This window comes from Mercenaria mercenaria, chromosome 7 (genome assembly GCF_021730395.1).
Source record: "Mercenaria mercenaria strain notata chromosome 7, MADL_Memer_1, whole genome shotgun sequence".
NCBI lineage: Eukaryota > Metazoa > Mollusca > Bivalvia > Venerida > Veneridae > Mercenaria > Mercenaria mercenaria.
In genome coordinates, this window is record NC_069367.1 from 16,096,052 (window position 1) to 17,249,484 (window position 1,153,433).

A 1,153,433-nucleotide genomic window follows, 5' to 3' on the forward strand; every position below is an offset into this window, starting at 1 on the left:
ACCTTTCACTTACTGACCTCAGAATCAATAGGGGTCATCTGCTGGTCCTTCCTATCAAGTTTCGTGATCCTAAGCCCAAGCGTTCTCAAGTTATCGTTCGGAAACGGTTTAACTGTTCCGAGTCACATTGACCTTTGACCTACTGACCACAAAATAAATATGAGTCATCTGCTGGTCATGACCACCCTCCCTATCAACTTTCATATCCTGGACCCAAGAGTTCTTGAGTTATCATCCAGAAATCGTTTAACTGTTCCGGGTCGCTGTGACCTTGACCTTTGACCTACTGACCTCAAAATCAATACAGGTAATCTGCTGGTCATGACCAACCTTCTTATTAAGTTTTATGATCCTAGGCACAAGCGTTCTTGAGTTATCATCCGGAAACCGTTTAACTATTCTGGTCACTGTGACCTTGACCTTTGACCTACTGGCCTCAAAATCAATTAAGGTCATCTACTGGTCATATCAAATCTCCCTATCAACTTTCATGATCCTAGGCCCAAGGCGTTCTTGAGTTATCATTCGGAAACCGTTAAAATGTTCTAGGTCACTGTGACCTTGACCTTTAACTGACTGACCTGAAAATCAATAGTAGTCATTTGCTGGTCATGACCAAACTCCCTATTAACTTTCATGATCCTAGGCTCAAGCGTTCTTGAGTTATCATCCGGAAACCGATTGGTCTATAGACAGAACGACCGACCGACATCTGCAAACAATACACCCCTCCTTCTTCGAAGGGGGTCATTATCATAAAAAATGTTTAGTAAAGGTGCTGGTTCAAAGTATACGGATTAAACAGCTGGCTTAAGCTTCTTTGATAAATTACCGTTCTATCCATATAGAATTAAAACAAAAGAGATCTTCAAACAATCTTAAAGTTACACTGGTGTTCAAAATAACTTTTCAAACGAAATGATAATCAGAAACGTTAAGTTATTCCTTTAACCTGGTATGCAAAAAAACACTTTAATGGGAAACGGTTATTTGTTAAATAATTACTGTATGTATAGAAAGAATGAATAGTCTCTGTTTTAACAGATTAAAATTTCAAATACATTTTTATATTTTCTGGCATTACTTATTTTAAAACTGTACTCAGTCATGTTCAAGCCTCACTATTACTGCTATATGCAGCATCTTTCTTATTTCCTGTTAGATGTTTTCTTCTGATTACAGTGCACTGGTATCACGTTGAATGACTACAAGAACGAATACAAATAGTTCATACAAAAATGTTGAAATTTAATAAGGCATATAATAGTAAATGAATGAAATAAATACAAAAACTACATTAACTTGAAGGCAAACTGTGCTAAAGCTGCAAAAAAATGCAAAAGACGACATCTGTACGAGGCTAGAACTACTTGTAGTCGACTCAAGTTTGCAGTTGCTTGGTACTTTTTTGAGGAACAGCGGGGTTACCTTCACGAAGGCGTTTGTGTACTCGGCTCCGCATTTCTTGCCCACCGTCATGGATATACATTTATGACCTGCTCTATATGCGCTGCAGAGTAAATTATAATGAATATTCTTTGACTTTATGTAATAATGGAGGTTTGAAATATAATACCTCGTGACATTAACTAGAAAATGACTCTAACACTTTAACATAACATTAAGGTAATTGAACTCTATGAACATGTTTTCAAAACATTATTTTAATAAAATGAAAACTTACTCGCAGCTAGTTTCGACGTCAGAGTCCGGGTAATTCACTGTAACATTTATATAGCAGTTTAGAAATTCATCGCTTCTAAGGGTGTTCTTTACACACGTGTTTGTAGAAAAATCTGACAAAAAAGAGTATCAATGTTAAGTGCTAAAAGCCTCAGATATTAGAAGGGCAGGCGTTTAAATAGGTAAACTATGAATCTACATATGTATCACATAGCTATTTTTTCAACAGTTATTAAAATCATTGCGCAATATCTTTCAACAAGGCCCGGGATGGGGTTGCAGAAAAATAAATAAATAGTTTTGCTTTAAAATTAAAGTAAACAAATGATGGGACTTCAGTTTTGGAGATAGTAACTTGCCTGCAAAACTTTAACCAGAAGCTTTAAGTTCACAGGGGACGAATTTTGGCCAAAATGCATGACAGAAATGTGGGACTTGATGCTGTTATCTAGTTTTATAACCCTGAAGAAACATTAAAGTTTCAATTCAATATCTGCATTTGATTTGGATATAGTAACTAGCATGCAAAACTTTAACCAGGATTGTCTATGTCCAAAAGGAGGCATGATTTGCCCAAAATGTATGTCAGAGCTATGGGACTTGATCCAGTGAGGTTATTATTATTATTATTATAATAATGATTTATATAGCGGCTATTTCATGATAAACACGTTCAAAGACGCTTTACATATAGCAAACGCAACCACACAGGGCGCGAAATTCATCCTCTACTAGTACAGACACAGAGCGAGCGATCTGACCAGAGGGACAGAGTGAGATAAAGCCCCCAGAACAGACAGAGAGAACAGAGACAGACACAGGCCTGTCCTGCTAACTTAGCCTAGCTCTTTGCGAATAGACAGTCTGGTTCTTTAACGTACCCGGTGTATAGCACCGATACAGGCTAAGCCGTCTTTCCTGGGAAGAACCAATACAGGCCTCTTAGTTAGGTGGGAGACACTCAAGAGCATCTCAGAAATTTCCAGTTCCTGGACCGCGATTCTAACCCCGGACCTCTGGATTTGCAGTCAAGCGTGTTACCACTAGACCACCGGCCCACCTAATTTTGCTAATTTGGTAATTGACCTTAAAACAAAGAAAAAAAAGTTTCAAAGCTATATATCTTTAAATGATAGCCATATGTACTTGCACACAAAACTTTAACCGGTCCAAAACGGGGCATAATTTGGCCAAAATGCATGTCAGAGTTATGGCTTTTCATGCTATTAACTAGTTCTATGACCCCGAAAACACACTTGAAGTTTCAATTCAATATCTGCATTAGATTTGGAGATAGTAACGTGCATGTAAAACTTTAACCCGGATTTTCCAAGTCCATAATTTGGCCAAAATACATGTCAGAGTTATGGGAATTGACCCAGTGAAGTTGGTAATTGACGTAGAAAAAGAAAAAGTAAGTTTCAAAGCTATATGCCTTTAAATGATAGCTATATGTACTCGCATGCAAAACTTTAACCAAGGTGTGTCGCCAACGCGGACGCCGACGCCAAGGTGAGTAGAATAGCTAGACTATTCTTCGAATAGTCGAGCTAAAACCTATGGAGTGGACAACCGGAAGTTATCAAAGTTTTCACATTTACATGCAATTAATGATCGTGTGTGTGTGTGTGTCATCAGGAGCAGGATCTTAGTAAGTTCCGATGGAGATAATGTAGTGGGTATGTGATTCTTAATCATTTGTTACCAAAATAAATTACGTCACGTTCTTTGTTGTTTTCTATTTTTGGTGTTGGTGGACCCTGATTACAGTCAAGTGGAACATTTTAAACAAACTGACGGGCCCATGCTTCTGTCAACAAGGTGTGTAAATTCAAATGTTGACGTCGATGGACGCCGGTTCATCCGCCTTTTCTAATAGCTCACTCGAAACATTTGGTTCAGATGAGCTAAAATGCTTTAAATAATTGGCTCTCGGTCCTTGGACCTCAAAGTCATTCAATATGTGTATGATGATGAACATTATTTTTGAGCCTGTTCACATGATCATTTTCAAATAATTGCCTCTCCATCTATGTTTTGTGCTCTGCTGCATGTTGTTGACATTTTTTAATCCTTATTTTATTTTTATAAAAGGTAGAATTAATGTCCGGACACAACAAATCTATTGCCTAGCAATAAAGTCCCCTACCGGAAGTACATTTGTCATATTTGATGCCGTAGGATACTGAAACTAAATTAAAAACCCTGGCTTCTCGAAAAAAACACCATCTGTAAACCAACTGTAAAGAGAAATTAGACGCACAAAATAAACTAACGTGTATGTTCTCTATAATTGTGTTATTCTTTTATCAAACTTTATGAAAAAAAATCTAGTACTTTTTAAGTTATCTCAGAATTCACTTTTTATCATATTCGTAATAGCAACCACACTAACGTACAAACAACAAACAGACGGATAGGCAAACCATAAGTCTCTTCTGGTTAAACAACGGTAGGGGACTACTAGACACTTGACATATTATCTGAAAAGAGAACTTGGATCAACATATTGAATAAACAAAGAAATGAAAAGTCAAACCAGACGGAAACTTTGGACACTCATTGCTTGGTCGTATGTTGGCACTGGGTAACCCTCGGGAACTTTACTAAGCTGAGCGTCCATAAAAGTTCTAATGTTGTTCTCTAGATCCTTACACTGGTCCGCTACGTCCTCAAAACAGTCGAACATTCCCCTCATAGGTCTGAAAAACATGATACCTTTAATCACATTTGTTTCCAATTTAAATGCCTTTCTCCTGGACTTTTTTTGAATACTACAATGAACTGGGTCACCGCAAGGGTTCATGCGAAGATGCTGCACCGTTATCAATTCAACTTTATTATACAGTTATTCCACCTTTCTTGGATAATTAATCCAAATGAAAAAATATATACATAGAAACAATGACCGTGTTGTGTCTGACTAAAGCATACCTTACAATGCGTATGTTTATTATGCTCCCTTAAGGAAAAGCACATAGTCGTCACTTCGTCCGTCCGTCAATCCGTCCGTCCGCCGTCCGTTCGTCCTGCAATTCTTGTCCGGAGTATTTCTTAACAACCACTGATTGGAATTTAGCGAAACTTCACTATCAAGAGCAGATGCGCATATCATGTTCCTTATCCGGTCGGATTGTTTTGTTATGTTTTTTTTTCACCAAGTTATTGCCCTTTGATTATTCAGCAGTAGTATAGTACAGTACAATTATTGTTCGGAGTATATTTCAGCAACCACTGTCTTCATAGGAAACTTCACTATCAAGAGGAGATGCGCATATTATCTTCGTGGTTTGGTCGGGTGCTTTTTCACTGACTTATTGCCTTTTGATGATCGGTTTTACTGATAGTTTTTCTTGTTAAGTCAAAAGAAGCGTGGCATATTTACAGGCGGAAAAGGTTAGACGAGTTGGGATGATTAATGCCAGTAATAAGAACAGAACTGCTTAGAATTTTATTGCGACCTGCATATCAAAATGCAAGTTCATGTGTAAAATCAAAACTGAAATTCAACAGAGAAGTTGCAGATATGGTCCCAGAAACATTCATCAGTTTTTCTGGAAAAAAAAACTTTGACAGGTTCTCCGCAAATAAAGGGTGGACTAATTCCAATGGAAGTAAAGACATTAAAAAATGGTTTTGACTCAGTTGATAGAAGCTGAATATTAGCTTGCTAAAAGGTTTGTTACACAGGCCAATTTTTGAGAATAGAAACATAAGAAAGGAACCATTATCCTTACGGTGATAACATGCCATAAGAGCGTTGAAACTCAAGATTGCAAATGCTTTCACGTGTAAAAAGAAATTTACCCGCACATCATTGTGAAAGCATCTAGGACAATACTAAATGGGGATGGTTGTGAAGGGGTATCATCTTACATGTGTTGGATACTAAGGCACTGTTGCACTGCTGCACAGGGACCTGTAAAACAATAAGGGTCTTAAAAAGGTCTTTGCAAGTTATTTATTATCGTGGCTTCTTATACCATAGATTGTGCTATTAACGGGTTTATAGTTAAACACATGTTTACTCGGCTAAAGCTAAAATTCAAGAAATAATACTTTGAAAGTTATTCCTGATGTCGTTGATAAAAAATCGTGAAATTGGCAGTAGCAGTAGCAGTAGCAAAAATGTGAAATTGGCGGGATCAGTAGCAGTAGCAAAAACGCGAACTTGGCAGTAGTAGTAGCTAAAACGTGAAGTTGGACGTAGCAGTAGTAGTAGCAAAATCGTGAAATTGGCAGTAGCAGTAGCAAAAACGTGCAACTGGTAGTAGCAGTAGCAAAAACGCGAACTTGGCAGTAGTAGTAGCTAAAACGTGAAGTTGGACGTAACAGTAGTAGTAGCAAAAACGTGAAATTGGCAGTAGCAGTAGCAAAAACGTGCAATTGGTAGTAGCAGTAGCAAAAACGCGAACTTGGCAGTAGTAGTAGCTAAAACGTGAAGTTGGACGTAGCAGGTGTAGTAGCAAAAACGTGAAATTGGCAGTAGCAGTAGCAAAAACGTGCATTGTAGTAGCAGTAACAGAAAGGCGGATTTGGCAGTAGCAGCAGCTAAAACGTGAAATTCAAGTCAAGTCAAGTATATTTTATTTACAAAGTCGGTGCAAATATAACAAATGATATATATAAAAAAGTTCAATTTGTAAGGAATAAACAGCAGCAGACTTCTGTGTTTTACAATTATTTTAATTCTTCACTGCAAGCGCTTTCAATACACATCTATATATATTGTTTTTGGATTTAACGTCGCACCGACACATGATAGGTCATATGGCGACTGTCCAGCTTTAATGGTGGAGGAAGACCCCAGGTGCCACTCCTTGCATTATTTCATCACGAGCGGGCACCTGGGTAGAACCATCGACCTTCCGTAAGCCAGCTGGATGGCTTCCTCACATGAAGAATTCGTAAGCTCTAGTGAGCTTTTAAAACCGACTTAACATAGCACATAATAAATAGCTGGCATTTAAAAGTATTATGCAGGACATACATAATATATAGATATATCAATACGAACAAACTAAAATATAAGAGATCATCGGGTATTAAAAGTCCATCAGTTAAATAAGTAAAATACTGGTTCTTAAAAAAGATTCAGAAAGACCTAATTATCATAGTATTATCTATTCTATATTCAATATCACAGAGAGTACCATCACATTAGGCATAATGATTATCAGTTACATATCACATAATTATCACAGAACATTATTTTTTAAATATTGATACTCCAGACTCAATTATAACAGTAGTGATAATATTTATAAAACCGAGAAATCCATGTCCATAAAACACGGTGAGGATGCGTACACCGGGTACCGAGTCTCAACGTGAGCGTTGACCGGTGGCATAATTACGTGCAAGCAGGGCGCTTTTTGCGGTAGTCTTCACCAGTCAAGGTAATGTTTTCCTTCGCAGTTTGTTCATTGTTAAAGCTTTGTTTTTGGGAATTGGCCAAGGATGACCTACAATGAACACGCTTTTATGGGGATGTGTCGAAATTTTCGTATCATTTGTATTTTTTTCTAACATTCAGGTAATATTCACTTAAAAACACGTTATCTGCCTACCGCCCCTTTATTTTCTCGTTGTAAATGGATACATTAATGTTAAAATGTCTCGTATTCTCGTCATACAGGTACGATATACTCACTTTAACAGATCGGTCACCGTTGTATGCAGTTTCAAAAATACTTAGTCCGGCAAAACCCGGCCGTCGGCGAAGGTTTTGTCTTACGTCCAAGTCAGTGGTTCACAAAAATAAAAACGCGTAAGTACGAGCAGGTTGAATTTGTGAAAAACGTTATTTTCACGAGTTTTCAGGATCCAACAGGGGACAAAAGTCATTTTATCAATATGTAGACTAACATTTCATGTTTCTTCATTGTGCACAGTCATTTTAAAATATTTAGGTTTCATACTTGAAGCCTATTCTATGAATTTCAATAGCGGCGCAGTAGCTGTACTATGAATTAATTGTATGCTTTTATGTTAATACATTGTCACACTATGATACGTCATTTTGATAATGACGCCAACATCTTAAAGCAATATTATTGATAGAGATATCTGAATTAAATTTATCTATGTTTGAATTTCAGTCATTTGCCATGTATCTAAGTAAAACCATCAAACTGAACGTGGCTGTGTTGTCCATACTGGTCGACGTGGAAGGCGTATTCGGCACAAGATGTAAAACATGTACATTTTGATTGCAATTATATCTACCCTAGGGTGTCAGGGGCCCCATCCACTACGATGTCCAAATTACAGAATTACAGGTTTTTTAATGTATCATAGACAGCGAACGTTCGTACAAGCATGGACACCGCCCACTGGAATCTGACAGACCAGGGGCCCTCTAGAAAATTGTTCTGGGTATTAAGAGAAGGCCCTAGATGTTCGTATATTAGTAACTATTTGATTCTAAAGACCGTTTTGATGTAAAATAGAATCTTAGTCGGTTTCAATGAGCATAGGCCCTTATCAATGTTCAAAGTGTCTGTTTCTTAATTGATACAAAATATTCGACAGATCAATGAATATGCCATATACAGTTTGTTGAATAATATTTTAAAAGGAAAAAGAAACAGTCATGCCCGCAGAGAGCGTACTCAACTATTGTCAATGCTTGATATAAATTATCTTGATTGAAAAGTTTAAATCGAAACAAAGTCATTTTATTATTCATTAAATGGTTTCTCTAAGTCGAAGAAGGACCATAATTCTAAAAACAAGAGCACTGCATGCTGGTGATGGACACTCCAACCTTTTTGTACTTGGTAAATGGGACCTTAGTATAAGTATTTATGGTAAATTCAATAGCATTCTTAGCCAAAGAGTTTGACGTCATCATTTTAGTGGCGTTCTTTCTAATGAAATAACATTTAATACATGTATGTAAATCAAAATTTGATAACATTATAAACATTTAAAATCGGTCCCACTTTTTCGGACACCTTCAGTTAAACATAGTTGAAATCATTTTACAACAGTAAATGAAATTTAAATTGAACATTGAAATATTAGTCAGGATGGTTCACAAAGTCTGTACATAAGACTGCATATGTATATACTTAAACTGTACACACTTCTCAGATGTAGGACTTCAGTGTATTTATTTAATTTTGGGTCGTATATAGTACTTCATTTACTTTTCTCCTAAACGTTGTATTCTTTTCAATCGAGACTTGGGGCGTCATGTTATTTTAGACATAAGACATCAGATATCAGATTCAATAAAACTGAGTCTTCGAACAATCGGTTGGTGAGAACGCTACTTGATTCACTGAAGATAGTTAGTTTATTGTAATTAATTTCAGAACATCTACATTAAACTTCTTATACACAAACATTTCATATAATCCAAAGGAAATAATTAGACGAACTCTTATAAAAGGTTTGAATAGTATAGGCTTCAAGTATGAAACCTAAATATTTCAAAATGACTGTGCACAATGAAGAAACATGAAATGTTAGTCTATATATTGATAAAATGACTTTTGTTCACTGTCGGATCATGAAATGTCGTGAAAATACCGTTTTTCATAAATTTCACCTACTCGCATTTTTATTTTTGTGAACCACCGACTCGGACGTAAGACAAAACCTTCGCCGACGGCCGGGTTTTGCCGGGCTAAGTATTTTTGAAACTGCACACAACGGTGACCGATCTGTTAAAGTGAGTATATCATACCTGTATGACGTCATTTTAACACTAATTTATCCATTTACAACGAGAAAATTAAGGGGCGGTAGTCAAATACGTGTTTTTAGTGAATATTTCCTGAATGTTAGAAAAACTACAAATGATCTCTGAATCTACAGGTGAGATTATACTAAAATTTGTCTGTTACATTTGGGCAAGGTCCTTTATCAGATTTGTTTAAATGGTACCGCTTGACTGATTTCAGGGACAGCCATAGCTAAAACTAGAGAAAAAAAATTAAACGACTTATTCTCATGAACATGCACATTTATCATCAAACGTTACACGAAATTCATAACATTAAAACTAGCTCACAGATAGAAAAAGGTGAATTTAGATCTAGCGTTAATATTGATATATTTTCCTATTCGTTTAGCTTAAACGAAAATAAATTATTTATCAACTTATCAAGTAATTTTGAAACAAGTAACAACAACAATGATATAGGATTGGGAAATTGCATTGCTATTTCACAATATATAATATACATTTCAGTTTAATTTGCATGTCTTCTTTCAGAGCTGACAAGATTTCCTCAAACTGGAGTTGAAGTCGTATTGTTTTCCGTCTGAGAAGGATTCATCCTATGCATAAATAGTGATATTTTTCAAGAGCAAACGCTGCCCGATGGATACACCATGTACCTAATCTTGGGCAGGACCTATACATTAACGTAAACTCTTGTAGTTAGTAACTCGAAATTTCGAGATACGTAACTCGAAATTTCGAGTTAATAAATAACATACACCTGGCACTAATGCTCTTCGTAAGATGTTAATATTCGCGCACATAATTGTTCAAATAACAAGTTGGAGTGATTTTTGTCAAAAAGATAAAATAAATAAATAATTTGCTGGTAAGAGAATTCCATGTGACTTTCTCATCGTCACGTCGAATCTTGCGAAATGCAGCGGGGGAAGGCAACCGCTGTAACGACAAGCTGAACTTCAAGCTTCGGTCAAAAACCGTAGATGGAGGCAACGGGTTTCCGTTATCATCCTCAATTAATTTTCGAAATATCTTCAGAAGATAAGAGAATACCGCCTTCGTTCTGCATAGTCATCTGTAGTGTTAAGACCAATGTTGCGTTCCATAGTTACCGCTCTCTACACACATAAAACTCATTTTTGCGCGCCTGTGCTACACAACGTGTATGGCGACATTGTAAGGAGGAAGGCCATCTGTTTCATGTTTCTTTAGTTAACCAAGATTTTTTCATAGTAAATAAAATGGACATTTTGAGGATATTTATTTCATGTATAGCAAGTAAGTGAAAATTTTCTACATCACTTCTAGGTTAATGAGTTATACTGTCCGTACGATCATAAAAATGTATAAAATGCAGAGACCTCTCAAAACCTACACAGTATTTTTTTTCTGTTTATTCTTTCGAACTCAAACCCCTAAGCCAAGGAACCAATTCTAGTCATGTGACTTTCCTTTTTCTCCACAATATCGTAAGAACTTGATTTAAAGTTAGAAATTCAAAAGTTCAAGATGAAAAATATAAAAACGTGACCATCACCCTGTCAGTGTGTCTTGGTAAGGCCAACAGATACAAGTTTTTACAGTAATAACCTTGCAACGCAGTTATCTGTGATAATTAATTACTAACTGTTCGGAATAAAATGTATAATATAATTTTATGATAATTAAGCTTTTTCTTCTCTTTCCATCGCGCAGTTTTATGTCACTGAAGTATAATTGTACAATTACAGATAGAAAGGTCAAACCGCCTTTCTACTTCTCAAGTATTTAACAGAAATATTTTGTGTCGAGTAATTATTTTTTTGCATGTAATTATTGTCAGACGCGCTCATAATGAACGGTTTTGTGCAACTGATTCTTCAAAAAAAAACTGCGGTCGCTTTCATTTACATAAATATTTTAAGCGAAATCTATTGTGCTTTTTATATGTTTTAGAATACAAAAATAACAGCAGAACATATGGAAAAAACTTGATTGGGAGGTCCTGAGAAACTAACTACATGTATCGTATTAACATTACTGCAAAACGTTGAGGGTAGAAACATATCTCAGATATTTTGCTCTCTGGTTGCTTAGGTTACATGGTTTCTATCAGTACATTTAGTGTACGGATTTTTCTTTCGATTTATTGTGATAAATCTTGCGAAGTTGGGGAAATATAAGAAATTGGCATGTTCTAAACTCTGGTCCGATCTGGCCGGACCTGAATATCCCAATTTTAGAGCGGGTCAACAGCCATACTGCATAATAGTTTTCGGTGTATTATAACGGTGATGGCGCTGTCTCAAGAAACTGACATCAGGGATAAAAGAGTAGGGCAAATGTACCAGATTTATTTTCTCAAAATCCCTATCGTTTATAATTTCACCTTCGGATGTATGTCTAATATATTTTTAATCATAATGTCAGTTAAATCTCCGATTAATTTAAAGTTGTTTGATCGGTATTTTTGACTCGATTGATCGAACAACAGAGAGTTAAAGTAATTACCAATTATCTACTGAATCCTGTCCTAAGATCTATTTATTTGTATAACGCAGCAGCACATCTTGTGTCATATGGTGTGGGTGATGATGTTGAACAACTATTTTAAGTTTGAATCAAATCCATTCAGTAATAACAGAGACAGAGTGAAAGTGCATCAAAACTTTAACCTAAAATTCTAAGTAAAAAGGGGAAATAATTCATGAAAAATTGGTCCCAGAGTTATGCACCTTGCGTCATATGGTGTGGGTGATGATGTTGAACAACTATTTTAAGTTTGAATCAAATCCATTCAGTAATAACAGAGACAGAGTGAAAGTGCATCGAAACTTTAACCTAAACTTCTAAGTAAAAAGGGGAAATAATTCATGAAAAATTGGTCCCAGAGTTATGCTGTAAAAAGGGGGAATAATTTATGCAAAAATGGTGCCAGAGTTATGCACCTTGTGTCATATGATGTGGGTGATGATGCTGAACAACTATTTTAAGTTTGAATCAAATCCATTCAGTAATAACAGAGATTGAGTGAAAGTGCATCAAAACTTTAACCTGAAAATCTAAGTGAAAAGGGGGGATAATTCATGAAATATTGGTGCCAGAGTTATGGCCCTTATGTCAGGTAATGTGGATGATGATGAGGAATAAGTATTTTAAGTTTGAATCAAATCCATCAAGTAATTACAGAGATAAGTTGAAAAAGGAGAAAGTGTAAAAAAACTTTAACCAGGGTGGGGACGCGGAAAGACGCCGACGCCGACGCCGGGTCGAGTAGGATAGCTCTCCTTATACTTCGTATAGTCGAGCTAAAAACCAAAGAAAAACACAGACAACACAATTCCTTCGCGGGAAAATCAAACGCAATCTTTATGCGGCTCAAGCTGCTGCAAATAGCTTGACATACAGCTTTATATGTTGGAATTCACGCATTAACGTAAATTTTATGCGTTATGCGGCATGTGCTGTCCTTAAAGTCACAATATGTAAAGAAAAAAAGATACGAAACTGCTATTATTCTGTTTTACTTATTTTGAACTGTAGTCTGAGTTGACACGATTAACAATTGTGGCGTTTTCCTGTTATCTTGTCAAAGGTTAAGAAGAAAGTCCTTATTGTGATCCATTCTGTAGTGCTCTTTAAATATGTTCATCCCGACTTCCGCTACATCTATTATATTTCAGACTACTTAAGCATATTAATTGTACTTTCTGTTTTAAGCTCGGATATCCATTATTGTATACATAAGTATATCAAAAATTCTAATATGAAATTAGGTGCTACCTAAAAAGCAGAGCGCCCGGCATGAAAAATCACCAGTGCCCGTTAAAAATTAAAGGAGTGGTGCTGGAATTATCAGGAATTATGGATTCGTTTAGGAAGTTTATGTCTTTAGATCTATTAAAATTATTAATGATAATTCGTGAATTCTGAATGCATGTTTTCGACTGCATCAAGATTAATCCTCGACATGTGAAAACTCCACAAATATTCTGTATATAATCAAAAGAAAGTTCGGTATAGATTAACATCTGCACCAAGATAAAGAAAAAAACGTACTTGAATAATTTCTGTTATTCTTATTACAACGTTCTGCATCAACGATTTTACATAACTTGTTATCATACTGGAAACCAGTCACAAAATGATAACTGCTTCAAACTGAAAAGCTTGAACTTTGAAAATTTTAAACCTAACAGAATCTCTTTACGCCAATAGCCAAAGGAATTCTGTGTCTTTGCATGTGAATGTTGGGCAATGAGGACTTAATGTAAAAAGTTAATGTTCCAATTCCAAAGTTAAGAGAAATTAGAATTTACGTAATCCTGGAAATGACTATTGTAATTCTTTTAAATGTCATTATTGTCAAATTTTGGTTCTTTTTGGAAGGAAGAATGTGTCCAACTTTCAGTCAAAAATACTGCTATAACAGACGCCTGGTATGAGAAAATTACAATCATTTCCATGACTGTACAAAGCTTGTTTTAAACCCAAAAGTGGTTAATCTTTTAGCACTATAGAATAGGGATGGTAGTAAGAACTTCTTTGATGTTCGCCAATTTTGTTTATTTTTTTTTTTTTTTGGATTAACTCTGGTCAGTGATTTTAAAGCTAATGGATGAAATATATGTGAACGGGAAGAAGAGCATTATTTGCTTTTCACAGTTTAATGCCTGTATATTTTGATCCTAAAGCTTTTCTTTTTTTAAGTTATGTCTACTGACTACTACACAGGTACTACAGTGGAACCTGACATCAAAACTAAACACATGAATGACTTTAGTTATACAATATTTTCAAAACTCACAATAATACAAAAAATGAAATAAAAAAAAAAAATTAAAAAAAAAATCTGGTCCAGGTGAGGTTCGAACTCGCGACCTCTGGATTACAACGCGAACTCGCTAACCACTACACCATTGTGGAGATATGACGTAATAGGACAAACATAAGTATATATAATAAAGTCCAGTAATGGCAGCGTGACGAAAGTCGTTTCGAAATGAAAATATTGTGCTTTATTTCTATTTTTCTTCGTAGAAAATGTATTTAGCACTTATTTCTTATTATCAAACGCTCATTTGCATTTTTATTTAATATTCAAAGCAGTAAGCGAGACGCTTTTGTCAACCGTAAACAGTAAGCGTCTACTGACGTGTTTACTGATTAATTACTATGTGCATAGTGTACTTGAAAAAATCCGAACAACACCGATTCCAAAAAGTACCACGAATTTTCAACTCGATAGTATACACAGTTAGATCTCTCTGTTCATTTTCTTTTTCATACGTCTAACCGTAATGCGACGCTGTCGGCGCCGCGAAGCGGCGCCGGTAGCTCTGCTATTACTCGAGCAGTCGTTCTCACTTATCACAAGTTTACCGTAAATTCTGTGGGAGAAAGATTATGAAGAACTATAATTAGAATCTAGTCTTATAAACCTGCCACTGATTTGAGTTCATTCACTAAAAATCTATAACTGAATTCAGTTGATTCTTGAATAAGCCTATCACTGAATTAAGTTGATTCTGTAATTGACCTACCATTGACTGACGAAGCTATAACTGATTTCAATTGATATACTAAAAAACCCACCACTGGTTTCAGTATATTCTTGAATAAACGTGTTGATTTTTTAATAAACGTACAACTGAATTCAGTTGATTCCCTAACAAACTTTCCACTGAATTCAGTTTGTTCCCAAACAATCTTTCCACTGAATTCAGATAATTCTCAAACAAAGCTACAACTGAATTCAGTTGAATCCCTAACAAACCTATAACTGCATGAATTCAGTTGATTGTCTAACAAATCTACCACTGAATTCAGTTTATTCATCAACAAACCTATCACTGAATTCAGTTGATTATTGAATAAACCTTTATCTGAGTTCAGTTGATTATATAATAAACCTTCTACTGAATTCACTTAATTCTCTGATGCATATGCCACTGAATTCAGTTGAATATCAGAATAAAATATCACTGTCAGAGTTCAGTTTATTTTCTAATAAACCAACCACTGAAATCAGCTGATTCTCGAATAAACCTACCGCTGAATTCAGTTGATTCTCTATTAAAATACCACTGAATTCAGTTCATTCTTCACCAAATAATTCCTCATGCAGCCAGACTGTGAATGCAACCTTCGCATAGATCGATGTCAATTTTTGGCATTGACTTTGTCCATAGTTATTTATTTGTTTCTTTGGCTAATGGAGATGAACACGCGACAGACCGTTGATTCTTTTAAACACAAACCACTGATAATTTCTTTCCCCCCCCCCCCACCCCTGGGCTGCTAGAGCAGACGACCCTTATTGCTATTAGGGTCCCTCAATCTAAGGTCAAGGTCAAAGGGGCTTGAACATTGAAAAACGTTTCCGATCAACAATTTGAGAACCACTTGACCCAGAATGTTGAATCTTCGTAGGATGATTGATCATGCAGAGTAGATGACCACTATTGATTTTGGGGACACTCTTTTAAAGGTCAAGGTCAAAGGGTCCTGAACATTGAAAACCATTTCCGATCAATAACTTAGAACCACTTGATTCAGAATGTTGAAACTTTATAAGATGATTGGTCATGCAAAGTAAATGGCCCCTATTAATTTTGGGTCATTGTATTAAAGTTCAAGGTCAAAGAGGTCTGAACATGGAAACCCGTTTTCGGTCATTAACTTGAAAAGCACTTGACCCAGAGTGTTGAAACTTTATAGAATAATTGGTCATACTGAGTAGATGACCACTATTGATTTTGTGGCTACTGTGTTAAAGTTCAAGGTCACAGGGGTCTGAACATTGAAAACCATTTCCCGTCCATAACTTGAGAACCACTTGACCCAGAATGTTAAAACTTCATTTGTTGTTTTGGCATGCAGAGTAAACGACCCCAATTGATTTTAAAGGTCAAAGTCACAGAGGCCTGAACATCGAAAACCTTTCCGGTCAAGAACTTGAGAACCACTTGACCCAGATGACACCTTTTGCTTTTGGGGTCACTCTATAAAAGGTCAAGGTCACAGAGGCTTGGTCATGTAAAATAATTTTCGGACAGTAATTTGAAAACCACTTAACCCAGAATGTTGAAACTTCTTAGGATGATTGAACATACAGAATAGATGACCTCTACTGACTTTGGGGTCGGTCTGTTAAAGGTCAAGTTTACAGCGGACAGAAAATGGAAATCCATTTCAGGGCAATGACTTGAGAACCATTTGACATCGACTCTTCAAATTCATAGGGTAATAGGACTAACAGAGTAGATGATTGACCTAGAGACCTACTTTCACATTTTTGAAATTACAGGCTTCAAATTTGGACTACGTGCATAGCTTTGTGTTCCGAAATGAAATTTGACCTTGATTTTGACCTAGTGACCTACTTTCACATTTCTCAAGCTACAGCCTTCAAATTTGGACCACGTGCATAGTTTTGTGTACCAAAATGAACTTTGATCTTGAGATTGACCTAGTGACCTACTTTCACATTTCTGAAGCTACAGGCTTCAAATCTGGTCCACTTGCATATTTTTGTGTGCTGAATTGAAATTTGACATTGATTTTGATCTAGTACCTACTTTCACATTTCTCAAGCTACAGCTACCAGATTTGAAGCACATGCATAGTTTTGTGTACCGAAATGAACTTTGACCTTGAAATTGATCTAGTGACCTACTTTCACATTTCTCAAGCTGCAGCTTTCAAATCTGGACCACATGCATGAACCACATGCACAGTGTTGTGTACCGAAATGAAATTTGACCTTGATTTTGATTTTGAGCTAGTCCTGAAATTTGTTTTTTTTCATCACCGAGACACTCCGCATATTTATGTGTTAGTTAACATTCAAGCTTGGATAAACTTCCTTATTGATCTTCCGGTCCAGACGACAATGGCTGATTCGAAAGTCTATGTCAAGTGTCATGTCTAATATGTATAAATAAACAAAACATATGATTTCATATTTAGAATCATTTCTTAGACGACAATTATTCATTAATTCGAGTTTTACCGTAAAACTAAATACTGTACATTCGTTAACATTGCAAAATTCGGCAGTTCTATTATGCAGTTTAAATAACGACATATTTTCCTCAATTCATGAGAAATTCTATTACTTTTGGTATGAAATATATTGAGAGCATTAGAAGTGCACAATACGCGATACAGCTGGAATGTATAATATGCTTTGAACAGTGACTCATAGTAACAAGTAGCTGTTATTATGCGTAATTATGGTAATTATAACGTTCCACGCGCTTCTCTTATCAGCAAATTTTTTACAAAAAATGTATGACCAAACAAGAGAAAGATTGCAAACTACAATGGTATATTTCTCATCGCTCTTTACACAATATGCGGCTTTTGAGAGCATAATAAAAGGGCCATTATAACAGTAGTTAAATCTGGGATTGTATTCGGCTCCGCCTCGTGAGATCCAATCTGGCAAAATCCACTCGAGCCGAATACAGCATCCCAGATCGAGCTACTATTATAATAACTCTATTAAATCCACCAACATTTACACACAGTCAACCCCCTTACATGATCCCATGCACGCTGTTCCGGCGGAAGTTCTTTCAGACGCGATATTTTATGTCACCATGGATTTTGTTAATATGGCCATATTTTCGTCCTTTACATGTAAGTTTACTTTTAAGTTTTGTACTTTATTCATATTAGTAAGATAAATAAATCAAAGTACTGAGAGGACTGATGGGGGCAGTGCTTTGCAGTTTCAAGATTTGATTTAACCCATTCATGTCAGGGAAGTACATACAGGCATTATGTAATGCACTGGTGTGTGGCAAGAAATGGAGTGGTCACAACTTTTACAGTGAACAACAATAAACAGAAACAAATTCTTGTTTCAATAAATTTATTAACTTTGTGTTCTATACACTTCTATGTTTTGTTCAAAAGGTAAAGATAAAAAAATTAGTCTTGATTTTAATAGCAATTGTTCGTCGACAAACAAAAACCTTTCATTGCCAGGTTTGATAAAATGAAAAAGATAAAGTTATACAATGTATTTCAATTTCTTCAATACTTCTGTTTGCACTCTATGTCCTGACATCATGTGTTCTTGACAGTCTAACAAAAACAGGCATATTAAAAGTTCCATTTTCCAAAGTAATATGCAAGCCCAAATTTAAAAAAAGAAAATAGCTGTGAAAATGATACCAATGGTGTTGTTGCACATGACACATCATCTTATTGAGGCAAACATTTGTGCAAAAGTATTTAAGAATCTCTCAATACATGACTGATTATGGCCAAGACAAGCAAAACAGCACAGAGATTTGACCCTTGACTTCAAAGTATTATCTTGACCTTTAAGCTACCAACTTGGTTCTTGCACGCGACACATAGTATCATTAAAGCAAGTTATTTAAGAATCCCTTGATCTAAGCATAAGTTACAGTCCTAATAAACTCAGACAGACGCATGTACAGGTGTACACACACCGGACCGCTATTGTGACAACTACGTCAAGCTCACCGCCAGCAGGCTCATCAACAAGAGCTGTCACAGGAGACAGCGCGCTGGACTATTTTGATGTTGGATAGTGAAACTGGGCAAATCTGAGAAAACTGGAGCTGTCTATTGAGTGTTTTAATGACTCTAAGGGTGGAAGAAGATATTGCGCAATAGCTTGAGTCTATGTCAAAAATATTAATAAGAGAGCTAATGATAAAGTGTGTCAGAACACTATATAATTATAATTCTAAGCAAAAAGGGGGCATAATTCATAAAATATTGGTGCAAGAGTTCTGCACCTTATGTCATGTGATGTGGGCGATGATATGCAACAACTATTTCAAGTTTGAATCAAAAGCATTTCGTAATAACTGAAATATATTGAAAATGCATTAAAATTAACCTCCAATTCTAAGTAAATTAACAATTCTGATGTGTACCTGCAGTTATAAAATTGTACTTGCAGGTAAAAACGTGTACCTGACGGTAAAAAATATACTTTCAGGAATAACTCTATACCTGCAGATACATTATTTGTAATCAATGTATATGTTAGAAATATATCTGAATTTCATTTATGATATTGTCAGTAATGTGTTTCATAGTGATTTTAATGAAAATGTTGATGGTTAACTGTTTTGAATGGTCAAATGAACGTAGTTTTTGATGAGTTAAGTGACTTTTAAAACATAATGGTGCTACTCATAAGCCGTATCTACCTATATGCCAAGTTTAATGTCAATAGATTTAATGGCTATAAAATTATGTTACGGACACGAATTATGGCGAACGGACAGACGGAAAGACGGACGCACGCGCCATCACATTATACATCCTTTTCAAAACGGGCGTATAGAAATATACCTGCATGTATAACTAATGATTTAGTTGCGTTTATTCGGTACAAGGTGATTGTTTTGCGGATAATAAATTTTGCAGATCACAGGTAGTTTAACTGGAGACAAGTGTAATACAAAGGCGGATCCACATTGGAGGCCACAGAGGCGTGTCTGTATAAATGTTCTGATTTGTCGCGGCGTGAACGATTTGTGAAACTGGTTGGTGACCAGAATTTTGACAATAGTTACAAGTGATAAATGATCTCTATAGGGAGATAATCATGGAGTTCATTTTTCGTATTTCAGTTCATTGAAACTTTACTAGGACTAATATTTCACCATCTTATTAGATAATATACGTACAATATTAGATAATTTTCATGATTTCAGCATTCCTGATAAGAAGTCAAAACATGAATACAGTGCTGATGTGCATTAAATGATAGTAAGAATTAAATGCTAATTCAGCTTGTAAAACATCAAAGTTTGTTTCAATTTTATTATCCACCTTCAGCTCAGCTCGTCTTGTGTAGACTCATTGTTGATTATATTTCCTGTGAGATTTTGGAATTAGTTCAATGTTCTTTTTTCAAGAAAGTTGTACGATAGCCGTTGGTTTTGGAATACGAAAGGTACAGCACTATTTTTAACCCCCAAAGATAAGTCTCAGTTAAAATAAGTTAGGAATTGATGCGCTGGCTGCTCTGAAAACATGCTGGTAGCAAATGCACTATGTTGGTTTTCTAATGGCGCGGAGTGCCGCAAGGCCACCGTATACTGTTTCACCGTACTGGAACCTAATGTTCCTATAACTTATTCCTTTTTGATCATTGAGTCCATTTAGTGTATTTTAATAATAGACTTTTCAGCCTTATCCTGCTAAATTTCTATAATGACTTTTCCATCTTTCAGTTAGGACAGTACCATTTACTGTTAAAACAGATGCTTACAAAAAATGTACTGACTAAATGGCGAACAGTGCAGATCTTGATCAAACTGCACGGAGAGGCAGGCTGATCATGATCTACTCTGGTCGCAAAGGCCGAATCAGTCGTGTCCAGCATGATAAGGGTTAAATATGGACATCTGTAGATAATTCTTACTTTCAATCGGTTACTATTGTAACTGAGCAAATTCCGCCTCTGTCCAAGAGTATATACTAATTTTTAAAGTGAACTCTTGAAGTCGCGTGTCTGTCACACCTGTTGGTTTAGATTCCAGCGTTGGGTATAGAATCCTTTTAGGTGAGGGAGATATCTAACTATCGGTTGTTCTATCCAGAATCTTTAAAATAATTCTCCATTTCTATAATGTTTCCTGTCTTGATGGTGCACTAGGACACCGTTACACCTAACAATTCCATCCTCTGTATTTACAACGGCATTGAATGCCTTTTATCAAATACATGTCGTTCATTTGAATCTGGAAAGAGGATATTTCAAATTAGCTTATCACACATTACTATTACTATTACTATTACGTATATTTTATATTGCATTGTGTCTGAGTCATTTACATAAAAATCACAAAAAATAAGATACCATTTAAATGCATCATAACTTTGACCTCCTGCTACTGTGTATTTTCCTTTAGAGTTACGTCGAAAACAGTTAATGTCTGTTCCAGAGAATTAACGTTTTTGGAGGCTCGTGTTTGATCTTGTCGCTGTGCAAAATAAAAGTAATGATTTCTACCAATCATTATTTCATGCATCATCTGAAAATGCCAAATGAGTCTCCAGTCAGTTTGCGTTATACATTATAAACATTAGCTTAAATGAAAGTGCGAAATGGACTAAAACAGAAATGTCAATTAGAATTAATTTTAATAATTCATGTAGTATAGCCCGAGTCAGTGTAAGTTGAACCATTAGACTCTTATACATGTTGGGATTGTCACAATGATCGTGATCGTATTGTCGACTGTTGCATACTTGACAGAAATATCAAGGGAATGTGTTTATATAGCAACGTCTATTCAGCTGTCTCATAGTATTCTAAGATTAGTATACAGCTTTGTACATTTTCCGCTGCATACACTTAGTTGTGGAATGGAATGAGATACTTATTCCATTCCATTCCAGTATCTCATTCCATTCCATTCCAAACTTCCATTCATTCTGCAATGGAATGGAATTACAGCATATGTGAAACATGCTGGTAATGCCCCAGAATATGTAATTGGAATCATGCATGTCGCATCCCATTACAAAAAGGATCCACACGTGCACATTGAGTCAGGAATTCCAAGAATTTCAAGTTCCGTGATTTGACTGACCAGTCCCAACAGCAAGCATTTCCCTAGAAACACATAAAATACATGCTTTAAACTTACTTTTGACAACGTTTAAGCCAAAGGTACCTATCAAATAAACATTCTGCAGTCTCTTAGCTGGAATAGGCCTTGAGATGTAATTAGTTCTACTTAAATCCTATACAAGTATTATCTGAATAATACATATCAAGGGCAAACCAGGGTACTTCAAGTATGATGCACTGTCTTGACAAGTAGGTCTGAAGTTGTGGGATCTAATCTTGTCATGCCGTTTTTCATGCCATGGATGCTGTGTCCTCACCTACACAGTACACTATATCAGTTCAAATGGATAAAAAAATGTCTGGCTTTGGATCCAAATGATTGTGTTGTGGTTTGTGTTTTGGAGTTTAACGCCCTGATACAACTGTTTTCAGTCATACAAAGGCGGTTAATTTAGTGGCATACCTTTTCTGGGCAAGCTACCAGTACTGGTACACAATTGCCCATACGAAGTAACAATTTCCCTTATTGGAACAGAGGTAGGGGATGATAGCCATAGAAGAAACTGCCTGACTAAGCGCCATGGGAAATGCTCTGACCCGGACTCGGGATCGAACGCAGGTCCCCCGCATGAGGGACCAGCGTTCCAAATGAATATCAGAATAAACGACCTGGCCCTATGTTTCAATGTTCAAAGCAAAACAAATCCATTCTGATATCACTCCCTATCCCCCCCCACCACCCCCCGTCCGCTCCTCTCCCTCCTTAATCATATAATTAGACCCAAAAGGAATCTAGTGACCTTGATATTCTTGGCAAAACAACTGAATAATTTCAAATATAACAATAACTATGAGATAAATTTCTGCAAATCCCTGGAGATTGTCTAACAGTTCAATGAACCAGTTCAGTCTACCTGAAGTTGAACTTTGGTTTGGCAATCTGTTACAAGGGGCAATGAGATATGACCTAATGACTGTATAAATTTTAATGTCGCACTTGAATCCCTAAACTTCACAAAACTCCATATAAAGCTCGATTCATTGCAAATTTAACCATATGCAATACAAAAACATTTCTGTACTTTTAACTTCTTGTCTTACTACAATTAAAGACCACGTACAGAAGTATTGCTCCAAGGTTTATGAGAACTCCGGTGTTAATCTGTTTTGGTCCATCAAGAACTCTGGAGATGTTATCAAAAAGCTAAAAAACAAACACTTCAAATGTTAGAAAATAAGTACTTATGATTTTTCTACCCTTCATACTAATTTACCACATAATCTTATTAAAGACAAACTAGTAGCTTTAACTAAGAAAACAGTTGCAAGAGAAAACGTTGAATATCTGGCCTGTAATGAAACTAGAGCTTCCTTTTCTAACAGTGCAATTAAGAGATACAACCTATGGAGTTGTGATCAGGTTTGTGAAGCTCTAAAGTCAAATATTCGTAAATTTGGTTAAAAGGTTTATCAAAAGAGGATACGGTGCGAAAATCGTGAAGCACAGTGCATGTTTAGTGATTGACCCCTCTACAGTTCATTGCTACGCTTTCCTATTTGATGGTGCGATGACTAATGAGGTGTCAGACTCCATGATGCTTTTCTCCAAAATCCTTCATAAAACGGACGGAGGGAGTGGAACTTTGTCTTGCAACCCTTAAAAGTTAGGCTCTTGGTGCTCTGACTTCAGAAAAGTTGTTGAGTACATTGTTGTAAATATACCTTAAATTTACCTTAATTTTATGTTATGCTTTATTTATCTGTTATTTTTGCACTAATGTTAGAGCCTTTCTCAGCGGGGATTTTATTTACATTGTGTTGTTTAACTTGTTGAAAATAGGGTACGTTCGAGGTTGGCATATCCTAAACGAGTTTAAACCCCCAGTTTCCTTTATATAGGTTACTGACCGTTCACAGGCGGTGTCCCTGTTTTCAACTGGTTGTTTTGTCTGTCTTGTATTGTCTGTTGTGTATGTTTTCTTGTTTGTTGTAAGCGTTTTTCATCCGCCTCACTCTCCATATTACCCGCTCCTTTCCCTTGCATTTACACTACTTTCTGCATCCCCTCCCCTTTACTTTTAGTAAGTTTTCGTGGCTCCCATTTGTTTTAGCAGCCGAATCCTAAGACTTTACTTGACTGTTTTTCTTTCCTACTTTTGTGGGTGCGTTTGTATGCTTTTGTGTCTATAACGGTGGCCTACTGTTTTCTTATGTGTTGCTTGTTCGTTTTTTAGCTCACCTGTCACAAAGAGACAAGGTGGGCTTTTGTGATCGCGCGGCGTCCGTCGTCCGTCGTCCGTGCGTCCGTGCGTAAACGTTTGCTTGTGACCATTCTAGAGGTCACATTTATCATGGGATCTTTATGGAAGTTGGTCAGAATGTTCATCTTGATGATATCTAGGTCAAGTTTGAAACTTGATCATGTGCGGTTCAAAACTAGGTCAGTAGGTCTAAAAGTAGAAAATCCTTGTGACCTCCTTAGAGGCCATATTTTTCAATAGATCTTCATGAAAATTGGTAGAATGTTCGCCTTGATAATATCTAAGTCAAGTTAGAAACTGGGTCACGTGCGGTCAAAAACTAGGTCAGTAGGTCTAAAAATAGAGAAACATTGTCACCTTTCTAGAGGCCATACTTTTCAATAGATCTTCATGAAAATTGATCAGAATGTTCATTTTGATAATATCTAGTCAAAATTTGAAACTTGGTTACGTGCCGTCAAAAACTAGGTCATTAGGTTAAATAATAAAAAAACCTTGTGCCCTCTTGCGCGTATTTAAAGTGATCTTAGAAACTTGGTTGAATATTCCTTCATGAATATTGGTGGGTTTAGAAAAAGGGTCAATGGGGTCAAAAAAGGTCAGAGGTTTAAAAATAAAAAATATCTTGTACACCCCTACGGGCCTATTTTTCAAGGGATCTTCATGAAAATTGTCAAATCTTCACCTTTGAAATGTCTAGGTCAAGTTTGAAAAGGGCCCCAAAGCGGCCCAAAACTAGGTCAAAGGTCTAAAATAGAAACCCTTGTGCCCTTCCCCAGAGCCCATATTTTTTCAATGGTTTTCAAAAAATGTCGAATATTTATTTTTGGTTTAAAAAATATTTTATAATAAAATTTCTTTTCACATGTATAATAAATCAAAAAGCTACAGGATTGAGGGGGAAGCTAAAAGCTTTTTGAAACTCTCCCCAATGTTTATTTGATAATATCAATTCAAGTTTGAAACTAGGTCAGTGCCATAAAACTAGGTAGGGGGTCTAAAATAGAAAAACCTTGTAAACTTTTTAGAGCCAATTTTCAAGGGGTTTTCATGAAAATTGGTCGAATTTTTCATTTTTGATGAATCAGGTCAGCCCGAAACGGTCAACTGCGGTCAAAAACTAGGTCAGTGGGTTAGTCGTCCGTGTGTCCGTCCCTAAAAATTTGCTTGGAATCTAGGGTTACGTTTTTCAGGTATCTTTATAAATTTGGGTCAAAATTTTCATTTTGATGATATCTAGGCAATTAGAACGGGGTTATGTGGGGCCAAAACTAGGTCATAGGTCAAAAAATAAAACTTTGTTGGCCATCTAGAGGTCGTATTTTTCATGGGGATCTTTACAAAAGTGGCAAAAATGTTTCTTGTTATATTTAAATCAATTTTTGAAAACTGGGCATGTGCAATCAAAACTAGGTAGTAGGCAAAAAAATAAAAAAAAAACCCTTGTGACCCCCAAAACCAGTTTTTCAAGGGATCTTCAAAAAATGGCAGAATGTTTTTTTGTGTATCTAGGTCAATTAAAAATGGATCTGTGCGGCAAAAACTAGGTCAGTGGGCCTAAATATAGTGAAATACTGGGGTTTTCAATAAACTTAACCAAAAGAAAGGGTTGCGTGGGCAGGTGACTTTGGACCACGTTGACCCTTTTGTCTATGTTATTCAGTGATCGTATTTGTATGTTTTATTTGGGAATAGTGTCTCGCTATTGTGGTTTAGTTGTAGTGTGCGACCTTTTTCTAAAGAACATGGCATTCTCTTGTTTTTTTGTGTTTGTTCAATTTTTCCCCTTTGGGGTTCCTTCCTCCCCCTTAAGCCCCCCCTCCCCCGACCCATTTCCCCCTTTAGTTTCCTTCCTTCATAAATTTTTAGCATGAATTAATAGTACTTGTTGGATGTTTGAAGCAACCCCGTCGAATTTTTTCCCATAGAGTATAGTTTTTGTTTGTGCGAAAACAGAAACCCCCCCTTTAAACCCTTTTTTGCCCCCTTGGGTCAGCGGGTCAATGCCGGAAAATTTTAAAATCCAAGGTTTTAAACCAGTAAAAAAAACCCTTTGTTTAAAATAAAGTGATTTAAATTAAAGAGATTTAAAATGAAAAAAAATATGTCTTTTTTTAAAAATAGTTTCCAAAAAAAATTTAAAAACATACCCCCGAGAGAAAAAATGTAAATAAGTTTGGCCTAATAAAATACAGGAAGTAAATTAATGGGGTTGAATTTAGACCACATTTTTTTTTTGTTTAAAACTCTTTACTTCCTTTTTTTGTAATCCTTCTAAAGATAAAAAAATTTTAAAAGAATTAGAAATGACACAAAATTACACAATACCAAAAAAACTTTAAATAATTATCCAGAAACAAAAAATTTTTAAAATAAAAAAACACAGACGGAAACCAAATTAAAAAAACAAATAAAAGGTCAGGTTATTTATAAATCTACCCCCTTTTATTAAAAAAAAGTAAAAAACCCCCTTTGTAATTGAATTTCATAAAAATTTTTAAATTAAAATTTTGGGAAGAATAAAATTCTTTAGAGTTTTTATTTTTTAAAACAAAAAGAATTTGAAAAAAATTTATAACACTGAAAATAAAATTATATAATTTAAAAAAACCAAAAACACTATATAATAAAGAATACCTTATATAACCGGTTTAATTTTATATCATTGATCGGTTTGTTACGCTTATTTCCCGGGAAAGTCGATCTGACGTTTCCCTTTGTCTTTTTAAAAGGGTAGTTGCAGTAGGTTTTTGGTACTGGTCCCCTTTGTCTTTAACGGTTACAGCCTGCTGTTTTTTACATTGATGGTTGTGCACAAAAAGAATTTTCCCGTAATGTTTAATAGCAGATTGCCTTATTTTCGTTCTTGTTTTATTTTCGAATTTCGGGAGGCACAACAATGGGGTTGAGGTGATTCTGGCTGCAAAACCGGAAGGTTTATGATTTAGGAAAAAACCAGTGTATGGTGAGCCTACAGATGGGTTTTGGGAAAAGAAATGTTCCCCCGGCGGGGGTGTGCACGTAAAAAATTTCCCTGGGTCGGGGTTTTAAAATAAATGTACAAAACACGGCTTTTGCTTTTTTTAAACAACTATTAAAAAGTATTACAAGATTTAGTACAAACTACAAAACCGTTTGAGTATGCTATAGTATAAATGATTAATTCAAAATACTTTTATGTTGAAAATCACTAAATGTTTGAGTAACCATGGGCATAACAGTTTGAAAACTACGTTTTGAGGTAGTAGGGGAATATTCCCATTATTTTAAATTTTTCCATTTAAATAAAAACACAATAATTTAAAATAAAAAAAAGATTAAATTAAAAGTTTGTTTACGAATTCAGGTTCATTAAAAATTTTCATCCGATAGTAGAATCTGATTAACATCCTTCAAAAAGCGTAAATGTTATTTTGTAATTTTGAATCGTTATAAGGGAATGTAAAACATTGCCCCTTGTTTAAAAAAATTTTTTAATTTTTTTTTCTTTAATAGATATTAAGATCAGGTCATAGTCCTCAGCTGCTATTTTCAGTATTGATATTGTAAAAAAAATTAGATCATCATCATTATTCCCCCACCTAAAATAAAAAGTGTTTTGGGCTTTTAGGGGTTTTATAGGTTCACCATGGGGCCAAACCCCTTTAAAATAAAATTTAATATTTATTATAAAATTTCCGGTTTTTTTTCAAACCAAAAACCACCTTCAAAAGCACATTGGTACAGTATTTTATTTTTTGGTTTTTGCTAAAATTTTAAAATTAAAATAATTCCGGGTTTTAATTCAAATATATTTATTGTTCGACCGATCGATTTTCATTTTTTAATATATCAGGCACCATGAGGGGTTAAAATACTTTTTCATTTTTTATGAAATCAATAAAACTTTTATTATGTTTTAAAAGGAACACTTAAGTCCCATTCCTCAACCTTTTTTCTATTTCCTGTCTTTTTTTTAAAGTTAAAGAATTATTTCCAAAACATCAAGTCGTTTTGTTGTGGGCAACTTCAGAAGCGAAAAATTTGTCAACAACGCCTTTTGTTCAGAAATTGTGTTTTTTTTTTTAAAAAAGCTTTTTTTATTTTTGTATTTTTTGGGTATTATTAAAAATTACGGGTATTAGCATGATTGATTTCCTTTTTAGGGGAATTTCAATACAGAGTCCAGTTTTTTTTTTTTATTTCATCTTTAAAATTTACATTAAATTTTTTTTAAATTCATTAATTTTTTTTTGTAAAAACCCTTTAAAGTGTACTTAATTCGGCGTACTTTAAGTGCGTGTGTAAACAGTACTAATCAATTTCCGAAGTTTTTTTTAAAAATTTTTCTAGCTGATCTTTAAATTTGTTTTAAATTGTTTAGCTTAGAGTGTTGATTTCTTTTTTTAACTGTTTTTTAAACACAAAGCCCAGTTCATTTTTTTTTTTTCAACTTTAGCATTAAATTATTAATATATCTTGTAATTTTCTTGTTTTTACTTAAGTTGCATACTTTAAATTATGAGGTTGTCAACAATAAAATCCAATTTCAAATTGTTTTTAAATTTTCTTTTTGAATTAATTTTTTTTTTAAGGGTTTATCAAACGTGTCATGTTCACCTCTTTGGGGCCTCCCTTTTTTCCAGTTCAGATTTTATTCGCAAGTTTATTTGAATTATTCAAATAAATTTTATGCTTATTTTTTAGTTCAATATTTAGTTTATTTTTTTTCTGTTCTGATTCAAGATACTATTTTGTAATTTTTTCAGCTTCATAATCTTGTTTTTTTCTTCAGTTTAATAACATCTTTTAATTCTTAAATTTGAGTGAAAAAAATTTTTAAAATTACACGAAATACTCTTTATGTTGCATCTGTCAAATCAGTTTTCTCTTCAATTCTTAATGAACAAATAGTTTTCATTTCTTTTTCAATTTTCCCCTTGAAATTTAAAATTTTAATAATAAATTTGTTTTTAAGTTTTTTTTAATTTTTCAATATTCTTTACTTCTGCTTTGTGTTTTTTTTAAAGATTTGTGTCTTAAAGATTATATTTATCTATTACACTTTGAACTTTTTTTTAAACAAAAACCGTTTTGAAACTGCATCGTTGGGTTTTCTGGATTCGGGTTTTATAAGGTTATTACCCCCAACAAAATCCTTTCTTTGTGTTTAAAAAATTCTTATTTCTGTGAAGATCGATTCCTTTTCCCTTTTTAAGTTTTTAAATTGTTTTTAGTAGCATAATCATTTAAAAAATATAAATTTTTAATTTTATTTTCCCCTGCCCGGTTCACTTATTTGTTCTTATTTTTAAAAACTCCCTATAAAAATTTTTAAAATTCCATAAAGTTTTTCTAAAAAAATTTCCTTTGGTTTGTCAATTAAAAAAATCATTTTTTTGATTGTTTGCTTTTAGAAAAAGTTTTGGGTTAAATTTGTTCTTTACAAATCTTTATTTTCTGTTTACCTGGATTTCAAAAAAAAATAAAAATGAACTTAAATCGAATATCTTTTGGTTTTTTATGTAAGATGGCTTAAATAAATAACCAACTTTTGTGACGTCCTTGAATAAAGTTTTTTGTTTTTTCATTTTGAACCTTTTTTTCCCCTAAAAAACCATCAAAATTACTCTTTTTTTTTTTTCTGTTTAAGTTTCCCCAAGGTTAAATTTTGGGTTTGGGAATCAGTGAATTTCTTTTTTTTCCCTTTGGGATTACTGTTTTTTTTTGAAATTTTTGATTAATTGGAAATTTAAAATTTGATATTTAGTTGTTCTGGGTTTTTAGCAATAAGTATTTTTCATAATATATAAGAGGTTTCGAATTTAAATGCATTAATGTTTTTTTTTCCGATCCAGAAATCCACTATTAACATTCAAAAATGAATCTGGCATAAAAAAGGAAAAACGTTGTTTAAATTTTGGATTTATCACTTTTTGTTTTCAAATTTTGGTTTCCTTTAATATATTACTTTATTTAACTTTTTTTAAAATATCTTACATTTTTACGTTATCTTACATTTTTTTACATTTCTTTTTAATTTTAAAAAGCAATAAAAATTTTAATGAAAGAAAATAAAAAAAAAATTGTGGCAAAAGATGAGAGATTTAGAGAAAAAAATAATGAGGGGTTTAAGAAAGCTAAAATGGGGGACATGTTACTGAAATTATAAGCCAATTACTGAAAAAAAAGAAAGCCCAAAAAAAACAATTACAAGTCAGAAAAAAGCTTCCCGGAAATTTAAAGGGAAACATTAGCCCCTCTTCCAAAAAGATATCAAAAGATTGACAAAAGGTATTGCTAAATTAACTAAAGTCCCAAGATGAATCAAAAAAAGAAACAATTTTAAAAAACCGGGTTTTCACGATAGATTGGGGAGATAATTTTTGGGAATTAGAAGTTTATGGAAAAAAAAAGAGGGGAAAAAGAAACAACTGATGATCCCACTGAAGAATCAGAAGAATTGGGAGCAAGCCCCAAAAAAAAAAAAAAATACTACAGTAATTTAGATGCTTTTCGGTGATAATGTTTTAAAACAATAGGATTTTAAAAACCGCTGAAATTTTTGACCTTTAAATGAAAATATCTTGATCCTAATAAATAGAAAAAAAGATCTTGAGGGTATAAAAAGGGGTTTTATGAAGTATTAAAAAATTAAAAGGGCCCAATAACTGGAAAAATCAAGATCAAAGACCAAACAGAAAAAGAAAAAAAAATTAAAAATATGAACAAGGCAAATTTATTAAAGACAAAGAACGGTTAAAAAAATTTTTGGGTATTTTCTACATAGGCAAGGATAAGTATCAAACCCATATAAAGTTTCACCAAAGGGGACAATATGGTAATTTATTTTTGAATTTAAATAAACTTTATGGTCAAAAAAAAATTTTAATTTGCTAAGGAAAAAAGAAGGGAAAAGAAGAATTTAAATATGAAGAGATGTGATTTGATTGACTTATTAATAAAAGATAAAACAAAAAAAAAAAACTTTAAATTCATTCTAGAAAATATTTAAAAAATTTAAACAGAAAAGTCAGGATTCCCTACAATAAAAGATCTTGAAATTTAAAAAAGTAATTAGGGACAAGGTTATGAGTTTTCCATGTAACCCAGAAAAGATTAATGACGGGGGTTTAAATTTTTGGGGTTCTTTAATTGGAAAAATAATGAAAAACTAAAAAATAAAGGGTTTAGCATAATTGATAAAATTAAAATAAATTCCTTTCCCAAAAAAGAACATAAATTTTATATAAAAAAAAATTTTTCTTGAATTATAAATGGAAAAAAAAAATATTTTAGGTTCTGAAACGTTAAAGAGAAAATAAAAATACCCGATGATTTTACTTTAGTTTTAGTCGTTCTTTAATTTTAGATAAAAACAAAATTATGTTGTTGGGTTTTGGATAGAAACATATGACCTTTCTGGCAAATATTAGTGAGAATTGATAAAAAAAGAATTCTTTAAAAGGGTTTTAAGGTTTGGAAAGATACATTTTTCAAAGGTTCTTACAGTTAACAAATTAATAATTAATTGGGGGAAACTTAATAAGTAATGGGATTATGAATTGATAAATCAGACATTGCCCCAATGTTTGAATTTGATTTAAGTTTTTTAAAAGTTTTTTTATTTCCCAAATTACAGATAATTTTTTATTTTGGATTTAAGAATGAAAATTTTTATACTTTTGTTGGTTTTAAAAAAAAAAAAATTGGGAAATATGAAGGGGGAACTACAACCCCAAATATAACTAAATTTGGATACAATTTAATTCAGGGGGACTTTTGATAATTTCACTGTAGATGGTAATTTCAGTGATATTATTTATGTTTTAAGTACTGCAGTTTTTAAAAGAGCTTACCCATTTAAAAAAAACCAAAAAGGGATTTGGATATTCTGAAAAAAATAAATTTTTAAAAAATAATTAAAAATATTATTACAGGTATTTGGTAAATAATAATTTTAATGGGTTTTGAAACAATTTTTACACAATTTAAAAGAAATATGAAATTATAAATTTTAGTTTTTTTTAATGTAAAAAAAAGTTATGACAAAATAAAGGAATATTTTTTTATGCTGATGCTCAGCCGAAGAAGAAATCATGCCGGAATCCGTGGTCTCCGAGGACCGGCCTTGGAACAGGTATTTTTGACACTTAACGAAATTTTTTTCAAGCGGGTTGCATTTTAAATTAGCCCAGCGGGAAAAAAAAAAGTTTTGGAAACAGCGGGAAAAAGCACACTAAAAGTGAAACAAAAAAGGGTTTGGGAACAAAAATTTGGGAAATTTAGCGTAAAAAAATTGTTGAAAAATTTAAAAAGAAACCTGCCCCGGCCCTTTTGGTAATTTAAGCTAAGAAATCAAGAAAAGAAAAAGAAAAAAATAATAAAAAAAAATAAGGAGGAGGGATAAAATTAAAAAACTAATAATTATTGTCAGGAGGGGGACGCGTAAAGTTTTAAACAGATAATTTAAAAAAACAAAATTTTTAATTAATAAAAAAAAAAAATAATATAAATATAACATGTTTAAAAAAAACAAAATGGAAAGATATGAATTAAACCCCTATTCAATTATAACAGCCTTTATCGCCCGGGAAAAATAATGTTAAGCAAAAAAAAAAAGGATTCACTTTACATTAAATGATAGAAGTTCTATTTTGTTTGGGTTTAACGGTTATTTTGAGTAATTTTAAAAGTAAAAGCTTGCAAATGGAATAATTTGCGTGGAGACCAATTTCAAATTAATTGAGTTTCTTTAATTTGATCATTTAGGGGTTAAAAAAATGGAAAAATTTTTTTGATTGAAAAATTTTTTAAAAGGTAGAAAATTTAAAGGGTTTTGGGTTTTGAATTGTTGGGATTATAAAAAAATAAACTGGAAAAAAAGAATTTATCTCTTTAGATATATGTGTTGGAGAGAGGAATATCAAGCGAATAATAAAGGTTTTGTATGGAAGTTATTAATCGAAGGTGGGTGAGGTAAATATAAAATTCCTTAAAAAATTTTATTCATTTTTTCGGGTTTGAAACTAATATTTCCCCTCCAAGTCAAATTCAAATAACCTACAGTGACAGAGATGAAAATTTAAATTTTTGAGCTAAGTGCTACCCGGGTGGGTTTAAATTTGAAAACAAAAATTAATTTTAGGTTTTTCCAGTTGGTTTTTTAATGATTTGGACTAATTTAATTTCTAAAAGTTTTAAAAAGAAAAGTTTGGTCTTACCTTGGGAAAAATGTGACATAAATGACCCCAAACAGTTTAATACAACTTTGAAAACGGCGGGTGTAACAAAACCACAACATGATTTGTTTATTTACAACGCCCTATAAAAGTAATTCAAAAGAACAATCCCACTTTTATTAGTCATTTAAATTAATGCGCAAATAAAAAATTGCACTTTGAGTCCTGTGTCTTAAAGTTGGTAAGGTTTTTTTTTATCAGAACAGAAAAAATACAGTATATAAAGAAATATGATGATGAATAATTATTATTATAAACAAAAAAACAAAACTAGGGAAATCCTTAAAAGTTTTAAATTTTAAAAGTTTGTATGGATTTGTTTTTTTTAATTAATTAAAAAGGAAAATTAAACTACAAAAGATCCAAAAGGTTTACTTTAAAATTTAATTAACTACATTCCCACGAATATATGTATTAGCAATTGTATTTTGAGGAAACAGTTGAAAAAAATACTATTGGAAATGAACTTGTTATTTTTAAATAAAATAAATATAAATTAAAAATAATGGTATCAAATTATATTGAATAAAAATTAACCTTACAGAGGACAAAAAAAAAATTTAGCACAGCTTTTAATAATAAAAATTCCACTACTTTTGATTTAAAACATGAAAAATTACGGAAACTTTCCCCTTTTTTATAAAAAAACCAAATTAAACAAATTAAAAAACTGTTGCAAATAAAAAGGGGTTAGAAATTAAAATTTTAAAAAAAAAAATGTCCCGTCAAGGGCAAATGGCGGGTTTTTTGAAGCTTTGGTGTTTGTTAGGAAAAAAATTCTTCCAAGGCAGCGAAAAAGCTCCAAAAATTATTAGCCCCAGCATTGGAGCCCTTCTGGGGTGGCCGAATGGGTTTGTAATTTTTGGGAATGGTATTTTTTCAGTAGCTAATGATAAGAGAAATTGATTCACCAATCTACACCCAATCAAAGAAAGCAACTAGTAGGTTGGGGGTTTAAAAAAACACAAAAAAAAAAACAAAAGGGGGTTTTTAGGTTGTTTGGGGCGCTAGGATACCTTTGATTAACTTTTGTTAATGGTAAGGGGCATGGCCAGGGCAACGATTGATTTCAGAAAGACTGACAATTTAAGAAAAAAAAAAAAAAAAATTTAAACAAACCCAAATTTTTAACTTGAAATTTTTAAAAATGGGTAAACCAATTTAAAAATTAAAAAAAAAGGGGGTGTTTAGTAGAAATAAATTTTTTAAAAAAAAAAGTAAGGACGGTGTGGAATTTAAATTTGGACGCTCTTTTGGTCCGGAACACATTGGGTTTTTTACTTAAATAATATGTATTTTGATCCATTTGGACTTCCTCCGCCGAAAGAAGTAATTAAATATATACCAAAAATAAAATACAACAAGTCAAATTTAAAACAAAAACAAGTACACTTGTGGTTTTTTTGTTTTTTTTTCATTAAAATGTTACAGGATAAAATCCGTGTATGATTTTTTGTATAAAATACTAAAATTAACAAACAAAAAGTAAAAGAACAAACTATTTTAAATTTTTTAAAAAAAGGTTTAAAAAAAATTTTTTAATTAAACTTATTAAAATATGTTTTTTTTTAATGGAAAATTAAAAATAATGGGGGAAAATTTAATAATATAAATGAAAAAATAAATAAAATAGAAGATGGAGTAGTCCCTTTAGGGGAAGCTCACCAATTTAAAAAGAAAACCTCCATGTTTTAACAGTTATACTGAAAAATACCGGTGGATTATTTTTTAAGGGAAAATGTAATGCTATCCCGGTTTTGTTTTAAAATGGTAATAATGTAAGAATTAGTTTTAATTGATTTTTAAATTTTTTGTTGAGCAATTAAAAGATAAAGGGGAAGTAAATTACAACTAAAAAAAAAGAAAATGTAATTCTTCAAAGTTTCGTGTAAAAAATAACAAAAAAAAAAAATCTATTTCTATTAAATTTTGCTAATAAATTTAAAATAAATGAGTTATTTTATTAATTTTTTAAACGTTAAAAATATTCAGTTAACAATTTATGTTTATAATTTTTAAAAGGGTTTAAATTTTGATAAAATTTTAAAAATTAATTTAAATAACTAATTATCAATACCTATCAAAAAATATTTTTTATCATCATAAAATGAAAAAATGTTTTTTTTTTTTAAATAATGGGATTTGCTTATAAAACGAAAAACTTTTTAAAGGGTGTGATTACTTTTGGTTAATAAACAAAATATCTTTTTTAATTTTTATTTAACTAATGTTTCTTAACAACAAATTTTTTAATTCCCTTTTTATTTTTTAAAATTAACTTCGTTTTTTAATAAATTGAATACTTTTATTCTTAATCGACAAAATTAAAAAATGGGAATCCGGCAGCTTCATCTTTTAAATTTCCAAATTTCTTTTATATTATCGAATAAAATTTGAAATTTCTATATAATCATATATCAAAATAAATCCTTGTCCTTTTAAAAATCCTCATAAATTTTGGTTTTTATTTCATAACTAAAGAATCGTGTCAGTGAATGTAATTTACAATTCCCCCCGTACTTTTTCCCTTTAAAGTAATTAAATGAAAAAAACATTAAATTTTTGATAAATCTAAAATGCACATTCCAACAAAACAAGGTCGTTTAAAAAAAACTTTTTTTTATTTTTGATTCCAAAAAGGTTTTGAGTTAAACACGTTTGAACTAAAAATGAAGGGTTTTTATATTTTTAATAAAAGGTTTTCACTGAGTTAATTATATTAAACCTCTTTCGTAAATTTTCCATCGCTTACCGAAAAACAGAGTTGTTATTAATAAAAAAAATCCTTTTTAAAATGAATTTTTTTCTTTAGATCTTTTTTGGTATTAAAAACAATATACCTTTTAAAAAGGGATGAATCAAAATTTAAAATTTTTTTTAAATTTTTTTTACTTTTAACCCTAAATGGTTTTATGTTTAAGATTTTATAATGAACTACATAATTTTGTTTTTTCATTAAAATTGGAACTAATTTTTTTTTTCATTACTTTTTCCTATTTCAAATTTTCTTTAAAAATTTTTTCTTAAAAATTTGGAAAACCATTCGTCTGGTATTTTATTTTTTCAGGGGGAAAGGGTAATCGTTGTGGGGGTTTTTTGTAATTCTTTTGGGTATTTAGATCACTTTTAACTATAAGTTAGTTTTACCCTTTTTTCATTAATTCTTGAATTGTTTTTTGGATAAATTTAAGTTTCCAGAGGGAAAGGCTGACAATAGCCCAACCGAAAGGTTATGGCGTCGAGGTACATAAGATTTGCTGTCAAATTTTGGGTCAAATCTTTCATATATTTTTTTTTGCTTTACGTATCTTTTGAAATATAATTTTTCCTCCTCCGTCCCTTTTCAATAAAAAGATACATATCAATATAGTTTTTAAATATAACAATTCCAGTCATTTTTACATTGCATCCCCCAAACTAAAAACCGGTACGAAAAAAAAGACAAAGGGTTAATTTGTAGTATCAAACTAATTTTCTAAAATTTTCGAATAATCAGCTAAAAGTAATACGTAGTTTTTTAAATAAGATCGTGTATTCTCCCTTGTTTTTTTTTTTAAAATTTTTTTTAGATATTTTTAGCATGTCATATTGTTGTCGATATGTGTGTTTCTTTAAAATTTAATAAAAAAATTTTTTTGAAGGTAATTTTGTTTCTTTGAATTTTTAAAAAATCCATTAATCTATGGATAAACCTTTTGTTTTTTAAAATTTATGTAATCAAATTCCTTTAGATAAAAATTTAAATTCGGGAAAATTTTTACTAAATTTTTCCAATGATTGAGAATAAATGGAATGAATCAATAAAAAACCAAGTCAGAAAAAATAAAGCCCTATATCTTTTCCCTATTGTTGGAAAAACATTAATTTCTTTTTTTTAATTTCCCTTTTTTTGCAAATAAAAGCCGTCATAAAAATCTTAAATTTTGAAAAATAAGGAATTTTGTGTGTTAGTCTAAAATTAATATTACATTCTGAGTGGCACTTCCCCTGAATTTTTTTGTTATATGACAAATGATCCCCGGGCAGGATTTTTTTTTCTTTTATTCTTTTTCACGATATGACAAAACTTTTTTTTAAATTCCTTTCATCTTTTTAGACATTCCCAGTTCTTTTTTTAAAATTTCTTTAAAAATTTCTTTACAATATTCCCTTCCTCAACATTTTTTCAATAAACTTTAAAAATGCTTAGGGCCTCTATAAAAACGGGTTTGGGTTTTGTATAACTGTTTCATAAAAAACAAACAAAATTTATAGCCGTAACCCAAACATTGATTTTGATATGGTTTTAGTAAAGAAGATTCGTTGTGGTAAAGAGTTAAAAATTTTTTTTGTTTTTGATTCAAAATCGCATAAATTTCAAAAAGGTATGCTAAAACCCTTTTTGATAAATTTTTTAAATGTACTTTACTTTTCCCTTTTTGGCATTTTTTCGCCCTTGGTACCATTAAAAGCTAAACAATTTGGTTTTGTTTATTTAATATTCTTTCTTTAGAAAAAAACAACTCTTACAAAAATGTTTCTTTTTGTATTTTTTGTTTTTTTATTCTTAATTATTAAAGTTTTTATCAAACTAATGTTGGATACAGTGGTTTTAACCCCTTACAGTCATCATCGTTTTTTTACATTTATTTTTTTCTTATAATTTCAACATTCACAGTGTTCTTGTATTGAATTTGAATTCAATGATAAAATTCCCGTGGGTTTTTCTTCCAAAAATATTTTTAAAGAATTTTATTTAAAACTTTATTTTAGGTATTTGATTTAATGTAACAGGAAATTTTTAAATTCAGATATCAGATGTTTATATGTTTTTTATATTTTGAAAAATCTATGAGGGGTTTTCTTTAAAGGAAATTTTAAAGCAATGCCCCACTAAAAATTTTATTATCATCGTTCTTTATATTTTTTTAACCCTTTATTGAATTTTTTTTGTTTATTTGGTAATTAAATAATTGAAGCAGCCCCAAAGGCTATACTTTTATTTTTATATAATGAGCATCAAGACTTAAATTTCAGCCCCTCCTTGAATCCAATTTCCCAAATTTTATTTATTATTTTCAAAAAGTTTATGTAAAGTTTTTTTTTTTTCATTTTTTGGGTTAATAATTTTAAAAACCTTGATTGAAAACAGTGATTTATATTTGTATTTTTAAACCCTTTTTTTAAAAGTTTTTTTTAAAACAATGTTTAATTTTATACCTTTTAAAAATTTAAGTTAAGATTTAAGTTTTTATAAAAAGGGCTTTTTAGTTAAAAAAATTTATTTTTTGGACTTTTCCATAGTAATTTTTAAATTTTAAATTTCTTTAAAATTTTTTTTGTAGACTCTCGATTTCCCTATATATTTATTTGAAAAAAAATTGTTAAGCAAAAAAAAAGGATTAAAAAAAAAAATTAAAAAAAAAAAAAATAAAAAAAAAATAAAATAAATAAAATTTTAAATATCTTTTGAAAAAATTAAAATTTTAAACTTATATTTTTTATTGTTTTGAATTCCCCAATTTTTTTTCTGTTTTTTTCCTTTGAGACATTGTTATTTAACCCAGAATTAATCCAAATCTTTAGACCTGCATAATTGCTTTTATATGTTTTTTTTTTAAATTTATCCCAAAAATCGGTTACAAAACTTTTTTGGTTGTTTGAAATTATTTTTGGGCTGGGGGCAAAACACATAATCTTTCAGATTTTTTTCTTCAGTTTAAAAGACAACCCCCAGTTCCATTCAAATAAATTTTTTTTTTTAAAAGAAAAGGATCTATAAAAAAATTTTTAATTTATCAATGACATGTTTTTATATTCACGCTAAATATTTGATCAGTTTTGATTTAATAACATTTCTTTTTTTAAGAAATTTTATGAATTTTTTCTGGATTATATTTTCCCCAAAAGTGCTAGATAATTTTGGCATAAACATTTAAACCCTTTCTATTAACCATTATAAAAATATACTTTAAAAAAAAAATCATTAAAAAAAGCACCTAAGAAATTTTATTGATTTGAGAAATTTTTTTTATATTATCTATTCTTTTGAAAAGTTTTTTAAAACATTTTTTTTAAATTTTTTCAACTGTTTAAAATTTTAAAAACCTTTTGAAAAATTCGTTTAAACCCTTCTTCGTTTTAATTTGTTTTAGTTTTTTAAATAATCTAAAAACCATTTGTTTTTTTCCGTTCTGTTTTTTTTTTGGGTCTTTTTTAAACATATTTTTGGGTCGGTTTTTAACATAAACAAAAAACCATCAATTGGGTTTTTTTTTTCCGTATGGTTTTTTAAAATATCATTAAGAAAAGATTGTTACGCCCCTCGGGGGCATTTATCACCCCCCTTGTGTGATGTTATTTTGTAAAAACGTTACGTTTTTTAAATAAAACCGTTCAAACGAAACACCCTCAAACTGTTAGCAGAAAATAACATTTTTAAGACTGTTTAAGTTTTACTGAAAAAAGGGAAAAAATATTTTGGGAAGGTTTTGAGCACAAATTCAAAAAAGGTTATATGAATTTTTAATCAAAGTCCTAACATTTGCCATTTGGAATTTGGGTTTTGGAAATATATAAAAATTTGGGGTTAAAATCTTTAAAAAAACTAAAACGTACTTTTTCCTGATGCAATATTTCCTTTAAGATATAAAATTTTTTCATTTTATAAAAAATTATAGAAAAAAATCTTTAATTAAAGTTAAAATTAATACGCTTTCTTTTTTTTTACATACCGTTTAAATTTAAATTTTCCTTCATAGCATTTCAAAGAGGGGTTGAAAATTTTTTTCTTTTTACATTTAATATATTGTAAAAATATCCTGAATAACTTATTTGGATCTTCTTTATTACTTTTTCAATCCGGCTTTGTTATAAATTTTTTTTTGTGATGATTTTTTTAAAATAAATTTCTTGTCGTCAAGTTTTAGTCGTTTGTAAAATTTTTTTCGAGGGAAAACACCAGCAACGCTAAAATACAGGGAAAGCTGGAAAAAGTGCTATCAGCTGAAAAACCAAAAACACCTGCTGTAATTTTAAAACCCAAATACTTACTCTCCCAAAAAAAATTTTTAAATTTTTTTAAGCGAGGTAGTTTAGTTAAGGAAATTAATTTTTTATTGTTTTATTCCATTATTTTTAGAAATTAGTTTTTTTTGCTCATTTAAAAATTTAAAATTTTTTTTTCTAAAATTTAAAAATTTTTCAAGATCGCCAAAAAAGGAAAACCCCAAATATTAAATTTTCGCTAAAACTTCCCTTTTTTCTAAAGCCTTTTTTTTTCTTATAGTCTCGTCAAAATTTTTCAATTCTAAAAATTTTGTTAGTAGGAAATTTTGTCCGTAAAAGGAAACCCTTTAACTATTTCTTATTTAAATCTCAAAAGAGTTGTTCGGGGGGGTTTTTATTATTATTTTTATAAATTAAAATATTTCCTTTTCCGTTTGGGTATTTCCTTTTTCGAAATGTCTTTTAAAATTGCTTTTAAACGAACTCGATCACCAATTTTAAATTTTGCTTTGCTTTTGGTATCTTTAAATCCCATATAATTTAAAAAAAACAGTACCTTTTTTAAGTTTTATGCTTTGGTTTTGGTGTCATTTTTAATAGAATGTTTTGTTTTGTTATATTTTTCAACCATATCCCGCAAATTACTAAATAAGTTAAGATTATTTTTTTTAAAATATTTCCAAAATTTTTCTTTTTAAAGTTCATTGAATCTTTCAATTACTTTCAGTTTTACCCTTCATTAAATGTAGAAATATTAATCTTATTTTTTTTTCAAAAATTTCAAACTTTTTATTTAAAATTCTTTCCTTCATCCCCTAAAATTTATTGGGAATGCCCCTTTTAAAATTATTTTTTCAAAAATGCTTCGTAACAGATTCTCCGTTTTTATTCTTTAAGGAATAACCAAGCTATTAAAAAAATAAAACGGTTTAAAAAGTATTTACTCCTTTTTATTTTTAAAAGCTTGCTTTTAACTAAATCAGCTGACCAAGTACACTGTATTAACTATTACCTTCGTTTTTTTAAATTACGTTTAATTGGTTGTTAATTTTTTCTGCTACTTCATCACTCCTGTATTCCGGGGGTAACTTACCCCCTTTCCCGTTTTTTTTTTTTGTTTTTTGGGGTGTTAAAACCCATAGGGAACTGTTGTTCCCTTCCCCAAACCCAAGTTTTTTTTTCGTTTTGTAGCTGGTTTTACAACTAAATGTTTTGCAATCTTTTTTTCAAAGTTTTGATTTAAATGTTATTTTTAAATTTTGGAAAAACTTTGCTTTTCAATGACTCTTTTTACCCCCCGTCATTGCAAAACATGGGCCATACATACGCTCCTTCGTTTTACAGGGGGTCCGTTATCTAAAGGATTTCCTGGTCCACATAATTAATCCTGAATTTTAAAACCCTTTTTTTGGTAATAAAGGGAAATTGCTTTTTGAATATCTAAATTACTGCTTTGATAGTATTTTTAAAAAATTTTTTTCATTTTCCCACAAAACAACATAATTTATCATTTTTTTCCCATTTTTTGCTTTAAAAATAGTGAGGATTTATATTATAGTAAATTTTCCTTTTTTAAAAAAAATTTTTTTTTGAAACTCATTATATTTTAAAGTTTTTAAAATTTACTTTTAAAAATTTTTGTCGGTTTTCTGGGGTTAAAACCCTTGGGTTTTTAAAAATTTTCCGAATTGACCTCCGACCAAGGTCAAAAGGTTAAATGAGGTTAATGTTTTTAAAACAATTTTATTACTACTTTTCCCTTACAAATTCTTTTTTGTTTTTGGCAAAAGGTGGGGTTGGGACTGTGATTTTGGTGCTCTGTGCTTCAGAGAAATCTACCCTTACCTATTAACTTTTCTAAAGATGTAAACAAACCAGTAAGTTTTGGAATGGAACAGAATGAAATGAGATACTGGAATGGAATGGAATGGAATAAGTATCTCATTCCATTCCACAAATAAGTGTACATTTTTCACAAGGAGGGATTCGATTTGGTTATTGCCGCTGTCTTCATATGAGTCATGCAGTGGGTTGAATTCCTCTATATCAGGAACCATAATACGGAAGTCCAATGAGGTATCTACTAAGTGTTGCCCATTGTAAATAAACCTTTTGCTATTTACGTGTTCGCTGACTAAAATGAGTAAATAACTAGATGACTCACTTGAATCAATCCCTAAAAATAGTACAGAAGCAGTCGGATTTTGAGTCCCCGCACCCCCACACTTTCTTTATCCATCACTGGTAATGCTCTTCAAGAAAATGTCAATTTCATGGATTTAAAAGGTATTGTGGTGTATGCTGCAACCTTTTTATTTCTTGTAAATAGAATAAATAAGGACATATATTGTGTAAATGTCTACGGTTTAAGTGTGACAAGGTTGTCTGGCCAAATTAGTGTATAATGATTGCCTCTTTCCATGTAAGTTTGTATTACACCACGAACTTAAAACTGTTATTCAACGCTAACACTATAATATAAGTATGTCCGTTTTCTTCTGAAATTATCGTTTATCGAATATTTTTTTTCTGGCTAAGTTAATGCGAAAAAAAATGAAATTAAGAAAGTAAAAAAGATAAATCTGTTTTAACGTATTGTATCATACAACTGATTTCTAAGACCAATGCTGCGTATTTTCAATTACTTTTATTAAAATGAGAAATGATTCACATTTTAGGCATTGCCGTTCTGCAGACAGCGCACGCGGGCTGTAAGGAGGACACAGAGAATTCTGATGAGTTTAAGGAATGTATGCAGACATACTCAACGTACTTGGCAAATGTTGGTCAGTCTGGCGATCAGAGCCAGATTCTCGGCGTGTTTTGCAGGTAAATAATATAGCCTACTTTTATACATTGCATAAATACAAAGCTATTTTGTGTACCCAGTGTGCGTCAATTACAAGGTACTGACACCACTATTGTGTCAGTGCCTGCGGGGGTGGGGGTGGGGGAAGTGTGTACATTCATTACCTTCGGTGATCGCTCTAGTTTTCCCAGTTTACCATAAGTAGGGTAAGTTTATCTGATAAATATAGCTTTCTTCTATGCTTAAGTTTTTGAAAATCTTTATTTTATGTATATGAGGCATATGGTGTTTGCACTGTCCATTCCGTCCGTCCGTTTGCCGCTTTTTCTTGTATATTCAACTTCTCATTACGGTTTCCATCTAACTGAAATGAAACTTGGTACACATCATCCGCATGTAGTTTACATGTCATGAAAGATCGATTATATCATTTGAAATCATAACCCTTTTTGAACATTGAAATAATAGGACCTTTTGTACTCCACATCACCTACAATTCCAACCAAGTTTGAACAACATCATCGATATGAGGTTGGCAATGCGAACATCATTTGAATTGTCATGTTCCATTATCAGTCCAGCTACCGATGGAACACCGGAGGGGACTTAAAATGCTCTCCGTCAGTCCTACCCTTTGTCCGGCCGCAAATCTGGATCCTGTAAATATTTAAAAGGTATTCAAGCTAGGCTTATAAAACATGGCATGTAAATAGAGGGCAGTTTGTAGATTATGAACGTACATGACTTATACTTGTATGTCAAAGGTCAAGAGATTTTAATTTCACTTGTGTTTGTTTCTTTGCACAAATGTGCCCAATAATGAAATGATGTATTATATGTAACAGCAGACCCCTAGGTCAATATGTAACAGCAGACCCCTAGGTCAATATTTAACAGCAGACCCCTAGGTCAATGTTTATGGCAATTCTAAAGGTCAAAGGTTAACAGGGTTGGTTCTCATTCTGCCATCCAAAATACCTGGTGTAAGTGTTGCTCATAATGAGCTGATGTTTCATGTGCAACACACACACCTCTAGAAGAAGTACGGGCGTTGTTCATTTAATTACCGGACAACCGCTCTTAGCCTTAAACTATTTGATGTTTAGAAATAATAAAACAAGCATATTATACTTCATTCATATCTGTGTAAATGTACAAAATTTCAATGTGATACGACTATTGGTTTGTAAGAAATACAAACAAATGATAATATCTAGGGAAAGTGGCCCACGTTGACGTCGACACTTTCAACGTCACAAAAAACATCAATAATACAGAAGCTCATTCTCTCTCAAAATAGCAAACAGCGGCCGCCACACCTCTGATGTCTATGCATCAAGCAGAGAAAGTATCCGAAACCACTTGTCATCCAGCGAAGCAATAACACGGCTTACCTCCTGTTTCAGACTTCTCAAATTTTCAAACCTGATGCCTTGCAGTTCTAATTTGATTCTTTGAAACAGTGAAAAGACCAAAAGTGCTAAGTCCGGACTGTAAGGGGGTGGGGGTGGTGCATTGGGTGTGGGGGTGGCGCACCCGGCCAAATCCAAGTGTACACCTTGGTTTCTTCACAAAGTGTTCTCCAAATGATTCTGACGTGTGCCCATTCCGTTCACAGAATTTTATGAAAACACGCTGTTCTTCAATAATTTGTGAATCCATTTGATAAAAATAACAAGAACGCACGATGACAATAAGACCTATAAAAGTTATATCACAAGTGCATGGATGACGTCTGTGTTGCACAGGTTATTACGTCAATGAATTTATAATGTCGTCTGACGTTTTCCCGATCAAAAACGTATAAATTTCCGAATTTTAGCATATCAAAGTTTAAGTATATCAACAAAATTACGGTGCGGGCCGGATCGACGTTCCTTGGGTTGCTATAGTCACTTGTGAACTGTTGCAGATTCGTTTTATATATTTTGTACACGTATTTACAATATAAAAACCTCACGTTGTATAAAATTTTAGTACAATCGGATATTATTGTCGAAATTTAGAGCGGTCGTCCGGGAATCAGATGAACAACTCTCGTATATCATTACACTGTTTCTCTATCTTTCCAAAAAGATTAGCATGAAACATTGTAAAGTATTTAATTCTATTTTATGAATTGTAAATTCCGCTTATCTCACTGGTCGATAGCTTGCCATAAGATGTTATTCACTGCAAAAAGTGATATTCTTGCAAACAATCTTGTTTTTCATATAGATTCTACATACCATTTGTTTTGTGAATATTTTTAATGTAATTGGTTTAAACACAATACTACAAATTCACATTCTGTACGTTAAGATAAGTTGTCTATAAAAAATATCTAGCATTAATTTTTATAGAAACTAACCATGATGCATCTTTTCAGTCATAAAATAGAATATTTACTTTTTGATGATATCCAAGTCTTTGGACTTCGCCAATTCCATGAACTTTGATATTGGCCCCAGCATGATACAGCAAATGTCCAATATTATATAGCAAAATACTGTATGTGAATTGCCAGATATCATTGCAATATTTGCTGCAGTTGGGAACATTCAGTGGCTCAGCATTGCATAGCAGTACTTCATTCACTTGTTACGGTTTTGGCTTTTCAATCAGTTTAGACCAAGATCATCCTGCACAGATTGATCATGGTCTGCACGTTTCACTATTAGGTCAGTAATTTTTCAATGAACAACTTTCCTAATTCTGTTTACGTCTTTATGACATTGTATGATTACATGCGCTATTATGTTATGTACATTTGTCATTATATAGTGTGCATTTATTATTATATTAAGAAGATATAACACGTCGCTTTCACTGTGCCATTTTCAATGCAGCCCTGAAGGACAAGCTGCCACATCATGTATGAAGCCATTCATTGAAAAATGTGATGATCTGTTGACTAATAACATGCTGAGTATGTTTGGTGTGATTAAACAAATGGGCGGATGTGCAATCGCAGGTTTGTATAACTATTTTTGATGCTTGTAGTGTATCAGATGCTTTCATATACTTTTGCTTTTAACTCAGTTTCATCACGTTTTATAGAATAGTATCTCAACACTATTATCATACCTTCCCTTACGGACTGGCCTTCGCAAAAGTCAGATATGTTAAATTATATTTTGATTATAGTCATGTCAAAAGTCAAAGTCAATCGTCTAAACAATAAGAAGTCAGTTTTGGGGTCTTCTTCTTCAAGAAGAAGAAACTTTTGGGTTAGGGTTCCACAATTACTCACAATTATTACTACCCCTACAAAGTACCTCTCTGATATTAACTGCTCCTACTTAGTACCTCTTTAACACTCACTAATCCTACTAAGTACTCCTCTGACAATTCCTATTCCTACTTTTCATCTCGCTGACAGTAACTACCCCTTACATGTATTACTCGTCCGACAACAGTTACTACTTCTACATAGTACACCCCTGGAAATTTATATTCCTACTTAGTACCGTTCCACCCATTGCTACTCATTCTAAGTAACCCTTCGACAATTACTACTCCTACTAAGTACCAATCCCCCAATCACTACTCCTACTTAGTACCTCTCCAACAATTACTACTTCTATTTAGTACCTCTTCGACAATTACTACTCGTACTTAATATCCCTCCAACAATTACTACTTTTAGTTAGTACCCCTCTGACAATTACTACTCGTATTAAGTACCCTTCCAACAATTACTAATCCTACTTAGTACCTCTGCGACAAATACTATTTCTACTTAATAACCCTCTGACAATTATTACTTCTATTAAGTAGACCCTGACAATAACTACTCCTACTTAATACCTCTTTGACAATTACTACTTCTACTTTATACCCCTCTGACGATTACTGCTTCTATTTATTATCCCCCCCCCCCCCCCCCCCCCCACACACACACACCCAAACAGTTACTTCTCCTACTAATTATTCCTTTGACAATTACTTCTCCTACTTAGTACCCCTCTGACAATTACTACTTCTACTTAATACCCTTCTGACAATTACTGCTTCTACTTAGTACCCCTCCAACAATTACTACTCCTGCTAAGTACCGCTCCAACAAGCACTACTTCTATTAGTACCCCTCTGACAATTACTACTCCAGTTTATACCCATCCAACAATTCCTACTTCTATTTAGTACCCATCATACAATTACTACTTCTACTAAGTACATCTTCGACAATTACTACTCCTACTTAATGATCCTCCAACAATTGCTACTTCTACTGAGTAACCCCTCTGACGATTTATATTCCTCAGAGTACCCCCTGATAATTGCTACATCTACTTAGTACCCATCTAACAATTACTACTTCTATTAAGTATCCTCTGACAATTACTTTTTCTTCGAAAATTACCATTCCTACTTGTTATCCATTTGACAATTACTTCTCCTACTTAATACCCCTCTGACAATTTCTACTTCTACTTAGTACCCCTCTGACAATTACTACTCCTACTAAGTACCGCTCCGAAAAGTACTTCTTCTATTTAATACCCCTCTGATAGTTACTACTCCAATTCATAACCATCAAACAATTACTACTTCTATTTAGTACCCATCTGACAATTACTACTCATACTAAGTACCTCTCCAACAAGCACTTCTTCTACTTAGAACCCCTCTGACAATTACTACTCCAATTTATACCCATCCAACAGTTACTACTTCTATTTAGTACCCATCTAACAATTATTACTTCTACTAAGAACATCTTCAACAATTACTACTCCTACTTAGCTACCTTCCAACAATAACTACTTTTACTGAGTAAACCCTCTAATAATCATTACTTCTACTTTGTACCTTCTTCGACAAACATTATTCCTACTTAGTACTCCACTAAAATTACTTAGTATCCCTGCGACAATTACTACTGCTACTTAGTACCTCTTCGACAATTACTATTTCTACTTAATACCTCCCAAACAATTACTACTTCTACTTAGTAACCCCTCTTCTACCTAGTACATCTTCGACTATTACTACTCCTACTTACTACCCCGCTGACAATTACTACTTCTACTTAGTACCCCTTCGACAATTACTTCTCCTACTTAGTACCCCGCTGACAATTGCTTTTCCTACTTGGTATCCCTTCGACAACTACTACTTCTACTTAGTACTCCTGTGACAATTACTACTCCTATTTAGTACCATTCCACCAATTCACCAATTACTACTCCTACTACGTACTTCTTCGACAATTACTGTTCCTACTTATTACCCCTCCAACAATTATTACTTCTACTTAGTAACACCTCTGATCATTATTACTTCTACTTAGTACTTCTTCGACAAATGCTTTTCCTACGTAGTAACCCTCTGAGAATTACTACTTCTACTTAATACCCCAGTGACAATTGCTACTTCTATTACATACCCTCTGACAATTACTACTTCTTATTAGTACCTCTTTGACAGTTACTACTCCTACTTAGTACCCCTCTGAGAATTATTGCTCCTACTAAGTGATCTTCCAACAATTACTACTTATACCTATTTACTCTTCAACAATTACTACTCCTGTTTAGTGACCTTTCTACTATTACTACTTCTGCTTAGTTCCTCTTTGAGAAGTACTACTCCTACTGAGTATCCGTTCAACAATTACTTCTAATACTTAGTTCTTCCCTGACAATTACTGTTCCTATCTAGCATACCTCCAACAATTACTACTCGTACTTAGTACCCCTCTGACAATTACTACTCCTGCTTAATTTCCCTGTAACAATTACTTCTCCTACTTAGTACCTCTCTGACAATTACTGTTCCTACCTAGTATCCCTCCAACAATTACTACTCGTACTTAGTACCCCTCTGACAATTACTACTCCTGCTTAATTCCCCTCTAACAATTACTTCTCCTACTTAGTACCTCTCTGACAATTACGGTTCCTACCTAGTATCCCTCCAACAATTACTACTAGTACTTAGTACCCCTCTGAATTGCTACTCCTACTAAGTAACCTTCCAACAATTACTACTTCTACATAGTTCATCAACAATTGCTACTCCTATTGATTATCTCTTCGACAATTACTACACCTACTTAGTACTCCTCAAACAATTTCTACTCCTACTTAGTAACCCTTTAGAAATTTATATTCCTACTAAGTACCCCTCTGACAATTACTACTTCTACTTAATTCCCCTCCAACACTTACTATTCCTACTTAGTATCCCTATGACAAATACTACTACTACTTAGTGACGTCAAACAATTACTACTCATAATTAGCACCCCTCCAACAATTACTACTCCTACTGAGTATCTCTCTGGAAATCTATATTCCTACTTAGTACACCTCTGACAATTACTATTCCTTATTAGTTCCTCTCTGAAAAGTAATGTTCTCACTTAATATCCGTCCAGCAATTACTACTCCTACTTAGTACACCTCTGACAACTAATGTTCCTACTTAGTACTTCTCCAACAATTACTACTCCTCCTACTACTACTCAATATCCGTCTGACAATTACTACTCCTGATTAATATACACCTAACAATTACTAATCCTACATTGTACCCCTCCAGCAATTACTACTCCTACTTAGTACCCTCTGACAATTAATGTTCCTACTTCGTACCCCTCCCCCTCCGCCCCCAACCCCCCCCCCCCCCCCCAAAAAAAAAATAAAATAAAATAAAAAAAAATACTGCTCCTGCGTAGTACCTCTCCGACATATACTACTACTGCGTAGTACCCCACCAACAACTATTGCTCCTACTTAGTCCCACTTTAGTGCTCCTTAAATAATTTACACTCATATTAATTACCCCTCTGACAATTACTAACCCTATTTAATACTTCCCTTACACTTACTACTATTATTCATTATCCCTTTATAAATTACTTTTTCTTCTTTGTACCACCCAAACAACTACTGCTCATACTTAATAGTACCCTCAAACAAGTACAGCTCCTACTTAGTCCCTCCTTAGTGCTCGTTAAATAATTACTTCTTCTACTCAGTACCCTTCTTACAATTACGACCCTACCTGTGCCATTGCTCCAGTTAGAAAATCAATTATAGGCATAGCTGTGTTGTAATCTCAAATACATATCATGAAATGTATTGAAGGTAAATTTGTCAACATCAAGTGAGAGACTGTGGGCCATCTTGTCCGTTTTGTTAAAATAAGTTTGTACAAATGTTTGCCATAATGAGAAGTTACAAGGAACGCAATTTTCATTATGTTGGTAGAAGGTCATTGTCGCTTTTTAGAATGGTCTGTTTTAGCAATATTTCATGTCCATACCTATCTTAGAATGGTCTATTATGACAATATTTCATGTCTGTACTTATTTTAGAATGGTCTGTTTGGCAATACATATAGTTCGTGTACATACCTCTAATTTAGAATGGTCTTTTTGGCAATAGTTCGTGTCTATACCTATATTTTTAGAATGGTCTTTTTGGCAATAGTTCGTGCCCATACCTATATTTTAGAATGGTCTTTTTGGCAATAGTTTGTGTTCATACCTATATGAAAGAGCGTCAGGGCAATTTACATGCAAACCGCAATTTTCAGTATATGAACGGGTAAGTGAAAAGTCAGATTTATGTCAAGTTGTCAGTTGGCAGAAGTTCACTGTGTTGAAATATTTCAAAATTACTAACCCCCCAAAATATTTGTCACAATGTCGCGCAAAACGCATCTTTCTGTAATGAATGTTCAGTGGCAGATTAAAGATTAAATAGTAGTAGAAGTGTTGTGTACCTCTTGTCAGAAAACTTGTCATAATTGTTTACCATAACGTGTGAAGAACGCAACCTTCAGTCATAAGGGTTGCCACTAAGCTCAACAGTTGAATATGACTGTAATGATAACATGTAAAACTGACAGGAGATTTATTACTTATCTAAAGTAAGGCGAGTATATCAATTGAGTCGGGAATATAAATTGAAGCAGTATATTATCAATTTGTATGTGATAGTTGGAGGAAGTGGAGGAATGGGAGGAAGTGGAGAATGTTCAACCGCCGTTCAAGAATGTATGAGTATCAGTATGGGAGATGTTAGCGGAGAACCGGACATGGCCGAACCTCCAACAGAGTTTAACAAGTTCCAAGAGCAGATAAAAACGATTTGTGGGTAGGTCGGAGTCCAGTTTTATGTCCTTAGATTTTTTGTATTACCTTTGTTTTGACACGAAGTCATCAAAATAAAATATTTATTACTGTTTAGAATTTTATTTTCAGTAACAATAGTGTTTCAAACACAGAAATGTTTTTCTTTGCAATATGAGAGAGAAGTTGCAGATGTATATGTAAGTTTTATAATCCTTTAGACCTCTATAAAAAGAAGATTTTAATGTGTTACGTTACGCAATACGTTTAGAATCTAGATAAAATTTGTTGGCATTATCGTCGTTGTTTTATTATTTATCCTGTAGCTATGTGAAATATCATTCTCATCCATCAGATGTTCGTCAAAATCCCGAGACGAACCTCTGATTTATTTCTGTCGTTTATTTGGTGAGCATGCGCACTCGTAATTACTACCGGGAGAAGTTTCAGCCAATCAATGTTCGCTACTATTTGGCACGCCGAATTGAAATTTCAAACAATATGTAAGCAAGGTAGTTGCTAACGATAGATAAAGGCGATATTCCATGATTGCGATTAATAAAGATTTATTTCTGTTATTCGATGTTAAGAAATTTACCTGAAGAAATAATAATATTCCTCGTAAGTCGGCATCGATATGAAAGGACGCGGTCACGCTTTTCACGGACGATTTTGATTGGTTCGCTACATTTTGTCGCGAAACGACGCTGATTGGCTGAAACGTTTTACCTGTAATGTAACCAAACCACAAATATCGGCGAAATGTGCCAGAGGTTCATCCGGGGAACCACGGTAGACCTCTGGTATGCGAGAATGGTGAAATATCAACATGATGGCTTTCCTGACTCCACTTAAACAATTTCATGATTAAGTAATATTTTTGTTAAGCTAGGTAATATTGAAAATGTGATTATTTATAAAACGGATATTAGATCTTGTACAATATCTTATATGTACCAACAGTGTGGCCTAAACTCGTAAAAATGGGCTGATTGATGTTAGCTGATTGAAACAATAGGAATTCTTACGTGACCGAAATTAAGAAAACAGCCAGTTCCTTTATTGTTCAAATTTATGAGCTGTAAGTTACAATGCGGAATCGAACTGGAAGGTAGGAATCAAAACACAATTTTAGTAAGGTCATGAGCCATCTTTTTTTTGTCAAATTCTGTCATTAGTTTTTACGATCTGCTAAAACCATTTCCTCAGGACATTATAGTGGTATTTTTACAATTAATTCCATACCTTGAAATTGCCTTGTTGAGGTTATTGAAGCCACGTAAGACTTTCTATTTAGTTTATTGTTGGTAATAAGGATTCAAATTGTCACGCGTCCAGCTCGGTGATCCACTTAACGACCTCTTGAGTATACCTCTACCTACTGAACTGACTTGTTGGGTAACAGTTGATTTATCAAAAACAAATCCTTTGATTTTCATTCAAGTCCAGTCAAGAAACAGTTTAATTGTTTGAAAAAATACAAGGAAAAGTGTCCAGACCTAGAGGGTCAGTTTAAGCAAATGATGGAACTTGGACGACAACAGAGTACTCCAGGCACACCTTTCCCTGAATTCGATGATCATAAGAACTTCGTCATGGATGAATGTCCCAAGTTTCCAAAAGGTTAGTTGATAAAGCAGGCATTACTTTTTTAAAACACTCATCAAGTCAAAGTGGGACAGATAACTATAGTTTTATCCTTTTGTCCGTCATTTCGTTCGTCCGCCCTAGTGTCCATATCAAAGATGTTTTGGAATATTTGTGACTCATGTCTGAAATAAAAAACGTAAGTACTGTATGGCATTGTGGTAAATACAATTTATGCGAACTATCATCAATATAATATTTCTGAGCATTCTGTTTTTAAATATCCGTTTTGGAGAAAGAGAATGATGTATGTCTGTCAATTCGTTGGTTCGTCCGTCCGTCCTACTTTAGCCGAAACTGATCAGATGTCACATGTCCCTTATAAATTTGTGTTCGGAGTATAACCTAATAACCATTTAAGGTATTGACTTCAGAATTGTCTTAAAGGTTATAGATAGGCGGTGGTGATACAATGTGCGGAGCGCATGAAGTAGGCCGGTAGGTAAAGGTCAAGATCACAACTTGAGCTCAAATTTGAATTCTTCACTTCATATTTTGTGTCTGGAGAATAATTTAATAACTAATCAAGGTATTTACTTTAAAAAGTTGCGTATCGTAGGTAGCGATAAGACGATGTGCAGAGCATGTGAATTAGGAATGTAGGTCAAAGGTCAAGGGCATAAATGGAACACAAATGAAAAATTTGTCTTTCATATTTCGTGTCCGAAGTACAAATTTGATAATTGATTTTAGTATCCCGTTCCTCAGTATCCTGCCACCGTCGCCATACAGTACCTTCCAACTCCCAATTACCACGACATGACCCCCACCCCCACCCCCACCCCACTCCAACAGACATACCCAAATTCATTTTTCCTTAAATTTTGCTTCTTCCTCCTTTGAACTAAAACTTAGGTGTATATTACCTTGCTTCACGGAGCTCTGGTTTATAACTCTTTAATAGTTATAATAAATGAAGGTGATTATGTTAAAGCAGATACACACATGTATTATGAATTTTAAGGAAATGTAAAGCATTTGAAAAAAAAATGTAAAAACAAAACCAATTTTGATGTATTAAACTTGATGCTTGCTTATCACAATTTTATTACTATCATAGAGGGTTTCCTTGTTACCTATCTGAGACTTTTTATACATGCATTTTAGAATATCTAATGAATGTACGGTGATTCATTAAATTTTTCTCATTCACAGATTTTACTACAAGCACATGCGTAAAAGATAATCTTAACAAGAAAGAATTTATTGACTGTTACAAAAATGCAACAAAGCAGAGCGGAGAGCAAATGAGCTGCGAGTAAGTCATTTCTATATCTTTTTCGTCTAGAATAATAAAAAAAAAACCTTTCTGGAACTCTTTTGACCACATATTTTTATTTGATCTTTATAATTTAATGTCAAAATATTGGTCTCCGTAAACTCTGTAACGAAATATCAACTGCGAAAGTGGGTTATTTGTGTTTGAAAAATAGGTCACCAAGTCGAAACACAGAAAACCCTTGTCACATTTTCTAAATGATCAACAAAAAACATTGCAGAATATTTGTGTTTTTTGAAATCTAGGTTACGTTGAAACTGGTTTATCCGACGTTAAAAACTAGGTTACTAGGTCAGATTATTAAAGAATTTTGCTCACAGTGTAGACGCTACATTTTTTTATCTTCATTAATATTGAAGAATTCGAGTGCAACTTTGAAAAAGGTTTACCCGCGTTAAAAGCTAGACCATTAGGTCAACCCATGGAGAAACCTATTAACATTCAGGAGGCCACATTTTCTGTTTGATTAACATAAATTAGCCTAAATGGAATCTATGTGAAGTTGCATTACCTGAAGTCTAAAATTAAGTCTTACGAACGCCTTGTTTATACTCTAAACGTGGCTTTTTCCTCTGTGATGTCCATAAATGTTCGCCTCGATAAAATCCAGGGTAATTTTGAACTTTGGTAATTCTATGTCAAATACTTTACTAAGTTGAATAATAATAATAATAATAAACATTGTAACTGCGGAGGCCGCATTATCTTATTGATCTTTATATTATATTCTCCCGTTATTGATTGGTGTAGTGATACTTGATAGTGATGTAACGTTGCATTGTTTATTTTGAATAAAACAACACTCACGCGTTCATTTTTTTACTTGATTTTACATGACGTGGTCTGTTTCAATTCTAAGAGCTAAATAATTTACGCATGTTGGATGACTTGCCGGTCAGTAGTCAAAATATTTTGCCTGAGATTCTTAAGATCAGAAATACATTTTCAGGATAAACCAGAACAGATATTTGTTGATATAGAAAGGTCCTACTGCTAAAATTTAAATATGGATTGATAAATTATATTTTTTATCAGACTAAGTATTGGTTATGAGGTCATTTTGTCGTTTATATTTTTTCAGTGCTTACAAGGCCGCGTTTCCCTGTGTGACGACAGCGCTTAAAAGCTGCGGGGATAAATATACGAGTTCATTTACGGCAACAACAAACTTCTACCTGGCCGCTACATTTGACGACTGCAAATTTGTAGTAAAGAAAGAATCAAGTGGTGCCAATGTTTATACTTCTTCATTTTCTACTCTTCTTATCGGCCTTTTCTTGACATTATCTACTTTAGTTGTGCTTTAGATGAGATTTATTTTGGTCCAACCTACAAACTGTAAAATGAATCATACAAAAGCGCATTGTACCAATTTCTTTCAGAAATAACTTGAAAATAATATACAATGACTCGGTGAAACAGCTTTTTTTGTTGTATGAAACATGGTAGGAAAATGTATTTTATACATAAACTTCAAAAAGTAAGTTAATTAAGATATATTGTGTTCAAAAATATTTTTTTATAAAATCGGCTTCGGTAATAGTTTCGATTTAAACAATGTAGATAATACAAAGTAGAATAAAACCAATGAAGGGCGTGAATTAATAAAACCAACTAAATACATGTTTGATTCCAACAGTGGAGATCTATCTTTCATTAAAAAACTTAACAAAATATACTAAGCTTCTGATAAATGTTAGCTGATTGTTCATATGTACTGCAGAATTCTATCAATATCTGTTTGTTTTAAAAGAATGGTAGTTTTACGCATTTTTTCCCTTTTTATACTAATTTCTTCACACAGTTGGGATAAATATTAAAACTGTAGTCCTTGATATTGATGTTGAACTGATCAGTTTTTCTTACAAACATCGGAGATTCTTAAATTGCTTAAACTTGACTTGCATGGGAAAAACGCGAGGATATATCATGTTTTTCTGTATATAATATGCCTAAAATTGAAAAGACTACGTATCTTCTGGGTTATTTTATTGTGGCTGGAGTAGAAAATAATGAGTATTTATTGGAGTGAGAGAAGATGAAGATAGACTGGTCACTGGCGAGAGCAGGATAAAATAAGAATAACAAGCTTCTACTTTATTACGTCTGTATTTCAACGTACACTGTATTTTAAAATCAAACCTGTTGAAGCTCGGCTGGGAGAGCACAAGTGAACTAATACAGAGGTCACGATTTCAATCCCTGGAAGAGACAGACATTGTCAGTGAATTTTACCAGTTTAGGTCTTCTTTTTTTTCATTTTCAAATCTTGTAGGTAACAGTTGTGATGCGTTGAATAATTCTGCTAAATTCAGAAACATTATGTTAACCGACTGCCGGACATACTATCGTATCTTTATAGAATGTATAGAGCAAGGCTTGTAATCTATTTCGGCGCTTACGTAAGACTCAATTCCGCAACTGATAGTACCTCAAATGACATTCATTTTCAAAGGGAGACAACTGTTCCCGATTATTTTAAGTACAATTGGCATTCATTTTCAAAGGGAAACAACTTTTTCCGATTATTTTAAGTAATCTTTGAGAAAAAAAGTTGTCTCCCTTTGAAAATGAATGCCATTTGTAAAGGAAAAAAGATAAACAATTGCTGAAAACTATGTTCCACCTTGTTACGTGAAATTTCACCACTCGCACGCTATTGCAAATGCATCAAAACAAACATGTGTAACAGTTCTTTGAAAATGATGAGTTTTTAAAGGCGTTTAACTGTCCGGAAGTGGAGCCCCATTAGGCAGCCCTTTTCCGGAATTCAATGTTTATATCAGTATACTGACACTTGTTTCGTAAAGTAATATACATGCTTTACATGCTGTTCAATTTTCATGTCAAACAACTCTTTCTTTCTATGATTTGATGTTGTTTGATTTTTGTTTCTCAAGGCCTCCATCGAAACCTGAATGACTGTTCGAAGACACGGAAGTGTTTAAAGTAAATACAAGTAAAAGTGTTGATATTCTAATAGGGTATAGCACTGAATTTATACAAAATTATCATTGTGTTCAGTTTTTCCTTTGATAATATCTAAGAATTGTCAGTGCAATTATTACTAACAGAAACATTTTCATGCATATACATTGTAATTGTATCACGGTATAAGAATTTTGTCGAGACAAGATTGAATGAGACTGTTATATAGTGCGTATTATTCGACCTGGCGGGGCGGAGTTAATCTCTGACTTATGCAAATAACGGTAATCTCAAAAAAACGAGCAAAATATGTAGAGCAATAAAATTGTTTAATTCCGTAATCTTCGGTAACCAACGACTAAAATTCATAATACTACATACCCTGCACAATAATGTAGTGTACCGTGGCGAAACCACGCCCCACCAGGTCAAATAAAATGCACTATACGAAGTGTTAAAGTTCTAACAGAGCCGGACACGAGTATGTAAACGGTAAACTTTGTACGTAAATGACTGAAAAAAGTGTTTGTTTGTTTGTTGTTGTTGTTTTTTTTCAAGAAGAAAAGTGTAAGAAATTAAAATGTGTCATTTAATATATTTCATTGATGTACTTAGATCTATATTTTAGTTATCTCAGACACAATTTGACAATTTATTACAAACTGTTGAAATACTGGACAGTGAGCTGTATGATGTGGGAAATGAATCCTTTATTGGGACGATCCACCGTTAATACCACTCACAAATTCAGTACTATCACACAAACGTTTTCAAAGCAAAAAAAAAGACTCACACCCAAAACTAGGAGTGATGTCATGAATTGAATACCACTAAATGTTTCTTCAAGGCAAATCAAAGCAAACTCATACATTTGACAAAGTATTTGTTGTATTTGGCTTTTTAGCAACAGTATATTTTCATTTGTATTGATAACCAAAAAGAAATCCATAATTCTACTCATGCGCTTCAATTGAAGTTCCTGGGCAATCACTTTGACAGAAACTATGTGTTGTGTTTGGCCGTTTACCTAAAGAAAGAATTACTGAATGTATGTATGTTTTTCTGTTGAGAAATAATAGTATTAAAGTATAACTCAATAACGAATATCAAGCGTTATTTCCATGATAAAATGTCGAAATGTTTTATATGAAAGTTTTAGTACAATTTGTGATCTTAAAACATGTACTAATAGGATAATTGTCAGTGATAACAAATTATAGGGTTTAATAAATAAGATTTGTTAATAATGTCGATGTATCATATAAGTCTTGATGGACAGTTTTACAGGTTTACTTTACTCGGCTTTTAATTTTATGCATTTTTTATCTTTCAGTCAGAAAAAAATGTAACTTTACTGTTTAACTTTCTTGTTTTACATTTAAACCTACCCGTCCACGTTTTGGGTGAAATCTTTCATAATTTTCATTTCCACCAAGTTTGGCATAGAATATATAGCTTCTCTCTGAAAAATGATGAAGTGTGTGAAATTAAAAAAGTAATATTGGTGAAAATGCAAGAAGAACTTATTTCTTCGCATTACTCGAAAGCGTTGCAAAAGTTAAGTACCTTCTGCGCAATAATTTGAGTTATTTATAGAATATCGTGCAAAAATCTTATGTCAATATGTTTGTACCACTAGTTACTTCCGAGTATTCACTTTTTATGGATTTTTTAGAGAAATTATTTTTCACCTAATACGTTCCTTTAAATCAATGTTTACAGTTGTATTTCACAACTGATTATGGGGGTTTTGTATTAATTGAAGTATGCTATTTCTGGTAAAATTTTGTAGCTCTAAGTCTAGCATGTCTTATAAATTTACGATTTGTAACTTTAAATCTTACAAATATTTATTATGTTTATCACAGTTCCAAGAGAGAAAACAGGAATAGTAAAATCTTTTTTTAGTGGAAATTTTGCTTGGAAAAATATATGGTACTGATGACAGAATTAATCTATGAGACAGTTTTCAAGGCAGCCTCATTGGCTCGAAAACAAGAATTAATGACAAGTCTTCCTGTTTTTGAATGACTGAGTCTAGTGTGACAAATCTCTAGTGTTTCTAAGTGTACGTATATTTTTTGGTCATTTTATGTAACTCATATATTAACATATTCTCGATCTTTGATATAAATAAAATCTTTTACAAAATCAGTGTTTGTCATTTTTAAATCTAATCTTCGAAATCATGTTAATGTGAGCTAAAACAGCATATAAAGGAAGACAGTGAGGCACCGCCTTGGAACGGTGAGTGGCAAAACCACCACTGGGGAGCACAAACCTGTTTATTGCTTGCATCTAACACAACCTTACCCTTATCATGTTCTACAGTCTTGTCTCAGGACAGTGCAGATAAGAGATATATCCACATTATTATGAAGTTGGGAATGACGAAACAATGCCGTTTTTTACGAAAGACCCGTGGTGACATTTCAACTTCATTATTTCACGATTTCTGCTTCCTGATTTCACGATTTCCACTTCATGAATTCACGAATTCACGATTTCTGCTTCCTGATTTCACGATTTCAACTTCATGAATTCACGATTTCACGATTTCCACTTCATGAATTCACGAATTCACGATTTCACGAAAAAACTTCACGATTTCTTGATTTCACGATTTCATGATTTCACGATTTCTTGAATTCACGATTTCCACTTCATGAATTCACGATTTCACGATTTCCACTTCACGAATTCACGATTTCCACTTCACGATTTCACAATTTCAACTTCATGAATTCACGATTTCACCATTGTGAAATCGTGACCACTTCACGAATTCACGATTTCCACTTCAGGAATTCACGATTTCACGATTTCCACTTCACGAATTCACGATTTCCACTTCACGATTTCACAATTTCAACTTCATGAATTCACGATTTCACCATTGTGAAATCGTGAATTCGTGAAGTGGAAATCGTGAAATCGTGAATTCATGAAGTAGAAATTGTGAAATCGAGAATTCGTGAAGTGGAAATCGAGAATTCATGAAGTAGAAATCGTGAAATCGTGAATTCATGAAGTGGAAATCGTGAATTCAGGAAGCAGAAATCGTGAAATCGTGAATTCATGAAGTGGAAATCGTGAAATCAAGAAATCGTGAAGTTTTTTCGTGAAATCGTGAATTCGTGAAATCGTGAATTCATGAAGTGGAAATCGTGAAATCGTGAATTCATGAAGTGGAAATCGTGAATTTAGGAAGCAGAAATCGTGAAATCGTGAATTCATGAAGTGGAAATCGTGAAATCAGGAAGCAGAAATCGTGAAATAATGAAGTTGAAATGTCACCATGGGTCTTTCGTAGTTTTTATCCTTAAAACTGTTGCTGACAAGGGGGCAGCTTTTTCATTTGAAAATTCCCATGCGTAGTTTTACTGTGTCAAAAAGTATACTGAGCTAATGCTTGAACTGCTTCTCACTAAACCGCATCAAACGGATGGATCTTTTTTTAGCTCTTCGGTCATTAACCGTCCGTCTCACTTTGCACAGCTACCTATTTCTCTATGCAAACTCACTTCAGTATCATCTACAGTCAATGAACTGTGTCGCCATATATCTATATGTGTCATACATCTGTCTGTGTCATACGTCTACCAGTACCATGCATCTATCTATGCCACACATATATCTGTACCATACATCTATCTGTACAACACATAAATCTGTACCATACATCTATCTGTGCCACGTTTTAGCTCACCTGTCACAAAGTGACAAGGTGAGCTTTTGTGATCGCGCAGCGTCCGTCGTCCGTGCGTGCGTGCGTCCGTGCGTAAACTTTTGCTTGTGACCACTCTAGAGGACACATTTTTCATGGGATCTTAATGAAAATTGGTCAGAATGTTAACCTTGATGATATCTAGGTCAAGTTCGAAACTGGGTCACGTGCCTTCAAAAACTAGGCCAGTAAGTCTAAAAATAGAAAAACCTTGTGACCTCTCTAGAGGCCACATTTTTCAATGAATCTTCATGAAAATTGGAGAGAATTTTTATCTTTATGATATCTAGGTCAAGTTCGAAACTGAAACAACTGCGGTCAGAAACTAGGTCAGTAGATCAAATAATAGAAAATCCTTGTGACCTCTCTAGAAGTCATACTTTTCATGGGATCTGCATGAAAATTGGTCAGAATGTTCATCTTGATGATATCTAGGTCAATTTCGAAACTGGGTCACGTCCGGTCCAAAACTAAGTCAGTAGGTTAAATAATATTAAAACCTTGTGACCTCTGTAGAGGCCATATTTTTCAATGAATCTTCATGAAAATTGGTGAGAATGTTTATCTTGATGATATCTAGGTCAAGTTCGAAACTGGGTCAACTGCGGTCAAAAACTAGGTCAGTAGATCAAATAATAGAAAATCCTTGTGACCTCTCTAGAGGTCATACTTTTCATGGGATCTGCATGAAAATTAGTCAGAATGTTCATCTTGATGATATCTAGGAAAAGTTTGAAACTGGGTCACGTGCGGTCCAAAATTAGGTCAGTAGGTTAAATAATAGAAAAACCTTGTGACCTCTGTAGAGGCCGTATTTTTCATGGGATCTGCATGAAAATTGGTCGGAATGTTCATCTTGATGATATCTAGGTAAAGTTTAAAACTGGGTGAACTGTGGTCAAAAACTAGGTCAGTAGGTCAAATAAAACAAAAATCCTTGTGACCTCTCTAGAAGTCATATTTTTCATGGGATCTGCATAAAAGTTGGTCAGAATGTTCATCTTGATGATATCTAGGTCAGATTTGAAACTGGGTCACGTCCGATCCAAAACTATGTCAGTAGGTCAAATAATAGAAAAACCTTGTGACCTCTGTAGAGGCCATACTTTTCAGGGGATCTGCATGAAAATTGGTCAGAATGTTCATCTTGATGATATCTAGGTACAGTTCGAAACTGGGTTACGTCCGGTCCAAAACTAGGTCAGTAGATCTGAAAACCGAAAATCCTTGTGACCTCCCTAGAGGCCATATTTTCAATAGATCTTCATGAAAATTGGTCATAATGTTCATCTTGATGATATCTAGGCCAAGTTTGAAAATGGGTCACGTGCCGTCAAAAACTAGGTCAGTAGGTCAAATAATAGAAAAAGTTTGTGACCTCTCTAGAGGCCATATTTTTCATGGGATCTGCACGAAAGTTGATCTGAATGTTCATCTTGATGATATCTAGGTTAAGATTGAAACTGGGTCATATGCGGTCAAAAACTAGGTCAGTAGGTCAAATAATAGAAAAACCTTGTGACCTCTCTAAAGGCCATATTTTTCATAGGATCTGTATGAACGTTGGCCTGAATGTTCATCTTTATGATATCTAGGTCAAGTTCGAAACAGGGTCATGTGCGGTCAAAAACTAGGTCAGTAGGTTTAAAAATAGAAAAACCTTGTGACCTCTCTAGAGGCCATACTTGTGAATGGATCTCCATAAAAGTTGGTCAGAATGTTCACCTTGATGATATCTAGGTCAAGTTTGAAACTGGATCACGTGCGATCAAAAACTAGTTCAGAAGGTCAAATATTAAAAAACCTTGTGACCTCTCTAGAGGCCATACTTTTCATGAGATCTGTATGAAAGTTGGTCTGAATGTTCATCTTGATGATATCTAGGTCAGATTTGAAACTGGGTCAACTGCGGTCAAAAACTAGGTCAGTAGGTCTAAAATTATTAAAATCTTTTGACCTCTCTATAGGCCATATTTTTCAATGGATCTTCATGAAAATTGATCTGAATGTTTATCTTGATGATATCTAGGTTAGTTTCGAAACTGTGTCACGAGCGATCAAAAACTAGGCCAGTAGGTATAAAAATAGAAAAACCTTGTGACCTCTCTAGAGGCCATATTTTTCATGAGAACTTCATGAAAATTAGTGAGAATGTTCACCTTGATGATATCTAGGTAAAGTTCAAAACAGGGTCACGTACCTTCGAAAACTAGGTCAATAGGTCAAATAATAGAAAAACCTTGTGACCTCTCTAGAGGCCATATTTTTCAATGGATCTTCTTGAAAATTGGTCAGAATTTTTATCTTGATAATATCTAGGTCAGGTTCAAAACTGGGTCACATGAGCTCAAAAACTAGGTCACTATGTCACTAAATAATAGAAAAAACGACGTCATACTCAAAACTGGGTCATTACAAACACTATCATCACCAGCAGCACCACCATCATCAAGATCATCATCACCAGCATCATCATCAACATTATCATCACCATCACAATCATCATCATCACGAACAACAACAACGCCAGATAATCATCGTTATCATTGCCATAGTAATCATCATTAACACCATCATCACAATCACCACTGTCATCATCATCACTGTTATCAATGTCATCATCACAATTATCATTATCTGTACAAACAGTCTTATTATAGTTGGCACCAGCAAAGGCAACATATTATTAATGTATTTCGTCTTCTGAAATTTAACTAATAAATCAATAATACCACTGCTTTTAATCTTAATAACTTTTCAAACTTTGAATAAAAAACCATATTCAATTTGACTCCAAAATCTCACTTCAAAATTAGACTCCAAGATTTCACTACAGACTCCGCTCCAAGACTCTACTCTATATTTTGTCGTATGCCGAAATCCATTCATAAAACATAATCATTGTATTTTCTTTTAATTTGAATATTTACTTTTTCTTATGAAATCCATGTTGAACCTAGATCTGCTTTATGAAAAACATCATTTTTGTTTAATACAAAGGTTTCTTGGTGTTCATTTAAGAAATCCATAAAAATAGAAAAAATAATTTTCAAAGAATTGCTTCTCTTTCACAACATCTGACGGACGTCTGTTGTGAAAGTAAAACTGTGGATATTTTACTGTGAGGTTGTTTCTTTTTTAATTTCCCTTATCTGTTTAATTTGTTTGCTGTTGCTGTTTTGGAAAAAAAATATGCACTCAGAAAATATTTATAAAAATGTGTTATGTGCTAGTGATATGTTATTTGTTCACAGACAAACAAAACTGTGTATGCAGTTATTCTCTGCCTCATACTATCTGTCAACGAGTAGCATTAAAGCACTTACAAATTGCCGTAAACCAGAAATAAATTTTTAGTCTTGCTATTACTAGCAGCTCTGCCGAAAGGCAAATGATCCGCCGAGTGAATATTTGGTGCCTAAGTACTCGTAAACTGCCTATACACAGTGAATCCGCATTTTATTCTGGAATTACTATACGTTTTTATTTTATATTTATATTCATTGTTTACTCTGCTTGACAGTCCGCCCGCTTAGCTCAGTAAGGAGAGCGCAGATCTACGGAACGTGGGGTCGTGAGTTCGAGCCCAGGGCGAGGCGTATGTTCTCCGTGACGATTTGATAAAAGACATTGTGTCTGAAATCATTCGTCCTCCACCTCTGATTCATGTGGGGAAGTTGGCAGCTACTTGCGGAGAACAGGTTTGTACTGGTACAGAATCCAGGAACACTGGTTAGGTTAACTGTCCTGATTACATAACTGAAATACTGTTAAAAAACGGCTTTAAACCCAAAACAAACAAACAAAACTCTGCTTGACGAGACCCAAGATCCACGCATACATACTGAATCCTTAACCCAACCCCACCTTTCCTACGCCCCTGGTCACTGTCATTGAAGTGACTTTGTTTACATATAGTCGGATTAAGACGAGAACTTGCGTTAGAAAATCAAGAAAGGGATGGTTTATATCGACATAATATGTCGAGATATCATTACAGCTTACGCGGATCTCGAGTAAAAATGATTAAACATTAAAAAAAGGAATGCAACATGGCAATAAGATATATCGACTTGTGATAATATGTTGATTTCTCGTGAAAATATGTCGAAATTTGCGTTATCTAACACGACATTGCGAGGCCCATAAACGTTTCCGTAGTTGAGAGGGCGAAAACGCGAAAACACGATACAAGATCGCGAAAACACGATGCAAAAAATATCGCGTTTGAAATCGCGTTTTTCGCGTTTTCGCACTACTTACCACGAAGGCGAGAACACGAAAAGACGATGGCAGATCGAGGTCGAAATGGCGAAAACACGATATTAACAGCGCGAAAACGCGATATTTTTGCATCGTGTTTTCGCGTTATAGCATCATGTTTTCGCGTCAAAAGTTCGCGTTTTCGCGTAGAAATATCGTGTTTTCGCGATTTCGCCCTTAGGACGACAACGCGAAACTGCGATGGCCCCAACGGAACACCATATATTGGCGGGTTATCGGCGAGATTTCGCCTATTCGCGTTGTGGTTTTTCACTTGTCGCGTTCTCAATCTCGCCTTTTCGCCCTGGTGCCCGTGGCCGCGACAGACGAAATCGCAATAAAGAAAATGTCTAAATGTCCCATATTTCTAAGATATAAATCTGTCATATACTATAGACAAAATGGGATTAGGTTTATTTTACTATTTAACATAATTTGTTCAACGATATTCACTTTTCAACGATATTCACTTTTCTAGACCAAATAGCACTGTATTATCAAATATAAGTTAAATATTGAGCAGTCACCCTACTATATACTCGCTAGGGATTTGTCTCAGAGTAGCAGTATGGGCTCGAACCGTAAATGCGGCGTATCTTTTTTTCCGATTTAATTGTCCGTGCGTGCGTCCGTGCGTGCGTGCGTCCGAAAAATGTGTGTGACGCGCCTAGCTCAAAAAGTATGTGATATAAATTAATGAAACCTTGCAGGAGTCTATATCATGATATGAATTTGCGCACCTACTATTTTTTGTCTGGCTCCACCCCCTATTTCCAGAGTTATGGCTGAAATAGTCAAAAATGCACGTTTTCACCTTGTGACGCGCCTAGCTCAAAAAGTATTTCATATTAATTGATGAAACCTGCATAAGTCTTTATCATGATATGAACTTGCGCACCTCCTATTTATCCGCCTGGCTCCGCCCCCCTATTTCCAGAGTAATGGCCCCTGAAATAGTCAAAAATGCACATTTACATCTTGTGATGCGCCTAGCTTGAAAAGTATTTTATATAAATTGGTGAAACCTTGCATGAGTCTTTATCATGATATGAACTTGCACACCTCCTATTTTTCCTTTGGCACCGCCCCCTATTTCCAGAGTTATGGCCTCTGAAATAGCCAAAAATGCACATTTTGACGTGCCTAGCTCAAAAAGTATCTGATGTGAATTCATTAAACCTTGCATGAGTCTTTATCATGATGTGACTTTGCAAACTTGGCATTCTTCTTTATATTTTAGCGCTAATTACAGAGTTATGACCCTTGAAATAACCAAAATAATGGATTTTGGTTTGTGATGCTCATAGCTCAAAAAGTATATGGCCTAGAATAATGAATCCTTTATATAAGATGTTTGTTGAAGCTAAATATTTGAATTATTGCCCCTTATTTGTGACAAATGTACGTTAAAATGCACTGCACTGACTGACTTGTTTATGAATGGATTGTATATTTACTAATGTTTGCGGTAACCGACGCCCATACATTTCTGTGTAAGTATCAATGTACGGTTACTTAACAAATAATGTAGGCCTTCGAGTGGTTTATCGTCTGATTTACCACGGTTCAGAGTTCAGATGCGTAGGAATTGAACCACGAGGGCGCTAGCCCGAGTTGTTAAATACTGAAGCATCTGAACGATGAACCGTGGTAAATTAGACGATAAATCACAAGAAGGCCTAGATTGTTTTCATTCTGACATGGACTTCATTTACGCGAGAAGTAATGTATTAGACGTCATGCGGCAATTTGACGTCATAATTGACGTCATATAAAGCTCTCGCGCGTCAACCGTTGTTTATCGCAGAATATACAGTGCTTCATTTCCTTCTTTGTTTAACTGGAAATCAAACCGAATCATGTTAGAATGTTTCATATATGTACGGGTTTGTACGTGAAGGACATATTAGTCCTTATTTCAAATAGCGTCTAAGAAGTCCAGATTTAGACCTTTAAAATTTTCATGCAATTTAGACGTGCAGTATGTCATAAAACATAGATTTACGTGTTTGGAACCAACTGATTACATTTTTCGGACAAAGTATAGTAGACACTTATAAAATAAGATAAGATAAGATAAATTTTATTTTAAGTCGGCAAGACAGAGAAACAATACAACATAAGCGACAGGCGCTTTTTAACCGACTATATTAAACAAAGATTAACAGTTAAAACATATAGTAAGCAAGCTGTAAAATAAAAGACAGGGTTATACAAAATTACATGTAGCAGTACAACATGAAGTTAACCTGTGGAAGACCCGCTGCTCTTGACCAAAAGCCTAAGAACTCCTTAAGATAAACATGAAATAAAAAACTGAAAGGCAAAACTGGCGCAAAAAGCTGAATAAAAAATATGCTAAACGAGAATATCACCTCAGATATGAACTGAGCAGCAGCTCCTTCACAGTAGCACATAAAACATAGCATGAAAATAAGATGTTATAATGACAATAGCACATAGAGAACATAAAAAGCATGCAAATTATTACATAAAAATAATAGAAAGAAAAGTGTACAACTAAAGCAACAAAACAAAGAAACCAGCTAAAGCAGCTAAACATGGAGACATTTTATGAAAATTTGTGATTTTTCCCCGTTAATATGAAAGTATTCACAAAGTGGACTATTGCTTTTGATTTAAATGTAATTTCTAAGTTTACATTTGTGTTTGATAGTTTTGATATATTTCAACAATCTTAACCAACAGGCAAGTTTTAAAACAGTATATAGCTTTGGAATTCATTTATTTCCAATATATCCTGATTGTGCAGCAAAGATAAGTAAAGGGAGGTAATAAGAATGTTACAAACTGAATTTTTCATGAACCTTGGCTAGATATATATTTGTTAAATTAATGTAAATATTTGACAAACATAATACAGAAGTTCTCATATTCATGTGAAGTATCTTTACGAAATTCATGCACATGCTAAAATAACTATCCTGGTTTCTAGGACAGGAAAATCAAATTTTAACAAAGCAGTCTGAAAACAGCTAAATCCTGTTGTAGATAGTAAAAGGGTAAACTTTTGACCTTGAGCTGTGACCTTGACATTGAACCGAAAAAGACGTTAAACCAGAACACACACACACACATGAATTTTGCACATTATGACGTTTTGATGAGGTGATTATTTGACCCAAGTTTCATGAAAATCCTAGTGGTTAAGGAGATACAGAGATCAAACTTTTGACTTTGCGTTGTGACCTTGACCTTGAGTTGACATTGCATTTGACCCAAGTTTCATGAAAATGCTTCAAATGGTTTAGGAGATATAGAGTGGACACAAAATGGAAGGCTCAAACCTTTGACCCCAAGTTGTGACCTTGCCGTTCAGTCGGCATGGCTGACACATAAGTTCTTCACATAGTCTTGATAAGATAATCATTTGACCAAAGTTTTATAAAATTCCTTTAAGGGGTTTAGGAGATATAGAGCAGACACGAAATGGAAGGCTCAAACCTTTGACCTTGAGTTGTGACCTTAAAATTCCTTAAGGGGATTAGGAGATACAAAGCGGACACGAAATTGAAGGCTTAAACCTTTGACCTTGAGTTGCGACCTTGACCTTGAGCCGACTAGGCTGACTCATGACTAATGAGTTCTGCACATCGTCTTGGATAGGTGATTATTTGACCCAGGTTTCATATGAATCCTTCAAGGATTAGGAGATACAGAGTGGACACAAAATGGAAGGCTCAAACTTTTGACCGTGAGTTGTGACCTTGACCTTGAGTCAGCATGGCTGATTCATAAGTTCTGCACATGGCCTTGATGAGGTGATCATTTGACCAAGTTTTATAAAATTCCTTCAAGGGGTTTAGGAGATACAGAGCAGACACGAAATTGAATGTTTAAACCTTTGACCTTGAGTTGTTAGCTTGACCTTGAGCTGACTCATGAGTTCTGCACATTATCTTGATGAGGTGATCATTTGATCCAAGTTTCATGAAAAGCCTTCAAGGGGTTTAGGAGATACGGAGCCGACACAAAAGTGTTACGGAAGGATGGACCAAGACCATTCCTATAACCCCCCACCACTTGTGGCGGAGGATTAAAAATACCTACAGTGGAATTCCGACATGTATTATGCAGTCAGTGAACACACACAAGTGTTAATGATCATTAATTTTGTTTTACTTTTGACCAAATCCATTACCTGATCAGAATCGGATGAAGATTACAGCTCCTGAAAATCCCTATGGTTGCGGGTGGTGCAGACAGAATGTGAGCCAGGGAGTACATCTGTAGAAGCCCAGACATTCCATAATGTAAGAGTATCTTCATTCTTCAAGTGAGTATAATTATGTATATGAGAATTTTCTCCAAATCTGTTTATCTTAAATATCTTTTTAACCCTTACCCTGCGTAATTTGTATAATGAACTTGTCCGTCTTTTAATTTGGACAGAACTATTACCTCTTATAAGGGGTGCTTACAGAAAAGATACTGACTGAATGGTAAACAGAGCAGATCTTGATCAGACTGCACAGATCCATGCTGGTTGCAAACGCTCTATGTTGGTTTTCTCATGGTGCGGCTCAAATTGGCTTTCAAACAAGCTTTATTATATATACTCTGGCATATATCGGCTAACTACACAGAAATGCTTTAAAAAAGCGTGTTATTCTGAATAATTCCTGCTTGAAGCACTCGTTCCAATAAATCTAACACTATTTGTAATTCTGTCATGTGTCAAATTTCATAAAGATGAAATAACATAATCATATTTGTGCATTTTAAAGAGACCCAACAGTGAAAATGAAGATCACAATTTGACACAAAAGATGTTGAACTCCATGTGATACATGGAGAGATAAGCACAATCCGATAGTAAATAATAACTTCATGTAATTGCTAATTCCTATTTAATAGTTTTAAGGTGTATGCAGTCTATCTTCATGCATATTAACTTCAAATTTTAGGTGTTAATCAGAAAGCTGTGTTTTGTTATTCTTTTTGAGAATGAAGGTAGAAGTACAGGAAATATTACAATGCTGAACAAGAAATAACATACTTTAAAACATGTAAAACAGTTGGTACAATCCTTTGTGAAAACTTGTAATTTTATAATATTTAATAACAGGTCTGTACAAGAGATCTTTGTGAGGATGATAGCCAAGATAATACAAGGATTCAGCACATCATATCAATCCAACTGAAGGACAAAGTATCCATTGATGCTGGTAAGTTAAGCAGAAAATTACCTGTTTTACCTCACTGACAAAATTGTCCCCAGAGCTAAAGCTATTCATGTGGAGTCAGCTTCATGTTTAGACTGTGAACAACTCTAAGCAAGCTCATGTCTCATTTATTACTCTTCACAAAGGGATGAAAGCTGAAATAGTTTGTCCTCCACCTCTGATGTATGTGGGGAAGTTGGCAGTTACTTGCGGAGAAAAGGTTTATACTGGTACAGATTTTTACCTCAAGACAAGGTGTAGAGTGCATAACCCATTTCTCATGTCAAAGATCAAGGTCACAGTTTAAGGTAAAAGGTCAAGTAGCTTAAAACTCATGTCTGCTCCATATCTTCTAAACTGTTGGCAAGATTTTCATAAAAGTAGCATCAGTTACTTGCCTCATCAAGATACCTTGCAGAGCACACAACAAAGGTTACTAGTTCCAAGGTCAAGGTCACATAGCTCAAAAGATCATATATCTTAAACTTGTGTCCAATCAGTATTTTCAATCCAATAGAATAAACTTCATAAAGGTAGCATCAATTGCTAACATTATGCAAAGGCTTGGGCCATAATCCAGGTTACTAGGTGAAGATCTCATGTGAAGGTCAAAGGTCATGATTTCACTTTCTCTGTATCTGTAGCCGTGTCTGAGTGTTTAAAATTCCTTTAGTGATAGCTCCAGTTTGAAATCTACTTGTCAGTATAGAAACTTTACACTTGAAATGCAGTTTCTTCATGTAAAGTTGCTATTGAGTCTACCACACAGTAACACGAACCCAGAGCATTGCTACTATGTCTTCTATACAGTAACACTAATTCAGCACATTGCTACTGAGTCTACCACACAGTAACACTGACCCAGAATGTTGCTACTGAGTCTACCACACAGTAATGTGGACAAGGACATTGCTATTATGACTTTCCATGCAGTAACACTGACTCGGGTAGTCCACACAGGAAAAACACACAATAACATTGACTTAGAATGTTGCTACCGAGTATTCCATATACTGTAATACTGACCCCAAAGTATAGCTTTTCTATGGAAAATTCAGACAGATAACTGAAGTTACCTGTCAATAGGTGCAATAAAATCTTTATTATCGGTTTATGTTAACATTCCTGATACTGAAGGCTGGACTCTGCTGAACACTGTAAAAAAGCGGAGATAAACATGCAACTCACTGTGTGTGACATTAGTCAAAAAATATTTTAATGTGACCGTGACATATAGACATTAAAATTATTTTAAGTAACATTCAAGTAATGGTCAAAGGTGGTAGTGAAAACTCCCTGAATGTGACATCAAAGTTTAGATGACTGAGAAAGAAAGAGTCAGTTATACCTACTAGTAAAAATCTATAAGATTAGATATTAAAATAATGTTTAAAAGTGACAGTAGGTACAGTAAATTGTGAATAATATGTGTTTTGATTGATAATGTCAAATAATAAAGGGTAACTCATTGTTCAAGTGTATTTATATCATTTCGTTGAAACAGTTATCTAAATGAACAAACTGGACCAACTGTTTTGATCCTTTTGGATTGGTTAGTTTTTGCATAATTTTCCCACAAGAGACCAAAAAATCTCTGCAGTCTCCCTGAGTCACATTCACATGTATGCTGGCATTCATACTGTACAATATGCTCCGTCTACAGAATGTTTAAGCTTGAATAAGAAGAGTTATCCTACTCACCAAGGCGCCGGTGTCACACTTTGATTAAGTTTTTCATACCACATTGATTCTACCTTAACTCGTTAAATTCAGAGGTATATAATAAAAAATAGTTAAAAACACGAATCTTCAAACGGTTTTTGAGCATTTTTATTTGATGGAACAATGTTTTCAACAGTCAACATTCTGAAGTCACTAGTGGACCAAAACAGGCCCTTGATTTTGTACCAGAATTTAAGAAATAAATACCCAGATACAGTGTAAGATACGTTATATTGAATGATACACATTTCCCAAAGGCCAAAATTTTGTTTTTCATGTTTTTCAAAATGTTCTATTAGAAATGGCATAATTAACAATTCTTTAAAAAAATTGTAATAAAAATAAAATATTTCATAATTGACTTTAATGATTTTTCCTTCCAGTCCGTATTTTGTCTGAACTGTTTGACATATGGTTTTGAAACTTTAACCACTCATTAACCATTATAGTCTCCATGTGTAGGCAAAATACACCTAAAAATTGGATGTAACATGCATGTTACACAGAAAACTGGTCTTGATTTTTCCCTACGTCCTGTAATAAGTAAGTTACAATATAAGATATTTATAGTAAAACAAAGGGAAATAATTCTAAAAAACAAGAGTGCCTCATGGTGGTGAACATTTGTGCCAAGTTACATCAAAATCCCTCCATGCATAAAGAAGAAATGCTCCGGACAATTCTTAGAATAAAAATTTCAAAAGTGATAGTTTGATATATTTTGTACACAATCCAAAAGAAAACACAATACAAATTACACTAATGCAAAATCCACTGTCATCATAGTCGAGTGATGTTGAGCGGGGCAGATTCGGCAAATCGCGAAGCATGTCATAAAGACATCTTATTCTCGATGTCAAAAACTGCCCAGATATGTGCATCTTTCGTGCCCTTTTGTCAATTCCTGCGTAACGTCATGGGCTGAAATCTGACGTCATTTCCGTAAACAATGGAAGTAGAGAACATTCGTCTTGCTGAAGCCGTCAATATGGCACTTGAACAGTGATATTCCATAAAGTTTTATGTATTAGTGGGAAAAACAAAATCAGAGACGCTCTCGATGATTATGGTCACCTTGCAGCGAAAATTCAATAAAGAAAACCAGCTATATCATCAGAGTTGTTCAACGTTTTCAAGGGTTTTTTTGTTTGTTTTTTTCTATTCGTTTTCATTTTTGTTCCCGTATTTTGTTTCTTTCTTTGATGGTTTGTGTTTGTATGTATGTCTTTATATAACACAACAGTATGTTTATTATTTGCTTGGCTTAAATGCATGCATTTAATCAATATCATCTTTGATATAATGCTAAACTTTTCTGATCTGCCATATCGGCTTAAGATACTTCTCTGTTGTGTTGTCACAGAGTTCATAAGGGAATCTAATTTTTTTTTTTTTTGTTTTTTTTTTTTGGGGGGGGGGGGAGTGAAATAATAATTTAGTGTCGATGCTGAGTTTCGAACACACACGGCAAAAGATCTGATGAACATGAACTGTATGCTTTACCACTGAGCTAATATGCAATTGGTACAAAATCTAGAAATATTTAGACTGTAACATGTTAGAAAAATGTTGAATTCCCTATGTTCCATTTTAATCTATTTATAGTCATGTTTGTAAATATCAAGTTATCGTTGGGGCATAGTATCAAATTTGGTGAAAATCCCATCGAATGGTTCAACAAAAACATTGTTTATTCTTTGTCTTTTTCTTTTTCAAACTCTGTCAGCCCCTTAATGCACTCAGGTAGGACTACTATTTGAAAAATAAACTTGAGAGGTTTATGCTACAGACTAGGTTTCGTGCAAGTCTGAACAATTCAGTATATTTACCTATGCAGAGCAACATCTGATGGAGACAGATATTTTGGTTGCTCTGGAGAGGTGTTATTGTCGGGAGGTTGTTGTCCTGAGGCTGTTGGTCAGAGGTACTATGTCAGTTGTTGTAATAATTATTATATGTAACAAATAGAAAAAACAATATGAATGCAGTTAATAGCTTTATTCCTGTGTTGCATCAATTAAGTTGAACTTTTTAAAGTTTATTTTACTTTATCAATTATTTTCCCCATAAATCATTAAAGCTTTCCAAGACAGAAATGACTGAAGACAATGTATACAGTTTTTCATGAGTAAACACACTTCTCTGCACGTGTTTACAAACTTACCTGGCCTCCAGAAAAAAACAAAGAAAAAAATCTGGAAATAAATGCTGTATTTCTTAAGAAAGCTTTAAAACTTTATTACTGACAAACTATAATTTTACAGCAACACATGAGAATTTGCTGTTTTAACTACTTTTTACGATGAAAGTCTCAATTATAAATATCTATATTTCGCTACTTCCACTATAGCGCTATTGGTAAGGCATAAAAAAAAAGAATTGTTATCCCCCGCCGATGAAATCGGGAGAGGGGTATTGAAATGGCGTTGTCCGTCCGTCAGTCAATCCGTCATTCCGTCCGTCAGTCCGTCCGTCCGCAGCCATTTCTCAGTAACTACCTGGTAGAATTTCATGAAACTTGAAATAAACATGAACCAACATACTGCGATGATGTCCGTCAAGTTTTTTTTTTGATTGGTCAATTTCCCTTAGAGTTATTGACCTTGATTTAATAAAAAATGTTCGTCCGCAGCCATTTCTCGGTAACTAGCAGATAGAATTTCATCAGACTTGAAATAGACATGAACCAAGATACTGCGATGATGCCTTTCAAGTTGTTTTTTTCGATTAATCAATTTCCCTTAGAATTATTGCCCTTGATTTCATGAAAAATGCACAAAAATGTCCGTCCGCAGCCATTTCTCAGTTACTAGCAGGTAGAATTTCATCAAACTTGAAATAAATATGAACCAACATACTTTGATGATGCCCGTCATTTTCTTTTTTTATTGGTCAATTTTCCATACAGTTAATGCCCTTTAATTGTTTAAAAATCCACAGATTTGTACATAACAAACCAACCAATTGGAAGAATTTCATTAAACTTCTTTCATTCTTTTCCATGACCATTTATTATAAACATGTGAACTTCACACCCCCTCCCCTCCCAACCATACCCCCCCCCCCCCCCCCCCCCCCCCCAATTTCTTTTTTTTTTTCTTTTTTTTTTTTTTAATTTTTAATTTTCCATCAATATTTATAACAACATGTAAACTTTTGTACCCTCACCCCTCTCCACCACCCCCACCCCCCCCACCCCACCCACCCCACATTCATTTTTTTTTACTAATTAAATTATTTGCTTCTTTGTAACATTCTTAACTTTTTGCTGGATATATTTATTTGCCGTTCCTCACCACAGACCCTTTCGGCGAGGGATACCAATTCATTGAATTTGCTTGTTTGTTTCTGGTATCCCAACCTACCCTAAATTTTTGGCCCGACCCTAAATATTTTTATGACCTTGGAGAATATTTTTTCATCTTTTTAACAAAGAATTGCAAAACTGCACTTTTTATGCTTTAAACTTGCTCAGTGATGTTAAAAATCAACTTACTGGTGCTCTAAAGACATAACCCCCTTGTTTGTATTCATTTTTTGAAACAAAAATATTTTCTGAAAAGTCTCCCTTAATGAAAAAAAATTCCCAAAAAAAACATTTTATGACTACCTACCCTAATTTTTTTGAGCATGTTACCGGAAACAAAGAATTTTTCTTTTTAGGCCTAACGACGACGGGATGTCTATTTTTGCCGCGACTGTCTGGGTTTGATTTCTGACGCGGTCATCTTTTTTTCTTGATTTGGAATTTTTAAAACATTTTAGAAACAAAAACTCATTATTATTCTAATATTGTTCATAATATGACCAAAATTCAAGTTGAAAGAAAGATTATTTTTAGCCAAATCTGGAGGCAAGTGCCTTTTTCTGAGCATTGATAGAATATGGGAGTTCTTTTAAACATGTTGAAATGGTAACGGAAGTTGTTGTATGATCGAGACATGTGCTCAGATTATTTTAACCTTTAGCCTGCTAAATTTCTAAAATGGACTGGTCCATCATTCAACTTGAACAGTACCATTATTATTCAAAGGGGTGTTCACCGAAAATTTACTGACTAAATAGCGAACAGTGCAGACCATGATCTGACTGCACGGACGTACAGGCTGATCTTGGTCTGCACTGGTCGCAAAGGCAAAAATATTTGCCGCCAGCAGGCTAAATGTTAAAAGACAAAAAAATATTTTATGCTAACTAATGAAATACTGTATTCTATCAGTTAAATATTTTTATATCTCATCACTCACACTGTGAAAATATGAAATCTATATTTTCACACTATGAGAGATATAGCTCCGCCCCCTCATACATTGTGTATGAATTTTAAATTATTTGCTTAAAACAGGATGAAAATTGTAGTCGAACTTTGTTCTTTATGTATATTTCTCGATTCAAATTATTTCACTTAATGAGAATTTCATAACGTTATGCAGCAAAAAAATAAAATAATATGGAACTTTATCGAAGTGAGAAAATGTTCAATTTTCACTCGCGCTACGCGCTCGTGAAAATATTTGAAATTTTCTCACTTCTCAGTGAGATATATTCCATATTCACTCAAAACAAACAAATATCCTCTATAGTCCTGTCAATCCTAAAAATGACCTGGCATTGGATTGTATAGTAAATGTTTAATGGTATTCTCTTAGGGAATATGTTGTTATTGAAGAATCTGAATGATGCCCAGCTGGCATCATTGAGCATTTTGAGAAATTCAAGATGGCATCCAAGATGGCCGCCAAAATCAGAAAAAATATATCAGTGGTGCAAGAAGTAACTTACACATTTCTTTTTGTTGATTGATTGTCAAACACAATCATGTACAAATTTTTACCTATTGATTTAGTCAATCTAAGATGCCATCTAGGACGGCTGGAATTCAAAATGGAGGCTAAAATGGCTGCCACAATTGCCTTTTTTGGCGTATTGTATTATCTTATCAAGTTGGTAATCATATTTGTTGATATAAGTGTTACAATATGTAATAACTATTTAAATGAAATAACAATTTTAATCATTTGACTATTTAGCTGATCCAAAATGGCTTCCAAGGTGGCCGCCAAACTTGAAAATAAGTTGAATGCTGAATATTGATCTTATTTTATTGGTCTGTTAGTATATATAAAATCAATCATCAAGAACATTCTAAATATGTTTTTATTTATATTTGCTTATTTTACAAAGAATATGTTGTTCAATATGGCTTATTAAGTAACATTAAATGTAAAATCAAACATCGTGTTTGTATTCATAAAGACATGTTAAAATGCGCATTGAAATGAAAATGCCAGAATAATTATGTGAAGTTCTTTTCACATAACCACCTAACGCAAGCATGGTCCTGTCGAAATATACAAAACATCGTACATGGAAGTCGAGCCTGATTACATCTGCACCATTTTGTTAAACATGGGTTGTCACTCGAGCACCAGCACATTATTATCTTCAGTACTTCGGATGATGTCAAAGCTACAGTGGGTGCTACTGATACAGGAACCAGTGTCTTCATTACCTCTTCCCTACGTCAACCATATTCACATGGGTCTATATTTGGTGTGTATGCATGAAGAGCATGATTCCATGCACAGGCCTGTAAATGTGCATTTTTTATGTTTTAAACAAATGCTTCTTTTGTCGGTGCCAATGAAGCCAGTACTGGCAGGGTTTTGTTGGACTTGCCAACTTTGGCTGCCCATAGAATTTGTCGCGCTACAGACATGCCGTTTGAAGTTGGTTTGCATAAGAGGCTGATACAACTTTTTGATTCAATTATTATAATGTCATTGATGTCAGTTGTTATATCACCCATGGATTTTAAGAGATAACCAACTTGCACCATCTTGATCACCTTTGATTTGTCAATGCGATAGTAGCCTGCCACAGTGTCACACCACAGGCACGAGTCCAGTGTTTATTTTTTTTTTTTTTTTTTTTTTTGTTTAATATAAAAAATCCCTTTTTTCACACAATTAACCTTTCATATGTTAGTCAAATAAAAAAAAATCGATGACAAAAATCCGGTCACAGTATCATATACATTGAAAAGGTGAACTAAGCGAGCGTAACGCTAGTCGGGAAGCTACTCGGCAAACTTGTAGAACATTTCAAAATCGGAGTTTATACACTTGCAGCCGCTACCTGCATGATTGCACCTTCGAAACATTTAAAGCCTTCCATAAATACTAAACTGACCCCATAAATTGCTTTGAAAAACACAGTACAAGTCTCTACGAACGAAATATTTCAGTTATCCCCGGTGATTTCATTCCGGATAGCGGACGTGTTCCTGGTTTTTATCACTTCGTTTGGCAGCTGAAATTACATGTCAACAGGACAATGCTGATCAATGCAACAATGAACAAAGAACATGCGTTTGGCAGTTAAGTGAAAAGAACTTCACATAATCATCCTGGCATTTTCATTTCAATGCGCATTTAAACATACCTTTATGAATACAAACACGCTTTTTGATTTTACATTTCATATTACTTAATAATAGCAGCCATATTGTAAATAATCTATACCATATTCTTTGTAAAATAAGCAAATATAATTTAAAACTTGTGTTTAAAATGTTCTTGATGATCGACTTTATATATACTAACAGACCAATGATATAAGACCAATATTCAGCATTGTTTCTAATTTCTTTAAAGTGTGGCGGCCATCTTGGAAGCCATTTTGGATCAGCTAAATAATCAAATGAATAAAGTTATTATTGCATTTAAATAATTATTACATATTGCAACACTAATATCAACAAATTTGATTACCATACTTGATTTGTTAATACAATACGCCAAAAAGGCGATTGTGACAGCCATTTTAGCCATTTAGCCATTTTGAATTCCAGCCGTCCTAGATGGCATCTATGATTGACTTAATCAATAAATAAAGATATATACATCTGTCTGAAACATATAAAGTAAAATCAATCCGCAAATAACAATTTGTAAGTTATTTCTTGCACTACTGATACATTTTTTTCTGATTTTGGCGGCCATCTTGGATGCCATCTTGATATTCTTAAAATGCTCAATGATACCAGCTGGGCATCATTCAGATTCTTCAATAACAACATATTTCCTAACAGAATACCATTAAACATTTACTATACAATCCAATGCTGGGTCTAAAACAATTATCACATTTATTTACCAGACTACTATATATTTGTGATGGGCAATCTTAACATCAAAACTTTGAAGGACCAAAATAATGGAAGTTAAATCACAGTACACAGTCATGTAAAGTTATTAGTTTTAAATAGCGTGTAAACACACTGTAAACGTTGGGCGTGTACCATACATACAAAGCTTTAAATCACCAGAACATTCGTAATTTTGGATATTATTTGATAATTTTTACATAGATTAAAGAGGAATTGAATCCCCTTTCGATACATGTAAGTTTTATTTTAATTTATGGCCAATTCGAGAAATAATCGGCATTTAAACCTATAGCATGTAAAGCGTCGACAGCGATGAAAATTTCATTGGAAGTTGCTTCAACTATTTTGGTCTTTCGAGTGTCTGACGCGAGTGGGGATATTGCCCATATCCTTTCAGCAGCCGTAACGTACTGAAACGTATTAGCGTCTGATGGCCCTTTCACGCTTCCGTAGAAACAACATTTATTACACGAAACTTATTTTGAAAATATTTCTGAAATGTTTAGGTCTGCAGCTCTCAAATACGGTTATATCTTACATCTGAGGCATATACTGACACTCTCAGACAACATCAAAAATGACATTTTGAGCGATTTGATGAAGTTCCAAAATTATCAATGTACGCTTGGTCCGTTACGGACCCCTGTGGGATTTGTGTTTTATCCAGAGCTCAAATACTTTTTCATAGATTAAAAGCTGACATGGTGTACTTAAGCCCAGATAATTTCAATTCGTAATAAAGTGCTGAAAATTGGCTTCAAATAGCAAAAAAAAAGAAATTGCAGACATTTAGACGGGGTGACCCCTGCGCGTGACCCCTGACTATCTACTATCTACGAATCAAAATGTGGCTTTCGTTTTCAAGTTTAGCATTTCTACTTTCATTTTATTTACTTTCGGAAATAGCTGAAGGTCGAGTGACGTCATTTTCTGTGTTGTCAAAAACATACATAATTATGCCTGGCGAGATTGCATAAATAAGTGCTGGCCGTCCTAAGGTTATGAAAAAAAATATCTCAATATTTCCTAGGATCGCGTCAAATTAGTTGGACTACATACTGCCTCAGCATCATTGCAACAAGTTGTTTATAATTATTTAGAAGTCTTTTGTTATTTCATTTTTAACAAAATTTGAACTGTAAATAGACCCTTAATCTCTAGAAAAACGGAGGTCCGTACCTCTAGAAAACCCCTAACAGGTTTGTCCAGTCAGGTACGGGCCTGTACCCCTAGACACTTCCAAAACAATTGGTGGTCTCTAACCTGAATTAAGTCATCCAACGTCATGTTCAGCAGAATTTTATTTGGGGGACTACGGTAATTTACAATATACATTTTAAGTTCTTTCTGAAAAAAAAATGTGATTTGATTTATACTACACTGTTTTAAAACACAACAAAAACATTTAGTCAATTTGTCCCATGATAGGTGCAGAATTAGTTCGCGCAAAGTTACTTCCCTTAGATTGAACTTTGCAATTTGTAAGGAAAAAAAACATGGATCTTTCAATTTTTAGCTCACCTGTCACGAAGTGACAAGGTGAGCTATTGTGACCGCTTGATGTCTGTCGTCCGTCGTGCGTAGTGCGTTGTCCGTCTACAATTTCTAAAAAATCTTCTTCTTGAAAACCACTGGGCAGAATTACACCAAACTTCACAGGAATGATCCTTGGGTGGCCCCCTTTCAAAATTGTTCAAAGAATTGAATTCCATGCAGAACTATGGTTGCATGGCGAACAAAAGGAAAAACTTAAAAAATCTTCTTGTCCAAAACCACAGGGCCTAGGGCTTTGATATCTGGTGTGTAGCATCATCTAGTGGTCCTCTACCAAAATTGTTCAAATTATCCCCCTAGGGTTAAATGTGACCCCGCCCCGGGGGTCACATGGTTTATATAGACTTATATTGGGAAAGCTTTGAAAATCTTCTTGTACAAAACCACATGGCCGAGGGCTTTGATATTTGGTATGTAGCATCATCTAGTGGTCCTCTACCAAGATTGTTCAAATTATCCCCCTAGGGTCAAATTTGGCCCCGCCCCGGGGGTCACATGTTTTATATAGACTTATATAGGGAAAATTTTGAAAACCTTCTTGTACAAAACCACATGGCCTAGGGCTTTGATATTTGGTATGTAGCATCATCTAGTGGTCCTCTACCAAGATTGTTCAAATTATCCCCCAGGGTCAAATATGGCCCTGCCCCGGGGGTCCCAAGTTTAACAGGGACTTAAATAGGAAGAAAAAATAAACATCTTGTTTGAAAGTACAAGGCCTAGGCCTTAGATATTTGGTATGTATCATTGCCTGGTGGATCTCTAACAAGTTTGTTCAAATTATGCCCCTGGGGTGAAAAGAGGCCCCGCCCTGGTGATCACTTGTTATAATTATAAGTTATATAGGAAAAAATACTTCAAAAATTGTCAGATCATATTTCCTAGACTGTTTAATTATAATTACCTGATGACCCCAAGCAATTAGGGATCGCGTGACTGTGACCTTGACCCACTTACCTTTCTTGTTTTTTAAGATACAGCCTTGAAATTTGGATGACATGTACAGTTTTGCTTACCGATCTTAAAACTGACTTTCAGTAACCATGAATGTGACCTACTGATCTACCTTCTTAATATTTTAGCATCAGTTTGCCATTTGAAACATGTGGCTCATATTACTCAGGTGAGCGATCCAGGGTCATCATGACCCTCTTGTTATCAAGTTTATATGGTACCAGTTAAAAAGAACAGTGAACAACCACTACGGTTAAATGCTTGATGACAAGTTATTTTACAATCCGACCAGTTCAGTGCAGGGGATGAAATTGTTGACGATCTGGTAATATAATTTTTCAACAGAGATAAAAAAAAAAAAAACTACATCTGTTTTGACGCTCATGAGTTTTGACACACATTTTTATTTTGCTGTCAAATAGTACCAGTGACCTTTTGTGATGCTAAATTACAATAGTTAATAATTTGCAAAACAGGCAGTCTTACAAAGGGAAACAACTCGGCTAGAAAGTGAGCTACAGCTAAAATTTTATTGGGCATCCCTATTCTGCGGCGCGTTTATGATAAGAGTTAATTAGTATTTATGATAAGATCTTTACAACCGTCTGCTTAAAACGCTGCAGGAGAAGGCAACACTTAATTGTCTTTTCGATAATAGTATTGTGTAAAGTTATTTCTAATCTAATTGTTAAAAATATCTTTTGTTTTACTGGTATGATTTTTAACAATTACAGTTGTGATTGGTTATATGTGTTAATGATTATTCATAAATTATATTGACTAAGATATTTGGTGTGTCATAATTGAATTGTTTTGTTAATTGTCTTGGATGCATGTGCCATTGTGCTCTCGTGTCAGTTTGTAAGTGACACGTTTTCTGATATACACAAATATTGCTAATTATGTCCAAATTCTAATTAACCGCAATTGTGACATGTGTACCCACAAATGTAAATGAAATAACCACACATCACTTTGACAATAGTTCCATATACTAGTATCATAACTACATAAGACAAAAATTCAGCAAGGTCTGTCTGTACTTCAGATAAGCCGTCTTCAGGTGATGCTTTCTTGAACAACAAGCAAATCTGATGAACTGGTATCCCCCGCCAAAAGGGTTTGTGGTGAGGAATGGCAAAAAAATGTATCCAGCAAAAAGTTAAAGATGTAACTAAGAAGCAAATAATTTCATTAGTAACAGAAAACAAATGTTTAAAGTGTACATAATAAATGTATGATACGTTGATCCTGACTAAAGATATTATTTTGAATGGAATATGCTTACTGTAGTAAGCTTAGCTTTTAAAATTAAATGCGGCAGTTATTTGAAATGTGAGCTTGAAGTTTAACTGGAACAAAATATTGTCTTTGCGTGTTTTGGCACCAAGTGTTGCTGTTTAACATGTACATTTGAACTTAAAAGAACACAATCAAGTAAGATATCTTGAACATGGCTATGGGCAAGGTTGGTGCGGTTACAACTTTATGTTGAAGGTTTGAACATTAAATAAAAAAGGAATGAAAAAATATATATGTATATATATATTTTTAATGGGGGGGGGGGGGGGTGAACGGGTGAGAAAACAAAACCTCACATGTTAATTATAAATATTGATGGAAAATTAAAAATGGGGGAGGGGGAGATATGCATGATCGATGGTGAGCATGACTGGGTGGAGGAGCGAGGTGGGGGAATGGTAAAACTTGCATGTTGATAAATATTTATGGGAGGTTTGAAAAAAAAATCTAAAATAATGAAAAAAAAAATGGGGGTGGGGGAGGGGAAGGGGGTGTGACCAAGGCAAGGGGGTGACCAGGCAGGTGTGGGTACACATCTTCACATGTTTATAATAAATGTTCATGGAAAAGTATGAAATATATTTAATGAAATTCTACCAGATGGTAAGTTTGTTATGTACAAATATGTGGATTTTTATACAATTAAAGGGCAAAAACTCTTAAGTTACAAAAGAAATCTGAACGAAATTGTGTGTGCACTACCACATTATGGTGATCTAAATTCTGTTTCCTCACATGAAGAATTCAACGCCCCGAGTGAGGCTCGAACCCACATCGATTAGGTAAATCATGTATAGAGTGTCTGAAATTGTGTATAATGCATGAGGGAAAGTAGTTTGAAGATTAAGCTGAAAGTTGTTGCAAACCGTTTTATTAATAAACATTATAAAGGGAGATGTATTAGTTTTGGAACATACCTCGTATAACGACATTTTATTTGTTTAATGTTTATTGATAAAATGACATCTTGCATTTTGAGGTAAACATTGAGAAAACTACATGACAAAACTAAATGTCAAGAACATACCCATTTAATATAAGAGTACATGTACAGTGTACATATGATATCAATGAACGTATAGTAACACACACACACACACACACACACTGATAAAACATAATTATCAAAAAAACTCATTCAATGCAAAAAAAAACTCATTCAATGCAAAACTTTCTTTAAGAGTTTTAGGAGAGAAAATGTCTATGAAAGCTAGGTATTATTTGCCTTTTTTAAAGTAAAAATACAATGCACTTGCGCTCAAACTTGCTTACAGTTATAAAATAAAGAAAACCACCCTTGGTTGATATTTACCCTGTTTCTAGAATGAAGAAGAATGGTGTTCTAAATACTACATCTGTCAAAATAAAACAAATTCAAATTCATTGTTTACAGAAATAAATTTCTTTTGTTTTTTCTTTTAAAAATCATTACTGACATTTACATAACTTCAATATGTGTACAGTTTAACAGTTTTATTTTACGAAATTACATTGTTTTTCAATATATATCATCCAAAATATCTAGGCCTGTAGATATTAAAAAATATTAGAAATTCTCTATAAACTTGTCTATAAATGTACCTCTTTCTCGTTTATATTTTAAGTACCCTATAATCATATTCATTTCGTACAAAAAAAAGATATTGATAATGTTCAATTCTTTTGAACGTTGATTACTTAAGAAAAGGATTTGTATATGCAAAAACTTGCTACAGATAAAATTATATTTATTCCTTGTCAAAGCTGTATCCTAGAACAACACTTTTTAAGTTCTCTACATTTCTATGAATTCCAAGTAACTTAAAGGTATTCGACACTCTGTTCCAAAAATGTTTTATAAAATGACAGTCAACAAAGTGTTCTAAATTGTCTGGTATTTTGCAAAAGCTACAATTTGGATTTTTGTTAATTTTCCATTTACACAAGTTTTCACCATTGGCAATGATATTATAAACAGTGTGATTACTGAATGACTACAATAACGAATACAAATAGTTCATACAAAAATGTTGAAAAATAAGGCATATAATAGTAAATGAATGAAAGAAATACAAAAACTACATTAACTTGAAGGCAAGTGCCAAAGCTGCAAAAGCTGCAAAAGACGACATCTGTACGAGGCTGGAACTACTTGTAGTCGACTCAAGTTTGCAGTTGCTCGGTACGGTTTTGAGGAACAGCGGGGTTACCTTCACAAAGGCGTTTGTGTACTTGGCTCCGCATTTCTTGCCCACCGTCATGGATATACATTTATGACCTGCTCTATATGCGCTGCAGAGTACAATAATAATGAATATTCTTTGACGTTATGTAATAATGGAGGTTTGAAATATAATATCTCGTGACATTAACTAGAAAATGACTCTAACACTTTAACATAACATTAATGTAATTGAACTCTACGAACATGTTTTCAAAACATTACTCGGGTTAAATTGCGCTAATAAAATGATAACTTACTCGCAGCTAGTTTCGACGTCAGAGTCCGGGTAATTAACTGTTACATTTGCATAGCAGTTCAGAAATTCATCGGTGCTTACGGTGTTCTTTACACACGTGTTTGTAGAAAAATCTGACAAAAAAGAGAATAATGTTAAGTGCTAAAAGCCAGAGAAAGGCATACTTTGAAATAGTTGACAAAATCATTGCCCAATCTCTTACAATTGCAAGTGGTGGACAACCGTAAGCTAGCAAAACTTTTACTCCGATTCCGTAACTATTTCATGAATTACTGAAATAAAGTATGCTCAAACTAGACTAAACAACAAAGCTGACTTATTTTATTGAGTCAAGTTTTAAGTTTCTAAATTTGTGCCAATCAGTCTTCAAGTTTTCAACTTTGTGAGAATATTTAGCAGAATGACCTTCCCCCAAAGACAGTGCAGAACTGCTCATACTGGATATAACGGTGTATATTTTATTTGTATATGAATACTAACAATAATTGAAGTATCGACTACACATGTAAAACGTAATCCCAAGCGAATGGATACTCTGGTCCCAGTTTTTAAGCAAATAAATAATCAACTCGCGCTTGAATTTTTTGTGCATGTGAACTCGCGTATATATACATGCGTTCATACGATCATGTACATGTGCGTCTGCATATGCAAATAACTAATCGTTGAAGGATATTGAAACTAAATTAAAAGCCCTAACTTCTCGAAATAATCCATCATCTGTAAACCAACTTTAAAGAGAAAACAGACGCACAAAATAATTATACGTGTATGTTCTTCATAATTATCAAGTTTCATAAAACAATTGGGCTATGAAGGACCTGTATCGCTCACCTGACCTATTGATCTAAAGATCATCAAGATCAACATTCTGACCAAGTTTTATTAAGATATGGTCATAAATGAGGCCTCTAAGTGTTAACTAGCTTTTCCTTTGATTTGACTCAGTGACCTAGTTTTTGACCCCACATGGCCCAGATTCAAACTTGACCTAAAGATCATCAAGATTAACATTCTGATTAAATTTCATGAAGATACAGTCATAAATGTGGCCTCTAGAGTGTTAACAAGCTTTTCCTTTGATTTGACCTAGTGATCTAGTTTTTGACCCCACCTGACCCAGATTTAAAATTGACTTATAGATCATCACGATTAACATTCTGTGACAACTACAGTGTTAACAAGCTTTTCCTTTGATTTGAGTTAATGACCTTATTTTTGACCCCAGATGACCCAATATCAAACTCATCCAAGATTTTATTGAGGGTAACATTCTGACCAAGTTTCATTAAGATTGGGCCAAAATTGTGACCTCTACAATGTTAACAAGCTTTTCATTTGATTTAACCTGGTGACCTAGTTTTTGACTCAACCTGACCCAGATTTAATCTTGACCTATAGATCATCAAGATTAACATTCTGACTAAGTTTCATTAAGATATGGTCATAAATGTGGTCTCTAGAGTGTTAACTAGCTTTACCTTTGATTTGACCTAGTGACCTAGTTTTTGATCCTACATGACCCAGATTCAAACTGGACCTTGAGATCATCAAGATTAACATTCTGACCAAGTTTCATGAAAATATAGTCATAAATGTGACCTCTAAATGGCTAACAAGCTTTTCCTTTGATCTGACCTGGTGACCTAGTTTTTGACCCCAGATGACCTAAATATCAAACTCATCCAAGAGTTTATTACGGGTAAAATTCTGACCAAGTTTCATTAAGATTGTGCCAATACTGTGACCTCTAGAGTGTTAACAAGCTTTTCCTTTGATCTGACCTGGTGACCTAGTTTTTGACCCCAGATGACCCAATATAGAAATTGTCCAAGATTTTATTGAAGATAACATTCTGACCAAGTTTCGTAAATATTAAGTCAAAATTGTGACCTCTAGAGTGTTATCAAGCTTTTCTTTTGATTTGACCTGGTGACCTAGTATTTGACCTAGTGATCTAGTTTTTGACCCCACCTGACCCAGATTAAAAATTGACCTATAGATCATCACGATTAACATCTTGACAACTACAGTGTTACAAGTTTCTTTGATTTGATGTGACTAGTTTTGCCAGATAACAATATCAAACTGGCCAGATTTTATTGAGGGTACATTCTGACAGTTTCATGAAGATTGGGCCAAAATTGTGACCTCTAGAGTGTAAACAAGCTTTTCCTTTGATTTGACCTGGTGACCTAGTTTTTGACCCAAGATGACCTTATATCGAACTCGTCCAAGATTTTTCTGAGGGTAACATTCTGACCAAGTTTTATAAAGATTAGTCAAAATTTGTGACCTCTAGAGTGTTAACAGTCAAATTGTTGACGACGAACGGACGGACGACGGACACAGGGCGATCACAAAAGCTCACCTTGAGCACTTCATGCTCAGGTGAGCTAAAAAAAGATGCTGTACTCTTTAAGTTACCTCAGGATTCACTTTTTATCATAATTGCAATAGCAACCACATTTTTATATTCTCCGTATGACCCAACCACATACTAAGATTCTTGCAAAAAAGTTATAGAAGAAATTCATTTTCTATGACTGACGGACTAACGGACGGAGTGGCAAACCATCTTCTTGGACCAAAATACTGAATACATAAAGAAATGAAAAGTCAAACCTGATGGTAACTTTGGACACTCGTTCATTGCAAATGACTTTGCTTGGTCGTATGTTGGCGATGGGTAACCCTCGGGAGCGTTACTGCGCGAAACGTCCATCATATTTTTAATGTTGTTCTCTAGATCCTTACACTGGTCTCCTACGTCCTTAAAACAGTCGAACATTCCCTTCACAGGTCTGAAAAACAGTATGCCTTAAATCACATTTGTTTCAAACTTAATTGCTTTTCTCCTAGATATTTTCAAATACTACAATGAACTGGGTCATTGAAATGGTCTATTCAAAGATGCTGCACAGATATCAATTCAACGGAATTACACAGTTATTCCATCTTGCCGAACGGAAATTTTATATAAATAGAAACAATTGTCCGACTAAAACATACCTTACAACGCGTATGCTTATTATGCTAAAAGACGCGTAGAATATTACCAAGCAGAAAAGGAAAGACGAATTGGGATAATTAAGCCCAAGAACAACATTGCACAGATCTGAACAGAATTTCATTGCGACTTGTATATCAAAATCCAAGTTCATCGGAAAAATCAAAAATGAAATTCAACATAAAAGTTGCAGATATCGTCCCACAAACATTCATCTATTTTTCCGAAAAAAATTTTGACATGTTCTCCGCAAAAAAGGTGGGCGTCTTCGAATGGAAATTAAGACATTAATGCAGTTGATACATGCAGAAGCTGAATATGAGCTCACTGATACCCTTGTTACACAGTTTGCCAACATTTGAATATATACACACGAGAACGGAACCATTATCCTTACGGTGATAACGTGCGATAAGAGCGTTGCACATCAAGATTGCAAATGCTTTCCATGTGTAAAAAGAAATTTACCCGCAAATCATTTTGACAGCAGTTAGGATGATACTAAATGGTGAAGGTTGTGAAGGCATAGGTGAGTTATCATCTTCCATACGTTGGCTGCTAAGGCACTGTTGCACTGCTGTACAGGGACCTGTAAAACATTCAACGGGTCTTCAAAGTTTCTTGCAGTTATTATAATTATGACTCCCTATTTAATTTGTCGGTCGACAGTTTGTGCTATTAACGGGTTTATAGTTTAACACATGTTTACTGGGCTAAAGCTAAAATTCAAGGAATAAGACTTTGAAACTTATTCCTGATATCGTTTATAAACACATTGAACGGCTGTCCGGTAAATAACCAATAAGTTTGTAAAAACATAAACAAGAGGGCCATGAAGGCCCTGTATCGCTCACCTGACCTATTGACCTAAAGATCATCAAGATTAACATTCTGACAAAGTTTCATAAAGATATGGTCATAAATGTGATCTCTAAAGTGTTAACTAGCTTTTCCTTTGATTTGACCCGGAACCCTAGTTTTTGACTCCACATGACCCAGATTCGAACTTGACCTAAAGATCATCAAGATTAACATTCTGATCAAGTTTCAAGAAGATACAGTCATAAATGTGGCCTCTAGAGTGTTAACAAGCTTTTCCTTTGATTTGACCTAGTGACCTAGTTTTTGACCCCACCTGACTCAGATTTGAACTTGACCTATAGATCATCAAGATCAACATTCTGACCAAAGTTCCATTAAGATATGGTCATAAATGTGGCCTCTACCGTGTTAACTAGCTTTTCCTTTGATTTTACCTGGTGACATAGTTTTGATCCTACATGATCCAGATTCAGCTTGGACCTTGAGACCATCAAGATTAACATTCTGACCAAGATTCATGAAGATACAGTCATAAATGTGGCCTCTACAGTGTTAAAAAGCTTTTCCTTTGCTTTGACCTGGTGACCTAGTTTTTGACCCCATATGACCCAATATTGAATTCGTCCAAGATTTTATTGAGGATAACATTCTGACCAAGTTTCATTTAATAAGATTGGGCCAAACTTGTGACCTCTAGAGTGTTAACATTGTTTTCCTTTGATTTGACCTGGTGACCTAGTTTTTGACCCCAGATGTCCCAATATCGAACTCATCCAAGATTTTATTGAGAGTAATATTCTGACCAAGTTTCATTAAGATTGGGCCAAAATTGTGACATCTAGAGCGGTAACAAGCTTTTCCTTTGATTTGACCTGGTGACCTAGTTTTTGACCCCAGATGACCCAATATCGAACTCGTCCAAGATTTTATTGATAGTAATATTCTGACCAAGTTTCATTAAGATTGGGCCAAAATTGTGACCACTAGAGCGTTAACAAGCTTTTCCTTTGATTTGACCTGGTGACCTAGTTTTTAACCCCAGATGACCCGATATCGAACTCATCCAAGACTTTAGTGAGAGTAATATTCTGACCAAGTTTCATTAAGATTGGGAAATTGTGACCTCTAGAGTGTTAACAAGCTGTTCCTTTGATTTGATCTGGTGACCTAGTTTTTGACCCTAGATGACCCAATATCGAACTCGTCCAAGATTTTATTGAGGGTAACGTTCTGACCAAGTTTCATTAAGACTGGGCCAAAATTGTGACCTCTAGAGTGTTAACAGTCAAATTGTTGATGACGGACAACGGACGGACAGACGACGGACACAGGGCGATCACAAAAGCTCACCTTTGAGCACTTTGTGCTCAGGTGAGCTAAAAATGTTGACGTAATGTTACTTTTCATTCTTAATACACATATCTACCCGCAGTTTGTTTAAAGTGATCTCGGCAATCACTTAATTCACTTACCACTTCAGAGGTCTGTATTAAAAGTTGATCAGTTAAAATGCCCTGCGCAGAAAAAGTAGATGTAAGTAACTAAAAATAAATTGCATTCGTTGCTGAAAGTGCGTTTACAATTTCACAATCATAACCTGTAGCGAATTTAACAAATGAAAGGAAATATTTTTATATTACTTTGTTCAAATTATTTCAGAAGCACAGCACTATCATTAATTAGAACAAGAGAGTCGTAGTGGTCCTTATTCGGTCACCTTGAATGTATATATTACACTGTGAATCATGAATGAAACAACATAAAAAGTATCCCCGTTTGAACAAATTGAGAAAGGACCTTACAAGGATGCTACATAACTAGTTTAATGAAGATCTGCCAAACAGTTCAAGCAAAAAAGGTTATTTTAGCTCGAGTGTCCACTTAAAAGGACCCTAGAAATTTCACAGAAGACTTTATATGAAAGATACAGACCAAGTTTGATGAAGATCAAACAAACACTTAATGAGAAGAAATTGTTTAAATTCATGTTTATTATTAGCCACAGTGGCCACTAAAAGGGGCCAATTTCTCTCATTTGGAAATAGGAAAGGATCTTACAATGATGTTACAAACCAAGATTGATGAAGATCTATAACGCAGTTCATGATAAGAAATAGATTTAATGTACATAGATACACCCAAAAGGGACGATCTGCTCCACTTTAAAGAAATTAGGGAGAAAACCTCACAATAATTTATAGATAAAGACTGATGAAGATCCGTCAGGCGTTTCATACTGTGCAGAAGTTGTTTAAATGTTTGTCCCAACCTTTAGCTCTAGCGGTCCTTTAAAGGGGACGAGTGGTCTCACTTGACCAAATTAGGGAGAGGAACTAAACATGTTGCTAATGAACGGTTTGACGAAAATCCAAGAAGTGGTCCATGAGAAGAATGAATTCGTTTTTTTTTTATTATTCTAAGCGCTACCGACGCCTAAAAGTAACCGATTGTACCTATTTCAAGTTTGATGAAGATCCATCAGACGGTTCATGAGAAGACGTCATTTAAACGTGTTTCTATGTTTAGCCGCTTAGCGGCTCGTGCCTCCATTTGAACAAAATCGGTTGGATACTACAGACCTGATGTATGATAAGAACGTGTTTACAAGCGTTTTTTGCTATTTTAACTTCTTGCGACCACTAATATGTACTTTTCAGACATTGTCATCAGTTTGATTATCATTCTGTGACCTTCATATTACTATTGTTGCCATTATTGTCATGATCATGCTTTTATATTGGTTTATGTCGATGTTCTGTATATGCATAACGGACATAGTAAAATCTATGTTCTATGTTCTAGAAGGAGCAAAGTGCACCTATTTGACTTAAATTGGGATGGGGCCTTATAGTGATGCTACAGACCAAATCTGATGGAGATTTGCACGGTAGGAAATAAAGAAAGTATTTTAAAGATTTTAAATTTAGCTTAAGCGGATACGAGTGCCTCTATCTGAATAGATTTTAGAGGGGATCTTACAAAGATGCTATAGGCCAAGTAGAATAAAGATCAATCAAGCCGTTCACGAGTGAGGAGAAGTCGTTTAAAGTTTAAAAGATTACATAGACATGTAAATAACAGTCATGATCAGCCTTATCTTAAATCCGCTTTTTGTTTTCAAGATGTTTGATCAAGATTATATATTGAAGAGGAATAGGCGTTTGAAGGGTTTTCAATTTTCACTTCATCAATGCTACATGCTACCATGCTACAGACCAAGTTTGGTGAATACCATCAAGTGGTTCATGACAATAAATATTTTAAAGAGTTTTCTTTCTATTTTTAGCGCTGATGGCCATGAAAATCATTCAAGAAATCCAATTTGCACAAATATCATATATGACTTTACGAGGATGCTACAGACCAAGTCTATGATGATCCATCAAGTGGTTCAAGAGTAGAAATGCTGTTTCTTTTTTTTTTTTAGCTCAGGTGGCCCTTAAAACCTGTCAAACCAAACGATTTGACCAAATTTGAGAGATGACCTTCCTAAGATGCTACAGAGTAAGATGATCTATCATGAGAAGTTGTTTAAAATTATTTTCTGTTTTAGCTCTGGTGTCCCTTTAAATCAGTCAAGCGGAACTATTTGAACAAATCTTAGAGAGGACCTTACAAAAAAGCTCTGGACAAAATTTGGTGTAATTCTGACAGAAGATGTTTAAGTATAGACGCGACGCCGACGGACGAAGGACGACGGCAGACACAGGGTGATCACGCGCAAAATGAGCTTCACGAGTTTATTCATAGTGAATTGTAAATTTAAACGTCTATTTATATTATTCCATTGTCATATCTATATCTATGCGGGAGGAGGGGGGTGGGGGGGGGTGAAATTTCTTCAACAAATGATAATGTTTATCTGAGGTTATGCTGAATTCCTAAATGCGTGTTGGAGATTTTAAAATTAGTTTGTGTGTGCATGAAATTTTCTCTTGATTTGAAAATCCAACCACTAAAAGGTTTATTTTCAAATTACATACTGTTAAAACAATTTTAACAGACCTGAAACCAAACTGTATTATATAGATCAAAGGAACATCATTCTCGGAATAGGTCTGCATGGTGTTTATACACAAATCTGGTGTTTCAAAAACATTGCTCGCTACGCTCTCCCGATTCCTAAATCCTATCACAGGTCTATAAACACCATGCAAACATAATTATGTCTCGCAAAAACAACTATAACTTATAAAAGAAGAGGGCCATGACGGCCCTAGGTCGCTCACCAGAGTAACACACCATAACAAACATGTTTGATCTGGTGACCTATTTTTTTACACCACATGACCCATTTTCAAACTCCTCTGAGTTTTCAAGGAGATAAACATTCTGACCAAGTTTCATGTACATTGGAGCAAAAATGTGGCTTCTAGTGGGGTTTTTTTTCGATTTGGCCTAGTGACCTAGTTTTTTACCCAACCGGACTCAACTTTTAACTCGTCCGAAATTTCATGGAAACAAACATTCTGACCAATTTTCTTTATTAAGACTGGACCAAAAATGTGGCCTGAGTGTAAACAAGCAATTTCTTTTATTTGACCTACTGACCTAGTTTTTGATCCCACATGACCAAGATTAGAATTCGTCCATGACTTCATGAAAACAAACATTCTGACAAAGTTTTGTGAAGATTGGAGCAAAAAAGTGGCCTCTAGAGTGTAAACAAGCTTTACTTTGATTTTACCAAGTGGCCTAGTTTTTGACCCTACATGACCCAGAGTGGAAATCATACAAGACTTCATGTTACCAAACATTCTGACAAAGTTTTATGAAGACTGAATAAAAAATGTGGCCCCTAGCGTGTAAACAAGCTTTTTCTTTGATTTGACCTGATGGCCTAGTTTTTGACCCCTATGTGTCCTAGATAAAAATCATCCGATACTTCATGGAGACAAAAATTCTGACTAAGATTTATGAAAATACAGCCCCTATTGCATACACAAGGTTTGTCTTTGATTTGACCAGGTGACCTAGTTTTTTACCCCAGATGACCCATATTCGAACCTGGCCTAACTTTCATCAAGAAGATCAAGAAATATTCATTAAAATACAGCCCTTATTACCTATACACAGTTTTTCTTTGATTTGAACGGGTGACCTAATTTTTGACCCCACATGATCAAGATTCAAACTTGACCTAGAAATCATCAAGCAAACATTCTGACCAATTCCCACGAGATTCAAATTTAAAATGTGGTCTCTAGAGTGTAAACAAGATTTTCCTTTGATCTGACCTATTGACCTAGTTTTTAACCCAACATCACCTATATTCAAACTTGGTGTAGAAGTCATCAAGATAAACATTCTGACCAAGTTTCAGGAAGATGGGGTCATAAATGTGGCTTCTAGAGTGTTAACTAGATTTTCTTTTGCTCTTGCCTACTGACCTAGTTTTGATCCCACATGACCCACTTTCAAACTTGGCCTAGAGATCATCAAGACAAATATTCTGACGAAGTTTCATAATGATTGGGTCATATATGTGGCCTCTAGAGTGCTAACAAGGCAAATGTCGACGCACGACGGACGACTGACGACGGACGCCGGACAATGACCGGTCACAATAGCTCACCTTGAGCACTTCGTGCTCTAGTGAACTAAAATCGCTGTAAAGATAAAACTGAGAGATTAAAAAAGATGACAAGAGATCACAGAGTGATCTTGGCGCCCACCATTGAGCCATTTTTGAGTTTTCCAATTTCAAGACTAGCTCAATGTCAAAATCAAGGTCAAAGTTCATTTCGGTACACAACACTGTGCATGCGATCCATGCATGTGGTCCAAATTTAAAAGCTGTAGCTTGAGAAATGTGAAAGTAGGTCACAAGATCAATTTCAAGGTCAAAGTTCATTTCAGTATACAAAACTATGCATGTGCTTCAAATCTGGAGGCTGCAGCTTGAGAAATGTGAAAGTAGGTACTAGGTAAAAATCAATGTCAAATTTCAATTCAGAACACAAAAATATGCATGTGGTCCAAATTTGAAGCCTGTAGCTTCAAAAATGTGAAAGTAGGTCACTAGGTCAAAATCAAGGTGAAATTTCATTTCGAAAACACAAAACTATGCATGTGGTTCAAATCTGAAGCCTGTACCTTCAAAAATATGAAAGAAGGTCGGTCACTAGATCAATGTCAAGGTCAAAGTTTTTTTCGGTACATAAAACTATGCATGTGGTCCAAATTTGAAGGCTGTAGCTTGAGAAATGTGAAAGTAGGTCACTAGGTCAAAATAAAGGTCAACTTTCATTTCGGAACATGAAACTATGCAAGTGGTCCAAATTTGAAGCCTGTACCTTCAAAAATGTGAAAGTAGGTCACTAGGTCAATGTCAAGGTCAAAGTTTTTCCGGTGCACAAAACTATGCATGTGGTCCAAATTTGAAGGCTGTAGCTACAGAAATGTGGAAGTAGGTCACTAGGTCAAAATCAAAGTCAACTCAAGTCAAGGTTCATCTTGCCACTCAAAACTATACATGTGGTCCAAATTTGAATATTGTAGGTTATTGACAAGAAGATTTTAAAAGCTTTTCCCTATATAAGTCTATATGAACCGTGTGACCCCCGGGGCGGGGCCATATTTGACCCCAGAGGGATAATCTGAACACTCTTGGTAGAGGACCACTAGATGATGCTTCATACCAAATAGCAAAGCCCTAGGCCCTGTTGTTTAGAACAAGAAGATTTTCAAAGTTTTTCCCTATATAAATCTATGTAAATTATAAAAATAAACAAAGGGCCATTACTCACTCAAAAATTGTTGAACCAGTCTGATTTTCAGGGGGACACAACTAGGGTACCAATACATCATTCTGACAAAGTTTTGTCAAAATCCCCCTGGTAGTTTCTGAGGAGATGTGATAACGAGAAATTGTTAACGGACGGAAGGACGGACGGAAGGACGACGGAGCACGGACGCAGAGTGATTTGAATAGCCCACCATCTGATGATGGTGGGCTAAAAATACATGGAAGTATATTCATTGATACGGATCGTACTAAATGTCCTATAGTAATACCTGACATAGAGTTGCAATATCCTTCAAGTCCTCCGAACTGGTCAAACGCCTCAAGACTTTTCAACATGACTGCCGTGTCCCCGGAAGTCATCAGATCTGGACAAGTCTTTACGTAATCCAATACACACTTCATGGCTGCTTTCCCTTCCTTGCTGTAGGACAGGTTGAAAATCTGTTTCAGTTATTTCACATTTAACATGTTTGATAACTCCGTAAAACTTTGGCAGATTTGTTAAAATAGACAAGTTTGTTTTCAAAAGAAAAAAAGATAACCTGTGTCCTATTAGCGTAAATAATCACCCGTCTGAGTAGGGAATTTCACGATAATTACTACATGTTAAATTTCTTTGATGTTCCCCTAACTTTTCAGCTCTAGCTCAAACAGAACGATTCTAAGCAAATGTAAGAGATGATCAAGCAAGGACACAACAGGCCATGTTTAATGACGATCTGTCTAATAGTTCATGAGAAGAATATAACAAGAGCTCCGCCAAGCAGTGCAATATACACCCGAAGGGTTATATCAGAGGAAGATGGAAACAAAAAAAAAACAACAGAATTTTAAGATTTTTCTTGGTAGGAGGCGTGGGAGATGTGTGTATGGGAGAGGTTGGGGGGGGGGAGCATGGGGCAAGAAACTAAATGACTTTTTCCTTTCTTTTAAGTGTGTGTGTGGGAGGTGTGTGTGGGGGGTGGGGGGGGGGGGGGGGGGAGGGTAAGCAGGTTATGTGTGTGTGATAGCGGTGACAGGATGCTAAAGAATAAGAAAGTAAATTACATTTTGTGGGGGATGAGGGTGGTAATGGTGGTTGGTGGAGGAATGTTGCAGGAAACAAAAAGGCAAGAAACTAAATGAAAAACATTTTTTGCAGGCGTGCGTGTGTGTGTGTGTGTACGTGTGTGTGTGTACGTGCATGCGTGTGTGTGTGCGGTTGTGGTGACAGGGTACTAAAGATTAAGAAACTGAATGATAATTGGGATAAGGGGGATGGCGTAGGTTGGTGGGAGGGGTGGGCGTAATGTAGATTGTTGCAATCTGCACACTGTCTCATCACCACCTCCCTATACTCAAAGTTTCAATTCAATACCTTTAATACTTTTTAAGTTATGTTCTGGACACAAAAATATGATGGGCGGATTTGACCTTGACCTCTGACCTACCACCCTGGTTCATGCACTCTGCACATTGTAACATTGCAACCTATCTACATCTCCAGTTCCAGTTTGACGTTAATACCTTGAACGGTTATTTAGTTATGCGCCGGACACAAAATATGATGGACAGTTTTGACCTTTTAGCTCAGTTTGTGACCTTGACCTATGACCTACAGGGCCGGTTCAAGCGCTCAGCATATCGTCATATCACCATCTACCTATATGCCAAGCGTAAAGTCAATACTTTTAATGGTTATAAAGTTATATTCCGTATATTAATGATGATGGAAGGACAGACAGACGGACGGAGACAGACGTACGCGCCATCACATAATAAAATTTGTTGCATTAAAGACTTGAAAAGTGCATGTTATGCCCGGCGACGTCATACATCATACTGCTTTCATGACGTTCTTTACGTCACTTCTAAAATGCCCTAGGTGGCTTACTTAAAATCATTGTACCTCTTGAAATAGAGAAAATAATTTCTTCAAATTTTCTGTTTTGAAGGGTAAAAGAATGTTCTTTATGAATCTTTTGCTATCTAAATTTTGATTTTTTGTCACTAATACAGGTTTTCTCATGGAATGGCCCATCAAGTAAAACGAGTTAACTAAGTTTTCAATACTTTCCCCTAGTGATCAGTTTCTCACTTGGCTTAATTTCTTAAATATCGACTGAAAAATCTATGAAAACTTTAAATACTTGAAAGCATTAGTGTGATAAAGTTTAATTCAGATCAGCTGGAAAATGTTACTTTCTAGAGAGTTAGTAAGGTGTTACCATAATATGACCTAGTGACATAGTTTGTGACCATTAAACTAGATTTCATAAATTTAGGGAAAACATTCATACAAAGATTCATGATGTTCAAGTTGAAAATGTGTTCGCACGAGTGTTACCAAGGTGCTTCTATGATCCGACCTAGTGGCCTAGTTTGTGACTAGGAAACCCAGTTTCATTCCTCACCTACATTTCATCAAGACATACATTCCGACCAAGATTTATGCAGATAAGGTAGAAAACCGCGGGATCTATAGTGCTATTAAAGTTTTATTTTCCTATTAGTGGCCTATTATTGATTCCAGATAAATAAGTTTTTTACACGTCCGACACATTCTGACCAAGTTTCATTAAAAGTAGACCAGAATTTGACCTCTATGTTAATAACAGGAAAATTGTTGACGACACACGGTCACCACACTGGTTATTCGGGTACCTACTCGTGTGAGCGATACCGCCCTCGTGTGATTTATGTACATGTTGGTGAACAGGAAATTCACACCTTTAACAGGTTATTATACCGTATTTAACTGAAGATTTGAAAAGTTTTAGTATTGAATGTGTAAGAACATACCTTAACTATATCCATGTAAAATATCTATCTAATATAATCTGAATAACTGTGAAAAAAATACGTTTTTTGCTGCGAAAATGAAGATATTTTAAGGCGATGGTATATATTTTCACGATTGATGGTATTATTTCGGATTATATGAGGAAATTTTTGCTAGGAAAATGAAAAGCAGTCATTCTATGTGATAGCCGTTACTTTCATTTCACAAAAAACTGGAATCACAGTAAAATTAGATCGATTTTTTCGGAGACAGTGTGTAGAAAAAAAGATACCTCTGACGATTTTACCATGGTACATCCTCGTTGTTTCTGTCAATCGAGCGGATACCGTCCTCGTTATTGAAATGAGCATTACATTGAGGCAGACCCATTTTCTAATTTAGCGATAACATGCAACGACCAGCCAAGATAAAGATAAAACTTTGGTCTTTTATGCCCTCCAGCTACTGGAAGCAGCCTATCCGGAGAAAAACTTCTCACATCGCTTCAAATTCGCTATCAACTTAGTATCAAGATCCATCTACACAGACACATTCTTATGTGTATTTTCAATTGAATATTGCTTCCGTACATTTTGTCTTGTTATTTAAGTTGTTAAGGGGTATAAAATGTTCATAGCAAAAACAAAATTAAATTTGTTCAGAAATTCTATGTTTCTTGTCGAATATTTTATTGCGATCGACCCATGTTTCTAAGCTTCGTTTTGAGGAATAAAGCCAGTAATTCGGCCGAAAAGTAGTCGAAAGAAGCCGGTAGTAAACAGATCCTTATTTCTCCATGTTTTGTTTTTTCGAAAATTCGTATGACACAAGTGCTTTAACCACACATTTTACTGCAAGAATACATCATGCTTGCATGAAATGAGATGGTTTATGTTTATAGGCCTACACTCCACACTGCAAGTTTTGCGGATCGAAACCGAAAGTAGGGGTTTATTGTGCGGACATGAGCATATTTTAGGGTAACAGACCACAACTGACTGGTATTTTACTAGGAACTATTACACTCCCTCTTTATTTTCATCGTTATTTTAAGTTATGATAGAACTTCCATGAAAAATAGGTGTTGGAAAAAGTGATGTTCTATTAAATTTAAGATAGGTAAAGAGGACATGAAGTTTAGCAGGTTTGCAGGTTTGTCGAACAATTCAAGCATCGAGAAATTTGCTTATTATCAAAATGTTGAAAATCAGAGCTAAAAGGATGGGAAATGAAATAAAAGAAAACGAAAACGACGAAAAATTTTGGTGAACTGGGTCCACCCTATGCTTGCTCTGGGTAACTTTTGTACATCATTTCAAAGTTATTACAGCTCGTCTGATACTTAAACTTTAACAAAATATCATCTTACCTGTCTTATCGTCTGTTGCTAATTCTGTATTGCAAATGGTGATTATGAATCTAAGGGGAGTAAGTTAAAGTATAAACAAACCAATCTGCTCTTATATTGTGCCTTTGTATTGTGCCTTTGTAGATTACAAGAAAGCGTTTGATTCTGTCGATCGTGTGTGTTTATGGAATGAATTGCTGCAGCATAACATTGATGACAAAGTCTTTGAGGCTAAATATGCAATATATGATAAAGCCAAATCTTGTGTAAAGAGTAGCCAAGGTCTATCAATTTTCTTCGTTATAGCTCACTCTAATGTACGACAAGGTGAAAATTTATCATCGATCTTATTTTCTGTTTTCTTGAATGATTCACTCTCACGTATGCCTATTTTTTTTCAGGACTAGTGGAATTATCAAACAATGTAAAGGACCTGCTAGATGATATTTCAGAAATGTTTTCAAGTTATTTTTGTTACTTTATTCCAATAAAACTAAGGTTGTTATTTTTTCACGTGTAAAAATGTGAAATAGGCCTACCTTTTATTATAATAACGCGGCACTTGAAGTAGCAGATGACTTCAGTTATCTAGGAATTTAATTTAACAACAATGGTTACATCAATAAAGCTAAAATGTATTTGGTTGACCAAGCTAAAAAAAATATGTATGCTCTATTGAAAAAAATGTAGGAAGTTGCAGCTTAGTATTGATTTACAATTACGTTTATTTGAGTCTGTGGTTCAAACATTATGGATCAGATGTATGGGGTTGTGGTGATGTTAGCATTGTTAAAAGTTTTCAGCTTAATTTTTTTTTAAATGGTACTGAAGGTTAAAAAAGTCAAAACCTAATGTCATGTTTTTTGGCGAGCTTGGTTTATTACCAATAGATGTTATAATTAGAAATAGAATATTGAACTACTGATGTACAATTATTAATGGTAAACAAAAAAAAAAAAAAAAAAAAAAAAAAAAAAAAAAAAAAAACTGTATACTTTACAGTTTCATGTAGAGACTCCATCAGAAAATGTAAATTATTGTTCTTGGATTTCATATGTAAAAGAACTTTAAGAGCAACTTGGATTTGCTGAATACTGGTTGAATCAATCATTTTCACCAGTGTATTTCCGCGGTATTGTACAACAGAGGTTGAAGGCCAGTTTATTCAATCTTGGAATGAAAAAAACTTTGCAAATTTCCAGAAAATGTTTGTGTTACAGAATATTTATAACAACCTTTGAGTTTGAAAATTAGTTTAAAGTTTTTTCCAACAATCTCGCAATATCCATGTGTCATTTCCGATGTAGGAACAATCTGTTACAAGCTGAAAGAGGGATATTTTTGAATATTGGGCACAATAACAGGACTTGCTATCTGTGTGATAATACATCTTTAGGAGATGAATTTCATTACATTATAGAATGTCCGTACTTAAATTTAGACAGAGTAAAATATATACCAAATGACTTTCAACAGTCAAATGTAATGTCATTTCAACGTTTATTTCATAGTAATGATAGTACTCTTCTTTTTAAGTTAGCATTGTTTGTACAGAAAATACTTCAATTGTTTTGGGATAAATAGGTTTTTGTCACTAGCAGTTATCTGCTGGCCAGTTAAAACACTGTTTTCAAACCTTGTTAATTCTATTTATCTTTTAGCTTACAAAATATTTGTATCAGATCTATTTTTGACCGTTAAATACTGTTTTATTTTATGTAGGCCCTTTAAGGGGTTTGTTTTGTTAAATTTGTTGTTATTATAATACTGATGCCCGTATAGGTCCAGTTATAAATAAAATCTTGAAATCTTGAATCTCACAGATTTCCTCCCTTGACGTACATTCAATGTTTACAACCGCTGTGAGGAGTTTGTGAACAAACATTAAAAAGAGATTGGATCTGATAACCAGACTTCCCTATCTGCTTCTTTTTCTTCAGTTAGTCACCTGTAAGACACTTATACAGTAGTGTATATTGTATGCACTTGTAAATAAATCGCATAATTAGCACGAACTTATATAATGGAGGGTGCACCTATAATAACAAGATACGATAAAAGGCAGATTTATGAAGCCGCAGCCTCTCCCTATACGAATACATGCCCAGAGAGAGGGTCCGATTTCCCTTTCAGGAAAAAAAAGGAGGTCAGTCTTAACATAAGCACATTTGCACGGTGCGACGACAAGTTTGGTCGCTTTCATAATGAGCCTGGAGGAGAAAAAGAATAACTCCAAGTAGGCAAGATGATAGAATGTGTAGAATAGAGGGTGGGTGTGAGTGAAGATTTGATATTGGTGAAATACTGCTAACTCACTTCTTTACATTTCTAATGTTAACATTCTAATCAGATAGATCTACTAAAGGCCGGGTTTCACATTTCCAGTTCTTATTTCCAGATCCTCAAGGCGATTACCTTTAATTGCATTCATTTAAGTGTACCATATTGCGGAAGTAATTGCTACGGGGAGTTTTATAAATGTTCATTGACATAACGAGGACGGTACCCATGTGCAAACGGGTAGGTATCATTGTTTATTTTCATCCATCGTCAGAGGTACCATCAAAAACAGCGACAGGATGCATATAATTGAAATTTTATCAACAAAAATAACTTGCAGGTACACGAGCCATTCGTTTTGTAGTTGAGTATGCATAGTTTTACTAAGGAGAGTGCCAAATTCAGTTATCTCAACTTCGAACAAAGAAAAATACGTCTCAAAACGTCAAATTACATGAATTTCGTTACATTTCTTCAAATTTTGTTGTCATATCAATATTATTGAGGACTGATATTTTCACCAGTGCGAATTAATGCATTTCCTCGGACGATTATGTCTTTAAAATGTACAACATGCTTAAATATGTGTAATACGTTGGTATTGTTTTTATATACCCTATACAACCTACATGTATATAAATCACACGAGGGCGGTATCGCTCACTCGAGTAGGTACCCGAATAACCAGTGTGGTCACTGTGGAATCTTCATAGCTCACCTTGAATACTTGTGCACAGGCTGGTTAAATATGGATAAGGGTAAGGGCCTAAGGGAAAGGGAAGTAAGAGTGTATATACAAAAAAAAAACAGGAAACAAAACCAAGAAATAAAAGAAATTAAAACTAACATTTTTGGGATGGGGGCTGGGTTATGAGGAAGGGGTTTGGAGGTGTGTGTGGGGGTGGGGGTGGGGGGGGGGTAGGGGGGTGAGTAAAGTTGTAAAATAAAAAAAATGTACAGAAACACTAGAAGCCAAAAGTAATCAAATGTCTGGGGATAGGGAAGTTTTATTCAGTTATGCTAAGTAATTACTCAAAATTGATCTTGCTAAGAATTGTTAACAAGATACAGACGTCACGGGTATAGTAACAGCTCTTTGCCGTGCTTAGTACATTTGAACATATCTTTACCTGCACATAATTGTCATCATTGCATTGGGATCATTCGGATCCATGGAGCTAGCTGCGTTACTCATAAACATGGAGTATCCCATTACACATTGTGTAAAGCCCTGGCTTTTTCCGACATCTTGGGCACATCCGGCCTCTGCTACACGAGGAAGACAGATAACTGAAAATATGCATTTTAAATATTTGTTTAATGTTATTTCATATCAGATAGCATTCCTACAACTTTTGTCCTCTTTGCCCTCAAAAGAAAACGTGTCGGGAACCAAGACAGATAAATTTGTATAAAAATGAATAAGAAGCTTCATCAACGTTGCTAATCAACTCGTCAAGTCGAAGCAAAATCCATCACAACGGCGAACGTTCGAGCACTTACATCAAATATTTCCATTTTTTCTTATTTTACTAAAAGGGGCACATACTCATGCTTGGTTAAGTTGATCTGCAGTTCGCAATTCGCAATTCCCGATTTTTAAAGTACAGTCTGGTCAGTAAGTACTGCGCTGTGAACTGCGGACTAGAATCTGGGAATCGAATTACAAACTCTAAACTGGTCTGCATGTCCCGATTCGAACTGCAAACTTCAAACTGATCTGAATTTCGCGATTCGGAATTCAAAGTGCATTTCATAATTCGAAGGTCATATCCTGGGAATCGAATTGCAAACTGTAAACTGGTCTGCAGTTCTCGATTCGAACTGCAAACTTCAAACTGGTCTGAATTTCGCGATTCGAAATTCAAAGTACAGTCTGATTAAATACTGCGCTGTAAACTGCGGACTAGAATGTCTTTCATAATTCGAAGGTCATAGCCTGGGAATCGCATTGCAAACTGTAAACAGGTCTGCAGTTCCCGATTCAAATCGCAAACATCAAACTGGTCTGCAGTTTGCGATTCGAAATTCAAAGTGCAATCTGGTCAGCACTGCGTTGTGAACTTTGAACTAGAATGCAGTTGACAGTTCGAAGGTCAAAGGTTGGGAATCGAATTGCAACTGCAGACCAGTCGCACTTCGAATTTCAAAACTACACACTTGTCTGCAGTTCGCGATTCAAGCCAATTGCCAATCAACGGCAGAATATTTACATATAGCTGAACCTGCACTGGGCACAGTACTTAGTAAATGGTTGCTTAAAAAAATTGACAATCTGCTAATAAATGCAACAATCTACTAAGTATTGTGCAGACCAGTTTGATGTTTGAATCGACTGGTCTGCAGTTTGCAATTCGATTCGCGAGTTGTATTTTCTTCCGTAAGCCTGGTGAATGACTTCCTCACATAAATAATTCTACACTACAAACGAGGCTCTAACCACATCAGGGAGGGACAAAAGATTTGAAGGCAGTGACATTAATCATTCGACCGCGGCGGCGCTTTGGCGAGGGTTAATAGTACGATAATATAATTCTTTGATTTAATGCGCCGGATACTTTTTGAGTCAACGTCTTTTCACTTAAAGAATAAATTGTGGTTATATGTTAAGTTATTATCTAGATAAAACGAGTGGGGCTGAATTTTACAAATTTTGTTGTTGTTTTTTTTCTTGTGTGATTTGATTCAATGTGGAATACATTATTTTGTAAAAATACAACAATCTGGTTGTTCTTATAATTCTTTGACATGATTTTCTTTTTTCTTTTCAATTTTCTCTCGAACTCGATGACAATATGTAAATTGCAAAACTGGAGAACAGAAGCATGATTCTGATACTTTATGGCAAAATCATAAATAAAACAATATTTAGTTAATGATCTTACTAACTGGGGAGAGCTTTTTGTAGATGGATCAAGGTTAAGACCTGACAGCTTCCACGTAGGAATGATCTAGACTGGATCTTTTATTGAGTATATGGTACACTTCAGCATAAGAACAAGTCCCTTACATTCGTTACAAATGTCATTACATTTTGCAACGAATATATGATAAAAAGAGTAGGCCAGTCCATTGCAAAAGCATCATTGTAACAAATTAATCAATATAAATTACTGAAAATCTGTCATAAATTGTCCCTAACTGATCTATGAGTTATGATGATTTGGCCGGTCCAGTATCGATCAATTTGTCTGCTATACTTTAGTATAATAGATCTATAACTTTCTGGATCACGGTGCTGCGTGTATTACATGAATGATAACTACTATGCAGCTTCTTTAAACATATTAATAAAATGTTGCTAATGTAATAGATAAATGTTAATGGAGCGGCGACAACAAGTTAGATTATTTTCTGGATGGTTGTGAAGCCATTTAGCAGGCCCCTAATGAAGGGGGTCTACTTCATCAGTGATTTTCTAATCTCATAGTGAGGTTAGAACTATTTTGGCACTTCCATTTACGGGTTGCAATTTGTTTCCTTGATTAATATAACCGCTGACACATTCTGTATAATTCTGGGGACAGGCAGTGAATATCAGGTCAGGGCTAATTGGCCGACAGGGTTAAGCTAAGATTTACATTGTAATGAAATTGTCAGTAGCAATAGCGAAAACATGAAACTAGCTGTAGCAGAATTCACAGTAGCAGAAGCAGTAGCAGTATCAGCAGTAGCAAAAGCGTGGAATTGGCAGTAGCAGCAGTAGCAATAGCAACAAGAGGACCATGATGGTCCTGAATCGCTCACCTATCTCCACATGACCCAGTGTTCAACTGAGTATGACATCGTTATTTCTATTATTTGACATAGTGACCTAGTTTTTGAGCACATGTGACCTAGATATCATCAATAAAAAATTCTGACCAATTTTCATGAAGATCCATTGAAAAACATGGCCTCTAGAGAGGTCACAAGGTTTTTCTATTATTTGACCTAATGACCTAGTTTTTGAAGGCACGTGACCCACTTTTAAACTTGACCTAGATATCATCAAGGTGAACATTCTCACCAATTTTCATGAAGATCTCGTGAAAAATATGGCCTCTAGAGAGGTCACAAGGTTTTTCTATTTTTCGACCTACTGACCTAGTTTTTGACCGCACATGACCCAGTTACGAACCTGACCTAGATATCATCAAGATGAACATTCTCATCAATTTTCATGAAGATCCATTGAGAAATATGGCCTCTAGAGAGGTCACAAGGTTTTTTCTATTTTTAGACCTACTGACCTAGTTTTTGACCCCACATGACCCAGTTTTGAACCTGACTTAGATATCATCAAGATGAACATTCTGACCAATATTCATGAAGATCTCATGAAAAATATGGCCTCTAGAGAGGTCACAAGGTTTTTCTATTTTTAGATCTACTGACCTAGTTTTTAACCCCACGTAACCCAGTTTTGAACTTGACCTAGATATCTTCAAGGTAAACATTTTGACCAATTTTCATGAAGATCCATTGAAAAATATCGCCTCTAGAGAGGTCACAAGGTTTTCCTATTTTTAGACCTACTGACCTAGTTTTTGACCGCACATGACCCAGTTTCAAACTCGACCTAGATATCATCAAGGTGAACATTCTGACCAATTTTCATGAAGATCCATTGAGAAATATGGCCATTAGAGAGGTCACAAGGTTTTTCTATTTTTAGATCTACTGACCTAGTTTTTGACCCCACATGACCCAGTTTCGAACTTGACCTAGATATCATCAAGGTGAACATTCTGACCAATATTCATGAAGATCTCATGAAAAATATGGCCTCTAGAGAGGTCACAAGGTTTTTCTATTTTTAGATCTACTGACCTAGTTTTTAACCCCACGTGACCCAGTTTCGAACTTGACCTAGATATCATCAAGATGAACATTCTGACCAATTTTCATGAAGACGCATCGAGAAATATGGCCTCTAGAGAGGTCACAAGGTTTTTCTATTTTTAGACCTAATGACCTAGTTTTTGACCCTACGTGACCCAGTTTCGAACTTGACCTAGATATCATCAAGATAAACATTCTGACCAATATTCATGAAGATCTCATGAAAAATATGGCCTCTAGAGAGGTCACAAGGTTTTTCTATTTTTAGACCTACTGACCTAGTTTTGACCCCACGTGACCCAGTTTCGAACTTGACCTAGATATCATCAAGGTGAACATTCTGACCAATTTTCATGAAGATCTTGTGAAATATATGGCCTCTAGAGAGGTCACAAGGTTTTTCTATTTTTAGACCTACTGACCTAGTTTTTGATGGCACGTGACCCAGTTTCGAACTTGACCTAGATATCATCAAGATGAACATTCTGACCAACTTTCATAAAGATCCCATGAAAAATGTGACCTCTAGAGTGGTCACAAGCAAAAGTTTACGGACGCACGGACGCACGGACGCACTGACGCACGGACGGACGACGGACGACGGACACCGCGCGATCACAAAAGCTCACCTTGTCACTTTGTGACAGGTGAGCTAAAAATAGCAGCAGGCAAAATTGGCAGTAGAAGCAGTAGAAGCAGTAGCAGCAGTAGCAACAATAGCAGCAGCAGCAGTTGCAGCAGTAGCAGATGTAGCAGTAGCAGAAGCAGCAGTAGCAGCAGTATCATTAGCAGTAGCAGATGTAGCAGTAGCAGAAGCAGCAGTAGCAGTAGAAGTAGCAGTAGCAACAATACAAATGTAGCAACCGTATCAGCATTAGCAGAAGTAGCAGCAGTAGTGGTAGCAGTAGAAGCAGTAGCAGGTGTAGCAGCAGCAGCAGTAGCATGTGTAGCATTAGCAGATGTAGCAGTAGCAGCAGTAGCAATAGTAGAAGTAGAAGAAGCAGCAGTAGCAGTTTTAGCAAAAGTAGCAGTAGCAGAAGCAGCAGTAGCAGCAGTTGCAGAAGCAGCAGTAGCAGCAGCAGTAGTAGCAGTAGCAGTAGCAGTAGCAGCAGTAGCCGAGTAATAAAAACGTGAAACAGCAGTAGCAGTAGTAAAATCGTGAAACTGGCAGTAGCAATAGCAGCATTAGTAAAAATGTAATACTGTTACTGCTGCGACTGCTACAGCCAATTTCAATATTTTGCTTCTGCTACTGATTCTACTGTTCACGAATTTGCAACTGTTGCTGCAATTTTTACGTTTCTGCTACCGCTTCTGTTACTGCTGCTACTACCAATTTCACGTTTCTGTTGCTACTGCTATATCTGTTACTGCTACTGCAAGTTTCAGGTTTTGCTACTGTTTCTACTGCTGCTGCTACTGCTGCTACTGCTACTGCTACCAGGCTACAACTACTGCTGCTACTGCCAATTTAACGTTTTTGCTACTGCTATTACTGCTGCTGCTGCTGCTGCTACTGCTACTGCTATTACTGCTACTGCTACTGCTGCTGCTGCTACTGCGGCTGCTACTGCTACTGCTACTGCTACTGCTGCTACTGCTGCTGCTACTGCTGCTGCTATTACTGCTGCTGCTGCTGCTGCTACTGCTACTGCTATTACTGCTACTGCTACTGCTGCTGCTGCTACTGCTGCTGCTACTGCTGCTGCTACTGCTGCTGCTGCTACTGCTGCTGCTACTACTGCTACTGCTACTGCTATTACTGCTACTGCTACTGCTATTACTGCTGCTGCTGCTGCTGCTACTGCTACTGCTGCTGCTACTGCTACTGCTGCTACTGCTGCTGCTACTGCTGCTACTGCTACTGCTACTGCTACTGCTACTGCTGCTACTGCTGCTGCTACTGCTACTGCTATTACTGCTGCTGCTGCTGCTGCTACTGCTACTGCTATTACTGCTACTGCTACTGCTATTACTGCTGCTGCTGCTGCTGCTACTGCTACTGCTACTGCTACTGCTACTGCTGCTACTGCTGCTGCTACTGCTACTGCTATTACTGCTGCTGCTGCTGCTGCTACTGCTACTGCTACTGCTACTGCTACTGCTGCTACTGCTGCTGCTACTGCTGCTACTGCTACTGCTACTGCTACTGCTACTACTGCTGCTGCTGCTGCTGCTACTGCTACTGCTACTGCTACTGCTACTGCTACTGCTGCTACTGCTGCTGCTACTGCTGCTACTGCTGCTGCTACTGCTACTGCTATTACTGCTGCTGCTGCTGCTGCTACTGCTACTGCTACTGCTACTGCTACTGCTGCTACTGCTGCTGCTACTGCTGCTACTGCTACTGCTACTGCTACTGCTATTGCTGCTGCTGCTGCTGCTGCTACTGCTACTGCTACTGCTACTGCTACTGCTGCTACTGCTGCTGCTACTGCTGCTACTGCTACTGCTACTGCTACTGCTACTGCTGCTACTGCTGCTGCTACTGCTACTGCTATTACTGCTGCTGCTGCTGCTGCTACTGCTACTGCTATTACTGCTACTGCTACTGCTATTACTGCTGCTGCTGCTGCTGCTACTGCTACTGCTACTGCTACTGCTACTGCTACTGCTACTGCTGCTACTGCTGCTGCTACTGCTACTGCTATTACTGCTGCTGCTGCTGCTGCTACTGCTACTGCTATTACTGCTACTGCTACTGCTGCTGCTGCTACTGCTGCTGCTACTGCTGCTGCTACTGCTGCTGCTGCTACTGCTGCTGCTACTACTGCTACTGCTACTGCTATTACTGCTACTGCTACTGCTGCTGCTGCTACTACTACTGCTACTGCTGCTGCTGCTACTGCTGCTGCTACTGCTGCTGCTGCTACTGCTGCTGCTGCTACTGCTACTGCTACTGCTGCTGCTGCTACTGCTGCTGCTACTACTGCTACTGCTACTGCCAAATACCACGTCTTTGCCACTGCTACTGCTGCTACTGCTACTACCGATTTTTCACATTTTTGCTACTGTTACTGCTGCTACTGCTGCTGCCAGCTCCACATTTTCCAATTTTGCTACTGCTACTGCTACTGCTCACTGCTACTGATTACTACCTTAACATGTGATATATGGATAAGCATTCAGTATTTCGGGTGATCATGCTACATTTCGATACGCTTGAAGGTGATAATAAGAAAACTGCTTTTATGATAAATTATTGGTATACGGCAAATATATAAATAAAACATTCATATCATCATTTCAATACAACTGCTGTAAATATTTGTTAACCTATGACTTGGTGTAGAATATAGAACTGAGTTTGATACTAACTTATATGGAAAGAGACATGTCATTAAGACGACAACCTATTTAAGTATGTACAGAATATTTTCAAATCTTTCTAAAAGAATTGGGCTGCAGTGGTTCCTAAGACTGACAGTTTTGCCCCAAAAACAGATTCTTCCATTTTGCAGCAACAACAACGATGCAAGGCCACTGATAAAAATATTAAATTAAATTGAGACTGTTCATAGTTTTGTCTGTCGTCAAGAGTTAGTTGGAGATGTATTTTAGTCAGATTGCGCCCATATATCAAAGAATTTCCCTGTTTCTCCTTTATTCAAGCATGCAATTTTATGACTTTCTGACAATGCGCGAATAGATACTACAAATCGAACTGCGATTTATTGTTATTCTAACATGCAGTTAGTATCATTAATTATGTTCGTTAAATGTTGAAGACATGATGACCTTGTACTTGCGGGAAACTTAAATAACCTCTCAATAGGCAGGACACTAATTATCTACTTTACTGATGACCTAAAACACAAAGAGGGCCTTGAAATTAGATCTCGTGCGCACGAGATCAGATATCGTGTGCACGAGATAAGATGTCGAGCGCTCGAGAAATATGTCGTGTGCACGAGATAAGATGTCGAGCGCTCGAGATAACATGTAGTGCGCTCGAGATCAGATGTTGTGCGCACGAGATAAGATGTCGAGCGCTCGAGAAAAGATGTCGTGTGCACGAGATAAGATGTCAAAAGATGTCGTGTGCACGAGATAAAAAGTCGCGCGCTAAAGATAACATGGCTCAAGATAAGATGTCGTGCACACGAGATAAGATAACGTGCGCTCGAGATAAAATGTCGTGCAAGATAAGATGCCGTGCGCATGGGATAAGATCTCTCAGATGTCGTATTCGCGAGACAAGATGTCAAGCACTCGAGATATCATGGCTCGAGATAAGATGTCGTTCGCACGAAATTAGATAGAGTGCGCACGAGATAAGATGTCGTTCGCTCGAGATAAGATGTCGTGCGCACGAGATAAAATGTCGAGCGCACGAGATACAATAACGTGCGCACTAGAAACGATAACGTGCGCACGAGAATAGATGTCGTGTACACGAGAAAAGATGTCGTGTGCACGAGAAAAGATGTCAAGTGCTCGAGATAAGATGTCGTGCGCTTGTGATAAGATGTCGAGCGCTCGAGATAAAATGTCGAGCGCTCGGGATAAGATGTCGTGCGTTCTATAAATAAAATTCAAATATGCTTACCAAGACCGATCTGATTTCTGTTCTTGTTTTCTCTACATTATCTTGTATGAGCAATTGAACGCAATATTGGTTCAAACATTTCACTTCATTTTGACTGCCGTTGTGCAATTGGGGGAATATGTTGTATTGTCTCAAAAGATAAATTTGTCCGTTTTCAAAAGAGGACTACTAGAACTATTCTTGATAAAGATTTCGAAACTCTATCCAGAAAACTAAACTGGATGACTTTTCGTGAACGCGTTAAATTTCAAAACGCAGTTTCCATGTATTAAAACCCATGGCATAGCTTCTATAGTATCTAAGAGAGCCACTTATATTTTCCTCTGTTATTCATTCTAAAATAATAAGGTCATCCTCTCATCTCCAACGTTATAAGCCCAAATCAAATAGCGAATCTTTAAGATTTATTTTCTGTACTCCGGTTCAACTAATTGAAATGCACCCAGTACTTTATAAATGCAACTTCTGTAAAACATTAAATCTTTATATTTACAATGTGGCGAATGTTCTAGTAGCTATCAGCACTTGAGACAATTACTTTGCTTATTGATTACATTCTTTTTGTATCATATTTTCTGTAAATGCATGTATTGCTGAGAGCTCGTGGAAGACTGACTTGCCCAAATGCGAACGTCTTTATTATTGGATTCGTCTAGAAATGATGCATCTAAGACTCCGGAGATCTCGATCCGGAGAACTGGTACCAACAACCAAGACATGAACAAGATACTCGTCTTCTCAACTGAGAAGAAATAACAAAATTAATATCTAGACGTAAAGTGTATTTCTTAAAAAAGAACGTGACGTTGGTTGACATTCAAACCGGTGGGAGTGAGTTCAAAAGCTGATAAAAGTACTGCTTTCTTTTTATAAAGTGGGTTTGTAAACAACTTACACGTTTTAAGCTGGTGTGAAAAAAATGAAAAAAAAAGTTGCTAAAAAGTCGTTGAATGTTGGTGAAAGTCTACATCCTTTATGACAAAGAAACAGGGAGAGAGCTCCACTATGCGGATAGATCAAGAGTCAAGTACTGTTCAAGTACCAATTCAGTAATCATAAATGTATCCACTTATAATACTAATAAGAGACTCGTTTGTACTTGAAAGTGCTAACTCTCCGGACAGGCCTTATTTTCATTTTCCCGCTCTGGGCATACTTACGTTTTTTACGGTAACTATATAATTATATCCGTATGAGTCACCATATGACCTATAATTGTGTCGGTGCGACGCTAAGCCCAACAAATAAGTAAATTTATTAATATCAGTTTTAAAAGTAATTCATGTACAATATAAAAGACATACCATATGCAATTAAGCCTTTAAATAAACCTGTTTTTCTTACTAAAACAGATCTATATTTTTTAATGGTACAGATTTGTACTTCATTATTATGTCGATGAGCTGTTTATGCTTAAGACTAATAAAATTTATGTTATGTTATTTATATGAAGTTAATTTTTTTTTTCATATGTGAACATGCAAATTTAGTTGGAGATACATCCAAAATTCTTAAATAGAAAAAATGTGATCAATCTTTAAAAGAAATAGTATATCTAAAAACATGTTTCAAAGGTCCATTTGAGGCCCACTTCCAATAAAATATCCTTTTTATCTGAGAAATCCCCATATATATGTTTTTTATTTTAACATCAAGTAAATTCAGATTGCATATATATGCATTTACTGTGTATGAACATGTGTTTGCTGGAGTTCAAAAAATATATATTGCTGTACTATATAATTTCATAATTTCATATCGTATTCATATATACTGTAAGGTTCTATATAATTTCATAATTTCATATTGTATTCATATATATTGTAAGGTTAATAGGTGGATGGCTCTCCGACTCCTATCATACCATTTTACGGGGATAATAAACGGGGTTACCATCTGGGCCTCAAAAAGAAAAGAAGAAAAAAAAAACATGTTTCAAACATTCACCTTAAACAAAGTATCAAGTATCTAAAGACAATGAATTTACAAATTATGAGTGTACATGGCAGTAAGAGTCCCTACTTATACAATGAAGAAAAATAGAATTTAACATTATGACTGCTACAAATGAAATATGACCGTGTCATAAATTTGGTTGCAGAAACTGATAGGGCAACATAATTTATATCAGTAGTTTGAATTACTTTAAGAGTTATAGTAAGATTTGACTTTAATAAATTGTCTGCAGCATTACGCAAACAAGCATTGCTGGTAGTCAAATTTCACACGTTGACTTATTTCATATAAGAAATGCAATCTCATCACTATTAATTGAATAATTTCAATAATAAATGATGCCAAGAAGCAAATGCAAATTTTTGGTTTTTATCTCCCTTTATTTCATCTATATCACTGCATAGATATGTTTTAAATGGTGAGTATTACCAAAGAGGACACACTGGGTTGTTCATTTAGACATATTTTGTTAAAAGAATGTATTTGTTCATGTCAAGTCAATGTTTTCAAGTAGTAAATTATACTTAATTTGTAAAACTACAAGAGATTCATCTCCCTTTAAGCTCTCCACCCTTCAGACAAAATATAGAATTTAATGTCCCATTTCGTTATTGATAATATATTATAAAAAAAAAAACGGAAAACAACATTACTTGAATCAGGATGGTAATGATGGTTACCAATGGATTTTTAGAGGCTGGGTGTTTAAACCTTAAAAAAACACACACCAAAAAACAAGAGGGGCATAATGGCCATAGATCGCTCTCCCGAGTTTCACAGACTCCTAGAAAAAAATGAGAGAGGGTTATGCATGTAAATATCTGTTAAATTATTTTTCCATTGAACAGTGTTTTCTAGCAAGAAGTATTCTATTTTGCATCCATTGTGTTCATATAGGAAATATTCTGGCGGCCATGTTTTCGACAAATTGGTTTAATTTGAATAAACTTGTCCGACAACTATTCGACCAAGTACCATGAAGATCAGGTAGAAAATGTGGCCTTTTTAGTATTATCTAGGTCTTTGCAATGATTTGGCCCATTGGCTTATTTTTGACCTCAGGTAATCCAATACTTGAATTTGCGAATGCTTTACATATGCAAATATTCATATTTCCAGTTATAGGACAAGGGGTAGCTGGAGAATCAATTTTGATTTGGAACTTTCAGGCTTGTTATCATGTCAGCATGAGGTCCCATTAATAATCAGATAAATTATAAATGTGAATTAATGGCACTGACCATCTGATAAGCATGGAACCTGTTCTAATGGTTGTTTGAGAATTTTAGAACATGTTTAATGATTGTAAAACTTTAGTCAATGTAAAATTTTGTGTCTCACAAGAAGAATGAACGTGATAACTCAATAGTTGTTTTATTTTGAGATGTGTTTTATTAAAATCTTTATTGAAACTGTTTTATATAATGAAATTAAGAATAAACATTGTAATCATTTTATATTGTAACTTGTGATAAAATAAAATTTACATTGTAAATGGCAATATTTTATAATACTATAATATGAATGCAACTATGATTCACAAGACCTAAAGCTTGAAATTTATGACTCAGGGGCGTAGTTAGGCTAAAATGGAATTGTAAGCCAATGTCCAAGGAGGGTATGGCATGCACCCACAGAAAATTTTCACATTTTAGATGCAAAATGTTGCATTTTGGATAGGGTTGGATACCGGTTCCCGGTATCGGTACAATACCGAATAATCACTTCGAAAAGTACCGGTATATACCGTTTCGTAAAAGAACCGGTTCCGATTTCGGTATTTCCATAAAAGTAAAAACAAAATCTGCGGCAAAATAAAGCAGAAATTTAAGCAAATAGCATAATAACGCGATCGATATTGTTTACTGTGATACCGCTCACGCAGAGTAACCTCCCTTGACATGGAGAGCTAACCGTGCGTATAGTTTCGTATGCTTAATATTACCTGAAATACTTCTTTTCCCGTCGTTTTAAACAACGCAAACCAATACATAATTTCAAAATATACGACACTATTTTTCTTTGTAGTTTTCTTTTAAAACCAATGAAAAAAATGATGTAAATAAAAAAATTACGAGACTAAGCTGTAACCTACGTAAACAAATAATCGGTTTTCGCGAACCATTAGAAATAATGTTATTGTTGGAATGTTGGTTCTTTCAAGTGTTTTGAAGGTTATTGTTCAATTAAAAATGTGTTGCAAAGTGTTTCACTTTAAAAACATTACTAGTCAACCTAGTCCAAGATTATCATGAGTGAGAATTAGTCTGACTTGTTAGAGGGGTAATTTGAAAGCTAATAAGTGTTTAGTTAACAGTTCTAGAAAGTACTGAGCTTTAAAAACATTACTACAGTGAGTGTATTCATAGATTTAAATTGCATAGTGAGCGAGGTATCTGCTCTAGATTTTTATTTTGGAAAACTAGTCTGTAAGATAGGTTTATTTTTTACTCTTTCATAATCCAATACATACAACATTCCATTAACAGATTTAAAATGTTTATTTATCACAGCAAATTTTCATGTATATATACTTACATAGGTGTATATAATTCTAAGCAAATCATTGCTTATGTAATGTACTACAAAGCATGGTATCGGTATCGTTAAAAATACCGTATCGATTCGTTGGTATCGGTATCGGTATCGGACCGCTTCGTCCTTAACGATATCCAACCCTAATTTTGGATTATATCAGGACTTTTATGTTTATCATTTTTCAAAAATGAAGTATAGACCCGGTGAAGCTATTGTACAATTTAGAAAGTAGACCAGTGTCAAAGGCGTAGCTGGACCATATTGGAAGTATAAGTCACTGTTTTAAGGGGATGGGGGTGTTTCCCCGGAAAAAATACATTCTAGATAAAACATGATGCGTTTTGGTGAAATTCATAATTCAGAGGTGTTGCTAGGCTAAAATGGAAGTGTATGCCACTGTCCTGGGGGTTCTGGGGCATGCTCTCACGTAAAAATTGTACAAATTAGATGCAAAATGGTGTATTTTAACAAAATTAATAATTCCTGGGTTTAGCTAGGCCACAAAATGGAAGTGTAGGCCACTGTCCTAGCGGGGTCGGGAAAAATCGACATTATAGATACAAAGTGGTGCGTTTTTGGTGTGTATCTGGACCTTTAAACTTTTTCATAAAGTGTTTACTAGGGCAACTACTGTACCTTATAGAAAGTACACCAGTGTCAAGTACGTAGCAGGGCCAAAATGGAAGTGTAAGCCACTGTTCTAGGATGTTTGGTGGGGGAGGGGGCAGTCATGCTCCCCCGGAAGATTTTTACATTCTAAATGCAAAATATGGTGCATTCTGGCGAAATTCATAATTCAGGAGTGTACTAGACCAAAATGGAAGTGTAAGCCACAGTCCTAGGATGGTTTGGGAGCATGCTCCCTGTAGAATTCTTACATTATAGATACAAAACGGTGCATTTTTGGTGTATATCAGGACGTCAAAACTTTTCCTATGAAGTGTAGGCCCCGGGGCAACTACTGTACCTCAAAGAAAGTACACCCCTGTAAGTGTAGCTTGGCCAAAATGGAAGTGTAAGCCATTGTTCTAGGGGTTAGGGGGCATGCTCCCCTGGATACATTTTACATTTTTAGTTAATTTCTAAATATAAAATGGTAGTAAACTTTCTGTTGTTTAAATCGTCAATGCTGCAGATTAAAACACTGGAAAGGGAATGCATTGGCAGTATATATAAATAGTGATTTTTTAGCTCACCAGAGCACAAAGGTGAGCTATTGTGACCGGTCATTGTCCGGCGTCCGTCGGTGTCCGTCGTGCGTCAACATTTGCCTTGTGGACACTCTAGAGGCCACATTTGTGATCCAGTCTTTATGAAACTTGGTCAGAATGTTAGTCTTGATGATTTCTAGGTCAAGTTCGAAACTGGGTCATGTTGGGTGAAAAACTAGGTCAGTAGGTCAGATCAAAGGAAAAGCTTGTGAACGCTCTATAGACCACATTTGTGACCCAATCTTAGTTTTTGTACAAGTCCATGTTTTGTTAAAACTATTTGACATATGGCTTTTAAACTTTGAACACTTGCTTATCATCATGATTTCCATCTGTAGGCAAGAGTACATAACTCTGACAAATATTTTGGCTGAATTATGGCCCTTTTTAACTTGAAAATCAGTTCAGTTTTTCGTAGGTCAGCATTTTTTCAAAACTATTTGACATGTGGCTTTAAAACTTTGAACACTTATTTATCATCATGATTTTAATCTATAGGCAAGAGTACAAAACTCAACTATTTTGCCTGTATTATGGCACTTTCTGGAATTTGAAAACAGTTAAAGCTTTCATAACAGTCCATATTTTATCTAAACTGTCATATGGCTTTAAAACTTTGACCACTCGTTTACAATCATAGTCTGCATATGTAGGCATGACTTCATAAATAGGGTAAGGACTTTAGCTCAGTTTAGCCCTTTTTCTGACATAGAAATTAGTTAAGTCTCTCATACCATTCCATATTTTGTCTAAACTGTTTGATATATGGCTTTGAAAGTTTGAACACTTGCTTACCATCATGGTCAGACATTACCTTTATAGTGCAATACTCCAAAGTAAAATACAGGAACAATGTTTGTCTTATCTATTTTTTTTATGTTATTATTATTATTATTATTATTATTATTATACCAGATTTATATAGCGCCCTTTTCATGATCAATTTCACGTTCAAAGGCGCTTTACATAGTTCAAATGCAGCCACACAGGGCGCATAATTCATCCTCTACCAGTACAGACAGAGAGCGATCTGACCAGAGGGACAGAGTGAGACAAAGCCCCCATGACAGAGAGATTAGAAATCAGATACAGGCTTGTCCGGCTAACTTAGCCTAGCTCGTTGCGAATAGACAGTCTGGTTCTTTAACGTGCCCAGTGTATAGCACTGATACACGCAAGGATTGCCTGGGTTCCTGACCTCTACACCTCTAGTTGGGTGGGAAACACTGAAAAGCGTTTCTGAAAATTCCCGAGTAGCTGCCTGGGATCGGACCCCCGACCTCAGGATTGGAAGGCCAGTGTCTAAAAATCTGTGGTAATATTTTGACCCCATGCTTCCATCAATTCTTTGATTAGTCTAGCGCCTTGTCATCAGACAGCTCTTGTTTTTTATGCCCCCGAAGGTGGGCATATTAAAATCGCACTGTCCGTCCGTCCGTGCGTCTTTTTGTACGTCCGGTAAATTCATGTCCGGGTTGTAACTCTTCCATTCATGAAGGGATTTTCAAATAAATTGGCATAAATGTTCACCATAATGAGACGACATGTCATGAGCAAGACCCCAGACCCCTAGCTCCAAGGTCAAGGTCACACTTAGAGGTCAAAAGTTAACATGGTCTATTTCGTGTCCGGTCCATAACTCTGCCACCCATGAAGGGATTTTGAGACAACTTGGCATAAATGTTTAGCATAATGAGACGAGGTGTCATGCGCACTACCCAGACGCGCGGCTCAGAGGTCAGGGTCACACTTAGAAGTCCAAGATTAACAGGGTTTGTTTCGTGTCCGGAGCATAACTCTGCCATTCATTAAGGGATTTTGAAATTACTTGGCATAAATGTTCCAAATAATGAGACAATGTGTCAAGAGCAAGACCCAGACCCCTAGCTCCAAGGTCAAGGTCACACTTAGAGGTCAAAGGTTAACAAGGTCTGTTTCTTGTCCGGTCCATAACTCTGCCACTGATGAAGAGATTTTGAAATTACTTGGCATAAATGTTCACTATAATGAGATGAGGTGTCATTCGCAAGACCCAGACCCCTAGATCCAAGGTCAAGGTCACACTTAGAAGTCAAAGGTGTTTCTTGTCTGGTCCATAACTCTACCATTTATCAAAGGATTTGAATATAGTTTGACACAAATGTTAACCATATTGAGAAGATGTGTCATGCTTATGACCCAGGCCTCTTAGGTCAAGGTCAAGGTCACAAAATGATATGTGTTTTTTTTTTTTGCGCATACAACTGTGGCATTCTTGGGCCTACTTCGGGGGGCATTTGACAGCTCTTGTTCTTCTGCTGAATTTTAAATATAATTCATTCGAGCATTAGATTCACTCTTTAATATGCCATCAACAGTTTATAATTAGCATGGAACAGTGTATTCATTTGGAGTTCCCCGGTTATTTAGAAGGTAAACAATCGGGTGAACGCTGGGTTCTGTCAACCATTTAGAGCCAAGTTTTAATTGAACACTGGTTTACTCTTATTCAACAAAATTTAAGATGTAAATAACCATGACTCTCTGAAAAAAATAAGGAGGTCCGTACCCCTAGACACTTCCTTTTATGTGTTCTAATGTCAAATCAGTTTGTAAAACAACTGTGCACACTTATAACAAAAAAATAACATGTTTAAGTAATTACAGTTATGTATTAAAGTACTATGTATGTTCCCTTATTTTCGTAATTTCGGAGCTAAAAAATAACTGATTTTGTATCTGAGTTACACTTGAATCTTTATGACAAGTTTTAAACTAAAGTACTTTTCTGTATGTCTACTTCCAATTGTTTAGTTTACATATTAAATGTATTTTAATTCACAAGTTTTTTGTTTCATGTATATCATAATAACTTTGATTTTTTTAATGATTTCACTGATGCTTGAACAGAGTTGTTTCAAATTCATGAGCTATGACATTTTATACTGTATGGTATCTCAATGTTTTTGTTTTACACATTCCTTCTTATGATTTCACACATTGTCCAGATTTGACCACTGTTTTTTTTTTTTTTTTTTTTTTTTTTTTTGAGGCCCCAATGGGTGACCCCGTTTATTCTCCCCGTCACATGGTTAGACATGGGTCGGGGAACCATCCCATGCTAACCTTACAAATACATACATACAAATGAGTTAAATGTAGGATATAAGAAAAACATAGGAAAAAAAGATTCCGTAATGACAATGTTCAGGGGAGATAACTATACAATTATGTTTATGGTCTGAGGCCTCAACACATAGTACAAGATAAACAGATACTACAAATATATATATAAATAGCCATATTCACGTACAGAAACGCAATTCATTATAATGATATTTATAAAAATTATATCTATTTACAATTATTGACCAATTAGCTTTTGTATAAGTGACCAGTGAGCTTTAATTTTCCCAGCTTTATCTGTTTCGCTATTAATTGATGAGGCAAACTTTAAACTATTTCTTAACCCTTGCAGCGATGGAATGGTTTCATTTCTTTTACAAAAAAAAAATATATCTGTTTATTTCCAGACTCAAAATGTTAAAAGTTTCTTCTCGGTTTTTAGTATATCCTAAAATAAAAGACTTATTATCTACGTAAAATTTTACATCAAAGCGTTTAATTATATTCGTTATATCTCCAAGTAATGATTGTATATAAGTACACTCCCAGAACAAATGAAGCAAAGTTTCTTTTTCTAGTTTGCAAAAAGAACATAATTCTGTTGTGGATATCTTCATTTTATACAACAGAACATTTGTTCCTAAAATTCGATGAACAATTCTTGTTTGCAGCCATTGTAAGTAGGAATCATTACTAATTTTAAAAACCCAGCCATGAATTTCTTCCCATTCTGAATTATGAATTTCAAAAATATTCATCCATTTATCATGACAAGTAGGAATGTCTCTGTTTCTAACAAGAATATTGTATATATGATTCGTTCCTTTCTTAGAGGATAAGATAGGTTTTAAATACAGTGGTATAATAGGAAATTCACATTCAATATTTGCATCGCTTTCATTTGATTTTACCGTTTTCATTAGTTTATTTAAGATATTTCGAATTGCTGCAAATACAAGGAAATTGATATTTATACCAGTTTTTCTTTCCAATTCTACTCGATCAATTATACTGCCATCTGTATTCATTATATCTTTCACGAACCTTATTCCTCTTTGATAAAGATATTTCATGAAAACAGGTTTCTTATCGATTTGAATCAAATGATTATAAAACAGTGGCGAATCTAGAATTTTATTCATTGTGTCAGTTGGAAAAACATCAATGAAATGAGAGTACGAGCACAGAACATCTTTCCAGAAAGGGTTTTTAATTTGTTTTACTAATATATCAACGTAATCTTTTCCAAAATTAAACAATTTTTCAAAATGTACAATATTATTTGTTAGACTATAACATTTATTTGATTGAACTGTCAATACTCTACGTAACCACGTTAATTTTAAACTTTTCATATAAGATACAATATCAACCATTTTAAGACCACCCTCGGCATAACTTTTAACTAAAACTAAACTTTTTATTTTTGGTGGGCCTTGCCAAAGAAATTCATAGAATAAGGTATGAATTTGCTGCAACATCTGTGCTGAAGGATTTGGTAAGGATGTAAAAAGATGCGTTAATAACGGTAAAAGAAGGGATTTTATTACTGTTATTTTACCTATTGGAGTAAGTTGTCGTTTCTTCCAGTATGAAATGCTGCTCTTTATTTTGTCAATTTTCTCTTTGAAATTAATTTCAATCATTTTTTCTAAGTCTATATGAAATGTAAGTCCAAGAAGTTTAAACGCATGTGTATTCCAATTCAATTTCCATTTTGTTTTAATTGATCTTGTAGTATACTTGAGAGATCCTATCCAAACAACATGTGTTTTTTCAAAATTAACTTTTAACCCTGAATATTTTGCGAATTCATTCAAAATGTTTAAAGTAGAGTTTAATGATTTATCTGTTCCATCAAGGAGTATAGAGGTATCATCAGCAAACTGACTTATTTTATATTCAACGCCGTCTATAACAATACCTTTTATGTCTTTATTATTTCGAATTTTATGTGCTAAGATCTCTGCGCATAATATAAAGATGTAGGGGCTTATTGGGTCTCCTTGACGACAACCACGTTCAATCCTAAAGAAATCAGACAGAAAACCATTTAACTGCACGGAAGTTTGCGTATCTGTATAAAACAATGAAATCCATTTTCTGAACATAGGACCAAACTTAAAGAAATCAAGAGTGTTATTAATAAAATCAAACGATAAGGTATCAAACGCCTTCTCAAAATCAATCATCATTAAAAGACCTGGTATATTATTATTTTCAGTAAAATGCATAATGTCATATATTAGACGTGTATTTTCGCCTATAAACCTTCCTTTAATAAATCCCGTTTGATCTGTATTTATAAGAATATCTAGTACCGATTTTAACCGTTTTGCTAAAGATCCTGAAGCTAATTTATAAACAGTGTTTAGTAAAGTTATAGGTCTCCAGTTTTTTAAGTACTGTTTAGGTTTATCTCCTTTAGGTATACAAATAATAATGCCTTGTTTTTGTGTAGTTGACAATTCACCTTTCATAAATGCATAGTTAATAGCTCTTACAACAAAATGTCCAACTTGCTTCCAAAAAACTTTAAAGAAATTTGTAGTAAATCCATCTGACCCCGGACTTTTATCATTTTTCATATTTCTGAAAGTTTCAGAAACCTCGGTATAAGAGAGAAAACCTTCTAAATTATTTGCTTGTTGTCGTTTAATTTAGGTATATTTATATCGGTTAGATAGTCATCTAGATTTGTCGCAGTTATATTATCATTCTTAGCATATAACTTTTCATAAAAGGTTCCAGCTTCTTTCAAAATTTCTTGTTGATTGTATATAACAGTTTTGTCATCTTTTTCCAAGAAAGGTATAGTTTTAGAGGTATAATGGTTTTTTTCTAAATTAAAAAAATATGTTGACGGTTTCTCTCCGTAATCTATCCATTTAGCTCTAGAACGAATAAAATATCCTTGCATTTTTTCTTGTCTTAAAGTTTGTAATTCTGTTTGAAAAGTTGACAGGAGCACTTTACTATTTTCACAAAGATTTTCTTCAAGTTCTTTTATTTTGGAAATTAAATAATGTTCCCTTGTTTTACGACCCTTACTTTTGTAACTTGAATATGAAATAGTCTGTCCTCTTATCTCCATTAAAAGAATTTCCAAAAAAAGCTGATCATGTATTGTAAATTGCAAACAGTCGTTACTTATTTCGCCAATATTAGATAAATTGTAAACTGGTAAACAGTACTGTAATTTAACTTCTTCTATTTTTTTATTTATACACTCAAGATAATTAATATCATATAGTAGTGAATTATTAAACTTCCAAAGACCTTTGCCGTGTGTAACTTCCTCAAAATTTAAAGACAAAATAATTACTGAGTGATCAGACCTATAGCTTATGTCAATAGTACAATTTCTAACATGTGGTAGAAAATCTTCTGTAACAAGAAAAAAATCTAGTCTCGCCTGTTGCAGAGGATTAGTTCTTCTCCATGAAAATTTACGTATAACACCATTCAATTCTCTAAAGGGATCATATAAATGTCTCTCGTTTACAGCTCTTAATAAAACTTCTCTAGCTTTTTTATTATTATCTAAGGATCTATAATTGTAATAATCTAGGTCAGTGTTTAAAACAAGATTAAAATCGCCACACCATATGTATGTATCATTTCCGATATTATCAATACTCTGAAAAATGTATTCATAAAAAGATGGTTTATCAACATTCGGTCCATATATGTTTATTAAGGTGAAACGTTTTGAATCAAAACTTAAGTCTAGTATAACATAATTACCTTCAACATCATACAATGTATTATAAATATTGAAATCTATATTTCGTTTAAACAAAATGCCCACACCTCTAGAATTTGTTTCGCCAAAGCTAAAGAAACATTCTCCATTCCATTCTGTATACAAAGTTTTATTCATATCAGCTGTAAAGTGCAAATCTTGTAAACAATATATATCAGCCCCCATCTCTTTCAGAAAACAAAACATATCAGCTCTTTTTCTACTGTCACGTAAGCCTCTACAATTGTACGAAATTATTTTTATGTTACCCATTGTCATAAATAACACTTAAAAATTGTTTTTCAGAACCAAAGTATACATTGCATAAAAGGTACAGTTCTCTGTACATAAATATGACATTCATTGTAAAACGTAGGAAACAAGAAAAAAAATACAAAAGAAAAAAAAGTGATAGTATTTTATTTGTAAGAACCATTTACGGCATTGGAATGCGGAAACGGAATTTTAGCGTTTTACATTGATGTTTATATGCTGCATTGTGAAACTCATAGAGAACACTTTTTTCAACCTTCATTTGATAATCAGCAGTCAATACCGACAAAATATCGTAAAAAACGCCATTTTTCCAACCCGCTTAAATTTTTCATACCGCCATGGCTGTGCTTGATTTTTTTTCGACCACTGTTGTAATTTATAGCCCCACTGCTGAGTGTTAATGTCCATTTTATTGACTTGGGGTTAATATTAATTACATGCATCATCATAGCAATCTAGGAGAATTTCCCTCTCTACCCTTGTCCTATAACTGATTTCATTCCCCAAACACCTTTGTACCGAAAAACACAAAAGACTGAAAATGCTTATACCTTGGACCTGATATTTTGGGATTATACTGCAATATTTCTTATATTTAAAAGCCGACACAGATCTATCATCTTACCTATCTTTGCTAGAATCATTTATTACATCTACATTTATCTAATCTCAGCGATTGCAGTTACCAATGTAAGATGTAATTAAATGAAATACTGCTGAAAAATACCAAAACATTTGGGTTTTTTTTTTAGTCATGAATATTCAATGATGACTGATCTTTATAGGGGTTTTGAGAAAATAAACCAGGTACATTGCACTACTCTTGTATTCCTGATGTCAGTTTCTTGAAACACCGCCATCACCGTTAATACACCGCAAACTATTATGGCTTTTTTTCTGGCCTTGGCTGACCCGTATTCAGGTCTTGACAGACCAGGCCAGAGTTTAGAACATGCCAATTTCTTATATTTTCCCCATCTTTGCAATATTTATCACAATAAACCGATAAAAAATGTACTGATAGAAACCATGTAACCTTAGCAACCAAAGAGCAAAATATGTGAGATATGTTACCTCAACGTTTTGCAGTAAGGTTAATACGATACTCAGGACCTCCCAATCAAGTATTTTTCCGTATTGTTTACTGCTATTTTGTGTTCTAAAAAGCACAATAGATTTCGTTGAGAATGTGCTGCATAAATGAAAGCGACCGCATTTCGTCCGAAGAATCAGTTGCACATAACCGTTCATAGACAGTCAAAACCTATGTACGCACTGTTCAGTTACTACTCACTAAACTCCAACTGACCTCACGCAGAAGCAAATATGCGCGTCTGACATTAATTACATGCAAACTTTACTTGACACAAAATATTTCTTTTAAATACTTAAGAAGTAGAAAGGCGCGCTGACCTTTCTTCGTGATCACGTTTTATCATTTTGTACAATTATACTTCAGTGACATAAAACTACGCGATGGAAAGAGAAGAAAAGGCTTAATTATCATATATTATACAAGGTATACACTTTATTACGAACAGAAATTAATTACCACAGTTAAACTGCATTGAGGAAAGGATATTACAGTAAAAACTTGTATCTGTTGGCCTTCCCAAGACAAACTAACAGGGTCACTTTTTTGTATTTTTTATCTTGAACTTTTGAATTTCTAATAATCAACTTCTTATGATATTGTGGACAAAAAAGAAAGTCTCATGGCTAGAATCGATTCCTTGGCATAAGGGTTTGAGTTTCCAATGCTTATGTAAAAAGATACTTCGAAAGTATAAATAGAAAAAAATAATACTGTTTAGGTTTGAGGGTCTCTGCATTTTTTTACATTTTTATGATCGAACGGACATTGTATCTCATTTACCTAGAAGTGATGTGGAAAATTTTCACTTACTTGCTATGCATGAAATAAATATCCTCAAAAAGTCCATTTTATTTACTATGAAAAAATCGCGGTTAACTAAAAAATCATGAAACAGATGGCCCTCCTCTTTACAATGTAGCCATACACGTTGTGTAGCACAGGCGCGCAAAAACGAGTTTTATGTATATCACATGTGTGGAGCGATTACTATGGAACGCAACATTGGTCTTAACACTTCAGACGACTGTGCAGAACGAATGCGGTATTCTCTATCTTCTGAAAATATGTCGAAAATTAAGCGAGGATAATTACGGAAACCCGTTGCCTCCATCGGCTTTTTGACCAGAGCTTGAAGTTCAGCTTGTCGCACTGTAATTTATCGCGAAAAGTCGAATACGCAGTAAGTTTTTCTCTCGCCAATTTCATTTTCTATACCCAATATTTAGCACGAAAAACAAAAGAAATTTAAAATACCTAATCATACTGGAAAGTAAGATAACGAGAGGAAATATTTTATATGTTACAAAGACTAAGTTCTTTGCTTTATTTCAGAAATAATATGTACCAAAAATGATTTGTCGCTGAACATTTAATATCATTGTGCAATTACATGATGAGGATGCAGCCCGAGTGATATAAAAATACGCATCTCAACGACAAACAATGATTTCATTCAATTGAGATATATTATTTCGATCCTTACACGTTATCAATGATTATTATGTACATCCTTGCCGAAATGTATCTAGTATTTTCTGATTTGTGTAGGGTCTTTTTCACAAGATACCACGTGACGATAAGATAGTCACATGACACTGCAAAATGGCGGAGTTCCTCTTACCAACAAATTATTTACTTATCTGATCTTTTTGACAAAAAATTCTCCAATTTGTTATTTGAACAATTATGTGCGCGAATATTACCATGTTACGAAAGAGCATTAGTGTCAAGTGTATGTTATTTATTAACTCGGAATATCGAGTTACGTATCTCGAATTTTCGAGTTACTAACTACAATAGTTTACGTTAATGTATATCGACGCACCAGAATAAGAAGGGCGTAAGTGTTAGTTACGCCCTTTTATGAATCATACATTTTTTGAAACTACACACCAAGGGGCATAATTCTGTAAAAAAAAAAATTGTCACAAACTGCTGTGTTGACGAAATTTACCAATAATAAAAGGGCGTAAGTGAAAAGTTTTTCAGAATCCCAGTAATAGAAGGGCGTATCTGCACTTAATTGTTGTATCAGAAAAATCCACTTACGCCCTAAGAATGTGAAGGGCGTACGTGTGTCATAGACAGTTTTTTTCGTTTTGCCGAAAACTATGATTTTCCACTTACGCCCTTTTAATTCTGAGGCGTCGATATGTTAATGTATAGGTCCTGGCCAAGATTAGGTATCTGGTGTATCCGTCGGGTAACCCTACAGGTCATATAATTAAGATGACCGGGCAGCGTTTGCTCTTTAAAAATATCACTATTTAAACTATGTTTAAGTCTGGAAGGTTTTCCACTTAGTTTGAGCCCATATGGCAATGAAATGTAAAAATACCCTACATGAACGTGGACAGATCTAGATTTTGAGGAGTGGTCATAGAAGATGACCGGGAAGTATTCAAACTTAGAATATTTCACTATTTTGACAATATGTGGAAGGTTTTCGACCTAGTTCGAGCCCCTACCACTTGAACATACTGTAAATGAAAGTATATTTGAAATCTGGAGTAGCTCCAGAGGCTATGGTAGGTCATACGTTGATTTATGGTAGTATATGTTCAAGTTTCCACAAGTTGGGTACAATATATGGATGTGTAGATAGATGATTCCATTTCTAAGAGTCAAAAGCCGTCGGCCTTTTACAGACGGGACAGACTTCAAAATTTGCGGATAAAAGGGCAAGATACGTAACTCGAAATTTCGAGATATTAACTCGAAATTTCGAGTTAATGAATAACATACATCTGGCACTAATGCTCTTCCGTACCATCTAGATGCGAATAATGCATATTTTTAAACTGTTCTGTTCTGTTAACTAAACCTTGTTAAACAACTCGTGATTGCAGTGATTAAGTACCGTAAGGGGAAGTAATCGCTGCGGGGAGTTTGGGTCTTTTCCAGGGTGCCGTTATGACGTTTGACGCTATGATGTTATAACTGTGACGTAACAATGAACTGTTTCATAATAACACACACTTTTCGCTAATAGGAGAACAAGTACGATCGACTAAGAATTGAAAGTATGTAAAAAGTATTATACATAAATTAGCCTTATACATGTTATGATAAAAGTGTATTAGTTTATTAGGTATCCTTTAATACATTGTGAACAGCTTAATACGTTATTTTAACTATAGCTTCTAGCTCAATAACGAAAGGATCGTTTCTGTAAATAAGTATATATATTTTGTTTTCGTATATCCCTAACGTTAAAGATGACTGGTTTGCTTTTATCAGCCAGACTGCACAAAAAAATGTGCGGGTTTAGAAATTACTCTTTTTCTTGAGGATGGAAATTATAATTTTACAAATGCAGAATTTCGAGTTGGCATCGAATTTGAAGCTAGCACGAACAGTTCTTTGTAAAATACGAGCAAACATTGCATTTCGAGCCTAGTAGAACATCGAAATCTAGAAAAAACTGAATTTAATGTCGTGTCTGTTAGAAAATCGAAAATCAAAAATCAAAATTTCAGAAAAGCTGAATTTCTAAACGGCAGGCTTTAATTTTGGGCCGGTTAGAAGTTCGATACTCAAAATCTCTTAAGTACATCTGTTGAGCTGACATTCAATTTCGAGCAAACTCGGACGTCAAAATCACATTAAAAGCTGACTTGAAAATCAATGCAAAGTCAAAATTCAGCTTCTTGAACATTTGACTTTTTCTATAAATTTCTGTTCGTGCTAGATATATTTATTCATGATATAGGCATTTCAGGCGTTCCATAGTTTTGATGATGTGCTAGTATTTGACACTCGAGGGTTATGAGAAGTATCGATTGCCCACCCATCCATCCCATACTGATATTTTAATCGGTCGTTTAATTTACATTTTCATGCAAATATTTTCCTAGAAAAGTAGAATTTTCAAGTTTACGTTACATTGTTTCAAAAAGATAAATGTATAGATTGAATTAAACAATTTAATCTATTTCACAGGATGAGAACTTATCAGACGAAAAACAATACGACCGCAACTCCAGTTTGAAGAAACTCTGCTTTGAAAGAAGACAAATTGAACAGAAATGTATACTATGTACATATTGTGAAATAGCAATGCAATTGCCCAATCCTATATCATTGTTGTTGTTACTTGTTTCTGAATTACTTGACAAGTGGATAAATAATTTAGTTTTGTTTAAGCTAAAACGAATTAGAAAATATATCGATATTTTACGCTAGATCTAAATTCACCTTTTTCTATCTGTGAGCTAGTTTTAATGTTATGAATTTCGTGGAAAGCTAGTTAGAAATTCGACGACAGTGACATTTGATGATAAATGTGCAACCACTATTTTCCAATTATATACTAAACTATTTAAAACGAATACTTCAATGTTATAATTATTAAACAAAATCGTTTTGGCATGTTTAATCCGTACGAGTAAAAAAAGTTATGCAAACAAAAGATTACCTGTTTGACACCGACTGAAACGTCGTCTGACTCAGACAGCCAAATTTGTTTGTGATTTGTATAATTTCGCATACAGTTGAATCTATCTTAAGGGCCGCCTGGATGAAGCAGTCCTTGCCTTATGCAGCCACATTTTTTTGTCCATGCAGCCAGCCAGATTATGTCGCTCCCTTGGTTGGCTGCTCAATACTGACTTGACCGTTTTAACAACAACGAACAACAACAACAACAACAACAACTTTTATTAGCAATATCGACAGTCACTGATGAAAAAAAATTAGTTCATCAACGAGTTTTTTTATGCTTGCAGTTGGATGTATAGTTGACGCAACTTGACCCCGATGGTGGACCTTTGTATCATAATATATAATGAGGCACAAGGAGTGTACGTAAAACGCTGTATACAAACTAATTCTATATAAATATACACGGTTACCGTAAGCACCCGTTATTTCTACAATGAAATAATCGATATGAAATAATCAGCCTAAGGTCAGCCATCGCGGTCAAGTTGCGACTACTATAGTTACGTGTTTTATGCGTTATGACAACGACAGTTCCTATAAATAAACTATTTTATACAAAATGTAACAGACAAAGTTTTGTATAATCCCACCTGTAGATTCAGAGAAGATGATGATTGACACCGAATGGTGGACGGACGGATGGACGACGGACGCAGAGTGATCACAAAAACCCAAAATGCTCAGGCGACCTAAAATTGTGTTCCTTACCGCGTGTGAACTCACGGCAATTCGGAGCTTTCTCCATCGAGCTATAGACAGCTATAGACAACTTTTAGCTCTCGCAGAACGAGTCGACGAAATTTTTTAAGTATGAATATTGGTCATTTCTTCCCGTTTTATACTGAATATAATGAAAACGACAGGTGAACCTGGAACGCAACTGAGTTTCAGCCATGTTGATGTAGCTGAGATTTGTGCCGTTTCCTCAATCACTCTTGTGCAGTCAATTAGGGGAAAGAGATTTTTGTCATTTGTTTGAGAATATCATTATTTTCAGTGCTTATCGGGATCAAATAATTATATGAAAATTATGGGGGCAAGGGACAGTAAATTTGAAAACTCCACAACTCTGATACCAGTGCGAAAAAAATCATAAAAAAATCCAATTTCGACAAATTCAAGGCAATTGTTAAGCGAATGTCTTGCATAGACATAGCACTTCATTATGTGACAGTTTCAGTCTGCCGATTCTGTTGCTTCTGTGATAAAAACGAGAAAAACGCAGGTTTCGGGACACTAAATACTTAGACAAAAATGGCCCAAAATGCACACCTTGCGCGACCTGTACCGTATTATCTGCAAATGACTGACCTAAAACACATGCATATTTTTAACGCATGTGGCCAGACAAAAATAATGGTGGGAAGAAATTTGTCTCATAACCGTTTACTTTTTCCGCAAATTTGAGCTGAAGCTGGATGGATGGATGGATGACCGTTTCCAATTCGTCTGACTTCCGTTACCTCAGGTAAAGTTTTAGACCCGGCCGTCAACACGGAGCTAGGAAAATCGATACATGCACATATTTATTTTACACAATAGTCACTCGTACGCAGGAATCCTTAGTTCTATAAACATCATAAATAACCAGTTGAATATATATGCCTGTAAGTACATATGTCTATTTTATTTAAAAAAAAGTACCCGGGCCAAATGCGAAACTGACCCCTGCCACTAAAGGGCTACTTCTCGAGACAATTGCGAAACTGGCCCCTGCCACTAAAGGGCTACTTCTCGAGACAATTGCGAAACTGGCCCCTGCCACTAAAGGGCTACTTCTCGAGACAATTGCGAAACTGGCCCCTGCCACTAAAGGGCTACTTCTCGAGACAATTACGAAACTGGCCCCTGCCACTAAAGGGCTACTTCTCGAGACAATATACAATTTTCAACTATATTCCCTTTTTTACAATTTAGTTAATATATTAAATACTATTTGCCAGGTCAAACAAGTTTACCTTAAACGGTTACCATCGCTTAATGTCTATCAAATGGTCACGCTGGTATATTATTAAACTTTATATAAAATATGTAGTGGGTTGAGGTTAATTATACCGATGTCCTCACGTCTGGACCGTTTTAAGGCCACGCACATTTTATATAAAAAAAACCTTGTCGCAGCGTTGCTGGAACTTATATGAAATCTAACTGTGTTGTAATTTTCAATAATTGAGACCCGCCTTGAGAAAACCAACATAGTGGCTTTGCGACCAGCATGGATCCAGACGAGCCTGCGCATCCGCGCAGTCTGATCAGGATCCATGCTATTCGCTTTCAAAGCCTATTGCAATTAGAGAAACCGTGCTGATCGCAAAGCCACTATGTTGGTTTTCTCATGACACGGCTCATATGTTCTTGAATCACCAATGGACTTTGGTTACCACCAATTAAGACACAATGCGAAGAACTGTATTGATCACACCAATTGATTAACGGTAGGGTAACAACTTCCTATAAGTCAGTTTCGCATTTGACACTCCCCTTTATGACGTACCATTTGGGTCAAAAGTCTGAAATCGCTCGAGCGGTACCATAATACACGGTAAGCGTGTAAATTTACACGCTCACCGTGTAAATTTATACGTTAAGCGTGTATTTTACACGGTTAGCGTATAAAATACACGCTAAGCGCGTAAATTTACACGCTTACCGTGTAAATTTACACGCTCAACGTGTATTTTCGTTGACCCGATTCCTAATTTAGAATTCGAGCGAATAGACCAATCAAAATTTAGTTTAGAACTGCAAAAATGACTGCATTCACCGCGGACCAGTAGTATGTCGTTTTCTGTACCCATATGGAAAAAATGCAGACAGCAGTAGTTTCTTAAACGAGTGTATATTATTAAAAGTGGGAAATAATTTACAACTAAAAGAAAATGAAGAATAATTTCATTGAAGAAATTGATAATATTTATTTCCGGGTAGCCAACGACCGGCTTCGCGAAGTCCCTGTTATGTATATGATGCGTACCTGTAACTAACAAACTTACACTGAAATGGATAATAATTTATAACTACAGCAAAATGGAGAATTATTTCATTGGCGAAATGGATAATATTTATTTCTGGGTAGCCAACGACTGGCTACGCGAACTCCCGGTTATTTATTTGATGTGTAATTGTTACTATCAAACTTAAATAAAATTGATAATAATTTATGACTACAACGAAATGGAGAATAATTTCATTGATGAAATGAACAATATTTATTTCTGGGTAGCCGACGACCGGCCGCACGAATATCATGCGTACGTGTAACTAACAAAGTTATTACTGAAATGAATAATAATTTATAACTAAAACGAAATAGAGAATAACTTCATTCACGAAGTGGTAATATTTATTTCTGTGTAGCCGGCAACCGGCCGCGCGAAGCCTAGAAAATGTATACTATGCGTTTAGTTGTTGATGGTCTTTTTGTTCGAGTTAAATATCATATTTTATTGCTTATTACTGTTTACATTTCTACTAACAAACATCAAAAATGTACATGTAAAGCCAAGAAAATAAACAAATAGGACGGGCCACAAGTACATGTAACTAACAAACTTATTACTAAAATGGATCTTAAATACAACGAAATGGAGAATATTATTTCATTTCTATTGATTCTTCGAATTGAAAGTTTTTTATTTGAAAATATGAGATGGCAGCGGTCATATTTAAGATAGAGAGAGAGAGAGAGAGAGAGAGAGAGAGTGTGTCTATTTTTTGCGGAGTTCAGCTTTATCATATTTTTTCTATTAAATTACGGATAATGACTTTGCGCACAATACAGGTTCAATATGAAAATGATCCAGCATGTAAATTAAAAAATAGAAAATTATAGATTTAGAGCTCTATATTAGCAGGAAGGTCTAATGCGTATCAGTTGTTTCAGATAGGTATTTCTCATCAGTAGTAGTTTAAGTCCTTGTTTCATATCTAACGAATTTACATTTTTTTTGTTACTACACGTTCATCGTCATATTATATAATTAAAAGGGGGCCTTAATTCAAAGCCCGGGTGTTAATTTGGAACATGTCTGGATTTTGGCTGGAGTATTTATTGTTATTGTAATGTTTGAAATGTTATACCCCCTAAATTATGTCTAAATTGCCAAAATAATAAATAGATTATGAGATTTATATTTAAATTTATTAAATTCAGTCATCCAGGGTAAGAGCCGCGATTACCTTACTTACACTCCTGAAACGCCTAAGGAAAACTGCCACAGTCAATGAACTTCATCTACACTTACTTCTTTATTTTATTAATAGAATTTTTTTTAAAACTTTAACACTTTAAAAACCCATATAAAACATAACATACACGTGATATATTAATCCGTGTTCGTTGATATAGTGGCATTGATGACCGAAGGCATTAAATTGTATCATATCAAAGCAATCTTATATGCTTCAGTAAATTTTATGATCCGCTCTAATTAGGGAATCTCGAAAGGATTTCCTGTTTTGATAACCTAGGTGGAGTGTAGGACAAAATCCCCTGCGGACAAAACCCCCTTTGCTCATTTTTGCATAGGCGGACAAAACACCCTTCATGTTTTTTACAAGGAGGACAAAACCCCCTTCGCACTTTTTTCAAGGAGGACAAAACCCCCTTCGCGGTTTTTACAGGGAGGACAAAAACCCCTTCATCATAGAATGAAAAGGGCAAATTATATAATAATATTTAATTAATCAAACTATCTGAGAGTTATTTAACAATTTACATTAATGAACAGTTCAGTGAGAAAAAGCATACAATTAACAAATTAACATGTCAATTAATTAAGAGATATTTCACACTTTTTTTCTACAAACTATAATAATTGTATAATTATGTATAGTCTGATTAATCTCAAAGTCATTATGGAACAAACTGTAATAATCGTATATAATAGATTAAGTACATCAATTATCCATATTATAATATATCTTCAAGACATCTTTTTCTATAATAAATAAAATGATAAATCTTAAAGTGTATTATGATGTTTTCCCTTTTGAATCCTTATAAAAAGCAAAGGGGGTTTTGTCCTCCTTGTAAAAAATGTGAAGAGGGTTTTGTCCTCCTTGTAAAATTTATCGAAGGGGGTTTTGTCCTCCTTGTAAAAAACATGAAGGGGGTTTTGTCCGCCTATGCAAAAATGAGCGAAGGGGGTTTTGTCCGCAGGGGATTTTGTCCGGATCCCACCTAGGTGACATATGTTTTATCATGTCATTTTGCATAAAAGTTATTTCCGGTAGATCACTTAAAACAGCAAGGTCAGTGACATGGAGCCGCTCGATACCCCCACCCCTCCCCAATTATGTACATGTCATTAAAGTCGGAGAAAAATAAATACTATTATTATTTATATATATATATAGAATTAGATTGAAATGCTTGTTCTTTTCTGACGAAAATGAGAGTAAAGCAGGCTTTTCAGGTAAGATATAATAAAAAATATATAGGTCTTTAATCAAAGAATATATACAGTAGAATAAATTACTTGACTGAAATCATCTTTACAGTGGCAAAACATTTCGTAATATAATGAAAATATTATGTATGTTTCCTTAAAAGTAATAATTCAATCATAAACTTTATAAATATCTTCCTTTGTAACATGTATTTTGATTGGCTAATTTATTTAAAAGTGTAACTCAAGCGAGCGATACGCGCTAAGCGTATAAATTTGTACGCTAAGCGTATATTTTACCCGGTAAACGCGTAAAAATACACGGTGAGCGTGTACATTTGTAGATCTGCCGATTGAAATACACGGTAAGCGTTTAAATTTACACGGTAAGCGTATAAATTTACACGCTAACCGTGTATTATGGTATCGCTCGAGCGATTTCAGACTTTTGACCCAAACGGTACGTCATACCCCTTGCTTTAAATGGTGAATTTTATACGAGCGATTAAGTGAGTAGACTAAGAACAATTTAAGAAATCCGTAAACATTCATTTTGATGTTCCTTGTTGTTTTAAAATATCAATGCCTTAGTTCTCTTGTTCATCAATGTAATGCTTTTCTTTACTTTGAAGATTATAACATTTGTAAGTACACCAAATTTGTTCCCAGTTTGAATTCACACTCTGTCTGCCGCGACCCCTACTTCACCTATTTATGGGGAAAATAAATGGACCACCTTAAGGTGGCAGGAAAAAGAGAAAGTTTGTTAATTCTGAACAATATTATATAGGCCTACTTGATTTAGAACTCTATAATTATTCCTTCTCTTGAGAAGGAATATTACTGTTTAATAAGTCACACTTGACTGAGCTACTGATACCGAAAGCTGTTGTCATTACAGGCCGGCCAATAAAACTCCATGACCTTAGAAATAACATCTAACGTTAAACTATTCTTTCTCAATTGGGGGGAATCCATGGGTTACACAACACTAAACCCGAGGATGATTAATTGATTCTTTTATTTCCTCCTGGACATAACATAGGTACATTCGCCAGATAGACATATATCAGCAAATATAAATGTAAACAACCAAATATTATCGTTACCTTCAAATGCATGGTTAATAGCACACTCCCGTGTTCTATAAATAGAACATACAATAGTTATACCATAATGCAATGCGCGCATTGCGGACAAGGGAGCGTTTTCTATATATAACGAATCATCAACTATCTCAGTAAACTTCGAAGGGAATTAAAAAAGTAACATGCCACCTGTATAAAATTGTCGCACGTGTTAACAGAATAAATAAAAGAGAAAATAAAAGAAAAAATAACTAATTAAAGAAATATATTGGAAATGTAAGGAATATACCAAATATACAGACATATAATTTTAACAAGGCGATTCAAAACGGGCCGACTAAGCAAAACAAAAAAAGAGTACTGTTTAAAATCATGTTGCATGCACATTACCCCATATTCTGCAATATTACTATTAAAATTTTGCATCAGAAGAACGGTCTACAGTCTTAATAAAAAAAATACAATATTTTCGAATGCGACACACCGAAGGGCACTTGTGGTTAAAACTTTTAATGCTAAATCACTTTTATTCATGACGTTCAAAGAATGTATCAGTACAATTAAAATCATAACTACAATAACTACATGTATTTCATTTTTAAACAACTGATTCACACAACACAAGACACAAACTTGATGATGATCCCGGATGTCAGCTGTGGTCAGTGTCCGTCAAACATTTCCTTATTAAAATACATATATGCATGGTTTGGTAGAAAATAATGGGGTTGCATTAGATTAGCAACATGTTTTATTATATAACATCTAAATATTACTACCAAAAGTCAGATATCTACATGTCACACTAAGTGGTCATTTGTAATAAAACACAACATATGTATATCACAGAGGTGTTAATTGTTTCAACGAATAACTAGATATGTGACAGAAAATAACAATGTGTATGACAGTTTACTTTAAAATATACATGTTGTTCATCATATTTCGAAATTTCAATAAATTTAAATTATGCGATCATAAAATTTCCTTTTACATTCACAAATGGATCTTTTAAATTTATAAACACTTGCGGAAGATTTTTTTTTTACAAAAAATATACTTTTAATGTATGACGGTAACCAAGAAGAACAACTTTGATTTCTTCTGATCTGTAAATAGATTTTTGTTTTAAATATTAACGCTTTTCATTTGGCATTAATACATTTTTTCTCGAGTTGTTTTATTTTTTTTCTAAATATTCTTTTTTAAAACTGAAAGTGTCACAAAATGAACAGAATAACATAATAACATCATCCATTCATTAACATCGTCATTTCATACATAGAAGAAAAAGCGGTATGTTATTTCTAACATGGATATAAAAAATAGTTTCTAGGCTAGTTTATTGAAATTAAAAGTGGAAAAAATCATTTGTTTGCGATGTGTAGGCTAGACACCTGATCAAAAATAACGAATAAAATGCAAAATCTATGGTTTACTTATGCTATTGTACAATGACTCACTGATTGTTTGTCCGCAAATTGAGTCCTGTGCTATTTTTAGATAGTAGACCTTATCGGTGACGTCACAGATCCTTACATACGGGAGTGTGCTATATATGAAAACAAACCCCATTGCGACCCTATAATTATGTGTAACAAATTTTCCCACATCAAATAACCAGGTCAATGTCTTATTGCTGCATTAGATGCTTTTAGATATCAAGCAGACGAATTCTGTGTTTACATGATCAGATTACATTCGTCTGCTGACTCTCTCATAGGTAGTAAAGCTCTTCCCCTAATGCATATATGCTTAATTGCCTGCCGGCTTTAATCTACTGAAGGAGGCAACAGATTTAGTTTGTTGGTGGATTTAACAATTTATGTTAAAAAACTAGCGTAAATACTTACCTGATATTTTTTGGCAGTATAAAACAGACATTGCAACCAACATTTTACAAGATGGTCATTTTATATTTATATAGATGTGCCCTAGAAGGAACTTTTGGTATGCTTTAACTTGTGTTATGATATAACCGAAAACCACAGTAGTTTTTCCCACGGTGTTTTATAAATAGAGCGGGTGCGAAATTTAGGTATAAATTACTAGCGAGTGTGTTCAAATCTAGGCCAAGCGGAGTTATCTGGCTACGAATTATGAAAATGTAACACAAGAAAAAAGTACAGAATAATAAATGCCTTAATTTTTGATAAATCTATTTCATCAAAGAGAATGTAAAAGAAGAAAAATTCTTAAAATTACTTAAGGTTTTCAGTTCTGAGGTTTTGTATGATGGATGAGTTCAAATTTGCAACCTACCTTGAATTTACAGTCTTACCCTTGCGGAAGGACACAAAAAATGGTAAACATAAACACTCAACACGTGTATCATAATCAAGCCTGTCATTTCTCCGACATTTAGAGATGAGTTCTCCATCTCAAGCTCTCAGACATTGATTGCCATACACCCCAGGGATGTGTAGGCGGGCTTGGCTGTTTCAATTTCACATTTTTAGACAAGTACAGACCAGGGGATGCTATCTCATGTAGATCCGGTGATTGAGCTGATCAAGGGCAGAAGAGTAGTTTCCCTTCTAAACTTGTTTAGCTGTCTGTTATACTTTTAAACGAGAATAAACGGTAGTAATTCAACAAGAATGTGTAAGATCATATAGTGCAGCAGACACACTTCGTTGATTCATTCACGTTTTGAATGAGTACAGCGAGATTTCAACGTTTATGATAGTTAATGTATATAAAATTATATTTTGAACAAAGCGTGAATATAACAACGGACATATTTCTCTGATAGAATACTTCGTTGCATCGTCTCCTCCAGACGACATTATTGTTATCTATTTTCAAAGAATTAATTGTGCATGTTTTCAGTCGAGCCATACAACCACGAATCTATCTTGGTTCTAAAAGTAAAAATATTATCTCACAATAAACAGTTTAAAACAACAGCTTATTATCATTCCACTCACTAGCAAATCAATATCGATAAAAAGTTCTCCGCCTTCGTCTGTAATGTTTGGTAACCTGATCGGAGTTAGTTATCGGTATGAATAGCAACAGTAACAAAAACGAGAAACTGGCAGTTAGTATAAGTAGCAGTAGCAAAAACGTGCAATTGGCAGTTAGTATAAGTAGCAGTAGCAAAAACCTATAATTTGGCGGCAGCAGCAGTAGCAAAAACGAGAAACTGGCAGTAGCAGTAATAGAAGTATACAGTAACAAAAACGTGCAATTGGCAGTTAGTATAAGTAGCAGTAGCAAAAACGTGAAACTGACAGTAGCAGTAGCAAAAACGTGAAATCAGCAGTAGCAAAAACGTGAAATTAGCAGAAGCAGTAGCAAAAACGTGAAAATAACAGAGGCAGTAGCAGTAGCAGCAGTAGCAATAGCAAAAAGACTTGAAATTAGCAGTAGCAGTAGCCAAAATATGAAACTGACACTTAGCAGTAGTAGCAGAAGCAGATGTGGCAACAGCGCGAAAACGGCAGTAGCAGTAGCTACAGTAGCAGTAGAAAGAAACTGAAAATGTCAGTAACAGTAGCAGTAGAAGCAAAAACGTGAAATTGGCAGTGACAGTAGCAAAATCTTGAAAATGGCAGTAGCAGTAGTAGCAGTAGCAGTCGCAAAACACTTGAAACTGACAGTATCAGTTGTAGCAGTTGCAGTAGCAAAAAACGTGGAATTGCCAGTAGCAGAAGTAATCGTAGAAGTAGAAAAAAAAACTCATCAAATGGCAATAGCAGTAGCAAAATCAATAAACTGGCAGTATCTGTAGTAGCAGTAGCAGTAACAAAAAACAAAACAAAACAAAAAACGTGAAATTGGAAGAAACAGTTGTGGCAGTAGCAGTAGCAAAAAAACATGAAATATACAGTAGCATTAGCATAAGTAAAACCGCATGATTTGCAGTAGAAGTAGCAGTAGCAAATATGTGAAACTAACAGTGGCAGTAGTATCAGCAGCAGTAGCAGTAATAAAGAACGTGAAATTGGCAGCAGCAGCAGCAGAAACGTGAACTTTGGAGCAGCAGTAGCAAACAGTAGGCAAACAGGTGAAATGGGCACTAGCGGTAGTAGCAAAATGTTAGCAGTAGCAGTGAGAAGTAGCAAAATTGTTACTGCTAACATTTTTGCTACTGCTACTGCTGCTCCAGGTACTGCCAATTTCACGTTTTCGCTACTACTACTGCTATTACCAATTTCACGTTTTAGCTGCTGTTACAGTCAAGTCCGTCTTTTTGCTACTGCTACTAGCAATTTCACGTTTTTGCTACTGCTACTGCCAATTTCACGTTTTTGCTACTGCAACTGCTACGTTCAATTTCACGTTTTAGCTACTGCTACTGCCAAGTTCGCCCTTTTTTTTTTTTGCTACTGCTACTGCCAATTTCATATTTTTGCTACTGCTACTGCTATGTCCAATTTCACATTTTAGCTACTGCTACTGCCAATTTTACGTTTTTGCTACTGCTACTGCCAAGTTCGCGTTTTTGCTACTGCTACTACCAATTTCACGTTTTAGCTGCTGCTACATCCAAGTTCGCGTTTTTGCTTCTACTACTGCCAATTTCACGTTTAGCTACTGCTACTGCTTTTGCCAATTGCACGGTTTAGTAACTGCTACTGCTACGTCCAATTTCACGTTTTTGCTACTGCTACTGCTACGTCCAATTTCACGTTTTTACTACTGCTACTGCTACTGCCAATTTCACAATTTAGCTACTGCTACAGCCAAGTTCGCGTTTTTGCTACTGCTACTGCTACGTTCAATTTCACGTTTTTGTTACTGCTACTGCTACTGCCAATTTCACATTTTAGCTTCTGCTACAGCAAAGTTCGCGTTTTTGCTACTGCTACTGCCAGTCTCACATTTTGGCTACTGCTACAGCCAAGTTCACGTTTTTGCTACTGCTACTGCTACTTCCAATTTCACGTTTTAGCTACTGTTACATCCAAGTTCGCGTTTTTGCTACTGCTACCGCCAATTTCACGTTTAGCTACTGCTACTGCTTCTGCCATTTTCACGTTTTTGCTACTGTGACTGCTACATCCAATTTCACGTTTGAGCTACTGCTACTGCCAATTTCACGTTTTTGCTACTGCTACTGTTACTGCCAATTTCACAATTTTGCTACTGCTACTGCCAATTTCACGTTTTTGCTACTGCTACTGCTTATTTCACGTTTTCACTACTGCTACTGCCATGTTCGCGTTTTTGTTACTGCTACTGCCAATTTCACATTTTAGCTACTGCTACTGCTCCTGCCAATTTCATGTTTTTGCTACTGCTACTGCTACTGTCAATTTCACGTTTTTGCTACTGCTACTGCCAATGTCACGTTTTTGTTACTGCTACTGCCAATTTCACGTTTATGCTACTGCTACTGCCAATTTCACATTTTTGCTACTGCTACTGCGAATTTCAAGTTTTTGCTACTGCTACTGCCATTTTCACGTTTTTTGCTATTGCTAATGCTACGTCCAATTTCACGTTTCAGCTACTGCTACTGCCAATTTCACGTTTTTGCTACTGCTACTGCTACTGAAAATTTCACAATTTTGCTACTGCCAATTTCATGTTTTTGCTACTGCTACTGGCAAGTTCGCGTTTTTGCTACTGCTACTGCCAATTTCACGTTTTAGCCATGGCTTCATCCAAGTTCGCGTTTTTGCTACTGCTTCTGCTACTGCCAATTTCACGTTTAGCTACTGCTACTGCTTCTGCCAATTTCACGGTTTAGTTACTGCTAGTGCTACTGCCAATTTCACGTTTTCGCTACTGCTACTGATACTGCTACTGATACTGCTACTACTGCTACTGCTACTGCTACTGCTACTGCTACTGCTACTGCTAGTTTCACGTTTTTCCTACTGCAACTTATGAACGATGAAAGGTTAAGGTCACAGTAGATCTAAAATATTCTAACTCATTTTTGTTGTCCAGTATGTAATGTTTTCATCCATGCATGATATTTACATAACTTTAATACACAAGACGTACCAGGTGTGGATATTTACATAACTTTAATACACAATACGTACCAGGTGCGGATATTTACATAACTTTAATACAAAAGACGTACCAGTTGCGGATATTTACATAGAGGATATTACATAGTTTCTTTTCATATTGAATTTATTAAACGAGTTGAATAAAATAATAAAATGCGAGGCTCTGCCGAGCATTTTATCAATTTTATTCAACTCGTTTAATAAATTCAATGTGGAAAGTCACAAATGTAATATTCTTTTTACCACATGATAGCCTTTCTTGTCGAAACATAAAAAAAGTCTATTTTCTTTTACTATATGAATAAGACAATTTGACCAACGTCTCCGATACTATAAATGACGTCGACGTCAAGCTTTATTACACTAGTGTATTATCATTTTTATTTAATGGCTTTCTTACACTCCCGCGACGTCAAACATGTGATAAATAGCTTTAATACACAAGACGTACCAGGTGCGGATATTTACATAACTTTAATACACAAGACGTACCAGGTGCGGATATTTACATAATTTGACATCAGGATGCAACATAACAAGCTGGTGTGTCATCTGGAATCAGCCAAGAAACAAAACTGATGGTGTGTTTTCTTAAGAATAATTTCCCTTTAATACGATAAAGCACTACATTATATTTTTTTCTCCATTTCCCTATCAATTAAAATATTTCTTCTTACAAATAGACGTTAAAATACAGAAGAGTGTAATCGCCAGGTACGTCTTGAATTTATCATACTGAATGTGTATACGTCCCGTTTCTGGAACCTCATCAAATCGCTCAAAATGTCATTTTTGATGTTGTCTGAGAGTGTCAGTTTATGCCTCAGATGTAAGATATTACCGTATTTGAGAGCTGCAGACCGAGACATTTCAGAAATATTTTCAAAATAAGTTTCGTGTAATAAATGTTGTTTCTACGGAAGCGTGAAAGGGCCATCAGACGCTAATACGTTTTAGTACGTTAAGGCTGCGGAAAGGATATCTGATTCCGTAAATATCCGTGTTTGTCTTTTCAGTTTTAACTTAATAAATGACTTGCACGTCCCACGGTGATAATAGAGCAGGGTACGACCATTTCATAACTGCCATCAGTCAGTCATAGTTACCACAAGGTTCAATAAATAGCAGCTGCTAGTATGACTTTTTTTGTATAGTTCAATAGGCCTATGACACTAAGAATATCCAACTTTCCGCTATCGTTTCTAATGGCACAGAACTGAAGGCAAAACTAGAAACTGTTGCTGATAGCGGAAATACTTGCACTCGATTATATTCATCGGCCGTTTCTGTGACTAATTCTGCATCGGCGCAGCGTTGGTGAAAGCTATATAGCCCCAGTGTGATCCGAACTGTTTTCGAATAGATCTAGACTGTTGACGTATTCTTTATGATAGACGGGTAGTAAGGAATTGTTTGTTTTTGCTCTTTTTGCACCTAGTCTGAAAAACTATCAGCGTTAATCATCATTGTGTTTGTTTTCTTTCATTATAGAGCTATATTTCACTTGACGTCGTCTGGCTGTCGTCTGGTACACTGCTGTTACGCGATGTGGACGTACTTTTAGAGATGAGGCGAGTTAGAATCTACTACATTACAACGACGCTATACCACCGGAAACAGTGTCTGTATTTCGACCCTGTTTTGTACACAGAAGATAAATCATGAGGCTATTCAAATTGTGTATAGTCATGTCCCTTTTCTTCTCAAAACATAAGATATAATCAGAGCAAGAATATAAGCCTTTAACAATAGGCTAGACATCTAATGATTAAAAGAACTTTGATCTATTTAGTCCGTAGCCAGAATATGTTAGATTCTAACATGACAAAGGCTTTATTAGTAAAACTACTGCAGCTATTTTAAATCATACATAAGAATTCTTAAATGAATATTATAATTTGTAGCAGAAGACTAATCATTGTCGTAATTAATCACCGACGTCATTTATGACGTAATGCAATGTTAGCATAAAAATGTCCTTTCCCATTGTTTTATTATTTTGAATCTCCTGACATCTGTATTCCAAAGGCAGCGATAAAAACATTGACGATTGTAATAGCACAGACAAAACCAACAGTTACATTGTTCAATACGTTAGCTCTCCTCTTTTCTTCGTCAGATCTCCATACCATCCTCCCTAGAACAAGCAGCATGATCCCGACTATCACTTGCAGTAATAATGACACAGAAATTAGCGCTAAGACGGCGTAGTAAAATTTCTGTGAGGGTCCCTGGTTAAGTAGGGCTTTTAGTTGCGATGCATTGCTCATCAGCAGTCCGAAGTCAAACAGACCTTTAGCGATTGTTTTCTTCGTCGCATACGTATTGAAGTCCACATCTTTGTTTGAATTCTGTTGAAAACAAGCTCAGTAAATTAAAATAAAATCGTGAGGTTATAGAAGTTCCTTCTGATCATAATAGTAATCTTAAGAAGTATTCTTTTTTATTATAATGGAATTATTTTAACATATTTCGTGTAGTTGCTGAGTTACTGAATCAAGGATATACATGTATATAGTTACGAACGTTGCGCGCAACTGCTGACCGGATCTCTTGATCACTTGTTTCATAACCAATTTTAGATATAAAATTAAAAATTTAAATGATCGCGTTTACACCGCATTCATGCATGTTCACATTTACACCCAAATTTCAGTGAGAGTTTATCTCGATTGATATTCTTTATGTTTCGCATTTGTTTCGCCCACATGCATAGATATACTGTAAATCTGCATTGTATGTCATCGACTTAGACCCGACGTAATCGACGGAAAACCGGCAAATTCACACAAAAGGATAAATCAAAATTCTTTTTTCTTCTATTGTTTTTAATCAACGTTAACATTTCCTTCCATGCCCTAAGCTCATAAAAGTAAACTAAGCAAATCTTGAAATGTTAAATCTATTCACTTTAAAATCGATATATAGGTAGGCGGTGATGAGACGATTTGAGCATTGAATTGCAACACTTTGCAGAGGTCTTTTCAGAATGAATATTTGTGTTAGATTTACTACGAGTGTCTTCTGTAGTTTTGCTAACATATGTGACGGGGTATCATGAAACAAAACAAATAATATATTAAGTTCTTTATATTTGCTACTGAATAATACCGACTGAAGGCGGAAAATTATGATGAATATAAAGAATACTATATATTAGCCAGAAAACAGTCGAATGTAATTATCGAAATGCGGTATTTGTAGAAAATCTTTAAAGAATGATTACATATAAAAATTAAACAAACAAAATTATAAAATTATTTTCAGATAAAAAAAAAAACAAGGTTTCTAAACTCAATTTTAGTGTTGTTATATTTTCTGGTCCTTTGGGATCATGGAGTTCCGCTTCAGCCGGTGTTAGGGGGCGTGAGAGGTGTTGCAACCGATTTCATTATCTCTCGTGAACAGACTCAGTCAAACCGAGTCTGCTATTATTCTTCTTGGTTGCATTCTATGCTTCCAAGGGATCTTTTTATAGTTTTAAGTAAAATACCTCACTAATTAGTCGATTTCAACATTTCAAATGTATATTAACTTTAGTAATTTTACATGGTTACCCGCAATATAGACTTACAAAGTCTGTTGAGATCAAATAATCTGTAATAATATTAATTTCTTCATACTGACACTGATATTTTCTCTCTAGGCTCATCTCAACATTAGAGACAGAGGCTAGAGACAGAGGCAAGAGATATCGTAAATTTTTTCAAAAAGTGGTATCAGAGAGGATTGATTTTATGGCCAAATGCTTTACATTTCATGAATCTAACGACTGATGCCAGTCTACCCGCAATATTGAATTGGTAATCTTGGCCTGCCGAGGCCAATGACATGGTATGTTCTTTAGAAGAAGACAAATTTTCATTTGTCTGTCGAGATGAAACAAAAGGCGTTTGAAGAACTCAGACACGTTGAAGTTGTGCAGCCTTCTGACACAATGTAATTCAATAGTTTTTTTTTCTTTTTTCTAGACATTTACTTATAAATCAAATGAAAAGATATGCCATAAAGATGTGAGTCTAAGTTAAAAATTATTGTCTAGAATCAAGCTATCTCACTGAAGTGAAATATTAAGTTTAACTTTGTTAGGTGTAAACGTTATATCATGTCAGGTAAACCCAGCAGACGACAGAACGTCTTGATACGGTGAATACATATTAAATGGGGCATTATCATAAAAAATCGTTGTCTTCAAACTGTGAACTTGACTTTGACGATAGGGGTGGGGATCTTCTATGCTAGACGTCTTCATGTAAGCAAAGTTTAAAGTGTTTCCTATCTTGCAAGAATAATTTTGCAAAGACGTGAGAATAGCATGCGATAGTTTTGGCTGCACATAAATCGCACGCGCTAATGGACAATTTTCAAACTTGGTAAAGCTGTTTTTATAAAAAATGAGAAAATGATGAGTACGTTTTCATTTCAAACTTGATAAGGCAGGCGAAAATAAATTACAACTATAGGCCTACATTTCATGAAGGCTTTTTAAATTTAATTTCGAAACGAATAAATCACAAAACTAATCGAAGTGCTTATAAATACAAAACAAAATATCCAAACCACCACCAAGGCTTACGATTAGCTAGAAGTTTTCACTGTTCCTTTGCTTTGAGGAGTTGAGTTTTTAAATTTGTGCCTATTTTGCATTTAAATCAAGAGCGTATAATTAATCTAAGACTTGTATGGAATTTCTGTGACAAGGTTACATCATGCTGGAAATAGTGTACAAAATACAATAAAACATTTTGGTACATGAGTTTACCCCCGATACATAGAATCGCCGACGCGAAAACACCCAAATTTCATATAAAACCGTTAAAATACTGTTCTAATTTGGTTTTGAAAGTTTTCAAGCGATTGATTAGTGAAAAGGTAACAGTACTTGATAGATACTACGCCGAGTTGGTGTCAAAATTTTGGGTAAGCTTCATAATATACATTTCAAGAGTGTCTTCCGGTCCTTTGAAATAGTATCACATTAGCTTTTTTTCATATTTTTGCATGCTTCTAAATGATTTTATTTATTTATTTAGTAAATAATTCAAATTAAATGAAAAGACAGTTTCATGTTTTAAGTTAATGTGATAATATTGACATGAATAATGTTTTTGGGCCGAAATCAAAACAAGACTAATGTTAGCCTTTGATTAAGTAACATTATTTATATTTACAATATCTTTTTTCATTGGAATTAATACAGTGCAACCTTTGCCTCACTTTGATTGTCTAATAGAAGGCATGAAAAAATATCCACCGAAAATCTGTTCGTAAATACATTTCACACAAAGGCTTTCCAGCACTGACTGTAGTATTTTGCATTAATCGCCTATTAATAGAAAGAAAAGATAACAAAAATGTTTTGGCGGGGTTCTATATTTATAGTGAACTCCGTGATCAACAACAGGCTACTGGGAGTAAATGAAGGACCTTGACTAACGACGGACTTAGATAACTGTAAAACACTCAGAACGATAAATGTTTTACGAATGTTACAGTAAAAATATCTGGTCAAAGACCGCCAATCCTAAAAGGTACATGAAAGATATCTAGAAATAAGGTAATGTTTAGTCCATTCTGATTGGTCAAAAATGTAAACAAACACAAGAAGTGTTTATTTAGAATTGTGTAGCGTTCAGGGTTTCTTTATTGACGATGTCACAGGAGACCATGCTAAGAAATAGTAAAACATGTTGTTGTTAAAAAAACAACTTTCTAAATATCTTTCCTGTTCACTTTCTTCGGAGTGAATTAAGGATTTTTGTAGTGGTTCACTACCGATTTCACTGGAGAAGAATTTAAAGTTTCCTGTATAGCGCGATACACAGAAAACTAGAGCATAGATCCCTGTCGGCCATGTTCTTTTAAGACACACTATAATTTAACACAGTTTGGTAGAGAATCACTTCAAGAACATCACCGTGAAAGCCGGCGATATGAGAGAAGACTTTCAAAGTTTTCCGTATAACCACATAGGGGAAACTAGCCCCGCCCGTCAGCCCCGTCCGTCAGCCCCGCCCAATTTTAAAACGAAACGTCTTCTGTGAAATTAGTAGAGGTTTTTAATAAGAAAAGTTGTATCTTCTTTCTCTGCATGCTTTACCTTGATTCGGAAGAACCTGAAAGGAGACCACCCTAGGAACATTGGAAATAGGCTTCATGATTTAGTAGATGAAATTATGGACGGGCATCAAACGATCCTGAAAGATGACATTCGTTTTAATAACAATTAAGGATCCCAAATAAGCCGGCCCGCTTAGCTCAGTAGGTAGAGCGTTGGTCTACGGATCGCGGGGTCGTGAGTTCGATCCTCGAGCGGGGCGTATGTTCTCCGTGATTATTTGATAAACGACATTGTGTCTGAAATCATTAATCCTCCACCTCTGATTCATGCAGTTATTTGCAGAGAACAGGTTTGTACTGGTACAGAATCCAGGAACAATGGTTAGGTTAACTGCCCTCCGTTACATGACTGTTGAAAAACGGCGTTGAACCTAAAACAAACCTAAGAAGGAATGGTCCATGACCTACTTTGCCTTCGCCTTACAAGAAAGTCACTTTTTCTTCCTACACAGACCAGCTACTAGCTGCTAGACTAGATTGATATAAATAAAGACTTTGTCAACTTTTGTAATTTTTCTTTTATTTTACGAAAAATGCCAGTCAACTTCAGAGATTTTCTAAGAGAACTTATTATAATAGTATCGTGTATGATATTTGACATATGTTATAGACTGGCTATATTCATAATTTAAAGGGTATTTAAAGAAAACAACGACAACAAAGTTATCATGGTCTAGGAGCTAGTCTACACTGCCTGATATCCGTTCCTATGGCAAAATTCACATTCACGTAGATATTACGAGGCTGCCAATGATGAAAACATGCGATAGTAAGACAATAAATGCAACCCGATCTGTATTCTGGTTGTTTTCCGATACGACTCTTCCTTTCATTTAAGAAATAATAAGTTCCGAAACGGGGTTCATCGTAGGATAACCCGAGTTTTGAGTTCTAATGCGTAAGAATATACATGTATCACGAAGGCCGTAAGAATATATCACGAAGGCCGTAGGCATAAGAACGAAAAACTCGGGTTATTCTACGATAAATCACACATGGGAACATATTATTTCGATTCTAACATGGCATACCAGTATCAACATTGTTAGAAAAAATGGTGACTAGTTTTTACGACCGTGCTACGCACCTGGATTGGATGGCGTTATTGCACGCGAGTGGTTTATTGCAGAATAACCAGAGATAGATTTTGCTCTACATGTATGTAGGTTATTCGCCGGTCGTGTAATTTAAATCCGACTACAAGTCCTACGCACGGTAACAAACTAGTATTATAAAATTTACGGTGGCACAGAGGTGAAATGGATGGGTTTTTACATATTAATACGCGCGCACGTAAATAACTAGTAAAAAAACACTAGCGCACATATCAGTACGTGCGCATGTACTAGCATAAAAAAAATCAGCGCACATATTAGTGCGTGAGCATGTACTAGTAAATATATATAATATGCGCGCACGCAGTTTTAATATATGTTTATATTATACTTTTTAATTAAAACAAATTCTCTTGCTGGAGACATATTTATTGAATGTAAAGATTTAACAGCAATTAATATATATATTTACAAAAAAACAACAAAAAAACATCCAGGTCACCTCTGTGCCACCATCTTAATGTGCTCACACAGTTATAATATCTAATTAATAAGAAAAGAAAATATACAAACCGAATTCATGTCTTCAATCTTTTTGTTTTCCATTTCTCGTTTATTATTGTCCTGCTCTTATCTTAATAATAGAGACGTCTCAAGTGTACGTTGCTTACATAACATTTTTTTTTCGTTTGACAAAATGCTAAACTGTACACCTAATATACAGCTTATCGACAGTATTGACTTTGGCTACGAAAATATGTTGGGTATTATCATTTTGTCAATGCATTGATCAGGTGAACTTTGTATTCCTTTAGCTGATAGCATATCTCTGTAGAAGTTACTTTATGTAGGGTTATAGACTGAACTGAAGAGTACCCGAAATGCATGCATGCTGTTACGTGTGAGGGAGATTTCAGTCAGTTTGTTGATTTTTTGTCGATAATGTTTTAAAATTTAGTTCAAACCATAATTATATTTATGGAAGTGGCTAGGGGTCCAGTAATGAATATACATGTACTAATACTGGTGTCTGTGTTGATTTCCAGGGAAAATCTATACTTACTTGTCATAAAGTTACCATTATTACTTTTTAGAAAAAAATATTGTTTTTTTATAAGTAACTTTCACTGTGGCTGGAGACATATTGAACATAAAGATTTAACAGCAAATTCCCTTAGTCACCGTCATTTACTTAAGAAGTGAAGATGAATTCTATTTAAACAATCAACATTACATGGCTCTGTACAGCTTTTGAGCACGCCTATTTTGAGAACAGTAAAAACCAGTAATACCTTACATTTGCAATTGAACTGGGTAGCATAAAGCATAAAAAAGTCATATGATTTTCTTATGACAATCATATCCTCATAATAACTTATCGTTTTCGTATGTTATCTTTCTTATGTTTTAATATGAAGGTTTTCATACGATATTCATATGCAACAATTAACATATGGAAATCATATGAAATATTGTAAAATATTCATACGAGAACCATATGCTTTTCATATGAAAACCACATAAATGCATTATTGTATATGAACACTATAATACTATCAAATTTAGATGATTATCATTGAACAGCACTCTCCTATGCAGTGTTCTCCACAAGTATTTTGCTAAATCCTAGGATATTGTTTTCATTATTTGGTATTACGGTTTAGTTACTGAAATGATTTATTGGTATCCATTTACAGTGGGCAGAATCCTAGTCTACAGTACTATATTACCAATTTATGTCATGCACTTAGCTCAATAGTGAGAGCACAGATTTACAAATCTCATGGCTGTGAATTTGATTCCAAGGTGAGGTATATGTTCTCCGTGGCGATTTTTTAAGAGACATTGTGTCTGAAGTCACTTGGTCCTCCACCTTTGATCGATGTGGAGAAGTTGGTAATTACCTGTGGAGAACAGGTTAGATTTAGTGCAGAATCCAGGAACACTGTTACTGTTACATAACTGAAATATTGTTGAAAAACTGCACCAAGCCCACAAAAGTGAGCCAAATCAGCCCTAAGTAGCTCACCTGAAACTGACTACTTGACCTTGAATATGTGGTGAACCAATAAACAAACAAATATATTACTTTTTCTAAAAACCCAACAGTTTACATAGCATAAATCTGTAATATGGTACCAATAATAATATTTCTTTCATGGACTCATTTTCTACATAAATCATGTTTATGTGTAAAAGTTAATTGCATTTAATAATGAGATAGTAAGAGTAATCAAAATAGCACAAACAAGAGAACCTGGGCCTAAGTCTGTCACCTGAGGAAGGATTTTGATCTTTTGACCGAAGTTGGTGAAATGCAGTATGTAGATCATTAAAAGCAATTTTAAGCTTTTTGGGATTTTTTTGTTCTGATGACCTCAAAAAATGTAACCATTATAGTTTACTTAAGAGAGTCTGGTCAATTACGATCATAAGAAGTTGTTCAAATCTTTTCAGTTCTTGCAACCTTTACCTACAGGCAAGCGGAAACATTAAAAGAAAATTCAGGAAGGTCCAGAGCTCCATCCAATAATTAGTTCAGTGAAGATCTTTCAAGCATTCATGAGAAGTTGTTTAAAGATTTGTTTATTTATAGCTCTAATGAACTAAACAAAACAAAATGGAAAGAGGTACAAAGAAGTGCTGTGGAACAAATCTAATGAAGATCAATGAACTGGCCCATGAGAACACGTGGTAAAATGTTGTTTTTTTTTCTATTTTTAGCTCTGGCAGCCCCTAAAAGAGGTTAAGCAGAACCACTTGCACAAAACTTGGAGATGACGAAACAAGGTTGCTATAGACCAAATTTGCCAAAGATCCATGAAGTAGTCCATAAGAAGTTGTTTAAAGGTTTTTAGCTTTTTCTAATTTTATTTCTAGCAGCCCGTAATGGTGGCCAAGAGGAACACCTTAAAACTTAACAGACGACCATACAAGCATGCTACATACAAAGTCTGGTGAAGATATATCATCTGGTGTTGGAAAAGAAGCTCCATTAAACAGTTCATAAGAAGTTGTATAAAGTCTTTTAGCGATTTTTAACTCTGGCGAAAGGTGCAACCATATAAAGAACCTTACAACGATGTTACAAAGTTTAGTGAAAGTTCATTCTGTGGTTCATGAAGAGAAGTTGTTTAAAGATATATTCTTCTTTTACCTCCGATGGCCTCTAAAACTGAGCAAAGGAAAGTTTCAGATGCCATAGGCCAAGTTTGGTGTAGATCCATCAACGGTTCATGAGAAGCTGTTAAAGGTTTTTCTATTTTAATCTCTGGCAGCACCCAGAAGGGTCCAAATAGAATCATTTGAACAAAACTAAGAGAACTAGACAAGATGATGCCACTGACCAAAAAAATTAAATCTCTGAAGAGATCCTTTCAAAACATAAACAAGAGCACCGCCTTGCGGGTGCTGACGCTCATCTGATTTTTTTTGTGTAATAGAAATATTGTCCTACCCATGATTTTCTAAGTCTAAAAAGGGCCATCACTCTTGCAAAAAGCAGGATAGAGTTATGTTTCTTGATGTACAGTGTCCACTTATGATGGTGAAAAACTGTTGCAAGTTTTAAAGCAATAGCTTTGATAGTTTATGAGAAAAGTTGACTTAAACATAATATTCAACCATTTTTCTAAGTCCAAAAGGGGCAATAATTATTGCAAAAAGCAGGATGGAGTTATGTTGCTTGCTGTACAGGGTCAGCTTATGATGGTGAACAAGAGTTGCAAGTTTTAAAGCAATAGCTTGATAGTTTAAGAGAAAAAGTTGACCTAAACATAAAACTTAACCAAGAAATCTGATATTTTCTAAGTCCAAAAGGGGCCATAAATCTTGCAAAAGCAGGATGGAGTTATGTTTCTTGCTGTACAGGGTCAGCTTATGATGGTGAACAAGTGTTGCAAGTTTTAAAGGAATAGCTTTGATAGTTTAGGATAAAAGCTGACCTAAACATAAAACTTAACCAAGAAAACTGATTTTCTAAGTCCAAAGGGGCAATAATTCTTGCAAAAAGCAAGATGGAGTTATGTTTCTTGATGTACAGGTCTGCTTATGATGGTGAACAAGTATTCCAAGTTTCAAAGCAAAAGCTTTGATAGTTTAGGAGAAAAGTTGACCTAAACATAAAACTTAACCAAGAAATCTGATATTTTCTAAGTACAAAAGGGGCCATAAATCTTGCAAAAAGCAAGATGGAGTTATGTTTCTTGCTATACAGGGTCAGCTTATGATGGTGAACAAGTATTCCAAGTTTCAAAGCAATAGCTTTGATAGTTTAGGAGAAAAGCTGACCTAAACATAAAACTTAACCAGGCAACGCCGACGCAGACGCCGACAACCGCTCAAGTGATGACAATAACTCATCATTTTTTTTCAAAAAATCAGATGAGCTAAAAAACAACAACAAAGTAGCAAGTCAGTTTGATTGAGTCTGTTCACAAGAGGAAATGAAATGTGACACACACCACACCCACCCCCTAGCACATGCTTTAGCTGAATTATATTATTGTAACACTGAATATTCTCCATGATTCAAAGGACCAGAAAATATAACAACAAATAAAGTGGAAAACCTGTTCATGGACGGTAGTGGATTTATGCAAGGTACCATCCATACTCTCTAGCCCTGGGCTGAGCAGAACTCAACATTTACACATGTTATAAAGTACCGGAACATAACATACTTCAGAGACATTCGCAGAGGTATTCATACTGAATCTAAGACAGGGAAACTGTTACAGCCACCATGTCGCACTGCTGTTGTGATAATTAATAAACTGTGTGAAAAGATTAAAGTAACATAATAGAAGACTTGCTTTGACAGAGTCTATTCTTAAGAGGTAACGAAATGTGCAACCCACCTCTCACTCACTAGCATAGACTTTCAGTAGTAAAACTGAATGTACTCAATAATCCAAAGGACCAGAAAATATAACCACACTGAGTGGAAGTCTGGGAAGACTTTTTACAGCTGCCATATGCCATTAAATATTGCTGCTGTGATAGTTAACACAGTATTTGAAAAGATCTTTTGAAAGGATAAGAATGAAACCAAGCAACATAATAGGAGGCTTGAAAGAAGACCATGTAAGGACGTTACAAACCTCCATCAAGATGTTCATGAGAAATTGTGTCAGAGTTTTCCCTATTTTTAGCTCTGACACCCCCACCGGCACCTAAAACGGGTCAAGCAAAACTACATGTATTTGAACAAACCTCAGAGAAGTCCACGCCAGGTTGCTACCAAGTTTGTTTAATTCTGAACAGTAGTTTCAGAAGAAAAAAATGTTTCAGCAAAATTGTTAACGCAGGATGACAGACACAGGATGATGGACTTTGGCTCATCCACCTATGCTTATAGCTAACACAAGTTAAAGCTAGTTACATGTGACACTAATAAACACTGAAAAATAATAATATTTTCAACATTTTTATATCATAATTGTAAAACATTCCACATTACTCTCAATATTTTGAGTTAACAAATCTCCATATTGCATCCTTTGAAACATGTCTATGTAATGCACCTTTTTGTTTTTCAAGTCTCATCCTAGCCTTTCTTGGATTTTTACAGGTTAAAACATCAAGTGGTATAATATTCTCTAACTCGGATATTTTAACTGTTTCTGATTCAATACTTTCTTTGTTTTCACTTCCAGGTATTTCAGATCTAAGATCACTTGATTCAGCTATTTTTTTGTGTATTTTGTGAATAATTCTTTGTCCATTCTGAACAAAGGCTTTTCTTTTCACAACTTTATTTTTTGCTTTTATTCTATTCTTTTTCTTTGCTTGACCACCTGAAAGCACACAGTTTGAAGCAAAACTTCCTTTATTTCTAACACAAAATTCTTTACGCTTTGACATTTCAAAAATATTTGGAAAGGAATTGTATCTTTTCCTTTTAGTTCCTTTCTTCAGATCACAGTGATTTTCAAAGGATCCACTTTTATTTCTTTCCATACTTTGAAGGTGAAGTTCGTGATTTCTAGAAGATGCTGATGAAGTATTTTCATTAAAGTCCAAAGCAGACACGTCAAGTGATGAATCTGGTGGACGACAACATGAAAAATAACCTGGCCCATGGGTTTTACTTGTTGTCTGACCAGATCTTTTACTACAACTACCAAGTTCTAAACTGGGTTTTGTTTCTTTGTTCTGCTGTTTGAATTGTTCTCCACTACATGGTACATATTGTTTACTACAATGTTGTAGCTGATGTGTATTGTGTGACAGTATGTTGTTTTGCTCCTTACATTGTTTATTTTTGTGATCTGATAAACTGTCCCGGCTAACAGAATTTCTAAATGTCACTGGAATATTCCCCTCTTCTGAAGTTGACCTCACTCTGTCTTTATTACTTAACACTCTAGTGGTATTTTTACATCTGTTTCTAGCTTTGGATCCCCTTATTGGCCGAATTCCCTTTTCTTCCAGACTATGTATGCCATAAGTATGTAATGTCTGCACTTTTTCTTTTTCAGTGTTAGCATCATTACTATTTCTTTCGGCAGTTATATAAGTACACTGGTTATAAGAAGATCTGTCTCTTTGATTTCTACAGGTATCATTAGAACTTTCATTTTTTTCAGCTAGACTGATCTGTGTACTTCTGAAAAATAAAATAAATGCAATTTAGGAACACTGAACATACATACAAAACCAAAACAAGAGCACCGCAATGCGGAGAAATAAACGCCCAAAGGTATGATCTTTGACCCCTAAGTGTGACCTTGACCTTAAAACAAGCCATCCGAAACATGTGCTTTGCATGTTGTCTCGATGTGGTTAACCTTTTGCCAAGTTTCTTTAAAATCCTTCAAGCAGTTAAAAACAGTTGTATCATAGCTAGGTGATTTTTCTTAACAAATTTTAACACGGAGTACAGGGTGCGGTAACTAAAAGTGTGCAGGTATTTAATACCCGCACGCTAGTTACCGCACTGTTGGATAAGAAAGTATGTCAGCTTGTCTGAAACAGTAGACAGAGAAGTGTATTTTATTGATTTTCTGCTCTAGCATTTGTTTTTTTACCCTGGGCTTTACACATTTGTAAAGCAAGGATTTTAAGTACTCACTGAACTGCTGAATATGGCAATGTGGAAAGCCTACAACTGCCATATATGGACAGCTATGATACAAAACAGTAAGAACATTAAAACTCTCGGGTAAACGATTTATACTCGGGGGGCTATGCCTCCGCGTACAAATCGTTTACCCTCGAGTTTCAATGCTCTTTCTATTACTTGGAGCGGGCCATCCAGAACATGTGCTCTGCACACTGTCTTGATGTGGTGAACATTTGTGTAAAGTTTCTTCAAAATCCTTCAAGAGGTTCAGGTATGACCTTTGATCCCTAAGTATGACCTTGACCTTGAAGCGAGCCATCTAAAACATGCGCCCTGCATTGAACATTTGTGCAAAATTTATTCAAATTTGTGTCAAGTTTCTATGAATCCCTCAAGGGGTTCAAAAGTTTGGGCGTATAACAATCACCAAATAAGATACATTTTGGACAACAGCAAACTGAAGTTTTTGCAAACTAACTGCTTTGTCTATTACAAAGGGAATACCAGGATATTATTTTGAAAATGTATGATAAAATCAATCATAGATCAATATTGCATGAACACTAAGTGCGCTTACCTGTGACATGTTAATGAAGGTGATCTTAGGACCTGACTGGCATCCTTTCTACAACATTGACATTGGGTTAATGAAGTGACATTGACATTGGAGGTGATCTTGGGCATGTGGACCACACACCTTACAAACGTACTTAGCTAGTAACATTGGCCTTGGAGGTGTTTGGACCTGACTCTTGTGTGACACACCCTACAAATGTACTTAGCTCGTAACATTGGCCTTGGAGGTGTTTGGACCTGACTCTTGTGTGACACACCTTACAAATGTACTTAGCTGGTAACATTGACCTTGGAGGTGTTTGGACCTGACTCTTGTGTGTCACATACCCTACAAATGTACTTAGCTTGTAACATTGACCTTGGAGGTGTTTGGACCTGACTCTTGTGACATACACCTTACAAATGTACTTAGCTCGTAACATGAGCCTTGGAGTAGTTTGGACCTGACTCTTTGTGACACTACACCTACAAATGTACTTAGCTTGTAACATTGACCTTGGAGGTTGTTGGACCTCACTCTTGTGTGACACACACCCTACAAATGTACTTAGCTGTAACATTGACCTTGGAGGTGTCTTGGACCTCACTCTTGTGTGACAACACCCTACAAATGTACTTAGCTCGTAACATTGACTTGGAGGTGTTTGGACCTCACTCTTGTGTGACACACCTTACAAATTTTACTTAGCTCGTAACATTGACTTGGAGGTGTTTGGACCTCACTCTGTGTGACCTACACACCTTACAAATGTACTTAGCTCGTAATTATTGACCTTGGGGTGTTTGGACCTCATCTTGTGTGACACACACCCTACAAATGTACTTAGCTCGTAATATTGACCTTGGAGTGTTTGGACCTCACTCTTGTGTGACACCACCCTACAAATGTACTTAGCTCGTAAATTGACCTTGGAGGTGTTTGGACCTCATCTTTGTGTGACACACACCTACAAATGTACTTAGCTCGTAATATTGACCTTGGAGGTGTTTGGACCTCACTCTTGTGTGACACACACCCTACAAATGTACTTACTGTAATATTGACCTTGGAGGTGTTTGGACCTCACTCTTGTGTGACACACACCTTACAAATGTACTTAGCTTGTAACATTGGCCTTGGAGGTGTTTGGACCTGACTCTTGTGTGACACACACCTTACAAATGTACTTAGCTGTAACATGGCCTTGGAGGTGTTGGACCGACTCTGTTGACACACCTTACAAATATATTTAGCTAGTTACATTGACCTTGGAGGTGTTTGGACCTGACTCTTGTGTGTCACATACCCTACAAATGTACTTAGCTTGTAACATTGACCTTGGAGGTGTTTGGACCTCATTCTTGTGTGACAGACACCTTACAAATATATTTAGCTAGTAACACTGACCTTGGAGGTGTTTGGACCTGACACTTGTGTGACACACACCTTACAAATGTACTTAGCTCGTAACATTGACCTTGGAGGTGTTTGGACCTGACTCTTGTGACATACACCTTACAAATGTACTTAGCCAGTAACACTGACCTTGGAGTAGTTTGGACCTGACTCTTGTGTGACACACACCCTACAAATGTACTTAGCTTGTAATATTGACCTTGGAGGTGTCTGGACCTCACTCTTGTGTGACACACACCCTACAAATGTACTTAGCTCGTAACATTGACCTTGGAGGTGTTTGGACCTCACTCTTGTGTGACACACACCTTACAAATGTACTTAGCTCGTAACATTGACCTTGGAGGTGTTTGGACCTCACTCTTGTGTGACACACACCTTACAAATGTACTTAGCTCGTAACATTGACCTTGGAGGTGTTTGGACCTCACTCTTGTGTGACACACACCCTACAAATGTACTTAGCTCGTAATATTGACCTTGGAGGTGTTTGGACCTCACTCTTGTGTGACACACACCCTACAAATGTACTTAGCTCGTAATATTGACCTTGGAGGTGTTTGGACCTCACTCTTGTGTGACACACACCCTACAAATGTACTTAGCTCGTAACATTGACCTTGGAGGTGTTTGGACCTCACTCTTGTGTGACACACACCCTACAAATGTACTTAGCTCGTAATATTGACCTTGGAGGTGTTTGGACCTCACTCTTGTGTGACACACACCCTACAAATGTACTTACCTTGTAATATTGACCTTGGAGGTGTTTGGACCTCACTCTTGTGTGACACACACCTTACAAATGTACTTAGCTTGTAACATTGGCCTTGGAGGTGTTTGGACCTGACTCTTGTGTGACACACACCTTACAAATGTACTTAGCTCGTGACACACACCTTACAAATATATTTAGCTAGTTACATTGACCTTGGAGGTGTTTGGACCTCACTCTTGTGTGACACATACCCTACAAATGTACTTAGCTTGTAACATTGACCTTGGAGGTGTTTGGACCTCATTCTTGTGTGACAGACACCTTACAAATATATTTAGCTAGTAACACTGACCTTGGAGGTGTTTGGACCTGACACTTGTGTGACACACACCTTACAAATGTACTTAGCTCGTAACATTGACCTTGGAGGTGTTTGGACCTGACTCTTGTGTGACACACCTTACAAACGTACTTAGCTAGTAACATTGACCTTGGAGGTGTTTGGACCATACTCCTGTGACACGCACCTTACAATGTACTTACATGTAGCTAGTAACATTGACCTTGGAGATGACCATGGTTGTGTGGACCTGACTCTTGTGTGACACACACCTTACAAATGCACTTAGCTAGTGACATTGACCTTGGAGGTGCATGGTTGTATGGACCCAACTTGTGTGACACACACATAACAAAATATACTTGAGGTAGTGACATTGACCTTGGAGGTGATCATGGTTGCATGAACCTGACTTGTGTAACACACACCTTACAAATGCAGTTAGCTAGTGACACTGACCTTGGAGCATGGTTGTATGGACCTGATTCATGTGACACATACCTTTCAAATGCACTTAGTGACATTGACCTTGAAGGTGACCATGGCTGTATGGACTTGACTTGTGTGACACACACCTTACAAATGTATTTAGCTAGTGACATTGACCTTAGAGGCGACCATGGAGGTGTTTGGACCTGACTTGTGTGACACACACCTTACAAATGTACTCAGCTAGTGACACTGACCTTGGATGTGACCATGGCTGTATGGACCTGACTCTTGAATGTGTGACACACATCTTACATAATGTACTTAGTGACACTAACCTTGGACGTGACCAGGGAGGTATAGATCTGACTCATCATGCTTAATATTTATACAAAAATTAACTGCATTAGAACAGTTTGTGACCATATTTTTAATTTTGATCTTTCAGATACAGAACTGAAACATCCTCTCATCATCACTAAGTTGTGTGAAAGGTCCCGAAACTGTTCATTCAGTAATTAGTACAGTTTTAGTTATTGCAACTTTCTTTATGATCTATATAAAATGAAGAAATAACATCTATAAACTGCAATAAACTATGTGTGGCCTTGCAGAACAAACGTCTGTCAGTTTCAAGTTTTTGTGTTTTTAACTAGAGATGCTTTTGAGAAAAGCGCATGTCTCCCACAACTGCCCCTATGAAAAATGTTAGTTTCTCTAGATGTTTTAGACGAGTGGATCCAATTAGATGGTCTGGATGAGTGGATCCAATCAGTAATTCAAGGGCCATAAATCAAAAGTGCCTGGGCGGATTTGGCTAGTTATCGAACTAGGGTATGGTCTTATGGCCAAACACATTTTGTTCAAGTTTGTTGAAGATCGGATGAGAAATGTTCGACTTAAGAGAGAGGACAAGAGTAAACAGACGGATTTTTTCGGTAATTCAAGGGCCGTAACTCTAAAATGCCTGAACCGATTTGGCTAGTTATCGAACTTGGCTGAGGTCTCATGGTCAAACACATTTTGTTCAAGTTTGGTGAAGATCGGATGAGAAATGTTCGACTTAGAGTGCGGACAAGAGTAAAAAGGCCGATTTTTCGATAATTCAAGGACTGTAACTCCAAAATGCCTGGACCGATTTGGCTAGTTATCGAACTTGGCCGAGGTCTCATGGTCAAACACATTTTGTTCAAGTTTGGTGAAGATCGGATGAGAAATGTTTGATTAAGAGTGTGGACATGAGTAAAAAGGCCAAGTTTTTGATAATTCAAGGGCCGTAACTCCAAAATGCCTGGACCGATTTGGCTAGTTATCGACCTTGGCCGAGGTCTCATGGTCAAACACATTTTGTTTAAGTTTGGTGAAGATTGGATGAGAAATATTCGGATTAGAGTGCGGACAAGAGTAAAAAGACCGATTTTTGGTAATTCAAGGGCCACAACTCCAAGACGCCTGGACCGATTTGGCTAGTTGTCGAACTTGGCCGAGGTCTTATGGTCAAACACATTTTGTTCAAGTTTGGTGAAAATCGGATAAGAAATGTTCGACTTAGTGTGCGGACAAGCTTTGTGACAGACACACACACAGACTGGAGTAAATCAATATGTCTCCCACACCACTGTGTGGTGGGAGACATAATTATAGTACTTACATCTGGCATTTTTCCTTGCTTCTACTTTTGTTGGCAGATACCCTTTTTCTTCTAAATGATGGCTGCAAATCTGAAGTAAAAATACAAAATGTTACATGACTAGCTAAGTACATTTTAGCATCAAAATACAGTAACTCAAAGCTATCAATTCAACGCCATTAATGTAGAATCATATCTGGTAAGTATATATATATATATACAAAGGATAATTAACTAGATGTGTATTCATAGGATACTGGTGCCATCACTCCTGTCACTGTATGCATATTTTTATTAGATATTTACTTCAAATGTATAAAATCCTCATCAAAAGTATTTAACTTTACTAAATATTTACAAGAGGGCCAAGATGGCCCTAGGTCGCTCACCTGTGTAACATATAACAGTGTAAGCATGTTTTACCTTGTGATTTCATAAAGATAAATATTCTGACCAATTTTTATTAAGATTGGATCAAAACACATGGTCTCTTAAGTGTAAACAAGCATTTTCTTTGATTTGACCTAGTGACCAAGTTTTTTTTAACCCAAATGACCCAGATTCGAACCTGTCCAAAATTTCATGAAAAGAAACATTCTGACAAAGTTTCGGGAAGACTGGAGCAAAAAAGTGGCCTCTAGAGTGTATACAAGCTTTTCCTATGATTTGACCTAGTGACCTAGTTTTTGAACACATGTGACCCAGATTTTAAATCGTCCAAGACTTCATGATAAACATTCTGACCAAAATTTGTGAAGATAGAATGAAAAATATGCCCCTTAGGGTGTAAACAAGCTTATTCTTTGATTTGACCAGGTGACCTAGTTTTTGACCCTACATGACCCAGATAACAAGAGCTGTCCGTAAGACAGCGCGTTCCACTATTTGGCGATTTGACAGTAAAATGAATATATGTCTCAATAAGAGACCTCTACTTTAAAAGGAAGATACACCAAGAGACATAATTCTGTCAAGAACACAAACTAGAGTTATTGGGACTGTTACCACACATGCAGATGATGATGGTAAAAATATATTTTGGGTTTCAAGTCATAACCTTATATAGTATCAAAATTATGTCCAGAAAACGAAGATTGTCAAAAAAATTAAGTAAGAAAGGGGCATAATTTGGTCAAAAATACAAAGCAGAGTTATGGGGATTGTTACACTCATGCAGATTATGATGATAAAGATACATTTCAAGTTTCAAGTCTTTATCTTATATTGTACTAAAGTAACATCAAGAAAGCGAAAATTGCCAAAATAGTTTAAGTATGAAAGGGGCATAATTCTGTCAAAAATACAATTTGAGTTATGGGGATTGTAACACACATTATAAAGAAATATTTTCAATTTCAAGTCATTATCTTTTAAAGAACCAAAGATATGTCTATAAACAAAGCTTTCAAACAAATTTAACATGAAAATAATTCAAAGTATAACAACTTTAACTTTGTGACCTTGACTCATGGTATAATGGGCCAAGCCCCTGCACATACTTTGTTTGTATGCTGGACAATGTTTATGTGAACTTACAGTAAGATATAAGCAATAGTAACAAAGATATTACAGAAAAACAAGAGATCACAGAGTGATCTTGGCGCCCACCATTGAGCCATTTTTGATTGTTCCAAATTTCAAGACTAGCTCAAGGTCAAATTTCATTTCAGTACACATCACTGTGCATGTGGTCCATGCATGTGGTCCAAATTTGAAAGCTGTAGCTTGAGAAATGTGAAAGTAGGTCACAAGATCAATTTCAAGGTCAAAGTTCATTTCGGTATACAAAACTATGCATGTGCTTCAAATTTGAAGCCTGTAGCTTGAGAAATGTGAAAGTAGGTCACTAGGTCAATCTCAAGATCAAAATTCATTTCGGTACACAAAACTATGCATGTGGTCCAAATTTGAAGGCTGTAACTTGAGAAATGTGAAAGTAGGTCACTAGGTCAAAATCAAGGTCAAATTTCATTTCGGAACACAAAACTATGCATGTGGTCAAAATTTGAAGCCTGTACCTTCAAAAATGTGAAAGTAGGTCACTAGGTCAATGTCAAGGTCAAAGTTTTTGCCGGTGCACAAAACTATGCATGTGGTCCAAATTTGAAGGCTGTAGCTACAGAAATGTGAAAGTAGGTCACTAGGTCAAAATCAAGGTCAACTCATGTCAATGTTCATCTTGCCACTCAAAACTATACATGTGGTCCAAATTTGAATGTTGTAGGTTATTGACAAGATTTTAAAAGCTTTTCCCTATATAAGTCTATATGAACCATGCGACCCCTGGGGGCGGGGCCATATTTGACCCTAGGGGGATAATTTGAACAAACTTGGTAGAGAACCACTAGATGATGCTACATAACAAATATCAAAGCCCTAGGCTTTGTGGTTTGGACAAGAAGATTTTCAAAGTTTTTTCCTATATAAGTCAATATGAACCATGTGACCCCCGGGGGTGGGGCCATATTTGACCCTAAGGGGATAATTTCAACAATCTTAGTAGAAGACCACTAGATGATGTCACATGCAAAATATCAAAGCCCTAGGCCCTGTGGTTTTGGACAAGAGGTTTTTCAAAGCTTTTCCCATTCTGACAAAGTTTGGTCAAAATCCCCCCAGTAGTTTCTGAGGAGATGCGATAACGAGAATTGTTAACGGACGGACGGACGGAATGACGGAAGACGGACGCAGAGTGATTTGAATAGCCCACCATCTGATGATGGTGGGCTAACAAAGGTTGCCAAAACACTTCAACCTTAAAAATAACCTAAGTTAACATCTTGGTGACCTTGACCTTTGGTATAATGGGCCCAGCCCTGCACATACTTTGTTTGTATGCTGGACAATGTTTATGTGAACTTACAGTATGATATAAGCAATAGCAACAAAGATATGACACAAAAACAAAGTTTGCCGAAAAACTTTAACCAAGAAAGCTCACACCGACGCCAACGCCGGGCGAGTAGAATAGCCCCCCTATTTTCCGAATAGTGGAGCTAAAAATTCATACAATATTTCATGCAGACAAACATTCTGACCAAGTTTCATGCACATCAAATGAACAAGAGTGTTAACAAGCTATTCTTTTGATTTGACTGGGTGACCTAGTTTTTGACCCCATATGACCCAGTTTGAAACTGGGCCTAGGAATCATCAAACATTCTGACCAAGTTTCATGATTGAAGATAGGGTCATAAATGAAGAGTGTTAACAAGCTTTTCCTTTGATTTGACTTGATGACCTAGTTTTTGACCTGACATGACCCAGTTTCGATCCAGGCCTAGAGATCAAGATAATCATAATCCTAGGCCCAAGTGTTCTTGAGTTATCATCCGGAAACGGATTGGTCTATATATCGACCGACAGACCAACAGACTGACAGACCGACTGACATCTGCAAAACAATATACCCCTCCTTCAAAGAAGGAAGGTTTATTACCAAATTGTTGAAGAAATTTTGCAAGTTTGTATCAAATCAAACCATAAATGAAGTCTCTATATGGCTGCAAAAGCCAAAATAGCAAATTTTGGCCCTTTAAGGAGCCATAACTCTGGAACCCATAATGGGATCTGGCCAGTTTTCGAAAGCAACCGAGATATTATGCCAATACAAGTTATGTGCAAGTTTGATTAAAATTGATTGCAAAATGTTGTCTCTATCATGTTCACAAACCAAAAATAGCAAATTTTGGCCCATTAAGGGGCCATAACTCTGGAACCCATGATGGGATCTGGCCAGTTTCCGAAAGGAACCGAGATATTATGCCAATAGAAGTTGTGTGCAAGTTTTATTAAAGTTGATTGCAAAATGTGGTCTCTATCGTGTTCACAAGCCAAAAATAGCAAATTTTGGCCCTAAGTTACTTTAAGGGGCCATAACTCTGGAACCCATGATGGGATCTGGCCAGTTTTCAAAAAGAACTCAGATATTATGCCAATACAACTTGTGTGCAAGTTTGATTAAAGCTGATTGCAAAATGTTGTGTGTATCCTGTTCACAAGCCAAAAATAGCAAATTTTGGCCCTTTAAAGTGCCATAACACTGGAACCCATGATGGGATCTGGCCAGTTTTCGAAAGGAACCGAGATATTATGCCCAGTTGTGTGCAAGTTTGACTAAAATCAAATACAAAATGTGGTCTCTATTGTGTTCACAAGGAAATTGTAGACCGACGACGATGGACGAAGAGCGATCACAAAAGCTTACCTTGTCACTACGTGACAGGTGAGCTAAAAATTAATGTTGCATACAGAGCTACATTAATAATTAAATGTCATGTAGGAACAGTTGAGTGTTAAAAAACAGCCAGTTTTTTAGTGTTAGTACACATTTATACTGCATTTATCTATACATGTATACGGTGTGTACAATTTAAACCTAATGCTAAGCACTATTAATATACATAAACCCATGAAAGTGGAATGACGGACATTTTTCAAGTAAAAATCCAGCTGAAATTGATGTGTGTGTAAAAAGTATGCAGGAAATTATAGCTTTTAACCCAATACAGTAAACTTTTCCTGTTACCAGGACGAAATAATAACTTTCCAAATATGACTTTTCTTATTTTGACTGGGACAGTCCTTTTAAGAAAAATCGAACCGCATGCAGGAGTTGCTTCCCTTCAACTTCAGAAAATCTCTACCTATAGCTAAGGGAGATCAATGCGTAGAAGATTGAAGAAAAGAACTATTATTTTATTAGTCTTGTTTCTTTATTTCTAAAGCATCAGCTTCAAATCAGCTTCAAATACTTATGCGGCAGTATCGTTAATTTAACAAATTTAAATGCACAGCTTTATAAAACATTCACCAAACAAGAGCTGTCTCCATAGGATGACACATGCCCCCGATGGCACTTCGAATGAATAGTTATGGCCGATGTTAGAGTTTAGGACCTTTGACCTACGGAGCTGGGTCTTGCGCGCGACACGTCATCTTACTGTGTCACACATTCATGCATAGTTATTGTAAAATCCATGCATGAATGACAAAGATATGGACTGGACATGCCCATCAATGCACTATCATGAAAAATGACCTTTAACGTCTAAGTGTGACCTTGACCTTTGAGCTACGGACCTGGGTCTTGCGTGTGACACGTCGTCTTACTGTGGTACACATTCATGCCAAGTTATTTGAAAATCCATCCATCGTTGACAAAGATATGGACCGGACACGCCCATCAATGCACTATCCTTTAACGTCTAAGTGTGACCTTGACCTTTGAGCTACGAACCTGGGTCTTGTGCGCGACACGTCGTCTTACTGTGGTACACACTCATGCCAAGTTATTTGAAAATCCATCCATCGATAACAAAGATATGGGCCGGACACGCCCATCAATGCACTATCCTTTAACGTCTAAGTGTGACCTTGACCTTTGAGCTACGGACCTGGGTCTTGCGCGCGACACGTCGTCTTACTGTGGTACACATTCATGCCAAGTTATTTGAAAATCCATCCATCGATGACAAAGATATGGACCGGACACGCCCATCAATGCACTATCCTTTAATGTCTAAGTGTGACCTTGACCTTTGAGCTACGGACCTGGGTCTTGCGCGCGACAGGTCGTCTTACTGTGGTACACATTCATGCCAAGTTATTTGAAAATCCATCCATCGATGACAAAGATATGGACCGGACACGAAAATTGCGGACAGACTGACAGACCGACGGTTCAAAAACTATATGCCTCCCTTCGGGGGCATAAAAACACACTATGTGCAGTAAGATGCGCATAATGCCACTTTAATATAAACTCATTAATTTTTGACTACTTTGATGCAACAGAAATATATGAGGAAATGGCATGATTAATACCTCCATAATACTTCATTCTCAGAAGAAACAATATTTTATTGGTAATTCATGTATGAGAACTGGAATTCCACCCTCTCTATTGCAATAAAAGTATTTTCTAAACTTTTACCTGTAGTTGATTCTTCTTGCATCTTTACATAATTACTTCCTGTAGAGAGTCTACACAATTCTGGTTGTAACCTGTGATCCTGTTTTTGTTTATTACATTCAGATTCAGATGTTACATTCATTTCAGTGGCACCAGAATCCAACATCTCCTGGTGTATGGGTGAAGTGTCACATTTACTAGAAGAACAAAGCTGATTGTGCAAATGTGCATTTCAATTAAAAAATCATACATGAATATAAAATTGTCATAACAAACACACCACCACAGTTCTTTTTTTTCTCAAACTAATTTTGTAGATTAAGGGTCTGTGCCTGCTGTTTGGTGGGTGAGGGGTGGGAATGGTGTAGTTTTTATTTCAGAAGGAAAAAGGCCCTTGCCAATGATCTGTATTTCCAACACTGTAACATTATAAATGTCCAGGTTTCCTGTCAACAATTAATCATAAATCTGACTGTTCGTTTCTTTCCATAAGACGAAGAATGACCTTTCACATGAAACAAAGTTTTAAGAAAAGTTTTTGTCAAAAAAACAAGAGCTGTTGGAGGACAGCAACGCTTGACTATTCAACAGACTTGTCAATTGAATGAATACAAAAGTCGAAAAAGGGGCATGATTTTGTAAAAATGGGAAAAGAGTTATGGAACCTTCACACTGCTAATCAGCTCATGATAGTGAACAAGTATGTAAAGTTTCAATCCTTTCCCATTAGTGGATACTTAAATACCAGCTTACATACAAAAACTTAACCAAAAACTGCTATGTCAGAAAAAGGGAAATAATTTTGACAAAATGCAAAGCAGAGTTATCAGACCTGCACAGCTCATGTCAAAATCAAGACAGTGGACAAGTGTGTGAAGTTTTAATCCAATGCCATTAGTGGGTACTGAGATACCAGGTTACATACAAAACCTTAGCCAAGAATTTCTAAGTCGAAAAAGGGGCATAATTTTGTAAAAGAGCAAAATAGAGTTATGGAACCTGTGCAATGTAGGTCAGTATGTGACAGTGAATAAGTGTGTGAAGTTTCAATCCATTCCCACAAGTGGTTACTGAGATACCAGCTTACATACAAAACCTTAACCAAGAATTACTAAGTCGAAAAAGGGGCATAATTTTGTAAAAAAACAAAACAGAGTTATGGAACCTGTGCAATGTAAGTCAGTTTATGACAGTGAATAAGTGTGTGAAGTTTCAATCCTTTCCCAAAAGTGGTTACTGAGATACCAGCTTACATACAAAACCTTAACCAAGAATTTCTAGTCAAAAAAGGGGCATAATTTTGTAAAAAAGCAAAATAGAGTTATGGAACCTGTGCAATGTAGGTCAGTTTATGACAGTGAATAAGTGTGTGAAGTTTCAATCCATTCCCACAAGTGGTTACTGAGATACCAGCTTACATACAAAACCTTAACCAAGAATTTCTAAGTCAAAAAAGGGGCATAATTTTGTAAAAAAAGCAAAATAGAGTTATGGAACCTGTGCAATGCAGGTCAGTTTATGACAGTGAATAAATGTGTGAAGTTTCAATCCATTCTCACAAGTGGTTACTGAGATACCAGCTTACATACAAAACCTTAACCAAATCGGGACGCGGACGCCGATGCCGACGCATTGGGCGAGTCCAACAGCTCTACTATTCTTTGAAGCCGAGCTAAAAAATGATTAGGCTCAGACAAATTTTGTGAGGAAAGGTGCCTGCATCTATGCCCAACAGCTGCCATATAGTGATTAGCTAGAAACAAATTCTGTTCTCCTTAAAATTTCAACTTACTGCTTAATGCAAAGAAACATAATAATAATGCACTTACCCTTTTTGATGATCTAAGTCTGTAGACACTGCACATATAGACTTTCCTGTTATAAGATCTCTTCTTCTTGTAGATGGCTTCAAGTCTGCAAAACAACAGTAAACAACTTGTTTTGTTGGTTTGTCAAAGTTCCATTGATAAATCATAAAAAAATCACTGAAGAAATGACCAGATTTGTTTCTGAAATTATTCACAAGTTACCCTGGTCCAATCAAAAATGTGAAAGGTTTTATACAAATTTCTTAATTTATTATTAAAGGATTAAACTATGTTTTTCCATTGTTCATGCATGTGTAAACTCTGTCAAACAAGTGAATGAGGTATTGCCATGCTATACAAAGTCCCCTACTCACTGGAAGGCAACTAATATTTCTACTGCAGTATAACACAACTAGAGCTGCTATTGAGAAAAGCGCAATTTTGTCTCCTACATCTGTCTAAACATCTAGATTGGCATTTCTTCTCCATTATGTATCTGAGTCAACCATCCACCAAGATCTGTATCACTGGCATCAGTATTTTCGATAATTCAAGGGCCATATTTCCGAAGCGACTAGGCTGATTTGGCTAATTATCGAACTTGGCCAAGGACATATTGTCAAACACATTTTGTTCAAGTCTGGTAATTGCACTTGTCCACCGGCAAAAAGTCCCAAGTCATACATGTCGGACATAGGAATTCCACACCCCTGTGTAGGTCACCTAAAATCTTTGTAGTTTGTTTAGTATACATGAAGTCTGTTGATAACCAAATATTTTCTCTTTTTCTTGCCAAACTAAATGTCTCAGTGCCTCCTCTGCTATTCGCCAAATGTAGCCAATTAATGCTACAAATTCAAAGAAATTGCTACAGATTTTTGAAAGTGGTTACAAGAATTTTATTAAATTGTGGTCAAATTTCAGCAATTCAGCTTCAATTTGGCAATTTCTCTCAAGAAGTGGCTACAACTTTCTGAGGCCCATGGGAGGCCCTGTGTCTTGCTTAAAAATTTGTTATTATGTGCAACATTGAAAATACAATAGTGTTTCTGACTCAGTTCTAAGCTCAAACCCTGCTTGAATAACGACTTTTCATTAATTACATTTTCATTTTTCGAAGAAAGTGTTAAGTAATAACAAGCGCTGTAACAGGAGACAGCGCGCTCGACTATTTCGATGCTGGATAGTGAAACTGGGCACATCTGAGGAAACTAGAGCTGTCACTGGAGTGTTAAAATAAATGACTCCAATTGTGGATGAAGATATTGCACAATAGCCTGAGTCTATGTCAAAAATATCAACTTAAAGTAATAAGAGAGGTAAAGATAAAATGTATCAAAACACTATATAAGTATATCCTAAGCAAAAAGGGGCATAATTCATTAAATATTGGTGCCAGAGTTATGCAGCTTGTGTCATATAGTGTGGGTGATGATGTTGAACAACTATTTTAAGTTTGAATCAAATCCATTCAGTAATAACAGAGACAGAGTGAAAGTGCATCAAAACTTTAACCTAAAATTCTAAGTAAAAAGGGGGAATAATTAATGAAAAATTGGTGCCAGAGTTATGCATCTTGCATCATATGGTGTGGGTGATGATGTTGAACAACTATTTTAAGTTTGAATCAAATCCATTCAGTAATAACAGAGACAGAGTGAAAGTGCATCAAAACTTTAACCTAAAATTCTAAGTAAAAAGGGGAAATAATTCATGAAAAATTTCAGAGTCCCAGAGGTTATGCACACTTGTTGATCAATTTTAGTATAAGAGGAGTGAAAGTGATTTTGAACAACTAATTTATAACCTTGAAGTTGTGAATCTGATCCATTTCAAGTAATAACATTAGATAGACAGAGTGAAAGTGCACCAAAACTTTAACCTGAAATTCTAAGTAAAAAGGGGGAATAATTCATGAAAAAATGGTGCCAGAGTTATGCACCTTGTGTCATATGATGTGGGTGATGATGTTGAACAACTATTTTAAGTTTGAATCAAATCCATTCAGTAATAACAGAGATAGAGTGAAAGTGCATCAAAACTTTAACCTGAAAATCTAAGTGAAAAGGGGGGATAATTCATGAAATATTGGTGCCAGAGTTATGGCCCTTATGTCAGATGATGTGGATGATGATGAGGAATAAGTATTTCAAGCTTGAATCAAGTCCATCAAGTAATTACAGAGATAAGTTGAAAAAAGAGAAAGTGCACCGAAACTTTAACCAAGGTGGGGACGCGGAAAGACGCCGACGCTGGGGCGAGTAGGATAGCTCTTCTTATACTTCGTATAGTCGAGCTAAAAATTAGACATAACTACCTATAATCTGACAACTGCCTTCCACTGGCTGATTAGGCCCCAGAATGTATCTACTGTAATCATTGTCTGGCCGCTGTTGCTGTGGAAACATTCTACAAATTTGTCTCCCCTGATTCAAGGACTCTTCAAATACCTGATCAAACAGGGACTCAATATGCACTGAACTATCAACAGAAGATGCCGATACATTAAACGCATCACTAGAAATGTCAGTGTATGGATTCACTTTCCTATGCAAACCAAGATCAATGTTTGAACAGCTTTGTAGTGTATTCCCTACACCTGAAGAGTCCAAATGTTCTTTATATCTGTCAAACTCAAATTTATTAAAATTACTATATGACCCAGAAAACTGCTCCAGACCTGCAACAAATTGTGCAAGTTCAAAGCTAGTGTGAACAGGAACATCTGAGCAGACGTCTGTGTCATGATCATGAATCACCACATTAACACTGTCTGAGGCTATGTTTGTTCTTTCACTCTCAACTGTATCTTTTTTACTGTTATTTGTTTTGGAAACTTTTCTTTCAGCAGAAGTAATGAACTGATCATTCTTTCCAAGTAACACATTTCCAGCTTGTTGTTTGTCTGCAATTTCTGCTGTTGATAACTCTGAGTCAAGAAAGCCATTGAATTCAGTATATTCTGTATTTTTTTTAGACTTGTGTTGAAATCTTTGATTCCTACCTGATGATAACACAAGGTCATTTTGTTTGCTATCTGTTACACTGCCAGATGCCCTTTTACATGAATACTCTTTTCTCAAAACTTCTACATATTTTTTTCCATTGCTGTGTAAAAATATTTCTGCTTTCTCCATATCAGTGAGCTGACTTAACTGTTGTATCTCTGGGTGTTTGATGCTGCCAACCTGTGAAGAGTTCAGGTTAGAATTAATAGGAAATGTCAGTCTATCCCCTGCAGCTGTCTGGATTTCTTCAAACAGTTTCTCAAGCTTAGTATCCATCGTCATATGTGGCTGAAACTTGTCCATGTAGATACTGAAATTACATATACAAAAGCAAATATAGGGTTTGCATATTGACAACTGTACAGTTCTAAAATGCAAATGTACGATAAAGTAAATTTAAATTCCCAAAGACAGAATAACATAAGCTCCATTTATCTAAGGCATAGTAAACACCCCCACCCCTCTGCTTAATTTGGCAAAGGCACACAAAATGCCCCAGCACATTTTGTTCAAAACAGATAAATCCTCCTAGATCAATTTGACAGACAAAATTATTAATCCCTCCCCATGAATTTGAATATATTTAAAGCAGAGAAATCTCCCTTTGATATAACATAATAAAACCTTTAAATTAAATAAAAATCAGATTAATTGAGCAGTAACAGTAACTATTTTGTGCTAAATTTTCAACAGTTTTATGAAATGAATATAAAAATCAAAAGAGAATTTTATCCACTTTTGTCAAAATTGAACTGGGGAATTTAAATGTTCCGTGGAATTTTGTGAATATTCTCTGGAAAGATAGATTTATATCATTGCTCCAGATATTCCTAAAAAGTACTATTTTGATTTAGATCATACTTGAACAGTTTTTTTTTTTATTTGGTTCGATCTGAGGCTGAAGTTCAGCCCCAATCCCAAAGAAAAATTAATACGTATTTTTTCCCAATTTTACGTCTAAAAATGCCTGGATTTTCGCTGGACACAAAATTTGGGGTCCAAATCCATTGGGTCTAAAAAAATTCTGTTTCCGGTATCATGCTCCAAAAAATTAGGGTAGGTAGGTCGGAAATGTTTTTTTGGAATTTTTTTTTATTAAGTCAGACTTTTCAGAAATTATTTTTATGTCAAAAAATGAATACCAAGAAGGGGGTTATGCCTTTAGTGTATCAGTAAGTTGATTTCTAACAGAACTGATCATATTTAAGGCATAAAAAGTGAAGTTTGGCAACTTTTTGTCAAAAAGTTGAAAATATATTCTCCAAGCAAATAAAAACATTTAGATTCAGGCCAAAAATTTAGGGTAGGTTGGGATACCAGAAAAAAATAATTTTTTTTACGCCTAACGTAGATACTGGTATTACGGTATGGTATTGTAGAGACCATACCATAGCTCTTCGCATTCTTCGATTTTTTTTTTAAAAGTGGTTTTTACAAGAGCACCGGTTACTAATAACAAGAGGACCATGATGGTCCTGAATCGCTCACCTGTCCCCACATGACCCAGTTTTGAACTGAGTATGACATCATTTTTTCAATTATTTGACATAGTGACCTAGTTTTTGAGCTCATGTGACCCAGTTTTGAACCTGACCTAGATATCATCAAGATAAAAATTCTGACCAATCTTCATGAAGATCCATTGAAAAATATGGCCTCTAGAGAGGTCACAAGGTTTTTATTATTTGACCTAGTTATTGATGGCACGTGACCCAGTTTCGAATTTGACCTAGATATCATTTAGGTGAACATTCTGACCAACTTTCATGAAGATCCATTGAAAAGTATGGCCTCTAGAGAGGTCACAAGGTTTTTCTATTTTTAGACCTACTGACCTAGTTTTTGACCGCAGTTGACCCAATTTTAAACTTGACTAAGAATTCATCAAGATGAACATTCTGACTAATTTTCATGAAGATCCATTCAAAATTATGGCCTCTAGAGAGGTCACAAGGTTTTTCTATTTTTAGACCTACTGACCTAGTTTTTGACCACAGTTGACCCAGTTTCAAACTTGACCTAGATATCATCAAGATGAACATTCAGACCAACTTTCATACAGATCCCATGAAAAATATGGCCTCTAGAGAGGTCACAAGGTTTTTCTATTATTTGACCTACTGACCTAGTTATTGTCGGCATGTGACCCAGTTTCGAACTTGACCTAGATATCACCAAGGTGAACATTCTGACCAATTTTCATGAAGATCCATTCACAAGTATGGCTTCTAGAGAGGTCACAAGGTTTTTCTATTTTTAGACCTACTGACCTAGTTTTTGACCGCAGTTGACCCAGTTTCAAAACTTACCTAGATATCATCAAGATGAACATTCAGACCAACTTTCATACAAATCCCATGAAAAATATGGCCTCTAGAGAGGTCACAAGGTTTTTCTATTTTTAGACCTACTGACCTAGTTTTGGATTGAACGTGACTCAGTTTCGAACTTGACCTAGATATCATCAAGATGAACATTCAGACCAACTTTCATACAGATCCCATGAAAAATATGGCCTCTAGAGAGGTCACAAGGTTTTTTATTATTTGACCTTCTGACCTAGTTTTTGATGGCACATGACCCAGTTTCTAACTTGACCTAGATATCATCAAGGTGAACATTCTGACCAACTTTCATGAAGATCCATTGAAAAGTATGGCCTCTAGAGAGGTCACAAGGTTTTTCTATTTTTAGACCTACTGACCTAGTTTTGGAACGCACGTGACCCAGTTTCGAACTTGACCTAGATATCATCAAGATGAACATTCAGACCAACTTTCATAAAGATCCCATGAAAAATGTGACCTCTAGAGTGGTCACAAACAAAAGTTTACGCACGCACGCATGGACGACGGACGCTGCGTGATCACAAAAGCTCACCTTGTCACAAAGTGACATGTGAGCTAAAAATGTAAACAACTGACTCTGTCTATAAATTATTTGAATGAATGATCGTCGATCTTAGTCATAATACTGATTGACAGTGAATGCTAATGACTCCGTGTGTTGCAGAAAGGTATTTAGTTTGTAACTGTAATTTCCTATCAATTGAAATCCTCTCGAAACTGGTAAAGTAATTGCTTATATTTGGACAAAGCCCTCTGTCTTTGCCATTTGCCAGCTGCTAAAAAGGCAAATATATAAGATTCAGTGTAAGTTATATTTCACTGGTTCTACCAGTTAGTAAGTTCATACTCTAAACAAGAGGACCATGATGGTCCTGAATCGCTCACCTATCCCCACATGACCCAGTGTTGAACTGAGTATGATGTCGTTATTTCTATTATTTGACAAAGTGACCTAGTTTTTGAGCACATGTGACCTAGATATCATCAAGATAAAAAATTCTGACCAATTTTCATGAAGATCCATTGAAAAATATGACCTCTAGAGAGGTCACAAGGTTTTTCTATTATTTGACCTAATGACCTAGTTTTTGAAGGCACGTGACCCACTTTTAAACTTGACCTAGATATCATCAAGGTGAACATTCTCACCAATTTTCATGAAGATCTTGTGAAAAATATGGCCTCTAGTGAGGTCACAAGGTTTTTCTATTTTTCGACCTACAGACCTAGTTTTTGACCGCACATGACCCAGTTAGGAACTTGACCTAGATATCATCAAGCTGAACATTCTCACCAATTTTCATGAAGATCCATTGAGAAATATATCCTCTAGAGACATCACAAGGTTTTTCTATTTTTAGACCTACTGACCTAGTTATTGACCGCACGTGACCAAGTTTCGAAACTGACCTAGATATCATCAAGGTGAACATTCAGACCAATTTTCATAAAGATCCCATGAAAAATATGGCCTCTAGAGAGGTCACAAAGTTTTTTCTATTTTCAGACCTACTGACCTAGTTTTTGACCGCACGTGACCCAGTTTCAAACTTGACCCAGATATCATCAAGGTGAACATTCTGACCAATTATCATGAAGATCCATTGAGAAATATGGCTTCTAGAGAGGTCACAAGGTTTTACTATTTTTAGACCTACTGACCTAGTTTTTGACCCCACGTGACCCAGTTTCAAACTTGATTTACCCGGTAGATATCATCAAGGTGAACATTCTGACCAATTTTCATGAAGATCTCATGAAAAATATGGCCTCTAGAGAGGTCACAACGTTTTTCTATTTTTAGATCTACTGACCTAGTTTTTGACCCTACATGACCCAGTTTCAAACTTGACCTAGAAATCATTAAGATGAACATTCTCACCAATTTTCATGAAGATCCATTGAGAAATATGGCCTCTAGAGAGGTCACAAGGTTTTTCTATTTTTAGACCTACTGACCTAGTTTTTGATCCCACATGACCCAGTTTTGAACTTGACCTAGATATCATCAAGGTGAACATTCTGACCAATTTTCATGAAGATCTCATGAAAAATATGGCCTCTAGAGAGGTCACAAGGTTTTTCTATTTTTAGATCTACTGACCTAGTTTTTGACCCCACGTGACCCAGTTTCGAACTAGACTTAGATATCATCAAGGTGAACATTCTGACCAATTTTCATGAAGATACATTGAGAAATATGGCCTCTAGAGAGGTCACAAGGTTTTTCTATTTTTAGACCTACTGACCTAATTTTTGACCCCACGTGACCCAGTTTCGAACTTGACCTAGATATCATCAAGGTGAACATTCTGACCAATTTTCATGAAGATCTCATGAAAAATATGGCCTCTAGAGAGGTCACAAGGTTTTTCTATTTTTAAATCTACTGACCTAGTTTTTGACCGCACGTGACCCAGTTTCGAACTTGACCTAGATATCATCAAGATGAACATTCTGACCAACTTTCATAAAGATCCCATGAAAAATGTGACCTCTAGAGTGGTCACAAGCAAAAGTTTACACACACACGCACGCACGCACGGACGACGGACGCCACACGATCACAAAAGCTCACCTTGTCACTTTGTGACAGGTGAGCTAAAAACACATCAGAGAAATTTGGGCAGTTTTTACCGATTAAAACGTTTGCAGCATTAGATTATATTTTTTCTTTACACGAAAATTGCCGTTAGGTAACAAAGCGAATACACCGATAATCAGGAGTAGGCGATCATGTGTTATTGTTACAAAACTGTTCCAGTTCACGTAATGTAATCGGTGCACTTAAACTGCCTAGCTATAGCTACTGCTGTTATAGTGAAGTGGTAGAGTGTCTGCCTTAGGAGTGAGAGGTCCTGGGTTCGAGTCCCAGTTAGAGCTTAACAATTTTCATTCTGCTACAGCATCTGTTCCAGTTGTTCTATATTTTTATCACAGTATCATGGATCAATATTTAGAAACACAGATCACAGTTGAATGTTAAATCAAATGCACCCAAGTAGAAAATATCCGCTATATTATGTCCCTTTGATGTTTCTGCTCTCCAGGTTCAAGAAGAGTTATATTTCCTTGATCACAAAATTTTCCTTTATATGAAAATATTAAATGCTTATAACTCTATGCTTCTGGTTAAAATATTGTCAATAGATCTATTTTTGAGAAATATATGGACATTTGTCTTCATTTCAAAGCTTTTTAACTTCATACCTATGATTTGAAAAACTTAGGTACTATCTCTAGGTATTGGTAAAAACCATTGTTTTCATCATGTTCATCCTAAATGAGTCAATAAATGAAATATGTAGTGAAATATGAGCCCCTTCAAAAGATTCATATGATCTACTGTAGACTACATATTTTTCATTTCGGACTCATTTAGCAGGAAAACAATGATTTTTATCACTCTAGTCATATTTTCTGCACAAGATCTGATACTCATACAGGTCTGTGGCATTGGCTTGTAAATGATTAGGAAGTGTCTAGGGGTATGGACTTCCCTTTTCTAGAGATTTAGAGTTATTTACATGTACATCCTAAATTTTGTTGAAAATGAAATAACAAATAAGACATACCAGTGTTCACTTAATTATTAAGTGTATTAAGTTAATACATGGATCTAAATGGTTTACAGATACCAGCATTTACCTGATTGTTTACCTTCTCTATCAAAAACTAAATAACCGAGGAACTTCATATGAATACACTGTTCCGTGCCGATTAGTTGTAAAATTAACTGTTGATAACAGATTACTGAGTGAATCTAACCCTTGAATGAATTATATTTGAAATTCAGTAGAAAAAAACAGGCATAATAATATGCACCTATTTATTTTGTTATTTAACAAGATATAATGATTATAGGCACGGAAGTGATTGTTTAATAATCAATTAACTGACACTAAGTATAAGAAACTGTTTGTGAAACGTCCCTTCTATATCATAATGGCTACAAATGTGTAGAAAACATAAATACCCCAAGAGTTAAAGGGTTTTTTTTTGGGCCGTTTTTATAAACATTATTCCGCTATGTTCCCAATGCCAAAAAGTATGTTTTTTTCCCAAAATGAAAGCAAAAATTCCCAATCTACATTCTAAAAAAAAATTTCATCAAATTTGCACAAACATTGGCCAAATTATGGACAATTTTGTGATGGAAGTATGTTAAAGAGGTTGTACAATGTGAAACAAGTGTACGAGAAAGTGCTTTTAAAAACACATCCTTACTAAATCCTATGGGACTAAATATTTCCCAATTTGGAACATCTACGCATCAAAATTCCCAATTTTGGGGGTATAGGCTATGTTCCCAAATTAGCTAGAAAAAAGGAAGTGTCTAGGCGTACAGATCCGTACCTCTAGAATCTGTTTCTAGAGGTACGGATCCGTATCTCTAGACAAGCCTGTTAGGGTTTTTCTAGGGGTACGGACCTCAACTTTTTTGAGATTTAGGGTTATTTATATCATAAATCATGTTGAAAATGAAATAACAAATAATATTTAGCCTGTATTCACTTAAAACTTGGATCTAAATAGTTTACAGATACTAGCTTCCACCCAATTGTTTACCTTCTCTTTCAAACCAAAATAACCAAGGAACTCCAAATGAATACGCTGTTCCGTGCCGATTAGTTTCTTGTAAAATTAACTGTTGATAACAGATAAATGAGTGACTCTAACCCTTAAATGAAATCTATTTGAAAATCTAAAAACCAATTAGACATAATAATATGTTTTGTCATTTAACAAGATATAATGACAATCAGCACGGAACTGATTGTTTAATAATCAATTAACCGACATTAAGTAAAATAGACCGTTTGTGAAAATGCCCCTTGTATCAGGAAATGGCTACCAAATGTGTGAAAAACATAAACACACTAATGGTTAATTACTATTAAAAACGTTTTATCCCAAAAAGATATAAACAGACTGGTAACATTGCCCGATCGGGCTTTCGACATAAAAACTAATATTTCTTGAAAAATAATGAAGATATTTTCTTCAAACTTGGTCCAATTATTAAGCATAACATATGATACAAATTAGAATAAAAATAACTTGGTTGCCTTCAGTTTTGTTAGAATTATTTCCTCTTTTCATATTTTTATGACGCATAATTTTTGAAGTCCAAAAAAAAAATGTTCTAATGCTAAGTTTAAGACAAAAAAGGGTTCAATGGCTTTCTAATGCTCTAAATTCTTGCGCTGGTACATAAATGTATACATTTTACTGTGCTCTCACTTACAACATTATAGAGAAATGTAAGATGCTAAAAAATTGTTCATATATCTGCACTAGAAACAAAGTATTAACCCTATATATATAGAAGAAAGATATTGGCGCAAAAGTCAGGAGCAATAGAAAGCCATTTAACCATTTTCTGTTTTAAACATTGCATTAAAAAATTTTTTTTTTTTGGACTTCAAAAATTATGCATCATAAAAATCTTAAAAAGGGAAGTAATTCTAACAAAACTGAAGGCAACAAAGTTATTTCTATCTTAATAGGCATAATATGTTACTGGTTCAGTGCTTAAATCCGGACACTTTTTGAGGGTTTTTGACAGTAACTTTGCATTATGAAATAACACGTGCATAAAATTTTAACTGTATAATTTTAGGTTCTTTATAAATCTCTTTGCAAAACAACAAAATCGTGTATTGCTGATTTCATCAAAAAAATGTCATCCGAATTGGGCCAGTAAAAGCTGTCAAAATTGACCTTCAGAGTGCTTAAATATTCGGACACTATTTGGGTACAAAATGCAACGAATATATGCACCCAAAAATAACAATAAACACGACTTTGTTTAAAATAAAGAAGTCAAATACAGTCCTGTAAATATATACAAACATCTCCGTCCGAATAAAATTTTATTACCTGTTCATCAGGTTATCATATAGACTAGTTTGTAACTTTATATAATTGCCAAATATAACAATAATATAATAAAATTTATCTGAGCAAAAATTAATGTTTAAAATAATTCTTTCTCACACGTAGATTCTGTCGCTGTCGTTATACATTTTGACACAACTACGGGGATCATTATAATGACACTGCGCCGATTTTATCTAATGAACTGCTTCCCTTCTCTGCAAAATGCTGGAATTTTTTTCTCTATTGAACTAATTGATATATAACAGAAATTGGTTAAATCTTTTAAATAAATACTGAGGGTAGCTCTAGTACAGAATTCTTAAACAGGTTTTTACATCAGTTTCGATCAGCAAACAAAAACAGTCGTCTGTAAAAGGCAGAATATTTTTCTTATTTAATCAGTACCTAGTCGCACCTCTAATAACTGGCGCGCGCTGTATGACGTCATCCCCCAACACACACAAGTTTACTTCATGCCGTGTGGATATTTGAAGGTAGTTTTCTCTAGAAAAGCTTACATTTGTACACTGTTTTTTGACAGCCGGTCATCAAAGCTTTCGTTTGCGTCGATCCCGTTCACTTCAGTAAAAAATCATGATCGTAAAGCATTTTTAAACGGTGTCTGAATAATTAAGCACTGTCCGGATTTAGGCACTGAACCAGTATGCTTCATAAATGGACCAAGTTTGAAAGAAATATCTTCATTATTTTTCAAGAAATATTAGTTTTATCTCCAAAGCCCGATCGGGCAATGTTACCAGCCTGCTAAATGACCCTTACAGTAATCACTTGAAAATAAAAATTGGAATTTGGCGTATTCATCGAAATTGTTTGCACCAAGATACAGTGCTTTAGGGTATAGTGGATAGCTAACTAATTTTTCCTGCATTCCAGTTCAAAGAAATAAAAGTAGTAGCTTTTTTTCAGGATATCAGACAGAAAACATCTATTCTTCTTAAAACAGCCAGCTTTTCATAGAAATTCATGTGTTTTTTCTCTTAACGCCATTGTATACATATGCGCTGATTCAGGGTGTACAGGATAGCTTTGGTCATTTTTTACATTATTAGTTTAAAATCCACATCTTAACAAACTTTCCAAGATTTCTTTAAATTATATAAATCAGAATAATAATATAAATATATTCTCTTTTCAAAAACATTCAGCTTTTTAAATTTCTATCAAATACTTTTCATTCACTGACGTTTTTTACATATACACTGATTTAGTCTATAGGGGATAGCTTTATTTTACATTTGATGACATATGAAAAATAACATAACAAACAAATATTTAAAATGTATGTCAGAACGTCTGTTTGCATGCCAGTAAAAGAATGATATGAAATTTTATACAAAATTCAAGTCTAGAGTGGTGGAACCTATGCTCGCGGTATTCCTATGCTCGCGGTATTTCGATAAATATTCTTTCTGCAGAAGCACTGATAAAAAATATTTCATCATGCTATGTTCAACACCGGTCATTGGTGAAATGCCTTTACAACAAACGTAGCGATAGCCGCGCGTGCCGCTCACGTGACGTATACAGCAGCCAATACATTTTACACAATCTGTATCCGTCGCACAAATCTCACACAAATATGTCAAAATCACTAACTAAAGTTAGTTTTTTTAGAAATCATGCATTACATTCAGATATAAGATACATTTCAGAGCAAGATGGGATGAATGCGACGCCTGGTTACACTACGATAGCCTTGCGAACCATGAAAAGATCGATGTTGATCTTAGTATTTTGACAAAGTCCAAATGGTTCTTTCCAAGATGTAGGGAGGAGTAAATTTCCTACACAAAAAAAGAAGTGTAGAAAACATTAGCGAGTTAATCACTGTCGTTGTTTGAATCTTTAATACTTGAACATTCTGTTTTTAAACAACATTATTATACGTTTTTAAGCTTTGTTCTAATAGTGACTCTATTTCTGTAAGGGAAATATACACATAGAGGCACATACTAAATTTTATCCTCATTTCTTTTGTTTTTCAGATAATAAATGAGTAATGTGCTAAATATTATATTCGCATATGCTTGTTTGTTCATTTTAAGCCTGCTGAATTTTTTTTTCGTCCTTAGTTTAATCGATATTACATACCGCCAGCATAGGTTCCCTTCAGGGCGAATTTTCACCTTTTCACGTATGCCGTGTCGATAGCTCACGAGACGACCAAGTCACGTGATGATGCACATCAACAATATGTTTCGATAAAAGGAGGATAACTTTAAGTTTTTGCATAGGCAAATCGAAATAATACTTTTCTTGCTTCTTAAAAAGATTATATATGAACACAAGAAATATCATTAAAAATGATGGTCGGCGAAGTGTAATAAGGAAAGAAGTTTATGAATTTTTCATCTAACATTCATCTTTTATCTAACATTTTTCAAATTGCAAAACTAAATACCGCACTTTAACAATTTAAATGGTTCTCTTTTAATTTTTCGCAAAGGTTTCGTAGGGTTGCAATTTTGTTTCGTTTATCCTTAGACGAATAATTACAGCAATAGTTTGATGAAGATTCATTAAAGGTGTTTATATTTTTAGCTAAATTGGTCCCTATCCCCATTTGTAACAAAATAGCTGGAGACCTTACGATATTGTTACACATCGAGTTTGATAAAAATCCATTACATTTTAGTGGTTAATGCGAAGAAAGGCATATCTACTTTTAGCTATAGTGGTCCCTAATAGGGCCCAAGTTCCTATATAAATAAATTTGGAAGAGGACCTTATAATGATGCTCCAGACCAAGTATGACAAAGATCCACACAGCTGTTCATGAGACGCTGTATAAAGGCATTTCTAGTTTTAGCTCTAGCAGCCCCTAAAAGGGGTTAAATGTCCCAGCTGAACAAAGTTGGCTGCGGGCCTAATAAAGATGCAACAAATCAAGTTTGATTAGAATACATGAGAAAAAATCAATTAAAGGATTTTTTTATTTATTATTTTTATTTATTTCTAAAATAGGTCAACTGATCCCGCTTTAACAAATGCATATTCGCTATTCATGAATCTTTTGACAATGACGCCACACCCATAAAAAGGTGAAGGTCAAACAAAACATACAGTTGTAATTATTTCAATATTTCTGTTTCATCAGCAAAGTTTGACCGTAGTCATATCACATAGATAAACCTATGCAGCGTACCTTCATTTCAGAGTAATGAGATTCAGTCATTATATAGCATATATATATTAAAACAGATTTCAACTGATTTCAATATTTACATACCATACTAAAGAAAAATATTCATATATGATAAATCAGATACATAATTTATAACAAATATATCGAAGCAAACATATACTCATTTTAATATGCAATCTGAATAAGTCACAAAAGCAAGAAACCTTTTCATATACAGACGACAATTGTAACAAGGAAAATCTTTTAAAAAACACTTCTCTACATAAAAGACTCTTATCACACCCTTATTCATGTGATACGCAGACCGTATTCGGCTCTTTCTTTAACTTGATATATGTTGGTATTTGAACAGGTTTTTATCATATTTATTAAACTTACTTATCATTTTGAGATATATCCAGGGGTTCCACTAGACCTGAAAACCCAAGAGTCCCAGGACCCTTGGGCCCAAATTTTGAAGGGTCCTTTTCCAAAATACAGGAGTCCTGTCCCAACACGTCCATATAATTGACTATATTTTTTTTTAGTAATACCAGGAAGGTCTAATACATATCAGTTGTTCCAGGTAATACGTAGATCTTTACCTAAGAAAACAATAAACCCAAGATCATGTTACAGCATAATAAAAATGTCAGTTTCAGGTCATATATTGTAAACTAATATTTATCAAAATTCATGTTATTTTGATTAGGTTTTTCTTCTATGTTTCATTTAATTTTTGATAACAGAACAATGCTATAACAATATAAAAATGTATCCAAAATGTACTATCCGGATACTGGTACACTTTTGGAGTGTCACGGGAAAGTAGTTTTTGCTCAGTTTACTTGGCAAACTAAGCTGAATCAGATATAGTTCCTCAAATAATTATGCTACTTATCATTAAAAACTGCATTGAAAGTCAGTTTTTTTTCAAGGAATTTTGGAAATATGCATATGACATCGGGTGTAATTAGACTAGTGCACGGACATTCTTATCTTATTTTTGCTTTCAAAATTCATCAAAATTTGTGAAGTTTCTAGTTGAAATTACGGTATGATCACTAAGCAATGGTCTAATTTAAGGTTTGCATGAAAAAATCTTGCAGGGCACTTTTCACATGCTCGGTAATCAGCTGCTTACGATAATTTAATAATTGGCGCCTTTTTTGACTGTCCACATGATCAATACGCTTTATCAATTAATTTCAACACTTCATTGATTCTTATTACCTATGTGTACTCGCCGTGACGTAACTTGCTGATAAAAAAAATCAGCGAGGCATGTCTACAGGAGAAAGGGCGGGATTTAGCAGAAGATCAAAGGCAGGAGGGCATGACCGTGAGTGTTTATTTTGGAATACACGTGTCTATCGTGGAAATAGTTTTACTGAAGGAAATGAATGATAAGAGTAAGGATTATCAAAGGAAAATGCCTCCGGGTCCCGAAGGACGCACAGGCAAGTATCATGCCGGGTCCTTTGAGCGTCTTTTGAAAATCTCCCGGGTCCCGGGTCAAATGGAACCCCTGATATCAATATTCTTGCTAAATATACTAAGCCAAAGTTAGCTTTAAAACTGTGAACAGCGTCGTTTAGGATAAATGCTTTGTCTACATTTCAGTCAGCGTAGCACAATCAACAGAGTGAAAGAAATTGACACTCTCGTCCAATCAGGCAGAGTGTTGCATAAATCTTCCATTTTGATAAATTATCTATAATGCGTTATCAAGTATTTTGATTTGCAAACTGAAGTCACGTGGCATAGGTAACGAAAACGAATTTAGACGGCGTCGCCGAAAAATACCGCGAGCATAGGCATAACTAAGCATAGGTTCCACCACTCTAAATATAAAATTTATCAATCTATCCTCTATACCATAAAATCCGCTATACCCTAAAGCACTGTATCTGTTCACGACGTGATGTATAAGTAAAATTTGAGATTTCAATTTATTTTGAAAGCTTTGAAGCAACCTTTAATAGATCTATTACCGTAACTTTTCGTCAATTTGTTTTGAAAAAAAAATAACGGTGTTCTGTTATAATTGTGTTTCATAAAATTCACTACCCAGTGTAGAGGTTACAATATACTAAATAGCTGTTCCTCTTAAAGGTTACATTTTAGCAATTCAATCTTATTTATTTCACTTAAAACTCGAATCTAGATCTGGACGCATTGGTCGAGAGGGCTAAGACGCTTTCCTACGGAGGTGATGGCCCCTGGTTCGAATCCTGGCTACTCCCATTGCGGTGTGTCCTTGGGCAAGGCACTTTATCACGATTGCCTCAGTCGACCCAGCTGTAAATGGGTACCAGCAAATTGCTGGGGGTGAGGTATAATTGGTTTTAACTGTTCTTAATATAGGGTCGCACGCAAAAGCTCTATAGAGCTTATGTTAATTGTTTCACCAAGCGACGGTAAATAAAAATATTCAGACCTATTTTTCAGCACTTTAGAGCATTTCAATGATATGAAAACCATATATTGTCATTTAGTATGATATGTCTTCTTATTTTGATAAGAAGAGAAAAAATGACATGTTATGTTGTACATAAGAAAAATAATCTGTTCTGAGAAACATCACCCTCTAAAAATGCCCCCACGAAAACAGCCGTTTAGCAATCACGCGTAGGTAGACATTTTTCGCAAAGAATAACACTTATTCCAGGAAATTCACAATGAAAATGGCCTAGATCTTTTCTCAATACAATAAGCAATAAAACTAAGCCAAAAATGTAGCAGTCACCTCTTCATGTCACTCATTATACCAGATTTCATCCATAGCATGGAACTACATTTTGGACTACTTCACATGTAACACTGAGTGGTCACTTCCGATTTGGTGTAATCCGTCCTTTATTCTATAAAACTGACATATTTCCAAAGACTGCAGCACACATCAGGATCCATTTTCGATGTCTGTAACTAACGTTTTCTTACTTTTTTTTTTGAAGAATATTGTCAGTGCTGAATAAAAAGCAAAAGAAAAGTGTAGGTCATGTTTGGTGCAAGAAAAATATTTCCAGTCAAACACACAAACTGCAAAATCAGCTAGATCATAGGAACAATAGTACTAAATATGTAATCAAGCAGCACTTCTCGGATAATTGAGGAAAGAAAAACTCCTCATTTTCCACAGTTAATTTATACAGCAGCATTTTCATGTTTTATGTAAGATCTATAGTTCCTGTTTTCATTTCATTGTAAAACTATACTTGACATTTTGGTAGCATTTTCAAAGAGATCTTTTGCATTTAAAGAGATGTAAACATACCTTATTACAAATCTGTCCATATCCATATTTAGGTGTCAGTTTGGAAGATATTCCATATTGTTGACCTGTCAGACATGAAATCTCTCTTTGAAGACACATTTACCCCTACTTTTCTTGGTGTTTTTTGAGGTTTATACGTTATTTAAGAACATAAGGCTATTAATTCTTTTTAAAAGCCTGGCTATGTGTTACAGCTCTCAGAAGATTGTAATTTTTTTATATAGAACATATTACAAATTTATTTATTACTGTACAGCCTAAAAATAAGGGCCCAGATTAGATCTATAGTGGTGTTGTATGATCTAAGTTTCCATGACAAATTCTGTCGTTTCATTATTAAGAAATGAAATGATTTTTTCCAGTGTTCATGCGAAATGAACGACAGAATAGGATCGGCAAATCCAGGAATCGTGCTAGCGATTCTTTAATTTGCCGATCCTACGATCTGTCGTTCATTTCGCATGAACACCAAAAAATAATTTCATTTCTTATATTTACATTTTATTTCATTTCCATTTGTAAAAAAAGGAATATTACAAATTGCACATATTTTGTGGCATTTAACATTAAGGGGTAGGTTACCTTGATATTTGTATGTGCGCATGTCCAACCGGAAGCTAACGTGACGATTTACGACGACATTTACGACAAATTCTAATATGCTTTTCTCTGTTAAAACACTCTTACGCTAGAATGACATCACGTTAACGTGCGGTGACGTCAATGTTTTGTTGCGACCAAGAAAGAACGCTACTATAGAGCTATTATCCATATTTTCTTTGCAACACAGATCTATGCTTGACATGTATAGGTAGCAATTTTATCATGAAATATTTACATTCGTCCTATTCTTTTCCAATGAAACTTTTGACGTTCATTTCGTATGACAGCAAAAGAAAAGGCACAAAAGTTAAGTGTGCCCATACCACGTGACTTTGACGTCATTTTATGGCTAAGACGGCAAGCCAAATTCCGTCGATTCGATTCTTCAAAGTGGCGTAAGTTCTTTATTTCTTGATCAAATATGACCAAATAATGCGCAGGCTAAGGAAAAAAGTGAATACTTCACTCACAAGTAAACGGTTTTATCAACAGATGAACAGTTTTGGCCTGGAAACGGGAAAACTGTTTTGTTTAGAGAAAATGAGCATGGTAAGACGGCAAGCAAGAGCCCTTTTTGACAGAAAAACGGATGATTGTACACATCAGAGATGTCGCACGTATTACCGATTCACAGGAATTTAATGCCGGCTCTGTTGGAGGCCTTAACTGACAAAAATGTAGCAGAATTATTTAAAAACTTTTAAAAAATCCAAAATATGCTAAGACGGCAAGTCATTTTTATTAGATATACCTGGTTGCACCAACTTACGTAATTCAACACTTCCGTGATTACAGGCCGTCCATCCTTCTATCAATCCGTCCGTCAGTAACATTTTTACTATGTTTCATCAATCCTTGTGAAATAAAATAGAGAAAAGTGGAAACTTTACAGATAGCCTAACACGACAAAAACGAAAATGTTGCAGGCTCGGTTTGATTGAGCCTGTTCATGGACGGTAGTGGATGTGCATGCTACTGTCCACGCCCTCTAGCCCCGGGTTGAGCAGAACTCAACATTTACCCATGCTAAAAGTACAATAAGCAATTTAGAGACATCCGCAGATGTATTCAAACGGCGGTGAACATGGAACCTTCGATGAACGCTTACATAAAAGTTCAGTGACATTCATTGATCATCTTTCATCTTCTCTTTGAATCACTAGTGCTGGGCAAAAGAGATATGAACGGTTTATCCTCGCTGTTTTCTCATTAAGGCAAAACAATTATTTTAACTTTGGACCAGACAACGTTTTTGGTGGAATTACACACTATCATAATCGTAATAAAACAACATATGATCTGAATCATTTTTTCTAGTTGTATAGGATATAGATCTGCATGCGATTCTTTCTACCTGTCCTGATTCGAATGACCAAAAAAAAAAATAAGGGAGATCACTGTGTAGGAGTAAGCTAAATGATAAACTGCTTTATTTAATTTAAAAATAGATTTTCTTTCTGAACTACTTCCCTTTATTCTTATTTTATCCTTATTTTTGTACAGCTTTTATAACGACCGATTCATATTATTTATTATTTAACATTTTACTTTATCGTTTTAATATCTCTGTAAGGCTGATGCAAAACTGAGTCAAAATATTTGTTTAAGATTTCCTTTTTATAAATAATTATATCTGTAGTATATTAATTGCTACAGTGGTCCACTGTTACATGGAAAGCTACACGTTACAGGTTAAAGCCCTGCTCCGCGGCTATTCAAATTCTTTTGTGTGTATGCAACCCATGATTACAATAGGTAACAGTTAACGGTCACGTGCCAACCTTTAGCACGCAAAACCACAGGTATTTCATATAGAATTTCATATACAATAGACTCTATTTTGACAGACGTCACTGTTCATAGTCAGGATTTTCATGCTTTTTCAGTGACAATTCAAGGTTAAAAGGTAGGACGGGAGCAGGGCTTTAAGGAAAATGATCGTGCTGCAAGTACACGTCTGGTTAACTTACCTATTTCTCCCGATATTTAATGTAATAACCTATATTAATACTTACAAGATAAATAATTGACATTCCTTGCAAATCCTGAAAACATTTAGATGTTAGGGGTACTTTACTATGACTTTTAACAACATTACATCAGTTCCGGATTATTATAATTCAGGCACGTGTCCAGGTGGGGGGCCAGGGGGCCCGGGCCCCCCCAGCTGGCTGCCTAGTTACGATTTTTATTACTATGGGCCCCTCAATTAACAAATTTATACACCAGCGCAACTGGCTTGATTTGACAGCAATACACAGGCTAAAGAGCCATAAAACCGTGTCCGGTAGTGGAAATTAGCCCAAGGCATGTCACAGGTAAAAGTTTATTTGTGCATGCTTCATTGATCGCTTGATCGGTACTTGATTGGGTAGTGGAGAAACTATTATGTTTTTTACTCTTTGGAAGTGTTATAAAATGATCAGAACATTGTTGGTTTTGTTAAGTAAATCTTAAAATGAATCTGAAAATTGAAACATTATGATGGTTGTATTTTGTTTCTACATTAAGGCACATTCCCCAAATTTATTAAATTGATCTTTTTATTTTACAACAATTATGAATTTGAAACTACTGTATCAATTTTACTCTTTTGGGCCCAGTAACCTTACTTAAAAACTCTCATAGTTTTAAAAGTAGTTTCTCAGTAAATCTCACAAAACGCATCTAAAACTCGTTACTTATGAGGGGTTTTATACATAAAAATATCACTTAATATGTGCTGTGATGTTATAGTTTGTACAGTCAAAGAAGTATAAAATGCACATCTATTTATTTTTATAGATCTTTGGTACAGTTAAGAGTTCATTGTCATTTGAAATCTACGATGTAAATAGTAATTGTCATAATATTTCGTTTGTTTTGTTTCTTTTTTATGTTCATAGAGACAAAAGTCAGTCTATTCTAGAGATTTTCTAAGAGGACTGATGTTAAAATTGTAATATTGGACATAGTATATAGACTGGCTCAGTTCACTACATGAAATCATAAAAATGGGGAAAAAATATCATAGTCTAGGAGCTAGTCTTCTTAATAATCATCTTAAAACTTCAACATTTTTTTCAACTGGGTATCATACAGAAAAATAAGTCCATACACTGTGACTGTACAATCATACATACACTGAAAAAGGCTCGATGAAATGATTAAAAAGTAGACTTTTCCTTAAATATAAGATACATTCATGCATCCTTAAAGGTGTTTCAGGTAGCAGGAAAATGCATCTATTCATGTGCCATATTAAAAAAATTTCGCAATCGGGAGGGGATACCCCTCCCGAACCCACCCCAGGTTGGGCCCCCCCAGCAAAAAAATCCTGCACACGGGCCTGTAATTGTTATTGAATTGAAAAATTTACATGAAAGTTGTCATTTTGATAAACGTTAATAAAACAGAGTAAAAGCTACAGAGTTTTTAAAATAGATTATGAAGCAAAATAGAATCAAAACAGTACATAACGAGAATTTGTAGTCGGTTAAAAATTTCATCAGAGCTAATGTTACTTGTATGTGTGCCCGATAAATGAAACTGTTTGATTTCTTTTAAGCAAAATTGAATCAAATCATATCAACGGGGCATTTGCGTCTTCTCCCGATGACTTTCATGTGTATGGTTCTTTTTCTTATCTCAAAACTGCACGGAAGTCGAAACAGCAGGATCTTGGGGTAGATACAGGTCTAGTTTCCAGTTTGGCGGACCCCACTGACTTCTACTGTTGTTGTAGCAGGGTCGGTCGTTTGTACAAACATTTTTAACAAGGTAGTGGAGTTTAAAGACAACAACCCATGAATTAAAGAAGTAGGGTTGCAACATTTTTAATGTTTTGGTGTCACGATTACTTAAGTCGTGACATCAGTACATTTTATTTTATTAGGCTCGGCTGAACAAGAAGTTGATTTTGCAGAAATGTGTAGAATTATTCAACCCTTCCTCCAAGAATTGTGAAAGTTGGTGTATTTGTGGGTAGTTCCAATACTCCCGCTTTCATAGCCTTGGGTATTGTTTAATCACCCCTTGGATATGGTGCCTGCTTTTTATTTTTGTCTTTTGACTGTTCCTGTGATACGCAGGCTCCATAACCTCAGATCCCCTTCCTAAATTCCAGTTTGTTTAGTTCTGCCCATTGTTTTCTCGTTTGGGGCAAACCCTTTATTTTATCTGGGGGCCAAACGCCGCTCTTCATGGAATTACACGCCTCAACACGTGTATCATTGGAGGTTCCATGTTCATCATCGTTTGAATACATCTGCAGATGTCTCTAAATTGCTTTTTGTACTTTTAGCATGTGTAAATGTTGAGTTCTGCTCAACCCGGGGCTAGAGGGCGTGGACGATAGCATGCATTTCCACTACCATCCATGAACAGGCTCAATCATACCGAGCCTACAACATTTTCATTTTTGTTGTGTTGAGCGACCTGTGGAGTTTCCACTATTTCTATTTTAATATGTGATATCGTGTTAAATTTTGGGGGAAAAAATAAGATTTTTCTATTCTACTCAATACTTTGAACACAGCTACATAGAAATACTTTTTAAAGCATGTCTTCTAGCTTATAGACTGAGTTAAGAATAAGATTCTTATTTGTCAAAACATTATTCTATATATCTGAAAATTGTGTTTTTGATTTGTGGAAGTCGACAAAATGGCTCTTCTTAATAAGTAGCCTTATTTTTAATACATAACGATTTGTCAAGAAAATTCACTCAAGCATATGTACAACAGACTTGTGAACATATAAAGTAGTATTGATTATGTCAAAAATGTGTATTATTTGTTGTTGCCTGCTGCCAACTGTATATTTGTTCTTTAGTTTTCGAAACGCTATAACATACTTTAATCCAAAGACCGACACGCAGAGGTACATCCAAGATGGTATACATGTGTAGCTTTTGAATTCTTAACCTTTCTAGAACAGTTCTCACTTATATTGATCAGGTCGGATATCCGGGCACTTCAGCGTATCGCGTTGCGTAGCAACAAGCGGAGGTGACAGCAAACGCTAAATTGTAATTGAAAAGCGTTGAATGTTTCACTAGTGCTGGTTGTTTTTCTTTGTTTAAAGTAAAATTTTGGGCAATATTAATAAGTCAGTGAATTTATAATGTAGCATGATGTTCGAGAAATCACTCCCGAGAAAGAAATCTTTCTTTTTTAGGTTTCAGACGTGATATTCATCATTAATCCGTGTAAGCTGCAAGGTCTCATATTTGTGACGGACTGGATGAAAATTATAATTTAAAAAAATCGGAGGTCTTTACAAATAAATAAAACAGAAAATCTAGCTCATCTAAATAGGTTTCTCCATTCGTTTCACTTTTCTCGTTCTATTTTGTAGCCTACCATTAAAACAGTTCTGAAAGCAAGATAGCTTATACTGTGGTGTCAAAAGTGATTCAGTCACGCCAAATTTAATTAAATCAACACCTCTTACCTAAATTCTGATTCGTATGAGATTTAATGAGAGGTGTCATAATTTAAAGCTTAATAGTACATTATGCGTAAATACTGGAGAAGGGATTTTTTTTCTCCCTCGAAGCGTATCGGGATCACAATAGAAAAAGGTTTTTTATTTGTTACAATTGTTTTAAATGTAATATGACATCTAGAGCTACTGTGTTACACGCGGAGATAAAATGATACATATAATAACTGCATGCTAGTTTCTTTTCTACGAAAAGCCAGGACGTATCAATAAACTGATGACTTCCGTTTACGAAAATACCGAAAAAGAGTGTATATCAAAATCCCCTTGATCAAAATCCCCTCCACTGAAAAATGACTGGGTGTTACAAAATCCCCTTCGCACTTTTGCAGGGGGTATCATAATCCCCTCTGTGATTAACATTATAGATATATAGATATCAGTGCTCCAAATTATATTATGTTTGCTAAAGGCATTGTATTTACGTGCTTTATGCAATAGACTTTTAAGTTGTATATAGTTGTATTTGAACTTGATGAAAGAAGTAAAAATCACAGAGGGGATTATGATACCCCCTGCAAAAGTATGTCATTTTTCAGTGGAGGGGATTTTGATCAAGGGGATTTTGATTGTCTCTATTTCGTGTAATATGATGTTTTAACTGCTACAATATCAACTTCGTTTATCTCTGTCCCTTCATGTTCAATTTTTATCCAGTTTGAAGTAGGCCTACATGACCCTCAAAAGGTAGATCTTTCCTTCTATTTATTGAAAGAAGAAGAAAAAACGGATATTCTAGCATAAAACTGCTGTTATTGTCACCTTTTGGAGGTGTTTTAACAGGAGAGAATTTTAGTTTCACTGATATCCGTAAAAGTCTGCATAATTGATAATTTTACTTGTATGCGTGTAAGCTTTCTAATATAAGCTTAAAATGTATATGTCGCGGGGCTCGTTTTTCCATGGTAACGCATTAATTTTTCTCTCATTTTTAAACAACTATGTATAAAAAAAACGGGGCTTTCAACGGATTCAGTGCAATTCTGTTAATGACCAACATGGAATATTTGGGTAATATTATTATCAAAATACCAAGCACTTTACATGGCACCCTTTTTTCTTATAGTTTAAAGTAACCATGGCAACATAGGTGTTTAAAATAGCTTACATCTTGCTCTTTTTCGAAATTTCCTATAAAAAAAATTGAATAAAATTTCTTTCTTGTAAATGTAGCTTTAAAACATATTATTTCTAACGTAAGTTATATATTCGTGTTATTTGCATTTACTAAAACAAATTTCACAGCTTAAAATACTTCCAGCAGTACCCTTCGTCTGGCATTTTTCATGGAAAAATCGTTCAGCATGCTGCTATTATTCTCATAGATACGAGGGGTGTTCCAAAAATAATGTCATTTGTGTTTTATTTCGCGGAAATCGTGTCATGTGTACACAAAACCACCTCGTGTCGATAGAATGATCACTGAATTGTAACATAGGTAAATATCTCGCTCACACGTTCACTGACCTTGGTACAATATACATTGCTTTATAGCGTATTCATTACACTTTACACAAAATGACTGGGAAAAGAGCTGAAAATGTGCTTGAAATTAGGGCCTACATAAAAGGAAGGTCGCAACTCGGCATGAAGCTTGTAGATATTCACCGTGAGGTGTGCGACATTTATGGTGAGGGGCAAATGTCTCACGGACTATTTGTAGGTGGGTAGCTAAATTTAGGACCGGACAGCAGCAACTCAAAGATGCTGCTGGCACAGATCGTCCTGCAACAACTACGTCGAAAGGTAACAACGAAAAAATCCTCAATTTGCTAAAAAAGGATGCCCGATTCACCGTAAGGCAATTGGCCGAAATGACAAACTTGTCGTTAGCACGAGTTCATGGTGTTCCCATAGAAGAGTATGAACAATGCTTCCAAAAGAGGATTGACCGGCTCAAAAGGTGTATTCAGGCTGACGGAGAGTATTTTGAAGGGCAGAGCAAGTTAAAATGATCAGAACATTTGCAGTATAGGAGAACCAATGCAAATGACATTACTTTTGGAACACCCCTCGTATTGTTGAAATGAAAATAAAAAGCCGAAGCTGTGTTCCTTAAATAGACCAGTGTCAATGCTTTTGAATTTTACATTTAGATATATAGGTCACGGGCTTAATTTCCATGGTAACATCAATTCAATTCAAGAAACCACAATTTTCTACTGAAATTTGAACATTTTTAGAGCTTAGTTTTAGTATATATGTAACAAATTATCGAGGAAACTGAAAAATAGGCATTTCAAATCAAACTACAAGTTTTTTATTTGAAAATGGTCTCAACAAGTAACCTTTCACCCAACTATATTCCAAATAACATTGGTTACCATCATCCATTTTCTTACATTCCGCATAACATTTCAATATAACTACATAAAAGAAGCAATATATTAATTATAATTCAGAGCAAAAAGACTCATAAAGCTATTGATATTGCGCGGTAACTGACACGTAACGTCATGACGTCATTTTCAGGCAACATTGTTTTGAAGCGTTTCTGCGGCTATTTATTCATTATTACTGCATTATATAGAGAATATTAGGTTACTGTCTGATAAATTTAAATTTATTAGGCGAGTTGAAGAAAATATATTAGGCGAGGCTCTGCCGAGCCTTATATTTTTTCGTAGACGAGCCTAATAAATTAAAAAAAAATTCAGGCAGTAATCTAATATTCTTGCATAAAAACTACTTTTTTTACTGGATCCGCCCATGTATAAACGGGAGAAAAATCGTGTGCAAACAAGGCAATTCACGTGCTGTTAATACAGAGTGTATATCAAAATCCCCTTGATCAAAATCCCCTCCACTGAAAAATGACTGGGTGTTACAAAATCCCCTTCGCACATTTGCAGGGGGTATCATAATCCCCTCTGTGATTAACATTATAGATATATAGATATATAGTGTGTTCTCCCACCGAAAAATGCTGATCTCTGTTGTGTATTAAATTGTCAATTATTTAAAACTGAGAACGATAATTTGCACGCTTTGTCTAGAATAATTTTAGTAATATCTTATAGTTTTCAATATCCATATTTTTTGTTAATTGTTACACTGTCACAATTGACTGCTTCCACATACCACAAAATTAAAGCATTCATTCCAGTCATAAATCACTATAGAAACCAATCAATATGCGGTATATTAATGATAATCAGTTTTGACCAGTTCCTAATGACTATCACTAATTAATAGATTGATTTCCTGTTTGTTTCATCCCTCTCATGTACCCCTTCGGGGCCTTATGGTAATTTCCTGTCTTATCCGTTTGATGTATGCCTTCAGGGTCTTATGATATTTGGAAGATGTACATTATTGTTATTTGAGTGTTAACTGACAAAGGGATTAATAGAGCTCCTACATAGAAAAAAAACCTTAATCAATACACATGCCCGAGCATAATGTTCATTTGAAATTTTAAAATCAATTCACCCAACTAATTTTTGGCTGGAAGGACATTTCTTCAAAAAATAAATAAATAAATAAATCAAAGCACTGAGAGGACTGATGTGGGCAGCGGTTGACAGCTTCTGGTAATGGGCATGAACAGTTAGCTTGTTTTGTTTTTTTTTTTTTTTGGTTGGATTTAACGTCGTACCAACACATAATAGGTCATATGGCGACTTCCCAGCTTTTAATGGTGGAGGAAGACCCCAGGTGCCCCTCCGTGCATTATTTCATCATGAGCGGGCACCTGGGTAGAACCACCGACCTTCCGTAAGCCAGCTGGATGGCTTCCTCACATGAAGAATTTAACGCCCCGAGTGAGGCTCGAACCCACATCGATGAGGGGGCAAGTGATTTGAAGTCAGCGACCTTAACCACTCGGCCACGGAGGCCCCCCTTCCGAACAGTTAGCTTAAGTTTGGTGATTCTAGTTAAACTACTTTTGATTAATAAGAATTTTCAACCATTTTTTACCAAACCAAGGGGCAAAACTCTGCTTTTACTTTGTCAAAGGGGATAAAATAATATATGAGCAAAGCTCATGTGCTTATTGAAGATTTTGTGAGGTTTGGTTAATCTTGCTCAACATCTTTTTTGAATTATAAGCACTTGTTTAACAAATCAATGGGAAAACACTCTCCTTTTATTTGAACAGTTTAATGAGAGCAAAGGTCATGGACTAATTGATAATTATGTAATGTTTGGAGATTCTAGTTATAACAAGAGCTTGTAGAACACTTGCATGAATTAACTGACAAGGAACAGAATTTATTGGTCACTGCACACTGGACATTTGACGTACTGACATTAAATCATAATTATGGGTCATTTACCAGTCTTAAATGACTTCCGTATCAAATGTGATTTTACACCAAATCATAATCTAGTTTTCTGGCAAAAGTTCTATTGTCAATGTGATCTTGACCTTTGACCTACTGAACTAGGGATCATCTGCTGGTCATGACAAATCTCCAGCTCAACATTCGTGATCCTATCCCAAGCCTTCTCCAGTTATCATCCGAAAACCGATTGTGTATAGTTTTAATAGGCAAGAAGTCAATAGAGGATAAGAGCGAAAGACAAAGAGACACTGCAATAGGGATCATCTACTTGGCGTGTCCAATCACCCTATGAAGTTTCAAGATTTTGGATCAAGTGGTTCTCAAGTAAACCGTTTTCCATGTTCAGGTCCCTGTAACCTTGACCTTTAATCGAGTGAGCCCAAAGTCAACAGGGGTCATCTACTTTGCATGTCTAATCATCCTATGAAGTTTCAACATTCTTTGTCAAGTGATTCTCATTGCCGTTATGTTCTGTAAAAGAGCGAGTGGTTTATTTTCTTTTAAACAAAATTATTATCATATAAATTTAAAAGTATTTTGATGAAATAAATATAAAAAATCATAGATATTCTGATAGGCAGTGATACTAATTAATGATCGACTGTTATCTTCAACCGAGATCAAGCTGTGAACAACAAAATTGACACGAGGTGCCACGCTAATTGCCGATAATTACTGGCCTTTAATAGGCATTTAATATGCAGCAGCCTTTATTTTAAGATATGTTTTTTCTCCTTTTTTATTCTGTTTTGCAGTTTGCTTTAATTGCTGACCTATCTAATTGTTGTTTGTTACGATTCGGTCGGTCGTCGTCTGCATACCGTTACTGCATACATGCCTTAGGCAAATACACAGCACCTGTGTATAGTCGGTGCGTGTCATAACTGCGTATCGATTGACAATTATTTGGGATGATATTTTGACAGATGATTGGCGGGCAGTTCGTTTAGAAATACTTAATTAATGGTCAAAGGGGCGGTGCTAAAAGGGCAAAGGGGCGCTGAAGAAAGGCAATTTCGGGCAGAAGGGTGGCACTATAAAAGGGCAGGGCGCTGCGCCCTGCGATTTTGCTCTAGAAAAATCCCTACTCAAGTTATTGATCTGAAAGACTTTTTCCATCTTCAGGCCCCTGTGACCTTTCCCTTAGGTCAAGTGACCCCGGAAACATTAATGGACATTAGTCGCCGGTAGAAACCGGCGACTATATTTGATACGCTTTAGGATTCTGCAGCTGGTAGGAGAAGTTATTAAAATGTGACAAAGAAAAAATGATATTGTAAATAAAAGAAAAATATGGCAGTTAATGAAAGGCTTACATAAAGGAATTAGGAGCTGAAAATTGCATAACATTTTTATTATTTCAAAAGATATCTTTTTAGGAAAATAGGAAAAAATGTATAAAGAACTTATCCCAACACTCCGTATCAATAGCCCTTTCACGTGATCTGAAACAGGTAAACATTCTCACTACACTGCAGGGAGAATACCTTTACAATGGATTTGCAACCATGTCAGATTAATAACCACATTTAATCTATTTCTTATCGATTGCTAATAAATAAACAATTAGACCTTCAACCATTTAAGCCCAGTCTTTACAACATTCAACAGATAATTTCAGAAATGGCCTCTAGTAGTTCTTTGAATTGGAATAAAAATTAAATGGAAATCTAAAATATTGCTGATTACATAAAAGAAAGAGGAAATAAAACAGGGTATTTGAAAAAGGATACAATTTTTTATTAAAAGTTATATACACGATGCGTTTGTTTGTAAAACAGATAATGAATTCTTTCTAAAAGCAAAATGTTGTCGAAGTAAGAGGAAAAATGAATTACCACATACATCGTCTAAAAGAATCAAAAGTTCTTGACGGACAATACAGCTGTTTTGCTGGGTGAATAAATAATGTGTAGTTTCATTTAAACAATTGAAACTTAATTAATTTTTTGTGTGTTATTTATTCAAGATAATACTAGTTAATTTTTGCAATGTGTACATGTCGTATGTAAACACACTGGCTGGGAAACTCTGTGTATACCTGTTTCGGATCACGTGATAAATTTTGTCTATATGGAGTATATGTATATAATTAAATTTCGTGATTTTTTTACCTTATTCTAAATTCAGTTCTCCGGCAAAATTTTACTTGTCTACTCTGTAATTCTTATCATCGTGATTGAAGGTTCTGGGTCAAATGATTCTAAAGTTATTGGTTGGAAACTGCTTTCCATGTTCTGGTTCCTGTGACCTTAACTTCTGATCAAGTGATTCAAAAATCAATAGGGATCATCTACTCTACATGTTCAATCATCCTATGAAGTTTCAATATTTTGGGTCAAGTGGTTCTCAAGTTTTTGATCAGAAACGGGTTTCCATGTTTAGGCCCATGTGACCTTGAGGGCTTGACAGGTGATTTTTTTTAAAAAAATTTCAAATGAGATCTCATCTTGGTAAAAGCAGGCTATGAATATATTATACATAAATTACATAGATAAAAGACACTTTAGAATAGTTCCTAAACTAAAAAGCAACCATAACCGGATATTTACAATGATATTAAAATGTTATAACTTTTAAGTCCAACCCATTTGCTATTTTCATACGTTTGTATTAGATATGTGTATGTTATGTATATAATGAAGATATGCAATAAAATATGATTAAACAAAAAAAAATTTTTTTAAAACAACCAGAACAACTACAACTGTCTTCAGTATCAGCACACATCATGATCTTCAGGTTGCATTCAGTCATTTTTTCAGCTGTACATTAATGTAATATCCATCATAATACAACATGCATGTTTTAGTGTTGTTATATTTTCTGGTCCTTCAGGATCATGGCGTCCATTCAACATATGTGTAATAGAGTTCCGCTTAAGCCGGTGCTAGGGGGCGTTAGGAGAGTTGTAAATTTCATTACCTCTCATGAACAGACTCATTCACCCGAGTCTGCTATTCTTCTTGGTTGCATTCGATCTATGCTTCCAAAGGATCTTTTTACGAATTTTATTGTTAAAAATGCAAATATTGATAACTGAAAGTTTTCAAACTTAGTTTGAATTGTCTCAAATGATTTCATTGCAGTCTTCCGAAGTCTTCCGAAGCCCGCTACTGAAATCGTACGCCAGTTCGTGAATATTTGGGGACGAAAACACCGCGAATCTACCGGCGATTAAAAGGCGAACTTGTTTAAAATAATGTTTCTTTCGAAGTAATTATACCCTTTAATAATATGTCAGTCACAAACAGCAGTTAGAATATAAAATTAAATCAAACTGAAGTGCATATGTTCGTATTTTCGGGAAACAGGTACGAATTTTCCGCCCACTCTGTTACGGCTGCAATTTTTTTCTTAAGTCGTGCAAATAAAAATTATTAACGTAAATATTATGAAAGGATCGTATCTTTCTCTATGAAAAATAGATAAATTAACACCTCTTCCGTTGATTTCTTGCAATACGTGTAGGTCCACGCGGATGGTGCTGAAGTACTATTTTTCATTTTTTGTAGGTTATTTATAGTTTATTTTGTCACGTGATAAAGAAATGTTTTGGTCATGTGATCAAAACAAGCGTGCTCATTTTCATACGCTTTGTTTTTGTTATAAAATATAGATAACGACAAGTATATACTTAAGCAATGTATTTTTTGATAAAGTTAAATTTCAGAAGCTTTCTGAAAGTTAAACAGACTTGAATTACGTAAAATCTATGGAGGACATGGAACTACTTGTTCTTCGGTTTCGGATAAGAAATTTCGTCCGTAAATTTGTGGTATGGTAAATCTGTGGTCACGCTTCGCTGCCCACAATAAAAAATAAAGAAAAAAATGACTGCAATAAGATTACATATAGAATAAGTTTTCAACTTTATTTAAATGACTTTCATACTTAATTATAGCATTTTACATAAACTAAATGAAATATATCGCACAAAGTACATTTCAGGAAATGGCAACAATATAAAATATTTTATTTCAGAGCATTAAAACATTTAAAAAATCAGCTTATTTTAAAGAGACATAATAAATCAGAAAATTAATTTACTTATTTATTTTATCTGTTCTTTCTTGAGAAAACAAACAAACAAAAAATCTTTTTCAAGACACTTGAAAGATTCTCTGAAAGATGAAATAAACAACTGCTTCGATTTTAAGCAAAGAAGTTGAATAAAAAAATGTTATGTTCTCAGATATTTAGTTTATTTTAATATGTATATAATGCAAACAGAGAAAATGTTGAATAAGCTTGGGAATTTGTGTTAATTATAACTGATCCGTAGCGCCGAAGAGCTGACAATACATAATCTGTCACTTTTTCCAGACCGTTTTTAAATGCCACAAAATCAATTATCACAAAAAAAACCTACATTTTTTTCTGAAAAATATATAGATTTACCATAGCGTAAGTATATAATAAAAAAGATGACTCTTGATTTGTTTTATTTGAAAATAAAGACATTACAACCCACACCGCTAGTTAATTCGCTACGAATTGCGAGGTCCTGCTTTCACCTCCAAGGTAATTTGCATAATCGACTGCTCCGGATGTGACGTTATGCCGACCTGATCAATGCCAATCCTGCTAGAGCAAATCATAATTCTCGTTTAATTTATCTATTAAGCCTCACAATTTAGCAACTGTACCAAAAAAAAAAAAAAAACATATAACGTACATGTAGTTCAAAACATCATATGACTTCACTTATATAACGGTTCTTTGATGTTTTCCTATAGTTTTGACAATAAGTAGAATGATCTACTATTGGTAAACATCCAATGACCTCTTGTAGAGAAGTGCGACTCCATAGACGATATTACTATAAAAAATGACTTGCCGTCTTGAAGTACTCACTTTTTTCCTTAGCTTGCGCTTTATTTGGTCATATTTGATCAAGAAATGAAGAACTTACGCCACTTTGAAGAATCGAATCGGCAGAATTTGGCTTGCCGTCTTAGCCATAAAATGACGTCAAAGTCACGTGGTATGGGCACACGGTTACGTCATCGCTGCTTTGTGATAACCGACCGCTGTTCTGACGACGTCCGCGTATAGTCAGGGAGAACGTTCCTTAGATGACGTCGCAGTTGTTCCCCATGGTGAACAGAATGATCTGGAAACTGATTTTAAGGAGGTAGGTTACCTTGTTACCTGGGTAAATTCAAATTAGTTGAACGGCAGCATTTTTTTTTTATTTCGTGTAATATGATGTTTTAACTGCTACAATATCAACTCCGTTTATCTCTGTCCCTTCATGTTCAATTTTTATCCAGTTTGAAGTAGGCCTACATGACCCTCAAAAGGTAGATCTTTCCTTCTATTTATTGAAAGAAGAAGAAAAAAACGGATATTCTAGCATAAAACTGCTGTTATTGTCACCTTTTGGAGGTGTTTTAACAGGAGAGAATTTTAGTTTCACTGATATCCGTAGAAGTCTGCATAATTGATAATTTTACTTGTATGCGTGTAAGCTTTCTAATATAAGCTTAAAATGTATATGTCGCGGGGCTCGTGTTTCCATGGTAACGCATTTTCTCTCATTTTTAAACAACTATGTATAAAAAAAACGGGGCTTTCAACGGATTCAGTGCAATTCTGTTAATGACCAACATGGAATATTTGGGTAATATTATTATCAAAATACCAAGCACTTTACATGGCACCCTTTTTTCTTATAGTTTAAAGTAACCATGGCAACATAGGTGTTTAAAATAGCTTACATCTTGCTCTTTTTCGAAATTTCCTATAAAAAAATTGAATAAAATTTCTTTCTTGTAAATGTAGCTTTAAAACATATTATTTCTAACGTAAGTTATATATTCGTGTTATTTGCATTTACTAAAACAAATTTCACAGCTTAAAATACTTCCAGCAGTACCCTTCGTCTGGCATTTTTCATGGAAAAATCGTTCAGCATGCTGCTATTATTCTCATAGATACGAGGGGTGTTCCAAAAATAATGTCATTTGTGTTTTATTTCGCGGAAATCGTGTCATGTGTACACAAAACCACCTCGTGTCGATAGAATGATCACTGAATTGTAACATAGGTAAATATCTCGCTCACACGTTCACTGACCTTGGTACAATATACATTGCTTTATAGCGTATTCATTACACTTTACACAAAATGACTGGGAAAAGAGCTGAAAATGTGCTTGAAATTAGGGCCTACATAAAAGGTAGGTCGCAACTCGGCATGAAGCTTGTAGATATTCACCGTGAGGTGTGCGACATTTATGGTGAGAGGCAAATGTCTCACGGACTATTTGTAGGTGGGTAGCTAAATTTAGGACCGGACAGCAGCAACTCAAAGATGCTGCTGGCACAGATCGTCCTGCAACAACTACGTCGAAAGGTAACAACGAAAAAATCCTCACTTTGCTAAAAAAAGGATGCCCGATTCACCGTAAGGCAATTGGCCGAAATGACAAACTTGTCGTTAGCACGAGTTCATGGTGTTCCCATAGAAGAGTATGAACAATGCTTCCAAAAGAGGATTGACCGGCTCAAAAGGTGTATTCAGGCTGACGGAGAGTATTTTGAAGGGCAGAGCAAGTTAAAATGATCAGAACATTTGCAGTATAGGAGAACCAATGCAAATGACATTACTTTTGGAACACCCCTCGTATTGTTGAAATGAAAATAAAAAGCCGAAGCTGTGTTCCTTAAATAGACCAGTGTCAATGCTTTTGAATTTTACATTTAGATATATAGGTCACGGGCTTAATTTCCATGGTAACATCAATTCAATTCAAGAAACCACAATTTTCTACTGAAATTTGAACATTTTTAGAGCTTAGTTTTAGTATATATGTAACAAATTATCGAGGAAACTGAAAAATAGGCATTTCAAATCAAACTACAAGTTTTTTATTTGAAAATGGTCTCAACAAGTAACCTTTCACCCAACTATATTCCAAATAACATTGGTTACCATCATCCATTTTCTTACATTCCGCATAACATTTCAATATAACTACATAAAAGAAGCAATATATTAATTATAATTCAGAGCAAAAAGACTCATAAAGCTATTGATATTGCGCGGTAACTGACACGTAACGTCATGACGTCATTTTCAGGCAACATTGTTTTGAAGCGTTTCTGCGGCTATTTATTCATTATTTCTGCATTATATAGAGAATATTAGGTTACTGTCTGATAAATTTAAATTTATTAGGCGAGTTGAAGAAAATATATTAGGCGAGGCTCTGCCGAGCCTTATATTTTTTCGTAGACGAGCCTAATAAATTAAAAAAAATTCAGACAGTAATCTAATATTCTTGCATAAAAACTACTTTTTTTACTGGATCCGCCCATGTATAAACGGGAGAAAAATCGTGTGCAAACAAGGCAATTCACGTGCTGTTAATACATGATTTTTATTTTTGAAATGCTTTGCCAGGGATATATGTATGTATTTTTACGCACACTGATATTTGGCATCTGCGTCTTGTTTCTTCCTTAACAACCTCATCTTGTAGCATTATAGATACAATGTAATCCATAGTATGTTTAGCTGTATCTGTTTCCAACCCCAAACGTACAGCCCCCATCAATGTACGCACTAGCTTCTCTTAGCTACATATATGGCCCAAAAACACAATGCGTCAAAGTGAATTACACGACACATATTCTCTGCTTAGTGCTAAACAGCCTCAGTATTTTAAGAATACTCTGCCGCGGACCGAATGTGTACGTTATGTGAACGCTGAGATCGAATTTCCCGCATGGATAGTACCATAAGGTCACGCGGGTTGGCCACGAATATTTCATTTCACTTACGTTGTACTTCAATAAGCAACTACATTTTATAAAATTATATGTTCTCTTCTGATGTAAACAAAATTTCATTTTGAAACGTTTTTTTAAAAGACCAATTTGATAAACAGCGCCACTCCGGTTTTCTTTATCATTCATGTTTGCCGATCCATTTTTTTTTCTATTTCTTTGTACAGTCGGGTTTCAAAGACGATTTTCTGCACTTGTTTCAACTGGAGCCCCAACAAATGAATCATGTAATTTTTTCAAATCAAGTAATTATAAAAAATATTTTTATCGGTTTTCCGTGTGATGTCTCTTTAAATCAAAGACCTATAATGTACATGATTAAATGCAGTGACCATTTGTTTTTTACCCATGATCAGACATAACCTTTTGAAATAAACCATCCGTCGGATTCTAAATAAAAGAAGTGGATCCCCGTCGGAATGATTAAGATTTGGATCCAGTCAGAAACATTTGGAAACCAGTCAAAAATGTTTAAAGGCCTAGATTCACTACTATATAAGTGTACCCCCCCAAATCCAATATACAACTCCCATCTTATCTGCTGCTTATCAGCGATTATGTAATAGCAGCTGATTAGAGGGCAATTAGCACAGCAGGGACCCCAACTAGACCATGAAGATGTGTGCAGTGGAGTTGAAAGAAATTAATTTTTCTTCAGTAAATGTGGAATGATAATAAAAATAATTATTATTTTGATATTATGTAGATGATAATAACTATTACTTTAATGTTATAATAATGATAATAATAATAATAATAATAGAAATAATCATAATTATTATTATTATTATTATTATCATTATTATATTACATATAGGATGATAAAAGATACAGTAATAATATTAAAAATAATAATGATAATAAAACACAAGTATAGTGAAAACTTCCTGAGTTCTTTGTGCTGACAAACAATAATTTTCGATTTGGAAATTGATTTTCATGTATTCATGTAATCAACATTATTTGAATATAAAATTATTGTGTTCCATCTATACTCAATTTTCATTTTCAGTATGTTGCCAAAAGGGACTTTTTTCATGCTTTGCTTTGTAACTTTGAAATTCACATTCTGTTTTCAATTTAGACAAATGTTGTTTACAGTATTCTGCAAGCTTTGGATGAGTGAAAGTCACATTTTTCAGAAATATCACAATTCTCCAGACAGAAATTGAAAAAATAAAAATTTGTATGTTTCTTTAAGTAAGTTTCTCATTATTTCATTATTGTGAAAATAAGTTTCTGATTATTTTATTATTGTGTTTGATCAAAAAATATTTTTATTTACACAGAAATGCAAAAAAAAACTAGTATAACTTTAAAAGTTATCAATTATTCATTAATTTAAAATAAATTACATAGTTTCCCCTTCTCACTAATAGATACACTTGTAAGGTAGACTGACTCTCCAATATACAATGACCCTTGTTTATTGGAGCCATACTGTGATGGTCATTAGCCCCCAACTGTGCTGGCGAAGACAAAAATCCCTTGGCCCACTGCCAAAATCTAGGCCTTTAATACATTGCAGTCGGCAGTCTGCAAACATTAAAGGATGTGCTGCGCGAGCGCTGATTGCGTCACGTGCTAATTACGGACCAATTATCAAAGTGACAATCAGACCAATTGACACGTTTATTGATTATCTGAGGGTGTGACCAACAATTTCCTGCTTGGCAGGTGGTCGTGGAATGTAGGACAAAAACCCACCCAGTGTTTTTAACATAGGTGGACAAAAACCCACCCTAATTATTTTCCAGGTGGACAAAAACCCACCCTATATAATATGTAGGCGGACGAAAACCCACCTGTGACAAAATATTTCAAGGTAGACGAAAACCCACCTGTGACGATAAAGTGATTGTTTTTGTTGGGATATTAATCACATTATTTTCTTTTAAATAAATTAATCAAATATACAGCAAAGTTAAATTCTTTTATCAAATTCCTCATTCCTCTAATTATTTGAAATATCATCTTATGAAGTTCATACTGATGTTAATTGGATGTGTCATCCTTCCATAATTGGTGCATCCCAGTTAATTTGCTATATACTTTGTAAATGTGCTACTTCAAAAAGTAATGTGCTACTTGTGTTTTGTAAATATTATTTATTCTCTATGTGGCTGGTATACATGCATTATTCAGTACATTTACTTTTTTATCAGGTTCAACTCTTATATTTCGTTCCAATAAGGGTTAACATTAATTCCTTAATTTTAGTTTGAATCTAATTTTTATATCATTTTAAATCTATTTCTGATCATTTTCAACTATTTCATTTTGATAACAGTTAACAATGATAAAATTATTTCAACAAAACAGTTAATCACTCAAATTAATTGCTGAATATTTTTTTTTTTTGAGTAGATATTGAGTGAATATCTAGCTGTTTGTCTTGTAATTACATTCATTTATTATTTGTTAATAGTATAATGTTAGCAGTTTGCATTCCATACCATTGAAAATATTTAAAAATATCTTTAATTGGATAATTTCATCCAATTTTATCATCATCAGCCTTTATTCTTTGTCATGATATGCAATTAGAAAAATTAAAACTGTTGAATAAAATTTTTTATTCATTGGCTTTTATTTAGAATGAATGTTATCTATTTCTAGTACTGAAAACTGTTTCAAATGTGAACAAAATGTAAGTAATATTATATAATATTATATAATATTACTTTTACAATATATATAGTATTCTTAATCATTTTGTTCAATTTTGAAACAGTTTATAGATCTTAAAGAGTATAAACTATAGCAAAGGAAAATGTCCACAAAAATGATCAAGAAAACAGTTATAAACTCTACCCTTCTGGTAATCATATAGGAATACTTATACAGCAAAAATAGCTGGCACAATACTCACTACTTTATTCCACAAATTGACAGTATAACCCTAATATATACATAGTAATATGTATCAGGTGGGTTTTTGTCCGCCTACAAAATATATAGGGTGGGTTTTTGTCCGCCTGAAAAATATTTAGGGTGGGTTTTTGTCCGCCTATGTAAAAATCACTGGGTGGGTTTTTGTCCGTCTTCCGTGGTCGTGTATTGAGATATCAGACCCAAATTTATACTTTTCTCCATTTTTACGGGACCGATTTTTTTCGTTTATTCACTTCACGAATCGGTCTGAAAAGTCAAAAATCGGTCCAAAACCGACAAACCGGCAAATTTCCGAAGCCCTGGTAAATATGTATGGTCAAATGTTGTTAGGGTGGACTCCTGCCCCACCACATCAAAAGTCATTATGGCGTCCAGCTAAACATCCGATCTGAACTGCCGAATGTCTGCCCACCAAACATTGTCTTTTTGCTTTCAGAATTACATTTTTGTAATACTTAAATTAGAGATAAAAGGTGGTAACAATTAGTTACGAACATTTATGAAAATATTATTTAATCCTAAAGGAAATGTTACTCGAGTAAATTTAAATTGCTCACTCTTACCCCTTACCCCCACCCCCTCCCCAATCTTCAATATGTGTTGTTTTATTTTTTTGACAATTCCTGCATGTAATTTCATAAATTCACAAAAAGGACCCGTTCCTGATAGGTAATTTTTTGAGAAACTCAGAAAAACAAGAGATATAAAATGTATTTATCTTTATTTTATTTTTTTACAAATGATAATTCTATCGCTAGATGTACTCAAAGAAAAACAACATAACATATGAACAAATTGTACAAAACCATAAAATATAACCCAACTGATATTTCATTACATCATGTTTATAATTAGCAACATCTAAAAATAAAACAACCCTTTCTAAATATGGATTAAGGATAGGTTTGCGTTTGTTTTTGTTGAAATAAGAAAGAATAGAAAAAATGTTTAAAATTGTATATTTTGAAACAGAAACATGTACATGTATCAATAAAGAAATCAACCAAATCATCTGGCAAAGAAGCAAATAAATCAATTACCTCCCAAAAAGAACAAGTGCTATCCAAAATCTGATTGGCCATTGATCACACAATTCTGTAATTATAAATCTTTATATTTAACAATCGTTAAGTATGTATTCCTCTGTGGTGCATTAGTCAAGCATTATGCAGGAAATTTCTTTATTACTGTTGTGACCCCGGTTTCAATTCCCAATGTGGGCATGTTTTTTTTTCTTTCTTGAACTGGCATTTTTAAGACAGTTTATAAATAAAAACTCATGTTCTAATGTTCATATTAAAGATCAAAGTTCAATTTTAAAGAAAGTCCACTTTTAGCCAAAATATGGAGGCCAGTGCCTTTAACAGTGTCAAATCATATACATTTCTTTTTATTACCAACAAAATTGATGTAAACTTCTTTTCTTTTCTAACAATTAAGGTTTGTGAAAAGGAGATAGAATGGGGCAAAATGCAGATTTTCATTTGTTACACAAAAACATACAATTCAAAAGTCTGACATCATATAAAAATAGTTGAACATCCTCAACCTTGAGCCTGCTGGTGGCAAGTCATTCTGCCTTTGTGACCAGTACAGACCAAGATTAGCCTGCACGTCTGTGCAGGCTGATCATGGTCCTCACAGTTCGCAATTCAGTCTGTAAAATTTCAGTGAACATCCCTTTAAATAATATGTGGTACTGCCCAAACTGAATGATGGTCCAGTCCATCTTAGAGATTTAGCAGGGTAAAGGTTAAATTGGGGGCAAGACAAACCAGGTTGACTAGAACCAATGATAATGGTCATGAATGATATGTCTACAATATGAGTAAACAAATGAAGCATTGTTGAACACATGTGTTCAGATTGAAAATTATAGTCTTTTTCAAATAATACTATAAATTAACTAATACAAACGAATCACATTAAACAAATGATGTATGATAATCTTGCAGACTAAAATTTGAGGCAATTCTGTGTGACAGAATGTAAAACAGTATAAAAAGCTAGCAGATACTTGAAAATGAACAAAGATGAACAAGGATTACAAAAAAAAAGACGATTTGTCAAAAGTCCCTTAAATACATAGATACAGGAATAGGTAAATTCGAAACAATTTCTTAATGATAAAACAAACAATTACTATCACTTGTATAAAGAAAGCCTGGTGGAATTCTAGCTTGTGTATCAACATAGAGCTACATTTATGCACTTATCTAATCATGTAGATAGTAATACAGAGTGCAATTCGTGTAGTTTTTAGTAAGTTTTTAGTTGCATAAAGAATTTGTGAAACCTGTGTTTGATTTTCAGGACATGATTCATGAATATTCTGAATTTACAAGTGGCAGTTATTTGAGCTGCGCCATGAGAAAACCAACATAGTGCATTTGTGACCAGCATGGATCCAGACCAGACTGCGCATCCACGCAGTCTGGTCAGGATCCATGCTGTTCGCTAATGGTTCTTTAATTGCAATAGGCCTTGAAAAGCAAACAGCATGGATCCTGACCAGACTACATGGATGCGCAGGCTGGTCTGGATCCATGCTGGTCGCAAACGCACTTTGTTGATTTTTCTATCTAAGTGGCATTATTTGTAAATATCAACGAAAATAAATCCGTCAAGAACAATGCCCATGCTACAGCATAAGCTGCAACCAACTCCTGTACAGCATAAGCTGCAACCAACTCCTGTAGTAATTTTGGTAACAAATCATGGCCAATGGACTTACAACATTTTGTATTACATCTTTATATTTTTTACTTTTCCTTGGAGCTTATATTGTATAATATCCCTTGAATATTCAGGACTGAAAATCTGGAACTCATTACCTCTTGAAGTAAAAAATTCTAACTTTCTTGAGCAGTTCAAAAGATCCTATTTGACAAACTAGAAAATGAACAACATAACATATGCTTAGATTATAAGGATCTTACATGCCTGCCTGTGTAAGACGGGGTTTTCCCTACCTGAGTGACAACCGAGCGTCAGAGAGGCTTTTTATCCATGCTGTCCCGAGGGTTGGGAAAACAGCTGTCTTACACAGGCAGACATGTTAGATCATTTTTCTTGCCTATCACGTTCAAAATAGATTGTGGAGACAAATAAATTTGGTTATTTCCTGACATTATTTATAAAGTTTATGATGTAACAACAGTGCCAGTACAATGTGACATCACCTTAGTGCTCGCTATTTTAGACAAGGTTTTTCCCTAGGGAAAGATAGGAATATCTATCCCTGGCGCGTGCTCAGATAAATGTATACTTTCCCCACTAGGTAGGCAAGAATGTCTTGTCATCATTCTGTTGTCAATTTTGTATTTGTAAACTACTTGTAAATAATGTACATACTTTTGAGGCTCAATTGGAAGATTGGGCATGCTTAATTGTGTTGCCTCAATAAATAAAGTCATTATTATTATTATTATTAATATAGCAAAATAATTTTTAATTGTTCATTCAAGAAATACAGGGTAACCAAAAACTGTAAAGCGATGCACACGTAAACAAATTCAGACTCAACTGAAATGAAATTATTCCAATTAATAACATAATAACCCATACAAAATTTTGTCCAGTACACATAATGTTTTCAGACAAATGCTGACTACAAGTGCTCTATAAACCTTTGGTTTAAACAAGCTTAATATATCACAGTCTTTGTAATATCATAACATCACATCTTCTAACATTTCATTATACATGTATGTTCAATTATTGAAACATAACACACTGCACTATTTTCTACTTCATATGAAATCTTAATTCATAGTCAATAACATAACAGTTTTCTATGTGAAGTGAAAACATATCAAAAACACCACAGTACATGTTAGTGGCGAGATTCGATCACAGAACATTAATTTTTAATTTTACTTTTAGACATCTAAGTAGGCATGCAGGTATGGCAAATATGCCGTCACATTAAAAAGAACAACAAACCCTGGTTTGAAAAATTTAAAACTGTAATTCCATTAATTATTTTTCACATTCATTCTTTAGTTTTACCTACAAATTCATTCCTAAATTGCGCAAGATCTAAATCTTTTTTTGTAACAAAATGTTCACATTCCTGAATAAAATGATACATTGTATTTTAAGAATATTGCCCAAATGGTTCTGCTTAAGGTGACAACTGCAAATTTTGTATTTTTTTCCCATTATTCTATTGAATATTCAACAATATGATATATTTATACTTTGTCACATTACAACACAGTCTGTGGTCACAGGAGGTAGGCGAATATTGACAACAACAGTTTTGTCTCTGCTTTGTACATGTGCAGAATACATTTCCTAGCAGCAACAATTAAGTTGCCAGCAATTATGCAACATTTAAATGCTATTTGGACAGGTAGAAACTCAGAAAGACATAATGTTTTGATGATTCTTAACAGTCAAAAACAATAAATAAGTCATATTTACATTCAATTATATATATATATATTATATATAATAGAAAATATTAAAAGTTACTCCTGGACAAGTATATAATAAATAAAAAAGAAAAACATCCAATGGGTTTCCTCTATCTGTATTTCTGTCTACCTACCACAGTATTTAATTTTTCCTTTTTATAAATTTCATAATAATAATGTTTCATCTAGGTTGTCTAAGGAACGTTACTTTTTTGATATATTTAAGCCAAAACTAAACAAATATTGATGACGTCATAAAATGACGTTGCGTACACGTGACGTTGCGTAGCAACTACACATTTTTTATATGTCTGCCCTGATGATTATGATATGAAACCGGTAGGTAGACAGAAATACAGAAAGAGGAAACCCATTGGATGTTTTTCTTTTTTATATATATATAACAAGGTGTGAGTCGATGAGCAAAAATGCATTGTTTTAATTAAGGCATCCTTTGATTCATTCCCTTCAGGCATATGAACCTCATCATGACAAAAAGGTTTCTTGCAACAACACTTTCAAGATGTTTGAATTAATATTTACTTGTATTTGACAAATTTATATAATTTTATCTTTATGTCAGTAACTTGATTTCATTTCACCCGTGTCCGCTTCAAGGAAAGACTTGTATTGGACTTGTGATAAGAAATGGTCTTGACCCAAGCAAGTTCAAACCCATTCCCTCCGTGGTTGTGCAATAAACTTTCTCCAACAGAAAACTGGTATAAAGGTAATGGACCTGCTGATTACCATTACGCATCCACCACATCAAGGGAATCATGTTACTGCACAAAAATTTAATAAAGAATATGGACTTGAAAATTACTAAGACACCATTTGATAATTATGAAGTAACATCAATGAGTCATAGAGTACATTTTGTCATGATGTAGTCCATTTACATCACATACAATCATACATAAAGATTCCCTGGACAATCTAAAACATTGTAAACATTTATTATAATAATAAAAACAAGAGGGTCATGATGACCCTGGATCGCTCACCTGAGTAATATGAGCTACATGTTTCAAATGTCAAACTGATGATTTTTAGAAATTTTTTGGAAGATTTTCCGATGTACAATCAAGTAACCCCTGGGGCGGGGCCAATTTTATCCCGGGGGTCATGATTTGAACAAAGTTTGTAGAAGTCTACTAGGCAATGTTACGTATCAAATATCTAAGACCTAGGCCTTCTGGTTTATTTTAAGCAAATTTATGAAGATTTCCATATGTACAATCAAGTAACCCCATGGGGTGGGGTCAATTTGATCCCGGGGGTCATGATTTGAATAAATTTTGTAGAAGTCTACTAGGCAAAGCTACATGTCAAATATCTAAGATCTAGGCCTTCTGGTTTATTTTTAGAAATTTTTTGAAGATTTTCCTATGTAAAATCAAGTGACCCCTGGGGCAGGGTCAATTTTGACCCCAGGGTCATGTTTGAAATTTTTTTGTAGAGGTCCACTAGGCAATGCTTCATGTCAAATATCTAAGCTCTAGGCCTTCTGGTTTATTTAAAAAAAAAATTGAAGATTTTCCTATAGAAATCTATGTAAAATCAAGTGACCCCATGGCGCGGGGTCAATTTTGACCCCGGGGTCATGATTTGAATAATTTTAGTAGAGGTCCACTAGGCAATGCTACATGTCAAATATCTAAGCTCTAGGGCTTCTGGTTTTTGAGAAGAAGATTTTTTAAGATTTTCCTATGTAAAATCAAGTGACCCCTGGGGCAGGGTCAATTTTGATCCCGGGGTCATGATTTGAACAAATTTGGTAGAGATCCACTAGGCAATGCTTCACACCAAATATCTAAGCTCTAGGGCTTCTGGTTTTTGAGAAGAAGATTTTTAAAGTTTTTCCTTTCGGTTGCCATGGCAACCAGAGTTCTGCATGGAATTCAATTCTTTGAATAATTTTGAAAGGGGGCACCCAAGGATCCTTCATGTGAAGTTTGGTTTTCAAGAAGATTTTTTTAGAAATTGTTGACGGACGACACACGACTGACGATGGACAACGCACTACGCACGACGGACATCAAGCGGTCACAATAGCTCACCTTGTCACTTCGTGACAGGTGAGCTAAAAATTGTGATCTTCACTTTGCAGTTTTCTTCCACACTGTGTCAATGTTACATGTATTTCATTTAATAGTTTAATAGGATATACCAAAAAAAAAAAAAAAAAAAATACTGTGGATATTAAGTTAACATTACTTAGACTTTTGATTTCAATCAACCATAACAGACTGGACACTAAAGGTCACTTTAAAAAACTTTTAACTCAAAAATAACCTTGTAAATGTAAAATAATTCAAACTGGTATGTCACAGCACAGCTATGGAAACAATTTCTATCCCCTAAGTTTTTTTTTTTCTGGTTGTAGTTATATACAAAGTAACAAGAGGGCCATCGATGGCGACCGTGGTCCTCATCCGTAGCCTCAATCTGGAACACTGTAGATCCCACTGGATTTTTCTAAAAAGAACAAAATTAACCCGAGATAAGTTCATGTCATATCAGTGCCCTGTTACAGTACTTTTAGTAGAATAATATATATATAAATATATTTCTACTCTACACGTAAATTAGCAAATTAATTTTTACCAGTTTGTCTTCAGAATGGATTTCTGTATTCCGTTAAAGACAATTTAATGACTGACAAGATTTCTTCAAGATACACATGTGTAAGTATGTGTTATCTAATTCAGTTTTATCACAACAGTGGTAGCAGTAATTTGTAGGTTACCAATCAGTGGTTGGTGTAGTATGTAGGTTACCAAGCTGTGGGTGGTGTAATTTGTAGGTTAACAATCGCATCAAAAATCATTCTCACCTCGTTAGTATTGATTTCTGCACTCGGCCCTGTGGGACTTGTGAAGACAGGCTGATGTAGATTCATGTCTTCAACAACAATAATTAATCCAGTCTGTGCTGACCTTGGCAGCACTCCTTGATCTGTAACTGTTACGTTCAAGTGTAAGTCACCAACATTTCCTAAAAGGTTGCTTGCTACTCGGATATCACCAAAATATTTTGGAACCCCTCCAATAGTCCTTGACACAGTTTCAATAGTGAAGAGAGAAGATACAGTCTCATTGGCAGAAATTGTGTAAACCAGTCTAGCATTTTCTCCGACATCCCTGTCTTCTGCTGACACCGAGAAGACAGCCAGCCTTTCTTTGTTTGGGTCCCAGGCATTCTCCAGAACTGAAGCACGTGTGTTTTCATCAATGTTTGTAAATTCAGGATCATTAACATCTTCCACCTCTATAGTGATTGCTTTTGTCTGATTGGTTCTCTGGTTGTTCGGATTATCTGGGTTATCTGCTGCTGTCACATATAAAGTATATGACCTACGGGTTTCTCTGTCTAGTTTCTTTGCCACTGATATTATTCCCTGTAAAATAAGCAAAGAAAGGTGACTACTATCACAGAAACAATATAGCTCTAAATAGAACTTTTCAGAGAATGTACTGTTTCAGGCAAAGTTTAAAACAATTTAAACATATGAGCAAGAAATGCAGCAATGCAACTAAACCAGGTTTACATTGTTTGTGGAAACTGTTTTTCTATTTTACTAGATCTTGACCTGAGTAACCAAAATACAACCCAAAGTTTTGTCTCAAAAAAAAAGCTATCTACGAAGAAAGTCCTGAGACAATAGGTCATTCCAAATTTCAGGTATGTACAGTTTTTTCTGTTTATATCTATTTATAAAAACAGTGACCCAAAATAAAATCTAAAGTCAATTCTTTATATACGCTTGCTATATACCAAGTTTTGGGACAGAAAGTCAATCCTAACTAAACATATAAACTGGAAAAGATCTTTTTGATGACAATAATTTTATTTTCATTTTTTTTTATAAATGTCACCCTTCCCTTTTGCATCTAAATGACTTTTTATTTGAAAAGAGGTATAGTCAGGACTAAAATTTTAACCACTACAAATCTGTTCAAAACCATAAAAGTTACAACTGACCAAACTCTAAAGTACACAGATAAATGAGCCATGCCATGAGAAAACCAACATAGTGGGTTTGCGACCAGCATGGATCCAGACCAGCCTGCGCATTCGCACAGTCTGGTCAGGATCCATGCTGTTTGCTAACAGTTTCTCCAATTCCAATAGGCTTTAAAAGCAAACAGCATGGATCCTGACCAAACTGCGCGGATGCGCAGGCTGGTCTGGATCCATGCTGGTCGAAAAGCCACTATACTGGTTTTCCAATGGCACAGCTCAAATATAAAGTTTTTCTAAGTTCTGACTTGACCACACTGACTTTGTATGAAATTCAAATACATCAACCCAAACTAGAGCTATCACTAAAGGTGATGAATGTACACCCCCCCCCCCCCCCCCCCTCCCGCATGCACTGACACAGTACATTGCAATTTGACACACACAAGATTGCATAATTATGTGGACTGTATGTATATATAGACTGTATGTTTACAGTATAGTAACAAAAAACAAAGTCCCATAACTATGCAGAATATTTATCTAAAAGAATGTAACATGCACCATGCACAACTAGGGTTGGTACTGATCACTTGTGTGAAGTTTCATTAAATTGTGTGCAAGGGTTTGGTAGATTAGGCACGCACAAAATTGCATATGCAGACTGTATGTACATCCCATAACTCTGCAATTTTTGTCGCTGAAAGAACCTAACATGCCCCATGCACAACTAATGCACAACTACTGTTGTTACTGATCACTTGTGTGAAGTTTCATTAAATTGTGTCAAGAGGATGAGGAGAGATGGTGCGCACAAGATTGTGTCTATGTATATAGTATAGTAACAAAAAAACAAAGTCCCATAACTCTGCAAAAAAAATTTTTCTGAAAGAACCTAACATGTCCAATGCACAACTACTGTTGGTACTGATCACTTGTGTGAAGTTTCATTAAATTGTGTCAAGGGGATGAGGAGAGATGGTGCGCACAAGATTGTGTCTATGTATATAGTATAGTAACAAAAAAACAAAGTCCCATAACTCTGCAAATTTTTTTTCTAAAAGAACCTAACATGCCCCATGCACAACTACTGTTGGTACTGATCACTTGTGTGAAGTTTCATTAAATTCTGTCAAGGGGATAAGGAGAGATGGTGCGCACAAGATTGTGTCTATGTATATAGTATAGTAACAAAAAAACAAAGTCCCATAACTCTGGAATTTTTTTTTCTAAAAGAACCTAACATGTCCCATGCACAACTACTGTTGGTACTGATCACTTGTGTGAAGTTTCATTAAATTGTGTCAAGGGGATGAGGAAAGATGGTGCGCACAAGATTGTGTCTATGTATATATATAGTATAGTAACAAAAAAACAAAGTCCCATAACTCTGCAAATTTTTTTTCTAAAAGAACCTAACGTGCCCCATGCACAACTACTGTTGGTACTGATCACTTGTGTGAAGTTTCATTAAATTCTGTCAAGGGGATAAGGAGAGATGGTGCGTACAAGATTGCGTCTACGGACAGACGGACAGACAGACAGACAGACGACAGACAGACAACCTGAAACCAGTATACCCCCCCTTACAACTTTCATTAAATTCTGTCAAGGGGATAAGGAGAGATGGTGCGCACAAGATTGCGTCTACGGACAGACGGACAGACAGACAGACAGACGGACAGACAGACAAACCTGAAACCAGTATACCCCCCCTTACAACTTTGTTGTCGGGGGGTACAACTAAAGTTACCAAGGGGAAATATTTTTTTTCCATTTTAAATGACAGTGACATTGAATCCACTGAACCTATATGCAAACTCAATCTTGGTCTCACTACAAATAATCTACATGCCAAGTTTCATTTCAATATGTCAACCAAAAACAAAGTTATTGATAGGAAACCAAAGTTTAAATTAATACTAAAAGGGGAAGAGGTAAAAGCATGAAGAGAAAAAACAAAACAAAAACCACACTGCCAACGTAATCAAACTTAACTAGAGATGCTTTTGAGAAAAGCGCATGTCTCCCACAACTGCCCCTATGAAAAATGTTAGTTTCTCTAGATGTTTTAGACGAGTGGATCCAATTAGATGGTCTGGATGAGTGGATCCAATCAGTAATTCAAGGGCCATAAATCAAAAGTGCCTGGGTGGATTTGGCTAGTTATCGAACCTGGGTAAGGTCTTATGGCCAAACATATTTTGTTCAAGTTTGGTGAAGATCGGTTGAGAAATGTTCGACTTAAAGAGCGGACAAGAGTAAACAGATGGATTTTTTCGGTAATTCAAGGGCCGTAACTCTAAAATGCCTGGACCGATTTGGCTAGTTATCGAACTTGGCTGAGGTCTCATGGTCAAACACATTTTGTTCAAGTTTGGTGAAGATCGGATGAGAAATGTTCGACTTAGAATGCGGACAAGAGTAAAAAGGCCGATTTTTCGATAATTCAAGGGCCGTAACTCCAAAATGCCTGGACCGATTTGGCTAGTTATCAAACTTGGCCGAGGTCTCATCGTCAAACACATTTTGTTTAAGTTTGGTGAAGATTGGATGAGAAATATTCGAATTAGAGTGCGGACAAGAGTAAAAAGACTGATTTTTGGTAATTCAAGGGCCATAACTCTAAGACGCCTGGACCGATTTGGCTAGTTATCGAACTTGGCTGAGGTCTTATGGTCAAACACATTTTGTATAAGTTTGGTGAAAATCGGATGAGAAATGGTCGACTTAGAGTGCGGACAAGCTTTGTGACAGACACACACACACACACACACAGACTGGAGTAAATCAATATGTCTCCCACACCACTGTGTGGTGGGAGACATAATTTATTAATATATAACTGCTAATGATGAATTCTCTAACTCAACCAATCCTTATTATTTAAAACAAGATTTTCGTGCTATCAAACTCTTGCATACAATAATTTTTGGAATTTCCTCATGAAACTTCATTGAAAATCATAAGGTGATGCATACAATAAATTCTTCAATGGCTTCATAAAATTTTATAGAAAATTGGACAATACAATATATAAAGAACTTACAGTTAGTCTATTATTTTCAGTTTATCGTCATCATTACTGACATCAAAGCTATAGACAACTTTTCCATACTCTCCTAAATCTTTGTCGGAAGCAGAGATTGTAACAATGGGTTGACCAACTTCAGCATCCTCTTTCACTTTGTAATTGAGATTGTATGGGGTAAATTCTGACGTGTTATCGTTGATATCTTGTACATGGATAAGGACAGTGGCTGTAGATGTTCGATTGGGATCAACATTGTCCATAGCTGTAACCTCCAAGACGTCAGTTTCCTCTCTGTCTAGAGCCTTGTTCAGTCTTAAAATACCTGAAAAAAAAAAACAACCAAAAAAAACCAGTAATATTTACAGCCTTTTTTTTTTTAAGGAAGACTAATAATTGCCCATTAGTTTTGTTTAAGACAAAAATAACTAGAGCTATCACTAAAGGTGATGAATGTACCCCCTACATGCACTGACACAGTAAACTGCAATTTGACGCACACAAGATTGCATAATTATGTGGACTGTATGTATATAGACTATAAGTATACAGTATCCCCACACAACCTATTTTCAAACACAACCTATTTTCAACCACCTAGGACTTTGTATGATAAAAATCTTTACAAGCCAAATTTATCAGTTGTGATTGTTTCACTGTTTACAGCAGAGACAGAACATGTTAGGAACCTATTTGCCTTCAGTTTTGGTACTTAGAAAATTAGTACTATGTTTTCATGAGGTTTTTCTTATTACTAAAAAAACCTGCATCTTTCCTTGTCTACTACCTATTCTTGCTTAAGCCAATATCAGTATTTATATATCTTTTGCATTAAATGTTTATTGCTTAACACATGCTTACTGCCAGAATTGTGAAGCATATTATTATTAAATTATTTTGACAATGCAATCATGATGCCTATCCTTGCAACAATTTTTTCATTTTCTAAGCAATTTGAAATATTTGGAGTGACAAAAGCTTAGCGATTATATAATACATTGTCATATTTGACAGCTATCAATGTAGCAGATGTGACACCCTGGTTCTCTTGAGTAATTGAGCACATGATATAGTTCTTTAGATAATGCACTAACTTTTGGCTGCCATTTACTTTACCCTACCCCCTGTAATTTAGGTGCCAATTTAGGCAAGTGTACCTACAGTATATTGATCTGCCATGTTGGTTTTAGTGTTTGTTGCCAGACTTGAATTTTGGGTGTATTATGTTTGCCATGTTGCAATGAAACTACAGTAAAAGTTTAGTGCTGTTTCATTTTGCTGGAAGGAAAATACCACCTGTGTTCGAATTTAGGTTGTAAATTTTCAGCATGACTTCCTACTGATGGCTTTCAAAATCATCCTGCCAGGGATTCGATCAGTTAAAAACTTGAAACTTAAATGGTATGTTTTACAGCACTTATGCTGATAGAAAGTGTTAGACAATAAACCAAAGATTTGGACTTGCATTTGTACAAAACTGCACAGAAAACTTGTTAAGCGGTTGAAAACTGGTTGTGCCGGGATATAGTAACAAAAAACAAAGTCCCATAACTTCGCAGAATATTTATCTAAAAGAACGTAACATGCACCATGCACAACTAGGGTTGGTACTGATCACTTGTATGAAGTTTCATTAAATTGTGTGCAAGGGTTCGGAAGATTCGGCGTGCACAAGATTGCATATGCAGACTGTATGTACATAGTATGTTAAAAAGAAACAAAGTCCCATAACTCTGCAATTTTTGTTTTTGAAAGAACCTAACATGCCCCATGCACAACTACTGTTGTTACTGATCACTTGTGTGAAGTTTCATTAAATTGTGACACGGGGATGAGAAGAGATGGTGCGCACAAGATTGTGTCTATGCATATAGTAAAGTAACAAAAAACAAAGTCCCGTAACTCTTCAATTTTTTTTTTTTGAAAGAACCTAACATGCCCATGCACAACTACTGTTATTACTGATTACTTGTGTGAAGTTTCATTAAATTGTGTCAAGGGGATGAGGAGAGATGGTGCGCACAAGATTGTGTCTACGGACGGACAGACACACACACAGACGGATGGACAGACAGACAGACAACCTGAAACCAGTATATCCCCCCTTACAACTTTGTTGTCGGGGGGTACAAAGATACATTAGGTAGGCTTCCACTATGTAATCTTAAAAAGAAAAACATTACATCTCATGGTGGAAACTGTTAAGGGATAAGGATTTGCTATTATTTCCAGTATTTCTCTTTCAATGCAACCATGTTCAAACTAAATACATGTAAGATGAATTTGTTGACAATTTCAAGATACCAAGGGAAGAAAAATTCAACTTTCAATTCAATCTGAAATACAAAGTACTTTCGCTGTTAAAAATAACATGTGCTCTTGTTGATACAAAACTATATGCAAAACCAGGTCAAAAGATATAGCTAAGTATATGCAGGACAAACAAGGTGCAATGAGTACACTGTTAAATCATTAATAAATGAGCCGTGCCATGAGAAAACCAACATAGTGGGTTTGCGACCAGCATGGATCCAGACCAGCCTGCGCATCCGCGCAGTCTGGTCAGGATCCATGCTGTTCGCTTTCAAAGCCTATAGCAATTACAGAAACCGTTATCGAACAGCATGGAGCCTGACCAGACTGCGCGGATGCGCAGGCTGGTCTGGATCCATGCTGGTCACAAAGCCACTATGTTGGTTTTCCCATGGCATGGCTCAATTTATAGTACTTCTTACTAATGAAACAAGAGCTGTCTGATGACAGCGCGCTCGACTATTCGAAGAATTGATTGAAGAATGGGGTCAAAATATTTCCACAGATATTCAGACAAAAGAAATAAATAGATTAGACAAACAATGTTCCTGTATTTCTTTGATTTCGATAAGTCTTGCACTAAATGACAATGTATGAACCAATTTCAAAGTCCAAAAAGGGCCATAATTCAGTCAAAATAGTTATGTACACTTGCCTACAGATAGAAATCATAATGATAAACAAGTGTTCAAAGTTTAAAAGCCATATGTCAAATAGTTTTTACAAAACATGGACTTGTATGAAAACAGAACCAATTTCAAAGTCCAAAAAGGGCCATAATTCAGCCAAAATAGATGACAGAGTTATGTACTGTTTCCCACAGATAGAGACTATTATACTAAACAAGTGATAAAAGTTTCAAAGCCATATGTCAAACACTTTATAAAAAATATGAACTGGTACGGAAAACTTAACCAAGATTTCTAAGTCAAAAAGGGCCATAATTCAGCCAAAATCCATGATGGAGTTATGTACTCTTGCCTATAACTGGATATGGTGATGGTAAACAGGTGTTGAAAGTTTCAAAGCTTTATCTCAAAAGAATTTGTCAAAATATGAACTGGTACAAAATATTAACCCAGATTTCTAAGTCAAAAAGGGCCATAATTCAGCCAAAATTCTAGATGGAGTTATGTGCTCTTGCCTATAACTGGAATTGGTGATGGTAAACAAGTGCTGAAAGTTTCAAAGCTTTATCTCAAAAGACTTTGTCAAAATACGAACTGGTACGAAAAACTTAACCAAGATTTCTAAGTCGAAAGGGGCCATAATTCAGCCAAAATCCTTGATGGAGTTATGTACTCTTGCCTATAACTGGCCATGGTGATGGTAAACAAGTGTTGAAAGTTTCAAAGCTTTATCTTAAAAATAAAAACGACGAAATACCGATTTGAATCAAAAGGCTATGACCAATCTTGTGTATGTCTGCATAACATTTACAATTTACAGTCATTTTAAGACTTTCAATGCATTGATGTGTAGAAATGACATGATCGTCTCCTGCAAAGACTTAAACAGTTGAGTAGGACTACATAAACTGAAAATTCGAATCTCTAAAATCTTCAAAAGTGTAGTTTAAAATTCTACAGAGTTTTATTTGATATTAATTGTCTCATACTAATTGTATTGATCTAGATATTGTATGTAATGCCGAGTAAAATCGTGTGTTTTCCTATTTCTGTTTTATATACGTAGGTACTAGGTAAATTTGTCATAACTACATACGAATATTGCAATGACCGTATGTTTAAAATTTAAAGACACTTTATTATTTCAAGTATTTAACACTTGTCATCAAAAGTAATTCTAAAGTGTATACACAGTTTTCTGCCTTTTCGCACATGTTTAAGAACAAGTCACTGCCTGTCTTTGTTAATATCTTCCAACAAGAACGGCTAATGCACGAAACAGTTTTAATCATTATCATAAGAATAAACAGGTGCCAGAATGTTTCGTCAAAGCAATTTCTTTACTTACCTGTATTGCAGATGTATTCTTAAAAGACTTTGTCAAATATGAACTGGTACGAAAAACTTAACCATGATTTCTAAGTCAAAAGGGGCCATAATTCAGCCAAAATCCTTGATGGAGTTATGTGCTCTTGCCTATAACTGGCCATGGTGGTGGTAAACAAGTATTGAAAGTTTCAAAGCTTTATCTCAAAAGACTTTGTCAAAATGTGGACTGGTACGAAAAACTTAACCAAGGTGTGACGCCGACGCCATGGTGAGTAGGATAGCTCTACTTATTCTTCGAATAGTCGAGCTAAAAAAGGTTTAAAACGTAACATATTCAAGAAATCAATCATTACCAGAGTTTTCTGTTACTATAAAGTTGTTGTTTGGGTCTTTGTCCATCTGGTACGAGATCTGCTGGTTATTTATTGTCTTTGTCTCGAGTCTCGGATCTGAGAACCTCAGACTGTGGCTCTAGACCCTCGGAGATCTTCAAACTGTATGAGGCATTTGGTAAGAACTCTGGTGAATTGTCATTGTAGTCCTACAATGTAACTGTAATACTTGCTGGAATAGTAAACACAATAATGTTAACTCAATAATAAATGTACACATTTTTATACTCTACATACTAAGATCTGCAAAGCTGATCCTAGCGACCTCATATGCATTTCAAAACACCATTTCTATGCAAGCTACCTATACACCAAGTTTCATTGCAAAAAGTCAATTCTAACACAAGTTACTGAGAGGAAACCAAAAGTTGACACTGCTCACCTGCCTGCGCACCTGTTTAAAAACCATATCTTAACTTCTCTAAACATATTGCAAACAAGAAACGCGGCAATGCCACGAAACCAGGTTTTCAACACTTATCATAAGAATAAACAAGAGTGCCAGAATGTCACAATATACGCCCGTCAAAGCAAATTTCTTTACTCTAGCACCTGTATTTGCAGATGTAATTTTAATTTTGTGGTTGTTTAGTAATCATTGTAATTCTTTTGTTTTTCTAAGTCCACAAAAAAGCTCCTTACCAGGTAGAGATACCTTAAAATACACCTAAAATTAGAAAGTAACAACTATGTTGTACCACAGAAAAGTGGGCTTGGTTTTTCCCTACGGTCAATTATAAAAAAGTTACAATATAAGTTATTTATAGTAACAACTAAGGGAAGTTAATCTTAAAAAAAAAAAAAAAAAAAAAAAAATTGTAAGTCTACATAGAAATCCTTACCAGGTAGAGATTGGTCAAAATACACCTCAAAATTGGATGTAACATGCATGTTGTACTACAGAAAAGTGGTCTCGATTTTTCCCTACGTCTAGTAATGAAAAAGTTACAATATAAGCTATTTATAGTAACAACAAAGGGAAGTAATTCTAAAGAAGGGAACTGCGCAAGACACTTCGTCTCATGATGTGTATAATTGTGCCAAGTTCATCAATCCTCTAGCATGAGATATATGTCGACAAGTTTTCATTCTTGTATCCTTTGACCTCCAAGTGTGACCTTGACCTTAGATTAGGGACTGGTTCTTGCAATGACACTCGTCTATGAAAGTGAACAATGTGCAACAATCATCAAAATTCCTCCATGCATGTAAAGTGTGCTAACCCTACCTACCTAACTATTTAGTAACAAGACCTTGACCTATGATCAGAAACCCAAAATCAATCCATAGCTAACAACTTAAGAAGTTATCTATCACAATTCATCATGATAGCTCATTCCTAAGTTAAGTTATTGACCGGAAACCCTTTTTCTATTTTAAGTAACAGTGACCTTGACCTTAACCCCAGAAACCCCAAAATCAATCCCAGCCTTTGTCTTGATATAAGCTACATACATACCAAGTTTTATTCAAATATCTTTACCGAAACAAAAGTTATTGACCGGAAACCCTTTTTCTATTTTAAGTAACAGTGACCTTGACCTTGACCCCAGAAACCCCAAAATCAATCCCAGCCTTTGTCTTGATATAAGCTACATACATACCAAGTTTTATTCAAATACCTTTACTGAAACAAAAGTTATTGACCGGAAACACCAGTTTGACACCGCCGCCACCGCCCGCCCGCCCGACTGACATCTACCCCAATCTAATAACTAAGGTTTTCGTTGAAAACCTGGTTAAAAACTGAAGACAGGTATTTCTTTAATTCTTTTTTCTTTAAACATAAAATGGTAGACTACCTATAGCAGTTTGTTCCTTGGTACCTGGCCCTGTTAAAGCCAGAATATCTCTAACCATTGCATTAAACACAACTGTTTCAGCTGTTTCCCTGTCAGGCTGATTTTGCACAGTTATACATCCGGTGTCTTTGTTGATTGTGAAATAATTCTGTAATGTCAGAAAATAATAAAATATTATGAAAGGAATTTTGTATACTTGTTCTGTGTACCACTTTCCAACAAAAGTCCAATTTCCATTTTGTTTATGTTTTACACAGTTTCATTTTAGCTTGTATTTACTTAAAATGAAAAATGAGTCCAATTTAATTTTTTAATTATGAGATATGGCAAGAATAAAAGTCAGGCTTGAACCTAGGACTTCTTTTTTTGAGTTTTCAGGTTACAAGCATTACTATCTCAAGGAGTGATTCTGGCCTTGTTTTAACAAAACATTTTTTCTAGTCTCAGCTGTGACTGATAATTTTACTAGAACTTCATGACTGATTTCCAGTAGAAACTACTATCAATACCAAATAATGGCTTGAAATTAACCATTAACTTATCATTTAATTCTAAAGCTGCTATTGTGCAGATAAGGTCAAAATAGCTAATTCCGGCCCTATCAGGGGCCATAACTCTGGAACCCATTATGAGATCTGGCCGATTCAAGAAAGGAACCAAGATCTTATGGTGACACAAGTTTTGTGCAAATTTGGTTAAAATCAAATCATAAATGAAGCTGCTATTGTGCAGACAAGGTCAAAATAGCTAATTTTGACCCCTTCAGGGGCCATAACTCTGGAACCCATACTGAAATCTGGCCAGTTCCAGAAAGGAACCAAGATCTTATGGTGATACAAGTTGTGTGCAAGTTTGGTAAAAATCAAATCATAAACAAAGCTGCTATTGTGCAGACAAGGTCAAAATAGCTAATTTAGGGCCTTTCAGGGGCCATAACTCTGGAACCCATAATGGGATCTGGCCAGTTCAAGAAAGGAACCGGGATCTTATGGTGATACAAGTTGTGTGCAAGTTTGGTTAAAATAAAATCATAAATGAAACCACTATCATGCAGACAAGAAATTGCTGACGGACGGACGGACTGATGATGGACGAAGGGTGACCATAAAAGCTCACCTTTTTTCACTATGTGACAGGTGAGCTAAAAAAACAAGAGTGCCAGAATGTCACAATGTATGCCCGTCATAGCAAATTTCTTTACACTACCACCTCTATTTGCAAATGGAATTCTAATTCTATGGTTGTGTAGTAATTATTGTAATTCTTTGTTTTTCTGAATCCACAAAAAGAACTCCTTACCAGGCAGAGATACCTTAAAATATACCTAAAGTTAAAAGTAACATTATGTTGTACCATAGAAAAGTGATCTTGGTTTTTCCCTATGGTCAATTATAAAAAAGTTACAATATAAGTTATTTATAGTAACAACTAAGGAAAGTTAATCTTAAAAAAAAAAAATAAATAAAAAAATCTAAGTCCACATAAAAACCCTTAACTGAGTTAGAGATAGGTCAAAATAAACCTCAAAATTTGATGTTTTTTGTTTTTTTTGTTTTGGGTTTAACGCCGTTTTTCAACAGTATTTCAGTCATGTAACGGCGGGCAGTTAACCTAACCAGTGTTCCTGGATTCTGTACCAGTACAAACCTGTTCTCCGCAAGTAACTGCCAACTTCCCCACATGAATCAGAGGTGGAGGACTAATGATTGCAGACACAATGTCGTTTATCAAACAGTCACGGAGAACATACGCCCCGCCCGAGGATCGAACTCACGACCCCGTGATCCGTAGACCAACGCTCTTACCTACTGAGCTAAGCGGGCGGGCAAAATTTGATGTAACATACATGTTGTACTACAGAAAAGTGGTCACGATTTTTCCCAATGACTAAAAAGTTAGAATATAAGCTTTTTATAGTAACAACAAAGGGAAGTAACTCTAAAGAAGAGACCTGTGCATGACACTGTCTCATGATGGTGTACAATTGTGCCAAGTTACATCAAAATCTCTCCATGCATGAAGAAGAAATGCTCCGAACAAAGTCATTATTGAATTTGGCATCTGACCTCTAAATGTGACCTTGACCTTGGGACCTGAAGCTTGCGCACAACAATCCGTCTCATGTTAGTGAACATTTTTGCCAAGTTACATCAAAATCCCTCCATGAAAAAAGAAGGAATGTTCCAGACAAAGTCATTCTTGTAACTGAACTTTGGCCTCTATGTGTGACCATGATGTTTGACCTTGGGATCAGGTCCATAGTGGTGAACATTTGTGCCAAGTAATATTCAAATCCTGTTTGACATGACAAAGTTATACACAGGACAGGAAAAAAGTCCTGCTGACCTTTGACCTCCAACTGTGACCTTGACCTTTGAGCCAGGGTCCCGGGATTTCCACACGACACGTTGTCTCATCATGGGAAACATTTGTGCCAAGTGATATTAAAGTCCCTTAATGAATGACAGAGTTATGGACCTGACACAAAACAGACCCTGTTCATGCCATGTTAACATCTGACTGCCAAGCGTGACCTTGACCTTTGAGTTAGGGGTCTGAAAGTTGTGCATGACATATCTTATTCTTGAATGTTTCTCTGTTTCTCTGGCGTTTCCGGTGATTTTACCCATGCCGGCAAAACCCATCTGGCACTCCACATGCCAGATGACTCTCGTGCTGTTAACGACAACTACTGGTTCATGCACTGTTAATACGTTTATGTAACAAGAGGGCCAAGATGGCCCTAGGTCGCTCACCTAAGAAACACTCCATAACAGTGTAAAACATGTTTGACCTAGTGATTTCATGGAAACAAATATTCTGACCAATTTTCATTAAGATTGGACCAAAAAATTGGTCTCTTGCGATAAAACAAGCATTTTCTTAGATATGACCTAGTTTTTGACCCTAGATGACCCATGTTCAAACTCGACCTAGATTTTATCAAGGCAATCATTCTGACCAAAATTCATGAAGATCAATGAAAAATACAGCCTCTATCACATACAGAAGTTTTTTCTTTGATTTGACCAAGTGACCTAGTTTTTGACCTCAGATGATCCATATTCAAATTCGACCTAGATTTCATTAAGGCAATCAACCTGACCAAATTTCATAAATATCAACTGAAAAAAAACAGTCTCTATCGTATACACAAGATTTTTCTTTAATTTGTCCTAGTGACCTAGTTTTTGACCTCAGATAACCCATATTCAAAACCGACCTAGTTTTCATCAAGGCAATCACTCTGACCAAATTTCATGAAGATCAATTGAAAAATACATCCTCTATTGCATACACAATGTTTTTCTTCGATTTGACCTAGTGACCTAGTTTTTGACCCCAGATGACCCATTTTCGAAATCAGCCTAGATTTTATCAAGGTAATCATTCTGGCTAAATTTCATGAAGATCAGTTGAAAAATACAGCCTCTATTGCATACACAAGGTTTTTCTTTGATTTGACCTAGTGATCTAGTTTTTGACCCCAGATGACCCATTTTCAAACTTGGTCTAAATTTCATCAAGGCAATCACTCTGACCAAAATTCATGAAGATCAATTGAAAAATACAGCCTCTATCGCATACACAAGGTTTTTACATGATATGACCTAGTGACCTAGTTTTTGACCCCAGATGACCCATTTTCGAACTCGGCCTAGATTTCATCAAGGTTATCATTCTGACCAAAATTCATGAAGATCAATTGAAAAATACTGCCTCTATCGCATACACAAGGTTTTTCTTTGATTTGACCTAGTGACCTAGTTTTTGACCCGAGATGACCCATTTTCGAACTCGGCCTAGATTTCATCAAGGCAATCATTCTGACCAAAATTCATGAAGATCAATTGAAAAATACAGCCTCTATCGCATACACAAGGTTTTTCTTTGATTTGACCTAGTGACCTAGTTTTTGACCCGAGATGACCCATTTTCGAACTCGGCCTAGATTTCATCAAAGTTATCATTCTGACCAATATTCATGAAGAAGAATTGAAAATACAGCCTCTATTGCATACACAAGGTTTTTCTTTGATTTGACCTAGTGACCTAGTTTTTGACCCGAGATGACCCATTTTCGAACTCGGCTTAGATTTTATCAAGGTTATCATTCTGACCAATATTCATGAAGATTAATTGAAAAATACCACCTCTATCGCATACACAAGGTTTTTCTTTGATTTGACCTAGTGACCTAGTTTTTGACCCGAGATGACCCATTTTCGAACTCGGCCTAGATTTCATCAAAGTTATCATTCTGACCAATATTCATGAAGAAGAAATGAAAAATACAGTCTCTATCGCATTCACAAGGTTTTTCTTTGATTTGACCTAGTGACCTAGTTTTTGACCCCAGATGACCCATTTTCGAACTCGGCCTAGATTTCATCAAGGTTATCATTCTGACCAATATTCATGAAGATTAATTGAAAAATACAGCCTCTATCGCATACACAAGCTAAATGTTGACAGACGACGGACGACAGACGACAGACGACAGACGCCAGACGACGGACGACGGACGCCGGACATCGAGCGATCAGAAAAACTCACCTGAGCATTGCTCAGGTGAGCTAAAAATACGAAAAAAGCAGGTACCTTGATAGTTTCTCTCCGTTCCGTATAGTATATTTCTTGATTCAAAATACGTACATAAGAACATAACGTTATGCTACAAACAATAAAACTTAAGTGGAACTTTGTTATTGTGCGTTACGCAAAACAACATGACGTCTCATCTGCTTACGGATGTTAATTTCCCGCGCTCTACTATAAGAAAGAGTGCTACAAAGGAAATACTTCTACCTGTTATTTGTAAAATACGGTGTGCAAGAAAAATAATCTGCCAGAATAAAATGCTAACATGTAGACAATATGCAAGAAAAAATATCAGTCATGTGTTTACGAATCGGATGGAAATATACGTCCCTCGGCCACCTGTGCATACGCGGTAATTCAGCAAGCCTCATTACAGCCCAATGCACAGGTGCCCTCTGGACGGATATTTCTATCCAATTTGTAAACACATGACAGATATTATTATTATGAGGTATATTAGTGCCAAATAATATTAAAATCCCTGCATGGATGGCAGAGTTATGGACCGGACAGGAGAAAAGCCCTGTTGACCTTTGACCTCCAACTGTGACCTTTACCTTTAAGCTAAGGGTCCGGTGTATGCCATGGTTCATACAGACCTTCCCAAAAAAAATTCAAGTAGTTTTCAAGTAGTTTTCAAGTAGTTTTCCTCCATTTTCAAGGACTAAAATGGGCGCACTGTCACTGTTGCTGAGACATGAAATAACCAACTTAAATCCAATTTAGGACAAAATTAAACAATGTAACACAAGATTTACCTTCAACGCATCGCGGATAAATTACACAGTGTGAAAATTACTTGAAAGAGCATAAAACCCGTAAAGTACAGTACCGTACCGTACTATCGCCGACTCCGTGGTAGGCCCTAATGGTGGTAATGGTTTTTTTTTTTTCCGTCGTTTTTTAGTTTATTTTGGTCCGTTTATAATGTTTGTCCTTTTTCACTTCGCACCCGACGAATTTAAGGACTATTTGCCATCTTTTGTACGTTTTTTCCTAAATTCAAGTAGTTTTCAAGTAGTTTCTCACTGTTACAAAATTCAAGTAGTTTTCAAGGAGTAGGCATCAAATTCAAGGACTTTTCATGGCCTGTGCAAACCATGTATGCGTATAACAGGTTGTCTCATCATGAGGAACATCTGTGGCAAGTAATATTAAAATCCCTTCATGGATGACAGTGTTATGGACTGGACATGAAATTGCGGATGGACGGAATGAGGGATGGAAAAGTGCATTCCTATAGTCCCTGAAACTGGTTTTCAACCAGTAGGGGACTTATAAATGGTATTGCCCAAATTGAATGATGGACAAATCCATTTTAGAAAACTGTTAAATACAGTAACTTTAAAGAAGATATACTTACCAGTACTAATTAAAGATATTGAAGATCCATGCAGTAGTGGTTTAGTCGAGTGAAGGCAGAAGACATACACAGCACTTCGCACCATTTCACATCACCTTGGGAACAAAGTGTCTGGATCTCTACATAAGGACCATCATCATTTCAGTTTCCATGCATGGAAATAATAAAAGTATCTGCTCTCAAGCCTGAAATTAAATAAGCCAAAACAAGAAAAAAAATAAATGCAAAATTATTTTATGTTAAGTTTGCTTAAATAAGGAAAGAATTCAATATTGCAGAAGTGAGCTACATGAAAACAATTCTGACAGACTGGCCAGTCCTGGTAGAGGATGGCAAACATTCATAGAAATCTGAAAGAGAGAAAATCCTGCCTGGTCCTGGCAGGCCTTGAACCTGAAAAAAATACAAAACCTGCCTTATGTATGTTCCGTCCAAGTAAAACATGCATTAGAAGACATAGGCAGGGTATTGACCTGAAATGAATAAGAAATCCTTGCAATCCCTGATTTCCGTCTCACTCAACAAAGGAACAACTATCATCTAGCAACCCGCCGGCAAGGATTGCAGATCAGTCACCCCCACACGCTTTATCTTGCGGACATATAGGCACCGGGTCCTCGATAGTCACGACAGCAGTCTTGATCAACAGTTAAGGAATCTGCAAGGCCTTGAAACCTGAAAGAAATATTCTGCTGCTTCTGTATCCTCTGCAGTCTTTGGCAGACCCTGGACCTGGAAAAGATGAAATCCTGCCCACCTCATAAAGGTTGTCCTAGGCAGGTCTTGACGCTGAAAGAAAATCCTGCCGACTGTATGTATGGACGGGACATACAGTCAGTTGTCATTGGCAGGCTTTGTCTCTGAAAGAAATTAAAATCCTCACAATCCCTGATTCCCATCTCTCAAAACACAGGAATAACTTTCATGTAAACACTGCCGGCACAGAATTGTAGAAAAGAAGTTACTCCAACGTAAAAATCTTGCGAACATATAGGCACCGGATTGTCCTCGATGGTCACGCTAGCATGTCTTGATCAATAGTAAAGGGATCTGTCAGGCCTTGGCAGCTGTAACAAAATGCAACTCTGCCAATCTTTTGAAGCAGCATCTCCTCAGCAGTCTGGAAGATTGGCAGAAAAATAAAACAAAAGGAAAAAAGCTCACTCCTATAGTCTTTAAAAGTATAAAAAAAATGTCCATACCCTATCAAACCGTAACTAATGCAACATCAAGTTTAAAATTATTCAAACTGAAACTTACACCAAAATTGCTTTAAACTTCTGATTAAATTTACAAAACCTAAGTGGGTCACAATAGTGCTAGATTGCCTGACCATGCTTTTTTCTGTGGTCTAGTTTTTGACCTCAAATGGTTTAGTTTCCAACTGAACCTTCCACTTTACATAATACCTGGTGACTTTAAACACAAGATGACCAAGTTGAACATAAATTTAATTCAATTCCAAAAATAACCCAAGTTTCTATTTTGACCTTTAGACTGTTAGAAAATATCTCTACTATTGCATTTACATGAGATTTCTATCCGATACCATTTTTTAAGTGTTTTTTTTTTCTTTTTCTTTTTACCCAAGATATTCAAGCATGTATATTGATTTCATTTCTGACAGGCTTTTTGCAAGATAGGTAGGAGATGTCTCCTCTATGGTGCTAACATGGATTTTTTACGATTGGCCTAGTATATAGCTGGTGACAAAGTAAATACACTGCACTCTGTATCTGCTTCTTTAAACAAGAGGACCATGATGGTCCTGAATCGCTCACCTCTTCCCACATGACCCAGTTTTGAGTATGACGTCGTTTTTTTTCTATTATTTGACATAGTGACCTAGTTTCTGAGCTCATGTGACCCAGTTTTGAACTTGACCTAGATATTATCAAGATAAAAATTCTGACCAATTTTCATGAAGATCCATTGAAAAATATGGTCTCTAGAGAGGTCACAAGGTTTTTCTATTATTTGACCTATTGACCTAGTTTTCGAAGGTACGTGACCCTGTTTTAAATTTTACCTAGATATCATCAAGGTGAACATTCTCACTAATTTTCATGAAGATCTCATGAAAAATATGGCCTCTAGAGAGGTCACAAGGTTTTTCTATTTTTATATCTACTGACCTAGTTCTTGACCACACGTGACCCAGTTTCGAAACTGATCTAGATATCATCAAGGTGAACATTCATATCAATTTTCATGAAGATCCATTGAAAAATATGGCCTCTAGAGAGGTCAAAAGATTTTAATAATTTTAGACCTACTGACATAGTTTTTGACCGCAGTTGACCCAGTTTCAAATATGACCTAGATATCATCAAGATGAACATTCAGACCAACTTTCATACAGATCCCATGAAAAATATGGCCTTTAGAGTGGTCACAAGGTTTTTCTATTATTTGACCTACTGACCTAGTTTTTGATGGCACGTGACCCACTTTCGAACTTGACCTAGATATCATCAAGATGAACATTCAGACCAAATTTCATACAGATCCCATGAAAAATATGGCCTCTAGAGAGGTCACAAAGTTTTTCTATTATTTGACCTACTGACCTAGTTTTTGACAGCACGTGACCCACTTTCAAATTTGACCTAAATATCATCAAGATGAACATTCTGACCAATTTTCATGAAGATCTCATGAAATATATGGCCTCTAGAGAGGTCACAAGGTTTTTCTATTTTTAGACCTACTGACCTAGTTCTTGACCACACATGACCCAGTTTCAAACCTGACCTAGATATCATCAAGATGAACATTCAGACCAACTTTCATACAGATCCCATGAAAAATATGGCCTCTAGAGAGGTCACAAGGTTTTTCTATTATTTGACCTACTGACCTAGTTTTTGATGGCACGCAACCCAGTTTCAAACTTGACCTAGATATCATCAAGGTGAACGTTCTAACCAATTTTCATGAAGATCTTGTGAAAAATATGGCCTCTAGAGAGGTCACAAAGTTTTTCTATTTTTAGACCTACTGACATAGTTTTTGATGGCACTTGACCCAGTTTCAAACTTGACCTAGATATCATCAAGGTTAACATTCTGACCAATTTTCATGAAGATCTTGTAAAATATATGGCCTCTAGAGAGGTCACAATGTTTTTCTATTTTTAGATCTACTGACCTAGTTTTTAACGACACGTGACCCAGTTTCGAACTTGACCTAGATATCATCAAGATGAACTTTCTGACTAATTTTCATAAAGATCCCATGAAAAATGTGACCTCTAGAGTAGTCACAAGCAAAAGTTTACGGAAGCACGACGGACGACGGACACCGCGCGATCACAAAAGCTCACCTTGTCACTTTGTGACAGGTGAGCTAAAGATAATTTGATTTGGTTTCCTATTAATAGGACAGGAAAACAATATGAAACAAGAAACGCGGCAATGCCAGGAAACCAGGTTTTCAACACTTTTCATAAGAATAAAAAAGTATACTGAATCACAGTGCACCACTTTAAAGCACAACCCTAACCCTAACCCTATTTTTAGTAACAATGACCTTGACCTTGATCCCAGAAACCCCAAAATCAATCCCAAGCTACAACTTTATATAAGTTTTCTATACACCAAGTTTCATCATGATAGCTCATTCCTAAGTTAAGTTATTGACCGGAAACCCTTTTTCTATTTTAAGTAACAGTGACCTTGACCTTGACCCCAGAAACCCCAAAATCAATCCCAGCCTTTGTCTTGATATAAGCTACATACATACCAAGTTTTATTCAAATATCTTTACCGAAACATAAGTTATTGACCGGAAACCCTTTTTCTATTTTATGTAACAGTGACCTTGACCTTGACCCCAGAAACCCCAAAATCAATCCCAGCCTTTGTCTTGATATAAGCTACATACATACCAAGTTTTATTCAAATATCTTTACCGAAACAAAAGTTATTGACCGGAAACACTAGTTTGACGCTGCCGCCCACCCATCCGCCCGCCCGACCAACGACATACCCCAATCTAATAACTCAGGTTTTCGTTGAAAACCTGGTTAATTACACTATCAAGACATTACTCAAGAGCCAATGACTCATGGGTTATTGGATCAATCTTGCCAATTATTGTCTTGCAACAATTTGTGTTCAAGGTCTATAACTCTGGTTTTATAAAAATGCTCTTGCCAAAAACCTTATCACAAACATTCTAGGAAATGTAACATGTAACCTTGGTGAGTTTTTGAATAATTTTGTCTACTACTGAACTTTAACAAAATACTTTATATTATCTAATTACAAATATCTTTAGTTAAAATTTTGATTGGCTTTACAAAAAGTTGCCCATAGGATTAAATGTTGAAGAAAGTTAAGATCAACTCTTGCATCCATTCATCTCATTCACCTTGCCACTTAACTTTCCATATTATATCAACTTTAGACTTTTCCAATTTACCTAAAAAAATTATTCCCCAAACAGACATAGCAAATGCCAATGAATTTAATAAAAATAATTCATTTCAGTAAATTTGATTCATAAAGGAAACTATTACCAATTAAAGCCTTGATACAGCAACTTTCTATCTTATTATTTTTTTTCTTGGCCTTGTAACCCAGTAAATGAACCCTGTTTAAATGAAATGCACTATTAACCAAATTGAAGCAACTGAAGTTCATGCCTTGCTTGCTTTTAAACATCAGCCACTGAGAATAGTACAAATACTAAGAAATAGCAACCAACACTTCACTTAAGTGAACCTTGTCAAACAATGCCAGAGATACCAAGAGTGTAGAAGTCGCAATATATACCCTTCAAATTAATTGATATTTTCTATAATACTCTTCTTAATAGATTTAAATTTTGCAATTTTGATTTATTCAAGGGCAATTACTCTAGAAAACTGGTCCTGACTAGCAAATTATCAGAAATGACCGAGAAATATCCGGCATGCACGAGATCAAAGAACAAGAGATGTCCCTAAGACATTAATGCTCTACTATTTGAATCAGGAATATTACCCTAATTTTTAAAATACTTACAGAGTTGAATGCAAAACTTTAACCAGGATTTACTTAGTCCAAAAAAAGGTGGGGGGCATAATTTGGCAATTTGGCTAAAATGAATATCAGAGTTATGGGATTTGATGCTATCATCTATTTTTATAACCCTATAATATAACCACTTGTAAAGTTCCATTATTAAAGTAACTGAAAATAATGCTCTCATATAAGTTTTAGAAAACAACCATTATCGTGCAGGTTTTAAAAGCTTCAAGTTTTGCTTTCTTTCATTTACTAACAAGAGCGCCGCCAAGCAGGGCAATATACGCCCGAAGGCTTACATCATAGGATGGGAGCAAAATTTTAAGAACTTGACTGTTGTAGCCCCAAAGGACTGGAACAACAAAAGGATAACTTCAAAAAAACAAATCTAAGTCCACAAAAAAAATATTCAAAGTCTACAAAAAAAATCCTTATCAGGTATAGGTATGTAAAAATACACCTTAAAATCTGAGGTACCATCCATGTTGTACCACAGAAAAGTGGTCTCGGTTTTTCCCTACGGCCAATAATAAAAAAGTTTCAAAATAAGCTATTTATAGTAACATAAAAGGGAAGTAATTCAAAAAAAATTATTGTAAGTACAAAAAAGAGATCTGCCAATTAAAAACAAGAGCACTGCAATGCAGAGCAATATACACAACGCAAAGTCATATATGACCTTTGACCCTTAAGTGTGACCTTGACCTTGAAGCGAGTCATCCGGAACATACGCTCTGCACATCGTCTTGGTGTGGTGAACATTTGTGTCAAGTTTCTTTGAAATCCTTCAAGGGGTTCAAGAGTTACAGAGCGGACACGAAACAAAGTGATATGACTTTTGACCCCTAAGTGTGACCTTGACCTTGAAGCAAGTCATCCGGAACATGTGCTCTGCACATCGTCTTGGTGTGGTGAACATTTGTGTCAAGTTTCTTTGAAATCCTTCAAGGGGTTCAAGAGTTACAGAGCGGACACGAAACAAAGTGATATGACCTTTGACCCCTAAGTGTGACCTTGACCTTGAAGCCAGACATCCAAAACATGCGCTCTGCACATCGTATCAGTGTGGTGAACATTTGTGTAAAGTTTCCTTGAAATCCTTCAAGGGGTTCAAGAGTTACAGAGCGGACACGAAATTGCTTGCGGACAGACGGACACCAGCGTCATAACATAATACGTCCCTTCGGGCGTATAAAAAAGGATCCTATCAAACATGGAAAAATCATACAAGCTTAATTGTTTTGAATTACTTTCTGTGGTAGGTTTAAATTGTAAGTGTTACTTTAATATTAACTTGATAGGTCCCATATTTCCATAATGATTAACTTACAATCTTCTAGTTTAAACAATTATGCAATCAGAACTTGCTAAATACTGAAAGACTTCGGTCAAGAGCAACAGGTAGAAGACTGGAAGTTATACAGCCTGTAAGAAGAAAAGAAAGCTAGCTTGCTGTATACAACCATACAAGGTAGCAGCTTTGGCTAGCCTGATGGATGAAATATACTGCCTGGTAGCACACAGGAGAGTTAGTTAGATGTACTGTAGAGACCATAATGAAATATACTACCAATAAGACCCTATAGGATAGATGAGCTTATAGGAATATATAGGGTAGGCTATAAGAAGCAAAGAATGGTAAATGATTCCTAGAAGAAACATGGGCTGGCTGGCAGTATGCAGCGTCTCTCTCGGTAGCAGCTTCAGCTGGCTTGGTGGATGAAATATACAACCTGGCAGCACATGTGAGAGCTAGATGGATATAATATGGGTCCTAATGGTAGTTACAAGGAAGCAATATATACCATACTAGCATCATGGAGGGACACCATGGGATAGCTAGCTAGAGTTATGTGGATATAATAGTTGTGGATATTATAGTTAGCTTGAAGACATATACCGGTACCCTAGTAGCATCATGGGGGAACACCATGGGATAGCTAGCTAATTTGGTGGGTATCATAGTGAAATAGGATAGGAAAAGAAGTTAGATGGGAAAGTTAGCTAAATGCAGATACAAGCACAGTGGACAAGCTGCATTGATAGAAAAGCAACAGAGCAGGATAAAGAAAATTGATCTTATCTTTCAGTCTTTAAATGCAGAGCTTTTTTCAAAATAGTACTATCAATAATTCATGTGATCACTAGATATTTCACTCAAATTCAACAAAATATATGAAAAACTACTTACAGTAACCAGTGCTTAAGCTTATGCTAAGGGGGCATGAGAGGTATAGCACATTTCATTACCTCTCAAAACTTATCTCATTCATACCAAGTATACTAGTAACTTTCCACAGGATGTTCTTATATATTTTTTTCCAATTTTTCAGCATATTCATTTTAAAGACTTAAACTGCCGCAGTCTTTTATTTTTAGCTCTAAATTTACAAGCACAAATTAGTGAAATGTTAGTCTCTATTTCATAGTACAAATTAAACCACACTGATGAATACTGCTGAAGTGAGCAGGCTAAGATGTAACATTGAGGGAAGTGAAGACCTGAACATTTGCTTTGCTTATGTCAGTGCTGGACTCGGCGATAATTTTGCTAAATGCATTTTCAGTTTTCAAAAGATGTTAAGATTTTAATTTTTCATAGATTTTCAAACAAACACTTTCACTGCAAAGACAGAAATGTTCTATCAAAACTGTTCTATATTAAAAATCTTTTTGTTGTTGCCGACAGGAATCTGCCTTACAAATATATGCTTTGAATTTCTATAATTATATGCTTTGAATTTCATAAAAATAAAAATCAAGAAAGAAAGATGTATAAATGTATCATTTTTTTTTATTTATCTGTTAAATTATCAAAAAGTAGTTCTAAAGAAAAGTCTACATGACATACAAATTCAAGAATCACGCAATGTCTGTGAAATAAACACCATTCAAAATAAAGTAAGTTCTTAAAGTAAGCAATAACAAAAATATGCCTTTTCCCCTTATCATCCCCTTTGTGTAAAACTGTATACATCCTAAAATTTTAGCTATAATTACTAATAACAAACAATCAAGTATAAGGTAGATAGGACAGTTTTTATTTTCTAACTTGTATGAAAACTATCTTGAATAAATATAGGATACATTTGTATGTGGTAAATAGGGTTGGCAGGCCAATGGTAAACAGACCATCTCTAAATCCTGAAATACAGTAGTTCAATATTAGTCTGACAGTAGCCAGTATTTCTTAACCAAGTCCTATGATATTCCAAACAGCTAAGCTTCACATCAAAATTGTTTGACACTTGATCTGTTCTGACATTAATCCATAGCAAGCTATTATAACCAGCTGCAAGTATTTTTTTTGAAAGATGATCAACACCATAAGAATGTTTGACTCAATTCAGGAGAAATGTGACTTTTTTAAATTGTGTTTATCAGCTGAAAAATGACCTGTAATACAGTTCACATCTTGACCTAGAAAAGAATGGTGTCTTTAAATGCAGTTACATGAACCAGCAGCCATTCCACCTATTTCCCTTGTCAATTTTTTTTTTCAGTGCTTTGAAAGATTGGTGGCATCTTGGTCAAAGTGTACTGATTTTCTAGCTAACCATCTAATATTGATAACAAAAAATACATTATCTAACATACACATGTTTCTTTACAATTTCCCCATACCAGCTATAAAAGCAGTTGAAAGATTACAAATGCCTCCAAAATGAATGATACTGTCACTAAATGCAATTTAAACCTGAATCGGAAGCACTTCCCCGCTACTGATGTAATAATGTATGTAAAGAAATTTGACAAAAATTATTTAATAGTCTGATACCACTAGAGCCCTTTCATGTTATATGAAGAATCCAGTCCCTTTTAAATGATATGCTTGTAACTTGTAGCCAAAAGTAAGTGATTCTGACACTTTGGTTTATTCATAGATCCTTAACCAGTACCTCTTTGCCAGTTTATATTGGGTAATTATTGACCAGAAATTGTTTTCTACTCTTAGTACCAATGACCTGACTCCAGTAGCCTTTAATACAAACTGTATAAGCTTATAATCTTGCTATACACTAAGTTTGGTGACAATATGCTGTTTAAGTAACGGTGACCTTGACTTCATTTGGCATGGAGACCCCCAGTCTTAAGCCTTTTCTCTTCAAAAGCTTTCTATCAAGTTTCATTGCAATATCTAATCCATAATTTCAAACTTGCTACACACCATGTTCGGTGACAACTAAATTATTGCCTGAAACCCCATTTGATGCAGTTAACCTAGCCCCACTGTTTTAACTAATTCAATTACCACAACTGGCAGAAAACTGTATACAGTGACCCCAACTGCCTTAATACAATCCCAAGCTAAGGCTAAACATAAGTTTAGTGAATAAATATCAATTTTAACTACAACCCAGACTGACCATGCTTGTCAGCCCAAACTTGGTAACCAGGATTTTCAAAATTGGACCATGTGATAATGATTCCTTGAAATCCCTTGAAATCTTAAAAGTTATTTCTGAATGAACAATCTGGAGGAAAAGTGCCATTGTCTGTGACCTTATCTTTGAGGGACATAATTGACTCTCAACATATCTTCTCATTATGCTTAACTTTTGATAAAAGTTTCATTGGAATCCATTGAATACTTTAAAAGTTTAAATATAGCTGAGACACAAAATAAGTATTACAGTCCTTTTAATGTGTAATACTGGTGACCTTGACATTTGCTGTACTGACCTCAGACTGACTGTTTTCCATAACATAACATCATGCTGAACATTTTATTTAAATTACACTAGATGTTTTGGAGATACTAACAGTGTGATTATATGAGAATATGAAAATAGTCAAAATTTGATGGTACATTATACTAAATTTGACTTGAAACTTTATGAGGAAGTGGCAAGCATAGTGCAAGGTGCATGCTGGGATGCTGAACAATGCAGAACAGTGCAAGGGAAGGATGCAACGGGTAGGAAGAACATAAAGTCCCAGGTCAAAATTGTAGTATAATGAACTTAGAAAATTGTGAAACCATAAAAAGATAATGTAACAGCAGACGTACATTATGCAGAAAGCCTGCCTCAAATTTCACTAAGTTGTTGAATTTTTTACAAAATATTATTCTTATTTAAGCTAAACAGAGTAAGAGCAATATAATTAGGTTTAAATGTGCTATAAAGTGTAACCAATTCGCAAAATCTAATCATTTAAAATTTAATACAGAAAGATTAATGCCAAAACAGGATACTGGTTGCAGAGAGCCAATCAATCTTCAAATTCTGACAATGGCTTTTTAGATTTGGAACCCCCAATGTTGTTCAAAGGAAATTAACTTGTTCAGAGCCCTACCATGCAAGTAAATGATTTTAATAGTGATATTGGTTGGCTCCGAGCCTGACATACTTTTCCAACTAAACTTGGCAAATACAATGTATAGTGTAAACCAACTTGACTATTGAGAGGACATTGGTTAAGACCTGACATGGTTTTCCCAATTAACGTTTGATGCATACTGGTTCAAATCTATTGTAAACCAAATTGTCTAATGAGAGAATAGTGGTTAAAACCCAACATGGTTTTCCCAATTAACTTTTAGAGGATACTGGTTCAAATCTATTTTGTACAAAGTTGACTATTGACAGCATACTGGTTTACACCTGATACGTTTTCCCAATTAACTTTTAGAGGATACTTATTCAAATATAGTGTAAACCATCTTGAATTTTGAGAGGACATTGGGTAAGACCTGACATGGTTTTCCCAAATTAACTTTTAACGTATACTGGTTCACATCTATTGTAAACCAGTTGACTGACAGAAGAGTGGTTGAAACATGACATGGTTTTCTCAATTAACTTTTAGAGGATACTGGTTCAAATCTATTGTAAACCAAGTTGAATACTGAGAGAGTACTTGTTTAGACCTGATGTGGTTTTCCCAATTATGTTTTGGAGGATACTACTTCAGATCTAGTGCAAATCAAAATAACATCTAAATCTTTTAAGATATTTCTTCATAACATTCAAATGTTTTTCCAAAATTAATATTTCAGAGTACACTGGTTCAGATCTATTGCAAATCAAGACAATGACTATTGAGAGTACACTGGTTTAAAGCATTGATATGTTTTTCCCAATTAATTTATTGTGAGGATACTGGTTCATTTCTCTGGCAAATTAAAATTTTGCAATTTGCTTTCCAGATAACACATTTCATAGTTTTCGAATGACCTGACCCAAACAAAATCAAAACTTATTTACCAACAAACTTGAGCATATAATCAGCATATACATGTGCTGTGTAAAAATAATTGAGTTATGGCCCTTTTAATGGTTACCACATCCAAATGTATCAATATTAATAGTAAACCAAACCTTTTCATGTATTAAATTTCTTGACAATCTTCAAAATATATAGCCTACATAAACTACTACTTGTACATTGAAATATTAAAACAGTAAAACCATACAAATCAATGATTTCGACCTTCGTATGTCACAAATGGAATGATGGTCCATAGTGCAAAGACCTTGAACCATAACTGAATTTTAGGATATGTACAGTTTCATCTCCCCTTTGTGTGATGGCAATTTTAATGTACTAAACAGAACTCAAATTACACTGAATATATTGACAGATGGCAATGAGAAGAAATGCAATATGCAAGAACCATAACTCTGAACTGATTATTTACAAGTTTATTTTCTCATATTTTTTACGAATTTTTATTGAATTCACACAATTATTTGATATAGGTACTGGTATCTAGGATGAAACTAGAATTTTCAAGCCAAAATGGCACAATATTTATTTGTTGAGACAAAAATATTACACCAATTTTAAAAAAGACTGCTCCTTGCATGTCAAAGTTACAGCTCAGAAAAGACCTAACATGACCTTTGACCTCTTTATTAATGAAATCTTGACCTTTGAGATAGAAACCTGCATCTTACTCCAAACACTGTTTCACTGTGGCAAACAGTTATGGCCCTGACAAGGCCTTACATGAACTTTAACCCCTATATGTGACCTTAACCTTCAAGAAATAATATGAAGATTGATCCATGCATGTCAATGTTGCAGCTTGGACAAGCTGTATTCCCTTTGATACCCTTAAGTGTGACCATAACCTTTGAATGAGGAGCCTGCTGCTTGTGCTCTATAGGCAAATAAATCTGTCAAATATAAAGAAATACTGCTCATGCATGACAAAGCTATCACCCACATGAAATTAGATAGACGTAAGACCTAGCAAATAACCATGGATTTTACAGAAAACTGGTTCAAGCATAACACAACATGACCACTGCGCTTTATCAGAAAAAAATTACTTATCGCCAAATCACTCTGAAGAAAATCGAGAAAAAACAACAAATACAAGTTGAAACAAAGAGCAAAACTCTATTTAAACATTCTTTTTTTGAATTATTTTACCTTCCTTCCTTGCTTTGTGTTCTTGTTATTTTGATCCTTTACCAACTGTCTGCTGAATGAACATGCACTCTCAACAAGCGTCAGATGATTACCATTGGTTAGCTGTAGAATAAAGGTATACAGTAGTAAGTAAATTTATTTACTTATTCACCGCGAGGGGAGCGGTGGTCTAGTGGATAAGGTGTCGGCCGCTCAATCCAGGGATCGTGGGTTCGAGTCCTATTGGGGTCACGACCATGACTTCTCATATGACACCAGTACTGGTTTTTCCAGGAAGCAGACTCGAGAGTGGTTCCAATAAGCTTAAAGCTTTCATCACAATCGAGCTAAAATAAATTAGTATAAACTAAAAAACTAAATAAATTTACAATATGTTTTATACAAAACTAGCAATGTAACAGTCATTAATTCATAAAATATTGGTGCAAGAGTTATGCACCTTGTGCCAAATGGTGTGGGTGATGTGGTGGAACAACTACTACAAGTTTTAATCAAATCCATTTTGTAATAACTATAATATAGTGAAAATGCATCAAAATTAACCTTAATTCGAAGTAAAAGGCGACATAATTCATTAACAAGAGCTGTTGGCGGGCAGCAATGCTCCAATATTCAAAAGCCTTGTCAACTGAATGAATACAAAAGTCAACAAGAGCTATCTGCAAGACAGCGCGCTAGACTTTTCTCAGTACTTGACTCTGAATTAGAGCTTTGCCAGTAAAAAACAAGAGCTGTCGGAGGACAGCAACGCTCGACTATTCAACAGCCTTGTCGACTGAATGAATAGGAAAGTCGAAAAAGGGGCATAATTTAAAAAAAAGCAAAATAGGGTTATGGAACCTACATAGTGCTTATCAGCTCATGACAGTGGACAAGTGTGTGAAGATTCAATCCATTCCCATTAGTGGGTACTGAGATACCAGCTTACATATAAGAATTTAACCCAAAACTCCTAAGTTTAAAAAGGGGCATAATTTTGTAAAATGCAAAGTTGAGTTATTGACCCTTTGCACTGCATGTCATATCATGACAGTGAACAAGTGTGTGAAGTTTCAATCCTTTCCCATTAGTGGATACTGAGATACCAGCTTACATACAAAACCTTAACCAAAAAATTCTAAGTCGAAAAAGGGGCATAATTTTGTAAAAAAGCAAAACAGAGTTATGGAACCTGCTTTGTGTATGTCAGATCATGACAGTGAACAAGTGTGTGAAGTTTCAATCCATTCCAATTAGTGAGTACTGAGATACCAGCTTACATACAAAACCTTAACCAAAAAATTCTAAGTCGAAAAAGGGGCATAATTTTGTAAAAAAGCAAAATAGAGTTATGAAACCTGTGCAACGTAAGTCAGTTTATCACAGTGAATATGTGTGTGAAGTTTCAATCCATTCCCACAAGTGGTTGCTGAGATACCAGCTTACATACAAAACCTTAACCAAAAATTTCTAAGTCAAAAAAGGGGCATAATTTTGTAAAAAAGCAAAAAAGAGTTATGGAACCTGTGCAACGTAAGTCAGTTTATCACAGTGAATAAGTGTGTGAAGTTTCAATCCATTCCCACAAGTGGTTGCTGAGATACCAGCTTACATACAAAAACTTAACCAAATCGGGACGCAGACGCGGACGCATAGGCGAGTCCAATAGCTCTACTATTCTATGAATAGTCGAGCTAAAAATTCCAAGTAAAAACAAAGACATAAATCTGTCAAAATCAAAGTAATGGGGATTGTTCCTGGTGTAGATTTTGATAGTAAATAACCTTTTTAAGTTTCTAGTCAAAAACTTTAATAGAGATATTTGACTTTATCAAAAATTTTATCAAACAATTCTAAGTTAAAAAGGGGCATAATTCTGTCAAAATTCAATCAGAGTTGTAAAAATGCAAAACAGGGTTATGGAACCTGCACAGTGCCTATCAGCTCGTAACAGTGGACAAGTGTGTAAAATTATAATCCATTTCCTTTAGTGGGTACTAAGATACCATCTTACATCTAAAAATCTAAATCTAAACAGGAGGGCAAAGATGGCCCTTGGTAACTCACCTGTGTTACACACCATAACAGTATAAACATGTTTTACCTAGTGATTACACAGAGACAAATATGACCAATTTTCAGTAAGATTGGACCAAAAAACGTGGCCTCTTGAGTGTAAACAAGCATTTTCTTTGATTTGACCTACTGACCTATTTTATGAAGATAGAATAACAAGAGGGCCATGATGGCCCTATATCACTCACCTGTTATCATTGCACTTGAGGACAAGAAGGTCCTCAGAAAAAATATCTAAGTCCAAAGGACAGGAGCAACAAAGGGAAGGAATTTAACCAAAAAGAAAAAAAATCTTACAAGGTATAGATATGTCAAAATACACCTAAAAATTGGAGGTACCATCCATGTTGTACCACAGAAAACTGGTCTAGTGTTTTCCCTACGGCCAATAATAAAAAAGTTACTAAAAATAAGCTATTTATAGTAACGTAAAAGGGAAGTAATCAAAAAAAAAAATATTGTAAGTGGACAAAAGAAGGATCTGCCAAATATATCTGTTGACATAAATGAAATTTCAGATCAGTATCTTCATAAGTTATGGAGATATAACAATTTAAATTTGAAATAAAGGGAGGTAATTTGACATAAAATCAGTCCATAGTTATCTACCCCGATTGTCTCAGTCCAACTAATTACAATAATGAAATTTCAAATAAGTCCTGTAAGTACTTACTGATATAAATCCATTTCGATTACAATCAGGGGAGGTAATCATATATAAAATAACTCTGGAACATATGATTGGATCTGATTTGTCATGGAATCCAAGATTTATTGTTGCTGAAGATATTTTGGAAGTTTGTATCAAATAAAACCATAAATGAAGTCTCTATATGGCTGCAAAAGCCAAAATAGCCAATTTTGGACATTTAAGGGGCCATAACTCTGGAACCAAAGACGGAATCTGGCCAGTTGAAGAAAGGGAGCAAGATCTAGTGGTGATACAAGTTGTGTGCAAGTTTGGTTAAAATCAAATCATAAATGAAGCTGCTATTGTGCAGACAAGGTCAAAATAGCTAATTTTGGCCCTTTCAGGGGCCATAACTCTAGGACCCATTATGGGCTCTGGCCGGTTCAAGAAAGGAACCGAGATCTTATGGTGACACAAGTTTTGTGCAAGTTTGATTAAATTCAAATCATAAATGAAGCTGCTATTGTGCAGACAAGGTCAAAATAGCTAATTCTGGCCCTTTCAGGGGCCATAACTCTGGAATCTCACCAGTTCAAGAAAGGAGCCGAGATCTTATGGTGATACAAGTTGTGTGCAAGTTTGGTTAAAATCAAATCATAAATGAAGCTGCTATTGTGCAGACAAGGTCAAAATAGCTAATTCTGGCCCTTTCAGGGGCCATAACTCTGGAACCCATAATGGAATCTGGCCAGTTCAAGAAAGGAACCAAGATCTTATGGTGATACAAGTTGTGTGCCAGTTTGGTAAAATTCAAATCATAAATAAAGCTGCTATTGTGCAGACAAGGTCAAAATAGCTAATTTTGGCCCTTTCAGGGGCCATAACTCTGGAACCCATAATGGGATCTGGCCAGTTCAAGAAAGGAACCGTGATCTTATGGTGATACAAGTTGTGTGCAAGTTTGGTTAAAATAAAATCATAAATGAAACCACTATCATGCAGACAAGAAATTGTTGACGGACGCACGGACGCACGAGACGCACGGACTGATGACGGACGACGGACGACGGGTGATCACAAAAGCTCACCTTGTCACTATGTGACAGGTGAGCTAAAAAATGTGCCCTCTACTTGCTCTTTGATTTGACCTGATGACCTAGTTTCTGACCCCATATGACCCAGATATAAATTTCGTAACAACAAAGGGAAGAAATTAACAAGAGGGCCATGATGGCCCTATATCGCTCACCTGTTATCATTGCACTTGAGGACAAGAAGGTCCTCAGTAAAAAGATTTAAGTCCAAAGGACAGGAACAACAAAGGGAAGAAATTTAACCAAAAAGAAAAAACAATTCTTACAAGGTACAGATATGTCAAAATGCACCTAAAAATTGGAGGTACCATCCATGTTGTACCACAGAAAAGTGGTCTCGTTTTTCCCTACGGCCAATAATAAAAAAAGTTCCTAAAAATAAGCTATTTATAGTAATGTAAAAGGGAAGTAATTAAAAAAAAATAATATTGTAAGTGAACAAAAGAAGGCTCTGCCAAATAAATCTGTTGACATAAATGAAATTTCAGATCAGTATCTTCATTAGTTACGGAGAAATACCCATTTTAATTTGAAATAAAGGGAGGTAATTTGATATAAAATCAGTCCATAGTTATCTACCCTGATTGTCTCAGTCCAACTAATGACAATTATGAAATTTCAAATAAGTCCTATAAGTACTTACTGATATAAATCCATTTTGATTACAGTCAGGGGAGGTAATCAGATATAAAATAACTCTGGAACCTTCGACTGGATCTGATTTGTCATGGAATCTAAGATTTATTGTTGTTGAAAATATTTTGGAAGTTTGTATCAAATAAAACCATAAATGAAGTCTCTATATGGCTGCAAAAGCCAAAATAGCCAATTTTGGACCTTTAAGGGGCCATAACTCTGGAACCCATGATGGGATCTGACCGGTTCAAGAAAGGAACCAAGATCTTGTGGTGATACAAGTTGTGTGCAAGTTTGGTTAAAATCAAATCATAAATGAAGCTGCTATTGTGCAGACAAGGTCAAAATAGCTAATTTTGGCCCTTTCAGGGGCCATAAGTCTGGAACTCATTATGGGATCTAGCTGGTTCAAGAAAGGAACTGAGATATTATGGTGACACAAGTTTTGTGCAAGTTTGATTAAATTCAAGTCATAAATGAAGCTGCTATTGTGCAGACAAGGTCAAAATAGCTAATTCTGGCCCTTTCAGGGGCCGTAACTCTGGAACCCATAATGGAATCTGGCCGGTTTAAGAAAGGAACCAAGATCTTATGGTGATACAAGTTGTGTGCAAGTTTGGTAAAAATCAAATCATAAATGAAACTGCTATTGTGCAGACAAGGTCAAAATAGCTAATTTTGGCCTTTTCAGGGGCCATAACTCTGGAACCCATTATGGGATCTAGCCGGTTCAAGTAAGGAACTGAGATCTTATGGTGACACAAGTTTTGTGCAAGTTTGATTAAACTGAAATCATAAATGAAGCTGCTCTTGTGCAGACAAGGTCAAAATAGCCAATTTTGGACCTTTCAGGGGCATAACTCTGGAACCCATAAAGGAATCTGGCCAGTTCAAGAAAGGAACCAAGATCTTATGGTGATACAAGTTGTGTGCAAGTTTGGTAAAAATCAAATCATAAATAAAGCTGCTATTGTGCAGACAAGGTCAAAATAGCTAAATTTGGCCCTTTCAGGGGCCATTACTCTGGAACCCATAATGGGATCTGGCCGGTTCAAGAAAGGATCCGAGATCTTATGGTGATACAAGTTGTGTGCAAGTTTGGTTAAAATAAAATTATAAATGAAACCACTATCGTGCAGACAAGAAATTGTTGACGCACGCACGGACAACGGACAAAGGGTGATCACAAAAGCTCACCTTGTCACTATGTGACAGGTGAGCTAAAAATAAATCTAACTTCTCTGAAAAAATATCTCAGTACAAAGGACAGGAACAACAAAGGGAAAAAATTTAACCAAAAAGAAAAAAAAATTCTTACAAGGTAAGGTATGTCAAAATACACCTAAATATTGGAGGTACCATCCATGTTGTATCACAGTAAATGGGTCTCGGGTTTTCCCTATGACCATAATAAAAGTTCCTAAATAAGCTATTTATAGCGTCATAAAGAGGATGTGATTAAAAAAAAATAATTGTAAGTGAACAAAAGACGGATCTTCCAAATAAAAACAAGAGCACTGCAATGCAGAGCAATATACACACAAAACAAAGTCATATGACCTTTGACCACTAAGTGTGACCTTGATCTTGAAGTGAGCCATCCAAAACATGCACTCTGCATGTCGTTTTGATGAGGTGAACATTTGTGTCAGGCTTCTCTGAAATCCTTCAAGGGGTTCAAGAGTTACAGAGCGGAAGGTAAATTGCTAACCAACAGACAGACAGACGGACAATGAGGCGATAACATAATACGTCCCTTCAGGTGTATAAAAAAGAATCAAGATCTTATGGTGATACATGTTGTGTGCAAGTTTGGTTAAAATCAAATCACAAATGAAGCTGCTATTGTGCAGATAAGGTGAAAATAGCTAATTACGGCCCCATCAGGGGCAATAACTCTTCAACTCATAATGGAATGTGACCAGTTCAAGAAAGGAACCAAGATCTTATGATGATACAAGTTGTATGCAAGTTTTGCTAAAATAAAATCATAAATGAAGCTGCTATTGTGCAGACAAGGTCAAAATAGCCAATTTTGGACCTTTCAGGGGCATAACTCTGGAACCCATAAAGGAATCTGGCCAGTTCAAGAAAGGAACCAAGATCTTATGGTGATACAAGTTGTGTGCAAGTTTGGTAAAAATCAAATCATAAATAAAGCTGCTATTGTGCAGACAAGGTCAAAATAGCTAAATTTGGCCCTTTCAGGGGCCATTACTCTGGAACCCATAATGGGATCTGGCCGGTTCAAGAAAGGATCCGAGATCTTATGGTGATACAAGTTGTGTGCAAGTTTGGTTAAAATAAAATTATAAATGAAACCACTATCGTGCAGACAAGAAATTGTTGACGCACGCACGGACAGACGGACGGATGCACGGACAACGGACAAAGGGTGATCGCAAAAGCTCACCTTGTCACTATGTGACAGGTGAGCTAAAAATAAATCTAACTTCTCTGAAAAAATATCTCAGTACAAAGGACAGGAACAACAAAGGGAAAAAATTTAACCAAAGAGAAAAAAAAATTCTTACAAGGTACAGGTATGTCAAAATACACCTAAATATTGGAGGTACCATCCATGTTGTACCACAGAAAATGGGTCTCGGGTTTTCCCTATGACCATAATAAAAGTTCCTAAATAAGCTATTTATAGCGTCATAAAGAGGATGTGATTAAAAAAAAATAATTGTAAGTGAACAAAAGACGGATCTTCCAAATAAAAACAAGAGCACTGCAATGCAGAGCAATATACACACAAAACAAAGTCATATGACCTTTGACCACTAAGTGTGACCTTGATCTTGAAGTGAGCCATCCAAAACATGCACTCTGCATGTCGTTTTGATGAGGTGAACATTTGTGTCAGGTTTCTCTGAAATCCTTCAAGGGGTTCAAGAGTTACAGAGCGGAAGGTAAATTGCTAACCAACAGACAGACAGACGGACAATGAGGCGATAACATAATACGTCCCTTCAGGTGTATAAAAAAGAATCAAGATCTTATGGTGATACATGTTGTGTGCAAGTTTGGTTAAAATCAAATCACAAATGAAGCTGCTATTGTGCAGATAAGGTGAAAATAGCTAATTACGGCCCCATCAGGGGCAATAACTCTTCAACTCATAATGGAATGTGACCAGTTCAAGAAAGGAACCAAGTTCTTATGATGATACAAGTTGTATGCAAGTTTGGCTAAAATAAAATCATAAATGAAGCTGCTATTGTGCAGACAAGGTCAAAATAGCTAATTTTGGCCCTTTCAGGGGCCATAACTCTGGAACCCATAATGGTATCTGGCCAGTTCAAGAAAGGAACCAAGATCTTATGGTGATAAAAGTTGTGTGCAAGTTTGGTTAAAACAAGAGCTCGTAGAACACGAAATGCCCCCCTTGATGCATTCAGTAATTGCACAAGGAACAGAAATTCACAAAAGTTCTATTGTTCTGGGTCAATGTGACCTTGACCTTTGACCTAAAAATCATAAGGGGTCATCTGCTGCTCATTATTTACCTCAATATCAACTTTCACGATCCTATGCCCAAGCGTTCTCAAGTTATCGTCAGGAAACGATTTAATTGTTCTGGGTCACTGTGACCTTGACCTCTGGTCTCAAAATAAAAAGGGGTCATCTGCTGGTCATGACCAACCTCCTTATCAATTTTCATGATCCTAGGCCCAAGTGTTCTTGAGTTATCGTCTGGAAACTGTTTAACTGTTCAGGGTCACTGTGACCATGACCTTTGACCTACTGACCTCAAAATCTATAGAGGTCATCTGCTGATCATGATCAACTTCCCTATCAAGTTTTGTGATCCTAGGCCCAAGCGCTCTCAAGTTACCATAAAAAAAAAACGATTTAACTGTTCCGGGTTACTGTGACCTTGACCTTTGACCTACTGAACTCAAAATCAATAGGGGTCATCTGCTGGTTATGACCAACATCCCTATCAACTTTCATGATCCATGGCCCAAGCGTTCTTGAGTTATCATTCGGAAATGGACTGGTTTACATACAGACAGACAGACATCTGCAAAACAATATACCCCTCCTTCTTCGAAACAGTGTAAACATGTTTGACCTAGTGATTTCATGAAAAAAATATTCTGACCAATTATCAAAACTGAAGCAAAAATCTTGAGTATTAACAAATATTTTCTTTGATTTGACCTAGTGACCTACTTTTTGACCAAAGATGACCCTTATTTGAATTTGACCTAGATTTCATCAATATGATCATTCTGACCAAATTTCATTAAGATCAAATGAAAAATTCAGTCTTTATTGCATACACAAAGTTTTTCTTTGATTTAACCTAGTGACCTAGTTTTTGACCCCTGTCTACCCATATTCAAACTTGACCTAGATTTCATCATGGCAACCAATCTGACATAATTTCATAAAGATCAATGGAAAAATATAGTCTCTATTGCATACACAAGGTGTTTTCCTTGATTTGACCTAGTGACCTACTTTTTGACCCAACATGACCCATATTCAAACTTGACTTAGACTTTATCAAGGCTACCATTCTGATAAAATTTCATGACAATCAGTTGAAAAATACAGCCTCTATCATATACACAAGGTATTCTTTGATTTAACTTAGTGACCTACTTTTTGACCCATTTTCGAATTGTATCTAGATTTCATCAAGGCAATCATTCTGACTTAATTTCAGGAATATCAATTGAAAAATACAGCCTCTATCGCATACACAAGGTTTTCCCTTAATTTGACCTAGTGACCTACTTTCTGACCCTAGATGACCCATATTTAGACTTGGCCTAGATTTAATCAAGGCAATCATTCTGACCAAAGCCTTTCATGAAGATCATTGAAAAATACAGCCTCTAGCACTTACACAAGGTTTTTCTTTGATTTGACCTAGTGACCTACTTTTTGATCCCAGATAACCCATAATCAAACACAACCTAGATTTCATCAAGGGAATCATTCTGACCAAATTTCATGAAGATTAATTGAACAAGAGCTCCGCCAAGCGGGGCAATATACACCCGAAGGATTACATCATAGGATGGGAGCAAAATTTAAAGAACTTGACTGTTGTAGCCCAAAGGAGTGGAACAACAAAAGGAAAACTTCAAAAAACAAATCTAAGTCCACAGGTAGGTAAACAAGAGCACCGCCTTGCGGGTGCTGACGCTCATCTGATTTTTTTTTGTGTAATAGAAATATTGTCCTACCCATGATTTTCTAAGTCTAAAAAGGGCCATCATTCTTGCAAAAAGCAGGATAGAGTTATGTTTCTTAATGTTCAGTGTCCACTTATGATGGTGAAAAACTGTTGCAAGTTTTAAAGCAATAGCTTTGATAGTTTATGAGAAAAGTTGACTTAAACATAATACTCAACCAAGAAAATGATTTTCTAAGTCCAAAAGGGGCAATAATTATTGCAAAAAGCAGGATGGAGTTATGTTGCTTGCTGTACAGGTCAGCTTATGATGGTGAACAAGTGTGCAAGTTTCAAAGCAATAGCTTTGATAGTTTAAGAGAAAAAGTTGACCTAAACATAAAACTTAACCAAGAAATCTGATATTTTCTAAGTCCAAAAAGGGCCATAAATCTTGCAAAAAGCAGGATGGAATTATGTCTCTTGCTGTACAGGGTCAACTTATGATGGTGAACAAGTGTTGCAAGTTTTAAAGCAATAGCTTTGACAGTTTAGGATAAAAGCTGACCTAAACATAAAACTTAACCAAGAAAACTGATTTTCTAAGTCCAAAAGGGGCAATAATTCTTGCAAAAAGCAAATGGAGTTATGTTTCTTGATGTACAGGGTCTGCTTATGATGGTGAACAAGTATTCCAAGTTTCAAAGCAATAGCTTTGATAGTTTAGGAGAAAAGTTGACCTAAACATAAAACTTAACCAAGAAATCTGATATTTTCTAAGTACAAAAGGGGCCATAAATCTTGCAAAAAGCAAGATGGAGTTATGTTTCTTGCTATACAGGGTCAGCTTATGATGGTGAACAAGTATTCCAAGTTTCAAAGCAATAGCTTTGATAGTTTAGGAGAAAAGCTGACCTAAACATAAAACTTAACCAGGCAACGCCGACGCAGACGCCGACGCCGACAACCGCTCAAGTGATGACAATAACTCATCATTTTTTTTCAAAAAATCAGATGAGCTAAAAAGGAAAGTAATTAAAAAAGTTTATTGTAAGTGAACGAAAAAGAGATCTGCCAAATAAAAACAAGAGCACTAAAATGCAGAGCAATATACACAAAGCAAAGTTATATATGATCTTTGACCCTTAAGTGTGACCTTGACCTTGAAGCAAGTCATCTGGAACATGCGCTCTGCACATTGTCTCAGTGTGGTGAACATTTCTGCCAAGTTTCTTTGAAATCCTTCCAGCAGTTCAAGAGTTACAGAGTGGACACAAAACAAACTGATATGACTTTTGACCCCTAAGTGTGACCTTGACCTTGAAGCAAGTCATCCAGAACATGCACTCTGCATGTTGTCTTGGTGTGGTGAACATTTGTGTCAAGTGTCTTTGAAATCCTTCAAGGGGTTCAAGAGTTACAGAGCAGACACAAAACAAAGTGATATGACCTTTGACTCCTAAGTGTGACCTTGACCTTGAAGCGAGACATCCAAAACATGCGCTCTGCACGTTGTCTCGGTGTGGTGAACATTTGTGTCAAGTTTCCTTGAAATCTTTCAAGGGGTTCAAGAGTTAAAGAGCCGACACGAAATTGCTAACTGACAGACAGACGGACGGACAGACGGACACCAGCATCATAACATAATATGTCCCTTCGGATGTATAAAAATACAGTCTCTATCACATACACAAGGTTTTTTCTTTGATTTGAGCTAGTGACCTACTTTTTGATCCAAGATGACTCATATTCAAACTTGACCTAGATTTAATCAAGACAATCATTCTGACTTAATTTCAGAACGATCAATTGAAAAATACAGCCTCTACTGCATAACAAAGTTTTTCTTTTATTTGACCTAGTGACCTATATTTTGAACCCAGATGACCCATATTCAAACTTTACCTAGATTTCAATGCAATGCAATCATTCTGACAAAATTTCATGAAGATCAACTGACAAGAGTGTCATGACGACCCTGGATCGCTCACCCGAGTAGTATGAGCTACATGTTTCAAATGTCAAACTGATGATTTTTAGAAATTTTTTGGAAGATTTTCCGATGTACAATTAAGTAACCCCTGGAGCGGGGTCAATTTTACCCCAGGGGTCACGATTTGAACAAAGTTTGTAGAAGTCTACTAGGCAATGTTACATATCAAATATCTAAGATCTAGGCCTTCTGGTTTATTTTTAGCAAATTTATGAAGATTTCACTATGTACAATCAAGTAACCCCTGGGGCTGGGTCACTTCGACCCTGGGGGTCAAGATTTGAACAAATTTTATAGAGGTCCATTAGGCAATGCTACATGTCAAATTGTCAAATATCTAAGCTCTAGGCCTTCTGGTTTATTTTTAGAACATTTTGAAGATTTTTCTATGTACAATCAAGTAACCCCATGGGGCGGGGTCAATTTGAACCAAGGGGTTATGATTTGAACAAATTTTGTAGAAGTCTGCTAGGCAATGCTACATACCAAATATCTAAGACCTAGGCCTTCTGGTTTATTTTAAGAAAATTTTTGAAGATTTTCTTATATAAAATCAAGTGACCCCTGGGGCGGGGGTCAATTTTGACCCGGGGGTCATGATTTGAACAAATTTTGTAGAGGTTCACTAGGTAATGCTACATGTCAAATATCTAAGCTCTAGGCCTTCTGGTTTATTTTTAGAAAATTCTGAACATTTTTCTATGTACAATCAAGTAACCCCATGGGGCGGGGTCAATTTGACCCAGGGGGTCATGATTTAAACAAATTTTGTAGAAGTCTACTAGGCAATGCTACAGGTCAAATATCTAAGATCTAGGCCTTCTGGTTTATTTTTAGAAATTTTTTGAAGATTTTCCTATATAAAATCAAGTGACCCCTGGGGCGGGGTCAATTTTGACTCCGGGGGTCATGATTGAACAAATTTTGTAGAGGTCCATTAGGCAATGCTATATGTCAAATATCTAAGCTCTAGGCCTTCTTGTTTATTTTTAAAAAAAATTTGAAGATTTTCCTACAGAAATCTATGTAAAATTAAGTGACCCCTGGGGTGGGGTCAATTTTGACCCCGGGGTCATGATTTGAACAATTTTAGTAGAGGTCCTCTAGGCAATGCTACATGTCAAATAACTAAGCTCTAGGGCTTCTGGTTTCTGAGAAGAAGATTTTTTTAGATTTTCCTATGTAAAATCAAGTGACCCCTGGAGCGGGTTCAATTTTAACCCCGGGGTCATGATTTCAAAAAACTTGGTAGAGGTCCACTAGGCAATGCTTCACACCAAATATCTAAGCTCTAGGGCTTCTGGTTTTTCCTTTCGGTTGCCATGGCAACCAGAGTTCTGCATGGTATTCAATTCTTTGAATAATTTTTAAAGAGGACCATCCATAGAACATCCCTGTGAAGTTTCATCAAAATTGGCCTGGTGGTTTAGAAAGTTGTTGTTTAAAGGAAAGTGTGGACGGACGGCCGGACGCCAAACGGGGAGCGATCACAATAGCTCACTCTGAGCACTTTGTGCTCAGGTGAGCTAAAAAATACAGCCTCTATCGCATACACAATGTTTTTCTTTGATTTGACCTAGTGACCTACTTTTGGACCTCAGATGACTCATTTTCAAACTCTGTCTAGATTTTATTAACGTTAATCATTCTGACTTAATTTCATAAAGAAAAATTGAAAAATACAGCCTCTTTTGCATACACATGATTTGACCTAATGACCTAGTTTTTGACCCCAAATGACCCATTTTCAATCTCGGCCTAGATTTTGTTAAGGTTATCATTCTGACAAAATTTCATGAAGGTAAGTTGAAAAGTACAGCCTCTATTGCATACACAATCTAAATGTTGACAGACAGACAGACCGACGCTGAACGCCGGACATCAAGCGATCACAAAAACTCACCTGAGCTAAAAACAGGTCATGTACGCCATTTGAATAAATTTTGGAGAAGAATTACACAGATGATACTAGCCAAGTTTCAAGAAGATGTACCAATCAATTCAAAATAAAATGTCTCTTAACAAGAGGGCACTAAACACCATGCATCACTAACCTGACCTAGTTCTTACCCAAGATCACCAAACATCTAATTTGAGACAAAATTTCACCGAGACAAACATTTTGACCACATTTTTATTATGTTAATCAGGTAGTTCATTAACCAAGTTTCTTTATATGACCATGTGACATACTTTCTGACCTAAGGTATCCCACTTCTGACACTGAAACAGATTTCTTACAGACAAACTTTCTGACAGTCAAGTTGAAAAAGTGCCTTCAGAAATGTTAAAAAGTTTTTCTACGATTTTTCTATCTTAAGCTCTGCCAGACATTTTTGCAGCACAGCGGAATGTGCCAATGATATGCAATAGGCTTGGCCCTGACCACTCCTGTGAAGTTTCATCTAAATCTGTCCAGCAGTTAGTTCTGTGAAAGCCGAAAGCAAGATTTTTTTCTTTTTAGCTCTGGTGGTCATTTTGTGCAGCACAGCAAAACGTGCCAGTGATATGAACAACTAGGGTTGGTACTGATCACTCCTGAAAAGTTTCATCAAAATCCAGCCAGCAGTTGACCTGTGAACGCGGGATAACATTTTTCTATCTTTAGCTCTGGTGGCCATTTTGTGCAGCGAAGTGTCAGGGGCATGCACTAAGCTTGGTACTGATCACTCCTGTGAAGATTCACCGAAATCTGGCCAGCATTTTGACCTGTGAGAGTTGGACAAGATTTTTCTATTTTCAGCTCTGGCGAGCAGCGAAGCGGAAAGTACCCACAATATGCACAACTAGGCTTGGAACTGATCAAGTTTTGCTAGAGTTAGACCTGTGAACGCCAGATAAGCTTTAAATGTGGATGGACAGATGGCAAAGGTAAAAACAAGAGGACCATAATGGTAATAAATCGCTCACTTGTCCCAGTTTTGAACTGAGTATGATGTCGTTTTTTCTATTATCTGACCTAGTGACCTAGTTATTGAGCTCATGTGACCCAGTTTTGAACTTGACCTAGATATCATCAAGATAAAAATTCTGACCAATTTTCATGAAGATCCATTGAAAAATATGGCCTCTAGAGAGGTCTCAAGGTTTTTCTATTATTTGACCTAATGACCTGGTTTTTAAAGGCAAGTGACCCAGTTTTAAACCTTACCTAGATATCATCAAGGTAAACATTCTCACCAATTTTCATAAAGATCTCATGAAAAATACGGCCTCTAAAGAGGTCACAAGGTTTTTCTATTTTTATACCTACTGACCTATTTTTGACCGCATGTGACCCAGTTTCAAACTTTACCTAGATATCATCAAGGTGAACATTCTGACCAATTTTCATGAAGACCCATTGAAAAATATGGCTTCTAGGGAGGTCACAAAGTTTTTCTATTTTTAGACCTACAGACCTAGTTTTGGATCGCATGTAACCCAGTTTCAAACTTGACCTAGATATTATCAAGATGAACATTCTGACCAACTTTCATAAAGATCCCATGAAAAATGTGACCTCTAGAGTGGTCAAGCAAAAGTTTACGGACGGACAACGGACGCTGCGCGATCACAAAAGCTCACCTCGTCACTTTGTGACTGGTGAGCTAAAAAGTTAATGTTGGCCCCTGTGACCTTGACCTTTGACCCCAAAGTCAGTAGGGGTCGTGTACTCAATAAGTACTATCAGTATGTGAAGTTTGAAGGTCCTGGGTGCAGTGGTTCGCGAATTAAGTGCCTTCATGCAAAAAGTTAACATTGTGACTCACTAACGAATGAACGAACAGACAGCTGAAAACTAATATGCCTCCCTTTGGGGGCATAAAAATTCCTAAGTTAAAAAGGGGCATAATTCTGGAAATTCAAACCAGAGTTATGGGAACTGTTTCTTCTGGTGTAACCTTTGATGGTAAATAACTATTTTAAGTTTCAAGTCAATAGCTTTGATAGTAACAGAGATATTTGACTTGATCAAAAACTTTAACCAACGGTGACGCAGACGCCGGGGCGAGTGCAATAGCTATACTTTTTCATATACAGAATATATGTTAAATAAACCATTATTAACCTCTGCTCGAATTTGTTGGATAATTTGTATGGATTTGCTAGAAGTCAATCTACACTTTTAACATATCACACTTAGGTTTTTGGAAACATATTTAATGTTTTAAATGCTCGCACCTTAGATGCTAAATGAAATCAAGGATGAAAACCCACACTTACAAGCAAGAAATCACAATCCTTTTTCAGCTTTATATATAACTATTACCTTGTAATAAATGCTATCATCTGTTCAGTTTTGTGTACCAGCTGATTTGTGTTACTGTCCTGTTTTCTGACCCCATTCACTCTACATCTCAAACCAAGGTTATGTGGATCTGAAGAGAATATACTGGTAAGTTACAAATCTAAGTTTGCAGACCATTGTTGAAACACTAGCAGACTATTTCACTTGTTGCAGGTGCAGATTGGAATATCTGGCTCACAGGTAACTTTAAGGCAGTAACGAGGCTCTGCAGAGTTACTGTGTAAACTGTTACCCAAGAGCTGGATATTCCCATCCAAATCTTCAATCAGTGACAGTTTCTTTTTCTTACAAATAATAGCAAAAATAAATTCAAACATAGCACTATTTTCTTCATTTACTGGGAAATCAACGTCTGTAAACCAGGAAATACACCAGGACATTTTAAAGTCAAGCAACAGTGTCAAGTTATGGTTTTGTTTTATCACCTGCACCATCTGACCCTCTTTTCAAAGAATTAAGATGGATAAAATTTAACGACAGAGTTGAGTACAAAAAAGCTATTTTAATTTACAAATCATTAAATGAAGAAAACTCGCCATGCTACATGAAAGAAAAATTTCAATTTGCTTCAACTTTACATAACCGAAATCTCAGATCAACAAATAATCTTAATCTACATATTCCTAAGCCTAATCTTGAGTTTTATCAAAAACCACTTTCTTATTCTGGAACTAAAATTTGGAATAATATGCCTCTCTTTGTACGCCAATCTGAAAATACTGAAAATTTCAAAAAAGCTTATTTAAAGTGGAAGTACTCTGGCTAACTTTCCTTCAATCAAAATTATTATTCCATGCTTATATATATGTTTGTAATTTTGTTTCTGTGATTTTTCTTACTACTGATAAACATTTTGTGTTAATTTCATTTTGTAATTATTTAGTTCTGTATTTAATATTTTTGCTACTGTTATTTGATGTAAATTGTAAAAATGTTGAGGCACATATGGAAGATCGTTTTGGCGAATATGTAGCCTCGTTAAATAAAGTCTTTATTATTATTATTATTATTATTATTATAACATTATGCGTTTTACATTAAATAACATTTTACGAATCTAGAAATTTACCCTAATGAACAAAGAGAAACTATCAAGATATTTGATTTTCATCCAGTTTTACATAAAATAACTGCACGAGTCTACTTCATAAATGTAATTTGTCATTCCTGACTTACAGCAAGACAGATACCTTATACCTGGGTGTAAGATGGAGATACCCAGCACCGGTGAAAAACACTGAAAATCAGCAATCTGGTATGACAGAAAGACGATGTTTCAGCCCAAGAAGGTCTTTTAAACTAAATACAGGAGGAATCTGACTTGAAAACAATAACATGCTCTACCTGCCATAAGAACACTGGACCAAAACTCTTTACTCTTAAAATGTTTAGAAAAAAAGTTTTTAATAGAGACAAAGTTATGTAACACAGGTCAATGACTAAAGGGTGCATTCATACACTGTTATATTCAGCTTTTTTTTAAATAAGCACTTAGCAAGAAGCATTTGGCATTTATTGTTTTACAATTCTCAATTATTGTTTGACTATTATTATCTGACATTCACCATTTGGCATTTATCAGTTGCATTAACTATTTGTCATTTTGCACTTGGCTATTAGCATGGCACATCAGCCTTCCATATTAAAATTACTTTTTGCAAACTGCTTAAATTAACTACTGTATATACAAACTGTATTTTAATTCTGTGATGTTAAAGCAGGAAAGTTAAAAAGGGCAGTAAACTTATTACAAAACTTATTGTTTTTAGATTAAAGGCACATCTTATCACACTTGTTGAAATGTCATAACTATTCATTAAACATACCTCCTAATTCATCTGGGGTAATGATGGATGGTCCAAGGGGACAGAACTCATCCATAGCCTTTCCTATAACCCACTGACTACCATTCTTCCCGGGTGTCAACTGCCAGTCCCGTGCGCTTACATCATTTGCTACAGTATAACCAGACACATACTGCATTGCATCATCCACCTGTAATTTATAAGTATTGTAAATTCTGAAGCATAAATACTTGTATTACCTTCAAAATTTAACTGTGTATACCCTCAACTTCAATTTTGAAAGAAAATGCATTAAATATTTTATGCAATATGTAAATATCTGTATTTATATTCTTCTAGTAAAAACAAAAAAAAAAGAAACGTTTTTCTGAGGGATTAACAGTTAGGACTTTGACTGACCATCACACCTAATTATACAATTATAGGTAACTGTTAGATGACGATGGTAATTTCAAATAATAACCATAATTTTTATGCCATTGTGAACTTCGGATTATTTCGGGTGACATATCTGGAAACAACATTGATGAAAAATGCAGATTTTTTGCGTTTTAAATTTTTGCTGGAGGAATATTCTGCTGGCAATATTTTTGCGATTCTACCGAGAGACCGCAGAAATATTTACCCCGTAGAAATAACCCACTATAAAGTAATAAAAAATCACCTCCAATTTTATAAATATGTAAAAGGTGCCAATTTTCAATGACACAAGTAAGTCTAATGTCTCTAAAATTGGGAAATAAAAGTGACATGAAAAATTCCCAATCTACTGGTTATGGTTTTCCGGCTATACTGGTCCAGTGCCTAAATCCGGACAGTGCTTAATTATTCGGACACCGTTTAAAAATGCTTTACGATCATGATTTTTTACTGAAATGAACAGGATCGACGCAAACGAAAACTTTGATAACCAGCTGTTAACAAAAGTGTACGAATGTAAGCTTTTCAAGAGAAAACTACCTTCAAATATCCGCACCGCATAAACTTAACATGGTGTGTGTTGGGGGATGACGTCATACAGCGCGCGCCAATTATTTGAGGTGCGACGAGGTACTGATTAAATAAGAAAAATATTCTGCCTATTGCAGACGACTCTTTTTGTTTGCTGATCAAAACTGATGTAAAAACATGTTTTAGAATTCTGTACTACCCTCAGTATTTATTTAAAAGATTTAACCAATTTCTGTTACATATCAATTAATACAAAAGAGAAAAAATGCCAGCATTTTGCAGACAAGGGAAGCAATTCATTAGATAAAATCTGCGCAGTGTCATTATAATGATTCCCGTAGTTGTGTCAAAATGTATAACGACAGCGACAGAATCTACATTAAGAAAGAATAATTTTAAACATTAATTTTTGCTCAGATAAATTTTATTATATTATTGTAAGTCAGAAACTAGTCCATATGATCACGTGATGAACAGGTAATACAATTTTATTCGGACGGAGATTTTTGTATATTTTTACAGGACTGTATTTGACTGCTTTATTTTAAACAAAGTCATGTTTATTGTTATTTTTGGGTGCACATATTCGTTGCATTTTATACCCAAATAGTGTCCGAATATTTAAGCACTCTGAAGGTCAATTTTGACAGGTTTTACTGGCCCAATTCGGATGACATTTTTATGATGAAATCAGCAATATACGATTTTGTTGTTTTGCAAAGAGATTTATAAAGAACCTAAAATTATACAGTTAAAATGTTATGCATGTGTGGTTTCATAATGCAAAGTTACTGTAAAAAAACCCACCAAAAGTGTCCGGATTTAGGCACTGGACCAGTAATAAGTTTACTACATTCTGATTTAAAATTCATTATATGAATACGAACAATTCTGGAAATAAAAGCATTATTGTAACAAGCTTAAGATTATAAGATTCTTTCACTGGTTGTAGGTGCATATGGGAATTTCCGGCCTCGAGGGTAACTGTTAAGGCGGTAACGAGGTTCCTACCAAGTTACCGCCTAAATTGTTACCCGAGAGCCGGATATTCCCATCTGCACCTATAACCAGTGACAGAATCTTTTTCTTGCATACAGGTATCAAGATATAATAATAAAAATAAAATCAGTCGAACGGCTATCTTTTTAGAACTATTTCTTACAAAAGCGTATTTAAACAAAGCGCGGGAAATCAACGTCCGTAAACAGGAAAGACGTCTTGACGTTTCAAAAGACAAAGAACAATGTTTAGTTCCGGTTCTGTTTTATCAGTTCATGCGTAACGTTATGAATACTTTATAAAATAACGTGTTTTAAATCGAGAAATATACTATCAGGAACAAAGAGGAACTGTCAAGGTATTGGATTTTTATTCTGTTTTTCGAAATAAAATATAAATAACTACATTAATCTTCTACATATGTGTAGTTCGTAATACGTCATTTAAAGCACGAGAGTCATCTTACACCCCAGGGTGTAAGATGGATTTTTCCAGCACCGGTGAAAATACCAGAAATCCCCGTCTGGTATGCAAGAAACAATATTATGACATAACAGAGGAGATAATGCCTCCCTATAACAACCATACTTCCCTTCCTATTTCAACAATAGTTTCACTCCTATAACAACAGTATTTTTCTCCCTGTAACAACCGTACTTTCTTTCCTGTAACAACCAGATTTTTCTTCTTAACCATATTTACCTTCCCAGAACAATGATTATCATATTTCCTTCCTATAGTTCTATAACCATATTTTTCTTCCTAGAACAACCAAATTTCCGTTCCTATAACAACCATATTTTCCTTCCTATAAACCTTATTTTTCATCCTAGAACAATCATACTATCCTTCCTAGAACAACCGCAACAACCACAGAACAACCATATTTTTTCTCTTCCTATAAACCTTCTTAAAACAACCATATTCCCTTCCTAGAACAATTATATTTTCCTTCTGGTGACAAGCATAATTATCTTCCTTCTGAGAACAGTAATACTCTCCTTTCTAAAACAACCATAACAATCATTCTTTCCTTCATAGAACAACCATATTACCTTTCCTATAACAACCTCACTTCTAGAACTCTCATATTTTCCTTCCTAGAACAACCATACCTGTTTCATAGAACAACCATACCTTTTTCATGGAACAACCATATTTTCCTGCCTATAACAGCCATACTTTCCTTCCTACAACAATCATACTTTCCTTCCTACAACAACCATATTTTCCTTCCTATAACAGCCATACTTTCTTTCCTACAACAACCATATTTTCCTTCCTATAACAGCCATACTTTCCTTCCTACAACAACCATATTTTCCTTCTTATAACAACCATTCTTTCCTTCCTGTGAGAAGTAAATTATTCTTCCCAGAGAAATAACCTCTGTTTAACAAACGCAGTACGTCTTCCCATGGGTGTATGCTTTAGACAGCATTTTTTATTTGACTCTGAAGCTGACAATTAGTAAATTACTTTTGTTTTCAGTTACCTTTACATTCTTGGCTTCCTTTCCAATGACTATAACCATTTCCACCTCCCAGTCCAGACACTGAAAATACAAGATTACAAGAAAGGGTAGACAAGGTACTTCCTGGAACATGTTTGCATTATGTGCAGTTTATTTAGATGTTAAACATGGCAATACCAGTACATACATGTCATTGAATATAATATAAACATCTCAAGACTCCTTTAGCCTGCTGGCAGCAAGTAATTCTGCCTTTGCGACCAGTGCAGACCAAGATCAGCCTGCACATCTGTGTAGTCTTGTTATGGTCTGCACTGTCTGCTATTCAGTCAGTAAATTTTCAGTGAACACCCCTTCGAATAATAAATGGTACTGCCCAAACTGAATGGTGGACCAGTTCATTTTAGAAATTTAGCAGGCTAAAGGTTAAGCAATAGAAACTGTTACTGCTATACCATAATTTATAATCCATTTATTGAACTCGAAATGGATATATCTAGCTAGGTTTTTGTAAAGAAACAAATCCCGATATTGCTTACAAGAGGTAATAAAATATTTAGGAAAAGAAGACTTCTGAGCCATGAGACATCTTTGCATATTCTACAATCCAAGGGAATTAATAATACCAATAAATATTATTAAAATGGATGACTTATTTATTTTGTTGGGTTTAACATTGCACCGACACAGTTATAGGTCATATGGCGACTTTCCTGCTTTTATGGTGGAAGAAGACACCAGCTGCTCCTCTGTGCATTACTTCATCACAAGCGTGCACCTGGGTAGAACCACCAACCTTCTGTAACAGTAAGCCAGCTGGATGACATCCTCACATGAAGAATTCAATGCCTCGAGTGAGGCATATTATTTATGCACTATGTAAATAGCTAATGCACTGCATTGTAGCTCTCACTTTGTTGATGTAGCTAGACTGGGTTTTGTACAACAATAGCTAGGTATTGCAAGGTATTTTCTGATGATAAAGCATGTAGTCTGTAAACTGCCCAAATCCGACAGCAACTATCAGAGCCAGTCTGCAGGGGTTGCATTATCAAGACCAGTATTAGTACAAATACATGTGGTAAATCCCTGTACATAACAGTAAAATTAGGCAAGTTGCATGCTTCATGCTAATCTCTGTTTTAAACATCAGACTTGTTCTACACATAGTTTGATTGTGTAGCCTAAAGGATGAATTGTGTTTTTCTAGTTTTTAAATGTCTGATACTTGAAATAAAGAATGATCATACATGTACATGCACCAGAACAAGCATGAAATTACAACCTCTGTTCTGTCTCTCAAATAAAACTACCATTGTAGCAGTTACGCACAATGTCCAGTTATGAAAATGTTTTATGTTCATATTAATTCAAAGAAATAGGGGCACAATAGTCAAGCTTCAGGCTTAGCTTTACCTCTGTCTCTTTAGGATATGTTAAGTTATCATTTGGTCCAATTATACAACTTGGGAACTTGTTGAAGATCACTGGTTCTATTGGAACTGGAGCATTCTGTTCCTCACAATGGTCTATGTAATTCATTCCAATACATAAAACTTTGTCACATGATGTTATAGGAGCTAGTAACTTCACATCATCTCCCTTCACAATGCAGTCAATCCTCGCAGACAGACTGCAAAAAAGATAATTTACAAATTCATTAATGTAAGATATCTTAACAACTTTAAAGCATTTTGAATATATATGGCCAAAAATGTGCACATTTGTTTAAACTAGGGATGGGAATGAATATTCGAATATGAAAATCAAATTCGAATATTTGTAAATAATTGTGTTTTTTTTTTTTTTTTTTTTTTTTTTTTTAAAATAAGTATCACTGATTTTGGGCAATATGAGCATGCTAATTCTACAGAATAAAACCATGTCATGTTTGTTTATCGAATATTAAAAGATGTCTAATTAACAAGAAAATAGCAATGCATAATTGGCAGGGGCCATCGTTATGGATTAACAGTTTGCAACGGGCGTCAATGCGTCAGATGCATGTCAAAAGATGTCCAATTAACAAGAAAATTGCAATGCATAATTACCTGGGGTCACCGCTACGGATTAACAGTTTGTATTAGGCGTAAATGTGATATCTTTTTATCTTTTGTTCATTTTTATTGGCGCCTGTTTTATGTAACAAGTTGTAGAATTTTTTTTCGAAAACAATACCAAACTTGTAGATATTGCCGATCTTTTCACAATATTTTGTATGATGTTCCAGACCATCCGCAGAATCGGTTTTCATCCGCAATCGGCTATATTCAAATTAAATTCTGAAGTACTTTATAAGAAAATCAAGAAATAACATATGATTGATGCATAAGTTCATGTTGAAGGAGGTTTAAGTCTGCCTGACTTGCTTTTTACACACCGATTGAAAATTTTCAAAATGGCGGTGGTAATACAACAGCGCCTGCTATATTTAGATAAAATTGCAACGGTCTAAATTACAATCGATTTGATTTTTTTTGTATCATTTTAAAGCTAAAACACTGAATTAGTTAAATATGTTCATGATTATACTGACAGAATAGTGAAATAAAACGCTAGAATCGGCGGGTTTTCCTAGGTAGGATCGGGTTACCCTAAAAAAAACAAGAGCTGTCACTAATGGTGACATATGCCCCCGCAGCACCTTGACCCTTGACCTGGTGACCCCAAAGTCAGTAGGGGTGGTGTACTCAATAAGTACTATCAGCATGTGAAGTTTGAAGGTCCTGGGTGAAGTGGTTCGCATGTAAAGTGCCTTCATGCAAAAAGTTAACGTTGGCCCCTGGGACCTTGACCTTTGACCTGGTGACCCCAAAGTCAGTAGGGCTGGTGTACTCATAAAGTACTATCAGCATGTGAAGTCTGAAGGTCTGGTGTACTCAATAAGTACTATCAGCATGTGAAGTTTGAAGGTCCTGGGTGCAGTGGTTCGCGAGTAAAGTGCCTTCATGCAAAAAGTTAATGTTGGCCCCTGTGACCTTGACCTTTGACCTGGTGACCCCAAAGTCAGTAGGAATGGTATACTCAATAAGTACTATCAGCACGTGAAGTTTGAAGGTCCTGGGTGCAGTGGTTCATGAGTAAAGTGCCTTCATGCAAAAAGTTAATGTTGGCCCCTGTGACCTTGACCTTTGACCTGGTGACCCCAAAGTCAGTAGGGGTGGTGTACTCAATAAGTACTATCAGCAGGTGAAGTTTGAAGGTCCTGGGTGCAGTGGTTCGCAAGTAAAAGGCCTTCATGCAAAAAGTTAACATTTGCCCTCAGTGACCTTGACCTTATACCTAAGACCCCAAAGTCAGTAGGGGTGGTGTACTCAATAAGTACTATCAGCATGTGAAGTTTGAAGGTCCTGGGTGCAGTGGTTTGCGAGTAAAGTGCCTTCATGCAAAAAGTTAACGTTGGCCCCTGTGACCTTGACCTTTGACCTGGTGACCCAAAAGTCTGTAGGGGTGGTGTACTCAATAAGTACTATCAGCATGTGAAGTTTGAAGGTCCTGGGTGCAATGGTTTGCAAGTAAAAGGCCTTCATGCAAAAAGTTAACGTTGGTCCCTGTGACCTTGACCTTTGACCTGGTGACCCCAAAGTCAGTAGGAATGGTATACTCAATAAGTACTATCAGCATGTGAAGTTTGAAGGTCCTGGGTGCAATAGTTCGCAAGTAAAAGGCCTTCATGCAAAAAGTTAACATTGGCCCCTGTGACCTTGACCTTTGACCTGGTGACCCCAGTCAGTAGGGGTGGTATACTCAATAAGTACTATCAGCATGTGAAGTTTGAAGGTCCTGGGTGCAGTGGTTTGCGAGTAAAGTGCCTTCATGCAAAAAGTTAACGTTGTGAACTAACGAACGAACGAACGGACGGACAGTTGAAAACTAATATGCCTCCCTTCGGGGGCATAAAAAACATTTCTTTGGCCTTATTACGTACGATGATCCACACTTTAAACAAGAGCACCGCCTTGCGGGTGCTGACGCTCATCTGATTTTTTTTTGTGTAATAGAAATATTGTCCTACCCATGATTTTCTAAGTCTAAAAAGGGCCATCATTCTTGCAAAAAGCAGGATAGAGTTATGTTTCTTGATGTACAGTGTCCACTTATGATGGTGAAAAACTGTTGCAAGTTTTAAAGCAATAGCTTTGATAGTTTATGAGAAAAGTTGACTTAAACATAATACTCAACCAAGAAACTCCACCAAGAAAATGATTTTCTAAGTCCAAAAGGGGCAATAATTATTGAAAAAAGCAGGATGGAGTTATGTTGCTGCTGTACAGGGTCAGCTTATGATGGTGAACAAGTGTTGCAAGTTTCAAAGCAATAGCTTTGATAGTTTAAGAGAAAAAGTTGACCTAAACATAAAACTTAACCAAGAAATCTGATATTTTCTAAGTCCAAAAGGGGCCATAAATCTTGCAAAAAGCAGGACGGAGTTATGTTTCTTGCTATACAGGGTCAACTTATGATGGTGAACAAGTGTTGCAAGTTTTAAAGCAATAGCTTTGATAGTTTAGGATAAAAGCTGACCTAAACATAAAACTTAACCAAGAAAACTGATTTTCTAAGTCCAAAAGGGGCAATAAATCTTGCAAAAAGCAAGATGGAGTTATATTTCTTGATGTACAGGGTCTGCTTATGATGGTGAACAAGTATTCCAAGTTTCAAAGCAATAGCTTTGATAGTTTAGGAGAAAAGTTGACCTAAACATAAAACTTAACCAAGAAATCTGATATTTTCTAAGTACAAAAGGGGCCATAAATCTTGCAAAAAGCAAGATGGAGTTATGTTTCTTGCTATACAGGGTCAGCTTATGATGGTGAACAAGTATTCCAAGTTTCAAAGCAATAGCTTTGATAGTTTAGGAGAAAAGCTGACCTAAACATAAAACTTAACCAGGCAACGCCGACGCAGACGCCGACGCCGACAACCGCTCAAGTGATGACAATAACTCATCATTTTTTTTCAAAAAATCAGATGAGCTAACAAATGAATACGTTGTGTATATGCCAATCACTTAACAAGAGCTGTCGGATGACAGCGCGCTCGACTATTCGAAGAATTGATTGAAGAATGGGGTCAAAATATTTCCATAGATTTTCAGACTAAACAAAAAAATGGATTAAACAAAAAATGTTCCTGTATTTGTGGATTTCGATTAGTCTTGCACTAAAAGGCAATGTGTGACCATGATGGCAAATATGTTAAGTTATATGTTAGGCAAAACATGGACTTATATGAAAACTTTAACTAATTTCTAAGTCCAAAAAGGGCCATAATTCAGTCAAAATAATTGACAGAGTTATGTACTCTTGCCTACAGATGGAAATCATGTTGATAAACTAGTGTTAAAAGTTTCAAAGCCATATGTCAAATAGTCTTGACAAAACATGGACATTTACAAAACAGAACCAATTTCCAAGTTCAAAAAGGGCCATAATTCAGCCAAAAAAGATGAGAGAGTTACGTACTCTTGCCTATTGATAGAGACTATTATACTGAACAAGATATAAAAGTTTCAAAGCCAAATGTCAAACACTTTACACAAAATATAAACTGGTACGAAAAAATTAACCAAGATTTCTAAGTCAAAAGGGGCCATAATTCAGTCAAAATGCTTGATGGAGTTATGTACTCTTGCCTACAACTGGGCATTGTGATGGTAAACAAGTGTTGAAAGTTTCAAAGCTTTATCTCAAAAGACTTTGTCAAAATGTGGACTGGTACGAAAAACTTAACCAAGATTTCTAAGTCAAAAAGGGGCCATAATTCAACCAAAATGCTTGATGGAGTTATGTACTCTTGCCTACAACTAAACATGGTGATGGTAAACAAGTGTTGAAAGTTTCAAAGCTTTATCTCAAAAGACTTTGTCAAAATATGAACTGGTACGAAAAACTTAACCAAGATTTCTAAGTCAAAAGGGGCCATAATTCAGTCAAAATGCTTGACAGAGTTATGTACTCTTGCCTATAACTGGACATGGTGATGGTAAACAAGTGTTGAAAGTTTCAAAGCTTTACCTCAAAAGACTTTGTCAAAATGTGGACTGGTACGAAAAACTTAACCAGGGTGTGACGCCGACGCCGACACCGACTCCGTGGTGAGTTGGATAGCTCTACTTATTCTTCGAATAGTCGAGCTAATAAGAATTTAAAGCTTCCATTAAAACAAACGGAATATTCGAATGGCAAACCGAATCTCAGTATTCGTTCCCATCCCTAGTTTAAACATATCCATTTGTAACTCTCTATATACCTTCCTTCAGTAACATGAAATAAAGAAATACTTTCAGATCAAAGCCTAGCTATAGCTACTTCACTTATTTTCCATATTTAGTGCAAGTACACTGCAAAACTTGAAACAAGAAGTTGAAGAAATTTAACCGAAAAGAAAAAATAATTCTTATAAGGTAAAGGTATGTCAAAATACACCTAAATATTGGAGATAAGATCCATGTTGTACCACAGAAAAGTGGTCTCGGTTTTTCCCTACGGCCAATAATAAAAAAGTTACTAGATAAGCTATTTATAGTCACATAAAAGTAAAGTAATTAAAAAAAAAATTTGTAAGTGAACAAAAGAAGGATCTGCCAAATAAAATGGTGATACAAGTTTAGTACACTGAGGCGATTACATAATACATCCCTTTGGGTGTATAGTTGTCTGCAAGTTTGGTTAAAATAAAATGAAAAATTGAACGAGACTTACCTTGGTAAGGTGAAGTTTAGTTGTTATTTCATTAACTGCATTCTCCTTAAGGGGTCACATAGAGTATAGGTGCAGCAAGTGGTCTAGGCTTATCAGTCTTTAGAGATGAGGTCACCATGCTGTCATCCAATTACAGAGGATGCGCATGGTGACCTTGTTATGGCAGCAGATGCCGGTTTTTTCTAGTATTTCGGACTTCCGAGCGATGTGGCCCAGTCAGACGGCTTCTGATATCTTACGAGATGCAGACCTGAAAATAAAAAGATACCTGTTTACATCTTACTTGAAGAAGAAATAAAATACATAGTAAACTTCATATAAAGCATAGATTTTTAAATCCACAAGCCACCTGAAAGATAATTTCAGTCCGCGAAAATACATGACATTTCAGCCCAAATTAGCCATATCTCCAACTGGCCTTAAAATGTTAGGGGAAATGATAGAGCCAAATGGCCACTTGCATTCTGTACTCAGTTTCAAGTATTAATTGCAGAGCTGGACAAAAATACCTGTCAACCGATTACTTTTTTCACTATTTTCAACTGTGTGAGGCCTATATGACATTTGACAGTTCACGAGAAGCTGAATGCTGATAGTGGTATATACGCATTTCAAGCAGTTATATGAAAATATTGCCATCAAGCTTACATTCGCATCTGCCAGAATTTCTGCAACATACCATTCTTAAACTTGTTAATCACAAACTCACATCAACAAACATTTCAAACATCAAAACAGCCTTCACTTCAAGGTTTTATCTCTAATGACAGATTTTGACCCTGGCCAATTCGAATCTGTGGCTGGAAACTACCAACTGCTACCTTAAGACAAGGTCAAAATAGCTAATTCTGGCCCTTTCTGGGGCCATAACTCTGGAACCCATAATGGGATCTGGCCAGTTCAAGAAAGGAACCAAGATCTTACGGTGATACAAGTTGTGTGCAAGTTTGGTTAAAACAAGAGCTCGTCGGACACGAAATGCCCCCCTTGATGCATTTAGTAATTGCACAAGGAACAAATTATATGCTCACTTATGCATGTGGTTCAAATTTGAAGGCTGCAGCTTGAAAAATGTGAAAGTAGGTCACTAGGCCAAAATCAAGGTAAAATTTTATTTCAGAACACAAAACTATGCAAGTGATCCAAATTTGAAGCCTGTACCTTCAGAAATGTGAAAGTAGGTCACTAGGTCAATCTCAAGATCAAAGTTAATTTCAGTACACAAAACTATGCTTGTGGTTCAAATTTGAAGGCTGTAGCTTGAGAAATGTGAAAGTAGGTCATTAGGTCAAAATCAAGGTCAAATTTTATTTTGGAACAAAAAACTATGCATGTGGTCCAAATTTGAAGTCTGTACCTTCAAAAATGTGAAAGTAGGTCACTAGGTCAATAACAAGGTAAAAGTTTGTTTCAGTACACAAACCTATGCATGTGGTCCAAATTTGAAGGCTGTAGCTAAAGAAATGTGAAAGTAGGTCACTAGGTCAAGATCAAGGTCAACTCATGTCAAGGTTCATCTTGCCATTCAAAACTATAACATGTGGTCCAAATTTGAATGATGTAAGTTATGGACATGAATATTCTAAGTTTTTCCCTATATAAGTCTATATGAACCATGTGACCCCTGAGGCGGGGCCTATTTCACCCTAGAGGGATAATTTGAACAACCTTGGTAGAGAACCGCTAGATGATGCTACATTACAAAATATCAAAGCCATAGTCCTTGTGGATTGGACAAGAAGATTTTCAAAGTTTTTCCCTATATAAGTCTATGTAAACCATGTGACCCCCAGGGCAGGGCCATATTTGACCCTTGGGAAAAATTTGAACAATCTTAGTAGAGGACCACTAGATGATGTCATATACAAAATATCAAAGCCCTATGCCCTGTGGTTTTGGACAAGAGGTTTTTCAAATTTTTTTCCTATATAAGTCTATATAAACCATGTGACCCCCGGGATGGGGCCATATTTGACCCCAGGGAAATAATCTGAACAATCTTGGTAGAGGACCACTAGATTTTGCTACATACCAAATATCAAAGCCCTAGGCCCTATAGTTTTGGACAAGAAGATCAGAAACTGTTTAACTGTTCCTGGCCAATGCGACCATGACCTTTGACCTAATGACCTCAAAATCAATAGGGGTCATCTGCTGGTCATGGCCAACCTAACTATCAATTTTCCTGAAACTAGGCCCAAGCGTTCTTGTCTTGAGTTATTGCTCGGAAAACATTTAACTGTTCCTGTTCACTGTGACCTTGACCTTTGACATACTGACCTCAAAATCAATAGGGGTCATCTGCTGGTCATGACCAACCTCCCTATCAACTTTCGTGACCCTAGGCTGAAGCGTTCTTGAGTTATCATCTGGAAACCGTTTAATTGTTCAGGGTCACTGTGACCTTGACCTTTGATATACAGACCTCAAAATCAATAGGGGTCATCTGCTGGTCATGACCAACCTCCCTATCAACTTTCGTGACCCTAGGCTGAAGCGTTCTTGAGTTATCATCTGGAAACCGTCTACATTCCGACCGACCGACCTACCGACCGACCGACATCTGCGAAACAATATACCCCTCCTTCTTCGAAGGGGGGCATAACTAGAGCTATCACTAAAGGTGATGAATGTACCCCCCCCCCCCGCATGCACTGACACAGTACATTGCAATTTGACACACACAAGATTGCATAATTATGTGGACTGTATGAATACAGTATAGTAACAAAAATCAAAGTCCCATAACTATGCAGAATATTTATCTAAAAGAACAGAACATGTACCATGCACAACTAGGGTTGGTACTGATCACTTGTGTGAAGTTTCATTAAATTGTGTGCAAGGGTTCGGAAGATTAGGCGCGCACAATATTGCATATGCAGACTGTATGTTCATATGCTATGAGCATCACAAACAAATAACCCACTATTCTGGCTATTTCAAGGGCCATAACTCTGTAATAAATGCTAAATTTAGCAAGAAGAATGCAAAGTGTGAAAGGTCACATTATGATAAAGACTCAAGCAAGATTTCATGAATTTACATTAAATACTTTTTTGAGTGAGGCACATAATTAGGTGAAAATGTGCATTTTTTTACTATTTCAGGGGCCATAACTCTGGAAACAGGGGGCCGACCCAGATGAAAAATAGTAGGTGCGCAAGTTCATATCATGATAAAGATTCATGCAAGGTTTCATCAATTTCTATCAAATACTTAATTAATTTAATCTTAAAACTGTGTGAAAAATACAATGTATTTAAATTAAAAATACAATGAAATTTTTTTAAAAAGGCCGACAACGAAGTTACATTTAGTATTCCGAACTTTTAGATAAAACTGCAGAAAATCATCTAGGTTTAACACGCATTTAAATGGTGAAGAACAAAGCAATATCATAAACAAATATTTTCAGGCAACAGTTTACAGTTTCGACTTGCTATTTTCATTAAAATATGTCCTACTTTTATTGTTCTAAATACTCTGAATCAACAAGGCAAATATCATGTAAAAAACGACATCTTCCTCTCTGGATAAGACAAGCCTAGATTTAGCCATTTTCACAGGGCGAAAAGTAACATTAATGTACATTTTGTAGATATTTTCCATTTAAAAACAGATGCAGGCAATAATTTCATGGCAGAACTTTTGTTTTCAACAAAAAGTTCAACAAAAGCTTTCCCAGATTTTCACTAAAAGGACGAGTTAAACTGTAAGGCGTAAGTGCTTGAGTAATAGCAGAATAACCTACGGCATACGCTTCGACTGGACGACAGCATAAGAAAAGATAAATGCCGCATTCCAGTCCCCGTATCAGTTGTTCCAGCTATGGTCAATTATAAAATAGTTACAATATAAGTTATTTATAGTAACAACTAAGTTAATCTTAAAAAAAAAATAATTTAAAAAAATCTAAGTCCACATAGAAACACTTAACTGAGGTATTTATAGTAACAACAAAGGGAAGTAATTCTAAAGAAGGGGCCTGTGCATGACACTGTCTCATGATGGTGTACAACTGTGCCAAGTTACATCAAAATCCCTCCATGCATGAAGAAGAAATGCTCCGAACAAAGTCATTCTTGAATCTGGCATTTGACCTCTAAATGTGACCTTGACCTTAGACCTTGGGGCCTGAAGCTTGTGCACAACAATCCGTCCCATGTTAGTGAACATTTTTGCCAAGTTACATCAAAATCCCTCCATGAAACAAGAGGACCATGATGGTCCTGAATCGCACACCTCTTCCCCCATGACCCCGTTTTGAGTAGACGTCGTTTTTTCTTTTTTTGAATAGTGACCTAGTTTTTGAGCCATGTACCCATTTTGAACTTGACCCCAGTATTATCAAAATAAAAATTCTGCCAATTTTCTGAAAAACCATTGAAAAAAATTGGGCTCTAGAGAGGGCAAAGATTTAACCCTTTTAGACCTACTGACCTATTTTGACCGCAGTTTCCCGTTTTTAAACTTGATCTAGATTCTCAAAATGAACTTTTAGACCAAACTTTCATACGATCACATGAAAAATGGCCAGAGAGGGCCAAGTTTTTCTATTATTTGACCCAATGAACCCAGTTTTTGACCGACTGCCCACTTTCGAACTTGACCTAGATTCACAAATGAAAAATTCTGACCAAGTTTTATGAAAATCTCTGAAATAAATGCCTCTAGAGGGGAAAGGTTTTTTTTTTTTTTAGACCTATGACCTAGTTTTTTTACCGCTCATGACCCCCTTTCGAAACTGAATAGAATCTCAAGATGAACATTCAGACCCAAATTTCATACAATCCCATAAAAAAAATCTTAAGATCCAAGGTTTTTCTATTATTTGACCTCTGACCTAGTTTTTGATGGCATATCCATTTTGAACTTTATCTAGATATCATCAAAATGAAAAATTCAGACCAAACTTCATACAGATCCCCTGAAAAATAAAGGCCTCTAGAGGTCACAAGGTTTTTTCTATTTTTTGACCTCTGACCCGTTTTTGACCGCACGGACCCACTTTTGAAATTTTATCTAGATATTTCCCAAAAGAACATTCGACCCAATTTCATGACGACCATGAAAAATATGGCCTCACAAGGCACAAGGTTTTTTTTATTTTTAGACCTCTGACCATTTTTTTACCGCCATGACCCCTTTCGAACAGGGCTGATATACAAGGGAAATTTTTGCCAATTTTTATGAAATCTTGTGAAATATATGGCCTTAGAATCACAAGGTTTTTTTTATTTTTAGCCTCTGACCTATTTTTTTATGGCACGTGCCCATTTCAAAATTTACCTAGATTCACAAGGTGAACATTTGACCCAAATTTAAAGATTTATAAATATAGGGCCCCTAGAGGGTCACAAGGTTTTTTTTATTTTTTGACCTACGACCTAGTTTTGACCCCACATGACCCAGTTTTTTGAACCTGACATAGAACATCAAGATGAACTTCAGACCAAATTTCATACAGTCCCATGAAAAATATGGCCTCTAAGAGGGCACAAGGTTTTTCTAAATTTGACCTACGACCTGTTTTTGATGGCTATGACCCCGTTTTAAAATGATCTAGATATCATCAAGATGAACCTTCAGACCCCAAATTTTTATACAGATCCCTGAAAAATTGGCCTTGAAGGTCACAAGGTTTTCTTATTTACCTAATGACCTAGTTTTTGGGCCGCACGTGACCCCCCTTTCGAAATTACCAGATATCTCAAAGTGAACATTCTGACCAATTTTCATGAAGATCTCATGAAATATATGGTCTAGGAGGCACAAGGTTTTTCTATTTTTTTGACCTACTGACCCCAGTTTTTGACCCACATGACCCCTTCAAACCTGACCTAGATATTATCAAGGTAAACGTTCTGACCAATTTTCTGAAGATCTGTGAAATATAAAGGGCCTCTAAGAGGTCATCAAGGTAATTTTCTATTTTTAACCCTAACTGACTAGTTTTTGACGCACGTGACCCAGTTTTTGGGAACTTGACCTAGATATCATCAAGGTAACATTCTGACCAATTTTCCATTAATGATCTTGTGAAATATATGGCCTCTAGAGAGGCTCACAAGTTTTTTCTATTGTTAGACCTACTGACCTTATTTTTTGCATGGCACTTGACCCAGTTCGAACTTGACCTAGAAATCATCAAGATAATATTCTGCGACCCAACTTTTCATAAAGATCCCATGAAAAAATGTCGACGCTACAGTGGTCACAATCAAAAGTTACGCGGACTACGCCGCAAACGAATCGGCACGGACGAGGAACACCTGCGCGATACAAAAGCTCACCTTGTCCCTTCGTGACCGTGAGCTAAAAAGAAGGAATGTTACCAACATTCATTCTGTAACTGAACTTGGCCTCTATGTGGTGGACCTTAGATCTTTGACCGAGGGATCAGGTTTTGCCAAGACACCCCGTATCATAGTGGTGAACAGTTGTGCCAAATAATATTCAACTGCCTGTTTGACATGACAAAGTTTACCAGGACTGGAAAGAAAAGTCCTACTGACCTTTGACCTCCTACTGTGACCTTGGACCTTTGAGCCAGGTCCCGGGGATATTACTGCCACCTCGCTGACACAGTGTCTCTCATGGGAAATATTTTGCCAAGTATATTAAAATCTCGTGAATGAATGAGAAAGTTATGGACCAGACCACGAAACAGACCCTGTTCATAGCCATTTTAGCATCTGACTGCCAAGTTGACCTTGACCTTGAGCTAGGGTCTGAAAGTTGGGCATGACAACATCTTATTCTTGCAGCAACGTTTTATCTCGGCGCGGTTTCCGTTGATGTGTGTAGTTCTATACCTCATCCTCAAAACCCATCTAGCACCACCCCCACATGCAAGATGACTCTCGTGCTGTTACATGACAACCAGAGTTTTCATGCACTTATAATATTTGTTTATTAAAATTACGAAAAAAGCGGTACCTTGATAGTTTTTCCTCTCCGTTCCTTACAGTAGTATATTCTTGATTCAAAATACTATTTACCATGAAATTATAACGTTATCCTACAAACAATAAAAATTTAAGAGGAATTTGCTACTTGTGCGTTACGCAAAACAACATGACGTCTCATCTGCTTAAGATTGTTAAATTCCCTAAACTCTAACTATAAGAAAGAGTGCTCACAAAGAAAATACTTCTAACCTGTTATTTGTAAAATACGGTGTGCAAGAAAAATATCTGCATGAATAAAATGCTAACAGTAACAATATGTAAGAAAAAATATCAGTCATTGTTTACGAACTGGCTGGCAATAACTGTCCCCTCGGCCACCTGCCATATGCGGTAATTCGCAAGCCTCATTACCGCCCAATGCACAGGTGCCCTCGGGATGGATTTTTCTATCGGATTTGTAAACTTAAACAGATATTATTATTATAGGTTATATTGAGTGCCAAAATAATATTAAAATCCCTTCACGGATGCGCAAGTTATGGACCGACAGTAAAAAATCCCTGACCTTGTGAACCTTGACCTTCAGCAATGGGTCCGGGGTATGCGCACAACAGGTTGTCTCTCATATGAACATTTTGTGGCAGTAATATTACAATCCCCATCAATGGATGACAGTCGTTATGGTGGACTGGACAAGAAATTGTGCGGAGTGGACGGAAATGACGGATGTAAAATTCCCAAATAGTCACCCTGAAACTGGTTTCAACCAGTAGGGGACTTATACATGTGTTGCCCCATTTTTGAATGATGGACAAATCCATTTTTAAGAAAACGGTTAATATAATAACAGTAAATTTAAAGAAGATATACTTACCAGTACTAATTGAAGATACTGAAGATCACGCATAGTGTTTAAGTCGAATGAAGCAAAGACATACACAGTAACTCTCGCACCAATTCACATCACCTTGGAACAAAGTGTCCCTAGATCTCTACACTACGGACCATGCATCCTTTCAGTTTCCATGCATGGAAATAAAGAAAGTATCTGAGCTCTCAGCCTGAAATTAAATTAAGCCGCAACAGGGAAAAAATAGCAAAATAGTTTAATGTTAAGTTTGCTTAAATATGGAAAGAATTCAATATTTCAGAAGTGAGGCTACATGAGAACAATTCCGACAACCTGGCCAGTCCTGGTAGAGGATGGCAAACGTTCATAGAAATCTAAAAGAGAGAAAATCCTGCCTCAGTTTCCTGTGCAGGCCTTGACCTGAAAAAAAACACATAACCTGCCCAATGTATGTTCCGCCAAGTAAAACATGCACTAGAAGACATAGCAGGGTATTGACCTGAAATGATATGAAAATCACTTGCAATCCCTGTTTTCCGTCTCACTCAACAAAGGAACAACTATCATCCTAGCAACCCGCCGCAAGGATTGCCCACCGATCAGTACCCCACACGCTTTTAACTGCGACATATACACCGGTCCTCGATATTCATGATACAGTCCTTGAATCAACATTACCGGGGATCTGCAAGGCCTTGAAACTTGAAAGAAATATTCTGCTGCTTCTGTATCCTCTGCAGTCTTAGGCAGACCTTGGACCTGGAAAAATATATCCTGCCCACCTCATAAAGGTGGCCTGGGCAGGTCTTGCGCTGAAAGAAAATCCTGCTGACTGTATGTATGGACGGACAAACTTCATTGTCATTGCAGGCTTTGTACCTGAAAGAAATAAAAATCCTCACAATCCCTATCCCGGATTCTCATCTCTCAAAACACAGGAATAACTTTTCATCTAAACACTCTGCCGCACTGATTGTAGAAAGAGAATACTCCAACGTATAAAATCCTTTACGGACATATAGCATACCGATTGTCCTCGATGGTCACGCTAGCATGTCTTGATCAAGTGTAAAGGATCTGTCAGGCTTGGGCAAGCTGTAACAAAAAGAAATCAACTCTGCCAACCTTTTGAAGCAGGCAGCTCCTCAGCAGTCTGGAAGATTGGCAGAAAATAAAACAAAAGGAAAAAACAGCTCACTCCTAACCGTCTTAAAAGTAAAAAAAAAATCCATACCCTATCAAACGATAGCTTAATGCGACATCAAGTTTAAAAATTATTCAAACTGAACCTTAAAAACCAAAATTGCTGTAAACTCTGATTAAATTACAAACCTAATGGGTCACAATAGTGCTAGATTGCCTGACCATGCTTCACATCTAAAAGGTAATATAACTAGAGTGTAACCAAGTTTTTTCTGTGGTCTAGTTTTTGACCTCAAATGGTTTTTTCCAACTGAACCTTCCACTTTACATAATATCTGTTGACTTTAAACACAAGATGACAAAGTTGAACATAAATTTAATTCAATTCCAAAATAACCCAAGTTTCTATTTTAAACCTTTAGACTGTTAGAAAATATTCTACTATTGTGTTTACATGGGATTTCTATCCAACACCATTTTTTAAGTGTTTTTTTTTTCTTTTTCTTTTTTTTTACCCAAGATATTCAAGCATGTATATTGACTTCATTTCTGACAGGCTTTTTGCAAGATAGGTAGGAGATGTCTCCTCTATGGTGTTAACATGGATTTTTTTACGAATGGCCTAGTATATAGCTGGTGACAATATATATACACTGCACTCTGTATCTGCTTCTTTAATAAATAATTTCATTTGGTTTCCTATTAAAGATAACAGGAAAACAATAGAAATTACACTATCAAGACATTACTCAAGAGCCAATGACTCATGGGTTTTTGGGATAAAAATCTTGCCAATTATTGTCTTGCAAAAAATTTGTTTCAAGGTCTAATAACTCTGGTTTTATAAAAATGATCTTGCCTATCACAAACATTCTAGGAAATGTAACATGTAACCTTGGTGAGTTTTGATAATTTTGTCTACTACTGAACTTTAACAAAGTACTTTACATTATCTAATTACAAATATCTTTAGTTAAAATTTACCTAAAAAAATTATTCCTCAAGCAGACATTGCAAATGCCAATGAATTTAAAACAAGAGCTGTCTCCTCTCCGTAGGATGACACATGCCCCCGATGGCACTTTGAATGAATAGTTATGGCCGATGTTAGAGTTTAGGACCTTTGACCTACGGAGCTGGGTCTTGCGCGCGACACATCGTCTTACTGTGTCACACATTCATGCATAGTTATTTTAAAATCCATGCATGAATGACAAAGATATGGACCGGACATGCCCATCAATGCACTATCATGAAAAATGATCTTTAACGTCTAAGTGTGACCTTGACCTTTGAGCTACGGACCTGGGTCTTGCGCACTGCACGTCGTCTTACTGTGGTAACACATTCATGCCAAGTTATTTGAAAATCCATCCATCGATGACAAAGATATGACCGGACACGCCCATCAATGCACTATCCTTTAACGTCTAAGTGTGACCTTGACCTTTGAGCTACGGACCTGGGTCTTGCGCACTGCACGTCGTCTTACTGTGGTACACATTCATGCCAAGTTATTTGAAAATCCATCCATCGATGACAAAGATATGGACCGGACACGCCCATCAATGCACTATCCTTTAACGTCTAAGTGTGACTTTGACCTTTGAGCTACGGACCTGGGTCTTGCGCACTGCATGTCGTCTTACTGTGGTACACATTCATGCCAAGTTATTTGAAAATCCATCCATTGATGACAAAGATATGGACCGGACACGAAAATTGCGGACAGACCGACAGACTGTTCAAAAACTATATGCCTCCCTTCGGGGGCATAAAAATAATTAATTTCAGTAACTAGAGCTATCACTAAAGGTGATGAATGTGTTCTTTACAGATTTAAATTTTGCAATTTTGATTTATTCAAGGGCAATTACTCTAGAAAACTGGTCCTGACTAGCAAATTATCAGAAATGACCGAGAAATATCCGGCATGCACGAGATCAAAGAACAAAAGATGTCCCTAAGACATTAATGCTCTACTATTTGAATCAGGAATATTACCCTATTTTTAGCTCACCTGTCACAAAGTGACAAGGTGAGCTTTTGTGATCGTGCGGTGTCCGTCGTCCGTGCGTGCGTCCGTGCGTAAACTTTTCCTTGTGACATCTCTAGAGGTCACATTTTTCATGGGATCTTTATGAAAATGGGTCAGAATGTTCATCTTGGTAAATTCTAGGTCAAGTTCGAAACTGGGTCACGTGCCGTCAAAAACTAGGTCAGTAGGTCTAAAAATAGAAAAACCTTGTGACCTCTCTGGGGGCCTTTAATTTCAATGGTTTCTTCATAAAAAATTGGCCCAAAGTTCACCTTGAGAAAATTAGGTCAATTTCAAACGGGGTCACGTGGGGGAAAAAAAACTGGGACAGTATCTAAAAATAAAAAAAACCTTGTGACCTTTTCTAGGGGCCATATTTTTCAAAAAATTTTTCCCATGAAAATTGGCCCAAAATTTTTTCACCTTGATGATATTTTTACGTCAAGATCGAAACGGGCCCTGTGCCGTAAAAAAACTAGGTCGGGAGGTCTAAAAATAAAAAAACCCTTGTGACCCCCTCTAAGGCCAATATATTTCAAAAGATCCCCAATAAAAATTTGGTCAGTCCCGTTCCCCTTTGATGATATTTTGGGTCAAGTTCAAACGGGGGCCCACTTTCCATAAAAAACAAGGCATGGGTTCCAAATAAAGAAAAACATTGTGACCTCTCTAAAGGCCATTTTTTTCATGGATCTTATGAAAGTTTGGTTTTGAATGTTCATCTTGATATACTGGGTCAATTTCCCGAAACGGGGGTCAGGGTCGGTCAAAAAAACTAGGCCCGTGGGTCTAAAAAATAGAACCCAACCCCTTGTGACCTCTCAAAGGGCCAAAATTTTTTCAAAAAAATCTTCATAAAAAGGGTCAGAATGTTAAACCTTGATGATATCAAAGGGCAATTCAAAAGGGGGTCACGTCCCGGCCAAAAACTGGGTCATAGGGTCAAAATAAAAAAAAACCTTGTGACCCTCTAGGGGCCCTTTTTTTTTCCAGGGGATCTGTATGAAAATTGGTCTGAATGTTCATCTGATGAAATTTTTTTTAAAATTTGAAAGTGGTCACTTTCCATCAAAAACTAGGCCCAGTATTTAAAATAATAAAAAAACCCTTTGTGCCCTTTTCTACGGGCCCAAATTTTTCAATGGCTTAAAGAAAATTGGTCTGAATGTTCAATTTTGATGATATCAGGCCCAGGTTCAAAAGGGGGTCACTGCCATAAAAAACTAGTCAGTAGGTCAAAAAAATAAAAAAACCCCTTGTGCCCCTCTCTAACCCCTACTTGGGGATGTTTCTCCAAAAAAATTTGGGTCAAATGTTTATTTAAATGATTTCTAGGTCAATTTTGAAACGGGGTAAAAACTGCGATAAAAAACCTGGGCCCGGAAAGGCTTGAAAAAGAAAAACCCTTGTGACCCCCTCTAGGGGCCATACCCTTAAAATAGATCTCATAAAAATTTTTTTAGAATTTTCCCCCCCTTTAATGATATCTAGGTCAATTTTGAAACGGGGCCCCGGGCCCTTTAAAAAAACTAGTCAATAGGTCAAAAAAATAAAAAAAAACCCTTTTGTGACCTCTGTAAGACCATATTTTTTCAAGGGAAACTTCAAAAAAATTGGTCAAAAATTTTTTTTTGATAATATCTGGTCAATTTTCAAACGGGTTTCCCATGAGTTTAAAAAAACCTAGGTCATTTATGTAAAATTTTAAAAAAAAAACGACGTCTTTAACTCAAAACTGGATCAAGGGGGAAAGGGTGACCCGATTCAGGACCATCATGGTCCCCCCTTTTTTAAAAAAATACCTAAATTTGAATGCGAAACTTTAACCAGGATTTTTTTAAAGCCCAAAAAAGGGGGGGCAAAAATTTGGCTGAAATAAATGTCAAAGTTGGGGGATTTGAGGGCTATCATCTATTTTTTTTTAACCCCCTAAAATTATAACCACTTTTTAAAGTTTCTTATTAAAGAAACCCGAAAATAATGTTTCTCATACAAGTTTTTAGAAAACAACCTTTATATGCAGTTTTTTAAAAGTTTCATTTGGGCTTTCTTCATTTTTTAAAAAAGGATCCTACCCAAAAACAGGGAAAAAAATCAAACAATTTTAATTGTTTTAAATTTATTTCTGTGGTTTTTTAAAATTTGTAAGTGTTTTTTTTAATATTAACTTGAAGGTCCCGAAATTTCCATAATGATTAACTTATAATCTTCTATTTTAAAAAATTAAAAACAATCAGAATTTGCTAAAAAAACGGGAAAAAACTGAAAGACTTTGGGTTCAAGAGCAACGGTAAAGACGGGAAGTTTACAGCCTGTAAGAAAAAAGAAAGCTAGCTTCTGTATACAACCATAAAAGGGTAGCAGTTTTTGACAAGCCAAAAGGATGAAAATACAGCCTGGACACACGGGAAAGGGGTTAGTTAGAAAAAAGTAGAGACCATAATAAAATTACCCCCAAATTAAAACCCTATAGGATAGGTGAGCTTATAGGAATATATAGGTGGTTTAAAAAATGGTAAATGCTTCCTAAAGAAAATGGGCGGGGCCTGGCAGAAATGCAGCATACCTCCCCTGTAGCAGATTGGGCTAGTTTGGGTTTAATGAAATATAAAAAACCTTGCAGAAACATGTACAGCTAAGGGATAAAAATTTGGGTCCTAAGGGTAGTTAAAACCAAAAATATATACCATATTAGCTCAAGGGGGGAAAACCAGGGGAAAGCAGCAAAGTTTTATTTTGGAAAAATTTATTGTGGAAAATTAATTTAAGTTTGAAGACAATACCGGTAACTATAAAAATAAGGGGGGAACACCAGGGAAAACTAGCTAGTTTGGGGGGTATCAAAGTGAAATGGGATGGGAAAAAGAATTTTGACGGGGAATTTTAGAAAAACCAGATACAAGCACGGGGACAAGCTGCATTGATAGAAAGCAACAGAGCAGGATAAAGAAAATTGATCTTCTTTCATTTTTTTCAATCGAGTTTTTTTTTAAAAATTTAAACAATAAAAAATTCATTTGATCAATGGGATATTTCACTAAAATTAAAACAAAATATTTTAAAAATTTACTCACAGAAACCATTGCAAAAAGCTTATGCAAAAGGGGGGCATGGGAGGGTCAAGGGGGGGCCCATTTCTTTCCCCTCTCAAAACTTATCTCAGTTGTACCAAAGGGTAAAAACAAAGTGGGGTTTCCCCAAAAAAAAAAGAATGTTCCCTTTTTACAATTTTTTCCAGTTTTAAGGTTATTCAAATTTACAAAGATTTAAACTGTCCCCCATTTGATACAAAATTTTGACCCTCAATTGGAATTTTCTTTATTTTTAAAGCTAAATTCAACCCTTTTTGGGGGGTGACTTTTAAACCACATACACAAGTTTTTTCATTAAATTTGGAAGAGCAAATTCTGAAATTTTTATGAAAAAATTCCCATGTCTCCCCAAATTAAATTTTGAAAATATCCCATTAAAACTATAAATTAGCCTGAATACTCCCTAAAATGACCTTTCCCTTGCCCCTTTTCAAAGTGTAAACTTGCCCCCCAAAATGTAAAAACCTTGACTGGCGCTGAACGTAAACAATTTTGCTAAGCTAATAAAGATTCAAAAGCTTTATGAAAACCTGCCTATTTGCCCTTTTGATCCACTACATGCCCTTTGGGAACGAACCAACATGACTGAAAAAAGTGTCTTTCAGGAAATTTTACTTTGGTAAACCAGGTCCCAAAATTTCCCCTGAAAATTTTTTAAAATGGGTAAAAAGAAAAAAACAAAACAAAACCCAAAATGGTCCCCTGCGGGGCCCCTTTGATCTCCCCAACCACATGTAGTGACCTTGCCCTTTGGAATTGAAGGACTTAAAAACACCCCCCAAAATCATTATGAAAAAAATTTTTAATAAAGCAAAGCCAATCCGCATATTTTTATTTTAGCCCCAAATTTCCAAGCACAAATTAGTGAAATGTTGGCCCTATTTCATAGTACAATTAAACCACACGATGAATACTGCTGAAGTGAGCAGGCAAAATTTGTAACATTGAGGGAAGTGAAGACCGAACTTTGCTTTGTTTATGTCAGTGCGGGGATTTCGTTTTAAAATTTTCCCTAAAATGCTTTTTCAGTTTTCAAAGATGTTAAGATTTTAATTTTTCATAGATTTAAAACAAACATTTTTCACGAAAAGACAAAATTTTTCTATCAAAACTGTTCCTATATTAAAAATCCTTCGGGTTTTCCCGGGACAGGAATCGCCTTACACAAAATTATGTTTTGAATTTCTAAAATTTTTTAATGCTGTGAATTTCAAAAAAATAAAATAATGAAAGAAAGATGTAAATTTTATCAATTTATTTTTTTATCTTTTAAAAATTATCAAAAATTATTCAAAAGAAAAGCCCTACATACAAACAAATTCAAGAATCACGCAAGGGTTCGTGAAAAAAATACCATTCAAAAAAAGTTTTTTTCTTAAAGTAACAATAACAAAAATATCCTTTTTTCCCCTTATCATCCCCTTTTTTTAAAAACTGTAACATCCAAAATTTTTAGCTATAATTACTTCCTGAATATTTTTAGTAACAAACAAGTAAAAAGAAAAAAAGGACAGATTTTTTTCTAATTTGTATGAAAACAAAACTTGAAAAAAATAGGATCCCTTTTGGGTAAGGGGGAAATAGGGGGGGCAGGCCAAGGAAAACAGACCACTCTAAATTTTAAAATACAGTATTCAATTTTAGTCGACAGTAGCCAGTATTTTTTAACCAACCCTTTATGATTTTCCAAAAACAGCAAAAGCTCACATCGAAATTTTTTTGCCATTTAAATCGTTCTGAAATTAATCCATAGCAAGCATTATAACCAGTGCAAGTATTTTTGAAATTTGATCAACACCATAAGAATGTAAGACCCCAATTCAAGAGAAAAATTTAATTTTTAAAAATTTTGTTTTCACTGAAAAAAGACCTGTAATACAGTTCACAAACTTTACCTAAAAAGAATTTGGGGTCTTTTAAAAGCAGTTACAAGAACCAGCAACCCCTTCCACCTATTTCCCCTTTTCAGTTATTTTTTTTATGTTTTTGAAAAAATTGGGGGCAAACTTTGGGCAAAAAAGTAATTTATTTTCTAGCTAACCCATCTAATATTGAAAAACAAAAAATACATTTAACAACAAACACCTTTTTTCTTTTCAATTTTCCCCCCACCAGCTATAAAAACATTGAAAAATTACAAAATGCCTCCAAAAAGAAGGGTACTGCCCAAATGCAAATTTTAAAACCGAATCGGGAAATGCTTCCCCGCACTGATTAATAAGTTTTGTAAAGAAATTTGACAAAAATTATTTAAAAGTCTTAAAACCCCTTTGAGGCCCCCCATTTTTCCCCTGGGGTTTTTTTTGAAGAAACCGTCCCCCCTTTTTAAAAAAAATGCCCTTTTAACTTGTAGCCAAAAGTAAATGAATTTTTGACACTTTGGTTTATTTTATAGATCCTTAAAACCTACCCCCTTTGCCAATTTAAAAATTGGGGAATTATTGAAACCCGAAATTTTTTTCTTTTTTCCTTTGACCAATGACCTGACTCCAGTACCTTTAATTTCAAAAATGAAAAAGCTTTTAATCTTTCTTTAAAACCCAAGTTTGGTGACAATTTTCGTTTAAATAACGGACCTTGACTTCATTTGGGATGGAAAACCCCCAGGCTTTGGGCCTTTTTTCTTCAAAAGCTTTTCTATCAAGTTTTTGGGAAAAATCAATCCAAATTTCAAACCTTTCTACACACCAAGTTGGTGACAACGAAAATTTTTTCCTGAAACCCCCTTTGATCAGTTTAAACCAGGGCCCCCCGTTTTAAAAAAATTCAATTACCACAAAATGGGAAAAACTGTAAACATGACCCCAAAAGGGCCCAAAACAATCCCCAACTAAGGCTAAACAAAGTTTAGGAAAAAAAATAATCAATTTTAACTACAACCCAGATTACCTGCTTTTTCCCCAAACTTGGTAAACCAGGGTTTTTAAAAATTTGGAAACCCTGTGATAAGGGTTCCCTTTAAATCCCCTTTAAAAACTTTAAAAATTAATTTCTGAATGAACAATCTGGGGAAAATGCCATTGTCCCGTGACCTTAACTTTTAGGGGCAAATTTACCCCTCAACATACCCTTTTCTTATGCTTAACTTTTGATAAAAGTTTCCCTTTTGGGAAACCTTTAATACTTTAAAAGTTTTAAATATAGCTGAGACCCCAAAAAAAAGTATTACATCCTTTTAAAATTTTTAATACTGGGGACCTTACATTTTCTGTACTAACCCCAGACTGAACTGTTTTTCCCCTAACATAACATCCCGCCCGAACATTTTTTTTTAAATTTCACTAGATGTTTTTTTGGGGATACTAACATGTATTTTATGAAATATGAAAAAAAGTCAAAATTTGATGGAAATTAACTAAAATTTTACATGGAAAATTTATTAGGGAAATGGGAAGCAAGTGCAAGGGGCTTTCCGGGGTCTGAAAAAAGGCAGAACAGGCAAGGGAAGGATGCCCAAAGGGTAAAAAAAAAAAAAAGAAAAATAAAGTCCCAGGGCAAAAATTTTAGTGGAATGAACTTAGAAAATTTTTGAAACCATAAAAAGATAATGTAACCGCAGACTACATTTTGCAAAAGACGGGCCCCAAATTTTCCCCCAAATTTTTTGAATTTTTTTCAAAATAATTTTTCTTATTTAAGCTAAAAAAAGTAAGAGCAAAATAAAAGGTTTAAATGTGCTTAAAATGTAACCAATTCCAAAAATCTAATCAATTTAAAAATTTTAAAACAAAAGATTAAACCAAAACAGGGTACTGGTTTTCAAAGCCAATCAATTTTTCAAATTTTGACAAAGGCTTTTTATTAAATTTTGGAAAACCCCCCCCTGTTGATCAAAGGAATTAACTTTTTTCCCGACCCTACCATGCAAGTAAAAGATTTTAATAGTGATATTTGGGTTGGGGGCCCCAGCCCGACATACTTTTCCCAAAAAACTTGGCAAATACAAGTATAGTTTAAACCAACTTGACTATTGAAAAGGACCTTGGGTTAAACCTGACAGTTTTTTCCCCCTTTCTTTTATTCGGGAAAATTTTTTGGGAACCCAAAAAATCAAGAGAGAATATGGTTTAGACCCCCACACGGTTTTCCCCCAAAAAACTTTTAGAGGATACGGGGACAAAACTATTTTTAAAAAAAGTTGACATTTGACACATACTGGTTTACACCTGAAAAACGTTTTTTTCCCCAAATTTTAAATTTTAGAGGGTACTTATTCCCAAAAATAGTGTAAAAACCCTCTTGAATTTTTTAGAGGACATTGGGTAAGACCGACATGGGTTTTCCCAAAAATTTTTTTTTAAAAGTATACTGGGTTTACCCCATTGAAACCAAGTTGACGACAAAAAGGGGGGTTAAAAATACAGGGGTTTTTTCAAATTTAAATTTTTGAGATACGGTTCAAATCTAAATTTTAAACCCAAATTTAATACTGAAGGGTACTTTTTAGACCTGATTTGGGTTTTTTCCCAAATTTTGTTTTGGAGATACACTTCAGACTAGTGCAAATCAAAAAAATCTTTAAAACTTTTAAAAAATATTTCCCCTTTATAACTTTTAAAATTTTTTTCCCCAAAAATTTAAAAATTTTTAGAGTACACTGGTTCAGAACAAATGCAAATCAAGACAATGACTATTTAAGTACACTGGTTTAAAGCACGATATTTTTTCCCAAATTAATTTTTTGTGAGGAAACCGGTTCAATTTTTCTTCAAATTTTAAAATTTTTTCAATTTTTCTTTCCAGAAAAACACATTTCAATTTTTCGAATGACCGACCCAAACAAAATTTAAAACTTATTTACCAACAAACTTTACAAAAATCACATATACATGTTCTGTGAAAAAAAATTGATTTTTGGCCCTTTTTAAAGGTTTACCACATCCCAAAAGTAAACAATATTAATAGTAAACCAAACCCTTTTATGTATTTTTAAAATTCTTACAATCTCAAAATATATAGCCACATAAACTAAATACTTTACATTAAATATAAAAAAGTAAAACCCTACAAATCAATGATTTCCCACCCTTTGTATGTCACAAATGGAATATGGTCCAAATGCAAAGACCTTGAACCAAAACGAATTTTAAAGGGTATTACAGTTTCATCTCCCCTTTTTTGGATGGCAATTTTAATGTACTTTTAAAAGAACCAAATTACACGAATATATTGCAGATGGCAATGAGAAAAATCAATATCAAGAACCCTAACTCTGAACGATTATTTTCAATTTTTTTTCCAAAATTTTTTTTCCAATTTTTATTGAATTCACACAATTAAATTTTATATAGGTAATGGTATCTAGGATGAAACTAAAATTTTCCCAAACCCAAAAAGGCACAAAATTTTTTTTGTTGAGACAAAAATATTTCACCCCAAATTTTAAAAAAAAAATGGGTCCTTTTCAAAGTCAAATTACAGCCCCAGAAAAGATCTAAAAAAACCTTTGACCTCTTTATTAAGGGAAAACTTGACCTTTTGGGGATTTGAAACCTGCATCTTACCCAAACACTGTTTTACTGTGGCAAACAGTTTTTTTTTTGGGCCCGGGAAAGGCCCCACAGAACTTTTTCCCCCATATTTTGACCTTAACCCCTTTAAAAAATAATATGAAAAATTTATCCAGTGTCAATGTTCAGCTTGGGCAAGCGGGATTCCCTTTTGATACCCTTAAAATGTGCCATAACCTTTGAATGGGGGCTGCGCCTTTTGCTCTATAGGCAAATAAATCTGTCCCAAAAAAAAGAAATAAACCCCATGCACGACAAAAAAATATCACCTACATAAATTTAGATAACGTAAGAAAACCCCCCCCCAAATTTAAACCGGAAATTTTTCAGAAAAATGGTTCAACTAAACATGACCACGGGGCTTTATTTAAAAAAAAATTACTTAATTTCCCCAATTCCAAAATCTGGAAAATCAGAAAAAACAACAAAAACAATTTAAAAAAAAGAGCAAAACCTATTTAAACAATTTTTTTTTTTAATTATTTTTCCTCCTTTCCCTTTCTTGTTTCTTGTTTTTTTGGGCCCTTTTCCCAAAGTCTGGGTGAAGAAACATCCTTCCCCCAACAAGCGCAGATGATTACCATTGGTAAGGGTTGGGGGGAAATAAAGTATAACAGTAGGAAGTAAATTTTTTACTTATTCACCGCGAGGGGCGGGTCAAATGGATAAGGTTCGGCCCCCTCATTTCCCGGGGTCGGGGTTTTGAGTCCTATTGGGGGCACGACCATTTACTTCTCAAAGACACCAGTAATGGTTTTTTCCCGGAACAGACCCAGATGGTTCCAAAAAGCTTAAAGCTTTCATCACAATCGAGCCCAAAAAAAAATTATATAAACTAAAAAAATAAATAAATTTACAATAGTTTTATACAAAACTAACAATGTAAAAGTCATTTAAATTCCCTAAAAAATTTTGGGGCAAGGTTTTCACCTTGTTCCCAAAAGGGGTGGGGGATGTGGGGAACCCAAATACCAATTTTTTAAACAAATCCTTTGTAATAACAAAAATATAGTGAAAAGCATCAAAATTAAACCCTTTAATTTAAAATAAAAGGGGACTAAATTTATTAACCCAAAAGCTGTTGGGGGCAGCAATGCTCCAATATTCAAAAACCTTTTCAACTGAATAATACAAAAAACAACAAAGGGTACTGCAAGACAGCGCGCTAGACTTTTCCCCATCTTGAAAAATAAAGAGCTTTTTTCCCCGTAAAAAAAAATTTCCCTAAAAACAAAAAGACATAAATCTGTCAAATCAAAGAATGGGATTGTTCCTGGTGTAGATTTTGATGGTAAATAACTATTTTAAGTTTCTAGTCAAAAACTTTAATAGAGATATTTGACTTTATCAAAAATTTTATCAAACAATTCTAAGTTAAAAGGGGCATAATTCTGTCAAATTCAATCAGAGTTGTAAAAATGCAAAACAGGGTTAGGGAACCTGCACAGTGCCTTCAGCTCGTAACAGTGGACAAGTGTGTGAAAAATTATAATCCATTTCCTAGGGGTACTAAGATCCCATCTTACACTAAAATCTAAATCTAAACAGGAGGGAAAAAGATGGCCCCTTGGAAAACTCACCATCCTGTGTTAACACCCATAACAGTATAAACTGTTTTACCTAGTGTTTTACACAGAGACAATATGACCAATTTTAAAGTAAGATTGGACCAAAAACCGGGGGCCTCTTGAGGTAAACAAGCATTTTCTTTGATTTGACCTATTGACCTATTTTATGAAGATAGAATAAAAAATGTGCCCTCTACTTGCTCTTTGATTTGACCTGAGGGAACCTAGTTTCGGGACCCCTATGACCAAGATATAATTTCGTAAAAACAAAGGGAAAAAATTTAAAACAAGAGGGCCATGAGGGCCCTATATCGCTCACCTGTTATCATTGCACTTGAGGACAAGAAGGTCCTCAGTAAAAGATTTAAGTCCAAAGGACAGAACAACAAAAGGGAAAAATTTAACCAAAAGAAAAAACAATTCTTACAAGGTACAGATAAGTCAAAATGCACCTAAAAAATTGGGGGTACCATCCTGTTGTACCACAAAAAGTGGTCTCGTTTTCCCTACGGCCAATAATAAAAAAGTTTTCCTAAAAATAAGCTATTTATAGTAATGTAAAAGGGAAGTAATTAAAAAAAAAATAATATTGTAAGTGAACAAAAGAAGGCTCTGCCAAATAAATCTGTTGACATAAATGAAATTTCAGATCAGTATCTTCATTAGTTACGGAGAAATACCCATTTTAATTTGAAATAAAGGGAGGTAATTTGACATAAAATCAGTCCATAGTTATCTACCCTGATTGTCTCAGTCCAACTAATGACAATTATGAAATTTCAAATAAGTCCTATAAGTACTTACTGATATAAATCCATTTTGATTACAGTCAGGGGAGGTAATCAGATATAAAATAACTCTGGAACCTACGATTGGATCTCATTTATTGTTGTTGAAGAAATTTTGGAAGTTTGCATCAAATAAAACCATAAATGAATTCTCTATATGGCTGCAAAAGCCAAAATAGCCAATTTTGGACCTTTAAGGGGCCATAACTCTGGAACCCATGATGGGATCTGGCCGGTTCAAGAAAGGAACCAAGATCTTGTGGTGATACAAGTTGTGTGCAAGTTTGGTTAAAATCAAATCATAAATGAAGCTGCTATTGTGCAGACAAGGTCAAAATAGCTAATTTTGGCCCTTTTCAGGGGCCATAACTCTGGAACTCATTATGGGATCTAGCCGGTTCAAGAAAGGAACTGAGATATTATGGTGACACAAGTTTTGTGCAAGTTTGATTAAATTCAAATCATAAATGAAGCTGCTATTGTGCAGAAAAGGTCAAAATAGCTAATTCTGGCCCTTTCAGGGGCCATAACTCTGGAACCCACAATGGAATCTAGCCGGTTTAAGAAAGGAACCAAGATCTTATGGTGATACAAGTTGTGTGCAAGTTTGGTAAAAATCAAATCATAAATGAAACTGCTATTGTGCAGACAAGGTCAAAATAGCTAATTTTGGCCCTTTCAGGGGCCATAACTCTGGAACCCATTATGGGATCTAGCCGGTTCAAGAAAGGAACTGAGATCTTATGGTGACACAAGTTTTGTGCAAGTTTGATTAAACTGAAATCATAAATGAAGCTGCTATTGTGCAGACAAGGTCAAAATAGCCAATTTTGGACCTTTCAGGGGCCATAACTCTGGAACCCATAAAGGAATCTGGCCGGTTCAAGAAAGGAACCAAGATCTTATGGTGATACAAGTTGTGTGCAAGTTTGGTAAAAATCAAATCATAAATGAAGCTGCTATTGTGCAGACAAGGTCAAAATAGCTAATTTTGGCCCTTTCAGGGGCCATAACTCTGGAACCCATAATGGTATCTGGCCAGTTCAAGAAAGGAACTAAGATCTTATGGTGATACAAGTTGTGTGCAAGTTTGGTTAAAACAAGAGCTCGTAGAACACGAAATGCCCCCCTTGGTGCATTCAGTAATTGCACAAGGAACAGAAATTATTTGGTCACTGTACACAAAAGTTCTATTGTTCTGGGTCAATGTGACCTTGACCTTTGACCTAAAAATCATAAGGGGTCATCTGCTGCTCATTATTTACCTCAATATCAACTTTCACGATCCTATGCCCAAGCGTTCTCAAGTTATCGTCAGGAAACAATTTAATTGTTCTGGGTCACTGTGACCTTGACCTCTGGTCTCAAAATAAAAAGGGGTCATCTGCTGGTCATGACCAACCTCCTTATCAATTTTCATGATCCTAGGCCCAAGTGTTCTTGAGTTATCGTCTGGAAACTGTTTAACTGTTCAGGGTCACTGTGACCATGACCTTTGACCTACTGACCTCAAAATCATCTGCTGATCATGATCAACTTCCCTATCAAGTTTTGTGATCCTAGGCCCAAGCGCTCTCAAGTTACCATAAAAAAAAAAACGATTTAACTGTTCCGGGTTACTGTGACCTTGACCTTTGACCTACTGAACTCAAAATCAATAGGGGTCATCTGCTGGTTATGACCAACATCCCTATCAACTTTCATGATCCATGGCCCAAGCGTTCTTGAGTTATCATTCGGAAATGGACTGGTTTACATACAGACGACAGACATCTGCAAAACAATATACCCCTCCTTCTTCGAAACAGTGGTAAAAAATGTTTGACCTAGTGATTTCATGAAAAAAATATTCTGACCAATTATCAAAACTGAAGCAGAAATCTTGAGTATTAACAAATATTTTCTTTGATTTGACCTAGTGACCTACTTTTTGACCAAAGATGACCCTTATTTGAATTTGACCTAGATTTCATAAATATGATCATTCTGACCAAATTTCATTAAGATCAAATGAAAAATTCAGTCTTTATTGTATACACAAAGTTTTTCTTTGATTTAACCTAGTGACCTAGTTTTTGACCCCTGACTACCCATATTCAAACTTGACCTAGATTTCATCATGGCAACCAATCTGACATAATTTCATAAAGATCAATGGAAAAATATAGTCTCTATTGCATACACAAGGTGTTTTCCTTGATTTGACCTAGTGACCTACTTTTTGACCCAACATGACCCATATTCAAACTTCCCATATTTAGACTTGGCCTAGATTTCATCAAGGCAATCATTCTGACCAAAGCCTTTCATGAAGATCATTGAAAAATACAGCCTCTAGCACTTACACAAGGTTTTTCTTTGATTTGACCTAGTGACCTACTTTTTGATCCCAGATAACCCATAATCAAACACAACCTAGACTTCATCAAGCGAATCATTCTGACCAAATTTCATGAAGATTAATTGAACAAGAGCTCCGCCAAGCGGGGCAATATACACCCGAAGGATTACATCATAGTGTTGTAAATTTAGCAGCTAGTCTTATTAAAGTTGATTTGTTAATTGATTCTACTGATGTGAAACTTTGACCTCTGCTACTAGAGATGTCATTCACCAGTTACCCTCATAAATTGCTTGGGACTGGAGTGTGTATCATTTTATCAGGGTATGTTGTCATCATGTACCATCGTAAACATGTCTGATCTGTTAGAGTTAGAGGTTGCTCCATATTTGGGATGGTACCATCAGTCAACGGTTATCCTCATAAATATTAGGGGTAATCTTTGTCTTTCATCACTATGATACACTCCAAATATGGGAGGGTACCTGCTTTTGTATATAAGCCTAGGTCAGAACTTGGGAGGGGAATTCTTTACTTTTGGCTCGGACTTTGAAAATGACAGATCATAGAAACAAGAAATGAAAAAACTTTACAGTTATAATCATAAGTGACTTTAGACCAGATGAATGGGAGAATTATAATTTTGACAACATTATTTCCATCATTTAGACTATTTATCCATCACATAATAAACTGATGTAGTAAACTGGATTTTAAGTGTATTTTTATCTATGGAGTATAAACACCCATCACCGAACCTACGTATTTCAACACTGGTGGCAGCGACGGAAACGGACTTACACACGTGCTTATAAGAAATTTGGACATATATTTCTATTCAAATATTTGTGGTGACAATTAAGTGATAATTATGGGACCTAAAAAGCAACACGAAAAAGATTCTGTCACAACTGAAGACGATGATAGTCATGAACAATTATTAGCTGAAGTTGAACTTTTAAGACAAAAACTTAAATCGGCAGAAGTTGATAACTTGACCTTAAGTGAGAGACTACGCAAAAATGAACAGGAAAGTACTTTACAAAGAGATGAATTAGTACGCAGTTACCAACAATGAATCAATGACATTTCTATGGAAAAAGACAATCAGATAAGAAATTTAGTCAATGAAAGGGACACAGCTTCGAATGAAAACAGCAATACATCAAGGCAGCAAAATCAACAGAGAGGCCGTGATAAATACGAGGTTCCTCTACCAAGGCAAATTATCTTTGATGGCAAATCATCCTGGGAGAGTTTCATTCACCCCTTTTGAAGCTATGGTGATGCGTGCAAGTGGGACAATAGTGAACGTTTGTTCCGCCTTAAGAACAGTTTAACGCGGTGATGCTGCGGAATACGCTTTCAAGCAGCTGGGAGCTGACGAATTGTCAAGTTATGCGAAGATTAAAATCATCTATGGCGATGCGATTTCAGGAAAAGCGCTCCACTTCCTCCTATCTGGCTGAGTTAGAAAACCGGAAATACAATAGGAAAAAGAATCGTTGGCTGAATATGTGGCAGCGGTTAAGAGGTTGGTAATAAAAGGTTACCCCACAGCAAACAACGAGACGAGGGAAACGATAAACCTTCGGCACTTTCTTAAGGACTTCAGGATTCTCAGGCGGCTTGTTCATTGGGATGCAGGACCCAAAAACTATCGATCAGGCAAAAGAATTGCTCGACAACTATTCCAGCATCAGAGATGACGGGAGAGGGGCGAGAATTAGGAACATTGACACGGGCAGGAACCTTATGTAACAGAAGCAAGACTGCAAGAATTTGGTAGGGATCTGAAATCCAACATAGGCAAAAAGATTGATCATCTCGCGAACCAGCTGAATGTTAAAAGTAGTAGATCAGCCTCGGATCGTAAAGTTAATCAGCGCCCAAGAAAAGATGTGCGGTGTTTTAGATGCCAGCAGTTTGGTCACTATGCGGACGAGTGTAAGGCAAACCTTCAGGAAGGTAACAAGTCGGAAAACTAGCTTCGCCCAAAGCCTAACGGCCCAGACTTGGTCGATAACAGTGAAGTTGAATTTAAGACTATTAAGTGTAGGAGTGCTAATACGGATGGTGTTTCCATTATATTGCTTGTTAAATTTTTTTCAAACTTGCGCGCGAACTTAGTCCTAGATACTGGTGCCTGTCTACACAATTTTTTCTACTGCATATTATCATAGAATACCAGAGGATGTGCGACCTGAGTTGTGTAAAGTTGACCCTTCAATACGTCTTGAAGTTGCGGATGATGGTTTATTAGCCATAGATGGACAATGTGAATTTTCATTTTAGTGCATCGGGTCAAACTTTTAATTACACTGTATTAATTGCACCTATTCATGAAGATGGACAAATTTGGATTAGACTTCTTGTATGAAAATGATTACCAACTTAGTGCTAAAAAGGGATTAAAATTGAATGGGAAAATGTGTAGAACTCTAGTTGAAAAAGTTCCCTTGAGGGCAGTCAGAGTGACCAAAGGTCAAGAGTAACAATCCAGCGAATTCAGAAACAGTAATCCCGGGGGAGGCTATAAATTTCGGTGCAATTAATTCATCATTGGGCATCATTTACCCTTCAGAGAATAAACAACCGGCTAACAATGTTTTGATGGGAAGTGTGCTCATTGCTCCAAAGAGAATTCAGGGTGATTCAATTCCCATTAGACTAGTTAACACTCTAACAGAAAAGTGAAATTATCAAAAGGGTCATTATTGGATATTTACATGAAACTAAACAAGAGGATTTATTGAGAGAAATGTCGATTTAAATGACTGTGAAATATGGACAATAATACCAAAACAAGTGAAAAATGACATTAAATATGACATGACTAATGGAGTAGTGGGTTAAAGGACTTCTACCATAGATCCTCTGAAAATCTCAATGAGTCACAAAAAGAAGCATTGAAGTGTCTATTGGGGGAAACATAAAAATGCTTTTTCCAGTTCCTCCACAGATTTAGGGCGTACTTCATTAGTGCGACATACAACTGAGTGGCAGAAAATGTTCGACCTGTAAAAATACCACCTAGACGGGTGCCAAAAGCGTTCGAAGGCCAAGAAGAAAAAATTATTCAACAACAAACTTGAAATGGGAATAATTGAAGAAAAGTAAAGACCCCATGGTCTGCACCTTTAGCTTTGTAAGGAAAAAGGACCCGCAGGCAGGAGTGCGTGTCGTTGTGGATTATAGGGGTTTAAATGATCTAAGTAAAAAATGTGCCTATCCATTGCCGAGAATTGACAGTTGTTTAGAAAGTTTGGGAGGAAAAAATTTATTTACAGTTCATTAGATCTTTTGTCAGGATTTTACCAGATAGAATTGGATGAGAGAGATCGTAAAAAGACTGCATTTGAAACCAGCAGGGGCGGTCTGTATCAATACGTTACTATGCCACAGGGCCTTACGGGGGCCCCCACATACATTTCAGCGGTGTATGGAATTAGTGTTTAAGAACTTACAATGGCGGACAATGATTATTTACATGGATGATATTTGTACTTTTGCCGAAACGTTTGATCAGGCATTGTTTAGGTTAGATGAAATTTTAACCAGATTGGAGGAAAATAACTTGAAATTAAAACCAAGCAAGTGCAATCTACTCCAAAAGCGCATAAATATATTAGGTCACACAATTGACAGTTCTGGAATACGTCCTTCAGAAGAGAAAGTTAAAGCTGTGAAAGAATGGCCTGTGCCGCGGAATTTAACCGAACTCAGAAGTTTTTTAGGTTTTTGTAGTTATTACAGACGTTTTATAAGGGATTTAGTGCTAGGGCATCACCACTAATCGCTTAACAGAGGCCGGTCGAGCGTTTATCTGGGGACCAGAACAGGATAGTGCTTTTATGGACTTAAAAACTGCATTGACAGGCGAAGAAGTGTTAGCATATCCAAAAGAGGAAGGCTTATTCATAGTGGATACTGATAGTAGCAATTTCTCGTGCGGGGGGTTGCTTGTCGCAAATGCAATGGTCAGATACAGTTCAGGATTATGTTGAAAAACAATTATGTTTGCGAGTAAATCATTTGACAAAACACAACGACGTTATTGTGCCACAAGAAGAGAACTGTTGGGCGTAGTGACATTTTAACCCAGTTTAGACACTTTCTGTTGGGTAGAGAATTTTTATTAAGGACTGACTGTTCAAGTTTAAGGTGGTTAATGTCGTTTAAGTCACCTACTGATCAAATGGCGCGCTGGCTAGAGGTTTTGTCACAGTATAACTTTAAAATCGAACATCGTAGTGGGAAAAAGCATATCAATGCTGATAGCCTGTCCAGAATTCCATGTGAACCAGAGGAGTGTCAGTGCTATGATGGGAATACAATACTTGTAAGTTTACCATGTAAGGGGTGTCAGACTTGTTTGAAAGAAACACGATTCCTGGTCAGATTTTGCACAATTCAATGACGTTGTTCCATTATTCGATAAAAAACTTTAATATTGGGAATCAGAGTAGGCCAGTCATATTACGAGTGAAGGCTCAAAATAGTGAATTTTGGAGCAGTATTTTGTGCTCATGCAGCTGCAAATCATGAAGTTGATAGGTTGTTTCAATACACTTTTCCATGGATTAAAACAGACTGGGAGTACTTCCGAAATCGCGTTCAACGACTTCGATTCCATAATAGTCTGGATTTAAATGGTGTACAAAGTGGAAATAGCTTCAAATATGGTGACAATAACGAGGAGGTGTTGAACAAGGACGTAAATGCTATACTGGATGAACATGTTGCATTATCCGAGGATGCAGCGCAAACATCTAACTTAGGTTGTCTCAAACAGTTTAACACAGTTAATTGTTCACCTGTCAAAATGGCCAAATTACAGAGAGCAGACCCAGATTTAGGAATTGTGATACAGTGGCTTGAAGAAAACAGACGACCCCTGAGAGATAAGGTAGCAGGGAATTCACCAAGTGTGCGGAATTATTGGCTAAATTATGACCTGTTAACTCTGATTGATGGAGTGTTATTTAAAAAGTACATTGTCAGTGCGAAGAACCATCAGCTTTTGTTGATAGTGCCTAGAGTACTATATAAGGAACTTTGATATCTTGTCATGATTCAATTACTGGAGCACATTTAGGAATTTCAAAGACATATTCAAAATTACATCTCAAATATCACTGGTATAAAATGAAGGAATACATCCAGTTGCACATCAAAAGTTGTGAAAAGTGTGCATTCCGAAAAAGGCCGAAAAACATACCGAGGGCACCACTAACGGAGTACACAGTTGGCCATCCTATGGATCGTATACAAACGGACATAATGGGGCCACTTAATGAGACAGAATCCGGAAATCGGTATATTATCGTGGTCATTGATGGATTTACCCAAGTGGGCTGAGTGTTATGCAACCAGAGATCAGCTAGCAAGTACCGTTGCTCATAAGATTGTATAGAATTTTTGTCCAGATATGGTATGTGTTTGGACATAATTCTGATCAAGGGACAAATTACCAATCCAAGTTGTTCAGTGAAGTCTGTCGGATTTTGGAAATTAATCAAACTAGGACTAGTGGATATAGGCCAATGGCAAATGGTGGACCAGAGAGATTCAATCAAGTTTTGCAAAATATGATATCTACTTATGTAAACTCCAATCAAACAAACTGGGATGAAAATCTTAATTTAATCACCTCCGCATACAGAGGATGTGTCCACCAGGCGACCGGATTCACGCCAAATTATTTAATGATGGGACGCGAAGCTATTATCCCGGTTGACGTTTCACTTGGCTGCATTTTAGAGAATAAAATAAGTTCAGTGGACTATGCCATTCAACTACAAAGAGAAGTTAACAGAGGCGCATCATATAGCACGAACTAATTTGCAAAAGAATGCTGTCAGACAGAAGCGTGATTATGACACCCGGATTTCAAAAACACATTTTAGTAAAGGACAGTTAGTTTTTGTGCTTAGAGAAGTCTAGACATAAAGGAATCAGCAAGAAAATTGACCCTAATATTTGGAAGGGGCCTTATGTTATTACAAGGAAGATCACAGACCTTTTGTATGAGATAAGACTTTCCCCAAATGGCAAATCAAGAATAGTGCATCATGACAGATTGAAACCGTTTCATGGAAAAAAACGACCCATTGGCAATCAAACATGGTGAAAGTCTAAGGAAAATAACCATAAATCAAAAATGAAAAGGGTTCCAGCAAACTTCCAAACCCTGCCTGGACAGTACCAGTCAACAAGTGAGGAGAAGTTCTAGGAACAGGACCCAATACAGACCATACCAACATGGTGCACAATAGTTATAAATATTAAAAGTGTTAATTGTTTTTGGATTAAGTTCATATTCCTTCTGGATTTTAAGTGCTAACTAATATTCATCCTGGATTATAAGGGTGTACTTATTCATTTCATTATTCTTTGTATGGATTAATTAGTGGCTGCAATGGTAATAAAAATCCCATTCAGCACAAGTGTATTCAAATGGATTAAATATTCTTTGTATGGATTTAATTAGTGGCTGCATTGGTAATAATAATCCCATTCAGCCTTGGGGTATCGAAATGGATTTATTTGTGGGCTTCATTTCAGATATGAAAATTTGTGCCATTTATTAAAATCATATGTTGTATAATTAGATGCTCTTGGCACACAGGACTTAAAACTTTGGTAGAGACGACTACCATAGCCATATAAAATCCAACATTGTGCCTATTCCCTTTTTTTTCTAATTAATTTAAATAAATTAAAGGCACCAGGACTTACATTAGTAAATGGTAAAGACGACTACCATATCAATGAAACTAATCAAATTGTGCCTATTTCTATCATCATACTGTGTTAATGTTAAAATAAATAAAGGCACCAGGACTTAGTGTGAGTGAAATAAACATTGTGTGAAAGTGCTTACAAAAATATATTCACCTTATAGATGAACTGAATTCAACACTGGATTTTATTTTACATGTGTTTTACTAGGACAGTTGGCGATTTTTTTTTTACACTTTTAATGTTTCATACATACATTAGTATAATAGTCATTTTACATGTATACTACTTTGAGAAGTATTTAGTCACATAGTTATTCCGAACTATAATCATGAGTTTTATTAAAACACAAAGTATAGCATGTTTGCTACTATTCATGACACTTAATCATTTATATTGAGGAGCAATTTCAGTGATAATATAGTTTAGGTATTCATATTCTTATGTACCTTCTTCATAGTATTTGAGAGCAAGAGTCTGGCTCAGCAGTCACTTATATTTTAATGTTAAAACTTAATTGGGGACAATTAAGAAGCTAAGGGTGGGGGAGTGTTGTAAATTTAGCAGCTAGTCTTATTAAAGTTGATTTGTTAATTGATTCTACTGATGTGAAACTTTGACCTCTGCTACTAGAGATGTCATTCACCAGTTACCCTCATAAATTGCTTGGGACTGGAGTGTGTATCATTTTATCAGGGTATGTTGTCATCATGTACCATCGTAAACATGTCTGATCTGTTAGAGTTAGAGGTTGCTCCATATTTGGGATGGTACCATCAGTCAACGGTTATCCTCATAAATATTAGGGGTAATCTTTGTCTTTCATCACTATGATACACTCCAAATATGGGAGGGTACCTGCTTTTGTATATAAGCCTAGGTCAGAACTTGGGAGGGGAATTCTTTACTTTTGGCTCGGACTTTGAAAATGACAGATCATAGAAACAAGAAATGAAATACTTTACAGTTATAATCATAAGTGACTTTAGACCAGATGAATGGGAGAATTATAATTTTGACAACATTATTTCCATCATTTAGACTATTTATCCATCACATAATAAACTGATGTAGTAAACTGGATTTTAAGTGTATTTTATCTATGGAGTATAAACACCCTCACCCGAACCTACGTTTTTCAACAATAGGATGGGAGCAAAATTTAAAGAACTTGACTGTTGTAGCCCAAAGGAGTGGAACAACAAAAGGAAAACTTCAAAAAACAAATCTAAGTCCACAGGTAGGTAAAAAATACACCTAAAAATTAAGAGGTACCATCCATGTTGTACCACAGAAAAGTGGTCTCGGTTTTTCCCTATGGCCAATAATAAAAAAGTTTCAAAGTAAGTTATTTATAGTAACAAAAAAGGAAAGTAATTAAAACGTTTATTGTAAGTGAACGAAAAAGAGATCTGCCAAATAAAAACAAGAGCACTACAATGCAGAGCAATATACACAAAGCAAAGTTAAATATGATCTTTGCCCCTTAAGGTGCCTTTGACCTTGAAGCAAGTCATCCGGAACATGCGCTCTGCACAATGTCTCAGTGTGGTGAACTTTTTCTGCCAATTTTTCTTTGAAATCCTTCAGCAGTTCAAGATTTTAACAGGCGGACACAAACAAACTGATATGACTTTTGACCCCTAAGTGTGACCTTGACCTTGAAGCAAGTCATCCAGAACAGGCACTCTGCATGTTGTTTTGGTGTGGTGAACTTTTGTGTTCCAGTGTCTTTGAAATCCTTCAAGGGGTTAAGAGTTCCCAGAGCAGACACAAAACAAATGATATGACCTTTGACTCCAAGTGTGACCTTGACCTTGAAGCGGACATCCAAAACATGCGCTTGCACGTTGTCTCAGTGTGGTGAACATTGTGTCAATTTTCCCTTGAAATCCTTCAAGGGGTTCAAGAGTTACAGAGCCGACACGGAAATTGCTAACTGCAGGACAGACATACGGAGGGACAACGGACACCAGCATCATACATAATACGTTCCCTTCGGATGTAAAAAAATACAGTCTCTATCACATACACAAGGTTTTTTTTGATTTGCCCTAGTGACCTACTTTTTGTCCAAGATGACTCATATTCAAACTTGACCTGATTTAATAAAGACAATCATTCTGACCAAAATTTAGAACGATCAATTGAAAAATACAGCCTCTACTGCATAACAAAGATTTTCTTTTATTTGACCTAGTACCTATATTTTGAACCCAGATGACCCATATTAAAAATTTTTCCCCTAGATTCAATGCAATGCAATCATTCTGACAAATTTCTTGAAGATAAACTGAAAAGAGGTCATGACGCCGGGAAATTCGCTACACGAGTAGTATGAGCTACATGTTTCAAATGTCAAATGATGATTTTTAAAAATTTTTTTGGGAAGATTTCCGATGTACAATTAAGTAAACCTGGAGCGGGGTCAATTTTACCCCAGGGGTCACGATTTGAACAAAGTTTGTAGAAGTCTACTGGGCAATGTTACTATCAATATCAAGATCTAGGCCTTCTGATTTATTTTTAGCAATTATAAAGATTTCACTATGTACAATCAAGTAACCCTGGGGCTGGGTCACTTTGACCCTGGGGGTTTAAAGATTTGAACAAATTTGTAGAGGTCCATTGGCAATGGTACATGTCAAATTGTCAAATATCTAAGCTCTAGGCCTTTGGTTTATTTTAGAACATTTTGAAGATTTTTTCAATGTACAATCAAGTACCCCTGGGGCGGGGTCAATTTGAACCAAGGGGTTATGATTTGATAAATTTTGTAGAAGGTCTGCTAGGCAATGCTACTACCAAATATCTAAGACCTAGGCCTTCTGGTTTATTTCAAGAAATATTTGAAGATTTTCTTATATAAAATCAAGTGACCCCTGGGGGGGGGTCAATTTTGACCCGGGGGTCATGATTTGAAAAAATTTTTGTAGAGGTTCCTAGTAATGCTACATGTCAATATCTAAGCTCTAGGCCTTTGGTTTATTTTTAGAAAATTTTGAACATTTTCTATGTCCCAATCAAGTAACCCCATGGGGCGGGGTCAATTTGACCAGGGGGTCATGATTTAAAACAAATTTGTGAGTCTACTAGGCAATGCTACAGGTCAAATATCTAAGATCTAGGCCTTCTGGTTTATTTGAAGAAAATTTTGAAGATTTTCCTATAAAAAATCAAGTGACCCCTGGGGCGGGGTCAATTTTGACCCCGGGGGTCATGATTGAAAAAAATTTTGTAGAGGCCCATTAGGCAATGCTACATGCAAATATTAAGCTCTAGGCCTTCTTGTTTTTTTTAAAAAAATTTGAAGATTTTCCTATAGAAATCTATGTAAAATTAAGTGACCCCTGGGGTGGGGGTCATTTGCCCCGGGGTCATGATTTAAAACAATTTTAGTAGAGGTCCTCAAAGGCAATGCTACATGTCAAATAACTAAGTCTAGGGCTTCGGGTTTTCTGGAAGGAGATTTTTTAGATTTTTCTATGTAAAATCAAGTGACCCCGGAGCGGGGTCATTTTAACCCCGGGGTCATAATTTGAAAAAACTGGTAGGGTCCACTAGGCAATGCTTCACACTAAATACTAAGCTCTAGGCTTTCTGGTTTTTCCTTTCGGTTTCCATGGCAACCACAGTTCTGCATGGAATTCAATTCTTTGAATAATTTTTAAAGAGGACCATCCATAGAACACCCGTGAAGTTTCATCAAAATTGGCCTGGTGGTTTAGAAAGTTGTTGTTAAGGAAAGTGGGGACGGACGGCCGGACGCGAACGGGGAGCGATCACAATAAGCTCACTCTGAGCACTTGTGCTCAGGGAGGTTAAACAAGAGGGCCATGATGGCCCTATATCGCTCACCCGTTATTATTGCACTTGAGGACAAGAAGGTCCTCGGAAACTATCTAAATCCAAAGGACAGGAACAACAAAGGGGAAAAAATTTAAACCAAAAAAAAAAAAAATTCTTAAAAGATACAGATATGTCAAAATACACCTAAAACATTGGAGGTTTCCATCCATGTTATACCCCAGAAAAGTTGGGCTCGGTTTTCCCCTACGGCCAATAATAAAAAAGTTACTAAAAAATAAGCTATTTATAGTAACGTAAAAGGGAAGTAATTAAAAAAAATTATTGTAAGTGAACAAAAGAAGATTGCCAAGTAAATCTGTTGACATAAATGAAATTTCAGATCAGTATCTTCATTAGTTATGGAGATATACCCATTTAATTTGAAATAAAGGGAGGTAATTTGACAAAAAATCAGTCCATAGTTATCTACCATGATTGGCTCAGTCCAACTAATGACAATAATGAAATTTCAAGTAAGTCCTATAAGTACTTACTGATATAAATCCATTTTGATTACAATCAGGGGAGGTAATCAGATATAAAATAACTCTGGAACCTACGATTGGATCTGATTTATCATGGAATCCAAGATTTATTGTTGTTGAAGATATTTTGGAAGTTTGTATCAAATAAAACCATAAATGAAGTCTCTATATGGCTGCAAAAGCCAAAATAGCCAATTTTGGACCTTTAGGGGGCCATAACTCTGGAACCCATGATGGAATCTGGCCAGTTCAGAAAAGGAAACAAGATCTTATGATGATACAAGTTCTGTGCAAGTTTGGTTAAAATCAAATCATAAATGAAGCTGCTATTGTGCAGACAAGGTCAAAACAGCTAATTTTGGCCCTTTCAGGGGCCATAACTCTGAAACCCATTAAGGGATCTGGCCAGTTCAAGAAAGGAACCAAGATCTTATAGTGATACATGTTGTGTGCAAGTTTGGTTAAAATCAAATTATAAATGAAGCTGCTATTGTGCAGACAAGGTCAAAATAGCTAATTCTGGCCCTTTCAGGGGCCATAACTCTGGAACCCATAAAGGAATCTGGCCAGTTCAAGAAAGGAACCAAGATCTTATGGTGATACAAGTTGTGTGCCAGTTTGGTAAAAATCAAATCATAAATAAAGCTGCTATTGTGCAGACAAGGTCAAAATAGCTAATTTTGGCCCTTTCAGGGGCCATAACTCTGGAACCCAAAATGGGATCTGGCCAGTTCAAGAAAGGAACCGAGATCTTATGGTAATACAAGTTGTGTGCAAGTTTGGTTAAAATAAAATCATAAATGAAACCACTATCGTGCAGACAAGAAATTGTTGACGGACGGACGCACGCACGCACGGACGGACGGACGGACTGACGACGGACGACGGACGAAGGGTGATCACAAAAGCTCACCTTGTCACTATGTGCCTCTATCGCATACACAATGTTTTTCTTTGATTTAACCTAGTGACCTACTTTTGGACCTCAGATGACTCATTTTCAAACTCTGTCTAGATTTCATTAACATTATCATTCTGACTTAATTTCATAAAGAAAAATTGAAAAATACAGCCTCTTTTGCATACACATGATTTGACCTAATGACCTAGTTTTTGACCCCAAATGACCCATTTTCAATCTCGGCCTAGATTTTGTTAAGGTTATCATTCTGACAAAATTTCATGAAGGTAAGTTGAAAAGTACAGCCTCTATTGCATACACAATATAAATGTTGACAGACAGACAGACCGACGCTGAACGCCGGACATCAAGCGATCACAAAAACTCACCTGAGCTAAAAACAGGTCATGTACGCCATTTGAATAAATTTTGGAGAAGAATTACACAGATGATACTAGCCAAGTTTCAAGAAGATGTACCAATCAATTCAAAATAAAATGTCTCTTAACAAGAGGGCACTAAACACCATGCATCACTAACCTGACCTAGTTCTTACCCAAGATCACCAAACATCTAATTTGAGACAAAATTTCACCGAGACAAACATTTTGACCACATTTTTATTATGTTAATCAGGTAGTTCATTAACCAAGTTTCTTTATATGACCATGTGACATACTTTATGACCTAAGGTATCCCACTTCTGACACTGAAATAGATTTCTTACAGACAAACTTTCTGACAGTCAAGTTGAAAAAGTGCCTTCAGAAATGTTAAAAAGTTTTTGTATGATTTTTCTATCTTAAGCTCTGCCAGACATTTTTGCAGCACAGCGGAATGTGCCAATGATATGCAATAGGCTTGGCCCTGACCACTCCTGTGAAGTTTCATCTAAATCTGTCCAGCAGTTAGTTCTGTGAAAGCCGGACAAGATTTTTTTTCTTTTTAGCTCTGGTGGTCATTTTGTGCAGCACAGCAAAACGTGCCAGTGATATGAACAACTAGGGTTGGTACTGATCACTCCTGAAAAGTTTCATCAAAATCCGGCCAGCAGTTGACCTGTGAAAGCGGGATAACATTTTTCTATCTTTAGCTCTGGTGGCCATTTTGTGCAGCGAAGTGTCAGGGGCATGCACTAAGCTTGGTACTGATCACTCCTGTGAAGATTCATCGAAATCTGGCCAGCATTTTGACCTGTGAGAGTTGGACAAGATTTTTCTATTTTCAGCTCTGGGGAGCAGCGAAGCGGAAAGTACCCACAATATGCACAACTAGGCTTGGAACTGATCAAGTTTTGCTAGAGTTAGACCTGTGAACGCCAGATAAGCTTTAAATGTGGATGGACAGATGGCAAAGGTAAAAACAAGAGGACCATAATGGTAATGAATCGCTCACTTGTCCAGTTTGAACTGAGTATGATGTCGTTTTTTCTATTATCTGACCTAGTGACCTAGTTTTTGAGCTCATGTGACCCAGTTTTGAACTTGACCTAGATATCATCAAGATAAAAATTCTGACCAATTTTCATGAAGATCCATTGAAAAATATGGCCTCTAGAGAGGTCACAAGGTTTTTCTATTATTTGACCTAATGACCTGGTTTTTAAAAGCAAGTGACCCAGTTTTAAACCTTACCTAGATATCATCAAGGTAAACATTCTCACCAATTTTCATAAAGATCTCATGAAAAATACGGCTCTAAAGAGGTCACAAGGTTTTTCTATTTTTATACCTACTGACCTATTTTTGACCGCATGTGACCCCAGTTTCAAACTTTACCTAGATATCATCAAGGTGAACATTCTGACCATTTTCATGAAGACCCATTGAAAATATGGCTTCTAGGGAGGTCCACAAAGTTTTTCTATTTTTAGACCTACAGACCTAGTTTTGGATCGCATGTACCCAGTTTCAAACTTGACCTAGATATTATCAAGATGAACATTCTGACCAACTTTCATAAAGATCCCATGAAAAATGTGACCTCTAGAGTGGTCAAGCAAAAGTTTACGGACGGACAACGGACGCTGCGCGATCACAAAAGCTCGCCTCGTCACTTTGTGACTGGTGAGCTAAAAAGTTAATGTTGGTCCCTGTGACCTTGACCTTTGACCCCAAAGTCAGTAGGGGTCATGTACTCAATAAGTACTATCAGCATGTGAAGTTTGAAGGTCCTGGGTGCAGTGGTTCGCGAATTAAGTGCCTTCATGCAAAAAGTTAACATTGTGACGCACTAACGAATGAACGAATAGACAGCTGAAAACTAATATGCCTCCCTTTGGGGGCTTAAAAATTCCTAAGTTAAAAAGGGGCATAATTCTGTCGAAATTCAAACCAGAGTTATGGGAACTGTTTCTTCTGGTGTAACCTTTGATGGTAAATAAGTATTTTAAGTTTCAAGTCAATAGCTTTGATATTAATAGAGATATTTGACCTTATCAAAAACTTTAACCAATATTTCTAAGTTAAAAAGAGGCATGACTCTGTCAAAATTCAATCAGAGTTATGGGGATTGTTTCTCCTGATGCAGACTTTGATAGTAAATAACTATTTTAAGTTTCAAGTCAATAGCTTTGATAGTAACAGAGATATTTGACTTGATCAAAAACTTTAACCAACAGTGACGCAGACGCCGGGGCGAGTGCAATAGCTATACTTTTTCATATAAAGAATATATGTTTAATAAACCATTATTAACCTCTGCTCGAATTTGTTGGATAATTTGTATGGATTTGCTAGAAGTCAATCTACACTTTTAACATATCACACTTAGGTTTTTGGAAACATATTTAAAACGTTCAGAGCTAAACAGTATCATGTTTTAAATGCTCGCACCTAAGATGCTAAATGAAATCAAGGATGAAAACCCACACTTACAAGCAAGAAATCACAATCCTTTTTCAGCTTTATATATAACTATTACCTTGTAATAAATGCTATCATCTGTTCAGTTTTGTGTACCAGCTGATTTGTGTTACTGTCCTGTTTTCTGACCCCATTCACTATACATCTCAAACCAAGGTTATGTGGATCTGAAGAGAATATACTGGTAAGTTACAAATCTAAGTTTGCAGACCATTGTTGAAACACTAGCAGACTATTTCACTTGTTGCAGGTGCAGATTGGAATATCTGGCTCACAGGTAACTTTAAGGCAGTAACGAGGCTCTGCAGAATTACTGTGTAAACTGTTACCCAAGAGCTGGATATTCCCATCCAAATCTTCAATCAGTGACAGTTTCTTTTTCTTACATGCCACATTCAATAAATAATAGCAAAAATAAATTCAAACATAGCACTATTTTCTTCATTTACTGGGAAATCAACGTCTGTAAACCAGGAAATACACCAGGACATTTTAAAGTCAAGCAAGTTCAGTGTCAAGTTATGGTTTTGTTTTATCACCTGCACCATCTGACCCTCTTTTCAAAGAATTAAAATGGATAAAATTTAACGACAGAGTTGAGTACAAAAAAGCTATTTTAATTTACAAATCATTAAATGAAGAAAACTCGCCATGCTACATGAAAGAAAAATTTCAATTTGCTTCAACTTTACATAACCGAAATCTCAGATCAACAAATAATCTTAATCTACATATTCCTAAGCCTAATCTTGAGTTTTATCAAAAATCACTTTCTTATTCTGGAACTAAAATTTGGAATAATATACGTCTCTTTGTACGCCAATCTGAAAATACTGAAAATTTCAAAAAAGCTTATTTAAAGTGGAAGTACTCTGGCTAACTTTCCTTCAATCAAAATTATTATTCCATGCTTATATATATGTTTGTAATTTTGTTTCTGTGATTTTGCTTACTACTGATTAACATTTTGTGTTTATTTCATTTTGTGATTAATTATTTAATTCTGTATTTAATATTTTTGCTACTGTTATTTGATGTATATTGTAACAAGAGCACCGCCTTGCGGGTGCTGACGCTCATCTGATTTTTTTTTGTGTAATAGAAATATTGTCCTACCCATGATTTTCTAAGTCTAAAAAGGGGCATCATTCTTGCAAAAAGCAGGATAGAGTTATGTTTCTTGATGTTCAGTGTCCACATATGATGGTGAAAAACTGTTGCAAATTTTAAAGCAATAGGTTTGATAGTTTATGAGAAAAGTGGACTTAAACATAATACTCAAGCAAGAAAATGATTTTCTAAGTCCAAAAGGGGCAATAATTATTGCAAAAAGCAGGATGGAGTTATGTTGCTTGCTGTACAGGGTCAGCTTATGATGGTGAACAAGTGTTGCAAGTTTCAAAGCAATAGCTTTGATAGTTTAAGAGAAAAAGTTGACCTAAACATAAAACTTAACCAAGAAATCTGATATTTTCTAAGTCCAAAAGGGGCCATAAATCTTGCAAAAGCAGGATGGAGTTATGTTTCTTGCTGTACAGGGTCAACTTATGATGGTGAATAAGTGTTGCAAGTTTTAAAGCAATAGCTTTGACAGTTTAGGAGAGAAAAGCTGACCTAAACATAAAACTTAACCAAGAAAACTGATTTTCTAAGTCCAAAAGGGGCAATAATTCTTGCAAAAGCAAGATGGAATTATGTTCCTTGATGTACAGGGTCTGCTTATGATGGTGAACAAGTATTCCAAGTTTCAAAGCAATAGCTTTGATAGTTTAGGAGAAAAGTTGACCTAAACATAAAACTTAACCAAGAAATCTGATATTTTCTAAGTACAAAAGGGGCCATAAATCTTGCAAAAATCAAGATGGAGTTATGTTTCTTGCTATACAGGGTCAGCTTATGATGGTGAACAAGTATTCCAAGTTTCAAAGCAATAGCTTTAATAGTTTAGGAGAAAAGCTGACCTAAACATAAAACTTAACCAGGCAACGCCGACGCAGACGCCGACGCCGACGCCGACAACCGCTCAAGTGATGACAATAACTCATCATTTTTTTTCAAAAAATCAGATGAGCTAAAAATGTTGAGGCACATATGGAAGATCGTTTTGGCGAATATGTAGCCTCGTTAAATAAAGTCTTTATTATTATTATTATTATTATTATTATAACATTATGCGTTTTACATTAAATAACATTTTACGAATCTAGAAATTTACCCTAATGAACAAAGAGAAACTATCAAGATATTTGATTTTCATCCAGTTTTACATAAAATAACTGCACGAGTCTACTTCATAAATGTAATTTGTCATTCCTGACTTACAGCAAGACAGATACCTTATACCTGGGTGTAAGATGGAGATACCCAGCACCGGTGAAAAACACTGAAAATCAGCAATCTGGTATGACAGAAAGACGATGTTTCAGCCCAAGAAGGTCTTTTAAACTAAATACAGGAGGAATCTGACTTGAAAACAATAACATGCTCTACCTGCCATAAGAACACCTGACCAAAACTCTTTACTCTTAAAATGTTTAGAAAAAAGTTTTTAATAGAGACAAAGTTATGTAACACAGGTCAATGACTAAAGGGTGCATTCATACACTGTTATATTCAGCTTTTGTTAAATAAGCACTTAGCAAGAAGCATTTGGCATTTATTGTTTTACAATTCTCAATTATTGTTTGACTATTATTATCTGACATTCATCATTTGGCATATATCAATTGCATTAACTATTTGTCATTTTGCTTGATGAATGCTTTTTTTCGGGGGGGGGGGGGGGGGGGGAGGGCCAGCCGGGGTGACTAGGTGAGGGTACAAAATTTCACCTGCTGATATAAATATTGATGGAAAATTAAAAATGCAAAACAAAAACAAGAGCACCGCCTTGCGGGTGCTGACGCTCATCTGATTTTTTTTTGTATAATAGAAATATTGTCCTACCCATGATTTTTTAAGTCTAAAAAGGACCATCATTCTTGCAAAAAAGCAGGATAGAGTTATGTTTCTTGATGTACAGTGTCCACTTATGATGGTGAAAAACTGTTGCAAGTTTTAAAGCAATAGCTTTGATAGTTTATGAGAAAAGTTGACTTAAACATAATATTCAACCAAGAAAATGGTTTTTCTAAGTCTAAAAGGGGCAATAATTATTGCAAAAAGCAGGATTGAGTTATGTTGCTTGCTGTACAGGGTCAGCTTATGATGGTGAACAAGAGTTGCAAATTTTAAAGCAATAGCTTTGATAGTTTAAGAGAAAAAGTTGACCTAAACGTAAAACTTAACCAAGAAATCTGATATTTTCTAAGTCCAAAAGGGGCCATAAATCTTGCAAAAAGCAGGATGGAGTTATGTTTCTTGCTGTACAGGGTCAGCTTATGATGGTGAACAAGTGTTGCAAGTTTTAAAGCAATAGCTTTGATAGTTTAGGAGAAAAGTTGACCTAAACATAAAACTTAACCAAGAAATCTGATAGTTTCTTAGTACAAAAGGGGCCATAAATCTTGCAAAAAGCAAGATGAAGTTATGTTTCTTGCTATACAGGGTCAGCTTATGATGGTGAACAAGTATTCCACGTTTCAAAACAATAGCTTTGATAGTTTAGGAGAAAAGCTGACCTAAACATAAAACTTAACCAGGCAACGCCGACGCAGACGCTGACACCGACAACCGCTCAAGTGATGACAATAACTCATCATTTTTTTTTTTTCAAAAAATCTGACGAGCTAAAAGAAAAAAAATGGGTGAGGGATGGGGACGTATGATCGGGGTGGTGGGCTTTTACTTTTAAAAGTAGTATAGATGCCGCTCTGAGGTCAAAAATGCACAAGAAATTTGAGTGTTTTTTGGTAATTCAAGGGACATAATTCCAATATGCCTGGACCGATTTGGCTAGTTATCAAACTTGGCCGAGCACTTATTGGCAAACACTTTTACAAGTTTAGTGAAGATCAGATGAGAAATGTTCGACTTCGAGTGCTGACAAGCTTTGTGTCAGACACACAGACTGGAGTAAATCAATATGTCTCCCACACGACTGTGTGGTGGGAAACATAATAAACTGTTTTTAAGTGCAGAGACAGACACCATGTAAAGTATATGAAAAGTGATATAAACTAGAGTTGCTTTTGAGAGAAGGCACGTCTCCCAAAACTGCCTAATCATTTGAATAGTAAGTCTGTCTTTATATACTGTTTACTCACAGAAAATATACTTTTGATAGTTTTGAAGTTAGTTTTGGAGTAAATGGCCTTTCACTATGTATCTGAGTCAACCATTCACCAAGACATGTATCACTGGCATCAGTATTTTCCGTAATTCAATGGCCATAATTCCAAAGTGCCTGAGCCGATACGGCTAGTTATCGATCATGGCCGCCGGCTTATTATCAAACACATTTTGTTCAAGTTTGGTGAAGATTGGGTGAGAAATGTTCAACTTAAAAGAGTGCAGACAAACAGACTCACACACACACAGACAGGAGTAAATCAATATGTCTCTCACACCACAGTGTGGTGGGAGACATAATTTAATCTAAAGATATACTGATGCAAGCAGAAGTCCAACTGAATAAATTAATGTTATGTCTAACTTGCTCTGAAGGATGAAAATGTAAGAAATAAACGTTAACTGTGTAGGAAGCCCAGCGCAAGAGTACTGACTTCGAGTGTTGGGGGTTGTGGCTATGTCATAACAAGGGTGCCAGAATGTCACAATATACGCCCGTCACAGCAAATTTGTTTACACTACCACCTGTATTTGCAAATGGAATTTTAATTTTCTAGTTGTTTACAATGTTTTTTTTTTTAGAAATTATTGTAATTCTTTTATTTTTCTAAGTCCACAAAAAAAATCCTTACCAGGTAGAGATACCTTAAAATACACCCAAAATGTTGTACCACAGAAAAGTGGTCTTGGTTTTTCCCTACGGTCAATTATAAAAAAGTTACAATGTAAGTTATTTATAGTAACAACTAAGGGAAGTTAATCTTTAAAGAGAGAAAAAAAAAAAAAAAAAAAAAAAAAAAAAAAATCGAAAAAAAAAAAATTACAAGTCCACACAAAAATCCTTACCAGGTAGAGATAGCTCAAAATGCACCTCAGAATTGGATGTAACATGCATGTTGTACTACAGAAAAGTGGTCTCGATTTTTCCCTACGACTTGTAATGAAAAAGTTACAATATAAGCTATTTATAGTAACAACAAAGGGAAGTAATTCAAAAGAAGGGACCAGTGCATGACCCTCCGTCTCATGATGGTGTACAATTGTGCCAAGTTACATCAAAATCCCTCCATGCATGAAAAAGAAATGCTCCGGACAAAGTCATTCTTGTATCTGACCTTTGACCTTTAAGTGTGACCTTGACCTTAGACCGAGGGACCTGGTTCTTGCGCATGACACTCCGTCTCATGCTTATGAACATTTGTGCCAAGTTGTATCAAAATCCCTCAATGCATGAAGAAGAAATGCTCCGGACAAAGTTTTCATTCTTGTATCCTTGACCTCTAAGTGTGACCTTGACCTTACCCCTAGGGACCTGGTTCTTGCGCATGACACTCCGTCTCATGATGGTGAACAATTTTGCCAAGCTATATCAAAGTCCTTTCATGCATGAAGAAGATATGCTCCGGACAAAGTTTTCATTCTTGTATCCTTTGACCTCTAAGTGTGACCTTGACCTTAGACCTAGGGACCTGGTTCTTGCGCATGACACTCCCTCTCATTATGGTGAACAACTGTGCCAAGCTACATCAAAATCATTCCATGCATGAAGAAGATATGCTCCGGACAAAGTCATTCTTGAATTTTTTCATTCTTGTATCCTTTGACCTCTAAGTGTGACCTTGACCTTAGACCTAGGGACCTGGTTTTTGCGCATGACACTCCGTCTCATGATGATGAACAATTGTGCCAACTTTCATCAAAATCCCTCCACGCATGAAGAAGATATGCTCCGGACAAAGTCATTCTTGAATTTGACCTTTGACCTCTAAGTGTGACCTTGACCTTAGACCTAGGGACCTGGTTCTTGTGCATGACACTCCGTCTCATGATGGTGAACAACTGTGCCAAGTTTCATCAAAATCCCTCCAAGCATGTAGAAGATATGCTCTGGACAAGGTCTGTGGACGCCGCCCGCCCGCCCGCCAGGGGCGTTCCCATAATACGTCCCGTTTTTCAAACGGGCGTATAAAAAAGACACAAACTAGAGCTGTTTTGTAAAATATGTTACAATGCCCCCATGACAGGTTGTCCCATTTTCAGTCCCATGATCACTATGTCCTAAACCTTTTACCTCCCAGCACCAAAAACAATACCATTTTTTTTTAGGTTCAGGCTCCTGTGACATTAACCTATGACCTAATGATCCCTTATATATTAGGGGCCATCTACTTCAAAAGCCCAATCATGCTACTAAGTTTGAATGTTTTGGGTCAAGTGGTTCTCAAGTTACTTGCTAGAAGCCAATAGTTCTACCGACAGACTGACCGTCATGCGCAAAGCAATATACATCAGCTTCTTCTAAGGTGGGCAAATAATTGTTCCAGTATCTGCAGACACTCAGCATTAAATGGAAAACTGGCCTCCAGTCTAATCAAATCTAATATTGTCATAGCAATGCTTACCATTAGGAACTAGAGCTATCACTAAAGGTGATGAATGTACCCCCCTCATGCACTGACACAGTACATTGCAACTTGACGCACACAAGATTGCAATTATGCGGACTGTATGTAGATAGACTGTATGTATACAGTATAGTAACAAAAAAAACCTCCCATAACTATGCAGAATATTTATCTAAAAGAACGTAACATGATTGCATATGCAGACTGTATGTACATAGTATGTTAACAAGAAACAAAGTCCCATAACTCTGCAATTTTTGTCACTGAAAGAACCTAACATGCCCCATGCACAACTGCTGTTGTTACTGATCACTTGTGTGAAGTTTCATTAAATTGTGTCAAGGGGATGAGGAGAGAAGGTGCGCACAAGATTGTGTCTATGTGTATAGTATAGTTACAAAAAACAAAGTCCCGTAACTCGGCAAAATTTTTTTCTAAAGAACCTAACATGCCCCATGCACAACTACTGTTGTTACTGATCACTTGTGTGAAGTTTCATTAAACTGTGTCAAGGGGATGAGGAGAGACGGTGTGCACAAGATTGTGTCTATGAATGTAGTACAGAAACAAAAAACAAAGTCCCGTAACTCTGCAATTATTTTTTCTGAAAGAACCTAACATGCCCCATGCACAACTACTGTTGTTACTGATCACTTGTGTGGTTTCATTAAATTGTGTCAAGGGGATGAGGAGAGACGGTGCACAAGATTGTGTCTATGAATATAGTATAGTAACAAAAAACAAAGTCCCGTAACTCTGCAATTTTTTTTCTGAAAGAACCTAACATGCCCAAGCACAACTACTGTTGTTACTGATCACTTGTGTGAAGTTTCATTAAATTGTGTCAAGGGGATGAGGAGAGACGGTGCGCACAAGATTGTGTCTATGAATGTAGTATAGTAACAAAAAACAAAGTCCCGTAACTCTGCAATTTTTTTTCTCTGAAAGAACCTAACATGCCCCATGCACAACTACTGTTGTTACTGATCGCTTGTGTGGTTTCATTAAATTGTGTCAAGGGGATGAGGAGAGACCGTGCACAAGATTGTGTCTATGAATATAGTACAGTAACAGAAAACAAAGTCCCGTAACTCTGCCATTTTTTTTTCTGAAAGAACCTAACATGCCCCATGCACAACTACTGTTGTTACTGATCACTTGTGTGAAGTTTCATTAAATTGTGTCAAGGGGATGAGGAGAGCCGGTGCGCACAAGATTGTGTCTATGAATATAGTATAGTAACAAAAAATAAAGTCCCGTAACTCGGTGCGCACAAGATTGTGTCTACGGACAGACAGACGGACGGACAGACAGACAACCAGAAACCAGTATACCCCGCCTTACAACTTTGTTGTCGGGGGGTACAATAATGTAAGTGATTTATATAAGTTGTAGAACTTTTTTTACAGCTATCTAAGACAAATTTGCAAAAACTCACAAAAAATGATAATACCTGTTTACATAATACTACAACAGGATTGTTACAACATCCAACCACCATGTAAGACTGTGTGTCAAATTTTGAGCTTCCTTCATCAACAGCCCGACCTCCAATATGATCCCCAGCCTTGATCACTGTCACCTGAAAAACCAAAACATTTGTCATTAATGATAAGGTCAAAAAACCTGCCAAAGCAGTCAAGAGAGCTGCAGTATCTGGTATAGTTTGAGGCAAGTGAAATTTAGAACAAGAGGAGTTGTGGGAGGACAGCAACACTAAACTTTTCCAAAGTCTTGTCACTAAAGAAAACTAACTTAATGAATTTAAAAGTTAAACAACAGCTCTGCCAAGCGGAACAATATATGTATATAAAGTAATTTAATGAAATTATTAATGTTTTCTACCTTCTCTGATACTATCTATTGATTTATCCAAACTTGTGTCATCCGAAATACCCAGCAGTTTCAGTACTATTTTTCATGATTTTTGCCAATAGCAGTTGCAAGTTTTGAAAGCAGTTTTAATTGAAATAACTTAGCTATTATTTGCTGGATATGGAAAATAAAATACTAAAGGTTTGGCATGTTCTACCAGCGTCCGTTTTATATGGTTGCAACTAAACAGATTCTTCAGTTTCTACCAACCAGTTTCATTTTAAATTGTGCCAAAACTGATTACATGCAATATAAAAATTTGTTTTTATATAAACAAGTATTTGAACTTGATGTATTTCTGCTCAAAACAAGCAAATTCGATTTATTGGTATCCCCTGCCAAAAGGGCTTGAGGTGAGGAATGGTAAAAAAATATTTCTGGCAAAAAGTTGATGTTATTAAGAAGCAAATAATTTCATTAGTCAAAATCATTTTAATAGAAAATGAATGCTTTTTTGGGGGGAAGCAGTGGAGGTGACCGGGTGAGGGTACAAAATTTCACCTGCTGATTATATTGACGGAAAATTAACAAGAGCACCGCCTTGCGGGTGCTGACGCTCATCTGATTTTTTTTGTATAATAGAAATATTATCCTACCCATGATTTTCTAAGTCTAAAAAGGGCCATCATTCTTGCAAAAAGCAGGATAAAGTTATGTTTCTTGATGTTCAGTGTCCACTTATGATGGTGAAAAACTGTTGCAAGTTTTAAAGCAAAAGCTTTGATAGTTTAAGAGAAAAGTTGACTTAAACATAATATTCAACCAAGAAAATGATTTTTCTAAGTCCAAAAGGGGCAATAATTATTGCAAAAAGCAGGATGGAGTTACGTTGCTTGCTTTACAGGGTCAGCTTATGATGGTGAACAACAGTTGCAAGTTTTAAAGCAATAGCTTTGATGGTTTAAGAGAAAAAGTTGACCTAAACATAAAACTTAACCAAGAAATCTGATATTTTCTAAGTCCAAAAGGGGCCATCATTCTTGCAAAAAGCAGGATGGAGTTATGTTTCTTGCTGTACAGGGTCCACTTATGATGGTGAAAAACTGTTGCAAGTTTTAAAGCAATAGCTTTGATAGTTTAGGATAAAAGTTGACCTAAACATAAAATTTAACCAGAAAACTGATTTTCTAAGTCCAAAAGGGGCAATAATTCTTGCAAAAAGCAAGATGGAGTTATGTTTCTTGATGTACAGGGTCTCCTTATGATGGTGAACAAGTATTCCAAGTTTCAAAGCAATAGCTTTGATAGTTTAGGAGAAAAGTTGACCTAAACATAAAACTTAACCAAGAAATCTGATATTTTCTAAGTACAAAAGGGGCCATAAATCTTGCAAAATGCAAGATGGAGTTATGTTTCTTGCTATACAGGGTCAGCTTATGATGGTGAACAAGTATTCCAAGTTTCAAAGCAATAGCTTTGATAGTTTAGGAGAAAAGCTGACCTAAACATAAAACTTAACCAAGCAACGCCGACGCAGACGCCGACGCCGACGCCGACGCCGACAACCGCTCAAGTGATGACAATAACTCATCATTTTTTTTCAAAAAATCAGATGAGCTAAAAATGAAAAAAAAAAAAAAAACTGGATGGGGGATGGGGAGGCATGATCGGGGTGGTGGGCAAGACAGAGTGAAGAGTGAGGGGGAATGGTACAACTCTGCATGCTAATAAATATTCATGGAAGGTTTGAAAAAAAATAAAAGGAATGCTTTATTTTTTGGGGGTGGGTGGCGGGGGAGGGGGTGAGAGGGGGAGGGTGTGTGACTAAGGCAAGGTGGTGACCAGGTGTGGGTACAAAACTTCACATGTTCATGGAAAAGAATGAAAGAAGTTTAATGAAATTCTACCAATGAGTTGGTTTGTTATGTACAAATCTGTAGATTTTTAAACAATTAAGGACGCTCGCTACAGTTTCGTAATTTTTTTCTCAATAACAGATTTTGATGAAATGTTTTGTATTAAAAGATCATGTTATGATGTATTGGAAAATGAAATAAAACTAGAGATGCTTTTGAGAAAAGCGCATGTCTCCCACAACTGCCCCTATGAAAAATGTTAGTTTCTCTAGATGTTTTAGATGAGTGGATCCATTTAGATGGTCTGGATGAGTGGATCCAATCAGTAATTCAAGGGCCATAAATCAAAAGTGCCTGGGCAGATTTGGCTAGTTATCGAACTTGGGTAAGGTCTTATGGCCAAACACATTTTGTTCAAGTTCGGTGAAGATCGGATGAGAAATGTTCGACTTAGAGAGCGGACAAGAGTAAACAGACGGACTTTTTCGGTAATTCAAGGGCCGTACTCTAAAATGCCTGGACCGATTTGGCTAGTTATCGAACTTGGCTGAGGTCTCATGGTCAAACACATTTTGTTCAAGTTTGGTGAAGATAGGATGAGAAATGTTCGACTCAGAGTGCGGAAAAAGGCCAATTTTTTCGGTAATTCAAGGGCCGTAACTCCAAAATGCCTAGACCAATTTGGCTAGTTATCGAACTTGGCTGAGGTCTCATGGTCAAACACATTTTGTTTTAAGTTTGGTGAAGATTGGATGAGAAATATTCGAATTAGAGTGAGGACAAGAGTAAAAAGACTGATTTTTGGTAATTCAAGGGCCATAACTCCAAGACGCCTGAACCGATTTGGCTAGTTATCAAACTTGGCCGAGGTCTTATGGTCAAACACATTTTGTTCAAGTTTGGTGAAAATCGGATGAGAAATGTTCGAATTAGAGTGCGGACAAGCTTTGTGACAGACACACACACAGACTGGAGTAAATCAATATGTCTCCCACACCACTGTGTGGTGGGAGACATAAATACTAGGTCACCAGCTTTGTTTCAATTTAATTTGCCCCTAGATATGGTGCTATTTTAAACATTTTTCAAAATTTCTGTAATCCTAAAATATATTTCAGTAAAGTACAATAAACAGCATAAATCTGATTATCTAAACATTTTTATAACGGAAAACAATATATCTATTTGAAACATGCTCAGAGAAATCAAAAGAACATGATTTTGTAAAGAAAGGAATACTTGTTCAGAAGAACCAAGGGCTATTTTTGCATATTTTTGTCAGTTTTAAGTTGGTACTTCTATTTTATCGAGATTCACATAACAGAATTTAATCAAACTCTTTGGTTATGTTTACCTAATCTAAAATAAAAAGAAAATTGATAAGTCACCATATTAGATTTCGCTTAAATCAAATTACAACGAGGTGGGGTGTGGCGGGCATTTATACAATGCAGGTTGGTACGAAATACTCTTTCAGTGTTTGAGCAAATGACTCAGAAATATATATATAACATTATCAAATGGCAAATTTCTTAATAAGCGGATTTTAAGGTGTTTCTGAAGCATTTTGATGGCATAGAACGATGTAAGTTTCCGCCTATTTTTTTTTTAACAAAGCCTGTAGTTTATGAATGTACGGTACGGGCACGGAACGGTATTAGAAACAGCTGTGACTCAATGCAGAGTTTGAGCGCTGGTATAAATAACAGACTCCAGTATATGTCGGACTGAAGCAATTTGAACTAAAAGTACTTTAAATGTACTGTAAATCCGGTATTATTTGCGGTGTTTTAATTTTCGCTATTTTTCACGAATCAGATGCATCGCGTAATCATGAATCCTTGTAAATATTCTTCCATAACATACAGACATATCCGAAAATATGTCCAGAATACGGTCAAGTACAGCAATGAATACTAGCCGTCTGTACATCGATGTTAACTGAAAGGAATTTCAATTCATTTCCCATTTCAACATAATTATTATTATGAATAATTCATGTAGAATATACTGCTTAAGGTTAGATTTATATGCAGCTGGCTGTTTTTAATGGAGGGCATCTCCTTTATGCACTTCGTATGTGTCAAACAAGCAGCGCGCGTGTTGCCCTAGGGGAAGATCCATATTATCCCTTATCTTCTCAACAAACCTGATTTTTTACACATTTTGTTTAGACAACAATAGGGCTTAGCTGACAATTTATCACACCATTGTATTATAAACTTGTACGTTGATTATTTATGAAGTTGCTGTAAAAAACTTCGATCATTTTATAATTAAGCTATTAAGTGCAATAAGAATACTCGCCAGTAAATTGAATAAAGGATTTAAAGACTCAATTATTTCGGTCTGTGTGAATAAAGTAACCGATTGCTAATATAAAATAACCGTTTAAAATATGGACCATGTGTTTAACGAGTTTTTTTTGCATGCATAAATTCGGTACGGTACTGAAAAATTGGCGTTGATAAAATGACGACTTCCGGAATTGAAATTTCGCTAATATAAGATAAGAACCTTCGCGAATTTAAATTTCTGACCCTTTCGTCGCGAATTCATAAATCCGCGAAATAATTCAGGGTGTCGGAATTCGCGAAATAAAGATCACGCTAATATAAAGTGATTTACAATATATATTTTGTAACCATGGTGATACATACCCTGACCTTTAGTCAGTATATTATACATTTTGTACATTAAATGCATGCAAACATACAATAATTTGCGAATTTTTGCCGTATGCTACATTAGATAATCACTTCCGGGCATGCGCAGAAGACCGCACCAACTCTGCAGTGAGCTACATCGATTAGAAACACAACCAAATTGGCACGGTGTTGGGGTAAATATCGACCCGTCCGGAAAAACTGTAGCAAGTGCCTTTAAAGGGCAATAACTCTAAGGAAAATTGACCAATTGAAAAAAAAAAAGACCAGCATCATCGAAGTTATGTTGGTTCATATTTATTTCAAGTTTCATGAAATTCTACCAGCTTGTTACTGAGAAATGGCTGCAGATGTAGATTTTTCATTAAATCAAGAGCAATAACTCTAAGGGAAATTGACCAATCCGATAAAAAATTTGACGGGTATCATCGCAGTGTAAACTTGAACATTTATAAATACACCACCAAGTCCTGAAAGACCCGCTCCAATTATTATCACAGGATGCTGCAAATAACTCTGCAGGCAAAAAAAAATGGCTTTTTTCTTAACGTGAGCCATGCCATGAGAAAACCAACATACCAGCATGGATCCAGACCAGCCTGCCGGATACTGCTATGTTGGTTTTCTCATGGCGTGGCTCAAGTGTTGTCTTGTCTTGTGAATCTATGTCATAGATGTAAAAAATTTTTGAGTCTGCAAAATACTAGTCTGCTGACCTTATTAATGGAACCAGTCTCAAAGAAGGATCACCTTATAGATCGGTAGATACATTAATTCTGCATGTCAAAACTGAAACTAGAGTCAGTCTAAATGTATGTATTGAGCTTATAAGTTACAATCTATTATGTAAGAATGCTGGTCTGATGGTGACGTTTAGCTTTTGATGGTGTTGAAGGAGCACAACTACCCCTATGGACATTAACCATGCAAAGCTTCTACACCCTTAACCACTTTGCCATGGAGGCTTCTCTACATACAGGACTGGCCTGCTTTTCTGTATCAGATTAGACATCTTGCAGGGGTTTCATTAAACTAAAGCCTGGCTACTTACCCTGTAGTAAAACTAGAAATGTGTCCATGGGACACAGATGCCCCCACTACATGACATTAGTCAGGGGCCAGAACTCCTACAATACTGAATGAATCCGGATGCGAAACCCCAGGTGCACAACTACACATGCTGACCAACATTCCTGTAAACTTTGGTGATTCTAGGTCAAATACTTTTGGGGCTATGCGCGACACAACATTAAAATAACCAATTTTTTACTAAGTCAGGGGCCATAACTCCTACATGTCTGGATGAATCCGGACGCGAAACCCCAAATGCACAACTACACATGCTGACCAACATGCCTGTAAAGTTTTGTGACTCTAGGTCATATACTTTTGGAGCTAGGCACGACACAACATTAAAATGACCAATTTTTACAAAGTCAGGGGCCATAACTTCTACATGACTGCATGAATCCGGACGTGAAACCCTAGGTGCACAACTACACATACTGACCAACATTCCTGTAAACTTTGGTGATTCTAGGTCAAATACTTTTGGAGCTATGCGCGACACAACATTAAAATAACCAAATTTTTACTAAGTCAGGGGCCATAACTCCTACATGTCTGGATGAATCCGGACGCGAAACCCCAGGTGCACAACTACACATGCTGACCAACATGCCTGTAAAGTTTTGTGACTCTAGGTCATATACTTTTGGAGCTAGGCACGACACAACATTAAAATGACCAATTTTTACAAAGTCAGGGGCCATAACTTCTACATGACTGCATGATCGACGTGAAACCCAGTGCACAATAACATATGACAACATTCTGTAATTGTGATTCTAGTCAAAAACTTGAGCTACGCGAAAACCCGCAGGGCACAACATTTGGAGACGGACGAACCCGTGACTAAGGCATTCCTGTAAAGTTTTGTGACTCTACGTCAAATACTTTCAGAGCTACGCGCGACACAACATTTTCGGAAGGACGGACGGACGGAAGGACAAGAGCAAATCTATATGCCCCCCCCTAAAGTGGGGGCATAAAAACTATATGGACAGACTTCAAGACCCACCTCTGCTTTTACTTTATTAATGGAAGCCCCGAATGGGCCTCAAAATGCAATGTAGGAAAAAAAATTGTAATTGTACCTTTTGAATGTTTTCTTCTAATAGTTCAACAAATTTTATTTCCTTGGAAACCTTTCAATGTTAAGTATGCTAGTATACGGTCCACATGTATTGTAATCCATACTCGAGACAGACCTCTCATGATGACATAGTTCATATATCACTCTCTCGTTACCCAGTTCTGTGGAATCAATAAATATAATAGAGGCTGAGAGGGTTTCATATCTGCATAGCTACACATGTGTAATATTAAGTTATCTCATGTTGAAATCAGAACACTAGAATTTCCCCAAAATTTAGTGGTGTTCAAACTGTTCCTGCAAAATATCAATGCAAGTTTTAAATCTGTAGAAGGTAGTTAGCCACAAAATCTGTCAGAAAAATTCTAGAAGATGCTTTTTACTAAAAATAGAGATTTAACACACGTATGTACACGAGTAGAGATTTAATACATGTATGTGCAAAGCTGTGATTTAATACACATATGTGTATAGGTACATATTCAATACATGTACAATGTGTGTATAAGCAGAGATTTAATACATGTATGCCTCAGGTCATTATGTGAAAATTCTGTGAAATCATTTTAAAATACTAGTTGAGGACTCACCCCCCCCCCCCCCCCCCCCCCCCACCCCACCACACACACACAAAAAATACATAAAATCTCTTTCAGATGATCTTCAAAAAAACTGAAATCTGTGAATTAATATTCCAACAGAATAGCCATTTTGTCCAACACTATGGATTTTCATTCCCCAAAAAACCTAAATGATTCAGTAGTGAAAAAAATTTAATTGAATGACAGCATTATTAAAATTGTACTTGTTAACAGTAATCAATGGGAGTTAAATAGTGCAGCATTACCTTAACATTAAGGTTCCATAGCACCATGATTGTGTTACGAATTGTGAGGTAGAATTTTACGAAGATCCCTTTGAATTCCAGGAAATACAGTAATTCCTCTTCAGAGAGTTGATCAGGAGGTAGAGCCATGGCCATGTTGTCTTCAACAAACTGGAATGGCTGCAGGTACTGCCACACCTCTGAAATACAGGTATACAAAAATATACCTACTATGAAAACAGTAATATTCAAGGGATCCTTATTTTTATGATTTTAGTGTTTAGGCCAATCCACGAAACTTTAATCCAAACAAACAACAAGAACTCTAATTTATTTAATTTTCAAGGTACAAATAATAACAAGAGGACCATGATGGTCCTGAATCGCTCACCTGTCCCAACGTTAACCAGTTTTGAACTGAGTATGACGTCGTTTTTTCTATTATTTGACATAGTGACCTAGTTTTTGAGCTCATGTGACCCAGTTTCAAACTTGAACTAGATATCATCAGGATGAACATTCAGACCAACTTTCATACAGATCCCATGAAAAATATGGCCTCTAGAGTGGTCACAAGGTTTTTCTATTATTTGACCTTCTGACCTAGTTTTTTTTTGATGACATGTGACCCAGTTTCAAACTTGATCTAGATATCATCAAGGTAAACATTCTGATTAACTTTCAGAAGATCCATTCACACATTCACAAGTATGGCCTCTAGAGAGGTCACAAGGTTTTTCTATTTTAAGACCTACTGACCTAGTTTTAGACCGCACTTGACCCAGTTTCAAACTTGACCTAGATATCATCAAGATGGACAAACAAAACCAACTTTCATACAAATCCCATGAAAAATCAGGCTTCCAGAAAGGTCACAGGTTTTTTTTTATTATTTGACCTACTGACCTAGTTTTTGACGGCACGTGACCCAGTTTCGAACCTGACCTAGATATCATCAAGGTGAACATTCTGACTAACTTTCATGAAGATCCATTGAAAAGTATGGCCTCAAGAGAGGTCACAAAGTTTTTATAATTTTAGACCTACTGACCTAGTTTTGGACCGCACGTGACCCAGTTTCGAACTTGACAAAGATATCATAAAGATGAATACTCAGACCAACTTTCATACAGATCCCATGAAAAATATGGCCTCTAGAGAGGTCACAAGGTTTTTTATTATCTGACCTACTGACCTAGTTTTTGATGGCACGTGACCTAGTTTGGAATCTGACCTAGATATCATAAAGTTGAACATTCTGACTAACTTTCATGAAGATCCAATGAAAAGTATGGCCTCTAGAGAGGTCACAAGGTTTTTATATTTTTAGACCTACTGACCTAATTTTGGACTGCACGTGACCCAGTTTCGAACTTGACCTAGATATCATCAAGATGAACATTCTGACCAACTTTCATAAAGATCCCATGAAAAATGTTACCTCTAAAGTGGTCACAAGCAAAAGTTTACGCATGGACGGACGACGATGGATCCTGCGCGATCACAAAAGCTCACCTTGTCACTTTGTGACAGGTGAGCTGAAAACAAGAGCTGTCCGTAACACAGCCAAGCTCGACTATTCGAAATATTGTCCCAGAAGCAGGAAAATATTACCCAAAAAGGTTAAATATCAAAAGAGTTTTAAGTTCAAAAGGGGACATAATTTGACCAAAATGCATCAGAGTTATGGGACTTGCTGCTATGAACTAGATTTATAGCCCCAAAGGCAAATGTGAAGTTTCAATTCAATATCTGCATTAGTTTTGGAGATAGTAAGTTGCATGTAAAACTTTAACCAGAATTTTCTAAGTCTAAAAGGGGGCATAGCTTGCTCAAAATAATGTCAGAGTTATGGGACTTGACCCAGTGAGGTTGGTAATTAACCTAGAAAAAGAAAAAATAAGTTTCAAATCTATATGCCTTTTAGAAATAGCTGTACGTACTTGCATGCAGAACTTTGACCAGGATTTTCTAAGTCCAAAAGGGGGCATAATTTGGTCAAAATGAAGGTCAGAGTTATGGGACTTGCTGCTATCAACTAGTTTTATAACCCCGAAGACACATGTGAAGTTTCAATTCAATAAAAATTTCATGAAAATCCTAAAAGGGGTTTAGGAGATATAGAGCTCAAACATTTGACCTTGAGTTGTGATCGTGACCTTGAGTTGACAAGGCTGACTCATGAGTTTTTGATGAGGTGATCATTTGACTCAAGTTTAATGTAAATCCTTCAAGGTGATTAGGAGATACAGAGTCAACACAAAGTGGAAGGCTCAAACCTTTGACTCTTGTGATCTTGACCTTGAGCCTGCATGGCTGGCTCACTAGTTCTGCACATTGTCTTGATGAGGTGATCATTTGACCCAAGTTTTATAAAATTCCTTCATGGGGTTTAGGAGATAAAGAGCTGAGACGACATGGAAGGCTAAAACCTTTGACCTTCAGTTGTGACCTTGATCTTGAGCCGGCATGGCTGACTCATGAGTTCTGCAAATTTTCTTGGATAGATGATCAATTGACCCAGGTTTCATATGAATCATTAAAGGGGTTTAGGAGATACAGAGAGGACACAAAATGGAAGACTCAAACCGTTGACTCTAAGCTGTGACCTTGACCTTGACCCGGCATGGCTGACTCATCAATTCTGCATATCGTCTTGATGAGGTGATCACTTAATCCAAGTTTCAAAATTATCCTTTAAGAGGTTTAAGAGATAAAGAGCTGACACGAAATGGTAGGCTCAAACATTTGACCTCGAGTTGTGACCTTGACCTTCAGCGGACATGGCTGACTCATGAGTTCTGCACATTGTCTTGATGAGTTGATTATTTGACCAAATTTCATGATTATTCTTCAAGAGGTTTAGGAGATACAAAGCGGACATGAAATGGAAGGCTCAAACTTTTGACCTTGTGTTGTGACCTTGACCTTCAACTGACATGGCTGATTCATGGATTCTGCACATCGTCTTGATGAGGTGATCATTTGACGCCAGTTTCATGAAAATCCTTTCAGGGGTTTAGGAGATGCAGGGCAGACACAAAATGTTACGGAAGGACGGAAGATGGAAGGACAGAAGGAAATCAGTCCTATAACCCCCCACCACTTGTGGTGGGGGATTAAAAATTTAATCTCTGTGGATGAAATAGCCGATTGGACCAAAACCTGAACCTACTTCAGACATTTATTACGTCAGTTACATTTTTGTTAACCATAAAAACACATGGTTAGATTCCTATACATGCCTACATAGGGCACCCAGTTATAGTCACATAGTGGGACTAGCCCAAACCATGATATCAAATAAATTCAAAGTGCACTAAAAATTGCCTGTGGTAAGGATAAACAAGCAATGAGCTTACTGTAGTAATATTACTAAAGTATTTACATAACATCATTCCTCAGTGTCTGTTTTATCCTACCCTTACCCTGCTTAATTTCTATAATGAACTTGTCAATATTTCAATTGAGCCAGTACCATTAACTGTTAATGGGGTGCTTACCAAAAAGATACTGTCTGAATAGGTAACAGTGCCGTCCTTGATCAGACAGCATATGTGTGAAGGCAGATCATAATCTACACTCCTCGCAAAGGCAGATTCATTCATGTCATGCAAGGTAAGGGTTCAAATTTTGTTCAGTTTTCATTTTTTAATCACAAAACTATTTCATTACCCATTACTCCCTCATTATCTTTATGTACAGATGTGTCAGAGGGGCTGATGCCAACCGAATCTTTGAAGAAATCTCGTACATAGGGTGCATAAATAGCGTTCTTCACAAACAATGGAATGATCAGATGGAACGGCCAAACGTACGCTTCCTTTGCCATCTCAATCCTCTGAAAAATATACATACATTGTATTTTGTGCACTCATTCATGTATCTTGTGACAATCTGGAAAAACTACTGTTAAAAGAGGAGCTTACCAAAAAGCCACTGACTGAATAGTGAATAGTGTAGATCTTGATCTGACTGCACTAATGTGCAGGTTGATGGAGATCTACATTGATAACAAAGGCAGAATCAATCTTGTCCAGCACTATTAGGGTTAATTTAGAAAAGTTTGCCATTACTGAAGAAATGTTTTTTTCAGTCTGAATCCTACTTCAACATGATTAAATATTTCACATTTTGCATACACATTTTTTTACATTACATGAATTAAAACACCAACTCCGTAAAGGCAACACCAAATATATATTTGAAGAATGGAAATGCTTTCACTTAAGGTAGCTGACACAGTTTACAAGCAACTACTTTTTATATTTAAATTATGATTAAAGTAATAAGTAAAATGCATGATTAACAATTAAGTCGGCTTACTGAGAAATATTAATTGATTTTCATTCGTTATGAATATTTTCATAATTGACCAAAGTCCGTGCTTAGTGCCTCGACCAAACACTGAAATGAATACTCACATAATCCTCTGGACTGTCTTGTAACAGTGTATTTAACTAAAACTTCAAAAAGATCTTGCATGTGTATCTTTCACTAATAAAATAGGAGCACCACAATGCAGAGAAATATATGCCAAAGGTATTACCCCAAAGTTTGTTTTTTTGTTGGATTTAACGTCGCACCGACACATGATAGGTCATATGGCGACTTTCCAGCTTTAATGGTGGAGGAAGACCCCAGGTGCCCCTTCATGCATTATTTCATTATGAGCGGGCACCTGAGTAAAACCACCGACCTTCTGTAAACCAGCTGCATGGCTTCCTCACATGAAGAATTCAACTCCCCGGGTGAGGCTCAAACCCACAGTCATTAGGGGCAAGTGATTTGAAGTTGACCTTAACCACATGGCCACGGAGGCCCCTATTACCCCAGAGTGTGCCCTTGACCTTGTTTGTTTGTTTGTTTTGGGTTTAACACTGTTTTTCAACAGTATTTCAGTCATGTAACGGCAGGTAGTTAACCTAACCAGTGTTCCTGGATTCTGAACTGGAACAAACCTGTTCTCCACAAGTAACTGTCAACTTCCCCACATGAATCACAGAGGTGAAGGACTAATGAAGCCAGACAAAATGTTGTTTATCAAATAGTCATGGAGAATATAAGCCATGTTTGTCCACTCAGTGTAATTTAGTATGTATAGAAATTTTAACATACTTATGAATGCTAGATGTAACCATACAGACTAATACAAACTATGCTGACTGGTGTTTAAGCATAAACTTTGTTTCTACAACTTTCCTACTTCTTACATCCAAGTTTTTATGAATATATGAACCATAAACCAATCTCTTATATGTAACCTGGTTTATATGTCATGGCCAAATCCAGTTGGACCTGTCAGACAAACAAGAGGGCCATGATGGCCCTATATCGCTCACCTGTTATCATTGCACTTGAGGACAAGAACGTCCTCAGAAAAAATATCTAAGTCCAAAGGACAGGAACAACAAAGGGAAGAAATTTAACCAAAAAGAAAAAAAAATTCTTACAAGGTACAGATATGTCAAAATACACCTAAAAATTGGAGGTACCATCCATGTTGTACCACAGAAAAGTGGTCTCGGTTTTTCCCTACGGCCAATAATAAAAAAGTTACTAAAAATAAGCTATTTATAGCAACATAAAAGGGAAGTAATTAAAAAGAAATTATTGTAAGTGAACAAAAGAAGGACCTGCCAAATAAATCTGTTGACATAAATAAAATTTTAGATCAGTATCTTCATTAGTTATGGAGATATACCCATTTTAATTTGAAATAAAGGGAGGTAATTTGACATAAAATCAGTGCATAGTAATCCACCCCGATTGGCTCAGTCCAACTAATGTCAATAATGAAATTTCAAATAAGTCCTATAAGTACTGATATAAATCCATTTTGATTACAATCAGGGGAGGTAATCAGATATAAAATAACTCTGGAACCTACGATTGGTTCTGATTTGTCATGGAATCCAAGATATATTGTTGTTGAAGAAATTTTGGAAGTTTGTATCAAATAAAACCAAAAATGAAGTATCTACATGGCTGCAAAAGCCAAAAATAGCCAATTTTGGACCTTTAAGGGGCCATAACTCTGGAACCCATGATGGAATCTGGCAAGTTCAAGACAGGAACCAAGATCTTGTGGTAATACAAGTTGTGTGCAAGTTTGGTTAAAACCAAATCATAAATGAAGCTGCTATTGTGCAGACAAGGTTAAAATAGCTAATTTTGGCCCTTTCAGGGGCCATAACTCTGGAACCCATTAAGGGATCTGGCCGGTTTAAAAAAGGAACCGAGATATTATGGTGACACAAGCTTTGTGCAAGTTTGATTAAATTCAAATCATAAATGAAGCTGTTATTGTGCAGACAAGGTCAAAATAGCTAATTCTGGCCCTTTCAGGGGCCATAACTCTGGAACCCATAAAGGAATTTCGCCAGTTGAAGAAAGGAACCAAGATCTTATGGTGATACAAGTTGTGTGCAAGTTTGGTTAAAATAAAATCATAAATGAAGCTGCTATTGTGCAGACAAGGTCAAAATAGCTAATTCTAGCCCTTTCAGGGGCCATAGCTCTTGAACCCATATTGGAATCTGGCCAGTTCAAGAAAGGAACCAAGATTATATGGTGATACAAGTTGTGTGCCAGTTTGGTAAAAATCAATAAACTAGATATGCTTTTGTAAAAAAGCGCATGTCTCCCCCAATGCAAAGTCCTATAGGCAAGAAGTCAATAGGGGTCAGGAGAGAAAGTCAAAGAGACACTGATGGTTGGCTGCAATAGGGATCATCTACTTGGCATGTCCAGCCATCCCGCTAAATTTCAACACTCGTGGCCTAGTGGTTCTCAAGTCACTGTTCAGGCTCCTGTGACCTTGACCTTTGATCAAGTGACCTCAAAATAAATAGGGGTCATCTACTCTGCATTTCCAATCATCCTATTAAGTTTCAACATTGTAGGTCAAGTGGTTCTCGTTACTTCCAAAAAATGATTTTACATGAACAGGCCACTGTGACCTTGACCTTTAATAGACTGACCCCAAAATCAATAGGGGTCATCTACTCTGCATGTTCAATCATCCTATCAAGTTTCAACATTCTGAATCAAGTGGTTCTCAAGTTATTGATGGGAACTGGTTATCAATGTTCAGGCCCCTGTGACCTTGACCTTTAACGGAGTGACCCCAAAAAACAATAAGGGTCATTTACTCTGCATGAACAATCATCCTATGAAGTTTCAACATTCTGGGTCGAGAGGTTCTCAAGTTATTGATTGGAAATGGTTTTTCATGTTCAGGCCCCTGTGGCCTTGACCTTTAACAGAGTGACCCTAAAATCGTTAGGGTTCATCTACTCTGCATGACCAATCATCCTACGAAGTTTCATCATTCTGGGTCAAGTGGTTCTCAAGTTACTGACCGGAAATGGTTTTCAATGTTCGGGCCCCTGTGACCTTGACCTTTCACAGAGTGACCCCAAAATCGTTAGGGATCATCTACTCTTTATGACCAATCATCCTATTAAGTTTCAACATTCTGGGTCAAGTGGTTCTCAAGTTACTGACCGGAAATGGTTTTCAATGTTCAGGCCCCTGTGACCTTGACCGTTAATGGAGTGACCCCAAAATCTATAGGGGTCATCTACTTTGCATGTACAATCATCCTATGAAGTTTCAACATTCTGGGTCAAGTGGTTCTCTAGTTATTGATCAGAAATGGTTTTCAATGTTCAGGCCCCTGTGACCTTGACCTTTGACGGAGTGATCCCATAATCAATAAGGGTCATTTACTCTTTATGACCAATCATCCTATCAAGTTTCAACATTCTGGGTCAGGTGGTTCTCTAGTTATTGATTGGAAATGGTTTTCAATGTTCAGGCCCCTGTGACCTTGACCTTTGACGGAGTGACCCCAAAATCAATAGGGGTCGTCTACTCTTCATGACCAATCATCCTATGAAGTTTCAAGATTCTGGGTCAAAGTGGTTCCTAGTCTATGTGATCGAAATGTTTGTCAATGTTCAAGGCCCTGTGACTTGACCTTAGAGGGGGACCCAAAATCAATAAGGGGTCTCTACTTTCAGATCTAATCATCCTATGAAGTTTTCAACTTTGGTCTAATAATATAATGATCGGCGAAAGGTATTTGTTGACGCACAGACGGATGGACTGACAACGGACTAAGGGTGATCACAAAAGCTCACCTTGTCACTATGTGACAGGTGAGCTAAAAATGCTTGCTCTGATGTGGAGGGTCGGGTGTAGGACTGCATTTCCGACAATGTACGGAAAGGGTCAAATTTTCTACTGCCAGTGTTTTTCACAACGCAATTTTCTTATGAATTTATTCATTTATCATCTATCTTATATCTAATGATTCTTTTATACTCTTTTCGGCACGGTTTTGGTCAGTTAAGTTTCCATTTGGTCAGACAGGTTATCCAGAGTCATCTGACCAAATGTAAGACAAGTCTTAAAACTCTTCTGCCGCGATGACTGACATGAAAACAAACCTGTTAATTCACTGCCCGCACTTGAAAAATGGAAGGTAGTAATACACATAATTCTATTGGAAGAAAAAACATTCAAACTGGATTGAAACATGGGTTGATTTGACTACAAATTAAACAAGACAGTCAAGCTAGATGTATTCTGAAATAAGCTATAGGCTGAAATGAGGACCAGTAAGAAAACATTATGTAGTCAACTATGACTTTTAATTGCAGCACAATGTCTCAATTCAACATTAAATGCAGTCCAATTTTTATAAACATATTTCAATGCTCATGAAAGAATGAAATCAATCAAGCCCTTTTTGTTGTTTGCATTTTGATTTATAAATATTCATTGATCAGATTGAATATGAAAAAATATGAATTTACTTGCTTAAAGCATTACAGTGACTAAACTTTCTTAAAATGTTTTTTTCCTTTAATGTGGTTTATGATGAACTAATGCAATATGAAAATAACATCCAGTATTGAACCCAATGGTTGAAAATAATGTACTTTGCGAAATAACAGTTATATATGAGCATGAAACTCAACCTGCATACTATAATAGCAGTTCAGTAGCCAAGCATTTCTGCTATAATAATTTAGTTTATTCTTATAAAATGTAACCAGTACCTAATGACAAAGTTTGTAACAATAAAGGGTAACCATCAAGTTAATACTTATAAAAAAAAATGTAGCCAGTATATACTGACAAAGTTCGTGACAATAAAAGGTAACCATTTAGTTAATTCTTATAAAATGTAGCCAGTTCATGTAAATATAGCCAGTACTTAATGACACAAGTTCATAACAATAAAGGGTAAGCTTAATTGGTAATATTCCTACATCTCTTTGTCTGCCTTAATCTGTCATAAAACCATTTAACAATGAAAAGCCAGTACCTTAATCATTCAAGTATTTGAAAAAGAGCAGCCAGTATATTTGGATCAGACATGAATTTATTAAATGATTCATTACAAAAATGCCTAACAATGATTAATCATCTTGAAAAACAGAGCCATTAATTATAGCTAAAATATAATGAAAAAAAAAAAAATTCTATTTTGGACAAAAATATAATTCCATTATTCCAATTTGTAACACAATGACTAGGAAATTTTAATCTTTACTTCTTAATGCAGTCATACATTTACCTGCACTGATGATGGGTATTTTACAATGAAAAAGGAGTCCGTTTATTATCTCTTTGCCTTAATCTGTCATTATAATTACAAACAAGCAAATTCGATGAATTGGTATCACCCGCCGAAAGGGTTTGTGGTGAGGAATGGCAAAAAGATATATCCGGCAAAAAGTTAAGGATGTTAATAAGAAGCAAATAATTTCATTAGTCAAAATCAATTTAACAGAAAACAAATGTTTAATTAAAGAGTACATAATAAACGTATGATACTTTGATCCTGACTAAAGAATTTATTTTGAATGGGATATGCTTACTGTAATAAGCTTAGCTTTTAAAATTAAATGCAGTTAATTGAAATGTGAGCTTGAAGTTTAACTGGAATGAAATATTGTCTTTGAGTGGTTTGGCACCAGGTGTTGCTGTTTTACATGTACATTTGAACTTAAAAGATCAGATGTCCTTAAGAGAACACAGGTAAGATATCTTGAACATGGCTGAGGGCAAGGTTTGTGCAGTCACAACTTAACATGTTGAAGGTTTGAACATTTAAAAAAAAAAAAAAAAAAAGGAATGGAAATATATATTTCTATATATAGATATATGTATATATTTATTTTTTTAGGGGGTGGGGGTGCAGGGGAACGGGAGAGGAAACAAAATTTCACATGTTGATTATAAATACTGATTGAAAATTAGAAAATTAAAAATGAAAAAAAAAAAAAAAAAAAAAAAGGTAAAAGGGTGAAGTTGGGGGGGGGGGGGGGGGGGGGGGGGGGTGCAGAGGATGCATGATCAGTGGTGGGCATGACTGGGTGGAGAAGTGAGGTGGGGGAATGGTACAACTTGGAAGGTTTGAAAAAAATCTAAAATAAGAAATGAAAAAAAAAATTTTTTGGGGGGGGTGGGGGGGTGTGACCAAGGCAAGTGGGTGACCAGGTGTGGGTGCACAACTTCACATGTTTATAATAAATGTTCACAGAAAAGAATGAAAGAAATTTAATGAAATTCTGCCAAATGGTAAGTTTGTTATGTACAAATATGTGGATTTTTAGACAATTAAAGGGCAATAACTCTGAAGTTACAAAAAGAAATCCGTACAAAATTGTCTGTGCACAACCACATTACAGTGCTCTAAATTCTGTTAAAGTTTCATTGTTCTAGGTCAAATATATCAAAAGTTATGATGCAGAAATTGGCATATCTATAGATATATAGTACCCTATATAGTTAACACTAGAAATTTCTAAGGGCCATAACTCTGGTGTTACTTGGGCAATCTGTCTTAAAATTGATGGGCCCTATAACCTCATAGTGGTGAACATGTATATGAAGTTTGTTTGAATAAAATCTAAAATAAGGAATGATTTTTTTTTTATTTTTTTTTTTGGTGGTGGGAGGGGGGGTGTCGGGGGATACGGGGGGAGGTGTGTGATCAAGGTAAGGGGGTGACCAGGTGTGGGTACACAACTTCACATGTTTACAATAAATGTTCATGGAAAAGAATGAAAGAAATTTAATGAAATTCTACCAAATGGTAAGTTTGTTATGTACAAATATGTGGATTTTTATACAATTCAAGGGCAATAACTCTTAATTTACAAATAAATCCAAATGAAATTGTGTGTACACAACCACATTATGGTGATCTAAATTCCGTTTAAGTTTCATAGTTCTAGGTCAAATAAATCAAAAGTTATGATGCAGAAATTGCCATATTTATAGTACCCTATATAGTTAACACTAGAAACTTCTAAGGGCCATAACTCTGGTGTAAATTGGGCAATCTGACTGAAACTTGACGGGCCGCAAGAACTCATTGTGGTGAACATGTATATGAAGTTTTAAATAAATATTCCCAACCATTTCCTAGATATGGCTCCGGACGGACGGACGGACAACGCCAAAACTATATCCCTCCGACTTTCGTCGGGGGATAATAACCAGTAACCAGAACATTGAATGGCAGGCAGTTTTGAGCATTAAATATATGAATTTCCATTTTGTCTGTTCTACATTAAATAAGAGAAAGTAAGATTACTTTCATGATGATCTTAAATGAAATGAATGGCAGATGATGACCTAGTGGCTAGTGTGTGACGCTTCCCTAAGGACTAATGATTAGAGCCCAGTAACATCAATATACTTCTAGATTGCAGATAATGGACTGACGAACACCGCATACTAAAACACTGCTTCTTTACTTACTTTAAATAATTATGAGAAACTAGACAAATCTTCCCTCCCAATTTAGGCATACTTATTTCTCCAACACTTCAGCTTGGAATTTCTACTGAGAAAGCAGCAAACATGCAAAGTGCAGTGCAAGGGAAGGAGGTGTACAGTGCAAGGGAGGAATGTATGCCACCTTCTCAACTGAATGTTCCTTGTCAAAGATCAGAGAAATAAATGACTGCAAAAATGTTTTTAAAGCATTAATGAAAGAAAACCTCAAAAATAAAAGTTTTAGATTAAGCAAAGCAAGCTTGGATTCAGTACTTGGTGAAAGATAATATAGACCTTTCTGGAGATACCAAGATGGAATTCTCCACGATTATGTTCTCAAGACCTAACCAGATCATACCTGTACATTCAGTAACATAGTGCCAGTCACTACATATAGCAAATTAGTTTGGACTTTAGACCATCCTTCTTTGTATTAATTTATCAACACTGCTGATCAATGCAGTAACTCTTAGAGATCTGGAGTTATATGGTTTATAAATTCAAGGGACATAACTCTGAAGTAACTTCTCTAAACTGGCATTTTTATTACTCTTGACCTAAATTTGTGCAGAAATAAAACTTAAAAGAGATTAAGACATGCCAGGGAATACTGTAGTTATTCCTATTAAAAGCCAAATAAGTTCTGTAACAAAATACTCACTCTAAATTAGAGGTATACATCTGGTTGATCGATTCATAGATGTCTTCCGCACAAGGCCAGTTGATTTCACGCTTACAGCCATTGGAAAACAACCACTCTCATCCTGAAATTATCAATAAAAAGAAAAGAAAAAGCTGCCAAAAGAATGGAAGAAACATGGCCTAAAATATTCGAAGCTAGTAGATATGAAGTTATCGAAAGGTACTGCCAAAAGTTTAATATTTAAATAGAGAAAATACCAAATTTCACAGAACTGGAAAATGGAGACACTGGCTATTAAATAAAGGAACAAAAGTTTAAATATTTTCTACTGCGATACTGGCTTACTTCAAAGAAAATTCTTTTAGTTATTGAACAGATGCTATTAACTGTCACAATTTTCACAATTTTGACCATTTCATTGATCTAAACTATTTGACCTAAGTGTTGGTATAAAGAATTATATTCAAGAGGAGAGTATAACAAAACTTAACCCTTAGTCATGAGAATTTTTATAATTATGAAAGTGCATGTGAACTTGTTCTGCATGAGCAGCTACACCAAGGCCTTATCATGTCCAATAAACTTTTAAGTGTTTACTTTATAACATGTCATAAAAGAAATTAGTTTGAAAACAAGAAAATAGAAAAAGATATTGGACAGTACTTGGTAAAAATTCAAATGGCTTACTAAAACTATTCTGTCATATTTTGCCTATTCTGGTAAGAAAAAATACATTTTGGAATGTCCTTGAAAAAGACGTTCTGTCCAGAGTATATTGTAAACAAGTTAAACTGGTATCAGCGATTGCTGCCAGATGAAGACCTAGTACAAAGACGAATCTTGAAAATCCTTAATTCCACCTCTCTCAACACAGCAACAACAGTCGTCTAGCAAACCGCTGGCCCAGAAATGTAGATCTGCTGCTCCCAAACGATCCCATTTTGCGGATATATTGTCACCAGAATCCTTCAATGGTACCGTTAGTAGTCTTGATTGGCAGTCAAAAGGATCAAAGAATTTATAACAGACTGTGAGACAGACCTTAAAATATGGAAAAGAAAAAATTGCTGAAAATGGAAGGCGAAAAGAACCTGACAATTTCCAATTCCCATCTCTCTCAACACTGGAGAAACCATCATCTAAACACTGCTGGCCCAATATTGTAGATCAGTATCTCCAACACGACTCCACGCTGCGGATATATTGTCACCAGGATCCTAAATGGCATCGATAGCTGTGTGGATCAACAGTAAAGGAATCTGTCAGGCCTCAACATCAGTAAAAAAAAAAAAAAAGGGAAAAAAAACTTGGACACAGCCAGAAAACAGCACCAATGGAGACCTATCATATAAGTACTTTATTTACCAAAGTTAACAATAATAATTTACTGCTAAATCTAAAAGACCATAACAAAATCGAATGCATAAAAAATCTCCAAGGTGTAGCAAACTCATGACTATCTTAAATCTACTGGCACTACATCATGCACTGCTATCATTTCAGCTTCCTACTTTTTAACCTTCCCCTGAACAAAGACTGCAAAGAAGACTAATTAAAAGAAAACTTAGCAAAAATGAAAGCTAGGCAAGCTTCATCAGATACAAAGCCAATATTATGCTGAATAAAAAAAAGCTAACCAGCTATTTACTACTTCACCAATATTTTGAAAAATTAACATTTGAAAGATAAATCCTTAAGTTGATACTGGCTACATGTAATTTATTTCAAAATGTACTTTTCTAAGCTTTAACTTGCATCTCAATAAAAAAAACTTACTTTGTAGGAAAACAGAGGCTGATTATGTGAGTGACTTGAAATCAGCTCAACACAGTAACCAAACTTTCACTTCACTGCAGAAAAAAAATGGCTACTGTACAGCCATTCTATAATATATGAAATACAAGGATTTTGCCACTGATTTACTTGAATAATACTCAATCCTATTTTATCTTTGAGTGACATTCTACTGAAAGATAAAAATGCAAACTTACTCGAGTTTGTGTATTTTCCACTGTAACTTGAAAACTCTATTAGAAATTAAATCTACTTAAAAATACTTTGCCACTTTGTGATACAAAAGTTACATCAACTTTAACCTTGCAGTTGTGTTTTAAAAATTAAATAAACTCAAAAGTTCTTACCACTTTACAACACAAAAAAATACTAATATGCCATGCCACTGCCTCTTTAACAGAATAACCTAACTCTGCCACTGCTTTACAAAATCATTAATTCTACTGTCTGGTCACTGTGTTTTAAAATACAACATTTTGATTTTGATATTCACTCGCACAATTTTACAACATAATTCATTTAACATTCATTCACTGCACTTTCTTTCACTGCATCAAGGTAATTCTTTGACAGTCATTTAATGCACAAAAGCATTACATTGCACAACATTATTCTAGTAACTATTTTCATTTAACATTCACTTCATGATAAATGATTTTTTATTTCAAAAGATTTCTGTTTTAACAAACATTCTTAAGCTAATCTTTTCCTTTATTGTACCTACCATCCCTAATTCTTGAAATTTACTCCAAAAATACACAATATTCCTAATTAAATTGTTGATAAAACACAGATTTAATTGATAGAACTAAACTCAATTAAGCTTATTAGGTCAGGATTTTCTCTGAACTGGCTACAGTTACAGAATTGAGCAATAATAATTATGGTACTCTAGTGTCTTTGGACTGTCAAGTTTGACAGTGGCTATAAAACAGTACAGTCTGCAGTCCAGTCCATTAGATAAGTAAACCTCACAGAAGTATCTCCTCAGCAGTCAGAATGACAAGCAACACAATCATACAGCTCAAACACACATAAATAATGAATAAAAAATGTCTGTAAGAAGACCACAACCAAACATATTTGTACTTAACCTTCAACTCTAAATAATATCTTACTACTTAAGTATCATGATTGTCTCTGAAATGGAAAACTAGAAACTCAGTTGCCAAAATGCTGCCATTCCTAAACAGATGTGCAGGCAGTATGTGGAGGAAAAATCTTTGGAGCAGAGTGTCTAGCACATGAAGAATTTTGAACAGAACAAAAGCTTATTGTATATATTATATCTGAAGACACAGTACAAGTCATTTTCAAGTTTTGATACAATTATACACATTGTGAAAATGATGGAAATGATTACAGGCCCAAGGATTTTAAGTAAATTTGTCATTTAGGCTACAGGTTGCTGGACTGCCTTAAACTAAACAAACACCTCAATCTTTTCTGTTACAAGGAAATGATGACTTGGTATCTACAAGACTATTTTTCCAAAACACTTGTTACAAAATTAAGTTATTATGCCAATCAATATGCAGAACTAAATATGTACTAAACAGAAATGCTGGTGAAAATGTTCTTCTATTGTTATGTTTCTACAACTAGACAGTAATTTAGTATATTGACTAACTGACTCTACATTGAAATTTTACTTTGTTTAGTAACATGTCATTATTTCAATTTCTTTTAACAATTCCAGCTTAGAAAACCAAAAATAAATTCCTTGCTGATTGGCCCTTGATGTTACATAAAGTATCAAATCTAAACACAAGCTGAGCAAAATGTTTTTCTCCCATCTACCACTGTTTATCTATCCTCATGGCAACAGTAATGCCAAGCTGGCTTGGTGGAATTCTTCTTCAATAGCTGTACTGGACAGAGGGATTACTAGAATCCTTCCAAATAGTTGTACAGGACTGGTTGCTCTTCTCCCACAATACATGGTTGGGACAGATGGCTTGGTGGAATTCCTCCTCAACAGTTGGTTGGGACCTTTAGAAGCTGTTTTGACAACCTATTTGGCCGTAAGTATAGGACATTAGATGGCTTGGTGGAATTTCTCCAAAACAGCTGTTGGGACAGCTGGCCAGGAAGAAGCTGACTTGGAAGACTTCCTCACCAATAGCAGGATGGGACAGCTGGCTTGGTAGAATTCCTCCTTCTGAAGTGGTCACAACAGCTTATTTGGACAGAAATATAGGACTTTATTGGACAAGAAAGGGCAGGTGTATGGAGGTTTGCTGGCTTGTGGAATATCATCCTCAGCAGCTGAGAGAGAGCTGGGTTGGTTGAATTCTACAAGGTAGCAGTTCTGGCCACAGCCAACTGGTCTGAATTTCCACTCTTAGAAGAATTGGACAGCTATTTGTGGGAGAAGTACGGGACAGCTACCATGGTTGAATACCACCCCGACAACAGAACTCGACAATTGCTTTTGAGCAAATAGCCATGAGGACAGTAAAAGCAAGTAAGTAGAAAAGAGACTTTGACTTATTCTATGTAAAACAGACTTGATTCCATCCCACAGTTCTTTCAACAATTTAAATCAATGAGTCAGTTAGTAATACCTAATTCAAAAGAGAATGTTCAGATTTCCTTGAAGGTAGAATTACTCTAAACAAATAGTAACTAAGAATCATGAATAAAACCTTTGAACTGTGAAATTATAGACAATTATTGACCTCTATTTTCTCAAAATAATATTTTAGAAGAAAATCAAGAATCCAGCCATTAACCCGGTGCCTGATTTCTGTACCAGTAAATACTGTTGAAATACTCTGTTGACAGAAGTAGTTTTAAGGTTAAGCTCCCTTTATCAATCTTTAGAACAGGTCTCCCATCTTTTATCTAAATGTATAGGTAAAGCCATTTGAGCATGGATGTAATGTTCAGAAAAAATGTGTTCATTATTTATCTTGCAATGCAGATATTTATATCATACAGCTTCAGAAAGAAGTGAATGGCTGATGATCTTCCTACATTCTACCATATCATCCCTATTCACTGAAATTTTGTCCAAAAATACATGATGGCCAATTTTACATTGCCCTTACAATGTGTTGATATGGCAGTTTTCATATAAAACCAGTAGCCAGAATGGAACCTTTGCCTTATTCTACCATATCCCTAACAGCTACAGGATTTAATCATTAAGAAATTATCAAATATGCAAGAAGTAGTTTAGTTTATATTTTAACCAGAAGCCAGTTTTTCTTTGGCTTTTATCACCAGTACCAGAGTCCTAGCAATGAAATCAGTGTTCTCCCTGAGATTCTGTGATGTATGATTATCTTAATTTTGGACAAATTTTGGATGAATCTCATTGTATATAATACTGCTGATCAGAAATATAAACTCATAGTAACCTTCACTTTTGAATTAACGCCTAACACACCTTCAAAGACATTCAATAATTCCAAAAAACACACTAAGATTAGTTAGTTTTGATTTAAACGAATGTTCAGGTAGAACACTGAAATCATACACAAATAAAAAAATTGATGGCAAAAAAAGAAAAGAAAAAAAAAAAGTGTCCTACAAATGCAAAAAAAGAAGAAAAAAAGATATGACCAGCAACCCTCAGATTTTGATGTGTGGATTTTCACTAAACCAAGTAAATGGCCTGGCTACAACTGATGCAAACATTGTATGATATGGTAGTACCTATTACTTTTTTTTTATTTTGAGGGCTGACTTAAACACTATCATACAGTACTCTTCCACACTAACAGTGGCAGAAAACACCTTATTCTACCTTATCATCCCTATCCACTGAAATTTAGTCCAAAAATACAACCCTTAAGATGCAGTGATATGGTAGTTTCTAGAAACCTTTAGCCAGTATATCTGTCTCATCCTACCATATCCCTATCTGATTATTTTTATATGTAGAAAGTCGCAGCTTTTCAGTCTTAATTATAGTCAGTTATATCACCTGGCCTCCGCTTGACTTTGTTTAAACCGGCCTGGCTATCTATAAGAGTTGACAAAGTAAATGATAAGGTAGTAGTATCTTAAACTGTATTTGATTGTGGGGCATAAAGCATATTGGCAGACACCTTTCCTAAAACACTACTATGATTATTGCATTTAATCTAGAACATTATCAATGCCTGCATTTAATTAACATTATATGCTTTATTCAACCTAACCAGCTATAACTTAATTAATGTGGTGATATGATATAACAACTATAGACAACATTGTTACAGTGATTTTTGACCTTCCCTAATGCAATGGCTGGCACCTTCCTCATAACAGTCTGACACTTCAAAAATATGAATTTACTTGCTTAAAGCATTACAGTGACTAACCTTTCTTAAAATGTTTTTTTCCTTTAATGTGGTTTATGATGAACTAATGCAATATGAAAATAACATCCAGTATTGAACCCAATGGTTGAAAATAATGTACTTTGCAAAATAACAGGTATATATGAGCATGAAACTCAACCTGCATTATACTATAATAGCAGTTCAGTAGCCAAGCATTTCTGCTATAACAATTTAGTTAATTCTTATAAAATGTAACCAGTACCTAATGACAAAGTTTGTAACAATAAAGGGTAACCATCAAGTTAATACTTATAAAAAACAAGGCAGTCTGAAAGACAGCTAAATCCCCCGCCACTGCTATGGATAGTGAAAGGGTAAAACCTTTGATTTTAGCTGTGACCTTGACCTTGAACTGACATGGCTGACTCATGAATTCTGCACAACGTCTTGGTGAGGTGATCATTTGATCAAAGTTTCATGAAAATCCTTCAAGGGGTTTAGGAGATACAGAGCTGAAACCTTTGACCTTCAGTTGTGACCTTGACCTTGAGTTGACATGGCTGACTCATGAGTTCTTGATGAGGTGATCATTTGACCCAAGTTTGATGAAAATCCTTCAAGGGGTTAAGGAGATACAGAGTGGACACAAAATGGAAGGCTCAAACCTTCGACCCTTAGTTGTGACCTTGACCTTGAGCTGGCATGGTTGACTCATAATTTCTGCACATTGTTCTGATGAGGTAATCATCTGACCCAAGTTTTATAAAATTCCTTCAAGGGGTTTAGGAGATACAGAGCGGACACGAAATGGAAGGCTCAAACCTTTGACCTTCAGTTGTGACCTTGACCTTGAGCCGACATGGCTGACTCATAAGTTCTGCACATCCCCTTGATGAGGTGATCGTTTGACCCAAGTTTGATGAAAATCCTTCAAGGGGTTTAGGAGATATAGAGCGGACACAAAATGGAAGGTTCAAACCTTTGACCCTAAGTTGTGACCTTGACCTTGAGCCGGCATGACTGACTCATGGGTTCTGCAAATCATCTTGATGAAGTGATCATTTGACCCAAGTTTTATAAAATTCCTTCAAGGGGTTTAAGCGATATAGAGCGGACACAAAATGGAAGGCTCAAACCTTTGACCTTGAGTTGTGACCTTGACCTTGAGCCGGCATGGCTGACTCATGGGTTCTGCACATTGTCTTGATGAGGTGATCATTTGACCCAAGTTTTATAAAATTCCTTCAAGGGGTTTAGGAGATATAGAGCGGACACAAAATGGCAGGCTCAAACCTTTGACCTTGAGTTGTGACCTTGACCTTGAACCGACAAGGCTGACTCATGGGTTCTGCACATCGTCTTGATGCGGTGATCATTTGACCAAAGTTTCATGAAAATCCTTCAAGGGATTTAGGAGATATGGACCGGACACGATTTTGTTACGGACGGAAGGACGGAAAGACGGAAGGACGGACGGAAGGACGGACGGACGGAAGGACGGACGCAGACCATTCTTATAATCCCTCCGCCACAGCTGGGGATTAAAAAATGTAGCCAGTATATACTGACAAAGTTCGTGACAATAAAAGGTAACCATTTAGTTAATTCTTATAAAATGTAGCCAGTTCATGTAAATATAGCCAGTACTTAATGACACAAGTTCATAACAATAAAGGGTAAGCTTAATTGGTAATATTCCTACATCTCTTTGTCTGCCTTAATCTGTCATAAAACCATTTAACAATGAATAGCCAGTACCTTAATCATTCAAATATTTGAAAAAGAGCAGCCAGTATATTTGGATCAGACATGAATTTATTAAATGATTCATTACAAAAATGCCTAACAATGATTAATCATCTTGAAAAACAGAGCCATTAATTATAGCTAAAATATAATGAAAAAAAACACAAAAATTCTATTTTGGACAAAAATATAATTCCATTATTCCAATTTGTAACACAATGACTAGGAAATTTTAATCTTTACTTTTTAATGCAGTCATACATTTACCTGCACTGATGATGGGTATTTTACAATGAAAAAGGAGTCCGTTTATTATCTCTTTGCCTTAATCTGTCATTATAATTACAAATAACCAGTAACCAGAATATTTGAATGGCAGGCAGTTTTGAGCATTAAATATATGAATTTCCATTTTGTCTGTTCTACATTAAATAAGAGAAAGTAAGATTACTTTCATGAGGATCTTAAATGAAATGAATGGCAGATGATGACCTAGTGGCTAAGTGTGTGACGCTTCCCTAAGGACTAATGATTAGAGCCCAGTAACATCAATATACTTCTAGATTGCAGATAATGGACTGACGAACACCGCATACTAAAACACTGCTTCTTTACTTACTTTAAATAATTATGAGAAACTAGACAAATCTTCCCTCCCAATTTAGGCATACTTATTTCTCCAACGCTTCAGCTTGGAATTTCTACTGAGAAAGCAGCAAACATGCAAAGTGCAGTGCAAGGGAAGGAGGTGTACAGTGCAAGGGAGGAATGTATGCCACCTTCTCAACTGAATGTTCCTTGTCAAAGATCAGAGAAATAAATGACTGCAAAAATGTTTTTAAAGCATTAATGAAAGAAAACCTCAAAAATAAAAGTTTTAGATTAAGCAAAGCAAGCTTGGATTCAGTACTTGGTGAAAGATAATATAGACCTTTCTGGAGTTACCTAGATGGAATTCTCCACGATTATGTTCTCAAGACCTAACCAGATCATACCTGTACATTCAGTAACATAGTGCCAGTCACTACATATAGCAAATTAGTTTGGACTTTAGACCATCCTTCTTTGTATTAATTTATCAACACTGCTGATCAATGCAGTAACTCTTAGAGATCTGGAGTTAAATGATTTATAAATTCAAGGGACATAACTCTGAAGTAACTTCTCTAAACTGGCATTTTTATTACTCTTGACCTAAATTTGTGCAGAAATAAAACTTAAAAGAGATTAAGACATGCCAGGGAATACTGTAGTTATTCCTATTAAAAGCCAAATAAGTTCTGTAACAAAATACTCACTCTAAATTAGAGGTATACATCTGGTTGATCGATTCATAGATGTCTTCCGCACAAGGCCAGTTGATTTCACGCTTACAGCCATTGGAAAACAACCACTCTCATCCTGAAATTATCAATAAAAAGAAAAGAAAAAGCTGCCAAAAGAATGGAAGAAACATGGCCTAAAATATTCGAAGCTAGTAGATATGAAGTTATCGAAAGGTACTGCCAAAAGTTTAATATTTAAATTGGGAAAATATCAAATTTCACAGAACTGGAAAATGGAGACACTGGCTATTAAATAAAGGAACAAAAGTTTAAATATTTTCTACTGCGATACTGGCTTACTTCAAAGAAAATTCTTTTAGTTATTGAACAGATGCTATTAACTGTCACAATTTTGACCATTTCATTGATCTAAACTATTTGACCTAAGTGTTGGTATAAAGAATTATATTCAAGAGGAGAGTATAACAAAACTTAACCCTTAGTCATGAGTATTTTTATAATTATGAAAGTGCATGTGAACTTGTTCTGCATGAGCAGCTACACCAAGGCCTTATCATGTCCAATAAACTTATAAGTGCTTACTTTATAACATGTCATAAAAGAAATTAGTTTGAAAACAAGAAAATAGAAAAAGATATTGGACAGTACTTGGTAAAAATTCAAATGGTTTACTAAAACTATTATGTCAAGAAAAAATACATTTTGGAATGTCCTTGAAAAAGACGTTCTGTCCAGAGTATATTGTAAACAAGTTAAACTGGTATCAGCGATTGCTGCCAGATGAAGACCTAGTACAAAGACGAATCTTGAAAATCCTTAATTCCACCTCTCTCAACACAGGAACAACAGTCGTCTAGCAAACCGCTGGCCCAGAAATGTAGATCTGCTGCTCCCAAACGATCCCATTTTGCGGATATATTGTCACCAGAATCCTTCAATGGTACTGTTAGTAGTCTTGATTGGCAGTCAAAAGGATCAAAGAATTTATAACAGACTGTGAGACAGACCTTAAAATATGGAAAAGAAAAAATTGCTGAAAATGGAAGGCGAAAAGAACCTGACAATTTCCAATTCCCATCTCTCTCAACACTGGAGAAACCATCATCTAAACACTGCTGGCCCAATATTGTAGATCAGTATCTCCAACACGACTCCACGCTGCGGATATATTGTCACCAGGATCCTAAATGGCATCGATAGCTGTGTGGATCAACAGTAAAGGGATCTGTCAGGCCTCAACATCAGTAAAAAAAAAAAAAAAGGGAAAAAAAACGTGGACACAGCCAGAAAACAGCACCAATGGAGACCTATCATATAAGTACTTTATTTACCAAAGTTAACAATAATAATTTACTGCTAAATCTAAAAGACCATAACAAAATCGAATGCATAAAAAATCTCCAAGGTGTAGCAAACTCATGACTATCTTAAATCTACTGGCACTACATCATGCACTGCTATCATTTCAGCTTCCTACTTTTTAACCTTCCCCTGAACAAAGACTGCAAAGAAGACTAATTAAAAGAAAACTTAGCAAAAATGAAAGCTAGGCAAGCTTCATCAGATACAAAGCCAATATTATGCTGAATAAAAAAAAGCTAACCAGCTATTTACTACTTCACCAATATTTTGAAAAATTAACATTTGAAAGATAAATCCTTAAGTTGATACTGGCTACATGTAATTTATTTCAAAATGTACTTTTCTAAGCTTTAACTTGCATCTCAATAAAAAAAACTTACTTTGTAGGAAAACAGAGGCTGATTATGTGAGTGACTTGAAATCAGCTCAACACAGTAACCAAACTTTCACTTCACTGCAGAAAAAAAATGGCTACTGTACAGCCATTCTATAATATATGAAATACAAGGATTTTGCCACTGATTTACTTGAATAATACTCAATCCTATTTTATCTTTGAGTGACATTCTACTGAAAGATAAAAATGCAAACTTACTCGAGTTTGTGTATTTTCCACTGTAACTTGAAAACTCTGTTAGAAATTAAATCTACTTAAAAATACTTTGCCACTTTGTGATACAAAAGTTAAATCAACTTTAACCTTGCAGCTGTGTTTTAAAAATTAAATAAACTCAAAAGTTCTTACCACTTTACAACACAAAAAAATACTAATATGCCATGCCACTGCCTCTTTAACAGAATAACCTAACTCTGCCACTGCTTTACAAAATCATTAATTCTACTGTCTGGTCACTGTGTTTTAAAATACAACATTTTGATTTTGATATTCACTCGCACAATTTTACAACATAATTCATTTAACATTCATTCACTGCACTTTCTTTCACTGCATCAAGGTAATTCTTTGACAGTCATTTAATGCACAAAAGCATTACATTGCACAACATTATTCTAGTAACTATTTTCATTTAACATTCACTTCATGATAAATGACTTTTTATTTCAAAAGATTTCTGTTTTAACAAACATTCTTAAGCTAATCTTTTACTTTATTGTACCTACCATCCCTAATTCTTGAAATTTACTCCAAAAATACACAATATTCCTAATTAAATTGTTGATAAAACACAGATTTAATTGATAGAACTAAACTCAATTAAGCTTATTAGGTCAGGATTTTTTCTGAACTGGCTACAGTTACAGAATTGAGCAATAATAATTATGGTACTCTAGTGTCTTTGGACTGTCAAGTTTGACAGTGGCTATAGAACAGTACAGTCTGCAGTCCAGTCCATTAGATAAGTAAACCTCACAGAAGTATCTCCTCAGCAGTCAGAATGATAAGCAACACAATCATACAGCTCAAACACACATAAATAATGAATAAAAAATGTCTGTAAGAAGACCACAACCAAACATATTTGTACTTAACCTTCAACTCTAAATAATATCTTACTACTTAAGTATCATGATTGTCTCTGAAATGGAAAACTAGAAACTCGGTTGCCAAAATGCTGCCATTCCTAAACAGATGTGCAGGCAGTATGTGGAGGAAAAATCTTTGGAGCAGAGTGTCTAGCACATGAAGAATTTTGCAAAGAACAAAAGCTTATTGTATATATTATATCTGAAGACACAGTACAAGTTATTTTCAAGTTTTGATACAATTATACACATTGTGAAAATGATGGAAATGATTACAGGCCCAAGGATTTTAAGTAAATTTGTCATTTAGGCTACAGGTTGCTGGACTGCCTTAAACTAAACAAACACCTCAATCTTTTCTGTTACAATGAAATGATGACTTGGTATCTACAAGACTATTTTTCCAAAACACTTGTTACAAAATTAAGTTATTATGCCAATCAATATGCAGAACTAAATATGTACTAAACAGAAATGCTGGTGAAAATGTTCTTCTATTGTTATGTTTCTACAACTAGACAGTAATTTAGTATATTGACTAACTGACTCTACATTGAAATTTTACTTTGTTTAGTAACATGTCATTATTTCAATTTCTTTTAACAATTCCAGCTTAGAAAACCAAAAATAAATTCCTTGCTGATTGGCCCTTGATGTTACATAAAGTATCAAATCTAAACACAAGCTGAGCAAAATGTTTTTCTCCCATCTACCACTGTTTATCTATCCTCATGGCAACAGTAATGCCAAGCTGGCTTGGTGGAATTCTTCTGCAATAGCTGTACCGGACAGAGGGATTACTAGAATCCTTCCAAATAGTTGTACAGGACTGGTTGCTCTTCTCCCACAATACATGGTTGGGACAGATGGCTTGGTGGAATTCCTCCTCAACAGTTGGTTGGGACCTTTAGAAGCTGTTTTGACAACCTATTTGGCCGTAAGTATAGGACATTAGATGGCTTGGTGGAATTTCTCCAAAACAGCTGTTGGGACAGCTGGCCAGGAAGAAGCTGGCTTGGAAGACTTCCTCACCAATAGCAGGTTAGGGCAGGTGGCTTGGTGGAATTCCTCCCGCAATAGCTGGATGGGACAGCTGGCTTGGTAGAATTCCTCCTTCTGAAGTTGTCATAACAGCTTATTTGGACAGAAATATAGGACTTTATTGGACAAGAAAGGGCAGGTGTATGGAGGTTTGCTGGCTTGTGGAATATCATCCTCAGCAGCTGAGAGAGAGCTGGGTTGGTTGAATTCTACAAGGTAGCAGTTCTGGCCACAGCCAACTGGTCTGAATTTCCACTCTTAGAAGAATTGGACAGCTATTTGTGGGAGAAGTACGGGACAGCTACCATGGTTGAATACCACCCCGACAACAGAACTCGACAATTGCTTTTGAGCAAATAGCCATGAGGACAGTAAAAGCAAGTAAGTAAAAGAGACTTTGACTTATTCTATGTAAAACAGACTTGATTCCATCCCACAGTTCTTTCAACAATTTAAATCAATGAGTCAGTTAGTAATACCTAATTCAAAAGAGAATGTTCAGATTTCCTTGAAGGTAGAATTACGCTAAACAAATAGTAACTAAGAATCATGAATAAAACCTTTGAACTGTGAAATTATACACAATTATTGACCTCTATTTTCTCAAAATAATATTTTAGAAGAAAATCAAGAATCCAGCCATTAACCCGGTGCCTGATTTCTGTACCAGTAAATACTGTTGAAATACTCTGTTGACAGAAGTAGTTTTAAGGTTAAGCTCCCTTTATCAATCTTTAGAACAGGTCTCCCATCTTTTATCTAAATGTATAGGTAAAGCCATTTGAGCATGGATGTAATGTTCAGAAAAAATGTGTTCATTATTTATCTTGCAATGCAGATATTTATATCATACAGCTTCAGAAAGAAGTGAATGGCTGATGATCTTCCTACATTCTACCATATCATCCCTATTCACTGAAATTTTGTCCAAAAATACATGATGGCCAATTTTACATTGCCCTTACAATGTGTTGATATGGCAGTTTTCATAAAAAACCAGTAGCCAGAATGGAACCTTTGCCTTATTCTACCATATCCCTAACAGCTACAGGATTTAATCATTAAGAAATTATCAAATATGCAAGAAGTAGTTTTAGTTTATATTTAACCAGAGCCAGTTTTTCTTTGGCTTTTATCACCAGTACCAGAGTCTAGCAATGAAATCAGTGTTCTCCCTGAGATTCTGTGATGTATGATTATCTTAATTTTGGACAAGTTTTGGATGAATCCCATTGTATATAATACTGCTGATCAGAAATATAAACTTATAGTAACCTTCACTTTTGAATTAACGCCTAACACACCTTCAAAGACATTCAATAATTCCAAAAAACACACTAAGATTAGTTAGTTTTGATTTAAACGAATGTTCAGGTAGAACACTGAAATCATACACAAATAAAAAAATTGATGGCAAAAAAAGAAAAGAAAAAAAAAAAGTGTTCTACAAATGCAAAAAAAAGAAAAAAAAAGATATGACCAGCAACCCTCAGATTTTGATGTGTGGATTTTCACTAAACCAAGTAAATGGCCTGGCTACAACTGATGCAAACATTGTATGATATGGTAGTACCTATTACTTTTTTTTTATTTTGAGGGCTGACTTAAACACTATCATACAGTACTCTTCCACACTAACAGTGGCAGAAAACACCTTATTCTACCCTATCATCCCTATCCACTGAAATTTAGTCCAAAAACACAACCCTTAAGATGCAGTGATATGGTAGTTTCTAGAAACCTTTAGCCAGTATATCTGTCTCATCCTACCATATCCCTATCAGATTATTTTTATATGTAGAAAGTCGCAGCTTTTCAGTCTTAATTGTAGTCAGTTATATTACCTGGCCTCCGCTTGACTTTGTTTAAACCAGCCTGGCTATCTATAAGAGTTGACAAAGTAAATGATAAGGTAGTAGTATCTTAAACTGTATTTAATTGTGGGGCATAAAGCATATTGGCAGACACCTTTCCTAAAACACTACTATGATTATTGCATTTAATCTAGAACATTATCAATGCCTGCATTTAATTAATATTATATGCTTTATTCAACCTAACCAGCTATAACTTAATTAATGTGGTGATATGATATAACAACTAAAGACAACATTGTTACAATGATTTTTGACCTTCCCTAATGCAATGGCTGGCACCTTCCTCCTAACAGTCTGACACTTCAAAAATATGAATTTACTTGCTTAAAGCATTACAGTGACTAACCTTTCTTAAAATGTTTTTTTCCTTTAATGTGGTTTATGATGAACTAATGCAACTCAACCTGCATTATACTATAATAGCAGTTCAGTAGCCAAGCATTTCTGCTATAATAATTTAGTTAATTCTTATAAAATGTAACCAGTACCTAATGACAAAGTTTGTAACAATAAAGGGTAACCATCAAGTTAATACTTATAAAAAAAAAATGTAGCCAGTATATACTGACAAAGTTCGTGACAATAAAAGGTAACCATTTAGTTAATTCTTATAAAATGTAGCCAGTTCATGTAAATATAGCCAGTACTTACTGACACAAGTTCATAACAATAAAGGGTAAACTTAATTGGTAATATTCCTACATCTCTTTGTCTGCCTTAATCTGTCATAAAACCATTTAACAATGAATAGCCAGTACCTTAATCATTCAAGTATTTGAAAAAGAGCAGCCAGTATATTTGGATCAGACATGAATTTATTAAATGATTCATTACAAAAAGGCCTAACAATGATTAATCATCTTGAAAAACAGAGCCATTAATTATAGCTAAAATATAATGAAAAAAAAAACATAAAAATTCTATTTTGGACAAAAATATAATTCCATTATTCCAATTTGTAACACAATGACTAGGAAATTTTAATCTTTACTTCTTATTGCAGTCATACATTTACCTGCACTGATGATGGGTATTTTACAATGAAAAAGGAGTCCATTTATTATCTCTTTGCCTTAATCTGTCATTATAATTACAAATAACCAGTAACCAGAACATTGAATGGCAGGCAGTTTTGAGCATTAAATATATGAATTTCCATTTTGTCTGTTCTACATTAAATAAGAGAAAGTAAGATTACTTTCATGATGATCTTAAATGAAATGAATGGCAGATGATGACCTAGTGGCTAAGTAAGGACTACTGGTTAGAGCCCAGTAACACCAGTATACCTCCAGATTGAGGATAATGGACTGACGGACACCGCATACTAAAACACTGCTTCTTTACTTACTTCAAATAATTATGAGAAACTAGACAAATTTTCCGTCCCAATTTAGGCATGCTTATTTCTCCAACACTTCAACTTGGAATTTCTACCGAGAAAGCAGCAAACATGCAAAGTGCAGTGCAAGGGAAGGAGGTGAACAGTGCAAGGGAGGAATGCATGCCATCTTCTCAACTGAATGTTCCTTGTCAAAGATCAGAGAAATAAATGACTGCAAAAATGTTATTAAAGCATTATCTTTGTACACGTATTTGTTTGTATTTTTGCAATTTATTCTGTAAAGCACTTTTGAACGTGTACAAGTGCATGAAAAGAGTGCTATATAAATGTGGTATAATAATAATAATAGCATTAATGAAAGAAAAGCTCAAAAATAAAAGTTAGTAGATTAAGCAAAGCAAGCTTGGATTCAGTACTTGGTGAAAGATAATATAGATCTTTCTGGAGTTACCAAGATGGAATTCTCCATGATTATGTTCTCAAGACCTAACCAGATCATATCTGTACATTCAGTAACATAGTGCCAGTCACTACATATAGCACATTAATTTGGACTTTAGACCATCCTTCTTTGTATTAATTTATCAACAATGCTGATCAATGCAGTAACTCTTAGAGATCTGCTCTGGAGTTATATGGTTTATAAATTCAAGGGACATAACTCTGAAGTAACTTCTCTAAAATGGCATTTTTATCACTCTTGACCTAAATTTGTGTAGAAATAAGTAAGACCAATAATCAAAGAAAAAATACAAAATTTGTATTAAGTGCATACACAATTTTCTAAATATTCAGTAATTCAAGGGCAGTAACTCTGAAAATCCTTGCATTTTACTGAGAATCCTATCGTGTACTGCTCTAGCCAAGATAAATAAACCTATCCTTTTACTGACTGCTATTCACATTCAACTTCAACAAAATCACATGTCATTCAGTACAGTAATAGCTGAAAGTGACAAACCTGCTTCAAAGTCCCATAAAAAACGTTCACTAAAATTTCTATGTGATAATAAGACAGGACTTATTCCAAACAGCTATACTTTTGCTTAAGATTTTGCTGGAAGTTGACACAAATTTCCTAAAGGCTGCTTAAAATTCTACACTATTAAATATAATAATAACAAAGTCACAGGATGCCCTACAGATACACTGGCAGGAAGTAAAGAATCGCAATAACAAAGGCACTGTTTTTAAATTTTAGTGGTTCCCACTCAAGCTGAGAAAAAAGTATCAAACTGTTTTCGAGAATCTGTATTGTTAACATAAAAAAATCAAGCCAAAGTCATGATATTCTAAAAAAAAAAACCTTACCTGTCCAGTTGCACAGCTTCTGCCTTGACACACTGTTGTTTGCTTAAAAAAACATACATGCTGGCATTACACTGTACAGCAATTGCTATGTGAGATTCCCTATTCAATGGTAACCATGGTGAAGATTGTAGAATATTTCCTCAGTGTCCTTACAGTTCCTGCAAGATACATCAAACAAAAAGAATCATTTGACCATATACAATAAAAGAATTTAATATTACTTATATTATCTAATTTCAAAGTCCAACAACAAATACACATATTAACTTTAACCTTTAGCCTGCTGGCAGTAAGTGATAGTGCCTTTGCAGCTATTGCAGAACAAGATCAGCCTACACATCCTTGCAGGCTGATCAAGGTCTGTACTGTTCACTATTCAGTCAGTAAATTTTCACTTAACATCCCTTCAATAAACAAGTGAATTAAGTATTGCCATGCAATACAAAGTCCCCTACTGGAGGGCAACTAATTTTCTCTACTACAGTATAGCATAATGAACTCAGGTATCTGTCAATAATGTATAAACAACATTGTACTATATATATAATATGTTATAACAAAACACTTGGATTAAAATTTGTATGTATAAAAACCTTGGATTAAAATTTATTGTTTGGCCTATTATCAAAAAGGTATCTTATAAGTGATTTATAGTAAAAAAAAACAACAAAAAACAAGAGGGCCGTGAAGGTCCTGTATCGCTCACCTGACCTACTGAACTAAAGATCATCAAGATTAACATTCTGACCAAGTTCCATTAACATATGGTCATAAATGTGGCCTCTAGAGTGCTAACAAGCTTTTCCTATGATTTGACCCCGTGACCTAGTTTTTGACCCAACATGACCCAGATTCAAACTTGACCTAATGATCATCAAGAATAACATCCTGACTAAGTTTCATGAAGATACATCATAAATGTGGCCTCTACAGTGTTAACAAGCTTTTCCTTTGATTTGACCCCGTGACCAAATTTTTGACCCAACATGACCCAGATTCAAACTTGACCTAAAGGTCATCAATATTAACATTCTGACCAAGTTTCATTAAGATATGGTCATAAATGTGGCCTCTACAGTGTTAACAAGCTTTTCCTTTGATTTGACCTGGTGACCTAGTTTTTTGACCCTACATGACCCAGATTCAAGCTGGACTTTGAGATCATCATCAGTAACATTCTGACCAAGTTTCATAAAGGTACTGTCATAAATGTAGCCTCTACAGTGTTAACAAGCTTTTCCTTTGATTTGACCTGATGACCTAGTTTCTGACCCAAGACCCAACATCAAACTCATCCAAGATTTTATTAAGGGTAACATTCTGACCAAGTTTCATTAAGATTGGGCCAAAATTGTGACCTCTAGAGTGTTAACAAGTTTTTCCTTTGATTTGACCTGGTGACCTAGTTTTTAACCCCAGATGACCCAATATCTATCTTGTCCAAGTTTTTATTTAGGGTAACATTCTGACCAAGTTTCATTAAGATTAGGCCAAAATTGTGACCTCTTAGAGTGTTAATAGTCAAATTGTTGACGACGGACGACAGACACAGGGTGATCACAAAAGCTCACCTTGAGCACTTTGTGCTCAGGTGAGCTAAAAACTAGATGCTTCTGAGAAAAGGAAAACTTCAAAAAAACAAGTCCATGAAAAAAATTTTCAAAGTCCACAAAAAAAATCCTTATCAGGAACAGGTATGTAAAAATACAGCTAACAAGAGGGTCATGATGACCCTTAATTGCTCACCTGAGTAATATGAGCCACATGTTTAAAATGGCATACTGATGCTAAAATATTAGAAAGTGGGTCAGTAGGTCACATTTGCATCACTGAAAGTCAAATTTAAGATCGGTGTGCAAACCTGTACATGTCATCCGTATTTCAAGGCTGTATAGATCTAAAAAAAACAAGAAAGTAAGTCAGGAGGTCAAGGACACCCGGGGCAGGGCCTCTTTTCACCCCAGGGGCACAATTCATAGAGTACCATTAGATGATGTCACATGCCAAATATCAAGGCTGTATGCCTTGTGATTTTGGATAAGAAGATTGTTAAAGTTTTTCCTTTCGGTTGCCATGGCCACCAGAGTTCTGCATGGAATTCCATTCTTTGAACAAGTTTGAAAGGGGCCCACATAAGGATCATTCCTGTGAAGTTTAATGCAGTTTTGTCAAGTGGTTTTCAAGAAGAAGATTTTTTAAAAAAATTTTGACAGACGACACACAACGGACATTGAGCGGTCACAAGAGCTTACCATGAGCTTACTCATTTTGGTGAACATTTATGCAAAGTTATTTCAAAATCCCTGCATAAAAGGCAGAGTTATGAATCGATCATGAAACAGACCCTGTTTTAACCTTTGTCCTCAGTGTGACCTTGACCTAGGAGATAAGGGTCTGGGTTTGCACATGACATGTCATCTCATTATGGTGAACATTAATGCCAAGTTATATTTTTGTCAAAAGTTTAAATATTTTGTACAATTAGTATTAACTAGTATTGAATCTATTGATCTATATTACCTCCCTTTATGGCTCTGATTAGATGAGGCAATGACAAAACAATTATGTTAGGTACAATTAAATGAAAAATTAAATAACTCTATGTTCATAAAAAATATGGCAGCCACATTATAAAAGGGCCTCTAGAGGCACTGACCTCCAAAATTTTGCTAAAAGTGGTCTTTCTTTAAAATAGAAGTTTGATCATATTATGAACATTAGAACACACGTTTTTGTATCTAAACTGTTTTAAAAATGCCAAATCAAGAAAAAACAAGAGATCACAGAGTGATCTTGGTGCCCACCAATGTGCCATTTTTGAGTGTTCCAAATTTCAAGACTTGCTGACTAGCTCAAGGTCAAATTTCATTTCCGTACACAACACTTTGCATGTGGTCCAAATTCGAAAGCTGTAGCTGGAAAAATGTGAAAGTAGGTCACTAGATCAATTTCAAGGACAAAGTTCTTTGTACACAAAACTATGCATGTGCATCAAGTTTGAGGCTGTAATTTGAGAAATTTGAAAGTAGGTCACTAGGCCAATCTTAAGGTCAAAGTTTATTTTGGTACACAAAACTATGCAAGTGGTCCAAATCTGAAGGCTGTAGCTTGAGAAATGTGAAAGGTCACTAGGTCAAAATCAAGGTCAAATTACACTTCAGAACACAAATCTATACATGTAGTCCAAATTAAAAGTCTGATCCTTCAAAAATGTGAAAGTTGGTCACTACGTCAATGTCAAGGTCAATGTCAAGGTCAAAGTTTGTTTCGGTACAAAATCGTATGCATGTGGTCTAAATTTGAAGCCTGTAGCTACAGAAATGTGAAAGTAGGTCACTAGGTCAATCTTACGGTCAAAGTTCAATTCGGTACAAAAAATTATGCAAGTGGTCCAAATTTGAAGGCTGTAGCTTGAGAAATGTGGAAGTAGGTCACTAGGTCAAAATCAAGGTCAAATTTTATTTCGGAACACAGAACTATGAAAGTGGTCCAAATCAGAAGCCTCTACCTTCAAAAATGTGAAAGTAGGTCACTAGGTCAATGCAAATGTCAAAGTTTGTTTCGCTACACAAAACTATGCATGTGGTCCAAATTTGAAGGCTGTAGCTTGAGAAATGTTAAAGTAGGTCACTAGGTCAAAATCAAGGTCAAATTTCATTTCGGAACACAGAACTATGCATGTGGTCCAAATTTGTAGGTCACTAGGTCAATGTCAAGGATAAAATTTATTTTCAGTGCACAAAACTATGCTTGTGGTCCAAATTTGAAGGTTGTAGCTATAGAAATGTGAAAGTAGGTCACTAGGTCAAAATCAAGGTCAACTCATGTCAAGGTTTATCTTGCCACTCAAAACCAAACATGTGGTCCAAATTTAAATGTTGTAGGTTACTGACAAGAAGGTCTTAAAAGATTTTCCCTATATAAGTCTATATGAACCATGGCGGGGCCATATTTGACCCTAGGAAGATAATTTGACCAAACTTGGTAGAGAACCACTTGATGATGCTACATTACAAATGCCAAAGCCCTAGGCTTTGTGGTTTGGACAAGAAGAATTTCAAAGTTTTTCCCTATATAAGTCTATGTAAACCATGTGACCCCCGGAGCGGGGCCATATTTGACCCTAGGGGGATAATTTGAACAATCTTAGTAGAAGACTACTGGATGATGTCACATACAAAATATCAAAGCCCTAGGCCCTGTGGTTTTGAACAAGAGGTTTTTCAAAGTTTTTCCCTATATAAGTCTATATAAACCATGTGACCCCCGGGGTGGGGCCATATTAGACCCCAGGGAAATAGTTTGAATCATCTTGGTAGAGGACCACTAGATGATGCTTCATACCAAATATCAAAGCCCTAAGCTCTCTGGTTTTGGACAAGATTTTCAAATTTTTCCCTATATAAATCTATGTAAATTAGAGAAATAAACAAAGGGCCATAACTCACTTAAAAATTGTTGAACCAGTCTGATTTTCAGGGGGACATAACTAGGGTACCAATACATCAATCTGACAAAGTTTGGTCAAAATCCCCCTGGTAGTTTCTGAGGAGATGCGATAACGAGAAATTGTTAACGGACGGAAGGACGACGGCCCACGGACGCAGAGTTATTTGAATAGCCCAACCCTCAGTAAATATCGCTTTTATCAGGTCGAAAAATCCAGATCATCGACCTCACCAAAAGGCAATAATTGTTTAATATATGGATGGGACTGATAAGGCTGACTCATGAATTCTGCACGTCTTGATGAGGTGATCATTTGACCCAAGTGTCATGAAAATCCTTCAAGGGGTTTAGGACATACAGAGCTCAAACCTTTCACCTTGAGTTGTGACCTTGACCTTGAGTTTACATGGCTGACTCATGAGTTCTTGATAAGGTGATCATTTGACCTAAGTTTGATGAACATCCTTCAAGGCGTTTAGGAGATAGAGAGTGGACACAAAATGGGAGGCTCAAACCTTTGTCCCTAAGTTGTGACCTTGACCTTGAGCCAGCATGGCTGACTCATGGGTTCTGCACATCAATTTGATAAGGTGATCATCTGACCCAAGTTTTATAAAATTCCTTTACGGGGTTTAGGAGTTATAGAGCGGACACAAAATGGAAGGCTCAAACGTTTGACCTTAAATTGTGACCTTGTCCTTGAGCTGACAAGGCTGACTTATGGGCTCTGCACATCGTCTTGATCATTTGACCCAAGTTTCATAAAAATCCTTCAAGGGGTTTAGGAGATACGGAGCAGACACGAAAGTGTTACGGACAGACAGACGAAAGGACGGATGGACGGAAGGACAGAAGGATGGATGGAGACCACTTGTGGCGGGGAATTAATGAAGAGTACACTGATAAAATTACTACCCATCAAATAAGAAAAATGTTTAGGAACTAAAGTTAACTTGTGGGCAAGTACAGCTATCCCCTACCACTGTTATGGATAGTGAAAGGGTTGCTGGCATTGGGTGAAACTATTAAACATTCGAGTTGTGACCTTAACATTAAGCTAGTAGTGGTGAATTTTTGAATACTGTATATTGTCTTGATAAAGTGACTGTCCACATTTTGATGTTGGATGATACCAGACACTGGGTAGAACCACAGACCTTCCATAAGCGGACACAATATGTTACAGATGGAAGGACACCATTCCTATAACCCCCTGTAAATTTCCTAAGAAAGTGGCTGTATTGTAACCTGATTTGTTTTGCTTGTTTTCTGTTGGGTTTATCATCACAGTGACACAATTATTGGTCATAAAGTGACTGTCCACATTTTGATGTTGGATAATACCAGACACTTGGTAGAACCACAGACCTTCCATAAGCTAGCTGGTTAGCTTCCTTACATGTAAGAATTCTAAACCCTAAGCAAGGTTTCAGACCTACAGCAATGAGAGGTCATCTTAAGTCTGTAATTAAAAGCACCTGGTCACAGAGACCCCTCACTGTAAGGTGAATATCTGGGAATGATGTTGATAAGATGTATACCTTCTCTATCAGCTCCTTTGATTGTATCATTATCACCAGACAAATCATCTATTTCTATATCATCATCTTCTTTACCACTTGTTGTTGACCCCCTGTCCATTCTGGTCTGGTCTGGACTTCCCCACTGTCTGAAGATGTTACACTGATGGTAAGTAATACTGTTATAACAAGTTTGTGAATGGAACCTTGCTACTGGTCAATTTTGAACTGTGCAATGAAACAACATGTTAGATGCAGACATTTTTAGTCTTAAAACTCCAAACCAAGATAACAGCTTGTTACACATTTGTCAGTGAATTATCTAAATATTTGAGTGAAGTATATCTGGTATTTTCACAGTGAAAAATATGCATCTGGTATTTTAACAGTGAACAAGAGCTGTCCGTAAGACAGCCAAGCTTGACTATTCGAAATATTGTCCCAGAAGCAGGAAAATAATACCCAAAAAAGTTAAGTATCAAAAGAATTTTAAGTTCAAAGGAGATATAATTTGACTAAAATGAAGGTCAGAGTTATGGGACTTGTTGTTATCAACCAGTTTCATAACCCCGAAGGTACATGTGAAGTTTCAATTCAATATCTGCATTAGTTTTGGACATAGAAAATTCTGGTTAAAGTCTTACATGCAAGTTAATAAGTCCAAAAGGGGGCATAATTTGCCCAAAATACATGTCAGAGTTATGTTACTTGACCCAGTGAGGTTGGTAATTGATCTAGGAAAAGAAAAAATAAGTTTTAAATCTATATGCCTTTTAATATTAGCTGTATGTACTTGCACACAAAAATTTAACCAGGATTTTCTAAGTCCAAAAGGGGGCATAATTTGCTCAAAATACATGTCAGAGTTATGGGACTTGACCAAGTGAGATTAGTAATTGATCTAGGAAAATAAAAAATAAGTTTCAAATCTATATGCCTTTTAGTAATAGCTGTATGTACTTGCACGCAAAACATTAACCAGGATTTTCTAAGACCAAAAGGGGGCATAATTTGGCCAAAATGAATGTCAGAGTTATGGGATTTATTGCTATCAACTAGTTTTATAACCCTGAAAACACATGTGAAGTTTCAATTCAATATCTGCATTAGTTTTGGAGATAGTAACTTGCATGTAAAATTTTAAGTCCAAAAGGGGCACAATTTGCTCAAAATACATGTCAGAGTTATGGGACTTGACCCAGTGAGGTTGGTAATTGACCTAGAAAAAGATAAAATAAGTTTCAAAGCTATATGCCTTTAAATGATAGCTGTATGTACTTGCATGCAAAAACTTAACCAAGAGTAGTCAAGCTAAAAATATATATCTGGTATTTTCAAAGAAACAAATGTCAAGTAAATTTTTCTCTGGTAATTTCTCTAAGAAACAAAAAAATGGGTAAACTTAGTTAAAACATGAACTAACAAGTGAATGAAGTATTGCCATGCAATACAAATTCCCCTACTGGAATGCACCTAATTTTCTCTACTGCTGTATAACATAATGAACTGATATCTGTCACTGATATATAAACAATATTGTTCTATATATATACTATAAAACTTATTTAAAGTAACAACAAAGGGGATAAATCCTAAAGGAATAAGGCAGTCTGGCCAAAGACCACAGTTATTTTTACTATATGTTCTATATAGACACTGTACAATATTGCTATTTTGTTTGCATTCCAATAAAAAAAAAATTACCTGCCCTGAATAGAACTATCCAAGAGAAAAAATTCCAGCCACAAGAAATTATGGGTTGACCAGCTCCTTTTTTCAGTATGTTTACCAAAATCATAAGCCTATGGTAAATAGTCTTTTGATGGCTGCAAACAGGCAAAATCTCTCCTCTTCAAGTGACTGGTTTTGCATATTCAGACAATTTAATCCTATCAAAATTCTAACTATTATTTCACATCTCCTCTCTTAAATTATGCCTTTTAGTGCAAGTCTTTCATCCAATTTTTCACCAATATTCACCATCAAACAGAGGAACTATTTTCCGAGTAAGCACTTCCTTATTATGGTCAACCAAGGCAAGTAACTGCGATCTTGTGCCTAGTTAGTACAGATTTGTTGGTGAATTCAAATAATATTCTAGCAAAATAAAATATAGGGTACTTCAAACAAATCCTGATGTTTTCAGGTCATTCTATCATTTAATTTGAAACTTTTTCCTATGACAGGTCTATACAGAACTTTGACCAAACTGCAGCTGCAGTATTGTGTGAAAATCCAAAACTAGAATTGCTATATTGTTTTTCATTTCTTGCAATTATTTCATAAAATAAAAATTTCTGTTCAATTTATAAATGTCTCTCTGAAAATGTATTCAAATTGCACCAGAAGTCAGTAGTTTAAAAAAAAAAAAAAAAATTTTTTTAGGAGTTTTTTTTTTTTTTTTCTTTTTTTTTTTAAATACCTTAAATTAAAACAAGAGGGTCATGAGGACCCTGGATCGCTCACCTGAGTAATATGAACTACATGTTTCAAAGATCAAACTGATGATAAAATATTAAGAAAGTCAGTAGGTCACATTCATGGTCAATGATATTCAGTTTTACGACTGGTATGCAAAACTGTGTACGTCATCAAAAATTCAAGGCTGTATCTTAAAAAACAAGAAAGTAGGTCAGTAGGTCAAAGTCAAAGTCAAGTGACATCATATTACTTGGGTTCATCAGGCAATTATTATTAAACAGTCTTGGAAATAGGATCAAATGATTTTTTAAAGTATTTTTTCCTATATAACTCACATAGTAACTAAGTTACCCCAGGGCGGGGCTTCTTTTAACCCCAGTGGCATAATTTGGATAATTTTGGTAGAAGACTACTAGACAATGCATCATACCAAATATTAAAAGCATAGGTTGTATGGTTTCAGATAAAAAGATTTTTAAAGTTTTTTTCCTATATAAGTCTATATAAAACTTTGGACCCCCAGGGCAGGGCCTCTTTTCACCCCAGGGGTACAATTTTAATAATTTTGGTTGAGGACCATAAGACAATGCTACAAACCAAATATCAAAGGTCTAAGTGTTGTGGTTTCAGACAAGAAGATTTTTTAACTTTTTTTTCATAATAAGTCTATGTAAAACCTGAGACCCCCGGGATGGGGCCATATTTGACCCTAGAGGGATAATTTGAACAATCTTGGTAGAGGACCACTAGATGATGCTACATACCAAATATCAAAGCTCAAAGCCCTAGGCTGAGTGGTTTTGTACAAGAAGATTTTCAAAGTTTTCCCTATATAAGTCTATATAAACCATGTGACCCCCGGGGCGGGGCCATATTTGACCCTAGGGGGATAATTTGAAAAATTCTGGTAGAGGACCACTAGATGATGCTACACACCAGATATCAAAGCCCTAGGCCCTGTGGTTTTGGACAAGAAGATTTTTAAAGTTTTTCCTTTCGGTCGCCATGACAACCAGAGTTCTGCATGGAACTTAATTCTTTGAACAATTTTGAAAGGGGTCCACCCAAGGACCATTCCCGTGAAGTTTGGTGTAATTCTGCCCAGTGGTTTCCAAGAAGAAGATTTTTTTAGAAATAGTGATGGACACACGACGGACGACGCACACCGCATGACGGACACAGAGCAGTCATAATAGCTCAACATGAGCCTTTGGCTCAGGCCAGCTAAAAAAAAAAATTAACAAAATTTCTGAACCTGACAAGTTTTTACTTTTCTAAAAGGCTTAATTTAACAAACAAAATGATAGGTAATTTACAATTTTATGACCTGTGGTTCCAAAGATATCTCATGCTGAAATGTGCCACTGTCTGGTCCAGCCTCTGGCAGGCTTGTATATTGTCCAATACACAACATTCCAGTAGAGACAAGCTTAACTTCTGACTTCTGTGGAATCCAGGAATATCTGGGGTTGCTGACAGGCATTTTATGCATTCTTTGAATCCCAAGTTTAATATAAATAGGTATCAAATTTTTGGTAATCCTCTGAAAAACACTTACTTTTATACAATTCACTGCTGATGGAGGGGAAACCTCTGGAAATGTCCGGGAGCTACGACCAAAAGTGACTGAGATGTCAGCCCTGAAAAAAGAATATACAACATCATGTTCAGGCATGCGACTTGTGGACTGTGAAAACATGTCTGAAGCCTTCAATGAGGCCTTCCAGATTCACCAACAAGAGGAGTTAGACTGCGAACAGGCCAATATCATAGTGGCCGAGGAGAGAAAAGTTGGCATTTGTTGGAAGTTCTCCCTAAAATGTACAAACTGTAATTGTGTTACACCACTGAAGAAGCTATATCAAGAGGTACTATCTCCGAGGCGAGGACCGAACCCAGCTGCACCAAATCTTGGATTCGCAGCTGGCCTGCGAGACACTCCACTTGGGAACACCACATGTAGATACCTACTGGCAAACCTCGACATCCCTCCACCCTCAAAAAGTTGCATGCAGAAGACAGCCAACAAGGTGGGCTCTGCTATTAAAGAACGGAATGACAGTGATACATCTGAAAAAGTAGAGATGTTAAAGGAGGTGAACAGAAGACGTGGTGATCTAGAAAATTCAATCAACATAGCAATGGATGGCCAGTGTAATTCAACCACAATATCCAGTCGAAAGAAAGCCAGACAGAATGCTTCCCAGTCTATTGGTAATGCCTGTGAAACAATGACCGAGAAGCAGTATATCATTGCTGTAGCAGTTCAGAACAAGCTCTGCTGGACAGGTGCCTGGCATCGAAACGATTGGTAATTGACCTAGAAAAAGAATAAATAAGTTTCAAAGCTATATGCCTTTAAATGATAGCTGTATGTACTTGCATGCAAAAACTTAACCAAGGTGTGACGCCGACGCCAGGGTGAGTAGAATAGCTAGACTATTCTTCTAATAGTCGAGCTAAAAATACAGCCTCTATCGCATACACAAGGTTTTTCTTTGATTTGACCTAGTGACCTAGTTTTTGATCCCAGATGACCCATTTTCGAACTCGACCTAGATTTCATCAAGGTAATTATTCTGACCAATTTTCTTGAAGATCAGTTGAAAAATACAGTCTCTATCGCATACACAAGCTAAATGTTGACAGACAGACAGACGACGGACGACGGACATCGAGCGATCAGAAAAACTCACCTGAGCATTGCTCAGGTCAGCTAAAAAATGAACAACCAAAAATAGATACCGTAAAACGCGCAATAAATGCCCATCTTTAAACAAATGCCTACACTATGTCTTTTAAAACACTGAAAAAGAACATCATGAAATGCCAGTACATATTTCAGTGAAAATAGTATGAAAAATAACCAATGACATCACAAATACTGACCGATAAACTATATCAGCTATTTAAATCTGGCTCTGCTTTAATTCCTATACATTTAGAGTAAAAAAAATAGCCGATCCCTGTCTCGTGCTAAATAAAACAAGAGGGCCAAAATGGCCCTATATCGCTCACCTGTTATCATTGCACTTAAGGACAAGAAGGTCAAAAAATCATAATCAAGATCAATCAAAAGAATTATGAGAAAATATAGTTGAAATTTTCTTCAAATAAAATTATTTTCAAATCAGGCCAGTAGTTTCATGCCTGAAGGATTACATCAGAGAAGGTTAGGAGCAAAATTTTGACTGATGAAGCTAGTTAAAGGACAGAAACAACAAAGGGAAGAAATTAACCAAAATTTTTAAAAAAAATCTTACAAGGTACAGATATGCCAAAATACACCTAAAAATTGGAGGTACCATCCATGTTGTACCACAGAAAAGTGTTCTTGGTTTTTCCCTACGGCCAATAATAAAGAAGTTTCTAAATAAGCTATTTATAGTAACATAAAAGGGAAGTAAGAGCTACAGAGTGGAAGGGAAATTGCTAACCAACAGACATACAGACAGACGGACACCGAGGCGATAACATAATATGTCCCTTCGGGCGAATAAAAAGGAATCGAGATCTTATGGTGATACAAGTTGTGTGCAAGTTTGGATAAAATCAATGAAGCTGCTATTGTGCAGACAAGGTAAAAACAGCTAATTCTGGTCCTATCAGGGGCCATAACTCTGGAACCCATAATGGAATCTGGCCAGTTCAAGAAAGAAACCAAGATCTTATGGTGATACAAGTTGTGTGCAAGTTTGGTTAAAATCAAATCATAAATGAAGCTGCTATTGTGCAGACAAGGTTAAAAAAGCTAATTTTGGCCCTTTCAGAGGCCATAACACTGGAACCCATTATGGGATCTGGTTGGTCCAGACAAAGGAACCAAGATCTGTTGGTGACACAAGTTTTGTGTAAGTTTGATTAAATTCAAATCTTTAATGAAGCTGCTATTGTGCAGACAAGGTCAAAATAGCTAATTTTGGACCTTTCAGGGGCCGTAACTCTTGGAACCCATAATGGAATCTGGCCGGTTCAAGAAAGGAACCCAGATCTTATGGTGACACAAGTTTTGTGCAAGTTTGATTAAATTCAAATCATAAATGAAGCTGCTATTGTGCAGACAAGGTCAAAATAGCTAAATCTGGCCCTTTCAGGGACCATAACTCTGGAACCCATAATGGAACCTGGTCATTCAAGAAAGGAACTAAGATCTTATGGTGATACAAGTTGTGTTCAAGTTTGGTAAAAATCAAATCATAAACTAGAGATGCTTTTGAGAAAAGTGCATGTCTCCCACAACTGCCCCTATGAAAACTGTCTAGTTTCTCTAGATGGTTTAGACGAGTTGATCCAATTAGATGGTCTGGATGAGTGGATCCAATCAGTAATTCAAGGGCCATAAATCAAAAGTGCCTGGGCGGATTTGGCTAGTTATTGAACTTGGCTAAGGTCTTATGGCCAAACACATTTTGTTCAAGTTTGGTGAAGATCGGATGAGAAATGTCCGATTTAGAGAGCGGACAATTGTATAAAGGCCGATTTTTGGTAATTCAAGGGCCATAACTCCAAGACGCCTGGACCAATTTGGCTAGTTATCGAACTTGGCCGAGGTCTTATGGTCAAACACATGTTGTTTAAGTTTGGTGAAAATCGGATGAGAAATGTTCGACAAGCTTTGTGACAGACACACATATACACACACACACAGACTGGAGTAAATCAATATGTCTCCCACACCACTGTGTGGTGGGAGACATAATAAAGCTGCTATTGTGCAGACAAGGTCAAAATAGCTCATTTTGGCTCTTCAGGGGCCACAACTCTGGAACCCATAATGGGATCTGGCAAGTTCATGAAAGGAACCAAGATCTTATGGTGATACAAGTTGTGTGCAAGTTTGGTCAAAATAAAATCATAAATGAAACCACTATCGTGCTGACAAGAAATTGTTGACGCAAAAAAATAGCAAATTATGGCCCTTTAAGGGGCAATAACTCTAGAACCCATTATTTAGTATAATGGGCTCAGCCCCTACACATACTTTGTATACTGGACAATGTTTATATGAAGTTACAGTAAGATATAAGCAATAGTAACAAAGATATGACAGAAAAACAAAGATTGCCAAAAAACTTTTACAAAGAAAGAGCATGCTGACGCCGGGGTGAGTAGAATAGCCCCACGTATTCTCCAAATAGTGGAGCTAAAAAGGCCAATGTGGAAGTTAGGGCTGTCATTGATTGGGTCTTAGGCATATCGACGATACCGATATATCAAAGGACAAATATCGACGATACATCGATATATCGATTATTAAGTTAGATTAACAACCTATTTGTTCATATGCTTACTATATACCTTTCTCTAAATGCTATTTTTAGTTTTATTGCCTACTTTTCATATTACTGTTTGATTGTGTTGAATTTATATTTATGAAATAAAAGATATAAACAAGAGAGCCATGATGGCCCTATATCGCTCACCTGTTATCATTGCACCTGAGGACAAGTAGGTCCTCAGAAAAAATATCAAAGTCCAAAGGACAGGCACAACAAAGGGAAGAAATTTAACCAAAAAGAAAAAAAAAATCTTACAAGGTATAGATATGTTAAAATACACCTAAAAATTAAAGGTACCATCCATGCTGTACCAAAGAAAACTGGTCTCGTGTTTTTCTTACGGCCAATAATAAAAAAGTTACTTAAAAAAAGCTATTTATAGTAACGTAAAAGGAAGTAATTAAAAAAAAAATTGTAAGTGGATATAACAATTTTAATTTGAAATAAAGGGAGGTAATTTGATACAAATCAGTCCATAGTTATCTACCCTGATCTCAGTCCAACTAATAACAATAATGAAATTTCAAATAAGTCCTGTAAGTACTTACTGATATAAATCCATTTTGATTAAAATCAGGGGAGGTAATCAGATATAAAATAACTCTGGAACCTATGATTGGATCTGATTTGTCATGAAATCCAAGATGTATTGTTGTTGAAGATATTTTAGAAGTTTGTATTAAATAAAACCATAAATGAAGTCTCTATATGGCTGCAAAAGCCAAAATAGCCAATTTTGGACCTTTAAGGGGCCATAACTCTGGAACTCATGATGGAATCTGGCCAGTTGAAGAAAGGAAGCAAGATCTTGTGGTGATACAAGTTGTGTGCAAGTTTGGTTAAAATCAAATCATAAATGAAGCTGCTATTGTGTAGACAAGGTCAAAAAAGCTAATTTTGGCCCTTTCAGGGGCCATAACTCTGGAACCCATAATAGGATCGGACTAGTTCAAGAAAGGAACTGAGATCTTATGTTGATACAAGTTGTGTGCAAGTTTGGTTAAAATAAAATCATAAATGAAGCTGCTATTATGTAGACAAGGTCAAAATAGCTAATTTTGGCCTTTTCAGGGGCCATAACTCTGGAGCCCATATTGGAATCTGGCCAGTTCAAGAAAGGAACCAAGATCTTATGGTGATACAAGTTGTGTGCCAGTTTGGTAAAAATCAAGTCATAAATACAGCTGCTATTGTGCAGACAAGGTCAAAATAGCAAATTTTGGCCCTTTCAGGGGCCATAACTCTGGAACCCATAATGGGATCTGGCCGGTTCAAGAAAGGAACCGTGATCTTATGGTGATAGAAGTTGTGTGCAAGTTTGGTTAAATTAAAATCATAAATGAAACCACTATCGTGCAGACAAGAAATTGTTGACGCACGGACGGACTGACGATGGACGAAGGGTGATCACAAAAGCTCACCTTGTCACTATGTGACAGGTGAGCTAATAAAAATTAAAAACATCTTCCATTTTTATTTTGCTTTCACTCCTCTTTTGTATTTTTCCAAACTTACAACTTTGTGAACTTCAGTTGTTTTTGAGGGTTTGAGTGTTTTTCTTGATAGTTTTTTCTCTCTGTAAAATATCGATTTTTGAAAATGGGAATCGATAATCTATCGGCAAAAAAATATCGTTGATACATCGATATCGTTTCTATCGATGACAGCCCTAGTGGAAATAAAGTTCTCATTCAGAAAAAGTAAGTTTTTAAATAGGTATACTAAACAACTTGTTTCTACATTAATTCAGTGTCACTTTGACTATGCTTGTGCCTCCTGGTATTTTGAACTTGAACGTGTTTTTGTAACAAAAACACTGTGATGTCTCCCCACTACATATTCTAAGGATATAGAAGAGGGGCATGTTTGTTGGTATGCAGGGCAAAAGTCAAAACGTAAATTGCATTTGATTTTAACGGATTTAATACATGAAGATGAAGGCAGTTTTGTCAAAGTCCAGCAGTTTGACCTGTAAAAGCCAGACAAGATTTTTCTACCTTTAGCTCTGGTGGCCATTCTGTGCAGTGAAGCGGAACGTGCTAGCCATATTCATAACTAGGCTCAGAACTGATCACTCCTGTGAAGTTTTGTCGAAATCCGACCTGTGAAAGCCGGACAAGCTCAATGCGGACTGACAGAGAGATGGCAAAGGCAATAACAATATGTCTCCCTCCACCTATGGGGGAGATATATCTTATAATAAGAAGTTGCAACTAACTCTGCATCCAGCATATATTATCTGAGCAATGCTCTGATGTTTCATGTCAACTGGAATTGATTCAGGAACTTCTTCAGATTCTAGAAACTCCTTGTGTTTGCATGTGGCCTCTCCTTGTTGCTATAGAAACAAAACCTGAGTATAAGAATATGCCTTATAATCTTTTCCATCAGTTCAACTAAGAAAATTAAGCCAAGGCAGTCTTTTTTGAACTTTGTCATGTTGCCACTTCTATTTCCAGCTATATTAACCATTTTATATCAATGGGCACAATCATCTGAATGTCACTGAATAAATTTTACAAAAAGACCCAGAAGGCCCTGTATCATTCACCTGATACAATTTTTAACCCTGGAAACATAGTATCTAATTTGGTTTAAGATTTCATAGAGACAAACATTCTGTCCATGTTTTATGTAAATCAGATAGATCATTAACCAAGTTTTTCAATGACTGACCTACTGACATCATTTTTTGTTCAAGTGACCCAGTTTACAAAATTCTCCTGGATTTCAAACTGGTTGATATTCTGACCAAGTCTCATGAAGATCAGGTGAAAGAAGTGGCCTGCAGAATGATAACAAGGTCATTCTATGATTTCATATAGTGGCCGAGTTTTTTAAAATAGATAATCCAGTTTCAAAACTGACCTAGATTTTATAGAGACAGACATTCTGACAAAGTTAACAAGAGGGTCATGATGGCCCTGAATCGCTCACCTGAGTAATATGAGCTACATGTTATAAATGTCAAACTGATGACAAAATATTAAGAAAGTCAGTAGGTCACATTAATGGGCAATGAAATTCAGTTTTATGATTTGTGTGCAAAACTGTGTACGTCATCAAAATTTCAAGGCTGTATCTTAAAAAAAACAAGGAAGTAGGTCAGTAGGTCAAGGTCACAGTCAAGTGACATCATATTGGTGTCATCAGGTAATTATAATTAAACAGTCTTGGCAATGGGATCAGATGACTTTTTAAGTATTTTTCCTATATAACACTGGTTAGATTAACTGCCCGCCGTTACATGACTGAAATACTGTTGAAAAACGGCGTTAAACCCAAAACAAACAAACAAAAATATATAAGTCTGTATAAAACTTGGGACCCACTTGGCAGGGCCTCTTTTCACCCAAGGGGTACAGTTTGAACAATTTTTGTTGAGGACTATAAGACAATGCTACAAACCAAATATCAAAGGTCTAAGTGTTGTGGTTTCAGACAAGAAGGTTTTTGAACTTTTTTTCCTATATAAGTCTAAGTAAAAATTGGGACCCCCAGGGCGGGGCCATATTTGAGCCTAGGAGGATAATTCGAATAATCTTGGTAGAGGACCACTAGATGATGTTACTTACCAAATGTCAAAGCCCGAAGCCTTGTGTTTTTGTACAAGAAGATTTTCAAAGCTTTCCCTATATAAGTCTTTATAAACCATGTGACCCCTGGGGCGGGCCATATTTGACCCTAGGGGGATAATTTGAACAGTCTTATTAGAGGACTACTAGATGATGCTACATACCAAATATCAAAGCCCTAGGACATGTGGTTTTTGTACAAGAAGATTTTCAAAGTTTTCCCTATATAAGTCTATATAAACCATGTGACCCTGGGGGCGGGGCCATATTTGACCCTAGGGGGATAATTTGAATAATTTTGGTAGAGGACCACTAGATGATGCTACACACCAGATATCAAAGCCCTAGGCTCTGTGGTTTTGGACAAGAAGATTTTTAAAGATTTTCCTTTCGGCTGCCATGGCAACCAGAGTTCTGCATGGAATTCAGGATTATTTTTAGAAATTGTTAAGGTAAGACACATGACAGACATCAAGCGGTCACAATAGCTCATCTTGTCACTTCGTGTCAGGTGAGCTAATAAAAGTCAAGAAGAAAAGGTGCCATCTATAAATAAAATTTTTTTGACCTCGATTTCACAGAGATGAATATTCTGGCAAAGTTTAATGAAGATCAACCTCTAGTGTTAACTAGGAATCTAAATTATTTGACCTAGTGCAGTGTTATCCCTTGACTTTGGAAAATGAGGGTAATTGTGACCCCCAGCGTTTCACATCTGGGGGTCATTTCCAAATTTTGGGGGTCATACAGATATACCTTTAGTATTTTGAATAAAACTTTGTTTTACTTATACTAGTGATTTAACCAAACTGAAGTGTTTCCTCATATTTGTCACTGAATAAAACGCTAAAAACAGCTGATGTTTGACTTTGTGCTAAAATAGATTTTAGTACTTTCACCAGGCAGTGTTATTGTAGAAACAGGTGATTTGAACCGCTGGGTCCTGCTGTATTTGCTGCCGACGACATCATAAACATCATCAGCTTGCTTTGCTTTTGAGCAATTTTAATTTTTAGTGAACAGCAGACATGTATTACTGGTACAGTAACGAGCAGAGATAACAACTGTTACAAAGTGTAAATCAGTCAACTTATGGGACTGGTTATTAAATTTGAAAAATGTGAATCAACGCAAATATAGACAAGAGCACCGCCTTACGCGTGCTGACGCTCATCTGATTTTTTTGTATAATAGAAATATTGTCCTACCCATGATTTTCTAACTTTAAAAGGGCCATCATTCTTGCAAAAAGCGGGATAGAGTTATGTTTCTTGATGTAAACATAAAACGTAACGCCGACACCGCTCAAGTGATGACAATAACTCATCATTTTTTTTTTTCAAAAAATCAGATGAGCTAAAAATCGGTGACGCAGTCTGCATATAATTATGAAACTGAAAGTAAATTTTCAGAAAATTGCTCTTTGTAAACAAAATTAGCCTGATTTAGATTTTCAAGAAATTGCGTCCACTGTGACAGAATTTATTTTTACGGGTCATTTCTCAGAAAAGTGTGACTATGGCACAGGAATTGTGCATCAGGGAAAACCCTGCCAAGTGTCTTGGTTTTAGACATTGTAATCTTATACTGAAATTGACCTAGACTATTCTGACAAAGATTTAATATGAAGATCAGACAGTAAATGTGACCTCTAGAGTGTTAACAATATGTTTCTAAGATCTGATCTAGTGACTTAGGCTTTTACCTCAGGTAACCCAGTGTCACATTTTACCTAAATTTCATAGCAACATACATTCTGACAGTTTTATGAAAGTTAGGTAGAAAATGTGAGGATGCGGAAGGTTTCCGGGTGAGTAGGATAGCTCTCCATATACTTTGTAAAGTTGAGCTAAAAATTGTTGAAAATCAATGCCGCACAAAGCATACCACAATGAACAGCAGACACAGGATAATCCTTGAGCACTTTGTGCTTAGGTCAGCTAAACAACAGCAATGCTCGACTATTCAACAACCTTGTCAACTGAATGAATACAAAGGTCGAAAAAGGGGCATAATTTTGTAAAAATGGGATACAAGCTTATGGAACCTGCACTTTGCTTATCAGTGCATGACAGTGGACATGTGTGAAGTGTGAGAAGTTTCATTCCATTTAGTGGGTGCTGAGATACCAGCTTACATATAAGAATTTAACAAAAAACTGCTAAGTTGTAAAAGGGGAATAATTTTGGAAAAATGCAAAGTAGAGTTACTGAAACTTTCCACTGCATGTCATATCATGACAGTGAACAAGTGTGTAAAGTTTCAATCCTTATCCCTTCAGTAAATACTGAGATACCAGCTTACATACAAAAACTTAACCAAAAATTGCAAAGTCGAAAAAGGGGAATAATTTTGAAACTAGATGTGTGTCCATAGGACACAGGTGCCCCCCCACTCCTGCCGCTGTAACATGGTTTAATGACTCAGGTTAAACAATTGTTAAGATGTTTACAACACAAACTTTCAGAACCTTATATGTATTTTTCACTTAGTTGGCCACAACTCTGGCGTAGCTGAGTAAAATCCTAAAGAGAACACTTCATAGGCTATAAAACAATATTCTAATGTTTTATGATTCTAGGTCTTAACATACATGTTTCACAAACTTCTTTTTTTGAGTAAGTCTACACAAGAAGTCTGGTCTTGTGTAGTGAAATAATGACTGTAGGTAAAATATTTTCGGAGCTATGCGCGACAAAACATTAAAATGACAATTTTTTCCCAAGTCAGGGGCCATAACTCCTATAATACTAAATGAATCCGGACGACAAACCAAAGTTGCACAACTGCACATGCTGACCAACATTCCCGTAAACTCTGGTGACTCTAGGTCAAATACTTTTGGAGCTACGTACGACACAACATTGAAATGACCAATTTTTAACTAAGTCAGATGCCATAACTCCTTCATGACAGAATGAATCCAGACGCGAAAGCCCAGGTGCACAACTGCAAATGACAATTTTTTCCTAGGTCAGGGGCCATTACTCCTATAATACTGAATGAATACGGACGCCAAACCCCAGGTGCAAAACTGCACATGCTGACCAATATTCCTGTAAAGTTTTATGACTCTACATCAAATACTTTTGGAGCTAGGCACGACACAACATTCTCGGGAGGACAGACAGACAAGAGCAAATCTATATGCCCCCATTCATTGGTGGTTGGGGGTGGGGGCACAGAAATGCAAAGCAGAGTTATGGGACCTGCACAGTGCAATGTCATATCAAGACAGTGAACAAGTGTGTGAAGTTTCAATCCATTCCCATTAGTGGTTACTGAGATACCAGCTTACATACAAAAATTTAATCAAATCGGGATGCCAACACCAACGCGGACCCATGGGTGAGTCCAATAGCTCTAGTATTCTTTGAATAGTCAAGCTAACAAGAGCTGTCTGATGACAGCGCGCTCGAATGTTCGAAGAATTGACTGAAGAATGAGGTCAAAATATTTCCACGGATATTCAGACAAAAGAAATAATTAGATTAGACAAACAATGTTCCTGTATTACTTTGATTTCGATAAGTCTTGCACTAAATGGCAATATATGAGCCAATTTCAAAGTCCAACAAGAGCTGTCCGTAAGACAGCCAAGCTCGACTATTCGAAATATTGTCACAGAAGCAGGAAATTATTACCCAAAATGTTAAATATCAAAAGAGTTTTAAGTTCGAAAGGGGACATAATTTGACCAAAATACATATCAGAGTTATGGGACTTGGTGCTATCAACTAGTTTTATAACCCCGAAGAAACATATTAAGTTTCAATTCAATATCTGCATTAGTTTTGGGGATAGTAACTTGCATGTAAAACTTTAACCAGAATTTTCTAAGTCCAAAAGGGGGCATAATTTGCTCAAAATACATGTTAAGAGTTATGGAACTTGACCCAGTGAGGTTGGTAATTGACCTAGAAAAAGAATAAATAAGTTTCAAAGCTATATGCCTTTTGGTAATAGCTGTATGTACTTGCACGCAAAACTTTAACCAGGATTTTCTAAGTCCAAAAGGGGGCATAATTTGCCCAAAATACATGTCAGAGTTATAGGACTTGGTGCTATCAACTAGTTTTATAACCCCAAAGACACATGTGAAGTTTCAATTTAATATCTGTAGTAGTTTTGGAGATAGTTACTTGCATGTAAAACTTTAACCAGGATCTTCTAAGTCCAAATGGGGCATAATTTGGCCAAAATACATGTCAGAGTTATGGGACTTGACCCAGTGAGGTAGGTAATTGATCTAGAAAAAGAAAAAATAAGTTTCAAATCTATATGCCTTTTAGTAATAGCTGTATGTACTTGCACGCAAAACTTTAACCAGAATTTTCTAAGTCAAAAAGGGGGCATAATTTGGCCAAAATAAAGGTCAGAGTTATGGGACTTGGTGCTATCAACTAGTTTTATAACCCCGAAGACACATGTGAAGTTTCAATTCAATATCTGCATTAGTTTTGGAGATAGTAACTTGCATGTAAAACTTTAACCAGAATTTTCTAAGTCCAAAAGGGGGCATAATTTGGCCAAAATACATGTCAGAGTTATGGGACTTGACCCAGTGAGGTAGGTAATTGATCTAGAAAAAGAAAAAATAAGTTTTAAATCTATATGCCTTTTAGTAATAGCTGTATGTACTTGCACGCAAAACTTTAACCAGAATTTTCTAAGTCCAAAAGGGGGCATAATTCGGCCAAAATAAAGGTCAGAGTTATGGGACTTGGTGCTATCAACTAGTTTTATAACCCCGAAGACACATGTTAAGTTTCAATTCAATATCTGCATTAGTTTTAGAGATAGTAACTTGCATGTAAAACTTTAACCAGAATTTTCTAAGTCCAAAAGGGGGCATAATTTGCTCAAAATACATGTTAGAGTTATGGAACTTGACCCAGTGAGGTTGGTAATTGACCTAGAAAAAGAATAAATAAGTTTCAAAGCTATATGCCTTTAAATGATAGCTGTATGTACTTGCATGCAAAAACTTAACCAAGGTGTGACGCCGACGCCGACGCCAGGGTGAGTAGAATAGCTAGACTATTCTTCGAATAGTCGAGCTAAAAAGGGCCATAATTCAGTCAAAATAGATATGTACTCTTGCCTACAGATGGAAATCATAATGATAAACAAGTGTTCAAAGTTTAAAAGCCATATGTCAAATAGTTTTGATAAAACAAGGACTTGTATGAAAACAGAACCAATTTCACAGTCCAAAAAGGGCCATAATTCAGTCAAAATAGATGACAGAGTTATGTTATCTTTCCTACAGATAGAGACTGTTATACTAAACAAGAGATAAAAGTTTCAAAGCCATATGTCAAACACTTTACAAAAAATATGAACTGGTATGAAAAACTTAACCAAGATTTCTAAGTCAAAAGGGGCCATAATTCAGCCAAAATCCTTGATGGAGTTATGTACTCTTGCCTATAACTGGACATGGTGATGGTAAACAGATGTTGAAAATTTCAAAGCTTTATCTCAAAAGACTTTGTCAAAATATGAACTGGTATGAAATATTAACCCAGATTTCTAAGTCAAAAAGGGCCATAATTCAGCCAAAATCCTTGATGGAGTTATGTACTCTTGCCTATAACTGGACATGGTGATGGTAAACAAGTGTTGAAAGTTTCAAAGCTTTATCTCAAAAGACTTTGTCAAAATATGAACTGGTACGAAAAACTTAACCATGATTTCTAAGTCAAAAGGGGCCATAATTCAGCCAAAATCCTTGATGGAGTTATGTGCTCTTGCCTATAACTGGCCATGATGATGGTAAACAAGTGTTGAAAGTTTCAAAGCTTAATCTCTAAAAACTTTGTCAAAATGTGGACTGGTACGAAAAACTTAACCCAAGGTGTGACGCCGACGCCGTGTTGAGTAGGATAGCTCTACTTATTCTTCGAATAGTCGAGCTAAAAAGGTGTAAAACTGAAATCTCAGGCTCATAAGAAAAAAATAAACTCATTTTATCAGTTTTATTTTTTAGGTTAGAAGGGCTATTTTGACATAACAAGAGGGTCATGATGACCCTGGATCGCTCACCAGAGTAATATGAGCTACATATTTCAAATGTCAAACTGATGATTTTTAGAAATTTTTTGGAAAATTTTCCGATGTACAATCAAGTAACCCCTGGGGCGGGGCCAATTTTACCCCGGGGGTCATGATTTGAATAAAGTTTGTAGAAGTCTAATAGACAATGTTACATATCGAATATCTAAGATCTAGGCCTTCTGGTTTATTTTAAGCAAATTTATGAAAATTTCCCTATGTACAATCAAGTAACCCCTGGGGCTGGGTCAATTTGACCCTGGGGGGGGGGGGGGGGGGTCAAGATTTGAACAAATTTTGTAGAGGTCCACTAGGCAATGCTACATGTCAAATATCTAAGCTCTAGGCGTTCTGGTTTATTTTTAGAAAAATTTGAAGATTTTTCTATGTACAATCAAGTAACCCCATGGGGCAGGGTCAATTTGACCCCGGGGGTCATGATTTGAAGAAATTTTGTAGAAGTCTACTAGGCAATGCTACATGTCAAATATCTAAGATCTAGGCCTTTTGGTTTATTATTAGAAAATTTTTGAAGATTTTCCTATGTAAAATCAAGTGACCCCTAGGGCGGGGTCAATTTTAACCCTGGGGGTCATGATTTGAACAAATGTTGTAGAGGTCCACTAGGCAATACTACATGTGAAATATCTAAGCTCTAGGCCTTCTGGTTTATTTTAAGAAAAATTTTGAAGATTTTCATATGTAAAATCAAGTGACCCCCAGGGCGGGGTCAATTTTGACCCCATGGTCATGATTTGCACAACTTTAGTAGAAATCCACTAGGCAATGCTACATGTCAAATATCTAAGCTCTAGGGCTTCTGCTTTTTGAGGAGAAGTAATTTTAAAATTTTCCAATGTAAAATCAAGTGACCCCTGGGGCGGGGTCATGATTTGAATAAATTTTGTAGAGGTCCACTAGGCAATGCTACATGTGAAATTTCTAAGCTCTAGGCCTTCTGGTTTATTATAAGAAATTTTTTGAAGATTTTCATATGTAAAATCAAGTGACCCCTGCGGCGGGGTCAATTTTGACCCCGGGGTCATGATTTGAACAATTTTAGTAGAGGTCCACTAGGCAATGCTAAATGTCAAATATCTAAGGTCTAGGGCTTGTGGTTTTCGAAAAGAAGATTTTTTAAGATTTTTCTATGTAAAATCAAGTGACCTCTGGGGTGGGGTCCATTTTGACCCCAGGGTCATAATTTGAACAAATTTGGTAGAGGTCCACTAGGCAATGCTTCACACCAAATATCTAAGCTCTAGGGCTCCTGGTTTTTGAGAAGAAGATTTTTAAAGTTTTTCTTTTCGGTTGCCATGGCAACCAGAGTTCTGCATGGAATTCAATTCTTTGAACAATTTTTAAAGAAGACCATCCAAGGAACATCCCTGTGAAGTTTCATCAAAATTGGCCTGTTGGTTTAGGAGGAGATGTTGTTTAAAGGAAAGTGCGGACGGACGCCGGACGGTGAGCGATCACAATACCTCACCCTGAGCACTTTGTGCTCAGGTGAGCTAAAAAGGTAGTATTGATGCTACATCAAATGAAGGTAAAAGTAAAGAAATAGGGCCAAGCTGATCATCTGAAACTACATTTATGTATTATATAACAAATATATGAACCTCTAAGGCATCACTTGAGATCCCTCCCAGCAGAAAAAATCCAGCTGCGTGTTCAAACCTTTGCTTCCCAAGCAGGTCAAACGCATTCTTCAATGCTGCCTTCTGCCATCGGTCCTGACTAAAGTCATTCCTGAAGAAGTCTGCCATCTTCTTGCTGTCAATTAATCTGAAAAGTAATAGTAAACTATGTGAATTACACACAGATGTTGAGATGAGGTGAGAATCTGAACTCACTGCCAATCTACCATAAAAGGTTTTTCATGCCTAGCTATGATAACAAGTGACTGAGTATTGCAGTGGCAATACAAAAGTTCCCTACCAGTGAAAAATCAATTTTATTTGACCTTCAGTAGTGACTGTGACCTTTGACTGACAACCAATGATCATCATATGCACAACACACAGGGAACATTTCTGTGTAGTACTAAAAAAATCATTCAATGCAATAAAAAGTAATGGAGCAGAAACAAATTTTTACTTGACCTTAAACAGTGGCTTTGACTAACCAACAAGCATATATCATGAGACGAAACGTTGTCTCATCATGGGGAAAATTTGTGTGTAGCGCTAAGGTAATCCATCTATATATATAGAAGTTACGGTGCTGGAACAATTTTTACTTGACCTTCAATAGTGACCTTGACCTTTGACCTACAAGTATAAGTCATGTACATGCATAATCTATATATTGCCCTCTATACACATACCAAGTTTTATGAACCCAGCTTGAATACTTTTTAAGTTATTGCAGGATGCATATTTCCAGACGGACAGAATGCAGGGCATTCCTACAGTCCCTTCCTGATTTCTAAGGGACTGTAAATCACGTAAAAGAAAACATTTTAATTCAAAGCATCTCTGAATGTTGTGCTCAAGCTAATGTCTCTTCACAAGTAAGTGATGAACGTGCCACATGAAGTAGGGCTGTCAAATGTCAACCAACTTTAGTTTCCTGCACTGTAGGTAATGACAAAGCAACTTAGCACTTTAAGCAGACTTTTAAAATACCAAGTGTACCAATCCTAATGTCCTTGAACTGGTAGCAACCAGACGTTCAAGTCATATGTATGGTTCCTGTATGATGAATATACTCCACAAAATAACCACTACAGATGATAAATCTGAAATGATTTGTTCTCCACCTATGAATGGGTTAGAGAAATTATTAGAGTCTTGTATCTAATATTATAATGTATCATTTAGTAACACTTACATGTATACTGCCATAATGTTGTAAAAGAAATACCAATGCATCACTGTAACACTAAACATAGGCCATTTGAGCCGCACCATGAGAAAACCAACATAGTGCATCTGCTACCAGCATGGATCCAGACCAGCCCATTTGAGCCGCACCATGAGAAAAACAACATAGTGCATCTGCTACCAGCATGGATCCAGACCAGCCCATTTGAGCCGCACCATGAGAAAACCGACATAGTGCATCTGCTACCAGCATGGATCCAGACCAGCCCATTTGAGCCGCACCATGAGAAAACCAACATAGTGCATCTGCTACCAGCATGGATCCAGACCAGCCCATTTGAGCCGCACCATGAGAAAAACAACATAGTGCATCTGCTACCAGCATGGATCCAGACCAGCCCATTTGAGCCGCACCATGAGAAAAACAACATAGTGCATCTGCTACCAGCATGGATCCAGACCAGCCCATTTGAGCCGCACCATGAGAAAAACAACATAGTGCATCTGCTACCAGCATGGATCCAGACCAGCCCATTTGAGCCGCACCATGAGAAAAACAACATAGTGCATCTGCTACCAGCATGGATCCAGACCAGCCCATTTGAGCCGCACCATGAGAAAAACAACATAGTGCATCTGCTACCAGCATGGATCCAGACCAGCCTGTGCATCCGCGCAATCTGGTCTGGATCCATACTGTTCACTAACAGACTGCGCAAATGCACTTTGTTGATTTTCTCATGGCATGACTCATTTTGTCAGTAAACAATACCTGAATAATCCCCACAGAACATTTTTCTTTTTCATTGCCAGAAAAAAAAAGAGCTGCATCCATCGGATCTTTCTTCTTCTGGAAAGCATCTTTCGCTAATTTTTCTGTAGTCCTTTTCAAGACATTAATATTGCAGATCCACCAACCAGCACCATATATTCATAGATCCACCCAAGTCAATCCAGATCCAGGGCTAGTTGGGATTAATGACAGTAACTCCTGCAAGACAATAACAAAGTTTTATAGTATGTTGAAATTTGTTCACTTGAACTTGATGGGACAAGGAAAATTTGTTCGAGTAATCGATATTTCAAGCAATAAAACAAGAGGACCATGATGGTCCTGAATCGCTCACCTGTTCCCACATGACCCAGTTTTGAGTATGACGTCGTTTTTTCTATTATTTGACATAGTGACCTAGTTTTTGAGCTCATGTGACCCAGTTTTGAACTTGACCTAGATATTATCAAGATAAAAATTCTGACAAGGTTTTTCTATTATTTGAGCTATTGACCTAGTTTTTGAAGGTACGAGACCCTGTTTTGAACTTGACCTAGATATCATCAAGGTGAACATTCTCACTAATTTTCATGAAGATCTCATGAAAAATATGGCCTATAGAGAGGTCACAAGGCTTTTCTATTTTTAAAACTACTGGCCTAGTTTGTGACCGCAAGTGACCCAGTTTCGAAACTGACCTAAATATCATCAAAGTGAACATTCAGACCAATTTTCTTGAAGATCCATTGAAAAATATGGCCTCTAGAGAGTTTAAAAGATTTTTCTAATTTTAGACCTACTGACCTAGTTTTTGAACGCAGTTGACCCAGTTTCAAACTTGACCTAGATATCATCAAGATGAACATTCAAACCAATTTTCATACAGATCCCATGAAAAGTATGGCCTCTAGAGAGGTCACAAGGTTTTTTTATTATTTGACCTACTGACCTAGTTTTTGACGGCACGTGACCCAGTTTCAAACTTGATCTAGATATCATCAAGGTGAACATTCTGACCAATTTTCATGAAGATCCATTCAAGGGTATGGCCTCTAGAGAGGTCACAAGGTTTTTCTATTTTAAGACCTACTGACCTAGTTTTTGATCGCAGTTGACCCAGTTTCAAATTTTACTTATATATCATCAAGATAAACATTCAGACCAACTTTCATACAGATCCCATGAAAAATATGGCCTCTAGAAGGGTTAAAACGTTTTTTCATTTTTTGACCTACTGACCTACTTTTGAAGGCACGTGGCCCACTTTCGATCTTGATCTAGATATCATCAAGATGAACATTCTGACCAATTTTTATGAAGATCCATTCACAAGTATGGCCTCTAGAGAGGTCACAAGGTTTTTCTATTTTTAGACCTACTGACCTACTTTTTGACCGCACATGACCCAGTTTCGAACTTGACCTAGATATCATCAAGATGAACATTCAGACCAACATTCATACAGATCCCATGAAAAATATGGCCTTTAGAGAGGTCACAAGGTTTTTCTATTATTTGACCTACTGACCTAGTTTTTGATGGCTCGTGACCCACTTTCAAACTTGACCTAGATATCATCAAGATGAACATTCTGACCAATTTTCATGAAGATCTTGTGAAATATAAAAGTTTACGCACGGACGGACGACGGACGCTGCGCGATCACAAAAGCTCACCTTGTCACTTTGTGACAGGTGAGCTAAAAATATACACGTACATAGATATTCAGCCAGGACCAAAAAGAGTTTGAGCGAAGAGTAGTGTACAAATTCTTCTAGCTGAAGCAAACATTTTTTTTTTGTGTGTCAGGTTTAGCGCTGTTATTCAACAGCATTTCAGTCGTGTAATGGCAGACAGTTAACCTAACCAGTGTTCCTGGATTCTGTACCAGTAAAAACCTGTTCTCTGCAAGTAACTGCCAACTTCCCCACATGAATCAGAGGTGGGGGACAAATGATTTCAGACACAACGTCATTTATCAAAACATAGTTTGACTGTATGTCTGCATATTCAAATGAATGTCTTTCTACAATGCAGATCTCTGGAAAGATCTATCTCCTTTTCATTCCCATTTGTCATGGCATAGGGAGCAAATTCAAGCAGGACTGTACATTGAACTAAACACTATCAGCTATTTGTCTATAGAATTTATACAAACAAGTGAATGAAGTATTGCCATGCAATACAAAGTCCCCTACTGGAAGGCACCTAATTTTCTCTACTGCAGTATAACATAATGAACTGATATCTGTCAATGATGTATAAACAATATTGTACTACATATACAATATGTTATAACAACACACTTGGATTAAAATGTGCATATATAAAAACCCACAGTTGCTTTCATATTGAATTTTTTTGGCTGATTATAAAAATGTTATCATGTAAGTTATTTATAGTAACAACAAACGGAAATTAATCTTTAAAAAAAAAAAAAAAAAAAAAAAAATCTACATAATATAAGTCCACAAGAAACTCTTTACCAGGTAGAGATAGGTCAAAATACACCTAAAAATTGGATGTAACATGCATGCTGTACCACAGAAAAGTGGTCTCGATTTTTCTCTACCGCCAGTAATAAAAAAGTTACAATAAAATCTATTTATAGTAATAACAAAGGGACGTAATTCTAAAAACAAGGGTGCCTCATGGTGGTGAACATTTTGTCAAAGTTACATCAAAATCCCTCCATGCATGAAGAAGAAATGTTCCGTACAAAGTCATTCTTGAATTTGACCTTTGACCTCTAAATATGACCTTGACCTTAGACCTAGGGACCCGGTTCTTGTGCCTGACATGTTGTCTCATCCAGGGGAACATTTGTGCCAACTGATATCTAAATCCTGCTTTGCATGACAAAGTTATAGACCGGACAGGAAAAAAATCCTCTTGACCTTTGATCTCAAAGTGTGACCTTGACCTTTAAGCTAGGGTACTGGGTGTTGCGCATGACACGTCGTCTCATCATGGGAAACATTTGTGCCAAGTAATATTAAAATCCCTTCATGGATGGCAGAGATATGGACGGGACAGGAAAAAAACTCTGTTGACCTTTGACCCCCAATTGTGACCTTGACCTTTGAGCTAGGGGTCCGGGATTTGCGCATGACACGTCGTCTCATCATGGGGAACACTTGTGCTACGTGATATTAAAATCCCTTAATGAATGTCAGAGTTATGGACCGGACACGAAACAGACCCTGTTCATGCTATGTTAACATTTGACTGCTAAGTGTGACCTTGACCTTTGAGCTAGGGGTCTAAAAGTTGTGCATGACACATCGTCTTATTATGAGGTACATTTGTGCCAAGTAATATTAAAATCCCTTCATAGATGGGAGAATTATGGACCGGACAGGAAAAAAGCCTTGTTGACCTTTGACCTCCAATTGTGACCTTGACCTTTAAGCTAGGGGTCCAGGTTTTGCACATGACACGTCGTCTCCTCATGGGGAACATTTGTGCCAAGTAATATTAAAATCTCTTCATGGATGGGAGAGTTATGGACCGGACAGGAAAAAAGCCCTGTTGACCTTTGACCTCCAATTGTGACCTTGACCTTTGAGCTAGGGGTCCGGGATTTGCGCATGACACATCATCTCATCATGGGGAACATTTGTGCCAAGTAATACTAAAATCCCTTCAATGATGGGAGAGTTGTGGACCGGACAGGAAAAAAGCCCTGTTGACCTTTGACCTCCAATTGTGACCTTGACCTTTGAGCTAGGGGTCTGGGTTTTGCACATGACATGTCGTCTCATCATGGGGAACATTTGTGCCAAGTAATATTAAAATCCCTTCATGGATGACAGAGTTATGGACCGGACACGAAATTGCGGACGGACGGACGGACAGACGGACGGACGGAATGACGGAAAAGTGCATTCCTATAGTCCCCGAAACTGGTTTTCAACCAGTAGGGGACTAATAATAACTTACTTAGTTCAAATGATAAATATATTATCTGAAACCAACTGAAGATAAAGTCTGTATGTTTCTGAAACCTATAATTCATTTTGGGTGATTACACCTTAAACAGGCTAGAGACTGTCCAACTTAAAAGAACAGGACTACAATATGTTCCAAGTGTCAGAAACTTCCAGAGGCAGAAGCTGTTAAAATAAATAAGTGTAATTAACATTACTTGGGTATATCCCAGGTCGTCTTGTAAACTGATTTTAACATAAACGCAATATATAATATAAATGCAACAATTGTAATTGGAATATAACATAATGGAGTAAAATCCAAAAATTTTCTTTCATCTATAACCAAAAATCTTTTGCAGGAAATCGGAAGCATTTTACGTTACATATATAAGGGCATTTTGGCGGGAAACTGCATGTGCCTTTCATGTCACTCCTTCTGTAATGATCTAACATAGGCTAAAGTATATTTCATACTTCTCATATCGATATTATAGTTTCGTGTCAAAGGGAACGTTTTTGATTAAATTAAGTTGAATAAACTACAAAGATATGCTTCCATAGTTGTAATACCGATCTAACTCGGTTCCGGCGACATTTCTGCGGGTACATGTTTTAATTATGTGGTAAGGATTTAGTAATATTCAACTCGTATATTATTTATTCAAGTAAAATGAACACCTATGTCGTTTTTTTCAACTTACTTGATGAAGATACTTCATTTCATATTTAAATAAAAAATCACCTAAAATATGAAACAAGAGGGTCATGATGACCCTGGATCGCTCACCAGAGTAATATGAGCTACATGTTTCAAATGTCAAACTGATGATTTTTAGAATTTTTTTGGAAGATTTTCTGATGTAAAATCAAGTAACCCCTGGGGCGGGGCCAAGTTTACCCCGGGGGTCATGAATGGAACAAAGTTTGTAGAAGTCTACTAGGCAATGTAACATATCAAATATCTAAGATCTAGGCCTTCTGGTTTATTTTTAGCAAATTTATGAAGATTTCCCTATATACAATCAAGTAACCCCGGGGCTGGGTAAATTTGACCCTGGGGGGTCCAGATTTGTATTTTTTTTTGTAGAAGTCTACTAGGCAATGCTACACGTCAAATGTCTAAGATCTAGGCCTTCTGGTTTATTTTTAGAAAAATTTTGAAGATTTTCCTATGTAAAATCAAGTGACCCCCATGGGGCGGGGTCAATTTCACCCCGGGGGTCATGATTTGAAATTTTTTTGTAGAAGTCTATTAGGCAATGCTACACGTCAAACATCTAAGATCTAGGCCTTTTGGTTTATTTTTAGAAAATTTTTGAAGATTTTCCTATGTAAAATCAAGTGACCCCGGGGGTCATGATTTGAACAGATTTTGTAGAGGTCCACTAGGCAATGCTACATGTGAAATATCTAAGCTGTAGGCCTTCTGGTTTATTTTTAGAAAAATTTTGAAGATTTTCCTATGTAGTATCAAGTGACCCCTGGGCCAGGGTCAATTTTGATCCCGGGGGTCATGATTTGAACAAATTTTTTAGAGGTCCATTAGGCAATGCTACATGTCAAATATCTAAGCTGAAGGCCTTCTGGTTTATTTTTAGAAAAATTTGAAGATTTTTCTATGTACAATCAAGTAACCCCATTGGGCGGGGTCAATTTGATTCCGGAAGTCATGATTTGAACAAATTTTGTAGAAGTGTATTAGGCAATGCTAGACGTTAAATATCTAAGATCTAGGCCTTCTGGTTTATTTTTAGAAATTTTTTGAAGATTTTCCTATGTAAAATCAAGTGACTTCTGGGGCGGGGTCAATTTTGACCCTGGGGGTCATGATTTGAACAAATTTTGTAGAGGTCCACTAGGCAATGCTACACGTGAAATATCTAAGCTCTAGGCCTTCTGTTTATTTTTAGAAAATTTTTGAAGATTTTCCTATGTAAAATCAAGTGACTTCTGGGGCGGGGTCAATTTTGACCCTGGGGGTCATGATTTGAACAAATTTTGTAGAGGTCCACTAGGCAATGCTACACCTGAAATATCTAAGCTCTAGGCCTTCTGTTTATTTTTAGAAAATTTTTGAAGATTTTCCTATGTAAAATCAAGTGACACCTTGGGTGGGGTCAATTCTGACCCCGTGATCATGATATGAACAACTTTAGTAGAGGTCCATTAGTCAATTCTACAAGTCAAATATCTTTTAAGCTTTAGGGCTTTTGTTTTTTGAGAGGAAGATTTTTTAAGATTTTCCTACGTAAAACCAAGTGACCCCTGGGGTGGGGTCATGATTTGAACAAACTTGGTAGAGGTCCATTAGGCAATGCTACATGTCAAATATCTAAGCTCTAGGGCTTCTGGTTTTTGAGAAGAAGACTTTTTAAGATTTTCCTATGTAAAATCAAGTGACTTCTGGGGCGGGGTCAATTTTGACCCTGGGGGTCATGATTTGAACAAATTTTGTAGAGGTCCACTAGGCAATGCTACACCTGAAATATCTAAGCTCTAGGCCTTCTGTTTATTTTTAGAAAATTTTTGAAGATTTTCCTATGTAAAATCAAGTGACACCTTGGGTGGGGTCAATTCTGACCCCGTGATCATGATATGAACAACTTTAGTAGAGGTCCATTAGTCAATTCTACAAGTCAAATATCTTTTAAGCTTTAGGGCTTTTGTTTTTTGAGAGGAAGATTTTTTAAGATTTTCCTACGTAAAACCAAGTGACCCCTGGGGTGGGGTCATGATTTGAACAAACTTGGTAGAGGTCCATTAGGCAATGCTACATGTCAAATATCTAAGCTCTAGGGCTTCTGGTTTTTGAGAAGAAGACTTTTTAAGATTTTCCTATGTAAAATCAAGTGACCCCTAGGGCGGGGTCAATTATGACCCCGGGGTCATGATTTGAACAAATTTGGTAGAGGTCCACTAGGCAATGCTTCACACCAAATATCTAAGCTCTAGGGCTTCTGCTTTTTGAGAAGAAGATTTTTAAAGTTTTTCCTTTCTGTTGCCATGGCAACCAGAGTTCTATATGGAATTCAATTCTTTGAACAATTTTTAAAGAAGACCATCCAAGGAACATCCCTGTGAAGTTTCATCAAAATTGGCCTGTTGGTTTAGGAGGAGATGTTGTTTAAAGGAAAGTGTGGACGGACGGACGCCGGACGGTGAGCGATCACAATAGCTCACCCTGAGCACTTTGTGCTCTGGTGAGCTAAAAATGGAAACTTGTAAGACAAAGTCCTGCCTCCTGATGTATTCGACGAAGGTTTTGTTTTATACGAATGTCACACAACAAGAAGAACATTCCGTATACGAAACAAAAACAAAACACTAAATATGTAAGGAGATACAGAAGCAAATTTTTTTTTATTTTAAAAAGTTAATATTTCATCAAGTATGTGAAATAACTCGCTAAATTACTATAAATCCAAAAAATGCAAAACTGTTTCTATGTTGCTATGGTAATGCATATGAAATGAAAGTTTTGAATTTTAGTTTTAGAAATGTTCTTGATACGAAATAAAATGAAACAGACATAATAGTTAGAAAAATAGCCTATGTAGATGTTTAAAATAAAAAAATCTTATCTCTTAAAAGAGTTTTCGGTCGTCCTTACATGAAAGAGTTATCTCCCTTGTTTTTGCACTATCATTCTGTCTTAGAAAACAAAATAAAAATTCGTTTCAAGAAGTTTGATCACTGTGTATTGTGACGACATAAAATTTATAGGGTTCAGCAATATAAACTAAAATATATTGCAAAATAGTTTTCTATACCCCCATTCTAAATGATCAAATATCTTTTCAGCAGAAGTCTTAGACAGATGTAATAATCAATTATTTTTGGTTCATTACCTATGTCTGGTCATTATATCTTGGTGGATTTTGAAAAATATAGTTAATTACCAATGGAATGGTGTTGTTTTACATGCATATTTAGTGGGGGCCATTTTTGGTCCTTATCATATCCCGTCCTTTATGAAGATTTCCTTATATCAGGGTTCCCACACTTTTTCGTCTATGAAATTTAAGGACTTTTCCAGGACCTTGTTGCGATTTTCAAGGACCTCTGTACGACATATCGGGTTGTACGTTCCCGTCAATTTTTCTAGATTCATAGCGAGTAAGATATGGAACAAAAAATGGCAAAGATGTTCCCCTTTGTGAAGAAAGCACCAAAGTTTGCATGAAATTACTTTAAGGTATACCAAATCCTACAAGAGGAGGAGACGCGCTATATCTGAACTGGAACCTCCTTTTAAATCAGTTTAAAAAAGGGAGATAAAAATGTCTTGAAAATAATAATATTTTTTCCTTTAAATTGAAATTTATCTATAAAGTAATGTTTCATATGATCTAAACATGGATAACATATCACTAGCCTAGCCAAACAATCATTTGGTATTGACAATATACAAAGTTTACTACAAAATACTTTTATTTCTCAAGATACATACTAAAAAGGGAGGCAATCAGATTTTACTGTATGTTTAATTTCATAACTGTGTGTGAAAAGATGTTTCTTATGAAGAAAGAATGAAAGTTTTATTATAAAGTGTTACTGGATCGGAAATGGACTACATATATGATTTGTTGACTTGAATAGACCGAAACATGAGGCCCCAAAGGGGAACTACCTTTTATTTATTTCAATTAAATATATCTACAACAATTTCAAAAATGTTAATTCATTACCTTAACCAATTATAAACCTTGACACAAAATTTATTCAATTACATTTTATACACACTCAATATACATGACTCAGGAAAAAAAATATGAGGTCCTTAAAGGGGAAATTGTTAAAAATCACATTTTAAGGGCAAATTAATTTATTTCAATCGTTAAAATATCATATTTCTGAACTTAACGTAAGTAAAAAAAAACAGAATTCATGGATCAAATGTATAACATATCAAAAAAAAAGTAAAAAATATTCACATGTTTAGGCCCATGAGTTAACCTATATATCTGTATTTTTATTAGGGCAATGGATTTATATAAAAAGAGAGGCCCTTCAATGGATCATTTTTGTATGTTACATAACAGTATAATATGATATAATCAAGTTTTCAAATCAAATGACTCACCCAAAGACCCATAAAATAAAAGAAACTGACATTTACACCCATTCAATAGATATCTAAGAATTGTAACAGGTTTCCCAGTACTTCTCTAATACATTTGTTTGACAAATTTATATTTCTTATACATGAATGTGTTATTGCACTGGCATTTAATTGGTTCAATGAAGTGTACATAGTAATGAAAGTCAAGTGTTATTACTGGTCAATCCAGATTCAACAGAATTAAGCAATGCAAGGGTCACAATTAAGGTATACAGACACTAAAGAGAAAACTGGCACGGAAAAAATCATGGTAGTTGCAAAATAGCGCATTCAAAGAGTCCTCCTTCTTTGCTCTGTAGAGCTTTTTTCCTTCCTTTTTTACATTTTGTTTGCTGAAATCACATAACAGATCTATCCTTGACATGTAGGAAGCATTTTTGCAATAATATGATAGCATGACAGATTTATTATGGAAATGTAGGTCATACACTTTGGGGTATCATTTTTAGTTGATATTGTAGTTGGTTTGTTTGACTGAAGTACATGACTCCCATTTGATGTTTTTTTCAGCACTGACAATATTCTTAAAGAAAATGTAAAAATGTAAGCTACAGATATTTAAAACGGGTCCTGCTCTGTGCTGTAGCCATTTGAAATTTGTCAACTTTATCTAGAATAAAGAAGGCCAGCTATTTAGTATGTCCATACCTTAATGTCTCTCCACAAACATGGCTTCATATATAAATATTAGAAAAGTGAACATCAGGTAGTTTAGATGTTTTCATGCTGTCTATTTCCTTTAGGAACTAGAATTTTATCTGGCACCATTTACTGACTTACAGCTTGCTACCTTTGTCCATAACACGACCATGTATTGTTCCAAAAGTTTAAGTACTGTAAAATCCATTATATGAATTACAGTATGTAGTACTACGTATATGTGAACTTGTTTTATAAAATACCCTTAATGAACCTCAAAATGTAAAGAATGTTTAAATAATATTTTGATATAATTAAATACTAAAATTAGTTTTGTTTACCTGAGTGAAATAATATTCACACTTAAAAATAAGGTCATCCTGTAAATGAAATTTTTAAACAATTTTCCTCCTTTTAGAGCCTCATCTATGTCATTTTTTAGTGTCCTATATGTCAAATGTGTATAAAATGTAACTAAATAAATATTATGTCAATAATAGTTACTTATTTTGGTTTTAAATTAACCTTTTGGACATTGCTTTCAAAAATATATGATTAAAATAAATAAAATATAGGCCCCTTTTTGGGGCCTCATTTTAAGCTAATTGAGGTTAGCGAACTGCGTGTCTCCTCCTTTTTTTGAATTCAGCATACTTCAAAATAGTTACATACAAAGTTTGGTGCTTTCTTCACAAAAGGAAACATCTTTTTCCTATAACCTACTCACTACAGTGTAAAAATATAAGAACAAGAGGGCCATGATGGCCCGATATTGCTTAAAAATTTCTACTTATTAAATAAATACAGGCTCTGCACTCTGCAAATTCTTTTTTTTTTTTTTTTTTTTTTTCATTTTGTTTCCTTACTGTCCTGAAGTTTCGTTTCTCAAGGAAACTATGAATCATTTACTTGTCTAGCATGTTGTGAAGAATTAATCAACTCCTTCATAATAACTACACCTCTGGTGCCACCTACATTATTTATATAATCTTTGATACACTTCTAGCAATTAAACTATTTTCAGTCAATTTGTTGTTTGATCACTGAATTCAAGCGTGTCACTAATCACGATTTTCACAATTGTTCTCGAAAAATAATCGGAATTTCACCGGGCTTCTTAAAAATCGACACAAAAATGACCGAAAGCCTAAAATTACTGTTTAAAAATTCAAGCATAGCTACCTATATAACCCATCAACCACAAAAACATTGGTATTTTCGAAAAAGGAAATTAAAAATGAAATGACATCCATGTTCGCCATTTTGAACTATGAAATACTTCCCTTAGCAAAATTGGATAATTCTAGGTATTTTCCCATACCTTTACCGTTTTCTCGCCAAATTCCCAGTATTTTCACGGCCGGGAGTCAATTTTTGAAATTCACGGACTTTTCCCGTTTTCCCGGTAGCGTGGGAACCCTGTTATATACAATCAGATAACCCGTGGGGCTGGGTCAATTTGACCCGGGGGGGGGGGGGGTCAAGATTTGAACACATTTTGTAGAGGTCCACTAGACAATGCTACAAGTCAAATATCTAAGCTCTAGGCCTTCCGGTTTATTTTTAGAAAATTCTGAAGATTTTTCTATGTACAATCAGGTAATCCCAAGGGGCAGGGTCAATTTGACCCCAGGGGTCATGATTTGAAAGTATTTTGTAGAAGTTTACTAGGTAATGCTACATGTCAAATACAGGGCGTCAAGTGCTTTTGGGAGTCAAAAATATAGGTAGGATCCTGAAATATAGGTATTTGGGGGCCAGAAATATAGGATTATATAGGTTGCTTATAATGAAGAAAACAAGTCAGACAAGTGATTTATCCTCCTCCACCACCTACCAGCACTCTCTTTTATTAAACATAAAATACAAAGGAACAGAAAAAGTGGCTACTTTTATGATTTTAAACAAATAACATTTTAACATATATCTTACTTTCATAATAAAATATTAATACACCAACAGACAAAACTTTACCAATACTGGTACTCAAATCAGTTTAACAGGGAATTAGGCAAACCAAGCCATATTGCTAACAACATATATCAGTACTTTGTTAATACAAGTATAAAATATTGTGTTGGGCCTGCATTTGTACATGAATGAAAAAAAAAAAACAATTATAATCAAACCATCTACAGAACAAAATTACAACCGTTTCATACTACAGCATATTTATAAACTCAATTATCATAGAATTACTTCTTTTTTAATGGTTTGAATGACCTTTGTATTCCTTGCTTACCACAAAATTTCCAGATTATAGGTATTTATAGGTATTTTGGCAAAATATAGGATTTTATAGGTTATTATAGGTAGAGGGCTAAAATATAGGAAAATATAGGTAAATATAGGTAACTTGACGCCCTGCAAATAACTAAGATCTAGGCCTTCTGGTTTATTTTTAGAAAATTTTTGAAGATTTACCTATGTACAATCAAGTGACCCCTGGGGCGGGGTCAATTTTGACCCCGGGGGTCACGATTTGAAAAATTTTTGTAGAGGTCCAATAGGCAATGCTACAGGTCAAATATCTAAGCTCTAGGCCTTCTGGTTTATTTTTAGAAAATTTTGAAGATTTTTCTATGTAAATCAAGTAACCCCCATGGGGCGGGGTCAATTTGACCCCGGGGGTCATGACATGAACAAATTTTGTAGAGGTCCAATATAGGCAATGCTACATGTGAAATATCTAAGCTCTCGGGCTTCTGGTTTATTTAAATAAAAAAAAAAAAAGAAGATTTTCCTATAGAAATCTATGTAAAATCAAGTGACCCCTCGGGCTGGGTCAATTTTGACCCCGGGGTCATGATTTGAACAACTTTAGTAGAGGTCTACTAGGTAATGCTACATGTCAAATATCTAAGCTCTAACGCTTCTGGTTTTTAAGAAGAAGATTTTTTAAGATTTTCCTAAGTAAAATCAAGTGACCCCTGGGGCAGGGTCAATTTTGACCCCAGGGTCATGATTTGAACAAACTTGTTAGAGGTCCACTAGGCAATGCTTCACACCAAATATCTAAGCTCTAGGGCTTCTGCTTTTTGAAAGAAGATTTTTAAAGTTTTTCCTTTCAGTTGCCATGGCAACCAGAGTTCTGCATGGAATTCAATTATTTGAACACTTTTGAAAGGGGGCAACCCAAGGATCATTCCTGTGAAGTATGGTGTAATTCTGCCTAGTGATTTTCAAGAAGACTTTTTTTTAGAAATTTGACGTACGATGCACTACGTACGACGGACATCAAGAGGTCACAATAGCTCACCTTGTCACTTCGTGACAGGTGAGCTAAAAATAGATGACTTTTGCACTAATGTTCAAACAGGTTTAATTATTCTATTTAAAACTTTCTGCAGAATATTAGTTAGGAATGCAGTTATTGTCACATTTAGACAATAAATATATATTTCTCTGTGTTCTGTTGCATTGTAATTACGGTATTTTCAATATGATAAATGTTAATTTTTCATTAGGAATGTCTTTCAATTCAGTCTAATATTAGCGCTAGACATGAATTAGTGCATGCCCGATCCCGATAATAGTGCAAAAATGAGTACTCCGCTAATATTTATACACTTACAGTAGCTAAGGGAATAAATTTTTCAGCTTAGTTTAGTTTTGCTACAGTACACAAATTTACTTTGTTACTTAATGTAGTAACCTCTGACTGAAGTTCGGCATATTTTCTGCTGATTTAACATGAAGTTACAGTAAAGAGACCTACTTTGTTGCTTAAGGAGGTAGGTTACTTTCATATTTGTATGTGCGCATGTCCAACCGGAAGCTAATGTGACGATTTACGACGACGTTTACGACAAATTAAATGTGTTTGTATATTCATTCTCCTGAAAACAAATCATGAACCTGCCTCCAGTCTGATGCTTAATGGTTTAATAATGCAGAAATAATGAATAAATTGCCGCAGAAACGCTTCAAAACACTGTTGCCTTAAAATTGATGAATTTTATTTATAAAGTTGTAATTTTATGAAGGAGTTTTCTTCTTACCACTGTATTCTACATTAGGATTTTCGTTTCCAAGAAATCGGAACTCGCAGTATAAACTTTTTACCTCACCCAGGGGAGGTAACTCTAGTCAAGATGACAACGATATTCCCAAACCGGAAGTCACATTTATACAATAAATACATGTGACTAACTGAGTAAATTCAGTTTTGTTTCTTTCCCCAAAGAAAATGTTGAGTGGAGGATGGGAGAGTTCATATGACAGTGGTAAGAAGAAAACTCCTTCATAAAATTACAACTTTATAAATAAAATTCATCAATTTTATTTCACTCGTTTTCTTCTTACCACTGTATTCTACATTAGGATAGATTTAAAAGCCTTACCTCTCAAGGATGGCTGGGAATTTTCTTTCTGTATTTCAGTTTCTTCAAACTTCACAGTACAAAAAAGGAATATGTACACACACAAAAAAAATTAATACACACACATATATATATAATACACATCCAATCTATGAATGGTTGGGCACATCAGAGTTACTCTTTGTAACTGTTATCATTTACATACACATATAAACTTTGATATCATCCTGTGATAAAGTTAAAAACATTCACTGTAATTTTATTTTACTGTCTGTTCCAACTCGCAGAAACTAAAACTTTTCAAAATTCTTCCTATTTACAGCCTGACGAAAAAACATTCATATCCACATTCCTTAGATAAAACTTAGTGAAAGTTGATTCCCTTGACCAATCAGCGGAGTCAAGGATGCTCTTTACAGACGCTCCATTAAACAGTGCCCATGAAGGGCCAATAGCTCTAGTTGAGTGAGCCTTGACTTGGATTTTTTCTTCATATGCCATTTTGATTGTCTGAACAATCCAATTTGAAATAGTTTGTTTCGTAACTGGCTTATGTGGTTTAACATATGACAGAAATAACTTCACTTCATCTGTACCATCTGGAAGTTTTCGAAAAATGTCTGTTCTTTTCAGATAAAAATAAAGTGTCCTTTTTGGATCCAACTTCTTGTTGTCATTAAAACAAGGAACAAAAATCTTAGAACCTTGGTGAGATGGGCGATCCTGCTTGGAAAGTCCCTGTCTTAAAAATGTTATGCCTCTGCTCTGTATGTTTACATATCCTTCCCCAAGCCGGAGCGCTTGTAGGTTGGAGCACCTTCTGAACGTTGTGATACCTGTTAAAAATACACATTTAAGAGTTAAATGTTTTAAAGAAATATGTTTCAAAGGTTCAAAAGGGGGTTCTTGTAACATTCTAAGAACTTTTAGTAAATCCCATTCAGGAACAAGTCTCACTGTGGGTGGTCTTAAATTAAAAACACCCCTCAACAGCCTGATAATATCTGGGTGTTGACCAACTAAAACTTTGTCAACTGGGGGCAAAATTGAAGAAAGCATTGACCTGTAGCCACAAATAGTTCTATACTGTAACCCCTTATGGAATAAATATGTAAGGAATTCTGCACAATCTGTTACAGAGGCATGATAGGGATTTTTACCCCGTTCAAGACACCAGCTATGGTACTTGTTGAACTTGCAATCATAATCTGATCTTGTGCCTTTTCTCCAAGATGCTTTGAGTAATTCTGAAGCTTTCTTTGAAAAGCCTTTGTTTCTGAAGTGACTGTCGATAATGGCCATGCCACTAGATTGAAAATTTCTGGAGATGCGGGTGAAATATTTGTTTTTGGTTGATACAGAAGATTTTCGATCAGTGGTAGTCTCCTTGGGTAATCTATGAGCTTTTGGAGGAGACTCGTGTACCACGTGCGTCTTGGCCACTGGGGCGCTATCAGAATTATTTGGCATTGATAATTTGACATGTGTTCTAGAACTTTTGGTATCAAGCATATTGGAGGATAGGCATAAGCCCAAACATGTTGCCATGGAATTGACAGTGCATCCACAGCTAAAGCTCTTTGGTGGGGAGTCCAAGTGCAGAAGACTGGAAGTTTGTGGTTGTCTGGTGACGCAAATAGGTCTATCTGGGGATAGCCCCATAACTTGAAAATTTTCTGAACAATCTGATCGTTCAGAGACCATTCTGAATGTCTGATTTTCGTTCTGGACAACTGATCTGCTAGAACATTGTGACATGAGGCAAGATGAGCTGCTTTTATTGATATTTGATTTTTGAGAGCACATTGCCAAAGGTCCCAAGTTCGACTGCAAAGTGATAGGGATTTTGTCCCCCCTTGTTTGTTCAGGTACTGTACTACTGTGGTATTGTCGCAACGTACTAGTACTTTTTGATTTTTCAGGATTGGTAGAAATCTGAGAACATGCGATATACTGCTTCCAACTCCAAATAGTTGATGTGCAGTAATTTTTCTTTCTCCGACCAATTGCCCTGATAAATCTGATTGTTGACATGACCCCCAAACCCTGTTTTCGAGGCATCTGTTGTGACTGTTACTGAGACCGACCACTGGTGTAACGATCGGCCTTTGGCCGTGTTGGTTCTTTGTAACCACCATGTTAAATGGTTCTTTAATGTTTGTGTTAAGGGAATTTGGAAGTCCAGACTTTGGACTGTGTATTTCCAATTTCTGAGTAGATGTAACTGAATTGGACGCATAAATAGTCTGGCATTGGGAATCAATTCTATGCAGGATGCCATTAATCCTAGTAAATGAAGGTAACTGTGTGCCGTGACCTGACCTTGTAATAGATTGTTCACTGCTTTTTCTAGATTCAGTAACCTTCCTAATGTTGGAAAGACTAGGCCTTGTTTCAGTTTGAAAAGAGCACCTATGTATGTTATTGTTTGAGTTGGAATCAAATCTGACTTTTCCAGATGTATTATGAAACCTAAGCGACATAGGAGTTTCAGGCTTGTATCTAAATCTTCGATCAATTTTGTTCGAAGTTGATTCATCCCAAGCCAATCGTCCAGATAGGAAATCAGACGAATGTTTTGCATGCGCAAGTAAGCTGCTACTACTGCAGTTATTTTCGTGAATGCTCTTGGAGCTTGACTTGGCCCAAGCAAAGGGCTCTGAACTGATACGCTTTCCCCTTTACACAAAAACGAAGGAATTTGCGGTGTGTCGGATAGACTGGTATGTGAAAATATGCGTCTTTCAGATCGACCGAAAACGTCCAGTCTGCTACTTTCACTGTATTCAGGAGACTTACAATACTGTCCATTTTGAAGTGCTGCTTTAGCATATACTTGTTCAGAGGTCGAAGGTTTATCACTGGTCTGAGATCTCCTGTTTTCTTTGGAACCAGGAAAAGTGTACTGTAAAAACCTTGATGTTGTTCCATAAAAGGGACAGGTTCTATTGCATTTTTTTCTAATAAACTTTGAATTTCTTTTTCTAAAATAGGAAAAAGTTGAACATTTACACGAGTTTCTCTCAGACCAGTTTCTATTGGTGTTTGAACAAAATCGAATTTTAGACCGTTTTGAATTGTTGACAACACCCATCTGTTATTTTTTTGCCATTCTTTTATGAAAAATTTTAGGCGACCTCCAACAGGTATATGCTCTTTGCAAGCTAGAATCTTGCTGTCAGGAGCAATTCGGAATTTTGAAATCATTGTGAAAACTTACCATAGGCTTTCCAGTAAGTGTAGCTGAACGTCGTCCTGATGAGAAACGAATTCTTTGGTATTCTGGAAAAATTTGAGCTTCTAGGTTTATATTCAGATTCCAGACGTGGTCTTTTAACATACTCTCTTGGAGGTAAAGTGTTGCCTTTCCTCTTGTATTGGCTTGAGTAGCCGCTGTAACGAGAGCTAATATTTGGTAAAACATCAGATAATTGTTTAGAAACTTCTTGTTTGCTCTTCAGTTTTTGATCAAACTCTGAACCAAATATACCATCACTTGCAAGAGGTAGAGACATAACAGTAGATGCGTAGTCTTTGTATTCACTAAGTCCTGTGTCATATAGGGCAGACTTTCTTCTTATAAGGTGGTGGAGAGCCCCTGATCTCCCAATTTGGTCAAGCGTTTTAGATGTGATAGCAAATAAATCACGTACATTTTGAACAGCACTGTCCACATTAGGATTTTTTTGAGAAAGTGTATCCAAAAGACTACCTAAGGCTTGTTGAGCGTAACAAGTAGTAATAAGCGCCATTCTTGAAGCAAGCTGACCTTGGAAAGCTAGTTTTTCTAAGGATTTCATATTTCTACCAAATAAAGACGGAGCATTCCCAAAAGCTGCCCTATGTCCATATCTCTTTGTCAATAGCACTTCTATTGTATTTTCAAGAGTAGATACCTTGAACCAGTCTTCACACGATTCATGAATAGGAAATGACTGTTTGTAACTGTCCCGATAACAAGACATTTTAGATGGATCTGCTGAACGCCAAGATCGTTTCAAAATGTCAGTTTGATTCTTTTCTAAAACAAGACCAGCCTGCGATTTTGGTTTAGAAACTAAGGCATCATGTCCAAATTTTTTCCCTAAAGTATCTGGCTGTTCTAAAACTTCTGGAGATTTATGTTTGCCTGTAATATTTTGATATCTGCTAAATCTCTCAATTTCACCTTCTTCAGGCGAGTCGGACAACCCTGATTGGGAATGGCTAACCTTAGAGCTATTTTCTGACAAAATAGAACGATGTGGCGAGACAGACCTGCTAAATGACCCATCATGTAACATTTGTCTCATTTCATTATTGCCAGGTTGCAAACTCAACTCGTCAAAATCTCTGATTTGATACTGTTCATTTAAATCATTGTGCAAAGAAATTCTACCCGAAGTAGAATTGTTATTTTGATCTGTAGGGATTTGAGACTGTATTTTCTCAAATGTAGACAATAAAGTTGAAATCTTACCGTCCAGCTCGGCATACTGTGATTCACTTTTTTCAAATCTTGCTGAAATTTTGTTTTCTAAAGCCTCCACCAACAGTGAGGCATCCGAGGTCGAGGATTTTACTGTACCCTCATGTGTATTTGATGATGAAGCTTTCGAGGTTTTTACTGTACCCTCATGCTGTGTATTTGATGATGAAGCTTTCACACTACCTTCAGGCTGTTTATTTGAAGATTTCTTTCGTCCTTTCCCAGTGGAAGACGATTTTATAGAACGGATTGATGCATTATCATCATCCGCTAACTTCTGTTTCACTTCTTTTTCTGCCATAATTGCAGAAAATACAAACAGACTGAGTCACTGAAAATGTTTAATGGCTAACAAAGTCCACAAAATTTTACCACACAGTCAAAAATTTATAACAAGAAAACACATCTGTTCCGATCTATCGCAGAAACAAAACTGAATTTACTCAGTTAGTCACATGTATTTATTGTATAAATGTGACTTCCGGTTTGGGAATATCATTGTCATCTTGACTAGAGTTACCTCCCATGGGTGAGGTAAAAAGTTTATACTGCGAGTTCCGATTTCTTGGAAACGAAAATCCTAATGTAGAATACAGTGGTAAGAAGAAAACGAGTGAAATAAAATGACGCCACTGACGTCATGATGTTACGTGTCAGTTACCGCGCAAAATTAATAGCTTTTATGTTGAAAGTACGTAATTCTGTGCATTTTCTTTATTTTAACTATCTTCAAATAACAAATATTTGCTGAAATATTTGTTATGAATCTTTTGCTCTGAATAATCATCAATATTTTGCTTCTTTTATGAAGTTATATTGAAACGTTATGCGGATTGTAAGAAAATGGATGATGGTAACCAATGTTATTTGGAATATAGTTGGATGAAAGGTTTCTTGTAACGGCCATTTTCAAATAGTTTGATTTGTAATACCTATTTTTCAGGTTCCGATGATAATTTGTTACTTATATACTAAAAATAAGATCTAAAACTGTTCAAATTTCAGTAGAAAAATGTGGTTCCTTTAATTTAATTGATGTTACCATGGAAACGAAGCCCGTGACCTATGTATCTAAATGTAAAATTCAAAAGCGTTGACACTGGTCTATTTAAGAAACACAACTTCGGCTTTTTATTTTCATTTCAACAATATCCATTAGAATAATATCAGCATGCTGAACGATTTTTCCATGAAAAATGCCAGGCGAGGGGTACTGCCGTATGTATTCTAAGCTGTGAAATTTGTTTGAATCAATGCAAATAACAAGAAAATATAACTTACGTTAGAAATAATATGTTTTAAAGCTACATTTACTAGAAAGATAATCTTATTCAATATTTTTTTTGTAAGAAATTACGACAAAAAGCAAGATATAAGCTATTTTAAACATCTCTGTTGCCATGGTTACTGTAAACTTTAAGAAAAACAGGGTACCATGTAAAGTGCATGGTATTTTGCTTATATTATTTCCCAAATATTCCATGTTAGTCATCAACAGAATGCCACTTAAGGTGTCGAAAACCCTTATTTTTATACATAGTTGTTTAAAAATGAGAGAAAATGCGTTACCATGGAAACACGAGTCCCGCGACATATGTATTTAAAGCTTATATTAGAAAGCTAACGTGCATACTAGTAAAATTATCAATTATGCAGACTTCTACGGATATCAATGAAACTAAAATACACTGAAAAGTGTTAAATATCCATATTTTCCTTCTTCTTTTAATATGAAATACCTTTAGAGGGTCATGTTCTTCAAACCTAGGTAAAAACTGAATTTGAAGGGACAGAGACAAACGAAATTGAGATTGTACCAGGTAAAACTTCATATTACACGAAATACAAACAAATGCTGTGGTTAAACTAACTTGAATTTACCCTTGTAAAAAGGTAACCTACCTCCTTAATGTAGTATTCTCTGACTGAAGTTCGGCATTCTTTCTACTGAGCTTAGCATTAAGTTCCAGTTCATCAGTTTCGCGTCGCCGACAAGCTTCCATCTCAGATACCAGTTCTGTGTTGGTCATCTCTAACTCTGTGATTTCTGTATCAAGGTTTCTTTTTAAGTTCTTGAGCACTGAAACAAGCAGAACTAGCCCTAAATGATGAATCTATATGTAAAGCTTCCAGATTATGGACAATAAAATGACTCAAGTGTTTCAATGGTCAAAAACACAAGGCAATAACCTAGTCAATTTTCAATAATTCTAATAACATATTTCAAATCAAATTAAAATAGAGCTTGATCCGTTAAGACAGCCAAGCAATATTTCGAAATTTGTCCTAGAATGCAGGATATATTCCCAAAAGGTTAAACAAAGATTTTTAATTTCCAAAAGGGGGAATAATTTGACCAAAATGATATCAGTTATGGGACTTGCTGCTATCAGCTGTTTTATAACCCGAAGGCACATGTGAAGTTTCAATTCAATATCTGCATTAGTTTTGGAGATAGAAACTTGCATATAAAACTTTAACCAGAATTTTCAAAGTTCAAAAGGGGGCATAATTTGCCCAAAATACATGCCAGAGTTATGGGACTTGATCCAGTGAGGCTAGTAATTGATCTAGAAAAAGAAAAAATAAGTTTCAAATCTATATACCTTTTAGTAATAGCTGTATGTACTTGCACGCAAAACTTTAACCAGAATTTTCTAAGTCCAAAAGGGGGCATAATTTGGCCAAAATGAAGGTCAGAGTTATGGGACTTGCTGCTATCAACTAGTTTTATAACCCCGAAGACACATGTGAAGTTTCAAATCAATATCTGCATTAGTTTTGGAGATAACAACTTGCATGTAAAACTTTAACCAAAATTTTCTAAGTCTAAAAGGGGGCTTAATTTGCTCAAAATACATGTCAGAGTTATGGGACTTGACCCAGTGAGGTTGGTAATTGATCTAGAAAAAGAAAAAATAAGTTTCAAATCTATATGCCTTTTAGAAATAGCTGTATGTACTTGCACGCAAAACTTTAACCAGAATTTTCTAAGTCCAAAAGGGGGCATAATTTGGCCAAAATGAAAGTCAGAGTGATGGGACTTGCTGCTATCAACTAGTTTTATAACCCCGAAGACACGTGAAGTTTCAAATCAATACCTGCATTAGTTTTGGAGATGTTAAGTCCAAAAGGGGGCATAATTTGCTCAAAATACATGTCAGAGTTATGGGACTTGACCCAGAGAGGTTGGTAATTGACCTAGAAAAAGAAAAAATAAGTTTCAAAGCTATATGCCTTTAATTGATGGCTGTATGTACTTGCATGCAAAAACTTAACCAAGGTGTGACGCCGACGCCGACGCCAGGGTGAGTAGAATAGCTAGATTATTCTTCGAATAGTCGAGCTAAAAAATAAGAATGGCAAAATTGTCAACTATTTACTCTTGAAGTTTAGATTTATCTTTATATGGGGCAATTATATTATGTCTGAATTCATCAAATGAATGAGTTGGGTTTTACGGCGAATCGACACAAAAAGGTCATATATCGCCGAATCTGAATTCATCAAAGAAGTAACATTTCATTGAATATTTTTTCCTGATTAGTCAACGTCAAAATTTATTAGCATATTTCTGAACTGCTGTATTCTAACACAATAATTAAACAAGCAAATTCGATGAATTGGTATCCCCCGCCGAAAGGGCATGAGGTGAGGAATGGTAAAAAAATATTTCTGGCAAAAAGTTAAGGATGTTATTAAGAAGCAAATAATTTCATTAGTCAAAATCATTTTAACAGAAAATGTTTGTTTTTTTTTTTTTTTGGGGTGGGGGGAGGGGGCAGCGGAGAGGTGGGGCAGTGGGGGTGACTGGGTGAGGGTACAAAATTTCACCTGTTGATTATAAATATTGATGGAAAATTAACAAGAGATCACAGAGTGATCTTGGCACCCACCAATGTGCCATTTTTGAGTGTTCCAAATCTCAAGACTTACTGATTAGCTCAAGGTCAAATTTCACTTCCATACACAACACTGTGCATGCTGTCCAAATTCGAAAGCTGTAGCTTGAGAAATGTGAAAGTAGGTCACCAGATCAATTTCAAGGACAAAGTTCTTTGTACACAAAACTATGCATGTGCATCAAGTTTGAAGGCTGTAGTTTGAGAAATTTGAAAGTAGGTCACTAGGTCAATCTTAAGGTCAAAGTTTATTTCGGTACACAAAACTATGCAAGTGGTCCAAATTTGAAGGCTGTAGCTTGAGAAATGTGAAATAGGTCACTAGGTCAAAATCAAGGTCAAATTACACTTCAGAACACAAATCTATGCATGTGGTCCAAATTTAAAGCCTGTACTTTCAAAAATGTGAAAGTAGGTCACTAGGTCAATGTGAAGGTCAGTTTGTTTTGGTACACAATCCTATGCATGTGGTCTAAATTTGAAGCCTGTAGCTACAGAAATGTGAAAGTAGGTCACTAGGTCAATCTTACAGTCAAAGTTCATTTCGGTACACAAAATTACGCAAGTGGTCCAAATTTGAAGACTGTAGCTCGAGAAATGTGAAAGTAGGTCACTAGGTCAAAATCAAGGTCAAATTTTATTTCGGAACACAAAACTATGCATGTGGTCCAAATTTGAAGCCTGTACATTAAAAAATGTGAAAGTAGGTCACTAGGTCAATGCAAAGGTCAAAGTTTGTTTTGGTACACAAAACTATGCATGTGGTCCAAATTTGAAGGCTGTAGCTTGAGAAATGTGAAAGTAGGTCATTAGGTCAAAATCAAGGTCAAATTTCATTTCGGAACACAAAACTATGCATATGGTCCAAATTTGAAGCCTGTACCTTCAAAAATGTGAAAGTAGGTCAATGTCAAGGTCAAAGTTTTTTTCCGTGCACAAAACGATGCATGTGGTCCAAATTTGAAGGCTGTAGCTACAGAAATGTGAAAGTAGGTCACTAGGTCAAGATCAAGGTCAACTCATGTCAAGGTTCATCTTGCCACTCAAAACCATACATGTGGTCTAAAACTGTATGTTGTAGGCTATTGACAAGAAGATTTTAAAAGCTTTTTCCTATATAAGTCTATAAGAACCATGTGACCCCCAGGGCTGGGCCATATTTGACCCTAGGGGGATAATTTGAACAAACTTGGTAGAGAACCACTAGATGATGCTACATGAAAACTGCCAAAGCCCTAGGCTTTGTGGTTTGGACGAGAAGATTTTCGAAGTTTATCCCTATAAAAGTCTTTGTAAACCATGTGACCCCCGGGGTGGGGCCATATTTGACCCTAGGGGGATAATTTGAATAATATTAGTAGAAGACCACTAGATGATGTCACATACAAAATATCAAAGCCCTAGGCCCTGTTGTTTTAAACAACAGGTTTTTCAAAGTTTTTACCTATATAAGTCTATTTAAACCATGTGACACCCGGGGCGGGGCCATATTAGACCCCAGGGAAATAATTTGAATCATCTTGGTAGAGGACCACTAGATGATGCTTCATACCAAATATCAAAGCCCTAGGCTCTGTGGTTTTTGGACAAGAAGATTTTCGAAGTTTTTCCCTACATAAATCTATGTAAACAAGCAAATTTGATAAATTGGTATCCCCCGCCGAAAGGGCTTAAGGTGAGGAATAGCAAAAAAATTGCATGCTAATAAATATTCATGAAAGGTTTGAAAATAAAATAATAACAAGAGCACCGCCTTGCGGGTGCTGACGCTCATCTGATTTTTTTTGTGTGATAGAAATATTGTCCTACCCGTGATTTTCTAGTCTAAAGGGCATCATTCTGCAAAGAGGATAGAGTTATGTTTTGTGTACAGTGTCCACTATGAGGTGAAAACTGTTGAAAGTTTAAAGCAATAGCTTGATAGTTTATGAGAAAAGTTGACTTAAACATATACTCAACAAGAAATGATTTCTAAGTCAAAAGGGGCAATAATTATTGCAAAAATCAGGATGGAGTTACGTGCTTGCGTACAGGGTCAGCTTATGATGGTGAACAAGTGTTGCAAGTTTCAAAGCAATAGCTTTGATATTTAAGAGAAAAAGTTGACCTAACATAAAACTTAACCAGAAATCTGATATTTTCTAAGTCCAAAGGGCCATAAATCTTGCAAAAAGCAGGATGGAGTTATGTTTCTTGCTGTACAGGGTCACTTATGATGGTGAACAAGTGCTGCAAGTTTAAAGCAATAGCTTGATAGTTTAGGATAAAAGCGACCTAAACATAACTTAACAGAAAACTGATTTTCTAAGTCCAAAAGGGGCATAAATCTGCAAAAAGCAAGATGGAGTTATGTTTCTTGTGTACAGGTCAGCTTATGATGGTGAACAAGTATTCCAATTTCAAAGCAATAGCTTGACAGTTTGGAGAAAAGTGACCTAAACATAAAACTTAACAAGAAATCTGATATTTCTAAGTACAAAAGGGGCCATAAATCTGCAAAAAGCAAGATGGAGTTATGTTTCTTGCATACAGGGTCAGCTTATGATGGTGAACAAGTATTCCAAGTTTCAAGCAATAGCTTTGATAGTTAGGAGAAAAGCTGACCTAAACATAAAACTTAACCAGGCACGCCGACGCCGACGCCGACGCCGACACCGACGCCGACGCCGACGCCGACAACCGCTCAAGTGATGACAATAACTCATCATTTTTTTTCAAAAAATCAGATGAGCTAAAAAGGATTTTTTTTTTTTTGGGGGGGGGGGGGGGGGGGGGGGGGGGGGCAGAGTGGGAGGGGGTGTGACCAAGGCAAGGTGGTGACCAGGTGTGGGTACACAACTTCAGATGTTTATACTAAATGTTCATGGAAAAGAATGAAAGAAGTTTAATGAAATTCTACCAATGGGTTGGTTTGTATTGTACAAATCTGTACATTTTTAAACAATTAAAGGGCAATAACTCTAAGGAAAATTGACCAATTGGAAAAAAAAATGACAGGCATCATCGAAGTATGTTGGTTCATATTTATTTCAAGTTTTATGAAATTCTACCAGCTTGTTACTGAGAAATGGCTGCAGACGTGGGTTTTTCATTAAATCAAGGGCAATAACTCTAAGGGAAATTGACCAATCCAATAAAAAACTTGACGGGCTTCATCACAGTATGTTGGTGCATGTTTATTTCAAGTTTTATGAAATGCTACCTGATAGTTACTCAGAAATGGCTGCGGACGGACATTTTTGGGTATTTTTGATCAAATCAAGGGCAGTAATTCTAAGGGAAATTGACCAAAAAAAAAACTTGACAGGCATCATCGCAGTATGTTGGTTCATGTTTATTTCAAGTTTCATGAAATTCTACCTTCTAGGTACTGAGAAATGGCTGCAGACGGACAACGCCATTTCAATACCCCCCTCCCGATTTCATCGGCGCGGGATAAAAAGCAAAAATCTATTGGTTAAAACATAAAAAGCTCAATTTTACCTTGTAAAGTCTGTTTTAAACTGAACTAGAGACTCCACTTTCTCTCGAAGTTCTTGAACTTCTTTTTTCTGCTGCTGAATAATATCTTCATATTTTGTAGCAGTGAGATTTTATGCTCTTTTTCTGCCTCCACATTAGAGAGTTTATCAGAAAGGGCAGAGAACTTTGACTGAGATTCACGTAATTCAACTCTAACTTGTTCAAGTTCATGCTGGGTTTTAACATGGGCCTGAAACAGAATGTTAATATGTGTTTTGTCATTGGGTACTTGCCCATTGCTTTTGTCATCTTATAGAGATAGAAAGGTATGTTCATGGTTTGGTGATTCCAGCTGAAATACTTTTTGAATTATAAGCATTTTCATTTTTTTAAATAATCCAAGGGGAAAAAAGTCTGCTTTTACTAATTCAATGGGAATAAATTTAAATGTGAGCAAAGGTCACGTGCTAATCAATACTTATGTGAGGTCTGGTGATTTTAGCTTAGACATCTTTTAAATTATATGCATTTTCAATTTCGGACAGTCAGACAAACAAATGCATCCGGATGGAAAAAGCCAAAACAATATCCCTCCATTTTTGGTGTGCAATAAAACCCACTTTTAAATCTTTGTAAGAAGAATTTCAGTTTTTTATCCACTAACTGACCTGAAAATCCATTTAAATACATAATTTCATGCTTGTAAACAACAACAACAAAGATTTTAACAACATATTTTTTTTTTATGTAAGTCTATATTTTCAACTATTAATTATTTATAAATAGTGCACTTTTAGCCAGAACACTTACAAGTTCAAAATTGTTATTTTGTACTTCTCTCTCAAGAAGTTCTGATTCCTTCAACTTGAGTTCCTTGCCCAAACTGTTAGATTTTACCTCCTCTGATTCCTGAATTTAAAAACAAACACAATTTATTTAAAATCTAATTTTATTCTGGCTTTTTTTAATCTCTTATCTTAACAAGAGGGCCATGATGACCCTATATCGCTCACCTGTTATCATTGCACTTGAGGACAAGAAGGTCCTCGGAAAAAATATCTATGTCCAAAGGACAGGAACAACAAAGGGAAGAAATTTAACCAAAAAGAAAAAAAAATTCTTACAAGGTATAGATATGTCAAAATACATCTAAAAATTGGAGGTACCATCCATGTTGTACCATAGAAAAGTGGTCTCGGTTTTTCCCTACGGCCAATAATAAAAAAGTTACTAAAAATAAGCTATTTATAGTAACGTAAAAGGGATATAATTAAAAAATAAATATTGTAAGTGAACAAAAGAAGGATCTGCCAAATAAATCTGTTGACATAAATGAAATTTCAGATCAGTATCTTCATTAGTTATGGAGATATACCCATTTTAATTTGAAATAAACGGAGGTAATCTGACATAAAATCAGTCCACAGTTATCTACCCTGATTGTCTCAGTCCAACTAATGTCAATTATGAAATTTCAAATAAGTCCTATAAGTTTTTACTGATATAAATCCATTTTGATTACAATCAGGGGAGGTAATCAGATATAAAATAACTCTGGAACCTACGATTGGATCTATTTGTCATGGAATCCAGGATTTATTGTTGTTGAAGATCAAATAAAACCATAAATGAAGTCTCTATATGGCTGCAAAAGCCAAAATAGCCAATTTTGGACCTTTAAGGGGCCATAACTTTGGAACCCATGATGGAATCTGGCCAGTTGAAGAAAGGAAGCAAGATCTTGTGGTGATACAAGTTGTGTGCAAGTTTGGTTAAAATCAAATCATAAATGAAGCTGCTATTGTGCAGACAAGGTCAACATAGCTCATTTTGGCCCTTTCAGAGGACATAACTCTAGAACCCATTATGGGATTTGGCCGGTTCAAGAAAGGAACCGAGATCTTATGGTGACACAAGTTTTGTGCAAGTTTGATTACATTCAAATCATAAATGAAGCTGCTATTGTGCAGACAAGGTCAAAATAGCTAATTCTGGCCTTTTCAGGGGCCATCACTCTGGAACCCATAATGGAATCTCACCAGTTCAAGAAAGGAACCAAGATCTTATGGTGATACAAGTTGTGTGCAGGTTTGGTTAAAATAAAATCATAAATAAAGCTGCTATTGTGCAGACAAGGTCAAAATAGCTAATTCTGGCCCTTTCAGGGACCATAACTCTGGAACCCATAATGGAATCTGGCCAGTTCAAGAAAGGAACCAAGATCTTATGGTGATACAAGTTGTGTGCCAGTTTGGTAAAAATCAAATCAAAAATAAAGGTGCTACTGTGCAGACAAGGTCAAAATAGCTAATTCTGGCCCTTTCAGGGGCCATAACTCTTGAACCCATAATGGGATCTGGCCAGTTCAAGAAAGGAACTGAGATCTCATGGTGATACAAGTTGTGTGCAAGTTTGGTTAAAATAAAATCATAAATGAAACCACTATCGTGCAGACAAGAAATTGTTGACGCACGGACGGACGGACGGACGGACGGACTGACGACGGACGAAGGTTGATCACAAAAGCTCACCTTGTCACTATGTGACAGGTGAGCTAAAAAAAACAACAAGAGGACCATGATGGTCCTAAATCGCTCACCTGTCCCCACATGACCCAGTTTTGAACTGAGTATGACGTCGTTTTTTCTATTATTTGACATTGTGACCTAGAATTTGAGCTCATGTGACCCAGTTTTGAACTTGACCTAGAAATCGAGATAAAAATTCTGACCAAGTTTCATGAAGATCCATTGAAAAATATGGCCTCTAGGGAGGTCACAAGGTTTTTCTATTATCTGATCTAATGACCTAGTTTTTGAAGGCACTTGACCCAGTTTCGAACTTGACCTAGATACCATCAAGGTGAACATTCTCACCAATTTTCATGAAGATCTCATGAAAAGTAAGGCCTCTAGAGAGGTCACAAGGTTTTTCTATTAATTGACCTAAGGACCTAGTTTTTAAAGGCACGTGACCCAGTTTCGAACTTGACCTAGATATCATCAAGGTGAACATTCTGACCAATTTTCATGAAGATCTCATGAAAAGTAAGGCCTCTAGAGAGGTCACAAGGTTTTTCTATTTTTAGACCTAATGACCTAGTTTTTGACCACACGTCATCCACTTTCGAACTTGACCAAGATATCATCAAGGTGAACATTCTGACTAATTTTCATGAAGATCCATTGAAAAATAAGGCCTCTAGAGAGGTCACAAGGTTTTTCTATTTTTAGACCTAATGCCCTAGTTTTTGATCGCATGTGACCCACTTTCGAACTTGACCTAGATATCATCAAGGTGAACATTCAGACCAACTTTCATGAAGATCCATGGAAAAATATGGCTTCTATAGAGGTCACAATGTTTTTCTATTTTTAGACCCAATGACCTAGTTTTTGATCACACGTCATCCACTTTTGAATTTAACCAAGATATCATCAAGGTGAACATTCTGACCAATTTTCATGAAGATCCATTGAAAAATATGGCCTCTAGGAAGGTCACAAGGTTTTTATATTTTTAGACCTACTGACCTAGTTTTTAACCACACGTGACCCACTTTCGAACAAGGCCTCGATCTCATCAAGATGAACATTCTGACCAATTTTCATGAAGATCCATTGAAAAATATGGCCTCTAGGGAGGTCACAAGGTTTTTCTATTTTTAGACCTAATGACCTAGTTTTGGACCGCAGTTGACCCAGTTTCAAATCTGACCTAGATATCATCAAGATGAACATTCTGACCAATTTTCATGAAGATCCATTGAAAAATATGGCCTCTAGAGAGGTCACAAGGTTTTTCTATTTTTAGACCTACTGACCTAGTTTTGGACAGCACATGACCCAGTTTCGAACTTGATCTAGATATCATCAAGATGAACACTCAGACCAACTTTCATACAGATCCCATGAAAAATATGGCCTCTAGAGGTCAAAAGGTTTTTCTATTATTTGACCTACTGACCTAGTTTTTGATGGCACTTAACCCAGTTTCGAACTTGACCTAGATATCATCAAGGTGAATATTCTGACTAACTTTCATGAAGATCCATTGAAAAATATGGCCTCTAGCGAGGTCACAAGGTTTTTCTATTTTTAGACCTACTGACCTAGTTTTTGACCGCAAATGACCCAGTTTCGAATCTGACCTAGATATTATCAAGGTGAACATTCTGACCAACTTTCATAAAGATCTCTTGAAAAATGTGACCTCTATAGTGGTCACAAGCAAAAGTTTACGCACGGACGGACGACGGACGCTGCGCGATCACAAAAGCTCACACTGTCACTTTGTGACATGTGAGCTAAAAATGAGTTTTAATAATTCTGGAATCAACATAACAGTGCAGACCAAGATCAGCCCGCACTGTTTACATTTTTGGCATAAAACTGATGTCTTTTTAAAACATGATAAAATTTATTTATGTAAAGATGGCTGGCTTATGGTATTAACCATACATGTGATACGTCCCGGTTTGACCGGGATTGTCCCGGAAATAACATGCTCGTCCCGGTGTCCCAGACAGAGTTGAAATGTCCCGGAGAAATAAATATACAGGTAAAAATAAAAATGACCTCCCAAAAACTAGTTCTGTGGTCTATAATTTGTTTAATTTTACCCTAATAAACACAATAAACTATCTCCGGTGCCACCTTGTATATTCTAATTATCCGATATCAGATGCCCTTGAGCGGGACACGTGTTGATCACTGATCTCTCTCCCGCTTTGCACAACTTTGATATAATTGATATAATTGTGAACAATTAATTGATTAATGACTGTTAAAGACACCATCATTGAATATGTGTGAAAAGCACGAGTTTCATGCTTAAGCCGAAAAAGCTATCTAATTTTGTCCCGACAAACTTAAATGGGTAAGTTTAAGTGCAAACTGAAAATGAGTGTATGTTGGTTAATAAAAGTTTCGGCAGATTTCAAAGGGATGACAAAAAAAGAGCAGTCATTAATGCGTTTTTGAGTAAAGATTACATGCATATAAAGTATCGTAATAATTTTATTCTTCCAAAATTCCAAAGCTATCATTTCGTTTGTGCCTTAAAAGTTATTAATCATGTCAAAGCGCGCTGCAGACTCTGCAGCTAGTGGTAGCATTAAAAAAGCTAAACGTGCATGTAAATTCCAACAAAAATAGATTAGTGAGTTTCCGTGTGTGAAAAAAAGTGTTAAGGGGGAAGAATACTTCCATTGCAAGCTGTGTAATATCGATGTTTCAGTGTCAAGTGGCGGTAGGAATAATTTATCTAGACATTTACACTCTAAACAGCATGAATCAAAGAATAGTGCCTCCACTAGCAATACCTCCATTAAGGATATGTTTAAAGTTAAAGACGACGATCCTGTGGCTCGGGCGGAATGCTACTTCGCGTCTTTTGTGTCTGAACATAATCTACCTTTTGCGGTCGCGGATCACTTTACGGAACTTGTTAAAGTCATGTTCCCGGACAGTGAAAATTGCGCAGAAATTCAAGTGTAAGAGAACTAAGGTGGCAAAGATTATTACGGAAGCCATCGCCCCAACGTTCGAGAAGAAGGTGAACACATTGTGCCGTGAGAATAAATTTAGTGTAATGATGGACGAGTCTAATGACAGGGGGGACAAAAAGTGTGTCGCAATACTGGTACGAGTGTATGACTCGACAGTGATGAAAGTGGATACTTTATTCTATGCTGAATAAAGTATAAAAAATAAATTCACATATGAACACGACACGGGCGATGCTAAAATTATCTGTTGCGTCAATAATGTTCGAGAGACTGTGAATAGGAAACTGTTGCTTATGTACATGTATATTATTCTATTTCAGAATAGCGCTTCCATGGCTGGGTACCTCCATGCGGAGATCATACGTGTGGTAAGAACATTTATGGCGAAGTTTGTTAAAATGAGCTGTATCAACACCACCGCCGACATCACTGCCATTGACTTCACCTGCCGTGAGAACCAGCATGACGACAATCTTCTAGCCGTCGGAATGGCCGCCCGTACCTACCTGTCTGAGCATGACGACGACTCACAGCTGGCAGCGTCTTTCTTCAGGTAATTAAATTCAATGAATGAAACTTCCATTTCCAATGCGATTGAGTATTTAATCCTGCCTAACATGTAGAGAAGTCAGTTACTCGCGCCCGTAATAAGCAGAGTGCGTATAGTAAGCAGAATGATTGTAAACTCTTACTCAGTGTTTGCATTTGAGTTATTTATGTGACTATTAAATCCTTTCTAACTGTAACATGTAGAGAAGTCAGTTATTTGCGAAAGTGGCCGCACCTAGTACATGTACTGGTAAACCGTAGTACGCAGAGTGCTTATAGTTAGCAGAATGGTTGTAAACTATTTACCCAGTGTTTGCATTTGAGTTATTTGCGTGACTTACAGCAAACAAGTCAACTAACATGATCATTCAAAATCTATCTTTTAATTACAGTACGGTCAGATCATTCTACGTGGAAGTGACAACGAAGATGCTCGCCAAATTCCCCATAAACGACACTGTTCTGCAGTCTCTGTCTTTCCTCCGCCCCGAGAATAGAGAAACTGTAAACGTCAGTTCTGGTATGTATCTTATAATATTTTGTCTGTTAATTTAAAATGAATACCGGATATTGTGTAGTTATTTTACTAAATAATTTATAGCAAAAGAGTGCTTTAACACTATTTATGCACGTTGGACGGTTATACGCTGGGTGTAATAGTTTAATGTTATGCTATGTGACATTTCGTTATAAACATGTTTTAAAGTGAATATTTGATCAAATTTGAAGCGCTATTTCTCGATGCGCTAAATATCACGTCGGCGTGACGTCAACACAATATCGATGTGATGATTAAAGCATTATTAGCCATACTAAATCCTGTTTTGTCGTATATCACTGTGATATTGATGAAAGTCACATAAGCTTCAAAGAAACAAAAATTAAACCACAACCTAGATATCGTCTTTGCTTATGATTTTTGCTGTTTTGATTTTTTCAGTGATTGGCCTATCAGAACGACTTGGTATTGGTGCGCCGGACGTGATTCAAGAAGAGCTTGTGGACTACCAGCTATGCTCCACTAACAGCCTCCCCTCCCATGAACCCGGCATGGTTCTCGACCCGTTCTGGTCCAACGTAGCTAACATGAAAACTCCATTACAGAAGCCTAGATTCCCCAACCTGTCAAAACTTGCCTTCGCTGCACTCAGCTTACAGCACAGCAACGCCGATCCTGAACGTGCATTCAGCGTGCTCAAGAAAATCCAGCGTGAAGACTGCGAAAATCTCGGGGAAAAATCAGTGTCTGCTTTGATGACTATGAAATTTAATAACAAGACTTCTTGTTTCAATATGAACTTTAGTAGCGACGTGTGTAGTGCAGCAAAAAGATCGTGTAATTGAACATTGTGACGCATACTTATAGTGCGGCAAAAAGATGGTGTTACTGAACATTGAAGTGATAAATTAATCTTGAGACAAAGACACTGTGTTGAACACATAGAATCTATAGATATATATTTATATTCAAATATAAAATAAATGATAAAATAAAAAGAAATAAAACAGAAAATTATTTATTCTTGTTTTCTTTTTTTCTTTTTTTTTCTTTCTTTTTTGGGTGTTGTTAACCCAGGAAGCAGTTATTGAGAATATCAAATGATTAGTTGTAGAAACTTGCACTAGCCATGACTTATCGATGATAAAATTCTTGATTCTAAATCGCGATGCCCTGGTTACTTCTTCGTATATAGTAAGTCTCTTAAAATTTCCCATCACATCGGGAATGCAAATCATTTCAGGTGCCGAACTATAGATGTGTGTATTACTTGTAGTATTTACCTCCCTTAGAAAGCTTGACGACATTTGCAGCAAATATGCGCGAGAACAATGTTTATCTCAGGAGTCTGGAAAACATGTAATTTTATGATTTTTATGCATAAAAAAGACGAATGCCAATGTCACGGTGTTTGTCCCGGTCAGAGGATGAAAATCCCGGAAATTTCAACTCAGACTCCCGGAAATGTCCTGAAAAACTATGGCATGTATGTAATTATTAACATACATGTATGTAAATATGAATTTTTTCAAGGTATAGATGCAAAGTAGAAAACATCAAAATAATGATTCCAAGAGAATGGCAAGTGCCTGGACATTTTTTTTTTTAAATGACAAACAAAATCATTATTACACATTTAGTATACTTTTTCAACAAAGATGTTATTCTGGTGTTATATGTAAATCTCTTCTCATCTTACCTTAGCTTCAACCTCAGCAGCTAACTTGGACCTCTGTTCTTTTACTGCTCTCATCCGCACTAAAAATGCATTGCATTCCTTCTCCATTTCCTGGAAAAACGTTTCAAAGACTTGTAAAGAAATAAATGTAAATAATTCTTAATAACTATGTCAAATCCAGTTATGTGAAATTCTAGCATTATGATGCATTGAAAATGCATCAAAACACAAATGTGCGATAGTTCTTTAAAAATAGTATTTTTAAAGGTGCTGAGTCATCCAAAAGTGTGGCTCCTTTATGCAGTCTTTTTCTAGAATTCAATGCAAGTATCAGTAAACTTACTATCATTATGTCGAGTAATATATGTGCTCTGTATGCTGTTCAACTGTTACGTAAAACAACTCAATCTTTCTATGACTTAATGTTGCTTGATAAGTTAAGAGAACCTGAAACATGCACCCAAAATGAAGAGATAGTCAAACACTAAAACTGCACTTCATACAATTATCACTCTATCAAATTTAACCCCACCCTCCCTCCTCCCCCTCACACAGATTACACAGTTATGAAAGTTGTTACAACTGGGAGCACTGATAAAATATGAAATTAAATTCTTTATAAATACTTGGTATATATTTTTATTACAACATCAGAAATATTTGAAAAGAGAAGCTGCAATTTCTACACAACAATATTTTACCTTGAGTTTGTTATCTGCTCTCTCAGCTTGTTTCTGGAACTCCAGATTTTTATGTTCTGCCTGTGCAAATTTCACAACCATTGTATCTTTTTCTCTAGTTGCTTCCTCACACTGTTTTGTAACTGTCCAAGAGAAATAGTTTAAAATTAATGGTCAGTTATGTTAACTTGGGTTATTCTACGCTAAATCACACTTGGGAACTTATTATTTCGATTCTAACACAACATACCAGTATCAACAGTATAAGAAAAAATGGTAACTACTTTTTATGACCGTGCAACGCACCTGGATTGGATGACGTCATTGCACTTGAGTGATATATTGCAGAATAACCCGAGATAGATTTTACTCTACATGTATGTAGGTTATTTGCTGGTCGTGTTAGAATTCTGTTTAAAAAGAAGTATTTTGGTGTCAAAAATAAAGAGGATTTATAAGTTAAATGCACATACCTATCACCAACTCTCAATGAATTTGGTAAAAAGTTCAAATATAGTTAGCAGATACTGAAACTGACTGTGGTATAAAAAGATGCAAACAGATGGCACAGTCCATCTCTGGAAATGATGCATGTTAGGATTAACCAGACAAAATTTCTAAGACGGACTGGTCCATTATTCAAGTTGTGCAGTAACACCTATTATTCAAAGGGGTGTTCACTGAAAATGTACTGACTGAATAGTGAACAGTGCAGACCATGATCAGCCTGCACTGTTTGCACTGGGTGCAAAGGCAGAATGATTTGCCACCAGAAAGCTAAAAGTTAATACCATTTCTATGAAAAAGGTGTTCTTGTCTGCAATTAAAAATTTTAAACTTCTCAAAATCTGGTATTTAATCAATTTCTTTCCCCAACAAAAATTCCATTCTCTGGCTTTGATCTGTCTTGTATCTGAGGCTTCAGATATCAAATTTTAAAGATGTCATCTTTTATGAACTTGGAAAATATGAATATTTCTTCAGTTTGTTCTTTCTGAAGCTTCATTAAATAAGAGGATAACTCGTCAAGCAAGACTGAAAACAGGGCTTATATTGATCCCTGTGTGTTAGATAATACATTTATAATGCTGTTTCTTTCCTATTTCTGAGTTTTCTATCAAATAGAATATTTCTATAAAATGAAGCCAGAGCTTTTTTTTATTTTAGGATTGCCAGTTTGTTTGTTCCACAGAAAGGAATAAAATGAAAATGAATACAAAATGAACATTTTCCTTCATTTGATTTGGACTCTTTATCATCACAAAATGCATATCTGTGTATACTGGCAATGATTAATGGTCAACTTAAAAAGAGGCCGCCCAATCCAGGTTAAAAGACTCATTAAATCATATAAAAATGCTGACTGGTTCAATTTCAAGATGGACTTAAAACAGTTCTCTGAGAAATTTCTCCAGTGTAAGCACACTAATCTAAATACCTCTTGAATAGTTTCAAGGAAGAAATAAATAGGTTAAGTTCAAAGTACATCCCATCTAGATTTAGTAAATCCCGTCAAGACCTCCCATGGGTTACTCACGAAATTGTAAAACTTATTAGGAAAAGGGACAAACTTTATAAACAGATCAAAAGGTCAACTTCCAATAACCCAGATAGTGTCAAGTCATTCAAAACTCTTAAGAGGGTCATCCAAAGTAAAATAAGGAATGCATATTGGTCATACTTGGACTCAGTCATATTTAGCGACAGCTCAAACACAGGTCAAAAGAAAAAATTTTATTCGTTCATCAAACATAACAAAACTGAAAACAGTGGTGTCGCCCCTCTGTCTAGTAATGGTGTTATCCATTCTGACCCAGTTACCAAGGCTAATATATTGAACAAATAGTTTGAGTCTGTCTTCTCCAAACCCCAGCCCCTTAGTCTTAAACAAATAGCAAAGAGTGCAGTATCTAAACTCCTACATCCACCCATGACACCAATAGATATCACAGTCCAGGGCGTTGATAAACTGTTAGCTGGTCTCAACCCAAATAAGGCATCAGGCCCGGACGAAATCTCCCCTAGGTTATTAAAGGAACTGCACAGTGAGGTTGCCCCCATGCTCACACATATATTTCAATTGTCTCTGGACACAGGCAATGTCCCCGATGATTGGAGACATGCCGTTATCACCCCTGTTTACAAAAAAGATGAAAAGTCCAAGGCTAGTAATTATCATCCAATCTCACTCACATGCATAGCGTCCAAACTCCTTGAACATATCTTAGTCTCTAATATCATGTCCTACTTTGACTCCTACAACATCCTTAGCCCAAAGCAGCATGGTTTCAGGTCAAAACACAGCTGCGAGACCCATTTCATAGGTTTCACACAAGAAACTGCTGATTCCCTAGACCTAGGCCAGCAATCTGATGTCATTGTTATGGATTTCAGCAAAGCCTTCGATAAAGTGGATCACCATAAGTTAGTCCACAAACTTAAACGTTTAGGCATAGATAACAAGGTCACATCATGGATTAAATCATTTCTAAGTAATAGGTCACAACAAGTTCTTGTCGAAGGCAAGTCTTCAGATAGGTTACCCGTCCTCTCAGGGGTTCCCCAGGGTTCAGTCCTATGCCCCTGCCTCTTTCTTGCATACATAAATAACCTGCCCGATAGTGTCAAAAGTAGGGTCCACCTTTTCGCAGATGACACTATCGTCTACCTTACCATCTCATCTCAGTCTTCAGCAGAAAGCTTACAGCATGGAGTTCAATCCTGATAAGTGTGAGATCCTTAGGATACATAGGAAGAGAAAACCTATCCTATACCCCTACAGATTACACAATACCCTACTTAAATCAGCAGACCAGTCCAAATACTTAGGTGTTACTATAAGCAGGGATCTCAACTGGGCCCCCCACATTAACAATATAACCTCCGAGGCCAAAAATACCCTCCGCTTCGTTAAAAGAAATGTCAAAACCAATAACACACAGGTCAAAGAAACTGCTTATAAAACATACGTCCGCCCCCAGGTAGAGTACTGTCCTACAGTCTGGTGTCCTTGGCAGAAATATTTAATAAATAAAGTAGAAATGGTCCAAAGGTCAGCTGCCCGGTATGTAAAAAATGACTACAGTTACACCAGTAGTGTCACAGACATGATTAATACCCTCAAATGGAAAACACTGAAACAACATAGAAACCATGCTTCCCTGATCATGTTCTATAAAATAAGATCCAACCTTGCAGTAGTGGATAACCATCACCTCCTCCCTACTAGAAATCTTAATTATCTAATCCCACATTCTAAGACCAACTACCACGCTACATCCTTCTTCCCAAGGACCATCAGGCTATGGAACAGTCTTCCAATATATGTCCAGTCAAGTTCGAGCCTACCAATTTTTGTTGGTAGACTTGACTCATGCTCTCTGTAGACTGATGTATACTGTTTTTAACCTTAGATCTGTAGATCTTTTATCTTGGAATATATGTATATGCTATATATACTTTTAACCCCCATGCGCATAACATATCTTAAACTAATAACTGCTCCAGACAAGCGCCTGCCAAGTGTACTCAGTGTTGATTTTATGGCAGTATAAAGCTGAAGTTGAAGTTGAAGTTTCCTGACCTAAAGCAGCCAAAACTTGGCAACAAGATGGTTGGTACCTAAAAATACCCTTGCCTTTTAATAGATAATACACTAAATGTTTCAGGTTAAAATGCTGTTACAGTTCTTTATAAACTGTAATGCTACAAATACCCGATAAGTGATAACAAGAGGGCCATGAAGGCCCTGTATCGCTCACCTGACCTATCGACCTAAAGATCATCAAGATTAATATTCTGACCAAGTTTCATTAAGATATGGTCATAAATGTGACCTCTAAAGTGACAACTAGCTATTCCTTTGATTTGACCCCATGACCTAGTTTTTGACCCGACATGACCCAGATTCGAACTTGACCTAAAGATCATCAAGTTAAACATTCATGAAGATACAGTCATAAATGTGGCATCTAGGGTGTTAACAAGCTTTTCCTTTGATTTGACCTAGTGACCTAGTTTTTGAGCCCACCTGACCCAGATTTAAACTTGACCTAAAGATCATGAAGATTAACATTTTGACCAAGTTTCATTAAGATATGGTCATAAATGTGTCCTCTACAGTGTAAACTAGCTTTTCCTTTGATTTGACTGGGTGACCTAGTTTTTAGTTTACATGACCCAGATTCTTACTGGATCTTAAAATCATCAATATTAACATTCTGACCAAGTTTCATGGAGATACAGTCATAAATGCGGCCTCTACACTGCTAACTGTGACCTCTAGAGTGTTAACAAGCTTTTCCTTTGACCTGGTGACCTAGTTTTTGACCCCAGATGACCCAATATCAAACTTGTCCAAGATTTTATTGAGGGTAACATTCTGACCAAGTTTCATTAAGATTAGGCCAAAATTGTGACCTCTAGAGTGTTAACAGTCAAATTGTTGACACCGACTGACGCGGACAGACGACGGACACAGAGCGATCACAAAAGCTCACCTTGAGCACTTTGTGCTCAGGTGAGCTAAAAACGGCGGCTGAAATCGTTCACAATAAATTTTTTTGATGAATCTATAAGGAAATTATCTAACGAAGAAAAATGTACATGTGAAAGAAAACTCATAGATAAGGAATGTACTAAAGCTCTTTTTGACATGAAAAACAATATAAGTCCAGGCTCCGATGGTCTTACAACAGAATTTTATAAAATGTTTTGGAAAGACATTAAGGTATACTTTATAAACGCTCTTAATTATTCATATGAGAAGGGAGAAATGTCAGACCTGCAAAAACAAAGTATTTTAACTTGCCTCCTACAAGTTTCTTGCATTTCTATTGGTCAATAGACGTCACGTGGAGACAGGATATATTCCATATCCTGCTAGTATATTTCAGATATGAATTTTGACTAAAACAAAATGGCTGCCACACTGCTGGCTTAATTAAATCAAGCCAGATTATTTATAAGCTCCAGTGATAGTATCGTTTCCGAGAGTAAATTTAGTGTTTTCTTGCCGATTTCATTCTACTTAAGTTGAGGCTCATGAAGTTCGACAAAAGTTAGCTGTAAAAGCGGAATAACTCTGTATGGAATACACGGACGTTGAAATCTTGTTTTGGAAGTTAAATAGTTAAATCATCGTGAAATAAAGGAATTGACGTATTTGTTACTCAGCAGTTTGTTGTAGGATCATTTAATCTACGTGCAAGATAAATGATTTAACAGGAAATGGGATGAAAGCCGAAGTATCAAGGCATTTTTAAAATGACATTGTGATATCCGACAACATTTGAAGGGACGGAACAAGAAGTTTTTTAGTGTTTCTAATCTAAACCAGTTCATAACTTGTGTAAATGTGTTTTGTGATTTAACCAAAACACAGGACATTGTGCATTTTATGGCTGGTGTAAATCAACTAGTGATGACCAAACAAATGATTTGTAGGATTCCAGTCTGCACTGTAAGTAGCTTTGTTAATTTACAAAATGTGTTGATTATAGCATGTAAGTAAAGAGTAGTCGGCAAGATAAAATCGTTACACTACTTGTTGGTGACAGGATAAAGGATATACGCTGTCTGGAAAATCCATATCAGGCTCGAGCTTCGCGAGCAGTGTAACTAATAATATTATCCAAATCTGGAAAAGACCAAACTTCACTAGCGAACTGGCGACCAATTACTTTACTTAATGTTGACTACAAAATTGCAACAAAAACTATCTCTAATCGCCTTAAAAACGTTTTACCACATACTGTAAGTTATGAGCAAACTGGATTCATGAAAGGAAGATATATAGGAGAAAAATGTGCGCCTTATTTTTGAAATTATAGGATCTCTCAATCAACAAAATGTACCTGGTCTTCTCTTGTTTTCAAATCATGAAAAGGCATTTGATAGTTTAAGCCATGATTTTATAATGCTAAGTTTAAAGAGAATTCCTATAGTTCTTTTCCTTTCATAGAATTTTTTCAAATTCATATAATATTATATGATAGGAAAGTTTGCGCTGAAAACAATGAACAAACAAGAGCTGTCACTAATGGTGACAAATGCCCCCGCAGCACATTGACCTTTGACCTGGTGACCCCAAAGTCAGCAGGGTTGGTGTACTCATGAAGTACTATCAGCATGTAAAGTTTGAAGGTCCTGGGTGCAGTGGTTCGCGAGTAAAGTGCCTTCATGCAAAAAGTTAACGTTGGCCCCTGTGACCTTTACCTTTGACCTGGTGACCCCAAGTCAGTAGGGGTGGTATACTCAATAAGTACTATCAGCATGTGAAGTTTGAAGGTCCTGGGTGCAGTGGTTCGCGAGTAAAGTGCCTTCATGCAAAAAGTTAACGTTGTGACGAACGAACTAACAAACGAACAAACGAACAGACGGACAGTTGAAAACTAATATGCCTCCCTTTGGGGGCATAATAAAAACAATGGGTCACCAGGCTTGTTTTTGTGAAAAATTGTTTTGAACACACCCACTGTTAATGAAACTGCTAGCAATTTTTCAACATTTTCATAATTTTCTGCTTTTTTTATAAATACCAATCAAAATATACATAAACACAGCACAATAAGGTTTATTCTTTTTACAGATTTTATTATATACTTATTTGATATCATAATCATATTTGTAATACTATATCCTTATAATAATTAAAACAAGCGGGCCATGAAGGCCCTGTATCGCTCACCTGACCTATTGCCCTAAAGACCATCAAGATTAAACATTCTGACCAAGTTTAATTAAGATATGGTATAAATGTGGCCTCTAAAGTGTAAACTAGCTTTTCTTTTAATTTGACCTAGAGACCTATTTTCTGACCCGACATGACCCAGATTCAAACTGGACCTTGAAATCATTAAGATTACCATTCTGACCAAGTTTCATGAAGATACAGTCATAAATGTGGCCTCTAGAGTGTTAACAAGCTTTTCCTTTGATTTGACCTAGTGACCTAGTTTCTGACCCCACCTGACCCAGATTTGAATTTGACCTATAGATCATCAAGTTTAACATTCTGACCAAGTTTCATTAAGATATGGTCATAAATGTGGCCTCTACAATGTAAACTAGCTTTTCCTTTGATTTGACCTGGTGACCTAGTTTTTGATCCTACATGACCCAGATTCAAACTGGACCTTGACAATATCAAGATTACCATTTTGACCAAGTTTCATAAAGATATAGTCATAAATGTGGCCTCTAGTGTTAACAAGCTTTACCTTTGATTTGACTTTGTGACCTAGTTTTTGACCTGACATGACCCAGGTTCAAACTTCCTAAAGATTATCAATATTAACATTCTGACAAAGTTTCATAAAGATACAGTAATAAATGTGGCCTCTAGAGTGTTAACAAGCTTTTCCTTTGATTTGACCTAGTTTTTGACCCCACCTGACCCAGATTCAAACTTGACCAATAACCCAGATTCAAACTTGACCAATATAGCCTCAAGACTAACATTCTGACCAAGTTTCATAAAGATATGGTCATAAATGTGACCTCTAAAGTGTAAACTAGCTTTTCCTTTGATCTGACCTGGTGACGTAGTTTTTGATCCCACATAACCCAATATCAAACTTGTCCAAGACTTTATTGAGGGTATCATTCTGACCAAGTTCCATTAAGATTGGGCCCAAATTGTGACCTCTAGAGTGTTAACAAGCTGGACCTTGAGATCATCAAGATTAACATTCTGACCAAGTTTCATGAAGATACAGTCATAAATGTGGCCTCTACAGTGTTAACAAGCTTTTCCTTTGATTTGACCTGGTGACCTAGATTTTGACCCCAGATGACCCAATATCAAATTTGTCTAAGACTTTATTGAGGGTAACATTCTGACCAAGTTTCATTAAGATTGGGCCCAAATTGTGACCTCTAGAGTGTTAACAAGCTTTTTCTTTGATTTGACCTGGCGACCTAGTTTTGGAACACAGATGACCCAATATCAAATTCGTCCAAGATTTTATTGAGGGTTATATTTTGACCAAGTTTCATTAAGATTGGGCCAAAAATGTATCCTCTAGAGTGTTAACAAGCTTTTCCTTTGATTTGACCTGGTGACCTAGTTTTTAACCCAGGATGACCCAATATCGAACTCATCCAAGATTTAATTGAGGGTAACATTCTGACCAAGTTTCATTAAGGTTGGCTCAAATTTGTGACCTCTAGAGTGTTAACAGTCAAATTGTTGACGCTGACGCTGACGCTGACAGACGACTGACGACGGACGACAGACAAAGGGCGATCACAAAAGTTCACCTTTGAGCACTTCGTGCTCAGGTGAGCTAAAAAGAATATTGTTTCATATTCACTTTTGTGAACTTTTTTTCAATGAAAAATACCCATAGTAAAGAATATTTCTTTAGATTTTGAAAAAACTCTTACATAGATTTTTTTCCTGTTTTTCTTCTGTATAGATAATTGTATTGTGAGCATAAAAATGGCTAAAAATATATGGGTCACCAGGCTAAATTTTTTGTTAAGACCGCTAGAATACAACCCCTCTTCGGACGGAATATGGCGCAAACCTTACCAAATTGATTACATGTATGTCTGCTAGAAGTTAAAAAAAAAGTTTTAAAAATTCTTAATTCTTTCTATAATTGAATACTAAATAATCTGAAAGGTGATATTGTCTTATCAGTACTAAGTCAAATGTCTTCCATTATCTGAACAACACTGTCTTTTACTAAAATGCGATGTGAAAAACACAACTACAAAAAGGCAAGATACCTGTCAGGCAGAGTACTTGTCAATATAACATAAACCAGTATACACATTAATTTTGATTACTGATAAATCTTATCAAAAATGTTATTTCATTCAAGATTCCTCATATTTACGATTCTCTGTCACATGTTTCAACAAATGTTGACTTCACTTCAGTTTTCCATAGAAAGTGTCGGCTTCGCAGAAAGATGCGCATAAAAAACTATAGGAATTCCCTTTAAAGCACTTCAATTTTGACAGTCTTTCATATAATGGGTAAAGCTCTTTTATAGTGATATCACCGGTCTGATTATTAACAATGGCTTTTTATCAGAAAGTGTTCAAATTGAATGTGGGGTTCGACAAAGCTGTCCTCGTTCTTCTACGCTGTTAATTGTTTGCATGGAATTATTAACAAATACTATAAGAAAAGAATTGAACACATCAAAGGAATCAATATAGGAAATACTGAAATAAAGCAAACACTTTTTGCAGATGATGCAACTTATATTAACAATGGTAATAAAGAACCGTTAGAGAGGTTAATAGATGTTATAACTGATTTTGGCAATGTTTCAGGACTTACTCTTAATATAACAAAAACAATAATACTTAGAGTAGGATCATCAAACTCAGATGTGAAATACGCAACAAAGAAAGATTTCATTTTTGGACATCAAAAAGCGCAAAAACTCTTGGTATGACATTTTCTAACAATGGGGAATCAAATACAGTCGAGACTGCCTTAACGACCCCCTGAATTTAGCGACTCCCTGTCATATGCGACCCTATTTTATGCTCCGGACGCAATTTACTATTAAAAGAGTCTGAATTAAGCAACCCCCTGCCTTACCCGACAAGCGACTGTGAAATCAGGCTCCCGAATCGATATTTAGACTGTTTTCAGCGACTTTGAGACGCTCCCTTGCAATATTTTACACGATAGAGTTACCGTTCTTTATCTCGCGTGAAGTTGTTTGAGACGAGAACTTATTTGTTTACAAAAAATGGCTGATGAAAAACATAAAACAGAACTGTTTTGACATTAGAACAGCGTGTTAAGGCACTTGAATTGCTCGATTAGGGAAAACCAGCGTATAAAGTCGCTGAAGAATTCGTAGTCGGTGCATAAATTAACTTTATTCCTGGTGAAACAAAAATATGGCGGAATTTAACAGGAAACGACGAAGTAAACACAGATTAAAGATGCAGTCAAGAATCGAATAAATATCAATGAACAATTAGTACACAAAAATATAAATATCATAAACCTCAGTGTGTAAATAGTTCAAATGGAACATTTATATTTGACTGCTCCCCTTTATTTTCTTACCAGATCATGAGCTTAAATTTGTTTTATCAACATCATTCGATTGATGCAAATTATTTGAAATTTATATTTTATCAATATGCAATTAAAGAAATAGTATTTAATCATTTTCCACTCCTACCTTAAAAGAGGCCAATACATAAGATCCGATATTCATGTACTTTAATTGGAAAAATATATGACACCAGCGTCATCCTGTTAAGTGAGACTGTTTTAAGAGACTCCCTGTCATATGTGACCTTTTTCGCTGCTTCCCAAAGTCGGTCTCTTAAAACAGTCTCGACTGTATAAAATTAAACTTTGAGCCGAAATTACAAGAATTCAAAAACTGTTTAAAACAATGGCAACTCACTCTTTTAGGTAAAGTTACTGTAGTAAAAACGTTTGCTCTGCCAAAACTCATATATCCCTTTACTGTCTTGCTGAATCCATCAGAAAACATTATAACAGATATTATCCGAACGGTCTTCAGTTTTATATGGGATAATAAATCTGAGAAAATAAAACGCAAGGTTTTAACTTGGGACTACGAACTAGGAGGGTTAAAATTAACAGATATTAGGTTGTTTTTGCATTCCATAAAAGCCTGTTGGGTAAAACGACTGATATGTGATGAGGATAAAGGTCCCTGGAAACTATTTTACGTAAATGCTCTTGAAAAGTTTGGTGCTCAATTAGTTTTTGAATGTAACTTAAATAAAGATGACATAGATCTTATCTGCAATAAAAATGTATTCTTAAAAAATATTCTAATTGCTTGGTTTAAGATTAGTCATGAATACAACCAAATAAGTTTGTTTGTTTTGGGTTTAACGCCGTTTTTCAACAGTATTTCAGTCATGTAACGGCGGGCAGTTAACCTAACCAGTGTTCCTGGATTCTGTACCAGTACAAACCTGTTCTCTGCAAGTAACTGCCAACTTCACCACATGAATTATCAGAGGTGGAGGACTAATGATTGCAGACACAATGTCGTTTATCAAATAGTCACGGAGAACATACGCCCCGCCCGAGGATCGATCTCGCGACCCCGTGATCCGTAGACCAACGCTCTTACCTACTGAGCTAAGCAGGCGGGCTAACAACCAAATAAGAGAAGATATAAACCATGTTATATGGAATAACTCGGAAATACAAATGCAAAACAAAAAAAAATTCTGGAATAACTGGTACAATAAAAATATAAAATATATAGACCAGTTGTTCGACTTTCAGCAAAGAAACAAATGTTAAGACTTAGAGGAACATGAGTACCATAACTATTTTAAATTAATAAAGAGTATTCCAAAAAGCAGCATTTTGTGGGAAGCAAACGCATTAAGACTCTACTGAAAACTTCATATATGACCCAAAATTTCTTTAATAATAATAGGGACAATACATTAATTAATAAAATAAAAACCATTGATAAACCTAATCAATTACTATATAAAATGGAAATAAAATGTATGCCCACTGAAGACATAAAAGCAGAAAACAAATGGAACAATGTTTCTGAAAATCGCGACATTAACTGGAAGCGTATATATACAGTACCGCTTACAACTACTATTGATACAACACTTCCAAGTTTTCAGTATAGATTCTTAATGGGTTTGCTACCCACAAACAAATATTTATATACATGTAAACTGATCTCCAGTAATCTATGTGATTTCTGCAACATGAATATTGAAACAACCGAGCATCTGTACTGGGAGTGCCAGCAAGTACAGGCTTTATGGAACAGACTTAACAATTTTTTCAACAAGAGGGCCATGATGGCCCTAAATCGCTCACCTGTTATCATTGCACTTGAGGACAAGAAGGTCCTCAGAAAAAATATCTAAGTCCAAAGGACAGGAACAACAAAGGGAAGAAATTTAACCAAAAAGAAAAAATTTTTTTAAAAGGTACAGATATGTCAAAATACACCTAAAAATTGGAGGTACCATCCATGTTGTACCACAGAAAAGTGGTCTCGGTTTTTCCCTACAGCCAGTAATAAAAATGTTACTAAAAATAACCTATTTATAGTAACGTAAAAGGGAAGTTATTAAAAAGAAAATTATTGTAAGTGAACAAAAGAAGGATCTGCCAAATAAATCTGTTGACATTAATGAAATTTCAGATCAGTATCTTCATTAGTTATGGAGATATACCCATTTTCATTTGAAATAAAGGGAGGTAATTTGACATAAAATCAGTCCATAGTTATCTACCCTGATTGGCTCAGTCCAGCTAATGACAATAATGAAATTTCAAATAAGTCCTATAAGTACTTACTGATATAAATTCATTTTGATTACAATCAGGGGAGGTAATCAGATATAAAATCACTCTGGAACCTACGATTGGATCTGATTTGTCATGGAATCCAAGATTTATTGTTGTTGAAGATATTTTGGAAGTTGGTATCAAATCAAACCATAAATGAAGTCTCTATATGGCTGAAAAAGCCAAAATAACCAATTTTGGACCTTTAGGGGGCCATAACTCTGGAACCCATGATGGAATCTCGCCAGTTCAACAAAGGAACCAAGATCTTGTGGTGATACAAGTTGTGTGCAAGTTTGGTTAAAATCAAATCATAAATGAAGCTGCTATTGTGCAGACAAGGTCAAAATAGCTAATTTTGGCCCTTTCAGGGGCCATAACTCTGAAACCCATTATGGGATCTGGCCGGTTCAATAAAGGAACTGGGATCTTATGGCGACACAGGTTTTGTGCAAGTTTGATTAAATTCAAATCATAAATGAAGCTGCTATTGTGCAGACAAGGTCAAAATAGCTAATTTTGGCCCTTTCAGGGGCCATAACTCTGGAACCCATAAAGAGATCTCGCCAGTTCAAGAAAGGAATCGAGATCTTATAGTGATACAAGTTGTGTGCAAGTTTGGTTAAAATAAAATCATAAATGAAGCTGCTATTGTGCAGACAAGGTCAAAATAGCTAATTCTGGCCCTTTCAGGGTCCATAACTCTGGAACCCATATTGGAATCTGGCCAGTTCAAGAAAGGAACCAAGATCTTATGGTGATTCAAGTTGTGTGCCAGCTTGGTAAAAATCAAATCATAAATAAAGCTGCTATTGTGCAGACAAGGTCAAAATAGCTAATTCTGGCCCTTTCAGGGGCCATAACTCTGGAACCCATATTGGGATCTGGCCAGTTCAAGAAAGGAACTGAGATCTTAGTTGTGTGCAAGTTTAGTTAAAATAAAATCATAAATGAAACCACTATCGTGCAGACAAGAAATTGTTGACGGACGGACGCACGCACGGACTGACAACGAACGAAGGGTGATCACAAAAACTAAAAATATCCCCTATACTGGTTCAGTGCCTAAATCCGGACAGTGCTTAATTATTTGGACACCGTTTAAAAATGCTTTACGATCATGATTTTTTACTGAAATGAACAGAACCGACGCAAACGAAAGCTTTGATGGCTAGCTGTCAACAACAGTTTACGGATGTAAGCTTTTCCAGAAAAAACTACCTTTATATATCCGCACCATTGCATAAAGTAAACATTGCGTGTGTTGGGGGATGACGTCATACCGCACGCCAGTTATTTGAGGTGCGAAGAGGTACTGATTAAGTAAGAAAATTATTATTATTATTATTATACCAGATTTATATAGCACCCTTTTCATGATCAATTTCACGTTCAAAGGCGCTTTACATAGTTCAACTGCAGCCACACAGGGTGCATAATTCATCCTCTACTGGTACAGACACAGAGCGATCTGTACCAGAGGGACAGAGTGAGACAAAGCCCCCACCACAGAGAGATCAGAAATCAGATACAGGCTTGTCCGGCTAACTTAGCCTGGTTCTTTAACGTGTCCAGTGTATAGCACTGATACACGCAAGGATTGCCTGGGTTCCTGACCAGTACACCTCTAGTTGGGTGGGAAACACTGAAAAGCGTTTCTGAAAATTCCCGAGTAGCTGCCGGGGATCGAACCCCGACCTCAGGATTGGAAGGCCAGTGTGCAAACCACTGAGCTATCCGTCCACCTGCCTATTGCAGACAACTCTTTTTGTTTGCTGATCAAAACTGATGTAAAAACATGTTTAAGAATTCTGTATTACCCTCAGTATTTATTTAAAAGATCTAACCAATTTCTGTTATATATGAATTAATTCAACCAGCATTTTGCAGACAAGAGAAGCAATTCATTAGATAAAATTGGCGCAGTATCATTATAATGATCCCCGTATAAATGTATAACAACAGCGACAAAATAAACATGACTTTTTTTTTGTAAGAAAAAATAATTTTAAACATTAATTTTTGCTCAGATAAACTTTATTAAATTATTGTTATATTTAGCAATTATATAAAGTTAGAAACTAGTCCATATGATCACGTGATGAACAGGTAATAAAATTTTATTCGGACGGAGATATTTTGTATATATTTACAGGACTGTATTTGATTGCTTTATTTTAAATGAAGTCTTGTTTATTGTTATTTTTGGATGCACATATTCGTTGCATTTTATACCCAAATAGTGTCCCAATATTTAAGCACTCTGAAGGTCAATTTTGACAGCTTTTACTGGCCCAATTCGGATGACATTTTTATGTTGAAATCAGCAATATACGATTTTGTTGTTTTGCAAAGAGATTTATAAAGAACCTAACATTATACAGCTAAAATTTTATGCATGTGTGGTTTCATAATGCAAAGTTACTGTCAAAAAACCCACCAAGTGTCCGGATTTAGGCACTGGACCAGTACAGTCAATTTTGAAGATTTTGGTTGCAGTGATCTGCCGAGGATCAAAAATGGTGGGGACAAATGTCCCCTTGGTATGAAAAATGTGGGGACATTTTCAAAAATCTTGGGGACAACAACTTCTGATTATATGTCAATCATATAAATCAATAACATTATTAGAATTGAAATATTGATTGTGGTCCAATAATTGGTACTTATTAAATCTACAAGAGGGCCATGATGGCCCTATATCGCTCACCTGTTATCATTGCACTTGAGGACAAGAAGGTCCTCAGAAAAAATATCTAAGTCCAAAGAACAGTAACAACAAAGGGAAGAATTTTAACAAAAAAGAAAAAAAATTCTTACAAGGTACAGATATGTCAAAATACACCTAAAAAATTGGAGGAACCATCTATGTTGTACCACAGAAAAGTGGTCTCAGTTTTTCCCTACGGCCAATAATAAACAAGAGGACCATGATGGTCCTGAATCGCTCACCTCTTCCCACATGACCCAGTTTTGAGTATGACGTCGTTTTTTCTATTATCTGACATAGTGACCTAGTTTTTGAGCTCATGTGACCCAGTTTTGAACTTGACCTAGATATTATCAAGATAAAAATTCTGACCAATTTTCATGAAGATCCATTGAAAAATATGGTCTCTAGAGAGGTCACAAGGTTTTTCTATTATTTGACCTATTGATCTAGTTTTCGAAGGTACGTGACCCTGTTTTGAACTTCAAGGTGAACATTCTCACTAATTTTCATGAAAATCTCATGAAAAGTATGGCCTCTAGAGAGGTCACAAGGTTTTTCTATTTTTATACCTACTGGCCTAGCTTTTGATGGCACGTGACCCAGTTTCGAAATTGACCTAGATATCATCAAGGTGAACATTCAAATCAATTTTTATGAAGATCCATTGAAAAATATGGCCTCTAGAGAGGTCAAAAGATTTTAATAATTTTAGACCTACTGACCTAGTTTTTGACCGCAGTTGACCCAGTTTCAAATCTGACCTAGATATCATCAAGATGAACATTCAGACCAATTTTCATACAGATCCCATGAAAAGTATGGCCTCTAGAGAGGTCACAAGGTTTTTTTATTATTTGACCTACTGACCTAGTTTTTTACGGCATGTGACCCAGTTTCAAATTTGACCTAGATATCATCAAGGTGAACATTCTGACCAATTTTTATGGAGATCCATTCAATAGTATGGCCTCTAGAGAGGTCACAAGGTTTTTCTATTATTCGACCTACTGACCTAGTTTTTGACCGCACATGACCCTGTTTCAAACTTGACCTAGATATCATCAAGTTGAACATTCAGACCAACTTTCATACAGATCCCATGAAAAATATGGCCTTTAGAGAGGTCACAAGGTTTTTCTATTATTTGACCTACTGACCTAGTTTTTGATGGCACGTGACCCACTTTCGAACTTGACCTAGATATCATCAAGATGAACATTCAGACCAGCTTTAATACAGATCCCATGAAAAATATGGCCTCTAGAGAGGTCACAAGGTTTTTCTGTTATTTGACCTACTGACCTAGTTTTTGAAGGCATGTGACCCACTTTCGAACTTGACCTAGATATCATCAAGGTGAACATTCTGACCAATTTTCATGAACATCTCATGAAATATATGGCCTCTAGAGAGGTCACAAGGTTTTTCTATTTTTAGACCTACTGACCTAGTTTTTGACCGCACGTGACCCAGTTTCAAACTTGACCTAGATATCATCAAGACGAACATTCAGACCAACTTTCATACAGATCCCATGAAAAACATGGCCTTTAGAGAGGTCACAAGGTTTTTCTATTATTTGACCTACTGACCTAGTTTTTTAAGGCACGTGACCCAGTTTCGAACTTGACCTAGATATCATCAAGGTGAACGTTCTGACCAATTTTCATGAAGATCTTGTGAAATATATGGCCTCTAGAGAGGTCACAAGGTTTTTCTATTTTTAGACCTACTGACCTAGTTTTTGAAGGCACGTGATCCAGTTTCAAACTTGACCTAGATATCATCAAGGTGAACGTTCTGACCAATTTTCATGAAGATCTTGCGAAATATATGGCCTCTAGAGAGGTCACAAGGTTTTTCTATTTTTAGACCTACTGACCTAGTTTTTGATGGCACGTGACCCAGTTTCGAACTTGACCTAGATATCATCAAGGTGAACGTTCTGACCAATTTTCATGAAGATCTTGTGAAATATATGACCTCTAGAGAGGTCACAAGGTTTTTCTATTTTTAGACCTACTGACCTAGTTTTTGATGGCACGTAACCCAGTTTGGAACTTGACCTAGATATCATCAAGGTGAACGTTCTGACCAATTTTCATGAAGATCTTGTGAAATATTTGGCCTCTAGAGAGGTCACAAGGTTTTTCTATTTTTAGACCTACTGACCTAGTTTTTGATGGCACGTGACCCAGTTTCGAACTTGACCTAGATATCATCAAGATGAACATTCTGACCAACTTTCATAAAGATCCCATGAAAAATGTGACCTCTAGAGTGGTCACAAGCAAAAGTTTACGGACGCACGGACGCACTGACGCACGGACGACGGACGACGGACACCGCGCGATCACAAAAGCTCACCTTGTCACTTTGTGACAGGTGAGCTAAAAAGTTACTAAAAATAAGCTATTAATAGTAACGTGAAAGGGAAGTTATTTAAAAAAAAAATTATTGTGAGTGAACAAAAGAAGGATCTGCCAAATAAATCTGTTAACATAAATGAAATTTCAGATCAGTATCTTCATTAGTTATGGAGATATACCAATTTTAATTTGAAATAAAGGGAGATAATTTGACATAAATCAGTCCATAGTTATCTACCCTGATTGGCTTAGTCCAACTAATGACAGTAATGAAATTTCAAATAAGTCCTATAAGTACTTACTGATATAAATCCATTTTGATTACAATCAGGGGAGGTAATCAGATATAAAATAACTCTGAACCTACGCTTGGATCTGATTTGTCATGGAATCCAAGAATTATTGTTGTTGAAGTTATTTTGTAAGTTTGTATCAAATAAAACCATAAATGAAGTCTCTATATGGCTGCAAAAGCCAAAATAGCCAATTTTGGACCTTTAAGGGGCCATAACTCTGGAACAAATGAGGAAATCTGGCCAGTTCAAGACAGGAACCAAGATCTTGTGGTGATACAAGTTGTGTGCAAGTTTGGTTAAAATCGAATCATAAATGAAGCTGCTATTGTGCAGACAAGGTCAAAATAGCTAATTTTGGCCCTTTCAGGGGCCATAACTCTGGAACCCATTATGGGATCTGGCCGGTTCAACTAAAGAATCAAGATCTTATAGTGACACAAGTTTTGTGCAAGTTTGATTAAATTCAAATCATAAATGAAGCTGCTATTGTGCAGACAAGGTCAAAATAGCTAATTCTGGCCCTTTCAGGGGCCATAACTCTGGAACCCATAATGGAATCTGGCCAGTTCAATAAAGGAACCAAGATCTTATGGTGATACAAGTTGTGTGCAAGTTTGGTTAAAATCAAATCATAAATAAAGCTGCTATTGTGCAGACAAGGTCAAAATAGCTAATTCTGGCCCTTTCAGGGGCCATTACTCTGGAACCCATAAGTGAATCTGGCCAGTTCAAGAAAGGAACCAAGACCTTATGGTGATACAAGTTGTGTGACAGTTTGGTAAAAATCAAATCATATATAAAGCTGCTATTGTGCAGACAAGGTCAAAATAGCTAATTTTGGCCCTTTCAGGGGCCATAACTCTGGAACCTATAATGGGATCTGGCCAGTTCAAGTTAGGAACCGAGATCTTATGGTGATACAAGTTGTGTGCAAGTTTGGTTAAAATAAAATCATAAATGAAACCACTATCGTGCAGACAAGAAATTGTTGACAGACGCACGCACGCACGCTAGGACTGACGACGCACGACGGACGAAGGGTGAGCACAAAAGCTCACCTTGTCACTATGTGACAGGTGAGCTAAAAAAAAAAAAAAGATGACCTACATTTGAATCTGACCTAGATTTGAACAAGGCAATCATTCTGACTAAATTTCATCAACCTCGATTAAAAAATACAGCCTCTATCACATACGAAACGTTTTTTTTTTATATATATCCTAGTGACCTAGTTTTTTACTCCAGATCACCCATATTCAAACTTGATCTTAATTTCATCAAGGCTAGCATTCTAACCAAATTTCATGAAGATCAACTGAAACATACAGTCTCTATTGCATACACAAGGTTTTTCTTTGAGTTGACCTAGTGACCTAGTTTTTGACCAACGATGACCCATATTCTAACTTGACCTAGATTTCGTCAAGGCAATCATTCTGACTAAATTTTATGAATATCCAGTGTAAAATGCAGCCCCTATTGCTTACTTAAGGTTTTTCTTTAATTTGTCCAGGTGACCTAGTTTTTGAACCTAGATGACCCATATTCAAACTCCAGCTAGATTTCATATAGACAAACATTCTGATTAAATTTTATGAAGATTCGGTGTAAAATGCAGCCCCTATTGCATACACAAGGTTTTTATTTGATCTGACCTAGTGACCTAGTTTATGACCCCAAAAAACAAATATTCAAACTTGACCTAGATTTTATCAAGGCAATCATTTTGACCAAAATTCATGAAGATCAATTGAAAAATACAGCCTCTATCGCATACACGAGGTTTTTCTTTGATTTGACCTAGTGACCTAGTTTTGACCCCAGATGACCCATTCTCGAACTTGGTCTAGATTTCATCAAGGTTATCATTCTGACAAAATTTCATGAAGATCAATTGAACTAGAATGTGGTCATCTGCTGGTCATGATCAACCTCCCTAGTAAGTTTAGTGATCCTAGGCCCATGCGTTCTTAAGGTATCTTTTCTCAAGGTACCGCCCGGAAAGGGTTTAACTATTCTGGGTCAATGTGACCTTGACCTTTAGCCTACAGAAATCTATAGGGGTCATCTACAGGTCATGACCAACCTACCTATCAAGTTTCAGGATCCTAGGCCCAAGCATCTGGAAACCGTTGAAATGTTCCGGGTCACTGTAACCTTGACCTTTGACCTAATGACCTTTAAATCAATAGGGGTCATCTGCCGGTCATGATGAACCTCTTTATCATCTTTCATGACCCTTGGCCCAAGTGTTCTCAAGTAATTGTTCAGAAACAGATTAACTGTTCCTGGCCAATCTGACATTGACCTTTGACCAAATGACCTTAATTAATATCATTAGGGGTCATCTGCTGGTCTTGATCAATCTCTCTATCAATATTCCTGATCCTAGGCCCATCCGTTCTTGAGTTATCGCCTGGAAACCGTTTTACTGTTCCTGGTCACTGTGACCTTGACCTTTGATCTACTGACCTCAAAATCAATACGGGTCATCTGCTGGTCATGACCAACCTCCCTATCAGCTTTCACAATACTAGACCCAAGCAATCTTGAGTTATCATCCGGAAACCGTTTAACTGTTCCGGGTCACTGTGACCTTGAACTCTGACATACTGACCTAAAAATAAATAGAGGTCATCTGCTGGTCATGACAAATCTCCCTACCAACATTAATGAACCTAGGCCCAAGGGTTCTCGAGTTATCATCTGGAAAACGTTAACTGTTCAGGGTAACTGTGACCTTGACCTTTGACATACAGATCTCAAAATCAATAGGGGTCATCTGCAGGTGATGACCAACCTTCCTATCAATTTTCATGATCCTAGGCCTAAGCGTTCTTGAATTATCATCCGGAAACGGACTGGTCTACATACAGACCGAATGGCCGACAGACATCTGCAAAACAATAAACCCCTCCTTCTTTGAAGGAGGGCATAATAAAATAATAAATGAAACCACTATCATGCAGACAAGAAATTACTGACGCACGGACGGACAAAGGGTGATCACAAAAGCTCACCTTGCCACTATGTGACAGGTGAGTTAACAAGAGGGTCATGACGACCCTGGATCGCTCACCTGCGTAATATGAGCTACATGTTTCAAATGTCAAACCGATGATAAAATATTAAGAAAGTCAGTAGGTCACATTTATGGTCAATGAAATTCAGTTTTACGATTTGTGTGCAAAACTGTGTGTCATCAAAATTTCAAGGCTGTATATTAAAAAACAAGAAAGTAGGTCAGTAGGTCAAGGTCACAGTTAAGTGACATCATATGACTTGGGGTCATCAGGAAATTATAATTAAACAGTCTTGGAAATAGGATCAGATGATTTTTTAAGTATTTTTCCTATATAACTCACATAATAAGTAAGTGACCCCAGGGCGGGGCCCTCTTTCAACCCCAGGGGCATAATTTGAACAATTTTTGTTGAGGACTACTAGACAATGCATCATACCAAATATCAAAAGCCTAGGTTGTATGGTTTCAGACAAGAAGATTTTTAAAGCGCCTTCCTATACAAGTCTATATAAAACTTGGGACCCCCAGGGCAGGGCCTCTTTTCACCCCAAGGGGTACAATTGGAACAATTTTGATTGAGGACCATAAGACAATGCTACAAACCAAATATCAAAGGTCTAAGTGTTGTGGTTTCAGATAAAATTTTTAAACTTTTTTATAAGTCTATGTAAAACTTCGGACCCCCGAGGCGGGGCCATATTTGACCCACTCTTCATAGAGGACCACTAGATGATGCTACATACCAAATATCAAAGCCCTAGGCCATGTGGTTTTGTACAAGAAGATTTTCAAAGTTTTCCCTATGTAAGTTTATATAAACCATATGACCCCCGGGGCGGGGCCATATTTGACCCTAGGGGGATAATTTGAACAATCTTTGTAGAGGACCACTAGATGATGCTACCTACCAAATATCAAAGCCCTAGGCAATGTGGTTTTGTACAAGAAGATTTTCAAACTTTTCCCTATGTAACTCTATATAAACTATGTGACCCCCGGAGTGGGGCCATATTTGACCCTAGGGGGATAATTTGAACAATTTTGGTAGAAGACCACTAGATGATGCTACACACCAGATATCAAAGCCCTAGGCCCTGTGGTTTTGGACAAGAAGATTTTTAAAGTTTTTTCTTTCGGTTGCCATGGCAGCCAGTTCTGCATGGAATTCAATTCTTTGAACAATTTTGAAAGGGGGCCACCCAAGGATCATTCCTGTGAAGTTTGGTGTAATTCTGCCCAGTGGTTTACAAGAAGATTTTTTTAGAAATTGTTGACGGACAACGCACTTATTACAACGCAAGATTGACGATGGACATCAAGCAGTCACAATAGCTCACCTTGTCACTTTGTGACAGGTGAGCTTAAAAGCCATTTAAAGGTTTTCTATTTTTAGGTGTGGTAGCCCCTTAAAACTGCCAGGCTCAAACATTTGAACAAGCTTGACAGAAGACCAGGAGGTTACGGAGCAAGTTTAATGAAATTTTGACCAGTAGTTTCAGATGAGAATGTCATCTGCAGTATGGGCAGACTAAAGGATGCTTGATGGTGCGTAATCACTATAGCTCACCCTCAGCACTTTGTATTCAGGAGAGCTAATAAAACTGCAGTTACAAAATATGTAAGATACTCACATCAGGCTGTTGTTGTTGTTCCTCAGTATCACTGTATACAAGCAACAGTTTTATCATTAATTAGTTCTTGGCACCACATTTCTTTATCGCAAGATCCTTCTCCTGTTACTATACATTCTGAAATATATATTGTAGCATTTACAATTAATTATCTAAAACATAAATCTTCAAATAATCAAAAATCCAAGTTAACAGGGTTTCATAAATTTGCCAGTTTCTTCGTTTTAGACCAATTTTTAACTTTTAAGACAATTTTATACAATGAACAAGAGTGCCAGACAGTCACAAAATACGCTCGTCATTGAACTTGGCCTAATTCAAGGGTTATAACCCAAGAGTGTCTGTGGCGATTTGGCTCGTTATCGAACTTGGCCAAGAAATTATGGCCACACACATTGTCAGCAAATCTGATGAAGATTGAATGAAAACTGTTCGACTTAAGAGAGCAAACAAGGCTAAATTCGCAGTTTTTTAGTAATTCAAGGACCATAATTAAAGAGTGCCTGGAGTGATTTGGCTGGTTATCAACCCTGGCTGAGATATTATGCCCACAAACATTGTCGGCAAGTTTGGTGAAGATCGGATGAAAACTGTTTGACTTAGAGAGTGGACATGATTTGGACTGCCCACCACAACAGGTGTTCACATAATACACCCCACTCTTTCAGAGACGGGTGTATAAAAAGTCGGAGGACAGCAACGCTCGACTATTCAACAGCCTTGTCAATTGAAGGATAACTAAAGTCACTAACGGTGACAAATGCACCCGCAGCGCCTTGACCTTTGACCTGGTGACCTTGACCTATGACCTGGTGACCCCAAAGTCAGTAGAGGTCGTGTACTGAATAAGTACTATCAGCATGTAAAGTTTGAAGGTCCTGGATGCAGTGGTTTGCGAGTAAAGTGCCTTCATGCAAAAAGTTGTGACGAACAAACTAACTAACGAACGGACGAATGGATGGAAGGACAGCTGAAAACTAATATGTCTCCCTTCAAACAACACGCACCCTACTCCCAAGTTTCTAACAAGTTACCTATAATACTCATCAAAGTTGCGCTCGACAATTTAGGCCAAAAACAAATATTTCTCACAATTTAGACCCAAAATATGATTCAGAGACCATCAATTAATTCAAATATTTAAACATTTTCCAGAGAGAAAGCCTCTTTACCCCATTAAGTGATTGGAACACCTCCAAAAGTAACGCAAAATTTAGACCAAAAAATGCATCAGAGGCCGCCATTTCATACACCTATTTCAAATATTTTTGTGGGGAGTCCCATGAAATGGATAAAATGAGGAGGCTATGCCCTCCTGGGTATATCAAACTTTAGATCAGAAAATGCACAAGAGGCCACAACTTCATACCTGTATATAAACAAAAGGGCCATGATGGCCCTATATCGCTCACGTGAGTAATTTGTTTGCTTGAACAAATTTCCTAGCTAAAGCTTTAACAAGAGGGCCATGATGGCCCTATATCGCTCACCTGTTACCATTGCACTTGAGGACAAGAAGGTCCTCAGAAAAAAGTCCAAAAGACAGGAACAACAAAGGGAAGAAATTTAACCAAAAAGAAAAAAAAATTTTAAAAAAGGTACAGATATGTCAATATACACCAAAAAATTGGAGGTAACATCCATGTTGTACCACAGAAAAGTGGTCTCGGTTTTTCCCTACAGCCAATAATAAAAAAGTTACTAAAAATAAGCTATTTATAGTAACGTAAAAGGGACGTAATAAGAAAGAGAATTATTGTAAGTGAACAAAAGAAGGATCTGCCAAATAAATCTGTTGACATAAATGAATTTTCAGATCAGTATCTTCATTAGTTACGGAGATATACCCATTTTTAATTTGAAATAAAGGAAGGTAATTTGACATAAAATCAGTCCATAGTTATCTACCCTGATTGGCTCAGTCCAACTAATGACAATAATGAAATTTCAAATAAGTCCTATAAGTACTTACTGATATAAATTCATTTTGATTACAATCAGGGGAGGTAATCAGATATAAAATAACTCTGGAACCTACGATTGGATCTGATTTGTCATGAAATCCAAGAGTTATTGTTGTTGAAGATATTTTGGAAGTTTGTATCAAATAAAATCATCAATGAAGTCTCTACATGGCTGCAAAAGCCAAAATAGCCAATTTTGGACCTTTAGGGGGCCATAACTCTGGAACCCATGATGGAATCTGGCCAGTTCAAGAAAGGAACCAAGATCTTGTGGTGATACAAGTAGTGTGCAAGTTTGGTTAAAATCAAATCTTAAATGAAGCTGCTATTGTGCAGACAAGGTCAAAATAGCTAATTTTGGCCCTTTCAGGCGCCATAACTCTGAAACCCATTAAGGGATCTGGCCGGTTCAAAAAAGAAACTGAGACCTTATGGCGACACAAGTTTTGTGCAAGTTTGATTAAATTCAAATCATAAATAAAGCAGCTATTGTGAAGACAAGGTCAAAATAGCTAATTCTGGCCCTTTCAGGGGAATAACTCTGGAACCCATAATGGAATCTGGCCAGTTCAAGAAAGGAACCAAGAACTTATGGTGATATAAGTTGTGTGCCAGTTTGGTAAAAATCAAATCATAAATAAAGCTGCTATTGTGCAGACAAGGTCAAAATAGCTAATTTTGGCCCTTTTAGGGGCCATAACTCTGGAACCCATATTGCAATCTCGTCAGCTCAAGAAAGGAACCAAGATCTTATAGTGATACAAGTTGTGTGCAAGTTTGGTTAACATAAAATCATAAATGAAGCTGCTATTGTGAAGACAAGGTCAAAATAGCTAATTCTGGCCCTTTCAGGGACCATAACTCTGGAACCCATAATGGAATCTGGCCAGTTCAAGAAAGGAACCGAGATCTTATGGTGATACAAGTTGTGTGCCAGTTTCGTAAAAATCAAATCATAAATAAAGTTGTTATTGTGCAGACAAGGTCAAAATAGCTAATTTTGGCCCTTTTAGGGGCCATAACATTGGGATTTGGCCAGTTCAAGAAAGGAACCGAGATCTTACGGTGATACAAGTTGTGTGCAAGTTTGGTTAAAATAAAATCATAAATGAAACCACTATCGTGCAGGCAAGAAATTGTTGACGGACGGACGCACTGACGACAGACGAAGGGTGATCACAAAAGCTCACCTTGTCACTATGCGACAGGTGAGCTAAAAATGGCAAACTGATGCTAAAATATTAGAAAGTAGGTCAGTAGGTCACATTCATGGTAACTGAAAGTCAGTTATAAAATCGGTATGCGAAACTGTACATGTCATCCAAATTTCAAGGCTGTATCTCAAAAAAAAACAAGAAAGTAGGTCAGTAGGTCAAGGTTACAGTAAGGTGACATGTAATCACTTGGATACAACAGGTTAATATATTTAAACAGTCCAGGAAATATGATCTGATAATTTTTGAAGTATTTTTTCCTATATAACTCATATAACAAGTGACCACTAGGGCGGGGCCTCTTTTCACCCCAGGGGCATAATTTGAACAATCCTGTTAGAGGTCCACTAGGCAATGATATATACCAAATATCAAAAGCCTAGGCCTTGAACTTTCAGACAAGAAGACTTTTATTTTTTTCCCTATGTTTAATTTGGGACCCCAGGAGAAGGGCCTCTTTTCACCCCAGGGTCATAATTTGAAAAATTTTGGTAGAGAACCACAAGGCAATGCAACACACCAAATATCAAAAGCCTATGTCTTGCAGTTTCAGACAAGAAGATTTTTTTCCTATATAAGTCTATGTAAAACTTAAGGACCCCCAATGCAGGGCCTCTTTTCATCCAAGGTGCATAATTTGAACAATTTTGGTAGAGGACCACAAGGCAATGCTACCTATCAAATATCTATGGTCTAGGTCTTGTGGTTTTAAACAAGAAGATTTTTAAAGTTTACTCCTATATAGGTCCATGTAAAAGTTGTGAACCCCATGGCGGGGGCCTCTTTTCACCCTAGGGGCACAATTTGAACAATCTTGATAGAGGACCATAAGATGATGTCACATGCCAAATATAAAGGCTCTAAGTCTTGCGGTTTTGGACAAGAAGATTTTTAAGTTTTTCCTTTCAGTTGCCACAGCAACCTGAGTTCTGCATGCAATTCAATTCTTTGAACAATTTTGAAAGGGGACCACCCAAGGATTATTCTTGTGAAGTTTGGTGAAGTTATGCCAAGTAGTTTTTAAGGAGAAGATTTTTTTATAAAATGTTGACAGACACACAATGCATGACACACGACAGACATTGAGAGGTCACAAAAGCTCACCATGAGCCTTTGGCTCAGGTGAGCTAAAAAGGTATTGGAGGAAATAATCCCTACCTTGAGATATTGATGAAAAAGGTCTAATGGGAGGTAATCCCTACCTTGAGATATTGATGACAAAGGTCTAATGGGAGGTAATCCCTACCTTGAGATATTGATGACAAAGGTCTAATGGGAGGTAATCCCTACCTTGAGATATTGATGACAAAGGTCTAATGGGAGGTAATCCCTACCTTGAGATATTGATGACAAAGATCTAATGGAAGGTAATCCCTACCTTGAGATATTGATGACAAAGATCCACTGGAAGGTAATCCAGGTCTTCCAACCTTGTACTGAACTTTCTTTTCAATCTGTAAGGATCTGTCTTTAACTTTTCTCCAGGTATGCTTTAACATAAAACAGTATGCTTTAACAGAAAACAGCAATAACATAAGTTGCTAATAACAATAAAAGCTTGAACTGAGATGTTGTATTTCACTTGACTTGAGTGAGTTTGCCAAGTCTGGATCACATAAGGCACACAAGTTATAGAACCTGTAAAATGAAGAACAACTGAATACATCTCAGATGAAGCTACTGATATTACTGTCCTTTTTTATTCTATTTTATTTTATCAGAATCAAAAATTGACTAAATACAGGCAAAATCGGGGGTAAGATTTCTACCTAATGTAACATGCATTTTGATTTCTAACACTTCGTACAGTCAATATTGTGGATGCAACCACGTGTCCTCAACGGCCATTTGTCTTTAACGACCACTTTGAATTCCCCCCGAACAATTTTACTATTAAAATATTTGCGCTAAACGACTTTTGTCTAACGCGACTAAAGACCGCTGATTTTCGGCAAAACTGACTGATCTTTTTTATTAAGCTACCGCTAAAATTTAACTATGTCCATATTAAATCATCTTTACATCAAACACTGCCGCCGATTAATTATGAGAACGTGTTGACACTTAATTCTCGATTGCAAAAGGTGAGAAATGTAAGCAACATCTGATGGGAGCCCACAATCACTGCATAATTGTAAGCGAGATACCGATATGACCAACCAAATTTGTCGTTGTTTTTAAGATCTGCCCATTTTTTTCCAATAATAACTTGACCTTGATAAATATGGAAAATCGCATATCGTGTTATGCATGTATTATAAGCTATCCTATGTGTAATTGACTGATCTTGAATATGTCTAAACGGAAAGTGTTAACGTTGGATGATAGAGCTTGTGTGTTGGAATTAAGTAAGAACAAAATTGCTCGTAAATTGGCTGAAGAAATGGGCGTAGGAAAACCCAAGATTCAAAACATTCTGAAACGGAAAGCAGAAGTGTTGGAGGATATTGAAAACAATGTTTCAGGTGATTGTAAACGTGCAAGGAGAGTTACTGTTCACGAGGATGTAAACAATTTGGTATATGAGTGGTTTTATGACGTGACTGCTAGGAGAATACTCGTGTCTGGGCCTGTCTTGTGCACTCAAGCTCTTAAGTTCGCGAGTGTTCTTGGGGACATTAACTTCAGGGCATCGACAGGATGGCTTGCTTCATTCTTGAAACGTAATAACAGTGTGAAATTCAGCTGATTTTATCGAAGTAAAACACACACTTTATTACACTTTGAAGTTTTACTGATGTATGTAAATATTTCATGCATATGTTAATCTTTATTCTGAAACACTTGCATAAAATGAAGAGAATTTCAAACTATTAAATTGATATGAATAACATGTATTTTATCTGCATCCTTAACCAATGTGTCTCTTACATACACCAAATGAAAACCACATGACAACTTAAGTCCAATATATTATGCCCAATTTCCGTACTTTGTCCTAAGAGACCGTTATCTTAAGAGACCACTTTTTGCCTGTCCCTTGGGTGGTCTCTAACACAAGACCTGACTGTATTTACTTGTGGAATACCAGCCTTAATTAAGACAATACTTAAAAGCATATGATAAGGTGATTCTACCTGAACAATTCAAAACAGTCATACTAGTGATGAAAAAACTAGCAAATGGCCTGGGATACAAAATCCCCTACTGTTTTAATCTATTCACTACAGTACAAAGAGGCATGACTAAACTAGAAGTACCACACAAACTCACTGAGGAAGCTTAGAGCACACTTAGTTTTACATAACTAAAGTCACATGGTGACTTTTCTGCATATAAGTGGAAGACTTGCAGGTGCAATTTCTAGAAACAGCTGGCTCTGACCTGCCACAAGCCAGCCAGATGTAAGAGCAAAATTACCTGCTCTAGAGTGTTCAACCTACTTGGAAAATGTTCTAGAGCTTAATCTACTCAGAAAATTATTTATCTGAACAGAGAATATCTGTCTTTTAGTGAATAATAATATCATAATCTGAGGTAACACTAAACATATTGAGCAGTAAAGACATACCTTGCACCAACATCAAGCTTGATGAGTTCTTTCTCCTTCTCCAGTTTCTTTACTTGTTTGTTCAATTCTTTAATTTGCCTCTCATAGGCCTGAAAATATCAAAAAAACATTTTTACCAAATAACAAGGCAACAAATATTCTATGTTCACTAAATGAGTTAACACTTACTCTGTGTTCACCAAACTGTAAGGCAACGCATAACTGTATGTTCACCAAATTATAGAAAAATGCATAACTTGTTTGCCAAATTATAAGATAACACATAACTCTTATTTTCACCAAATTGTAAGGCGCCGCATAACTCTATGTTCACCAAATTATTAGACAAACCATAACACTATGTTCATCAAATTATAAGACAATGCATAACTCTATGTTCATCATTATAAGGCAACCCATAACTCAGATGTTTGCAAAATAACAAAGCAATACAAACTGTATGTTCACTGTGTCAACACATACCCTGTTGTTCACCAAATAAGAACAGACATATTCTGTGTTCATTATAAAACAAAAAAACACATTTAATTGGTATGCCTTTAAATTTGTCAAATACAGAAAGCAATTTTATTTGAAAACAACTGCAATTATAACACATGGAGCATGTTCCATTAAAAACCTGACTTTAAATAATAATTTTTACATTATTGATTGTACAATAAGTAAATACATTTTGATGTTGGGAGATTTAGGCAGTTTTCATTACAAAATTAACTCTTGAGTTTTAAGATACTTTAAATTTTCCACAGATGCTTCTGAAATGTTTAAAAGTTTAATGTTGAAAGGAATAAATACTTATACATAAGTTGATAAAGAAAATACATGAATGCTGATCAAAATAATGACAAACCCTGATTAATGATTTAAAGTTGCCGGAAGTCTCCTGTTCCTTAGGTATGGAATAGAAAGAGGAATTCTCATCTTCTTCAGAACCTTCTGATCTGTCTACATCTCCAACAGATCTGTAACATAGTAAAACATCAATACTTGTTACCGGTACATAACTGAATAATATATATGCAGGAGAAAGTATGTTCATAATACATGTATAACTAAAGTCGTGTGTCCGTAGGACAATGGTGCCCCCAACCCACACACTTTCTATCACTGTATTGTCATATGTTACTTGTTGACAATGCAAAACTAAGTAAACGTTTACATTACCTTGTGTTATAGGAAAGAGTCATCAGCAGTGTGGAATGGGGGTTTTGATACTACAAAAAAAATCATCATGTAACTGGAAGAGAAAAGAAACTGGGAGAGGTAGGGTTAAATCCCAAATAAAACCAGTACCCCAGGTGCATAACTTCATAGGCTCAATAATATTCCTAAAAGGATTTGTGACTCTAGATCAAATACGTTTTGAGGTAAGTGTGACACAGAAGTTCAAGCCCTAATTATGCATTTTGATTACGTCACAGGCCATAACCCTGGTCTTGAGAACTGAAATCCCAAACAAATCTCAAGGTGCACAAATTCACATGCTGAACAATATTCTTCCTTGGTTTCATGATTCCAGGTCAAATACTTCTTCAGATGTATGTGGCACAAATTTTTAAGGTCTTTATGCATATGCAAACTTCTTAAAATTATTTAACGACAGTAAATCCACCCAATTAACCATGGTGAAAGTCAGCAAGCACAACACAACAGTGTCCACTAACCCAAATGACTTCATCTATTTAAGGAAGACTGTTAAAAGTTAAACTATCAAATACATCAATGAATTTTCCCAGCTTAACGGATTTCAGTTATATCGATCAAATGAGGTACCTATACATTTCCAAATCTTTTTGCAAATTCTGTAACTGTCGTTCATATGTGTCAATTATATCTAACAGTTTATCATCCATGGTATGGTAAGCCCTCGCAGTTCTCCGTCGGAACTCTTGAAACACTTCTGTCACTGTCTTATTCCGTCGTTCCTCCTACAGTAAACCAGGATAATGTCATTTATACAGTATGTTTGTTTGTGTCAGTGTCATTTTTTGCATAGCAGACGTTTGCCGAATTGGTTTGTCTATAACAGGTAAAGAAAGGCGAAATTTTGCTGTTTCAGCAGGAAAAGCTTACACATGATAAAAAATTATTGCATTTGTCTTTCCATGTTAAATTTATGAAACTCATTGTTGTATACGCTAGTGTATCATATTACATGTAGCATGCTTGGTTAAACCGCAGGCTCTCTGTGAGGGGAGTTCTCTGATAGCGTTAGAAATGCACACACGTCTATATGTATGAATGTAGAGTGGTGGAACCTATGCTCGCGGTATTCCTATGCTCGCGGTATTTCGATAAATATTCTTTCTGCAGAAACACTGATAAAAAATATTTCATCATGCTATGTTCAACACCGGTCAGTGGTGAAATGCCTTTACAACAAACGTAGCGATAGCCGTGCGTGCCGCTCACGTGACGTATACAGTAGCCGATACATTTTACACAATCTGTATCCGTCGCACAAATCTCACACAAATATGTCAAAATCACTAACTAAAGTTAGTTTTTTATTAGAAATCATGCATTACATTCAGATATAAGATACATTTAAGAGCAAGATGGGATGAATGTGACGCCTGGCTACACTACGATAGACTTGCGAACCATGAAAAGATCGATGTTGATCTTAGTATTTTGACAAAGTCCAAATGGTTTTTTCTGAGATGTAGGGAGGAGTAAATTTCCTACACAAAGAAAGAAGTGTAGAAAACATTAGCGAGTTAATCACTGTTATTGTTTGAATCTTTAATACTTGAACATTCTGTTTTTAAACAACATTATTATATGTTTTTAAGCTTTGTTCTAATAGTGACTCTATTTCTGTAAGGGAAATATACACATAGAGGCACATACTAAATTTTATCCTCATTTCTTTTGTTTTTCACATAATAAATGAGTAATGTGCTAAATATTATATTCGCATATGCTTGTTTGTTCATTTTAAGCCTGCTGATTTTTTTTTTTTCGTCCTTAGTTTAATCGATATTACATACCGCCAGCATAGGTTCCCTTCAGGATGAATTTTCACCTTTTCACGTATGCCGTGTCGATAGCTCACTAGACGACTAAGTCACGTGATGACGCACATCAACAATATGTTTCGATAAAAGGAGGATAACTTTATGTTTTTGTATAGGCAAAACAAAATAATATTTTTTTCTTGCTTCTTAAAAAGATTATATATGTACAAAATACCGCGAGCATAGGTTCCACCACTCTAGAATGAATAAATGTTTATTAGTTTATTTTGCCTTATTTATTTAAATATGAGAACCCACCTAGGTACAAACACAACAAATGGCGACGAGGATGGGATATCAATGAGTTTTAAAATTTTGGATTAAATTCCGGAAGGAAAATGATGGATTTGATTTTGTTTGACAAATTCATTAAACTGAAACAGTTGGATTAAATTCTGAACAGAAAAAAATATTGGATTAAATTTCGTGAATCAAACAAGTTGACAAAACATTGTGGATTAACTTCCTAAAGAAAGAAATGTGTGCAGGATTAAATTCCGTTTCAGTAAAAAAGCAACAATTGTAAAACAATTTGGATTAAATTCGTGAAAGGGTTAAAAAAATTAACAATAAAGAAAATGGCAAAAGCATTATCTGTACCTAGTGTGGAACACTTTAATATGACAGGAGACCCTAGTAGCTTGCCAAGCAAATGGGAGCAATGGCTGAAATCGTTTCAATACTTCGTTGTCGGTTCGGGCGTCACGGACAAATCACAAAAACGAGCACTACTGCTGCATCTGGTAGGACCAAAAGTGCAAGGGATTTTCGAAACACTGGACAATACTGGAAATGACAATAATTTTGACGCCGCAGTTGATGCATTGAATAATTATTTCAGGCCGAAACTCAATGTATCATATGAACGACACAAATTCAATTCAGAACTAGAATGTGTCTGTAGGACACTGGGTGTGCCCCCCACTGGTACATTTGTCACAATTAAGTGGCAATAATTCGAATGTTTGCAGTCTTAATGGGGTATCATCCTCAACAAACATTTTATGAAAAGGATTCATTATTCTAGGCGCTATACTTTTTGAGCTATGAGCATCACAAACATAAAATCCACTATTTTGGCTATTTCAAGGGCCATAACTCTGTAATAAGAGCTAAGATTCTCAAGAAGAATGCCAAGTGTGTCACATCACGATAAAGACTCCAGCAAGGTTTCCTGAATTTACATCAAATACTTTTTGAGCTAGGTATATAATTAGGTGAAAAAGTGCATTTTTTTACTATTTCAGGGGCCATAACTTTAAAAATAAGGGGTGGAGCCAGCCAAAAAATTAGAGGTGTGCAAGTTTATATCATGATAAAGACTTATGCGAGTTTTCAACCATTTATATTAAATACTTTTTGAGCTAGGTGTGTCACAAGGTGAAAATGTACATTTTTGACTATTTCAGGGGCCATAACTCTAAAAATAGGGGGCGGACCCAAATGAAAAATAGGAGGTGCACAAGTTCATATCATGATTAAGACTCATGCAAGGTTTCATGAATCTATATCAAATACTTTTTGAGCAAGGCATGTCAGAAGGTGAAAATGTGCATTTTTGACTACTTCAGGGGCCATAACTCTGAAAATTGCGGGGCAGACCCAAATGAAAAATAGGAGGTGCACAAGTTCATATCATGATTAAGACTCATGCAAGGTTTCATGAATCTATATCAAATACTTTTTGAGCTAGGCGTGTCACAAGGTGAAAATGTGTATTTTTGACCATTTCAGGGGCTATAACTCTAAAAATATAGGTTAGAGCAAGATGAAAAATAGGAGGTGCGCAAGTTCATATCATGATTAAGACTCATGCAAGGTTTCATGAATCTATATCAAATACTTTTTGAGCTAGGCATGTCACAAGTTTAAAATGTGCATTTTTGACTATTTCAGGGGCCATAACTCTAAAAATAGAGGGCGGAGCAAGACGAAAAATAGGAGGTGCGCAAGTTCATATCATAATTAAGACTCATGCAAGGTTTCATGAATCTATATCAAATACTTTTTGAGCTAGGCATGTCACAAGGTCAAAATGTGCATTTTTGACTATTTCAGGGGCCATAACTCTGAAAATAGGGGGTGGAGCCAGACGAAAAATAGGAGGTGCGCAAGTTCATATCATGATAAAGACTCATGCAAGGTTTCAACAATTTATATCAAATACTTTTCGAGCTAGGCGTGTCACGAACTTCGGACGGACGGACGCACGGATGCACGGACAAGACCAAATCTATATGCCCCCACCACTCATGGGGGGGCACAAAAACGGAAACAGAATGAAACTATCCAGGACTTTGCTACGCGACTTAAACAACTAAGTATTTCATGTGACTTTAATGACACAAATGACAGAATACGAGACCAGATTATTGAAAAGTGCACATCTACAACGTTACGCAGAAAGTTTCTCAGTCATAAAGATTTAACATTAGAAAAAGTTTTGGAACTGTCATCAACGTTCAAACGTGCACAAGACAGTGCCACAAAAATGGAAAATCAAAGTACACAACAGCAACAAAAAGATGACACCACGTTTCACTGAAACAATCGACTATGCGTCAAAGACAACAACGTGCAAACAGAGGTAGAGGCAGATTTCGTCAACAGGCACCGCCAACGCATGTAGAATGTTACAGCTGTGGCCGCAGGGGCCACATGGCTAAAGACCCAAATTGCCCAGCAGCACGTGCAGCATGTACAAAATGTGGCTTTATTGGACATTTTGCAGTAAAGTGTAAATCTAAAAGGAAAAAGATACAACCAAAACAGAAAGTTCGATCACTTGAAAATGAAACATCCTCAGACAGTGAAAATGAATATCTTTTTAATATCAAATGAATTGGGAATGTGTCAAATAAAATAACAGACAACGTCGGTAACATTCCGCTGAATATGGTTATAGATTCAGGAGCTAGTTGTAACATTGTTGACAAAAGTACATGGAATTTTCTCAAATTGCTTGGTATATTTCGTGCGAAAATTGAATTCTATTCAATGACTATTGATGATGTAGAATTCTCAGTTTTGGACGGTAAGGGACAAGCATTGCTTAGTAAAGACACGTCAATAAGTCTCAGTGTGCTAAGGATCGGACCAGAAGTGAATTTGGTCAAAGAGGACATCATGGGTGAAAACCCAGAATTGTTCAAAGGAATAGGGAAAATGAAAGATTTTCAATTGCAAATTCCCATTGATGAAAAAATCGAGCCAGTTGTTCAATCGGTAAGGCGTATACCCTTCAGTCTCAGAGAAAAGCTAGAGAAAAAGCTATTAGAACTAGAAAACAATGATATAATCGAAAGAGTAAACAGTCCTAGCCGCTGGGTAAGCCCAGTTGTTGTAGTGCCTAAAGGAGACGACGATATTAGGCTTGTTATCGATGTGAAGCGGGTACGACACCAGATTTCTACCGTAGACGAGGTGCTGTACAATTTGAACGGATCAACAGTGTATAGTAAGCTAGACATTTCAAATGCCTATCATCAACCCGAGCTTCATCCTGATTCAAGGGAAATAACTACGTTCATAACTCATGTTGGAATGTTCCGTTACAAAAGATTTCTCCAGGGAGTTAGCTGTGCTAGTGAAATGTTTCAGAAAGTGCTTGAACAAGTTCTACAAAACTGCCCTGGCACACGTAACATTATGGATGATATAATAGTGCACGCGCCTACAAAAGATGAACACCAGAAGTGTTTAGAAAATGTGCTCAGAGTGTTACATGAAAAAGGGTTCACATTAAACCCATCAAAGTGTCAATTTGAAATGTCAAAAGTGACATTCATGGGAAACGTATTGTCCGAACATGGGGTTGGTCCAACCGAAAGTAAAGTGCGCGATGTGCTCAACGCAAGAGCACCACGAAATATTGCGGAAGTTAGGTCATTCTTAGGATTAGTCAATTTCAATGCTAGGTATATTCAAAATCTGGCTTCAATTTCAGATTCGATGAGAAAACTCACACGAAAAAATGTCATGTTTAAATGGGGCCGCGAAGAGCAAAATAGCTTTGATACATTGAAACAGAAATTGGCAAGTGCGGAAATATTAGGTTATTTCGACATAAAGGCCAAAACACAAGTCGTGACCGATGCAAGTCCCTATGGGCTTTCAGCTGTTCTCACTCAACGTCAAGGCAATGATTACCATGTTATTTGTTATGCTAGCCGCAGTTTAACTAATGTTGAGTCGAGATATTTCACACATATTTACACGGCATTGACTTTGAACTTGTTACTAATTGTAAAGCTGTTCAGTACATTTTCGCGCCAAAATCAAAACCAAGTGCGCGAATCGAAAGATGGGTCTTGCGATTGCAGGGATATAGATATACAGTGCGCCGTGTCCCAAGCCGCGAGAACATTTCAGATTGTTTGATTGTAGATTGTCTGAGTAGATTATTGGCTGATGATAAAGAGAAACGGATGTCATATTTTATAGATGATGATAACTATATCATGAATATAGCACGTGCCGCAACGCCTGAAGCGGTAACAACGCGAGAAATAGAAAAAGCGTCTAGATACGACCCTGAAATGTCTTCAATTCGTGACTGTTTGATGTATGGTTTATGGTACAAAATTCCATTTAAGGAATATTTGATTGTTAAAAACGAATTGTCGGCTATTGGATTCTTAGTGCTTAGGTACGCGAATTGTGGTACCAAAAGAATTAAGAACGAAAATACTCGAAGCGGCACATAGTGGTCATCCAGGTATAGTGTCAATGAAACAGTCACTTCGTACACGCGTATGGTGGCCACAGATAGATCAAGATATAGAGAAATATTGTAAATCTTGTCATGGGTGTCAATTAGAAGGCCCTCCGCACCTCCGGAGCCACTAAAACCGACGGATCTACCTAGCGGACCGTGGGAATATTTAGCATGTGACTTATTAGGACCACTTCCGACAGGTGAACATTTAGTAGTGGTAACAGATTTTTACAGCCGATTTATGGAAATAGACATCATAAAATCCACCACATCGGAAAATATTGCTACAGTTCTAATGAAAATGTTTGCGAGACACGGAACATGCTTCCTTTTAAGGACTGATAATGCAAGTTATTTTACAAGTGACTATTTCAAGTCATTTCTAAAAGAACATGGCATTAAACTCACACATTCTATGCCCTTAGCGCCATATCAAAATGGGCAAGTAGAAAGACAGATGTCAAACATAATGAAGCGTATTCGCATAGCAATTGCTGAAAAACGTACTTGGAAACATGAGCTTCAGACATATTTATTGATGTATCGCAGTAGCCCGCATGCTACTACAGGTGTAAGTCCTGTACGGTCGTAAAATTAGGACCAAAGTCCCATGCTTACAGGAATACGGAAAATTCGATCTTTCCGATCAATCTGTAAGAGACAGAGACTGCGAGAAAAAAGAAAAATCAAAACAGTATACGGATCAAAGAATGAATGCAGTAGAAAATTCCATTTCTGTAGGTGATTTAGTCTTGTTAAGAAACAAAAAGAAAGATAAAACAGACATGCGTTTTTCGTCTAAACCTTATATTGTTACGCAGAAACACGGGAATTCGGTTACCATAGAGAGAGATGGGGTGCAGTATAAAAGGGATGTCACTCATTTAAAAAAGTACGAAACGCCGTTTTCGGAAAATACGTCCCATGAAAAGAAAAAGCGCATGTCGAAAAAACCAGAAAAATACAAAGATTACATCTGTGAAAATGAGTACAGTTGACATAAATTTTGTGAAACATGGAATTAAACATTGTTTGCACCTAAAATGTTGTGGTATTAAACCGCCACAAAGTTTAAATTTCTGATAATAACATACGATATCATGTCAATTTGATATGACAAGAACATTAATTCATTACCACCCTAAATTGCTATACTGTTTACAAATGGATTAATTTTACAACCATGTGTCGACATGCCATGAACTATCTTGAACTTAGTTTAATGTTTTGATTGAACTGCGTGAATGAATTGTGACAGTGGAAAAACATTTTTGGAAATTATATTAATAGCTTTAGGAGTTTATTGTTTTAGGAATAAATAGCTTTCGTGATGGAATTTTGAATTCAATTTGTACTTTATTAAACTGCATTATTTTCAATTTCCTATTTTAATTTAGAATCAGTAAATATTTAATGCATGCATAATTTAAAAAAAAAGAAGAAGGAAAGTGATGTTGTATATGCTAGTGTATCATATTACATGTAGCATGCTTGGTTAAACCGCAGGCTCTCTGTGAGGGGAGTTCTCTGATAGCGTTAGTAATGCACACACATCTATATGTATGAATGAAGAATGAATAAATGTTTATTAGTTTATTCTGCCTTATTTATTTAAATATGAGAATATGAGAACCCACCTAGGTACAAACACAACACTCACTGAATAAAATTGACAAAATGCTAGACAGGGCCTTGCTTTTTATTATTATATTCAACTCTTTTAAATAAATTGAATATGAAAAGACACTCGTGTAATATCCTCTATGTATTAACCATAATGCATTAAAATACCAATATTTCACAACAGTTCTTCTTTGTCTATCAGTAGTAAAAAATTCAAACCACACAGGGGAGTGTATGAAATTTTACAGTCAAGTATATGAATAAAATGACTCCATTACCTGAAGAGACATAGAGCTCTATTACGTAGTTTATCTTTTAATCTGTCTAGCTCTTTTTCTTGTTGTTTACATTAATATTCTAGATCTTTAGTTTTGGCTACTACTGCATCCTTGTGTTGTTGACACGCTCATTAATGTCCCAAACATCATCTGTCTGAGATCTGGCAGGATCGGCTGACTCCAGTTCCTGTATATATAAAGCAAGATACAACATATTAAGTGTAGATTATAAATCATGGACATATGTCTGAATAATTATTTCTCAAAATGTTTAGACGGAAGGCAGGCATTTTTTAATTTTTAGGTCATATTTATCTCCTACATCGCTAAATTATGTAATTTACTGACAGGGAAGGGTGCAGTTCCTGTAATCTTGTTTAAATATTTTTAGCATTTAATGTACAAACCTAAACCCATTTGAAAGATTTTTATAAGACTAGATATAGAGACTTACCCTAAGCCTTCTTTACACAAGGGAAACAATCTGTTTATATAGTGAAATTGTTGAGTGAACACCGTTTCTTAATCCTAATCCTGCCTATGTTATATCAGTGCAAAGGAAAATTAACCTATCTATGATAAATGCCATGTTTGATTAAACAGTTATGCATCTAACAGTCTTGAAATTGATTTCTTGGATTTTCTCATATTTCTAGATATTTTGATGCATATGTATGGGTAGTTTAGATTGTTCTCTTTCCAGCAGTAGCCTTTTCAACATACTTCACCTTGTGAAATTCTGTGGGTTTTGACTTTTAAAAAAAAAAATCGTCTGTTTGTTGACAAATTTCACCACAAAAAATGTCCTACTTTCTCCAGGGCAATCAATTATTTGATCTTTACATAGTTTTGTATTCAGGCTGCTAATCCATGTGGCAGGTATGCATGCTTTTTTCATGATTAGAGGTAAAAAGTGCATAGTTTGCAAGAGGTTCTAGGTCAATAGTCATCTAAGCCTATCATAAAGTCTTTGGGGAGTTGTCTCCATTTTTTCCAAATATTTCATGTGGGATCATTTTTTTCAGCTCAAATAATTATTTTTCATGAAATGATATTTTAGTAATTTTTTCAGTCCTTGAATTTTGATGCAAGTAACTACACATATTTAATATAGATAGCTCCTACTTGAAGTTTGTATTTTCAGTTACAATGCCTACTAGATATTTACATTGTAAATAGTCTTCCTCTACCTGTAAGATATAACTAGAGTTGACTGCACAACACTTATCGTCCATGATGGCCTGTCAAGATGCAAATGTATATGTATTTTTTTATACTGCAACTTTGACCTATTGACTTAAAAACATGCCTATCTGCTTGCTACAGCCAATCATGCTAATAAATTTGAAGGCCAAGGCCAGTTTCTTAAGTAACTGATCAGAAATGTTTCCAGTCTCAAGGTCAGGTGACCCTGACCAGGTGACCTTGACCCTTTAAGTATTGACCCTACAAAAAAAAAGGGCTCATCACTTGTCCAAAGAAAAACATCCTTTAAATTCAACAGTTGTATGTAAAGTCCAAAGTGCTCCTGCCACTGAGCGGAAACTGTTTTTCAGCTCCAAAGGTCACTGTAGCTGTTACCTTTGACCTCCAACCCCCATCTCAATATATATGTCTTACATTAAATGTTTTACAACAACAAGAGAAAAACCAACCTTCACCCTTGCTCTTGAACTTTCTAACATGATTTCAGGTCCTTCATTTTACTAAAGTATTTTTCTGTAAGCTCTGTCTGCCTGTCCAATTCTTCCCTGTATGGGTAACAAAAGGTATTTCAAACTTCTAGTTACACTATACAAATAAAAATATGACAGTATTTCATTCAGTTCTGACGCTATCAGATAGGCTGGTATCTCATACTTCCATATTTAATACAAGAGCACCCCCTTGCGGGTGCTGACACTCATCTGATTTTTTTGTATAATAGAAATATTGTCCTACCCATGATTTTCTAAGTCTAAAAAGGGCCATCATTCTTGCAAAAAGCAGGACAGAGTTATGTTTTTTGACGTATAGCGTCCGCTTATGATGGTGATAAACTGTTGCAAGTTTTAAAGCAATAGCTTTGATAGTTTATGAGAAAAGTTGACTTAAACATAATACTCAACCAAGAAAATGATTTTCTAAGTCTAAGGGGCAATAATTATTGCAAAATGCAGGATGGAGTTATGTTGTTTGCTGTACAGGGTCAGCTTATGATGGTGAACAAGTGTTGCAAGTTTCAAAGCAATAGCTTGATAGTTTAAGAGAAAAAGTTGACCTAAACATAAAACTTAACCAAGAAATTTGATATGTTCTAAGTCCAAAAGGGGCCATAAATCTTACAAAAAGCAGGATGGAGTTATGTTTCATGCTGTACAGGGTCAGCTTATGATGGTGAACAAGTGTTCCAAGTTTCAAAGCAATACCTTTGATTAGGGGTGGGCGATATACCGCGGTACACCGGTTATTGCGATGTTTTTTCCGACGATACGATATTGCGATATGATTTTCGAATACCGGTTATTTTATAACATTAAGTAACACTAACGTAAACCAAGAAGATTCACAAAAAAAATTCCTTTTCTTGCCAGCACGATTCAACTTTGTTTTCATTTTTCTCCTTTCATTTCCGGTGCAGGTAGCAGACAGGTTTACAGCTATTTTACGGACCCAGTTCCACATAACAAGAGGGCCATGATGGCCCTATATCGCTCACCTGTTATCACTGCACTTGAGGACAAGAAGGTCCTCAGAAAAAATATCTAAGTCCAAAGGACAGGAACAACAAAGGAAAGAAATTTAACCAAAAAGAAAACAAAATTCTTACAAGGTACAGATATGTCAAAATACACCTAAAAATTGGAGGTACCATCCATGTTGTACCACAAAAAAGTGGTCTCGGTTTTTCCCTACGGCCAATAATAAAAAAGTTACTAAAAATAAGCTATTTATAGTAACGTAAAAGGGAAGTAATTAAAAAGAAAACTGTTGAAAGTGAACAAAAGAAGGATCTGCCAAATAAATCTGTTGACATAAATGAAATTTCAGATCAGTATCTTCATTAGTTACGGAGATATACCCATTTTAATTTGAAATAAAGGGAGGTAATTTGACATAAAATCAGTCCATGGTTATCTACCCTGATTGGCTCAGTCCAACTAATGACAATAATGAAATTTCAAGTAAGTCCTATAAGTACTTACCGATATAAATCCATTTTGACTACAATCAGGGGAGGTAATCAGATATAAAATAACCTACGATTGGATCTGATTTGTCATGGAATCCAACATCTATTGTTGTTGAAGATATTTTGGAACTTTGTATAAAAAGAAACCATAAATGAAGTCTCTATATGGCTGCAAAAGCCAAAATAGCCAATTCTGGACCTTTCAGGGGCCATAACTCTGGAACCCGTAATGGAATCTGGCCAGTTCAAGAAAGGAACCAAGATCTTGTAGTGATACAAGTTGTGTGCAAGTTTGGTTAAAATCAAATCATAAATGAAGTTGCTATTGTGCAGACAAGGTCAAAATAGCTAATTCTGGCCCTTTCAGGGGCCATAACTCTGGAACCCATTATGGGATCTGGCCGATTCAATAAAGGAACAGAGATCTTATAGCAACACAAGTTTTGTGCAAGTTTGTTTAAATTCAAATCATAAATGAAGCTGCTATTGTGCAGAAAAGGTCTAAAGAGCTAATTCTGGCCCTTTCAGGGGCCATAACTCTAGAACCCATAAAGGAATCTGGCCAGTTCAAGAAAGGAACAAAGATCTTATAGTGATACAAGTTGTGTGCAAGTCTGGTTAAAATCAAATCATAAATGAAGCTGCTATTGTGCAGACAAGGTCAAAATAGCTAATACTGGCCCTTTCAGGGGCCATAACTCTGGAACCCATAATGGGATCTGGCCAGTTCAAGAAAGGAACCGAGATCTTATGGTGATACAAGTTGTGTGCAAGTTTGGTTAAAATAAAATTATAAATGAAACCACTATCGTGCAGACAAGAAATTGTTGACGGACGCACGGACGGACGTTCTAACGAAACGGTCTTTATGTGACTCCCCCATTGTTCTCTCTTTTGTTCTAACAGTCACATAAAAAGAAAAATAGTCACATAAACAGAACGGAATGAATGACATCAAAGAGAAAGTACCGTTATGCAGTCACTTAACCATCATTTTGCGGGCACAGACGGACTGACGACGGACGACGGACGAATGGTGATCACAAAAGCTCACCTTGTCACTATGTGACAGGTGAGCTAATAAAACCAATAAAAAAAATTTAGATAAATATAATTTCGTATTTGTCATTGACTCATTAGTGATTTTTCTATCAACTAGAATTTATTATTCATACAACAGCTATACCACTTTCCTCGTTTATAATCGGTGAATTGAGCAACCTGTGTTATATGATTGTATTCGTAAACCGAATGCAGTGCCGCACAATAAACTAAATAATATTTTGACGCAGTCTACTTTCGCTTTTGAATATCTGGTAATCGGCGTCATAATCTAGTCAAAACTTTTTTTTTTTGTTTACCGGTATTTTTATTTATTGAGAAGGTCGAGCAAACACTCGTGCTGTTGATACTAGTCATTTTTAATTGAATAAATTTGAAAAAAAAGCAGTATGATTCGTCATGTTTTTGTTCATCAAATAACTGGTACAATATATCGCAGTATATTGCAATATCCACATACAATATTGCAATATATCGCAATACCAATTTTCGTGGCAATACCCACCCCTACCTTTGATAGTTTAGGTGAAAAGTTGACCTAAACATAAAACTTAACCAAGAAATCTGATATTTTCTAAGTACAAAAGGGGCCATAAATCTTGCAAAAAGCAGGATGGAGTTATGTTTCTTGCTATACAGGGTCAGCTTATGATGGTGAACAAGTGTTCCAAGTTTCAAAGCAATAGCTTTGGTAGTTTAGGAGAAAAGCTGACCTAAACATAAAACTTAACCAGGCAACGCCGATGCCGGCGCCGAAACCGCTCAAGTGATGACAATAACTCATCATTTTTTTTCAAAAAATTAGATGAGCTAAAAATCATGGGTATATGAAATAATCCCCCGTGCAACTTATTAAACATGTTAAGTGTTGAAAATGAAATATAGCTACATCCGGAGAATTACAGTAGACTTTCACAAAACACTTTTAGTGCAATTAATTTTGAAATTCATAAAAAATTCATAAATTGTTTCTCTACACAAGAGTTAAAGGGGTATATACATACAAGTAATTGAATCTAATTTAACAACAGTACAGTGTTGACTCCCTACGCAAAACAACCCACAACATAAACGAAAGTCATCAATTGAGGAATTTCCAGCCGAGAGTGGTTATTTTCAATGAAACCGATTTCATGATTTAACATAGGTTTCACTATATTGTATTTAAGAAATAATAAGTTCCCAAACATGGTTTATTGTAGTATAACACAAGCTTTGAGTTCTTATGTGTAAGAATATATCACAACGGCTGTAGGCCTGAGTGGTATATTGTTTCGCATAAGAACGAAAAAGCCTGGTTATTCAGATAACATCACTGCACGCGAGTGGTTTATTGCAGAATAACCCGAAACAGATTTTGCTCTACATAAATGTAAGTTATTTTGCGAGTCGTGTTAGAATTCTAGATAACTTGATGGGAAATTTCTTAATACATGTATATAAGCGTATGTACCTACACAACAAGCCTGGTAAGTACTTACAGTTGAACTTTATTCATAAATATTTCACAACTTACTTGAGTTGGTTATTCTTGGTGATGAGGTCCTGTACAAGGGTCTGTCTGTGATCGCAGTCTGCCATCAGTGATGGGAAGTTCTCTCTCACCATCTTATTATTGTTACTGTCTAGACAAACCATAGATCCTAAAACAGAAACTAATTATTTTTATTAGTAAACAAACCACATTTACAGAAAAAAAGCATGCTCCCCAATCCCTATACATTCTTCATAAACAAGAGGATCACGACAGCTGTAAATTGCTCACCTAAGTTTCAGAGCTCAAATGGGTTTAAAACATATGTGGAAAGCAGACTCACTAACAGCCATGATTTTTCCAAATGTAATCATTCCAATATTCTTTTTAAAAAGATCTTTCGTGTCATATTATTATATATTTTCAAAGCTACAGCAAAACATAAAAAGAGCCCCTACCCTTCTCTTGAAAAACTCCTTGAACCAGTCAAATTGTAGTTCAAATAACAACTTCAGCATCAGTTCTGTATACCTATTTCAAATTTCTGCCATTTCATACACATTCAAAATGGCATGAGAGAGTGTAAAATACATTAGTCTTCAGATGTATTTCAAAATTTGGTAATTATTGCTTTTCATGCTGTACTTTTGCAGGACATCACTTGGAAAAAATCTTTATTATTTATCAGCTGTTTAAGAAATGAGCAGTGCCGTGAGAAAACCAACATAGTGCATATGCGATCAGCAAGGATCCAGACCAGCCTGCGCATCCACACAGTCTGGTCAGGATCCATACTGTTCGTAATGGTTTCTCTAATTGCGGTAGGCTTTGAAAGTGAACAGCATGGATCCTGACCAGACTGCATGGATCCATGCTGGTTGCAAATGCACTATATTGGTTTTCTCATGGCACGGCTCAAATTGTTTTGTAAGAATGGTGCAATAACTGCAAGAAAAATGCATGCTCTCTATATCACTTAGTACCTGAGGTATGATGTATATCAGCTGGATGCTGCAACTTTACAGGGGTCAGACCATGCTCTCTAAGCTTCTTATTCACTGCTGACCAATCATCTGACATCTTGCTCTGTAAGTAGTTAAATGTCAATTCAATAACAAAATCTAATTTAAAGTTTTGTAAATATTTGTGTTACATTGCTAAATCTAGCAACAGAGTCGCTCTAGCATGGGCATGCCTGAGAACTTTTGAAGGCATGGGTCCCCTACTGGAAAGCTCCTAATTTTCTCTATTGTTATTTATAGTAACAACAAAGGGAAGGTAATCCTTTAAAACAAGAGGGCCATGAAGGCCCTGTATTGCTCACCTGACCTATTGACCTAAAGATCATCAAGATTATCATTCTGACCAAGTTTCATTAAGATATGGTCATAAATGTGGCCTCTAAAGTGTTAAATAGTTTTTCCTTCGATTTGACCCAGTGACCTAGTTTTTGACCAGACATGACCCAGATTCTAACTTGACCTAAAGATCACCAAGATTAACATTCTAAGTTTTGTGAGGATATAGTCATAAATGTGGCCTCTAGAGTGTTGACGAGCGTTTCCTTTGATTTGACCTAGTGACCTAGTTTTTGACCCCAACTGACCCAGATTTGAACTTGACTTATAGATCATCAAGATTAACATTCTGACTAAGTTAGAGTGTTAACTAGCTTTTCCTTTGATTTTTTTTTGTTTTTGATAATTTTTGACCCCAGATGACCCAATATTAAAGTTGTCTAAGATTGTATTGAGGGTAACATTCTGACCAAGTTTCATTTAGATTACGCCAAAATTGTGACCACTAGAGTGTTAACAGTCAAATTTTAACAAGCTTTTCCTTTGATTTGACCTGGTGACCTAGTTTTTGACCCCACATGACCCAATATCAAACTCATCCAAGACTTTATTAAGGGTAACATTCTGACCAAGTTTCATTAAGATTGGACCAAAATTGTGACCTCTAGAATGTTAATAACCTTTTCCTTTGATTTGACCTGGTGACCTAGTTTTTGACCCCGGATTACCCAATATCGAACTTGTCCAAGATTTTATTGAGGGTAACATTCTGACCAAGTTTCAAGAAGATTGGGCCAAAATTGTGACCTCTAGAGTGTTAACTAGCTTTTCCTTTGATTTTTTTTTGTTTTTGATAATTTTTGACCCCAGATGACCCAATATTATAGTTGTCTTAAGATTGTATTGAGGGTAACATTCTGACCAAGTTTCATTTAGATTAGGCCAAAATTGTGACCACTAGAGTGTTAACAGTCAAATTTTAACAAGCTTTTCCTTTGATTTGACCTGGTGACCTAGTTTTTGACCCCACATGACCCAATAACAAACTCATCCAAAACTTTATCAAGGGTAACATTCTGACCAAGTTTCATTAAGATTGGACCAAAATTGTGACCTCTAGAGTGTTAATAACCTTTTCCTTTGATTTGACCTGGTGACCTAGTTTTTGACCCCGGATTACCCAATACCATACTTGTCCAAGATTTTATTCAGGGTAACATTCTGACCAAGTTTCAAGAAGATTGGGCCAAAATTGTGACCTCTAGAGTGTTAACAAGCTTTTCCTTTGATTAGACCTGGTGACCTAGTTTTTGACCCCAGATGACCCAATATCAAACTCATCCAAGATTTTATTGAGGGTAACATTCTGACTAAGTTTCATTAAGATTGGGCCAAAATTGTGACCTCTAGAGTGTTAACAGTCAAATTGTTGATGACGACGGACGGATGACGGACGACGGACACAGGGCGATCACAAAAGCTCACCTTGAGCACTTTGTGCTCAGGTGAGCTAAAAAATGTATGCTTCGGATTAGTTCCTTCCCAAAGCATAAAATCAAACCCTGACTGACAAGAAGATGGAAAACTCAACACTACCCGGCCAAACAAATAGAATGCAAATCATTTACAGACTAACATTCAACAGTGTTGTTGTGCAGAATAATAAAGCACTTTGATGATTCTGATTTATCAAGGGAAGTTACTCCAACCGGTGTCGATGTAAACAAAACACAAGATACCGTGGTGATTTGTTTTCTATATGAAAATAAATAAAATAAACTAGTGAATTATGATTTAATTGACTTGCATTTTTTTTTTTTTGGAGGGGAACTTTAGGCATCGGAATTTGGGAAAAAAAATATTTTGAGGGGGAATGGGGCCGAATTTCGCAGAATATTTTGGTGAAAAAAAACGCTGCCAATTGCTGCCAGAGTCCGTGTCAAAAATATTAAGTAATAAGAGAGGTAGATAAAATGTATCAAAACACTATATTTAAGTATAGCCTAAGCAAAAAGGAGGCATACTTAATAAAATATTGGTGCAAGAGTTATGCATCTTGTGTCATATGATGTGGGTGATAATGTGGAACAACTACTTCAAGTTTGAATCAAATGCATTTCATAATAACTGAGATATAGTGAAAATGCATCAAAATTAACTTTTAATTCTAAGTAAAAGGGGGCATAATTCATAAAAAATTGGTGCCAGAGTTATGCACCTTGTGTTAAATAGTGTGGGTGATGATACTGAACAACTACTTTAAGTTTGAATCAAATCCATTCAGTAATAACACAGATAAAGTGAAAGTGCATCAAAACTTTCTGAAATTCTTAGTAAAAAGGGGGAATAATTCATGAAAAATTGGTGCCAGAGTTATGCAAACTGTGCCAAATGGTGTGGGTGATGATGTTGAACAGCTATTTTAAGTTGAATCAAATCCATTCAGTAGTAACAGTGATAGAGTGAAAGTGCATCAAAATTTGAACCTGAAATTCTAAGTAAAAAGGGGGAATAATTCATGAAAAATTGGTGCCAGAGTTATGCATCTTGTGTCATATGGCGTGGGTGATGATGTTGAACAACTATTTTAAGTTTGAATCAAATCCATTCAGTAGTAACAGTGATAGAGTGAAAGTGCATCAAAATTTGAACCTGAAATTCTAAGAAAAAAAGGGGGAACAATTCATGAAAAATTGGTGCTAGAGTTATGCATCTTGTGTCATATGGCGTGGATGATGATGATGAACAACTATTTTAAGTTTGAATTAAATCCATTCAGTAATAACTGAGATAGAGTGAAAGTGCATCAAAACTTGAACCTGAAATTCTAAGTAAAAAGGAGGATTAATTCATAAAAAATTTGTGCCACAGTTATGCATCTTGTGTCATATGGTGTGGGTGATGATGTTAAACAAGTATTTTAAGTTTGAATCAAATCCATTCAGTAATAACAGAGATAGAGTGAAAGTGCATCAAAACTTTAACCTTAAAAACTAAGTGAAAAGGGGAGAAAATCAAATCACATCAAATCAAGTAATTACAGAGATAAGTTGTAAAAAGCGAAAGTTTAAGAAAACTTAACCAAGGTGGGGACGCGGAAAGACGCCGACACCGGGTCAAGTAGGATAGCTCTCCTTATACTTCGTAGAGTCGAGCTAAAAATATGCACAACTAAGCTTACTTAGATGTTGTCATTTTCTATCAAAACAAGTTTTTATTTGCAGTTCTTTACCCAAAATAAATATTTTATAAGCACTTTTCCCTTATTGGACTGGCAAGTGGCAAGTAGCAAGTGACAACTGGCAACTAGTAACTGGCATGTCGTGACCAGCATCCCATGTTTCTATGGTACAAATCATTAAGGTTTTTTGTACAGTACCTTTTGTATTTCATTTACATATTGTAGTCAGTTAAGCCACTAATTAAGCAACTAATTGTTCCTAGGTTTTGTACCAGCATAAACTGGGTTTCCATAAATATATGTCATGTTCTCACATGAATCAGAAGTGGATGATGTCTAATGTGTTGCATGACCTTTTTATTTGTCACAGAGAACTCTTGCTTACCTTATCAGAAGTATAACTCGAGAAAAAATATGTTTTTTCCTAAAATATTTTTCCTGGTTATACAAAATGCTTGACACTGGTTTAAAGATTCACACTGACAAATGACCTATAAAGATGTAAAAAAAAAAAAAATGAAAATTGCATACCAGTTTTGACCCAGCCATCTTCGGTGAAGAAGTTTTTATTTTCTTCAGGTGCACTGAAATAGCCAAGACAAACCTGAGGTCATCTGATCCAAATTCCCCCTTCCTCATCTACACCACAAGTCTTGCCTGTGTCTACATCCACTATCTGAACAAATACATATATTTAATTGGCTTCATGCATAAACTTAACATCTGTTAGCTCCTAATTGATCTGGGATCTGAATAATTTCATTTCTGAAAATGGTATTTTTATGTCTTAAGGATTTTTCAGCCAAAAGCTATGATTTATTGTAACAAGAGCTGTCACTAATGGTGACAAATGCCCCAGCAGCACCTTGACCTTTAACCTGGTGACCACAAAGTCAATATGGGTTGTGTACTCGATAAGTATTATCAGCATGTGAAGTCTAGAGGTCCTGGGTGCAGTGGTTCGCGAGAAAAGTGCCTTCATGCAAAAAAATGTCATGAACAAACAAACAAACAGACGGACAGTTGAAAACTAATATGCCTCCCTTCAGGGGCATAAAAAGAAGCATTTCTATTTACCATAAACTGGCACATTTATGGACTGCGGACTGAAATTACAACAAAATAATTTCTATTGTGGAAAAAAGACTGTAATGAATATTCATCTTATGACAGAACTTAGAACTTCTATATTGGTCAGACATTTTCATTGTTGAACTCATAACCTTGATATTGGTTTAATCATTTAACTCAGCCTAGTGCAATATGAAAGACCATAATGACGTTTAAAACAGAGGTTATAAGTTCTAATCTCTGAAATAAGTTAGAGCTTTTCTTTTTGCAACAAAAATACCTTTATCTCGACCAAAAGAAGGAGTTTTCCCACTGGTTTATATTTAAATGTATCCTTCCTATTTACATGTGTTCCACCTATTCCTGTCATTCCATATCCTGGAAAACAAGAAAAACACCAAAATTCAAGGCATAAAAGTTATTTGGACACTCATGAATGTAATATACAAGTGTAGGTAGATAATGTGGATGCCTCAATCAACGAAATTACAACCAAAGTTCAAATACAAAAACGTTACATTCAAACAAAGTAGTTCTTTATGCTGCATCTCAGAAGTCTTAAACAAGAGGACCATGAAGGCCCTGTATCGCTCATCTGACCTATTGACCTAAAGATCATCAAGATATTTTCATTAATATATGGTCATAAATGTGGCCTCTAAAGTGTTAACTAACTTTTCCTTTGATTTGACCTGGTGACCTAGTTTTTGACCCCATATGACTCAGATTCGAACTTGACCTAAAGATCATCAAGATCAACATTCTGACTAAGTTTCATGAAGATACAGTCATAAATGTGGCCTCTAGAGCGTTAACAAGCTTTTCCTTTAATTTGATACAGGGACCTAGTTTTTGACCCCACATGACCCAGATTTGAACTTGATCTAAAGATCATCAAGATTAACATTCTGACCAAGTTTCATGAAGATACAGTCTTAAATGTGGCCTCTAAAGCGTTAACAAGCTTTTCCTTTCATTTGAAACAGTGACCTAGTTTTTGATCCCACCTGACCCAGATTTGAACATGGCCTATACTTCATCAAGATTAACATTCTGACCAAGTTTCATTAAGATATGGTCATAAATGTGGCCTCTGGAGTGTTAAGAAGCTTTTCCTTCGATTTGACCTGGTGACCTAGTTTTTGACCCTACATAACCCAGATTCAAACTGTACTTTAAAATCATCATGAGTAACATTCTGACCAATTTTTATGAAGATATAGTCATAAATGTGGCCTCTAGAGTGTTAACAAACTTTTCTTTTGATTTGACCTGGTGACCTAGTTTTTGACCCCAGATAACCAAAAATCAAATTCATCCAAGATTGTATTAAGGGTAACATTCTGACCAAGTTTCATTAAGATTGGGCCAAAATTGTGACCTCTAGAGTGTTAACAAGCTTTTCCTTTGATTTGATCTGTTGACCTAGTTTTTGATCCCAGATGACCTAATATCAAACTAATCCAAAATTTTATTGAGGGTAACATTCTGACCAAGTTTCATTAAGATTGGGCCAAAATTGTGACCTCTAGAGTGTTAACAAGCTTTTCCTTTCATTTGACCCAGTGACCTAGTTTTTGACCCCAGATGACCCAATATTGAACTCGTCCAAGATTTTTATAAGGGTAACATTCTGACCAAGTTTCAAGAAGATTGGGCCAAAATTGTGACCTCTAGAGTGTTAACAGTCAAATTGTTGACGACAGATGACTGATGACGGACGACGATGGTCAACGGACACAGGGCGATCACAAAAGCTCACCTTGAGCACTTCATCCTCAGGTGAGCTAAAAAGGTAATTTAAATGATATTACAATATTCAGACAGAGAGGTACTCATGACAGATGCAACATGTATTTCTATTGCTTCATGATTAGCACAGACTCCTTTAATCATACAGGACAACAATGGTCTAGAGACAACAGCTTGTGACGGGATTGCATCTCCTGACATGTCAGGTGGAAAATCAGTACTGGATCAAAGATTAAAAAAGAGGGCCATGAAGGCCCTGTATCGCTCACCTGACCTATTGGCCTAAAGATCATTAAGATGGTCATAAATGTGGCCTCTAAAGTGTTAACTAACTTTTCCTTTGATTTGACCTGGTGACCTAGTTTTTGACCCCATATAACTCAGATTCGAATTTGACCCAAAGATCATCAAGATCAACATTCTGACTAAGTTTCATGAAGATATAGTCATAAATGTGGCCTCTAGAGTGCTAACAAGCTTTTCCTTTGATTTGACCCGGTGACCTAGTTTTTGACCCAACATGACCCAGATTCGAACTTGACCTAAAGATCATCAAGATTAACATTCTGACTAAGTTTCATGAAGATACAGTCATAAATGTGGCCTCTACAGTGTAAACAAGCTTTTCCTTTGATTTGACCCGGTGACCTAGTTTTCATTACCACCTGACCCAGATTTAAACATGACCTATGGATCATCAAGGTTAACATTCTGACTAAGTTTCATTAAGATATGGTCATAAATATGGCCTATAGAGTGTTAACTAGCTTTTCTTTTGATTTGACCTGGTGACCTAGTTTTTGACCCTACATGACCCAGATTCAAACTGGACTTTTAGATCATCATGAGTAACATTCTGACCAAGTTTCATAAAGATACAGTCATAAATATGACCTCTAGAGTGTTAACAAGCTTTTCCTTTGATTTGACCTGGTGACCTAGTTTTTGACCCCAGATAACCCAATATCAAACTCGTCCAAGACTTTATTAAGGGTAACATTCTGACAAAGTTTCATTAAGATTGGGCCAAAATTGTGACCTCTAGAGTGTTAACAAGCTTTTCCTTTGATTTGACCTGGTGACCTAGTTTTTAACCCCAGATGACCCAATATCAAACTTGTCCAAGATTTATTGAGTGTAACATTCTGACCAAGTTTCATTAAGATTGGGCCAAAATTGTGACCTCTAGAGTGTCAACAAGCTTTTCCTTTGATTTGACCTGGTGACCTAGTTTTTGACCCCAGATGACCCAATATCAAACTCATCCAAGATTTTCATGAGGGTAACATTCTGACCAAGTTCCATTAAGATTAGGCCAAAATTGTGACCTCTAGAGTGTTAACAGTCAAATTGTTGACGATGGACGGACGACTGACGACGACGGACGATGGACACAGGGCAATCACAAAAGCTCACCTTGAGCACTTTGTGCTCAGGTGAGCTAAAAACTATGTTTGAAGTACAATCTCTGAAAGCAGATTTGTCATCAGTCAACTTTATCATTAAGCTCAGGATCAGCCAGTCAGATTCTTTAGCCTTGAGGCTGGTCTCCAAAGTCTGTTTTATAACCAAGGATGCAGTAATATTTTTCCCAAGTGGTAAAAGTCCCTGACTTTGAATCACTTGCCCCTCACCGATGTGGGTTCAAGCCTCACAGGTGCTGATGCTCATCTGATTTTTTTGTATAATAGAAAATTGTCCTACCCATGATTTTCTAAGTCCAAAAAAGGACAATAATTCTTGCAAAAAGCAGTATAAAGTTATGTTTCTTGATGTACATAGTCAGCTTTTGATGGTGAAAACTGTTGCAAATTTTAAAGCAATAGCTTGAATAGTTTAGGAGAAAAGCTGACCTAACATAAAACTTAACCAAGAAATCTGATATTTTCTAAGTCCAAAAGGGGCCATAAGTCTTGCAAAAAGCAGGATAGATTTATGTTTCTTGCTGTACATGGTCAGCTTATGATGGTGAACAAATGTTGCAAGTTTTAAAGAAATAGCTTTGATAGTTGAGAAAAGCTGACTTAAAGATATTATTCAACCAAGAAAACTGATTTTCTAAGTCAAAAAGGGGCAATAATTCTTGAAAAAAGCAGGATGGAGTTATGTTTCTTGATGTACAATGTCAGCTTATGATGGTGAACAAGTGTTGCAAATTTTAAAGCAATAGCTTTGATAGTTTAGGAGAAAAAGTTGACCTAAACATAAAACTTAACCAAGAAATCTGATATGTTCTAAGTTCAAAAGGGGCCATAAATCTTGCAAAAAGCAGGATGGAGTTATGTATTATATACCATGTTTACGGACAATGGCGAAGATAAAAACAAGAGCTGTCACAGGAGACAGCGTGCTCGACTATTTCAATGCTGGATAGTGAAACTGGGCACATCTGAGGAAACTAGAGCTGTCACTGGGGTGTTTAATGACTCCAACTGTGGATGAAGATATTGCACAATAGCCTGAGTCTATGTCAAAAATATCAACTTAAAGTAATAAGAGAGGTAAAGATAAAATGTATCAAAATACTATATAAGTATATCCTAAGCAAAAAGGGGCATAATTCATTAAATATTGGTGCCAGAGCTGTGCAGCTTGTGTCATATAGTGTGGGTGATGATGTTGAACAACTATTTAAAGTTTGAATCAAATCCATTCAGTAATAACAGAGACAGAGTGAAAGTGCATCAAAACTTTAACCTAAAATTCTAAGTAAAAAGGGGGAATAATTAATAAAAAATTGGTGCCAGAGTTATGCACCTTGCGTCATATGGTGTGGGTGATGATGTTGAACAACTATTTTAAGTTTGAATCAAATCCATTCAGTAATAACATAGACAGAGTGAAAGTGCATCAAAACCTTAACCTAAAATTCTAAGTAAAAAGGGGAAATAATTCATGAAAAATTGGTCCCAGAGTTATGCACCTTGCATCATATGATAAGGGTAATGATGTTGAACAATTGTTTAAGTTTGAATCAGATCCATTCAGTAATAACAGAGATAGAGTGAAAGTGCATAAAACTTTAACCTGAAATTCTAAGTAAAAAGGGGAATAATTCCTGAAAAATTGTGCCAGAGTTATGCATCTTGTGTCATATAATGTGGGTGATGATGTTGAACAACTATTTTAAGATGGAACCAAATCCATCCAGTAATAACAGAGGTAGAGTGAAAGTGCATCAAAACTTTAACCTGAAATTCTAAGTAAAAAGGGGGAATAATTCATGAAAAAATGGTGCCAGAGTTATGCATCTTGTGTCATATGATGTGGGTGATGATGCTGAACAACTATTTTAAGTTTGAATCAAATCCATTCAGTAATAACAGAGGTAGAGTGAAAGTGCACCAAAACTTTAACCTGAAATTCTAAGTAAAAAAAGGGAATAATTCATGAAAAAATGGTCCCAGAGTTATGCATCTTGTGTCATATGATGTGGGTGATGATGCTGAACAACTATTTTAAGTTTGAATCAAATCCATTCAGTAATAACAGAGACAGAGTGAAAGTGCACCAAAACTTTAACCTGAAATTCTAAGTAAAAAGGGGGAATAATTCATGAAAAAATGGTGCCAGAGTTATGCATCTTGTGTCATATGATGTGGGTGATGATGCTGAACAACTATTTTAAGTCTGAATCAAATCCATTCAGTAATAACAGAGGTAGAGTGAAAGTGCACCAAAACTTTAACCTGAAATTCTAAGTAAAAAGGGGGAATAATTCATGAAAAAATGGTGCCAGAGTTATGCATTTTGTGTCATATGATGTGGGTGATGATGCTGAACAACTATTTTAAGTTTGAATCAAATCCATTCAGTAATAACAGAGGTAGAGTGAAAGTGCACCAAAACTTTAACCTGAAATTCTAAGTAAAAAGGGGGAATAATTTTTTGAAAAAATGGTGCCAGAGTTATGCACCTTGTGACATATGATGTGGGTGATGATGTTGAACAACTGTTTTAAGTTTAGATCAAATCCATTTAGTAATAACAGAGATAGAGTGAAAGTGCATCAAAACTTTAACCTGAATATCTAAGTGAAAAGGGGGGATAATTCATGAAATATTGGTCCCAGAGTTATGCACCTTGTGTCAGATGATGTGGATGATGATGAGGAATACGTATTTCAAGTTTGAATCAAATCCATCATGTAATTACAGAGATATGTTGAAAAAAAGAGAAAGTGCACCAAAACTTTAACCAAGGTAGGGACGCGGAAAGACGCCGACGCCTGGGCAAGTAGGATAGCCCTCCTTATACTTTGTATAGTCAAGCTAAAAATGCAACTTAATCAACAGAAATAGATGACTTTTGTACTAATATTCAAACAGGTAAAATTATTCTATTCAAAACTTTCTGCAGAATAATAGTTAGGAATGCAGTTATTGTCATATTTACACAATAAATATATATTTCTGTGTGTTCTCTTGCATTGTAATTACGGTATTTTCAATACTATAAATATCACTTTTTTAGGGAAAGCCTTTCATTTCAGTCTAATATTAGCGCTGGACATGAATAAGCACATGCCTGATCCCGCTAATTGCACGAAAATTAGTACTCCGCTAATATTAATACACTTACAGTATATGGCGCATCTAAAGTTGTTTTCTGGTACTATACATACTATAAGTAATGTTAAGCATTTAGTTGCACATAGAATGACTGGTTATTGCCTAAACGCATCCCTACCTGCAAACGAAAATATTTACATGAAGCTGGTAATTGATTATGGAAAGAGAAATTATATCTTGATATGATATAATATCTACTAGTAACATGTCTCCTCTGCATTTGCAATCACTGTTCTTTTGTATTTTAGATCGACAATTCAACGAATAGTCTGAGCTATTCTACTCACATGTTCATGCATCATCGTTGGTGTCGACGTCAGCGTAATGCTTTGCTTAATGTTTTGCATGAAACTTTATATCTCCAAGAAAACTGAAGGTATTTGGTTGAAACTTTGCACATTTCTTCGACTTCAACAGTATCTTCCCATCAAGGCCCATAACTCTGGCCAGCATTTGATTGTTTTTCAGCCAAATGAGATTCTTCTAGACAAGTCAGTGATGGCACAGCAAAATTAATGACAGAATCTTCTGGTCTGATATCACCCTTTAGTTCCTGACCCCGGTTTTTCCATCCTGACATAAACCTGAGGAACTTTCATTAGAACAGTTTTAATCCAATCCACCAAAATGTTTTCACTTCTTCTGAGTATCTCACGTTTCGGGTACTGTCCACGGAAAACCATTCTACCACATCAGCAAATAACAAAAAAGCAATATTCGATAAAGGAATCTTCCGTTCCACGAGTAATGTTGTAAATTTTATGTAAATTTCCATTTGATTTTCTGATTTAAGGTAGTCTAAAACATCAAGGATCGGTTGAATAATATTTTCATTTGTGAACATATCACATTCTTCGCATGAGTCTGTGCTCAGGACAAAGCAAGGGTCTGTTTGCACTGAAGATGTGGATTCTAGCAAAGTCATATTTTGGAAAGTAAGCTGCATAGTATCTTCATCTTCATCTGAACTCTCAATATTCTCAGATTCTTCCAGCAATTTGTGAGCACCTTTCACTGGTGTTTCTGGTTTGGGAGCTTTTTTAATTGGCGAAACGTCTTCTAGCCTTGAAACTCTCACTGTTTTTGTGTCATTTTTTGAAATTAAAGTCCTTTTCGAGAGTTTTAAATCTTTTGGAATAATTTTGAAGTCATGGGTTTCCAAATTGTGAAAAATGATATCGCCAAAGTTTGTTGTCTGGAACTTGCAGTTTATGCAGCTGAAATCTTCCATTTTGCCTGAAAATAAACAAAAAAATGCTTTAAATCATAAATTTCTTCTCCCAAGAAACATACAGAATCTTTGAAAATATTCCCAAGACATGGTACAGATAGATCGCGTAAACTCGCAAGTGAGGTTCAGAATCACCGGCAATAAACATACAGTAGGCCTATTTTACACCCTGGCTTTAAATCTTGTTTTTATGTTCAAAATTGTTTATTCATATAACAAATAACCATAATACCTTTTGTTATTAATCAATTGCAGCGGTACAAACTCAAAACTCCGTGTTCAACCAATCTAAACATGATAAAACCCAATTTTCTTTCGTGTGTAGTGCTGATCTCATTCTAGCCTGCGGCGAGTTTCATGAATTTATTGTCTTAATGCTAAATATGATAATTTTGCGTATCATAGTCAACAATAAAGTTTGTTGGCTACACTATATATACAGATTGACACTATATATACAGATTGACTTACTTATCATTCAACAGTATCCTCATGAACACGAATTTTTAACTCCCTTACAGAAGCAAGCATCTGCAGCGTACATAATGTGTACTTGCTGCGTACATGCCGCGAACACAGTAGTACGCCAAAGAAGTATGTTTTACATACACTGCATGCTGCGTACATGCTGCATACATTCTGCGTACTATTTCACAGAGTACACAGCATGTACGCAGGAGACAGTAGTACACAACATGTATGCGGCACAGCGATTGAAATTTTCAGAAGTACACTTCATATACACAGCAAGAAAACAGATTTTTCTAGCAACTCTGATTATAGATTAGACCCATCATGTGATCTCTTTGGAGCATGCCCAGTAATAACTTCCTGTCTATTTGAAAATTGGAGCCAAAATGACAACAGTCTCTTAGAGTAAAATATCCTAAAATAAAGGACTAACATACAGTATCAAAGTTTTGTAAGTTGATGTTTTTTGTATTTTAACTGAAGTTAAAATATTCATGCAGTATAATTATTTACTTCATACTTAGCTGTGTTTGACTTTTGTATTTGAATTATAATTGTTCTTTTCATAACTTAGCAACTTGATTAAGACAACTTACATACTGGTATATATAAAGGAAATATTATGTATTATAATTTAGGTTATAATTTTAAATGTAACAAACTTGCCACAGCAAAACTTATTCTATATTAATTAGTAATTCAACTTCTCTTTCAATTATAGTAATCAATAAACATTTGTTTCTTTTACATTTTGATTTGGCTTAAAACTTAAGTGCATTACTTTACTTAAAATACATTGCATTCCACTGCCTAAATGTCTTTGCACAAAGTTGTACTGACTGAATGGGTAAAGAATATATCGATGCAAAAATACAAGAAAGGAATACACAATTTGCACCTTGTTCACAGCATGTACACCGGAGAGCCTATTTGCATGTGAAAAGTGTATGTGCCGCGTACATGCTGTGTACTATTTCTACGGTGTACTTCCCGCGTACTAAATTTCTCCAGTGTACTGCCTGCGTACTATATATTCGCAGCATGTACGCGGCGGGTAGTATGCAGCAGAGCTCATTTGCATATCAAGTGTATTACAAACGTACTACTGGTGTATATGTGGTGTATATCCTGCGTACTATTTCAAGTCCAAGAATTAAGTACACATCATGTATACAACAAGTACGCCACATATACGCAGCAAGAGTACACTGCAGGCCCTTTTTGGATCGATTGTCTCGCAATTGATCCGAAGTTAACAATGCAGAAATTTCCTTACTGCAAACCGAACAAAATAGTGCGGAAAGTAGTTCCATGCCATAGATTAGGTCAACCATCAAAATATAATTATTCCGTCACGACTGTATTTTCAGCTGTCGAACTTCCAAAACAAGAAATTCTTAACATATTTTCCAGTTTTTAGCTCGACTATTCGAAGAATAGTCTAGCTATTCTACTCACCCTGGCGTCGGCGTCGGCGTCGGCGTCACACCTTGGTTAAGTTTTTGCATGCAAGTACATACAGCCATCAATTAAAGGCATATAGCTTTGAAACTTATTTTTTCTTTTTCTAGGTCAATTACCAACCTCTCTGGGTCAAGTCCCATAACTCTGACATGTATTTTGAGCAAATTATGCCCCCTTTTGGACTTAGAAAATTTTGGTTAAAGTTTTACATGCAAGTTACTATCTCCAAAACTAATGCAGATATTGAATTGAAACTTCACATGTGTCTTCGGGGTTATAAAACTAGTTGATAGCAGCAAGTCCCATAACTCTGACCTTCATTTTGGCCAAATTATGCCCCCTTATGGACTTAGAAAATTCTGGTTAAAGTTTTGCGTGCAAGTACATACAGCTATTTCTAAAAGGCATATAGATTTAAAACTTATTTTTTCTTTTTCTAGATCAATTACCAACCTCACTGGGTCAAGTCCCATAACTCTGACATGTATTTTGAGCAAATTATGTCCCCTTTTAGACTTAGAAAATTTTGGTTAATGTTTTACATGCAAGTTATTATCTCCAAAACTAATGCAGATATTGATTTGAAACTTCACATGTGTCTTCGGGGTTATAAAACTAGTTGATAGCAGCAAGTCCCATAACTCTGACCTTCATTTTGGCCAAATTATGCCCCCTTTTGGACTTAGAAAATTCTGGTTAAAGTTTTGCGTGCAAGTACATACAGCTATTTCTAAAAGGCATACAGATTTGAAACTTATTTTTTCTTTTTCTAGATCAATTACTAACCTCACTGGATCAAGTCCCATAACTCTTACATGTATTTTGAGCAAATTATTCCCCTTTTTGGACTTAGAAAATCCTGGTTAAAGTTTTGTGTGCAAGTACATACGGCAATTACTAAAAGGCATATAGATTTGAAACTTATTTTTTCTTTTTCTAGATCAATTACCAACCTCATTGGGTCAAGTCCCATAACTCTGGCATGTATTTTGGGCAAGTTATGCCCCCTTTTTGACTTAGAAAATTTTGGTTAATGTTTTACATGCAAGTTATTATCTCCAAAACTAATGCAGATATTGATTTGAAACTTCACATGTGTCTTCGGGGTTATAAAACTAGTTGATAGCAGCAAGTCCCATAACTCTGACCTTCATTTTGGCCAAATTATGCCCCCTTTTGGACTTAGAAAATTCTGGTTAAAGTTTTGCGTGCAAGTACATACAGCTATTTCTAAAAGGCATATAGATTTAAAACTTATTTTTTCTTTTTCTAGATCAATTACCAACCTCATTGGGTCAAGTCCCATAACTCTGGCATGTATTTTGGGCAAATTATGCCCCCTTTTTGACTTTGAAAATTCTGGTTAAAGTTTTTACATGCGAGTTTCTATCTCCAAAACTAATGCAGATATTGAATTGAAACTTCACATGTGCCTTCGGGGTTATAAAACTAGTTGATAGCAGCAAGTCCCATAACTGATATGCATTTTGGTCAAATTATGCCCCCTCTTTGAACTCTTTTGATATTTAACCTTTTTGGGTAATATTTTCCTGCTTCTGGGACAATATTTCGAATAGTCGAGCTTGGCTGTCTTACGGACAGCTCTTGTTATTATATACATTTCTGTTGTGTATTTCTGACTGCAGTGACATATTAATGCGCGAAAACTAGGTCACCAACAAACCTACGATTCCAGCTTTGTTTACAGCACAGACTGATCCTTAAGAGGTTGTTTAAAGATTACAGCTAACCTAGAAGAGTCTTTTCTGTAGCGATTTTGATCGATAAGATTTTATTAACTTAAAAAAAAAACAGTTCAAGATTGCAAGGAAAACAGCTGTATTTCGATTCGTCTTTAAAAAGTTACCTCCCTTCGTTTCATTTACGTCCTTTGCAAACATGTCAGAAATACATTTTTTCCACGAACAAAAAGAAGTTAATATCTCATTCCAGCTATACAAATCATCAGGCAAATCATAACTTTATTGTACAACAGACATGCTGATTTAATCTGTAAATGCTCTAGAACACATTATCATGCAAACTCCTTTATTCCCAGAAGCATACGTCTGTGGAACAGTCTCCCGGTGTCTTTGCAAGCTAGTCCCAACTTAGAAGTATTTGTTGGGCAGCTGCCACCCTTCTATTAGTTCTAATGCAACTTCCTGCTTTTACTTTTTAACCTGACCTGTAAAATAGTTCTTTTACTTTATCTTTGAGATGCACATAATCTCTGTATTCTTATTATTTTTAACAGCTATCCCTGACGAAGCGCCTGCTAGTTATAATCGATAATGATTGTTAAGCAGTATAACATAGACATAGACTCTGCTGTAGTTTGTGAATATCTGTTTATGCAGGTTGAAGGCGTAATTTCGACCCTGTAAATTACGCCCCAGTCAGTTCGTCCCCAATTTTAATGGAATTGGTTAGAGATCCGTTACTTAATATACAACAAGTAACATGTACGTATTATGTACTGTAAAGCAAGTGTATAAAGTAATTGCTTGTAAAAATTATGATTAGTTGTTATCACGATTTTTGCAAATGTTTTATTTATAATTCTGATAATTACAACAAGTCATGAGCACACTCAATGCCTTATTTTCTAAAGCAAAGAGCTAAAAAAATGAATAGATCGGCAACTTGAAAGGCATATAGAACAAATCTTGCCAACATCCCGTGACTACTGAATGAGATTCGTTGTAAGCGTCTGTTGATCACTATTAATTAAGTGGGCAAACGCTTTGAAATTAGATTAATTTCGGATTTTGTTTACAATGATAATGTGTTTTTTATTGTTATTAGTATTTTCTACATGGGGAAGGAATGAATTTATGACTGGAAGTCTGGCAAATCAACACTTGTTGTTTGAAAAATGGACTTGATTCGGTTTATTAGGTCCAGGCGTACCGTCTGTTTTATACGTCAGGTAAGCGTCTGTTGATTTGATCACAATTGATCAAGTTGGCAAACGCTTTAAAATAAGATAACGCACTAACATGCGATGATGCGGAAGTATCTCCAGTTGCTATTCTTTGTATTTTATAGTTCTTTGACTGAAGGAAACGTTAATTATTTTCATCAGTCAGTTCCGAGACAAATATGAATTTAAGAAAAGCTTCTGATTATGATGTACAAATCGCTATATATATATTTTGTCATTGGAAGTGTCTCGTCATCTGGTAACTGGATGTCTACTACTAGCCTGAGTTCTAGGCGTTCAGTAGTCAAACTAATTTGACGTTGTCCTCAGAAATATTGAGATATTTTTTCATATTGGCAATATCCCCACTCACGTCAAACACTCGAAGGACCAAAATAGTTGAAGCGATTCCAATGAAACTTTCATCGCTGCTGATGCTTTACATGCTACAGGTTTAAATGTCAATTATTGCACAGAAATGGCAATAAATTGAAATGCAACTTACATGTATCAAAAGGAGATTCAATTCCTGATTGAGTTATGTAAAAATTATCAAATAATATCCAAAATTACAAAATTAATGTTCTGGTGATTTAAACCTATGTATGTACTGTACACGATTAACATCTACTGTTACTTCACAAGTGAGTTTGGCCTAAAAAAAATTCTTTGTTTCCGGTAACATGCTAAAAAAAAATAGGGTAGGTAAGTCGGAAAATTTTTTGTTTGATTTTTTTTTATCAGGGAGACTTTTCAGAAATTATTTTTGTTCAAAAAATGAAAACAAATAAGGGGGTTATGCCTTAAGAGGATCAGTAAGTTGATTACCAACATCACTGGGCATATTTAAAGTTTAAAAAGTGCACTTTTGCATCTTTTTGTTAAAATGTTAAAAAAAATATTCTCAAAGGCCATAAAAAACCTTAATTTAGGGCCGGGTGAAAATTTAGGGTAGGTCGGGATACCAGAAACAAACAATGGGTTTTTTTTTATGCCTTAGTGATAAAACCAATAACTTTACATGACTGTGTAATTTCTGATTTATATCTTCCATTATTTTGGTCCTTCAAAGTTTTGATGTTAAGATAGCCAGGAGTGTCACAAATATAAAACAGTATGAACGTCAAATTATTTTGACTCACCCTCCGGTGACCAGACAGCTAACAAATTCTCAGGTGATTTTCTAGCTGTCATGTTATTGATTTCTTAATGAATAAGTAATGATTTTATATAGTTTTAACTGTTATTTACTTAAGATGTCAGTACTTACTTGTAAACAAAATATTGTATGAAATTCACACTGTGAATGCATACCAATGTACATTTTTCAACGTCTCAGATAGATTACCAATTTATCAGTCAATAAAACGAATAAGACCGTGTTTGTATACAAATCCATTGTTATTTTCTTTTAGAAATGATATAGTGCATTTTATTTGACCTGGCGGGGCGTGGTTCCGCGATGGTCGACTACATTATAGTGCAGGGTATATAGTATATGTAACCAATGTAGCGTTGAATGTTAGTCGTTGGTTACCGAAGATTACGGAATTAAACAGTTATATTGCTCAACCTATTTTGCTCGTTTTTTTGAGATTACCATTATTTGCGTAAGTCAAAGTTTAACTCCGCCCTGCCAGGTCCAATAAAACGGACTATAAAACATTGATTGCCGAACGTCCGTGTTATGTTTTTCTAACGGCATAAACTTTCATCCATAAAACACAAATTTAGAAATATCTTTTTGATGAATTGAAAGCTTATAAACCAAGCAATTCATTCATCAGTTTTTACTTTACACATGTATTTCGAATAAAATGGATTATTTATGAACGCTTAACTACTGGTTTCTAAATTTTGAACATCACATTGCCGCTATTGGTGTTACATGTAATTTAAAAAAAATTTGAATGCTAAAATATGAAAATTGTAAATATTTCAAAACTGTTTTACCTTTGAAAATCCATTGAAAAAATTGTTAAAATCTAAAAATCTGAAAGAAATGTATACATGTAATGTCTCATATTCTGTATTCAGACATTATCACAGTAAGAGAAAAAATAACAACGATGAATTGTCATCAGTGCGAAAATATTAAAATTAGCAGTGACTAGGGGGCCAAAAACAGAACTTCTAGACAACACGTACAGGACAGTATGAATACTGAGAGACATATATTTTATCTTTAAAATTAGGGCTGGGAGGATTTCAAAATATTGAAACCGATTATTTGTATGAAATCAAACCGATTTGTTTAATCGGCCGCCATATTTAAAATGCTGTTCTCTTTCCTGACGACTGTGTTAAGGTACATCCAGCAGCTGATTACATTAGGAACTTCCGGACTTTATCGTTTGCAAGCAGTGTGCTAATTAATAAGTCATATTTTGGTGTACTTTATTTTGAATATATCATGACAAGCAAATTATTGACTATTGACTATGTTCACTGTGTTTTAGCAGAAATATATTGCGGGTCTATTTGCTTGTCAAAGAAATGTATAAAGATAAAGTACTAATCTTGATTTTTACTGTGTGAAGAGCATAGCGGTTTTGCAAAACTGAAACCGGTTTCACCTAGTAATCAAAAAATTTAACCCAAGGAATCGCCCCATTCCATAAAAAATGGGGATGTTTTAAAAAGTTTTCTCTTTTTTTCTTGTCCGTTTATGGGGAAAAGTTACAGGAAAATAATGGTGAAAATCAATGGCAAATTTTAAAAGGAAAGTTTAGAAACTTGATGCCTACCCCGGGGATTTTGTACCCGTCCGATAATAGATTTCTTGAGCCAGCCATGAAAAAACCCCCCAAAACATATTTGATTTGCAACTCCCACTATCCAGACCAGCCTGGAATATCCCCCCCAAGTTGGTCAGGATACTGCTGTTCAGAAAGCCACTATGTTGGTTTTTATGCGCGGCTTTTAAAATGAATAAATTACAAATACCTGCTATTTAAAAAGATAGGGCTGTCTTTGATTGGGTCTTAGGTATCGACGTTCCCGATAATCAGAGGACAAATATCGGTACTTGATAACGATTATTTGATATATCGATTATTAAGTTAGATTAAAACCCAAATTTGTACATGCTTACTAATACCTTTCTGTAAATGCTATTTTTTTTTATTCCCTACTTTCTTTTACTGTTTGATTGTGTTAAATTTTATATTTACCGTATGAAAAAAAAAAGAAATAAATAAAAATTAAAAACATTTCCATTTTTTTTTGCCTTATCCTCTTTTGTTTTTTTCCAAAATTAAAACTTTGTGAATTTCGGTTTTTTTTTGGGGGTTTTGAGTGTTTTTTTGATAGTTTTTTTCTCGGTTAAAAATCTTTTTTGAAATGGGAATCGATATCGAGGACAAAAAAAATTTGTTGACATCGTTTATTTTTTACGATGACAGCCCTAACTAAAGTATTGATACTTATGTGCAAAAAAAAATTTTGATTTGAAACAAGATTTTAAAAAAAGTTTGGGTTTCCTGAGTAAATTTTAATGAACATGTGTAAATTCCGATTAAGCAAAAATAAAAAAAGAAACAATAAGCTTTGAACAAAAGAAATGATTTGTGCGATGAGCTCGATTTAGTGGATTATATCATTTTGGGGAGTAGGGTTTTTGTGTGGCCTGTTACTGCATTTGTATCCCCCCACAAAACAAAGTTTGGGGGGTTTTTTAGAGTGAGCTGGCGGTCATTCGTCAGTCGGTGGTCGATCTTTTGGTTTTTTGTGGTTTCCCGATATAATCATGAAAGCCTTGCTGATTTGAATAATTTTGGTACACGGGTTTTGTAACATCAAAAAAATACGGTAAATTTCGAATTTTGGGGGTCAATAGGTCGAAGGTCAAGGGTCACAGTGCCCCTGAACTTTAAACGGTTTCGGATGAAAATTTGAGAATGCTTGGGCCTTTGATCATTATTTTGGTACACAGGTGTAACACTGAATAAGGTAAAGTTTGATTTGGGTCTGTAGTCAAAGGTAAAGGGTCAAATTGACTCGACATTTTTAAAGGGTTTTCCCGGAGATAATTTGGGGAAACATTTGGGGCCTGGGATAAAAATTTTTTGGTACACAGATGTAACATCAGAAATACAGGTCAAGTTTGCCCTTGAGGCTGTAGGTAAAGGTCAAGGTCACATTTGACTGGAACATTTAAAAGGGTTTTAAATGTAATTCAGGAACGCGGGGGTTAGGATTTAAATTTTTGTAAAGGAAATTATTAAAAAAGGGTCGTGTTGATTTTGAGGTTAGTAGGTCAAAGGTAAAGGTCACAATAACACGAAACAGTTAAAGGGTTTTCGGTGTAATTGAGAATTTTGGCCTAGGACATAAAAATTTGAAGCGAGGGGGTTATGACCAGCAGATGCCCCCAAATGTTTTTGAGGTCAGCAGGTCACGGGTCAAGGTCACGTGACCCGGAACATTTTTAAACGTTTTCGGACAACAATTTCCCAAAAACGTTTGGACTGGACACAAAATTTTAATAGGGAGGTTGGTCATGCCCAGCATAGACCCAAATTTTTTTGGGTTCCAAAGGTAAAAGGTCATTTAAATCTTTTCCGGACAATAACTTGAGAAGCGGGGCGAGGATTATGAAACTTTATAGGGAGGTTGATCATACAGCAGATGACCTCTATGTTTTTGAGGTCAGTAGGTCAAAGGTCAAGAAAGTTCAGCTTGACGTTGGTTTTCGTGAAAAGGTCGTATTGTGGGGGTATAATTTGCACCCCTGTGACAACTTGTTTTTTTTTTAGCATGAATGTTTATCTAAGTTAGAAGATGTGCATGCAAAAACCCCGTTCCTAATCAAAGGCCCAAGGTCCTTTGGGGGTAAAAATTTCAAATTAAAGTTCTTTTTCAGCAGGGTTTGGGTTTTTGGGTTGTAACTTGGTGAATTTTCCCCTTTTGAATTTGCAGGGGCCCTGCATTTAAGTGTTTTGTTTCAGAAAATTTCCCAAATTTTGTTGCTAAACTAAATTTTTAGTGAATTTTCCAGTGGCTAAAGTATTTTAGTTTTACAAGAAAAAATATGGGTTTTTAAAAAAATGGCACAACAGCCCTAAAAGTATTTTGAAAAATTCTTATCCTATTTCAAAAAATTACAGGTAATTTCTTAAACTTGATTGGTTGAAGGGAATTAATTTTGGTTTAATCTCTGATTTTCAATTTTTGAAATAAATAGATGGAGGAAAAAGTACGTAGGATAACAATACATTTTACTTTGTCTTTTCAATGTGATACATTTTTTTTTGAATTTTTTCTGTTTTTATTTTAAGTATTACAACTTTTTGCTAATCCTCCCCATTTTCACAGAAAGAATGTTTTTACCCATGTAGGAAGAGGTTGGGTTAAGCCCCGTGGGATTTTTTTTACTATGGGTTTAAAAAAAATGTGACAGGATAAAAAATACCTGCTCTACTAAAAAGGATAAAAGGAAATGAAAAAATTATAGGTAAACCCCCCCCTATTCCAAGTCAAAAGCATACAATATCATAGCTTTAATATGTTTTATTTTTTATATTAAAACAATAATATTGTTACAGACAATGAATAAATTTTTGATTTGTAAAATGTTTTGATTCAAAAAAAGTCGTTTAATTTAAATATCCCCTGTTGTGCAAGTTTTAAATTTTCGTTGTTTGTTAAAATCTATTTCTCGATTAGTTCAAGAACTGCTGTGTAGGTATGGGATGGTGAGATATGAATGAATGCAAAAGGCAACGCCCTTCCTAATAAAAAAGAAAGTTCAAAAATTTTGGTAAATGTCAGACTTTTGTACATTTGTACATAAAAAAGGTTTTGTGATTTTAACATAATTGTATAATCTGTGTTGTTCGGGAAAATCGATCCCCATTTTCGTGCTTTGATTTAAAGGGGCAACTCTGTTAAGTAAAGGCAATGCTTTGTGAGTTTTAAAAGTCTTTTTCAAAAAAATTTTAACTTACTTAAATGGGGGTACATGTATTTAAAGCTGCTGCGTTAGAAAAAACTGCACTGTTACATGCCCCTTTCTCAAAATTAAACTAAAGTTATAAATAACAACAAAACAGAAAGCAACCAAATCAGGTAAGCATGAAAAATTTAAATTGTTTAAAAAATATGACAAAGTTAAAACAACTAAAAGACATAGAATAAAAGATAAATTTCTGGAAGCGACCTCAAGAATAAAAAAGCACACATAAAAGAAATGTAACATGCACACACATATAAAACAAGAAAAAAAAAAAAAAAGCATAATTATGCTAAGCACATAAAAAAAGAAAGCAACAAAGCATAAAGCAACCAAGCAATAGAAAAAAAAAAAAAATAGCATAAAGCAGCAAATCAGTAGCTAGAACAGGCTTTGATGTGCACCCCTTCTGCTCCAGACAAAACCCAAATTTTGAACTGGTTAAATTTGGTTTCTTCCCAAAATGTTGGGGCGAGATTTCCCAAAAAAATGGCACTGTGAAAAAAGGCTGCTGCCATAGTAGGGGTTTCTTCCCCTGGAATGTCTGTGTTTTTGTGTCCCAAAAATAGTAATAAAACTTTTAATTAAAGTATGAGGGCCCTGTTTTTTGGGGTATTATCAGGGAAAAAAATGTGTGGTTTCAATCAGTGGTTTATCCAGAAGGAAATGTGCGGGTTTCAATCAGCTGGTTTTCAAAAAAAGGAATGTGTGGGTTTCATTCAATGGTTTTATCTTGAGAAAGGTATGTGCAGAGTTAAAATAGCTAAGATTATTTTGGAAAAAGGGGGGGTGGTTTTTTTCAGTGGTATTTCATGGGAAAAGGAATGTGTGAGTTTCATTCAGCTGGTTTTAAGGGGAAAAAGAAATGTGCAGTTTTTTCATTCAGGGGATTTCATGGGAAAAGGGAAATGTGTGAGGTGTCATTCGTTGGTATTTTTGTGGGAAAGGAAGTGCGGGGTTTTAAAATCAGTTTGTATTTACACGAGAAGGAAGTGAGGTTTTTAATAGCTGGTATTATTTGGGAAAAGGGTGGCGGGTTTTCATTCAGGTTTACCATGGGAAAGGGGAAGTCAGGTTTCATTCAGCTGGTATTTTTTGGGGAAAAGAATGGGCGTTTCTTTTCAGCTGGTTTTATCTGGAAAGAAGAGTGCAGGGTTTAAAATCAGTGGTATCGTGGAGAAGAAAAGACTGAAAGTTCTTCTATGGTATTATCAGAGAAGGAGTGTGTGAGCTAAATATTGATTAGAGCCCTTTCCCATTTTATGTTGCACTTTTAAACCTTGCTACCGTGTGTTACAAATTACTTACAAACACTTTGCCTTTGGGTTACACTTTAACCTTTGACTATATGTTACAAATTACTCATTGAAATACTTTGCCACTTCGTTTTACAGTTTAAACCTTCTACTGTGAGTTACGTTGTCTTTAAAAAAGAAAAATAACTGAAATGCTTTGCTAGAATTTAAACCTTTTTATGGTGTTAAAAAGCTCTGATTGTAAGACCTTGTCATTAATGTTACAAATTTAAATCTTGTCATGTGTTACAAAATTTTCATTTAAAAAAACATACTGAAAGACTTGCCACTTTTTTTATATTAAAATTAACCTTTTGCCTGTGACACAAAAATACTCATATAAAAATCGTTTAAAGACCTTTCCACTAATTTACAAAGCAAATCTACTACTGTGTGTTTAAAGCACTATTTAAAAGTATACCCAAGACCTTTCCCTTTGTTTATGTTAACTTAAACTTGTCATTGTGTGTTAAAAAGTTCTCATTTTAAAACATCCAAAAGGGCCTTCCCCCTTTTGTTACACATTAAACTTTTCCATGTGCGTTACAAAATTTCTCATATAAAAAAACTGACTGAAATACTTTGCCATTCATGTTACACATTAACCTACAAAATGACTTATATAAAAATCATAATTAAAAACATTGCCCCTTTTTTTACCCTTTCAAATTAAACCTTTCCATAGTGTGTTACAAAAATTACATATAAAAAAAACTAATTTAAAAACTTGCCATTTGTGTCAAAAAAAGAAACCTTTTCACTGCTTTTTCAAGTTTCCAATTTTAAGAAATAATTGACCCCCTGTTTTACAAATTTACTAAATTACAGTCCCGTCATTGTTTTAAAAAAAAAGTTCATTTTAAATGATTTCAAAAAAGGGAAAAAAATTCATCAGTTTAGTACATTGTTTCGATTGCTAAATTTCATATTCATTCATTTGTTTACAAAAAAAATTTTCTAACAATTCATTATCTGCTTTTAAATAATATACTCATTTCAATCCATTCAGTGTTTTACAAAATTTATTTAAAGATACATTTTGTGTGTTTACAAATAATTCTTAGCGTACAGTTTTTACATTCGTGTTACAAAAACAGTTCTTTAAAATAAAATTTTAAAAAATGTATGTACAAAATTTCCATTTTAACAAAAACAATGGCTGAACCTTATTTTCTCACCCTATCATCCCTTTTCAAATGAAAAATTTTGTCAAAAAAATAGTTTTAAGGTATCCTTAAGAAATTGTTTGTTTGCTGGCTCCCGGGGGCCAGTAAGTAATTCTTTTGTTTTTTTATTCAGCAAAGCTTTTGCATAATTAATTTTAGCTAAACGATAAGACTGAAATTTTAATTTGTACAAAACCAAAAATTTTGTCACTTTCTTATGTCCAAAAAAATACTGAGGGTAGTGACAAAAGGGTGGGTTTGGGTGGAGCACAGAAAAGAAAAAAATTTTTTTAAGGATAGCCGTGCCAAAACTTCCCTTAAAAAATGGGAAATGGCAATTCGAAACCTTTGCCATTTCGCTTATTTACACTCACTCTTTTAAAAATTTCAAGGAAAAATGGTAGATTAAATTCAGTTTTAACCACAGCCAGTTTAACAACTGACCTCATACCACAGTCCTAACAAAAATAGTATGAAAAAGTCAAAGATCCTTTATGCAGAGAAAGTCATAACCACATGTATATACAATTAATTGTTTTCCCTTAAATTTGAGTTGGGATTTTTTTTAAACTTGAATGCTATGTTAGTGCACCAACACAGTACAGATTAAGACTAAAAATTTTGGTTTTACATTCATTTACATAAAAAAAAAACTGAGTATTAAAACAAAACTTTTTTACCACGGAATCCAGAGTTTTAGCAAAACCAAGTATTTGACCCTTAGTGCCTTTACAATATGAAGGGTAAGGGCTGAGGTTTTCCAATTTTTTTCATACAAGAATGTCCAGAACTACAGGGGCGGCTACGCTAGAGACTGAAAATGAATGGGGCTACTTTAAACAGTCAAATTTGACAGTGGGGCTGGGAATTTCAAAAAAAAATAGGTTTTCATGATGAATTCAGATAATTCATTCCCTTCAATCACTGTGCTTTACAAGATATTTCATCAGTTTACAAGAAAAAATTTTGACCTAGTGCTTTAGAAGTGAAAAAAAAATTTAACATAAATTTCTTACAAATCTTTTAGATTAAATTGACACAAACTGCATTTTTAAAAAATGAACAATGGTGACACCATTTTATTCCACCTATCAACCCTTATCTGTTGAAATTTGTCCAAAAAAACATAAAACCATCCTTCAAAATTTTTTAACTCTTGTGCTCATGTTATCAGTTTAAAACAATTCTTAATTTTTTGTTTTTTAAACTTTTCCAAAATAAAACTGGATGTATCAACTAAAGAGAATTTAAAATTTTTACAAGAAAATTTTTTTGTCCTTTCTTTGTCAAATGAAAAATTGGAAGTGAAAAATTGAGGGTTGGCTGGGACGAAAACAAAAATTGTACACGGATGACCCCCAAAACTGTCCTTAAAATATGGTAAATGGTAGTTTTGAAACCTGGCTCCTTTGCTTACCCCAGTCACTCTTAAATCTCAAGAATGATAGTTTAACTTCCATTTTAACCATAGCCGTTCCAAATCAATGACCCAACCATACAGTCCCCAACAACAATATAATTTTGAAAAAAACTAAAATGTTTTTAAACCCATACCTTTAGCAGAAAAAATTTAACCACAAGTAAATTTGTTTTCCCTTAAACTTTTGATTTTAGGGTTTTCTCCAACTTGAATGGCTCCAAATTTGGACACGGACTGAAAATAAAATGGTGGTATCTTGAAAAAGTAAGTTTTACAGTTTGGGGTTAAACGATATCTTTAAACCCCCAAAGGTCAGTCAAAGTCAAACCCCCACCCGTTCCTTTTCACAGCAGACCCCTTCTCCCCAGGTGGAATTTACTATCCAAAACTCATTCATACATAAAAAAATGTAGGGAGCCAAAAAAATTAATCAGAAACTTAAAGAGGAAATTACCAACAGTTCAAAAATTTTAAAGAATAAAAAATATTTCCCCCCCAAAAGGCTCCCATTAAATCTATATACTGGTATCGCCCCCTAAAAAACCTTGATAAAAAACATTATTGGTACAAAACCCCAAAATCATAGACAAAAGTTAATATTTTTAGTTTTTATTTTTCCCAATTTTTTTTACAATTTAAAAAAAAATTTATTAGTGACAAGGGTGCATAGTCGAAAATACACCCTTTGATAGACTTATTAGAAGAAAAAATTTTTTTTACAGAATGCACATACCATTCAATTGGGGACAGTTTGCTTGACATTTACTTTGCCTTGATAAAAAAAAGCGTCTGGGTGACCTGGATGTAAGGGAGAAAAATCCTCAACCATTAAAGGCCATACAAGAAAATTTCATTCTATATTGACCCTGACCTTAGACTAAGACCTGGTTTTTGCACATGACCTTTGTCCTTTTATGGTGATCAATTGTGCCAAGATCATCAAAATCCTTCAGCATAAAGAAAAATCCCTTTAAACATAAAAAAAGTTTTCCTTTTTGAGGATCTTCCTAGAAATTACCCTATCTGTTGAAATTTTGTCCAAAAATAATGCATGGCGAAAAAAATGCCCTTAAAATGTGGTGATATGGTAGCTTTTAAAAACCAGTAGCCAGAATTAAAAATTTTCCTTATTTACCCTATCCCTAACAAAAGAAGCAAAAATTTTAAACCCCCCAAATGGGTTTTTTTGTGAATGCGGACTATACTTTGAAAAATAAAACAATTCAATATGAAGAAATCCTGACCAAATCTGTGTATGCACCCTAGTTATCAGTGTCTATATAATTTGTATTAAGTTTCAGAAGATCCAACTTGTGATTGGTTACTCTTTTTGGGGGAATTCAAAAAAAATTAAAAGGGGAAAAAAACTTGCATTTAGTGAAAGATCCTTACAAAAGATGTTTAGCACAAATATCCTATGAAAAGTTATACCCCGGAAAAAGTTAAAAGGTTTAAGATGATAATTTAGAAAAACGCTTGGCTAGGATTTAAAATTTTTGTACCCAGGTAACATTTTTAAATTTTAAAGGGGTGTTCGATTGAGGTTAGTAGGTCAAAAGGTCAAAGGTCACAAAAAAACGAAATTTAAACGGGTTCCCGGATGATAACTTGAGAATGTTTGGGCCTAGGATCATGAAAATTGATAGCGAGGTTGGTTATGACCAGCAGATGACCCCTAATGATTTTGAGGTCAGCAGGTCACAGGTCAAGGTCACAGTGACCCGGAACACTTAAACAGTTTTCGGACAACAACTTCACAACGCTTTGGACTAGGATCACGAAATTTAATAGGGAGGTTGGTCATGACCAGCATATGACCCATAATTAGTTTGGGTTCCAAAGGTCAAAGGTCATTTAAATCTTTTCCGGACAATAACTTGAGAATGCTTGGGCCGAGGATCATGAAACTTTATAGGGAGGTTGATCATGACCAGCAGATGACCTCTATTGATTTTGAGGTCAGTAGGTCAAAGGTCAAGCAAGTTCAGCTTTGACGTTGGCTTAGTTCTGTGACAAGGTCGTATTGTGGGGGTATAATTTGTCACTCCTGTGACAACTCTAGTTTATATTTAGCATGAATGTTTATCTAAGTTAGAAGATGTGACATGCATAAACCCCATGTTCCTATATCAAAGGTCAAGGTCACAGTTGGGGGTCAAATTTCAAATTGAAGTTCTTCTTCATGCATGGTTGGATTTTGATGTAACTTGGCATGAATATTCACCTTTGAATTTGCAGGTGGCACTGCAGTTAAGTGCTTTTGCTTTAACAGACAATGTCCAATTTGTATGTTCTTACAACTCAATTTTAGTGAATTTTACCAGTGTGACTGAAGTATTTCTAGTTTTACAAGAGAACTATAGGTTTAAAAAATGCTGCACAACAGACCTAAAAGTATTTATGAAGAATTCTTATCCTATTTCAAAATAATTACATAGGTAATTTCTTAAACTTGCATTTGGTTGAAGAATTAATTTTGGATTAATCTCATGATTTTCAATTTCTTGAAATAAAATAGATGGAGGAAAGTACATGTAGGCATAACAATACATTTTCACTTTGTCATTCTAATGTGTATACATTTGTTTTGAATTCTTCTGATATTATATTTCAAGTATTACAACATTTTGCTAAATCCTCTCCATATTTCACAGTAAGAATGCTTCTTACACCATGTAGGAAGAGGTCTGGGTTCAAGTCCCAGTGGAGAGTATTTTACTACTGGGTATAAATAAAATGTAGACAGGATAAAAACATACCTGCTCTACATAAAAAGTGACTAAAAAGGAAATGTAAAAATTATAGCGTAACACCCACCCCTAATATACCAAAGTCAAAAGCTATACAATATACATAGCTTTAATATGTTTGTATTGTTTATATTCAACAATAATATTGTTTACAGACAATGAATAAATATTTGATTTGTGAAATGAATTGATTTCAAAAAAAGTACGTTTAACTTAATATCACCTGTTGTGCAAGCTTTGAATTTTCAGTTCAGTTTTGTTAAAATCTACTTCTCGATTACCGTTCAAGATACTGCTGTGATAGGTCATGGGATGGTGAGATATGATTACTGAATGCAAAAGGCAAGCCGTCCGTTCCTACATCAAAAGTAAAGTTCACAAATATGGTTAAATGTCAGACTTTGTGTACATTTGTACACTAGAAAAGGTTCTGCTGATATTTACACATAATGTGTATAATCTGTGTTGTTCAGAGACAATCGATCCTCCAGTACTTTCAGTGCTTTGATTTAAATTGGGCAACTCTGTTAAGTTAAAGGCAATGACTTTGTGAGTCTTAAGTCTATTTCAGAAACACTATACTTACTTAAATGGGAGTACATGTAGTTAAGTCATGCTGACTGTTAGACAAAACTGCACTGTTACATGCTCACATTCATCAAAATTAAACCTGAAGTTATAAATAACAACAAAACAGAAAGCAACCAAATCACTGGTTAAGACATGAATAAATTAACTTGCATAAAATATGACAACATGTTAAAACAACATAAAAGACATAGAATAAAAGATAATTTCTGGAAGCAGCTACCTACAAGCAATACAAAAGCACACATGAAAGCAATGCATATACATGCACACACATATAAAACAAGAAAAAAAAAGAAAAAAGCATAATTATGAACTAAGCACATATAAAAGAAAGCAACAAAGCATAAAGCAACCAAGCACATAGAAAACAAGCAAAATAGCATAAAGCAGCAAATCAGTAGCTAGAACAGGCAGTGCATGTGCAGCCCTCTCTGCTCCAGACATTAACCAAACTTTTGAACTGGTTAAATTGGTTTCTTCCCTAAAATGTTGTGGCAGAGAGTTCCAACAAAAATTGGTCACTGTGAAACAAAGAGCTGCTGCCATAGCTAGAGGTTCTTACCCTTGGAATGTCTGCTGTGTTTGTGTACCTAAAATAGTAATAAATACATTTAATTCAAGTATGATGGGCCTTGTTTTTATGACTGGTATTATCATGGGAAAGAAATGTGTGGTTTCAATCAGTTGGTATTATCACATGAAAGGAATGTGCAGGGTTTCAATCAGCTGGTATTATCATGGAAAAGGAATGTGTGAGGTTTCATTCAACTGGTATTATCTTGAGAAAGGTATGTGCAGAGTTACAATCAGCTAAGATTATCTTGGGAAAGGAATGTGTGTGGTTTCATTCAGCTGGTATTATCATGGGAAAGGAATGTGTGAGGTTTCATTCAGCTGGTATTATCATGGGAAAGCAATGTGCAGTGTTTCATTCAGCTGGTATTATCATGGGAAAGGAATGTGTGAGGTGTCATTCAGTTGGTATTATTGTGGGAAAGGAATGTGCAGGGTTTAAATCAGTTTGTATTATCACGAGAAAGGAATGTGCAGGTTTTTAATCAGCTGGTATTATATTGGGAAAGGGATGTGCAGGGTTTCATTCAGCTAGTATTACCATCGGAAAGGAATGTCAGGTTTCATTCAGCTGGTATTTTCTTGGGAAAAGAATGTGCAGTTTCATTCAGCTGGTATTATCATGGGAAAGAAGAGTGCAGGGTTTCAATCAGTTGGTATCGTGGAGAAGAAAAGACTGAAAGTTCATTCTACTGGTATTATCACTGAGAAGGAGTGTGTGAGCTAAATATCTGACTTAGAGACCTTGCCACTTTATGTTGCACATTAAACCTTGCTACCGTGTGTTACAAACTTACTCATACAAAACACTTTGCCACTTTGTGTTACACATTTAACCTTGCTACTATATGTTACAAACTTACTCATATGAAATACTTTGCCACTTCGTGTTACAGATTAAACCTTGCTACTGTGAGTTACAGTTAGTCATATAAAGAAAAATAACTGAAATGCATTGCTACTGAATTTAAACCTTTTCATGTGTGTTACAAAGCTCTGATTGATAAGACCTTGTCACTTAATGTTACAATTTAAATCTTGTCATTGTGTGTTACAAAATTACTCATTTAAAAAACATACTGAAAGACTTTGCCACTTTGTTTATATTACAAATTAAACCTTGCTGCTCTGTGACACAAAGCTACTCATATAAAAAATCGATTTGAAAGACCTTGCCACTACATGTTACAAAGCAAATCTACTACTGTGTGTTATAAAGCTACTCATTTAAATGTCATACCGAAGACCTTGCCACTTTGTTTATGTTACACATTAAACCTTGTCATTGTGTGTTAAAAAGTTACTCATTTAAATATCATACCAAGGACCTTGCCACTTTATGTTACACATTAAACTTTGCCACTGTGCGTTACAAAGTTACTCATATAAAAAAGCTGACTGAAATACTTTGCCACTTCATGTTACACATTAAACCTACAAAGTGACTTATATAAAAATCATAATTAAAGACATTGCCACTTTGTTTACCTTACAAATTAAACCTTGCCATAGTGTGTTACAAAGTTACTCATATAAAAAATCTAATTGAAAAACCTTGCCACTTCGTGTCAAAAATGAAACCTTGTCACTGCATGTTACAAAGTTACCAATTTTAAGAAATAATCTGACCACTGTTTTACAAAATTACTAATATTACAGTCCTGTCATTGTGTTTAAAAACAGTTCATTTTAAATGATATTTCAAAAATGGCAAATAAATTCATACAGTTTAGTACATTGTTTCTGATTGCTAATTACATATTCATTCATTCTGTTTTACAAAATAATTCTTCTAACATTCATTCACTCTGCTTTACAATAATCATACTCATTTCACATCCATTCAGTGTTTTACAAAATTCATTTAAAGATACATTTTGCTGTGTTTTACAAATAATTCATTAGCGTACAGTTGTACATTTACTGTGTTACAAAACATGTATCATTTAACATAAAAGTTATAAAAACTGTATGTACAAATTGCCATTTTAACAAAAATCAATGGCTGACACCTTATTTTACTCTACCATATCATCCTTATCACTTGAAATTTAGTCAAAAAATACGTGTAAGGCTATCCTTAAGAAATTGTTTGTTTGCTGTGCTCCTAGGCGGGCCAGTAAGTAATTCTTGTGTTTTTTTATTCAGTCAAAGCTTTAGCATAATTATATGAGCTAAACAGATAAGGACTGAAATTTGAAATTTGTACAAAACAAAATTCTGTCACTTTCATTATGTCCAAAACAATACTGAGGGTAGTGACAAAATGATGGGTTGGCTGGAGCACAGAAAAGAAAAATTGTTTTAAGGATAGCCGTGCCAAAACTGTCCTTAAAATATGGTGAAGTGGCAATTCTGAAACCTGTAGCCATTTCGCTTATCTTACCACATCACTCTTTTAAATCTGCAAGAAGTGGTAGATTAACTTCAGTTTTAACCATCAGCCAGTTCTAACAACTGACCTACACTACCACAGTCCTAACAACAAATATGTATGAAAAAAGTACAAAGATCCCTTATATGCAGAAGAATGTCATAACCACATGTATATACAATGTAACTTGTTTTCCATTAAACTTCTGAGTTGAGGATTTTCTTTAAACTTGAATTGCTCATGTTAGTGCACCAACACAGTACAGATTACAGGACTAAAAATTTTGGTTTCACATCTCATTTACATAAAAATAAAAACATGAGATATTAAATCAAAACTTTTATACCTACTGGAATCACAGAGTTTCAGCAAAACCAAGTATTCAGACCCTCTTAGTCGCCTCTTACAATCATGCAAGGGTAAGACTGAGGTTCCAATTTTTTTCATACACAGAATGTCCCAGAACTACATGGGGCGGCTACGCTAGAGACTGAAATATGATATGGTAGCTATCTTTAAACAGTCAAGTTTGACAGTGGTGCTGGAGAATTTCAAACACTAGGCTTTACATGATGAATTACAGATAATTCATTAACATTCAATCACTGTGCTTTACAAGATATTTCATACAAGTCTTACAAGAAAATTCTGACCTAGTGCTTTAGAAGTGAAAAAGAATTTAACATAAATTTCATTACAAATCTTTTAGATATAAATTGACACAAACTGCCATTTTAAAAAATGATCAATGGCTGACACCTTATTTTATTCCACCATATCAACCTTATCTGTTGAAATTTAGTCCAAAAATACATACAGCCATCCTTCAAAAATTGTTTAACTCTCTGTGCTCCTATGCTTATCAGTATTAAAGCAATTCTTACTTGTTTGTTTTTTAAACTTTCCAAACTAAAACTGGATGTATCAACTAAAGAGATTAAAATTTGTACAAGAAAATATATTTGTCACTTTCATTATCATGTCAAATGAAAAACTTGGATAGTGAAAAATTGATGGGTTGGCTGGAGCACAGAATACAAAAATTGTACAACGGATGACCCGGCCAAAACTGTCCTTAAAATATGGTAACATGGTAGTTCTGAAACCTGTAGCTCCTTTGCTTATCCTACCATGTCACTCTTAAATCTGCAAGAACTGATAGTTTAACTTCCATTTTAACCATCAGCCAGTTCCAAATCAACTGACCTACACCACTACAGTCCTAACAACTAATATAATTATGAAAAATCTACAATGATTTGAACCTATACCTTATATGCAGAAGAATATTATAACCACAAGTAAATTTGTTTTCCATTAAACTTCTGATTTGAGGATTTTCTCCAAACTTGAATGGCTCAATTGGCTACACTGTAGACTGAAAATATAATATGGTGGTATCTTTGAACAGTCAAGTTTGACAGTTGGGCTTAAACAGATATCTTGAAGCCCTCAATGGTACAGTCAATGTCAAACCCTCCACCAAGTTCCTCTTTCACAGCAGCATCCTCTTCTCCGCAGGTAGGAATTCACTCATCCAATCTCATTCATACATAAAAAAATGTAGGAAGAGCCAAAAATATTATATCAGAATCTTAATGTAGGAACTCTACCAACATGTTCAAAATTTAATGTAATAAAAAAATATTTCCCCCTTCAATGGCATCCCATAAATCTATATACTGGTATCAGCCCGTAAACCATTGATAAACATCATTATTGGTACAAACCCAATAATCATAGACAAAATGTTATATATTTTTAAGATTTTCATTTTTCAATTTGTTTTACAATTTAAAAAAATTTATTAGTGACAAGGGTGTCATAGTCGCAAAATACACCCATAGATAGAGCTTATTAGAAGAAAAGTTTTTGTTACAGAACTGCACATACCATTCAAATATGGTGACAGTAGCTTGACATTTGACCTATTGACCTTGACCTAAAATAAGCGTCATGGGTGACCTGGATGTAAGGTAGAAACATCCATCAACCCACTTAAAGGCCATACAAGAAAATTTCATTCTCATATGTGACCATGACCTTAGACCTAGAGACCTGGTTCTTGCACATGACACTTTGTCTCATGATGGTGATCAATTGTGCCAAGATACATCAAAATCCTTCCATGCATAAAGAAGAATCCTTTAAACAATAAACAAAGTTGTCCTTAATTGAGGCATCTTCCTAAGAAATCTACCATATCATGTTGAAATTTTGTCCAAAAATAAATGCATGTGGCCGAAACTGCCCTTAAGATGTGGTGATATGGTAGCTTTTATAAAACCAGTAGCCAGAATTAAAACATTTGCCTTATTCTACCATATCCCTAACAAAAGAAGCAAATTTATATCCCCCACCAAATGGGTTGTTTTGTGAATGACAGGACTATACTTTGAAATATAAAACAATTCAATATTGAAGAAATCCTGACCAAATCTGTGTATGCACCACTAGCTTATCAGTGATCTATATACATTTAGTATTAAGTTTCATGAAGATCCAACATTGTGATTGTGTTACTCTGTTTTGTGGGAATTTCAAAACAATTAAAGGGCAATAACTCTGCATTTAGTGAAGAGATCCTTACAAAAGATGTTTATGCACAACTATCCTATAGTGTATTAAATTTAATAAAGATCCATTAAAGGATTACTAAACAAGAGCACCGCCTTGCGGGTGCTGACGCTCATCTGATTTTTTTTGTGTAATAGAAATATTGTCCTACCCATGATTTTCTAAGTATAAAATGGGCAATCATTCTTGCAAAAAGCAGGATAGAGTTATGTTTCTTGATGTACAGTGTCTACTTATGATGGTGAAAAACTGTTGCAAGTTTTAAAGCAATAGCTTTGATAGTTTATGAGAAAAGTCAACTTAAACATAATACTCAACCAAGAAAATGATTTTCTAAGTCCAAAAGGGGCAATAATTATTGCAAAAAGCAGGATGGAGTTATGTTGCTTGCTATACAGGGTCAGCTTATGATGGTGAACAAGTGTTGCAAGTTTCAAAGCAATAGCTTTGATAGTTTAAGAGAAAAAGTTGACCTAAACATAAAACTTAACCAAGAAATCTGATATTTTCTAAGTCCAAAAGGGGCCATAAATCTTGCAAAAAGCAGGATGGAGTTATGTTTCTTGCTGTACAGGGTCAGCTTATGATGGTGAACAAGTGTTGCAAGTTTTAAAGCAATAACTTTGATAGTTTAGGATAAAAGCTGACCTAAACATAAAACTTAACCAAGAAAACTGATTTTCTAAGTCCAAAAGGGGCAATAATTCTTGCAAAAAGCAAGATGGAGTTATGTTTCTTGATGTACAGGGTCTGCTTATGATGGTGAACAAGTATTCCAAGTTTCAAAGCAATAGCTTTGATAGTTTAGGAGAAAAGTTGACCTAAACATAAAACTTAACCAAGAAATCTGATATTTTCTAAGTACAAAAGGGGCCATAAATCTTGCAAAAAGCAAGATGGAGTTATGTTTCTTGCTATACAGGGTCAGCTTATGAGGGTGAACAAGTATTCCAAGTTTCAAAGCAATAGCTTTGATAGTTTAGGAGAAAAGCTGACCTAAACATAAAACTTAACCAGGCAACGCCGACGCAGACGCCGACGCCGACGCCGACGCCGACAACCGCTCAAGTGATGACAATAACTCATCATTTTTTTTCAAAAAATCAGATGAGCTAAAAATGTTATGTGGGAATTAACTGACTGTAATACAAGTAATGGGCAATCACTCTGAAGTTACTAATATAAGTTGTGCATGTACCCTGCCATATCATTAGCTACACTTGTATAAAGTTTCATGAAAAATATCAATAGGTTACTTAGATAGTCAAAATTAAATCCCTATCTCTTATCAAATTAAGGGGAAAATCTCTGCATTTCACTGGGTGAATGGGGATAATACTGTTATTAGTTAATCAATAACTATTTGAGGTTTGTTGATTCTAGGTAATTCAAAAATACTAACTGAACTTCGGAGGCATACTCGCAAGGACAGACGGATGAATGAACAAACAGCCAGACAGACAACACCAAGTCTATATTCATCCACCTTCGATAGGGGATAATAAATGCAGCAAGTGATAGTTCAATTTCAATCTTAACCTGTAGCCAATTACCCTATTTAAATAATTGGCTTTAATTACTAGTAGCATTACCCTAGCAACAATATTGTTCTCCCCAGGTTCCTAAATTCAATGGAATAACCAACCTTGTAGCAATATATATTATTATATACCTAGAATTAAATTTTCTGGTAGTAGTATGACCTGAAGATTCATAAAGTCTTTGTTTACGATCTATCTGAACATAATATTATATCAAAATACAGTAATTTCTTGTTAAATCCCATTTTTGATCATTTTTTATTAAATATTTGCCAAATGTTCACTGATTAACAAATTTATAGCATAAACTTTCATTAAAATCATATTTTTGAATGCAATCATCTATTTGAACATCTGTTTTTAACATAAAATTTAAACCATTTAAATATGGAACTTGAACAGTTATATTCCTATAATTTGTCGCCTTTGACAGATACAACACCTGTTTACTATAATCTCTTTGCCAGTAACAGTGCTGACAAAATTATTTATAAATGATCAAATATCTTCAAAGGTAATAGTCACCTAACTAGCACACACCATCTGCATGATATTCTGGGGAGAACCCCGATATTTTGTCAAAAATCAATGAATGAAACCATCTAATCTCCTAAATGATGTAACCAAATGCAACCCCCAATTTTTTTATGTTAGCGTGTAAGTAAACGGCCTGGCTACAGTAGTTGGTCACATTAAATGATATGGTAGTACCTAAAGACGTCTTGTTTTGAGGATTGACTGTTTAAAAACACTATCACACAGTACACTTTCACACAGTAACAGTGGCAGAAAAATCTTACCCTACCTTATCATCCCTATCCAAATGAAATTTAGTCCAAAAATACATGAGCCCCTTGGCCGAAACTACCCTTAAAATGTGGTGATACGGTAGTTTTTTGAAACATTCAGCCAGTACTTCTTTGCCTTATCCTACCATATCCCTAACAGAGGAGATATTTTCTAAATGCAAGAAGTAACAACCAACTTTTAACCTGGAATCAGTTGTCAGATACATAAACTGACCAACTGCAGATTTTGTTTAAATCGGATTTTGCTTAAACCACCTGGCTGCAAGAGCTGACCAAATAAATGATAAGGTAGTACCTGTATTTTGTTATTTAGAGGCAAAAACTTACTGGCAGACACCATTCTTAAAGTAAATGTATTATATACTTGGTGCCCACACTTCTACAGATAAGTTTGGGAAAAACTCTAACCATCATCCCTAGCTGTGAAGTAAATATGGAATTTTAGTTGCTGTCAAGTATTTCCTTAAGTTTAAACATTATGGTGATTAAGGTGTATAAGCATTGACTGACACTTCCTTATAATGCATCAGTGGCTGACTCATTCGTTAAAGTGTGACAAGCTTACACCTTCCTTAAAATGCTATTGCAGTGGCTTACTGTTACACCATCATTAAACTGTGATTGCAGTGGCACCTTCCTTAACAGGTGATTGCAGTGGCTTACACCTTCCTTAAAATACAATTGCAGTGGCACCTTCCTTAACATGTGATTGCAGTGGCTTACACCTTCCTTAAAATGCTATTGCAGTGGCACCTTCCTTAAAATGCAATTGCAGTGGCACCTTCCTTAAACTGTGATTGCAGTTGCACCTTCCTTAAAATGCTATTGCAGTGGCTTACTGTTACACCATCATTAAAGTGTGATTGCAGTGGCAACTTCCTTAGAATGCTATTGCATGGACTTATATCTTCCTTAAAATACTATTACAGTGGCTTACACATTCCTTAAAATGCTACTGCTGTGGCTTATACCTTTCTTAAAATGCTATTGCAGTGGCTTACACATTCCTTAAAATTCTATTGCAGTGGCTTACACCTTTCTTAAAATACTATTGCAGCGGCTTACACCTTTCTTAAAATGCTATTGCAGTGGCTTACACCTTCCTTAAAATTCTATTGCAGTGGCTTACACCTTCCTTAAAATTCTATTGCAGTGGCTTACACCTTTCTTAAAATGCTATTGCAGTGACTTACACCTTTCTTAAAATGCTATTGTAGTGGCTTACACCTTCCTTAAAATTCTATTGCAGTGGCTTACACCTTCCTTAAAATGTTATTGTAGTGGCTTATACCTTTCTTAAAATACTATTGCAGTGGCTTACACCTTTCTTAAAATGCTATTGCAGGGGCTTACATCTTCCTTAAAATTCTATTGCAGTGGCTTATAACTTTCCTTAAAAATCTATTGCAGAGGCTACCACCTTTCTTAATATGTTATTGCAGTGGCTTAAATTTTTCCTTAAAATGCTATTGCAGGGGCTTACATCTTCCTTAAAACTCTATTGCAGTGGCTTACACCTTTCCTTAAATGTTAGTGCATAGGCTTATAATGTAACGATTACTGAATGCATAAAGGGAAGTAATTCCATTAATATGCAAATTTGTAAACCTGTCAATTGTCATTGGAGTAAGATGACAGTATATAAGAGCGATAAATCACCTTTGGTGATGAGCTAGCTTTTCACCGACGGGATTTGTGTGGCACTAAAACGTTACAATTGGTGGCAGCGGTGGGATGAAGTCAACTGCCGGACTGGAGTTGCCTTACCCATGAATTTCCTAGGCCAAATCTTGGGACGAGATTTCTCGGAGGGGAAAGTAATGTCACGATTACTGAATGCATAAAGGGAAGAAATTCCATTAATATGCAAATTTGTAAACCTGTCAATTGTCATTGGAGTAAGACGACAGTATATAAGAGCGATAAATCACCTTTGGTGATGAGCTAGCTTTTCACCGACGGGATTTGTGTGGCACTAAAACGTTACAATACCTTTCTTAAAATGCTATCAAAGTGGCTTAACCTTTCTTAAAATGCTATTTCAGGGGCTTACATCTTCCTTAAAATTCTATTGCAGTGGCTTACACATTCCTTAAAATGATATTGCAGTGGCTTATACCTTTCTTAAAATGCTATTGCAGTGGCTTACGCCTTTCTTAAAATGCTATTGCAGTGGCTTAAATCTTTCCTTAAAATGTTAGTGCAGTGGCTTACACCTTTCTTACAATGCTTTCGCAGTGGCTTAACCTTTCTTGAAATGCTATTGCAGGGGCTTACATCTTCTTTAAAATGCTATGGCAGGGGCTTACGTCTTTCCTTAAAATGCTATTGCAGTGGCTTACACCGTTCTTAAAATGCTATTGCAGGGGCTTACACGGTTCTCAAAATGCTACTGCAGTGGTTTACACATTCCTTAAAATGCTATTGCAGGGGCTTAAACCTTCCTTAAAATTCTGTTGTAGTGGCTAACACATTCCTTAAAATGTTATTGCTGTGGCTTATACCTTTCTTAAAATGCTATTGCATGCGCTTAGACCTTTCCTTAAAATGTTTCTGCTGTGGCTTATAACTTCCTTAAAATGCTATTGCAGGGGCTTACAAGTGAACCCACAACCTCCCACACTCAAGTGAGCACTATACCACTAGGCTACAAGATAGTCAAAACAATATAGACTGAGGGTACACATAAAATACATGCATGTACAAAATCTGAGGACGTTTGCTATAATGTATAATGGGCTGGTCATTGCTGTGTGCATGGGTGGAGGCTGGTGGGGTGGACAGGGGTACAGGCTGACTGGTGTGTTGCAGGGTGTTGGGTGAGGTGTGCACGAGTGGAGAAGGGGTTAGATGAGCCTGGGAAAGAGAGCGAGGTTTGCTCATATATTGAAGAGATATATATTATAGATTTTTTGCCAGCTAGCAAGGTGAGGGTAAACACGTTTTTAAATGCTCATGACCATTCGCTTGTTTCTACCTAAGGCTTAAGTACAAAGTTGGATCATTTATATAATAATTTTTAGTGCAGATGCTTATGTAATAAAAATGTTCATGTCAAGCCCACAGAAACAAGTGCATTAAACTTGACAAATTTTTTTTTGGTTAATGGTCAAACACATTTTGTTCAAGTTTGGTGCACAGTTGCCCATCCAGTCTTGGTGCCCATATGGGTGCCGCACCCTCCAAAAAGAAGAAAAAAAAATTAAAAACACTGTTTTAAGCCTAAAACGGAAAAAAAAAATTAAGGTAGCCTCAGCTGTTACTGAACTGGACATTTTGGTTGTTCCACAGCGTGTCCTAGTAAACCTCCATAGCGTTACGGCAACACAAGCACCTTTTCCATATAAGAGTATATAATGGGGAAAAAAATTTTCAAAAAAATTTTTTTTTTTTCGTTTTAGGCTTAAGGCATCGCCGCAGTCACAACTCAGTGTCAGTTCATATTTTCAGGCCGAGTATTTTTCTCTTGAAAATTGCACTAAAGCCTTAACAGCTGGTCAAATTATCATCAACATAAGAAGCATATGATGATTTATAGTACATATGCTGCTTGTAAAATGTTTGAGTCTCGTTTAGACCGAAAGTTTACCCCAAAATATTGAAATTTTATGTGCAGTCAAACTCTAATATAGAAAATATTACAAAGACAAAATTTAGTTAATTTCGTAGTACAATATGTATACTGCAAACTCTTATGGATTTTTGCCGAAATTGTTCCTGGTTATTGCATTAGACACAAAAAGTCAACCCCATGTAAATTCAATTTAAAATGTTGTTTGTACATGCATTACTGACCACAGGTAGCCAGGTAAACCTATACATAATCCTATAATATCACCTGTTTATATACATGTAAATTATGTGTGAACAGATAACACAAATTGGATAAATTGATGGTGTTGGGATTTTTGTGTATAATTCAGTAATCAGGTAAAATTTCAAAATAATTTCTGAAGACTTTATTCTTCACGGTCTGCTTTACAATTGGCTGTAATTATCTTTGAAATGTATTGAATATATATTGAGTTTGACTGCACGTAAAATTGCAAAATTTTGTCATAGAAAAATATCAAATAAAGGCATAATACAGGTAGTGAAATGCACATCCTTTTACTTGCATATGTTCACATAGATATTTAAAACATAATTATGACAAATTTATTGACTTTATTGTTACCACTTAGTCATCTTTTATTTTTATGAAAATGTGCATGTAAAATTTTGAGTCAAATGGCCGCCACTGTAGGCGATGCCTTAAAACAGTGTTTTTTTTTTTGTTTTTTGAGGGGGTTGCACCCATATGGGCACCAAGACTGGACGGGCACCTGTGGTTTGGTGATGATCGTATGAGAAATGTTTGACCTTGAATGCAGACAAGATTTGTGACAGACACAGACAGACAGACACAGGTGTAAATCAATATGTCTCCCACACCACATAATTACTAATACTCCACACTTGGCATGCTGCAGAACTTGGGAAGCGTTCTGGAACTGGAGCCTCTTCTGTACCTAGAAATAAACAAACATAGCTCCGGATCTACTCAAAATTATATATCATCATCAGAAATTCAGATCATACAAACCTGGCGGGAAGACCTAATCAAAAACATAAAATTATAGTCTATACAAACATAGATATATCTAGATCTAGTAACATTAACCTCATGAATACCGGTTATACATGCCAAGCCGAAATTTCGATATGTAGACTCTAGATAAAGCATGAAAAATGAAACTCGAAGTAATTATGTCACCTGTCTTCTCAATTACACATATAAGCAATGATCACGTGTTCACACATTTGGGTTACACATCCACCCTTGGTAACTGCTGTACACAAGAATCGATAAACATTGAGATAGGTTCGTTTAATTACTCTCAACACTAAGTCTTATTTACATCAGGCCAACTCTGGTCAGTGGCATGCATGCATTATATTTAAGGCACGCCTACTGGTAGATCTATATGGTTGGTTATCGAGATATTACACTGAAAATAATGTGAAAGCCGTTATTCAAAGCTCTTATTTCTGGACTCCTATAATAAAAACTGCTCGAGGTTTTACATTTTTCAAAACCGCATTTCCAGAAAAGGCTAACAGCATTTTTCATTGTTTTACAATACGTAAAAAGGTGCGTATTTCAGCCTGGACCAAGAATCATATACATTTGTTGCTTGTCTTGTTGCAATGGTGTTGTACATGTCATTATATTAGACCACATTATAATTTGTCACATGCAAACCGTAACATGTTCACGTAGCAGATCCCCAGGAGTGAATAGCCACTCACCTCCGTGCAAAAAGGTACACAAAACGGTACCAGTCAATGTTCACTGACGTTTTGGAGGGCCGGAATGGGGTTTCGTCATAATTTTGCACCCCTTTTGTACAACGAGACAACGCTGGCATATAGATCTAGATCTATATCTAAATAAGCTCGTGCCTTTGTTCTTTTTTACACGAAGGTGCTGTTAATTATTGCATGAAGCTATTTCGGAGAAATAAGATAATATTTTTATTCAACTTTTACAATGTTCTAATATAAGAATAATAAGCGATAAAATCTCTCTGTATTGCAGATAGATCTACCTTACAGGAAACGAAGAACGGCAAATATAAAATAACTCCGCCTTCAGATTGATAACCCCACTTACTCCCAATTATAAACACCTGATCACATGGTGATCATGATCACCTGATTCCGGATCCAGAAATTTTTGACTGGGTGGAGGCCACCAGTCTTGATTTTTTTTTAATACAAGTATAAAATGGTATCCTAAGGTGCATTTATTGTTGGGTGTACAACCCTAATATTAGGGGGATGGGGTCAGGGGGCTCTCCCTTGGAAATATTTGAAATACAGGCATAAAATTGTGGCTTCTGGTGCATTTTAGGTCCAAAATTTGAGGTATTGGAGGGGTACGTTACTCCCCTCTTGTTGGGTCAAAAACTAGGCCACCAGGTCAAATCAAAGGAAAAGCTAGTTAATTCTATAGAGGCCACATTCATGATCATATCTTAATGAAATGTGGTCAGATTTTGGTCTTGATGATGTTTAGGTAAAGATCAAATCTGGGTCAGGTGGGGTCAAAATCTAGGTCACAAGGTCAAATCAAAGGAAAAGCTTGTTAAAACTCTAGAGGCCACATTTAAGACTTTATCTTTATGAAAATTGATCAGAATGTTAATCTTGATGATCTTTAGGACAAGTTCTTATCTGAGTCGTGGGATGTCTAAAGCTAGGCCACCATTTCAAATCAAAGGAAAATCTAGTTAACACTATAGAGGCCACATTCATGATCATATCTGAATGAAATTTGGTCAAAATGTTGATCTTGATTTTTAGGTCAAGTTTAAATCTAGGTCAGGTAGGGTCAAAAACTAGGTCATCGGGTCAAATCAAAGGAAAAGCTTGTTAAACTCTAAAGGCTACATTTTTGTTAATATGTCAATTAAACTTGGTCAGAATGTTACTTTTGATTATTTTTAAGTCAAGTTCAAATCTTAGTCATATTTGGTGAAAACATAGGTCACCAAGTCAAATCAAAGGAAAAGCTTATTATGACAATATCTTCATGAAACTTGGTTAGAATGTTCATCTTGATGATCTTTAGGTCAGTTTCAAATCTGGGTTATTTGGGGTGAAAACCTAGGTCACCTGGTCAAATCAAAGGAAAAGCTAGTTAACACTGTAGAGGCCACATTAATGATTGTATCTTCATGAAACTTAGTCAAAATGTTAATCTCAATGATCTATCTGTCATCTGGGTCTGGGTCATGTAGGGCCAAATACTAGGTCACCAGGTCAAATCTAAGGAAAGGCTAGTTAACACTATAGGCCACATTTATGACCATATCTTAATGAAACATGGTCAGAATGTTAACCTTGATGACCTTTAGGTCAAGTTCGAATCTGGGTCATGTGGAATGTGACCTACTGACCTATTTCTTGTTGTTAAGATACAGTCTTGAAATTTGGATGACATGCACAGTGTTGCATACCAATCTTTAAACTGACTTTTAGTGACCATGAATGTGACCTACTGATGTACTTTCTTGTTTATTTTAATATACAGCTTTGAAATTTGGATGACATGCACAGTTTTGCAGACTGATCTTTAAACTGAATTTCAGTGACAATGAATGTGACCTACTGACCTATTTTCTTGTTGTTATTTTAGATATAGACTGGAAATTTGGATGACATTTACAGTTTTGCATTCCTATCTTAAAACTGACTTTCAGTGACCATAATTGTGACATAGTTTCTAATATTTTAGCATCAGTTTGACATTTGAAACCTGTAGCTTATATTACTCAGGATAGCGATCCAGGGTCATCATGGCCCTCTTGTTAATCTCTTTGTCTGTTTTCATATTCAGCGAATGTACAATACATAATCAGCTTGTAATGAGATCATATCAAGAAATGCCGTACAAAAAAAAATCCAAGATTTTTTAGACTAATATTTGGACGAGTATAAACAGTATCTATAGTGTCATCGGATGACTGAAAGTAACTAAATTACAAATGTACTAAACATGGTATCGTCTATAAGAGAAAAATCTATAATATTCCTGGAACTCTGATCTCTCGCTTGTGGACGCTAGTGTGCAACCAGTCTTACCTACATGGCAAGTTGCATCAACTAAAACAGTTCATGCCACATTAAAGCTCTGAAATGACCTTGACCTTTAAAGACATGTGCCTAGACTTTGTCTTATTGTGGCAAACATTTCTGCCTGTTCCATGTGTGCGAAAGTTACAGTCCGGACAAGCTCTCAAATAACCTTTGGCCCCCAAGTGTGACCTTGACTTCGAGCTATGGGAATTGGGATGGGCGCATGTGTTTTATTGAGACAAATACTTCTGCCAAAGAAAACAAAGGCTGCTTCGTATATGTCATAGGTATGGTACTGACAAAATCTAAAATGACCTTTGACCTCTAAGTGTGACGTTGACCTGAGATAGGGTCGAAGGTTTGGATATGCCTCTTCGTTTTATTGAGGCAAACATTTTTGCCACTTGAAAATAACAAGAGCACCGCATTTTTCACGTCTTTGGTATGACTCGGCCAAGGATCCCGCTCTCGAAGCCGTCACTATATCACTAGGCTTTCGAGGTGGTCCAAGAGTGACCTTGACTTACGAGATAGGGACCTGGAATTTGAGCTTGCGGTTTTTTGATGACAGATATAAAAATGATAAATCCATGCATGTCAAAACAGTTGTCAAGGCAAAATCGGCCATACGCACGCACATACACCCAACAACCATTTTTGCGACTGCCAGGCTCATCGCAAGTGGACTAAAGATGTTTCGTCAACGGGAGCTGCAAAAACAAATTGTACCTTTACTCATTTAAAACGTTTGTAAACCGTTTTAAAGATACTTGCTAGAAAATTATTCATATACAAAATTGAACAAGAGGGCCATGAAGGCCCTGTATCGCTCACCTGACCTATTGACCTGAAGATCATCAAGATTAACATTCTGACCAAGTTTCATAAAGACATGGTCATAAATGTGATCTCTAAATTGTTAACTAGCTTTTCCTTTGATTTAACCCGATGCCCTAGTTTTTGATCCCACCTGACCCAGATTTGAACTTGACCTATAGATCATCAAGATCAACCTAGTTTTTGACCCCAGATGACCCAATATCAAACTCCTCCAAGATTTTATTAAGAGTAATATTTCGACCAAGTTTCATTAAGATTGGGCCAAAATTGTGACCTCTAGAGTGTTAACAAGCTTTTCCTTAGATCTGACCTGGTGACCTAGTTTTTGACCTGAGATGACCCAATATCGAACTCGTCCAAGATTTCAATGACCAAGTTTCATTAAGATTGGGCCAAAGTTGTGACCTCTAGAGTGTTAACAGCCAAATTGTTGAAGACGGATGGACGACGACGGGCGACGGACACAGGGCGATCATAAAAGCTCACCTTTAAGCACTTTGTGCTCAGGTGAGCTAAAAAGGTAATTGTGCCTAAACTAAGGCCGTGAAGCAAAACACAACAGTTACTATGGTTTTTGTCTAGGAAGTCGCCATCAGCAAGTGTGAGCATTTCTCCAGAAACATGTTGTGTAAGATCAGAAAAAAAAAACCTTTTTGTTTCAGCTACATCGTTTCCTCCAACAACATTATTATCTAGGCGTTCAAGCATTTCAACTGTGGCTTCCAGAGTTTTAATTAACACACCCTATAAACGACTGTATTCCCCCTCTTCCTCTTGCGAGTGATCAAAACAATAAACTGACAGCTAAAAGTTGAAAAACAGCATTTTAAAGTGACTGATTTGCTTTGAAGGTATATATATTTACATTTTATTGGAGGCTAAACATGATTTGTATATAATGTGTTAATCTGATGACAGGTAGAATTATAGCAAAAAACTCGATTGATCACTGATTTCGTCCAGAAATTGTACATTGTTGGCATCAAAAGTACTTAGTTTCTTGCTTGAAGAATGACCTACATGTAAATTCCACTGTTCCATGGATAAAGAAACAATACTTAAGGTAGTAGACTGGTCTGCGGTCATTTTTTTCCTATGAATAACTTTTTTTGAAACCACATTTTTTCAAAATTCTAACTTATTTGAAGTTAACTATGAGGTCTATGACTTCATTTTTTCGCAAATGCCATTTGAAGTGACACACTATAAAATGCTTTGGTGAAGTTTTTGACACTTTTAAATTGGGGTATGGGGTTAAAAAATGGTATATATTTTGCAGTGTACATTAATCCAAATGAAACAAGAAACGCGGCAATGCCACGAAACCAGGTTTTCAACACTTTTCATAAGAATAAACAAGAGTGCCAGAATGTCACAATATACGCCCGTCACAGCAAATTTCTTTACTCTAGCACCTGTATTTGCAGATGTAATTTTAATTTTGTGGTTGTTTAGTAATCATTGTAATTCTTTTGTTTTTCTCAGTCCACAAAAAAACTCCTTACCAGGTAGAGATACCTTAAAATACACCTAAAATTAGAAAGTAACAACTATGTAGTACCACAGAAAAGTGGTCTTGGTTTTTCCCTACGGTCAATTATAAAAAAGTTACAATATAAGTTATTTATAGTAACAACTAAGGGAAGTTAATCTTAAAAAAAAAAAAAAAAAAATACAAAAAAAAAATAATATATTGTAAGTCCACACAGAAATCCTTACCAGGTAGAGATTGGTCAAAATACACCTCAAAATTGGATGTAACATGCATGTTGTACTACAGAAAAGTGGTCTCGATTTTTCCCTACGTCTAGTAATGAAAAAGTTACAATATAAGCTATTTATAGTAACAACAAAGGGAAGTAATTCTAAAGAAGGGAACTGCGCAAGACACTTCGTCTCATGATGGTGTATAATTGTGCCAAGTTACATCAAAATCCCTCTATGCATGAAGAAGAAATGCTCCAGACAAAGTTTTCATTCTTGTATCCTTTGACCTCTAAGTGTGACCTTGACCTTAGACCTAGGGACCTGGTTCTTGCGCACGACACTCCGTCTCATGATGGTGAACAATTGTGCCAACTTTCATCAAAATCCCTCCATGCATGTAGAAGATATGCTAACCCTAACCCTATTTTTAGTAACAATGACCTTGACCTTGATCCCAGAAACCCCAAAATCAATCCCAAGCTACAACTTTATATAAGTTTTCTATACACCAAGTTTCATCATGATAGCTCATTCCTAACTTAAGTTATTGACCGGAAACCCTTTTTCTATTTTAAGTAACAGTGACCTTGACCCCAGAAACCCCAAAATCAATCCCAGCCTTTGTCTTGATATAAGCTAAATACATACCAAGTTTTATTCAAATATCTTTACCGAAACAAAAGTTATTGACCGGAAACCCTTTTTCTATTTTAAGTAACAGTGACCTTGACCTTGACCCCAGAAACCCCAAAATCAATCCCAGCCTTTGTCTTGATATAAGCTACATACATACCAAATTTTATTCAAATATCTTTACCGAAACAAAAGTTATTGACCGGAAACACCAGTTTGTTGCCACCGCCGCCCGACCGACATCTACCCCAATCTAATAACTCAGGTTTTCATTGAAAACCTGGTTAATAAACTACCATAATCTTTGAAAATATCAATACAGATTTAAGATAAGTCAATCTGATGTGAAAATAGTTAGATTTCGGTATTTTATCACATGCTGAACATGTGACCAGGGCTTAAAACAAAAATCTATAAAAAATTTGAGTTTCTGAGAATATAATACCAAAAATATTTTTTGAGTTCATGAACAGAATTTCTTAATAATTTGACATGTGATTAAGAAATCAATGTTGATACCAAAAATGTTGAAAAAAATATAGGTCTATGAGTTCAAAAAAAAGATATTTCAAATTCAAACGTTGTGTATAACAACAATTTTGAAGAAAAACAACCAAATTCCTAATTTGTCTAGATTTATTTCATACATAGATATAAATTTAATTTAATTAAACATAGTTAATAAATATAAAATACAATGCTGAATGGTAAAGGTCTAAGTCGTTAATTTTCTTTTTAAATACAGAATTTAACATGAAATATGGGGTAAAATTACCCCACCCAGTTTTTTAACATTGATATTCTATGTAAAATACTGCTACCAAATTGTCAATGGTTTTTCAAATAACTTTACCAAGAGTTAACCTATGTTGGAAACAATCAAAACATGCAATAATTTGGTTAAACATACAGATGTCAAGCCACATTCAAAGGTCAAAGGTCAAATTGTCCTTAAAAAATACAGGTTTTTATCATTTTTGAAGCATCTTATTTCATTTATCAACATATTGTCTAAATATTTTTATGTTATGATAGAGGATGATGGAGAAAACCTGTGACAATTTAAATTTTAGTGAAAAATTTAACAAGAGCTGTCCGTAAGACAGCCAAGCTCGACTATTCGAAATATTGTCCCAGAAGCAGGAAAATATTACCCAAAAAGGTTAAATATCAAAAGATTTTTAAGTTCAAAAGGGGGAATAATTTGACCAAAATGCATATCAGTTATGGGACTTGCTGCTATCAACTAGTTTCATAACCCCGAAGGCACATGTGAAGTTTCAATTCAATATCTGCATTAGTTTTGGAGATAGAAACTTGCATGTAAAACTTTAACCAGAATTTTCAAAGTCCAAAAGGGGGCATAATTTGCCCAAAATACATGCCAGAGTTATGGAACTTGACCCAGTGAGGTTGGTAATTGATCTAGAAAAAGAAAAAATAAGTTTCAAATCTATATGCCTTTTAGTAATAGCTGTATGTACTTGCACGCAAAACTTTAACCAGAATTTGCTAAGTCCAAAAGGGGACATAATTTGGCCAAAATGAAGGTCAGAGTTATGGGACTTGCTGCTATCAACTAGTTTTATAACCCCGAAGACACGTGTGAAGTTTCAAATCAATATCTGCATTAGTTTTGGAGATAATAACTTGCATGTAAAACTTTAACCAAAATTTTCTAAGTCTAAAAGGGGGCATAATTTGCTCAAAAAACATGTCAGAGTTATGGAACTTGACCCAGTGAGGTTGGTAATTGATCTAGAAAAAGAAAAAATAAGTTTCAAATCTATATGCCTTTTAGAAATAGCTGTATGTACTTGCACGCAAAACTTTAACCAGAATTTTCTAAGTCCAAAAGGGGGCATAATTTGGCCAAAATGAAGGTCAGAGTTATGGGACTTGCTGCTATCAACTAGATTTATAACCCCGAAGACACATGTGAAGTTTCAAATCAATATCTGCATTAGTTTTGGAGATAGTAACTTGCATGTAAAACTTTAACCAAAATTTTCTAAGTCTAAAAGGGGGCATAATTTGCTCAAAATACATGTCAGAGTAATGGGTCTTGACCAAGTGAGGTTGGTAATTGATCTAGAAAAAGAAAAAATAAGTTTCAAATCTATATGCCTTTTATAAATAGCTGTATGTACTTGCACGCAAAACTTTAACCAGAATTTTCTAAGTCCAAAAGGGGGCATAAATTGGCCAAAATGAAAGTCAGAGTTATGGGACTTGCTGCTATCAACTAGTTTTATAACCCCGAAGACACATGTGAAGTTTCAATTCAATATCTGCATTAGTTTTGGAGATAGTAACTTGCATGTAAAACTTTAACCAAAATTTTCTAAGTCCAAAAGGGGGCATAATTTGCTCAAAATACATGTCAGAGTTATGGGACTTGACCCAGAGAGGTTGGTAATTGACCTAGAAAAAGATAAAATAAGTTTCAAAGCTATATGCCTTTAATTGATGGCTGTATGTACTTGCATGCAAAAACTTAACCAAGGTGTGACGCCGACGCCGACGCCGACGCAAGGGTGAGTAGAATAGCTAGACTATTCTTCGAATAGTCGAGCTAAAAATCAATAACAAATATAGGGGGTCAAAGGTCAAATACTTCAGTAAAAAGTCATAATTTTCAAGCCTTTATGTAATTTATCACCATAATTCAATAAAAGAATCTAAAAATACAAGGTGCAACAAGATGACAGGGAAGCCTAGATATACAACAAATAGTCATGTCAAGGTCACACATGTATGTCACAGGTCAAATATATAAATACAAATAACAATTTTACCATCTTTTTGAAATTGTCTTTTTTGCAAAACTGTATTCTCAAATTACAATGTACAAATGTTCTCAATGATAATAGATATCACCCTATCCCAATACAGTATATGTTTCTAACAGATTTGCAAGCAACTCTGTAGAAAACAATAGAAACTGATAAAATATCCGATACACAAAACTTAACACATGTTTCATTTAAACTCTCTATACATACAATGCTTTCTATTTCAAAGTTTTGACAATGTTAACCCTACATGACCCAAATGAAGAATGACTTTGGTATAAATTACATACCAATTTTGATCTAGATGCAAGAAAAATTGCAAACTATATATAAACAAGTGAATGAAGTATTGCCATGCAATACAAAGTCCCCTACTGGAAGGCACCTAAATTTTCTCTACTACAGTATAACATAATGAACTGATATCTGTCAATGATGTATAAACAATATTGTACTATATATACAATATGTTATAACAACACACTTGGATTAAAATGTGCATATATAAAAACCCAAAGTTGTTTTCATATTGAAATGTTTTTGCCGATTATAAAAAAAAGTTACGGTATCATATAAGTTATTTATAGTACCAACAAAATAAATAAATCTTAAAAAAAAAAAAAAAAAAAAAAAATCTATATAATATAAGTCCATAAGAAACTCTTTACCAGGTAGAGATAGGTCAAAATACACCTAAAAATTGGCTGCAACATGCATGTTGTACCACAGAAAAGTGGTCTCGATTTTTCTCTATGGCCAATAATAAAAAAGTTACAATAAAATCTATTTATAGTACAACAAAGGGACATAATTCTAAAAACAAGGGTGCCTCATGGTGGTGAACATTTGGTCCAAGTTACATCAAAATCCCCCAATGCATGAAGAAGAAATGCTCCGGACAGTCATTCTTGAATTTGACCTTTGACCTCTAAATATGACCTTGACCTTAGACCTAGGAACGTGGTTCTTGCGCATGACAATCCGTCTTACGTTGGTTAACATTTGTGCCAAGTTACATCAAAATCCCTCCATGCATGAAGAAGAAATGCTCCAGACAAAGTCATTCTTGTGTCTGACCTTTGGTCTCAAGTTTGACCTTGACATTAGACCCTGGGCTGGGTTTTGCGCATAACATGTCTCATCCAGGGAAATATTTGTGCCAACTCATATCTAAATCCTGTTTTGCATGACAAAGTTATAAACTGGACAGGAAAAAAATCCTACTGACCTTTGATCTAAAAGTGTGACCTTGACCTTTAAGCTAGGGTACTTGATGTTGCGCACGACACGTCATCTCATCATGGGGAACATTTATGCCAAGCAATATTGTAATCCCTTGATGGATGACAGAGTTCTGGATCGGACAGGAAAAAAACCTTACTGACCTTTGACCTCCAATTGTGACCTTGACCTTTGAGCTAAGGGTCCGGGATTTGCGCATGACACGTCGTCTCATCATGGGGAACATTTGTGCCAAGTAATATTAAAATCCCTTAATGAATGTCAGAGTTATGGACCGGACACGAAACAGACGCTGTTCGTGCTATGTTAACATTTGACTGCTAAGTGTGACCTTGACCTTTGAGCTAGGGGTCTGAAAGTTGTGCACGACACATCGTCTTATTATGAGGTACATTTGTGCCAAGTAATATTAAATTCCCTTCATGGACGGCAGAGGTATGGACCGGACAGGAAAAAAGCCCTGTTGACCTTTGACCTTTCAATGCACGCAAAACTTTAACGTAGATTTTCTAAGTCTTAAAGCGACATAATTCAGCCAAAATACATGATAAAGTTATGGGACTTGATTACATGCCTCCCTGTGTAAGACGGGGTTTTCCCTACCCGAGGGACAGTGTGGAATTGAAAACCGAGCGTTAGGGAGGTTTTTTATCCATGCTGTCCTGAGGGTAGAGAAAACAGCTGTCTTACACAGGCAGACATGTTAGATAATGTTTCTTGCCTATCATGTTCAAAATAGATTGTGGAGACAAATAAGTTTGGGTATTTCCTGACATTATTTATAAAGTTTATGATGTCACAATGGTACCAGTACTATGTGATGTCACCTTAATGCACGCTATTTTAGACAAGGTTTTTTCCCTAGGGAAAAACAGGAATATCTATCCCCAACGCGTGCTCGGATAAATGTATACTTTCCCCGCTAGGTAGGCAAGATCAGTTTAGTGTGGTCAATGACCTAGAATCATTCACCAAAGATTTCAAAGCCATATTTCTTCTGTACAATACAGATATACCATTGCACGCAAAACTTTAACAAGAGTGCCATGATGGCCCTATATCGCTCACCTGAGTACCATTACTCAAAATGATATGATCAAGTTTTGACATACAGCACATAGGCATACACATTAAATATCATCAGGAATGAGGATAAACATTTTCTTGTAACAGTTTCCATTTTGATTTGAAACAAAAGGAGGTAATTTGACACAAAATCAGTCCATAGCTATCTACCCTGATTGCCTCAGTCAAACTAAAGACAATAATGGCTGACTCATAATAAAATAAAATGGGTGGGGAATGATGTGGGTGATGATGAGGAATAACTATTTGACCATTTTAAGATTGAAACAAATCCATCAAGTAACTACGAAGATAAGGAGAAAAAAAGAAAGTGTTAAAAAGACTTTAACCAAGGTGGGGACATGGAATGACGCCGCCACCAGAGTGAGTAAAATAGCTATCTATATATAGTAAACCTCACTTATAAGGAACTCGGATATAAGGAACACTCGGTTATAAGGAACATTTCTCAATTCCCCGATCTAATTCCTTCTTTATTCAATGTAAAAATCCTCGGTTATAGGGAACTCGGTTATAAGGAACAATCGGTTATAAAGAACACTTTTTCTAGTCCCAAAGTACGAAATTCAATGGAAAACCCCTCGGTTATAGAGAACAGACATAAAGAATAAAAATTATTGAAAACTGGAAATAAACAGGAGAATCGCTGAAGACGTCAGACTTTCACGCGCTTTTATGCACATGAATAAACACATATTATTTCATTTCTATGATCTTTAGTTTGTTATTTCACGGATATGATAAAAAGAAAATAAATAATATCATCATTAACTTATATTTACTCGAGATTATGTTTGAGGGCTACATGTATTAGGTATTTCATGCTATCAATAGTGAACGAAAATCAGTCGTGGACACGGTCATGTCATACTAGCCTAAATAAATGTGTTAATTACGCGTGATTAACAATGACAAACAGTCCAGTTTACCAAATTTTCAATTGTAAAAATTGTAACAGGTGCTAAAATGGACAATAGCAAAACTATAGGTATAATTTACATTTTAGTCCGTATGTATGGCGCCGTTGTCTAGTCGTAATGCACTATATGTCATAAACACCCTACTTTTAAATTTTAATTGGTAGTCATATTCAACATTTTTGTATTAATTATTTGAACATTTATTTTATATTAGTATTGATGCCTTTTCAAATAACATGCTGCCGAGCAAGGTAAGGGCTGCAACATATCTTATAATCATAATGTAGTGCTCTCCTAAAACAAGAAGATAGAAATAGCCGACAAAAAATAAACAAAAATCACGTCATTCTTACCGACGTACATTTTAGCTTAGTTTAGGTTTAAACGCCGTGTTTCAACACTATTTCAGTCATATACACGCAGTCAGTTTACCATACCATCTCTCTAGGAAAGGACCGGTACTCACATTTCTCACATAAAGATTCATGGTCGACCCGGAGCCCTTTTCAAACGTAAGTCAAATAGTGTTCGCTATACAAATTGTGTTCGTTATACAAACCTCGGTTACAAGGAATTAGTTCGCTATACGGATATAAGGAACCTCGGTTATAAGGAACAATTTTTAGAGGTCCCAAGCTGTTCCTTATAAGCGAGGTTTACTGTATTATAATTACAATGACCAATTGTTTGCATCTTCAGACATTATTATGGAATGATATTTAGGTAAATATTACACAATGCCTGCTGACTGTTACAATTTACTCACTGACACTCCCATTGTGCTTACTGGTATAGTAATCATGCATGCTGGCACCTTTAACACACTTGTTGACAATGAAACCACGCTTGTTGACAATGATACCATGCTTGCTGACAATGATACCATGCGTGCTGGAAGTTACAACTTCTTTGCTGCTTAGACCCTGATGTCTATATCATAATTTCATTTGGCAAAATGACAATGCTGTGTAGCGTATTGGAATATTTCAACATGCCGGGACTGTATATAAGCAACATTGCACAGTTACAATGCTCACAGAAGAAAATACACGATGTGACCACACAATATGAAAGATGCAATCAGCCACTAAGCAAGTTGAAAGTAAGCATAATGCAAAGTGCAACATTATACGTCACATTTTGATACCAGGGGGCGCAAGTTCGTAGTTTTCACGAAAGGTAATGGGAATATCCGGCCTATAACGGATTTTAATTAGCTCTTGTATGGCCGGATATTCCCGTTACCTTTCGTGAAAACTACGAACTTGCGCCCCCTGGTATCAAAATGTGACGTGTAATGTTGCACTTTGTATTATGCTTACTTTCAACTTGCTTATAGTGGCTGATTGCATCTTTCATATTGTGTGGTCACATCTTGTATTTTCTTCTGTGAGCATTGTAACTGTGCAATGTTGCTTATATACAGTCCTGGCATGTTGAAATATTCCAATATGCTACACGGCACTGTCATTTTGCCAAATGAAATTATGATATAGACATCAGGGTCTAAGCAGCAAAGAAGTTGTAACTTCCAGCACGCATGGTATCATTGTCAGCAAGCATGGTATCATTGTCAACAAGCGTAGTATCATTGTCAACAAGCGTGTTAAAGGTGCCAGCATGCATGATTACTATACCAGTAAGCACAATGGGAGTGTCAGTGAGTAAATTGTAACAGTCAGCAGGCATTGTGTAATATTTACCTAAATATCATTCCATACATTATCAGTTGGTCATGCATTGAATGATGACCAGTGGCATACTGTGTATGTGAAGAGAAGAGGAAAGAAGTTAGAGTTGAGAATTGACAACAGTCGCCCCATTGAAGGTATATTATTCAGTTTTATATCGTTTGTGTGTAAATGACAGCAAAAGTGGCAGTAGGAAGTCAAAATTGCTGTTGTAGCCAAACCAAAAAGATTTACCCTAATTTCTTGCCAACAACCTCAGCTTGCTATGATCAAAAAGATTTAATAAATCATAGCATCTGCAAATAATCTTTTATAATCAAACAATGATACAGATTTTTATGCCCCCGGCATCTACTGATGCGGGAGGCATATAGTGATTGTCCTGTTCGTCTGTCGGTACAAGGTTAACCAAATGGGACCGTTTCATCTAGCATCAATACCCCTTACTAGAATGACTTGATACTAATGCAGATGTAACCTGTGACCATTCCTCATCTTCACACATCACCTGACCTCAGTTTGACCTTGAACTTGACCTCGTTTTGAACTTGGGTTGCTTTGTATCGACAAGGATGCCACCGGGGGCATCGAGCGTTTATTGAACGCAGCTTCTTGTTTTATCTATGGTCTCCACTACAGGATAGATTGTATCATTGCTATTTTGATTGCCGTTTTCCTAAACAACAATTACTAATAGTTTTGTCATATACACTGCAGTGACAGCTCCAACAGTTTTGGTACCTGCCAAAACATAGACCTGGGGGATTTCTATAGGAAATTAATGATTAACATTGAAGTGTTTAACATTTTTAGTCCAAGATGTTTAAAAAGCGCTTGTAAAATATTCAAATCATTTCCTTCAACTGATTGCCTTTTTAGCTCGACTATTCATAGAATAGTCGAGCTATTGGACTCGCCTATGCGTCGGCGTCCACGTCCCGATTTGGTTAAGTTTTTGTATGTAAGCTGGTATCTCAGCAACTACTTTGGGAATGGAATCTTGAAACTTCACACACTTATTCACTGTGATAAACTGACTTACATTGCACAGGTTACATAACTCTATTTTGCTTCTTTATAAAATTATGCCCCTTTTTTGACTTAGAAATTTTTGGTTAAGGTTTTGTATGTAAGCTGGTATCTCAGTAACCACTTGTGGGAATGGCTTGAAACTTCACGCACTTATTTAATGTGATAAACTGACTTACATTGCACAGGTTCCATAACTCTATTTTGCTTTTTAGCTCACCTGTCAAAAGTGACAAGGTGAGCTTTTGTGATCATGCAGCGTCCGTCGTCCGTCCGTGTGTCCGTCCGTTCGTGTGTAAACTTTTGCTTGTGACCACTCTAGAGGTCACATTTTTCATGGGGTCTTTATGAAAATTGGTCAGAATGTTCAACTTGATGATATCTAGGTCAAGTTCGAAACTGGGTCAAGTGCCATCAAAAACTAGGTCAGTAGGTCTAAAAATAGAAAAACCTTGTGACCTCTCTAGAGGCCATATTTTTTAAAAGAACTTCATGAAAATTGGTCAGAATGTTAATCTTGATGATATCTAGATCAAGTTCGAAACTAGGTCCTGTGCGGTTAAAATCTAGGTCAGTAGGTCATAAAATAGAAAAACCTTGTGACCTCTCTAGAGGCTATATTTTTCACAAGATCTTCATGAAAAGTGGTCAGAATGTTCATCTTGATGATATCTAGGCCAAGTTCGAAACTAGGTCCTGTGCGAATAAAAACTAGGTCAGTAGGTCTAAAAATAGAAAAACCTTGTGACCTCTCTAGAGGCTATATTTTTCACAAGATCTTCATGAAAATTGGTCAGAATGTTCATTTTGATGATATCTAGATCAGATTTGAAACTGGGTCACGTGCCTTCAAAAACTAGGTCAGTAGGTCAAATAATAGAAAAACCTTGTGACCTCTCTAGAGGCCATATTTTTCATGGGATCTGTATGAAAGTTAATCTGAATGTTTATCTTGATAATATCTAGGTTAAGTCGAAACTGGGTCACGTGCGGTCAAGAACTAGGTCAGTAGGTCTAAAAATAGAAAAACCTTGTGACCTCTCTAGAGGCCATACTTGTGAATGGATCTTCATAAAAATTGGTCAGAATGTTCATCTTGATGATATCTAGGTCAAGTTCGAAAATTGGTCAAGTGCCATCAAAAACTAGGTCAGTAGGTCAAATAATAAAAATACTTGTGACCTCTCTAGAGGCCATATTTTTCATGGGATCTTTATGAAAGTTGGTCTGAATGTTCATCTTGATGATATCTAGGTCAAGTTAGAAATGGGTCAACTGCGGTCAAAAACTAGGTCAGTAGGTCTCAAAATAGAAAAACCTTGTGACCTGCCTAGAGGCCATACTTTTGAATGGATCTTGATGAAAATTGGTCAGAATGTTCACCTTGATGATATCTAGGTCAAGTTCGAAACTGGGTCACGTGCCATCAATAACTAGTTCAGTAGGTCAAATAATAAATAAACGTTGTGACCTCTCTAGAGACCATATTTTTTATGGGATCTGTATGAAAATTGGTCTGAATGTTCATCTTGATGATATCAAGGTCAGGTTCAAAACTGGGTCACATGAGCTCAAAAACTAGGTAACTATGTCAAATAATAGAAAAAACGACGTCATACTCATTTCAAAACTGGGTCATATGGGGACAGGTGAGCGATTCAGGACCATCATGGTCCTCTTGTTTACAAAATTATGCCCCTTTTTCGACTTAGAATTGTTTGGTTAAGTTTTTGTATGTAAGCTGGTATCTCAGTACTCACTAATTGGAATGGATTGAAACTTCACACACTTGTTCACTGTCATAATCTGACATGCACAAAACAGGTCCCATAACTTTATTTTGCTTTTTTACAAAATTATGCCCCTTTTTCAACATAGAAATTTTTGGTTAAGTTTTTGTATGTAAGCTGGTATCTCAGTATCCACTAATGGGAAATGATTGAAACTTCACACACTTGTTCACTGTCATGATATGACGTACAGTGCAAAGGGTCAATAACTCAACTTCGCATTTTACAAAATTATGCCCCTTTTTCAACTTAGGAGTTTTGGATTAAATTCTTATATGTAAGCTGGTATCTCAGTTCCCACTAATGGGAATGGATTGAAACTTCACACACTTGTCCACTGTCATGAGCTGATAAGCACTATGCAGGTTCCATAACCCTATTTTGCTTTTTTACTAAATTATGCCCCTTTTTGGACTTTAATATTCATTCAATCGACAAGGCTGTTCAATAGTCGAGCGTTGCTGTCCTCCCGACAGCTCTTGTTGTTCATAATGATTGAAATAGAAAGATAACATGTTATGCATGAATATTTATATATATTTATACTTGCAGATGTAATTCCACATATAGCACCAACTGTACACGTGAAGCAGATGGTACTGGGTTCTATGGGACCTTTGTTATCAGGTATGCATATACTCTGTTCTTAACCTTTACCCTGCTGTTTTTCTTAAATGGACAGGTCCATCATTCAATTTAGGCAGTACCACTTATTATTCAAAGAGGTGTTCACTGAAAATTTTCTGACTGAATAACGACCAGTGCAGACAAAGATCAGCCTGCATGGTCGCAAAGGTAAAACTACTTGCTACCAGCAAGCTAAAGGTTAAGAATCTGATGAATCAGTTTGAAAGTCAATGTCATGGATGGCTGTTTAACTTGGTCCATGTCACAGGAAAACTGTTCTGATAGCAGTTGTTCATGCCATGTCTGTCCAAGAAAATAGAGATGCTTGGTAGAGTTTCAAACTAAATCTGCACAAATGATCACCATTTCTTGACAATGTGTCACATACAAAAACCATGTTTACATCTGAAAAGTTATGGTAACAGTGTGAGATTAAAGTGTCATTATTCACAGGACACACTGCTTAGTCCTTATAAAGGAGGTATTGTCCTTTTTTCATATTTCCAGTTGATTCATCTATTATTTTGTAAGGAAGATAAATATTTAAAGAATGTCTGGGAAGATACTGGTTTCTTAAACAAAATCACTAAATTCTTACTCTGTCTGGCCAGGGTAATATCATGAAACATGCTATATATGACAGGGAAATGTAAAAACAAGTTAGTCAGTCTGTGGAATGGAAGCATATCTGACTACCCTTTGTTGGTTCTGTGTGAATTCCCTGTATAGCCATGAGACATAGAAACAAAAAAAACGAAAAAAGCACTTACAACATACATAAGTTTATAATTGATTGTTGAGAAAATTTAAGCAACTTAAGTTTATACACTTAATGATTATATCTATATTAAAACTATTATTCACACCTTAGTTAGGATAAAGGATCAAGGAGACCTGGTTAGTCAGTAAGTGGAATGGAAACATTACTACCCTTTGTTAGTTCTGTGTTCATTTCCTGTAGAGACAGAGAAACCAAAAAAATCTTTCAACATATTTTAAGGTAGTTCTGCACGTTTGGATTGAAATTTTTTCTGCAATGTAGAATTTAATTAAACTCTGATTTTTCAAAACTTCAGAATAAACCTAAAAAATTCAGCAAATAAAAAAGAGTTGTGTGTTTGATTTTTTGCTAGATTGATTTGAAATATTTGGATCTCATGCAATATTTCACAATGGGAGTTTATGGGAAAATCATAACTTTCATAACATTTCCACGAATAGAATTTTTTCTACAATGTAGATTTTGATGAAACTTCTCACAGACTTAAATAAACACATGGCCTATAATTTGGTGAAATGAAATTTATAGGTCTAATTTTTGAGATATTGAACTGGACATTTTACGCTAATTTTAAGACATTATTTTGATTTTTTTAACGTCATATGTTTTAATATCATATTTTGACTTAAGAAATATAGCAACAGTGCCACTGTTTTAAATTTACTCACAGGTTCCATCAATTTATAAACAGATTTTTATTTCTTTATGCCTAATCCAGGCTTTATTCTACGTTTTCCGGATAAATGACATTATGCCATCACTTCCAGTTTTTTAAACATGCAAAACTACCTTAATATAGAATTGAGTGTTGAGATAGTTTTAACAATTCAAGTTGATACACTTTATGATTTTGATCTCTGTATTCAAACTAGTATTCACACCTTAGTTAGGATAAAGGATCAAGGAGACCTGGTAAAATAATGATCTAATCTCGATTCAAACCTGCAAACTTCTTCCTTGGAGTCAGGTACTCCATCCATACCTAAGGACTGTTTTTTTAACCATTTTTCCTTCAGATTTTACAGTGTCCTCGAGATCTTCACAGAAGTCAAATAGCATGTCAAGGGGAATGCAGAACGATGCCCCAATATGGCAGCACCCTTGGTTTGTTGGAGCCATGCAGCAGTTTGTCTCTAATGGAAACCATTTCTTTGATATGGCCAGGGAGACAGATGGGGAATACATTGAAAACATAGATGTTACTGCAAGGTAAACAGTCTCTGACACAAATAGATCAGAAGTTTATAGAACAGTTCAGTATACTTTCTAGGTAAAATCATTGTTCTTTTCTTTTATGGTAAAAATTAAATTTCCTTTTCACATAAAATGCAATAAGATTTATTCAAGTCAAAAATTTCCTTCTACCATACCTTATACCTTTAGAATTATATTTTACCTATAACTTAAGAGGACATTCACAAGAATAACTTTTAAGTTGTATGGGATTCAAACTGTAAATTTATCATTTCAAGGAAAATTGATGTGTACATTGATGTTTTAATTTCTTACAGGTTCGATGATGGAAACCTGTAAGTTCACAACGCTATTACATTTGAATCTCAAGAGGCCTATGTTACATTGACACAACAGCTTCTCAAATCAAATAGTATACATTTCTCATTTAATTTCAGGTTCAAAACCCAACAGCGAGATGGGCTCATTCTGTTTTCTGGGTTAGGACCAGACTTTTTAGCAATAGAATTGTACCAAGGGTTTTTGAATTATATTTATGACATGGGCGGAGGAACAAAGAGAATTCTAGTCAATACACCAGAAGCATTAATTGACAATAAATGGCATGATGTGTCTCTGTTCCGTCCCCAGATGGATCAGCAGCAAATACGTGTTGATGATAACCCTGGACAGTTGAAGATATGAAAGGATATTCTACCAGACATTTTAATTTAAAAGAGCCATTACACATAGGCAGTTTAGTGAAGTCATGATTTTTCTCTCTGTCTGTGAAGATTATGTCAAGAAATGAATTTCTAGGATGTATTGCATCATTTGATATAAACGGAGAGAATATTAATATCCTGGAAGCAGCAACATATGTTGAGCAGACGTCAGCACATTCAGTCACTAGTGGATGTTCAGGTATGCATTCAAGTGCATTGTACTTCTTAATATTACTGTGTTTGTACTTTTTCAAGGATATGAAATCTTTCTGTTCTGAGAATTCAGTAAGACTCACCTTAGTCATAAAGATCTTAATTAATCGCAATTAAACAGAAGCCTAGCAATCATGCTTTTGCTGTATTTGTTGTTATTGATGTAGTCACACCAACATCAAACTTTCCTACCAGAAGAAGAACACTCCAAACATTGTTTTTATCACAGATGGAATGGTAAGGCAAGCAAACTTGATTGCTGTTTTTCAAATAAAAATGTTTCATTAAATTGCGGAAAGTGGCGGCTTATTTTAGCTGGGCAGCCAAAACCACTTTGCAACAGTATGCCTTAGCCTTGGAATAGACCAAACATTTAAATGTTGCTGAAAAGTATAGCTGTGGATTATAACATTCTGACAGGCAGATATGCAAGCAATATATTACAGTGTCAAAACTAATACCTCAGTATTCCACATGGCAAAATGATACAGAGATGGAACTGAGTGTTGTGACAAGCCTTGCCAACAGATGCAGTCAGCCTAACCTGAACATTGCAGAGTCATCAAATTTCATTCAAGCATTTAAATTTTCAGTTTGGCTGGTGGACGGATAGCTCAGTGGTTTGCACACTGGCCTTCCAATCCTGAGGTCGGGGGTTCAATCCCCGGCAGCTACTCGGGAATTTTCAGAAACACTTTTCAGTGTTTCCCACCCAACTAGAGGTGTACTGGTCAGGAACCAAGGCAATCCTTGCAAGTATCAGTGCTATACACTGGGCACGTTAAAGAACCAGGCTGTCTATTCGCAACGAGCTAGTCTAAGTTAGCCGGACAAGCCTGTATCTGATTTCTGATCTCTCTGTAATGGGGGCTTTGTCTCACTCTGTCCCTCTGGTCAGATCGCTCTGTGTCGGATGAATTATGCGCCCTGCATATGTGGCTGCATTTGGACTGTGTAAAGCGCCTTTGAACGTGAAATTGATCATGAAAAGGGCGCTATATAAATCTGGTATAATAAATAAATAAATTTATTGATTGAATGAATCTGATTTTCAAAGTGTTACTTCAATCTCAAGTCCAGTTCCTAGAAAAATCCAGTAGTAAGTCTTGGCCCTAGTTGAGTTTGAACCCCAGACATCCTGGTTGAGCAGTTAGTTCAGACCCATGACCTCTTTGTTGAGCTGTTAGTTCAAACCCAAGATCTCCTTCTTGAACTGTTAGTTCAAACACAAGACCTCCTTGTGCAGCTAGTTCTAATGTACAACCTCCTGGTTGAACAGTTAGTCCGAACCCATGACCTCCTGGTTGTGCAGTTAGTTCAGATTCAACACCTGCTTGAGCAGTTAGTACCAACCAAAGATGTCTTTGTTGAGCAGTTACCTCTTTGTTGAGCAGTTAGTTCAGACCCATGACCTCCTGGTTAAGCTGTTAGTTCAAACCCAAGATCTCCTGGTTGTGCAGTTAGTTCAGACCTAAGGCCTCCTGATTGAACAGTGAGTTTAAACCCAAGAACACCTGGTTGAGCAGTTAGTTCAAACCCAACACCTGTTTGAGCAGTTAGTTCAGATCCAAGGCCTCCTGGTTGAGCAGTTAGTTCAAACCCAAGAACACCTGGTTGAGCAGTTAGTTCAAACCCAAGACCTCCTGGTTGAGCAGTTAGTTCAGACCACAAGACCTCCTGGTTCAGCAGTTAGTTCAAACCCAACACCTTCTGATTGAGCAGTCAGTTCAAACCCAAGAACACTTGGTTGAGCAGTTAGTTCAAACCCAAGAACACCTGGTTGAGCAGTTAGTTCAAACCCAAGACCTCCTGGTTGAGCAGTTAGTTCAAACCCAAGCCCTCCTGGTTGAGCAGTTAGTTCAGACCCAAGACCTCCTGGTTGAGCAGTCAGTTCAAACCCAAGAACACTTGGTTGAGCAGTTAGTTCAAATCCAAGAACATCTGGTTGAGCAGTTAGTTAAAACCCAACACCTCCTGGTTGAGCTGTTAGTTCAGATTTAAGACCTCCTGGTTGAGCAGTTTGTTGAAACCCAAGAACACCTGGTTGAGCAGTTGGTTCAAAGCCAAGACCTCCTGGTTGAGCAGTTAGTTCAAACTCAAGAACACCTGATTGAGCAGTTAGTTCAGATCCAAGACCTCCTGGTTGAGCAGTTAGTTCAAACCCAAGAATACCTGGTTGAGCAGTTAGTTAAAACCCAAGACCTCCTGGTTAAGCAGTTAGTTCAAACCCAAGAACACCTGGTTGAGCAGTTAGTTCAAACCCAACACCTCCTGGTTGAGCAGTTAGTTCAAACCCAAGAACACCTGGTTGAGCAGTTAATTCAAACCCAACACCTCCTGGTTGAGCAGTTAGTTCAAACCCAAGAATATCTGTTTGAGCAGATAGGTCAAAGCCAAGACCTCCTGGTTGAGCAGTTAGTTCAAACTCAAGAACACCTGGTTGAGCAGATAGTTCAAACCCAAGAATACCTAGTTGAGCAGTTAGTTCAAACACAAGACCTCCTAGTTGAGCAGTTAGTTCAAACCCAACACCTGGTTGAGCAGTTAGTTCAGACCCAACACCTCCTGGTTGAACAGTCAGTTCAAACCCAAGAATACCTGGTTAAGCAGTTAGTTGAAACCGAAGACCTCCTGGTTAAGCAGTTAGTTCAAACCCAAGAACACCTGGTTGAGCAGTTAGTTCAAACCCAACACCTCCTGGTTGGGCAGTTAGTTCAAACCCAATACCTCCTGGTTGAGCAGTTAGTTCAAACCCAACACCTCCTGGTTGAGCAGTTAGTTCAACCCCAAGACCTCCTGGTTGAGCAGTTAGTTCAAACCCAAGAACATCTGGTTGAGCAGTTAGTTCAAAGGCATGACCGACTGGATGAGCAGTTACTTCAAATCCAAGAATACCTGGTTGAGCAGTTAGTTCAAACCCAAGAATACCTGGTTGAGCAGTTGGTTAAGATCCAAGACCTCCTAGTTGAGCAGTTAGTTCAAACCCAAGAATACCTGGTTAAGCAGTTAGTTGAAACCCAAGACCTCCTGGTTGAGCAGTAAGTTCAAACCCAGGAACACCTGGTTGAGCAGTTAGTTCAAACTCAACACCTCCTGGTTGAGCAGTTAGTTCAAACCCAAGAAAACCTGGTTGAGCCGTTAGTTCAAACCCAACACCTTGTTGAGCAGTTAGTTCAAACCTAAGAACATCTGGTTGAGCAGATAGTTCAAAGCCAAGACCTCCTGGTTGAGCAGTTAGTTCAAACTCAAAAACACCTGGTTGAGCAGATAGTTCAAACCCAAGAATACCTGGTTGAGCAGTTAGTTCAAACCCAACACCTCCTAGTTGAGCAGTTAGTTCAAACCCAAGAACATCTGGTTGAGCAGATAGTTCAAAGCCAAGACCTCCTGGTTGAGCAGTTGGTTCAAAGCCAAGACCTCCTGTTTGAGCACTTAGTTCAAACCCAGGAATACCTGGTTAAGCAGTTAGTTCAAACCCAAGAACACCTGGTTGAGCAGTTAGTTCAAACCCAACAGTTCCTGGTTGAGCAGTTAGTTCAAACCCAACACCTCCTGGTTGAGCAGTTAGTTCAAACCCAACACCTCCTGGTTGAGCAGTTAGTTCAAACCCAGGAATATCTGGTTGAGCAGTTAGCTCAAAGCCAAGACCTCCTGGTTGAGCAGTTAGTTCAAATCCAAGAATACCTGGTTGAGCAGTTAATTCAAACCCAAGAATACCAGGTTGAGCAGTTAGTACAAACCAACACCTCCTGGTTGAGCAGTTAGTTCAAACCAAGACCTCCTGGTTGAGCAGTTAGTTCAAACACAACACCTCCTGGTTGAGCAGTTAGTTCAAACCCAGGAACATCTGGTTGAGCAGTTAGTTCAAACCCAAGACCTCCTGGTTAAGCAGTTAGTTCAAACCCAAGACCTCCTGGTTGAGCAGTTAGTTCAGACCCAAGAACACCTGGTTGAGCAGTTAGTTCAAACCCAGGACCTCCTGTTTGAGCAATTAGTTCAAACCCAAGAAAACCTGGATGAGCAGTAAGTTCAGAGCCAAGAACTAATGGTTGAGCAGTTAGTTCAAACCCAAGAACACCTGGTTGAGCAGTGAGTTCAAACCCAAGAACACCTGGTTGAGCAGTAAGTTCAAACCCAAGAATACTTGGTTGAGCAGTTAGTTCAAACCCAAGACCTCCTGGTTGAGCAGTTAGTTCAAGCCCAAGACCTCCTGGTTGAGCAGTTAGTTCAGACCCAACACCTCCTGGTTGAGCAGTCAGTCCAAACCCAAGAATACCTGGTTGAGAAGTTAGTTCAAACCTAAGAGCATCTGGTTGAGCAGTTAGTTCAAACCCAAAAATACCTGGTTGAGCAGTTAGTTCAAACCCAAGACCTCCTGATTGAGCAGTTGTGTCAAACCCAAGAACACCTGGCTGAGCAGTTAGTTCAAACCCAAGACCTCCTGATTGAGCAGTTGTGTCAAACCCAAGAACACCTGGCTGAGCAGTTAGTTCAAACCCAAGACCTCCTGATTGAGCAGTTAGTCCAAACCCAACCCCTCCTGGTTGAGTAGTTAGTTCAAACCCAAGACCTTCTGGTTGAGCAGTTAGTTCAAACCCAAGACCTCCTGGTTGAGCAGTTAGTTCAAACCCAAGACCTCCTGTCTGAGCAGTTAGTTCAAACCCAAGACCTCCTGATTGAGCAGTTAGTCCAAACCCAACCCCTCCTGGTTGAGTAGTTAGTTCAAACCCAAGACCTTCTGGTTGAGCAGTTAGTTCAAACCCAAGACCTCCTGGTTGAGCAGTTAGTTCAAACCCAAGACCTCCTGTCTGAGCACTTAGTTCAAACCCAAGAATACCTGGTTGAGCAGTTAGTTCAAACCCAAGACCTCCTGGTTGAGCAGTTCAAACCCAAGACCACCTGGTTGAGCAGTTAGTTCAAACCCAAGAACACCTGGTTGAGCAGTAAGTTCAAACCCAAGACCTCCTGTTTGAGCAATTAGTTCAAACCCAAGAATACCTGGTTGAGCAGTTAGTTCAGATCCAAGACCTAATGGATGAACAGTTAGTTCAAACCTAGGAACACCTGGTTGAGCAGTGAGTTCAAACCCAAGAACACCTGGTTGAGCAGTTAGTTCGGATCCAAGACATGGTTGAACAGTCAGTTCAAACCCAAGAACACCTGGTTGTGCAGTTAGTTCAGACCTAAGGCCTCTTGGTTGAACAATAAGTTCAAACCCAAGAACACCTGGTTGAGCTGTCAGTTTGGATTCAAGACCTGGTTGAACAGTTAGTTCCATCCCAAGACCTCCTGGTTAAGTAGTTAGTTCAAACCCATGACCTCCTGGGTAAGCTGTTAGTTCAAACCCAAGAATACCTGGTTGTGCAGTTAGTTCAGACCTAAGGCCTCCTGGCTGAAGATTTAGTTCAAACCCCAAAACACCTGGTTGAGCAGTTAGTCCAAACCCAACACCTCCTGGTTCAGCAGTTAGTTCAGACCCAATACCTACTGGTTGAGCAGTCAGTTCAAACCCAAGATCTCTGAGTTGAACAATTAGTCCAAACCCAAGAACACCTGGTTGAGCAGTTAGTTCAAACCCAAGACCTCCTGGTTGAGCAGTTAGTTAGAGCATAACTCAATAACCATTCACGATCTTGACTTTAAACTTGGTGTATAGGTATATAGGTGGCAATACAAAGATAAACAGGCTGTTTGGTCAAAGGTCATGGTTGCAAATGGAGCTCAAAGGTCAAAATTGTTCTACTGACTTCTGTCATGGCATATTGATAGGTGGTAATGAGATGATGTTCAGAGTACATGAACCAGGACTGTAGATCAAATGCCAAGGTCAAAGCAAGGTCAGATCTGTCATTCATATTTTGTGCAATGAGTGTAAGTTAATAACCACTCAAGGTATTGACTTCATACTTAAGGTAAGTTGTGATGTGATGATGTGCAGAGTACATGAACTTGGTTAGTGGGTCAAAGGTCAAGGTCAAAAATTGGGTTCAGATCTGTTCTTTTTATTTTGTGTTCTGAGCACAAAAAAGTATTCAAGATATTTACTTTGAACTTGGAATATAGGTGGGTGATGATGAGTTGATATTAGGAGTTCAATTATACACATTATCCTCCCCCCACCCCACACCGTCAAACAAAAATCACTTTTATTCTTGAGAAGTGCAACACAATACACAATCCCCCCCTACTCATTTCCCACATAACCCCCTCCCCCACCACCAACACACTCATTGAGCTCCCACCTAAAAAAAGGCCTTTAGTTTCCTATGTCTTAGTATTCCATTACCACCACCGCATAAATTTTTATTTATGGTTTCTTTGGCAATGTCGTTACTGCTATAGCAGCCCAACATCATTATGACACTGTCATGCCAAACAAAATTTAATTTAATACAAGTGATTCAGTGTTTCTTGATCATATGCCTGAAATATATAAAATCTTTTTTAATGTAATGCCCCTGTGGTATTGATGAAATATAGGACACTGAACTATAAAGCATACAGTGAAACACCGCTCGCTCGGGCATCGATGACTCGAGCACCCGGGCTCGCTCGAGCAATTAATGTGGTCCAAACCGATTTCCTTCTATTTTCTATGTGAAATTACCATGGCTGGGTCGAGCATAGATAACTCGATCGCTCGAGCATGACATCTGGTCCCTGTGTATTAATTTATTCTTCGTTTCTTCTGGCAAACTCGAGCAGAGGTGTCAAAATTTTTCACACCTTCGGCGGTCAAAATGTGTCGGTTAAACATTTTCACACACCGTGAGAATTGCGTGGTCTACTCCCCAACTATCTTAGATGTTTGTTTGTCGGTATATTTCATCTTATAAAGAGATTAATTATTGATAAAAGGCTGAAGAAAAGTTTTATTGATCAAATTTCGCTCAATTACTGATCACTTAAAACCTTTTTTCTTTGGGATCGAGAAGATAGTTATGAGATCGTAGTATTTTAATCAGCAGTTGTTTGCATGCAAATGAAGAAAATAATAAAGCCTTTTCATAAAACTGAGACGATAATTCTGATATACACTTGTTGATAAATAAAAATAAAAAAGTCTTAGTTGTTTCTTCACATGTGCCATTTACAAATTACATATTGAAACGTCTATCATAGATAACGTTTGTAATACGTTTTTTTTTTAAATGTCACAAGTATGTTATTATTACGAATCACTGTTTACTCTGCAAATGCTCCCCGATGACAATTGGTAAAAAAAAATTAAATTTTCTTCGTATGTTGGTCAATGTTTGGGTCGCTCGAATCCATGGATAACTCGAGCATTTTGCTCATCCCCTTGCGACCTCGAGCGAGCCATGTTTTACTGTATATCCATATCAAAGAGTTCTTTCATTTTCAAAATGTGTACTTTATTGCCATCTGACATACGATTTGTAAAAAATCAGTAATAAAAATGCTGTTTAGCCTTATACAGCATATATGTCTTTTCTTTGATTTTCAATTCAAAACACGAAACATTATCGCTGATCTCCATTCAAAATTTATTTTCAGACATGAGTGTTGAAAACAATTTGCTTGCCAGACATTTTAATGATATCCCTTATCCAACACTGATTTTCATATCAGACAATGATCAAAACAGTATGTTTGTTTGTTTTGTTGGATTTAACGTCGCACCGACACATGATAGGTCATATGGCGACTTTCCAGCTTTAATGGTGGAGGAAGACCCCAGATGCCCCTCTGTGCATTATTTCATCATGAGCGGGCACCTGGGTAGAACCACCGACCTTCCGTAAGCCAGCTGGATGGCCTCACATGAAGAATTCAACGCCCTGAGTGAGGCTCGAACCCACATCGATGAGGGGCAAGTGATTTGAAGTCAGCGACCTTAACCACTCGGCCACTGAGGCTCCTACCAAAACAGTATGACGGTCAGACATTTTAACAACTTTATAATGATTTGATGTTACTGGCATAATGCTCATATTTCAAGTAAATGTTAACCCACCTTTTCAAAATAGGAAAGTGGCAAGTAATGATTTAGCAAATGTAAAATAGGAAAAGAGACAAAATTAAGCCAGATGTCACATTACATTGCTATGGAGACTAGCATTTACTTAAAACCTTTTTGGAAATTGAATTAAATATTTCCTCATACTTTCATCAATTTTAGATAATATGTGAAGAAATGAGAGCACTTTAACGGGTGTTTATTGAACACCCCTCATAATTGGCCTATGTGAATAATGTAACTTTTAGCCATATTGGCTCAAGGTCAGGGTCATGTTTCAATACAAATGCAAGGATATGAAAAAAGTCAAAAGTTTTTATTTTCATAATCAGAAAATTTAATTCAGCTGTCAGTCTGAGAAATATATATCTATTTAGGTATGAAGTACTTTAAATGACGTGCCCTGTATTCTTGTATATATCAGATATGAAGTCACATGAAGCGTTTTTTTTTAATTCAGAATATTTACCTATATACTTCATTCTGATGTTAAATGTTGTAAATAATTGTCACAATACTGAACCATAGGATGAAAAAAAACAACATATATGCATCAAAAATGTTTCCGACATGTGTCCAAGACATCTCCTCTACATAACTGGCTGGATCACATAGACGTTCTGTAGATGATGCTGGCAAATCTTTTTCTGGTATTTTCTCCAAATGTGCCTCGTCCATATATTCAGTAGAAAAACATTGCAAAGGAAATTGTTTGTTTTGCTTTGTTGTTTCTGCATTTGTAGAAATTTGACATTTGGTGTTATTCTGAGTTAAGTCCATGCTAGAAATAGTTGTTTTTCTGTTTCTTAGACAAGAGAATGACAGGAGGTTGATAACTTTCTGTGTATGACTTGGAACAGGTTTCTTGCCCTGATTTGTGTGTATCTGTAGAGATATGATTGTACACAGGAGGATTGTTGCACTGTATATCAGCATGATAAACACGTGAAACATCAAGTTTGCAACTGGCATTGAACCTTTGGGCATGTTGTCCGTCAATATTCCCATGTACACAGTAAAAGCAAGAAAAGTAGTTATTGAATATGAAGTTCGCTCTCCAGAATCAGGAGGTAGAAAAAACACCCAAGAATTTAGTACTCCTAGCAAGTGAATTGGAATTTTCATAGTCATTAATCCATACATACTGTGACGTTTCAAGCGTATCTCTATATTAAATTCCCCCCTTCCAGCATATGTAAGAATTTCCAAGATATCCCATTCGTTATTTGCTGGTATATCCTCAATAACTGATTTGGTTTCAGCCAGTCTCATTTGGCTGGATGTATATCCTGATGGAATAGTTATTCAGACATCCCAACTTTTTCTGAATGCCAAGTGGGAGTTTTTGCTTTCCAAAGTGGGAGATTGAGGTGTTCAAGTGGGAGATATTTTACTGCGGTAATAATGTTCATGATAACGAAGCTTTTAACAAATCTAATGATAATATAAACTTATTTGCCCTTATAAAATCACTAGTCTTAAAAAAATTCACTTGTCTATATCTTATTATTCATGCATTTTTAATGTTTTGGAACAATAATACATGAAGCCTTCTGTGCAAAATTAAATAGTTATGGCACTTTAAGCACTATGTTTAAATTCAAAACACCACTGAGAATTAAACCTGCACTTTTGTTGGAAAGAAGACTCCCCAGGTGAATTTTACATGACAAACAGTACAGCTGTTAGAACTGTAAAAACAAAATGTGTATAGCTAAAAGAATAAAAGTTCAAGCAATAGAAAATTTCCTGTTTGATTCTCATCCCTGTCAACCAGTATTTAAAACCCCTGGCTCAAATACTTTTATTGATCAAAATCCTGTTATCCAAAACTGAATGTCCGGGTATTGTTACACTTTCGTAGATTTGCCTAAATCTCCAGTTAAAAGGATGTGTTTGACAAATTGTTATGATGCAAAGACAGTTTAACATAATTTAATAGTAAGTGATATTAAAATTTACCATGACATTTCCTCTTATCAAAATGATTTTAAGAGAAATGTTTTTTAAAACCTAGCAGGTTGACTCGGCGACCATCTACTTTCGATTTCAAAAAGTTACAGAAAAAGGTAAAGCCAGTATAATTTCTAATCTAAATTTGATTGAATTTAATTAGATATCTAATGTCTGGATTTTAATTTCAACTGTGACACATTAATCAACACCTGGCTTTGTTAAATCGTGTAATAAACAATAATTAGCACGGGTAGAATAAGGTGCGAAAATATCCGAAAGCTGTTGTTTACAGACTCGTCAGTAGTGATACAGTATCAGATAGGCGCAAAGAAGCGGATTATTTCATAATTTTTGTGTGTTTATGTTGTTTTTTTTTAATCGGGAGATTGAGACTTCTGATCGGGGTGATCGGGTTTTACAACCAGAATCGGGAGAAACCCGATCGGATCGGGAGAGTTGGGATGTCTGGAACTTATTAAGGTACATGTTTGATGGTCGTTTGGGTAATTCTGGACATCAGCTGGACAAACTGACGTTAGTAAGTCTGTACTTCTCATGTAAGCATTTCCGTCAAATTTTATGGAAACCTTGGATGCAGCTGCTCCTGGTCGACTCAGTGTATTCAAAGATGTACTCATAAATAGGTCTGGATGCCAAACATCATTTTTGGGTAAAATAATTTCAGTAATGTTTCCATAATCTTGCGGTTTCCATTGAAATCTTTCTTCCAACCATGTCATTTTGAATGTACCCAGAAGTACAATTTCTCCGGAAACGTCATTAAATGATCGCACATTTTCCAGACTAAAATCAATATGTACATATACTGCCTGATATTGCTCATAAACAGGTCGCAATCTATTGTCGTAATTTTCCATGAGGTCCTGTAGCAGTTTCATTGTTTGATTCAGTGTTGACATTTCACCAGTTGTTAAAGTCACTAGTGAGCATGTTATCAAAAGGGTTACCAGCACAGATTTCTCCATAATGCCTGCAAATACATAGATAAAAGAAAATGATCAATAGCAGCTTGTTGAAACATTTTAACAGCTTTTGATTTAGTTTACCTATATACAGTATTGTAACACAGGAGTTATTCCACTTTATGTCTACCTCACTGGAAATGCAGACATAATTATAATAGGACATAAAATTTTATTTGTTTTGATGTGACATTGAAATATCTTTCATTGATTCAAATATCTTTCATTGATTCAATGTTTTTATTAAAGTGTGGTAGTTGCTCCTGATTATATTGCATCTGGTTTTCACTAGTGAAAAATATTTTAATTTGACATGATATAAGAATTAAATTATTTTTTATTTCCCATTCTTTTCAATGATTTTATCCAACTGTACCCATATGAAGTACTTTACCAGTGAAGAATGTATTTTTTTTAATATATATTTTTAACTAGGTGTTGCACTCTGAAAATATCTAAAATATTTTCCCTGAGAAAGTTTACTGTTATATACAGTGTAACTTCTGAAAACCGGACCTTCTGAAAACCGGAAACCTTTGAAAACCACATGAAACTCAAGGTCCCGTTTTTTTCTGTTCTTATTTCTATATATTTTTAACCTCGGAAAACCGGAACTTCTGAATTCTGAAAACCGGACGATTTTTGAAAGACCGTTTATATTTTAACACTAAAATTGACTTCTGAAAACCGAACAGCAAATTATTTGCCAGATTAAAAGTGTCACCTGTTCATCCAAAAATGCCCGTGGCAAGTTGTCAACATGTTTTTTTGTTTATCTTATAGCAGCAGTTGTTTGTTTTGACATGCTTTATAATCATTCATACAATCATCATTTGATGCAAAAGTAAGAAAGTAATCGGCGATTACTTTCATTTTTTATTCTATTTATGAAAACGTCATTAATTAAATATCTTACCAGTGAAAAACGTTCTGAGGTTTGAATGAAAGAAAGACCGGAGTTTTAATTGATTTAGTTACAGCGATTAAACTTTTATATACATTATCAACATTAATTAAATATTGACGAACTCAGGACTCAAAGAGATGGTAAAATTAAGTGGAAAATATTGCTATTATTATAGGTATATAGTCGTCTTTATATTTGTTATGTATTTATTATCCTTAATGTTTGTAATTAAATAATTAATGAATCAATTAATTAATTATTATATACTTGTATTAACTTATTTATAAACAATAATAATCTCCTTCATCCTACATATAAGAAAATATAACTCTTGTGCACCACGTCCACTTTGCCTACAAATTTTCAAAACTTCTGAATTCCGGAAACTTCCAAATACCGAACTTCTGGGCTGGTCCGGAGGTCGTTCGGTTTTCGGAAGTTACACTGTATCAGTAATTCACTAAAAAGCATAATAAACAGTACACTTTGAAATAAACTGCACATTTTTAAATTAGTATTATAAAGATATTGTTAGTATCTGTTACAAAATATGAAAACAAACTATTTTTGGTAGAACTTAATGAGAAATGAAGAATCAATTAAAACTCACTATGAAATCTTTTCAGGTTCCTGAAACAAAGTAGAAATATTCTAAGTATTTAACAGCTTTAAAGGTATTTACTACATCAACATAGCACATAGTTCATTTTCAGAGGCCCTGAGACAAATATTTGAGCCACTCCATGATAAAACCAATATAGTGTGCAACCAGCATGGATCCAGACCAGCCTGCGCATCCATGCAGTCTGGTCAGGATCCATGCTGTATGCTAACAGTTTCTCTAATTGCAATAGGCTTTGAAAGTGAACAGCATGGATCTGACCAGACTGCGCAGATGCACAGGCTGGTCTGGATCCATGCTGGTTGCAAACGCAGTATGTTGGTTTTCTCATGGTGCAACTCATTGTTTAGTGGGATTTATTGTTTTGAAATAGGTTTTTAGCTGTTTGGGAAATATAAATGTATATACTACAGACGAAAAAGATGGTAGTTACTTTTGTATTCAAATACAAATTAAAAAAAAAAACCATAATACACTGAACAAATTGTACAGCCTTACATGACTTTCCAAGAATCAGTTTGAAATCGTTCACTTTGTTCTTTGTATTGATTTCCCAAAAGGCAGTTTGAAACATTGGTACTGTCTTTTTTTCTCACCTGTCACCTTTGATTTCTCAGGAAGCAGTTTGAAACCCTTTCAGTTCTTGGTTGTGCCTCCTTTGTTGCCTTCCCAGGAAGCAATTTGAAACCCTTTCAGTTCTTGGTTATGCCACCTTTGTTGCCTTCCCAGGAAGCAATTTGAAACCCTTTCAGTTCTTGGTTGTGCCTCCTTTGTTGCCTTCCCAGGAAGCAATTTGAAACCCTTTCAGTACTTGGTTGTGCCTCCTTTGTTGACTTCCCAGGAAGCAATTTGAAACCCTCTCCATTCTTGGTTGTGCCACCTTTGTGGATTCCCCAGAAAGCAATTTGAAAAAATTCTCTGTTCTTGGTTTTGCCTCCTTTGGTTACTTCCCAGAAGGCAGACTTAATCCTTTATTAAATGTACTTACAGAAGATGATGCAACAGGGTAGGCAGAATATTATTTTGATCCAAGCACCAGAAAAGAAAAATGTGTAGTAAAGACTTGCCAAGGGAACAGTGTCAGTCTTGATGTGATTTTTTATATTTAGCTTAAATTTTCACTTTTTCATAAAAAACTATAAGGCAAATATACATTTTATGAAATTCAAATAAAATGAAGTGTATTGTAGTCAGTAAATCAGGATACAGCATTCCTATTGTGCTGATAGTTACATTGCAGGAGACCACTGCAGAACCTCACTGTGTCCAGAGATAGTCATTCACCTGATTTCTAAATTATTTAAACATTTTCATAGATTTGCTCAGTTATAAACAATCGAAAATTCACCTTATTGATGTCATTTTGTTGTCACTGGCAATAAATTTCGATCTGCCTTTTGTTTTTAGCAATATAACAGATTTCATTTCAAAATAAGTCAGAATTGTGTAGACATCTGGGAATAGATGTGTCAATGACAAAGGAATGAATGTATCAGTTGAAATTCCACAATTCCCACATGTGATTATTTACACCTAGTATATGATGTATATTCTACAAACTTTGTGATATATTGCAAGCCAGGAAAACATGTAACACTTCTAGTTAAGAGAAAATTATTCTATTTATACATAAAAAATTTCCTACACTTATTAGTCTGGAAAAGCATTAAACTGTTCTATTGAAGTAGTTGGTATTAGTAACAAAACATTCTAATGTGGTCAAAATTACATGTATATTTTCTTGCAGTGTTTGATATTAACATTTTTTGTTGTCTTTAAATATGAATAACTCTGTGCTATGTTACATTATGTTACCTTATAATTTCAGGTTCTGAGTTGACTTGCCTGGCATTTACATCATGTTACAATGGAGGTAGGTGTGAACAGCAGTGGAACTCTGAGTTGACTTGCCTGGCAACGTCATGTTACAATGGAGGTAGGTGTGAACAGCAGTGGAACTCTGAGTTGACTTGCCTGGCAACGTCATGTTACAATGGAGGTAGGTGTGAACAGCAGTGGAACTCTGAGTTGACTTGCCTGGCAACGTCATGTTACAATGGAGGTAGGTGTGAACAGCAGTGGAACTCTGAGTTGACTTGCCTGGCAACGTCATGTTACAATGGAGGTAGGTGTGAACAGCAGTGGAACTCTGAGTTGACTTGCCTGGCAACGTCATGTTACAATGGAGGTAGGTGTGAACAGCAGTAGAACTCTGAGTTGACTTGCCTGGCAACGTCATGTTACAATGGAGGTAGGTGTGAACAGCAGTAGAACTCTGAGTTGACTTGCCTGGCATTTACATCATGTTACAATGGAGGTAGGTGTGAACAGCAGTGGAACTCGTTTAAATGTAACTGTGATATGATGTCTTTTACTGGATGACACTGTGCAGATGGTAGGTATTCATACAGCCAAATATAAAATAATTAATTTAGTTCTGAACTCACAGTCCAGAGACTTGGACCTCCATGACTTAGTGAATGAAATTGCTGACTTTTATTTGCTCATTCCTTACCATTGTGGGTTCCATCTTTTTGCTCAAGGTTGTGATGTTTTTCCAAATGAGGAAGGTATTAAACTGGTATTAAAGTCACTGTGCAAGGTCAGTTGATCTATCCAGGTGTCTGCTTGTGACTGGTATAATACCCTAAGAAACACCTGGGTCATTTTTTGCCCTATTATGCTGGGATTTAAAACCGAACAAACATGCCGTAATGATTAAAGTGATATACAGGTGGAATAGTGGATGAAAAATATCATAGTGATGCTATTTCTCAAGTCCTATTGACAAGCTTAGTGTCAACAGATTATTTCTTACTTTGACTTCATGTATCCGAAGTTCGACGTAATGATATCGCCTATCTTGGACTACATTTTGTATATGTGTATGGCTATATTGTCATTATATCCAATCCTTCTTTTAGGGGGTTTGAAAGGGGAAAGAAATAATACAAAACGTAAATGCATCATTTTAATTGTTTTTCGATAACGAAAATTTGCCAGTTAAATACGCATATCGTTACTCAGTCAAAAATGGTAGACTTTTACTCTGTCAAACAGAAAAAATATTTCTTGCCTATTCAGTTATTGCTTGCTAGCACGCTGTTTTAGACTAATTATTGAGAATTAAATGCAAACTTGTTAATATTTAAATTGGATTAAACAGGCTGGTAACATTGCCCGATCGGGCTTATGACACAAAAAGTAATATTTCTTGAAAAATAATGAAGATATTTCTTTCAGACTTAGTCCATTTGTTAAGCATAACAAATGATACAAATTAGAATAAAAATAACTTGGTTGCCTTCAGTTTTGGTAGAATTATTTCCCCTTTTCAGATTTTTATGACGCATAATCTTTGAAGTCCAAAAAAACAATGTTCTAATGCTAAGTTTAAAACAAAAAAGGGTTAAATGGCTTTCTAATGCTCTAAATTATTGTGCTAGTACATGAATGTAAACATTTTACTCTGCTTTCACTTACAACATTATAGAAAAATGTTAGTCCTAAAAAAATTGCTCATACATCTGCACTAGAAACAAAGTATTTACGCTAAATATATAGAATAAAGGTATTGGCACACAAGTTTGGAGCACTAGAAAGCCATTGAACCCTTTTCTGTTTTAAACATTGCATTAAAACATAATATTTTTGGACTTCAAAATTATGCATCATAAAAATCTGAAAAAGGGAAGTAATTCTAACAAAACTGAAGGCAACAAAGTTATTTCTATCTTGATAAGCATTATATGTAATGCTTAATAAATGGACCAAGTTTGAAAGAAATATCTTTATTATTTGTCAAGAAATATTACTTTTTGTGTCATAAGCCCGATCGGGCAGTGTTACCAGCCTGTTAAAGATTAAATAACAAAATAATCTCGAAAACCAACCTGATTATAATAAATACATTGCTGGTCAACAATAGGTTGATTTTCACACCTTACAAATAATTAACATGGAAATTTTTTGACAAGCTTTGATATCAATGAAACCAGGTGTAAAAACAGAACAGGTAAGTTAACGAGACTGAAAAATCTCATCGAGCTAATAATATCGAGGTAATGATACAATTCAACTGTAATTAAAACAGTGTGACTGAAAGAGAAAAAACAAACTTTAAAAACAGATGAATCCTGATTAAAAAGCTTGTTTGATTTGAAGTACATAGTTGTGTTTAAAGTAGGCATGAATGCCCCTGGCCATCACTCTTCAAACACACCGATTTATTACATACAAAAATGGAACTTTCTAAAACTAGATTATTGATATAATATTGCTAAGTGATATGCTACTAGACAATTGGTCATGAAATGCATTATAAGAAAGAAATGGTTGTATTTTAATGTTGGATGGTAGGATAGCAATTCTGAAGATTTATTTTCCAAAAGATTCTGTTAATATAGAATTTTTGAATGGATGACTTGCAATTTTGTTATAATGTATGATTTTTAGCTTTTGTGATCGCGCAGCGTCCGTGCGTCCGTCCGTGCGTAAACTTTTCCTTGTGACATCTCTAGAGGTCACAGTTTTCATGGGATCTTTATGAAAATAGGTCAGAATGTTCATCTTGGTAAATTCTAGGTCAAGTTCGAAACTGGGTCACTTGCGGTCAAAAACTAGGTCAGTAGGTTTAAAAATAGAAAAACGTTGTGACCTCTCTAGAGGCCATATATTTCACAAGATCTTCATGAAAATTGGTGAGAATGTTCATCTTGATGATATCTAGGTCAAGTTTGAAACTGGGTTACGTGACTTCAAAAACTAGGTCAGTAGGTCAAATAATAGAAAAACCTTGTGACCACTCTAGAGGTCACATTTTTCATGGGGTCTTTATGAAAATTGGTCAGAATGTTCACCTTGATGATATCTAGATCAAATTCGAAACTGGGTCACTTGCGGTCAAAAACTAGGTCAGTAGGTCTAAAAATAGAAAAACCTTGTGACCTCTCTAGAGGCCATATATTTCAAATATCTTCATGAAAATTGGTCAGAATGTTCACCTTGATGATATCTAGGTCAAGTTCAAAACTGGGTCACGTTGGGTTAAAAACTAGGTCAGTAGGTCTAAAAATAGAAAAACCTTGTGACCTCTCTAGAGGCCATATTTCTTAATGGATCTTCATGAAATTTGGTCAGAATGTTCACCTTGATGATATCTAGGTCAAATTCAAAACTGGGTCACGTGGGGTCAAAAACAAGGTCAGTAGATCTAAAAATAGAAAAACCTTGTGACCTCTCTAGAGGCCATATTTTTCATGAGATCTTCATGAAAATTGGTGAGAATGTTAACTTTGATGATATCTAGGTCAAGTTTGAAACTGGGTTACGTGGGATCAAAAACTAGGTCAGTAGGTCTAAAAATAGAAAAACCTTGTGACCTCTCTAGAGGCCATATTTCTCAATGGATCTTCATGAAAATTGGTCAGAATGTTCACCTTGATGATATCTAGGTCAATTTTGAAACTGGGTCACGTGTGGTCAAAAACTAGGTCAGTAGATCTAAAAATAGAAAAATATTGTGACCTCTCTAGAGGCCATAATTTTTATGAGATCTTCATGAATGTTGGTCAGAATGTTCACTTCGATGATATCTAGGTCAGATTCGAAACTGGGTCACGTGGGGTCAAAAACTAGGTCAGTAGGTCTAAAGATAGAAAAACCTTGTGATGTCTCTAGAGGCCATATTTCTCAATGGATCTGCATGAAAATTGGTGAGAATGTTCACCTTGATGATATCTAGGTCAAGTTTGAAACTAGGTCACGTGCGGTCAAAACTAGGTCAGTAGGTCTAAAATAGAAAAACTTTGTGACCTCTCTAGAGGCCATAATTTTTATGGGATCTTTATGAAAATTGGTCAGAATGTTCACCTTTTGATATATTATTGTGTGATTCAACAATTGGTCCCGGTAAATGCGTTATAAGTAAAAAAATGTTATATTAATGTGATGTAATAGAGCAATTTCCTGAAGATTTATTTCCAAAAGATATGTTATTATGAATTTGATGAGGACTGCAATTTTGTTAAATGTAGATTTAGCTTGTGATCGCGCACGTCCGGCTCGTCGTGCGTCCCGTGCGTAAACTTTCCTTGTGACATCTCTAGAGGTCACATTTTTCATGGGATCTTTATGAAAATTGGTGAGAATGTTCATCTTGATGATATCTAGGTCAATTCGAAACTGGGTCACGTGCGGTCAATAACTAGGTCAGTAGATCTAAAAATAGAAAAACCTTGTGACCTCTCTAGAGGCCATATTTTTCAAGAGATCTTCATGAAAATTGGTCAGAATGTTCACCTTGAAGATATCTAGGTCTAGTTTGAAACTGGGTCACGTGCGGTCAAAAACTAGGTCAGTAGGTCTAAAAATAGAAAAACCTTGTGATGTCTCTAGAGGCCATATTTCTCAATGGATCTTCATGAAAATTAATGAGAATGTTCAGCTTGATGATATCTAGATCAAGTTCGTAACTGGGTCATGTGCGTTCAAAAACTAGGTCAGTAGGTCGAAAAATAAAAAAACCTTGTGACCTCTCTAGAGGCCATATTTTTCACGAGATCTTCATGAAAATTGGTGAGAATGTTCATCTTGATGATATCTAGGTCAAGTTTAAAAGTGTGTCACATGCTTTCAAAAAACTAGGTCATTAGGTCAAATAATAGAAAAACCATGTGACCTCTCTAGAGGTAATATTTTTCTGGATCTTCATGAAAATTGGTCAGAATTTTTTATCTTGATGATATCTAGGTCACATGTGCTCTAAAACTTGGTCACTATGTCAAATAATAGAAATAACGACGTCATACTCAGTTCAACACTGGGTCATGTGGGGATAGGTGAGCGATTCAGGACCATCATGGTCCTCTTGTTTTCTAATGTTATAAGGCATTTTCTGTGCTTTATAAAAACAATTACCAATTTTGTTAATGCAGTGAGATGTTTAATGCATTAGTTATTAAAAACACCAGTCCAAGTGACATATAAATGAATTGATGGATTAAATTTTGAAATTACTAAAGCTACAACTGACATTTCTTGTAATCTTGTCTGGTAATCTGCATTTTTTGTAAGACAGCTGTTGTGTTGTTTCTGTTAGGTTTGAAAATGGTATTTGAAACTTGATAATTGGACTACATAGTAGTTCATGTCATAAATATCTTGCTTGTTAAAGTAGTTCTGCACGCTTGATGAACTGGAAGTGAATGCATAATGTCATTTATCTGGATAACGTAGAATAAAGCCTGGATTCGGGGGTATGGAATAGAAATCATTTTATGATAAGTTATTGTAGACTTTGTGCTAATTTTATGATCATTAGAATACAAGTTTTTGTTTTTAAAATAATTTAAAATTTCAAATCAAGAAAAAAAAAAAGATGACCGCCTCAGGAATTGAACCCCAGACCGCCGCGGCAATAAAGTCAGTATGCTTTTATCGTAATCTATAGCGCTATGGAGGAATCAGTAAAGATTTGTTACAATATATAGATATTTATAATCGAGACAGTTTACTTGGAGTAAAGTTTGATTTGCACCGTAAAAAGTAAAAATCTTTATGTTTGATATTGTCATATCACATCATTTCCCAAATGTGTTAATCCACCTCATAAGGCTCAACCCAGCCATCAAACAACAACAACAACAAAAAATAACCTCCGGTGAGCGATACTGGGTCATCATGGCTCTTGATTCATTTGACCTTGCATCACAAATTATTCCCCTATTAAACTATAGAACTGAGTGTATGGTTTGTTTCCTTCCTACATGATTTTTTTATACCATATCTTACTGTACGTGATTTAAGACCCAACATTTTTTTTACATACAAGGGTCTAGAATGTAACACGGTAAACACAGTATTCAAATTGCATATGCGTTTCAAATGCAAATATTGGTTTAAGTTAAGTTTTACTTTTTCACAATTAGCATGTATGTTTCAACCTTTGATTTGCTTATGCTTTGAAACCAGTTGATACATTAAATTTGCTTAAATAGGCCTGACAGACATCCAAATATGCTTAAAGTTAAAAACACCGGTGATGCCAGGTTTTAGAAACGTGCAAACATTTCCGAACTTGAGATATATTAATACAGTACGTAATACAGTCAATCTAACAGGAGCAGAATGCCTGTTTTGGTCAAAACTAACACAAAAACATGACAGAAATCCAAAAACAGTCACTTCAAATCAATTAGTCCCTTCAATAGTTTTTGTACTGTCAACTGTACGACCAAAAACGAATGTGTCGATCTCACCTTACACATGTGGCTATCGAAAGAATATATAAGCAGTTCGATCAAATGGCAAATAAGCATGTACTTACATGTTTTTTGAAGAAAAACCTCCCGTTTCTTTGTTTACATCGCCATTTCTGCCAAGATGACATTGAATTCTCGCTTAAAAACCCGAGAGACATTATATACGTCCGACCCCCTGCTATTTATCGATGTCATCTATGATGTCAACAGGACTCCAAATGGCCCGATGCAGCTCATATTTATTGTTAATGGTTTCTTATTGTCAGAGATAGAGAGAGAGCAGGTTCGTTCTGGATTTGCTTCTTTACCAGAACAAATACAAAGAGTTTTTGTAATATCAAACATATAGAAAATATACTTTTTATGGCGTATTGTTGTCTTCTGTTGTCATTCCATTACTACATGATCACTTTAGGAACAGTGATATAACTTTGCATTAGTGTTCACTTTTTAAAGAACATAGGAAACACAAAATCTCTAGACATTAACTTCTAAAAGGCAAACTAAGTTTTTATCATTGTTTATTCATTGAGATACTCAGACAGCTGATGAGTACAGGAAGAGTGATCTGGAATATTTGATTGTTATAACGTCTCCCCATATATGGGCAGAGATATTGGTTTTGTGCTGTTTGTCAGTCTGTCCTGTCAACCATTTTTCTGTCAAGCTGTTACAATAGTTTGTTCGGACTAAGTCTCTACAGTGTATTTGTAGAATAAGTGCCAAGTCAGAATACAATGTCACTGTGCTGGTCAATTCATACTAATGAGTTTTTTGCAAGGATACTCCTGTAATATTTAAATCCAGTATAATTCATGTATATGTACTACACCAAACTTTTCAAAAAAATAGAAACTGTATCTTTAGAGCATTGTGTTGCTCAACAGCTTCATGTTTGTCTATCCCCCAACACATGTCTCTGTGTTGCGACCAGATATTGCATATCCATTCATACAGTATAGGGAGGCGCCATTCATACAGTATAGGGAGGCGTACACTTTTGTCAAAAGCAGTTAAATTTAAGATAGAATGTCTTATCCTGGCAAAGTAGACAGTCATTTTTAGCTCGCCACAGCACTAAATGCTCAAGTTGAGCTATTGTGATCACTCACTGTCTGTTGTCGATGGAACATTTGTCTGTTCACATTTTCTTTAAACAACAACTTTAAAATTGGCTTGTGGAAGTTGATGATATTTAACATAAATGCTCCTTGCTATGAAAAATGTCTTGCTCTGCTGCACACAGGGGTTGCTAGAACTGAAAGTAGAAAGCTTAACAACAGATTTCTTCCTAAAGTACTGATCCATTCTGAAATTATTTTGAAGGAATATTTCTCGGTTTGTTCTTTTTGTATAATTTCTACTTGTCAAAAAAAATGGGATGCATGGTGGCTTGATAATTTACCCTGCCCTTTATATATAAAGGGGATGCTTTAAAAACCTTCTGCTCAGGAACCATTTACCGAATTTCAAAATGATTTCACAGAAATGTTCTTGAGTTACCACCTACCTAAAGTTTTTAAGCCATCTTGATTCATCAAAAAAGATGGCCCAGGGTGCAGGTCACATTTTCATTATATGACATATTACTCAGCATGCCAATTTTCAGTGGAATTAAGCAAAAATTCTTGGTGATTCTCTGTAAGTACAACATTGTTTGGCTGTTTTCTAAATTGATAAAAAAAACAACATGGCCAGCAGGGGTATGGATCTTTTTTCTCTATATGTATTTATGAAATTTAGAATCTTCTTGTCAGATTTCATTATTTTTGCAGGTATGTTTTTGGATGAACCTGTAACAAAGATTTACAAATAACCAGGATTCATAAAAAGCATGGCCACCATGGGCTTGCCTTATTTTTTGTTCATGTATGGTGGACACTTTGCAAACTTTCATGTCTGAAACCACATTTTTTATTTCAAAAATCCTTGTTTCCTAGGTTGATAATGCCATTTTAGTTTTTTAAAAAATTCTGATTGCCACAATACCTCTTTAACTTGGGTGAGCAGTTACAGCAATTCATGGTTCTCTTGTTAAAAGATAGTTGTTAACTTTGTTATATTGTTTCTATGTAATTTTTAATGCTTACCAGAAACCCTACTGAAGTTCTATCCTGGCATAGATGTGTGTTCATTGCACAGTTAAGAAATAATAATCTCTTAGGTAATCAGAGTGTTTATTTCTTGCGCCTATTTCATTCACAACGGGATTTGCTGTTTCATAGGTATACAATTTAAAAAAGAAAGTTGCATGCCATTTGTTTAAGTCAGTTAAGATTGATGAATTGCATAAAAATATACAAAACAATGTAAGCTTGTATCAGAAAACAATAGGATTTGTTGGTGTAAAGAACAATTAAGTAAATTATTTTTCATCAGCATTTTTCATAAATTTGTAAGAATTATCAATGAGATGAAAAAGGATCAAACTTATACAAAAGAAATGATATGAAATATATTTTCTGGTGTGTGCTATATATCATCACAAGCACAGGGAATAAAACACATGTATTATTTTACACTTCTATGTTGTAACATGTCACAAATTTGATATACATAAAGTCATTTTTCTAAGTAAGATGTGTCAGTAGCTGCGTTCCTATTAACTGATGATTCTTCACACGTCACCTCCCCCTAAAGGAGAAACTGTATATTTTCAGGACAGAAGATGAGTGTGTTTAACAGTCAAGCTCGAATAATGATTGGTTGGAGGAAGATCAGTCAAGGTGACTTCACACAAGGAACTGTTTCTGGTAAGTATAAAATGATGAGTTACTGTAGAAACTTTTGGACCAAGGTGACATCACACTTGCATTCTGGGAAGTATAAAATGATGAGTTGCAACAGAAACTTGTGGGTCAAGGTGACATCACACTTGCATTCCGAGGAACTGTTTCTGGTCAGTATAAAATGACAAGTTGCTCTAGAAACTTGTGGGTCAAGGTGACATCACACTTGCATTCTGGGAAGTATAAAATGGTGAGTTGCAACAGAAACTTGTGGGTCAAGGTGACATCACACTTGCATTCCGGGAAGTATAAAATGATGAGTTACTATAGAAACTTGTGGGTCAAGGTGACATCACACTTGCATTCCAGGAAGTAATAAATGATGAGTTACTATAGAGACTTGTGGGTCAAGGTTACATCACACTTGCATTCAGGGAAGTAAAAAATGATTAGTTACTATAGAGACTTGTGGGTCAAAGTGACATCACACTTGCATTCCGGGAAGTATAAAATGATGAGTTACTATAGAGACTTGTGGGTCAAGGTGACATCACACTTGCATTCCGGGAAGTATAAAATGATGAGTTACTATAGAGACTTGTGGGTCAAGGTGACATCACACTTGCATTCCGGGAAGTATAAAATGATGAGTTACTATAGAAACTTGTGGGTCAAGGTGACATCACACTTGCATTCCGGGAAGTATAAAATGATGAGTTACTATAGAAACTTGTGGGTCAAGGTGACATCACACTTGCATTCCGGGAAGTAATAAATGATGAGTTACTATAGAAACTTGTGGGTCAAGGTGACATCACACTTGCATTCCGGGAAGTAATAAATGATGAGTTACTATAGAAACTTGTGGGTCAAGGTGACATCACACTTGCATTCCAGGAAGTATTAAATGATGAGTTACTATAGAAACTTGTGGGTCAAGGTGACATCACACTTGCATTCCAGGAAGTATTAAATGATGAGTTACTATAGAAACTTGTGGGTCAAGGTTACATCACACTTGCATTCTGGGAAGTATAAAATGATAAGTTACTGTAATTTCTGTGGTAACTAGGTGCAATTACACATGTTGCTGTGACCAGTATAAGTAGGTCAAGGTGATATTTCAAATTGTTGCTAGAAAGTATAGAATTACATGGGTGTAACATGATAAAATACAGGTCAAGTTTGACTTTGAGGTCAGTAGGTCAAAGGTCAAAGTCACAATGACACGAAACAGTTAAACAGTTTAAGGATGATAACTTGAGAACACTTGGGCCTAGGATCATGAAAATTGAAATGGAGGTTGGTTATGATCAGCAGATAACCCCTAATGATATTGAGGTCAGTAGGTCAAAGGTCAAGGTCACAGTGACCCAGATCATTTAAACGGTTTTCGTACAATAACTTCAGAACGCTTGGGACAAGGATCACGAAAACTTAATAGAGAGGTTGGTCATGACCAGCAGATGACCCCTATTGATTTCAAGTTCCAAAGGTCAAAGGTCAGAGTGACCCGGAACATTTAAACCTTTTCCGGACAATAACTTTAGAACGCTTTGGTCGAGGATCATGAAACTTCATGAGGAGGTTGATCATGACCAGCAGATGGCCTCTATTGATTTTGAGGTTAGTAGGTTAAAGGTCAAGCAAGTTCGGCTTTTGACATTGGCTTAGTTCTGTGATAAGGACATATTGTGGGTGTATAATGTGACAACTCTAGTTAATCATGTTAGAATTTTCTTGCATTATTTCAGTTGTGTCCCTTGCTTAAAGCTGCTTTCTATGGAATTTTTACACGAAGTCATTGACTGGCGACATGGCATGAAGACGGAATGCACTGATGAAACCAAGTTTTTCGCTGTTTTCTGGCAGCCAATGGAACAGCTGAGAATACCAATGCAAGTCAAGTGTTGACTTTTCCACAAAATAGCACAGATTCTGAGCATTGTTTCTGTCTGGTCAGAAAAAAAACAACAGAGAAATAACTTATCAATGATCTATTCCTGTCTGTTAGTAATAATTGATCGCAAACTGAATGCTACCATGGGTCTACTGGCAAGCTTGAAAGATACAAAGATAAAGATGATTTATTAAACTTATTAAAAATAATAATAGGGAATATTCAGTTGTGATAGTTAAAATGGACAATAAAATATAATGAGATCAAGTGCAAATCTGATGGTTCATGATTGACATTAACACTTACTGAATGTATCATTAAAGGATGTTCAAGTATGACAGCGAAATAGACATTAAACCTTAAAGATCGAGTTCAAAAATGGTTGTTTAAGAAAAGATACTGAAAAGACCAAGATCAGCACTAGCATGTTAACAATGTTACAGTTTATTTTATAGCATTTCAAACCCGATAATCAATTCAAATTTCGATGCTGTACGTATCACTGTTCTCTGTCTTTGATCCATCACACTCACACGAGACATCATAATTGACAAGGTCCTTGTTAGCCAGATTTCGCAACATTTTCCTCTGCTGTTACTGGCAGTTCAGCGTCATATCTAATGTTGTCTTCACAGTCTGTCTCTTCCACTTAGAAAATGTAAAAAAGTTATTACTAATAAAACATTATATAGCCCATCTTAGACTATCACCTTTGGCATGCCAAATACCACCAAAGGTCGCTAGACGCCTATTCCAGCTGTCTTATTCCATCATTTTCATTTTGTTTATTTTGAAGTACAAACATTATATTCTTATTATTATCATGTGAATCATAATGCAGCTTCCTTTATCAAAGTCTTTCTTTCAGTGTCTTCAAACAGTGTTGGTGGAAACACTGCTTCAGCATCAGTTAGTTGATCAATGGTCAGTTGCAAAATAACACCAATTGGCACAGTTGGCACTGTATTGTATTTGTCGCTGACCTCAATCTTTGCTCCATCATGCACCTGGTTTTGAAATATCGCCCTATGGCATGCTGAATGCCACTAGTTATCGTGTGAGTAATAGCACTCTTCCTTTTTGTGCCCCCCCTTAAGTGGTGGGGGCATATAGATTTGGTCTTGTCCGTCCGGGCAACCGAAATGAAAGAGAGGGCCATCTAGCAGTAAAGAGAACAAAAGAGAACAATAGCTTCAATCCGTTAACAATAAATTAAAGGGCCAGGGCCCCCTATTCAAACAAAAGAAAATAACAAAAGAAATGGCCCTCTCTTTCATTTGTCCGGACGTCCGTCCTTCCGAGCACACGATTGGTACCTTAGGTGGTAGGTGTGGCCTAGGACAATAGAAATCCTTTGTATTCATTCCGTAACCACTTAATTCTTTTGTTCCTTAAGTGGTCATTCTATCGTTTTCAAACAATGGAATGACCACCTAATACATGAATCATATGGGTGTTTGTCCATGTGTGTGTCCGTCCGTCCGAAGTTCATGATGCGCCTAGCTCAAAAAATATTTGATATAAATTGATGAAACCTTGCATGAGTCTTTATCATGATATGAACTTGCGCACCTCCTATTTTTTGTCTGGCTCAGCCCCATATTTTCAGAATTATGGCCCCTGAAGTAGTCAAAAATGCACATTTTCACCTTGTGACATGCCTAGCTAAAAGGTATTTGATATAGATTCATAAAACCTTGCATGAGTCTTCATCATGGTATGAACTTGCACACCTTCTACTTTTCATTTGGGTCCGCCCCCTATTTTCAGAGTTATGGCCCCTGAAATAGTCAAAAATGCACATTTTCACCTTTTGACGCACCTAGCTCAAAAAGTATTTAATATAAATGGTTGAAAACTTGCATAAGTCTTTATCATGATATAAACTTGCACACCTCTAATTTTTTGGCTGGCTGCACCCCCTATTTTTTAAGTAATGGCCCCTGAAATAGTAAAAAAAAAATTGCACATTTTCACCTAATTATGTGCCTAGCTCAGAAATTATTTGATGTAAATTCATGAAACCTTGCTGGAGTCTTTATCATGATGTGACCTTGCACATTTGGCATTCCGGGGGCCTCTGTGGCCGAGTGGTTATGGTCGCTGACTTCAAATCACTTGCCCCTCATCGATGTGGGTTCGAGCCTCACTCGGGGCATTGAATTCTTCATGTGAGGAAGCCATCCAGCTGGCTTACGGAAGGTTGGTGGTTCTACCCAGGTGCCCGCTCGTGATGAAATAATGCATGGAGGGGCACTTGGGGTCTTCCTCCACCATTAAAGCTGGAAAGTCGCCATATGACCTATCATGTGTTGGTGCGATGTTAAATCCAATAATAAAATAAATAATAACATTTGGCATTCCTCTTGAGAATCTTAGCGCTTATTACAGAGTTATGGCCCTTGAAATAGCCAAAATAATGGATTTTTAGGTTGTGATGCCTCATAGCTGAAAAAGTATATGGCCTAGAATAATGAATCCTTTTCAGAAAGTATTTGTTTAGGCTATACCCCATTAAGACTGCAAACATTTGAATTATTGCCTCTTACTTGTGACAAATGTAGCAGTGGGGGGCACACCCTGAGTTCTACAGACACATTCTAGTTTTCTCAAACTTTTGTTGAGTAAGCACAAACTCATTCATTAGGTCGTCATGCATTTAATTCATTAATAAAAACAAGATAACAAGAACAGTGTTGTGATCAAATATCAATCAGAACTGCCAATCCAAAAATGCCACCAATGGTCGGCACAGGCTGATTTTAACCTCCTAAAAAAAGAATGAAACAAACAAAGGAACACAGTGGGGCAAAGCCTTGGAGCGGTCAGTGACAAAAATACCACTGGGCACAGTTATGTAACTCATTGTAGAATTCAACCAAGGCAGTGCCTCACTGTGTTCCTAGATAGACACTTGCATTTCTCTACGTACATAATGTACAATCAAGTTCTTGTTTGTTTTTACATCATTAGCATTGCGAATCAGTGGATGCTGCATCTTTCCCTTCTGCTGTTACTAATCAAATACCAATTCCACCAACTGTCTTCCTGCATCAGTTTCATTTCGTTTGTTTTGAAGTAAGAGCATTTCTGATCTAGACTGCCTCCCAGCACTATGTTTTAGCTATTTTCGTGGGAGTCAATAGCACTGTCCTAAGTACCTTCTTCGAGTCAAGTTGTGTTGTCTAAAAGGTTCACTTGTTTATGATATTTATCAAGTTTGCACTATGATTGCACAATATACAGACTCCATATCTGTCTTGCTTTTGTAGAAAGCTGTGCCGCTTTTTAGCTCACCTGGGCCAAAGGCTCAGAGTGAGCTATTTTGTGATCGCTCACCATCTGTCGTTCGGCATCTGTCCACACTTTCCTTTAAACAATATCTCCTCCTAAACCACCTGGATGAAACTTCACAAGGATGATCCTAGGATGGTCTTCTTTAAAAATTGTTCAAAGAATTGAATTTCTTTTAGAACTCTGGTTGCCAAAAATTTTTTTAAATCTTCTTGTCCAAAACCACAAGGCCTAGGGCTTTGATATTTGGTAGGACTGGGACGATTACTCGGTTAATCCGATTCGATCATTAGGTGAAACCGGTTTCAATTTTGCAAAACCGGTAATCACTCTCAAACATTAAACACCACTAGTTGTACTTTATCTTTATACATTTCTTTGACCAGCTCATAGATCAACATTATATATATTTCTACTAAAACACATCAACTGAACATAATCAATAGTCTCGGATTTGCATGTTGTGATATACTTAAAGTACCTTAATACGGTTGACGCGAAAGAAAACAGCATTTTCAATATGGCGGCCGAATAACCGGTTCGATTTGATTTCAAACAAATGATTAACTGGTTTCAAAATTTTGAAATCGTCCCAGCCCGAATATTTGGTATGTAGCATCATCTAGTGGGCCACAACCAAGATTGTTCAAAGTATCCCCCTAGGGTCAAATATGGCCCCACCCCAGTGGTCACATGGTTTATAGAGACTTCTATAGGGAAAAATTTTGAAAAGCTTCTTGTCCAAAACCATAAGTCCAAGGGCTTTGATATTTAGTATGTAGCATCATCTTGTGGGCCTCTACAGAGATTGTTCAAATTATCCCCCTGGGATATAATATGGCCCCACCCTGTGGGGGGGGGGGGGGGCGGTCACATTGTTTCTATTTACTTATATGGGGAAAAGCTTTAGAATCTTCTTGTCAAAAACAAAAGGACCTAGGGCTTTGATATTTGGTATGTAGCAGCATATTGTGGGCCTCTACCAAGATTGTTCAAATGATACCCCTAGGATGAAATATGGCCCCGCAAGTGGGGTCACATGGTTTATATAGACTTGTATAGGAAAAAAACTTTAAAAATCTTTTTATCTGAAACCACAAGTCCTAGACTTTTGATATTTGGTATGTAGCATTGCCTTGTGGTCCTCTACCAAGATTGTTCAGATTATTCCCCTGGGGTGAAAAGAGGCCCTGCTACTGGGTTCCCTAGTTTTACATAGACATATATAGGAAAAAACTTTATAAATCTTCTTGCCTGAAACTGCAAGACCTATGCTTTTGATATTTGGTAGGTTTACTATCAAAATTGTTCAAGTTATGCCCCTGGGATGAAAGAGGCCCTGCCCTGGGGGTCTCAAGTTTTACATAGACTTATATAGGAAAAAACTTTAAAAATCTTCTTTTCTGAAAGTTCAGGGCCTATGCCTTTAATATTTTGTATGTATCATTGCCTAGTTGATCTCTAACAAGATTGTTCGAATTGTTAATATACATACAGAGAAAAGAGGCCCTGCCTAAGTCTTGATATCCTTTCCGCAGCCTTAACGTACTAAAACGTATTTATTATAAGCGTCTGATGGCCCTTTCACGCTTCCGTAGAAACAACATTTATTACACGAAACTTATTTTGAAAATATTTCTGAAATGTCTAGGTCTGCAGCTCTCAAATACGGTTATATCTTACATCTGAGGCATATACTGACACTCTCAGACAACATCAAAAATGACATTTTGAGCGATTTGATGAAGTTCCAAAAATGTACCCTTGGTCCGTTACGGACCCCTGTGGGATTTCTGTTTATCCAGAGCTCAAATATTTTTTCATAGATTAAAAGCTGACATGCTGTACTAAAGCCCAGGTAATTTCAATTCGTAATAAAATGCTGAAAATTGGCTCCCCAATAGCAAAAAAAAAAAAAAAAAAAAAAGAAGTCCACGTGCATACATTTAGATGGGGTGACCCCTGCGTGTGACCCCTGACTATCTACGAATCAAAATGCGGCTTTCGTTTTCAAGTTTAGCATTTTTACTTTCATTTTATTTACTTCCGAAAATAGCTGAAGGTCGAGTGACGTCATTTTCTGTGTTGTCAAAAACATACATATGCCTGGCGAGATTGCATAAATATGTGCTGGTCATCCTAAGGTTATGTGAGTTATATAGGAAAAAAAAACTTCAAATATTATCAGATCATATTTCCTAGACTGTTTAATTATATTTACCTGATGACCTCAAGTGATAAGGGTCACCTGACTGTGACCTTGACCTACTGTCCTACTTTCTTGTTTTAGCTCACCTGAGCAATGCTCAGGTGAGTTTTTCTGGTCACTTGATGTCCGGCGTCTATCGTCTGTCTGTCTGTCTGTCTGTCTGTCTGTCGTCTGTCAACATTTAGCTTGTGTATGCGATAGAGGCTGTATTTTTCAACTGATCTTCATGAAATTTGGTCAGAATGATAACCTTGATGAAATCTAGGCCGAGTTCGAAAATGGGTCATCTGGAGTCAAAATCTAGGTCACTAGGTCAAGTCAAAGGAAAACCTTGTGTATGCAATAGAGGCTGTATTTTTCAATTGATCTTCATGAATTTTGGTCAGAATGATTATCTTGATGAAATCTAGGCCAGGTTTGAAAACGGGTCATCTGGGATCAAAAACTAGGTCACTAGGTCAAATCAAAGAAAAACCTTGTGTATGCGATAGAGGCTGTATTTTTCAATTAATCTTCATGAATTTTAGTCAGAATGATTGCCTTGATGAAATCTAGGTCAAGTTTAAATATGGGTCATCTGGGATCAAAAAGTAGGTCACTAGGTCAAATAAAAGGAAAAGCTTGTAAATGCGATAGAGGCTGTATTTTTGAATTGATCTGCCTGAAATTAAGTCAAAATGATAACCTTTATGAAATTTAGGCCGAGTTTGAAAATTGGTCATCTGGGGTCAAAAATTAGGTCAATAGGTCAAATCAAAGAAAAACATTGTGTATGCAATAGAGGCTATATTTTCCAATTGATCTTCCTGAAATTAAGTCAGAATGCTTGCCTTGATGAAATCTAGGTCAAATTTGAATATGGGTCATCTAGGGTCAAAAAGTAGGTCACTAGGTCAAATCAAAGAAAAACCTTGTGTATGCGATAGAGGCTGTATTTTTCAATTGATCTTCATGAAATTTGGTCAGAATGATTGCTTTGATAAAATCGACTTTAAGTTTGATTATGGGTCATCTTGGATAAAAAAGTAGGTCACTAGGTCAAATCAAAGAAAACCCTTCTGTATGCAATGAGGCTGTATTTTTCAACTGATCTTCATGAAATTTGGTCAGAATGATTGCCTTGATGAAATCTAGGTCAAGTTCGAATATGGGTCATCTGGGTCAAAAAGTAGGTCACTAGGTCAAATCAAAGAAAAACCTTGTGTATGCGATAGAGGCTAAATTTTTTCAACTGATCTTCATGAAATTTTGTCAGAATGGTTGACTTGATGAAATCTAGGTCAAGTTCGAATATGGGTAGTCTGGGATCAAAAACTAGGTCACTAGGTCAAATCAAAGAAAAACCTTGTGTATGCGATAGAGGCTGTATTTTTCAATTGATCTTCACAAAATTTGGTCAGAATGATAGATAGCCTTGATGAAATCTAGGTCAAGTTTGAATATGGGTCATCTGGGGTCAAAAACTAGGTCACTAGGTTAAATCAAAGAAAATACTTATTTATACTCTTAGATTTTTGCTCCAATTTTAATGATAATTGGTCAGAATATTTTTTTCCATGAAATCACTAGGTCAAACCTGTTTACACTGTTATGGTGTGTTTCTCGGGTGAGCGACCTAGGGTCATCTTGGCCCTCTTGTTTAAGATACAGCCTTGAAATTTTGATGACATATACAGTTTTGCACATTAATCTTAAAACTGACTTTCGGTGACCATGAATATGACCTACTGACCTACTTTCTTGTTTTTGAAGCTTTAGCAAAGAAATTTGTTCAAGCAAGCAACTTAACTCAGGTGAGTGATATAGGGCCATCATGGCCCTCTTGTTTCTACTTCTGGTATTCATGTATTTACGCTAGTCACGGGGCTGAATGTTACAGCAATGCTGTCCTTCAACAGTTCTTGTTATTTTACTCTCAGATGAACATTGAAGAATATACAGTATTAGTATTTGTAAAGAAACTTTATATAAGTATTAAAAGTAGTCAAAACTACAAAAACTTTTTAAAAACAAGTCACTTTATTTTTAACCAACGTTTCGGCTACATCAGCCTTCTTCAGGGTTCAAAATAAACATAACAAAGGAAGTGACGTCAACGTCAAACGACGTCGATGACGACAACGTCAAAATTGAACAAAGACTTTGGCGTAAAAATCATAAACAGGATCATAGTATGATACATAAAAACTGGTGAAAAAAATGCAGTATAAGTGCAATGATTAAGGAATGGCACCAGTAAAAACTGATTATGGAATACATACAAGTAATAAAATATACATATATAACAAGTATTTCAGAAAGGCATTAATACAGAATTTTTGAATTCATTCCTTGTGGAGACACAGTGCCCAAATGGTACATCCAGGAAGTCTCTTTTAAAAGCCTTTTCCAAGGATTAGTTACTTTATCAATGGGCATAAAAGAGAAATCCTGGATAGTATGTCCTTGAGAATTAAAATGTTCAGAAACATTAGTAGTAGTTTCTGGATAATGATTGATATCAAATTTATGACTATTCATTCTTTGTGAACATTGCTGGTGCGTTTGTCCAACATACTGTTTAAAACATTTATTACATGTTATTAAGTAAATAACATCAGTTGAATTGCATGACAGATCATGTCTAACATTATAACAAGATGAATTGGTGGAACTAGAAAACGAATTATCTTCATTAATATTTAAACAGTGTGTACAGCGACGTCTATAACATTTACTTACACTATAATTTTTGTCTTTCTTACTCAGCCTAGAATGAACTAAAACATCTTGAATATTCTTGGGTCTTTTGTAAGCAACAATAGGTTTATAGACATATAATTGTCTAACACTTTCATGTTGAGAAACTTTAAACATCTTTACTGCATTAACAGATTTATTTCATTGCATATTGTTGTCCCAAAGATAGTTATTTGAAAATAAACATTTTGGCTAAACCCGTTATATTGGGGAATGAATACGCAAATTTCAACTTTAGAAGATATAGAGAATCTGTCATTAGTCGTTGGTTAAGATCAGAAAATCCCAACCCTCGGGCGCACCGCTCAAGTCTTAAACGAGGCTGTGCTGAGTTTAAGACTTGAGCAGTGCGCCCGAGGGTTGGGATTTTCGATCTTCACAGAACACCAATGATAGATTCTATTTCTCACTTACCACAACAGAAACAGTAAAAACAAGCATGAAATTATGGAACTATTTAAAACGCAGGAAATTGACGTCCGTAAGCAGAAGTGACGTCATGACATCTCAGTGACACACAATAACAAAGCTCCGCTTTAGTTTTATCGTTTGTAGCGTAACGGTACGTTCTTATCATAAAGTAACGAATTTTGAATCAAGAAATACACTATCAGGAACGGAGAGAAAAGATAAAGGTACCTGATTTTTAATTATTTTACATAAATAATATGTATATTCAGTGCATGAAGTAGTCCGTCACAGGAGTGTGGGATAACCCATGTGAGATAAGATTTTCCAGCATTTCTAAAAATAGAGATTTTTCTGTCCGATAAGTGAGAAAAAAGCTTCTGAAATGAACAATTTCAGTTGTTCATTGGGATTTTTACTCTCAACTATAATGAAATCCACAAAAACTAGCCCCCCTTCAATATAAAAAATTTTACAGTTCTGATTTGTCTGTAAATTTTTAGCTTGACTATTTGAAGAATATGGAGAGCTATACTACTCACCCCGGCATCAGCGTTAATTAAAGTTTTTTTATAATGTCCAATATCTTGAACACTCTAAGATACTCAACTGAGACTTGGAATACTTGCATATAGTGACAATGTGCACATGTATGACAAGGGACATTACTCTGTCAGCAATATTTTTAGAATTATGGCCCTTTTTGTACCCCCAAACAACTAAGGGAAGGCAGTGGGTATACTGGTTTCAGGTTGTCTGTCCGTAGGTCAGTCTGTAGACACAGTCTTGTGCGCAGCATCTCTCTTCATCCCCTTGACACAATTTAATGAAACTTCACCCAAGTGGTCAGTAACAATTATAGTTGTGCATGGTGCATGTTACGTTCTTTCAGAAAATTTTTCTGCAGAGTTATGGGACTTTGTTTTTTTGTTAATATCCTATATACATACATTCTGCATATGCAATCTTGTGCGCGCTAAATCTCCTGAACCCATGCACACAATTTAATGAAACTTCAAACAATTGATCGGTAGTAACCCTAGTTGTGCATGGTGCATGATGGGTTCTTTCAGAAAAAAATGCTGCACAATTATGGGACTTTGTTTTTTATATATGCCCGTTTGAAAAACAGGACGTAATATGGGAATGCCCCTGGCGGGCGGGCGAGCGGCGTCCAAAGACTTTGTCCGGAGCATATCTTCTTCGTGCATGGAGAGATTTTGATGAATCTTGGCAAAATTGTTCACCATCATAAGACGGAGTGTCATGCTCAAGAACCAGGTCCCTAGGTCTAAGGTCAAGGTCACACTTAGAGATCACAGGTCAAATTCAAGAATAACTTTGTCCGGAGCATATCTTCTTCATGCATGGAGGGATTTTGATGTATCTTTGCACAATTGTTCACCATCATGAGACAAAGTGTCTTGCGCAAGAACCAGGTCCCTAGGTCTAAGGTCAAGGTCACACTTAGAGGTCAAAGGATACAAGAATGAAAACTTTGTCCGGAGTATTTCTTCTTCCAGCATGGAGGGATTTTGATATAAGTTGGCAGAAATGTTCACCACCACGAGACAGAGTGTCATGCGCAAGAACCAGATCCCTGAGGTCTAAGGTCCAGGTCACACATAGAGGCCAAAGGTCAGATACAAGAATGATTTTGTCTCGGGTGGGCGGCATCCACAGACTTTGTCCGGAGCATTTGTACACCATCAAGAGATGGAGTGTCATGCGCAGGTCCCGTCTTTAGAATGATTTCCCTTTGTTTTTACTATAAATAGCTTATATTGTAACTTTTTCATTACTAGTCGTAGGGAAAAATGGAGACCACTTTTCTGTAGTACAACATGCATGTTACATCCAATTTTGAGGTGTATTTTGACCTATCTCTACCTGGTAAGGATTTTTGTGTGGACTTTAAATTTTTTTTTTTGGATTTTTTTTTTTACAAATTTAATGCAAATACAAATTGTTTATTGGAACTAAACTGTTACATAGAACAGTGTTTTCCAGGGCATATACTGAGCAAACAGCATACCATTAACATAATATGATTAACGAGTACATTCAAGAACAAAGAAAGAAAATGAAATAAAAAAGATATGAGCAGTTATCAATACAAGTAATGATATACCACAAGTATCTAAATCATATTCATGGATATGAAGGAACATATTTTTTCTGTCCTTTCTTTATCGCCAGGATTGCAAATATTGTTAATTATCCCTTGTTCATTAGATTGTATGTCTCTGTGAGATTTAAAGTATCAAATAACTGTTCTCTGTTATTAACTCTCCTGCATTCAAGTAAAAAATGCATTTCGTCTTCAACTATATTACAGACTGAGCAAAGTCTTTCAGACCTTGGTGTTTTGGGCCTCGTATATCTACCTCTTTCTGTTTGTAATTTATGACGGGATATCCTTAGCGCAGTTAAATTCTTTGTTACTGACAGTTAATCCTATTGTGAGATATGGTTGTAACTGAAACGTGTCATATGTTTTAGCAAAGAAGTTTAGTTTATCATCCTTGGAGTTTCGAAGGTGTTCGATGTGGTTTAACATGTTTTGCTTACTGTATTCATTTTTAGCTCACCTGAGCACGAAGTTCTCAAAGGTGAGCTTTTGTGATCGTCCTGTGTCCGTCGTCGTCAGTCATCCATCATCAACATTTTGACTGTTAACACTCTAGAGGTCCAAATTTTGGCCCAATCTTAATGAAACTTGGTCAGAATGTTAGTTACCCTCAATAAAATCTTGGACGAGTTCGATATTGGATCATCTGGGGTCAAAAACTAGATCACCGGGTCAAATCAAAGGAAAAGATTGTTAACATTCTAGAGGTCACAATTTTGGCCCAATCTTAATGAAACTTGGTCAGAATGTTACACACTCAATAAAATCTTGGATGAATTTGATATTGGGTCATCTGGGGTCAAAAACTAGGTCACCAGGTCAAATCAAAGGAAAAGCTTGTTAACACTCTAGAGGTCACAATTTGAGCCCAATCTTAATGAAACTTGGTCAGAATTTTACCCTTAATAAAGTCTTGGATGAGTTCAATACTTGGTCATCTGGGGTCAAAAACTAGGTCACCAGGTCAAATCAAAGGAAAAGCTTTTTAACACTGTAGAGGCCACATTTATGACTGTATGTTAATGGAACTTGGTCAGAATGTTAATCTTGATGATCTCAAGGTCCAGTTTGAATCTGGGTCATGTAGGATCAAAAACTAGGTCACCATGCCAAATCAAAGGAAAAGCTAGTTTACACAGTAGAGGCCACATTTATGACCATATCTTAATGAAACTTGGTCAGAATGTTAATCTTGATGATCTATAGGTCAAGTTCAAATCTGGGTCAGGTGGGGTCAAAAATTAGGTCACTAGGTCAAATCAAAGGAAAAGCTTGTTAACACTCTAGAGGCCACATTTATGACTGTATCTTAATGAAACTTGGTCAGAATGTTAATCTTGATGATCTATAGGTCAAGTTCAAATCTGGGTCAGGTGGGGTCAAAAACTAGGTCACTAGGTCAAATCAAAGGAAAAGCTAGTTAACACTTTAGAGGCCACATTTATGACCATATCTTAATGAAACTTGGTCAGAATATTAATCTTGATGATCTTTAGGTCAATAGGTCAGGTGAGCAATACAGGGCCTTCATGGACCTCTTGTTAAGATTAACTTCAATTAGTTGTTTCTATAAATAACTTATATTGTAACATTTTTATAATTGACCATAGGGAAAAACCAAGACCACTTTTCTGTGGTACAACATAGATGTTACTTTCAAATTTTAGGTGTATTTTAAGGTATCTTTACCTGGTAAGGAGTTTTTTGTGGACTTAGAAAAACAAAAGAATTACAATATTGCTAAACAACCACAAAATCAAAATTCCATTTGCAAATACTGGTGCTATTTGCTAATTTGCTGTGACAGGCATATATTGTGACATTCTGGCACTCTTGTTGTTGATATACTATATACATACATACATACAGTCTGCATATGCAATCTTGTGCGTGTCTAATACCACACAATTTAATGAAACTTTAATGAAGTGTTACCCCTCTCCATGTTTGTGCATTTGTGTGTTTGGGAAAGGGTGGTGTTTGTGACCAGGCCATAACTTTGACATGCATCATTCAATTTCAGAATAATTGCACACAAATGATAAGTATGGATAGATGTTGTGTCGTGCGCAAAAACCATTTCACTAGCCTAGCTCAAAGATCAAGGTCACAGTCCTTGGTTGAACTTAGCCAATTTTCACTACATATATACTGATAATGTGGTCTTCGTGTCCAGTCCATAACTTTGACATGCATGATCTATTTTTTAAAATAATTTGACACAAATAATAAGCTTGGATAGAAGATGCGTCATGCGCAAAAACCAGGTTCCTAGGCCTAAGGTCCTGGTCACATTTAGAGGCCAAAGGTCACATACAAGAATGACTTTGTCCTGAGCATTTCTTCTTCATGCATGGAGGGATTTTGATGCAACGTAGCTCAATTGTACGAGACAGAATGTCATGCGCAAGAACCAGGTCCCTAGTTTAGAATTACTTCCCTTTGTTGTTTCTATAAATGGCTTATATTGTAACTTTTTAATTACTGGTCGTAGGGAAAAATCAAGACCACTTTTCTGTAGTACAACTTGCATGTTATATCCAATTTTGAGATGCATTTTGACCTATTTCTGCCTAGTAAGGATTTTTGTGTGGACTTCCAATTTTTTTTTTTTTTTTTAAGATTAACTTAATTCCCTTAGTTGTTACTATAAATAACTTATATTGTAACTTTTTCATAATTGACTGTAGGGAAAAACCAAGACCACTTTTCTGTGGTACAACATAGATGTAACTTTCAAATTTTAGGTGTATTTTAAGGTATCTTTACCTGGTAAGGAGTTTTTTTATGGACTTAGAATTTTAACAAAAGAATTACATATTACTACACAACCACAGAAAATAGGGCCAAGAGTCCTTCTTTTAGTTTGTGAGCAGTACCATGTCTGTGACCTTTCTCATGTTGCGGGGGCATCCGTGTCTGTGACACATTTCTAGTTGTTACTATACTGTATACATAGAGTCTGCATAATTATGCAATCTTGTGTGCGCCTAATCTCCTGAACCATTGCACACAATTGAATGAAACTTCACACAAGTGATCAGTACCAACCTTACTTGTGCATGCCCCCACCCCTCCCCCCATGCATGTTAGGTTCTTTCACAAAAATATTGTGCAGAGTTATGGGACTTTGATTTTTGTTACTATACTATATACATACAGTCTATATACATACAGTCCACATATAATTCTGCAATCTTGTGTGCGCCAAATTGCAATGTACAGCGTCATTGCCTGAGGGGGGTACATTCATCACCTTCGGTGATAGCTCTAGTTAACTTAAAAATTTGATTAAGAGTTAGGTCAAGGTTTCGGAAAAAAAAATTCGAACATCACCAAATCATAGAAAATGTTGTTTTACATAAAAATTAAACAGCATATAAAACATATATACAAGTCTACAAAAGCATCATCAGTATTGAATTCTCAAAAGGGACTGCATAAAGGGGCCATAACTATGGAAGTCTTTGTTTTGATGCAATTGCAGTAATGTTCCAGTGCTTAAACTTCACATTTGAACAATTGTTTACTTTTATTAGCTTTTGTGATTGCCCTTTGTCCGCCGTCCGTCGTCCGTCCATCCACAATTTCCTTGTGAACATGATAGAGACCACATTTTATATTTGATTTTTATCAAACATGCACACAACTTCAATGGGCATGATATCTCGGTTCCTTTCGAAAAACTGTCCAGATCCCATCATGGGTTACAGAGTTATGGCCAATAAAGGGCCAAAATTTGCCATTTTTGGCTTGTGAACTTGATAGAGACCACATTTTGTGATCAACTTTAATAAAACTTGCACACAACTTGTATTGATATAATATCTCGGTTCCTTTCGAAAACTGGCCAGATCCCATTATGGTTTGCAGAGTTATGGCCCCTTAAAGGGCCAAAATTTGCTATTTTTGACTTGTGAACGCAATAGAGACCACATTTTGCAATGAACTTTAATAAAACTTGCACACAACTTGTATTGGCATAATATCTCAGTTCCTTTCGAAAACTGGCTTTATTCTGTCATGGGTTCTAGAGTTATTGCCCCTTGAAAGCGGCAATATTTTCTATTTTGGCTCTTTCAGCCATATAGAGGTTTCATTTATGCTTTGATTTGATACAAACTTGCATAGAATGATCATTTTGATGATCTCTAGGCCCGGATCGAAACTGGGTCATGTCTGGTCAAAAACTAGGTCATCAGGTCAAATCAAAGGAAAAGCTTGTAAACAACCAAGAGGCCATATTTATGACCCTATCTTCATGAAACTGGGTCAAATGGGGTTAGAAACTAGGTCATCAGGTCAAATCAAAGGAAAAGCTTGTTTAAACTCTTCAGGCCAAATTTATGACCCTATCTTCATGAAACTTGGTCAGAAGGTTTATCTTGATGATTTCTAGGCCAAATTTGAAATTGGGCCATATGGGGTCAAAAACTAGGTCACCCAGTCAAATCAAAGGAACACTATTGTTCATTTGATTTGCATGAAACTTGGTCAGAATGTTTGTCTGCATGAAATATCGCATGAATTTCTATCTGGTGCATGTGGGGTCAAAGGCTAGGTCATCAGGTCAAACCAAAGAATAAGCTAGTTTACACTCTAGGGGGCACATTTTTGATTTTATCTTAATAAAATTTGGTCAGAATGAAGTCTTGGCCGATTTCAAATCTGCGTCACGTGGGGTCAAAAACTAGGTCACTAGGTCAAATCATAGGAAAAGCTTGTATACATTCTAGAGGCCACTTTTTTTGCTCCAATCTTCCCGAAACACTAGGTAAAACATGTTTACACTGTTATGCTGTGTTACACAGGTGAGCGACCTAGGGCCATCTTGGCCCTCTTGTTTCTTTACACATGGCATTCTTTTATAAAGGGGGACAACTTTTGAGAATATTTTAAGTATCCAGTGGTACAGTAATGTATTAGACAGGTAAATTGTGGGTAAAAATGTTATTCCTTTATCAAACATTTCTGTGATTTGGAGATATACTGATAAACTTTAAGATAAATTACTCATAATGATAATCTCTGCAATGCGTTGATACATTGGATTCAAACTTCACACATGTCTTTAGGGTCAGTAAATTTAGTCACAGGTTCAGGTCCTAGAAGTCTAACTTGTATTTTTACAAAATTATGTGCCTTTATATATTCAGAAAATTCATGTGTTCATACAGTACAATTTTCTGCCTTTGTAAGTACTTGTACGGGGGTGGGGGGGGGGGGGGGGGGGGGGTACATGACCATGGTTCTTAAAGTATACCTAGGGATAGGGTAAAATATGTACAGAGGCATTTTCTTTCTGGTCTGGTGCCAGTGGTACAGCCTAAAAGTAAGAGCCCAAATTATAGTTGTGGTGTATGATCTAAGTTTCCATAATTCTGTCGTGTCATTATTTTATTAGAAAAACGCTATTTACTTTATCAAGTTTTTTTGTTTTGTTTTTTTAAAAACCAACTTTTTTGTTGTTGCTGTTGATACTACTACTGGCCGTGGTGGTGATAACGACAACATTGACAGGATGTTTTTCATAATGCTGTTGGCAGCGATTAATTATAAACTGTTTTCAAAATAATGTATCGGTATTTGAATTCTTGTTTGAATGTCTCGATATTGTCCTGTTATTTTGACTTGTTGCTCAGCAAGTCAACGCCAAGCACGAGCTGAATATCGAATGGTCCGTCTTGAGGAATTCAAAGTGTGTACTTTACGTGTGAGAATGATAATTGACGGAAAGAATACCCAGTAGAGTGCATGCATGTCCGTTCTGTGCATTATATGCGTAATTTCTTGATAAATTTTGGAATATCAGTTTCTTTGCTTTAAACTGAAAGTTTGAATAACAAAAGGAGAGATGTGTCATCAATCTTGGAAGTGTTTAACCTTTGAGCTGACTTGTCTGCGAGAATCTTCTCTTATCGTTATGAATGTAATTTCTTTTAATCCTCCATAACATGAAGAGATGAACAAGATACATAATATGTATATACAAACCACAGACAATACAATGAAACATGACTGAAGAAAGATATGTTGTGAAAATGAACACTTTATCATAGATTTCATCAGAATTAAGAAAGTCAACATCTTTAATTGCATATAACCGCTACAACTATATAATAATTAATTGGTACTGCACGATTGTATCAGACTATACCACGAAACAACACACGAAAAGGTATAAACTGATAAAATGCATTTATTGAATTAGCATATATTAGGCTATACCGGTCCGCTTAAATACGGAACGAAAAGAATTAAGCTGGACTGGAAACCATTGTTAAGAGTTTAGTGAGAAAATTGAATGTACAGATTCCAAAATAACAACAACCGTGTATTTTCTTTTCAATACGCAAATCCTAAAAAGTATTTGATAAAGTCAGATATGATTTAATACCATAGAGTAATATTGACAAAAATTGTTCACATATTAATTATATTGTATCAGAAAAAGTCTTCACGTATGCTTATAAAGTGAGAAAATCACTGGATTACTGAGTATACAGTTTTATTATTACATTTAAAGAAAACTACTAATACGGGTTATATATAGATACAACCTAGTAGATAATTTCACATATGTACCTGACGAGCCAGCAATTCTTAAGTGTCTCATTATAAGTATCGGTGGCTGACCTTTACAGACATACTCTAATATTTCGATAATTCACTAAAACATTTAATAATATCTTGTAATTTTGATACTGCAAGTACTTCCGTGTTTTCTTTTCTTAGCTTGCAAACATGTATACAATGCACTTAATTAAGTCTATAATCATCACGGTTGTGAACTGTCTTTCGTTTCCATTTTACCTTTCTTTGGTTTATGCAGCTATAGATGTTGAAAATTGTTACTTTAAGCAAATATTCTATTATAAAGTCTAGCGGGATGTATAAGGGACTATTTCTGCACAGCACCATCACCTTCTACGACTTCTAAATTGATTTATTTGTGCACGTAGACGTAAATAGAGTGAAGGAACATTCGGTTAGTGTATCACTTTCCCAAGAAGGGACATGTCTCGGGACACCTACCATGGGAACAGGTCACAGTCTTATTCATCTATAGGGAGAACCGGTATTTTCTATCTCTTCGCTTGCAAGGGCTATTCTTTTTAGTGAAGATGTTCTGTGGACTTACAGTATGCTAACTAGCAGGCTGTACAAATACGTATTGTATTTCATAAAACTATACCAACCTTCATTCAATGCTAGTGGCCCATTCAAGTCTAAACCTGTGAGGGACGTGCTCAAGAAAAATGTTGATATAATATTATTCTAAGAGCTGCGTTTTTTTCTCATAACCATTAAACTCTATATTCCAAATGAATCCCATCTTGACAGGTTTGTTATTAATATAATAATAGATATTATAATTATTATAATTGTTTTAAGTAGTCATCATTTAAAAAAGTGAGTATTGGTCTGATAATCTAATAATCAACAGGTGAAACAATATCAACACTTGAAATGTAATCCCCAGAGTCACCAAAGAGGCTGTCTAGATCGCTTCGTATAAAAACCATTAATCCTTTATTCTGATATTAATTTTATAAAATCAAAACATTTTACTAAAATATCAAGAACGATTACTGACAGCGATACGATATGATATTTTTTCTAGAGGCAAATATAAAACACAAGAAATTGAATTATAAATAATATCATGCTAGGAAAATACATTTCATAACTTTTCACAAATAGAGTTTGCTTTTGTTGCTCTGTTTCCAATGGATCTTATAGACAGCATTACAACCACTACCCGTCATTAAAGCCTCTCTGTCTCTCTCTCTGTCTGTCTGTCTCTCTCTCTCCTCTCTCAGCAATATTTTATTCGTTTTATTGTAAAAAAATGGTGGAATTTATCCCCTGTCAACGTAATCATAGTAAAATTGATAGTTTTCGTTTTTTCATTTTCAGACAATAAGGCGACGATATATTTAATTAATATAAGATTACTGTAAATCCACGAATTATAGAGCAAGGGAAACATGACAGAAATAAACAGACTTGGCAAACTTAAAACAGTATCAGCTAAGTTACCTTATATTGCAATTATATATTTTTATTTGCAACATTTCATAATGATAGTGTATTTTTAAATTGTGCAATGATTAAATGGTGCATTCGACAAGACGTTATATCTATATTGCTGTATACACAGCTTAAATAAATGTATCAGATGCAATTATTTGTTTCATTTTACGGGCCATGTTGTTGCTGTTGTTGTATTTTTGTTGATGTAAAATAGGATCTTCCTCATACATGCTACTGAACATGTTTGACTTTCTTTAATTATCCATTAACGCAACAATAATTTATTACATTAATGATATAAACCAATGCATGTGCTCTTTTATCACGTAAATCGTCGTAAGTTAAAACAAAAATATAGTTCCGTTTTTGAAAGGATTTATCAATTTTTATATACCACAAAGAATGATTTATTTGTCTGTTTACATCTTTGTAAAGTTTAGATTGTTTTTTACCTTAATAAGATACCTTAAATACTTTCATCACGCCGATTGTGAACTATAATCGTTGCGATTACAAACTGGTTTTGTCTATGTTAATATTATAAACTGTTTACAAAATGAAACTGTTCGTTCATTTGGCGAGTTGTTTGATATTCTTTAGCGTGAAAATAGGTTTGTTTATTTTATATATTCTTACTACATGTATATAAAACATTATACACTACCCGTACCTTTCCGCAGTCTAGTGAATATATTCGAAAATTGTTTAGGTTTAGTTTATATCTACATTTTTTAGCCTGATTGTGATGTGAGCTTGAACCTTATTTGAACCACTTTCGAGTCTGCTTCCTTGAAAAAAAGGTACTAGTAGTTGTGTCATATGAGAAAGTGTAAAAAAATAAACATGTTGGATCCCTCGAGTTAGTTGATAAGCTTCGTATATAAAATATATTATGCTTACATTGTTTTATCTCCTACTCTTACTCTTTCTGAGAGATAATGTGTTTTATCATTAATTTTATGTTTTAGTTATATTTACTCTTCTACACTTTGTAGTCACGGGATTGGATATACGACTATGGCCAGTAAATGCACGAGGAAATGAGGGGTTTGTCGAGGTATATCACGCAGGTTCATGGGGTTTAATCGGAAGCCCTGCGTTCAGGTTTTCAGATGCAACTGCTAGCTTACTTTGCAAGACTTTAGGATTAAGGTATATCTCTTTCATTTTCAGATCTGTTCCAACGTAATGCAAATGGAATGGTCTGAGCAAAAATATCAGTTAAAACGTAATACAAAAAGAATTATTTGTTTGGTAAATATTATCTATTGTTAATTCAAACAGAATGGGTTTGTGCAAAAAATGTCATTATCACTACCCTGTATGTTTCTTGGAAAAGCTCAGTTTTATATATTCACAGCGACTTAGGCTATAGTTCTGGATGGACTTCCATAGATAACTATGGTGGATATATCTGGACATATGGTCTTGAGTGTAACGGAAATGAGACTAGTATAGACCAGTGTAACAGACCGGGCAAATGGGAACGTTACAACTATTCAAATACAAGTAGCTGGGAGTATAGACATGGTACTAGGCTGTTTTGCGTAGGTAAATATGTATATATATTACCGGTATTTTCTGTTTTAGCTACCATCTGAAATCCAGGTTTTTCTTTATGAAAACAAACTTCAGAATTATGTTTAAAAATTGTTCTCAAAATTTAAGTCAACTAATGTCTGAACACACACAATAAAATTGTTACCTTGCCGACTGGTATTTATAAGCAATTACATGCAACCTATCTGCACTATTTGTTTGTTGTTGTTATCAAAGATATCGACATAAAACGAGAGTACAGTCCATAAAGTAAACAAACGCGTTTGTAAACATGGATGGCTACAAACGGAAGGGGGAGAAGCACTTTATAGATATTTCGATGGCAAAATACAATACATATCTGTAGCTCTGACCAACCTATAAACCGGGCAAGTCCATTTTGTAAGTACAACAACACTGTTGACCCAGTTAAACGAGCTGTAAGTGACATCAGTCTATTTGTCTCAAAGATTTGTGATTAATCATATTATATTATTTTCCTCAGATTCTCGAATAAAAGGTGGCCTAATGCGAAACACGGGAATAGTTGAAACTTCTTTCGATGGTAAAACTTACGCCCTTTGTTACGATGGGATTGATATGAACGCTGCAAACGTCGTTTGTAATCACCTAGGATACGAGTAAGTGTCTGTCTGTACTTGGCTTTGCATTGTTTTCAGAAAATGCAAGTTTTACAATCAAGAACAATAGGAAAAAAAGTCCTTCATATTAATTGCAGTTTATCCATGGCTATATACTGAATTTAGGAGAACATTTAATCTGGTATCACGCTTCGAGTGTTTGTCATATAATTATTGTTACAATGTCGTTTGTTCGCCATTCTGGCCTGTAAATGTCTATAGTGTCCTTATGTATTGGCTTAGGATTGAGAGCTTTGTAGGTGTAAGTCTATATCTGCGGTCAGTGAGGCTCATCAGTGTTATAATATTCTGGACATGGCGACTTGCTAGAGAATATTATACGCTGATACTCTAATTGTTGTTTGCTCATTAATTTTCATAAAAACGTCGTTGGTTTATTTTAGTGTCTATGTGCCGACAGATATAGAGTTTACATCACAAAGAATATCTGCACTCAACATTAATTGGTTAAACTATCCATTTTGTAGTACAATGTAATTTATTTAATTGTACATGTATAAGTATATGACTTGTTTACGGGACAGGGTAAAACGCAGACCACATACAGATAGAGTGACTGCAGACCACATACACAAAGAAGGGTTTTCTCTTGTGCAGACCAGATAGGTAAAGAAGGATATTGGAAAACGCAGACAACATAGAATGTGTTAAGGTGTGAAAAACTGACACTATGTTATTCTTTTATAAAGGACACTTAATTAAAACATTTGAATTAGAAATAATATTCCCAATTACTTTGATTTATATAATTTTGATATATTATTTTTATGCATTTGAAGTTGTAAAAGTATAAATTTTCAATATATAAAAAAAATCTATCCGTCACTATAATTTGATCAATTCGCATTTATTTTAATTCTGTGCTTTTTAATTCAGATTCATTGTATTCAATTATTTTCATGAATTAAATATTATATTAAGTAAATATTTTGAAAATGTCTTATTGACTACCTTTAAAAATATTTTTGTCTTCTACGCGAAGGAAATTAAATCACTTGACATTTTTAACTCTGTTTTCTACATTTTTCAGCAATATGTGATATTCGGAGAGAAAAAAAAATGATTTTGCACATAATTTGTTTTAGTTACATCTATTAATTGTCAAATCGGTTTCCTTGAAGAAGGCATATTGCCGTAAAAAAATAAGAAATAGAGTTATAAGACTGTATAGGAAAGCGGCGGGTTATATATTTCAAGGCCGTAGTCTATATTGTCATTTTGACAATTAAATAAAGAATTAAGAAAGTTATTTTCTTTTTTTTTTTTTAGTTTTTTCTCGGGCAGTTGAGCAAGGGGACAGATGTTACATACACATATTAAATGTTATATTCTGAAGAGGTTTTCTGCTGTTTAGACATGTTAGATGTCAATTTCTTATTTTTGTTATTATATGGGTTCTCCTTAAGAAATGAAACAGAAATATTTCTGATGTTATATCTAATATTTTTTTCACTTGTTAATTCCCAAGATTTCAGGAAGAAGAAAGTACAAAATTTTATGTTTTCAGTATCAAAACATAAATACAAAGGGATGTTTACCAAAACAGCTTTTAAAAAAGGAAAAAACACATCTTTAATGTAAACATTTCATTTGTTAGTCAATATGTTGCAAATATATTTCAAAATAACACACGATTCACTATGAAGAGGGGGGACGGATGTTATAGAACATTGTTTTTCATAAGCAAATGCATAGGTATAAAGTACATCAGATTTAGCTTATTATAAAGCTTTGATCTACATAAATATACATTTATGTGACTAAATCACATTGCAAGTGACATAAAACACATCTAGCCTCATCAATATATATGATTTTTTTTTTAAATGATTTTATTTACTCGGCACCACTTAACTTTTAATGTAGAGTAATAATTTTGTTCAAAAATACATGAATCAATATAGAATTCAATTACAAATATTACTAAATTAAGTTTATTTTCAAATTTCAATATAATATCTTATTTTGTTAAAGTTTTTCTCTCTCGCGTCTCTTTTTCTCTTTTAGCTTGTTGGTCCATGTTTTAGAACTTTAACAATACTGTTTTTTCAAACATATGAATTGATAGGCTCTTATCATTAAATTTAAATAAGCACTGGTCACTTTTTTAATTTGCATATTCAGACAGGTAGCTCCTCCTCCTCCTTTGGTATGATATGACCAATTTGTCTAATCAAAGCTTGTTAAGATTTTAATATTGTTTTTACAGGAGCAAGGTCGGGGTCCATTTATTGTTAACCATAATCCAATTAGGTAATGAAAAAGGTCCTTTGACCTAAATTTCATGAGAGGGGATTAACTTGTTTATTAGTTCATGCGCCTGAAGTTCAGTGTTTTATAACTAATTGATAAGGTGTTACTAACACCTATTAATCTGCCACTTTTTCTGCCCCCCGAGAAATTTGAAATTTTTTGCCTTATTTATTGACTAAAATGTTAAATTTCATAGGAAAGACTTGCATGGCTTTAACCTAGATTTAAGTATAAAAAATTAAATTGAAAAATACTTCGACATGAAAATAATGTAACATCTGTCCCTCTTTTTGTAACATCCGTCCCCTTATCTTACAGGCATATAATGAAGACATTTTATTGTACATAGTTTAAATTTCTTTTTTGTTTCTTGATTAATTACATGAACATAATGTTTAAAATCATACTATCTTTTTACACTTTTTTTCATCATTTAAGTAAAAAAAAAAACCCCTCCCCACTCCTAAAAATGCATTTTTTAAAATTTGTTTTTTTAAATGAGACATTATGACCACAAAAACAGTTATCATTTTGAAGTATTTTCTCCTGGTTTTGTAAATATAAGTTAAATAATGTTCATTTAGCCTTTGAAATAATATAGATATATAGAATTTATTAGCTGCCATGCTTAGGGGGATGGATCTTACGGGGATGGATGTTACAGACAACTGTTACACATTATTAATTATTTTCTTTAAAACATAGCATATTACTCATGTTTCACCTTTTTCATAATCAGTATGTAAAACTGAATCAGAATCAGTGTTTAATTAAGTTTTGCTTCTTCTATTTAAATAATTAATGTGGGGGACGGCTGTTACACATTTCTTTATCACAAACAGAAATTTTTAGGGGAAAATAGATTTTTTGGTTTGATTGATTGAGACAGAAATTTTTTCAGTTCATGTTTAGAGTTCTTTAATGTGATAAAAATTTAGTACTTAATGGTTTTTAAAAATTTGCAGGCATTACGCTGAGCATTTTATATTTAAAAAGTTATAGTAATAAAAATACTGCACTATATGTCTTGAATTATTATATATATAAATGTAAAGGTAATACAATTTTCTTTTTAACCAAAAAAAAAAATGGTTTGTTCAATTGGAAAAAAGAACTTGCAATTTAAAAATTAAAAAAAAGGATGCTAACACATTAACATACGGTAAAACTGGGTGTTTTTTCATGTACTAATTTGGCTGTATTTTTAATCCCCCGCCGTGGCGGAGGGATTATAGGAATGGTCTGCGTCCGTCCTTCCGTCCTTCCGTCCGTCCTTCCGTCCGTCCGTCCGTCCTTCCGTCCGTCCGTCCTTCCGTCCGTAACACTTTCGTGTCCGCTCCATATCTCCTAAACCCCTTGAAGGATTTTCATCAAACTTGGGTCAAATGATCACCTCATCAAGACGATGTGCAGAACCCATGAGTCAGCCTTGTCGGTTCAAGGTCAAGGTCACAACTCAAGGTCAAAGGTTTGAGCCTGCCATTTTGTGTCCGCTCTATATCTCCTAAACCCCTTGAAGGAATTTTATAAAACTTGGGTCAAATGCTCACCTCATCAAGACGATGTGCAGAACCCATGAGTCAGCCATGCCAGCTCAAGGTCAAGGTCACAACTTTGGGTCAAAGGTTTGAGCCTTCCATTTTGTGTCTGCTCTATATCTCTTAAACCCCTTGAAGGAATTTTATAAAACTTGGGTCAAATGATCACCTCATCAAGACGATGTGCAGAACCCATGAGTCAGTCATGCCGGCTCAAGGTCAAGGTCACAACTTGGGGTCAAAGGTTTGAGCCTTCCATTTTGTGTCCGCTCTATATCTCCTAAACCCCTTGAAGGATTTTCATCAGACTTGGGTCAAACGATCACCTCATCAAGGCGATGTACAGAACTTATGAGTCAGCCATGTCGGCTCAAGGTCAAGGTCACAACTGAAGGTCAAAGGTTTGAGCCTTCCATTTCATGTCTGCTCTATATCTCCTAAACCCCTTGAAGGAATTTTATAAAACTTGGGTCAAATGATTACCTCATCAGAACGATGTGCAGAAATTATGAGTCAACCATGCCAGCTCAAGGTCAAGGTCGCAACTAAGGGTAGAAGGTTTGAGCCTTCCATTTTGGTGTCCACTCTGTATCTCCTAAACCCCTTGAAGGATTTTCATCAAACTTGGGTCAAATGATCACCTCATCAAGAACTCATGAGTCAGCCATGTCAACTCGAGGTCAAGGTCACAACTGAAGGTCAAAGGTTTCAGCTCTGTATCTCCTAAACCCCTTGAAGGATTTTCATGAAACTTGGGTCAAATGATCACCTCATCAAGACGTTGTGCAGAATTCATGAGTCAGCCATGTCAGTTCAAGGTCAAGGTCACAGCTAAAATCAAAGGTTTACCCTTTCACTATCCATAGCAGTGGCGGGGGATTTAGCTGTCGTTCAGACTGCCTTGTTTTTCTGGTGATCCAATTGAAAAAAAAAAAAAAAACATTTCCAGATACATTTACTTTGTAATGAGGTAAAAAAAATAAAACTAAACAAATGGTTCTAGAAATATTTTCTTTTTAAAAAACAGGGCATTACATGCTTTTTTAAAAAAATTGGCCCATTTACTGTGCAGCAGGCAATATTCACGCAATCAAAACGCAATAAAATATCAATGTAATCATCAAGTATCATAACAGATTTTGAACTACTTTAAAAATATTAAGAAGATATATACTTGCTGTACTTCATTTTTTTTAATTACTGTGAATAACAACAACAAGTTAATTATGGCGTTCATTTATTTATTTTTTACTTTCTTTCATGTTTTATGTCATAAACAGATCAAACACATTTTGCCTTTTCAGACATATTAAAATACTCCAATTAGCTCATCTATTAATAGTTGTGTATACATTATTATTATCAAAAAATCATATTTATTTTAATTTAGTTATTATGAGAAGATCAAACAATTATTGTCTTCAAACATATTAATCTCAAACAGTTCATCTCTAATTAACTGAACCAATTAAACTTATTAATTTCAAAGGTACCCAGTTGATTAAATTTAAGGATAAAAGCTATAACTTTTAACAGTTTGCATAATTAATGTGCCATAATTAGCAATTAACCCATTCATTTTTATTCAATTCATATTCTATGTTGTCTGCGTTTTCCAATATCCTTCTTTACCTATATGGTCTGCATAAGGAAAAACCCTTCTTTGTGTATGTGGTCTGCAGTCACTCTATCTGTATGTGGTCTGCGTTTTACCCTGTGCCCTTGTTTACCTGTATTCCCGAAGGATATTGGTGAAAATGTAATATAATATGTAATTACTCGTTCACATGTAACTTACAATAGTAATAAAACATGTATTACGTTTAAGTGGTGCACTCAGCATAGAGAAGGGAGCAGCAGACACTACTCCACTATATGACATGAAACTAGCATGCAAAGGTTGTGAATACTCTTTAACAGAATGTGACCGCTCAACGAGTTTAAACTCTAAGTGCCTGTATGCAGCGGTTGTTACATGTAAAGGTATGACTAAAGATACATTTTCTTAACCTGTCTGCAAAGGTTTTCATTGTACTTTCTTCACAACATTATAAACAAAATGTTCTAAAGATCTGTAGCAGCCATACATTCCCCATACACTCTTGCCGTTGATGCATGACGAACTGAACTTATTCTTTCTTCTCAATTGTAGCTGTTCGGATTGCACGGATGAGTCGCTACATAGACGAAGGACCAGTTGAAGTTTTCAATGAAGGTTCATGGGGCTTTGTTGGTAACCCGGGCTTTTCTTTTGATAATGAAACAGCATCGTATCTTTGTAGAAGATTTGGCCTGAGGTATGACTCAAATATTTAATTCTTAAGACAGTCGGACGAAGCTAAATAAGTCTAAAACGTTTTAAGGATAGGTGGGACGTTTTTCGAGTGCAGCTTTTCCTATCAGGTGTTCATTATTGTTTCTCCACGTACCAATGTAAATTAAAACGCCTTTCAATAAACTTTATTGATCATTTGACAAATTGACTCTTTCAATATTGAAAAGATGAATTGATTTCAATTGTAATTCGGGACTTCGTTCACATTATTTGCCGACAGCACATATCTTTCTCCTATCAGCCTTTTCAACATTTCAGTGACGTTGGGTTTAGTACATCTAGTCACTCATTGCAGACGTACGGACGGAAAGCATGGCTAAGTCGGCTTACTTGTAAAGGAGACGAGGCAGATATAATGCAATGTAGTCACCCGAATTTCAGTACAGTACCAATACTGATGCATACCTATAAGTGGGGGACATGGCTTTATTGTTTTAGTAAGTTGTAACATATTTATAGTGAAAACCGTGTCCGTGTAAACATCGAACTAAAAGCGAGTCTTTGTAAACAACGGTAAACACCGAACTAAAACCGAACCTGTGTAAACAACGGTGGACATTGAACTAACACAGTCTGTGTAAACAACGGTAACATCGAACTAAAACTGATTATGTCTAAACAATGGCGGACATCGAACCAAAATCGTTTCTATAGGTGATCAAATATGATTATGTGATTTAAAAAAAAATACACTAAACAAAACTTCTAACGCCCACATGATCACACTGGATAACCGGCTATCCTGACGCCCGCTGGAAATGTAACCCAGCTGTAAATCGGTAGGTAATTTTTTTTTATTTATTTCTATTAAAACGAAGCCAATTCTTGCAAATCAACTTGACAGTTTTGTTAAGGAATGACCATGGCTTACATTTACAATTTCTGGGCCAAATACGATTGTTACGTTTTGAGATTTCGCTAACAATTTCTTCAGTTTGAAAAAATCAAGCAAAAATCCAAAGTTTTGCGCAAATTGTTTTGTTTATGAACAACCTGTGAAAACTTTTATCATCTGGTTTAACAGATGTGTCCTTTCGGAACACTAAAGTTTCCGGGTTCTACGTTATTCCTGAAAAAGAATATTAGCCGTTAAATGGGCATGGTCGAAAATAAAAGACTGTCGAAAACGGCCGCTAGTTCTGTCGTTGAACTCGAATGTTAACATTTATAGACTATCCATTAACTCCGATGATTTTGAATACTTTTGTATAGACTATCCATTAACTCCGATGATTTTGAATACTTTTGTATGTAAAAAGTATTACTTGCAATGATTTGACGGAAACGTAATTATTTTTAAAAATGGCATTTTCATTTCAAGAGGCTTTAGGACTACATGTATATTCCTTCACACCCGGGCTGAATATTAACCTAGTTCACGCGTTCTTGCCATTTTTCCGCCATGCGAAAGCCAACAATATATTTTTTTTGCAGTTACACCGAAGCAATATAATACATATTGCCATGCATTTTGCCTGCTTTTGATGGTGGAGGAAAACTACTACAGGTGCCTCCGGGCTACTACAGAAAGTAATTCCACCTCAGGTTTTGCAAGTGCAAAAATGATTGCTTCTGGTCGTCAGTCCTTTGAATTTCGTTTGAAGAATTCAGTATCTTTAATGAATCTCAAATGCCCGTTCTTGTTTTGAAAAGTGTTCTTAGTGCGGTGCTTGATAGGTGTATAATCTTATTTGCTCATACAAAATTATTTAATTGCTCCTAATGTAAATCTGCCATTTTGTTTTATTCATAAATACCTTTTCAACAAATACCAGTTTATTCGTGGTCTAAAACTGCAAGTTGTTGATGTATAGAGGCAAACGATTGTTTCAGATCTAAATAAGCAGAACTTTGCAAAATCTCACATGACTGTTAATCAGTTATTTCTTAACATGGTAGCCACATGTAGTTAATCAACATATAACAAGGTAGATCGGAACTCTTCTTTGCTTGTTTACGATCTTACACAGTCAGCTATCAAACAAAACCGCATGAAAATAAAAGTTCTACTATACGACACAATAATTATATTTGAAATTTTGTCTTTGCATATAGGAATTGCCAGTCAGACACAGAATACTTTTTTATAGCTCTGTGTTAAAGATTTTTTTTCGGCGAACGCCGTCTAAATTCGTTTTCGTTACCTATGCCACGTGACTTCAGTTTGCAAATCAAACTACTTGATAACGCATTATAGATAATTTATCAAAATGGAAGAGTTATGCAACACTCTTCCTGATTGGACGAGAGAGTCAATTTCTTTCACTCTGTTGATTGTGCTACGCTGAGTGAAATGTAGACAAAGCGTTTATCCTAAACGACGCTGTTCACTGTTTTAAAGCTAACTTTGGCTCAGTATATTTAGCAAGAATACTGATATATCTCAAAATGATAAGTAAGTTTAATAAATATGATAAAAACCTGTTCAAATACCAACATATATCAAATTAAAGAAAGAGCTGAATATGGTCTGCGTATCACATGAATAAGGGTGTGATAAGAGTCTTTTATGTAGAGAATTGCTTTTTAAAAGATTTTCCTTGTTACAATTGTCGTCTGTATATGAAAAGGTTTCTTGCTTTTGTGACTTATTCAGACTGCATATTAAAATGAGTACTTGTTTGCTTTGATATATTTGTTATAGATTATTTAACTGATTTATAATATATGAATATTTTTCTTTAGTATGGTATGCAAATATTGAACTCAGTTGAAATCTGTTTTATTATATATATGCTATATAATGACTGAATCTCATTACACTGAAACGAAGGTACGCTGCATACAGTCTATCTATGTGATATAACTACGGTCAAACTTTGCTTATGAAACAGAAATATTGAAATAATTGCTTGATCTTCACTTTTTTATAGGTGTGACGTCATTGTCCAAAGATTCATGAATAGCGAATATGCATTTGTTAGAGTGGGATCAGTTGGCCTATTTTAGAAATAAATAAAAAATAATAAATAAATAAATCCTTTAAATGATTTTTTCTCATGTACATGTATTCTTATCAAACTTGATTTGTAGCATCTTTATTAGGCCCGCAGCCAACTTTGTTCAGCTGGGACATTTAACCCCTTTTAGGGGCTGCTAGAGCTAAAACTAGAAATGCCTTTATACAGCGTCTCATGAACAGCTTGGTGGATCTTTGTCATACTTGGTCTGGAGCATCATTATAAGGTCCTCTTCCAAATTTATTTATATAGGAACTTGGGCCCTATTAGGGACCACTATAGCTAAAAGTAGATATGCCTTTCTTCGCATTAACCACTAAAATGTAATGGATTTTTATCAAACTCGATGTGTATCAATATCGTAAGGTCTCCTGCCATTTTGTTACAAATGGGGATAGGGACCAATTTAGCTAAAAATATAAACACGTTTAATGACCTCTTCTCATGAACCGCTTCATGAATCTTCATCAAACTACTGTTGTAATTATTCGTCTAAGGATAAACGAAACAAAATTGCAACCCTACGAAACCTTTGCGAAAAATTAAAAGAGAACCATTTAAATTGTTAAAGTGCGGTGTTTAGTTTTGCAATTTGAAAAATGTTAGATGAAAGATGAATGTTAGATGAAAAATTCATAAACTTCTTTCCTTATTACAATTCGCCGACCATCATTTTTAAAGATATTTCTTGTTTGTTATACTATCATTGGAGGTGGTCATTAATGAATGGGCCTCACTAATACTTGTATCATCGGTAACACATGTTTGAAGACTGTACATGTACAGTATCAGTCCATGCATGTAGAATCAGAGCCCGGACAAGACACTGCGGGCGGACGGACGGACGAAAGGAACAAAGCAACTTTTAGACCCTAAACCAAAAGGACAATGATAATGAAATCAACCAGAATTACTCGACATGGCAATAAGGACCATACATAAGTATATACAAACTGTTTACTGACTGCAAGTATACACATTTTACACGAAAGACGGAAGAAATCGCAAAACACAGACAGACTAAACAGATACAAAATATACATAAAGAAGAGACACTACGGGGCATATAACATGTCTACAAGACAGTTTTTTTTTTACTTTTATACAGCTGTATTCTCGATAGCCGACAGCTGACTTCAACGACTGCCTATTTCAAATACAGCGGCCGTTTTCGACAGTCTTTTTTTTCTCGACCATGCCTATTTAACGGCTAATATACTTTTTCAGGAATAACGTAGAACCCGGAAACTTCACACATGTGTTCCGAAAGGACACATCTGTTAAACCAGATGATAAAAGTTTTCAGGTTGTTCATAAACAAAACAATTTACGCAAAACTTTGGATTTTTTGCTCGATTTTTCAAACTGAAGAAATTGTTAGGGAATATCTCAAAACATAACGATCGTTTTTGGCCCAGAAATTGTAAATGTAAGCTATGGTCATTCCTTGACAAAACTTTCAAGTTGATTTGCAAGAATTGGCTTCTTTTTAATAGAAAAAAAATGAAAAACTTTACCTACCGATTTACAGCTGGGTTACATTTCTAGCTGGGTTACATTTCCAGCGGGCGTCAGGATAGCCGGTTATCCAGTGTGATAATAGCTCATATCAAACGGTACATTTTTGTAAAGTTCACACTTTTGGAAAAAGTCTTTGTTAATACCATAATAAAATTTCAACAAAATCAGTTGACGGTATGGTCATTTTTATATATTTTACTGCCTCAGAATTTTTTGAAAAAAAAAGTTACAAAAATACACATAAATTTCTAGAATTCAAGAACGAGCGAATTACGTTACAAGGCAGGAAAATCGTAACGAAGATAGAATAACTTCTTTCTCCTGTCATATTATGGGAACACATAAATTTGACTTGCTATTAAATTTTGATCATATATCAGTGAAAGACAAACTGGAATCTCTGTATTCTTATAAATGATCTTTGATTATTTTTTTTTGAAAACTGTACATGTACAGTATGTGTTTTTTGTGACTTTTTAAAAGTTGGTAGAGGTCGTAAATATAAATGAAATTATGAGTTTGCAAGACATTTTAACATTTGATCCATAACATATTTTCCAAAACATGTAAGAAATTTGAAAAATGTTCTATTAGAATTATGAAACATATTACCAAAACATTATGTATATCAGGGGACACATAAATATGAAGTCTTTACAATAAGATTTACCTCTTATTTTCAGTTGTACATTTATAAGATTCAAATACACTGTATTCTTATATGTACATTTCAGTGTTTAGATAAATAATGATAATAATACAGATTTTTGTTTGTCAGTCTTTGAATTAATTTCAACAGGATATAATGTTTATTGTTAAAGGTTATAATATTACTCAAATTCGTCTGACTGGAGGTAATTCACAGAACGAAGGCCGGGTGGAGCTTCTCATTAATGGCAGATGGGGTTCTATTTCAAGTTATTATTCGCGATCCTACAACATTGAAAATGCCGCAAAAGTTCTGTGCAAGGAAATGGGATACAGGTATGACATTTCATTTAGGCGATTTATTCTATAGAAAATATTAGGTTTCCTTTCAATGGAGAATGTACGCACAATCATCTACATACTATTCTAGTTGTTTAACAGAGTAACGTTAGCCGATGCTATAGAGTGTGAGCTAGGGGAGCTGTACAGGTTTAAATAGGGGTGATAGCTTTGTTACTATCCTATACATTGGTCTTGCAACACACGTCTTGCTGAGGTTAAGGGTGATAGCTGTGTAACTATGCTATACATTGGTCTTGCAACACACGTCTTGCAGGTGTTAGGGGTGATAGCTTTGTTACTATCCTATACATTGGTCTTGCAACACACGTCTTGCTGGGGTTAAGGGTGATAGTTGTGTAACTATGCTATACATTGGTCTTGCAACACACGTCTTGCAGGGGTTAGGGATGATAGCTGTGTAACTATGCTATACATTGGTCATGAACAGACGTCTTGCTGGGGTTAGGGGTGATAGCTTTGTAACTATGCTATACATTGGTCTTGCAATACACGTCTTGCTGAGGTTAAGAGTGATAGATGTGTAACTATGCTATACATTGGTCATGAACAGACGTCTTGTTGGGGTTAGGGGTGATAGCTTTGTTACTATGCTATACATTGGTCTTGAAACATACGTCTTGCTGAGGTTAGGGGTGATAGCTGTGTAACTATGCTATACATTGGTCTTGCAACACACGTCTTGCAGGGGTTAGGGGTGATAGCTGTGTAACTATGCTATACATTGGTCATGAACAGACGTCTCGCAGGGGTAAGGGGTGATAGCTTTGTAACTATGCTATACATTGGTCATGAACAGACGTCTTGCCGGGGTTAGGGGTGGTAGCTTTGTAACTATGCTATACATTGGTCGTGCAACAGACGTCTTGCTGGGATTAGGGGTGATAGCTTTGTAACTATGCTATACATTGGTCATGCAACAGACGTCTTGCCGGTGTTAGGGGTGATAGCTTTGTAACTATGCTATACATTGGTCATGCAACAGACGTCTTGCTGGGGTTAGGGGTGATAGCTTTGTTACTATGCTAACATTGGTCATGAACAGACGTCTTGCTGAGGTTAGGGGTGATAGCTTTGTAACTATGCTATACATTGGTCATGCAACAGACGTCTTGCTGGGGTTAGGGATGATAGCTTTGTAACTATGCTATACATTGGTCTTGCAACACACGTTTTGCTGAGGTGTGATAGCTGTGTAACTATGCTATACATTGGTCATGCAACAGACGTCTTCCTGGGGTTAGGGGTGATAGCTTTGTAGCTATTCTATACATTGGTCTTGCAACACACGTCTTCCTGAGGTTAAGGGTGATAGCTGTGTAACTATGCTATCTTAACACCGAAAATCCCCCAGCGCTCCCTCAGATCCTCGGAGTCATCAGTTGACTGTTACATCGTCCCTTTCAACAAGCGAAAAACTTTTAGTGATAGAAGCTTTAGTACTATAGGGCCAAAGTTGTGGAACAATTTGCCGTTGAACATCAGACAAAGTTCTTCAATTGACTGCTTTAGGAAAAGGTTGAAAACGCATTTCTTCAGAGACTACTTTGCATTATTCTAAGTTTTGACTGAGTTTTAAACAATGATGCTGGTGACAGTGATAGAAATTTAATGTTTGTCTGTGATAATTGTATGTTAGTAATATTTTAAAATATAGTATTATCATTGACTTTAAATTAATAATTGCTATTTTGATTCGTTTTAATTAATCTTATTTAAAATATTTTATATTTAATATTTTATTTCAACTTGTATTGTAAAACGCCATTGAATATGTTTTAAATGTAGAAATAGGCGTTTAAGCAAATAAACCAGTTTCAGTTTCAGTTTCAGTATGCTATACATTGGTCATCAACAGAGGTCTAGCTTGGGTTAGGGGTGATAACTTTGTAACTCTGCTATACATTGGTCATGCAACAGACGTCTTGCTGGGGTTAGGGTTGATAGCTTTGTAACCGTGCTATACATTGGTCATGCAACAGACATCTTGCTGGGGTTAGGGGTGATAGCTGTGTAACTATGCTATACATTGGTCATGCAACAGACGTCTTGCCGCGATTAGGGGTGATAGCTGTGTAACTATGCTATACATTGGTCATGCAACAGACGTCTTGCTGGGATTAGGGGTGATAGCTGTGTAACCGCGCTATACATTGGTCATGCAACAGACGTCTTGCCGGGGTTAGTAGTGATAGCCTTGTAACTATGCTATACATTGGTCATGAACAGACGTCTTGCCTGGATTAGGGGTGATAGCTTTGTAACTATGCTATACATTGGTCATGAACAGACGTCTTGCTGAGGTGAGGGGTGATAGCTTTGTAACTATGCTATACATTGGTCATGAACAGACATCTTGCTGGGGTTAGGGGTGATAGCTTTGTTACTATGCTATGCATTGGTCATGAACAGACGTCTTGCTGGGGTTAGGGGTGATAGCTTTTTAACTATGCTATACATTGGTCATGCAACAGACGTCTTGCTGGGGTTAGGGGTGATAGCTTTGTAACTATGCTATACATTGGTCATGCAACAGACGTCTTGCTCAGGTTAGGGTTGATAGCTTTGTTACTATGCTATACATTGGTCATGAACAGACGTCTTGCTGAGGTGAGGGGTGATAGCTTTGTAACTATGCTATACATTGGTCATGCAACAGACGTCTTGCTGGGGTTAGGGATGATAGCTTTGTAACTATGCTATACATTGGTCTTGCAACACACGTCTTGCTGAGGGGTGATAGCTGTGTAACTATGCTATACATTGGTCATGCAGCAGACGTCTTGCTGGGGTAAGGGGTGATAGCTTTGTAGCTATTCTATACATTGGTCTTGCAACACACGTCTTCCTGAGGTTAAGGGGTGATAGCTGTGTAACTATGCTATACATTGGTCATGAACAGAGGTCTAGCTGGGGTTAGGGGTGATAACTTTGTAACTATGCTATACATTGGTCATGCAACAGACGTCTTGCTGGGGTTAGGGGTGATAGCTTTGTAACTATGCTATACATTGGTCATGCAACAGACGTCTTGCTGGGATTAGGGGTGATAGCTGTTTAACTATGCTATACATTGGTCATGCAACAGACGTCTTGCCGGGGTTAGGGGTGATAGCCTTGTAACTATGCTATACATTGGTCATGAACAGACGTCTTGCCGGGGTTAGGGGTGATAGCCTTGTAACTATGCTGTACATTGGTCATGAACAGACGTCTTGCCGAGGTGAGGGGTGATAGCTTTGTAACTATGCTATACATTGGTCATGAACAGACGTCTTGCTGGGGTTAGGGGTGATAGCTTTGTTACTATACTATGCATTGGTCATGAACAGACGTCTTGCTGGGGTTAGGGGTGATAGCTTTGTAACTATGCTATGCATTGGTCATGAACAGACGTCTTGCTGGGGTTAGGGGTGATAGCTTTGTAACTATGCTATACATTGGCCATGCAACAGACGTCTTGCTGGGATTAGGGGTGATAGCTTTGTAACTATGCTATACATTGGTCATGCAACAGACGTCTTGCTGGGGTTAGGGGTGATAGCTTTGTAACTGTGCTATACATTGGTCATGCAACAGACGTCTTGCTGGGGTTAGGGGTGATAGCTTTGTAACTGTGCTATACATTGGTCATGAACAGACATCTTGCTGAGGTTAAGGGTGATAGCTTTGTAACTGTGCTATACATTGGTCGTGCAACAGACGTCTTGCTGGGATTAGGGGTGATAGCTTTGTAACTGTGCTATACATTGGTTATGCAACAGACGTCTTGCTGGGATTAGGGGTGATAGCTTTGTAACTATGCTATTCAATGGTCATGCAACAGATGTCTTGCTGAGGTTAGGGGTGATAGCTGTGTAACTATGTTATACATTGGTCGCGCAACAGACGTCTTGCTGAGGATAGGGGTGATAGCTGTGTAACTATGCTATACATTGGTCGTGCAACAGACGTCTTGCTGGTGTTAGGGGTGATAGCTTTGTAACTATGCTATACATTGGTCGTGCAACAGACGTCTTGCTGGGATTAGGGCTGATAGCTTTGTAACTATGCTATACATTGGTCATGCAACAGACGTCTTGCTGAGGTTAGGGGTGATAGCTGTGTAACTACGCTATACATTTAGGGGCCTCCGTGGCCGAGTGGTTAAGGTCGCTGACTTCAAATCACTTGCCCCTCATCGATGTGGGTTCAAGCCTCACTCGGGGCGTTGAATTCTTCATGTGAGGAAGCCATCCAGCTGGCTTACGGAAGGTCGGTGGTTCTATCCAGGTGCCCGTTCGTGATGAAATAATGCACGGAGGGGCACCTGGGGTCTTCCTTCACCATTAAAGCTGGAAAGTCGCCATATGACCTATCATGTGTCGGTGCGACGCTAAATCCAACAACAACGCTATACATTGGTCATGCAACAGACGTCTTGCTGAGGTTAGGGGTGATAGCTTTGTAACTATGATAACATTGGTCATGCAACAGACGTCTTGCTCAGGTTAGGGGTGATAGCTTTGTAACTATGCTATACATTGGTCATGCAACAGACGTCTTGCTGGGACTAGGGGTGATAGCCTTGTAACTATGCTATACATTGGTCATGCAACAGACGTCTTGCTGGGGTTAGGGGTGATAGCTTTGTAACTATGCTATACATTGGTCATGCAACAGACGTCTTGCTGAGGTTAGGGGTGATAGCTGTGTAACTATGCTATACATTGGTCATGCAACAACGTCTTGCTGAGGTTAGGGGTGATAGCTATGTAACTATGCTATACATTGGTCATGCAACAGACGTCTTGCTGAGGTTAGGGGTGATAGCTGTGTAACTATGCTATACATTGGTCATGCAACGGACGTCTTGCTGAGGCTAGGGGTGATAGCTGTGTAACTATGCTATACATTGGGGTGATAGCCTATACATTGGTCATGAACAGACGTCTTGCTGAGGTTAGGGGTGATAGCTGTGTAACTATGCTATACATTGGTCATGCAACGGACGTCTTGCTGAGGTTAGGGGTGATAGCTTTGTTACTATGCTATACGTTGGTCATGCAACAGACGTCTTGCTGAGGTTAGGGGTGATAGCTGTGTAACTATGCTATACATTGGTCATGCAACGGACGTCTTGCTGAGGTTAGGGGTGATAGCTGTGTAACTATGCTATACATTGGGGTGATAGCCTATACATTGGTCATGCAACAGACGTCTTGCTGAGGTTAGGGGTGATAGCTGTGTAACTATGCTATACATTGGTCATGCAACGGACGTCTTGCTGAGGTTAGGGGTGATAGCTTTGTAACTATGCTATACATTGGTCATGAAACGGACGTCTTGCTGGTACTAGGGGTGATAGCTTTGTAACTATGCTATACATTGGTCATGCAACAGACGTCTTGCTGAGGTTAGGGGTGATTAGGGGTGATAGTTTTGTAACTATGCTATACATTGGTCATGCAACAGACGTCTTGCTGGGATTAGGGGTGATAGCTGTGTAACTGTGCTATACATTGGTCATGCAATAGACGTCTTGCTGGGGTTAGGGGTGATAGCTTTGTAACTGTGCTATACATTGGTCATGCAACAGACGTCTTGCTGGGATTAGGGGTGATAGCTTTGTAACTATGCTATACATTGGTCATGAGCATACGTCTTGCTGGGGTTAGGGGTGATAGCTTTGTAACTATGCTATACATTGGTCGTGCAACAGACGTCTTGCTGGGAGTAGGGGTGATAGCTTTGTAACTGTGCTAAAACTTGTTTAGATATAACATTATGCAAGTCACAACTGGAAGATTTAAACGAGAGAAAGTAAAACTAACACCTTTAGTGTCTGAATTGTTTGAAAAGGCAAATCATCAGTAGTATTTCAACAAAAATCGTACTTTCTTAAACTGTCAGTATTCAAAACTGGGTTCGAGGTTTTGTCTTGCAAATACACATGTAGTACTGGTGGTAATAAATCTCAAAAATGGACGAACAAGGCATTCATTATTTTACTTAGAGATGTATAAATTCAGTATTTCAAAACAAGATCAGTATACATAACATATAAACGACTTGGCAGTTAATATAACGAATTATTAAGTGACTTACTAGGGCATATTAATAATGACCTAATACAGGTTACTTCATGCTTCAGGAATGGTCGTCTCGTATTTTGTGTTTGGACACTGTACTCTTGTCACATTATCACGTGTTTAAACGACATTTAACTTTATTTTGATAGCGGACTAGACATGGTGATGTATAATGGCAATATAGGTCGGTCTGACGACCTGTTCTGGATGTCAGAGGTATCCTGTAACGGCAAGGAGGATAGCGTAATGAAGTGTCGTTTCATAAAAGGACCACGTCCCATGACCTATGTTCACCCTGTCTATCTTAAAATCAGATGTAGCGGTAAGTTTTCATGCTACATAACCCTGTAGACGATTTTCTATTGAACTTCTACCTTAATTACCAAAAGAACCTCGCATGTCTTACCTACAGGTATGTAGATAGACCTACAGCGGTCTTTAAAATAAGAAGTTTAACTACAGATAATAGCGCTAAAATTATTTCACTAATATAACTGAATATGCCTGATTTGAGATAAAAGGATCGCCAATCATTGGTATGTTAATATAATTGCAAATCTTTTAGATAGTTTTAGCAATTATAAAGTTCTACTGTTGACGTTCCTGTCGCGTTTCTAATAAATTAGGAAACCAACGAACTTTACCCTTACCCTATTAAATTTCTATAATAAACTTATCCATCATTCATTAACTGTTAAAAGGGGTGCATACCAAAAAGATACTGACTAAATGGCGAACAATGCAGGTCAAGATCAGACTGCATGGATGTGCAAGCTGATCATGATCTGCACTGGTCGCATAAGCAGAATCTATCGTGTCCAGCATGGTAAGGGTTAAAGTGTGAGGAAAAATATATATTTATTTATTGACCATACAAGATGAGCAGGGAAACAAAATGATAAAGAAACATATAAGAAAGACTTGCCATATATATGTACAGATATATGTACATATGTTGATTTTATAATTTCAGGCTGACCTGATACCTAACCATACATATAAGAGGATACTATAACAGTTCAGGCAATTGTCCAAAGTCACAGACCATCGTTTACTGTGTTATTTCAGTGTTGTATCTTTCTTAATGGTATTTGGACATGTTGGTTTTTTAATTAAACATATTTTGCTTTCATAACACATTATTATGTAATTATTTGTTTACATACATGTATAGGGAATTACATTTTAATTTACGGTATTACAAGGTAACTTACATGAAGTCCATTTAACGTAAAGAGAATTGTTAGATAGAAATGTAAAAATATACCCGGCATGATAAAAAAAATCAGTACGAAGGGGTGCACATAAAGTTTGAAAAAAATTGAAAGTAGGGAGGCCGCCTCAAGAAGAGAATGAATTTGACTTTACTTAAATCACAATGAAACTCAGTAAAGCAAACAATAACCGATATAACTAACACCAGTACTGTACACCTGGCTATATAGAATTAAACATTCAAGTACGAGCAGTGTTTGATATTAATACAACATGTCTCAAGTCAGAACTACAATATAATTTATTGTGTTGTATTTATAATGCTTTACTTGCCTTTCCCATATAAAACGTTCTCTTACATTGTACAGGCGAAAATACGTGGAGTTATTCGTGTTGTTGGACAATGAAAAAAGAATGATCAAAAGCAGGGTGACAACATGGCGTCAAAACTCCATTTCGAGCCCTGTTTGAGGAAATGCCAGGAACTAAATCATTTTTGTCTTCATTTTATGTCACCTGTAACTGTACCACCCAAGACAGCCTAACTTTGTCTTTTTGTTTTATTGTATTGTGTTTATTGTATTATGATAGGCCTATTCAAATGACAAAACTAGGCATTTTATCGCTGACAATATTTACATGGAATGGAAAATTTCAGTTTCCGTTTTTTCTCGATATAGAAAAAATTTAACTGTACGAAATCTTATTTGAAATTGTAATTTATTATTACAAATGCCGTTGAAATAAAAGCGAAGGTTTCATAAAATCTAACGAGATATATGAAAATGTAAAGCAAAGCTGTACATGCTTTTAAGTACGGAAAATATACCGGACATACAGTATCGTACGGTGTTCCGTTAGGGCCAGCACCTGCTCCCTGTGAACTCGAAGCGCTAAGGTACAACGGTACGATGGCAAAGCGCGACAGTACGATGGTGACAACACGACAGTGCGATGGCGAAACGCGACAGTACGATGGTGAAACGCGACCGTACGATGGTGACAGTCCGTCGTACTTTCGCGCTTCGCCATCATACTGTCGCGCTTCACCATCGTAGTGTCGCTCTTCGCCATCGTAGTGGCATCATCGTACTGTCGCGCTTCGGCATCGCACTGTCGTGCTTCACCATCGTAGTGTCACCATCGTACTGTCGCGCTTCGTAATAGATTTTGCGGTCAGTGGTCCCAGGGACCTGATTTAGATTTAATTTCTTGGACATTTTTGTTTTCATTTCCAAGTTCTAAGTCAGAAAAAGTGATGGTAACAGCTTTCAATCTCTTCACAACGACCAAGTACCACTTGAGAAAGATTTCCATTGATTTTGCGTGAATAGGTCGCAGGTGGTCATGGGGATTACGCACAATCCCAATGTTTTAGCTACAATTCATTTTCATTGCACTGTATCTTAATATTTTTCATCCACATTCTACATGTGTCACACCCAACATACCCAGTCACCACCTCAATAATTTTAAAATTTTCAGTTCAGTGCCGTAATAAAATCCTCATCTACAGTACACCTACTTCTATTTACCTTTACACATAACAGCTATTCCTTGTTTCTCCCATTGTTTTACTTGCAGTTTCTTATATTTTGTAATATTTTACTGTTACTCCTCAAACACCTTCAAACCATTCTGACTGAAAACGGGCGTAATGAGCCTCATTAGGCGGAGTTCTTGTATGTACAGACTCGTTTTTTTTTCATACTGGCTTAGCTAAGTTGCTCAATCTGTTTCATGGGATATATAGATATTTCAAATATGTTTAATGATATGGCCAAAAGCAAACGACTTTACACTGAAACTGTACAACACAAGTAAATTATATCTTTACAAAGGTTGTACTTATTCTAGTACAGGACTGAATTTTTACTCGTTTTTCCAGGGAATAATAGTTAGATCATATGCAATTAGGGATAGGAATGATGTAGTTGACTGAATACAATGCACATTATCATAAGTTGCAGACAACTATAGCTGCTTTCTGACTAGAAAAGAGTTGTAAACAATTATGAACGTTTAGTGCACTAATAACCTAGATTTACCGTAAATTACCGCCCATTTTCCAATTTTCTTGTGCAAAAGTTAAAATTACTTCCAACGCACAGAAAAGCACATTATATAAATGTTCATTAGGTAATATACATACACATTAACATACAATAGTTTAATATGATTATGGAAATATCAACCAAACCCAGAATAAAATAGTACAGAAATGAAACAAATTGTACTGAACAAATCAGCTCACCCGCTTTTGAAAAAGTGGCAAAAATACAAGTAAAGCTGTCTTTTTTTTTTTTTTAGAAACACCATTTACATAATATTAACAAGAATACAAAGGAGTAGATTTTCTCTTTTTCGCCAGAAAATGGTTAGATATCACACAAATATCAAATGTTCTTTCTCCATGGGGCAGGACAATACCGTTATTTCGGCTTGTTATCATTTTCTTACCTGATTACCTATTCCCAGTAAATTCTTTGTAAATTCTACACATTTTAGTGATATTTTATAACTTTTTCAAAACGTAATACGCTTGATAACAAAAAATACTCTCTGTATTTCTAACGTATAAGTAAAATACAAATAGCGGGTTAGTCGTTTTGTTCAGCATAATATAATTTATTTGGAAGAGTTACTGTAGGAAAAACTGGAAGATTTGCGTACGACAAAAACTTTATTCAAAGGATTTCTCATACCATAGCTTAGCACACAGGAAACATGTACCAGTTCAATAAACAAATTAATTAAAACAAGTCCCCCCAAAAAGACAATTCATAGCTATTTAATCACAGAAACCAACTGAAGCAGAATGAATAATTGTTTGTTTTTTGTTTTTGTTTTTTTTACAATGTATTTTCTTGCACGGCTATGTAAACTTAAGGAGGTAGGTTACCTTGTTACAAGGGTAAATTCAAATTAGTTGAACCGCAGCATCTTTTTGTATTTCGTGTAGTATGAAGTTTTAACTGCTAAAATCCCAGTTTTGTTTGTCTCTGTCCCTTCAAGTTCAATTTTTATCCAGGTTTGAAGAACATGACCCTCCAAAGGTATTTCATATTGAAAGAAGAAGGAAAATACGGATATTTAACACTTTTCAGAGTATTTTAGTTTCATTGATATCCGTAGAAGTCAGCATAATCTATAATTTTACTAGTATGCACGTTAGCTTTCTAATATAAGCTTAAAATGTATATGTCGCGGGGCCCGTGTTTCCATGGTAACGCATTTTCTCTCAGTTTTAAACAACTATGTATAAAAATAGGGGTTTTCGACGGCTTCAGTGCCACTCTGTTAATGACCAACATGGAATATTTGGGTAATATTATTAGCAAAATACCAAGCACTATACATGGTACCATATTTTTCTTAAAGTTTAAAGTAACCATGGCAACAGAGATGTTTAAAATGGCTTATATCTTGCTTTTTGTCGTAATTTCTTATAAAATAATATTGAAAAAGATTATCTTTCTAGGTGATGTAGCTTTAAAACATATTATGTCTAACGTAAGTTATATTTTCGTGTTATCTGCATTTATTCAAACAAATTTCTAAGCTTAGAATACTTACAGCAGTACCCCTCGTCTGGCATTTTTCATGCAAAAATCGTTCAGCATGCTACTATTATTCTCATGGATAATGGTGAAATGAAAATAAAAAGCCGAAGCTGTGTTTCTTAAATAGACTAGTGTCAACGCTTTTGAATTTTACATTTAGATACATAGGTCACGGGCTTCGTTTCCATGGTAACATCAATTCAATTCAATAAACCACAATTTTCTACTTAAATTTGAACAATTTTAGATCTTAGTTTTAGTATATAAGTAACAAATTATCAACTGAACCTGTAAAATAGGTATTACAAATCAAACTGCTAGATTTTTTATTTAAAAATGGCCGTAACAAGTAACCTCTCACCCAACTATATTCCAAATAACATTGGTTACCATCATCCATTTTCTTACATTCCGCATAACAATTCAATATAACTACATAAAAGAAGCAAAATATTGATTATTATTCAGAGCAAAAGACTCATAAAAAATATTTCAGCAAATAATGGTTATTTGAAAATAGTTTGAATAAAGAAAATGCACAGAATTACGTACTTTCAAGATAAAAGCTATTAATTTTGCGCGGTAACTGACACGTAACGTCATGACGTCAATGACGTCATTTTAAGGCAACATTGTTTTGAAGCGTTTCTGCGGTAATTTATTCATTATTTCTGCATTATTAAACCATAAAGCGTCAGATCGAAGACAGGTCTATGATTTGTTTTCAGAAGAATGAATATACAAACACATTTAGTTTGTCGTAAACGTCGTCGTAAATCGTCACGCTAGCTTCCGGTTGGACATGCGCACTTACAAATATAAAGGTAACCTACCTCCTTAATTATTTATGCCTCCGCCGCTACAGCCGACTAAAAAATAGAATGGCATACTGCTGACCTACCTTCGGTAAAGAATCCAGAGTGTGCTGAACCTTTGTAGTTTGCTTGATTGGCATCATTTAAGGAACCATATATTCAATAGCTCTTGTGCACAGCAGTCTGAAATAGCCATACTGTCCAGGAAGGAACATTAAAGAAGAACTAAGAATGCTAACAACGATACATAATATGACTACAAAGAATTGGAGTTAGAAAATAAAACTTGGTTCAATTGACTGTTTATGAGAGACAATGAAATATATGTATTCAACACCCTCACGCCAGCCAATATTCGCTTAAGCGGAATTCTAATATAGTAACTTTGATATTTGAATTTGAATTGACAACATGATCCCAAGGGACTAAACATATAACAAGTCTGAATCCAAATACGTGGATACTTTGTACAACCGCTACACGGCACTCAACGACCGCTGTTGTGATAGGCAATTATATCTATGGGAAGAAACTACACGGTTAGCTCGAGTCGATTCAATGTGTAAAACCCTAACACTCCCCCTCCCCCCCCCCCCCCCCCCCCCCCCCCCCCCCCCCCCCCCCCCCCCCCCCCCCCCCCCCCCCATCCCCCAACACCCATGTTAAAGAGAAAAATTAGTTTTTGATTTATCTATGAGTATATGTAATTTTGATTCTGCCTTTGCTCGTGCATATCTGGCTTTTAATCATTCTATTTGGCCGTGACAGTTCTTCATCCGATTGATTTGTCCTTGCTCACTGTCGGCGCTCACAACTTAAGATGCATCAGTGACCCTTTAAAATATTTTATTTTTAGATATCTACTTCAAATGTATAAAATCCTCATCAAATGTATTTAACTTTACTAAATATATAAATTATATTTGCATATAGAACTACATTCATAATTAAATAATATTGTTAAAAACAACCAGTTTTTAGTGGTAGTACACTGTGTTTATCTAAACATGTATACAGTCTGTACTATTCCAATACTATTAATACACATAAAATTGTTAAATTTATGTTTTACATAAACTATATAAAGTAATTGTTCATGTTTTTAAAGGTGGTCAATCACATTTAAACAACATTTAATGACATTTTTTACTTTTTGTATATGCTGGTAGAGAATTATTTAAGGAACAAAAAGACCGATAACATAGAGTTAGATTCCTATTTGAAATGTATATTTTATTATTTTTATAAAATTTTGTAATTACTCCCCTTTAATGTGAAAGTATATAAAAAGCTGGGTATTTCTTTTTATTTCGATACAATGTCTAGTTTTACATTTGCATTTGATAGACATATCAACTATTGAACAATCTGAACCAAAATGCAAGTTTAAAAGCTGTGTGTAGCTTCTGAATTCATTTATTTCCAATCTATCTTTGTTGCGCAACCAAGATAGGCAAAGGGAGGTAATAATAATTTTTCAAACTTGCGTTTCTAATGAATTCCATCTAAATACAGAATTTTTAATGCAAATATTTTACAAATATATTATAATATGTCTAATATTGATACATTTCCTTAGGCAAAGTATGTTTATCAAATTTATACTTATGATAAAATAACTCTATCTTGGTTGGGCAACCAGGATAGGAAAATGAAATTTTAAAAATACCTCCAGTGAAAATCTAATTTGTATTAAGTGTTAAGTGAACATAAATGAGTGTAAATGATCAGATGCTAAAGTTTCGAACAAATCCGCTACATGGCCATAATCTGATTATCCACCTTTAAAGACGGTATTTGGTTCTAATACCGTGTTTTGAATATGTTATTTTACTTCAAGATATAGTCTCTTCGATTTAAAGACGCGTTGCTATCTCGGTAAGATTGACCGTGTCCGCACCGATTCAGTATCGCTGTAAGCTGTGCAAGTTCCCTGTTAGGTGTCTCACATTCATAAATGAAACAATGTGATTTGGCAAAAGGGGCAGGGGATCCGACTGTATCACGCTTGCACCTGTATAAGTTATACAGCATACAGCTATACACATGTATATCGGTACATGATATCGTTTTAAAGCATACATTTATAAAGATGTATCTTGCACACTGTTCTGACCATTTGTAACAACGTTATAGCGATGGTATATTATTACTTTTTAGAACGTCCCTCGATATCGGGAATACATGCAGCTAGGTGTTTAAGGTATCTTTCCTGTCTTTTAACCTGACCAATAAATACATGTAGATGCATGCCTGGTACTCGCTCTAGTGTAATAATAGTGGACGTGGGTGTGGTCATGCGGTTCTCTTGTTGGTTAACCCTGACTTCGTATTTCACATAACAGAATTTCGTCTCTCTTGCCAGAAGTTTTATAGAAATTTTCGGAAGATTTAGTTCCACATTTGACTGAGTGCTTTTTCACACTTTTATATGCGGTGGACTTTTGTCTCATTATCGAAACAAACACTGAATATGGGGACGAATGTCAACTTACAGTTTAAAAGTAAGACATTTCATCACGTTGAGTCGCCAATCTCTTTCTAAGTTTTGATTTTTATAAACAGTCTATAACATATTTTATGACATCAATGGACTTCGGATTCAAAATTGTCAAATTGTTACATAACTGTTTAAATGTGAAAAAGACTCTGAAGGGACACCAGTTGTAAAATTGTTCTTATAAAAGGGGTTTTCAAGAAAAGTAATCTTCCTAATTTCCCTTGAGGTCAATAGCCCCTCAAGCTGTTCAGATTCATCGAATGCAAGTGTGATAATGTGTATCACTAATGTAAAAAACAACTTCATGTTTGGAAGTTCTATTTCTTGGATAACGGTAGATAAGTCAGTCAAATAATTTCAACCAAATTCAATTCTTTATCATATCATATCATATCATATCATATCATACAGAACAGAACATATCATATCTGTATTGCATATACTTTGCTGTGATTCTACGTGTTGTAATGATACTTTTGTCATTGCATTTTCTCTTATAACAGCATCACAATTGTAGAACTCTTGTTAAATTAAACACCAAGAAAAATATGCATATTCAATATGTTAAATGTGTAAAATTTATCGAGAGAAACACAATTACAATGATTTAAACACCTGGACCTCGACAGTGACATTCTAATAGTAAAACATGATTAGTAATTTGAAAGCATCATAATTATAAGTATTCAACGCTTAATACACATGTCAGGTAAATAATTTGATACAGTATATTATGGAGTATACATCAACTGAAGCATTTAATGTCCTCAATATAAAATGGTAATATCGCGTCACAAAGAGAACAATAAACCGTACACTATAGGTAAAACATATTTAAAGTACAAATATATTTCTGTCCTTAATTTTGAAGTTCAGGCAACTGCAATTTTACAAGTTTATGTACATTTGAAATAGGAAGGACCTTGAAAATGGTTTCTTGAGCCTAGGAAATAAATTTAAGGTAACCCATTTATGTTCTTTATCTTTTAAGTGAATGTTATGGTACCTACCTGGATGTATAAGATAAGATGCTGTCTGTCCGCACTTTGATATACATCATGCCAACTCTAGTGGAAAGCATTTGTCAAATATTTGTTCAACTGGGAATAAGAAAAATAATGGTAACAGTGATACAAGCACAAGCACGAAGCGTTCAACACATCTTAACAGGACCATAATAACTTTAAAAGTTCAACAGCAAGACCCCTCATTTTAGATGGCTACCATTTTCAAAGTTTGAAAGTAATGTAGTATTATTTCAGAAAAAATGAATATTATTTAAAAGTAAATCACACGTTAGATAGCTTCCTTCCAGCTCCCTGGGTTACAGCTTCCGTTATGAAAGGAGGGGTATATGAAATATTTGGCTTCTTGGAATACACAATTTGACATCAATTATGTCGATATTCATTTAGACATAAAACATATAGAGACTAAGTCCATCCTATACAATGCTCGTACATATACATGCTTTAATGCCTATAACAAGGTACGGTTTTAAAAGATTATGAGGTAATTTTATGTTTCTCAAAAGGTATGAAAAAGTCGCTTCAAACATATACGCATTGAGTGTATTAAGCACTGAATGATTCATTAGCTAGTAGATTTTCCCCGTTACCTTTGTCTAAAAGTGGAGCAAACGAAATAAAAATCAAACATAACGACAGTCTACAAAAAAAAGTGTACAAATTATTTCAATATGCAATACAAATAAAGGGTGTAAAGAACGTTCGAGATAAGATAACTGTTTCGTACTACAAACATGAATGTATGACATTGGTGAAAGGCTGCCTTATTCCATGAAACGTTGTAGAATTTATTTTTCATTAAATTGCATATGGGAAAGTTTACTTGCAGACTTAACAACACAGGTATGTTGCAACATATTTAGATGTTATTCGTTTGGTAATTACATTATAGTAGTTCAATTTGTCTTCGTGTGTTTGTTTTGTCTTTGTCTGTGCGTGTGTTTTGCTACGCGTGGTAGTCTGTCTTGTGCACATCTGTGTGCCATGGATTGCGCTTTGGGGACGCTGCATTTTAGGAACGTGGCTTTTCCTGTTGGATATTCAACCTTGTAATTGTACAAAAAAATAATTGAAGGTCTGACAAAATTGTTTGGTCTTTAAACATTTTTTTTCAATACAAACTGGCCTTTCCCATATGCAGTTTAGTGAAAATGTAAAGAGTAATTAAAAGCTTGTTTATTTTCAAAAGTTGCATTTTCTGATTAGTGTATAGAGTAAACTGTATTTGATCCACAAAGCTACCAAAAATCTGTATCAGCATTATTTCAACATAATTTAAATATCTTTCCTCACATCATAAATATGATAGACTCTATTAAGATATTTAACAGATGGGATGGCATTTAGACCTTGCATGTGTGAGCATTAATAAAAACGTATATGTACAATAACATTATGTATACTCATAAAACTTACCATGTCCTACACAAGTGCAGTTATACTTGTGATGGTACGGTTGTACAGTTGTACATGTGATTACATGTATGTCAATACTTGCACTCTCTCTAGCACAAGTGCTAGCGTCAGTTTTTTGAAGGGCCAAACAAAAAGAACTAACATACATTTCGGTGAGTTATTCATATGTCTGTAAATCATATACTAAAAGCCGAGGGTCTAATTCAGATGTAAAAAGAAATCTTTTCTTTTATTCGAAACAAGAGTGTAAATGATACCATTATTGGAAATATAAAAACAATGAGTAGACTTTTTATACCATCATTTGATGAATGTTCGTTGTATTTCAAAATTTAATGATAACTCGTTGTAATTCAACATTTAATAAATTGAAGAAGAGGCTTGTTTCTACCATGCCTGTAAACAAACATCAGTAAACCAGCATAAGATTTCTTAGTTTCAATTTATACCAAAAGCGATAAAGACAAACGTTTTTGAGCCGACCCTTTTATCACAAAACATCATTTTTGTACTCCAAAAATCACTTTTGATACAATTTTTCGATATTTCTTTATAAATGTTTCAGATTTATTTAAACATTGCTTAAATAATTTCTATTTAGCATTACAAAATAAGTCACACCATTATCAAATAAAACAAACCTCTTAACGTTTTGAAAACAATAGGAAACAAATTTTGGAAATCGCCGCCATTTTTACTTTACTTTCAGACATTAATGAATACGATGACAGTAAAGGTGTGATCGAAAAACAATTTTTGAAAATTCAAAGATTTCCCAGAAAGTTCCTTTTTATTGCAAGTAATAAACAGCATTTCATATGATGGCGATTACATTTTTACAAATAACATAAGAATAATAGACCCCTTGATGAGTTTGAACTCCGTCACTATAATTATGTATGTATTCAGACACTCAGTTTCGACAATCGGCAATTTTTTGTATACCACACTTCCTTGACAAATGCCTTCTAAGAAGAAGGACAAAGACAAAGACAATTCTCAAAAGGAAAACGTTAAAAGTTCCCAAAGTGCCCAAACCAAAAAGAGAAAGAATGCTCTTGTTTCACCTGACAATTTAAATTTACATTCACTACCCGAAAAACGTCCGGATTCTCGTTTATCGCCAAGTGGAATAATGTCATTACAATTTCAACCAATGAATATGTCTAGTATGACAAATATGAGCAATTATCAGACTCAGCCAGGAGCTTTCTATACACCCCAGCAAAACCCTCCGCCTAATTCACAGTTTTTAAACGCGTCCCCGCAGTTTCAGTCAAATGGTCCGTCAGTTTGCGATACATATAGTGACAGTTTTCAAAAATTAGTGCTAGATCAACTGTCGTCTTTAGACAGCCGTCTAAACAAACTAGATTCCATTGAGCAACAGTTGTCTAACCTGTCTTCAAAACTCAGTAATATGGACACTCGAGTTACCTCCCTTCAGAGTACAGTCCGCGTGGTTGATGCCCGAGTTACAGAAGTTGAAGTGAGCAGAACGTTTGACTCACAAACATGTGAGGAACTAAAATAAAAAAACGTTGAACTTGAAAAGGCTCTTCAATCGGAACGAAATAGAGTAGCAAAATTAACTTCTGAGTTTGAGTCTTTGAAATCGGTGCCAGACGACATTGATGACCTGAGAGCCCGATCGATGAGATGTAACCTCCTATTTCATGGCTTTCCAGAGGAAAAGACACCAGCAGCAAGAAAGACTGAAGATTGTGCTAAGCTTGTCCTCAACTACTTAAATCACTCCTTTAATATTCCCAATGCGCATGACGTTATAAAATTGAAAGAGCGCATAGACTTAGTGCAAAATACGATAATCGCAAAACAAGACCGATTGTCGCTATGTTTAACCACTATCCTGACAAGCTTTTAATTAAACAAAAGATACAAGAATTGTGGAAAAGTTATAACGAGGCGAGGAAAGCCTCTCACAGTGCTAAGGGACTTCATGCTACTGGTGCTAAAGCATCGGGTACTTCCGACGACAGGCCGTCGGATACAGATGTCATGCAGGATGTAGCACCGACGAAGCCGATGATCAGCGTTAGTGATCAGTTCCCGAAGTCCATTCAGGAACGTAGAAAAACTTTACTTCCGGTAATGATCAGCGCTAAGAAAAGCGACAAGTCAGCATACTTATCTTACGATAAGCTGTACATAGACAATAAAATGTATACTGTCGATACAGTGGCATCCTCCGGTTATAGTGAGAGCTAGGAAAATGATCAGGGACATTTATCGTTCCTTTTATGGAATGTGCAAGGTCTTTGTTCAAAATTACAAGACTCTGATTTCTTAAATTTTGTTTGTGATTTTGATTTTCTGTTGTTTAATGAAACTTGGAATGCTTCTAGTAAAACCGTTAATATTGACGGTTATGATTGCTTAAATTGTCCACGTCCGAAATCTAATGCTAAGGCTAAACGCTACAGCGGAGGAGTAATTGTATATTATAAAAGCTATTACAAAAACTATGTACAATTATTAAACATTGATCATAGAGGTTTTATCTGGTTTAAAATTGATAAACTCTGCTTGAAGTCTAACAATGATACTTATTTCTGCATTTGTTATATTCCGCCGGAAGACTCCGCTGTATACCGAAATATTAATTCTGTTCTGTATGATTTTGATTTCTTTGAATGTTTGAATACTGAAATACGTAAATATTGTAATAAAGGAGATATCTATTTATTAGGTGACCTGAATAGCCGAACAGGAATTTATCCGGATTACATTACTGACCTTAATTTGTGCCGTTATGTCGATTTACCTGAGACAGGTATATCTGGGGCTGATTTACCTGTGCGAGAAAATCGGGATAATGGGTTTAATAATTATGGGTCGAAATTATTGACTCTTTGCAAGGAAAATAATCTTTGTATTTTGAATGGTAGAAAAGACGATGGTAAATGTACTTACAATTCAGTATATAGAAATAAACCAGTATCTAGCTTAGTGGACTACGTAATTTCAAACCTTGATAGTTATAAGAATATCTCTAATTTGTTTGTTTTTGATGTTAATGAATATTCTGACCATTGTCCTTTAACATTTTCTCTTTGTGGTTGTATAAAAGATATACCGAACGCCGGAACGATTATGTAGAATTTGATAAAATTGTATGGAACACGTCAGAAAATGAAGAGTTTTTAAATCTGTTGCATAGCAAATGTAACAGTTTTAACGAAATAAATGATAACCTGTTACAAGGTGTATACGATATTGATCAGTGTATGCAATGCTTTTCTGATACTGTCTATGATATTTCATTTTCATGTTATGGTAAAACAATTGACTAATAATCTCCTATAAACGCTACAGCAATAGGATCTGAGAAGATCTATATGATGGCCTGTTCTGAACAACCTTTTGCCGCTAGCAATCAAAAGTTAACTGTAAAACATTCTGCAAGCTTATAAAATGCTTGGTATAATAACAATTTTTATGTAGAAAAATATGTAGATAGCGTTTAGCTCAGTCGGTAGCGCACTTGCTCTGTAAGCGAGAGGTCCCGGGTTCGAGCCCTGGATTAACTGCAAATTTTTCTTACTCTTTAACATTCGAACAAGTTGCTGATTGGTTCAAACAAAAATAGATTTGCGAAAATAAAAATAGCAATCTTGGAAATCCAAAATATACAGAAGACTAATGTGAATGGGTCGTTCTCAGATCTTCGTTTAGAAGATCAAGTACTTTAGTCAGATTGTGGTAAAACATATAATAATCGTCCTAAACAAAAGAAGCGAAAGTCGCTATGGTTTAATGATGAGTGTAAATATGCTAAAAAGATGTTCCATGATTCGAAGAGACGTTTTGCTCGTATAAGATCGGAGGAAAATAAATTATCCGTGCTTAATTGTAGAAAACAATTCATTAAAGTAAAAAGATTGGCTAAAAACAAGTTCTTTAACAGAGAAAAAGTCAAGATGGCTAATATTAGCAAAACGTCTCCTCGCAAGTTTTGGAAATACATCAATAAATTTAGATCTGCTAATGGTTTCAGTTCTAATGTTAGCCTTGATGAGTTTAAAACTCATTTTCAAAATATATCAAATGATACTCAAAATCAGTTCATGAATGATCTATTTCATTCAGAACGTGATGAAGCTGTAAATGTGGAATATCTTGATAGAGCCATTTCTGTAGAAGAAGTTTAAAAAACAATATGTTCTCTTAAGAGATATAAAAGTTGTGACTATGATAATAATGTTTCTGATTTCTTTATTGATGCAAATAATGTTATATCTTCCTATTTATGTACCATTTTTAATTACATTTATGATAACTGTGTATACCCTGAGGCATGGTCTAAGGGAGTTATTGTCCCAATATATAAGAAGGGTGATAAGGATATACCTTCGAATTGTTGAGGTATCACATTAATAAACGTTATTGGAAAAATATTTTCATTAGTATTAAGAAACCGTATCAATAACTTGTGTGAACAAGAAAATGTATTTAATGACTCTCAATATGGTTTCCGTGATGGGCGTTCTACAACAGATGCTATTTTCCTATTACATGCTATTATACAAAAGGTTTTATTTAGAAAGTCAAAATTATGGTGCATTTTCATTGATTACCAAAGGGCCTTTGATACAGTTAACAGAGATGCTTTATGGACTAAATTGATACAGTCAGGTATAAGCTGTAAAATGATTAACATGTTAAAATGTATATATTGTAATGTTCAAGCTTGTGTAAAAATGTCAAGTAATATGAATATTTCTGACTTCTTCAATGTAACTATCGGTTTGAAACAGGGTGAACCCTTATCTCCCTTGCTCTTTATACTCTTTATAAATGATATTGCTGAAAATATGAATTTTAATGCATTAACTGAAAAAGATTTTGAGCTATTGTCTATGTACATGATCTTATTTGCTGATGACATAGTATTGTTCACTATTGATCAAAAAAGTCTGCAGTCACAAATAGATGCTATACATCATTACTCTGTAAAATGGGGCTTAAAAATCAATGTTAGTAAAACGAAGATATGTGTGTTTGAAAAAAGGAAACAAAATGTTTATCCTGACTTTTATATAGATAATGAAAGAATTGAAATTGTTGATAATTTTGTATATCTTGGAATTAAATTCACCTACACTGGTAGCATGGCAAATGCTGTTAAAGCACTACATGATCAAGCCCTTAGAGCATATAATAATCTCTTAAATGTCTTTGATAATGTTAGTCTTGATATTAGAACAAAGTTATCTTTATTTGATTCTATGATTGTTCCTATTTTAACATATGGATGCGAAGTATGGGGTGTTTATAATTACAAAGAGGTAGATAAATTACACATTCGTTTTTGTAAATATATACTGGGTGTTAAAAGGCAAACCCCTACCTATGCTGTATATGGCGAACTTGGACGAGTGCCTTTATCAGTTATTTGTAAGGAAAGAGCTGTTAAGTTCTGGTTAAAAATTATGAAAAATAACGAATTACCTATTTATCACATGTATAATGATTTATGTAATAATGTTAATACTGTTTGTTGGGCTAGCAGAATTAATTCTATCATTGATCACCTCGGATATTCGAATATCAGATTTTTCTTTGATACCAGTGTAAATTATTATAATTTGTTAAAAACAAGAATAAAGGACCAATTTGTCCAAGATTGGAGTGTTAATATGCCATTTTAAAATTAGATAGTTATTGTAAATATAAAACTGCATTTTGTTTTGAAAAGTATTTAGATGTCATATCAAATGACAACCTAAGGAAACAACTGACTAGTTTACGATTATGTTCACATAATTTAGAGATAGAGCTAGGAAGATATGTTAATGTAGAAAGGAATAATAGATTATGTAAATTATGCAATCAAAATGTTATCGAGTCAGAATACCATTTCATATTATGTTGTCCACGTTATAGTTGCATAAGATCCAAATACCTGGGCCGTGCTCATGGCCTACTGTGCAAAAATTTAATACACTAATGTCATTCAGTAGTAAAAGATGTATATATAGTCTTGCAAAATATATTAAAGAAGCATTAACTGTAAGAAAGAATACTCTTGAAAATCTACTTGTCTTCTGATCGAATACAATTATTCTGTTTTGTTCTTTGTCTTCTGTATATATGTTCACTTTCTCGTGTATGATTGTCTTTGCCATAAGTTTTTTATATTTGTAAATGGCCAAAGGTAAATGTATTGCTGATTGCCAATAAACTGAAACTGAAACTGAAACTGATAAAAATCAGGATTTTCAGTATTTATTAACAGTTTAGAGTTAAACACTCATGTAGATATATGGATGTGTAATTCTAATCGTCAACCATTATTAATAAAAGAATATTGGTCTACAAAATATCGTATCATACTATGTACTACATCTTATAAAAACACAAGATAAAATGACAGGAAACAGCTTATAAAGTATATATCCAGTGAAGCATTTATTCAATGCAGGTAAAGTCGTAGTACAAACTTGTACACTGTTATACATACCTCGTTTAAAACATATTTGAAGAAATTCCGTCAATAATTGATCAAGTTTATAACCGATACAGGGTATATTTGGATCACAGTGTTATAAGGCACTTTCTCCAATACAGTACAGGTTAAGGTGAATGCCACATCGTATATTGTGTACATCACTAGTGGATTGGAACCGGTTAAAAGCGGATTGTATTAGTAATTCGAAAAATATAAGGTAACTCATTTCTGTTCATTAACCATGTCTGTGCATAAAATTAAAATGTACTTGTTGGATTATTGAAGCAACCCGTCTGTAATATTTTTCCGTTACAGCTTATTTTTGTTGTGGGCCTACTTTGCATATGCGTGGCTCTGGGGCTGCGTTTGTGGTGCTCTATGTTTCCGGGAAATCTACCCTTACCTATTATCTTGACTGATTAGGTAAAACATATATTTTAAGTACAAATATATTTTTAAAGTACAAATGTATTTCTGTCCTTAATTTTGAAGTTCAGGCAACTGCAATTTTACAAGTTTATGTGCATCTAAAATAGGAAGGAACTTGAAAATGGTGTCTTGGGCCTAGGACATAACTTTAAGGTAACCCATTTATGTTCTTTATCTTTTAAGTGAATGTTATGGTACCTACCCGGATGCATAAGATAAGATGCTGTCTGTCCGCACTTTGATATACATCATGCCAACTCTTGTGAAAAGCATTTGTCAAGCATTTGTTTCAACTGGGAATAAGGGAATTAATTGAAGCAGTGATACAAGCACGAAGCGTTCAACACATCTTAACTTTAAAGCGGCATGCCTCCAGATCGTTCGACAACAATTTTTTTTTTTGATATCTGAAATAAAGTGCTATATTTCTAATAGAAGCTTTAAAATTATATTATCGACAATATTTATGTTACGGAAACACATGAGCATTTGCTGTTTTTGCTACTTTTTACGATGAAAATCGAAAAGCGTTTGTCACGCTATTACTCCAGATAAACTGTCTCGATTATAAATATCTATATTTTAAAGTCATTATTCACTACTTCAGCTATATATTGGTTACGACGACGGGAAAATGTCTTTATTGCCGCGGCAGTCCGGGGTTCAATTCCCGACGCGGTCATCTTTTTTTCTGGATTTGGAATTTTTAAAATATGTTAGAAAAAAATTCATATTCTAATGTTCATTATATAACCAAAACGTCTATTTGAAAGAAAGATTATTTTTAGCCAAATCTGGAGGCATGCTGCTTTAAAAGTTCAACAGCAAGATCCCTCATTTTAGATGGCTACCATTTTCAAAGTTTGAAAGTAATGTAGTATTATTTCAGAAAAAAATAATATCATTTAAAAGATATTACATTTGCAACAAGTAATTCAAGAGGCTTCTGTGTTTCAAAAATATATGTGATTCATTGGAGCGAATTCTATACCATTATTAAAGAGTTCAAGACCGACTGTTTTTAGTCACTTTATCGGCGAAAGTTTACTAGTATCAAAGTAAGCATGATTTACAAACACACGTTAGATCGCTTCCTTCCAGTTCCCTGGGTTACAAACACACTTTAGATCGCTTCCTTCCAGTTCCCTGGGTTACAAACACACTTTAGATCGCTTCCTTCCAGTTCCCTGGGTTACAAACACACTTTAGATCGCTTCCTTCCAGTTCCCTGGGTTACAAACACACGTTAGATCTCTTCCTTCCAGTTCCCTGGGTTACAGCTTCCGTTATGAAAGGGGTACATGAAATATTTGGCTTCTGGGAATACACAATTTGACATCAATTATGTCGATATTCATTTAGACATAAACAAAACATATAGAGACTAAGTCCATCCAATAAAATGCTCGTACATGTACATGTACATGTTTTAATGCCTATAACAAAGTACGGTTTTAAAAGATTATGAGGTAATTTTATGTTTCTCATAAGGTATGAAAAAGTCGCTTCAAACGTATACGCATTGAGTGTATTAAGCACTGAATGATTCATTAGTTAGTAGATTTTCCCTGTTACCTTTGTCTAAAAGTGGAGCAAGGGTGTAAAAGAACTTTCGAGATAAGATGACGGTTTCGTACTACAAACATGAATGTATGACATTGGTGAAAGGCTGCCTTATTCCAAGAAACGTTGTAGAATGTATTTTTCATTAAATTGCATATGGGAAAGTTTACTTGCAGACTTAAGAACACAGGTATGTTGCAACACATTTAGAAGTTATTCGTTTGGTAATTACAATGTAGTAGTTCAATTTGTCTTCATGTGTTTGTTTTGTCTTTGTCTGTGCGTGTGTTTTGCTACGTGTGGTAGTCTGTCTTGTGCACATCTGTGTGCCATGGATTGCGCTTTGGGGACGCTGCATTTTAGGAACGTGGCTTTACCCTGTTGGATATTCAATCTTGTAATTGTAAAAAAAAATTATAATAATTGAAGGTCTGACAAAATTGTTTGGTCTTTAAACATTTTTTTTTCAATACAAACTGGCCTTTCCCATATCCAGTTTAGTGAAAATGTAAAGAGTAAGCTTGTTTATTTTCAAAAGTTGCATTTTCTGATTTGTGTATAGAGTAAACTGTATATGATCCAAAAAACTACCAAGAATCTGTATCAGCATTATTTCAACATGATTTATAAATTCGAAATAACTTTCCTCACATCATAAATATGATAGAATCTATTAGAAGATATTTAACAGATGGGATGGCATTTAGACCTTGCATGTGTGAGCATTAATATAAACGTGTATGTACAATAACATTATGTATACTCATAAAACTTACCATGTCCTACACAAGTACAGTTATACTTGTGATAGTACGGTTGTATATGTCATATGTCAATACTTGCACTCTCTCTAGCACAAGTGCTAGCGTCAGTTTTTTTGAAGGGCCAGAAAAAAGAACTAACATACATTTTCGGTGAGTTATTCATATGTCTGTAAATCATATACTAAAAGCTAAGGGTCTAATTCAGATGTAAAAAATATTTTCTTTTATTCGAAACAAGAGGGTAAATGATTCCATTATTGGAAATATAAAAACAATGAGTAGACTTTTTATACCATCATTTGATGAAGTTCGTTGTATTTCAAAATTTAATGATAACTCGTTGTAATTCAACATTTAATAAATTGAAGAAGAGGCTTGTTTCTACCATGCCTGTAAACAAACATATCAGTTAACCGGCATAAGATTTCTTAGTTTCAATTTATACCTAAAGTGATAAAGATAAACCCTTTTGCCACAAAACATCATTTTTGTACCCCAAAAGGTCACTTCGAATTCTAAAAGTTTTCGATACTTCTTTATAAATGTTACAGATTTATTAAAAACAATTTCTATTTAGCATTACAAAATAAGTTACTCTTAACGTTTTGAAAACAATAGAAAACAAAGTTTGTAAATTGCCACCATTTTCACTTTACTTTCAGATACTAATGAAAACGATGACAGCAAACGTAATGTGTGATAAAAAAAAACAGTTTTGAAAATTCAAAGATTTCACAGAAAATTCCTTTTTATTGCAAGTAACAAACAGCATTTCATATGATGGCGATTATATTTTTGCAAATAACATTAGAATAATAGACTCCTTGATGAGTTTTAGCTCTGTCACTATAATTATGTATGTATGCGGACACTCAGCTGACGGCATTATCTACATGGATTTTTTTCTCGACACCACACTTCCTTAATAAAAATCAGGATTTTCAGTATTTATTAATAGTTCAGAGTTAAACACTCGTGTAGATATATGGATGTGTAATTCTAATCGTCAACCATTATTAATAAAAGAATATTGGTCTACAAAATATCGTATCATACTGTGTACTACATTTTATAAAAACACAAGATAAAATGACAGGAAACAGCTTATAAAGTATATATCCAGTAAAGCATTTATTCAATGCAGGTAAAATCGTAGTACAAACTTGTACACTGTTATACATACCTCGTTTAAAACATATTTGTAGAAATTCCGTCAATAATTATAAAGTTTATAACCGATACAGGGAATTTTGGATCACAGTGTTATAAGGCACATTCTCCAATACAGTACACATGGTACATGTTAAGGTGAATGCCACATCGTATATTGTGTACATCACTAGTGGATTGGAACCGGTTAAAAGCGGATTGTATTAGTAAGGTAACTCATTTCTGTTCATTAACCATGTCTGTGCATAAAACTAAAATGTACTTGTTGGATTTTTGAAGCAACCCGTCTATAATATTTTTCCGTTACAGCTTTTTTTGTTTTTATGGGCCTACTTTGCAAATGCGTAGCTCTGAGGCTGTGTTTGTGGTGCTCTATGCTTCCGGGAAATCTACCCTTACCTATTATGTTGTATAATTAGTATGTGAATAATGTGGAGTCTATTGCATATATATAAAGATCGCTTCCTGGAATAAGTAACTTTAGCAAAATATCTATATATAAATGCACTTACTAATGAAATTCATAATTTTAACATGTCCAAAACATTGTGGAATGATACTAATTTCACCTTGGTATGATACAATTACTTCGGACTTATCGTAACTCCTTGTAAATACTAAAAAAACTTTTAACTAAAATAAAAGTATTAATATCGATATAATATTTCAGTGGAAACTTCAAAAGTTTGGTTGTTTGTTAGCATCATACTGGGGCATATGCAGTGAAAAATCCTTATTTTCGATTTCTAAAGATGGGTGTATAATTATTTCTAAATCACTAATATATGTTCATTGTAAACTATACTTGATAATACCCAATGTGGAAAACTGGCAAGGTATCGAAAAAGCAGCTCTCTGAATGGTCATATTTAGGAACCCCTAATGTACTGTGAATGTCATTGAGTAAAGTTATGAATTTATATCGAGAAATATTGATGATATATAATGTATATATGCAATGTTTTCGCGGTATTTCTTGTCACTACTTTTGACAGATATATAATTTCTTCTATATTTTTACTGGATAATTCCGGAAACAATTTTATGTATTCTTGGGCACTGATACGATATCAATTTGAAGAGAAAAAATGCAATGATAAATTATTTCGAGAACAAAATATGAAAAATTCTAGGCCATTGTACATTTCAATCCGGTAATATCATGAATACGAGTACAAAAGTATGCTTTTTTATTTTTATATTTTGAAATATAAGTCTGTTCTCTAATTATCATAGAACTGTAATAATAAATGACTATTTCAATCTATTTGTATATATTTTAAAACAGAAATATTCTTATTAATCTAGGTCATGAATAATTTTTCATTTTTATATCAAAAATGTGTATGAAAAGAAAATTATTTTTCACGAGTGATTTGACAACATTCGATGAATTTAAAATAGCAATTATATATCATAAATGAGTCTAATCTAAGAAAATGTTTTTATGCTAAGTAACGATACGAGGGGCCCTCGTGCATATAAAAATGTATAAAACTCCATTTTAACTAGCAGGGCGCTGGGTATATGTTGATATTTATTTAATACCTCGGTAAGTTTTGAGTAATATACACTTTACTAAAATAGTAGCAAACGCTAAGGACGATACGCCTTTATCCCGGTCAAGAGAAGGATAACCGGAAAGGGTCACATTTCTGGAAAGCTGGCTGACAATAATCAATAATTGGCGATGGACAAGTGGTAAGTAGAATGTATTATTTACGATCAGTTTATCACAATATGGTCGCGTATAAACAAATTCGTTAATTTCGATATCTGTAATGACTACTGATCCAGAATACATTCGAGTAATCGTTATTGTGTTTAGGCATATAAAAATCAACTCATGAAATAGAAATGGCGGACCCGAAGTGGTTATAAGCACGACTAAACCTGTAGGCTACCATAAAATAAGTAGATGTATAAGTCGTTACCAGGATCAAGTACGGGTAGTCCTGTATGGTTTTATAAGAAGACTAGCCGCTAGAGTCTTGAAAGTACACTATTTTAACCGTGTTTAAGTCTGGAAGGTTATCAAACCAGTTTGAGCTCAAAATGGCTAGGAAATGTAGACATCGCTTACAAGAACATAGTTATGAGTGTGAAAAAGATTGGATTCCAGGGTAGATCTAGCACTAGATTATAAGAAAAGGTCAAGGAAGGTGATCGAACAATGTTCTAAACTTAAATCTACAAATCATTCCATTTAAGACGGCTACCATTATCATCATGGTTTTAACAAGTTTGACCAGAAAAATGTAAATGCTAGGTATTGCTCTTCAATTCATAGATAATTTAAGTACAGACAATATATAGATATACAGCTAAATCTTAAGATGGCTGTCATTTGCATTGTGACTGCCTAAAGATAACAATTCAACATACAAATGCAAAAGGCTTTCCAACCAATATAAAGTAGGACAATTTTCTCGTTCGGAAAAATATCCATGGTGTTTCCCCACTTTCCAAACAGGAAACTTGATACTAAATGTAGTAACTTGCTTCCCGTTCTGGTCGCAGAATCATGCATTTTTACTTGTTTTTTTTTTTTCTTTTTCTTATAAGAATATATACGTTACCGTTTAACACAATGCAGCAATATAAACTTGAGTGATTGTCCAAAATTTCTACGAAGCAATTTTGTCCTTAGGCCTAAGAAAAATTCTTTGTTAACGCTCACAACTTAAAACAGAGAAGTGGAAATGATGGGGGTGGAGGGGGGAGCATAAACACGACTACAAGTAAAACTGCGTAAATGAAATATAGAGTCAAGACTTACCTACCTATAATATGACTTTGAACATAATAGACCTATCATAATAAAAAAATATATATAAAATAAACGGGGAAAAAAACGAAACCTGACTAACATCAATGAAACCCCGAATTAAACTAAATTGTATTCAGAAGTTTTTGTTAATTGGTCAGCCATTATGTCATATTAAGTATTGTTAATATACATTTAATCAAATTTTCAAGCATTCATACTATCTTCGTATGAAGACTGTCGAAGGCACTGTACTAGTGATATTTATTTTAGGGATATATAATTCGCTAGAAATACACCAAAAGAGCAAAAAATGTTTATAATTTCGATTTACAACATACTTTTCGATGATATAAAAAAAATTAATGTAGAAGATTACGGTTCGTATTTAATTGCTGTTTTGCTAGAATCATTAACGAGGCATTATAAATAAGTTATATCACACTATGTATCATACAGGTATGCAAACACATGCATGCAGCAACATCAATAAACGAGTTGTAAAACAGGACGTATTTGCTTCTCGTAATTTTCAGAAATCGCACCGGCACTGATTGTTTTCGCGTCTAGACTAGTTTGCAGTCAATAATAGCGTCTCAGGTACAACGTACCTTTATATGGGAAACTTATTCGAATGTTATATAGAATTTGAGCCCCGCTGCTCCAATTTTAATTACCGACATTTGGATAAGAGTGCAATATATGGGTGCTTTACAACAGGCTCGCTAAAGAACCCAGACAGCTTCCGGAGTTGAAGGGTTTCTTTGTAACTTGCACTGCCTTCCAACTACTTGGTCGGAATCCTACCTGTACGTTCTTGTAAGTTCTGTCTATATTCCTTGCCATATGACCTCAAACTGGGTCGAAGCCCTTCCAGACTTAAACATGGTTAAACAGTGGCGTTTCAAGAGCAAACGCTGTCTAGTCATCCTATATAAGTACATAAGTATATATACCCGAGGGATATTCAATGTACTCCTGATTGGTCTGGGCTATATCTACGTATACTATGGTAGGTAGAAATTTTTGCCCGGCTACTTACCGCTTCAGGCCCGCCATTGCCGTTTAATGAATTGTGTATCGTATACCTAAACATAATGACTATAACTTGATTTTTAAATCAGTGAACCATATAAGATAAAGACATTAACGAATTTTGTAACGTGATGATACAGTGTAAAAATATGCCAAAATTGATGTCACTCACCCCTTGGCGGTCCAAAATGCGCTCATTGTGTCCATTTTAGGTTATTCGGCTTTGGTTACAGGATTCTGCACTATGCAGTTTTTTAATACTATTTATAGTAAGGTGTATGATAATTTGACATCTTGAGGTTTCATTTGTAATTAGTATATGAATGTTTTAGGTTAGTGTGTGTATGTGTGTGCGTGCGTGTGTGCATGTGTTCAAGTTTAGTGTCTTTTTCAACAATTTTTCAGTCATATAATCGACGGTTGGTACTTGTAGTAGTGAGCACAATGCCAAACTTTACAGTGCTGCCACACTGGAATATCACGAAGTAGGCAGGTGGCATGAAATCCTTGACACATGTTATGATATCCTAGACACGTGGAATGATATCCTAGACACGTGGCATGATATCCTTGACACGTGACATAAACACGTGACATCCTAGACACCTGGATTGATATCACAGACACGCGGCATGATATCACAGACACGTGGCATGATATCCTAGACACGTGGAATGATATCCTAGACACGTGGCATGATATCCTAGACACGTATAATGATATCCTAGACACGTGGTATAAACTCTACCCAATCGCATTATACAGACACCGGGCTGACCAGTCCTAGATCTGTCCTGTGCGCCAAGCAATAAAGCAGCAGTTATTTGACTCGTTAATGTATACATAGAGGGCATTCAAGCTTTTTCAATGAATATTTCACCGAATGGTGTGGAATAAAACATTTTACGAGCGGCGTAGTCAAAACATGATTTTGTTTTCATACCACGATATGAAAATTAGAAAAAAAATCGTATCCATTATAAAAACTTATTATCTGCACAAAAGATTTAAAATGCCAATTGTTCACTGTTAGAACGAGCGACAAGAACAACACTACATGTTGCGTACATCCGTTAAGTAGCTGGTCTTATTTTCGAAATAACATACCGGATACGCTTACTGAAAAACCTGCGTTAGTGATGCAGTCAGAAGAATATATCATCTTTGTCTAAGTTTTGACAATTGTTAATCCCCCGCCACGAATGGTGGGCGGTTATAGGAATGGTCTTCGTCCGTCGTCCGTTCGATTGTCATTCCGTCCGTCCGTAACAATTATTGTGTCCGCTTCTTATAACTTAAACCCCTTGAAGGATTTTCATGAAACTTGGGTCAAATGATCATCTCATCAAGACAATGTGCAGAACTTATGAGTCGGCTATGTTGGCTCAAGGTCAAGGCACAGCTTAAGGTCAAAGGTTTGAGCCTTCAATTTTGTGTCCGCTCTGTATCTCATAAACCCCTTAAAGGATTTTAATATGATTTCGCTGTAATATTCCCCTTATCAAGACGATGTGCAGAACTCAAAATGCACTCAAGCCAGTCCAAGGTCAAGGTCAAAACTCAAATGTTTGAGCCTTCAGTTTCCTGTCCTCTAATGATGAAAACATAAGGAACTATGTCTGCCGATTGAGAAATGAATATACTCTGCAGGGTCAATATTGCAAAGTCAAAAGAAACTGAAAGTATTTTGTAAAAGCATTGCGTCGTCCTTATTTGTTCGTAGTATGATATTTTCTGATGATGTTAAACTCATTCTTTGCCCCACTGTTCAGTAACAGTTGCCACTTGCGTTGATTCTGTTACCAAAAAGTAATTTTTTGATTCCGTTGTCTGGTTTATCTGTTGAAAACAAATTAAAATCCTTTTACATCTTTCAACAGGTATTCAAATGAGCATAAACAAATGACAGGACATCGGCATGACACAAAAAGGAATGCAAAATAAAGTAGAGTATGATGGGTCACGTGGCTGGCTTGTTGTGTTTGTTGCGTTTATGACACATTTTATTACGCACGGGATAGTGTATTCGTATGGTATCTTGTTTTTAGCGTTTGAAGATGTCTTCGGTGCCAATAAAGCAGAGATATCATGGATTGCATCTATCACGACAGGGTCATTGTACCTTTCAGGTATGCATCGGGGTCATGGAAAAACAAATATTATTGAAATACCCATCTTGTATTTGGCGTAAAACCTATTTAACTGTTAAAACATATTCCCATTCGTGACATACATTTAGCTATATAAACACAGTAGTTTGTAAGTAGACATACTCTACTAGTTGGCTATAAATATGCTTTCATAACAGTGACATGCTCTAAGGTTCTGAAAATAATGTATGAAGATGTAATCGTTTATTGGAAATAAAGAAGGAAATGAATTGGTGTCATGTAACCTGTTTGATGTTGGGGAGAAATCGTTATTTCTTTTACAAATACTATTTAAGAAGCCACGTAGATCAAGCATTGCATACATACTCTGGAATCGTTTTTGATTTTATCAAAATATCTGTCGGGGCAATTTTGAAGAAAACAAGATTGATTTAAATCTTTTGTCCCCTACAAAAGATCTCTTAAATATTTCAACATATATGCCTTAGTTAAAACATTGAATCCTATATTCATAGCTGTCAAGTTTACTTTATATACTTTTCACATGCAATGTTTACTTCATGAAGAAAACAATTATACTTTGTGGCATTATCTTGTAGAATGTTTTTCTGTTTTACATCTTCCTAATTTAGATATTATTCTGCTATATACAAATTCCTACAGCTTATTAGCTATAGACGTCGGGTTTAAACCAGCGACTAACTGTTGTAACAGGCTTATTACATCCTAAACCTTTCTTAATTATTTTTCCTGTTAACTTTTGTAAAGTTGACTAATTTCAATTTTTGAATTGTAAATAAGACAATAGAATTTTCAATAAAACCAGTTTTAGAAGTGTTTGCAATATGGCTTAGACATCTGTTTTTCTATTAGTTAATATTACGCTGTATGTACAAATTTAATAGCACTGGGAAATTCCAAATGATAAAAAGGGAAAAAATTGTCCATTCTGCTTCAGATAATTCTATTTCAAATATCTCTCTCATCAGGGGATTTAGAAAAGCGTACAAGTATGCACTTAGCCGCCATCACTTGTCAAAGATATAAACTGCAAAGAGGAATTTTAATTACAACACATATAGCAGCTTTATTTCACTTCTTAACAATTTATAAACTAAACAAAAGGTTTAATTTAATTAGAAAATGTACTTTTCAATGTTGTTCTTCATATACAATGCCAGAGAAGCCATTCATGAATCTAGGAAATTTATAAACGTGTTCCTATTTATATGTACATATTTTACAATTGGACATACTCGCATTAAAATACAATGTACCTAAATACTACGTTTTAACTGATACTTGCTTATTACATTTTCTGTTGAAACGGAAAAAATAACTACATTTTCAGGTCCATTGGCAAGTACTTTTCTTCGCCGTCATGGAAGCCGTGTGGTCGCTTGTACTGGGACGATTTTGTCTTTTTGCGGATGCATCCTTACACTATTTGCACCAAATCTGTACTTTATGTACTTTTCTCTAGGATTTCTCACAGGTAAAGCGGTATGTCTTTCACACTAGCATTTGTTTTCGTATAAAGCCCTGGGGCTCAACAGAGATATATAAACTGGTATTGTTTATGTAAAAGTGTTATTATACAATGTATTCTTATATGCATTAATGATATATCAATAATAAATTATACATAAACGTGTTTTATTGCGCAATAAATTAACAACAATTATAGAACAGTGTTGATGAGTTTAATTATCTGTAAGTATTTGCAGGTGTTGGTTATGGGTTGATATTTATCCCAGCTGTTGTTGAGGTTACCATGTACTTCAAGAAACATCGAGCTCTTGCATGTGGAATTGCTGTTTCGGGGGCGGGTGCTGGTGCTTTTGTTTTCAGGTACAAAGTCTTTCAAATTATGGAGCATGGATTGTGGTGTTTTTGCAGTTAGTAGATAGGTCTGAACTGTAACTACACGGCCGTCCTGGTGATAGCGGTTTGAATGCTAGCTAAAATGTTTATATGATATACCTACCTTATTTCGATTTAACAGAAAGTCCAAGTGAAACTTCATCTTGGTACATGTACTCGAATCTGCACTAACGCTAAGAATGGTTGAATTCCACTCTCTCGGGACTCGAACCTGTAACTAGCAAAGAAGAGTTTCCTAAAGACTATACTACAGGGTCGACCCGGGCTTTGTACTCCTTAACCCTATCATTATTCTTAGATAAAAGTCCAGCAGGAAAAGCTAATGCAGGCACACATACAACAAAATAATCGTTTGATAGATTAAAGCATTAATGTTGAGTATAGATAAAAGAGAAGGGGAGCACCAGAAATGGACAAATTAAATATTGATGTATACACTTAGGTGTCCGACTGTATTTACTTCTGTTTTCATTAATCCATCACAATAATATTTGAAATAACCTTGACAGATAATAAATTTTCATGCAGCCTTTCTTACAAAGTATGCAAAATAATATGTTCTACATAAACGATTTTTTCTTACAGTCCATTAATTGAACATCTTCTGGATGCGTATGCATGGCGTGGTACTTTACTAATTTGCTCCGGATTGCTGCTGAATTGTGTACCCTGTTCACTTATATTTAGAAATAAGTTCGTAGTAGAAGAGTCTAAAAGTTCAAAACGGGAAAATAATGAATCTAATGGTTATCTTGACGTAACAGTGGAGTATGTACATAGCAATACCAACACTTCAAATACACCTTGTAAACTGTGTGATGAAACGGATAATGAAATCGCTGAAAAAATACACAGAACAGAAATAGTTCAAGTCAAAAGTGTTGTCATTGATAAAAAGCTTGACATCGAAACAGAATTACAAGAGGCATCTGTAACAGAGAAAATGCTCCAAGACGCTGATTATGACTATAATAAAGGCATTGGAAATTCTTTCTCCGGGAGAGAAACTAAGAAATATTCCAGATGTTTTTGCTGCGAAATGCCAAAGCTATCTTTATTTCATATATTACGACAGAATGAGATGATATTGTTTTATTGTGCTCAAATTCTCTTTTTTCTCGGATTTTATTTCCCGTTTATAGGCATTCCTGGTATGGCAATTCAGTGTGGTAAATATGTTTAGACATTCTTATTATTGTAGCATACACAAAACATAAAATGTACATAATGTTTAGTAGATCTACAAATGTTTCTTTTCCAAATTACAGGCGATAGTTAATAACTTAATAGTTAATATATAATAGTTAATAAGTAAACATAATTGAATTATAATATCAAATTCCTCAAATGTGTTTCTTTCATACTGACGTAGTTATTGCTTGAAATACATCTACTTATCTTAAACAAATGAAGCTACTCAATGGAACCATCGTTTAAGTTTTGTGCTTATAACTGAACATTACAGAAGAAAAACTATAAAGGAAGTGTCATATTATTCTATTATTTTCTTTCATCAATTTAAGGAATTGGTGGATCAAAGGCCGTCTGGATCATTTCTACAATTGGTATATGTACGGTAATTGGTCGTATTGTGCTTGGGTACGTGTCTGATAGACCATTTATGAACAGGTAATATTAGATAAAACTTTTTTTGACCTTGTTAAAGACAAATTTGATATATCATAAAACTTGAGTAGTTAATGTTACAAGAACGCGTCAAACACATTATATAGGAAACATCAATATGTCTTTATGATTTAGGTTTACTCTTGTACGTTAACACATACAAGTATGCTTGCATGCGTGTACTTGTGTGTCTGAAACTTGCTTTCTAACAGTATCTAGCATGATATGTCGTACTATTTTACTTTCTTCTATTTAATGCATAGTCGGATAATGCCTACTAAATCAACAAAACCTGTTAAAATGCTATTTTTACATTTTAATTAGAGATGCAATGAAAACTTTTTCCCGTAGCAAGTTATATTTAATCTAAGAAACCCATTATTTGTTATTTTATTTTCAGCCTCTTTCTTTACAAAGTAGCACTTCTTGTCGCCGGGATCAGTACAACACTGGTGCCTTTGTTATCTAGCTATGCAGCATTGTTACTATATGCTGCAGCATTTGGTGTATCAACAGGTAAATATTGTACTTTTGTTTCTAGTTATGACATTTTTCTTAATATTAACACTAGACAAATAAACGTTTAAAAACATGTAACAAATATTTCTGCTCTTTCCAGTGAGAGAACTTTTATTATTTACTTTTTAAGAACTTTTATTATTTTCTCTGTTAACATAAATCAGTTACTTCGAACAAATGATTGCATTATACATAATTTGAATTTATAGCGGTGCTGCTTTCTCAGACAACAGTAGTTCTGGTAGAAATCATTGGTATGGAGAGAATGTCCGATGCTATGGGCCTGAACAACATGTTTAGTGGATTTGGTGCATTACTAGGTCCTCCTACATTAGGTACGTACCATGGGCCTGAACAACATGTTTAATGGAGTAGGTGCATTGCTAGGCCGTCTTACATTAGGTACGTTGTATGGGTCTAAACAACATATTCAGCGAAGTAGGTGCATTGCTAGGTCCTCTTACATTAGGTACGTTGTATGGGCCTAAACAACATGTTCAGCGAAGTAGGTGCATTGCTAGGTCCTCTTACATTAGGTACGTTGTATGGGCCTAAACAACATATTCAGCGAAGTAGGTGCATTGCTAGGTCCTCTTACATTAGGTACGTACCATGGGCCTAGAACAACATGTTCAGCGAAGTAGGTGCATTGCTAGGTCCTCCTACATTAGGTACGTACCATGGGCCTGAACAACATGTTCAGCGAAGTAGGTGCATTGCTAGGTCCTCTTACATTAGGTACGTTGTATGGGTCTAAACAACATATTCAGCGAAGTAAGCGCATTGCTAGGTCCTCTTACATTAGGTACGTACCATGGGTCTAAACAACATGTTCAGCGAGGTAGGAGCATTGCTAGGTCCTCTTACATTAGGTACGTACCATGGATCTAAACAACATGTTCAGCGAAGTAGGTGCATTGCTAGGTCCTCTTACATTAGGTACGTTGTATGGGTCTAAACAACATGTTCAGCGAAGTAGGTGCATTGCTAGGTCCTCTTACATTAGGTACGTTGTATGGGCCTAAACAACATGTTCAGCGAAGTAGGTGCATTGCTAGGTCCTCTTACATTAGGTACGTTGTATGGGCCTAAACAACATGTTCAGCGAAGTAGGTGCATTGCTAGGTCCTCTTACATTAGGTACGTTGTATGGGCCTAAACAACATGTTCAGCGAAGTAGGTGCATTGCTAGGTCCTCTTACATTAGGTACGTTGTATGGGTCTAAACAACATGTTCAGCGAAGTAGGTGCATTGCTAGGTCCTCTTACATTAGGTACGTTGTATGGGCCTAAACAACATATTCAGCGAAGTAGGTGCATTGCTAGGTCCTCTTACATTAGGTACGTTGTATGGGCCTAAACAACATGTTCAGCGAAGTAGGTGCATTGCTAGGTCCTCTTACATTAGGTACGTTGTATGGGCCTAAACAACATGTGTAATGAAGTAGGTGCATTGCTAGGTCCTCTTACATTAGGAGCGTTGTATGGGCATAAACAACATGTTCAGCGAAGTAGGTGCATTGCTAGATCCTCTTACATTAGGTACGTTGTATTGGCCTAAACAACATGTTTAATGAAGTAGGTGCATGTCTAGGTCCTCTTACATTAGGTACGTTGTATGGGTCTAAACAACATATTCAGCGAAGTAGGTGCATTGCTAGGTCCTCTTACATTAGGTACTTTGTATGGGCCTAAACAACATGTTCAGCGAAGTAGGTGCATTTCTAGGTCCTCTTACATAAGGTACGTCGTATGGGCCTAAACAACATGTTTAGCGAAGTAGGTGCTTTGTTAGTCCCTCTTACATTAGGTACGTTGTATAGGCCTAAACAACATGTTCAGCGAAGTAGGTGCATTGCTAAATCCTCTTACATTAGGTATTTTGTATTGGCCTAAACAACATGTTCAGCGAAGTAGGTGCATTGCTAGGTCCTCTTACATTAGGTACTTTGTATGGGCCTAAACAACATATTCAGCGAAGTAGGTGCATTGCTAGGTCCTCCTACATTAGGTACGTTGTATGGGTCTAAACAACATGTTCAGCGAAGTAGGTGCATTGCTAGGTCCTCCTACATTAGGTACGTACCATGGGCCTGAACAACATGTTCAGCGAAGTAGGTGCATTGCTAGGTCCTCTTACATTAGGTACGTTGTATGGGCCTAAACAACATGTTCAGCGAAGTAGGTGCATGTCTAGGTCCTCTTACATTAGGTACGTTGTGTGGGCCTAAACAACATGTTCAGCGAAGTAGGTGCATTGCTAGGTTCTCCTACATTAGGTACGTTGTATGGGTCTAAACAACATATTCAGCGAAGTAGGTGCATTGCTAGGTCCTCTTACATTAGGTACGTACCATGGGCCTAAACAACATGTTCAGCGAAGTAGGTGCATTGCTAGGTCCTCTTACATTAGGTACGTTGTATGGGTCTAAACAACATGTTCAGCGAAGTAGGTGCATTGCTAGGTCCGCTTACATTAGGTTCGTTGTATGGGCCTAAACAACATGTTCAGCGAAGTAGGTGCATTGCTAGGTCCTCCTACATTAGGTACGTACCATTGGCCTGAACAACATGTTTAATGGAGTAGGTGCACTGCTAGGTCCTCTTACATTAGGTACGTTGTATGGGCCTAAACAACATGTTCAGCGAAGTAGGTGCATTACTAGGTCCTCTTGCATTAGGTACGTACAATGGCCCTGAACAACATGTTTAATGGAGCAGTTGCATTGCTAGTTCCTCTTACATTAGGTACGTTGTATGGGCCTAAACAACATGTTCAGCGAAGTAGGTGCATTGCTAGGTCCTCTTACATTAGGTACGTTGTATGGGCCTAAACAACATGTTCAGCGAAGTAGGTGCATTGCTAGGTCCTCTTACATTAGGTACGTTGTATGGGCCTGAACAACATGTTTAATGGAGTAGGTGCACTGCTAGGTCCTCTTACATTAGGTAACGTAAGAGGACCTAGCAGTGCACCTACTCCATTAAACATGTTGTTCAGGCCCATGGTACGTACCTAATGTAGGAGGACCTAGCAATGCACCTACTTCAGCGAATATGCATTGTTAGGCCCTTACAAGTACTAAAGTAGGAGGACCTAACATGCACCTACTTCGCTGAAAATGTTGTTAGGCCTACAAAGACCTAATGTAAGGGCCTACCAATGCAACATATTCCATGGAATATGTGCATTGGTAGGTCCTCTTACATTAGGTACTTTGTATGGGCCTAAACAACATGTTCAGCGAAGTAGGTGCATTGCTAGGTCCTCCTACTTTAGGTACGTTGTATGGGCCTAAACAACATATTCAGCGAAGTAGGTGCATTGCTAGGTCCTCCTACATTAGGTACGTACCATGGGCCTGAACAACATGTTTAATGGAGTAGGTGCACTGCTAGGTCCTCTTACGTTAGGTACGTACAATGGGCCTGAACAACATCTTTAATGGAGTAGGTGCATTGCTAGGCCTTCTTACATTAGGTACGTTGTATGGGCTAAACAACATATTCAGCGAAGTAGGTCATTTGCTAGGACCTCTTTACATTCGGTCCGTTAATGTTTGGCCTATATACATACATGTTCAGACAGAAGGTAGGTGCACGCTAGGTCCTCTTACATTAAGGTACTTTTATAGGGCCTAAACAACATGATTCAGCGATAGGTGCATTTGCTAGGCCTCTTACATTAGTACGTTGTATGGGCCTAAAACATATTCAGCGAATGTAGGTGCATTGCTAGGTCCTCTTACATTAATGTAACGTTGTATGGTCCTAAACAACATGTCCTTCCAGCGAAGTAGGTGATTGCAGGTTCCTATTACATTAGTACTTTTAGTAATGCCTTAAACAACATATTCAATGCGAAAGTAGTGCATTGCTAGGTCCTCCACTTTAGGTAATTTCTGTTTGGAAAGTCTAAACAACATGTTCAGACTAGTTAAGTGTATTGCTATTTCACATCCTACATTTTGGTACGTACCATGGCCTGAAACAACATTAATTTTCAGCGAAGTAGGTGCTTGCTAGGTCTCTACCTTACATAAAAAAATACTTGTCATAGGGCCTAAACAACATTTATCACGAAGTAGGATGCATGTCTTAGGTCCTCGTTACATATGGTACGTTTTGAAAGGTGTTAAAAAAAAAACATATTCAAGCGGATTATAGTGCATATGCATAGGTTCTCCTACATTAGGTACGTTGATGGTTTTAAACAACAAATTCAGCGAAATATGTTACCATTGCTAGGTCCTCTTACATTAGGTACGTACATGGGCCTAAACAACATGTTTCAGCGAAGTAGTGTTTACATTGCTAGGTCCCTCTTACATTGGCGTACGTTTGTATGGTTAAGTTCCTAAGGGGACAACTATGTGCCTGAATCAAATAGTATTGGTGGCATTGCTAGGTCCGCTTACATTAAGGTACGTATGTATGGGTCCTAACAACATGTTCAGCGAAGTTGGTGCTTTGCTAGTCCTCTTACATTAGAGTTCGTACTGGGCCTAAACAAAAGTTCAGAAGTAGGCGCATTGTAGGGCCTCTTCATTTTTTGGGGTATGATGGCCTATAACATAAATGTTTTCAGGTAAGTAGGTGCATTGTTAGGTCCTCTTAACATTAGTACTTGTATGGGTCTAAAACATGTTTTCATACGAAGTAGGTGCATTTGCTAGGTCCTCTTAACCTTAGGTAAGTATCATGGGTCTAACAACATGTTCAGCGAATTAGGTGCAATTGCTATTCTCGCTATATATTAATAAACGTTTATGGGCCTAAATCTACAATGTTCAAGCGAAATTTATGTGCATGTCTAGGTCCTTTTACATTAGGTACGTTGTATGGGCCTAAAAACAATTTGTTCATATCGATGAGTAGGCATTGCTAGTCCTCTTCATTAGGTCCGTTGTATGGGCCTAAACAACATTTCATATCGATATTAGGTGCATTGCTGGTCTCTACACTGTACGTTTATATGCCTAAACAACATGTCAGCGAAGTATGGTGCATGGCCAGTCCTCTTACATTAGTGATCCGTGTTAGGCCTAAACAACATGTTCAGTGCGAAATTAGGTACCATGCTAGTCCCTCTTACATTAGATGCGTTGTATTGGTCTAAACAACATTTTCAGCGAAGTAGGTGCATTGCTAGGTCCTCTTACATTAGGTACGTACCATGGTTTTAAACAACATGTTCAGCGAAGTAGGTGCATTGCTGGTCCTCTTACATTAGGTACGTTGTATGGGCCTAAACAACATTTCAGCGAAGTAGGTGCATTGCTAGGTTTCCCCTTACATTAGGGCCCCTTGTATGGCCCTAAACAACATGTTCAGCGAAGTAGGTTTCATTGCTAGGTCCTCTTACATTAGGTCCGTTTTTATGGGCCTAAACAACATATTCAGCGAAATAGTGCATTGCTAGGTCCTCTTACATTAGGTGCGTTGTATGGTTCTAAACAACATTTTCAGCGAAGTAGGTGCATTGCTAGGTCCTCTTACATTAGGTGCGTTGTATGGGTCTAAACAACATATTCAGCGAAGTAGGTGCATTGCTAGGTCCTCTTACATTAGGTACGTTGTATGGGTCTAAGCAACATATTCAGCGAAGTAGGTGCATTGCTAGGTCCTCTTACATTAGGTACGTTGTATGGGTCTAAACAACATATTCAGCGAAGTAGGTGCATTGCTAGGTCCTCTTACATTAGGTACGTACCTTGTGTCTAGACAACATGTTCAGCGAAGTAGGTGCATTGCTAGGTCCTCTTACATTAGGTACGTTGTATGGGCCTTAACAACATGTTCAGCGAAGTAGGTGCATTGCTAGGTCCTCTTACATTAGGTACGTTGTATGGGTCTAAACAACATGTTCAGCGAAGTAGGTGCATTGCTAGGTCCTCTTACATTCGGTACGTACCATGGGCCTGAACAACATATTCAGCGAAGAAGGTGCATTGCTAGGTTCTCTTACATTAGGTACCTTGTATGGGCCTAAACAACATGTTCAGCGAAGTAGGTGCTTTGTTAGGTCCTCCTTCATAAGGTACATACTATGGGCTTGACTAACATGTTTTGTAGTGTTGGTGTATTGTGATGTTCTCCAACATGATGTACGTACTTTGGGCGTGAACATCATGCTTGATGAAGTTGATGGATTGCTTGGTTTTGCTTCATTTGGTACGTACTGTAGGCCTGAGGAAAACGATTAAGCTATACAATGGTGCTATTTTGCAAGATCAACAAAATGTGTAAATCTCTATTGTTATCTGCAGACAGATTCAACTCTCTCATAAGTACTTTAAATGAGCCAAACTTTTGTGTGCTATGTGGCAGTCCCATAGACTACAAAAGTGTATCACAAATTGTCTCTAAATTGTCAGAAAAAAAAAGAGTTACAAAGAAATCAATTATTTTTGGCTCATCGATTCCTTCCTTACTGAATTAAAAGTGATCTAATACAAAAACGGGTTAATTTATTACAAAACTGTGATACTCGTTTTATAAATCACTCTTGAAAGAAACCGACTGCCATTTTTTATGCAATTCCGTCAGAAATAGAGGAATTGAATCACTTCAAACACTTTTAAAGTTGTGAATTTCTGTTTTGAGAAAAAGACGAAAATGTATTATTTGAACTTTATCCTCAGACTCCTCCTTCCCCAAAGACTGAACTTCGAACTTTCTTTATTTTTCTGCCAACGAATCAGACTACTTCATTCTTCAATTCCATGTATTGATAGGTCGACAGTTTGAACATTACTAATAATTATTCACAAAAATAGGCCTCTCTACCAAGACAGCCAGTCAAATTCGGTTATATTTACCTGGTTACATCAAAACAATATAGCCATTAAGGCTCCCCATAGAGACTTAGATGACCGCATTATAATTATTGAGATTCAGGAAATCAAATGCTTAGCTGCTGGTCCACAAATACCGTGTCTACATTTATAACCTGGCTTTTCTTTTCAGAAAGGTGTTATTGTAAACAAATGTCAAATATTTACTGGTTGTCCTGGATATGATATTATTCAAATAAAGGTTTTATATTTGAACATTTAAATTCATTCTTTGGCATATGATAGAGGAAAATATGATGAATTTATATTAAATTAAAACATAAAATGTCACAAATAATGCCAATTCACCCCTTAGAGTATCCTTTAGTGGATTTGATGCCTTGCTAGGTCCTCCTACAGTAGGTATGCACTATGGGCCTCAACTTCATGTTTAGTGGAACTGATGCATTGCTCAGGTACGTACTGTGGACCTGATCGACATATTTAGTCGATTTAATAACATTGCTAGGTCCCCCTACATAAGGTACGCACTATGGGCCGTGACAACATGTTTAGTGGAGTTAATGCATTGCTAAGTTCGCTAACATGAGGAACGAACTATGTACCTGAACAACATATTTTTTGGAGTTGAGGCATTCCTATGTCGCTTACATTAGGTACGTACTATGGCCCTGAACAACATGTTTTATCGGAGTTGATGTATAGCTTTGCCTTCTTCCTACATGAGTTACGTACTATGCGCCTGAACAAAGAAGAAATTTCTTTTCTTTGTTTAATGTATTTGACAGAGTATGCACATTTGTATTGTAGGCACTTTGTCGTAGTTTTTCTGGTGTATGATGTTGCTGATTGTTTCACAAAAATAAACTGTTTGGCCACTGATATTTTTGTACATAATTCTATTGTTTATTTATATTACTTAACAACTGTTTATGTATTTATCTTTTAAATGAAACTGTAATGTGATTTAAAATATGTTTTATTCATTACGGCTAAACTATGTTAGTTTAACAAACATATTTATATTTTGCATAAAATTTGAAATAAGTTTGAACTGATTATATGTAAACTTGTGAAAATTTTATTTCTGTTGTATATTAATATTGTAGGAATGTTGTATGACCAGACCAAAAGCTACACATTTCCTTTCATTACATCTGGACTGAGTATGGCTATGGGCGGTATACTTCTGTTTCTTATGGCACTTTGTATGAAATAAGTAACTGACAATAAAACTTTACATTATATTTATTCAGTGTAGTTGTTTAGACTTGTCTGTTTAATATTAAGCAAAAGGATAGCATAAGGAGTCTGTCATAAATAACTTGGTCTATGTGCCAGCAAATGTAAAATTTCACACCATGATCGATTTCCAGTAAATCAATGGTCTATTGCCAAAAATTAAAATATCCATAGTTAATTCCCTCCCCAAAAACATTCACACATTTCTAACACTGGTGTTTGTTTGTTTCTTTTTATAGATTTAATATCACACTTATACGTCGTATGGTGACCTTGCAGCTCTTTATGGTGGAGGAGGACCAAAGTACCATTTCGAGCATTATTTCAAGAATTAGATGACACCCGGGTAGAACCAGTGACCTTCAGCAAGCCAGCTAGATGGCTTCCTCACATGAAAAAGGTTACTCCAAAAGCGAGATTGCGAACCCAAAGTGGTAAGGGACAAGTCATTCGAAGCCATCTACCTTAACCGCCCAGCCACCGAAATCCCTTCTACCATTGATACTCTATTAAATGTTACGTGTACAGTTGACAATTTTTCCATGTTTTGATTTCTCCAATACAGTGTTCAAACGAGCTGCCATAAAAGTAAATTTAAACACAGTGAATATTTTCTGCCATACAGGATAGTATTTTGGATAAATAAAATATTTCAAACGTTTTTTTTTTTGACCGTGATATACTTATCACATTTGGCTTCTTACTTGACGTTTAGTTCATAGTAAGAAATACCAGTTAAAACACATCGATATTGTCGTTTTTAAAAGCGACATTCGTATCTTACCTTTTCCAACATCATTTGGATTGAACCCAGGTTTGAAGGTTTTTGGAGCAGCCCAACCAGAGCTAACCATCACGTTGAAATGCGGCTGGTACCAGTAATCATATCCATACTCGGCTTCTGGTCCCCGTTCCCATCTGCCTTTCAGCTGAAATGTTTCTCCATCAAGGGTAACAAAACCACCTGAAAACGATTGCAGTTTTTTTTTTAATTCTAATTTACATAAGCAAAATAAATGTTCTGAGTGAACTTCTGACCTATAAATAATCACGTTACAATCAATTTATCCTGTTTTGCTTAATGCCTCTGCTACTGTTGTTGTTTATAATCATGTTGATGATGATGATTATAATACTACTGTTGATGATGATAATGTCGATAATAATTATACTGTTGACCTTCTTCCTGTTGATGATAACGATGATGATGACGACGGCAATGATGATGATAATGATAAATGGCAGTGAAGATATAGATGAATGTTTCGTTTCACTTTTTCCCATTTTACAGTTTTATTGTTAAGTACAATCCAATACCAATTGTTTCACAAAGTTTCATCAAGAAATGTTCAGTTTTAAGAAAGATACAGACAGTTTACTAAGGTCACCCCCTGTCGATTTACAGGCCCAGATTCAGACACTGCCGTCATTTTATTGCATTTTTTCGCGAAAATTTAAGTTATTGGTATAGGATTTTGTTTGGAAGCTGAAATACGATTCATTCCGTAAGAAATAGAAATAAAGTCTACCAATTTTGATCATTCTCCGACATTACAGACATAAAAACGAGCCTTTCTGGTCCAAATCCTCAGATAAAAATGGGCACACCTTTGGTCAAACAAAGAGGCCAAAATTTAAAAAATATTCAAAATTCACGCTTACTTTTGTACGAAAATGTCTTTCTACATCATCTGAAACAGATTTGTGACCATTAATACTACCTGTGATCGCTTCCGACAAAAGTCACGTTTTAGCTCTAATATAGGGTAGAGAACACCAATTGTTTTCCCATAGACTTCCATTATAACATTATGGCGTGTACGGCCTTCCATATATCGAAACATGTATATCCAATCACATTTTTTTCAAGAACTATCTTAGTTCCACCAAAATATTGGACGAAAAACATATGAATAGTGATACTTTCAGTAATTTTCGTGTGAATGAGATGACCCCATGTTTACATACTTGTCATGGCGGGAGAAATTCATTTGATGAAACTTTTTTTTCAATACACATAAAATGTAGCAAATTTTGTCAAAATGTATAATGAAATACTGTAAATGCAGTAAAAACATTCCATTTTGAAAAAAATAATCACTTCTTGGGTTTGTTTATATGACTGACCAATCAGAACGCACAGATGCTACCTTATTCCCAGGTATACACTTACCTCATTCCCAGTAAGTTCCCTGTACTTTTTTGAATTGGTGGTCTCTGACCTATAGTTTCTTTCATTCTATAATTTAAAGTAAAACATTGCCTGTACGAACCTTTATTGTTGCCATCGGTATCACCCAAACAACTTATCATAATTTCTCCGTTAGCCAAACAATGTGTTGTATGTGGGGTCGTCAAACCAACCTTGTGCATGTCACTGGGTTCCACAATCTGTAAGTAGCATTTATACTTCAACAAGAGCTGTCACAGGAGACAGCTCCCACCACTATTTCGTGTCACAGGAGACAGCACCCTCCACTATTTCGATGCTGGATAATGAATATGGCACTGCTGTGGAAGCTGGAGCTATCCCTGGAGTGTTTAATGACTCCGATGCGTATGACTGACTATATTGGACAATAGTTTTTAAGTCTGAGTCAAATGTATTAAGTAATAACTGAGATAGGCGGAAAACATTAACTAAGTAAAAAAGGACCCAGTGACATTGAATATTTCTGCAAAAGTGATGCACCATGTGTCATATCATGTGTCTGATAATGTGGCACAGCTCTTTTTAGTTTAAGTAAAATCAATTTCATACACAAGTTTGCAAACATGTGAATAAAATTTACTCAAAAGTTGCACTGTTGAATCATTAATTATCATACATTTTGTGACAAATGTTTGCTTTTAATCTTTATAACTGATGATGAGTGTACATGTATGCAAACTAAATTTCACTGATTTATACTTCTGGTAAAAAACCCTAATCATTTCAAATCGAGTTTTATGCAGTGTGTTTGACGTGATAAGTATCTGTATAAACTGTGCTTATTGTTGTAAATCTTGTGTATTTACATTTACATAGAAGCATATTGAAAATAAGTTGTATGTATACTATATGTAACCTGTACTCCGCAAGCAACTGCCAACTTCCCCACATGAACGATGATGAGGAAGATCTATTTTAAGTTTGAACCAAATTCATTCTGTCATGTCGTTTTACTAAATAGAAAACAATTTGTAAAGAATATAAACTTAAGGCCACACTTTTTATAAATAGAGCAAAACAATAACATGGAATTTTTTTCAAATGCAACCACTTATACGAATAGAATCAATTTGAAGCGACATGCAAAATTCTTGTTAAGTCAGCCCACTTGCATATATGATTTTCTACATCAAAATAAGTTGGCAGCTATTACTACTTCTCACTTCTACTGCTAACTTCCTATACATATTTTTACAGGAAATAATTAGAAAAGAGTTATTTTACTGTGGAGTGGCAAACTCTAACAAACTGCAAGACAAGATCTCTTAGCCCTGATTTTTGCTACTGACATTGCTGGAATGTCCAAAACGTGAACACTTGGATCATAAGTTTTCCTTACAGGAGTGTGAAGAATATGATAAGTGAGGTGAGTGAATGTTCTTTAGTCTTGCTTTCCATTTCTTTCAAGGTGACCGAAAATATTCATCTGCATACCAAACAGTTTTGTTTGCCCGTAAAAGATCCTATAAATCTTTTACATTTGGCAGTTAACATGAAAGTTTTTATTTCACTTAAAAAGAACATTTTTTTACACACAGCGTGGTTGTAACAGAAACCTCAGATAACCTTTGGGTAAAGAATGACCTCAGTTATCCATTGGGAACAGAAATTGGATACTTTTATTATTTCGTAAGTCAAAATAAGTTTACCCTAGATCGCATTAGTGCATACAGTTAACAGGCTAAACTTAAACCTTCTTAAGATAACCGTAAAAAGTAGGTTATGATAATAGACGGTTGTTGTGTTTGCAGTGCCCAACATCTAAAATGTATAGCAAGGTATTCTTTTTTAAATAAGTCGTGCAATTTATCACAAGTAACCACTCGGCCACGGAGGCTCCCTCCTACTAGAAGAGGTTCTGTTGAAAATGGTAAGTTTACTCAAAATATTTTCAAATTATGTAAAGAAATGGTCCCGATAATACAGAGCTTATGTTATAAGTTCAGTTTAGTATCATAAAACTCAATTTCCTCAAAAACAAAAACTGAGATTAAGTTCAATGAGAACGTAGACTTAATTTGTTAACTGACGTTAAGAATAGTTAGCCAGTACATGGAAAATATCTGTACATTTTATATAAACACAGTATTTCTGTAATTGATTTGATGAGCCTTGTTTATGATTCAGCTGAGATGTCAATGGAACGCTTACGTAAGCCAGATGATATTATGTGCAAGATTGCAAAATTGTAAGCAAACTCATTAAAAAATTATATTCCAGTTAATACTCAACTGCAAAGTTAATGAACAGTTTTCATTATGTCAACAGTCTACATGGTTTCATGACTCTATACGAAATATTTTTAAGATATATGCAACATAAACTTTTTAAGCACTTAATGCGTATTTTTCACTAAATCAAGGGCCATAAATCTGAACTGACCGATATAAATCCGAAGTTTAACCTCAGGTGAACAGCTTCACATGTTGAACGATATTCCCAGGTGCTAAGGCGTAAAAAAAAATTGTTCGTTTCCGGTAACCCGACCTACCCTAAATTTTTGGCCCGACCCTAAATGTTTTTAATATGGCCTTGGAGATTGTTTTTGTTGCAAAACTGCACTTTTTATGCTTTTAACATGGCAAGAGATGTTAGAAATCAACTTATTGGTTCTCTAAAGGCAAAGCCCCCTTATTTGTATTCATTTTTGTCAGAAAAATAATTTCCGAAAAGACTCCCCAAAAAAAAATCCAAAATTAAAAATTTCCGACCTACCCACCCTAATTTTTTTGAGCATGTTACCGGAAACAAAGAATTTTTTTAGGCCTAAACAATATTTCTAAACTGCTTTATAATGTTTGGTCAAGTTTGGTCAAATACGTTTTGAGACATGTGCATCACAAACTTTTAGCCCATTATGCATATTTTTGAGTCAATTCTCAAACAAACCCCCAGGTGCACAACTTAAGATGCTGAGTGACAATCCTGTGAGGTTTGATGACTCGGGGTCAAACACGTTTTTGAGATACGCACGACACAATGTCGGGCGGACTGAAGTAAAAACAAGCGCAAATCTCAGTGCCCGCAAGCACCCTTCCCTCTTCCCGCCCCAGCCCCCACCCCCACCCTTCCAAAAAAAAAGTGGGGGACACAAAAAGTTCAAATAGTCAAGCTAAAAATGTAAACAATCAACAACCGACAAAATGTAAAATGATTTACGGTAAGTAAAATAACATCTTTGTTTTTTTAGTCATTTTTTTAAACAACTTTTTTATTTCAACTTGATGTCAATTTACTTGATAAATGATTAACCACAAACATTCCTTTCGTATGTAGTATATAATAAACAACGTTTTCGTTCATTAACAATCTGTTTAACTGTCATTAATAGCAGTCAAGTAAGTTATGATTATTTTAGACAAGTTTATATGCTTAATTGTAAGCATGGATGTATGAAAACAAGAAAGAAAATATATTAAAATAATGGTTGCGATTATATTATTAGGGAACTCTTTAGTAAGCCACATGCAATTTATGACAGGTACTCAAATTAGAAGAAACTTGTTACTGTCGATAAACTATTATTGTTTATAATTATTATTACTAATTATTTTGTAATAATGCAAGAAATGGTTATGTCATATGACATACTCATCATCTCATGTCTTGAATTTTCAAATGTGTGAAGAATTCGTTTAAGTGAAATTTATACGGTTCAACAATTCAGTATAACGTGAAACCCTAGAATAGCTATACAGTAAAGGTGAAAATTTATTTCAGTAATGTTAAATTGAAATTTACCTAAGCTTATTTAAACAATTCATCAGTCATGTAGTTTTGCTATTTTATCCATGCTGTGAACGATGCAGTGTGGTAAATCAAACAATATACAAAACGAAAGTTTGCATTCTAACACGCTCATTGAAACAGTATGATAAATGATAAAATTTATGCTGAACTTCATTCTTCCGTGTTGTAATGAACCGGACGTCATGTGGCTCTTTGACATCATAACTGACATCATAACGTCCTCTCATCTTATCCGCTCGCCAACCGTATTCTAACCTGGTTCGATTTTTTACAGTTAAACTAAGAAGGAAGTCAAGCTTTGTAAAAGGCGGACCTCTAACAGAACATTATAATGTCAATAGCTGCATGGTGTCTGATTTACTGCTACTTAAGTGAACAAAGTTCAGCATAAGTTTTATCATCGTGTTTTGACGAGCATGTTAAAATGAAAATAAACACGACCTTCTTGTGGTTCATCGTCTTACCTACCATGGCTCATCGTTCACTCGTGCTTGGATATTTAGTTACTTGCACTTAAACATCCTCGTCATAACTGACGTCATAATGTTCTCTTACCGGTCTGCGAGTCAACCAGGGTTTATCGCACGATATTTAATGCTTCAATTCCTTCTTTGCTTAATTGACAAAACCATATCCATGATCTATCCCCAGAAATGATGGATCCTTATTCTAGCAATATATCCCTGTAGTTATATCTAAAGGCATTTTAGTTTTATAGCAGAAAGTATGCTAGTGGATCATCATAAGTCACTGATGGCGTCAACACCAGTTTTTGGCTTCACCGGTTCTGAATGTCTGAAATCCCGATAGTCACGGAAGAGTATAAAAGGTTTCCATGATCAGATATAGATATCTGATTTGAAATCAATATTTAAGGTGATACAAGACTGGTATAAAGTACATACATGATGTATTCTCGGTGCATACTTGTCTGTTCCCACGTCAACAATATAGACTCTACTGCTTCCCAAACACGGCATTATCAGTCGGTTACGAGATTTTGATGAGTCATTGTGGCAACTGGAGCAAGCATTCCAGCCAGTGTGGTGTACCTCGTCCTGGATATTTGGCAAGTACATTCTGTGGATTATCTAAAATAAAGCACCGAAATAGCATATGAAGCACTAAAAGTATTACATGAATATTTGGTACGTAGCTAGTGTATAATACAGTACTTAGTAATTTATCTAAGTGTATGTTCTGGTCACATTTCTTATCATCATCTGCAATTACATAATAAAAAGTAGTTATCCTACCTTGGCAACTGCCTATTATCATACAAACATGTATAAAAGGAATCTACCTTGAGTTGTGGATAAAGAAATTCAAGTAAAATATGTGGCATAATTATCACTGAAATTTCATGTCAGTCTGATACGTTGAACTGCCTACTTCTGAGAAGTAGTTTAAAGGTAAATCTGGTTTTATCTTAAGTGGCTCGGCGCCTCCACAGAAATCGGGAGAGGGCCATATAAGGATGCTCAATACAAAGTTTGATAAAGATCCATCAAGCGGTTCATGTGATAAAACAGTTCAAAGGTAATTCTGTTTATCGCTCTAGCGGCTCCTGAAATAAGCAAAGCGCCCCCGTTTGAAATAACTTTGGAGAGGGTCTTGTATTGATGCTACAGATTAAGTTTGCTGAAGATCTGGTTCATCAGCAGAAGCTGTTTAAATGTACTTTTATTTTTAGCTCAAGCGGCCTCTAAAACTGATCAAGCGCCCTAATTTGATCAAATGTTGAAGAGGACCTTATAATGATGCTACAGACTGAGTTTGATGAAGTTCCATCGAGTGGTACATGAGAAGAGGTAGTTTAAGGCTTTCCTACTTTTGCTTCTGGTAACCTAAAGCCCGCCGGACCATCCACCTACACAAACAGCTCACCCTGAACAAAGCTAAGGAGAAACATTTTAACAAGAGGGTCATGATGACCCTGGACCGCTCATCTGAGTAATATGAGCTACATGTTTCAAATGTCAAACTGATGCTAAAATATTAATAAAGTAGGCCAGTAGATCATATTCATGGTCGCTGAAATTCAGTTTTAAGATTTTAAGATCAGTCTGCAAAACTGTACATGCCATCCAAAGTTCAAGGCTGTATCTTAAACAAGAGGGCCAAGATGGCCCTAGGTCGCTCACCTAAGAAACACTCCATAACAGTGTAAAACATGTTTGACCTAGTGATTTCATGGAAACAAATATTCTGACCAATTTTCATTAAGATTGGACCAAAAAATTGGTCTCTTGCGATAAAACAAGCATTTTCTTAGATATGACCTAGTTTTTGACCCTAGATGACCCATGTTCAAACTCGACCTAGATTTTATCAAGGCAATCATTCTGACCAAAATTCATGAAGATCAACTGAAAAATACAGCCTCTATCACATACAGAAGTTTTTTCTTTGATTTGACCAAGTGACCTAGTTTTTGACCTCAGATGACCCATATTCAAATTCGACCTAGATTTCATTAAGGCAATCAACCTGACCAAATTTCATAAATATCAACTGAAAAAAAACAGTCTCTATCGCATACACAAGATTTTTCTTTAATTTGACCTAGTGACCTAGCTTTTGACCTCAGATAACCCATATTCAAAACCGACCTAGTTTTCATCAAGGCAATCACTCTGACCAAATTTCATGAAGATCAATTGAAAAATACATCCTCTATTGCATACACAATGTTTTTCTTCGATTTGACCTAGTGACCTAGTTTTTGACCCCAGATGACCCATTTTCGAAATCAGCCTAGATTTTATCAAGGTAATCATTCTGGCTAAATTTCATGAAGATCAGTTGAAAAATACAGCCTCTATTGCATACACAAGGTTTTTCTTTGATTTGACCTAGTGACCTAGTTTTTGACCCCAGATGACCCATTTTCGAACTTGGTCTAAATTTCATCAAGGCAATCATTCTGACCAAAATTCATGAAGATCAATTGAAAAATACAGCCTCTATCGCATACACAAGGTTTTTACGTGATATGACCTAGTGACCTAGTTTTTGACCCGAGATGACCCATTTTCGAACTCGGCCTAGATTTCATCAAGGCAATCATTCTGACCAAAATTCATGAAGATCAATTGAAAAATACCGCCTCTATCGCATACACAAGGTTTTTCTTTGATTTGACCTAGTGACCTAGTTTTGACCCGAGATGACCCATTTTCGAACTCGGTCTAGATTTCATCAAGGCAATCATTCTGACCAAAATTCATGAAGATCAATTGAAAAATACAGCCTCTATCGCATACACAAGGTTTTTCTTTGATTTGACCTAGTGACCTAGTTTTTGACCCGAGATGACCCATTTTCGAACTCGGCCTAGATTTCATCAAGGTTATCATTCCGACCAATATTCATGAAGAAGAATTGAAAAAATACAGCCTCTATTGCATACACAAGGTTTTTCTTTGATTTGACCTAGTGACCTAGTTTTTGACCCGAGATGACCCATTTTCGAACTCGGCCTAGATTTCATCAAGGTTATCATTCTGACCAATATTCATGAAGATTAATTGAAAAATACAGCCTCTATCGCATACACAAGCTAAATGTTGACAGACGACAGACGACAGACGACGGACGCCGGACATCGAGCGATCAGAAAAACTCACCTGAGCATTGCTCAGGTGAGCTAAAAACAAGAAAGTATGCCAGTAGGTCGCATTCACGGTCACTGAAAGTTAGTTTGTTTCAAAATCGGTTTGCTAAACTGTACATTTCATCCAAATTTACAAGGTAGGTCAATAAGTCACATTCATGGTCACTGAAAGAGTGAAAGTCAGTTTTAAGATCGGTGTACAAAACTGTACATGACATTCAAATTTCAAGGCTGTATCTTAGAAAACAAGAAAGCAGGTCAGTAGGTCACATTCCAATTGACCCAGATTTAAACCTGACCGAAAGATCATAAAGGTTAACATTCTAACCAAGTTTCATGAAGATATAGTCATAAATATGGCATCTAGAGTGTTAAAAAGCTTTTCCTATGATTTGACCTGGTGACCTAGTTTTTTGTCCAACCTGACCCAGATTTCAACTTGACCTACAGATCATCAAGATTAACATTCTGACCAAGTTCCATTCAGATACGGTCATGTGGCCTCTAGAGTGTTAACTAGCTTTCCTTTGATTTGACCTGGTGACCTAGTTTTTAACCCCACCTAACCACCACAAGAATTGAACTTGGCCTAAAGATCATCAATGTTAACATTCTGACCAAGATTCATTAAGATATTCTCATAAATGTGGCATATAGAGTGTTAACAAGCTTTTCCTTTGATTTGACCTGGTGACCTAGTTTTACCCTGACTGCCCCAGATTTTAACTTTATCTACAAATCATCAAGATTAACGTTCAAATCATCAAGATTAACGTTCTGACCAAGTTTCATTTAGATACGGTTATAAATGTGGCCTCTAGAGTGTTAACAAACTTTTATCCTTTGATTTGACCTGGTGACCTAATTGTTTGACCCTACCTGACCCAGATTTGAATCTGGCCTGAAGATCATCAAGGGTAATATTCTGACCAAGTTTCATAGAGATATTGTCATAAATGTGGCCTCTAGAGTGTTATCATGCTTTTCCTTTGTTTTGACCTGGTGACCTAGTTTTCGAGCCCACCTGACCCATATTGAACTTGACCTACAGATTAACAAGATTAACATTCTGACCACGTTACACAGAGGTATTATCATAGCTGTAGCCTCTAGAGCGTTAACAAGCTTTTCCTTTGATTTGACCTGGTGACCTAGTTTTTGATCCCAGATGTCCCAATATCGAAGTCGTGCAAGACTTTATTGAGGGTAACATGCTGACCAAGTTTCATTAAGATTGGACCAAACTGTGATATGTAGAGTGTTAACAGTCAAATTGTTGACGACGGAAGACAATGGACACAGGGCGATCACAAAAGCTCACCTTGAGAACTTCATGCTCAGGTGAGCTAAAAATTGGCATAATGACGGAAAGAAAATGAATAAAGTTTCGGAACACTTAATCAGTATTACTAGTATTACCTTTGAATAGTTTGGTGATTTAGGATCAACGTTTACAGTAACAAGATAATCTGGTCTGTTTGATCTTGTCTGGGGAGGAATTATACACGGTATGTAGACTATCTCCTCTCTCGGGCCATTCCTCATGGCGTCCATAGGCGAGGCATAGCCTGGTCCCTTCCCACAACAAGCTGCAAATATATATATTAAACGTGGAATATGGGTCGCTCTTCCTTTGCCAAAACATGCTGCAAACATGAAATCGTTTGAATATAAAAGTAAGCACTGGCCCCTCACCACTACAAGCTACAAATACATATGTTGAATATAAAAGTTACCGGAACATTACAGGATGAAGGAATTTTTCACCAGTTGTAGGTGCCCATGTGAGCCTCCGATTCGAGGGTTTTTGTTGTGGCGGCAATGAGGCTTTGTTAAATTATCGCGAAACAGCTACCCGGCAGTCACAACTACAGCTACCCGACAGTCACAACAGCTACTCGACAGTCACAACTACAGCTACCCGACAGTCACAACTACAGCTACCCGACAGTCACAACAGCTACCCGACAATCACAAAAACAGCTACCCGACAGTCACAACAGCTACTCGACAGTCACAACTACAGCTACCGACAGTCACAACTACAGCTACCCGACAGTCACAACAGCTACCCGACAATCACAACTATAGCTACCCGACAGTCCGACAGTCACAACTACAGCTACCCGACAGTCACAACTACAGCTACCCGACAGTCACAACTACAGCTACCCGACAGTCCGACAGTCACAACTACAGCTACCCGACAGTCACAACTACAGCTACCCGACAGTCCGACAGTCACAACTACACTTACCCGACAGTCACAACTACAGCTACCCGACAGTCTCAACTACAATGTATTTTCTGTACAATTGTACAAATAATAGACAAGGGCAATGCGTTCGACTATTTGAACATTTTCGCTTAATGAATGCTTTAAAAAAGATGAAATACATGCATAATTTTGTAAACTGTAAGTGGGAAGTGTGACACCTGGCCATAATTGCTCATTTCAATAAGCCATATACATATATTGTAGTTTGAAAGCATAAAGCAAATTCAAACCTGCTTACATGTAAAATTTTCGTAAAATGTCAGGTAGGGGCATGATTTGCCAAAATGTAACCCTGAGTTATTATACATGTTCTTTGAGGTCATTTCAAGAGAAACATTTGGTCCTGCAGTTTCCGAGATACATGCTTACATGCAAAATTTCACAACATTTCTATTAAGACTGATTACACCAAAGAGGAAGTGACTACTCAGTGTTACATGTGTAGTACAAAATGTAGTTTTATGCTGTTGATGAAATCTCATATAATGAGTCATATGAGGATGTGACAGTTTTATTTTTGGCTTAGATTTATTGCTTATTGTACTGAAAAAAGATCCAGACCATTTTCATTGTGAATTTCCTGGAATAAGTTTTATTCTTTGAGAAAATGTCTACATACGCGTAATTGCTAAACGGCTATTTTTATGGGGGCATTTCTAGACGGTGATCTTTCTCAGAACAGATTATTTTTCTTATAATTATGTAACATAACATGTCAATATTTGTTTCTATTTTTGATAAGAAGACGTGTCATACTAAATGACCGAATATGGTTATCATATCACTGAAATGCTCTAAAGTGCTGAAAATGAGGTCTATCCCTTACTGTTTATATGAAATAAAGAATGAACTGAAATGGTAGAATGTAACCTAGCAAGAGCTCGAAGAACTTGGTGCATTCAGTAATTGCACAAGGAACAGAAATTACTTGGTCGCTGTTAACAAAATTTCTACTGTTTCTATACCAACCTCCCTATCAAGGCCCAAGCATTCTTAAGTTATCATCCGAAAACCATTTAACCATTCCGGGTCACTGTGACCTTAACCTTTGACCTAATGATCTCAAAATCATTAGGGGTCACCTGCTGATCATGGCCAACCTCCCTATCATCTTTCATGACCCTAGGCCCAAGCGATTTTGAGTTATTATCCTGAAACCGTTTAACTGTTCCTGGTCACTGTGACCTTGACCCAACTTAGTATCTGTTACGTCGGACTTACTATCTCCTACGTAGGATTTAGTATCTCCTATAGGAGTGAGAAAGTCCTACGTAGGAGATACTAAGACCTATGTAGGAGAAAGTAAGTCCTACGTAATAGATAGTAAGTCCTACATAGGAGATAGGAAGTCCTAAGTAGGAGATACTGAGTCGTGCGTAAGAGATACTTAGTCGCACGTAGGAGATACTAAGTCCTACATAGGAGAAAGTATGTCCTTCGTAGGACATACTTTTCGTACATAGGAGATATAGATAGTACTACGTTGGAGACACAAAGTCCTACGTAGGAAACAGTAAGTCTATGTAAGATATAGCAAGTCCTTAGTAGGAAATAGTAAGTCCTAAGTAGGAAATAGTAAGTCCTAAGTAGGAGATAGTAAGTCCTACGTAGGAGATACTAAGTGCTACGTAGGAGATACTAAGTCCTACATAGGAGGCAGTATGATAGTAGGAGAGTAAGTCCTAAGTAGAAAATAGTAAGTCCTACGTAGGAGATAGTAAGTCCTACACAGCAGATACCAAGACCTACTTAGGAGAAAGTAAGTCTTGAATAGGAGATACTAAGTTCTACGCAGGAGACAGTAAGTCTACGTAGGTAATAGTAGGTCCAATGTAGGAAATAGTAAGTCCTACGTAGGAGATAGAATAAGACCTACTTAGGAGAAAGTAAGTCCTGTGAAGGAGACAGTAAGTCCTACATAGGAGTTACTAAGTTCTACGTGGGAGATACTAAGCCGTATATGTGCTTACTTCGTTTGTTTATATTTCAAAACGCCATTAACCTGTGCGATACCTATAACAATGCGCGATGGGAGTTTTACCACGAACGAAACTGCACAGACCGGGGCTACAAGAGCAGAAAGAAAATCCGTCTCAAGGTCCGCACGATGTTTTACGTATTGACTGGTACATGAAGTCAAAAAATGTGACCTTTACATGCAAGTTTATCTAGTTTATCAATGCGTGTGAAAATATGGAACACAATTCTTGATTTCAACGTGTCTTTAACCTTGATTTTGAACTGTATTTTTGTCGTTATCAGCTGCTGAACATGTCAAAATAACTCCATATTCACCTTCAAAAGTTGACTTGTTTTGTAAGCTTCAACGTCGATTTTCACAACTTAGACAAGGCACATCTATCCGGATATCTAGAGCAAACCCGAACAGGAATCCAGCCTGCGGCCTCTGAGCTTAAAATTCTACTTATCTACGACGGCGGGCCTATGCATCTGAATCCGCAACAAGGATCTCAACACACCTGTGTTAGCGCAGCAGGGATGTGGGAAATCTTCATACCAAGTTTACGCTTGCATGCTGTTCCCTTATTATGCTCGACCATTTGGCATATAGTTGCCGCCTTGTCTTTCCTTGTCCAGATAACTCGGCCTTCAGCTTAAAAGGGATTCAGGCCATACACATAGTACCTTTACCGGTTTACTTTGAATATTTGGAGTGGGGGGGGGGGGGGGCGGGGGAATAAACATTGACCTGTTACGTATGATTTCTGATTTTGAAGTCGTTCGTGCGCAAATAGTGAGAATGTAATTCAAAATTCTCCGCATTACCAGTGCTCAGCAGGCTATGACATACCTGGATATCGTACATGTGCTATTAAGTTTTTGTAGTAGATACATAGATAAAAGTATCATAAAGCTAGTAAGAAAATTTCAGACAGGTTGCATCACGTTATTTTTTCAAATTTTCCGAAACGTCATCAATATTAACAGAAAATCGACAGATAACCATCATTTATGCACGAAGTCCTAAATTGTAATTTTAACAGATTTCGTATACCCAGTCCAGGCCCGGTTCCAGGGGTGCAACAAAGCGTCACCGGCAAGGTGCATAATGCCGAGAGGGTATAGGTAGTACGGGAGGTGTGGTGGGGGGGGGGCAGTGTTTGATATAATGGGTGTGAAATGGTGCCCTCTCGTGTCTTTTTCTTGGTCTAAATTTTACGGTAGTGGAGGGGTACTCCCCTAATTTTAGGGTCTCTCCCTCTGGAAAAGTTTGAAATACAGGTATGAAATGGTGGTCTCTCGTGAATTTTTGGTCTAAATGTTTAGGGATACTCCCCTCATGGGGCTCTATAGTGCATTTTTGGGTCTAAATTCTCATGTATGTGAGGGGATATTCCTGTCATTTCAGGCGTGTCAGAGGGCTCTCCCCCTGGAAAATTTTGAAAGGCATGCATGAAGTGGCGGCCTCTGGTGCATTTTGGTCTAAATATTTAGGTACTGGAGGGGTACTCTGCTCATTTTAGGGGTGTCTGGGTGCTCTCCCCTTGAAAAAATAGGTATGCAAAAGTGGCCTCTGGTGCGTTTTGGATCTAGATTTTGAGAAAATATTTTTTGCCGAAATACCGTTTGATGCAACTTAGATGATAATAGGTCACTTCTCAGCCAGGTAGCGGGGGGGTGGGGAGGGGGGGGGGGCACATGGACCCTTGGCCCGGCCCTGGCCTGCAGTCTGTAAATTTAAAGACTGAAAAATCTTTAAACTTTTCTTTAAAAACTACGCAATCTTAGACCTGCATAAGTAGCCATAGAATACAAAACTATGTTACGTTATATTAACTGTTATGTACAAAAAGCGATAATGTATTTATTTTATTATAAAAACACAACACTCTTACCCATAATTTGAACTTTATTCCTGCCGTATATATCCCCACACGGTTCCCTCTATCGGCAAAGTGATTAAGCTGTCTTCTAACGCATACAATCTGTTTACATTATGATAAATGCTAAAAATAGGACGAGGTTTGTGTATTGAGCCGTGACTGTGCTTTAAAAACAAACCTGAACAGCAGATGATTTTAATCAGGGTGCTTTAAAAACCTGCTTTGACTTACATTTTTTTTTTCCTCCCACATTAACTTCTTAAAAAATCAGCGTATAATACAGCTATTCTACAAGATTTAGCTGAATAACAATTAATGTGTTTTCGCAATTTATTCAGTCATAGCTTTAAAATCACAGATAAATAACTATATTACTTGATATTATTTGACCATTTCAAACGGTGTCATCTTTCATACCATCATTTATGCACGAAGTCCTAAATTGTAATTTTAACAGATTTCGTATACCCAGTCCAGGCCCGGTTCTAGGGGTGCAACAAAGCGTCACCGGCAAGGTGCATAATGCCGAGAGGGTATAGGTAGTACGGGAGGTGTGGGGGGGGGGGGGGGGGCAGTGTTTGATATAATGGGTGTGAAATGGTACCCTCTCGTGTCTTTTTCTTGGTCTAAATTTTACGGTACTGGAGGGGTACTCCCCTAATTTTAGGGTCTCTCCCTCTGGAAAAGTTTGAAATACAGGTATGAAATGGTGGTCTCTCGTGAATTTTTGGTCTAAATGTTTAGGGATACTCCCCTCATGGGGCTCTATAGTGCATTTTTGGGTCTAAATTCTCATGTATGTGAGGGGATATTCCTGTCATTTCAGGCGTGTCAGAGGGCTCTCCCCCTGGAAAATTTTGAAAGGCATGCATGAAGTGGCGGCCTCTGGTGCATTTTTGGTCTAAATATTTAGGTACTGGAGGGGTACTCTGCTCATTTTAGGGGTGTCTGGGTGCTCTCCCCTTGAAAAAATAGGTATGCAAAAGTGGCCTCTGGTGCGTTTTGGATCTAGATTTTGAGAAAATATTTTTTGCCGAAATACCGTTTGATGCAACTTAGATGATAATAGGTCACTTCTCAGCCAGGTAGCGGGGGGTGGGGAGGGGGGGGGGGCACATGGACCCTTGGCCCGGCCCTGGCCTGCAGTCTGTAAATTTAAAGACTGAAAAATCTTTAAACTTTTCTTTAAAAACTACGCAATCTTAGACCTGCATAAGTAGCCATAGAATACAAAACTATGTTACGTTATATTAACTGTTATGTACAAAAAGCGATAATGTATTTATTTTATTATAAAAACACAACACTCTTACCCATAATTTGAACTTTATTCCTGCCGTATATATCCCCACACGGTTCCCTCTATCGGCAAAGTGATTAAGCTGTCTTCTAACGCATACAATCTGTTTACATTATGATAAATGCTAAAAATAGGACGAGGTTTGTGTATTGAGCCGTGACTGTGCTTTAAAAACAAACCTGAACAGCAGATGATTTTAATCAGGGTGCTTTAAAAACCTGCTTTGACTTACATTTTTTTTTTTTGTTTTCCTCCCACATTAACTTCTTAAAAAATCATCGTATAATACAGCTATTCTACAAGATTTAGCTGAATAACAATTAATGTGTTTTCGCAATTTATTCAGTCATAGCTTTAAAATCACAGATAAATAACTATATTACTTGATATTATCACGCTGGCCATAGCTTTATCAGATCAAGTGGTTCCAACGTTGTTTGAGCGGTGAATTTTACGCCGATCAGATGGAGAAATATGGCCGATACTACAAATTTCAGGTACTGTAAGTATGACTTAAAGGAATTTCTACCCGTTAAATAACGAATCAAATGAAAACGATGGGTGCACCTGGAGCGCAAATGTGTCGATGTTTTAGCACATATGTCCATTTAGCTGAGATTTGTGCCGTTTATTCAAACACTTATGTACATTCCGGCGGGGGAAGGGGATTTTTGACAGTTTCTGACAATATCGCCTCAAATATAGTGTTTATCGGGAACAAGTAACTGTTAAAAACACTTTTTATGTAAAGGGCTACTTCTTTAAACAAAGCGTGTGTATTTCCATAAAATTATTCAGCGTTGTTTCTGAAAAATCGGCCGAAAACCTAATGCAACGCCGTTTCGAGTGGGTCGCAATGCAACGCAATCAAGTGGATACCGTTCTCTGTCTTACTTGCGAAGTCTTATCCGTCTTAAAAACCGTCATTAAAGCCTAACAATAAATAAATTTAGAGAGTTTTATATCATTATAATGATTCCGCCATTTCTCATATATTGTACTTTTACCTTTTTATGCTCGCTTAACATTTAACATATTTTTGCGGACATTGTCAAAAAACATCAACACAAAAACATAAAGCAAGGATGAACATCGAACAATATCACCAAGTAAATAATAGTAATAGTTCGTAAAAATTAGAACCAGTTCACGGATATTTATCTCCTCCACGAATGTTACTAAACAGCATACCAAAATCGGGTTGACTCTTTAAATCAGTATAGTTACAGTTGGTTACTTTTAAGTCCCTTAAAACCAATACATTTCGAGTTCATTACTGATTTATTGTGCATTTAAGCTGTTCATACAAAATAAATAAAATTTGGGCCCCATGATAAAAGTATTGATCAGTTGTTTGTACATATTTTCATTCATATTCCTGTGGTAGCGTTCATTTATTTTCAGAGAGATAAATCACAGAGAACGTTAAAATTGGCCAGGGAAAAGACAATATTTTATTTGTCCTCCATAAAACAGAAACGACGTAATAAAACTCTATGGCTGCCGTTCAAATATGAAAATACAAATGAAATACAGACACCAATGAAAAAAAATAAAACGGGACCAGCAATACTAATAGAGATGTGTCATTAAACAAACGATTAAGAGCGTTTTCTCCATATCCTCAAAGTGAATAAAAATTAAAAAAAAAACAACCGAAAATACTGCTAATTCCAACTTCAAGCACCAAAATATCAAGAAAAAAAACCTGTTCACAATAAGGTATTAAAAGTGAGAGTTTTATGTGATGAAATGTTTGAAGAATTAGCAGAGGAAGAGACAGATTTTTAGACAATGCAAGCGACAAGGCTATCCTGAGACAACTTTCTGAAGCAAAAGATACATTATTTTACAATATTTTAACTCTTATCAATTCGAATAAGTAGAATAGGTACCGTTGGCAAACATCGCTTTTCTTCTTTGGTAAGAGACAGTTAAATAGTACAACTGTGGCACATCTCTATTAGTATTGCTGGTCCGTTTATTTTCTTTTATTGGTGTCTGTATTTCATTTGTATTTTCATTTTTAAACGGCGACCATAGAGGTTTATTACGTCGTTTCTGTTTTATGGAGGACAAATGAAATATTGTCTTTTCCCTCAGTGGCCAATTTTAACATCCTCTGTGATATATCTCTTTGAAAATAAATGAACGCTACCACAGGAATACGAATGAAAATATGTACAAACAACTGATCAATACTTTTATCATGGGCCAAATTTTATTTATTTTGTATGAACAGCTCAAGTGCACAACAAATCAGAAATGAAATCGCAATGTATTGGTTTTAAGGGACTAAAAAAGTAACCAACTGTAACTATACTGATTTAAAGAGATTTTTTTATGTTTCTGCGTTGATGTTTTTTGACAATGTCCGCAAAAATATGTTAAATGTTAAGCATAAACATGTAAAAGTATAATATATTAGAAATGGCGGAATCATTATAATAATATAAAACTCTCTAACTTTATTCATTGTTAGGCTTCAATGACTGTTTTTTTAAGACGGATAAGACTTCGCAAGTAAGACAGAGAACGGTATCCACTTGATTGCGTTGCATAGCGACCCACTCGAAACGGCGTTGCATTAGGTTTTTGGCCGATATTTCACAAATAACCATGAGTAATTCTATGAAAATTCACACACATTGTTTTAAGAGGTAGCCCTTTACATAAAAAAGTGTTTTAACAGTTACTTGTTCCCGATTAACGCTAAATTTGATGCGACATTGTCAAAAACTGTCAAAAATATCCTTCCCCGCCGGACTGTACATAAGTGTTTGAATAAACGGTGCAAATCTCAGCTAAACGGACATATGTGCTAAAACATATATACATTTGCGCTCCAGGTGCACCCATCGTTCTCATTTGATTCGTTATTTAACGGGTAGAAATTCCTTTAAATCATACTTACAATGCCGGAAATTTGTAGTATCGGCCATATTTCTCCATCTGATCGGCGTAAAATTCACCGCTCAAACAACGTTGGAACCACTTGATCTGATAAAGCTATGGCCAGTGTGATTATTTGACCATTTCAAACGGTGTCATCTTTCAAACATGTATGCTTGCCGGATTTTAGTGGAGGAGGTTGCGGGCTGCACCCTCAATGACAACCCTTACGTTAGTTTGCCTACCACCATCCCCCATCCCCAAGTTTTTGTTGTTTTTTTTTTTTGGGGGGGGGGGGGGGTTGCGTACAGAAAAGGAAGGTGAAAATGACCGGCTGTTTTTTTTTCTCTCCTTCTTTATTTTTTTTATTAAATTTTAATTTATTAAGGCATGAAGATACATCATACTTACCATAGGGGATAGAACAAGAAAGTCATTTTTATCACCCCAACCCCGCTCTTCACTGTCTGTTTTTAGGTATGTAGATACACACAAAATACAAACTGGTCAGTTCCTTCCCTCTTTGTCGTCTATTTTTATTCAGGTTTGTAGATATACAACTGGTCAATTTCCTTTCCCCTTTACAGTCTATTATTCATGTACGAAGATAAATACATACTCGGAGGAAAACAACCAAATGGTCAATTTCCTCCTACTTCACTATCATTCAGGTATGTGTATAGGATATTGACCGGGTACGAGGTCTTTCTCTGTAGGAAAGACCTGTGCACGGGCTTCTTGTGAACACCGAGAGCGCAAAGCGCTCGAGGTGTTTCGAGAAGCCCGTGCGCACGTCTTTCCTACAGAGAAAGACCGATGTACGAGGTCGATATCCGACTTACATACCGTCTTTCCTTCTCAAAATGTCCAGCGATTACGATTCTGACGAAATTGTATCGCAGGCATAAATCTATATAATGAACTTGAAGACAGAAAGCTTTTCCTGATACAGAATACATACATGTAAGGAATTTATGTTACTTTTAGAACATTACGTTTATTCGTAGAAGTTATGGCGTAATAATCTTTCTCGTACTTCAGTTTTTATAGGTGTAGGAAGTGGAAATAGTGTACATGTAAGGCCGGGAAGGTATGTTACCCTATGAAATTTTACCTGAAAGATTTATGCAGGATAATTATCACCAGCATACCAAAACAGTACTTCGATATCGGTAGACAATATGAAACCCCGGAAAAGGAAAAATTCTTTCATTTTTGTTGAGAAAATTATGCACAAAACATTGTCAAAACTGTTTTAAAAACCTTTTACTTAAAGCGTCCATGAAGAAACTTGATATAATTTGACAAAGGTCACTTAAATCCGTCCGTCCGTCCATATCTAGGAAGTGGTTCGGAATATTTAAATAAAACTTCATATATATGTTCACCACTATAGGGAAATGGGACCCGTCAATTTTCAGTCGGACTGCCCAAGTAACACCGGAATTATGCCTCTTAGTATGTTCTAGTGTTAACTATATAGGGAACTATAAATATGGCAATTTCTGCTTCTTATCCTTTGACGTATTTTTATTAACTTCAGAGTTATTGCCCTCTATCTTTTTAAAAATCCGCTATTAGTACATTACAAACTAACCTATTGGTAGAATTTCATTAGACTTCTTTCTTTTTTTTATAAACATTTATTATTAACATGTTAAGATGTGTACCCACACCCGGTCACCCCAACGCCCCGGTCACACCTCTTCCCCTCCCTACCCCACAATCTTTTTCTTCTTTTTTTTGAAACTTAAACGTTCCATGAATATTTATCAACATGCAAAGTTGTACCCTCTCCCAACTTTGCTCAGTCTCCCCACCACCCTGATCATGCATCCCACCCTAACATACTTTTTTCCATCAGTATTTATTGCATTTATTAAACATGTGAATTACCCTCACCACTCAGATTGTTCCCCTATTCACTGTCAACTATTATTCAGGACTGTAGAGGTAGCCAGTTTCCTCCCCTTCACCATCTTTTATTCAGACATACTAGGAGGAGAAACAATCAATGAGTCTCCACCGTCTATTATTCAGGTACGTATAATTCGATCGGAAGAACCGACTCCCCCTTTTGTTATTCACGTATGTAGATTTATCCTGTCACTTGCAGTATTTTCGACCCGATATCAGGGTGCCGTATATCTTTCTTGATATACCGTCAGTTGATCATGTGACCAGTGATATACGGTCAGTTGATCATGTGACCTTATGATCGATATTGTTGTCATAAGAAATTTTGCAACGAAACCATCATCATTGTGTTGGAAATGTCCGAACTAAGAAAATGAGTGGTCAAATAATGAGTTTTTATTCAAAAACGAAGAAGTTATTGCGATTTTGCCGGTATTCACGTCATTATATAAGTGACGTCATTACGAATTTGACGTCATTAAAGCGGTTGTCGCACACTTTTTTTTTGTAAAATAAATTGCCAAATATCGGAAAATGAAGTAATGACAAGATTCATAAATAGAATAATAGGTTAGTGCCTAAGATGGAGACAGTTTAACTGGCTCGGCTCCGGACGTTATCAGGTTCGCCTTCGGCTCACACGATAACCTCCTCCACCTCGCCAGATAAACTTTCTCATCTACGGCACTAACCTATTATTCTCTATATAAACATTCGAAGGGGAAAGAGCCAACTAGTCATGCAGTTTCTTCCTACTTTACCATATTTTCTTCATGCACATAGAGTCATACATTTCTTGGGGAAAGGAACAGAAAGAGCCGATTGATTAGTTTCTTCTTCCTCCACCATTTGTTATTAAGTTGTTCAGGCTAGCACAGATACTTGAGGTGTTGTGTGGGGTGGTGTTGGAGAATCAACTAGTCAATTTCTTCCCCTTCATCGTCTATTAACATTCATGTATATAGATATATAGATATTTTGTATGGGTGGTGGTAGTGGTGGGGAGAGGGGAGGGAGAGAAGAACCAATTCTTTCCCCTTTTCTGCCTGTTATTAAAACATGTAGATACGTACATACTAGTGGGGAAGAACTGCGGAATTTTGTTTAGCTCGTGTCGTGTCGTGTGTTGTACATTGTGTTTTCGGTGACGAATGACACGGCGCACAACAATACAATACGATACATGACACGCGAAATGACGCACAACAATGTGCAATACACGACGTAGACCATGCGACACACGGAAAGAGGCTTGACAATTCCTAACAAGGCAGGACAATTCAACACAATGCATGACATTAATGCGGCAATTTCGTGTCGTAGGCCACATTTAAAATTAAAATGTATCATTTGTACTTTGTACTGATCTATATCTTCATGTGCTACCTTCAATAAATAAAGATATTATTATTATTATTATTATTATCGTGGCCCATCGTACCGTGTCGTTCACGTCGTGTCACATTGCCGCTTGTCTTGCTTTGTGTCACATTGTTGTGCGTCATGTAGCTTTGTGATGCGTCGAGTAGCTTGCCATGTCGTAATGTCGTGTGTCGCACTACACGTTGTTCACCGCCCTATAAGAATGGGGAGGGGCACTTAGATTTGCTCTTGTCCATCAGTCCTAATTTTTGTTGTGCATATCTTAAACCTCACGGGATTTTTATTCAGTATGTGAAGTTGTGCACTTGGTGTTTTAATTGGGATTTCACGCAGCCGGACCAGAGTTATGGTCCTTTACTTAATGAAAAATATGTATACAGTGACAGGAGCGGGGGCTCCGGTGTCCTATGAACACACGTCTAGTTTCTCCTTTGTTTGTGCCCTGTCGAGTCTCTCGTCTGTTCTATTCTAGCCTAAGGTACTGGATGCTGCTGGTTTAGATCCTACGTCCTTTGTCTATCAGGATTGAGATACCTGCCTATAGATAATAATTACAAATCTCGTATGGAAGGTGTTCTTCAAAATAGACCAAAAGTCATTCTACATAAAGGTTACTGGCTACAAAGTAAATTATGCTATTGGCCACCAAGTAAATAAATTTACTTTGTACGAAATAAATTATTTTACGAGCGATCAAGTAAAAAGCTGGATAAATTTTAGAAGATACACACACGCAGACGTCTGTCTGCATGAAAATCGATCTTAATCTGTATCATGTACCTCTAGCTTTGCACGCACGAAAGTGGAAAAACGTCATTGAAATGACAAAATGGTCTCATTGGGATATTGTAATATAATACATATGTGTTCGCTGGAAAGTTTTTTGCTATTTAGCCTTAGTCTGAATTTATATATTGGACTTTAGGAAAAAATCTAATTCAAAACTTTTGTAAGTTCAAAAGTGGAATTAGTTTGCATCAGATACAGTCAAGATTTATCTAACTTAATTCCAATGATAACGAGAATGATAATCAAGGACAATGATGACAATGATATCGAGGACACAGACCCCCTAACACATAATGCAAAGACAAACGCTTGATAGCAATTTGCATTAAATTCAAGTCAGAGTTATCAAAACTGTATATTCCGGTCGCTTTGCTGACTGGGAATACTAATGTAGTTTCAGTCTAATACAGAAAATAGTTGCTGATATATTACGTTAAAAAAACTGAAATGCCTTCAACTGAACTTCAGCCAGAGTCATAAAACCTGTACCTTTGTGTACATTTGATTGCTTTGATTATAGGAAATATTATGAGAAGTTTAAATCCAAAACAGTTCTTTGAATAGTGCCCTAATAAGAAACTCAAACTAAAAGTGTGATGTGGATAAGAACGCAAAGTCAGTGTTGATTTTGTGTCGCCTGGTCTAGAATTACGGATCATGTTCGTACGATCTTTCTTGTCCGTCGTTGCCTACAGTTCACTGCTGTTTGAAGCACTGGTTAACAAAAAACTGAACGGTGTAATGGATTACACAAAGTGTGAAATTCTAACACGATCCGATTCATTTTCCCATTAAACAAAGAAGGCAGAAAACAGTGAATTATTTTACAACAAATCACTGATCTGACGTCACAATTATTACGTCATGGCGTCAAACGGCATAGCGGTGCGCTGGAATAGAAACCTATTGAAAACGGGCAAATATTTAATGAATGTCATCAAGGATGTACTTAAAAATACTTAGTAACGTGTTAGAATCGAAATAATATATCTCATTTAGTGATTTGCTCTTGAATAAATCATTGTTTGTCGTTCAGATGCGTATTATTATATCACTCGGGCTGCGCCCTCGTGATATAATTCCTTCGCATCTGAACTCCAAACTATGATTTATTCAACGACAAATCACTGGATGAGATATATTATTTCTTAATTAAATTTCCAGATTCAAGATGGAAGAATCAAGAGAAAAAAGAAATATCGTGAAACAGAGAGACACACACATCTCGCATAAAGAACATGGTTTAGATTAATTTGCAAAATATTTTGAAATCTTGCTGTTGTTAATGACATTATGCATATGGAAGTTCGGAAAGGTGTATTTTGGTGAACAATCTCTTCTAGAAAAGACTGTCACAATAAAATGATTATTTTTCAATTTGAAGTACATTAAGTCCTACTCAGCATACTCTTTGTCAAAACTAGCTGAACACCGAGACAGTTCCTAGTCTCCCCTTATCTTGAACTCCAAAATATGCTTTAAAAATGCATGATGAGACATGTCGGGGACATATCAGTTATGATGGCTTCGCGTTTGGGCAGATGCTTAAATAGATTAAACAAAATTATATTTTGAAAAATTGATGGATTCCGTGATAGATTCCTAGAATGAAATCATTTTATTAAAGTATTACATGTACTAAGCTTTCTTAAGCAATGTAGTAATGCAGATATCACTAATCTATGTTGATCAAAAGAGAATCTGTATTTTTTGGTGAAATAAAAATTGTCTAAGTAAACCTTCTGATGAGTACCGTTGCTTTGATCTCAATTCATATACTAAAAAATCACAAAATTGAGTAAAAAGAATTCACTTCCAATCACGGTGTTTGCTCCAGTGGTCTCGCATGGCCGTCATCTCTATGTTTCTTACAGTATAGTTTTGGCGGTCTTGTGCTCGTTCTTTTCTGTACAAGTTAAATTGGGATAAGTACGAACGTGCTCATCATTTATTGTGGTATGTTGATACAAACAGATGAAGGCAGTCCCTGCAGTCCCTAATAGGGACTGGTATTTCGGTTTTGTGACCACGAGTTTTGGGATTACTAAATACTGAATACAGGAATACAGGAATCTATCTATAGAGCGCCATTAGGTGTCAAAAAAGGTAAGAGGTCTCAATAGGCGATATCAAAGAGATTGGGGACCGATGTTGGAAGGGTGTACTGTACACATCCGTGTAATACATTCTTAAAACATTGTCATGCATACCTATAACGACTAACAATTGCCGCGATGTATTCCAGGAAGAGTGTATTTGACAGCCTTTTGACATATCCAGCATGTCCTTTAGTCAAAAGACGTCATATGACGACTCAATATCGGGTTAATAAACACCAGTTTAAACAAAACGTCTGCCGCGTGTGTTTTTTTTTTATCATTGCGTATATCCCTCATCCAGTTACTAACAAACCTAGTAATAAATATTAACCCCTTTCTCCTGTATAACTTACATAGATAAAATAGCTGTGCTGCCAGTGATTCTACTGATAAAATGAACTTTGCGTTAAGGTTATTACTACCACCTGACAAACAATTTTGTGATTTAATTTATTTCCTTCGGAAATAATGCTAGAAAATCTTGACAAATAATGCTTTCAATTCTCATCAGAAAATGTTATTTTGTATCCCGATATTTTATTAGCAGTTTTGATTCAAAATTATTTTTTTTTTTCAATTTTAACAGTAGCTATGAACCTCATTGTGCAAGTGTAAATGTATACAAGTACCTTAAATGGTTGACCTTATTAAAATGTATAATTAGGCCTATTATAAGTGCTTAATGCGATGACATTAAAATAAGATGTCAAAGATTTGTGTTTTGCTGCTTTTCATCCTTTATTTAGAGAAAGGTACGTATTATAATTTACTGATTTGTGCGTTAACTTTTTAAATAATTAAGAAATAATATATCTCATTTAGTGATTTGTCGCTGAATAAATCATTGTTTGGAGTTCAGATGCGAAGGAATTATATCACGAGGGCGCAGCCCGAGTGATACAATCATACGCATCTGAACGGCGAGGAAATCACTAAATGAGATATATTATTTCGATTCTAACACGTTACCAAGATTATTGTTATTTCGCTTTTTTTGTTTTGTTTTGTAACTATAATTATTGGGAATTTTGACCAAATACTTTCATGTTTTAAATTGCATTTCATAAAAAAAATACGTGTCTAAAAGTCTAAACGTGTCTAAAAGTCTAAAATCCGATTGACATCAATTAGGAAAATTTAAGATACCAGTGAACGTCTTTTGGGTTTGCTAATTCATAGATTTATTATTAGTACGTCTGGAAATAACAAAGTTCTTTCTATACAGTAACCCAGCAAATCAACGCTACATACAAATTGTCAATCACTGATGAAATATAAATACCCCAGTCCGTAACTGTGGTTACATAACTGATTGTATTCAAGCTGACAAGTTTTGATTTATGTGGGGTCGCAGAAGTTCTGCTTAGACCTGAGATATACTTGTGTCTTTCATTGATTGTTTCTCAAGGTTCAGGCAGATCTTTAGTTAATTCCGTCCTTTCGACTCTTAATTGATCCGGATCGTGTGAGGTCTCTAACAGAGCGGGCGCAGTGGTCCAGTGGTAAAACTGTCTGACTACGAAACCAGGGGTCGTGAGTTCGAATTCGAGTTCCTCCAACTATAAATTACTGACGCTGGGATAAAAGGCCCGTATATAGGTGCTTTACACCTGGCACGATTAAGATCCAGGGAAGCTTCTGGAATTGGAGCGTCTTCTGTATCCTACACTATCTCCCCACTTACATTACTTACAGTGTTCTGTCTGGAGGATAATTAAATAAACTTATATACAAACAAAGAGGTCTCTTTCTAGTCTAGCGGTGTCGTTTGTGAATTTTTTCCACTTTTAGTGCTGACTCGTTCCTGCCATGTACTATTGTCTCCGCTAGAACGACAAGGCGACAGGACAATAATTATTGAAATGAAGTTGGCGCCCCACCAGCATGACAACACAATAAAAAAAAGGGAGACGGATCTCGTGTCCCCGTACTAGCGGGGTCACATGGCGACACTCTGGGAACACAGCAACGTAGCATTCTGTCGTATTATCGTGCTTGCGGAAGCACCACCGACAACACGAGAACACGAAAGATTATTAATCGTTGTTTCTCCTTCTGACAGACATACACAGACTGAATACATTAATGAGCCGCACCATGGGAAAACCAACATAGAGCGTTTGCGACCAGCATGGATCCAGACCAGCCTGCACATCCACACAGTCTGATCAGGATCCAAGATGTTCGCTTTCAAAGCCTATTGCAATTACAGAAACTGTTAGCGAACATCATGAATCTTGTCCAGACTTCGCGGATGCGCAGGCTGGTCTGGATCCATGCTGGTCGCAAACGCACTATGTTGGTTTTCTCATGGTGCGGCTCATATGATGATCTTAATGCCACCCTGACAACAGCAGAAAATAACTGCCGCGAAGGAAGCGATCTTGGCTCAGACGTATGTTTACTTCCATTTACCTCAATAAGTAGAAAACGTGGAAATTACATGGTTGTAATATTACTTCGCATGCACACCGGGAGACGATACGACGATAAAACAATTTGTCGACAATATTCTTCTTTGTCGATTCCCCGTGTTGTCGCGTGATACCAGCATGAGAACACGGCAAAATACGGCGCCAACACGACAGGAAAGTTGTATTTTCGTTGCCCTACTTTTTATCTTGTCCTCGTGTATCCGTGGTGTTAGGCAGGCGAGGCCACGAACACGTAATACAACAAATATGATATATCACGCTGTCATGTTGTCTTTCTTAAGGGGGCTGGAGTTAGGGGAGGCACTAACATGACACGACATGGCAAAAAAGATCCGCCATATATACTTTATAGCTACTTTATTTCAGGCACTGGCAGTGATCCGTGTTTTTCCTCCACCTTGATTCAAGAACCAAGGAGAAATGTTGGTAACAACCGGACGTCTGATCTGTGTGATCGTCTGCTAGCTGAAGGCTGGTATCGATTCCAGAATGCGGAAATAGCATTCACGAACTCGTGTATACCAAGGTACCACTGTGGCACTCACATACCGCTTTGGATACAGGGAACTAATTATCCATCTGTAAGTTCTACCTGGCTATGGATTAGTTTAGATGGTATCTTATTTTTATCCCCCCGCCAAAGGCGAAGGGGATATTAGAAATGCTCTCCGTCCGTGCGTGCGTGCGTCCGTCCGTCCGCAACGATCTTTGTCCGGAGCATAACTCCAAAAGTACTGGAGGGATTTTCTTCAAACTTCACACACTGATAGAACACATTGGGAGGGCAAAACAACTACTCTATTGTGAGTTATTCCTTATCATATTTCTAAAATTGTCGAGCATACCGAAAACTGAGATTTCTTAACTTCATACACTTAGAACACATGGAGATTTAGTGTGCAAGAAAAATAACCTACTTTGTTTTTTGTATCCCCTTTATCATATTTTCTTAAAACATTTTGTCCGGAGCATAACCCCAAAAGTACTGGAGGGATTTTCTTCAAACTTCATACACTGATAGAACACATTAGGAGGAAGTGCAGTGTGCAAGAACAATAACTCTACCTTGCCTATTTTTTGAGTTATTCCCCTTTATCATATTTTCTTTAAAAAAATTGTCCAGAGCATATCTTCTTCATGCATGGAGGGATTTTGATATATTATGGCACAAATGTTTACCACCATGAGGCGGAGTGTCATGCGCAAGATCCAGGTCACTAGGTCTAGGTCAAGGTCACACTTAGACGCCAAAGGTCAGATACAAGAATGACTTTGTCCGAAGCATTTCTTCTTCATGCATGGAGGGATTTTGATGTAACTTGGCACAATAATACACCATCATGAGACGAAGTGTCATGCGCAGTTCCCTTCTTTAGAATTACTTCCCTTTGTTGTTACTTTAAATAGCTTTTATTGTAACTTTTTCATTACTAGTCGTAGGGAAAAATCGAGACCACTTTTCTGTAGTACAACATGCATGCTATATCCAATTTTGAGGTGTATTTTGACCAATCTCTACCTGATAAAGATTTTTGTACGGACTTGCAAATTTTTTTTTTTAAGATTAACTTCCCTTAGTTGTTACTATAAATAACTTATATTGTAACATTTTTATAATTGACCGTAGGGAAAAAAACAAGACCACTTTTCTGTGGTACAACATAGATGTTACTCTCCAATTTTAGGTGTATTTTATTATATATAAGGTATCTCTACCTGGTAAGGAGTTTTTTTGTTGATTAAAAAAAACCAAAAGACTTACAATGATTACAAAACCACAAAATTAACATTCCATTTGCAAATACAGCTGCTAGAGTAAAGAAATGTGTCGCTGTTAGCTTTCCATTCCTTCTTTTTACAGTAGCCATATAGAAAAACATCATAGCTATACTGTTCATGAAAATTAATAAAATTTAGCAGTAAACCACCTCACTACTGACTTATTCTTTCTTCAACATCTTTAAAACCCCTGATGCGGACCACAACTAAATGGTTCATCAAAGCTTTCCCCAAAATTAATACTTTCAGATACTATAACTTACTTGCCAGGAACTTTAGTCTTCAATTATAATGTGCCCGGCGGGGGGATTAGCTATGTGTAACATGGCTCTTGTAGAAAGCTTAAATATTTGAATGACTTTCTAGTTTTCAACATATGGAAATATTTTACTAGTGATTATGCGCATGTTTAAAGCAGGCGTGACCTGACTGGGTTCACACAATCACTCGCGAAATGTCCCGCTTACAGTCATTATTGAACTTTAAGACTCGTATATGTGATACCGGGCTTTTCGCAGGTAATGAACAGATTTAATCATTGAAATCACTTATCTAAGATTAATGCGGCCGCGTTGTTTTTCAAACGTTATTTTCGCTTTACATGTTTACAAAAGGTCGTATGTTATATTGATTGTGTGACGGAAGTTTTGATAGCCACAGTTATACTTACTATATTACCTATTGAGATGTACATACACCCCAAACATGTCTGCGTAGAAAGTATGTATCTTTCTTTCCGTTTGAAGCTTCGTCAAAAATTAATCCCAACCAAAAATGACAATGGCATAATTAAGTAAATTTCATGATGCAAAAATTATGAAAGAGTCATACAATTTCAGGTTAGTGATGGTATGGTGATACGACATGTCTGTGGCGACATGGTCTCTAATGATAACAACTGTTGCGACTATCGACGTGAGACTGCAGTGAAAAATTGTGGGCACTATTTTGTTTACTACCTACGACCTTCAGAGGGATGTTCTATGGCATACTGCACAGGTAATAGATAGACTAGTAGTAATATTGGATTTTTTGTCTGTGCTACCCTTGACGTGTGTTCTATCGGAAAAAATGGAAGATGAACAGAGTTGTATATTGACAATATAAGAACGATGACCACTGTGTTTCTGGTCTTAGTACTGTGGGGTGGGGGGGGGGGGGTCTGATTAGAATCACGGACTTTTCGTAGTAAGCCAGCTGGGTTACTTTTATACATAAACCATAAAATGTGTACACCAAAGCGAGGTTTCGAACCCGCAGTGGTGAGATGCAAGAGGTTCGAAGTGTCAACAACCATAACGGATGCCCTTTAGTATTATGTAACAATAATCACTGTAATTTCTAATTCTTAATTACACAAAATCACAAAACCCGCTGAACTCGAAATTTCTTACAGTAAACCGATGTCTGAGTGGGGGACTGGTTAAAACTATTATCCATGTGGAAAACAAATACCACATAGAAAATGTTTCTGCGAACAAAATTCAAAAGGCCATTATCACGCCATGTACCCGGATAATCTTAACTCTGTTCAGCGACCCTAACTCAGTGCCAACATGGCGGATGTAAAGCCGATACAACTTTGTTTTCTGTGTAATTACGATGTATAAAGGAATTTTCTGTTGTTATATCTATCTCCATTGATCAAGTGTATATTTATTTCAAAATGTATCATGTTAAATATATCAGTCCTTGTCTTTTCAGGTGGAAAAACGACGAACAAGGCAACTTTTTCAATGAAAACTTTTACAAAAAATCTTTAAAAATACTTCTATGCTTTTGATGCCTCGACTATTTTGTTGTTTGAAAGCAAAGATATACTGCTTTATAGGCCCGTTTACACTATGTTGTTAACCCACTACATGTTGACACAATACATGTTCAAATGTACTGACAGCGAGAAAAGGGATAAAAACCTAACTTTGATTTGATAAAAACCGAACTCAGTTTACATGAGGAATGGATAAAAACCTAACTTACACGAAATTGCGTGACGGATAAACACCTAACTGACTAGTATTCTATAGAAATGAATGAGTTGACATGTACATGGTCTGATTATTGTAAACATTACTTTATAAGCGGTATTGTCTTCAAACTTTATCATTAATTTTACAAGATGTTATATGTATGCCCACTACAGTCAAATATTTTTTTCATAATTTTAATATTATGCAAATAGCAATGTTTTGAAAAATCTGGATAAACCCTCAAAAATAACTCAGTATAAAAGTCAAAATTATTATATTTATATAAGGAATTATTTAATACCACCGATGTTCGAAGTTCTGTAGTCCCCAACCCTCTCTCCCTCCATCTCTCTCTCTCTCTCTCTCTCTCTCTCACACACACACACACACACACACACACACACACACACACACACACTGTTTCAGAAGAATTGTGTTTGTTTCAAATCTTGTATATCGTATAGTGTAAGAGATTTTTATAGAGGTGCTAATGGAATATTTTTGATATTGTTTGAATTGGATTAGATTTATGATTAATTATTAAATATGATATTTTTCAGACGGTAAATAGGGAAGAAAAGTGTGTGTGCGTGTGTGTGTGTGTGTGTGTGTGTGAGGTGGGGGGTGGGGGAGTGATGCATGGACTGACGGGACAGGAGTGTGGGTATCATTACATTTTTCACTTGTCCACGGACACTTAAAAATCCACTTGTCCATAGTCAAATTTCACTTGCTCTGATTTGCAATATTAAACCTTCATGAAAGTGCAAATAGACTGGAGATCGAGTTCTTTATTTAGGACAATAAAATAGAAAAGCATACCACAGTAACTGTGGTAAAAAAAATAAGCTGTTGAAATATTTGCCTTTTAACGTTTATAAAAGTCTGAAATCGCGTAAGCAGTGTTCGGGATCTTTTGAGGTCATGCTCGAAACACTGCCCACGCAATGGTGCAAAGCCACATGAATTCAGAGAAAGACTCTTAAAACGTTCCGACTTATTTTAGTCATACTTGCGATCTCTGTGTGCTTTTGATTTAAATTTGGCTGACTACTGGCTCAAATATTTCCTTTGACAGTGACTTATTGTCTCAGCAGTTGGAATTCTACTTACAAACTTGTCATAATACTTTTTTAAGTTGTTTACGTTTCTGCTGTCTTTAAATGTCCTTTTAGTTCTCTGTGTGTAACCCTTGTTTTCCTTTTTTAGTTTTAGTTACAGAATGCTATATGCTGATGATGCAAATATTTTCTTCAGCTACTTTAAGTAGTTCTTATGTTCCCTTTAGCATGTATATGATTTTTTTAATGTTTTTTTTTTTTAAATGCATGTTGTAAAATGTGCCTCTTCTTATTTTTGGGTAGCGTCAGCTTATCTTTTTTATGTTGCTTTAAATGTGCTAAATCTGTATGTGGTAAATTACTTTTTCCTTTTATTTGCAAGTTCCTATGTGCTATTTTGTTTTAATGCGCTGTAACATGTATGTGATAATTTGTGATTTGTTTCTTATCTACTTAGAGCCAGATGCTTTATTTGCTTTAATGTGCTATAACATATTTGCATTTTATTACAGCTGTTTTACTTATGTTGAGCTTATTTACATGTGTTTGTCGGAAAATAGCTTTAAGCTAGTGTTATATGTTTATACTTATCCGACGTTAAATAAATCTTCTTGTATCTAAATCTTCTCTGTGTTTTATCATAGTCACCGAGTTACAGTGTGCGCGAGACCTAGTCAAAGAACACATTATCTTTATCACCTCCATACACTTGAAGCAACACACAATCAATGATATTTTATGTTTTCTCATTTTATACCTGAAAAAAGTATGCTTGTCCGCGGACACACAGAATGAAAAATGCACTTGTCCGCCGGCAAAAAAATCAAGAGTCGGATAAGTTGGACATAGGAATCCCACATCCCTGCAGGGGTGTGTATATCAAAGAACTTCGAGCATCAACAGTCCATAAAAAAGCACAGTCGAACAGCCGTTTTCGTTTGGTTAGGTGTTTATCCATTCTAAGTTTGTATTTATCCAGCACTGTTTCCTATACCAGTTAGGAATTATCCCCAAATTTAAACCTACCTCATAATCAATACAATTTTTAAGCTATAAAAATCAATTTCAAACTTTGATACTTTTAAAAATTGTCAAAGAGATATTTATGGAACTAATACATTTAATAAGTAAGGTCTTACTGCAATTTCTGGTACTTTAAAACAGTTAGAAACATAAAACATGTTCATTTTGAAGACTTTTTGAGTACATTTTAATGAATTCCAGGCACATAATGTGACATTTCGATTGAAATATTTAGTACACAAAACATGTTATCAATACAGGATATTATGACTATCAAATGTTTTACGCTAACATTGCATACTCACATAAAAACATGAAAAAAGACAAGGAAATTAACTACATACATCGTCTTTCTGTCAGCCATGTTGGCACTGCGTTAGGGTCGCTGAACAGAGTTAAGATTATCCGGGTACATGGCGTGATTATCATCTGCCTTACAGACTGTGTTAATCCCGAGACAGATACAGTGAGCGAAAGAGAACTGTAGACAATTGCTGTCAATCTCGAGACAGATACAGTGAGCGAAAGAGAACTGTAGACAATTGCTGTCAATCGCGAGACAGATACAGTGAGCGAAAGAGAACTGTAGACAATTGCTGTCAATCGCGAGACAGATACAGTGAGCGAAAGAGAACTGTAGACAATTGCTGTCAATCGCGAGACAGATACAGTGAGCGAAAGAGAACTGTAGACAATTCCTGTCAATCGCGAGACAGATACAGTGAGCGAAAGAAAACTGTAGACAATTACTGTCAATCTCGAGACAGATACAGTGAGCGAAAGAGAACTGTAGACAATTACTGTCAATCGCGAGACAGATACAGTGAGCGAAAGAGAACTGTAGAATACAGTGAGCGAAAGAGAACTGTAGACAATTACTGTCAATCGTGTTATGAAATCGAGCTGAGATGCCATAAAAATATTTACTGAAAAGATAGAAAATAACTCGTCAATATCAATAGACAGAATTAAAAAAAACACATAAAAATTAAAAGCACTAAAAAAGAAAGCGCAAATTTTTTAAATAGAATTGGTCTTGACTGGAACAACCTGTTTTGTATATCAGATCAGTTTTTGTCTACTGAGCTATCCATTCATGTTCGAACTATATTACATGTTGTATGTGCCTTCTGGCCATAACGGCATATCTAGTGCAATAATGGTCCGAGTCGACCAACGTCTCCTATACTGAACACAACGTCAACGTCAAAAGGTTATAACACAACTGTAATAGACAAAGATTATATGTTACAAACATGTGATAAATTCTGTGACTATACTGTTAGTATACTGTATTTCAGACAAGATTCCACTTTGTACTGGATCTAAATATTCCAAGACAGGATTTCCACCTTGCACAGGTAATTAGTATTTCGTCATTTTAACATTTTATAAACACATTTATTATATACCTATATAAATTTTGTTAGAAATTCGGCTTGTATTTAAATGAGACTAACATAAGTAGAGTTACTGGATTCACCCATTTTTGTCGTCCGCGCCGGCTTCCTGATTCGGTTAAGCTTTTGCATGTAAGCTGGTGTCTCAGTAACCGCGTGTTGGAATTGATTGAAACTCCACACACTTATTCCGTTTTATAAACTGTCTAACCTTGCACAGGTTCCATAACTCTATTTTGCTTTTTTACGAAAGTATGCCCTTTTTTCGACTTGGCATTTTTTTTTTGGTTTAGTTTTGTATGTAAGCTAGTATGTCGGTACCCACTAATGGGACTGGATTAAAACATGACACATTTGTCCACTTAGGTTGCACTGATTTTGTAACTAGTACTTTGTATTTGTACAAAATTATACCCCTATTTCGACAAAATTTTGGTTATTTTTTTTAAGCTGGTATGTGGCATCGTTAAATGTCGCAACGCCGCTAAATGTCGCAACCACCGTTAAATGTCGCAAGGTTGACGTTAAACGTCGCAACCACCGCTAAATGTCGCAAAATCGTCTGCCGCTAAATGTCGCACCTTTAACGTTAAATGTCGCAAAAATTTGCCCACCTTTATATGTCGCAACACCAACGCTAAATGTCGCACAGCATAATAAGGTAAGTTAAACAGTCTTCACAATTTAGAGATAAGACTGGGTAATGCATGCTTGATTTGGGAAGGGCTGAATTGACCTTTCACTCTAATCTGCACGTTTGCTTTTCAGTCGTTCCGCACCATACATACGTTATATATTTCATATCTAAAGGTTTAAGCACTAACGTGGTACTCGCCACAGTACTAGTTTATTTCAGGTCTAAACTATGTAATTCTATGGAGTCCTGTTTAGCTCATGAGACATTCAGCTCGCGCTCCGTATTGTCGCGCGTTGTATGGCATGTCTTTAGTCGACCTGAATTTCGTTACACAACAGGCAGGGGGCGAGAAATTGTTGATGGAGGATGGGAGTGGGGGTGGGGGAGGTGGGGGGGGGGCACCAGTTTTAAACAAAAGCGTCACCGGCGACGTGCGGTAGGTATGGGGTTCCTCTGTCCGTTTTGGGGAAAGTTTTTATATACAGGTATGAAATGTTTGCCTGTGGTGCTTTTTGTCTATTTTTATGTACGTACTAGAGGGGCACCCCCTTATTTTAGGTGGTTAGGGTCTTTTCCCATTGACAGTTTTGAAAAACAAGTATGGAATGCTGGACTTTAATTGCATTTTTTGCTCAAAATTTCGATGTATGGGAGGGGTTATCCCTGTCATTTTCGAGGGTTCGGGGTCTCTCCCAGGGAAAGTTTGAAAAATATGTATAAAATGGTTGCCTCTGGTGCATTTTTTTTCTTCTTAATTTTAAGGTACTGGAGGGGTACTCACCTCCCCCTCCACACACACCCCATTTTAAGGGGTCAACGGTTCTTCCCCCTGGTGAACTTTGAAATATAAGTATAAACGCCTCAGGGGCGTTTTGGGTCTACATTTTGAGAAAATATTATTTCCAAAATAGCTGGGTGCAACTTTGATGAATATAAGTCAATAGTAAGCCAACAAGGGTGGGGTTTGGGGGGGGGGGGGGTCGGCTCGGGCAACAATCCAGGCCTGTTACACAACAGGATGTTCAACTACAAGACACGAAGTCTGTGTTAAAATTGTTTGGTTTAGTCTCATTCCCCTCATTATCTTACTTTTCCGCCTACCCACACATACAACCCCCTCACCCCCCCCCCCCCCCTTCAAAAATGTAATATTTATATTTTCTATTAATTATCTTGGTGATGTGTGTCACACCCAACTTTTATTCTTAGGCGTCTTATCAGCCATCCGCAGCGGGGTGCGAGAACAGCCGCCGCAGAGACAGACCTATGATTTACATTGAAATATAGAAGGATTAAATTTTGTTTCGACCATTCTTATTTTCAGTTTATATATCTAATTTTATCACTGTTCCCATCATAAAATTCATTTTCTTATCTTTCCACTGGTGTATTTTTATTAATGTAACACTATTTCTTCTTGCTTCCAATTTCATTTGAAATCAGCCATAGTACTAGTATATGAAGTGCAAGCAAAAACACGTTTTTCGCTAAACTTTAAAGGACATTTAATACTGTTTCTCCTCTGAAACAAATTTTATCACTGTTATGACGTGAAATTATAACAAACAAAAAAAATGATGATACAAAAATATTTAAAGTAATTCAATGGCATCTTGCTTCCATTTGCATTTAAAAACGGCTAAAACTGCATTTTAGCCATTCTGTCCATAATGTTGTGTCTTCGATTTCTGTGTCGTTATTCACCCCGTTCCCCACCCATACCCAACCCCCACAAACAAACAACACTATATTTGTATTACATGAACCTGTTAATTTTTCTTCCCTCAAAAAGTAAATATACACAAAGAATTGATAATCATAGTGTCAAATTGGAAGTGCGACATTTAGCGTTGGTGTTGCGACATATAACGGTGGGCAAATTTTTGCGACATTTAACGTTAAAGGTGCGACATTTAGCGGAAGACGATTTTGCGACATTTATCGGTGGTTGCGACATTTAACGTCAACCTTGCGACATTTGACGGTGGTTGCGACATTTAGCGGCGTTGCGACATTTAATGTTGCCACATGGTATCTCAGTACTCAATTATGGGAATGGACTGAAACTTCACACACTTATTCACTGTGGTGAGCTGACATGCATTGAAACAGGTTCCATAACTGTGTTATGTTTTTTACAAAATTATACCCATTTTTCGACTTATATTCGACATATTCATTTATTTGACAAGGCTGTCGAATTGTCACCTGTTTGTGTCCTTCGACAGCTATTGTTTTTTATCTTGGCGACAGTCACAATTCTTTCACTGTAATGGACAGAATGTTTAGTAATAGAAAGAGCATTGAAACTCGAGGGTAAACGATTTGTACGAGGGGGCGTAGCCCCCGAGTAAAAATCGTTTACCCGAGAGTTTTAATGTTCTTTCTGTTTGTATCATAGCCATCCATATATGGTAGTTCAGTGGGCGTTCCACATTGCCATATACAGCAGTTCAGTGAATACCAATGCGAGAGCAGAAAATCTATGGCGTACCATTTGGGTCGAAAGTTTCCAGGTACCACAGGTAGTAATAAAATTATACCTGCAGGTATAAATTTATACCTGCGGGTATAAATTGGAAATGTACCCGCGGGTATAATTTTATACCCGTAGGTATAATTTTTATACCCGCGGGTATAATTTTACACCCGCAGGTATAAAATTATACCCGCAGGTACAAAATTATACCCGCAGGTATAAAGATTATACCTACGGATATAAAAATTGTACCTGCGGGTATAACTGGATACCAGTAGGTATAATTTTATACCCGTAGATATAATTTTTATACCCGCAGGTATACTTTTATACCCGCTGGTACACTTTTATACCCGCAGGTATAATTTTGTACCCGCAGGTATAAAATTGTACCCGCAGGTACAAAATTATACCCGCGGGTATAAAAATTATACCTGAGGGTATAAAAAATATCCCCGCGGGTATAATTTTGTACCATTATACCCGCGGGTATAAAATTATACCTGCAGGTACAATTTTTATACACGCGTGTATAGTTTTTATACCTGCGGGTATAATTTTTGTACCTGCGGGTACACTTTTATACCCGCAGGTACCCGCGGGTATAAAAGTGTACCCGCAGGTACAAAAATTATACCCGCAGGTATAAAAACTATACACGCGTGTATAAAAATTGTACCTGCGGGTATAAAAGTGTACCCGCAGGTACAAAAATTATACCCGCAGGTATAAAAACTATACACGCGTGTATAAAAATTGTACCTGCAGGTATAATTTTATACCCGCAGATATACTTTTATACCCGTGAGTACAATTTTATACCCGCGGGTATAAAAGTGTACCCGCGGGTACAAAATTATACCCGCAGGTATAATTTTTATACCCTCGGGTATAATTTCTATACCCGCGGGTACAATTTTATGCCCGTAGGTATAATTTTTGTACCGTCGGGTACAATTTTTATACCCGCGGGTATAGTTTCTATACCTGCGGGTATAATTTTTATACCCTCGGGTACACTTTTATACCCGCGGGTATAGTTTTTATACCTGCGGGTATAATTTTTATACCCTCGGGTACACTTTTATACCCGCGGGTATAAAAGTGTACCCGCGGGTATAATTTTACACCTGCGGGTATAAAATTGTACCCACGGGTATAAAAGTATACCTGCGGGTATAAAATTATACCTACGGGTATTAAATTATACCTGCAGGTACAATTTTTATACCCGCGGGTATAGTTTTCATACCTGCGGGTATAATTTTTGTACCCGCGGTTACACTTTTATACCCGCGGGTATTATTTTATACCAGCCGGTATACTTTTATACCCGTGAGTACAATTTTATACCCGCGGGTATAATTTTTATACCTGCGGGTACAATTTTATACCCGTAGGTATAATTTTTGTACCGTCGGGTACAATTTTTATACCCGCGGGTATAGTTTTTATACCTGCTGGTATAATTTTTATACCCTCGGGTACACTTTTATACCCGCTTTTTTTAGTTTCAGGCCCGCTAAGGGTAACACCGTTTATTTTGAAGTTCACAATTTATAATTAAACAATGGCACAGAAGCAGTAATTTTATAAATCATATTTTGTAATATGCTGTGTAGCAGGTGTGTTTTTTTAATTATATAAGCACACACACACACACACACACGCACACGCACACACACATATAAACACACGCACACAGGCACGCACGCACACACACATATATATCCCTAATAATATCGATCTAATCTTAATTAGGTATATATATTATATATAATAAGCTATAGCTAGGATATTTAGTAAAGTACATACAAGATAACTTATGATTCCATTCTGGTATAAATGCCCCACTGACGAAACAACGCCATTTTATTAACGGATTTGGCACTCGTTCCCTAATACTAATGAAAGTACGCTTATATTTAGATCTTAAAATGGTTTACTAGCCTCGTTCTTTGCCAAAAAGTCGAAACAGCGAGACACAAGACACAAGAAAAAAAGTGCTTTATAAGGGAGACAATTCTTGAGACCTTGTTAGTACTTTCTGAGACGTATGATATAAGGGAGGCAAATCTTATAACTTGTCTAATGAACTCCTATAAACAGAACTGCCACTAATAACTCAGTTCGAAAATAGAAAAGAATGAAAAAATAAAAAGGTACAAGATCAGAAAGAGCATATTACACTATGAAAATAGCAGTGCGGTGCTGGGGGAAGATTTGACCTAAAATAAACAATCTTCATTGTCAGGCAGAATGGTATAATTACCCCATATTTTATTGAATTTAGATAGTCTGTTGTCTTTTTTGGCATTATACATTTCTGTCTTAAGTAAAAGTTTGACTTGGTGTTTAAACAAGTCAATGTTTGGAACTACATTCTTCATTTTGCATTTATAAATCATGGTCAATTTTGCAACCAAAATAGTATTTGTTATAGCTTTACTAAATGTTATATTTCCCAATATAATATCTATATTTGACCAGTTCAAAAATACAGTAAATTTGCCCGTTAGCCATTCTTTACATTTTTCCAGAAAGTTATGGTTTCATGACAATCTAAGAACAACTGTTTTAAGGCTTCTCTATGTACATTATAAAAACTACATAAATTATTTTTTATTCCCATTTTTTGTAGGATATAATTTGTTCCTAGTATTCTATGGTTGATTCTATATTGTAACCATTGAAGCACTGGGTCTTTAGTGACAGAAAAAGGCAATTTATATAATGATTCCCAGTCAATATTTTTTTTATTGTACATATAAACTCTTTATTTCCACTTTTCAGTTATTATAACATATATGACAACCTATATACATGTACAGTACATGAGAAAACAAGAAACAACATTAGTATAAACAAGGAATACATAATTATCAAACATGCGGTGACATGTTACATTAAATAAAGTTTATTACATGTATTACACACAGCGAAATCATATGCATAAATTATGTCAACATACAATCCAAAAAGATATAATCTTAAGTGTATTTCTTTTCATAAATCACAGCGTAGATAGAGCAAGTAGTTACGACTTTTTACAATTTAGTGTTTACAGTGTTTTTATTGAATTTGAAACTCGGTGTTCAATTAGGCTATATGTAATGATCATTTCGTGTACTTAAAATGGTCTTACTTCCTGTGTTTATGTATCTTTGCCGAAACGAAATACAAGATATCTAAATGAAATTCTTCAGCGATTTCCTACATGTATAGTCTTGGGCAAATATACGTTTTACTTTGAATTACCAAAACAATGTGTATGTCCTCTGGACAGTGCAAATGAAGATGTACGTCAAGTTTATATAGCACCGGGACCTGCCAGCATCAGAACCTGGAAAATTCAGAAAAAAAAAAATACTCTGAGCTTCCACAGCAAATGTGCTGGTAGACTGACGGTCCAAAATTTGGAAGAAATATAAGCAGAAATGATTTTCTAAACAGGGCATTCCGATTTTTATCACCCTGTTGACGTATATATCCGTGAGCATGCGAAAAATACAGCTTACGTTAGCTGCATACGTTGGATACACACATATGCTTTTCAGACAGGTCTGTCATCTTAACGTATATAGCATACATTGTCAGTATCAAACATAATTGTGATCATCATCATCGTCGCCGTCGTGGTCATAATAGTAGTGCTAGCAGCAGCAGCAGTAGCAAAAGTAGTTGTAGTGCTAGCAGCACAAGCAGTAGCAAAAGTAGTAGTAGTGCTAGCAGCAGCAGTAGCAAAAGTAGTAGCAGAAGTAGTAGTAGTGCTAGCAACGGCAGCAGCAGTAGCAGAAGTAGTAGTAGTGCTAACAGCAGCAGCAGTAGCGGGAATAATAGTAGTGCTAGCAACAGCAGCAGTAGCAAAAGTAGTAGTAAAAGTAGTAGTAGTGCTAGCAGCAGCAGCAGCAGTAGCAAAAGTAGTAGCAGAAGTAGTAGTAATGCTAGCAGCAGCAGCAGTAGCAGAAGTAGTAGTAGTGATAGCAGCAGCAGCAGAAGCAGAAGTAGTTGTAGTGCTAGCAGCAGCAGCAGTAGCAGTAGTGATAGCAGCAGCAGCAGCAATAGCAGAAGTAGTAGTAATAGTGCTAGCAGCGGCAAAAGTAGGTGCAGAAGTAGTAGTAGTGCTAGCAGCGGCAGCAGCAGTAGCAGAAGTAGGTGCAGTAGTAGCAGAAGTAGTAGTAGTGCTAGCAGCAGCAGAGGTAGCAGAAGTAGTTGTAGTGCTAGCAGCAGCATCAGTAGCAGAAGTAGAAGTAGTGATAGCAGCAGCAGCAGCAATAGCAGAAGTAGTAGTAGTGCTAGCAGCGGCAGAAGTAGGTGCAGAAGTAGTAGTAGTGCTAGCAGCGGCAGAAGTAGGTGCAGAAGTAGTAGTAGTGCTAGCAGCAGCAGAAGTAGGTGCAGAAGTAGTAGTAGTGCAAGCAGCAGCAGTAGCAAGTGTAGGAGCTGCAGGAGCAGCAGTAGTAGCAGTTATGATTATGATGATGATGTTATGTTTCACATAACTAGGATGATTTTGACGATGGCTTTACGTTTCACTTATGTTGGTTTAGATGATTACGTTACACATTTGGTGTTTTGGTTTAAAACTATGTTACTAACATGATAATAAATTTGAAAATCATAATAATGATGATTATAATGATGATGTTGTAGACGACGGTGGTGATAACGTAATGTTCAACAATGATGTTGTAGATTCTTAATAACAACCTATCAAAATGAGCTATATATACAGGAATATGCAGCATCTTGACGTATACAGCTTTGTGCCATACAATTTAAAAATATATCCACGAATAATAAACATATCGTTTGAATCGCCACTAAAATTGGTAAAAAGCATGGTACAGTGAACACTAAAAGTCTAACATGACAAGATTTAATTGCCCGTTAACCAACGAAAAAAATCAAGCATTGTGTTTTCTGCGATAAACAACGGTTGACGCGCGGATTGGCAAGAGAGCATTTGACGTCAATTATGACGTCGAATTGTCGCATGACGTAAGGTTCATCACTACTCTGATAAATGAAGCCAGGAAAATTATTTATCAAAATATTTAAATGAACATAAAAGAATGAAAACTATAAGGGCCTTCTTGTGGTTAATCGGATAATTTAACACGGTTCATCAGTCCATGGCTTAGATATATTACCACTCGAGCTAACGTGATTAATCTCATGACAATGATAAATCAAAACACTCGAAGGTCTTGATTATTTTTTAATTCAACAGCAAAATGTAAATTCTTAAGTATCTGGTAATATTTTCTGAAAATTACTTCACGAAAATTAATTTACGGAAATTTACGGGATATTTAGAAATGCCAAGTAAATACTTGAGCAAAATATCACACACGTATACGGCTTTATATAATGGTTTTATATTTTCAATAAAATGTAAAAAAGTCGCTCCCTGTGCGTTCCATTAACCTCTCTAAACAGAAGTGAGCGTCTGTGCGCCATCACCAATAATAAATTATGTCCGTATATTTCAGATGCTTATCCAGTTACAACACAACCACCGTACCTTAGCAATCCTGTTGTTACAACAACAGATTTCGAATTTAAATGTCATATTCCGTATCCGCCAAACAAACAGGATGCCGTATTTGTAGTCACGTGGTTAATTGATGGCAAACCAGCACAAAATATTCCTAAGCAAACACTTTCTGGTAGTCAAAGGGAAGCCACTCTGCCGGGAGAATCTGTTGAGGGTCATCTCAACACGGACCTATCATGCTCTGTGATATCTGCTTTCACAAACAACCAAACTGGAGGGCTCAGATCTCCACCAATAAGCAGCAATAGTTATTATGTTGGTATAACGGTACGTATTAAAGTCACTTATCGACTTTAAAATTGGATGGTTGATTTGACTTTTAACGACCGTAATTCAAACATATAATTCAGTCATAAACGCGGGCAGTTAACCTAACCAGTGTTCCTGGATTCTGTACCAGTACAAACCTGTTCTCCGCAAGTAACTGCCAACTGCCCCACATGTATCAGAGGTGGAGGACTAATGATTTCAGACACAATGTCGTTTATCAAATAGTCACGGAGAACATATGCCTCGCCCGGGATCGAACTCGCGACCCCGCGATCCGTAGACCAACGCTCTACCTACTGAGCTAAGCGGGCGGGTTTAACGGCTTTAAAGGCATATTTGATTTAAGAAATGAGAGCCTGACACTTGGTCAGAGTAAACTTACTTATGTAAGACAGCGAGAAAAAACAAATATAAAGACAGTGAAAGAGAATTAGATTATTCAGGTGTATGAGAATGTGAGAATACACTTGTGTCAGAGAGAGATTTCGCGTGTATTAGAGCATGAGAATACACTAGAGAGAGACAGAGAGATAACTTGTGTGATCAAACTCTTGAAACAATGAAACTATGCATGTGAGTATTACAGTGTGAGGATACACCTGAGATAATAAAGCTACGCATGTGAGCATGGCAGTGTGAGGATTCACCTGAGATAATAAAACTACGCATGTGAGTATTACAGTGTGAGCGAACTCTTGAAAGAAAGAAACTATGCATGTGAGCATGGCAATGTGAGGATACACCTGAGATAATAAAACTACGCATGTGAGCATGGCAGTGTAAGCGAACTCTTGAAAGAATGAAACTATGCATGTGAGCATGGCAATGTGAGGATACACCTGAGATAATAAAACTACGCACGTGAGTATTACAGTGTGAGCGAACTCTTGAAAGAATGAAACTATGCATGTGAGCATGGCAATGTGAGGATACACCTGATATAATAAAACTACGCATGTGAGCATGACAGTGTGAGCGAACTCTTGAAAGAATGAAACTCTGCATGTGAGCATGGCAATGTGAGGATACACCTGAGATAATAAAACTGCACATGTGAGTATTACAGTGTGAGCGAACTCTTGAAAGAATGAAACTATGCATGTGAGCATGGCAATGTGAGGATAACCTAGATATTAAACTACGATGTGAGATTACTGTGTGAGCGAATTCCTTGAAAGAATGAAACTACATGTGAGCATGGAACTGTGGATCACACCTTGAAAAAAAAACGCATGTGAGCATGCATGGAGCAACTGCTTGAAAAATGGAAACTATAATAAGCCTGGCAAGTGTGAGGATACACCTGAGATGATAAAACTACGCGTGTGAGTATTACAGTGTGATCAGACTCTTGAAAGAATGAAACTACGTGAGTGAGTATGGCAGCGTGAGAATATACATTCAATGGAATGAAATTATGCATGAGTATGACAGTGTGTACACCTGAGATAATGAAACTACGCGTGTGAGTATAACAGTGTGAGAATACACCTGAGATAATGAAATTACGCGTGTAAGTATGACAGTGTGAGCAAACTCGAAAGAATGAAACTACGCATGTGTGCATGCCAATGTGAGAATACACCTGAGAGAATGAAATAACGCATGTGAGCACGGCAGTGTGAGGATACACCTGAGATAATGAAATTACGCGTGTAAACACGGCAGTGGTAGATCACACCCGAGAGAATGAAAGTGAGCACGCGTGTGAGGATACACCCGAGAGAATGAAAGTGCGCGTGTGAGCACGGCAGTGTGAGGATACACCTGGGATAATGAAATTATACATGTGAGTATGACAGCTTGAGAATAAACTTAAGAACCATTTTGGAGCTTAATTGCACGTTTTATCATGACATTTTATACAAAGGCCATCTCTATTCCAATTTAATTCTGTAAACGATATCATTCATACCTATTTGTAGATATGTTTTCTTATTGAGGAAAAATCCATAATATTTCTTAGTTTTAAAGGAAATATAGGTTCCTTTACAATAATATTTTTGTCATTTCTGCCATTTCGAAGTAGTCAGTATGGTTTAATTAGTTTATTTCTGCTATTTGAAAAATGGTTACGCACTCAGATAATTGAACTAAATTCCTAATTTATTTTCTCAGTCAGTGCATGTTCCAGACATTATTGGTATTATTCCACTCATGGTCACTACTTTGTCTCCAGTTTCTTGTTATAAGACGTTATAAAGACCTTACAGTGGCAAATCACTATATTTTAAACGCTGAATGAAATTTTAAAGAATTTCAGTAAGTTTAATTATTAAAAATATCGATTTCTCTTTAATTATGAAGATTATAGTATAAACTGAACATTTGTGTGAAATATGGCAGCGGACTGGCGCCAGCAGAGAGAAATATAGTCATGATGACCTACTTTCTGTGTACGACTTACCAGCTCCTACGTAGGAATTTTACAAAAAGCTCACTACGTGTGCGACTTTTCAATTTTCAGTAAATGTTTTATGATGCGACCTTGCAGTGTTAAACCTTCGTCGCTCTGGGCTGATAAGACAACATTTAGGATTATGAAAGTTAAGTCCTGATGTCTAATAAGAAATCCTTTATCGAAAGGCATGCTGGTCTTGAATTTTGACACAGATAGTTCATTATTTCTCTCATTGCCAGCAGATCACACAAGAACTGAATATCTAGTGCTGCAATTTAAAAGCAATCAATACCAATTAACCTTTATACCTGCGCTGTTCAAAAAAGGCCTCAGAACCCTTACTGAATAATTCTCACTGGTCAAAAAGTTGTATGTCCTATGTAAGAGTAAGTTCAAAGCAGAAGTTTGTAACTCGTACGAAGGACTTTACTGTATATCAGCACCAGTACGTTTTCATAGTTTTTGCAGAAAACCTTGTTATGAATTTGAATGATCTGTTATATTGCAGTACAGTAAAACACGTGTCACTGTCAGCGAGAAGTCACCAGATCAAAAAGTTACACTAACATCTACCATACCAATTATATGTAGAATACATGGTCAGAAAGATTGTTCTTTGAACTTGTTGGTCACTACTGACAACGGTTTGTTCGTTCTTCTTTCATTCTAAGATAATGACTGTAGCTTTTTTTTCGTCTGACAAAACTTGGCAATAAAAATAGTCCATGTTTTGTAAAAGTGCTCTCTTTGTAATTTTGTTTTAAATCCGAAAAAGTTCGTCTCCTGACGTATAGTGTTGTTTAGGTTGATAAATCATAAATATTGTTGTATAACTGTGAGAAACAATATTTTAATCTGTTGGTTTTTTCTGTCAAAATCGTGATGTTTCCATAGCGACGGTTCCGACCAAAAATTGTGAAATAGCAACTTTTCAGAAGACAATAAAAACTGTATTTACGACAAAGGTCTTAGTAACTACATAGTTTTATGATCAACAGATCTTCATATCATTAACTTTATTTATAGCTTAATGCTCTTTTAGGACTTCGATCTTTTTGCCAACCTCGAAAATCATGGTTCCTATCCACATGTTTGTTAATGGTATTTAATATGATAAAACATAATGAGCGTCAAAACACCGACTAAAATACGGTGTCTGTTCAAGTTGTTTAAACCCCTAACTGCAAACACCGAGTCAAACTACAGTATGCGCGCCCTTTCGTATGAGCAAACAATCCCGTGTATACATACGGTTTCGGGGTTTAGGTTGGGCACTGTAGTTCGCCTGCGGCGTTCACAATCATTCAAATGAAAAGAAAACCCAATCTGTTTTATCGGTTGAATTGTATCGGTTGATCCCGAAGTGTGATCAAATCGTACGCTTCCTTCAAACAAAGAACATTTAATACAAGTATGTAAATCCGACCCGACAAAAATATTTAGGAAACATGATTGTGTAAGAGAACTATGTAAAAAGAAACAATGATTTCTGTCACAAGTAAGTGTCGTGTTTGCATATTTTCTTTTCAGTTTGGCATAGGAGTTTATTTGTTTGACTTTGCAGTGATCGAATTCAGGTCATAGCCACATAACTGCCAGTCTCGACAGCAGCGCATTTACACAATAGATTTTTTATGTGTGCATTAAAATAATTAGCAAAGAAAAACAGCAGTTTGAAAATATGGTTAAATAAAATTACATAATGCAAACTTGAAATTACAGAGAATATATCACCTAGCACGTGTCGCGTGACACTCAAGCCGACAGACTGGAACTCTACAACAAGTACTGCACAGACGTCATTTTTTATCGGTACGGCACCAAGTTTTACAGGGACATCATCTTCCAATTCCGCTGTTCACATAGACGTCAGTCAAATACCCGGTAGGGAGTGGAACAACTTGAAATTGCCATATATTGCGGTAAGAGGTTTTAGAATTAATTAACTCAACGTGCACCTGCAGGAAATACTATCAGGGAAAAAATCGTGATTTGGCGCTCCTAGTGGAATAAGATATGTCCCGAAATATTTGTGTCATTCAATTACGTCATCTATGATGCAGCAAGAAAATTGTAAGGGGCCAAAACTCTCAGTGTTATAATAGTGTTATTTTAGCTCTATGTACTGTATTATGAAATTTGATGTGTTGAACAACCCATTCACATATAATATATAACAACCTCCCGGTAAAGCCATATAAAACCGGATTTATGTTTAGCAGCATCCATCTGTTCTCAAAACCTACTTACCAGGCATACAAAAACAAAATGTTATCAAAAATCATTCTGCTTTTGCAAATGAAAGTAATTAAATATTTGATACGTTTTGAGGTTAGAGATGTAACAAATGGTATGTGTATCTAAAAGTTTAATTGATTACTTTGATAACCTGAGTGTTGTGGTTCATCCGTATCAGTTATTACCGTTACAGGTCAACGCAATGTCCAGCAGACCTGGAGCCCAGTGTTTATCTGTTGGTGACCCACATTATAGAACATTCGATGACAACAAACAGTAAGTACTTTGTTAAACCATTCACTGTTCATTTACATACTGGAAATCATTTCAGTTTCGGTTAATAATTAAGAAGCATCAAAATCAGCTTTGGTTATCCTTTCTGCGCATTTTCTTCTATATTTATTTTTATTTTTCATTTCCCTGAAACCAACGTCAACCACACTTCACTAAGACATTCCTTTATTTGACCTGTTTCAAATGTCATTATAAAGCATCACTAGGCCCCAGTATACATGCGGTGCCTTATTTTCACGCGATAATTTCCCGGGAATAGATATGTTACCGTCACTCTACCTCTCTTAATTTCTACGATATCCAACGTTACGATATTTTACTTGCATTATCTCTTATCAATATCGCCAAATGACGTTATACCATATCTGCTGGTACCGTATCAATATCGCCAAATGACGTTATACCATATCTGCTAATACCGTATCAATATCGCCAAATGACGTTATACCATATCTGCTAATACCGTATCAATATCGCAAAATGACGTTATGCCATATCTGCTAATACCGTATCAATATCGCCAAATGACGTTATACCATATCTGCTGGTACCGTATCAATATCGCCAAATGACGTTATACCACATCTGCTGATACCGTATCAATATCGCCAAATGACGTTATACCACTTCTGCTGGTATCGTATCAATATCGCAAAATGACGTTATATCATATCTGCTGTACCGTATTAATATCGCCAAATGACGTTGTACTTTATCTGCTGGTACCGTATTGATATCGCCAAAAGACTTTATACCATAATTGCTGGTAACGTATCATTATCGCCAAATGCTGATGAACTTTATCTGCGGGTACCATATTAATATCGCCAAAAGATTTTATGCCAAATGACGTTATACCATATCTGCTGGCACCGTATTAATATCGCCAAATGACGTTATACCATATCTGCTGGCACCGTATTAATATCGCTAAATGACGTTATCCCATACAAGGGTTTTATAACGTTCGTTTCAGTAAATCTTTATGTTGGGATAATACACGTTTTTTGTGTATTAACGTCTGCAGAAGCCCGCGGGATTGTTCGGTCTCGCTCACAAACATGTCCCAAGGGCTTCTGCAGACGTTAATACATAAAACAAACGTGTATTGTCGCTATTCTTGCATAAAAAAACATTACACGACGACTTAATGCATTGTTTTCATATGTGATGACTTTACGATTCCGGTACATTTTTAGTTACCATTCGGTTGTTCTTGGAAACGGTAAACATGTTTTAAATATCCATAACCAGGGCACACAGATCAACAACACTACCAAAAGCGTGATTTGAAGGTTTTTGAGCGTCTTATTTTTATTTCTAGTTATTACAAACGTTATATTACCAATAATTTTGCATATAACTTAAAAGTTTCATTAACAGGAACACAATAATAAATTTTCATTCGAATTATTTTGAGTACGAACACATTTAGAGTACGGATGAGTTCGAGGGTAGTGACTATCTTTCAAGGTTTATTATATGAATTCTGCGAAAGATCAGGTAAAAACATACCGACTGATACTAACAAGTCATAAATATAATACTTAAAAACGAGCAATAGCACAAGTTACACGCGATACTTATTTATTCACAGTTATTTACACAAAAATACATGCATATGTCCCTGGCAAAGCAATTCCAAAATAAAAATTGGGTATTAACAGCACGTGAATTGCCTTGTTTGCACACGATTTTTCTCCCGTTAATACATGGGCGGATCCAGTGAAAAAAGTAGTTTTTATGCAAGAATACCATTTGATACATGTATGGCCCGACAACTATGACTGAATTTTGAAGTTTTTTTAGATTTAAAAGTGATATGAAATATTTGGTTTACTGTGGCGTAAATTTGTTTACATTTTTCAGAAAGTATTCTAACTACCGCATTGGACAATATACCTTGGTGAGACAAAAGAGAGGTTCATTTAAGGTAAAACATTACTTTTATAAAATACATGAAACGGCACTCTAACGTGATGGACATGCTGATATTTGCGAATACCAATTCAGATTCATCATTTCAAGGGATATTTCTCAAGAACAAAAAAGAAAGCCTTTTCTCCATAGTATAAGGTTATTTAAAATTGTTCTGTACAATGTTGCGATATATTCGGAAAAAACAACATATACAGTGGACGAGCGGACGGACGAGTGCAGTACGTGTTTATAGAGTTATTTTTCTTATTTTCATTGCACTGTTTTACAGAAATCACTTGACAAATCTGTGCTTGACATTTACTAGCATTTTCATCATGAAATGATAGCATTATAGAATTTGTCATGGAAACTTTGGTCATACACCACCATTACACTTTTGGTTCTCATTTTAGATGATTTTACAGTTTGTTTGTTTGAATGTAAATTCTTTTCTTGTATCAAACATGACCCCACTTTTCTTTTAATCTTAATTCAACACTGACAATATTACTCAAGAAAATGTAAGTTACAGACATTGTAAATGAGTCATGGTGTATGCTGCAACCATTGGAATTTTCTCAGTTTCATACAGAATAAAGAATACTAGTTATTTAGCGCGTTTGTGTCCGTTTGGTTTGAGAAAATAAGCATAGAATAATATGGTTTTTATACACTGATACACCAAAATTGACAGGCATTAATCAAAACACGGTGACCGATTTATACACCATATCTCTTTTTCTTCTGGATGCCTTTTAGATAGCGGGTAAAAAAAAAACAAAAAAAAAAACAACAAAAAACAAAAAAATCTTATTTATGCCCAAATTTTCTGTTTGTACTTAAGGCTACCTTCGAATAAAGGCCAGTGTTTTCCACCACATTAGCCATAGATAGTGCAACTTTGCATTTCAATGAATACTTTGACCATGAAAAGTATAATTTTCTCTGTCATTGCCAGTAGGTTTGACTGTATCATATTTTAGTCTACTTGTAAGGGTCGCCAATACTAAAATGTGGACAGTTATCATCGCTCAAAACTTGACAAGTACCTTCACAATAGTATTTATATATTGTGTTAATTTACAAACTGATGAAAACAACATTGAAGTGTGATCAGATCACATTTTGACTTCGTTTTCTTGAAGATAGTTTTAGCACTATTTTATGTACTACTGTTCCTTATATTACATCTGAAAATATACCATGCCTTTTCCGTAACGTAGTCTGTATCAATTTACAACTTCAAGGCAAAAATATTCAGTTTTAATGCATGTAAGTAGTTAGTATATTTCAAGCAAATAGTACGTTTTTTCTGTATCAGGTTGAAACGCGAACTTGGAAAAAGCCAGGAGGCAAACCGTCGTTTAACTGCGCAGTCGCTGCACGAGAAAGAAATGACGTCGTAGTTGTGGACATGTGTGATGGACCGTTTGGGAAAACCTATCCAAAATTTGAAATCAAGAATCCATCGATGTTCGAAAATAAAACCGAGATTGTCAAAGACCCTAGTGGAAACCAATATGTTGTATGTGGATTTTTGTTATCCTTTCATGATGGTGTCGATTTTTTGTATTACATTTTGAAATAAGATAGTTTTCAAATTTATACACATTGCATCAATGGGAACCCCACTTTACATCACAAGACCATCAAATAATAAAGTAACATTGTACTCACTTGACAGATGAATCTTTCTTTTTAGTTTAGATTCTCATCGGGTGCAGTAGTCAAAGTACAAGCTCTGCACACGCAAAGAGGGCAACTTCTCAACGTATTCGTCAATGTACCAGGAACATTTGCCCAGTACGTATTTGTTTTGTAAAACAACATACAAAATGATTCAGACATAGTTAAACTAAAAGAAGTCGATATAGCAATCTTTTAAAAGATAAAATCATTATGGCGCCGCGGTCCATTTAGCTGCTTAGATCCACCTACTAGTATTAAGAGGGCTAGGCTAGCAGCGAGCAACTGTGGTTTCGCTTTTTTAATGGTTAGCTGTTAATACGTTATTTTTTGTTAAGAAAAAATGGAAACAACTAACTTCAAACCTGCAGCTCAGACGAAAATATCACGCGCATGCGCATAACTATTACAGTGACACTGAAGGTTTATGCGGCACATTTGATGGCAATCCTGTTAATGATCTACAACACAGCAATGGTCATATAGATTCTTTTTCACGGTTTCCATACCCTTTCATTGAGTCATGGAGGTAAGAATATAATATGTCTGTTCCCAACTTTTCCACCCAGTACCATGTGCGTTTCAATTTTTCCGACGGAGGATCCCATTCTTGTATCTTGCTATATAATGTATACATTTAACTGGAGTAAAGTCCCAAAATGCTGTTAATTTTAGGTTAAAACGAATAAAGCATCTTTCCAAATAGTTGTAATGCATAACTGCATGGTAAGAAAATCACTACTTACAATTTCACACATGAAGTTTGAGCCATAAAGGGAGGTAATTTAAACAATGGATTCGGTTATTCTTTTTACATGTTAATTTATATTGAGACCTTTGGCAATAATATCAGAAAATAATTATTGAAAATAGGATTTAACAAGAAATAGACATGTTTTATGTTAATAAGATTTTATGTAAAAACTTAAATATTTATCAACTGGATTCAAACTGTGGCATTGTTCTTGAATTCAGAATACCCGCAGGCACAAGTTTATTTGAAAAGGCCGAACCACTTCCGGTTACAAACACACAGAAGGATTACTGCACGTGCATCAAGCAGACGAATAAACTACAGTGCAATACTCATACAGCAATGCCCTCGATAAAGGTAATAAATATCTTGTTTTTTCTTCAACTATAAGAGAGTGCTGTAAATTCGACAGCTTACTCAAAAAGTTGAAATTAGAATGTAAAGCAAAACACGGCTAGCCGATCATAATTCAATTAACAATGTCAAATTCTGTGTTTGCATCATATTTAAAGCCAGCTCTGTAATGCAAAATCAGATTGAACAAGTGCTGATAGTAAAATACATATGTCCCCGCAATGGTCATTCAATGGCAACTAGGTATGTTGTTTTGTATACTCTGACCTTGACCTTTCACGAAATGACCAAAACTACAGGTTATCATCCTGTGAAGATTACCAGTCATGCTTTCTCTAATAATTGACCCGGAAAGTGTTTTCAATCCTTAAACATTAGGAGAAATCTCCTGACCGCAGTAATCATGAGAAATCTCCTGACCGCAGTAATCATGAGCCCAAAGTGTTTCAGATTTTGAGTGGAAACCGTTTCCAGTGCAGATGTCACTGTTGCCATTTGCCTTTTACCTACTTGCCCCAAATTAGGTAATAAGGATCATTTGCTGTCCAGAAATAATCTTCCTGAAGACTGACGACAAAAGTGTTCTCTAACAATTGATCGGAAACCGTGTTCAGTCTCACAGTGACCCTAGATTTTAGGCTGCTGATCGCTAAAAACAGTATGGATCATCTGCTGACCACATGCTATCATCCTATGAAGTTTGACTACCAAGCATTCTAATGTTATTGGTTAGAAGCCAAATGGTCTAACGACCACCTGACATCATAGTTAGTACTGAATTTTGTGTTAGCCTTTGCCCTTAGATGGAATTAAATTTCTAGTCATCTCTGACGTCATATTTTGAAGTAACAAAAAAAGGCCAAATATTGAGCCAGTATTTAATTTTAGTGGCTCAGATTTCAAAGTTATTTCAAAAAATCACATTGTAGATCATTTCTTTCACTGTTATTAAAATTAAGTTTGTGATAATTTAATTATTTGTCTTATAATGGTAAAATGTAGTAAGACATAACGTTATATAGTGTACCAATTGCTTACAGGACCTCTGTACCGGATGTTCTCATATGAACCCAGTCCCGACGCCACATCCAACGACGTCTTCTGTCGGGGTCACCACCACTTTACCTCCAGTCAGTCATAAAACTTACAACTACCCGCCTCGTAAGTGGATAACTTTGCACCTTTCGTTTTCTACAAGGCTATATCCATAGTCCAATACCGTTTGCTTTGATTTATTTCATGCAGATTTAGATTTTTAGTTGACACTGTACAAACACGACATCACCATATTATTACAAGTTGTGTAATATATAGGCTAGCATGTATCAGTTGAGTTTATATATACCTGTTTTATAGAGTAAAGCTGTGTCCTCATCACAGCATTCGTTTGGCTTTATCAACAAGATCTAACTACAATACACATTTTTCAGCACCAACAAAAATACATTGCTCTCAACATTTCCTGTCGGAGCGGCCTCCATGGCCGAGTGGTTAAGGCCACTGACTTCAAATCACTTGCCCCTCATCGATGTGGGTTCGAGCACCACTCGGAGCGTTGAATTCTCCATGTGAGGAAGCCATCCAGCTGCCTTACTGAAGGTCGGTGGTTCTATCCAGGTGCCCGCTTGTGATGAAATAATGCACGGAGGGGCACCTTGGGTCTTCCTCCACCATCAAAGCTGGAAAGTCGCCATATGACCTATAATTGTGTCGGTGCGACGTTAAACCCTAACAAATAACTGTCGAAACCTAAATATGAAAAGAACTATTCAACACTTTGAGCAAAATACATCAAAATATATCAGGTTTTCAGGTTTTATTTTACGCACGAATTTGCAAAAATATATTACCAGGTAAACAAACTCACATGTACCATTATCAGCCAATCACAACAATCAATGAATATTTTACAATGTAATACATTATAGTTAAGTTATGAAATTGAAATTGACGAAAATCAAAGATTTTCTTTACCAGGCAACCTATCATGTTTCTACTATAAAATGTATTATAATTTGTTACTGGAAGTACATTACACTCTTTGAATGGGTTGCCCAGATTTTACCTAAGTCAAAAACAAGTGCATGAAGTTGGCGAAAAGTTCGTCATTGGACATTCAAACTGAGAACGACATCGGACTTTCAAAGCCTGAAGTTGACTAGAAGTTAAACATTCGACATTTGACATTCAAATTATAAATGACACTGTACATTTAAATCTAGAACAACGTTGGACATTCGACTTTAGAACGACGTTGGACATTCGGCTCCAGAACAAAATTGGACATTCGGCCCCAGAACGAGGTTGGATATTCGGCGCCAGAACGATATTGGACATTCGGCTCAGGAACAAAGTTGGACATTCGGTCCCAGAACGACGTTGGACATTCGACTCAAGAACGACATTGGACATTCTTCTCCAGAGCGACGTTGAACATTCGACTCCAGAACAACATTGAACATTCGACTCAAGAACGACATTGGACATTCGGCTCCAGAATGACACTGGACATTCGTCTCCAGAGCGACTTTGGACATTCGACTCCAGAACGACGTTGGACATTCGACTCTAGAAAGAACTCCAGAACGATGTTGGACATTCGGCCTTAGAACGACGTTAGACATTCGACCCCAGAACGACGTTGGACATTCGAGTCTAGAACGACTCCAGAACGACGTTGGACATTCGGCTCCAGAACGACGTTAGACTTCAACTCCAGAACGACATTGGACATTCGACTCCAGAACGACGTTAGACATTCGGCCTTAGAACGACGTTGGACATTCGAGTCTAGAACGACTCCAGGACGACATTGGACATTCGGCTCCAGAACGACGTTGGACATTCGACTCCAGAACGACGTTAGACATTCGACTCCAGAACGACGTATGACATTCGGCTCCAGAACGACGTTAGACATTCGACTCCAGGACGACGTATGACATTCGGCTCCAGAACGACGTTAGACATTCGGCTCCAGAACGACGTTGGACATTCGGCTCCAGGACGACGTATGACACTCGGCTCCAGAACGACGTTAGACATTCGACCCCAGAACGACGTTAGACATTCGACTCCAGAACGACGTATGCCATTCGGCTCCAGTACGACGTTAGACATTCGGCTCCAGAACGACGTTAGACATTCGACTCCAGAACGACGTTAAACATTCGACTCCAGGACGACGTATGACATTCGACTCCAGAAGGACGTTAGACATTCGGCACCAGAACGACTTTAGACATTCGACTCCAGAACGACGTATGACATTCGGCTCTAGAACGACGTTAGACATTTGGCTCCAGAACGACATTAGTAATTCGACTCCTGGACGACTTATGACATTCGGCTCCAGAACGACGTATGACATTTGGCTCCAGAACGACGTTAGACATTCCACTCCAGGTCGCGTATGACATTTGACTCCAGAATGACGTTAGACATTCGGCTCCAGAACGACGTTAGAAATTCGACTTCAGAACGACGTATGACATTCGGCTCCAGAACGACGTTAGACATTCGACTCCAGAACGACTTATGACATTCGGCTCCAGGACGGCGTATGACATTCGACTCCAGAACGACGTTAGACATTCGGCTCCAGAACGACGTTAGACATTTGACTTTAGAATGACGTATGACATTCAGCTCCAGAACGACGATAGACATTCGACTCCAGAACGACGTATGACATTCGGCTCCATAACGACGTTAGACATTCGACTCCAGGACGACGTATGACATTCGGCTCCAGAACGACGTTAGACATTCGACTCCAGGACGACGTATGACATTCGACTTCAGAACGACGTTAGACATTCGACTCCTGGACGACGTATGACATTCGGCTCCAGAACGACGTTAGACATTCGGCTCCAGAACGACGTTGGACATTCGGCTCCGGGACGACATAGGCCAGTCGACTCCAGAACGACGTATGACATTCGGCTCCAGAACGACGTTAGACATTCGACTGCAGAACGACGTATGACATTCGGCTCCAGAACGACGTTAGACATTCGGCTCCAGGACGACGTATGACATTCGGCTCCAGGACGACGTGGGACATCCGGCTCCAAAACGACGATGGACGTTCGGCTCCAGAACGACGTTGGACATTCGGCTCCAGAACGACGTATGATATTTTTACATTTAAACCCAGAATGACTATAGACTTATGTCGAACTTCTCGCCAACTGTATTCACTTGAAATAAAACCGGCTAGTTACCCCCAAACCCACCCGTAGTTAGTTTTCCCCCTTTGCTTTTGTACAAACAGAAGGTAAGGAGAAAACAAACTGACTATCTGGTCCCCTAACAGGTTAGTTTTTCCTCTGATTATTGCCACCTCGCCCTAGTTTTTGTGCCTAGAAAAGGAGGAAAAGATAACCAGTTTTTTTCTCCTCACTGGTTATGTTTTCTTCCCTAGTATGTTTGTTCTTAGAGTTTTCGAACAAAAAATGAAGAAGCATTAAAATCTGATCCCACTCCGCGCTTAGCTTTATCTCTACAAGGGAGATAAAATAGCTAGTTGGGTCTTTATGAAGGTATGTACATTCTAAGGGGAAAAGAATGAACAAGTCAGTTATTTCTCCCTTCACGTCTATTATTTAGATATGTTAAATATATACATACCAGGGGGAAAAGAATCAGCCACTCGGTTTTCCCATTCGCCGTCTATTATTCAGGTGTGGAGATATACATACTAGGGAAAACTACACATACACACACACACAATTTATCTCCGAGACTACTATTACAAGCATAAAGACTTTGAAAATTTCAAGAAAACTAGAAATAAGTTATCTTCTATGATACGGAAAAGTAAGAAAACTTTTTATAACAACGCTGTAAAAGATAATAAATCCCCTAAACATCTGTGGAAAAATCTAAAGAATATTACCAATAATGACAAAGAAAACCAACAACTTAATATTCCTAATAAACTCATAATTGATGATAATGTCGTAACTGATGAGTTGGAAATATTAAATGCCCTTAATTACCATTTTGTAAATGTATCCCATATAATTACAAAAATACCTTTAGTTGATACAAATTTCACAAAACTTCAAAAATACTTAGATGCGAAATTGCGCCATGTACAGTTTAATATTGAATACATAACTCCATTAGATGTAAAAAATATCATTGACAAACTTGACTTATCAAAATCTACTGGTCTTGACGGTATCGGACCAAGATTGTTGAGATATTGTGGAGATCATATTACTTCTGCAATTGCATCTATTATAAATAATAGTATATACAATGGTACTTTTCCTGATAAATTAAAAGAAGCAAGGGTTATTCCTAAATTCAAGTCAGGTAACAAACAAGACCCAGGAAACTATAGACCTATTTCCGTACTTAATACAATATCTAAAATATTTGAACGTCACATTGCTACACAGTTACAGGACTTCTTTAAACGAACAGATATAATACACAAAAATCAATCAGGATTCAGACCTAACCACTCCTGTCAGACTGCTTTAACATATCTAATAGAAACGTGGCTAAAAGACATTGACAATGGGAAGTATATAGGGGCTATATTTCTTGACTTAAGGAAAGCTTTTGATATGGTGGATCATGAAATACTGATTTATAAACTGAAACTTTACCATTTTACAGACAGAACATTGGATATATTTAAATCTTATTTAGCTAATCGAACACAGACTCTAGAAGTAAAGAAGCTGCATTCCAAAAGAATGACAGTACAATCAGGTGTCCCGCAAGGATCCATACTAGGTCCCCTTCTTTTCCTGATATATATCAATGACATGGCGTTAATTTCAAATACTACCAACATTGATCTATATGCCGACGACTCCACCCTACATAAATCCGCCGACAGTATTACAAAAATTCACTCTGAACTTCAGTATAGCCTAAATAGTGTCCATAATTGGTGTAAAATAAATAACATGTCACTTCATCCTTCAAAAACAAAATGTATGGTATTGAGCACTAGAGTCAAAATAAAACATACTAAAAAACTTGAGTTAATTTTAGACGGTTCGGTCATTGAAAATGTGAAGTGTCAGAAAGTTCTAGGTGTATATATCGATGAAACTCTGTCTTGGCAATCCCACGTTAGTATCATGGCCAATAAACTTAACTCAAAAATTGCTCTACTTAGAAGAATTGCATTTTTCTTAACAGATGAGATGAAACTATTGTATTACAATGCATATATTATGTCAACCATGGAGTATTGTTGCAATGTCTGGGGACTTTGTCACAAATCGGACACTGATAAAATTACATCTTTGCAGAGACGCGCTATAAAAATAATTACAAAATCAAAGTGTAGCAACTTTGATGAAATATTAAGAAATTCAAAACTTCTATCTTTTGAGAACAGGTGCAAATACCATATTTCATTATTAGTGTACAAAAGTAAAAGAGGAGATTGTCCTATATACATTTCAGATTTACTACATTTGTTCATAATGATCATTACAGTCTGCGCTCAATCGAAAACATGGATCTTTCTATTGTTAAACCTAAAACGAACTACCTGAAACAAACATTTAGCTACAAAGCTGCACACATATGGAATTCACTTCCTTCTTACATTAAACTTCATAATAATAATATAACTACTTTCAAGCATAATTTAAAGAATTTTCTCTTGTTAAAATAGTTTTTAACAATTAATTACTTGTAATTACAAGAATTTTGTTGAATTGATGTTACTGTATTCTATTCCAATAATAATAATATTCATACTATCTTATTATTCAAATCTGGAACAATTTATTATCTTATGGGACAGACTTTCTTTTTTGTATGTATCTTAATTGTCATGTATAATCTTTGTGACGCATGATAATTCTTTTAAAACATAGTTATTGTTACATTACGTTTATTTAAGCCTTCTTTAATTTGAGACGTGTTTGTCGAGAAAATTTAAGTAATTCTGATATGTGTTTTTTTTGTATAAATGTTAAATTATAAATTGACTGTATGATTGTGTGTATGTGTGAATGTATATCAGTTGAAGGCCATACTGGAAATAAGTTGTAAAATATCTGTATTTGTACACTTAGTATGTCACCTTCAGAAAATAAAGTTATTATTATTATTATTATTATTATTATTACACACACATACACACACACACACACACACACACACACACCGTTTATTATTTATTACTCAAGTATGTAGATATATACATGTTAGGGGGAAAAGAACCAACTGGTTAGTCTCCTCCCTCTCCAGGCAAACTAGTTAGTTTCCAGTCTATCATTCGGACATGTAGATACATACATTGGAAGGTCAGATCCAACCAGACGGGACATGAACCGGTTATATTAAAGCTCCCTTTTAATGTACAAATAATTAAAAAGAAATACCTAACCACTTTGATGACTTTTTGCAGCAGGGATTAGAAAAAATCAACGGGTTATTTTCCCTCTCCCCTTTTTCGTGCACAAAAACCTGGAAGGAGAAAAACGACTAGGGTGGACAATTTAGCTGGGGATTGGGGTGGGAGAGAAAGAAGAAAGCATCTGATTAGTATTTATTTTGCCCTTCTCTTTTTGTGTGTGCCAAAAACTTAATAAAAATAACTTACTGAGGGGTTGAAAAAAAGAACTTGTTACTTTTTCCCTCTCTTTTGTAAAGGGAGGAAACAAAAAATGGAACGGGGAGCGCAAACTTTGCAATACATTAAAATTTTCTCTGTAAGGTTTAAATATTATAGTCATGTCATTGTAGCAACGGAACAACCGCAGCAAACACCGTTCATTTCAACACCACAAGCGACTCAATATTGCTTCGAGCTCCTTAACAAATATCCTTCCGCAAAGAAATGTATAAATGATATATACCAGATGCAGTACACAGAAATCATCGGCATGTGCGTAACAGATATAGAGGTAACATTTTTGAGTTAAAAGTTGAAATATAATTATACATGTATTAACAAACTTTGACATCTTTTCTGATAAGAAGGTGGTTCTATTAATGGCAACACATTTTGCAGATGATACTTTACGGGAAAAACAGCTTCAGTGATGATATTTGATTATCACCCCGCAGGAGGTGGAGGGATATTGTTTTGGCATTGTCTGTCCGTCAATCCGTTCTTCCTTTTTAAGAGTTTGGAATATTTAAATAAACATTGTAGAAATGTTAACTGCTGTAGAGAAAATCCTGCATGTCTCAGTAAGATTGTTTGAGGAAGACAATATGTATAGGTTTTTGTATTTAAATTTGTATAGTACATTATTCCAGCTTCTGTCGTCCGGAGCCATACCTAAAACATTGTTTGGAGGATTTCAATAAAATGTAGTATTATGGAAGGCCGGTTTATCATGCTAATTGTAAGATGCTAAATGACAAATATCTAATACTAAATGCCAAAAACTTAATGTCAAAAGCAAAATAGTTAATGCTAAATGCTTCATCCTAAATTCTATATGCTATATATTTAATGCCAAATATCAAATACTAATGGCAAATAACTAATGCTTATTGCCAAATGATAAATACCAGTGAAGTCCTTTAATTTATGGGTAAATGACCTGTATCTTTTAAGCTAATAAATGTTATTTTCAATCATTTCAAAACATATTACTTTCTACTAGTCTGAATTGAAGCACTAACATGTTCAACTGGTGACGGGAACATGGGACCGAGACTGTTTAGTCTAAAATGTAGAAGAAAGAGACAGAGACATAGATGTATAATGAAGTCCAATGACTATTTAAAAGATGCATTCTCCACTAATATAATCAGATCTTTATCTGGTTGAACATTATATTTTTTTCAAATGGTTAAACGTTACATATATTAGTTTAAGAGATACATATCATTAACTCGTATAGTTAAAAACATTGAAGACAGCATTTGTCATTTTATAAGAAGCAGTAGCTTTTTTTACATTAAGCATTTAGCATTAAGCATGTAGCATGTAGCTTTTTGTATGTGGCATTAAGCATTTGTCGATTTGCATAACTTTCAAATTAGATGTATAATAAAATTATGCTAAATGACAAAAAGTGTATGCTTATTGCTAACTGTTAAATTCTTATACTCAAATTCTTTAACTTTATGGGTCAAAAATCTGTATCTTTTACATGTGCACCAACAAATATGTCTTTGGTTTATTTGAAAACATATACGTGTACTATTCGACCAGTCTAATTTTAAACAATAACATTTTCTACCGCTTATGTAATTATGTGACCGAAACTTTTTAATCTAAAATGTTAGGGAAAACATAACAGAGACAAAGTTATATAACGAAGGCCAATAGTTTTCATCCATAGATATATTCATCTATTTACATGGGAATTAGCAATTGGCATTTATTGATTCGCGTTTAAGTTTTAACAATGAGCATTTATCATTTGACAATGCCGTTTGGCAGTCAATATTTGACATTAAAGCATCTGTTTGTCCAATAGCATTTTACATTAAGGTTTAGGAGTATATCACCAAAAAACGGATATATTTTATAAACGAATAACATCGTTACCAATATTTTACTTAACCATTACATGTTCTGCCGTACTGTCCCGTACTGAAAATATTCTGAAAAAGTTGTCCCCCTTTGAAAATGAATGCCATTTGTAAAGAAATAAAAATAAACAATTACTGAAAACTTTGTTCTACTTAATTATGTGAAATTTCAACACTCGCATGCGATTGCAAATGAATCAAAACTAACATGTGTAACAGTTCTTTGAAAATGGTGAGTTTTTGAAGGCGTTTGACTGCCCGGAAGTGGGTCCCATTTAGGCAGTCCTTTTTTCGGAATTCAATGTTTTTATTAGTATACTGACACTTGTTTTGTTGTTTTTGTAATGATAGCGTGTATATTACTTATATTACTCTACAAAACATGTGTCAGTATACTGATATAAGCATTGAATTCAGAAAAAAGAACTGTTTAAACAGGCCCCACTTCCAGACAGTCAAACGCTTTCAAAAACTCACCAATTTCAAGGAACCGTTACACATGTTTGTTTTGATGCATTTGTAATAGCATGCGAGTGTTGAAATTTCACATAACTAGGTGGAACACAGTTTTCAACGATTGTTTATTTTTATTTCTTTACAAATGGCATTCTTTTTAAAAGGGGAAATATTTTTCCGAATATTTTCAGTACGGGACAGTACGGCAGAACATGTAATGGTCAGGTAAAATATTGGTAACGATGTTGTTCGTTTATAAAATATTTCTGTGGTTTGGTGATATACTCCTAAACCTTAACGATTTTAGCATATAGCATTTGGCATTTTCATGGCGCACCGGCCTTCCATATAAAATTAATAGAGATTATTTTGCAGAGCTCAAAGCTGTTCATCTTTAACCTTTCGTAAGTTCATTTGGACTACAGAAAAGTAGCTTTTGATTTTTTGTTGACAGATTTATTTCATAATCTTTTGTTGTATTTTAGCTGACCGGAGATAAAGCTATGGGTTTATCAGCGTTGTCTACTATGTTGGAGGACTGCGGCTTTCAGGCTCTCAAAGACCACAATAACATTGTCAATGGTACATTCGTTACACCACCGGAAGCCAAACTATGCCCAGGAGCGTGCTCTGGAAATGGAGATTGCCAAGATGGTAATTGCGCATGCGCACCAGGATTCGAAGGTTCTGACTGTTCTATCAACACGACACAGACACCAATGATAATGGAAATATCTGGGTATGGTATTCACAAAATTCGCAGCTTTTAAAAGACAGTGTCTAATTTACATACAGTGAAAGCTCGGTTGAAAAAAAACATTAAAAAATAAATTAGCACATATTGCTTTTCTGGCTTCTGTCAGTGTAAATGATGGACAAGATTAAAACTTAATTTAGTTTCAAGCAATATTTACACCGACCTTACTTATTTGAAAACAAGCGCTGTATTTTTGGTCTTACCGTAACTAGAATCTATCATGCTACTTGCAAAAATACAGTCGGGTACCAGGCTACCGCAATATATGCAAACAACAAAGACGAATAACTATATACGGACGTTACCGTCTCGGGGATTTTCATCCCCTATTATTGTTTCTTTCAGTGGCAGTACGTGTGACTCACAGATAGAAGACTGTTACCATCCTGTCATGCTGGGAAACAACATGAAAACGAACACCACAAGATGTAATATCAGAAATGTTCATGTAAGTTACGTGTATTATCAGTATTAAATGTTTTGCCTCCGTGACCGCGTGGTTAAGGTCGCTGACTTGCCCATGATCGATGTGGGTTCGAGCCTCACTCGGGGTATTGAATTCTTCATGTGAGAAAGCCATCCAGCTGGCTTACGGAAGGTCGGTGGTTCTACCTAGGTACCCGCATGTGATGAAATAATGCGTGAGGGGGGGGGGGGGGGGGTCTTTCTCAACCACCAAAGCTGGAAAGTCGCCATATGATCTATAATTGCGTCGATGCGACGTTAAACAAAAATGTTTTTAGGGATAGCAGCTCTTGTCAATCACACTTATTTCCCATTATTCGTACCCTGTCACTTGCATGCTGAAACAATCTAATTGTATATCGATTAAATCTATTTAGTATAATGTGCTATTTAGTATACTGTGCCATGTGTACCGAGCTTTACTTATTATCAAAGGATATATATATTATTCTCCTGTCTGTTTTCTTGATTGGTTTGAGACATGTAAAGTCTGATATCTTTTGCTTGTCTATCTTGATTCTGATTTGTTTGACCAAGGATTCAAAAATAATTGTTTGAAACTTTAATTAACTGAAATCAGACAAATAATTCAATAAATATGTGTTCCTTAAATTATATTATATCAATCTTGTGCCTGTCTATGCCCTGTACTAGGTATGGTGCAAGCAAAACGTGTTTCAACCAATTGTCATGAACCACTAATAAACATAAGTGACCTCATATAGCTATATAAAACATCCTGCGTGTCTCGTTTGGTCAGATCGCAGGATTCAAACAGAGAACATCGCAGAGATGGCACTTTGACATAGTTTATTTACGCAAAGCGCCCTGATATTTGCGGCTTCAGCACGTGCTTGCTTGGTACACTTAATACCTGTTCAGGCGCTGTATACTAGAAAGCTGGTTGTTTAAGGATATAGTTCTGAACATTGTTAGAGTTTGAAAAAAAAGGTTTGAAAAGAGAGGTTCGAGACTGTACGGTTTCCACTTTAAGGCAGCGGTCTGAGGCTGTAGATATTTAGTTATGTCTCCCCCAGGAGACATATTGTTTTTGCCCTGTCCGTCCGTCCGTCCTTCCGTCCGTCCGTCCGTCCGTACGTCACACTTCATTTCCGAGCAATAACTGGAGAACCATTTGACCTAGAACCTTCAAACTTCATAGAGTTGTAGGGCTGCTGGAGTAGACGACCCCTATTGTTTTTGGGGTCACTCTGTCAAAGGTCAAGGTCACAGGGGCCTGAACATTGAAAACCATTTCCGATCAATAACTAGAAAACCACTTGACCCAGAATGTTGAAACTTCATAGGATGATTGGTCATGAAGAGTAGATGACCCCTATTGATTTTGGGGTCACTCCATTAAAGGTCAAGGTCACAGGGGCCTGAACATTGAAAACCATTTCCGATCAATAACTAGAGAACAACTTGACCCAGAATGTTGAAACTTCATAGGATGATTGGTCATGAAGAGTAGATAACCCCTATTGATTTTGGGGTCACTCCGTCAAAGGTCAAGGTCACAGGGGCCTGAACATTGAAAACCATTTCTAATCAATAACTAGAGAACCACTTGACCCAGAATGTTGAAACTTAATAGGATGATTGGTCATGAAGAGTAGATGATCCCTATCGATTTTGGGGTCACTCCGTCAAAGGTCAAGGTCACAGGGGCCCGAACATTGAAAACCATTTCCGATCAATAACTAGAGAACCACTTGACCCAGAATGTTGAAACTTCATAGGATGATTGATCATGAAGAGTAGATGACCCGTATCGATTTTGGGATCACTCCATTAAAGGTCAAGGTCACAGGGGCCTGAACATTGAAAACCATTTCCGGTCAGTAACTTGAGAACCACTTGACCCAGAATGTTGAAACTTAATAGGATGATTGGTCATGCAGAATAGATGATCCCTAACGATTTTGGGGTCACTCTATTAAAGGTCAAGGCCACAGGGGCCTGAACATGGAAAACCATTTCCAATCAATAACTTGAGAACCTTTCAACCCAGAATGTTGAAACTTCATAGGATGATTGTTCATACAGAGTAAATGACCCCTATTGTTTTTGGGGTCACTCCGTTAAAGGTCAAGGTCACAGGGGCCTGAACATTGATAACCAGTTCCGATCAATAACTTGAGAACCACTTGACCCAGAATGTTGAAACTTCAAAGGATGATTGAACATGCAGAGTACATGACCCCTATTGATTTTGGAGTCAATCAATTAAAGGTCAAGGTCACAGTGGCCTGTTCATGTAAAATAATTTTTTGGAAATAACTTGAGAACCACTTGACCTACAATGTTGAAACTTAATAGGATGATTGGACATTCAGAGTAGATGACCCCTATTTATTTTGAGGTCACTTGATCAAAGGTCAAGGTCACAGGAGCCTGAACAGTGACTTGAGAACCACTAGGCCCAGAGTGTTGAAATTTAGCGGGATGACTGGACATGCCAAGTAGATGATCCCTATTGCAGCCAACCATCAGTGTCTCTTTGACTTTCGCTCCTGACCCCTATTGACTTCTTGCCTATAGGACTTTGCATTTGGGGAGACATGCGCTTTTTTACAAAAGCATTTTCTAGTTTAAAACAAGAGTTCACTGGTCCTAAGTAGGGTATCATAATTGCAGCCTATACTCATATCCGTAGAGGTCTCCGGTCCAAATACTTATATAGACCTGGCACTGTATATCTTATAGCTATTTACCTGTAAATGCATATAAGTACTTGACCTGCGTCTTGTCATGTACAATTGGTTTAACTTATTAATATACCATCGTGATATTTTGAATTAAGTTGCATACTACGACCATGTTCTGCTAGTGATAACACCACGACACCAGGGGTTGTCTCGACATTGCGTCAAAACCGTGTTGATAAAGTAGTGCATGCATAAGGTAAACTAAAAGACAGAAAAATGTTCATTTGATAGGTACTGTCTGAGAATCCTATGCTTGTAAGAGAGTTTGATCGTCTGACTCAGTGTAATATATCTGTAAGAGTTTGATCGTCAGACTCAGTGTAATATATCTGTAAGAGAGTTTGATCGTCAGACTCAGTGTAATATATCTGTAAGAGAGTTTGATCGTCTGACTCAGTGTAATATATCTGTAAGAGAGTTTGATCGTCTGACTCAGTGTAATATATCTGTAAGAGAGTTTGATCGTCAGACCCAGTGTAATATATCTTTAAGAGAGTTTGATCGTCTGACCCAGTGTAATATATCTGTAAGAGAGTTTGATCGTCAGACCCAGTGTAATATATCTGTAAGAGAGTTTGATCGTCTGACTCAGTGTAATATATCTGTAAGAGAGTTTGATCGTCTGACTCAGTGTAATATATCTGTAAGAGAGTTTGATCGTCAGACTCAGTGTAATATATCTGTAAGAGAGTTTGATCGTCTGACTCAGTGCAATATATCTGTAAGAGAGTTTGATCGTCAGACCGAGTTTGATCGTCAGACCCAGTGTAATATATCTGTAAGAGAGTTTGATCGTCTGACCCAGTGTAATATATCTGTAAGAGAGTTTGATCGTCAGACCCAGTGTAATATATCTGTAAGAGAGTTTGATCGTCAGACCCAGTGTAATATATCTGTAAGAGAGTTTGATCGTCTGACTCAGTGTAATATATCTGTAAGAGAGTTTGATCGTCTGACCCAGTGCAATATATCTGTAAGAGAGTTTGATCGTCTGACTCAGTGCAATATATCTGTAAGAGAGTTTGATCGTCAGACCCAGTGCAATATATCTGTAAGAGAGTTTGATCGTCAGACCCAGTGCAATATATCTGTAAGAGAGTTTGATCGTCTGACTCCGTGTAATATATCTGTAAGAGAGTTTGATCGTCAGACCCAGTGTAATATATCTGTAAGTGTCTGATCGTCTGACCCAGTGTAATATATCTGTAAGAGTGTTTGATCGTCTGACTCAGTGTAATATATCTGTAAGAGAGTTTGATCGTCTGACTCAGTGTAATATATCTGTAAGAGAGTTTGATCGTCAGACCCAGTGTAATATATCTGTAAGAGAGTTTGATCGTCTGACTCAGTGTAATATATCTGTAAGAGAGTTTGATCGTCAGACTAAGTGTAATATATCTGTAAGAGTGTTTGATCGTCTGACTCAGTGTAATATATCTGTAAGAGAGTTTGATCGTCTGACTCAGTGTAATATATCTGTAAGAGAGTTTGATCGTCAGACTCAGTGTAATATATCTGTAAGAGAGTTTGGTCGTCTGACCCAGTGTAATATATCTGTAAGAGAGTTTGGGTTTGATCGTCTGACTCAGTGTAATATATCTGTAAGAGAGTTTGATCGTCAGACCCAGTGTAATATATCTGTAAGAGAGTTTGATCGTCTGAGTCAGTGTAATATAACTGTAAGAGAGTTTGATCGTCAGACCCAGTGTAGTATATCTCTAAGAGAGTTTGATCGTCTGACCCAGTGTAGTATATCTGTAAGAGAGTTTGATCGTCTGACTCAGTGTAATATATCTGTAAGAGAGTTTGATCGTCTGACCCAGTGTAATATATCTGTAAGAGAGTTTGATCGTCTGACTCAGTGTAATATATCTGTAAGAGAGTTTGATCGTCAGACCCAGTGTAATATATCTGTAAGAGAGTTTGATCGTCTGACTCAGTGTAATATATCTGTAAGAGAGTTTGATCGTCAGACCCAGTGTAATATATCTGTAAGAGTGTTTGATCTTCAGACTAAGTGTAATATATCTGTAAGAGTGTTTGATCTTCAGACCCAGTGTAATATGTCTGTAAGAGAGTTTGATCGTCTGACTCATTGTAAATATATCTGTAAGAGAGTTTGATCGTCAGACCCAGTGTAATATATCTGTAAGAGAGTTTGATCGTCAGACCCAGTGTAATATATCTGTAAGAGAGTTTGATCGTCAGACCCAGTGTAATATATCTGTAAGAGAGTTTGATCGTCTGACTCAGTGTAATATATCTGTAAGAGAGTTTGATCGTCAGACCCAGTGTAATATATCTGTAAGAGTGTTTGATCGTCTGACTCAGTGTAACATATCTGTAAGAGAGTTTGATCGTCTGACTCAGTGTAATATGTTTGTAAGAGAGTTTGATCGTCTGACTCAGTGTAAATATATCTGTAAGAGAGTTTGATCGTCAGACCCAGTGTAATATATCTGTAAGAGAGTTTGATCGTCTGACCCAGTGTAATATATCTGTAAGAGAGTTTGATCGTCAGACCCAGTGTAATATATCTGTAAGAGAGTTTGATCGTCTGACTCAGTGTAATATCTGTAAGAGAGTTTGATCGTCTGACCCAGTGTAATATATCTGTAAGAGAGTTTGATCGTCAGACTCAGTGTAATATATCTGTAGTTCCATACTTTCTCAGTATTCACAGTTCGGTTCGAGTACAGTGGATCTGACGGCTACCCAGATTAGCGCCGACTTCATGTCCACTCATCACGTGACCTGTCCTCTACCAAAACGCTTGAATTACGGTAAAAATCAATTATGTATTGTATGCTTTAAGGCTCTTGTTAAATATGTGCGGCACCAAACTATCTATGTTAACTGATGACATGAATAAAAGGTTTGCTTTCACTGTCTACGATTTCGTGTCAATAGCAGCTGTGGCAGTACTCCATGTCTGACGTTTATACAGAGAAATGGTATGTACTTAGAAATATGTAAAATGCTGTAACATTGTTCCTGAAATACATGTGTCCATGGGTACAACACTTTAATTCACTATATTCAAAGATTACCTTCGTTAAAATAGGGACAATCTAATAAAACAATATTTATATATTCAAAATGGACCAGACAAAAAAACTAGAAGGAAACGAGATACAGCATATAAAATTGCAAATTGTCAAAACTTGAAAAATATTGTACCCTGGACAGTGACTTGTCGTTGAATAAAGTCGCTGTCGGAGCTGAAATGCGAAAACTATTATATCAGGAGGGTGCAGCCTGAGTGATATAATAATACGCATCTGAACGACAAACTATATTTTTTCAAGAGTGAATCACGGGGGTCTTCTTTTGTAGATCGCTATTCAATGTAAATCCAAATCTGCAATCGTAGATCGACGTCCGATGAAGGTTCGAGTCTACAATCGTAGATCGACATTCAATGTAGACTCGAGTCTGCTATGGTAGATCGATATTCTATGTAGACCCGGGTCTGAAATCCTAGATCGACGTTCAATGTAGACCCGGGTCTACTGTCGTAAATCGACAGTCAATGTAGACCCGGTTCTGCTATCGTAGATTGACATTCAATGTAGACCCGGGTCTGCTATGGTAGATCGATATTCTATGTAGACCCGGGTCTGAAATCCTAGATCGACGTTCAATGTAGACCCGGGTCTACTGTCGTAAATCGACAGTCAATGTAGACCCGGGTCTGCTATCGTAGATTGACATTCAATTTAGACCCGGTTCTGCTATCGTAGATTGACAGTCAATGTAGACCCGAGTCTGCTATGGTAGATCGATATTCTATGTAGACCAGGGTCTGAAATCCTAGATCGACGTTCAGTGTAGACCCGGGTCTACTGTCGTAAATCGACAGTCAATGTAGACCCGGTTCTGCTATTGTAGATCGACATTCAATATGGACTCGGGTCTGCTATCACAGACTGACGTTAAATGTAGACCCGGGTCTGCTATTGTAGATCGACAGTTAATGTAGGCCCGGGTCTGCTATGGTAGATCGATATTCTATGTAGACCCGGGTCTGAAATCCCAGACCGACGTTCAATGTAGACCCGGGTCTACTGTCTATCGTAGACTGACAATCAATGTAGACCCGGGTTTACAATCCTAGATTGACATTTAATGTTGACCCGGGTTTGCTATCGTAGATCGACAGTCATTGAAGGCCCCGGTCAGCTATCGTTGATCGACATTCAATGTAGACCCGGGTCTGAAATCGTAGATCGACGTTCGATGAAGGCTCGAGTCTGCAATCGTAGATCGACATTCAGTGTAGACCCGGGTCTGCTATGGTAGATCGATATTCTCTGTAGACCCGGGTCTGAAATTCTAGATCGACGTTCAATATAGACCCGGGTTTACAGTCGTAAATCGACAGTCAATGTAGACCCGGTTCTGCTATGGTAGATTGACATTCAATGTAGACCCGGGTCTACAATCCTAGACTGACATTAAAAATAGACCCGGGTCAGCTATCGTTGATCGACAGTCAATATAGACCCGGGTCTAAAATCCTAGATCGACGTTCAATGTAGACCCGGGTCTACTGTCGTAAATCGACAGTCAGTGTAGACCCGGGGTTGCTCTCGTAGATTGACATTCAATGAAGACCCGGGTCTGCTATGGTAGATCGATATTCTATGTAGACCCGGGTCTGAAATTCTAGACTGACGTTCAGTGTAGACCCGGGTCTACTGTCGTAAATCGACAGTCAATGTAGACCCGGTCCTGCTATCGTAGATTGACATTCAATGTAGACCCGTGTCTGCTATGGTACATCGATATTCTATGTAGACCCGGGTCTGAAATCCTAGACTGACGTTCAGTGTAGACCCGGGTCTACTGTCGTAAATCGACAGTCAGTGTAGACCTGGTTCTGCTATCGTAGATTGACAGTCAATGTAGACCCGAGTCTGCTATGGTAGATCGAAATTCTATGTAGACCCGGGTCTGAAATCCTAGACTGACGTTCAGTGTAGACCCGGGTCTACTGTCGTAAATCGACAGTCAATGTAGACCCGGTTCTGCTATCGTAGATTGACATTAAATGTAGACCCGGGTCTGCTATGGTAGATCGATATTCTATGTAGACCCGGGTCTGAAATCCTAGATCGACGTTCAATGTAGACCCGGGTCTACTGTCGTAAATCGACAGTCAATGTAGATCCGGTTCTGCTGTCATAGATCGACATTCAATGTAGACCCGGGTCTGCTATCGTAGACTGACATTCAATGTAGACCCGGGTCTACAATCCTAGATTGACATTAAATATAGACCCGGATCTGCTATCGTAGATCGACAGTCAATATAGGCCCGGGTCAGCTATCGTTGAGACAGTCAATGTAGACCCGGGTCTGCAATCGTAGATCGACGTTCGATGAAGGCTTGAGTCTGCAATCGTAGATCGACATTCAATGTAGACCAAAGTCTGCTATGGTAGATCGATATTCTATGTAGACCCGGGTCTGAAATCCTAGATCGACGTTCAATGTAGACCCGGGTCTACTGTCGTAAATCGACAGTCAATGTAGACCCGGTTCTGCTATCGTAGATCGACATTCAATGTAGACCCGGGTCTGCTATCGTAGATTGACATTCAATGTAGACCCGGGTCTACAATCCTAGATTGACATTTAATGTAGACCCGGGTCTGTTATCGTAGATCGACAGTCAATGTAAGCCTGGGTTAGCTATCATTGATAGACAGTCAATATAGACCCGGGTCTGTAATCGTAGATCGACGTTCGACGAAGGCTGGAGTCTGCAGTTGTAGATCGACATTCAATGTTGACCCGGGTCTGCTATCGTAGATTGACATTCAATGTAGACCCGGGTCTACAATCCTAGATTGACATTTAATGTAGATCCGGGTCTGCTATCGTAGATCGACAGTCAATGTAGGCCTGGGTCAGCTATCGTTGATAGACAGTCAATGTAGACCCGGGTCTGCAATTGTAGATCGACGTTCGACGAAGGCTCGAGTCTGCATTTGTAAATCGGCAGTCAATGTAGACCCGGTTCTGCTATCGTAGATTGACAGTCAATGTAGACCCGGGTCTACAATCCTAGATTGACATTTAATGTAGACCCGGGTCTGCTATCGTAGATCGACATTCAATTTAGGCCCGGGTCTGCAATCGTAGATCGACAATAATGTAGACCCGGGTCTGCTATCTTTGATCGACATTCAATATAGACCCGGGTCTGACGGTATCGTAGATCGATATTCAATGTAGGCCCGGGTCTGCTATCGTAGATCGATATTCATTGTAGACCCGGGTCTGCAACCCTAGATCGGTATCCAATGTAGACCCGGGTCTGTTATCTTCTTTGATCAAATTTTGGATCGAAGCAATGGTCATCGGATAAGAAATGATCTAACGAAGAAAACGGGTACTCATGCTTACATGTATCGATCAGAAATAAAAGGTTATCGCCATCTCCGAATACTCGTCCACGAACGTAAAAAAAATGATAAAAGGGGTTCCTCCATGTACATGTATGAACCTCTCGGATAAACCAGACATTATACATATTTAATCATTTGTTTATTCTAGGGACCGGCATAGCAGTACAGGCTTTTATGTTAACGCTTACAAATAACGGAGGGGCAACCGAGGGAAAGCAGCACGTGTATTACATCTATAACTCGAAATGCATGATGTGTGATCAGCAGGGCACGTGCACAGTGAAGGTTAACTCTCTTATTAACTTCTCAGTTTGATAGAAATGAAAGTCAAATCTGGGACTTTTAAAGGCCAGAGGAAAAGTATAAAAGCCAGCCAGCCGGAAAAATGGCCACTTGTTTTGAACTCTCTGAGCTGTCTGCTAGCAGAAACAGAGAAATCAAAATGTTATTTTTTTATTTTCTAAAAACACACTGCATACTTTTTTCTGAAATTTGGCATACTGTTTATTTAGAACACAAGCAATATTATCTGAAAATTTTATTTAATTCTGATACTTATAAATGTGTTAATCCAAAAATCTTTTACAAAGCAGTTTAAAAAAATTCAAATCTGACGGTTGCTTGAGTGACAGGTGAATAGAGGTTATGACCTTTCCAGCAGCCAACTAGATTTCTGTAGAAATGTAAACTTTCTCACAGCAATGAGGTCAGCTAAGGTTTTGACATATGGCGGGAAGTAAATACTACAAACTGCTGGAATTACCTGAATACGAGATGTATCTTATTGAATCAAATGTACATTAGTAATAGTATAAAGGAATCAAAGCATATTCAGAATGCACATTTTGGAAAATAATCTTACTATATTAAACACTTCCTTTACAGAATTAGTATACACTAATAATGTTCTTGAATGATTTCCTTGAAGAGCGATTAAAATGTAAACAAGGTGTTGGTTATAGATATGGAAATCATTTATAATAAATACTGATTGAATAAAATTTGATTTTAACTTCACAAAAATTAATGTTTCCATCTGAATGTTTTTATTATGACGTGCACTGTTTATTCCCATAAATGTCCCATGTATGGATCTCCAACTGGATTTGGGAACCATTCCCTCACGACAGTTAAGACACATTTTGGCATAATATCACGCCTGTGCCATACATATTTTTTAAATCGCCTGTCTCTTTGTAATGCAACAGTTTTTGCTTCAACATAACGCGGATCAAACCAGACTTTGCGGTGAAGTAGCATTGTCCAGAAGCGTTAGTACAGTTCCTTACGCAAGCTACTGTTTCTCGCACTGGCAGGGTTATTTTCAGTTTCCCACTAAAGTTTAGCTGAGAATAATGAGGTTTCGCCAAGTTTGTTTAATTATGTACCTTATCCATAATTTAATGATGTTCACACTGTTTGGCTAGTTTCATGTTTTAATGGCAAAATTCAGCCGACTAGTAATTGCTTTTTTATGAGTAGTCTGAACAGTGTGAAACAAGAGATTTGAAGCAAGTTTAACTCACATTTCATATTTATCCTGAATATTCTGTCCTGTTGATGAGACAATTCAATTCCAAGGCAGCAACAGTATTCTCCGACACTCGAAGTATTCCTTTGTTTTTCCAGTTACCTTTATTTGAAAAGCGTGATACGGGTTTTGTGTAAGGCTTACTTTTTAATTTAAAGGATATCTCTTTGATGACAGAATTTTTCTTGTTAGGTTACGTTATACTAAGTTCTTTCTTTAATTTATATAAACATATAATTCTTGGGACATCATTTTTTGTATTTATAGCATATATCTTAGTAATAAAACTAATCTAAAAACATAATACCACATCCTTATATGGCTCATACCTGATCTATATTTTGGACTATTTCGCACGTTATACTGAGAATTCGTATGAACTGTGCTTGAAATATTTACTGTTCTTGTTGTTTCCAGTTTGATGCATGTATGATAGAGAACAAGTGTTATGTGTACGGTGACTTCGACGACTCAGATAACCAGGGTTGGTGTATACCGGCGGTCAGTAACACACGGTGGTCAAAACAGGCACCGACGACGACGGCAGCAACATCTACATCGCATCCGACGCCAGCACTGACTTCATCGAGAATACCAGCGCAAGGTATGCTGTATCATTGTTATTTACGGAATGACTTGGAAACAATGTCATTGCTGGGTTTATTTGATTTACTAAGGTAATCATGCCGTTTAAGTTCTGAATACTTATTGCTCACTGATATTTGTAACTGCAAGATAAAACAGCAAAAAAGTACATAATTTTATATTTAGTTTTTACTAGTATACTTAAACAGGTATAATTAGAAGTTTTATTATGAATTATTGTAAAAACATCTGACGTGTCAAAACATTTAGTCGAAAACTAGACGTCAATATTTACACAGCGGTTGTATATCCTTCATTTGCAGCTTAGAACCATACTGCTTGATACTTTGTTACAGATATTGAAATCTATGTTGTCGAGTTCTGTACTGCATGAATTATACGTAGTTCTATTCAGATTTCAGTATGCTCTATTAATACAAACCAGTCCCTAACCTTCTTTGGAATCAGAACTTAAGAAGGATTGTGTTTTCGTTGCAGAAAACTTTTAGACCTATACATGAAATGCATTTCAGGTGTAGAAAGTGGCAATAACTACACAGCTGTAGGCACCGGATGTGGCTGTTACTTCGAGCCGACGAGATCAGATTGTGCGTGCTGTAAGAATTACGGTTGTCCGTGCGATGCAGCGAACAAGCACGTGTGTTATGACTGCATGAACCCAGACATGTGTAATGCTAATCATTGAATATGACCGACAGAAGTTTTAGTAACAAAAAATTACTGAAGTTCTGAATGAGCTTACAGATATATAAATATTTTGCATAATCTTACTATCGTTTGTGTGATTTTAGCTCACCTGGGCATAACGATCTCATGTTGAGCTTTTAGGACCGTTGGATGTCCATCGTCGGTCCGTAAGTCGTTTGCCCGTCCGTCGTCCGTCCGACGCTGTCCACAATATCTTTAAGGAACGTCTCCTAAACCACTACGCGATTTCAACTAACTTTACATGAATGTTCCTTGGGTGATCTCCTTTCTGAATCCTTCAAATCTAGGTTGTCCGTGTTGAATTCTAGTTGCCCTTCAACCGAAAGAAAAAACTTTCTTCGTAGAAATCGCTGGTCCGATCTTGAAAATATTTCACAGAAATGTTCCTTTGGTGACTCTCTAACAAATTTCTACAAATTATTCTTTTTCTTAAAAAACAATAACATAAGCGATATAGGACCATCATGGCATTCTTGGTCTGGTGTTATGTCGTATTTTCAATTCTTGCTTGACTGTCTCGCTATTTGTTTGTCTGCTCTATCTGATGCATTACAACTTACTAATTAAATGTATGTGTCTTGCCGATGCAACTCCAAAGTCAAATTAAAGGCCAAATCCTGAAAGCGATGATCGGAAACCGTTTTTATGTTCAAGATCATTCTGACCTTGACATCCACTGTTCATAGGACATCCACCTCTAAACAAATGGAAACTGTTTTCAGTCTTACGTTAACAGCGATTTTGACATTTAGTGACCCCGTAAACAATAGGAGTCGTCTATCGGGATAATCTACCTTTTCTCTAAGTATTTCGGAAAGACTTAATTGTCTCACCCTGTCACACATTTCGCTTTAAAACACTTGCATGGGTTGAATTAGTTCGTGTGGTACGGTGATGGAGCCATCTGCGTGATTTGCTTGAGGCAGTCGGTTCTACTTAGATTCCAGCAATGAGCATCTAACATATTTGTCGTTTGTCCACCATTACAGTGGTCTTGTCAGTGATGAGTTTGACGTAATCAATGAACCAAATAGCTGTGTAAATTACCAATACCGTGTCACGCAGGGAATTTGGGGAATATAAATAGTTTCTTGAAAATTGCACTTCCTTCTGTACAAAATATATAAATGTTACTAAAGAACGAACTGAAAAAAAATGAAATAGACTCCCATGTACGTTTGTATATTGTTTGTATTCTTTAGAAATTTAGTCTTTGTCTGTCCATGGAATTCGCTGCAGATGTTTCAGTCTCTTCTTCGAGACGTGCACATCAGGTTCCGGTCTGTACAGCTGCGTTGCTGTTCTATTTAATTCTTTTATTTTATCCTTTATTTCTTCCAAAGCTTGCTGGCGGGAAAGTAGATCTTGCTGCTCTCTTAAGTTGTTTTGTAGGAGTGCTTTGATGGTTATCTCCTCTTGTCTCAACACGGATATTGATTTGCGAGTTGCTGCTGACTCGCTGTCAAAAGCCGTCTGAAGATATCGTAAATTTTCGGGTACTTGTTCGCTCAGTGGGACTTCGTTATTGTTAGAAGCGGAAGTGTATTCATGTCTTCTGCTTTGGTGCTCCGAACGTGTTTGTCTTTTGGCGTCTGGCTCAGTAAAAGGATGCCTTGCGTTTGGTTCATGTCGATAGCCTTGCCCTTTTGGAAAATATGGTACATATGGATACTCTGATTCAGCGAGATATATCGGCTTGTACTGGAACTGCTCACTTTGTACTTTATTCTGATACATTTGGTTTAGGATATCGCGAACAGCTATAGTGTTTCCAACATTTGTTGACATGCCACCAATATCTATACTAGTATCCAAAATGTCATCTGCAAGCCAGCCGTGAAAGGTCATGCGCAAAACGTGTAGAAATCCTTGGAAAGCTGGAAGACCCCGTGTTCTCAGGCATATCGACAGAAGTGTCATTTGCTTGTCAACATCCGTTTTGTTAGCCTAGAAGTAATTCAAAATCATGTTGCTCAACTGTTTCAGAAAAAGCCAACTCTTACTTTAATGTTTTCTTTCTGACATACAAATAAGAATTAAATTATGCCTATAATTGATAGTACATGCACTATAAAAATGTCTGTTCTAACATGGCTCGATTTCTTTGCTACTTCAATAAAGAAGAAGTTAAGCTATGTATATTCTGCGATAAACAAGATCTATAGTCACCAAGCGTTTACTGAAACAATGCTGGATAATGTTGTAAAGTTGTTGGTCCTGAAAAATTGTGACATAAATCACAATAGCACGATTGTTAGCATTACGTACATTTGTTTTCAACTCAGATTGTCAGATGTCAAACGTTGAAAACCTGGTTGCGTCGCGTTGTAACGTTTCTTATATTCAGAAATCAAATGCTTTGTAGGTAATGTTTTTACCTATTGTACCCTATACTTGAGTTGGATCTATAACGTTTTATCGGTTTGTTTCACTGGTTTTTACATGTCTTTGATTAGCTGAAGGACAATTTTGACAAAATTTTGAGACGTGCCAATTTTCAGATAAACAAGACGCGTGGACCGGTAATGGAACATTATGACGTCAATCACGATGTCAAATTGCTACATGACGCCCGGTTCGTTACTGCCTGGATAAAAATAAAGTCCGGCATAATTTTCAATTTTTTAACAAAATATTTCAATCAGCTTGTAAGAATGAAAACAATCCAGACCTTCTTGTGTTTTATCGTCTTATTAAAGACTGTTCATCAATCAGTTGCTTAGATATTTAACCACTCGGGTTAACGCCCTCATGATTCATTTCGACTGCATCTGAACTCTAAACCGTGATAAACAGCTCGAAGGCCTTCATTATTTGGTAACTAAACAGCGACCATAATATCTCAAGATAAAAATATGTGTTGTTAAACTTGAAAATATTGTTTTGTCAATTTGATCTATTGTACCCTATACTTGAGTTGGACCTATAACGTTTTATCGGTTTGTTTCACTGGTTTTTACATGTCTTTGATTAGCTGAAGGACAATTTTGACAAAATTCTGAATTATTTATTTATTTGGGTTTTACGGCGCACCAACACAGTATAGGTTATATGGCGCCAAACAGGACTACAAATTTTGGTTCGAAATAAAAACATGAGGTATGGAATCAAAATTTGCACACCTGTTGGAATCACAGAGTTACTGCAAAACCAAGTGTGTGTTAAGACCCTATTAGTCGCCTCTTACGATCATGCAAGGGTAAGACAGTGATTCCAATTCTTTTCATACACAGATCGTTCCAGAACCACATGGGGCGACAAAATTCTGAGATGTGCCAATTTTCAGAATAAATAAATTTTGTAGTTCTACGATAATCAGTAAAAAACATTACCTATAAAGCATTTGATTTCTGAATACAAGAAACGTTACAACGCCACGCAATCAGGTTTTCAACGTTTGACATCTGACAATCTGAGTTGAAAACAAATGTACGTAATGCTAACAATCGTGCTATTGTGATGTATGTCACAATTTTTCAGGACCAACAACTTTACAACATTATCCAGCATTGTTTCAGTAAAAACTATCTACGCACCAGGTTTGATGACTATAGATCTATGCATACCACGTGACCTTGAATCAAGTGGCCGTAAATACATTTCCAACTGTCGTCAGCCCTAACCTACCTACAAACCAAGTTTCATAATGTAGGCCTATTTCATTCCTAAGTAAAGTTATTGAGCGGAAACCACTGTTTCAAATTTTAGTAAAAGTGACCATGAACCAAGTGACCCCAAATGCAATCCCAGTTGTATCACCCCATAGCTACATACAAACCAAGCTTCATTCTTATATCTCATTTCCGCTTAAAGTTATTGAGCATAATTCATTTAATCTATAGTTAGTGACAGTGACCTTGACCCGAGTAATCACAGATGCCATGCTAACCTTTGTCTCTAAAACAGCTATCTACATACAAAGTTTGATGACAATAGGTGTACCAAAACTAAAGTTACCGAGAGGAAATCTTTGATTCTATTTCTAGTAACAGTGAACTTGACCCGATTGACACCAAGTACAGTCCCAGCCTCTGTATTGATAAAAGGTATCTAAACAGCAAGTTTAGTTTAATAAAATAGACTTACCCAAATTAAAGATATTGTGACGAAACCGTTCATCTGTCACATAGTAACATTGACCTTGAACCTAACCTGACTGACCCCATATACAATCTCAGCCTTTGATTTAACAAATGGTCCATCCAAGCTGAAGTTATTGTGTGGTAACCATCTGTTTTGCGCCACAAAACCGGACAACGACGTACCCCTTTTTTGAAGACCTCGTTAACCTTTCGCCTTCTAAATGGTCATCATTCAATTTGGGGAATAACATTTATTATTCACTGAAATTTTACTGATTGAATAGCGAACAGTGCAGTAATGATCTTGGTCTGCGTTAGTCGCTTGCAGCTAGCAGGCTAGATGTTAAAAACGCTTGATTATATGCCATTTAATACTTAATATTTAGAAAACACGAACATACCAACATTTGATCTCTTGTATATTTTCCGATGACGTCCATCTGTCTCAATTTATTTATTACTGACGTGGACAACACCAGATGGCGCCTCAAAAAATCCTCTTTCTTACTTAATATAGCCTTAATAACATCAAAATCCATCTTCAGTATGACGTTTTTTGTACTTTGTGTAACTTATTCTAAAATTTCTCTCAAGCCTTTATTTTAATAGCAAGAAATCCCGTAGAAATACTCTGCCTTCATACCCGAGACACATTGAGAGGGTAAGTGAACGTGTAAGAGGACAGTTCCTGAAATCTTCTGTAACTCCTTAAATACATCTTGAACATTATAAATGTCAAACACGACCGGTTATCTTAATTTGTAACCAGCAGACGACAAATAATTGCCGAAGTGCACCAGTGAACAGACGGTTATCATGTTAACCTATCTGTTGTTCTGTTGTTGTTACACTTTCAGATTATGTTATTTTCGGTCTGTTTCCTTATTTCATTATTATAAAAGAAGTCCACAAACTTCCCGAACACCCCTCGTATTATTACGATAGTACAATTATTTCTTTTCTTTGACTAACTTATTTGTATTGCACAATTATTCCCGGAAACACGGCTATTTAAGTCCTCATAATAGCGGTCAACAAGAGATCCGTCAGAAATAGGAATATGTGTATAACATCAATTAAAACAAACAAACATTATGTACACTTTATTAAATGTACAACAAGTACTATTTACATAAAACACAAAACAAACGATAATATAAATAAACATAAAGTTCAAAAATGAATATAAAGTAAATGAGAAGTTAGTGAAAAGGCACCTACAAGTTTTTACTATAAAGTTGTTCAATTGTTGACACTTTTAACTCAACAAATAAAGCAGTTTTCATCATATTTCAACATTTTGTCACAGTGCTTTTGTTGGATGATGGAACATATTTCCAGAAATTTAATGAAATATATTTGTAAAATTTCGTAAAATTAATTCAGTTTTATAACTCTTTGTCATAGGGTTTGTTTATTCACAGATTTATAGCAGTTCGATTCGCACTCAAATTTAGTCATTATTATTATTGTTATTATTATTATTGTTATTATTATTATACAATGTTCTAACTATAGATACCACAGTTGTTGGTTACTACAGCTGCTCATAATTGTAAGGAAATAAGGCACGAGTCCACTAAATCGCAATGGGTGAGTTTCTGACGGGAAAGAATTTTTCTTAATCATTTTTTGTTGTTCATTCGGTGTTTAAGTTAACACGCATAAAATCATTAAAATATTTCAAACAATTTTAACGTCTTTTCCCCGTGAATACGCCATTCTGGATGAAGTTTTTCACGTGAGTTTGAAGGTGACATTTGCACATGCGCACCCATGAACGTTTAAACAGTGCCTAAACAAACAAAAATATTTCAAGGTGTCTTTCTAATGTTTCCGTACTTTTGGCGTAACGAAACATTTGTTACAGAATTTACAGTGACAATTTTGTTCTCAAAAATACCGATGCACGTATAACATTAATACACGTATACATATATTGTTTACATGTTGGTGTTTCATATGAATCAGTTATGCCATTCATTTCTTATTTATTGTAATAAACAATCTCACGTAAAAGATGAGTTAGCACTAGTCCATGACATACGAGGGTTCCATACGGGCAGGGCCTACATTCCGGCTTTCCACTCACTTTCAAGGTATCTCGTATGAAAGTTAGTTGATGTACTACCAGTAGGAGTAACCTCACAAAAACCAACAACTGTTCCTGGTACAAGACCAAAGGAAGACCGAATTGTCTCCCTTGTATAGCTATATCACTTAACAGTCCTGCCATAGTCAAAATTAATAATCTCGGAAAAAATATCACAACCGTTCTCATAGCATCAGTTTCTACTCATCCTTATCACCCCTGTATACCCGGATTTCTGTAGAGGCAGGAGTCAATTGACACAATTGATACATTTACTGCATCACAAGGAGTATTATCGGCATCTGTGAACTCGGACCATTTCTGAACACGTTTTACACTTAACATAACAACACCAGTAATATTTACACTCGCACCGTCTCACAATTTGCACGTCACTGGAGTCATAACCCCGCCCACAACACATAATATCACAACCCCCAGGCCCGTTGCTCTCCGGGTCACACGACCTGAAAAAATATAACAAAGCCATTTCACATGTCTTCAAAGAAATTAGGAGATAAGAAATATAAATGAAATCGCAGTCTTAAGAACATAGCGACTGCAATAATTACTTGAGACGCGCCATGAGAAAACAAACATAAATCCATGCTGTTCGCTTTCAAAGCCTATTGCATTTAGAGAAACCGTTAGCGAACAGTATGGATCCTGACCAGACTGCGCGGATGCGCAGGCTGGTCTTAATCCATGCTGGTCGCAAAGCCACTATATTGGTTTTCTCATGGCGCGGCTCACTTGATTCCAATATCAGCATAAAAAAGTATCAGATAACAAAGTCACTTTTGAAACATTCAGGTGGGAGCAAGTTTTTTCTCTTACAAATTAATAATATTCCACAAACACAAAAACAACTTTCCGTATTACAAATACACTGTTTCTAATTCGTCAAATCGTCAAATATTTTTTGATGCGATAAACGAGCAATCAGGTCCCTAAATAGCATAGTTTTCATGTGCATTGTATCGTTGTATGATACTATGTTGAAATACAAAACTGCTCAACTAACCTCCCTTGCGTCCCGATGGAACCCATTTTTCTGTCCGGCGAACAGTAGTCTGGTGACTTTTGAATATAAACTAATTCGTCTATAGGAATTGAATCAACTTTCTTATTAATTGGTGAAAATGTATGTTTTCCTTTCTTGCGCTTCCGTTTCACTTCAATTGCCATTCCATATTTGTCTTTAAGAGTTTCGGCAATTTTATTAAAGTCTGACAAAGATCGCCAGCAAGTTTTGATAGAACAGCTCCCAGATACACCGTGACATTTACACGCAGTTGTTAAACTATCTACAACAACCTGAAAAAAGAAGGCAGTAAAATTTAGACTTCATACCAATATTTTTCAAATAAAATATCAGCCCGTCATTTCACTCAACACTGACTCGTTTCATTTGCGATCCCGGGTACTCCAAATATGCAAAATAAAGTAACTAAACGAAGAAAATAAAGTCAATGTGCTGACCAAATGCAGATCATTGTGCATGAAAGTATCATGGTTCAAATCCACCACCAAAGACCAGAGTTCCATTTAAACGGTTCAGTTTATATTTGAAATTTATCTTAGAACATATTTTGTAGGTACGGAATAGTGCTATAAATCGCCAAAGGAATATGCCCCAATATCTAAATTTGGTTTCGACTAATTGGTTTCAGCACTGGCACCAGACCAGAAATGAAACGACATTTTTTACATGACATTCTACTCATACGTACACTATGACAGACATTTTCATGAACGGGAAAATTTTAATCGCGCATCACTCACCAACAAATGGGTTCTATGCATATTGAAGACTTGATAATTTGTCTTCATTTGTGTGCCAGTCACTTTTTCAATGTTTCTCGTCAAAGAGACTTTTATGTTTTTTAAGTTCTCGCCAACGCTATAGATTTTTCTTACACAACGACTCCTAGTAACAAGAACGGTTTAGACTGGTGCACAAGTCAGGATAAATAATCAGTTGTTCAACATGTATTTGCCGAGGGTGAGAAATGCGGATTGCATTGGGCTGATATTTTCCATTTCTTGACCATGTCTATCATACTATGCATACGGGTAAATTATTATAAAATATGGCTTGTTATTTCTTGTCGGGTGTTGCAAGAGCGTCATCAAGCCTCGAAGTATAAGTGAGGCCTTAGATGATTCTCCCTTTAAGGAGTCAGCATCGATGACGAGATCATCAGCTGGGTAGATTTGAAGACTAATGAGAACAGAACGTAAACATACAACAAGGGCGGACAACCCTATATCTGATCATGGAAGTTTATCGTTTTCGGAACAATGATATTGTATATGTATTTCCGAACATAATTATCTCAATAGAATGTCTTTCCTACATCTGATGAAAAAGTTAATAAATAAACTATGTAGAGCAATGACCTATGAAGTATGAAAACTGCAACATGAAGCTGAAGTGAAGGTAACCAAACCCTGCGTATAAAACTAAATTGTTGATATATGTTATTCTTTTTTTTTCTCTCTTTTTTTTCTTCTCCCACCTACTTATTTGATCTCTGTTTACTATAACCACATATCAAAGCAGAAATCAAATCTGATTCATACAAGTTATTCTGTAAAAACATAATCCGAAAAATAAATCATTTATAAGACTTCATCTTGATATTAATAACAATTTTCTTCGGGATTGAAAAGAGAAACCCCACACAGATAATGATACCGCTGACATGAAAGTCAAAATATCTTTAACAAAACAATCCTACTTTAATTACAATAAAAACAGAAAAAAATGCCACACAACATCTAACAGTATACACCACTAACACGTGTTGCACGTGTGTGTCATGTTTTAATGTTGCCGTGCCTTCACATCTAATAACCACCATACGCCACTCAAAGCTCTGTTAAGCAGGGTTTTATGACGTTTCTTCAGCTTTAAACTCGGCAAAGATGAATTGTTTTAATTGTAAGGCATGTAATTGGACTTAGTTATTGCACCAGTAAAACCATAATTAGGCCCGCCTTTTGGAAGCGGTTCAAAAGATTGTTCAGACGTTTCTGTCGAAGAGTTGAAGAGTAAAGGAACAAACTTAACCGCACAATGCAGGCTTGTCCGTTGGTCATGACATATTTTTTAAGAATTAACAGTACGTTTTGTCAAATTGTTCATCTCTATAAATGTTCATAGGGCAGATCTAAAGCATAAAACAGAATGTACTTCTACTATTAACAGAGTGTGAGTTTAGTATGAACAAATTTAGATGGGGTTTCCCTACATCGATTTCCAACTTTATCAAAAATGTTTCAAAGATGTTTCCAGAAACTGAGAACAACTGTAATATTTGTTTCGAGAATATATGGTGAACTTTTCTACAAAGCTTGCATTTATACGAGTGAAACATATAAAAAATATTTACATATAAAGTTTATAGATACTATATACTTCTACTTTTTACTTGTTAAATATCAAAGTGTTGTTTCACGTCATCATGAAAATGCGGAATGCTTGCAGAGAAACAATTAGTCTGACATTATTCAACAATATTTAACATCGCTTAGATAACTCGCGAATTTCATGAAGCAAAACACAAATTGACATAACTTGTCTATCAACATCTGATGCAAATATTCGATTATATTTTCATTGCTTGGAGGTTTTTATAGAACTGCACATAAGTTTGAAAGTGCTTTCATTTGGTCCCGATGTTATGCCGCGTTTGTTGTCAGTACCCTTTTTCATATTTGTCCAAGACATTCTTTAAATGGCATGGGTAAAGTTTTCTTAAAAGTACGAGAAAAAAAATGTAGATACATTAAGAAAAGAAAATATAATTGGTTTTATCTAATTTTAAGAAGTATAAATATTTCTCCAGCGTGATGGCGATACAAGTTCTTATGAATAAATTAATTTCCTTGAATAAATTTGCAAACATGATTCACATATTTGTGATATATCGGACATACCGAGTAACAGATAACTATCCATCGACATTATTTTAAATGTATATCCCGGATTAAATACAGTGTAAGGAAAATTATGATTAAGTATAATAAATTTCAGTTTATCGTGTAATAAATCTGAACTGTAAATCAAGGGGTGGGGTAGAGGCATCTGTGAGCTAAAGTACCCGTTCATGTTAAAATATTTATTTAGAACGATTACTCATGTATTTATCAAAATCACGTATGGGTGTACATGAACTTCTTCCAATTTTGGCTGATTCTGTCACCTTTTTGAATGTGTTAATGTGGCATATTGGCTTTGAAAATGGCTGCCAAAACAGAACTCAATGGAAAGAATTGCAGATAAAAACGGAAATGATCTCTGACCTCTTCGTCAAATCATTCCTCAATCTCCGACAGGTGGTGCAATTTTCCGGTTAATTTCTCAGCTACTGTACAACATTTATTTTAAGCCACAACTTTTTTTCTCTTGATATTGGCAAAACAATCATAGACGAATCTAATCTGTTTCAATAAAATGAAAATCTACAATCATTCTTTGCTTGAATTGATGTTGTTTCCTTCGAAATTCTCGATTAACTGTATAAAGTAAACGGATGGAGATGGGGCTTTCTTTTGATAGCCTAAATGATTAGCAAAAAGTGTCTGTGTTATGTTTGAAACTGTCACTTTATTCTATTTTTGAGTAACTAATAAACATTTATAGTTAACCAATATATTAAAGTCTGGATGTTCTTAACTATTATTTTTATGAACTGTTTTTTTCCGTTGTTTTATTTTACCCTCAATTTTCACGTACGTCCAAGTCACCGAGACGGACCTGTGAAACATTGTTCACACGTTAGACAATGAAATATTTTTAAATGCTTCAAATAAAGGAAGTTTCTTTCGTATTTTTGAAAACTGTGTAATTTTCGACTAAATGTCAAAAAATATTCAATATTCACAGAAAAGGTCTTGAGATTACCGAAAGAAAGTGACTTACCTTGTTACCAGCCGCTATATTATGAGTGTTCATCATAGTTTTCTTTCTTTTTGAATTTTTTAAAGTATGATAGGAGGTAAATTGTTCACTAAATCTAAGTCCATAATCCACATCATCTCCGCATCCACCCCATTTATATTCTCCTGTTGGGGCCTCATTTGGTAACGCTCCGCACGAGCATTTTGTTGTTATACCAACGCTGCATGCACGTGCAATTGAATGCATCAATGTTGCTGAGGCGATTGCATAAACGAAGGCTTGCTCTCGTGTCCCTAAAAGTCAAATAATATTCATCTTATGACTTTAGTTAAACACACTTTAAAAAGATGTAAAGTAATTAAAAAAAGTAGGTCATATAACATGTTTTGAAACTCACAAAAGAGGCGATACAGTCAAAACTAGGTCTGGTGTTTTGGCTATTAGTTTTTAGGTGCATGTATTTGCTTTCTCTAAATCTTAAACGAAACTAAAGTACCCAAAATATAATTATAGGATGGTGTATCCTGAGAAAAAGTATTGGAATGTTGACTGATGTAGACTGGACTTTTCTTTAGTAAGATGTCTTGCTAAATGAGTATCAAACAATATTATACAGAAAAAGACACAAAAGAATGAAAGGTACAGGTTGGTGCAAATACATTTCTCCAGAATAGGTAAAATAGAAAAATAAGGCTGCGATTTAACATTTCTACGGCTGCGTGTATGGGGTGAGATTTTATCATATGTCAAAATAAGAACATTGAAGTATAAATCAAGTGTAATGCCTAATTTAATCGCTCAAAACATTAATATCAATGTTATGTGAGCAAATTTATGGACACTTTTAGCAGACGGTTATTACCACGTATATGTTTTGCATGTACACGTTTTGAAAAAAATAAAATCAGGAAAAGCATCAGCAAGCTTTCATACAAAGATTATAAAAACTGTTTTTCTTACTGAATCACGATATAAATATATTGCTGAATATATATCAAGTCAAACATTTCAAATAAACTAGCCGAGTTTTTTGTTGTTGTTGTTTTGTGTGTGTGTGTGTGTGGAGGGGGGGGGGGGGGTGATGTTGTTTTGTTTTTGTTCATCTTTGTCTGGAGTGTCTTTTTTATTTATTTTGTTATTTTGAGAACTGAAATTCATTGGATTATAACGCGAAGAAATACATAATTCGCACAGGGTTTGTACACGTAATACTTATTTAAGAAAAATATTTTAAGTAATTTAAATCACGCCACAGAGATATGAAAAAACTGAATGATAAATGATATAGAATTACGACAAGATAATGCAGCAAGCTGTAATTCCATGCACGTTAGGCAATCTCAGTATTAAGACTCTTACTAAATGAAGCTTGTGGGTCATGTAATTAACTTTTGATTTATGTTAAATTGGATGAAATTAAAGCACTTAAGTTATATGGCTTATATCGTAATTCAGCCCAGTTTCAAGTACGGGTGGTCGACGGGTTTTCCATAATGAAGACTATGAAGATAAAATCAGAATAATGTAGTCGTTAACGAACTAATAGAATAAACATGTTTTCGGGCAGCGGTCAAATTTAAACTCAGGAAACATAACTACAGCTCCAAATTCTTATGTGTGCTTAATATCTAGACAAAGGTTCCGGTAATAATGTATGTTAGATTTTTCAAAATGCTTTGTGTTTTACCGTGAAACTTACATTTTGGAATCGAATCGTGTTAGAGTGAAACATACATGTACGTTAATATTTTGGTCTGTATTGAAATCAAAATATTATATATTCTATATAATGATGATATTGGCTTATGGGTTGATAAAAAAGCCTAAGAGTTAAAATTAGTACTTGAAACAAATAGAAGTATTTAAGTATTATCCGGTTACGAAACTTGAGCTGTTTCAAAAGATATTTTCTAAGATACTGTGTTGGGAAGAGCCCCTGGTTTAAAAATAATTATCGACGTTTTAAAATAAAAATCACTGCATAAAGAGAAAGGTCATGGGACAAAACCCATTATCTTCGCCATCCTGAAAATCCTGGAAGAGAGAACAAGATCGCGGCACGCACAGATTTTATATTGAATATTTAATAAATTATCAAAACATAACGGTACGTTCTGCATATAAATCATAAAAGTTTGAACATCAAAGTTTACTTAAAGTCTGTACCATGATTAATATAAGCGCAGCCAGGCTTTATCCAGGCAATAAAATTATCTTAATTGGTAATCTGGAAAAAGAGAAGTGGAGAACCTGATGCTGAGCCGCAGTTATCCGTCGGGCCTGAACCTGCAAAGAAGCAATCTTCACTCGCACGGGACTTTTTAAGTGAGACAGTTATAAGATTCCGCACTTAGATACCTTTATAAAAATTCTTTTGAATGCTAGAACTCTTTGTAATTATTTGAAATTGTTTAACCGTAGGCAAACTTTTATTCTTTTGTAGTACAGACATCGTTTTGGGGGTTCCTTTCAACAAAATTATATCACCAAAGAGTTAAGATATTATCAAATAATTTAGTTTTTATTTATCTTATAAAAAAAAACAACAAAAAACAATGAAACAAAACAAGTTCATAACCATTATTTATTTCTGTGCTACTAAAAGTAAAATTATGTTTTCGTAAAGATATTACATTTTAACATATTTGGTGCACTTGTACTTAAAATTCAATCAAATAGACTCAATGAATGAGAGGTTGTATAACAGGGCATGCTTCTCTCTTTCAAAAAAACAAAACTTTTAAGGATAATCAGACCTACATATTTGTATACATTTCCACAAGCAAGAGAATATCCAGATCTTATATTAATAATATTTCTTTAACAGTTATATCAACATATTGGAAATTTATTACGCAAATAACGTAACATACGAGTTTTTTTATTATTATTTTTTTGTTCAGACGGTTGAATTATCAGCCATTGTGGTCCAAAAGCATGTATAATACAAGATAACATTCAGAGTAGATTTCTTTAAATTGTAACTCCACTATAACATTGAACTTTCGACAGGCGGTAAAACAGAACATTTACTTTTGGATTTACTTTTGAAGATAAGTACACATATAGGACACATATTTTATTTCTATTTATTTCAGTTTCTCTTTTGTTCCAGAAAAAGCAAATGGGACATTAGTATTTAGAACATTTTGATAGTGATAAATACGATTTTGCGTGACTGAATTTATTGTAAAAAGAAAGCAGTTAAACAAAGCTTCTATACTTAATAAAAATGCATTTTCTCTTTTCAGTCCAGTAAGAGTTGTCGCCCTTTAACTTACCTCGTTTTAAATCTTTTGTCAGTTTAGGCGCAGATGTGATTGAGGAACAATTCCAGCGTCTGTCCATAAATTGTCTCTGACAAGCATCAATTCCTTTATATGAAGCAAGCGCTACGGTACTCATGAGGTCAAGATGTTGTTGACAAATCTTCAATTGGTCTGATGACAGACCATACGATTTCTTGCAGTCTTTTGAGTTAGACCATGACTTTTGACGATTTTTATACAATGCTCTGAAAATATACAAATATTTTTTTTTTTTAAAAACGAGAAAGAAATGTGAAGCAAACTAATTTGGGAGACAAAAATGTACGTTTGTCTTTCCGTACAGCAGCGCATGCGCAAAATCGTACGTCCGGTGATACTACAAAATTGTCTCAGATTGACTAATGAACCTAATGAAATCGAAATTATTTGAAATTTGTAATAAACCTGCATGAAATACGATTTTGAAAATAAGTTAGGTAAATCAATTAGGTTAATGTAGAAATCTAGACACAATAAATACTTGGATGACGGAATATCTTAGAGCAGATAAAGATATTGACACTGTTAAACAGAGGTGATTATACGTAGACAAAACAATTATTTTAGATAACTATCATTGGTCTCTTACGTGAGTTGTTGTAGTTAGGGAGATTTTATTGCTCTTCATTTTATTTCTCATTTACGCAATGAAATATTTATGGTTATAAAAATCATGCAATGTCTGCATAGAACTGCTGTATTTTGTAGTTGCTGTAACAAAATTCACAAAAACTGTATGTTTAAGATAAAACAGATCTATAGAAAGATAGTTTCACATTTGATTATGTTTAAATTTGTCTGGAAACGAGAAGAAGGGACATAGTTTACTCATAAAGTTTTCCAGATACCTCGTAAAGCTCGACAGTAAAATCAGTTAACGTTAATATGACGGGGCTTGTTAGAGCATTCCTTCAATAGTTCTTTCACATTTTTTCACCTATTACAAGATAATTGGTACTGTCTAACTATTATAATGTATTTGTGCAAGTTACTAACCTGCCCTTTTTATTTCCTTTCGAAACGGTTTGGATCGTTTACTGCGAATGACAAACATGTTCGAATATTGGACAGTAAATAACCTTGCTTCCGTAATGTGTGGGAATTTAGCAAGAGCAACCAGAACAGCCAGAGTACCCAGTAACCAACCCTAACCCTAACCCTGGCTACTGTGGCTAAGTTCATGCAAGTGCTTCCGTACCTAAAATTGATCCGTTTGAGGCGGCTTGGACGGGAAAGTGTGTGTTGGAGGGTGTGTGGGGGGGGGGGGGGGGGGGGGGGGGGGGGGGGGATAGTGGTGTTCCACTGCAAGCGTCTTCTTGGCATCATAATAACGTGTGTGTACCATTCCATAAGTATCTGACAACTGTCAGTTAAGAAGTAAACTTTATTGAAAGTTTCAATGGAGTATTCAGATTTGTTTTAGAAATGGTATTATAGAGGGAAAACATAAAATGAAATAGAAGTGGTATAAATTATATCAAGTGAAAGGTGCGGTTTATCTGAGCTTATCAGCCGATGGTGGTTTCGTTTGCAGTAATAAAATATCTTCGACCATGCTCTCTGCAAAATGGTCAGATAGTCTCATTATTTTGCAATAAAACCATATCTTCTGTGATAAAAGGTATGCAGTAAAAATCCAAGATGCAAAATTCACAGGTGCACCATATGTTTATTGTAAAACTCTCTTGTGTTTGTTTGCTTTGATAAATAAAAGAAGAACCTTTATAGAATGTTGCAAGACATGTGGCTCTCCGACTTCTAGCTGCATTGTTTTATATCCATTTTAGTGTGTTACATCAATGGAAAAAAGGAATATTGAGAATTCAAACACAATCCGATTGATTATTATTATGCACTGTTTGTACGTCACAATTATTACCTCATAGCATCAAACCTCATAGCAGCGCGCTGGAAAAGAAAACAACGCGTGAATCTGGTGTAAATATCTTCAAAGATGTAAATATTAATCCTTTATAACGTTTTATAATCAAAATAAAAAATCTAAAACAGTGATTTGCTCTCCATTGAAACTTGTAATGAGGTGCAATGACGATTCAGTTATATAATTTGACTGTGCATGAAATCACGCTTTGCGGGTCATCTTGCATGCGCAACACCTCGGCGACCCATGCTGTATTATTGACTGCGAGTTGAAGACGCAAGTGTCGGCGACCCATGCTGTATAAATGAGTTGAAGGCGACAGCGCTAAGTACTTCATTCGGAAAGATTTTTTATTTTATTCGAAATAATCAAATAGACACTTCACTTCAACAGTTTTATCTGATAGCCTGCAGTTTTTGAAACTAACTTGGAATCATCAACAAATTGAAACCATCGAGTATCTAAATTTCGCTCTGTCATTTGTCTGAAAGGCCTTAAGATTTTATTTCTATACTGTTCTTCACTTTAATATTAATACAAGTTGATCTTCTGTTTGCTATTTTGCCAAGTATGATATTGTCTGCAAACTTCGACATTGATTCTTATTTATTTAATGTTTCACATCTGGGTCTTTTTTTATTATTCAAAGAGGCCTTACTTCTTATATAGCTCGACTTAAGTTACATGTATAAGAGGGAATCAGTTATTTGAAAGGCTATATGAAACTTTTATATAACTGCGAAGGTCGCTAAAGCCGGTGTAACAGATGTTCATTCTTCATAAAACAAAGTTATGAGACAGCAACGTTTTTCTTTGCACTGTTTATTGAGCTTTCTTCTTCTTTTTTTCCGCAGCAGTTTGTAGATAAAACTACTCCAAGTACGTGTTATTTGCTTAGATGTTACTGAATGACATTGTTTTATGTGGTGCAACTCACATCCATTTTCAATAGTAGCTTGCCTACAACCTTGTGGTATATAGCGGGTATACTACTTCTTTTTGTGACTGTAATTAACCCTTTTGTTGCTGAGTGAACGATTCTGTAAACCATTTTTGCGCTGTGTTATGGAATGCAATTAACCAATTTTTACGCTGAGATTACGGTTCTTTATTTGACTGCAGTTAACCATTTTTGCGCCAAGTTGACGATTCTGTATGTGACTGCAGTTAACCATTTTTGCGCCAAGTTGACGATTCTGTATGTGACTGCAGTTAACCATTTTTTAACCATTCTTTGTGTGCATGCAGTTGGCCGTTTTTGCGCTGAATTAACGATTCTTTATGTGACTGCAGTTTTAAAACCATTTTTGGGTCTGAGTTGGCGATATGATATCTTATTCATTATGAACTTACCAAGCAGTAGATCGTGGAGGTAGTTAAATAATAAATTGAAGGTCGACTGCATATTTTAACATTTCTTTCAAAATCCACGGTGGTACGATTTATTTACATTTTGTTTTTAATTAAATAAAACTTGTGGGAATTTCAATTTGTTTTGTATCTACTGCAAGGTGGCCATTTGTTCATTTTTGTATTTTTTTAAACCTTGATCAAATATCAAACATTCAGATTTACAATGTTTCATTTGAGGGTACTTATATTGTACGATAATATACTGCAGTGGTAAACATCAAAGGCATTCCATCATTTAAGAGTGTACTTTCGAGCTAATAGGCGATGTGTACAAATACATCAGAGGGGTTTTATATTCAAACTTTTTTTCGAAAGAAAAGTTACATGCAACTGGTTATAATAATCGACGCAGATGGCTCAAGGGTAAATAACTAAGTGTAGTTCGTAAGCTGTCATTTTACCTTTGCCCATCGGAAATGAAGCATATTTTTTTGATATGTTATACATTAGGTACCCACTAAGGACAGGGTAGACAACTAACGTTATACATTTTGTACCCACTAAGGACAGGGCAGACAACTAACGTTATACATTTTGTACCCACTAAGGACAGGGCAGACAACTAAAGTTATACATTTTGTACCCACTAAGGACAGGGCAGACAACTAACGTTATACATTTTGTACCCACTAAGGACAGGGCAGACAACTAACGTTATACATTTTGTACCCACTAAGGACAGGGTAGACAACTAACGTTATACATTAGGTACCCACTAAGGACAGGGTAGACAACTAACGTTATACATTAGGTACCCACTAAGGACAGGGTAGACAACTAACGTTATACATTTTGTACCCACTAAGGACAGGGTAGACAACTAACGTTATACATTAGGTACCCACTAAGGACAGGGTAGACAGGGCAGACAACTAACGTTATACATTTTGTACCCACTAAGGACAGGGCAGACAACTAACGTTATACATTTTGTACCCACTAAGGACAGGGCAGACAACTAACGTTATACCTTTTGTACCCACTAAGGACAGGGCAGACAACTAACGTTATACATTTTGTACCCACTAAGGACAGGGTAGACAACTAACGTTATACATTTTGTACCCACTAAGGACAGGGTAGACAACTAACGTGACTTTTCGGTATTGTGCAAACGAACAAAATCGCTCGATTCAGTAACATATTTGCTAATAGTTTCCTTTTCCTTACTACTTGACAGATTTTGATAAAATAAAAATAAAACATCTGCAAGAAACTCTTGACACTTTTCTCAAACACATTGTCCAAATGTTTTTCACGGACCAGATGTGTAGGTAACGTACACTATGTAATTTGGGCGAGTGTTCGAAGATAGTATAGACTATATGACAGACGTTTTGTGCCGAGGAAATCACTCAGTTTTCTGTCATCTACGCTTTTTATTTAATTAAAATCCACCAAGTAACAAACAAAAATGTTACATGAAACGAGCGATTTCCCCCGTGTGTACCATACCGAAATGTCACGTGGGTTGGCCACCCTGTAGTCTTTATTCGTTTAAGATGAACATGATACCGTCTTCAGTAGCACATGTTTTTTCTTGTTGTTCTTTTCAGAGGGCAGAAAGTTGCGAAAGATTCACATTCGTCTATTTTACAGGAAAAGATACATGAAGAAACAGAAAAATCGTGAAAAGTGAACAAATTGTAAACTTGAATGACCTTATATTTCATAATAAAAAAGCACCAACTGTAACAAAAATCATCCTGGACGAAAAAGAAGAATTCGCAGTTCTGCATGTCACCTCAAAAACTATTTGTTGTCGTCTGCAACAAATTCTTGCAATCAAGTGCACCAACAAGCATGAGGAGTGGATCCAGCACAGCAAATTCTGACATAGCGATAAATCATCACGTCGCACCATTTGCTACAGAAGTTTTTCAGAAAGTTCATAAGAGAACATAAATGCATAAATCAGAAAATCTTCATTCTTGGTAAATGTTCTGTGAAATAGAGGCCCGCCTTAGGTTGTTTATGCGTTCTTTCGCAATCCTGTATCAGGCCATATGTAAAACATATTAATCTAATATTGCTTTCTGTCAATCACTCAAAGCATTGCTAGTGTAAATTTTAAAGATTTTAACGATTCGAAATAAAACAAGTATGTTACGGAGTTATAAGAGTACTGTTCACAATTCTTAGTGGTTTTTCGATGATTTGAGGTGTTACTAGTAGACGGAAGACCAGCGTTTGACATTGTTTTTATTTAGAAATAAGTATCTCGGTTAAAAGAACGGTAAAATTATATATTTTAGATAAAAATGACACACAGCTTTTATATATAAGAAGAAATGGACAACTCTAACAATTCCCAATCCCTGACAGACTAAAGTACATGCGTCGGTTGATAGTCAATAAGAAATGAAAATGAAAAATTGCATACATGAAATAGAAGTTTGCTAAAGTGCGTTTTGCTTTGGAATTACAGAAACTGAGGTGATGTTGTAGAAGGTTTGTAATATGCATATGAGCCGTGCCATGGGAAAACCAACATAGTGGGTATGCGACCAGCATGGATCCAGACCAGCCTGCGCATCCGCGCAGTCTGGTCAGGATCCATGCTGTTCGCTAACAGTTTCTCCAATTGCAATAGGCTTTAAAAGCGAACAGCATGGAGCCTGACCAGACTGCGCGGATGCGCAGGCTGGCCTGGATCCATGCTGGTCGCAAAGCCACTATGTTGGTTTTCCCATGGCACGGCTCATATATTGTTAAAACAGTGGAAACAGCAAAGCTTTTTTCCAACGTCTTTACATTACCTATTTAACTAAAGAAAATGCTTACACAGTTAAATGCTTACACAGTTTCTTGTTTCATGTACAAATATAGCGGATCTGGAAAAAGCAACACTTCGAAACAATGGACTTAACTGAGCACGTTATCACATGACCTGTCAGAGTCCTTAATACTATTGTATATTTACAAACAACACTTTTAATAAAATTTTACTTTCAATGAAAATCGCTACGTAATGTCTATTGCATTCAAACAGATACTAAAAAATACAAATATACTCTGACTTAACAATACATTATTTAGAACATCCTTAGAGTCTGACATAGAAGTTTACCGTAAGAACCTCGGAATAAAATAGAAAATCTGTTAAATAGATTATGCCTATCTCTTTGCTACGTTGTCTCCAGTCTAGATTGATACTGCTTGATATTTATATAATATCTCTGTTCCTCTAAAACAACCATGTGCAAAACTCGTTACCTCAAGCACATCATTGAAATATCTCAAAAACCGAGTAAATCGCTACATGTTTCCCTTTGTAGTCATTTAATGAAGGTTTTTGCTCGTAGAATTGAATCAAAATCAGGTATTTACGATATGTGCTTACTATTTTCTAGTTGTTTTTTTTCTCATGTTGTGTTTCTAATCGTTGGATACTGTTATTTACAACGACTCGTTAAGATGATGCGACTATGGACATATCATTTAGGAAAGTAGTTTTTTCGGGCAAAATCAAATTTATTTCCTCTGGGAAAAGGAATGTTTTCAATGAGAAATCAAATATGTGAGCACTTCATATTCCTTGAGGAAGAGAAAATGATTCGTTAAATGGAATTTATGAAAACTGTTACGGTTTGGACATGCACCGATGACGTATCTATAAGCACATAGTATAATTTTTAATACAGTATAAAACTTAATTTATTTTATATATTTAGCTTTTTTGGAAAGCAGTATTCGCAATGCAATTATCAATGTTAGTATAGAAACACATGCGCACGTGCTTACTGCAAACTAAAGTCTCCTATTTATTCAACCTGACGCAATTCCATGAAAAAATACTTTCATTCAAACAAACCTCACACTGATATATGCCTCTGCACTTAGAACAATTAACAAGTAATAAATAATTGCGAATTGTTAGACATAACACTTTCAAATGTCAGCAATCATGTTTTATTACCAGGTTCGTGCAGTCTCAGGCAATTCTTAAATATACAAATTCACTTAAATAAGCTCATATATTCCGTTAATTGTTAGGCTTTAAGTCTATATTTCCACCTCGCAACACATGCTCAAATTCTTGTAGATTTCATTTAGATTGTTCTCTTCGATGTATATTCTTCTAGCTCTTTTATATTGACGTAAAACATCAGAGGTGCCTTATATAACAAAACGAATATTTCTATCAATGAGAGCTGATACTTTTCTTTCAGTCATAATAGTTATTACGGCCATGAGGGCAATGCGAATAAACGTTTATTCAGTTGAAAATTCAATGCAACTCATTCATGCAGCCGTTGCAGCACAAGAAATGCACGTATGTTCGTATGTGAGACTAAGGCTAGCATGTGAAACTAGGGTTGGTGCGTGAGACCAGGGCCTTGTGATACTAGGGCGAGTGTGTAAGACTAGGGCTAGCGTGTTATAGATTAGGGCTAGGGTGTGATATTAGGGGTAGGGTGCAACATTGGCGCTAGGGTAAGGTGCATGATTAGGGCTAGGGTGTGAGATTAGGGCTAATGTGTGAAATTAGGGATAGGGTGTGAATTTAGGCCAAACTATAAGTGAAACTATGGCCAGTATGTGAGATTAGGGCTCTCGTGTGAGACTATATCTAGGGTGTGAAACTAGAGCTGGTAGTAATGTTTTAGCGAAAGACAACCATGGGGTATCTTTAAATCTCCTTTTGTCAAACAAAATGTTGTAAAATAAGCCATTTTATTAGAATTTTTTTATATGTTTGTCCTGCAAATTCCATTAAAATTTCCGTTTGATCTTTGTATTATTTTATCTTTAATTACGGCTCATTTCGTCAAATTGTGTGTATTTGACCCAGGTCGCGTCCAAAGGGTCAGATTTAATTGCCCCCTTAAACACGTTAAAAAGACATAAAACATTCGGACATTCGTATCATGTACGTCATTAAATCTAAATTACAGTCTTCCCACAATCTGTCAAATTTCATTGTTGTAATCAATTGTTCGGCTCACCACCCGATGGAATGCGCATGCGCAATGAAAAATGTTTGATTGGAGATGATGCACTGTTACTGCCGCCGGACTAACTGTATTACTGTTAGCCTGTGGCAGTAGTAATAAAACTGTATAATTTGTACAGTCCATCTGTTCAAACTATTTAACAAACGGTATAAAAGTGACATGTTTCTTTGACGTTTGTTGCCATTTTAATGGTTTTCAGCATGGCAACAAAAGGCAGTTGTTATTTCATTTTAGAATTAAAACTTTAACATTTTTATTTTTATTTACTGGTCTGTGCAGTTTCAGTTGGGTTGGCCGTTTAAATAAGCTTTCTACTGTTATACCAAATCGCTGAACTAAGACATTTTTGCACGTCTTGATACTTAGATTTACACCCATAGATATATCAACACTGTTCTAACAAGGTGTTAATTTCAGCAAACGCTTTCCCCGATTATCTAGAAAAGTCTTAAATGTCTTCTCCTCATGAACACACTCTGATAATGGTTCCAAATTCTTACCAGCAGTTGTAATGCCTCATTCCAGTGTTTTCAGACTGACATCCGAACTGCCAAATGATAAATCTGTGAAGCAGTCAGATAAATCGGAAGAGGCAAAGGTAGATAAAATGAACTGAATGGTCGTAAAATGAAGCAAATGATCATGGATAAGCCATCGTTGCAAGTGATGTATGAGAAATTTAGCCGACATACAGCTGCTCAATACAAAAAGTCAAACAGGTTCATCATCTATGCGTTCCAGTCTACAAAATTGTTTGCGAAGCAATGCAAGAATGATGCAGAAATATCCACACGATATTTTATGTATTGTTTATTCACTGATCATCTTGAAAGTGCAGCATTTAGCAACTTTTAATTTGTGTCCAAAGCATCACAATACATGCTGATACACTCAGGGCTTCTAGTCACTGAAGATTAAAGAGTATGTCTATGCGCATAGAGTAGAGGCTATTCAAACTAAAGAATGTGTTCTACTTTATATGTAGGTCAGTCTCTGAATAAAGCTCGCTGATATATCGTGTACATTGTCTGTGTTTTGTTCACAGGAGATAATCAGAGCCAAGAAAGATCGGTCACAATATACAAGAGAAATGATTAAAAAAACATTATTATCTAGTCAGTAGCCAGACTAGATGTACACTCTACGGGAATAAATTTTGGAAAATTTTGAAATTTGTCTGGCATATGATTGGTTGAAAAAAAGAGTGTAAACAACACTCAATATTTTATTTAGAGTAGCACGTCATTCGACAAAATATTATTTTCTGCTTCAAACATATGAACTCCAACGTGTACTCCTGTATAAAGAAATAGTCCAAATGCACGAAACTATAAAGATATAGATGTTATTTTAATGATGAACAATCCTTAGATAATCTCTCACAGAAATCAGACACGACCGCTAATTAGTTTTTATAATAGTGTGCACATTTTGATCTAATGACGAGTGTTGTCTTTTATATCTTTATTACGCTCAATTCAGAAATATTTCACAAATGAAATTCTTTCACATTTACATTAGAAACGTAAACAAAACTATCTTTTCCAAACGAAGGTAAGAAAATCCCGTGCTGACAGGCCTCTTGGAATTACATATGTCAGAAACAGCATGCTTATCATAGGAATAAAGATAAGACAACTCTCATTAAATTTTACAAGGTAGGAAAAGTGAGATACCCATCTAATGTTGTAAAACAAAACTTTTGGCAAGCAGTCACATTTGTAGCTGTTTTTATAAAATATTTTTAGCAGAGAATGAATTACGTGATATAAATACTGCGGAATTAAATAATTGGAAAGGTTATTAGGTAAAATGACCCTCATATTGCTCTGTTGCTATGAGACCATTTGCATCCAATATTACAATAATGATGTTTTCAAATTTGTCACAATATGACAAAGTATTATGTGCCGCATATACTACAGTTTTACATTTATGAACAAGCTTACTAAAATAACAACAAATTTACCAAAATAACAAGTTTACCAAAATAACACGTCGTGAGAAATAGTCTGGGGCCAGTACTGCAAAACGAAAATTAATATGCACGATTTTGCTAAAAAAACAACAACCCAGGAACAATTTACTGTTATCATGCTATAGCATTAAAACTTCGGTAATCGAATTTTAGATGAGCGGAAAATGATTGGATGGATTAAATATACTTATTGTGTGCATAAAATAAGACCTTTGCCAATAAAATAAAGAGTTGAAAGCCATAAAGCCGCTAGCATACCAGGCGTTACTCTAGACGCTTGGCTTATGTGCCAAAGAATGCAATATAATGGTAAGAAAAATAAGCAGTGAAACAACAAGTCAGTAATGGCTTTGTTAGGTCTACTGTTTTGAATATGGATGATCTATCATCAAACAAGCGTAAAGACAACTTTATCGCCTGTTTCATGAAATACGAATAGGCGCACATATGGTGAAACGCCTAGCTTTGTAACAGACTGTACAAACCCGTATATATACGATTTGCCAGACTCAAAATAGTCGCTGGTAATTTACATGCTGTCGCATTTTAAGATAACTTACTGCGAAAAAAAACAACAGTTTAACGAAAAAATTTATGATTTCCGCATTTGCAAACAAAAAATGAAAAATTCAACGTTTATATTATTCAACAGCACAATAACCTTTGATATTAAATACTGACTTTAACTGAACCATACGTTAAGATAATTTTATTTCATTACAAAACGAACAAAACATACATAAAACATTCGCTTTTTCTGTTTGCATGCAACCTGCTTCCCTATTTTTCAATTAAGAACATGCACAAAAAAATCCAACTTTATTAACGTGTTAAGTCACTGAACCCTAGGTATGAACTTATTATTTGATTGAATGGGTCGAATGAAATTGTTCACGTGCATTCACGTAAAACTCAGTTGATGTATCTGGTTTACTAAAGGCCGGCATCTTGTTTATTTACAAGCTCTATACAACCCTACTGTTACACTTACCTTGAACATTTTAACCGTACGGGTAAAGAAAGAGTATTTTAGAGATTTTTTTATTCGCGAATCGTTACTGACTAAAACGGTGCCTTGATGTGAAACGAAGTAACGTCGTATTTGTATATCATACGTTTTGCACTTTGATTAAGACTTTCCTACCTGCGTCGATAAAAAGTATTTCATGCATTTTATTGTTTTCTTCGCCAAACGGGTAGGAAAATATAATCAAGAGATTCACACACTTGGTAAAAAATAGAATGACGTTCAGAAGACGAATATGCCGTCAAAAGGCTGACCTACTTCCTGCCACTGTTACACTTACCTTGAACATTTTAACCGTACGAAAAAAGTATTTTAGTGTTTTTTTTTTTCCGAAGACTACCTTGAACATTAACCGAGGTAAGAATATTTAGGGATTTTTTTTTTGTTCGCGAATCGTTACTGACTAAAACGGTGCCTTGATGTGAAACGAAGTAACGTCGTATTTGTATATCATACGTTTTGCACTTTGATTAAGACTTTCCTACCTGCGTCGATAAAAAGTATTTCATGCATTTTATTGTTTTCTTCGCCAAACGGGTAGGAAAATATAATCAAGAGATTCACACACTTGGTAAAAAATAGAATGACGTTCAGAAGACGAATATGCCGTCAAAAAGCTGACCTACTTCCTGCCACTGTTACACTTACCTTGAACATTTTAACCGTACGGGTAAAAAAAGAGTATTTTAGAGTGTTTTTTTTTTGTTCGCGAATCGTTACTAACTAAAACGGTGCCTTGATGTGAAACGAAGTAACGTCGTATTTGTATATCATACGTTTTGCACTTTGATTAAGACTTTCCTACCTGCGTCGATATAAAAAGTATTTCATGCATTTTATTGTTTTCTTCGCCAAACGGGTAGGAAAATATAATCAAGAGATTCACACACTTGGTAAAAAAATAGAATGACGTTCAGAAGACGAATATGCCGTCAAAAAGCTGACCTACTTCCTGCCATAAATATTATAAAAGTGACGATGGTGACGTGTAATTTTCAGTAGTCGTGTTTTATTGTACAAGATGGATGCGCTGATAACACACTTGATGAGTATATGAATTGACAAGTTGTTGAAAAGGTAAACAAATTATGGGAATGGATTAGCAATGCGATACTGCAGCTAGGTGAAAGATTAAACGAGATAATACTATGAAAATGACGAACTTGCTAAAAATTGGATATTTAGATAACAGATATCAAAACTGGGGAAAATGTGGTTTTCTCTGCGACTGTTGTTTTGGTATAATCGGATATTAAGCCCAGGACAATAAAGAGTCAAACTCCACAACCATGGCCACTAGGCCAAAATAAACTTTGAACTTCTGGCTTAGATTTAAAGGGAAAGACAATGTTGTTCTTATGTAAATTCGTTCTTAAAGAAAGTGAATCGGCTTAAAAATGAGAAAGTTATGAGCATCTAAATGTTTGATCAAAATGGCGGCCATTTTGTTTTCATGGCAACAAAAAACAAATGGCGGATTTGTTAAATCTCTAGAGTATTTACTAATTTTTGTAAAATAGTTTCCCTACCTTTTCCAGTTATAATGAAAGAAAATACCATGCTTTACATCTTACACTCGAGAAACATGTAAGATTAATCTATTTAAAAGGTTATTTGCTAAATAAAGAATTTAGTAGTGTGTAAATGACGTCATAAACGCACTAAAATGGCTGCCTCCATGATAAGAACTTAGTGCGCTACGAAAAGTTAATGCTTCCCAATTTCAACTACCTGCTGCATTAAGGAATGAAATATAGAAGAATGTTGTACGACGCGTGTAATATTCATTGGTGCTACGCACCCCGAACCCCCCCCCCCCCCCCCCCCCCCAAAAAAAAAAATATTACGCAGGCGAGTAACCTCATTGTATTGTTTTTCTGAAATAATGAAGAATTATGTAAGGAGTATTTTAAGTGAACGATAAACATTGCTTCAAAAACAGGTGATATATGTCTAATTTTGTTTACAAATTCAAAAGGAAGTTTTAGATAGTGCAAGGGTGTAAGGGCCGTTTTTGTCTATGTTTGTTCAAGTGCAGTCTTCTGTATTTAAGTTGGTCAAACATGGGCTTGCTTAAGGAAACGATCGGTTTAATGCAGTCTTACTTTGTAACAGTGTTCAAAAGATTTGTATCATTTTTTTTTAATTGGAAAGTATGTAAACTGATGCATTTTGAAAACGTCTTTAAACCTCTTTAACAATAGAACAAAGCTAATCATAGTGTCTTTAATTTTAAAAAGATATCAGTCACTAATGTAGGTAATCCCCATCCTCTCCCATGATGTATTTTGTACACTGGTTTCTGCTTTACCAGGGGTAACATTTATATACCCAAGTTGTGTTTTATTTTATACACTGCCATTTTTTTAACAAAAGTGATTTGTTTGAGAGTGTGTATGGTTAGGAATTGTAAGCCTCTGTCACTGTACATATATGGGCACAAAATGTTTTTAAAGACAAATATATTTATAAGTTCTAGCACTGCTCCCTAAACCAGGTGATATTGTATAGAATGCAATTAAACTTTTGGGTATATGGGGATACTCCTGGCTGTAAGTGCCGTTCAAATATTGACACCGGGGAAACATTTTCATTATATCTTTCTGTTGTCACTGTTGGCACTATGATTGGTTTTATTTTGTTTGTTTGGAGATTAAAAGACCTTTCTAAATACATATAAGTATAGGTTTAATACCTTCTATATGATACAAACCTTCGGAGGTATTAGCTGTCATTTTAGTTGTACTGTGTCTGACATGATGGGTGCAACAGACGATAATTGCACAAGGTGGCATTCTCTGTTTAAATCGTAAAAAATAAACGCTTTACGTGATTGAAATTTTGCTCATGGTACTGGTGCTGGTATTGGGTTAATATGGGTGTTTGTTATACCCCCGTCTACGAAGTTTATGCGGGGGGTATGGTTAAGTCACAATGTCGGAGCGTCCGTCCGTCCGTCCATCCGTCCACCCGTGCAGCCGTAATAACTCCTGAAATGATGGGTGGATAGAGTTCTTCTGGGAATATATGTATATGATTATAAGATCCAGGTCGATGGGGATTCGTTACAATCCACTAATATTTACCATTTATGCTCCTTTTTTATTCAAAATTCTGCAAAATGTCGATATCCATTTGACTGTTGTTGAAAGGATAAATGGATTGAATTTATTTTGGTAGACAGGTGGTAGACAAAGTTTTCGGTGGGGCTATGGCCCCTTTCGACTTAAAATTTGTAAAAAAGGTCTTAATTTCGTACAAAAAGGCCGTGTTACAGGGGTAATATTTACTCTCCAAAATGCCGACAGATCTAATTGGTGTTTTTTTTTCTAAACTTGGCTCTCGGTGTACTGTATGCAACACTGATTTAAATGTCTAGACTGCACCGGACAACAGGTTCCCATACACCAAAGTTTATGTAATAGTGTTCAAATAATTTTTTTGCTCTTCATTCAGACTGATATCCATGCACAGATTTGAAGAAGAAAACTCTATGAGAGAAAAACTGATATAACAACGCGTTTTACGATCTTCGTTTCAGTTTTACCATTTTTAATAAAAGTCTGTCTTTAAAACTTCACACAATGCTGTGACTAAGCAACCGGAAGTGGAAAAAGTAACATCAAAACAACATCAGCGACGATAATTCTCGCGTGTCTAATAAAAACTGAGAACAGTAATTGCTTAAACAGGCACCCGTATCGCTAAATATTTACATAAATCAACAGCTTGGATTTCCAGTCGAACAGATTTTAGAATTTCTTGGAACGTTTTCACTTTTTCTTCAAGTTTTATATGATATAACAATGTGTAATCACAAAAAAACTGACTTCTATCGTAAATATTTTGTACTCGGTGTATTTTTACTAATTACTCGTGCCAGCTCAAGACCTACTTCCAACATACATTAGAAACTCGATAAGTCGACATCAATGATTCAATTTAAAAATTAAAATACATTTAAAGATAAAACGGGGAAAACACAAGTAGTGCCACTAAAAGATAATTTGTGTACTGGAGATTCCTGGTTTTAACTGCACAGCGAACGTTAAAACAGTGTTGAACTTACTACTTCCATAAAGCTTATGCCGTGCTAATTAAATACAATGTAACTTACATGATCAATAATTATGATAAGTTTGAAATTACTTTTTAATTCAACATTTGATAATGGAATTTTGATCGAAAGCGCATCTTTTAACGTTCTTTTAACCCATGCACACGTTTAAAACACATTCTATTATATGAGCCGCGCCATGAGAAAACCAACATAGTGGGTTTTGCGACCAGCATGGATCCTGACCAGACTGCGCATCTGCACAGTCTGGTCAGGATCCATGCTGTTCGCTTTAAAAGCCTATTGGAATTGAAGAAACTGTTAGCGAACTGCGCGGATGCGCAGGCTGGTCTGGATCCATGCTGGTCGCAAACCCACTATGTTGGTTTTCTCATGGCACAGCTCATATATATATATATATATATATATACTTATATATAATTTAAACTCTGCCTTGGTACTTAAGTGCGATTTCTATGCAAGGCATGCGCACGTCAAATTGAAATATGCGATACTCATTTAGAAGAGCCCATAAAATTCACAGCACCCCTATTTAATTTGATTTTCGTTTAATCGTTTCACTTAATGCAATATGGCTGACTTCCGTAATTTACGATCATTATGTGGACTGTCTTGCTGTGGCTTTGACAAATTTACGAACAAGTCTATAATTAAGAACGCGGCGATTTTTAAAACCTAAAATTACTTGAAATACAGGCTTGTACAACGTCTGCACATGAAAAAGTCTGAATGCGCGGCAGGTGTAGACGAAAAATATTTAATACATTTCTACAAAAAACGCGCACTAGTCTCGTCTGCCAAAACATTTTCGTTTGGTTTGATAATCCCCGAATTATCGTGTTGTCTTGTCTAATTTTACAAATGAAGCAAAATTGATGCTAATATTTCGTGCAGTATACAAACAAATTAATTAGAATCAAAAAGCATGCTTATCTACTTCACAAGACATCGCGTTGTCGGGGATGTCTGAATTAGCTTCTTGTACTTATATATACTGGAGAACATTTATACAAGCCGTACCACAGTATCGCAAATTCCGAAATTCCGTTATAATCAGCCAAAAATGAAAATTCCTTGATGTGAAACTGGACTTTCTGAAATTGGAAGGATGTGCGTTTTATATGAGGAGATGTCTTTTGTTAGGTTATCTATGTAAAATAAAAATTCATTTAATTTAAAAATGGTACGGGATCGAAGCCTTACAAGCATTGTATAACCTCTTCCCTGGTGATCCACTCAATACAAATAAAACACACCACCATGTACAGCAGGTGTTTTGCCTCCGGGTATGAAAATACATTAATGATATAATGAATTTACTTCAAATACCTCAAAATTACACCATAAGTTAGCATTTCTATATCCCGTTTACGCCAAAATCGTATCTTATAGAATGAGTCTGTTTACGTGCTAGATTACTACATCCAAAATACTAAATCATGTTGGTTATTATTATTTTTTAAACAGAATCAAGCGTGAGAACTTAATGTGTATTTTTCTATATTATGTAATCCATTCAATTTTGCAAACGCGGTGAGTAACACTATGAACTGAGTTTAAATTAACTTTGAATGTGTTTGTTAATGAGTCATTGGATGACTTTGTTATAACTAATAATTTTATTATTACCGATATTGGTATAATGTACAAAAAGTGAGTATATCTGCATAATACCGCTTTTAGGTTTTCTTTAATTTCGTACAAGTGTGTATTCTCCAACCTACTGCAGAAATAAAATATTTCACTCTACGAGCAGTATCAACTTTGAACTACGAAATGTCAAAGACGAGGATAAATTACATTCACAGGCGTCTTAAATAGTTGACACTGTATACAATTTTCTTAATTTTGTTTTCATAAAACATGCAAATTTTCGTCACAACCACTTAACTAACAAAAATTACACCAAAAACCTTTGGGCTAAATGTACTGATAAAGATTTACAATGTGAAAAACTAAAATATTTCGTCTAATTCCCATTTAATGAAATTCTAGTAAATCTAAGTTAGAAGCCCTATATAATTAAGGTAAACTCGATGACAGCGTTGAAAGACAGGGCCCCATCTAATACCTCCTATTTTAATGAAAGACGATATGAAATTAAAACCACAGAGTCCAACCTTGTATTTGAGAAAGCATTAACGCTATATGTAACAAGGAATCGTATAATCTGCAACTTATGTGTTTTTTTATGACCAATATGACTTCTGGGATGTTCCAAAGACTTGTATCGGCGTCGGCGTACATATTCTTTGGATTGCAATTTTAATGAGACGAAATTTAAAAATATATTTAATTAGTACAAAATTAAACTGATTTTAAGAAATCATTTCGAATACATTCTTGTACATCAATATAGAACAAAGAAACAAAATTTGCCTATCTGCTGATCAATGTAAATAAATTAATAATTTACAGTCATGAGAAGAAACATTGAATCCTAGCTATAATATATTGTTGTGTCGTCAACAAAACTAAATTAAACAAGCTAAATTTATAAAGCCAGAGATAAAAACTGAGCTATTTGTTACCGGTCTTTTGACGAAAATTTGAAGTTGGACGTTTCCAGGCGGCATTGCTGCCTTAATAATACAGATAATGCAATTCCATAATGTCAGCTGTAGGTTTGTGTTAGGTGTTTTGTTTGATATTTTCCACTAAGCAATGCAGTGGGTATTAATTGTGTAAGACAAAATGTACTTTTTACAAACATAGCAGTCTGTTTACAGATGTCCTTGACAAGTTAGTGTATATATAATAAAGAACAACTGCTTATGGAATAAGAAATTCCAAAATGAGAATTCACATGAAGGAATTAACAAAGCACATTATTTGAACGTGAAATGTGCTCCTATGCTGTAAGTTGTTAATGCAAAATAGTCTTTTGTTCAATCCACATAATCAGTAACAGGATCTTTGTATACTGCGGCATGAATTTATATTAATATACAGATATAAATTATACATCATTTAGAAAGTCCCTAATTGTGGAAGAAGGATCTTTATTAAGTTTTTAGAGATCTTTAATAATGTACATTTGTGGCAAAATGTGTTTTCCCACTGTAGAAATCAGGCAGTCACAGTTTCGAATGTTTTTAGAATCTTACAAAATGTTTGCTTGGAAATGTTGCTTTAATGCTGACTATGATTTTTTGGTTTTGATGTCGAAAATGACTAAAACTTACAATGGGAACACTCCCACCAAAATCATTTTTGACGATAAACTCAAAACTATTGAATTTTATTTTAAAAAATTAACAAGATCTAATTACCATCCTTGGAGATAATTACAATGATATCTGTTGTAAATGGTATCGTCTTATGATCAAAGAGAAACCGAAAAAACATAGGTAAGGAAAAGTTGACTAAAGCAGCAGGCAAATGTCTAAATTTTACATTGCATGAGCTTACAAGCCTGGTCGATAATATTAATCCTTTTAGATCTGGGCAATAGCTGCAACCTAAGTCAGCACACTCGTGTCCCAAACTGGCAAAAATGAATGATCAAACCATTTCCAAATTCTCTCTCTCTGTATATATTATATATATGAATATAGCAGCTCAACAGCTTTTTTTTCCGGCTTGCGTTAACGGAGCTCGAACCTCCGGGATTAGAACCCCAAGAAACATATTGCTGGCAGTAATTATCCCAAGTCTCGAATGTTAAATAATGAAATAAGCACATAAAGTCTAATTTCACTACTTTAGATACGTTGATATAATTCGTATTCCGCTAACAATCTTTAAAATTAAATGCCACTTAATATGATAATAAACTTAAAGACTGCGATATAATTTATATATCTTTTAAGCGATGATGGGCTGAAATGAGGCATAAAACAGAGTTAATTGTTGATGTAATTGTTTTAATTCACCTATTTGTTCTATTTACCTAACACAAGGAACGTGCATTTTCCAGTTGTTAAGATGTGTGTAGTTTCACATTTAAATTTAGGCTAAATGATGGATTCGCCATTATACTAGATAACAATTATGGGGAAAGGAAATTCATCTATTTTCTTCATCTTTGCGTGAGTGGGAACTAAACTGGAAGTCTGAATTGCGGAGAAGTTTTGATTGATAGGCTACGAAAGGTGTAACACGGACAGAAATAACACGGAGAACTAAATAGACCAAGCAGTTAGCAGTATGAATAATAAAAATAGATTAAGACTATAGTAAGTAATGAACGGTTCGAAGTTTTCAAAGTCTGAGCACGTAAATCAATTCTGGCTTTCTTTTGCAGACACCTAAATAATTTCAAAAATTACTGAAAGACGGATAACAATTGAAGTAGCATAAAAACCATCTAATTACATTTAAAAAATATATTTTTGAACTGCAAAGTATTATAGCTATAACAGGGGATGCTAGCTAATTTATCGGTCATTAAATCTATAGCTTAATTGCAAATAGCATTCAACGGCATGATATTACAACTGAAGTGCTTAATTACAATGTCATAGAATTACACCGACATACTGTCATAAGTATATACTATTGCAACGGCATACGATTACATAGATGGTTAAAACAATTTTTGCCGTAAGGCCGTGAACATATTCGCGTTAGCTAGATAAATATCGCAAAAATTATCAGATTATCTTAGTTAATGTTTGCTATATTTTTTCCAGTAAGATAAATATTTTAACACAAATAACAGTACCAAAGAGTGCCCAGAACTGTCACTAGTTATTTTTCCTTAAAACATTAACTGGATATCGCGTTTTCAAATAATATATTGTACATGTTCTTTATTGTTGTTGTTGTTTTGTTGTGTTTGAAGTATCCGAAATAATTTAACTTTTATTCATGATATAACGACTTCCCGTATTTAACGGCGGGGGAAAACCTCGCGTGCATACGCAGAAGAAGTTAGTAGATTTTTCACGTGGAAGAATTCTACATTCCGGACCGTGTTTGGATCGGACACAAACAAGTGATTTGTGGTTGACGCTCTCAACTAGCCGTCAACGGACGCACAATAATTACATACATGTGTATACGTGGGAACGTAAATCAAGTCACAGTATTGTTGTTGAAATACGAATAAATATCCAACTGCATACACACAATAACTATTAAAAGGAAAAAAATATTTATGGCAAAATGACATCACGATATAATCTATATTACCCGACAAAACACGAATTTTTAACCAGTTACAACTACTTTTTTTCTCATTTTCCTTTAAAATTTGATCATAATTTTTGTCTATAATTATATGTATATTTTTGACAGGCTAATGTTATGGTGAAATCAAAATCATATGAATCTTAAAATCTACAAAAGGGCAAAAATATCACCCACCGCTAACTAGCTAGTTGGCTGAATCATCCAATATCAGTATACAGGTAGTCTTTTTAAAAGGAGTGTATATGATTGAGTTTTTTAATGTCTGTATTTCTGCCGATTCTTTATTGATAGTAATTTCAGTTTAAAGAAGATATTCTGTTTGTATTTTGATTTAATTTGGAGAGAAAAAATGTTGATTCCAGTATGTGCTGAAACGTTATCAAAACACTGCACAATGCTTACGACGTTAGCATAGCTTAATGTGACGGGGCATGTCAAAATGGACTTTACAATTCATTTTTTACTTATATAAATTCAGCACGCATTGGGAGATATCTAATTTTATATAAAAATGATAAAATTTCATGGGTTTTTTTAGCAAAAAAAAAATCTTAAGTTATCATAATGTGTATTATTGGGAATGTTTTAACATTTTCAAATACTTTTAATATCAAGAATTCATGCATATAAACAAAGCCAAATTATAATTCGATTGTCAGGAAAATATATAAAGTAGGACAATAAAATGAATGAATTGTATACTTACAACCATTTCACACCCGAGCAAAAGTCCATCCAGAGTAGTAACGTGATCGCCACGTGCACGACAAACATGCCTGCGTTCAGCTGCATTTTCATACTGGTGACAGAAAAAAATGTTCCAGTATTTTTCTTCTTTATCACAATTCAACAATTTCACACAAATACAGTAATAACACAGAACGTCTCCCAATTCACTTGTCGTGCATATGAAAGACTGTTGTTGACTCTGTAAAAAAAAACCAAAACTATCGTTCAGTATTGGTTTGATCACAGAACCGTGCAGTTTACTTATTGCATTAAGTAAATGCCTAATTAAAGTCGCGTGCACTTCCTTTCAACACTAGCACGATAATTATTTTTTTCCACTTCGAGGTGTGAACGCGAACATTTTTTGGCGTTTTCTTTGGGCGCTGGCTTCAGAATGACAGATGGACATAACTCCAAAATATTCCTAACCAAACGGCCCCATTTCAACCACAGATGTGTGGTAATAGGAAAATTGAATTTTATAAGTATTTCACACAATATGTATATAAATCAGATTAATTCATTAAAACAGTCACTTCCTCATAATAACTCTAGGGCAGTCTGTTTACAAATTCCAGATAGTTTCTATAATGATATAATCTAACATCAAACACTTTATGAAAACAGACTTTAACACTTGCATATTCTTTATTTTTCCAGATCCTTGTTTTTGTGTGTCCTGTACATGGATGTTTTAACCACCCAATGCTGGAGTAATCTGCATTTTTGTCTGGTTCACATAATTACCAATTTTCATTATTTTCAGGTGATCTTTACCTTGTTGTTAATGCTCAGTCAAGGTCAGTATACCACTGTTTCTGCGTTCACTAATTAGGGTTGCTTTCAAATTAAATTATCCATACACATTTACGTTTTAAAAAAAAACAGTGACATCTTTTTTTTGTAATACATAATTCAAATTCATTACTTTAAATATAACGAGAACTGTTAAAGTGTAAGTAATTATGGTCCATTTGAAACTTCCATTGCATAAATTCATCACAAAACTCCATCAAAAATCCCATTAAAATTCGTAGATAAGTATCCTTTAAAATGTTTTCTCCTGTTTTCAATTTTCATCATCCATTCACTGAACGGTATTTCTTAAAATAAACGTCTAGTAATCTAAACATTGCAAAATACCGTTTGATTTATCAGCAGAATTGACTTATAATATATAAACCGATACATTTTTTGTTAAAGACAGTTAAAGTAAAAGTGTTTTTTTTTGTAAAGTCTGAAACAAAGCTTCACATTTATCATTGTGCAGATCTCTTGCTATTGTAACAATACGAACGTGATTATTATATCCTTTTTTTTCATAGTTACCGAACTTTGGAGTTGTTATTTGTAACTTTGAAAGTTTCGACTGATTAACACATTGCCGGTAGCAGATTTCGCCGTTTATCAACGATCACTGGTAAGTTAGTTATTACCCACTGTTAACAAAAATATTTTAATATGATTTTAAAGATGTCTAACCGTCTATATAGTCACACAACTGATGTTACAGGGTTTTTTTTCACTATCATTTCCTTCATAGAAAAAAACAATCTTTTTATTTTTTTCGATATTTCTCTTCATTACCATGATACTGGAAAACACATTAACAGTCCACGAACGTTTTCATGTCCTCTTCAAGTTTTAAACTGGTGTTCTGTAAATAGAGATAATACAGATTTAAAGACTCACAATGGTAATAAATTTTTACGACTTTTCGCCCAATGTTAAAGATAGTGGGTAGGGAACTAACCGCTGGCGAAACATAAAAATCGCTGCACATAACAATAGATGCGCTGTTTGATTTATGAGTGATAAATTTTGTTTCTACATTGTTTAATAAAACCCGACAAAAAGGTATTAGAGTCATAAAATTTCATCCTATTTTAAACAGTGTAATAAAGTTTGGAGTTTAAAAATCAGAATTTCAGTTCAAAACGTTTTGAGAATTTAACACATTAGCTATGTGTCGCGTATCTATTTTGTGTTTTCGATTTATTAATCAGTTTCAGACGTACTTGGTTAAATTTTTTTTGACTGACGCTTAAGTTTTGTCAAATCACGTACAAATACACAGCAGATACAATTCATTTGATATGAATAACAGCTGAAGAAAACTTAAAAGAAAAAGGCATTATACAACGTATGCACATAAAACATCTCCTTTTTGCCAATGATTGAAGCGTATCAAAAACTAGTGATTTGTAAGTGTATAATCACAGTACATAGCAAAATCCATATAAAATTCCAAAATTACGGTGTAAGATGAAACATACAATCTATTCCACAGAAAAGTCTGAGAATTGCTTGAAACCGTCATTTACATAGCGGCGCTTGGTAATAAACAATCCATGACTCCTCCCTTTCACAAGTATGCGTTCATTCACCGAGATCAACAAACATCGTTTAGTTGCAGACGACAGTTGCGAATTTCGCGTTAAATATCTTCTTATTGAAAATTTTGGGGATAACAATAAGATTTGATGAAACCATTAATTTAAATCTTCAATTTTAGTCTCCGTTGTCAGAAGTGTTCAGCCACAATAAGTTAAAAAGATATCTTCGCTGTAATTGTTAAAGGCCGCAGAAATAAAATACCTCTTTTGTCCAATCAGACACATTTTTTTTAAAGATTTTCTTCTTTAAACTTGGATTGATAATAAAAAGACATGTTAAAAGTGTCAAAAGTGTTTACCTAATACTTTTAAGAAGGACATCAAACTAACCTATAAAATATTTTATTTACTGTTGAAAAAAGTTTGTAGCGTGAAAATGCTATGTACATAAACAATTAAGGAATGTTCTTTCAGCAAAGTTTCAGATAAAACGTCAATTTAACACGTCACGTGTTTAAAACGGTAGTCAATCTGCTAGTTTTAGGATTTTTAATTGCTTTCTTTGGAGTTTAATTGTCGAGTATACATTATGTTTAAAAAAGATATCAACACCTTTGATCCATAGAAAAAGTGCGAATTTATTTAACAAGTAACACGTGTGTGTTTATGCAACAATAAAAGAATCGTATGTTTAGTAAATATGTCGAATAATTGAATTTTAAGAAAATAATTCGTCTGAGATGAAACTTTTTTTTTTTTATTTTTCAGTCTATGAACTGCGTTAATGCATGTAGACTACTGATATAATTGTGAAGAAAGTTTAACGCTCATTTGAATCTATGCAGCCTTACTAGGAAAGATACAATACCCGCCCTGATGACAAACGAAGAATTGCTACCTTTGTCTCTTGCGCGATTCAAGCCCAAAACCCAATGCCTTGGCTGCCCAATATGAATACTATTAATTTACATTTTTTAGTATAAGCATGTTAGAGAAACCAACTTCTTTGCTGGCTTTCGGTTTTTTGTTTTTTTTTGGTTTATAACTATAGAAAATTAGATATTACATTTTATATCAGAAAAAAGTAGAAGCTCTCAATGCCAAGACAATCTTCTATTCGATCCTAAATTAAGCATCAAACCGTTTTAGATAAATTACTCTTTAAGTATTCAAGAAGTAATTTTATGAAGTATAATTTTATGAATTTATATTAGTCATAACGTTTCGGGCTTTTTTGTTGTTGTTATTTCTTATTTTAGTTGTTTTATTACCATTTTTCATATTTAGTATGAAGTATGCTACAAATTTACGCTTAAATTTAGGACAACATACATTTTATCAAACACATATAGAAACTATATTAGATCAATTTGGTTTATGTTTACATTGTAATCTTATCATTTTAATCATCTTGAAAAACTTTTTGTTCAAAACCTATAAAAATACAAGAAACTGCTATTAGCGATGAATACCGTTTGATTAAAACTCGCGCAATGTACTAAAAATGTCACGTGCGTATTTAGTACGGTAAGTTATGTACCCAATCAAATCACCGTGCTAGATTACGATCAAATCACGTATAGTTTAGTCGGGAATTTATAAGGTCAAGTCAGGGGTTTATTAAAGATTGCCAGATATCGAAGAATAAAATTATCGTAAATTTTGTTTCTCAAATATCAAAACTGACTCCCAATATATCCTACAAAATATATTAGTTTAGAAGCAATTAAGCATATTTCTAATGATCTGGCATTTTATTACCACCTGTCACTAAAAAGACTGTATCTTAAATAAGAATATGTATTTGTTGAATTTTAAAGTTGTCTTCTTGCTTTCATTTGCTTCTAAACTTTACCAAAATTCAAGCGCTTCTCTTGCGTTATAGACAGTTGAAGTGCAAATGCAATATCAACGTAAACCAGACGCATGAAGAAGCAACTATATAGAAGTTTCTCGTAACCGTAACGGTCATTATTTTTAAAGAAAGAGGATTTCAATTTACTTCCAGTTGATAAAATATATCTTCAAAATGTCAAATATATCAAAGTTTGTATATCGATATATGTAATACAAATTGAATACAGATATCTACATATTTTTAGAAATAAGCTTAGTAATCGTGGTCCCATGTTCAAATTAAAAAAAAAAAATATCTGAATAAAAACGACGTATAGATTTTGTATAAAAATTAGTTAGCTAGTCTAAAATTATGTAACAGAATCTACACATATTTCGGAAATCAAAACACATGAACTGTAAAAGTTTTCTTGCCTTTCAGCCGCCACTGGTCAAAACTTTGACCCAATGGTTCTTGTCATTTCCACAAAGAAACTATTAGAGGGATCTTTAGAAGTACACGAGGCATTTCAGACAATTTACGAGCAAGGAAAAGAACAGCACTCATTTTGTAGCCAAATTTCAATAGAACAGTTTCGTCTCGCAGAGGTGCAAGAGGAACAACAAACTTTTGTTCTACATGATCCAGAAATCCAGCCTCGTTCAAGTTGTAGATCTACAAGTATTTATTATCAGCCTATAATTACAAATGAAACATTCTTGCAGAGAACTGTGGCAAGTTCTTATCCAGCAAATCTGGTGTAACCTCGTATTTTACGTCATTGCAGAACGAACGAAATACCACAACCAACCAATAGAAAATTCCAAACAGTTTCGTGTCAACGAACAAAGCCGAGATAGTCCGCATTGTCAGCCTTCATTATCTTTGTAGAATAGAAACCACCGATGCCGAGGGTTTCCGTAATCAGCGTTCCTATCTCATTAATATCGACAAAGAATTTCAGATATCCGACGGGGTGTGAACGAAGGCTGAAAGTAATTTCTATCGCAATATTTTTCAACTTAACATTTTTTGCATATCTTACTTTATCCGACGTAACAGATTGTATACTTAGAATTAATTTCCCGCCGGGAATAGTTCATGCCTTCATTTTGAGACAGACGGCCATCTTGTGATGTAATCTGACGGCAAGTAACATTCACAAAATGTATATTTTCTGGATAATAGCGGAAACAATCAAACATGAAAAGTGGGTAATGCTGAAAGCTAGGAACTGCACAGGCGTTTTGTCGAGAATAAAGGACAAATGTCTTTGATAATACAAGCATACCCAGCTTTGTAATACATAAAGCCGTACTATTAAGCCCGATTATCCCCCTTGAAACGGAGCCAAAAATCGATATTGATTTTGCTCTCACAGAAAATTTCTGCAAATAGATTATAGAGACTTTTTTTAATCGGTCCAGGCCCGGCCGGTTGTCATTTTTTACCACATATCACTATAAAGTTCAGTTCTTCTACTATAGTAATATAAAATATTACATTTTTATTGTATATCTTCTTGCTTCCATTTTCGTTTAAAACCTAAAACCTACAATCTCAATCTACTGTACCGATAAGGGGTGTAGTTTGCTATAAGCCCTATAAATTTACATTAGAATTTTATAAATTCGCTTTTTTTTTTAAAGTTAAGAAGCAAATAAAACACATTTCTAATAATCTGACATTTTATTACCACCTATCACTAAAAAGCCTGTATCTTAAATAAGAATATGTATTTGCTGAATTTTAAGAAATATGTTATCTTCTTGCTTCCATTTGCTTCTAAACTTTACCAAAATTCAAGCGCTTCTATTGCGTTTTAAGAAATGATTATTTTTTTCGGTGTTCATGCGAAATGAACGACAGGATAGGATCGGCAAATCCATGAATCGCTCAAAAGACACGAGAGCGGTAATTACCAGTAATGGCTTAATTAACAATTCGGGTAGACATGTACACACACGAGGAACACGTTATGGCATTAATGAACAGTTTCCGGAAGAAATCGAGAAAAAGCGGCGTGAACTTTATCCTCTTATGCGATACTTCCGTGCACAGAACAAGCGGACTGTACTTGTGCGCGACAGGTTGTTCGTCGACGGTAGGGAAGTAAGAGCCGGGGAGGTTGATATCTCCCAGGAGCAGAGAATGCCACGTGGACCGTCAACCGGAAGCAGAGGCCGCGGACGCGGGGGCGATCGGCGACCCCAACAGCGGTGGACCCCATCTCAGCCTTCCGGCGGTAGAGTTCAACCCCAAGGATACGGCCGGTCACCAGGCACCGGAAATGCGACCGACTCCACGCACCTATAAGGGGGCCGTGGTGGACTTTCATACTCTTGCCTCAATGTTTGTGGCTTAACAGCAAAACTGAACATCCCTGAATTTGTCAGTCATGTAAAGTCTGTTGATATCTTTTCTTGTTTTGAAACCCATTGTGATGATTTTGATCTAATTACCATTGACAATTATGATTGTTTTCTTAAAAATCGTTCTCAAATAACATCCAAAAAGTCCGGTGGTATAGCAACTTTTATTAAGAAAGATATTTCAAAGTTTTTCTCTATAATCACAACTGAATGTGAATATATACAATGGTTTAAGCTATCTAAAGCTGTTTTTAATGCTGACGAAGATGTAATATTCGGTGCAGTATATGTACCCCCTGAAGGTTCAAAATATTTTAATCAAAACCTACTGGATAATTTTTATGCTGAGATTGAAAACTTTAACTCCAATAATAAGTACGTGATATTACTTGGAGATTTTAATGCCAGAACATCTAATATTGCAGATATTGCAGAAGTAGACCAAAGACTATTTGAATTTATAAATATGGACACGTCTGATATTTTTGAAATTTATTTGCGTGAGAAACTACAAAATAGTAATATGTGCTTTGAACGTTGTTCTCAAGATAGTCATGTTAACCGTTTTGGTAGATTATTGACCGAGTTTTGTCGTGCTAATGATTTTGTTATATTGAATGGAAGGTCATTTTCTGATAAAATTGGACACTTTACGTGTAAAGATACGTCTGTTATCGACTATGTAATATCATCGTGTGAGGCTATTTCTTTATTTAAAGATTTTAGTGTGAGCGAATACTGTCCTTTAATCTCAGATGTCCATTGTTGTATAAATTTTAAACTAAATACAGAATATTTCAATGTTAACCAATATGAGACAGGTAGTGAGAAAATACGTAAATGGGATAATAGTAAGAAACAAGATTTTATAGATAATATTAATATGCATATTATAGAAGATGCGTTTCAGAGACTCTGTGAAAACGATGCGGATTTTGACCAAACTAGTATTAATGAAATAGTGAGTTCTGTTGATTATGCTTTAGTTGACTCTGCCCGCAATACGTTTGGTATATACAGTAATATCCAATCAAAGGATAAATGCAATAAGAAACAGTCTGCTAAATGGTTTAATGATGACTGCAAAGCAGCTAGGAGTAACTATCACAGATGTAAACGCAGATACAGTTATGTTAAAAACAATGATACTAAAACAGAATTGTTACAGTCATCAAAAAAATATAAAGCTATAATAAGAAAATCTGTTGTAACACATAAAAGAGAAGTTAGGAAAAAAATTAGAAATATGCGGAGTAAGTCGCCGAAGGAGTATTGGAACTATATTAATAGTTTAAATACAAAAAGTAAGCAAACTAATGCTAACCCTGACGCCTTTTTTGAGTTTTTTAAAAATTTGAATGCTAGTTACGATAATGCAAATGAACACGTTGATGCTGATTTTCCAAATGTACATATAGATCATAATCTTAATGACGAAATTACAGTTGATGAAATAAAAAAGTGTGTAAACAAATTAAAGTCTGGTAAGGCCAGTGGCCTAGATAATGTATCAAATGAATATATTAAAGCATCTTGTGATATCTTGATGCCATTGTATCAGAAATTATTTAACAAAGTATTTGATACTGGGTTAATCCCAGAATCTTGGCTAGTTGGATCGATTGTACCTATTTTTAAAAATAAAGGGGCAAAGGATGACCCGCAAAATTACAGACCTATAACAATTCTGAGTTGTGTTGGAAAATTATTTACTGCTGTGTTGAACAACAGACTATCAGAATACCTAGAAACTTATAATTTGTTAAACGAAAACCAAGCTGGTTTTAGGAAAAACCATTCAACTCTTGATCATATTTTTGTCTTACACACTTTAGCTGAAGTTTGTAGACGTAGAAATAAGAAACTATTCTGCTGTTTTGTTGACTTCCAGAAAGCCTTTGATTCTGTATGGAGAATTGGTCTTTGGAGTAAGTTAGTGTGCTATGATATAGATGGTAAAATGTTACGTATTATAAAAAACATGTATAATGGCATAAAATCATGTATTTCTGTTAATAATAAGTTGTCAAATTTTTTCCCTTGTGCAAGAGGTGTGCGTCAGGGTGAAAATCTTTCACCGATACTTTTTTCTCTGTTCTTGAATGATTTGGAAAACTATTTGATGGAACATAATAACGTAAGTGTAACTATATCAGATGAAAACTTAGATATGTATTTAAAATTAATAGTTATACTATACGCAGATGACACAGTTGTCTTTGCAAATTCTGAAGAAGATCTCACGTCTGTATTACATACTTTTAATGAATATTGTACAATATGGAAGTTAGATATTAATTTTGATAAAACTAAGGTTATGGTTTTTGGTGATCGATTTCATAGAAATAGAAATTTTGTTGTTAATAATCACCAGATTGAAGTTGTAGATACATTCAAATATCTTGGTGTGGTTTTCTCAAAAAATAGAAATTTTGCAACAGCTAAAAAGCATATTGTTGAACAAGCACGAAAGGGTTTATTTAGCCTGTATAGAAAGATAAGAAATTTAGATTTATCAATAGATTGTCAACTGAAACTATTTGATTCTACTATATTACCCATCTTGACTTACGGATGTGAAGTCTGGGGGTTACTCAGATGTTAACTTGTTAGAAAAAGTGCATACTGACTTTATGAAACACATATTACATGTTAAACGTAGTACTCCACACATTATGCTTTATGGTGACCTTGGTAGATACCCTATTTGTATAGCTATTAAAAAGAGGATAATTGGATTTTGGTATAATGTTATTACAAATAATGATAAACTATCGTCTTTTATATATAAATTTATGTATTCGGACTACATCAGAAACGACAAAATGTATAGTTGGTTATCATATGTAAAATCTATTTTAGATGAATGTGGTTTAGGTTATGTATGGCTTAACCAATGTTTCAATGGTTCTAGAGAGCTTTTGTTAGCTAAAATTGAAAAATGTCTTCAAGATCAGTATATGCAAACCTGGCATAGCAACGTTTTTGAATCCAATAAATGTTTAAATTACCGTATGTACAAAACCGAACATAAATATGAACATTATTTTGATGCACTATCACCATACTATGTTCAGACAATTGTCAATTTTAGAATGTGTAATAACCATCTACCTATTGAAAAGCTAAGATGGGCAAATATAGAACGTAATGACAGAATTTGTAATGTTTGTAATTTACGAGAAGTAGGTGATGAATTTCACTATTTATTTAAGTGTACTCATTTTAATCAGCTACGCAAAAAGCTAATTCCTGAACGGTATCTAAGAAACATTAATTGTATAAGTTTTGACTCTTTGATGAATGAAAAGGATGAAAATATTCTTTACAAGTTAGGCAATTTTTTAAATGCCGTTATGAAACATTTTAAGAAACCACCCGGCAGGCAACATACCACATAATTTAACTTTTAACTTGAAATAGTGTAGCTCAACTTGTTTTCTACCACTGTTAAGTGTTAACTTATATTACCTTATCTTTTGCAATCTGTATTATATACTACCCGCAGCCTGGTTAATATGTTTGTAATAATTGAATTATTATACCTCTTATCTCATTTGTATGTGCTGAGTGTACTAATAAACTGTAAAAACACATGTAAAACTTCTTCTCTATATCAGTGTAATTATATTTTCATACATTTTTAATTTGATAAAAAGATATTTTGTTCGAACGTTCTGTTCAGAGCTCACATTCTCTATATGATACAAGATAGGGTCTTGTAGAATTTCTTGTTTTGATTATATGTCATCCCGTCCTGTTTTCCTGTAAAACAGCAACTATGTAGGACGCCAGCTGTGACAATACTTGACTTGTGGTAGTGACAATACTTGACTTGTGGTAGAAATATTCTCAACATGACCAGCATCAGTTTAGGGAATTCTCGTATACAAGAGGTCCACGATGGTTACCTAGTTGTGCGTCCCGGGATTTTGACGAACCTCTGACGGGTGAGTATGCAGTTTAGTCATGTCATCTTAATATTTTCCTAGATTTCTTTATATAATAGAGTAATTATAACACCTTGATCTGCAATGTTGTATATATACACTAAACGACCGGGTTCACATACACTGGACGGCCGGGTACACATACACTGGAAGATAGTTTTGTGTAGGCCGTGTATATATACACTAAACGACCGGGTACACATACACTGGACGGCCGGGTACACATACACTGGAAGATAGTTTTGTGTAGGCCGTGTATATATACACTAAACGGCCGGGTACACATACACTGGAAGATAGTTTTGTGTAGGCCGTGTATATATACACTAAACGGCCGGTACACATACACTGGACGGCCGGGTACACATACACTGGAAGATAGTTTTGTGTAGGCCGTGTATATATACACTAAACGACCGGGTACACATACACTGGAAGATAGTTTTGTGTAGGCCGTGTATATATACACTAAACGGTCGGGTACACATACACTGGAAGATAGTTTTGTGTAGGCCGTGTATATATACACTAAACGACCGGGTACACATACACTGGACGGCCGGGTACACATACACTGGAAGATAGTTTTGTGTAGACAGTGTATATATACACTAAACGGCCGGGTACATACACTGGAAGATAGTTTTGTGTAGGCCGTGTATATATACACTAAACGGCCGGTACACATACACTGGACGGCCGGGTACACATACACTGGAAGATAGTTTTGTGTAGGCCGTGTATATATACACTAAACGGCCGGGTACACATACCCTGGACGGCCGGGTACACATACACTGGACGGCCGGGAACACATACACTGGAAGATAGTTTTGTGTAGGCCGTGTATATATACACTAAACGGCCGGTACACATACACTGGACGGCCGGGTACACATACACTGGAAGATGGTTTTGTGTAGGCCGTGTATATATACACTAAACGACCGGGTACACATACACTGGACGGCCGTATACACGTACACTGGAAGATTGTTTTGTGTAGGCCGTGTATATATACACTAAACGGCCGGTACACATACACTGGACGGCCGGGTACACATACACTAGACGGCCGGGTACACATACACTGGAAGATAGTTTTGTGTAGGCCGTGTATATATACACTAAACGGCCGGTACACATACACTGGACGGCCGAGTACACATACACTGGAAGATAGTTTTGTGTAGGCCGCGAATACATTGACTAATGATAGTTTTTTATAGGCCGTGTATATATACACGAAACGTCCGGGTACACATACACTGGACGGCCGGGTACACATACACTGGACGGCCGGATACACATACACTGGAAGATAGTTTTTGGTAGGCCGTGTATATATACACTAAACGACCAGGTACACATGCACTGGACGGCCGGTTACACATACACTGGACGGCCGGGTACACATACACTGGAAGATAGTTTTTGGTAGGCGGTGTATATATACACTAAACGACCGGGTACACATACACTGGACGGCAAGGTACACATACAGTGGAAGATAGTTTTGTGTAGGCCGTGTATATATACACTAAACGACCGGGTCCACATACACTGCTGGACGGCCGGATACAAATACGCTTGAAGATAGTTTTGTGTAGGCCGTGTATATATACACTAAACGGCCGGGTACACATACACTGGACGGCCTGGAACACATACACTGGAAGATAGTTTTGTGTAGGCCGCGAATACATCGACTAATGATAGTTTTTTGTAGGCCGGGTGTACATACACTGGACGACAGGTTGCTACAGGCTAGGTATATAAAGACTTGACGATAGTTTGGTGTAGCCCGGGTAAACATAGATTGGAGGATAAGTTGGTGAAGGTCGGGTTTATATAAAGTGGACAATATATTTGTAAAGGCCAGATATACATGTAGTGTACGATAGTTTGCTGTAAGCAGGGTATGGATAGTTCATTTATTTATTTATTTGGGTTTTACGGCGCACCAACACAGTACAGGTTATATGGCGCCAAACAGGACTACAAATTTTGGTTCCACATCTCATTTACATCGAAATAAAAACATGAGGTATGGAATCAAAATTTGCAAAGGGTATGGATAGACTGGACGAGAGTTTGGTATAGGCAGGGTAGACATAGACTGCACGCTTGTTTCGTGTAGACCGGGTATATGCACCTGTCAATATTTTGCCCGCCTAGGGAATCCCACCCTACAGCCTTGTTGGTACATCAAATGTTTGTCTAATTCCCGCCTGTCGGGAATGGCCTTCTGTCTAAGTCCGTGTATGCCGCTCCCCCGGGCGGGCAAAATATTGACAGGTGCATTACAAAGACTGGATCATAGTTTACTGTACGCAGGGTATACATCAATCGGACTAAAGTACATATCTAATTACCGCTACGCTTAGGATCTGAAGACGTGCTATTGATAATCGTTCTGACTACCTTTCCGCTAGCCAATCAGAGCCTTGCTTACAACATTTTGAATGTGAAAGTAGAAGTTTAAAAAATCTATATTTAGGCTGGGTTTTTCATATTTACGATTCTTATGACGACCACATCGCGACTACGCCCTCATGTTTTGAGAGAAATCATATATCACGGTACGGACTTGGTCACGTAAGGTGTCAGACAGCCGGTTAGCTCAGTCAGTAGGGCACTTGCCCTGTAAGCGAGGGGTCCCTGGTTCGAGCCCCGGACTGACTGCACATTTTTCTCACCTTTTGACAATCGACGATATTTTGATGGCTTGTTGAAACGAGTCGTCTGATGGGTTCAAATAAAAATAGATTTGCGAAAATAAAAATAGCAATTTCGGAAATCCAAATATACAGAAAGATGAATGTGAATGGGTCATCCTCAGATCTTCGTTTAGAAGATCAAGAACTTTAAGTCAGATTAGGTATACATAGACTGGATGGTAGTTTGGTGGTCAGATATACCTATAGTGACGACGATAGTTCGTTGTACGCCGGATAGCCTGCATGATAAATTTCTGTAGACCGGATATGTTGGCAGAGTATACATAGACTGCACGATAGTTTAGCGTAGGCCGTGTATACAGACACTGCACGACAGTTTGGTGTAGGCCGAGTATACATAGTCTTCACGATAGTTTTGTGTAGACCTGTTGTTTATAGACTGCATGATAGTTTTGTGTAGGCCGGGTATACACAGTCTGGACGATAGTTATGTGTAGGCCGGTTATACACAGTCTGGACGATTGTTTTGTGTAGGCCGGGTATACATAGTCTTCACGATAGTTTTGTGTAGGCCGGGTATACACAGTCTGGACGATAGTTATGTGTATGCCGGGTATACACAGTCTGGACGATTGTTTTATGTAGGCCGGGTATACATAGTCTTAACGAAAATTTTGTGGAGGCCGGGTATACACAGTCTGGACGATAGTTTTGTGTAGACCGGGTATATACAGCCTGGACGATAGTTTTGTGTAGGCCGAGTATACATAGTCTTCACGATAGTTTTGTGTAGGCCGAGTATACATAGTCTTCACGATAGTTTTGTGTAAGACCGGGTATACATAATCTTCACGAAAGGTTTGTGTAGGCCATGTATACAGACACTGCACGATAGTTATACATAGTCTGGACGATAGTTTTGTGTAGGCCGGGTATACATAGACTACATGATAGTTTTGTGTAGGCCGGGGATACACAGTCTGGACGATAGTTTTGTGTAGGCCGAGTATACACAGCCTGGACGATAGTTTTGTGTAGGCCGAGTATACATAGTCTTCACGATAGTTTTGTGTTGGCCAAGTATACATAGTCTTCACGATAGTTTTGTTTAAGGCCGGGTATACATAATCTTCACGAAAGGTTTGTGTAGGCCATGTATACAGACACTGCACGATAGTTATACATAGTCTGGACGATAGTTTTGTGTAGGCCGGGTATACATAGTCTTCACGATAGGTTTGTGTAGGCCGGGTATACATAGTCTTCACGATAGTTTTGTGTAGGCCTGGTATACACAGTCTGGATGATAGTTTTGTGTAGGCCGGGTATACATAGTCTTCACGATAGTTTTGTGTAGGCCGGGTATACATAGACTACATGATAGTTTTGTGTAGGCCGGGTATACATAGTCTTCACGATAGTTTTGTGTAGGCCCGGTATACCAGACACAGCACGATAGTTATACATAGTCTGGACGACAGTTTTGTGTAGGCCGGGTATACACAGTTTGGACGATAGTTTTGTGTAGGCCGGGTATACACAGTCTGGACAATAGTTTTGTGTAGGCCGGGTATACATAGTCTTCATGATAGTTTTGTGTAGGCCGAGTATACATAGTCTTCACGATAGTTTTATGTAGGCCGGGTATACATAGACTACACGATAGTTTTGTGTAGGCCGGGTATACATTGTCTTCACGATAGTTTTGTGTAGGCCGAGTATACATAGACTACACGATAGTTTTGTGTAGGCCGGGTATACATAGACTACACGATAGTTTTGTGTAGGCCGGGTATACATAGTCTTCACGACAGTTTTGTGTAGGCCGAGTATACATAGACTACACGATAGTTTTGTGTAGGCCGGGTATACACAGTCTGGACGATAGTTTTGTGTAGGCCGGGTATACATAGTCTTCACGATAATTTTGTGTAGACCGGGTATACATAGACTACACGATAGTTTTGTGTAGGCCGGGTATACATAGACTACACGATAGTTTTGTGTAGGCCGGGTATACATAGTCTTCACGACAGTTTTATGTAGGCCGAGCATACATAGTCTTCACGATAGTTTTGTGTAGTAGGCCGGGTATACATAGACTACACGATAGTTTTGTGTAGGCCGGGTATACTTAGTCTGGACGATATTTTAGTGTAGACCTGTTGTTTATAGACTGCATGATAGTTTTGAATACACTTCACGGGAGTTTGATGTAGGCCGGTTATACCTTGACTGGAAGATAGTTGTGAGTAGGCCGGGTTTTTTATAAACTGTATGATAGTTTGGAATAGACCGCATGATATGTTGGAGTAGGACTGTATGATGCGTAGGCCGAGTGTTTCTAGACTGCATGATAGTTTGGAATAGACAGCACGATATGTTTGATTAGGCCGAGTGTTTCTAGACTGCATGATAGTTTGGAATAGACAGCACGATATGTTGGATTAGGCCGAGTGTTTCTAGACTGCATGATAGTTTGGAATAGACTGCACGATATGTTTGATTAGGCCGAGTGTTTCTAGACTGCATGATAGTTTGGAATAGACAGCACGATATATTTGATTAGGCCGAGTGTTTCTAGACTGTATGATAGTTTGGAATAGACAGCACGATATATTTGATTAGGCCGAGTGTTTCTAGACTGCATGATAGTTTGGAATAGACAGCACGATATGTTTGATTAGGCCGAGTGTTTCTAGACTGTATGATAGTTTGGAATAGACAGCACGATATGTTTGATTAGGCCGAGTGTTTCCAGACTGTATGATAGTTTGGAATAGACAGCACGATATGTTGGAGTAGGCCGAGTGTTTCTAGACTGCATGATAGTTTGGAATAGACAGCACGATATGTTGGAGTAGGCCGAGTGTTTCCAGACTGCATGATAGTTTGGAATAGACAGCACGATATGTTGGAGTAGGCCGAGTGTTTCTAGACTGTATGATAGTTTGGAATAGACATGCCGATATTTTGATTAGGCCGAGTGTTTCTAGACTGTATGATAGTTTGGAATAGACAGCACGATATATTTGGATGTAGGCCGAGTGTTTCTAGACTGCATGATAGTTTGGAATAGACAGCACGATATGTTGATTAGGTCGAGTGTTTCCAGACTGTATGATAGTTTGGAATAACAGCACGATATGTTTGATAGGCCGAGTGTTTCCAGACTGTATGAATAGTTTGGAATACACAGCACGATATGTTGATGTAGGCCGAGTGTTTCTAGACTGATGATAGTTTGGAATAGACATGCAGATATATTGAGTAGGCGAGTGTTTCCCAGACTGCATGATAGTTTGGAATAGACAGCACGATATATTGATGTAGGCCGAGTGTTTCTAGACTGCATGATAGTTTGGAATAGACAGCACGATATGTTGGAGTAGGCCGAGTGTTTCTAGACTGCATGATAGTTTGGAATAGACAGCACGATATGTTGGAGTAGGCCGAGTGTTTCCAGACTGCATGATAGTTTGGAATAGACAGCACGATATGTTGGAGTAGGCCGAGTGTTTCCAGACTGTATGATAGTTTGGAATAGACAGCACGATATGTTTGATTAGGCCGAGTGTTTCCAGACTGCATGATAGTTTGGAATAGACAGCACGATATATTTGATTAGGCCGAGTGTTTCCAGACTGTATGATAGTTTGGAATAGACATGCGATATATTTGATTAGGCCGAGTGTTTCTAGACTGTATGATAGTTTGGAATAGACAGCACGATATGTTTGAGTAGGCCGAGTGTTTCTAGACTGTATGATAGTTTGGAATAGACTGCACGATATGTTTGATTAGGCCGAGTGTTTCTAGACTGTATGATAGTTTGGAATAACCTGCACGAGAGTGTGGTGTAAGCAGGGTGTACGCAGACTGCACGAGAGTGTGGTGTAAGCAGGGTGTACGCAGACTGCACGAGAGTGTGGTGTAAGCAGGGTGTACGCAGACTGCACGAGAGTGTGGTGTAAGCAGGGTGTACGCAGACTGCACGAGAGTGTGGTGTAAGCAGGGTGTACGCAGACTGCATGAGAGTTTTATGCAGGGTTTCTATATAATGTAATGAATATGCACGTATGAATTAGGATGCCAAAATTAAAATATATTGTTTGAACAATGGCTTCCTATATAGCTGGCAATAGTTCGTTTAATATGATTTATGGTGTATTTGCTTAATTAAGATTTAGAGCCACTTTATTCCGATCAAGTATTTTAAGTATTCTGAAACAGTTTTATTTTCTGGCAGATCAAAGCAATGTTGATAAATTACTCACTAAAGATGACCACTTTAAAAGTTTTAAGGTGAGGAGTACTGTAAACATGCAACAATGAGGATGACAGTGTAAAGAATACTTGTTTCTTCACGAAAGACCGGAAAGGTCGGTTAGTCATCTCAGACATCTTCAAGAACTGAAAGATATTCGAATCCATTCAGAGGAATTAGTTAGTCTTACTTTTTACCCGCGCCTGTATCTTCGTATAAACCATACTCACTTAGTCAATATTAAGTCGGTAAAAATGAACTGGGACATGAATGCGTGTCATATGCCCCTTGCATATTTTGACATCTGATTTACGGCAAATAAGATAATTAACGATCCTGAGTTTTAATGTTCAGACTTAAAACGTTTCAAAGAATGCGGGTCTTTGTATTTAATTTCCTTTCTTCTTTCTTTCTCGAAAATTCCAATGTTAAAGACCGGGTGGAAAATTCCAACACAGTGTTACTCCCCCTTACTGGTAAAAATGTGTGCCAGAAATACTGTCAGATCTCAAGTAAAATCGACCTGCCTCTCGAACCTAAAGAAGTCAACGGAAATCAAAATCGCTGAGTTGGGGGAGGGGAACCAGCATTGGGAAACAAAATCGTTGATGGATATGATACATATGTCAAAAGAAGAGTGGAAACGAAACCCTGAATACCATATATATGATTTTTTTTTAACTGACGAAAATAACTCTTGTTACATACTACATGTATTCATACTCTAACCGTGTCTTATCATATCGTTCATCTTTTAGGACGCGTGCGGTGCTTACAAAAACTTTAAGTAATCTTAAACAATTAAGCACGGTCAGTTGGTCTCAAATAGACAACTCTGTAATAATTGTCATTTCTATACTCATCCTTTTATGATTCATGGTGTTTGTTCCAATACTTTTATTATTTAAATACGTATTTGTTTTCAGATTATCTTTCACAGTTGTACTTGAACCTCTAATTAGTAGAAATGAAGTCATTAATAAGTATGGTTTAAATTACAGAGTTTTGAAAGTCCACGCCTTTTGAAATTTCAGTAATTATATATAGAGGCTCATCCGGAGAGAAGAAACGGTGTTTTCAAATAGTGGAATGAAATTAGAGAATTTAGTGGTCATTGATCGTGCGTGAAAATTAACATGCGTAAAAACTACTTTTAACAAGTGTGTATTGATAGCTGAAGTCAATTGGCTGCTTAAACAGGCATTATTAATATGATAATTATTGGTTAAATGTGAAAAAAGAGGATAGGACGCAACAATGTAGTATCTTTTTTTCTTTTTAAACATGGGTTAGCATGGTACTGCGTTCAATTGACGTAGTTAAATGGCATAGTGCATGTGTTTGAGAAAATGCTAGATGTCTGGTCTTCATACGCCCCCTGCATCTTTACTTAGAAACTCTCCTCACTTATGTTACCACTTTCATGATTACGAGGGGTTACGCGGAAAACTGGTTAGGTATGTAACTATATAGTGAGTATTACCACACGAAATCTGAAGTGAATGCATTCTTAAGTATAAAAATGTTATTATTTAAACGGAGGCGGGCAATGTCAAAGTCAACATGCGACGTCACTTTTTGCTGTTGATGATGATGATTTCTTTACTCTCGCCACCGGGTAAACCCATATGGGCGAGCATTTTCTAAGTTTCTTCTTCTAAGTTGATCTTCTCATGTTGATATCGTCTAAGTTGTTGAAGTCCTCTAAAGTTGAATCGCCTTTAAGTTGTAGTTTTCTAGGATACTCATTGTCTAGGCTCACTTCACGGTACTAATTATTGATGACCGACTTTTGATAATGATTACGTCATGTCTTGCTTATGTTGTGCCCACCGCCGTTCTTGAATGTGTAAAACGTTATGCCCGGTGAAACGCCATGTCGTCTGCCAGTCCATCCTGCTCCCATCAACGGTCCATAATGCACAAACGCCGCCATGTAACACCTAGACCCGGTATGCCGGAACGCCAGTCTTCGAACTCCTACATGTCTGGACAATATACTATCAACACCAACTGTAGCAGACTGACTCTCGCCGATAAAAGCAGGTAAAATCAGATATAATGTCGGCTGACGTCGATCTTAGAAGTGCGAATCCAGGTGCTCCGGTAACAGGATGCAGAGTAAACAGTTGTAACTTGGCGAGATGAACTTCCTTCCGCTACTGGTAGACTATACCTTTTTATGGCCACTCCGCCGATGTTGGTCATCTATCGCTAAGGTCAGGCGTGACCCAGTTAACGCTCCACGACGTGCACGTATCGGCGGTTCCGGAAAAGATGCTGTTGTTCTATACGCCTTAGTGGTTCCAATATCTATTAATTCAAGCAATTTGGCTGGTTTTAACAAGATGTTAAAACTTCGATGAACCCCTGTCCATACTTCAATGGACCCCTTTTGTCATGTTCGTGTTCATTCATACGCGCATTTCAGAGTTGCTTCAATGCCAACACCGATAGATCTATCAGTAATGTAATAAATGTTGATTCTAAAGAAATGTTAAAGGGCCATCAGACGATTATAATAATTTGTCACTGAAAATAAATGTGATATTCAGTGGGAAGCTCTTTACTGCGTAATAAATTTTCAGAAACAGTTCCAATACTGAATAAAATTTGAAATAAGACAAATGCTGTCACAAATTTCTGTAAGTCAGTATTTCCCATGGTCTTTCTTCACATTGTAAAAAGAAGATGTTCATCTCTTCTTGTGCGTCTCCGTTTTTGACTTGAGATGAAAGAGTTTATGTTCACAACACGTTTTTGTTTGGTATTTTAACTGTATTTGAAGATCAGACTGTACTTCCATTAAAAAAATAACAATACTGGATTTGTTTAATGTTATCTGACAATGTTCATACGGTAATCCTGCAAATTAAAATTCTAATCACATGCGTAATTTTTTTTTAAAAAAATGCCAAAATCCCTAATTCAAAACATCTTTTATAAACTAGCGGAGTACTGAAACTAACCACTTACAAATTTACCATCACTTTAAAGACCAACATTAGATGAGATATATCAGTTAAATGTGTCTCCACACCCGGGATATATTCACTGTTGGGAGGACAGACTAATGGATGAACGTCATGCAACAAAGACTGACAAAAGAACGAATTTATGGACGATTACCGGACAAACAAACGAATTAAAGACGAGCCGGCGAACGAACGAATGATAGAGGTGGCCAACTAATGTAATTTCGGCCCGCCTTGGAATTTTATATGAAAATCTACGATAAAGTCCGAAATTCTCGCTTGTGGAGAAAAGAAACTTAATTAAAAGGTTCCCGCCATGGAATAAATTCTTTGTATCGGACCGGCAGCTGTGAGACACTCTCAAGATCGGACCTACTTTATCGTCATCTGACGGTGCGGAAGGTCTTGGATTCGATCCCCGGTCGCGTACCAAGGATGTGAAAAATGGTACCAGTTGCTCCCTTAATATGCTCAGCATTATGCAGATCGGACAGGCTCTTCTCTCACTCGTAATCTCGCAGGAATAAGATGTGGAGACTTATGTCTAAATTGGTACAATTTGTTTCAGGATTCACCTTATATAAATTAGTGTAAATAATAGTAACTTTGTATCAGATATAGAATCCGATATACTAGTTCGTGCAGAATATACATGTAAATGGAAACAACCAACTGACATGCTGTAATCGACGAAAGTCAATAATTTGTAAAATCCTCATATCATAAAATTACATTTGAACGAATTTTCTACAACTTTAAAACATGTTAGAGTTATTATTTTCCCGACATTAAATTGACAACGGGCCGCATACTAGCTGTTTTTACAAAGTTAAGCTTGTAATGAATTTACATTTTTACGTAAAACAGCCAAGTGTTTTGTCGATTAGACGTTTTTAAAACTGTGAACATAACCAGACCATCCTAGATCAGTCACCTTAACTACAATTTTGAGATTGCTCACTGATCTCGTGCGTTTCGTAATATTTCTGATGAAATTAATAAATTGAAAGCAAATATTGCATTTATTACAATCTTATTATGTTTTACACCAGTGATTATTCACCTACTCACAGGTAAATGTACGTACAAGTTCAAATCACTTTAAATAGTAAGAGAAAACAAAGCAAACAGCTTGAAAGTATTACCAAAGAGAACATCAAAGATTTTATAACACTTATAGAAAAATATTGCTAAAAAATGTTAAAATACTGTAGCATATGAATATCAAAGATCTAATTTGCAAACACTTTAGACGTTTCATGTATTGATGTTTATAAAAACAGGAAACGATGTCGTATTTCAACGTTAAGATTTGAATTATGATTTTAGATACCTTTGTCGTAAATTAGTATTTAAATTTGTTTTTGATGAATACTTATTTACATCTAAATCTCGACAAGTTACGCGAGAACTAAAAAAAAAAACCTACAGCGAACAAATTAAAGTCATAAACTATTAAAAATTCTTTTTCTAACAATCGATCCAGAACAACTCGGTTCGGAGATAAACACTGATTTATAAAAATGATACATCCACCAATTTTCTTTAATATTATAAATATTATTTTACGAGCAATATCACGCTTTACTGTCATCAGTTCAAGCATGTTTTATCATAAACATGACTTGGGTATGTATCAACATTCAGAGTTATCACATTAGAAATTTACACACTACAAGGGAAAAAATGAACGTCGTCCGCACTTCATTTTCTATGAATTAATAAGAGATCTACGGTGTTCCGTTTGGACAATCGTGACTTTTTATTGAATCCTAAACCGCGATGTACGATGAGGAAAACGCGATGGTGCGATGGCACGATGATGAAACAACGATGGTACGATGGTGAAAACGCGATGGCACGATGATGAAATCGCGATGGTACGATGGTGAAATGTCGATGTAATATCGCGTTTTCATCATCGTACCATCGCGTTTTCACCATCATATCATCGTACCATCGCGTTTTCATCATCGTACTATCACGTTTTCACCATCGTGCCATCGCGTTTTCATCATCGTACCATCGCATTATCACCACGTACCATCGCGTTTTCACCATCGTGCCATCGCGTTATCACCATCGTACCATTGTGTTTTCACCATCGTACCATCGCGTTATCACCATCGTACCATCGCATTATCACCATCGTACCATCGCCTTCCGGTGGTCATGCGCAGTGGTACAGTATATGTGTCAGTAATACAGGCTTGATAAATCTCTTTTCACATTGCACTATGTACCTTCTACATCCTAACAAGAATAAGCTGAGTTTGAATAATATCATGTGACTATTACATCCAGCTTTTTATTTACTTTCATGCATACATAAAATACGATGGTACGATGACGAAAACGCGATGGCGCGATGCCACCGATGATGAAACAACGATGGTACGATGGTGAAAACGCGATGGCACGATGATGAAATCGCGATGGTGCGATGGCACGATGGTGAAATGTCGATGTAATATCGCGTTTTCTTCATCGTATCATCGCGTTTTCATCATCGCACCATCGTGCCATCGCGTTTTCATCATCGTACCATCGTGCCGTCGCGTTTTCATCATCGTACCATCGCGTTTTCACCATCGTGCCATCGCGTTATCACCATCGTATCATAGCGTTTTCACCATCGTGCCATCGCGTTTTCATCATCGTACCATCGCATTTTCACCATCGTGCCATCGCGTTATCACCATCGTATCATCGCGTTTTCACCATCGTGCCATCGCGTTATCACCATCGTACCATCGCGTTTTCACCATCGTGCCATCGCGATATCACCATCGTACCATCGCGTTTTCACCATCGTGCCATCGCGTTATCACCATCGTACCATCGCGGTTTCATCATCGTACCATCGCGTTTTCACCATCGTACCATCGTGCCATCGCGTTTTCATCATCGTACCATCGCGTTTTCACCATCATGCCATCGCGTTATCACCATCGTACCATCGCGTTTTCATCAACGTGCCATCGCGTTATCACCATCGTACCATCGCGGTTTCATCATCGTACCATCGCGTTTTCACCATCGTACCATCGCCTTCCGGTTAGAAATGCGTAGTTCCGTGCACTTGAATTTTTGTCAATAATAGATGTATCTCAATGTATTTTGTTAGAAGAAATTTACCATTTAGATTCTGCTGTTTTGCAAAATGTTTTTCGTCATCGTACCATCGTGCATCGCGGTTTAGTTTTAAATAAAAAGTCACGATTGTCCAAACGGAACACCGTACACATATACTGTATCATTGCGCATGACCACCGAAAGGCGATGGTACGATGGTGATAATGCGATGGTACGATGGTGATAACGCGATGGTATGATGGTGAAAACGCGATGGTACGATAGTGATAATGCGATGGTACGATGGTGAAAACGCGATGGCACGATGGTGAAAACGCGATAGTACGATGATGAAAACGCGATGATACGATGGTGAAAACGCGATGGTACGATGATGAAAACGCGATATTACATCGACATTTCACCATCGTACCATCGCATCATCGCGATTTTATCATCGTGCCATCGCGTTTTCACTATCGTACCATCGTTGTTTCATCATCGTGCCATCGCACCATCGCGTTTTCGTCATCGTACCATCGTACATCGCGGTTTAGGATTCAATAAAAAGTCACGATTGTCCAAACGGAACACCGTAGAGATCAGTTGGGGCACACCTTGATTTAAAAAAAATAGAAACATGAGCAAATATTCTTACACATTGAGGACCCCATTGGAAATAAGTGCTCTTCAAGCTACTTTCATGGGTTATCCTTGGTATAAGATAAGCGGAGAATAATTTAGGAACCACAACTAAACTTGAAATAATTTTTTTATGGTTTTTATTATTATTAAATCATTGTCTTTTTTATAACTTTTATAAAACTATCTATTCGTATTTTTATCTATGTTTAAGCAATATTATGTGACTGTAAGTCACATGTTAGTTTTAGAATTTGTTCGCTTAGTTTTAAATATCTTACAAAACTTATCTTACTTAATGCGATATTTGTAATTTTAAATTGTATATATGATCTTATACCTGAATAAATCTATCTATCTATCTATCTATCTATCTATCTATCTACACATAAATTGTTCTAGTTAGCTTACAACTTTTCTTCAACAATGTTATGTTGAGTATATGTATCAATTTTTGGTTGCGAAAATACATTTCGATGGCAAAATGCAACGGAATATCTTGCTGCGTGCGAGGATTTAAATTTTTCCTGTTGGCACCTTCTAATTGTCGTGCGTTTGTCTTTTCGCCCCGGCAACACAAAACGCTTATATTCAGCAGTTCGACATAAAGTCTCTCCAAAACACATAACATCTTCATCATAATCACCATAATCATTATTTTTTGTCATCATAATTTGTATGCAAGATAAAGCGTGACTTTTCATATTAAGACGAGGGGTAAATGACAAAGCCGGAAACTTGTAGTTTCTTAACATACATTATGTACATTATATCCAGTATACGATTCAGTGAAGAACTAAGACAGACAACCTGTAGCAATGTGTATATTCTTCCCAGAAGCAACGGACAGCCATTAACTCCAACAGCAACAACCAAGTTGTGCCAAACACATGTAAATGACGCTAAGGACAACGGACTACGAACTTGCTAAAGGGGTTTTCTAAAACTTTACAACTAAAAAGGGGCAAAACTAGCATGTGATACTAATACCGCGCTATTTTTAATGAAATTACTGTTGAAATATCATATTGAGTAGAAGTTATCCGGTCTTCACCCGTTTTACTAGTATAAGAATTACCAATATCTCATTCGCCTTCCTCGGAATTATTCACTAGATGTTTTAGTAACTCATTTGATGATGTATCTTCTGTACTTATTTGTTCTTAGATTCAGAAAAATGGATCAGTCTTAGAGAAATGATAGAAGGATACAGACTAAACTTGGCGGAGATAAATGAGTGATTTCGTTAGAAGAAGTCGCCATTTTTCTTTACACTGTTTACTGATGTATACAAATAATTTTGAAAGGTCTATGCAAGAGGCATATTCATACAAACCAAGTTTGGTGGAAATCCATCACCTGTTTTTTCTTCTTAAATTATAAATTTTACATGAAGTCATTTCTTTAACATTGCTGGTAAGAAAGTTCGTACTACTTATCATTACGCTTAGTGTATAAACTGAACAAAAATACAAAAAAAAAATGATATCTATGGAAACCTGTTCATTGATGAATGGTGTCGTGTTGCCGCACGCGATAGTATGATGCGACACATGGCATTTAATACAGACACACGCGAAGGCACCATACGACGAGTGACATGTTGTTGTGTTTCGTTTAACATCGTCACTAGATCACTCTGACAAGATAGTATGCACACTGTGGACATGACAACATGCTACTTTGAGAAAATAGGATGGATGTTTAACAAAATAATAATCACTCTGACAAAATAGTACGTATGCATTGCAAGTCAACATGATAAAATAGTAATTAACAAGACATAACAAGATCTTGAGAAGATACTACTCTCACTAAAGAAGATACTTCGTGTCCATCTAACATAAGACAGCCTCGGCGTTCCATACGGCCGGCTTGGTCGTAACTTTGTCAATATTCGATGGATTTTTATGATATAAGACGAATGCGATCCTTTGTAGAAAGACAGGCACTCTGTGCCGGTAAGAAGCGAGAAGAATTTGGTAGATTTTACAAACAGTGCGTATTTCACTGAACACAAAATGTTGCGCTAAGGCACGGAGATTTTCAATCAAAGATGGTCTAAATGATTAGCAAATCGTCTTCGGGTTACAATTCGTTACTTTCTAAGTAGGCCTCCTGATTTCAGACTGATAAGCAAAATTTTTCCAGAAGAATATCAATACTTCTCGCCACGGCTTTGACAAAACAAAAGCGCTATGATTCGGAGCACTTTTGGAAAATGCTCTGGCCCAGAGAAATTTTTCAACACTCCGCCTTCTTTGCAGATTTTCTTCTTTTCTTACAATTCGAACTGACTAAGGGACATTGATAAGAAGAATAAAGAATGCAAAACAAACCCCATTGCGACCCTCTCATTGTGCGCAACAAATCCACGCATCGAATGCCCGGATGTCACGCTCACGGGTTTAGGACAGACACTTCTAAATTACAGCAATGAATTACTTGATCAATGACCGCTAAATTTTTTGTGTGCGAGAACGTAAACTGTTTCCGCATCAAATCAAAACATAAGGATGTTAAACAGAAAAATTAAAGCGAACATATGTCAATAAGGTAGAATGGTCTTGTCCTTGCGTCCAATCCTGTGGTTCCACACACTGACGACCAATATTTAAAACAGACATTGCAACCAAAATTTTACAGGATGATCATTGTATACAGATGTGCCCTAGAAGGAACTTTTGCTATGCTTTAACTTGTCATATGATGTAAATCTGTATATTTATGTTTATAGATGTAATGTTTTCTGTTTGTCTTTGGCCGAGGACCTGTCGTTTTAATTGTCGCGCGAGATCGAGCATAATCTCAATTTATAATTATATAATAGTGAGGTCATTAAAAAACTCAGTACACTATCCTAAAAATAGACCCATTATGATCGTTTCCATTAATAACATAGAGTCACGAGACATAGAATTCAAAATGACCGCCACACACCTACTGTGACGTCATCCCCGCACATGGGCAGTCGTGCCCCTAAATCAAGCTTAGCACCATTGTTATTGAGTTATTCATTAAATGTACAAAAGTTCGCTTCATTCCATGTTCCTTGACAAATTATATGCTCTTTTCAACGCATGTTCGCAAGACCAAAACTTGGTGTAACAGAGCGTTAAGGCTTCTAGACGAAGTTTGAATAAAAAATACATTCATATGCAGGCCCTGATCCAGAAATATTTGACAAAGAGGGCGACAGTCTAGAACGAAGACGTCACCGCCGAGAGCGGATAGGTACGGGAGGAAGATGCGGGGGGGGGGGGGGGGGGGGGTGCGCTTTCTGCCCATGTTAGAGGGTCTCCCTCCTGGAATCTTTTGAAAAATAGGTATGAAATAGTGACCTCAGGGGCATTTACTGGGTACTCCCCTAACATTAGGGGGTCAGGGGGCTCTTCCCCTGGAAATTATTGAAACACTGGTATGAAATGCATTTTTGGTCTAATTTTTGAGGTTATGGAGAGTTACACCCCTAGGGGGGTCAGGGGGCTCTGGACAGTTTTGAAATATAGGTATGAAATGGTGGCCTCTGGTGCGTTTCTGGGTCTAAATTTTGAGAAAATATTGATCCTTTGCCAAAATAGTTGAGTGCATCTTTGATAAGTATAGGTTACTTCTCATGCTACTGGGGGGGGGGGGGGGGGCGGGAGGCACGAGCCCCCTCGGGCCGGACCTGGTTCCGGGCCTGATATGCTACCGTAATTATACTAATTTCTCTGTATAAACCACCCAAATGTTCTTTTTGGCCGCGACAACTGCTTGTCGTCGCGGCCGCCGTCGTCGTCGTCGTTGTGTTGTTGATGGTATGTCAACAAGTGCTCAGTCAAGACAGAATAAAAGAACTTTTACCGATTTAACTTTGGCATGTTTAAAGTTCATTTATTATAAAGTGCACATAAAAAGTTTTCGATAGTTTCTAAAACTGTTATTTAATTGTATTTAGTATATTGATAAAACTGTCTGTTTTATCTCAGAAAAATCCTTTTCAGTATTTTATTAAGTTTACATGCGATTTATTTCAGCTCGATAATGAAAAACAGCTTTCCTCTTAATCCGCAAATATATTTGTGTCATGTTAGTAGATGTGGTCGTGACCCCTTGGGGTTAGAACACGACGTACACTTTATTTACCAGACAACCGCCCCATTGCCACCCCAATAAAATATTTTTCGTCTGCTGCTTAAGAAAGTGCTGGAAATGAACGACTTCTTTCGTTTGTTTAATGATAAAGAAACTTAAAATTGTGTAAAGATGATAGGGACTATGGGTGATGGAGTCATGCAGACGTTACAGCATGGCGTTAAGATGTGCACGTACAGGATAGTTAACAAGACAGTATGGTGCAAAATGATTCATTAGTTTACGATTTAAAGGAAAGGTGGCGGTTTCATTAGCTTTTGATCTCAGATTATATCTTTGTTTTATTTTTTAAAATGTAGTAAAACAACACTTCGTCTGTCACTAGGCTGGTACTGAACAAACCATAGTAAGATATGCGTCACAGCGGCTGGGTCTGTTAATCATGTTAAACGATAACGAATTCACTAAAACTATGTGCCGTCATGACCAGCCAGCAAAATTTATGCTTTGACATGTATGATAAAGAATATTTTGTATTGAACGGGTTTATTCAAATACATTTCAGTGGATATATTTCAGTGTATATATCTTTCTGAAATAACGATTCCTTCAATGTGAAAGTGACATCACTTCAATAGGATCGCCATACTTGATGAAAGGTTCGATAACTCGTAAGGTGTAATAACTTTAATTCAGCCAATTGTCTTTCCCTGGTGCAATTGAAAAATCCCTTATAAAAAGACGCTACTTGCTTAATATAGCGCATTTTCGGTAAACCTGGAACCAGGAGGACATTATTTCACTTTACATAAAGAAAGACACTTTCCACGCTTATATTCGTACGTTTTCGAGTACAAAAGTAGGATGTTCGTTCTGCGGACCGGTCAGCAATACAGTACATGACTACAGTTGACCTGTATTTCACTGCATGATATGCAACATTCAATCTACTTTTCGTTTTTTAAGCAAATGTATGGATGTTTTGTAGAATTTAGGTCTTTTACAGAGTGAAAATCAAAATAAAAATATCAATACTGAATATTATATGAATCAAAGACCAGTTACGTTTATTTACATATAGCCTCTTGAGTTACGGTACAAATAATTTCCCAGTATACAACGAGTTTTCATTTTATGACAGAAAAGTATGTTTTATATTCCGTTGAGTATGTTTTAATCAGGTCTATTTTGACAAATAATTTGTCAACAACAAAAAATCTGAAAGTTTCACAATATGACAGTCATGAAAATGTATATCATGATAAAACATAAACACGCTGTGTGGTCTAACAAAATGCAGACGATCGCTATTTAACTAAATACAAAACACTAACTATTTCTCGCTTCATTTTGTATTCATTTTCAAAAAATCTCGCCGTATCTGATGAACCCTAGGTAAAACACTGAAACGTAATCTATATTTATAATCATCTTAGGGAAAACTTGCTTTCATCTATATGATATTAGCAATTGAACCTCGACACTCTATAAAAGAAAGCTGAATAAGATACTATCACATCTTCCTGCATTTCGTTTAAATATTTCCTTGTACACAACAGTCATTAACATGTATGTATTCACATACATGTGTAAGTTCGTTTCTTAAAATTCGGGTGTTTAAAATATACTTGTACCTAAATGTATTATTTGCAAATACTCAAAATAAGACGAGATATTTTTATACGTGCGAATGCTAGCCGGTCTGTAATTGAGTATAACAAGGAATATCACAGATAAAGATCTTTGCATTGGCGCGTCATCCATAAGTTTAAAGAATAGAAATGCCATTACGCATTTTTTTGTTTGTTTGGGCAATCTTACCACACAGGATGATAGGTCACCAAGCTTTAACTAATGAGGTAAGGCACTTCTAGCAAATTCAAGGGCCATAACTCAGTAGGTTACTTGTTCGAGATCTTGGAGCCATATACGACACCACTTTGAACCTCTATTGTTTCTATAGTGTATTGAGAAGTTTTTAATTTCAGGTTGCATTTTATACCAGAAATTTAGTACATATGGGAGGTATGCGTTGTTGGGATTTGTCAAGAGCGGAACAAATTCCCTATGTCGTTACTGTAAGGCACTTAGTGTCATTATACAGGTGTCTCCTTAAAAATTACATTGTGAAAACAATCAAAATTATTTACTGTCGATATTATAACAAGATAGGCAGGTGTGTTATACAAAAACAGTAAAAGTGTCTTTGAAACCATTATTCTATTTACTATTCAAATTATGATTTCAGCCAGATTTATTTTGTAATTATCATATAGTTTTATACTTTCACAGCAAGCGCACTGTTTTCATATCAAGATCGTATATTGCAAAACAAAGTGTTTTTGAAATATTTTGACATCTCCCTATACATGTCAAGGGGACCAAGACACGAACAAGGACACCAAAGAATGAAAAAATACTAATTTGTCGTCTTTGCTTGTTGGAAAAATCAGTATTGATATCATATGAAAAGGTAGTAATAAGCAGACGTTATACTAGTTCCATTCGAACCCACGGTCAGAGAGTGTTACCACCTTTCTGCAAGGTAGCACAGCGGGTAAGCTGAATGGGCAACAAATATATAACTCGAAAGTGCACTTGTTCGACGTTAGGTAACAGTTGTATAGAGTTCCTTGTCAACACTATCGCACAAGAGTTATGTCAACGAACACTGCTGGTGGCAGCTTCCAATGCCTGTAGAATGCATGAAATCAGAAGTCACCTGATTACTATCTATTGTGTTTTCGATTAATGCTGGACTACAACTACAGCCAGTCCAAACATACCGTCTCCGGGTACCTAGCGCGGAACAGTGAATACTGGACTACAACTATAGCCAGTCCAAATTTACCGTCTGCATGTACCTCGCGCGGAACAGTGAATACTCGACTACAACTATAGCCAGTTCGAAGATACTGTCTGTAGGTACCTTGCGCAGAACAGTGAATATTGGACTATAACTATTGCCAGTCTAATGATACTGTTTGTAGGTACCTTGCGCTAAACAGTGAATACTGGACTTCAACTATAGCCGGTCCAATGATACTGTCTCCGGGTACCTTGCGCGGAACAGTCAATACTGGACTACAACTATAGCTGGTCCAATGATACTGTCTCCAGGTACCTTGCGCGGAACAGTCAATACTGGACTACAACTATAGCTGGTCCAATGATACTGTCTCCGGGTACCTTGCGCGGAACAGTGAATACTGGACTTCAACTATAGCCGGTCCAATGATACTGTCTCCGGGTACCTTGCGCGGAACAGTGAATACTGGACTTCAACTATAGCCGGTCCAATGATACTGTCTCCGGGTACCTTGCGCGGAACAGTGAATACTGGACTTCAACTATAGCCGGTCCAATGATACTGTCTCCGGGTACCTTGCGCGGAACAGTGAATACTGGACTACAACTATAGCCGGTCCAATGATACTGTCTCCGGGTACCTTGCGCGAAACAGTCAATACTGGACTACAACTATAGCCAGTCCAATGATACTGTCTCCGGGTACCTTGCGCGAAACAGTCAATACTGGACTTCAACTATAGCCAGTCCAATGATACTGTCTCCGGGTACCTTGTGCGAAACAGTCAATACTGGACTTCAACTATAGCCAGTCCAATGATACTGTCTCCGGGTACCTCGCGCGAAACAGTCAATACTGGACTTCAACTATAGCCGGTCCAATGATACTGTCTCCAGGTACCTCGCGCGAAACATTGAATACTGGATTACAACTATAGCCGGTCCAATGATACTGTCTCCAGGTACCTCGCGCGAAACAGTGAATACTGGACTACAACTATAGCCGGTCCAATGATACTGTCTCCAGGTACCTTGCGCGAAACAGTGAATACTGGACTACAACTATAGTCAGTCTAATGATACTGTCTCCGGTTTCCTCGCGCGAAACAGTGAATACTGGACTACAACTATAGCCGGTCTAATGATATTGTCTCCAGGTACCTCGCGCGGAACAGTGAATACTGGACTACAACTATAGCCGGTCTAATGATATTGTCTCCAGGTTCCTCGCGCGAAACAGTGAATACTGGACAAAACTATAGTCAGTCTAATGATACTGTCTCCGGGTTCCTCGCGCGAAACAAACAGTGAATACTGGACTACAACTATAGCCAATCCAATGATTCTGTCTCCATGTACCTTGCGATGAACAGTGAATACTGGACTACAACTAGACCCAGTCCGATGATACTGTCCCCAGAAAACCTCGCGCGGAACAATGAATACTGGCCTGGCGGACTACCGCGCGGAACAGTGAATTGGTTGAATGGCTGAGTGCAGTGTGGAACTTAAAACTGTAATGTGCTACCGTTGTGGTCAAAAGTGCTGTTATTTTCAAATGTATCAATTACCCTTCAAGACATTGCTGAAGTAAAGATTTGTTAATTTACTCAGGCGAATTTTCAATAAACTGCATTTGTTTAAAGGTATATTGGATCCAAATTTCATATTTAAAAAAATCAACAATTACTACATATGGTTTATGTAAACATAAAATTAACAAGTTTTACTGCATGACATCTAATTATGAACTGAAAACTTATTTTATATATTTAGTAAAGTTACATATATATATAATGAGGATTTTATATGGCATGTCAAACATTGCTAAATTATATTATGTATGTTATTATTATTGTATGTTTGTTATTGTTATTCAATGTCGTGTCATTCATATTCTAAAATTTGCTATTGTTATTGTATATGTCGTTATTCTTATTGTATTTGGTAAAAGTCATTATTGTTATTCTATATTTCGTTATTGTTATTGTATCCTTGATATTGTTAGTCTTACCATTTTTATTCTATATGTCGTTATTCTTATTGTATAACAATGAATAACGAAATATAGAATTACAATAATGGCTTTTACCATAAGAATGTCGAAAATACGATAAAAGTAACGACATATACAATAACGATAGCATTTAGAAAAACATGACATTGAATAACAATAACAAACAGACAATAATAATAACATACATATATAATTTAGCAACGTTTGCCGTGCCATAGTTTTATACATTTAAAGTAAATACCTAAAGATGAAATATTTTAGTGAAAGAAGGCCATTGGATCTTTAATAACTGATTAATGAGAGCTCTGCCGCTCTCTAAACAACATCAAGAGGTTGAACTTCTCTTTCTTCTTATATGAAACAACTCTTTGATAAGACAGTTGTCAATGATTTTAGACACATTAAATGGAAAACAAATATTGAAGTAAACCAGCCCGCGGTCGCTTCCATTGTTCCATTATATAATAACGACATAAGGAATTTCGGTATTCAGTTGCATTCTTTTTATACAGATGGTATAATATTACTGGGCGATATTTACTTTATACTTGGACTTATTTATTTTCCACCTTAAGGAGCTGACAAACAGGTTAATATAAATTTCAAGTAATTTGAAACACTCCAAACTCGACAAATCTCGACGGTTCGTGTACGGTGATCCCTTAATGCGTTTTACAAGTGTATTTATTTCCTGTTGCCAAGATTATTTCAACTGAAATCAGGAGGGGCCACAAAAAGCCATTCGAAAACTAGTTAAGTGATTGGTGAGCAACTAGCCGAATAAACAATCTTCCAAAAGTCAGCTGTGTAATTTCTCGGCTCCGAAGAACAGAGTAGATGGCTAGTGTCCTGAAGCAAGTGACCATTCAGAGACATACCCTTGATTAAATTAAACTGCCCACATCAACTTCCTTGTCAACCTCTTTCTAAATATCTGAAACGTTTTCGTTCTTCTTTCGGTTTCTTTTCCATTTTGTGTTTTTAATCAAAACTGTGTATACTCAAGTAATCCTTTTCTACTAAAAGACAACCTTTACGTAGTAACAAAGTTTAACTAAGCGTCAGTTTGTCTGAGACATGTGCTGCTGAATGATCAACAGTTTCTTTTCTTGTAATGACAGTTGTTCGTACACACGTATTTGTATCAATGTCATATCATTTTTGTTCTCTTGGCATGTTTTATATCTAGATTGTCAGGCAGTGGTTACCGCAAACCTTATGTTATATAAGAAATTGAATTTCCTTTGCGATCACGTTTCAAAGGACCACACCTTTTATGATTTCAATTCATGCGGCGGTAGATCTTCACAAATTTATTTAAAATTGTAATGAAGTTATTCAGGATAGATTATTAAAGCCCAGCATACGTTGCCGTACTGCAGGTACCACCGGCCATCAACAAGTATTCTGATCTTCACACTACTCTCTGCAAACTCAGTGTTGATTAGTCGGGTCAGTGATCGGCTTTCCTCTCTTCTCTTCTACTTAGTACGCCCGGAAATTAGTCCGAGCTGCCCAACAGCTCTTTCTGTCTTTCCACATTTATTTTCCGTGACTTCAAATATTTTCCACAAATACTGTGCTTGCAGACTTTTGTTTTCATTCTAGTCAGCAAAGAACCAAATGTATCAACCCCGCTCTGCACTATAACACTTTGTACATTACATATTTGCACTAAAAGGCTTTGCAAATTCATAACCAGACGCTTGTTTTTCTTTACTAGAGTCATTGTGGAGTCTATAGACAAAGTCGGGAAAATCTAATTTCCTCCAAATGTCTACCGGTTTCTCCTGATGATCAAATTTGACAAGTTACAACATCTAGTCGCAGCATACGCAGTGAACATCTGGATCATTCAGGGTTTGCATGTTTGACTCTGACGCTCCGAGATGCCAGCAAGACCTGTTTTGGACTTGAACCAAGGCTATTTGCAACCTGACAGTATGTTTGTCTGTCAGCGCTCATGGCTTGTTAACAATGACAGTAGATCATAGACACACAGGTGTTTGCTTCAAAGCCAAAATTTCAACATCAGTCTGATCTAATAGTGATCGTTCTGTACATATACACGTTCTAAGTATTTAAAATGAAAGAACAGTCTAACCTGTTTATAGCGGTCATCGAAGGGACTGACTGAAAGTGACCACTATAGACAGGTGACCAATATATCCAAGTTTTCAATGTAGGACATCGACATTGGTTTAAAACTTAATTATGTTTATTATGTACATAAGGTGTATTATCTATGATAATGTACATGTTCTTGTATTATGTCACGTATACAAGCTTTGTTAAAAAGCTGATACATTGTCATCATTTTACAACACAAAAACAAAATTCACGCACAACGTTTATTTTCAAAAATTGTAATGGCTTCCTCACACTTACTTAAGGAATGGGTACTATCTCATATATGACGATAATTACACCCAGTTTTTATTTTGACATCCTTTCATAACGGCTATAATATTATGTTGATACATGGCTTTAGAAATGTTTTTTGTATGTATGTTAGGATAGGAAATTTGTGCTCGAATTAAGTTGAGCCGAAGCTACTTAGTGGTGAATGACTGATTAATTGTAGGCCGAAACGACTTTGAGACGAAGTCACTTAGCGCTGAATAAACCTTACTAAAAAGACTCCAATTATTTGATGTCGAAATGATTACAACAGAGAAAAATGGTTCCAACATATCCTGCGTAATTAAATAAAATAAAAGAATAATTTCGCATCGTACTACTTACCTGTTAATCGCGTGACCCCTATGTCACAACAGTGCCTATTTGAAATGAGCCAGTGGGTGGGACCAGGGACAAGAGACATGTCGCTTTCAAATATTAGTTTGGTTTGCATGTTTGGTTATCTATAGCTTGAACGACTCCTCAGATAAGACTGTTAGTAATTTTAGTGGGAAGACAGCGCAATTTTAAATTCCATTTTTGTCTGGTCATGTTTCCTGGCTTTTTACACACGCACCATTTGTCTTGCTTCTCTTTAAGTTAAAATGATTTTTCTTATGTAATGAACGTTGTTTGCCTAAACAACATTTATAACGTGCTCCATAACAGGAACGTACTTCTGAGCCTTTAGCCCGTTAGGTATTCGGGCGCCGGAGATTAAAAGTACCACCATCTACGAAAATAGCAGTATCCGCCACAAAGTGTTGATTATGTCGTAAAATCGCTATTTTCAAGGCGGGAAACTCATCAAACGAAAATTGCCTCAAACATAAATGCAACTTTTATATTCCATGGTCATTAGCAGTTATTGCCCATGAAATTATGCAAATTACTGTAACCAAGGTTACAAAAACTGCAAGCATTCCAACAATGCACTGTGATGGTTAGATAGGATGATGAAAATAATACCTGGCTGTTACATGTACATTTTTCGTTGCATTCGCTTAGGCTATACGTAAATTTCAGACATAACTTCTTTTCTGTTTAGACAGCCTGTTGAAATTACCATGGAGAAAAAATCGAAACATCAATGTCACATGATAAAACATGTTGTGATCTAGTCTCTCACTCTGTCCAAGAGCTACCAGAACAAAACTCACCATTGAATAAGAACTTTAAAAATGGAAGAAAAGTAACCACTGGTTGTATGTGCAGATATTGTAAAGTCCATGTAAATTATTGGTGCTCTGTTTAAAAGTCGAAAAATTTGAACAATTTGAAAACGTGTACAGTTTAAATGTTATAGCCATAGAAGGAATTAAGCAACACCATTATCATTCATCAAAGTGGGTGGTGCTTTCTTTGACGCGCCTTTACGACACTCAAACAACAGACGTAGACCAGTTTCTGGCACTAAGGGCAGACTTAAATCAACAATGGCGGGCATTAATGGCGGTTTTATTTCGGAGTGCTCATGTTTTCGAATCGCTGCCAGCCTGTGATCATAAGCAAACAATAAAAGTCAGGAGAATACTTCTAGATAGTGCCATTCAAACATTCATTACTTTATGAACGCCTTAGCTTGTCGCAGGCAATTGAAAACAACAGCCATGCCAAGAGCAGGCGCTAACACATGCGTAGTTGAACGATTGATAGGAAAGGTGACGTTCGCTTTAACATAGAAGACTGAAGTAGGTCGAATCGAATGGATGCCTAATATCGTGCAAATAAACTGACATTTTTTATTCTTAATGCTCACAACTAGTGTTATAAATTGTTTCTGGGCTGAACATTTAACATTACTATAGGACTCTCTAGAATCAGCGGTCCGAAGTTTGTGCTAATTGACAGGTCTATATCCAGGCTAATAAGTCAACATGTTTAAACATTTCTTTTTTCTGATGTCATGCACTAAACACTTACTGGATGACTTGCTGGCCAACAGTCAAATTTTAAGCTATTGTCCCTCGTTGTTTCGGACCTCGGGCAACAGTTTTAGCTACTGACCGGCAAGCCATTCAGTAAGTGCATACTTTTGTTCTGTTAACATAGTTCCCGTTTAACCCGTGACGTTTCAGTGAACGCTTCTTATGTGTACATATATACAAAATGTAATTTTAGTTATAAAGTATCTTGCATAATCATTATACTGCGGCAAAAAATTGCGATGGCGTCCAGTAATCGCGTCATGTCCGACTCTCTGAGAATATGCATTAGATGACCATTTACAATGAGATTCGTGGAATGAGCTCTTAAATAATGTTATTGTGTAAAGGTACGTTTACTGGCTAATATTTACCCACACCTACTTCAATTTAAACTACAATGTCAAATCGCGATCTAATCGACCCATACAAATATATGCTCTGAAACTCGGCAAGCAGATTCTCCAAAAAAAGTGTGCTTTTGATTTTGAATTTTACCTGCATTTTTTTTTCTTAATAGGTAAACTTCATTTTTTCGCTTTCATTTAAAGTCAGCATCTGTTTGATTTTATATAATCATCTCCTAACGAAGTTTTCAATTTTTCATACATCCGGTGTATACATTGCACTAAACCGCGCATCGCTGTCGAATTATCTCATTTCCTAGATGCCTGACTATTTCAGCCGACTTGCTTGTTTACACATGGAATTATTGTTTGCTCTTGCCATTATGTTTTACGGGATAATTTTATCATCACTGACAGCGAACAGACTTCAATTACAAAACAGTTAGTGAAAACTTGAATTAAAACTGCATATCATGTTTACCTAAAACGATCATGTTCATTTTTTGAAGACATAAAGACATGTAATGCAGTACAGACGAAACAACAAAACTATATGTAACTCAAGAATTCTAAAATGCATTCATTAAAAACGGATATAGTACTTTGAGAAAAAAAATCTTTGACATCACTTTTTTGCTGCTAAATAAAAATAGCATTTACATTAAAAACAAACTAAAATGTGTTTCATCGCAAACGATATTTGTCTGCCCTTTAAGCTTTAAGATATTCTTCAAAAGCTTCAATTAATCAAGACTTACCTTTCTTCATATTATTCCCTTTTCTCACTGTAATATAAATTCTAAATTAGCAGTATCGACTGAATTATATCAACAAGTGTACATTAATTCGTAATATCCAAATATTCCATAGATCTTCTTTTTTTTTTTGGTCACTGCTTTAGTCAACATCTAGCTTGTAATGCTGCTATGTAATACAGCAATATCTGTCCTCACACATGTTTCATCTCATTGTCTCATTTTAAACTGTTTAAAACATTTGTGTCATTTTAATTATGTAACGTCAAAAGTCCATCCCTGTCATTGTAGAATAAAAATGCGAATTAAAATTTCATTGAACCTACTTTCAGGCATATTAAATCATGTTTAACCATGCTTGTTTTAGATTTTAATCTCTGTAAGTGTTTAATCTTTGAGCGATTTAACTTTAGTCCACGGACAGGTGTTATGGATTAAAATATCATATGCTTGATTAAAACTTTAACGTACTATGATTTCCTACTGTCTATCGTACAGTAAAGTCTTTGATCAGACCCTCGGTGAGCAGCATCCATCTCTTCTGCCGACTACTTTGTGCATGGTGTTAAGATGTCAGACTACGCTCCCCCTGCTCCTCCATATATTTACTAGCATTCTTTTGAATAAGGGTCCTAGGTGAAAATGTTTTACACACGGCACACTGGGAAGCGTCTTGAATCGCTAACATAATTCTCGAAAAAAAATTGAAGGTAAGTATGGCATATCAAACGTTGTTAAATTATATATGTATGTTATTATTATCATTGTATGTTTGTTATTGTTATTCAATATCTTGTCATTCATATTCTAAAATTTGCTATTGTTATTTTTATTGTATGTTCGATATTCTTATGGTAAAAATCATTATTGTTATTCAAAAGTTCGTTATTGTTATTGTATCTTTGATATTGTTATTCAATGTCGTGTCATTCATTGAATAACAATAACAAACATGCAATAATGATAACATACATATATAATTTAGCAACGTTTGACATGCCATAGATATGTGTAACCAATGGTAACTGTACTTCGCGCTGACACTAACATTATTCCGGCCCGCCCACTTAGATCAATCGGGAGAGCACACATCTACGGATCTCGGGGTCATGAGTCGATCCCTTAACGAGGCGTATGGTCTCTGTGACGATTTGATAAAAGACACTGTGTCAAACGGTAAATGATATAAGCACTTGCTGGAGTTTGCTTCCACTGAAAATGTGTAACTGAAACGGGACGCTGATTTTAATCATTTTAGAATTTTAGAATGATTTATTTATACAAAAACAAAGGCTAACAAATAGCTTGATTTTATGCAATTGAACGGCTAATACTGAAATATGTATGTTCTGTCGCTGAAAGCTGCATGGTCGCTCCTGAGTGGTCATTGATATCCTTACTGTTTGGTGACCTGAAAGTCGAAGTAAATAATTTGCTGCAGAACGGATAGCTTAAATATGTATCGGGGATGGTAACAATGTATTTTAAACAATGAAACTGTGATAATAATTACCCATTGCATCCTTGGAGAAAATTTATGGAGAATGGATTATTATTTTTCCGTTTTCCTTGCTTCTGTTCGTCTGCATGTGTCTAAGATCAGACATATTCAGTTGACTTTGTCACAAACTACAAACAATACATTTGAGCCGTGCCATGAGAAAACCAACATAGTGGGTGTGCGACCAGCATGGATCAAGACCAGCCTGCGCATCCGCGCAGTCTGGTCAGGATCCATGCTGTTCGCTAACAGTTTCTCCAATTCCAATAGGCTTAAAAGCGAACAGCATGGAGCCTGACCAGACTGCGCGGATGCGCAGGCTGGTCTGGATCCATGCTGGTCGCAAACCCACTATGTTGGTTTTCTCATGGCACGGCTCATTTGATTATTTTAAATGCAATAAACACTTTACAAAAGATATTGAGGCTTGAATGTTATAACGTTACTTGAAGAGTTCTGTGGAAGATTAGTCTTGTGGGAGATTATTTAGTCATTCTTCTGTAGTGTATTGAATTTTAAGTTTTATGCCTCTAAAGATGGGCATATCCACAGGCACGAGTATCGGACCTGGGACAAAATATATGACCAGACTGAGTCAAAAATGAAAAATATGTAGTGAAATATGATACCCCTTCAAAAGATACATATGTCTACAGTAGACATATGTATCTTTTGAAGGGGCCTCATATTTAACTGTATATTTTTAATTTTCGACACATTTAGGATGAAAACAAGGATTTTTTTATCAATCTGGTCATATTTTTTGTCCCAGGTCCGATACTCGTGCCTGTGGGCATATCATAGACTAGCATGCACTTCCAGCTTTGTAACAGGTATTGCTGAAAATGATTTAATAATACAGTAGGAAATCATTTATAAATCATCACGAAGAATATGCTGCATTTTAATTGTTTGCCTAAAACTAAAATACAGATAAAACAGTATGGCATTATACCTGATATAACAAATTTCAGAATGACAAAAATACTCTATAAAAATGCATAAATCGTAGTTAAATAAATTACAGTACAAATGTAATAATGTTTAAACTAGCGACTTGTCCTTTTTTAACAGTTTATCAGAGTTTACACTATTAATATAATTATTTGAACAGAACAGAACAGAATTTTATTGATTTAAGCATGCAAGCATATCATTATTACATCAATATGACATTCAAAATAATATCTACAAATTAAACCATACATAAATCAAATATACGTGTGAAATATACAATCTCATTCAAACATAACATTAAATGATACATTGCGAGAGTGATCATCCAGAAGTGTGTACTTATAAAATAAAACATACTATATGCGTTCTTATGTAATCAAATTATGAGTTCTGAGTTTCAGGGGCTTCCGTGGCCAATTAGTTACGGTCGCTGACTTCAAATCACTTGCCCCTCATCGATGTGGGTTCGAGCCTCACTCGGGGCGTTGAATTCTTCATGTGAGGAAGGTCTACCCACGGATGGGGTACGGAGGCTCCACCATCAAAGCTGGAAAGTCGCCATATGACCTATAATTGTGTCGGTACGACGTTACAAAATAAAAAATTCTGAGTTTCAAACTTTTAATACAATAGAGTGCCAGTTTATTCAACATACGTTTGTTTTCTGAATTTAGTAAAGATACAGATTTGTAAATACTACGCCGAGTCGTATAAAACCTTGGAATATATATATAATCTAAGAATACGATGGGCATTTTAACATAAATTGAAACTCATCTTCCAAACATTAAAGTTTCATAAAGAACATATTCGTTGATTATGTTTTATATATCTATGGCGTCCAGTTTCAATATTTAAGTTATAAAATTTTCATCTTATTTTTGCTACAATATTTCTTAACTCTATGACTTGTATAATATTCAGCACGAGATATACTAGTAGCGATATGTCTATAAAGTAACAATGAAGAACATGCTTCCGCTCCAACGTGTCATTCTGTTTGATATATATCTCTAAGTCGAGTATTAAACAAAGGTATATTAACTGAAGCTAGGAATAACCACGCATTTGGAAATACTTCGTACCTTTGACGACCAATAATTTGTAATATCATTGTCGTTGATTATTTCCATTCAATATTTATCTACAATAGTTCTAATGATACAAATATTTTTTGCAAACACGTAAATAAAGCCACTAGTTTGATGATTAACATAATTATGGTGGAAGCCTACCCAGTTCCGCATATAAAGACAATGTGTTATAGTCGTGTTTTTTTTTTTACAATCAATTTAATTCAATTCAAACAGTTCATTTTCATCCCATCATATCTACAACACAATAAAACATAACTAAATCTTATAAAAGTATACAAGGCATTCTCAACAGAATTATAAGAGACGGGTAAGCATTATCTTACTTTAATGTATAAACTTAACTTTTATTTACATGCAGGTCATTGCTAAAAAGTTAGCACATGCTGTAAATCCATCCATCTTTAAACATGCACCTGGAATAGGGTATTTATACAACGAGATCCTAAAGGCATACCTTGGTTTGGCTTTTACATATTTGTGTAACAAGATTACCGTCTGTGGGTGCCAAAGCTAATATATAACAGCTTGAAACACAGCAGTATGCAAGAAAACTCTTCTTGACACCAAGAGCCACAATTCTGACGAAATACAAGCCAGAGTTATTTCAAAGAGTGGTCATTGTGACAACAACTGAACCAAGAAATTCAAATTTCCCAAGTACAAAAATGGTTCATAGTTCTGACAAAGTGCAAGTGAGAGTTATGGTTGTTAACCTACTGCATCACATTCAATAACTATTTAGTAAATGCCATCTATGTATTCTGCCTTTACCCTGCTAAATTTCAAAAATGGACTGGTCTATCATTCAATTTAGGCAGTACCATTTATTACTTGAAGGGACGTTCACTGAAAAGTTACTGACTGAATAGCGAACAGTGCAGATCATGATCAGCCTGCAAGGAAGTGCAGACTTATCTTGGTCTGCACTGGTCACAAAGGCAGAATCACTTGCCGACAGCAGGCTAAAGGTTAAAATCCTTAATTTTCACAACCATTGCTTAACACAAATAAAACATATAAATGAAACAAGTTAAACATTATATTTACGCATATATTTATTTCTAGAACATTGTAACACTACATAGAAAATTCATAGCATATAGACCTTTTCCTAAGTAATTGAAAGTCTACCCCTTTTTCTAAAGACAATAGTTTTTGAGGTTAAGAAATAACTAGAACAAGATCGGAGAGGTTATCTCCCCTCGTAATATACACTTATTTTAACATTGCAAATGATAGATAATAACTTCCCATCAATATCAGATTTTATCAGTTTGTATCTTAAACAGTACCTTTATTTGTTATATTTTTTAATCATATGCTTTCTTGTAATTTACAGAGCAGCACATTAAATGAGATTTACTAAGTAAAATTTATCTTTCATAAGGATTTGATATGAATATACTACCGAGCGCTGGTCAGAATCCCACTTTTTAAGCCACAGTACAAATCTTAGCAAAATAGCTAATTAGAGTTATGCCACTATAATTATTTGGATCACTTGAATCACCCTCTTTGTATGTATAACAAGTCTTTTCGACCAGCCAGGCGGAAATTCCCCTTTCTCTAAAATATATAGAGAATATTTATTAGGTTACTGTCGTATAAATTTGAATTTATTAGGTAAGACAAAAGAATTACATAAAAGTCGAGGCCTGAATAAAGTCATTTAGTTGAAATTACCTACCAACTAGATATGTGTCTGCCTTAAACAATAGTTTGAAAATTAATACGCCATTAATGTAAAGAGGTTGGAGACCAACTGGATTGAGAGATAGTCTTAATATTGTCTCCTGTTTCCCAAAGACAAATAGTTATGTCATTCCATTGAAAGACCAGTTGGAGCTAACTTAAGTGTTGAAAATCCACGAAATCTTTATTTAAACAGTCGTTTCATTTCGGTTGTATTATTTATTCATTTAAATGACTTGTTATGTCAAACATACTTCACAAGAAACATCTTTTCAAAAAAGTTCGCTCTTATATAATAAGAATTTTGAAAATTTGTTTAAAAAAATATCATTCTCTGTCTTTGAAACGAATTTGCGCATTCCAAAATAAGTGTTTTAACAATCATTATATTGACTTTCATTTATTTTAATTTGAGCCTTTTAATCGAAAGAAACCGTGTATTCCGAACGAGAGATAATGCTTGGTTCAAAAGAATGTCTCTCAATCATGGTGAAGTCCGTATCCTATTTGGTAGTTTGAATTGAAATATCTCTTAAAATCCCTAACATAATAAAATAGAAGAAGAAAAACTAACACTTACCTTATGTTTTGTACCCAACTTCCATGTACTCTGAACATAATTTAGACATTATATTTTACCGCCAGGTAAAGACAAGCGTTTCCTTGATGATCTGATTTAATAAAATTCTTTTCCAGATACAATATTCAAAAGCTAAGATGTCGAAGTCATTTAGCTCTACGAAAAGGGAATCTAACTTTGCAGCTATACTTTGAACATTGTAATGGATAAAAGTACGGTGTAAAAGAGATGGATATGCTCCGCGAAGGTCGATAGTGAGGATGATGACGACATGGAATCATTCGACTCAGGTCCTTGGTTTAGTTGTGCATCGCCTGATAAAAGTATAAGTGAATGTATATTCCAAATTTGAACGGATGTATATAAACAGTATTGCAATAGAGCCAAAGAGCAAGAATGAAAAATATGTTTTTAATCTGGGTATCTGGGACGGTTCAGTTGAACTTTGATGTTGTGTAATGTTGTGTAAGAGATAGAAAGCTCCGAGCAAATGGCAAATAAATATCACTGCAAGAATAAAACAAAAATCATCTCAGAAATAGAAGGCAGACAAATATGGGACGCCGTGGCTGTCTTATATGGACATTTTTCATGTTATTCATTCGTTTTAAGAATATATAAGTTCACTCGCTCATTATATAGCCTAAATTGAAAAAATGCAATGTATGGAACCGCTTCGTCTTTATATGGAACCAACTTTTCATTATATGAAAGCAAAACATTATTATATAGTTTCGATTTCCCTTTATATGCATTGGCTGTCTTATATGGACATTTTTCATGATATCCATTCGTTTTAAGATATATAGGTTCATTCGCTCATTATATAAATTGGAAATGTAATATATGGAACCGTTTCGTCTTTATATGGAACCATTTTTTCATTATATGATATCAAAACGTTATTATATGAATTCGATTTTTCTTTATATGCATTCAAAAATGTAATACATTTTTGTATATGGAACCATTCTGTGATTACTTCCCAGTATGTTTTACAAGATCACTAAAAACCAAAATGAAACACATAAAACCATAACTTATAGAGCGTTTAAAAAAGTTGATGAAGTAAATTTTAGAAATGAAATCTCTCTGTTGCGCCATTTGATACGACTGAAACAGTGAATGACCCCAACCTGTCTTTACAATTATTCTATAATATTATTAATGGTGTTCTTTCAAAACATGTGCCTTTAAAAACAAAAAGAGTTAAGCGTGGTACTCGGCCAACATGTTTTAAAGAAGAAATAAAACATGTGATTTTTCAAAGACACCACTGCATAAGAATAAAGAATTTGAAAAGTATAAAATTCTGCGTAATAAGGTTTCATCAATGATTAAGAAAGTAAAAAGGATATTTACAATCAGGCTGTAAAAGAAAACAAAAGCACAAGCTATCTTTGGAAAAATATTAGAAATATCTGAAACTATTACCAGCTAAGTTGATGAGTATTGGTCGCATTACAGAGGGACAGACTAATATATTAAATATACTAAATGCACATTCCACCAATATATAAAATATTATTAAGAAAACGGCTTTTGTAGAATCAGATTTCTCAAACCTTAAGGACTTCATTGATAGTAAACTTAATACCCATACAAATTTTGTTATTGAACCTATAAAACCTTCCGAAGTTGAAAAATATATTGATAAATTAGATGCGCATAAATCGACAAGTTATTACCAAGCGTACACAGGCCTACCACCATGGCCTTGCAAAAAAAAGGAGGTCCCTACACAAAAAGTAGGAATAAACAGGAGGTTTGCGGACAAAAGAAAGTAGGAAAAGTAGGAGATTATTAACATAAAATTTCACCCAATATTCACTATCAAACCGAGGAACTATTTTCCGCGTAACCACTTCCTTATTGTCAACCAAGGGCAAATAATTGTGATCTTGTACCGTTCGGTAGGATTATAGGTACCTTGATATGAGACAGTGTATTGCAGGAGGCACCAAATGGCTCCAGAAAGTGCCAGCAACACATCAAGATATCTATTAAAAAGGCTGTTTACTTTTTTCCTTTTTTATGTCAAGCAAAAATGTAGGAGAAGTAGGAGGTTTTCATCAAAAAGTAGGAAAAGTAGGAGGCATTTAAAAAAAGTAGGAAAATATAGGAAAAAGTAGGAACGACGGAAGGCCTGTGTACTTGGCCTTCTTATTTCTATATAGAAAAGCTGACCGCTATCGATTATTGGCCGGAGGAATATTCTTCCGTATGCCTATCCATATTTTATGGACCAGTACATATGTATTCTTAGCTCTATATATCATCCAAAAGACACTTCTGTCAAATTCAAGTATAAACTCAGAGATGAGTCCAAATTCAAGAGAATAAATTGCGGCGTAGACCCTGCATATTATCGTGCGCCTGCGCCCCGCCATTTCAACTTCTTATTTTTTGTTTTGGTTGGGTTTCGGACCAATAAGAAATGGCATGAATCAGCCACCATAATAAATAGCTAACTTCCATACAAAAAGATAAGATACTATATTCTTCGTTTTTTTTTCTTTCATCTGAAAATGCACAAACTTTTCGAAGCATATAATGTTGAATATGGCCGTCATTGTCTCAAATTAGCTCTAGGTTTTCATGATTCTTAAAAGGGTGTCAAATTCATATGCAAGTGGCAATACAGGTGAGCCAAGGAAAACCTAGAAAAGGTGGTATACTTGCCAGCAATGCTTTCTGAGTTTTTCAGCAAACATTGATATTCAAGTGCACAAAGTTTTCGAACGAGATCAATTTACTGGTTACAACACACTAAATAGCTGTTTTTCTTTATTCTGTATAAAATTAACATATTTCCAATGGCCCGGCAACACACATCAGGACCCATTTTAAATGTCTGTAACTTACATTTTCTTGAAGAATATTGTCAGTGCTGAATAATGATGTTCCTTGGGTGGTCCTCTACCAAAGTTGTTCAAACGGTTCCGTTTGGTTGCACGTAGGGGCTGCCAGAGCTAAAAATAGAAAAAAACTTTAAATGACATCTTCTCCTAAACCGATGGTCCGATTTTGAAAGAATTTCACACAAATGGTCCTTATGTCACCCTCTACCAAGATTGTTCAAATTATACCGATTCGTCAAAAAAACATGGCCGCTAGAGGACGTGGTCACTTTTCCCTATATGTATATTCGGTTTGCCATATTCGAATATATTCGAATATTCGGTTTGTTTTTATGGAAGCTTTAAATTCTTATTAAGTGATTGGCATATACACAACGTATTCATTTGTTTAAAGCGTGGATCATCGTACGTAATAAGGCCAAAAAATGTCTGTTTCGGGTAACCCGATCCAACCTAGCAAATCCCGCCGATCCTAGCGTTTTATTTCACGATTCTATCAGTATGATCATGAACAGATTTAACTAATTCAGTGTTTTAGCTTCAAAATGATACAAAAAATCAAAACGATTATAATTTAGACCGTCGCAATTTTATCTGAAAATAGCAGGTCGTCCTATTTAAACACGTGACGCGCTGTTGTATTACCGCCGCCATTTTGAAAATTTTCAATCGGCGTGTAAAAATCGTCGTGTAAAAAGCAAGTAAGACAGACTTAAACCTCCTTCAACATGAACTTATGCATCAATCATATGGTATTGCTTGATTTTATTATAAAGTACTTCAAAATTTAATTCGAATACGGCCGATGGCGGATGAAAACCGATTCTGCGGATGGTCTGAAACGTCGTACAAAATATTGTGAAAAGATCGACAATATCTACAAGTTGGTATTGTTTTCAAAAAAAAAAATCTACAACTTGTTACATAAAACAGGCGCCAATAAAAATGAACAAAAGATAAAAAGAGATCACATTTACGCCTAATACAAACTGTTAATCCGTAGCGATGACCCCAGGTAATTATGCATTGCAATTTTCTTGTTAATTGGACATCTTTTGACATGCATCTGACACATTGACGCCTGTTGCAAACTGTTAATCCGTAACGATGGCCCCTGCCAATTATGCATTGCTATTTTCTTGTTAATTGGACATCTTTTGATTCGCGATAAACAAACATGACATGGTTTTAATCTGTAGAATTAGCATGCTCATATTGCCCAAAATCAATGATACTTATTTTGAAAAAAAAAATACAATAATTTACGAATATTCGAATTTGATTTTCATATTCGAATATTCGATCGATTTTCGAATATTCGAATATTCGTTCCCATCCCTAATATAGTGGAAACTTTAAAAATCTTTATTGTATGAAACTGCTTGCCCGAATTTAGAATAATTTTACACAAATGGTCCTTGTGTGACCCTCTACCAAGATTGCTCAAATTATTTTATGGCCGCCAGAGGGTGTAGTCACTTTCCATATATATGTATGACGGAGAGGTCAGTGGTTTGCACACTGGCCTTCCAATCCTGAGGTCGGGGGTTCGATCCCCGCAGCTACTCGGTAATTTTCAGAAACGCTTTTCAGTGTTTCCCACCCAACTAGAGGTGTACTGGTCAGGAACCCAGGCAATCCTTGCGTGTATCAGTGCTATACATTGGGCACGTTAAAGAACCAGGCTGTCTATTCGCAACGAGCTAGGCTAAGATAGCCGGACAAGCCTGTATCTGATTTCTGATCTCTCTGTCGTGGGGGCTTTGTCTCACTCTGACCCTCTGGTCAGATCGCTCTGTGTCTGTACTAGTAGAGGATGAATTATGCGCCCTGTGTGGCTGCATTTGAACTATGTAAAGTGCCTTTGAACGTGAAATTGATCATGAAAAGGGCGCTATATAAATCTGGTATAATAATAATAATGATAATAACAAAAATCAAAAGAAAAGTGGGGTTCATATTTGATGCAAGAAAAATATTTTTTAGTCAAACACGCTGAAAATCAGCTAAAATATGAGACCCCAAATTGTAGCGGTGGTGTATGATCTAAGTTTCCATGACATATTTTGTTATGTTATTATCTATTTATGAAAATGCTACCTACATGTCAAGCATAGATCTGTTATGTGATTTAAGCAAAGAAATTGCAAAGAAAATCAGGAAAATATCTCTACAGAGCCAAAAAACAACAACAACAAAAAAAAAAAAAAAAAAAAAAACAAAACAAAAAAACAAAACTGGGGACTATTTGAATCCGCCATTATGCGACTACCTTTCTTTCGCGCTATTTTTCTATTTAATATGTCTGTATGCCTAAGAAATAAAGGCTTATCATGGAACCTTAGCCCTAGGTGTATGCTTCTTTTCTATATAGTACATTTCTCCTTAAAAAGGCATATACTTCTTAAAAAATTATTCAAGAAAAGAAAAAAAAACGAATATATATTTTGGTACAGTTCAACATGTGGACAGTAAATCACCGACATGAGTATCGTACCTGGGGCGAAAAAAATATATGACCAGACTGATAAAAACTCCTGTTTTCATCCTCAATATGTCCAAAATGAAAAATTGAATTGGGCTCATATTTCACTATGTATTTTTCATTTTGGACACAGTTAGGATGAAAACAAGGTGTAATAGGAGCGGAAAAACTCGAACCTGCGACCTTCTGCTTGCAAGTCAGATGCTCTACTATTTGAGCTAATCGGACAATCGATATCATAGACTAATTACATACATTATATACACACTGCTACATTTCTCTCTCCTTTTTTTCAAAGACGAACTCAGATTCTTTTGACTAACACAGCCGCTCTAGGACTCCAAGGCTAGTCACCACACTCACGGCACCAATGTAATAGGAGCGGGAAAATGTGCAGCCCGATACTGGACTGGAACCTGCGACCTTCTGCTTGCTCTACCAACTGAGCTAATCGGACAATCGATATCATAGACCAACTATATAACACATTATATACACACTGCTACATTTCTCTCTCCTTTTTTTTCAAAGACAAACTCAGATTCTTTTGACTAACCCAGCCATTGCTTCATCCTAGCTCTAGGATTCCAAGGCTAGTCACCACACTCACGGCACCAATGTAATAGAAGCGTCAGAATGTGCCACCCGATACAGGACTCGAATTTGCGATCTTCTGCTTGTAAATCAGATGCTCTACCAACTGAGCTAATCGGACAATCGATATCATAGACTAATTATATACATTAAATACACACTGCTACAAAGGTTTTTTAAACTTTTTGTTTCTTCTCAAGGGAAGGAACATTTAAGTGGCAGGGGCCAGTTTCGCATTTGGCCGGTACGTTTTTTAAATAAAATAGACAGATCAGCACTTTAAAGGCATTTATATTCATCTGGTTATTTATGATGTTTATAGAACTGAGGATTCCTGCGTACGAGTAGTTATTGTGTAAAGTAAATATACTTGAATCGATTTTCCTAGCTCCGTGTAGACGGCCGGGTCTAAAGTCTTACCTGAGGTAACGGAATTCAGACGAAATGGAAACGGTCATTCATCCATCCAGATTCAGCTCAAAATAGCGGAAAAGGTAAACGGTTATGAGACACTTTTCTTCCCACCATTATTATCGTCTGGCCACATGCTTTAAAAATATGCATGTGTTTTAGGTCAGTCATTTGCAGATAATATGGTACAGGTCGCGCAATTTGTGCATTTTGGGTCATTTTTGCCTCAAAATTTAGTGTCCTGAAACCTGCGTTTTACTCGTTTTTATCACAGAAGCAACAGAATCGGTAGACAGAAAATGTCACACAATGAAGTGCTAAGTCTATGCAATACATTCGCTCAATACTTGCCTTGAATTTATCAAAATTGGATTTTTCATGGTTTTTTTTCGCACTGGTATCAGCGCAGATTTGTGGAATTCTCAAATTAACTGTATCTTGCCCCCATAATGGTGAACATGTCACACTTGACTGAGCAAGTAATAGATACAAGGGTATCATCAAAGGCATCCGAATTCCAGTAGGGCGCCGTCATCTTGGACTCATGCATATTCGTTACAAATAGCTTCTTTGACAATGTTTATTTACGCATCTTTAAGTCAATCTTTAGTGAAATACGTAATAGTTATAGTATGTGTGAGAGTGTGTTACCAGGATATATCAGAGCTAGGGGTACATCGAGGGTATTTTTCTCTGCACATATCGTCGAGGCCGGTAGGCCGAGACAGATATGTGAAGAGAAAAATAACGAGATGTATCCGTAGCTCTGATATATCCTGGTAACACACGAGCACTACATATTATAACTGTTTTATCGCATAGTTTATCATTAAAATTTATATATCATTTTCATTTAAATTTGTTTATTATTATTTTTACTATTTTGATTCCCTTTCTGCGCCTCGCTGACTGAAACACTAAAACTTCTGTTTTAGAAAATGTGTTCCCCAGATAAAAGTACCCAACAAATTTCTGCATTGGTTTTAAATCTTTGCATTTCATTGGCCAGATATATTGTAAAACTTGTTGTTTTGTTTGTAAAAAAAAATCAAAGAAAAAGAAACATTTGAGAAATCTCAGAATTTCATATATTTCATGTATTTCTGAATTTGGCAATAACTATCAAGTTTTTGAAATATTCTAGTTTATTTATTCTTTTACTTTATAAATGTAGGTGTTTGTGACAATTCTTTCTCTGTGAACTGTAAATTGGAGCTAAAATCATCTTTTCTTTGAAAGGAAAAAATTATACTCCCTTGACAGGGCCTCAATAGAGAAAAAGTGTTCCGATATATATCGGAACAGTTTTACTGTGCTGATATATATCGGAACACTTTTTTTCTTATGAAACTCCATAGAGATTTCCGTGTTGATATATATCGCAACAGTTTTGTAAGATATCAGCACAGTTTTGTAGTAATAATGTGTGTTACTATGTATAACATGCTGCAAAGATCAAAGGAAAATTGCCGCACTATGCGATAAAACTACGTACAGTAGGATTACTAGGTCATACGTGTTTACACGTTTTCAAACCAAATTTTCTCTACTTGCAAAATGACCTTTCTACTTTTTGATTATGTTTTGTTTTAGCTTGAGCTCACGTTTTTCTTATACAAGACAAATTAAAAAATAGAACCCTGAGTTAAGGTTACAAAACGCAATCTTTAATGTTTACAAACATGATGTTTACGAAAACGAACTGTAATAACAGACTTACAAGAAACAATAATATAGTTTGAATCATATAACTCCTAAATCTAACATGTCATAATGTAGATTAGAGATTAATTAAATGAATATGCATCATCTAAAAATAGACTCCCGCCCAAAATTATCGTCTGCTATTATTATTCTTGGATGTAATTCTTTGCTTTCAAAGGATCTTTTACAGATTTTATTTCATATCAACTATATTATTTTGACGTTAAGTATTACCATCAAAATATACTGTACTTATAAAGTAATTCGAGATTTTTTCGCTTGTCTGTTAACGTTATTTGCACGCTACGCGCCGTCATTTTAATTACTTCGCTTGTTTTTATCTAGAATTGTATAATGCATTTGTTTTTACTTTATTGAGCTATAAAATGTTTCGAACTTTGTAATTTAATGCCTTTTGATAAGTTGTTTTGTAAGATTCAAGCTGTGAACTTTTTGTACGCATTTTTTCAAACCCATTGGAGTGTTGGTTCCCTACTTATATATAAGCCCCTGTTCTTCTAGCTTAATTTTACAGAGGTTCCATAAACGGCCGCGACAGGATTGGTGTGGCTTCGACGGTGCGTTCCCGGTTCTTGATTGGCATGGCTCCGATCACCAGAGTGGCTTACCTTCTCCTATTCCTGCTATATTGTCTACGCTAGGAACGCGTGTCCGGTCCGGCCCGAGTGCTTGCCTTTCCAACCAGACTGTTAATCCGGACTTGAGTACGTTTAGGTCTCATTGGCCGCTGTACTTACAGTCGCATTTTGGCTACTAAATTCATGCTCTTTGGACGAAACTCTCTGGGAATTGCAGAGAGGTAATCAATACCCCTACATTCGAACCAAAACACAACTTAAGAACATGATTATGGGCATTTTCGCGGTCTATACTCTACGTGGCATTTATATGCTTCATTGTGTCTGAAAGGGCGGATGGACCGTAATTAAACTTAAATAGACAGACAGACAGACAGACAGCTTAATTTTACGGTCCCAGACGGCCATATATCCCGAAATTTTGATAGAATGATGATCTTTATTATTTATTGCCCGTTGATAATATTTAGGTAGAATCGATAATCAAAAGATGAGTGATTATTATTATAAATTAAATAAATGTTTGTATGTGAAATAACTCTAAATACTTTTTAAAAAAAGAGAAGAATGCATGTAAACTAACAAAACACAGTTTTATAATTTTTTATTAAACATCTGTAACAGAACCCTTAAAAAAAAATATTTAATATGCGCTAGAAGGAAACTTTTGGTAAGCTATATCTTGTTTTATCAGTCTGGTATGTTTTCCGTCCCAGTGACTTGTTGATCGAGCGGCTGTCAATCATAACAACTCCACCATTTTAATTCACCGCCCCTTGCTGTATTGTAAGTGCGTCCGCATGTTTTGTTTTTTTTTCTAACTGCAAGGTACGTCTACCCTTTAGGAGGCAAGGATCAGTAAATTTGAAAATTCCACGAATCTGCGTTGATACCACTGTGAAAAAAATCCAATTTTGAGAAATTCCCGTAAAGTATTGAGCAGATGTATTGCATATATTTAGCACTTCATCATGTGACTTTTCCAGCCAGCCGATTCCGTTGTTTCTATGATAAAAACGAGTAAAACTCTAGTTTCAGGACACTAAATTTTGAGGCAAAAATGGCCCAAAATGCACACCTTGCTCGACCTGTACCGCATTATCTACAAATGACTGGCCTAACATATGCATATCTTTAAAGCTGTGACCAGACGAAAATAATGGTGTCACTTTGCTGAATCTGGATGGATGGATAACCGTTTCTATTTCGTGAAAGGTAAGCTTTTAGACCCGGCCGGCCGTCTACACGGAGCTGGGAAAATCGATTTAAACATTTATTTATTTTACATAATAATTACTCGTAAGCAGGAATCCTTAGTTCTATAAACACCATAAATCACTAGTTGAATATAAATACCTTTAAAGTACATTTACCTATTTTATTTGAAAAACAACCAAATACGAAACTGGCCCCTGCCACTTAAGCAATTGACACAGCTGTCCGCTGTCAAGAGTCGACAACAATCTGACAATAAAATTCCAAGTCCACCAAACAGGTATTGTTTTTATATATATACACTATTTTGTTTATGGTATTAGAACTAATCGGTTTTACCTTGCCAATAATGTGACAGAGATTCTGAATGGATAGAAAGCGTGCTTTAGTTGCAACATCTGAACTACTGTAGCGGGTCAGGTTATTTTAGGTCAGAGACCACCAGTTAAAAAAAAATGTACCGGTCAAACTAGCATAAGGCCTAAAAAATCTTTGTTTCCGGTAACATGCTCAATAAAATTAGGGTAGGTAGGTTGGAAATTATTTTTTTTTTTGAATTTTTTTTTATTAAAGGCGTATGCTAGAATTCCCTGTATATGAGATGGGCGAAAATTTTCCCAATAACAGAATTTCTTTAAACTTTGGATATTGAAGGACAATCATCTAAGAAACAAAAATATGCAATAAAAATCGTAGGTCACCGGTATCGAAAAAGAGTTATCTCCCCTTTAAAACGTCATTTTTGGGGGAAATGCCATTTTCAAGGGCAGATAACTCTTTTTCGATACCGGTGACCTATAATTATTCTATTTTTGTTTCTTGTATTGGGCTTATTCAAGAAGAAATTTGTATTTTTGTGATTCCAATAAAATGGAAAATAACAAATAAGGGGGTTATGCCTTTAGAGCATCAGTAAGTTGATGTCTGACATCACTGGCCATGTTAAAAAGTTAAAAACATTTACGGGCCAAAAATTTAGGGTAGGTCGAGATACCGGAAACAAACAATTTTTTTTTTACGCCTAATAGTATTCCCTATAAATTCTATATAAAACTCACGTTTTTTAATGAGCTACCAAACATAGCTAGACCCATTTTAGAGAACAAATCCTTACTTCATTTTAAAGTTATGATAAAACTGACATAAAATGAATAGAAAAGTAGGGGTCATGTATCTGCTAATTAAGAGATTTCTCTTGTTACGTTTGGTTGCAGTAAAATCACTTCAAAATCACACTGCTGTGACCTGGAAGCACTACTTTACTAAAATTGAGTTTCACTTCACCAAATACAACCTCCTCTCCCAATTTTTCTACCAAAATATCAAAAATACACCCACAGTGAAATTTAAACAGAAACCAGCTTTAATTTAGACCTCTCTGGCCATGCCAAGTGAAAAATTAGTGTTCAAAAAGCTGTCCGTCATTACCCGTCTAGACCAGATGGCTCCCACACTGGTTTCTTTACTATATAGTTAGGCCTGCAAGGGGATGAGGTAAGTGTATACCCGGGAATAAGGTAGCGCCTGTACGTTCTGATAACAAAGCCAAGAAGTGATTTTTTCAAAATTGAGATATTTTACTGCATTTACAGTAATACTGTTATATTTCATTATAGTATACATTTTGACAAAATTTGCTAAGTTTTATGTGTATTGTAGACTGTATTGAAAAAACTTTTGATCAGCTGACGGGGTCATCTCATTCACACGAAAATTACCTTAATTAAGTACTATCACTATTCATATGTTTTTAGTCCGATATTTTGTTAGAACATAAAGATAGTTCTTCAAAAACATGTAATTAGATATACATGTTTCGATTTATGGAAGGCCGTACACGCCATAGACTATGGGAAAATGATTGGTGGTCTCTAACCTATATGATCTGATATTTTATTGTTGTCATCATCCCTCTGACGGGACAGCGACAGTCAAAAGTTATCACGCTGTCCCGAAACGTCCTAATATTTGGACTACATCTGAACATAATTAATTTACCCTGCTAATTATTTTAAATTTCTATAATGAATTTGTCCATCTTTCAATTTGGACTATACCATTAACTGTTAAAAGGGGCGCTTACCAAAAATATACTGACTGAATTGCAAACAGTGCAGATCTTGATCAGACTGCATGGATGTGCAGGCTGATTATGATCTACACTGGTCGCAAAGGCAGAATCAATCATGTCCAGCATGATAAGGGTTAATTGGAAGTGGTCTAAGGGGTCTGGTAGTCTGGGGTCAAAATCTTGTAACCCTTATTATTACTATGTTATTGGTGTGTATTGTATGACAATTGCTGGAGAAAAGCTATGATTAGTTGTCAAAAAGTTTAAATTCTAACATGACCCAATTTGTTTTCATCAAGGTATCCGATTCAGGCCCGTAGGAAGCATTTTCAGATTGGGGGGCACACATTATAAAAATCAGCTGACTGAAATAGAAAAGTAGGGGATTAGCTAGGGGGGTCCGGGGGCATGCTAAATTTTGAAATTCAGCGCTTCATTTCCTGCATAAATCTGAGGCATTTTGGGAGCATTTAAGAACACTTTCCCTTACCACTGCAATTTTATATACAATATACCACATGTTTTGACATTTTCAAAGTATAATGAGTATAGCATAAAACCCCTCACCTTTTTCTCGGGCTTGGGTCCGACAAAGAAACGCTTTTCTAAGGCATTTTTACATGTTTTCTGTTTTGATTTGACACTAGTAAGGTTAACAATACAATTATAAAACTGCATGTCAGCTAAAATGGACTCGCTGTCAAAAAATAATTGTTACGATAATTACCATAATCGGTCAAGTTATTGGGAGGGCTGCCCCCACCCCTGTTCCTATGGCCCTGCGATTCACAAATAAGCAAGTTCTATATAAATTACAGACGTTACCATTAAAATATTTCAAATATTGATGCCTGGTAAGCGCATATAATTTTGGTATCATTTGAAAGTGTATTGTCCACTGAAAAAGAAAATATAAATTACATGACAAAAATATGTTTTATAATTTTTATTTTTATTACTTTATAAACTTCAGTGATACTTCAGCAGAAATCCAGTGTGATACTTCAACAGATATCCAGTTATTACAGTGTAAGGTTTATCATTTCGCAGTCAAAAAAAAACATGACTATAGTGATTCTTGCATATTATTTATTGTCTTCTTATTCAGGAGACGCAACTCTTTCAAATTATACCAAAAAACATTGTTTTGCCAGGCATCGAAATTTAAATCCACCTATTTGTGGATCGGATACCTTAATTAACCACCCAAAATCAATAGGGCTATTAGGGGTCATCTATTCTGCATGTCCAATCATCCTATGAAGTTTCAACATTCTAAGTCAAGTGATTCTCAAGTTATTGATTGGAAATGGTTTTCCATGGTCAGGCCACTGTGACCTTGACCTTTGATAGAGTAACCCCAAAAACAATAGGGGTCGTCTATTCCATAAGCCCTGCCACCCTATTAAGTTTGAAGGTTCTAAGGTCAAATGGTTCTCCAGTTATTGATTGGAAATGAAGTATGACAGACAGACAGACGGATGGACAGGACAAAAACAATATGTCTCCCCCAGACCTAATAATTATGTTGTTATACCCCCACAAACGAAGTCTGTTTGCCTGTTGGTCCGTTGGTTTTCATGGTTTCCGGACAATAACTCATGATAGGCTCGACAGATTTAAATAAATTTTGGTACACAGGTGTAACATCATAAAATACAGGTCAAGTTCGACTTTGCCTACAAATCACAATTTTTGACGTAGTTATGGCCCCTTTCCAACTTAAAATTTGCCAAACTCATGGTTTCCAAACAATAACTCATGAAAGGCTTGACAGATTTAAATAATTTTTGGTACACAGGACTGGTAACATCATAAAATTCAGGTCAAGTTCAACTTTGGCTACAAACCACAATTTTTTTGCCCCCCCAACATGAGTGATGGGAGCATATAGATTTGGTGTTGTCTATGCGTCAGTGCATCTGTCCGTCCGAAGTGAAATAGTAAAAAATACACATTTTCACCTTGTGAAGCGCCTAGCTCAAAAAGTATTTGATATAAATTAATTAAACCTTGCTTGTGTATTAATCATGATATGAACTTGCGCACCTCCTATTTTTTATTGGGTCCGCCCCCTTTTTTCAGAGTTATGGCCCCTGAAATAGTCAAAAATGCACATTTTAACCTTGTGACGCGCCTAGCTCAAAAAGTATTTCATATAAATTGATTAAACCTTGCATGAGTCTTTATCATGATATGAACTTGCGCACCTCCTGTTTTTCGTCTGGCTCCACCCCATATTTTCAGAGATAAAGCCCCTGAAATAGTCAAAAATGCACATTTTCAACTTGTGACATGCCTAGCTCAAAAAGTATTTGATATAGATTCTTGAAACATTGCATGAGTCTTAATCATAATATGAACTTGCGCACCTTCTATTTTTCATTTGGGTCCGCCCCCTATTTTCAGGGTTATGGCCCCTGAAATAGTCAAAAATGCGCATTTTCACCTTGTGACGCACCTAGCTCAAAAAGTATGATATATAAATGGTTGAAAACTTGCATAGGTCTTTATCGTGATATAAACTTGCACACCTCTTGTTTTTTGGCTGGCTCCACCACCTATTTTCAAAGTTATGGCCCCGGAAATAGTAAAAAAATGCATATTTTCACCTAATTATGTGCATAGCTCAAAAAGTATTTGATGTAAATTCATGAAACCTTGCTTGAGTCTTTATCATGATGTGACCTTGCACATTTGGCATTCTTCTTGAGAATCTTAGTGCTTATTACAGAGTTATGGCCCTTGATATAGACAAAATAGTGGATTTTTTGTTTTTTTATGCTCATAGCTCAAAAAGTATATGGCCTATAATAATGAATCCTTTTCATAAAATGTTTGTTGAGGCTTTACCTCATCAAGACTGCAGACATTTGAATTATTGCCCCTTATTTGTGACAAATGTACCAGTGGGGGGCACACCCTGTGTCATACAAACACATTCTAGTTTTTTCGTAGTTATGGCCCCTTTCCAACTTAGAATTTGCCAAACGTCTGGTTTACGTACAATAACTCAGGAAAGGCTTGACAGATTAAAATGATTTTTGGAACACAGGTGTAACATCATAAAATACAGGTCAAATTCGACTTTGGCTACAAACCACCAATTTTTGACGTTGTTATGGCCCCTTTCCAACTTAGAATTTGCCAAACTCATGGTTTCCAGACAATAACTCATGAAAGGCTTGACAGATTTAAACAATTTTTGGTACACAGGTGTAACATCATAAAATACAGGTCAAGTTTGGCTACAAACCACCAATTTTTAGCTCACCTGAGTTTTTGTGATTGCTCGATGTCCATCGTCTGTCTGTCGTCTGTCTGTCTGTCAACATTTAGCTTGTGTATGCGATAGAGGCTGTATATTTCAAGCGATCTTCATGAAATTTTGTCAGAATGATTACCTTGATGAAATCTAGTCAAATTTGAAAATGGGTCATCTGGGGTCAAAAACTTGGTCACTAGGTCAAACCAAAGAAAAACCTTGTTTATGCGATAGAGACTGTATTTTTCAATTGAACTTCATGAAATTTGGTCAGAATGATTGCATTGATGAAATCTAGGTCGAGTTTGAATGTAGGTCATCTGGGTCAAAAACTAGGTCACTAGGTAAAATCAAAGAAAAACCTTGTGTATGCGATAGAGGCTATATTTTTCAATTGATCTTCTTGAAAGTTGGTCAAGTTTGAATATAGGTCATCTGGGGTCAAAAACTAGGTCACTAGGTCAAATAAAAGAAAAACCTTGTGTATGTGATAGAGGCTGTATTTTTATGCCCCCGAAGGGAGGCATATAGTTTTTGAACCGTCTGTCGGTCTGTCAGTCTGTCTGCAGTTTTCGTGTCCGGTCCATATCTTTGTCATCCATGGATGGATTTTCAAATAACTTGGCATGAATGTGTACCACAGTAAGACGACGTGTCGCGTGCAAGACCCAGGTCTGTAGCTCAAAGGTCAAGGTCACACTTAGACGTTAAAGGTCATTTTTCATGATAGTGCATTCGTGTCCGGTCCATATCTTTGTCATCCATGGATGGATTTTCAAAGAACTTGGCATGAAATTGTACCACAGTAAGACGACGTGTTGCGCGCAAGACGCATGTCCGTAGCTCAAAGGTCAAGGTCACACTTAGACGTTATAGGTCATTTTTCATGATAGTGCATTCGTGTCCGGTCCATAGCTTTGTCATCCATGGATGGATTTTCAAATAACTTGGCATGAATGTGTACCACAGTAAGACGACGTGTCGCGCGCAAGACCCAGGTCCGTAGCTCAAAGGTCAAGGTCACACTTAGACGTTAAAGGTCATATTTCATGATAGTGCATTGAGGGGCGTGTCTGGTCCATATCTTTGTCATTCATGCATGGATTTTAAAATTATTGGGCATGAATGTGTACCACAGTAAGACGACGTGTGGCGCGCAAGACCCAGGTCCGTAGCTCAAAGGTCAAGGTCACACTTAGACGTTAAAGGTCATATTTCATGATAGTGCATTGATGGGCGTGTCCGGTCCATATCTTTGTCATTCATGCATGGATTTTAAAATTATTGGGCATGAATGTGTACCACAGTAAGACGACGTGTCGCACGCAAGACTCAGGTCTGTAGGTCAAAGGTCCTAAATGCTAACATCGACCATAACTATTCATTCAAAGTGCCATCGGGGGCATGTGTCATCCTATGGAGACAGCTCTTGTTCAGTTGATCCTCATGAAGTTCTGTCAAAATGAATGCCTTGATAAAATCTAGGTCAAGTTTGAAGATGGGTCATCTGGGGTCAAAAACTAGGTCACTAGGTCAAATCAAAGAAAAACCTTGTGTATGCGATAGAGGCTGTATTTTTCATTTGATCTTCATAAATTTTTGTCAGAATGGCTGCCTTGATGAAATCTAGGTGAATTTGAATATGGGTTATCTGACATCAAAAACTAGATCACTAGGACAGGTCAAATCATAGAAACAACTTGTGTATGCGATAGAGACTGTGTTTTTCAATTGATCTTGATGAAATTTGGTCAGAATGATTGCCTTGATGAAGTCTAGGTCGAGTTTGAATATGGGTTATCTTGGGTAAAAAACTAGGTCACTAGTTCAAATCAAAGAAAAACCTTATGTATGCAATAGAGGCTGTATTCTTCATGAAATTTGGTCAGAATGATTGCCTTGATGAAATCTAGGTCAAGTTCGATTATGGGTTATCTGGGATCATAAACTAGGTCACTAGGTCAAATCAAAGAAAACCTTGTGTATGCGATAGAGGCTGTATTTTTCAATTGATCTTCACAAAATTTGGTCAGAATGATTGCCTTGATGAAATCTAGATCGGGGTTGAATATGGGTAATCAGAGTTCAAAAACTAGGTCACTAGGTCAAATCAAAGAAAAACCTTGTGTATGCGATAGAGGTTGTATTTTTCAATTGATCTTCATGAAATTTGGTCAGAATGATTGCCTTGATAAAATCTAGGTCAAGTTTGCATATGGGTCATCTGGGGTCAAAAACTAGGTCACTAGATCATATCAAAGACAATACTTGTTTAAACTCACGAGACCACATTTTTGGTCCAATCTTAATGAAAATTGGCCAGAATATTTGTTTCCATGAAATCACTAGGTCAAACATGTTTACACTGTTATTGTTTGTTTCTCAGGTGAGCGACCTAGGGCCATCTTGGCCCTCTTGTTTGATGTAGTTATGACCCCTTACCGACTTAGAATTTGCCAGACTCATTGTTTCTGGACAATAACTAATGAAAGGCTGGACAGATTTAAATGATTTTTGGTATACAGGTGTAACATCATAAAATACAGGTCAAATTCGACTTTGGCTACAATCACCGTGTTTAGCTCGTCTGATTTTTGAAAAAAACTACAAGGTATTGTTGTCACTTGATCGTTGGCGTCTGTGTTAGTTAAAATTTTTGTTTAGGTCCACCTTTCCTCAATAACCGTAAGAGCTACAGCTTTGGAACTTTGCACACTTGTTTGTTATCATTAAATGATTTTGTAGGCCAAAAACCATAACTCTGATATGCATTTGTCAAAATTATGGCCCTTTTTATACTTAGAAAATATTAGTTTCTTGGTTAAAAGTTTCGTTTAGCTCCACCTTTTCTCAAAAGCTATAAGAGCTAAAGCTTTGAAACTTTGCACACTTGTTTATCATCATTAGTAGACTGTGTAGGCGAAGAACCATAACTCTAACCTGCATTTTGTTAGAATCATAGCCCTTTTTGTACTTAGAAATTCTGAACTACCGGTATAACTCTTTTCTTACATACTGACCTGCACTTGCAGACGAGTGATGGCACCTGTAGGTGGTGCTCTTGTTTGACATAGTTATGGCCCCTTTCCAACTTAAAAAGTTAGACAACTTAAATTGCACCATCTTTTGGCCATTTCTTTCTTACCGTTGCCATACTTGTGTGACAAGGCCATATTGTGGGGTTATTATTCATCAGTCCTGTGACAGCTCTAGTTTTATCCAATGTCGAATAGCCTCAGCATTCATGCAGAGAATGTGTTACTGTGACACTGACAAAAACAGCACACATTATACAAAAACGGAGCACACAAAACGCACAAATAGAGCATATATAACACATGACGGAGCACACAAAACGCACAAATAGAACATATATAACACATGACGGAGCACACAAATAGAGCATATATAACACATGACGGAGCACACAAAACGCACAAATAGAGCATATATAACACATGACGGAGCACACAAATCGCACAAATAGAGCATATATAACACATGAAGGAGCACACAAATGCTCAAATAGAGCATATATAACACATGACGGAGCACACAAAACGCACAAATAGAGCATATATAACACATGACGGAGCACACAAAACGCACAAATAGAGCATATATAACACATGACGGAGCACACAAAACACACAAATAGGGCTTATTTAACACATGACGGAGCACACAAAACGCACAAATAGAGCATATATAACACATGTTGTACATTGTATTATGTAGAATTAGACAAACTGTACAGGATGAGTTCCAGATTTTGTATTGTTTCTTAACTAAAGGTATTAGGCCCATAATAGTGTACCTCCTTTTTGAAGAGTATTCAATTCCTAATTCCTACCATAAACCTACTTTGACTGCAATTTTCAGGGGGGCGTAGGTTCAAGCCCCACTTGAACCAAATTTTTCCCCTTATTTTCCTTTTTTCCTAGTAAGTATTTACCTCTTTCAAGACTTTTGAATATTGATTTATTGTACAAAAGTGGAAAAAATTCATTTGATAAGTGATTTCTTGCTGTTCAATGTGAATTTACCTCTGAAACAGAAGGGGTAGATTTAGACATCTTTAAAAATACTGAGTTACATGTTATAAAAGTTCTCTATTTTGCCTTCATTCTTTAGATTACATATTGTGGAAGAAAGGTAGGTAGGTTTTACTTCTGCCCCAGTGTTATTTTTGAATGAATTGAGCAAAATTCAAAACAGACCCGCAGGATTCGACCTTAATTTTTCAATGTTGGAGTTAGAATTCTGTCTCATTAAATCCGTTTACTTCAGGTACCCTAGAAAGAAATGATATTGACAGTTTTATTTTAAGTTTTATAATTGTTTACCAATAGTTTGATGTTTCTTTTATAAAAAAATAATGGTTTAATGAATTCTCTGCAAACGTTTTGGATAAAGGCCATCACTTTGAAATTTGTTTCTACTTGAGCTTGAGGAAATACCATAAATTATACAAATTTTATAAAAAAACAAAAACGGCACGGTAAAAGTTTTTAAAAATTTGCAACACGGCGCGAAGCACGATCAACTGTAAGAATATACCAAGCAAAATGCTATTTTTAGCTCACCTGTCACAAAGTGACAAGGTGAGCTTTTGTGATCGCGCGGCGTCCATCAGTCCGTCCGTCTGTAAACTTTTGCTTGTGACCACTCTAGAGGTCACATTTTTTGTGGGATCTTTATGAAAGTTGGTCAGAATGTTCATCTTGATGATATCTAGGTCAAGTTCGAAACTGGGTCACGTGCCTTCAAAAACTAGGTCAGTAGGTCTAAAAATAGAAAAACCTTGTGACCTCTCTAGAGGCCATATATTTCACAAGATCTTCATGAAAATTGGTCAGAATGTTCACCTTGATGATATCTAGGTCAAGTTCGAAACTGGGTCAGGTGCCTTCAAAAACTAGGTCAGTAGGTCTAAAAATAGAAAAACCTTGTGACCTCTCTAGAGGCCATATATTTCACAAGATCTTCATGAAAATTGGTCAGAACGTTCATCTTGATGATATCTAGGTCAAATTTGAAACTGGGTCATGTGCCTTCAAAAACAAGGTCAGTAGGTCAAATAATAGAAAAACCTTTTGACCTCTCTAAAGGCCATATTTTTCATGGGATCTGTATGAAAGTTGGTCTGACTGTTCATCTTGATGATATCTAGGTCAAGTTCCAAACTGGGTCACGTGCGGTCAAAAACTAGGTCTGTAGGTCTAAAAACAGAAAAACCTTGTGACCTCTCTAGAGGCCATGTATTTCATGAGATCTTCATGAAAATTGCTCAGAATGTTCATCTTGATGATATCTAGGTCAGATTCGAAAGTGGGTCACGTGCCTTCAAAAACTAGGTCAGTAGGTCAAATAATAGAAAAACCTTGTGACCTCTCTAGAGGCCATATTTTTTATGGGATCTGTATGAAAGTTGGTCTGAATGTTCATCTTGATGATATCTAGGTCAAGTTCGAAAGTGGGTCACGTGCCCTCAAAAACTAGGTCAGTATGTCAAATAATAGAAAAACCTTGTGACCTCTCTAAAGGCCATATTTTTCATGGGATCTGTATGAAAGTTGGTCTGAATGTTCATCTTGATGATATCTAGATCAAGTTCGAAACAGGGTCATGTGCGGTCAAAAACTAGGTCAGTAGGTCTAAAAATAGAAAAACCTTGTGACCTCTCTAGAGGCCATACTTGTGAATGGATCTCCATAAAAATTGGTCAGAATGTTCATCTTGATGAGATCTAGGTAAAGTTTGAAAGTGGATTACGTGCCGTCAAAAAGTAGGTCAGAAGGTCAAATAATGAAAAAATGTTGTGACCTCTCTAGAAGCCATATTTTTCATGGGATCTGTATGGAAGTTGGGTCAACTGCAATCAAAAACTAGGTCAGTAGGTCTTAAAATAGAAAAACCATGTGACCTCTCTAGAGGCCATACCCTTGAATGGATCTTCATGAAAATTGGTCAGAATGTTCACCTTGATGATATCTATGTCAAGTTTGAAACTGGGTCACATGCCTTAAAAAACTAGGTCAGTAGGTCAAATAGTAAAAAACCTTGTGACCTCTCTAGAGGCCATACTTTTCATGGGATCTGTATAAAAGTTGGTCTGAATGTTCATCTTGATGATATCTAGGTCAAATTTGAAACTGGGTCAACTGCGGACAAAAACTAGGTCAGTAGGTCTAAAATTAGAAAAATCTTTTGACCTCTCTAGAGGCCATATTTTTCAATGGATCTTCATGAAAATTGATCTGAATGTTCACCTTGATGATATCTAGGTCATTTTCGAAACTGGGTCACATGCGGTCAAAAACTAGGCCAGTAGATATAAAAATAGAAAACCCTTGTGACCTCTCTAGAGGCGATATTTTTCATGAGATGTTCATGAAAATTAGTGAGAATGTTCACCTTGATGATATCTAGGTAAAATTCAAAACAGGGTCATGTACCTTCGAAAACTAGGTCAATAGTTCAAATAATAGAAAAACCTTGTGACCTCACTAGGGACCATATTTTTCAATGGATCTTCATGAAAATTGGTCAGAATTTTTATCTTGATAATATCTAGGTCAAGTTCAAAACTGGGTCACATGAGCTCAAAAACTAGGTCACTATGTCAAATAATAGAAAAAACGACGTCATTCTCAAAACTGGGTTATGTGGGAACAGGTGAGCAATTCAGGACCATCATGGTCCTCTTGTTTAAATATTGCTATTAGGGGTCTAATACCTTAAGGTTAAGGATTTTTAATATCTTAGTTAAATACAAAAAAAATAACTGACACTTGTGATAAAATATTTGAATTCTTTCTTGTTATTTCAGGTGTTACTGTAGCTGTGTATGAAACCATGGGTCAGATGCTAAATAGACCACCACATAATGAAAAAGAAAATTATCACAACATCATTAAAGCAGTGGAATCTGGAAATTTACACCAACTGATTAAACGTTTTGCAGACTTGGAACCAACATCTCAGGTTCAAGCCATTAGAAAGGATGGAAAAACTTTGCTACATATTGCAGCATATCATCACCAGTTAGATTGTATTCAGTTTCTTTTAGAGCATGGCTTTGATGCAAATGTGTTAGATGATTTTGGAAATACCCCTCTGGTGGAAGTTCTTCAAACCAAAGCTCAGGATAGAATTTGTCTAGCCTTACATAATCCAAATTGTCTTGAAAAGCTTGTGAATTTGTTTCTAAAATTCAAAGCAGACATAAATGCAAGAAGTTCTGTGTATAGAACAGCATTGCTCAAGTCTATGGTTCATAGACATAGGCTTTCAGAAATATTGCTTAAGAATGGAGCTGACCCAAACATAGCTGATGCAGATGGCCTACTTCCAATTCATGTTTGTGCCACATATTCCTGTCTTTCACTTTTGAAGCACATCCTTACAAGAGGAGCAGACATAAATGGTCATGATGGTAAAGAAAGAACTGCCCTTTATTTTTCAGTGCTTGCTGGCCATCAGAAAATATTTGACGAGCTAATACTTCATGGCTGTGATATAAACAAGGGATCAAAATATGGCTTTCCACTGCAAACTGCTATTATAAAATGTCGATTAGAAATGGTTCAAACATTACTCCAAAATGGTGCAGATGTTCAGTGCAAAATCTCAGAATTCCGACAGTTATATTGCAGGACGAATGATTACCTCAATCTTGCGTTACTTGTGGCCCATTCTCAAATAAACAATCCTGGATTGTCTATGGCAAAAGAAGATGTTATTGAAAATGCAAAAAAGTCATTGCAGATATTATATCTTGTGATTCAGGCAGTGGGCAATAATGAAAATTTCAGTAGAAATGCCTTTGTTAAAACAAGACGACAGCCTCTTGATGGACCTGATTTACTTGTGTGTAATAAACTATTTACACTACTCTTACGGAAATTGGCATTTATCCATGGAATGAGTAGGAATTCCAAACCTTTAGATGGCCTACCAAATCTTGGCTCAGTCATTGATACCCTTTCCCTACAGAATGTCTGTAGAATGAAAGTACGACAACTGATTTCCAAAACGGGAACCAATGTTATCTTTGCAGTAGAACAGTTAGATTGCTCACAAGTATTGAAAGATGTGATTCTGTTAAAGGATGTAGTGTGATAAGAGGTCTATAATGAAACTATGGCAGTTTTATAGGGCTATTTTTTTCGACATTCACATGCCATCATTGTGAGAATTAATGTCTTCACAACAACTTGTGAAAAATATTCCAGTGATAAATATTTATGCCCCCACACATTTATACGGGGGGGTGGGTGCATATAGCGTTGCTGCGGTCCATATGACCATACAGCCGCCCGTCCAAGCAAATGAGAGAACAGTTTGTTGGGTACTGAGGACAATAGGTAACAGTAAATTCTATTCATACTTTCTGTCGCTTGATCTTTATAACAGAAGAACTACCCAATAAACGTACGAATGTCTGTCCATACGTCCTTAAGTATTGTGTGTCCAACTTCCACACTATCAGCTAATTTGCTTCAGACTTCCACAGATGAACAAACTTGATATGTAGATGACCATAAAGGAAGGACCGCAGTTATGGCCCTTTGATAGTTTTGCTTCATAGAATATAGAAAAAGATCTTGTATGTCCAACTCCTCAGACACTATTTCAAAGTTTCACAGATGAAGGACATTGATGTAAAGATGAATTTGAATAATGGACTTTCGGTTATTTTTTCTAGAATTATGGCCCTTTCTTAATTTCACAAAATAGGTCATAGTGAAGAAATTTACATACATTTTTTGAAGGAATGGATTCAAAGTTGCTCAGATGCACACAACATTATCTGAATACAGTTTGCTTCAAACATTTAGTGGAACATCTTCATGTGAAGATGGTCTTTACTATAAACTTTGCTATTTAGAGGATGGAACTATTATGTGGAGGGCATCCGTGTCCAATGGACACAATTCTAGTTTAATATAACTCTAATATTACATCTCCAAATGATTTCTTTACTTCATTTAGCAGAAATGACATTCAATATGATCTATGTCTAAAATTGCATGATTTCTATAAATAAAAGCTGCTTTAAATTTTAGAATAAGCAGAAAACACCATATCTTGATAAAACTTCAAACGTGTGTTCAGTCAGCATGAATGTGTACTTGGCCAACATTTATTGGAAATGGCAATATCAGATTAATTATAATACTTGATTATATTTTGTTTTGTTCTATCGACCAGGCAAGGAATCCCACACCTCCAGACTGTAAATAATTTTTTGCAGTAATTGCAACCTTTGCTTGGTCTTTGAAAATAAAAAAAGTGATTTCCCAAATGTGCATCAACTTTAAAACAGTGGTGCTCTCAACTGTTGGTGGCCAGTCTGTAATTTTTAGTCTTGCTTTATTACTTTTGAAACTATGCATAGTTTGTATCTGTAGCAAAACAGCGGGACAGTCTGCCCCAATCTGACTAAAGTACTTGATCTTCTAAACGAAGATCTGAGAACAACCTATTCACATTCGTCTTCTGTATATTTTGGATTTCCATTACTGCTTTTTTTATGTTATCCAATCAGACGACTTGTTCGATTGTCAAAGGATAAGAAAAATATGCGGTTATTCCAGGACTCGAACCCGGGACCCCTCGCTTACAAAGCAAGTGGCCTACCGACTGAGCTAACCGGCTATCTGATACATTACGACATAAGAATTGTAAATATCAAAAGTCAATGCTACATGTAGATTTGCAAGATGTTGTAAGCTAGGCTCTGATTGGCTAGCGAAAGAGCCGTCAGAACGAGGCAATGAATAGGTCGTTTTCAGATCCTATGCGTAGCGTAATAGGAGATGTACTTTAGTCAGATTGAGTCTGCCCCAGCCCCTTTTTTTGTGCGCCACACTGCCCTTCCATACGAACCGATCTTGCCTTTCCGAAACCCGCCCCTTTGCCTCTGAAGTTTTGACACATGAATAACTGCCCGCTTCGTTTACTTTCTGCCCGGAAGCGATAATGCATGTCATCACCATGTGTTTATTTTCCGAAAATAGAAATTCGGTCATGGCGTGTGAACACGTGATGTACTGGTTCCCCAAGTACTAGCATCACAGTTATATTAAGTAAGCCAGGCGCTATTATGTCGGGAAAGATCAAAGTATTTCAAAATTTTCTTGGGGAGCATGCCCCCAGACCCACCTAGCCTCATGCCCTTTTTTCACTGCTCCGTGCCCTTTTTTCATCCTGGATACAACACTAATGCATGTTATGTAGTTAATTTAATGAATTTGTTGTATAATTACTGGAAAAAAAATTTAGCGCAGAGTGTTAATAGGTAAAAACCATAAAACAACGTATATGCCAATTTTTGTTCTGATTCTTTATGTCAAAGAATTCTGTAAACTTTGCTAAGATGTTATTTTGATATATTACTTAATATAATAAGTACTATTAAAATCTTTGGTTTTACTCTGTTGAATTTTCAGCTTAATTTTGAGTGTCCAGCAAAAGTAGTTGGTCTAATTTTAGGGTATAGCTTAGTATGATTGGAGTCAGTGACTTACATTTTAACTCGGATTTCTAGTAAGGTGCAATGCAAGATGTGATATTCTCTTTTTAAAAAAGCCAACTATTACATAACATTAATTAAGGAGAATTTTGTTTAGGGTAGTTTTTCTACTAATTGGAGAGGTTACCCTGGCTAAGTGGTTACAGTTATTGACTTTGAATCACTTAATTGGCCCTCATCGCTGTGGGTTTGAAACCTCCCTTGATGTCTACAATTATTTCATGTGAGCGAGCCATGCAGCAGACTTGTGGAAGGTCAGTGGTTCTAACCAGGTGCCTGCATGTGCCTAACATAATGCCTGGATGGTGACCAAGGGCCTTCCTTTACAGGTTGCTGGGGGTGGGATGATATCGTGATATTGTCATCATCCCCCACCACATTACCACACCCCCTCAAAAACCCAAACAAAACAAGTGACCAGGTTACAGAATTGGCCTAGATTTGAAACAAACATTTTGATAAAATCTCCTGAAGATCTGGTAGAAAATTTGGCCTTTTGAGTGTTATAACACAGGACCTTATAATGATGCTCCAGACCAAGTTTGATGAAGACCCATCAAGTACTTCATAAGGAGAAGTGGTTTTAAGATATTTCTATTTTTAGCTCTAGCAGCCCTAAAAGGGGCCAAGTGTCTGCATTTGAACAAAATGAAGATAGAAGCTTACATTGATGCTACAAAGTTTGATGAAGATCATCAAGCGGTTCATTAGACATTTAAAGGTTTTCTTCATTTTTAGCTCTAATGGTCCCTGAAAGGTGCCAAGTGCTCCCATTTGAATACATCAATTCTGTGAGAAGACCTTGCCAGGAAATTACAGAACCTTTTAGAGCCTCAAGAGCTAATAACAGAAAAAGCCTTATAAACCACTTGATGTATTTTCACAAAACTTGGTCTTCACCATCTTTATATAGTTTGAATTTTTTGCCTTTAAGATCAAACAGGAAGTGTGGAATGTTATTAGGGTTTTTCTATGATTTGACCTAGTGACCTAGTTTTTGACCTCTGGTAAGTTTTGAAATGATTCCAGATTTCATACAGACAAACGTACTGACAAAATTTCATAAAAGTAAGGTAGAAAATGTGACCTCCAAAGTGTTAACAATGTTTTCCTATTTATGAGCTCACCTGTCACATAGTGACAAGGTGAGCTTTTGTGATCACCCTTCGTCCGTCGTCTGTGCGTCCGTCAACAATTTCTTGTCTGCACGATAGTTGTTTCATTTATGATTTTATTTTAACCAAACTTGCACACAACTTGTATCACCATAAGATCTCGATTCCTTTCTTGAACTGGCCAGATTCCTTTATGGGTTCCAGAGTTATGGCCCCTGATATGGCCAAAATTAGCTATTTTGACCTTGTCTGCACAATGGCAGCTTCATTTATGATTCGATTTTAACCAAACTTGCACACAACTTGTGTCACCATAAGATCTTGGTTCCTTTCTTGAACTGGCCAGATTTCTTTATGGGCTCCAGAGTTATGGCCCCTTAGCTATTTTGACCTTGTCTGCACAATAGCAGCTTTATTTATGATTTGATTTTTACCAAACTGGCACACAACTAGTATCACCATAAGATCTTGATTCCTTTCTTGAACTGGCCAGATTCCTTTATGGGTTCCAGAGTTATGGCCCCTGATATGGCCAAAATTAGCTATTTTGACCTTGTCTGCACAATGGCAGCTTCATTTATGATTCGATTTTAACCAAACTTGCACACAACTTGTGTCACCATAAGATCTTGGTTCCTTTCTTGAACTGGCCAGATTTCTTTATGGGCTCCAGAGTTATGGCCCCTTAAAGATCCAAAATTGGCTATTTTGGCTTTTGCAGCCATATAGAGACGTTTTCATTTATGGTTTTATTTGATACAAACTTCTAAAATAACTTCAACAACAATAATTCTTGGATTCCATGACAAATCAGATCCAGAGTTATTTTATATCTGATTACGTCCCCCGATTGTAATCAAAATGGATTTATATCAGTAAGTACTTATAGGACTTATTTGAAATTTCATTATTGTCATTAGTTGGACTGAGTCAATCAGGGTAGATAACTATGGACTGATTTTATGTCAAATTACCTCCCTTTATTTCAAATTAAAATGGGTATATCTCCGTAACTAATGAAGGTACTGATCTGAAATTTCATTTATGTCAACAGATTTATTTGGCAGATCCTTTTGTTCACTTATAATAATTTTTTTTTTAATTACTTCCCTTTTACGTTACTATAAATAGCTTATTTTTAGTAACTTTTTTATTATTGGCCGTAGGAAAAAACCGAGACCACTTTTCTGTGGTACAACATGGATGGTACCTCCAATTTTTAGGTGTATTTTGACATATCTGTACCTTGTAAGAATTTTTTTTTTCTTTTTGGTTAAATTTCTTCCCGTTGTTGTTACTGTCCTTTGGACTTAGATATTTTTTCTGAGGACCTTCTTGTCCTCATGTGCAATGATAACAGGTGAGCGATATAGGGCCATCATGGCCCTCTTGTTGATTTTGTGACCTAGTTTTGATCCCAGATGACCCAGTAAGAAAATCTTTTGAAAATTCTAACCAAGTTTCATTAAGATTGAGCTAAAATTTTGACCTGTAGAGTGTCACTGTCAAATTGTTGACATTGCACAAAGACTGCCACAGGGTGATCACAATATAGATTTGCACATAGAGCTCTTTCTGCTCGGGTAAGCTGAAAAGCCTTTAAATGATATCTCCTTATGAATAACCTGATTGATCTTCACCAGATTTGGTCGGTTGGCCTAAATTCTGAGGATGGAGTTGGGGAAGTTAAAGGCAATGTGAGTGGGTTACTTAAGGGATATTGCCATCTGTTTCTAAATTGGACATGTGGTCCAAGTGAAGGTTTTTAAAGCTTAACATCAGGGTTCGCACAGGTCTTGAATTCGATGGTAGTCCTTGAAAATGACATGAACCCGAAAAAACCTGGAAAAGTACTTGAATTTTGTGAAAAACTGCTTGAATTTCACCTCCTTGAAAACATTCTGTCTACTACATTGCTTTGCAGAAAGAATAAGTTTTAAAATAAATTGGAGAAAATGGTTATAAATTTTTGAAAACGCTGGTTTGGGTCACAAATTGATTACCTCGTATGCTTTGATAGTGGTCTGTGGCCGCATTTTAATGAGAATTACACAGTGTGCTATCTCTACTATATCATCGTTTGTGTATTTCTGTTTTAACTGAAACACAGTGATTGCGATGCAATTGTAAACGTTAAGGTTCATCAAAATTGTTTAGAAACCACCCCTCAGTTGAATTTTAATTTTGGATATTTATACCTCAAAACCATTACTATTTTATATTTACAATTAATATACTGAATTGTTCAGAGTAAATAGGAATTACTTTATACAAACAAGCTTCTTTGAGAATACGTATTTTGACTAATATTATACGTACTTCGACTGTCGATTATTTTATTTTGTAGAAAATATCAAACTTCTTTTTCAAAAATATAATCTTTAACTTTGTTTTGGTTATGTGTGTAACATATTTATCTAGGTACTCCCAGTAATGAAATATATGGTTATATATACCTGGAGAAATATATAAGGCACACAATTAGTGAAGATACAATGTCAAAATATTTTTGAAAAAGAAGTTTTATATTTTCTACAAAACAGAATGTTGACAAGCAAAGTACATGTGATATAACAGAAAATTTATTATTCCAAACAGAACAACCTCTATTGAAAGACGCTCCTTCCTAATCTGAACAGTTTGGTATGCATTATATGAAAAATAAAAGCTGTGAGGTCTAAAAATGTAAAACAAAAATTCATCCGAGGGTCAGTTTCAAAACACTTTACACAAACCTTAACTTGCGAGTGATTTCTGTGAACAAAATGAGTAAAGATAATACATGTGTTTACTCTAATAAGTGGGAGACAAATGACGAATATATACAGGGGCTGAAGCTGTTTAAAGCTGACAGAACAAAGTGTATTTGTACGTCTTGTGACAAAATCGTTCACTCAGGGTGTTGAATTCTTCATGTAAGGAAGCCATCCAGCTGGCTTACGGAAGGTCGGTGGTTCTACCCAGGTGCCTGCACGTGATGAAATAATGCATGGAGGGGCACCTGGGGTCTTAAAATATCTAAGCTCCAGGGCTTGAGGTGTTAGCCAAGACTTTTGAAGTTGGGAAGTATATAGTTGCAGCTTTGTCCAGCTTAGTCCCGCAACTCGTGTCCAGAGTATTTCTCATCAATCACTGATTGGAATTTAGCGAAACTTCATAGGAAGCTTTGAAAGGAGATGTGCATATTATCTTCATGTTCTGGTTGATTTTTCACCAAGTTATTGCCTTTTGATTAACAACAGTTGCATACTATAGTACATTCTTGTCCAGAGTATTTCTCAGCAACCACTGGTTGGAATTTAGCCATACTTCATAGGAAGTTTAATCATCAAGAAGAGATGCACATGTCTTCGTGTTCTGGTCAGATGAATTTTCACTTAGTGATTGCCCTTTGATTATTCAACAGTAGTACTGTGACTATAGTACAATTCTTGTCCGGAGTATTTCTCAGCACCACTGCTTAAAAATTTAGCAAAGCTTTATAGGAAGCTTCAAAATTAAATGGAGATGCACATACCCTGAAATCCCGATAATAAGCAGCGGCTTATTTTAAATTTTCGTAAGGATTTGTTGGCTTATTATCAAGACCGGCTTAAAATTATTTTTGAGTCCGGCGAACTTTTGAGTACATATATCCGGTAAAGGTCTAAAAACCGAGTTTCATCGATTACCAAAGTACTGCAGATACGGATGTCATATTTTTTGCTTTTTAGTAAAAACATCAAAGTCGGTATCTGACATACCTATTTTGTTACAATTTCTTAATGAAAATAATCCGATACTAACAGATAATTACCCGTTGAAAAGTTTTGTCTGGCCTAACAAACAAATACACCTATGATTTAATCGCCCAACGATTGACTAGGCGTGAACAAACAAGTCATGCATAATTGCATAATTTGAAAACATTCGAAAGTTTTTTTACAAGATGGCACTTTCATTAAAAAACAAGTCGGTAGGTTGGTGGTAAAAACATTTGACACATAAAAGTGGATGGCTTATTTTTGAGTGCAGCTAATTTATGAGCCCTTTTAAATCCCCCGCCACGAGTGGTGGGGGTTATAGAAATGGTCTCCGTCCTTCCGTCTGTCCGTAACATTTCGTGTCGACTCTGTATCTCCTAAACCCCTTGAAGGATTTTCATGAAACTTTGGTTAAATGATCACCTCATCAAGATGATGTGCAAAACTCATGAGTCAGCCATGTTGGCGCATGGTCAAGGCCACAACTCTGGGTCAAATGTTTGAGCCTTCCATTTTGTGTTCGCTCTGTATCTCCTAAACCCCTTGATGGAATTTCAAGAAACTTGTGTCAAATGATCACCTCATCAAGACAATGTGCAGAACTCACGAGTCAGCCATGTCGGCTTGAGGTCAAGGTCACAACTAAGGGTCAAATGTTTGAGCTTCTATTTTGTGCCCGCTCTGTATCTCCTAAACCTCTTGAAAGATTTTCATGAAACTTGGGTCAATTAATCATATCATCAAGATGATGTGCAGAACTCACGAGTCAGCCATGTTGGCTCAAGGTCAAGGTCTCAAGTCAATGTCAAAGGTTTGAGCCTTCCATTTTATGTCTGCTCTGTATCTCCCTTGAAGGATTTTAATATGACTTGGCCGTTATTATCCATTTATCAAGACAATGTTCAGAATTCAAAATTCATCCCTGCAAGCTTAAGGTCAAGGTCACAACTCGATTGTTTAATATTTCCACACGATACCATAAACCCTTTCACCATCCATAACAATGGCGGGGGATAATTAGCTGTCTTTCAGACTGCCTTGTTGTCTGTAGTGAAATGGTGGCTTATTTTCGAGACCGGCTTATTTTCGGGATTTCAGGGTATTGTCTTCCTGTTTTGGCCCTCTCATTCTAATTATGCAGCTGTCAGAGCACTGAGTTAGATAGAACACATGAATGCAGAGTATGAAAACAGTAGACACAAGTTTCATATAATTGGCTGCTATATGTACATAAATCGCGTTAAAAATATCTTATTTATTTATTTGGGTTTTACAGCGCACACAGTATAGGTTATACGGCGCCAAACAGGACTACAAATTTTGGTTCCACATCTCATTTACATCGTAATAAAAACATGAGGTATGGAATCAAAATTTGCATACCTGCTGGAATCACAGAGTTACTGCAAAACCAAGACCCTATTAGTTGCCTCTTACGACCATGCAAGGGTAAGGCAGTGGTTCCAATTCTTTTCATACACAGATCGTCCCAGAACATCTAACTGAAAGTTTGATTGTTTTGTACAAAGAGAGGGAGTTCCTGTTACCGGTAAACATTTGAGAAAAGTGAAGAATTCCTGCCAATATCATTAGCAATCCTAAGGCAAAAAAAATTGATGTTTAGTTTCTCAGGCCCCGTCGCATACGATTTGACCCACCGCATCTAAATTTTTGACCAAAAAAAAATTGACGAAATTTGCGAAAAGAAAATTCAACAAAAAAAAAGGGCCAAGATGGCCCTGGGTTGCTCACCTGAGAAACACACCATAACAGTGTAAACATGTTTGACCTAGTGATTTCATGGAAACAAATATTCTGACCAATTTTCATTAAGATTGGGCCAAAAATGTGGTCTCTAGTGTATACAAGTATTTTCTTCAATTTGACCTAGTGACCTAGTTTTTGAGCCAAGATGACCTAAATTCGTACTTGACCTAGATTTGATCAAGGCAATCATTCTGACCAAATTTCATGAACCTCAATTGAAAAATACAACCTCTATCGCATACAAAACGTTTTTCTTTGATTTTTCTAGCGACCTAGTTTTTGACCCAAGACGACCCATATTCAAACTTGACCTTCATTTTATCAAGGCTATCATTCTGACCATGTTTCATGAAAATCAAGAAAATCAGTTGAACAAGAGGGTCATGATGACCCTGAATCGCTCACCTGAGTAATATGAGCCACATGTTTCAAATGGTAAACTGATGCTAAAATATTATAAAGTTGGTCAGTAGGTCACATTCATGGTCACTGAAAGTCAGTTTTAAGATTGGTGTGCAAAACTGTCCATTTTATCCAAATTTCATGGCTGTATCTTAAAAAACAAGAAAGTAGGTCAGCAGGTCAAGGTCACAGTCGAGTGACTCCTAATTCTTTAGGGTCATCTGGTAATTATAATTAAGCAGTCTAGGAAATATAATCTGATAATTTTGAAGTATTTATTCCTATATAACTCATATAACAAATGAACCCCAGGAAGGGGCCCCTTTTCACCCCAGGGTCATTATTTGAACAATCTTGTTAGAGAGCCACTAGGCAATGCTACATACCAAATATCAAAGGCCTAGGCCTTGAACTTTCAGACAAGAATTTTTTAAAAATTTTTCCTAGATAAGTCTATGTAAAACTTGGGATCCCCGGGGTGGGGCCTCTTTTCACCCCAGGGGCATAATTTTAACAATCTTGGTAGAGGACCATAAGGCAATGCTTCATACCAAATATCAAAGGCCTAGGTCTTGCGGTTTCAGACAAGAAGATTTTCAAAGTTTTTTCCGATACAAGTCTTATGTAAAACTTGGGACTCCCCAGGGCGGGGCCTCTATTCACCCCAGGGGCACAATTTGAACAATTTTCATAGAGGACCATTAGATAATGTCACATGCCAAATATCAAGGCTCTAAGCCTTGCGGTTTTGGACAAAAAGATTTTTGAAGTTTTTCCTTTTGGTTGCCATGGCAACCAGAGTTCTGCATGGAATTCAATTCTTTGAACAATTTTGAAAAGGGACCACACAAGGATCATTCCTGTGAAGTTTGGTGTAATTCTGCATAAGAAGATTTTTTTAGAAAATGTTGACGGACACACGACGCACGATGGACATTGAGCGGTCACAAAAAGCTCACCATGAGCCTTTGGCTCAGGTGAGCTAAAAATACAGTCTCTATCGCATACACAAGGTTTTTCTTGGATTTAACCTAGTGACCTAGTTTTTTCCCCTAGATGACCCATATTCAAACTCTACCTAAATTTCATCCAGACAAACATTCTGATCAAATTTCATGTAGATCCGGTGTAAAATGCAGCCCCTATTGCATACACAAGGTTTGACCTAGTTTTTGACCCCCAGATGACCCATTTTCGAACTTGGCCTAGATTTTATCATGATAATCATTCTGGCAAAATTCATGAAGATCAATTGAAAAATACAGCCTCTATCACATACACAAGGTTTTTCTTTGATTTGATCTAGTTTTTGACCCCAGATGACCATTTTCGAACTTGGCCTAGATTTCATCAAGGTAATCATTCTGACAAAATTTCATGAAGATCAATTGAAAAATACAGCCTCTATCGTATACACAAGCTATATGTTGACAGACAGACGCCGGACATCAAGCGATCACAATAACTTGCCAGTCCTGAGCACTAAAATGAGACTGAAAATAAGGGAGTAAAAATAAATTGTCAAGAACAGTTACTCTGTTCATCTCGGTTAATAGGCATTTTCTGTAAGCATACAATACACATTGATGAATCGTGCCGAAGTGAAACAACAAAATTCAAGTTGATATCTTTTTATTGCATTGAGAACAATTACATAAAAGAAGTGCTTGTTTAATATGGGTCAGTTTCAGTGTTGTTATGCCCGTTTTCAACATTACTTCCGTTATATCAGGGGGCCAATTCACCTAGACCATCACTCCTGGGAAAGACCAGTACTAGACCCAAAAGTCCGTAAGCAACTGCCTACTTTCTCACATAAAGAATCCTAGTCGGTAGCAGGGGTCAAATCTACGACCCTGTTTCAGTCAGAGGTTTCAGAGATTACAAGTCCAGGACTGTATCCCCTACACCACGAACCCGGGCTTAATATTGGCTGCCGGACATGGATTGAATCTGCTTACATTCCACCAGTGTTCTTATCAACACAAATTGAAAAACATCATCAAACATATAATATACAAACTTTCATGGTGCTTTCTTTCCAGTTTCTTTTAACAGATAACCTGTTTTAGCTCAGTTATCATGTAGTGACAATATGAGCGTTTGTGATAATGTTTTGTCTGTCATCAATTTCGTCTGGTGTCCATGCTTCAACAATTTCTTGTTTAATATATATAGTAATTTTCTCAGAATATACCGAGTGCCAAATGCAACCATCAGAACAAGTATTGTTCTTATAAATTATTACCTACACAAGATGCAATGGTTTTAAGTGTGTTAAAAATGGATGTACATCACTGGATTCCATATAAAACTGCAATGTTGTTAATAAAACAAGAGGGCCATGAAGGCCCTGTATCGCTCACCTTACCTATTGACCTAAAGATATCAAGATCAACATTCCGACCAAGTTTCATTAAGATATGGTCAAAAATGTAGCCTCTAAAGTGTTAACTAGCTTTTCCTTTGATTTGACCCGGTGACCTAGTTTTTGCCAAACATGACCCAGTTTCAAACTTGACCTAAAGATCATCAAGATTAACAATCTGATTAAGTTTCATGAAGATACAGTCATAAACGTGGCCTCTAGAGTGTTAACAAGCTTTTCCTTTGATTTGACTAGTGACCTAGTTTTTAAATCCACGTGACCCAGATTTAAACTTGACCTATAGATAATCAAGATTAACATTCTAACCAAGTTTCATTAAGATATGGTCATAAATGTGGCCACTACAGTGTTAACAAGCTTTTCCTTTGATCTGACCTGGTGACCTAGTTTTTGACCCCAGATGACCCATTATCAGACTCATCCAAGATTTTATTGAGGGTAACATTCTGACCATGTTTCATTAAGATTGGGCCAAAATTGTGACCTCTAGAATGTTAACAAGCTTTTCCTTTGATTTAACCTGGTGACTTAAGTTTTTGACCCCACCTGACCCAGATTTGAATTTGACCTATGGATCATCAAGATTAACATTCTGACCAAGTTTCATTAAGATATGGTCATAAATGTGGCATCTAGAGTGTTAACTAGCTTTTCCTTTGATTTGACCTAGTGACCTAGTTTTTGACCCTACACGACCCAGATTCAAACTGGACCTTGTGATCATCAAGATTAACATTCTGACCAAGTTTCATGAAGATAAAGTCATAAATGTGACCTCTACAGTGTTAACAAGCTTTTCCTTTGATTTGACCTGGTGACCTAGTTTTTGACCCCAGATGACCCAATATCAAACTTATCCAAGATTTTATTTAGGATAACATTCTGACCAAGTTTCATTAAGATCAGGCCAAAATTGTGACCTCTGGAGTGTTAAAAAGCTTTTCCTTTGATCTGACCTGGTGACCTAGTTTTTGACCCCAGATGACAAAATATTGAACTCGTCCAAGATTTTATTGAGGGTAACATTCTGACCAAGTTTCATTAAGATCAGGCCAAAATTGTTAACAAGCTTTTCCTTTGATTTGACCTGGTGACCTAGTTTTTGAACCCAGATGACCCAATATCAAATTCGTCCAAGATTTTATTGAGGGTAACATTCTGACCAAGTTTCATTAAGATTAGGCCAAAATTGTGACCTCTACAGTGTCAACAAGTAAATGAAGTATTGCCATGCAATACAAAGTCCCCTACTGGAAGGCACCTAATTTTCTCTACTGCAGTACAACATAATGAACAGATATCTGTCAATGATGTATAAACAATATTGTACTATATATACAATATAATATAACAAAGCACTTGGATTAAAATTTGCATATATAAAAATGTACAGTTGTTTTCATTTGGATTTTTTTTGGCCAATTATAAAAAAGTTATCATAAAAGTTATTTTTAGTAACAACAAAGTGAAATTAATCCTAAAAAAAATTCTTTATAATGTAAGTCCACAAGAAACTCTTTACCAGGTAGAGATAGATCAAAATACACCTAAAAATTGGATGTAACATGCATGTTTTACCACAGGAAAGTGGTCTTGATTTTTCCCTATGGCCAGTAATAAAAAAGTTACAATATAATCTAGTTATAGTAACAACAAAGGGACGTTATTCTAAACAAGAGGACCATGATGGTCCTGAATCGCTCACCTCTTCCCACATGACCAAGTTTTGAGTATGACGTCGTTTTTTCTATTATTTGACCTATTGACCTAGTTTTCAAAAGTACGCGACCCTGTTTTGAACTTTACCTAGATATCATCAAGGTGAACATTCTCACTAATTTTCATGAAGATCTCATGAAAAATATGGCCTCTAGAGAGGTCACAAGGTTTTTCTATTTTTATACCTACTGGCCTAGTTTTTGACCGCACGTGACCCACTTTCGAAACTGACCTAGATATCATCAAGGTGAACATTCAGATCAATTTTCATGAAGATCCATTGAAAAATATGGCCTCTACAGAGGTCAAAATATTTTAACAATTTTAGACCTACTGACCTAGTTTTTGACCGCAGTTGACCCAGTTTCAAACCTGACCTAGATATCATCAAGCTGAACATTCAGACCAACTTTCATACAGATCCCATGAAAAGTGCTTCTAGAGAGGTCACAAGGTTTTTTTATTATTTGACCTACTGACCTAGTTTTTTTAAAGCATGTGACCCAGTTTCAAACTTGACCTAGATATCATCAAGGTGAACATTCTGACCAATTTTTATGGAGATCCATTCACAAGTATGGCCTCTAGAGAGGTCACAAGGTTTTTCTATTTTTAGACCTACTGACCTAGTTTTTGACCGCACATGACCTTGTTTCGAACTTGACCTAGATATCATCAAGATGAACATTCAGACCAATTTTCATACAGATTCAATGAAAAATATGGCCTTTAGAGAGGTCACAAGGTTTTTCTATTATTTGACCTACTGACCTAGTTTTTGATGGCACGTGACCCACTTTCGAACTTGACCTAGATATCATCAAGATGAACATTCAGACCAACTTTCATACAGATCCCATGAAAAATATGGCCTCTAGAGAGGTCACAAGGTTTTTCTATTATTTGACCTACTGACCTAGTTTTTGACGGCACGTGACCCACTTTCGAACTTGACCTAGATATCATCAAGATGAACATTCTGACCAATTTTCATGAAGATCTCATGAAATATATGGCCTCTAGAGAGGTCACAAAGTTTTTCTATTTTTAGACCTACTGACCTAGTTTTTGACCGCACGTGACCCAGTTTCGATCTTGACCTAGATATCATCAAGATGAACATTCAGACCTACTTTCATACAGATCCCATGAAAAATATGGCCTTTAGAGAGGTCACAAGGTTTTTCTATTATTTGACCTACTGACCTAGTTTTTGACGGCACGTGACCCAGTTTCGAAACTGACCTAGATATCATCAAGGTGAACGTTCTGACCAAATTTCATGAAGATTTTGTGAAATAAATGGCCTTAAGAGAGGTCACAAGGTTTTTCTATTTTTAGACCTACTGACCTAGTTTTTGATGGCACGTGACCCAGTTTCGAACTTGACCTAGATATCATCAAGGTGAACATTCTGACCAATTTTCATGAAGATCTTGTGAAATATATGGCCTCTAGAGAGGTCACAAGGTTTTTCTATTTTTAGACCTACTGACCTAGTTTTTGATGGCACGTGACCCAGTTTCGAACTTGACCTAGATATCATCAAGGTGAACATTCTGACCAATTTTCATGAAGATCTTGTGAAATATATGGCCTCTAGAGAGGTCACAAGGTTTTTCTATTTTTAGACCTACTGACCTAGTTTTTGACGGCACGTGACCCAGTTTCGAACTTGACCTAGATATCATCAAGATGAACATTCTGACCAACTTTCATAAAGATCCCCTGAAAAATGTGACCTCTAGAGTGGTCACAAGCAAAAGTTTACGGACGCACGCACGGACGGACGGACGGACGACGGACACCGCGCGATCACAAAAGCTCACCTTGTCACTTTGTGACAGGTGAGCTAAAAAAGGGTGCCTCATGGTGGTGAACATTTGTGCCAAGTAACATCAAAATCCCTCAATGCATGAAGAAGAAATGCTCCGGACAAAGTCATTCTTGAATTTGACCTTTGACCTCTAAGTATGACCTTAGACCTAGGGCCCGGGCTTTGCACACAAGATGTTGTCTCATCCAGGGGAATGTTTGTGCCAACTTGATATTTAAATCCCGTTTTGCAGGACAAAGTTATAGACCGGACAGGAAAAAATCATATTGACCTTTGATCTCAGTGTGACCTTCACCTTTAAGCCAGGGTTCTGGGTGTAGCGCACAACACGTCGTCTCATCATGGGGAACATTTATGCCAAGTAATATTGTAATCCCTTGATGGATGACAGAGTTCTGGACCGGACAGGAAAAAAACCCTACTGACCTTTGGCCTCCAATTGTGACCTTGACCTTTGAGCTAGGGGTCCGGGTTTTGCGCAGAACATGTTGTTTCATCATGGGGAACATTTTTGCCAAGATATATCAAAATCCCTTCATGGATGGCAGAGTTAAGGACCGGACAGGAAAAAAGCCCTATTGACCTTTGACCCCCCAATTGAGACCTTTACCTTTGAGCAAGGGGTCCAGGATTTGTGCATGACACGTCGTCTCATCATGGGGAACATCTGTGCCAAGTGATATTGAAATCCCTTAATGAATGACAGTTATGGACCGGACACGAAACAGACCCTGTTCATGCCATGTTAACATTTGACTGCTAAATGTGACCTTGACCTTTGAGCTAGGGATCTGAAAGTTGTGCACGACACATCATCTTATTACGAGGTACAACTGTGCCAAGTGATATTAAAATCACTTCATGGATGGGAGAGTTATGGACCAGACAGGAAAAAAGCCCTGTTGACCTCCAATTGTGACCTTGACCTTTGAGCTAGGGGTCCAGGTTTTGCGCATGACACGTCGTCTCATCACGGGGAACATTTGTGCCAAGTACTATTAAAATCCCTTCATGGATAAAAGAGTTATGGACCGGACACGAAATTGCGGACGTACGGAATGACAGAATGACGGAAAAGCGCATTCCTATAGTCCCCGAATCTGGTTTTCAACCAGTAGGGGACTAACAAGCTTTTCATTTGATTTGACCTGGTGACCTGGTTTTTGACCCAAGATGACCTAATATCGAACTCATCCAAGATTTTATTGAGGGTAACATTCTGACCAAGTTTCAGTAAGATTGGGCCAAAATTGTGACCTTTAGAATGTTAACAAGCTTTTCCTTCGATTTAACCTGGTGACTTAAGTTTTTGACCCCACCTGACCCAGATTTGAATTTGACCTATGGATCATCAAGATTAACATTCTGACCAAGTTTCATTAAGATATGGTCATAAATGTGGCATCTAGAGTGTTAACTAGCTTTTCCTTTGATTTGACCTAGTGACCTAGTTTTTGACCCTACATGACCTAGATTCAAACTGGACCTTGTGATCATCAAGATTAACATTCTGACCAAGTTTCATGAAGATAAAGTCATAAATGTGACCTCTACAGTGTTAACAAGCTTTTCCTTTGATTTGACCTGGTGACCTAGTTTTTGACCCCAGATGACCCAATATCGAACTCATCCAAAATTTTATTTAGGATAACATTCTGACCAAGTTTCATTATGATTGGGCCAAAATTGTGACCTCTACAGTGTTAGCAGTCAAACTGTTGATGACGGACGGACGGACAACGGACACAGGGCGACCACAAAAGCTCACCTTTGAGCACTTTGTGCTCAGGTGAGCTAAAAAAGAATAAAATTTTTAAAAATCTGCACTGCCTCATTAAATTTTGCAAAAAGTGGCCTGAGAAACTAAAACATTTTTTTTTTTTTTTTGCCCAAGGTGTCTTCTTTCATATATCCCATTAAATTATATATTATTTAAATATTCATCTTTCCACTACATCAACATGGAAAAAGATGACCCTCTATAAACTGAGGAAAGTGAAAGAATTTCCCCCATTACTTTTTACTTCTGAGTGAGTGGTAACATCTTAAAGAAATTATAACTACAGCTTGTCTTTAGCAGATTTCAAGTACATTAGACTAATATGGACAAAGCTTGACATCAATTCTTGCATTGAAGACAACAACTATATTCTGTATATAATCATTTATTTAGATTAAAAAATAAGAAATCTGATTGACAGGTACATATATCACAGTTAAGCAGTACTATAGTTACCAGTAAAACATTTTGTACACTTTGTCAACCATTTTATGTTTGCAGAGGAACAATTTGGTAGAATTCACAGTTGTAAAAGTCAAAGAACATTTCCACATTAATTTTATCTTTTAAAGCTACAAATTCATGTACGTATGTCACTGTTTTGGCTCTAAAACCAGGAAAACTATTCCAATGAAACTGAATGACTTCACATGATATAGGCATCAGAATTAATTTTCTTCACTCCCAGTTTCTTTTTGTTTTCAGTTTTCGTATCATCGTAATAGTCTTACCCTTGTTGTATTTACTTATTATATAGTTGTAATCACTAGTTATCTTTCCACAAACAAGAAGCCCAAATGTCTGAAGAAAATCTTAACCATCTGACTGCTTATATCTAGGCCTGGTGAAAATCCTTTCAGCTGCTCATTAAAACAAAAGTTATTTAAAAGTTCTTTTTCTATATTTTGCTGTTCCAAAAATGCATAACCAGTAGAAAAAATCATTCAAAGGTATTTCTATTTTAACTATAGTGGCCCCTAAAAGGGCCCAAGTGCCCCAATTTGAACAAATATGGAATAAGACCTTACAATGATGTTACAGACGAAGTTTGATGAAGATCCATCAAGCGGTTCATTAGAAGAAGTACTTTAAAGGTCCATTACTAAGGGAAAGTGAGTTGGCAATTTTTTTCATAGCCAGTGCATAGACTTCTGCAAGACACTTAATAATGAAGATTGGCAGGTCAAAATTTACAGAAGGTCTTTGGAACTCAAAGAAATGTATGTGTATTATGTTGAAATTTCAATGAATTGACAGAATGACCCCCCAGGTCTTTTTAACTTTCTTCATACTTCATAGAAAAATAATTGTACATATACTGCGATTTATTTCGAATTTCTACATACCAACTTTCATTTTCCAATAAAATGAAATAGTTTCTGTGCTTTTTAAAAGAAATTAAAATGTTCACTTTCCTTAGTATTGGACCTTTAAACATGTGGAACACATTTAAAGTCGGATGTGTGCCTCAATATGGAAATGATATTTTGAAGATGCAGCCTGATATTAGACTTGGGTCAGTAACAAACAGAATCAGTGATTTAATAAAGTTTATCACATGTTTGATGTCGCCGGAGTGAAATAAAGCCATTACATAAAATCGATAATACACTACTATAGAGTAATAATGCTTTGACATTGATGTCGTTTACAATATAGGAGACATTGGTCAAATTGACTTGTTTATAATAGTTAAAGAAATAGAATTTTTGATGTTTCCGCAGGGAAAGCTAATATGTGATAATAAGAATATACCATCTGTGTCTTTCCGTATTGAATTTATTAAACTCGTTGAATAAAATTGATAAAGTACTCTGCAGAGCCTCACATTTTATCATTTTATTCAACTTGTTTAATAAATTCAATATGAAAATACACCCATGTAATATTCTCCATATAATTATAATTAATTCTAACAACAAAACTGTAAAATTAAGGTTAAAGGGAAGTAATTCAAGCAGATTTACATTAAATGCAAATAAGCAAAATGCAAATGGTATGAACTGTAGAAGTATCATTCATGTCAACAGAAGACAAAAACAAAATTATACATTAATGTTGGTATTTTAAAAGTACATCTATAAAATGTAAAGTTGCTGTTGTTGAAATATATCATGTGGTTCCTGCTCCTCTTAAACTAAACTACTTTAATTAGGAACCCTAATCTGGCTTTAACAAGACTATATCCATGGTGTCAATCTAAAACCCCGAAACTGAAATTTGACACAAAAATGTTTTTCTAATGAACTATATCTTAAAAATGTCCCTGCTTATTTCTGTCTAATCATTGTCTCAGTAGCCAATCACATTATTACAATACAACTGTGTGAAACAGGAGAAAGCCTCATATATGTTTCACTTAGGGAATTGTCACTCTTTTCAAAGGATGCACTTAGAGGTTTGACTGAGAGTTTGTAGTTTGGGGTTTAAGCAACTTCAAAAATCAGCATAATTTAGTCAGCCATTATGTTTTTTGTTCTAGATTACATTAACAAACATGTGAATTGAAACCATTCGTGGTTGGCAATTATTAATACAGTTTATTAAGATTTATAACCTCATAAATGCATTTAAGCCGAAGTTAATCAAGTGATGCTTTGTTGGGCATAAAACATGATTAAAAACTATTTCTAAAGACCATTTTGCAGATATGGGGTTTTATATTGGCACCGTGGTTTACAATATCACTGGACATTTCTTGGCACATGAAGGCTATATACATTATTTAACATCTGGATAAATGTTTTTATAATATTACATCTTGAATAAAACAATTCATTTATTCTAAAATTATGATAAATTGCTACACATCAATAAAAATTCAACAAGCAAAAAAGAAAAGCTGTCCATGAGACAGTGTGCTTGACTATATAACAGCACTTAGGTCAAATAATGACCATAATTTGGCAAGACTTACATAAGTAAGATATTTTATTACTATTTTTACAAATTAAGATAATGATAATAGGGTGTTACAAAAGTCTGTGAAGGTAGGCTGATGGGTTTGGGTATGGGAGCTTGAAGGAATCTGGTAGAGGGTCATTCAAGGAACATCAACATAAAATTATTTTGCATTCAGGTGAGCAATTTCAGGAGGACTTAACTTTTACATACTGCTACATTGAGAGAACTAGCCCTGTCCCAAGGCTCTTGTCTTTAACAGAACAGAATGATTTGAGGACACATTGCAGACAAACTTCTTTGAAACTGGACCAGCGATTTCAGATAAGCTTTTTTTAATATAAAATGACAGGGGAAAACTAGCCATGCCCCCTCGTGGCTATGTTGTTTTTTAAAAGAAACAAAATAATTTGAATGAATTTGGAAGAAGGTCACTGAAGGAACATTGTTGTGAACTAGTTTTAGTGGTTTCAGATAAGATTTTTAAAGTTTTCCATACAGCCGTATAGGGAAAATTACCCTGGTTTGATTTGAAGGAATCTGGAATAGGTCACACTGCTGTTAAATCATTTTATAATGGGTATTAGGAAAATTAGCCCCACAAAAATAGCCATAAAAGAAAAATCAGATACCCCCTCCCCCCATCTAGTGGCCATGTGTTTCGTTTTTTTTGCTGTGAAATAATTTTGAAACTGTATTAGCAGTTTCACAGAAAAAAATTTCAATGTAGCCAAACATGAAAGGTTTGCCACACCCCCTGGCAGACATGTTTTTAAATGAAACAGAATGATTTGAAAGAATTTGGTAGCGGGCCAATTAAAGAACATTGCTATGAACCTAATTTTGAAATTGGGTCAGCAGTTTCAGAGGAGGGGCATACAGACAAGGCAAAACCTAAGTGCCCCCCATCCCCACAAAAAAAAGCTTTATGGGCCGAAAAACAATTTTGGGCAAGACTTTGACTACACTCAATCTGTATTTATGGCATCCAATCCCTCTGATATTTGACCTTGCTCAAACTTAAACACTACACTAAACATATCTCCTCCAAGCCTCTTAGCTAGCCATCGATTTTTTAACACAGCAACTTTCAACGAGTCACACTGAAACTGTGCTTCAAAGTTTGTATGAATTGCACGTCCCATTCCTTCTATCACAATAAGGTCAGCTCCTTCTGCTCTCATTTTCTTCACTAGATCATTGTCTATCAACCTGGAAAAATTGTTAAAAATAATTTTACATATTTTACAATGAAAATATACATTTACAGTTCTACCTATAAATTGAGAGCTATATAGAGGATATTTGTTTGTTTTGAGTGAATATGGAATATATCTCACTGAGAAGTGAGATTTCAAATATTTTCACAAGCGCGTAGCGCGAGTGAAAATGTGAAAATTTTCTCACTTCGAGGTGAGATATATTCCATATTCACGAAAAACAAACAAATTTTCTTTTTATTTTATGCTCAATTACGTTGAGAAATGCATTTTGCAACTGTTTTAATCTCAGCACGGGAAACAGACGCGCGTAAACAGACATGACATCAGACGTGCTGTGACGTTATAAAGACGCATGCAACGTAAAGTTCAGTTTTGTTTTATATTTTGCTGCATAACAGTATGAAATTCTCTTTAAGTAAAATAATTCAAATCGAGAAATATATTATAAAGAACAAAGTGTGACTATAATTTTCATCCTGTTTTAAGCAAATAATCTAAAATTCATACACAATGTATGAAGGGGCGGAGCTCATATCTCTCACAGTGTGAAAATATACATTTCATATTTTCACAGTGTGAGCGATGAGATATGAAAATATTTAACTGATAGAATACAGTATTTCATTAGTTAGCATAAAATAAAAAATTATAACGTACACTTGTGCCTTTACATGCATGTAAATTAAACAGGCTGCAACAAATATATTGGCTTCAATTTTAAGTTTTTGTCTACTTACTCTGCTTACAAATGATATTCTAAAAATCAACAAGAGCTCTGCCAAGCGGGGCAATATATGCCCGAAGGGTTACATCAAAGGATGGCAGCCAAATTTAAAGAACTTGACTGTTGAAGCCCAAAGGACAGGAACAACAAAAGGAAGAAACTCCAAAAAAATTCTTAGTCCACAAAAAAAATTCTAAGTCCACAAAAAATTCCTTACCAGGTAGAGGTATTTCAAAATACACCTAAAAATTGGAGGTACCATCCATGTTGTACCACAGAAAAATGGTCTCAGTTTTTATAATAAAAAAGTTTCAAAATAAGCCATTTATAGTAACATAAAAGGGAAGTAATTCGGAATTTTTTTTATTGTAAGTGAACAAAAATGGGATCTGCAACATAAAAACAAGAGCATTGCAATGCAGAGCAATAAACACAAAGCAAAGTCATATATGACCTTTGACCCCTAAGTGTGACCTTGACCTTGAAGCGAGTCAACCGAAACCTGCGCTCTACAAGTCGTCTTGGTGTGGTGAACATTTGTGCCAAGTTTCTTTGAAATCCTTCAAGCAGTTCAAGAGTTACAGAGCGGACACGAAACAAACTGATATGACCTTTGACCCCTAAGTGTGACCTTGACCTTGAAGTGAGACATCCAAACCATGTGCTCTGCACGTCGTCTTGGTGTGGTGAACATTTGTGTCAAGTTTCTTTGAAATCCTTCCAGGGGTTGAAGACTTACAGAGCAGACACGAAATTGCTAAAGGATGGACAGACGGAGGGATGGATGGACACCGGGGATATAACATAATACGTCCCTTTGTGCATATAAAATCATGTAAATACATTGTAAGTACATTGTACATATATCTGTCAGTGGGTGGCTTGCCATAATAAAGACTACTCTGGGTGATGGGTAAGGGAAATAACTCTGTCTCAAAGGTAGCTACAGTGTTGGACAATAACCAGAGTTTCTAATGTCAATATTTTTGGGAAACTGTTGTCTTCGGTTGAAGTGAGCTAAAACTGCTAACCCAGAACAATGGACAACGGACCATAAACCTGTACCAATAGCTCGCAAATCATACATAACTGAATGAAAGACTATGGTGCTAGGTGTTCAAGAATAAATGGTAAATGGGGATCCTCTTACCAATCCTTCACCCAGTCCTTACTAATAAACTTTACAATTTTTCTATCTATTATATATGAAGCTTAACTGAATTCCCTGCAGCAGCTGAAGAAGTATGGTCAGCACAAAAGTACACAAAGGGAGATAATTTTGACCTTTAGGTAAGAGTTAAGGTTCTTATGCTCTTATAATCTATTGATGTATCAAGTTACATCAGATTTAATTTTCATTTTACATTCAGAAATTGTTAATAAAAGTAAAATAATTCCATTTACCTGAGATCTAGACAAGGTGACCCTTGACCTGATGCCATGACAACAAGCTGACCTTTTAGTGCAGCTTGACCAATAAGAGGGCAGATCTGTGCCACACGTTTAACCAGTATAACCAGCTCCTGATATGTTACATCATTAAGTGTTGGCTTAGAGTTGGCACAGATAATTACCTGAAATATAGCAGCAGATACAATTTTCTAAACATTTTGTATACATCAACATATTGCTTTAGTCACAGTGTCCAATACAAGCCTTAAACCACCTTTCAACAAAAATATAGCAAAATAAAGGAGATTAATACTCCTAATAGAGCCATGATACAGGGAGATCATGACCTTGGACCTAATACACTCAGGAAGTAGTCCTGACGAGGTTAACAACTGATGCTTGATACATGAAAATCATTCCAGTGGTTATGACAAAAATTTTAGCAATATGATTTTTTGACCTCTAAGTGTTACCTTGACTTGGACTTACACAACCTGGATTTTGCACAATACATGTTGACTGGATGAGGTTAACACTTGCTGCTAGTTGTATGAATTTCATTCTAGAGGTTTAGATGGGGTGGACACAAGTTTAAGGTATTTGACCTCTGATCAATAAGGGTGACCTTGACCTTGAACATATTGATGCAGGTTATGTACACTTCATCTTGACGCTTTACACAACTGATGCTATTTCGTAAGCGTTTTACATAAGGCAATATAAAAGAAACTAGAAATGTGTCCCTGGGACACAGGTGCCCCCACTACATGATAAAGGACACCTGCACATGCTGACCAACATTCCTGTAACTTTGGTGACTCTAGGTCAAATACTTTTGGAGCTACGCACGACACAACATTAAAATGACCAATTTTTAACTAAGTCAGGGGCCATAACTCCTACATGACTGAATGAATCCAGACGCGAAACCCCAGGTGCACAACTACACATGCTGACCAACATTCCTGTAAAGTTTTGTGACTCTACGTCAAATACTTTTGGAGCTAGGCGCGAAACAACACTAAAATAACCAATTTTTACAAAGTCAGGGGCCATAACTCCTACAAGACTGAATGAATCTGGACGCGTAACCCCAGGTGCACAACTACACATGCTGACCAACATTCCTGTAAAGTTTTGTGACTCTACGTCAAATACTTTTGGAGCTAGGCGCGACACAATATTCTCGGAAGGACGGACGGATAGAAGGATGGACGGATGGACAAGGGCAAATCTATATGCCTCCCCCCAAAGTGGGGGCATAAAAAGTTACAGTTCTTGACCTTCCTAGTCAACTATTGATGACAAAACATTAATAGTTTCAAAACTTTAGTATTCAATAAAAGTAAACTAAACATAAAAACAAGCAAGACATTCTAATTTTCCAAATTAAAAAGGGCCATAATTATAACAAGATGCAATGAGAGTTATGGTTCTTGACCTACTTACTAATTTAATGATAATAAACAAGTGTACAAAGTTCAAAAGCACTAGGTCATAAAGTATTCATGAAAAAATTTAACCAACAAATTCCAATTTTCTAGGTATATGAAGGATCATCAATCTGAAAAAAATGCATATAAGAGTTATGTTTCTTGGTCCACTCACTCAAATAATGATGATAAACAAATCTGCAATGTTTCAAAGCCATTGCTATTGTAGTATTTAAGTAAAGTAGACCTTAACAAAAAATTAACCTAAAAATGCCAACTTGCTAAGTATAAAACAAGAGCTGTCTCCATAGGACGACACATGCCCCCGATGGCACTTTGAATGAATAGTTATTGCCGATGTTAGAGTTTAGGACCTTTGACCTACGGAGCTGGGTCTTGCGCGCGACACTTTGTCTTACTGTGTCACACATTCATGCGTAGTTATTTTAAAATCCATGCATGAATGACAAAGATATGGACCGGACACGCCCATCAATGCACTATCATGAAAAATGACCTTTAACGTCTAAGTGTGACCTTGACCTTTGAGCTACGGACCTGGGTCTTGCGCGCCACACGTCGTCTTACTGTGGTACACATTCATGCCAAGTTATTTGAAAATCCATCCATGGATGACAAAGATATGGACCGGACACGCCCATCAATGCACTATCCTTTAACGTCTAAGTGTGACCTTGACCTTTGAGCTACGGACCTGGGTCTTGCACGCGACACGTCGTCTTACTGTGGTACACATTCATGCCAAGTTATTTGAAAATCCATCCATGGATGACAAAGATATGGACCGGACACGCCCATCAATGCACTATCCTTTAATGTCTAAGTGTGACCTTGACCTTTGAGCTACGGACCTGGGTCTTGCACGCGACACGTCGTCTTACTGTGGTACACATTCATGCCAAGTTATTTGAAAATCCATCCATCGATGACAAAGATATGGACCGGACAGGCCCATCAATGCACTATCCTTTAATGTCTAAGTGTGACCTTGACCTTTGAGCTACGGACCTGGGTCTTGCGTGCGACACGTCGTCTTACTGTGGTACACATTCATGCCAAGTTATTTGAAAATCCATTCATCGATGACAAAGATATGGACCGGACACGAAAATTGCAGACAGACTGACAGACCGACAGACTGACAGACCGACAGACGGACAGGCGGTTCAAAAACTATATGCCTCCCTTCGGGGGCATAAAAAGGTGGCCATAATTCTGATAAAAAGCAAATGATAATTATGGTTATTGGTTAACATACTCACCTAATGATGATAAACAATCTGTAAACTTTCAAAGCTAACTTCTTATAGCATTTAAGAAAAGTGGACCTAAACAAAAATGTTAGCCAAGAAATTCCAATTTTCTAGATTTTCATACAACTAGCATTAATTATTTATATGAAGATGTGGTTTAAATGTTTTTCTATTTCTAGCTCTGGCATCCCTTAAAATCAATCATGCAGAACAATTAGAATAAATTTACGACAAATTTGCGACACAAACTTGCCAGGATGCTACAGTCAAAGTATGGTGTTATTCTGACAAGTAGTTTCAGAGAAGAAGATGTTTAAGTAAAAAGTTGATGCTGACTGACCATGTCAGATGATATACAAAGGGTGATCACAAAGTAACAAATGTGGCAATGCCTTGAAACCACTTTTAAGAAACAATATGAGATATGATTATTATGAGATATCAGTGAACCAGAGAAATGTGTCCTAAAACTTAAACCAACAGTTCTACAAAATCTAATGACAGCGAGTTTGAAGTATCTTACCTTAACCAGAAAATGTCTGCCACTTATTTAAATCAGTCCTAACATGAGGTTTGTTGAGTATAGTAGTAGTTAAGAAGATACAAGCTTGCCATAAAACTTGCAAACAGTGACAGGATTGCAAGGGTGAGTACAATAGCCCTCTTATTCTTCAAATAGTTGATCCCACAATTACCACATTGTCTATCCAGTAGCCACACTAGGGTGTTGCTTCAATTAGGTAAACATATTTGCAAAATATTTTCAATGCATGACAAAGTTATGGTCCAAAAAAGATCTAACCAGATTCTCTTTCTCCAGAAATCCAAACAGTTACACGTGTTTGTACCAAATTTTAAAATAACCACTGACCTTTGTACCAGATTTGAGCAAATCTCTAGCAAATGGGAACATCCCCAGTATAATGTCTGCCCCACTATTATCACAGAATATAACAGCACATTTATAACTCTTTGTGCCTATCCCTCTGTCCATCCAGGCATCAAAGTTGTCCATCAACCAGGGTCTAACTGCAATATAAGAAAAATTCCCAATACAGTCTCTTTATACAAGTCCAACTTGGTGTCATTTCGTATATCTTTTTTCAAAAGTTATTCAATTTTTTTACACTGAATATATTTCAATTTGGAATAAGAGCTATTTGTAAAACACATATGCTTCCCATGATGGCCTAACAGAGGCAATGGTCTTTAACTTGAACCTAATAAGCTAAAAATCAACAGGGGCAATCTTTTGACTACAGGTAACCATCGTAAGACGGTTGACAGCCAAAGTGTTCTAAAATTATACAGATGTTATCATTGTAGAGATCACTGCGATCTTAACCTTTGAAAATATTTCTTAAAGATACAATAAATAATTTTACTAGATGAAATATACATAATATGGCAAACCAAAGAATATTTCACTATATAACGTAAATATTATTTGTAGGCCATAATTAAATAGAACATTACAGATTAAATTATAACTATATTTAACAAATACATATTTTTAGCTCACCTGTCTCAGTGACAAGGTGAGCTTTTGTAATCACGCAGCGTCCGTCGTCCGTGCGTAAACTTTTCCTTGTGACATCTCTAGAGGTCACATTTTCTGTGGGATCTTTATGACAGTTGGTCAGAATGTTCATCTTGATGATATCTAGGTCAAGTTTGAAACTGGGTCACGTGCCATAAGAAACTAGGTCAGTAGGTCTAAAAATAGAAAAACCTTGTGACCTCTCTAGAGGCCATATATTTCACAAGATCTTCATGAAAATTGGTCAGAATGTTCACCTTGATGATATCTAGGTCAAGTTCGAAACTGGGTCACGTGCCGTCAAAAACTAGGTCAGTAGGTGTAAAAATAGAAAAACCTTGTGACCTCTCTAGAGGCCATATATTTCAAAAGATCTTCATGAAAATTGGTCAGAACGTTCACCTTGATGATATCTAGGTCAAGTTCGAAACTGGGTCACGTGCCATCAAAAACTAGGTCAGTAGGTCAAATAATAGAAAAACCTTGTGACCTCTCTAGAGGCCATATATTTCAAAAGATCTTCATGAAAATTGGTCAGAACGTTCACCTTGATGATATCTAGGTCAAGTTCGAAACTGGGTCACGTGCCGTCAAAAACTAGGTCAGTAGGTCAAATAATAGAAAAACCTTGTGACCTCTCTAAAGGCCATATTTTTCATGGGATCTGTATGAAAGTTGGTCATAATGTTCATCTTGATGATATCTAGGTCAAGTTCTAAACTGGGTCACGTGCCGTCAAAAACTAAGTCAGTAGGTCTAAAAGTAGAAAAACCTTGTGACCTCTCTAGAGGCCATATATTTCACAAGATTTTCATGAAAATTGGTCAGAATGTTCACCTTGATGATATCTAGGTCAAGTTCGAAACTGGGTCACGTGCCGTCAAAAACTAGGTCAGTAGGTCTAAAAATAGAAAAACCTTGTGACCTCTCTAGAGGCCATATATTTCAAAAGATCTTCATGAAAATTGGTCAGAACGTTCACCTTGATGATATCTAGGTCAAGTTCGAAACTGGGTCACGTGCCATCAAAAACTAGGTCAGTAGGTCAAATAATAGAAAAACCTTGTGACCTCTCTAAAGGCCATATTTTTCATGGCATCTGTATGAAAGTTGGTCTGAATGTTCATCTTGATGATATCTAGGTCAAGTTCGAAACTGGGTCACGTGCCGTCAAAAACTAGGTCAGTAGGTCTAAAAATAGAAAAACCATGTGACCTCTCTAGAGGCCATATTTGTGAATGGATCTTCATGAAAATTGGTCAGAATGTTCAACTTGGTGATATCTAGGTCAAGTTCGAAAGCGGGTCATGTGCCTTCAAAAAGTAGGTCAGTAGGTCAAATAATGAAAAAACGTTGTGACCTCTCTAGAGGCCAAATTTTTCATGGGATCTGTATGGAAGTTGGTCTGAATGTTTATCAACTGGGTCATGTGGAAAAGTGAGCGATTCAGGACCATCATGGTCCTCTTGTTTAAAAGATACAACTGTGACAGATAGAGAAACAGCAATATTTGCAAAATTACTTGTCTTTGCTCTCACTACATCATTTGTATAGGAAAACAATTTACAGAAAGCTTTCTCCTCCTGTTTGGTATTTGTGATATTTATTTCCTTTTGGACCAAGCATCTGGAGATATGTACATGCTTAGTTAAAAGTATTTGTTGCTTAGGTGATAGTCTGCTGCTGTACAATGGTTCCACGACTTTATAAAATTGTGTCCCGAGAACAGGGAAAAATATAAGATCAGCTTGATAGGAATAACATCAGTAAGATTTCCCGAGACAGATTAACTCTCAATATGTAGAATTTTGTTTTCAATACCATATATGTCACTCATTCATAAATATTTCTATAAACTTCTGGTACAGCATAGACAATGTACAACTGAATAAGAATTTAAGAAATTTTATTCAATTTTTTTCTGTGACGTGGACGAAAACATGAAATATGTGGAGTGTCTCTATGATATGAAATATTATAAATTATTTCTTTAAAATAAATTCATTTATTTCTCGAGAAATAAAGTTTGTCAGTTGCTGAGGATTCGGGATTAATCGACCTTTATCATTCAGTTGAACTGGTTCTCGTTTTATCAATACAGTACTGATGTGCATGTTCAGTGAGCCGAGAACACAGCCAATTGTTCGATATAAAAGCAAAAAGCCTGTGCAGATTTCTCACATTGCGTCAGAAATGGCGAATGGACTGTTATTATACACTGACTGACAGATTTCTCACTGTTCTTCTACACGTCGCTTAGTAAAGATAAACGTACCCTCCCGCCACACCCCTGAAGTTGCTAATGCAGTAATTTTTATGGTTAACTTAGATTTTGGTGAAAGATCTGACATTCTGGAGAATTTTGTATCAGATTTGCTGCTTTTTGTATTATACTTTCAGGGTACAGATTTCTTCTATGGCATTTACTGAAGTTGTCTGTGAGCTGGTAGTGCAACACTGTGAAGTCTCCGATATCCCAATTATAATCATACCCAAGGAAGTTACGAATGAACGTTCTGTTATAGAAGCCAAGTCGAAGGAACTTCAAAGTACCGTAGATACTTCCTGGAAAATGAACTTTTGGATCGTTCCCAATTCATGGAATTCAGGTGTATTTTGTTCATAAATAACAGCATTCGTTGGAATGTTTTTAACTGGAACTGTGTGCTTTTTTAGGATATCGGAAATTAAATTAATGTTTAAGACATTCTCTTTAAAAAGAATATATAGGAAAAGAAATTACATGAACTTGTGTACTACATTAGCTTAGTTATTTTCATTTATGTCTTTGCTTCTAGATATATGATAAGGCTCACTGACAGTTATTTCTGTGTTATGGAACTTTTATGAATCGGTAATTATGCCTTTAATGTTAGGACTGTCGCTCATATAATGTTGAATAGAGGGGTTCAGGCGAGATATCGAGTTAATTAGATTGCTGAACAATAACGGGTCGGGTGTTTTTTCATTGTTCTGTGGTGATTTATATGGTAGACGCCGAACTAGAGATATATCTATGCTTTTGTGTGATGAATTTTATTCGGGAACAGTTCAGTGTAATTAGCGTTGTCGTCTTTCAGTTATGGACTGGTTCGCTCAGTTTTGTGGAACTATATATGTCTTTATCGGGGCCTATCACAAGGTCACTAGGATTTCATCCTTATAGTACTGGCGCGTCCTAGATTGCATTGCGTTGCGTTGCTTGCTTGTGAAGTGGTTGTAGTGCACCACTATGGGTTCTGGTGATGGGTTGCTTTGCCTTTTGCATAGTGAAGCTTCTGTAGTAAATAACTACAGTTTTGGTGAAGCCTAGGTTGTGTTGCATTTTTGCTAAGTGAAGACACTTCGTCTGTGGTGCATCACTGGCGATGCCTAGATTGTTTTGTGAAAAGAAGTGTCTGTAATGCATCACTATGGTACTGGTGAGGCCCTGGTTGCATTCCGTTGTCCGTAGTGCTTCACTGTAGTGTTGGTGATGCCTATGTTGCATTATTTCTTGCGATATGAAGTGTCTGTAATGCGTCACAATGGTATTGGTGAGGCCCTGGTTGCACTCTGTTGTCTGTAATGCTTCATTATAATGTTGGTGATGCCTATGTTGTGTTGCTTCTTGCAAGGTGAAGTGTCTGGAAGGCATCATTTGGTGTTTTGTGTGGTAGGCCCAGTCAATCCGTTTTTTAGTTTTACTAGCTGAAGCATTGGGCTGTCTCATGAATATTTAACATGTGCTGTTTTCGTGGACAATAATGCCAATAATGTCATTCTTGTTTTAGCACAGACATATATCAGGCAGCTTTCTAGCACTGAGTGTTTGGCAGTAGCCCTTGACTTGCTTCGGGGCATCGTTTTGGTGTGGAGCAGTGGCGAGCTGAGGTCTACTGTCATACATTCGGGTGTGGTCCATGTGCTGGGTGCCGTCTGCAGTTTTTAGGGGTCATCGCATCACGTGTTGTCTCATGCTTGCGCCTGGTCTCCTCTCGCTTGAAGATAGAGTGGCCAAAACATGCCAACTTAACTTTTCAATGTTTTCTCAGATCTATTGATGCATTTACCTTAGCAGATGTAGAATATATTAATTTAGAAATCAAGTATTTTAAGTCATTTGTTCGTCATAATGTGTTACGTTATATGATCTTAAAACATTTAACAGTACATTGTATAACAATGAGGTAAATAAAAAGACAAAGAATGGTACATGTTCTTATTTTATTTTGAGTAATATGAAATAATGAGAGAATATGACAGATGCACGATGGAAGATAAATTAACACTTGTTCAATATTCAAGTACCCATTTACCTAAAGGCGCGTTTTAGGTGAGAAATGCACAAGTGAAATGGGTTAGTACATTTTCCCATTTATGACCATGGTTCTTATAGTATACCTGGAGGTAGGGTATGACATGTACAGTGGCATTTTCTTTTTGGTCTGGCACCAGAGATTCTCTGTAAGTGCTTATACTCTTGCACACTTTGTTTATCCTACACCCTAGTTTATACAAAAATCTCAAGCAAATAGTATAACCTATTATCATTTCAGTTTGAAACTTTACTACAGTAAACAACAAAATGTAATTATCCAATTTTACCTTCAACTTAACTCAAAATTATTGCACTAACACATAATGTACAGTTTATTAGACACTCTCCCCCTAACCCATAAAGTAATACACTCCCAATGTAAAACACTACAGATTGGGTATTACATCTGTTATGGTTATATTTTCATTAATATTCTCTAACAGTGGGACTCCTGAATTAAGAACCGGAGTGAACATTGACATAAAGTTGGTAATACGCTAGTGTAATAAAGCCTTGACATTGACATTGTTTTCTGTATGAGAGACACTAGTCGAATTAACATGGTCTGTAACAGGAAAAGAAAGAACAAATTTTGACGTTTCCGCAGGGAAAGCTTACATGTGATAAAAAGAATATAACATTTGAGTTTTTCCATATTAAATTTATTAAAGTCATTAAATTTGCAGATCCTTGCATTTTAGTATTTTATTCAACTTGTTTACTAAATTCAATATGAAAAGACATTCATGTAACATCCTCTTTTTATTACCCATTTTACCACTATAATCTGAACATAAATATTCTGACATCAATGAAGAGGCAACCTACCCTGTAACTTATCTTGAGCATCTTCAAACTTGAATTCACCTTTCTCCATGATCTCAGCCACTTCCTTCGCTCCCCAGTCAAACACATTGCCTGCTAGTAAACCTTTAGCCAGTTCTAGAACAAGTTCTCTCCTATCTTTTATTGCATCAAGCTTCAGCAGTCGCTGTGGCAAATACTTTAATGCTTGCTCATTTTCAAACTGCTTTTGCTGAAATTGTAAGTAGATGACAGCCATCATTTTTAGTTTTGAATCTCACTTCCAACCAAATTTGGTTAAATTTCATTAACTGGTTCAAGAGAACAAGTCTTTTGTTATAAATTTGGGGTTCCGATCTGGCCAGGTATATTTGCACAAATGTAAAGCCCTGTCAACAATGACCTCATTCAGTCAAACCTCGTTGACTTCCATTGAACTGTTCTGGAAAAATGCATTCTTTACAGGGTAACAATACCAGATAACTAACATATATACAGGGTGTTACATACCAGATACCTAACATATCACTCCTATTGTTGAGTAAAATACCCAATGACATGATTAATATTGCAATTAAGCCTGTTAAGAGTATATAGTCAGACATGCTGTTATTTTCAAATTTCCAAAGATAGACAAGGTCAGTAAGACCATCAACAAGAGCTATGACAAAGCAGGACATCATATGCCCAAACTTCTAAGGAGGTCCAGCACCACGACAAAGGACAAGAACATTGTCACATATAGATCTGAGCTACATTAAAGACCCAACATAACCTAGTGACCTACTTCCACACAAGCCCCATCCCCTCAACTTCAATAAAATTATTCTGATAGCCAGGTACAATACTTCTATACTACAAGATGAATGGTGGATAATTTCGCCCAATCCTGAATTAATGTGTTTTCACAACTTTAACTGCTAACTTATTCTATCAATCTCTTTTCAGCATAGTTTTAAAATGAAAATAAGTAACTACCTTACACTGCAGAAACAAACTGTGGTTAAAGCTTAAGTGCACACTGCTACACTAATCCAATACAATGTTTTAGACATTAAAGAACCACCACAACACGTAATTTTTCCTCCCAAATGAACCTGGTGAAAATCATTCTGATACTACTGGTATAGTGCAGCAATACTACAAGATGGCAGCTAAGTGAATAATTTAGGCCCTTCCTGAAATAACGTATTGTTGTAATTTCACCTGAAAACTTCTTCTGTCAATCTCTTTTCTGTATCTAGTTTAAAAACACAGATAAAGTAGAGGTTATTTTTCAGCCTAACTGTAAACAGCAAGTAGTGTTAACACTGTAAAATACCCTGAAATCCCGAAAATAAGCCGCGGCTTATTTTAAATTTTCGGAAGGATTTGGTGGCTTATTATCGAGACCGGCTTGTTTTTGAGGCCGACGAAATTTTGAGTACATATATTCAGTTACGATTTAAAAACTGGCGTATTTTCGAGTACCAAAATACTGCAGATACGGATGTCATAGATTTTGCTTTTTGGTAAAAACATCGATGTCGGCAAATACTTAAACTTTTGTCATGCCTGTTTTGTTACAATTTCTTATTGAAAATAATCCGATGCTAACAGATTATTACCCATTAAAAAGTTTTGTCTGGCCTAACAAACAAATACACCTATGATTTAATCACCTAAAAAGTAAGAATAACTTACACAATACGTGATAAACACTGCATTGTGTTATCAATTTAACCATTTATGTACAGGTTGGTAACTTTTGCTATCTTATAATTATGGTGTCCTAACAAGATTATTGATACTATTTCTGATACAAAAAGTGGACGGCTTATTTTTGAGTGCGGCTAATTTATGAGCTCTTTTTGCATGTAGTGAAATGGTGGCTTATTTTCGAGACCGGCTTATTTTCAAAACCGGCTAATTTTCGGGATTTCAAGGTATGATAAACCAAGGGCCATAAGTCTGCTGAAAATCACTGAACTGGAACATGCCGATGATATGTATAACTAGGCTTAGCACTGATAACTCCTGTATGGTTTGGTGGAAATTCACCCTATTATAAAAGAGAAGTGAATAAAACATTGTAAAATTTGATGAATCAAGGGCCATAACTCTCCAAACCAGAACATGCCCACAACATGCACAAAGTCTGGTGTAATTCCTCCAGGTTGTATTTGAGCAGTTGCCCCAACAAGGTAAAATACAACAAATCAAGGGACATAACTCCACTGAAAATCAATGAACCAGAACATCCTGACAATATGCACAATGAGGATTGGCACTGATCATTCCTGTAAGATTTGATGCAAATCCCCCAATAATGTAAGAGAAGTGGCCAAAACACCATAAAATTGATTAATCAAGGGGCTTGTGTGTCCCCATTTGATGAAACTTTAAAAAGAGCCTTATAAAAATGCTACAGACCAAGTCTAATGAAGATCTTTCAATCATTCATGAGAAGAAGTCATTTAAATGTTTTTCTATTTTAAACTCTAGTTGCCCCTAAAATCAGTCAAGCTGAACCATTTGAACAGATCTGAGACAGGATATTTAACCAAGATACTACCCACTAAGTTTGATGTCATCCCGACCAGTAAATTCAGACGGGAAGATGTTCTAATGTAAATTATGGACAACAGACACAAAATGACAGAAGACTGATGCCTGGCTGAGACCACCCACTTATACTTATAGGTCAGTTCAGTCTAGGTTAGCTAAAAAGGTATAGAGCAGACAAGACTAGACGTGTGTCCACAGGGCACTGGTGCATCTATTTCCTGTTACTGTACAACCATTTGTTACTTGTTGACAATGCAAGACTATAAAGATTTAAATCATGATGAGTTGGGAGTAGAGTCATCAGGAAGATAAGGTGTGGGTTCAGGTATGGATACTCACAAAACATGAAAAAGTAAAAAAATTCGAGTGTGAGAGCAAAGGGGGAAAGATAGGAGGGTGCAAAACTTCATATACTGCACAACATTCCTATTAAGTTTCATGACTCCAGGCCAGAAACTTCTTGAGATTTGTGCAACATAAACTTTTAGGCCCTTGAACACGTATTTTTGACTAAGTCAAGAATCACTCGGGTCTTGCTGATTGAAATCCCAAACAAAACCACAGATGCGTAACTTCATACACTGAAACATATTCCTGTAATGTTAAATGATTCTAAGTCAAATACTTGTGAGATCCATACTTCACAAACCTTTATGCTCTTAATGCATATTCTTGGCCAAGTCCAAGTCTGGCTGACTGAAATCCCAAACACAAACACACTATAATGCTGCCCATTTTTAATGGCAGGGGTACAGAACCACTGAAACACTGACAAGTTGACTGTCTTACATTTCTGTGTCTTGACATGTTCAACAGCTACAGTATTGTCTGAAAATGCATGTAAACATTAAAATCTATCATCAGTATACCACACAGCACAAGTAAAGTGAGCATACCTGTGAGTAAGGGTCGGTGAAGTCAAATTCCTTCAAGCAGTGGCTTCTCATGTCGAGCAAACCCCGTACATTTAGGGAACCATATGCACTGAAAATATAGGGGTTTCATCTAAATTCAGGCTTAAAAATAAAAAGGTTAATTTCAAAAGTAAAACAAGATCTACCCTTATGCTTACATTAAATTTGTTCCATTGCAGTATTGTACAAATGTTAAAGATGCATGCATACAAATTCAAGCAAACCATTTTAAGAAATAAATGCGTGTCTATTAATGCTATTTTCTAATTCATTAGAAACAGAGAACTTCATCAAACTAGAGCTATCACTAAAGGCGATTAATACCCACAGATGCTGCTTTGATACAGAGAAAGTAAAATGTTGTGATCACTACATTTGACCTTGATGTGTGACCTTGACCTTGACCTGTGTAGTTTTGATGAGGTTAACAATTAACACTAATTTTATGAAAATCTTTATAGTGGTTAAGAATATATGGAGCCAACAGAGATTTAATCTATTTGATCTTTGATCTCTTAGAGTGACCTTGACCCTTATGACCTGGATTGTGCTCTCTGCATGTTTTTTGTCTTTACCAGATAAACAATTGATGCTATTTTTATGAAATTCATTATAGAGATGTTAAGATATGGAGTGGACACGAAGTGAAGCTATTTGATCTTTGACCTCCAACTGTGACCTTAAACACGTTTCCCCAAAAACATAGTAGTAATAGGCAAGAAGTCAATAGAGGACAGCAGCGAAAAGTCAAAATAGGCACATCCAATCATCCTGTGAAGTTTCAACATTCTGGTTGGTTGGTTGGGTTTAACAGCACACCGACACAATTTTAGGTCGTATGGCGACTTTCCAGCTTTGGTGGTAGAGGAAGACCCCAGGTGCCTCTCCGTGCATTATTTCATCACTAGTGGGCACCTGGGTAGAACCACTGACCTTCCATAAGCCAGCTGGATGGCTTCCTCACATGAAGAATTCAATGCCCCGAGTGAGGCTTGAACCCACATCATTGAGGGGCAAGTGATTTGAAGTCAGTGACCTTAACCACTTGGCCACGGAGGCCCCTTCAACATTCTGGGTCAAGAGGTTCTGAAGATATGGATAAAAAACTGTTTTCCATGTTCTCGCCCCTCAGAAACGGTTTTCCATTTCCTGGCCCCTGTGACCTTGACCTTTGATCAAGTAACCCAAAAAAAATGATAGGGGTTATCTACTATTTAAGTCCTTTCATGTTATGAAGTTTGAAGGTTCTGGGACAAATAGGTCTCGAGTTATTGATTGGAAACTTGATCTGGCACCTTTGACTTTGACCTTTGATAAAGTGACCACTAAATCAAAAGGGGTCATCTACTTTGCATGCCAATCGTCCTATGAAGTTTCACCATTCTGGGTTGAGTGATTCTCAAGTTATGGATCAGAAACGGTTTTCCAATACAACTAGAGATGCTTTTGTGAAAAGCGCATGTCTCCGACAACTGCCCCATTGAAAAATGTCTAGTTTCTCTAGATGGTTTAGATGAGTGGATCCAATTAGATGGCCTGGATGAGTGGATCAAATCAGTAATTCAAGGACCATAAATCGAAAGTGCCAGGGCGGATTTGGCTAGTTATCGAACTTGGCTAATGTCTCATGGCCAAACACATTTTGTTCAAGTTTGGTGAAGATCGGATGAGAAATGTTTGACTTAGAGAGCGGACAAGAGTAAAAAACGGATTTTTTGGTAATTCAAGGGTCATAACTCCAAAATGCCTGGACCGATTTGGCTAGTTATCGAACTTGGCCGAGGTCACATGGTCAAACACATTTTGTTCAAGTTTGGTGAAGATCGGATGAGAAAGGTTTTACTTAGAGTGCGGACAAGAGTAAAAAGGCCAATTTTTCGCTAATTAAAGGGCCGTAACTCCAAAATGCCTGGACCGATTTGGCTATTTATCAAACTTGGCAGAGGTCTCATGGTCAAACACATTTTGTTCAAGTCTGATGAAGATTGGATGAGAAATGTTCGACTTAGAGAGCGGACAAGAGTAAAAAGGCAGATTTTTGGTAATTCAAGGGCTATAACTCCAATATGCCTGGACCTATTTGGCTAGTTATCGAAATTGGCCGAGGTCTTATGGTCAAACACATTTTGTTTAAGTTTGGGCAAAAACAATATGTTTCCCACAGTGGTGGGGAGACTAACCTTGTCTCCTATCTCATGCTAAATAACAATCCTGTGAGGTTTGATAAAGGTCAAACTAGACAGCTTCTTTCCCCTACACTGTCTATCATTCAGGAAAGAACTGGTCAGTTTCTTCCCTCTTCCCATCTATCATTCAAGTATAAGATACATACATAATAGGGGGAAAGAACCAATTAGTCAGTGTCTCACCCTTCACTGTCTATTATTCAGACATGCCCCCTTCACTCTGTTATAAAGACATGTAGATACATATATACCAGAGGAAAAGAACCTACTTGACAGTTTCTTCCCCTTCACTGTTTATTATTCAGGTATGTATAGCAGCTCACATACTAAAGTGGAAAGAACTAACTAATTTTTCCCACTTCAATGTCTGTTATTCAAACATATAGAAACATACATACTAAGGGGAGAAAGAACACACAAGTCAGATTCTTAACCCTTTGCAACCTACAGTGAAACACTGCTCACTTCGAGTTCGCAAGGGGATGAGCAAAATGCTCGAGTTATCCATGGTTTCGAGCGACCAACATACAAAGAAAATTTAAGTTTATTTTACCAATTTTGTCATCAGGACCATTAATTTTACAGATGAAACGGTGATGCGTAATAATAATACACTCGTGACATTTTCAAAACAAAAGGGCCATGATGGCCCTATATCGCTCACCTGAGTTTAATTGCCTGGTTGGACAAATTTCTTTGCTAATGCTTCAAAAACAAACAAAAAATAGGTGAGAAGGTCATGGTAAAGATTCTTCAAGATAAGAACTGAAATCTGTTAAAAAATTATACAGGTGGTCCAAATCACTTTGCTTAGCTTCAAAAACAAGCAAATTCGATGAATTGGAATCCCCCGCCGAAAGGGTCAGAGTTGAGGAACGGCAAAAAAATATATCCAGCAAAAAGTTAAGAATGTTACCAAGAAGCAAATAATTTCATTAGTCAAAATCAAATTAAAAGAAAATGAATGGTTTGTTTGGGTGAGGGGTGGGGGGTGGGGTGAGGATACAACAGTTTACATGTTGATTATAAATATTGATAGAAAACGAAAAATGAAAAAAAAAAAAAAAAAAAAAAAAAAAAAAAAAAAAAAAATTGGGGGGGGGGGGGGGGGGGGTGAGGGTGACCAAGGTAAGATGGTGACCAGGTGTAGATACACAACATCACATGTTTATAATAAATGTTCATGGAAAAGAATGGAAGAAGTTTAATGAAATTCTTCCAATTGGTTGGTTTGTTATGTACAGATCTGTGGATTTTTAAACAATTAAAGGGCAATAACTATACAGAAAATTGACCAATCGAAAAAAAACTTGAAGGGCATCGTCGCAGTATCTTGGTTCATGTCTACTTCAAGTTTGATGAAATTCTACCTGTTAGTTACTGAGCAATGGCTGCAGACGGACATTTTTTATTAAATCAAGGGCAATAACTCTGAGGGAAATTGACCAATCAAAAAAAAAACTTGACGGACATCATCGCAGTATGTTGGTTCATGTTTATTTTAAGTTTCATGAAATTCTACCAAGTAGTTACTGAGAAATGGCTGTGGACGGACGGACTGACGGACGGACAACGCCATTTCAATACCCCCCTCCCGATTTCATCGGCGGGGGATAACAAGAAAGTAGGTCAGTAGGTCAGGGTTATTTATATCTAAGATGAGTATTGAAATCTGTATCAAAAGTTCTACATGTGGTCCAAATTTCCATGCTGTATCTTCAAAAACAAGAAAGTAGGTCAGAAGGTCATGATTAAGACTATTCAAGATGAGTATTGAATCAAAAGTTCTACATGTGGTCCAAATTTCCATACTGTATCTTCAAAAACAAGAAAGTAGGTCAGAAGGTCATGATTAAGACTATTCAAGATGAGTATTGAAATCTGCATAGAAAATATACAGGTGGTCCAAATTTCTATACTGTAACTTCAAAAACGAAAAAGTAGGTCCGTAGGTCACGATTAAGACTATTCAAAATGAGCATTGAAATCTGTATCAAACATTATACATGTGTTTCAAATCTTTTTGCTGTAGCTTCAAAAACAAGAAAGTAGGTCAGTAGGTCAGGGCTAAGAACATTAAAGATGAGTATTGAAATCTTTATCGAAAGTTATTGACGTGGTCCAAATTTCTATGCTGTTAAGATCGGTGTGCAAAACTGTATATGTCATCCAAATTTCAAGGCTGTATCTTAAACAAGAGGGCCATGATGGCCCTATATCGCTCACCTGTTATCATTGCACTTGAGGACAAGAAGGTCCTCAGAAAAATAAATCTGTTGACATAAATGAAAATTCAGATCAGAATCTTCATTAGTTATGGAGATATACCCATTTTTATTTGAAATAAAGGGAGGTAATTTGCCATAAAATCAGTTCATTATTATCTACCCTGTATGTCTCAGTCCAACTAATAACAATAATGAAATTTCAAATAAGTCCTATAAGTACTTACTGATATAAATCAATTTCGATTACAATCAGGGGAGGTAATCAGAAATAAAATAACTGGAACCTAAGATTGGATCTGATTTGTCATGGAATCCAAGATTTATTGTTGTTGAAGATATTTTGGAAGTCTGTATCAAATAAAACCATAAATGAGGTCTCTATATGGCTGCAAAAGCCAAAATAGTCAATTTTGGATCTTTAAGGGGTCATAACTCTGGAACCAATGATGGAATCTGGCCAGTTGAAGAAAGGAAGCAAGATCTTGTGGTGATACAGGTTGTGTGCAACTTTGGTTAAAATCAAATCATAAATGAAGCTGCTATTGTGCAGACAAGGTCAAAATAGATAATTTTGGCCCTTTCAGGGGCCATAACTCTGGAACCCATTATGGGATCTGGCCGGTTCAAGAAATGAACCCAGATCTTATGATGACACAATTTTTGTGCAAGTCTGATTAATATCAAATCATAAATGAAGCTTCTATTGTGCAGGCAAGGTCAAAATAGCTAATTCTGGCCATTTCAGGGGCCATCACTCTGGAACGACTAATGGAATCTGGCCAGTTCAACAAAGGAACCAAGATCTTATGGTGATACAAGTTGTGTGCAAGTCTGGTTAAAATAAAATCATAAATGAAGCTGCTATTGTGCAGACAAGGTCAAAATAGCTAATTCTGGCCTTTTCAGGGGCCATAACTCTGGAACAACTAATGGAATCTGGCCAGTTCAAGAAAGGAACCAAGATCTTATGGTGATACAACTTGTGTGCCAGTTTGGTAAAAATCAAATCATAAATGAAGCTGCTATTGTGCAGACAAGGTCAAAATAGCTAATTTTGGCCCTTTCAGGGGCCATAACTCTGGAACCCATAATGAGATCTGGCCAGTTCAAGAAAGGAACCGTGATCTTATGGTGATACAAGTTGTGTGCAAGTTTGGTTAAAATAAAATCATAAATGAAACCACTATTGTGCAGACAAGAGATTGTTGACGGACGGACGGACAGACGGACGAAGGGTGATCACAAAATTATAATCGAACAGTCTAGGAAATATGATCAGATAATTTTTAAAGTATTTTTTCATATATAACTCATACAAGTGATCCCCGGGGTGGGGCCTCTTTTCACCCCAGGGGCATAATTTGAACAATCTTGTTAGAGAACCACTAGGCAATGCTACAAACCAACTATCAAAGGCATAAGCCTTGAACTTTCAGACAAGAAGATTGTTTTAATTTTTTCCCTATATAAGTCTATGTAAAACTTGGAACCCCCGGGGCAGGGCCTCTTTTCATCCTAGGGTAATAATTTGAACAATCTTGGTAGAGGACCACAATGCAATGCTACATACCAAATGTAAAAGGCCTAGGTCTTGTGGTTTCAGACAAGAAGATTTTTAAAAAAATTTCCTATATAAGTCTATGTAAAACTTGGGACCCCCTGGGTGGGGCCTCTTTTCCCCCCAGGGTCATAATTTGAATAATCTTTTCCTATTCAAGTCTGTAAAACTTGGATCCCCCGGGGCAGGGCTTCTTTTCACCCCAGGGTAAAAATTTGAACAATCTTGGTAGAGGACCACAAGGTAATGCTACATGCCAACTATCAAAGGCCTAGATCTTGTGGTTTCAGACCTGATTAAAAAAAAATTTCCTATATAACTCTATGCAAAATTTGGGACCCCCGGGATGGGGCCTCTTTTCACCCCAGGGTCATAGTTTGAACAAACTTCATAGAGGACCATTAGATGATGTTACATGTCAAATATTGAGGCTGTACGCTTTGTGGTTTTGGACAAGAAGATTTTCAAAGTTTAATGTATGGTTAAAATCCCACCAGTAGTTTCAGAGGAATAGTCTGGACAACTTTTTTGTGATGGAAAGCCAGATAGACAGACAGACAAACAAACAGACACAATAACTAATAAAGAAGACAAAATCAATATATCTGCACACATATGGGGAGGCACAGTTACTACAAACATGTGTGTGTAAATCACTGGAACAGAATGATCAAGAGAACATTTCATATGCTGTTAAGATATTGTTGTACATCTGTCATATAAAAAGTTAACAATCAGTATCAAAACTCTCTGAATTTCCTTCTTCTAGAAAACAATTCTTACCATGGGTTCCGCTTTAAGTTTTCAAGCCTCTGTAAATATTTCTGCTTAAATTGGGCAGCTCTACTGCGAGCATCCTCAAGGTTGATAGAAGCTTGAGACTTGATAGCTTGCTCTTCTTGCTACAAACATATAAAATATAATATTACTGTTTAAACAAGTGACCAAGTGTTGCAGTGACAATACAGAAGCCCCCTACCAGTGGAAAACTTTCAATAGTGACCTTGACCTTTAAAAGACAGCCATGTGTCATGCGCAACACATAGTCTAATCATGGGGAACATTTCCGTATAGTACTAAAAAAATCCTTTAAAGCACTTAAAAGTTACCGAGTGGAAACAAAACTTTATTTGACCTTAAACAGTGACCTTGACCTTTAACCAACAAGCATAGATCATTTGTTGACAAACTGTCTCATCATGGGGAACATTTGTGTGTAGCACTAAGATAATCCATCAATGCATATAAAAGTTATGGAGTGGAAACAAAATTTTACTTGACCTTAAACAGTGACCTTGACCTTTAACCAATAAGCATAGATCATGTGTTGATAAACTGTCTCATCATGGGGAACATTTGTGTGTAGCACTAAGATAATCCATCAATGCATATAAAACCTATGAAGTGGAAACAATTTTTACTTGACCTTCAACAGTGACCTTGACCTTTGACCTACAAGCATAAGTCATGTATGTGCATAATCTACATAGTGTCCTCTATCCATACACCATGTTTTATGAACCTACATGTAGCTTGAATGCTTTTTGAGTAATTGCAGGATCCACATTTGTGGATGGACAAACAGATGGCGGACAGACAGAGGGCATTCCTATAGTCCCCTCTGGTGTATCATCAGTAGAGGACTAAAAATACTAAGCTTGGTGACAGTAAGTCAATCCTAAAAAAACGGAAACCACCTTTTTGATCATTGTGAAAAAAATCTAGTTGTAGTAACTGTGATCTTGACCTTGACCAAATGGCGTCAGAATGACCTTTTTATCACAAAAAAAGTTAGGTCCTGACTGGATTTGAACCACAAACCATCTGTTCCACATCACAAAAGGTTACAGTGACCCAACACTCTAGAACACTGTGCCATTGTGGAATTTTATAAGTATGCAGATTAATTAATTCTATAAGTTATCTATGGGCAAAGTTTAACTTCAATACATCAATGCAAACTTGTTATTGAGCAGAAACTGTTTTTCCATAACAAACAAACAGTGACTTTGACCCTGGCCCTAGTGATGCAATCCCAAACTCTATCTCTACGCAAGCTGCCTAAATACTAAGTTTCATTGCAATCAGTCGCTCCTATCTAATATTATCAACAGCTGATGTCGCCTTCCTGCTACCACATCCTATGACATTCTGCAATCTATTTAAACCTGGTAGGCGAATTTCAGCTGAACATAACAAGAGCACTGCCTGCGGGTGCTATCACTTGTCTGCAAGACTTAGTGCTGGACAATATGTAAGGAAGGAGTTATAGTTATAGATTTTCTAAGAACAAAAAGAGCCATAATTCTAACATAATACAGGTAAGAGTTATGGTTCTTGGCATGCAAAGTTATCTAATGATGATAAACAAGTGCGTAAAGTTTCAAAGCTGTAGCTCTTCTTTTTTTTGAGAAAAGGTGGACCTAAACAAAAAATTTAATTGACACAGAAGCCGAGATCAAGGGATGATAATACCTCATAGACTTTTTTCAAAAATCAGATAAGCTAAAAATAAAATATCACAACATCTTACCTTTTCTATACTGTCAACAAAGCACTGTAGCCAGTACTCTCTTGCTTGTGGATCCTGAGTGAGATCAACCGTATCTGGGAGGTAACTGTCTTGGTCAAGTAGGAGGGGACATGGTAACAATGCTTTCTCCAGCCGGTCAAATTCTAACATGTCAAACTGTAAAATAATGTAATATACTCATGAATCAGCCTACTATACATCCAAACTTCTCTACGTCTGATTTTACATCCAAATATCATAACAGTCTAAGTACAGTCCAACTTGCATAAAACAGCCAGCCAAGGGAGTGTGATAATATACCTGCTTGGGGAAGGTGGCTGCCTAAGACAAGTTGAATTAAGAGCAAAACATCAAGTTAAGTTAGTGTACTGACTGCTTTAGGCAAGTGACTGCTTGATTCAAGTGCTGACTAAGGCAGATTCAGTCGTATGTTTTAAACAGAAGGTTTAAAGGGAGAATACATTTCATCTCAGTAAAACAAGACTGTTTTAACTCTTGTTCTTAATGACTGAGAATAAATTATACAAGGCAGTCTGAAAGACAGCTAAATCCACCGCCACTGCTATGGATAGTGAAAGGGTAAAACCTTTGATTTTAACTGTGACCTTGACCTTGAACTGACATGGCTGACTCATGAATTCTGCACAACGTCTTGATGAGGTGATCATTTGACCAAAGTTTCATGAAAATCCTTCAAGGGGTTTAGGAGATACAGAGCTGAAACCTTTGACCTTCAGTTGTGACCTTGACCTTGAGTTGACATGGCTGACTCATGAGTTCTTGATGAGGTGATCATTTGACCCAAGTTTGATGAAAATCCTTCGAGGGGTTAAGGAGATACAGAGTGGACACAAAATGGAAGGCTCAAACCTTCGACCCTTAGTTGTGACCTTGACCTTGAGCTGGCATGGTTGACTCATAATTTCTGCACATTGTTCTGATGAGGTAATCATTTGACCCAAGTTTTATAAAATTCCCTCAAGGGGTTTAGCAGATATAGAGCAGACACGAAATGGAAGGCTCAAACCTTTGACCTTCAGTTGTGACCTTGACCTTGAGCCGACATGGCTGACTCATAAGTTCTGCATATCGCCTCAATGAGGTGATCGTTTGACCCAAGTTTGATGAAAATCCTTCAAGGGGTTTAGGAGATATAGAGCGGACACAAAATGGAAGGTTCAAACCTTTGACCCTAAGCTGTGACCTTGACCTTGAGTCGGCATGACTGACTAATGGGTTCTGCACATCGTCTTGATGAGGTGATCATTTGACCCAAGTTTTATAAAATTCCTTCAAGGGGTTTAAGAGATATAGAGCGGACACAAATGGAAGGCTCAAACCTTTGACCTTGAGTTGTGACCTTGACCTTGAGCCGGCATGGCTGACTCATGGGTTCTGCACATCGTCTTGATGAGGTGATCATTTGACCCAAGTTTTATAAAATTCCTTCAAGGGGTTTAGGAGATATAGAGCGGACACAAAATGGCAGGCTCCAACCTTTGACCTTGAGTTGTGACCTTGACCTTGAACCGACAAGGCTGACTCATGGGTTCTGCACATCGTCTTGATGACGTGATCACTTGACCCAAGTTTCATGAAAATCCTTCAAGGGGTTTAGGAGATATGGCACGGACACGATTTTGTTACGGACGGAAGGACGGACGCAGACCATTCCTATAATCCCTCCGCCACGGCGGGGGATTAAAAATTATAAAATACGATATAAAGAAGAAACTACAACAAACACCCTTTGTATTGAGTTTCTGACAGTGTGTAACATTTTTTCACAAACATTTCAGTTCAGTTAACACAATGAGTGTTCCTGGATTCCAAACAAGTACTAACTTGTTCTCTGCAAGTAACTTACAACCCTCTTTAACTTCCTGTTTATGATTGAATGGTAGAATATTTGAGGTCAGGTAACCTGGTCTTGAGAAGACTTTCTATTTTTACCTGTCAGTGCAGTCAATCAAAGCTTGAGGAAGTTGTGCTTATATATCAATCATAAAATGTACTGAAAAGATCTTTTATATTCTAACTTTAGCATCTCTAATGCAATTTGAGATAACCCTAACTTACATTGATGAATATCTGTAAGTTAGTCATCTGTAGAAGTTGTGTATATCCTCTATTTTCAGCTCTATTGGTGATTAAGTGGTCAAAGAGAAGAATTTGAACAATAGATGTTTCTGATCAATTCTAAGTGAATCAATCAAGGGATTCATGAGAAGTTGTTTAAAGGGTTTTCTATCTTTAGCTCTTTCAGCCCTCAAATCAGTCAAGAGAACCATTAGAACAAACCTGAGGGAGGACCTTACAAGAATGCTACAAAGTTTGGTGATGATCCATCAGGTGGTTCATGAGAAAGAGTTGTTTAAAGCTTTTTTCTATTTAAGCTATTACCTCTATGAAGTTCAGCCAAGTGGAACCATTTGACAAAAGTAATTTTCAGGATGGCAGACACCAGAAAGTCGAAGAGACACTGCATGTCCAGTCATCCCGCTAAATTTCAACACTCTTGGCCTAGTGGTTCTCAAGTCACTGTTCAGGCTCCTGTGACCTTGACCTTTGATCAAGTGACCTCGAAATAAATAGGGGTCATCTACTCTGCATGTCCAATCATCCTATTAAGTTTCAACATTGTAGGTCAAGTGGTTCTCAAGATATTTCCAAAAAATGATTTTACATGAACAGGCCACTGTGACCTTGACCTTTAATAGACTGACCCCAAAATCAATAGGGGTCATCTACTCTGCATGTTCAATCATCCTATGAAGTTTCAACATTCTGGGTCAAGTGGTTCTCAAGTTATTGATCGGAACTGGTTATCAATGTTCAGGCCTCTGTGACCTTGACCTTTAACAGAGTGACCCCAAAAACAATAGGGGTCATTTACTCTGCATGAACAATCATCCTATGAAGTTTCAACATTCTGAGGTCGAGAAGTTCTCAAGTTATTGATTGGAAATGGTTTTCCATGTTCAGGCCCCTGTGGCTTTGACCTTTAACAGAGTGACCCTAAAATCGTTAGGGGTCATTTACTATTCTGGGTCAAGTGGTTCTCAAGTTACTGACCGGAAATGGTTTTCAATGTTCAGGCCCCTGTGACCTTGATCTTTCACAGAGTGACCCCAAAATCGTTAGGGGTCATCTACTCTGCATGACCAATCATCCTATTAAGTTTCAACATTCTGGGTCAAGTGGTTCTCAAGTTACTGACCGGAAATGGTTTTCAATGTTCAGGCCCCTGTGACCTTGACCTTTAATGGAGTGACCCCAAAATCGATAGGGGTCATCTACTTTGCATGCACAATCATCCTATGAAGTTTCAACATTCTGGGTCAAGTGGTTCTCTAGTTATTGATCGGAAATGGTTTTCCAGGTTCAGGCCCCTGTGACCTTGACCTTTGATGGAGTGACCCCAAAATCAATAGGGGTCATCTACTCTTCATGACCAATCATCCTATGAAGTTTCAACATTCTGGGTCAAGTGGTTCTCTAGTTATTGATCGGAAATGGTTTTCAATGTTCAGGCCCCTGTGACCTTGACCTTTGACAGAGTGACCCCAAAATCAATAGGGGTCATCTACTCTTCATGAACAATCATCCTATGAAGTTTCAACATTCTGGGTCAAGTGGTTCTCTAGTTATTGATCGAAATGGTTTTCAATGTTCAGGCCCCTGTGACCTTGACCTTTAATGGAGTGACCCCAAAATCAATAGGGGTCATCTACTCTTCATGACCAATCATCCTATGAAGTTTCAACATTCTGGGTCAAGTGGTTCTCTAGTTATTGATCGGAAATGGTTTTCAATGTTCAGGCCCCTGTGACCTTGACCTTTGACGGAGTGACCCCAAAACCTATAGGGGTCGTCTACTCCAGCAGCCCTACAACCCTATGAAGTTTGAAGGTTCTAGGTCAAATGGTTCTCCAGTTATTGCTCGGAAATAAAGTGTGACGTACGGACGGACGGACTCTCTGGGGGAGACATAATGATCCTCCAGACAAGAAGTGTGACATACAGATGGATGGACGGACAAGGTAGCAACTATATAATCCCCCACTTTGGGGAGCCTAAAAACAAAAGCAGTTACAATTACTACCAATTTTATATTTTTATGATCATTTTTGTGTTATCTGATTGTGACAAACAGAGACACTTCTCAAAGAACTGTCCTGTGTGTCCTTAATCTGTTGTATAATGAGTGGAGAGAGTCTTGGATTTGCCAATACTCACGTTGTACAAGTGGGAAGGGTATTGTATCACCATTTAATTTAGTAATCTAAAAATTTTCTTGTTGTATGTGTGGGGAGGTTTTTTGGATCAGCCATTACTCACCTCAGTTTCACTGTTGTATAATGAGTGGGGAGGTTATTGGATCAGCCATTACTCACCTCAGAGTTTCACTGTTGTATAATGAGTGGGGAGGGTTTTGGATCAGCCATTACTTACCTCAGAGTTTCGCTGTTGTATAATGAGTGGGGAGGGTTTTGGATCAGCCATTACTCACCTCAGAGTTTCGCTGTTGTATAATGAGTGGTGAGGGTTTTGGATCAGCCATTACTCACCTCAGAGTTTCGCTGTTGTATAATGAGTGGTGAGGGTTTTGGATCAGCCATTACTCACCTCAGAGTTTCGCTGTTGTATAATGAGTGGTGAGGGTTTTGGATCAGCCATTACTCACCTCAGAGTTTCGTTGTTGTATAATGAGTGGTGAGGGTTTTGGATCAGCCATTACTCACCTCAGAGTTTCGCTGTTCTGTAATGAGTGGGGAGGTATTTTAGATCAGCCGTTACTCACCTCAGAGTTTGGCTGCTGTATAAGGAGTGGGGGGGTTTTTTGGATCAGCCATTACTCACCTCAGAGTTTCGCTTTGTATAATGAGTGTGGAGGGTTTTGAGGTTTTTGGACCTCAGAGTTTCGCTGTTGTATAATGAGTGGGGAGGGTTCTGAATCAGCCATTACTCACCTCAGAGTTTCGCTGTTGTATAATGAGTGGGGAGGGTTCTGAATCAGCCATTACTCTCCTCAGAGTTTCGCTGTTGTATAATAAGTGGTGAGGTTTTTATGACCTCAGAGTTTCACTGTTGTATAATGAGTTGGGAGGATTTTGGATCAGCCATTACTCACCTCAGAGTTTTGCTGTTGTATAACGAGTTGAGAGGATTTTGGATCAGCCATTACTCACCTCAAGAGTTTCGCTGTTGTATAATGAGTCTTGAGGATTTTGGATCAGCCATTACTCACCTCAGAGTTTCGTTGTTGTATAATGAGTTGGGAGGATTTTGGATCAGCCATTACTCACCTCAGAGTTTCGTTGTTGTATAATGAGTGGGGAGGGTTTTGGATCAGCCAGACCAGAACTTCCTGCAAAGTTCTCTTCCCAGGAATACAATTCTGCATCTACACATACAGAGAAAAATTGATATGCAAACTTACAGAAAACCTAAATGTAACATTGTATGGCATACTGTGAAATCATTAATATTCGTGGGGGACTAATTTTTGTGGATTTCATGGTTGACTCAATCCACAAAATTTAATCCCAAAGAACAAGTAAAATTCCCATTCATTTTATGTTCAAAAGTTGAAATCCATGATTTCATATCCCCATGAAATTGCCGTTCTGACCAAAACCACGAAATTTCATGATTTTACAGTAGTTCTATTGTTTTAGCACAATTCAAAAATAATTATCAATGTTACCTTTAGATTGATAATTTTATTGTTACTTTAACTGTTCACCGAACTTGTTTCATGTGCAATTGACTTGAGGATCCAAATATCAGCTAAAAAAACATTCATGTACTTTCTAATTTACAAACTTTTGAACCCAACCTAAACAGTTCAAAAGACGAGGAATTTTTATCAAAATGATTAGACATTTTTCTGATAACCCCCTTTTAAAAGGTCTTTTTTAGGAAAGCTTTTCTAACATTGTAATCTTGTATATTCTCCATTAGTAACTTTGTTGTTTGGGATCATAAAAGTGTAACCACACCAGCATTCAACTTTACATCTCCCTATCTGTTTCAGTTTTGTTTAAGTTCAGGTAGGTCATGGGCTAGCTAACCAAACATTCTCAGATTCTGAACCAGTTCTGACCTGCTGATAACTTAGTAACATATACCAGATAAGCATGACCACCGAGTTCACACATACTATCTCCTGTCAAATCATCACGGTGAACTTTCTCCTCACCAGTGGTACTTGAAACCTTTCTAACCAGGAAGACTTTAGACAACACTCATGAATGAAAACAAATATGGTGAAATCATTATGAAACATACCTTCTTCCTCAGCCCCCTTCAGAAAGGCCCCTATTGCTCCTAGGTAGCCTTCATGCCTCAGAAACAGGGACTGAATCTCTCCCTGAAATTAAAGAATTAATAAATGCAATTAAACAAAACCAGGCAGCCCTGTATAATACTTACTTAAGTTGACCTAGTGTTTAATTTGGTCCAGATTTCATTTAAACAGACATTCTGACCATGTTTTCTGTATATCAAGTTAATCATTAACTAGTTTTTGAAGGATCTGACCTAGAGACCTAGATTTTTACAAATTTATTCTAGATTTTAAAGAGACAACATTCTAACCAAGTCTCATACAGATCAGGTAGAAAATGTGACATTTTGAGCATTAACAAGGTTTTTCTGACTTGATCTAGCGACCTAAGTTTATTAGATTTATAATCCAGTTCCAAACCTGACCTAGATTTCATACAAACAAACCTTCTGAAGGTTTATGGATACAAGGTACAAGATATGACTGCTCAGTAGTAAAAATAAACTAGATTTCATAAAGACAAACATTTTGACAAAGATTATGATGATAAAGTGGAATTTCTATGATTTGACCCAATGCCCTAGTTTAATACCTCAGACAACCTAGTTTGAATATAACCTAGATCTTATACAAACATTCTGACAAAGATTTATGATCATCAAGTCAAATAAAATGTAGCCACCCTTAAGGTAGAATGTGCCACCTACCGATTTTCAATGGACTGTTATGAAAATTTCACAAATTAAAGTTGACGATATTTCCGGCAGACTGGTATTTTTTCAGTTCTGTTATTTTCCATTTTGCAGCTGTAAATCTTCAAACATGGCCATTAATGTCATTATTTCAGCAGAGCCACTCAGTGCAAAATGAATATTTGACAGGGTTTTTAAGTAGTGTATGTATATAAAACAAAAACACTGCAAAAATTCTTTAGTTTCAAGTTTGTGTTAAAATTATCTTTCTAATGATATATAATCTGTCAAGTTATTTCAACATCATATCAGAGGCAAATGATTTATGAAACACATTAAACTGACACCGAGTTTCACCAAAATTTCATGTAAAGAAACCTATATTCAAGAAACTGAGAGATAGTTTTATGAGTAAATTTGAACAAGCATACAAACTTTCAATCGCTATATTTTCCTTAAAAGAAAAATGGGGGTCACCATTTTAGATTTCGCTCTATTTATTATACCAAAATGTGTCATAACCATTGGAAACAAAACTTTTAATTTCAAAATCCACAAGCACTGAAGAAGACGCCATTTCACTACACTCATTAGTAAATGTCTTCTTACGGATTAGTAATCACACTAACGTAGAACTGTGCAACCAGATAAACTATGCTCCATAAATTGAAAGCATTGTTTCCAAAGGTTTTTACATGGGGTGGAGGTCTGTAGGACTATCCCTATTTCATTCAAAGTTCATTAGACTCCAGGGAGATAAAGTAAAAGATAAAGTATATACCGATTTGAAACAAGAAATGGAATCTGTCAAATTTTGCTATCCAGAGATAAAATGTTTGCGTAAATAGAAATGCCATAATCCTGGGTATTATTCTTTCAAACATCCAAGAGGTGGAAAATATACCACTGGCTAAAATCAATGATCTCTCACACCACAGGCAGACACTTTGTTAGTGTTTGTCCCTTGTGGTTGTTGGCAACAGTGTTAAGACTAAAAATGCTTCAAGGTATTTAGAAGCTAAGAAACAAAAACTATTTTTACTTAAATTTCAATAGTGACCTTGACCTACAAGCAAAGATCATGCACACAACATATTGTCTAATCATGGAGAACATTTATGTGAAGTATTAAGATAATCCATCAATGTATAAAAAAGTTATAAAGCGGAAACAAATTTTTACTTTACCTTCAATAGTGACCTTAACCTTTGACCGATAACCATGGGTCATGTGTATGACAAATATCTAATCATAGGAAACATTTCTGTGTAGTAATAAAAAAAAATCCTTCTATGCAATTAAAAGTTATAGGGCAGAAATAAATTTTCACTTGACCTTAAACAGTGGCCTTGACATTTAACCCACAAGCATAGGTCATGTGTTGACACATTGTCTCATCATTGGGAACGTTTGTGTGTACCACTAAGATAATCCATCCATGTGTATAAAAGTTACGGAGTAGAAACAATTTTTACTTGATCTTCGAAAGTGACCTTGACCTTTGACCTACAAGAATAAGTCATGTATGTGCATTATCTACACATTGCCCTCTATATACACACCAAGTTTTATGAACCTAGCTTGAATACTTTTCGAGTAATTGCAGGATCCAGGTTTGTGGACGAACAGACAGCAGACGGACGGACAGATGGTCGGTGTTTCACTGGTAGGGGAATAAATAACAAGAAACTACTTTTGAAAAAGTGTATGCCCCCCAATACTGCTTCACTTGAATGGAAGAAGTAACTGATATAATATATTTGGATAAATGACTGGTTCATTTTTAATAACCTATACCTTATGGACCAGACAGGGAAAAATCTGTATTGACCTTTTACCTCAGTGTGACTTTGATCTTTGAGCTATGAGTCTACTTATTGTGCATGACAAGGGAAACATTTGTGCAAAAAATATTAAAATCCCTTGATGGATGACATTTATGGACAACACAGGAAAAAAAACCCTATTGAACCTTGACCTCAAAGTATGACCTTGATCTTTGAGTTAGGAATCTGGGTTTTGCACATGACACATCACCTTATTATTGGATACATTTGTGCCATGTGATATTAGAATCCCTTCATGGATGGCAGAGTTATGGACAGGACAGGAAAAAACAAGCTGTCATATGACAGAAACGCTCGACTATTCAACAGCCTTGTCAATTGAATGAATATAAAAGTCGAAAAAGGGGCATAATTTTGTAATTACATTTGTAAGCAAAATAGAGTACTGGGACCTGTGCAGACTAAGTCAGTTTATCACAGTGAATAAGTGTGTGAAGTTTCAATCCATTCCCACAAGTGGTTATTGAGATACCAGCTTACATACAAAAACTTAACCAAATCGGGATGACTATGCGGATGCCGGCGCACAGGTGAATTCAACAGCTCTACCTATTCTTTGAATAGTCAAGCTAAAAACTACTGATGTTTGACCTCTAACTGTGACCTTGACCTTTGAGCTAGGGGTCTAGTTGTTGCGCATGGCACATCGTCTCATTATGGGAGTTGTTTTACATGAACATTAAATGGCATATAGAACATGTATATTACCCCATAAAACAATTGTAAACTTAGTGTTATATGCACTAACTTTAAGAAAAGGACTACAAAAAGGGGCCACACTTTCAGAGAGTTCAACTTACTGTTTTCAAAGAACTTTATGCATTTGCAATAGTGTTACAGTGCAGAAAGTTCATATATCTAGGTTAAACATAGTTTGCAGCATTTGTTTATTATTATTTCTTTATAAATGACATTCTTTTTTAAAGGAGAACTTTTTGAGAATAATTTAAGTATCCAATCATATGGGACAGTACGTTAAAACATATATTGAACAAGTAGATTGTTGGTAAAGATGTTGCTTGTTTACCAAAAGCTTCTGTGATTTAGTTATATACCACTAAACCTCAACAGCAATGCATTTCTGTTTGTTTTGGCTAGGTCCCTTGGAAACTATTATAAGAGCTATCTGTATAGCAAAATATAGCATTTGATAAAACTTTAAAGGGTCATGCATGGTTCATATATATATACCCTTTGAGTTCACTTCATAGTGACACATATCTGTAAGTTTGGACCAAATCCCTTGAAAACAGTTAAGGAGTTATAATGACATAGATTTCAAGGACAGAATTCTCTTGGCCCCTGCTGAACATTTTCTAGAAATGTAATAAACTGAGAAAGATAAGCCTCACCTTTGACCAGAAGTTTATGGCGTAGGTTATAGTATGCATGGTTAGTGGATGTCCTCGTATGAAATATCCTCCGAAATATATCTTCTTCAAGGAATGCAGTTTGGCATGGAGACATGCTATCTGACCAATATCATTACTAATTGACAACAGCAGACTCCGTGCCAGATCCTCCTGCTTGAAATTATGCTCCTCTAAAAACAGAGAAAACAAGCAAATTCAGTGAAATGGTATCCTCAGCCAAACAAGACAAAGGGCTCATCCTTTAAAATGCATTCTCTGCCTACAAAAAGCATTTAAATATTCAAAAAGGATGACAGTTTGGTCACAACATCACATTCCTTACTTGAGTTAATTAACTGACTGAGATACAACTTAATTATTTTTAATAAAAGTACATTTCTAACAAAAGTTATTGAGTAAAACACATCTTATATCTCAAGAAAATGTGTAACAGTGAACGTTGACCTAAGAAAACTAAAACCTTGGTCAAGGTGCAAGATACCTACTGGTTGCCGACCCAGATTCGGACAATTTTACAACCTTTTCATCTATCATATTTTAATTTTTAATTCAAGATTCGTGAAATGATACCAGAATCAAGTTCAGTTCTTTGGTTTCGCTAAACACAAATTTGTTTGTATATAAAAATAAACTGAAAACGTCACTGAGGCCCGAAAGAGGGTACGTAAATTTAACGTTTTCAGCGTGTTGCAGGACCCAGAAATCGGACAGTAGTAAAATACTAATTATCACCACTTCTATTTGGCAGAATCACGTTTAGGTTGGTTAAGATAAAAAGACATTTTAAGTATTGTTAACCTTGTTTACATTCAACTGTAAATGTTTAATGCTGCTGAGAGTTTGAAAAATCCAGCTGGCCTACATACAACACAAAATTTTAGGTAAAACAATTTGATTTAAACGCATTTAACTCGTGGTATTAATGGGAAAACATTGATACTTGTTTTATAACACGCAATTTTCTCGTCGGCATTTAGCAGATTGTAGATGAGTTCCCCTTGAATAATGTTGGGGCATCAAAACATGTATGCGCATGCGCACTGAAAGCACATGCAGCTTCCCCCTTTGAGAGCTGTCACAACATTTCGTGAACAAAAGTAAACATTCCATTTTTGAAAGTTTAACTTACTGATTTGCAGTTATTGCAGATGATGTTGCACATAATGCAAACGTCTATGTACTTGTCAAGAAATGATAAAAAATTACGCCAAAATAAGCGTTTACGCGACTGTTCGATTTTCTGAGTCGTCCGAAATTCTGGGTCGCCAACCAGTATGTACTAAGTTTAGTTTAACTGTAGTTACTAACCAAATACAGTTTGTTCTATTTAACTAACACTGTCCTAGACCTTGACCCCAGTTTGTTCTATTTAACTAACACTGTCCTAGACCTAGACCCCAGTTTGTTCTATTTAAGTAACACTGTCCTAGATCTTGACCCCAGTTTGTTCTATTTAAGTAACACTGTCCTAGACCTTGACCCCAGTTTGTTCTATTTAACTAACACTGTCCTAGACCTTGATCCCAGTTTGTTCTATTTAACTAACACTGTCCTAGACCTTGATCCCAGTTTGTTCTAATTAACTAACACTGTCCTAGACCTTGACCCCAGTTTGTTCTATTTAACTAACAATGTCCTAGACCTTGACCCCAGTTTGTTCTATTTAACTAACACTGTCCTAGACCTTGACCCCAGTTTGTTCTAGATCTTGACCCCAGTTTGTTCTATTTAACTAACACTGTCCTAGACCTTGACCCCAGTTTGTTCTATTTAAGTAACACTGTCCTAGATCTTGACCCCAGTTTGTTCTATTTAAGTAACACTGTCCTAGACCTTGACCCCAGTTTGTTCTATTTAACTAACACTGTCCTAGACCTTGACCCCAGTTTGTTCTATTTAACTAACACTGTCCTAGACCTTGACCCCAGTTTGTTCTATTTAACTAACACTGTCCTAGACCTTGACCCCAGTTTGTTCTATTTAACTAACACTGTCCTAGACCTTGACCCCAGTTTGTTCTATTTAACTAACACTGTCCTAGCCCTTGACCCCAGTTTGTTCTATTTAACTAACACTGTCCTAGACCTTGACCCCAGTTTGTTCTATTTAACTAACACTGTCCTAGACCTTGACCCCAGTTTGTTCTATTTAACTAACACTGTCCTAGACCTTGACCAAAGCCACAATCATGCAAATGAACTTTGTCCACCATGAAAGCTACTTAATTAACCAAGGTTAGTTGCAATTTCTCATTCCTAATTAAATTACTGGTCAAAAACATTTTCTATATTCCAAAAACAATGACCTTGACCAAGGCTTATTGGTCTCTAAGAAAGCTAACTATTTACCAAGTTTGGACTACTTAGTAATACCTCATTCCTAACTGAAGTTATTGTGAGAAAACAATTTTTTCTATTTTTAGTAACAATGATTTTGACCTTGGTCCAAGCAATCAAAAAAGCTTTCTAATTTCCAAGTCTGGTTGCAATACCTGATTCCTTACTGAAGTAATCAAGCAGAAACAAGTTTTTTTTAATTTTAAGTACCACTGACCTTGACCTTTACCCCAGTGACCAGATTGTATATGGTATCTCTATCTCCAAGAAAGCTACATATTCCCTTTTCTTGTTATTCCGAGCCCCTTAACCAGTATTTCAGTTCTTGTCAGTAATAGATTTGTTTCAACTTTACAAAAATTGGCTACATTTAGTGTTTCCGTATTAACTATAGGATGGTATAATTTTAAGACCAACAGAACAAACAATATAACTGATTATTTTAGAATGATATGATAACTTTTGTGTTTGCAGTGTGTTTAATTAAACAAACATTGACATTGCTGCCCTAGGATATAGATTACAATAAGTGTTTGTTATAGGTATAGAGTCATCAAGGTTTACAGGTAATTAGAGTTGTTAAAACATCTATGCAATTAATAGCGATCTATCTTCACGCTAGACAGTTTTTTAGGGAACGCTTTACGATATGTAACTTTTATGTACAGGCGAATTATTAAAAGCTGAACCAAGCAGATCAACTTTTTTACAATTTTGCAAATATAAAACCTCACAAACATACTGGATATTTCAAATTCGCGAAATTCTGACCCAGCGAAAATATGTGCTTTTACAGTATATATGTCTCTCACTAACACGTCAATACATACCAGCCTGTGTAGCAGACCTTGGAGATCTAGCTGCCTTGCCGAAACTGCTGGCTATAATATCTTCTCTCAGTCCTATAGTGGAGTACGCTCCCCCATATATATCTTTAACTAGCATGTCCACATTACGGTGATCCCCTTTCTCTGCCAGATGTAGCAGGTCATCAAATGTCTGGAAAATGCATTTAATAGAAGGTCAGTAACTGATTCACTATTTGATATTAAAAACATCAGGAATATAATAGCTGTCAATAAAGCTGAATTCTGACTGGTACTCCCTATCTGTCAGTTTCCTGCAAGCATGAGGGTTGGTTCAGATGTAATGTCACTGTGTCCATGGCACATTATTTCATAGTTGTGTCATTATAAAAATTATAACAAGATGTTAGCTAATTCACTTCTGTTTACACTGATAAATATTATTTTCTAGGAATGTTTCATTTCACAGAAATTCCAAATACTGTAAATGTGCCTATATTTGCTTGGCTACTAACATTAAGAAAATCGAGATATTCACTTGGACATGAATTTACGCCCATTGTTTGTGCATATATAAATAAAGAAAACTAGACAATGCTTTTGTAGAAAAGCATGTCTCCCCCAAAACATAGTAGTAATAAGCAAGATGTCAATAGGGGACAGGAGCGAAAGTCAAAGAGACACTGATGGTTGGCTCTAAGTGACTGAAATGCAATAGGGATCATCTACTCGGCCATCCAATCATCCCATGAAGTTTCAACATTCTGGGTTGAGTGGTTCTCAAGTTATAGATTGGAAATGGTTTCCATGTTCTGGTCCCTGTGACCTTGACCTCTGAAAGAATGGCCCCAAGATCAATAGGGAACATCTTCTAGGCATGTCCAATCATCCCGTGAAGTTACAATGTTCTGGGTCAAGTGGTTCTTAAGTGATGGATCGGAAACAGATTTCCATGTTCTGGCCTCTCAGAAACAGTTTTCCATGTTCTGGCCCCTGTGATCTTGACCTTTGATGGAGTAACACCAAAAACAATAGTGGTAATGTAATCTGAAAGTCGTATCACCCTATGAAGCTCGAAGTTCTGAACATTTGAGTTTTCTGGCCCCTGTGACCATGACCTTTGATTGAGTGACCCCAAAATCAATAGGGGTCTGACTCATTTATTTTGCATGTCTTTTCAACCTATAAACATTTCGGGTCAAGTGGTTCTCAAGTTACTGACCTGAAATGGTTTTCCATGTTCAGGCCCCTGTGATCTTGACCTTTTATAAAGTGACCCCAAAATCAACACGGGTCATCTACTCCTTAAGTCCAATCATCCTATGAAGTTTCAACATTCTGGGTCGAGTGGTTCTCAAGTTATTGATCGGAAATGGTTTTCCATGTTCAGGCCCCTGTGTCCTTTAACAGAGTGACCCCAAAATCAACTGGGGTCATCTACTCTGCATGACCAACAATCAATCTTAATAGAGGACCATTAGATGATGTTACATGCCAAATATCGAGACTCTAAGCCTTGCGGTTTTGGATAAGAAGACTTTTTAAGTTTTCCCTTTTGGTTGCCATGGCAGAGTTCTGTGTGGAATTCAATTCTTTGAGTAATTTTGAAAGGGGGCCATCCAAGAATTATTCCTGTAAAGTTTGGTGTAAATCTGCCCAGTGGTTTTGAAGAAGAAGATATTTTTAGAAATTGTTGACGGACGGACAACGCACGAAAACAACAAGAGGGTCATTGACCCTAAAGCGTTCGTCTGTGCACAAGGCTTCAAGTGTGTTTGTATAAGTTTAGAGTTTGTTTCTTCTATGTTAGCCTATATTATAAACATGTCATACACATTTTTAAATCTAGAGCAATAATTTGAACAATTACAGTAAACATTACAAATCTGATATCACACGCCAATAATAGGACCACTAGATGATGTTACATACCAAATATAAAAGCCCTATGACCTGTGGTTTTGGACAAGAAGATTTTTAAAGTTTTTCCCTCAGAGTTCGGTATGGAACTCAATTCTTTGAACAATTTTTAGAGAAGACCATCCAAATTTCATCAAAATTGGCCTGGTGGTTTCGGAGGAGATGTTGTTTAAAGGAAAGTGTGGGCGGACAACAGACGCCGGATGGTGAGCGATCACAATAGCTCACCCTGAGCCTTTGGCTCAGGTGAGTTAAAAAAAAACTCTACATTAAATACAATGAAAAGAACCTTTAAAGGGTTTAACCTTTGCTTTTGTGAGAAGTGAGCCTAGACCCCAGAAAGTGCCTCCACCAGTGGCGGTCCCACCAATACGTTCAAACCTGTCTTCAGACTCTACCTGAAATACATGACAAAAGAACAACACTACAAAAATTATCTACACTTCAAATTAAGATTGATAAGCATGAGCTAAAATGCAAATAAAAAAGGATTTTTCCCAAAGGTACAACTTTATTACTGTCACTAGATTTTAAACAATTTAAATGTTTGGCCAAGGCTCATACATGCCTATCTCATAGTGCGAGACTTTTTCTCCTTTTATGAAGTTTGATGTATACAGGCAAAAGAGTTCTTCAGTTACAGATCTGACACTGATTTTCAGCTCAAGGTTTACCTACTGACCCCAAAACAATAAGGGTCATCTACTTACCCGCATGAAATGAGGACTCTTGTTCAAAACTGTCTTCAGTTATCAATCCAAAACAGGTCAAAGTGACCTTTCAAGCAATTATCCTTCGAAGTTTGATGATGGCAGGCTAAAGGGTTCCTCAGTTATCAGTCAGAAACAGATTTTAAACTCAAGGTCACCACAACATTGACCTTTGACCTACCAATCTCCAAAACAATAGGGGTCATCTACTGACCATATGCAATCATCCTTAGAAGTTTGACAACTGTAGGCTGAAGCTGTCTTCAATTATCAACTGGAAACCGATTTCAAACCCAGCGTCTCTATGACCTTGACCTTTGAGAAACCATCAATAGAGGCCATCTACTGGTCAAAACCTACCTGCTACCATGGGAGGGAGGGGCTAGGTACATAAAAACTAAATTTAACTGTGTCAGTTTGATATTTCTGGAATGAACAAACTAAATAGCCGGCCTTCTTTATTCTATATAATATGGACAAATTTCTAATGGCTGCAGCACATATCAGGACCCATTTTAAATGTGTGTACCTTACATTTTCTTGAAGAATATTGTCAGTGCTGAACAAAAATGAAAAGAAAAGTGGGGATCATGTTTGATGCAAGAAAAATATTTTCAGTCAAGCACACAAACTGCAAAATCAGCTAAAAATTAAGACCCAAATTCATGTGTATGACCTAAAATTCCATCACAAATTCTGTTATGATATCATTTCATTATGTAAATGCTTCCTAAATGTCAAGCATAGGTCGCTCATGTGATTTCAATAAAAAATTGCAAAGAAAATAAGGAAAATAGCTTTACGGACCAAAAAGCTGAGAACTAAGTGAATCCGCTATTATACTTTATGAGTATACTTTACAAGTATTTTTCACTTAGTCAAACAAAATAACTATTGCCTGGCTGAGTGAAACTGCAAACAGAACCCCAGGTGCACAACTTTACATGGTAACTATGTAACAATCCTCTAAGTTTTATGACTCTAGGTCAAATACTTTAATGCCCTTAATGCATATTTTTGACTAAGTCAAGGGCCATAGAGTGAAATCCAAAACAAAGCTCAGATGCACAAATTCACATGCTGAATGATACTCCTACATGGTTTCATGACTATAGGCAAAGTAATTGTTAGATATATGTAACAAAAACTTTTAAGCACTTTATATGTATTTTTCACTAAGTCAAGGGTAGAGGTGCGCGGTATTACCGGTATACCGGTAACCGTGGTACCATCTTCCCGTGGTACGATACCGCGGTACCATAGGGGAATACCGGTATTTTATCAACATTATCCCTACTTCTGTTTATTCTTAATTTACATTGTCTATGTAGCCTTCCGTAACAGCAATTGACACCATGCATGATCTCTGGAATTCCCACGCTACTATTATTAGTTTCCAAAAATAACCACCCAATGGTATGATCGACCGCGTGATCCCCAGTCAAAACCTTCGAAAACCTCCAGATTATTCCGTATAGATGGATGACGTCATGGGCGCACTTGTTTTTACTTTTAGTCTGGTAAATTCGGCGAGTCCCGACTTCTTGTTTAAATGATGATAGTTTAAAATATCCCGGTATGTATTTGCATGTATTAAAAAAGAAATGAATAGTATGGAAAATGTTGAGTCGAAATTTATTATTATTTGTTTGAAACTATTTGATGAAGCCTTCATACTATTTGTAAACGTTACTGGTTTATCAAACGGGTGCACGAATCGAACTTCAAACAAGCGCAACCTATATACATGCGACCCAGTGCTTCCGTAGAGATAATATGGCGTCTTCCGACGAATACACGCTGGTAAAAAATACTAAGGGTCATTAATCTCACTAGTCATTAGTCAAGTTAATATTCCAGTGTATTTTTTTCCTTAATTCTAGTCAAGTAACTAGTCTTCGTTGTTGCTCATAATAAATTAAGTGTTTCTGAGAGTTTTTCAATATTTTTATGACCACTACCATAGCTGTAACTTACGATAAATATGGTGGTATACCGTGGTATATACCGCGGTAATTAGGAAAAAACCGTGGTATACCGCGGCATTTTTTTCAAGGCGGTACCCAGCCCTAGTCAAGGGCCATAACTCTGGTCTGACTGACAAACAAAACCCAAGGTGCACAACTTCACATGCTAAATAATATTGGTTCATAATCCTAGGTTAGATATCTTTTGTGATACTGCAACACAAACTTTTAGGCCCATTTCATGCCTCTTGACCAAGGGCTATAACTCTGGTCTGGCTGTAATAAATCTCATAAAAGGTAACCAAAGAAACACTTGTGTAAAATCACTTTAAAATTAGGCCAGTATTTCTGACAAGGACATTTTTAAAGTTTCCACTATATACATATAGGGAAAAGTGACAATGCCACAGGGTGGCCATGTTTTTTTACAAATCAGTGAAGTCTGAACAACCTTCTTTAAGGGTCACCTTAGACATATTTTTCTAAATTTACTTTATGATTGAACTTGCTGTTTCTGACACGAAAACTTTTAAAGTTTCCATTATATACATATAGAGAAAAGTAACCCAGTCCCCTGGAGGCCATGTTTTTCTTTGACAAATCAAATTTTAAAAAATCTTGGTAGAGGGTCACACAAGAACCACTTGTGTGAAATTATTTCAAAATCTGAATTACTGTTAAGGAGATGTTGTTTGAACTTTTTTCTCTATTCATAGCTCTTGCAGCCCCTATTACAACCAAGTGTAACCATTTGAACAACTTTGGAAGAATACCACCCAAGGAATACCCAGTCCAAGTTTCATCAACTTCCAACCAGGGAATACCCAGTCCAAGTTTCATCAACTTCCAACCAGGGAATACCCAGTCCAAGTTTCATCAGCTTCCAACCAGGGAATACCCAGTCCAAGTTTCATCAACTTCCAATCAAGGAATACCCAGTCCAAGTTTCATCAACTTCCAACCAGGGAATACCCAGTCCAAGTTTCATCAACTTCCAACCAGGGAATACCCAGTCCAAGTTTCATCAACTTCCAACCAGGGAATACCCAGTCCAAGTTTCATCAACTTCCAACCAGGGAATACCCAGTCCAAGTTTCATCAACTTCCAATCAAGGAATACCCAGTCCAAGTTTCATCCACTTCCAACCAATGGACGATGGACAGACAACAGAGGGTGAGCGTCTTCAGTACTTAGTTCTTAAGTGAGCCTAAAACAAATCTGACTAAAGTACTTACCTTTATAAGACTAACACCTGAGCCAATATTAACAAGAAGATAAGGGAAGATGTTATGATCGACCCCTTGGAACTTGTACTCCGGTGAGCCATGTCGCTGGTATATAAATACCTCATCAGGAATGTTCTTGAGCAAAAAGTTACATCCCTTGATTAGGCAAGATATCTCATCCTCCCTGTCAACACTGAAAAGGAAGTCATTGCAAATTGGGAATCGCATTTTTCCCCCAAGTGTTGGAACATCCTTAAAGTTGGGACACGCTCACAATTTGCAAAAATAATTATTTTCTTGTATCTAACATTTGGGACAGAAAATTTCTTGAATACTGTTCTGTTCCTGTAAGTTCGGACATTGTGTGAAGCAATTGTTTTACCAACAAAAAAAGTGAGAAAAATCGAGGGGAAATATAATTATATTCCTATTATAATAGAGTTTTTAAACTTCACAAAAAAGCATTAGTTTTAATCAATAATTTGATTATCGTAAAATGATATCATTCTGTCAACTGCGTATAATGTCACGATCGTAAATTTATTACAATCATAACAAACAAATATTATTTTTAGTTTCAATCTTTTGTCATTGAATAATCTTTTTAATCTGCTCCAAGGATAAAACAGCAGTGACACTGCACAAGTCAAAGGGAATGAGCACATTAAACAGGTCAAAATATTAGACAAACAAATTTTTCTTATCCGAAAATTTATTTATTAAAGCTAAACATCCTTTTATGGCAATGACTCAAACTAATGACAGAAATTCATAAAGTACAGATTCCTAAATTTTCCTACTTAAGTGAAATTTGAAATCCCATTCTCTTTTGTCAGAATACACACATTTTTGAAAGCCAAGTAAATTTTGCTTCAGACATGTCAATCAAAATTCTTAAACTTCACACTGACAGTGTTCTGCTTTGATCAGCAGGTCATGTGATATCTGGCACTGTTTAGAAAAATTGAAGTTGACTAGGTAGTTTTACAAGCACTAACATGATTCCTGGGGATATACATATGATAACAGCTTGTGTGTTGTTGTTTTTTGGGGGGAGGGGGGCCTTTCTTATTATTCCAGGTAAAATCAATGTCCCTAAAACTTGCGACATTTTTTCTTTAAATATTTTTCCTAATAAATATTTTTTTTGAAATTAAATCTTGGGACAATAAACAAGAGGACCATGATGGTCCTGAATCGCTCACCTCTTCCCACATGACCCAGTTTTGAGTATGACGTCGTTTTTTTTATTCTTTGACATAGTGACCTAGTTTTTGAGCTCATGTGACCCAGTTTTGAACTTGACCTAGATATTATCAAGATAAAATTCAGACCAATTTTCAAGAAGATCCATTGAAAAATATGGTCTCTAGAGAGGTCACAAGGTTTTTCTATTATTTGACCTATTGACCTAGTTTTCAAAGGTACGTGACCCTGTTTTGAATTTTACCTAGATATCATCAAGGTGAACATTCTCACTAATTTTCATGAAGATCTCATGAAAAATATGGCCTCTAGAGAGGTCACAAGGTTTTTCTATCTTTATACCTACTGGCCTAGTTTTTGACCGCCCATGACCCAGTTTCGAAACTGACCTAGATATCATCAAGGTGAACATTCAGATCAATTTTCATGAAGATCCACTGAAAAATATGGCCTCTAGAGAGGTCAAAATATTTTAATAATTTTAGACCTACTGACCTAGTTTTTGATTGCAGTTGACCCAGTTTCAAACTTGACCTAGGTATCATCAAGATGAACATTCAGACCAACTTTCATACAGATCCCATGAAAAGTATGGCCTCTAGAGAGGTCACAAGGTTTTTTTATTATTTGACCTACTGACCTAGTTTTTTAAGGCACGTGACCCAGTTTCAAACTTGACCTAGATATCATCAAGGTGAACATTCTGACCAATTTTTATGGAGATCCATTCACAAGTATGGCCTCTAGAGAGGTCATAAGGTTTTTCTATTTTTAGACCTACTGGCCTAGTTTTTGACCGCACATGACCCTGTTTCGAACTTGACCTAGATATCATCAAGATGAACATTCTGACCAACTTTCATACAGATCCCATGAAAAATATGGCCTTTAGAGAGGTCACAAGGTTTTTCTATTATTTGATCTACTGACCTAGTTTTTGAAGGCACGTGACCCAGTTTCGAACTTGACCTAGATATCATCAAGATGAACATTCAGACCAACTTTCATATAGATCCCATGAAAAATATGGTCTCTAGAGAGGTCACAAGGTTTTTCTATTATTTGACCTACTGACCTAGTTTTTGATGGCACGTGACCCACTTTCGAACTTGACCTAGATATCATCAAGGTGAACATTCTGACCAATTTTCATGAAGATCTCATGAAATATATGGCCTCTAGAGAGGTCATAAGGTTTTTCTATTTTTAGACCTACTGACCTAGTTTTTGAAGGCACGTGACCCAGTTTCGAACTTGACCTAGATATCATCAAGATGAACATTCAGACATACTTTCATACAGATCCCATGAAAAAATTGGCCTCTAGAGAGGTCACAAGGTTTTTCTATTATTTGACCTACTGACCTAGTTTTTGAGGACACGTGACCCAGTTTCGAACTTGACCTAGATATCATCAATATGAACGTTCTGACTAATTTTCATGAAGATCTTATGAAATATATGGCCTCTAGGGAGGTCACAAGGTTTTTCTATTTTAAGACCTACTGACCTAGTTTTTGAAGGCACGTGACCCAGTTTCGAACTTGACCTAGATATCATCAAGGTGAACATTCTGACCAATTTTCATGAAGATCTTGTGAAAAATATGGCCTCTAGAGAGGTCACAAGGTTTTTCTATTTTTAGACCTACTGACCTAGTTTTTGAAGGCACGTGACCCAGTTTCGAACTTGACCTAGATATCATCAAGATGAACATTCTGACCAACTTTCATAAAGATCCCATGAAAAATGTGACCTCTAGAGTGGTCACAAGCAAAAGTTTACGCACGCACGCACGGACGGACGCACGGACGATGCGCGATCACAAAAGCTCACCTTGTCACTATGTGACAGGTGAGCTAAAAAAATATAATTTTTTTGTGTCCCAAAACTTTGGGAAAATACAGTAATTAAACTAACCAAGTCACTATAATGCACATTCCTAAAGGCTTAATTAAGATATTCATAAGGGGCTCTAAAGGAATTCTTTTTAGTACTCTATTCATCAAAAGGGCCGCGATGGCCCTAGATCGCTCACCTGAGTGAACAATTTTGGTAGAGGCTCAAATATGGATAATATATGTGAAAATATTTTGAAATTGGGCTAGTGTTTTCTGACAAGAAGACCACTATATGCATATAGGAAATACTGTATACATATATGAAAAACTGACTAACATCTCTGTGGCCATGTTTTTGACAAACAGGAATAATTATAACAAACTTGGTATAAAGACACCGAAGATACATAATTTTTTTTTGATATTGTTCAAAAATGGATTTCATGTTTTTTGTAAATCAGGCAGATCATTAACAAAGATTTTTTATTATTTTTTATTTTATTGTTTTGCAGATGTCGGTCGGTATGTATGCAGACCAATCCATATCCGGATGATAACTCAAGAACATTTGGGCCTAGGATCATTAAAGTTTATAGGAAGGTTGGTAATGAGCAGCAGATGACCCCTATTGATTTTGAGTTCAGTAGGTCAAAGGTCAAGGTCACAGTGACCAAGAACAGTTAAACGGTTTCCAGACGATAACTCAAGAATGCTTTGGCCTAGGACCATGAAAGTTGTTAGGGAGGTTGGTCATGACCAGCAGATTACCCCTATTGTTTTTTAGGCCAGTAGGTCAAAAGTCAAGGTCAAAGTGACCTGAAACAGTTAAACGGTTTCCAGATTATAACTCAAGAACACTTGGGCCTAGGGTCATGAAATTTGAAAGGGAGGTTGGGCATGACCAGCAGATGACCCCTATTGACTTTGAGGTCAGTAGGTCAAAGGTCAAGGTCACACTGACCAGGAATAGTTAAACAGTTTCTGGATGATAAATCAAGAACGCTTAAGCTTAGGATCATGAAAGTTAATAGGGAGGTTAGACATGACCAGCAGATTTTGTGGCCAGTAGGTCAAAGGTCAAGGTCACAGTGACCCAGAACAGTAAAACCATTTTTGGACGATTACTTGAGAATGCTTGGGCCTAGGTCAAAGGTCAAGGTCACATTGACCCAGAAGAGTAGAACTTTTGTCTGCAAAGACAAATGATTTCTGTTCATCGTGCAATTACTGAATGCATCAAGGGGGGCATTTCGTGTTCTACGAGCTCTTGTTTTCAATAATTTGATCAAGTGACCTAGTTTTTCACCCATGTGACCAACTAACAAATTTATCCTAGATTTTAAACAGGCAGACATTTTAAGCAAGTATCACAAAGAACAAGTAGAACATGTGGCCTCTAGACTGTAGGTTTCTCCATTTAATCTAGTCCCTAGATTCATCAGGTAACCCAGATGACCCAGTAACGAACTTGTTTGAGACTTCATTGAGGGTAATATTCTAAGTTTCATAAAGAGTGGGCCAAAATTAATACCTCTAGAGAGTAAACAGTCAAACTGTTGATGATCGATGATGCATGCTGCACAAAGGGTTGATCACAATAGCTCACCTTGAAAAGTGCTCAAGTGAGCTAAAAATCCTGCCAGACTGATATCTAAATAAGCTTTCTTTTAAGTGAAGATGAAAAGTAAGTATAATTTCATATATCAGTAAATACTTATATCATATTGGGTTCAGACATCTACATTATTTGTATCTACAGGTATGAGAATGTTTACTGTAATTTCAGTACATGTGATAGAGTTACTTACCAAACTCCTAATTTCTCAGCGATGAGGTCTGTATATTTGTAACCACCACCTCCAGTCACTTTGATACATCTCTCAGACAGTGGATTCCTCGAACCACTAGAATGATCTTGTATAAAGTCAAGACATGTTTCTATAAACTTTGTCTCAAACTTGACAAAATGAAGTCTTACAATGGTTTCATCTGTATCAGATACTTGATATATAGGTCCATCTTCCTGCAACAAAAACAAAATTACAAATTTAACATTGATTACTAATAAAACAAGAGCTGTCACTAATGGTGACAATTGCCCCCGCAGCGCCTTGACCTGGTGACCTTGACCTTTGACCTGGTGACCCCAAAGTTAGTAGGGGTCGTGTACTCAATAAGTACTATCAGCATGAAAAGTTTGAAGGTCCTGGGTGCAGTGGTTCGCGAGTAAAGTGCCTTCATGCAAAAAGTTAACGTTGTGACGAAGGAACTAACGAACAGACGGACAGTTGAAAACTAATATGCCTGCCTTCGGGGGCATAAAAAGTTGTTTTCATCTAAATCGGTCTAAAATCCTTGGAATAGCTGACTAGAAGAATGAAGTTTGGGCTTCATAGCTACATACATGTACATGTACTGTCCTGGTTGTAGGTGCAGATGGGAATATCTGGCTCTCAGGTAACTGTTTACACGGTAACTCGGCTGAGCCTCGTCACCGTCTTAAAAGGTTACCTACTCTTGAGGCCAGATATTCCCATCTACACCTACAACCAGTGAAAGAATCTTATAATGACAGATGGACAATGGATGTGCAACGATCTTAAAAGCTCATCATGAGCACTTCCAGCTAAAAGTGTGGACGTAGAATGATAGGGAACAGTGGTAGTTACTTGCAGAGTATGCTTTTCTCCCCGTGATTCGTGACTCTTATTTTGAAATATCGCGCATGCGCAATATATATGAGACGTACATGTATATAAATTTGGTAATTGGTATTTCAAAACAATATCTAAAAGTTAATAAACTGTCAACTTTTACTTAGATACAAGTTTCTAAATACAGCCTACCTGAACATGACAACCTTGACAGTCTTCATCATTTGGGCGCTTTCTCATCGATTCGTGAAATTCCAAGAAACCTGTGACGTCATCGATATATAGGTGTGCTTCAAATGTTATTGCACCCCAATTTTTTGTCCGATTTATCTCCGTCCGATTTAGTCAGTGTGCACATAAATATAGTGAATATCTCCGACACAATTTGAGCATACTTAGCTTGACTGTCAGAGCATTTAACAACTTTTGTAACATCACAATAAAACAGAATCATGTAATTTAAACATTCATGAAGGGCTGGGGTAGCGACTGACACGTCACCCACCCCTGAACGGTTTGCAGTAGGAAATATTGGTAAACTGTTGATATTATCATACTTGAAAAACATTAACTAGAATAAAATAAATTGAAAAAGAAAACTCAATTAGTTATATAGAAAAGACATTAACAACAAAAGAACTGAAACAAGAACATAGTTGCTAATAGGTGTTTATTGTGCACAGTGTGGGCACAGGAAGGTGCTGTGTCATCTAACAACTCGGATGCTTGTGCAGAAAGCCAGATGCACCCAGTGCATGCACTCGTCACATTGAGCCCAGTTGACGATTTTAAGTGTTGGGAGGTCGTGGATAGCTGGTGGTAAAATCTTCTTGCAGACACAGCAGAGGTCACTTTCTGGGACTTCTTCCTCATCTGTGTCAGGATCGAGATCGAGATCAGCATTAACTGGTGACATCTTCTTCAAGCTAACCCCACTTGTTGATGGCTTAGGACTTTTACTTGGTTGTTTCTTTTCTGCTGTCTTGTTATTTCTGTTCTTTTCATACTCATTTAGCTCTTCTACGTATTTTTCTCCAGTTATCTCTGTGCCTCCTGCATTTGGCTTCTGTATGGCTGTTTTTTTCTTCATACATGTGCATGATGAGCATATTACCTGCTGCTGACTTTCTTCTTTTACCCTCAGAAATTCAACCACGGCATCTTTTCCAGCTTTTAGTGCCTTCACCTTGTCTATTGGCTTTTCTTCTCGAAAACTCTCGCAAGGAATCAACTTTTCTGGAGAAACAGCCTCCTTATGCAAAGGGAAAATGCCTGTTTTCCGGAATCCTGACTGGATATTTAAAGGGGTCATAGCTTTCAAGTATGCCCTGCAAGCGATAGAACATATTTCATACTTGGTAATGGTTTGACCCAGGTGTTGATACAGGAATGATGAGCACTCAGAGTAATAATAATTTTTAAATGGACCAAAGATAGATACATCCAAAGGCTGCAACAAGTGGGATGAATGAGCTGGCAAAACAAATAACACAAGACCCTGCTCTTTTGCCCAGTTTATCAGCTGCGGTGTTTTGTGGGAGCTGTGACCATCGTAAATCAAAAGTATAGGCTGGCGACTTGTTGAACTAGGTCTAACATATGGGATGAAGTGGTTCTTCAGGTATTCCTGGAAGATCTCACTATTTGACCAACCAGACTCTGACATCACACCTTTGGCACCGGTTGTTGCCCCTTTCATAAGGTCAGGATTCCAGCGTTTGCCCTTAAAAACGAAAAATGGTGGTATAGAATTGCCCAATGCATTTGCACAAGCTATAAGCGTTGTAGCCGTGCTTCTGGGCGAAGTAATGGCCTGAGGCTTCGACTTAGGGTTGGCAATAACGTTGGGTGGTCGGTGCTCTGGTTGCAGTCCGGTTTCATCAAGATTGTAAATGAACTGCGGCTTGTCTAATAAGTCATGTTCTGTCAAAACCTCTTTCAAGTTACCGAAGTACTTCTCTAAAGCCTCGGGGGTTGCGCTCTTCGCTCGAGTACTTTCAAGTTTACGTGGGTTAAGAGAGGTCAAGCGATCATTCCAACGTCTAAGAAATCCTGCTAGCCAGTTGTTACTCATTGCCTTGTTCAGCTTCTTTTTGCCCAAGTCAAAGGCCAATTCCCCTGCAAGCTGCTGTAATCTTACATTGCTGTAACCATAACCTAGCTCTGCCAAGGTCTCCACGTGCTCAACCAGTTGTTGTTCCTCTTCACGTGTAAACAATGTCTCGCCACCAATGCAGTAACTTTCAGCATTAATGTGCCCTAATACACGATCCCTTAATGTCTGCGACGGAACACGAAACATTCTAGCAGCTTTCTGAACCTTTACTCCCTTTTCTTTAACGAGATGATAGGCTTTTAATAGAGCCTCTGGGGTGTACCTACGGTACTTTTTCTCAACTCTTGTCGGATTATTCTGCAAAGATACGTGTAAGGGCATTCATATGCACACTTATTCATAAAAGATAACACCAAATTCTTGATATTTTAACTTAATTTTATTTATTGCAGTATTATTCACTCAAATAATCAAAATTATCAACAATGAAAAACAGTTTAATATGATCCTTTTTAACTATTACCCTAATTAAAGCCACTTTTTAATAGGCAAAGTTTTATAAAAACGTAGATTCTAGATAATTGGATGTTAATTGGATATGGCTCCGTATAATTTATTGATGAAACAACCGTAAGTAAATTTAGGACGACCCTGTACATGTTCGTAAATCACCTCGATGATCAAGATGAAGGGCAGACAACTTGACAAGGACGCTGCTGCAGAAAAGTACGCAAAATCTGGCAATAAAATAGAAAATTTTGGGGTAAAAACACAGTTTTATCAGATATTTTGAAAATTTGCTACATATTAATTACAAATACTAACTATTTACCTGCTTATTGCGCATTTTTGATAAATATATTGTTGAACTGAGTGTAGGCTTTAAGTTGCGTAGTTTTCGGATGACGTACGTCGCGGCACGAGCGTCAATTCTTGACGTTTATTGACGTCACGAATCGATGGGAAATCATGAATCGATGAGATCAAGGCATACAAGTTAATACCTCTTCATACAGAACAACAACATCACTACTTGAGAGAACAACCTTTACTTGGCAATTAACCCAAATCAAAAGAATGTTTAAATATTTGCAGAGGTATAAAAAGTTAAAATTCAGACTAGTTTAAGTTAGCTAATAGCTGCAATAAGAGTGAAGCAAAGTAATAATTATATAAAGTTAAACATGCACAGAAGAGGAGTTTCCTCTTGTCAAATCCTATTACAGGTAACATTATAATCTCTTTCAAGTCATTCCAACCATACAGGTTGTTTCAGTCACATATTCACACAAATTTCTCTGTATTGAAGAACACATACTGTCAGGCAAGCACATACTGTCAGGCAAGCACATACTGTCAGGCAAGCACATACTGTCAGGCAAGCACATACTGCCAGGCAAGCACATACTGTCCGGCAAGCACATACTGCCAGGCAAGCACATACTGTCCGGCAAGCACATACTGTCCGGCAAGCACATACTGCCAGGCAAGCACATACTGTCAGGCAAGCACATACTGTCAGGCAAGCACATACTGTCAGGCAAGCACATACTGTCAGGCAAGCACATACTGTCCGGCAAGCACATACTGTCCGGCAAGCACATACTGCCAGGCAAGCACATACTGTCCGGCAAGCACATACTGTCCGGCAAGCAACATACTGTCGGCAAGCACATACTGCCAAAATCTACATATGACAAGATTCAGTTTGTTATGTCTTTCCGAGATTGTAGAACAATATCAACAAAGCTGTGTCAAATGTGCACACTTGCGCAGCTTTACAGATGGAGGCAAGTCCAATGTTGGAGTTATTCCAAGCCTAGTGGTCAACACACTTTCTGTAGCAACCACCAGCCTCTCAGCAAGTCAGTAGGAAGACTTCCACAATACCCAAGAAGCTGTTCTGCAGAAAGTCGAAGCTCTTCCCACAACTGCTCAGAATCAATCTCAAATCGCAGGAGCAGTCTGTATGAATGTCAATTAGAAATACATACTGTTTACTCACTACAATTCAAGGGCCATACTCCAAAATGCTCCTGAACACGATATGTGGCAGTATGTATCGAACTATGGCTGAGGTACTTATGGTCAAACACATTTATGCAAGTTGGTGAAGATCGATGAGAAATGTTGACTAGAAGGCAGACAAAGTCAAAAGCCGATTTCCGGTAATTCCCTACTGGCCGAACTCCAATACCTGGACCAAATTAGCTAGTTATCGAACCTGCCGAGGCCATACGTCAAAGCACATTGTAGGCAGACAAAGAAAAAGCCGATTTCGGCATATTCAGGCAGTAACTCCAAAAATGCCTGGACCGATTGGCAGTTACGAACTCGCCGAGGTCTCATGGTCAAACAGATTCTGTTCAAGTTTGGTGAAGATCGGATGAGAAATGTTTGACTTAAGAGTGCAGACAAGCTTTGTGACAGACAGACACACACTGGAGTAAATCAATATGACATTGTCTCCCACACCACTGTGTGGTGGGAGACATAATGATCCGAGCAGAGTTTGAAACAAGAGTTAAAAGGCAAGTGACCAGTACACTCTGCCCACAGAGGCCCTTGAAGGATTTCTGTAACATATACATATCGTTGTAATTATTACGTTATCATCAATCAGGACCCAATGTGATGATTTGCTTGTATGACTGCTGGTAGCCAACTTTGCCAAGGAAACCATAGATTACTGGGAAAACATTACAATACTAATCTCCTTAGTGTGTTAATACAGTGACCAAGGTATTCAAGTCTGTTACTGCATTCTGAAATAATAACTGTTTTGGTTTTCTGCAATGAGCATAATTAACAGATCCATGTGAAGACATTTAATCTCTATTAAATCAAAAGGAATAACATGAGTAACAAAATCTCACTTCTTGTATTTAATCATGTAAGGCTGGGTCTATATAAGGATTAATACTAGAATGTTGGAAGATTTCCCTTAATATAAAAATTACATTACCCATTTAATACAGACAAGGTACTCTTCTGGAAAAAATCATGAATGAATGCCCGTAATGTTAGATCTCTTTTATTACATGGCTTAAAATGGAAGTCATCTACATACAGAAGGACTCTAAAAAGACTGATGCTTGGTTTGCCAAGGGTATGAGGGGTCATACCCGGGACCCCGGGTCCGGACCCAGGAGATTTTCAAAAGACGCTCAAAGGACCCGGCATGATAATTGCCTGTGCATCACTCGGGACCCGGAGGCATTTTGGTTTGATAATCCTTCCTCTTGTCATTCATTTCCTGCAGTAAAACTATGTCCACGATAAACACGTGTATTCAAAATAAACACTCGCGGTCATGCCCTCCTGCCTTTGATCTTCTGCTTAATCCCGCCCTTTATCCTGTGGACATGCCTGGCTGATTTTTCTTCATCAACAAATTACGTCACGGCGAGTGCACATAGGTAATGAGAATCAGTGAAGTGTTAATTGATAAAGCGTATTGATTGTGTACTGTCAAAAAGGCGCCAATTATTAAATTATCTGATTACCGAGCATGTGAAAAGTGCCCTGCAAGATTTCTTTATGCAAACTTTAAATTAGACCTTTGTTTAGTGATCGTACCTTAATTTCAACAAGAAAATCCACAAAATTTTAATGAATTTGGAAAGCAAAAAAAGTTTAGAATGTCCGTTCACGATCTAATTACACCCGATGACATACGCAATTTTTCCAAAATTCACTAAAAAAAACTGACATTCAATGCAATTTTTAATGAAAAGTAGCATCATTATTTGAGGAACTATCTCTGGTTTACCTTTATAGTGGACCAAGTTAACTACGCAAAAACAACATTTCAGACGACATATTCCGGAAGTGTACCAGTATCCGGATAGTACGTTTTGGATACATTTTTACAGAGTGTTTTAGCACTTTTCTGCTAAAAAATAAAAATATTGAAGAAAACCCTCATCAAATTAATATGAATTTTGATAAATATTAATTTACAATATGAGATTATATGACCTGAAACAGACACTGTTATTATGCTGTAACATGTTCTTGGTTTTATTGTTTTATTAGCTATTTATTACATAGTATTACTATATAAGAAAATATAGTCAATTGTATCGACGTGTTGGGACAGGACTCTTGTATTTTGGAAAAGGACCCTTCAAAACTTGGACCCAAGGGTCCTGGGACTCTTGGGTTTTCAGGTCTAGTGGAACCCCTGGCTATAGCTCAGTCAACAAGAGCTGTCCATAGGACATATTCGACAATATTCTAAGTCAAACAAGGGCCAAAATTTGGCAAGACTTGCGTAACTGAGTCATTTCATTACAATTTATCAAAAGAACTAATATGAGTAAAATGCTTTAATCATCACAACGATATTATGTTGACATCACGTTGATGTGATATTTTGCGCCATATACGCATTGAGAAACTAGAATGTGTTTGTAGGACACAGGGTGTGCCGAAACTGTTACTTTTGTCACAGGTTCGATTCCCGGTCGCGACTGATATCCCCACTAGTGTTCAATGCTGGGTGATTTACTTAAATTGGTACTGTTTCCAGCAGTATCAGCCTAGACTGGATGCTGGGGAGGTAAATATGACGCCAGCCATGGGCTCGGCTGAAAATAAGTTGTTCTATCCATTCCAGGTGGGGACTTTTATCGACTACCCACCTTAAACAAGAAACTTTACCCTTTATTTTAATAATTCAAATGTTTGCACTCTTAATGGGATATAGCCTCAACAAACATTTGATATAAAGGATTCATTATTCTAGGCCATATCCTTTTTGAGCTATGAGCATCACAAACAAACAAGAGCCGTCTGTAAGACAGCACGCTTGACTTTTCTCAGTGCTTGACTCTGAATTAGAGCTTTGCCAGTAAAACTTTATAAAACTTAAACCAAAAAATCTAAGTTAAACAAGGACATAAATCTGTCAAAATTCAAATCAGAGTTATGGGAATTGTTTCTCCTGGTGTAGACTTTGATAGTTAATAACTATTTTAAGTTTCAAATCAATAGCTTTGATAATAACAGAGATATTTGACTTTATCAAAAACTTTAACCAAAAATTCTAAGTCAAAAAGGGGCATAACTCCATCAAATTTCAATTCAGAGTTATGGGGATTGTTTCTCCTGGTGTAGACTTTGATAGTAAATAACTATTTTAATTTTCAAGTCAATAGCTTTGATAGTAACAGAGATATTTGACTTTATAAAAAAAACTTTAACCGACGGCGACAGCGACACAACACCGAGGCGAGTGCAATAGCTCTACTTTTTCTTCGAAAAGTCAAGCTAAAAATCCACTATTTTGGCTATTTCAAGGGCCCTAACTCTGTAATTAGCATTAAAACCTTGAGAAGAATGCCTAATGTGCAAGGTCACATAATAATGAAGACTCATGCAAGGTTTCATGAATTTACATCAATTACTTTTTGAGGCACATCATTAGGTGAAAATGTGCATTTTTGACTATTTCAGGGGCCACAATTTTGAAAATAGGGGGTAGAGCCAGACAAAACTAGGAGGTGCGCAAGTTTATATCATGGTAAAGACTCAAGACTGCAAGTTTTCATCAATTTATATCAAATACTTTTTTAGCTAGACGTGTCACAAGGTGAAAATGTGCATTTTTGACTATTTCAGGGGCCTGAACACTATGAAAAGGGGGCAAAGCCACAGCAAAAATAGGAGGTGCGCAAGTTCATATCACGATTCAGACTCATGACAGGTTTCATCAATCTATATACTAAATACTTTTTGGGCTAGGTGTGTCACAACATTTTCCGGACGGATGCAGACAAGACCAAATCTATATGCCCCCACCACTCATAGTGGGGTCACAATAACGCTTTCAAATTTGATCAAATATTTTACATATTTAAAACAAAATGTCACATAGCATGACTGTCTTAATTAATTTACAAACACACGGAGTTGGTTATTAGCTGTGCAGAATAATTAGCCATCACTTGCCTCCTATTAATGGAACAGTTACTATTCTGCAAGATGTATAACCATTTCCAGTCCTGGCATGTATAAACAAAGGAGCATGACGACCTACCAATTGGCACCAAACATGCGCCAATAAACAGTTCTGTCATATTTTATCTAAATTTTGCAATAAAAGATATATTAAAATCGAAATAATTTATAGCAAAACCATGTTTGAACACTATTTATACACTTGGGCGGTTATGCGTTTACTAAATAATTTCCCTTGGGCTATGCCCAATGTATAACCACCTACTGTGTATAACTAGTTTTCAAACTCGGTTTTGATATCAATTATTTCTTACTTAAAAGTTCATTATGCCAATGATAACACCCGGCATGTAAAACTTCAACCAAATTTTTTTAAGTCTAATATTAGGGCCACAGTTTGAATTAATTTCAACCAAGAGTTCCAAAACTTGGTAGGAATAGACACTGGATGTTAAGGGTGTCATGTATGAAGTTTCAGTCCAATATTATATATGTAGTTCTTACTTAAATACAGCTTGATAGCTACATAACAAACAAGAGATCACAGAGTGATTTTGGCGCCCACCATTGAACCATTTTTAAAATTTCCAATTTCAAGACTAACTCAAGGTCAAACTAGAAGATGCTTTTGTAAAAAAGCATGTCTCCCCAAATGCAAAGTCGTATAGGCAAGAAGTCAATAGGGGTCTGGAGCAAAAGTCAAAGAGAAACTGATGGTTGGCTGCAATAGGGATTATCTACTTGGCATGTCCAGTCATCCCCCTAAGTTTCAACACTCTTGGCCTAGTGGTTCTCAAGTCACTGTTCAGGCTCCTGTGACCTTGACCTTTGATCAAGTGACCCCAAAATCGTTAGGGGTCATCTACTCTGCATGTCCAATCATCCTATTAAGTTTCAACATTCTAGGTCAAGTGGTTCTCAAGTTATTTTTTGGAAATGATTTTACATGACCAGGCCCCCTGTGACCTTGACCTTTCATAGACTGACCCAAAAATCAATAGGGGTCATCTACTCTGCATGTTCAATCATCCTATGAAGTTTCAATATTCTGGGTCAAGTGGTTCTCAAGTTATTGATCGGAAATTGTTTTCCATGTTCAGGCTCCTGTGACCTTGACCTTTAACAGAGTGACCCCAAAATCGATAGGGGTCATCTTCTCTGCATGTTCAATCATCCTATGAAGTTTCAACATTCTGGATCAAGAGGTTCTCAAGTTATTGATCGGAAATGGTTATCAATGTTCAGGCCCCTGTGACCTTGACCTTTATCGGAGTGACCCCAAAAACAATAGGGGTCATTTACTCTGCACGATCAATCACCCTATGAAGTTTCAACATTCTGGGTCAAGTGGTCATCAAGTTACTGACCGGAAACAGTTTTCCATGTTCAGGCCCCTGTGACCTTGACCTTTAATAGAGTGACCCCAAAATTAATTGGGGTCATTTACTCTGCATGTCCAATTATCCTATGAAGTTTTAACATTCTGGGTCAAGAGGTTCTCAAGTTATTGATCGGAATCGGTTTTCCATGTTCAAGCCCCTGTGGCCTTGGCCTTTAACAGAGTGACCCCAAAATCGATAGGGTCATCTACAGTGAAACACCGCTCGCTCGAGCATCGATGACTCGAGCACCCGGGCTCGCTCGAGCAATTAATGTGGTCCCGGCCGATTTCCTTCTATTTTCTATGTGAAATTACCATGGCTGGGTCGAGCATCGATAACTCAATCGCTCGAGCATGACACCTGGTCCCTGTGTATTAATTTATTCTTTGTTGCTTATGGCAAACTCGAGCAGAGGTGTCAAAATTTTTCACACCTTCGGCGGTCAGAATATATCGGTTAATTTAAAATTTTCGCACGCCGTGAGAATTGCATGGTCTATTCCCCAACTATCTTAAATGTTAGTTTGTCGGTATATTTGATCTGATAATGAGATTAATTATTGGTGAAAGGTGGAAGAAAAAATTCATTGATCAAAATTGTTATTAATTACTATTTGTTTCTGCTGGATCGAGAAGATAATTATGAGATCTTAATATTTTAATCAATAGTTGTTGGCATGCAAATAAAGGAAATAAGATAGCCTTTTCATAAAATTGAGACGATAATTATGAGATCTTAATTTGGAGAAGAAAATCGTGAATTCGATAACAGTATTTCAAATAAAAAAAAAATGTCTTAGCTGTTTCTTCACATGTGCCAATTACGATCTATCATAAATAACATTTGTAATACGTTTTTTGAAAATGTCACGAGTGTGTTATTATTACGCATCACCGTTTCCTCTGCAAATGGTCTCGATGACAATTGGTAAAACATACTTCAATTTTTCTTCGTATGTTGCTCAATGTTGGGTCGCTCGAAACCATGGATAACTCGAGCATTTTGCTCATCCCCTTACGACCTCGAGCGAGCGGTGTTTCACTGTACTCTGCATGACCAATCATCTTATTAAGTTTCAACATTCTGGGTCAAGTGGTTCTCAAGTTACTGACCGGAAATGGTTTTCAATGTTCAGGCCCCTGTGACCTTGACCTTTAACAGTGTGACCCCAAAATCAATAGGGGTCTTCTACTTTGCATGTACAATCATCCTATGAAGTTTCAACATTCTGGGTCAAGTGGTACTCAAGTTATTGATCGGAAATGGTTTTCAATGTTCAGGCCCCTGTGACCTTGACCTTTAACGGAGTGATCCCAAAAACAATAGGGGTCATCTACTCTACATGGTCAATCATCCTATGAAGTTTCAACATTCTGGGTCAAGTGGTTCTCTAGTTATTGATCGGAAATGGTTTTCAATGTTCAGGCCCCTGTGACCTTGACCTTTGATGGAGTGACCCCAAAAACAATAGGGGTTGTCTACTCCAGCAGCCCTACAACCCTATGAAGTTTGAAGGTATTAGATCAAATGGTTCTCCAGTTATTGATCGGAAATGAAGTGTGACGTACGGACTGGGCAAAAACAATATGTCTCCCCCAGAGGGTGGGTGGGGGGGGGTGGGGGGGAGACATAATTTCATTTTGGTACATAACACTGTGCATGTGGTCCATGCATATGGTCCAAATTTGAAAGCTTTAGCTTGAGAAATGTGAAAGTAGGTCACAAGATCAATTTCAAGGTCAAAGTTCATTTCAGTATACAAAACTATGCATGTGCTTCAAATCCGGAGGATGCAGCTTGAGAAATGTGAAAGTAGGTACTAGGTAAAAATCAATGTCAAATTTTAATTCAGAATACAAAAATATGCATGCGGTTCAAATTTGAAGCCTGTAGCTTCAAAAATGTGAAAGTAGGTCACTAGGTCATTCTCAAGATCAAAGTTCATTTCGAAACACAAAACTATGCATGCGGTCCAAATTTGAAACCTGTACCTTCAAAAATGTGAAAGTAGGTCACTGACAATGTCAAAGTTTTTTTCAGTACACAAAACTATGCATCTGGTCCAAATTTGAAGCCTGTACCTTCAAAAATGTGAAAGTAGGTCACTAGGTCAATGTCAAGGTCAAAGTTTTTTCGGTAAACAAAACTATGCATGTGGTCCAAATTTGAAGACTGTAGCTTGAGAAATGTGAAAGTAGGTCACTAGGTCAAAATCAAGGTAAAATTTCATTTCGGAACACGAAACTATGCATGTGGTCCAAATTTGAAGCCTGTACCTTCAAAAATGTGAAAGTAGGTCACTAGGTCAATGTCAAAGTTTTTTCCAGTGCACAAAACTATGCATGCGGTCCAAATTTGAAGGCTGTAGCTACAGAAATGTGAAAGTAGGTCACTAGGTCAAAATCAAGGTCAACTCATGTCAAGGTTCATCTTGCCACTCAAAACTATACATGTGGTCCAAATTTGAATGTTGTAGGTTACTGACAAGAAGATTTTAATATATAAGTCTATATGAACCATGTGACCCTGGGGCGGGGCCATATTTGACCCTAGGGGGATAATTTGAACAAACTTGGTAGAGAACAACTAGATGATGCTACATTACAAATATTAAAGCCCTAGGCTTTGTGGTTTGGACAAGAAGATTTTCAAAGTTTTTCCCTATATAAGCCTATGTAAACCATATGACCCCCAGGGCAGGGCCATATTTGACCCTAGGGGGATAATTTGAACAATCTTAGTAGAAGACCACTAGATGATGTCACATATAAAATATCAAAGCCCTAGACCCTGTGGTTTTGAACAAGAGGTTTTTCAAAGGTTTTCCCTATATAAGTCTATATAAACCATGTGACCCCTGGGGCGGGGCCATATTTGACCCCAGGGAAATAATTTGAATCATATTGGTACAGGACCACTAGATGATGCTTCATACCAAATATCAAAGCCCTAGGCTCTGTGGTTTTAGACAAGAAGATTTTCAAAATTTTTCCCTATATAAATCTATGTAAATTATAGAAATAAACAAAGGGCCATAACTCACTCAAAAATTGTTGAACCAGTATGATTTTCAGGGGGACACAACTAGGGTACCAATACAACATTCTGACAAAGTTTGGTCAAAATCCCCCCCAATAGTTTCTGAGGAGATGCAATAACGAGAAATTGTTAACGGATGGACGGACAGATGGGTGGACGGACCACGGACGCAGAGTGATTTGAATAGCCCACCATCTGATGATGGTGGGCTAAAAACAGAATGACTGAAACACTGTGGGGAATCACATGATCAAAATAACCTCTAAACCAAAGTTATATATTTTGAAGAAAATGAACAATTTCCTACCATGATAAGACAAGAAAATTTAAACATAGCCTAACATATGACTTATGAAAATTGTTAAATCATTATGTAGTTGACAATAATGATGGATATCCTGTAATTACAAACACTAAGGAAAATAAGACATCTCAGTTTCTTGAAGTGTTCTAGATAATCAGAAGGTGATTGTGATTGAAATCTACGTAGTTTTAGGATACATCTATGTTGCCATATGATAGGCTGTATTTCAGATTTACAGCAAAAGGTACTTCAATATTATCCCATATTATTCATGAATTTATTTTGGTTTAGAGGTTATTTTGATCATGTGATTTCCACAGTGAAGGAGAGCAATAGAGGGTCATCCAAGGATCATTCGTGTGAAATTATTTTCAGATTGAGCTGGCAGTTTCAGAGGAGACAATTTTCAAAGTTTTCCATCAAGCTGTAAAGGGAGAACTAACTCTGTCCCACTCTGTGGCGGACAAGTCTTTTTTTGACGAAAATCAATGATTTGAAGTTAAATAAAGGAATTTGGTAGAGGGTCACTAAAGGTACAATACTGTGAAATTATTTTGAAATCTGCCTAGTTGTTTAAGAAAAGATTTTCAAAGTTTTCTAAATAGCAATTCTGGGAAAACTAGCCCTGCCCTCTGGTGGCCATGTTTTTTAATGAAAGAAAATGATCTGAAGGAGTTTAGCAGAGGGCCATCCAAGGATAATTGTTGTGAAATTACTTTCAAATCGAGCCATCAGTTTTGGAAGAGATTTTCTAAATTTTTCCATAAACCCATATATAGGAAAAACTAGATCTGTCCCCTGTCAGCCAATTTTTTGACAAAAAAGAATGACTGGAAGAACTTTTGGTGATGACCCTACAATGATTTTATACAGCATTTGTGATGAAGTCATAAGAAAACTTGTTTAAAGGTTTTTCTACTTTTAGTTCCAGCAGCCCCTAATAGTTTAAGTAACAAGAGCTGTCTCCATAGGATGACACATGCCCCCGATGGCACTTTGAATGAATAGTTATGGCCGATGTTAGAGTTTAGGACCTTTGACCTACGGAGCTGGGTCTTGCGCGCGACACGTCGTCTTACTGTGTCACACATTCATGCGTAGTTATTTTAAAATCCATCCATGAATGACAAAGATATGGACCGGACACGCCCATCAATGCACTAACATGAAAAATGACCTTTAATGTCTAAGTGTGACCTTGACCTTTGAGCTACTGACCTGGGTCTTGCGCATGACACGTCGTCTTACTGTGGTACACATTCATGCCAAGTTATTTGAAAATCCATCCATGGATGACAAAGATATGGACCGGACACGCCCATCAATGCACTATCCTTTAACGTCTAAGTGTGACCTTGACCTTTGAGCTACGGACCTGGGTCTTGCGCGCGACACGTCGTCTTACTGTGGTACACATTCATGCCAAGTTATTTGAAAATCCATCCATGGATGACAAAGATATGGACCGGACACGCCCATCAATGCACTATCCTTTAAAGTCTAAGTGTGACCTTGACCTTTGAGCTACGGACCTGGGTCTTGCGCGCGACACGTCGTCTTACTGTGCTACACATTCATGCCAAGTTATTTGAAAATATCCATCGATGGAATGACGACCAAATACGAATGGACCGGACACGACCACACAAGCAACTTCAATATATGTCTAGTGGCACTTGACACTTTGAGCTACGGACCTGGGTCATTGCCGGAACACGTCGTCTTACTGTGGTACACATTCATGCCAAGTTATTTGAAAATCCATCCATCGATGACAAAGATATGGACCGGACACGAAAATTGCGGACAGACTGACAGACCGACAGACAGACCGACCGACAGACCGACGGACGGACAGACGGTTCAAAAACTATATGCCTCCCTTCGGCGGCATAAAAATGTCGACTACAATTCTGGTCATCCAAAACAGGAGAAGGAAAAAAGTAGCAGTGAATTAAAAGCCTGAAACTGTAATTCAACTGACACAAAATATCATATCAAGTTTACCAACCTACATCTATAGCAAATCTTCTTGCAGTTTGAAGGTTGCGGAATACATTTTCATTTGGTAGGCAGATACTTCTTGCATAACTTTTCTCTGTCATTGTAACAACATAAGGTCTCACCTAAAATATAGAATATTTAAAACACAATAACATTATTTCCGACACAAAAGGGCTCCAATACCCCATGTCCCAAACCTGAACTTGACCTTTCAACCTTCAATCTTATGACATGACACACTCTATTAGTCTGGTAATGAAAATCACTTACACACCTTATTTCAGAACAAGAAGCAAATTAAGGATATTTGTAAAATTTCAAAATACAGTCAAACTTGGTGTCTTGTCCCCCCATAGAAATGATAATGGCTAACTGGGAAGTGACCCTTCCCTGGAATAAAGACCACCTGTGAATAAAGACTACTTTTGCTTGTTCCGAAGAGTGGTCTTTGTTCACAGGTTTGACTGTAAATCTGAAAATATGAAATGTAATAAATAACAATGAAGCTTCTGAATTAAAATAAGATTTTATTCTCCTTGTACCTGTTTTTTTTTTTTATAATTTATATGTAATAAGCATAGAATGATATACAGATTCATGTAAAACATCATAGGTACACACAAGATGAATTCAAATATATGAATATTGTATCGAAAATTCATGTTAGAAGTTGTGGTAATATCAAAAAGTCATCTAGGAGTCAAATGAAATACTACCTATAAAGGTATTTAATTTGTGATGTTAACCCTTACCCTGCTAAATTTCTAAAATGGACTGGTCCATCATTCAGTTTGGGCAATACCTTTTATTATTTGAAGGGGTGTTTGCTGAAAATTTACTGACTGAATAGCGAACAGTGCAGACCATGATCAGCCTGCACGGATGTGCAGGCTGATCTTGGTCTGCACTGGTCACAAAGGCAGAAGTATTCGCCGCCAGCAGGCTAAAGGTTAAATAATATCTAAATAATACAAAATTAATACATAGATAACCCTGTCACAGAATTGAAGCATATCCTCACAAGCCACTTTGCATTCCCCTATCAAATTTAAAAGAGAGATACAAGCATAGAGGACCCGTTCCAGCTTCTTTAGTGTAGCCTTGTAAAAGATTTTGATTTGGGTTTTACGGTGCACCAACACAGTATAGGTTATATGGCGCCAAACAGGATGACAAATTTTGGTTCCACATTTCATTTACATCGAAATAAAAACACGAGGTATGGAATCAAAATTTGTTTACCTGCTGGAATCACAGAGTTACAGCAAAACCAAGTGTTAAGACCCTATTAGTCGCCTCTTATGATCATGCAAGGGTAAGGCAGTGGTTCCAATTCTTTTCATACACAGATCGTCCCAGAACCACATGGGGCGCTTTGTAAAAGGCTGAGTAGTTTTAAGTACAATGTATTAAACATGTTAAAGTATATTAAAGATACTAGGGTCAATGTAAAGTAATTGCTTAAGACTATTCACATAATTATAAATAGAGCAAAAAAACATCTTAAATCCACTTTGATTGCATCATTTGATAGAACGATCAAGTTGTTTCTCCACATAGTATTACATTTTTGCTACCTTCTACAGAAAAACTAGTGAGGTCAAATGATATTACTCCACTGACCTTGGAGTGATGTATATAAAAGTGTGAAGCATACAACTACACTTGATATTTAAACCAAGATATGTTTCAATTTTAATATCCTTATTTGAAACAAAAAAGAAAATAGTACATTCAAAAAAAAAATGTTGACAGAAAAACAGATAGGTCCAAGGGGAAGAACTCTGCTAGGCTTACTAAGTTTGACAATACAGGAGTACTTTTAAGTTACACATATTTTCTCTAGCTTGCTCTCCAATTTTGATTTTGAATAATTATGTGGACAGACATGCAAAAGACCGACTGACATTATGTCTCCTAAGTACACCTCAAACTCTGTATGAGGGGGTGTAACTGACATTTATTACACGAGTACCTATAAATAGTAATAATTTTGTGCTGAAAATGTTCCTGTTATCGTACTGCATCATACATTATCATAATTGGCCCTGGGGCTATTATTGATATTGGCCCTGACGTTAGTACAGGAAATTAATGTCCGTAAATAGAAATGATGTCATGGCGATTCATAGAGGTAAAAAAGCGAATATTTCAGTTTTAGTTTATTATCTTGAGCGTAACGTTGTGTATTCTTCATGAAATAACTTATTTTCATCCCAAAATTATGCAATAAGTAAGAAAATACAACTATCAAGGCATCTGATTTTATACGGTTTATAGCCTCTTATACAAATAATACAGAAACTGAAAAGCTGAAATTTATTATGCCAGCAGATGCTAGTACCTATAAAAATGACACACTAAACTTTTCTTACTATATTGTAGGTAAACATGTAATAAACAGGTAAATACATGGGAGAGCTGTGCCTTTGAGTGATAATGGTCCTGGAAGAAGATAATAGCCCTTGGGCTATTATCTTCTTCCAGGGCCATTATCACTGAAAGGCACCACTCTCCCATTTATTAACCTCAAAGGATTTATTAACCTATATGTAATGTATTAGTATTGGGCAAATTTTAACCATTCATTTCATTACCACTAGTATTTGATCATTAAATATTACCTATTCATTTTGTGTACATATATCAGATTCTTATAAGCAATAAGCAATCTGTTCATAGTTTCGCTTGTTTTTAAAGAAATAAAGAAACTAAAAAGGCCTAAAGTAGCCGAGTGAATGTTTCTTTTCCTATGACTGTGACCACTCTCAAATCTTTAAATTGCCAAATATAGAATGAATACTATATGTATATATAATATGATACAGTATGTTTTGTAAAATTGTGATTGTCATGTAATGTTGTTCTATATGACGATCAGCTGTGTGCTTAAAGTCAAAATAAAACTTCTGTTCTATATCTGTTACCCAAAGGAAAAAAGATGCTTGTTTCAAAAAAGCGGGTTAGAGATATGGTAAATCATAATGTTCAATAGACCATGTGCTACCAGCTTAGGATATGGTAAAATTACTAATGTATCTAGCTACATTTACATGTATGATTACACTGTACCTAGTTGTCTGCAATCAGAGGTTTGTATAATTCCCATATTTTATCAATTTTTTTTTAAGGTGAATGCTTTTAGTTCATTTTTTTTTCTCTGTGCTGATAAGTGTAATAAGTTTTTTTTAATGATTCTACATCTGAGAGAGAAGATGATACATGAGAAATTTAATTGTCAACATGGCATTCAATGCACTGTTTGATCCCCTAAATCCAAATAATACATTTTCCTTTTTCCTATAAAAGATATCAATATTGCATTTTTGATTAATAACTCTCTTGACATTTTGTATAAAAGTTCGAGTTGTTTCATATTCCCAAAATAAGTGTTCTATAGTCTCTTGAAGTCTCCCACAGAAAGTACACAAACTGTTATCTAGAAGACCTATTTTTGATAAGAAGTGATTTGTATCAATTATTCTTTGATTTATTCTAACTTGAAACCATTGTGATTTAGAATCTCTTGTACAAGTAAACAGTATCCCTAACCCTGTTGTTTATATTGAACTCTAAGTTCCATTTTCTTTGGAAGTTGGTACAGAGATATCATTTAGGAACATATAGTCATAAGGTAAGTTCTTATTGAATACACTATATTGTTATATTGCAGGAAATTTGTTTCAACCTGATATTTGTTTTGAAATTCTTAAAAAGTGAAAAGTGTACCATTAGAATTCATAAAGTCATTTACAAAAATAACGCATTTACCAATGAACTTTTTAAATATCCCCTTTTCTCGTATTCTCGTTTTTTGCTTTAAAGTTGTGTCAGAATAATTTGATTATCTGATATATTGATAACGTAACACATAAGCACAGATAGTGATTGACTCCCTTTTCATGTTGTCGTTACTATAATTATTGTTGAATTGCTGTAATTAATAGAATTTGGGTCATTTATGGTTGATTTGGGTTCATTATGTGGATAGCTGGGTCCCAGCTTCGCACATTATATCATATACAAAGGTTAAAGGGAACCAGATATTTGATAGAGCAAGTACTCGTTGTAGAACGTTATGTATAAATTTGGACCAATCAGAAACAATTTCTAAAAATAGCACGTCTAAAAATAGCACGTCTGCTGGGGTATAAATAGGTAGATGAATGATAGAGAGCTCATTCGGTATCCAGCAGTTGAAGAAGACACATCGAGGATTCAACTAATAATTTATCCCAGTACCTTGAGAAGGAGACTATTGCAGTTACCCTGTCAGGGCGGATAAATTATTAAAAAGAAGACTTTGGAAGTTCTTAGACTAAAGAAGAGTAGCAGAATTTCGATAAGGTTTCGAGCTATATGGCCAGCGCATAGGAGTTTTACCTTAAAGGTAATTGAATGCTATAGACCATAGCATATATAGGCTGAGCATCGGGAAGCTGAGACAGAGACCCGGAGTTTGGTAATCTACTGAGATAGTAAGAGGGTTCCAGCTTATAGACGATTCAGCATTATTGGCGAAGTACAGCCAAGGCATCGGGGATATACCTATATGGTAGTTGAATGCTATATATGATAGCATATAGGCGCTGAGCATCCAGGAATCGGGCATTCATATAGAGTTGAGAGGACAGAGGCCAAGCATCTATGCGATAGGACTCGTATGTTGTTGATTCAAAGACATTGTCTGACGGGAACTTAAACAAAAGACCAGTCAAGTATAGAGTCTCCAGCCTATAGGATTTGAGCTAATTGAAAATTGTTAGTTTGAAACATTTAGTGATTTGCCTGATCCCTGAAATTGTCTAGCTCATAATTAAAATCATTTACGAATCATTGGTACACGAATCATTTAGGCAAAGTAGCCAGAGGAAAATTCTGTATCTGAGATATTTGGTCTCAACAGCTTTACGTTTTAACAAAGGACATTCTACATCGTTTGTCAGCTAGTCTAAGACATAGTCACCTTAGCGATTGGACCCAAACCATTGTTCCAGATACTAAAGGCGTAGGCACTTCCCTGGGTCATATAACCAGTATCCTGACAATTTGGGGGCTCGTCCGGGATCTATATCCAAGGAGGTACAGAGACTAGTGGTTTTAACGTTCTGTTGGTGTACCAAAACGCACTGTGACTGAAGATAGTCTGAGTCACATATAGTTGAATTTTAGAGTTAGTTCAAGCCTAAAGCTTAAAGATGAACTACGATAAATGGGTTGAGATGGGTGAACGTATGGGTCTCTCAGGTTCAGAGCTCATAGAGTTTGTGGACAGGTATTTCAGTCGATGGACAGAAATGGCAGAAGTTGACAATACGTTTGAAATGCTGAAAGACCTTATGATCAGAGAACAGTTCATCCAAACATGTTCCACAGACCTTGCTTTGTTCTTAAAGGAAAGAGTTGCAAAATCCAGAGCTGAGATCACACAGTTAGCAGAACAGTACATAGAAGCGCATGGTGGTACTATAACCTCGAACAGGGTTTTGAAAAATAATTCCTCATCCAATAGGCCTCCACAACGTTTAAGTATGACACCTTCATCTCAGCTCCAACATAGAGAAAGGCCAGCTTTTAAAAAGCCTGTATGTTTTATATGCAACAAGGAAGGTCATATAGCTAGGGAATGCAGAGACCTATCCAAGAGAAAAATAAGTGGTGCTGCATTAGCTAGTAGGGGATCCTATGAGGAAAGACAGAGAAATAGGCATGGCATGCAAGATTCTACACCCACAGACTGGAGAAAGGAAGGCCAAGCGCAGAAAGACAGACAGTCGGATGACAGAAAAGTTGCAGCCTCAGTTATAGCAATATCATTAGATGACGAACGGTTAAAAGACTGCATAGAAGATGGACGACTTATGTTAGCACATGGAAAATCTATTTCGGTTATAGCTAGCACCTGTACCATTGATTCAACAAATGGTGAAAGGAACTTGATATTGGAGAAAGGATATATCGGTGATAAAGAAGTTCAGGTTTTGAGAGATACAGGGTGTGAGCTGGCGGCTGTCAGGAAAGATTTCGTATCAGAGAATCAAATGTTAGATAAGAAGTATCTTATGGTTGCAATTGATGGGCGTACAAGGATAGTTCCTTCAGCAAGGATACAGGTTGATACACCATATTTTACAGGAGAAGTTGAAGCCATGGTGTTGACAACTTTGATCTGCGACTTAGTTATAGGAAATATAAAAGGGGCTTCTGATAGACCAGACATTAACTGGAGTAGTAGGGATGGAGAACAGTCTCCATCAAAAGAAAAAGTTGTTGCAGCTGTGGTAACAAGAGCACAGGTTTGAGAAAGAAAAACAGTCAATCAACCTTTGAAGGTCACAGAACCTAAACATGATGAATTTAAATGTCGAACGTTTAAAAAAAGCTCAGAAGGGGGACAATACCTAGGAAAGCTGTGGACGTATGCCTCTGATAAAAAGAAAATGAAGACAAAGAGTGGGTTTACATTTATGTACGAAGTCAAGAAGGATGTATTGTATCGAACCTTCGAAGAAAAGAGAGGCTGTATTATCAAAGAGATAAAGCAGATTGTAGTTCCAACTCAATTCAGAAAAAGGGTTATGTCTTTAGCTCATGAATCAATAGTTGGAGGACACCTATCAATAAGAAAGACAGTTGATGGGATACAAACAAGTTTTACTGGCCTGGGTTAACTAGTGATGTCACAAGGTTTTGTAGGTCGTGTGATATATGTCAGAAAATGATCCCAAAAGGAAAAGTTAGAAAGGTTCCATTGGGAGATATGCCAATAATGGAGACACCATTTCATCGGGTGGCTGTGGATTTAATAGGACCTATTGCTCCTATTTCAGAAAAAGGAAATCGGTATATTCTTACCGTGGTCGACTATGCCACAAGATATCCTGAGGCAGTTGCATTACCTAGGATTGAGACAGAACGGATGGCTGAAGCTTTGCTAGATATATTTTCCAGAGTAGGATTTCCATCCGAAATCTTAAGTGACAGAGGAAGTCAGTTACCTCACAGCTGATGGAAGAAGTTTGTAGGCTGATCACCTGAAACAATTGTTCACAACTCCGTATAACCCAAAGTGCAATGGTTTTGTGAGCGTATGAATGGTATTTTAAAGAGTATGTTGAAAAAGATGTGTCAAGAAAAACCAAAAGACTGGGATAGATATTTGTCAGCTGTACTGTTTGCATATCGAGAGGTTCCACAGGCAAGTACAGGATTCTCACCATTTGAACTTCTCTATGGCAGGACAGTCAGAGACCTATGCAAGTACTTAAAGAACTTTGGACTGAAGCTGAACACCAGAAACGAGAAACACATATGAGTATGTATTAGACTTACGGAATAGGCTGGAGGAAACATGTAAGGTAGCTAGAGAAAGTCTTCATTCAGCACAAGAAACGTACAAACACCACTACGACAAGAGTGCCAGAAACAGAAATTTAAAGGTCGGGGATAAAGTGCTGTTTTCTTTACCAACTAACCACAATAAGTTAATGCTTCAGTGGAAAGGACCTTATGAAGTAGTTGATGTGGTCAACAAAATGGATTTTAAAGTAAAGTCGGTGACAAGATAGGGCTTTAAACCATATCAATTTACTCAAAAAGTACGAAGAAAGACAAGATATTTTTGCAGGAAGTGTCGCCGTGATCGAGGCCGATGTTAGCACAGAGACTGGGGTAGTTGATGACGAAAATTTGCTCGACCTTGTCAGAATAGGAGGGCCAGAAACATATGAAAATGTACAAATTAATCCTCATTTGTCTGAAAGCAAAATTACTGAAATTAAGTCGCTTATAAAACAATATCAAGACATTTTCACAGAAAGTCCTGGAACGACGAATCTTGTAGAACATAAGGTCGAACTTACAACCACAGAACCTGTTAGAGTCAAACAATACCCCATACCATATGCGAAACGTAATGAGGTTAACCAAGAGGTTCAACACATGTTAAACGCTGGAATTATTGAACCTGCCACCTCTGCATACAACTCCCCTATCGTTATGGTGAAAAAGAAAGATAATACAAACAGATTTTGTATTGATTTTAGGCGGTTGAATTCTATAACTAAATTTGATACGGAGCCTATGGGAAATGATGAAGATATTCGGTCAAAACTTCATGGAGATAAATTCTTCACAAAATTAGACCTCAGCAAAGGGTACTGGCAGATTCCTGTCGAGAAGCAATCTAGGCACTTGACAGCCTTCACAACATCTGAGGGAAGTTTTCAGTTCCGAAAAATGCCATTTGGTATGATAAATTCTGGTGCTACATTTAATAAAATGATGCGAAAATTATTGACAGGATGCAAACATGCTGACAATTATGTGGACGATATTTTAGGTCACACCATAACGTGGGACACACATGTCTCAATGTTACAAAATATTTTTAAGAGGGTTAGAGATGCAAAACTTACACTAAAACCATCAAAGTGTCTCATAGGATATGATAATATTTCATTCACTGGGCATAAGGTCGGAAATGATCAGCTGGAGATGGAAGATGATAAATTAGATCGCATAAAGAATGCAGAAGAACCTAAGACTAAGAGACAAGTACGGAGTTTCCTTGGCTTAACTGGTTATTATAGAAAATTTAAGCAAACATACTCCGAAGTTGCAGCACCACTGACCGACTTAATCAAAAAAGGGAAAACCCAATACTGTATATGGAGGAACAACATGCCAAAGCTTTTCATACTTGAAAACCTTGCTTACACAAGCACCTATTTTACGGTTACCAGACTTTTCACGACCTTTTATATTACAGTGTGATGCTTCAGATACTGGGGTTGGAGCAGCACTTCTTCAGAGGTATGAAGATGGACAATTTCCCATAGCATATGCCAGTAAGAAATTGCTCCAAAGAGAGAGGAACTATTCGGTAATTGAAAGAGAATGTTTGTCAATAGTTTTTGGTGTTAAGAAATTTCAGAAGTATTTGTACGGCAGTGAGTTCATCCTGCAGACTGATCATGCCCCATTGAGTTACATACAGAAATGTAAAGTAGAAAGCTCAAGAATTATGAGATGGGCATTGTTTTTGCAGTGTTTCAGATTCAAAATTGAATCTATTAAAGGGACAGAAAATGTATGCGCTGATTATTTAAGTAGACAATAATTGATTACTTGAAACAGAATATGATGTGACTGATTTTAACACAAAAAATCAAGAAATAGTAAAAACAAAAAAACAAAAAAGAGATTTGTTTACAAATTATTCTTCATGTTTATGAAAAACTTAGAGTATTTTCTTGAGAAGGGGGCTATTGTCAGAATAATTTGATTATCTGATATATTGATAACGTAACACATAAGCACAGATAGTGATTGACTCCCTTTTCATGTTGTCGTTACTATAATTATTGTTGAATTGCTGTAATTAATAGAATTTGGGTCATTTATGGTTGATTTGGGTTCATTATGTGGATAGCTGGGTCCCAGCTTCGCACATTATATCATATACAAAGGTTAAAGGGAACCAGATATTTGATAGAGCAAGTACTCGTTGTAGAACGTTATGTATAAATTTGGACCAATCAGAAACAATTTCTAAAAATAGCACGTCTAAAAATAGCACGTCTGCTGGGGTATAAATAGGTAGATGAATGATAGAGAGCTCATTCGGTATCCAGCAGCTGAAGAAGACACATCGAGGATTCAACTAATAATTTATCCCAGTACCTTGAGAAGGAGACTATTGCAGTTACCCTGTCAGGGCGGATAAATTATTAAAAAGAAGACTTTGGAAGTTCTTAGACTAAAGAAGAGTAGCAGAATTTCGATAAGGTTTCGAGCTATATGGCCAGCGCATAGGAGTTTTACCTTAAAGGTAATTGAATGCTATAGACCATAGCATATATAGGCTGAGCATCGGAAGCTGAGACAGAGACCCGGAGTTTGGTAATCTACTGAGATAGTAAGAGGGTTCCAGCTTATAGACGATTCAGCATTATTGGCGAAGTACAGCCAAGGCATCGGGATATACCTATATGGTAGTTGAATGCTAATATATGATAGCATATAGGCGCTGAGCATCCAGGAATCGGGGCATTCATATAGAGTTGAGAGGACAGAGGCCAAGCATCTATGCGATAGGACTCGTATGTTGTTGATTCAAAGACATTGTCTGACGGGAACTTCAACAAAAAGACCAGTCAAGTATAGAGTCTCCAGCCTATAGGAGTTTGAGTTAATTGAAAATTGTTAGTTTGAAACATTTAGTGATTTGCCTGATCCCTGAAATTGTCTAGCTCATAATTAAAATCATTTACGAATCATTGGTACACGAATCATTTAGGCAAAGTAGCCAGAGGAAAATTCTGTATCTGAGATATTTGGTCTCAACAGCTTTACGTTTTAACAAAGGACATTCTACATCGTTTGTCAGCTAGTCTAAGACATAGTCACCTTAGCGATTGGACCCAAACCATTGTTCCAGATACTAAAGGCGTAGGCACTTCCCTGGGTCATATAACCAGTATCCTGACAAGTTGTCAAATGATATGATCTTTGTTATTTTCTAGACAGGTATGAGATAAGACTGATACACTGAAATGTTCAAGTGATTTGAACAAAAAATGATGAAAATATTGGTATTTTACTGAATTCTCAAAAAAATCCTTATTTTTTTCTGGTGGTGTAAACAAAATTGCCATAAATTATTCTCTATGCAATTAATTGTCATATTTCTTGATGCATTTACTACAGAATATTATCTTTTTTATTGCATAAACATGATTTAGATGTTTTAAATGCTACAAGTCGTTTGTGCTGAAGAATCAAATTTAAATTCATGTTGGTCCATTTCTGAGGATGGGGGGTATCAAATACTGTAACAAAGTAATTAAATGGATAATTTCTGTAACATCTCATGGCTCTATCTGAAAAACAAATGCATTTTCTACAAAATGTTGTTTATTATGACACCCAAATACTGTTTATAAAATGACTGATCTGTTACTCACTTGGGAAGAAAACAACCCCTTAGCCCCCTGAGAATATGAGAAAACAGCATAAAGGGATATACCAGATAGGTAAAGATAAAATTTCTTACCACTGTTTCAACTTAAATTGATTGTGTCATAAAACAGTCAAGAAGTTCAGGGCGTTAAGTACATCCCTCCAAAATTCGTTTCGTTCCTTTTAACATATGTCACATCCATACATGTACCTGTTATCTTACCTGGACTTCTTTGTATAGACACACTTCAAGGTTTTTAATATTAATGTGGACATGTAGCCTGTGCACGGTGCCACTGTATTTCTAAATTACATACATGTTACTTCCAGGCCCCTAAAATATATCACAATAAAATTTATCTAAAAATAGTGTGAGAAATCCATACTTCTCCCTCATTCATAATACCTACACAATAATTCCCGAAAATGGTACAGATACAGGGATTAAGTACCAACATGAACATCTCTGAAGCTTAAAAGTTTTTAACTAGTGCCCCTATACACTTCTTATGTACAGGCCTGGAACCTGGGCAGGGCCTGGTAGCCTTACTTATTTGGCTTATCTGGATGTCTTATTTTATTACATGTATATCTGTTTTTTTATAGTTGTCATCCCTCTAAGCCTTACCCGTATTTGCATTTTACTGTTAGAAAAACTAATACATTTAAAAATTAAAAAAGTCATAAAATACTCAGGTCAATATTACTTTCTTTAATTAATTAAACATTAACTTGATTAATATTTATGTAAAAACTTCAAATGGGTTAAATATATACTCATACATGTAATTTAAAAAAAAAATGTCAGCAAGTCAATTTTATGCTTTAATATCAACTTATTTATTATTAGAGATGTAATATTACAAATAAATTGTACACATACCAGAAAACATTCCCAACAGATTCCATTGGGGATTTCCTAAAGTAATATGCAGAATATGATTGGACGTGACGCACAGTGACAGTCCAAAGTTATCATATGCTGTCCCGAAACATCCTATTTTTTGGACCAGGACCCAGGGGCCCATGCACTTCCCTATAACCTCCCAGTCGGCCGAGAAGTGACCAATACTCATCATTCAAAAATTAAACCTAAAAATGTACCAGCGGCCACCATTTCATACCATTATTTGAAAACTTTCCAAGGGGAGACCCCCATGACCCTATAACAGAACCCGTACAACGCGACTACCAGACCCCCTCAGGTTTCTCGTTGATTCGAGCTTTCTCATTGATTCGAGCCCTTGTGTTTTAGTAAAATGCATGCTCATGTAGCATGTTCTTCCATCAGAATCTTGTGTCATTTACATTATAAAATGCCTTAGAAAATATTAGTCATGAAACCACAGAAAAATTTAGGGCAGTGGCTAGTGAACCGTCACCGGTGCAGCAGACCCGTGGTCTAGTGCACCGTCACCCGTGCAGCAGACCTGAGGTCTAGTGCACCGTCATTTTTAATATATAAAACATAGCCTTTATGTAAAGTTTAATTTAAAGATCTTTTCACCAGTAATACGCAAGAACATAATTAAAAGAATGAAGTAAGATAAACCTTGACTTACTTGTTAATTTATGGCTTTATCTCAAGCGCTGATCTTCGTTCCTCGGCAACGTTAGTATAAGTCGTCATTTACTAAGATATTTTCGAATGACAGAATGAATTTCTTTGATTTTTTTTTAATTTTCATGAAAACCATATATTTTTGTCAATTTACGTCGAATAAATAAAAATAGTTATTGTCTGTATTTGGATATATATGTAAGTATACATATCAAAATTGAAATTCGATCTTAATTTCAGATTTATTATGTCATGGGACCGTAAATTCGGAAATATTGATATCTTGCAAGCAAATAGTTTATAATGTACATGCACGGTGATTTCAATATTTCGAGGGCTTAGAGCGAAACTAGTCCAAGTGTATATAGAAATAGAAGCAGATAGACTAGTTTCGCTCTGAGCCCTCGATTTGTTATATTATTGATTACAATAACTGCATCTCACGAAATCCATGATTAAAACTGTGAAAGGCAATAAAGATTAAATTAAGACAATGAATTAAAGTCTACAAATGTAGGCGTTGTTGGATTGCTTGTTAAAGTTATTTAATGACTGGATTGGGCGTGTTTGTCTTTTGTGGTGGCAGCTCTGATCATGAGATAGTGAATCTGAAATAATGTTGCCGAAGAGTGAAGACTGAGGTAAATCGGTAAATTAAAAGGTAAATCAAGGTTTATCTTACTTCATTCTTTTAATAATGGTCATACATATTACTGGTGACAAGATGTTATAATTATACTTCAAAGAAAGGCTATATTTTATATATAACAAAAATGACGGTGCACTAGACCTCAGGTCTGCTGCACCGGTGACGGTACACTAGACCTCGGGTCTGCAGCACCGGTGACGGTTCACTAGCCACTGCCAAAATTTAGTAAACACCTGTTTTAATATTTTGAATCAAAACTGCTTATTAATCAACTGTTGTAACAAGTGAACAAGAATTTAATCTTGATAGAAATTTGCTTTGTGGAAATAGACTGTGCAAACATTAACACTTATTGACCTACCAAACAAAGGGCTCGAATCAATGTGAAAGTTTTAAAATGATGTGGAGTTTGACTGCATAAAAATACATATAAATCATGATAACATTGTAATTCTTAATGTCCACTGTTAAATGCAAATATTTTTGTAACAATAAACAAATATTATTTAATTGAACAGTTTTACAAAAATATGCACACCCCTCAAAGATTTAACAGTTTATAACTGTTTAAGAGGAATGTGTCACTTTATGTACCAGACACTTTATGTACCAGCACTTTATGTACCACTTTGGACACCTTATGTACCACATATATGATATACAGTGGATGATCATTTTTGTATTAATTTGATGAAAATGTTACATTTTATGTTACTTGAAATGTTTTTTACTAAATTTAAAAGTTAATTTTCATAATTAGTATTTAAAGGTAAAATTTAACTCTTTCCGATAGAAATGTTAACAACATAATTTCTATGGACTTAAGCTGATTAAATCAAAGTTGTTTTCACAGGTAATTATCACATATTCACAGTGATACACTCTGAGATACAATTACTATATAATATATAGGTGGTACACTAAGTGTCAAAGTGGTACATAAAGTGTCTGGTACATAAAGTGACTGGTATATAAGGTGTCGCACCCGTTTAAGAGTCTATAAATTTACAGACTGAGCATATGAAATCAGTTAAAATTACAATTTAATCTAAAAACGCAGGTTAAAATGAAATGTTTCACTTTTTAATGCATAGATGAATCTAAGAGGAGAATTTCAGACAGGTTGGAATCTTGGATCACTTAATTTTTTTCACAGTTGCCAGCTTCCTTTGGACTAACGTCCGAATACCACTACACTTAGGCTTGCAGCTACAAAACTTTATCCAATATCTACATGTAAAAATTAATTTTGTAGTGTGATATTACAGAATTAACTATTACTTTTCAAATGCAGAATGGAACATTATCCTTTGTATTTTGAACTTATCTTTGCCCGCTGTTGCTCGTATTTTATGTTTACAAAAAATAAACAACCAAAAATACTGTAAACTACATGAAAGGCTATAAATGAACCTCAGGTACAGTAATGCAATCATCTGCAAAGATAATAACATACTAGACTCTTCCACGCGTTAAATACTACATATTAACTGTATTCGCTAATACAGATCAGTGTAACAGACAATAACCGTTATATCTGGTGTTTGTTATTGCCCCCGCCGTCTATAACTGACCACTAAATACAAAAATAGAATAGAAAAAGTGGAAACAGGTCGCTCAACACAACAAAAACGAAAATGTTGTAGGCTCGGTTTGATTGAGCCTGCTCATGGACGGTAGTGGAAATGCATGATACCGTCCACGCCCTCTAGCCCTTTGTTGAGTAGAACTCAACATTTACACATGCTAAAAGTACACAAATATTTTAGAGACATCCGCAGATGTGTTCATACGGCGGTGCACATGGAACCTTCAATGCTACACTAGTGTGTAACTCCATGAAAAGCGGCGTATGGTCCCCAGTTAAAATAATGGGTTTGCCCTAAACGAGAAAACAATGAGCAGAACTAAACAAACTGGAACTTAGAAAGGAGATCTGAGGTTATGGAGCTTGCATATCACAGGAACAGCCAAAAGAAAAAATTAAAAAGCAGGCACCATATCCAAGGGGTGATTAAACAATACCCAAAGCTATGAAAGCGGGAGTATTGGAACCACCCAGGCCGAAATGTTCATGCTGAGAAACTAAACAGTACCAGTAACACGACATAAAAGTCGTGCTGAACGATCTGAGAAGATCGAAATATAACAGCCCTGATTGAATGTACGGGGAGACTTTTTACGACCGCCACACGGCACAAACAACGCCAAAAGACAAAATTAAAAAGCAGGCACCATATCCAAGGGGTGATTAAACAATACCCAAAGTTATGAAAGCGGGAGTATTGGAACCACCCAGGCCGAAATCTTCATGCTGAGAAACTAAACAGTACCAGTAACAAGTCAGGCGTTTATACTTTGGAAAACGTTTTCTATTAATAACATATAAGGTCATTATAAAGTTTACCAATGCTGGTTTGTATTTATAATATAGTGAGGTCATTCTTAAAATAAAATGATGATGCCTTTTGAAAACTAGATTTCAAAATGGCCGTCTAAGTGTATAAACTATATGTAGATACTATATTTAATAATAAAAAAAAATATATCAAAGAACAACAATCTGGGTACAGGAATCACATATCCTAAACATTAAACTGGGAGAAACGTACTTGGTCATTCTACAGAGAGAATGACGCATGCGTAAACTGTCCATTTCTAATATGAGTAACTAAACAAAATGGCCTAGGTGCATGTGCAGTGATATCATTTCTTATATGCAAATAGTAACTAGGTGTGTTTTTCCACAGCGTGAGTAGAAAGCACAGTTTTCATCTTGAATAAACAATCTGTATAATGTTACAAAGACCCACGATGATGTTTAAGTAGATTGAACAACCAATCAGAACATGTTATGTTTTTATTAACCGATCAGAAAGGAGGTCAGCGCTCTGTACTTTAGGGAGGTATTTTCTATTAACATTTCATAAAATAACGATCGTTTCTATCTATAACATTCCTACAAATAGGAAGATGATGTCATTTTAAAAAAGATTCCAAAATGGCCGCCGCGCATGTGCAGTGAATTTATTTCTTATATGCAAATAAGTTACTATATATAGTAACTAGGTCATCAAAGATGGCGCCCGTTTGTTTACACACAAACCAATGTCTATACTACTGTTATGAACGAGATTTCATGCTTAGTTTGTCCCCTAAGACACAATTTGAAATTATTGAAGCTTTTAATGGAACCTCAAGGTATCTTGATGATATTTTAAATATGGACAACCAATATTTTTTAGAAATGGTGAAATATATTTACCCTAAAGAGTTACAGCTTAACAAGGCTAATGCTTCAGATTTAGGAGCGTCATTTCTGGATTTAAATTTAAGAATTGTGAATAATAATCTAGAAACGAAAATATATGACAAAAGGGACGATTTTAATTTTGAAATTGTCAACTTTCCCCATCTTGATGGAGATGTCGCAACACAAAATTACAACACAGACAGTTAATAAATGCCAGCATCAAACAAGACAACATACGCAACACAAATTAGGAAAAGGAGGAAAAACAAGTTGGAAATAGGGGCACCGCTTTGAACTTGACCTAGATTTTATGATGGCAGTCATTCAGACTAAAAAAAATTTATGAAGATCAATTGAAAAATACAGCTTCTATCGCATACACCAGGTTTTTATTTGATTTGACCTAGTGACCTAGTTTTTTACCCCAGATAACCCGTTTTCAAACTTGGCCTAGATTTTATCATGATAATCATTCTATCAAAATTTCATGATCAACTGAAAATTAGAGCTTCTACCGCATACATATACCCAATGTTTTTCTTTGATTTGACCTAGTGACCCAGTTTTCGATCCCATATGACCAATATTCAAACTCGACCTAGATTTCATCAAGATAATCATTCTGACCAAATTTCAAGAAGGTCAAGTGAAAAATGCAGCCTCAATCGCATACACAAGGCTTTTCTTTTATTTGACCTAGTGACCTTCTTTTTTGCCCCAGATGACCCATATTAAAACTCATCTTAGATTTCATCAAGGAAATCATTCTGACCAAATTTTATGAAGATCAATTGAAAAATACAGCTTCTATCGCATACACAAGGTTTTTATTTGATTTGACCCGGTGACCCAGTTTTTGACCCCGGATGTTCCATTTTCAAACTTGGCCTAGATTTTATAAAGGCAAATATTCTGACGAAATTTCATGAAGATCAGTTGAAAAAAAATAAAACCTCTATCTCATAAACAAAGTTTTTCTTTGATTTGACCTAGTGACCTTCTTTTTGGCCCCAGATAACCCATATTCAAACTCACCCTAGATTTCATCAAGGTAATCATTCTGTCCAGATTAAATTTCAAGTAGATCAATTGAAAAATACAGCCTCTATCGCATACACAAGGCTTTTCTTTGATTTGACCAAGTGACCTAGTTTTTAACCACAGATAACCTATTTTCAAACTTGGCCTAGATTTTATCAGGGTAATCATTCTGTCAAAATTTCATGAAAATCAATTGAAAAATACAGCCTCTATCGCATACACATGTTTTTTCTTTGATTTGACATAGTAACCTAATTTTTGACCCCAGATGACCCATTTTCGAACTTGGCCTAAATTTTATCAAGGTTATTATTCTGACAAAAAATCATGAAGATCAATTGAAAAATACAGCCTCTATCGCATACACGTTTTTCTTTGATTTGACCTAGTGATCTAGTTTATGACCACAGATGACTCATTTTCTAACTTGACCTAGATTACATCAAGGTAATCATTCTGACAAAATTTCATCAAGATCAGTTGAAAAATACAGTCTCTATCGCATACACAAGCTAAACGTTGACAGACGACAGACAACACACAAACGCCGGACATCGAGCGATCACAAAAACTTACCTGAGCAATAATAAAGGATTATATATTAATTTCATAAATGACAATTCATAAATCACAAATATGTTTCTTAAAATGCATGAATATAATAAATTAGGAACTTACTTTTCCACTCCTCAAACTTCCACAACTAAAATATTCCAATGATCAGCGTATTTTTGGTACGCATGCGTGAATCTATTTTTAGAATGAGATCATTATCTATTTTAAGCTCGACTTTTCGAAGAAAAGGTAGAACAATAGCACCCGCCCCGGAGTCGACGTGGCCGTCGTCGCCGTTGCTTAAAGCTTTTGATAAAGTCAAATATCTCTGTTACTTTCAAAACTATTGACTTTAAACTTAAAATATTTATTTACTATCAAAGTCTACACCAGGAGAATTTATCCCTATAACTCTGGGTTGATTTTTGACAATGATATGCCCCTTTTATTTTAGAACTTTTTGGTTAAAGTTCTACATAAAGTCCAGTACCTCTGTTATTTTCAAAGCTTTTGACTTGAAACTTAGTTGTACTATCAAAGGCTGCATCAGAAGAAACAATCCCAATAACTCTGATTATATATTTAAATGAATTTAGCCCCTTTTACTGGCAAAGCTCTAATTCAGATTCAAGCACTGAGAAAACTCTAGTATTTCGTTTTGCATTTTGCGGACCCTAAATCCATGGTTATAAATCACACGCGTCACATTATGGAAAAGTCATTATCTGTACTCAAGCATGGTAATTGCACTCAAGCCATATAAAATGCACCCGTTCACTTTCTGACGACCCATATAAAAGTCATGTTTTATACGGGAATTGCATTCAAACATAATATAGGCATAGGAAATAGAGACCAATATAATTGCACCTTTACTAATCCTACCAGGTGTTCTGTATTACAAAAGTGGTTCTGTTGTGACATTTTGATGCAAGCAAAACTGTATTATCTGCTCTAATATTTACCTACTGGTATTTCATTTATTATTGGCTTGATAAAAGTTAATATTTTACCATATATAAGTTGACAGAATGATAGGAACCATGTCTTGAGGGTAAATCAAACACAAATGAATAAATCCTTAATGATTTTGTTGTGTAAAAAAGTATGATATTGTGTCTAAAACAGTTTTCATTTTCCACTCAAAGTGTAATTGCAAGGAAGTAAAAATAATTGATCTCTACTTATAAGTACTAGCCCCAAGGGAAGATTGTCATTCTTTGTGGATCACAACTTTAAATTAAAAATTTTAACTTCTGTTATTGATACTAACAAAACTGTCATAAACTTCACATTTGTGAAATCATTTTTGGTTATTTCAAGGACTTGGAAATCAATTTCAAGACCTTTTTTAATGTAATACTGTCATTGAAAATTTTAGGGTCTATCTCTACATAATAATAATAGCACTCAAGCGATGTATTAATGCACTCGTTGACTTTCAGGAAAAGTCATTATCCTTCCTGACATTGCATTCAAGCATTATATTGTACTTGATACTTATGTGCCTCATAATCTTCCTAGGAATTGCACTCCAGCGTTATAATGCATTTGATAATAACCTGCTGGCGAATCTTTCCCCAGAATGGCACTGAGGCTTGTGTATTAGAGACAACATTTATAGTCTAAGTAAATGGAGAAATATATATGGATAAGACATTCTTTTTCCTTCCCTTGAGATCAAGTTAATGATACACATTTTAATATTTTTAATATTATTTGATAGAATTCATAAAAGTCGTCATCGAGTTATGTCCCTTAATTGCTTTCAAAAGTAAATTTCAAAGCATTCAAAATCCTTTGATCAGCACACCAAAAGAAAGCTCCTTGGGAGTAGACTAAAAATTATATACTCTATACGTTTTCGGGAAAAAGTGCATTTTACTGAAAACCATCCATGCGGGAAATGGTGATTTCTTCCTTATGGCTTATCTGAATATACCCGTGTTTGGTATCATACGAAATGGTTTGATAATGTCTATTAGAGTCAAACCGGGAGTGAAATCACTCAAGCTTAAAATACCACTTTTCTCCCTTATTCTTGGAACGATTATAGTGGTGTATAAAATCAAATGAAAGGTTTTGACAAGTACTAATTATTTGCTTACATGAAAAGAATACGTGGTCACTGATCATATTAAATCACCATGATTTACACATTTTACTAGCAGGTTTTTTAAATCACATTAGGAAACAAGAGATCACAGAGTGATCTTGGCGCCCACCATTGAGCCATTTTTGATTGTTCCAAATTTCAAGACTAGCTCAAGGTCAAATTTCATTTCAGTACACATCACTGTGCATGTGGCCCATGCATGTGGTCCAAATTTGAAAGCTGTAGCTTCAGAAATGTGGAAGTAGGTCACAAGATCAATTTCAAGGTCAAAGTTCATTTCGGTATACAAAACTATGCATGTGCTTTCAAATGTGAAGCCTGTAGCTTTAGAAATGTGAAAGTAGGTCACTAGGTCAATCTCAAGATCAAAATTCATTTCGGTACACAAAACTATGCATGTGGTCCAAATTTGAAGGCTGTAACTTGAGAAATATTAAAGTAGGTCACTAGGTCAAAATCAAGGTCAAATTTCATTTCGGAACACAGAACTATGCATGTGGTCCAAATTTGAAGCCTGTACCTTCAAAAATGTGAAAGTAGGTCACCAGGTCAATGTCAAGGTCAAAGTGTTTTTCGGTACACAAAACTATGCATGTGGTCCAAATTTGAAGGTTGTAGCTCGAGAAATGTGAAAGTAGGTCACTAGGTCAATGTCAAGGTCAAAGTTTTTTTCGGTACACAAAACTATGCATGTGGTCCAAATTTGAAGGCTGTAGCTTGAGAAACCATTTTGCACCAGAGCATAGTTTTTTTGCCTTTTGTTCTGTGTAAAAAGTACAAAGTATGCAAAAAGGTGCAAAGTATGAATTTTTTCTTGCTCGCTATGCTCGCGTACATAATTTGTCTTTTATTCTGGGTGAAAAATATTTTTTCTCACTCGCTGCGCTCGCATATAGAATTTTCCTTTTGTTCTGAGTAAAAATGTGCAATTTTTCTGGCTTGCTATGCTCAAATGCGTAACTTGTTTTCTGTTCGGATGCAAAAGTATAAAATATGCATTTTTTCTCGCTACGCTTGCATAGGGAATTTGTCTTATGTTCTGGATTAAAACACTGCATTTTTTCTCGCTCGCTTAGCTCGCAAACTGAAACTCTAACAAAGTTTGCATGAGCTCCTATAATGCCATTTCTATGTTGAATGACCCCGGTTAACAACTCCCAGTAAAATCCTCAGAAACCGGGCTAAGAAATTCCTAGATACTTACTCAAGTCTGACAAGTCATAAAACATGCACTTATGATAATTAGCATGTTATTGGTGTTGATTTTGTCACAAAACCTGTCCTTTTTCAATGCCAAATAAATTACCTCAGAATGCTCAGAATGCACCAGATGGATCCATATTTTTCAAAATTTTCACTGGGGAAGCATGCCCCCTGACCCCCCTATAGTTACCCTACCACATATTTTACGCCCCCTCTAACACCAAATCCTGGATCTGCCCCTGGTGTATGCAGTGCGCCATAAGAAATAGAAATCTTAAGAGCCCATCTTGATTACTTAAACGAATCAATATCCAGAGTTAAAGAAAAATGTAAAGACAAAATCCTAATACTAGCCGGCGACTTTAACCTACCTCACATAGACTGGAATTCATTGGCAGTCAAGACTAGTTGCAATCAAAGTAACCAACATCACTACCTCCTAAATATAGCTGAAGAACATGGTCTAGAACAAATACAAATGAACCAAACCAGACAAGACAATAATCTGGATCTGTACTTCACATCTCACCCCAGCTTAGTAAAAACTTGTGACACCATACCGGGCATCTCAGATCATGAAATGGTCATCGTGGACTCTTGATATAAAACCAAAATATAACAAGCCAAAAAGACGCAAAATCTATCACTATAAAAAAGCTAACTGGGAAAATATTAAAGCAAAAATGTGTAAATTATCATCTGAAGTTTGTAACATGAAAAACGTTGAGGACTGTTGGAACAATCTTAAAACTGGAATTAACAGCGTTCTGGACTCTGAAGTACCATCCAAATTGTCATCGAACAAACACAGTCATCCATGGATCACATCACCGTTGAGAAAAAAAATTTAAAAGAAACACAAACTACATCAAAAAGCTAAACTCTCAAAAAGCAAGGAGGACTGGGAAAATTTCAGATCGTATAAAAGTGTAATCCAAAAAGAAATTAGAAATACGCACTGGACTTATGTCAATGAATCTCTGTCTAAAAGTATGCAAGATGGAAACAACAAATCATTCTGGAAGTACATTAAATCAAAACGCTGTGACAATGTTGGGGTAGCGGGTCTCAAACGCAATGGTGTTCTCCATCAGGACAGTCAAACAAAAGCAGAAATCCTTAACAATCAATTTAAATCTGTATTCACTAAAGAAAACCCATATGCTCAGAAACTAAATGAAATTCGATACCCGGACATAAACGATCTCAAAATAACAACATCTGGTGTGGAAAAACTGAACATAAATAAAGCAAGTGGTCCTGACAGCATCCCAAACAGACTACTACATCACTGCTCCGAAGAACTGGCTCCAGCAATAACACATATCTTTCAGATAAGTCTATCTACTAGTACTCTACCCTCAGACTGGAGAAAAGCGAATGTTTCGCCCATCTTTAAAAAGGGAAGTCGCCACGAAGCCAGCAATTACCGGCCAGTGTCACTAACAAGTGTCTGCTGTAAGACATTCGAACATATCATATGTCGTCACATCTTAAAACACCTGGAACATCATAAAATATTAACTTCTCTACAACATGGTTTTCGAAGTGGACACTCTTGTGAAAGTCAATTAATCACAACAATGGATGACATAATGAAAAAATATGACAAAAAGAACCAAATAGGTATGGTTATATTAGACTTCAGTAAAGCGTTTGATACCGTACCTCATCGAAAATTACTTCATAAACTAGACAATTACGGCATTCGTGGTAACATCCAGAAATGGATTCTATCCTTTCTGATGAAACGCAAACAAAGAGTTATTGTTAAAGGGGAAGCATCATCGTCATGTACAGTTGACTCCGGGGTACCCCAAGGAACCGTACTTGGTCCTCTTCTCTTCCTATGTCATATCAATGATCTTCCCAAAAGTGTGACATCCCAAGTGCGTCTATTTGCGGATGACTGTCTACTTTACCGGCAAATCTCGTCATATCAAGACCACATAACTCTACAGAAAGATTTATTATCACTCCAAAATTGGGCAGACAACTGGGGAATGAGATTCAATGCAACAAAGTGTTACCTTATGTCAATTCATCGCAGCAAAGTACCATCAACTTACAACTATACATTGAACAATCATTTTTTACAACAAGTAGAAGACAATCCATACTTGGGAGTTCAAATAAGTGACCATCTGAAATGGTCAACACACATTAACAAAATTTGTAATCGCACAAGTAGTTTACTTGGATTTATAAGAAGAAACTTACGACATAGTAATAAAGCCTTCAAAGAACAAGCATACATTTCCCTAGTTCGATCTGTGTTAGATTATGCATGTGTTGTCTGGGAACCCCACCTCCAGAAAGACATAGACAAGCTTGAGGGTGTACAAAGGCGCGCAGCGCATTTCGTTTCTAAAGATTATAGGCGCAAAAGTAGTGTTTCTAACATGATGTGTGACCTGAAGTGGAAACCCTTAAAGGAGCACCGATGAGACCAGCGCCTGGCATTCCTACATAAGATCGTCTACGACCTGGTGGCCGTCCCCACTGATGATTTCCTGGAATATAACCCACGGCGACAATGAAGACCAAATTCTAAATCAATCAAACAATTGACATGTAATACAGACATATACAAAAACTCATTTGTGCCTCAAACCATCCGCGATTGGAACTCATTACCCAGTTATTACTTGTACAAAAAACGATATATTCAAACGTGCTCTCTTGGACTATAGATCGCGCGATTAACATCTTACATCAAGCGCACACACACCCTCGATAATTTTTGCTCATTAGTGAGATAATTTCGAGTATCAATACAGATACAGACGCTCAGTATAGTTTTACCGGAAATAATTAATGGCGCCGAAATATGAAAATCTGTCCGGCTACTGGTTCCAAACCAGTACAGTACTGTATATCCTGACACTTAATTAGCACAGTGTTGCAGACCTCATTTAAAATCCTTAAATAACATTAAAGTCATGTGCTTATAAGTTATGTATTGTTTAACGGCTCTTACGACGAATTAATCGCAGCCATCTGTGCAAATGGCGCATTTGGTTAAAGGGCAGTAACTGTGCGATGTCAAAACCCAATACTCCTACCAATAACCGATTTTACATCAGGACATATAATATGCTTGTGACCATAATATTATTTTATATAGGGGGTATCTTTTGTAAAGGTAAACTAGCTTCTAGGGTCTTATTGATAGAATTTCTGACTCCTGTGCTCCGTATGAAAACGATGCCATCGCAGATATAGTTAAAGAGATCCCCGGGAAATAAACGTACAGGCCACACAAACCCATGCTATGCCTGGTATTGAAATTTCAACACAAGGTATCGACGAACTTCTCAACAACCTTAATCCCCATATTTAAAGCTGCAGGGCTCGACCAAATAAGATCGGTCGTACCAAAGAGCTATAAAAAATATTTTATACTTCTTTGGTCGTACTAAAGAATATTAGCCGAGAGATGCCCCTCATCCTTATAAAACTCTTCCAAAAATCCCTGCAGTCCAGTACTCTGCCAGATATATGGAAAACGGCAAATGTTGCTCCCATCTTTAAGAAAAGCTCTAGACCCAGTCAACTATATCGCCCGATCTCTTTTACCAGTAGCTTGTGTCAAAGCCTGGAACACATTGTATCCTCTAGCATAACAAAACATTTCGCAAAGAACGATATGTTTTATGAATTGCAGCATGGTTTCCGAGAAAAGAGGCCTTGTCAAACTCAGTTACTAATGTTAGTAGAAGATATCCTTCTTTGTACACTTAGTACAATAAGAAGGGCATGTACACATTTTACTTAATAATAAAAATAATAAAAACAGAATGTTAGATCTAAGTGCAAAATAAAATATCCATGATCAACATTTGATTCTTCAAATGCTAACTTTAAGCCATCATTTCATCATTTTTCTCCCTTCTATTTTGTATAATTACGTGCAGTGTCATGCATGAGTTTATGTAAAGCAGCCAACGTTTCTGCAGGCCCGTGTCCAGGATTTGTTTTGTGGGAGGGGTGGGGTGGGTTATGTAAAAAAAAATTAATATGGTACATGAAAAGATGCATTTTCCGGCTACCTGAAACACCTTTAAGGATGCATGAATGTATTAAGGAAAAGTCTATTTTTCAATTATTTCATCAAGCCTTTTCAATGTATGTATGATTGTACAGTCACAGTGTGGACTTCATTTTTCTATATGATACCCAGGTCTCAGTGTATTGGCTCTGATATCTACCAGTCCAATGTATAACCAGCTACCAGTAATAAAGAAACTATAGTAGTTTGAAAATCAACGTTATTTATCATAATAAAACAAACTATATGATTGTTAAACTTACAAAGTTTGTTGAGATCAAATAATCTGTAATAATATTAATTTCTTCATACTGACACTGATATTTTCTCAGAGAAACATTTTCTCTCGGGGCTCATTTCAACGTTAGAGACAGAGGCAAGAGACATTGTAAAAAAAAATTCAGAAAGTGGTATCAGCGGATTGATTTTATGGCCAGGTGCTTTACATTTAATGACTCTAATGACATATGCCAGTCTTTATGATTGGCAGCAATAATTATACTACATTTTAATCAAATGAATAAAATTCCATTCATTCTACCCTTTTCTTTCAATCATAATATAAAAAAAATTCTAATTATTTAAAAAATAAAATAAATAATAGGTGTAATTTCATTAAAAAGAAAATCATCAAAAACTGCTCAAAACTGATATACAAAATGATATGATTTGTATAAAATTATTTACTAAGTACACAAATAAGTATTAATAATAAAATGAATAAAAACACAAAAATATATTTTGAACTTTTTCTGCATTTCTTGTGTTCTAAGCAAATATAATGAAAAACTACCCACTACCCAATCAAGTACCTCGTTTAAAAAGCAAGGGATCAATGAAGCATGTACAGACAAACTTTTACCTGTAACATGCCTGGGGCTAATTTCCACTACCGGACACGGTTTTATGGCTCTTTAGCCTGTGTATTGCTGTCAAATCAAGCCAATAGCACATTCTCTAATCAGCCCCCAATCCCCTACCCCGTGTCTATTTTTAGAATGACCTGATAAAACCCAGGTTTATGGTTTTAGGATTCGGACAACAAACATTCAGAGAGATGTGTGTTATTTATACAGAATCAATGAATGTTATGTGATGGTTGAATATTGTTACACACATTATTTTTTTCTGTTTAAAAACTTAAATGGATTCAGACATGCCCTAGAACTCTGTTGACTGAATATTACAGAAACATTTACTTTACCTGATGTTATTATAACATGCATGCAGTGAACTGTTTTCACACCAAATTAGATTATATCTCATTAGTGTTGAAATTAATTAGATTGACTATACTGAGAACTATGACATTAGTTATAATAAATAATAATTCGGGAAAACTTGATGAATATAAAATAACATTAAAAATTGGTTTTAACTAAGATTATCTTAAAATCAAATCACATATTGTTCTGTATTATTATTGGTGAATGTAAACATCGAGTGTATATCAAAATCCCCTTGATCAAAATCACTGAAAAATGACAGGGTGTTACAAAATCCCCTTCTTTCTTTTGCAGGGGGTATCATAATCCCCTCTGTGATTAACATTACAGATATATAGATATCAGTGCTCCAAATTATATTATGTTTGCTAAAGGCATTGTATTTACGTGCTTTATGCAATAGACTTTTAAGTTGTATATAGTTGTATTTGTACTTGATGAAATAAGTAAAAATCACAGAGGGGATTATGATACCCCCAGCAAAAGTATGAAGGGGATTTTGTAACACCCTGTCATTTTTCAGTGGAGTGGATTTTGATTGTCTCCCGTAAACAACAGATGACACCGATAGGAAAATAAATCATCTGTTATTGAAGCCTTAGATTGAAATCTGTATCCATAAAAAAAAAACAAAAAAAAAACACACACACACACACATATATATATATATATATATATATATATATATATATATATATATATATATATATATATATATATATATATATATATATATATATATATATATATATAACACGAATAAAAAAGAACCCGGAACGGGAACAAAATATCATAAAATTATAAAATGACTTCACACGCTCGCTTAGTTTTTCTTAAATTTTAATATAAAAGTCACAAAGTAGTTTTGCCGTGAATGGCTCATCAGTGTGTCTAAATATATATAAGAAAAACTATATATATATGAAAGTTACATAATGTGATCTGTCAGTATAAAACAATTTTCCCTTTTTCGAGAACCAGAGTGGGGAGATCATGAACAACTGTCTTACTTTGGAGATTTTTTTAGGTTGTTGTTTAAACTAAAACATAATCAGTATTTTAGCCAACTCAGTGAGACCTATCCAGATGTCGCGAGTTTGATCTCAGTGACAATTTTACTAGAGATAGTAAATCAGAAATAATTTGTTCTCGATCAATTTGGGGAAATTATATGACAATTTACATTACTTCAGAGACTCATGATACATAGCCTAAATAGGACTAAAGTGATAATAATGCTGCAACAAACAAACAAGAAAAAAAACAAAACAAAAAAACAAGTAGAATCTGTCAGAACAAATGTTACAAATTTATATATGTAAAAAAATTAAAAACTACATATTTTTCTGCATTTTTTACTATCATTCAAGATTATATAAATAATTATTGCGTAAAAGTTACTAAATTCAAATTCAATTTTCAGTCTTAAACAAAAGCAGAGATTGTTACAAAATACAGTCCATTTATTATCATTACAAATATCATCTAATAACATCGTGGAAAATAATAGTTTAAAAGTTTGTACAGCACCTTCACTAGGTTCATTAATTAAGTAGCTTAAAATGGACTATAAAATTACAACCCGTTATTTTTTTAAGTTATACTATCGTATATATATAAATCATGCAGATGTTCTTATTTTAACTGCCCATTTCGCCAATTGTTAAGACATTTTATAAGCTTTTTTTTTTTTATTAAGTATATTGGCAAAAGTCTCATAAATATGTATACATGACCAATTATTACATGTATATTCCATTCATGATTATATTAAAAGATATGAACAAAATGCACCAAATATTCAACCATCTCAGATAATATGCATTTTAGTGCCTTAAATATAAACAAATTTTGCAACACTGGCCAGGTACATCATTTACTGTGAGATAAGAATGTGCAAATGCAATCCTTACAGTAATTAACTCTATGTGCTATAGAATTCTACTGTCCGAAAATCTCTGATCCATGAGTGTTTGTTACTAATAATAGGAGTGACCGCATTGAGTGTGACGTGGTGATACCTGTAATCTGAAAATGTGCTATTGCACTGGCGTATAAATTTTTTAACTAAGGGGCCCATAGTAATATAAATCGCAACTAGCCAGCCAGCTGTAGGAGGGGGGGGGCGGCTCCCCTGTCCCCCACCTGGACACGTGCCTGTAGTTCTTTATGGGAATATAAGTCTCTGAAAATCTGATATGCTAGAAAATGTCGAAAAACCGTTATGAAGTAAGTGGATTTTATATGAAATAAAGAGGAGCTGGATTTAGTGGTGTTCAGCCTGAAGCTAACCCAGTGCGAATCACGTGACATATGTTAGTGAACTCGTGTTCATTCATTAGGCAGTCAAAGCACGAGGAAGGACGCAAAGTGATGCAGTGATGCACCTGTCAATATTTTGCCCGCCCGGGGGAGCGGCGGGCATACACGGGACTTTAGACAGAAGGCCATTCCCGACAGGCGGGAATTAGACAAACATTTGATGTATCAACAAGGCTCTAGGGTGGGATTTAGACAAAAATGGATGTCTCTAGGGTGGGGATTTAGACAACAATTTTTTTGAAACGTCAAATTCCCCTGGGTCAGCCCGCCGCCCCCCTGGGCGGGCAAAATATTGACAGTTGCATGAGGAAGGACACAAAGCGGGAAAGAAAGGTAAATATATTAAAAAAAAAGAAATGTTTAATTACAGTTTTGCTTCTTCTTCCAATAATATGCTGGGCCCTCTCTGGAGCATCATCGCATATATGTGACTGTAGACAAGCTTACTGTCGCGGAGTGACTTGCAGCCACCGCTGCATCAGGTTTCTGTGGAGAAAGCCTCAGGCCAGGGTGTTGGACTTTCTCATCTTGTCTCGTATGTGGGCAATATCTTGTTAGACTTTTATTTGATATTCAGATTGTTTTTTGTTTTTTTTTGTTAAATATGCATCACATTTCTAGATTTTCACCAGAGTGATTTGGCGGGAAGATTTTTTTTCTGATGTGTTACTGGTTGGGTAGTCAAACTAATCCGACGTATACAGTTTGTTTTATATTGTGACGGTCAAACTGTAATGATGTCGGACAAAAATATGCCAAAAACCAAGAGGAAATTGAGTTTTATGAAGTTTGCATTTAACACCAAATTTTCACATTTTTCTGCACTCTACTTGTTATACATAATAAATACAGACGAATACCTGATAATCTTGCTTGTTTCTATAAGTAAATTGGTAAAAAATATGTAAGTTTCAAAACGAAATCCTATGTAAACAACCGCCCAACTGTGGTGAATTATGTACCGCGTCAAATTGGCCTACCGGTGAACCGGTCAATTTCGTCTCCCGTTTTTAGCTCGACTATTCATAGAATAGTAGAGCTATTGGACTCGCCCATGCGTAGGCGTCCGCATCCCGATTTGGTTAAGGTTTTGTATGTAAGCTGGTATCTCAGTAACCACATGTGGGAATGGATTGAAACTTCACATATTATTCACTGTGATAAACTGACCTACATTGCACAGGTTCTGTAACTCTGTTTTTCTTTTTTACAAAATTATGCCCCTTTTTTGACTTAGAAATTTTTGGTTAAGGTTTTGTATGTAAGCTGGTATCTCAGTACTTACTAATGGGAATGGATTGAAACTTCACATACTTGTTCACTGTCATGATCTGACATGCACTAAGCAAGTCACATAACTCTACTCTTTTTTTCTTCAAAATTATACCCCTTTTTCAACTTAGCAGATTTTGGTTAAATTTTTGTATGTAATCTGATATCTCTAATTGGAATGGATTGAAACTTCACACACTTGTTCACTGTCATGATCTAACATGCACTGTGAAGGTCCCGTAACTCTACTTTGCATTTTTACAAAATTATGCCCCTTTTTCGACTTAGCAGTTTTTGGTTAAGTTTTTGTATGTAAGCTGTTATCAGGTCGGAGACTTCCCCTAGATTGAGAGACAGTCTCTAGATCTAAACACTGTCTCTCGTTTGAAAGACAAAATGTCTTTCGATCGAAAGACTGTATTTAGCTCAAGTGTTGAAAAAACATGAAATCATTATTAAAACGATCGTTTCTTTACAGTCGCATTATTTAATCATTGAAACAACTTGTTATTTCAAGAAAACTTTACAAAAAACACTTTGTCATAGAAGTTTGCTTAAGCATTATAATGCATAAACAAAATTCCCAAAATAAATTTGATTTTGAAAATTTGATAAAAGAAAGATAGTTTTCTATATTTGAAATAAATTTGCGCATTCTAAAACTAGAGTTTTAATCACTCTTTCAATGATTTTCATTGCTTAAGCTAATTTCAGTCTTTCGATCGAAAGACATTTTGTCTTTCGAACGGGAGACAATGTTTAGATCGAGAGAATGTCTCTCAATCCAGGGGATGTCTCCGACCTGGTTATCTCAGTATCCACAAATTGGAAAGGATTGAAACTTCACTTGACAAGGCTGTTGAATAGTCGAGCGTTGCTGTCCTCTGACAGCTCTTGTTTTTTTTCGTAATGCACCTCTTATATGTTTTGAATTTGTTGAACGTTAGTGAGTATTGCAAAATCATTTTTTCTCCATGATTTTTTTGTCTGTTACAATGAAATTAATAGAAATCTTCTAAATTCACAAATGTATTATTGTTCCAAACAACAAAATGTAAACGAAAAGTAAAAGAATCCATTAAATTTGACATTATGTTTTGCTTTGTTTCGTTTTTCTTTAATAAATGTTTTATTTGCAGGGTTTATGACTGAATTCAACCACATACAAACGTATAATAAAAATAATTGATTTTTGAAACGAAAATAAAGTACTTTCGCACAAAATGGTCTTATGCAAGATTGAAATTCGGTGAGCGCCAGGAATTTTCCATAACCATAATGCACCCGTTTTTTAAGCAAGTGGTATTTTTGTTGGCTTTATGACAAAATTCATTCATATATAACATGAATAATTGAAATACAAAAGAAAAATGAAACATATGCACACAAAACGTTTTTATAACATATTGAAAATTGGCGAGCCTAAGGGAAATATGAACTCAAATTACCTAAACTTCTCTTATATAAACAACTGTTTTATTTATTTTTTTGGAAGATCTATAACACTGTTCAATCAGAAAAAAATAACTGAAAGAAGTTTGTTAAAAGTTATTTCTGTATACGAGATTTACGGAAATGGTGTTCGCGAAATAAGAGTAGATATCTCCAAGAAATAAATGTTTATTTCTGATCATCATCTTGACTAATCGGGTTTACTTTGAAAGATTTTTTAATACCCATCACATGCTTTTTTAGTTAAATAATGTATTGATATCGGTTACAAGTCCGATTCTAAATCGGCAAATTCTTTGGAAAGTTCGAAGCATAGATTTCAGTGTGGGGAAACACGTGACCTAAAAAGACAGCTTACACGGAAAAATGGCCGATCATTTCTCCGATTCGCATGGAAAATCCAGGTATTTCTATTGGTAAACCTTTGTTTTAGATGTTCTAATGTATCCTATCATATGCCCCTTACCTTCCGATTTCCTCCGGTACCCATACTTTGTTCCTTTCACCTTTATTTTCCGAGAACACTTGGGAAGTTTGAATACATTCGCAGTTTTTGGGATGACGGTATCCACGGCCCGACACAATTTTGTCCAAAAAATACAAATTACTGAACTAAATGACAGTACAATTACATGAAAAGTTAACCAAGTACCCTGTTCAACATAAACATGTAACGAACTGGCAAAAAGCAAAGCTGCCAAAAAGAGAATGTCGAAATCTACGAAATGGCGCTGAACACATACACAGTTTTCAAAGGTGCTGTGCACTTACACGATCAACTATTCTATTTTATATTATAGAAATATTTAAGTTGCCGCGAGGTTTTTGTATTTACATACACTATATGATTGTTTTTCGTTATTTATAATATTGTGACGTCTCAGCTTTAACTTAGTACGTCACCATTGTTTTACGTACCGATGCCAGATAATACTTTTTTTGGAAATCACAGAGATTTAGGTTAAGTCTGTGGGTAGATTATAGCACAAAATATGATTGTTTTGTTTAAACACAACAGAGAATATTGACAGAAGACTCCGATTTACTCACTCGGCCATAGCTGTGTAAAAGAATGTACTGGAAATCATTTGAATACACAACGCTATTTATCATATAAAGTGAATTTAATACGCCTTCTAGTTGTGAATAAAGAAACCGATTTGTTAGATTTATTTTCTTTTGCATAGGCGCTCCTTGACCGAATCAGATGTGTTTTAATTGGCACATTAATTATCTAGGAGTTCGGTGGCATGCTCCGCCGGAAAATTGTTTGGTAAACATACGCCCTGTACTACATTCTGGGCACGTCTGAGCACCTCGCCAGCAACACATTATTGTCAGTGTATTTTTATACATTTATTTTGACTTTTTTCCAGCATTTGAAATTGTGATCAGATGCCGATACTGACCTATTTCACTCACAGTTCCCCGTAGAACGACTTAGAGACACTAAGAAATAACAATGCAAAATAGGAAGAACTGATTTTTATTTGTCCTGGCCATTTCCACAACTCTGTTATATTTGAAAATACATCCTGAACTACACTTTTGAGAAACAAGTGTTTTACATTTGATTTCTCACACTTAAAAATACTACACCATGCACAAAATAGTTCCAATAATTGTCTTGACTTTTAGCTATTCAAATTTTGCCATGGGGTTCAGTTTGAGTAGTTATACCTATTTATTATCATTTCTAATAACCGCTACAATATGTTATTCGCATTTAACAATTTTTGGTAACTGTGTCTGATAGAGAGAGAAAATGTCTATTCCGTTTCTGTTACATTTATAAATTAGTAAAGAGCAGGCTTTGGGTCAGAAAAAGGTCCATATTCTGCATTTCTGTGAAGCGAGTGCAGTGATGACGTGGTCTACATCAATGCAGACATCCTTGTGAATGTGTATCAGAGCTAGTAAAGCATTTTATCACTCGTCATTGTTGAACGAAGGTAGTTTTTGAATGCGTTTCATTGCATTGAATGAGCGTTCGCAAAATGCAGATGTTTGAGGCATGGTCAGAAGCACAAACAGAATAGTGTTTACACACGGATACAAGACCTTGCTGGGAGGTAGAAGAGTGGTTTGAAGTCTGTGGTTTTAGACTGACAATATTCCAGTTTACTTTCTACTTTGTTATCTCATTTTTAAATACCTGACATTTGCCGTGAAGGTCTGGTGCATATGCGGTGTAAACAGGCACCGGCACTTTTGACTTTCCGGCGACAAAACGGTCTTCATTTTGTAGAATGTGAGTTATCTATCACAAAAGCAATCTTTAAGTGCAGTGTGGCGGCTGTAAAAAGTCTCCCAGTACTTGGATTCAGTGTTGTTATATTTTCTGGTCCTTTGGGATCATGGAGTACATTCAACATAATATTATGTGTTATAGAGTTCCGCTGAAGCCGGTGCTAGGGAGGCACATTTCATTACCTCTCATGAACAGACTCACTAAAACCGAGTTTGCTATTATTCTTCTTGGTTACATTCTTTGCTTCCAAAGGATCTTATTACAGATTCTATTGCCATTTCTAGACAAAATGGTGGACAAATAGATTGTATACCGTAAACTGCCAATAATCCAAGACAAATTCTGCATCATGGTTGTCTCTATGCATTTGACTTCCAACACACCTTGGTTTAGATGTTTTAGTGCCGAAGTCTCTGATCATACGCATTGCCTTTTCGTATCGGGCAAGCCACACTGTCCAGTCATTCCGCTAATTCGATGAAACGTGTATCTTTGTCTCTGTAACGGCATTTAGTAAGTCCATATCTTCCTTCTGCAAAAGGCTCGTCAGCGCTACGATGATACTTAACAAATTTTCAGATACAAGGGAACTGATAAAGTCAAATCTAAGAACTGCAGCAAAATACTGGCCTGCCTTCTCATCTCCATCTTCACGCAGTGTTTCCAGAGCATGGATTACCACTGGAAACGTGCTCTTGAACGTGCAGAGGGCATCAGTTCGTCTTGACCACCGAGTCTCAGAAGGGTTCACATTTTAGTACGTTGCTCCATCTCGTCCATTGAAACTGCATCCCTTGCCAGTTCCTCGGTAACGCTACCGATCGCTTGCTGAGTAATCGAACAGAAAGCTTGTCTTGCACAGTTGGCATCATGGTTCGGACACATGGGATTTTAGAGCTGTGTACTAAGGCTAAATTCAAACAACGAGCCTTGCAATGTATATCATTTGCATGTGGAGATCGTTCTTTTATAAGCATTTGCACACTACGGTATTTTTATGTATTAATGCCCCATCATAGCACTGTGCTCTTAACTTTAAAATACCTAGATCAGCTTCTTGCAAGAAATCCAAGATATTTTGATTAACTTTAACACATTTGATCGATTTGCACACAATAAATTCTATAGGAACTCTTTACAGAGGCACATGCATCATCAGTAGGCCTAATCCTAACGCATAGCGAGAGTTATTTCTTGGTTGATTTGTCAGTGGCTTCGTCAACAATGGTGGCAACGAAAGAAGCATTTATACAGTCCGTTTACACTTTTTCTCTTATTTGTTTAGAGCAAATTCCTGTTATTTCATTTTTTTAATGTCAGGAGTTTGAATTAGATCTCTATATGTGCATTGTCAGGAGATGTGTTTTTTTATTTATACTGTGCATGTCCCAAGTGCTCGCTTAAAATATCACCATCCTGTGCAAACGTGTGAACATTGTCATGAAATTATTAACCTCTTCCGTATGGTCGTGCATTGCTATATTCTGCTCCGTACAAACAGCAGTGACCTTTATTATTTCCCCAAGTATGTGTCTATTTCTTTGTACTGAATTCTTTGTTGATTCAGAGATTTTCTTGTTGATCGAATCATTTTTTCCTGTCTTGATAGTCGCATAATTTCCCCCAAGGACAGACGCATTGTGGTTAGCACAATGTACTTCGTCTTTTGTGATAGATCTATAAACAAAGCCACTTGTACCCGGACAGCCATTTTGCACTGAACGTTCGCTGTTTATCACCAAACATTCTGAAAATATGTAAATAAAAACATGAGTTTCATATAGAAAACTACAGAAACTAGGAAATATATGTAACACCCATCATTCCGTACACCCTCATATTTTATTGCATATTTGGCATTTTCGGGGATTTTTTTTTACTCATATTTGAAGAAAACGTGTAGGCACGTGTCTAAAGTGCCTATAGGAAGCTACGTCAGTGTCTCCGAGACGTCATATAACAGTATGTAATTTGATTTCGTAGCGTCATCAAGTGTAACCGTTGATATTACTCTAAATACCGCGTTTATGTAATAATATTGGGTAGAAATGCAGTCAACCTATAGAGACATTGTAAAAAGGTTTTCTTATTATTTTCATTTGTGTGTTCTTTCATGAACGTTCACAATTAGATTATCCGGACAAATAGAGCATGTCTGCTTCAGTGCCGTTCATGCATGGACTTTCGTAGATCCTGTTTTTCAGAAAATGCGATTTTATCCTTTGACACAATAATTATATAACGTAAACAAACTTTAACTGTATTCACTTTTCTCAAATTAAAGCTTACATATATACTGCATGTATAGAAATACAAATACAATTTATAAAAATAGTAGATCTACTTACAAACAGATCTACAACCACTTTATCATTTATACGAATGTTATTCCGTAAAGTGAACCAAAACATTGAACATAAAATGAAGTACACAGTAGCAGCAAAAGAACTTCTTAAAGTAATATTTACACAGTATATGTTTAGTATAAATACATTTGTGTATGTATAAACAAGTTTAAATACAGAAGCCTCGTGGCAACAAGTATTTCTATAGTATAAAATGGAATAGTTGTTCCTGTACGTGCACAGCGCCTTTGAAGACTGTGTACGTGTTCAGCGCCATTTCATAGATTTCGACATTCTCTTTTTAGCAGCTTTGTTTTTTTGCCAGTTCGTTACATGTTGATGATGGACTAGATACTTGGTAAATTTTCGTGTGATTGTACTGTCATTTACTTCAGTAATTTGTATTTTTTTGACAAAATTGAGCCGGTCCGTGGATACTGTCATCCCAAAAACTGCGAATGTATTCAAACTTCCCGAGTGTTCTCGGAAAATATAGGTGAAGGGAACAAAGTATGGGTACCGGAGGAAATCAGAAGGTAAGTGGCATATGATAGGATATATCAGAACATCTAAAACAAATGTTTATAAACAGAAATACCTTGATTTTCCTGCCGAATCGGAGAAATTATCGGCCATTTTTCCGTGTAATCTGCCTTTGTAAGTCACGTGATTCCCCACACTGGATTTTTTTATTTATTCTAATTAATTTTTATTACGTTTTGAATATTAGATAATTAAGAAATAATAAGTTTCCAAACGTGGTTTAATGTATAATAACCAGAGTTTTGAGTTCTTATACTATGAATATATCACGAAGGCCTATGGCCTTCTTGATATATTGTTTCGCATTAGAACGAAAAACTTGGGTTATTCTACGATAAATCACACTTGGGAACTTATTATTTCGATTCTAACACGACATACTAGTATCAACAGTGTTAGAAAAAAATGGTAACTACTTTTTACGACTGCGCTACGCACCAGGATCGGACGACGTCATTGCACGCGAGTGGTATATTGCAGAATAACCCGAGATAGATTTTGCTCTACATGTATGTAGGTTATTTGCTGGTCGTGTTAGAATTGTAATTAATCGTCTGTCACAATCAAATAGATTATCAGTAATTGCAACAGTAAGTCTTTTTAAGCTGAATTTGTTTGCAAATTAATTGACATCTCGTTTGCAATAAGTTTTACTTCAGTAAATGCCCTTAGATTCTTCGGACAATAATTACTACACAACCATAGAATTAAAATTCCATTTGCAAATAGAGGTGCTAGTGTAAAGAAATTTGCTATGACAGGCATACATTGTGACATTCTGGCACTCTTTGTTTTTTGTTTTTTTTGTTTTGTTACATACAAATTTTAATCCAAGTGTTTTGTTATAACATTGTGTATATATAGTACAATGTTGTTTATACATTATTGACAGATACCAGAGTTCATTATGTTATACTGCAGTAGAGTATATTAGTTGCCTTCCAGTAGGGGACTTTGTATTACATGGCAATATACTTCATTCACTTGTTTATCAAAGGGATGTTAACTGAAAATTTACTGACTGAATAGTGAACAGTACAGACCTTGATGAGCCTGCAAGGATGTGTAGGCTGATCTTGGTCTGCACTAGCTGCAAAGGCACTATCACTTGCTGCCAGCAAGCTAAAGGTTAAGGTTAATATGTGTATTTGTTGTTGGACTTTGAAATTAGATAATATTACTAATATTAAATTCTTTTATTGTATCTGAGGTTAATTGATTCTTCTTGTTTGATGTATCTTGTAGGAACTGTGATGACACTGAGGAAATATTCTACAATCTTCACCATGGTTACCGTTGAATAGGGATTCTCACACAGCAATTGCTGTACAGTGTAATGCCAGCATGTATGTTTTTCTAAGCAAGCGACCGTTTGTCAAGGCAGAAGCTGTTCATCTGGACAGGTAAGGTTTCTTTTTAGAATATCGTGACTTTGGCTTGATTTTTAGCTCACCTGTCACAAAGTGACAAGGTGAGCTTTTGTGATCGCGCGGTGTCCGTCGTCCGTCCGTGCGTCCGTAAACTTTTGCTTGTGACCACTCTAGAGGTCACATTTTTCATGGGATCTTTATGAAAGTTGGTCTGAATGTTCATCTTGATGATATCTAGGTCAAGTTCGAAACTGGGTCACGTGCCTTCAAAAACTAGGTCAGTAGGTCTAAAAATAGAAAAACCTTGTGACCTCTCTAGAGGCCATATATTTCACAAGATCTTCATAAAAATTGGTCAGAGTGTTCACCTTGATGATATCTAGATCAGGTTCGAAACTGGGTCACGTGCCTTCAAAAACTAGGTCAGTAGATCTAAAAATAGAAAAACCTTGTGACCTCTCTAGAGGCCATGTATTTCATAAGATCTTCATGTAAATTGGTCAGAATGTTAACCTTGATGATATCTAGGTCAAGTTCGAAACTGGGTCACGTGCCATCAAAAACTAGGTCAGTAGGTCAAATAATAGAAAAACCTTGTGACCTCTCTAAAGGCCATATTTTTCATGGGATCTGTATGAAAGTTGGTCTGAATGTTCGTCTTGATAATATCTAGGTAAAGTTCGAAACTGGGTCACGTGCGGTCAAAAACTAGGTCAGTAGGTCTAAAAATAGAAAAACCTTGTTACCTCTCTAGAGGCCATATATTTCATGAGATCTTCATGAAAATTGGTCAGAATGTTCACCTTGATGATATCTAGGTCAAGTTTGAAAGTGGGTCACGTGCCATCAAAAACTAGGTCAGTAGGTCAAATAATAGAAAAACCTTGTGACCTCTCTAGAGGCCATATTTTTTATGGGATCTGTATGAAAGTTGGTCTGAATGTTTATCTTGATGATATCTAGGTCAAGTTCGAAAGTGGGTCACATGCCTTCAAAAACTAGGTCAGTAGGTCAAATAATAGAAAAACCTTGTGACCTCTCTAAAGGCCATATTTTTCATGGGATCTGTATGAAAATTGGTCTGAATGTTCATCTTGATGATATCTAGGTCAAGCTCGAAACAAGGTCATGTGCGGTCAAAAACTAGGTCAGTAGGTCTAAAAATAGAAAAACCTTGTTACCTCTCTAGAGGCCATACTTGTGAATGGATCTCCATAAAAATTGGTCAGAATGTTCACCTTGATGATATCTTGGTCAGATTTGAAACTGGGTCACGTGCCTTAAAAAACTAGGTCAGTAGGTCAAATAATAAAAAAACCTTGTGACCTCTCTAGAGGCCATACTTTTCATGGGATCTGTATGAAAGTTGGTCTGAATGTTCATCTTGATGATATCTAGGTCAAGTTTGAAACTGGATCAACTGCGGTCAAAAACTAGGACAGTAGGTCTAAAATTATTAAAATCTTTTGACTTCTCTAGAGGCCATATTTTTCAATGGATCTTCATGAAAATTGATCTGAATGTTGACCTTGATGATATCTAGGTCAATTTCGAAACTGGGTCACGTGCGGTCAAAAACTAGGCCAGTAGGTATAAAAATAGAAAAACCTTGTGACCTCTCTAGAGGCCATATTTTTCATGAGATCTTCATGAAAATTAGTGAGAATGTTCACCTTGATGATATCTAGGTAAAGTTCAAAACAGGGTCACGTACCTTCGAAAACTAGGTCAATAGGTCAAATAATAGAAAAACCTTGTGACCTCTCTAGAGACCATATTTTTCAATGGATCTTCATGAAAATTTGTCAGAATTTTTATCTTGATAATATCTAGGTCAAGTTCAAAACTGGGTCACATGAGCTCAAAAACTAGGTCACTTTGTCAAATAATAGAAAAAACGACGTCGTACTCAAAACTGGGTCATGTGGGAAGAGGTGAGCGATTCAGGACCATCATGGTCCTCTTGTTTATGTTTACAATACAGATTCTCGAAAACAGTTTGATACTTTTTTCTCAGCTTGAGTGGCAACCACTAAAATTTAAAAACAATGCCTTTGTTATTGCCATTCCTTACTTCCTGCCAGTGTATCTGTAGGCATCCTGAGAATTTGTTATTATTACATTTAATAGTGTAGAATTTTAAGCAGCCTTTAGGAACTTTGTGTCAACTTCCAACTTCCAGCAAAATCTTAAGCAAAAGTATAGCTGTTTGGAAATTTTGACAGAGTCCTGTCTTATTATCACATAGAAATTTTAGTGAAGGTTTTTTATGGGACTTTGAAGCAGGTTTGTCACTTTCAGCTATTACTGTACTGAATGACATGTGATTTTGTTAAAAGTTGAATGTGAATAGGTGTCAGTAAAAGGATACGTTTATTTATCTTGGCTATAGCAATACATGATAGGATTCTCAGTAAAATGCAAGGATTTTCAGAGTTACTGCCCTTGAATTACTGAATGTTTAGAAAATTGTAAATGCACTTAATACAAATTTTGTATTTTTTCTTTGATATTGGTCTTACTTATTTCTGCACAAATTTAGGTCAAGAGTGATAAAAATGCCAGTTTAGAGAAGTTACTTCAGAGTTATGTCCCTTGAATTTATAAACCATATAACTCCAGAGCAGATCTCTAAGAGTTACTGCATTGATCAGCAGTGTTGATAAATTAACACAAAGAAGGATGGTCTAAAGTCCAAATTAATGTGCTATATGTAGTGACTGGCACTATGTTACTGAATGTACAGATATGATCTGGTTAGGTCTTGAGAATATAATCATGGAGAATTCCATCTTGGTAACTCCAGAAAGGTCTATATTATCTTTCACCAAGTACTGAATCCAAGCTTGCTTTGCTTAATCTACTTACTTTTATTTTTGAGCTTTACTTTCATAAATGCTTTAAAAACATTTTTTTTGTCAGTCATTTATTTCTCTGATCTTTGACAAGGAACATTCAGTTGAGAAGGTGGCATGTATTCCTCCCTTGCACTGTACACCTCCTTCCCTTGCACTGCACTTTGCATGTTTGTTGCTTTCTCAGTAGAAATTCCAAGTTGAAGTGTTGGAGAAATAAGTATGCCTAAATTGGGAGGGAATATTTGTCTAGTTTCTCATAATTATTTAAAATAAGTAAACAAGCAGTGTTTTAGTATGCGGTGTTTGTCAGTCCATTATCTGCAATCTGGAGGTATATTGGTGTTACTGGGCTCTAACTAGTAGTCCTTAGGGAAGCGTCACACACTTGGCCACTAGGTCATCATCCGCCATTTATTTCATTTAAGATCATCATGGAAGTAATCGTACTTTTTCTCTGATTTAATGTAGAACAGACAAAATGGAAAGTCCCATAAAATTGATATATTTAATGCTCAAAACTGCCTGCCATTCAATGTTCTGGTTACTGGTTATTTGTAATGATAATGACAGAATAAGGCAAAGAGATAAATAAACGGACTCCTCTTCCATTGTAAAATACCACCACCAGTGCAGGTAAATGTATGACTGCATTAAGAAGTAAAAATTAAAAATTCCTAGCCATTGTGTTACAAACTGGAATACTGGAATTATATTTTTGTCAAATAGATTTTTGTTTTCATTATATTTTAGCTAGAATTAATGGCTCTGTTTTTCAAGATGATTAATCATTATTAGGCATTTTTGTAATGAATCATTTGATAAATTCATGTCTGATCCAAATATACTGGCTGCTCTTTTTCAAATACTTGAATGATTAAGGTACTGGCTTTTCATTGTTAAATGTTTTTATGACAGATTAAGGCAGACAAAGAGATGTAGGAATATTACCAATTAAGTTTACCCTTTATTGTTATGAACTTGTGTCATTAAGTACTGGCTACATTAAGATGTACTGGCTACTAGGCCAGTCATTCTACCAAAAATATAGGCCCTACCTTAAACAAATTCCAACAGAAACTTTCTTCATTTCCTGACAATCTTTAGACATTGTAGTATTGTAGAAAAAAAGTCCTCAAAAATATTCGTGTCGGAAACTCAGAAAATGCATCATGTTTAATGGCATCCTTTATTTCTTGAAAAATTCTCATAAATTCATACTTGTACTGTCAAAATAATAAACATGCCAGAAAAACAAACATTTTTGTGTGATTTATTATTTATATATAATACTTATGCTATTCTTTTATTTCTATACCATATTTTTCGACAGGAAATACATTAATCTCCAGTAAATTTGATACCAGCGGGGTCAAAATACCCCACCCATGTGCATTTACATTGCAACTCAAAGATCATTAAATAAACAGTAAAATTAGCACATCAGTAACAGTTTCAGGTTGTTGTATAAAAGACTAAACTAAAAAGTATGCATGTGTACTTAAATTAATAACAAATCACTAGATAAGATGAACCACATCATAGCAAATGATATGATATTTCCTTAACAATGGGAAGTGTTAAAAATAGTTATTTTCGCATCATCTTTATCATTTTACAAACAGCAACCGGTGTTCAAAAAACAATTATTGTAATCATAAAGGAAACTCCTTAGAAATTTTACTGTTCTTTACTATGCGCTTTTAAATTGTATTATGTACAGTGAACGATTGTGACGAAAACACAAGAGCAGCCCAACAATCTAACCTGCTTAGCCTGCATTGTAGAAAAATTAGATAAAATATGTATAAAATTTCTTATTTGAACATATATATTAACACATACATTTGTATTTACTATTATGAATTATAAATAAATTACAATGCATTTAGATATACTGACGCTGCCTGTCATATCAGAACACACGTAGGAGTATGTCGGAATATTATCCACATTCAATTTGTATTTTAATCTCAAAGTTAAAATACTCTTCATTGTCAACCTTCATACTGTTTGAACAACAAATGCCTCTACATCCCCCAAAACAGAAAAGTCCGTTTTTCCTACAAGAACATCTTTTTGTATCACAATTTGTTTTACAATTGCATTTAATGATGTTACATGCAACCTTTCTGGTGCAGTGGACAAAAGTGTTTTAAATGGAACAAGTTTATCACCAAGTGAATACCAGCCTTATTCCAGAGGGTTTATTGTATTGCCAATGATACACTATAACTATGATACTTCGTGGCTGCTTCTGTCGGGGTAATGTTTGCACCTGAACTACACATGTGCTTGTAGCTGCTTTAGTTATAAATTTTCTGTACCTTCAACTGTTCAGTGGTGTTTCATTTAATCCATTGTACGAACACTTAAATGAATTTTCCCCGGCTTTCTTCTTGGTTGTATGCTTTGCTTCCATAGGATCTTTTTACAGATTTTTTAGCTACGTCTTCATTGGATGGACCATTATTTACAAAAAAAACATGTGCTTGTTGTCTAAAATAAGCATCTGTTGCTATCTTCTTAAACACCGCACCTTTACCAATGCAATATATTCGTGATGTTGTATCATACCCGCTAAAAGCATGAACAAATGGTAATAATCTGCACGTTTCTGAACGTAATGCATATTTTGTCTCTTTTATATCCCATATTCTCTTCTTTTTCATACATTTATGTACAATTCTTTGAGTCGGATGTGAAGTACAAGCTGTTGTCCGATTCGTTTGCATGATATAGAAGTAATAAGAGTAGATCAGTGTCCCCCACAACAACAACAGTTGGAAAATCTTTCGCTAATTTTACTCCTGTTTCAGCTATCAGAACATCAGCATCACCATCAGCGTTTAAAACACAAAATTCCCGGTCTTGCATATGCTTGGTTAGAAGATTGATAAATCTTACTTTGTTTTCTTTGTTTGACAAAACTGACTCCTTTTAAATTTTAAATGGTGGGCCGATGGTCTAGTGGTAACACGCTTGACTGTCAATCCAGAAATCCGGGGTTTGAATCCCAGTCTAGGCACTGGAAATTTCTGAGATGCTCTTGAGTGTCACCTACCTTACTAGAGGCCTGTACTGGTTCTTCCCAGGAAAGACGGCTTCGTGAGTGCTATACACCGGGCACGTTAAAGAACCAGACTGTCTATTCGCAAAGATCAAGGCTAAGTTAGCCGGATACGTCTGTATCTAAAACGTTCTCTCCGTCTGTTCTGGGGGCTTTATCTCACTCTGTCCCTCTGGTCAGATCGCTCTGTGTCTGTACTAGTAGAGGATGAATTTCGCGCCCTGTGTGGCTGCGTTTGCTATATGTAAAGCGCCTTTGAACATGTTTATCATGAAAAGGGCGCTATAAAAATCTGGTATAATAATACTTATAGTAATAAATGGCGTTTTCCCATCAAATTTTACTTCTGTTTCAACAACCCCCTTGTTCTTGGCTCAAGAGTTATGTCTTTTGTTGAAGGACCGTTGCACACTTTTTTTATTGTTTGCTGAAATTCTAAAGTTCTAAATGGGAAAACGTCATAACGTCTTTTATTTTCATTTTGTTTTGTGTCAGTACCACAAAAATACATTTACTTTCTAAATCAAATGCTGTTTCATCAGATTTCCGTGTCTTTCCATTAGAGTTTAAATCAGGCTTTTTTTTTGATGATCTAAGCTGGTTCGGGTGACAGTAGACCCTCCTATACTCAAGATGTACTATCTGGCCCAGAGAAACACATAGTAGATCGCCTGAATTTGCAAAGAAAACATTTCATTTAGTACATGCCTGATTAGACAAGTACTTCAATAATCTACAGTCTAATATTACCAGTGTTCATGGGGATCAAAGTATGATTATACTTGTTATACTTGATTCATAAATTGACATTTATTATCAAATTGTGCATTATTCGATGCAAGCTTTCAATTAAATATATAAGGTAAAGTTTTTTTATAACTTGATAATAACAAATAATTGTTCATGTATAAAAAAGAACATAACTGGCTTCATTGTTTTTCCATGTCCTCTGAGAACTGAAATCATTTAACGCAAAATTGTTAGAAAAATATAATTGTGTACCTTTCTTCTTGCTAACTGTCGTTAAACTCATGCACCCCTTTGTACCAAGCTTGGCAGAAGGACCTTCATCTTTAAATTTACAAATAACACAGGCTTGCTGCTCAGCGCTGGAAAACAATATGGAGAGCTTTTTAATATATCACAGCGTACTTCATTAATACTTTATAATGATGACAAAAACCAAAATCGAGTCATCTAGTGTACGTCTCGCATTGATGTGAATAGACTTCCGTTGCAGTAGTTACCTGGTTTGAAATAAAAACAAAATCATTATTTTTTTTCTAAACTTAACAAAGTTTCATGAATGCCGTTCAGATATAACTTATAAAATTTCAAAATCATTATGGTCTTACTTCATGCTCATCGCCAGCAAAAGCAATAATCAAAGATAATTAATATCTACCTCATCAGCTTTTCTTTAACAGTGTTTCAAATATAATTAATTCTGCTACGCATTCCATGTTTCCTGAAATGAAAAAAAAAAAACGGCAATATCCGGTTATCTTCCCCTCTACGGAATGAACTATGTTATATCCACCTTAATCCCCGACAACTTTTTTTCGTTTTAAATATATAAAATGGGTTTACTATGTTAAAAAAAGGCAATATCCGGTTATCTTCCCCTCTACGGAATGAACTATGTTATATCCACCTCAATCCCCAACAACTTTTTTTCGTTTTAAATATATAAAATGGGTTTACTATGTTATAATTCACCACAATTTAAGCTTTACAATGATTTATAATGTCATTTCTTAATCAATTTAACGAAAACCAAATATTATTTCAAATTATAATTATATATATTCGTCACTTTCAGTCAAAAATACATGCATTAGCCTATTTGCAGATTATTTGCATTTTTCAAATTATGACCCAAAAACGCTTCCGTAGATTTATTTTTCGGTTATATTCCTTATTAGGCAATGCGTGTTTCGATTTTTTTTTCATAAATATCTATTTTTTTCATTAAAATTATAGATATAAATACATATGTTTACTGTACCAAAGCTCATGTGCCCAATACTGGACATAGTAAGGGTGCATTAGCCTCCTAGGTAAACAAATCGCCGAAAACATAAGACCTTGCTTATTTTCACCTCTTTTAAAAAAAGTCTAGTGGGTAATGTTGTATTTATTGTATGCAAATAAAGTATATTTACCTATCCTTTGAAATATATTCGTCTGGTGGTTAAATAACGGTAATGTAAGGACTTTCTGGTAACTTTGCAGACGCTTTGTTTACGTCAGAACCGGTAAGTAGAAAAACGGCGATATGGTGCATGTAAAGGAATCGTCGAAACGAACAAACATAAACTTTCCGACGTTTGTATCTGAAAACCCTGTCGAACTCGATTTTTGAGGACTTGTTTTAGTGTTTTCATTTTCATTATTAAAGAACTATTTATCATAAGAAAGTTTCTGTTTGGAATTAGTTTTTTAACGTTGACATTCAGGATAACTGGCCTATTACATTTTATATGTAAATTAACTAAATGGTTTCCTTTTATTGTTACGAACTTTGTCAATATATACTGGCTACATTTTTTTATAAGTATTTAAATGATGGTTGCCCTTTATTTTTATAAAACTTTGTACATTAGGTACTGGCTAATTGTATAAGAATTAACTAATTTATTTAGCAGAAATGTTGGCGACTGAAACTGCTATTATAGTATAATGCAGGTTGAGTTTCATGCTCTATATAACTGTACTTTTTTCACAAAGTAAATATTTTCAACCATTGGGTCAATACTGGATGTTATTTTGATATTGCATTAGTTCATTGTAAACCACATTAAAGGAAAAAAAACATTTTAAGGAAAGTTTAGTCACTGTAATGCTTTAAGCATGTAATTTTCTATATTTTTGAAGAGTCAGACTGTTAGGAGGAAAGGTGCAGCCATTGCATTAGGGGAGAGGTCACTGTAAACAAATGTTGTCTATAGTGGTTTTATCATATCACACATTTATTAAGCTAGAGTGGTTAGGGTGAATTAAAGATATAAATGTTATTAAATGCAGTGCATTGATAATATTCTAGATTAAATGCAATAATCTTATAGTGTTTTAGGAAAGGTTGTCTGCCAATATGCTTTATGGCCACACAATTAAATCCAGTTTTAAGATACCTACTACCTTATCATTTAAATTGGTTTCAAATCTTAGAGATTGCCAGGCCGGTTTAAACAAAGTCAAGCGGGGAGGCAGGTAATATAACTGATACAGTTAAGACGGAAAAGCTGGCGACTTTCTAAATATAAAAATAATGTGCTGATAGGGATTGGTAGGATAAAGACAAACATACTGGCTCAAGGTTTTCTAGAAACTACCATATCACTGCATCTTAAGGGTTGTTATTTTTGGACTAAAATTCATTGGTAGGATGTATAAGGTAGAATAAGGTGTTTTTTCTGTCCACTGTTAGTGTGGAAAGGTACTGTATGATAGGTTTGTTTAAGTCAGCCTCAAAATAACAAGTAATAGGTACATCCATATTCATACAATGTGTGCATCTGTTGTAGCCAGGCCATTTACTTGGTTTAGTGAAAGTCCACACATCAAAATCTGAGGGTTGCTGGTCATCTTTTTTTTTTTTGCATTTGTAGGACACTTTTTTCTTCTTCTTTTTTTTGCCATCAATTTTGTATTTGTATATGATTTTAGTGTTCTACCTGAACATTCGTTTAAATCATAACTCACTAATCATAGTGTGTTTTTTGGAATTATTGAATGTCTTTGAGGGTGTGTTAGGCGTTGATTCAAAAGTGAAGGTGACTATAAGTTTATATTTCTGATCAGCAGTATTATATAAAATTGGGATTCATCCAAAACTTGCCCCAAAATTAAGAAATCATACATCACAAAATCTCAGGGAGAACACCGAATTTCTTTGGGCTAGGACTCTGGTACTGGTGATAAAAGCCAAAGGGAAAAACTGGCTTCTGGTTACATATATAAAACAAACTACTTCTGCATATTTAATTTCTTTATGATTAAATCTTGTACTGTTAGGGATATGGTAGAATAAGGCAAGGTTCAATTCTGGCTACGGTTTTGTATAAAAAACTGCCATATCAACACAATTGTAAGGGCAATGTAAAATTGGCCATCATGTATTTTGGACAAAATTTCAGTGAATAGGGATGATATGGTAGAATGTAGGAAGATCATCAGCCATTCACTTCTTTCTGAAGCTGTAGATAAAATATCTGTATTGCAAGATAAATAATGAACTCATTGTTTTTTTCTTAACATTACACCCATACTCAAATGGCTTTACCTATGCATTTAGATAAAAGATGGGAGACCTGTTCTAAAGATTGATAAAGGGAGCTTAACCTTAAAACTACTACTGTCGACAGAGTATTTTCAACAGTATTTACGGTACAGAAATTAGGCATCGGGTTAATGGCTGGATTCTCTTCTAAAATTATTTTGAAAAAAATAGAAGTCAATTAATTTTTCCATAATTTCACAGTTCAAAGGTTTTATTTATGATTATTAGTTATTATTGTTTAGAGTAATTCTACCTTAAAGGGAAAATCTGAACATTCTCTTTTGAATTTTAGGTATTACTAACTGACTCTTGATTTAAATTGTTGAAAGAACTGTGGGATGGGAAACCCAGTCGGTTTTACATTAGAGTAAAATTTAAAGTCTCTTTTCTATTACTTGCTTTTACTGTCCTCATGCTATTTGCTCAAAAGCAATTGTCGAGTTCCGTTGTCTGGGTGGTATTCAACCATGGTAGCTGCCCGTACTTCTCCCACAATTCTTCTAAGGTGGAAAAATTTAGACCAGTTGGCTGTAGCCAGAACTGCTGCCTTGTAGAATTCAACCAACCAGCTCTTTTCTCAGCTTCTGAGGATGATATTCCACAAGCCAGCAACCTCCATACACCTGCCCTTTGTTATCCAAAAAGGGCCTATATTTCTGTCCAAATAAGCTGTTGTGAAAAACTTCACAGAGGAATTCTACCCAAGCCCAGCCTGTCCCATCCAGCTATTTCGGGAGGAATTCCGCCCAACCCCCTAATGTCCTATACTTCTTTCCAAAATTAGCTGTCGAGACAACTTCAAAAGGGGGAAATTACCAAGCCAGCTGTCCCCTCCAGCTGTTGCAGGAAAAATTCACCAAGCCACCTGCCCCAACCTGCTATTGGTGGGGGAGTCTTCCAAGCCAGCTTTTCCCGGCCAGCTGTCCGAACAGCTGTTTTGGAGAAATTTCACCAAGCCATCTAATGCCCTATACTAACGGGCCAAGTAAAAGCTGTCAAGACAGCTTCTAAAGGTCCAACCAACAGAATTCCACTAAGCCATGTGTCCAACCATGTATTGGGAGAAGAGCAACCATCCTTACACTATTTGAAAGGATTCTAGTAATCCCTCTGTCTGGTACAGCTATTGAGGAAGAATTCCACCAAGCCAGCTTGCCATTAATGTTGCCATGAGGATAGATAAACAGTGGTAGATGGGAGAAAAACATTTTGCTCAGCTTGTTTAGATTTGATACTTTATGTAATATCAAGGGCCAATCAGCAAGGAATTTATTTTTGGTTTTCTAAGCTGGAATTGTTAAAAGAAATTGAAATAATTACATGTTACCAAAGAAAGTAAAATTTCAATTTAGGGTCAGTTAGTCAATACACTAAATTACTGTCTAGTTGTAGAAACATAACAATAGAAGAACATTTTCATCAGCATTTGTCAAGTGTTTTGGAAAAAAGTCTTGTAGATACCAAGCCATAATTTCATTGTAACAAAAAAGATTGAGGTGTTTGTTTAGTTTAAGGTAGTCCAGCAACCTGTAGCCTAAATGCCAAATTTACTTAAAATCCTTGGGCCTGTAATCATTTCCATCATTTTCACAATGTGTATAATTGTATCAAAACTTGAAAATTACTTGTACTGTGTCTTCAGATATAATATATACAGTAAGCTTTTTTGTTCTGTTCAAAATTCTTCATGTGCTAGACACTCTGCTCCAAAGATTTTTCCTCCAAATACTGCCTGCACATCTGTTTAGGAATGGCAGCATTTTGGCAACTGAGTTTCTAGTTTTCCATTTCAAAGACAATCATGATACTTGAGTAGTAAGATATTATTTAGAGTTGAAGGTTAAGTGCAAATATGTTTGGTTGTGGTCTTCCTACAGACATTTTTTATTCATCATTTATGTGTGTTTGAGCTGTATGATTGTGTTGCTTATCATTCTGACTGCTTAGGAGATACTTCTGTGAGGTTTACTTATCTCCTGGACTGGACTGAGGACTGTACTGTTTTATAGCTTCTATGCCCTGTAAAAAATTTACCTTGTATAATGCAGTGAAAAAAAAGGGGCAGGGAATGAATGTTAAATGAATATATTGAAAAATTTGGGGCGGAAAATATCAAAATCAAAATTTTAAAAAATTTTGAATTTTAAAAACACAATGACCAGACATTAGAACTTAATGATTTTTGTAACCCCGGTGGCAGTTAGGTTATTTGTTAGAGGCAGTGGCATGGTTTTTGTTTTTTTTTGTGTTGTAAAGTGGAAAAACTTTTGATTTGATTTAATTTTTAAAAAAACATTTTCAAAGGTTTTAAAGTTGTTTTAAATTTTTTGTATCCCCTTGGCAAAGTATTTTTAAAGGGTTTTAATTTTCCCAATAGATTTTTAAAAAGGTTACCGGGGGAAAATGCAAAAACCCGAGTAATTTTGTTTTTTTATTTTCCAAAAGAATGAAAACTCAAAGGTAAAATAGGATTGAGTTTTTATTCAATTTAATCAGTGGCCCAAAAACCTGTATTTCTTATAGTATTCTAAGAATGGGTCCCAGTACCCAAATTTTTTTCGCAGTGAAGTGAAAGTTTGGTTCCCCTGTAAGCTAAATTTCAAGTCTTTCACATAATACCCGTCCGTTTTACTACAAAGAAATTTTTTTGTTATTGAGATAAAATTTAAAAGGGTTAAAAAAAGTACTTTTTTGAAAAAAATTTTCCATGAAACCATTTCAATTTTGGGATTTATTTTTAAAAAGGTTAAATTTTTAAAAAATATTAAATGGCAAAGTAGCAAATAGTGGTTCCCTTTTTTTTTTTTCCCGTTTTAAATTTTGGGTTTTTGTATCTGATGAAGTTTGGGACTGGGTTTTCATTTTTGCTAAGTTTTTTTTAAAATTTAGTCTTTTTTAAAAATTTCTTTGTTCGGGTAAAGGGTTTAAAAAATTTGGGAAAGCTAAAAATTTAAAACGGGGTGATGTATGCCATTTAGATTTAAGATAGTCAGATTTTTTCAACCCCTTTTGGAGTTTTTTTTAGGGCTTTCAATTTTGTTAGGGTCTTTTAGATTTGGGAGTAAATTATTTTTTTTTTAATTTTGGAAAATTTAAAGTATTATATATAGGTTTCTATTGGTGCTTTTTTTCTGGCTGTGGCCAATTTTTTCCCCCTTTTTTTACTGATTCGAGGCCTGACAGATCCCTAAACTGTTGACCACACAGCCCCCCCCCCCCCCGATCCTTTAAAGGACCCAGGTGACAAAAAAATCCGCAGGGGTGGAGTCGTTTTTGGAGTTTCCTGATCGGCAATTTGGGCCAGCAGGGGTTTAGATGATTTTTTTCCTCCATGTTGAGAGAGTGGGAAATTGGAAATTGTAGGTTCTTTTTCGCCTTCCTTTTTTTAGCTTTTGTTTTTTTCCCCATATTTTGGGTCTGTCTAATAGCCCTTTTGATAAATTCTTTGATCCTTTGACTGAAAAATAAAAGACTACCAAGGGTACCTTAAAAAGATTCTGGTGACAATATATCTGCAAAATGGAGTCGTTTGGGAGAAACAGATCTACATACCCGGGGCCAGCGGTTTGCTAGACGACTTTTGGGTTGTTTTTGAGAGAAGGGGAAATTAAGGATTTTCAAGATTCGCCCTTTGTACAAAGGTCTTCATCTGCAGCAGTCCCCTGATATAAATTTGGTTTTTTTTTTTGCAATATAAAACTGGACAGAACTTTTTTTTTCAAGGATTTTTCCAAAATTATTTTTTCTTATTAGAATGGGCAAAATATAAAACAGAGTAGTTTTAGAAAACCATTTAAATTTTTATCCAAGTACGTCCAATATCTTTTAAATTTTTCTTGTTTTCGTCTAATTTTTTAAGACTTGTTATAAGTAAGCACCTATAAGTTTTTTTGGACATGATAAGGCCTTGGGGAGCCGCTAAATGCAGAACAAGTTCTCATGAAACTTTAATAATTAAAAAAAAAATCATTACAAAAGGGTTCATTTTTGGTTATACCCCCCTTTTTAAATATAATTCTTTACCCAAACACACATAGGACGATAGTTTAGATCAATGAAATGGTCAAAATTGGGGCCCAGTTAATACATCTTTTCAATAACTAAAAGAATTTTTTTTGAAGAAACCCCAGTATCACAGTAAAAAAATTTTTAAAATTTTGTTCCTTTATTTGATACCGGTGTCCCCCTTTTTCCAATTCTGTAAAAACTAAATATTTTCTCTTTTTAAAAAAAAACCCTTTCGGCAGTACCTCTTGAAAAATTCTTTATCTCTAGTTTTGAATTTTTTTAAGCCATGTTTTTTTTCCCCTTTTTTTTTGGCATTTTTTCTTTTTTTTTATTAAATAAATTCAAATGAAGGGGTTGTTTTCCAATGGCTGTAAGCATAAAATCACCGGGCCCTTGGGCGAAAGACTTTCTATGAATCGAAAAACCCAGAGTTCCCACTCTAAAGTGGGGTTTTTTTGGTTTCAGAACTTTTTTTGGTTTTTAAATAGGAATAACTAATTTTTTTCCCCTGGCATGTTTTAAACCCTTTAAAAACTATATTTTTATTTCATCCCAAAATGAAAATTACCCTTTTTTTTTGGGTTTAAAGGCCCTATTTTTCTCCCCCCAAAAAGGGCACTGCCCCCCCTTCCCCCCAAAACTGAAAAAAAAAAATGAGATCAAATGTCAACAGGGTTTTTTTCCCCTTTCCAGTCCATAACCTCCCACCCATGAAGGGATTGTAATATAAATTGGGAAACAATTTGTACCTCATAATAAGAAAAGGGTTTTATGCACAACTTTAGGGCCCCTACTAAAAAAGGCCCAAGGTCCCCCTAGCATAAAAGGGAAAAACCCCAGGGAAATGGAACGGGTTTTCTGTTTCCTGTCAGGTCCATAACTCTTCTTTCTTTAAAGGGATTCAATATTACTTGGCACAGATTTTTCCCATGTTAAGAAAACAGCCCGTGTTTAAAAACCCCGGCCCCAAAAGGCCATGGGTCAAGGTCAAATGGGGGGTTTTTTTCCTGTCCGGTCCAGAACTGTGTCACCCAAAGGGGTTTACAATTTATTTGGGCAAAAATTTGCCCCCCAGATGAGACGACATGCCCTGCACAACCCCCAGTCCCCTAGCTTAAAGGTCAAGGTCACTTTTGAGATGAAAGGTCAATGGATTTTTTTCCTGTTTGGTCTAAAATTTATGAAAAACCCAGGTTTTTGTTTAAACAGGGGGCCCCAAAAAACTTTCCCCCTTGGATGAACGGCGTGTTTTTTGGGCCCAACCCCCGCCCTATCTAAGATAAAGGGTTTCACACTAAGGTCAAAGGTCAATTAAAGAAGGACTGTCTTGGCTTTTCTCCTTTATGCATGGGGGGTTTTTAAAATGTAACTTGGCAAAAATGTTCACCACGGGAAGACGAATTTTTTATGCCCCAGAACCAGGTCCTTAGGTATACTTAAGAGGTCAAAGGTAAAATTCAAGAAGACTTTTTTCGGGCATTTTTTTTTCCTGCATGGAGGGATTATTTTTATGTAACTCGGCACAAATGTTCACCCCCCTTTAGGCAAAATTTTTTTTTAGAACACGTCGCTTTGTTTTTACTAAAAATGTTTTATTTTGTAACTTTTGAAAATTTTGACCTGGGGAAAAACCAAGACACTTTTTTGGGGTACAACATAATGTTGTTTTCCCAACTTTAGAAAATTTTTAAAAGGATTTCTCCCTGGAAAGGGAGTTTTTTTTTTGTGGATTCAAAAAAAAAACAAAAAATTCAATAATTAAACAAAACCATAAAATTTAAAATTTCCCATTTCAAATGGGGTTCTTTTGTAAAGAAATTTGCTATAAACAGGCATACTTGTGACATTCTGGCACTCTTTGTTTTTTTTTTTTTTTTTGTTTTTTTTACATACAAATTTTAATCCAAGGGGTTTTTTTTTAACATTGTGTATAATAGTACAACGTTTTTTATACTTTTTAATTGCCCGGGATACCAATTCATTATTTTATACTGCAGTAGAGAATATTAGTTCCCTTCCCAGTGGGGGTTTTTTGTTTACGGCAATTTACTTCTTCATTGTTTAAAAAAATGGATTTTAACTAAAAAATTTTTACTAAACTGAAAGTGAACATACAGACCTTGATGACCCTGAAAGGGTTGGGGTGGGTGATCTTGGTTTTGCACTAGCTGCAAAGGCACTTTTCACTTGCTGCCAGCAAGCTAAAGGTTAAGGTTAATATTGTATTTGTTGTTGGACTGTAAAATTAGAAAAAAATTACTAATATTAAATTCTTTTTTTGTATCGAGGTTAATTGATTTTCTTGTTTGATGTATCTTTTTGGAAGGTGATGAACTGGGGAAAATATTCTCCCAATCTTCACCGTGGTTCCCGTTGAATAGGGATTCTCACATAGAATTGCTGTACATGAAATGCCAGAAAGTATTTTTTTCTAAGCAAGGGGACAGTGTGTCAAGGCAGAAGCTGTCTTTCTGGACCAGGAAAGGGTTTTTCTTTTTAAAAAAATTCATGACTTTGGGTTTTTGATTTTTTTTTTTAAAATTTACATCCGAAAAGTTTGATACTTTTTTCTCAGCTTGAGTGGCAACCACAAAAAATTTAAAAACAATGCCTTTGTTATTCCCTTTTCCTTCCCTTCCTCCCATTGTATCTGTAGGAATCCTGTGAATTTTTTTTTAATTATGTCCCCCCGGGGAGAATATTGTTTTTGCCCTGTCCTTCCGCCCGTCCGCCCGCCCGCCCCGGGGACGTCACACTTCTTTTCCCGAGCAAAAAAATGGAAACCATTTGCCCCTAAAAATTTCAAACTTCTTTGGGGTTGAAAGGGTGCTGGAGTAGCGATCCTATTTTTTTGGGGGTTCACTCCATCAAAGGTCAAGGTCACGGGGGCCCTGAACATTAAAAACCCAATTTCTGATCAATAATAAAAAACCATTGCCCCAGAATGTTAAACTTAAATAGGAGATTGGTCATGAAGAGTAAAGACCCCTATTGTTTTGGGGGTCACTCCCGTAAAAGGGTCAAGGTCACGGGGGCCTGAAAATTAAAAACCCCATTTCCGATAATAACTAGGAACCATTTGACCCAAAATGTTGAAACATAAAAGGGAATTGTTTGGTCAGGGGAAGAGAAATCCCCCCCCTTATTTTTTTGGGGGTTCACCCCGGTAAAAGGAAAAGGTCCCCGGGGCCGAAAATGGGAAAACCTTTTCCAATCAATAACTAGAGAACCCCCTTTGACCCAGAATGTTGAAACTGCATAGGATGTTTGGTCAAAAAAAGTAAAAAAAACCCCAAATTTTTTTTGGGGTCACTCCATAAAAGGGTAAAGGCCACAGGGCCTGAACATTGAAAACCTTTTTCTGATCAAAAAACTAGAGAACCATTGACCAGAATGTTGAAACTTCATAGGATGTTTTGAAACAGCAAAGAAAGGGCCCCCTATCGATTTTGGGGCCCTTTCCATTAAAGGTAAAGGGGCCACGGGGGCCTGAACATTAAAAAACCATTTCCGGTCAGTAATTTGGGGAAAACCCATTTGACCCAAAATGTTAAAAATTAATGGTGATTGGTCATAAAGATAATGCCCAAAAACCCCCCGTTTTTGGGGGTAACTCTGTGAAAGGTCAAGGTCACGGGGCCCCGAACATTGAAAACCATTTCCGGTCAGTAACTTGAAAAACCACTTGACCCAATTGAAACTTCGTGGGATGTTTGGGCCCTTTGCAGAATAGAAAACCCCTAACGTTTTTAAAGGGTCACTCTGTTAAAGGTCAAGGCCACAGGGGCCTGTACATGGAAAACCATTTCCCCCCCCCCCCCCCCCCCAATAACTTGAGAACCTCTCGACCCGAATTTTGAAACTTCATGGGTTGATTTTTTCCTTGCCGAGTAAATGCCCCTTTAAATTGTTTTTTGGGGTAAATTTCTGTTAAAGGTCAAGGAACGGGGGCCTGAACATTAAAAACCCATTTCCGTCAAAAAAATTTTGAGAACCACTTGACCCAAATTTTGAAACTTCATAGGATGATTAAACCCCATGCAGAGTAGGGGCCCCTATTGTTTTTTGGGGTTTAAGTCTAATAAAGGTAAAGGTCACGGGGCCCTTTTCCCCATGAAAAACATTTTTTGGAAATAACTTGAAAACCCCCTAAAAAACCTCCAATGTTGAAATTAAAATAGGATGTTTGGGAAAGCAGGTAATGACCCCTATTTATTTTGAGGTCACTTGATCAAAGGTAAAGGGTTTCACAGGACCCTGAACAGTATTGAAAACCCACTAGGCCACAGTGTTGAAATTTAGCGGGATGACTGGACAGCCAATTTGATGATCCCTATTGACCCAACCAAACAGTGTCTCTTTGATTTTCGCTCCTGCCCCCTTTGCTTTGTGCCTATAGGATTTTGCGGGGGGGGGAAAACCCTTACGCTTTTTTAAAAAGCATTTTTTTTTTTTATTTTTAATGTGTAAATTTTAAAGGGCACCTTTAGGAACTTTTTTGGGCCAATTTAAATTCCCCGCAAAACTCTTAAGCAAAAGTTAGCTGTTTTTGGGAAATTTTAAAAAAAAAAAAAGGTTTTTTTTCCCTTTTTATTATACATAGAAATTTTAGTAAAGGTTTTTTTAGGGGGACTTGAAGCTATTACTGTACTGAATGACTTTTGGGGTTTTTTGTTAAAGTTGAATGTGAATAGGAGTAAGAAAAAGGAAAACGTTTAATTTATTTTGGCTATAGCAATAAAAGATAGGATTCCCGAAAAAGGAAAAGGATTTTCAGAGTTACGCCCTTAAATTTTATGAATGTTTAAAAAATTGGGAAAATGCATTTTTAATAAAAATTTTTTTGTATTTTTTCGGGGGAAAATTTTGGGGCCCCTTATTTTTTTCTGCACAAATTTAGGTAAAGAGTGAAAAAAATGCCAGTTTAGAGAATTTACTTCAGAGTTATGCCCTTGAATTTAAAAACCCTTTTTTAACCCCCAAGCAGATCTCTAAAAAGTTACGGGCATTGATCAGCATTTTTGAAAAATTTTAACACAAAGAAGGAGGGTCAAAAAGCCCAAAATTTAAAATGTGATTTTTGTATGCTGGCACATTTTACAAATTTTTAGATATAAACTGGTTAGGTCTTGAAAATTTAAATCATGGAAAAATTCCATTTTGGAAACCCCAAAAAGGGTTCTATATTTTTCTTTCCCCAAAAGAAATAAATCCAAGCTTGCTTTGTTTAATCTATTTTATTTTTATTTTTGACCCTTTTTTTTCATAAATCTTTAAAAAAAAATTTTTTTTTGCAGTCATTTATTTCTCTGATTTTTGAAAAGGGAACTTTTCAGTTGAGAAGGGGGGCATGCGTTTCTCCCTTGCATTTCATCTTTTCCCCCTTGCACTCCCACTTTGCTGTAGCTGCTTTTCCCCATAGAATTCCAAGTTGAAGTTTTGGGAGAAAAAAAGGGATCCCTTTAAATTTGGGGGGGAAGTTTTGTCTAGTTTTCATAATTTTTTAAAAAAAGTAAACAAGCGGGTTTTTTTTATATGCGGTGTTCGTCAGTTTTTTAAATCTGCAATCTGGGGGTTATTTTGGGGGTTACGGGGCCCTCTAACCGTACCCCTTGGGGAAGCGTCACACCTTAGAAACTGGGCCCATCATCCCCCAAATTTATTTCATTTAAGATCATCATGAAAGTAATCGAACTTTTTCTCTTATTTAATTTTAGAACAGACAAAATGGAAAGTTCCAAAAAAATTGTTTTTTTTAAAAGGCTAAAAATGCCTCCTTTTCAATGTTCTGGGTTACTGGTTATTTGTAATTAAAAAGGACAGAAAAAGGGCAAAAGATAAAAAAAAGGACTCCTTTTCCCATTGAAAAATACCCACCATCAGGCGGGTTTAAATGAAATGACTGCTTTAAAGAAGAAAAAATAAAAAAATTCCTAGCCATTGGGGGTTACAAACTGGAATACGGGGAATTTATATTTTTATCAAATAGTTTTTTGTTTTCATTATATTTTACTAGAATTAAGGGCTCTTTTTTTCCCAAGATGTTTAAATCAAATTAGGAAATTTTTGTAAGGGAAACCATTTAAAAAATTTTAATGTCGGGTTTCCAAAAAATTAAAATGGCTCCCTTTTTTTTAAATACTTGAATGTTAAAGGGTACTGGCTTTTCTTTTGTTAAATTTTTTATGACAGTTTAAGGCAGAAAAAAGAGATGTAGGAATATTACCTTTTTAAGTTTCCCTTTATTTTTTTGAACTTGTTAATTAAGTACGGCGGCATTTCCCATTTTCTGGCTACTTTTTTATAAAAATTTAACTAAAGGGTTACCCTTTATTTTTAAAACTTTGTATTAGGTACGGGCAAAATTTTTAAATAAAAATTTTAACCCAAATTATTATAGCAGAAATGTTTGGCTACTAAAACTGTATTATATTTAAAAGGGGCCAAGGTTGATTTTCATGTTCATTTAATTTGTTACTTCAAAAAGTACAAAAATTTTCCCCTTTGGGTTCAATACTGGATGTTTTTTTGTTTGATATTGCTTTAGTTCTTTTATAAAGCCTTTAAAGGAAAAAAACATTTTAAAAAAGTTTAGTAACTGTAATGTTTTAAAAGAAAGAAAATTCGAATTTTTGAAGAGTCAGACTAACTGTTAGGAGGAAGGTGCCAGCCATTGAAATTAGGGAAGGTCACGTAAAAATGTTGTTAAATTTGGGTTATATCATTCCCCCATATTAAAAAGCTAGACTGGTTAGGTTGAATAAAGATAAATTTTAAATTAAATGCGGGGCATTGAATTTTTTCTGATTAAATGCAAAAATCATGGGAAGTGTTTTGGGAAAGGTGTCTCCCAAATTTATGTTTTAAATTGCCCCACAATTAGATACAGTTTAAGATACTACACCTTATCATTTACTTTGTCAACTCTTTTTGGGATACCCAAAGGGCCGGGTTTAAAAACCAAAGTAAAAGTGGGGGGCCCCGGGTAATAAACTGACTACAATTAAAACTAAAAAGCTGGGGAATTTTCTACATTTAAAAAAAATAATCTGATGGGGATATGGTAGGATAAGAAAAAAGGCAAAATGGTTTAAAGGTTTTCTAGAAACTCCCCATACACTGCATTTTTGGGGGTTCTTTTTTTGGAAAAATTTCAGTGGATAGGGAGGGATAAGGTAGAAGGGGGGTTTTTTTCCCCTGCCACGTCAGTGTGGAAAAAAGTACTGTTTTGTAGTGTTTGCAGCCCTCAAATTTAACAAAGAATTAGGTCCCAACCATATCATACAATGTGTGCATCATTTGGTACCCAGCCATTTACTTGGTTTAGTGAAAGCCACACATCAAAATCGGGGGTTTGCGTCCCTTTTTTTTTTTTTCATTTGTAGGGGCACTTTTTTCTTTTTTTTTTTTTGCCTTTAACTTTGTATTTGTATATGATTTTTTGTTTTCAAACCCGAACATTTGTTTAAATCATAACCATAATATAGGTGTTTTTTTTTTTAATTATTGAATGGGCTTTGAAAGGGGGGTGTTAGGGGTTGATTCAAAAATGAAGGTACTTAAGTTTAATTTTTCTGATCAGCAGTATTTTTATTTCAATGGGGTTCCCTCCCAAAACCCCTTTCCAAAATTAAATAATCAAATCACAGAATTTTCAGGGAGAAACCAAATTTCTTTTCTAGGACTTGGAAATGGTGAAAAAAGCCCAAAAGGGAAAAATGGCTTCTGGTTCAATATATAAACTAAACTACTTCCCCTTTCATATTTTAAAAAACCCCTTTTGATTAAAACTTGTAGCTGTTAGGGATAAAGGTAGAATAAAGGGAAAGGGTTTAGTTTGGCTACTGGTTTTGTATGAAAACTGCCATATCCCAAAACCCTTTTTAAGGGCAAAGTAAAATTGGGCCCTCATGTATTTTTGGAAAAATTTCATGAATAGGGAGGGTGTTTGGGGAATGTAGGAAGATCATCAGCCCTTCATTTTCCTTTTTGAAGCCCGTATGATAAAAATATCTGTATTGGGAAATAAATAATGAACTCATTGTTTTTTTTTCCTAAAAATTCCAAAACCCCTACTCAAATGGCTTTTCCCAAAAGCAATTTTGATAAAAGATTTGGGGGACCTGTTCTAAAGATTGTAAAGGGAGTTTTAAACCCTTTAAAAATACTACTGTCGACCCGAGTAATTTTAACCTAAATTTTTTGGTACAGAAAATTTGGGATCGGGTAATGGCTGGATTCTTTCTAAAATTATTATTTTTAAAAAAAAGAAAATCAAAAATTGTCCAAATTTCACAGTTTTTAAAGGTTTTTTTTATGATTTTTAGTTTTAAATTTTTTTTTGAAATAATTTAAACCTTTTAAGGAAATTGAAAATTTTTCTTTTGAATTTGGATTACTAAAATGACTCATTTTATTTAAAATTTTTGAAAGAACTGTGGGATGGAATAAAATCTGTTTTTACCTAGAGTTAAAAAATTTTAAAATCTCTTTTTTACTTACTTGCTTTTACTGTCCCATGGCTATTTGCTCAAAAGCAATTTCGAGTTCCGTTGTTTTGGGTGGTATTTAACCATGGTAGCTTTTCCCGTACCCTTTTCCCACATTCTTCTAAGGTGGAAATTTAGGGCCCGTTGGTGTAGCCAGAACTGCTGCCTTGTAGAATTCCCAAACCCAAACCACTCTCTCTCAAACTGCTGAGGATGTATTTCCCCAAGCCAGCAAAGCCCCTCCATACCCTTTCCCCTTTTTTTATCCAAAAAGTTCCCCCCATTTTTTGTCCAAATAAGCTGTTGTGACAACTTCACTAGGAGGAAATTTTACCAAGCCAGCTGTTCCCCTCCCGCTATTTTCGGGGGGAATTTCCCCCAAACCCCCCAAAGTCCTATACTTCTTTCCAAATTAGCTTCGAGAAACTTCTAAAGGAGGAAATCTACCCAAACCGTTTTCCCATCCAGCTGTTGCAGGAAAAATTCCACCAAAACCCCCTGCCCCAAACCCGCTATTGGGGAGGAAATCTTCCAAGCCAGCTTCTTCCCGGCCCGCTTTCCGAAAGCTGTTTTGGGGGAAATTTCACCCCGCCATCTAATGCCCCCCTTTCAAGGGAAAAAAGCTGTCAAGACAGGGTTTCTAAAGGTCCCAACCCCTGAGAATTCCCTAAGCCATGTGTCCCAACCATTATTTGGGGGAAGAGCAAAACCCGTCCGGGACCCAAATATTGAAAGGTTCTAGAAACCCCCTTTTTTCTGGTACAGCTATTGAGGGAAAAATTCCACCAAACCACTTGCCATTAATTTGCCATGAGGATAGAAAACCCGTGGGAGATGGGGGAAAAAAAATTTTGCTATGCCCCCCCCCCCCCCCCCCCCTTTGTTTAGATTTGATACTTTAGGAATTTCAAGGGCCAATCAGCAAGGGAAATTTTTTTGATTTTCTAACTGGAATTGTTAAAAGGGAAAATTTAAATAATTACATTTTCCAAAAAAAGTTTAAATTTCAAATTTTGGGTCAGTTAAATCAATACACTAAAAATTCTGTCTAGTTGTAGAAAAAAAAAACAATAGAAAAACATTTTTATCAGCCCTTTTTCAAGTGTTTTGGAAAAAGTCTTTTTAGTACCAAGCCAAAATTTCATTGGAAAAAAAAAGATTGAGGTTTTGTTTTGGGTTTAAAGGGAGTCCAGCAACCTGTAACCAAATGCCAAAATTACTTAAAATCCTTGGGCCCGTAATCATTTCCACTTTTCACAATGGGGTATTAAATTGGGGGGGGATCAAAACTTTAAAAAATTTCTTGTACTGTGTCTTCAGATATAATATATACAGTAAGCTTTTTTGTTTGGGTTTAAAATTCTTCATGTGCAGACCCTTTCTCCAAAGAAATTTTTTTTCCCAAAAACTGCCCGCAAAATTGTTTTGGAATGGGAAGCCCTTTTGGCAACTGAGTTTCCCAGTTTTCCATTTCAAAACCTTTATGATACTTGAGTGTAAAAATATTTTTTTAGAGTTTAAGGTTAAGGTGCAAATATGTTTGGTTTTTGGGGCCTTTCCCACAGACATTTTTTATTCTTTATTTTGGGGTGTTTGAGCTGTATGATTGGGGTTGTTTTCATTCTGACTGCTTAGGAATATTCGTGAGGTTTTTCTTATCTCCCCGGACTGGACTGAACTGTACCCGTTTTTTGATGTCTATGGGCTGTCAAAAAAATTTAAACCCTTTTATAAAGCAGTTTAAAGAAAGGGCAGTGAATGAAAAGTTAAAGAAATTTTATTGTAAAAATTTTGCGAGTAAAAATCAAAATCAAAAAGTTTTAAAATTTTATTTTAAAAAAAACAATGACCAGCAGTAAAAATTAATGATTTTGTAAAGCAGTGGAGTTTGGTTTTTTCTTTAAGGCATGGCATGGCATATTAGTATTTTTTTTGTGTTGTAAAGTGGTAAGAAAATTTTTAGTTTTAAATTTTTTTTAAAAAACCCCGTTGGGAAGGTTAAATTTTATTTAATTTTTTGTACCCCTTTTTGGGAAAATAAATTTTTTAAATGGATTTAAAATTTTAATAGAGTTTCAAATTTTCCCTGGAAAATGAAAAAACTCCCAAAAGTTTTTATTTTTTAAACTTTCAATAGAATTTCCCCCTCAAAGGGGAAAATAGGATTTAGTATTATTTAAATTAAACAGTGGGGAAAAAACCCTTTTATTTCTTATAGTTTCAAAAAATGGTTGTTTCAGTAGCCCCAAATTTTTTTTGCAGTGATGTGAAAAAATTTGGGGTTTCTTTTGTTAAGCTGATTTTAAGTCCACTCAAATAATCACGTCCCCTTTTACTACAAAATAATTTTTTTGTTATTGAGATAAAATTAAAGGTTTTAAAAAAGTTTCATTTTGAAATAAATTACAGGGAGCCAGTATAACTTTGGATTTTTTTTTTTAAATGGGTTTTTTTTCAAAATATTAAAAGGCAAAGTGCAAATAGCGGTTAGCTTTTTTTTTCAGTTAAAATTGGGTTTGGGATTGGGGAAAAAATTGACTAGCTTTTATTTTTTTCTAATTTTTTTTTAATTAGTCTCTTTGCGTCTTTTTTCAGGGGAAAGGGTTAAAAAATAGGAAGCTGAAATTTATAGCAGTGGGTGATGTAGTGCCAGGTTTGATTTAAGATAAATCATGATTTTTCTACATTGGAATTTTTTTATGCATTCAATTTTTTTTTATGGTCTTTTAGATTTTTGCAGTAAAAATTTTTAATTTTTAACTTTTTGGGAAATAAAGTAACCCTTTTATATTTGGTTTTTTATTGGTGCTGTTTTTTTTGGTGTGGCCCAATTTTTTTCCCCCCCTTTTTACTGAGGGCGAGGGTGAAAGATCCCCTTTAAATGTTGACCACACACTATCGATTTCCCTTTAGGATCCTGGGGGCAATAATCCCAGGTGGAGTCGGGTTGGGGATACTGATCTGCAATATTGGGGGCCCGCATGTTTAGATGATGGTTTTCCCCCAGGTTGGAGAAAATGGGAATTTGGGAAATTTTCCCGGGTTTTTTTTCGCCCTTTCCCTTTTTTGCATTTGTTTCTTTTTCCCCCTTTTAAAATCTGTTTTCATAGTCTTTTGGGTAAATTTCCCCTTTTATCCTTTTTACTGCCAAATCAAAATACCAAAAGGTACCAAATTTAAAGATTCTGGTGACAATATATCTGCAAAAAGGGGGTCATTTGGGAGCAACAGATCACATTTTTTGGGCCAGCGGTTTTCTAGACACTGTTGTTCCCGTGTGGAGAGAAGAGGGGGGAAATTTTTGGGTTTTCAAGATTCGTCTTTGTACTAGGTCTTTTATCTGCCGCATTCCCCTGAATCAGTTTGGGGGTTTTTTTTTTTTTAATAACACGGACAGAAATTCTTTTTTAAGGACCCCCCAAAAGTATTTTTTCTTACCAGAATTTGGCAAAAAAAAGAACCCGAGTTGTTTTTTGTAAGCCCCTTTGAATTTTTAACCCAAATACTGGCCAATATCTTTTTCCAAATTTTTTTGTTTTTAGTTAATTTCTTTTAAAAACATGTTATAAAGTAAGGGACCTACAAGTTTATTGGGCATGATAAGGCCTTGGTGTAGGGTGCTCATGCAGAACAAGTTCCCTGCCCTTTCATAATTTTGAAATACTCATTCCCAAAAGGGTTTTTTTTTTTTTTTTTTTTTGTTTTTTATCCCCCTTGAATATAATTCTTTTTTCCAAAAACTTTGGGGAAAAATAGTTTTGATCAATTTAAATGGTCAAAAAATTTTGGGCATTAATAGCAACTTTTTTAAAAACTAAAAAAAATTTTCCTTTTAAGGGAAGCCAGTTTTAACAGTAGAAAAAAAATTTTTAAAAATTTTTTTTCCTTTATTTGAAAAGCCATGTCCATTTTTTCCCAAATTTTGTTAAATCTGAATTTTCTCAATTTTAAAAATAAAAATTTTGGGAGTACCTCCTTTTATAATTATATCGCTAGCCCTTGAATAATTTTTAAACCATGTTTTTTTTCCATTCTTTTGGGAGCTTTTTCCTTTTTTTTTTTTTGATAATTTCAGAATAGGTTTGTTTTCCTTGGCCCTGAAAAAATTTAAAATTCCCCCCTTGGCCATGTGCGGAAAAAACCCTTTTATAAAAGAACAACCCGAGAAAACCTCTAAATGAGGTATTTTGTTTCAGAAATTATTTGGCTTTTTTAAAAGGAATAACTAAATATTCCCTGGCCCGGGCTTTAAAAATTTAAAATATAGTTTATTTCAAAACACAAAAGAAAATTCCCCCCTTTTTTAGTTTTAACGTCGTAAATTTTTTCCCCCCCAAAAGGGGAACCCACCCCCTTTTCCCCCCCAAAAATGAAAAAAAAAACAATGAGATCAAATGTCAAAAGGCTTTTTTTCCCGTCCAGTCCAAAACTCTCCCCTCCAAAAAAGGGGTTGTATATCAATTGGGCCCAAATTTTAAACCCCATAATAAGACAATTTTTTTATGCACAACTTTTTAGGGCCCCAGCCCCCAAGGGCAAGGTCCCCCCTTAGGGAGTCAAAAGTTAACATGGGAAAGAAAAAGGGGCATTCCTTTTTCAGGTCCCTTAAATCGTCCCTTCATTAAAGGGAAACTTTAATTTTTATTGGGCCCCAGATGTTTCCCAGGGTAAGACAACTTTTCGTGCTTTAAAAACCCGGGGCCCCCCGCCCTAGGGGCAAGGTCCAAAAAAGGGGTTTTTTTTCCCGGGCGGGGGGGGCCCAAAACTTTCATCCCTTTAAAGGGGTTCCCAAAATTTACTTGGGAAAAATGTTCCCCCCTGATGAGAAACATTCAGGGACAACACCCAGTACCCTAGCTTAAAAAACAAGGTCACGCTTTGAATCAAAGGTCAAAAGGATTTCTTTCCCGTTTTGGGCCTTTAAAAAATTTTTGGGAAAAAAAGGGGTTTTTATTTTTTTGGACAAAAAATTCCCTTTTTATGAACGGGGTGTTGTGTGCCAAGCCCCCCCAAAGGGCTAAGATCAAGGTCACTTAAGAGGTCAAAGGTCAGATTCAAAAATGAATTTTTTTTGTGGCATTTTTCCTTTTTCCAAGGGGGGGATTTAAAGTAAATTGGGACAAATGTTCAACCCCTGTGAGACAAATTGTTATGCCCCCAGAAAACCGGTCCTTTTGGTCATACTTAGAGGGCAAAGGTCAAATTCAAGAAAAGACTTTTTCAGGAGGGATTTTTTCTTCCTGAAAGGAGGGGTTATTTTTTTGGGAACTTGGCACCCAAAAGTTTTTACCCCCATGAGGCACACTTTTTTTTTAGAATAAAGTCGCTTTGTTTTTTACATAAATAGATTTTAAAATTTTAACTTTTTGATAAAAAAAATTTACCATAGGGAAAAACCAAGATCACTTTTTTGTGGGGACAACATAATTTTGCTTTCAAATTTAGGTAATTTTTTTTAAAGGGATCTTGCCGGAAAAGGGGTTTTTTTCCCCCGCCGATGAAACCCCGGGGGGGGGTTTGAAGGGGGTTTGTCCGTCCGTCAGTCCGTCGGCTGGCCCGTCCGTCCCCCCCTCCGTCCGCAGCCATTTCTCCGTAACTATTGGGAGGAAATTTTATGAAAATTGAAAAAAAATGAAAAACCCAAAATACTGCGATGATGCCCCTCAAGGTTTTTTTTTTTTTTAAAATTTTGGGCAATTTCCCTCAGAGTTTTTTTGCCCCTTTATTTAAAAAAAAATGTCCCCCTCCCGCAGCCATTTTCTCAGTAACTACAGGTAGAATTTCATCAAAACTGAAATAGACCAAAGACCAAGATACTGGCGTGCCCGTCCCAAATTTTTTTTTTTATAGGTCAATTTCCCTCAGAGTTATTGGGGGTTGATTTAAAAGAAAAAGGGCCTCGCACCATTTTTCAGTAATTGCAGGTAGAATTTCATCAAAATTGAAAGGACATGAACCAAGAAAACTGCGCCCATGGCCCCCTTTAATTTTTTTCGATTTGGGCAATTTTTTAAAATAGTTATTGCCCTTTAAATGTTTTAAAAAAACCCCAGAAATTTTCTAACAAAAAACCCCCAAATTTGGGGGAATTTTTTAAACTTCTTTCATTCTTTTCCATGAACATTTTTTTATAAACATGTGATGTTGTGGGACCACACCCCCGGTCACCACCAACCTTGGTCACCCCCGTTTTCCCCCCCCCCCCCCCCCCCCAATTTTTTTTTTTTTTTTTTTTTTTTTTTTTTTTCGTTTTCATCAATATTTTATAAAAAGGGAAAATGTTGTTTCCCACCCCACCCCCCCCAAAAAACCATTCATTTTTTTTTTAATTTTATTTTTACTAATTTAAAAATTTTTTGGGGTTTTTGGGAAACCCTTTTAAATTTTTGTGGATAATTTTTTTTCCCTTCCTAAACTTCCCGACCCTTTCGGCGGGGATTCCAATTTATCGAATTTTCTTGTTTTTTGTGGATTAGAAAAAAAAAAATAGAAACAATAATTTTCTACACAAACCCTAGAAATTTAAAAAAACCTTTGCAAATGGGGGCTTGTGTAAAGAAATTTGCTATGACAGGAAACATTGTGACATTCGGCAATCTTTTTTTTTTTGTTGTTTTTGTTTTTTAGAACAAATTTTAAACCAAATGTTTTGTTAAACTTGTGTATATATAGTACAATGTTGTTTTATACCTTTATTTTACAGATACCAAAGTTCATTTGTTTTACTTCAGAAGTATATTAGTTGCCTTCCGTGGGGGCCTTTTTATTTTCTTGGCAATATACTTCATTTTACTTGTTTTCCCAAAAAGGGTGTTAAATGAAATTTTTTCCCGATGAATTAATTTAAAAGTACAAAACCCTTTTAAAGAGCCCGCCCAAAGGGTGTGGAAGGGGGTTTTTGGTCTGCAATAGCTGCAAAGGCAATTACTTGCTGCCAGCCCAAGCTAAAGGTTAAGGGTTTAAAAAAGTGTATTTTTGTTGGAAATGGGAAATTTGATAAAATTACTAATATTTTAAATTTTTTTATTGTATCCCGAGGTTAATTGATTCTTCTTGTTAGATGTATCTTTAGGAACGGGGTTTACACGAGGGAAAAATTCCAAAAATCTCACCGGGGGTTACCGTTGAATAGGGAAATTTTCACATTGCAAAAAACGTACAAATGTAATGCCAGCAAAGAAAGTTTTTTTAAGGGAAGCACAGTGTGTCCCAAAGGGGAAGGGTGTGCATTGGACAGGTAAGGTTTTTTTTAGAATATCATGATTTGGCTTGATTTTTTTAGGTTTTTCAAAAACATCTCGAAAAAAGTTTTTTACTTTTTTCTCAGCTTGAGTGGCAACCACTAAAATTTAAAAACAATGCCTTTGTTATTGCCATTCCTTACTTCCTGCCAGTGTATCTGTAGGCATCCTGTGAATTTGTTATTATTATGTCCCCCCCAGGAGACATATTGTTTTTGCCCTGTCCGTCCGTCCGTACGTCACACTTCATTTCCGAGCAATAACTGGAGAACCATTTGACCTAGAACCTTCAAACTTCATAGGGTTGTAGGGCTGCTGGAGTAGACGACCCCTATTGTTTTTGGGTTCACTCCATCAAAGGTCAAGGTCACAGGGGCCTGAACATTGAAAACCATTTCCGATCAATAACTAGAGAACCACTTGACCCAGAATGTTGAAACTTCATAGGATGATTGATCATGAAGAGTAGATGACCCCTATTGATTTTGGGGTCACTCCGTCAAAGGTCAAGGTCACAGGGGCCTGAACATTGAAAACCATTTCCGATCAATAACTAGAGAACCACTTGACCCAGAATGTTGAAACTTCATAGGATGATTGGTCATGAAGAGTAGATGACCCCTATTGATTTTGGGGTCACTCCGTCAAAGGTCAAGGTCACAGGGGCCTGAAAATTGAAAACCATTTCCAATCAATAACTAGAGAACCACCTGACCCAGAATGTTGAAACTTCATAGGATGATTGGTCATAAGGAGTAGACGACCCCTATTGTTTTTGGGGTCACTCCGTCAAAGGTCAAGGTCACAGCGGCCTGAACATTGAAAAACATTTCTGATCAATAACTAGAGAACCACTTAAACCCAGAATATTGAAACTTCATAGGATGATTGTACATGCAAAGTAGATGACCCCTATCGATTTTGGGGTCACTCCATTAAAGGTCAAGGTCACAGGGGCCTGAACATTGAAAACCATTTCCGGTCAGTAACTTGAGAACCACTTGACCCAGAATGTTGAAACTTAATAGGATGATTGGTCATAAAGAGTAGATGACCCCTAACGATTTTGGGGTCACTCTGTGAAAGGTCAAGGTCACAGGGGCCCGAACATTGAAAACCATTTCCGGTCAGTAACTTGAGAACCACTTGACCCAGAATGATGAAACTTCGTAGGATGATTGGTCACGCAGAGTAGATGAACCCTAACGATTTTAGGGTCACTCTGTTAAAGGTCAAGGCCACAGGGGCCTGAACATGGAAAACCATTTCCAATCAATAACTTGAGAACCTCTCGACCCAGAATGTTGAAACTTCATAGGATGATTGTTCATGCAGAGTAAATGACCCTTATTGTTTTTGGGGTCACTCTGTTAAAGGTCAAGGTCACAGGGGCCTGACCATTGATAACCAGTTCCGATCAATAACTTGAGAACCACTTGACCCAGAATGTTGAAACTTCATAGGATGATTGAACATGCAGAGTAGATGACCCCTATTGATTTTGGGGTCAGTCTAATAAAGGTCAAGGTCACAGTGGCCTGTTCATGTAAAATCATTTTTTGGAAATAACTTGAGAACCACTTGACCTACAATGTTGAAACTTAATAGGATGATTGGACATGCAGAGTAGATGACCCCTATTTATTTTGAGGTCACTTGATCAAAGGTCAAGGTCACAGGAGCCTGAACAGTGACTTGAGAACCATGAAATTTAGTGGGATGACTGGACATGCCATGTAGATGACCCCTATTGCAGCCAACCATCAGTGTCTCTTTGACTTTCGCTCCTGACCCCTATTGACTTTGTGCCTATAGGACTTTGCATTGGGGGAGACATGCGCTCTTTTACAAAAGCATTTTCTAGTTTACTTTGTCAATGCTTGCAGCCAGGCTGGTTTAGTCAAAATCCAAGAGCAACAGACTACTGGTTAAGTTAGAAAAGCTATTACTTTTTGCATTTAGTAATGATTTCAACTGTTAGGGATATGGTAGGATGAGGCAAAACAAAAACTGGCTGTTGGTTTCAGAAAACTACCATATCACCACATTTTAAGGACATTTTTGGCCAGAATTCATTTATTTTTGGACTAAATTTCAGAAGATAGGGGTGATAAGGTAGCATAAGGTGTTAACTGCCACTGTTTGTATGATTGTGTTTAGTCATTTGAGTGTAAGAAATTTTGTGAGTCATCGATCTTGACTGCTGACGAGATACTGCTGTAAATATACTGCCAGAAATTTTGGCTTTTTGGTTTATATAATATAGAGACTGGCAGCTTCATGGATGTGTAGTATACTTTTTTTTTCTAGCCACTGTCAAACTTGACAGTCTTAGGGATATTACACTACCATGTCATTATGCTTGCACATGAAAATGTAGCAAGTTAAGCCATCTAAGTTTAGTGAAAATCCTTGACTTGTAAGTTAACTGGCATGTCAAAGAATGACAGAGTTTTTATATTTTGAAGTGTTAGGGACCGTTTCAACCATTTTTGTTTATTTATTGTATTGAATTATTTCATCATATTAGTATCAGGTTTTAGGACTGTGGTAGAGTGGGTCAGTTTATCAATTATCATAGTGATAGTAACTGCCTACTGGTCTTGGAAGTTAAACTACCACATTTACATATAATCATATTTTTGGGATATGGTAGGATAAGCAAAGAAATGCTGGCAATTGGTTTCAGAAAACTACCATATCAGAGTATTTTAAGTGCAGTTTTGGCCAGGACGTGCTTTGAGCAGTATTTTTCTCTGTGCTCCGACTAGCCCATCAAAATTATCCCTGCATTAACATTTTTTATCCTGTGAAATAGATAGTGACAATTTATATATATATATATATTTTTTGTGCATTGGTTAAATATCAATCATTATCACTGTAATCTACAGTAGTGTTTGGTTTGCGCTAAAAAAAAACAAAAAAGATAAAAAATTATCTAATTTGGAGTACAGCAGTTTTTTTTATAGTTGCGCATGCCTGTATTTTTTAATATTTTTTATCTAAATTTCAAAAAATAGGGATGACATGGTAGAATAAAGGTTAATATCAGCAACTGAATTTTTGTTAAAATGGCAACATGTAGGTATAGATTCTGACATTTTAGGTTTCAAAGATGATATATCATAAAATAAATGTTTACTGCTTTTTTCACTGGAATATACCTGAAAATGTGTACTAATAATTTAATTATCCTGTAAAACATAGTAAATGAATGTTCAATGAACGGTTTTATGAAATACAGTGAATGAATGTTGATTAAATGACTTATGAATGTTGAACGAATTATGTTGTAAAATACACAGTGAATGTTGAATGAATTGTATTGTTACAGTACTAAAGTACAGTAAATGAATATCAAATTCAAAATTGCTTTTTAAAACAATGGACGGACTAGTTGAATTAGTAATGTTGTAAAACAGTGGCAGGATTAGATTTTTTGTCACACGAATTACTTCTAAAATTTTTGTTTAATTTGTGTTACACACACTGGTAAGGTTATTTGTAACCTACAATGGCAAGTGAATTTATTTTGTAACATAAAGCAGCAAGGTCTTTAAGTGAATTTATTTTGTAACATAATGTGGCAATGTCTTTAAGTGAATTAAGGTCTTTAAGTGAATTTATTTTGTATTTTAACACGATCCGATTCATTTTCCTATTATAAACAAAGAAGGCAGAAAACAGTGAATTATTAAACAACAAATCACTGTTCTGACATCACAATTATTACGTCATGGCATCAAACGGCATAGCGGCGCGCTGGAAAAGAAACCGATTGAAAACGGGCAAATATTTAATGAATGTCGTCAAGGATGTACTTAAAAATCCTTGGTAATGTGTTAGAATCGAAATAATGTATCTCATTTAGTGATTTGCTCTTGAATAAATCATTGTTTGTCGTTAAAACAATGGACGGACTAGTTGAATTAGTAATGTTGTAAAACAGTGGCAGGATTAGATTTTTTGTCACACGAATTACTTCTAAAATTTTTGTTTAATTTGTGTTACACCCAGTGGTAAGGTTATTTGTAACCTACAATGGCAAGTGAATTTATTTTGTAACATAAAGCAGCAAGGTCTTTAAGCGAACTTATTTTGTAACATAATGTGGCAAGGTCTTTAAGTGAATTAAGGTCTTTAAAGGGAATTCCTATAGTTTTTTATGCGCATCTTTCTGCGCAGCCGACACTTTCCAAGGAAAACTGAAGTGAAGTGAACATTTATTGAAACATGTGACAGACAATCTTAAATATGAGGAATCTTGAATGAAATAACATTTTTGATAAGTTTTATATGTAATCAAATGTTGATACTGGTTTATGTTGCATTGACAAGTATCATGCTTGACAGGTATCTTGCCATTTTTGTGATGAAACTTGGTGTATAGAAAACTTATATAAAGTTGTAGCTTGGGATTGATTTTGGGGTTTCTGGGATCAAGGTCAAGGTCATTGTTACTAAAAATAATTATTCTTTTTTGTGCGATATGTCCCTCACCCACTTTGACCCCCGGGGATGACCCCTTAGGGGTGGAGCATAATATTGAAACTTGGTCGGACGTTAGATCCCAGTGAGAGGGACCCGATTTTGTCGCAGATTCCCGGGAGGAGCAACAATTGACAAGACCATGGGGGGTCAAAAATGAGGGACATGTCGCACTTAAAAATTAGCTCCTCTCGGGAAATTGTGATGCCGATGGGTAGGTCTCGGGGCCGATAACAACTGGCCTTGACCTTGCCCCAAACCCTACACCCATAAAAAAATTGCCCTGTACCGGACACAAGTTCCGAATTGGACCACTATCCAAGGGTACATATTGCTCACAACAAAAGTTCACTAGATCGGAAGAACCTTTGGTGTGAAATTATTTATAGACCAAATTTGGATATCTTGGTCTCAAAAGTTGCGTACAGACGTACGGCAGAAATCCTGATTTACTCAAGGTCATTCCCTGCCATATAAGGAAATGGTGACAATTTTCCAGACGACATTTTGTTAGAGTTTAAGTGCGATATGTCCCTCTTCCTTTTTTGGTCAAAATTTTTTATCCTGGAGTCGTTTAAGATCGGATAACTGTTTGGTTGTGTAGATATCATCAAGACCTTTCGATTGATACCACTTACAAGCCTAAGGACTTAAGGGTTGGGTCAGGGGACCCGAAAAAACGTTAAAAATTTAGCTTTTTAAATTTTTTTCCACTTACTTCTGACTTAAATGTAGACTCAATTTGAGCATTTACTTAGCTAAAAATACTTGAATCTCGAGTTTTAATCAATACCTAGAGATTAAATGTATTACACAGGTTCCTGGCTCGAACCTTAGGGTCAGTTCGGCTTGTACATAGGCACCCCTCTGACTGGTCAAGAATACCGCCTTATCGTCCGTTTAAGGTCAATATTTCGAATAAATATTGCATTTAAAACAGTGTTATCGGCACAACTCACAGCTCTGACATTCATCTTACGAAAAAAATTGGTTTTATTAAGATTCAGAGTGTTTGTCTGTCCGTACGGGTAATCTAGGAACCATATTTAATGCAAAAATGTGTTAATTTCTACTGCATCTTGAGAGCTCATTTTTCAATATTAAATTATAATGTTTATATATGTACGTATAGGCAATACTTAGGTCTTTCCAACAATGTAAAATAACTTAATAACGGAGTGTCCGTCCGTCCGTCCGTACGAGACCATTGATCTTTGTGAAAAACACGGAACTTTGCGTAAAGTCGGCAAAAAAGCGAAAAAGGGGTAATTTTAAATGCATGTTTTGAGCTTATTATTTATTATTGAATTATGATTTATATATCTACGTTTAGGCAATAGTTAGGGCTTTCCAACAATGTAACATATATAATTTTATGTGTGTCCGTCTGTCCGTACGAGACCGTTCATCTTTGTGGAAAACACGGAACTTTGCGTAAAGTCGGCAAAAATGCCAAAAAGGGGTAATTTTAAATGCATGTTTTGAGCTTATTATTTAATATTAAATTATAATTTATATATCTACGTTTAGGCAATAGTTGGGGCTTTCCAACAATGTAATATATATAATTTTATGTGTGTCCGGCTGTCCGTACGAGACCCTTCATCTTTGTGAAAAACACGGAACTTTGCGTAAAGTCGGCAAAAATGCCAAAAAGGGGTAATTTTAAATGCATGTTTTGAGCTTATTATTTAATATTAAATTATGATTCATATATCTACGTTTAGGCAATAGTTAGGGCTTTCCAACAATGTAAATATATAATTTTATGTGTGTCCGTCTGTCCGTACGAGACCGTTCATCTTTGTGAAAAACATGGAATTTTGCGTACAACTGGGAAAATGCATTAATTTTAGATGCATGTTTTGAGCTTATTATTTAATATTAAATTATGATTTATATATCTACGTTTAGGCAATAGTTAGGGCTTTCCAACAATGTAATATATATAATTTTATGTGTGTCCGTCTGTCCGTACGAGACCGTTAAACTTTGTGAAAAACACGGAACTTTGCGTAAAGTTGGCAAAAAAATGCGAAAATGCGTTAATTTTAAATGCATGTTTTGAGCTTATCATTTAATATTAAATTATGATTTATATATCTACGTTTAAGCAATAGTTAGGGCTTTCCAACAATGTAATATATATAATTTTATGTGTGTCGGTCTGTCCGTACGAGACCGTTAAACTTTGTGAAAAACACGGAACTTTGCGTAAAGTTGGCAAAAAAATGCGAAAAAGGGGTAATTTTAAATGCATGTTTTGAGCTTATTATTTAATATTAAATTATGATTTATATATCTACGTGTAGGCAATAGGTAGGGCTTTCCAACAATGTAACATATATAATTTTAAGTGTCTCCATCTGTCCGTACGAGACATGTTTTGAGCTTATTATTTAATATTAAATTATGATTTATATATCTACGTGTAGGCAATAGTTAGGACGTTATGCTCATTGTTGGCGTACATTAGCGTAACTGACGTTATTGTCGTTTTTAGCTGTTCAGACGTTACAGGGATTACTTGGGGTGGTTGGACTACAGTTTTCATAAATCATATCGTTTCGATATTTAAGGAAATATTTGATATAGATGTACATAAAATATTTATTCAATCAAATTATTTATCAGACAGTGAATTATATTGCGGTGTTCAGATACAATTGTAATACATATACATTATTAAGTTTTCAAACGTAACGTCGACGTTACATTAATTTCACGGCTGTGACATCTCTGCTAGATTTTGCAATTTTCATGTGTTAAATTTAATTCATATTCAACGTAAGACTTGTGCATAGCAATTTGCAGACAATTGTATGTACTTTCAGACTGTAGTCGCTGTTTTGTAAACAAATACATATTTCTTTAAATATTTCGGCACGTAACAACTTCGTAATTTTATTTTTTGCACTTTTTGACACGTGTGACATCGCGGCTAGATTAAAGTATATATATATTAAACACCATTATCAAAGTCAAAATACGACAAAATCTTACTAATTCAAAAGTAGAATTTATGTACTTTTTGTCAAAATAAATATTATAGAAAGTATACAATAGTTAAAGAAAATACAGAAATTTTAACAAATCCTGCCGAGGAAATTCATTAAATCTTACGTTTTTAGTTGGATCTGTCTTTTGCTTCCTGTTTGTTACAGGAAGTATGGAACAGCAAATGACTGCAATAACGTCAAATATAGTTAACGTCACGTCACCGAGTCTTCTTATTTGACGGAAAAAAAAATATTATGAATTTACCAAGCCGTTAAATAATGCGCATTGGTGAATTCTGTTACATCTTACATGACGTTTTTGTGCTGTTTTCTATGATTCTATGTCGAATTAAATTTTTACTAATTGTTAAACATAAATGCGATCAAATTTACTGACAGGGAGATTGTTTTGCCTTTCTTGTGATATAAGAAGATAAACAACCGTATTTCTAAAACGAATTTCATGAAACATTGAAGTGAACGAAACTGAAAAATTTCCGATGTTCGCCAACAACATACGCAACGTCTTAGGGCTTTCCAACAATGTAACATATATAATTTTAAGTGTGTCTGTCTGTCCGTACGAGACCGTTCATCTTTGTGAAAAACATGGAATTTTGCGTAAAATCGGTAAAAATGTGAGAATGGGTTAATTTAAAATCTTTGTTTTGAATTTATTTTTCAAGTTATTTTAATTTATTTTATATCTTTTTATAGGGAATATAAAGCGCTTTCCAGTCATATAAAATATATATATATTGGTTGATTCATTTGTCTGAGGCAGTACGCTAATGTTTGTGAAAATTATGAAAATGATGAACCTGGAATAAAGTGCACAATATTTAGTATCAAAATGTTTCTTATGAAACGTAGATTAAAATTAAATAAATTTTATTAAGGTATATGAATCATACATTTCAGGATATTAAAAATTTATATTTGCTAATATTGAAACAAAGGAGTGGACTAAAGGTCAGTGTAAACTCAGACAGGCTGGTGCCATATGTCGGTTACCACATGATAACGCTGCGGGGGTGGCGGGAGGTCTTTGAGGCGGCGCAGCTGCGGTTCTTTGAGACGTGCCGCTGACAGGAACTGGCACACTGGTAGCATGGAGTGCCAGGAACCACACACTGTTAATAGGTTTGAATAAAACGTGAACATCTTAGCATTGGAAATCACTTCACTCTTGTGATTCCGCGGAATAACCTAGTGTTTTCAAAACAGGATTATTTCATATTAACGGATTTGTATCACTTTTCTTTTTTTATTTTGCTTTTAAATAGTTTCATTTTAGTTAGTTCAGTTTATTTCTTTGACTTTAGCTTAATTTAATTTATGTTAAATTCAGCATTATTCTGTACATTTATTTTGCTTTTAAATAGTTTCATTTAGTTAGTTCAGTTTATTTCTTTGATTTTAGCTTAATTTAATTTAAGTTAAATTCATCATTTTTGTGTGCTTTTGTTTATTTTTGATATTGATATTTGTGTACTTGACTGATTCGAAATGCCCGCCACCAGAGCATCTCGTGAATGTGTTCTCTGCAAGGCAGAGAAGGATCGTGGGGGTAATGTAACCCTGACGATGTATAAGAAGCTGACCCAGCATCTTAGGACCGTGCATGGCTTTGGGTCTGCAGTTACGAGGCTTGTGGCCAAATGGTAGCCAGGAAAGGGGATCATCTTTGCATATGCACAGATTGCAGCCCCAGAGTCCTGACTACCAGGTGGCCATCAAGACCAAGTTTCAGCGGGCCGTACCCACGAGGGGCTTTAAGACCAACTCTGCACCGTCCGTGGTCTCTTTACCTGTCCGAGCTGCCCCTGACCGAGATGCCCCTGTCCCAGCTGCCCCTGTCCAAGCTGGGACTAGCATGGATGCTAGTACTGCCGCCTCTGCTGCCTTCAGTGACAGTGACTCGCACTCAGGTCCGGAGTCTATGGCTGAACCCTTGCCCGAGCCATCAGGTAGCCACTCAGGATCGAACCAATGTGATGATCCTAGCCTTAGGTTCATGCAGTCGTGTGACGTGCATTACCAAAAGCACCAACGTGTGATCCCCCACGATTTCAAGCCGTTTACGGTGTTGAGACAGTGGGAAGCCTTCAGGGTTGACCGTGCCAGCGGTAACAAGGGGCGGGATCAACAGGCCAAGGACGTGGGCTACGTCAATCGGTTCCTGGCCTCTTGTGATTTCGGCAATGAGAATTGGTCGAGTATCACGGAGGCTAAGGTGTCTGTGCATGACCGAGCATTAAGTGAGGTGTATGAGCCCGGCACTGTCACTAGAGTCCTTAATTGCCTGATGGACTTCTGGACCTGGGCCATGCAGACGGGTAAGATTCGAAGGTCACAGTACGAGAAAGTGAAAGTTGTCATTTCAGGTTGCTTGAAGTCCAGCAGGAAGGACAGCCATGTTAGGAACACAGCCCGGCGCGTTGAGGAGGACCGGGAACTGCCTGCGCCCGAGATCATTAGGCAGTTCCAGGAGTCTGACTGGGTTGCTACCCTGAGGAGGAAGTTCCTGGGCCGACCCTTCCTCTATATGTATGAGATGGCTTGCTGTCTCATAGTGTTGTGTAGTTTTTATAACGCGCCACCGCCGTCCATGCTAACGAACATGCGCATCAAGGACCTTGACCGGGCTACGCACGATGAAGTTGACGTGTACACCATCTCTATCCCGAAGCACAAGAGGTCCAGCTCTTGGAATCAACCAGACAGTCCTGAGGAAGCTGACAACAGTCACTGGTAGAAAGAAGGACCCCAGTATGGCTTAACAGATTGCCCGCAAGCTGTGCCACAGGGAAACTACGGCTGATACATACTACGCGGTACACGCTGACAGACAAGCTGCTGTGGCCACCTACAAGCATCTCAAGGATGCCTTTCAGACAGCCGAGCCAACGTTTCAACCCACTGCCACCATCACGTCAGAAGCGGTGCAGGAACACAACGCCAGGGTCGAGCCTCCGTCTGTGCCCGAGGAAAGCTGTGCCAGGTCCACAACCAACACCGACAGTGACATCGTGCCTCCATCTGTGACATCTGCCAAGGTGAATCCGGTGCTGAACTTCTCTAAGTTCTTGCTCAAGACGCCTGCCAAGCCAAGGGTTGTAGCGGACCAACAGACGAAGCGAGAGGTTAGAGAAGTTTACCTGGAGATCATACTTGAGTACATGATGACACCCTTCCGCAGCGTCCCCATTGCATACATTAGAGAACTGCGCGACGGTCGATGGTCACACCTGACAGACAAGCAGTTGACAGACATGGTCAGGAACATGGTGAAGGCGGAACGGAGGAAACACCAGCAGGACTGCCCAGACGAGGTCCTTACCTAGGTATACCTAACCCTCTAGTATAGATTAAAAAATTGCATAAAAAAAGTACACAAAAAAAAACATAAAAATAAAAAAAACAAAAAAAAATATAAAACAAAAAAACAAAAAAAAAGATGTGCCCGACCCCATTGGTCGGGAATATGCTGTTTTCTCTTTCAGGTGGTGCCATGGACTGGCCTCCTAGTGTGGGTCTATATATGACCCCGGCGGCACCGGGCAACGTCTTACGAGGGTGTCATATTTGGCATTTCTTGTAGGCGGCTGACAGTCCAAGTTTCAATTTAAAACTCTAATTGAAACTTTAAAAATTTAATGAAAACATAGCATATTATCAAAGGTTAGACACTCATTATAACCACTGTCTTTGTTATGCACAATTGATTTTTAGCTCGACTATTCATAGAATAGTAGAGTGATTGTACTCGCCCATGCGTCGGCGTCCGCATCCGCATCCGCGTCCCGATTTGGTTAAGTTTTTGTATGTAAGCTGGTATCTCAGCAACCACTTGTTGGAATGGATTGAAACTTCACACACTTATTCACTGTGATAAACTGACCTACATTGCACAGGTTCCATAATTCTATTTTGCTTTTTTACAAAATTATGCCCTTTTTTCGACTTAGAAATTTTTGGTTAAGGTTTTGTATGTAAGCTGGTATCTCAGTAACCACTTGTGGGAATGGATTGAAACTTCACACACTTATTTGCTGTGATAAACTGACTTACATTGCACAGGTTCCATAACTCTATTTTGCTTTTTTACAAAATTATGCCCCTTTTTCGACTTAGAACTTTTTGGTTAAGGTTTTGTATGTAAGCTGGTATCTCAGTACTCTCTAATTGGAATGGATTGAAACTTCACACACTTATTCACTATCATGATCTGACATGCACAAAGCAGGTCCCATAACTTTATTTTGCTTTTTTTTTCAAAATTATGCCCCTTTTTCGACTTAGAAACTTTTGGTTAAGGTTTTGTATGTAAGCTGGTATCTCAGTAACCACTTGTGGGAATGGATTGAAACTTCACACACTTATTTACTGTGATAAACTGACTTACATTGCACAGGTTCCATGACTCTATTTTGCTTTTTTACAAAATTATGCCCCTTTTTCGACTTAGAATTTTTTGGTTAAGGTTTTGTATGTAAGCTGGTATCTCAGTACTCTCTAATTGGAATGGATTGAAACTTCACACACTTATTTACTGTCATGATCTGACATGCACAAAGCAGGTCCCATAACTTTATTTTGCTTTTTTACAAAATTATGCCCCTTTTTCAACATAGAAATTTTTGGTTAAGTTTTTGTATGTTAGCTGGTATCTCAGTATCCACTAATGGGAAAGGATTGAAATTTCACACGCTTGTTCACTGTCAAGATATGACATGCAATGCAAAGGGTCAGTAACTCAACTTCGCATTTTACAAAATTATGTCCCTTTTTCAACTTAGGAGTTTTTGGTTAAATTCCTATATGTAAGCTGGTATCTCAGTACCCACTAATGGGAATGGATTGAAACTTCACACACTCGTCCACTGTCATGAGCTGATAAGCACTATGTAGGTTCCATAACCCTATTTTGCTTTTTTACTAAATTATGTCCCTTTTTCGTTTTTCGACTTCCTTATTCATTCAGTCGACAAGGCTGTTGAATAGTCGAGCGTTGCTGTCCTCCGACAGCTCTTGTTATATATGTTATAGGTGCATGTCTTCCCAACACGTAGGTGTATAAAACATACATATATAATAAATATATAGCCATATATAGACTGAAAACGTATGCCAATGTGTCAAACTTTGGCATTTTCCTACATATAAATTCCGTGTTTTTCACAGAGATCACCGATCCTGTACGGACAGACGGACACTCCCATAGTAATATATTTTACATTGTTGGAAAGCCCTAAGTATTGCCTCCACGTAGATATATAAATCATAATTCTATATTAATTAATGAGTTCACAACAAGCAGTTTAAAGTACCCCGTTTTCGCATTTTCCTTAATGCCATAATATAACTACCGCTGCACATTTTATGGCTTGGCCTGACCCCTAGGGCTATCCTAGGACCTCAGGAGTGGTCTTAAAATGTAGCCAGGACCCCCAGCTACACATCCATGTATCATATAGTTATATGCTATGGTCATAGAGGCTCGAACCAGGTCGAAAACCAATAAAAACGGCCAATATTACAAGTTCGAGCTCTACCTGAACACCTTCTATGGCTTGGCCTGACCCCTAGGGCTACCCCAGGAACTTGGGAATGGTCTTAAAATGTAGCCATGACCCCCAGCTACACATCCATGTATCATATAGTTATATGCTATGGTCATAGAGGCTAGAACCAGGTCGAAAACCAATAAAAATGGTCAATATTACAAGTTCGAGCACTACCTGAACACCTTCTATGGCTTGGCCTGACCCCTAGGGCTACCCCAGGAACTTGGGAATGGTCTTAAAATGTAGCCAGGACCCCCAGCTACACATCCATGTATCATATAGTTATATGCTATGGTCATAGAGGCTCGAACCAGGTCGAAAACCAATAAAAATGGTCAATATTACAAGTTCGAGCACTACCTGAACACCTTCTATGGCTTGGCCTGACCCCTAGGGCTACCCCAGGAACTTGGGAATGGTCTTAAAATGTAGCCAGGACCCCCAGCTACACATCCATGTATCATATAGTTATATGCTATGGTCACAGAGGCTCGAACCAGGTCGAAAACCAATAAAAATGGCCAATATTACAAGTTCGAGCACTACCTGAACACCTTCTATGGCTTGGCCTGACCCCTAGGGCTACCCCAGGAACTTGGGAATGGTCTTAAAATGTAGCAAGGACCCCCAGCTACACATCCATGTATCATATAGTTATATGCTATGGTCACAGAGGCTCGAACCAGGTCGAAAACCAATAAAAATGGTCAATATTACAAGTTCGAGCACTACTTGAACACCTTCTATGGCTTGGCCTGACCCCTAGGGCTACCCCAGGAACTTGGGAATGGTCTTAAAATGTAGCAAGGACCCCCAGCTTTACATCCATATATCATATAATTATATGCTATGGTCATAGAGGCTCAAACCAGGTCAAAAACCAATAAAAATGCATGAAAATGGCCAATATTACACGTTCGAGCACTACCTGAACACCTTCTATGGCTTGGCCTGACCCCTAGGGCTACCCCAGGAACTTGGGAATGGTCTTAAAATGTAGCCATGGTATATCTCTACATGTTTATATATCATTTATATGTATGCTTGGTAGTTAGGCTTCACATCAGATGACTAACCTGTCAAAAATGGTCGATTTCTAGGAAAATGACCCTACTGGACCTCCATCTTTTGGGTCCTGTGACCTCAATATATACTCTAGGAACCTGGTTAGGGTCTTATTTTGTAGCTTAGATGTATATCTACACGTTCTATGAATAATAAAAATATATCTAATACTTAGCTCTCAGAATATATTAAAAATCAATCAAATTTTATAAAAAAATACGTTATTTTCCGCACATATTCATCAGGTCAAGGTCACGTAAGACGGTGTCCAAATTTATTCATCATTGTTTCATTTTAAAGCCTAAGGTATATACCTTCAAATGATATCTAAAACTCATCTTAGTATTGCCTTTAAGGGTACGAAAAATGACCCCCCGACTTTGCGATTTTTTTTTCGATTTTTTTTTTTCAGTTTTTCGAAAATGCCCACCCCTACCTCGGTTAACACCCCAGAACTTTAGTTTGGGTTTAGATATTTTATTTTTCGAGGCAGTTCCATCGATGAAATAGGATTGAACTTGATTTCCTGCAAAAATAAATAAAATCGGAGACAAAAATTTTTTTTTCGAAAAATTTCACTAAGGTGAATCATGTGTTGTTTTGGGTGAAAAAACTTTTTCTCTCCAAATGGGTCATATCGTACATCATTTTTTTGGTCTTGATGAGTACATTACAGAAATGTATATATATAAATACTTGTCTTTAAGTTTGAGTGACTTATGACCTACTTAAGTAAATGTACCAAAACATGCACCATCTTTGAGCCCCTACATTAAGCCCAAAGCATACAGATGGGGTATATTTTATTTTTTTATCCTTAAGTATGATTAAATACCTTCAATTTACAGCAAAATTGATGTAAATATCTAAAAAAATAAGCTGGTAAATAAATGGTAAACATAGGGTAAAATTGCGATAAAAAAGTGAACTTTTGCTCATTTTCAAGGGCGATAATTTTAAAAGTAGTGTATATCTGAGTTATTGCCCCTGATATGTTGGAGAGGGGGACAAACCCTACTCATATACCAAATTTGGTTAAAATCCCTATATGGAAACGAACTATAATTAAATTTAATTTAAAAATGTGAGATATGTCCCTTTTGGGTATATGCCCAAATTTAGTCATTTTTACAGGGTTAACTTAATCTTGTACTTTTATGACATTTGGGACCCAAACCCTACCCATTATCAAAATTTGGGCTTTAAATACCCATAAATAAAGATTTGACACCCCTATAAAAGAAACACAAACATACCCGTGTCAAATTTTTACTAATTATCACAAGGGCCCATAACTGCATGCATGACTTAGTTATCGCCCTTGAGGTCATACACATTTACTGATGAGTTACCTCCACTTGTTATGCAATATTATGAACGAGGGACATATCGCACTACTCAGGGTCATATCGCACTGGTTCAGGGACATATTTCACTTTTTCAGGGACATATCGCACTAAATAAGTTTTTCAGGGACATATCGCACATGGACAGGGACATATCGCACAAAAAAGTATTTAGGGTTAGGGTTAGGGTTGTGCTTTAAAGTGGTGCACTGTGATTCAGTATACTTGGTATGTATGTAGCTTATATCAAGACAAAGGCTGGGATTGAATTTGGGGTTTCTGGGATCAAGGTCAAGGTCATTGTTACTAAAAATAGGGTTAGGGTTTAGGGTTAGGGTTAGGGTTGTGCTTTAAAGTGGTGCACTGTGATTCAGTATACTTTTTTATTCTTATGAAAAGTGTTGAAAACCTGGTTTCGTGGCATTGCCGCGTTTCTTGTTTTACAAAAAAGATTTATTTGACATTTCAGAATTCCCAGATGACCAACATTAGATGTAGACAATTTGGCAGAAATCAACGGGCTGCTGTTTGAACAGAGTTTGGGTGTTAGTAGTAACAGTCTTTGGCCCTGTTCCTTTAGGATCTTTTCTCAGTTACCAGGTAAATCAAGACGACAGGCACTCGGCGAGTGGCATGGACCCCACCCAACCCCCACCCCATTAGGCCCCCTCTGCTACGACCCTGGAAAAAAACTGCACACGCTTGTACCAAATAGTTACATAAATAATAAAATTCTGTGACATGAAAATTACTTTTTAGTACTCTGGGTATATAGGATATGATTTTTATGTCACAGAATTTTATTATACGCCTGAAGGGACGTATTATGTTATGACGCTGGTGTCCGTCTGTCCGTTAGCAATTTCGTGTCCGCTCTGTAACTCTTGAACCCCTTGAAGGATTTCAAGGAAACTTTACACAAATGTTCACCACACCGAGACGATGTGCAGAGCGCATGTTCCGGATGAGTTGCTTCAAGGTCGAGGTCACACTTAGGAGTCAAAAGTCATATCAGTTTGTTTTGTGTCCGCTCTGTAACTCTTGAACCCCTTGAAGGATTTCAAAGAAACTTGACACAAATTTTCACCACACCAAGACAACGTGCAGAGCGCATGTTCCGGATCAGTTGCTTCAAAGTCAAGGTCACACTTAAGGGTCAAAAGTCATATCAGTTTGTTTCGTGTCCGCTCTGTAACTCTTGAACTGCTGGAAGGATTTCAAAGAAACTTGGCAGAAATGTTCACCACATTGTAACAATGTGCAGAGCGCATGTTCCGGATGACTCGCTTCAAGGTCAAGGTCACACTTAAGGGTCAAAGGTCATATATGACTTTGCTTTGTGTATATTGCTCTGCATTGCAGTGCTCTTGTTTTTATTTGGCAGATCTCTTTTTTATGCCCCCGAAGGGAGGCATATAGTTTTTGAAACGTCTGTCGGTCTGTCAGTCTGTCCGCAATTTTCGTGTCCGGTCCATATCTTTGTCATCGATGGATGGATTTTCAAATAACTTAGCATGAATGTGTACCACAGTAAGACGACGTGTCGCGCGCAAGACCCAGGTCCGTAGCTCAAAGGTCAAGGTCACACTTAAACGTTAAAGGATAGTGCATTGATGGGCGTGTCCGGTCCATATCTTTGTCATCCATGGATGGATTTTCAAATAACTTGGCATGAATGTGTACCACAGTAAGACGACGTGTCGCACGCAAGACCCAGGTCCGTAGCTCAAAGGTCAAGGTCACACTTAGACTTTAAAGGATAGTGCATTGATGGGCGTGTCCGGTCCATATCTTTGTCATCCATGGATGGATTTTCAAATAACTTGGCATGAATGTGTACCACAGTAAGACGACGTGTCGCGCGCATGACACAGGTCCGTAGCTCAAAGGTCAAGGTCACACTTAGACGTTAAAGGATAGTGCATTGATGGGCGTGTCCGGTCCATATCTTTGTCATCCATGGATGGATTTTCAAATAACTTGGCATGAATGTGTACCACAGTAAGACGATATGTCACGCACAAGACCCAGGTCCGTAGCTCAAAGGTCTTAAACTCTAACATCGGCCAAAACTATTCATTCAAAGTGCCATCGGGGGCATGTGTCATCCTATGGAGACAGCTCTTGTTGTACTTAAAATAATTTTTTTTGATTACTTCCCTTTTATGTTACTATAAATAGCTTATTTTGAAACTTTTTATGCCCCCAAAGGGAGGCATATAGTTTTTGAACCGTCTGTCAGTCAATTTTCGTGTCCGGTCCATATCTTTGTCATCGATGGATGGATTTTCAAATAACTTGGCATGAATATGTACCACAGTAAGACGACGTGTCGCGCGCAAGACCCAGGTCCATAGCTCAAAGGTCAAGGTCACACTTAGACGTTAAAGGATAGTGCATTGATGGGCGTGTCCGGTCCATATCTTTGTCATCGATGGATGGATTTTCAAATAACTTGGCATAAATGTGTACCACAGTAAGACGGCGTGTCGCGCGCAAGACCCAGGTCTGTAGCTCAAAGGTCAAGGTCACACTTAGACGTTAAAGGATAGTGCATTGATGGGCGTGTCCGGCCCGTATCTTTGTCATTGATGGATGGATTTTCAAATAACTTGGCATGAATGTGTACCACAGTAAGACGACGTGTCACACGCAAGACCCAGGTCCATAGCTCAAAGGTCAAGGTCACACTTAGACGTTAAAGGTCATTTTTCATGATAGTGCATTGATGGGCATGTCCGGTCCATATCTTTGTCATTCATGCATGGATTTTAAAATAACTATGCATGAATGTGTGACCCAGTAAGACGACTTGTCACGCGCAAGACCCAGCTCCATAGGTCAAAGGTCCTAAACTCTAACATCGGCCATAACTATTCATTAAAAGTGCCATCGGGGGCATGTGTCATCCTATGGAGACAGCTCTTGTTTATTATTGGCCGTAGGGAAAAACCGAGACCACTTTTCTGTGGTACAACATGGATGGTACCTCCAATTTTAAGGCGTATATTGCCCCGCATGGCGGTGCTTTTGTTATTTATGTAACTATGTGGTTCAAGCTTGTGCAGGTTTTTTCCAGAGTCGTAGCAGAGGGGACTTAGGGGGATGGGGGTGGATGGGGTCCAGGAAACATGCCGAGTGCCTGTGAATCAAGACAATAAAAATAATACCTAGGTTTGGAAATCTTAAGTGAATCGCCATATTTAACAGGAAAATCATATTATTAAAATAACTCGAAAAATGCTTATTTTCAAGAAGAAATAAAACATATTTCAGTATATAGCAAAATTTCACACATGGAGAAATCGTATATTCCTCATCAGTTGTCATTTGGCTTATCTTTGATAAAGGCATCCTGAAATAATATAAGAATACAGATCGTCGGCTGAGCGCGAAACTGTTGTAACTGTATATCAATAAAGAACAAGATACAATAGTTTCGCGCTCAGCCCTCGAGATACAGGGATTTTACACAACAGAATTTTATACGTTTTAACTTTTGCAATAACATGTTCAATGTGAACTCTTGGCTATTTTTTGAGTTGGCGATGTGTCCAGGACTGATCGCCATATAAGCTAGAAGCTGCATGTGGAGGAATGTTTAGATTGATACCCGTATGAAAAAATAAGGCGGAATCCGCTCTGAATTAAAGCGTATTAAGGGCATAATCCTGCTAAAATGGATATTTAAATGCGGACTATAGGCGGACATGGATTAATCTAAAAATTATGCCTAACAGGAAGGCGGAATTTTTCTTAAATTCTGGTTAATGCTTTTCAGAAAAAGGTGCATTCTCACTAAGGCAGAATTTTCAGATAAAATAAGGGGAAATTTTGAACTTTTGAAAAGTGGCTTTACTAAGATAAGGCAGAATTTTGGAAGGTGGTAGACTAATCAAGCGTTTTCAATTCTTTAGTTCTAAAGCCTTTACCTGCCATAATCGCATCTCCATCCTTGATATATCCGGCATCTTTTAATAGCTTTAACAAATTATAATTCCTCACATATTAAATTTTGTCCGATATCGATCCGGTAAATAGTTCTGATATAAAAATTACAGAACCTCTAACTGACTTTATAATCTTAAAGCACAAGGAGTCTGAGTTTTCAACTCTGTTCCATCTATGATTTTTAGCATAGTTGGGAATTCCTCTATGAAATCCGTTGGCATGTTAGAAATTATGGTATCTCTATGTGGCCAGAGCTCTATCTGAGCCTACCTATAAATACATGTGATCTATCCAAGTGCTAAATACAACACTGACAAACTGCATGCTCAAAGAAAACCCACATTGCTAAATCTTTTAAGACCAAATCCATGCCTTTAAATGACATAGTGTCAACAAAAGCACATTTTCATTTGTTAAATTAAGTAGGTTTCTTCTACTGGACTCGTACTTACCTGTACACTTTTCATCATTACCAGGGAGAAGAAAAGTAAATAAGGTGGAAATCTAATACATGTTATTCCAGTGTAATATTTAAACAGATTTTTCACATCTTCCTGTGTTTTGACAATTTCTGCAATGGAGAACTGATTTCGTTTTGCCATCTCCTCATCCAAATACTTAATCATTGCATCTTTTGTAGCAATTGATTTCTGGTCAAGTAATGTAGAGTGGCCAGAACAAGGCTTGGCGTAAATACTACATATTTTAAATCTAAAAAATGATTTAACATTAACTTATCATATTTCTTTATCCTCAGTTTGTAGAACAATCTTCAGGTATTAAAGTGATGAAAATCTGGATCGATCCCTCTATCATTTGGTAACATGCAATATATACCAAATGAGATATACTGTCGATTTAAAAAAATATATATGTGGTCTTCTGGCAAGTGCAACATCTGACTGTCCAAACCGCAACGTCTTGCACAATTCGGTACAGATATGGGCAGTATCAATTTTTTATTCCAAAATCTACCTTTATAATTTGATAGAAACGCATATTTTTGGGCAAGCTGATGGACTGTTAACGATTTCCAGATTGAGGCATTGCCTTGTTTCATATTATTTCAGTGCTTTTCAGCTCGACTATTCGAAGAATAAGGAGAGCATTCCTACTCACCACGGCACCTGCATCACACCTTGGTTAAGTTTTTCGTACCAGTCTACATTGTGACAGTCTTTTGAGATAAAGCTTTGTAACTTTCAACACTTGTTTACCATCACCATATCCAGTTATAGGCAAGAGTACATAACTCCATCAAGGATTTTGGCTGAATTATGGCCCCTTTTGGCTTAGAAATCTTGGTTAAGTTTTTCGTACCACTTCATATTTTGTGTAGTGTTTGACATATGGCTTTGAAACTTTTATCACTTGTTCAGTATAATAGTCTATAGTCCAACTCCATGACGTAATTATGTCTCCCCCCCCCCACTCTCTGGGGGAGACGTATTGTTTTTGCCCTGTCCATCCTTCCGTCTGTCCATCCATCACACTTCATTTCCGAGCAATAACTGGAGAACCATTTGACCTAGAACCTTCAAACTTCATAGGTTGGTAGGGCTTATGGAGGGGACGACCCCTATTGTTTTTGGGGTCACTCTGTCAAAGGTCAAGGTCACAGGGGCCTGAACATGGAAAACATTTTCCAATCAATAACTTAAGAACGACTTGACCCAGAACTTTGAAACTTCATAGGATGATTGGTCACGCAGAGTAGATGACCCCTATTGATTTTGGGGTCACTCTGTTGAAGGTCAAGGTCACAGGGACCTGAATATTGAAAACCATTTCCGGTCAGTAACTTGAGAACCACTTGATCCATAATGTTGAAACTTAATAGGATGATTGGTCCTGCAGAGTAGATGACCCCTATCGATTTTGGGGTCACTCTGTTAAAGGTCAAGGTCACAGGGGCCTGAACATCGAAAACCGTTTTGGATCAATAACTTGAGAACCTTTCTACCCAGAATGTTGAAACTTCATAGGATGATTGTTCCTGCAGAGTAAATGACCCCTATTTGTTTTTGGGGTCACTCCATTTAAGGTCAAGGTCACAGGGGCCTGAACATTGATAACCATTTCCGATCAATAACTTGAGAACCTCTTGACCCAGAATGTTGAAACTTCATAGGATGTTTGAACATGCAGAGTAGATGACCCCTATCACAGGAGCCTGAACATGGAAAACAATTTCCGATCAATAACTTGAGAGCCACTTGACCCAGAATGTTGAAACTTCATAGGATGGTTGAACATGCAGAGTAGATGACCCCTATTGATTTTTGGGTCAGTCTATTAAAGGTCAAGGTCACAGGGGCCTGGTCATATAAAATCATTTCCGGAAAATAACTTCAGAACCACTTGACCTAGAATGTTGAAACTTAATAGGATGATTGGACATGCAGAGTAGATGACCCCTATTTATTTTGGGGTCACTTGATCAAAGGTCAGGGTCACAGGAGCCTGAACAGTGACTTGAGAACCACTAGGCCAAGAGTGTTGAAACTTAGCGGGATGACTGGACATGCCAAGTAGATGATCCCTATTGCAGCCAACCATCAGTGTCTCTTTGACTCGCTCCTGACCCCTATTGACTTCTTGCCTATAGCACTTTGCATTGGGGGAGACATGCGCTTTTTTACAAAAGCAATTTCTAGTTAACACTTTCATTGTACCCTCCCGACAACAAAGTTGTAAGGGGGGGTATACTGGTTTCAGGTTGTCCGTCCGTCTGTCTGTCTGTCCGTAGACACAATCTTGTGCGCACCATCTCTCCTCATCCCCTTGAAACAATTTAATGAAACTTCACACAAGTGATCAGTAACAACAGTAGCTGTGCATGGGGCATGTTAGGTTCTTTCAGAAAAACAAATTGCAGAGTTACGGGACTTTGTTTTTTGTTACTGTACTATATACATAGACACAATCTTGTGCGCACCATCTCTCCTCATCCTCTTGACACAATATAATGAAACTTCACTCAAGTGATCAGTAACAACAGTAGTTGTGCATGGAGCATGTTAGGTTCTTTCAGAAAAAAAAATTGCAGAGTTACGGGACTTTGTTTTTTGTTACTATACTATATACATAGACACAATCTTGTGCACACCATCTCTCCTCATCCCCTTGACACAATATAATGAAACTTCACACAAGTGATCAGTAACAACAGTAGTTGTGCATGGGGCATGTTAGGTTGTTTCAGCGACAAAAATTGCAGAGTTACGGGACTTTGTTTCTTGTTAACATACTATGTACATACAGTCTGCATATGCAATCTTGTGCGCGCCTAATCTTCCAAACCCTTGCACACAATTTAATGAAACTTCACACAATTTAATGAAACTTCACACAAGTAATCAGTACCAACCCAGGTTGTGCATGGTGCATGTTACGTTCATTTAGATAAATATTCTGCAAAGTTATGGGACTTTGTTTTTTGTTACTATACTGTATACATACAGTCTATATACATACAGTCCACATAATTATGCAATCTTGTGTGTGTCAAATTGCAGTGTACTGTGTCAGTGCATGTGGGGGGTACATTCATCACCTTTAGTGATAGCTCTAGTTTCATTTCAGTCTGATATTACGTCCAACTCAGCCACGTTCGAACACAAGCGTAATCAATAGTGTTTAATGAACATAAATTATAAGCTTCACAGTATAAAAAACGAAAGAAATATTTCTATTTGCTTTAGGTAATACGTTTATCTCATTAACAGAAATGTTATTTGACATGTTCTGCATAAAAAGCTATGGAAAAACAGCTATCAAATATACATGCATGAACATACAGCATTTAGCACTGTGTAAAGTCGTACTCGATTTGTTCACCTATGTTTATTCCGGATGTTCGTGAAGGAACAAGCACATGAGAATATATATGAATAGATCTCTCCCAATGTCTTTGTTTTCAAATCTTGTAATTTAACTTTAGATTGTAGTAAATGTACAAATAATATTGCACTAATACATTTAGAATTAGCCTGAGACGTTGTGCTTATCCGGTACCGGTACCTGACTATGAATGAAATGCGCCAGTAGTGACGTAATAAAGCTGTGACGTCACCAATGGCGAAAAACAAATCGATAATGTAGGTCAGTGGGTGACTTTATTCAGCTGGCATGACATATCGTGTATTTCACCAGACAAGCACAAAAATAAATTTGCTATTCAGAAATATTTTTCTTTTCACCATTAAATCATCATTATGCTTGTAATCATGTCTGAAAGACTGAAGTACCTCGATTACGCCAATTTTAAATAGTCGTTGCTTGTGACTCTGTAGATGGACCGTCAGGGGAGGGCACTAGAGTCATGGATTGGGACTAAATAGTCTATATCTGTAGGCAAGAGTACATAACTCTGTCAACTATTTTGGCTGAATGATTGCCCTTTTTGGACTTAGAAATTGGTTCTGTTTTCGTATAAGGCCAATTTTGTCAAGCTATTTGACATATGGCTTTTAAACTTCAAACACTTGCTTATCATCATGATTTCCATTTGTAGGCCAGAGTACATAACTAAGACAACACTATTTTGTCTGAATTATGGCCCTTTTTGGACTTTGAAATCGGTTCAGTTTTTCAGATCAGCGTTTTGTCAAAACTCCTTGACATGTGGCTATGAAACTTTGAACACCTGTTTATCAATATGATTTCCATTTGTAGGCAAGAGTACATAACTCTGTCAACTATTTTGGCAGAATTATGGCCCATTTTGGACTTGAAAATCAGTTAAAGTTTTCATACCAGTCCATATTTGTTTAAACTGTTTGATATATGACTTTGAAACTTTATTACCATTATTGTCACACATTGCCATTTAGTGCAAGACTTACCCAAATCCACAAATACAGGAACAACATTGTCTGTCTTATCTATTTTTATACGCAAGAAAGGACGTATTATGTTATGAAACCGGTGTCGTCTGTCCGTCCGTTAGCAATTTCATGTCCGCTCTGTAACTCTTGAACCCCTTTAAGGATTTCAGGATTTCAAAGAAACTTGACACAAATGTTCACCACATGGAGATGACGTGCAGAGCGCTTATTTCAGATGACTAGCTTCAAGGTCAAGGTCACACTTAGGGGTCAAAGGTCATATGAGTGTGTTTCGTGTCTGCTCTGTAACTTGAACTGCTTGAAGGATTTTAAAGAAACTTGGCACAAATGTTCACCACACTGAGACGACATGCAGAGCGCTTGTTTTGGATGACTAGCTTCAAGGTCAAGGTCACACTAAGGAGTGAAAGGTCCGGAGAATAACTCCAAAAGTACCGGAGGGATTTTCTTCAAACTTCATACACTGATAGAACACATTGGGAGGAAGTGCAGTGTGCAAGAACAATAACTCTATCTTGCCTATTTTTTGAGTTATTTCCCTTTATCATATTTCTTTAAAAAAAATTGTCCGGAGCGTATCTTTTTCATGCATGGAGGGATTTTGACATATCTTAGCACAAATGTTCACCACCATGAGATGGAGTGTCATGCGCAAGAACCAGGTCCCTAGGTCTAAGGTCAAGGTCACACTTAGAGGCCAAAGGTCAGATACAAAAATGACTTTGTCCGAAGCATTTCTTCTTCATGCATGGAGGGATTTTGAAGTAACTTGGCACAATTATACACCATCATGAGACGAGGTGTCATGCGCAGTGCCCTTCTTTAGAATTACTTCCCTTTGTTGTTACTTTAAATAGCTTTTATTGTAACTTTTTCATTACTAGTCGTAGGGAAAAATCGAGACCACTTTTCTGTAGTACAACATGCATGCTACATCCAATTTTGAGGTGTATTTTGACCAATCTCTACCTGGTAAAGATTTTTTTTGTGGACTTACAATTTTTTTTTTTTTTTTTTTTTTAAGATTAACTTCCCTTAGTTGTTACTATAAATAACTTATATTGTAACATTTTTATAATTGACCATAGAGAAAAAAACAAAAGACCACTTTTCTGTGGTACAACATGGATGTTACTTTCCAATTTTAGGTGTATTTTAAGATATCTCTACCTGGTAAGGAGTTCTTTTGTGGACTTAGAAAAACAAAAGACTTACAATGATTACTAAACAACCAATTTGCAAATACAGCTGCTAGAGTAAAGAAATTTGCTGTGACGGGCGTATATTGTGACATTCTGGCACTATTGTTCCCTGTTAGCTTTCCATTCCTTCTTTTTACAGTAGCCATATAGAAAAACATCATAGCTATACTGTTCATGAAAATTAATAAAATTTAGCAGTAAACCACCTCACCACTGACTTATTCTTCTTCCACATCTTTAAAACCCCTGATGTGGACCACAACTAAACGGTTCTCCAAAGCTTTCCCCAAAATTAATACTTTCAGACACTAACTTGCCAGGAACTTTAGCATTCAATTATAATATGCCCGGTGGGGGGATTGGCCATGTCTAACATGGCTCTTGTTATATATTTATACATGAGCATTTTTGTGTTTTACATGCCATGCCTTTTTGTTTCCATTATGCGTGTTAGAGATTCACCTGGAGGGGATTACTTTTATTTACACTGTCCCCTGTCTTTGGAACATGGTGGGGGTAAGAGTGAGGAAAAGCCGAGACCACTTTTCTGTCACCCGTCTGTCAAAATTCCAGAAGTTTCCATGGAATGTCTTTGAATTTGAATTAAAAATTGGAGTAATTTCCAGAGATGTCCATGGAAAACATTTGCAATCACTCTGGACATGTTATATAACAGGTGATTTTTCCGGACTATTCCATGGAATGTTTTGCATTTGTCCGCAATTTTTCCACAGTTACTCTGGAATATGTACAGCCGGGGTGGTACAATATGGATGGTACATCCAATTTATAGATGTATTTTGACATAACTTTACCTGGTAAGAATTTTTTTGTGGACTTAGAATTTTTTTTGGAGTTCCTTCTTTTTGTTGTTCCTGTCCTTTGGGCTTCAACAGTCAAGTTCTTTAAATTTTGCTCCCATCCTCTGGTGTAACCCTTTGGGCGTATATTGCCCTGCTTGGCGGCACTCTTGTTTTTTCTTTTGTTTGAAAATCTATGGTAATATTTTGACCCCATTCTTTCATCAATTCCTCAAATAATCGAATGCGCTGTCATCCAACAGCTCTTGTTATACTGTGAAATCATTAATATTTGTGGGGGACTAAATTTTCATGGATTTTGTGGTTGAGTCAATCCATGAAATTTAATCCCAGCGAGGGGGGCCTCCGTGGCGGAGTGGTTAAGGTCGCTGACTTCAAATCACTTGCCCCTCATCGATGTGGGTTCGAGCCTCACTCGGGGCGTTGAATTCTTCATGTGAGGAAGCCATCTAGCTGGCTTACGGAAGGTCGGCTACCCAGGGGCACGCTCGTGATGAAATAATGCACGGAGGGGCACCTGAGGTCTTCCTCCTCTGTTTAAAAACTGGAAAGTCCCATATGACCTATCATGTGTCGGTGCGACGTTAAATAAAAAAAAAAAAATCCCAACGAACAGAAGTAAAATTCCCATTAATTTTATGTTCAAAAGTTGAATCCACAAATTCATATCCCCACAAAATTGCCATTTTAACCAAAACCACGAAATTTCAGTCCCACAAATATTAATGATTTCACAGTACTCTTTCTGGCAAGGGACAATGATTTGTAGGCAGGGGTCTTGACCAATTTAACTTTTTCTAAAGATATAGGTCAACATGAATTGACAGATCGCTGGTATGAATCAAAAGTTCTTTATTTCAGAGATCAGTTGTTGGATTTCATAGAAGAAGAATGTATCCTGATATAACACCTGTGGCACCAAACAGGCCGAAAAAAGGAAAAGGTAGTGAACTTGAAGACAATACAAATATAGGTAACAAAGGTAATTTTAGCTATTTTGACCTTGTCTGCACAATAGCAGCTTAATTTATAATTTGATTTTTACTAAACTGGCACACAACTTGTATCACCATAAGATCTCGGTTCCTTTCTTGAACCGGCCAGATTCCATTATGGGTTCCAGAGTTATGGCCCCTGAAAGGGCCAGAATTAGCTATTTTGACCTTGTCTGCACAATAGCAGCTTCATTTATGATTTTATTTTAATCAAACTTGCACACAACTTGTATCACCATATGATCTTGGTTCCTTTCTTGAACTGGCCAGATTCCATTATGGGTTCCAGAGTGATGGCCCCTGAAAGGTCCAGAATTAACTATTTTGACCTTGTCTGCACAATAGCAGCTTCATTTATGATTTGAATTTAATCAAACTTGCACAAAACTTGTGTCACTATAAGATCTCGGTTCCTTTCTTGAACCTGCCAGATCCCATAATGGATTCCAGAGTTACTGCCCCTGAAAGGGCCAAAATTAGCTATTTTGACCTTGTCTGCACAATAGCAGCTTCATTTATGATTTGATTTTAGCCAAACTTGCATAAAACTTGTATCACCACAAGATCTTGCTTCCTTTCTTGAACTGGCCAGATTCCTTCATGGGTTCCAGAGTTATGGCCCCTTAAAGGTCCAAATTTGGCTATTTTGGCTTTTGCAGCCATATAGAGACTTCCAAAATATCTTCAACAACAATAAATCTTGGATTCCATGACAAATCAGATCCATTCATAGGTTCCAGAGTTATTTTATATCTGATTACCTCCCCTGATTGTAATCAAAATGGATTTATATCAGTAAGTACTTATAGGACTTATTTGAAATTTCATTATTGTCATTAGTTGGACTGAGCCAATGAGGGTAGATAACTATGGACTGATTTTATGTCAAATTACCTCCCTTTATTTCAAATTAAAATGGGTATATCTCCGTAACTAATGAAGATACTGATCTGAAATTTCATTTATGTCAACAGATTTATTTGGCAGATCCTTCTTCTGTTAACTTACAATCATTTTTTTTTAATTACTTCCCTTTTACGTTACTATAAATAGCTTGTTTTTAGTAACTTTTTTATTATTGGCCATAGGGAAAAACTGAGACCACTTTTCTGTGGTACAACATGGATGGTACCTCCGGTTTTTAGGTGTATTTTGACATATCTGTACCTTGTAAGAATTTTTTTTTCTTTTTGGTTTAATTTCTTCCCTTTGTTGTTCCTGTCCTTTGGACTTAGATATTTTTTCTGAGGACCTTCTTGTCCTCAAGTGCAATGATAACAGGTGAGCGATATAGGGCCATCATGGCCCTCTTGTTTTTAACAAAACCTATAGTTTACGAATGTACGGTACGGGTACGGGATTAGAAACAGCTGTGACTCAATGCAGAGTTTGAGCGCTAGTATATAATAACAGACTCCAGTATATGTCGGATTGAAGCAGTTTGAACTAAAAGTACTTTAAATGTATATATTTTGTAACCATGGTGATACTTTAGTCAGTATATTATACATTTTATACATCAAATGCATGCGAACATACTGTATGCGACATTCGATAATCACTTCCAGGCATGCGCAGAAGACCACACCATTTAGTCTGCAGTGAGCTACATCGATTAGAAACACAACCAAATTGGCATGGTGTTGGGGTAAATATTGACCCCGTCCGTAAAAACTGTAGCGAGTGCCTTTAAATGATGACTTTGCATACTTGGATTAAGTGTTGTTATATTTTCTGGTCCATTGAGATCATGGAGTCCATTTCTTTGTAATAGAATTCTGCTTAAGCTGGTGCTAGGGGACATAAGTGGTGTTGCACTTTCCATTACTTCTCGTGAACAGACTCGATCAAACTGAGTCTATTATTTTGCTTGGTTGCATTCTAAGCTTCCAAAGGATTTTTTTTACAGATTTTAATTATTAACTATCACAACAGCAAGTGGCGGCGGTAAAAAGTCTCCACATAGTTTGATTCAGTATTGTTATATTTTCTGGTCCTTTGGGATCACGGAGTCCATTTAATATCTTTGTGATAGAATTCTGCTTAAGCCGATGCTATGGGGTGTGAGAGTGTGCACTTCCCCTTATGTCAGTGTGATCCGACCTTGCAAGATCCATGATCGCCGAATACAAAATCCCAGGTCTAGCTACAGTTATAATGACCCTTTTATTATTATTACCTACACCTTTTTGATCTTTGTTAAGTTGTTATTGAACAAAATCTTCAATGTTTATTGATGATAAAATGGAACTTAGTGCAGTTTTTAGCTCTCACCCTGGCGTCGGCCTCAGCATCGGCGTCACACCGTGGTTAAAGTTTTGCATGCAAGTACATATGACTATCATTTAAAGGCATGTAACTTTGAAACTTATTTTATCTTTTTCTAGGTCAATTACCAACCTCACTGGGTCAAGTCCCATAACCCTGTCATGTATTTTGGCCAAATTATGCCCCCTTCTGGACTTAGAAAATCCTGGTTAAAGTTTTGTGTGCAAGTACATAATTATTACTATCATTTAAAAGCATATAGCTTGAAACTTATTTTTTTCTTTTTCTGGGTCAATTACCAACCTCACTAGGTCAAGTCCCATAAATCTGACATGTATTTTGGGCAAATTGTGCCCCCTTTTGGACTTAGTAAATTCCGGTTAAAGTTTTGCATGCAGGTTACTATCACCAAAACTAATTCAGATATTGAAATGAAACTTCACATGTGTCTTTCGGGGTTATAAAACTAGTTGATAGTCCATAACTCCGACATGATTTTTGGCCAAATTATATGCCCCCTTCGGACATTGGAAGTCCCCGTTAAAGTTTTGAATTCAATTACATATAGCTATTCTGTCTTAAAGGCATATAGATTTGAAACTTGCTTTTTCTTTTTCTAGATCAATAACCAACCTCACTGGGTCAAGTCCCATAACTCTGACATATATTTTGGGCAAATTATGCCCCCTGTTGGACTAAGAAAATTCTGGTTAAAGTTTTGCGTGCAAGTTACCATCTGTAAAACAAATGCAGATATTAAATTGAAACTTCACATGTGTCTTCGGGTTTATAAAACTAGATCTAGTTGATTGCATCAAGTCCCCTAATTCTGACATGTATTTTGGGCAAATTATGCCCCCTTTTGGACTTGGAAAACTTATGGCTAAAGTTTTGGTTGAAACTATTAATTTTTTAACATTAGATTAATATTCCTGCTTCTGTGGTATTAATGTTTACCTCAATGAGAAGGTATGTCATGCAAAACCACATGGTCCTATCTTAAAGGTCAAGGTCACAGTTGGATGTGAAAGGTCAAATTGAAGTTTGTCTGAAGCATTTTTTCTTCATGCACAGTGGGATTTTGATGTAACTTGGCATGAATGTTCACCATTATGAGACAGAGTGTAATGCGCAAGGACCAGCTCCCTAGGTATAAGGTCAAGGTCACACTTAGACAGCTGGCGAGCTTGACATTCTGTCTGTGGACATACATTAATTTTTCATTTTTAGCTCATCTGATTTTTTGAAAAAAAAATGAGTTATTGTCATCACTTGATCGGTGTCGGCGTCGGCGTTGGCGTTGCCTGGTTAAGTTTTATGTTTAGGTCAGCTTTTCTCCTAAACTATCAAAGCTATTGCTTTGAATCTTGCAACACTTGTTCACAATCAAAAGCTGACCCTGTACAGCAAGAAACATAACTCCATCCTGCTTTTTGCAAGATTTATGGCAACTTTTGTACTTAGAAAATATCAGATTTCTTCGTTAAGTTTTATGTTTAGGTCAACTTTTCTCCTAAACTATCAAAGCTATTGCTTTGAAACTTGCAACACTTGTTCACCATTATAAGCTGACCCTGTACATCAAGAAACATAACTCCATCCTGCTTTTTGCAAGAATTATTGCCCCTTTTGGACTTAGAAAATCAGTTTTCTTGGTTAAGTTTTATGTTTAGGTCAGCTTTTCTCCTAAACTATCAAAGCTATTGCTTTGAAACTTGCAACACTTGTTCGCCATCATAAGCTGACCCTGTACAGCAAGAAACATAACTCCATCCTGCATTTTGCAAGGTTTATGGCCCCTTTTGGACTTGTAAAATATCAGATTTCTTGGTTAAGTGTTAATTATGTTTAGGTCAACTTTTTCTCTTAGATTATCTAGCTATTGCTTTGAAGCAACACTTGTTCACCATCATAAGCTGACCCTGTACATCAAGAAATATAACTCCATTGTGCTTTTTTCAAGAATTATTGCCCCTTTTGGACTTGCAACACTTGTTCACCATCATAAGCTAACCATGTACAGCAAGAAACATAACTCTGTCCTGCTTTTTCAAAGACTTATGGCCCCTTTTGGGCTTAGAAAATATCAGATTTATTGGTTAAGTTTTATGTTTAGGTCAGCTTTTCTCCTAAACTATTCAAGTTATTGCTTTGAAACTTGCAACAGTTGTTCACCATCATAAGCTGACTATGTACATCAAGAAACATAACTCCATCCTGCTTTTTGCAAGAATTATGGCTCTTTTTGGACTTGGAAAATCATGGGTAGGACAATTTTTCTATTATACAAAAAGATCAGATGAGTGTCCCCTTACAGAAGAAAAAGGCCTGCTGCGTACTCTTGCTGTGTACATACAGTGTATATGATGCGTACATGATGTGTACTGAAATCAAGGGCTTTAAATAGTACGCAGGATATACACCGCACATACACCGATAGTACGTTTGTAGTACACTTTTGACATGCAAATGAGCTCTGCCGCGTACTACTTGCTGCGTACATGCTGTGGACTACATAGTACACAGGATGTACGCTGGAGGAATTTAGTATGCGGGAAATAGTACGCAGCATGTACGCGGCACATACACTTTTCACATGCAAATGAGCCTGCGGTGTACTACCCCTGCGGCGTACATGCTGTGTACTCCTGCGGCGTACATTCTGTGTACTCCTGGCCCGAGTCCTGCGGCGTACATGCTATGTACTCCTGCTGCATACATGCTGTGTACACTTGTGGCGAAACTGCTGTGATAATGTAAATTCCTTACCCCACCAACTTTCTTATGCAAATGCTGATCATTTGGACAGAAAAAAACAGAAAAAAGATAAGTGACATGCATCAATAAGTATTTACCCTTACCAAAATAATGTAGATTGATGTTATCAAATAAATTAGTATGCTTTTCTTCATCCACTTTTCAATGAAATAAATCAATTTTTGTAGCATGTAATTTGGTAAACATCTGAAGAAAATGGCGTAACTGCATCAAGGGGAAACAACTTTAATGCAACTAAATATAAGTGTTATAAATTTCAAAGTATCTGCGGTGTACATGCAGTGTACTATTTTCTTGTACAAGTCCCTCCTGCGTACATGCAGTGTACTCCTTAAATTTTCAGAGTCTGTGCTGCGTACTTGAAGTGTACTAGTGACCTCCTGCGTACATGCTGTGTACTCGTCGAAATAGTACGCGGCATGTACGCGGCATGCGGTGTATGTAAAATGTACTCCTCTTGCGTACTACTGTGTTCGCGGAATATACACAGCAAATACGCAGCATGTACGCCACAGAGGCTTGCTTCTGTAAGGGTCAGCACCCGCAAGGCGGTGCTCTTGTATTAGTTTGACTATTCAAAGAATAGTCTAGCTATTCTACTCACCCTGGCATCGGCATCACACCTTAGTTAAAGTTTTGCATGCCAGTACATATGGCTATCATTTAAAGGCATATAGCTTTGAAACTTATTTTTAGCTTGACTATACAAAGTATAGAGAGCTATCCTACTCGACCCGGCGTGGGCGTCCTTCCGCATCCGCACTTTGGTTAAAGTTTTGATGCACCTTCTCTTTATCTTTGTTATTGCTTGATGGATTTACTTCAAACTTAAAATAGTTGTTCTTCATCATCACCCATATCATTTGGCCCAAGGATCATAACTCTTGCATCAATATTTCATGAATTATCCCCCTTTTTACTTAGAATTTCAGGTTAATGTTTTGGTGCACTTTCACTTAATCTCAGTTATTATTAAATGGATTTGATTCAGACTTAAAATAGTTGTTCAACATTATCACTCACATCATATGACACAGGGGCTATATCTCTTGTACCAGTATTTCATGAATTATCCCCCTTTTTACTTAGAATTTCAGGTTAAAGTTTTGATGCACTTTCACTTTATCTTAATTTCTTACTAAATGGGCTGGATTCAAACTGAAAGTAGTTGTTCCACATCATCTCCAACTTCATTTGTCACAATGTCCATAACTCTGGTACCAATATTTGATGAATTATCCTCCCTTTTACTTGTAATTTCAGGTTAAAGTTTTGAAGCACTTTCAATCTATATCAGTTATTACTAATTGGATTTGTTTCAAACTTAAAGTAGTTTTTCAACATCATCACTCACATCATATGACACAAGGGCCATAACTCTTGCACCAGTATTTCATGAATTATCCCCTCTTTTACTTACAATTTTAGGTTAATTTGATGCAATTTCGCTCCATCTCGGTTGTTACTGAATAGATTTGATTCAAACTTAAAATAGTTGTTCCACCTTATCACCCACATCATATGACACAAGGTTCATAACTCTGGCACCAATATTTAATGAATTAAAACCCCTTTTACTTAGAATTAAGTTAATTTTGATGCATTTTCACTATATCTAAGTTATTACAAAATGGATTTGATTAAAACTTGTAGCAGTTGTTCCACATCATCAACCTTATCACATGACACAAGGTGCATCACTCTTGCACCAATATTTCATGAATTATGCCCCCTTTTTGCTTAGAATTATACTTATTTAATGTTTTGATACACTTGATCTTTATCCCTCTTATTACTTCATACTTTTGACTCAGATTCAAGCTATTTTGCAATATCTTCATCCACATTGGAGTCATTTAACTCTTCAGTGATAGCTCCAGCTTCATCAAATGTGCCAAGTTTCACTATCCAGCATCGAAATAGTTGTGCACGCTGTCTCCTGTGAAAGCTCTTGTTTCTTTTTCTAGGTCAATAACCAACCTCATTTGGTCAAGTCCTATAACTCTGACATGTATTTTGGGCAAATTATGCCCCCTTATGGACTTATAAAATTCTGGTTAAAGTTTTACATGCAAGTTACTGTCTCCAAAACTAATGCAGATATTGAATTGAAACTTCACATGTGTCTTCGGGGTTCGTTATGAATCTAGGTGATAGCACCAAGTCCCATAACTCTGGACATGTATTTTTGTCAAATTATGCCCCCTTTTGGACTTAAAAATTCTGGTAAAAGTTTTGCGTGCAAGTTACCATCTGCAAAACATATGCAGATAGTTAATTGAAACTTCACATGTGTCTTCAGGGTTATAAAACTAGTTGATTGCATCAAGTCCCATAACTCTGACATGTATTTTGGGCAAATTATGCCCCCTTTTGGACTTAGAAAACTTCTGGTTAAAGTTTTGGTTGAAACTCTATTGATACTTTAACATCAGATTAATATTCCTGCTTCTGTGACAATGATTCGAATAGTTGAGCACTGGCTGTCTAACAGACAGCTCCTGTTAATTTAGATAATTGGTATTGGTTGTTTTTTGTTTAAGTTCATTTGAAACATCATGCATATCAGTTAAGACCCAAGGACCATAAAATTTTCCTAACATATTGTCAAGCAAATATAATAAAAGAAAAAAATGCATATCTATAAAAGCCAAGACTAGTTCAGTAACCATTTGAGAGCAGTATTATTCCAGAATTATGATGTGAGAATTACATGCCTCTGAGGCCAGAGTTTTTTTATTTTTCGTTTTACGGGAGCGCCGGTCCTAAATATTGCAAAAATGGAATAAAATAAAAATTCATTTTCTCGAGTTTTATTTTATTTTTTCCGCCGGTCGGTTGTTTACAGCCCCAAAGAAAATAAAATTAATGTATTTTCACCTGGACGTAATTTCACAGGAAGGGAGTTTAACGCGAGCAAAATATCGTGTTTTGCGGTACATTTATCGGCATTAACAGGGTGTAAAATTCCACTCGCCCGCTCGCATTGGCGAGTTAAGTCTGAGTAGGACGGGTGGACCTCGCTGTGTACTCGACCAATCGGGCGAGTGTTTTTTTTTACGTCCTTACTTTACCAAAATTCAGAAATTACATCTACAAAACGTCAACAAACTTTGAGATGGTTCAGTCGCTACCTGGATTGACTGGAATTTACCCGCGAATCGTAAAGATATCAAAACGTCATGCCGGTAATTTTCCATTCCACAAGCACGTGTGACCTATCGTAACATCTAATTTACATCGACACGTACACAAAAACCGTGCGTAGTGCATTCATTTTTTAATATTTTCGCTTGAAGTTTTCAACACCCCTTGAGAAATAATACTTTTTGAATTCTATAATGATTTTAATAAGATATCGACAGAAATGTAGGCAAAATTCTATAAAAACGGTCGAATTTTCATATAATCATTTGTAAAAATTCAAACAGCGCGATCTTAGTTATTTATTTCTTTCTAAAAGTAAATAAATGATGAATACTATGGGCTTAAAATTCAGACTTTTGACCAGAAAGTACAAAAAACAGAATAAAAAATCTTAAATAATGAAAAAGCGGCAGCAATTACAATACATGGAGTAAAACGATTTCTGTTAGTGCGGCAGAATAGGTTACGTGACCTCGTGAACGTAAATAGAAATGCGATTTTAAAATAAAGCAATGTGATGTCACTGCGGTTTTTAATAAGTTTTAAATGAATCTTTGTACATGTATTTTTTGACAAACAATTTAAAAGTTTTTCTTGTCAAACAATAATGTAAATTCCTTGAGGGCAAATAGGTCACAGAGGTAGGATATCCACTATAGTAACTATCGTTTGAGACATTTACCTTTTATACGGGATATAGCACATTCGCTTTTGATAACAATTTAAAGAAGAAACTTTTTATTGATTTCTATTTCTCAGCAATTTTAAGAACCGATGCGGTACGATCAGATAGTGATGTGTCACATGGCGCGAAAACATGACGTAATGCCATGACAATCTCGAGCAAAAATACCGCTTTGATCTCCGCTTCAGATGTCAAGATACTGACACACTTCTTTTAGCTCTTTGAGGGGGTGTAAATTGATCATGAAAACAAGGTCAACATTACTTAGTTTATCACTGAATAATTACCGATAATCTTTAACGTGTGTTTTTCTCTCTCTTTCTACACGGGTGGATGGACGATGATTATTGTGTCCAAATTTTTTTAAAAACTTTTCAAAATATATATTTTTCGGGAAATAATACTATTGTACATAATACTCCTTTCATAAAAGTGACAGTATTAAAAGTATTAAATTGTCTAAGGATTGTCTTGGTCACATTTTGTTTTCAATAGATTCAACTTACAAGTTTGCCATAGAAAGGTAATACAATATCAAAGTTGCTTTGACATTACCCAGGAAGCACAGTAACGTTGTGACAATGTTGTTACAACGTTGTGCTGTACGTTGTGACAACGTTAGAAACAACGTTGTGACAACGTAAAAGTGTGGAGTCGTGTCAACGTTGCGACAACGTTGTGGCATAACGTTGTGTTGTGGTCAGATACAACGTTGTGACAACGTAAAAATGTGGAGTCGTGTCAACGTTGTGACAACGTTGTTGGTTAACGCTGTGAAACCACCAAAATACAACCTACTTTTGACAGCTCTATGTTTAAATAAATAAGCAAAACAAAATTTCAATTACATATTTTAATTCAAGATCTAATTATAAAATTTACTAAAATATTCGTTAAGTTCAGAAACAACGAAAGTAATCCCTTAAGCAGTATATGGGAATTCTGCACCCCTTGATAATACAATATAGTTTAAAGCATACGTAACAATTATTTAAATCCATCAAATACAAAAAACTTATGTAGTTTAACAATAACGATAATTCAAGTCCAAAATTATAAAAAGATTATGTAGTTTAACGATAAATCGATTTAATTAAATACAAAAAGCTTATGTAGTTTAACGATAACAAAATCTAATACAATGACATGCCCACAGGAACAAGGTAAACACGGACTTCATGAGCTGCAAGTTCGGCAAAGGTGAACTAGAAGATGATTTTGAAGAAAAATGCATGTCACCCCAAATGCATAGTCATATAGGCAAGAAGTCAATAGGGGAAAGGAGCAAAAGTCAAAGAGACAATGATGGTTGGCTGCAAAAGGGATCATCTACTTGGCATGTCCAATCATCCGACTAAGTTTCAAAATTCTGGGCCTAGTGGTTCTTTTAAAAGTTATGAAATGGAAATTGTTTCTCATGTTCAGGTCCAGTGACCCCCAAAATAAATAGGGGTCATAAACTCTGCATGTGCAAACATCCTATTAAGTTTTAACATTCTGGGTAAAGTGGTTCTCAAGTTACTGATTGAAAAAAACATTTATGTTGTACCATGTGGTCTTGGTTTTTCCACAATTATGGTCAATTATAAAAAAGTTACAATGTAAGTTATTTATAGTAACAACTAAGGGAAGTTAATCTTTAACCCCCCCCCCCCCCCAAAAAAAAAAGTTGCAAGTTCACACAAAAATCTTTCCAGGTAGAGACAGGTCAAAATACATCTCAGAATTGGATGTATCATGCATGTTGCACTACAGAAAAGTGATCTCGATTTTTCCCTACGACTAGTGATGAAAAAGTTGCAATATAAGCTATTTATAGTAACAACAAAGGGAAGTAATTCTAAAGAAGGGACCTGTGCATAACACTCCGTCTCATGATGGTGTACAATTGTGCCAAGTTACATCAAAATCCCTCTATGCATGAAGAAGAAATGCTTCGGACAAAGTTATTCTTGTATCTGAACTTTAGCCTCTAAGTGTGACCTTGACCTTAGACCTAGGGAACTGGTTCTAGCGCATGACACTCCGTCTCGTGGTGGTTAACATTTGTGCCAAGTAATATCAAAATCCCTCCATGCATGAAGAAGAAATGCTCCGAAGTTTTCATTCTTGTATCCTTTGACCTCTGTGACCTTGGACCTAGGGACCTGGTTCTTGCGCATGACACTCCGTCTCATGATGGTGAGCAATTGTGCCAAGTTTCATCAAAATTCATCCATGCATGAAGAAGAAATGCTCCAGACAAAGTCATTATTGAATTTAACCTTTGACCTCTAAGTGTGACCTTGACCTTTGAGATAGGAACCTGCGGTTTGCACATGACACTCCGTCTCCCTGAGGTTAACATTCATGCCAAATATAAACAAGATTACTCCATGCATGTCAAAGTTACAGTCCGGACATGTAATCAAATCCGGACACAAGCACGCACGGATGCACATACACTGAACAGCCCTAGTGACCTGGTTCTTGCGCATGACACTCCGTCTCATGATGGTGAGCAACTGTGCCAAGTTTCATCAAAATCTCTCCATGCATGAAGAAGATATGCTCCAGACGTCACCTGCCGGCCCACCAGGGGCGTTCCCATAATACGTCCAATTTTGGGAGCAAAATTTAAAGAACTTGACTGTTAAAGCCCAAAGGACAGGAACAAAAAAAAAAGAAGAAAATCCAGAAAAAAATTCCAAGTCCACAAAAAAATTCTTACCAGGTAAAGTTATGTCAAAATAGACCTAAAAATTGGAGGTACCATCCATGTTGTACCACAGAAGTGGTCTCGGTTTTTCCCTATGGCAAATAATAAAAAAGTTTCAAAATAAGCTATTTATAGTAACAAAAAAAGGAAGTAATACAAAAAAAATTAACAAGAGCACTGCAATACAGAGCAATATACACAAAGCAAAGTCATATATGACATTTGACCCCCAAGTGTGACCTTGACCTTGAAGCGAGTCATCTAAAACATGCCCTCTGCACGTCGCCTCAGTGTGGTGAACATTTGTGCCAAGTTTCTTTGGAATCCTCCAAGCAGTTCAAGAGTTACAGAGCGGACACGAAACACACTTACATGACCTTTAACCCCTAAGTGTGACCTTGACCTTGAACCTAGTCATCCGAAACAAGCGCTCTGCACGTCGTCTTCATGTGGTGAACATTTGTGTCAAGTTTCTTTGAAATCCTTCAAGGGGTTCAAGAGTTACAGAGCGGACACGAAATTGCTAATGGACGGACAGACAGACGGACACCGGCGTCATAACATAATACGTCCCTTCGGGCGTATAAAAATGTGTAAAAGTGAACAAGTTTTCCAGGTTTCAAATGGTTACCTTTGACAGTTTTTGAGAAAAACAAAATTTAAGTAACGCAGTCAATCAATAATTTGATTTTCTGATAAAAAATAGTAAAAGAATAAACAAAGAATGTGTTAGAATAAACTCTCTTTTGACCTTTGACCGAAGTGTGACCTAAACCAATGTTTATATGGATGCGACTTGTGTGTAACACATCAGAGTGAAGATATGCGACAACAAATTTGAAATTCTCTAAGGGGTCTCAACAACAAGAGCTGTCCGTAAGACAGCGTGCTCCACTATTCGGTGATTTGACAGTAAAATGAATATATGTCTCAACAGGAGACCTCTACTTTAAAAGGAAGATAAATCAAGGTGCATAATTCTGTCAAGAACACATATTAGAGTTATTGGGATTGCTACCACACATGCAGATGATGACGATAAAGTGAAGTCACTATCTTTTAAAGTACCAAAGGTATGTCTATAAACGAAGCTTTCCAAAAAATTTAACATGAAAATAATTCCAAGTATAACAACTTGGTGACCTTGACCTTGGGTATAATGGGCGCACCCCCTGTACATACTTTGTTTGTATGCTGGACAATGTTTATGTAAAGTTACAGAAAGATATAAGCAATAATAACAAAGCTATGACAGGAAAACAAAGGTTGCCGAAAAACTGTAACCTTAAAAATAACCAAAGATGTCACTATAACACCTTGGTGACATTGACCTTGGCGCGTTATATTATTTCAAAGTGTTTGCCGATTTGATCAGTCGTGATCAAATCAACAGATCCTTACTGAAGTATTAACCTGGTGGTACAGCCGGTGTAACATTAAATATTGACCCCATTGATCAAAATTTAATGTTGAAATGTTGGTGGGGCCATTTCTCAATGTTAAAAAAAAGAATCTTTTGATCAAAATTTAATGCTGAAATGTTGATGGGGTCAATTCTCAACGTTGAAAAAGGACCCTTTGATCAAAATTTGATGTTGAAATGTTGACGGGGTCAATTCTCAACGTTGAAAAGGATCTATGGGGTCAATTTTCAATGTGGTCAGTATTTAATGTTACACTGGCGCGTAATAAACCGAATCGAGTCCATTTTTCAACAACTGTTGATTTCTCAGACTTCCAATCAAAAATTCATTGCTTTCCTGTGTAGAAAATACTGGTAACATTATTAAAAAGGTACCATTAGCATTATACACAAACGATCAAGTTTTCTTATTTCAAAGCGTTTGCTGACTTGATCAATTGTGATCAAATATGCTTACTAAAAGGAGACCTCATTCAGTTGCCATGTGATGTTGGCGAGATTTGCTCTATATACCTTTCAAGTTGCCAATCTATTTTTCTTTGGTATAATATACAAGTTTGGAGTCATGCTGTGAAATATTTAAAGAGCGTGAACAGTTTTGACTTGATTGTTCAAAGAATATTAAGTTCTAGATAATTTTTTTTACTAAGATCCTTTATGAATACAGGCCCAGATCTAGTTTAACAATATCAATAATTCAAATCACTACTGTATGTTTTTATTTTATGCCTTCTTTTGGTTCATAAATATCATTCAGAGATCAGGCTATATGATTATCTGTATCGAGCAGTGAACTTGTTCACTTTCTACAGTATATAATCATGGGCCTATATCACCAATACTGGTATTAAACAAAAGCTCATGACGTCAACAAGACCGCTTCAAAGTTCTTTGAGTTATGTAGTTTGAGCAAATTGTCATAGCTCAATTTTGAAAACTGACATACTTTCACACACACTAAAACCCTTGTGAAAACTTAAATCACATGCAAGTCCACATTAAAGACATTACAGTATATCTCCAAATCCTCTGGCTGACCGTCAAATCCTCCCTGCCTGCAGCAGACGCACCCGTCACACCTTTCTGTAATAATATTGAATGTTTTGTTTTAATATAATTCATTAATATTAAGTACTTGTGTAAAACAATGTCAATGATAGAATGATTCTGGAGCAAAGACACATTATTTGTTTAAATTGTTTCTGAAACTTAAATTCATGTTGTAACGTTTCAGTGCCACACAAATCCCGTCGGTGAAAAGCTAGCTCATCACCAAAGGTGATTTAATGTGCATATATACTGTCATTTTACTCCAATGACAATTGACAGGTTTACAAATTTGCATATTAATGCAATTACTTCCCTTTATGCATTCAGTAATCGTTACATTACTTTCCCCTCCGAGAAATCTCGTCCCGAGATTTGGCCTAGGAAATTCATGGGTAAGGCAACTCCAGTCCGGCAGTTGACTTCATCCCACCGCTGCCACCATTTGTAACGTTTCAGTGCCACACAAATCCCGTCGGTGAAAAGCTAGCTCATCACCAAAGGTGATTTAATGTGCATATATACTGTCATTTTACTCCAATGACAATTGACAGGTTTACAAATTTGCATATTAATGCAATTACTTCCCTTTATGCATTCAGTAATCGTTACAATGTTTTAAGCAAAATTTAAGGATGAAGATTTGGTTCTTTAATTTTATATCAGTTCAACCATCCTGAATCCTGCAGTAAAACCTGAATCAAATTATGCTGGTCTTTTTAGTGCACCAAAAACAAAGAAGTAAAGCTGAAGATTATCAAGAGCTCAAGTTACACTTATCTTTAGATACATTTAACTGTAACCTAAGTCAGTTTGACCTTCAAGCAAGTGCTGTTTTAATGTTGTAAATTTTCTGACTTATCCAAAAAGCATCAACACTGAACAATAGAAAAGAAACAGAATTTAAGCCTACCTTAAATTTCAATCCACCTTTTTTGAATGGAGCATGTTTTAAAAACAGCATCCTCAGCTTCTTTTTTTTTTGTTATTGTCTTATGAGTTTTCATAAGAGCATCTGAAAAAAATCATTACAGTGGTGTAAAAGTTGTAATCAAATTGCCGTTATCACAAAAGAGGCATCCACATTAGACGCCATGCTCACATGTTAATTTAAATCTTATATTATATAATGAAACAACAAATGAAATTTAAAACTATCTAAAATAGCTATTTAAATGGATTCCCGATTGATTATGATGTTTTAGATAAAACAACAAATGAGACTGAAAAATGTTTGAAAACATGAGGCCGAGCTGAGCTTTTTCTTTTCTGAATTGTCCTCAAAAAATACCTGTCAGTATGATGATTTATGTTATCAATATTCTAAACATGTTTTTTTTTTTTTTTAATTACCAAGCTACCTATCCTCTTTCTCTGGACATGTTAAAAACAAATTTACTTCACACTTTAACAGTATACAGAGCTTACTCAATATTGACCTGCAGCCAGCATTGGACTGCAGATAGCCAGGTCTTCCAGTTTCTTTTCTCCTCTCATTCCTTTCAGGGAATACAATGACCAAACCTTATTCGATCCGGTAAAAGTCATCATCAGACGACATGTGGTGTCAACATCTTTGCTACCGAATGTGCAATAATATTGGGACTGTAAAAAGGAAACAGAACAACAGTTAAACTATTGTAAATATGTAGGTCCAATCAGTTCTACAGCAATCGTATTGACAAAAGTAGATCGCATTATAAAAACAAGACAGTACTCATTGAATAAACTTTTTATGCCATTAATGATATCAAATGATTCAATTTCAGTCATTAAATCTTTAAAATTTAAATAACTAGAGCTATCACTGAAGGTGATGAATACCTCCATATCATATGGCACCTAAATTGCTTATTTTCTGAAGACACTGACTTTAAAAAGTATCTCAGGTCAAGGTGAAGGTCAAAGTAACATGTAAATGCACGTGTTCCTTGCGCTCATGATGGTGATGTGCATGTAAAATTATTTGAAAATTTAGAGAGCAGTTTAGGAGACATAACTGTAAGTTAAGAATTTAACTTAAGAATTAACATCATGCAAAGCTTGGTATCTACATGCATTTATACCATCTCTTATGTTTCACTTGACATGAGGATCGTACCAATTAAGGTATTCGCCACCTCTCCGTGTGAACTGGCCTGAAGACTGACAAAGAAACATGAGATAGCTTTCAGATTTGAACTGGTTTTACTATGTATGACATACTTGAATATTTACATCATGCAAGTCTTGGTATCTACATGCATTTGTACCCCCTCTCCTAATCTATCCTACTTGGCACGAGGATCGTAACATTTAAGGTATTCGCCACCTCTCCATGTAAACAGGCCTGAGGATTGACAAAGAAACACGAGATTTGAACTGGTTTTTACTACGTATGACAAACTTAGGTATTTACATCCTGCAAGTCTTGGTATCTACATGCATTTGTACCACCTCTCCTGTCCTACTTGGCATGAGGATCGAACCATTTAAGGTATTTGCCACCTCTCCATGTAAACAGGCCTGAGGATTGACAAAGAAACATGAGATAGCTTTCAGATTTGAATTGAATTGGTTTTTTTAACCTATACTGTGTTGGTGTGCCGCAAAACCCAAATAAATTAATTAGTTTTACTATATTGTATGAAGTACTTTGTGTATTTACATCATGCAAGCCTTGGTATCTACATGCATTTGTACCACCTCTTCTTAGTTCTACTTTGCACAAGGATCATACCATTTAAGGTACATTGTATTCGCCACCTCTCCATGTAAACAGGCCCGAGGATTGACAAAAGAAACATGTAATAGCTTTCAGGCTTGAATTAGTTTACTATGACATACTAAGTAGTGACTAATCTTGGTATCGACATGCATTTGTACCACCTCTCCTGTCCTATTTAGCATGAAGATCGGACCAGTTAAGGTATTCGCCACCTCTCCTTGTAAACAGGCCTGAGGATTGACAAAGAAACACAAAGTATCTTCCAGATTTGAATTGGTTCTACTATATAGCTTTCAGACTTGAATTAGTTTACTATGACATACTAAGTAGTGACATGCAAATTTTGGTATCTACATGCATTTGTACCACCTCTCCTGTCCTACTTGGCATGAGGATCGGACCAATTAAGGTATTCGCCACCTCTCCATGTAAACAGGCCTGAGGATTGACAAAGAAACAGGAGATATCTTCCAGATTTGAATTGGTTTTACTGTAGCTTTCAGACTTGGAATTAGTTTACAATGACATACTAAGTAGTGACATGCAAATCTTGGTATCTACATGCATTTGTACCACCTCTCCTGTCCTACTTTGCATGAGGATTGGACCAATTAAGGTATTCGCCACCTCTCCATGTAAACAGGCCTGAGGATTGACAAAGAAACACGAGATATCTTCCAGATTTGAATTGGTTTTACTGTACCTTTCAGACTTGGAATTAGTTTACAATGACATACTAAGTAGTGACATACAAATCTTGGTATCTACATGCATTTGTACCACCTCTCCTGTCCTACTTGGCATGAGGATCGGACCAATTAAGGTATTCGCCACCTCTCCATGTAAACAGGCCTGAGGATTGACAAAGAAACACGAGATATCTTCCAGATTTGAATTGGTTTTACTGTACCTTTCAGACTTGGAATTAGTTTACAATGACATACTAAGTAGTGACATGCAAATCTTGGTATCTACATGCATTTGTACCACCTCTCCTGTCCTACTTGGCATGAGGATCGGACCAATTAAGGTATTCGCCACCTCTCCATGTAAACAGGCCTGAGGATTGACAAAGAAACACGAGATATCTTCCAGATTTGAATTGGTTTTACTATAGCTTTCAGACTTGAATTAGTTTACAATGACATACTAAGTAGTGACATGCAAATCTTGGTATCTACATGCATTTGTACCACCTCTCCTGTCCTACTTGGCATGAGGATCGGACCAATTAAGGTATTCGCCACCTCTCCATGTAAACAGGCCTGAGGATTGACAAAGAAACATGAGATATCTTCCAGATTTGAATTGGTTTTACTATGTATGACGTACTTAGGTATTTACATTATAAATGCAAGTCTTGGCATCTACATGCATATTTACCACCTCTCCTGTCCTACTTGGCATTAGGATTGAACCATTTAAGGTATCTGCCACCTTTCCATGTAAACACGTCGGAAATTATCATAACCGAAATACACGCGTATTATATTAATAACTGGTATTTGAAGGGTTTAATGCAGAACTCGTTCGTATATATTATGAATAATAAATCGAAATGGAAAATAAAATACTTGATGAGATAGCTTTCAGACTTTAATTAGTTTACTATGTTTGATGCATCTAGAATTGACATGCAAGTTTCGGTATTTACATGCATTTATATGACCTCTCCTGTCCCACTTGGCATGAGGATCACATACCATTTAAGTTATTCGCCACCTTTCCTTTTAAAAGGCCTGAAGATTTACAAAGAAACCTGACTTAGCTTTCACACTAGAATGAGTTAATAATATGACCTTAGTACTGACATGCAAGTCTTCGTATCTACATGCACGATTAAAAGTAAATCTGTAGTATGTATTCACACAAAGTTTTGTTTGCAGACGAGTATCGAAAGCTATATTTTTTCAGTAAATAACAGGTACCATTACTTATTCATTAGGAAATCTATTACCGGATGGTTAGAAAATACTTGAGGATTTGCTAGCCGTCTGGTAAAGGGATCTCAGAATTGCTTAATCTCAGACTAGGCATTCGGTAACCCAGACGGCTAGACACATCCTTGTGTTAATTTTATTAATTCAATCAGGTTTTCTGAAAATTTATTTTTGTAAGTATGCAGCTTATCTGAAGCTCTGATTAAATACTTATATAGTTAAAAAAATAAATATAATCTGAAAAGTAGATCCCTTGGAAGCACCGAGAACAAAACAATTTTAACAAACAGTTGAGAATTGCAGACTTAGTTTGACTGAGTCTGTTCATGAGCAGTTATGGATAATGCAACACTGCCCACGCCCCCTATCACCGGCTTTTACAAGCAGTATTCAATCTTCAAATCTAAATGAGTTGAAATCAATGATCCCAAAGGACCAGAAAATATATCAACACTGAGAGGAAGTCGGGGCGACTTTTATGGCCGCCACACAGCACTTAACATCCGCTGTTGTGCTGTAAATATAATCTGAAAAGTAGATCCCGTGAAAGCACTGAAAGACTTCGAAACAGAAATTAAATAGTTGCGGACACACTAGTCAAGAGGGCTAAGACGCTTTCCTACGGTGGCGAAGGCCCCTGGTTCGAATCCTGGCTACTCCGACTGCGGTGTGTCCTTGGGCAAGGCACTTTATCACGATTGCCTCAGTCGACCCAGCTGTAAATGGGTACAATGCAAATTGCAGGGGGTGAGGTATAATTGGTTATAACTGTTCTTAATATAGGGTCGCAGAAAAGCTCTAGAGAGCTTATGTTAATTGTTTCACCAAGCAATGGTAAATAAAACTTACCTTTACCTTTACCAGTGCTGAATATTATATGGAAAGTTTCTTGTTTAACAGAAGTGGGTGGGGTATGGCTACAATTTGCATTCGTTTTTTTTTTCTTTACAGAAACTAGACTTTAGGATTTTTACTGAATAAATTTCATGTTGCTGTTAACGAACGCATATGTAGGCAATTTGATCTGCAACAAAATCTTGACTTGGCCCAAATCTTGGGGATAACTTTGCGCCAAAATGAATTCAAGAATAATCTAGAGTATATAAGTATTAATTTATATGTACTTACCTCAGTCTTACGTAAAACACCAGACATATCGATAGTTAATTGAAAGGAGATTTTATTCAGTTGTTCTAATGTGTAACAGTATCACCGAGAGACACCAAAAATACTAAACGGACTTTGTAAACATTCGGCGCGCATGCAGATATTCAGGTGTTAGTACATCCGAATCAACGTTTCTTTTTAAGAAGGAGATACTCAAAGTAAATTTACAAAAAAATATTTATATTCAATGATGTTACAGTACATTCGACAACTTAAATTGAAATAAACGAAATTATAATGGCAAAATATAGATTCGAACCTATCGCTACGAAGTCAGCTTTACATAATGAAATACTACAACAACAACAACAACAACAACAACAAAATATTGACACTAAAAAAGATCTAACCTAATTTATTTCAAGAAACAAGCTTATTTTTCAGAAGTTTGAAGTTCAGGTCATCAGTATTTCTGATGTACCCTCATAAATACATAATTTGCTTAAGCGTAGGTCCCAGGTATGATCGGGCGGGGGTAGGGTGGGGGCAGGGGGCATATTGTCCTTCTAAAAATTGGTCAAAACTGCAGGGTTAAACTTAGAATGCATAAGAAGGTTTTTTTTTTGTGTGATTTTCTGTCAATATTGACAACTTTGAATTTTTGGAAAATGTGAAAAATAAAAAGTGATCCATCTGTATGTAATAATTTCTATGATTTTAATCTATACATGCTTAATGTAATGAGTGAAAAATTTCATTTTAACTTGCAGTTATGATTTAAATTGTAATTTTAACAGATCTCATACAACCAGTCTATGAATTTATACTGAAAAATCTTCAGATTTATGGATTGTAAATATATTTACAGGATATCCATAAAAAAAGAAAATTCTAGACATGCATACAGCATATGCTGTACAAATTACCTATATAACTGGCAATGTTTTGCGGCAGAAGGGAGTGGTGGTGTTGGAGATAAGGTGTCGGCTGCTTACCACGGAGACGTGGGTTTGAACTCTAATAATGGGTCATGGCAGTTAACATCCTCATTAAACGCCATTCAAAGGTTTTCCCAGATTCGGACTCGAAGCTTTATTCTTCACAATCGAGCGAAAAAAAAATAGTATATAAGGGTGTGTGTGTGTGTGTTCGGGTTAAACGCCTTTTTCAACAATTTTTCAGTCATATAAACGACGGTGTCTAGTATATAAGGGAGTAGCAAAGCAGTTCTCGTATGAGGCAGTTGACAGCTGCTGAGCAGGCGACCTCGGTAGCTCTGCAAGTAAGCAGGCTTTTCTAGGCAACTGTCGGTTTTGAATATACTTTCATAACTACTCTTTCACTGAAAATTGGCAACATTGTAAAAACGTTACTATAACGTTACCTCAACAACGTTGTGGTTCAAACTTGAGTAAAACGTTGTGACAACGTTACTTTACAACGTTGCGACAACGTTACAGCACTGTTACGTACACAACGTTGTAGCTCAACGTTTGCACAACGTTGTACTAACGTTGTAGATTTTACAAGATTCAGATAAAAACTCAGTGTGCCTTTTTATAGGGTCTTTTCAGTACATTCACACATTGCTTGCATAGGACTTTCTCCTATACATTTCAAATCATAATTTTGAATAGTTCTCAACGTTGTTACAACGTTGTCACAACGTTGTAAAATAACACAACTAAAATACAACTAAAACACAACGTTGTCTTAACGTTGTGTGTTTGCTGGGTAAATTTTATTCAAAACATTAATTGTTTGCAGAACAAATGAATGTTTGTAACAGCAGATTTTTTTTACATTTTTATTTAAATGGTGACCCCTCACACTTTACACAGGCTTGAGACTGTCTGGCATAAACCAGCTGGTAGTGTTGGCAAAATCTCAGACAGATGGTCCATTTCTTTTGTAACTTCATAGAATTCATAAGTGTATAAAGAATACTTTTTATTGGAGACAATATTTTGACAAAAAGTGATGCAACTTCAGCACTTGAACTAAGTGTATATAAAAAGGTGCAAATTACAGAGTTAAATGAGGTAAATTTTCAGTTTACTTTTTGCTAGATTATCTTTCGTTTTTCATCACTGAAAAAAAATCTTGCCCTCTGCACTGTGACTGTTATTCAAAGTTATTAAATACTTCATTTTGCTGATAAAACCCAGTATATTATGAGCTGGCATAAACTGTAAAGTTAGCTGTTAAAGATGATATTGGTGAAAGATACAATAAGTAAATATTATGTATAAAAAGCAGAGGTTACACAGCAGAAGATGCAAGCAAACCAAACCACCAAAACCACTACACTACTAGGCCGCTTTATACCAGACGTGTTTAGTCTCTACTTGCTGTCACTGAAATTTACTGTGGCTGTTGTAACAGATAAAATAATTTTTGTCGTCCACTTAAATTAAGTAAAACAAGCTTTCTGAATTTTAAAGACTTGCCAGTGTGAGTTACAGTGCCTGAAGCAGTTTATTCACAAGCATGCATGAAAATAATTGTCTGGCATGTACATTTTGACAAAATTTTATTCAATGTTCATCCTGTATAAATGGCTTTTATAGTCTTCAAACATAACAATACATCACAATATTTAATACTGGACACAAACACAAGTAAACAAAACTTGAAATGAAAGTTCATCAAAATAAAAAAAATCTTAAAAAATTCTATTTTATTTTTATTTTTTTCCGAGACGCTCACTTTCAAGCTTTTTATTTTTATTTTTATTCCCTCCTCCCCCTGCTCATTTTTCAAAAATCTCCCGTAAAACGAAAGATAAAAAAACTCTGGCCTGAATAAATTTAATCTGTGATTATTACTGCAAGATTTGTATTTTTGTGATAGTTTGCCACTCTTGTTACAGATTGACGACACTGGTCGGAATGTAGCTCGGGAGCATAAAGGCCTAGCAGACAGGACATTCTGGACAATGACTAGGAAAATAAGAGACAAAACTGTCATCGAGTCGTACTGTTTGGTGGATGAGGCATATATAAGTAACCTAAATCGATCCTTGTTGTTCAACAGAAGTTGCAAGAACTTATCCATGACAACACTAAACAAAGCAATGAAGTCATACCAGTCATTCATAGATGCTGTGCCTGAGGAAAATGTATTGTAGAACCAGAAATTTTTGTTTGCTATCTTCCCAGTAAGTGTCACAGAAATAAACATGTTGTGACAGGACTTTAGTGGTTCAATATTGAAATGAAAATGACAAAAGAATATTGTAAAAAATAAGGAAATCATTTTATGCTACTACATGCAGAGAATAGAAAACGAAAAGGCCAACTTTTTAGCTCACCTGTTGCATAGTGACAGGGCGAGCTTTTGTGATTGCCCGTCGTCCGTCCATCCGTCCAGTTAGCTCTGTTCAGTTTTATTTCCGAGAGTATACATACATAGCTCTGTTCAGTTTAGTTTTGAGTGTGTAAATATAGCTCTGTTCAATTTTATTTTTGAGAGTGTACATATAGCTCTGTTCAGTTTTACTTCCGAGAGTACACATATAGCTCTGTTCAGTTTTATTTTTGAGTGTGTAAATATAGCTCTGTTCAATTTTATTTCCAAGAGTGTAAATAAAGCTCTGGTCAGTTTTATTTCTGAGTGTGTAAATGTAGCTCTGTTCAGTTACATTTTAGAGAGTGTAAATATATCTCTGTTCATAGTTTTATTTCTGAGAGTGTATATAGTTTTATGATGTGTGAGTGTGTTCAGTTGCAAGAAAGAAAATGTTCAGCATTTACTATAGTTCATGTGTGGCCGAGTTGTAATGGTCCATGACATTGGAACACTCGGGTACCCTTTCCTTCAGATGGATGCAGAATTCTTTCATGTGAGGAAGACAAAAGTTTGATGGTTGTACCCAGGTCTTCTTTAGGTCACAACCAGTTAAATAGTTTTCCCTATATATTCTATATAAGACTGACATTTTTTAAAGAGCAACCAAACATAGCTGGACCCATTTCAGAGAACAAATCCTTACCTCATTTTAAAGAGTTATGATAAAACTGATATAAAATGAAGGGAAAAGTAGGGGTCATGTATCTAAGAGAGATTTCTCTGGTCACATTTGCTTACTATAAACTGACATCAAAATCACACTACTGTGACCTGGAAGTACGTAACTCGCACTACAATTGAAATTTACTTCACCAAATACAACCTACTCTCGCATTTTTCCCACCAAAATGTCACAAATACATCCACAATGAAATTTAAACAGAAACTAGCTTTAATTTAGACCTCTGTTGCCATGCCTAGTGAAAATTAGTGTTCAAATACCTGGCAGCCATTACGTGTCTAGACCAGATGTCTCCCAGGCTGGTTCCTTTAGTTTAGTTATGCCTTTATGCACCCATGTAAATTTGAAATGCCACTACTTTGTTGTTTTGCAGGTTGAAACTTTTAACATGTCAAATCAGATGTACTTCATACTTGTTATACATACTTTATGCCGTTGTGATGAAAATATTGTATTGTTTTTGTGTGTTTTGTCTATTATGATTGCAGTAAGTAAACTTTAAAGATTATTTGATAGTTTGTCTTATTTATTACTGTACTGTGAAATCGTGAAATTTCGTGGTTTTGGTCCAAACGGCAATTTCGTGGGGATATGAATTCATGGATTACAACTTTTGAACATAAAGTAAATGGGAATTTTATATGTTCATTGGGATTAAATTTCATGGATTGGCTCAACCACGAAATCCATGAAAATTAGTCCCCCATGAATGTTAATGATTTCACAGTATTTGTATATCATATTGAAGTAACAGTCTTCAGATGTCAGCTTCATGCGTACCAGTCCATCTGTGTTACAACTTTGAATCCAGTCAAACCCCTCAGCTGTCCAACACAGTATCAGTATTGTTTTCCCCAAATCAAAACTTGAAAACTAGCCTTAACATTTGTCCTTTGTTACTTTTTATCCCCTAACAAAAGTCGGAGAGATATAGTTTTGGCATTCGTCCGCCCGTCCGGAGCCATATCTAGATAGTAGTTGTGAATATTTAAATAAAACTTCATATACATGTTCACCACTAAGAGGTTATGCAGCCCATCAAGTTTCAGACAGATTGCCCAAGTAACACCAGAGTTACAGCCCATAGAAGTTTCCAGTGTTAACTATAAAGCCTTTAAGGGTACTATAAATATGGCAATTTCTGTATCAGAACTTTTGATATATTTAACCTAGAACTATGAAACTTGAACAGAATTTAGATCACCATAATGTGGTTGTACACACAATTTCGTTCGGATTTCTTTTGTGAGTTATTGCCCTTTAATTTTATAAAACTTACCATTTGGTAGAATTTCATTAAATTTCTTTCATTCTTTTCAATGAACATTTATTATAAACATGTGAAGTTGTGACCCCACACCTGATCACCCCCTTGCCTTGGTCACACACCCTCCCCCACCCAACCCCCCCCCCCCCCCCCCCCCCCCCCCCCCCACCAAAAAAAGTATAATTTTTTAGCTCACCTGTCACATAGTGACAAGGTGAGCTTTTGTGATCACGCAGCGTCCGTCTGTCTGTCTGTCCGTCCGTAAACTTTTGCTTGTGACCACTCTAGAGGTCACATTTTTTGTGGGATCTTTATGAAAGTTGGTTAGAATGTTCATCTTGATGGTATCTAGGTCAAGTTCGAAACTGGGACACGTGCCTTCAAAAACTAGGTCAGTAGGTCTAAAAATAGAAAAACCTTGTGACCTCTCTAGAGGCCATATATTTCACAAGATCTTCATAAAAATTGGTCAGAATGTTCAACTTGATGATATCTAGGTCAAGTTCGAAACTGGGTCACGTGCCGTCAAAAACTAGGTCAGTAGGTCTAAAAATAGAAAAACCTTGTGACCTCTCTAGAGGCCATATATTTCATAAGATCTTCATGAAAACTGGTCAGAACGTTCATCTTGGTGATATCTAGGTCGAGTTCGAAACTGGGTCATGTGCCTTCAAAAACTAGGTCAGTAGGTCAAATAATAGAAAAACCTTGTGACCTCTCTAAAGGCCATATTTTTCATGGGATAGGTATGAAAGTTGGTCTGAATGTTCATCTTGATGATATCTAGGTTAAGTTTGAAACTGGGTCACGTGCGGTCAAAAACTAGGTCAGTAGGTCTAAAAATAGAAAACCTTGTGACCTCTCTAGAAGCCATATATTTCACGAGATCTTGATGAAAATTGGTCAGAATGTTTACCTTGATGATATCTAAGTCAAGTTTGAAAGTGGGTCACGTGCCTTCAAAAACTAGGTCAGTAGGTCAAATAATAGAAAAACCTTGTGACCTCTCTAGAGGCCATATTTTTCATGGGATCTGTATGAAAGTTGGTCTGAATGTTCATCTTGATGATATCTAGGTCAAGTTCGAAAGTGGGTCATGTGCCATCAAAAACTAGGTCAGTAGGTCTAAAAATAGAAAAACCTTGTGACCTCTCTAGAGGCCATACTTGTGAATGGATCTCCATAAAAATTGGTCAGAATGTTCATCTTGATGATATCTAGGTCAAGTTCGAAACTGGGTCAAGTGCCATCAAAAAGTAGGTCAGTAGGTCAAATAATGAAAAAACCTTGTGACCTCTCGAGGCCATATTTTTCATGGGATCTGTATGAAAGTTGGTCTGAATGTTCATCTTGATGATATATAGGTCAAATTTGAAACTGGGTCAACTGCGATCAAAAACTAGGTCAGTAGGTCTTGAAATAGAAAAACCTTGTGACCTCTCTAGAGGCCATACCCTTGAATGGATCTTCATGAAGATTGGTCAGAATGTTCACCTTGATGATATCAAGGTCAAGTTTGAAACTGGGTTACGTGCCTTAAAAAACTAGGTCAGTAGGTCAAATAATAAAAAAACCTTGTGACCTCTCTAGAGGCCATACTTTTCATGGGATCTGTATGAAAGTTGGTCTGAATGTTTATCTTGATGATATCTAGATCAAGTTTGAAACTGGGTCAACTGCGGTCAAAAACTAGGTCAGTAGGTCTAAAATTATTAAAATCTTTTGACCTCTCTAGAGGCCATATTTTTCAATGGATCTTCATGAAAATTGATCTGAATGTTCACCTTGATGATATCTAGGTCAGTTTCGAAACTGGGTCACGTGCGGTCAAAAACTAGGCCAGTAGGTATAAAAATAGAAAAACCTTGTGACCTCTCTAGAGGCCATATTTTTCATGAGATCTTCATAAAAATTAGTGAGAATGTTCACCTTGATGATATCTAGGTAAAGTTCAAAACAGGGTCAAGTACCTTCGAAAACTAGGTCAATAGGTCAAATAATAGAAAAACCTTGTGACCTCTCTAGAGACCATATTTTTCAATGGATCTTCATGAAAATTGGTCAGAATTTTTATCTTGATAATATCTAGGTCAAGTTCAAAACTGGGTCATATGAGCTCAAAAACTAGCTCACTATGTCAAATAATAGAAAAAATGACGTCATACTCAAAACTGGGTCATGTGGGAAGAGGTGAGCGATTCAGGACCATCATGGTCCTCTTGTTTTTTAATCCCCTGCCGTGGCGGAGGGATTATAGGAATGGTCTGCTTCCGTCCGTCCTTCCTTCCGTCCGTAACAAAATCGTGTCCAGTCCATATCTCCTAAACCCCTTGAAGGATTTTCATGAAACTTAGGTCAAATGATCACCTCATCAAGACGATGTGCAGAACCCATGAGTCAGCCTTGTCGTTTCAAGGTCAAGGTCACAACTGAAGGTCAAAGGTTTGAGCCTGCTATTTTGTGTCCGCTCTATATCTCCTAAACCCCTTGAAGGAATTTTATAAAACTTGGGTCAAATGATCACCTCATCAGAACGATGTGCAGAAATTATGAGTCAACCATGCCAGCTCAAGGTCAAGGTCACAACTAAGGGTCGAAGGTTTGAGCCTTCCATTTGGTGTCCACTCTGTATCTCCTTAACCCCTTGAAGGATTTTCATGAAACTTTGGTCAAATGATCACCTCATCAAGACGTTGTGCAAAATTCATGAGTCAGCCATGTCAGTTCAAGGTCAAGGTCACAGCTAAAATCAAAGGTTTTACCCTTTCACTATCCATAGCAGTGGCGGGGGATTTAGCCATCTTTCAGACTGCCTTGTTCAATTTAAGATTTTTTTTCAAACAAATCCATATACATGTTCACCTTTATGAGGTTATGCGGCCCACTGGCACCAGACCAGAAAGAAAATGCCTCTGTACACGTTATACCCTACCCCTAGGTATTCTATAAGAACCATGGTCATGAACAGGAAAGTGCACTTACCCATTTCAATCGTACATTTCTCGTCTAAAATGCGCGGTTTGGTGGATGGGTACCTAGTATATTGAACAAGCAATAATTTATCTTCCATCGTGCACCAGTCACATTATCTCAACAATCCATATTGCGATATGGAGAGATGCTCCACATATTTCATGCTTTCGTTAACGCTACAGAAAAAAGTGTGAACTCCCCAAATGAACATCTGGTCTAGAGGTCACGGCAGTGTGCACATTTTAGGCGAAATGTAAACAAACAAAAACAGAATGCAAAATATTCAGTTTTACAATAAAACTCGAAATGATGAATAAAATCCATCTTGGATGTGATTTTGAATTTGAAATCATACATTGGTAAACATCTGTTCTGTTATTTAATTCATTTGCACATTTATGCTGCATATACACATTTTATCATACACGTGTTGTAAAATGACGACTGACATACATTTTCAGATCAGCCAATCAGACTGATTTTGTAATCTAGACCGGAACTTCACCGGGGAAGTTCAAGCAAGTTTTTTGTGTAATGTTGAAAAGTCGCGTTGTTATTCTAAGATAAGAAGTATTATAGAAATGTGACTGGTACACAATGGTAGATAAATTACCACTTGTTTAATATCCATAGTACACATTTACCGAAATGCATGTTTTAGGTATAAATTGCGCGATTGAAATGGGTTAGTATATTTTCCCGTTCATGACCATGGTTCTTATAGAATACCTAGGGGTAGGGTATAACATGTACAGAGGTATTTTCTTTCTGGTCTGGTGCCAGTGATGCTGCCTGTCAAGTTCAGTCAGATTGCCCAAGTAACACCAGAGTTATACTTTTGTGATCCTAGGCCTAAGCGTTCTCAAGTAATTGTCTGGAAAGGTTTAACTGTTCCGGGTCACTGTAACCTTGACCTTTGACCTACTGACCTCAAAATCAATAGGGTCATCTGCTGGTCATGATTAACCTCTCTATCAACTTTCATGATCCTTGGCCCAAGCGTTCTTAAGTTATCATCCGGAAACCATTCAACTGTTTCTGGCCAAGGTGACCTTAAACTTTGACCTAATGACCTCAAAATTAATAGGGGCCATCTGCTGATCATGTTCTTGTGTGATCGTCCTATCAACTTTCACGATCCTAGGCCCAAGAATTCTTCAGTTATCATACGGAAACCGTTTAAGTGTTCCGGGTCAGTGTGACCTTGATCTTTGACCCACTGACCTCAAAATCAATAGAGGTCATCTGCTGGTCATGACCAACCTCCCTGTCAACTTTCATGATCCTAGGCCCAAGCATTCTTGAGTTATCATCCGGAAACCGTTTACCTGTTCTGGGTCACTGTGACCTTGACCTTCGACATAATGACCTCAAAATCAGTAGGGGTCATTTGCTGGTGATTACTAACCTCCCTATCAACTTTCATGATCCTAGGCCCAAGAGTTCTTGAGTTATCGGATTGGTCTACATACAGACCAACGACAGACATCTGCAAAACAATATACTCCTCCTTCGAAGGAGGGCATAATGAAGATCCATCAAGCAGTGCATATAAAGGAGTTGTTTAAATGTATTTCTATTTATCACTCCAATGGCCTCTTAAAGGGGCCAAGTGCCCCCATTTGAACAAAGTTCGAAGAGGAACATATAATAATGCTACAAGCGGTTCATGAGAAGTTGTTTAAAGGTATTTCTATTTTTAGCCTTAGCAGTCCCTACAAGGTGTCACCCTTGAGAGAGAACAATATAATGATGCTACAGACCAAGTTTGATGAATATCTATTAAGTAGCTTATGAGAAGTTGTTAAAAGTTATTTCTATTTTTAGCTCCAGCGGACCCTGTAAAGGGTCAAGTGCCCCTATTTGAACAAATTTGATACAGGACCATATAGTGATGTTACAGACCAAGTTTGATGAAGATCAATCAAGCAGTTCATGATAAGAAGTTGTTTAAACATATTTCTTTATCAAGCTCTAGCAGCTCCTAAAATGGGCTAAGTGCCCCCATTTAAACAAACTTGGGAGAGGACCTTATAATGATGCTACAGACCAAGTTTGATGAAGATCCATCAAGCGGTTCATGAGAAGTCGTTTAAAGGTATTTCTATTTTTAGCTCTAGCAGCCCTTAAAAAAGGCCAAGTGCCTCCATTTAAACAAACTTGATTGAGGACCTCACAAGGATGCTACAGACCAAATTTAGTGTTATTCTGACCAGTAGTTTCAGAGGAGATGTTTAAGTAAAAATGTGGACGACGGACGATAGATGACAGACGATGGATGACGGACCATCCACCGCATACTAATAGCTCACCCTGAACCTTCAGTTCAGGCAAGCTAAAAAGTTGGTGCCAGAGTTATGGACCTTGTGTCATATGATGAGGGTGATGATGTGGAACAATATTTCAAGTTGCACCAAAACTTTAACCTGAAATTCTAAGTAAAAAGGGGGAATAATTCATGATATATTGGTGCCACAGTTCTGATTATCATGGCCCTTGTGCCATATGATGTGGGCAATGATAAGGAATAACTATTTTAAGTTTGAAGCAAATTTATCAAATAATAACAAAGATAAAGAAAAAGTGCATAAAAACTTTAACCAAGGTGGGGACATGGAAAGACGCCGATGCTGGGTCAAGAACGATAGCTCTACATACTTTGTAAAGCTAAAAAAAACCTACAATATCTGCACAAATGGTTAACATTTTATGCCCTTGCCATTAGCAAAGAGGGGCATAAAAAAACCTTTAATGAGGTAAAATGTGAATAAATATTTCACCATCTGAACAAACTTTTTTAAAAAAAGAGTTTCAAAGCAAACTGGGGTAAGTGACCGATTCAGGCTCACAGAGCAGTTAAAAGTTAAACTCTGGAGCATCTTTAAGTGAACTGCATTGTGCTTCTATGGCAGATTTTGTTTTATTTGTTTACTGCTTGCCTTCTTACTGGAAGAGACAGACAAAATGTTGGAACAGTGTCTCAGCTTTTCAGACCAAGGTACAACAATGTCATGTGCTATTACTTTCTATGTGGACAGACTGTGGCAAGTACAAGCTATAATCATTTTGACTAAATGAAATGCATATTTAATAGATTTGACTTCCAAATTCCTTTATGCTAACATTTATGACAAATGACTCCTGACAAAGTGAATCAGATACTGTGTGGTAATTATCAAACAGCATTGGTAAAACAGTCGTGTGTATAGCAACAGCTTGCAAAACAGGGATATGATGACCCAATAGAAATGTATCTTAACATCAGAACAACACATTAATGTAGTTTAAACATACTTTAATAAATGCATAAACACATTTCAATAATAAATAATAACATTAATCATAATTTCTACATGACACATGAGATATATCTTGTAATGGTGAATATTTAAGCAAAGTTGTTTGAAATTACATCCATGTACAAGAAGGTTACAATCTGACTAAAGTACTTGATCTTCTAAACGAAGATCTGAGAACGACCCATTCACATTCGTCTTCTGTATATTTTGGATTTCCAAGATTGCTATTTTTATTTTTGCAAATCTATTTTTGTTTGAACCAATCAAAAAACTTGTTCGAAAGTCAAAGAGTAAGGAAAATTTGCAGTTAATCCAGGGCTCGAACCCGGGACCTCTCGCTTACAGAGCAAGTGCGCTACCGACTGAGCTAACCGGCTATCTGACATTTTTCTGCATAAAAATTGTTAATATCAAATACCAAGACTTTTTAAAGCTTGCAGAATGTTGTAAGTTAACTTTTGATTGGCTAGCGGAAGGGTTGTCAGAACGAGGCCATCAATAGCTCGTTGTCAGATCCTATGCGTAGCGTAATAGGAGATGTACTTTCTTCAGATTGAAGAAGGTTACAGACCAGTCAAAACAATCAATAAAAATCTTTTATCAAGTGTGACCTTGATCTTGACTAGAGGTCTGGGTCTTATATGCAACAATATCATTTTTTATGGTGACTGTTGTGCAAAGTTAATTTAATATCCACCCATGCAAATAATATCTGATGTGTGACATGTCATTTCATTATGGGGTACATTCGTGTCAAGTAATTGCAAATTCCCTTGGTGGATGGTAGAGTTATAGACCAGGCATGAAGTGTGACGGACAGAGGGACAGAAGTTGGTTGGACTGAAGGACACACAGTCTATTTCTATGTCCCCCTTTAATTCTTTGGAAAAGGTGGGGACAATAAATATTGCCCTTTTAGTACACAACTTAACTGGTGATTTTGTCAAAAGGTACTTGCATTTTATTAAAAACTAAAAATATATATATATACAAAAAACAGCAAAAATTTTTCATAATTATTGTTTAAGTAATAAAATGGCTACATCGGAATTCTTTTCTCATCCACTAACAGCTTTTACAAATTAGACAAAGTTTAAAAGAAGGAAAACCTAAATGCAATCAACATTACCATTGAACATAACTGCTTTCAACAATACTCTACATGAAAAAAAATTCCAGCTGGCACTTTGTAAGGTCAGCTGTAAAAGGGTTAAAATGACTAGTTTAGCAGAAATTTATACTTAAGGATGTAGTATACCTCGTCACCAGGGCATATTCAAATTTACTGAACTTTAACAATTCCTAGTGCTGCTTTAACTGCTAAAACTGATTTTTTCTCTGATAATTCAAGTAAAAATTGAATCCATGTTTGAAATACATGCTTCTAAAGGCTTTTTATATTAAAAAAAGTGAAGCTCAGTTTTTGTCTTAGCCTACAGTAAGTAGTATGCTAGTTAAAAAGTCTATTTAGGTATGTGTTAGTTGAATATATTTCATGGGGCTCATGCTTCTGTGCTATTGTATGTTCTCTCATTTTAAAGCAAGTATACGTAACAATGAGCTTTTTGACAGCTAACAACATGTAACAATGTACCTTCAAGTATCTCACAGTATTAAGTAACCATGGTAACATTTATGTTTTAATAAAATATTTTATATTTTTCATTTTTTCATAATAGTTTTTATTTTTCCTGTTTCAAAAACATTTTACTTCTATAATCTGTTTCCAGTTCAACATGCCCATAGTCAAACTTTATAGAGTATAATACATCCTTAAATAAAGACATTAAAACTTTTCAAAATTATTCAAATCAATCAATTCAGAATGTTTTTATAAATTATTTTTCAGAGTAACAGTTTTATTTCAACTGCCACAACTTGTTTTAGATGAATATATATATATTCATCATCATATATCACATGAGATTTCGAACATCATTTTCATCATCTGTTATAGTATCATCATCTTCTAATTCATCTTTCCTGTAATATAAAGTTAAACGTTTTAAATATCAAATAAGACATTCCAAAATCATTAATTTAGAAGCTGACAATTGGCCACCCAATGTCTTGTTCCATTAAATTACATCTACCTATGTCTATAAATAAGATATTCCCAAGCTAAGAATCACATTTTGATATATACATATGACATGAAAACAAACAAGAACTGTTTGCAATTTTAACATATTCTGTTCTCTATGATAGCCTGTTGGAGGCAAGTAAGTAGGTATGTTATTTTGAGACCTTGATCTTTGACAAAATGTTCTCAGAATCAGCAGGGGTAGCCCACTGACTACAGGCAACCAACCTATCAAGACTGACAGCCAAAAAAACAGAAACTTTGGCAAATAAGTGAAAGCTGTTGTCTAAATGTCACTGTGACCTTGACCTTTGACCTACAGATTCCCAAAGCAATAAGGCTCATCTATTGACCGCAAGCAATCATTCCATGAAGTCTGAAGATAGCAGGCAAAAAGTTTTTTTAGTTATTATATCTATGACCTTGAACTTTGACTTAAAGACCCCCAAAACAATATGGGTCACGTACCGGCCATAGACAATCATCATATGAAGATTAAGAAATGTAGACCAAAGCATGATGTTTATAGAGCAGAAAATGGTTTCCGTCTCATGGTCACAATGACTTTGACCTACCGATCTCTGAAACTATAGAGTCATCTTTTGACCAAATGTAATAATGCTATGAAATTTAATGACTGTAGGCCTAAGTGTTCATTAGTTATTACAATTATGGAAACTATTCTTCTGGTTTATTTTTAGAATTTTTTTGAAGATTTTCCTATATAAAATCAAGTGACCCCTGGGGCAGGGTCAATTTTGATCCCGGTGATCATGATTTGAACAAATTTTGTAGAGGTCCACTACTGGCAATGCTACATGTTAAATATCTAAGCTCTAGGCCTTCTGGTTTATTTTTTAATTTTTTTTTGATTTTCCTATAGAAATCTATGTAAAATCAAGTGACCCCTGGGGCGGGATCAATTTTGACCCCAGGGTCATGATTTGAACAACTTTAGTAGAGGTCCACTAGGCAATGCTACATGTCAAATATCTAAGCTCTAAGGGCTTCTGGTTTTTGAGAAGAAGATTTTTTAAGATTTTCCTATGTAAAGTCATATGACCCCTCGGGCGGGGTCAATTTTTGACCCCGGGGTCATGATTTGAACAAACATGGTAGAGGTCCACTAGGGAATGCTTCACACAAAATATCTAAGCTCTAGGCTTTTGGTTTTTGAGAAGAAGATTTTTAAAGTTTTTCCTTTCGGTTGCCATGGCAACCAGAGTTCTGCATGGAATTCAATTCTTTGAACAATTTTTGTAGAGCTTCACCTAAGGAACGTTCCTGTGAAGTATGGATGAAATTAGCCTAGCGGTTTACGAGGAGATGACGTTTAAAGTAAAAGTTTATGGACAGACAACAGACGCCAGAGAGTGAGTGATCACAATAGCTCACCCTGAGCCTTTGGCTCAGGTGAGCTAAAAACAATATGTCTACCCCAGTAGGGGGGACACATAATAATGCACAGTGGGACACCTGACACTGACCTTTGGCCTACTGACCTCAAAATTTATAGGGGTCATCTACTGGTCAGGACCAATCTCCCTATCAAGTTTCGTGACCCTAGGCCCAAGCGTTCTCAAGTAATTGTCTGGAAACAGTTTAACTGTTCCGGGTCACTGTAACCTTGACCTTTGACCTAGTGACCTCAAAATCAATAGGGGTCATCTGCTGGTCATGAGGTTAACCTCTCTATCAACTTTCATGATCCTTGTCCCAAGTGTTCTTAAGTTATCATCTGAAAACCATTTAACTGTTTCTGGCCAAGGTGACCTTGAACTTTGACCTAATAACCTCAAAATCAATAGGGGTCATCTGCTGGTCATATGACGATCAACCTCCCCATCAATTTTCCTGCTCCTAGGCCCAAGTGTTCTCGAGTTATCGTCTGGAAACTGTTTTAACTGTTCCGGGTCACTGTGACTAATACTGTGGCGCATAATAATAAGAAGAACTGTAGACAAAAGTGTTCTTTAGTTACTGTGGGGAAACTGTTTTCACTGTGACCTTGACCTTTCAAATATTGAACACCATGAAATTAAAGGTACTTCATCAACTGACCACAAGCAATCATCCTATGAAGTTTAACAACTTTACATCAAAGCATTCTTTAGTTATTTAGTTTAATCAGTTTCCAGTTTTGAAGTCACTGTGACCTCTGACCCCCCAAAACAGTAGTGGTAATCTACTTACAACAGGCAATCATCCTATGGTGTTTGACCAATGTGAGACCTAGCATTTTCTATTTATTGATCAGAAACCAAATGGCCTACCGACAGACAGACAAACAACAGTAAGCCAACTAATATACCCCCTCAACAGGCATAAAAAGTATTCAATAATTTTATCAAAATCATGCTTTCTTTTGATTTACCTTTGTAACATCAGAATTTTAATGCTACATTAAATGTACTTGGTAATACGTCCGAGTGTAAAGATTCAAAGCTATAATAGCTGGTGCAAACAACATACATCATTAAACCTTCTAAACTCACATATATTTTTCAAATGTCAGACTGGTTATAAACAATTTTTACTACTTAAATGAGGGCCATGATTACCCTATTCCACTGACCAGAGTTTCACTGGCCTAGAGATTTAGTTTAAGTAACAATAATCCAACATTTCTGTGAAATAATTTCAAAATCCGACCATTAGTTTAGGAGATGACATTTGAAGTGACTGTGGCAATTTGTTCATTCTTGGTAGATGGTCACCCAAGGAACATTTCTGTGATATTATTTCAAAATCAGACCAAAGTTCCTAATAAAAACTGTATAATTGGAAAATTGACTGAATCACTATAAATGTAAACAATCTTGGTCACCCCATAAAATTATTTTGACTTGTGCAAGCAGTTTCCAACAAGAATTTTTAAAACATCCATTAAATGCAATATGTAACAAAGTTGATTCTGAGTAAAATTAATGGTTATTTGTTATATTTGACATTGACCTTTGACTAACAGATCCCAAAAGCAATAGGGGTCATCTACTTCCAAAGCCTAGTTATGATACCAAGTTTGAAGGTCCTGGGTCAAGTGGTTCTCAATTTATTGGGTGGAAACCATTTCCAAGGTTCAGGCCCCTGTGACCTTGACCTTTGACTTACTAATCTAAAAAACTATAGGGCTCATCTACTTTACAAGCCCTATCATGCTTTCAAGTTTGAAGGTCCTGGGTCAAGTGGTTCTCAATTTATTGGGTAGACACCATTTCCAAGGTTCAGGCCCCTGTGGCCTTGACCTTTGACTTACTAATCTAAAAAACTATAGGGCTCATATACTTAACAAGCCCTATCATGCTTTCAAGTTTGAAGGTCCTGGGTCAAGTTGTTCTCAATTTATTGGGTGGAAACCATTTCCAAGGTTCAGGCCCCTGTGACCTTGACCTTTGACTTACTAATCTAAAAAACTATAGGGCTCATCTACTTTACAAGCCTTATCATGCATTCAAGTTTGAAGGTTCTTGGTCAAGTGGTTCTCAAGTTATTGGTCGGAAAATGTTTTCTAGGTTTGGGCCCCTGTGAACTTGACCTTTAATCTACTGACCCCAAAAACTATCACAGTCATCTACTTCATAAGCCCAATCATGCTACCAAGTTTGGAGGTTCTTGGTCAAGTGGTTCTAAAGTTATTGGGTGGAAACCGTTTACTCTACAGACTAACCAACTGACTGATGTGACCGAAAGAATAGCAATATACATGTACCCCTGCTTCATCGAAAGGGGGCATAAATATTGTTTTAAGATTTTTTCCATTTTTAACTTTGGTGGGAATATGCAACCAAGTGGAACCATTCGAACAACATTGGAGGAGGACCACACAAGAAACATCCAGGCTGAGACAATATTGGAGGAGGACCACACAAGAAACATCCAGACTGAGACAACATTGGAGGAGGACCACACAAGAAACATCCAGGCTGAGACAACATTGGAGGAGGACCACACAAGAAACATCCAGGCTGAGACGACAACATTGGAGGAGGACACACAAGAAACATCCAGGCTGAGTTTCATCAATTTCCAACAAACTGTTTCAAAAATTTCATATAAAGAAAATGTTGACAGATAGTGAGTGAGCTAATAAAGCAACAAACCTGAGTCTACTGTTGATATCATATCCCTGGTCCTGTCCAAGCCTACTGATTGAGCGGTAAGTTTCTATACTGCTGTTTACTGATTCATCAGATAGATCTTCTGGCATTTCCATCCTCGAGATCTTCCCCTCCGCTGAAATAGCGTTCCCTTCAGCATTCAGTATTGTTATTTCAACACTACTATTTATAATGAATTTCTCTTTTACATATAATATAAGCTTATATCTGTATGAAAAGATAAGACAGAACCACCCTGACACTAGGTTTATTCCAGGTGGATCACACCTAAACAGTGATATTTACAGGCAGACATGGATTGTCTTAAAAGATAAATTTTCTTTAATGCAGGATACTTTATTTTATTTATTTAACTGGGTTTTACAGTGCACCAACACAGTATAGGTTAATACTTCATAGACGCAGACAGATTCTAACTAGGTGGAAATTTTCAGATAAAGTTAGGTGAAAAGCTGAACTTTAAACAAATAGCTTTACTGAGACAAGGTTGACTTTTTAAATGCGGTAACTGTAAGTCAACTGATATGAAATCTGATCTGTAAGCTAACTGCAAGCAGACCTTGTGGTCAATGTTTAGGACAAAAACTTTCTGTATGCATTTATACTTGTGCAAATACGTAGTGTAAACTTTTGGTTAACTTAAAACATCATTTCTGTATATTCTTTAAAACTGCAAAATGTTTGCAGAAGTTTACAAACATCTTTTCTGTTTGAAGCAGATCATAATTTGTTATTTCTGAAGTATATGCAAAGCCTGTTCATTTACAAGAATGCAAATATACTGTTTAAAGCCTGTGTATATTTGTGAAGATTTATTCATTATTCAGCTGTTATAATCATTATTACTACCATTACTGTGTAGTGTCCATCAAGACATTTAATCTCATTATATATTGTTAAATGGCAATTAAATTGTCACTCTCAGCAACATCTGATGTCAATTTTAAAAGCGCATTCAAGGCAGTAAAAATGTTTATGTACTTTACTGGTCAATGGTAGACATGTTAACTGAGAACTAATTTCAAATAGAAAAGTTCGAAAATCAAGACTTTTAACAAGCAAATTCGATGGAAGGGTTTGTGGTGAGGAATGGCAAAAAAAAACATATCCGGCAAAAAGTTAAGGATGTTACTAAGAAGTAAATAATTTCATAAGTCAAAATCAATTTAACAGAAAATAAATGCTTTTGTGTGTGTGTGTGTGTGTGTGTGGGGGGGTGGGGGGGGGGGGGGGGGGGGGGTCAGCGGAGGTGACAGGGTGAGGGTACAAAACTTCACATGTTGATTATAAATATTGATAGAAAATTAAAAAGAAAAAAAAATGGGGTGTCGGGGGATGCAAGATCGGGGTGGTGGGCATGACTGGGTAGAGGAGTGAGGTGGGGGAACAGTACAACTTTGCATGTTGATAAATATTCATGGTTTGAGGGGGTGGGGGGAAATTCTACCAATTGGTTGGTTTGTTATGTACAAATCTGTGGATTTTTGAACAATTAAAGGGAAATAACTCTAAAGAAAATTGACCAATTAAAAAAAAAATGACGGGCATCATTTAAGTATGTTGATTCATAAATATTTCAAGTTTCATGAACTTCTACCGGTTTGTTACTGAGAAATGGCTGCAGACGTGGATTTTTTATTAAATCAAGGGCAATAAATTGACCAATCCAAAAAACAAGAGGGCCATGAAGGCCCTGTATCGCTCACCTGACCTACTGACCTAAAGATCATCAAGATTAACATTCTGACCAAGTTTCATAAAGATATGGTCATAAATGTCGTCTCTAAACTGTTAAACTAGCTTTTCCTTTGATTTGACCTGGTGACCTTGTTTTTGACCCCACCTGACCCAGATTTGAACTTAACCTATAGATCATCAAGATCAACATTTTGACCTAGTTTCATAAAGATATGGTCATAAATGTGGTCTCTAAAATGTTAACTAGCTTTTCCTTTGATTTGACCCAGTGACCTAGTTTTTGACCCACATGACCCGGATTCGAACTTGGCCTAAAGATCATCAAGATTAACAATCTGACTAAGTTTCATGAAGATACAGTCATAAATGTGGCCTCTAGAGTTTTAATAAGCTTTTCCTTTGATCTGACCTGTGGACCTAGTTTTTGAACCCACCTGACCCAGATTTGAACTTGACCTATAGATCATCAAGATCAACATTCTGACCAAGTTTCATTAAGATATGGTCATAAATATGGCCTCTACAGCGTTAACTAGCTTTTCCTGTGATTTGACCTGGTGACCTAGTTTTTGATCCTACATGACCCAGATTCAAACTGGACCTTGAGACCATCAAGATTAAAATTCTGACCAAGATCCATGAAGATACAGTAGTAAATGTGGCTTCTACGGTGTTAACAAGCTTTTTCTTTGATTTGACCTGGTGACTTAGTTTCTGAACCCAGATGACCCAATATCAATCTCGTCAAAGATTTTATTGAGGGTAACATTCTGACCAAGTTTCATTAAGATTGGGCCAAAATTGTGACCTCTACAGTGTTAACAAGCTTTTCCTTTGAATTGACCGGTGACCTAGTTTTTGACCCCGGATGACCCAATATCAAACTGGTTCAAGATTTTATTGAGGGTAACATTCTGACCAAGTTTCATTAAGATTGGGCCAAAATTGTGACCTCTAGAGTGTTAACAAGCTTTTCCTTTGATTTGACCTGGTAACCTAGTTTTTGACCCCAGATGACCCAATATCGAACTCCTCCAAGATTTTATTGCGGGTAACATTCTGACCAAATTTCATTAAGATTGGGCCAAAATTGTGACCTCTAGAGTGTTAACAAGCCTTTCCTTTCATTTGACCTAGTGACCTAGTTTTTGATCCCAGATGACCAAATATTGATCTCGTCAAAGATTTTATTACGGGTAACATTCTGACCAAGTTTCATTAAGATTGGGCCAAAATTGTGACCTCTAGAGTGTTGACAAGCCTTTCCTTTGATTTGACCTGGTGACCTAGTTTTTGACCCCAGATGACCCAATATCGAACTCGTCCAAGATTTTATTGCGGGTAACATTATGACCAAGTTTCATTAAGATTGGGCCAAAATTGCGACCTCTAGAGTGTTAACAGTCAAATTGTTGACGACGGACGGATGGACGATGGACGGACTGACAACTACAGACACAGGGCGATCACAAAAGCTCATCTTTGAGCACTTCGTGCTCAGGTGAGCTAAAAACTTGATGGGCATCATTGCAGCATGTTGGTTCATGTTTATTTCAAGTTTCATGAAATTCTATCTGCTAGTTACTGAGAAATGGCTGCGGACGGACGGACAACACCATTTCAATACCCCCCTCCCGATTTCATCGGAGGGGGATAAAAATATTTTTTTTATTTTAGTAAGAAGGCATTGCATCAGGAAGTTTATGTTTTTTCACATGTTTTCCATAATTTAATTTTATACATGTTACTGAGATTATTAACTAATTGTTTTCATAGTTTAAACCAGATTGCTGTTCAGCAAACATCAAGAGTACAGAGAACTTGTTTTAACCATCTGAAAAATAATTCAGAGAAGAAAGATTTTCAAAGTTTCCGATATTGCCATGTAACGAAAACTAGTCATGTCAAATTGCGGTCACGTACTTTTTTAAAGGAACAAAATAATTGGAAGCAATTTGGTAGAAGGTCACACAAAGAATATTTCTGTGAAATTATTTCAAAATCAAGCCAGTTGTTTCTGAGGAGAAGATTTTGAAGTTCTTCTTTTCAGTTGCCATGGCAATACTATACAGATAACCTGGACTTGAAAAAAACTGAAAGGTGATCACCCAAGGAATCTTCCTGTGAAATTTGGTTGAAATTGGCATAGTGGTTTAGGAAGAGGTATTCTTTAAAGAAATTGTGGATGATGACGGACAGACAATGATTCTAAAAGCTCACCATAAAAAACAAGTAAATCCCCAACTATGAAAAACTTCATTAAAATGTATATTGAGGAACTTTAAGCTGTATGTGAAAATGTCATCAAAAATGCCATTTTGCCCATAGAAGCCAATTATAAATAACTGACCGGTGGACCAATATTTTCAAATTGTCTAATAAAAAATTAAGCAGACAATCCTCTTATTTTTTACTAGCTGAATTTCCTTCAGATACAATTTTGCTGCTTTAATAGAATTTTACATTATGAAACAATATTTGTTTCAAATGTGCAGAACTACTTTAACTGAACTATTTATGCATCACAGAGAGAAGAATAAACTAACATGAAAAGGGCAGCTGAAGAAGTAAAGGTTACATGTTTTACCAGTGATTCTGCCAGACTGTGAGGCCAGTTCCCATTCCAGTTGACCGAGGGCATCTTCATCATCCTGGTCTCTGTTGTCTTTCTCTCCTACATAGTCAAATATACTTAGATCTGTACCCTCCATCACTGAAACATCAAATATACTTACTATTTCAGCTAGTATTATAATGGAAATTATTTTAGAATTAAAATAATTTAATTTATTTTTTCTCAAATTGTTGCTCGGTAATTACCGTCTGCTAGTTTATTAAATTGTCGTCTGTTTTCGTAGATAAACGTGTCATCGATATTGTTACACTTGGCTGATCTGAACTGGTTCCTACTGATACTGGTACCCAGTCGATATAATATAAATACCAATATCTCGTGCAGTTCTCTCACATTTTGCTAGCTACACCGTCGGTAACGTCAAAACTACCCGCCCGCCACACCCTGTATTTATAGGAAACTTTTGAAACATAGAGTTTTGCATCTTTAATTTCGGGCTAGTATTGTAGTTTTAACAACTTGCTAGAATACTTTGTCAGTATTTTATATACACTTTACTGATCTATTTATGTTGATCTTACATCATCTGTGGAATGTTTTATGAAATTGGTTCAAAGTTGTAAAGGAAATTTGCATAAAGTCCATCTATTTAACAATAGCTAACGTTGATGTTCTAGTTCAAGTTAATTGTTATTGTCCACCCGGTCTTGACGACGGAGTTGTTAGGTACTGCCGTCTTTTTACTTACAATTGCAGGGTTAAACCGTGCCAAAGTAAATTGATGAGGGTGATATACCGGAGAGCAATAACACTGCAGGAGATAACACATCCAGCCTCAAAATGTATGACGGGGCTAGATGTCATCTTGTTACGTGACCAAGGACTTCCAAATGTGAGATGTTCATACCGTGTTATGAAGAAAAAACTGAGACATTTTGATGCAGTGTATATAAATTTTGTTATTTAAGAAAACGGTTCAGCATGGGCGTGACTATATTTGTATAAGACTCTCCAGTATAATTTGAAAGATTTTATACTTCTTTAAAAAGGCACGGGATAGTTGATTGATATTAATATACGTATTTCTAGTATTAAAATATATAAACTAAATGTACAAGAAGACAATAGTGAAGTAATAAAATTATTAGAATAAGTTTCACTTTTTAAGTTAAATGTGTCGTATTGACATGAAATTCAAGGACAGGAAAATAATTATAGGAAGTATTGACTGTCGTAAATATTATTTCATGTGAACTTAAAAACTTTGTGATCACAGTTGGATATCACTAAGAAAATTCTGCTATTATTTGTGGTAACAATTATTATGTAGGACACTGGCTTTTTAACTGTGACATTTGATAGACCTTAATATTAGTTTTTCTTCATCTTGTCATAATACTATAAGTAAAAGGTGTTTATTTATAATACTGGCTTGATGGATATTGTCGCTCATAATATGTTAGCGGTAAAATTCTGTCGGCCGTGAGGTGAGCGGATACGGTGTCTGTATGTTTGCATTCAAGTTGCGTACTTTGGGGTATCATATGTTTACCAGTTTGTGTTAACTGGATAGTAAAAGGTTTTGCCCTAGTACTTGGCAATTCCTAGTGTTGCGTGTGTTGCGTATGTTGCGTATGTTGCGTTGCTCTCAGTGGTGTCACTTTGCCTTGCCTTGCCTTGCCTTTCATTGACTCGTGTTGCGGTTTCGCTCATTCTCGGTGAAACCCGAAATGGGTGGAATGGTAGCTCGACGTTCAATTGAAATTGTTGTGTGTTTGCATTTGAGTGATACCTGTTATAAAGTGCAAAGTGTCTTGTGTTGCTTTGCCTTTGAGTGACACCTGTTACAAAGTACAAAGTGTCTTGCGTTACTTTGCGTTGTTTGAGTGATACCTGTTACAAAGTACAACGTGTCTTGCATTGCTTTGCCTTGTGGTCCGTTGTGTTATATTGCCTCACTTTACATTGGCTAGGGTTGTGCATTTGACCGCATCCCGGTGACACCCGGGCTGGGTTGGATTCACAATTCGAAGTTCAATGGATTGCGCAGTTGTGTTGTTTTTGCAAGCCTTGGGTTGGTGCGTCTGTTCTCCTCTTGGTCGACGGATTTTGCTGTGCTTTTAACGACTCTACACGGTGAGACCCTTGTTGAGTCATGAGCGGCCGATCAACTCCCAATATTGTCAATATACTTTTACTGAATTTAATTAAATTATTACAAAATGTATTATGCGTATGTTTAACTATTGTTGTAAGTATCAATGCATATTCTTGATGAATAAAGAGTGTTGTATGAGATAATTGGTTTTTATTTTGAGTAATAAAATAACTGAATACTATTGTTATATAGTTTCCTGACTCTAAGTCAAATATATTATGCTCTGTTATGTAACAGAATAGGCTAAAACATTATAAAATTTGATAAATATCAAGGGCAATAACTCTACTGAAAATCACTGAACTGGAACATGCCTAAGTTATGTGAAAGCCGGCTTGGCACTGATTACCCCTGTAAGGTTTGGTGGAAGTCTGCCCATTAATATAACGGATGTGGCCAAAACATTATACAATTTGATGAAACAAGCGCCGCAGCTGAAAATCATCGAACCAGAAAATGCCAATGGCATGCACATGAGGCTTGGCAATGATCATTTCTGTAAGATTTGGTGGAAGAGAAGTGGCCAAAACATTATAAAACTTGATGAATCAAGGGCCGTAACTCTGCTGAAAATCAACAAATCAGAAAATGCCGACGATATGCACAACTAGGCTTGGCAATGATCACTCTTGTGCAGTTTGGTGTAAATCTCTCCAGTGGTGTTGGAGGAGTTGCATGGACAAACTGTGACATACAGACGGACAGACAGCCAACAACAGCACTAAATCAATTTGTCTTCCCCACTACATGTGGGAGACATAACAACAATACTATGTTTCATGACTCCTGGTCAATTCTTTTTTGACATGCTACAAAACTTTCAGGCTCTATAAGCATACTTTTAAGTGTCAAGTGCCATAACTCTGGTCTAACTTGGTGAATTCCTTACTTCACAGGCTGAATAATAGTACTGTGATGCTTGATGACTCTGAGTCAAACACTTTTTGAGATATACATGACACAAAGTTGAAAGGAAAGATGGACATCTTGATGGACATAAGGACAACCGCAAAATGTGCATCCACAAACAAGAGCTGTCAGTGGACAGCGCGCTCGACTATTCTCAGTGCTTGATAGTATAATATAAGCTATGAGTAAAACTATAACATTACAATAAGCATATTCTAAGTCGAAAAGGGGCCATAATTCAGTCAAAATGCTTGATAGAGTTGCCTCCTCCCTTTTACAGACTGGGGTCATGATGGTAAACAAGTATGCAAAATATCAAAGCAATACCTCAATGGACTTTGAAAATACTTAGGGTGGTACGCAAATTTTAACATTTATTCTAAGTCGAAAAGGGGCCATAATTCAGTCAAAATGCTTGATAGAGTTGCCTCCTCCTTTTTACAGACTGGGGTCATGATGGTAAACAAGTATGCAAACAAGAAACGCGGCAATGCCACAAAACCAGGTTTTCAACACTTTTCATAAGAATAAACAAGAGTGCCAGAATGTCACAATATACGCCCGTCACAGCAAATTTCTTTACTCTAGCACCTGTATTTGCAGATGTAATTTTAATTTTGTGGTTGTTTAGTAATCATTGTAATTCTTTTGTTTTTCTAAGTCCACAAAAAAACTCCTTACCAGGTAGAGATACCTTAAAATACACCTAAAATTAGAAAGTAACAACTATGTTGTACCACAGAAAAGTGGTCTTGGTTTTTCCCTACGGTCAATTATAAAAAAGTTACAATATAAGTTATTTATAGTAACAACTAAGGGAAGTTAATCTTAAATTTTTTTTTTTTTTAAATTAAAAAAAAAAAATACAAAAAAAAAAAAATTGTAAGTCCACACAGAAATCCTTACCAGGTAAAGATTGGTCAAAATACACCTCAAAATTGGATGTAACATGCATGTTGTACTACAGAAAAGTGGTCTTGATTTTTCCCTACGTCTAGTAATGAAAAAGTTACAATATAAGCTATTTATAGTAACAACAAAGGGAAGTAATTCTAAAGAAGGGAACTGCGCAAGACACTTCGTCTCATGATGGTGTATAATTGTGCCAAGTTACATCAAAATCCCTCTATGCATGAAGAAGATATGCTCCGGACAAAGTTTTCATTCTTGTATCCTTTGACCTCTAAGTGTGACCTTGACCTTAGACCTAGGGACCTGGTTTTGCGCATGACACTCTGTCTCATGATGGTGAACAATTGTGCCAACTTTCATCAAAATCCCTCCATGCATGTAGAAGATATGCTAACCCTAACCCTAACCTAACCCTAACCCTATATTTAGTAACAATGACCTTGACCTTGATCCCAGAAACCCCAAAATCAATCCTAGGCTACAACTTTATATAAGTTTTCTATACACCAAGTTTCATCATGATAGCTCATTCCTAAGTTAAGTTATTGACCGGAAACCCTTTTTTCTATTTTAAGTAACAGTGACCTTGACCTTGACCCCAGAAACCCCAAAATCAATCCCAGCCTTTGTCTTGATATAAGCTACATACATACCAAGTTTTATTCAAATATCTTTATCGAAACAAAAGTTACTGACCGGAAACCCTTTTTCTATTTTAAGTAACAGTGACCTTGACCTTGATCCCAGAAACCCCAAAATCAATCGCAGCCTTTGTCTTGATACCAAGTTTTATTCAAATATCTTTACCAAAACGAAAGTTATTGACCGGAAACACCAGTTTGACGCCGCCGCCCGCCCGCCCGACCGACATCTACCCCAATCTAATAACTCAGGTTTTCGTTGAAAACCTGGTTAAATATCAAAGCAATATCTCAATGGACTTTGAAAATCCTTGGGGTGGTTACGCAAACTTTAACATTTATTCTAAGTCGTAAAGGGGCCATAATTCAGTCAAAATGCTTGATAGAGTTGCCTCCTCCTTTTTACAGATTGGGGTCATGATAATAAACAAGTATGCAAAATATGAAAGCAATATCTCAATGGACTTTGAAAATATTAGGGGTGGTACGCAAATTTTAACATTTATTCTAAGTCAAAAAGGGGCCATAATTCAGTCAAAATGCTTGATAGAGTTGTCTCTTCCTTTTTACAGACTGGGGTCATGATGGTAAACAAGTATGCAAAATATCAAAACAATATTTCAATGGACTTTGAAAATATTTGGGGTGGTACGCAAACTTTAACATTTGTGTGACGCTCACGCCGGGGCGAGTAGGATAGCTCCCCTATTCTTCGAATAGTTGAGCTAAAAAGCAGTTAGAGTTAGGAGACATGTTATGTCAACTTGCGGTATGAGCCTAGAAGGTTATATAAAGTTTCAATGAAACATCTTCATTGATTTCAGAGCTATTCAAAGAATACAATACTTTGTCACATTTTCTAAGTCCAATGTCCAGATTTAATGTTTAAAAGGGGAATTATTTTGTAAAATAAAACATTTAACAATACTTGATGTATAAATGCATTATGATCCAACTAATGTTTAAGCAATATTGAAGAAATTGCAGTTTTGGGATATTTTCCATTTTCCAATTGCAAAAAGGAAAATAACTTTGGACGCAGAAGTCAGGACCCAATACGTAAATTTTACTTTTCATCCTTTAAGCCTCTTTTGAAATTCCAAGACAATGTCTTCATTAGTTTTAAAGTTTTCAAAGAAAATAACAATTTTGCCACATTTGAAGTAAAATGGGGTAAATTCTGTAAAAGAAAAGGTAAAAATATGGAAGTTGAAGTGTAAACCGTTATGATCTCAATATTTTGTGTTAAGTTTCAATATGTTTGAGAAGTACTGAAAGAAATGTCAATCTTTGGAAATTTTTCAAGGGAAATGGGGAACAATTTCATCAAAAGTCACAATTACAGGACCAAGCATGCAAACTTGTCTTATGATCCTAAAAACATATGTCTACCAAAGCAATTACACAAATATGGAACACATGTAGTATTCATACCAATGGCTCTAGACTCTGGTCTTTCTGTTTCTCCATGAAATGTTTTAGATCTTCTTGGAGTCTGCACTTCAGCTCTCGACTTTGATACTGTTGGGGTTTGAGCTCTTGACCTGCCTGACTGTCTAGGTGTTCGTGATGTTTGCTGTACTGCTGGTTTCCTGGGTGTATGTGCACTGTCTCGGATCTGTGATCTAACTGTCTGGATGGGTGTGCCCCGCCCAGACATATTGGGAGAGTTCTGAACACTTGATCCATGACTGTGGATTGGAAATTGGCAAGATAAAATTGTAATTCATGACAATGCATATGGGTTTCAATTTTATACAGTATTTCTGTTATGTAGTAAGTTCCATCATGATACAGGAAAAGAGTATAAACTACATCAAACGAAAAGATCCCTCTACAACCATTGCCATGTATTTATAAGTATCTCCTATCTTGTAAGACTAGCTTCTCATATATTGTACAAACATTCTTAACATGACTACTCTAAAATATATTCATTTACAATCAAATGTAGTATCCTAAACAATTTGAACTTTACACAGTTAAATATTTGCTGTACAATGTCAAATTTAAAGTACAGTTGAGTCCACTTAATACGAACTCGCTTGATATGAATTTTCAGATAAAACGAACAAAGTCCGGATTCCCCGGCCGAGTCCTTCTATTTTTTTTTCTAAAATTATTTTGGTAATAGCGAACTCGCTTCATACGAATAATCGGTAGATACGAACACTTTTTGAAAGTCCCAATTACCTTAAATGTTATAATTTTCCATCTTTTCATATGAATTAATTTTAGAAGTCGGTGGACATTTCACCTTTGTTACAACTGACTATTTAATAGTTTGCACTGTACAGTGCTGATATTTAATCAAAGTAAAATAATAGTATTGTCAACATTGTACCGCGTGGTAATTAGACAATTGAGTAGTTCACAATTATTCAAAAACAAATACTCGGTCCTTTGTGTATCCAAGATACTATCTTGTCAATATAAACAATTTAAGTAATTGACAGGTCAAGATTTAAAGAGTTGTAAATAATTTTAAACACATTATTGACCTTCTTTTGTTGACACAGGTAGGTTGTGTCTTACAAAAGATTATACAGTACAAGCTTCTTAATAGAAATAATGTTGGCGGTGGATATAATTTGGCGTTCTGGACCTCGACCGCACATTTCAATTTAAATGCATACAGTTTTGTGTTTAAGTAGGACTTCTGTTGAGTAATTTCAATGTTATCTAAATAAATTAACTTAACAAGTTTAAATCTATTAACTTCTTCCATATATCGGAATTTATTCACCGATGACACTGGTGATACTGCCCAACTTGCATGGGCAAATTTTACGGTAAGTCATACAATCATTAATACGAATTTCTTTTGATACGAACACATTTCCCAGGTCCGTATGAGTTCTTATAATGCAAGTTTGACTGTACTAATCATTAAACATACAGCATTCTTTCTTACTCACAAGATGTACAAGGCAAATGGTAGTTTATTTGGCATCAAAAATATGTTTTTTTCCAACTAATAAATAACTGAAAGTCATCAAAGTATCTTGTATTTACCTTCGAGGTGTGAAAGTTCTATATTCCTCGCCTAGACTCCTGTAAGCTCCTCCGCTACTCTGATCAGAGAGAGAATCTTCATCAAGTGGAAGCTCTCCAAATCTACTGATCATTCTCTCTGTGATATCTGATACCAGCTGCTCACTGTAAAAAATTCAAAATAAAATTATACATGGTTGCATTTCAAACTGCAATGCCATTGTCAAACTGACCTTAATTTACAGACACTGGGATCAACAATTTTCTCTTAGTTAAAAATGTTATAACATTCACCTTATCCAAGGCCTCCACTGGGCCTCAGAAAGTTGTAGCCAATTTTTGAGAGAAACTGCCAAACTGAAGCTAAATTACTGAAATTTGGCCACAGTTTAATAAAATCCTTGTCGCCACTTTGGAACATCTGTAGCCAGTTCTTTGAATTTGTAGCATTTGGCTATATTTGCGAATGGCAGAGGAGGCCCTGTTATCATTGTTCTCATCATGTTTTGTTATAGAAGTTTTCCTTGACCTACAAAATTTCACAAAAGCAATACATGGATGGCCCTAAATATAAAATCTTGACTTTTCAAAGGATGTTAGTTCTTAACTAGAGATTGCTTTTGAAACAAAAGTGCTCTGAAAGCATTGCATCGCTCACCTGGCCTAGTTCTTACCACAGACAACTTAATACCTTATTTGGCAGAGTGTATTATTAGAAGTCACCTGGCCTAGTTCTTACCACAGACAACTTAATACCTTATTTGGCTGAGTATATTATTAGAAGTCACCTGGCCTAGTTCTTACTACAGACAACTTAATACCTTATTTGGCAGAGTGTATTATTAGAAGTCATAAATTTTAACGTAGCTTCTTTGCTTTGTTACTCACAGAATCTGATGTATATTGCTATTAATTAGTGTCTTGCGAATATTATGTTATTACATACCCTGTGAAATATGAGAATTGGTAAAATAAATATTAAAAAAAAAACTTCAAAAAAAAAAACAAAAGAAACTTAGTACCTTATTTGACTTAGGTTTAATCAAAACAAACATTCCAATCATGTTTTATGTAAATCAGGTAGAACATCACCTTTTCTTTAATGATTTGACCATGTGACCTGGTTTTTAATTCAAGTGACCAAGTTTTAAATTTATCCTAGATTTTAAACAGACAAACATTCTGACCGAGCCTCAAGTAGACCACTACACAAAGCTACATTCCAAATATCAAAGCTCAAGGGTTTGAGGTTATAAACAAACAAGGAGCTGCATTCAGTAAACGCTTGATGCCCCCGGTGGCATCCTTGTCGATAGATTTTGCACCTAAGTCCACAACGAGGTCAAGGTCAAGGTCAAAGTCAAACTGAGGTCAGGTGATGTCTGAAGATGAGGAATGGTCACAGGTTACATTTGCATTATTATCAAGTCATTCTAGTAAGGAGTATTGATGCTAGCTAGACGAAACGGTCCCATTTGGTTAACCTCGTACGGACGGACGAACGGACCGACAGGACAATCACTATATGCCTCCCGGATCAGTAGAAGCCGGGGGCATAAAAATGTTTGATACCAGGGGTATAATTTGAACAAACTTGGTAAAGGACTTCTAGGCAGTGCTACATATCAAACACCTTATCTCTGGGCCTTGCAGCTTGAGAAAATAAGTTTTGAAAAGTTTTTCCTAAATAAATCTATGTAAAATAAGTGAACCGATTTTGGGGACCAATTTTGATCCTATGGGCATATCATCAAAAAAACTTTACCAGATAGAGGACCATTACGGCATTAAGGGGTTTAAGACAAGAAGTCCTCAATATAAATCTTTGTTAATTAAGTGAAGCCCAGAGCCGGGCAAATGTCAACCTAGGGGTATGATCTTAACAAACTTGGTAGAGAACCTCTACACAATGCTACATTCCAAATATCTTAGTTCTGGGCCTTGCAGTTTTGGAGAAGAAGACTTAAATTTTTCTTTTTTTTGTTGCCATGGCAACAAGAATTTTGCATGAAATGGAATTCTTTCTATAATTTTGGTTAAGGACCATCTAAGGAACATCCACACCAAGTTTCACCAACTTCTACCAATGGTTTTAGAGGAAAAGATGTTAAAAATGTTGACGCAAAACGACAGACCATGCATCTACAGTAAACCTCACTTATAAGGAACTCGGATATAAGGAACACTCGGTTATAAGGAACAGTTTTCAATTCCCCGATCTTATCCTTCTTTATTCAATGTAAAAATCCTCGGTTATAAGGAACTCGGTTATAAGGAACACTCGGTTATAAGGAACACTTTTACCAGACCCAAAGTATGAAATTCAATGCAAAACCCCTCGGTTATAGCGAACAAACATAGAGAATAACAAGAGCTGTCGGAGGACAGCAACGCTCGACTATTTAACAGCCTTGTCGCTTGAATGAATAAGAAAGTCGAAAAAGGGGCATAATTTAGTAAAAAAGTAAAATAGGGTTATGGAACCTGCATAGTGCTTATCAGCTCATGACAGTGGACAAGTGTATGAAGTTTCAATCCATTCCCATTAGTGGGTACTGAGATACCAGCTTACATATAAGAATTTAACCCAAAAACTCCTAAGTTGAAAAAGGGGCATAATTTTGTAAAATGCAAAATTGAGTTATTGACCCTTTGCACTGCATTTCATATCATGACAGTGAACAAGTGTGTGAAGTTTCAATCCTTTCCCATTAGTGGATACTGAGATAACAGCTTACATACAAAAGCTTAACCAAAAATTTCTATGTTGAAAAAGGGGCATAATTTTGTACAAAAGCAAAATAAAGTTATGGGACCTGCTTTGTGCATGTCAGATCATGACAGTGAACAAGTGTGTGAAGTTTCAATCCATTCCCATTAGTGAGTACTGAGATACCAGCTTACATACAAAACCTTAACCAAAAAATTCTAAGTCAAAAAAAGGGGCATAATTTTGTGAAAAAGCAATTAGAGTTACGGAACCTGTGCAATGTAAGTCAGTTTATCACAGTAAATAAGTGTGTGAAGTTTCAATCCATTCCCACAAGTGGTTACTGAGATACCAGCTTACATACAAAACCTTAACCAAAAATTTCTAAGTCAAAAAAGGGGCATAATTTTGTAAAAAAGCAAAACAGAGTTATGGAACCTGTGCAATGTAAGTCAGTTTATCACAGTGAATAAGTGTGTGAAGTTTCAATCCATTCCCACAAGTGGTTGCTGAGATACCAGCTTACATACAAAAACTTAACCAAATCGGGACGCGGACGCCGACGCCGACGCAGACGCCGATGCGGACGCCGACCCATGGGCGAGTCCAATAGCTCTACTATTCTATGAATAGTCGAGCTAAAAATTATTTAAAACCGGAAATAAACAAGAAGAATCGCTGATGATGTCAGAGGAACTAGATTGTTAATTCTAAACGCGTGTTGCGCCTGTTAGTCAAAAGGCGGCGGATTTTTCGATGACTTTTTGTGCTTCTGGCCAATCAAAGATGCATGCTTTCCAATAGATGCATGGTCGATTAAGGTAGTATTGTGTGTTTAGGTAATCTAATCAACACGAGATAAACCACAAATAATTTGGTTTTGATTTATTGTTCTGAATTTGTTTTTTTAACACGTGGTCTACTTAGATATTTTGAATTCGCCGCTAATCGCGATAATTGGAATTAGAATGCTGCAGGGCAGTCACAGGACTGAATTGTTTTGTTTTTTATAGCCGTTGCCGAAACAACTAAACAATAATTGGCTCACCATGTTTTCAAATGGATACGATACGAAATATATTCCCTTGGCTGGTATCGTTTGGTCATTTTAAGTATAGAATTTTTTGTGCAAGATAAATATTAAAAATGAACAGAAATACGCTACTTCCTCACATAAAGATTTATGGTCGGCCCGGAATGTGAACACATAGCCCTTTTCAAACGTCAGTCATATAGCGTACGTAATACAAATCGTGTTCGTTATGCAAACCTCGTTACAAGGAACTAGTTCGCTATACGGATATAAGGAACCTCGGTTATAAGGAACAATTCTTAGAGGTCCCAAGCTGTTCCTTATAAGCGAGGTTTACTGTATACCAATAGCTCACAATTAACAAAGTTTAAAATGCAAAACAGAGTTATGGAACCTGTGCACTACATGTCACCTCATCAAAGTGAATAAGTGTCATTAGTTTCAATCCATTCTCAGTAGTGGATACCAAGGTAACAAGTTATGTAAAAACTTACCCAAAGCGGGAAACCAAAGCAGACGTAGATGCTGATGCACTGTTCAGTGCAAAAGTCTGTTCTTTGAATAGTCATGCTATAAATATATTTAGTAGTGTACTGGCCCTTTTTGACAACAGAAAAGCAGGAAAACATTGTCCAAATATTACCTATAAGGGGCTTAACTCCACTATAAAATACTCAACTGAAAAATGCTCATAACATGCAAAACTAGCCGTAGTACTGAACTTCACATGTGTATAATACTGACCTGTAAGCATGATAAGCCATCACAGAACTCGCTCTGTCATCTTCAGCTTCATCTTTAGCTACATCATCAACATCAACTCTATCTGTCAAACTGAAATCTGGCTTCCATGATCGTGGTGCCATGTTGTATACTGAAATGAATTCAGTACCGTGTATCTGTTAAATTAAAATATCATCGGGCTCCACTTGTTGAGATCATACTGTTAACTAGTAAAAGTACAAGCTAATGCAAAGACTTGTAGCAATTTTAATTACTAATAAATATTAAAACATTATAGGGGAAAACTATTTCTGGACATAAGGGGATTTCCACACATAGAGGCTATATACTATAAATTTCGTGGTTTTGGTCAAAATGGCCATTTCGTGGATATAAATTCGTGGATTTCAACTTTTGAACATAAAATAAATGGGAATTTTACCTGTTCATTGGGATTAAATTTTGTGGACTGACTCAACCACAAAATCCATGAAAATTAGTCCCCCATGAATATTAATGATTTCACAGGATATGTGAAGTCACGAAAACATGTGACAAACTGTCCAATCAATAATCTGAACATGATCTTTAACTTACCTTGCCAAAGATAAAAATGAATAACATTTAAAAGGTAAAGTCAATTACAGTGGATCCTCTCTAATTCGAGTGTTTCCCTAACCTGCCATATATAGGTCGGGTTAGCAAAATAATGAAAATTGCGCACTTACGTTGCTAAAATAAGAAATAATCTATCTACTTCAAGCCTGTCAGCAACATATATAAGAAACATCGATTCCAAAATAATTAGGATTTTAATTTTTCATCCAGTATCCTGCCAGTGTATCCCTTTAACAATACTAGTACGGGTAGTTTCCTAAGGAAGTGCACATAATCATGTCCACTTCATAACCTTTAAACCTGCTTATGATCAAGCTAGACAAAATGCTTATTTTACATCGCACATGAAAAATGCCTATTACATGCTGATATCTTGATACGAAAAAAAACAAATAACATGGCGGTACTTACATTGGTAACTGACTTTTATTTTTTCTTCTTTATTTTTATGTTGTGTTGGTGTAAGGGTTCTCTCCTCTTGTTGTGAGGGCTGGACACCGACCATGAAGAAACTGTCTATACCTTTGTATGTATCTTGGGTCGAAGTCATTCTCGCTACATCTTTCAGAGCTTCACTCGGGGATTTAGTTAATAAACCTGGACTGATAGTAAATAGAAATAACATGTTATATACAGCAAAACACCAATCACCTGAGGTCACAAGGGGATGAACAAAATACTTGATTCAAAACATCTCAAACGTAACTAAGTAATTATCTTCTTGGTTATACAAAGCACTTGTAACAAGCTATCGTGATTTCTTTGATTTAATACAAACAAATTTTGATTAAAGAACTTTTTCTCTAATCTATCATCAATAAATAATATTGTCTTTATGGCTTTTTTTCAAAACCTTAGAACAGTTAAACTCACATATTTCACTCCAAATCAAGATTGCTTTAATTCTTTTCTCTCAATGTGAATAGATTTTTTATATTAAATACTTCAATGGTATCTTAGCATAAAACCATTTTTTAAATTTTTTTCTCTCTCCCAAAACTGTCACTTCAGCCAACTTTGTCAGTAGGAAAAATATATTTTTGGCGTAATTTTTGAAAAATTAGACCTTATTTAAGGATAATAAAAAAATGTGAAAAGATTCTAATACCACCCTCACAGGCAATTAAAATGATACATGTGTATATTGTTTATATTTGCATCAAGTAAAATCTGTAAATAATCTCATTATTAGCTAATATATATTGGCACTCACACACTGACATAACTGAAAAGAATATCACATTATTTTCATAACTTGGGAACATTTTGTTTTAGCTGATTTACTACGACTGCCAAAGGTGCAAACAATGCCAACACCAAAGCTTAAATATGCGTGTAAAAAACAAAGAATAAATTAATTCACAGGAACAGTTTGTGTGTTGTGTTTGGGGGAGGGGGGAGGTTGCTGTGTGGGGTAAAGTTGTCAAGGGGAAATGATGTGATACTTTGAGACAAAATCAAGAAACAGAGAGTGTTGTGTGTGTGCATGTGTGTTGGGAACATTTGCATGAAATTATTTTGAATCTGGGCAAGAGTAGGTTTTTAAAGTTTTCCATATAGCCTATTCAGACTGTACTTTTAAAAAAATCATTATGGCTGGATGGATTTGTTAAAAAATCACCTATGGAACACTGCTGTCAAATTATTTTGAAATTAGGCCAGCAGTTTGAAAAAAGGTTATAAAAGTTTTCCATATAGCCAAATAGGGTACACTAGCCCTGCCTTCAGGCAGGCATGATTTTTTAAAGAAATGAACAAGACTTGAAGATATTTGGTAGAGGGTCACCCAAGGAACAACGCTGTGAAAATGTTTTTAAATCTAGTTAGCAGTTTCTGACGAGAAAGTTTTGAAAAAGTTTTCTATAAAGCCATACAGAGAATGGCAGCCATATCTTTAAACAACAAGGAGCTGCGTTCAATAAACGCTTGATGCCCCCAGTGGCATCCTTGTCAATAGATTTTGCACCCAAGTCCAAAACAAGGTCAAGGTCAAACTGAGGTCAGGTGATGAATTCATTCTTGTAAGGGGTATTGTTGCTAGACGAAATGGTCCCATTTGGTTAACCAAGAGATGGCCTATATAAAGCAACCCAAGACCAAAATGAGGTCAAGGTCAAACTGAGGTCAGGTGATGTCTGAAGATGAGGAATGGTCACAGGTTACATCTGCATTAGTATAGTCATTCTAATAAGGGGTATTGATGCTAGACGAAACAGTCCCATTTGGTTAACCTCGTACGGACGGAAGGACGAACGGACAGACGGACAGGACAATCACTATATGCCTCCTGCATCAGTAGATGCTAGGAGCATAAAAAGAATTATTTGCAGGAATTTGCTTGATGGTCATGAAAGGAACATTGCTGTCAAAAAATTTTGAAATCAGGCCAGAAGTTTCAGAGATGAAGATTTTTTTTAGAGTAAAATTCAACAGCTACTGTTGTTCAACAGATGAATTTTTACAGCTGTCAATCTGTTTGGTCAAAATTACAATTAACTACAGTTCTGTTCTTATGAAGTGTGCGGCATATAGTTTACAGAGGAGCTGAAATTTTGAAACACCATGGCAGACTCAGATATTTCATAAATATTATTGTATAATACTACACAAGGACCACAATGAAAATAAGAGATTATTTCTCTTTTTTTGTGTCATCCTTTGTGTTATAATGTTTATTTGAAATTACTCGAAATAAAAATAAACACACATTGCCTCCTCTTTATGTTTAATAATTACCTTGCAAACAATTCTATCATAACAACAAATGTAACAAAATAAAGTGATCATAAGTTAAATAATTAATAACTTTGTATGTCAAAAATAAGTAACCTCCTCAACGGGACCGGGTACGCCTGAGGCTCCTGCCCAGCTGATGAAGGTTAATGAACTTAACTGCCTTGCCAACAATTCTGAACATACTCAACAACAAAAATTAAATATGACAAAAATAAAGTTATCCGTTAAGTAATTAAAACCTAATTCAATCTTAAATACGCAGTAACATTTTCAACGAGACAGGGTAGGCACAGAAGCTCCTGTCAAGTTGGTTTGAAGGTTCAATTCCATTTACATAATATTATAACAAGATGGGATAGTATTATAATAAGATGGGTTGTAACGGCCGCTCTAATTAAACTTGATAGGGTAAGCGCGAGGGCTCCGACCAAGTTGATGAAAAATTCACTCGACGGGAAGGAGACCAAGCGTGACATGCCAGTCAGTCCGAATAAGCAAAAGTCATACCTTAACGGAAAATATGTAACTGCAACGCAATGCAACAACTTAAACAAACTAAAGGTTAAATACCAATTGCGAGAGAAGTTCGGGACTATAAACAAGCGAGGCTCCATTCAAGCTCATAGTCTTTTTACTCACGTTGTTGACGTCGAAAAACAAATCATCAAAAAGAAAGATAAGCAACCTTACATTACCTAAATCCAATTATTTACTAGTGTTTTACTGTTTATTAATGCCTGTTACACAACCCCGAGCAATATAGGTCCTACCACACTATAAGAATCGGTCATAATACTTAACTAGGGAACGGCATCAAAACTGTGGTATTCTACTGCAATCTTACACTACATTACTAAATATTTACTGTAAAAATCTTTATTTTATTTAACGATGCCTTTTTTGCGCAACGCAAAGCAATCTAGGTCCTACAGTACTATAAGAGCCGGACAAAGTGATCCAAAGCAACTTCGAGTCATACGACTTTATTAAAGAATGGCATCAAACCTGCAGTATTCTATTGCAATCTAAACTAATTATTTACTGCCGAAAACTTTGTACTATTTACTGATGCCCTTTACGCAACTCAACGTAATTTGGGTCTTGCCGTACAATAAAAACCGGACCTGTTGACCCAAGGCAACTTCGAGTCACAACAGTTTATTAAAGAATGGTATCAGACCTCTGATATTCCACTGCAATCTAAACTAAATACTTCCTACCGAAAACTTTGTACTACATACTGATGCCTTTTACGCAATGCAACGCAATCTGGGTCTACCGCACTATAAGACCCAGACCTAGTGACCCAAAGCAACTTCGAGTCATAACATTCTATTACAGAATGGCATCAAATCTATAATATTCCACTGCACTCTGAACTAAATACTTCCTACAGAAAACTTTGTACTATTTACTGATGCCTTTTACGCAATGCAACGCAATCTAGGTCCTACCGTACTATAAGAGCCGGACCTAGTGACCCAAAGCAACTTCGAGTCATAACACTTTATTATAGATTGGCATCAAACCCGTGACATTCCACTGCAATCTTAACTAAATATTTACTGCAGCAAACTTTGCACTATTTACTGATGCCTTATACGCAATGCAACGCAATCTAGGTCCTACCGTACTATAAGAGCCGGACCTAGTGACCCAAAGCAACTTCGAGTCATAACACTTTATTACAGATTGGCATCAAACCTGTGATATTCCACTGCAATCTTAACTAAATATTTACTGCAGCAAACTTTGCACTATTTACTGATGCCTTATACGCAATGCAACGCAATCTAGGTCCTACCATACTATAAGAGCCGGACCTAGTGACCCAAAGCAACTTCGAGTCATACCACTTTATTAAAATATGGCATCCAGCCTGTGAAATGTCACTGTAGTCTTAACTAAATATTTAGTGCAGAAAACTATGTACTAATTACTGATGCATTTATACAATGTAAAGTAATCTAGGTCCTACCTAGCTATAAAAGATATACCTATTGATCCAAAGCAACTTTGAGTCAAAACAAATTATCAGAGAATTCCATCAAACCTTTGGTCTTCTACTGCAATCTTAACTAAATACCTACTGCAAAATTTTTATACTATTTACAGATGCCTTTTTTGCAATGCAAAGCAATTTAGATCCTACTGTACTACGAGTGCCGGACCTAGTGACCCAAAGCAACTTCAAGTTATAACACTTAATTAAAGAATTGCATCAAAACTGTGGTATTCTACTGCAATCATATAAATACTACATAAATAAATTTTCACTGAAAAAATCTTTATACTATTTACTGATGCCTTTTATACAACACAAAGCAGTCAATGTCCTACCGTACTATAAGAACCAGACTGAGTGATCCAAAGCAACTTCGAGTCATAACACTTTATTAGAAAACGGTATCAAAACTGTGGTATTTTACTGCAATCGTAGATAACTAAATATTTACTGCAAAGTGTTTACTATATACTGATGCCTTTCATGCAACGCCATGTAATCTAGGTTCTACTGTACTATAAGACCCGGACTTAGTAACCCAAAGCAACTTCGTGTCATAACACCTAAAACATTATGCTATTATGTATTGTAGTCTTAGGCAAAGCAAACTACACAACAGCGATTAAACTCGTACAAGGAACGGTTTGCAAGAACGTATGTGGCAATTGCAATGCAACAAGCTAACTACATTATTGAAGCTGTCATGTCCCCTCGGGTACGAATTGGAAACGACCGACGAGAAATGATAGCTGAATGTCTAACAAAGATGCTCTAGATTAGATATAACTATAAACGCTTACTAAATGCATTTAATATAGATATCACGCAGTCTCCCCCCTGCCAACTTGAATTCTCCAGTAATATATCATGATAACGTAGAGCGACAATTAAATTATTGTGTCGTAGGCTACCATAAAAGCATAAAATAAATAATTTTATCCCTTCAAAAGCAAGTTCCATAACAAGCTTTAAAACAATATATTTGTAATGAACGTTATCAGATTGAGAATCCAGAGTATACAAACACTTGGCATTTAAACGCACATAATTAAATAACACACATTAAAATTGATAACACATCTTATGTTACTGTTTATCTCCACACTTGCTGAATGGCATATTATCCGTGTTCCACATCTAATCATTGTCTTCAGCAGTCCAATACTTCGAGCAAATATATGTGAAATCGTCTTTGGAAACCTTTTGATTTATTTGTACACTCATCCTCGTCAAGTAACGATCTGAAATATATGACTAGAGCAGAAAATCTGTCTCAACTCTCCTACTGAAACAGCTCGAGATAGAGAGAGGATAATATAATAATGTTGACAAAATGAACATATATGTAAATTATGTGGAACTGGTAAAGAAAACTAAATGCACTTCCTTTTGCTATGTCCTTGTTTACAGAAATTAAGAGCAAAGCATATTCAAGGAAATATTGTATCAATTTATGTCTACTCATTTATTATCCTTATAAGCCGTAGCAATAAAACTACAATAAAAATGTTGCCATGTACGCATACAATGATTTCATAGAACGTAAACGTTTGCTTTAAATATAATAATATGTACTATATACATGAAACTAAAGTATACAAGTTAATAGGTTTATATTATGAATAAGATTTGAATTTACGTCCCGTATTCCATAAATGTATACTGCTGATTGTATATACATGCATATTTTAATTTTGGGCCGGTGGCCGCTACATTAAACAAGAGCACCGCCTTGCGGGTGCTGACGCTCATCTGATTTTTTTTTGTATAATAGAAATATTGTCCTACCCATGATTTTCTAAGTCTAAAAAGGGCCATCATTCTTGCAAAAAGCAGGATAGAGTTATGTTTCTTGATGTACAGTGTCCACTTATGATTGTGAAAAACTGTTGCAAGTTTTAAAGCAATAGCTTTGATAGTTTATGAGAAAAGTTGCCTTAAACATAATACTCAACCAAGAAAATGATTTTCTAAGTCCAAAAGGGGCAATAATTATTGCAAAAAGCAGGATGGAGTTATGTTGCTTGCTGTACAGGGTCAGCTTATGATGGTGAACAAGTGTTGCAAGTTTCAAAGCAATAGCTTTGATAGTTTAAGAGAAAAAGTTGACCTAAACATAAAACTTAACCAAGAAATCTGATATTTTCTAAGTCCAAAAGGGGCCATAAATCTTGCAAAAAGCAGGATGGAGTTATGTTTCTTGCTGTACAGGGTCAGCTTATGATGGTGAACAAGTGTTGCAAGTTTTAAAGCAATAGCTTTGATAGTTTAGGATAAAGCTGACCTAAACATAAAACTTAACCAAGAAAACTGATTTTCTAAGTCCAAAAGGGGCAATAATTCTTGCAAAAAGCAAGATGGAGTTATGTTTCTTGATGTACAGGGTCTGCTTATGATGGTGAACAAGTATTCCAAGTTTCAAAGCAATAGCTTTGATAGTTTAGGAGAAAAGTTGACCTAAACATAAAACTTAACCAAGAAATCTGATATTTTCTAAGTACAAAAGGGGCCATAAATCTTGCAAAAAGCAAGATGGAGTTATGTTTCTTGCTATACAGGGTCAGCTTATGATGGTGAACAAGTCTTCCAAGTTTCAAAGCAATAGCTTTGATAGTTTAGGAGAAAAGCTGACCTAAACATAAAACTTAACCAGGCAACGCCGACGCAGACGCCGACGCCGACACCGACGCCGACGCCGACGCCGACAACCGCTCAAGTGATGACAATAACTCATCATTTTTTTTCAAAAAATCAGATGAGCTAATAAACTTCGTCATTATCATTGTCATATTGAAACTGGACGGAAACGCATTTTATAAAACAGAACATTGCAAGCGGCGCCTTTGTAATCTCATTATGGGGTGTGGCGGGTGGGCAAAATTGTCAACTTTACATGTACTCGCTCAGCCAACGTACAAAAACAGACAGAGAGCTGCACGAGAATTCTCAGCTTTTTATGCAAGTTTAACAGACTGTTTACCGATATCAAATTTAACTAGCTACAGGCTTGTATAAACTCGGGTACCAATTTATAACGATAAGCGCGAGGGCGTATCGGTTCCATAGCAACGGACGTGACATTTGATTTCACTAAAAATAAATCAAATTATTTTAAAAGAAAAATAATTTTTATTATTTGAAATTACTCGAAATAAAAATAAACACACATTGCCTCCTCTTTATGTTTAATAATTACCTTGCAAACAATTCTATCATAACAACAAATGTAACAAAATAAAGTGATCATAAGTTAAATAATTAATAACTTTGTATGTCAAAAATAAGTAACCTGCTCAACGGGACCGGGTACGCCTGAGGCTCCTGCCCAGCTGATGAAGGTTAATGAACTTAACTGCCTTGCCAACAATTCTGAACATACTCAACAACAAAAATTAAATATGACAAAAATAAAGTTATCCGTTAAGTAATTAAAACCTAATTCAATCTTAAATACGCAGTAACATTTTCAACGAGACAGGGTAGGCACAGAAGCTCCTGTCAAGTTGGTTTGAAGGTTCAATTCCATTTACATAATATTATAACAAGATGGGATAGTATTATAATAAGATGGGTTGTAACGGCCGCTCTAATTAAACTTGATAGGGTAAGCGCGAGGGCTCCGACCAAGTTGATGAAAAATTCACTTGACGGGAAGGAGACCAAGCGTGACATGCCAGTCAGTCCGAATAAGCAAAAGTCATACCTTAACGGAAAATATGTAACTGCAACGCAATGCAACAACTTAAACAAACTAAAGGTTAAATACCAATTGCGGTTCACGTTTGCGTCTATTATGACAACGCGCGAGCTAGGTCAATCGGGCTTACAATAATGTTAAGTCAAAAAACGTTTAAACTGATACCGATTAACGAATCTAACGCCCGGTCACCTTCCAAGTCGATAGAATTTTCCCGCCACAATAAATTTTCAGAAATTTATCCCCCAAAATTTTTATCGATTGGAAGCCATGTTCTTAGAAATATAATCTTTTAAACACAGTTGCCAAATGCGATAGCCCAGCCCTGCAGCAAAGATTGTATTTACCTTATGATGTCTTTTAGCAGACAGAATCTTTCTTTCTTTAATTTATTTTTATTCATTTATTTACTTATTAATTCATTTATTAATATATTTATTTTAATTATTTTTGTTTTGTTTTCTAATAATATAAGATGTTATTTTCTGTTCAAATACTGTCTTCTAATGTTGTAGTTGTTTATTAGCAAAATTATCCACAAAGACCCGCGGTTCTCTTCATGACTTACAAAACATCTAAGTGGCAACTGTTGTGGCAATGAACTGTCAATACGCTACTTTTAGGATGATAACAGTAACTCTAATGTTTATTTTAAAACGACATATTTATTCTGTACGTACACGGCCGATATAAAGGTCACGAACACACCTGTTTAATATAAGCTACACGCCTCGTTGAATATGCCATGTCGATAAAGTAGAATGCTTGACATGTAACCGTTTACTCTATGTTTTTAAATTGCTGCCACTTATTCATCATTAAATATTTTTCTATACTGTTTTTTTGTGTTTTCCGGCCAAAAGTTTGAATTATGTGCATAAAGTGTTTTACATGTATTTACTATAAAAACTAAGCAGTTATTTATGATCGTGCCATATAAAATTTCACATGTAATCCTGTATAAAATCAGCTGTTTTTATGTAATTTTGTTGAACTTTCTGTCAATAATTTATCAAAAATGCTATAGAATTCCAGCTATATTTATTCTCTAGCGGTGCTGTAAGTTTGAGGCCATAATATTAAATAATGAATTTTACACGCATGTTTTTTATGTACGTGACGCCCAAATTTCGCGTGAGCCGTTTAAATAACTAATTACTAGTTTCTTTACTGTTTATTTACTTATACAGCTTCACTACTACATTTTTCTAATATTCACTGCTAAATTTTCCTATGATGACTACCTCTTTCATACCCAGTTGTCTCGGACCGTGCACCAACCAGTATGTACTTTTGCCGTCCGATAATAAACCCGTTCATCCTAGATTTTGAACTAACCTTACCATAAAACTAGGTCAATGTAATGATTCAGTTTCTACGGGACGATACTAATAGGCGATACAAATGGGCCCGCAACCCTTCCTGCTTCATCTTCCTTATTTCTTTCTGTATTATACAAGGATTCAGTGCAACCGAGCAAAGATTTTTTGAATTCGAAACAATCGAGAATAGGAAACTCTTGGTTAAAACCACCTATCTACTTTACCGTTATCACGTGCATATCGTTTCAAAGCGTTTATATTAGCTGGTGATTTGGTCGAGTTAATTATCCGAACTGAAAAACTCATCTTTGTGACCGCGATGTTTGAAGGAATTTACTTGCAAAAAGAGGATTTTATACCATAATGCCGCCACACCCACTTTGAGAATTATTATTAGCACATGGAATATTGCTGCTTATACAGTTATTAGAAAGAACTACATCAGAATTTGAAAGAATTTGTTCAAAGTCAATAACAATTGACCCACCAGAATAATCCTGTAGTAGTCTGTTTCCTCTATCGTCAATGTCACCAGTGTTGACTGTTCGACCTTCAGGTGCCACAAGTTCGCCAGCAGGCCTGCTTTCAAGGTTACACTCGTCGGCTTTTCATTTACGACGGACCTCTCGTATTACGCCTGTTCTCTTCATTGTCGGTTGTTGTCAGACCAGCCCGCTTCTCTTATTACAACCTCTCGGCAAGCGTAGAGAATTAAATTCTTTATAAAATTGTCAACTCAAAATTGTCAACTTTACATGTACTCGCTCAGCCAACGTACAAAAACAGACAGAGAGCTGCACGAGAATTCTCAGCTTTTTATGCAAGTTTAACAGACTGTTTACCGATATCAAATTTAACTAGCTACAGGCTTGTATAAACTCGGGTACCAATTTATAACGATAAGCGCGAGGGCGTATCGGTTCCATAGCAACGGACGTGACATTTGATTTCTCTAAAAATAAATCAAATTATTTTAAAAGAAAAATAATTTTTAATATGACATGGATTTATTTAACATGCATAGTTGCACTGCTGAAAATGGTTCCGTATACGGGAGTGTACGCATTCCGTATACTCCTAATATACAGGCGTATACGGAAACATTTTTCCTGTATATGGAACATTCCATATACGGGAATCCCGTATTCTTTAACTGGACATTCATGTTTTTCTTACATGGATCTGTTCATTCATACTTAGCATAAAATCGTTTCAACAGTTTATATCAGTATTCAAAGTTAGGGATTGTCAAGATCCAAAAGTATGTTTAAGGCGTAGGGTTTGATCATACTTTCAGGAAAGATACCTTTTATATGATATTCGTATATCAGACATATACGGGACCGTATACTCCCGTATATGCACATATTTTTCGCAGTGTTGTTCATTGCTATCTGTATGTTGTTATATATATATTGCCATGAATATATACATTGTACACATAAATAAATCTCTCTTTTTTCAACTTTTATCTGAAAGCAAATTTCAAAGAGACTTATTAACATGTATGTGAAATTGCATTTCAAAATCTTACTTTTCCATTCTAGATGATGCTCGGCTTGAGCCTATTCTGCTAGTTGTTCTTGAACCTGGCCTTGACCCTTGCCTACTTGCTGTTCTAGACTGAGCTCCCTGTCGACTCTGTGTTCTGGTACCAGTCTGAGGGCGGAGCTTTCCAGTGGATGGGCGTGACGGAGCTGAGTCTGGGTGATTCTTGAATGATTTAGACTCCACCTTGGACAGATCTGATTTTTCTTTTGAAATATTTTGCTGCTTTTGGGACAAACTAGACTTTTCTTTTGAAAAACTGGATTTTTCTTTATGTCCAGATGTTGCGTAAAAATCTTCCTTTTTCACTCCATTTTCAATGTCTTTTAATTTAACCCCAAGAGCATGAGAATCTCTATCTGATATATTGTCACTGTTATCTTTAACTGTTCTAGATGATTTTAATCTTGCTGATTCTGTGGTTTGGGGTTGTTTGGTAGTAGATATATCCAGACTAGATCTAGCACTTTTTCTGCCTGATTTTCTTCTTGAGGATTTTCCAGAACTTGGAGGCTTTACCTCAAATTTTGATCTCCCTGATGACTGATTTCTACAACAAAATAACAAAATGTTAATGAAGTTGAAATCTTAGACATTGTTGTTTTTCATTAAAAGAAAATTGCAGACACCAATCCAAGGACAACTTTGCATTGAAAAATCTTGCTATTGATACATTTAAAGGAATCCTTTTTGACATCATGTAGTTACATTAATTATTTGCTTCTTTCTGTTCTACTTTAACATTATTATCAATGAAGATGGAAAAATCAACTCATTTACTTGAATACAAAAATAGTATAAAGAGAAATCATTAATATTTGTACTAGGCTAATTGTTGTAGATTTTTCAGTTGTGCAAATCCATAAAATTAAGGAAATTTTCTATTTATCTCAACTTCAGAATTTGAAATCCACAAAGTCATGTCCCCACGCAACTGTCAGTCCACATAATGTATAGTATAAATGTAAACCAATAAATTGTTTCTTTTGGAGAATTTGCCACTCAACATAGAAGGCTCAAAACCCCACTTTCATATAAGGAATCTACACCACTCACGGGCTTACAGCAGGGCCCACCCGTGCTTAAATTTGAAATAATGTAAACTGCATCAGTACCGTCATCCTACGAATATAACACGCACATTTTTTACCGAGATTCTGGTCTCGAAGGACTGATGCGTCCTATATATGGGGATAGAAAAAGACCAAACATTTCCCCCAACTCAAAAATTAAGAAAATCGATCTTTGTTTAGACCCCGTACCTTTATATTGAAGAGAATTCAAGGGGAGTAAACCCTTACAGAAGAGAATGGCCTGCTGTGTACTCTTGCTGTGTACATACAGCGTATATGATGCGTACATGATGTGTACTGAAATCAAGGGCTTTAAACAGTACGCAGGATATACACCGCACATACACCGATAGTACGTTTGTAGTACACTTTTGACATGCAAATGAGCTCTGCCACGTACTACTTGCTGCGTACATGCTGTGGACTACATAGTACACAGGATGTACGCTGGAGGAATTTAGTATGCGGGAAATAGTACGCAGCATGTACGCGGCACATACACTTTTCACATGCAAATGAGCCTGCGGTGTACTACCCCTGCGGCGTACATGCTGTGTACTCCTGCGGCGTACATGCTTTGTACTCCTGCTGCATACATGCTGTGTACTCTTGTGGCGAAACTGCTGGATAATCATAATGTAAATTCCTTACCCCACCAACTTTCGTATGCAAATGCTGATCATTTGGACAGAAAAAAACAGAAAAAAGACAAGTGACATGCATCAATAAGTATTTACCCTTACCAAAATAATGTAGATTGATGTTATCAAATAAATTAGTATGCTTTTCTTCATCCACTTTTCAATGAAATAAATCAATTTTTGTAGCATGTAATTTGGTAAACATTTGAAGAAAATGGCGTAACTGCATCAAGGGGAAACAACTTTAAGTGTTATGATTTATTATAGACGATGTGTGCGTAGTATGTATTTATTTTGATTAAAATCCATCTGAGAACAATCTAGGACTGGAATTATATAAGCATTTATACACTTTTACGTCCGTAAAAAGTAGCGCACCAAAAAATTTTGGATTGATTTTTTCCAATGGGGCGAGCGCAATTAGTCAAAAATGTTCTGAAAATATACGAGCAGCAAATCTGATGAACAACTTTTTAATTTGGTGAGGCCTTAATGAGTTAACATAATGAGCATTAAAGCCTTTATAAAACATGATAGAATGGTGTTTTGCTTAAGAGTATTCAAATAACAGTGAGAGCTATTTTAAAATTCAGGTGCTGTTGAGGCATTATCTTGGTAATTATTTCATGTGTTACAAAATGTAATGCAATGAAGTTCAAATAAGGCTTTTCAATTATCCAAGTTAGAAAGCTCCTGGATTAATTCAAAATGAAAAAGAATATATTTTTACACTGCATGCAAGGTTCTGCTCAGAAATCACTAAGATGTAAGCTTCACAAATGAACATTGCAAATAGTTTGGCAAATTTTCATTGTTCAGAATACCGGTAATCTGAACTATTCTATGCTATTAAGATAAAAGTTACTAGGAAATCAAGTTCTTGCTTCCAAAAAAAAAAAAAAAAATGTACAAATCCTTCCTGCATGAAGTGTACTTCAGACTTTTACCTAAAAAAATTCAAAGTATAAACACCAAAAGAAAATGAACAAGTCCCTCCCGCATATATGAAGTTTACTTCAGACTTTAACTTATAAAAAAAGCTAAGTATAAATGCCAAAAGAAATTGTACAAGTCTTTCCCGCGTATATGAAGTGTACTGCACAAATTTCAAAGTATCTGCGGTGTACATGCAGTGTACTATTTTCTTGTACAAGTCCCTCCTGCGTACATGCAGTGTACTCCTTAAATTTTCAGTCTGTGCTGCGTACTTGAAGTGTACTAGTGACCTCCTGCGTACATGCCGTGTACTCCTCGAAATAGTACGCAGCATGTACGCGGCATGCGGTGTATGTAAAATGTACTCCTCTGGCGTACTACTGTGTTCGCGGCATATACACAGCAAATACGCAGCATGTACGCCACAGAGGCTTGCTTCTGTAAGGGAATACCAATGACTCAGCATAGCTAATAGCCGGTATCGGGACCCGGTGTCTTAAATTACTTTTGTATAAAATGTAAAATTTAGAGCTCAGGTAAAATCTTAAGATATCATAAATAAATGCTGTTTTTCATTAAAATATATTTTACAATGCATTTCTGTAACTGATCGTTAAGTTTTTAACAAGACCTGTGTAAAACTTTCCCGGCATGTTTTCACACATTCTGCATTAAAATACTTGAAACTCCATATCAGGTAGCCCGGAAATCGATTATCTAGTCTTCAAACATAAGTTTGATAGTTGTCTATAATCCTCTTGTTCATCGAGAAATTCACGCCAGAGGCATTACTTATCTTACACCTACTGTCACAATCTGCAAACAATTAACCATACCCGGAGGCAATTGTAAACATGTGCATGCAAGATTTTAGACTGATCCAATATGATCATAGTTGCTGATCCGTAATGTTCAAAACAATTTGCAAACCAGTCTTAGAATTACGTCTTTTTACCGCCACGTGCCAGAGTGTACTTTCGTTTTCACTGGCATCAATATTCATGGATTGATCAGAGGATGTGGCAAATTAGTGCTTACTCAGAGTTTATGCTTTTCAATTTAAATACTTGCACAACATGCAAAAACATCGACAATGATTTAGCAAAAAACGGCGAGTTCGTAGAAACTATACTGAATTTCGGACAAACATAAATTCGGATAAGTGATAAGTTGATATTTATAAGCATTTTTCCAGAATTCTGCTGATATTTTTTCACTGCGTCCAATACACGAGTGCAACCTATAATCGGCCGATTACGGTATGCCATGACAAACCTAACCCAGTGATGATTTGTTTAAATCATTTCAATATCTTGGATCAACTGTGAAGAATGAACCTTTGCTGCATGGTGGATATCATACCTTGAGAAAGGAATATGGAGAACACACAGTTAGCAGTATGACTTACTGTATCCCTGTAGACCAGGCCTCCTCCTCACCATCCTCCTGTACCTTATATGCAACAGCCTGCTCCAGACTTATATCAACCTGTAAACAGTATCATATAAATAACTTGAAACTGCTTTTGAAAATAATATATTTCTCTCCTTACCACACTGCACAATAAGATGTGATGACTGTAAACTCACAGACTTGACTGAAAATTGCATTATGTCAAATTAAGGAAAACCTTTCTACCAAATATGAGAATCCTTTAATAGGTATGCCCTCTGGTAGCCATGTTTATTTGATGAATCAAAATCATTCGAATAATTTTGGTAGAGTGTCACACAAAGACCATTTGGTGAGTGTTAACAAGCCTTTCCTTTGATTTGAGTGGGTTACCTAGTTTTTTAACCCACATGACCCAGTTTCGGACTTGGCCTAGGAGTTATCAAGATAAACATTCTGACCAAGTTTCATGAAGATAGGGTCACAACAATGTTAACAAGCTTTTCCTTTGATTTGAGCAGGTGACCTAGTTTTTTACCCTAGATGACTCAGTTTTAAACTTGGCATAGAGATCATCAAGATAAACATTCTGTGCAAGTTTGTATCAAATCAAAGCATAAATGAAACCTCTGGAACCCATGATGGGATCTTGCCAGTTTTCAAAAAGAACCGAGATACTATGCCAATACAAGTTGTGTGCAAGTTTGATAAAAATCGGTTGTAAAATGTGGTCTCTATTGTGTTCACAAGAAGTTGAGGAAGGCAGACGGATGGATGGTGGCAGAGGAGGGGCGATCACAAAAGCTCACAGTCTCTACATGACAAGTGAGCTAAAAAGTGACCACATCCCCTGACAGCCATTTTTTTATGACTAATCAAGATAATTTGAATAATCTTGGTAGAGGGTTACATTAGGACTATTTATATGAAATTATTTCAAAATCAAACCAGCCATTTAGGAAATGTCATTTAAAGATTTTTCTATCTTTAGCTGGTGGCCCCTGTGTGTAACCAAGCAAAACCATTTGAACAACTTTATATTGAAGAGGAGCACCCAAGGAACATCCAGGATCTGGATTTGCAGACAGGCAGATAGAAGGTGGGCATTCCTATAATAATTAAGGGAGAATAAAGTCTCATTTCAATTGGATGAAAACTATAGGAAGAGTGAAGTACTCAATGTTCTGATGTATTTGTAATATTTCAAAGTTCAAAACAGGCCCATAACTCCACAAATAATAATCAGTCCATATATGCTTATGCACTTAATGCTTAAGATCTATCTAGTATTTCATGAAAAGAAGTTGTTTGAAGGTGTTTTTTTTTCTATTTTCAGCTCTAGTGGCCCCTAAAAGAGGTAAGGGCAATCATTTGAAGAAAACTGAAAACAGACCTTGCAAGGATGCTTCAGACCAAAGTTTGGTGTAATTCTGATCAGGTGTTTTAGAGAAGTTTAAGTTAAAATGTTAACGACGGACAACTGAAGATGGATGACTGACGATTCGCCTGTACTAATATAACAGTTAACCCTGAACTCGGGTTCAGGTGTGCTATAAAAAGAAACTGTTTACAGTAGAATTAGGTGGTATAAATTCAAAGCTACTTGTATCTTGGGGTATAACAAACACCAAATTAACATATTTGGGCAATCCTTTGAGCTTCATAAAGGGAACCAAATGTTATCTCTGCAAGAAATGTGTTATTCGCTACAATTCCATTCTAACAGCTTCAAACAGAAAATCAAAACAGACCTACCCCAGACTCCTCCACTTCTACAATAGACACTGTATCTGGATCTACATGAGTGACTGTTTCTCCATCTACCATTCTAACAGCTTCAAGCAGAGAACCAAAGTCTACCCTCTCACCAGTATCTGGATAAGTCAATTCTTTGCTTTTTAGGTGTCTCAAATTCTTAATTTAAGCCATTAAGATCATCTATCCTGTTCCAGACGATCACTTAAATTCAACAAAGGCAAAACCTTTATGGCCATACATATCATGTAACAGGGCTGATTCCACCAAAGTGCTTTTACGGCTATTGTTTGTGTACAGTATATGACTTTACATTGCTTAAAAATGCAAGTCTCTCAATCGACCTTGAATATATGCATAACACACAGAAATATGAATGGAAACAACATGTTTGCTAAAACCTAGTGGCCCCTAAAAGAGACCAAGTGCCACCATTTGAATAAACATGGGCAGGTTTTTTTCCCCCTTCATTTCTTTAAAATCATGCAGTTTTCCCCAAAAACTGACTTTACATCAGGTTTTTTATTCCCCATTGCCTGAATACCAAGCTATTTTTTCCCCAAAATGACAGGCCTGGGCCCCATCCCCTCCTGGCAAAAAAACCCAATCCTGATAGGAGAGGACCTTACAATGATGCTAGAGACCAGGTTTCATGAAGATCCATTCAAGCAGTTCATTAGAAGTTAATTAAATGTTTTTCTACTTTCAGCTCTAGCTATTCTTACAAGGAGCCTAGTGTTGCCTTTTGAGCAAAAATGAGAGATGACCTTAAAATGATGCTACAGATCAAGCTTTATTGAGAAGAAACAAAGTTTGATGGAGACCCATCAGTTGGTTCATGAAAAGAAGTCGACATTTAAAGGTATTTCTATTTTTAGCTTTACTGGCCCTTAGAATGGGCTAAGCACCCCCATTTGAACAAATTAAATTGAGGACAATATAACAAAGCTACTGACAATGTTTAGTGAAGTCATTAAAAGGTATTTCTATTTTTAGCTCTTAAGTTTGGAGATGCTTCATAAGTTGGTTCATGAAAACAAGTTATTCAAAGATCTTTCTATTTTTAGCTCTAGTGGCCCTTTTAAAGGGTTGAGTGGATCCATTAAAATTAAAATGAGAGAAGACATTGCCAGAATTGTAAAGACCATGTTTTGTGTAATTCTGATCAGTAGTATCAGAGAAGATGTTTATGTAAAACTGTGGATGATGCATGCCAGATCATCCACCAATACTTAAGCTGACACTGAATGTTCAGTTCAGATGACCTAAACAAGAGGGTCATGATGACCCTGAATCGCTCACCTGAGTATATTGAATCACATGTTTCAAATGGCAAACTGATGCTAAAATATTAGAAAGTAGATCAGTAGGTCACATTTATGGTCACTGAAAGACAGTTTAAAAATTGGTGTGCAAAACTGTACATGTCATCCAAATTTCAAAGCTGGATCTTAAACTAGAGTGGTCACAAGCAAAAGTTTACACACGGATGACGTAGACCTACTGACCTAGTTTTTGACCGCAGTTGACCCGTTTTGAACTTGACCTAGATATCATCAAGATGAATATTCAGACCAACTTTCATTCAGATTCCATGAAAAATATCGCCTCTAGAGAGGTCAAAAGGTTTTTCTATTATTTGACCTACTGCCTAGTTTTTGATGGCACGTGACCCACTTTCGAACTTGAATTAGATATCATCAAAGTGAAAATTCTGACTAATTTTCATGAAGATCCATTGAAAAGTATGAATCTAGAGAGGTCACAACGTTTTTCTATTTTAAGACCTACTGACCTAGTTTTTGACCGCACGTGACCTAGTTTCAAACTTGACCTAGATATCATCAAGTTGAACATTCTGACCAATTTTTATGAAGATCAATTGAAAAATATGGCCTCAAGGGAGGTCACAAAGTTTTTCTATTATTAGATCTACTGACCTAGTTTTTGACTGCAGTTGACCCAGTTTCAAACTTGACCTAGATATCATCAAGGTGAACATTTTGACCAATTTTCATGAAGATCCATTGAAAAATATGGCCTCTAGGGAGGTCACAATGTTTTTCTATTTTTAGACATACTGACCTAGTTTTTGATCGCAGCTGACCCAGTTTCAAACCTGACCTTGATATCATCAAGATGAATACTCAGACCAACTTTCATACAGATCCCATGATAAATATCACCTCTAGAGAGGTCACAAGGTTTTTCTATTATTTGACCTTATGACCTAGTTTTTGATGGCACGTGACCCAGTTTGAACTTGAACTAGATATCATCAAGGTGAATATTCTGATTAATTTTCATGAAGATCCATTGAAAAGTATGGCCTCTAGAGAGGTCACAAGGTTTTTCTATTTTTAGACTTAGTGACCTAGTTTTTGACTGCACGTGACCCAGTTTCAGACTTGACCTAGATATCATCAAGATGAACATTCTGACCAATTTTCATGAAGATCCATTGAAAAATATGGCCTCTGGGGAGGTCACAAGGATTTTCTATTTTTAGACCTACTGACCTACCGTATTTTCCCATATTAAGGCCCACCCCCCTCTAATTAACGCCCCCACCCGTTTTGGAGGGAAAAAAGTCAACAAGAACGAAAAAAAAATCACCTACCTCATTTTTATAAGTCAACATAATAAGTAATTTACAGTATGTATCCAATGTATTAAGAAATAAACACACTTTTAAACAGTCCATGTACCGTAAATCCAAAACGTTTATACTAAGTACGGTACGTATCCAATCATCAAATAGAAAATTAAATGGTAAATCCATTTTTGATTTGTTTTTGCACCACCCGCGCACAAACTTCCTGTCGACTTTAAACAAATTTGCGGCAAAGTGTTAACCTTTTCTTCGGCAGTTTTAATAACTTTTAATTTAAAAGCTGGCACATAAGCAGCGTGTCAAACCACTGGCATTGTGTATTGCTACCCCCATGTACTAAGGAAAATATTATCGGAGTACATAGCTGTTTGGGTATGATGACGTAATGTGTAATGTCGCGAGCGTGCCACAGAATACATGAGGTACCGTATTTAAATGCATAATTTTAAGACACACTGCATTAAATTGGATGCCAAATAATTACGTTTTGGGGGAATTAAACAACACAGAAACACTTTACAGTTGGTTTGAACGATGTTTTTAAGTTTTGTAAAAATTTTCATTTTTTATTTTTTTACCTCTTTGGAAAATGTAACGCCCCCGGGGGCGTATATTCGGGAAAATACGGTAGTTTTGGACCGCACATGACTCAGTTTCAAACTTGACCTAGATATCATCAAGATAAACATTTTGACCAACTTTCATAAAGATCCCATGAAAAATGTGACCTCTAGAGTGGTCACAAGCAAAAGTTTATGCACGGACGGACAGACGGATGGACGACGGACGCTGCGCGATCACAAAAGCTCACCTTGTCACTTTGTGACAGGTGAGCTAAAAAGGATTACAAACCTGGCCAGTAAGAATATCTTTCATTGCCTTAGGTTTTATTTTAACTAATCGTGTAACAAGAGAGCCATGATGGCTTCAATTCACTCATCTGATCTTGACTATTTGACCTCAAATATATCTATGACACAATGCACATTGATTGTAACAATTGTATTAAGTATGAACAAGAGGATCATGATGGTCCTGAATCGCTCACCTCTTCCCACATGACCCAGTTTTGAGCATGACGTCGTTTTTTCTATTATTTGACATAGTGACCTAGTTTTTGAGCTCATGTGACCCAGTTTTGAACTTGACCTAGATATTATCAAGATAAAAATTCTGACCAATTTTCATGAAGATCTATTGAAAAATATGGTCTCTAGAGAGGTCACAAGGTTTTTCTATTATCTGACCTATTGACCTAGTTTTCGAAGGTACGTGACCCTGTTTTGAACTTTACCTAGATATTATCAAGGTGAACATTCTCACTAATTTTCATGAAGATCTCATGAAAAATATGGCCTCTAGAGAGGTCACAAGGTTTTTCTATTTTTATACCTACTGGCCTAGTTTTTGACCGCACGTGACCCAGTTTCAAAATTGACCTAGATATCATCAAGGTGAATATTCAGATCAATTTTCATGAAGATCCAATGAAAAATATGGCCTCTAGAGAGGTCAAAAGATTTTAATAATTTTAGACCTACTGACCTAGTTTTTGACCGCAGTTGACCCAGTTTCAAACTTGACCTAGATATCATCAAGATGAACATTCAGACCAACTTTCATACAGATCCCATGAAAAGTATGGCCTCTAGAGAGGTCACAAGGTTTTTTTATTTTTTGACCTACTGACCTAGTTTTTTTTAGGCACATGACCCAGTTTCAAACTTGACCTAGATATCATCAAGGTGAACATTCTGACCAATTTTCATGAAGATCCATTCAAAGATATGGCCTCTAGAGAGGTCACAAGGTTTTTCTATTTCAAGACCTACTGACCTAGTTTTTGATCGCATTTGACCCAGTTTCAAACCTGACCTATATATCATCAAGTTAAACATTCAGACTAATTTTCATACAGATCCCATGAAAAATATGGCCTCTAGAGAGGTCACAACGTTTTTTCATTATTTGACCTACTGACCTACTTTTTGAGGGCATGTGACCCACTTTCAAACTTGATCTAGATATCATCAAGATGAACATTCAGACCAACTTTCATACAGATCCCATGAAAAATATGGCCTCTAGAGAGGTCACAAGGTTTTTCTATTATCTGACCTACTGACCTAGTTTTTGAAGGCACGTGACCCACTTTTGAACTTGACCTAGATATCATCAAGGTGAACATTTTGACCAATTTTCATGAAGATCTCATGAAATATATGGCTCTAGAGAGGTCACAAGGTTTTTCTATTTTTAGACCTACTGACCTAGTTTTTGACCGCACTTGACCCAATTTCGAACTTGACCTAGATATCATCAAGATGAACATTCAGACCAACTTTCATACAGATCCCGTGAAAAATATGGCCTTTAGAGAGGTCACAAGGTTTTTCTATTATTTGACCTACTGACCTAGTTTTTGAGGGCACGTGACCCAGCTTCGAACTTAACCTAGATATCATCAAGGTGAACGCTCTGACCAATTTTCATGAAGATCTTGTGAAATATATAGCCTCTAGAGGGGTCACAAGGTTTTTCTATTTTTAGACCTACTGACCTAGTTTTTGATGGCACGTGACCCAGTTTCGAACTTGACCTAGATATCATCAAGATGAACATTCTGACCAACTTTCATAAAGATCCCACAAAAAATGTGACCTCTAGAGTGGTCACAAGCAAAAGTTTACGGACGCACGGACGCCGGACGCCGCATGATCACAAAAGCTCACCTTGTCACTTTGTGACAGGTGAGCTAAAAACGTAAATGTTGAAATGCACAAAGATATGACCAAGTCCAGATATCAGGAGACCTTGATGTAATACTAAACTAGTGACTAAGTATTTAACCCAAGTGATTCAGTAACAGATTTATCAGCCAAACATGACTGTCTCATGAAGATCAGGTAGTAAATGTGGTCTTTTCACTATAAAGTCTTACTGTGATTTGACCAAGTGACCTGGTTTTTGACTTCTATAGTTTAGTTTCAAACTTGATCATATGAGACATTTTGAAAAAGTTTTATGAATATCAAGTAGAAACCAGTAAACAAGGTTTTCCTATGATCTAGCCTAGTGATCAGAACTTTCAGAGGCAAACATTCAGAGGCAAACATTCTGACAAAAAGTTATGATGATCATGGACAAAATGTGGCCTCTAGAGGTTTTCCATGATTTAAGACAGTAATTTTGTATAAGATTTCTGGTAACCTAGCTTTGAACTTGAACTAGATTTCATAAAGACAAAATTTCTAACAATGTATTCTGAAGATGACATAGAAAATGTGGCCTTTATGAGGTTATATGTAGCCTCTACACTGTTTACAAGGTTTATCTATTAACTGACATAGAGGTCAAGTTTTTTTTATCCTAAATGAACCATTAAAGAAATCATCCAAGGTTTTGCAAGGGTAACATTCTGACCAGTCTTCATTAAGACTGGGCAGAATTAAACCTCCAGAGTCAAACTGTTGACAACAGACAACAGACACAGGGTAATTTCACACAGCTGAAACTGGCAAAATGTTATCACAATGACTAAATAAAAGATCCTCAGGCTAGTATAACACACCTTATCACATGGCCATAACAGAAACACAAGCTGTTATATTATACTGATTAGGAGAATAATGTACGAAGAATAGTTCAGAAACAAATATTTCACATACCAAAATCTGCATCATTAAATTCTTCAATCCTCAAAGAGATATTAGACAACTCTCGCTGAGGCCTATATGATCTTGGTGCATCTCTGGGAGTTCGCCTTGGTGTTGGTGCAGCACTCAAATCTCCATCTTCCCTGGGAGTAAACAAACTGTCAACATCTGTTCGTCTGTGCTTTTTGAGTAAGAGCCTCTCGGCATAAGTCATTGAGGCTGTGTTAAATTTTATCTCCACTTCCTGGGTTGAGCTGCCAGTACCAGTAGAGGAATCAACATTTACAGCTGAAATAATCAGAAGCAAATGTGTATTATCAGTTGCAAGGTGTTGAAAATGTGTAAAAAATAGAAACTGGTAAAAGGAATGATTCCAAAAGGCAGGTGTTTCATAAATAAGGAATTTATAATGAAGTTTGTTGTTTCCCTTTATACTATCATTTAACTTGAAATAAGAGTTCAACAGTGGTGCAGAGGTCTGGTTCAGTTTAATTCAGCTACAACCATTTGTTTGACTAGCATTCAGTGTTAGGTAATAACTTAAATTGGTACTGTTTTCTGTAGTATGTTTTGACTGAATTCTGGAGAGATAAATGTGACACCTGCCAAGAAAGGACTTTTGTGTTTGGGGGACACCTGTGTCCTATGGATGCAATTCTAGTTTCCTATGCACTCATTATTTTTGCAATCCAAAGTTCTGAGAAAAAAAAGTTGTTTTCACAACTTCAGCTGATATTCTAATTCCTAACCCGCATTTTTGTGTGTGCTATTTATTGTATGAAGATTATCCAATTACCAGTATCCAATGGGTTTATTATCAAGTCACAAGTCTGGTGTGAACAGTATCTCACTTGCATAAAAATAAAAAGTAAATTTTGGACATTCAAATCAAATCAATTATAGATGAAAGTCAGTCTGCAACCAATCATTTCAGGTAGTAAGCAATTTACAAGCTCGAAATAAACTATTTCGCACAAGTTGCTCATTAACTCATGGCAGCCCTGAAACCTTTACACTTATTACACTTGCAAAAATTGAAAGAAATAAAATCTTTATTTTTTCCTGTTTGTTTTAGTAACTGTTTATTTGCTATGTGAATGACAGCTGAGGTACAAATATATGTATTAAGCAGTTATTCAATGGAATTGGTGCTAGCATTATAGACGTTGAGTCAAATGATAATATGAAACAAACATTTTCAGTTTGGATCAAATCCATATGGTAACAACAGAGATATGGTGAAAAAGCATCAAAATTAAACTGAAATTCTAAGTAAAAAGGGGGGCATAATTCATGAAATATTGGTGCAAGAGTTATGGTCCTTGTTTCAAGTGATAAGGGTGATGATGTGGTACAACTATTTTAAATTTGAATCAAATCTGTTTAGTAATAACTGAAATAGTGTGAAAGTGCACCAAAGCTTTAACCTGAAATTCTAAGTAAAATGAGGGAATAATTCATGAAATATTGTGCCAGAGTTATGGCTCTTGAGACATATGATGTGGGTGATGATAAGGAATGATTATTTTAAGGCCAAAACAAATCCATCAATTAATTACAGAGATAAAGAGAATGTACATTAAAACTTTAACCAAGATGCGAATGCTTAAGGACTGCGACGGCGATGTAAGGGCGAGTAGGACAGCTCTCCATACTTCGTATAGTCGAGCTAAAAATGAAAAAGCTAGCTAATGTGTTTTTGTCATGATATTGTTAAAATGAATATTTCTCAGAAAGCATACTCGGTGTTTGTACAGGAGAATACGGTACTCCGCCACGTTTATTTGACCTATCAGTAGATGGTCTGCTCCCCGCACTGTTCTGATCTGTTGGTTTTCCCCCAGTCCTCCAGGCCATTAGAGCATCCTGGAATGATGCAGCTTGTTCTGCCTCATTGTATGTCCCATGTAACAAACTGTTCTCATATGTTCCACTAGCTCCTTCAGGACTATTTCTGTCTTTCTACAGTAAACAAAGCTTATCATGAAACTTGACCTTGTAGGTACAGTTGAAATACAGATACTCAATTTACTGTTCCTTTGTATTTTTTTTTAAATTCCTAAATTCTGTTTCGGCATTAAAGGAGTCAAAGCATCTGCTTATTTGAATAACATGGAGCAACTTATTTTGTATATCACAGAAACAAGAGATCAAATGCATCAGAAGTGGGATGTAATTGTCTATAGGTTAGGGGCTTTGTTTGTAACTACAGTAGTACAGACTGACTCTTACTTGAAACAAAGCTTCTCATCACACTCCGCTAGAATAGTTTAGAAGTTACTGATGAAACATGACACATTTCCAATAGGCAATGGAAACCAACTTACCAATGTATACATGCACTGTGCAAGTACTACAGAAATATCAGCAGACAATTCAACTTACGTTCCATTCCCCTTCCTTCCCAGAGCTTCAGCACTTAGACATATCTAACTTGCAGGTGAAATGTGTTCTAGAAGAACAGAATATAATATCATTTATAAATCATACTGACCTTTCTTGCACTTTCGGGTACATGCAATGCCACCGCTCCATCCCCTTCCCCTTGATCAAAATCATACGAACTGAAAATATAAACCTTTCAATGAAAATTGAAATACATTATGTATAACATACACAATTAAATATTTTTAAAGTAATACTTTATTAATTCTTTTTATCATCTTTATAAAACAAGAGGGCCATGAAGGCCCTGTATCGCTCACCTGACCTATTGACCTAAAGATCATCAAGATTAACATTCTGACCAAGTTTCATTAAGATATGGTCATAAATGTGGCCTCTACAGTGTAAACTAGCTTTTCCTTTGATTTGACCTGGTGACCTAGTTTTTGATCCTACATAACCAAGATTCAAATTGGACCTTGAGATCATCAAGATTACCATTCTGACCAAGTTTCATGAAGATACAGTCATAAATGTGGCCTCTACAGTGTTAACAAGCTTTTTCTTTAATTTGACCTGGTGACCTAGTTTTTGACCCAAGATGACCCAATATCAAACTTGTCCAAGACTTTATTGAGGGTAACATTCTGACCAAATTTCATTAAGATTGGGCCCAAATTGTGACCTCTAGCCTGATAACAAGCTTTTCCTTTGATTTGACCTGGTGACCTAGTTTTTGACCCCAAATGACCCAATGTCAAACTCATCCAAGATTTTGTTGAGGGTTACATTCTGACCAAGTTTCATTAAGATTGGGCCAAAAATTTGACCTCTAGTGTTAACAAGCTTTTCCTTTGATTTGACCTGGTGACCTAGTTTTTGACCCTATATGACCCAATACCGAACTCGTCCAAGATTTTATTGACGGTAACATTCTGACCAAGTTTCATTAAGATTGGCTCAAAATTGTGACCTCTTGAGTGTTAACAGTCAAATTGTTGACGACGACGACGGACACAGGGCGATCACAAAAGCTCTCCTTTGAGCACTTTGTGCTCAGGTGAGCTAAAAAAATGATTGAAATAAATCTAACACTACATTTGTTGACAACACAAATCACTCCAAATGTTCAAAACGGATGTCAGTTTGGTCCCAATGTTTGTTTCCTCACTCAAATTAATCTGACAGCTGAAACTGTTCACATATTTTTAGTAAAAGTACCTCATTTCTTACAAAAGTTATTGAGTATATGGTAAACATTTTACATTTTATTCTAACACTGTCAGATTCATTTCCCATTAAACAAAGAAGACGGAAAATTGTCTGTTACTATGCACAATTCACTTTTTGTATGATGCAATTATTACATCATAGCATTAAACCTCATAGTCGCAGGATGGAAAAGAAACACACAAGAAAAAGGCTAATATCTGATGAATGTCATCAAACATGTACATAATAATTAGTAAGAATTGAAAAAATAGATCTCAAACAAGGACTTGTTCTTGAATAAAATCAATGTTTGCCTTCATGATATAATTCCTTTGTATCTGAACTCTGAACAATGATTTTATCCAATGAAAAATCAGTGTTTGGGACATATTAGTTCTTAAAGAAGTTGCGTAAAATGACCTTGAACTAAGCAAGTCAAAATGCAATTGAACATAGGTCTCTATGAGTTAGCCAAGTAACATGTTTTGTGAAAAGACTTTTTCATTCAGTGGACATAAAAAAATAGAAGTGTTTAAAACTTTAAAAAGTTACCAGGAAATTGGTGGATAAAAGAGACGAGGCAGGTACAGTAATATCAAAATCTACTGCAAGCTTCTTTTTTTAATTAGGTGAAATACAACACAAATAAATGGTTCTGTGGAAATTAAAGCCCACCACAATTTGTAGATAACAGCTCTAATTTCACTTTTCTCGTCAGCCAGATCTGACATGAAAAGTAGAAATTAAGACTTTTAAATTTCTACTTTTCATCCTACAAATTGACTTTTGCACAACAGTTGTCATGTCATAAATTTCATTCTGAAGGAATATCTCTTAGCTCTTTAAAATTTCTACTTTTTGTTCTAAATTTTGGGCTGGAAAGTTGAAATTTGCACGACTGTCGAGTCAATTTTTTTAAACTTTCCAGTAAACTCATAGCATGAAAAGTTGAAATTTAATGCTTAATTTTAAATTGTTGCAAGTAAATCTGGGTGAAAAATCAATGGCAGAAAATATATTCATAGTTAACAGTTATATAGAAAAGAAAGTCAACAAGCAAATTCGATGAATTGGTATCCCCCGCCGAAAGGGTTTGTGGTGAGGAATGGCAAAAAGATATATCCGGCAAAAAGTTAAGGATGTTAATAAGAAGCAAATAATTTCATTAGTCAAAATCAATTTAACAGAAAACAAACGTTTAATTAAAGAGTACATAATAAATGTATGATACTTTGATCCTGACTAAAGAATTTATTTTGAATTGGATATGCTTACTGTAATAAGCTTAGCTTTTAAAACAAAATGCAGTTAATCGAAATGTGAGCTTGAAGTTTAACTGGAACGAAATATTGTCTTTGAGTGGTTTGGCACCAGGTGTTGCTGTTTAACATCTACATTTGAACTTAAAAGAACAGATGTCCTTAAGAGAACACAGGTAAGGTATCTTGAACATGGCTGAGGGCAAGGTTTGTGCAGTCACAACTTAACATGTTGAAGGTTTGAACATTAAAAAAAAAAAAAAAGGAATGGAAATATATATATGTATATATATTTATTTTTTTTAGGGGGTGGGGGTGCAGGGGAACGGGAGAGGAAACAAAATTTCACATGTTGATTATAAATATTGACTGAAAATTGAAAATGAAAAAAAAAGGTAAACGGGTGATGTTGGGTGGGGGGGAGGGGGGGCAGAGGATGCATGATCAGTGGTGGGCATGACTGGGTGGAGATGTGAGGTGGGGGAATAGTACAACTTGGAAGGTTTGAAAAAAAATCTAAAATAAGAAATGAATTTTTTTTTTGGGGGGTGGGGGGTGGGGGGAGAGAGGTTGGGAGGGGTAGTGACCAAGGCAAGTGGGTGACCAGGTGTGGGTGCGCAACTTCACATGTTTATAATAAATGTTAACAGAAAAGAATGAAAGAAATTTAATGAAATTCTGCCAAATGGTAAGTTTGTTATGTACAAATATGTGGATTTTTAGACAATTAAAGGGCAATAACTCTGAAGTTACAAAAGAAATCCGTACAAAATTTTCTGTGCACAACCACATTATGGTGATCTAAATTCTATTTAAGTTTCATAGTTCTAGGTCAAATATATCAAAAGTTATGATGCAGAAATTGCCATACTTATAGTACCCTATATAGTTAACACTAGAAATTTCTAAGGGCCATAACTCTGGTCTTACTTGGGCAATCTGACTGAAACTTGACGGGCCACAAGAACTCATAGTGGTGAACATGTATATGAAGTTTTAAATAAATATTCCCAACCATTTCCTAGATATGGCTCTGGACGGACGGACGTTCCTACATATGGATACTTATGTGGCTACTCTTTTGTTCTCTCTATTGTTCTTTTAGTCACGTAAGAGAAAAATAGCCACATAAAAGCCTTACAGAATGAATGACATCAAAGAAAAAGTACAGTTACCTATTGTTCTATAGCCACCTAAGTATGCAAATGTGAGCTCGGAAAGACGGAAGGACAACGCCAAAACTATATCCCTCCAACTTTCGTCGGGGGATAATAAAAAACATGGAAATATCATCCAAGTCTAATTCTTCAGATAAGCTTGCTGTGCACAAAGTTTGGTGGCAGTAAGTAAATCTAAACTAAAATTATAAAGCAAAAACCAACTTTTTGATTATCACATTGTGAAAAAATATATTTTAAGTAACTGTGACCTTGACCTTGATCCAATGGCATTAAAATGACCTTTTTATCACAAAAAAAAATATAAAAAAAATTTGACCTCGGTGGGGTTTGAACAGACACCCTTCCGTTCCATAGACCAAAATGTAGCTTTGGCACAATACTCTAGACCACTGCGCTGTCGTGGAATTTTCTAAGTGTGAAGATTAATTAAGTTATTCTGCCCTTGAGCTTGACCATAAAGACCCCATATACAATCCAAACTTTGGTTTTTCTATAAGCTACCTAATCAACCAAGTTTAATTTCAATACATCATTGCTAACTAAAGTTACTGAGCGGAAACTATTTTTTTCTATTTCTAGCAACAATGACCTTGACCTTAAACCTACTGACGTCATATGCAATCCTAAACTCTGTCCCTATGCAAGCTACTTATATACCAAGTTTCATCTGGATTGGTCACTCCTAACTCAAGTTTTGAGTGGAAACCGGAAGTTGACACTGCCCAAATACCCACCCAGACACAACATTCCGCAATCTAATAACCAGTTTTTATGAAAACGTGGTTAAAAATTCACAAGATGTAAAATAACAGTTTATAATATATGTAAAGAATTTACTTACACACTACTTTGAGAAGGTCTTGGAGATGCAAAGCATTGTCTAGGTGTCGCCTGCAAAGAAATATCCAAACATAGAATTGCTGTTTGCTTAGTGGTACAGTGTACAAAATATGCAAAATGTAATTCACCATATTCAAATTTCACTTCAAATTACTGTATAGTGGCTTTTATTCAGGGAATTTTTATTTTCGCTATATTTGCAAATTACGAAAACCTCGATTTTAAATTGGACATATTCAGAATGCTTTACAGGTTTGTTGTCATTCATAACAAGGGAGGTTACTCTAAATTAATTAATGACAACTCGATTCACTATATCAATTTATTCTAGCAGTGATCGAATATTTGCATCCAATCATAATTTCAACTTATAATAATTCATATTACATGTAAATAAACATAATTCATACATAAAGTCTATATTATTTCATTGTCTGCATTTACTCTAAATGCCTGATGCTTTTATTGATACACACCAGGGGTGTAAAATTATTTTTCACACCACTCGCCCTACAGGACTAGTAGCCAGTAATATCTACTCGCCCTTAGTGAACAGCCACTCGCCCTAATAATTGACACTTTTAATACTGTCACTTTTATGAAAGGAGTATTATGTACAATAGTATTATTTCCCGAAAAATAGTGTCTAAAAATTTTGGACACAATAATCATCGTCCATCCACCCGTGTTGAAAGAGATGAAAAAAAAGGTAATTATTCAGTTGATAAACTAAGTAATTGATCATGTTTGCCCTCAAGGAATTTACATTATTGTTTGACAAAAAAAAAACTTTTAAATTGTTGCTCAAAAAATACATGTACAAAGATTCATTTAAAACTTATTAAAAACCGCAATGACATCACATTGCTTTATTTTAAAATCGCATTTCTATTTACGTTCACTAGGTCACGTAACCTATTCTGCCACACTAACAGAAATCTGTTTGCCAAAAATCGTTTTACTCCATGTATTGTAATTGCTGCCGCTTTTTCATTCTTTAAGATTTTTTTATTCTGTTTTTTGTTCTTTCTGGTCAAAAGTCTGAATTTTATGCCCAGAGTATTCATCATTTATTTACTTTTAGAAAGAAATAAGTAACTAAGATCGCGCTGTTTGAATTTTTACAAATGATTATATGAAAATTCGACCGTTTTTATAGAATTTTGCCTACATTTCTGTCGATATCTTATTAAAATCATTATAGAATTCAAATAGTATTATTTCTCAAGAGGTGTTGAAAACTTGAGGCGAAAATGTTAAAAAATGAATGCACTACGCACGATTTTTGTGTACGTGTTGATGTAAATTAGATATTTAATACGATAGGTCGCACGTGCTTGTGGAATGGAAAATTATCGGCATGACGTTTTGATATCTTTACGATTCGCGGGTAAATTCCAGTCAATCCAGGTAACGACTGAACCATCTCAAAGTTTGTTGACGTTTTGGAGTTGTAATTTCTGAATTTTGGTAAAGTAAGGACGTAAAAAAAACCACTCGCCTGATCGGTCGAGTATACAGCGAGGTCCACTCGTCCTATTCAGACTTTAACTCGCCAATGCGAGCGGGCGAGTGGAATTTTACACCCCTGCACACAATAGCCGTCTGCAAGTTTCAAAACATGTGTTTAAAAGCGAACAATCAGAAACGTAATCATGTATACCCGGTACTCTACTTCTGCGAAAATATCACTTCGCGTTTTATGAAAATGTGCAAATTAAAAAATATGAACCAGCCCATTTTGGAAAAATAGCCCCCCTCCCCAAAAAGAGCCAGTGAAATCAAAGCCCTGTACAGTGTATGATAAGCATGCACCGCACGTTAAAATAAGTCTACATAACATAATGAAGAATGCACTTAAAGGCACTGGCCTCCATATTCATTCAACAAATAAAAAAAATATTGTTTTTTACATATCTGGAAATAAATGATATAGTTGTTAAGAAGGCTTTAAAACTAATTACTGACAAACTATATGTTAAAGAAACACATGATAATTTGCTGTTTTTACTACTTTTTACGATGAAAATCATTTGTAATGCTCTACTACAGGTTAACTGTCGATTATAAATATCTATATTTTGAAGTCACTAATCCCATTATAGCGCTTCTAGTTAAGACGATGGAAAAATGTCTTTATTACCACAGCGGTCCGGGAAAAACTCATATTCTAATGTTCATAACATGACTTCAATTTGAAAGAGATTATTTTTAGCCAAATCTGGAGGTCAGGCACAGGAAAATTAAGTCATATATCAAACATGAACATGAGCTGTTTGTAAAGCAGGCATGCTCCCCATTAAGGGTTGTCCCATTTTCAGTCCAATGATTACTATGACCTTGACCTTTGACCTATTAACCCTAAAAACTATAGGTTCATTTACTTTATAAGCCAAATCAAGCTATCAAGTTTCAAGGTTCTGGGTCAAGTAGTTCTCAAGTTACTAAGTGGAAACCGTTCCGTTTTCTAGGTTCAAGCCTCTGTGACCTTGAACTTCAACCTATTGTCCCCCCTAAACAATAGGGGTCGGTCATCTCCTTCATGAGCCTAACAACGCTTAGATCTTTGAATGAATTGCGTCAAATAGTTCTCAAGTTATTGAGTTGAAATCCTTTGCTCTACAGACAAGACTGACTGACCGGCTGACATGTGCAAAGTAATATACCCCTGTCCTTCGAAGGGGGACATAAAAACAGAAGACAGCTCTGGTTTTCCATACTAATGCCAGGACTTCTGGTTATCACGGTAATGAATATTTGGTGTCAATTATATTAATGGGACATACTGTAAGTGGGACAGATCTGTGTTTTTTAAGATTTCCTTTCAAATGGAAGGCAGCAAAACATCCGGCACAATAGTCCTCTGCACACTGTACACATGACTGCAAAAGAAAATATAAATGAACTTATAAGAAATGATAGAGAATGACCTTTTAAAGGTGGATAATCAGATTTTGGCCATGTAACGGATTTGTTCGAAACTTTAGCATCTGATCATTTACACTCATTTATGTTCATTTAACACTTAATACAAATTAGATTTTCACTGGAGGTATTTTTAAAATTTCATTTTCCTATCCCGGTTGCCCAACCAAGATAGAGTTATTTTATCACAAGTATAAATTTGATAAACATACTTTGCCTAAGGAAATGTATAAATATTAGACATATTGTAATATATTTGTAAAATATTTGCATTTGCATTAAAAATTAGATGGAATTCATTAGAAACGCAAGTCTGCAAAATTATTATTACCTCCCTTTGCTTATCTTGGTTCCGCAACCAAGATAGATTGGAAATAAATGAATTCAGAAGCTACACACAGCTTTTAAATTTGCATTTTGGTTCGGATAGTTGATATGTCTATCAAATGCAAATGTAAAACTAGACATTGTATCGAAATAAAAAGAAATACCCAGCTTTTTATATACTTTCATATTGAAGGGGAGTAATTACAAAATTTTATAAAAATAATAAAATATACATTTCAAATAGGAATCTAACTCTATGTAATCGGTCTTTTTGTTCCTTAAATAATTCTCTACCAGAATATACAAAAAGTAAACTAGAATGTGTCTGTAGGACACAGGGTGTGCCCCCCACTGGTATATTTGTCACAAATAAGGGGCAATAATTCAAATGTTTGTAGTCTCAGTTTGAGGGTATAGCCTCAACAAACATTTTATGAAAAGGATTCATTATTCTAGGCCATATACTTTTTGAGCTATGTGCATCACAAACAAAGAATATTTTGGCTATTTCAAGGGCCATAACTCTGTAATAAGAGGTAAGATTCTTAAGAAGAATGCCAAGTGTGCAAGGTCACATCACGATAAAGACTCCAGCAAGGCTTTCTGAATTTACATCAAATACTTTTTGAGCTAAGCACATAATTACGTGAAAAAGTGCATTTTTTTGCTATTTCAGGGGCCATAACTTTAAAAATAGTGGGTGGAGCCAGCCAAAAAATTAGAGGTGTGCAAGTTTATATCATGATTAAGACTTATGCAAGTTTTCAACCATTTATATTAAATACTTTTTGAGCTAGGTGCGTCACAAGGTGAAAATGTGCATTTTTGACTATTTCAGGGGCCATAACTCTGAAAATAGGGGGTGGAGCCAGACGAAAAATAGGAGGTGCCCAAGTTCATATCATGATTAAGACTCATGCAAGATTTCATGAATCTATATCAAATACTTTTTGAGCTAGGCATGTCACATGGTGAAAATGTGCATTTTTTACTATTTCAGGGGCCATAACTCTGAAAATAGGGGGCGGAGCCAGATGAAAAATAGGAGGTGCGCAAGTTCATATCATGATTAAGACTCATGTAAGGTTTCAATAATCTATATCAAATACTTTTTGAGCTAGGCATGTCGCAAGATAAAAATGTGCATTTTTGACTATTTCAGGGGCCATAACTCTGAAAATAGGGGGCGGAGTCAAATGAAAAATAGGAGGTGCACAAGTTCATATCATGATTAAGACTCATGCAAGGTTTCATGAATCTATATCAAAAACTTTTTGAGCTAGGGGTGTCACAAGGTAAAAATGTGCATTTTTGACTATTTCAGGGGCCATAACTCTGAAAATAGGGGGCGGAGCCAGACGAAAAATAGGAGGTGCGCAAGTTCATATCACGATAAAGACTCATGCAAGGTTTTATCAATTTATATCAAATACTTTTCGAGCTAGGCGCGTCACGAACTTTGGACGGATGGACGAACGGACAAGACCAAATCTATATGCCCCCACCACTCATGGGGGGGGGGGCACAAAAATGTCATTAAATGTTGTTTAAATGTGATTTACATAATGAATAAAACTTCTGCTGGCTTTCTTGAGAACAGTTGTTTTTACAGCTCTGTGACACAGTGACAGATATATCAGGCTGGAACTGAGAACTTTTACTCAAAATTGTATGACAACCAGACTATAAATGTTTTCTCAATTCAACATGAAAATGTCCACAACAGAAACAACTATTACAGTCTATTAACGGAGGAAACTCAAAACGTTTGAAACAGATCACGTGATACAAGTCAGTAAAAACACATACAAAATAGTACATGATTTATATACTCACTACAGCAGCTGATCTCTCCTCACATTGTCCACACTTTGGTCCCTTGGGTTTATCCCTGGGTGTAAGTGAACCTTTTTGTGCAATGTAGGCCATTGTACCTGGCTGGTTACTTCTTTCGGGCAAGTCTAAAACATCAACAAGAGGGCCATGATGGCCCTATATCGCTCACCTGTTATCATTGCACTTGAGGACAAGAAGGTCCTCAGTAAAAATATTTAAGTCCAAAGGACAGGAACAACAAAGGGAAAAATTTAACCAAAAAGAAAAAACAATTCTTACAAGGTACAGATATTTCAAAATGCACCTAAAAATTGGAGATACCATCCATGTTGTATCACAGAAAAGTGGTCTCGGTTTTTCCCTACAGCCAATAATAAAAAAGTTACTAAAAAAAAGCTATTTTTACTTTAATTCAAATCAATAATGAAGCTGCTATTGTGCAGACAAGGTCAAAATAGCTAATTTTGGCCCTTTCAGGGGCCATAACTCTAGAACCCATAAAGGAATCTCGCCAGTTCAAGAAAGGAACCAAGATCTTATGGTGATACAAGTTGTGTGCAAGTTTGGTTAAAATCAAATCATAAATGAAGCTGCTATTGTGCAGACAAGGTCAAAATAGCTAATTCTGGCCCTTTCAGGGGCCATAACTCTGGAACCCATAATGGAATCTGGCCAGTTTAAGAAAGGAACCAAGATCTTATGGTGATACAAGTTGTGTGCCAGTTTGGTAACAAGAGGACCATCATGGTCCTGAATCGCTCACCTATCCCCACATGACCCAGTGTTGAACTGAGTATGACGTCGTTATTTCTATTATTTGACACAGTGACCTTGTTTTTGAGCACATGTGACCTAGATATCATCAAGATAAAAAATTCTGACCAATTTTCATGAAGATCCATTGAAAAATATGACCTCTAGAGAGGTCACAAGGTTTTTCTATTATTTGACCTAATGACCTAGTTTTTGAAGGCACGTGACCCACTTTTGAACTTGACCTAGATATCATCAAGGTGAACATTTTCACCAATTTTCATGAAGATCTCATGAAAAATATGGCCTCTAGAGAGGTCGCAAGGTTTTTCTATTTTTCGACCTACTGACCTAGTTTTTGACCGCACATGACCCAGTTAAGAACTTGGCCTGGGTATCATCAAGCTGAACATTCTCACCAATTTTCATGAAGATCCATTGAGAAATATGGCCTCTAGAGACGTCACAAGGTTTTTCTATTTTTAGACCTACTGACCTAGTTTTTGACCGCACGTGACCCAGTTTCGAACCAGACCTAGATATCATCAAGGTAAACATTCTGACCAATTTTCATGAAGATCCATTGAGAAATATGGCCTCTAGAGAGGTCACAAGGTTTTTCTATTTTTAGACCTACTGACCTAGTTTTTAACCCCACGCGACCCAGTTTCGAACCAGACCTAGATATCATCAAGTAAAACATTCTGACCAATTTTCATGAAGATCTCTTGAAAAATATGGCCTCTAGAGAGGTCACAAGGTTTTTCGATTTTTAGATCTACTGACCTAGTTATTGACCGCACATGGCCCAGTTTCGAACCTGACCTAGATATCATCAAGGTGAACATTCTGACTAATTTTCATAAAGATCCCATGAAAAATATGGCCTCTAGAGAGGTCACAAAGTTTTTCTATTTTCAGACCTACTGACCTAGTTTTTGACCGCACGTGACCCAGTTTCAAACTTGACCTAGATATCATCAGGGTGAACATTCAGATCAATTTTCATGAAGATCTCTTGAGAAATATGGCCTCTAGAGAGGTCACAAGGTTTTTCTATTTTTAGACCTACTGACCTAGTTTTTGACCCCACGTGACCCAGTTTTGAACTTGACCTAGATATCATCAAGGTGAACATTCTGACCAATTTTCATGAAGATCCATTGAGAAATATGGCCTCTAGAGAGGTCACAAGGTTTTTCTATTTTTAGACCTACTGACCTAGTTTTTGACCCCACGTGACCCAGTTTCGAACCTGACCTAGATATCATCAAGGTGAACATTCTGACCAATTTTCATGAAGATCTCATGAAAAATATGGCCTCTAGAGAGGTCACAAGGTTTTTCTATTTTTAGACCTACTGACCTAGTTTTTGACCACACGTGACCCAGTTTCAAACTTGACCTAGATATCATCAAGATGAACATTCTGACCAACTTTCATAAAGATCCCATGAAAAATGTGAGATCTAGAGTGGTCACAAGCAAAAGTTTACGCACGCACGGACGGATGAACGCATGGACGGACGACGGACGACGGACGCCACGCAATCACAAAAGCTCACCTTGTCACTTTGTGACAGGTGAGCTAAAAATCAAATCATAAATAAAGCTGCTATTGTGCAGACAAGGTCAAAATAGCTAACTTTGGCCCTTTCAGGGGCCATAACTCTGAAACCCATAATGGGATCTGGCCAGTTCAAGAAAGGAACCGAGATCTTATATTGTGTGCAAGTTTGGTTAAAATAAAATCATAAATGAAACCACTATCGTGCAGACAAGAAATTGTTGACGCACGGACGACGGACTAAGGGTGATCACAAAAGCTCACCTTGTCACTATGTGAGCTAAAAATATGTTTACATTTCTAAATTTAAAACTGAAACACTACAAGTAAGGGACTGGCCATTTGAGCTACTGCAGGTGCCTCTGCACTTTTTGAACTGTAGAACATCTCTGGGGTATTTTGATGTAAAGTTAGAGATACAACACACCCATTTGAAATTATTAATTTAACAATTAATAAAATCATGTTCATGTCCAGGGCGCTGTTATTCGAAACTTTAACAGATTGTTAAACTAATCGCCTGTTAAATTTTGATTCAAAATACTAGTCTTGGTGGGAAACACTAGTAAGTTGTTTTAATTTTAGTGTAAAGACGTTTCAGTCTTCATAATCCTTAAGTCATACATTTGTTTTTCTAAGTTTTCTAAAATGTCGAAATATTACTTTAAAAGTTAATCGACTGTTAGCTTAATCAACTGTTAAAGTTTCGAACAACTGGGCCCAGTCTTTGGACCCAATAGGTAAGTATGCCAATGGCACTCCTGCATGACTTATCTGATGTAAATTCAAGCAAAAATGTTTGATAAAGTTCACCTAATACAGTTTTCAATAATAACTACATTTAGAATGATGTTAGATCAGAATAAACAAGGAATTGGTAAAACCAAATGATGCTCCCCGATACATGTGCTTGTCCCAATAAGGGGAATAACGTACTAGAAACCAGAAAACAAGAGGACCATGATGGTCCTGAATCGCTCACCTATCCCCACATGACTCCGTGTTGAACTGAGTATGACGTTGTTATTTCTATTATTTGACAAAGTGACCTAGTTTTTGAGCACATGTGACCTAGATATCATCAAGATAAATAATTCTGACCAATTTTCATGAAGATCCATTGAAAAATATGACCTCTAGAGAGGTCACAAGGTTTTTCTATTATTTGACCTAATGACCTAGTTTTAGAAGGCACGTGACCCACTTTTAAACTTGACCTAGATATCATCAAGGTGAACATTCTCACCAATTTTCATGAAGATCTCGTGAAAAATATGGCCTCTACAGAGGTCACAAGGTTTTTCTATTCTTCGACCTACTGACCTAGTTTTTGACCCAACGTGACCCAGTTACGAACCTGACCTAGATATCATCAAGCTGAACATTCTCACCAATTTTCATGAAGATCCATTGAGAAATATGGCCTCTAGAGAGGTCACAAGGTTTTTCTATTTTTAGACCTAGTGACCTAGTTTTTGATCCCATGTGACCCAGTTTCAAACTTGACGTAGATATCATCAAGGTGAACATTTAGACCAACTTTCATGAAGATCCATTGAGAAATATGGCCACTAGAGAGGTCACAAGGTTTTTCTATTTTTAGATCTACTGACCTAGTTTTTAACCTCACGTGACCCAGTTTCGAACCAGACCTAGATATCATCAAGGTAAACATTCTGACCAATTTTCATGAAGATCCATTGAGAAATATGGCCTCTAGAGAGGTCACAAGGTTTTTCTATTTTTAGACCTACTGACCTAGTTTTTAACCCCACGCGACCCAGTTTCAAACTTGACCTAGATATCATCAAGGTGAACATTCTGACCAATTTCCATGAAGATCCATTGAGAAATATGGCTTCTAGAGAGGTCACAAGGTTTTTCTATTCTTAGACCTACTGACCTAGTTTTTGACCCCACGTGACCCAGTTTCAAACTTGACCTAGATACCATCAAGTTGAACATTCTCACCAATATTCATGAAGAATTCATGAAAAATATGGCCTCTAGATAGGTCACAAGGTTTTTCTATTTTTAGATCTACTGACCTAGTTTTTAACCCCAAGTGACCCAGTTTCGAACTTGACCTAGATATCATCAAGGTGAACATTCTGACCAATATTCATGAAGATCCATTGAGAAATATGGCCTCTAGAGAGGTCACAAGGTTTTTCTATTTTTAGACCTACTGACCTAGTTTTTGACCGCATGTGACCCAGTTTCAAACTTGACCTAGATATCATCAAGGTGAACATTCTGACCAATATTCATGAAGATCTCGTGAAAAATATGGCCTCTAGAGAGGTCACAATGTTTTTCTATTTTTAGACCTACTGACCTAGTTTTTGACCCCACGTGAATCAGTTTCGAACGTGATCTAGATATCATCAAGGTGAACATTCTGACTAATTTTCATGAAGATCCATTGAAAAATATGGCCTCTAGAGAGGTCACAAGGTTTTTCTATTTTTAGACCTACTGACCTAGTTTTTGACCCCACGTGACCCAGTTTCAAACTTGATCTAGATATCATCAAGTTGAACATTCTCACCAATATTCATGAAGATTTCATGAAAAATATGGCCTCTAGAGAGGTCACAAGGTTTTTCTATTTTTGGACCTACTGACCTAGTTTTTGACCCCACGTGACCCAGTTTCGATCTTGATCTAGATATCATCAAGGTGAACATTCTGACCAATTTTCATGAAGATCTCATGAAAAATATGGCCTCTAGAGAGGTCACAAGGTTTTTCTATTTTTAGATCTACTGACCTAGTTTTTGACCGCACGTGACCCAGTTTCGAACTTGACCTAGATATCATCAAGATGAACATTCTGACCAACTTTCATAAAGATCCCGTGAAAAATGTGACCTCTAGAGATGTCACAAGGAAAAGTTTACGCACGGACGGACGCACGGACGACGGACACCGCGCAATCACAAAAGCTCACCTTGTCACTTCGTGACTGGTGAGCTAAAAATGGAGGAAATAGTAAGAGCTGTATCTATTGGTGACAAATGCCCCTGAAGTGTGTTCAAGAATGCTACAGTTGTCTGCGCAAAAAAACCCACATCATTTCGTGACCCTGACCTTGACCCAAGAGACCCGGGTCATAAGCGAGACACACCTTCTCAATATGGTTAACATTTGTGCCAAACTATTTTTAAATCCCTTGATAAATGGCAGAGTTACTAACCAGTCAAGAAACACCTTTGACTTCTTAGTGTGACCTTGACCTTGGAGCTAGGGGTCTACGTTTTGTGCATGACGCGTCACCTCAAGATAGGGAACATTTATGCCAAGTAATTCTAAAATCCCTTATCAATGGCAGAGTTATGAACTGGCCAAGAAACAGACCATATTAACCTTTAACCTCTAAGTGTGACCTTGACCATAGAGCTAGGGGTCTGGATCTTGCGCATGACACATCATCTCGTTGTGGGGAACATTTATGCCAAATAATTTCAAAATACCTTCATCAATGGCAAAGTTATGGACCGGACACGAAACAGACCCTTTTTACCTGACTTCTATGTGTGACCTTGACCTTGGAGCTAGGGGTCTGGGTCTTGCCCATGACATGTTGTCTCATTATGGTAAACATTTATGCCAAGTTATTTCAAAATCCCTTCATGGATGGCTGAGTTATGGACCGGACACAAAACAGACCTTGTTAACCTTTAACCTCTAAGTGTGACCTTGACCTTGGAGCTGTGGGTCTAGGTCTTGCTTATGACATGTCGTCTCATTATGGTGAAAATTAATGCCACATTATTTCAAAATCCCTTTATGGATGGCAGACAAGAATTTACACGCACAGATACGGGAGCATAAAAAGAAGAAAATTGAATAAAGGGAGATAATTCAAACAAGAGGACCATGATGGTCCTGAATCGCTCACCTGTTCCCACATGACCTAGTTTTGAGTATGACATCGTTTTTTCTATTATTTGACATAGTGACCAAGTTTTTGAGCTCATGTGACCCAGTTTTGAACTTGACCTAGATATCATCAAGATAAAAATTCTGACCAATTTTCATGAAGATCCATTGAAAAATATGGCCTCTAGAGAGGTCACAAGGTTTTTCTATTATCTGACCTATTGACCTAGTTTTTCGAAGGTACGTGATCCTGTTTTGAACTTGACCTAGATATCATCAAGGTGAACATTCTCACTAATTTTCATGAAGATCTCATGAAAAATATGGCCTCTAGAGAGGTCACAAGGTTTTTCTATTTTTATACCTACTGGCCTAGTTTTTGACCGCATGTGACCCAGTTTCGAACTTGACCTAGATATCATCAAGGTGAACATTCAGACCAATTTTCATGAAGATCCATTGAAAAATATGGCCTCTAGAGAGGTCAAAATATTTTGCTAATTTTAGACCTACTGACCTAGTTTTTGGCCACAGCTGACCCAGTTTCAAACTTGACCTAGATATCATTAAAATGAACTTTCATACAGATCCCATGAAAAGTATAGCCTCTAGAGAGGTCACAAGGTTTTTTTTATTATTTGACCTACTGACATAGTTTTTGATGGCACGTGACACAGTTTCGAACTTGATCTAGATATCATCAAGGTGAACATTTTGACCAATTTTCATGAAGATCCATTCAAGGGTATGGCCTCAGAGAGATCACAAGGTTTTTCTATTTTAAGACCTACTGACCTAGTTTTTGACCGCACATGACCCAGTTTCGAACTTGACCTAGATATCATCAAGGTGAACATTCAGACCAATTTTCATATAGATCCCATGAAAAATATGGCCTTTAGAGAGGTCACAAGGTTTTCCTATTATTTGACCTACTGACCTAGTTTTTGATGGCATGTGACCCACTTTCGAACTTGACCTAGATATCACTAAGGTGAATATTCTGACCAATTTTCATGAAGATCTCATGAAAAATATGGCCTCAAGAGAGGTCACAAGGATTTTCTATTTTTAGACCTAATGACCTAGTTTTTGACCGCATGTGACCCAGTTTCAAACTTGACCTAGATATCATCAAGGTGAACATTCTGACCAAATTTCATAAAGATCCCTTGAAAAATGTGACCTCTAGAATGGTCACAAGCAAAAGTTTACGCACGGATGGACGGACGGACGATGGACGCTGCGCGATCACAAAAGGTAAGATAGAGTTAACTGTTATGATTCTCTGACACTGCACTTTGTCTCAATGGCCTCTATGATTATGTGAAGTTTCAATCAAATGCCATTAATACTTTTCAAGTCATACTCCGGACAAAAGTGTGATGGACAGACAGACAAAGCTGCAACTACATGCTTGCCCTTCGGAGCCCATAAAAACGATGCTTTCTGTTTATGAGGTGGGTGCATGGGGTGTAATCAGATAGTGTATATGTACATATGGGTGTAAGAATTTTTTCCAAATTGTGGGAGTGGACATAGGGGTTGGACGGTATTTGCCAGGGACGGGAATTCCCACTGGTAATTACTGGGAATTCCCATCCTGGGAAAAACTAAAATAGTGGGAAATACTGGGATATAGTGGAAAAATGACTCCAAATTATAAACTGGCGTTAAATGTGAAAAAAAAAACAAACATTAAATAAATGAGTGATAATAAATATATAAAAGAACACATGTATGATAAACATACTGTACAAGTAATTAGCACATAAATATATAGTAATATAGTTATAAAGATTCACAAGTATTGTCATTCAAGGTTGTATTCTAACTAATTTTTTTATTATAAAGTTTAAAGTTCTAAATTTTGTTATTTACATTTATTTTGTATATGTGTTTAAGAGCTTCTTTCAATCAAATGGTAATTTTATTTTTAAGGAAGTGTTGTAACAATTCTGTAGGAGTGGGGTATGGAGGTCCTCTCCCAGAAAAGTCTGAAATTTGTGAATGCCAAATCCTGTATTCTAGAAGATTTCAACACTGAAAATATGGTTGTTAGTTTCTCTATGTTTTAGTTATATAATGACAAATTAACCTTTGAAAAAAAAGATAGCCTTTAAAAAATAAAAGATATTTCTGTGTATGAACTTTTAGAATGCAAGACTCTTTTAGAAAGTGGTATCATCTAGATTTCGATTATTTCAAAAGCCAAATTTTGAATTCTAGTGACTTTTCAGGAAAAAACAAGCTTTTTGTAAAACATATATGCACCCCACCCACAAAATGGGCTGTCCCAATTTCACTCCCACGATTACTATGACTTTGACCTTTGAATTACTGATCCCTTAAACGATGAGGGTAATCTACTTCGTAAGCCCAATAATGCTATCAAGTTTGAAGATATACTGTGTCAAGTGATTCTCAAGTTATTGAGTGGAAACCATTTTCAAGGTTCAGACCCCTGTGACCTTGATCTTTGACTTACCGTAATCGGCCAATTATAGGTCGCACTTGTGTATAGGACGCAGTGAAAAAATATCAGCAGAATTCTTGAAAAATGCTTATACCCACTTATCACTTATCCAAATTTATGTTTGTCTGAAATTCGCTATAGTTTCTACGAACTCGTTGGTTTTTGTTATATCATTGTCGATGTTTTTGCATGTTGTGCAAGTATTTAAACTGAAAAGCATAAACTCTGTGTAAGCACTAAACTGCCGCATCCTCTGATCACTCCATGAATATTGAAGCCAGTGAAAACGAAAGTACACTTTGGCACGTGGCAGTAAAATGACGTAATTTTAAGACTGGTTTGCAAATTGTTTTGAACATTACGGATCAGCAACTATGATCATATTGGTTCAGTCTAAAATCTCGCATGCACATGTTTACAATTGCCTCTGGGTATGATTAATGGTTAATTGTTTGCAGATTGTGACAGTAGGTGTAAGATAAGTTATGCCTCGGGCGTGAATTTCTTGATGAACAAGAGGATTATAGACAACTATCAAAATTATGTTTGAAGACTAGATAATCGATTTCCGGGCTACCTGGTATGGAGTTTCAAGTATTCTAATGCAAATGTGTGAAAACACGCCGGGAAAGTTTTACACAGGTCTTGTTAAAAACTTAATGACCAGTTACAGAAATGCGTTGTAAAATGTATTTTAAAGAAAAACAGCACTTATTTATCTTAAGATTTTATGTGAGCTCTAAATTTTACATTTTATACAGAAGTAATTTAAGACCCCGGGTCCCGATACCGGCTATTAGCTATGCCCGAGTCATTGGTATTTACTCCCCTTGAATTCTCTTCGATATAGGGGTACGCGGTATAAACAAGGATCGATTTTCTTAATTTTTGATTCGGGAAATGTTTGGTATTTTTCTATCCCCCTATATAGGACGCATGGGTCCTTTGAGACCTAAATCTCATAAAAAAATGTGCGTCTTATATTCGTAGATGATGGTACTGACCCAAAACAAAACAGGGGACTTCTACTTTACTAAGCCAAATCATGCTTTCAAGTTTAAATGGTTTGGGTCAAGTGATTCTCAAGTTACAGTGCAGAAATAGTTTCCAATGTTCACAACCTGGACCTTTGGCCTATTGACCCAAAAGGGACTCATCTATTTCATCAACACAATCATGCTAGTAAGTTTGAAGGTTCTGGGTCAAGTGCTTCTGCAGTTATTAAGTGGAAACCATTTTCAAGGTTCAGGCCCCTGTTACCTGGACCTTTGACTTACTGACCCAAAAAACTACAGGGGTCATCTACTTTATCAGCCAAATCATGCTGTCAAGTTTTTGGACGGAAACCATTCGGCAGATACAACCAACAGGTGCAAAGCAATGTATCCTTACTTATTCAAAGGGGGGCATAAAAAGGACATAATTTATGAAATATTGGTGTGAGAGTTATGACCCTTGTGTCATATGATATGGGTAATGATATGATGTGGAACAATAATTTAAAGTTTAAATCAAATCAATTAGATAATCACTGAGACAGAGAGAGAGAGCGAAAGTGCACAAAAACTTTGACCAGAAATTCTAAGTAACAATGGGGCATAATTCATGAAATATTGTGTGAAGTTATTGTCCTTGTGTCATATGTGAAAGATGATGAGGAACACTTAAATTCAGTTTGAAGAAAATCAAACAAGTAGTAACAGAGATAAAGTGAAAGTGCAGTAAATTTGCAACCAAGGTGTTGGTGTTGACCCCACAGCAGAGTAGGATAGCTGAAAAACCATGTAATAACTAATATCTTACCAAGTGGTTTGTCTCTCAAAATCTTCACTTTGCCTTTAGATGGAGCCTGTAATTTCAAAGACCATGTTCACACTGATATTTAATAAATGGAACAAAATGTATTCAAACATACCAACCAGGTTTGAGTAACCAGAAACTTTTTCCTTTTGCGAACTGTTCCTTATGACATAAATTGTAGTAAATATTCTTTACAAATGCACTGTATAGTCATTATGCTTGAGGATAGCTACGCTAGATTTACTAAATAACAAGAGCTGTCTGTAAGAAGGCCAATGCTCGACTTAACGAATTGTTGTCTCAGAACAGGAATATTACCCTAAATATTAAAATATCTTAAAGAGTTTCAATCCAGTATCTGCATTAGTTTTGGAGATACTTGCATGCAAAACTTTAAACCAGGACTTATTAAGTCCAAAAGGGTGCATAATTTGCCTAAATACATGTCAGAGTTATGGGTTTGTACATGTGAGATTGGTCATTGACCTAGAAAAAGAAAATAAAAGTTTCAAAGCCATATGCCTTTATATAATAGCTATATGGACTTGCATGCAAAACTTTAAACAGGATTTTTTAAGTCCAAAAGGGGGCATAATTTGGCCAAAGTGCATGTCAGAGTTATGGGACTCGATGCTACCACCTAGATTAAATAACCCTGAAAACACATGTGAAGTTTCAATTCAACATTTGCATTAGTTTTGGAGATCATAAATTACTTGCACCCAAAACTTTAACCTGGATTTTCTTAGTCCAAAAGGGGGCATAACTTGGCCAAAATACATGTCAGAGTTATGGAAATTGTCTCAGTGAGCAAACGACCTAGAAAAAGAAAAAAATAAGTTTCAAAGCTATAATGCCTTTAAATGACAGCTATATGTACTTGCATGCAAAATTTAACCAACGTGTGATACCAAAGCCAATGCCATGGTGAGTAGAATAGCTTGCACTATTCTTCTAATAGTTGAGCTAAAAATTGCAACAGAAAGTACCAGTACATTCAGACCAGAGTATATTATCAAACTGCCTATAGCCACTGTATATATGGTTATGTAGAATCAGTTAAACCAGTGTTATAAATGACAGTAAACTGAAAACAGCTTTTGATTATTCCATACTTATTCTATCTTTTTGCTGATCACATGTCTTATTCTATGGAACTTGGTTATAACAAAGTACACAGGCATCAAATTTACATCAATTATACCTTGATATAACCTTAAAAGAATTATTTACTTTGTTCTGTAATGAGAGTCTTGTTAACAATTCAGGAATAACAAACATTTCAAGTTAGTGATTATATAACAAACGACTAGTCCATAAATCCTTAACAAATGTTTCCAGTTATCAACTGAAGTACGGAAGCATATAAGCAAAATCTGAATACATTAATGTGCCTCAAGAACAGACTGATGATTATAGAGTTACAGTATTCTTTATCTGCAATTTCATAATTATGGGATTTTAAAAAATAAAACTGGAATTTTCTGCATACCGTAATTAAAATTAATGGATTGCAAATAATTATACCTTATTGAAGTGATATTACTGTCAGAGGACAGCAACATTCAACTATTTAATGAATATAAAAGTAACTCTAGAGTGGTTCAAATAAGCTTGAAACTTATTCATCACAATCAAGCTAAAATAAACGAGTATAAATCAAAAGGAACAAGGCAGTCTGAAAGACATCTAAATCCCCCGCCACTGGTATGGATAGTTAAAGGGTAAACATTTGACCTTGAGCTGTGACCTTGACCTTGAACTGACATGGCTGACCCATGAATTCTGCACATAATCTAGATGAGGTGATCACTTGACCCAAGTTCCATGAAAATCCTTCAAAGGGGTTTTGGAGATACAGAGCTCAAACCTTTGACCTTGAGCTGTGACCTTGACCTTGAGTTGACATGGCTGACTCATAAGTTCTTAATGAGGTGATCATTTGACCCAAGTTTAATGTAAATCCTTCAAGGGGTTTAGGAGATACAGAGTGGACACAAAATGGAAGGCTCAAACCTTTGACCCCAAGTTGTGACCTTGACCTTGAGCCAGCATGGCTGACTCATCAGTTTTGCACATCGTCTTGATGAAGTGATCATTTGACCCAAGTTTGATGAAAATCCTTCAAGGGGTTTAGGAGATACAGAGCGAACACAAAATGGAAGGCTCAAACCTTTGAACTTGAGCCAACATGGCTGACTCAAAAGTTCTGCACATCGTCTTGATGAGGTGATCAATTAATCCAAGTTTTATAATTTTCCTTCAAGAGGTTTAGGAGATACAGAGCAGACACGAAATGGTAGGCTCAAATCTATGACCTTGACCTTGAGCCAACATGGCTGACTCTTGGGTTCTGCACATCGTCTTGATGAGGTGATCATTTGACCGAAGTTTCATGATTATCCTTCAAGGGGTTTAGGAGATACAGAGTGGACACACAACGGAAGGCTCAAAACCTTGACCTTGAACCGATATGGCTGATTCATGGGTTCTGCACATCGTCTTGATGAGGTGATCATTTGACTCAAGTTTCATGAAAATCCTTCAAGGGGTTTTGGAGATACAGAGCGGACAGAAAATGTTACGGGACCATTCCTATAACCCCCCACCACTTGTGGCGGGGGATTAAAAGGCGGCATAATTATGCAAAAAAAAGCAAAGCAGAGTTATGGAACTAGTGCAAAATATGTCAGAACATCACAGTGAACAAGTTTGTGATGTTTCAATCCATTTCCATTAGTGGGTACTGAGACACTAGTCTAAATGTAAGAACTTTACCAAAAATTGCTTAGCTGAAAAAGGAGCAAAATGGAGTTATATAACCTGTGTCCTGCACAGTGAATAAGAGTGCGAAGATTAAGATCCAGTCCTACAATGTTACTGTGATATACAAAAACTTAACCAAAATGGCACTGCTCTACCTATTCTCCAAACAGCTGAGCTAAAAAGGCATTCATTTTACTGGATTTATCTATATTTCCTTACGCTTTTGCTTTTTTTCTTTGCCAGCACTTCCTCGGCATAGTTATTGAGTTTGCCTTGCTGTCCTGTCTTCCAGAAACCTCCACCTTGTCTCCTGAAATTATAGTCAAATCATGTATAAAAAGATCAGCTTCGAAGAAACAAAAAGTGATCCCTATTTTAGTGTCCGACAAATTAATAATCTTGCTGGTAGCCCACTGGACTACTAGAATTTTTTCTGCTAGCTCAGCATATTTTGTAGTTGTCCAGCAATTTAAACCCCGAAAGTATAAACTTGCTAAACCCCGAAAGTATAAACTTGCTCTATCTGAACCCGACTTTCTGCTATGTGAGAACCAAAGGGGTCTGTAACAATGTTTTGTTAACAAATTCAAAAACATCAAAATAATCCTGTGTGTTTGTTTCCAGTTCCACAAACACATTCCTATCATATTAGTCTAGGTTTTTGGGAAAAGGGCTCCTGGTCAAATTGGGAATTTTTTAAGTGGTAAATTGTCGAAATTAATTATATTAGTTTAAAACTTTATATTCAAGTTTTATGGTAAGCAGTCAAATATTTACATTCGCCCTATTCTTTTCCACTGAAAATTATGATGCTCATTTCGTAAGAACAGCAAAAGGAAAGGCGCAAAAGTTACAGCATCGCTGTTTAGTGATAACCGACCGCTATTTTGACGACATCTGCGTATATTCAGGGAAAATGTTCCTTGATGACGTCACAGTTGTTCAGTTTGGTGAACAGAATGGGCGGGAAGCTGATCTTAATGTTAAATGCCACAAAATATGTGCAATTTATAATATAGCAAGTAAGTCACAACATTATTTATAGTGGATGACATATTTGGCAGAGCCAATTTACAATACGGTCCACAATATCATCTTGTTTACAAATGGAAAGGAAATATAATGTAAATATAAGAAATGAAACAATTTTTTTCGGTGTTCATGCAAAATGAACAACAGAATAGGATCAGCAAATTAAAAATGAATCGCTAGCAGGTTTGCTGATCCTATTCTGTCGTTCATTTCGCATGAACACCGAAAAAAATCATTTCATTTCTTAAATGAATTACAAAATAACCCTAGTGAAATTTAGAGAATTTATTAAAATTCAAGGATGTTTTCTAAGTTGCTGATTCTACCCTTACAGAAGCAAGCCTCTGTGGCGTACATGCTGTGTATTTGCTGTGTATATGCCGCGAACACAGTAGTACGCCAGAGGAGTACATTTTACATACACCGCATGCCGCGTACATGCTGCGTACTATTTCGAGGAGTACACAGCATGTACGCAGGAGGTCACTAGTACACTTCAAGTACGCAGCACAGACTCTGAAAATTTAAGGAGTACACTGCATGTACGCAGGAGGGACTTGTACAAGAAAATAGTACACTGCATGTACACCGCAGATACTTTGAAATTTGTGCAGTACACTTCATATACGCGGGAAAGACTTGTACAATTTCTTTTGGCATTTACACTTAGTTTTTTTTTATAAGTTAAAGTCTGAAGTAAACTTCATATATGCGGGAGGGACTTGCTCATTTTCTTTTGGTGTTTATACTTTGAATCTTTTTAGGTAAAAGTCTGAAGTACACTTCATGCAGGAAGGATTTGTACAATTTTTTTTTTTTTTTTTTTTTGGAAGCAAGAACTTGATTTCTGAGTAACTTTTATCTTAATAGCATAGAATAGTTCAGATTACCGGTATTCTGAACAATGAAAATTTGCCAAACTATTTGCAATGTTCATTTGTGAAGCTTACATCTTAGTGATTTCTGAGCAGAACCTTGCATGCAGTGTAAAAATATATTCTTTTTCATTTTGAATTAATCCAGGAGCTTTCTAACTTGGATAATTGAAAAGCCTTATTTGAACTTCATTGCATTACATTTTGTAACACATGAAATAATTACCAAGATAATGCCTCAACAGCACCTGAATTTTAAAATAGCTCTCACTGTTATTTGAATACTCTTAAGCAAAACACCATTCTATCATATTTTATAAAGGCTTTAATGCTCATTATGTTAACTCATTAAGGCCTCACCAAATTAAAAAGTTGTTCATCAGATTTGCCGCTCGTATATTTTCAGAACATTTTTGGCTAATTGCGCTTGCCCCATTGGAAAAAATCAATCCAAAATTTTTTGGTGCGCTACTTTTTACGGACGTAAAAGTGTATAAATGCTTATATAATTCCAGTCCTAGATTGTTCTCAGATGGATTTTAATCAAAATAAATACATACTACGCACACATCGTCTATAATAAATCATAACACTTAAAGTTGTTTCCCCTGATGCAGTTACGCCATTTTCTTCAAATGTTTACCAAATTACATGCTACAAATATTGATTTATTTCATTGAAAAGTGGATGAAGAAAAGCATACTAATTTATTTGATAACATCAATCTACATTATTTTGGTAAGGGTAAATACTTATTGATGCGTGTCACTTATCTTTTTTCTGTTTTTTTTCTGTCCAAATGATCAGCATTTGCATACGAAAGTTGGTGGGGTAAGGAATTTACATTATGATTATCCAGCAGTTTCGCCACAAGAGTACACAGCATGTATGCAGCAGGAGTACACAGCATGTACGCCGCAGGGGTAGTACACCGCAGGCTCATTTGCATGTGAAAAGTGTATGTGCCGCGTACATGCTGCGTACTATTTCCCGCATACTAAATTCCTCCAGCATACATCCTGTGTACTATGTAGTCCACAGCATGTACGCAGCAAGTAGTACGCGGCAGAGCTCATTTGCATGTCAAAAGTGTACTACAAACGTACTATCGGTGTATGTGCGGTGTATATCCTGCGTACTGTTTAAAGCCCTTGATTTCAGTACACATCATGTACGCATCATATACGCTGTATGTACACAGCAAGAGTACACAGCAGGCCTTTCTCTTCTGTAAGGGTACTTTGTCAAGTTCAAACTTACACTCAGCAACTTTTTATCCCAATAACAACTGCATTTTCCAAACAGTAAAGTGTGTCTGTGTTTATGGGGAAAGAATCAGGTCTCAAAAATATGTGACTTTTCATTTTATAGGTGTAAAAACTGTCTGTCAACATGTTTTTCGTGCTTCCCATGCAAAAACAGGGCCTTTGCAGAATCTATTTTTTATCTTTGCCAAATATTTGCCATAACCTTTGCAGAACAGTTGCAGCACATGATTGCTGAATATATTCCACAGACGAGTAGAAATGGAATGAAACTTGCAACTATTCTGCAAAGCTTTTGCAAATTATCCCCCGTGCAGAAATATTTTCCTGTTCTCAGGAAATCCCAGGATTATCCTGGGATATCCTGGGATTCTTTTAGCAAGGCTGCAAGAAAGTCCTGAAGACAGGACTTTAACACTAAAAGACAGGACTTTTGATAGAAAAATTATCCTGTTCACAGGAAAAAGACAGGACTTTTTCTAAAAGATACAGATAGAAAGATGGTAATTAACTTGAAACATGATCTTGTAATGGTGTAATAAGTTAATTACATCCTGGTGTTGAAGACCCATGTTTTGGGAGAAACTGTATCATTAAGTATATACTTCTGATTGTGGTGTTGTCAGTGTAACAGGAATATATTCTATAAATTTGTGGTAAGTTAGCAAATTATTTCTGTATAAACTTTTAGAAGTAATACTAAATGTATTCCTTCATTTAATGATTTTACAAAACAATAAGTTATTTAGAAAAGTAGTTTTCTTTAAAATCAGTCAGAGCATTAAAAAGTGAAATATGTTACTACAATTTAGGATATCTGTACATGTTTGATCAAAGACAGTTCACTCTAGTGAACAGATCATAGAATGATAAGAGCTTTTTGCTCAGTATGAAGCTCATAATTTAATGATTCTAGACTAAATAGTACATGTAGTACTTTCACCTAGTGTCTTTTTTGCCATGAGTGCACGTATTAGAGCTGATTTAAGATGTGCCAAGAAATTGATATTTCTGCTATGACAGGTTGTATTGTTTCAATGTACATGATGTATGCCTTTTAACTACAAAATATTTTTTAATATTAGGAAATGATAATCCTTATAATTATTCTTACTGTAAATACTATTGAACTTTAACGGTCAATTTGTTAACTGTATTTCCCGCCTAAGAGAATTTCAAATCATGTTTACAAGGTATTCAATTACATGTTCTGGGATTTCTTGAAGACAGGACAATTGTCCTGAGATTCCCTGTCATCAGGAATTCCTGGGATTCCTGAAGACAGGACAATTGTCCTGTAAATTCCTGACATCAGGAATTCCTGGGATTTCCTGAAGACAGGACAACTGTCCTGGGATATCCTGACTTCAAGAATTCCTGGGATTTCCTGAGAACAGGATAATATTATGCTTTTAGGATTTTTAGGATAGCAGGATTGGAATTCTTAGATGTCCTGTTACTTTCCTGTTTATAGGAAAATCCTGGGATTGTCCCATTCCCATTTAACGGTGTGAAAAGTCCCAGGACTATCCCAGGAATTCCTGAGATATTTTCAGGACATTATCCCAGGATAGTCCTGGGACTTCCTGGGATAATCCCAGGATTTCCTGTTCCATTTTCGCACGGGCCACTACACACACAGAATGCAAATACTTCGCAAACAATTTACAATTCGCAGCTGAAACTTTGGCAAACACATCGCAAAGTGATAGCAAAGTATTTGCAACTTACATGCAAAATATGCAAAGTATTAGCAGATACGTAACAAATAGCAAAAAATGAATTGCTGAGGTTCAAAGAAAAGGACTTAATATCTGAAAAACAGATGTAAAGTCACAAAACCATTTGCAGTTTAAATAACTATTAAAAGTCAATCATTGCAGTGATCATTCAGTAACAATAACTAAAATCATGTAATAATGTAAGTTTCAGCAACTGCTTCAGTAAAAAGTGTTTTATATAACTATCATTGATTAACATTAATTACCTTTCCACATGCTGCAATATTCTCTGGTTCTTGGAAGTCTTATTGCGTAATAACTTGGTATTGCATTATCCATATTCAACAAAGTTTATATCCAGAAAAAATAATTAGAATATAATGATCTGTTTAACACAAGTTTGCATCACCAAAATATTTCTACTAACTGATGAGTAAACATTTCCTCACAATATTTTCAAAATTCCTGCCATCTGAATATAGACCAATCAGAAAACAGAATGGTTAATTACTTCCTGTATCTAGAGTCTACCAGGAAAGCAAATTCATCTATGTTAACTATTTGCAAATGCTTTGCTTTTTCATTTGTGTACAAAGTGTTTATTTGCAATTATAACCTTTGCTAACAAAAAGAGCTAAGTGTTTGTTTGCAGATGCTTTGCTGTCTGCTAATTTAATAAAGTATTTGTTTGCAAAACCTTTGCAGTCTGTAATTTATCTAAGTGTTTATTTGCAAACCTTTTGCTTCACTGTGATATGTTTTGCAGACTGTTTGCAAAAGTCTGATGCAAATACTTTGCAATCACTTGGAATATAGTTTCTGAGAAAAAAAACATTCAAAATATATTCTGCAAATACATGACAGAGGGTTAAATGTGTATGGGTTTATTCAGTAAATGTAATTTTACAGTTACTGTATATTTGCGAGGTTTTTACTTTAAAACAAAACACAATAATTTTATGGCAGAATCATGTATTTAATTTTGTCAAGGTAAGGACGGTCATGTTGCTAAAAATAGAAACAAGTTTGTTTTTCCAGTATTTTACGGGATTTCATTAGAGAACAAAACTTTCTTGAAAAGAAATTTCTTTGAATAATCATGGCATTTTTTCTTTGGATTGGAAATTTTTTGTTTCAACATGGGGAAAATGGAGCGTATTTGGTACTGGGAATAGGGCCGATATTCGGCCCTGTGAGACAGGTGGAAAAAGTTCTGACTTTACATGTTTCAATCTGATATGTGTAGACGGACACACTAGTCTGTTTCTGCAGCTACCATTGAAATTATTGATATTTGGCCCGGTTAAACTAGACTGAACTGCCCGTGGTTACGACCGGATAATCATTACACATGGTCAGTTGTTTATTGCAAGCTATAATAGAGTAAACGACTGAATGTTGATTTTGTAAACAATGACTGGGCTACTGATCGATGCTTTAAATTTATAGTTGCCCGGCGGGCTTATGTCGGGATTTTTTTTGTAGCCATACAAAAATTTCTGCTAGCCTGCGGGCTCCTGGCAATGGATTTGTTAGACACTGTTATTAACACAAAACACTATGAAATCCACTGTTCTTTTATTTCAGATCAAGTCCACTTTACTTAAAATTGTTATTTCAACACTTTCTACAACAGCATATTTTCAGAGATCTAGTAACATCAAGCATTATATCACACTACAATAGAAAAGGGAAAAGAAAATGAGGTGTTAACTTTATATAAGAAAGTCACACTTTATTAAATACAAACCTCTGAATTTACTCCTTTTCTTCAATGTCTCATTTAGAGAGCCATTTATATCTTACATATGATAGAAGCATACAGATTATGATAGAATACTGCTAATACATACTGAAATACAGCAAAGTAAAATAAACAAGAGCTCGTAAAACATGAAATGCCCCTTTAATTTAAAATATGTTGCATTCAGTAATTGCACAAGGAACAGAAATCACTTGGTCACTGTACACAAAAGTTCTACTGTTCTGGGTAAATGTGACCTTGATCTTGGACCTATTGACCTCAAAATCATTAGTGTCATCTGCTGGTCATGATCAACCTCCCTATTAAGTTTCGTGATCCTAGGCACAAGCGTTCTCAAGTTATCTTCCGGAAATGGTTTAACTGTTCCGGGTCACTGTGACCTTGACCATTTCACTCCTGACCTCAAAATCAATAGAGGTCATCTGCTGGTCATGAACAACCTCCCTATCAACTTCCATAATCCTAGGCCCAAGCATTCTTCAGTTATCATCCGGAAACCGTTTAACTGTTCTGGGTCACTGCTACCTTGACCTTTAGCCTACTGACCTCAAAATCAAAATGAGTCGTCTAGGCCGAAGTGTTCTTGAGTAACTATCCAGATCATTTACCTGTTCCGGGTCACTGTGGCATTGACCTTTGACCTACTGACCTCATCATCAATAGGGGTCATCTGCTGGTCATGACCAACCCACCTATTTACTTTCATGATCCTAGGCCCAAGTGTTCTTGAGTTATCATCCGGAAACAGATTCAACCGTCCAACAGACAGACCAACCAACATCTGCAAAACAATATACCCCGCCTTCTTTGAAGGGGGGGCATAAACATGATAATTTTGAGAAAGAGCACGAGGAAGCAAAGAAAGATTTGGACAAGACCATCATTGAGAAAGCAGAAAGGAGTGATATTTGTAACAGGCTACAATACACTGCAGACAAGATTCTTAAGGTAAATAGACCTCTACGGAGCTTACTGTATACAAGTATTACTTGATTAAACTATTTTCTTTCATCATCTTTTAGAATGTGAGATATAAATAAAATCACAAATAAAATATCCAGATCTAGTAAAACAAACTTACTATATTAACAAGAGCTGTCCTAAAGACAGCCAATGCTCGACTATTCGAATCATTGTCCCAAAAGTAGGAAAATGTTACCCTAAATGGTAAAATATCTATATATATAGTGTTTCAATCCAGTATCTGCATTAGTTTTGGAAATAGTAACTTGCATGCAAAACTTTAACCAGAAGTTTTATGTTAACAAGGGGGTCATGATGACCCTGAATCGATCACCTGTGTAATATGAGCCACATGTTTCAAATGGTAAACTGACGCTAAGATATTAGAAAGTAGGTCAGTATAGGTCAAATTCATGGTCACTTAAAGTCAGTTTTAAGACTGGTGTGCAAAACTGTACATGTCATCCAAATTTCAAGGCTGAATCTTGAAAAACAAGAGTTTTAAGACTGGTGTGCAAAACTGTACATGTCATCCAAATTTCAAGGCTGAATCTTGAAAAACAAGAAAGTAGGTCAAGGTCATAGTCAAGTGGCTCCTAATCACTTGGGGTCATCAGGTAATTATAACTAAACAGTCTTGGAAATATGATAATTTTTTGAGAATTTTTGAAGTATTTATTCTTATGTAACTCAAATAACAAGTGACCCCTAGGGCGGGGCCTCTTTTCATCCCAGGGGCATAATTCGAACAATCTTGTTAGCGATCCACTAGGCAATGCTACACACCAAACATCAAAGGTCTAGGACTTTAACTTTCAGAAAAGAAGATTTTTTTTCCCTATACAAGTCTATGTTAAATTTGGGACCACCAGGGCAGGGCCTCTTTTCAGCCCAGGGGCATAATTTGAACAAATTAGGTAGTGGACCACAAGGCAATGAAACATACCAAATATCAAAAGCCTAGGCCTTGCAGTTTCAGGCAAGAAGATTTTTAATTTTTTTCCTATATAAGTCTATGTAAAACTTGAGACCGCCCAGGCAGGGCCTCTTTTCACCCCAGGGGCATAATTTGAACAATCTTGGTAGAGGACCACAAGGTAATGGTTCATACCAAAATTCAAATGCTTAGGTCTTGCGGTTTCAGACAAGAAGATTTTCAAAGTTTTTTCCTATACAAGTCTATGTAAATTTGAGACCCCCAGGGCGGGGCCTCTTTTCAGCCCAGGGGCACAATCTGAACAACCTATATAGAGGACCATTAGATAATCTTACATGCCAAATATCAAGGCTCTAAGCCTTGCGGTTTTGGACAAGACGATTTTTAAAGTTTTTCCTTTTGGTTGCCATGGCAACCAGAGTTCTTCATGGAATTTAATTCTTTGAACAATTTTTAAAGGGGGCCACCCAAGGATCATTCCTGTGGAGTTTGGTGTAATTCTGCCCAGTGGTTTTGAAGAAGAAGATTTTTTTTAGAAAATGTTGACGGACACACATCACGTGACTGACAATGGACATTGAGCGGTCACAAAAGCCTACCATTAGCCTTTGGTTCAGGTGAGCTAAAAAGGGGACATAATTTGACCAAAATGCATGTCAGAGTTATTGGACTTGATGCAATCAACTAGATTTATAACCCCGAAGGCACATGTGAAGTTTCAATTGAATATCTGCATTTGTTCTGCAGAGAGTAACTTGCACCCAAAACTTTAACCAGAATTTTTTAAGTCTAAAAGGGGGCATAATTTGCCCAAAATACATTTCAGAGTTATGGGACTTGACCCAGTGAGGTTGGTAATTGATCTAGAGAAAGAAAAAATAAGTTTCAAATCTATATGTACTTGCATGCAAAACTTTAACCAGGATTTTCTAAGTCCAAAAGGGGGCATAATTTGGCCAAAATGCACGTCAGAGTTATTGGACTTGATGCTAACAACTAGTTTTATAACCCAAAAGACACAATCATGTGAAGTTTCAATTCAATATCTGCATTAGTTTTGGAGATAGTAACTTGTGTTAAACTTAAACCAGGATTTTCTAAATCCAAAAGGGGGCATAATTCGCCCAAAATGCATTTCAGAGTTATGGGACTTGACCCAGTGAGGTTGGTAATTTGATCTAGAAAAAGAAAAAATAAGTTTCAAATCTATATGCCTTTTAGTAATAGCTGTATGTACTTGCATGCAAAACTTCAACCAGGATTTTTAAGTCCAAAAGGGGGCATAATCTGGCCAAAATGCAGGTCAGAGTTATGGGACTTGATGCTATCAACTAGTTTTATAACCCCGAAGACACAGTCATGTGAAGTTTCAATTCAATATCTGCATTAACCAGGATTTTCTAAGTCCAAAAGGGGGCATAATTTAAAATACATGTCAGAGTTATGGAACTTGACCCAGTGAGGTTGGTAATTGACCTAGAAAAAGAAAAAATACGTTTTAAAGCTATATGCCTTTAAATGATAGCTGTATGTACATGCATGCAAAACTTTAACCAAGTGTGACGCCGACACCAGGGTGAGTAGAATAGCTCGAATAGTCGAGCTAAAAATAAACTAGAGCTGCTTTTGAGAAATGTACAATTGCCAAACATCGGAATAGTGTAAAAAAAAAAGTACAATTCAGGAGTAAGTTTTGGTTTAATAATTCAAAGGGCCACTTGGGTCAGTAAGTTTGGTTTAGTGATTCAAAGTGGACTTGGATGAGTGGTTCGGATCAGTAATTCAAGGGCCATAATTCTGAAGTGCCTGGGCCGATTTGGCTAGTTATTGAACATGGCCGAGGACTTGTTGGCAAACACATTTTGTTCAAGTTTGGTGAAGATCGCACGAGAATGCTTCAATTTAGACTGTGGACAAGATTTGTGACAGACGGATGCACACACACAGACAGACAGGAGTAAATCAATATGTCTCCCACCACAGTGGTGTGGGAGACATAATAATTAAAAGATACTAGTTTGTTCAGTTTAAGGCTGAAGTATGTGTGAAAAAACATTTAATATTTTCACCATTGGTTGAGATGTTTTTCAACGATTACACATGTTCGAAGAATATTATCTACCAAAATCAAAACATAATGAACAACATTTATGCAATGCTTGATTTGATTCTATAGCATTCATGTTTAGTTATACTTAGAAACCATTACTTGTAAACTTTTGTCACTGCTGTTTTTTAAGTGTATATATGATTATAAATTGACTTACTCTCTTTCCTCTTTTTCCCTATTCATTGCCATCTTGAGCTCCATCAACCGTTCTTCCATCTTCTTTCCTTCCTCTTCAAGCTTCCGGGTCTCATGTTTTGCTCTTTTTAAATTTCTGTAATGGAAAATCAGTATGAAAATATAACAAGAGCACTGCCTATGGGTGCCATCGCTGGTATGCAAGTGCTGGCCAGTATGTAAGGAAAGTGTTATACTTATAGTTCAGAATTTCTAAGTACAGAAAGGGCAAAGTTCTGCTGAGGCTGCGTCTTTGTGCCATTGGCGCGAAAAAATATGAATGGCGCAGCAAATTTCGCATCGGCGGGTCTTTGGCGTGCCAGAAAATCTGAAACTTGAACCCGATAACAGTCGCTAGTTTGCCGATCTTGCACGGTAGATAGACATACCTCCAGGGGAGAGCACTGTGACGGATTTGAAAAAATAATGTGTCGTGATAATTTCACCATGATTGTATCAAAATGGCGGCCGCACCGAAAGGAAAAGCGATTTTGCACAAATTTTTCAGTCCTCCTGCCCCTAAGAAAATGAACCAGACTTTAGATACACTGGGGAAAGATACAAATAGAAATGATACATTGAACAAAAGCGACGATTCAACTACATATGTCGCTGAACATTAAACAACAACCCCAGAATCACAGAGTGATCCGACCCCCACCCAGTCAAGTAATTTGAGTAGAGCGAAAAAGTAAAGAGTAAAACATCTGACAAACCGAGCTTTCAGAAGAAGTTATTGGTTCAGTATATATGGTTAAGTTATAAGGAAAAGAGAATAAATGGCATGAACTTTGTGTATAATTTCACATTAAAAAAAAAAATACACTTCTTAAATGCATAAGAAATGTAAAGTCTTTTAAATGTAAAGTTGGTTCTTTTTGAATGGCCCCAAAAGTTTCAGAATGGCCCCATGTTTTCAGGGTAGATGGGCCATGGGGCCATCATGCTGAAATCCTCGGCAGAACTCTGGAAAGGGACACAATTCTGACAAAACACAGGTTAGAGTTATGGTTGTTAGCCTACATAGTAAAATAATGATGATAACCAAGTGTGCAATGTTTCAAAGCTGTAGCTCGTATAGAGGAGAGGCAGAACTAAACAACAATTTTAACCAAGAAAATAAACAATTATTTCATTCTTAATATACATCATAATTATATATATCAGTATATTATATGCATTTTAACTGAACTACCTACATATAACAGCTTGAAACAACAGTACCGCCTACGGGTGCCATTGCTTGTCAGCAAGTGCAGGACAATATGTAAGAAAGGAGTTATTGTTCTTGGCCTTCTTACTCAAAGCTATAGTAAGTATTCAAGAAAAGGGAATTTAAAGAAAAAGCAACCAAGAAATACTGATTTTCTAAGTACGAAAAGGGCCATAATTCTGACAAAGTGCATCTAGTGATGATAAACAAGTGTGCAAAGTTTCAAAGGTGTCAGTTCTTATAGTTTTTGACAAAAGGTGCACCTAAACAAAAAATCACACTGAAAAAATCCAATTTTCTAAGTGCAAAAAGGGCTATAATTCTGACAAAATGCAAATCAGATTATTGGTCTTTGCCGAAATAGTCACCTAATGACAATAAACAAGTGTGCAAAGTTTCAAAGATGTAGCTCTTAAATTTTCTTGAGAAAAGGTGGACCTAAACAAAAATTTTAAACAAGAAAATCAAACTTCCTAAGTACAAAAAGGGCCACAATTCTGCCAAAATGCAAATCAGAGTTATTGTTTTTTGCCTAAATAGTCACCTAATGACAATAAACAAGTGTGCAAAGTTTCAAAGCTGTAGCTCTAAAAAATGTTTGAGAAAAGGTGGACCTAAACAAAAATTTCAACCAAGAAAATCAAACTTTCTAAGTACAAAAAGGGCCATCATTCTAACAAAATGCAACCAAGAGTAACGGTTACTGGCATAAATAGTCACCTAGTGATGATAAACAAATGTAGAAAGTTCAAAAGCTGTAACTCTTATAGATTCTAAAACAAGGTGGATCTAAACAAACATCTTAACTGGAAAATTTGTGCAAAAAGGGCTATAATTCTTACAAAATGCACAGTTATGGTTCTTCATCTAGACAGGAAAATAATGATCATTAACAAAGTTTCAAAGCTGTAACTCTTACAGTTTTTGAGAAAACGCAAACCTTAACAAAAAATTTAACCAATGCTGACAATCAAGTGACTACAATATCTTATAGATTTTTTTCAAAAATCATACACTTTTTCAAAAATCAGACGAGTTAACAAAAGCACCACTTTGCGGGTGCAGACACTCATCTGATTTTTTTGTCTAGATCTGTATAACTGAAATATTGTCCTATTCATGATTTTTTAAGTCCAAAAGGGGACTCAATTCTTGCAAAAAGCAATGTAGAGTTATGGTACTTGCTATGCAGAGTCAGCTTTTAATGGCAAAGGACTGCCCCAAGTTTTAAATCAATAACCATTAAGGAGAAAAGTTGACCATTAAGGAGAAAAGTTGACCTAAACTCAAAACTTAACCGAGAAATCTGATTTTCTAAGTCCAAAAGGGGCCATAATTCTTGCAAAAAGCAGGACGGAGTTATGTTCCTTGTTGTACAGAGTCAGCTATTAATGGTGAACAAGTGTTGCAAGTTTTAAAGCAATAGCTTTGATAGTTTAGGAGAAATGTTGACCTAAACATAAAACTTAACCAAGAAATTTGATATTTTCCAAGACCAAAAGGGGCCATAATTCTTGCAAAAAGTTGGATGGATTTAAGTTTCTTACTGTACAGAGTCAGCTATTGATGGTGAACAAGTGTTGCAAGTATTAAAGCCATAGCTCTTATAGTTTAGGAGAAAAGTTGACCTAAACATAAAACTTAACAAGACAACGCCAATCATGTGATCTTTGAAACTTCCGGTCAAAACAAAATGTCGGAATTTTTTTTCGTGGACAAAGAAAATGTTTAGAATGTAAGTTTTCGGCAGTTAAAAACTAATCTTCTAGAAAATATTGGACACAGAGGTACCCGAATGAAGTATGTTACTGTTTGTTTACACAATGAGTGATGAAAAATGAGTCATATTCCTACATTTAACTTTTACCTGACACACCTGTGACTTTTTACCTGTGATATACCTGGACCTGAGGTTTACCTGATAAATGGGAAATCGAAAGAGAAATCGAAATAAATCCTCACCAAGTCAAACATCTGTAAGTAAGAAGCATAAGCCGATACGATTTCCGAAAACTGACTTTAGTGACAATATTTCTGAGAGTGAAGGAGAAAATACTGACTATTTCGAAGCATTGGAGTCGGAAGGAGAGCTGGATAGCGTCCCCCCACCCACTTTAGAAAACACTTTTGAAAAGAACATGACCAAATTTAGTCAGGCCGATCTGAGGGAACTGAGCTCGCAGTTAGCCCCTCTGTTGATAAAAGATTTGAAAGCTCAGTTGCGAGATGACATTTTATTTGAGTTAAAGGGAGAAATAAGTACAATTGTTCAAAAAGAGACTCAGAATCTACAAGATGAAATCATTTCCCTAAAAGCACAAGTATCTAACCTTAAATCTGACCTGAAATCGGCTAAAATGGAGCAGGATGAACTAGCTCAGTACGGCTGTCGCATGAATCTGGACATATCAGGCATTCCAGGCGACACAGGCAGCTATGACGAGGATGTGGAGGCGAAGATTTTGGAGGAGACAAAGAGGCTGAAAATCAAGCTGTGCAGCAGTGATATAGACAAGTGCCACAGAAGAGGTAAAGTTATTGATAATGTCAATAGAAAAGTGATTGTTAAATTTACAAATTCGAAGGCGAGGCAGCGCTTATATGAAGCTAGGAAAGAGATGTCTGATGGCATCTTTGTGCAAGAAAATTTGACACCATATAGCGAAAGCCTAGCTTTCCATGCCCGACAATTGAAAAGGGACAAATTAGTTACGAAAACGTGGGTAGCTGGATGTAGAGTTTTCGTTCAGCTGCCAGGTGAAACAAAAGGACGTATGATAACGGACATGGAAGCGATCCAGGAGATCAGGGATAGAGGATAACATGTATCTATAATCTGACAGGAGCTGTCAAAAATGACAGTTTTGTTTATATATAGAGTGAGCTGAATATTGACATTGCTATATATAGAGATTTATGCTATTCAAGGTGTAATCCTTTTCTCGCTCTACTGATTCAATGATAAATTTACATACCTGTTGTACAAACGTAGCCTAACTTTTTAAGCAGACGAATTTAAAATCCAATGGAAGTAACACATAATTCATTTCCGTTTGCATACGACACAATCCTATATTTCTTTTTCCATGAAAGTCTTATTTATGTATAAAGTTAACTTTTGTTGAGTTGGATTTTAATAAATTACAGACGATGATACAAGAACGTAACACTAATAAATACATTCTTGCTTATTATACCCATTTTACAGAGGGGAGACAATACTGTCGAAATCGAAATACAAAGCTTGTAGGATTTGTTCACCTTTCCGTGTACTACCATAAGTAGTCTTCTGTCCGATTGTCTGTTCATAATGTTTGTATATGAAGTATCAAACAAACTGATGCTGATGTATATTTGCTACTTAATGTTATTTGCATATTTGTATACATTTGGTACTCTTGTTTTTAAATGGATACATTTTTTTCTGAGCTGTATTTATCTATTTATTCATATGCATCTCTCTCTCTATATATAACTTTGCCTGTCTGTTTGCCTGTCTGTCTGTCCGTGTGCATGTGTTTTCTGTCTGTCTGTCTGTCTGTCTGTTGATATTGTCCACATATATCTAAACAAGAGGGCCAAGATGGCCCTAGGTCGCTCACCTAAGAAACACTCCATAACAGTGTAAAACATGTTTGACCTAGTGATTTCATGGAAACAAATATTCTGACCAATTTTCATTAAGATTGGACCAAAAAATTGGTCTCTTGCGATAAAACAAGCATTTTCTTATATATGACCTAGTTTTTGACCCTAGATGACCCATGTTCAAACTCGACGTAGATTTTATCAAGGCAATCATTCTGACCAAAATTCATGAAGATCAACTGAAAAATACAGCCTCTATCACATACAGAAGTTTTTTCTTTGATTTGACCAAGTGACCTAGTTTTTGACCTCAGATGACCCATATTCAAATTCGACCTAGATTTCATTTAGGCAATCAACCTGACCAAATTTCATAAATATCAACTGAAAAAAACAGTCTCTATCTCATACACAAGATTTTTCTTTAATTTGACCTAGTGACCTAGTTTTTGACCTCAGATAACCCATATTCAAAAACCGACCTAGTTTTCATCAAGGCAATCACTCTGACCAAATTTCATGAAGATCAATTGAAAAATACATCCTCTATTGCATACACAATGTTTTTCTTCGATTTGACCTAGTGACCTAGTTTTTGATCCCAGATGACCCATTTTCGAAATCAGCCTAGATTTTATCAAGGTAATCATTCTGGCTAAATTTCATGAAGATCAGTTGAAAAATACAGCCTCTATTGCATACACAAGGTTTTTCTTTGATTTGACCTAGTGACCTAGTTTTTGACCCGAGATGACCCATTTTCGAACTTGGTCTAAATTTCATCAAGGCAATCATTCTGACCAAAATTCATGAAGATCAATTGAAAAATACAGCCTCTATCGCATACACAAGGTTTTTACATGATATGACCTAGTGACCTAGTTTTTGAACCCAGATGACCCATTTTCGAACTCGGCCTAGATTTTATCAAAATAATCATTCTGACCAAAATTCATGAAGATCAATTGAAAAATACCACCTCTATCGCATACACAAGGTTTTTCTTTGATTTGACCTAGTGACCTAGTTTTTGACCCGAGATGACCCATTTTCAAACTCGGCCTAGATTTCATCAAGGCAATCATTCTGACCAAAATTCATGAAGATCAATTGAAAAATACAGCCTCTATCACATACACAAGGTTTTTCTTTAATTTGACCTAGTGACCTAGTTTTTGATCTGAGATGACCCATTTTCGAACTCGGCCTAGATTTCATCAAGGTTATCATTCTGACCAATATTCATGAAGAAAAATTGAAAAATACAGCCTCTATCGCATACACAAGGTTTTTCTTTGATTTGACCTAGTGACCTAGTTTTTGACCCGAGATGACCCATTTTCGAACTCGGCCTAGATTTCATCAAGGTTATCATTCTGACCAATATTCATGAAGATTAATTGAAAAATACCACCTCTATCGCATACACAAGGTTTTTCTTTGATTTGACCTAGTGACCTAGTTTTTGACCCGAGATGACCCATTTTCGAACTCAGCTTAGATTTCATCAAGGTTATCATTCTGACCAATATTCATGAAGATTAAATGAAAAATACAGCCTCTATCGCATACACAAGGTTTTTCTTTGATTTGACCTAGTGACCTAGTTTTTGACCCGAGATGACCCATTTTCGAACTCGGCCTAGATTTCATCAAGGTTATCATTCTGACCAATATTCATGAAGATTAATTGAAAAATACAGCCTCTATCGCATACACAAGCTAAATGTTGACAGACGACGGACGACAGACGACAGACGACAGACGACGGACGACGGACGCCGGACATTGAGCGATCAGAAAAACTCACCTGAGCATTGCTCAGGTGAGCTAATAAAAAGAGTTTGTTATGTCTCGCCTGCATGATCCCGGTCAAAGATGTTGTTTTACAATGATTAAATGAATAATTTGCAAATCGCCTACAACGAAATTTATAAGGGGAGATAAGACTGTCGAAATATAAATACAAAGCTTGTAGGATTTACTCCTCTTTCCGTGTATTACTATTTGTATTAACTTCTGATTAGCCTTTGGTCCGTCTGTCTGTACGCGGGCTATTATATGCAAGTATTATATAACCAGATGTATAACTGTTATTTTTAAATGATACATGTGTTTGTTTACTTGTTGAACTCGTGTATGTGTGTTTTTGTTGGGGTTTTTGATAGATATTTGCTTGTTTTTTTTATTATTATTACTATTATTTGGGATGTGCATTCATCTGTTTATTCATATGCATTTCTCAATGTATCTAACATTGTCTGTCTGTCTGTCTGTCTGCCTGTCTGTAGTCTGTATATATAACTATATATTCGAATGTGTTATGTTTTGAATTACATTATCTTCAAAGATGATTATTTTTTGTTTCGCATTGACTGAATGATTTAATTGTAAATCGCCTGCAGCTTATTTAATGTTATGTAATGCTAAGAAACACTATCGATGTGTGACTTCGTTTCTAAGACTTGTATTAATAGTTTTTCAGTGAACAAACATTGACACTAAATTTAAAATATATATCATTCCAGTAATATTGAACTTCCAAATCTACTGTGTCTACTTAAATATCAAATCTATGGTATAATCTAGAAATTAGTTTTTTTGTAATGGATTTTGTTTGTGTCAATGCCTCTTTCTTTTAGTAATTTTAGCAATTATGTACTGTTCCCTTACAGAAGCAAGCCTCTGTGGCGTACATGCTGTGTATTTGCTGTGTATATGCCGCGAACACAGTAGTACGCCAGAGGAGTACATTTTACATACACCGCATGCCGCGTACATGCTGCGTACTATTTCGAGGAGTACACAGCATGTACGCAGGAGGTCACTAGTACACTTCAAGTACGCAGCACAGACTCTGAAAATTTAAGGAGTACACTGCATGTACGCAGGAGGGACTTGTACAAGAAAATAGTACACTGCATGTACACCGCAGATACTTTGAAATTTGTGCAGTACACTTCATATACGTGGGAAAGACTTGTACAATTTCTTTTGGCATTTATACTTATTTTTTTTAATAAGTTAAAGTCTGAAGTAAACTTCATATATGCGGGAGGGACTTGCTCATTTTCTTTTGGTGTTTATACTTTGAATTTTTTTAGGTAGAAGTCTGAAGTACACTTTATGCAGGAAGGATTTGTACAATTTTTTTTTTTTTTTTTTTGGAAGAAAGAACTTGATTTCCGAGTAACTTTTATCTTAATAGCATAGAATAGTTCAGATTACCGGTATTCTGAACAATGAAAATTTGCCAAACTATTTGCAATGTTCATTTGTGAAGCTTACATCTTAGTGATTTCTGAGCAGAACCTTGCATGCAGTGTAAAAATATATTCTTTTTCATTTTGAATTAATCCAGGAGCTTTCTAACTTGGATAATTGAAAAGCCTTATTTGAACTTCATTGCATTACATTTTGTAACACATGAAATAATTACCAAGATAATGCCTCAACAGCACCTGAATTTTAAAATAGCTCTCACTGTTATTTGAATACTCTTAAGCAAAACACCATTCTATCATATTTTATAAAGGCTTTAATGCTCATTATGTTAACTCATTAAGGCCTCACCAAATTAAAAAGTTGTTCATCAGATTTGCCGCTCGTATATTTTCAGAACATTTTTGGCTAATTGCGCTTGCCCCATTGGAAAAAATCAATCCAAAATTTTTTGGTGCGCTACTTTTTACGGACGTAAAAGTGTATAAATGCTTATATAATTCCAGTCCTAGATTGTTCTCAGATGGATTTTAATCAAAATAAATACATACTACGCACACATTGTCTATAATAAATCATAACACTTAAAGTTGTTTCCCCTTGATGCAGTTACGCCATTTTCTTCAAATGTTTACCAAATTACATGCTACAAAAATTGATTTATTTCATTGAAAAGTGGATGAAGAAAAGCATACTAATTTATTTGATAACATCAATCTACATTATTTTGGTAAGGGTAAATACTTATTGATGCATGTCACTTATCTTTTTTCTGTTTTTTTCTGTCCAAATGATCAGCATTTGCATACGAAAGTTGGTGGGGTAAGGAATTTACATTATGATTATCCAGCAGTTTTGCCACAAGAGTACACAGCATGTATGCAGCAGGAGTACACAGCATGTACGCCGCAGGAGTACACAGCATGTACGCCGCAGGGGTAGTACACCGCAGGCTCATTTGCATGTGAAAAGTGTATGTGCCGCGTACATGCTGCGTACTATTTCCCGCATACTAAATTCTTCCAGCATACATCCTGTGTACTATGTAGTCCACAGCATGTACGCAGCAAGTAGTACGCGGCAGAGCTCATTTGCATGTCAAAAGTGTACTACAAATGTACTATCGGTGTATGTGCGGTGTATATCCTGCGTACTGTTTAAAGCCCTTGATTTCAGTACACATCATGTACGCATCATATACGCTGTATGTACACAGCAAGAGTACACAGCAGGCCTTTCTCTTCTGTAAGGGTTCGCTTCCCCGCGCTAATATTGTAATGCACAAGTTCAGTTCTCCTTTTCTCTTGTTCTTTTGAAACGTGTTCAGTGGTCGGTCTGTGTGCTAACATTAGGTACTACTTACCCTAATGGGTGATGACATAGTTTCTTACAGAGCGGCCATTGGACTTTTTCATGTAAGAAGGCAGCGACTACACAAGAAATATATATTTCGGTCATGTTTTATACAATTAGTACTTGTCGGGATTTGTAAAGTTGCTCGCTTAATTACCCATATTTATCACTTGCTTATAAATGCAGTCTTTTTTAGTACAGTGAACTACTACTTTTCCTTTTGTACCGTTTTATCCATGTTTAGCAGCGCGCATGTAGATATAGTTGATGTCCATTCGTGGTATATTGACATGTTTTTGTTAGCGTATTTTCTTTTAATTGCCAGGTTATTACTTATGTTGTCAGGAGATATAGAGAAAAATCCTGGACCGGATATTACCGATGCATGCATGTCTATATTTCATCAAAACATAAGAAGTATAAGAAATAAATTTGATTATATTAAGGATAATTTTCTAGATTACGATATACTTTGTTTTACAGAAAGTAAATTATATACAGATATTCAAGATGAGTCACTGCACCTTGACGGTTTTGACAAAATGTATAGGAAAGACAATACCGCAAATTCTGGTGGACTTATGATTTACGTTTCGACAATGATTCATTCAGAAAGATTATATGATTTAGAAAATAATTTACCGGAATCAATTTGGCATAAAATAAAAGACGAATCTAAGACTTATTTAATAAGTAATATTTACCGACCTCCACATTCAGCTGTTGAAATTTGGGATCGCATCAGTATCTGTTTTGATAGGGCGGTAGAAATGTGTAATAATATAGTCATGGTAGGAGACATCAACGAAGATCAGCTAAATCCAAACAACCACAAACTTAAAGATATTTTAATGTTAAATAATATAAGAAATGTAATAAGCGAACCTACAAGAATAAGTCCACATTCACGAACGTTACTAGATCCTATCGGAATTTCGTCGTCATTACAGTGTTTACATTCAGGTGTATATAATACTGATAAGACAATCAGTGATCATTTTGGAACTTTTGCATATATTAAATTTAGTTATCAGACTAACTCTACCTTCAAAAGACGAATATGGAATTATAAAAAAGCAAATTTCGAATTATTGAATGACAAAATTAGTAAAACTGACTGGTCATTTTTAGAATCAACAAATATCAATGAATCAACTACAAAATTCACGGATACCTTTTTAGATTTAACTAAGTCATGTATTCCAACTACTATAGCTACGATTCGACCGCGAGATAGACCTTGGTACAATTCAGAAATAAGGAAAGTTTCAAAAAAGCGCGACTGACAAAAACGTAAAGCTACCATTACAGGGAAACTTAATGACTGGAACGAATATAAAACTCATAGAAACAAGGTTAATAACATGATAAAACATGCAAAAGACGTATTTTTTAATAATATAGAATTTACATTAAGTGACGTGAATTCCTCGAACCCGCGAGAATACTGGAAATTGGTTAAATTACTGGTCAAAGAAAATTCTTCAAATTGCAAATGCTTACCACCATTACGGAAACAAAACGATTCTCTTGCATTCACAGATAAGGATTAAGCCGACACATTAAATGATTTTTTTTGTATCTATTTCTACTATTGACGACTCAGAAGCTACATTACCACCACTGACAAGTAAAACTAATAAAGCACTTAATGATATAAAAGTTACTGAACAAGATGTAGTTGATGTTCTTTCCAATCTTATTGTTAACAAAGCAAGTGGACCTGATGAAATAAGTCATCGAATGTTAAAGGAAATGCGTTTAACTATTTGCAAACCACTGACAGTTTTATTGAATAGATCTTTAGAATTGAATATGTATCCTGAAAGTTGGAAAACTGCAAACGTTATGCCATTATTTAAAAAGGGAGATAAAGCTATTCCCTCTAACTACAGACCTGTGTCACTCATTAGCTGTCTTGGAAAGGTAATGGAACGCATTATATTCAAATACTTATATAACTACTGTCATGAAAATACATTTGTATTTAAAAATCAGTCAGGATTTATTCCCGGTCATTCTACAGTTTATCAGCTAATCGATATATATAATCAAATTTGTAAAGCTTTTGATGACAGAAAAGCCACATGTATCGTTTTTTGCGATATAAGTAAAGCTTTTGATCGTGTTTGGCATAAGGGTCTTATTTACAAACTAAAACAATATGGTGTGACTGGCAATATCATAAATTGGATTTCTAGTTATTTAGATAGTAGGAAGCAAAAAGTTTTCGTGGGATCAGAATTTTCTGATGAAAGAGTTATTAATGCCGGCGTGCCCCAGGGCTCAGTGCTTGGGCCTCTGCTTTTTTTAATATACGTTAATGATATTGCTGATTCTCTTTCTAGTATAACAAGATTGTTTGCCGACGATAGCTCTTTAGCAGTTAGTTCTAGTGACATTACATACATCGAGACATCGATAAATACAGATTTGAATATCATATCTCGTTGGGCAAAACAATGGCTAATTAAGTTTAATCCAGCAAAAACTGAAGTTATGTATCTTTCACTAGCCAAACAAAACCGCACTTTACCGACGCTTTACTTTCAAGACACACTTTTATCCTTTGTTGATAGTCATAAACATTTAGGGGTTACATTTAGCAATAATGGATCATGGCATGATCATATTTCCAATATAACTGCATCGGCAGCAAAAATTCTAGGAACAATGAGAATGTTGAAATTCAAACTTAAGCGAAAAACTTTGAATCAAATATATATTTCTTACTTAAGACCTATTATTGACTATGCTTCGATAGTCTGGGACAGCTGTACAATTTACGAAAAAGATTTATTAGATAGAATTCAATACGACGCAGCGCGAACTGTAACTGGTCTAACTTGATCCGTATCTATTGAAAGATTACTTCAAGAAATAGGTTGGGTCTCTTTATCTGACAGAAGACAAATGCAAAAATTAATACTGGTTTATAAATATAGTCGTGGAGAGTTACCAAATTATTTAACAGAACAATTTCCTGATACCGTATTCGAAACTAACACTTACAAATTATGAAACAATGCAGATTACGCTACTGTGGCACGTCGGCTACAAATTTATGCAAATTCAGCTATACCTTTTATCTGTCAATCTTTGGAACAATCTTGATCAGCAGATATGCAATTCCGATTCTTTATCAATCTTCAAGCATAAATTAAAAGAGAAATTCAAACCGCATTTAGTATCTTCTTTTTTCATTTCCGGAGAGAGATTTCCACAGATTCATCACGCACGTATACGAAATAAATGCAGCAATCTTAATGCAGACTTATTCACAAACCACTTACGAGATAATTCCGTCTGCGAATGCGGATATATTAATGAAGATGCAGAACATTATTTTTTTAAATGTCCTAATTTTGCGCTTCAATGTCGACAATTGTTTGTTAACACGCGGCAGTATCATCCCATAAGTACCAGAAAGTTACTTTTTGGCTGGGATAATTTAACTGATGAAGTCAACGCCATAATTTTTCGTGAAGTACACAACTATATAAAGAATACGAGACAATTTAACAATGACTAAGATTTAAGTCATGTGAAGCTGTCTTTTACAAGAGTTAAGGGGGTAACAAGCAAATATATTGTTGTATAATCATTGATGCATTGGGGGCGTGGAGAGCGAGCAGAACATACATTTATTTTTTTTTCTTTGTTTTTTTTTCCTCTTTTTAAAAAAAATAAATTAAATGTTTCATTTCAAAGCTTATCTTTGTTTTTTTTTCTTTTTCTTATTTTTCCAAAAGTATATATGAAAATCGCATGTAAAACATTTACTTAGTATGTATTTATCTTGAACACAACTCTGATCATTTTGTTACATTACTTATCTCAGGGGAGGGCCGTCATTAATGTTGGCAAAACTTGTGGCCCAACCCATTTGCTTTTTACCTAAATCATCTTCATCATACGATTGTTTGTTTTAATGTGTTATAAATATGTATGTACTATGTATTGCATGTTCTAGATTAGCAATAAAATATGATTAAATCAAAAATCATGTGATGTCAATAACTCTTCTTTTTTTTTCTTCAAAAAATCAGATGAGCTTAAAATCATGACAGAAAAGTTTAAATTTTCAACTTAATGTGTGTCCATAGAATAATGGAGCTCATACTTATGGTCATAACATTACTTGTTGACATTATGCAAGACTCAATAAACTTTCAAATTACCTTGGGTTGGCAATGTGATTTATCAGGGGCTGGGTATGGATTGGACAGTGCAAAACAGCTTTTAGAAACATAAGATAAAAGAAAGAAAGTGACTATTTTTGCAAAGCCCTAAGTGAACTATGTCAAAATCCTTTACTGTTTCATAACTCAATGTCAAATACATATGCAAAACAATCTTTTATGCCCTTTATGCATGTTTTTGACAGTTAAGGGCTATAACTCTGGTCTGGCTGATTGAAATCCCTAACATATCCCCAGGTGAACAACTTCACATGCTGAATCTGACATGTTTCATGATAAATAATAATCCTATGATGTTCACAACTAAAGGTCAAATACATAATATATATTATACGAAACAAGAGCTGTCAGTGGACAGCGTGCTCGACTATTCTCAGTGCTTGATTATAAGTATAATATAAGCTATGAGTAAAACTTTAACATTACAATAAGTCGAGTGGTGGTACGCAAACTTTAACATTACAATAAGCATATTCTAAGTCAAAAAGGGGCAATAATTCAGTCAAAATGCTTGACAGAGTTGCCTCCTCCTTTTTACAGACTGGGGTCATGATGGTAAACAAGTATGCAAAATATCAAAGCAATTTCTCAATGGACTTTGAAAATATTTGGGGTGGTACGCAAACTTTAACATTTGTGTGACGCTCATGCTAACGCCGACGTCAGGGCGAGTAGGATAGCTCCCCTATTCTTCGAATAGTCGATCTAAAAATCTTTGAAGCCCTTTATGAATATTTTGATTGTCAAGGGCTATAACTCTGATCTTACTGAGTGAAATCCCAGACAAAGCTCCAGGTGCACAACTTCATATGACGAGTAATATTCTTATTAAGTTTGATGACTTTAGGTCGAAACCTTGATCTTCAAGCTAGGGGTCAAGCTCTTGCACATGGTTTAAGTTTTGCATGCAAGTTTCTATCTCAAAAAGTTGCCATATGACATATAAAAATTGTGTCGGTGCGACGTTAAACCCAAGAAAATAAAATAAAATGCTATCTCGAAAACTAATGCAGATACTGAATTTAAATTTCACATGTGTCGTTGGGGTTATAAACTACGTGGCAGCATCAAGTCACATTACTCTGACAAGCATTTTGGAAAAATTATGCCCCCTTTTGACCATGGAAAAATCCTGAAAATATAAAACATACAGTTATTCTCTGGTGCATCTTTAACTAAATACATTAAGTACTCTGCATAATGCTACATTAATTCAATACAAGAGGTCCAAATGGACCAAAGTCAATCACCTAAAAAGGACCTTGACCACCTGACCTTGCTTCTGACATCCTTTAACAAATTCCTTAAACAAGAGCTGTCACAGGAGACACACGCTCGACTATTTCGATGCTGGATAGTGAAACTGGGCACATCTGAGGAAACTGGAGCTGTCACTGGAGTGTTTAATGACTCCAATGGTGGATGAAGATATTGCACAAATCCATTTAGTAATAAGTCAGATATTTAGTGAAAGTGCACCAAATTAACCTGAAATTCTAAGTATAAAGGGGGGATAATTCATGAAATATTGGTGCCAGAGTTATGACCCTTGTGCCATATGATGTGGGTGATGATGAGGAATAACTATTTTAAGTCTGAAGCAAATCCATCAAGTAATAACAGAGATAAAGTGAAAGTGCATCAACACTATAACCTGAAAATATAAATATAAGTACAAAAGGGGTGTAAATCATAAAATACAGGTGTCACAGTTATGCCCCTTGTGTCAAATGATGCAGGTAGTGATGATGAACAATTATTTTAAGTTTGAATCAAATCCCTTGTGAAATAACATAGATACAATGAAAATACATCAAAAATAACATAAAATTCTAAGTAACAAGGGGGCATAATTCATTAAAAATTGGTGCCAGAGTTATGCACCTTGTGTCATATGATGTGAGTGATGATGTGGAACAACTATTTTAAGTTTGAATCCAATCCATTAAGTAGTAACTGAGATAAAGTGAAAGTGCACCAAAGCTTTAACCTGAAATGTTAAGTAAAAAGGGGGGATAATTCATAAAATATTGATGCAAGAGTTATGACCCTTGTGCCATATGATGTGGGTGATGATAAGGAACAACTACTTAAGTTTGAAGCAAATCCATCAAGTAATAACAAATATAATGAGAAAGTGCATCAAAACTTTAACCAAAGTGCGGACGCGGATTAGGACGCCGATGCCGGGTCGAGTAGGATAGCTCTCCATACTTTGTATAGTCGAGCTAAAAAGTTATTTAAAGTTTTTTTTCTATATTTTGCTGTGATGGCCATTTATATACCATTCAAACAACATCAAGAGAAGAAGTTATTCAATTTTTTTTCTATTTTTAGCTCTGGTGTCCCCTAATAGCTGGGACCAAGCTGTACCATCTGAACAGATTTGGGAGAGGACCTTACATTGCCGGTACAGACCAAGTCTGATGAAGATCTATCAAGTGGTTCATGAGAGGTTTTTCTATTTTTAGCTCTAGTAGACCCCAAAAGGAGCCAAGTGCCCCCATTTGAACAATTCTTGGAGAGGACCTTATAATGGGTTTGATAAAGATCCAGCCAGTGTTTCAAGAGGAGATGTCATTTAAACATTTTTTCAATTTCTAACCCTTAGCAGCCCCTATAAAGGGCCAAACACCCGTACTTGAAAATATATGGGAGAGAATCTTACAGTGACACTACAAAACAAGTTAGATGAAGATCCATCAAGCTGCCATGCAGTTGAGAGAAGAAGTCATTCAAATGTATTTCAATTTTTAGCTCTAGTGTACTCTAAAAGGGGCCAAGAGTCTCCATTTGAAGAAACATGGAAGAAGACTTTATAATGATACTACAGACCAAGTTTGATGTAAATCCATCCATCAGTTATGAGAAGAAACCATTTAAAAGTATCTCTATTTTTATTTCTAGAGGCCCCTGAAAGGGAAAAAATGCCTCCATTTAAACAAATTAATGAGAGGACCTTATGCTACAGACCAAGTTTGAAGAAGATCCATCAAACGGTTCATGACAAGAAGTTGATTAAAGGTAATTTTATTTTTAACACTTGCGGCCCATAAAAGGGGCTGACTGCCCCCACTGGTTCAAAATTGGGAGAGGATTAGCCTAAGAGGACCTTATCAAGATGCTACAAATCAAGTTTGACGGATACATCCATAATGCGATTCATAACTCCTCTGAAAATTACTGAACAAGTGCATTCCGATAATATGCATAATTAGGCTTGGCACAGATCACTGCTGTAATGTTTGGTGCAAATAAGCCCAATAATATAACACTAGTGGTCAAACCATCATAAAATTTGCTGAATCAAGGGCCATTACTCTGTTGGAAATCATCAAACCATAAAATGCTGGAAAAATGCACAACAAAGTTAGCACTGACCACTTTCCTGAAGTCTGTTGTAAATCCGTCCAGAGGTGTCAGGAGTTGCATGGACAAACTTTGTGACATACTGTGATACAGACTGACCGACAGACAGAACTAAATCCATATGCATAATTATGTGGGAGACATGATTACTGAGAATATTGAAAGAAAATAAAAGTAGTGTCTGACTAAAGGCTACTGTGTGCTTATCAGCATGCCTAATCATACAAGATAAAACTGACTTTCACATGCAAAATAGTACTTTGTAAAGGCCATTATAAATTCATAAATGTTCCCTCATGACAGCCAAGATAAACAAAGCTCGTAGAACACAAAATGCCCCCCCCCCCCCCGATGCATTCAGTAACTGCACAAGGAACAGAAATTATTTGTTCACTGGGCACTGGACGTTTGATGTACTGACCTCAAATCAATAATTATGGGTCATAAGTGACCTCAGTATCAAATATAATCTGTTTTGGGTCAATGTGACCTTGACCTTTGACCTACTGACCTCAAAGTCAACAGAGTCATCTGATGGTCATGATCAACCTTCCTATTAACTTTCCTGATCCTAGACCCAAGTGCTCTCAAGTTATCGTCCAGAAAATGGTTTAACAATGTGACCTTGACCTTTGACCTAATGACCTCAAAATCATCTGCTTGTCATGGTAAACCTCCCTATTAAGTTTTGTGATCCTAGGCCCAAGCATTCTGAAGTTATCATCTGGAAATGGTTCAACTGTTCCAGGTCACTCTGATCTCAAAATCAATAGGGGTCATCTGCCGGTCATGACAAACCCCAAGCATTCTTTAGTTGTTATCCGGAAACATTAGACCTGTTTTGAGTCAATGTGACCTTGACCTTTGACCTCAATAAGGGTCATCTGCTGGTCACGATCAACCTCCATATGAATATTCCTGATCCTAGGCTCAAGTGTTTTCAAGTTATTGTCCAGAAATTGTTAAACTGTTCAGGGTCACTGTGACCTTGACCTCTGACCTACTGAGCTCAAAATTAATAGGGGCTGTCTGATGGTCACGATCAACATCCCTATTAAGTTTTGTGACCCTAGGCCCAAGTGTTATAGTACAGAAACCGTTCAACTGTTCCAAGTCACTGTGACCATGACCCGCGACCATGACCATTTGACCACTGACCTACTGATCTCAAAATCAATAGGGGTCATCTGCTGGTCATGACCAACTTCCCTATCAACTTTCATGATCCTAGGCCCAAGCCTTCTTGACTTATCATTGGAAACTGTTTAACTGTTCAAAGTCACTGTGACCTTGACCTTTGACCTAGTAATCTCAATATCTATAGGGGTCAACTGTTTGTTATTACTAATCTCCGTATCAACTTTCATGATTCTAGACCCAAGCATTCTTGAGTTACCATCTGGAAACCGACTGGTCTAGATATCCACTGACCAACATCTGCAAAACAATAACCCTACCTTCTTTGAAAGGGGGGGGGGGGGGGGGGGGGGGGGGAGGGGGGCATAAAAATATTTTTGAAAGATATCTTCTTCCAAAAGTATGAGGGCAATCATGGCCCTATAACACTCACCTGACTCTAAGTCAATGTTATACAAGTAACACCCTTAGGCAGGGCCAATTCTGACACTGAGGGGCAAGATCTGAATGAACTGTTTAGATAACCATGAGTCAATGCTATAAAATTAATGTCTAAGCGCTTGGTCTTGCAGCTTCACACAAGAAGATATTTTAACTTTTTCTAAGTCTAAATTAAATAAGCAACCCCTCAGCAGGGACAATTTTAACCCCAGAGACGTGATGATTTGAACAAAACTGGTAGAGGACCACTACACAATGTTACAAGACAAATATCTAAGCTTTGACCTTGAGGTTTCAGATAAAAAGACTTTTAGAATTGTTCTTATATAAATACGTGACCCCCGGGTGGGCCAATTCAGTGAATTTTGACCCTAAAAGACTTGGTAAAGGATTACTACACAATTAAAGCCACATGCCAAATATCTAAACTTTTGGGCTTCAGGTTTTACACAGGGAAATTTTGAATATTTTTCCAAGATAAGTTTACAGATGTAGAACAAATGAACCTATTGGCAGGCCCAAATATCTAAGCTTCGGGCCTTTAGGTCTAAGATTTTTTTTCTTATATAAAAGCTATGTACAAGATGTGGACCTAGGGGGAGCGCCAGTTTTGACTCGAGGGGCATGATTTGAACAAATTAGTAGAGAACTTATAAGACAATGCTACCTACCAAATATCAGAGATCTGGGCCATGCAGTTTTTGGAGACAAAAATTATTTTCTTTTATTCTGCAAGGAATGGAATTCTTTGAAGAATTTCACAAAGGACTATCCAAAAAATATTCGGACCAAGTTTCATCATCTTCCACCAAATGGTTTTAGAGGGAGACTTATAGTGAGATCTGAAGAAAAGTGTGGATGGGTGGATAATGTACTCTGCACAGTGAGTGATCATAAAAGGTCATCCAGAGCACTTTGTGCTCAGGTGAGCTGAACATTTAAAATTAACAAGAGCACCATGTTGGCCCAAAGTCACTCAACTAATCTTGACTGTTTGACCTTGAATATGTCATAATGACCAAATTTTTTCATTTGTCCCTGATTTCATAAATATTCTGATTGATTTCATAGAGTCAGGTAGAAAATATGTCCTCTCAGTAAGAGCTCCATCTAACGTGGTATAATATGCCTGATCCCAAACAGAACAAGACAGGCCAGTAAAAATGGGCATTAAAAGCAACAATTACTCTGGAGGTGTGTGTAAACAGTGACAGGGAGAGAATGCACTGTGGATGAGGGAAACTAAGATACTTTATCAAGAAACGTAACAGAATTTATCAAGAAATGTAACAGAGTAAAAAACAAGCAAATTCAGTGTTTATATAACCCATCAAACAGTTTGTTTTTGTGAATGAGGGGACTATATTTTGAAAGATATTTAATCTAAAGATATACACAAGTTATGTATAATACCATAATGGTTTGTTGGTTCCTGCTTTTACCAAATCAAGGGGAACAACTCTGCCCTATAGTGATTTTAAATGAAGATCAATCAATGGGTTCTAAAATGATTAAAGGGTAATAACACTCTCCAGTAACTGAAGAGATCCTTGAAAGATGTGCATGGGTCACCACCCTTATAATAGTTATTTATATCTGTGGACAAGGATTGCACTTTTGTTCATTAATGTTAAATAATCAAATGACAAGAAATGATGCTATAGTACACCAGTCGTCACTTTATTTCCACAATGCCGTAACTAGCTCTTTGGTAGTTTTTGGAAACAACGTTTAAAGATTTGAGTGTAAATGACTTCACGCTACTTACAGCCTTGTTGAAATACAATTTAGCATGTTTATGTTAGTTCTAGGACAAATTCATCATCATACAGAGGCCATAGAGTCTTTCCTGATGACACTAATATCTCAATTTTGCCAAAAATGGACTTATGTCACTCTGGAATTAAGGCAATGCAGTGTTGAATCATCAAAGGACAATACCCGGAAACTAAGTGAAAAATCATCGGACCAGAACATGAAGATAATATGCAAATCTCATGTGGGGAGTGAAGCTTAATTCCTTTAAAGCAAGTTGTAACAGAAAAATACTCCCGACATATGTACAGAAGACGCTTTTGAGGAGCATAGAAATTATATAAACTTATTTCATAAATCTGACTGTAATTTTGCATGTTAAGTGTATCAGCTTTATATCCTGAATATTTCAGTCCTTTTTTCAAACTGACCTTAAAAACAATAAGGAACCTCCTCAAGTGATGCTATGTCAACCTGTAAAGTCTGAAAGCTATAGCTATTATACTTTAAGATATACAGTCCAGAAACAAAAAAAAATATCAGAAATTTAGTCAGGTCCCTGTGACCCGACCTTTGTACCACTGACCTCAAAAGTCAATAGGGATTTTCCTCTTGTGTTACCTAGTCAGGTATTTAGTCTGAAAGGCATTACTAAGCTTTATACTTTATGACTGAGAGTGCAGAAACCATTTTCAGTTTCCAGGTCACTGTGACCTTGACCTTTTACCTACTGATGCCTTAAACTACAGGGATCCTCAGGTGTTGCTCAATCATTGCGCAATGTTTGAAAATATTGACAGATGGAAAATGCCTTACTTCTTGTGTTCTTTTTCTCAAAACAGACATATAAGAAAGTGTTTCTATTATTTGACTTAGTGACCGAGCTACTTTTTGAATCCAGCTGACCCTTTGTGATCTAAACTTCATAAAGACAAACCTACTGACCAGGTTTCAAACAGATTGGGTACAAAGCATAACCTTTTGAGTGTAAACAATATCTGGCTATGACATGACCCAGTAACCTATTTTTTTTTACCCTAGAAGACCAACTTTAAAACCTTATAAATAACATGTTTTGATAAAGAAAAACATTTCTGCCAGGTTTCATAGATTAAGTAGAAAATATGGCCTCTAACATTTTTCAAGGTTTTTCTATAACTGAAGCTAGTGACCTTGTTTTTGACAACAGATAACCCTGTTTCCAACTTGTCCAAGATTTTATCAAGACAAACATTCTGACCAAACTGCATTAAGACTGGACCAAAATTGTAACCTCTAGAGTGTTAAAGAACCAACTGTGCATGTCGGATGATCAACCTATACTATAAGCTCACCCTGAACCTTTGGTTCACATGAGTGACAAATAATAAAAGTACAAACAACAAACCAAGTAACAAAGAAATTTTCAGCTTACATCTAATTCTCCCAAAATTTATTCAAACTTAACCACAGTTAAATGTAATTCACAATGGCCTTAACATACTAACAATGTTACAATGTATTATGTAGTGTTAACTGTGTACTGGGTACTCACACAACAAAATTCCTATCAAGGTACCAGTGTATATATAAATGGACATTATTTTAATACAGGAAATTGATTTTCATTTAATACTCTTTTATTACATTTACAAAAGAAGACACTATCAGTACAGAATTCATACATTTTCTTTGTACTCTGTTCTGTGTTACATTTCAGTCACAGCAGATACTCAAAAGTTTATCAACTGACAGTCCTCATGGTCTAACATTTTGTAAATGCATTTTTTTTTTCAAATTTGTCATTACATTAACAATTTAAACAAGAAACATGGAAATTCCAAAAAAAACAGGTTTTTAAACATTGCATCATTTTAGCTACCATGTTTAAAAACGTGTCATGTTCTGTTATACATATCTAACTGCATCCAATAATACTATTCAGAAATGCAACAAACATAGATATGTCACTGCCATATACCATTCCTGATTCAAATCAGGCCTGCTGGTATAGTGGTTACACACCTGACTGTCAATCCAGAGGTCCAGAGTTTGAATCCCAGTCCAAGCACTGGAAATTTCTGAGATGCTCTCGAGTATCTCCCACCTAACTAAGAGGCCAGTACTGGTTCTTCCAAGGAAAGATGGCTTTGTGTGTATCGGTGCTATATAATGGGCATGTTAAAGAACCAGACTGCCAAATGGCAAAGAGCCTGGCCTGTATCTAAAAGGACTTCTCTCTGTTCTGGGGTCTTTGTCTCACTCTGTCCCTCTTGTCAGATCACTCTCTGTCCGTACTAGCAGAGGATGAATTTGGTACCACCAAGTGGCTGCCTTTGCACTACTTAAAGCACCTTTGAACATGTTTATCATGAAAAGGGCACTATATAAATCTTGTACAATATGATATAAGTCAGTAGGCTACTGCATCTAAATTAGTACAAAGAAAAGTAAGGTCCAGGCGAGAATTTGATCCATGACACGTTCATTCAACATTATAAAAGGTTCACTATGACCAATGCTTTAGCCCACTGCAGCACATTGGAACTTTCAAACTAGGCAGATTAATCAAGTGAAATTCTGTAAGAATGCAGATTGATTAAGTTATCTCATTCCAAACTAAAGTTATTGAGCAGAACAATTTGTCAAGTTTTAGTAACTGGGACCTTGACCCATGTGATCCTCAAAAACATTCCCAATCTTTGTGTCTGATAAAACGCTATCTACACACAAAGGTGTGCCCAACCTAAAGATATTGACTGGAAGCCATTTTTCTATTTTCAGTAAGAGTGACAAGAAATACAACCCAAATTTAGTTCTTCACATAAGCTTTCTAAGACCAAGTTTGGTGACAGGAAAATAATCCTAACTAAAGATATTAAATGGAAACCACTTTTTTGTTGATCACAATGAAATTTTTTTTTTCCGAAACTGTGACCTTGACTTTAACCCAATGGCATCAAAATATTTTTTTTTTCATCACAAAAAAAAAGTTAGACCCACATCACAAAAGGTAATTTGGCCATTACTCTAAACCTGTGTGCCCACTTGGAATTTTCTATGCAGATAAATTAAGTTATAACTGACCTTGAACTTGACCCGACTGATTCTATATACAATCCCAATCTTGTTTTTTCTATAAGCTACCTATGGGCCAAATTTAATTTCAATACATCAAAGCAAACTGAAGTTATTGAGCGTAAAACCGTTGTTTTTTTTTCTATTTTAGCAACAGTGACCTTGACCCTAGTTACCTTATATGTAAACTACCGATATACTAAGTTTCATTGCAATTGGTCTCTCAAGACCTAACTAAAGTTATTGCGTGGAAACCAAAATTTGACGCTGTCCACCAGCCAGCAAGCCCTATGACATTCACCAATCTTATGACCAGTTTTTTTGAAAACCTGTTCTAAAGATGTTTTCAGCACTCTATCATGTGGGTAAAAAAATATTACACATGAAGATAGACATTCTATTTCCTTTATGATATATACTTACTGTGTTTTTAGTCTTGTAGACACATCTTCTTTCCTCGTTGAAAGATTAAATCCTGGACCTGCTGACATTGTTTATTTTACCTGTAAAACACAGAACAAATACAACTAAAGTGCTGTTAATGTTAAATTACAAATTACTTATCAAACATAAATTTAATCAGTGTATCAACAGTTTGCAAGATTCTGAACTAAGGCACAACTTTCCAGACATGGTTGTGCGAATAACAAAAAGAAATGCAGTATAACGATCATGCACATCAAGGCATTGGCTAGGGGTCCAGTTTTAAACCATGTACTATATTACGGCGGGTAGTCTACGCTGCGGCTATATGTCCAGCTGCATGGCACCTGTGGACAACAGCTACCCTGCAGCTGGATATATATAGCCGCCATGTTTACTACCCACGGTGATTTCTCATACTTTAAATTAGTTACCTAATACCCCACAGCTTTCGATTTAAATGCTTCTTTAACAAATTCAGAATTTTCTGATGAGATTGTACTTTGTATACCAATTTTCTTTGTCTTAGATCAATTTAACATCTTCTTAAAGCTTAAAAGTTGGAAATTCATGGTAGTAGGTATATGCCAGCAAATGCTAAAATTGAAATCCTCACCTCTGTTCTTTGAACAACAAAAGTGGAACTTTTAACTGGTGTTTTGATGATTTTTTTGCCAAAAGTCTAATGTTAAAATGTAAATTAATTTAACATCTAATAAAACCTATCCTTTCATACAATAATTTAATTATAAACACTGAATATAAGACTCACGGTAATTGGTATACCCAGTATAACAAGAGCTGGTAGAACACGAAATGCCCCCCCCCTTGATGCATTCATTAATTGCAAAAGGAACAGAAATTATTTGGTCACTGTACACAAAAGTTCTATTGTTCTAGGTGAATTTGACCTTGACCTTTGACCTACTGACCTCAAAATCAATAGGGTTCATCTGCTGGTCATGATTAACCTCCCTATCAACTTTCACAATCCTAGGCCCAAGCATTCTCAAGTTATTGTCTGGAAATGGTTCTCGGTAACTGTGACCTTGACCTCTGGTCTCAAAATCAATAGGGGTCATCTGCTGGTCATGACCAACCTCCCTATCAATTTTCATGATCCTAGGCCCAAGTGTTCTTGAGTTATTGTCTGGAAACTGTGTGGAAACCGTTTAACTGTTCCAGGTCACTTTGACCTTGACCTTTAAACTCAAAATCAATAGGGGTCATCTGCTGATCATGATCAACTTCCCTATCAACTTTCACGATCCTAGGCCAAAGCATTCTCAAGTTATCGTCAAGAAACGGTTTAACTGTTCCAGGTCACGGTGACCTTGACCTTTGAACTTTCTTCGGTTGAAATATGTTCTGAGGGCTTTTGAATCCGGCTTAGCAATGAAAACGACAAAAGTTTACGTCTCTGTTGGTTCATAACACATTAGTCCAAATAAAGGGATGTTTCAGGACAGCGTGATAACTTTTGACTGTCGCTGTATACATCACTTAGAGGGATGACAACTATAAAATATCAGATCATAAAATAGTCATCCCGATAAGCAAAATGAGTAAGGCTAATAGCACAGGTACCCTGCAGCTGAACATAAAGTCCAACTAATTTGACGCGATCCTAGGAAATATTGAGGTAATTTTTTTTTACGTGGGCTATCCCCACTTGCGTCAAACACTCGAAAGACCAAAATAGTTGGAAGCAATTTCCGACAAAATTTTCTTTGCTGACGACGCTTCACATGCTATAGGTTTAAATGCCGATTATTTCACAAATTGGACATAAACTCAAATAAAACTTACATGTATCAAAAGGGGATTCAATTCCTCATTGTTTTATGTAAAAATTATCAAATAATATCGAAATTTAAATTATAAATTTTCTGGTGATTTAAACCTATGTATGTACTGTATGCGATTAACGTTTACCGTGTATACACGCCAATATGCGCAAGTGATAAAACCAATAAATTTACATGTCTGTACAGTGATTCATCCTCCATTATTTTGGTCCTTCAAAGTTCTGATGTTTAGATTGCCAGTCACAAATATAAAACAATCTGAACGTCTAATTATTCTGACCACTGGACATAAAGCTGTCATGTTTACTACTTAATGTTGTTTGAATGTTATTTTTCATATCTGAAATTATTTACAATGATAGTTACCAAATACCCACAGCTTTCAATTTAAATGCTTCTTTATAATGTTCAGAATTTGCCGGCTGAAAAAACGCGAACGATATGCCCCTTTCTCGTTATTCCGAGCCCCTAAACCAGTATAAATGTATTTCAGTTCTTGTCAGTAACAGATTTAAGTTTCAAAAGAGTTTTTGCTTTAAATAGTTTGATACTCCAACATCTAAACTTAAAAAAATCCCCATGAAGAAAAGTTCTAAGGATTGTTGCCAATGAATAATCCAGGCTTTCACATGATGACACTCACCCTCTGAAACAGCCTGATGCTTTCTCGTTGAACTGAGACTTGGGATCATTTGTACTAGCTCTCAAAAACAAAGGCTTTTTTTGAAAAAGTTCATGTTTAAAATTAAAAACAGATATATAATTGTGTTTGCAGACAAAAAAGTTCTACAATATAATAAGGTTATATATTACCCCAGTTTTTTTAGATTAGCAAATTTTGTGACAAAATCTTCTGTTGCATATATATTTCTATTTTGGAAGTGTCTAGCCGTCTGGTATCTGGATGCCTAGCCTGCGTTCTAGCCATCTGGTTACCGGACGGCTAGCAAATCCTCAGAGAGGATTTTCTCATCGTCCAGTAATTGATTTCTTAGTGAAGAAGTAATGATTTCACAAAGTTTTAACTGATATTTGTAACTTAAAATATCAATACTTATCTGCAAACAAAATATTGTGTGAAAACATTATGAGAAAATATACTTTTCATCGTCTCGAATAGATTAGTGATTTCCGTTGATATTATATTTTTAAAAATGATAAATCATTGATCGCCAAACGCCATGTTATTTTGTAAAATGTGATGTTTTTCTAACAGCCTAAACTTTAATTCTTAAAACTCATTTATATATTTTTTTGATGAAAGGAAAGCTTATAAACAGTCAGGGGTGTAACTGTTTCAAGTTATCACAGTTTATAACCCATTTGAGTTATTGGTTAAACTTTCATAACTTGTTTCAGTTATCATAAAATATTACAAAGCCCTCAAGTGCCAATTCCTCATTTTGAATGAGACTAATGCAATTATTTCCTGAATCCTTGACCTTTTATCTTTCCAGCTGTGCAGTAAAAAATTTTAGGCAAGGCTGACAAAGTTTTAGCCAAAGTTTTAAAGCTATAAAACACTTAATATCTCATTATGCTTATCAGGTTATGCCTAGACTTAAAGAGAATTTGATTAACCACAGTTTGCTACTAATTTCACTTTAAAGGTCACTTTGTGAGAACAGCAAAAAGACTTTTTTTGAATAACTTGCCTAATACAGGTTATAAAATGCTTGAAAAAGGTAACTGAAATAGGTTACATAACTTAAAACAGTTTCACCCCTGACTGATAAAACAAGCAATTCATTAATTAATTTTGACTATTACTTCTGTCACGTGTACCGAGCGTAACTAACTATTAAACTGTTTATAGATATAATTTTCCTTTAGCTATCTGCTTTTGATTGGTATAAAACTTGTATAATGAATTTTACTTAAGCTGCCTTGCTTTTGATTGGTTTGACCAATGATTTGTAAATGATTGTTTGAAACATAAATTAACTAAAAATCAAGCAGATAATCAATTTACTATGCGGTCCTTATTGTACACAAGCTGGTTTCCAACAACCTAAATTTATGACCTTTAACCAGCTGTTTCAAACCGTCCGTTTCAACACTCTGTCATGAACCACTCGACCTAGAATGAGTATATGGATTGGAAACCCCACAAGTATGAGCATACGCTGCAATGATGAGGGACTGACCTTTCCACAACCCACCTAGGTCCAAACCTTAACACTATTTCAAACCAATCGTCTCAAACAACTAACAATTTTCGCTTAAACCTATGTTTCAAACCTTGTCTCAAACTATGTTTTAAACCTTGTCTCAGACCTACCAAGGTTCAGCACTATAACCTTAAACCATCAGCTTATACTGCGACCCGGACCACTAAAACAATATAGCTATCAAGAGGACCCAGCAAGGATGAGCCGAAGCTGCAAATATGAGGGTGCCTCACCTAAATTATTTATTAACATAGTCCCAGTTATAATTATGGCTTATTTATTATAAATTATTTCTCTCTTCGATGTGCACTCTTTGAGCTCCCAAGACGATCTGTCCAAACTGGATGCGCAGTGTGTATTTATATGGCCGTATGACGTCACTCGCCTACGGAAATACCTCTGACTTTTACATAGACTGCTGTATAGTAATACAATTTACCGAAATGCATTTAAAGCGCGAAAGGACCAATTTCGCGACACTTTGAAATAAAATAGATTAATTATGAAAGCTTAACTTCTGTTTTTTCTTAACTATAATGCTTAACTATCAGTGATTTTTTTTTGCGCTGATTTGACTCAGAAATTCAGTGTCTTCCCAATTGACAAAAATGGTTAAAATTCCCCAAAAATGCTTAAAAATTCCCCAAAACGAGATGATTTTTCCCAATTAGATTGATTTCTTTTGAAAGTTGAACTAAAACGATGCAAATAATCATAAAAATTCTGACTCTAATTATGGTTTATTGGCAGAATTTTGTTGCCAATTCGAAGCATGTTGTTTACATAAAATGGGTCACGGCACAGTACGGCATTTAGTATGACTTTCATCACAGTCACTAAACGCTTTTTCATGCGTCAAAATGAGTCGAAAAAAATTGTTAGAAAATTACCTAAATTACCGAAAAATGTGGCAAATTTCCAAACATTATTATAAGAAAATAAAACTGAAACACGCCATCAGTACTCCGGACATTCGAACATCTTTTGGTAAAGTTAAAGAGAAATCAAATTCAAATCAAATGTCAGAAAAGCAAAGTGATCTGTCCAAGAAATCTGAGTCCCTACAAAATGACCCTCAGAAATCAACAGAAGCTCATGGTGACCCTAAGCTATCTGAGCCATCAGATCCTGTGACATCAGAAAATAACCTGTCTGTTCAACCTCAGTGCATATTTGAATGAAATAAATTTACCTTAAAATGAAACTTTTCAAAATGATTTCTTTATTAAGTCTTGTTAATTTTTCCCAATTTTGAAGTTTATCGCGCTAAAATTCCCAATTTAAAAGGCATGGGCTGTTGCCAAAAAAAGTAAAAAAATCACTGAGCTCTTAAATTATTTAAATACTCAAATATGAAAATTGTAAGTATTTCAAAAAGTTCTGTTTTAATTTTGAAAATCCAGTGAAAGAGTTGTTAAAATTTAAAAATTACGATCCCATAAAAACATTGTTAAACTGTCCACCATCAAATGAACAGGTTTTAATTAGTGATGTCACGGCGATCGCCATTTATTGATTTTGGCAGACTTTCCTTTTATCTGCTGGATATATTGCAGTGATTTATTCGAGACTGACGATTAAAAGTAAATCTTAAATATGTATTCACACAGAATTTTGTTTGCAGATAAGTACTGATATCTTCAGTAAACAACAGGTATCATTACTTATTCATAAGGAAATCTATTACCGGACGGCTGGAAAATCGACTGAGGATTTTCTAGCCATCCGGTACCGGACGGCTAGAACGCAGGCTACAATTTCAGGGTTCTCACTAGCAATTTCAAGTTGCAGTCCTGGGACTCCCAAAGCTGAAAAAGTTGCAGTCCCAACTACTGACTAGACTGACAGACAGACAAACGTTTCGTCAAAACACAGGCCTCTATTGTACTGTTAAATTAAGTGTAGACCGACATACATTTTGTAATCACAATTCTTCACCCAAATATTGTTAACGGGAGACAAAAAGGTAAAGGCAAAATGTAGTCAAAAATTAATGCTGGACAAAATCACCCCTGGACAACCACCCCCACCCTCGACCCCTGCTGTTTCTGATCTTCCTGGACAAAATCCCCCTGTGGAATTATCAAGGTGGACAAAATCCCCCTTGTGAAAATATCAAGATGGACAAAATCCCTCGTGATAATTTTTTCTTTACCTTTTTATTTCATAATGGAAACGTATATAAACATGCAGTGAAAAGAAAATATATGAACAGTTACTACTTTTATTTTTATACTTATTAAGAGCACAACGTTAAAACATTCGGTCTAAAATACATTAAGAATGCACAGTAAGTCTATAATCAACATATTAATAAATGCTTCTTCAGTAACATCAGCGATTTTGCAGAAAAATAATCACGTTACTAAAACCGGCATCGACAGCGTCTTAAAATTACTCGAACATTCATAATTAAGCCTAATTATCACTTTTTCTAAAAAGTTCTTAAAAACTGCCTGGTAATTAGTATGTGAGAAAACAATCGGAGTTACTTCAAACACTATGTAATCCGTCGTTATCAATTAGAAATTGTCACCTATGCAATCACGCCGACAATCACATGTATTTGAGTTGATCATACATATGCCGCCTGTCTCGCGGTGTAGTGGAAACGGGCAACGCTGATTGGCTATACGTGGCTATGTATCAGCGACAAGCGAGTAACTCCGCCCACATATTTTGCTCTCGAGTCAAACCTTGTGTATTCGCAGGTTTATGTAATCAATTAATTTTTATTGCATCTCGCTGCAGAAATGTGCGTCCAGAGACTCCCAAGCTGCAATAGCATGCGTATACCGGGACCAATTATGCGTACAGCGATGGCGATTTCGGCGTTTCCGAGAACCCTGGATTTTCTTTTTATTCTTGTTTAACTGACATATGATTTGCCAAAACTTGCGGCACCACTTCTTTTATATTTCTTTTTAAACTGAAAAATAAGTGCATATATTTATGAAAATAGGCAACTCAATTTGAGTCTCAAAGCTTAACTTGCGGTTCTGGTGCCAGTGGCAGTGGATATTATTATCCGAGAAAGCGGCATTTTATTTAGTGTCGGTTTATCATACAAGTCGGCAAGACATATCATATCATACCAACCAGTAAACTGATAAATCAAAACCAAGTTAAGAACGTGCAATCATTAAAGATACAAAATCACCAGTCATATATTTTATATCAGCGTCTAGGCGTCCAGAGCATCCAAGGTAAACAATTTTGAAAACCACATTCGGTACGAGAAATCTTGAGAAGTACTTGTTACCGCCTAAAGTGCGCAATGGAGGTAAAGTGCGCAATGGTGCGCAATGGAGGTAAAGTGCGCAATGGACTCAATTCTTTTAGTAACAAATATCTTTTTAAATCTTGAAATCTTGAAATCTAGTAACAATTATCTTTTTAAAGGAAATTGGAATGACAGTTAAATGATTTTAAAGGAAAAACAAACATCAGATATTTTTTCATATTTTTACATTTTATTTTTTATATAGATTTCTGTATAGTTTAAACTAATTAAATTATGTTGGAAACATATACACAAACACGTGAATTTAATACATTTGAAACTAATTATTACAACATGTTAAAAGTCCTAAAAGCAGTTTAATCTATATCATTTTTAAGAATACGTTTCAACTTATCAGAAATATAAAACAAAAATAAAATGTAAAAATGTAAAAATATCTGATGTTTGTGTTTCCATTTTATCTATTATCATTTAATTGCCATTCCAGTGACATTTCCTTTAAATAGATAATCGATCCTAAAAAAGTGAGTCCATTGCGCCCTTTAGGCGTATCGCTTCTTACCTGATAGATTGGTTCGAAAAGTAGTACGGACTAAAAAGCAGCAAGAAAGATTTTAGGGACAAGAAGCTAATTTTAGTTTAAGTCAGTTTTAATTAGTAATGATGATTGTAATACATAAGAATGAACTTTTGAAAGCCGTTTTTTCCAAGGACAGTTCGTTCCCCTACATATACATTTAACAAAATTCCTAATTACTTAGTTTATATTGTATTACTATTTTGTTTTACATATATTTACAAGAAAATTTGCATACCGACATTTGAATAGGTACTGCAGCTAATTATTGATTTTTTTTTTCATACGGCCACATCTAGAGTATGCTTCCCCAATCTGGTCCCGAAAACTGAAAAGACTAAAAAAGTATATCAGCATGGAAAATGTACAACGCAGGGCAACAAGAATGGTGAAATCATTAGTGGGACAAACTTATACCGAAAGATTAGGTACCTTAGGTTTACCTACACTAGAGTATAGAAGGGTAAGAGCCGATATGATACAATTGCACAAAATCTTAAATAAAATAGATCATGTAGAAAATAATGAAATGTTATCCAAGTCGTCTCCAGAAATACTAGAGGTCATAATAAGACAAAGTGTACATAGTTTTAAACTAGTATGAACAGTGTTGTTATAAGAAACATAAGAAAGTGTGAAGCAGTGTACATAGTTTTAATATTTTGAGAACTGTGTTGCTATAATAACTATAAATATAATATAAATGAAAAAGATAACAAAATAGTATGAAGTGATCCACATGTAACAAAAACTATAATATAAATGGAAACAAAATATTATGATGTGAACTACAAGAAGTAACACACACACACACGTGCACGCACGTACGCACACACACACACAACAAAATTCCAAATCGGGCACTTCAATGTACTGTACTTGGGTTAAATTTCTCCAAAAGAGCTCGGATGGTAGATAGCCACCGGTTGAAGGTTCTCTTGTTAACGGAAATAAGGTTGAAACTTGAAATAACCATCAAAATAACAGCTGCAACCAAATTATATCAAAATTCTTTTGATATTGCAAAAACTAAATTACCCACGTGTCGTAAATGTGTCCCGGCTAGCAACATTCCGCCAGCTCGATCGCGTTGTTTCTTGTGTTAATCTCACCATGATATGTGTTTTTCTAGTAGGACTTTCGTCAGTAATGCCAAGAAGTGTAAAGGAACACGTGCATGTTGGTGCACATGCACTGCACGTGAAAAAAATGCTCTATTGGTCAAATCGCCTAATAAGTTTACTTTGGCTGATTGTCGGCCTAAAATAAATTAATAATTAGCTGCCGGTATATCGGTATGTGAAATTTCGTGTGAATACATGCATTATTTACAAAATAGTAATACAATATAAACTGGTCAATTAGGAATTTTGTTAAGTGTACAGTCCAGCCCCAGTTTGATTCTATTCACTGAGAGGCTGGCAACTGTAACCTTCTAATATGTATCTATGTTTTTAATCTTAGTAATTGACCTTACGCCAGTGTTGATTGACAGGTTCCAACTGACCAATCAGATAACAGAACTGATAAGCCTTGTTGTTAACCGCCATTTTGTCCGTCAAACTTAGTGCCGGACTCGCCAGTCAAAGAATATAAATCAACCGAAAAATCGTCCAAAATGGTAAAAAGGTGACGTTACGACATCAGACACAGGAAGAGTGTAATACTAGAGCGCTTCCCTTTTCCAAATCCACTCTCAGACCTCGAATATTGTCAACGATGTATCAGGCTCTGTGGACGTCCTCAGAATAGTTGATCTTAAAAATCTTATAAGAGTGTTTAAAAGCAAAGCAGTTCGACTTAGCACTCATTGTGTTATAACGTTTTAATTATTTCATTTAAATCAGTGTAAAATTCTATGAAAATTAACTTTCTTATTTAACAAAAGTGCCTAGTATTCTTTATTCATAGTAAAATATTCCATCAGTTACCAGAGTAACTGGTATGTACTGATGAAACACAAGTATTTGATGTTCTATATTATTTGAATGGTAACGTGTAAATATTATGCCTTAATGTACCGGAAACATGATTTTATGCATTTTTTAAGGTTTACATCAATCTCCACTGGTGTATGTTAAGTCATACCTGGGTGATAATACAACAAATAATAAACATGATAAAAAACTATGATTAATATAAGATTATTTTTAATGAGTCTAATCAACAATTTTCCAGGCGCTCAAAGTTTTGACTTAGCACTCGGTGTGTGCTTTCGTTCTAAATTTCATTTTAATAGACAGCGTAAACTTCGTCTAAAATTCCAGAAAAAAATAGCATATTTCGTATAAAGAAGATTGTTCTTAAACAAAAATTATACATTCATTCTGTATACTTTATAAAGAAATTTGGTAGGCTCAAACATTGTTTTAAGCTGCGATGCGCCGGTATATGTCTTGAAATATGAGTATGGACTATATCATCACCTGGACTATATCTTATTATTTTATCATTTACCGTTTTAATTCTAATAAGAGAACTTTCTTTACTTATACTTAAAACACTCATGTCTAGTATTAAGACATTAAGTGCTATGTATCTGAATAATGTTGAACAATGATATGAGCATCTTTAATGAGTTCCGGTATTTCGAAATCAGACGTTTCTTAAATGACACAAGTGACAATTTTTACATGTAAATTACCTTATTTAATTTATCTAATTATTTTGAAATAGGATTCAGAATCCACAGTCAGATTTCAACCTTAATTAATAAAAATCAATGTTCTAGTTTGCTTAATATAGTCATACCCTACATGATTTCCGGGAGATCGAAATTTGACGTTTCTATAATGAAAAAGAAACGGACAATTAAAAAATCCCCACAAAATCAGCTATAATGGTTTCAGAGATTTCCGTCTTTTTTACGTGTTTTCCGCTCGGCCCCCTGCCTTGTTAAGTTTTCCTCATACTCGGGTGCAGTTCCCGGCTTTTAACAACAACGTATCGTTGTTTTTTTTGTAGAATTTATGTTTCGCTACAGAACATCCACTTATTAACAATTGTGTTTTGCCTTTTCACTTTAGAATACGTGTGAATTGAGGTAGCGTACGCCGAAATCAACTAGAATGGGAAAATATTTCTGCCGTCGCCATTTGATTCTTTTGTTTGTCGGGCCTAGCATGAATTGTTCCCCCTGAAAACTGGTAGGCGTGGCTACAGGCTATCTGGCGTAAGGTCAATTGTAGTTCTTTTTAACTTTCTGTTCTCTTAACATTCTGCCCAGACAAGCGCCTCCAAGTTATAATCAGAACTTTGACAACAACAATGTCATTAGCCCTCAACAACATGGTTTCAGGTCAAGGCATAGTTCTGAGACTCAACTCATAGTGTTTTACCTGAGAAATAGCAGATTAGCTGGAAAAAGGTCAACACACTGATGTAATTATAATGGATTTTAGTAAAGCCTTTGACAAAGTAGATCACCATAAATTAGTCCACAAACTCAAATACCTAGGAATCAATAATAAGGTCACCACATGGGTTAAGTCATTCCTCAGTAACGAATCTCAACAATTCCATGTTGAGGGTTAAGTCTCTGAACGGTTACCTGTCTTATCAGGGGTCCCCCAGGGCTCAGTCCTTGGTCCCTGTCTATTCCTCGCCTACATTAATGACTTGTTCAATAGCATCAAAATTCGGGCCCGTCTCTTTGCTGATGACACTATTGTTTACATTACCATCAAATCCAAATCCTCCACAGAAAGCTTACAGAAATACCTCAACTGTTTAGGAAAAATGGGAAAAGAATGATCAATGGAATTTAATCCTGATAAATGTGAAGTTTTAAGAATTTACCGTAAAAGAAATCCTGTCATATATCCTTACACCCTACATAATGTCTAACTTCAGTCCACTGACCATGCAAAATATCTTGATTTACCTTAAGTAATAACTTGACAAATCACATAAATAACATAACATCCAAGGCCAGCAATACCATCCGCTTTATCAAGAGTAATGTAAAGACTACTAACATACAACTTAAAGAAATGACCTATAAAACCTATGACCGCCTCCCCAGTCGAGTACTGTACCATAGTTTGTCACCCCTAGCAAAATATCTCACTTATAAAGTAGAAAGGGTACAAAGATCTGCAGCCCGCTATGTTTTTAATGATAACCAGTATACCAGTAGCGTTTCAGATATGCTATCAGAACTAATACACAGACACGAAATTTAAACTTCTTAATTCCCCAGTCCAAAACATTGTACCCTGCGACCCCCCCAAACCCCAGGACTATCAGGCTATGTAACAGTTTACCAACATGTATCCAGTCCAACCCCAGTTTGCAGACATTTGTCTGCGGGCTGGACTCGCACTCTCTCTAAATATTTTAATGTTCTGTTTTAACTGTATACTTTGGGTCTTTTATCTTTTTAACTTTGCACGTACGTAACATTTTTTTTACAAAAATACTGGGCGCATTCGGCATACAAACCCCTGTAACTCTGACTAGATCACCCGAGTTCACCTGAGTGAAACGAGCAACAATTGTAGTCCGAACGCTTTATCGAGTAACTGGAAATTATGGAGAACGTTACCTTTATGCTTATAGTTCAAAAGCTTCTGAGCTGTAACAATAATAAAGAATGGTTGCTACTTTTGACAAATAATGACTTCATTTTCAAAAATAAATAGCTGATCAGACGAGACAGTATCCCTCGTATCAGAAATTGTGTTGAATTAGTGGACTACATGTATATGTTTTATGTATGCATTATAGTGCTAATAGTTGATTGCATTGTCGCTGCGTGTATCTTACATGATGTTTGCATTTTCAATTAAAATGAAATAAATGATTTTGGTTAAGAACCTAATACAGAGATGTTTGATGACCATAATAAGGACAGACAGTCTAGTATCTTTGTTAGAGATGAATTGGTGCGACTACTGTCAGAGTGAAAAATCAGACTGGATTATTATCAATCGACTATCAAGTAAAACTTGGAAACAATGTTCAGCCCATAATGTTTAATAAACTAGAAATTTCTATTTTATGTTAATTTTTAGCTTGAATCATTTCTGAATCAAGAGCTACAACTTCTATTAATCCTCTTATGTCTACACATGACTCTACTACCCCGAACCATTTCAAATTAAAAGGGTGTTTGATATAATTATTTCTTTTTTTTATTGTTGTGACTGAAATTCTTTTAAGGAAACAGTGGAGACCCTGATCACATGATCTGTTTTGCGGTGTTCAATCTGCAATGTTTGCCAAGACCGATTTATAGGACACTGGGCATAATAATCACTCTGGACGGTAACCATTGCAACACAGGTGCGAGAGAATCCATTTTTCCACATTTGAGCTGAATGCCAGGGACAGTTGCTGATACATTTACCATTTTCAACAACTTCGAATCCACAACCTTTAGCAAGGGACGTTGATATCACTTAGCCAAGTCAATTGAAGAAATATGTTACGAAAATGAATAAGCTCAACTCTGCTGTCTCTATTCCCCTGTGCTAATGAATTTCTTTGTTTGAATGAAAATGTCTTTGTTTAAAATGACAACTGAATTCACCATGCTCACAAATAGCACATAACAAACAGTATGTTTTTTCCCAACTTTGTACGTAGTACAGCCATGAAATGTGCTAAATGCTAGTTTGACTTTTAAAAGACGAAGTACAAATTCTTTATGTTGATCAATTGGGTCCAACACCATTTTCAACAATCTTATTGCCTTAACGACTGACAGTCACTAATGGTAACAAATGTTCAAACTCCCTGACAAGCTTAGCAACCTAAGTGGCTTACCAATACAATATCATAAGGAACTGACAACTCTACATTTGTATGAACTGAGGTAGATTGCAAATGGCCATGGAAGGAATTTCTACGCTAACCGGATCAAACCCTTGACCTTTGGACTGGCAGTACAGTGCATCAACTACCATGCTAACTAGACAACAGTACCCTGTGTCTGTAGAAAGAAGGTTTGTTGGCTAGTAGGGAGGTTGAACTTTTTACTTATAACTTCAACATAAATGTCTGGCTTCTTTTGTGGATTACTAGTATTTGGCCTTATCACTCATTGTGTGTTCTTAAACCTAGATGTTTTTCTCAAAGTTGTCCCTTGTGAACCTGGAAAGAAAACTTACAAGCTTTAAGAATCAGATCGAGAACCCTCGAAATATGCTTTACATGGATGTTGCCGTAAGAAGCAGATTTCTGAACCTCTGTCCTATTCAGCAATATTTACAGATGGGGGCATGATTGCCAAAAGAGCATTTCAAAGTTACTCTGCATTCAGAAGAAAGTAAAAGGTTTCAAAAGAACAATGACAGCATGCTCCACTATTCGAAGGCAATTGTCAATATGAATGATTTTCGGTTCAAGAACTCAAATAATGATTATTTGACTTGATTCTATGATTTCGCTTTAAAACCCTAAATAAATGTAAGAAGTTTTTAACCCAGTATTGCCCATAGTTATGACAAGAGCAACTTGATGGTAAAATTTTAACCGTCATTTTCTTACTACAGAAAAGGGATATAACTTTCCAAAATTAGAATAAGTGTTATGGGACTTGGTGCTTTTACCTTGCTTTACAACCCTGAAGACATGCGTGGGAAACGTCAACCCAATACCCCTATTAGTTTTGGAGATAGCTACTTGCATGCAAACACAACAGTATAGATTTTCCTTTACATCACTGGAGACATGTATGGAAGTTTCAATCAAATATCTGCATTAGTTTTCGAGATAGTAACTTGCATTCAAAACTTTAAACAGCTTTTTCTAAGTTTAAACAGTAGGGCATAACTTGGCTAAAGTTCAAGTAAGAGTTATGGAAGTTGATGCCATGTCTTTTACAACATGAAAGACATGTGTGAAGTTTCAACCCAGTATCTGCATTAGTTTAAAAAAAATAACTTGCATGCAAACCTTGTGCCCTAAAAAGGGGTCTGACTCAAGTAAGAGCTATGAGGCTTGTAATATGTTGATATAACCTTATTTTACAGAATCGAAGAAATGCGTGAAGTTTTAACCAAACATCTTCATTAGTTTGGATATACTAACTTGCATGTAAAACTTAAAACTGCATTTTCTAAGTCCAAAAGGGGTATAATTTTGTCAAAATACACAGTAGAGTAATGGGACTTGATCATCTGCGGTTAGTTAATGACCTTAAAAAGTAAAAATATGTTTCAAAGCGATATGTCTATAAATGAGACCCATAATTTACGTTAGATTCGATCAAGAGTTTTCTAACTTGATTATTTTGGGAGGTCTAATGAGTAGAAAGACTTGTTTGAAGTTTCAATTCAATATCATCCGTAGTTATTGAGATAAAGCCTTGATAGTAATTGCACCCAACATTTTACCAGGCTACCAACGACGCCATGTTTAAAGTGTTAGTGCATTCGGATACGATCACCCGCCTTTCCCAGCTTCAGGAGGTGGGTAGAATTCGGGTGACACAACTACCATCGCCCGGTTACGCGAGTTATACTCGAGTATTACACAGGGTGACTCGAGTTAGCTCGAGTATGTATACCGAACACGCCCACTGTTTCCTGATAGCGCCTGCCGTCATAATCGCTACACGATTGTTCAACAGTAGACAGCTGAAGTTGAAGTTGAACTGATTGTTGGGTAATACAACGTTGACATAGATGTTGATGGACTTAAAGAAGGAACGAAATATGTTTTTATCATTAAATGACTTATGAAATCGTGTACGCTAGTTTTTCTTGTCGCTTTCGCACCTGCATGAAGAAAGGAAGTGTCAATTTAGAATGTTTATCATTATTAAAACTTAATTTTTATTTAATTGCTATGACTGAAATATACAAAAAAGCCTAGATCTTGGCAGTGGGCCAAGGGATTTCTGTCTTCATTGGCACAGTTGGGAGCTAATGACTATCACATTATGGTTCCAATATACACGGTATACAGAAAGATACAGAAAGAAAAATTTATTGGAAAGTCAGTCTATCAAATATATGTATCAATAAGTGAGAAGAGGAAACAGTGTATTTTATTATCAAACATTCATTTAATAAATATTTTATAACTTAAAAGATATATACCAAAAATGGCATTTTTTTTATAAAAAGAGAAATGTTCGTTGTTCAACATGATAATAACATAAGACACGATTTTAGGAATATGTTACAAATTTCATCATGTTTTGAGATACAAGAACATTTATTTAACGTCCGATAAGTACAACATATAACATTTGCTTAAAGCTATTTTTCGATAAACACAAGTAAGTAAGCTCAACATAAGTAAAACGGCTGTAAGAAATTGCATACATGTTAAAGCACATTGAAAGCAACATAAAACATAGATGACACTTTAGAAGCAAATAAGAAGAAATTACAATTTACCACATACATGTTCAAGCACATTAAAAGCAACACAAAACATAGCTGACACTAAGTAAATAAGAAAAAAAAATCACAATTTACCACATACAAATTAAAGTATCATTATTTACATTAAAGCAACATATAACATAACTGACACCAAAAAAAAAAAAAAAAAAAAAAAAAAAATCACATTCATGTTAAAGCACCTTAAAACTACATAAAACATAACTGACTTTAGGAAAAAAATGGGAAGATATTGGCATTTCCAGCATACAACAGAGAGAACAAGGATTACACACACAAAAATAAAAAATAAGTACATTTAAAGGTTCTAGTATTATAAAAAACATGCATTACAACGACAAAGCAAGCAAAGCACAAAATAAACTAACCAAAAACTAATGACAGTGTTCAACTAAATCAGAACCAATAAACACATGGCACATTTACATTTTAGGCTAGTGCGGACAAGTCTGACAAGTTCATTGTCATTATCAATGATCCTGATCTCATTTGGCAGACTGCTCCACACTCTGACAGCCTCAAACCTAAATTAATTTTTGCCATACCTGACAGTCCTCACCCGGGCCCTTCTAACGTATTTACATACCTGAAATTATAAGAAGAGTCATTTATTAAACAAAACATTTATTAAAAATCTTAAAATTTCTGGTGACATATTATGAATCAATCAAGATGTTTCAGTGGCTATAGTACTGAGCCTACCTAAATAAAGTGATGTCATATCAACTTTGTTTGATAATGTGTCGTATAAGGAAGAATAATCATCAAAAAACAATCCTAAGTGCTCTATACTGAAGTTTTTTTTTCTTTTTTTTTTCTGTATTACAGAAGTGCCAAATTAAAAGACAACAATCAAAGTTGGATTTAATTAAAGTTTTAAAAATGACTAATCTAGTATCCAAATTTAAGAATTTACTTATATTTGCAGGACATTTAGTTGTTTTGCTGCCAGTAACTTGACTATCGAAATTTAAGAGGTGATCAATGTTTATTTTTAAAAGTTTAACTTCATCTCCACAAATGATCTCATTTTGGTCAAATTGAAATGATTTTATTATCTTATTTGTTTTCCGACATATATAGACTGATTTTTTTTCTGGATTTGCTTGCCTATGATGTGGTTAATGACCAGTTTATCAAAGTTTTACTTTCTAACTGAAGGACAGGGTATTGTCATATGCATAGCTGTAAAGAGTATATTGATGTACAAAATAAAAATGTCATTTTTAAAAATTTTAAAGATAAGAGGTCATAAAATTAATCCTTGGGACACTCTTTTAATGATTTCTCACCAGTCACTTTTAACATTATTAATTTTAAATCTTTGGCTTCTATTTATCTGGTAACTATCCATTAATTTACATGCCATATCTGTAAGCCCATAGGCTCATAGTGTTAGAATAATTAGACCATGGGGCGGACAGTCAAAGGCCTTAGACAGATTCACCAGCACCACACCCACATTTGTTTTCGTCTAGAGCTTGTTTCAAGTCTTCAACCAGCTGCAGCAGAATGGTCTGATAGCCAAAAGGTGTTCGAAATGCTGCTAAGAAAGGATGGAAAATGGAGCTGAAATGTTCATTTAGTTAGTTATGGTGGCATTTTCTGCCACGAGATGGCTAGGTAGCTATCACGTTAATTTGTGAACTTTCCAGGAAATGTGTGCATTTTTTCTGAAAACATTTCAGCAAAAAATAATATTTTCTAGATACCTTTATTCATTTCCTGAAAACGTTTTGACGCAAAATTTCGCGTTGATGCTTTGAACTGACACGAGATGCTCGGTAACTATTACGATTATATTTTAAAATTTCCAGCAAAGTTGTGTATTTTTTTGAAACTTTATCATAACGAATTATTATTTCTCGATATATTTTTTATTTCCAGGAAATTTTAGGCTACTGCGTTAAACTTTTCAGAAAAGTTCGAAATACCAAGATAATTTCTGAAAGTATCCAGAAAGGTAATCTATCTAATAAATGACAGTTGTGGGCACTTACACAAAAGTATCGAGAAAATAATGTAAGTTATCGCAATAATATTTCGAGGAAACCTTCCACTATTGAGATAATCTTTTCAGAAAACTTCGCTTCATCAAGATACTTTTTTGAAGTATTGCGATAGCTACCTAGCTATCTCGTGGCAGAAATATGCCACCATAGTTAGTTACTTATAATTCTTTCATACAGTTGTTGAAGGTGAGGGTAGGATGCTACCGGGTCTGTAGTCTTTTCAACAAAGTGTCATCTTTTTTAAAAGTAGGGATCACTTGAGCTTGCTTTAATTTTGTTGGGAATTCTTCTTTATTTGGGAGGTCTATCAAAACCTAAGTTTTGAAATCATCTAAGACAAAAATAATTGTTCGTTTAAAATAAAGACATATAGTGTAATACTATTGTTACCAATGTTGGAAACGGTCCAATTATTAATAAAATAAATATATAGATATATATTTACTATTCTTTGTACGCAGTATTCAAAGATATGCATATGAATTGAATCCCGTTAAAATATACTTCGTTCAATCAAATGAATTTATTGTTTAACTGGCTGTTCTTTTTGTCGAGGACGTTTGACCCGTTCGTTTGGGCAACGGAAGATCTGTCAGAATAAGAAGAGCTCTTCCTAGATGTTCGATTGTGCGTCTTCTGTTTTTAGAAGATCTGTGGCTTCCACCTGATTGTCGAAATAAAAAAAAAAAATACATTTAAAAAAAAAGAATGATATATTTTTTCACTTCCGGCAGACGTCCGTTCGATTGGGATATTTTTCCAAGCTTTTCTAAAGCCTCTCGGAATTTATTCTCTTAAAGACACTGATTCTGGTATGCCTGGTATGTGGCCTATGGAGATGATAAGGTCTGCGTATTGGCGATAAGGGCCAATACACAAGTAAGGACCATTGGTAGACTTGCTTCTGTTTATCATAATAAGCTACTGTTTAGCTACTGTGCAGTAAATAAATTGCAGGTGATATTTCTCACCTTTATAGCAAATCAGTTCTCACCTTTATAACGAGTTTAGAAAGCTTGATTGAATTAGGACTAAATAAACAAAGTGATAAGATACAACAGTGTTTTATCATATTTTTAATAAAGTAAGTTTTTTAACAATTACATCTCATTATTGCTGTTTTTTATTATCAAAAATATAAAAAATGCGTTCCGGCACATAGCTTTTAGAAGTAATAAATTATTGTGTATTTTGAACAATGATATATCTTTATTGCTGGATTTTATTATACATAAAAGGAAGTTAACATTATTTAGACAACACAAGAGGAATTAAGCATTTTTAATATATAACATCCTTCTGTCTATATACCTTCTTTATCTATTAAAAATGCAACTGAACGCTTCTTTAATTTCTAATAAAATCCAGCAATTATCTTTTTTTTTTCGTTTTTATTTTGTTACTTTTGATTAAAAGATCATAATCATTGAATAAACAAACTTGTAATTTCTCTTATTAAGTTTTGAATAATCATTTTATAGTGAGAAATGCTTTGCTATAAGAGTTACAATTTAATTGGCCAGGACATTACTCAACATGACTGAGCAATCAAAATTAGTATCTTATCAATTAAAATAATTTTGTGTACATGCTGAAAAAAGACTAAAAAAACAACAGCATTTCAATAATAAAATGCAAAACACAGGAAATAACCAATTTACCTGTAGGCAATAAAATTTATGATTCTCTGACAATAATTACGCTACATGTCAAGTCTACAGGGGTTTTATGGACCCTTATCAGACTGGACCAGACAGGATCTTGTATATTGGGGATTAAAAAGTCTGGTATTGGGGGGGGGGGTCACTTATATAGGAGATTTTCTTTGCCTTTAAGCCTAAACAAACGGGGCAGTTGACAAATAAGCCTGTCAGGTGAGGTTCTCGCATTGATTCTGAGATCAATAGGTCATGGTCACAGTGACCTGGACCAGGTAAACAGTTTCCAGACTATAACCAAGGAAAGCTTGGGAAGTGGTAAAATTGCGTGTTATCAAGATAATTATGTTAACATAACAAAATCCTGTTAATGCCCACTTCTGCCATCCACATATTCCAAATAAATAAATAAATAAATAATAAAAAAATAATAAGTTGTTACTGTAAAAGTTTTCTTGATATCCAGTTAATATTCGTTCCCAAATTGGCGATTAACTGTTAGACTTTTCGTACCCTGTACGGAATTTCAAAACGGGGAGAAAATGTATAGGCGGCCGGGTAACTCAGTTGGTAGAGCATTGGAACGGTATTCCGAGGCCCCAGGTTCGAGTCCCGGTCTGGCTGCACATTTTTCTTATCTTGTGACATTTGGCGCCCAACGTGGGACCGTGACGGCATTACAATGGTTAGTCTCCAATGCCTGTGATTGCTTGATTTATAAAGTACCCGCTGAAGTTCGAGGACGAATCTCAAAATGGTGGGGAAATATGTCACGGTATAGAACTGGAATATTGAAACGGGGAGAAAATGTGTAGGCGGTCGGGAAGCTCAGTTGGTAGATTATCGGAATGGTATTCCGAGACCCCGGGTCCGAGTCTCGGTCTGGCTTCACAAGAGAATAAAAAGAACGAACCGAGCTGCTTTTTAACAAGCTAACCTTGTTACAATTTAAAACTGGCGACACGGCTGCACTACGGAAATGTCGATAGCTCCTTACCTTATCACCACTTCTTAGTGGTGGCGCCAGGGTCTGGTAGCCATGAACATTTGTTAGAGATTAAGTTAATGAACAAAATGACCCATTAGTACATAGAATTAGTTCCGAAATAGAAGTGCATGTCACAGTTTATTATCTTTATGAAACTTTGTAATCACACCGCTTTAACACGAAATTATTCAAATAGCCGACTATTTCCTTCGATTTCGATACAATTTGTGTTTGATAGATATTGAGATATTTCAACAATCTGAACTAAAGGCATATTGTAGCTTCCGAACTCGCTATTTCCAATCTATCCTTGTTGCACAAGCAAAATAGGTGAAGGGATCGAGGTAAAAATATGTTTTGCTAATTTCCTTTTGTTAGGAATTTCGGCTAAGATAATTATATTTGTGAAACTGAATGTAAATATTTGGCAAATAAGATACAATAGTTCTTATTTTCATATCACTCCTAAATTATGGTAAAATAACTCTGGGTTGGGCAACCAGAATAAGAAAAGTCAGATTTTAAAAATGCATCCATTGAAAAATTAACTTGTATTATAAACCCTCAGTGAACACAAATAAGGGCAAATGATCATTTCTTAATATTTTTAACAAAATCATTTCTTGATAAAGTCTGATTAACCACCTTTAAAATATACCTATTGGCTGTTTTGACAGTGACTAGATTTATCAATTTCGAAAGTATCGCTTATCAGTAGTTTGCATAATTATTGACGAAAGAAAATATTTTGAACGACCCTCTGTTATCATCTAAAACTGATAATACGTGTAAATATCGCCAACATTTAACAAACACTATGGCCATGTATATGACCTTATTTAAAATATTTGCGTTACTATTGCATCCTTATTGACATGTTGGACTACTGGATTAAAACATAAGGAGTCGTTACGCAAGAAACCTGGGTAATTTTAATTTAGATATTTATATATCAAGGGGTCAAGTGAAAGAGTTCTATATATATACATGTATATATTGCTGCTTTGTTATCACTTCTCGATGGCTGTATTCCTAAGTAAATACAAACATTCACTATTATTTTTTTGCTGATGAAAAAATAAGATATTTAAACTACATGAATGCTAGTATTAAAAGTCTTTAAAACACCGTTAACTGAAAGTATTAGAAATGTGTACAGTGGACGTGTGCCAGTATGTATAAAACGTGGCAGCTTTCTTTTTACATAGATTTTGTTATACATATTAACTATGTACTTTTGTAGAATGATGTTGCTCGTCAGTGGTGAACGTGGCTCTACGGACAACACCATTTCCCCTGTTCGACGGGAAGTTTGTGGTAGCCGGCGATGCGATGGCGCCGGAAATGACGGAGGGATTTCATTCAAAGCGTGTTATATTATTGGATTCTTATTTTGCTTGACAAAAATGAAACCGAAATCAAGAATTATTTTGACCTGGTTCTACACAGTTATCTGCGCATGCGTAACTGGAAGTCTTGTAGCACGGTACCACTATTTGAACAAATTGGCAGCATCTCCTACAGACATGAGAGAAATTGACATGGTTTCCACTACCTTTTGTGAATCAGTAACAGTAACGTCTTCATCACCAATAACTGTATACAAGTTCTATTCCGTACCGGAAATAGGGAACACTTATACAGACTTTTATCGTAGAGTTTCCACGAATTTAGAACGGGATGAATACCAATATTGGGGCTTTTATCTATTGAAAGGCTCAATAATCACAGCACGTGTTTGTGGTCGAGCTTATCTCTATAGAATTGTTGGAAAAGACAAGCTTAATCAATGGATTGGTGGATCTCACCGAGATAGTTCGGATGGCGGCCCAATACTGACAAATTATTGTGGTTCAGGAATATATCAACCTATCATAGTGAATGTAACGGCGACCAAGTCTGAACAGTATTACTTTCTCTTTCTCAATACAGTGCTTATAAATGGACAACGAACAAATGTTAAGGTTGATTTTGTTCTGCAACGGAAGTTCTACATGGGTCGAAATAACGTGTCTACAATAGTCTGCATGGAAAGTTCAAACTGCACTGTACCTCTCTCGGCACAGTCTTCGGAAACCGTCGTTTTCTACGTACCAGACCATGTAAGAACGGATGAAATTCAAGTGATAAGTAGATGTAAACCGCGTGTGTATATGTATATTCTAGTTTTCGGCATTCTGCCATTTCTTATAGGAACATTAATAACATGTGCTATTGTGAAATTTACTCGTAAACGTAACACAGAAACAGATAGACCCGGGCGAAGTATTTTTACTGTGTCTGATAATGAAGATGAGACACTTCAAGGATATATCAATGAAAACTTTCAGTTGCAACTTAGTCCTCCGAGTTATGCCGAGGTGCAGTCATTAAGCTCTCCAAGTTACTCCGAGGCACCTCCGAGTTATGACGAAGCCGTTAGCAACAACCAAGGAAAAGAAATGGTGGAAACAAGGTCAAACTGACTGTGCTTACTGTGCAACACAAGGTCAAACTGACTGTGACTTATTGTGTAACATATTTATTTGTTTGCTGTGATATTTGTCGTTGTCAATTTACTTTGTATTCATAAATGAAAGAAAAGTCATTTATTTTTTACACTGTGGAAATTGTGAAATGACTAATGCACTGTATTTGATGTTTCAAATGCTGTACTGTATGGAGGACCGAAGGACGGTCAGTATTACGTTGAAACAATTCATCCTTTCCTATATTTGTTTTGTATTTATTCAAATAGACTTCAAGCATTTACGTTTTTACAGGTTTTATGTACAGCAAAATCACGTGAAGTATCAGCGTATACTAGTATAGCCGTTTATGCTCCATCTGCAATACGAAGACAGCAATGTTTAAAAAGTCCTCTTTATAGGAAGACTTACGTAGTTTGTCTACTTTTGTTTCCTTTGTGATAAACAATTTTATCTTTGAAAACTTTATTTGTTCATGAGACCAAATATTATCATTCGTTATATCCGAGTCGCCCAATCTGACTAAAGTACATTTCCTATTACGCTACGCGTAGGATCTGAAGACCTGCTATTGATTGTCTCGTTCCGACGACCCTTCCGCTAGCTAATCAGAGCCTTATTTACAACATTTTGTAAATCTATATTTAGCCTGGGGTTTTCATATTTATAATGCTTATGACGACTACATCGCGACTACGCCCTCGTGTTTTGAGAGAAATCATATGTCATGGTACGGACTTTGTCTCGTAAAGTATCAGACAGCCGGTTAGCTCAGTCGCTAGGGCACTCGCCCTGTAAGCAGGTGGTCCTGGGTTCGAGCCCCGGACTGACTGCACATTTTTCTTACTCTTTGATATTCGACGCTATTTTGATTGTGCAGCCAAATGCTTGTTGAAACAAGTCGCCTGATTGGTTCAAATAAAAGTAGATTTGCAAAAACAAAAATAGCAATATTGGAAATCCAAAATATACAAAAGACGAAAGTGAATGGGCCATTCTCAGATCTTCGTTTAGAAGATCAAGTACTTTATAGTCCATTTTAATCGACCTGGCGGGGCGTGGTTTCGCGACGGTCCACTGCATTATTGTGCAGGATATATAGTATATTCGGTAACCTGATTTCTTATTCACTGGCCTCTACCTTACATTCGTAACATTGTAACCACTGTACCTCTACCTATTTTGCTCGATTTTTTTGTGATTTCCAATATTTGCATAAGCCAGAGTTTATATTAACCCCGCCCCGCCAGGTCAAATAAAACGCACTATAGTCAGATTGCGAGTCGCCTGGCCTAGTAGAAAAAAAAACATATGCAATGGAATATGACGTTGCAAATTATGTCATAAGCTAAACATAGATTATTATTTTTTTTATCAATATAGATTTTATCGATTAACGATAGAGGTGGTTTTGAAATCTCTCTTTAATGTAATTTTGAAGGAGAGAAATGTATTTTGTCGATATAAGATTTATCGATGAATTATAGAGATGGTTAACAAAATTTAGGAGGGAAATGCGCTTTGTCTAGTAAAAGATAGAGGTTGGGTTGAAAACTGACCTTCAGGTAATTTAGAAGGAGTGAAATATATTTTAACAATATAGAATTTATCGATAAATGATAGAGATGGTTTTGAAAAGTCTCCTTTACGTAATTATGTCTCCCGCAT

At 36.0% G+C, this 1,153,433-nt stretch overlaps 21 protein-coding genes and 3 long non-coding RNA genes across 50 annotated transcripts; 9 read left to right on the forward strand and 15 right to left on the reverse strand.

The window, feature by feature from the left end:
- The first annotated feature begins 10,497 nt into the window (after positions 1 to 10,497).
- Positions 10,498 to 59,286, forward strand: LOC128558444 (uncharacterized). The gene is made up of 7 exons (XM_053547681.1): positions 10,498 to 10,657; positions 43,086 to 43,236; positions 46,045 to 46,169; positions 51,150 to 51,306; positions 52,726 to 52,904; positions 54,084 to 54,186; positions 55,289 to 59,286. The coding sequence occupies exons 1-7, from the start codon at positions 10,621 to 10,623 to the stop codon at positions 55,512 to 55,514; spliced, it is 978 nt and encodes a 325-aa protein (XP_053403656.1). The 5' UTR covers positions 10,498 to 10,620; the 3' UTR covers positions 55,515 to 59,286.
- A 24,743-nt stretch (positions 59,287 to 84,029) lies between these two features.
- LOC123554849 (uncharacterized) lies at positions 84,030 to 126,732 on the reverse strand. Its single transcript, XM_045345210.2, has 7 exons — positions 126,553 to 126,732; positions 103,573 to 103,732; positions 96,323 to 96,474; positions 88,952 to 89,072; positions 88,099 to 88,277; positions 85,475 to 85,586; positions 84,030 to 85,285 (listed from the first exon to the last, which is right to left on the reverse strand). Exons 1-7 carry the CDS (start codon positions 126,587 to 126,589, stop codon positions 85,072 to 85,074), a joined length of 975 nt encoding a protein of 324 aa, XP_045201145.2. The 5' UTR covers positions 126,590 to 126,732; the 3' UTR covers positions 84,030 to 85,071.
- Positions 126,733 to 142,632: 15,900 nt separating this feature from the next.
- LOC123554844 (ninjurin-2-like) lies at positions 142,633 to 150,540 on the reverse strand. Its single transcript, XM_045345208.2, has 2 exons — positions 150,384 to 150,540; positions 142,633 to 144,986 (listed from the first exon to the last, which is right to left on the reverse strand). The coding sequence occupies exons 1-2, from the start codon at positions 150,414 to 150,416 to the stop codon at positions 144,630 to 144,632; spliced, it is 390 nt and encodes a 129-aa protein (XP_045201143.1). The 5' UTR covers positions 150,417 to 150,540; the 3' UTR covers positions 142,633 to 144,629.
- A 4,682-nt stretch (positions 150,541 to 155,222) lies between these two features.
- On the reverse strand, positions 155,223 to 186,115 carry LOC123554843 (uncharacterized). Of its 8 annotated transcripts, XM_053547687.1 has the most exons (7): positions 186,066 to 186,115; positions 179,613 to 179,691; positions 172,005 to 173,005; positions 169,709 to 169,793; positions 167,901 to 168,076; positions 161,987 to 162,056; positions 155,223 to 156,420 (listed from the first exon to the last, which is right to left on the reverse strand). In XM_053547687.1, the coding sequence occupies exons 3-7, from the start codon at positions 172,996 to 172,998 to the stop codon at positions 155,274 to 155,276; spliced, it is 2,472 nt and encodes an 823-aa protein (XP_053403662.1). In that variant the 5' UTR covers positions 172,999 to 173,005; positions 179,613 to 179,691; positions 186,066 to 186,115; the 3' UTR covers positions 155,223 to 155,273. The 8 variants fall into 8 exon arrangements, with proteins under 8 accessions (XP_053403662.1, XP_053403661.1, XP_053403664.1 ...); XM_053547686.1 differs by lacking the exon at positions 179,613 to 179,691 and having other exon boundaries at positions 185,950 to 186,084; XM_053547689.1 differs by lacking the exon at positions 179,613 to 179,691 and having other exon boundaries at positions 186,048 to 186,069.
- A 23,004-nt stretch (positions 186,116 to 209,119) lies between these two features.
- On the reverse strand, positions 209,120 to 214,340 carry LOC123554842 (uncharacterized). Its single transcript, XR_006687141.2, has 2 exons — positions 212,971 to 214,340; positions 209,120 to 209,510 (listed from the first exon to the last, which is right to left on the reverse strand). It is a non-coding gene; the product is annotated as an uncharacterized LOC123554842 (long non-coding RNA).
- Positions 214,341 to 214,346: 6 nt separating this feature from the next.
- On the reverse strand, positions 214,347 to 224,503 carry LOC123556022 (cadherin EGF LAG seven-pass G-type receptor 2-like). The gene is made up of 4 exons (XM_053547053.1): positions 224,458 to 224,503; positions 219,893 to 220,158; positions 215,676 to 216,239; positions 214,347 to 215,317 (listed from the first exon to the last, which is right to left on the reverse strand). Exons 1-4 carry the CDS (start codon positions 224,501 to 224,503, stop codon positions 215,108 to 215,110), a joined length of 1,086 nt encoding a protein of 361 aa, XP_053403028.1. The 3' UTR covers positions 214,347 to 215,107.
- Positions 224,504 to 260,449: 35,946 nt separating this feature from the next.
- LOC128545981 (fumarylacetoacetate hydrolase domain-containing protein 2-like) lies at positions 260,450 to 273,345 on the reverse strand. The gene is made up of 5 exons (XM_053547690.1): positions 272,426 to 273,345; positions 267,138 to 267,354; positions 265,743 to 265,802; positions 262,319 to 262,487; positions 260,450 to 260,562 (listed from the first exon to the last, which is right to left on the reverse strand). The coding sequence occupies exons 2-5, from the start codon at positions 267,261 to 267,263 to the stop codon at positions 260,450 to 260,452; spliced, it is 468 nt and encodes a 155-aa protein (XP_053403665.1). The 5' UTR covers positions 267,264 to 267,354; positions 272,426 to 273,345.
- A 37,219-nt stretch (positions 273,346 to 310,564) lies between these two features.
- LOC123563991 (uncharacterized) lies at positions 310,565 to 404,878 on the reverse strand. Of its 6 annotated transcripts, none has more exons than XR_008371608.1 (15): positions 401,571 to 403,255; positions 398,372 to 399,186; positions 384,482 to 384,554; positions 382,358 to 382,523; positions 373,322 to 373,441; positions 367,383 to 367,464; positions 363,425 to 363,552; positions 357,435 to 357,592; positions 349,026 to 349,128; positions 339,932 to 340,034; positions 331,141 to 331,306; positions 327,487 to 327,665; positions 326,641 to 326,800; positions 319,601 to 319,729; positions 310,565 to 311,679 (listed from the first exon to the last, which is right to left on the reverse strand). XR_008371608.1 is itself a non-coding variant. In XM_053547692.1 (2 exons), the coding sequence occupies exons 1-2, from the start codon at positions 403,117 to 403,119 to the stop codon at positions 398,663 to 398,665; spliced, it is 2,073 nt and encodes a 690-aa protein (XP_053403667.1). In that variant the 5' UTR covers positions 403,120 to 403,255; the 3' UTR covers positions 398,244 to 398,662. The 6 variants fall into 6 exon arrangements, 1 of the variants encoding a protein (XP_053403667.1); XR_008371606.1 differs by having other exon boundaries at positions 384,336 to 384,554; XR_008371610.1 differs by lacking the exons at positions 398,372 to 399,186; positions 401,571 to 403,255 and adding an exon at positions 404,721 to 404,878 and having other exon boundaries at positions 384,336 to 384,554.
- On the forward strand, positions 403,343 to 417,756 carry LOC128558445 (uncharacterized). 2 transcript variants are annotated; one of them, XM_053547699.1, is made up of 4 exons: positions 403,343 to 403,416; positions 416,012 to 416,244; positions 416,633 to 416,760; positions 417,181 to 417,756. In XM_053547699.1, exons 2-4 carry the CDS (start codon positions 416,024 to 416,026, stop codon positions 417,582 to 417,584), a joined length of 753 nt encoding a protein of 250 aa, XP_053403674.1. In that variant the 5' UTR covers positions 403,343 to 403,416; positions 416,012 to 416,023; the 3' UTR covers positions 417,585 to 417,756. The 2 variants fall into 2 exon arrangements, with proteins under 2 accessions (XP_053403674.1, XP_053403673.1); XM_053547698.1 differs by having other exon boundaries at positions 403,369 to 403,509.
- A 1,453-nt stretch (positions 417,757 to 419,209) lies between these two features.
- On the reverse strand, positions 419,210 to 495,575 carry LOC123554840 (uncharacterized). Its single transcript, XM_053547701.1, has 14 exons — positions 494,600 to 495,575; positions 475,625 to 476,573; positions 469,295 to 469,392; positions 468,475 to 468,619; positions 464,448 to 464,550; positions 463,507 to 463,633; positions 459,412 to 459,507; positions 457,757 to 457,943; positions 449,892 to 450,046; positions 448,969 to 449,080; positions 448,119 to 448,207; positions 445,986 to 446,097; positions 441,430 to 441,546; positions 419,210 to 419,240 (listed from the first exon to the last, which is right to left on the reverse strand). Exons 8-13 carry the CDS (start codon positions 457,766 to 457,768, stop codon positions 441,538 to 441,540), a joined length of 489 nt encoding a protein of 162 aa, XP_053403676.1. The 5' UTR covers positions 457,769 to 457,943; positions 459,412 to 459,507; positions 463,507 to 463,633; positions 464,448 to 464,550; positions 468,475 to 468,619; positions 469,295 to 469,392; positions 475,625 to 476,573; positions 494,600 to 495,575; the 3' UTR covers positions 419,210 to 419,240; positions 441,430 to 441,537.
- Positions 495,576 to 509,886: 14,311 nt separating this feature from the next.
- LOC123554834 (methanethiol oxidase-like) lies at positions 509,887 to 646,178 on the reverse strand. Its single transcript, XM_053547700.1, has 6 exons — positions 646,027 to 646,178; positions 641,311 to 641,480; positions 637,181 to 637,366; positions 632,587 to 632,704; positions 631,096 to 631,277; positions 509,887 to 509,919 (listed from the first exon to the last, which is right to left on the reverse strand). Exons 1-6 carry the CDS (start codon positions 646,028 to 646,030, stop codon positions 509,902 to 509,904), a joined length of 678 nt encoding a protein of 225 aa, XP_053403675.1. The 5' UTR covers positions 646,031 to 646,178; the 3' UTR covers positions 509,887 to 509,901.
- LOC123554838 (uncharacterized) lies at positions 515,047 to 524,436 on the forward strand. Of its 2 annotated transcripts, XR_008371611.1 has the most exons (4): positions 515,047 to 518,767; positions 519,734 to 519,836; positions 521,054 to 521,152; positions 524,387 to 524,436. It is a non-coding gene; the product is annotated as an uncharacterized LOC123554838 (long non-coding RNA). The 2 variants fall into 2 exon arrangements; XR_006687139.2 differs by having other exon boundaries at positions 515,047 to 519,836.
- LOC123554837 (contactin-associated protein like 5-1-like) lies at positions 526,321 to 553,187 on the forward strand. Of its 2 annotated transcripts, none has more exons than XM_045345200.2 (5): positions 526,321 to 526,451; positions 526,754 to 527,339; positions 541,631 to 541,738; positions 550,724 to 550,816; positions 552,547 to 553,187. In XM_045345200.2, exons 2-5 carry the CDS (start codon positions 527,213 to 527,215, stop codon positions 552,561 to 552,563), a joined length of 345 nt encoding a protein of 114 aa, XP_045201135.1. In that variant the 5' UTR covers positions 526,321 to 526,451; positions 526,754 to 527,212; the 3' UTR covers positions 552,564 to 553,187. The 2 variants fall into 2 exon arrangements, with proteins under 2 accessions (XP_045201135.1, XP_045201136.1); XM_045345201.2 differs by having other exon boundaries at positions 541,631 to 541,675.
- LOC123554836 (scavenger receptor cysteine-rich domain superfamily protein-like) lies at positions 571,419 to 592,536 on the forward strand. 2 transcript variants are annotated; one of them, XM_053547697.1, is made up of 10 exons: positions 571,419 to 572,121; positions 572,506 to 572,662; positions 572,871 to 573,061; positions 573,555 to 573,690; positions 579,331 to 579,485; positions 579,655 to 579,799; positions 580,096 to 580,274; positions 585,173 to 585,302; positions 591,547 to 591,719; positions 592,371 to 592,536. In XM_053547697.1, the coding sequence occupies exons 1-10, from the start codon at positions 572,067 to 572,069 to the stop codon at positions 592,373 to 592,375; spliced, it is 1,326 nt and encodes a 441-aa protein (XP_053403672.1). In that variant the 5' UTR covers positions 571,419 to 572,066; the 3' UTR covers positions 592,376 to 592,536. The 2 variants fall into 2 exon arrangements, with proteins under 2 accessions (XP_053403672.1, XP_045201134.2); XM_045345199.2 differs by having other exon boundaries at positions 571,434 to 572,121; positions 585,140 to 585,302.
- Positions 608,373 to 630,322, forward strand: LOC123554835 (monocarboxylate transporter 13-like). 5 transcript variants are annotated; one of them, XM_053547693.1, is made up of 9 exons: positions 608,373 to 608,623; positions 618,015 to 618,263; positions 619,597 to 619,740; positions 619,973 to 620,096; positions 620,715 to 621,298; positions 621,653 to 621,758; positions 622,156 to 622,271; positions 622,484 to 622,609; positions 630,181 to 630,322. In XM_053547693.1, exons 2-9 carry the CDS (start codon positions 618,053 to 618,055, stop codon positions 630,288 to 630,290), a joined length of 1,521 nt encoding a protein of 506 aa, XP_053403668.1. In that variant the 5' UTR covers positions 608,373 to 608,623; positions 618,015 to 618,052; the 3' UTR covers positions 630,291 to 630,322. The 5 variants fall into 5 exon arrangements, with proteins under 5 accessions (XP_053403668.1, XP_053403670.1, XP_045201130.2 ...); XM_045345195.2 differs by lacking the exon at positions 608,373 to 608,623 and adding an exon at positions 612,349 to 612,543; XM_053547695.1 differs by lacking the exon at positions 618,015 to 618,263 and having other exon boundaries at positions 608,376 to 608,623.
- Positions 646,179 to 657,031: 10,853 nt separating the features above from the next.
- LOC123554833 (von Willebrand factor D and EGF domain-containing protein-like) lies at positions 657,032 to 707,847 on the forward strand. 2 transcript variants are annotated; one of them, XM_045345193.2, is made up of 21 exons: positions 657,032 to 657,146; positions 659,196 to 659,410; positions 661,448 to 661,607; positions 665,964 to 666,023; positions 674,671 to 675,002; positions 677,915 to 678,050; positions 679,129 to 679,328; positions 679,838 to 679,920; positions 681,808 to 681,871; positions 683,180 to 683,383; positions 683,561 to 683,661; positions 683,957 to 684,073; positions 684,520 to 684,655; positions 685,693 to 685,813; positions 692,387 to 692,547; positions 695,077 to 695,330; positions 695,694 to 695,796; positions 701,199 to 701,307; positions 705,089 to 705,225; positions 706,889 to 707,075; positions 707,590 to 707,847. In XM_045345193.2, the coding sequence occupies exons 1-21, from the start codon at positions 657,098 to 657,100 to the stop codon at positions 707,760 to 707,762; spliced, it is 3,102 nt and encodes a 1,033-aa protein (XP_045201128.2). In that variant the 5' UTR covers positions 657,032 to 657,097; the 3' UTR covers positions 707,763 to 707,847. The 2 variants fall into 2 exon arrangements, 1 of the variants encoding a protein (XP_045201128.2); XR_008371605.1 differs by lacking the exons at positions 701,199 to 701,307; positions 707,590 to 707,847 and having other exon boundaries at positions 706,889 to 707,027.
- Positions 707,848 to 708,991: 1,144 nt separating this feature from the next.
- Positions 708,992 to 712,406, reverse strand: LOC128558205 (uncharacterized). Its single transcript, XM_053547054.1, has 2 exons — positions 712,269 to 712,406; positions 708,992 to 709,732 (listed from the first exon to the last, which is right to left on the reverse strand). Exons 1-2 carry the CDS (start codon positions 712,404 to 712,406, stop codon positions 708,992 to 708,994), a joined length of 879 nt encoding a protein of 292 aa, XP_053403029.1.
- Positions 712,407 to 712,955: 549 nt separating this feature from the next.
- Positions 712,956 to 782,170, reverse strand: LOC123554831 (protein Wnt-11b-2-like). 3 transcript variants are annotated; one of them, XM_045345192.2, is made up of 6 exons: positions 781,845 to 782,170; positions 743,355 to 745,034; positions 722,150 to 722,382; positions 718,890 to 719,161; positions 714,984 to 715,276; positions 712,956 to 714,426 (listed from the first exon to the last, which is right to left on the reverse strand). In XM_045345192.2, exons 2-6 carry the CDS (start codon positions 743,444 to 743,446, stop codon positions 714,252 to 714,254), a joined length of 1,065 nt encoding a protein of 354 aa, XP_045201127.1. In that variant the 5' UTR covers positions 743,447 to 745,034; positions 781,845 to 782,170; the 3' UTR covers positions 712,956 to 714,251. The 3 variants fall into 3 exon arrangements, with proteins under 3 accessions (XP_045201127.1, XP_045201125.1, XP_045201126.1); XM_045345190.2 differs by lacking the exon at positions 781,845 to 782,170 and adding an exon at positions 745,654 to 745,811; XM_045345191.2 differs by lacking the exon at positions 781,845 to 782,170 and adding an exon at positions 745,603 to 745,681.
- Positions 782,171 to 797,601: 15,431 nt separating this feature from the next.
- On the forward strand, positions 797,602 to 813,313 carry LOC123554830 (ankyrin repeat and SOCS box protein 2-like). Its single transcript, XM_045345189.2, has 2 exons — positions 797,602 to 797,817; positions 809,706 to 813,313. The coding sequence occupies exon 2, from the start codon at positions 809,732 to 809,734 to the stop codon at positions 810,995 to 810,997; it is 1,266 nt and encodes a 421-aa protein (XP_045201124.2). The 5' UTR covers positions 797,602 to 797,817; positions 809,706 to 809,731; the 3' UTR covers positions 810,998 to 813,313.
- A 15,221-nt stretch (positions 813,314 to 828,534) lies between these two features.
- LOC123554829 (4'-phosphopantetheine phosphatase-like) lies at positions 828,535 to 880,914 on the reverse strand. Its single transcript, XM_053547702.1, has 15 exons — positions 880,786 to 880,914; positions 879,748 to 879,962; positions 874,902 to 875,085; positions 871,294 to 871,386; positions 869,093 to 869,261; positions 865,906 to 866,096; positions 862,017 to 862,098; positions 861,032 to 861,129; positions 855,723 to 855,878; positions 853,973 to 854,091; positions 847,200 to 847,287; positions 843,781 to 843,988; positions 837,984 to 838,141; positions 834,418 to 834,587; positions 828,535 to 832,278 (listed from the first exon to the last, which is right to left on the reverse strand). Exons 1-15 carry the CDS (start codon positions 880,831 to 880,833, stop codon positions 832,035 to 832,037), a joined length of 2,223 nt encoding a protein of 740 aa, XP_053403677.1. The 5' UTR covers positions 880,834 to 880,914; the 3' UTR covers positions 828,535 to 832,034.
- Positions 880,915 to 883,893: 2,979 nt separating this feature from the next.
- On the reverse strand, positions 883,894 to 884,325 carry LOC128558206 (neuronal PAS domain-containing protein 4-like). Its single transcript, XM_053547055.1, has one exon. It carries the CDS (start codon positions 884,323 to 884,325, stop codon positions 883,894 to 883,896), a length of 432 nt encoding a protein of 143 aa, XP_053403030.1.
- A 118,175-nt stretch (positions 884,326 to 1,002,500) lies between these two features.
- Positions 1,002,501 to 1,012,278, reverse strand: LOC128558446 (uncharacterized). Of its 2 annotated transcripts, none has more exons than XR_008371613.1 (4): positions 1,010,571 to 1,012,278; positions 1,006,224 to 1,006,400; positions 1,005,709 to 1,005,810; positions 1,002,501 to 1,004,831 (listed from the first exon to the last, which is right to left on the reverse strand). It is a non-coding gene; the product is annotated as an uncharacterized LOC128558446 (long non-coding RNA). The 2 variants fall into 2 exon arrangements; XR_008371612.1 differs by lacking the exon at positions 1,010,571 to 1,012,278 and adding an exon at positions 1,007,013 to 1,007,667.
- A 9,822-nt stretch (positions 1,012,279 to 1,022,100) lies between these two features.
- On the reverse strand, positions 1,022,101 to 1,135,706 carry LOC123554826 (zinc finger B-box domain-containing protein 1-like). Of its 3 annotated transcripts, none has more exons than XM_045345182.2 (21): positions 1,135,622 to 1,135,706; positions 1,128,483 to 1,128,562; positions 1,104,706 to 1,104,819; positions 1,094,100 to 1,094,190; positions 1,091,118 to 1,091,163; positions 1,080,634 to 1,080,758; positions 1,078,332 to 1,078,427; positions 1,075,547 to 1,075,596; positions 1,071,163 to 1,071,232; positions 1,070,411 to 1,070,630; positions 1,068,681 to 1,068,956; positions 1,062,399 to 1,062,517; positions 1,060,660 to 1,060,739; positions 1,056,588 to 1,057,151; positions 1,045,705 to 1,045,895; positions 1,044,697 to 1,044,826; positions 1,040,231 to 1,040,374; positions 1,038,650 to 1,038,906; positions 1,032,608 to 1,032,733; positions 1,028,305 to 1,028,437; positions 1,022,101 to 1,024,104 (listed from the first exon to the last, which is right to left on the reverse strand). In XM_045345182.2, the coding sequence occupies exons 2-21, from the start codon at positions 1,128,548 to 1,128,550 to the stop codon at positions 1,024,038 to 1,024,040; spliced, it is 2,967 nt and encodes a 988-aa protein (XP_045201117.2). In that variant the 5' UTR covers positions 1,128,551 to 1,128,562; positions 1,135,622 to 1,135,706; the 3' UTR covers positions 1,022,101 to 1,024,037. The 3 variants fall into 3 exon arrangements, with proteins under 3 accessions (XP_045201117.2, XP_045201116.2, XP_045201118.2); XM_045345181.2 differs by having other exon boundaries at positions 1,135,561 to 1,135,693; XM_045345183.2 differs by lacking the exons at positions 1,128,483 to 1,128,562; positions 1,135,622 to 1,135,706 and adding an exon at positions 1,108,911 to 1,109,047.
- A 14,360-nt stretch (positions 1,135,707 to 1,150,066) lies between these two features.
- On the forward strand, positions 1,150,067 to 1,152,228 carry LOC123554825 (uncharacterized). Its single transcript, XM_045345180.2, has 2 exons — positions 1,150,067 to 1,150,223; positions 1,150,541 to 1,152,228. The coding sequence occupies exon 2, from the start codon at positions 1,150,542 to 1,150,544 to the stop codon at positions 1,151,760 to 1,151,762; it is 1,221 nt and encodes a 406-aa protein (XP_045201115.2). The 5' UTR covers positions 1,150,067 to 1,150,223; position 1,150,541; the 3' UTR covers positions 1,151,763 to 1,152,228.
- The last annotated feature ends 1,205 nt before the right edge of the window (positions 1,152,229 to 1,153,433 follow it).

What these genes read in the sequence shown, in the direction of transcription:
- LOC128558444 (XM_053547681.1), top strand. Translation starts at nt 10,621, where the DNA reads ATGGACATTTTGAGGATATTTATTTCATGTATAGCAA. An exon ending in ATTCTCGGCGTGTTTTGCAG is followed by an intron (nt 43,237 to 46,044) that starts GTAAATAATATA and finishes TTTTCAATGCAG; the next exon opens with CCCTGAAGGACAAGCTGCCA. An exon ending in ATGTCCCAAGTTTCCAAAAG is followed by an intron (nt 52,905 to 54,083) that starts GTTAGTTGATAA and finishes TCTCATTCACAG; the next exon opens with ATTTTACTACAAGCACATGC.
- LOC123554849 (XM_045345210.2), bottom strand. Translation starts at nt 126,589, where the DNA reads ATGGACTTTTTGAGGATATTTATTTCATGCATAGCAA. An exon ending in ATGATGACAATTATGTGCAG is followed by an intron (nt 96,475 to 103,572) that starts GTAAAGATATGT and finishes CCTGTCCTACAG; the next exon opens with CAAGGAAGGGAAAGCAGCCA. An exon ending in GACGTCGAAACTAGCTGCGA is followed by an intron (nt 85,286 to 85,474) that starts GTAAGTTATCAT and finishes TGTACTCTGCAG; the next exon opens with CGCATATAGAGCAGGTCATA.
- LOC123554844 (XM_045345208.2), bottom strand. Translation starts at nt 150,416, where the DNA reads ATGGAAAACAAAAAGATTGAAGACATGAATTCG. An exon ending in AGATTGAAGACATGAATTCG is followed by an intron (nt 144,987 to 150,383) that starts GTTTGTATATTT and finishes TGTTTTCAACAG; the next exon opens with AATTCAAACAAAGATGTGGA.
- LOC123554843 (XM_053547682.1), bottom strand. Translation starts at nt 184,595, where the DNA reads ATGGACGTGTTGGGACAGGACTCCTGTATTTTGGAAAAGGACCCTTCA. An exon ending in GATATATCTCAAAATGATAA is followed by an intron (nt 173,006 to 184,470) that starts GTAAGTTTAATA and finishes ATGTAATTTCAG; the next exon opens with TATCTACATGGACAAGTTTC. An exon ending in GACTTAGATCATCAAAAAGG is followed by an intron (nt 168,077 to 169,708) that starts GTAAGTGCATTA and finishes TTGTTCTTCTAG; the next exon opens with TAAATGTGACACTTCACCCA.
- LOC123556022 (XM_053547053.1), bottom strand. Translation starts at nt 224,503, where the DNA reads ATGGACAAAGACCCAAACAACAACTTTATAGTAACAGAAAACTCTG. An exon ending in TATAGTAACAGAAAACTCTG is followed by an intron (nt 220,159 to 224,457) that starts GTAATGATTGAT and finishes TTTTTTTTTCAG; the next exon opens with GTATTTTAAGACTGAACAAG. An exon ending in AAGTTGTCTATAGCTTTGAT is followed by an intron (nt 216,240 to 219,892) that starts GTCAGTAATGAT and finishes CTTATTTTACAG; the next exon opens with GGAATAATATCAGTGGCAAA.
- LOC128545981 (XM_053547690.1), bottom strand. Translation starts at nt 267,263, where the DNA reads ATGAATTACATAGACCATTGTGAGGAACAGAATGCTCCAGTTCCAATA. An exon ending in CATATCCTAAAGAGACAGAG is followed by an intron (nt 265,803 to 267,137) that starts GTAAAGCTAAGC and finishes TTGTATTTTCAG; the next exon opens with TGTCTGGACTGGGAGGTGGA. An exon ending in TACCCCAGATGAATTAGGAG is followed by an intron (nt 260,563 to 262,318) that starts GTATGTTTAATG and finishes TATTCTCTTCAG; the next exon opens with ATCCACATAACCTTGGTTTG.
- LOC123563991 (XM_053547692.1), bottom strand. Translation starts at nt 403,119, where the DNA reads ATGGCAGAAAAAGAAGTGAAACAGAAGTTAGCGGATGATGATAATGCA. An exon ending in CACTTACTGGAAAGCCTATG is followed by an intron (nt 399,187 to 401,570) that starts GTAAGTTTTCAC and finishes TATTTTTAACAG; the next exon opens with GTATCACAACGTTCAGAAGG.
- LOC128558445 (XM_053547698.1), top strand. Translation starts at nt 403,459, where the DNA reads ATGATGTTACGTGTCAGTTACCGCGCAAAATTAATAGCTTTTATGTTG. An exon ending in TAATAGCTTTTATGTTGAAA is followed by an intron (nt 403,510 to 416,011) that starts GTACGTAATTCT and finishes ATTCTATTTCAG; the next exon opens with AATAGCGCTTCCATGGCTGG. An exon ending in AACTGTAAACGTCAGTTCTG is followed by an intron (nt 416,761 to 417,180) that starts GTATGTATCTTA and finishes TGATTTTTTCAG; the next exon opens with TGATTGGCCTATCAGAACGA.
- LOC123554840 (XM_053547701.1), bottom strand. An exon ending in AAAGATTTGGAAATGTATAG is followed by an intron (nt 449,081 to 449,891) that starts GTACCTCATTTG and finishes ACTATGTTACAG; the next exon opens with ATCTGTTGGAGATGTAGACA. An exon ending in AAGCTTGATGTTGGTGCAAG is followed by an intron (nt 446,098 to 448,118) that starts GTATGTCTTTAC and finishes TTTATGTTAAAG; the next exon opens with CATACCTGGAGAAAAGTTAA.
- LOC123554837 (XM_045345200.2), top strand. Translation starts at nt 527,213, where the DNA reads ATGTCAAGAAATGAATTTCTAGGATGTATTGCATCATTTGATATAAAC. An exon ending in AGTCACTAGTGGATGTTCAG is followed by an intron (nt 527,340 to 541,630) that starts GTATGCATTCAA and finishes TTATAATTTCAG; the next exon opens with GTTCTGAGTTGACTTGCCTG. An exon ending in AACGTCATGTTACAATGGAG is followed by an intron (nt 541,739 to 550,723) that starts GTAGGTGTGAAC and finishes GTATATTTTCAG; the next exon opens with GACAGAAGATGAGTGTGTTT.
- LOC123554836 (XM_045345199.2), top strand. Translation starts at nt 572,067, where the DNA reads ATGAAACTGTTCGTTCATTTGGCGAGTTGTTTGATATTCTTTAGCGTG. An exon ending in TGCAAGACTTTAGGATTAAG is followed by an intron (nt 572,663 to 572,870) that starts GTATATCTCTTT and finishes ATATATTCACAG; the next exon opens with CGACTTAGGCTATAGTTCTG. An exon ending in TGTAGAAGATTTGGCCTGAG is followed by an intron (nt 579,800 to 580,095) that starts GTATGACTCAAA and finishes TCAACATTTCAG; the next exon opens with TGACGTTGGGTTTAGTACAT.
- LOC123554835 (XM_053547693.1), top strand. Translation starts at nt 618,053, where the DNA reads ATGACACAAAAAGGAATGCAAAATAAAGTAGAGTATGATGGGTCACGT. An exon ending in GCTGGTGCTTTTGTTTTCAG is followed by an intron (nt 620,097 to 620,714) that starts GTACAAAGTCTT and finishes TTTTTCTTACAG; the next exon opens with TCCATTAATTGAACATCTTC. An exon ending in GATAGACCATTTATGAACAG is followed by an intron (nt 621,759 to 622,155) that starts GTAATATTAGAT and finishes TTTTATTTTCAG; the next exon opens with CCTCTTTCTTTACAAAGTAG.
- LOC123554834 (XM_053547700.1), bottom strand. An exon ending in AATCACCAAACTATTCAAAG is followed by an intron (nt 637,367 to 641,310) that starts GTAATACTAGTA and finishes GCTTTATTTTAG; the next exon opens with ATAATCCACAGAATGTACTT. An exon ending in ATGCACCGAGAATACATCAT is followed by an intron (nt 632,705 to 637,180) that starts GTATGTACTTTA and finishes TGCTACTTACAG; the next exon opens with ATTGTGGAACCCAGTGACAT.
- LOC123554833 (XM_045345193.2), top strand. Translation starts at nt 657,098, where the DNA reads ATGTCAAAGATTTGTGTTTTGCTGCTTTTCATCCTTTATTTAGAGAAA. An exon ending in TGAAATTGCCATATATTGCG is followed by an intron (nt 679,329 to 679,837) that starts GTAAGAGGTTTT and finishes TTACCGTTACAG; the next exon opens with GTCAACGCAATGTCCAGCAG. An exon ending in ATGATAATGGAAATATCTGG is followed by an intron (nt 695,331 to 695,693) that starts GTATGGTATTCA and finishes TGTTTCTTTCAG; the next exon opens with TGGCAGTACGTGTGACTCAC.
- LOC128558205 (XM_053547054.1), bottom strand. Translation starts at nt 712,406, where the DNA reads ATGGATTTTGATGTTATTAAGGCTATATTAAGTAAGAAAGAGGATTTT. An exon ending in ATACAAGAGATCAAATGTTG is followed by an intron (nt 709,733 to 712,268) that starts GTATGTTCGTGT and finishes AATTACTTCTAG; the next exon opens with GCTAACAAAACGGATGTTGA.
- LOC123554831 (XM_045345192.2), bottom strand. Translation starts at nt 743,446, where the DNA reads ATGAAAATGCAGCTGAACGCAGGCATGTTTGTCGTGCACGTGGCGATC. An exon ending in TGCTCGGGTGTGAAATGGTT is followed by an intron (nt 722,383 to 743,354) that starts GTAAGTATACAA and finishes GTATATTTTCAG; the next exon opens with AGCATTGTATAAAAATCGTC. An exon ending in GACAAAAGATTTAAAACGAG is followed by an intron (nt 719,162 to 722,149) that starts GTAAGTTAAAGG and finishes TTTGACTTTTAG; the next exon opens with GGACACGAGAGCAAGCCTTC.
- LOC123554830 (XM_045345189.2), top strand. Translation starts at nt 809,732, where the DNA reads ATGGGTCAGATGCTAAATAGACCACCACATAATGAAAAAGAAAATTAT.
- LOC123554829 (XM_053547702.1), bottom strand. Translation starts at nt 880,833, where the DNA reads ATGAGAAAGCGCCCAAATGATGAAGACTGTCAAGGTTGTCATGTTCAG. An exon ending in GCTGAGAAATTAGGAGTTTG is followed by an intron (nt 875,086 to 879,747) that starts GTAAGTAACTCT and finishes CTTCCTTTTCAG; the next exon opens with TGTTGACAGGGAGGATGAGA. An exon ending in CAGGTGTTAGTCTTATAAAG is followed by an intron (nt 871,387 to 874,901) that starts GTAAGTACTTTA and finishes CATGTATTTCAG; the next exon opens with GTAGAGTCTGAAGACAGGTT.
- LOC128558206 (XM_053547055.1), bottom strand. Translation starts at nt 884,325, where the DNA reads ATGTGCTTGCCGACAGTATGTTGCTTGCCGGACAGTATGTGCTTGCCG.
- LOC123554826 (XM_045345182.2), bottom strand. Translation starts at nt 1,128,550, where the DNA reads ATGTCAGCAGGTCCAGGATTTAATCTTTCAACGAGGAAAGAAGATGTG. An exon ending in CAAAGAAAAAAAGCAAAAGC is followed by an intron (nt 1,091,164 to 1,094,099) that starts GTAAGGAAATAT and finishes TTGAAATTACAG; the next exon opens with GCTCCATCTAAAGGCAAAGT. An exon ending in GCATCATCTAGAATGGAAAA is followed by an intron (nt 1,045,896 to 1,056,587) that starts GTAAGATTTTGA and finishes ATTTACTATCAG; the next exon opens with TCCAGGTTTATTAACTAAAT.
- LOC123554825 (XM_045345180.2), top strand. Translation starts at nt 1,150,542, where the DNA reads ATGATGTTGCTCGTCAGTGGTGAACGTGGCTCTACGGACAACACCATT.